The sequence below is a fragment of the Xyrauchen texanus genome, chromosome 36 (genome assembly GCF_025860055.1).
Source record: "Xyrauchen texanus isolate HMW12.3.18 chromosome 36, RBS_HiC_50CHRs, whole genome shotgun sequence".
Lineage (NCBI taxonomy): Eukaryota > Metazoa > Chordata > Actinopteri > Cypriniformes > Catostomidae > Xyrauchen > Xyrauchen texanus.
The window spans coordinates 5354102-6481385 of NC_068311.1; the positions used below are offsets into that span (position 1 = coordinate 5354102).

Sequence of the window (1127284 nt, forward strand, 5' to 3'; positions counted from 1 at the left end):
TTTGAAAATATGTATACTTAACACAATTATCTTTGTAAAACATCTCCCTCATATTAAGCATGTTACATTTGTACATGCTATATTAATCATATGAATATTGAAAAAATGGCTTACCGATTGAAATGGGTATGCTAGATATGATATAACTGCATAATTTAAAAACTCCCCCTTCACCCCGTCACGGTATGCAAGAATAGCCTTCAGTTCTGGGCCTAGAATTGCGCATCATTGCAGGTACGGCATTGCCGGACGACTTCGAGCATTGCGTGTAAGTATCTGTGCAATTGCATGGTCAGCTCAAGGTGCTTTTATACCACATTTGACACTGTTAGCAAGGTTGAGCTCATTTGCTGAAAAAACATCATGTAAAAATTTAAAAACGGGTCTCTAGCGTGCGAGCAAATGTGAGTGAAAATTACTGCATGTGAAAAAAACGAAAATCAGAAGCTAAGCAATTCTTCCAGAAAGGATTTTTTTCTCCATTTCATGTCCATCAATGTGTTAATGAATGAGGGAGTGTCAGCTGTGGCAACAAATTAGAGGTTACAAATGGACAGAATTGGTTTCAGCTCTATTTGCTTTTAATACAATCAATGCCGTTTATTGGGTTGTTTTTACTAGCATTAGTGCACCGCCTATTTATGATTTGAGATATCTTCCCACATTTCACGTGATATGTCGGCAGATTCGGTGTATTATAAAAGAAAGGATTTTTAAACACCAGGAGAAAGCTTCATCATCGGGATCTAGACGAGCAAAGGTAGGATTTATTATTATTATTATTATTATTATTATTATTATTATTATTATTATTATTAGGTAAATCTGAATAGCTAAATCTGACAGTGAAAATCATTTTTTGTACCTGGACATTTCCAAACACATTTTTAATCCTAGGTACATATAAAACTGAATTAATTAATTAATCAGTTATTTTATTTTGTGGCTTTCTAAAATGTAAATACATTTATTATATGATTTTCTGATTAATAATAGCAAATAACCACATATTTAAAATATTTATATTTAAAATATTGATTTCTTACATTTACAGGCTTTTTCATAATATTCTAGTCCAAATCTAGTTGTGTGTTCTATGTTAGAACAAATTCCAAAGTAAAATAAATAAGCAACTAAATAAATAACATTTGAAAATCCATTCCAGGGGGGTTTTGGGTAAAAATAAGAGGGTGCTTGGGGGTTTTCATTCTGCTTTCTAAAAACCAATTGAAAATAATGAGCCAAATCATGATGATCTTATGCTGTTGACTGACAGTTTTTAACCTTAAGAAAAAAATTATGTATTATTGTGATAATATATATAAAATTTCAAAGATATATAAATAAATATATATATATATATATATATATATATATATATATATATACACACACACACACACATGCAAGAAATTTCCAGCAAATTGTCGTTTTTAACTAAATTATACTGATAAAACTTTAAATATTTAGTTTATTTTTATTATTATTTTGCTAAAGATGATTCAAATCAATTTGATAACATTATCTTATGAAACTGAAGTGCTGAATATTATTTAAAAAATCTTAATATCATTTTTTTTTTTTTTTGTAAAAAGATAAACAGTAAAATTACTACAAAATAAATATTTTTGGAGATTTATTTTGCCTTCAGTACGATTAATATAAAGCCAAATATTTAATTTCTCTATCATGTATCTTTATAATATCACACTGCCTTTTTATTTTAGGAAGGGGGTCCCTCGCAAAAGTTTCATCATGGGGTCCTTGACATCGAAAGGTTTAATAAACCCTGTTTATGAAGTATGTACAAAATTGTGCTTTATAAAATTGTTATGCAGCCCTATTACATGCCTTAATCAATGTATTTTAATAAATTCTATAACAATCTCAAATTCTAGGTGTGGCAATTCAACTCAACGACACTCATCTTGATTGACTGATGCACTTGTTCTCACAAGATCTTTTGACAAGATCTCACAAACAATGGAAACTTCTGTGCCTTCAATAATGGCATTTAACAACACTTTTTACAATGACAGTGCTGTTACAGAAGGAAATGACATAAACATTGCAGAATTTGTCTACTTACTGATCATCTGTTGCATTGAATTTCCCATGATCTGTTTTGCTATTTATTTTGTGTATTTTCTCATTAAATCCAACCAAGGGGCTCCTGTTTTTGTCATAAATATACTCATTGCAGATCTCATACAGATTGTGTGCTTCTTATATCTAATGATGACCTACATAAATGTCTTTCAGACTGTAGTGGTTGATATTGTAGTGGCCATTTTAGGCATTTGGGCTATTTTGGCTAGTTTATTTTTCATGACATGCATAGCTGTAGAGAGATATGTTGTGATTGCCCATCCCGTTTGGCACAGGTCTCATCACTCGGTCAAATATCTTGCGTGTACTTCTGTTACTGGTTGGCTTTTTTCTTTAATCATTGACATATTTGCAGGAATGTGCAGTGTCCCGGTAGTATTACTTTTGCCCTTCATTTACTACATATTGATAATTCTCTGTTTTGTAGGTGCGTGCAGGGCTCTCTCTCGGTCAATATCTCTCACTTCCCTAAAGAAGCAATTAGTCATGGCTACTCTGTTCTTTGTGTTGATGAGTTACACCTTTCTAGTCCTCCCCATTAATATTGTACTTACAATTGGTCTTTTTAATAATGATCAACCAGAAAAATCAGTGCGATATATTTTGAAACTTTTTGTTTTAAACCCACTTGTGGATTGTTTGCTGTACATATTCATGAGAAGTGATGCTGGAAATGCTGTCAAGATGCCTCACTGTTGTCCCAGACGACAGAGGAGAATTCAGAATGAAACTCAACACACAGCCTCTGCTGATGTACAACATGATCGTGTGTAAGAGATTCACGCCAGAGTGTGGTTGCCATCGTTTAAACTGTATGTACATAGATCATTTCATTCACTACATCTGAAATCTGATCTGTTCATTATGTACCCACATGATATGCACATGACTACTGTTATATACCTTATATTTGTGAGCATCTGTACTGTGAGTCTATGAATTCAGTGATATACTTGCTGTAATTGTGTTATTATGGTCTGTCTGTATCACTCTGGACAAAAGCATGATTGAATGTCATTTCAAAATGTGGATTATCAATATATCAGCATGTTTACGATATTTGAATATGGAAATGATCTTTTATAATCTTAAAAGTCATTCGAAATATCTGGACTAGCTAATAATAAATCTTACTAACAGAACATTTAGCTTGAGCAAATAAGTCACTGTTCCATTTTGTCTTTCAGAGAACTTAAAGGAATAATTCACCCAAAATTGAAAATTCTGACATCAGTTACTCACCTATATGTCGTTCCAAACTCATATGACTTTCTATCTTCTGTGGAAGACAAAATGAAGAGGATAAAAGGCAGAATGTAAGAGACTGACAGCCTTAACCATTCATGTCACCATTCACTTTCATTGTATGGAACAGGATTAAATTAAAGTGAATTGTTACTGATGCATTTTTGGTTTTGGTCCTTTTAAGTAACTGTCAAAAGTCTAAATGTCTAATGTTATTAACATCTTGCAGACCATGTTCTATTCTTCTGTTTGTTTTTATGACTATGTTCACTAAATGTAAAATCGTGTTTCATTTTACGGTAATCAATTTAAGAATCTAGTTATCATCTTTTACTGTAACAACAGTCTATTTGCTAATGTGCAAGAAACATTTATTTTGTGTTATATTGTGTTCAAAATGGACTGAGTCGCATGTGCCCTTCTGAACATAAAATGTGTTGTATGCTGAACACTTAAACACATTTTTTTTTGTATGCATATACTGTATGTTTCTGGAGACAAGATGACGCAGAGCAACTTTATGTTTTCATTCTGCATTAGTACCAACACTTATTCAGGCTTTGTTCTATTTGTTGGGTATTATTCAAATTTTATGAAATTTTTGTCATTAAAGAACTTATTCACTGATATATTCTTATTCAATGTGTCATTTATTTACCCTTATTACTCATCAAAATTGTTTCAAAAATTCAAACAAATTCAAACAAAAGGCAATCTGATTAAACAAAAAAATACCAACTGGGCCTGTGCAAAAAAGTATTTGCCCCATTTATTTAATAAATCCCAAAAACTGGATTCATAATGGTGTTCAGCTGGACCAGACACACCCAGGCCTGATTAGTGCCAGCCATGTTCAATCAAATCAACACCTAAATATAACTTTTTCAGTAGCACGATGTTGGCTAACAGGTCTCACCCAGTAGCACACAATGCCAAGGTCAAAGAAATACAAGAAATTATGAGGGAAAAGATTATTGAAATACATCAGTCTGGGAAGGGTTACAAAGATATTTCAAAGGCTCTGGGACTCCAAAGAGCCACAGAGAGCGCCATTATCTCCAAATGGAGAAAAGTGAACCTTTCCAGAAGTGGCCGACCTTCCAAAATCCCTCCAAAAGCACAGCGACAACTCATCCCGGAAGTCACAAAAAAGCCATGAGCAACATCCAAGGAACTGCAGGCCTCTCTCGCATTAATAAAGGTCACTGTTCATGACTCCAGAATCAGAAACTGGCCAAAAATGCCATCCATGGAAGAGTGGCGAGGCAAAAACCACTGCTAACCCAGAAGAACATTAAGGCTCATCTAAATTTTGCGAAAACACACCTCGATGACCCTATAAACTTTTGTGAGAATGTTCTGTGGACTGATGAGTCGAAAGTGGAACTGTTTGGAAGACAGGGATCCCGTTACATCTGGCGTAAATCAAACACAGAATTCCACAAAAAGAACATCACACATACGGTCAAGCATGATGGTGGTAGCGTGTATCTATTATATCTAGTAAAAGTGTTTGGCTGCAGTTGTTGTTAATAAAGGTGGCACAGCCAGCTATTGCGTAAGGGGGCAGTTAGTTTTTCACATGGGTGATATAGGTGTTGGATAACTTTTTTGCTTCAATAAAAAAAATAATTATGACAATACTGATTAATTCATTTAGTGTACCAGGACATTCATTTTTTTTCATCAGACTGAGATGGCCGACTCAACTGATTCAATGAAGGGGCGTATTCGTTCAGAGGGTCAAATCAATTATATACTCCTGCACAGCTTGTACTAGAATGGTTCGCGATATAGTCAGTCTTTGGAGGCAAGAAAAGCCAACAACGGAGTCTCACACTTGAAAGTAAAGCTCTTCGGCTTTCAAAGAGAGAGACTTCTGTGAACTTAAAATTTGAGTCAGTGTATGGAAGTGAACAAGAGAGGTTCGTTCACAAAGACTGATTCATTCCAAGGTTATAATAGTTTATATATTTTTAATTTAGTTTAGTTTTGTTGGTCAGTTCTTTGTTAGTTTTAGTTTAGTTTTAGATTTTCAGTGCATATAGGTTTTATTTTAGTTTTTAAATTGAGGAATAAATGGAGAATGTGGAAAGCAGGCATTTGTTTGTTTCTCCCCTCCTTTCTTCTCCTCTAAAATGTTGGTCTTAATTTTTTCAGTCAGTTGCATAAAAACTTAGATCAGTCTAATTAAAGACCAAAATGTAAGACAGCACACCTCAGGCTAACTTTTGTTTACATTACATTTTGCCATTGAAAATAACTCAGCTGAGCCAGTGGGGGCTGAAAGGGGCTTGAGTTGAGACTTGGTTGAAGACTTTGACTACAAATATGGTAACAAAATGTTGTGTTTTTAATTATTTGGGTTAAATCACTAAATGTGTTCATTAAAATACATTTTGAAGCACTGTAGGCCTCTAATAAGCAAATAAAAAATGTATTGAGCGTCCACTGTTGGGCATTTTTTTTAAGCTGTTCAGTGTCTTATTTTTCCCACAATGCAATGCAAATTAGACTGTCTTCCTAAAGACAACTGTGAGCTTGTTTTATGCAACAGGCTTTCTATGGCGTCTTTAGCTAGTCAAACTAATTGTTAGATGCAGTCTTAAGTTAATGGCTATGTTTATGCAACCGGCCCCAGGAGTCAAGGTGTCAATCAAATTAGCTGAATTTTACTGAAGACAGTTGTTTGCAAAATCAAATGGCAGAAGTCAGCAGTACAAAAGCATCTGAGTTCAAAGACAGGAGAATCACTAACTGATCTCAGGTCCAAAAACATCAATACATATATTCAGATACATCATCAAGTTGACGTTAATGCTTTAGCTTCTAGAATTCTGATTGGTTACAAGCAGATAACTATAGAAAATTTCTGAACATGGTCATTGTGTACATCATTTATCTCATAGATTTTCGGCATGGCGCTTTAGTTCCATATTTAGGCTCCAGTGGTCCAAGTCAGGTCGTAGGCCACGGGCAGTCTTCCCTTTATGGACAACAGTAGGTCTCTGAGGTCCAGTTGTCCACCTCTCGACTGCTATTCTCACTTTACTGAATTCCTGAAACAGAAATACTTTTGGAGAAACACACACACAGTTTCTCCTGTTCAAGGTCTTATACTACAAAGCTTCTGTTGGAGACTGGTCTTATCTTATTGGAACTCAAAACATAGAGATATTTGTACTTTCTTTCAGGGCATCAAAAGTCGTATTCTTATTAAGCTGGCAGAAAACATTCACAATCAATGTATGTTGTTAGGTCATGTAGACACTAGAGAAGCGGCCTATGTGACCTAGGCCTATTAGTCAGAAGACACACTTAATAAACACTAAACTAAATAAATTATAAATAATTCACACTGAAGCATGAAGACAGATATGGTATGGTCTCAAACTGCTTGTATGAGAATGACACCACAAATAACATATATTAAGATACTTAGAATAATCATTAGCTCAAAAGGATATATGTGATAAAAATACTGATTAGTTCCACTAAAAGAATTCACTTAATTACATTAGGTTAAATGCTAATTAAATTGAATTCACTCAAAGGATATACACCCCTTCACTTTACACTATTCTCTGCGGCATCCACGTGCTCCACCAAGAGCGAACCACATTATAGGGTGTTACCCCAAGAGGTTACCCCATGTCATTTTGTATTGAACTTTAAACACAAGGTCCTCTTTAATGCACTGACTGGACATGAGAAAGCAACTTTTGCCACAACTGAACTTTAAAACAAAACTCTTTACCAGTTTCAAATTAGATGTATATTCTAGAGACACACACAGATCCATAAGGCATGCTGCTGCTGGTATTGGAATAAATGTAATGGACATGGGATTTAGTACAATAGCAAATATGTCACGCAAGGAATTCAACAGAATTTGAGCAAGTAGCTTTCTTGCTCCAGTTGACTGCAAGTGTGCTTCAGTGTTGAGCAAACATGGCACCACCTCAGAAAGTGACTGGCAGTCTGTTCGCAATTGACCTGTATGAACAGCAAATGGCTCCGGTAGCTTAAATTAGTTGCTCCATCATCATCCAGTCACTTGTCAACAGAGTGTCTATGCTGACGTGTTCAAGTACCTCATTCAGTTCAGACTTTCAAGCAGGCTCCGCATCATGTCAAATGAGCTGTTCCACCTTGTGCTACAGTCCCTTATGAGTGATTTGCCACACCTTTTAATCAGCTCTTGATTTGCCACTGAAGATTTACACCTTGGTGATTGTTGTGTTGGCACTTGGGTGTTTCATGGCACCTTTACAGTTAGCTGATGTGTGTGAGCTAAGCAGGCCATCCACTGAAATATGGTTGTGTACACAGTTATCATCACATCAGGCAACTATATCTTCTGAAACTAAAAAACTGAAAGGGAAAAAGTTATTGAAACAATGAAAAGAAAAATACCTAATTTTATCTAACTCAACACATGATGGGTGGAATATCTGGTTTAAATACCACTTAATCTCTGTTGACAGCATATGTGCCATGCTCTTGATAACTACAGACTGGTCAATTAATTTATTAAAGATATCTACAATAATGCACTTGCAATGTAAGCCTATGGGACAAATGTGCACCAAAATAAATGTTAAAAAATATACACCTAGGAACATGCATTAAGAGAGTAAATACAGTAAATGAATGTTTATGCTACTTGCATAGGCTACCACATGTTAGCATGACACATGCAATTTGATTAATCACGCACATACAATACTTGATATTGCCATAGCACATTTATAATAATTTAATTAATAACTTTATACATTAAAAATAAAAATTATGTAGCTACAGTAATTCTCATCAGTCTTAGAAAATGCTTATATAATACAATTCTTACCCTCCTCCTCGTCAGTATCATTGTCAGAGTTCTCCAAATCAACATCATCCAAGTCCATATAGTTATAGCCCTCTGGTACAGACATTACATGTTCCTTTCTGTTCTTACCAAGCAGCTTAATGGCTTTGACAATGTTTGACCCATTGTCCGTGACAACAAGCATCACTTTTTTGTCATCTATACTCCATTTAACGTGTTAGTTATGCACTGGGCAATCATCTCCCCGTGTGAGGGTATTCAAGCCAATGTAAATTTAATAAAGCATGATGCGCTTGACCTGTGGGTGGATGTAAAATGCACACTGAAATGCCTAAAAATAAAGCAGTTAAACCCCTCTTGATCCAACCATCAATGCACAATGTTAGTTTCCGTACTGCTTTTACTATTTCCTTGAGCTTTTGTTGAGCTGTATTAATTTTTGCACTGACAAGACTGAATTTAGGATTTGGGGTCAAGAGTTGAATTAAACAGCTGAGAGGATGAGGAATCACAGAGCCACATAGAAATGCCTGTCAATGAACATCTGAATCAGGGCAGTCTCGCACTTGATGTACTCTATGGTGTCAGTTGCCCATATGTCGGACCACTTAAAACAGGTCTTTAATGTCTGTTGATGTAACCCAGCATCTCCGGTCACACTACTAGTGGTGGTTGTTTCAATGCTCTCCTTCTCCCACTCCAAGAACTCTTTGTAGGCTTCTTTATACATCAATTGCAAGTGTACTTTTAAATTTGTTGGATTTTTTCCTTTGATATGTGCCGCATACATTACTGCCTACAACCACTAAACACCGTGATTTGTCAGCCAGTGTGTCATAACTGTAAAAGTCCCAGACACGACTAGCACGTTTTCTTCCTGCTTTCATTCTCTCCATGATTGTACTGATGAATTCTAATACAATCAGGTCAATTAGCCTGATATTATCGCCCTTTACTTGCATCTTCATGTTACGGTAATGGTGGGTTTAATGGTTTAAGGACAAAAACGAAAACTAAATATTATTCACAATCATTTGTTTTTATTATTTTTCTTTGTTTCAGAGCCATGAAAATGTATTTTAGTTTCAGTTTTAACAATATTGTTCTTTTTTTATTTTATTTCTGTTAACAAATATGTTTTTTTAAATTTAGTTTTCGTTTTAGTTTACGATAATAACCTTGTTTTGTTCACAAACAAAACTTTATTATCCATCAGTGTTCACACATGCAACAAGGAAAATTACAGGAAAATCATTGGATTGCCTTTAATGTTAAATGTACCAAATGTGCTGTTCACATAAACCATCAATAAGGAAATGTATAGGCAATTATACAACTAAGTATTAAGGAAAATAGCCAGATCAAATGGGTCGTGTTCACACATGACCTCTAAATTGGAAATTGTAGGTAATTTTGTGGCAAAGGCTGCATGTGTGAATGCGACTATTGAATAAGGTAGTGTCAACTGTGGCTACAAATTAACAGTCGCGTCGCACCATGCAAGGTTCGGATGTGTGAATGGAGAGCTCTGCACACTTTGTTAGATTTAATACTTTTTGTGTCATAAACTGGTTAATATCTGGAGATATAAAAAGACACTTAAGTGCTCAAGCTGAAGTCCTGAGCAGCAGGCCGAAAGCCCTGGAGTTAATTTGGACAGTGAAGTGAAGGAAATTCAGCAAGTCATTGCTGAATTGGAGGATCTTGCTGGAATACATTGATCGATCACTGCTATGGAGATGAAATTCATGAGATGGTTTCAAGAGTGGCAGATGTTGAGAAACTGATCAATTGTCTGGAGTCATCGGAGAGGGAATTAGCTGCTAACCTGCTAGTGACCAAGGCAGACTTGAAACGAATTGTTGGAATTCCTGAGGACGAAGAAGGCAGATATATGGGGAAATTCCTAGACAGGCTCTTCCCGAGTCTGCTCGACATAACAGGCCATAAGCTGGAAATCGAGTGAGCTCACAGAGTTCCGGCTCTGAGATCTGCAGAGGGAGACAGGTCCTGATCAATTCAGGTCAAATTTCTGAGATCATGCAATAAAGATCTTTGGTACTTCAGGCAAAGAGTAAAGGAAGGCTTTCTTGGACGAACCACAGCATTTTCTTGTTCCCAGACTTTGTGAATTCGACAAGAGAGAAACATGATCGATTCTAGTAATGCAAGAAACTCCTACATAAACGGAATGTTGCTTTTGCCCTGATGTTCCCGGACAAATTGAGAATAAATACTAAGGATGGACGCAAAATAATTACATTCCAGCAATGTCCTTCATAATGTCAATGGCATGAGTGTTGACTGTCCGAGGAACCTGGGCGCCTGGTTCCACCTAGTGATTGGAGTTTGTGGATGAATCTGCATGTTCTTTGTGCTTATGCCTCCTATTGGCTAGAGTTTGTTTTGAGGAATATTTCTTGCAGGACATTGGCGTGATTAGATCATTTGTTGCACTCATGTAACAGCCGAATGAGCCATCTCACTGAACATTCATTTGACTGTTCGAGGAAACTGAAATAGTTTTTTTTTTTGTGCTGGTTCCGCTAGTGGCTGGAGCTTGATTCATGGAACAACACACCTTTGGGACAGTTATGTGGATGAATCTACACAATCTTTGTCCTTATGCCTCCTATTGGCTAGATTCGTTTTTTAGATTATTTTCTGTTGTGTAATTTTGTCGGCTAATTCACTCTTCGATGACTCCAGATAATCGATCTGTTTCTTAGCATCAGCCACTCTTGTAATCACTGCAGTGAATTTCATCTCCATGGCAGTGATCGATCAATGTACTGCATCAAGCTCCTCCAAGTCCGCAACGACCTTCATCAGCATTGCCGACATGTTCATCATTTGACAGCGAATCTCTTTTACCTCACTGGCCAAATTGATTCCCGGGATCTCGTCCTGTTGCTCATTTTTATCCCTCTTAGCTCTGACTGCAAAACAAAACAGCTGTTATAGATAATTTCCCACTGGTGTCAATCCTTACCACTCTCACTCTCCCGGCCTTGCGCTCTACAGATGTCGCTCGGCCACGTCCATCACCACATATACTCATTGAAGATCTTATACATTATTGTGTGCTTCTTATATCTAATGATGACATACATGTACATCTATCTGATTTCCTCTGTGGCTTACTTTGTAGTGTTTTCTGCAGGAAGTTGGGCTATTTTGGCTAGTTCATTTTTCATGACATGCATAGTTGTAGAGAGATATGTTGTGATTGCCCATCCCGTTTGGCACAGGTCTCATCACTCAGTCAAATATCTTGCGTGTACTTCTGTTACTGGTTGGCTTTTTTCTTTAATCATTGACATATTTGCAGCAATGTGCAGTGTCCTGGTACTATTACTTTTGCCCTTCATTTACTACATATTGATAATTCTCTGTTTTGTAGGTGCGTGCAGGGCTCTCTCTCGGTCAATATCTCTCACTTCCCTAAAGAAGCAATTAGTCATGGCTACTCTGTTCTTTGTGTTGATGAGTTACACCTTTCTAATCCTCCCCATTAATATTGTAACAATACTTATTTGATTTGCCATTAGAAAATTCAGTGCAAAATACTTTGAAACTTTAAGTTTTAAACCCACTTGTGGATTGTTTGCTGTACGTGTTCATGAGAAGTGATGCTGGAAAAGCTGTCCCAGACAACAGAGAAGACTTCAGAATGAAACTCAACACACAGCCTCTGCTGATGTACAACATGATCATGTGTAAGAGATTGTTGGATCAGAGTTATGTTTCTTTATTTAGCCAAAAAGAAGGCAACAGGAGGCCAAGGATGAAGGGCTCCAAAGGAATGGCTTTTATTAGAGCAAGCAAGCACCGATTGATATATATATAAGTTGATATACAAAGAAAGTAAAGAAGAGAAGAGCAGCAAAATAACAGCTGTACCCACTTAACTAGGTCATGACCGTGGTCACACAAACTGCTTGGACCCGCACACACACACACACAAGTCATGAAATATGTCTGCTTGGACGCACACACACATAGAACACTGTTCTGTGAAGGTTGTCACACTCCCCCTATCTGGCAAAAACAAGTTTTCCACATTCCACATATCTTCAGGCACACACACATATACAGAAATTGTCAAAAAGAGGACAGTACAAGAAACATTTATCATTAATATATTGATTATAGATCCATCAAGATTCACACCAGTGTGTAGTTTTCATTATTTAAATTGAACGTACATTAATCCTTTAATTCGCAACATCTGAAATAGTTCATTATGAAAACAGATGATATGCACATAACTGCTATTTGCTATCTGTATCTAAAATTTCTGAATTTTCATTTATTTATGTGTTTTTATTAGCACATTGTCCCATCTGAACACTCTGTTCGATATATAAGAGATTACTGAACTAACTTTCATTCATCTCAATGTGTGTATTTTCAGCTCTAAAAATGCTGGAAAATTTAATATCTGTACAGTGACATTATATCAAAACATTCACGCACACACACACACACACACACACACACACACACACACACACAAACAAACACACACACACACACACACACACACACACACACACACACACACACATATACATACATACATACATATATATATATACACTCACCTAAAGGATTATTAGGAACACCTGTTCAATTTCTCATTAATGCAATTATCTAATCAACCAATCACATGGCAGTTGCTTCAATGCATTTAGGGGTGTGGTCCTGGTCAAGACAATCTCCTGAACTCCAAACTGAATGTCAGAATGGGAAAGAAAGGTGATTTAAGCAATTTTGAGCGTGGCATGGTTGTTGGTGCCAGACGGGCCGGTCTGAGTATTTCACAATCTGCTCAGTTACTGGGATTTTCACGCACAACCATTTCTAGGGTTTACAAAGAATGGTGTGAAAAGGGAAAAACATCCAGTATGCGGCAGTCCTGTGGGCTGAAAATGCCTTGTTGATGCTAGAGGTCAGAGGAGAATGGGCCGACTGATTCAAGCTGATAGAAGAGCAACTTTGCCTGAAATAACCACTCGTTACAACCGAGGTATGCAGCAAAGCATTTGTGAAGCCACAACACGCACAACCTTGAGGCGGATGGGCTACAACAGCAGAAGACCCCACCGGGTACCACTCGTCTCCACTACAAATAGGAAAAAGAGGCTACAATTTGCAAGAGCTCACCAAAATTGGACAGTTGAAGACTGGAAAAATGTTGCCTGGTCTGATGAGTCTCGATTTCTGTTGAGACATTCAGATAGAGTCAGAATTTGGCGTAAACAGAATGAGAACATGGATCCATCATGCCTTGTTACCACTGTGCAGGCTGGTGGTGGTGGTGTAATGGTGTGGGGATGTTTTCTTGGCACACTTTAGGCCCCTTAGTGCCAGTTGGGCATCGTTTAAATGCCACGGCCTACCTGAGCATTGTTTCTGACCATGTCCATCCCTTTATGGCCACCATGTACCCATCCTCTGATGGCTACTTCCAGCAGGATAATGCACCATGTCACAAAGCTCGAATCATTTCAAATTGGTTTCTTGAACATGACAATGAGTTCACTGTACTAAAATGGCCCCCACAGTCACCAGATCTCAACCCAATAGAGCATCTTTGGGATGTGGTGGAACGGGAGCTTCATGCCCTGGATGTGCATCCCACAAATCTCCATCAACTGCAAGATGCTATCCTATCAATATTGGCCAACATTTCTAAAGAATTCTTTCAGCACCTTGTTGAATCAATGCCACGTAGAATTAAGGCAGTTCTGAAGGCGAAAGGGGGTCAAACACAGTATTAGTATGGTGTTCCTAATGATCCTTTAGGTGAGTGTATATATAATGTTAATTTCTACACATTGTTGCCTGAAGACTACGACACAGAATAATGTATTTATTTGCATTACTATGGACACAACACATACTGATCTTATTCAATGCTTTGTAAGTTTTTCACCCTTAGCCTATTACTTTATCAGAATCTGAGTGTGACATGTCCAGGAGAAGGCGACTATATCTGATGCTACCAAACTGTGTTTTTTTTTTTTTGAGAACTGTGGTTATTATTGCATGGAAAGACTAATTTTTGTTCTACAACATAAATCAAATCTTTTAAAGCCATTATATTTTTAAGCACAAGTTGATTTATGAAACCATTCAAGACCTCATTTAGAAACTTATTTAGCGACATTTATATAAAAATGTGGTTTGAAAATTCAAGCTTAAAATTTCAAGTTTAAATTACGATTGTCTGTCATTTATGATGCAGGACAAATTTGTAAAGTTTCTTTAAGCAATGTTAACCAGACATTTATTTTACTCATAAATCAAAATTCATTAGGAACTCCATGGCGAATATGCATTCAGGGTAAGCCAACAAATTGACGTCATGACTCAACAACTATATAAGAAGAGTTGCCTTTTTGTCAAAATTTTAGCAACCTCTTTCCAGTGCGAGTGGTTTGTTTTATGAATTTTTTAGTGCATTGATTCTTCACTTGTTTTTGCTTCAGGAAACACATTTTAAATTGGCTATCAAGCAGCAACACAAAACAGTACAGGCATTTTTACTATACAAAAGTAAACACAAATGTACTGTATTTTGCTGTCCCAACTATGCATGATTATGGTTATTTGCATTGTATTATTTGCATTTAGCATTGTTTTTTCTTCTCTCCTAACAAATTAAATATGCCATTTAGCATGACCATGGTCTATTTTACAACTTCATCTAGATGATTCAACTGTTCTTTGCTTCCTTCAGCACTTAAGGGTGTAGTTTGACAAAATCAAAGCACTTACAGTATTTTAAGTGGGTCACACACTTATATACACCGTGACTTTTAAATTAACTTTTTTGGCCTTTGGGGGTGTTACTATCAGTGGGTTTAATCATTGTTGATGTTAAATAATGAATCAATTCAAACTAAGAATACAGCAGGCAAAACACTGCAAGGCGGCTAATGAAGCATTAAGATAACACACACCTGACACATCGCTTGGAGAGAGGCCTTAATATTCCATGTGCATTTGTGTGAGAGAGGTACAAGTTGGTCTAAGCCCATCAATTATAAATGAAAACATAATTAATCAAGCTACTTTTAAAATCTACTTGAGAAGAAAGGATAGATCAGTAACAGAGAGAGAGAGCAGAAAGACCAGAAGACTGATACTTAGTCTCTTTAGTTTCTTTTTCTTTGTAATCTAATCTGTGTCAGGAGTTATGCTTAATAAAATATCATAGAGAAAGAATCTTATCCACAGAGTGTTAGGTGGTTAGATGCAAATTAGAGGTCTGCACGGGCCTTAAAATGAAACCCGAACCTGACCCGTACCCGAGACAGTGTAGACCGAAACCTACCGGCCCGAACGATACCGTCAGATTTTAAGCCCGACCCCTAAATCGCTGTAACTTTGTTAGCAGGCTGAAGGCAGACAAAGACGATGAAGCGTGAAGAACCCAAGTGCAGTTTATTTGCAATGTGAAATCTAAAAATGTGAATACAAAACATAACACATACATAACAATCATGAGTCTCATAAAATTATTTATTAGACTTCTGAATTATACTTATTATTTGACGCTTGAAAACATAGTCACCATAAAACTGCCATTGTATGACATCACTGAGCACAACATTTTTCACAGTTTCTCCATTTGAGTTATGAAAAAGAAAGAAAGTCATATAGGGTTATAACAACACAGGGGTGAGTAAACAATGACTGAATTTTCATCTAGGGGTGAACTATCCCTTTAAGTTGTATTTAAAGTGCACCAGATTTTTGCACAATTCCAAATATGTTTGGTGTCTTCAAGTTAATATACAAATAAAATAGACAACGGACAGTTAAAATGTCAGTATGAAGACGACATGAAAAAGTGTATTTTTCACTTTGTTTCGCTGTTTTATTTGCATGTAGCTAAAGCAAAACATTTCTGAATTACATCTTTTTATGGGACCCAAGTGTGAACCCTCAAAAAGTCTTTTTTTCTTGGCAGTAGGACATTGGCAAAACATGACATTTTCATCAAAAGGAACGATTTATTAGTTTTGTTTATCATATTGCAGTCCAAATCAAAAAAGTATTTAATTACATCTTCTACAGTGTAATTAGATTACTGTACTAATTACTCTGTCTGAAAAGTAATTGGATTACTTATTACTAATTACTTTCTAAAGCCCTTATCAACCTCGACCAGATTAAAAATACAAGGATAGACATGAAACTGTTCTTTTAATTCTTAAATTGATTTAATATTAAATCAAATAAATTATTCATGAACTGGCAGCGTTACATTAGAAAACATATATTTTAACATTAGACTTTAAATTTCGATTTTAAATTCACTAATGTTTCATATAGAATTGTTCTATAGTCTATACAGTATTTAACACAATTACATCAGAAGTAATTGTAATTAAATTACTGAAAAATTTAGAGTAATCCCTTACTTTACTTTTTCCAATTAAAAGTAATTTAATTAAAGTAATTTATTAATTAGTAATGCATTACACCCAACACTGATAATAATATGATTTTTTTTTGTCCAAATAGCACAGTAGGAAGCTAGTTTTTAGTCTTTCTTAAATGAAAAAACACAAATCTTAAGTGCAAATAATGTTGAACCTTTAATTTATTCACTTAAAAATAATACGTTTTAGACAAGAGAGTAAAATAATGACATGGCCATATTTCTAGGATTATTGTTTTACCTGTACTTTTGCTCCAAAATCAGAGGCAAAAATGGTCAATTTTACTTTGCTCTACAAAATAATGGCTAATTCTGTAAATATTGATTCAGGACATTTCATATTTTGGCTTTCATTATCATTTCTGTTTATCTTTTACCAGTACCAAAAAAATTATCAACAACAATTTTGAGCCTGTCAACATCTGGGGGATACGGAATGATCCAGTTGTATTTAATAGTTGTAAATGAGGTAATACAGTCAACTGAAATGCATATTTTATTAACGCCACTCCCTAACCCAAACCCCAACACTAATCCTTACCATCTGTGGAGTAAAAAGGACCTTTTTACAGTGGTGAGTGAGACCCACCTGGATCACACTCACCACTGATTATGTGAATGCAATTAAGATGCTTGTCAATAACTTAGCAAAATAGGTTTGATTTCAGAGTACATAAAAATTTGGGATCATGCTGCATAACTCTTATACCACTTTATTAAAATCTTTATGCTGTATTGTCTCCTCTTCTACTTCCTGTTGCTCTGCATTTCAACTTCCTGTTTTCTCTTTAATTAATCACACTTTCCTTTTCAATTCTATACCTATTCTCTCTCTCAATTTCTAATAGTGGATTCAGAGCAGGGAGAGAGAGAGAGAGAGAGAGAGAGAGAGAGAGAGAGAGAGAGAGAGGCATGTATCAGTGATTGATTTATAGGTGCGGAGATCCTTCAATGGCCCTGTAATGCAAAAGGGGCGTTAATCACGCACTTACATCTGTATCTTTGTGTGTGAAAGAGAGATACAAAGCAGGAGAGTGACAGCAATACCCGCCCGAGACATGCCATGCTAAAGCACGGATACTCAACTAACCTCTTATGCAAAAGTTCTCACTACAAGTCTTTTCATCACAGACACTCATTGCATAAAAGAAGCCATTCATCAAGCAATAGAGCAGATGGCAGAATGCTTGAACTGTCTGTGTTCTAAATAAGGATTGATCTCCCTGCATTTATCACAAGGTTCCTCTGTGCCAAAAGCATGCTTGCATCTTTATTTATTGAAACTGTAAATGATAATCTGATGCGTATCTACACCACAGACAGTGTCACATGTTAGCAAGTAGATGGGATGGCCATTTTAAAAAATGGAAAGTGGTGTATCTCTTAAAGGGACAGTTCTCTCAAAAATGAAAATTCTCTCATTTTTATACATAATAATAGCCTTAGTCACCATTCACTTAAATGGTAGAGGAGGAAAACAAATATGCAATAAAAGTAAAAGGTGACATATCCTTTTGTGTCCACAAAAAAAGAAAGTCATATGGGTTTGGAGCAACATCCAGGTGAGTAAATAACAAAGTGAATCGTCCCTTTGAGGTCAAAACCAAGGGATTGTTTGTTATAATGCCTCATTCTTAGTATTCCCTTCTCAAATCAAGAGGAATAAGTGTTGCGTTCCTGCATCATTATTCATTTTTTTTATGTCATGGCAGGATGTGCTGTGGTGCTGTCCATGGTGATGAATGTAAACATTTTGGCTGTAAGAGCTAAACACATTTTGTGTGGGAACAAACATGTTAATGGTTTTGTTGTTCAGGGGTCTTGTAGAGTCCACGCCTTGACGGGTCGGCACTGTTTTGGCGACACGTAGAGGACAGCATAAGCTATTAGGGAGGTGGTCATAATGTTTTGGCTCATCAATGTAATATATGTTATTAAAACAAATTACATTATTGTGGCAGACAAGTAAAGCATTGACACCACAATACAAAATAAATGGATTTAGTAGGAAATATAGTTTATTTCCATATTATTGAACATAAACCTATCATTGACCTACAGTCCTCTGGAACCCATTTTGCAATTAAATTCATCAATCTGTCCAAGTTAGATTTATTATAATGGCTTTTCTAAGAACGTGTCAATGTGCACACGAGTCACTCGAAAACTTTAGGAGTGTCTTACTTTGGTCACATCACATCATAAACATAGCAATTTTTAGGTCGCTGTGTCAAGTTAAACATATTTTAAAACTTGGAAAAACAAGTCTCGAAATCCTTGCATTTGGAATTGTGCTCTGTTTAGCTGGGATTGAATGCAAAAACACATCCTAATCTTGTGCTGTTGATAGTGTCAAGCAAGCCTGAGTTTGGTTTATTGTCTGTCCAGCAGTGGGTAGCCTGTACAGCGGGAGTTACGCTTACTGCCCTCTTCTGAATACAGGCGGTACTTCAAGCTTGAATTGCTCTGATGGTAGAGTGGTGGTGGTGTAGTGGTCTAAGCACATAACTGGTAAACTGGTAATCAGAAGAACGATGGTTCGATCCCCACAACCACCACCATTGTGTCCTTGAGTAAAGCACTTAACTCCAGGTTGCTTTGGGGGGGATTGTCCCTGTAATAAGGGCTCTGGAAGTCGCTTTGGACAAAAGCGTCTGCCAAATGCATACATGTAAATGTAATATTCCATATTATCCATCCATCCATCCATCGTCAACCGCTTATCCTGTATACAGGGTCGCGGGGGGCTGGAGCCTATCCCAGCTAACATTGGGCGAAAGGCGGGGGACACCCTGGACAGGTCGCCAGTATATTCCATATTATGGTGCAGAGAAATTATTAAATGTGGAAAAAAATAAACTCATGCTTTTTATTTAAATAATCAGACTGTCACTGAATTTAAGCATTAAATCGACATTTAAAAAATTTAATTTTTTAAAAATCAATAATTACATCTTCAAATTAAAATATTTAACATGACACCCTTAAAGAGTCTTGAGGATGTTCTACAGTACTTGTATGCAGTGAAAATAAATTAAAATATATAAATCTATATAAAGTTAACGACGTTAAGCCTGAAACAACATGACTGGATATTTTAATATTTGAGAGAATTGTTGGTAGGAGTGTAGGAGAAAATTGACAGCAAATTAATGTAATTATTTGAAAATTATCTTAATATAGTGTGTGAGTCATATGGACAACTTTTATAGTATTTAAAAAAAATTAAATAAAAAAAATATATATATATATATATATACGTTCATATACACTCACCTAAAGGATTATTAGGAACACCATACTAATACTGTGTTTGACCCCCTTTTGCCTTCAGAACTGCCTTAATTCTACGTGGCATTGATTCAACAAGGTGCTGAAAGCATTCTTTAGAAATGTTGGCCCATATTGATAGGATAGCATCTTGCAGTTGATGGAGATTTGTGGGATGCACATCCAGGGCACGAAGCTCCCGTTCCACCACATCCCAAAGATGCTCTATTGGGTTGAGATCTGGTGACTGTGGGGGCCATTTTAGTACAGTGAACTCATTGTCATGTTCAAGAAACCAATTTGAAATGATTCGAGCTTTGTGACATGGTGCATTATCCTGCTGGAAGAAGCCATCAGAGGACGGGTACATGGTGGCCATAAAGGGATGGACATGGTCAGAAACAATGCTCAGGTAGGCCGTGGCATTTAAACGATGCCCAGTTGGCACTAAGGGGCCTAAAGTGTGCCAAGAAAACATCCCCCACACCATTACACCACCACCACCAGCCTGCACAGTGGTAAAAAGGCATGATGGATCCATGTTCTCATTCTGTTTACACCAAATTCTGACTCTACCATCTGAATATCTCAACAGAAATCGAGACTCATCAGACCAGGCAACATTTTTCCTGTCTTCAACTGTCCAATTTTGGTGAGCTCTTGCAAATTGTAGCCTCTTTTTCCTATTTGTAGTGGAGACGAGTGGTACCCGGTGGGGTCTTCTGCTGTTGTAGCCCATCCGCCTCAAGGTTGTGCGTGTTGTGGCTTCACAAATGCTTTGCTGCATACCTCGGTTGTAACGAGTGGTTATTTCAGGCAAAGTTGCTCTTCTATCAGCTTGAATCAGTCGGCCCATTCTCCTCTGACCTCTAGCATCAACAAGGCATTTTCGCCCACAGGACTGCCGCATACTGGATGTTTTTCCCTTTTCACACCATTCTTTGTAAACCCTAGAAATGGTTGTGCGTGAAAATCCCAGTAACTGAGCAGATTGTGAAATACTCAGACCGGCCCGTCTGGCACCAACAACCATGCCACGCTCAAAATTGCTTAAATCACCTTTCTTTCCCATTCTGACATTCAGTTTGGAGTTCAGGAGATTGTCTTGACCAGGACCACACCCCTAAATGCATTGAAGCAACTGCCATGTGATTGGTTGATTAGATAATTGCATTAATGAGAAATTGAACAGGTGTTCCTAATAATCCTTTAGGTGAGTGTACATCTCCAACATATGCATTGAGTCTGAATATTAAGGTGAGAAATCTTCATTAGACTACTGAAAAATATATTAAATTTTTAATCATTTAATAGTTAATTGTGATCCATTTAGAGCTTGACTGTCCCATTATGCGGTTAATATTGAATGCAGAGTTTGTACTTATAAATGTTTTATCAACGAAAATTAGCTTCTCATCCAATATCAACAATCTGTGTCATTCCTCTCAGGAAACATGTTTATCATGCTTATTTAAATTAAATGACATTGAGAGTGAAAGAGGCAAAGAGATGTAAAAAGCGAAAAGCATAATCAGTTGTGAGTCTTCAGCATTTTCATGTGCGCTGTCTTTCTCTCCCACTCGATGTCTTTCTCAAGCCAGGGTGATTAGCGCATGGCTAAATTTGATTAGCCTCTTTCTCTGTATGCTAATTGAAAATGCTCTCACCGTGTCTTATCAATATCACACACTCAAAGATTGATTATGGACACAAGAACTTGTGGCCACACACACACGCCACACAGCACACACAGGTCTACAACCTCAAAAAAAAAAAAAAATTATTATGGTCAAAATATATTTGAAACATATTTTAAATATATGTTGTAAACAGCACGGTTAAATAAAATGAATTTTTCAAAATGAAAATATATTTCTGTATACCTTCCAATTTCAAAATAGTGATAAATTACATCAGCAATATTTACAAATATATATATATATATATTAATTAAATGTTAATATAAAAAATATTCAACAAAATGGTCAAAAATATATCAGTGAAATAAAATAACCAAAATATATTTTAGGTCTGTCAGTATAATGCATTAATTCAATGTGATTAATTATATAAAAAATGATGCGTTAAAAAAATAACAAAATTAATCATGTCCCCAGACTGTAATATGGAATATTCCTTAGACACAATGCCACCAAAGTGAGATGTTGTTGTATATTCGAAATTAATCAGCATATCATGTAATTCATTCAATTACATATAAATAGATTGACAGCTCTTATATATTTGAAATATTCATATATTTCATACTTAATTATAAGGCTGCTGAAACTGGGACATTTTTACATCTTTTAGTGAATTTTCAGGACATTAAGACCTGGCTAAACCGGGATGTCTGGTCTCCTGTACAAGTAATAAATGGTCTTCTCACAAAAGCTGCCTGAAAATCATGTAGATTTACACTCTACAATATCAGGAAGATAAGACCCTTCCTCTCTGTACATGCCACACAACTGCTCGTTCGGTCACTTGTCATAACTAGACTGGACTACTGTAACGCTCTCATTGCAGGCCTTCCTGCATGTGCAATTAGACCTCTCCAAATGATCCAGAATGCAGCAGCACGTCTGGTCTTTAATGAACCAAAGAGAGCACATGTTACACCACTCTTTGTCTCTCTCCGCTGGCTGCCGGTTCATGCATGTACTAAATTCAAGGCCCTGATGCTGGCATACAAAACAGTCACTGGGTCTGCTCCAGCATACCTAAAAACATTTATGCAGTTCCCACGTTCCCACCAGAAGCCTGCGGTCAGCTAAGGAATGTCGCCTTGTCGTACCAAAACAAAGAGGCACCAAAACACTTCCTCGGACTTTCAGTTTCATCATACCACGTTGGTGGAATGACCTTCCCAACTCAATCCGGGAAGCTAACTCACTCTCTATCTTCAAAAAACGGCTAAAACACATCTTTTCCAAGAGCACTTAACCAGTCACTAAAAAAAATTCTTACCATACAATTCTTGTTGCACTTAAATCTGTTTTGTATACTATTCTGATGATAGTGAAACTTTGTAGTATGGCACTTTTTGTACCACTGTCTCCTTAAGATGATTCGCTTATGTTTTCCTCTTTTGTAAGTCGCTTTGGATAAAAGCATCTGCCAAATGAATAAATGTAAATGTAAATGTGAAAATCATGATCCTAGACCTTATTTTAATGATTTTTAGCACAATTTGACAGTCATTACTTTGCTAATTACATTTCCTGTACTCTCTTAATGAATGAGGCTTACAATATATACAGTGCACTTCAGTTTTTCTGTGGGAATAATTTCACTTGAGAGCAAGTACAGCATCTTTCTATATTTCACCAAATGGCCCGAGCATTAGGATGATCATATTAGCATACAATATCGATCACTGGAAGCTAATATAGAAGCCAATAAATCAATCGTACACTTCCTCAGACATTCTTTTAACGATAATGAGGTAAAAATGACAACTTCCTTTGAAATACAACCGCAGGAATGAAAAAAAACACAACAGAGATCTCTTTAAATATCTCAATTGTTTCTCCAAGATAGCAATGTGATACATAATGTATGTCAACAATTGTCTTTCTGAGATTTGCTGAGATGCCTAACAACAACTGCCAACTTGTGTGTGGCTAATTTAATATATTTATTAAATATTAACACTGGTACTTTGATACAGTAAAATAAAATACTACATATCATGTCTGTCTTTCAGGTTAGGCTATATTGTGATCAGCAGTGTGACCTTCCTGTGGCATGAGCTTCATCATTTGATTTCTTCACTGACTCGTTTTGAAAGGTCTTTTAAAACCTTGTGTTCGACTGGTTTTATATTTGACAAATTTATATCAAAATCTAAATGTCCCTCTCTTTTGACCTCACCTGTGAAACAATGACTCTCCATTCTGTCTTACCAGCTTCAATGTTTACTATGCAGGCTGTGTGGACCAAAGAGAGAGGTTTATAATACCCTATAATAATGGTCCAGCAGGTAGATTTAAACTACACCACTTTCTCCATTGACAGTCATTGTATTTTTAAACCTCATCCCAGCCACTCTGGTTATGCTGGTCTGTTTTGGTAGTTTTAGAGGGGGGTTGAGCCCTTTTTAGTAGGTCAGTCTGGGAGACCAGTTGGCCAACCAGCAGAAGACAAGCTTGGCCAGGCTTTGTAGACCAGCTAGAGCCAATTAAGACCAGCAAACTGTCTGGTTTAAGCTGTGTTTTTTTTATAGTGGGGACATTGGACTTCCACACTTCTGTAGATAACTGAGAAGGGAAATAGAGGGAAAGTAAAGGTGTAAACACAGCATCTTTTTTCTGTATTTTCAGCCAACTTGTCAAGCTGACCACTCTCAAGTCTACATAAAGTGAATTGAACTTGTTAGCTCACTGCAGGGAGTAGCTGTCCATGTGTTTTTGCAGTCTGCAGGTTTTGTAGCATCTCTCTCAATAACCAGATGATGCAATTTCCCATCAAATTCAATCAAGCAATTACACGCCTACCCTTCCTAACATCCTAAATCTGCCAAAATGCCACTAGTGTTTGTCTTTCCATGTTGGTAAATTATCAAAAGCAGTCAGGCAAAAGCTCAACTCCACAGTCTGTGGCACATGAAGTGAGACAGTGTTAGAGAGGGAAGTCACCCAAAAATCTGTGATAGTTTACTCACCCTCATGCAGAGTTGGGTAGAGAAGCCAAAAACTGTACTCATGTAAAAGTACATTGACTTCAACCCATTCACATGTAAATTCTAAATAATTTAACTGATTCCCTGGCATTCATTTTTCAGTGGTTATTATACAATGTATCAAATTTTATACTCCAGTGTGATGCATCAAGTTTGTCAGGTGACACTGGGCAGTCACGTGACACTTTACAGCTGACTCTTCTCGCTTGGAGCGGGAGGACAGTGCGTAGGTAAGCGATACAAGCCACGTTTCACATTTTTCTTCACTTTTAAACCTTCCTAATTGGTTTAAAACATGTATAAAATATGTTAAATGTTTAAACCAATGGTTTACATTGACATTTATTTATTTTATTTTATGGGGCTTTGAATTTCGCTCCCACATGCAACTTTCCTGCCAACGCATTACAGGTTTGCTACTGGTGAGTACATTTTAAGACTTTTCAGTTGAGAAGCTCCCCAAATTATTTGCAAACCATGATAAATAATATGGTTATGTAATGGCTCCTGTTATTCACTGATTGTGTAATGTTGTAGGCGTTTTGCACATACGTGATCTAATGTTTTCACTTTGACCAAATGCTATTGTGTGAGGTATAGCCTATGTCCCAGTGCTAATCTTAGGAATGGGTTGCAATTAGGGATGGACTGTGAAGAGAAACCTGCCTGGGATTTTTTACTGGCCCAAAACTTGTTGAGACTTGTTGGGCGCTGTCATTTTCTTCATATCGCGGCGCCGTTTTGTGGTCCGTTCTGCATAACGCGGTGGCTCATTTTTGCTTATCGTGGCCCATTCGGCACGTTTTGCAGCCGACCCACCTGCCCGCTCGGTTCAGTCCGGCCCTGATCGGCCCTAGAGTGCGTCAGCCTACCGGGATAATGCTCTGTACCAGTCCAGCCCTGGTTGCAATTGAAAGTAGCATGATATGTAATTCATTAGCAATATACTATAAGGCAAAGGCAAAAGGCTGTAAATACACATTTTACAAAATGTAGTTATGAGTGAAATCGGGTCTCTTGGATTATGATCTGTCTTTTGTCAGTTGGTTTGGCTCAACTATGCTCATATTAAAAAAAAACAGTGTGAAAATTGTCTGGACAATTAAAAAAAAGTTTGAAGCCATATTGTTTCTGTGTTGGCATAGTTAATATGTTTGACATTTGTAACGCAGTATAGTCACACAGTTTCCTTCCATCACCATTAGATGCACAAATGGAATATAGAGAAATAGTGCTGAATGTCTGTTGAAGATCCAATAGAAATAACCATGTCTTGCAAATATGCACACACACACATTTCTTTTTGCAGGTATAAACTGATGAAATGCCAGGCTACCCTTCCACTTCGTCAATGATTCATTCATGGAGAGGAACAAAAACATGCTGAAAGGAGTGTTATTCACTTGTAAGTTGAGTATGCATGATGTAAAGTATTATGTTACTTTGCTTTGCTTTACCAAGAAGCATAATGAATGACATTACAGTTATGGTTAAACAAAAACACAAATTTCATAGACCATAGTAATTTAAACCTTACAAATTTAATAAAAACAAAATACATGATTAACATTGCATATTAACTATAAAGAAAATTTAAATAAACTTTTATAGGTTCAATAATGTTTGAGTGTGTGGTACTCCTCAAAGCATGGAGTAACACACAAGGGAGAGTTGCATGGCACACATATGTAGAAGGACAGACCTTGCAGTGCCGCCTGGTCCTGCTGCCCTGGGAAGTGGTTTTAGGAACTTCAGAGGGAAAATGCCTGGCTGTCAGATGCAGGGGATTGTTGGACGCCCTGCTGCAACGATACCATGGTGAACTGTGCTCCTCAAGCACCCCTCTCATCAGGTTGATCCTGAATTGCAGGGAATCGGTGGAGTGCCCTATCAATATTAAGGGGCCAGTAAGAACATGACGACAGACCCCTAGATCCCAAGTCCCATGGAAGAATATGTGTGTAAAATCTGTGATGAGCGCCAATGCGAGTCAGAGGTAAAGGTGACATGCTGTGACACTTGTCACCGTGGGAAAGGAAGACTACGAAATATTACAAAGAAAAAAAAGAAAACTATGAAGCATTACTGAATTCAATCCTTTATTTCAGATTCTTCATTTTTATTCAAAACATAATCTTATTTACTACATTAAAAATGTGTTGTTGGATTCTTAAATATGTCAAGCATATGTGTTTATATAACTTTTATAAAAATTGTATTATTATCGAGATAAACATAATTATTGATAGGCTGTGACCATGGCCATGTTTGTTTACATTGTAATGCAGACTTCAGAGTCCAGAGTCTGTCAACATAATGTTTGTTTCATGTGAATAAAACATTATGTTTGAAAGGTGATTGTTTTTCTCAATTATTTTTGCTGCTGTGATATTCGAATGTGTAGATATGAGCAGTAAACTGGCATTCTAATACCTCTGTGTTTATTTGAATGCCCGTTACATACATTTATTTTATCATGTGTTTGAAAAGACTGAGCAGCTATTTTAGACATAAATGGCTAGTGCTTTGACAGTGCCTCTCTGCGTAGATGCAGCAGAACAACAGCTGATTTGGTGAGTTTCTCAGTTTTTCGTGAGTATATCCAGTGTGTGGGTATGAACAGAGAACTTGTATTCTTCTGTGTTTATTTGAATGCTTGTAACATAACATAAACATATTCTATGGTTAAAAAAGACAGTTCTAACAGCTGTTTTAGATATCAAAATGACAAGTGCTTAGCCAGTCTCTTTCTATGTAGCGACTATGCAATATGACAGCCAATATGGGGAATTTCAGTTGGTGTTGTGCTGTTATACACAGCGTGTGGATTGAGCAGTAACTTTGTATTATTCTGTGTTAGTTTGAATGCCTGTGACATAAAATAAACATCCTGTGGTTGAAAAGATTGTTCAAGCAGCTATTTTAGGCATGTAAATGGAAAGCTCCCCCTCTGTAGCAGCGGCAGCTTAACAGTGCAAATTTAAAAATTGCCAGTTGATGACTTTAGACAGGGGCTGCCGTGGTATGATCACCAGTGTGATCGTACATGCAAAAGGGTGAAAAAATTATTTCTCCTGGAGAATTCAAAGTACTAACCTAAATAATTACTTGAGTAAAAGAAAGTATCCAATTAAAGAGTACTCATGTAGTGAGTAGCTAGTTACTTTCTCAAATGACACAATGGATGTTAACTCCCCCATATTCCATTACATAATACACATTAAACATCTGTAAAAACTTGCAGAATTATTATTATTATTAATACAAATTCTGTCATCATTCACCATCATGTTGTTCCAAACCCGTATGACTTTCTTTTTTTCATGCAACACAATAGGGAGATTTTAGACAGAATGTTAGCCTTGGTCACCATTTACTTTTGTTTTTTCTCTTCATATTTTGAAAGTGAATGGTGACCGAGACTCTCAGTCCTTAACATTCTGTCTAATATCTTTTTTGTTCCACAGAATACAGAAGGTCAAAAATGTTCTGGGAGGGAAGGGGAATGATGACAGAATATTAAATTATGGCTGAGCTATCACTTAAAAGGGGTAGTTCACCCAAAAATGAAATTCTCTAATCATTTCACCCTCATGCCATCCAAGATTATGATTTTAGAGAATTATTTCAGCTCTGTAGGCCAGTACAATGCAAGTGAATGGGTGCCAAAATTGTGATTTTATGTGATTTCCAATAAGCACATAAAGGCATCATAAAATTAATCCATACGACTCCAGTAGTTAAATCCATATCTTCAGAAGTGTTATGATAGGCAAACCATTACTTTAAGGGCTCTTGTAAGATCTGGATGAATTTGTCAATAAGAAGAGAGGTTTGTAAACCTTTCTAGTAATGATTATGTTGAAAACATGAACAATTTCCCACACAGGAACATTATATATAATGCTGAAATATAAACCAAAACAAGCTCATGCTTTATTAATGCCTAATTTCACTATTTCATAGCTTTTATTTCTTAGTTCAGTGTAGTTACAGTTTTCAGGATCAAAAGAATTTAGATCATTAATTGTGTACAGTACACAGCCTGTGTAGGGCACCAAACCCAGTCGCATAATACTCTCTTCGCCATACGATCGCCTCATACCCGCACATCTCTCATGCGCTCACCTTGCTGTTCATGCTCAAGTTGTCAATCATGCAGAGCAGAGCAACTTGGATGTTTATATGGATTTATACAGTCAATCAGCCCAAAGTAGTTCCAACAGTTTCCAGTATCCCCACAAGGGCTCGGGGCAAAGCGCACTGATATATTACTGCAGATTTAAAAATGTACACTTAAAAACTGATGTCATAAGAACCCATATTTACAGAATCAACCTGAAAATGACCACCAACATGTCACAGAAAAGCCAGCATTACCCCTGCCTGTCATATTTGCTGATTTTAATACAAAATAAATCATTGAACAACAGCATCTATCTATGTTATACAGTTAAAAAATATTACTGTGTTACAATAATGAGAATCCTCATTGGAAACAATAGGTATAGTAAAAGTAATACATCTGGGCATGTTACGGTAATGAGAATTGGGTGGTAAAATGTGCAGAAGTGTATTGAAAATAATACCTTAATGCAAAACAAAATAAAAAATCTTAATGGTCCTAAATATAGAATTAATTTTCTTTATGAAAAATATAATTTTATATTTTCTTTGCATTGATTTTGGGTTAAATGTATGACCAAGATGTTTTCTTGACAGATTTTGTGAGAATCACCAACTTGGAATATAGCGCATGAGTTGTATGGACCACTTTTATGACACTACTATGGTGCTTTTTTGACATTTTGGAGCTTGACAGGCTCAGTTTTCATTCATGCTCTTATATGGGAAAGAGTGGGCAAAAATTCCCTTTTGTATTCCATGGAAGATAGCAAGCCAAAAGGGTTTGCAACATCATGAGGGGAAGTAAATGATGACATAATATTTAATTTTTTAGCATGAACTTTTCCTTTGAGCTTTTATCTTTGAAAAACATCACTTAATGTGCAGATTTAACTACAACTGGGTGTCATTACACAGCTATGTGGTCAGCAATGGACCTGAAACAAAGAAGGATCCTTTCATTTCTCACAGAGGCGGTCTGGCACCCATAGACTCACATAAACACACGAACAAAACACAAACAGACCATTTTCTATACACACACGTTGTTTCCCGGGGGAAGCCCTAATAGTCCGTTTAGCCGATGGAGCTAAACCCGATGCTAGCACCAGGCCCATTACTCTCTTGTGCTCTGTTTTAATGGGACGATCCATCACCTGGACTGCTCATGTTAGCATTCTGCTAATGTTAAACCTAGCATGCTAGTCCATTACTCATTTCCCAACTTTTTTAATGGGTGATCTGACCAGTCAAGCTGAAGTTAATACTATTTACTGTCTGAACTTAAAGAAAGACTACATTTCCTTAAAGCTAATGCTTAGTCACGGTTCGTATGGAGTCAAGTCAAAGGATCATCAATCGCACTGGTAATGGTTCTTTTGAGAAGACAATATAACAGCTCGATCATAATAGTAGTGGCCTGACTAATGACAGCCAGAAGATTAAGTGGGCTGTTTCAACAAAGTCTGTTTGTCTTGGTGAAACCGAGATAAATGCTGTGCTGATATCTAGAAAGCCTAAAGGAAGAGCACAGATTTGTCAGAAAGAAAACTTGTGGTGCTCCAGTGAGTTTGTGATGGACAGCTACTTTGAAGGAAATATAAAGTAGGCAAGAGCACCTTTGCTGCATTTAAACTGCTTGTTCACTGTAACTCTGCATGTCAGTTTTTGAGTCTGCCTGCCTATCACATATTCATTCATCTGTCCATCCATTCATTCATTATTTTACATTTATTGCTTTTGACAGACACTTTTATCCAAAGCAATTCACATTTAGCATACACATTTATAATGTTTGTATTCTCTGAGAATCAAACCCACAACCTTGGCATTGGTAATGCCATGCTGTACCAGTTGAGCTACAGGAACTCTACTGGCATCCATTCATTCATCAATTCATCCATTCATCCATCAATTCATCCATCCATCCATCCATCCATCCATCCATCAATTTCTAACTGTTCATTCATTCTTCCATTTCTAACTGGTCATCCATCTATCCATTCATTTTTAACTGTTTATCTATCCATCCATTCATTCATCCATTTTTAACTGTCTATCCATCCATATATCCATCCATCCCTAACAGTTTATCCATCCATTCATCTATCCATTTCTAACTGTCTATCCATCCATTTGTTTATCCATTCAAACATTTCTGACTGTTTATCCATCCATCTATTTTTAACTGTCCATCCATCCATCCCTAAATGTTTATCCATCCCTTCAACCATCCATACATTTCAAACTGTCTATCCATCCATCTGTCTTTCTGTCCATCCATCCATCCATCCATCCATTTCTAACCGTTTATTCATCCATCAGTCCAGCCATCCATTTTTAACTGTCTATCTGTTTATCCATCCATCCCTAAATATCTATTCATTCTTTTATTTATACATCCATGCATCCATCGATTTCTAACTATCCATCCATCAGTTCATACATTTCTAACTGTCCAACCATCCATCCATCAATCTATTCATCTGTCCATCCATCCATCTATCAATCCATGGATGAATGCGTTCAAAGGGATAGTTGGCTTTATCCAAAGCAATTAACACATAGCATATGTAGCATAAGGAGGCTAAGGGCTACAGCCTCTAGCGTCAGTCGCTAGTGCACCCCTTGAGGTCAGGAAATTGAGGTTTACACACTGCACAGCTATCTACCAGCTGGCTCCGTTACACTCACCCCCCTAAACCTCACTACCATCTGGGTCACGGCACCATTGTAACCGGCCCTGCTCACCCCACTCTGAACGGGAGCGAACCGGTGTCTCCGGTATGGGAGGTGGTTGCGCTAACAAGGAGGCTAAAGGCTACAGCCTCTAGCGTCAGTCGCTAATGCACCTCTTGAGGTCAGGAGAGTGAGGTTTACATACTGCACAGCTATCTACCAGCTGGCTCCCATTCCACATACACATTTACCAGCTTATGAATTCTCTGAGAATCAATCCCATGACCTTTGCATTGCTAGTTCCATGCTGTACCAGTTGAGGTACAGGAACCCTACTGGCATCCATCATCTGAAAGGATGGATAACTGTTTATCCATCCTTTCATCCATCCATTTATAACTGTCTATCCATCCATCCGTCTCCGTCCATCCATCCATCCATTTTTAACTGTCCATCCATGCATCTATCCATCCACACCTATGCAGCTACATTGGCCTGGAAAAAAGATGTTAAAGTATGAATTATAATCCAATGAAGCTCGCACTATGACGGAAGATACCTTCACAGGGAATAGAGTGGTCACATCTGAATGGTATGCTGAACAAATCTCACAGTACATTTCAAGATGCCAACACCAGTCCTTAATCTACTGAGGAACCAAAACATCTTGAAGTTAAGTCTGCAACCACAGTTTTGGATGTTGCACTTGATTCAGTCTTTCTGCCAACATTAAACTCTTCACCATGAAAACTAAGACCAGAGTGGTCTTGGTACATCAACTAAATCTTAATAAAAACAATGACGGTTTATGAAAAAGAATGATGGCTTCAGTATAAGTAATTAACTTATAGTAATTAAGTACTTTCACTTCATGCACTACATTTTCCTTAAAATTGTACTTGGTTTGTGGTCATGCAAAACTCACATCACCGATGCTGTAACTAGGGTGGTTGACTTGGCGAAACTGTAAGTCTGGTAACTTAGAAAATAAATATTACATTCCTCCTCAACAAGCCACATTAATTGAGGTATCATTCATGTCTGTACCACAAACAATTAGGCATTATGTGGCAAAGTTTAATACTTGTGGTTAGAGGTTTTAAAAAGTCCCTAACCCTGAGTATAAACAATAGTGATGCCTGCCTTAGCAAAATAATTTATATTTAGCAAACTCAGCAACTCAAGTTTGCAGTGACAGACAAACATTGATGTTGAAGCTAGAGTAATTTGGGGAGTTTGTCTGAATGATCACATTATTTCACTTCCAGTGGTTTAGAGTAAGAATGTGGCAGTAAAGATATTGTTACAATTCTGCTCAAGTCAGAACACAACAGCATCTCTATAATGCAGCTTTTATTGTCTGTCACAGCGTGGATAATTATTGTTTGCCATTGTCAGAGTGCGGACATGTTCATTTTCTCTCTTAGTCCCTCACACACACAAAAGTACATTTACACACACAGCATATTTGGGACATTGTGAGTGACTGTGAGATGTGGCATCGGGTCAATCCAGTGACACACCTGTCAATCAAACACAGAATCCGTATCAGCAATCCACAGCCACACTGTTCAAACACTCTGTCTTTCTAAAGCTCTCTTTTGCTGTCGTCCTGAATGTCATGCACTCAGAGAAAAGAAGTCTGGGTTTCAACTATCCTCAACTCGAAAATAAATCTGATCAATCCATTTCTCTCAAATGATTCTCACCTTGCAAAATATTGTAGGTTTAAATGGTGATTTCAATCAAAAATGAGAATTCTCTTATCATTTACTCACCCTCATGCCATCCCAGGTCTGTATTATTTTCTTTCTTCAGCAGAACACATCTGAGGAAAAATGGAAAAATATCTTAGCTCAGTAGGTCCTTAAAATGCAAGTGGATGGTGATCCAAACTTTGAAGCTCCAAAAAAAAAACAGGCAGTCAGCATAAACGTCATCCATTGGTTAAATTAAATTGATCCGTTGGTTAAATTAATATTTTCTAAAGTGAAATGATCGCTTTTGGTGCAAAAAAAAAAAAATAAATATCTATAAATCATCGATTCTGGTTGGCAAAGGTACATGTGTGTGACATAATTGCGTTGACATGTTCACGCAAGAACAGACACATGTGTGACACACCCAGAAGAGCGGCGCTGTTTAAAACTGAGTAGGAGGAACGCTGTATAATAATACTTGGGGCAGTGGTGGCTCAGTGGTTGAGGCTCAGGGTTACTGACCAGAAGGTCAGGGGTTCAAGCCCCAGCACCACCAAGATGCCACTGTTGGGCCCTTGAGCAAGGCCCTTAACTCCAGGTTGCTCTGGGGGGGATTGTCCCTTTAATAAGTGCACTGTAAGTCGCTTTGGATAAAAGCGTCTGCCAAATGTAAATGTATAGAAGCTTCATTGGTTTTGGTTTAAATCTGAAGTTTGTTTATTCACAATGGTGTGTTTGTGTGCTCATCCCGGATGTCTCAACCGAGATTAAAAAAACATGAGATTATGTTCGTAACATGCCAACCCAAACACATTACACGAGAGACTGAATGAATTCCACCCTCTCATGAATGTGCATACTGCTGCTGACCAGAAGCAATGATTTATTGTTAAAAACTACTTAAATATTGATTGTATGGATGATATTCATGTGGACTGTCTTTGATTTTTGGAGTTTCAAATGTCAAATCACCATTCACTTGCTTTTTAAGGACCTAGGCCTACTGAACTAAGTATTTTTTTTATTTGTTCCGCTGAAGAAAGAAAGTCAAACACATCTGGGATGGCACAAGGGTGAGTAAATGATGAGATCTTTTACTCACCATCGTGCCCCTTTTACTCACCCTTCTTCCTTTAAGAAATACATCAGTGATGCAGATTATAATCTTAATTTGTGGTGTTTGCTAAATCAAGCACCACACCTATTGATAGAGGTGGAAAATAACGAATTGCAACTACTATCGTTACAGTACTTGAGTACGTTTTACAAATTGTTCTACTTTTTAAGTATAAATAAATAATAGTACTTTTACTTTAGTTGATTAAAAACGTCATGGTTACTGTCGTAACCTCCGTTCCCCGAGGGAGGGAACGAGACGTTCCCTATAATAAAATATAATTATATTAAAGATCTTTAATAAGATTTTTTTATATAATATATATTGCTGCATCTTTTTGAAATAATATATTTATATAGACTGTATATATATATATATATATTATCTAAGCTAGTCTTGGCTGATCTCCTAGCCTGGCTAAGCTGGTGCTTATCTGGTTTAGATGGGTGGCCAGCTGAAAAGTGCAAACCAGGTTAGCCTGAATGTTTTCTCTAGTAGTGAACGTCATGGTTACTGTCGTAAACTTCGTTCCCCGAGGGAGGGAACGAGACCTTGTGTCGAATGAAGTGACACAGGGTGTCTTCCTTGGATGCCGATTCGTACCTCTGAACCTGAGAAAAGGCCAATGTCAAGTTGGCAGACCGAATTTGCATGACCCGCCCCGGACATACGGGTATAAAGGGATGCGGGGCAGCGAATGCCAGTCAGGATTTTGCACTGAGGAGCCGAAAATGAAGCACGGCCATTTACAGTGGTAGGTCTAGTGCTGTGGCAGGAGGGACACAACGTCTCGTTCCCTCCCTCAGGGAACGGAGGTTACGACAGTAACCATGACTGACCGGCACTGACCGTGTTACGTGACTGTCGAAACAGGTGCACAGCAAGCTATTGCGTGCTAGAGGCGCCTGTGCCGGCTACACATAGCCCTCCCCAACGCCCCAACTTTTCTTTTTCTGCATACAAACCTTAGGTTTCCCACACCCCTGAGGGGGGGGAAAGGTGTTACATGCCTAGCATGGGAGCAAGCCCAGCAGCCGTGGCCTTCTCTCTCACTATGTCTCTCACATAGGACGTTAAGACGGGGGAGGCGGTCTTTCCCCAGGGGGGAGCAGGAGATAGCATGTTGGGAGCAGGACGATGTCCCTGCTGAGAGAAGACTCGAAGCCCTTACCCTGCTCTGCGCACCTGGCAGGGGGAGGATTTAGAGACTGAGGAAGAGGCTTAACGGGGCATCTTCAGAACTCGTCAGTGCTGGTGTGCCGGGGCTGTAGGCGAGGCTGGAGGAAAGGTAGCTGACCTGTCCGCAAATTTCCTATTATTTCAGGAGGGAAAGACCTTTATTTCTATTTCTTCTGCTCCAAACTTACTTCAAACGTACTTCTCTGTCTGCTCGTATGAATGTAACTCATCATAAGAAAGTGTTTCACCGCTGTTCAAATGCACTTTGGATCACATCATTTATATGTATAAATGTTTTCCATCTGAAAGCACTAAATATTAAAAGAAACAAATGACAATAAAATGCAAAGTAATCTCTTCAGTAATCAAAATACTTTTTGAATGTAACTGTATTCTAATTACCAATTATTTAAATTGTAACTGTAGTGGAATACAGTTACATATATTTTGTATTTTAAATACGTAATCCCGATACATATATTCTGCTACTCCCCAACCCTGCATATACAGAATGTGGGGATATCTTGTTTACTTGCTACTGTCACATCCTATCGAACTGTTCACACAAGATCTCCTTCCCCCGAGTATTAACCCATACCGGACTACATTTCCCAGAAACCCCTACATCCCGCCATTGACTCTCACACCTGTTTGCCATTCTTTCATCATACTCCCAGTGTAAATAATCCCTGCTTGATCTTTACTTCAGTGCGAAGTCTTGCCAATTCACCCATTGTCTTGCATTTCTGAGCATTACCTTTATCTAATGCCTACCTGTCCCTTGGATTACCCCTTTGTTTACGTCTTTGATTTGTTACTTTGTTTGGATTGCTTACTTGATTTTGTCCTCTGCCTGTTTCACTACGATTGCTTACCTGGTTAAACTCTGCACATGGATCTTCCCTCTGTGTCTACCTCTGACCCATCACAGATACTGTATGTCTAAAATAAACTTTTTACATACTTTAGAAAGATACAATGCCAATAGTGAAATTGTTGCAAAAATGCCACTGAAATGGATAAATATCCCAGAAAATCTAAATATGGGGGCAAAAAATACCCATGCAACGAGTTCCTGTGTTTTATTAATATATGATACGTAGTTAGAATAATATTGCAATCTTTTGACTTTTCTCTGAACATAATTTTTTTTTTCACACTGTCCTGTTCCTGGCACCATGTGCCTGTACCTCAATTGGCTATCAATCAGCATCAGTTCGGTATTGTACTCCCACGTAAAATTCTGTAAGTATTCACCCCTCTTGTTCAAAATAAACTGTCCTAGTGTCTAACACTCTTGCTTATGGTGCTGTTCTGTACTTCCCTGCCCTGTTCTGTCCTGTTCACCCGCTAGAGTGCACAAAGGATGGATGTTATATAAAGAAGGTATGAGAACTCACAAAACATAATGTAACCAAATGCTACAATTGATTTAATAATAATATCTCAATATGTTTAATTAAGTCTTTATTACAACTGTAATACAATAATACAAGTACAGAATAACCACTTTGAATCAATCATATCTCTCACTAAACACTGTGTGAAATGTTTATTTTTGCCTAAATAAATTGGTTTTTAGGAGATGATAACAGCTTGCTTAATCTCATTCCATATTTGGATAAGTGGATACATTTCTTTTATAATATTGCATCGTATTAGTTTTGTACAGAACGTTATCTTAATAGCCAAAATACTTGGACATAAGTAAGAAATAAGAATATTTTCTTGAGTACCAAGTTAGCACGTTACACTGCTTTTGTAAGGAATAGTAGGTGACACAGTATATGTTTGCCATCACGGGTAAAGAAAAAATTGGACAAATATCACTTAATACCTTTGTGATTGGCGATCGGCTGATCATACCTAGATTTAGGGCCTTTTTTTGCAGCATGCAGGGAATCACACATACACACTGCTCCTCTAATGAATGACAGAGTGGCCTTTGGAGGGTGAGTTGTTGGCAATTCTATGCATTCGTGAATTTAAACTTTCAGACATTATGCAATTCACATGAGTATTCCGTTTTGTTTTTTAAAATGTGTAACAATTATATGTGTATGAATATTATGTTGCTCTCTTTCTAGAGTCATTATGGTAGTAATTCTGACTCACTGCACAGTGAGCAGGAAGAGGATAAAGAGGCTGCTAATGGGTATAAAAACTAAATCTGAGTACATGTGATGTAACTTGTGTCGGGATAATCAGACGTTGTGTGGAGCGATAGAGACTGTTTGCGCCTTTTATCTTCACTCCCTTCAACATGAGCACTCTGCAGGTGCAGATACTTGCTCATTGTACACTGTGTGTGTGTGTGTGTGTGTGTGTGTGTGTGTGTGTGTGTGTGTGTGTGTGTGTGTGTGTGTGTGTGTGTGTGTGTGTGTGTCCAAGTGTTCACTCCTCTGAGGAAAGCCGTGATGCTCCGTATTGTTGTTTCTGTGATGATTCATGAAGCGTTCCATTCATCTCAGTCTCGGAGAATCCAAATTTCCACCTTTCAACTGGGGAAAGTGCAACAGAATAGCACTTTAGGTCGGACTTCTAACTTGGAAACTCCTGCAGAAATCTTCAACTCCTATTTCGTTGAGATTCAAGTGTGAGTGTGTGTTACTTCATGCAAACATGTCGGCACCCAGGGCAGGGAGGTTTACAGTCAGTAACAACCATAAAATAATATACATTAACGAGTCAAAATTCTTACATTAAATGATAATAAAATGGGTTTAGCAAACGTTTTGCAGAGAAAGGTGTTCAAAAAACAGTTAATTACACTCTCTGTTGATGATTGTAATGATAGCATTGCAGTGTCATATATCAGACTGGTTGCTATCAGATATCTCTGAAAATCAATGAACCTCTCAAAATCACAACGTAATCAATCTCAAAATTACAAATAAGCTTCCTCTTTGACACGTGTGTGTTTAGTTGTCAGGTAATTGTCTCTGAATTTCACGTTAAGTGAAAAGTCACATCATTATTCATGTTTACATGATTTTAGTGTGATAAAATTGTTTAATAACCTTATCTATTTTGTCACATCCAATACCACCAGGATTACTGGGTTTTGGTGTCATGGCAACAAAACTGTAAATGTTACTAAAATCATGTTAATATGTACACTCACTGAGCAATTTATTAGGAAGCCCTGTACACCTACTTATCATGCAATTATCTAATCAGCCAATTATGTGACAGCAGTGCAATGCATAAGATATGGGTCAAGAGTTTCAGTTAATGTTCACATCAACCATAAGAAATGTGAAAAAATGTGGAAAAGTTATTTCAACGTTGGCATGATTGTTGGTGCCAGATGGGCTGGTTTGAGTATTTCTGTAACTGTTGATCTCCTGGGATTTTCACACACAACAGTCTCTAGAGTTTACTCCGAATTGTGGCAAAAACAAAAAACATCCAGTGAGCAGCAGTACTGTGGACTGAAATGCCTTGTTGATGAGAGAGGTCAATGGAGAATGGCCAGACTAGTTTGAGCTGACAGAAAGGCTACGGTAACTCAGATAACCACTCTGTACAATTGTAGTGAGCAGAATAGCATCTCAGAATGCACAACATGTCAAATCTTGAGGTGGATGGGCTACAACAGAAGAAGACCACATCAGGCACATTATTAGGACCATAGTGTTCCTAATAAAGTGCTCAGTGAGTGTAACATTTTAATATCTTGTGTCTATACATTTAAAAGAGTGTGTGTTTTAATGTTTATAGATTGGCCCATGTTCGCTTCCATTTTAAGTGCTTTAGCGTAACAACTATTTAACATTTCTTTTTTTATAATTATAATAAACGAGAGATATATCAAAATAGGTTTTAGTGCAAATCAACATTATGTAATAAATGATATCGATTGACCTTGTATTGAACCTGGAATATTCCTTTAATATTGCTTAAATCAAACAAGGCAGCTACGGTTCTCACCGCATTTCTTGACCTAACGTGCAACATGTCATGGGGTAACCACATCAAAATTTTATAGAGCAGGGGTTCCCAAATGCATACAACATGGCAACCACCCAGCATCATGGAGTAGAGGTTTGCACAGTCAACCACAGGAACATTTTCATTGGAAAATTTAAAAATCAAATTTATGAGTCGCATTCACACACACATACAAAGAAGTAAGTCTTTTAAAACCCTATCTATTATCAAATTTCCCCTTAATTTGGCATACGCACATATAAATGCAAGCATGCTAATTCTCCAACCAGTTTTCATTCACTACCTCTCCTCTCTCATCCTCAGTAGTTAGCGTTAATGGATATCTGTCAGGGCAAAAGCCGAGAGACTGATAGAACGCTCGCGGTTATGAAGATGAATGTATATCTGGTTGTATCTCTGATGACTTGCTACCTCATCTCCACCATTTGCAGAGCAGCTCTCTTCATTTAGGGATCTTAACCAAAGTTCTCAGTGTACTAATGACATCTGCTGCTCACTGCATGATGCCTTTGCAGAACGTACGCACAGATTTTAACCCTTAAATTACCGCAGTGTGAAGCCCCAAACTTTTATGTCTTAAACACATAAGGATTGGGAAAGTTGTAGCAGAACTAACAAAACAGGACATCTCTTATACTGTATTATATTTATTTATTCATAATTTTTTGTGTAAGATTGTCAAGAGTCTTTCGCTCAGAATAAAAGCCTGAGAAGCAGGAGACTTAACCAAAAGTGTCCATTAGCTCTCATTTTAATCTCATTGCTTTCTAGGAGAAACAATTGAGATATTAAAGAGATCTAATTTGCGATCTTACTTTTCTATGGGGTTCATTATGAGAATAAGCCTCTAAAACCACCTACAAAGCGAATTGAGCTCAAGTCTCTAAGGCACACTAACTGTTAAAAGCCCCATGTTTTAAACCACAGCTTGAGTAGATCTAACAATTAAAGGGAGGAAAAACAGCTAGGCCAAATTATTTGACAGCTTTGTCTTGAAACATATGCCACCCAGCACTAAGCCAAGCAACCTGAATACTTTACCTCACAGCACGTTATAGCTTCCTAACAGCGCTGGCTAGCATTTAAAAGCTCCAATGCCAGGTAGCGTTGAGAACTGCACTTTCTAATGCTCTTTATAGCAGCTGCTAGCAGTATGAGCAACAATAAAGCCGCTAGCATATCAACTGTGTTTGGTCACAGATCTTTTCACTGAAGAAATAATAATTTTCTTAACCAGTATTTTGTCTTGTTTTCCAGTAAAAAAAAATTAATAAAATCTAAACATTCTTGAAACTAGATAAATGTGTGAAAATGTGAAACAAAAAATGTGTGAGATAGTAAGATTTCCCTGACTTCGTGTCGAATGAAGTGACACAAGGGGTCTTCCTTGGACGCCAAATCGAACCTCTGAACCTGAGAAAAGGCCAATGTCACTGAGCAACTCTTATTTTATTATGCAACACTCCACTGCTGTGGCACAATGAGCTCAATGTCTAAATGTGTTTGAAGTGGACTGCACAGAATCGTCACAGCTCCAGCTGACTATTATTTTGCAGCTAAAATACTTTATCCAATTTAATTTTTAATGCTTAAGGTCACAGATATGCATAGCAAATAAGTGCCAAAGGTCACAGATATGCATAGCAAATAAGTGCCATAAGGTTATTTAACATCAAAAGCTTAAGAATGAAATTTCAGCTTTAAAAAATTAAAAGAACCAACATGCTGGCCCACATACATTGTTTATTAAATGTGAACGAGGGACACATGGGATGCATTTGTCATACATTTTTATTAGCACTTATTCTGCAATGCAAATTAACTTTATCATTTTATTTGGTTTGCACTGTAGTGGGCATCTTTTAATATGCCTCATGCTGCTGCTGGAGCAGCTCCTTCTGCCCCTGTGAGCAGTTTTATCAATATAATATAGCTGCCAATGTATTGAAAACCTTACAATATGCCTCCTACTGCTTACTTTCTGTCTCTGATAAGACCGTATGGTGCTTCATACTTGCTGTGAATGACACTGAGCTATCCTTAAAGGGCACCTATTATGCCCCTTTTCACAAGATGCAATTTAAATCTTTGGTGTCCCCAGAATGTGTCTGTGACGTTTCAGCTCAAAATACCCTACAGATCATTTATTATACCATGTTAAAAATGCCAATTTTTGGGTGGGAATACAAATGAGCTGTTTTTTTGTGTGTCTTTAAATGCAAATGAGCTGCTGCTCCCCGCCCAGTATCCAGAATAGGGTGGAGTTTAGAAATCTCTGCCTCAGATAACTAGACATCATAAGCAATATGACTGACAGTGAAAATAAGTGTTCAGCCCTATATGTTTGAACCGGAGTCAGACACTGATGAGGGAGAGACTCCGTCAGAAGTAAAAACTTTGAGAATGAACCAGGAAGTTTCCAAATGGTTATTTGATAAATGTATTTATTGGTTGTAGAGTTTTTTTCAGCAGTTTTGCAAAGATGGATGCGCACACACACACACACACACACACACAAATACAGTTACAATGTGCGCTATGTGCTATAACGAAACAACACACAAACAAACATGTCCGTCAACAGTCGTGGGCAGGGCCTGTACAAAGTGGCATCTGCAAACGCCTTGTTCTGAGACAGTGCTTTTTATTCAAAAAAGGACTGGATGGATTTTATGGATTATAGAGTGTTTGTGTACACACAATGCCAACACACATGTATTTTCAGTTTGGTGTACAAAGGCCTTTAGGGTTGGGTTTTGGGTTATTGCCTATGGTTAATAAAATATGCATTCATGTCGACTGTATTGCATAATTTACAACTCGCTTTTGGCGCCAATCATTGGACATTTTACCTGGAAACTGGAGCTCTTACATGCCTATAAATTAAACAACATTTCCAGCTTTGGCCACTGGGGGCAGTGGTTTGATATTCGGTAAGCACAGGCCGATTTCAGCAGAAGAACTATCGACCTGCTGTTCCCGAATTCACCATTGTGATCATTCTTGAAAATAAAAGATTTTTGTACCTATGGAGAAACCAAATGGCGAGTGTGGCCACTGGCCAGACTGAATATGTGTGTTTGTGAAAGTGCCAGTGTGCATCATTGTGTGGACGCTACACTGGCCACTTTCCAACATAAGGTTGCAAATGCTTCTTCACCTGGGTGTGAAATGCAATGCTTGGCTGCAGAGAGACTTCATGCTTAATGAAAACACATTTTATCCCTCTCTCTCTCTCTCTCTCTCTCTCTCTCTCTTTGCCTTCTTACATTACATCCATCAGCATGCACATAACATGTCTATGCGGAGGAGGATATGATATTCATAATGAGTTAATTTTTAGTCATCAGAGAAAGCAAAAATGATGTATATTGCACAGAATGTTTATGTTAATGTGTAAGCTTTGGAGGACATAGAAAAGGCCATATTTTGCATGCACAGAGACACACTCACACACATACACAAACTTGCTTATTCATTTTCACGTCACAGTCACTGAATTAACAAAGCTAAATTCTTTATTAAACCTGCTGAACCGTTATCACTGCAAATGTGAGATCAGGCATTCTGTCTCTCGCCATTTGTCTCTTCCTACTTTTGCCAGAGGGAATACAAGGTCATTACTGTTCTAATTTAAATCTAAAGCAGCAGATAGTAGCATGTGCATGTGAGGAGAATCATAAGGATAATATGAGAATAATATGGAGCATCAATTTCATCTACTCTCGGTCAACACAATGCAACAACTTCTGGTCTCCATTCGACAACATATCTCTCTCCATTAATACCTCTGTCTCACACATACACAACATGGTCTATTCTAGAAGCTTAATCTCATGAAAATGATGCGCCATTTTTGCAAATGTAGTTCCTTACTTGCATGCGACAGTTCCCATGTAAAATGTCTACTGTGCGGCACTAAAATAGTTGCAAATGTTCTCCTAAACCAATATGGTTTTTAAGGTTATTGCTCTATCGAGTTTTAAATCAACGGAACCTAGCTCCCTAGTCTAAACCTAAAACCTATACCTGACCGATAATGTCAACAAAAGCAAATCTGAGATGAAAAAAACGGCATTGCTGAAGCAACCATGTCATTTTGTGGCACATATATGACATTTTCAGTTCACAGGTTGACTTGCATGCTCCTCAGGACTCGTACGCCGGTCCTTTGCATCGCAAGTGCAATGAGCCATGTACAATTATTTAGCAAAAATATATAGTTATACTAACATATTTCAGAGGGCTTCAAAATAGACATGCCTTGACTAAATTAATTCAAGAAATAGGTGTGAAGTTTGAGATCAGAATGTCCGCCTGGCTAAAAGTAGCAAATATTTATTATTTCATAGACCGAAAACAAAGTGTCATAGTCTAAAACAGCAACATTGGCCCAACTAATGGCTTTAGTTTGGGGTGGGACTACCTGTTTAATCATTCAATTACAGATAGGGGGAGTGTTTGGGAAAACTATTTGAAAACAGTAATTATTTTTGCAGGTTCATTTGGTAACCTTAGTAGCACATAAATAACACACATCACCTTTAAGGCTGAAATCTTAGAATTTCCTGGTACACGTACAGATTCAGGTCTTGTTTCCAGCTCAACTTGCTATGAAGCAGTCCAAAAGTTTCTCTCGTTCTCTCTCTCTCTCGCTCTCTCTGGGCATTCTGGGAGTTTGTGCATGTGAGAGTTGTGGGGGGTGTGGACGGAGTAGTGGAAATTCACCTGATTTCTTCTCGCTTTAGTTGTCTTTCTTTTTCTTTTTCCTGCGTGGTTTGGTAAGTACTTATTTATTCAGTTAATTTGTCTTTTTGAGTGAAGTGAGTGTTTGCACAGAGGGATGATGTCTCAGGTGGAGATGCTATCCTTGCGTAATGGTTTCAGGTGTGTACCTGCTGAAGGGGTAATGGTGGAGGATGAGCTTGTTGTGACTGGGGAGGTGGTAGGCAATGAAAATATTTGCTCTGCTTCTCGTATGAATAAAGCAGTTGTGTTTTATTTTTAAAACAAAACATCTTGTTAATCAATTCATTGAAAGCGGAATAATTGTAAATGAAAATTTGGTGCAGATTACTCCTCTCTGTGCTGTCTCTTCTAAAATCATGATTTCGAATGTGCCGCCTTTCATTACTGATGAAGCACTGGAGCGTGGGTTAGTGCAGTTTGGTAAGATTGCTAGTTCTTTCAAAGCTGTCTCCCTGGGGTGTGAACATCCAGCTTTAAAACATGTAATGTCTTTTAGGAGGCAAGTTTATATGTTTTTAGAGTCTCCAGAGCGAGTATTAAATGTTTCCTTTTGAGTAAAACACGAAGAAAAAACATATATGGTTTGTGCTACTACAGGCAATCTGAGGTGTTTTGAATGTGGAGATGTCGGCCATAAGTGGATTGCTTGTCTGCACAAAGAGAGAGAAATGGACAGAAATCGTGTCGGATTGGAGGATAGCAGTCACAGTAATTCATCCGCTTGAACAAGTTGCGCGGGAGGAAACTGCGCGTCCTTCTGAGTAAGAGTGTCAGAAGTGAATGAATCTGCATCTGAACTATGTATTCAATCGGAAGATAAGTTGAGGGTAAGCGGAAACAATGACCATTATTTCTGAACTTAATGAAGTTGCTATGAATAATGTTGATGACGGATTTAATACTGAGCCGTCAGTTGTTGAAGAGGTCAATATTGATGAGGCAGGTGCTGTGCCAAACACTAGTGACAATCAATGTGATAGCAGTGGTGGGGAATTGGCAGAAGATTCTGCTAATAGAACAGGTAATGATATGAGAGAAGTAGATGAAATTATGTCATAACAAATGCATAGTGATGGAAATAATGCAGTTGAAGGGGGAATGTGGTGGAAAGGGCAGTACAAATTGAGTCGTGGAACAAATTTGAGTGTAGAATCTTTTTTTCACCTGATATAAAAATTGCTGTCTTGAAAACAGAGGAAGTAGACAATGGACGTCTTATTGTAGTTAAAGATGCAATGGGGGGTATTATTTTATTGATTGCAGTGATATAGTTGGTGGAGATTGGAATTGCACAGATTTTACTGTTGATCATACTGCTGAAGAACCTCACATACAGTCCTCTTCTTGAAGATTAAAGTTAATTAAAGCCAATTAACTTTTAGATATGTGGAGGATTAAACATTCAAATGCAAGAAACAGATGATCTGCCTTCATCTATCTGATGGAAGAGTGACCATTGATGCCAGAGAAATGCGTCGTCATGCATAAACTTTTATTCCACCGTGTATAGTGCTGAACATTGTGATGATGAATGTATGGCAAAACTGATGAAAGGTTTGCCTCAAATAGACTCTGACTCAAAGACTGCTCTTGAGAAAGAAATATTCTTTCAAGAACTTACTACTGCAGTTGGTCAGCTCAATTCAGGAAAATCCCCAGGCATTGATGGGCTTCAACCTGAGATCTTTGTGAAGATTTTAAAGAATGTAATCACAATGGTTCTTTACCTATATCTTGTCAACGTGCTGTGTTATCTCTATTGCCAAAAAAAGGAGATTTATCTTTCTTTAAAAATTGGAGACCAGTTGCCTTGTTGACTACTGAATATAAAATTGTATTCAAATGTATTGCTGATAGGCTTAAGACGTATTTACATCAAATAGTGTATAGGGATCAGACTTACTCTGTTCCAGATAGATCAATAATGGACTATTTGTTTATGATACGAGATGTTTTAGATATCTGTAGAAAGTTTCGATTTAAAATTGGGTTAATCTCTCTAGATCAGGAAAAGGCTTTTGATCGTGTTGATCACAATTATTTATTTAAAGTATTGGAGGCTTTTGGATTTGGATAGGGTTTTACAAGTATATGCAGAAGCTGCTTGTATTGTTAAAGTAGAAGGGGGTTGGTTTCATGCTACCAGGTTTTTCTAAAAGTCCAGGAATTGTATTAAGCTCATATGCTGATAACGTCACAGTGTTTGTTAACAGTGTTTTGTTGGATTCACTTTATGTTAATGAGAGAGCTTCATCAGCTAAGGTAAATTGGAATAAAAGTGAGGCTTTCTAGGTGAGTCATGCAAACTTGAAAGAATGTCCACAGTTGCCTGGGAATCTAAAATGGGGAACTGAGGGGTTAAAGTATTAGGTGTTTATATTGGTTCAGATGAATTTCAGTATAGAAAATCAGAGGGCATATTGGAGAGAGTATGCACCCGATTGTCTAGATGAAGTGGTTGCTACCCCAGTTATCCTACAGGGGAGAGTTTTGGTTGCTAACAATCTTATAGCATCGACTCTTTGGCATAAATGTAATGTACTACAGCCACCTGGAGTCCAAGGAATTCAAAGACAACTAGAGTCTATTTTTGGTCAGGACAACATTGTATACAGTCTGCAGTTTTGTATCTTCCTATTCAAGAAGGGGGTCAGGGCTTAGTAGACATCAAGGCAAGGATAATGACTTTTCACCTACAAACAGCCCAAAGACTACTATATTATCGTAATCTTGCTTGGATAGATACAGCGACGGTACTTTTGAGGAGGTTGTGCAATTTCAAACTCGACAAACATCTGTTCTTGATGCAATTAAGGGAGAATGAGCTAGTGGATCTTAACACCTTTTATAAATTATTAACACCTCGGTGTTGGAAGCATGGAACGTTTTTTCTGTTTCAAGATCACCTGATCTGAAAGCGGATTTTTGGCTGTTGGAGGAACCCTTATTTTTTTAACTCTCTCTTATCTTCAAGACTTTTGTCCTCTGGAAGCCTGCGCTCTTGTATGATAGCTGCTGGGTATGTAAAGTTGGGCAACATTTTGAACAACAGCCCAGAGACTGTGAGTCAAAGAACTGGTGTGAAATCTGTTAGGATGATACGGCAGATAATCACTGAACTATGTAGGAATCTAAAAGAGGATTATAGAGTTTTTGTGGACATTTTTTCTTCTCTTGATGGATTAGGGGAGGAGAAAGACAATTTTTTCCTTCAATCACTATCAGCGCTGCTGTGGAGAATCTGGAAGAAGATGATCAATGTCTGTTGACCTTTAAAACCCCAGAGCTGGACTCTTTTGATACTACTGGGAAGAAAGCTATGTACTCAATTTGTGTGAAGGTGTCTAATGTCAACCTTTTGAATGGGGTCGTTTCGATGTGATGGGCAGAATGTTTTGGACTAAACTCATCCCCTAAAGGTCGCTGGCGTGCTCTGTTCAAATGTCCGATTGATAAACGGACATGAGACCTCCGATGGAGAATTGTACATGGAGCAATAGCTACAAACAGACATGTGGTGCATCTCAATCCTAGTATAGGGGTGGGCTGCCCTTTCTGTCTAGAATTTGAATCAATGTTTCATCTTTATGTGCAATGTTTTCGATTAGGAAACTTGTTTTCCTATTTTAAGTGAATGGTTTTCATCTTTGGGCCTAAATACTCAGCACAATGGAACAAAACTCTAGTTCTGATCAATTTTTTATCTGGTACAGCAAAACTGTCTGAAAATCCAGGAAAAATAAACTATTATGGCAGGATGCAATAACTGTTGTTCCAATGTTCTCAGGGCTTGGAGCTGCTTGACTGAAAGTACAGTATGCTTATTATAAAATGGTGCGGAGTTTTTGCCAAAGTTTGTAGAAATTTGGGGGATAAATGAAGTTCTGTGTACAATATGTGAAAATGATGTCTTGATGCTGACTTTTTAGTGTGTATATATATGTATGTGTGTATGTCAATGTATATATATATATATGAGCTGAATTTCCATCCAAGCATGTCAGGCCTCAGCATGCTCCCCTCCCTGTGTTTGTGTGTGTGTGCGTGCGTGCGTGCGTGTGTATGTGTATGCATATATATTATTATTATTATTGTGTGTGTGGGGGGGACATTGATTAATATGTGATGTCTATTTTTCTTGACCACTTGATGTGTTTCTTTGTAATATTAAAGGTGAAATTCAAATTCTCTCTCTCTCTCTCTCTCTCTCTCTCTCTCTCTCTCTCTCTCTCTCTCTCTCTCTCTCTCTCTCTCTCTCTCTCTCTCTCTCTCTCTCTCTCTCTCTCTCTCTCTCTCTCTCTCTCTCTCTCTCTCTCTCTCTCTCTCTCTCTCTCACACACACACACACACACACACAAACAGGGAGTGGAGCATGCTGTGGACTGACATGCTTGGATGGAAGCTCAGCTCAGAGCTGCAGAGGAACAGTAACAGAAACTAGAAAGAGACCGCTGAGATCTGCACTCTCTCAACAGACTGAGACTTAAAAATACAGAGAGAGAGAGAGACAGAGAAAACCTGTTTCTGTATTTCTTCCACTCGACTGCAGTCAACATGAACATTTCAAAAGCTAACCGGTTACAAACAACTCAATTTCAAGCATACTCACACTCTAGAAGTGGGGGGAAAATGTGTCATTTTACCACAAGAAACTGTATCAATATTCTAACACCCAAAAACAATGTTTTTAGTTACATTTTTTATATATTTTTGGAAAACAAGAGACTGTCCACCACTCAATGCAAGCGTGTGAGAAGTCGAAACTTATTGCAACATTTGGTCAGCGAACATCGGTTATTTCAATTGAACCAAAATGCAAACATAGTGCAAGCAAAGGATATAAGTCTTTGTTTCGTTTATAAGGATGTCGGTACAGACCTTCCATCCAGCTAGAATGCAAAAGTTTTGTGTAATGATAACATAAAGTATGCTATTAGGTCACACTGACGTTGCTAAACTCTACTGTACTTCTATGTCGGTGGCTAGGGGCGGCTGTGGCTCAGTTGGTAGAGCAGGTTGGCTGCCAGTCGCAGGGTTGGCGGTTCGATTCCCGGCCCACATGACTCCACATGCCGAAGTGTCCTTGGGCAAGACACTGAACCCCAAGTTGCTCCCAATGGCAGGCTAGCGCCTTGCATGGCAGCTCTGCCGCTATTGGTGTATGAGTGTGTGTGTGAATGGGTGACTGGGACACAGTGTAAAGCGCGTTGGTAACCGCTAAGGTTAAAAAAAGCGCTATATAAGTGCAGACCATTTACCATGTCTCTATGATTAAATAAATCAGGAAGTTTAGCACTTGTTGCACTAAGCACTGAAGTCCAGTGAAGATGAATGAGAAACATCAAGTGAAAGAGCACAAAAGTTTTGAATTGCAATACACTAAACAAAGACTCGAGACCCAGATATTGGTATTAAATTGTATTGCCAGTTCCCAGCTGAATCCAACCCCGTGCACTTTTTAATTTTAGCTCAATTTTAATTGTCAACAGGGCTGAGAAAATAATTCCATATTTTTCAATGAAAATTAAAAGATTTCGAATTATATCCACATTTTAAATGTCCTCTAATTCTTTCAGTTAGAGGAAAAGTATAAAATATTAGAGATCACCAGATTTTTTAATTGACGTTGTCCACAAGAACGCAAAAAATAAAAAACATAACATATTTAGTCAATTGCTGCGGTTTATCACTAGGCCTCTATTTTGATTTAGTTATATGAAATAGGGTGTTTACTAATTTGTATTAGTTTGTATTTAGTATAAATTTATAAGTTAAATTGAATGTCTTTGCTTTTAAATAAATATTAGGTGATATTATTTAATTCTGCATTCGTAATGTTTGCTTTTTTGGCCTACTCTTCTTTTATATAACTTTAATATCTTCCTTGAGGTCCACTAATAATATTAGTAAAGGTTTTTTATTTATTTTTTTTATTTATTTATTTATTTATTTTTTGCACCAAAACATTCATAATTTAGTAATATATGATTATTTTCCACCCTGTCTCTGGCCCTCTTCCTGAAACGCTTGGTTTTTTACCTCAACAACTCCCGTAAACGTCCACAGTTATGATTGACTAACCTCGTGCAGCCCCTCAAATTCTGCCATATTTGAAACTCGTTGTAAGAGAATGAACAAGCTCCAAAACATTATAAAACTACTTATCAGGGTTTACATATAATGCCCATCCAACACATTGCATCTGAATATAATAAACAGTTCATCTCAAGCACAACTGTTAACACTCAGCACCATTAACTATCAAACAGCCATGGCATTTGAAATATTCATGAATGAAACTTTAATCATGGTTTTGTGATTGGGTCCAATAGTGTTTTTAACTGTCCCATTCTTCAGTAACAGTTCCTTTGTAAAGCTTGAATATGAGTAAAAATAGCATAGATGGCCGCAAGAATGCTCAAAGCAACAAGAGGCAGAGCAGCTGATGAAACAGAATGGCATCTCCTTTTCAGAGTTGATACAGGACAAAGGTCAAACATGTCTGTCTAGAGCATATTTATATACAAAAATGATTCAAAATAGTCTAGATGGGTCCCCTTTGGTGTTCAGGATTAGTTTGTCCACACTAGGCCTGTTTGTCCTGCTCCCTCTCTCTGAGTACAAACAGAGAGCCAGTGGACGGTGCCAAGTGTGCGATGATATAAAGTAGGTATTGATGTTTTTTGCAGTTTTTTTAATGAATTAATAAAGTGGGGTGGTGATGGTGTAGTGGTCTAAAGCACATAACTGGTAATCAGAAGGTCGCTGGTTCTATCCCCACAGCCACCACCATTGTGTCCTTGAGCAAGGCACTTAACTCCAGGTTGCTTTGGGGGGATTGTCCCTGTAATAAGGGCTCTGTAATTTGCTTTGGATAAAAGCGTCTGCCAAATGCATAAATATAAATGTAAGTCACTGAAGTAGAGAACAAGGTGTTTTTTCAGCTTGGCTTCAATGATTGCTTTTATTGCATTTGGGGATTCATTTTTGAGTTCTGAGATTTACAGTATGATTTTATAGTGGAATGACCACTAATATGTCAAAATATCAAGGAAAATTTGATTCCTTGTTTTTAAAGAAAAGGAGAGATGAGACAAAATTACTTCTTGTGGTAATCAACATCATGCCACAAAGACTGTTGATTGAGCTTAACTTGAATCAAATACAGAATATTCCTTTAACTACTTTAAGTTATGAGTAGCTTGTAGTTTGTAAAGCCACAGTTTCAAATTAGCCCACCCCAAACCCTGGCACGGAGTTGCTGCCTATGTATAGTGTTCCAAATCAGTAATTTATGAGGTTCCATATCAGCTAAGATGCTGCCATAGAAAGCCGCAGGAGGGAGCTCTTGGGAAAAGACCCAAAGATGGAGGGGTTCTCTAAGGTAATTTGCTGTGTGAAGCGAGGAAGGGGGGATGCTGAGTGATCCAGCTGCCCATTGCACAAGAGAACGATTTGTCTGCAGGGCAAGTGTGTGTGCGCATTTGCGATGTGTGCCAAAATGAGTCAGATGTTCTGTCACATCGACTCCCACACAGCAAACTGCCTCAGCATCCTGTCGATCATTCCCAGCAGGTACACGCATGTGCCTCACATGCATGTAAAAGTGCAGAAACAAGCACACAAATGTTTGTCGCTCACAGCGCATCCTCGATTTCAACTTTCTGCCTCTAGCTGTGGCACTGCAGCTATTCATGGAGTCCCGCACATGCACAAACATGGAAATGCACTTTGTCTGTTTTGAGTAGGCCTACTAAGGTTTATTTTAACCACATTAAAAGGAACAAATGGTATGACATTTAATGCAAAGATAATTTCCTAATTAGTATTTTTGTCTTGTTATCCAGTAAAAATATCTAAACATCCTTAAAACAAGACACGTTTACTGGAGAAGCAAAATAGTATAAGATAATAAGACTTTTAGAGATTGTATCATTAATTATAAGTTTATATTTCTTAACCCACTGGCAACGTTTTTAAGTATAATCCTTAATAAATTTGGTTAAGAAAATGCTTAACACTCCAGTGGGGTATGAAAAATAATTGTAATTCAAAATATTTTTCATGAAAATAAGTCTTAAAGGGATAGTTTACCCAAAAATTAAAATTCTGTAATAATTTACTCACCCTCATGTGGTTCCAAACCCCATTTTCTCTCCTCAGTGGAACACAAATGGAGATGTTAGGCATAATGCTTGCCTCAGTAAGCATTTACTTTCATTCCTAATTTTTTTCCATACCTTAAGAGGTGAATGGTGATTGAGGCTAGCATTAAAATTGAAATCCTTGATGATTTGGATGGAGAATACTGAGATTTAAGAACTGCATTTGCTGCATAAAAACAACTAAAAGTCTGTTAATTTAAAAACACATGCAGTCCCTCAACTGAGAGAAATATATCTGGAAATAATTAACGATTAGTGAGACAGAACATTTTATTCAAAGTGCAATTAAAATGACATTCTCTGTAGGCTCAGGCCCTGTAGAGCACTAAATTACTGCGGAAGGCTTTCAGAGCAGTGAGAAAATACAACATAAATCATTAGAGATAAAATGCCTAATGTCTAGTGCAATTTTTTAAAGCCAAAACAAAACAGTTCTTTATACCTTTATAAGTAATCATGCCTGATTGCAGGATAATTATCAGTATCTAGAACTGGATAAGGTATGGATTTTCTTCAAGGCAATATCCAATGTTTGTTGTACACACACTAATATTCTCATTACTGTCTTTTTCATACTAAATAAATGCAGACCATCTTGTGAGCCTTAACATACGACGGTACGTTCACAGAAATAAAGGGTGTTTCTCAATTCTAAGAACACAGAGAATGGACTTGTGTTCTTATAAAGACCAGTCTTGGCTGACGTAGAACTCATCTACAGCGAGCTTTGAGATGTGCTGCGATATTCCTGTTGTGCAATCACAGCACATTTGAATCCAGTGAGAGAACTACTGGCATTATCACACCAGTGACAGCATTAATATCATCACACCAGTGAGGTTTTGAAGGACTAGTGACACGTTCAAAGAATATCAAATCAAATCCCTTTATTGTCACTCAACCATACACAAGTGCAACAGTGGGTGAAAGTATTGGGTGCAGTTCCATGCAACATAGCAGTATGACTATTACAATAAACATCTGATTTGCACATAACACATTTTACACATCTTGTTACACAACACAGTATACAATATACACCAAATAATATAAATATACAGTATACAAAATAAGAAGGCTGTGTGAAATAAAAATACACTGTACATCCCCATGTAATCAGTGGTAATAAATATTGTGTTGGCATTCAGCTGTTGGTTGATGGTCAGTTGCCAGTGTTTTATTAAGTGGAGTATAAAATGTGAGTCCAGTCTGAGACTAATAAAGTGCGGTGCTGATATGTGTATCGTGAGCGTTTAAGAGTTCAAAATTCTGATTGCTTTTGGGAAGAAGCTGTCATGAAGTCGGCTGGTGCGGGTCTTGATGCTGTGATACCGCCTGCCTGATGGTAGCAGTGAGAGCAGCCCATGGCTTGGGTGGCTGGAGTCTCTGATGATCCTCCAAGCTTTTTTCACACACTGCCTGGTATAGATATCCTGGAGGGAGAGAAGCTCACATCCGATGATGTGTCTGGCAGTTCGCATCACCCTTTGCAGGGCTTTGCAGTTGAGGGCAATGCTGTTGCCATGCCAGGCAGTGATGCAGCCAGTCATGATGCTCTCTACAGTGCTGGTGTCGAACCATGTGAGGATGTGGTGGTTCATTCCAAACTTCCTTGGCTGTCTCAGGAAGAAGAGGCACTGGTGATCCTTCTTCACAACGGCCTCAGTGTGGGCGGACCATGTGAGTTCCTCAGTGATGTGGACACAGAGGAACTTGAAGCTGCTGACTCTCTCCATCGGTGCTCCATTAATGGTGATGGGGCTTTGTTCTCTATCTTTTCTCCTGAAGTCCACCACATGCTCCTTGGTCTTGCTGTCATTGAGGGAGAGGTTATGCTCCTGACACCAGCGTATCAGAGTGTGCACCTCCTATCTGTAGGCTGTTTCATCATTGTCAGAGATCAGATCTCCCACCGTCTTATTGTCAGCAAACTTAATGATGAAATTGGAGCTATGTGTTGCCACACAGTCATGTGTGTACAGGGAATACAAGAGTGGGCTGAGAACACAGCCCTGCGGGGCTCCAGTGTTGAGGGTCAGTGATGAGGAGATGTTGCTGCCCATTCTAACCACCTGGTGTCTGCTTGACAGGAAGTCAAGGATCCAGCTGCACAGCGAGCTGTTTAAGCCCAGAGCCCGGAGTTTGTCATCAAGCTTGGAGGTCACTATTGTGTTGAATGCTGAGCTGTAGTCTATGTCAGACTTTCGCAAGCTTACAGCAGGAAACTCTTGAAGAAAAACTAAATGATAAATGTCCTTTGTCTGCAACCGTAGTATTGTCTGCAACCATAATATTGAGTTCTTGCCCATCTTCTGATACATTCTCGATTTCAAGGACACATCCAAGTAATTTCTTGCATTCTTGAAGATTGGAATATAACAAGTCCATGAGAACGTAAGATCACATAAGAAGGCTCATTGAGAAATAGTCAAAGTCAAGTTTACAAGGTACCGGATTGATACTAAAGCGAAAAGGGTCCATGAATGTTTGTAAATCCAGTCAGGAAACTTCTGTGTCATTATCTAAATAAGCATTTTTCTAATAACATTAACCATGCCTCAACGAATAAACAAGTACAGAAGATTAAAATAGGCAAGGTGTTGTCTTCAAACATTCACACAAACCCTCTAGTGTCCTGCTGTGTGACAGAGAGAGAGAGCGAGCGTGTGTGTGTGTGTGTGTGTGTGTGTGTGTGTGTGTGTGTGTGTGTGTGTGTGTGTGTGTGTGTGTGTGTGTGTTTGATCTAGCCTTTCTCTCTCATCTGTGGACCGGTATATGACCTCATCAGTCAGGACTGAGACTACACACACCATTACCACATAAAACCGTCAATGTATGATGGAAAGTGAGAGGGGGTTGATTGTCTACTTTGTACATGTCCTTCAACTTTAACCAATAACTACACCACACACATTTGTGCACATACACATAAACTCACACACACACAGTCTAATTAACAACAAAATTACTTTTGTTCTAAAGTTTCTCATTCTCATACATCAAAGATCAGCTTTGTGTGTGTGTGTGTGTGTGTGTTTCTCCAATCTGCAGATACACACAGTAAGAACTATATGACACATTCAACACTCAAAAAGTCACACACAACCCACAGCTTTCAATCCAGCAGAGAGTTTTTGATGGACTCAATTCTCCAGTTTAACAACTCATATAAATCCCTGTCTTGCAGTGCATCAGCTCCGGAGGTGTGTTAGTATCGACACACTCTCACAAATGCATGTATATATCCATTAATACAGACTTGGAATCACCCTTAAAGAATCTTTATTGACATTTAAAGGGGGCCCCTTTTCTAGTAAGATCAACAGGCTGGTGACGTCAGAGTAACAAGGCACAAACCTTTGGTAGTAGCCAGCACCAGAAACTGTCTTACCTCCTTTTTGGTCTTGGGACTCGGGCAGGCCACGATTGCTGCCGTTTTGTTAACCTGGAGAAGCACCTGCCTGTGACACAAGAGGAACCCCAGATACTAAATCTACACCTGCCCAATTGCGCACTTCTTCAGGTTGGCCGTGAATCCCGCCCATCGCAGTGACATCAGGACAGCTCTCAGATGTTGCATCATCAAAATACGTGGCGGCATATGCTGTATGTGGCCTGAGAATTTTGTCCATGAGACGCTGAAACGTGACCTGGGCCCCGAACAAACCGAACAGAAGAGTCAAACTGGTGTAAGCCGAACGGTATGGAAAAAGCTGTTTTTTCTCTGGAGATTGGAGTTAAAGGGATCTGCCAATAACCCTTTGTTAAATCCAGTGTCGAATAAAATTGAGCCGCGCCCAACCAATCGATCAATACTAGGCCAAATTATGAAAAATAAACTAATTTCATACCATAGCTATGCAGACGATACCCAGATCTATCTAGCCCTATTGCCAAATGCCTACAGCCACATAGACACTCTGTGCCAGTGCATTGATGAAATTAACAGTTGTTTGTGCCAAAACTTCCTTTAGTTAAACAATGACAAGACAGAGGTCATTATATTTGGCAACATAGGTGAAATTCCAAAGGTGAATACATAAATACATACCTTGACTCCAAGGGCCTAAAGAGAAGTAAGAAATACTGGTGTCATTTTGGAGTCAGGCCTTAGTTTCAGTAGTCACATAAAAGCAATAACTAAATCAGCCTACTATTATCTAAAAAATATAGCCAGAATTAGATGTTGTGTATTCAGTCAAGATGCGTTATTCACGCATTCATCACCAGTAGGGTAGACTACAGCAATGAACTTCTCACCAGCCTTCCCAAAAAGACCATTAGCTCATTCAGAATGCTGCTGCCAGGATTCTCACCTGAACCAAAAGATCTGTGCATATTACTCCAGTCCTCAGGTCTTTACAATGGCTTCAAGTTATATATACAATTGATTTTAAAGTACTATTACTTGTTTATAAATCACTGAATAGCCTAGGACCAAAATACATTTCAGATATGCTTGTTGAATGTAAACCTAACAGACCTCTCAGATCATTAGGATAAAGTCAGTTAGACATACAGAGGGTTCACTCAAGACAAGGTTCACTCAAGCTATTATGTCACCTGCAGCTGGAACCAGCTTCCAGAAGAGGTTAGATGTGCCCCAACAGTAGCCACATTCGACAGAAAAATAGACAGACAGATCGAAGAATGACGGAACAATCGATAGATAGACAGATACAAGAACGACAGAACAACAGACAGACAGACAGACAGTCAGACAGACAGACAGTCAGATAGAAACACACACATGCATCATTATTTAGTTTCTCACTGTATGTTCTTCTGCTTTGTCAGGGAATCACACCTGTAATCAATAACTGCTCCATTACCACTTTCTCTCTCATTAACAACCCCCATTCACTGTCTGCGTGTGTTTGTCTGTTGGCCAGCTGCCATGTATGGGAACGTATTGGAAGAGTGAGCTGATGTTCTGTTTGTCCTCGGTGTGATCCGGACAGCTTTCCAGATGATAGATAGATAGATAGATAGATAGACAGACAGACAGACAGACAGACAGACAGATAGATAGATAGATAGATAGACAGACAGACAACGATGACGATAGATGGATAGATGGACAGATAGATAGACAGACAGACAGAGACTAACAGGCAGGCAGACAGACAGACAGATTGAATAACAACAGAACAATAGATAGACAGAAAGATAGATACAAGAACGACAGAACAACAGTAAGAAAGAAAGAAAGAAAGACAAAACAAATGATGGATCGACCCATGGACAAAACAAAGACAGACAGATTCTTTGAGGTTTTGTCCGATTTCTGTTGATAAGTTAGCCTATGAACTTTAGCTAAGCACACACACACACACACACACACACACAAACACACGTACATCATTATTTAGTTTCTCACTGTATGTTCTGCTGCTTTGTCAGGGAACCACACCTGTAATCAATAACTGCTCCTTTACCACTTTCTCTCTCATTAACAACCCCCATTCACTGTCTGCGTGTGTTTGTCTGTTGGCCAGCTGCCATGTTTGGGAACGTATTGGAAGACTGAACTGATGTTCTGTTTGTCCTCGGTGTGATCCGAACAGCTTTCCAGCTTATGTGTGTTTGAATCAGAGGACATGCAATACACTTTCACATTTGTTTGTCAATCCTATACAACAGATTTCAGATCAGTGATGCACACCATTTTTATTTTTTTGGTGCGCATATGTCTGCATGCGTGAATGTATGTGAATTTGTGTGTATGCTGGAACGTGCCGGTTATTTGTGTATGGGAGTTACTATGAGCACGTGTGTGTGTGTTTCTGTTGGCCAAATCTTCCAGATGGGTCCAGATGGTGGTGTGACTGTGTGAAGGTGTGGAACAGACTCTGTGTGAGCATTTTGTAATGCTTGAATGCAACATCGTCCCCTGAGATCTGTGTGTGTGTGTGTGTGTGCGTGCATGGGTGCATGTGTGTGTGTGAGCATGTGTGTATTCATGAAAGAAAACATGCACAACTGTCTGACTGTATTTTTCTGGAGCCATTAAGTTTCTTGCTTTCTCTTGTTCATCTGTGAAACCAGTGCTGTACACACTGTTCTACTATCCAGGTGTTTGCGTGTTTCAGTATGTCTACAGCAATTGCATTTGTTGGGTTAAATACTTTATAATGATGAATAAAAAATGAAGTTATACTGCTTCCACCTGCCTCATTCACAAACTCTTATCCATCTACACTAAAACTAGAGCACACCTGGCTGCATCCCAATTTGCATATTTCCACACACACTAAAATTGCATTCTTCACTAGTGATGGATACATATTCTTGAGTATGTAGAAATAGTTGTTACAAAATTGTGTCTTGATACAACAGACCACATTGCTGTATTTTTACAGTATTTGCATGTAACCGTTAGCTTCTAGCTAAATTTATTAATTACACAGTTCACTATTACTTCACTTTAGGTTTAAACATTTTAAAACTTCACATTGCCGTTCCTCGCCACTTTTCATTAACCAAAATATTCAAACGAGAACTATCACAAACCTTTATTGCTTAGCTCAAGGCCCAAAAAGCATGCCTATATGCACACTTTGAAATTTTATTTGATTTAATATCAGAGATAAACCAATGTATTGGCCAAATATCAGTATGGGCCTATAAAAGCAATTATCTGCACTATAGGACATCAGCTGATTGTTTAAAAACAATCATCAGGGTTTATTATGTCCTGTCAAAAGGGGGTGGCAGAATGCATCAGACATTTAGGAAAATGTCACTTGTATGGAATTACTTTGAATTGGGTGACAATAACAGCAGTCATTCTACTCTACGCAGACGGTGAGCGTTCGAGTCAAAATGGAAGTATACCCAGGGCTTAACATGCACATGACATATGGGTATGTTCCATTCTGAAGAGATCATCTGTTCCCCTCATAGACTTCACCAAGAACATCTCATGTGATTTTATGTTTTGTTTAATAAGTTCACAAAAGGAATCAAATCTACTGAATTTGAGTGCCTATTAAATCTGCTGTTTGATACGCTGCTTCTCTCAACTGCCGTCTACAGCCAAAAGCCATAAACACATCTGCCTAAAGTGAGATTTGCATCTTATCATCATTCTTATTGTTTGTACACTTTTATACACCCATCTTTGCAGTTGCATCAGTGTCATCATAATTTATAATAACAGAGTGTACCCGGTGCATATTAAGGCAGTATATAGTGTTAACACATTATTGCCATAAATACAGAATGTAAACTGCATTCCACATTATCTATTGCATATAGTATATTATTTTAAAACATAATCGAGTGGTTAAAAACGTAATTTAGAAGTGTATATTTTCTGTTTCTAATTTGTGTGTGTGTGTTTGATTTTTCTCTTCCCTTTGAGCAAATGTTCTGCACTACCATATTGCCTTTCAAAAATGTATCCCAAACACGCTTGAAGTTTTTCATATGATCTATACAAGTGTCCCAGCTCTCTCTCTGTCTCTAAGACATGCACAATCAGAATGTAGCCCTAAGAATATAGAGATAATGTATTTATTTATGTGAGTACTGAAGCAAATCAATACAAATTTGTTGACAAATTCTTCAGAAATAAGGCTACCTTCAGTCTGCTGAGACAACTGCATACGCATTTAATCATGTTATATCTAATAAAATTAAATAAAATAAAAATAAGAATAAATGTAAGTATTTACTTCTAGATTCAATGCAGTATAACTGCATATCCACACTGAGAGTGAACAGTTGTGCCCCATTTAAAATGTCTTTCATGCAGGAATGAGCTATGGCTTCATCCACAGCTCCACCTAGTGTTGGAAATATGAACTGCTGTGGAGATAAGCCATCCATCCATCCATCTATCCATCTATCTGATTTTTCATTGATGGCATCAAAAGACAAAAAATGAATAAGAAATATTTAAGATTCAACACTTTTTCTAGGTCATTAATAAAATAAGCTAATTTGAGACGCCGACCTTGTTAACTCATTTGTAAAAAATGTCAGATTTCCTTGCTTCCATTGAGCAAGTCAAGTCATTTTTATTTGTATAGCGCCTTTCACAACACAAATAATTTCAAAGCAGCTTTACAGAAGATCAGACATTAACAGAAGATACAACTGCAATATCTATAATGTCTATGAGTCATCATTGTGTAGTTTGATAAAATGCGATTGTGAATTGTTTTTAAAAATAAGTAATTAAATAATAATTATATTTATAACCCCAGTGAGCAAGCTGAAGGCGACTTTGGCAAGGAACACAAAACTCCATAAGATGTTGGTTAATGGAGAAAAATAACTTTGGGAGAAACCAGATTCACTGTGGGGGCCAGTTCCCCTCTGGCTAACATCATGAATATAATGCCAATATTACTTATAGTGCAAGTCATGGTTTAAAATTATTATTGTCCTTGTTAATTGGCTGATGAAGGCTTTTGTTGGCAATTAAATGATAGTCGATGTATTCCTTTTCAAAAGTGTAGTCCATCATTAGACCGAGGTAATATAGGCAGAGATCAGTGAGGTGCATCGCAGTTCAACCTGGCCGGTAATTTCGGTGAGCTCTATCCTAATTCCAAGGTTCAGGCAATGGCATATGAAGTATCCCATATCTTATGGTTGGAGTTGGCATCAGTTCATCTGCCAAACGCATAAATGTAAATGTAAATGTAAACGTGATGGAATATAGTGTGACAGAAGGTCACTTAAGTACTGTGGAGCTAGACCATTCAAAGCTTTGTATGTACAAAACCCTTTTTGAAACATTATCAAATAATCCTGAAATAACATGGATCATCAGGTTTCGCTCTACAAACTTGTGGAGTCCAGGCCACCTCGAGTGCTTGCTGATTTTAAAGCAAAGGGGGAACATACTAATTATGAATACATGAATAATAATGTATGTTTTTTCAGTCCTACTTTCTCAGCACACTGTTTCAATTCACATCTTTCAGGAAATTAAGAAATGTTCTGTGTAAGAAACTACAGAAAATCTGTAAATACTCTTATGGGCCAGCAGAGGACACTCTCATTGTTTCTGCATTCATCTGCATTGTTTTAGTACTGTAGTAACAAAACATCTGTTAAGAAAACATCTGTTTTTCCGCTAATTAAAGACCAGTTAATAATTCTCTTTGTTCACATTTCTGTGGTAAGTCTTTTATGTATTTTTATACAGTTCAGAGCTGTGGGCACATTGTATTAAAATGTACTCTCTTTTGTGTTATTGATTCTTCACATTTTTCATGGATTTTCCTGCTTTAGTTGGATTACATGTTTCATGACATTATACATTATTTGAACATGGCTTATTATTTTATTATTATGGAAATAAATTAGTACTTTTATTCACCAAAGTGGCATTCAACTGATCACAATGTATAGTCAGAACATTAATAACGTGAACAATCACTATTACAATTTGAAGAAAAATGTTCAGAACTACTTCAAAGAGTTCTCATCAAAAAATCCTCCACGTGCAGCAATGACATTTTTGCAGATCCTTGACATTCTTGATGTCAGTTTGTCCAGATACACAAGTGACATTTCACCCCACACTTCCCGTAGCACTTGCCATAGATATGGCTTGTTGGGAACTTCTCACGCACCTTACAGTCTAGCTCAGGAGTGCCCACACTTTTTTGCATGATGATCTACTTTTAAATGGCCAACTCAATAAGATCTACCAACTAAAAAAACACTGTTTCATTTTTTTTTTAATGCTTGTTGGGACTACTGCATGTATCCCTACATGGAATTAATCGTGTAATTAATAAAAAAAATTAAAAAAAAATATATATATATATATATATTATATATACCGGGCATTAGCTGCTGGTAGCTAGTCTCAAACACTGCTAGCTTCGCAATTTCGCGCTCTGTTCTCAGAAGCCCTTGGAAGGCCCGAACCTAGTTGTCATGGCAACTGAATAAACAAACATCTCACCTGGTCAAAATTGACTCGTCAAGTGCAAGTCAAACAGAAACTAAAAGAAGGAAATACATTATATATATTTTTTTTTATTAAAATGTAACGAAAGCACATTTAAATTACGTGCGATCTACCAGCATTGCCTTTGCGATCGACTGGTAGATCGTGATCGACGTATTGGGCACCACTGGTCTAGCTGATCCCAAAAAACTCAATGGGTTTAAGGTCCATACCACTCTTTTCCAATTATCTGTTGTCCAATATCTGTTTCTTTGCCCACTCTAACCTTTTCTTTTTAATTTTCTGTTTCAAAAGTGGCTTGTTCTTTGCAATTCTTCCCATAAGGCCTGCACCCCTGAGTCTTCTCTTTACTGTTGTACATGAAACTGGTGTTGAGCAGGTAGAATTCAATGAAGCTGTCAGCGGAGGACATGTGAGGCGTCTATTTCTCAAACTAGAGACTCTGATGTACTTATCCTCTTGTTTGGTTGTACACAGGATTGGGAGGGTTACTTTTTAAATGTATTCAACTACAGATTACAGAATACGTGCTGTAAAATGTCATTTGTAACATACTCCATTAGATTACTCAAGGTCAGTAACGTATTCTATTCTAACGTTTTTGCATGTTGTTGTTGTTGTTGCCATCTGTACACCTTATTAATAACGTATAGTTTATTTAGTGGGACATTAGATGGTTATCCAACTCTGTGTAAGCTATATTAAACTGTATTGTATGTTTTCGATTATTTTCAGATTAATCCTTGCATTAGTAAGGCATTAATAATAGTCAATTATACAAATTATTACACAGAATAATTACGAGATAACTACTTAACTACTGCTGAAGCTACCACCATTTTTAGTGTTTCTGCATGATGTTGCAGTGGTCAGGTGGTACATGTCAGAGCACAGAAAGTTGTAATTATAAGTTCTACGAGGACCTGAATGCTTTTTACCATAGACTGTAAAAAAAGATGGACGACGCCCCTTCCCTCTTTTCCATTGGTGAGAACTGAAGCCGCCAGTGTCCCAATATGGCGCTGACATCTTTTTTTTTTTTTTTTAAATGTTTATTACAAACTCTCGTGGAGACAACAACAACAAAAACAGGCAAGGCATCAACACAATGCAGATTGACAATGAAAAAATAAATAAATAAAATTGGGACTTGAGTCTGCGCAGTTGCGATTTCGGGACCAGACCTGCGCAGTAGTGAGCAGGAAGTAAAGCCGCGAAATCAAGGCCCCGCCCTCACTCTCGCTGAATCAATCGCAAGCACATGCCCCTGCACTTTTGACTTTTGAATTATGACGGTGTGAAATAATTAATTATAGAAATTTAGATATTAAATTTAAAGCTCCAATCTCCTCAGTTCTCCGAAGATCCCGAAAAAAAAAGTCTGTTGGTGCTTCAGTGACTACTTCAATCACAGCTGTCAATCATGATGTCACAGCAACGTTTTTACAGCATCAAATAACTAACTAAAAACAAACTTATTTTGAAAACAAACACTTGAAATTACATCAACGTGAAAGAAACTACGGTAAATGACATAAACTATCTTTGGAAAAAAGATATGTGAAGTGTAATTTATTTGTTTAGTTGGTCTCGTCCCGTTGAATAACATGGGGAGGCGGGGTTTATGACCTATACTAGGACCAGTCACCGGGGGGCGATCGAGACGTTTTGGCTGCATTGTTGCCAACTTAGCGACTTTGTCGCTATTTTTAGCGACTTTTCAGACCCCTTTAGCGACATTTTTTCAAAAAAGCGACTAGCGACAAATCTAGCGACTTTTTGGACAAACCTTAGCAACTTTCCAAATTCCAAATATCACCAGTACTGCAAGCGTGAGGTCTTACTTCCCCGCTGCGTCTGCTCTGTTCAGTGAGCGGCTGAGAGGAGCAGCACACTCCGTTGACTGCACGCCAGCGGACATAGACATGAATGAGCTGCGCATGTGCACGCTGTGTTAGCAGGAACCAATCAGTGATCACATAGCAGCTGCCTTCTCCTTTGTTTTAATTCAAAACATTTAATTTGACCGTTTTTTCTTGGCATGCGCTTATATTCACTACTAATCAGAGTTTTAGTTCATTCCGGTTCGGTTTCTGAACTCTCCGACTTCAGATCGTATATTTACAGACTCTATACATTTTACTTATCCAAACACAACAATAAACCTTCTTCAAACTCATAAACATGTAACGTTAGCTAAGTTCCGTTCCGTTGTCTAACAGAAAATATGTAATTGAGAACCGTTTTACTGGACATTCGGCTATATACTTATATAAAAACAGTATGAGCACGGTTTAGGGGAGACAACCGTTATTATAAACTGAAGTAGGCTACAGTACCGACAAATTAGGCAGAATGCAAATACAACGCGATGACGTCATCTGGCGACATTTAGCTACTTTTCGAGCAGGCTTTAGCTACTTTCCATTGAAAATAGTTGGCAACACTGTTTGGCTTCACTTTTGAGGGCTTGTGCGGCACACTTGCTTTTTACGCTTATGTCCGAATCTCGTAATTACGGTAATGTTTGAATTATATTCCACGTTAATTTGTTACGTATAACTGTAGAAACATTAAATGTAGCTGTGTAAATATTTTGGTTGAAAATGTGGCTACCATGGTCATTTATTGTATACAGAAAAAGTGTTAGCGTATATATTTAGGCGAGTATACTGTACTTTTGGTTTATATGATGATGAAGGCTACAAGTGTTTGTTTACCATCACCAGTCATTTCTGCAACAGGACTATTATTGCTAAAACTGTTAAAAACAACATGGTTGTGGCAAACCTCGACTGGTTATCTGGCCTCCCAACATCAAGTTATTGAGGTAATTGCTTTGATCACAATTACTGAAAATGTCCTTTCTTTTGAGAAGCAATATAGGTTGCTCATCCAATACCAGTCCAACTGATTCCTCTTCACTGGATCTGGAAATTCTGAACAGCCGATATTAGTTGTAAATTCAGTACAGCTCTGTCATGCACCTCCACTTTCCAGCTCAAAGCTTCTTGTGCTGCGCTGTCGAATCTCTCCAGAAGGAGGCGCCAATCACCGAGGACTAACATAAGCTCATTTGATTCTTAGATCAAATCAACAGTTTGCAGTTTCTACAGTATTTATTTATTTAAAGAGTCAGTGACATTTTTAAAGTAAACAGTTGTCAAAATGAAAATTCTCTCATCATTTACTCACCCTCATGCCATCACAGACGTGTATGACTTTCTTTCTTCTGCAGAGCACAAATTAAGATTTTTAGAAGGGCATCTCAGCTTTGTTGGTCCTCACAATGCAACTGAATGGGTACCAAGAACATGAAGCTCCAAAAGCACATAAAGGGAGCTTAAAAGTAATCCATATGACACTGGTGGTTAAATCCATGTGTTCAGAAGAATTTTGATACGTTTGGGTGAGAAACACAATATTTAAGTCCTTTTTGACTATCAATCTTCAAAAACATTCTTCTTTTGTTTTTGGCAGTTCACATTCATTGTGCATATCGCCACCTACTGGGCAGGGAGGAGAATTCATGTTTAAAAAAGGACTTAAATATTGATTTGTTTCTCACCCACACCTATCTTATCGCTTCTGAGTCTTGTGGCTTAGACTACTTTTATGCTGATTTTATGTGCATTTTGGGGCTTAAATTGTCTTTTTTGCTACCCATTCACTTGCATTGTAAGGACCTATAGCACTGAAACATTCTTCTTAAAATCTAGGGTGGCATGAGGGTGAGTAAATAATGAGAGAATTTGCATATTGGGTTGAACTAACACTTTAAGTCTCCTTGTGTGTGTTATAACACAGATCAAACAACTATAATTTTTTAATATAAATTACAAATATTAATTATAAGAATTCATTACAAATAATCTATAATAATAGTTTTGAAATTAGCCTAAATATGTGTTTTCTTCTATCAAAAAAAGTTAGCAAAAATGAGCATGTGACTTAAGAAAAGCATACGGCATAACTCAAGACAACACTTTTGCAATCTGGGCCCAAAACACATTAAAATTGCTTGATAAATTATGTCATTTTTAGTGACTGCATAATCACTGGCACAGATGTGGGTTGTTTTATCGTAATTGTCTTATGTTCCACATAGTGACATCTGGAAAGCATCTTGTCCTGGCTTTAAAAGGGGTGAAATCTGTTAGTTTACAGGTGACTTGAAGTCCAATCCCCATTCTAAAATCCAAACTCATGATTAACATGTCTTTTATCTAAATAAATTATTTAGTCAATAATTCTGTTGGAATGCAGAACACAAAACTGATATCTTCCCTTTAACCACAGAAACTTTAGTCTATAATTCTTTTCCTATTAACGCTGTTACACAATATTGTGGGTTTGAATTCTTATTTTTGGCATAACTCCTTTCACTGCAAAATATATGACCTAAGGGCACAAAGCAGGCTTATCTAGGCAGTGAAGAGACAAGATAAAGAAAAGTAGATGATATTATGCAATATGACAACCTTAGTCACCATTCACTTTCATTGTATGGAAAAAGATCCAATGAAAGTGAATAGTGACTGAGGCTTAAATTCAGCCTGTGGCTAATATTCTGCCTGAAGTGTGTACATGCTATTGCTTGGGCTGCTTGTAAACTGATTTTCTGGTCAAATAAAAACTGTGGATTTTAATCGGTTTTCCATTATTGTTGCCTTCAGGCTTAGCCTGAGAGCCCAGAATATTGCTTAAACACTTGGTTTTGGTCTGATGAAAACATATGTGCCAAGAAAAGGAGAGAGAATCCTCTATTATTATTGAATAAGATCTTTAAGGAAGGCTGTTGCGTAATTATGAGTGATGGTCCTGAACTGCATCCTTTATTGTAAGGCTTATATAACATGGCAAGTATTAGCCCTTAGCGTCAGTCTGTTTTCTTCGTTAAGCTGGCCTCGAGGATGCATCAGGTTTCTATGCTGGTTTTGGGTCTTGTTTTGGGATATATGACATTCTATTAAACCCATTATAAGGCAGAACATGTTTACATTACTAAGGGTTACACTTTTAGATATTTCTGTGACGGATTAACAAGAAATGTCTCAAATGGAACAGTAAAGTCAGAGATCCATAAATGTATTTTACATTCAACTTTGATTTCTATGTATATGATTTTGCCAAAGTGTCATATATTTTACTCTTTCTGCAATTTTACAACATTTCTGTTCGACAAAGCCACACAGTCTGACAATACAAAAATAAACATCTGGATTTACAAAATGATCTTTAAGATATTCTCCAAATTGTAATAGCTCTGCTGTCATACAGTATGTTAGTATTTTAAACCGTAGCCCTATATTCCAATAAGTGTTATAACTACCACTTCACAACTAGGTCAATCACAAAGACAACAATACTTTGCCTACATAATATATCATCTTTTGACTAAATCATCAAACAGGAAACCTGAATCCCTGGTTTGGAGAGGGGAAAAAACTAGGACATATTTAGCCAGTGTGGTACAGAATGTCCAACAGCTGAACAGACACAATATACCTCTTCTGATTTAGAAGGGAAAAGTTTCACATCAGAATATAAGGTGCAAGGGAAATAAGTAATGTAAGACAAAGAATCACACCTGATTTTTATTTCTCACACCATGTGCACACAATTTAATCAGAATCTTTTGGATTTTCAGTAGCCAAAACCATGACTTTTTGAATTACCCAAAATATATCAGGTATTATTGTTTTTGCTGGAGTTAGTTAAAGCTTAACCATGATATGAGATGTTACAGTATGGTTTCTCAAGAGATCAAAGACAGACATCCCAAGTCTCCCGGAAGTTCCGTGAGTCTCCCGCGTATTGATAGCGGCTCCCTGATGCCCGCAAATTAGTTAAAATCTCCCGGAATCAAGAGCGAGCAAGAGCGGTTAGACTGTGCTCCAAACCGTGTAGCGCGCACGGCAGAGAGGGAGAGAGCGAGAGAACTTGCGTGTGTGTGTGCGCGTGTGTACATCAAGAAGTGCATGTAAGACAGAGCGCATCCTGATTGGCCTGTTTCGGTAAGTCAACCAATCAATTGTCAGTGTGGGCGGGCTTTTATCTCTTCTCCCGAACATTCTTCTTCCGGGGCGTTTATCTCTTCTCCCGAATCAGTTCAGTGTATCTAGACACAGGAGCGCCATGGCAGAGGGAGAGTGCCCCAAAAAGCGAAAATATAAGACACATTTTACGCCAGACTACACGAAAGTGTACCACTGTCTAATAAGAGTGAAACATAATGACAGTCTTGCACGCTGTACAGTTTGTAACAGTGACTTCAGCATTGCCCATGGCGGGTTAAATGATTGTAAAAGACATGTTGAGGTGAGTTAAACAAGTTTCATTTATTCAGGCCGGCTAGTTACCTAGGCTACATGAAAACAATAAACTCCTTAGACCTGTTTAAAGTTGCAATGGAATATAAATAAAAGCAGTTTACATAAATAGTATAAGCAGTTTATATTAAAAGTAATCTACATAATTAACAAATAATTGCATAGGCCTATAACCTAAAGAAATTATATATTATGCTTTTATATCTTTTGGGGGGGGTCCGGGATACCTCCCTGAAATGACTTTTTGCAGGTTGGGATGCCTGCAAAGATAGTTTGTCTCCTCGTGATATGACCCCTTTATAATGAACATCAGAGGATTTTCATCAGAATTAATTTTTTTCTGCCATAGCCCAACATATTTTGGCTCAGCCCTTAGGCCATGATACCTCAGGTCTTAATAGCATGTATTATTTATTTATTTTTCTCCAGAAAAATGGTTTTCCATTTTAAGCGCTGGCTCCTCTCAAGCTGTCTTCAATGTCTCCACTTCTTACTCCCAACTATAACTTTGAGCTTACTTCCTGGAAATTACACTTGAACTCTGTACAGTTCCATTGTTAAAAGCATTGTACCAATAAATATTAACTGCGCTGAATGGAACTAATGTGTTTTTTGAAATGTGTTCCTATCAAACGGCTCGTTAAAGGAATAGTTCACACAAAAACGAAAATTCTCTTATCGTTTACTCACCCTTATGCTGTCCCAGATGTGGATGACATACTTTGTTCTGCTGAACACTAACAAAGGTTTTTAGAAGAACGTCTCAGCTCTGACAGTCCATACAATGCAATTAAATGGTGACCAAATCTTAAAAGCTCCAAAAAGCACATAAAGTCAGCATAAAAGTAATCCATAACTTCAGAAGAGATATGATAGGTGTGGGTGAGAAACAATCAATATTTAAGTCCTTTTTAACTATATATTCTTCTTCCTGCCCAGTAAGTAACAATATGCACAAAGAAAGTGAATCATCAAAAACAAAAGAAGTACTATTATTATTTAGTATACTATTAGTATAATACTATTAGTATTATTTGCTCGTACAAGACTCTGCAATGACATATCCAGAACCCCCCCGAAGGAGCCTCCATGCTACGAGCTTGCTGTCAAAATTAAAAGACGGACCATGAAGCGGATTTACCCATCCGGGCATATTAAAAGGAAATGAAAGCAAGAGGAATAGGAAAAGGCCCTTTTTGCCTGGGGCCCCTGAGTCTCTAGAAACGCCCCTGAATCTTAGGAGAGAAGAGAGTGAATGTAGGAAAGGACTTAGGACTCAAATATCGCTATGTTTCTCAACCATACTTATCATATCGCTTCTGAAGATATAATTTGTATCCACTGAAGTCATATTGATTACATTTATGCTGCCTTTATGTGCTTTTTGGAGCTTAACATTTCTGGCTACCATTCACTTGCATTGAATGGACCAACAGAGCAGGAAATATTCTTCTAAAAATCTTAATTTTTGCTCAGCAGAAGAAAGTAAGTCACATCTGGGATGGCATGAGGTTGAGTTAATCATGAGACAATTAAATATAGCAAATTCTTTTGGTTCTGTAAGCATGTGTGTGTTTGTGTGTGGTTTGTTTATATGAGTTTCTTCTAATTTCTTTGTTTTTTTACTGTTTGTTACAGTGTACATCAGAATTACCTGTACATTGTGTCACATTATAAACACTAGATTTAGCTGCTACTGTAAGTAGTCTCTATGTTGCGCTTTGGCTATATATGGATTGTTACGTGAGGGATTGTTTGTCATTGTTATGTGTATATTTGACTCAGTTAGTTTATCTGTATTGCGCTTAACAGCTCTGTGTGTGCTAGATGAGTTTCTAGAGGCCGCAATCTTTTTTGCAACAGATGCACGAGCAGCCGCTAGCTGAGGGAACTGTTTGATGTACAGAGCAGATGTGTACTGAAGTTCAGGCATAATCAGTCTCTGACAAAGCTGACGAGTCTCATTGTTTAGCCCTAAACGGAGGTTATAACCTTGAATAACTGCTGCACCATACTGAAATGGTTTTAACAATGAATCCTGGACTTGCGCAGGATCTACAGCCCCACCTCCCAGAAGACAAGTTTCCTCAAGCTTCCTCCTCCTAGCCTTCAGAAGCTCTACTTCCCGTTGAAGCTTAGTCCGACCAAGTGTGTCATCTATGCGTTTCCAGAAAGTAGCATTAAAGTGCAGGTACAATCGCCAGTCTAGCGAATTCCACTCTTTTATCCGCTCTGCGGTTTCTGGGGTCAGTGGTCGCCGAGAGCGCTCGCTGCGACTATTTAGCCGGAAAGACAAAACGTCATCCAGTGTCCAGCAGAGGGCGTGTTTTAGAAGCACCACAGATTCATCGAAATACTCTGAAATAAGAATCAGCTCAAAATCACGTTCCACGGCAGCAATGATCTCGGCGCTACGCCTGTCCAAGTCTATTTCATTCTGAGGCGCTGTGCTGTCCAGACCAAAGTCAAAGGTCAAAATATTACGTGCATAGTGGTTATTAGGCATAGAGGCATTGTAGCTCTGCCCACCCTTGATTAGGAACTCCTCAAGGCTTTTGACAATACGGAACGCTGGGATCGCTTTGTAGTAAACAAAGAGAGATTCCATCATTTCCACCGGATTCCGAAGAATGGAGAAGTAGAATGTGTCCTTAGGCATCAGCTTTCTAACCTGAGAAAAGGGGAATTGGAGAAAACCAGTTCAAATATAAGAATAAAACTTTTATACAATTGCAACAACAAAAAAATTACTCTTATTTGAAATTTTGATCTCTTGCCCTCTGTTTCGGTATAAACAGATTCCACTTGACTCTAAAGTTCAACCACTGAATGTAATTAAATTATGAAAGCTTCATTTGTCTCAACATGTATCTCCATGCAGTCAGTGATCAGATCATGGTATTGTTTTCGAACTGATTTATATCTACACCTACCCTTTTCCATCTAGCACTGGGTGCTTATTCTACCTCGTGAAAGTTAAAATAGTCAGTTGTTTTAAATGATTCAGGCAATGTGCTTGCTAAGTGTTAACAGCCTATCACGATTACACCCACACCAAAGAAAGCCTGAACTATGAACAAAATAATCCTATATTCAGTCATGAAACTCTACATGGCGCAAGCCGAGAGCCTTTGAACATGTAATTTATCAGCCATTCATCTAGCATACTCTATGGCCCAAGCCGATAGGTTCTTTGACATGTAATCTGTTAAGACAAATAATTCACATACTCTCTCTCTCTCTCACTCTTTCTCTGAAACCCTCCTCCTCCCCAGCACCTCCTGACTAGATCTGCTTCACTGGGATTTTATGTCTAATTGTGCAGCAGCAGCAGCATGTCTGCGTATATTTTAGCAGAAGCAAGTCTTCAAGCTTGCTCTGCAGAAGCGACGTCAGCAGATCTAGTCTGCCAAGGATAAGTGTACTAACTTCCCATATTTATTATAACATCTTAAGGGATAGTTCACCCAAAAATGAACATTCTCTCATCATTTACTCCCCTCATGCCATTCCAGATGTATATGACTTCCTTTCTTCAGCAGAACACATTTGAAGAAAAATAGAAAAATATCAGCTCAATAGGTCCATTTAATGGACGTGGATGGTAACACGATTGGTGATGCTCAAAAAAGCACAGACAGTCAGCATTATTGTCATCCATATGACTCCAGTGGTTAAACGAATGTCTTATAAAGCAGTACGATTGCTTTTGGTACAAAAAAGATCAATATGTAAGCACTTTCTAACTATAAATAATCGCTTCCGTTGAGCAGCGGCATGCGCGTTCAAGAGAGTGCTGTGGTCACGCGGTCTCTCGTGTGATGTATTCATGTTCATCAAGTCACATGTTTGAAGTCACATGTTCAAGTGACGCATGCGCAACATACCAACAAACAGCAGCGCTGTTTACAACTGAGTAGGAGGAACGCTGTACAGACCAAAAAGCACATTTAAACAAAGATGTCAGAAGATTTTGATTTAAGAGGACAAAAGGAGATACAAGTTTTTGCGCAGCCATATTTATTTGAACTTGAGTACTCTGACCAGGGGCACAGAGAAATGGAGGAGGCTGGACCAACAAGCCTCAGAGAGACAGAGAGCCCAGGAGATGTGGTGGTGCACATGTAGGCAATGCCAGACAATGCCAGCAGAAGTAGAGAGCTTCTGCTGCAACGAATGAAATGTTGCCATGCCATTGCTGGAAAGACCTTGTGACCTCAGCCCTCTTGTGAACATGTATACTGCTGCTTACCAGACGCGATGATTTATAGCTAAAAGTACTTAAATATTGATGTTTTTCGCAACAAAAGCAATCATATCGCTTTATAAGACATTCATTTAACCACTGGAGTCGTATAGATGAGGTTTATGTTGATTGTCTGTGCTTTTTGGAGTATCAAAAATCGTGTTAACATCCACATGCATTATAAGGACCTACTGAGCTGAGACATTTTTCTGTTTTTCTTCAAATGTGTTCTGCTGAAGAAAGGAAGTCATATATATCTGGAATGGCATGAGGGTGAGTAAATGAGGCTAAACTTTATATAATAAAAATGGACACTAAATGGATTCAAAAACATTTAAGGAATGGTACACGTGCAGCCAGATTTTTTTTGGAACTGAGTGTACCATCAGTATGCACATGCGCCTGGAATTATTTGCACTAATTAAAGGGTCCACAAGGTGGCAACAGTCACAGTTGAGCTGTTGCTGTCACAAAGAAGCACTAGGACATGTAATCATCAGTTAACAACAGAAAATGAAGCTGAAAACAACAACAGTGGACATGCACATCAAGAGCATGTGTGAGGAGGTCAGGAGTACCTGCATTTGTATAACTTCAGTCCAAAGGAATGCAAAGACATTTTAATGGTTATAAAATCTTGAAGTAAAATAATCCAGTATCTCATAGCAGTCGTAGCCCACATGCACCAACTGCCTGTGTAATCCTTTGGGATTTACTGTGTTTTGCCTTTGTAGGGCAGTAAAGAGGCTTTGGAATAATCGATTGTGTGTGGCCATTTAGCCATCAAGGTCTTCAGCAACCCCAAATTGAAACCCTTTAATTTTAATATCCTGGTTTAATATACTATATCAATATATTTTCACATGCACACACATTCCTTGATTTTTTTGTATGTTGAGTAATATGCTCATGGACTGACCTCTTGTGATTTGAATCTCATATGATTGCACAGGATGTGGAATTCTTTCTTACTGCGAGTCCTGCTGCCCTCCACAAAGTGAGCAGCAAAAAACGATGGGTAGAATAACTGGCTGTGCATATTCAGTGGTAAAGCAAAGGTCAGGTTGTGACTGTCCCCATATCGATAGAGTATGTTCAATATGGTACTGCTGGCAGTCTTATGTGTTTTGAGAAAGACAATGTGGTTCTTGGCTTGACACATGACACTTGTGTCCTTCGGTGTATTTACTTTATATTTATCAGCATTGTCAAGAATGCCATTAGCGGGTGGCACTTTGTGAATTTCACTTAGTCCCGACTTTTGTATGGTACTCTCAGGGTTAGCTGGGCTATTTGGCTGGTGGAGGTTTGGAAATAGTTTTGCAAATTCTTGGTCAAGTTTATTCACTACCACTGTTGGTGGAGCTGCTTTGGTGGTTGGGGGATATCTGTTTGATGTTACTATATTATGTGAAGATGTCTCTAACTTTTTTCTTGCAGCCTCCAAGACTTGGCCTCTTCCATCTTCTATACGAGTTTCAGCACCTTTGTAATTTCTTTGTATGGAAAGATGTTGGGCCATTGGGCCATTATCAATGGCCGCTGAAACAGACCAAAGATTTTCTGCAGGCAATCTGACCAACTGCTCGCTCACAAGATTCAAAACCCTTGAGCTCCTGAGAAAGAGAGAACAGGGAAAATACATTTTAGATTTGGACCTTTTTGAAACCAACACAAATCAGTAATATTTTATAGCATATATAGAGTGGCACCAAAAAGTATTTTGATACTTGAATATCAAATCAATTAGAATTTCATTTAAAAGATAGCATAAGCAAACTTTTCAAGCATTATTAGGTTTTAAATGGTAAAAAACACATATACTGTTCAAAATGAAGATACTTTCTGGTTGTAAAATATTAGTGAAACAAGTTAAAGTGATGAACATTTGTGGTTACTCTGTCTGCTAGAATACCTCTATGAACTTCACTGACTACATACATCCACTAAAAATTACTTTGCAAACAATCTGTTAAAAGTCATCGCAAAAAATACAACAGAAAAGTTAGTTCTGAGAACAAGTCTAGTAGCATTTATTTGTAGATAACACTATGCATGGTTTGATATTTTGTTATCTGATGCAATGGAATTCATACATGTTTATGTCTGACTTCAGTGTCCAAATACGTTTTGGGGCACTGTATAGTATTAAAAGGAAACACCTTCACATCATCTCATATGTCATATTCGCAAAAGTTAGCAGTACATTAAGTGCAAGCTTTCGAATTTAGTTTGAAATGGCTTTTTCTACATGTTACACGCAGGGTTGGGGAGTAACGGAATACACGTAATGGAATTAAGTATTTAAAATACAAAATATAAGTAACTGTATTCCACTACAGTTACAATTTAAATAATTGGTAATTATAATACAGTTACATTCAAAAAGTATTTTGATTACTGAGAAATTACTTTGCATTTTATTGTCATTTGTTTCATTTAATATTTAGTCCTTTCAGATGAAAAACATTTATACATATAAATGATGCAGTCCAAAGTGCATTTGAACAGCGGTGAAACACTTTCTCATGATGTGTTACATTCATACGTGCAGACAGAGAAGTAAGTTTGAAGTAAGTTTGGAGCAGAAGAAATAGAAATAAACCCTGTGTAAATTGTCTTAGCTAAATGCTATTTCTAGTCATTTAACATACACATGTTACCAGCACAATCATTCATTCAAGAAAATTCACTTTGGCTCATAATTACTTTTTTCTATTAATACCTTTGATATTATGGCAAAAATCATATTCTTAATAATAATATTTGTATTGTTTTCCTGTAAAAATATAAAAAAAATCCTTAAAAACAAGATAAATTTGAGTGATCTTGTTTTAGAAACAACACTGCATAAGATATTTAGTTTTTTCAGAGAACATATTTTGTCTTCTAGAGTTTTTATAGTCAAAACAATTGAAAAAAATCTACCAGTGCTGAAGAAGTAATCCAAAGAATTTAGAATACGTTACTGACCTTGAGTAATCTAATGGAGTATGTTACAAATTACATTTTACAGCATGTATTCTGTAATCTGTTGTGGAATACATTTCAAAAGTAACCCTCCCAACCCTGGTTAAATGATTATAAAATATGCTCACCTGGCCTGCCGGACCACACCGAGCATTTGCAGCGCCACACAGAGGAGAGTCAAGACCATTAGCGTGAACCACATAAAACGTAAGCGACTGAAACATGCAACTCTCAGACACCTGTTTAACACACACAGAGTTTAGTACATACCATAGTCATGCCAGCCTAAAAAACAACAAAGAAGATTGAGGATTTGTGGAGTACCAGTAATTAAGAATGTAAGGTAATATATAGCCTTCAGTCACAAGTCAAATTTTGTATGCATGTGTACAATTGTCAAACACTTAATTACAGACTGTTAATTACAGAATTAGTTACTGTCTGTTTTTAAAATAAAACCATGTCAGTTTACAAACAGCATGGGAGATCACTTGAGCTGAGAGGTAGCCAAACCATTCTGGTTGGTGATGCATACAATTAAAGGTTAGAATCTTGAGTAGGGACATCCAATGAACTTTGCATTGCATTGCATTGAGAACCATTTCACAATTGTGCCTTTATAGAGTGTGGCATTTAACACAAGGGTTACTAATGGATTAGAGTCTCAGCGGTTTGTGTACAATATTCACTTCAGGTAACAAGCCTCTGCTAAATGGCAAGTTAATAAAAAGTAATTGTCTATTTTTTATTTATTTATTTCACTTATTTCCACAGAGGTCAGTACACAATTATGGGGCTTTTCCACTGCACGGTACAACTCAACTCAACTCAACTCTGCTTGCTTTTTTGGGGTTTTCCACTGTGGATACTACCTGGTACCTGACACTAAATGTGACGTCAAAGCCCTGCAGATCACTGATTGGTCAGGGAGAATTGTCACAACCAGCGTTACTGGATTTCTGAATTGCGACATCAACTCGCTAGTTTTAAAGTTAGCATCACTTATAACAGTATAATTTGTTCACACAACTTTTGAATTGTGAAAAAAGAAATGGCTGTGTGCAAAACCACGCCGTGGTCAAGAAACGAGTTGCAGATGGTACACTCGTTAACGATGAGCGAAACAAAAAAGTCTCTCAGGAAGAGTATCATCTGTTGGCCGCACAAGGCTACCATCGGACCTACCACCAGTGTAGGGAAAAGTAAAAACTAAAAACTTAAAAGTGACTACAGAACCATAAAGGAAAAGTAGAAGTGGTTCGACCAAATGAATCTAAACCGGCAAGCAATGGGAGGGGGAGAGTGCCCTGGACTTGGTGTTGATCCACAATGGACGATGGTATGTTTTGTTACGTTAACTCTATACTCTGCTTGAAAGCTTCACTTTATTACAGTAAGTTGACCAGCTACTGGAAGCTTGCTTCTAAAACAACCAGGCCAATTTAACAGTTACAATTGTGTAAAATCACCATGCAATAACTGCTCTATGCAGCACAATGAGCTAGAAGCTAACAGCTAGCGGTTGTGTTATTGTTTTGGTCAGTTTGTGTCGTGTTTAAGATGATGTCACGGCAGTAGAGGCGGCACAACTATGACGATCAGCCTATAATCCCACCCACGTTGAGGAGGCACTAAATTGTAGTGGAAATCAAACTCAGAAAAGTAAAATGAGTAGAGTCAAGGCGAGTCAAACCGTAACGTCCTGTGGAAAAGTGCCATTTCAAACATTCATGTTCCTCCAAGAAAATGACAACACTTCTTCAGAGAAAGGTTGCATATGTGTACTTGTTTTTATTGTCATTTCTGTCCCTCGTGGTATGTGAAATGATATATTTTACAGTGTCTTCTGGATTGACTGAATAAATAATTCATTAATCCACCCGAGCTGTTTGGAAAAGCAGAAACCACATCTTTAACAAATCTTTGTTTGTTGTTTATCTTAAGTATATGCTTATTTCATTTAATTTCTCATTTAACTAATTAAAATGAATGAAAAGACAGAGTTAATAAGTATGGCAAAACAGAAAAAAAATAAGTGAAATAATATTTACAAATTATTATATATGCTATGGTATACATCAATAGTCACATTTACAGCCTTTTTCAGAAAATTACCTACAATTTCCTCATGTGTGAACACGACCCTTTTGAAAATACTGGTAAACTGGTCTCTACCCTAACTTTAAGTGGGTCGCGTGACATAAAGGGTTCATATTCACGTTGTTCGCTCCACGCAGTGGATGATAGGGGTTTGATCTCTCTCTGGCTGGCAGAAGCTGGCACTGACGGATCATTTGTGAATCCTCCTGCCACTCTAAGTTTATTTACAAAGCATACGATACTAGCAATAAACAATGGTGACCTCTTCTGAACTGCTATTCATTTCCTTTTAAATTGAAAGCATTAATACGGAGTTTACTTTACCAGGTCTAACTGACCTTGTACGACATTCATTTCTAATGAGAAGGAAACATTGCTGGCTCGTTGAACAGCTTCAAATGTTACCCTCCTCGTTCACTCTTACTCCAAGGAATAAAAATATTCTATTCTTATAGATCTAAACATTAATGCCTTTTTACAGAATTTACTTGCCATTAGAGTGGTCAAATTACCAAATTGATAAAAACTGCCACATTCCGGTCACATGACCGGTTGGCCAGTCCAGCCAAGTATTGCGTGAAAGAACCCAGAAGTTACGTTACCATTCCAAACAATTAGGCAACATACAGAGGATTCATAAAGTATTCAGACCCCTTAATTTTTTTCACATTTTGTTATGTTGCAGCCTTACGCTAAAATGCTTTAAATGTTTTTTTTCCCACATCAATCTACACTCCATACCCCATAATGAAAAAGCAAAAACATTTATTTGATAACTTTGCAAATGTATTAAAAAGAAAAAAGTATTCAGACCCTTTGCAACGACTCAGGTGCAATTTAGCTCAGGTGCATCCCATTTCTCCGGATCATCTTTGAGATGTATCTACACTTTGATTGGAGTCCACTTGTGGAAAATTCAATTGATTGGACATGATTTGGAAAGGCACACATCTGACTATATAATGACTCACGGCTGAAAATGCATTTCAGAGCCATGAGTTCAAAGGAACTGCCTGCAGAGCTCAGAGACAGGATTGTATCGAGGAAGGCTACAAAAAACTTTTGGCTGCATTGAAGGTTGCCAAGAGCACAGTGGCCTCCATAATTGTTAAATGAAAGAAGTTTGGAACAACCAGGACTCTTCCTAGAGCTGACCGCCCGACTAAACTGAGCAATCTGGGGAGAAGGGCCTTTGCAAGAGAGGTGACCAAGAACTAGCTACTAATGTAAATGTATGTTGTTTAAAGGATTTTTAGAAATTATTTTTGGAAAACAAGCCAAAAAAAGACTGATCAAAAACTTTGTTGCAGTGTACAGTATAATGTGCTAAGACTACACTCTCTCACCTTTATTTTCATTTCAATCCATCTTTAACTCACAAATACAAACTCTCTCTTCTTAATAGAGCTGCATATCGCCAATTTACTTTACAATAAGATACACACATGACACAGGCTACAGTATATTATGATTCAATACGTCAATATCCATCACTTTATTAATCTAGCTACAGCAAACGCGCACAAGGGACGGGCGGCCCTGCGCCAGAGGGTGCCTCATTTGGGTGCAGTTTCAATCTCTCCCCCTCATAGACGTGGCGCTGACTGCACAGAGAAATGCCATTTTTGTAGTTTGTTTATGATGCACTTCCTTATTATTTGAACTTTAATAAAGGATGCATTAATGATATAATGCCAGATTGTTTGCTTGTTAGATGCTCTGACATGCAGGTTTTGCTAAAGTGGAATGCCAGATCCAGCTCTGCTTTACTTCACCATGACAGTGCTTCTGTATTTCCTTATTTAGCATTTTTCCATTATAATTCGTTATATTTTATGATCTCCATCACCTGAAGCTGTTTGGAAAGTTTAGAGTGCATCTGGACATGTGTTTTCTTCCTCTCTTCTGTCAGACGCAAGCTGCTGTGCTCCTCTCTGGCGTCATCATTAGAGTTTCATATGATCTCTTGTTACGTTAAATGATATCAAACGACTATTAGACAACGAAAACTTTTGTCGACAATTTTATATTGTCGACGTTGGCAGAGTGGCCAGATGGAAGCCTCTCCTCAGTGCAAGACACATAAAAAAGCACCTTACTGCAAGAAACAAGATTCTCTGGTCTCATGAAACAAAGATTGAACTGTTTGGCCTCAATTCCAAGCGTCATGTCTGGAGGAAACCAGGCACTGCTCATCACCTGCGCGATACCATCACAACGGTGAAGCATGGTGGTGGAAGCATCATGCTGTAGGGGTGTTTTTCAGCGGCTGGGACTGGGGGAATGGTCAGGGTGGAAGAAAAGCTGAACCCAGCAAAATACAGAGATATCCTTAATGAACATCTGGTCCAGCGCATTCAGGACCTAAGACTGGCTGAAGGTTCACCTTTCTACAGGACAAAGACCCTAAAAACACAGCCAAGATAATGCAAGAGTGGCTTGAGGGCAAATCTGTGAATGTCCACAAAAATCTGTTTTTTGCTTTGTCATTATGGGTTATGGAATGTAGATTGTAAATAAATAAATAATTTAAAGCATTTTAGCATAAGGCTGCAACATAACAAAATGTGAAAAAATTAAGGGCATGGCAACCACAGCACAACCAAGCATGGCAACCACAGCACAACCCAAAGACCTCACAGAGCAAGCAGAGATCACATTGCACCCGGACGGATTTGAATCCAAGACTATCCGTTCCACAGTTCAGTATGCTATTCACACTGCTACAACATTGCCAGTCAACAAAGGGGCATACCAAGCTTAGATGAATCACAGCCGAGAACAGCTTTTCCATTGATCAACTTTATATTCGTGTAACTTTTCAACATTTGATTGAGTAAAAGCCAAGCCTCCATTCAGTAGCACAATACAAAACTCTCCAGAAGAACTAACATTTCTAGTCTGGAAAATTGCATTTTTAGGGTAATCTGAGGTAAAGAAGCACAATTTATGATCCCAGCGTTGTCAGATTTGAATTTGAAATGTTTTCTTTGATCGTAATCTTGACCAATCTTGATTTTGGTGTTCCCCCATTCAAGTAGATAGGAGCTGCACAGTCATGACTGGAAATTGTCTCTATGGAGCATTCCAAAGATGGATGCCAGTGGACTGACTTGCTAGAAAGACTTTGGTTTAACAGTGCTCATTGGTACATGCAACAGCATTCAGCCTTAATCAGTTGTAATTTACCGATAATTTAGTTTCACTGCTTTGCTAAACGTGGTTCGCATCATTTAGGTGAGCATTTGATCATGCCTTTTCCAGAAATAATATTTATATAAACTGCTTAGTTGTGCGGAGTGCGGTCAAATCTACAGATGTAAAAAATGATGTTGTCAGCACATAGGCACAAAAGAGAAATCGATTATGAAAACTGAACTTTCAACAAAAATGTGCTTTTATTCACTATTCTGGAAGTGTCATGTCTCAGCAGTTCAGGGTCTTTTTTCTTCTTTTCCCAATAATTATCTGCACAAATTTCTAGCTCCTGCATTGGCTATCCAATTTTTTTCACTGATTAGGATGATACTTTGATGAGAATATAGACGAACAGACTCTTTTATTTTTCAAAGAGCAAAGTGAATTTGAATAGCCTACATTCTTAAGTAAACATGACATTTCCATATGAAAATTGTTTTCATATGTGGGTTGATATTGCGAGAGGGCTTTAGCATATTTAAATGTTTCTCACTGATTTTCAAAATTTGTAAACAATAGTGCTAAAATTATTTTTATTTGGGTTTTTTTTTTCTAAGTAAAGTTGATAAATGATTTATTGTATTTGTTACATGTTTATTTTTCAACAAGATATTATGAAGGAATTTATGGCCAGACCTTAAAAACGTATAATTCAATATACAGTATACCCAGTGACTATTTAATTTGAATAAATGCACAGTATTAAAGGTGTTTTTAAGTACCAAGTTACTTGCAATGAAAGTGCTAGCTAAAATGAATACTGAAAATAATGTTGTTCTAACATTCCAAAAGAATTGGGAATTTTTGTACATGGTGGTGGCACTATAGAGTATGTCCTAGAGGCCCAAAATTTGGTATGGGGCTATTCATGACCCTATCAGTTCGCCAAATGTCATCATTATATGGTAAAGATGTTCTAACAAATAACAGATTCTAAAAATCTGGATAATCTGGTTCCCTCAAGATAGTAGTTTTCTCAACTCTGTTTTCATGGCCACCTCATTAAATATATGCTTACGTAATTTTTAGACAAAGTCGAAAATTAAAATTCAGTATGATTCATTCTGTGCGGCTCAGTCTGAAGAATTATTTGAGCCACTGTTTAGGAAAATCAGACAAAGTTTGAAGAAAAGGTAGGGAAAAAACTATAAACATCATAATCCAAGATGGCGTCTACTGTAATGGGCAGCGTTTTAATGTAAGGGGTCCATTTGAATCATAAAGAGGAGAGTAATCCGACAAAAAAATAATTGTGCCTCTAGGACAAATGATTAAAAATAAGCATAAAAGAATTGGGAATTTTTTTACATGGTGGTGGCACTATAGAGTATGTCCTAGAGGCCCAAAATTTGGTATGGGGCTATTCATGACCCTATCAGTGCGCCAAATGTCATCATTATACGGTACTATGGGCTGCCACAGACTCCCATTGGAGAGAAATAATAATAATAATAATAAATATAGCAGCAAGCAGCAATGCGGATTCCTCCTCAAAATGGCAAATAATAAAAAAATGCATCAGTAGAGGGTTGGGGTTAAACCCTCCCGATGGAGGAATACAAAAAAACATGTCTTTCTGCCTGAATCCCAAATGAAAAATGATGGCTGTGACTGGATTTGAACCTCTGACCCTTCACTTACCAGCAAACAATCTTTTTAGATTAGCTATTCACATTGCGGAGTATTTCTGCTTTCAGTTTCTGTATAAAAAAAAGAACCAGTGGCTGGCATTGTCAGATTTGGGCCAAGTTCAAACAGATGTAATTCAGTCATCTTTTGATATATCAAGGTGAAATTTTGCATGGTTCTTCAGAGTGATGTCAACTTGAAGCATGTTAAGTTTGAAAAACCATCAGTCAAAATAACATTTGATTTATTGACATATATATATTGAGGCAATTTGGACATTTACATAAATACGCCCCTTTCAGCCATTTTGTATTGTATTCATTTTTTCTATGTAATTGAAAGACATCAATTCTACACATGTGTACTAAATTTCAAGTAAATTGGATCTACGGTTCAAGAGAAGAGGATTTTTGTACGTTTTCCCAAATTTTCAGTGTACAGTAAAATTCATAATGGTGGAAAGTATGGGTCCTTGAGGCTTTTTTGTTTCCCATGAGAAATGAGGCATGTACACCAAGATTCAGAAGAAGTGGACAAACGGGGTGGAAATGACATCACTTTGAAAATGGGACTTTTGGGCGTTGCCTGTAGCTCCCCCTAAGGGCGAATGTGGGCCATACTTGGTGTGAGGTTCCCGTTGACCTGTAGTATCAAAATTTTTGACCAATGACTTTTTCTAATTCTAAGCTTGTTTTGAATGTGTTGCCTACATAAATAATATGGCATGCAGTTGCCCCACAATAAAATATTTTAATCTAAATTATTAATTGCAATTGCAATATCAAATGAAAGCGTGCAGCCCTAACAGTGCATCTTATATGCTCATAAAATGTGTTTTCAGTGTATGAGCGGCTTCACACATTCACCTTGTAGCACTCAGTACATGCAGACTGTATATTCTTTTTTATTAAATTGCATCCATTTACATTTTAATAATTAAACTAGGTCATAACCACAATTTTAATTTGATTAATTGTCTATTTTAGTGTAAACGAGTCATAGAACACACTCATATGAGTGTGAGAGCATTTGTCAGCAGCTGTCTGTCAGTCAAACGCTGCATTTTTTCATAGACTGGGGTCTGAGACAATTTTGAAAAAAGAAAATTATATATATATATATTATTTGAACCCAATATAATGAAAGTTTAAAAATGTTATGATGTAAAATGAATAATAAATATTAAAACATTCTGCATAATAATAGGTCTCAAATCAATGTTAACACATTTGTGACATTGATCATTTAAACTTCTTTGTAAAAAATCAGATTTCCATGCTTCCATTGAAGCACATAAGATGCTCTTTGAAACATACTGAAATCATGCATGGATTTAGATTTTGCACAAAATTGTGGAGTCTATGCCAGCTTGAATGCATGCTGTCATTAACGCAAAAGAGGGACATATCAAATACTAAGAAATTGTTAAATTCATCACAGTTTTTCATATAACCCTTCCTCTGATCATTTGCTATCAATTATTTTATTATTACATTTGAACAGAATACAAAATATAGCATTTTCACTAATGGGTTCAGGGTTTTGGACCCCAGTGTACATATAAACACAATAACAATAGCCGTTTTATATTGCTATGTATGTACTACTGTTGGTCACTTTCAGCTGGATGTTTTTGTCCTACAGGTTGCCCTTTTCTTACGGCAAGATTTTGAGGCTCGGTTTGCATTTGCTAGAGTATCATCTTGCAGGTAAGGGAGCTTGTGAGTATTACATTTCCAATGACATTCTTGATGTAAGAATATGTTCCTTATTTGTGTAGAGTGCACATGATTAAGCAGTGTAATTCAGTTTCAGTCTGTTTTCTTTCACTCAGTCTTACATCCTAACCCTGTGATTTTATTTGGCCACACCAAAGATTGCTTAGTTTGAGTCATTTTACTGTCAGATCCCATCAGAATAAATGAATAACAGACAACCATTTACTGGATTAAAATTAGAGACTGCTTGTGTCATTGACTGCACTTTCGCTCAAACCAAGAAAACCACATTGGTGCTGAAACAGCTGTCCTAAAGGAGTTTTAAATTCTAGATAAATGCTTCAAGATCCAAGTCATTTCACAAAAGGCAGTACAAAAATATATGATTGTCTGCTGGAAGCCACAGACAAACAACACAATGTGTTTCTCAGTGTGTTAACATAATAGACTTTTACAGCTAGTCCAGACACCATTCTAATCTTTGATTAGCTGACTGCACATGGTTTATGGCAAATGATTACCTCCTCATCTGAGTTGCCTGATTTGATTTGTTTTTGCATCTACAACACAAAAGCACAAGACATTCAGTATAAGGTTAAAGTGTGGGCTTAACCCTTGTGCGACCTTACGGACATTTTTGTCTTTTCAATCCTTTTGACTGTGTTAATGCTAATGGCATAAATTTGGCCAAAGTAGTGAATTTCAACCTCAGTTCCTAATACATCTATAATACACTGTGTGTATACACAAAATAGTTACACTAAAGGCCTTAAGGACAAAACCGTCCCCATTGAAACCCATTAAAGCTGCAATATTTGATCCCAGTGTCATTAAAGCATAAAACCATGAATTCTATGATATTATGCTTTCATTAAGAAGCCCTGGCTTCAAAATATAAATGTTTAATATTTTCCACCAGATGGGACAATTTTTCTCATGTTTAGCCTATGGAGCAAATACATGCTTTTTTCCTATTTTCTGTTTGCTGTATTATAGAGCACTTCAGGCCAATTGAATAAATGATGCAGCTAAACTTGTGTGGGTGTGTTGGTATGGACGTCAGAGTGTGTTTTGTATGTGTGTATTGAGGTGTGTGTGTGTGTGTGTGTGTGTGTGTGAGCGTGTATTTATCACTTTGTGGGTACCAAATGTCCCCATAAGGATAGTAAAACCCGAAATTTCTGACCTTTTGGGGACATTTTGTCGGTCCCCATGAGGAAAACAGCTTATAAATCATACTAAATTATGTTTTTTGAAAATGTAAAAATGCAGAATGTTTTCTGTGAGGGTTAGGTTTAGGGGTAGGGTTAGGTTTAGGGGATAGAATATAAAGTTTGTACAGTATAAAAACCATTATATCTATGGAAAGTCCCCATAAAACATGGAAACACAACATGTGTGTGTGTGTGTGCGCGCGTGTTTTTGTGATTTACGAGGACAATTTTGTAAGTTACAAATTAGTAATTACAAGGGTATTATGCTATAAATGTGATTTATGAGGACATTTCTAGTGTCCCCATAATTCAAATCGCTTAAAAATCATACTAAACAATGTTTTATTGAAAATGTAAAAATGCAGAATGTTTTCTGTGAGGGTTAGGTTTAGGGGTTGTGTTAGGTTTAGAGGATAGCATCTATAGTTTGTACAGTATAAAAGTCATTATGTCTATGGAAAGTCCTCATAATGATAGGTAGACCAACATTTGTGTGTGCGTGTGCGTGTGTGTGTGTGTGTGTGTGTGTGTGTGTGTGTGAAATATATGTGTAAATCCTGAAAATTAATGAATATTTGATAGTTATGATCAGGACTGATTTTGGTTACAAAAATTAACTAGTGGAAAATATTATTAATATATTATATTATTATGGCAGTTTTTTTATACGGACATTTTTCCTCTAAGGACCTCTGAGTAACTTTTTTAAATTGACGCACAAATAAATGTGTTTTTTTTTTTTTATTATTTGAATACATGCTGAATACAGCAGACTCAATTATATTTATTTCTTGTTTTTGTATAATACAGAAAATATGCTTTTTTATGAACCAGATTGGCCTTCATTAAATGTTATGCATTTAATACCACTAATCATTTAGATACATTAACAGCTGTTCACTTCACTCTGTCTTTAAATATTTATGACATGCTTTAAGCAAGCCAAACCAGTTATCACTATAATAGATTATATGAACTTGTATGTGGTGAAGTACATTTTATAAGCAAAGGAAGGCCTCTTAAATGCTTAGAATTTTTAAATATCCATCAAAATTGGTGTTAATTGCACAAGTACATCTTTTAGCAAGTGTTTTGAGCAGTAATCGTACACATCATCAAAACACACCCCATTGATTGCAAAAATATGCATGTACAAACAAACCAAAAGGCTACTCTCATCATCTATTTTAAAACAGCAATGATTTGGAGAAGCCTGTGAGCGCGCAGACACACATGCAAACACATGAGGAAAGAATTAAAACTCTTTAACAAAACTTAGCACGTTCCCTCAGGCCACATCAACATCTGGAACAGGGAGTTAAACCCGTCCCTTGTTGCATTTATTCCCTATTTGTGTGCCAGTTTTTATCTTTTATAAGGTATATACAAGTATAAGTATAATAAAAAGAACAGAGATGTATAAGTTGTGCATCCATGGACCACAAACATGAATTATTGACTTTTTGCTCCACAAGCTTTGGTAACTTCGATTCTAACATGCGAACCTGGTCAAAGCCTGTTGCTTAAAGAGTATTTGCATGAATATGCTAATAGCTAAACATTGATTTAGCTTTAGTGTTTACACAAGTGTATTAGCATATCATAAGTAAATAAATAAATAAAAAGGAAACCTTAAGGGGTAACACTTTTAGTGTTTTCACATGACTATAATGAATATAATACTAATAAAAAACTATTTGAATACAAACAGCGACACAATATAAAGACACATTAAAAATGCAGTACATTGGTATAATTCAGAAGGCTGCTTGCTAAGTACCAAGACCACTTTAATGTCAAGAGTGGCCTAGTAAAGTAGAACAATATTAAGGAGTAATTCCCACATCTTTTAAGCATTATATTTTCATGACTTCCCTAGTCTTTTATGCTTACGAAGTAGCGATTAAAACAATAATTTAAAGAGATTGGACTCACAAAGAGAAAGTTAGAACAGAGCATAACTAGAAAAAAATATCTATTCGAAATTAGGATTATTTTATAGATGTTTTAATTTTCATGACTTTTCCCAGCCTTGAAATCACAATTTAAAAATTCCCAGATAATTCAATTTTTATTTTAAATAACCGGACTGGCTCAAATAAGCACACGTGCTGAAACTCGACTCAGTTCCATAGAAAATGCCATGAGGCGCGCGGGCATTCCTCACTTCTGCTCGCGCTGGAATTGTTTCTCACGCGCGTTCGAGATGATGAAGAGAGGCGACCGTTATTTTTCAGCCTGACTCGAGCATGCGGCGGGAACAGATTGGGCGTCTTGCGGTCGCTACCTCAGTAGCCACGATCGTTGTCACTTAAACTCATATATAGGTTATATATATATATATATATATTCGAGTGTTCACTTACGTGGTCCATGCGGAGGTGGTCCGCCAGTGGAATAATCTTTGCTCCCGGCTCGCGCCTCTCTGAAGCGGGAGCATATCGCTCGCGTATATCGGGGTCGAGACCCCTGATAACCCCCCCACCGGACCTTAGACCTTCTGACTCCTCTAAGGCTCCGCCGAACTCAGGAAATGCTGCTCTTTGTCCCTCAGGTCCACTCGTCGGACTCCTCCCGCGAACGACGGATTGGTTCTGAGGGAGAGTGAGATAGACAGACAGAGAGGAGAGAGAGAGAGCTTCGAGTGATGAAATGTCTCAGTCGTCTGCAGCTTTTACAACCACGACAGAAAAAGGCAAGTTTGAACAAGTTCTTACCCTGAAGAATGGTGAACGTGGCGTGCTAAAGTTTGAGGTGCACCCCCAAAGTTCCTGCGTGTTCCTTATTTAAGACACAAATTTACAGTGATGTCAGCTGTAATGACAACGGACGTAATCCATAGCAGTCTCACTGTGATCCTATTATACTGACTTCATTTACACACGGAGCGCACCTCTCTCTCTCTCTCTCTCTCTCTCTCTCTCTCTCTCTCTCTCTCAATCCAAATCTCTCTCTCTCTCTCGCAATTCAATTCATATGAGCTTTATTTGCATGACTTGTGCAGTATTACCATAGTATGTTACTATGTTGCCAAAGCACAAGTTATAATCAGATCAAACAGAGTAGAAACATGTGTATAACATTAATCAACAGATTAAACTGTAGATATTTAGAACACAGTAATAACATGTAACAGATACACAGTAATATACAGTATATAATGATATCATATATGAACTAATGTATGAAGTTTGGTTTAATGGCTCTTTCTCTCAGGTTATGGCATGTGTTCTTTGCATTTTGTAAAGAATGTGTTTCTAATTAATTGATATTTTCCACAGTGGAGGAGAAAATGCATCTCTGTTTCAACTTCTCCACTCTGGCAGTGAACACATGTCCTGTTTTCTCAGGGGAGCCAAGACTTTTTAAGTCTCCCTGTTTATATGGTGAGGATATGATCTCTCAGTCTGAATTTGGTCAGGATGTGCCTCTGTTTTATATCTCTGATGGTGAAGAGATAAACTGGCAATTCATATTTTATTTTTCTATAGCATTCTAAGTTGTGTTGTGATTTAGTTTCGTTCTCCCAATGTTCCAAATAGGTATTTTTATTTTGCTTTATGATTTGGCCGAATTTTATATGTTTTGTTTCGGGAGTGCTGGTCTGTAACTGGTTTGAGCTGGTGAGTTTCAGGACTAGCTGGCTGAGAGGACTGCTTTTCAGATTCAGCTCTTGGTCTGAAAATGCTTCATGGTGGAGTCTTTGGCTTAATTTAAGGTGTTAGGGCTCGGCATGCATTATTTGATGTTTTCTTTTGGACTCTTAATATGTTCCTACAGAATTCTGTATGGAGGATCTCAACAGGTTGTTTATCTCTTCTTATCACTTCCACACAGGTAAAATGACGGGTCAAATATTTTGTTCCAGGTTTTGATTGGGATTTCTATGTTATGGCATTTTCTTTTAATGGCATTGAATGCTCTCCTTGCTTTCTCCTTCAGTGTGTTAACAGCCTGACCAAAGCCACCTGACGTGCACATGTTTTGTCCAAGACAGTTGTAATTTAGTGTGTGTTCTAGGGTGGTGTTGCTTAGTGTGAAAATATATTTGCTATCTTGAAGTCTGACTTTCTTTTGAAAAATCATAATTTTGGATTTAATAGGATTGACTGCCAGGGCCCAGTTGTGGCAGTACTGCTGGAGCAGGTCTATGCTGCTCTAGACCTTCAGCTGTGGGTGACAGCAGCACCAGATCATCTGCATACAGGAGAAATTTCACTTCGGTGCTGTTTAGGGTGAGGCCAGGAACTGCAGATTGTTCCAGTGTTGTTGCCAATTCATTGATTTAAATGTTAAAAAGAGTGGGACCCCTCTCACCCCACAACTCTGAGTGAAGTATTCAGTTCTTTTGTTGCCAAGTTTTATAGCACACTTATTGTTCAAATAAATTTATTTAATGGTATTATACACTTTACCACCTACACCAGTTTGGAGAATTTTATAGCCTTTTTAAAATCAATGAAACATGCTAAAATGTTAGATGTCTGTGTTTGATGAACATGCTTATCAATCAGAGTGTGTAGCATCTCTCTTTGTCTCTCTCTCTCTCTCTCTCTCTATCTTCTCCAATGGCATTGGAAGAGAGAGAGAGAGAGAGAGAGAGGTATAATCCCTTCTATGTGTCCTTGTTGTTCTTCCATGATGAGGGAACTTGATGCCAAAACTCTCAGCACTTTGGGACTGCCCAGGGCACAAAGATATCTTTGTTTCCTAATAAATATACTGTACTAATTCCAAGGTAGCAAGAGTTAAGGAAGGGAGAGAAAGTAAAAGAGAAGGATGAGTACAAAGGAGTAAGCACAGCCTAAATGATAACAGTATCCACAATATTCCCGAGCCCCATGACGCTTTGCGGGCGATGTGGGCGGAACTTCTGGTTTAGTGTAAACAATCGTTATTTTCTGTACTAATGCAGCATTAAAAATGTCGGAAACTTGAGAACAAATGATCACAGAATTATAGCGAGGCGATATTATTCTTCCCCACCTATCTGTTAATGATTATGGGGTTTCAGGATGATGGCCAAATATCATGGAAACAGCTCAAAAGGAATTTTAAACAACTGTGACAACATTGTGAAAAAACAAAAAGATATACTTTAGGGATACCTATGTTTCATTCATGTGTTTTGAAGAAAAGATCAACTTAATCATTAAATTGTATCCTTCACCTAACAGCAAGTTTCATCAAGAATTTAATAATCATATGTGCAAGTCTGAAAAAAAAATACAATTGTAGTTGAGAAGAATTAAATAATACATTTAAAAAGAAAAATATATATACAAATTATATATATAGATATATATTCTCTGCCATCAGAGAACAACAGATATTGTTTAATCATTAGCCTACATCCAAGGTAATATGAATTGGGTAGATATCTACATCTTGTTGTTACTGTAAATAAGTGAAATAATACAGACCTAATGCTGACTGAAACAACAGCCACCTTTACCCATTTTGTAAGTGTGTTTGATAATATTTATTATTATTATTTATTATAATTATACTTCACTTTCTCTTTTACATTTGTACTAGTTTTGAATTAAAATATAGTGAACTTTGAATGTAAAACACACATTCTGTTCCTAATCATTTACTTTACCAGTCTGGTTTGCTTGAGTTAGCATGCCATCTCGCTTTCCTATCATTAAAGTTTTATCTTGCAGAAAACACAACAGCAATTCAGAAAACACAACAGTAATTCAGAAAACACAACAGCAATTCAGTCAAAACAGAAAGGGTGGGTACCAAAGCTTCTCACCTGATTGGCTGTGTGGAGAATACCTCCTTTCCTCAGGACTGGTTCTCTACCCACTTGTGCGATTTGCACATTTGGTAGCAGATTTGCCCTTGTGTTTTATTATTTGTTGCTGTGTTTCTGAATTGTTATATTGTCTTTGGATTTGCCATTGTGTTTTTAGATTTGTTGTTTTGTTTTGCACTTCACGGCCACCATAAGAAAGAGAGTGAGAGAGAGAGAGAGAGAGAGAGAGAGAGACCAACTTAAAGCAGATTAAAGGCCTTGTGTAGGTTTGTTTACATTTAAATTGTTTGACAGCTGGAGTTTGAATAGTCTTGGCCCATTTGAACATTTGTCAACGTAAGTCTATGTGACTTTTCCGAGTTTGATTGACCATTGTGCCAAACCATGTCCAATCAGTTAGAAATGACAAAGCAAACCGAGTCATAACAGTCTGAAGGTCTGTACCAAGTTTGGTGGTTGTAGCTAGCTTGAAAGCTCCAGGAATTACAATTGATACTTTTGGTCTTGATAGAGGGATTTTGGAAAATCCCTAAACCATAACAGTATGTTGGCTTTGTCAAGAAAATGTAATAATAAAGGAATGATAATAGGTTATATGTGCACCATATGAATATAAATATAAAAGCTATTGTCAAGAATAGGCATATAAACAAACTGGCACACAGAATCAACTGTTGAATAAACTACTTCTGTGTTCATATAAAGCACTAAGCATCATCAATCCCCGCAGTCATAGCATTCACATGCATAGGAAGAAAATAATCTCTTTCTGTTAAGTTTAATTTCAGCCCACTGACAAATCAATAATGATGACATCATCACTAAAAGCCTGCAGGCTGATGCTTTTCCACCAATCGATCGGTCGGGCTCAGAGATGGCTGCCAAATCGCCTGGGAAAGCTCTGCTGCCACAGCAACGACTCCAACGAGAAGCATGGCAACCAGCAAACCATATGACACCCACACAACATTCCTCAGCGCTGTTTGTCTGTACAATAAACATTGGCACACACAGGCAGATACTCTAACAGTTCACTATCAGCATACTGTATTGCAGCAGCAGTTTCTGATGTTTTTAATTAATCTAAATTTTAAAAACCTAAACTCAAAGACGTTTAGAAGACATTTAAAACAACATTTATAACTATAACCTTTGTAACGTTTTCCATTTATCTGCCTTATTAGTTTTGTCCTTGACTTGATTTGAAGATTTATTAGATTTATCAGATTTATCAAACCAAAGAGTCCTCTTCTGGACTCACTTATTGCCCATTTTTGCAGAATGTGCTAGAGCATTTATCATTAAAATGTTTGTGAGGCAGTGGCAAATAAAACAATAGCTGTGTAGTCAATACTATATTGAAGCAGTGACATTTTTTTATTAAGGCCAAAGTCTTTCTAGCAAGTCAGTCCATCTTTGGAGTGCTCTCGTGATGCTCCTGTCTACTTGAATAATGAAAGAACGAAATCTCAAAAACGGTTGATCAAGATTACAATTAGAGAGCATATTTCAAATCAGATGTAAAATATGACAACACTGAAATCATAAATTGTGCTTCTTTATCTCAGATTACACTAAAATAATAATAATTTTCCTGGCTTGTATAGCTAATGTGTATGTGCATTCTCAAGTTGATTGACAGGCGATTTTTGCTAAATGATTTATTACATGGCTTGTTGTACGTGTCACAGCAGTTTCCTGCTGAAATGAACACTAGATGGGCTAAAAAAAAACATTGAAATGTATTCCTTTCACCCAAATCACAAATAAAACTGCAGATTATCAAAATCACAAACACTTTCTTTTCGCTCTGTTCTTCACACAATGCACAATCTTATAACTTCAAACACTTTTACAATAGCGTTATAGTTTGCATTACACAACCAACTACATTTACACTCTTGATCGACCACAATAAAATTGCACATTAGCTCCACTGATGGAGCGTTGCACTTCATAGAAGCATCACAAAATTACGTGGTTGTTTCAGCAATGGCGTTTGCTTTTTATGATGCTATCGGTTAGGTTTAATGTTTAGGGTAGGGAGTTAGGTTTGGTTGATTTAAAACTATATAGACCACTAACTTTAAAAAAAATTGACTTACATTTAGCAACACTGTGCTGGATATATGTGAAGGAGCCGTGTAATATTATTTTGGAAAATTGTCACCTCTGCTGCAGCACCCTGTTTTCTAAATTCAACACAAACCAATACATTTTACACTTTCAGTAAAGGGAAAAAAAATTACGGTAAAATGACCAGACTAGTTTGAGCTGACAGAAAGGCTGTGGTTACTCAGATAACCACTCTGTACAATCGTAGTGAGCAAAATAGTATCTCGGAAAGCACAACACGTCGAACCTTGAAGCGGATGGGCTACAACAGCGTAGTGTTCCTAATTTGTAATAACTTGCACCTCTAAATTTAAAGTGTGAATTTAGTCAATTGTCTTATCAAAGGAACACTTTCAGTAAGGCATTTAAATTTAACTTGTAAGCAGGCCATAAACATAAGCTCTTATTAAATAGTTTTCGTTTAATATTGTATGATTTCTTTCTCGAAAAAGGATTAGCCCATCAAATCCTTCCTTTTGATTGACGCTCACATGTATGATACTGGCGCAGAAGTTCAACTGGAGCTAACTCTAATTTGACGATCCATATAAAAATACATTAAAAGTTAGATTACAAATATATGATAGTAGTTGGGTACAATTTTCTGCCTTGAGCACCTCTCTAAAAATAGCTGAGCAGTCAGGGGCCGTTCAATAATTCAATTATTCTACCACATTAAAAATGAGAGAGAGAGACAGAAGGTCATGTCTACAAACATTATGCTTCTCTATTCCCCAGTTCATACCCAGACACACACAAAACCACAATCATTTTGTGATCGTTGCACCCAGCTGTGTAAAAAAAATAAAATGGTTTATTACAAACCAAACTCATATCTCACATCTCGTAAAATGTTTTAACAGTGTTGGGTAAAGGCGGGTGCACATTGTACGACTTTGACCACGATTCTGCTGCCTGAGACCAATTTTGGGAATTCTAAATGATTTCTCTCGTCGGATGGCAAAATCGTCAATCTTACAATGTTCAGTGTGACTTGTTTACAGACGGCCGATTAATAGCCTTTGTGATGATCTTCAGCCTCTGACGAAATTTGGGCAGTGTCTGAAATTTAGCATTTGCAGTCGTATAGTGTGACTGCTATTACGACGGCCAGATGAGATATTCTGCTCCTGTCTCGCACCAGAAAGAAACCTGCTCCGTATTTGCACCATAGCAACATTTGTGCCCAGTTATCACTCTACTCAAGTACTTTCAATGTTTTTTCTTCTTTTCATTTTATATCAAAGGTTTTAATAAATAAATAAGCAGAAAATACTTTGAGAAAATTGTAACATGTCAGCAATATGAAAGCATTACTCTCTGAATTAAATAAATACAGAGCAAACTGAAGGAAAATAAATAAATGATTGCATTTTCTAATTTTTTTCTTTACATTTATCATGCATTTTCTTTACAACTTTATTTTAAATACTATTTTACTTTTAATAAATTTACTTTAAACGTCTGTAAACTTCTTTAGTTAAGATTCACACCACTCCAATTTATAAATAAATACAATAAAATAGAAAGATTGAACAATTTATACTGGTAATATGTATGGGAAGTTTTAATCCAAATCAGCAAAGTTGGATACAATTATAGAAATCTATAGTTTGTGCATTATCCATATGGAATTTGCAAGCGTGATATACGTATTTTCAGCCTTTATGACTTTTTTACATTTTGCGTGGCCTATAGTTTACTAATCAAAAAGAGGAGAAAGACGTTCTATAACCCACCTTTATTGTTTCTCCAATGTGATTAGAGAAGTTTGTAATTTCTTGTGCCACAAGTAATTTTATTTCCAAAATGAATATTAGCTTGTGGTAGCTCATTATTACTGTAGTCTACCTCCTGCACTCATGTTCATTCTCAACATCTGTAATTTTCTGTATTTGTGATCAGGCTGTCTTATTATAGGCCTATTTGACAAAATCCAACTTTCTTGTAAATGTTAGCCTATGCTCGTGATGGAGTGGTATTGGAGCAAAATGCTAATGTCCTGAATTTCAGAGAGAAAACAAAATTGCTCCTCCGTGATGGGTAAATTACGCTGTTTCGCTTCTATTCCGTATATCGTACAGTCTGACATAACATTGCACAGTGTGCCATGGCGATATCAATGCATTCATACAGTCTGACAAGCAACAATCGTAAAGAAATCGTACAGGGTGCACCTACCTTTTTATTACTTAAAAAAAGTAATTCACTACAAATTGCTAAATATTTCTCTCAATTGGTAATCATATTACTTCTTACTTCATTGAAAAAGTAATCACATTACTTATTACTTTAATTTTAAGTTTATTTTCAAATTTAATATCTATTTTACTTCCTTGTTCATTGTTCCAAGTCTCTCACTCAGCACCTCACATTTCTCCTTCACAATGACTTACAGGGCCATCATTCATGTATTTTAAATAAATAATATATTATAAATAAGCATAATTCTATAATGTAGGCTACTTACTGTAAAAGCAATTAAATTAATTGAAAATCAGTAACTATAAACTGATTGCAAGTATATAAAATGTAATGTTGAACATTACTTTTTGACTAAAAAAGTAATTTGATTACAGTAACTAAGTACTTTTTAATTGGATTACACCCAATACTGCTTATTAATTATAAAGGTTATCAAAATGCAAGATAGAAGACATTTACCCCCAGGGCAAGAAAATAGATTTATATTTTGATATTGATATTCGATATTGACTCTCAAAAGCCATGACTCGATCTTTTACGCTCTGCGCAACACTCCACTACAATGAGAGGAAGTTACTCGCATTAGCAACCAAATTTTGCGCTTTGCAATTAAAATGTTTATTGGCAACTGGCTGGTAAATTTTTAGATTTCATTCACCTACATTTGTTAATTTTTAAAAAGCTAAAATGTGACCAAAATAAAACTAATAAAATATAATTAGTAAAATAAATATTTTCATATTGTACCTAGTTCCCCTGTATAATTCACAGCATTGGGAGATAATTTATTACATGTGTAAGCAAAAGGGACATTATAACTGAAATATACCCATATGAATCTATATCAAATCGAAATTTAACAGAGAGCTTGTGAATCAGAATCGAATCGGTAAATCTGTAAGGATACCCAGCCCTATTTGTCTCAATGGAAGATAATTTTGGGTAGAACGAAATATCAGATACAAAATGTTTGCACATATAAAGAAAATATGTTAAATAAAAGTCATAAAACAAAAAACAAGACTACACCATACTTAAGATTATTAAAACAGAAAGCATAGGTTTTTACTTAAAAGACACAGTTTGTTTGTCATTCATACAGTATATATATATATATATATATATATATATATATATATAGTAGGCTAATCACATATAGTATATGGTATTAGCAGGGAGACTATGTGTCCGTATATGTGTTTTAATACAATGGTGTGCTATGCAGCTGGATCTTGCTGTTTTTTTAACCAATAGAGAAGCTCAAATAGGAGTCAGATATTTCCCACTCTCTCTTCCTCTCCAGTTAATTTAAGCTTTCACTTTTCTGAAGTTTATTTCTCTCATAAACAGCCTAGAGTCTCCCTTTGAGGTAAAATGTAATTTTTGAGGATGTCACACGTGGCCCTGGAATGTAAAGTTTCCATGAACTCGGATTTGTTACCATGGAACTAATGACAGCAAAATAAATAATATTTTCTTGAAATGCCAGAGTGTAAGTGCATGTTGTGAATATGTGGATACCCATGTGGATGACCCTCACTGTCAAATATGATTCAATATTATAAAGACTTGCCAAAAGTACTTGATGATATCAGTAGACTGACCAAGCTCTGCCAAATACTCCCACAAGTCCTGTTAAATCACCACACACTCTCCCGCAGCAGCCATTAAAGTCAAATATCCCCTATAACATTCAGTGAACCAGAACACACACACAAAGAAAAAGCAGAAGGGAAGCAGGTTCTTAGTGTTACAATGTAAGCACGTGTGTGCGTGTTCTGTGGCTGAAGTAGTGAATAATGCAACAAACCCTTTAAAGTTTAATACAGTAAAGAGGACTCTCAGAAACCAGATCTGGATTTATACAACACTCCCTCTCTCTTTTTCTTCAGTATCTCTCTCGCTCACTCACTCTGTCTTTCTGTCGCACTAACACATGTCTACCTACACATGACCAAAACAGAAAAGATGCCACTGAATTCATGAAAATATATGAATTATAGAAAGAGAAAATAGGCAAAAGAAGGATTAGAGAATCAACAAACCCTTAAACGTGAGAAAAGATGGACTTATTGGTTGAAAGACTACAAAGAGCAAGAGAGATTGAAAATGAACAGTTCTCTTCATAATAGCAGATTAAAAAAAAACGCACAGCTGGTACTTTCACATTATTCCCAATTCAGTCATTTTGGAAACTATTCTGTGTAAGCGCAGCGTAGTTCTACCGGGAAGACTAGCAGCTGTACATCATCGCACCATTAGCTGGGTAATTCCCAGCCAATCACATGTAAGCCATTGCTTTATAGGTCAGCTCACAATCTATCACATTGCTGTTTCAGTGTGCTAACACGGCAACCTCCACCACCCCACCACCACCAGTTGAGCCCCGTCCCGCATGGGGGTAGGCTCCTCGCCTCTGCCCCCTATCTCCGGCAGGATATGACTAGTAATACAAAGAGAGACATTACTTTTCTGTTTTATATTCATCAAATAAATGTCATCTTCAATTTCACTCAAGTCTGCAAGTCTTCCTGATAGAAATTACTTTCTTTTTACTCATGTTTCTCCTTACAGCCAAAAGGTACTACATTACCCATAAGCCCCATGCGATGGAGTACAAGAGTCTGCTCTCCATTAGAACAAGATGCTCTCCATCCCCGTTGGACAAATCGCTGCTTTTACAGCTCAGGAATGTCTAGCTTGCCATTTCTCTGTCTTCACATTCCTAAACAAACTCAAACTCTCTTTTTTACTTCTACTCTTTACATCTCCCTTTACCTCCCCCTCTCTTATATCTTTGTCTCTCCCTCACACAAACATCCTCACACACACTCCAGAATCTCTTATTATCACCCTCAAGCAATTGGATCCAACAGGGTTATTCTAAAAAGGGCTTAATCGGCAATGAAGATAAAAATAAATATTTTAAAATGAAATGAAGGAAGCACAGTGTGAGCAGGAGAATAGGACAGAATGTAATGAAGAAGAGGTAAAAGAAAGAAAAAGAAAAGACGAGATACAGAGGGAAAAATAATATACCACCCACAAATGAAAATTCTCTCATCATTTACTCACCCTCATACCATCCCAGACATGTATGGCTTTCTTTCTTCTGTAGAACTAAAAGTTTCTTCTTTTCTAATTTGTAGATTTGTTCTTGCAATGCCACAACAAATTACAGGGATGCAAACTCATGAGGGGCAAAAAGGTAAGACAATCACTGGTCCACGACATTTGTTTCTGGGGATATTGTTTTTAAAGAATAAGCTAAAAGCACAAATTCCAGCTATTTTAGTGATTCAAGTTTAAAATTGTAAGAAACCCTCCACATGACAAGAGTTGCAGACAGTGTCACAGAGGGGTGATTTTATGAGTTTGCCACATAACAAAAGCGGGAGGTGTGCACAATAAACATTGAAAACAGAGAGAAAAAGAGAAAAAGCTTGCAGTTGCTTTGATAGCAGAAAGTAATAAAAGGACTCTTTTATGTTTAAGTCTAAGCGTTTTCTTGGTGAATTTATATTAGTTCAATAACTGGGGTCTCTGATATTCGTAAACGATAAGGTAATATTTAATAAAAAGAAATGATGAGACATTCAATGTCTCTTCACAAATTTGGACAGTTTTTAAATATTTCTTGTTGCTTAGTACTCTCAAAAACATTATTGGTGAATCAAAAAGGTTTGTGTGAAAAACACATTAGTGTGACGTCACTTCATAGACTTCAATGTATTCTGCAGCGCTGACGCGAGTCATGTGAAAGACCCTTAACGCGTATAAATATCACTCACTTTTGCACATTAATCATTGCTCTTCACAATCACAAATAGCACACTAATGTGCCGCGGCACAGTGGTTGGGAAACACTGGTCTAGTGCAAAAGCAAGCATGTGCCGGATGCCCATATATCTTTGTATAAATTCACAATATGCCTATATTTTCAGACTCTGCACCACTGACTTGTCATGAGAATATGTTAGGTGGTTGGTGCGTTATAACAGTTTCCTTAATCATGTATTTTGTAGCATGTCGGAAACGCTGTATTGACCAGTCAGCATCTAAGACTGGAACTGTCCTTTTTATAATAATTATTACATAATTATTAAATTTGTAACAGGGATTCAAACTTTTTCTCTCGAGGTACCCACAAAAAAAGAAACACTGCTCTATGTTCCACAGTGTGGAAGATGACCGTATGTCTTGTCAGATCCAGTCAAGCAGAGCAAAGTTGAGCTATCCAAACATAAATACAACTGTCACTCTCTCAGAGTCAGTATGTGAAAAGGAAAATCAGTAAATTCAAATTTGAACTGCAATGAAATCAGAGAATTTGAGTGTGCATTAGTGTATTCTGCTTATATTTTCTCGATGATTCACTCTTTTTATTGGACGCTTAAACAAAGCCAGTTCTGTCTGGGCCTTAGCAAACACACAAAATCCCCAAAAAGTGGTTGAAGTAAAATGTGTACTTTTCAATGTCTACTAAATGTCTTTATCTTCAGAACTTTCATTTAGTACAGATATGCATAAGTAGAACTAGTTATTTTAGACTAATAATAAACCTACCAAACCCAACAGAGGCATAATTACCCAACCATCTTTTATCTCACGTCCTTTCTCTCTTTCCATCAGGTGAATCATAATCATCAGAAAAGTGTCAGTGGTCGCCAAGGAGGCGGTGTTCCCATTTTGATTCTCTTGGGAATACTGAACGTCTGGGTTCCTATTTTAAGAACCTACTTAAGAATTTGGGCTCCTGTGGAAGCGGACCATGCCAACTAAAATGATCTCAAAGCCTCTTAATCATAATGTGAGTGAAACCACAGCTCAAGCCAAGACCTCAGGAACTTTTCACTATTTTTTAAACATTTCACAAATGTGTACCTGTCAGAAACATCTGAATCTGTGATGTGATTTTATGGAATTGGTTTCTTATGGTATTTTTAAAAGGAATATTCCAGGTTCAATACAAGTTAAACTCAGTCGACAGCATTTGTGAAATGTCGATTTCAACAAAAATTAACTTTGACTCGTCCCTCCTTTTCTTTAAAAAAATATCTGGGTTACAGTGAGGCACTTACAATGGAAGTGAACAGGCCCGTTCCGTAAACATTCAAATGCACACAATTTTTAAATTATAGCCACAAGATGTAAACAATATGCAAGTTAACATGATTTTAGTGTTATAACATCGCTTAATAACCTTTTCTCTGAAAAGTAATTGCCAATTTTACAACCTTGTTGCCATGAAGGTGTAATGTCAACAAACCCTAAAACCCCAAAGCGACTGTAAAAATGATGAATTAAACAAAATTCTAAGCTTCAAATTTGTGCCTTTGAACCCTCCAAAAATTGGCCGTGTTAAAAATACATTTGTGTTTATCAACATTATGCCTCAAATGCTGCTAGTGTAATAAATTTGAATTGGCAAATAACTGACCTCAATGGCATGAAACTGAAATGTTTCATGCCATTGAAATCTAAAAAATATATGAGAAATTCCAAATGCTCAGAGCTGCACAAAACTGCCCAAACAACCAGAAATTTTGAAGATGGTGAAATAATTAACTTCAGGCCATGCACCAACTGTGCTACGGACATGAATGATACCTAAAGTTATGCAGCTTGTTGAAGGGAGGTGCTTTAGTACTTTTCTGCATGATCCCATAGACTTACAATAAACGAGATACCCAATTAATACCTAGGAACCAGAATATCATAGAGACCAGCAACTACCTCGCAGTTGCTCAGAACACCCTTGAAACTGCTTAGCAACAAACTAAGAAAAATTATTCAGAACACATTAGCAACCCCATAGCCACTCCCTGGCAACCACCAACAACACCCTAGCAATGTGGCAGGGAGTGTTTAACAGGAAAGCACTATTTACAATTTCAGAAACATGTAACATTTTCTATTGTAAAGTTTTCTATTGGCTTAAATGCTCTTCGATCTGAGAGTCTGTGTGTTAAAGAGAGAATGGAAAAAGTTCCGTTCTCTCTTTTGCTCACAGACCACCCCTCGTTTTTTTTGCCACTTTTCCATTCCTCCCTTTTCACTCGTTCCCTCTTTCTTATTCCCTTCGTCTCTTTTTCTCTCAGTCAGACAGTGTTTCTCCTGTTTTGTGACCTGGTTTCACAGTAACAGTAGAACTGAGCTAACACAAAGCCAGCCTCTGTATGCATGTTTGTGTGTGTGTGTATTTGGACATGTAATGTGTGTTTTCACTGGCCTCAGGAATTTGTAATTGTCTTTTTAGGCTTGTATGCCTCATGAGGCAGGCAAATACTATTCAAACAATATCCATAGATTTACATGTTTTTGCCTAATAGACCTCCATATTGTTAAATAGCCCTTAATGCCTGTATTTAACACTCATACAAACACACACAAATACAGATTCCTGTGATATCTGATGAGGAAATAACATAATAACACAATATCAACAAGAAATAAATCAAGTGTAACACCAAAACATTTGTTGTGGCTAGAAGTGAAGCAAAGTTAGTTTAAAGTCACCTCTTTGAACGTGAATTATTCAGCATAATATATATATATAGGTATACGCTGATGAGCCAAAACATTATGACCACTCACAGGTGAAGCAAATAACATTGATCATCTCCTAATAAGGCCACATGTCAAGGTCTGGGTAGATTTGATGCTAAGTGAACAATCAGTTCTCATATTCAGTGTGTTGTGTGCAGAAGAAATGGGCTGGAGTAAAGACCTGAGCGACATTGACAAGGGCCAAATCGTTATGGCCAGACAACTGGGTCAGAGCATCTCTGAAACGGTAAGGCTCGTGGGGTACTGATGACCTCTGTCCTCCGTTGAAAGTGCCTACAATGCCCACACGAGAGTCAGAACTGGACATTGGAGCAGTGGAAGTAGGTCAACTGGTCAAATAAGTCTCGTTTTATTTTACATCATGTGGAAGGCCGTGTGCATTCACCTGCGGAAGTGATGGCACCAGGATGCACTGTAGGTAGATGACAAGCCGGTGTAGCAATGTTCAGCTGGAAAACTCTGGATCCGGCTGTTCATGTGGATGTCAATTTGACACGTGCCACCTAAACATCGTTGCACACCAGGTACACCCCTTCATGGCAATAGTATTCCCTGATTCCCTGAATGGTTTAGGAGCACCTCAATCCATCTTGGCGGCACACGGAGGACTAACAGCATATTAGTCAGGTCGTCATAATGTTTGGGCTCATCTGTGTATATACAGTATACACATAAATAAATCTATATATATATGTATATATATATATATATGTATATATGTCTTTACCAATGAAAGTGATGGATTTAACATAATGGTTGATACATGGAGAAAAATAAAATAATATATAATTTAGAGTTATATCATTTTTAAATCCTCTGTTCTATTTCAGTGACAAGCCATTTCTATGTGTATTTGTGGATGATTGTGTCTACTAAAATGTGCTCCATGTGCTTTAGAGCCTCTGTGAAACATTTGTTGAGAGAGAGAGAGAGAGAGAGAGAGAGAGAGAGAGAGCCTCAGTTTTCCTAGTTTGAGTATTTATTGCTTCGAATTGTTTCAGCTCAAGTGCGCCATCTGCTGGAATTTAATGTATTAAACAAGGCAAATCGTTCTAATTTATTATGGCCAATGTTCATCACATAAAAAAATAATAGATACTACAGAAAAATATTGAATCGAAAATAATTATTGACAAAAAATGCAATAAAAAAACGTTTTAAGCTATATTAATGCATATTAGATATATTATAAGCTTTTCAGGTAAATTAGCAAAAAGGAATATTAAACAGTTCCTGAGGGATATGCAGTATAGTGCCAGGATAATAAAAATGAATATAGCCAGGATGTCGTTTTTTTTTTTTTTTTTTTTTTGAAACTTTAAAGTTCAACTATGAACTTCTGACCATTAAAATCACTGTATAATGGCATAAAAAGATTAAGGCATGGGTTACCCAAAGTTTTGTTGAAAGAAAAATATATTACTAGATCACTTGTAATGATCCAGTAGATCTACATGAATGAGCAGTGAAGGTCAATTATCACTTTTTTACAAAAATCCTCTAGGTCCTTTTAGTTCCTTGGTTGCCTTGCATGCGCTGCACGTTTGAGTTCTCTCCCACAGCGGCTCAATGATTTTGAGGCCCAGCTCTGCTTTAGGACAATTGAGGGACTCATACACAACTATCACAAAAGGCTGCAAACAATCATTGATGCTGGAGGACGCAACACGTGATACACAATATAAACTTTAAGCAGGATCTTTTGGATGATTTACGAATAACATAGACATTAACTCTTTCCCCAAATAACAAATCTTTAGGCTAAAACGTTTGAATGTTGAAGGAAAAATACTTTTTATAAATTTCAGCTCATTTGAGACTTTTGGTTGTGTAATTTGAATAAAAATAAATGCAAACATTTGCTCTTGTTATTTATACTCATTAATAAAAAAAAAAACTGTATGCATTATTAAAGACTTAGAATTTGTTTTCTTAAAATAGTTTTAGATTAAGTATAGCATGTCCCACTACAGGACACTTCTTGATGAGTATTGTCAACTACCCAGTTATTATATTGTCTTTTGGAATATTCTGCAGGTAAAATATCTGTTTTGCTAGATGTTAAACAAATGGCAAGCTTTATGGCTAAAAATGAACAGATTCTGCAAGGACAATGTGAACTATAAAATTTAATGAATATATTACTGAAAAAATATTAGTGTCACTCTCAGTCCTACTTAACTTTTTCCACCAGTTCACTTTAGTTCTGCAGTGACAAATAAATTTTTAAAAGTAGAAAATTCAATGTAGTTTTTTTTATAAATGCGAGGCCATAAAACAAAATATTTCATAATAATGCATAATTAGAAAATGCTATTTAGATTGAGCATGTTACTCTGCAGGACATATCATGTAAACTACCCATCAAGTATATAAAAGATCCAAAATACAAGCAATTTACATAAATATGTCATTTGTCATTTGAATGGTTGCCTAAAAAGCATCTGTAAAAGAACATTGATTGCATTGTAGATAAAATGGAGTCATTCGTTGTTATCTTTTATGTGAACACCTTTAGAATTCTAATCACTTCAATGAACTGAGACTCTCAGCTGTGTGATGCAACCATTCTGTATTCAAATGTGATGCTGCAGAAAATGATACTAGCTGATCCGTTACATGTTTGTAGCATTTTCCCAAGAGCAACAAAGTCTCCTGCTTTTCAGAGCATTCTAAGAACAAGACCCCTCACTTTTAGAGCTTCACAAGAGATCTCAACGTGAGTGCATTAACATGCATGATCTTGCACGATTGCCAGACAAGCCGAAAACACGTTCATGTAAACGCTTTAAACGGTTTTCCATTAGGGTAAGGTCACAAACGGTTTCTGCATAAATCGATCGACGCATGTAGATTTTTGCCCATTTTGCATTCCATGTATTCTTGCAGTTTTATCCAAAGTGTGCAGGTGTTGTGCACATACCTGTTTATGTTTAAAGTCAAAAGCCGATTTCAAGTCTCATGTAAACACTTGTTACTTCCATAGGCGTGAGGTTATGTAAACACTTTAAACTGATTTCTCTTGGGGGCCCAAAAGTGGATAAAGCATAAACCAAACCAGTTTATTACCCGAATATTGCGTTCCATGTAATCCATCTAAGCATTCTTACTGGTTCGCCCAATGTGCGTTAGTTTTGTGTGCATACCTGGTTTCAAAAGCAGAGAATACAATTATTTAAAGTCTCGTGAAAATAAAGAAGAAAAAAAAGTCTGGTATAAACTCGTTTTATTTTTTATATGTGGATTTTTGGTAAATTTCCAGCATAGTGGTGTGCAAACGCACTCTCAAACTCTATAGATACCATATGCAACATAAAAAAGTAACCTATTTAAAAAAAAATAATAATAAACAGTGAGGTTTACACATTTAAATTTCACAACATCATATTGAAATGCTTACAGTGAGGAAAATAAGTATTTGAACACCCTGCTCTTTTGCAAGTTCTCCCACTTGGAAAACATGGAGGGGTCTGAAATTGTCATCGTAGGTGCATGTCCACTGTGAGAGACATAATCTAAAAAACAAAATCCAGAAATCACAATGTATGATTTTTTAACTATTTATTTGTAAGATACAGCTGCAAATAAGTATTTGAACACCTGAGAAAATCAATGTTAATATTTGGTACAGTAGCCTTTGTTTGCAATTACAGAGGTCAAACGTTTCCTGTAGTTTTTCACCAGGTTTGCACACACTGCAGGAGGGATTTTGGCCCACTCCTCCACACAGATCTTCTCTAGATCAGTCAGGTTTCTGGGCTGTCGCTGACAAACACGGAGTTTGAGCTCCCTCCAAATTCTCTATTGGGTTTAGGTCTGGAGACTGGCTAGGCCACGCCAGAACCTTGATATGCTTCTTACAGAGCCACTCCTTGGTTATCCTGGCTGTGTGCTTCGGGTCATTGTCATGTTGGAAGACCCAGCCTCAACCCATCTTCAATGCTCTAACTGAGGGAAGGAGGTTGTTCCCCAAAATCTCGCAATACATGGCCCCGGTCATCCTCTCCTTAATACAGTGCAGTCGCCCTGTCCCATGTGCAGAAAAACACCCCCAAAGCATGATGCTACCACCCCCATGCTTCACAGTAGGGATGGTGTTCTTGGGATGGTACTCATCATTCTTCTTCCTTCAAACACGGTTAGTGGAATTATGACCAAAAAGTTCTATTTTGGTCTCATCTGACCACATGACTTTCTCCCATGACTCCTCTGGATCATCCAAATGGTCATTGGCAAACTTAAGACGGGCCTTGACATGTGCTGGTTTAAGCAGGGGAACCTTCCGTGCCATGCATGATTTCAAACCATGACGTCTTAGTGTATTACCAACAGTAACCTTGGAAACGGTGGTCCCAGCTCTTTTCAGGTCATTGACCAGCTCCTCCCGTGTAGTTCTGGGCTGATTTCTCACCTTTCTTAGGATCATTGAGACCCCATGAGGTGAGATCTTGCATGGAGCCCCAGTCCGAGGGAGATTGACAGTCATGTTTAGCTTCTTCCATTTTCTAATGATTGCTCCAACAGTGGACCTTTTTTCACCAAGCTGCTTGGCAATTTCCCGTAGCCCTTTCCAGCCTTGTGGAGGTGTACAATTTTGTCTCTAGTGTCTTTGGACAGCTCTTTGGTCTTGGCCATGTTAGTAGTTGGATTCTTACTGATTGTATGGGGTGGACAGGTGTCTTTATGCAGCTAACGACCTCAAACAAGTGCATCTAATTTAGGATAATAAATGGAGTGGAGGTGGACATTTTAAAGGAAGACTAACAGGTCTTTGAGGGTCAGAATTCTAGCTGATAGACAGGTGTTCAAATACTTATTTGCAGCTGTATCATACAAATAAATAGTTAAAAAATCATACATTGTGATTTCTGGATTTTTTTTTTTAGATTATGTCTCTCACAGTGGACATGCACCTACGATGACAATTTCAGACCCCTCCATGATTTCCAAGTGGGAGAACTTGCAAAATAGCAGGGTGTTCAAATACTTATTTTCCTCACTGTAATTTTTATCAAAATGATATAAAACAACTATCCATCCATCCATCCAAATTCTATAGCCAGGTAGTGCTTGTGCCTATCCAAGCTGTCTCGAGCCCAAGGCAGGGAAACACCCTGGACATGTGGCCAGTCATCACAGAGCTAAAACACACATACATTAGAGTTGATGGAGAATGTAGAGTCTCCAATCAACTTAACCTATATTTGTATTTTACTGTGGGGGGAAACTGGAGCTCCCAGAGGAAACCCACACGAACATGAGAACATGCTAACTCCAATTTCAATTTTTGTTTACTGAATTTTGTTAAGAAATTCAATGTGTAAATCTTAAATAGGCTTAAATAGTTTTTTTTAGGGAATTGTGTAATGTTTAAAAAAACGAAATGATAAAACTTAAAATATTTTGATTTATAATTTTACTTTATTAAAGATTATTAAATTCAATTTGATGGAATTTTGATACGAAATTAAATGTGTAAATCATAAAAATAGGCTTAAATAGTTTTTTTTAGGGAATTGTGTAATGTTTAAAAAAACGAAATGATAAAACTTAAAATATTTATATTTTTTATTTAACTTTATTATAGATTAATCAATACAATTGTGTAATGTGTAATTTTGTAATGCAATTGAAATGTGTAAATATTGTATATATATATATATATATATATATATATATATATATATATATATATATATATATATATATATACTGTATAGTCAAGATTACATTAAATATTTTTTTTTTATTCGCTAAAAAAAAAAAGTAATATGAACTCAAATAATTCTCATAATGTCAAAAACCAAATAATTTGTTCATCTGATTTGGTTATTAACAAATTATTTGAGCTATGCGATCCACATTAATTTATAGCTCTATACTGTCTAATTTTTATTTTTTTTTCCTATGGAATTTTGGAAATGTCACACCTACAGGAGAATCAAATTGTCGTCTAGTTTTTGCTAAAAAAAAAAACTTTTCCTGTAAGTGAGAGACATTACACTCATGCAAATACAATAGACAAAATATGTGTGGGTTTTTCCCCTTAACCGAAAAAGAAAGAGTAATTTGCAGTATTTGATAAACGCCAAGCTACTGTTCTTTTCAACACACTTCAGCACACACACAGAAGTGACTCTAGGTGTTCTCCTCCTCTTTCAAGCATTCCTAATTGGCCACATGCTGAGTAATGTGACCAATGAGTTGCAGGGCCGTCTCTCTTTGAGTGTGAGTTTGCAGTTCTTTAGTGCATATGACTTTTTGGGTGTCTCATACAGAAGGCTGGAGGTACACAGCTGCTCATACTCTGGAACTCTTTGGAACATCTCAAAAGGTCTCATACTACGTCAAAGCATTGAGGAATCCTTAATAAAGCCCAAGGAGTGACGCTTGGTGAGTAAAGCGGTGTCTGTGTGAAAGAGAAGTGAACTTTTAAATGTTCTATTAGAGAGATATTTATATATAATAAATAGATTTGCACTTAGAAAGGGTGACCATGATTAATCACAAACTCAGCTGAAAACCTATTGAAACAAATGGCCTTTTTATTAGCACAGGACAGTGTTTGCATGTGAATGTGTCTTATCAACAACCATCCATTTATTTACAAAGGATGCCCATTTTGAAGTCTCCAATTTTTAATGTTTTATAGAGAATTCTGTCATTTACTCACCCTGATGTTGTTTAAATCCCATGGATTTATTTTGTCAGTGGAACACAAAAGGAGATGTTCAGCAAAATGACAGCTTCAGTCACCATTCACTTATGGATGGTATATATGGGGATTAGATGCAATGAAAGTGAATGGTGAAGGAGACTAACTTAAATCCTTAAATCTTCTTTTCTGTTCCACAGATAAAAGAAAGTCATAAATGTTCAGAACAACAAAATGAGTAAATCAAGACATAATTTTCTTCTTTTTTGTTATACTAAATTTTTCATTTTTTGGGTGAACTATTCCCTTTTGAATCTTCTATTTTTCTTTTTTCCTTCATGCTTTTTCTCCCTGATTCTTAATCACACACACACACACACACACACACACCTGAAATAATCATTTACCCATGAGCACACCAGACTCATTTGCACTCTGACACGTTGAACTGTGTGCTGTGGAGAGTCACTCAGTTTTAATCAGATGAAATCTCTGGTTAAACTTGTAACTAAACTCACCGAAACCAAACACGTAATTTTTTTCATTCAAATGAATCCCAAAGTTCACATGAGGAAACCACGCGCAACATACTACAGTCCGGCGGCTTACAGTAATTGACAGCAAAGCCAACTCAAACTCTCTCTCTCGCTACACACACACACACACACACACTTCCCCCCAAAGGTCCAGGTTAATCTTATATCCAGGAATCAGCTGGTCATTGTTTTGCTATTGTTTTTCGTGTCACAGTAAGCAAGGTGATGTGTCATTGAAGTAGCTTAATAATTATAGAGATGTCAATCAAAGGCATGGCTGATGAAAGGAAACTATTATCTAAGAAACGATAGAATTGCTAGAAAACCAATCATGAAATGCTGGCAAAATGGTCTATATCTATATTTCAACATGGTCTCTTGAGAATTCATCACAATACATGAGGTAGCAAAATTGTATACATTTGTACAATTTAATTTGTATGCAAGCATACGGCTTATACATCAACCAATCACATACACTTCTCAAACACATGTTCAGTACCTTGCTTCCATATTACACATCAGGTCTTTTAACATTAATATCATGGTTATGTTTACACTCTGGGTAGGGTCCGGTGTTACAGTCTATGATTAGGTTTAGGGTTTGGGTTTGGTATTAAAATTACGAAAACACAGTTTTGAGAAAAAACAAGCATCTCTCATTGGTGGGTGTATAACTTGTATGATTACGTACAAATGAACTCGAATTGATACGAATTCACTGTAACTATTACTATTCGTACTATTGGGATGTTGATGATATCGGGTTGCTATATTTACATCTAATGTTTAACTTGGACATCAGGGCTGGACTGGTAATTTGGCATACCGGGCCTTTTCCCGGTGTGGCACGACGCACTTTGGGGCCGATCAGGGGTGGACTGACCATCGGGAGAACCGAGCGGGCTGGTGGGTCAGCCACGAAACGTGCCGAATGGGCCGCGATAAGCAAAAATGAGCCGGCGCGTTATGCAGAACAGACTACAAAACGGCGCCGTGATATGCAGAAAAGTATTTTGGCTCACTAACTCCACCCCCCCACTCAACAGTTGGGCCAGTTGCCATGTAAAATCCAGGGCCGATTTCTCTTCCCAGTCCAGCCCTGTTGGACATCACAACAAATAGAAACAACTTTACTATGGCTTATATGTAATAGAATCATGTATGTTAAAAGCTTCTTGTTCCTCAAGATGTTTACTGATATGTGTCATGATATTGTGTAAAAACATAACATATGAGAGGGAGAGCGAGAGATATAGTATAGTATACTAACTCACTAATCTAGTAGTACTGTATCATACTTATATTTTCGTAGTATATAGTATGCATAATGCACATTTTCTGTATTCATGTTTCATTAGCAAAGTTTTACATACCAAAGGAACAATGGCATGGCATATAGCATTACAATTTCCACAAACAGTGGTAATATCGATATCACTATCAGCTGAGCTCATTTTGATGTTTGCCTGTGGCCAGACCAGGTCACATGAAAAACATGCGCTGTGATGTTCAAACACGCACATAGATGCAGTTTAACATTCACTATCTTCAACTCCGTTTATCATGTGATTCTCTCATGAAGTTTAGGTTCACAGTATAAAGTGAATATTTATCAATACGCTTTGTTTTCCAGTAAAAATATCTTTGAAAATATCCTTGGACCAAACTACATTTATGTGAGAAACAAAATTGTGTAAGATTATTAGACTTCTGAGAATAAATCTTAAATTATATATTTTTTTATCAATACCCATTGGCATTTTGTTCTTGTTCAAAGCATAAACCTCCCTAAATTTGCTTCAATTTATGCTTAAAACAAACACACACAAAAATCAATGGGGTTAGACAAATAAACATAAGGTTTATTATCTCTCTTATTATCTTTTGCCGTATCTTACATATTTAAAGTCTATATCAAAACTTCTGATATGCTTCAATCAAAAGAGTTCTTCATTTTCAAGGATCAGGTTCAGGTCAGGCTAATGAGACCTGAGTCATCAATATGCTAGTGTTTGTGTCCTTAAAACGATTTAAGCTCATTTTCCCCCATCTAGTGCAACATTCCCTGTCCTCACCCAGGGAGTACCTGGAAGGCAAGTTAACATTTGTTCATTTAAAAAAAAAGAACGTGTGAAACTCTCGTCTTATTTACAGTTTAACTTCAAGCATCGGCATCAATTCACCCTCACGCTCAGACATTTTCACTTACTGTCAGGACTTTCTAAAGTGTATAAATCAAGGCCAAAATGTTGTTAAGCTGGTAAGCACACTGATCATCCAGACTGACCATCTGTCAAGTGCATAAAACCCCTCTATAGCAAACCAGACCAGCCAAGACTAGCTAGGACCAGCAAACCATGTTAGGCTGGTGTAAACTGTTTTATTGTTGTTGTTTTCAGCGGAGTACTGATATTACAGGCCATTTTAAATAGTTATACAAGTGGGATGTAATCTCTTTCAGGTTAAGAAATGTGAAACATTAAAAAAAAAAAAAAAACATTTTGGTTATGAGTTATGCTTTTTAATTACTTGCTGTAGTCTAGCAGATATTGAGAGCAAGAGAGATATAGAAAGAGAGAGAGAGAGAGAGAACAGTGAAAGAATAAAGGATTTAACACACATTCCTTCTGTCCCTTCCACACACACACCCCACTGAGATTCATCACCAATTAAATCACCTGGCAGCCACATTAGTGCAGAACTACACACTCTACACAACACAAGTTACACAACATAACATCTCTTCCTTTCCTTTTCTCACTTTTGAAAGAATAAAAAAGTGATTAAGCTGAAAACACATCTGTTCCGTGAGCACTTAACCAATCCACACTAATTGCACTTACTATTTAATAATAATATAAAAACCTTTCTTTGTCTCTTTCTTCTGCGCTAGTTATTTTGTACCACTCCAGCTACTCTGAGAATTTAGCAGTGCCAAACTGCAGATATTGTTGACTTTTGTATGACAAAATGCTTTCTGTGTTCCTCCTTTGTAAGTCACTTTGGATAAAAGCATCTGCTAAAGGAATATATGCAAATGAAAATGTAATATTTTTATACTGCTGATTAATCTGTTAAAGGCCCCATGAAATCAAAATTGTGCAATGCAACAGATGTTAGGCAGAATGATCAGTCACCATTCAATTGGAATATGTTCTTTGGAAGAAAGAAAGACCGAATTTCATTTTTGGGTGAACTGTCCCTTTAAATAAATATTCTGGGTTCAGCTCAATTGACAGCATTTTTGGCATAATATAATGATTACCACAATTTTTTATTTATTTATTTTGACTTGCCCTCCCCTTTTCAAAAATCTAAAATCTGTGATCGATCTGTAAACATTGAAATACTCACTATTTCAGATTATACCCACAAGACATAAACAATATGCATGTTAACATGATTTAACTGTGATAAAATGTCACACTAACCTTTTCTGTGTAAAGTTAGACCCAATTATACAAGTTCATTGCAATTACGATGTAATGTCAACAAACCCTAAACCCTAAAATTAGTTTACAGCTCAAATAACCCTTGAGTTTTAACAGAAGTATTAATGTAAGGGCTTTTATGAAATTATAAGCTTCACATTTCAGTCTTTAAACCCTCCAAAAATTGGCCCCATTCACTTCCATTGTAAGTGTCTCACTGTAACCAGGATTTTTAGATTATATTTAATTTTTTAAGAAAAAGAGTGATGAGATAAAATAATCAACACTATGCCTCAAATGCTGTCGATTGAGCTTAACTTGTATGGAACGTGATATTCCGATAATATGGTAATCTGCTGATCTTTTTAACTAATCGAGAGCTCTCTTCTCCAGGTTCCAGTTGCTCACCAGTTCCCATTGCCATGACAAGCAATACCAGTGACCATAATGCTGCCTCCTGCCTACTGATGACAAAACCTTCTCGTCAGCGACTGGTCAGCAAGGATGGGCGAAGCCTGATGCGAGCCAATGCAGGGCGCAGAGAGACATGTTCGGGTGCCCTACGCGACATGTGGGGGACATGGCTGGCGCTGCGGTGGCGATGGGTGGTGCTGGCATTCTGCGGCTCCTTCCTGCTTCACTGGCTGATATTTGCAGTGCTGTGGTACCTGCTCGCCCGTGTTAACGGAGACCTGGATGTGCCCGACCATGACAACCCACCGCCAGGCCACATACTATGCGTCAAACATGTAAATGGCTTCACTGCCGCATTCTCTTTTGCCCTCGAGACGCAGCTGACCATCGGGTATGGCACCATGTACCCCATCGCTGACTGTCCATTAGCCATAGCATTGCTCGCTCTACAGATGCTGCTGGGCCTGATGCTTGAAGCCTTCATCACTGGTACACATGTAGTCTTCATTATTATGTCCCAAGCAAAACATTTCACAAAAATACAGTTGTATGGTTTTAAACGATAAAACAATCGATCGTATTGTACAAAATGAAGACAAAAATTATTTAGACACTTTCAGGTAGTCAAATGGTAGTGAAACATGCCCACAGTTAATACCCTACCACTCTAGTAAGACACCTGTGTGAACTTGAGGGGAACTGACTTCATACATCCACTACAAATCACCTTGACACCACTTGGTTAAAAGTAATTTATGAAATGCACACACACAAAAAAGGGAAGTTAGTTCTGAAAGAAAGTCACATTTTTATGTGTGACAAAGAAATATTCTGGATTCAATACAAAAGTTAAGCTCAATCGACAGCATTTGTGGTATAATGTTAATTTCAACCAAAAATATGAACTCATTGCATTTTTTGCGACAGACTAGTAAGCTACCAGGAATACAGGGTTTAAGATGGCATTACTCGTGGTGTTACTTCATCATTGCAATGAAGTTGCAAAATTTACATAGAAAACTTAACATAGAAAAGGTTAGTAAGCCATTTTATAGCACTAAAATCGTGTTAAAATGCATATTATTTGGCCCATTCACTTTCATTGTAAGTGCCTCACTGGAACCCAGATTTGAGCTTTTTTTAAATAAACGAGGGACTAGTCTAAATTCATTTTTGTAGTAATCCACATTATGCCAGCTTAACTTGTAATAAATATTCCTTATACTTTTTGGGTCCACTGTAATGTGGTAAATATAATTTCCATTATTGCTTATACCAGAAGAATTTTTGTCTGTTGAAGATTTCAAAATGCCTCCCTGTTTGTAGGTGTAAACATCAGCACAGCGAGCTAAACTGTAACTTCTTAAAACAAACATTGGAAAGAAATGGAAATTCATTTGAAAGATGATAAATTAGTTACCATAGTTCATCTTACAGTGACTCAGCATACTGTACATAAGTCACGCGGAACTTTAGTTCTCATGCTTGTAAGACTGAGCTCAAAAAATACTTCATTTATTTGACACATAAAACTCATCACGAGAACCTCAGAACTAGGTCTATTAGAAACATTACAATCCTTGCTTTGTAGTGGGCAGAACTATGACCCTGGGGTATTTGGTCCTGAGACTTTCAGGGTAAATGTGGAGGGACTCTAGAGTTCCTATTAAAATATACACTCACAAGCACTTTATTAAGAAGACTATTGTCCTAGTAAAGTGCTCAACACGGTCTTCTGTTTTTGTAGCCTGTGTGTTGTACGTTCGGAGATGCTATTCTGCTCACCACAATTGTACAGAGTGGATATCTGAGTTACCGTAGCCGTTCTGTCAGCTCAAACCAGTCTGGCCATTCTCTGTTGACCTCTCTCATCAACAAGGTGTTTCCATCCACAGAACTGCCACTCACTGGATGTTTTTTGTTTTTGGCACCATTCTGAGTCAATTCTATAGTCTGTTGTGCTTGAAAATGCCAGGAGATCAGCAGTTACAGAAATACTCAAACCAGCCCGTCTGGCACCAACAATCATGCAATTTGTTTCCACATTATGATGATTGATGTGAACATTAACTGAAGCTCCTGACCCGTATCTGCATGATTTTATGCATTGCACTGCTGCCACATGATAGGCTGATTAGATAATCGTATGAATAAGTAGGTGTACAGGTCGTCCTAATAAAGTATACCGTAAGTGTACATTTAAAAAAAATATAAATAGATTAATAAGCATTGAATTTAAGGGTAAGGCACTCAATCCTACTCCTAGAAGTCCATTGTCATGATTTTATTTTCAAAACTAACACACCGTAACTTGCAAATCAAGGTCTTTGGGTTTATAGCCAGTAATGTAGTCTAGGGCATATGCAGGCATATGACGTATGCCCACCTATATTGGGATTTTGCATATGGCAACCTAAAATAAGTGATGATGCGTATGGCCGCCACAATAACGTGTAGGCTTTTGACCCAGAATTTCAATCCACTAACACGATGCCACAGCACCGTTGAGTGAGTTGCAATTTTTATTTTAAAAAGTGTACAGAGATTCTCTCCAAATGCGCACCGAGCATCATATATATATATATATGACAACAGTTTATTTACATTTATGTGTAACACAAGAAAAGAAATCTGCCAATGGGGTGAGAAATGTTTACTTGTTTTAACATTGAATAATGTTTATTTTCTTGTGCCCATTGGCAAATAGTTTTATTATTATTATTATTGTTTAAAGCATAAATATCACTAAATGTAGTTGGATAGATATGTCTCAGAACAAGACTTAAATGGTCTGCACTTATATAACGCCTGTTTAAGCCTTAACAGTATTCAAAGTGCTTTACACTTGTGACTCATTCACCCACACATTCATACACCAATGGTGGCAGAGCTGCTATGTAAGGTGCTAGCCTGCCATTGGGAGCAACTTGGGGTTCAGTGTCTTGCCCAAGGACACTTCGGCATGTGGAGTCATGTGGGCCGGGATTCGAACCACAAACCCTGTGATTACAGGCCAACCCGCTCTACCAACTGAGCTCAAAAAATCACATACTGTATGTCAGCATAAAATTAATCCATAAGACTCCAGTGTATTAAGTAATGTCTTCAGAAGCTACAGTATATGATAGGTGTGGGTGAGAAAATGGAAAAGTCAATTTTTACTATAAATTATCCTCCCATCTCAGTCAATCACCACTTTAACTTTCAATTTCACATTCTTCTTCTTGTGTTTTTGGTGATTTACATTCTTCATGCATTCTTCTCCCCTACTGTGCTGGGAGAAGAATTTCTAGCAAAAAAGACTTCAAAATATAATTTTACTCAGTGTTTTTGTCTGTTTTTCAGTAAAAATATCTTATCAATCTTTAATATACATTTACTTGAAAGTAAAATCACATAAGATATAATTTTTTCTTTTCAGAGACTTTAGGAATGATTGGGGGGGGGGATAATAGGTGTTGAGGTCACAAATATTGTGGTCCTCTGGTCCTTTAAGATGCAAGTGCCAAATGCAATCATTTTCTGAATAAAGGCTTTAAAAGCGATAAAGGCCCAAAATGAAATAATGTTTGGTTTCAATATATATATATATATATATATTAATTTCACACAGTACAAGACAAAAACTGTGTCTGCATTGCTAGCAATTTGCCTGTTTTGTGCTCTCTCAAAGAAAAGATGATTTGAATATAATTTGAATTTCTTTTCATCACTGATGTATCTGTAATATGACATGTCTGTGTCAGCTGGCTAGCAAAAAGAAAATACACAAAATAATTTTCTGCCCTCAAGTTATCCCTCGTGGTGTTTTTCACCCCAGTAGAATATTAGCATAATCTTTAATTCAAGAACCCGAACTCTGCTCTTTTCCATACAAAAACGGCTCATATTGACCACTACTGTCAAGGTCCAAAGAGAAAAAATGAAAATCATTATTAAAATACCATAAAAGTAGTCCATATAACACATAGCTGTTGTATGGCACCAGAAAGATTGGAATATAGTGCAATTGTCATATGGACTACTGTTATGATGCCTTTATACTGATCCTTTAATAGTGCTCTATAGTATTTGTCCTTTATGAAGCTTGACAGTTATTGCTCACTATAAACTGTTATTCAATGGATTAGAGCGGCTTACAATATCTATTTTTATGCTCCAAGTAAAAGTAACAGCATCTATGTTTTGAACAACATAAGGGTATTAACAATAGATTACTAGACCTTTCTTTTGATTACTAGACTCTAAATCTTTTTTTTCTCATTAGTTCAAGCTTGCTCACTTTTGTGGCAACCTCTCATTCACTTTCTTTCTCTCTGTCTCTCAGGTGCATTTGTGGCAAAGTTCTCTCGCCCTCAAAAGCGCTGCGGTGGGATCCTGTTTAGTCCGCAGGCCGTAGTGTGTGAGGTCAAAGGTCAACGCTGCTTGATGTTCCGCGTGTGTAACCTGCTTCCCAGGCCACTAGTAGATGTGTGTGTGAGTGCTGTTCTCTATGAAGAACGTGACGATCACATACTCCACCACACCACAATGGAATTCACTGTGGATGACCTGGGGTCACATCCTTGCCCTCTTTTCCTGTCACCTCTGACCTTTCATCACCCCTTATCTCAATCAAGTCCCCTAAACCATGCATTTTCCCCAGCTAGCCAATCACACTTCGAGTTAGTGGTGTTCCTCTCCGCCACTCAGGAGAGCACGGGCTCAGCCTACCATAAGAGGACGTCCTACCTGCAAGAAGAGATCCAGTATGGGAGCTGCTTTACCAAGGCAACTTCTCTGCGCTGGAAAGGGCAGAGCAAAACAGAATATATACTCTATTTTGACACGCAGCCCTCCACACTCACACTCCCAAACACAAAAACCACTGACGCAATGGCGAAAGACAATGTGGTGGTCCAGGTTAACGGGGAGGGCAGTGATGGGGTTGAGTAGCACTGGTTGTGTGTTTGTTTATGGGTGGTTTGGTAAGTAATTACTACACATCTTCTCCGTTCATATAAAGGACATTTCATTTTACAACAACAACCTCCAGTTTTAAACTTATTATACCACAAGACAACCTCAGCTAGCTGTAATCTGGCATTGAAACCTAGTCCATCACAACTACTTTGCTGTTTTGGACACAGTGATCTACACTTACAGCTTCTTCTGCTGCTCAGTACACTGTAATATAGCAACACAAATGAGTGAGAGTCGTTTGAGATGTTTTTGTCAGGCTAACTTATGGGAGTTGATTTTCATTCTTCCAAATTTTTTTGCTGGAGGGAACTATCCACCCCAAATATGTGCCTAAAAACATTTTTTGAAAAGCTTGAAGGCATATGCAAACAGGCAAATTAACAATTATGTAAATAAGTAAAGCATATTAGATTATTTACTAGATTATTTTGGGGGAAAGGAAATCTCAGTATTATCAGTGCAATGCAATTTATGCAAAAACAGAAAAATAAGCCCAATTTTAATGTTGGCATAACACTGCTTGATCTTTATTTTAGATTATTGTAAAGCATGTAGCACATGTATGTACTGTCCATCAGGAAAGGCTGATTGTTTTCACTTTATACTTGTATGTATAAACACATGATTTAAAATAAACTTTCTGAAAGAGAACTGTAGTTGTAATGTTCTCTGATACTGGCAAATTACTTACCGTAAAATTATTTTGCATTGAGTAAACTCTGATCTGTAAAAATGCCTTTATGTTGTATGTGGAGCACAAAAACAGGATTAAAGTATTTGAAGATTTTTGGGTGATCTGTTTTTTTATCCTAACAAAAGCACCAATATTTATGGGTAATACTGGAGAAATTTGGTCCAAAACAATTGAATAAAATTTATATATATATATTTATATATTAAAGATACAAATTAAAAAGGAATATAGATATTATTTACATATAACATCAACATCTTGATTGACCTGACTGTGTGGCATGGAGCATTGTCCTGCTGGAAAAACCAATCCTCAGAGCAAAATGAAACTAGTTTTTTTCAGGGTAACCTTGTACATGGCTTGATCAAGTGTGTATATGGCTTGATCAAGTGTGTATATATATATATATATATATATATATATATATATATATAGTATTCTTTCAGATGAGACGTTCAACCGAGGTTCTGACTCTCTTTGGCCATTGAAAAACCCAAGGCAATTCTCGTAGAGAGTATGGGTGTACCCCGGTGTCCTGGTCAAATTCCACCCATTGGCCCTTATCTATCATGGCCTCCTAATAATCCCCATCCCTGAATTGGATACATCACTCTCCTCTTCACCAATAGCTGGTGTGTGGTGAGCGTACTGGCTCATTATGGCTGCCATCGCATCATCCCGGTGGATGCTGCACACTGGTGGTGGTTGAGGAGGTTCCCCCTATACTATGTAGAGCGCATTGAGTGTCTAGAAAAGCGCTATATAAATGTAAGGAATTATACAGTATATATATATATATATATATATATATATATATATATATATATATATATATATATATATATATATATATATATATATATATATAATGTTGCATACATTACAGACATTTCTTAATTTATAAATCTTATATAGCTAAATGCAACTTAAATGTCAACAAAAAATGAATGGTCAGTGTACATGTGTCGTTGGTGAACACCAGTGCTGCCACCTATAGACAAACTTGATCTTTTTGGTGAGTTTCCCTTTTTTATGTTAAACAAACACACACACACACACACACAAAATAGTTGCTTAATCTTTACTTTAAAAAACAAACACTTTAAGTATACTTTGCAGAAAAATACAGTGATTTAATAGGTTTTATGTGATATAATTAGCATAACTCACATGTACATTTTATGAACATCCAATATAAAATACAATTAAATCATAACTGAACTTAAACAACAAAACTATAATTAGGTGTCAAGTATGTAGGACTGTAAAAAAGAAAATCAAACAATATGAATGATTAAAATCTATAAAAATAAAAGTATTTCTTGACACTTGGTTTCCATGCTTTCTTTTACCTTTCTTTTCATTTCTCATCTGTTGGTCATAATCAATATTTGCTCCACAACACCAACAATGTATGTGTCTAAAATTATGATTAACACTAAATAACTTTACAACAAACATTTTGTTTCTAAAAATATGTAGTTCCTTAAGTAAAACAGAAGCCCAATCTAGTCTATTAAAGCCTATGCTGTTTTAGCTTAAGCTTAAATTAGCTTTAACAACACTCCTGAAATCTTAATCGCTTTTGTTTTTGCTTCAGTCGTTTCCACAGCTTCTCTATTTGGCCCTCATCTGAAGGTCCCACCAACTAAATAAATTCCACATGTATATGTTAGGATGGCTTAAAGTGACCAATAATACTAATGCTACATGTTCTGTGTTACCCAGTGGCTGTAATTACATAAGAATGTGTGATATAAGAGGCTGAGTGTGCACGTGTTTGTGTGATTGTGTCCCATTAAAATATGCTGATCAGGAATTAGTATGTATTTGTGGTAGAAAAAGAGACATGGATGTGCTAAACTGAGTAACTGAGTAAGCGGTAAAATGCGTTACGTGTGTGTGTGTTTAGGAGCAGAATGTAGATTGTAGCTCTTTAAACGCAGCACGCCGTTGTTTTCTCTCGAGTTCCATCTTCTTCCTATCATCTTGCTCTTCTCTTATCTCAGCCTCGAACTTACTGCGTACAGATAGAGCCTGAACCTACCCCCCACACACACAAAACAAATAAAATGCATTTGAACTGTATTTGTCACATGCATTGAACGTGAAAACACAAATACACGTGCACTGATTTTCCTACTGCTGTAGTTCTGCTTCAGTGACTCAAAAACTGTTAAAACAGCCCAAACCCCCTTTAAAACCAGTCAACACTAGACCAGCCAGACCAGCTTAGGCTACAATTCAATAGCTGAATCAGGCTAGTTAAGTCTTGATCATTTAGGGTAAATAAATGTTATATACTGTATATGTTAGGTGGGTGACCCAAACCAAGAGTGTAACCACACATTGTTAAAGTGTTCTTCACAGTAGGCAGCCATTCGAGTAGTTGCAGTAAAGGGCCACCAGGGGTCAGAAATTAGGCCAAAAATACATCAAGCTGAAACCTTATATCAACTTCATGGGGAAAAATTATTTTTTTTTTCTCTCTGGACCTGATCCAATACATGCATATTATTATTAGCCTGGCCTATAATAACATGCATATAGTATCTTTCATATGATGCTTGCATAAGCCATTTAAATAATTTATTTACAGAGTCCCACTTTAAAAAGTTGTCCCAATAGAACTGTATGCACCTTACAGCTTATTACAAATAACAATGAGTAACCCTTTACATACATCTGATCTCTCTCATACACACAAAAATATACAAACACAAACCTTGGCCTCAAAGAAGTCCCTTGCTCCAAGAACACCTTCAGTCGAGACGTCGATCTCAGAAAGCCGAGCAAGAGCCATCAGCCCACTCTCTTCCTGCAACTCACCTGCCGCGGCCCTCCGGAAGATCAGCAGGAACTGAGAGGGTTAGAGAGAGAGAGAGAGAGAGAGAGAGAGAGAGTGAGAAAATTCAAAAGCTTTAAAGGTTATCAGTAGTTCAGGGTTCTGTCATTTGGACTTTCTGTGACTTTTCTATAGGGTTGGCAACTTATCGCTTTGCTAATTCGGGAATCAATCGGAAAGATTCAATACCCACCCAGAGCGTCTCTGACACCCATTTTGCCATTTATATATGGCATGTTTCACTGTTCAACTGGGGTGGGGGCATGGCCAGGTCTAAAGGGGGATAGGGCCCCCCCAAGATTTGCCCCGAGCCCCCCCAGAAACTTCTGGTACCACCGCCTAACTGCGAAATGTTCAACGTTGCCCCCCTTAACATACAAGTGCCCCACCAAAGATCTCTTCCTGGTACCGGTGCTGGGAGGAGGTGTGATGCATAGAGTGTTTTGTCTATTCATAATAAAAAGAAATACAAAAATAGATATTTATTGTATATATAAAATAAATTATAATGAATAGGATGATTTGAAATGTCCCAATATATCCTGGTTTTCATCCCTGTGGGGTTTTATTGTAGTTAACTAATTCTTTAAAAATATTCAAAAGAAACTGACATCAGTTTCCAAAGTTGCCAAGCAAGTACATAAACCTACAGTTCAGCTGTTTTTTTTATACCTCAAACCGAAAGACAACACAAATCTAATTTCTCTAAATCTCTAATCTCTATACCAAAATGAGATTTCCGGGATTTCAAATGGAGAGTGATTGAATTTGAGATGTTCAGACAGAACTGACTGCATTGAGGAAAGAAGGAGGTCAACAGAATGACCGTATATCAGGTTTCCTCCCTTTTCTCTTTGCAATCTGTGAGTGTGTGTGTGTGTGTGTGTGTGTGTGTGTGTGTGTGTGTGTGTGTGTGTGTGTGTGTGTGTGTGTGTGTGTGTGTGTGTAATGTTATCCATGTGGAATGTTTCTCCAATCACTAAAGTGACAAGAGCTGTGTGACACAACAGAGTCACTGTACTTTACACACAGCTGCACATCATCTGTTTGTGTGTATGTAGGAGGCAGAATTGGGGGAAGGGGTGTTTGCAATTTACCACACAAATACAGAAATGCTTCAGCATTTTTGGTGCTTTTGCCCTCCCCCTTGATTGTTTCGCTGCTAAAATACAGGACAACAGCCGTACCCTATGTGAAATCGTCATTTTAGCCTAACTACAGGACATCCGGGCTAATATGGGACAGTTGGGAACCTTGTGGGGACACAGTTTTTGAAAATGTTGCTAAAAAAAACAGTTAAAGGCTTCGTCGCAAAGAAGAGTTAATAAAGGGAACAAATAATGTCCTAATTCATACCTAAAAATGCTGAAAGGATCTGCAAGACTAGTCCCACATATTGCAATATAAAATATGCTGGAAACATCTCAATAAACACAGACAAAATATGATTGGCTGTTAAGTGTGAAGCCACATTGTTGCATTGGAGATGAAATGTTTTTTAGTGATTAGATGTTATCTCTTATGTAGAGCTCTCAATAAATGTGCCGTGATTTAATTATTTGAATCGGTGAGTCTAAAGTGGCTCTATAGGAGTGTAATCTTTGAAATGATTTAATGAGCAGATATCAGTTAGAGACAATGATAGAGCAATCAGAGCTGTAACTATCTTGCAGATAATCACACAGACCTCTCTGTAGCTGAGTTTGCCGTCATAATCTTCATCCACTTCCTTGATCATGTTCTTCAATCCCAGATGAGTCTGTGGAGCTCCAAGCTTCTCCATCATCAGCTTGAGTTCCATCAGATCAATAAAGCCATCTTTACCGGAATCAAATCTGCACACACACACACACACACACAAAGGAAAAAATTCCATTAACTTTCTATATAGAGACATATATACAGACCTACCAGGAACTCAGTTATTAAAGGAATAGTTCACCCAAATATTATAATGTGCATGAATATACTGTATATATATATATATATATATATATATGGTGTTTTGACCATACAATGCAAGAAAATGGTGACAAAATTTTCACGATCCATTAAGGCAGCATAAAGGTAATCCTTAAAACTCCAGTGATTAAACCCATGTCTTCTGAAGCTATCCAATCGATTTTGGGTAAGAAGAGACCAAAACATAACTCCCTTTTTCACAGTAGATCTTGACATCAGCAGTCTTCTTGGCAATCATGATTTCAATCTTGATAATATGTCCTATAGCGCCATCTAGCTCTCTGCGCATGTGTCAAGCACTAGGAAGTGTAATCGGGCTTAAAATCAGCATCGCCAAGGAGACTGCTCATGTCAAGGTTTATAGTAAAAAAAGGAGTTATATTTTGGTCTGTTCTCACCAAACATTGACTGGATTGATTCAGAACATATTGCTTAATCAACTAGAGTCTGATGGATGACTTTTATGCTACCTTTATGTGCTTTTCGGAGCTGGAAATCTTGGTCACCATTTACTTGCATTGGATGGACATACAGACGTCATACATCAACCTTCAGTTGTTTTCCGCGGATGAAAGAAAGTAATTGACGGCATGAGGGAGAGTCAATAATGAGATCATTTTCGTTTTTGGGTGAACTATTCCTTTAAGCGATGACATATTCCTCTGTAGAAGCCGCAACGTGATTTCAATTTCCCTTTTTTTGTGTGTGTGTGTGTGTTTTACAGCTAAACCCATAATCTTGGAGAGAGTCACCAACCAGCAAAGTCACTGTTTCCATGGATACTAAAATTGCGGCAAAAGAGCTTAACTGCAAACGCTCAATTCATAAAAAGCATTCCGAATGACATACACATTCAAATTCTTCCAGATTTGTACATATCTGATCTTTTTTAATTTATTTTTGTAATATTATATTGGATTGTAAATCAATAGGTTCAGATATTGTGCCCTCGGTTTTGATTCGATTACATCATTCACAATGTTTCATTTTATGCATATTTAATTCACTCTTGATAAGTACTGTAGTCTTGTACAGTTGTTTTTCTTCACCAATTTTCGGGTATGTTTTAAGTAAGCTTAAAACTGATTGTTTTCGGTTCATGTCTTAGAACTGTTGGGAAACAAAATGGGAAGAATACTTCTGGAACCAAGGCTGCTGTAAAAGTGGGCGGTCACTGTTGCACACTATATAGATAAGATTTATTTACTGTTTTTGATACTTTGATCAATGAAAATTGCATTCTAACATCCTATGGACAACATCAACCTACTACAAACACCTAAAAAGGACTGCTGACATAAAGATTTATATACATATACAGCCACTGCAGAGGAAAGGCAACAGAAAGCAGGTGGAGAAAGATGGAACAGCAGGACAGAGGGATTCTAACAGAGAGTATTTATAGAGTCTCACCCAGCTGTTACCACACCAACCAGCAGGATTGAGTGTGTGTGAGAGAGAGAGAGAGAGAGAGAGAGAGAGAGAGAGAGAGAGAGAGAGAGAGAGAGAGAGAGAGAGAGAGAGAGAGAGAGAGAGAGAGAGAGAGAGAGAGAGAAGTGTTTGTCTTGAAGATGTGTGAAAGTGGAGAGACTGAGATTGAAGGAACAGACACGTGCTTCTATTTTGGTTTAAGAGATGCTTTTAGAAAGAAATAGTGCATGGTGCAGAAGTACAGGTAAACATCACCTCATTTTGCCTTTCTTTTCTCTCTCCTTTTTGTATTTCTCCTTTCCTCATAGGAAACAAAAATCTCAACTGATATCTCTTCAAATAAATATTCAGAGATCAACTCAATTGAAGTTCAATTAAAAGTATTTCAGCATAATATTGATTGAGACAAAAAAAATGTAAAGTGGTTCTTTACATTCATTCTAAGGCACTTACAATGGAAGTGAATGGGGTCAAACATTAAATTCACACTGTTTCACGACTATAGCCACAAGATGTAAAAATTGTGCGTGTTGATATGATTTTAATGTCATAAAATTGCTTACTAACCTTATCTGTTTAAAGTTATTTTAGCATTAAAGTATTTTAGCATTAATGGTCTGGCCCCAGATATTATTGCTTCATGGAAATCAACATTCTGCCACAAATGCGGTTCATTGAGCTCAACTTGTATTGATCCCGGAAAATTCATGTAATATCTCAGTTGTTTCTCCTAGAGGGCAATGCGATTAGATGGAAAAGCAAATGGAGACATTTGCTTGAGTTTCTTGCTTCTCAGATATTCCTGCTGAGCAAAATACTCCAGTATTCTCACATGAGTTTCTCAACAATTTCTCAAAATTTGCTCAGACTTACAGAGAGACCAACATCTGAAATGAAAAGCCAGAGATAAACTCAAACGTTTTGCATGACATTTTTCAAAGACCGAATTATCTGAGCTATGCAAACATCATTATTTATTGTTCTATATTTAAGTCCTTTTTTCCCATAAATCTTCACTTTCACTTTCAAAATGTGAAAGTGAAAGTGGAGATTTAGAGTAAAAAAGGACATACATATTTATCTGTTTCTCACCCACACTTATCTCGCTTCTGAAGTCATGGATTAAACAACTTATATGTGGCCTTCATGTTATTTTTGGACCTTCAAAGTTCTGGTCACCATTTACTTGCATTGTAAGGACCAACAGAGCTGAAATATTCTTCTAAAAATCTTGTTCTTCTTCAGAACACAAACAAAATTCATACACATCTGGGATGGCATGAGAGTGAGTAAATGATGAAAGATTTTTTTATTTTTGGGCGAATAATCCCTTTAAATAAAACTTAATTGAGAAATTCATTAAGTCTCCCAAGCATAAAAGAGCAACTTCTGAGCAATAAAAGTTTACTCCGGGTCTCTCGCTTTCTCTCACACATCTTTATTTGATGTTTATCATGGCATTTCATATCTTTGTTTTGAATGGTCACTCTAATCTCTTCTCCCCAGCAGTTCCACATTGTTTCTAAAAGGTCATTAACACATCCGCCGATGAAACAGCTCAACCAATCCTACGTCATTAAAATGCTGCATAAAAGCCCTTATTAACGCAATATTCTTTCATTGTTCAATGTTGTTTTAAGAACCCCCACCAAGACATGCTCACACTTGCCTGTCGCTGATTAAAAGACAACTGGGAATCTGCTGACCAGAACAACAACTGCTCTCGGCAACTGACAACACTCTCCTACACGCCATTAAAGGGATAGTTCGGCTACAAAGAAAAACTGTCATCATTTACTTACACTCATAATGTACCAAACCTATATGACTAACTTATTTAAGTCACTATTTACCTTAATTGCATCTATTTTCATACAATGAAAGTGAATGGTGAATGAGGCTGCCATTCAACATCTTTATAAAGAAAGTCATACAGGTTTGGAACAACATGAGGGTGAGTAAATGATTACATAATTTTCATTTTTGTTTGAACTATCCCTTTAAAGTTGAAAACACAGGCTGGCCCTTGACGTAAGTGTGGGTGCATAGCATGTTTATGCATCTTTGTCCTCTTTGGTTTCCTGCAGTGGTATTTATAGATGCCAAGGCTTGGGGCAGACATTGTGTTATAGAGCTTGGCATTCACAATACTGCAGTCCAGTTACAAGGCTCAAGCTGATTCTGGATTTGTAGTGAACCACAGAACTGCTTAGAGCTGCGATATGAACTACTTTACAGCTGACTAGAGAACAGTTAGAGAACAGCATGAAGTAGGTCGGGGTTAACAAGAAGAGGAGGAAGATGGCATGTTGCCCCTGCCCCCGGCATGCCAGGCACATTCCAGGTCAGTGCCTCTCCCTATACTTCAATGTAGCGCTACAGAGGAAGGGATGGAGAACGAATGGATGGAGACAATAAAGAAAAAGTACACCATATATATTCTGTTACATATACAGTACATTATAAACAACCAGTTACTGACCAGCTTCAAAAACAGAGTATACCAGCCTTGGTGTACCTAGTGACATATTTTCGAGGTAGTACAATCCATAAACATCACATGCCCAAGAGACTGGGGATCTAGGACAGAGTGTATATCTGTATGGACTTATAATAAATGCATGCTTTCTATATGCTATATAATGTCCCTTCCATATCCATCCATCTATCTATCTATCTATACTGAGCACTTTATTAGGAAGACCTGTACACTGAAGTTATTCATGCAATTATCTAATCAACCAATCATGTGGCAGCTGTGTCAGGGGCTTCAGTTTATGTTTAGATCAACCATCTGAATGGGGAAAAAAACATGACCTCAGAGAGTTCAACCGGGCATGATTGTTGGTGCCAGACGGGCTGGTTTGAGTATTTCTGTAACTGTTGATCTCCTGGGATTTTCAAGCACAACAGACTATAGAATTGACTCAGAATGGTGCCAAAAACAAAAAACATCCAGTGAGTGGCAGTTCTGTGGATGGAAATGCCTTGTTGATGAGAGAGGTCAAGGGAGAATGTCCAGACAGGTTTGAGCTGACAGAACGGCTACGGTAACTCCGATAACGGCTCTGTACAACTGTACTGAGCAGAATAGCATCTCAGAATGCAAAACATGTATAACCTTGAGGAGGATGGGCTACAACAGCAGAAGACCACGTCGGACACTTTATTAGGACCATAGTGTTCAAAGTGCTCAGTGAGTCTGTCCGTTTATCCATCTATTGGTTTACTGGTGCTAATTTTGTGGTTGTTCGAAATGAGTTATCAAATGTGTTTAAGTCTCCCTGTTTTTTTGCTTTGACCCATTTCCTCTTATACATGTCATCTTTTTTCATCTCTGATCAAACTGGGTTAAACTGAACTGGGCCAGAGTATGTACTTGCATGACTTAAATGGACACAAGCACAGTCCTCACTTAGTCTAGTCTTATGGGACATCCATACTTTGCTACCCATGATTTTATGAACTACAAACCTGGGGTTCGATTCCTATAATACAGTACATAATCAAATAGCATTGACATAGCATCAAACAAACAGATAGCCCTGCCCTAAACTCGTGCCATTGGTCTTGTCAATGTTGTTGTGTCTCATGAGACAGGTCACTCAAAATAAACAAAGCAATGTCTAAAGCACCACATAGACAGTTTTCAAGATAATTAACATATGAATGGCTTATTTGGTCATCTCTGCATATTAAACTGGGATAGGAGAATGAGAAAGAATTTTAATACCGAAGAGTTACACACTTTGCTTTAAAGGTTTTGTTCATGTCGTTATGGACTTCATGTCGTCGCTGGCACCTAAGGGCATGGATGCAGCATTAAAATGCAATATTTTTCAGTTAATGATGCCATTGTAGAAAACCACCATTCACAGTCAGCCATGATTAATTGAATCCACGTGTGACAGTGTCCAATAACAGGGCAGTTACCGATATTACGTTTATTTTTTGGCTGGTCATGTGATCCTAACATGGCAGCCCCCATGAGGGGACCCTCTCCATGTAGAATGAAACAGCTTTTATAAGGTTACTGATATGACTTGAGTCTTGGATCGGACTTGTTGGTCCAGCACATCCCATAGATGCTCAATCAGATTGAGATCTGGGAAATTTGGAGGCCAAGTCAACACTGTTGCCATGAAGGGGGGTACGTGGTCCGCAACAATCTTTAGGTAGGTGATATGTGTTAAAGTAACATCCACATGAATGCCAGGACTCAAGGTTTCCCAGAGCATCATACTGCCTCTGCCAGCCTGCCATGTTCCAATGGTGCATCCTGCTGCCATCACTTCTCCAGGTTAACAATGCACACGCACCCGACCGTCCACATGATCTAAAAGAAAACGTGATTCATCAGATCAGGCCACCTTCTTCCATTGCTCCATGATCCAGTTCTGATGCTCACGTGCCCAATTTAGGTGCTTTCAGAAGTGGACAGGGGTCAGCATGGGCACTCTGACTAGTCTGCAGCTATGCAGCCCCATACGCAGCAAGCTGTGATGCACTGTCATGGACAGCATTACGTTTTGCAGCAGTTTGTGCTATAGTAGCTCTTCTGTGGGATCGGACCAGAAGGGCTAGCCTTCACTCCCCACATGCATCAGTGAGACTTGTGTGCCCATGACCCTGTTACCAGTTCGCCTGTTGTCCTTTCTTGGACCACTTTTGGTAGGTACTAACCACTGCATACTGGGAACACCCCACAAGACCTGCCGTTTTGGAGATGCTCTGACCCAGTCGTCTAGACATCACAATCTGGCCCTTGTCAAAGTAGCTCAGATCCTTACCCTTGCCCAATTTTCCTGCTTCCAACACATGAAATTCAAGAACTGACTGCTCACTCGCTGCCCAATATATTCCACCCCTTGACAGGTGCCATTATAACGAGATAATAAATGTTATTCACTTCACCTGTCAGTAGATTTAATGCTGTGGCTAATCAGGGTATACTGTATACCTATATTTAAAAATTGCAATTAATTCATTTCGAAGCAAAACTTTTTAAATGAGCAATAAAATAACTGAGTGCGCCTTATTGTCTTTGAAGTTGAATGCACACCTCAGTATTTTCCATTTTTAGCACAGTATGAGAAAAAGTTGTTTGTCCGCAATTGTTATTGTTTGATGGGTTTTAACCAGAGAGTCATATCATGACAATTAACCATTTGAACATGAAAAGGGGGGATTCACTTTTTAACTTTACTCCATTTGAAACCAAATTAAAAAAAACATCTCTCTCCCACCATAGACTCCTCCATGTCCCTGTCAACACACACACATGCACAAAGATGGCATTGTTGCTCGTAGAGGGGGTTCCACTTGGGACGTAGAGTTTGTGTGTGGACCTTTGTACTGAAATAATGCAAGGGAAATCAGAACAATGGCTGTTCAGAGAGATCACCCCAGAAAAAACAACCTTTTTTTGGCACTGTACAAGGATGAGAGAGAGAGAGAGAGACAGAGAGAGAGAGAGAGAACGCACAATTCTTGTTTGACTCGTTTATTTTAATGTTACCTTAATAATTGATTAAAGTTTGTTCATTTCTAATTTTAGCATGCATTGTTTGGCAATACAATAAATGCACAAATTTAAAAACACATTAAATTGACATTTTCCGTTAGGACAAAAATATCAAGTAGAATTAACTTATCAAAAACATGATCAAAGGATCAAATGATACAATTTTCATCAAATTGTACAGTCATTTTTAACTATATGTCAAATAATAAATATACAAATAAATTGTATTGATTTTATTTCGTGCATGATTAAACAATTGAATTCGATGGAAATTTGTTATGAAATAGAAATAGGTAAATCTTGAATTTAATCTGATTAAATATTTTTGGGAGCATGGATGTTTATTTTTATTTTAAGAGATACATAAAAAAAAAATCATTCTTATTCAAGCCATTGTGATATACATTACAAACACAATGATCCTAATACTTTACTCACTCTATCTCTCTATCTCTCTCTCTCTCACACACACACACACACACACACACACACACACACACACACACACACACACACACACATTCAGCCTAACCTTACTGTAACCTTACCTTGACTAGTAAAATCATGCATTGCCAAATTATTATAATTATAACTTCATTAACTTAGTATAGATCTTAATAAAAAATCTTAAGACAGATCAATTGTTTTTTATTTGCCAATTGACTGGATGTTATGATTGATTGTATATTATTCTAATAAACTCACCTCTTGAACATTTTCTCCATATCTTTAATCTGTTTGCGTGAGAACTCTTTAAACTCGGTGTACGGATTGAAAACCTTCATCTTTTGGGGCTTCGACGTGCCGTCTTGAATGTTCAACCTGCGATTGAGTTTCTCCGTGAGTTCAGAAGTGGCGTCGTCGTTCACGGTGGCAGGTTTCACCTGAGGCGGCTCCTCGCTCGCTTCTGTTTGCACCGGGTGCACCGGGCTCACCGGTGAAAGGGGTTTCGGGTCATGCTGCTCGGCGTCCAGCTTGCGCTGCAGCTTCCGTGCGATCTCTTCGGATGACATTGCGGACTGTGAATGAGATGCTCTGGGTCGCAAGATTATCTGTTTCTGAGCACTCGGCTACGGAGAGGGGCGGGGCTGCAGCGCAAGTGAGTCCCTTTAAACGTGATACCCAACGGGATTCAGACAAGCATAGTGTTGGAAGAGCGGACGGTGCTGTATATAGGCCATTCATATATGAGTCTATTAATAACGCAATGAATGTTGCCTGTGTAACTATTGGTGATCTATTCGTTTTTTAAAGGAATCGGAAAAAACAATTTACGGTAGAAAAATATCTTTGCGTTGGCCGGGAATCGAACCCGGGTCAACTGCTTGGAAGGCAGCTATGCTCACCACTATACCACCAACGCTTACGAGAACTCCGATAAGTCGATCCCTTCACACCTCTTTGTGACTTCTGGAAGGAGGAATTGTTCGCATCTTAACAAAACTTTTCACTCGATATCAGTATCGAAAGTAACACTAAATGCTACCATTCCTAATGCAGTTCTTCTTGTGACCAGTAGAGAACAGCAACTGTTCAGCTTTTTGCTCTTCAGGGTAGGGTTGCACCAGCTGTGCTGAAAGTCTTACTTAAATTGGGGTGTAAAGGTCACACTAAGGGCTTAGTTTGTAACTAAGTCAGTGCTTCATTTGGTTGCTCCACCTGTTCTTAATGCAGGACTTATGCTGCGTTCCATTAGTCTCGGAAAGTCTGATTTTTCCACTTCCTAGGCCTACTTGGAAAAGTGGCAGCAAGTGAACAGTCAGTTCTTGAATTTCATGTGTTGGAAGTAGTAGCAATGTTAAGGATCTGAGCGACTTTGACATTGGCCAAATTGTGATGGCTACACAACTGGGTCAGAGCATCTCCAAAACGGCAGGTCTTGTGGGGGTATGCAGTGGTTAGTACCTTCCAAAAGTGGTCCAAGGAAGGACAACAGGGTCATTGGCACCCAAGGCTCATTAATGCACATGTGGAGCGAAGGCTTGCCCGTCTGGTCCGATCCCACAGAAGAGCTACTATAGCACAAATCGCTGAAAAACATAATGCTGGCCATGATAGAAAGTTGTCAGAACACACAGTACATCACAGCTTGCTGCATGGGGCTGTGCAGACCAGTCAGAGTGCACATGCTGACCCCTGTCCACCGCCCTTGAGCATCAGATCTGAATTATGGAGCAATGGAAGAAGATGGCCTGGTCTGATGAATCACCTTTTCTTTTAGATCATGTGGATGGCCGGGTGCATCTGCGTCATTTACCAGGGGAAGAGATGGCACCAGGATGCAACAAGGGAAGATGGCAGGCTGGCAGAGGCAGTGTGATGCTCTGGGCAATGTTCTGCTGGGAAACCTTGAGTCCTGGCATACTTTAACACATACCACCAACCTAGACTGTTTCAGACCATGTACACCCCTTCATGGCAATGGTATTCCCTGATGGCAGTGGCCTCTTTCAGCAGGATAATGCACCCTGCCACACTGCAAAAATTGTTTAGGAATGGTTTGAAGAATATGACAAAGAATTCAATTATATACAAATGTTATATAACTCTGATTGTGTTTGGCTGAAAAGAAGAAAGTCATATACACCTAGGATGGCTTGAGGGTGAGTAAATTATGGGATAATTTGGGATATGGGATATGGGATAAATCACTCCAAGTTCCTGAGCAAATTATTGTATTTTCTGAGACTGTTGACTGTCCAGTGTCTGGATCTTACAAAGTGCAAAATAGATGCTCTGCCTTTAATTCCTCTTGTTGTGTGTTCATGGGCCCCTGACTGTCAAGACTGTGTTCAGCACAGTTGCTTGGCTTTGTTTTTGTCAAAAATATCAAGGCTCATTTGCAACTCCTTTGTTTGTGTTCAGGTTTTCTAAAGAGACTCTTCAGCAGCTGGTTGAAATGGTTTTTGAAGCACAGGATGGTGAACTGACACTCATTCCTGGAGAAGGTGTCTGAAGATCTGATATACTGAGTTGGGAAGTGATTCACTATCTACTGCAGTGCAACAGTCTACATTTGAAACTTAACTTCAGAAAGATCATCATTCTTCTGAAAACATCAGGGAACTTCTGCCTTTGCTGGACAGAATCCAGATTAAAAGGTAAAATAATCAACTCATTAACAACATCCATTGAATTCATTGAAGTTGCTTGTTTATTAAGAACATGCTGTTAATCCCTCTATTCTTCAACTGTGTATTCAGTAACTGAAAAAAGCTTTATGCAGATTATGATTGATTGTTATCCTCTTCAGGTTGAGCCCCAGCTTCATGCTGACCATCATGATGGAGATTTACAAAACTTGCTCTTATCAGTATGTGTCCAGTCTGTTAAGTTCAGTAGAGGATTACATCAACATGAACAGCAGAGTGCTGCACTGCGCTTCACTCTACAGCACTGCAACACTGTCACACTCCACCTGCTCTGGACCTCCACACTGAGGTCTCTAACCTCAGGTTTACTGACTTTACAGCTCTGATATGATACTGGCAAATACTGCTGTTTTTTTGCTCAAGAGTGTGTTGATATAATTAGTTTTTGTGTGTGTGTGTTAGTGTTGACATGCTATTGTTGCTGAAGCTGCTTCATTGCTGCAGTTCCTCTGATCACCAGTAGGAGGAAGCAGATGTTCTGCTCTCTGTTCTTCAGAACACAATGTACTTCTGCTGTTCTGCTGTACACACAGGACAATCAAGATAACTTTAACCTGACCACTAAAGACTAAATTAATCTAATCTGGTTTTATAGGACTGTGAGGTCTCTGACAACTAGTCATAACTACAGCCATAGTGCACCAGAACGCCCACCACACACTAATTATAGGTGGATAGGAGAGCAATACATGAATATGGTAATTTGATTGCCTGTAGATATATATACACAGTATATATACGTATACACTGGCGGCCAAAAGTTTGTAATAATATGCATATTTTGCTGTTTCGGAAGGAAATTGGTACTTTAATTCACCAAAGTGGCATTCAGCTGATCACAAATTATAGTCAGGATATTACTGATTAAAAACAGCACCATCACTATTTGAAAAAAGTCATTTATGATCAAATCTAGACAGGCCCCATTTCCAGCAGTCATCAATCCAACACTTGAGTTATCTTGCTAATTTGGTACTAGTAAAATCACTTGCCATTATATCAAACACAGTTGAAAGCTTTTTGGTTTGTTAAATAAAGCTTAACATTGTCTTTGTGTTTGTTTTTGAGTTGCCACAGTATGCAATATACTGGCATGTCTTAAGGTCAATAGAAAAAAAAAGAAACAGCTTCCTCTAGAAACTCATGAGTCAATCATTGTTTTGAGGAATGAAGGCTATATTCTTTAAATTGACAAAAAACTAAAGATTTCATATAAAGGTGTACACTACAGTCTTCAAAGACAAAGGACAACTGGCTCTAACAAGGACAGAATGAGATGTGGAAGGCCAGATGTACAACTAAACAGGATAAGTACATCAGAGTCTCTAGTTTGAGAAATAGACGCCTCACATGTCCTCAGCTGACAGCTTCATTGAATTCTACCCGCTAAACACCAGTTACATGTAAATCAGTAGCGAATACTCAGGGGGGCAGACCTTATGGGAAGAATTGCAAAGAAAAAGCCACTTTTGAAACAGAAAATCAAATAGAAATGGTTAGAGTGGGCAAAGAAACAGATATTGTACAACAGATCATTGGAAAAGAGTGGTATGGATCTTAACCCCATTGAGCTTTTGTGGGATCAGTTAGACTGTACAGTGCGTGAGAAGTGCCCAACAAGACAGCCACATCTATGACAAGTGCTACAGGAAGTGTGGGGTGAAAGATCACCTGAGTATCTGGACAAACTGACAGCTAGAATGCCAAGGATCTTCAAAGCTGTCATTGCTGCACGTGGAAGATTTTTTCATGAGAACACTGAAGTAGTTTAAGAAGATCTGTATATGTTTTCAAATTGTAATAGTAATTTTTCACATTATGTCCTGACTAGCTATATATTGTGATCAGTTGAATGCCACATTGGTGAATAAAAGTACTAATTTCTTTCCATAAGAGCAAAATCTGTAACAGGAGATCTTTGAACTTAAACTTAAATTTGAATTTAAACTTCACTGGTCAATCTTGTAATTAATTGCTCGATTTGAATCGATGTGTATTGAGGTTGAAACACAACTTTAAAATGAGGTACTGTTGCAGATTGCATGCAATGCCAGAAATAATTGTTTAACTTAAAAAAAATAAAAACATTCTGACCCTGACGTGATTTGAACACGCAACCTTCTGATCTGGAGTCAGACGCGCTACCGTTGCGCCACAAGGCCTTGTACATGAGCATGATGTATAATATAACAAATTATAGAGCTTTGAAATTGTAATACTTCAATCATATGCGTTATATTTAAATACTTAAATCATATGCGTCAATTGATAACGACCGGTGAACAATTATTTCGTTATACTTCAAATGTTTGTAAATACACAAAAACGGTGCAAATTAGTATATTATACCTTCACAGTACAGTGGACCAGTCACTTATCAAATACTAGTTCTAGTTTCACGTATTTTTCTAGTTTGATCTAAGTCTAACTTACCTTGTAAACAGATGTAACGAAATGATAACGTGTTGAAAGTCTATGCAATAGTTCTTATTATATCACGAGAACAACAGAGTGTATGGCTCGTTGGTCTAGGGGTATGATTCTCGCTTTGGGTGCGAGAGGTCCCGGGTTCAAATCCCGGACGAGCCCTACGCTTTTTTTTTTTCCATAGTATTATGACACTAAGTGTTAAAAATATGTTCTAATGCACAATGACATATTGCAGTTTCATAATCATCTGGCTTGTATAAATTGGCAGGTGGGAAGAAGTTTATAAATATTTACCTGGGGCTCAAAATGTATTATGAGTATAACAGTATGATATGATTATATATTATTGTATATACATTTATTAAAAAGATTACAATCATTACAAATTCTGTTATAAAAATTTTTTTTTGTCTGGTATTTAGTACATTAGGCACAACTTGAGTATGTAGGAAAACAATACCAGGGTAAATGAAAAAATTATATGCAGAAAAACATTTTATTTAATTTTCAAAAGAAGAAAAAAATTGCTATCCTCATTTATGATTCATTAAAAGAAAAAACCATTAAAACTTCTTGTCTTTCTACTGCATTGCATGTACACCTCTGTACTCTTTGCAAACTTTCATACAATCTGCACATTTACATTCAAAACATTTTGATAGAAAAAAAAAAAAAAAAAGATTCTTTATAATTTTCAGGACAAAATTCACAAGGTGCACATAGGTGCTACAGACCGCAGTGGACTGTATGAGTTTCTGACATGTGTAAAAAAAAAATTAAAGAGTATACGGAGGTGAATTAATAATTAATTGAAAATATTATCATTCAATAAAAAAGCATATTTTTATCTCAATATTCTCAATAATTCTGACAATATGTTTAAAAAATATTTCATTCTAATATCTTACCAAGTCAAACATGTCCTTTATTTTTTACATGTAGCCTACCTCAGGTGGGATTTGGAAAGGAAAATGGGTGTAATTCTTTTTTAATGAATACAAGTTTTACTTGTAAGAATGTAATTGCAGAACTTTTTAATTGGAATTGTTACTAAAAAGGCAATTGCATAGCTCCGTAATTCAAATAGAGCTTTGAAATTGCATTCCTACTAGTAACGATGCCCTTACATAGCTCTGTAATTATAATTCTTACTGGTAAAGCTATTGTAGAACTCTTTAATTTGAGTTTTTACTACAGTAAAATGACATTACAGAGCTCTGCAATTCAATTACAAAGCTCTGCAATTGCCTTTTTACTAGTAACAATTCCAATTAATAGTTCTACAATTGCATTAGTAGAAATGTAAACAGAGTGTTCTGTGACTGCATTTCTTACTCGTGAAAAATATATTGTTGAGCTCTTTAACTGAAATATTGCTAGTACAATTACAACGTGTAACGTTGATGCATTGAAAGCCAAATCGGCTTGCCATAGTAAGGTAGAGTTTACTTCATTTCAAATGTAGCTAAATATGTTCTCAATATGTCTGGATATTACAAGGTAGGTTGTAGGAGCCTGATAAACATTGCACTACCCACTTTCCTTATTGTTGACAAACAGTTAAACTGCTAACCTGTATTGCCATTTTTAGTCTTATTATTTTGTAACAAGTTACACTGTGAAATACTATAAGATAACTAAGATAAATGTAAGATGACTAAAATAACATATACAACATTTAAATTAAAATGCATTGGCCAGTACGGGTATCGAACCCGCGACCTTGGCGTTATTAGCACCACGCTCTAACCAACTGAGCTAACCGGCCATGTTTTGTCGTGCAAAAAACAAGCTTTAAACCTTCTTTTACTTAGGATCCATTCATTTCTGCAACTTTGAATCTTACATGCCGCAGCCTGTAGATAACATTTCAACAGATAATAGAGGTGTGGTAGTACCAGCGTTAGAATAGTTTTTTAATTTTTATTTAGTTTTAATTTCTATTTTGTCAATCTGTAATTCCAAATTAGTTTTGTTTTTCATTAGTTTTCACAGTTTGTGTGTTAGTTTCAGTTTAGTTTTTATTTCAGTTTTAGTTATTTTTTATTTTTCATGGCTGCCAAAGCAGAAGCATGTATTTAATGTCTTACATCATTACATTTGTCAGGGCAATCTTGTTGTTACCTCTATTTGTTTTATTGTGTTTAATTTGGATTGTAAATGCAAAGTTTACAACATAGAGTGAATATGGGTAAAGAGACAAATGGCATTTAAACTTGATCCCCATTGTATCCATATGAATGTCCTTAGAAGATTATAAATAATGTATTTGCTAATCTTTGGGAAGTAAACAATTAAAGGGATAGTTCACCCAAAAATGCCATCCCCTCACCATCCTGCCATCCCAGATGTGTATGACTTTCTTTCTTCTGCAGATCACAAAGTACGATTTTTAGAAGAATATCTCAGCTCTGTTGGTCCTCACAATGAAAGTCATCATGGTATAAATCCTTGATGCTCCAAAAAGCACATAAATGTAACATCCTTTTTTACTGTACATCTTGACATCAGCCGTTTCATTGGTGATCATTCCTGTAGACTGCAATTGCAAGATTTATAGTGAAAAAGAAGATTCATTTTGGTCTGTTCTCACCCAAAACTGATTTCTTCAGAAGACATGAATTAAACCGCTTAAGGATTACTTTATGTTGCCTTTATTTGCTTTTTAGAGCTGCAAAGCTTTGGACCCTCGTCACTCGTGTTGTAAGGACCAACAGAGATTAGATATTTCTATAATATCTTTGCTTGTGTTCAGCAGAAGAAAGAAAGTCATACACATCTTGAATGGCATGAAGGTGAGCAAATAATAAGAGAATTGTCATTTTTGGGCAAAATCTCTCTCTCTCTCTCTCTCTCTCTCTCTCTCTCTCTCTCTCTCTCTCTCTCTCTCTCTCTCTCTCTCTCTTTATTTATTACATTTTTGAGGTTTCAAATTTATGATTTTTACATTGGGATGTGTGGCAGAGCTCATTTTATGGCCACCAGTTGGAAAAGCAATGATAAAGGAAATATGTTACCTAAGGATTAATGATGTAAAGTGTACAAAATATACAAAAATAATTCTAAATACTTTATAGATATTCTCTAGAAAATTGTTTTTCCTCTGAGATTTTGTCAAAAGAGTGTCTTCAAATGTTCTACATCACAGTATTAAGAATTTCTTAATTTTTGCTTTTGTCTAAGGTAGAAGACTTTCTTCAAAGGTATAATATCATGTTATGTGTGTTTGGATCATAATTAAAAGTGCCAAGAAATGTACATTTTCCAAAAGTGTCTTATTTTGCCCAAAACTAAAACTAAACTAAAACTGAAATGAATCCGAGATCATTTTTATCTTAGTTAATATTTGGAATTAAGGAATGTATTTTAGTTTAGTTTTAGTTTATTCAGTTCAATTTCAGATTTTATTTTTATTTCAGTTTTACTCAATAGGAATTGTATGTGCACATAATAAGCTGTTTATTCTCTAGGTGTTACCGTAAATTGTAATTTGAAGTGTCTCCTCTGATTTTTTCATATTTTGTTTAACTTACATCAGGGCCAAATGCATTTACACACAGCTGCATTTACACAACATCAACAGTAGATATTATCTGAACATTGATCAATTGTTTTTTAGAGTAATAAGATGTCTGTGAACAGCTGGTGTGCTCTCTGCAAAGGTCTCGCTTTGGGAAACTGTTGTCTGTGTTCTCATACATCAAGAGAATGCAAGACATGTAATCTGCTGTTAAAATAAACTCAAATTCAGAAATGCACTGTTTACTTTTTAAATTCCCGGCCCTGGTCTTCTTGTTATTCCAAAGAAACTCTAATCTCAATCTACCAACAGTGGCACCTTTAACATTTGGTGGGAATGAAAACGAGGCTGTGAGGGATTGTGGTCTCTTCAATGGGTTGTACTGTTGTTTAAAATGTTTTGTATCATTCCACTAATGAACATTGAAATAAAAAAGTGTTTTCAAGAAATTTCAGTAGACAAAAACTCCAAGCTGTGAGTTTGTCGATTTCCTGACAAAACACTGTGTGGCTCCATGATGATTCTGATTGTCACTGGACTGTTTTCTGGTTCTAAAGCAAAGTAAAAACTACCGAAACGAGCCATCTAGATGGAGAACAAAGACAATTTTAAGTGTTTGTTGGAGCAAAAATGAGTTCAGGCTCTACATGCTCAACAAATAGTTCATGAAAATTCTCTCTTGATTTACTCACCCTCATGCCAGCCCAGAAATGTATGACTTTCTTTCTTGTGCTGAAGAAAAAAAGATTTTTAGAAGAATATCAGTTCTGTAGGTCCATCAAATGCAAGTCAACAGGGTTCAAAACTTTGAAGCTCAAAAAGCATTTGAAGTCAGCATAAAAGTAATCCATAAGACTCCAGTGGTTAAATCCATATTTTCAGAGGCGATATGAAAGGTGTGGTTGACAAACAGACAAATATTTAAGTCTCTTTTTCTACCAATCTCCTGTTTCAAACAGCTCTCTTAAGTGCTCTTCTCTCCTAAGAGGAGTTCTTTTGTTTTTGGTGATTCGTATTCTTCGTGCAAATCACCACCTACTGGGCAGGGAGGAGAATTTATAAATAAAATGACTTAAATATTAATCATTTCTCACCTACACCTATCATATTGCTTCTAAAGACATGGATTTAACCACTGGAGTCGTATAGATTAATTTATGCTGTCTTTTGTTGACTTGCATTGCATTGACCTACTGAGGTGAGATACTCTTTTAAAAATCTTTTTGTTCAGCAGAAGAAAGAAAGTCATATGTAAAATGGCATAGAGATGAGTACTGTAAATTATGCGAGAATATTAATTCATATCCAAATGGATAAAATCAAATCCCACCCTACAATTTTTCTAATTGAATATACCGTTTCACAAAGTAAAATGAGTTGCGAACACACACAATGCACATTTCTTACACAAAGCAGGTGTTTATTATTTATTAAATGAGACGAGACGCGTTGACAAGACCTCAACATTTAAGATTTATTTTTTATTAACAATAAATTATCTTTTTACAAAATGAAATGGGACAATTATTTTGGCAATTACCTTTTTTCCACACATTTAAACATGACAAGTTTTCATATGAACATGCACACAGCGTAAACTACAAAAACACCTACTCCAGCTGAACAGCAAGTTTAGTTCTCTCATGGAAGATACATTCTCTCTTGGTTCAGCGAGATTACTCGCCTTTTGCGTGAATATGTGTTTGTGTAAGTAAAACAATGTTTGATGTGTATGTGTGTAATTGTGCTTGTGTCAAACACTTACATGCAACTTGTGCAAATCTCAAAGGCCTTAATTTTCTTTTATTTGCTTTGCATCCTTCCATGTTCAAGGACAACATATTCACAAACAATTCCAATTAAAAGCGAGATATTTGCATTAACTTTGTTTTTAGCTCCTTTTTTAATCTTCAAGTTGATGGGAGGAGAATGAGCTCAATATGGTACAGTACAATTTCTTGTCCTCAGAGGTAAAAAATTAAAACCTGTATTGTCAGTAAGGTGTGACCATGCACTTTTAATACATCATTTTGGAGAGAAGCATAATGTCTTTACAAAAGTCCTGATGTAGTATTTAATTTCTTTCGTTTCCCCTCCCTCCTGCTCTCAGTTCATCTCATATGTGTGAACTATGGAAACCGGTCCCTGTATATGATTGCGTAAGTTGAAATCCTTCATGTGTACAGTGTGTTATGACTCAATGGAAGAAGCGATTCAAAAATACAAGTGCTTATAGTGCAAGAGCTGTTTCAAGACTCTGCCAAGTCAAAAGTATGACATCAGACATGTAGTTGTTAAACACTGGACATATAATGACTATCGGTGACCAAAGCCCATGGATCCAATGCAACTGTGACATCTAGATGGCATTACTTTCTGGTTACTGGGTCAGGAATGAGCGAACAAATGGGATGTCATTTCTTGCTCCTAATCTACACGTCAGTCCAGGATGGAGTGTACTGGGGACTCTTAGACGCACGGCGCCCCCTAGAGGTGGCTCTGGTCCCCTGCGCTCCTTCCTGAGCCTGTTGAATCCGTTGACACTCTTTCAGGTTTTGAGCCCGAACTTCAGCGCTCATAATCCTCTCTACAACACGGATTGGGAACCAACCCCGCTCTCCATCATGCAACCTTTCACCCAACACCCAGCCTGTAAGAGAGAGAGAAGCACAAGCAATGAAGATGAAAAGAGAGGAAAAACAGGAAGGGTGCATAACAAGAGTACCATTAAACAAGAGATAGGAAGAGATAGGAAATGACAAACAAGAAAGAGGGATTTTTTGTGGTCTTGAAAACATTTATCATTTCTTTCTTAATTTATAAATCAAGAAAAGGAATGATCTCTCACCATCATCGGTACACTCCAGAATGTGAAGCACATCAGCCATTTCTATAGAAAGTTCATCAGGCTCCTGAGAGGAATAGGACTGAATGCACTGTACCTGAGGAGAATCTGACACAACATAAACAATAAGTCAAATATTACAGACAGATATGATTTAGAGACTAGAAATAGGACAGGGATACAGCTTTATCGCCATAGCTCATTGTGTCACAGTATGTGACCACTAAACAACATCTCAAACAAGTAGATGCTGTTCAAGTGCCTGTGTGTTACCTGGTTGGTGAGCACTGGTTGAGAGGAACCTTGTACGGCGGTTTGGAGTCAAAGCATATATCCAGCGCAGTTTATCACTCCTGTAAATATTCACAGTGCCATACATTTCATTGCGACTCTATAAATCAAATACATATTCTAATCACCATTATAATCGTTTCTAATGTGGACTTTTTAGGATTGTGTTCTCACATGCTTTCAGTCTTGAGCATGTAGCTGACTTGTCTGTCCTCCTGGTTCTCCAGTAGTTTCAGCACAAAAGCATAAGCCAACATTTGACCCTGATCTTCCAGATCTTCAGTCCTCAACATGGAGCGACTGCAAGAGTCCAGAACCTGGTACTTCTCTCCACTGATAAGCACAAAACAAATAATGCACACAGCAAATTAATAACCCAAAAGTCAAACAGAATAATCCCAGAAAAAGATGCACATAGGGGAGTACGACTAGTAAATGTATGGTAGTGACAGACCAATATATTCAATCAATCGATATACAGTACAGTATGGCCATTTTGAAATGATCAGCATTGGACAATAATTGTGTCCGCTTTGGTGACCCCTTGTGTCAGTGTTACTGACAGTCGAAAGTCAATGGATAATAAACTATTCCTATTTTATATATTTTGTGAATTTTGAATAAATATTGTATACAATAGGGTTTTACTGTAAAAGTTATGTGCATTAATCTATTTTCTTATTTTGTATTAATCTTATTTGAGGCTTATGATTAAATGCGTTAAAATTTTTGCCTATGCATTAATTTACTTACAAAACTAAAAATAATTTGAAATTATTTCATTCAAACTGACTGATGTGAGTTCAGGACAATCTAGGCTGTCAGTAAAGCGTTAAACTTTCAACGCACGGAGTAATGTGACAAAACAATATGGTGCTGATCTCAGCGAGTTTGTCTTTGGAAGAAATGCCAAAAAAAATACATCTGGTAAGAAACCTAATTAAGTTTTGACATTGAAACCTGTTTGAGTCAAAAGGTTAGAGTCTCTAGTGTCATCCAACATGCCATTTTTTAAAATGTAAGCGATTAATCGTGAAACGCCACACTGCTAAACACAATGTACACTATAGTGGACGATATCACTAGGTGTTCATCAGAAATCCTATATTTACAGTGCAGTTTCATGTTGAGAAATATTTTTTGCTTTCGGAGGCTTTATATGTATGGAGTTAGGATGAAAATAAGGTGCATTTAGAACTGTTCTGAGAACAGTGCAGACAGACAGCACACTGGAGGTTAAATCATTAACTAAACAGGGAGCAATGAAGCATCCTATAGCTTACCTATGAAGCCAAGTTCATTCAATTAAAACTTCCAGTCAAGTGTTCAGTTTCAGGTTGCAGATGACGTTTGAACCAATCAACATGGTTGGCAGACATGGGACAATTGTAATCAGTACATCGATTCAGAATTTATAATGTATTCTTTTATTTTAACATGGTTGGCAATGATTGGACGATGCTGGTCATTACTTTGTATTATGCTAATTTCTGATTGGTTAAATGCTTTAGCACTGGCTAGCAATTGTTGGTTTGACAGTGCAAAAAGAGAATATTGATATATTTTGTTGCCAAAGCAGAAAAAACACTGTAATATAAAAGTCAATATACGGTATATTGTTTTTTTATTTATGCTTTTCCCAATACACATTGATTCAAAGCAGCTTTACAGAAAATCAGCTGTAATGTCTCAAAAATATGAATAACCAACATTCCTGGTAACATAATAAACAATTTGATAAAAAAGAAAATCGGACTTTCTATAGCTCAGTATTGTTATTATTTATTTTTCTCTCCACTTTTCTCCAAAATTTGGAATGCGCAACTCCCAATACTTTCTAAGTCCTCATGGTGGCATAGTGACTCGCCTCAATCCGGGTGGTGGAGGACGAATATCAGTTGCCTCCGCATCCGAGACCGTCAATCCACGCATCTTATCATGTGGCTTGTTGAGCACGTTAACACGGAGACGTAGCACTTGTGGAAGCTTTACGCTATTCTCTGCAGCATCCACGCACAACTCACCACGTGCCCCACCAAGAGCGAGAACCACATATTATAGTGACCAAAAGGAGGTTAACCCATGTGACTCTACCCTCCCTAGCAACCAGGCCAATTTGGTTGCTTAGGAAATCTGGCTGGAGTCACTCAGCACGCCCTGAATTCGAACTCGTGACTCCAGGGGTAGTAGACAGCATCAATACTCGCTGAGCTACCTAGGCCCCTATAGCTTAGTATTATTTAAAAATTCACAACTTAGTCCCGATGTCCACATATGTGGACATACATTTTTAGGAACATTATTTTCACAAGAAGTTTTTTTTTCTTAAAATTGTTACCCCTTTTTCTCCCAATTTGGATTGCCCAATTCCCTCCTCGTGGCGGCACGATTACTCACCTCAATCTGGGTGGTGGAGGGCAAGTCTCAGTTGCCTCCACTTCTGAGACCGTCAATCCGTGCATCTTATCACGTGGCTTGCTGTGCATGACACCGTGGAGACTCCGCATGTGGAGGCTCATGCTACTCTCCACGATCCACACACAACGTACCACGAGCCCCATTGAGAGCGAAAACCACTAATCGCGACCATGAGGAGGTTACTCCAAGTGACTCTACCCTCTCTATCAACCAGGCCAATTTGGTTGCTTAGGAGTCCTGGCTGGAGTCACTCAGCACACCCTGAATTCCAACTCACGACTCCAGAGGTGTAGTTGGCGTCAAAACTCGCTGAGCTACCCAGGCCCCTGAATTTGTATTTTTTTATGTTTATTAGGTGCTACTAGTTACAAATCAAAAATGGAAATGGAAAATGCACACAGCAGTCATGCTCGGGTCTCAGGAGGATACTAAAATGTGGAAAATAGTACCCTGATAGCATCACCCAGACATCTATATCTATGCTGATCTGCAAAACTTCTATAAAACTTTTCCCCTCAGATGTCAATAAGACATTCAGCAGATGTATTTGAGACATTTATGATTTAGAATGTTTTCATGAATCTTTTTAAGATGTTTAGCTGATGTTAATCAGAATGTGACGCTTAGACATCGCAGAGAATGAATAAAGAATGTACAGTAAAATAAATAATAATAATAAAGAATGAATCAGTGTGTCCAAACGTTTGATAAGCAATGTACTACATATAGGAATTTACTGTATATCAGCCATCAGCCACACTGCGATCTAGCTAGCGGTATCGGCCAAAGAAAAACTCAAATTTGTCGACCACTAGTTTATGTTCTACTTCTTTAGCGCTGTTTGAATGATGTGACAACTGACCTGGAGCTGCGTTTAGTGATGAGCAGCAGGTTATTAAACAGGAACAGGTAAATGGGGTGGTATAGCTTGCGGCTGCGCATGGTCCTAGTGCTCTTGGGTCCAGACATCTGCTGGACTTCACCCTTCTTCAGGAGCCAGCGAGAGTGTGAAATCACAGGCACTGACTGCAAATCAGGTGACAACAACACATTATGGGCTTACTAAGATGAGACTGTACAACAGTTAGTTGTGTATCAAATACAACAGTTAAGAATGCTTACCAAGGGTGCATGTAACAATTCAATTAAAGAGGAGGTTCAAACGTACTTTTATTAAATGGAAAAGAGCATGTTGGATAATTTGCAAAACATCTTATGTGTTTTATGAAGAAAGTCATATGGTTTGGACAGACATGAGGGTGAATACAGGTTAAGTGGGACACTTTGTTACTGAGATGAAAGGAAAAAATGTCACCCTAAATGGTAGATGATCTAACCAGTTCAATAAACGATAGACAGTTTTGAGTTATGGTATGACATTTTAACGATGAATAATTTGATATGTTATATTTATGTTATACTTAGTAAAGTAGTTTTGTGTGTCCTTTTTATGTACCTTTAACTTGAATTCAAGTGTTTTTTCAATGCTGATCAGCTCCTCAGTGCGACTCATCTTCCGCACGCCTTCATTACACTCCTTCACAATCTAAAAGCAACAAACACACACACACATGAGTACATTTATATCGCACGTCTTGGTGGGGACAGCCAATTGAAGTGTAATATTATTATTAGCTTACTGGAATTACTATAGACTATAGGAAATGCAACAGGTGTTTTCAAATCTAAAATTAGACGATTATTTTGCCCATTCCTAAATGTTATTTCCATGTGGGAATGTCTTTGGTTTATCAGGTTTTACTATTCTTGTGATGACATCTTCAGAACTGTTGCCATCACAATTAGAAAAACATGCACACGCATACAAGAACAAGTTTGACTGAAAAAAAACGTATTACAGAAGATTCGCTCCAATTGGGAGGACCAGTATGAGCTGTTTGATCAGGTCTGCTCTTTGGGGCATTAACTTTACTGTATAATTCAACATTGCTTTTCTTCTTGAATATGATCAGTTCAAACGCCTTGAACTGAAGACTTGAGCATTATGGTGCAAATAAGTCATTTCTGAATTTCCGTGATTACCAGTTTCCGACTAGGTAAATTCATTCAATTCTTTAACAGCTAAAGGCACTTGGGTAGTAACTTCTAAATATGGGGGGAGTCCAAACGTTTGAGGCCACACTGAAAATCTGTGATTTGTTTCCAGGACATAAACAAAGTTTAGAAAAATATTATGATATAAAATGAAGGAATATTTAAAAGTCTGCACTATTTGTAAGTCACTAATCAAATGTAAGCTACTAAGAAATTGATGTACATTTTTTAATTAGCCTTCTCACAAACAGTATTATGCTGATAATATAATTTTTAGTGAAAATATATGCAAATTACAAGCATTTTGATGAGTGGTCTCAAAGGTTTGGACTGGTCATTTATCATAGCCAGTGTTACCTAACACCTTTTCTGAGCTCTTAACCTTATGCGACCCTGTGTCAACATGCGTGGAAATTGAATTTTGGCTTAGCAACTCATAATTTAATTTAATTTAATTTAATTTAAACTGACTGATCTCAGTTCAGGAGACTCTGGGATGTCAGTAAAGTCATGTGACAAAACAACATGTCAGCGATCGCAGAGGAGTTTGTGTTTGGTTGAAACGGCAACAAAACAGCATCTGGTTAGATACCTTATTAAGTTTTTATATAAAAAACAGTTTGAGTCAAAAGATTAGAGTCTCTAGTTTCAGCCATAGAAATGCCAATTTTAACATTTGAGCAATTTAGCATGAAACAGAATGTTGTTAAACACAATGACCACATTCATGAACTGTATGCTAAGTTTCAGTTAAAATATCCTATATTTACTGTGCTTTATAACATTGAGAATCAATGGATGCATCCAAAAAATAGAAAATTTACCTTTTAAAGGCTTTATATGGAGATAGGATGAAAATAAGGTGCCTTTCAAACTGTTCTGAGACCAGTGAAGACAGGCAGCACACTGGAGGTTAAGACATGCACTAAATAGGGAGCAAGTGAGCATCCTGCAGATGTTTGGACCACTCAACGTGTTTGGCAGACATGGGACAATGGTAATCAGTACATCGATTCAGAATTTATTATGTATTCTTATAGTTTAAAATGGATGCCAATGATTGGATGATGCTAGCCTTTACTTTGTATCAGAATCATTTGTGCTAATTTCTGATGTAATGTCTGTCATGTCTCAAAAACATGAATAACAACACTTCTGGAAACATAATAAACAATTTGATAAAAACTGGCTTTTTATAGAGACAACTTATTCTCACTGTCCACATATGTGGACATCAATTTTTAGGAAAACTATTTGGTCAACTTTGTTTTTTCTGTCACCAACAACATGGATCAATTTCGCCATTATAATTTCTAGACTGTGAGGCAGTGAAAAGCTAGAGTAGAATTTGAGTTGTCTTCTTGCAATTACAGTCATTCTTACTTATCACACTTGTAATGACTTTAAGATGTTAAAAGAAAAACAACTGAGAACAAAGCAGCATTCCATTGCACAGCTATTTGTGGGAGTTCCGGTAGCCACAAGAGGTGTGGCACCGTAACCTTGGTGCTGATGACAACACAGTAAGACGTGCTCGACAGGTGAAAGTCCAGAGACATACTAATGTCAGGGTTTATAACCACACCCTGTGATGAAACACACATGTTTGTTTTTCTATCATGCTGGGAACTTTCCAGTGACTTATATTGTTTTTATACAGGGCTAATGATTTTTCTATCCTCTAGCCCTAAACCTATTTTCACAACCTTTCTGCATCCTTTTGAGGATTTTAGCAACACAAATCTTACCCTTTCCAACTCTTGATGAGCCAATATGGCAGTCTTTTCTCTCTCTGAATTTTCTTCCACCTTCTTAAGAATATTCTAGAAGATAAAGAAGCAGTTTTGCACACATTTAGAACATAAAGACAGACTGGTCATTATTTTCAACCATAATACACATAAACAGCACAGGTTTATAGATAAAATCAGGTTGCAAACAGTATGAAATCCACTATTAACAGTGACAGCTTTTGCAGACTCTGATTGGCTGACTCGTTACTAAAGTGTCCTAGGCATTTGATTGGCTTAATCTTTCTCTCCGGCAGTCTTTTTTTATCCCCTTTTTCTCGCCAATTTGGAATGCCAAATTCCCACTACTTAGTAGGTCCTCGTGGTGGCACGATTACTCACCTCAATCTGGGTGGTGGAGGACAAGTCTCAGTTGCTTCCGCTTCTGAGACCGTCAATCTGTGCATCTTATCACGTGGTTCGTTGTGCATGACACCGCGGAGACTCGCAGCATGTGGAGGCTCATGCTACTCTCCGCGATCCATGCACAACTTACCATGCGCCCCATTTAGAGCAAGAAACACTAATCGCTACCACGAGGAGACTCTACCCTCCCTAGCAACTGGGCCAATTTGGTTGCTTAGGAGATCTGGCTGGAGTCACTCAGCACACCCTGGATTCAAACTTGCAACTCCAGGGGCGGTAGTCAGTATCATTACTCGCTGAGCTACCAAGGCACCCTACTCTCTGCCAGTCTTTTGAGACTTTTAATTGGCTGGCTCTTACCTGAACAAGTAGTTTGAGTCGTGTGATTCGCTGAAAAGGGAGGATGAGGAAGGAGGTAAACGAGAGGCCCTTCACTTTAGACTGATTCTCCAGAGTGGACATATGCTCCCGGAAAAGAGAATTTTCTTGTCTAAAAAAAACAAAGACATGGTTATGACATTTATGTATAAGTGTGTAACACAAGGATAATACAAAAAGAGCTGGTGTGCATGTAAAAAACAAAAAAAACTAAAACAACAACATTGCAACTTGCAAACTCCCAGAACAACACCCTAGCAACCGCATAGCAACACACACACACACACACAACATGCATAGCAACTTGACTTGTCTATGGAGGTACATTAATGACAAATGACTTTGAAAAAAAGGCACACCGAATTGCATTATTGAAAAATAAACACATTGCATTAACAGTGCTTGCTTTTTTGGGGATGCGATTTCTAATCGTTGTATATTAAAGCTATGAATATTTCAGTTTGAAAACATTTCACACAAACTTTCATCATTAAAAACTGTATAATAAATATTCACTTTCCAAAATTTAGTTCCAAAATATTCAGTAATTTGTTTTCACCCTGGATATCTTCATATAGCTATTGAAAACTGTGATGATGCGTTTCCACCTTATTTAGCAGCGTAAATCTCGTCATATGTTTTATATTATAATTTTGTTTAATATTGAGTGTAAATTTATAACATTCTGCTTTGTGTTATATTACCCTGGAATTAGTTTTAAAACTGAATTAACACAGCTGCGAGCTTCTCCCATTTTAGTGTCTTAATCCACCGCTCTCTATTTTTTCCTCTTCTGGAAAATCCCTGAAATGTAATAGTGGTCTTGAATCAAATGGGTAAGTGAAAATAATATTGGCTGTGATCTCCCATTCAGTCCCATTCACCGCTGTCGAAGTTTACCCAGCAAACTTTTCCTTCCGCGTTCAAAAACCCTGATTGTGAAAAAGGCCTATTGCACAACTTAGAACGTCTGTGAACCAATCAGAATCAAGCATTCAACAGACCCGTGGTAAGCATCCTTTAATGTTGTGTAGCAGTGTCCAATATATATCTGTCTCTGGTGGGGCATGTAACGTGCTGTCTGTATTTGGGCAGTTCACGTGTGAGATTTGCCTTGTTAAAATCTCTCTCTAATAATAATTGTGTCAGGGTGTTGTTGTTTTGTGTTTGTGATCTGATCAGCCAGCTGTTGCAGCGCTGCACTCACACACGCATGTGAAGGAATGTAAACACTCACAAGAATACACAAGGAAAACTCCCGTGGTGAGTAGAAAGGCTTACAGTTTATGAAGAGCGCCTCTAAATTAGGACAGCACATCTTCTTCAACGTCGTTACAACTGTAAACCAACATTCGTTAACGTAAAACACATTCCACCACCTCTCGTTTTCCCCTTTAACTCTGGAGTGCGATCCACTCTGAACAGATGGAAGTCCGGAAGATGTAATGCGCTGTCCGGAATGACTTCACTCAGCCAGGTTTCCCTGAAGCACAATGCAGCAGAATTTGCAAAGTCATTATTTGTGCGGGTCAGCAGAAGTCATTCATCCGTTTTGTTAGGAAGTGAGCGGAGATTCGCTAGATGGATGCTTGGCAGCACGGTCCGAAAGCCACACTGTTGGAGTTTGACCAAGGTGCTGGCTCGCTTCCCACATTTGTATCTTTTTTTGATGTTGTATTGCTTGTACAGCACATCTCCTCCTCTGACTAAAATGTCCAACAGGACTTATAATAATCGAATAATCAAAAACTGGTAAAAGATTGTCTGCGTGTGCAGGTTGTCTCTGGTAAAACTGAAATAAAGTACTAAACACAGGACAAACAAACGACAAACAAACAAAAGCAGCAAAAGAACTGGAGAGCTCCACACCGAGGCGGCCATCTGTGGCACAATCTTAGATGTTTAAGTAATGTAATTACAGCTGTGATTTTTAACTCATAATTTTAGTGATTTACAAAAGGTAAGGCATTTATACACAAAACTGCATTAAAAATGCAAAATAACCATATTTATTTCCAATATGATATATGGAGGTCACACATATAACATGATAAGGTTATGTGACATTAATGTTGCATACTGTGTTTGAAACGTTGTATATTGCATTCTGATTCACTTTTTGAAAAATGCAGTCACTACACATCCTATGTAGCTAATTTTTCAGTAGTCAGCTAGTAGTAAACATTCTGAACACAGCCTAAGATTTCACTTACATTTCGAAAAAGTGTCTGCAGTTGAACCAGTTATGGGAGTATATTAATGGCAAATGTCTTTGAAACAATAATAACGCTGAATTGCATTAAATAAAAATTGACGCATTGAATTAACAGTGCTTGGATTTTTGGGTGACGCAATTTCGTACGGTTGTATATATAAGCTATGAATATTTTAATTGAAATATTTCGCACAAAATTTCATCATTAAAAATGTTAGAATAAATATTCACCATCAAAAGTTTAGTTCCAAAATATTCCGTATTCCGACAAGAAATATTCTATCTATTATATTTCGCTTTGCAAATTCACCTCTAAAAATGTCAGTGGTTAAATTCGGTTGGAAATTCAGTATTTAAGAGGCAAATTTTAAAAGTGAGATAAAATGGACTGAATATAAAATTTTTAATAATAATAATGAAAAAATATATATATTTTGGAACTGAACTTTGCAATTTTTAATAATGAAATTTTGTGTGAAATAATTTCATTTGAAATATTCACAGCTTATATATAGAAAACATGTAAAATTGCATCCCCAAAAAAATTCAAGCACTGTTAATATTTTATTATGTGCAATTCGTCATGTTTTTCTTTTTCAAAGACGTTTGTCATTCAAATACTTCCATACTTGTCCAGCAGGTGGCATTTCAGATGATGTTTTAATGGCAGATTTAGCATTATACTGATTCTTTCATTTTGCACTAAATTGCTGGATTAGAAAAAAAAAAAAAGATTGAACTGCTATAAATATAATTAGTATTTAGTGGGATATTGCCGTTAGCACAACATAAACTGGCATAGAGTTAACTAGGTCGCAAAGCTGAAGAAAGACCATTCTGAAAGTGGATGAGGTTATGAGGTGTTTACCTACATGAGCGTGTGCAGTGCAAAACATATTCTTCATTGTGACTCACAACCAGGTTTTGCACACTTTAGCCATGATCCTTACAAGTATGGAAAGTACCATGACTCCTTAAGCCTATGTGAAGAAAGTCCCAAGGGCTTTATGGCTTACAAACACACAAAAACACAGCAGTGTTTTCTTTATAAATGTAACTCCATATTCAGCTACAAATTCACAAACACAGTTTTGCCAAAGAACACTATGGCATATGTTGAATTTGTTTATAATTTTATTATAAATTTTTATTGGATGCTTCATGGAAGTTACTTTTGCAATTTGAATTAGTTTAATATCTATGTTAGCCAGCTACATAATGTCGCCTTGGTGACATTTAAAAAATTCGAAACAACAGTGTTCAATACCTCACAGGAATTGATATTTCAAAGTTGGTAGTTGTTTCTGTACTATAAATTCATACAAAACACAGATTCATGATCAACAAACATAAGATGTAGTAACAATGCAGTGGTGACCCAATAGGTCAAGCAACACTCCAGTCAATTAGCCCAAAAGTCTCTCACACTGGCTCCGGGCCATAGTGACATCCTTATTGATGAACCCTGTACACATAAACAAATGCAAGCATCTACATAACCCCTTAAACAACACATTTAAAAGCAGGGAGGATCACTCTAGGGAGACACCTTGTCTGTGGAGCCCCTAAGCATGCATGCAAACCAGCTAATTTACACAACAAACCACACACAGCTATCTGTCCTGTCGCAAACGCACCCACGCACGCACGCACGCACGCACGCACTACTAACCCTCGCTGTCCAGCATACACAACTTGAATGTGTAGGTGTGGGAACACTGCCTGCAGATGACACATCTGCATTTTTTGGTTATGTTCTTTGCATGAGCCACACCTACAGTACCAGTCAAGTCACTGTGTTTTGTTTAATTACAAGAGACATCACACATCACAACACACATTTAATTAAGGAAACATTCTCAAAAAGATAACGAGACCATCTTAGAACCAACATGACAATCCATGTTGGTTTATCTGGTGAAGCTGCCAGAAGGAAGTCCTGCCAGAAACATACTCAAGTCTACACCAGGGGTTTTCAACCTTTCAGGTGATATGCAACTTCAACACAAAATCCATTGAAAAAGAAATAGCCTACTACTAAGAGATAGCCTACTACTGTACTTAACACATTATGTAAAGAATATAAGCAATGCACACAATACGCATACAGACACATACTGTATGTATATAAAACAGATGATAACTTACTGTATTTAGTGTCTGAGAACACATTCTGCCAATCGGTAGTTCAATACCCGACATAGTAGTCGTAATTCATTCATCCACTGTCAATAAACATGAGCAAAACGTGCGAATACTGCAAACGCGGCTTCACACTGTGGTTTGGCTGGTCATTGTTTTCAAACCTTACTTTTTAAGGAGGAAGTCAGCAGGCCAATTTTTGAACGTCAAGTGTTTGGTTTGTTTTATTTGCTTGGCCGCACCTTGGAAAATACAACAATCTGTTAAAGCCAACTTACTGTTATTCTACAGACATTGTTTAGGTTTTTTGTTTTTTTTCAAAACCTTTCAAATCCAAATCTTTTAAGTGAATGATCGTTTTTGCTCACTTTTATTGTTTCTGTTGTAAACCATTCAATCAGTTGAATCAATGATTCACCCATAATGCATAAATATGCCCATTTGTTGCCAGTGCTGGGAGGATTACTTGTGAATTGTAATCAGGTAGTGATTGCAAATTACATGACAAAAAAATTGCAATCAGTAACATAATCTCATAGATTACATTTTTGGGTAATCTAATCCGATTACTTTTGGATTACTTTCATCCTAATTTTATTTTATTTTATGTCACATGCATATGAGTAGGATAATCATTTAAAAAGTAGGAGCTGCACACCAGTGTGTGGTAGTGAAATAAAAAAACGATATATTTATATTAGGGATGCACTGATTGTGAAATTCTGGGCCGATACCCATGTTTAAAATACCAATTTGGCCGATGGCGATACCGATTTTTGTTTGTTTGTTTGTTTTGTTTTTGCTGTTAAATCCCCCTTTTGTGCCAGTGAAACAAATAAATCTTTATTATAAAAAATAAATTCAACCCTACATCACACCATCTTTGAATGAGCACAAATTCAATCATACAAATTTATGAAACAACGTTTAATATAACCTTTCAAATAACAAATATTTTTTTTGTGAAAAATTACTTTTTCAAGAGCCTTTTTAGCCTGCTATACACCTGCTATACAGCAGAATTTTTCACTAAATCACAGTCCAGACTGTAAAATACTCCCACACCACCGACATTTCCTTGCACTTATTTGAAAACAAACCACACGTGCGCACGGCATCCGTTGCCCTCTTACGTCATGCCAGAGTCGTGTCTAGCCAGTGGCTGTGGGTGGTATTATACTACCACCTGTTGGAACTGCAGCTGGGTAGGCAACTGTTGTCCAAGTTGACCACAAATAACCAAGACATATAAACAGATAAACATCGGCCACAACCATCGGTGAATGACATTGTATTTGCCGATAGGCCGATGTCAGCCAAAAAGGCGAATATCGGCCGATACCGATGTTAGGCCGATACATCGGTGCATCCCTAATTTATATATATAATTATATTACATTATATTAGATTACAATTATTTTCAAATAACTTAACATACTTCATTTTTTAATCTGATTATATACTCCCGATTACATGTAATCCATTACTACCCAGCACTGTTTGTTGCCACCTACTGGCGTAAAGATGTATCTACAGAAATGGTGACTGAACAAATCTGTTTGGTGAACGCATTCAAAAGACTCACTGGGATGAATCAAAATCCTCTCCACTTAAAACACCTTAATCTCACAGCTGTGCTATTAAACCGGTTGTGTTATTATCTGCCTAGCTAGAGATAAACATGTCAATAAACCAGTAGACAATAAATTGCTATTGCACAGCACATTTGACTTCAGTATGGACAGACAAATTTATTTACGCTGTAAACTTGTTGCATCGCACCTGGTTAAGATGGTAAAGAAAAACTGGTAAAGAAGCCTGGGGACACCAGCATCCCATGCAAAAGACCAGAATACAAAACACAACATATGCTGATGACCAGCATTGCAGGTCTTTCCAGCATGGTTGTAAAAATATATCTCTTGTACACAAATACAAAATTCCAACTACATTTTATTATCTTCCACAAACACACAGGTAAGAAATTTTCTTACAGTATCCGTCGGTAGTTCTTCTCCTGATATGCCTGGTTGATGACATAGCTGATGAAAGCTTGGAAGTAGTTAACAGTGTGAAAATGAACAATGTCACACACATCTGAGATCTGGATAGACTCTTCGATCCTGTGCTCTAAATCCATGAGGAACCTGAGGAAAGCATGAGGTCATCACTGTGAGACAATAACCACAGTAAGGCTGCATCCCAATATGTATAATTATTCTACTCTTTAAAGTATGTACTTTGAGGGTCATGGTAAAGTACACACATTTCAGTAGGTAGCAAGAAAGTACACCAGCATTGGGATACACTATGATAAATAAAATAGTGTACTGATACCACAAACCTCTCTTGTTGCATACTGTTTGCATTTGCATTTAAGTGTTAGAATCTAGCTAAGTTTCTTACCAAACATTTTCAACATGCTGATATACTACTGTAACCTTGCAATCCTTGCCAGTTTTCCTTAATACAAAAAATTGAAACCCGTCACAAACGTCTCCTGTTCCATTGCGCAATGGATTGTAGGCTATAATGTAAAAAGCATACGCATATGCTTCGAAAATCCATCAGAAATAGTATACCACATAGAGAACGCCATTTTTAATGTACAGTACTATGATTTGGGATGCAGTAATTCTAATCTCGCATATGTAGGATGAACAGTATGCAAATGAGGACAGCATATGAGTGTTTCAGACACATAATTGGGACTTTCCCTCTCATATTGACACTATTTTGATCTGTCTACTGGCCCCAACTAATTGCTTCCTAAAAGTCATGCAATTTTTCACAATACACATGGTTTGAAAACAGATTTAACATAATATAAAACATGATAGCCATCATTAGTTTTAATGATGGCAATTGTGACACAATAGCAGGAAATAAATAGTTTAAGCTTAGCAGTGGATTAACAAATCAAAAAATTATTAAATAAAAGTAAAACAACTCAGATAAATCAACGCTTCTAATTAAATGTTTTACAAAAGCAGGTGTGGCCAGACTGAGGTGAAGTTCTGACTCACACTCATGAATCATCACATTGGTGGGCGAATTTGCGTGCCATAACACTACTGACTGGAATCACACCAAAACAATGCTTTTCCCTTTCACTTTGTACACAGGAATCATTTAGAAAAGAGTTCTAAGCCATAAACCAAACCAACTATCTCAGAGGCAATTCATAATATTAGGCCTACAAACTTTTGATATGAAGCAAAAAATGTACAAGACAAAAATTTATAAGTGATCTAATTATTCCATCATCAAGCATTGAGAATGACATTATAAAAACAGAAACAACATTATATAAAAATGATCATATCGCAATGCTTTTTGGGAGTGGGCAAATTTGGCTACTAAACATGATATTTTTACATTACATTAAAATCACCCTGACTTGTGACTTCTTCAGAAGCTCATTGTTGATCTTTCTTGAACGGTACAGTATATGAATGAATGAATTACTGTTATGAATGAGATTTTTACTTCTAGAGTCCTGTTTTTACACTCTATAGTACTGGCAATAATGGTGTCAGGCAGAATGGCAGGAAATGGGGCATATCAAATCATAAGTATGTAGTGGAAGCCAGTGTGGTTAGCAACTCTGGCAAAACGTTGTCGATTAATCTGAGGTTATAGTTCAAATGTTCAGCTGTTATTTTGCGGTTTCATAAAAGAGAAAAATTAAATAGGCTGAGAAATCAGGCAATTGTAAACCGCAAACACATACAAATAAACACACATTCCCATGCAAACACACCTCTCGCTTGCCTTCATGATGTCCTCAATGTTTGAGAACAGAAAGTGCATGTCCGATTGACTTAAAGTGTTGACAAGAAGAGGATTGCGTAGAAAGTGTGACTCGAGCAGCTCCAGACTTTTGTAGTACGATGCCTCGGAGGTCACCAATTCAAACATGGCCTACAAAGAGAGAGAAAGAGCAAGAGACAATGTTGTTTATTTCTAATGTTTGGTCATTTGTGTGTTTAGTAATTTTGCTGCAATGATCACCAGTGAAAGTTATTTCATTAAGCCACATGTACATTGGGTGTTATTTTCTGTGCTTTTCGATTGCTGCTTATCAGGTTGTACGATATGACCCCAACGACATCTTGATTGAAAGCCCATTATTTTACTTAATTAAGTTTGTCATGTTCTGACATCCTCATTGACATTTAAAATTGAAACGGTACCAAACCCAAGCAATCCTTTGCATGCAATTGCTGGCAATGTTTTGCCTGGAAGAGAAAAACTTGTCTAGTGTCAATCTTGGCTGGGGGAAAGAGTGAATTTGTGTACTGCTCATTCTTCAAGTTCAAACTTGAAATATTTTGCTGGTACAATCATAACGTAGGGAACGCCGATTAACAAGATATTTCCTGTATGATGCATCTCATATAGACTAGTATAAACATAACATATTGGCATCTTAGGAGCAGTTAAATTGCAGCACTGTGACCCAAGATCTTGATTCGAGGCAATTCATCTTTCATGTCACAATAAGCGATCAATGACTGCAGCATTGGCCATACAATGAAAGAAATCTTTAACAATCCTCAAAATTAGCCTAGGACGCAGAATCGTGGTAAAAATCCTGAAGTGTACACCCGGCTTTAGCTTTTCTAGGTATTCCAACTAAGAAATCAATTTGTGTGTATTCTGAACGTGTCCCACCTCCTGCACTATTATTTCTTTTGGTTCCAGTGTTTTCAGTAGTCCACTGTTCTTCACAGCCTCCAAGTTTTGCCAGAGGCTGAGTGAATGTGCACTGTTCCTCAACTGAAGCTGCAATGCAGGCGCAGATGTGAACCCTGACTCTGCAGTTGGAAGCCCATCTCTTTGCCGTCGCTGCTCGATCTCCTGCTGCTTAGAGGTGTCACGGTATTCTTGATACAGAACATCTGGAAACACACGTTTATTAGAGCAAACACAAAATGGTATTAATGACTCTTACTGATTGTTTGGTTTCAACTCATCTTGTGGTGTGTACGTGTAGGGTGGGATATATTATGAAGTAATGTGTTACTGTAATCCCCTAATTACTTTTTAAGGTTAACAGATTACAAGTAACATACAGTATGTTGTTGTAATTGAAAAAAGCACAACTGTCCACATGATCCATCAGAGCAATATATCAGAAAATCACAAAAAATGGCCCTAAACAAGCATTTATGAAATATTTGTATACATCTTAATATTTTGCAATAAACTTAAAACATATTGTTTCTATACTTTAAATTAATAGTTGTATATTTTTGTATCACTTTTATTATTTTGATTGTGTCCTTTGCAGTGCTTCATGGGATTGTAGTTCATTCCCTCATTAAAAGATGACAAGCACACAGTCCCATTTGTCTTATTATCTGATTTTCAAATACTTTTTTGATTGTTGTGAATCACCTCAGAGCTGCTTTGGTTCATGCCTTAGAACACTTTAATTTCGTTTTGTTAATCTCTATGGAAAAAAATAATGGGAAAAACATTTCTGGAACCGGTAAATTACTTCTGGGGGGAATGTGTTACAAGTAACATGCGTTACATATTCAGATTACTTATTGGGGGTGATGTATTACAAACAACATACATGACGTATTAAGATTTTTTGGGGCAGGGAAGTGTTATAAGTAACATGCATAACATATTCAGATTACTTTTTTTGGGGGGGGTAATACATTACATTACACTAACATGTGTGATGTAATCAGACTACATTTTGAAGGGTATATTTTATACTTATTTTAGAAAATAGTGGCAGTATAGTCACTGCATGCTAACTATGTTGGAGGGATAATAACATTGACAGCAAACATTTTTTTTTAAAAATGCCAAGACAAGCAAAGCTCTTTTCCGTTCTGCACACTGTATTGCACAGTATGTACTTTAGTAGTACATAACCTGTGCAGTCCAGTTTGACCCATCAGCTGAAACACTTGAATGAATCAACCTAACAAACCTTTGGACCAGACAAAAAGTTTACTGCAAGCTCCTATTGCCATACAAACATGTGACACATGATCTGTCGATCAGGAATGACCTTACTGTGTGTGTGTGTGTGTGTGTGTGTGTGTGTGTGTGTGTGTGTGTGTGTGTGTGCGTGTGTGTGTGTGCGTGTGTGTGTGTGTGTGTGTGTGTGTGTGTGTGTGTGTGTGTGTGTGTTGGCTTCTCAAAATGGTGACTTTGTACAGAGAAAAGCAGTTGCATAACATTCTGTAGTCACATTCAACAAGACCTTCAGGTGGGTGTTTAATACAGTCCCTTATATAACAGAGTGTGAGAAGAGAAGAGAAGAGAAGAGAAGAGAAGAGAAGAGAAGAGAAGGGAAGGGAAGGGAAGGGAAGGGAAGGGAAGGGAAGGAAGGGAAGGGAAGGGAAGGGAAGGGAAGGGAAGAGGAAGAGAAGAGAAGAGAAGAGAAGAGAAGAGAAGAGAAGAGAAGAGAAGAGAAGAGAAGAGAAGAGAAGAGAGAAAAAGAGGTAGCGAAAGCTGATATGATAATAAAAAACTGCAAAAAATAACAAAATAGAATTACAATATTTGGAGAATGAGACAAAAAGAGAGAAATATAGAGTAGATTTGAGAAAGAGATTGGCTGGTAAGACTGGAAATATGAAGAGAGAAGAAATAAGCAGAGAGATTCAGATACATGAAGAGAGAAAAGTGACTTAGATACAGTAGATGATGAGGGAAATGGAGATGACACAAATTATGTTGCGTTGGCGAAGTAGCATAGCTCTCTTTTGCTGTTATTCCAGCATATATTTAAGAAGACAAAACCCACACACTCTGCCTGCCCTCATCCTACACATACACAAACACACATATGCAAACACACACACATACACACACTGGTCTCTCATACACATTCAATATATCCACACTGTCAATTAAGAAGTTTCACAGTTTAACTTCAGCAAACAAATTGTTCCAGCATTGTTGTTGTACATCAGTCTCCCTCTTTTTGTCTGTCTGTCTGTGTGTGTGTGTGTGTGTGTGTGTGTGTGTGTGTGTGTGTGTGTGTGTGTGTGTGTGTGTGTGTGTGTACTCACCAACATTTTTCACAATGTTGAGATTGCGGCAGGAACTCTGCACCGCTATCTTCTGTGGACTGTCACCATTCCTCGTCAACCTGAATACGGCAAAGAAAAATAAAGGCAAGAGGGTGAGAAAACAAGAACTAATATTTAGTGATCAGAAGTGATGACTGAAGTGAGGTAATGGTCAGGTTTAAGTGGTTTACGAGGACTTTTTTTAGGTTACAAACTGCTAATTACCAGGGTATTATGCTATAAATGTGGTTTATGAGGAGATTTCTAGTGTCCCCATAATTCAAATCACTTAAACTTACTAAACAATGTTTTATTTAAAATGTGTGTGTGTGTGTGTGTGTGTGTGTGTGTGTGTGTGTGTGTGTGTGTGTGTGTGTGTGTTTGTGTACAAAAAGGAGAACAAGTCACCCCTACAGCTGTTTAAGTCCTACTTTTGTTTCTAAATGAGTGGAATATTGGTTCCTCTGACTTTAATTCCAATTTAGTTTTATTTAACCCTGACAGACCTAAATAAGTCAAACCCATCAGCAGAGAAGCATGAATGCTATTTGAGGCTTCATGTAGGAGTATAAAAACAATATTAGAGAATGTAAATGGATAAATACACATATGCAATAACACATATCCTGTCTTACCTGGGATAATCCTGTCTATCCTATCTGCTATACTTTACATATAAATCGACAAATAAAATCATGCAATGACATATACATTTAAATATATATTTCAATATGGACCACATAATTTTATCACATTATAGAAAAAACTAAAACTGAGATTGAACAAAACCAATAATAAAGAGCCAATGTGACATTGTAAAAGTTCAAATCAATTGCTTTTTGTTTTAAATGATAAAACTACCTGTTATACATATATATGAAATGAAAGGGTGCTCTGGGCAAAAATGCCCCCATAATGAGTTCTTCTGTGTTTTATTTGTAAGATCTGATATATTTCTTCATATTCTATTCAAGGTGAGGTATGCATACTATTGCATAAAATCTAAGATATAATAATTCAGACTGAGAATATATGATCATAAATGTATAAAATTGAAGGATTTGACATTACTTTTCATATGATTAGGTCAAAAACTGTCCCTGAATATCAAATACAGTAGGCAAATATTGCTTCTTAATGGAACATTTAATTTCAGACACTGATATATACATATAGAAGTTTATACAGGGAAGAAAAACACCCTTGAGCAGCAGACAACACAAACATGCGTTACGTTCTTGCGTTCAAAACACTTGATGGAGCGCAAATGCGATCTAAGGGATCTTGAGATGTGTTTAAAGATTGAGTATTAAACTATATTTAACTTGACACAGTGACCTAAACATTTTATGTTTATGATGCAACGAACCCGAGACGCTACACAAGCATGTCTGACGCAGGTGTAAATTGACGGGTCCTTAAACAAGCCCTCATAATAAATCTCCAACTGATTGACAAATTCACTTGTGTAATGGATTGTTGTGAATGTATGCCAATGATTGGATTATGATCAATAATATGGTAGTAAACAATACATTGTATTCTAAAGCCGCTTTTTGTATTGTTATCAATGATTAACTCTTCTGCTACAAGAATGTAATGCATTTTAATTATCTGAATATTTTTGTTATTTTATATATGTATATCTATTTTTAAATATTTAAAGATAACTATGTATCATTATTTCATCATTATATATTGAATTATATTTATATGAGTGGCTTTCTCAGCAAATATTTGTATATGCGATTAATCGCGATTAATTAATCGGGACACCATGTAATTAATTCGATTAAAAATTGTAAACGATTGACAGCCCTAATATATATATTATATATATCAGTATATATTTAAATATATATTTAAATATATTTACTGTACACATGCACAAACAAATACATTTGTACACAAACTTGTATTATTTAAAGTGAATCCTTTACATTCTGAAAAAATACAACTTTTTGCAAATAAACTTTTACAACAATAAAGTGTCCCGATTGTTCCCTGATCTATGCTTCTCTCTCTCTCTCTCTCTCTCTCTCTCTCTCTCTCTCTCTCTCTCTCTCTCTCTCTCTCTCTCTCTCTCTGTCTTACCGGAGAGTGATGTTGTCAGGGTCGGCAGTGTTATGAGAGTCATTGTCCTGCACCGTGCAGGCACTTGTTGTCCGTTCACTCAGCTCTTCCATTTCTTGTCTACGCGACCAATCTCCCGGAGTCGCTAACGGAGACCGAGACCGAGTTCCTCCCAGAACAGTACTCCCGTTGCTCAGCAACGAGATTCCAGAGTGAGAAGGTGGACTTATAAAGATATATAAAGTATATATTTAAATAATCAGAGATTTCAAGAAACAGACACAAAAATATTAAACAAATACTGAATCCCCACTCAGAGATGTGGATTCCAACACACCACTCACACACACACACACACAGTAAATACTCTTTTGGACATTGTTGACAACATACACACACAGAATCACGCCCAAACACAAACTCTCCCACCCACACACACCTAGACAAATCCTCACATTCTCTCATCCTGAGTAAATGATACGATTCAGAGTTGAATCATACATCACACCACACATTAACTCACACAAACACCCAATCACACACCAACAGAATGTTAAAGAGATAGATAGACAGACAGCTAGACAGGCAGACAGACAGACAGGCAGGCAGACAGACAGACATACAGACAGACACGCTTCATAAAAGCTACTCAGCAATCAGAATTTTCCAATCAGAATATAATTTGTAACAAGGTCTTGATTAATGTTCACACACTGATGAGTGAAATGTGTAGACATACATATGTGTGATTTAAGGAAAACAAGAGAAATAGATAAAGTGAGCAAAAGATAAGGAGAGAGAGAGAGACTGTATAAAAAAATGTATGATTACATTTTCACATACTGAATGACTGTATGTTTGTGAGGCAGTAAGTTACAGAGAGATATCGAATAGTTTATGTTGCTTGGTTTGTGTGCTTACAGTTTTTGTTGATTGCGAAAACACATTTCATGGAACAATTCACAATTTTCTTGAAACTATAAACACAATACCAAAACTACAAATCAATTTGTACTACCATGTCAAAATGAAATATTTCACTCAAAAACATATTTTCTCCCTTCAAAATGAAACATTGACCAGCAAAAACTGGGGAGAATTGGGGGCCTGGGTAGGTCAGTGAGTAAAGACACAGACTACCACACCTGGAGTCATGAGTTCAAATCCAGGGTGTGCTGAGTGAATCCAGCCAGATCTCCTAAGCAACCAAATTGGCCCGGTTGCTAGGGTGGGTAGAGTCACATGAGGTAACATCCTCATGGTCGCTATAATGTGGTTCGCTCTTGCTGCGGCGCGTGGTGAGTTGTGCATGAATGCCGTGGAGAATAGCGCAAAGCCTCCACATGCGCAAGGTCTCCACGGTAACGTGCTCAACAAGCCACGTTATAAGATGCACGGATGAATCTTGATTCTCCGCCATCAAGATTCATCCTCTGTCACTACGCCATCACAAGGACTTATTGGGAATTGGGCACTCCAAATTGGGGAGAGAAAAAAAATCAACAAGGGAAAATTTTGGAGGTAAGAATGTAAATGTTTTTGAGGTTATATCATATTGCATAAAATATGGAAGTGTGAAGGTAAACACCGTAAGACGTTTCTGTCAAACGTTTATTTGACAGAAGCCAACATTACAGAACTGTAAAGTGATGCCGTGTGAAAAGCACTGTCAAAAAGACAATTTTGTTGCAGTGACAAAATGTTTCAATGTCCAAAGAAATTAGCAAAATGAGGAATATATTATACTGTAAAACGGTAAGTAGAGTTGGCACACCAAAAAATCATACAGTACTACTCTGCCTTGTCAAATACCCCACAGTTCTTGCAGAAATACAGCACATTACAGCAGAACATACACAGACATAAGCAGACATACATTTTCATAAATTATCAATAAAAGTGTCAGTAACATATGATACAGTACATCACATAGCCTGTATATTACCTATTATAATACATGGCCTCTAACCTGCAGTAATGTAGTATAGTAATGGTGTAGGTTACCTTACATAAGCTTAAGTCTAAAGCATATTGCAGTAACTGTAGTTAGGCTACCTTGTCTATCTTGTTTTCTTGTCTGAAGGTTTGACTGATAGATATAACAGTAAATCAACTTATTGTTCAGCATTGTGATACCATGCACAAGTGCCTGTATACACAGCAGTCAACCACAATAGAAATATCATCTGGGACATTTGTTCTTCTCCCCTTCCTCTACCTCTTTGTCTCCATCTCTATTTCGCTGCCTTTCAGCTCTTCAAACATTGTTGGGATCCATTTTCCCCCAAAGTATATAATCACCTGTGGCCCTTTTTATTTATTTTTACTTTTTAGTTTATGAGATTCTGACGTGTAAAAAAAATTAGCTAATTAGTGTTTACAAATGTAGAAATCAGTGTTAACAGTGAATTATGAGATATATTTTTAAAAAAGTATTTTCGGTAGAGTTTTGCAGAAGCTGTGAATTGAGTTTATAGTTTAGAGAAATGTGTTTTTTTTTGTCGAGAATTTAATTATAATAATGGTTTGCGGAATTAGGCCATCAGAATAAGTTATTTTGTGTTAGCAATCGAGAAAAACTGTAATAAACAAACTAAATTAGGTTTTAACTAGAATGCAAAAAGTCTCTGTGAGGGTTAGGTTTAGGGGATGGAAAATATCATTACCTCAGTATCAAACAAAAGAAGTCAATGGAAAGTCCCCAACAGGGCAGATAAAACAAACATGTGTGCGTCTGTATGTACTTACTGGTGCATTCTGGGAGAGAGGGGGGATTGATATGCCGCAGACGGGCTGAGCCTATTGCAGGAGGCGGGGTCCACAGCTAGTTTGGGAGAGGAGGAGGGGCCTAATTGAGAGAAAGTGGAGGAGCTTAGGTTGATGATGAATGTATGGAACAGAATTTAATTGAACAAAATCAGTCTCGCATGAGTTCCAGAGACTAATGCAAAAGTGTGTTAAAGTGTTCAAGATGAAAGAAAATAATACATCAAAATCAGATACATTATATGGCATCATTTATCATATGACCTTTTATGGCATCATATATCAATAAATACCCACAAGGGTAGAGCATGGCACCAACAGCGCCAAGGTCATGGGTTTCATTCCCAGGTAAACCACAGAATGGTAAGAGGTAAATCCTGAATGCACTGAAAGTTGAATTAGATAAAAGTGTCTGCCAAACTAATAAATGCAAATGCATCAGAATCAATTAAAATTGCTTGTTTGTTTGACTAAGAAATATTTTGGAATTGAATTGAGCTGGATAGAGAAAGTAACTGATTACAGAAATAATAACATACTGGTCATTCCTTGAATGTTACCACACACAGACTTACACACAAATACATATAAACACAGAGGGCCCATTGTGAATGCTGGCTGTGCTGCCTGAAACGTTGTGGGCACTGGAATGTCTATCTGGGGCCTCAAATGGAGCTTTCAATGTGTGTGTGTTTTGAGAAAGTGAGTTCAGTTTCCCCCTGAATTTGTCTCCTCTGCAAATTCTGAAGTCCCACTAACAAAAGGTGCTTCTGAAATGCTTCATTAACTCCTTACAACATCTCCCTTTTCTGCTCTTTTGACCGAGTGGCTTCCTGTTCACTCATAGTAGAGTGTAGTGTTTGCAATGGTTCCACAAAAATTAAAAGTTTGTCATCATTTACACACCCTCATTTTGTTCCAAGCCTGTATGACTTTTTCTGAGAAACACGAAAGGAGATGTTTGGCAGAATGACAACATCAGTCACCATTCACTTTCATTGCATCTTTTTATTTATTTATTTATTTTTTATCCCATTTTCTCACAATTTGGAATGCCCAGTTCCCACTGTCCTCTTAGGGGGGGGTTACTCACCTCAATCCGGACAAGTCGCAGTTGCCTCTACTTCTGAGACAGTCAATCCGCGCATCTTATCACGTGGCTCGTTGTGCATGACACCGCTGAGACGCCCACCATGTGGAAGCTCATGCTACTCTCCACGATCCACGCACAACTTACCATGCACCCCATTGAGAACGAGAACCACTAATCGCGACTACGAGGAGGTTACACCATGTGACTCCACCCACCCTAGCAACCGGGCCAATTCGGTTGCTTAGGAGACCTGGCAGGAGTCAACTTTTGTTGCATCTTTATTCCCTACAATAAAAGTGAATGGGACAGTAAGTTTGTAACATTCAGCCTTTTGTGTTCCATGGAAGAAAGAAAGTCATATAGGTTTGCAAAAACATGAGGGTGACTAAAAGACAGAATTTTCATATTTAGGCAAAGCATCTTTTTGAGAATAAGACACAAGAACCAAGAGCCCAGTTAAACCACTGGTTGTGCACTTGTGAGTTAACTAGGTATGATCAGGAAGATCATAAAGCATGTTTGTCTGAGTCCTTAGATAAATATTGATTCTTGTGTCATCAATACAACTCTGATGTGCATCTGACAGACTTGTCCAGGAATGCAGAACTTGAACTGCTACAAATTCCACAGGTGTAAAGTGTATTTGATAATAAATGTATCTGACCTTAGTTGTAAATGTGTACCATTTGTGACATTGGACATCTCCACTTTCACATTCTTCTACTTTGGTTTTTGGCACTTTGTATTCTTTGTGCATTTTGTGGGCAGGGAAGAGAATTTATGGTAAAAAAATATATATTTTTTTTTTAAAAAGTACTTAAATATTGATCTGTTTCTCACCCACAACTATCAAATCTCTTCTGAAGATATGGATTTAACCCCTGGAGTTTTATGGATTACTTTTATGCTGCCTTTAAATGCTTTTGGGCCTTCAAAGTTTTGGTCACCATTCACTTGCATTGTATGGACCTACAAAGCTGAGATGTTCTTCTAAAAATCTTCATTTGTGTTCAGCAAATTAAAGAAAGTCATACACATCTGGGATGGCATTAGGGTGAGGAAAAGATGAGAGAATTTACATTTTTGGGTGAACTATCCCTTTAAGCTTTGTCATGTAACTCGTACTGCACTGTTTATGTAACAGACATGAACGATAACTCGAATAGTGTTTACTGTTGAGAAGTTTACTATAACTTTTCTAGGCAATCACACTCACAGTTTTCACTTGGCAGACAATAAAATATCTCTTAGATGTACATTTTAGGAGACTTGAATATTACAGAGACTTGAGGGTGGGCCTTTATTTCTATTAGCGCTTTAAAATAACTTTCATTAATATCATTAAGATACATTGTTACATTATATGATACTTAACAGATCTTTAGTTAATGTACATTGAAACAGAACTAACAGTCAGTTGATAGGCCTATGGGTATTTTAATGACTAATGCTATTACTGTATTTAGAGAGAGTGGCAGATGGCCAGTTTTAAAATATAAATATAGTACAATTTAATGATGTGCACAAAACTGCACAAATTTAATTAACAAACTTTTTTTAGTTTTAGCTTTTAATTTTATCAGCTGATTAATCCGTCTGGACAATATGTTTGTATATTTCTAGTTAAAAATGTCATGAAACTTGTAATGACACATTTCATATTTGACTGCACAGGAATTGATCTGTAAAGCATTATATAGACTAATGTTAATTATCTATTAATGAAAGTTATTATAAAATATTACCAGAAGTGACTTGTTTTCTCATTAATCTTGCTGCACTCTGTTATCTTCTGTCTTGCATGATTACTTCCTCACCTGTCAGAGACCAGATCTTATATTTAGCCTATATGCGAGGAGAGAGAGAGAGAGAGAGGAGAGAGAGAGGAGAGAGAGAGAGAGAGAGAGAGAGAGAGAGAGAGTCTCTTTTTCTTAGATTTTGATCAGAATGCCAAACCAAACCTGACTGACTAACTAACTAACTGATCTCATGCTGACAATAGCAGATATGTCATACAGAGGTCAAAGAACTCTCAAACAAAACAAACAATGAACAAAAAAACCCCAAAAAAAACACAGATTAAATTAAGTCAATGTGTTATTCCGCATCATGGCACTAAATTTATTTTATGGTTGCGCATTGGTTAATAATTTGCTTTAAACCCAGTTTGCAATAGTGTCACCAGATTTCGAGCGCCACAGTGAAATTAGGATGTTTTTCCAGCGGTCCCTATAGCTTGAGAGAAACCTGTAATTATGCATGCAGAGAATGGTGTTGTGTACTATGCATTGTTTGAAGAACTAAAAAAATATACGGCACATTGACTACGTATGGTGCACCACATTGCTGGACTGAGAAGTCGACTTAAAACTCGAGTTTTGAAAATCAATCATGTTTTGTGATGTTAATACTTTAGATACACTGCATTTCCGCCCTATAGTCATGCATTATATAATATACACTACCAGTCAAAAGTTGGGACACACCCACATTGTTTTTCTATTATCAATATCCATATTTTAGAATAATAGAGGATATCAAAACATCTATATCACAAATGGAAGCATGCTAAATAAATCAAGACTTTCATATTTTGGCTTCTTCACTCTGGGTATTCATGAGGTGCCATCTGTGATGTTTATTAAGTTCCCATGTATACTTAGCACTTTTAGGCATAAGCCTTTCCATTTTTAAGGTCATGAGAAACATGAATTCAGTCAAGTGTTTTGAAACGTTTGACTGGTTGTGTACGTATATTGATGGATGTGGCATAAAGTCTGAGTTTTTAGGTTTCATGAACCCCACCTTGTTTTATTGTTGTGGACTTTATGTATAAATAAACATTGACAATGCATGTCTTTTAAAGGAATTGTTTCCTGGTCCATTCAAGTGCTTGAGTGTGTATGTCTGTCGGTGTAGAGTAACAATGCCACCTAGACTTTATACAGTGAGACTGGGGGTTTACTATACAGACTGTGTACATTGTTGTTCATGTTTTTTGTTAATGTCTTTTATTTTGGAAGTTTAGTTCCTGTTTTATAGTCATATGTTCCATATCATGTGATTCCCTGGTTCCATGTCAAGTCATGTGATCATCCTGTTTCATTAGTTTATTGTCTTGTTATCTTGTTTATAGTACTGTCTGTTCATTGGTTGTATTGTTACACTTGTCCATGTATTTATACCCTCTTTGCCTTGGTCCTTGGTCAGGTATTGTTGGAAGTTTAGTTTATATTTATGATTTGTTTCACGTTTGGATTTACGGTTGTTGGATTTCACTTATGTAATTAAACTGCATCTGGGTTCTAACATCATCATCAACTTGGTTAGCCTGTCTTTGCCAGCAACGTTACAGTACACTGCACTAAAATTAACTAATGAAGCATTACAAAACACAGACACATTTACTTTTATAATTACCAGATGAACAGGCTCCAACCACACTCCCCATATGACTCTGTGCATTCACACCAAACAGTCAGTGTGTGTAAAAAAGATGTGACAAATTCCAGAAGAGCTTCACATGGACACTATACATTCACAAACACACACACATACACACACCAGTCACAGACATGTGCAATAATCAAACCAGAGAGCATGACTTGATCACAATTACTCAGCAGACACTGAGAGCACAGCGTTATCTCGACTACAGCTGAGAATATTTGTCAATTCACTGAAATGTTGAGTTTAAAACAAACCATGGGGTTCTTAAACATCACACATATACGTTGTAGACCTAAATAGACCTTTGGCATAATGTTGATTTCCACAAAAATGTATTTCAACTAGTTCAAAAAAAAAAGAAGCAAAATTCGAGGTTACAGTGAAGCACTTAAAATGGAAGTGAATGGGGCCAATTTTTGGATGGTTTCAAGGTGGAAATTTGAAGCTTGTTATTATTTAAAAATGCTCTTATCTCTTCAGTTACAGTATAACTAGTGTATTATTTGAGCTGTAAAGTTGTTTAAATTGTTGTTTTTGTGAGATTACAGGGTTTATGGTATTATGTCATCATCATGGCAACGAAGTTGTCCATCCATCCATCCATCCATCTTCAACCGCTTATCCGAAGTCGGGTCGCGGGGGCAGCTGCTCCAGCAGGGGGCCCCAAACTTCCCTATCCCGAGCCACATTAACCAACTCTGACTGGGGGACCCCGAGGCGTTCCCAGGCCAGTGTGGAGATGTAATCTCTCCACCTAGTCCTGGGTCTTCCCCCAGGCCTCCTCCCAGCTGGACGTGCCTGAAACACCTCCCTAGGGAGTCGGCCAGGGGGCATCCTTACCAGATGCCCAAACCACCTCAACTGACTCCTTTCAACGCAAAGGAGCAGCGGCTCTACTCCGAGCTCCTCACGGATGACTGAGCTCCACACCCTATCTCTAAGGGAGAAGCCCGCCACCCTTCTGAGGAAGCCCATTTCGGCCGCTTGTACTCGCGACCTAGTTCTTTCGGTCATGACCCAGCCTTCATGACCATAGGTGAGGGTAGGAACAAAAATTGGCCGGTAGATCGAGAGCTTTGCCTTTCGGCTCAGCTCTCTTTTCGTGACAACGGTGCGATAGAGTGAGTGCAATACCGAAGTTGTAACATTGGAAATAACTTAAATACACAAAAAAGGCTAGTACGCTATTTTATCACACAATATTGTTTACATCTTGTGGCTATACTTTTAAAACAGTGAATATTTTAACATTTATGGATTGGTCCCATTCATTTCCATTTGAAGTGCATCTCTGTAACCCAGATTTGTGCTTTTTTTTTTTTTAAGAAAATTAATTGTTGTGGTAATTAATGTTATGCCACAAATGCTGTCGATTGACCGTAACTTGTCACCCAGAACAATCCTTAAATGGCATTTGCTAAGGAGACAAAATCACTATTATTATTGCACATATTTATGGTTAAATATTTGAAGAAATCATGTGACTAATAAATGCCTGTATGATTTCATCTGGTAAATTATACAACAGGCAAATAAATCGTATAAACTAACATTAAGGGAATGACCAAATCACGAATATCACAAGGTTTCTTTTGACTTGGGCAAGAATGCAACCACCTACAGTAGCAACCAAAGAGATAATAAAACACATAGCATTTACCTGTCAACCACCCACACCACCTTATGCATCATGGCATTTTATTTTGTATTTTTTTTAGAAAATGTAAAAATCTAGTTTCATTTTCAGCACAGCCAAATAAAGATATCTTTGATAAAAAAAACATTTACATTTTTTTAAAAACGTGGTTGATGGTGACGTTCAGCAAACATGCAAAGAGAGACATCCCTTTGTTTGTGTTTTTTGAGGCTAAGCTCTATTCAAAGCATGATTGCAGTATATTTAGGCCAATTAAAACTGCTTTTGCTGAAAAAACAGGTGAGGTACAGTATCAAACCATCAGTCAGATAAAATTCAAAAGATACCGTATGCACCAATATGCTTGCATGTCAAGGACTTCACACAACGTTGGGTTTAATGTGTAAATGGGTGACGTTGAAGGAACTAAAATATCTTGTAAAGCATACAGAGGAAATCCACTGACAGTTGAAATACACTGTATATAATATTTTGCCAGAAAACCTACAGAAAAGTGCTTAATATGGACCTAAATTTATTATTTTTAAATTAGTTAAAGGAGCATTCGTGGTTCAATACAAGTTAAGCTCAATTGACAGCATTTGTTGTGGCATAATGTTGATTACCACAAAATTAATTTCAACTCATCCTTCCTTTTCTTTAAAAAAAGGAAAAATCGTGGTTACAGTGAGGCATTGACTTACACTTACAAAGTCAAATATATGATTTAATATGAATAAACTGAATAAACCTGGTTACATTAGGCTACAACATCAAAAACAATTTAGAGGTCAGATCTCTCACGATTTGTTGGCAGTAGCAGGACCCAAACGCAAAGTGTAAAAAACCAAAATGGTTTATTAATTCAAAAAGACAAAAACAAACAAAAACTACCCTGTAGGGGAAACCACAGTCCATGGCGGTAACACACAGATGGGCTGGAGCAAAACGGGGCAGAACACAAGACCGACAGGAACCGAATGGATGAATGAACAGGACTCAAGCACAAGACCAACAGACAATACAAACTGGCACTGGACAGCACAAACGAGGAGACTAAAATAGGGAGAGCCATCAGGAGAGAAAACGGGGAGAACAGGTGTCACAGATGATCGGCTAACAAGGTGATCAGTTAGACAAGGCAACAGGGCTGTGATCACATGTGGCACCAGTAAAACAAAGATAGAGAGAGACATAAGGCGGGCATGACACAAGACTGAGAGGCACGTTGCAAAACAAACCCACATGCTCTCACAAGACACAGACACCCGAATGGCACAAGCGCATATCGCCAAGACAATAGGTTACATGCACTCATGCCAACTGACAGATAAGACGAGAGAATGCACAGCAACGTCAACAAGGCAATGCCATGCATTCTCATACTAGACAAAGCCTGAGCATACATCTCGAGGCAAACACCACGTGATGCATGCAACAGGCAGGACACTCGACCCGGGCATGCAGTACAAAACAAGCACAACGTGTGTCCTCGATTGCGAGAAATAGACACAGAATATTGACACGGGTGCACCCCGCCGATATGGCATAAGCGCAATGCACTAACACCAATAACGGACAAGACATGTTGCATGAGCGTCCAGATCACGAAACTAAAACTGAAACCGAACCAGATAGAGAATTCAGGATCCAGACACCATGCTCCAGACATGAAACAAGACCGACTGAATCGTGCACAGCAGGGAAACCACAACCCAAGCCGTGCGCTCACACAAAGACAGAAAACAAAACACAAGACAGACATAGAACAATGATGTCACAATCCTGTCACACAAAAAACCCAGACTGACAGACTGACAGGACCGTGACAAGATCAGGCAGAAATCCTTCCTGAAGGTAACAACTGCTTATTTTCACTTTTTATAGTATAACAACTATGTGGCCATTATGAAAGTCAAATAAAAAATGCCAATCCTAATACCCTTTGCAAAATATATGAATGCTTTTATTGATTTGTCAAACTGACCATCAAAAACAGGCCCAGTTTCATAGTCCATTCAGAGTCCATGTATCCAAAAGGAAATTGACCAGTTTGCCTATTTCTAAATTCTGAGTGTCTTTAATCAGGGAAGACGGTTGTGTCATTCTAAAGGTTGTGAAAGTTTTTAAGGCTGATTGTTTTCCCAAACATCTGATATGATAGGGTAATGGACTTTATACCTATGGACTGCAATTGAAAACAAAAAGCTTTTTGTTATAAAAAGGCATTTTAGAAATACCCTATTATTCTCAGGGGTATTTGTCACCAATGATTATTTATTCTGCAACCAAAAGTGTTCAACGACAGGGGGTGACCGATATAAATTGAGAGTAGTATATTCAGCAGGTCATGTGATCTCAACATGGTAGCCACCAAGATGGGGCACTAGAATATAACATAGACTATAAAACAGCTTTTTAAGGCCACTGATATTCTTCATGTCATGTGAGTGTGTTCACATTGGTCATTAGTACTGGTACTATTAATTTCTTTAAGTGTAAAACAAGATGGAAAGAATAACATAGTGCACCTTTAAAATTCAACAATGTGCAACATGTTTGTTAAAACGTTCATAAAAATGCAAGAGCCATTCAAGGCTTATTCAGACAATCATGCTGGGTTCAAGAGGATGAGTATTGAGTTATACTGATGAAAGGGATGTCAGTCGCATTGTTCATGGGTTTAAAGTCAGACATGGAAATAATAGGTCTAGGCTTTCAGGGGGAACACCACAGTGACATCTTTGATCCTGCTCTCTATACACAAGAAAAACACAAACTCATCAACAGAGCATCAAACAAGGAAATCATGAATTAATCTGTCATTCATTTTACACAGAATGCACTGGTCAATTTAACATCAGTAATGTGAAAGAACAAATTATCAAGAAATATGCTCATAAAACATGTGCACACACACACCTAATTGTCAGATAGTGAACAATTAAACCAGTTTCTCGAGTTTCGACTGCTTTGCAATTTACCGCAGGGCAAAATCATCTGCTTTCTTTCTCTTGCTAAACAAATCACCAGCTTTTCCATTTTTCACTTGAACCACTTGACTGTAAATTCATAATTGTGTATAATGATTCAACTGTATTAAAATACCTATTAAAAACAGCTGCCACTCATGAGCTTTCGCAGTGAAACCCTAGAATCACAAATACTAGCAAATGTCAAAATAATCAAATATGTTTCCTTGTTTTCATTACAAAGACGTAGTACTACAAACTTCAAAAGTACTACCGGGTTCAATACCAGTTTAGCACAATAGACAGCATTATTAACATTATTGATTACCACAAAAATTAATTTCGGCTTGTCCCTCCTCCTCTTAAAAAACAAAAGAAGCAAAAATCTGGGTTCCAGTTTGGTACTTACAAATGGAAGTGAATAGGGCAAATTGGTAAATGTTAAAATACCCACTGTTTCAAAAGTATAGCTTCAAGACATACTTTTAGTGTGATAAAATCAATTACTAAGCATCCTGTGTAAATATATCCAATTTTGCAACTTTGTTGTCATGACAATGTAATGTCAACAAACCATAAAACCCTAAAATGATACCCATAAAAACTTTACAGCTCAAATAATACAGAAGTTTTGACAGAAGAATTAATGCAAGTGCTTTTATCAAATTATAAGATTCGCATTTCTGTGTTAAACCCTCCAAAAAATTGGCCCCATTCACTTTCATTGTAAGTGCCTCACTGTAACCTTGATTTTTGCTTTTTTTAAAGAAAAGGAGGGACGAGTCAAAATAATTTGTTTGTGGTTATCAACAATATTCCACAAATGTTGTCAATTGAGATGATATGATAACTTCTTTTCTACCCGGAATATTCCTTTAATGGTGTAAAACTGCTCTTGAGTTTAAGGTTTTTTTTATTTTGTTTTGTTTCTTTCATTTGTGATTTTCATTTGACATAGCGCACAGTTTGAACCACACTTCACAAACCACAGCAAATTGTGTTTTTCAAAATAAAAAGAACAATGCTGTACTCTGTTTAGACCAACTACATTTGCTAGGCAACGCTTGTATTACAAAGTTATCAGTTTCAGTAGCATAAGTTGTATTTCATAACCGGTTAATACTCAAAAAATGTAAGCCCAAGAATTCAAAATGTACTCTTAAAACAAATAGGTTGTATATACAGTCAATGCACACTATAAATTAAAAGGTTTAATATAGGTAAAATATGAAAAATGAAAGAGAAAAAAAGTTGTATTCTTACTTTCTGCCTGTTCTGAAGATGAGGATAACTTTTTCTTTCTCATTGAGCGGTAAAAACGTGAATTCCTGCGAATTGGAGCTCTGGATAATGCATCCTCATCGTCATCATCTTCATCTGGACTAGCCAGGTGGGCCGGAGGCATCCGAGATTTGGGGGCCTCTTGAGTCTTGAAACCCCATTTTCCTCGGAAAAGGGCTGTCATCGCCACGGTGATGCCCTCAGAGCCCAGCGACATCAGCTAACAATAACAGTATCCAGGCATTCATGGAATAATCCCAATCTGAAACACACAGCAGGAATTCCCATCCAGATCGAAGTTTTACACAATGACAATCCCACAGTCAAAGTGTTTTACAACTTGTCAGGATAATCAGCTCTCAGTACAATCCTCTCAATTCTCTTTTCTAGTTCTTTTTCCTTTGCCTGGGGGGTAGTTATGTTGTTTATAACTCCTGACTTTGTCAAGCTTAGTATTTCTGTTCTCTCTCTCTCTTTCTGTCTGTCTACCTATCTCTCACTCTCTCTCTGAATCCTCTCCTATCTTCAAATCACAAACCTGTCCTCTGCCCTCTCAGTGTCAAAGTTCTCCCACCTCCCACTCATTCATTCTCGCCTGCCCAACCCTCTGTCTCCCGCCTTCTTTCATTCCCTATGTCACTGCCTTACCCTGTTTTGCCTGAGTGCATAACTTGCAATCCAAGTGTGAATAAAACAGGTAGAGTCACTCGCTTGTATTTTTGGCTGTCACCCATTCTGTCTCATCAACGAAACTTCAAACAACAACGACTTTGCGTCATTTGCCTTTTATTGATGAGTGTTGTTCTATATAGCGGCGTCCCAAAATGTCTGAGACCTCAAAATCTATTTTAAACCTGGAAATAAATCACATTTTTAGGATTTTGACAAATGTACAGTAAAGCAAACTTTATGCTGTAAAATGAATAAACAATATTTCCAATTAGGCACTATATATGGATCACTAATTACATGAAAACACATTTGTGACCCATACTACCCCTTTTGTACAAAAGGTCATATTTCCTTGGTTCCTGTGAAGTACACAAGATGCTCTTTGGAACATTATTAAATCATGCTGGGATAACATGGATTATCAGGTTTTGTTCATGCTGGCTCAATTGCATGCTGTTGTTAAAGCAAAAGGGGACCATACTGAATACGAAGACATTCTGAAATTCATGTAGCCTAACAGTAAATGTCCAAGCATGTTTGTAACACCCCGTCATCTGCAGTCAGCTGACTACTCAGGCTTAAAAAGTTATTTCTCCCTCCATTTCCCTTGGCCAAATGTACTCTGTCTAATCCCATTGTGCTCCCACTGATTAACACACACTGACACATATACAAAAGCATGGACACGCATACACAAGCACAGATCAGAATGTGAGCTGTGCATGCAACCCCAAACATTTTCAGAAATACAATCCTAATATTTTCATTGAAGATAAAATTCAGACCCACACACACACACCTGCAATAACAATGCAGTATGCAAAGAGTCCAGACAAAAGATCTATTTAGCATACACCTAATTTATCCATCAACTGCTTTAGTTAGGTCTGCCGAAACCAGAAACATCTATCATGATCTATAACTCTGCAAAGAATTGAATGACATCTACGCTATATTATTCTAATTGTTTCCATGTCTCAACCTCGGCCAGATCCGGCGCCGTTCCTGCTTGGTGTCAGACTCCACTGCTACGTGTCTCTGAGTGATGATGACTAAATGCAGCCGGTGCTAACCAGACATCACTTCTGTCTTTTACGATGGACTCCAGAGGATGAACTGATGCCAACTCCAACTGTAAGCCACTGGAAACTTTATATGCCACTGCCTGAACATTGGACTAAAGATGGGGGTCCAAACCTCACCGAAATTACCTGCCAGTCTAACTGTGATGCACCTCATTGATCTCTGCTTGCATCACCTTTGTCTATTGATGGACTACACTCTTGAAATGGAATACATAGACAATCATTTAATTGCCAACCAGAGCCTTTATCAGCCAACTAACAAAGAACAATTGCATATATGTGAACTTAGTGCAGTTCATCCAAGAAGGACTTCAAAGACATAAGTCATATATATATATATATACACACTGGACCTTAACACTTATTTAGTTTACTAATCTTAAACCAAGACATGCACTGCTCATAAATAACTAACATTGGAATTACATTCATGCTAGTTAGCCAGAGTAGAACAGGCCCACTCATTGAATTTGGTTTCTCCCAAGGTTATTTTTCTCCATTAACCAACATCTTATGGAGTTTTGTGTTCCTTGCCACAGTTGCGTTTGGCTTGCTCACTGGGGTTATAAATATAATTATTATTTAATTTGAATACACAATTTACAATCATATTTAATAAAACTACACTATTTTTAACAGTTTCATTTTCTTTGTGTTAATGCAGTATGTTTTGTAAAGCTGCTTTGAAACGATATGTTTTGTGAAAAACGCTATACAAATAATAAATGACTTGACGTAGATTCATGTCACTTTAACAAAGAAAAGAAAAATGCCTCTTTCTATTAAATGAAGTCATGGATTAGTATTAGATTACAAGAAGAAAGAACAGGCATACCTCTAAAAGTAATTAGAACAACTTTGAGATGTCTGTGTTTGTATATGTGTCTGGGGGCAAAATTGAGGAAAATGTAGAGAGAGAGAGAGAGAGAGAGAGAGAGAGAGAGAGAGAGAGAAACTCTTGGGGCTGTAGCCTACTCAAAGTAGAAAAAGGCTCATAAATAGGCTAAATTCCATAATATATTATTTAAAATGCAAAACATTTTCTTATAGGAAATAGGAATAAATTTGCATTTTGGTTGGCATTAGTCTGTAGTAGGCTACTCATAAATAGCCCAATTTGAAAACAAGTCTTTGGCATGTCCCCCTTTAGATACCTACCTTGTGTGTTCACAGCATGTATAAACAAAGCCTGGATTCAGCATTGAGTTTTTGGGATGGAATGTGAATTCATTGAATCCTAGGAATCCTGTGGTTGCGTAATACCAGTGGAAATAGAGATGCGTCAATGTTATGGGCGCACCTCTCTCTTATAAACGTCACCTGAGAAGAACAGGTGTGCCAAAATTCTACATAGACAGCCTAGCCTTTGCTAAAAATTCGTATGACGGCGTGTTGATAACAGTTTTGTCCCCCTGCCTGTGAAGAAATATTGATTGTGCTGTGGTCTGTCGGATTAGCATCATAAAAGTGAGTCTGACTAGCAATTGGGGTCCTCCCTTGTCTTACAGTTTTTGTATGTTGCAATAATATAAGAGAAGTGTAACATCTGACTGTACACATTTATCAGCTACAACTTGTGTGACGTTCGTGCCTACTTTTATGTTTTCGTGAGTTGTAAACAGCGACTATGATAGAGTCGGTTCAATTAACGGCACTGTAGTTGACCTTTGTCGGCATCAAGTGGTAAAGTTTGGTACTTCCCCGTACAACAGACATCCTGTCCCCTCGCATGCCTGATTTAAAATCAAAAAGGCTAGTTGGTTGACCGCTGTCGGTGTCATGATAAATCGAGTCCCCATATGACATCACAACGATTCCATTGTTCTCAAAGAGCTAGTAAAGGGCGCGTGCATGTGAATAATATTAGAATCAGAATCATTTCGTAGCTACACCAAACCAGACTGTTATTGGAGTGCAGAGGACAGACTCAATGACTTTTCAATAGAACTGTATCAGCAGCGCCTGTGGGAGGTTGAACTTCCTCAGCTGGCGAAAACCTCTGCTTTTTCACAATGGAGTCAATGTTGGTCCACTTCAGGTCCTGTGAGATGGTAGAAACTGAACGATCTATGGTAGAAATCTTGTGCTTATAGTTTTCAATAGTCTGCAATGTATGGATGAACCATGTATGGCTATATACTGATACATACATATATACAGGTATATAGCAGACAAAAACTGTACTGCATTTTTACATGTAATAGCTTCATTGAAACATTAAAATAATTTATCTTTCATAGTTAACACATAAGTTTACATACAACATTAAATGTCTCAATACATAATATGTTTCCAATAGGCGTAAAGGTCCCCAATTCTTTACAGATCAGGCAAAAGAAGACATAAATATCAATTCAGTGGCAGATTTGCTTTCCACGTAGTATTTCAAACTGTTTGAATATATTTATATCATTAATACATATGGATATATATATATTCTATAATATATTTCTCTCAGATTTGTGTGTATATATATTTAACATACATGTTCCCATATATATGTTAAAATATAATGCATATATGTTCAAGTGTATGTATAGGCCTACTCATTATAGATATGTTGTAACTATATATATATATATATATATATATATATATATATATATATATATATATATATATATATATATATATATATATATATATATTTTTTTTTTACATATATGGATATATATTTCAGTATATATTTCCTCAGAATTGTGTACATATATTGCTCATACATATTCCCATTTAAATGTGACTATATGTACAACATGTATGTTAAAATATATTTAAGCACACATTACCAATTTTAATCACATTCACAGTGTATTATTGAATATAAAATGACATACATTACAATATATAAGGAAAAATATTGTCATGTATTTCCCAATATATGAAAAGCGGTCATTCTTTATGTATTGCTCAGTATATTGTAATATATTATCGCAATGTATTTATTATTCTATATAATTATTGTTACACCTGCCATCTCCCCTGAACGCCGCCAGAGTCCGCCGTGACCTGAGTATTAACATTTCACGAACTACATCTCCCATAGATCTTTTCTGTCAGTCTGATTACCCTTCCACCTGTTCAACATTAACACTGTCTATTTAAGTTCCCAGTTTCCACGCATTCATTGCGAAGTCTTGTTTGCCTGGGTTACAATTCTGAGAATTATGTCTGTCATTGTTTACCCTGTGTTTGGCTCCTGCGTTTATATGTTTGCATTTATTGCCTCTCTCCTTTGCCGATCGTATTTGCATTGTTTGCCTTTCTGGATTGCCTACCTGTGTACCGATCCCTTGTCTTTTGTTTTGTTACTTTGTTTTTACAATTTATTTGTCTTAATAAACTGCACATGAATCTTAACACCACTGCCCCGGCGGCTTTGCTACATTTATGAATATACTGAAAATTCTGAAATATATTGAGCCTTAATATAAGAAAATATATTTTCTTTGCGTAAGGGTGATCATAAAAGTGTCTGCCAAATTAATACATTTAAATATATATGATTGACACATCAGCATATGATGCTATAGTGTTGCAAATAAAATAATTCAATATGCGATTTCCTTCCAACTAATGTCCCACGTTAAAATAGGGAACCATGTTACTCTGTGAAACAGTTGAAATCGCTCTTAAACTGTGTGAAATTCATTAGAACAGACATCGATGAAAAAAACTCAAGTTTAATAATGATACCAAAATTTTTTATAATGTGCAAAACATATTTTCTTTGCTCCTTGACAATTCACATTGAACAAATCTGCTGAAAAGGCAAGTTAAATTATTCATGCGCACGTGCACATCCCAAGTTAACACGATCCCCAGTTAATACATAAAAACGTCTCGGGTTGCTTAACTGTAACCCCTGTTCCCTGATAAAAGCGGAACGAGATGCTGCGCTGATTTAGCACTTTGGGAACAACTTTATATGTGACCAGCTGTGAATATGTGTGCAACACGTCAATGAAATTGACAAAAATGTATAGCCTCTGCTGGCGACATCATTGGATGCACCTGTAGCAGGGCTATAAATAGATGCGTCACAGGTGCATCGTCAGATATTTTGTCTGAAGGGCAGTCCTGGAGCATCCCAGTACGGCAATGAAGCGCAGCATCTCGTTCCGCTTTTATCAGGGAACAGGGATTACAGTTAAGAGACGTTCCCTATCAAAAAAGCTACACTTTGATTCTGCGCTGATTTGGCACTTTGGGAATGAGAATACCCACACCGCCGCACTGTGGATGACTGGACCCCTTATGGTTGTGTAGTTGTGCTCACAAGAGCACGAGAGGTCTCAGACATGAGCTTGTGATGTTGACTCAAGGACATAAAAGCCCAGAGTGGCATGAACATCCAAACTATAAAATCTTATGAATGTGTGCGGAGAGGACCAGCCTACCGCATCACAAACAGGCTGCAGAGGGACACCTCTCGCCAAGGCTTTAGAGGAGGCGACCCCTCTGGTAGAGTGAGCCCTGATACCTACTGGTGAAGCTTGACCACCCACCTTGTAGGCCAGGGCAATAGCGTCCCTCACCCAATGCTACATAGTTTGCTTGGTGGCGGCTGCCCCTTTGTTGCGGCCCCATGGCAAACGGATAGTTGCCCTGACATACGCCACTAGCTAGTGCTGTGGACATAAGTCTGAAGGGCACGGACTGGACACAGTGAAGTCTTTCATGCTCTGGCGTTGTAAACGGCGGGGAGCAGAAGGCTTCGAGAGTGAAAGGTACGGTCGATAAAGGAACTTTAGGCAGGTAGTCAGGATGAGGGTGCAAAATTGCTTTAGCGTTCCTGGGGCAAAATCCAAGCAGGCCGGCAAGACAGACAGACAGAGCCTGTAGATCCCCAATTCTTTTTAGAGAAGTAATTGCCATAAGAAAAACCATCTTGAGAGTCAGAAGTTTATTAGACACTAACTCTAAAGGTTCGAAGGGGGTCTCAACCAGATCCTCAAGGACTATTGCTAAGTCCCTTGAATGTCCTAGCAGGAGGTCTCATTCGCATGGCTCCATGAACGAAGCGAGAGCAGAGGATGTCTCCCCAACGGCACCCCATCAATCAAGGCGTGGCAAGCCGATAGAGCGGCCACGTAAACCCTGAGAGTGGCTGGGCATGTGTCTGCTGATAATGTCTGCAGAAAGTCCAGAACTGAAGCAATCTGGCAGTTAACTGGATCTGCATTATGTGCACTGCACCATCTTTCAAAGACACCCCATTTACTGGCGTAACTTCTAGTAGAGGGACCCTAGCACTTAGAATGGTCTCGATAACTTTAGGTGAATCCCCAGTGTCCCTCAGTTGGTACCCTTCAGGGGCCAAACATGAAGGTTCCAAAGCTCGGCCAGGGATGAAATATTGTCCCCTGCATCTGAGACAGAAGGTCCCTTCTGTCCAGAATCGCCAAGGCGAGCCATCAAGGAGAGCGCGGCGCTATCAATAAGAGGCAGGACCCTTGCTGGCGAACTCATGGCCAAGACTCCCGGGAACAGAGAAACGCATACAGGCGCATTCTGGGCCATGTATGTGCCATCGCATCCAGACCCAGGGGGGCTGGGTGACTCAAAGAGAAGTAGAGGGGACATTGCACTGTCTGTTGAGAGGCGAAGAGGTCCACTTCTGCCCTGTAAAATCTCACCCAGATTTGTTCCACTACCTCAGGGTGGAGTTTCCACTCCTCCGTCTGTATTTTCTGTCTAGACAATAAATCTGCTCCCACATTCAGGCATCCAGGGATATAAACTGCCCTGACTGACAGGAGCTTGCTCTGGGCCCAAAGGAGAATCTGACGTGCCAGAGTGTTTAGCTGGCGTGAACGTAGACCTCCTTGATGATTTATGTAAGAGACTGCTGCTGTGTTGTCCACCCGCACAAGGACATGAACTACATAGAAAGGGTACGAAGCGTACAGCGCGTAACCCTTATTAGCGCGTGATCCTTATCGATCATGACCAACCAATCGCGATGTTGGATTTGAGACACGATCGTCTTGACGGTTAGCATCTTGAACTTGAACGCCCTCTGAGTGAATCAAGCCTCAAAGGTCTAAAATCGGACGCAAACCCCATCCTTCTTGGGAACCAGGAAGTATCTGCTGTAGTAACCTGACTCTCTCTCTGGAAGGGGAATATGTTCTTTGTCCCCTTTGACCAAGAGATTTTGCAGTTCTTTCCACAGTAGACATGCTTATCCCGGTTTCACAGTAGTGGGAACCACGCCGTTGAAAACGCGGAGGACGGCGAACAAATGTAATTCTGTCTCCTTTTTCTACTGTTCTTAGGACCCACATAGAAACACCTGGCAGTAGTTTCCACGCTGCCAGGTTCTCTGAGATGGGTATCGATTCTGACACTTCCTGTTGAGGGGATGTCGAGTTTTTTTGGCCACCAGACAGAAATCTGTCTTCTAGTTTGGAGCGTTTGGGGGTCTCTTTTTCGCGTGGCCAGTCTAACTGTAGCCTGGCCACAGCCCGTGTAACCACCTCGTGTAATTCCTCAGACGCTTTATTATTGTGCGTGGAATGTTCAGAGGTTCAGCGTCCCCCTCGTGAACCGAAGAGGCGCCGAAGCACGCTTCAGTCTTACAACAAGTATCAGCTGGATCTGGGGAGAGAGCGAGCGATAGGGACGGACCCGTCTCTAGCTCCTCAGCCAGATATATGCAAGAGCCCCACGATGAAAGAGTACATAGCACACGTACATCTTCCAGACACCTATTTTATTTTATTTTTTAAACTGCATATTAACATACATAACATCAAGAGAACATTCCACATAATCAACATTGTATAATTTCCATCTCAGGTACAAATGATTCAGGTTTTCAAATAATAAGATAAAGAAAAATTAAACAAATAAAAATAATAATGTGTATTATAAAGCAAATCAAATAAACAAAGGGATAATATGCCAATTATTTATCAATTTTGAATTTGCAAACAATATTACAAGCACTGGAAGCTCCTCCAGACTCTCTCAGTAACTTTTGTCTTTGTGTCATCTGAGGACTTACACTGACATCTAGTGGCTTGAATGCAGCATCATTCAAAATCAATAGTTTTCAGTTTCAGATGCCATTGAAGAATTTAGAATTCAGTCAGCCATAATTACTTTAATCAATGTGTGAAAGTGACCAATAACAGGACGGTTACTCTTGATTAAGCGAGTAGTATTCAGCTGGTCATGTGATTTTAAAATGGCAGCCCCCATGTGTGGACCCTCTCCATGTAGAATTAAACAGCTTTTATATGGTTACTGATATGACTGGAGTCTTCATTTTAATGTGTGTGCTCATGATTTCCTACATATATTGCAAAATTACAGTTCATGTCTTTAGGAGTTAAACATTTCAGACAGCACCTTTAAAATTGCTTTCTCTGTGCCTGGGTAGCTCAGTGAGTAAAGACCCTGGAGACGCGAGTTCAAATCCAGAGCACGCTGAGTGACTCCAGCCAGGTCTCCTAAGCAACCAAATTGGCCCTCCACATGCGCTAGGTCACTGCAAACGCGCTCAACAAGCCACGTGATAAGATGCACGGGTTGCACGGTCTCAGATGCGGAGGCAACTGAGATTCATCCTCCGCCACACAGATTGAGACAAGTCACTATGCCACCATGAGGACTTAGAGTGCTTTGGGAATTGGGCATTCCAAATTGGGAAGAATATAAAAGGCTGCTTTCTCATCTGCAGGTTTGTCTATGAATTGTAAACGTTCAGCAGATGTTTATGAGATGATTATGATTTAGACTGTTTGTAAATCTGATCTTTATTAAAAGTTTAGTAGATGTTAATTAGAATGTGATACTTTCCAGTTGAAACGATTTTAACAGATATCTCGTATATGTACTTGTAATTTAAAACTACATAGCAGTGCACCACTGTTTTGACCAATAGATATTTAAAGGAATATTCCAAATTCAATACAAGTTAAGCTCAATCGACAGCATGTGTGGCATAACGTTGATTACCACAAACATTTATTTCGAATCATCCCTCCTTTTCTTAAAAATCAACAACAACATAAACAATAAAATAAAAAATGGGTTTCAGCGAGACACTAACAATGTAATTTAATGCATTATTTGTCTGCGTCAAAAAACTGCTATAAAAATATTATATATTAATATTATTTTCCACTTTCACTGACTTCAATTGGCCTGCAGTGCTCTATAATACAGCAAACATAAAATAGGAAAAAGCATGTATTTGCTCCATAGGCTAAACATGAGACAAATGGCGCCATCTGGTGGAATATATTACAAATGTAAATTTCGAATGAAAGAATAATATAATAGAATTCATGATTTTATGCTTTAATGACACTGGGATCAAATATTGCAGTTTGAATGGGTTTCAGTGGGGGACATTTTTGTCCTGAAGGTCCTGAGTGTAACCATTTTGTTTACACAGTGTATTATAAATGTATTTTAGGAACTGAGGTTGAAATACAAAAATTCCCCCCAAAATACACACCTTTGGCATAATGTATGCCTTTGGCATTAACCAAAATTATAGAAAAAATAAAAAATAAAAAGAATAAATGTCTCGAAGGTCGCACAAGGGTAATATTTACGGATTGGCCCCATTCCCTTCCATTGTAAGTGCCTCACTGTAACCCCATTTTTGCCTTTTTTAAGACAAAGAGGGGCAATTCAAAACAAATTTTGGTGGTAATCAACATTATGCCACAAATGCTTAAGATTGAGCTCAACTTATATTGAGCCCGGAATATTCCTTTTAATTTTCTTGCCGTATGCCAATGTGGTTTACTTGTACCCAAGAGCAATAACAAAATATGACGGCATTGGAATTTTATTTTGGAGGACCGAATCTTTTTTATTTAAAATTGTAAGCGGGGATTCACCGGGGTTTCTGGAAGACAGTCATATTTGTAATTTTATTATCCCCTGTGTCTGTGACAACTCCCCCCGTGTGACCACTAATATATATATATATATATATATATATATATATATATATATATATATATATATATATATATATATACCACCAACTGTGCGTGTGTGTGTAAAGAGGTTGTCTGTTCCTCATTTGACTATCTCCCACACCACACATTCCGCACGCTGCAGAGATGACAGTAGTTTCTCTTTTCACAGACAAAAGCTGATCTAGAGCGGAAACAGAACACACAACAAGACAGACAAAACACTCGAACAACATATTTTAAGAAAAACGGCAACATGATGTAATACTTCCTCGATAACAGAAGGCAGAAGTGATCAAAAAGTGTTTCATGACCTTGGGAATGAGCTCCAATTTATCTAGTAAGTAGTCCTTGTGTATTCTTTTTATATAACTTACATAAAAATGTGCTATAGGCAGCTAACCACAGTTACCACCAAAATGCTGTTACTACAGTTACAGCGCGATCGTAACACATGAATTGATTGTGTGTGATTCTGACCATTCTTAACATGAACAGAATTCTACATGTTTTTGAAACATTGTTATTGTTATTTATTTTGTAATTCGCTTTTTTGCGCAAAATATATATATATATATAGGCCTACTACATTTTTAGTCTACTAAATAATTGTCTTCATTTTAGCACAAATCAGTGGGGGGTTTTAGTTTAGTTTTAGTTTAATTATTTAGTAGATTAAAAATGCGACATACAGATTATTGTTCTGCTTGGTTGAAGTTTTTTGAGAGTCAAAACTCTCCATCAGCCAACAAGGACAATTGCATCATGTAAACTTCTGCAGTTAATCCAGGATGGACTTCAAAAACATTACTCATTAATCTTACAGTCTTTGTTTAAACACTAACCCTTAACACTTACTTAGTTTAATCATTTTAAACCATGACTTTAACTATACATAACTAATATTGGCATTATATTCATGATGTTAGTCAGAGGGGAACTGGCCCCCAGTGAATCTGGTTTCTCCCAAAGTTATTTTTCTCCATTAATCAACATCTTATGGAGTTTTTGTGTTCCTTGCCAATGGGGTTATACATACAATTCTTATTTAATTACTTATCTTTAAACACAATTCACAATCGTATTTTATCAAACTACAAAATTATGACTTGTAAATATTATAGCAGTTTCATTTTCTGTTAATGCCTGATCTTCTGTATAAATCTGCTTTGAAACGCTGTGTTGTGAAAGGTGCTATACAAATAAAAATGGCTTGACTTGAGTCTATTATAGTGGCAGATGAGGTGAATCATACTGTTTCTCTGTAATAAACAAGGAAAAATAAAACCACATTAAAACCCTACAAACCACATTTCCATTTTCCTCCCTCCCTACATTGAAGATATCATCAGAAAAATTCCCCAGTGACTAGTATCTCAGCTCACGATATAGATATGGTTTAACCTACTTTTAAAATAAACCTTTGAGCAGTATAATGGGTTTAGGTAAAAAAAAAAAAAAAAACAGACACAGTCCCAATTGTAAAAAATTATAATTAGGAGTTTAAGCCTCATAGTCTATACATATATCCTCATCATGGTCAACAGTGCAATAAATCTTCTTTGAAAGGCAATTTAGTTATCATAGAAATATGTGGTTAGTTCCAGCCTAAGGATATTTAAATGTATTTTCATATATTGCTTGTTTAAGATGAAACACATGAATAAGAGTGTCATCTTTATTTCTGGTATAACATAAATACATCATGCATAATTCGTTTCTTCTGATTGTCCTGCATAATAAAGAGCATTATAGAGATAATAAAATGCATTATGTATTCAGTGCAAATGAATATAAATGAATACATTTATATGCCTATGTTATTATTCAGGGGAGACCAGGGAGAATTGAAACTGTTCCGGTATTTGTTACTGGCAAGCTAGAACCATGTTGTCATGTAGTGTACATACTAAACGGTGGCGATTTCTCAGGGCCAGCAAAGCCTTCTCTGCTGGCCTAACATGACAAATAAATAAATATTGTTCATCCTTTAATTCTCAATCACCTTTTTGCCTATGCATTAATCGCTTTCCACTCTTAATTAATCTACAAACAAATAGAGAAAAACTAAAAGTTTATCCAATCAGAGTTTATTCCTTGATGCTTACAAGCAAAGTGTGACAACTGTTTCACAAATCACATGCCCCAAGCCAAAGCAGTGCGTGAGTCTGAGCTCCACTCCCTCAGGCCTTCAGAATTTCCGAAGAATCCCTCAACAGTGTAAGTGAATAGGCGTCTAAATTCAGAGTGTCAGATTCATTAGCCAATCAGATTGATTTATTTGCTCTTGGTGGGTGTGATCTTTAGGATATGTCCCGGTCGAAACCTTCTAGCTGGCCTTGAGGGACGCAATCACGCTTTAAGTGATGTATGTCATTTGAAAGCGAAGAGTGTGAGATCTTTCTGACGAAGTCAGCTGTCATCACTGCTAGAATTGCCGCTGAGAAAGAGATCCTTATGGATTTACAAACCTGAGATGTTCTGCATGATCGTGCAATTGATTAATTAAACAAGAAAGGATGACTGATTTTCATTTCAAAGCAAATTGGTGATTGATTTTTGCATTGTTATAGCAACATCAGGATTTTTCTAAGTGTAAATTAGGCTGCTTGAGCATTCCGTGTCGGATCAAGTTTTGAAAAGTAGTGATGCATTCCAGTCAATTCGGAAAGTCGGATTTTAGAACTTCCTACAAGGAAAAGTGCAATGGAATGCAGCTTGAAGTAAGAATTACAACTTGTAGTCTTGTGCAGAAATTCTCAACACAGATGCAGGGGCATGATGTCACACAAACATGTCAACACTCAGAGAGATTTACAACTAGCGCTGCAGCAATGTTTATCAGTTAGGTTGCTAGGCGACATCATATAATGACAGTCAAACCCCTGCTAAGCTAACAGGAACATTGCAGTTCCGAATATCTTGGAATGGAATGCATTTATGGTCGGAGATATCAAGAAGGAATATCCCACATCCAACTTGAATGGAACGCAACATAACCATGTACCCTGACAAAATGAAATTTATTGCAAGCAACATTTAAAATCGCAAATATTATTAGATAGATTTTCCAGGTATTATAGACCTCATTGGTAGATTCATATGAAAAATGATGTTTTACTGTCTGTTCGGGAGACGTTCATTTCACAAAACTGTCATGCTGCAGTCAAAATTACGCTTGAGCATTAAGTGTCATTTCAAGTTCTGGCTTTCGTGCGTGGATGTGTTTTTAAAACGTCAATTGGTATTACTAGTTAGCTGCGACAATGTATGATGCCCAAATGCATAGGGTGTCTTATTCATTGTGAAACTGTGTTTTCTTAATGGCATGAATTACACTGAAGGCCTAGATTTAAAAGGCACGGCCCGCCAATGATACTAACTATATTTTGTACCTGATACCACAAGTTTGCATATCAGGTGAACGATTCACTAGCATGCCAGAATACTCCCACACATACATGTTTGTCCATGAAAGTTGTTTCAATGCAAACAGCATGCAGACTTTTTTTTTTTTTACTTATTATTACAAAATACACCAACAAGTGTTGCAAGTTACCCAAATACTTGTGTAGGCAGTAAAAACTGAATTCTATCTATTGAACATAATTACAAATTCTGCTATACAATCATATATCTTAAAGTGAGTATTGTTAGGTGAAAAGTGTTACAATCATCCCTGTTCTCCCTTATACATGCTGTTCTCGGATCAGATCAGATGCAAAGTGTGTTTCTTTTTATTTGAACATGTTCTGTAGGATGAGTTCAAATGGAATAAATTATATTATACCTTATGAACACTTAAAGGGATAGTTCACCCAAAAATGAAAATTCTGTCATCATTTACCTCGTGTTGTTCCAAATCTGTATGACTTTTCTTTCTTTGGAACACAAAAAGAGATGTTACACTACTTTTTCCCATAAAACAGCAGTGAATTGAATGGATGCTATGGATGGATTCCGTTCCGTTCTCTCTTCTCAGGACCAGGGGCCCAATTCAATAAAATGTTATTGAAGGTGCTATATGTAATAATTTTATTGTAGTAAATCATAAAATTACCATAATATGCCATTAGAGAATTAGGAAACATGCTAAGTTGAAATACTGGCTTCTCCGATACAATGCTACAGCCAGTATTATTCTACTTAGAATTTTCCATTCTGGGCCGGAATTTCTGTTTGTGTTTTGGCCTGTGTGATCCCACAAACTGCCCACTCACCAATAGTATTTCGACACTGCCGGGTTGCCAGATTTGAACAAGTTTGCAGGCAAACAGCACTGCATGCTGCAGCCATGGAAGCCAGCAAACTAACTGGATCAGAGATAGCAGATTCCACCCGACCAAAAAAGTCTCGCCATCCATCTAAAATCCACCATGACCAGAGGCATAGTAAAACAAGGATAAATATTGGAGATGCCTTTGGAAGATGGAGATAACTTTAAGCCCAGAAATACTTTAAAACGGATGCTGAGTTGGCTAATTTGCAAGTCAACATTCTGGCAACCCGCATGAGCTTCGAGTCATTGGCGGGGCAGACAACTCTCCAATATTTAAAATTTGGACTGCAGTACCCATTTCAACGCTTGATGTCAATCTTACATATAGCACATTTGAAGTAATAAAAATTATCTAATAATTTACTCACCTGATGCCATCCCAGATGTGTATGACTTACTTTTTTCAGCAGAACACAAATGAAGGTTTTTAGAAGAATATCTCAGATCTGGACATCCATACAATGCAATTGAATGGGTGGTGCCAATATTTTTGCTAGCAATTCTTTATAGAAAACATGCTGGTCTTATATTATGGTATGAGCCATCTCCGATTACCCCATCCCTAAACATCACATAATGACAAACCTGGCCATGACTGGTCACTTTACATATCAGTTAGATGCAGTGGGGATTTCTTTAAGACTGCAAGGGAAGCTCAGCTTTCCCTATAATGTCAAAAAAAATAATGGTCAAATATGTACTATTGTGTAAACAATTTATTGACTAAAAATGCGTTAGAACACGTTCATCTCGAAGACGAGTTCGTTCAGAATCAGCTACATTACATATAGCAGGTCGGCTGACTCGATTTACTTCTCATACATTCCCGTAGCGTCAGTGCATTTCCCTGTTGAAGCCGAGCGTCCATTGACTTCAATGGGGCTGCTCTGAACAGTTTTTTTCAGTGCTCCGAAAATAGACGGTCATTGGATAAATGCTGCGATTATGTCCCGCCCACGGATGCTCAGCGTCTCTCGGGGTGAATGAGGAGTGGGCTGGCCCGGACTCCGGGCTTCCGCGTGATGATTGGAGGATCTGTCGAAAGACTGCGTCTCCTTTTGATTGACAGCGAATCTGTACTATAAGAAGTCACTGAAGCTATTTCGCGCTCAGTCCCATCGCGGATTTCTCAAGTGTAGTCGAAAGACAAACTGCTGCAACCTATTTCTTTATATTTGTTTGGCGAAATTGCTAGTCAATTTGCATAATACATTTCACACAATTATACACCACGTTCATTGTTTCAGTTTTACCAAGTTTAATATATTTTGTTTTAGAGCTTTCGTTCGTTCGTTCATTCATTCATACAGTAGGCTAGGCTAGCGTCGTACGGGTGAAACTGCGCACGATGGCAGACGGTGCTAATATTGTCGACCTGATTTTGGCGAAGCCATTTGAAAGTCTTCCTTACGAGGAAAAAATTAGAATTAAAAAGCAGGGCAGATCAACACCTAAGATTGATTTAGTGCAAAAAATAGGGTAAATAAGTTTATAATGTAGGCCGAAAATGAGCTTCCCCTCTTTGAAAGACCAGCAGCCGCCACTGGTTAGATGGCTTTTCCTGCCTAAGTGGGCGGTTCTTTGCCAATGTTAGCTGCGATTAACCCCAGACATTTGCTGTTTAAGTCAAAAGTCTGGCTGCGTGAGACTAACCTTTCCCTAACCATTATGAGTGGAATTTACACCCCTTTTTGGAGTTGGCGCAACCCACTTTTGGAGTAACCCCGCCCCCTTCTAAAATAACCATGCCCTCTTTTGGAGATTCCGCCACCATTTGGAGACCTCCGGCCTGCAGCTATGCCTAATTGGAAATTTCAGCTTTAGCTCTCAAATCAAATATGGTGCCTCTGGCTACAACATCAAACATCATTGGCTCTTGCTTGCCTCATGACCAAATGTCATAGATGCCAAACCTGAAGCAACACGACTAATATGCTGCATATTTTAAAAACCCTCTCCATATTAGTTCTCAAATCTCATTCGTGGTCACTTGTATTCAAATACGGTATGTGAAGACATGTTGTGCCAGAATGTATGTGTTGACTCATAATAACAGATCAAATAGTGCCAAATTTGATTATGTGGAAGTACATCAGGATGAGTAAAAGATGACCCTTTAAATTTTTGGGCTGAGCTATTCCTTTAAAACTAATCTCTCTCTATTTCTCTCTCTCACTTTCCCCTTTCTGTCAAACAGACAATTGTGACTGGGTGTGCTGGTTCCAGTGGTGCATGTATGTGCCCATTCTGGTTGCTGGTCTCCCTTTGAACCTTGCCGCTCTGTGGCAGCTCTGCTTCCGTGTTCACCGCAGGAGTGAATCCACAGTTTACCTCACCAATCTGATAATAAACGACAGCCTGCTGATGCTCTCCCTGCCCTTTAAAATACATGCATACAAAAAAAACTGGAACCTAGGCCGTACCTTCTGCTCTTTGCTGGAGAGCCTGCTCTATGTCAACATCTATGGCAGTATCATGCTGAGTGTATGCATCGCCGTGGACCGCTATGTTGGTCTCCAGTTTCCATTCGCTGCCCGCCGTTTGCGATCTCCTCGCAAGGCAGTGATTGTGTGTTTGGTCATTTGGATGGTGGTCTTCGGATGCAGTACTCCCATCTACAAACTCCATGACAACAATGAAATCTCCACAAACACATCTTACTGCTTTCAACACTTCTCAAAAAGTACCTGGTCAAAAAGTGGTATTCTGGTTGCGATGGAGATGGTGTTTTGCAGCAGCGCCATGGTGATGGTGTTTTGTTCTGTGCGCGTGGTGCAAATCCTGCGTGATCTGAGGGCACGCAACCCTGCCGATGGCAAACTACTTAACAACAAGAGTGTGAAGATCGTACTCAGCAACCTCGTGGTCTTCCTCACATGCTTCATTCCTTACCACATAGCAGCACTGATGTATTTCTATGCAAAGTCAAACATTAAGAACACAGACACCATCAATAAGCTACGCTACTTCGTTCACATTAGCATTTGTATTAGTAATGTGAATTGCTTGGCAGATGGTGCATGTTACTATTTCATTCTTAAAGAGAACCTGCAGTCTGTACGGCAAGAGAGAAGAATGGCTGTACAAGGAAGAGAGTTACGGATACGAGAATCAAAGACTCTCAAAGAAATGTGTAACTATACATTTAATACCACAAAGAACATGGAAATTTGTGTGGACACTGGTTTTACATAAAGACCTATTCAAAAACTCAGGGAGACAATTTTAGGGAGATTAATCCTATGGATTAGTCCTATGGTAATACAGCAAAGGAGGACAGTGAACTGTAAGGTACGCAGACACATGCAGGTGGATGGAGTGCATACTCAGTATGCCTATACATGTCACATTTATACAGCTCAGCTGGCTAATTTTGGGGCTCCTGACAAAAAATCAGAGCTAGTTCAATGCAATGACTGTTTGTGAAACTGATAATTCAGATTTCCAAGCAAACATTTTTGTTTCTCGTTGCATATGAAGTTATGTTAAGCAGTATTTTTGTTTTCATCAGAATGTGCTTGTATGTGTATGTTGCACTTCAAATAGTCCAAATACTCATTAGTGATATGCAACATTTCAAGTGGATTTTTACATTGTGTTTAACTAGTGGTAAGACTAACTGATTGAGAACTCTGATTAGTTACATTGGCTTTGTCCTGCTCTGTATTTTTGTTGGCTATTCAGTCACCTGTGCTTGTCTTTGCTGTTGGTTAGATCATATAGTACAAGGCTCTAAGTTTAGAATTTGTTTAAGCTCAGCCATTAAACAAACTCTCATGTTCCTTATCTCACCAGAAAAGGTCACCCTTAGGCATTCCTTCAAAGAAAAGGCTGTTAGCCAACAAGAGGTTTATAGGTCTGAGCACACTAAGCAGACACAATGCTAAACTCCTACATTTTTATAAAAAAGTTAAGTACAAATAGTTTATAAGATTAATATTCCCCCATGGAATATCTGCTTTAATCTTATAAACTATCTGTGCCTTTAATTTTTGTATAAAAATGTAGGAGTATAGCATTATAGCTAAACACCCCCCAAATCAAGCCAAATCTATGCCACTGTGTCTGTACATTTCAAAAACACAGACACAGCAGTTATTCCAGGGGTAATCAAGCGAAATCTATGCCGCTGTGTCTGTGTTTTTGAAATGTATCTATAGAGCATGGTGGCTAATTCCTGATTTAAATGCCTGATTTGAAGTGTGAAACTTTTTCCTGTGTTAAAATACTTTTTCTTATCCCAGCTAAATATGCAGAGACAACTGTAAGTTAGCCATTTGTACCTTAATTTTCTTGAAAACTGTGAACACTGTCTCTGTGGTGCTATAAAACATTCCTCTGTTTGTTTTGAGGGACCCATTTATACCAACACAGTAACTCTAAGGACTATCTGTTCGTTTGATCATCAGCAGATTCAGAAATCTGTTTGAAAATGTATTTTTATTTTTGCAATTCCGTTCTGTGGCACTAGTGGTGCAAAAATGGCAGACTTCAGCTTTCATGATGATATACAGAACATTATATAACAAAAAATATACCGTATTCAGCATAGCACCATTTTAAATTTTAGACATGTATGAAAACAAAGCTGTGAGGTATAGACATTACAGGCTCTTTAATGGCATGCATTTTATAAAACTGAATAAATGTCCTTAATCACTTCTAATTTTCTTGTAGTTGTCTGGAGTTTTGTTGTTGTTGTTGATGTTGTCTAGTGAATTCTTTTCAGACAAATGATCAAAATCACTTTAAACGACAGTACAAGTCATTGAAGATAGACTAAGGTCAGAAACATACATTCGCAAGTACACCTACGCATATGCGAGCATTTGGACGACACATTGTTGCGGTCCAGTTTAACATATGTAACGTGTGTTTTTGCGTTACTTTGGCGGTAACAAACCTCAGTACTCGAGGGGGCGATAGAGTTGCCTTCAAAATATGTGCAGTTAACCTGGATTTATAATTATTTTAAAAAGATGCTATCAATGTATTGACTTTAAATTACTCAATAGTAGACAGCAGTTAATTTGAAAGACAAAACTCAATGTAGATGTGGACAATACACTCCAATATCAGCTATAGCGCCCCTTGTGGCAATGTTGAAAATGCACCACATATTTGCATTATATTATGTTTATTATGTTATGTCTGACACATTTTGGAAAGCAACCACACACACACAAATGTTGTGTAGCTACTTATTACTCATGAGTGCGTAGCAAGAAGCATCTGCTTTCACGCACATGCGTAGAGTATGTAACCATCTTAAAGGGGTAGTTCACTCTCTTCATTTACTCATCATTATGTCATCCCAGATGTGTATGACTTTCTTCTGCAGAACACAAACAAAGATTTTTAGAAGAATATCTCAGCTCTGTAGGTTCATACAATGCAAGTCAATAGTGGCCAGAACTTATTCAGTCAATAAAAGTAATACATATGTATGGAATGATATTCCGGACATTATTCAAAAGGAATTGCAAATTGAATTTGCAATTGCGTTTTCAATTTGTGGACGCATAAAATGTGACATAATCCAAACGCAATTGCAAATCGCGCATTACCGTTTGCATTTTCGTTTAAGCGAACGCACAGTGACTGCCAGATTTCAAATGGAAAAGCAAAGTCCGTTTGCAACTGTGTTTCCCATATCTTACGAGTTTTGGCCCTGTCATATTTAAATAGCAATTTCAATTACCACGTCTGCTTTTTCACTTTCTCAGCGTGGCGTATGTAGCCAGCCAAAACTCAAATGGAATACTAATTCCCTTAGTATTTCCATTTCCGATGCCTTACACAGAAACCTGTCAATCAGGGTCAAGGGTGGGATTATGCTATGGGGCGTGTTACAGTCTATCACGATCAATAATTAAAAAAATAAAAAATAAAAAAATTAGCACTGCACTTTATTAATCTATAATCTCACACTGGACTGTCAACATATTCTCCTCAATATACTACTTCATATATATATATATTTCATATACTCCTAATTATTGTATTGTATATTGTGTGTAATGTTTACTGTACATTGTATATAATTATTGCGTTGTGTAAGTATGTGTACATTTGATTTGTAAATTGTGTTGTGTAAGTATGTTGTTTACTGTAATGGGTATATGTCTCGTCACTGTCATGACTGCTATGTTGCTCGGAACTGCACACAAGAATTTCACCCACTGTTGCACTTGTGTACATGGTAGTGTGACAATAAAGTGATTTGATTTGATTTGATTTGATAAACCGGCGTCTGTTCAGGGCATCACCTCTTGACCGTCGACTGTGAGTGACATCACTTCCCAAGACAAACACGCCCCATAGCATAATCCCACCCTTGACCCTGATTGACAGGTTTCTGTGTAAGGCATCGGAAATGGAAATACTAAGGGAATTAGTATTCCATTTGAGTATTAGAAAATCAGTTATTTTGAATTCTTATAATAAAGGTGGCTTAAATTTCATTGATTTTGATTCTCTTAACAATACCTTAAAAATTAATTGGCTTAAACGTTTCCTTCACAATCAATCTTCTATTTGGAGTATAATCCCAAGATATATTTTTTCTCAATTAGGAGGTATACATTTTCTTTTAATGTGCAATTATTCAATTAGTAAACTTCCTGTCAAACTTTCCAATTATCATCAGCAGATGCTTATGGCTTGGAAACTTATTTACAAGCATAATTTCTCGCCACACAATTTTTTAATTTGGAACAACTGTAATATTCTTCATAAGAGGAAATCTTTATTTCTTGAAAACTGGTTCAATAATGGGGTGATATTAGTAAACCAGCTATTTCTTAGTGAAGGTAATTTATTGAATTATTCCAATTTTGTTTCAGGATACCAATTCCCAGTATCTAGTAAAGAATTGAATATAGTTTTCAAGGCCATCTCTTTGGAAATCTGTATGCTGTTTAGAAACAATAATAGTGCTACAGTGACTTCTGTTTCTCCCCCTAGCCCTGAATCTACTGTGGTTGGTTCTATTTGTTTTCAATACATAAATCCAATTATAAAATTAGGTCATTATTTTTGGACCCTGTTACTTCAATTCCTTCCTCCATTTCTTATTGGAATAACCTTTTTGATGATATTAAATGGTCATATGTTTGGTCACATCCTCAGAAATTCTTTCTAAATAATAAAGTTAAAGAAATATCCTATAAAATTATTCATAGATTTTATCCAGTTAAATACTTTTTAAAAGAAATTTAGAAATGATATTGATAATTCCTGCTCTTTTTGTGAAGCCTCCTCTGAAACTGTTGATCATTTGTTTTGGGAATGTCTTTTTACTCGGTCTTTCTGGAACAACATTGATGCTCTGATTGTCCAAAAGGTTTTATGTAACTTTTCTTTATCATATAGACACATTCTTTTTGGATTTTATGTTAAATACAAGAATCTAATTAATGCATGTTTTTGTATAAACCTTCTTTTATATATTGGAAAGTTTCATATCCATAAATGTAAATATATGAAAAGTAAACCCCACTTTAGCTTTTTCAAAGAAGAATTGAAGATGTATTTAAATACAATTTCAACTTCTGTTAACAAGAAAGAAATGAAAACATCCAGAATTAGTGCCATGTTTAATATTCTCTCTTAATGTTTTTTCTTTTGTGCCCTCTTCTTCTTTTTTTTCTTTCTTCTCTTATACTCTTTTCTTTTTAGACTATTGTTGACTATATTTACATTTCTTTCACATTTCCTCTCTTAATGTATTCTGAACCATAATTTCTCTTTTGTTTTGAAAGATTGTTTATATTTCTTGTATGTATCGTCTTGTTCTGTTTGTTAATATTGCAATAAAAAAAAAAATAAATAGTATTCCATTTGAGTTTTGGCTGGCTACATACTGACGGCTGAGAAAGTGAAAAAGCAGGCGTGGTAATTGAAATTGCTATTTAAATATGACAGGGCCAAAACTTCGTAAGATATGGGAAACACAGTTGCAAGCGGACTTTGCTTTTCCATTTGAAATCTGGCAGTCACTGTGCGTTAAGCTAAGCGAAAATGCAAGCGGTATGCGCGATTTGCAATTGCGTTTGGATTATGTCACATTTTATGCGTCCACAAATTGAAAACGCAGTTGCAAATACAATTTGCAATTCCGTTTTGAATAATGTCCGGAATATCATTCCATACATATGACTCCAGTAGTTACATCTCTGTCTTCAGATGCGATATGATAAGTGTGGGTGAGAAACAGATCAATATTTAAAGTTGCACTTATACATTTTTTCCTCATTAAAAAAGTTTAAGTCCTAAAGACATGAAATTAAATTTTGCAATTTATGTAGGAAATCATGACGACTCACGTTAAAATGAAGACTCCAGTCATATCAGTAACATTATAAAAGCCGTTTTGTTTTACATGGAGAGGGTCTGCACATGTTAGAATGACCAGCCGAATACTACTCACATAATTTCCATAACAATCCTGTTATTGGACACTTTAACTCATTGATTAAAGTAATTATGGCTGATTATGAATACTAAATTCAACAATGGCATCTGAAACTGAAAACTATTGATTTTAAATGATGCTGCATCCAAGCAACTAGATGTAGATGTGCAAAGACAAAAGTTACTGTGTGAACCTTTAAGTCCTTTTTAATATACACAAATCCGCCGCGAACTCTATGGGCGCCGCCATCTTGCCTGCCGCCATTACTGCGGGCATGTGAAGTGTGACGGTGACGGCCCTCTAATGATATTTCAATGAAAGCGGATCCTGCTCATGAAATAAAATGTCTGGTTTACATTGGGTAGAAGATGTCAGGCAGTGGCCAATACTTACAGATAAAGGTAATTTATTGACAACATAATGTATTAATGTAAAAATGCGTCAGCCAAGATGAATACATAATGAGCGATGCATTGGTGGTAAAAGTACTTCTCAAATAAGTGTAAACAAGACAGCACTAGCACTCTACACTTTCTCTTAGTTAACGTCAAACATGCACAATTGCACTTTACCATCCTATTTATGATGCGTGAAAGGGGGTGTATATGATTGTTCTTCTTTTTGTGGGGTGAGGGCCAAAACTGTTGTTTATCCTGTCATGTCCATCTTATTTGTTTTGTCTAGTCTTTTGTGATAGGTCTCCTGTTGTATCAGATGTACTATATGGCACATATTATGTTTCTGCAAGGACGAACATCTGTCTATTTATAGTTGACATAGTACTTTATCTTTTTATCCAAAGCAAGCAACGAGGACTAACATTTAAGCTGATGCAAAGAGAGGAACTTCAGTTTACCAAGCAGAAACCTAAGAGCTTGAGAAAGTTCCAGTTACACAGCAACAAGATATTGCTAGCAAACTTAGCTAGCGCTGTTTCACTGTATGTTACACCCACTGCATGCAATCTGTGGCATTAACAAATTGAACAGTCAGAACCAAACTTACCTCAGCTTCTTGTTTGTCGTGAAGCCATCTCGCGGTTTATGTGTTTCATCCACTTTTGACGCACATCTTGGTCCTCCGCTCGACCAGGAACTCTGTGCAACCCGTATGGCCGTAAACATGGGCAGTCAATGTGCAACAAAGGTTCGTGAATTTTACAAACGGTTTTACTCCAGGCCTGTAGTTTTATGCTGTTGTTAAAACAGCCAACCACACAACACGCTCTTCCCGGCATCACTGGACAGCATACGTACAAAAAAAACTAAATAAAAATAACATTTTGTACAGTACAGCTAACATCTGCTACAGCCGCCTACGAGAACAACACGCTACTTCCGCAGCAGCAAGGCCCGCAGTAATGGCGACGCTGCTTTACTTCCGTGTTTCGCCGGATTTGTGTATAATTCTCTACTTTCACATTTTTCTTTTGTTTTTGGTGATTTGCATTCTTCATGCATGTCGCCACCTACTGGGCAGCGAGGAGAATCTATAGTTAAAAATTACTTATTTATTTATCTGTTTATCACCCACTCCTATCATATTCCTTCTTAAGACATGGATTTAACCACTGGAGTTGTATGGATAACATTTATAATGCCTTTTGGAGATTCAAAATGTTGGTACCCATTCACTTGCATTGTAAGGACCTTCAGAGCTGAAATATTCTTCTTTGTTCATTGTTCAGTAAGAAAGCCATACACATCTGGACAGGGTTGGGAGGGTTACGTTTGAAATGTGTTCCACTACAGATTACAGAATACATGCTGTAAAATGTCATTTGTAACATACTCCATTAGATTACTCAAGGTCAGTAACGTACTCTAAATACTTTGGATTACTTCTTCAGCACTGGTAGATTTTTTTCAATTGTTTTGACTATAAAAACTCTGCCAGTACTTTAAGACAAAAAACACATGTTTAAAACACATTCTCTGAAAAACATAAATATATTATGCATTGTTGTTTCTAAAACAAGATACATCTAATTGATCTTTTTTTAAGTTTTTTTTTATATTTTTACAAGAAATCAATACAAAAATGATCATCATCAAAAAAAAAATATATTTATTTGTTGCCCTATTATCAAAGGTCTTACTAGAAAAAAGAAATGATGATCCAACGTGAATTTTCTTGATAAAAAATATGATTGTGCTGGTAACATGTGCATGTAAAATGGCTAGAAATAGCATTTTTACTTAGTGTAAAGCTGACAATTTACACAAGGTTTATTTCTATTTCTTCTGCTCCAAACTTACTTCAAACGTACTTCTCTGTCTGCTCGTATGAATGTAACACATCATGAGAAAGTGTTTCACCGCTGTTCAAATGCACTTTGGATCACATCATTTATATGTATAAATGTTTTCCATCTGAAAGGACTAAATATTAAATGAAAATAATGAAAATAAAATGCAAAGTAATCTCTTCAGTAATCAAAATACATTTTGAATGTAACTGTATTCTAATTACCAATTATTTAAATTGTAACTATAGTGGAATACAGTTACTTTTATTTTGTCTTTTAAATACGTAATCACGTTTCATGTATTTCGTTACTCCCAAACCCTGCATCTGGGATGGCACGTGGGTTAGTAAATTATAAAATATATATTTTTGTGGGGGTGAACTATACCTTACAGCCTTTTTTCATTCACGTTCAGGTGCTGTAAGCAAAAGTCACAGTTAAGCTGTAAATTATAAACCACGGGAAGAAGGAAAGACAGATTTGTATCTGTAGTGACGTTTTCAAGCATAGTACAAATGTGAACCATCGATGACAATACAACTGTATGTCAAGCACTGGGAAGGGGCGAAGATAAAGCTAATTCACCTTAACCTTCAACACTTGAATCGTCTCACTTCTGTCTGGATACTTGAAATCCATTCGGAGACTTTAAAAATCCAAGAGATAATTTAGCTGATTGTGTTTAAGGTACTTTTTGGCGCGCAACTAGTAAATGAACATGAATAACAGCACATGCATTAATGAAACCCAATGGAGTTCGAGTTCATTCCGGTTTCTGGTGTCTACTGTCGTGTACGGATTAGTGCTGTCCGTGGGTCTGCCACTGAATGCGGTGTCCCTGTGGATCCTGTTGCGCCAGCACGGTCTCCGGTCACCGTGCGCCGTGCTCATGATCAACCTCGCCGCAGCAGACCTGCTGCTTGCGCTCTCTCTGCCGCTGCGTGTCTACTTTTACGCAACGCTCAAGTGGCCGTTCGGAGCGAGCACATGTACCGTTGCCATCTTGCTGTTTCGCATCAACATCAGGATGAGCTGCATTTTCATCACTATAATCAGCGTGGACCGGCTGCTCGCCCTGGTCTTCCCTTTGCGCTCTCGGTCTCTGCGCACCTCCGCGTTTGCCTGCAAGTGCTGCTCGCTCGTGTGGATCCTCATTACCATCCTATGCATCCCGGAGGGTATAACGTTCCACAGAGCACTGAAATCGTGCCATTACATGCCGTGCTTCGAGATGCAAATCACCAATGTCCCAATGACCATCAAGATCGGACAGGCGACATTTCTTTTGACGCTCCTGATGGTCAATATCGTCTGCACGGTCGTGGTGATAGTTGTGCTGAGGAGGCGTCCCGGTGGAGACGCGACAAATGTGAACAACAAAATGAGCGTGGTGCTTATATTTGTCGTTAACACGTTGTTTTTTATTGTTTTTTTCCTGCCGTTTACCTTACAAATCTTGGCGTTTGGCAAGAAAAATTACGATGAGGTTTTACGCGCGTTCGTCTGCCTGGCGAGTGTCAATTGCTGCCTTGATCCACTCATCTACTATTTCTCCCTGGACTCATTTTGGCAGGTCAAAGGCAAAAATCAAACGAAAGCGGTTTGTTATTCTCTCAGCAGGTCGCAGGAAAGGTTGTGACTGATATCAAAAAAGTTGGGTCACTCAGTGGAGGCCACACTTCACATTTATGCCATTGAATTGGATGACAAAATATCAGACCAATGTAGTATTTATTTGAGAGAAAGATAGCACAAGCACAATATATTTTTCAAGCGAAACATTTATCTAAAACAATATATAGCCTACACTGTACTGTTCAAAATGAAGGCTAACTTAATTGGGACACTTCTTGATTGTCAAACTTTGGCTACTCTACTAGGACACCTGCATGAACAGAAGAAGAATTGAGGTCATACTTCTACCAAAAGTCCTTGGGAATTTTGGCTCAGAAATGTTAAGACCTGAAAGAAGATATTTTGTGTTAACAGATGTCACTTAGATTGGTATTTTGTCATCAAATGGAATAAAATTCAAACATTTATGAATGTTAGTATATTATGTGTGAATATACTAAGCTTACCCTGCTGTTGGACCTCCGAGTCATGTGATTTGTTCATCTTTTTAATCACAAATTACTGCAGGGTCCTGGAAATATTAGGCCTGTGTTTTTCAGGCCTGGAAAAGTCATGGATATAATAAACTCAAAATGTATGGTAATTTAACTGCTGTAAAACAAAAAAAGGTATGTGTCTGCACACTGATTTATTGCTCCAAATTACATTGCTGGCTTACACTTGCTTGCAACGTTTCTACCAAGTCTTCGTCAAGCAGAACCACATGCAAAATGAACCACAGTCATTTAGGCATATGGTCGAAATATTTTTTGAGCAATATATCAGTGTGCAGACAGTGGACACATGCCATTTTTTCCCTTGTTGACTGCATTGTGTCTTGCACTTGTGCCCAATGCAGGTTGAATGTTAATTTTTCTTTAATTTCACTGCTTTAAAAAATGTCATGAACTAGATATTGCTCTTGTGTATGGAATAAAACTTGCACATAAGCCATAGTGATGTCTGATTTGTAGCGAGTCATTTCCTTTTAATGAACTATTTGAAACGGTTCAAATGATTGGTCTAAATTATTAATTTACAAGTCTGTTGAAATCAAAATGTCTTTTTTTTTATTTATTTTTTATCACAAATGCCTGTAAAGGCCATGGAAATTACAATTTGGGAACTAAAGTACCTGGTACTAAAAAAGTACCTTGGTACTAACATGATTTTTAGAGCACTTTGGAGTACCATGTAAAAAAATATATAATGGTACATGAAAAATGATAATCATTCAGTAATATAGTATTTTATAGTACCATGGTGTTACCATCTGTGGTACAGCCACAGTGCATATTATGTAAGGGAAGAACAGAATCTTTATAATATTTATACAATGTTCACTCATCTTCAATATTCAGTGATGATGCTCTCTCTCTCTCTCTATATATATATATATAAGGTTCCAAAAAGAGGTTTTCAAAGCAATGCCATAGAAGAACCATTTTTGGAAAACCATTTAATATTCTAAAGAACCTTTTTTCCTCTAGAAATAACCTTTTTTTGCAACGAGGAGTTTCCATGAATTCCGGGTTCTTCAAGGAACTGTACTTGATGCAAAATAATCTTTATTTTTAAATGAACATTGTCCATGCAGACATCTTTGTGCGTTTTCATGTGGAAGACACTATTTATAGAATGCTCGCTCATCTGCAAAACCCTGATTAATTATGATTGAGAATATAAGTGAATCTGCTCTTTTTATCATGTTAATCAGATGTTTGTACACAATAATTAGAACATAATGCTTTCCAGACAAAGAGCTCTTTAGCAGATGCCTTGGCGATGTACTGTGTGTGGTGGGTAACCATGTTGTTACAAACCAGAGTAAGTTTTTCCACCTCCCGTGTCACATAGATGTGACAATAAGTTCACTGTTCAAGCATATTAAAGGGGGGAAATTACACTCCAATGCATTTCATGGTTGAGATGCACATATGCGATTTTACTCTGTGTTTTTATGCAGAAATAAAAAAATATTTTTCTTCTTTGATAAGAACAATTTAGAGGAACTAAAACTCAGGAACCCAGTTCCCTGACTAAGACATGCAAATTACTATACGTCTGTGTCTGAGTACCTGTTTCTAGCCCTGTCATATTTCAAAAAGCAATTTTCAGTACAAAGGAAATGATGAATTAGCAGGGCGAGCCAAAAAAGAGAAGACTGGAAATTAAGAGAAAAATAGATCGATGGTATCTGTCTTCAAAGCACTCAATCACAAAAATGTTAACACAATGACTGGGGTCAGTCTAATTAATCAGGTACCTTTACCCTATACGCTCATAACATTTGAAAATCATTTAAAACTATTGCTATCGTTGTCATTATCATCATACTATCATTGAGTTTGTCAACATTAATGCATACAAATGTTGTTCCAACCACCAATCTGTTAAGCATGTTAACTGAACTACAATTTTCTATACAAAGAAAGTGGACAGTGATTTATACTGCCAAGCTCCAAAAAGGACATAAAAGCACCACATTTTGGGGTGTACTATTGTTGTTGTACAGCCTTTTCTTTGTATAAAAAACAATGTTGGTTTGTTACAACCTATTTACATTTTTCATATTGTAATGTCCTCTCTATATATACTGTATATTATTATATATAGTTTTTTTTTTCATAACTATGTGACCAGTTTTATGCCATTTTTACACCTTAAAAAGAGTATTAGATAAACCTATTGGAGTAGCAAAATAAATAAATGTAATTAATATCGATTTAAATATGTGTAAGCAGAAAGAAGCATGGAAGATGTGTTTTGTTTAAACAAATAAAAGATAATGTGCTTTTTGTTGTATTATAATGTTATCACTCCTATTAATGCACCGTAACAGCTAAGAACGAAACTAATACTTTGTGACGGTATGCAGTTTATGCTTCCATGGCAGTTCTGTAAGACCTTATCACTTTAGGGGATGTTCACACAGAATGTGTTTTATTGTCTCTGCAGTTTTATAATTGTTTTATTAAGTAAAAATGAACTAGATTTACAGCTTTGTTTTGACGTCTCTCTTCCTTTTCACCATCTTGTTCCATGAGGGCAGCATTTTAAGACCCTGTGTCAAGAAAAATAACTTTTTGAGAAATATCTCGAGACACTTGCATTAACTCAAAGGGCAAGTGTGGGTGTGTGATAGAGATGTATTGATGACCTTTTGAAAGTGTATTTGGACAAGATGCACAAAATGCTGTAAGATTTGGCTATTTCAACCACGTGAATGTAACCATTTACAATTCTAGAAAGATCACAGACGTCTCTCCCCTATATTATAATTAAAAATAATAGAAAAAGCGCTTCATCCAGGGCTTTATTGATGTCTCCTTGTTTCCCTGAAGTCTCATTTTTAAAGAGATTTTTCACCCACAAATGAAGATTCTCTCATCATTTACTCACCTACATGACATCCCAGATGTGAATGACTTTCTTTCTTCTGCTGAACACAAACTAAAACTTTTTGAAAAATTTCTCAGCTCTGTTGGTCCTTTCAATGCAAGTGAATAGTGGCCAGAACTTTAAAGCTCAAAAAAGCACATAAAAGCAGCATAAAAGTAACCCATAAGACTTCAGTGATTAAAGCCATGTCTTCAGAAGTGATATGATAGGTGTGGGTGAGAAACAGTTCTACATTGAAGTCCTTTTTTACTATAAATGTAAATTTTTATCAGCCCTCCTATGCTTGTTCGTGAGAGTTCTTCTTCTTTTGTTTTTGGCAATATGCATTCATGCATATTTCCACCTACTGGCCTGTTGTGCAAACGTGACATATTTATTTTTTCCTTTCTTTTATCCCTCTGTTTTTTTCTAATACGATAGCTTTGTGTGAGGATCTTGACCAAAATTTAAGTCATTATTTACTGATAATCTTCCTCATCCCAAATATTCACATTTAGCCAGTATTCGCATTCAGAAATAAAAATGGCATCTTGACATTTGGTTATAATACATGGGAGAACAAATATCACTTTGGTGTCAACAATGTTGACGTGCTATTTTTAGATCTTGACACGAACGCAGGTGAGTCGTGAGCTAACCAACGGCAAATGGACTAGCAGCGTATGGTAAGAACTTTGCAAAATTTGTTAAAAATATGATCCTTTTGTGATTTACAGTAAAAAATAACAGCATACGGAACAACATCAGGGTGAGTAAACAATGAAATATTTTTCTTTTTTGATTGAACTGTCCCTTTAAGTGTGGCTAAAGTGTCTAAATATTGACTATATACATTATGTCAGCAGATGTTTTCAAAGAAGCAGTTAAGCAACATCAATTGCAATTTTCATAATTGTGAAATAATTTTCTGTTGATGATGTGGTTGACTAAATTGACCACCCATGCTGTCGATGTTTCGAAATAGAAATGGCAAAGACAAAAAAAAAGATGCTCAGTGACTTATTGGTTTATTTACATGTTTGCATCACCCAACTAAACAAGATCTGGTAACTTCAACACCCACACACAAACATGAAGATTTTTGAGATTGTATACATTAGTCCAGGGCATGAATCTGGCCTAAGGCTTCGCTCATAAGATAAGAAAATCCTCTTAATTAAATAAGTGTTCTCTTGAAAAGCATGCAAAGACAGAAAAAGAGGGGGTGAAAGGAAGAAGGAATGAGGAAGTGGAACAGGAAGGGTGTGCAGCAGTGTTAAAATTACATTATAGATGACTGGATATTGAGATAGTATAGTATATGGAATGATATTCCGGACATTATTCAAAAGGAATTGCAAATTGTATTTGCATTTGCGTTTTCAATTTGTGGACGCATAAAATGTGACATAATCCAAACGCAATTGCAAATCGCGCATTACCGTTTGCATTTTCGTTTAAGCGAACGCACAGTGACTGCCAGATTTCAAATGGAAAAGCAAAGTCCGTTTGCAACTGTGTTTACCATATCTTACGAGTTTTGGCCCTGTCATATTTAAATAGCAATTTCAATTACCACGTCTGCTTTTTCACTTTCTCAGCGTGGCGTATGTAGCCAGCCAAAACTCAAATGGAATACTATTTTTTTTATTATTTTTTTTAATTGCAATATTAACAAACAGAACAAGACGATACATACAAGAAATATAAACAATCTTTCAAAACAAAAGAGAAATTATGGTTCAGAATACATTAAGAGAGGAAATGTGAATTTTTTTAAATATATTCAACAATAGTCTAAAAAGAAAAGAGTATAAGAGAAGAAAGAAAAAAAAGAAGAGGGCACAAAAGAAAAAAACATTAAGAGAGAATATTAAACATGGCACTAATTCTGGATGTTTTCATTTCTTTCTTGTTAACAGAAGTTGAAATTGTATTTAAATACATCTTCAATTCTTCTTTGAAAAAGCTAAAGTGGGGTTTACTTTTCATATATTTACATTTATGGATATGAAACTTTCCAATATATAAAAGAAGGTTTATACAAAAACATGCATTAATTAGATTCTTGTCTTTAACATAAAATCCCAAAAGAATGTGTCTATATGATAAAGAAAAGTTACATAAAACCTTTTGGACAATCAGAGCATCAATGTTGTTCCAGAAAGACCGAGTAAAAAGACATTCCCAAAACAAATGATCAACAGTTTCAGAGGAGGCTTCACAAAAAGAGCAGGAAGTATCAATATCATTTCTAAATTTCTTTAAAAAAGTATTTAACTGGATAAAATCTATGAATAATTTTATAGGATATTTCTTTAACTTTATTAGTTAGAAAGAATTTCTGAGGATGTGACCAAACATATGACCATTTAATATCATCAAAAGGTTATTCCAATAAGAAATGGAGGAAGGAATTGAAGTAACAGGGTCCAAAAATAATGACCTAATTTTATAATTGGATTTATGTATTGAAAAACAAATAGAACCAACCACAGTAGATTCAGGGCTAGGGGAGAAACAGAAGTCACTGTAGCACTATTATTGTTTCTAAACAGCATACAGATTTCCAAAGAGATGGCCTTGAAAACTATATTAAATTCTTTACTAGATACTGGGAATTGGTATCCTGAAACAAAATCGGAATAATTCAATAAATTACCTTCACTATGAAATAGCTGGTTTACTAATATCACCCCATTATTGAACCAGTTTTCAAGAAATAAAGATTTCCTCTTATGAAGAATATTACAGTTGTTCCAAATTAAAAAATTGTGTGGCGAGAAATTATGCTTGTAAATAAGTTTCCAAGCCATAAGCATCTGCTGATGATAATTGGAAAGTTTGACAGGAAGTTTACTAATTGAATAATTGCACATTAAAAGAAAATGTATACCTCCTAATTGAGAAAAAATATATCTTGGGATTATACTCCAAATAGAAGATTGATTGTGAAGGAAACGTTTAAGCCAATTAATTTTTAAGGTATTGTTAAGAGAATCAAAATCAATGAAATTTAAGCCACCTTTATTATAAGAATTCAAAATAACTGATTTTCTAATACTCAAATGGAATACAAATTCCCTTAGTATTTCCATTTCCGATGCCTTACACAGAAACCTGTCAATCAGGGTCAAGGGTGGGATTATGCTATGGGGCGTGTTTGTCTTGGGAAGTGACGTCACTCACAGTGGACGGTCAAGAGGTGATGCCCTGAACAGACGCCGGTTTATCAAATCAAATCACTTTATTGTCACACTACCATGTACACAAGTGCAACAGTGGGTGAAATTCTTGTGTGCAGTTCCGAGCAACATAGCAGTCATGACAGTGACGAGACATATACCCATTACAGTAAACAACATACTTACACAACACAATTTACAAATCAAATGTACACATACACAACACAATAATTATATACAATGTACAGTAAACAATACACACAATATACAATACAATAAGTAGGAGTATATGATATATATATATATGAAGTAGTATATTGAGGAGAATATGTTGACAGTCCAGTGTGAGATTATAGATGAATAAAGTGCAGTGCTAATTATTGATCGTGATAGACTGTGAGTGACATCACTTCCCAAGACAAACACGCCCCATAGCATAATCCCACCCTTGACCCTGATTGACAGGTTTCCGTGTAAGGCATCGGAAATGGAAATACTAAGGGAATTAGTATTCCATTTGAGTTTTGGCTGGCTACATACGCCACGCTGAGAAAGTGAAAAAGCAGACGTGGTAATTGAAATTGCTATTTAAATATGACAGGGCCAAAACTCGTAAGATATGGGAAACACAGTTGCAAACGGACTTTGCTTTTCCATTTGAAATCTGGCAGTCACTGTGCGTTCGCTTAAACGAAAATGCAAACGGTAATGCGCGATTTGCAATTGCGTTTGGATTATGTCACATTTTATGCGTCCACAAATTGAAAACGCAAATGCAAATACAATTTGCAATTCCTTTTGAATAATGTCCGGAATATCATTCCATAATAGTATGTGAACAAAAATGATAAATGCAAAGATGCATGTGATTTTTTATCAGACGCTTTAACTGGCATTAGGATCAGTTCATTTTTTTTCTGTAAACAGACCTGTGACCCATTCTAGGGTCACGACCCACCAGTTGAGAATATTCATGAGTAAACAGTATAGCTCTAACAATTCACACATATATAAGAGTTCAAAGAGGAATTTTATGTAGCACAAACAGCCAGCCACAAACACGTACGAGCATGCAGGCATGAGTGTAAACACACATACACTCACACTCTGAGCTTAATGCCCATAATCGTCTAATTTTAAGACGTCCGATGCTACCATTTTAAGATTTCAAAAGCACTCATTTGAGAATGATCATTATTGAAAATATGCAAAGAAACAAAGTATTTCAACACCTTTAGGTTAAACCATGTGCAATGAATTCCGATTACGTACAGAGAAAGAAAAGTACAAAAAGAGATAGACAAGGGTCAGAGATAAAGAGTGGTTGTGGCTACTGAGACTGTGATCTCATCAGAAACAGGAAGGGCAAGGGATAAGCAGCCTATGGGGTCTCACAAATGACTGTCTCCACCACAAAAGTGTTCTCAAAATGACGGATGCGGTGACAGTTCTGCGCCTCACGCTTGGTGATACCTATAAGGAGAGAACATTTAAAATTACAGTAAATAAAAATATTATTCACATTAGGAAATATTTTATAAATACTTATAGATGATATACTGCAAGTATATATTTTTCTTTACTCTAATTAAAACTACTTTGAAGTAGTGCTCAACCGATATATCAACCGATAAATCAGTTTATATTTAGTGTTTTGTAGTATAATTTTGTATTATTTGCATCGGATGACAACTTTTCCCATTTGAAGGCCGAAACTTCACGTAAGTACGCAAACGCAGATGTGAGGCTTGCCAACACGTCAATGCATGGTCCCGTTGTACATACATTACATGCACTCTTGCATTGCTCTGGCGATTACAAACCTCAGACCATAGAGGTAAACAGATTTTTTAGACTTGATGACGAAACTGGTTCTGTGTCCAAAACTATGAAAATGCTGCCTTCGGAGGCTGTATATGACGGCAGGATGAAAATAAAGCTGTCAGATAAGCCATTAACTGATTAAGCAGCAAGTCAGCTGCTTACGTTTTTGGATGCTGCCTGGATGTGGTAGATGAGTCGATTGTTGAGAAGTGGGGAGAGACATGTTGTATACATTTTTTGAAAAGATTCGACTCAAATTGCTGCCTGAGTTCGCCATGACAGTTGTTGATTGAAAGAAGAAAATCCACTCTAGCATCCCTTGTGGCAACGCTGAGAATGCAGCCAGTTGTGTTATAAATTGAACACTGACACATTTCGCAACGATGTGCTAAATCAAGCTTTGAATGTAACTACTTTAACGATAAATCGTTTTTTACTTTTTTTCCTACCCCCGCTCAAAAACCCATCAACAATGAAAACAATTGGACATGGGGGGCCTTTGCAAGTCATAATCCATCCCTGTCCTCATCAGAGAATAACTTTGAATGTAACTACTTCAACGATAAATCGGTATACACTTTTTTTTTATTATCCATATCAGATGATAACTTTTCTTATTAGGTCATTTAGTGTCTTTGAACAGTAGTGGTAACTTTTAAGTAGTGGTCTACCAATATATCGGCAGATAAATCGGTTTATATTTAGTTTTTTAATTATCTGCATTAGATGATAACTTTTCCCATTTAATGTCTTTGAATGTTACTACTTCAACTAATATATCAACAGATAAATTGGGTTATATTTAGTTTACTTTTGTCATTTTTTTTTTAAGTAACAGCATCAGATAACTTTTCTATTTTGTCTTGTAAACTAGACTCTTGACGGCACGAAGTCTGGTGCATATTGTTCCTTATTCTAGCCAAGCCAACCAACACATTTCTTATTTACTGTTTAGGAGCATTTGTAATTATGAGCATTATTTTGGCCACACTGCTCTCTAGCTATCATTCGACATTACCTTAAACATTAAAGAGGATGACTTGGTCATTGTAAGAAAAGAGTGTGAACTTACGACGGCGAGAGGTGCGTCGACGAAGCCTGTACGTATCTTTACCATTACACAGACGGTAAATAAAACGCCCAAGCTGATGCATGTTATTAACACGGCCAGTCACAACCATTTCTTCTTGGACAATGTATGTCTGGGGAAGATAAGTCCCTTTCTACCAAGAGAGAGAGAGAAAAAAAGACAAGAACGTCAAATAAAAAAATTATTCAGGTTTGAACTGCCATTATACACACAAACACACTTTAAGTACCTTGACGTTGACGAGCAGTTCCCAGAGGTTTCGTGGTGGCATTACCACACTGGTATTGAGCTCGATGACGTAACACTTGTCTAAGGCGATGTCATGATAGGCTGTCAGACCCTAAAAACCCGAACACATTCAAACTGGCTTCACTATATTGGTAAGGACAGCTCATACACACAATGGTATTTATATTGTGATATTCGCCTCTAACCCTCACACAAACCTGTTAATATATGTACATTTAAAGCAAAACATGATTTGGCCGATTTATGAGCCTTTATAACTAGCCTTTTTCAAAATCTTGGTCCTCAAGTATAGCACACAACACACACACACACACACACACACACACACACACACACGTACGATAATAATGTGAAACCAAGTTGCTAGCAAACCTGCACACCAGATACCCATGTTAAGGACCAGCAGACAAAACCCATTACGCAGGTCTTTTCAGCAAACCGCAAGTGAGAAAGTGTGTGGTAGGGGGAATTTTACCTATCAGCATAAGTGAAACTTAGTCATGTTAATTACACACATAGGGCTTTTTTTATGTGTGTTACCCTGTGGAAATCATGAATGATGTCAGCAGGGTCTGTGTTGCTAAAGTCAGGCACAGGCACACTGATTTGCTCATAGTTTTCTTTTAGGTAAATCCCCACATTCTCCTCCAGCTCATGAGACCCTCGCAGTGGAGCCGACACCGAGTCCTCATACACCACACGGCAGTGGAATCGACTTTGATCAGGAACCTGTAAGTTTGTCACATAAGGCAACTGCATTATTAGCACAATACAATCACATAATTATATGTAGCATCCATAAACCACAAGTGTGATCTCTGCACATTGTTGTAGCGTATTTAACGTGTACTACCTGAGGAATGATGTAGTATCGGTAGATATATATTGAAGCATATATCAGACTGCAGGTGAAGACAATCAATGCAGATGTCAGACAGCAGAGTCCACTCAAAGAGGAGCGTTTCCGTCCGACAGGCAAGACCAGTTCCTCTTCCACCTACAATGCACACACAACCTTGTTTTTATATAATGGTGGGGGCTTACCATAGACCTTTATTGTTTCTAAGATTTTGTCATCATTTACTCTCCCTCGTGTTGTGCAAACTAATTGTATTTTCTTTTTTCTGAGAAACAAAAATAGCGGTTAAGCAGTTTTCCATATATTGAAATTCAACCTTGTACATCCTGGTGTTACCAGTCCTGCTCAATCCACTCCGAGCGGGATTCAAACCGGCGTCTCCGGCATGGGAAACGGTCGCTCTCAGTCGCTAGTGTGCCTCTTGAGGCCAGGGAAGTGAGGTTCACACATTGCTCAGCTACCTACAAGCTGGCTACCATTACACTGGCATTGCAGGAAAAGCAGTAGAGTGCCAATAAACAATCTTCACTTGCTGCTACAAGTCATTAAATTACTTCCATCTACTCGATGTTTATTACAGCAAGCATGTTATTTATATTCTTCATAAGACAAAGGAACAAAGAATCAGCCAATAGAAAAGTGACAACCAGGGTCAAGGGGGAGAAATGGGTGCTCTGGATTAATACAGGAAAAGGGTCATATGCAGATGCGCCAGCCTTACGGTTGACCTTGTTCACCTCAAGAGGACAAGTATGACCTAATCACCTCACAGAAATAAGTATGCGGAACATCATAAAGAGGAAGAGAAGAAAACGGTCAGCAGTTGCTAACTATACTGACTCACTAACGTGCGCACTGCAGCCTGCATCTGGGGTCAACTGAACATCTATGGAAGGCCAGAAACATGTACACAGAGCAGATCAGCATGTACAACTTTACATTTCTCACACATACATTATCTACTGATAATCTTTTCCTAGAGGTCTCATCTTGTTTGCACAAGTGTTTAATTTAAAAATGTCATCTTTAGGCACGTTACACAAGGTTTCTCATCATGCAACTCAAACCCATTTGGTTATCAAGTGTCACATGACCGATTGGGAGAGCAATTTAAAAAAAATGTGTCTCAGGCATTCTGCCTAACATCTTATTTCATGTTTCATGGAAGAAAGGAAATAGCTAATACAGGGTTAAAATGACATGGGGGTGAGTAAATGACGACAAAATAACTTAAATGGCTGTAACTCTACCCCTACCAATAACCAGTATAGAAAATGTTTAGATTTGATTTAAAATATGATTTTGTCCCTGTATGTTTTAGTCATGTGGACCTTCCACAGGTGCCCACAAAAATGGTTATTTCAGGTTGTACTGTCTGTGCCGGGACATACCAACCAAGATAGCAAATTCTGTCCGACACATGCACACACACACACACACACACACACACAAATACACACATGTTGTGTTTCCATGTTTTATGGGGACTTTCCATAAACAGAATGTATTTTATAGTGTACAAACTACATGTTCTATCCACTAACCCTACCCCTAAACCTAACCCTCACAGAAAACTTTCTGCATTTTTACATTTTCAAAAAACATAATTTAGTATGATTTATAAGCTGTTTTCCTCATGGGGACTGACAAAATGTCCCCCCACAAAGTCAACATTTTCGGGTTTTACTAAGTGATAAATACACGCTCAAACACACACAAGTAATGAATTCATCATTCATCGTCCCCGTGGCGATCGTCCCCGTACAATCACCCACATGCTGTGAAACGAGCTACAATCGGCACTACATTCACTTGTTTCCTCTGCAGCCAAGAATGAATTATTTAGAGCTCTCGTACTACAGTAGGAAATTATTAAATGTGAGATGCTAATGGGCAATGACTAATAACGCCCACAGTCTTGCAACCCATCTGCCAACTATAAGGCACATGCTCTGAACTGGCCTCATACTTAACACACACAAGTTTGTTTCAAAATCATGGTGGGGACTTCCAATCGAATTCTATTGTTTTTAAATTAAGCCTATTACATTTGCTATGCCTTTACCCAGTGCTCAATCCACCAGTTTATGGTGGTTCATGACCCACATTTTTTTGGATGTGCTTCCAATCTAACTCTATGATATTTTGTTCCATATGTTAGTCTGGTACATGCATTGTTGTTTATGCATTTACTAAATTGACATTTGACAATAGACATTTTCCTATTCAGCCCATGCAATGTTGATCATTTTGAATATTGTTGGGCCTATGTAGTTCATGGTAATGTTAATACATTTCAATAAATGACATTTTTGTTTACTTTTGCATGATTAGCCATTTTGGTACTGTATTGATTCACCACTTGATGTCCATATCTGGGTCCTGAAGCAAAGCACAGACATCTTTTTACATTTTACAGTTTTTAATTAAGACATTATTTAGTCCCTTAATTAAGCTGTTTTTACTGTGGTAACAGTTGGAAGACCATTTGGTCTGTACAAAACAGCGAAACCTGACCACCACACACACCTTTTATTACCAGGACAATATTAAACAGCTAAAGCTGATAGAAGTCATTTTTCTCACCAAAGGCTTCTGCCATTTTGTCTCTGATGCATTTGTGTGTATAAGTGTAATATTCATTACATAGACACAGTCGCGCGCGCACACAGACACACACACACGTGCTGCACCAAGTCAAATTTCACCTAGTCATTGCAAGCTCAAAATAATGGGCCTTAACATTTCACATAACAATCCATGCATTAATTACAATTAACGTCTTTCAAAATGCAGGGTAAGTTGTTTCAAGCTATTTTATGTATTTCATCAATCATGTTTACCAAAGCACTTTATAATTAAATAAGAGCAATTTATTATAGCCACTTAATGATATTTGATTTTTATGTATTATTTAATGAATTAAAATATGACAATAAATGCACAAATATTAGTACGTAAGTTGCACATTAAATGGCAGAGACAGAAATATCATGCGATTAATGATGCAGGTGCTGCAGCATACATGTCCTCTTGTTATGAAACCAAAGGGCAACAGAATTTCCATGAAAAACAACTAAATAAATAAATAAGCACTGATGGAGCAATGCCAATAGATTGTATCACCCCACCAAATGACGTTCTTGATGGTTTACCAATAATTTCCCGTTTCATTTTAATCGCAGTTTTCGTGTGACATTTGAGATGTAACGCAAAAAAACCTAAAAAACTTACGTGTGCATGCGGTATGAATATTTGAGTCTTATCTCCATCACCATCCTCTTTATCGGCCTTTTGTCCTGCGATGGGCTGAAAACTGATCTTCACCATGATGCGGGGAAATAAACGTTGTTTTTATCCCTTTTTGACACAATATTTGGTCTTTGTTATAATGTACCGGAAGAATGTATAATTTATTTATATATATGTGAACAAAAACGCTCTTAAAGTCACAGCGCTCGCGACAGTGGAATGATGGCGCGTGACCCAAAATGAGCAAGCGCGCTCACGTTTGTTCACAGCTCTCTTATAAACATAGCAACTGTTACAACTGTACTGTAGCGGTACCATGGTGCATTGATGTTATCAGATGGTAATGCAATCTTACTTCGATCTCTCTCTCTCTCTGTACATTATATATATATATATATATATATATATATATATATATATATATATATATATATATATATATATAAAAGATTACTCAAGGTCAGTAACGTATTCTAAATACTTTATTTCTTCAGCACTGGTAGTTATATAAAAAATATATAACATCTATACAGTTAGATATAGAGAAATATAGTTTTCCTTACGATAATTAACCATGGTTTTACTATAGTAACATTGTAGTACCCATGGTTTTTTGGGCAAAACCGTTTTTGATACAGTTAACCATGATTTTACTACAGTATCCATGTAGAAACGATGTTTTTACTATAGTGATATTTTAGTGACCATGGCTGCAGTAACCATGGTTAATTTTGTGATTGCTACAGTCTTACTACAAATACCATGGTGAAACTATGGTTACTGTAGAACAATTATAGCTTACATAGATATATAAACAGACAGACAGATTAAAAAGACAATTAGCAAAAAAAAAAAGACAACTGTGGAAACATTTCTAGTTTTGCAAACTTTATTTCCAACTATTAGTCTGGCTACTGATTGACAATTCCAATGAAATTCCCACCATTTCTGTGCCCATACCCCCAGGTCTTATTCTTTGGGTGGGTTTCTACATTGGTTAGACTGGTCTGTTTAATTGAACAGAAACAGGGCCAATAGGTACCAAGCCTGTCTATCAGACATCAATGTTAACTCTAATAAGACTGCAAAATAGAAACATGCACTTACTTGCAAGAAAAGTTTTCTTATTCTCAGAATTCTTAATGCTCTTGGCCCATTATGATGTTAAGCAAAGATGGCCCTGATTGGCTGTCGTTACATGTGCCAATGAAAGAGTCTAGTCTGGCCTATATCACAGATGCAGACTAAATCACTTATTATGGTGCGCTACCAGTCACCATATAACAAGATATGCAGAGATATAAAAAACTTACAGCTTTATGCTACTTTTGGTTCTATCTTTTTGTTCGCTAAATTAAAATACTTTAATAGGCATGCCAATCCCTGTTGCTCAAAACATAACTGTAAACTTTCTGTAGAACAAGTTTTATGGGCAAAAATTCAGCATTTAAAATTAAGAAAGTTATCCTTATGAATAACAGTTGCATTCTCTGATGGTAGTGTATTAAGTGTTTCTGGCAAGCACAATGCACACAATGTAAGACAAAGCAGTAATGCTTTACACATCAGTTTTAAATATGTGTGGTATTTAAAGAAAAAGTTCACTCAAAAATGAAAATTGTCTCATTACTTACTCACCCTCATGTTGTTCCAAACTCATCTGACTGTGGAACACAAAAGGAAATGCTAGGCAGATTGACAGCCTCATTCCCCAATCATTTTCATTGTATCTTTTTAAATATAATGAAGCTGAGGATTTAATTGAGGATGTAAAATTCGACCTAACACTTCCTTTTGTGTCCCAAAGAAAATCACACAGGTTTGGATCCACATGACATAATTTTCATTATTAGGTGACTTTCCTACAAAAACTTTCTGCGGACAACCGTTTTAACCCCAGTACTGCATATAACAAGGCATTAACACTTATCTTACTGAGTTCTTAAAAAGTCTAAAAAGGGTGTGGCTGCTCACTTTGCTGTTTCCTCCAGCCACCACCAGTTGGTGTTAATATGGACTTAAGATGCTAAATTACATACAACGATTTCAGTTTAACCTCTACTATTATTTCACACTGCATTTGTTTTTTTTACCCCAATAAATACCTATTGTAAAGAAGGACAATATCTGAGCTTGAGCCACGTTTCTCACAAAAATCATCAGGAGCATGTCAGGGCCATATTTCACCCCAAAATAAAAAATAAAAATATTACATTCAAAATGAAGCCTATTTTGGACCTTTAAAACCTTTTGCATTGTGACATCATTTTAGACAGTTAAGCACATTTTCCCCATCCAATTCGAATATCCATGATGCATAATATACTTGAAGGAAAATAGGAATAATGTATTATTATATATTGTATACAATATATTGTACATAGAGCATTTATATCTCAAATTGGTATATGTTGCATTGCATTTAAATTTAATTACAATAATTATATTTAATGCATTACAATATTTTTTATAGCAAAATACACTTATGAGAATCTAAAGAGGATTAACACTGAGACAAAAAGGGATTACAAAATTACAACAAAACAAACAAATAATAAGTAAAAGATTTGGATGCATTACAGCAATGAGAATTTGCTGGGGAAATGTTCTTAATTGCCATGAAAAAATATTTTTTTTACGCTAAATATCCTAGTGCTCCTAAAATAAGCTTCATTTTCTTCATGCAACATTTTACTGATTCTTTTCCTTTTTATTTTAGGCTGAAATGCGACCTGGACGCATCTTCCTAATTTATCTAAACAAGGGTCAAATTGATTGTTCAAAATGTATCATACTGCCAAAGTAGGACTACTGGTTATACTGGGCTGTTATTGTCATGCTACTGAAAGCTAGAGTAGTTAGGGTACAAAACTTGGTCATAATGAAAGTAAAAGAATGTGGTCAAATCCGGGTCAACAGCTGCCACAGCACAGTCACAACACTAACCATCAACAAATCCACACAGTCAACACATTTCCAAACATTTTTCAAAGTAAATAATAACAATAAGAAAACATCTTTCAGGCTGAGATGTGAATGTCCAAAGAATTCTACAAAGCCAAAACAAAAAGGGAAGATGAAAGAGCCTATGTACATGTCCAGTCCCTCACCCAGGATACACAACTTGTATGTATACTTAACCTCTCACACAAACAAACATGTTCAAAGCATGTTGTATGCATCACAGTTTTACCTCAAATGCAACCTTTGCAACTCGCATAGTAGGGCAGAGTGAGTAAATGATGCAAGTAAATGATAAGGGATATGCAAAGTGCTTTTCACATATCAATTTCCTTGAATTCATCAGTACAATTACTAAACTCCTTTTGCATCTTATGGGTTAATTAGCATAGAGACATTTGAGTGTGCATGTTTGTGTGCAAGGTACAAAATCCCTCCACTTCTTTATGTGCAACAATGCAGCAGCATCTAATTCTGTCTTTTCTGTTCATTTAGCTCGTTTTCATTAAACATGAGAATAAAACATTGTTGGGGAGAGGTTGTATGTCTAGCGAAGCAAGACCCTTCTTCATCCTCCTCGTTAAATTTCTCACCGACTGAGCTCAAATGGTATTTAACATTTCCTGCTAAACTGTTCAAACTTGCCTGTTGCTGTGGCCACTCAACTTTCCTGAGAGCCAAACATTGTCCAGACATTGCCTAAACGTTGTCTAGACATTCCCTATGCATTTATTTTACATTCTTCATCATTTTCAGGCGTCCTGCGGGGTTGGCCTCTTGAGGTCACGGATTTGTTTAATTAGATAGGTCTTCTCGTCACTGAATTGCTCATCCTCGGTGCGGTCGTTCTGAAACTTGCTTAGAAACTCGATTAGTTTGGTCTGGTTCTTCAGCAAGATGTCGAGAATGGGCTGGTTCTTGTTCGGATTGGCCACAAACACCTGAATGGACAGAGAAAGATAGGACTTATTTGATCATACCACTGAGAAAAGTGAAGCAAGAGAAGTTTTAGGATACTGAACCCCCACACAAAAAAACCTTTTGCCTTAGGAAGAAAAAAAAATAAAATAAGTGTCTTTTAGTCCATATCTATTGGCTTTGAGGCTATCTATATGCTAGTGTGCTTCTAAAAGTTGGCAAAATAAACTTTTAGCAGATATTTATCCATTTAAGGTTCCACTTTAAATTAGGTGTCTTTACCTACTATGTAATAACATTAATATACATAGAATACAAAGTAGTTATTGTGTAACAACATTTCACAATTTGAACAAGATTCACATTCGCTATTACAGAGGTTGAGGTACGGCGTAGGTTTTGGAGTAGAGTTAGGGTTTAGAATAGGGTTTGGTTTAGGGGATTGGTTGACTGTTACTACAGATGTAATTCATGTAAAATCAATTTGGAATGCCCAAAACGCAATGCGTTCTAAGTCCTCATGGTGGCGTAGTGACTCGCCTCAATCTGGGTGGCGGACGAATCTCAGTTGCCTCTGTGTCTGAGACCGTCAATCCTATCACGTGGCTTGTTGAGCGCTTTACCACAGAAATATAGCTCATGTTGAGGCTTCACACTATTCTCCACGGCATCCATGTACGCGCCGCACTGAGAGCGAACCACATTATAGCAACCACAAGGAGGTTACCCCATGTGACTCTACCCTCCATAGCAACCGGGCCAATTTGGTTGCTTAGGAGACCTGGCTGGAGTCACTCAGCACACCCTGGATTCGAACTCACAACTCCAGGTGTGGTAGTCAGCATCATTACTCGCTGAGCTACCCAGGCCCCCACATAATAAGTACATTGTATCAAATGCTTAAGTACAAAGTAGTTAAAAACACCAAATATAAAGTTGGTCCCCATTTAAAATGTACAATCTTTTATTAGTAAGTCGTGGTTCATTTCAGTCATGTAAATTTAATGGAATAGTTCACCCAAAAAGGAAAATTCTCTCATCATTTACTCACCCTTATGCCATCCCGAATGGGTATGACTTTGTCTTCAGCAAACAAAAAATGTTGATTTTTAAAACAATATCTCAACTCTTTTGGCTGATACAATGCAAGTAAATGGGTGCCAACATTTTGAAGCTCCAAAAATCACATAACTCAGCAAAAAAGTAAACCATAAGACTCCAGTGGTTAAATTAAGGTCTTCAGAAGCAGATCAATATTTAAGTAAATTTTACTACGAATTCTCCTCCCTGCTCAGTCAATCTCCACTTTAACTTTCACATTCTTCTTCTTGTGTTTTTGCTGATTTATATTCTTCATGCATATGCCCCCCACTGTGCAGGGAGAAGAATTTATAGTAAAATATAGACTTAAATATTTATATTTCTCATTCACACCTATCATATCACTTCTGGAGATAAGGATTTAACCACTGGAGTCTTATGGATTACTTTTATGCAGATTTTACATGCTTTTTGAAGCGTCAAAATTCACTTGCATTGTATGGAACTACAGAGCTGAAATATTCTTCTAAAAATCTTAATTTGTGTTCTGCAGAATAAAGAAAGTCATACACATCTTGTATGGCATGAAGGTGAGTAAATGACGAGAGAATTTGCAATTCTCAGTTTGGGTGAACTATCCCTTTAAAGCTATTGGTTATTTAAAAAAAAAGAAAAAGAAAAAAAGGGTTGAGTCTTTCAATATGTCCTAGCACACTACAAAAAAACACCAAAACAGAAAGAAAACAAAAGAAGCATTTACATTGTGCCTTTAAGATGATAAAATAATGACAGGAAGCAACAGTTCAGCTGTACAATACAACACAGAATCTGAGCGCATTAGTACAAATGTATGCGTTAGTGGTTTGGTACCTTAAAGACATGGAAGGCCTCAAACTGGATGTTGCGGCTTTTGTCTCTCAGTAGATTCATCATGAGTTTGATGTTCTCTGGTTTGCTTATGTACTTCGTCATTATAGTGAAGTTGTGCCGGTCCAAAAGCAGCTCTCCCAAAAGCTACAACGAAAAAAAGTAAAACACATCATGTCTGGTTCATGCAATTTAGCGACACAAACTGAAAACCAGAACACACGAAACCTACTACTAATGCACTTGAGGCTAGCAACAATAACCAATCAGAAGTACAGATCTAATGGTTAAACTCAACATATACACAACTAATCCATTGCTAAGCCCCACCTTAAAAACATTACACATCAATCCTACCTTAGCAAATGTCTGCCATATTATGAGTCAAGCTTTTACCCTTTTCTAATGTAGGCCCTGTGTTTTTGGATAATTTAAAAAAGTAATCTTACAGAAATTATTATTTGATAACACAGTATAGCGTTGTTGCCAGGGCGCTTATAATTGTGACCCAAGACAGCGTACATGCAAGATCCTTTTTTCCAAATCTTAATATAAATCTTGAGAATTGAATCTCAAATGAATCCCAATGGGTCATTCTTGTCTAAACAAGCAACAGTAACCAAGAGCGTTGGAACTTAGCAAAGAGTCAATTCTACTAAAACAAATTTGAGAGCTGTAAATTTAAAACTGAATCATACCACAAATAACCACCTAAATATGCACAATCAACAGCACGTAATATCACACAAATCAGCCTGTTGCTCACCTTTAGTGACTGCCTCTTAGTGACGTAGTTTTCTGAGTGAAGAAGCTTCTCATATTCACTGAAGAACTAAAGACCAAAGTAAAGAGGAGAGAGTCAAGGGGCAAATAAATATGCAGTAGTTTGAGAATAACTTTTCTGTGTTTGTGAAAAGCATTGAGATTTCCCCACACTGCAGGCTGCTTTGAATACATTCCAACTACTTTCAGTTACTTTGTAAAGAGTTTTTCCTAATGCATTGACATTCAAAGTCAAAAAAATTATAAAACAAAAGAATGAGTTCAGAGTCAAGTCAAGTGACTCACGTGAGAGAGGAACCAAATGCAGAAAAAAAAAAAAAGACAGAAAACTGAGGACAATACAACAGACAATGATGGAAACCGAATCAATGACAGAAGAACCCAATGACTCACTCTATCATAGTGCTGCTCCAGAAACTCAGCGCTAAGCAGTTTGTGTCTCGTCAACAAATCCTGGAAGAAAGTCAAACAAATGTGTCAAACAAAATAATTATACAGCACATTTGAAGTCTCAATGATCAAAGATACCAGAGACAAAACAAACTCACAAGGCCTGTACGTTTATGTAAATAAACTAACTTTAAATGTGGCGAATGCATCCGAGGCAATGTCGAAGGTGGACATCTCCACATATCTAAAGAAATCGTAGAACTGCTCAGAGCAGAGGGTGATCTTGGCCAGTGGCTCGTGCCGAATGCATTCCCTCAGCATTATTCCACAGTTCAGAGCGATATCAGGAGACTCGTATCTGAAGATCGAACAAACAAAAGACAGAAAAAATAATTTAAGACAAAAACAAACAAACGAAAGACATAATCTGCTATAAGAGCAGATTTAGAGGCGGCGGCCTCAATATCGGAAAACAAATGGCATCTTAAACTGATAGAACTGATGTAAGATTAGATGTACCCATCATTAATGCTGACTCAAAAGATATCTTAAGTAAGTACGTACTGATCTGGAATCAGATATAACTCTTATCTCTTAGGCCATGTTCACACTAATTCATTTTTCCTTTGAAAACTCGATTTCATACCATCAATTATTTTCATAAGTATGTGGTTATGGAGAGAATTTTCAAAAGTCTCAGTTTATGGTGGAAGAAAAAGCCATTCCAGTGTGGATTAGAGGCATAAATGTAGCTTTATCACTGCATTTTCAAATGAAAATGTATTAGTGTGGACATGGCCTTCATTTAAGATTTGATCTAAGCACGAGCCTCTGGAAATGAGGTATAAAATAAGAGCAGATCTAACTAAACTTACAACCATATCTTTGAGATATTAAATGGTTAGAATATAAAAATTGGTGAACAAAAGAAAGCAATCAAACAAGTTAATCAAAAATATAAAATAAGTGTGGAATAAAAATAAAATGAATGTCTTCAGATTAATTATATGTCATTGTGAACACGTTTGTGTTTCTCACCCTTTAAGCAGCATGAACAGTATGTTCTGTTGTGTACACAGGTATTCCACAGTGGGTGTCCGTGTGCCGATCTGACGTCTCAGAATATTGTTAAAGATTTGTGCCACATCTTTCTTGCCCTAAAAAACAAATGATAGACAGATACGTTACTGAGAATTTTAGTGTACAGACACATGAATGTTTAGTAATTTTCCTGCCATTTTGGATTTTTTTGCTAAATATACTTTTGCGAACTAGTCCGAGGCCGTTCGCCCGATGGGAAACAAACCAGTTCCGAAAGATATATATATAACAAGTTTAACTTTCGATTCAACATTGCAACGGCATGCCAAAACGTAAGAAGCGGGTGAGGTCGGGCCGGTTTTCTTGAAATTTTACATGAACTTGTACTTAAATGCGTGTAAATAGTTGTATACTTTGCATTGTTTCACACAGACACATGCATATCATATGATAAATCTCCTCACTCTGAACCATTGGTGTTAATCAATTGAAGTTTGTATTTGCAAGGTGATTAAATAAATATGGCCATGTCACAAAAGCCTATAACTCTTAAACGACAAAAACGATTTTCATGAAATTTGGTACGTATATCCAAGCTGTGATTCTGACAAAGTATGCAAAATATGTCGAATATCAGACAAAAGCTGGTGCTTTAATAGCAAGGAATGTAAAAAAGTCTAATAAAAAAAAATAAAAAAAGTCTGAAGATTAATTTACTTAATGTTGCTGTAAATCTCTATTTTAGGTGCTAACAGGCTATTTGTATAATGCTTAAGATCTTATAACATATGTATTTAAAAGGTCCTCTGCCAATTGAACCTCAATAGTTGCTGCTTGCAGCTATATTTTTAAAAGTTTTTCATTGAACGTTGCAATGTGCCTCCATGTCTCCAGAGACACCCATGTTCTGTTCTATTCTTTCTACTGTGTCTAGCTTTTTTTGTTTTAGCACAATACACAAGTTTGGTCTGAATGGCCCCTAAGGTTGCTCAGCCCTGGGGTAGATAAATCTGAATTATGATTGGATATAACAGAAATTATTCAAAGACTTAAATTAGACTTTAGATGTCTCAAGAAGGACAGTCCTATCATTAATTTCATGTCTCTGTGATAAGTACATTGTTGTTGGATTTCATGTCTAGTCTACTGACTATATATAAATTAAGCACCTCAAAGTCAATAAGCTGCAGGTCTGCGATGAGTGTGCTGAGCAGACCACTATTGTAGAGCTCTTGAGCGAGCTGAGCCACGGCTTCTGTCTGCGGCTCCTTCTCATTAGTGCCGTAAAGAATATCCTTCATCGCCAGCAGAGATTTGGAAACCTCCTCAGAGGCCTACAAACAAACACAACTCTCATTAATGGCTTTCACAAACCATTTAATCCACAGAAACATTTTACAGCACAATCCCAGACACATGGCACTGTACCTTCTCAGCCTTCTTATCAGAGATGTCCTGTTTCTCCAGAATGGTCATGTTGTCCTTCAGGTTCTTCACAATGTCCGCTGGACACTTGTGAGACTTACCGAAAGGGAACGGCATGGCAAAACGTTACCAGGGCAACCAGGCAGCAGAGCCCACCTGTGATACTAAACAGGAAACAGAGGATTTGTCAAAATAAGTGAGAGGAAACGACTGAGAAAGTTCAGACTGAAGATCGAACAAACAAAAGACTCAAACATTTAATGTAACCGAACATTTTTTTTAAGACAAAAACAAACAAACGAAAGACAAAAGAAGAGTGTATATCACAATGATGTCACATACTAAAAGAAATAAAAACGAGAAAATGAATAAAAGAAAGCATTAACAAAAGATCCAACAATCAAGCAAAAGAAAATAAAGAAATGCTCAAGATGATGAATTAGGCAACAAAGAAAATATCTGTGTTAATTTGGGCTGGTTATTGATACAGATTTCCTGATTCGATTTCGATTAAATCGATTCATATGGATATATTTCTGTTATAATGTCCATTTTGCTAACATATAAAATACATTATTTCTCAGCTAATGCCATTCTTTTTAAAAGAACCTTCTAGGCAACACTTCTAGGTACAATTTGAAAATATTAATATTACAAATCATTAGTTTATCAAATTGGTCACATTTGAGCATTTTAATTGTTTTAATTCAGTCTATTCCATCAATCAATGTCTTGAAATTGCTTCTATTATGTTGAATATATATCTTTGCTCCATTTGTATTGTTTATTTGCATACTATTTTCAAGAATTTACATTGATATGTAGAAGATATGTTTAATCGCTACTGTCTCTTTAAGACTAGTGGCATCAGCAAGTAAGCATATAAGGAGAGAAGAGTTGTCTGGTTTCTTCAGCGCATCCATGAGTGATTAGTATTTAAAAAAAAAAAAAAAAAAAAGTTGTTGCCACCCGAGGCTGTCATTCTACAAGAGGAAAGAATGTTACACAGGTTTGGAACAACATGATTGTAGGTAAATGATTACAGAATTTTCACTATTTTTCAAATGTACACACACAGGTGAGTCAAACAAACCACAAATGCCAAGGAGACTTTCACCATGTTTCAAATTAGAAAACAGGAAACTTGCAGCAAAAACCTCTTTAATAAAGCTGTGGGCTGACTTCCTACATAAAGATCAGAGCATACAATGAAATTAAACGCAAACAATAAATCCAAGTCCTCCAGCAACACAACTGTAAAACAGACAGCTGGCCTAAAGACAAATTACCCATAATTACGTCTGGCTCTTTCATAATAACTGAATGAATTGAGTATCCCAATGCTTTTATACATGAGAAGACAGCACAGAGAATAACAGCTATATATGTGACCAAAATAGTATTTGGACACTTAATTGACAGTTAAATGTGTGAATGTCACAGGGTTTGATATATTATGTAAGGCAATGCAATGTAAACCTTTTTAAGTAATGTGTGTCATTTTTGTGCCACTAGTATTTATATAGGGCGTCTGTGGCTCAGTTGGTAGAGCGGGTCAGCCACTAATCGCAGGATGTCAGCTCTGCCGCCATTGGTGTATGAATGTGTGTATGAATGGGTGAATGTGTCACAGTGTGAAGCGCTTTGAATACCGATAAGGTTAAAAAGGTGTTATATTAGTGCAGACCTTTTACCATAGGTTTCAAACAGGTTTTCCTAGAACTCCCTGTTTGCAATTATTCAGAAAACAGGTATTCCTCAGTTTGTTATAAAAAGGATGCTCAAACAAACAAAGCAATGTTTTGATGTGTGTTTTATATATATATATATATACTTTTTGGTGGAATATATGCAGTAATATTTGTCAGATCATATTAAGCTGGGAGAGATGGAGGCTACAAGAGACCAAAATTAATAAAATCCCAGGCAGTTAAGACAGTTTATTGTGTAACCAGAAAAAAGATTTGGTGTATAACAGGGACTTTTAACTATAAAGAAGCCTGAAATATGCCAGGGACACTTATTTTGAAATGAAGTAGACTTTGATCCATTATAACGCTCTATATGTAGGCAAGTATCTACGCAATATATATATATATATATATATATATATATATATATATATATTACCAGATGAGGTTAAAATGAGTAATACGTTTTTTTTTTTATTGTTCACAAGATATTAATTTTTATACACAGCAGAATCAAGCCGTTCTAACAGTACAATTCACCAGCATCGGCATACATTTTTGCAGATAACCGATAATCTGATTAAACTTTAAAATCCATATTGGCCCATCTCCAGTCTTAATACTTTTAGGAGCCTCTGTATCTACAGCTGCAGATGTCAAATATGCCAATATTGAACAGTCAAGGTAGCACCTCTTGGGAGCCGTGCATCACAGCACCATACGTACAGCCAGTTAATCTCCACACAGCTTCGAGTAAGGTGGCCAAATCCTTGACCTCGTGACCACGCACTCTATGTCTGCCCCTAAAGCAAATCTAAACCCAAACAGATGCCACGGCTCACCAAGACAGCTGCCTGGCCTGCTTGTTGAGTTACATGCAAAGGCATGTCTAAATGTTAGCCTCTCTAGAGCTGCAATGGTTGCATGTGGTCAGTTATGCATCAATCTGATCAGCTGCTATTGCAACATTGAAATGCATTTGACTAATAATAGGTTAATTGTTATATTTGTTTAACAAGTTTTTCATGGCCAATGTAGAGTGAGCTCTGTGACCAATAGAAAGATAAAGAGATATATGGATAAACAGATAGATAGAAAAAATCTATCATTTCGCACTACATAAACCAAACTCAAAAATGAATTAAAAAATATTTTGAAATTGTTTAGAAGCAGGAACACTTATCTGTGGATGCTAATGATCTCAGCCTTTCTGACACATACTGGTATTTCCCAGTATCAGTGCACACAGTATTGAACCATCTCAGTTTCTACTGTGCAAGAGGAAGGTGTGCTTAATGGAGGTTGACCAAAATCCAGAAAAGCGCAGATAGGAAGCAGTAACATGCACGTTTATGCCCTAACTGAAACTATCTTCATTATTCAACACATAGTGTAAAGAGGACAATGCAGACAATTAACCAAAAAGGAAACAATGCAATTCCTAAATCATACAGCCTCAGCTTACCAACATATAGAATACTAGCCAATACAATTCCAACAACTGCAGTTGAGCAGACTAATACTGGAACAACCTTATATTTCATGGATGGTGCAAATATAATATGCAAATGTGTTTCTAGTTTCGCCTACAACCCATGCCTATAATTTTTTTTATTGAACTATAGCATATACAAACAGCATGGCAACAATCATATATCATTGCAATATAACAATGAAATCAGGTGCAAAATTGCATTACAGAAAACATAAAATAAAAAAGGCTAGGGTTTGTTTTTTAAATCATATTCTTCAATTATTTCAAAAAGTTTTTGTGCATATTTACTTTTCATCATTTGCAGGGCCCATGCCTATAATTGTGATATACTGCATACAACAATAATGTTTAGTTTGAACAACAATCTGAGAGAAATTATCCGTTTCTGTACTTTACATTTCTGTCTCAAATCCTAGCCAACAAAGACAGCATTTGGAACATAATCATTATATAATGCCCAAAAATGTCTTTGAAAAGTTGAAACATGTCCAAAAATGCTGTTGCTCACAAAGTTTAAAGCAGATTATTTCTCTTTTGCACAACGAAAGGCCCAGTGTGATTATATAAATCAACCAGGCCTCAAATCTTTGAATGGACAATCTCCAACCACACAAGATATGCAGTCTAAATGCAAATCTGATATATATATATATATAAATAACCTCAGACTGTGTGCTTCTTTGAATGATGCATTTGTGGTTTTTTATGATTGCTCTGATAGGCCTCTGTATGCACGATAGAACATTTAGTTTTAGCACAAGGAAATAAACAACATCACACCTTATTTGGGTCTCCTTCGGTCTTGTCTGGTTGAATACAAGCGCAAATCCTGGGATATTATAGTTTGATGTGTTATTTGTTAGATAGTTTTGTGCGGACAACCGTGTGAGCGTGTATATGTGTGTGTATGTGTGTGTGTGTGTGTATTCAGGCTACATTCACCACTGCACGAACACCAGCGAGAACTTCCGGAAACCGACAGCAAGTGTCTTTTCAAAACAAAAGTCTCCAACAGTACGTACGGTCGTGAGGCAACAATTTACATTTTAACGGACATCTCTTAAAATGAGACATTACGTTTGTTGTATCAGATGTTTACTGTGGTGACCGTGGTTTCCGTCTAATTGTTAGGCTTGTATTCAGTATTAGCCACCAATGCATTAAAAAAAGAATAAATAAATAAATAATAATGGCAGAATAATTCTGAAAGCTTCTTATTTGTTTAAAGGTGCAATATGTAATATATTTACTGTACTAACGCAAAAATTATCATAATATGTTATCAGAGATTTAGGAAACATGCTAAGTTGAAATACTGGCTTCTCCAAAAACAATGCAACAGTCAGGATATTCTACTCTGAAATTTGGTGTTTTGGCCTGTGTGATCACGCCCACTGCCCATTTCGACACATCGGGTTGCCAGATTTAAAAACAAGCTAGCGGGAAAACGCTGCAGACATGGAAGCAAGCAATTTATTAACTAACATTGACAGAGTAATACAAAATCCACATCAGCTGGTTTATAATTTGCAACAATATAAACATTGCAAACATATACATTAGCTTAACAACTTACAGTATAATGCTCGTCGCTTGCCGATGTCAGTTTGCTCGTTCCTGTTACAACCTGTCAACCCGCAAGAGCTTCGAGTCTGGGGAGGGGGGGAGACCACTATGGAGCCAGAAATATGCCAAAACAATTTGAATTAGAATCGAGTAAATTTGTATTATAGTCTTTTGAATTTGAATTATAAGTGTGATTTTTGCCAAATGTAATATTATGTTATGTATTTTTTTTTTATGGCACAAGTTTATAAATATGTATTTTCAAACATTTTTTAAAACTGATTATTTACAGTGTAAGAATTCAGAACCAAAAATTTGCTGTTTGAAAATACATATTTATAAAATTGTGCCATAAAAAAAAAACAATTCAATTTGGTTAAATATGAAATGTCCAGGATTGGAGTTTTAAAAATTCTAATTCAAACCTTTTTAAAATACAACATAATATTAAATTTGACAATATGCCAAAACAATTAAAATTGTTTTGGCATATTGCTGGCTCCATAGACAACTCTCTCCAATAGTTTGAATTTGGACTGCAGTACCCATTTTAAACGCTTGATGTCAATGTTACATAATATTGCTCCTTTAATTTAATTAGATTCTGCCAACATACAACAACAAGCCAAATTATTACAAAAATATTTGTCCATACAGACTGAGAATACAGTATACCAACTTGTACATAGGCGTATAAATTAAAGAACACAAGAAGTAAAGAAAAACATAAAAAGTACTTGGGGGTTCTACTATACACATCCGAATTTACTTGGTAGAAATTATACCTTTTTGGCTTGGGGGTCTTTTCATCCTTTTACCACATCAAAATACAGGGACAGCACCATTTTTAAAAACATGTAGTCGGGGTGGTGTTTTTAAGACTAAGTTGCGAAAAGTTTTACTCCTAAAGACATAAAATGCAATTTTGCAATATATGTAGGAAATCATGAGCACTCACATTAAATTGAAGACTCCAGTCATATCAGTAACCTTATAAAAGCTGTTTTATTCTACATGTTGAGGATCCGCACATGGGGGCTGCCATTTTTAAATTACATGACCAGCCGAAAACTACTCGCTTAATCTCAGTAACTGTCCTGTTATTGGACACTTTCACTCATTGATTAAAGTAATCATGGCTGACTGTGAATAGGCAACTACATTTCTACAATGGCATCATTTTAAATGATGCTACATCCAAGCCGCTAGGTGTCAGTGTAAATCCAAGATTACACAATGACAAAAGTTACCGAGTTCACCTTTAACAAAAGCATCAGATTATTCACAACAAAAGATTATTTCCCCAAACAATTTGAAAGGAGTTAAGCCACATTAATTTACTAGCCTATTATTGTAGGTTGGTAACAATAACGTTTACTACAGCAGAAAGAAAACTGAAATAAAATGTAAATAAATAGATACAAATGCACTATGATGGTTTATATGGATTTGGAAACGCAATCTAAACATTATATGTAAATTGTTTATTTTTTCCCCAATGAAAAAAAATGCTTTTTTTAAAAATAGGTCATTCGCCTAGCTGACAAGAAGATACTGTATCCAAAAATAATTTGTTCTATATATTGGCACAAATTGGCACTAAGCAGTCATTTAATGTTATTCTTAGAATTTACACACACAACAACAACAACCGCCATTCACCACTAAGTAGTGGTGACATCACCACGACGCTTGTGCCAGGTATGTGCACATTTAGGCCATGTGAAGTGTCGAACGCCCGCTGGCAGGAGGTCACGGGACAGATCCAACAGGTGACATGGGTCGACTGACTGAGATGACTGGCTAATGCACCACCTGTGCCCCCCAACTTGCTGTGCTTTAGCCACCCGGCGCTCAGCTCGTTGTTGTGAGCATCGCTCCTCTGCCCTGCGTTGTTTTTGGAAGGTGACTGCCTCCAACTGGCCAGTAGCGTCCTTCACCAGCCTCCTCCAAAGAGGCCAGTCTTGACAACGCTGGTACCAGTCATCGGCAAGTCCACTCAGCTCCACATCCTCCTGTACCACATCACTCTATCTCTTCTCCAGTCCGTGCCGCGCCCGCTGTGCCCCCTCTATCCGGCCGAACAAAAGCTGTTTATGCATGCGGTGGCCGGGCATGCGGGCTACATGACCCAGCCAACGCAACCTTGCCTGCCGGAGGAGCTCACCGATGGGACTTTGTCCACATCTTTCAAGGATTTATGAGCTCCTCACACAATCCAGCCTGGTTACATCCAGGATGGATCTTAGGCAGACCAGCCTAAATGTTTCTAACCGGCGAAGATGTTCCATTAGGGGGGTCCACGTTTCGCAAGCATAGAGATAGGAGGGAATAACCGTGGCCGAGAATACCTGAAGCTTCGTGCGGAGTGACAAACCGGTAGCTTCCACACAGCGTTCCGCAACCGATGAAAAGATAATGCCGCTCGACTGATTCGGAGTGAGACCTCTGCTGTCAAACTGGAGCTGGTCATAAGCACACTGCCCAGGTATGGAAAACACTCCACTTTCTTCACAACTGCCCCATCACCAATTGGGAGTTGTGGGGGTGGAGTGTCCGATGGTACATAATACCCAGGCAGGTGCTTAGTTTTGGTTGGGCTGATGGTAAGGCCCCATCTCTTAAGTGGCAAGCTCCAGGTTCATCAGCAGTGCCTCAAACTCCTCCTCTGAGTGAGCAGCAATAACCAGATCATCAACATACATAATATGGTTGATCAATAGGGAGCCATCCCTTGACCACACTCGGGCATCGATCAACCTCCCATTATATCTGTACCAGATGGAAATTCCTCCGGTACATCCATTGAATGCTTCACGAACCACGTGGTCGAAATAGATATTAAATAATGTCCGTGCAGTCCCCCTTTTTAAAGAGAGCGACTACCAGGGCATCTTTCCAATCCTGCGGAACCCGCCCAGTGGTCCAGACTGTTGTTATGATGTCATGTAGGGCCGTCTGGGCACAAACGCCACCCTCCCTCAACATCTCGCCCATTCCCCCTCGACATCCGGAGGAGTGGGGGATGATGCCAACCCCAGCTGCAAGCGATGCTGAAATTCTTGTTTGCAACTTTCATCAGCTATCCTAGACCAGGCCACTATGGGTTTGAAAGGGGTACTGGGTTTACACCCACCACCTGAGTGGAAGAATGGCAGGTGCATCTTACAAATGACAAGTCGATTTGTGAATTTTTTTGTTGAATGTTCTCAGCAATAAAAAAAAAGAAAAAAAAGAGAAAGAAAAGATGATCGACTTCCGTTCTACATCTGTTTACCTTTGGGCACTTAGACAGCTGAAGATTCTTATGTTTTTTTCGAGGGAGTGAAGAAGGATATCCCAACAATTGACAGTACTTTTAAAAATGTGTGTAGCAGATATTACAGTACAAGAGCTAGAGCTAGCTTAAAAAAAAAAAGAAAAGAAAACTGGTAAATCACCAGGTCCTGATGGGCTGACCACAAATTTTATTGGGAGGAGCTGAAATTTTTCCTATTAGAAGGTATACAGTTATGCATAAAACAAAACGAACTATTACCTACCATGAAACAAGGCCTTATTATTTTGATTCCGAAACCAAATAAAGATAAGAGGGTGTTAGCCAATCTGCGTCCTGTAACATTACTTAACTCTCTTACTTGAGCTCTAGCATCAAGATTAAAAGAAGGTTTACCACAAATAATAAGTGAGACACAATCAGGTTTCTTAAAGGGATGATCAGTTCTTAATAATACCTGATTAGTTCTTGATATATTAGTGTATGGTCATTTAACTGAGGATGGTTTCATATTATTATTAGATTTTTATAAATCCTTTGACATGGTGGAAAACCATTTAATTTTTCAAGCGCTTCATCGTTTTGCTTTTGGATCAAATGTATAAATATCATTAAAATGCTTTATAAAGATATAAATAGTTCAGTGGCACTTATGCAAGGGAGGAGGCCAAGATTTCAAATCAAAAGAGGAATCAGGCAAGGCTGTGGCAGCTTTTTATCTGTTGATTATGGTAGCAGAATTATTATAAAAAATGGGTAGAGTAGCAGGATTAACATGGCAGGAAAACACTTTATTATTAGTCAGCTTGCTGATGATACAACTCTTTTTTTAAGAGACAAATTGCAAATCCCCATGCATAGCAATTAATTTAATAGAGGTTTTTTTCACAAACTGCATGGGTTAAAATTATGTATCCAAATACGAACTAATGTCTATTCATAATCATCCTTTGATCTCATTATACAACATTCCAATTAAGGATGAGGAGAAATATCTGGGCACATTGATGAAATGTAGAAAATCTAAATATTGATAGTAATTTAAATAAAGGTAAATTAATTATGAATAATTTGCTCCAAAGAGACTTTAAAATATTTGGCAGAATTTTACTCTCTAAACTGGAGAGCCTTTCAAGAGTTATTAATTATTAATTACTTATTACATATTTCACTAGCAATTTCGGCAAAAACAGTTAAGCAATAAGATGAATTATGACTTTATTTGGAAAAACAAATATCATAATATATGGAAAAGTGACGTTAAAAGATTATGAAGATGGTGGACTAAACACAATTGACCTTGGTGTGCTTAAACAAAAATTATTGCACAACATTTTTAAAAATGAATCATCATATTGGTATAAAAGTCATTATTTAAAAAAATGTGAGGGTATAACTTTTCTTTTACAATGTGATTTTCACCAACAGGTCCTTCTATAACACAATTTTAGCCCACATGTCAGTGGTTGTATATTAACAAATAGAAAATCCTTATTTATATAAGAATGGTGGGATAAAGGTATCTGGTCAATACTACATATTATGGAGATAGAGGGTAACATCTTGGATTATAAGGACCCCTGTAGCTAATTTAAACTAAACAGCCCTCAGAGGATTTATAACAAAATTATTAAAAGTATCCCTTTACCAATGATTATATTAATATGAGAACATGTAAAATACACAGTGGCAAGTCCTAAGATTCATGAGCCTAGGATAAACCAAGTTAAGTTTATAGACAAACATTGCACTAATACATTTCTGAGGAAATATCTGGTACAAGAATGCTTTCCGAGTCCTTTAAGTTGAACTTACATTCTTAATCATCACAATAGAAAAGCCAGATGGCTTTTAAGGAGGAAATATATTTCTTATCCCATAGCCCCCAATATAAATTAAATCTATCCAACTAAAGGATTTCTAAGAGTTAAATTTAACATTTGTTTTTTAATTGCAACTTTGTAGCCTACAAGCTTTTTCGAGCGATGTGTACAACTGGTTGAAACAAAACAACAATTCCTGTTATACCCTCTATTACTTGGGATGTTGTTAAATTTGGAATAATATTTGATGACAAAAAAAATCTCTTTTTGATAAATAATGTAATAATTTTGTCAGAATTTTTCACCCACAAATATAGATACCTAAAAACCCCACCCCAACTATTTTCAAAAAAGAAATATCTATATATTAAAACTATTCTGATGCTAGTGAAACTTTGTAATATGGCACTTCTGTACCACTGTCTCCTTAAGATGGTTTGCTTATTAAATGTTTTCCTCTTTTGTCTAAGTCGCTTTGGATAAAAGTGTATGCCAAATGAATAAATGTAAATGTATATGTGGACCTGCTGAAAATAATGTCTATTCCCCAAGCCAGGAACCTGTTTTCATTGTTAGACAAGTTTGGACTCATATAACAAACCCCTACATATGTTATCTAATTTAGATTGTTTTTATATATGTTAATGTGATTGTGACCTCAGTCTGTAATGTAAAATTACACGAATAAGTTGCCAATTTTGTTGTATTGTAAAGACTGAATCTACCAATAATAAACCTTTGGGCGCTTAGAGCTTCTTGGTTTGGCGTTCTATTTTCTCTCATTCATTTTATTAGAAGTGGCCCGTCTCAATTAAATTCAAAATAAATAGACTGGCGTAACGTCAACTAGCATGTTACGACAGTAAGTTACCGTTTGCGGATACCATACAAATGAATGTGGAGAGCCGTAAACTGACACCAACCTGTCGCAAAATTGTCCGTGTCTTTTCTTATAAAACAGCTATTTTATCGCAGTAAACTACACACATAGTTCGTTGAAAAATGCTGTTTAGTGTAAAACATGTTGAAGATTACTGGGAAGGCGGTCAATCTATTAAGTGATGATCCCCCTCTCAAAGGCAGTTTATTCAGCACACTGAAGCATCTCCCCATAGTACATTTTTATTTTAATTTTAATGCTTGAATGAAAATACAAAGAAATCTCCCCATAGACATTCATTAATAAAACAGCCCCTTTGTCTCCTCGCAAGTGTACCGACCATAGAATGTCTATGGGACCGCCGCGTTATCCATTACAATGATAACCTACTATACTTTTGTAGTATTATTTTCTTGTAGAGAGATTTAATTGTGATGTCGATATATTCTGTACATTTTGTGGTCTGCAGGCGGAATTTTTATTTTAATTTATTTTGGAGTTGTCCCTACTCTTCATAGGGAATATTATTGCTGCTTTTGTTGGCAAAGTTTAGTATTCATAAATGTAAGTATGGTGGTTATAAACCATTAGTTTATAACAATTTCCAATTTGAGAAACAAGAAAGCTGTAACGTGTATTGATATTAAACAATTTGATATTTTATTTAAACTGTTTAATTATTTAATTTCCTTTTTTATGTTGTTGCTTGTTTTAATATACCTTTTGGCTTTTGATGTAAAAAATTTGTAAGCATTAATAATAATAATAATAATAATAATAATAATAATAATAATAATAATAATACTTTTGTAGTAGAGCTCTACGCAGAAGAAGACTTTGACACGGAAGTAGATTAAGCGGATGTCGTTTTTTCCCCCGACCTCGTGTCTCTCTTCCTTTCCGCCTGCTCGAGTGCGCCATTGACACACACGCTGAAAAGGTAACGAACAAAAATCTGTTTAAAACTGTTTTTTTATTCTCTCCACATCCCACAAAACATACTTAGCAGACAGTTAAGAGTTCCTTTCCTCATTGTTGATGGTTTTTTATCATGTACATTCTTTTATAAATGATTTTCAATTATATTTCTTAGTCGGTCCATGAGTCCGCAGTATCTCCCATTAGAAAAGACCGTCCCGAATACACGCCGCTGAGACATGTGGCACCTTATTCCTCAGTTTTAAACAACAATTGTATTTAAGTGATTGGATGTTTTGATTTATTGTTTTAGCGCCCGTTTCCGTATTTTGCTTGAATGCAAGTCGTAATTAGATCCAGCTCAAATGTGAATAAAAGCGTTCTTCAGTTCAAGCCTTTCATGGATAGCCTATATATATATATATATATATGTGTGTGTTTTGTTTAACCTTATGCATCAATTAATAATAAAAAAAAAGTCACTCAGAGTACCATGCAGGTCAAAAACTTCCAAAATAATATTATATATTAATATTATTTTTTTTACCAACGTCCGTCCTCATAACTACCAAATATTCATTGATTTTCAGGATTTGAACCCTTTAAATGCCAGTTTGTTTAAATAATGCCACTTTTTATGAATAATAATAAAATACAAAAAATTATTTTTTTTCTATATACTACATGCTAAGAGGATTTGTTTTTGGGGATTATCGCGGTCTGCGTTAAGTCAATGATTAGCAACAACATTGATTTTGATATTATTATTTTTTTGGGCGATGTTCCTTAGAGTAAAAATATTATATATTAATATAATTTTAACCATCTTAAGTCCTGATCATAACTATAAAATATTCATTCATTTTCAAGATTTTTATCCCTTTTTAATGCTATTTTTACATAATGCCACTGTTGTTTTTACACACAAACATTTTGCAATACACAAATACAAAACACTCTGGCATCCATACCAGCACACCCAGACAAGTTTAGCTGCATCATTTATTAAATTGGCCTGCAGTGCTCTATAATACAGAAAATAGGGAAATAAAGCATGTGTTATTAATGGGGCCATCTGGTGGAACATATTACAAATACTAATTTTGAGGCCAGGGCTTATTAAAGAAAGCATATTATCATAGAATTCATGATTTTAAGCTTAAATGACACTGGGATCAAATGTTGCAGTTTTAATGGGTTTCAATGGGGATATTGTTCTTGATGTCCTGAGTGTAAATATTTTGTTTATACTGTATTATAGATGTATTAGGTTAAAATATCAAAATTCCCTCAAAAATACTCATCTTTTGCATAATTGCCATTGGCATTAACACAGCCAAAATTATCGGAAAAAAGACAAAAGTCCCGAAGGTCGCACAAGGGTTAATATTTTTCTTTTTTTTTACATTTTACTTTATTTTCTTTTTTTGGACCAAGTTGGAAACTATTTCCAGAGATTTTGCAAGTTTGCAAAATCCGGTGAACCAGGAGGATCTTTACCTTTTATACTATTGATTGTAATTTCTCTGATAGATGGCAGAAGATTGGGAGGCTGCTCCAGCTGTTGCCGAGACACCAGAGATCAAACTCTTTGGCAAATGGAGCACAGATGATGTGCAGATCAATGACATCTCACTGCAGGTATGATTTGTATGAAGTTTGCAGGTGTGTTTCAACCCAACATAAAAAAAATTATATTTTGCTTAAAGAATGATTGTTAAAGCTTTGTGACATGACAGTAAAGCATTTTTCCCTTGTGGGAAAAACACCAGAAATATTGTTATATTTCTAAATCAAAGTATTAACTGTAGTTTTGTACTGATAATAGAAAAGTTCTGTATTACAGTAATGATTATCACAATTCCAAATGGTCAAATTTCTGTGCAAAAATCTTAGTTGTCCTAAAATAATAGATTTCCTTTTCAGTTTGGGATGTGTTGTGACCTGGACATGTCAATGAGTATCCATTTGACATTAATTGGCCCAATACACAGATAAACAAAATATGTCTTTCTGTTGGCAGGACTACATTGCTATAAAAGAGAAATATGCCAAGTACCTCCCCCATTCCAGCGGCAGGTACGCAGCCAAGCGTTTCCGCAAGGCTCAGTGTCCCATTGTGGAGCGTGTCACTAACTCCATGATGATGCACGGACGCAACAATGGCAAGAAACTGCTCACCGTCCGCATCGTGAAACACGCCTTTGAGATCATCCACCTGCTCACTGGCGAGGTGAGAACTTCCTTTTGAACTTCGGATTACTCCCATTGACCTAGTTTGCCTGTTTTCTCCACCTCATGTCGTTTCAAACCCATTTGACTAACCTGTGGAACACCAAACATGATGTTAGTCAATGACGACCTCAGTCGAAATTCAAATTCATTGCGTTTCTCTATCCATACAATGAAAATGAATTGCTACCGAGTCTGACAATACTGCATCTTATATCGTGTTCCCTAAAAGTCATAAGGGATTTGAATTGCATGACATTTTTCACATTTTGGTGAACTATCCCTTTTTAATTCCCCAAATCTTTTTTGGAGACGTTTTGTCAAAACCGCTTCTCAAAGAAATTAAATCAGTTCAGGTTGTGTATTGAAGTCGAAATTGTCTTGAGTTGCACTAAGTTAATTTTTCATCCTCAGAACCCCCTGCAGATCCTGGTGAACGCCATCATCAACAGCGGCCCTCGTGAGGACTCCACTCGTATTGGACGTGCTGGAACTGTGAGGAGACAGGCTGTTGATGTGTCCCCTCTGCGCAGGGTCAACCAGGTCTGATTATTCAACTTAAGACATAATTTTTCTTTTTCTGAATTTAGCTCCTTTATAGTTTTTATTTATATTTGGGATAAAGTGGATTCTTATGTGGTCTGTTTTTGTTTTAGGCCATCTGGCTGCTCTGCACTGGAGCAAGAGAAGCTGCTTTCAGGAACATCAAGACCATTGCAGAGTGTCTTGCTGATGAGCTCATCAATGCTGCCAAGGTGAGCAAATTACTTATGTTGTCAACACACAAGTACAGAAAGTTATCATCCTTTTGTGAATCTGTTTTTTCATTATGATCAAGTTACCAAGCGATTTCTTCTCGATTTGTTTCTTGTAGGGTTCCTCCAACTCTTACGCCATCAAGAAGAAGGATGAGCTGGAGAGAGTGGCCAAATCTAACCGCTAAATCTCCATTTTGTATAAATTGGATCATAATAAAGGAAGAGTGGAACTTATGCTTGTGCCTAGTTTATTTTACCAAAGGGAAAACTGATTTTCAATCTAATTAAAACAATCTATCAGATAACAAGTCAAGGGCGATGTTGGTAATTGATGCTTTTATTACTTATTGGTCATTCGTTACACTGGAATGGAAGGTCAAGTACATTACATTTTAGCAGGTAGGTTGGCATTGCATACAGAATATCTTCAGACGGTTCAGTGTACGTACTGCAGATACCATAAAATCAATGTAGTAGTATACTATTCCTAACATAGGGTACAAATTGCCCACAGAGCACATTCTATTAAGCTCCAATTTTAATGCTCATTTTAATGTAAAACAATAATATATTTAAAAAAGCTTGTAACATTTCATATTACATATATTTTTTTACATTCAGTTATTGTAGCTGGTGCTTTTGAGCATCCTTGTAGGCTGTTCGGTCATTACTAGTTTTCAGTTCTTGCGTATGGAGTAAGAAGGTTCCGTGTGTGAGGAGAGAAATTTTATGGGATTTATGGTAGTTCACCTTTTAAAAATGGAAAGTACTTTTCCACCTTTATGCATTTCCATGTTATTTACTGTTATGTTTACATTGCTCACTGGTGTTTAAGGTAATACTAAAAGTAATTTTTACTCTGTTAGACTTATAAAAAAGAAGTACTTGTTAATTTTACATTTAATTATTTTACCAATCGAATTGCGCTACTGCACAATTTATTTAAATGTTATTTACTTACCCAATGAAATCCATTTTAATTAAATTTAGTTGGAGACAACATTCTTCATCACAAAATCCTTTCTCTTCTCTCTAAATTTCATTCTAAGTAACTTTGTACTTTAAAAAAACAAGTTCATTATAATATGAATACTATTTTTTAATTTGACAAGTATGTTTTTGGCTAGATACTTTGAGTTTTAATAGAATAAAATTTTCACTGGGGTCCATACTTAAACACGAGTATAATTTCAGGTTGTAATTTTTACATCTCTGATACTGACACAGTCCCAGTACATTCTACTGTCCCTCTCCTGTTACCATAGCAACCACCTTCTCAGCATCAGCCCCCATGTCATCGATGGCATTGTTGAGAGCCTGCAGCATAATGGTGAAAGATCGGCTAACAGACCTGGCATGTCTTGGCATGGCCAGCTCCACAAGTCTGGTCGTCATGCTACTAGTTTCCTTCTCAGCTTCTGCAAGCCGTCTTTTAACTTCACTCTTGCTGATCTCCACAGATAGAGCACAGGTCCTCAGAGCCTTCAGGTTGGCTGGATCAAGACCTCGCTGCCGTGCCAGTCGCTGCAGAGATTCATCATCCAGGCAAAGTGAAATCTGAGCCTTCGTCAAAATCCGCACAGCCACAGTAGCATCCACCATGGAGGCTACCAGGGGCACAGGAATAGCCGAAACCCCACCAGATAAAGAGGCCGCTGCCCACACCAGTGCCTTGAAGGCATCTTTCTTCTGGGTCACTAAGGAGTTGGAGAAGGTGGGCAGTGCCAGAAGAAGAGCATGGGCCCTGATTTCTGGAAGGTCACCCCGCATCACTTCTAGTAACTTGAGGAAGTTCAACTTCTCCAAAGCAGAGGGTTGTACCAGGAAAACCATTGGTAGAGGAACCCCTTCAGACTTGAGCACTTCTAGGCTTGCTGCCTTCTTCACCTCCAATGTTTTCTCTGTATCCTTCATGGATGCCAGTAAGACGAAGTAAACTGTCTCTTTTTGTAATGACCGAGCTTCTCTCCACACTGCCACACTATTAGCACTGGGACTCTCTGAGAAGGTAATAATAATGGCATTGTACCTCAAAACTTTGAAGCGTTCTATGTAATCTTCCGCCTCAAAAGAGGGATCGCTAGGGAAAGACGGCAGGTCCCAGAGACGAAAATCAGGATGTTTGAGATTTGAGTTCACAGCTAATTCCTCGGAGGCCACTGAGGATGGAAAACGAGCTGCTTCCTCGTCTTCTTGGCTGAGTCCTCGAAGCGAGTTGATGAAAGTGGCTTTCTCGACACTTCTTTCCCCTGAGACTGCAATGTTGATCCTGCTGATCAACATGTCCTCCAGGGCATCTCTTATATCTGAAATGTTGCTCTTCTCAATGGATTCCTTCAGTGTTTCCAGCAGGTTAAGACTCCTCAAGACATCAGCCATGTCTTCCAGATAACAAGTAGCCAACAAATACAAGACAAGTATGTCACAGCGGTAGTACTCAACACTCTGATGAAGGTAGTATTCAGTCCATCCAAACAGGTACCTTCTTTCAGCTCATAAAGGACGACAAACAGTTGAAACATCAAACCACACAAACACAACGCAATCAGCGCTGACACACCCGCTAGTTATTTAAGGATTCCCTGCAGCATGTGGAACATTCTAATCCTGTTATCTAAGGCCTAATCCTGCTCACACAGACACACTCAAATATACGTCATCCCCCAGGAGCAACAAGCAGGTGAACCGATTTAAATTTCTGGAGGAATCCGCTAATATTTTCACAGATGTCATCCTGTTATGTAGGAGTGGGGTAAGATGTGTCAGTGGGTAAACCAATATGATCACATGGGAAATAGGCCGGCCTGTTCACGTACCCAGGAATCAACCCCATTCGGTTGAATCACTTCAAGCTTGATCCCCGGTTAAACATTTTTGCACCAATTCAAGTGTGAATACATTTCTCTCTAGTGGTACTGATGGCGTGTGTTGTGTGAAAAACCTCAGAGATGTGAGTTCTGGTCCTGTGGGAACCAGACCAAGCATTAACATAAAAAATAATGGGCTTGATTCTGAGGTTGCATTTTGGCTCTAAAATAAACATTTTACTCCGCTGATGTGGTGGTTCATTTTCTGGTATGCAGAGACAAATTTTATCAGTAAACATTTAAATCTACAGTTGCTGAATTCACTTGTGCCATTAGAATGTGCATCTTGTGATGAAGTCCCACACTACATTTTTTCCTTGTCAAATATTCTGTTTTACTGAATTACGAAAGTAATATTTGTTACGAATAGTTTGGCCACTCCCTTTTTTTCTGCTGAACTCAAAAGGAGAGCCCCAGTCACCATTCACTTCCATTGGAAAAAAAAGATGCAATAAAATTGATTGGGAATTAAGACTGAACAATCTCTTTTCTAACATCTAACATCTCCTTTTGTGATGCATGGGAGAAAGACATTTACAGTAGTAGTGAATTTTATTGAACTTTAATATATATATATATATATATTCATTTATTAGCGCTAAAGCAATTCAAGAGAAGGAGATGATCAGGAGTTTCAGAAACCTTAAATTACACAAACACTTTTGCAGCAGTTGCTGAAACTTATCACTTCCTAAAATACACATCTGAAATCTTTCGAACCTTGTGTAATATAACTTGATGCAAGATAAAAGAGTTAATGTACAAATTATGCAACGCATTTTTGCAGTATAAACTATAGTAGTCTGATCCTTATATGGTCACCCAAGTCATTTTTTGCCTAAATCATCTTATCATGATATTTGTTTTTTTTTTGTTTTCTGAAAAACTTGAACAAAATGGCTTGGGACATTATTTTAGGAAGGTGACAATATAACTTTTATATTATGTTTCAAGGTATCACCAACAATTTTTGATACATGTACAGTTTTTTTAAAAGAGGCAACTAAACTTTTTAACCTTGAATATCTGAACTAAAATATTTAAATATGCTACAAAGTCTTGACTGATTTAATCTTTGCCTCTTTAGTTTCCTTCAGAATTCAGCGAAAGGTCAATTGGAATAAATCTCCTCTTCTCCCTTCTGTATCTGGTCTGCTGTTTCTCCATTGGACATTTCATCCTGGACATCTTCACATCTCTTTCCATTTCCTTGTCTGTCCCGCTTGATCTCAGCATACTCTGTATCCATTGACTCCCTCTCTTCCTCCTCAGCTGGTTTCTTCTCTAGAAGGGAGTAGTCAATAGAAGCGTAGGTAACCTCTCCTACTTCTGCCCCAGCTGCTTCTTCCTCCACTGCTAAACCTGTTGGTGCAGCTTTGTCTGGGGTCCCTGGATCTAACTGGCCATGAAGAGGTGTATGTTCATTGGTTCCAGTCTGATCTACATCTGTCTGCACCGTCTGATACATACAGAGCAAATTCTTATGCTTTTGCATTACATTAATGTGCTATAAACCAAAAAAGCAGCCCATGGTGTGTTTTTCAATTAACACATTCATTAATTAGCAGGCCAAAACAGAATCTGTAGACTTATTCTGGTCATTTTCTTTGCTTAAACGAAATTCCAGGGTCAATACAAGTTAAGCTCAATCGACACCATTTGTGTCATGGCAACAAAGTTGTAAAATTGGTGAACTTTCACTTTACATAGAAAAGGTTAGCGATTGTAACACACTGAAATCATGTTAACACCCATATTGTTTATGTGTTGTGGCCAGGGACAGATTCTAACTTGCAAAGGCCCTGTAGCCAATTATCTCCAAGGGCCTCCCTCCACCCAAACGGTTGTTGGGGACCGTTGTTCATGCCAAAAAGGGTTTTCAAGCAGGGGGGATCACCAAACTAGATCACGAAGCCTTAAATCCCAGGGCACCCCCGGGCAGTCAAGGGCCCCCTGGTAGTCAAGGGCCCTTGGGCACTGGCCCCATTGGCCCGGTCGGTAATCTGTCCCTGGTTGTGGCTATCATTTTGAAACAGAGAGAATTTTGACGTTTACGGATTGGCCCCATTCACTGTAAACCAGATTTTCTTTTTTAAGAAAAGGAAGAACTAGTCATAGTTTTTGTTGTAATCAATATTATGCCACAAATGCTGTTGAATGAGCTTAACTTGTATTGAACCCGGAACATTCCTTTAAAGAGATAGTTCTCCCAATAATACAAATTCTGTCAACGTGTTGTTCCAAGCCCAATTGATTTCTTTCTACCCTCTAAAAATAATAAAATAATAAATCAAATACATTTGCAGAGTTTTGCAGGTGCAGATTCCGTTAATCCTACTAATGACATCTTAATTATTGGTCATGTCTTGTACCTACCTCCAAATTAATTCCAGTGTCTGGGTTTGCAGTCAGCACTTTATGTTTTTTGACTCTGTTTGGTCCAGATATTCAGGGCATGAGACAGAATCAGAGAAAACAATGTTTTAATGTTCAAAAGTATGAGAACAATTATGGGTTACGATAAATAAAAATGGAAACGACAAGTAAACAATACCTGCGGCAAGACACCCAACAACATAATGCCACTGAGATTATGAAAGCTGAACATGCCATTCCCGTCAAAAATGTGAGTATTGTTAAGAGGTCCAATTTCTTTATCATATCTTGAATAAACACGTGGGTGGTATTTCCATCTATAAGAGAATATAGGGAAACTTACTCCATTGCTCTGAAATGACCATGATTTTGCTAAGTCTCTGAGGCTTGTTTCTGGAAACTCAAAATATTGGGACTACCCTGACCTTAAATTTAAAAACGAAAAACTACCAGTAAAATTAAAGTTAAATGACAGGTTATCATTATGTTGTGTTTTGGGTGCTGGTCCCCCAACATGGAATGCTGGTATGCTGGTGTACCCACCATACTTTTAAACTTAGCTTAACCAGATTCATCAGAAAGACAAATGCTAGTCAGGTTTGCTGATGAAAAGAATGACTTTGCTGGTCCACCAGCTAGACCAGCATGGAAATTGCATGCTGATTAAACTTGTCTTTTCAGCAGGGATGGTAAGGATTTTCCATACCCAACCCTGACCCTAAACCTACCCCTAAAATCTGATTACTGGTCAACAGGAATATTGTTTAGGACCAACAACAATGTTGCTCCAGAAATGTATCCACCTTGGTCACCCTTAAATTAGACCACAACAAATATCTCAGACCTATTTTTTACTGTATGTTTACAAATGTTACTGACTTTTAGAATTAGCATTTTTTGTTGTTGGACTAATTGAATTGCAAAATGCAGTTCTTAAAGGTAGTAGTCTTCAGTAAATGTAACAGTGTTACTGCTTACCTGTAGTTCCTTTGGTGTCATTCAGCAGATTTAGCTCTTTCTTTGTCCAATGTTCACTTACAGTACTTTGGATCACTAGGCCTTTTGGGCTTACTGGCCAGATCATTTCTGATTCATCAGTAGGATCTAGGATATAATGAATTTCTGATTATTGAATTGCTTAGAAGGCAGATTATGTTATCACAAGCTCTGCTTAACTAACACATTGACAGGGTTGGGAAGGTTACTTTTAATAAATATTCCGCTAGAGATTATAGAATACAAGCTGTAAAATGTCATTTGTAATGTATTTCTTTAGATTACTCAAGGTTAGTAACATAATCTAAATACTTTGGATAACTTCTTTAGCACTGGCAATTTTTTACACTTCTTTTGACTATAACAAGTAAATAAAGTAAGAAAAAAAAGCTAATCGGATCACAGCATTTGTTATAATGTTGTTATAATTCCCATAGTTCAGTTTCTGTTATTGACTACTATTATTCTAAAATGTGGGGGGACAAAATTATAATAAAGAATGAATAAGTGTTTCAAAACTTTTGACCGGTAATATATATATATATATATATATATATATATAGGAAAAAGCAAGATGACAAAAAAGGTAATTTGAAACAAATATCTCAGCCCTGTGGATGAGAGACAGATCAATATTTAAGTATTTGGCTTTTTATTTTTTACTATAAATCTCCACTTTCACTTTCAGGTGTAAAAATTTAAACAGGCGCCATGTGGCTTACAGATGTGAAAGTTAAAGTAAAGATTTATAGTTAAAAGGACATAAATATTTATCTGATTCTCACTTACACCTATCATATTACTTCTGAAGACATGGATTTAACCACTGGAGTCTTATAGATTACTTTTATGCTGCCTTTATGTGCTTTTTGGAGCTTCAAAGTTCCGGACACCATTCACTTGCATTGTATGGACCTATTGAGCTGAGATACTCTTCGAAAAATCTTTGTTTGTGTTCAGCAGAAGAAAGAAAATCTTACACATCTGATATTGCATGAAGGGGAGTAAATTATGAGAGAATTAAAATTTTTGGGTGAATTACCCCTTTAAGTAATAATTTTAATCATAAGGGGTGTAACAGATCGATTTGCTGATATAGATCAGTTATTTTGTGACTGTGATTGTCAACTAACAAAAACCATGATTGTTCAACATCATATACACCAGAGGTGTGTCAAACAAAAAGAGCGATATATCCAAAATTAGCACCAAATGTCCTTCAGTCACAAGTCATAAATATTTGTTCACCCACCCTTAAGCATTTTGCACCAAATTAGATAACTAAAGAACACTTGGACGAAGGTGTCTAAATGCCGTCACTGCAGGAAAACCTTTGTTTTTTTCTCCTGTTAATAGTAAACTGTTGTCATGACAAGTACATGTCTCTGATGAGCTATTCAAGACACTGGACAGATTAGTGTTGAATAACTCTCAAGTGAGACTGCAAACAAGCTTGTTGGATTGATTGGTCGCTGGTCTAAATATTAAATGAAACAAATGACAATAAACTACAAAGTAATCTCTCCAGTAATCAACATACTTTTGGAATGTAACTGTATTCTGATTACCAACTATTTAAAATGTAAAGGCACTTACAATGGAAGTGAATGGGGCCAATATTTTAGAGGGTTTAAAGGACTAAAAGGTTTAAATTTTATAAAAGCACTTTCATTCTTCTGTTAAAACTAATGTATTATTTGAACTGTAAAGTTTTTTAAATCCTCATTATAAACAAGGCTTAATTGAGCTTTACTATTGAACCCAGAATATTCCTTTAAATGACATATTTTAATATCGTAGGACTATGACATTGCGATACAATTATCAACAGAACACAGTTTGTGATTCCATCAAGACACCATACAAAGTCAGAGGAAGGATGTTGAGTCACCTAAGTAACCATTCACTTTCATAACATCTTTTTATTCGTACAATAAAAGTGAATGCTGACTAAGACAAAAATTCTGCCTAACATCTTCCATTGTGTTCTATGGAAGTCATACGGGTCTGTAACGACATGAGGGTGAGTAGATGATTGATAAAAATATAGGCTGGTAAACTCACTTGTCACCTCTAGGGTCCTACTAGTGCTGATATTTTTGGGTCCGTAGCTCACTTGACATACAACGGTGGCATTATGCAGTTTGGAGGTTGGGGTTAAGGTCAAAGTTGAGAGGTAATGACTCTTGTTATTGGTCAGTGTGATGTTATCTTGTAGGTCCTTAAAATCTTCAGATTTTGTCTCAATCCAAAATGTTATATCTGGGGGTGTTTGAGGGCAGGAAAAAGGGGCTGAACAGGTCAGGTTAGCCTGCTCTCCATCTTTGAGAGGGGGGATATCTATTATGGGCTTTTCTGTAATGAGACAAACACATAGATAATGGACTGTTATAGCCACAGAGGAGCTAGAGGATCTCTGTAATCTTTAGATCTGTAAAATCTGTAATAATATACAGATTTTTATTATATCTATGAGACACATAGGGAATCAGAATATTAAACAATTCTTAATTATTTTTAGTACTAAAATGGAAAGCATGCAGGGCTTAAAGCGATTTGGCTAGCATGCCACAATCATGTGTTAAAGTGTCTTTAAGAAACCATAAACTCTGCAGAATTGGCATTGCAGTTTAGCTCCTCTGTAGAAACCATTAAATCAACATCATGATTATCTGGAACACTCTTAGCAATTATAAGAAAAGAAAGAAAAAAACAAAACAGGACAATTTAAAATTTGAAAGACATAAACATTACCTTGAATGGCAACTATTAATCTGTCAGAAAATGTGAATTTCATATTATTACTTCCTTCCACTCTGAAAGCATATTGTCCTTGATCTGTGGCGTTTACGTGATTCAAAATGATGCTGCAATTTTGTTTGTGAGGATCCATTTCAAGCATCTCAATATGTAATTCTTCTCCCTTTTGATTGGAGTTGAAAACGTTCTTATCACATTGGTTATTTTCATTACATGAAAACCACTGCATGTTTTGAATAGGTTCAGTTTTGTTTGGGTAAGTGAAGGTACATGAGATTAAAGCGCATAATCCTGGAACTGCAGTAACTTCTGGGGGATTTAAGGTGATGCTCCAGTCCTTGTTAATTTGGCCTTAAATAAAACAGAAATAAGTCATAAATGCATGAATGTCATTGCATTAGACACAAAATATCAAACCAAGTGGCTTGCAAACAAATGCTGCCAGAGCTTTTCTCAGAACTATCTTTAATTTTTTGAAGATAAAGATTGAGCCATTTTTGTAACCACGTTTTTGTATATAATAAAAACAATAATATAATAGAGTGTTTCTTCAAACGTGTGTCTTTGTGTCTACAGGCAAATCATTTGTAATATTAATTTGATGATGATAATAATAGTCCAATAATAATAATAATTTAACAGATTTATGGGAAAACGAGCCAAATATTGTCATGAAATGGTCAAAGGCATCAGCTATTGGCGATCACTCTGCCCATCATTGATCCCAAGATCATCGTCGATTTGCACAACCCGAATTTGCATTTCTCTCTATAAATGAACACAATGTTCAGACAGTCTCTTGCTGTCTAAATGAAAAATACTCTAAATGAAAAACACATAATGTGCATCACAGTGAGAATGTGTTTAGAGTTTTGCAGAAAAGAGTGATTGATTCGATAAATGGGTTTAGGCCACTGAGCATTTGGTTCAGAGAATGGGGTTTATTGGTCAGCTGGTGTCATGTTATTTTAGTCCATGTATGAGTCAGTTCCTCTCATGTTCACCTGTGTTGTTCATCAAATTGTGTCTCGTTTGGAAGGCCGCATCCTCCGGAAGTCGCATTTATCGGCCTTATATGTCATCGAGGCTGTCTCGTTTCTGAAAAGCGAGTAGGACACTTCAAATGTAGCCTTCGAATGCAACCTTCTTTCAAGGGAATTCGGAGGATGCATGAGGTGTATGTTTCCAGGGGACTCCCAACCCACAATTCTTTGCTTCAACGGAAAAAGCGACTTTGTTCCCTTCTCACTCAAAGCGCTCGCGCTTGTTAAAGTGTGGCATGCTGTCATAGCAACCATGTTACATTCAGTTTACATTTGTCCTACGAAGGCCATCTCATTTAAACGAGACATATTTAAAGGAGGACGCTCGGTATACTGCAGCCTTCAAAGGACGCGTACTACCTAGCACTCAGCCTTCTAAACGAGACACAGCCAGTTTATGTGTGGCAGGGCGGAGTGAGGGGCCAGGTCTTGATTCCGCACACCCGGCCCCTAATTGGGTTGATGAAGCCCGAGAGGGATAAATGCGAAATTTGGTTTAATCTCATTTTAATGTAAAGACATTCATATAATTTAAAGTGTGCCTTAAGTGTACAAATAACATCACAGCATCACAATCTTTTTGATTTGCTTTAAGTAAAGTTATTCTAAAAAAATAGAATTTGATGAAAAGCAAAATTAAATGATAAACTATAATTATACAAAAAAAAAAAATGACATACCTGTACTCAAATTAAATACCATCAATAATAGAAATACCCAACTTGAGATGAAATGCATTTTAAATGCGTGTTCCACAAATCTGAAAAAAAAAGTACATTAGCATTTAAAAGCAAACTGTACGATCTAGTATTCCCTCATATCGCTAGCATTAATAAAAGAGACGGTCTCACCCTTTTCTCAGGTCGACCCCTTCACTCACTCTGTTCTGGGAAGCTTTAATTGTAAGAACTGTATATAAAGTGATGAAACTTTATACTTCCTCCATTGTGTCACTTCCTCTTTAAACGAACTTCACCAAATGAGTATGCAAAAATGAGGGGGGTTGTGTATGACAAACATAATGAAAATAAATACACAGGAGGGCTAAAACCAAACTGAAGCATATTAGTATACAAAGAAATAATCGATGAGATATATCACTGAGAAAAAGATGAGAGATGAGCTTTTATGGTTGGAACTTTTCAGATTTGAAAGATGCAGTGATACTTTTTTTTCATTTTCAAAGAGTGTGTTGTAAAGTTTCAGGGTAACAAACACTTAGTGACCTGAGCCCCATGGAATACTACTATTTTTTTTGGTCAATTTTGTTATAAAAAACTAATCAATTTACAGGAAACATTATGAACCCTGAAAGATCAATGTTGGTTGTAAGGTACAAGTCCAGTGTATAGGACAGAGAATGGAGAGGTGTGTGAAAATTAGACAAACAAGACAAACTTAACTATACTGGAAATACTTATTCTCTTGGCTTGGTGTCAATTACTTAAATTAAATGTGATTTTAATCAATTTGATTAAACTTGAATTCAAGTCTTGTGAGAACGATCTTGAACTTCTTCAGCTCTCTCTCTCTCTCTCTCTCTCTCTCTCTCTCACTCTCTGACACATGAGCAAAAGTGCGATATGGCCCTACATCAGCACTGCTGTGATTCGGCCACAGGCCAGGTGCCATAGCAGTGCTGATTTAGGGCCATCTAGCATTATTGCGAGTGTGATATTGCTTATAGAAAACAGTTCAATGAACAAGTGCATTTAAATTTTATTTTGGAAAAACTGAGTGTGGTCATAAAAATGCATTTGTGCAAGGAACAACTTTCTTAAACGACAGATCGGAATCTGCCTTTGCTGGTTCAAAAATGATGCGTCCAAGGCGTCGATAGTAATTCAAAAATGTCACTTCAGAAATAGTATCACGGCTTGTGTTGTTTCTAACATGTTATTGGAGAAACAAGGATGTCTGTGTGTGTTTGTTAGAGAGAGAGAGATACGGAGCGGGTACCTGTTGCCACACCCAAGCAGAGATGCTGTCAGTGTTCTGAAGATCAGCTTTCTCAGTGGAAAAAGCTGTCCAAGCTGGGGCATTTCTCCCTATTTCGTGGTAGCCGGTGCGCTACCATCATTCACTATAGAAACCGCAACCTTCTCCACTATTTAAACAGTACTTTCTCTCCAATGTGGAAACCCCAGTAAGAGATAAGCGCCTTGAGTTCTGTAATTAATCAGTCTGTTGTGTCTCTCAGCTGTGATGAGCCTTAATGCTGAAGTTGTTTGTTTAAAACCGTTTAAAGCTATTTTATAGCTTTAGTTGCGTAGGAGTAATACAAGCAATAACAGAGCGATGTTGTATGTAAACACTGGCTGACGCGGATTCACTTCACGTCACCTAACTGGCTCATATTACACACAAAAATTTTCTTTTGCCACCTCCTTCTGGCTAACATATGAAATGTAAGAGACACACCTACAGTAGCTCTTAACAGATCAGCACTGCTCTTACACTTTAGAACGGCACAAACACAAGAGGTGTGATACACACAGTGAAGTGTCTGAGTGCTGATGGTGTGAGACCATCAGTGCTCATGGAACATCTCACGTGCAATCTGATTCGAGGAACGGAACTAACTGTTGTATATAAATAAATGTAAGCTAAATACACTGGCGGCCAAAAGTTTAGAACAGGGGTGCCCAATACGTCGATCGCGATCTACCAGTCGATCGCAAAGGCAATGCTGGTAGATCACACAAAATTTAAATGTACTTCCGTTACATTTTAATAAAAATAAATATAATGTCTTTCCATCTTTTCATTTCTGTTTGACTTGCACTTGACCAGTAAATATTGAGCAGGCGATGTTTTGTTTATTCAGTTGCCATGACAACTAGGTTTGCTAGTTGTCATGGCAACTGAATAAACAAAACATCGCCTGCTCAATATTTACTCGTAAATGCCCTGGCTATTGTGCTGTAGGTGTTTTGGGTTTAGTGTTAAAACTGAATGATATCAACATTGAACATTATTATATATTTTTTTATTAATTAGAAGATGAATTCCATGTAGGGATACATGCAGTAGTCCCAACAAGCATTTTCTTATTTTAAATGAAACTGTTTTTTTTTTAGTTGGTAGATCTTATTGAGTTGGTCATTTAAAAGTAGATCATCACACAAAAAAGTGTGGGCACCCCTGGTTTAGAATAATGTACAGATTTTGCTGTTTCGGAAGGAAATTGGTAATTTAATTCACCAAAGTGGCATTCAGATGATCACAAAATATAGTCAGAACATTACTGATCTAAAACTCAAACTGACAGCAAGAATGCAAAATATCTGCAAAGCTGTCATTGCTGCACGTGGAGGATTTTTTGATGAACTCTTTGAAGAAGTTTAAGAAGTTATGAATATTGTTTTATTGTATTGTAATATTTATTGTATCAAATTGTAATAGTAATTTTTCATGTTATTAATGTCCTGATCTAATGACATTGTGATCAGTCAAATGCCACTTTGGTGAATAAAAGTACTTTCTTTCCATAAGAGCAAAATCTGTACATTATTTAAAACTTTTGGTCGCCATTATATATATATATATATATATATATATATATATATATATATATACACTCACCTAAAGGATTATTAGGAACACCTGTTCAATTTCTCATGAATGCAAATTCAGTATCTAATCAACCAATCACATGGCAGTTGCTTCAATGCATTTAGGGGTGTGGTCCTGGTCAAGACAATCTCCTGAACTCCAAACTGAATGTCAGAATGGGAAAGAAAGGTGATTTAAGCAATTTTGAGCGTGGCATGGTTGTTGGTGCCAGACGGGCCGGTCTGAGTATTTCACAATCTGCTCAGTTACTGGGATTTTCACGCACAACCATTTCTAGGGTTTACATAGAATGGTGTGAAAAGGGAAATACATCCAGTATGCGGCAGTCCTGTGGGCGAAAATGCCTTGTTGATGCTAGAGGTCAGAGGAGAATGGGCCGACTGATTCAAGCTGATAGAAGAGCAACTTTGACTGAAATAACCACTCGTTACAACCGAGGTATGCAGCAAAGCATTTGTGAAGCCACAACATGCACAACCTTGAGGCGGATGGGCTACAACAGCAGAAGACCCCACCGGGTACCACTCATCTCCACTACAAATAGGAAAAAGAGGCTACAATTTGCAAGAGCTCACCAAAATTGGACAGTTGAAGACTGGAAAAATGTTGCCTGGTCTGATGAGTCTCGATTTCTGTTGAGACATTCAGATGGTAGAGTCAGAATTTGGCGTAAACAGAATGAGAACATGGACCCATCCTCTGATGGCTAATTCCAGCAGGATAATGCACCATGTCACAAAGCTCAAATCATTTCAAATTGGATTCTTGAACATGACAATGAGTTCACTGTACTAAAATGGCCCCCACAGTCACCAGATCTCAACCCAATAGAGCATCTTTGGGATGTGGTGGAACGGGAGCTTCGTGCCCTGGATGTGCATCCCACAAATCTCCATCAACTGCAAGATGCTATCCTATCAATATGGGCCAACATTTCTAAAGAATGCTTTCAGCACCTTGTTGAATCAATGCCACGTAGAATTAAGGCAGTTCTGAAGGCGAAAGGGGGTCAAACACAGTATTAGTATGGTGTTCCTAATAATCCTTTAGGTGAGTGTATGATGTAGTAGTAACATTAACTGTAGTAGTAACTATGGTATTTTGCCAGAAATAGTGTATATATTTGTAATAAATGTTAATCTTATTAGCCTACAAAAATATTAAATATTGTATATTAAAAGTCACTTCTATGGAGGTTGTTTTTATTATGTAATATTATATGTTTTTATTGTTTTATTATTGTGTTTAGGATATTATCACAAATTCCATAGATTATTATTATTTTTTTATTATTATAATTTTTTTACAAATTAGTTATTATTATTATATATTATTTTTAACCTGTGATAAACATAATCTTTATATATGTGTGAAAAAAACACAGAAACACATTTTTGTTTTGAGTTATATATTTATATAAACATATAACTAAACACATAGGCATCTAATCAATTAAAAAATATATAATTACTTTGATATAAATAAAAACATTTTAGACAATAAGAGATCAAATGAATGTAAAATCCACTTTGGCATTGTAATCTCAGATGATTTTATCTGCATTTCCCTGCTGGTCTGTTTTGCTGGTTTTAGAATGTTTCGTATGCTTGTCAGCTGGTTGGACTGGAGGCAACAGATTAAACCATCTAAGACAAGCAAACCACTGTAGGCTGGTTCAGGCTGGGTTTTTTCATCAACAGGGTTTGTTAGCATCAACAGGGTTTGTTAGCATCAACAGGGTTTGTTAGCATCAACAAAATGTTAATATTTTAGCTCATTTTTCTGGCAGATAGTGCTCCTGTATTTTATAGGGTAGATTACCATTTCAATGATCTGTGAGAGGGTGATCTGTAGTGTGACATTAAGGATGTTTTCTGTGTCCTCTACTGGTCACTGGTGTAGTTGCATTGAGCAGTCTCTGGGTGTATTTCCCATTGGCTCCCCGGCAGACTGGAACATATAGACACAGACAAAGATACAGTATGTAGCTGGCGTTAACATTGTCTCAGGTGATTCAGTCACAACTGGACAGCACTAAATACAGATACATATTATGTTGTCCAATATGTTTTGTGATCTGGTCACTAAACCACATTATGAGGTAGTCAGAGCATTTTGAGTGTTTGTGCTAAAGCAAACAGTTAAGGACCGCCCACTCACCTCTCAATCACCCATTGAGCTTAAAGAGGGATTTAGGAGATGTAAAGCAGATTTAAAGCCTCAGTCACCATTCACTTTCACTGCATCTTTTTCAAAACAATGAAAAAGTCAATGGTGACTCAGGCTGTTATATCTCCTTTTGTTTTTCATGGAGCAAAATAAAACCATGCAGGTTTGGAACAACATTTAGCTGAGTATATGATGACAACATTTTCAGTTTCGTGTGAACTATCACTTTAATCTGTAATGTAGTTATTTTACATGCTTTTGTGCTGTTGGATTGGATGGATCAGACACACGTGAAACAATCCACAGATGTGGACACACGTGCAGCTGACAGATGGCTTATTGAAGAGGAGTGGGTGGAAGGGATTTCCTGTTGGATTACACATCTGATGCTGTAAAACAGAAGATATACACTTCCCATTAAAGACACATATTTAATCATATACTACATTATATACTGTATGAAAGCCTTCCAGAGGGATACTTATTGCATACTATATAGTCTTATAGACAACATCACCTTACATAGAAATAAGATACAGTGCTGTGCACACAGACCTCAAGGCTTCAACCTCGATGATGTAACAATCAACAGATATATTTTGTTTCTGATCATTAATGGTTAATTTTAAGTAGAAAATGAACTTCAGACATAACAAAACAAGAAGTTACCAAACCGAACAACAAAATCAACAATAAAAACAGTGTTCATAAAATTGCAAACGGTGAAACCATGCAAGCTCATTAATTATTCAAGCCCTGTGCATGCTGGGAACGCAAGTTTCGAAAAGTTAAGTGAAATGTACTTATTTAATTTATCAGTGAAATTTACTCAAATTAGCAAATTAATATGACAAGGTTTCCTACTGATACATGATGACATAATGATAACAAACAATCATAAACAATTTTTATAAGATAGAAAATTTACTTAATAATTTCAAGTTCATGCTAGAAAATGCTTAATCTTTATCTGCTATATTCACCCCAAAATATATTTTTTTCTAGTGTACTCTGGGAAGCAATTAGGGTTGCCAATTGCCCTGTATAAGCCAGGACATCCTGTATTTTGGGCAAAAGGAAGATGCAGAAGCACTCCAAATGTTAAAGCGTCCTGTATTTGCATAAAGAAATAGTTGGTAGCCTTTCTAGCAATAGCAAGTAAATAAAGTCATTTTGACTTCATGCTGACTTAAAAGTTTTAGTGATAACTAATTGAGAGAATTTGCGTGAAACAAGTCTCTAAACAAAAGTTTCTGTGCTTTGACAGATGTTCGTCACTGCTTTGCTGTGTCAATAAACCATTAGAGGAGATTTAAAGAAAAGTCCCAGGATTATCATGTTGGACATAGATCCCAAAAAACACATTTTGAGATACCAAAAACAGAATACAGGAATAAATGATCAACAGCTTTGAATCACTACATAAAGAAATATCAAATATACCAATTTTCCAACAATGCATCCTGCACCCCACTTTCACAAGCAATATTTCTGATCAAAAATTGGACATTTAAATCTATCTGCAACATGAATTTGCTTAGACTTTAAAGAAGAGCAACTGAGTTACTGACACACTCACAATTGACCAAAGCAAATAGCTACAGCACACTGGAAGATTTACATTTAAAAAAGAAAGCTTAAATTACCTGCTGGTATACAAATCCAGCAGAGGATAAACAGGGCAAATGTTGCATGTTCATGGCATTTATCACGTACAGTAAATCACTTAATTGAATAACAGGTTTGGTTAACGGGTGAATAGACTTTCAATTAACTTTAAATCAGACATCTCTGCCCCAGTAAACAGATGCTGCAGCTGCTTATGTACATGTCAAGTAAACTCTGAGACACTGAACTGTTTAATCCTCAAAACAGTGCCCGTGTGTAATCCAGGGTGGATGCATCACAGTGTTTGACATCATATTACAGACTGGTGGAAAAAAGCATATAAAAGCATCATAAAAGTGATCCATTTGACTCCAGTGGTTAAATCCATGTCCTCAGAAGTGATATGATAGGTGTGGGTGAGAAACAGATCAATATTTAAGTATTTTTTTACTATAAATGTCTAGTTTCACTTTCACATACTTCTTCTTTTGTTTATGGCGATTCGCAGTATACTTGTTTGTGCATATTGCCACCTACTGGGCGAGGATGAGAATTTATAGTAGAAAAGGACTTAAATGTTGATTTGTTTCTCACCTAGGGTGTGCCTATTACTGCCCATTACTGTGTCAAAAAAATGCACCCTGTGCATTCCAATAACATGTTGTGGCGCCCCCCCCATGGAAAATTTAGACTGTGCACTAAATGCCTCACTGCCACAGCAGGATTTTTAGAAAGGTAACTTTGATAAAATGAATCTTGTGCTGTGTAATGTGAAAAGGTGTCAAAATCTTTTTAATCCATAGTCCATTGAAAATGATCAAAGGATGCTCCTATAATTACCAGAAATGTATGCTTTGGTGCTTTTTTTGGAAAATAATTTAATGAATTTATAAATAAACAAAAACCTCCCAGGGGAACATGCCCCCAGACCCCCCTACAACATCATGGTAAAATAGATTGTGTAATTGATGGGCCCAGACTCCCCAGTAATGATGAAAGCCTATAAATGTCCCTGTGGCATTTTTTTAAACATCTTAGACCACTCGGTTTGTTCACATGCACTTTCATATTTCTTCCCAACATTGATTATATTCATGTTTTACTAGATTTAATTTATACCCATTTGTGATGTATTTAATTGTTTTAATTTTGTCCTTATTTAAGTTAAAAAATTATACATAACTCTCTAATAATTTTTATCAGGTAGGGGATGACTAGATGGTCTGGCCTAGGGTGCCAAATGGGGTTGGACCTGCACTGCCTACACATATCAGATCACTTCTCAAGATATGGAATTAACCATCGGAGTCGTGTGGACACTTTTATGCAGATTTTATTTGCTTTTTGGGCCTTAAAAGTTCTGGCCACCATTCACATACATTGTATGGACCTACAGAGCTGAGATATTCTTCTAAAAGTCTTCGTTTGTGTTCCGCAGGAGAAATAAAGTCATACACATCTGGGATGGCATTAGTAAATGATGAGAGAATTTTCACTTTTGGGTGAACTATCCCTTTAAGCCATTTCTCTCAGTTTTAGTGTTGGTTTAGTTACTGTGATTTGACTTTGTAGGGTAGAAATGTCTGTCCAATCTTTGTTTTCTATCAAATCTTTACAATCGACTTCATAAATTCATAATGCATAACCTGTTATGTATGTACTTTGTAAAAATAAAAACAATTCTAGTGATGAGAGGCACTCACTTTTAGTGGCAAAATATGGAATATTTAAAAAGAAATTCAACACATTGACACATTAATTTATCTGGTCAGAAATCATGCATTCATTATGCATTCACGTATATATTTCTCAAGAGTCTGGAATATACATGGTACCATCTGATAATGTGTGTGTGTGTGTGTGTGTGTGTGTGTGTGTGTGTGTGTGTGCATTATTATCATACACTATAACACAAAGTAGAAATAACACAATAAATATTTTAAACCTTAATAAACGTACCATTTATTGTTTCTGACTACATAAAACATTTTTTAAACCTATTTTTAAAATGTATGCATTTCAATTTCATAACAAAATTCCATCAAATTGAATTGTGTTATGTTTAACAAATAAAATGAATAATACTTTTATTTATATTATTGATTAAAGTTTAATTAGTTTAATTAGATAGAACTTTGTTATGAATTTGAAATCTGTAAATCTTTAAATATTTTTAAGGGAGTGGGACTTCTTAAAATATTTATTATTATATTTATTTCTTATTAGTATTAGCATATTTAGTAAAAATATCAAGTATATTTACTTTAGAAAAATTACGTGTATTAACTTGTATTTACAGTTTTTGTCTATCGCATTGGCTCATTTTCTGAAATAGTCTTAACATTCTCTAAACTGTAAGTGCAATTGTCACAACTGTTTAATGGGACTCACCCAAAACATTTAATTCATGCTTCAAAACCGAGATATTGTGCCAGTAAATTGGCCAATGCAACACAATTTTGTCATCTTGTGAGCTGTACTGCTTAAAATGTTTAGAGGTTTTTTTCACCATGGCATTCAACCCTGTAAATGTTTGTAATATACAAATTTCATTTTTGTTCTACTTTTTTGTTGACACTGACTGCTTACTGTACTATACAAGAATGTCAGTTTTGTCTAGCTGAAAGCTATTGTGTATCACACTGAGCTTTTTTGATACCGATTTCAATAGTAGGTAAAAAAAGGCAATACTGTACAATACTGTTGCACAAAGAAAAAGGATATTCACATTTGTATGTATACAGTAAATGTATTTTTGTAGCAATGTGTTACATCACAAATATTCCATGTCATAGATATTTATTTGAATGCTTAAATTAATAAGAAATTATCATATGGTGTGAACAAGAAACTAATTGTTCATCGATTTGAACTTTTTGTCTTGAAAAAAATAATTCTCAAAACTGTGATGAATATTGTTTATTTTGAGGTGCTTTCAAACTGTGTCCACAGGGTGGCAGTATTTGCACATATGCATCTGTGCATAAGGCAGAATGACCACAAAAGACTGGGGCTTACCCAATTAGCATGTGGAAATTATGATTATTGAAATAATTTATTTTCAGGATATCCTTACATTTTGATTTAAATGACGCTAATTATCAATTATTTATTATATCTAGTCTATTTATCAACAATCACTACTCATCTCTAACTGGTTTCAAAAAAGGAGTGAAACATATAGAAAATACATTTGTTGTTTTATATTCTGAGTGAAATATACAAGCCAAAATACTATTAATGAAATCCCATTGGTGTAGGAAAAGCTCAAATATATTACAAGAATCAATAAAACACAATGAAGGTCAATGCAGTTCAAAACAAAGACATGACTGTTTTTTTCCTGTGTGCTTGCCGGAAGGGATAACACTGATTTTTCTGTCAAATTTGGCTTGCGGTCAGGATTTAAGTGAATGATGAGCAGTGTTTGGATGAAAAGAATACTGTAGCAGTCTCATGAGAATCTAAATCATTTTACTTGCAAATGACATCTGAGAGATATGGGACCAAATCTACTGCTCACACATTGATATTGCCAATAGTGGGGCATGATGTCACACTATATGAGTGAAGTTGTCACTGTTGGAACCTTCCATTACCGTAAATGGCCTACTATAGGCTTTTCAGCTATACATTTAAAGAATAAATAAATGATGTAGCAAAGCACTTAATAAAACTATCAAAAGAAAGTTTTGGCCAACTGAAACTGTAATTAATAAATTATACTGTATTAAATTATTTTAAAAACATATAAAACATATAAGATAAAACACACGACAATTTCAAATATAAATGTCACAACTTTCCCCAACCTGACTTGCTCTAGTACACTGATTCTATTCTATTCTATTCTATTCTATTTTTACAGTTACAGCCAGACAAAGAAGCAAAACTGGCTACCGAAAACTGTAACAGAAATAGCTCAGGATTCAGATGAGGGAAGTGAATGTTGCGTTTCTTGTTTCTTCAGCTCTCACAAGAGTCTCTAAAATCAGCACAAAAAAAGTATCTAAATGGAAAGTATATGACTCTCTTCATAAGCAGACACAATCACATCTCACAAACCTACAGAGAAAAAACTGAAAACAAGAAAATAGGGAGTATCATGTTTTGTAATCGTGAGGTAAGTGTGTAAAGCACAGATTTGCATGAACGGTTCCTTCTTTTTATTAATGTGTGCAGGAAAGTACACAGTCAGCATTTCACACAGAAAACATTAAATTCTATGAAAGTGTTGGCTTATGTGAAAGTGAACATTTGAATTGGCTCAGATAACCAAGAGGCATAGAAATGTCATCGACTCTGCACCCTTGCCTTTTTTTTTTTATCATTATATGACATTATGTTTGTATACTCTAAATGTTGTTACCTGGCCAATGTAATACAGTAAAAATAGCCTAATTTAATACAATAATAGGAATATAATGAAAATCACCATTGACATTAATAGGAAAAAATACTTTTTTCTCCTTTAGATTTTGGGCATGTGCATGTTTTCATGAGATTCAACCAATTACTTCAAAGTAAATTATATGAATCAATTAGTATTAGTGTAAATCAATGAAAATTAGTGTAAATTAATTACGGATTTACTTACAAGAGTCTTGGTTACTTTATACTATAATTTGAGTAACAAAGACTAAATGAACAAGTATAATTATTACTGTAAGCAAGAGATGGTAAACGTCCAAAGATAAATATAGATAGATAGACAGACAGACAGACAGATAGATAGATAGATAGATAGATAGATAGATAGATAGATAGATAGATAGATAGATAGATAGATAGATAGACGATGGATGGATGGATGACAGACGGATGGATAGATAGATAGATGAAAGACGGACAGACATACAGACAGACGGATGGATGGATGGATGACGGACGGATAGATAGATAGATAGATAGATAGATAGATAGATAGATAGATAGATAGATGAAAGACAGACAGACATACAGACAGATGGATGGATGACGGACGGATGGACGGATGGATAGATAGATAGATGAAAGACAGACAGACATACAGACGGATGGATGACGGACGGATGGACGGATGGATAGATAGATAGATGAAAGACAGACAGACATACAGACAGACGGATGGATGGATGGATGGATGGATGGATGACGGACGGATGGATAGATAGATAGATAGATGAAAGACAGACAGACATACAGACAGATGGATGGATGACGGACGGATGGATAGATAGATAGATAGATAGATAGATAGATGAAAGACAGACAGACATACAGACAGACGGATGGATGACGGACGGATGGATAGATAGATAGATGAAAGACAGACAGACATACAGACAGACGGATGGATGGATGGATGACGGACGGATGGATAGATAGATAGATGAAAGACGAACAGACAGACAGACGGATGGATGGATGACGGACGGATGGACGGATGGATAGGTAGATAGATGAAAGACGGACAGACATACAGACAGACAGATGGATGGATTTATGGATAACGGACGGATGGATAGATAGATAGATGAAAGACGGACAGACAGACAGATAGATAGATAGATGTCGGACAGATGGATGGATAGATAGATAGATAGATGAAAGACAGACAGACAGACAGACAGACAGACAGACAGACAGACAGACAGACAGACAGACAGATAGATAGATAGATAGATAGATAGATAGATAGATAGTTAGTTAGTTAGTTAGTTAGTTAGTTAGTTAGTTAGTTAGTTAGTTCCAGTGCATTTAAAGGAGCACACATTTTTTCTTGGATGCTTGACCCGGGCTGAGAAAAGCTTTAACTGCTGCTGTAAACACTTCCTTCACCCCATCCTGACTGAGAGCTGAGCACTCCAGGTATTTAGCGGCCTGGATCTGTCGGGCCAACACCTCACCTTGTTTCTGGGTGATAGGGGAGAGATTCTTTTCCTTTAGCTTCTTCAGAACCTCTGGATCATCTCTAAGATCCTTTTTAGTGCCCACCAGCAGGATGGGAACTTTAGGGCAATGTTCTGACACCTCAGGGTACCACTTTAGCTTGACGTTCTCGTACGAGGTGTGGCTTGTCACACAGAAGCAGATGACGAAGACGTTGGTCTGAGGGTAGGAGAGAGTGCGCAGACGATCATACTCCTCCTGTCCGGCGGTGTCCCACAAGTTCAAGCTGATAAGTTTAGTTTCCACAGTCAACTGTGCACTGTAGTTGTCAAAAACTGTGGGAACGTATTCTTTAGGAAAGGCGTTGGTGGTGAAGGAAATCAGGAGGCAGGTCTTCCCCACTGCACCATCTCCGACCACGACACACTTAATGTTCTGCATTGTTATCCTTTCTTTAGCCTTTAATAAATTAAAAGTACACAAGGGCATTACGACTCTGACACTCTTGACATATACTGTATTAGTTTAAACACAGTACATTAAAGACCCCATGAAATGGCTTGTCATGCACTGAATCCATAAAACTCATAAATGATTTAAAAATAATAAATGACATTAAGCACACAAGAACATCATGGTTGCGTAAACTGCTGATTATTACATTTGTTTGTCAGCTAAAAATGATGCCCTTACGCCCACCAAACATTACACTGCTGTCATTACACATTCTGCAAACATTAAATAAGCTGTTGTGGTGGGGAAGTAGGCTATATCATTAGGGTGTGTTTGTATCTTTATTTCCTTAAGAAATAATATATACATTTCTGATGAAGTTTGTCATATTTTACAGACTTTTGTAGAATGGTTGTAAGAACCAAATAAAAAGACTGTTGACATAAAACTGTTTTTTCCAGCCTGGTCTCATGAAAATTACTTGACCGTGGCAAAATGTTTGCAAAAACGAAATTACGTGCCTTATTACGCATTTGTCTGCAGTTTTCCAGTGAAATGTCCAGTGGGGGGCGCAAAAAGCAAGTGAAATTATTTTGTAATCAGACAAGGTTTTAAAGGTGAACTGCACCTGTAAATGTAGATGAGTCTGTGGTACATACAAGCATTAAAATGTATAGTTTTTGAAATGATGCGTTAGAGTAAAAGTGTTACAATGTCATTACATATCACTCTGTGTGAAAAATAAGGGTTTATATAGTCATAATCATCCATTGTAGTGGTGATTTGTATGAAAGTAAATAAAACGCACAGCTGTTGCGCCTCTAGTGATAATTTCACCAGGAAACTTCAGCTAAATGTAAAACTCAGCGCGTAAAAGTCAGTTTGCAAAAATGTAGTTATTAATTAAGCATTAATTAAGCATGAAATTAATGTAGCATTCATTCTATGAGAATTTATGTACAGTTATGTGGTTATCAATAAATTATTAGATACTGAGAAACTAAGCAACAGTATATGCAACAGGTTTATTGGTCTATAATGAAACAAATTAATAAAAAACAGTTCCCTTTTCAAAGAAACCAAGACCAATCAGGCTGTATGGCTTACTGTTCAGGGGACTATCGTCAAGTAAGTTGCCTAATCACTTGGCATGCATTATGTTATGCCCTTTAAATACATTGTTCTTATAACCTTTATTATTTTGCATCTAATATTGAATCTGAATGCAATCAAAATACTGACAATGTAGCACATGTAACTTGCATTACAATTGTATTCAACTATGTAAATTTCATGAAGGTGCTCTTATGTTTGAATAACAATAATAATAAAAGCCAGACAGCACTTACGCAGCCCTAAAACGCATTTCCAACTTTTTCCCAGTATGCATTTGAATGGATTTCATTTATTGCATATTCTTTAAAACACCATGTGTTTTGGCAATACAATTTAAAAAAATTATAAAAATATTTTAATGTTTATTCAGTACCTAAACTATGGTTGAATACTGTTGATCGGTTTGGATACAATTATCTTCCAAATCACAACTTGCTTTTTATATTATTACTAAATATAAACCTGAACATGATCATTATGTTTTACATTGACTATTTGTAATAACATACATACACAAAAAATAGGGAAATGAGAACAAGACAAACATACAGTACAGCATGTAAACTGGGGGAATTAATACAAACAAAATGTGAAAAAAATTAGTTCACATGACCAAAGCCACCTTAATTGAGGAATTCCAGGACGTCCATATGTGTTTTAGGGTTAACATCTTCAGTTATAGTTACTTACAAATAATAAATTGAACTATAGACAAATAAGCTCTCTGAAAAAAAATTTAAATAAAAAGAACAGATGTAATTTTCCCTTTATGACATCACTGCATTCTCCTTTCAAATTTTCAAACCAGAACTACAGCAGAGATAAAATCTGGTATCATAATGAATAAGGTGTAAATGAAGACTTTCAATGCAGTCTGACTGAAATATAAAATGATACATTCAGAGAGAGGTTAGAGAGAGAGAGAGAGAGAGAGAGAGAGAGAGAGAGAGAGAGAGAGAGAGAGAGAGAGAGAGAGAGACAGACAGGTTTACTAACCGTGCATGATCCAAAAAGAGATTTTAATTCTTAATAGTAGTCTGAATGAAACTCTCCCAAAATACAGTTGCACTGGGGACAGTAGGAGGAAGTGAGTGCAGCCTAATAGTGCTCTGTGAGGAAGTCAGTGACACAAAAAGGCAAAGACCTGGTGGGGAAGTTCACAGATGATGTAGGCCATAAAGAGAAAGACACTATATAATATACTTTTCATGGATGTAACCAGTCACTGCATTCATAACATTTTAACCATATAAAACATCTTGCACGTTCAAGTTCCCTAAGTGGATGAATTCCAATTACATAAAAAAAACATGGTATAAAATACTGTAATACTGCATTTGACCTTAAATGCTTATTGAAATATTTTATTACAGTAATGTTAATCTATTTTTTCTCAATGTTGATTCTAGTAGGAGTTAATTCCTTAATTGTCCTAAAAATATGTCACAATGGAAAATTAGCCCTTAATGGTCTGAAAACATACTTCATTTTGTTTTAATGAAAAACATGCATTCTTTTGATTTTGGGTGAACCTGGAGATGCACCAGTTTCAGAGCATATATGGGTGTGTGAATCCTGTAACATGTGTGAGTTTCAAAACACATCTGAAGGGGGCGAAATTGCTACTCTGTAGGTTGACCTGTCATTGTCTTCACATATTTGAAATATGTTAACTGTCAAATTTAAACTGTAAAATGCAAATGTTGAATATTATAAAAATGTTTAAAACAATCTTGAATTTTTTAATTATAGCTACAGTGGGGTCTGAGTGTTATTATCGCTGACGAAAACTAAAATGGAAACTAAATCGGAATATTTTATATAACATATTTTATATGAAAAAATAATTTTTCATAAATGCAAAACTAACTAAAACAAAATAAAAATGACCTCAAATGATATACAGTATATATATATATATATATATATGTCATAAAGGGGCAATGATGTCTGTTTGTGTTATTGTGCTATTTGATAGTCAAAGGATTGGAGTTTGATATGTCTTTTTATAGTGAACTTCAATAGATATCCATCCATCTATGGAGCTATATATATATATATATATATATATATATGTATATGTTTTTTTTTTTGGATGCATACTGTTTATTGTATAATTTGAAACATTTACAATATACCTTAAAGGGATAGTCCACACAAAATTAAAATTCTCTCATCATTTACTCACCCTCATGCCATCCCAGATGTGTATGACATTCTTTCTTCTGCAGAACACAAACAAAGATTTTTAGAATATTTCAGCTCTGTAGGTCCTCACAATACAAGTGAATGGTGACCAAAAATGTAAGCTCCAAATGGACTTAAAGGCAGCATAAAAGTAAACCACAATACTACAGTGGATAAATCCATGGTAAAAAAAAAGGACTAAAATATTGATCTGTTTTTCAACCTCACTTTTCATATAGCTTCTTAAGATATAAATGTTATACATTATTTATAATATGGTGCCGTTATGTGCTTTTTAGAGCTTCAGAATTTTGGTCACCATTCACTTGCATTGTGAAGGCCTACAGAGTTGAAATATTTTTCTAAAAATATTTGTTTGTGTTGAACAGAAGAAAGAAAGTCATGCACATCTGGGATGGCATGAGGTATGAGTAAATGATGAGCGAATGTTCATTTTTGGGTGAACTATACCTTTAATTAAACATTAAAATACTTCCACTAGATAGAGGTAACACAACACAGGACTGCCCTGAGAAATTGATTGACATTAAACATTTAAATTATACAGTAAATGCTTTAGCTTTGTCAGCCATTAAATACTTAAACTAAAATAAAATCTGCTACTAGAAAACACTGAGAAAATGAAAATTCAACTAAAACGAACAGATTGAAAATGAATGAAAACTAAACTAAACTGGAATTATAAATTGAATATGAAATAGAAATAAAAACCTGATAACAGGCACGTTTTTGTTGCCTAAAGACATAGTACAGAATCTGAAATATTTCTTCTCTTCTCTGACTTCTTTTTGTTTTAAATTTGTCAAAATCCTAAAACAAAATTCTGTTTAATTCCAGGTGTAATTGTATTTTGAACAGATTTTTTAGAAAGCTGTTCACTTTGGACTTGAAGACATTTCAAGACAACTATTATTGTGTTGTGTAGTTGTGAAAAGCACTACTCAAATAAAAATTATTTGACTTGACTTGAACCCCAGATATTTAACGTGGTTTCATGTTTGGAACCCACTGCATTTAGCACACGTTTTCTTGGAGGCTAGTGGTGCATAGTTGAGGACTGCACAAACAGCCTCTGTAAACACTTCCTCTACTGCTTCCAGTGTGAGAGCTGAGCACACAAGGTATTTAGTGGCCTGGATCTTTCTGGCCAACACCACATACACTTTTGCTGGGTGAGAGGGGAGAGATTCTTCTCCTGTAGCTTCTTCAGAACCTCTGGGTCATCTCTCAGATATGTTTAAGTTCCCACTAGCCAGATTGACACATTAGGACAATGATTTGATATATCAGGATACCACTTTTTCTTGATGTTCTTGTAGGACACGTGGCTAATGACACTGAAGCAAATAATGAGGACACTGGACTGCTGGTAGGAGATGATCCACAGATGGTCATACTCCTCCTGTCCTTGGGTGTCCCTCAAGTTCAGACAGATGAGTTTGGAGTCTACAGTCAACTCGGTGGTGTATTTGAACAGATTGGCAAGATAATCAATAGGAAAGTTTTTGGTGATGAAGGAAATCAGAAGGCAGGTCTTCCCCACTACACCATCTCCAGCCACAACACACTTAATGTTCTGCATTGTTACTGTCCTTTCAACCCTAAATAACTAGAAAGCATGCAAGGGAATTAACTCTGACACTCATAACATGTCAAACATAATGTAGTTAATTAAAGACCTCATGAAATGGCTTGACTAGCACAGTTTTGACAATACCGATTGACCTAATTAAGCCCCACATTTTTTATAAAAAGCTTAAATGGAATTGAAATCGGTGAAAACGTTATTTAAAGTAAAATGTACACTTTCACATACTAGGCACATATTTTGTATGTGTGTGTGTATATATAGAGATACCCCCAATCCCCCATTCCCGTAAAATTTTGTCACTAAAATATGGGTCAATAGGTGTCCTGGACAGAGCATCTTAATTTCGACCAAATTTATGGGACATCCTAATAAATAAGGCAGATTTGGCAACCCTAAACTTTGCTTGAGAACTTTTGGCAGCTCGAGGATCCACTTTGCTTGCTAACTATGCTTTGACAGCAAAACCATCGATATCTATGATAGCAACCACTATACAGGATATTTAACACAGTATTTTCAAGATGGATGTGTGTTTGCTTTTCCCTGGTGCTTAGGGTCATTTGAAAGAAACAGTTGGGACATACAAGACCATCGGTTGCTACTTGCTAAAGCGATATTCTCTTTAGAGAGTATTTGATTTGACAAGAATATGTGTAATGCTGGTTAATGCAGGTTAAGGTTAGTTTTCCCATGAGAGAAAGACTATATTTTAAATGTGTTTAGAAGTTTATTTGATGAACTTTTAGAAGTACAGTAGAATATTGAAGGCCTCAAAGCTAATAAACATAAACTAAAGCCCACAGAACTCCAATTCTGATTTCATGAGGTTATTAATATCATTATCAAAATAACATAAAATATGAATCACACCCAGGATCCATGCCAATTTATCATTGTTGTAATTGACAACAACTTGTGTATGTTATCTTTGTGCCAGATTATCACTTGTCAGTCTCTACAAATGACTGCCCTTACACCCTCAAAACTTTACAGGGTTGTCAATGACCTTTATTTATATCTTTCTATCTATATCTCTGACAATTCTGCATAACTTGAAGTTGTGGTGGGGAACTATGTCACAGGGGAGAATTTGTAAAAATTCTACAGAAACAATGCAATCATTTCAGGCAATAGTTGTCATACTTTGAAGATTTGTGTAGATCAAATCATGTGCACTCTGTTCAGTTCCAAGAACCAAAAAAGGAGGCCATTGATCAAAACTACTGTGTGTAATAAGATGAAAATGAAATAGATAGATTATTTGATTTCTAGCCAAATAGATTATTTGATATTTAAAATCTATGCAAAATAAATTATGGGCCTAAAATTACTCCACTGTGGGGGAAAAACTTTCTTTTTTTTCAAAGAAATGACAGTAAAACTGCTAGTCAAGATTGTACTACTCACTGTCAATGGGACATCAAAACAATTCATTTAAAATATAAAATTCTTTTGAAGGGTGAGGGTCAAAATCCCTTGGCTCTTCAGATATATCAATATATATATATATATATATATATCCTTTTATATCAATATCTATCTGTATTCTGTTGCTTAACTTCTTTAATAAAGTGATGAATTAACTATATGCAACTATATGAAATATACTTTGAATCATATGTGTGTTGAATGTTAATTAGTCTCTTTTAGGAACATTCCAGAGTCTCTCTGTCCTGCACGTCGGCTGAAGGTCTTTTGGGGGATAAGCTTATTTGTGACGCTCTCCAGCCTCTCAGGGGAGGGGGTCAGGGGGAATGCGTTAAACATGTGTTCCAGATGTATTCTGTGTTTGATTGTTACCTTTCCATGACTAATTATATGGTTTAAAGTCCTATGTAATAAGACCTGAATAGTAGAAGTGTGATTTTCTCTTATTATTTCTTTAGGGAAGAAATGTATGTTATTTCAACCCTCTCCTCTGCCCGAGGAGTGAATATTTTATCTCTCTGTTTTGGTTCAAATGGCCTGATAATGTGTGCTCTGGCTCTCTTGTGCCCAGAGAAGAACTGTCGTTCGTCAGTGTTTTGTGTGTGCGTTTGACCTTCTACCCAGTTTTTGAACCCAGGGATGCACACCAGGCCGACTCGAAGATGCCCCGCGACCATCTGCGAGGTCACTTCAGATGTAAATCTCGGGCTCGGACGACAAGTGCGCTGATTAATGTTGATAGGCCGCATAGCTGTCTATATGTTGTGACTGTATGTTCTTTTAGCCAATCAGGAGTAAAATAATGGAATGTATGTCCTTGCAAATGGTATAATTGATGTAAGATTTTGTGTAAGGTACGAGTTGGCTTTCGATCTCCTCGTGAGACTTTGCCGCTGGCTCTACCAATTTCACTGCAGACTATACTTCAGTAAATGTTTGACTCTTTTAATTGAACTTCTCGACTCCTGGTCTTCTTTCTCCATATCTGGTCCGGGTTATAACTGTTATACCCCTAACACTTTAGTTTATGTTTTCTAAATAATACTGACCCTAAGTAGCTGCACTAGGGATTGTAGCAGGAAGTAAGTGCAGCCTAGTGCACTTTGAGAAAGTGACACAAAAAGGCAAAAGACTGGGTGGGGATGTTTAAAGATGTAGTTTGCACAGTAAAGAGATGTCCAAGAGAATGACACTAACAGACCGCTACTACTTTGTATATGTAAATGAGGAATTGTCAAACCAAACAAAAGTAAAGTATGGAATGCCACAGGGATCAGTTTTAGGGCCTCTGCTTTTCTCCTTGTATATGTTTCCTCTGGGGAATATTATCAGGAATCGTGGAATAAGTTTCCACTGCTATATGCCGATGATATCCAACATTATATTTCTTAAAAACCTGATGAGATTTCACAATTCTCCAAATTAGCAGAATGTATCAATGAAATAAATGATTGGATGGCCAGAAATTTCCTCTCTCGATAAATGTACTGTTACATTATCTTCAACAGCGAAGAACTTAGGTGTTATATTTGATACCAAACTGTCCTTTGAAAATCAAATTACAATGCTTGTAGAACAGAATTGTTCCACCTAAGATATATTGCTAAATTACGACACATGCTCTCTGTTGCTGATGCTGAAAAATGAATTAATGCGTTCATGACCTCAAGACTAGATTATTGTAATGCATTACTGGGAGGATGTACTGCATGTCAATAAATAAACTTAAATTGGTTAAAAATGCAGCAGTCAGAGTGCTGAAAAGAACCAAGAAATAGGATCATATTAGCCCCATTTTATCTTCGTTACACTGACTACATGTTTGTATTAATTTTAAAATTCTGTACTACTTATAAAGCTTTGAATGGTCTAGCTCTGCAGTACTAAGTGACCTTCTGCCACGCTATATTCCATCACGTTCATTACGATCACATAATTCTGGCCTGTTAATAGTTCCTAGAATATCAAAATCCACAAAAGGAGGTAGATCCTTTTCATATTTGGCTCCTAAACTATGGAATAGTCTCCCTAACACTGTTCGAGATGCAGACACACTCCCTCAGTTTAAGTCTAGACTAAAGACTCATCTATTTAGCCAGGCATACTTCTAATTTATCCATGAACTCACAATTAGGCTGCTTTAGTTAGGTCTGCCACAACCAGAAACATTTCTCAGAATCTATAACTCTGCAAAAAATTTAATGGCATCTATGCTTATATTATTTTATTTGTTTCCCTGTCTCAACCTTTGGACTCCTATCCTGAGGTCACGAGATCCAGCTGGATCCAGCTCCATTCCTGCTTGGTGTTGGACTCCACTGCTACGTGTCGCTGTGTGATGATGACTAATAGCAGCCGGTGCCTAACCAGACATCACTTCAGTCTATTACGATGGACTTCAGAGGATGAACTGATGCCAACTCCAACCATAAGACATGGGATACTTCATATGCCATTGTCTGAACCTTGGAATTAGGATAGAGCTCACCAAAATGACCGGCCAGGTTGAACTATGGACTACACTATGAAATTTAATACATAGACTATCAATTAATTGCCAACAAAACCCTTCATCAGCCAACTAAAAATGACAATTGCATCTATATGAATTGCTGCAATTAATCCAGGATGGACTTCAAAGACATTAGTCAGTAATCTTACAGTGCATACAAAATGTTTGTTTAAACACTGACCCTTCACACGTACTTAGTTTAATAATTTTAAACCATGACTTTAACTCTACATAAGTAATATTGGCATTGTATTCATGATGTTAGCCAGAGGGGAACTGGCCCCCACAGTGAGTCTGGTTTCTCCCAAAGTTATTTTTTTCCATTAACCAACATCTTCTGGAGTTTTGTGTTCCTTGCCACTGGGGTTATAAATACAATTATTATTTAATTATTTATTTTTAAACACAATTCACAATCATATTTTATCAAACTTCACAATTATGAATCTAAAACATTATAGATATTACAGTTTCATTTTCTGGATGGCAGGGTACGATTCTAAAAGCCCCCCAGGGTAAAAGGCACTTTTAATTAAATTTTCTCCCAAAATACTGACCAGCAACAAAAACTAACCCCTGTTTGTTGCTATGCACTGCAAAATTGTCCTGAACTATCAGGCCATCGCGACTAATATCTAAAAAATGTATTTCTAAAAATGTTGCAAATTCATGTAGCTAATAAGAGTCCCTGAAATTAGCACCTTTATTTTGAGACAAAATACTTATTTGTCATTTTGCGTTTTTGTTCAAAGTGATTATATTAAAAGTTTTTTAAAGAAATGTCCAATGAGTGAAAGCATAGTATTGGGGGTAAAAGCTGACAAATTTTGCCCTATAACTGTTATCCCTATGTACATGATATCACTACAACCCCCGGTGAGCCTTTTACCACAAATGTTGGGGCATTTTTACCTCAAGTAAGGGGTAAAATTCTCACTTGATGCTTATTTTTTCTAATGAATTTGAATCAAAACAACCTTCCTTAATTATTTATTTTCACACAAATTATGTTGCTCCAACTGGTTACACTTTGTAACCAGAAAAAAAGCAAATTTTCCTTATGGTGTGACTTTAGCACCAGTGTACCCTATTTTCTTTGTATCTATCATCACATATGTTGCCTTCACCTATTCTTAAAATGCAAATTGTCAAATTTAGACTGTAAAATGTAACAGATGCTTTAGAGTTGCATGTTGCCATGTCACAGCCAGGCACTAGAGAGCGGTGTAGTCATTTCACAGCTGCACACAAGCAAACGCTCTCTGCAGTCCATTTATACAATATGGGCGAGAGCAGATTTTCTGGAGTGACAGTGAAAAAAGAAAAAAGGCAGGAAAGCACTTTTACAATAGATGTGGGTGTCCAACCATACAGCAAATGTATCTTAAGTCATTTTATACAAGCTATCAAATACTCAATATGGTACCTTCCATGAATGAGCCTACTTAAAAATAGATATATATGTACATTATTATTGTTATTTACTATGGGACATGATGGTCCAGAGGGTGTGTGATACAGTAGACAATTAGATTCAATACTGCCCCCCAAATTGAGGTAAATATCTATACATATATTCAGCTCTCCACCTAATGGTTAAATGGAGAGGCATACAAGCCACAGTGTCTCGCAACCAATGTGAAATTTGGTGGAGGATCGGTGATGATCTGGGGCTGATCAAGGCTGAAATCAGGCAGATTCATCTTTGTGAAGGATGCATGAATCAAGCCACGAGGTTATCCTTGAAAAAAATTATTTCCTTCTGCTCTGACAATGTTCCCCAACTCTGTGGATCGGTTTTTCCAGCAGGACAATGCTCCATGCCACACAGCCAGGTCAATCAAGGTGTTGATGGAGGCCCACTAGAACAAGACCCTGTCATGGCTTGCCCAATCTCCAGACCGGATCCCGGCCTGAATTTTTGCGCCTGGAGTGGAGTATTCCTGGTATAGATCATGCCAATACGCACGAAAGCTGTGATTGAAAATCAGGGTTATTCCACCAAATATTGATTTCTGAACTCTTCCTAAGTTAAAACATAAGTATTGTGTTGTTTAAAAATGTATATGCACTTGTTTTCTTTGCATTATTCGAGGTCTGAAAACACTGCATAATTTTCTGCAAATAAATGGTCTAAATTACATTATTGCTGTATATATATATATATATATATATATATATATATATATATATATATATATATATATATATATATATATATATATATATATATATATATATATAGCAGTTTCTCTGGATTTATTATTTAAATGTATAGAGTAGCTGTTGCTGTGGAAGCTACAGTTGTAAAGTAGTTTGCTTATTAGACAGAAAGTGTGATCTACGAAGAGAGTGTGTGTGCAACAGTGTTGGTGATCTGGCAGAGTTTGTGACTGCGCATGCGTCGCCCCGCAGCCAGGGAGCCCGCCGTGAAGCGAGGAGGAAGCGCAGCACATACGGCCTGACAGAGGACGAGGAAGCCGCCGTCCACCTGCCGTATTACCTCATCGGCGGGCAGGGAGAATTTACAGAAACCCTCGCTTGACTGTAATCGTGTTTTTTTGTGTGAATGAATAACAATGTTTAACGAATAGGCAACATGGATTCTCGTGAGAGAGATGAGCCGCTGAAGACGAACCTTTGAGTTGAATCACAAAAAGCGAGACGATCCTGAACGAAGATCAGAGGTAGTGGATCGCATTTTAAACGATTTAACGGTTGCTTTTGTCGTATTTTTACTGCATGTCCTTTCAGCGATGAGTTTGGGTGTTAAGAAACGTAGAAATATGGGTGCCAGTGGCCTCGTGTTGCTATAAATCCAGAGGCGTATGAAATATTAAGATATTACGTTGCGATTTGTTATTGATCAACTACTGTATGTCTAATGTTTGGGTGGTGAGATTTCATTAGCATATGTGAGTAGCATGACTCAAACTAGTCGAAATCTGCCCTTTAACCAGTAAAGTCATACCTGGATATTTAACAACGTGTGTTAATTTGGTTATTATTAAGATTATTACGAGGAAATGGTGTGTAGTCCATACCGATTGTATTCATATGAAAGATAAATATCCTGCCCATAAACCTTGTGGCCAATATAGCTGAGCAAGGGTTGCATGATGGTGCACTATTGCCAAATACACTTTGTTGCACTGCAGAGTTTCCACTTAAGTGCAAAACATGTTGCCTAGTGAAGTTGGGGAGACCCACTGTATCTCAAATCATTGATTTTAATTTGTATTATTTTAAAGAATATTTGGGGTTCAATACAATTGACAGCATTTGTGGCATAATGCTGATTACCACAGAAATGAATTTAGACTTGCCCCTTCTTATATATATATATATATATATATATATATATATATATATATATATATATATTAGCACAAATCGAGGTTAGAGTGAAGCATTTATAATGGAAGTGAATGGGGCCAATTTTTGGGGGATGTAAACGCTGAAATGTGAAGCTTATAATATTATCAAAGTAATTACATTAATTCTTCTGTTAAAACTCATGTATTATTTAGGCTGTAAAGACGTTTAAATCTTCGTATTTGTGGGATTACAGGGTTTACAGCATTACATTGGATACAAAGCATCAAACTGGATATAACTTTACACAGAGGTTAGTAAGCGATTGTATCACACTAAAATCATGTTAACACACCAGTTGTTTACATCTTGTTGCTATACTTTTGAAATGGTGGGTATTTTAATGTTTACAGATTGGCCCCATTCACTTCCATTGTAAGTGGAAAACTGTTTGTTACCCATATTTTTATTTTAAAGGAAAAACGTAATTTTTGTGATAAACAACATTATGCCACAAATGCTGTCAACTGAGCTTAACGTGTATCGAACCCGGAATATTCCTTTAATAGAGTAGATTTGTAACATATGTTATTGTGATAATGTAACATACATGATAATGTGTGAGTGCACATGAGCAAACGTGTGTAAGATGTGTGTAAGAGAAATCAATAAACAGGACCGTTAATATTATAAAAAATGCATTGCAAAGCACTACAGAACAAAGTACTGTACATTAAACAATAAAGTGCAAAATACAATGAAAATGTTCAAAAACATTACTATAATATACTATAATGTATGGGAGGCTTCAGTGATGACTGATAGATATAATATTCCAAGACATCATTACTGAAGATGGCAGAAGAAAAATATTTGACATAAAAAATATTTTTTAAATATCAGTTTTTAGTTTCTCAGGCAGAGAGAGAACTACTGAGCATGTGCTGATTTGGCTTGTTTGTGATTAAAGAATTTTAGTGTACATTACAATAGTCCCTCCCCTTATCAACTCAGGGTTAGGGTAATAGGTGACTTTACATGGTGGCTTGCCATTTAAGATCTGCTGAGTAGAAGGTGACAAGATCTCTCTCTTTCTCTCTCTCATGCCAAACCAGCTGTCCCAGTATGGAGCTCAGCAAACTGGTGACTTTTTGGATCGTGTGTATGTGCTTCTTGTGGGAATGTCAAGCGGACAAACCTTTTCAAGTTAGCACAGACTCCCAACAAGTGGACAACGAAGTGTCAGGTGAGAATGCCTTGTAAACCTTATTTTTGCTTGAGAAAAGTTACATTATCATCATAAACAAGAAGTGAAGACCCCATTCAACAAGCAAGAACTCTCTGTGCTTTGAAGTCAGTGCTGTAGTCTTATTTAGAAATTATGTGGGGGTCTAAATATGGGCCGTCTGCAAATAGGATGGCTATGCATTCTCTGTTAAGCTCTGTCCTCGGTTAGGCTGCACCATGGTGCTGGCAGCATGTCAAATAAAGATGCCTAGAGCGTCATGGTGTGTACAATATCTTTCTGAATGCCTGTTCTACCCTTATGAAGGGATAGGTTTCTTCTGAGTCGATTCCAAGAGTTGATTGAGATCTGTTAAGTCTTGCATGGATGCCTTTGCTTACGAAAACTTAAATGTGAAAAGCTATAGAGGAGTATTAATTATACTAATTATAAAATAAAATCATGTTTTGGTCTTAGTAATCTTATATTGGCTTCTAATCTTGGTGGGGTTCTCTGATATCCACTAAGGCATGCAGCATAACGAATAGAACAGATTGCAGGTGTCTCGAGATACTGATGATTAATTGTCAAACAAATCATTTAATTTATGACGATTGTCCGTTTTATGGCTTTCATGATTATGATGATTAGTTGTCATGCTTTTGTATTTACACTGTTATTGTTGGAACCCAGCAAACCTGCTTGGCTATTATATGATTTTTTTTTTGTTATTATGTTATATTAAAATATATTATATTAACCTGTTGATATGCATTTGTTCTCACTCGGGAGTGACATCGCTCTGCTTACATTTTTATTTATAATTTACCGTCTATATATGTAATTAACAAATTATACATCTTTTCAAAGGTCTGAGGGTTCAACATTGATATCTGATCTCTGTTTCTCGATAACAATGCTCCAGAAACAACAATTTGTTTATTTGTGCCAGGAGTCAAATGAAAACATGCAATATCAAAACGGGACTTCATACATTTATTATGAAATGGCGATCGCCAGATGAATCCAGTTCACCACACTTGGGTCAATTGTCCATGACAAGGGTTCATTGTATAACATCCAATAGCACTTTTTGTCCATTAAAGTGATAAATGTAAGAAATATTGATATATTCGCCATTGTTTACATAAGATCTCGTCTGGAAGAATTACCCTGTGTCCTCGTTCTTCAACAAACTATGCAATCTGAGCAGAATTCATATTGTAAAACTGTATATGATCTTATATATTAGAGTCTTATAAACAAAACGAGCCCATCTCCAAAGTCTATTTTTTTAAAATGCGCCGTAGTTTCATTCATAATATCCAAGCAGTGCCGTCAAGAGATTGTGTTGAATTTGAGAGGCGGAACCTTAATTTTACGCTGAATGCTTCCATCGATTTACAGAGGAAAAACAAAGCTCACAGGAGCCTCATTTTTTGTTAGATCTTCTTCAAATTTGAAACTTAACTACTTTAGACTTGTGGCTTTGAGAACATTGTATTTCTGGGTTGACTAATTTAACTTTTATTATAGTTTTTTTAAATTATAAAAACATGTTCAGCACAAAATATTCCATTACTATAAACTTCATAGTTCTCTAACTGACCCCAAAGTGTCATCTTTCAAAAGATACTACAACTGTGTCCATACTCCAAAGGGTTCAGTAAATACAACCATTTAAGTTCAGGTATGTCATTTTCATGGTTTGTGCTCAAAAAGCGGGAGCACATCAACAGGTTAAAGTATGCAATAGTAAAATATTTATATCCAAAATTCTTCACTTTCACACATTACTTTAAGGCTCTCCGATTAAACTCACAAGCCCTTATTTCACATGAAGAAAGACTTTTGAGAGTCTGTGTTTCTTCACTCTATCATCTCTTAATAATTTTGTGGGAGTATGGCTCGAAACTCCACAGAGAGCACATGCATCACAGTGCTTCAATCCAGTTCAAAAGTGGTTAGTTTTAATGCGCTCTTCAGGAGCTGCACTCAGTGAGACACTCAGATGAGACACTCAAACACACCATTTATTCCTTTATTTGGAGAGTAAAATTGAAATTTAAAGTACACAATAATCGCAGTTATCTCAAATAACCATGGTTAGATAAATAACCATTATCAGATGATTATTAACTAATTGTGACAGGCCTAATCTAAGTTTTTTAAACCTGACACAGCGTCCAAAAAAAACACAATGCTCCTGCGCGACACGTCAAAAGAACAGCAAGAACACGACCCCCATTATTTCAACTCCAGAACGACGCAACACCGGAAAACAATAGATGTAAATCCCTGAAACTTTATGTAAAGTAGATCAAAGATAGAGTTGTCATGACTTTGAGTTTTTTGGTTTTCATCATTGTCTTCTGTTTTTGAAGAAGCCTTGTCCTGTTTATGATCAGACGCATGGTGAGAAGACATGACCGGCCAATTCTAAACAGAACAGCCTCCCCAAATACACCTGGAATACTCCAGCGGCCAACCAACAAACATGCTAGCTTCAGTGCAGTTATGGAGTGCACTGTGGTCCATTTTGACTTGTGATTTCAATCTTATCATGTCTATCATCCGACACACGGCGAATAAGCGATGGAATCAGCGCTCGTAGCCCTCCCTCATAAACAGTGTGTTTGGAGCCGAACTATGGACTGCGTTGCGCTTTGTGGAGTGATTTCAATCTGACCACAGTGTTTAGTGTAAATTTCTGCTCTCATTCCTGTTCCCTGAGTACTGTTGAAGTCTCGTGCCTGCGGAACAGCGGCGCCCATGTCATGAGTTTGAATTCTCCGCTGTAACTGTAATGTGAGCTCATCAATGAGGCAGCGTTGTGATTGGATGGAAGCGCTCCTTCTCATGAATAATGTGGAGAAACGCTCTGAATATTGTGACGTAAATGCGTGCTGTCCAACCAATGATAACTCAGAGTTTACGCATATACCTCATTTTTGTGACGTTGCTTCAACTTTCATTTATAAAATAAAATGGAAAAATAAACACTTTACAATTAACATAATGAGTGCCATCATTGTTTTCATTGATGTGCATCCTGTACCTGTTCACATCTCAAAAAAATTGTTTTTGGGTTTCATGACCCTTTAACGTAACATATACACTGATTTTCATGACAACTGTAAAATTCAAGGTGGCTCAGATGGTTGTATTGCATATTTTCTAACATATTTTTTTAACAGTGTTCCACAGACGTTCCTAGAACAGACAAGTTAATAGAACGGAATGTCGTGAAAATCCTTCCGGGATGTTTTTAAAAATGAAAATGGTTCTGAATAGAATCTGGTTCTCATTTCCCAACCTTAAAACAGGCAACCATTTCTTAATTGGGTCTATAGTTAAGACCGTTGGTCAAAACCTATTTATGGAGCACTGCGTGGACATTAAGTGGACAATTTTCTTAATGCAGTTGGTGTTTACATAGAGCTGGTATTGTTAGCACATGTGCACTATGGTGACATTAATGTTGGACTGGTCCGTCATCAATCATGTTCTGCTTAAATGGGCCCAGCATAACTCAAGCTTGAAGATACAAAAGTTGTCCTTTTTAAATGAATTGCTATTGCATTCTAGTGTGCTTGTTTTTCCGTGTTATATTTCTGAATCAAACTGTCTAATTTTGATTGCAATATGATGACTTGGGAGCCCTATGGGAAAATGGCCACAGTGTCCAGAGTGTGCTTTAAAGATTTGTTGAATTGGAACTTAGCCCAGTCATTAAGCGATAGCCTGCTGGTACTACAACATCCGGCTACAGGTCAAACAGGCTGTTGTAATGTCCCATCCTTTTTCATACACAATTTTGCCCTGAATTTACCCATACAGAGTGCCTTCTCTAGTGTATGTATGAAGTTCGTTCCCCTCAAGTTCACACAAGTGTCCTAGCAGAGTAACGACAGGTATATTACATCAACTACATGTTTCACTAACGTTTGACAACCAGAAATATTAGTTTTGGCCAAATACTTTTCTCAATTTGAACCGTATATCTATTGTTTTATCATCTGAAGCTTAAACGTCTTTTTAGTATGGCTGGGAATTGCCATAGACCTCCCGATTAGATATTATAATGATATTTCCTAGCCGATTCGATATGTATTGTGATTTTGATGTAAAAACGTCATGACAAACAAAAACCCAAAAAAACTTTAAGTCCTTTTTCTCAGAAAGCAATGTGTATTGAAGAACAGTTGTGTCGAAAATGACAATTGTTTTTACTCTAATATATAATTTGCAGGTAAAAGTTAGGGATGGGTAAAACTAATTTAACACTACCAATGGACCAGTCATTGCGTTGTCTGAGCTAAGTGACAAGTTAGTGCAAACGAAGCCATGTATAAGGCTGCATTATGCCCATTTGTATTCAACAAATAGGCTAAATATATATAATATATAATTGTAATTTATCAAACTAATTTTGTTATTTTACAATGTCTAAAAAAAAAAACTTATATTACCATTGGTAATTTTGCAACACACAAATGGAAGCTAAAGAGTAAACTTATTCAAGAACCATTTCTAGGGCTGAATTATGACAATTGACAATTCACCTGCAGTCCCAATGTCATTGCATGTTATTTACATATGCATCCTGAGATAGTCTGAGATCCTATGCAGCAATCTCATTGACAGCACTATTCTTACAGGCTGCTCCCAGATGACTGACAGAGAAAAAAATTGAGGATTCACAATTTGTTCCAAGAGACATGATTGCGCTGCACATCAGCTACATTTCTTTGTCTGGTCTTCAAAATATAATCATGTGTGTTTCCTCATGCACGCATCTTTGTGTCAAGCGGCATTTTTTGTGTCGACAGTGGCTTGTAAATGTGTGAAATTACCCACCAGTGCATATGAATACCCTGGCTGTTAGATTATAAATATTGTGGGGACGCAACATATTTCACGGTGTCCAATAGTTTGATGAGCCTTTTTACAGCTAAACTATTTATTAAAGCCATGTGAGTGACTCCTGATAAATTCTCTCCACAACACCTCTCAAATTAACTTTTGGATTAAGCAAAATCATAAAATGACGTCCGACAGGCACTTTGATGGCTGTTGCAGTGGTGCATTAAAGGACTAAAAGTAAATAAAGAGACAAAAAGTCTCAGAGAGAAAACCTGTTAATGTGGAACTCTGCTCAAATATAGCTTCCTATATTTATCTATTAGTCACTGAAGCATTAAGATAAACATGTATTTTGTTTTAATAAATGAAAAATAAATGTTTTCATCAGAGAGATGATTTTAAAATCGTTCGGCTCAAGAATTATGATTTGGAACAGAATTATAATTTTATACCCAGCCCTACTTTTTAGAATTACAGCAGTTATTGATGTACTCTTTTGGTATGCTACGTATGAAACTGGTTCATGTAAATATTTCATAAGGGTGAGACATTTGCAAAACAAATTGATATCAGGTGTGCAGGAGGCATATGCCTCCTTTCTGATTGTTTACAATATATACTGTGGTTACCTTATTTACCATCGTATTTACACATAATTTGTATGCCGTTGAGATGGTCTTGATGGTATGTTTGCTTATATAGTGCACATACTCATTAGAGTAAATATCTTTTACAGTAGATTGGCACATAGTAAAAGACTGTCCTGTCCTCGACTGCCAAGTGGCTTTTACACTATTTTTTAAAGACCCTATGTGAGTGTGTTAGTATTGCATGGATAGGCTCAAACATGCATTACTAATACACACAACCTAACACACTTCATTAAACTTTATATGAACTAAGCTGGCTTCACAAGCAGAATGTATTTAAAAATGAGTGCTGTGTAATCCATATGTTAGTCCTAGTCTTCATGTCAGGATAATTCTGTTTGTCAGTTGCAAGTATTTCAAAACATTTTTCAAAATGGATGACGATTTTAAAAGGAAGTTACACCAGGCCAAGTCGCTTGATCTTTGGGAATATATTTAAGATAAATTGTATGAACTTTTATAAAGAGGTTTAAATTTGAATTAGAGACTAGGAAAGTGTCATATATAATGGAGTTTTACTGCTTTTCCCAGCACTTAGATTAACAGACACATAGAAATTGTGGTCAGTTTGGTCTTGAGCAAGTTCGTTCACAAGCTTTCAAGGAAGTAAGGTTTTTTGGCATTTCCTGTTTTTTCCCTCTCTTCCCATTCATTATTCTTGAGATGGTTTTTAAGTGAGATGCTGTTCTTGCTGTACATGATGAGATGCTTTACATATCCCATTTCTTGACAATATTTCAGTGATTTACTTGAGTAGACTTTGAAATAGATCTGTGCAATTCATCAAATAAATAATCGAGATTACAGCTGCAATGCTTAACTAATAGTGAAAAGTGTCAATTATGGCAGTCCATGTAGTTCTACTTGTGTTGCATCAAAATATAAATCTATTTAATTTATATTTAACATAACCAACAAATGGACATGTTGGAAAAAGAATTGCCATCGGCTAGTACATTTTAGTTTTTTACTTGCCAGACTTTTGACGGTATTTAAGCGTAATGCAACTGAAAACTGAAAAATATATTAAGCAAACCAAGAAGGGGCATCTTCACAATATATATATAGTTTTCATACAACTTTACGCAATACAGTTGTGAGATTGTACATTTTATTTTATATTCACTTTCGATCATTTTAATCACATTTTAGCTTTTTTAAAATTGCGAAATCAATGACATATCATGGCTCAACTAACGTGATTATGAAACCGCAATCCACGACACCTCAGGACCCACTGCAGAGAAACAAGGTTCATTTCCTTCAAATAGTGCACTCATGAGACACAGCACACAGCAAAAGACGAGACTGAATCAAAGTCCTGTCTGAATCCAGCTTCTTATTTGCTTCTTATTCTGGAAAAGTATCGCAGTGCTTAAGTTCGTCTTCGCCACTACACAACTCGATCTCTGTTGAGTAAAATCGGAATATTTACTAGCAGTGGCTAATAACGGGCATTTTAGTAGCATAGCACGTAATTTTGTCTCCTATGCAAGTGTTTTACTCTCAATGTAGAGGGCTTCGTAATAGAAAGTGGTTGAGCATCGTAACCAATCACACCGATAGGTCTATTGCTTGGTTCAGTGGATAATTTATTCAAAATGTGAAAAGTTTTGTTTTTCATGCGTCTAAGGAGGGCAAATGTGAAGTTTATCATTTAGGTGCACCGTGAAGGTTCGTTTACTGATAAAACAGCTATAAAGTAGGTATGCGCCCATACCAATCCCAATACTGATAATTTCTCCTTTTATCCAGATCTGTCATAACTGGCTTATATGTAAGCTTTCTGCACACTGTCACTATTAATTAAAAATGTCCTCTTCCTAGTTGGCACTTTGCCTAATTTTGCTGACAAAACAGCTTAAAAATTTTAAAAGGCTTATTAAAAAAGCTTTTTTAAAAAAGACTTTAAATCAAGTATAGGCTAACAAAATATTCTCTATATTAAGTTAGATCAAATATATGAAGCTTAGTGTCAAACTGAAGACAAACTGATAAACCATAGGTGCAATTAAACGTAAGGTGACTTTTTTGATTATTTATTTGTTGTCATTTCATATAATTATTATTATTCCTAATTTTATGTTTGCATTCTATTTAATACATTAATTTATGGTTTCTTAATATTAAATATCATAACATGTATATGATATTGATATAAATAATGATTAAATGTATAAATTCCTTCCCTGCCTTTTAATTTAGTTGGTGATTGTATTAAAAGTTTAGTTTTCACTTGTTGCTGCTAGTACTTTAATGAGGTGAAAATGCGCGCTCTCATGAGAAAGAGAATCTGTTTCTGGACTCTACAGTACAGGTGCTACTAGAGCTGCATGATTCTGGAGAAATTGAGAATCACGATTTAGTTTTTGCTTAGAATAAAGATCACAATTCTCTCATGATTCTGAAGAAAAAATGCTTATTTCAGTGATTTATAAAACCTGGAAAGGTACACAACAAAGTAACATATAATTTACTTGAGGTTATGACAAAATGTTCTCTGCTTCAATCTACTGTATGAAAATGCAATTAAAGTGTAAACCAAAAATATAAATTTAAAATGTCCTAAGTCCACAAGGGTGCACCGAATACATTATAAAACAAGCAGCACCTTGTTCTTATTGCAAAAAAGTGCATAATAAAAATAAATTGATATTGTGTGTTTCTCACATGCTAAATAAAAGCAAAACGAGCAAAAAAAAGCTTCATTAACAGTTCTATTTTAACTTGGTATTGCAAATATACAATGAAACTGTTATTTTACAAAAGTTAAAAAATATATATTCACAATTTAAATTAAAATAATGATGCATTCAGTGTTTCTCTTGTAATAATTGCTTCAAGCTTGCAATTGAATTATTCAATAACCAGTAATTAAATAGAGATCAGAGTAAACAGTGCTTTAAGTGTTCCAGTAACAGTAGCAATTAAACCTTTTAAAAAATATAATATAAAAACTTTTAAAAAAGTAATTTAATGCTAAATGAAACCAGTTAAATATTTGCCACTCTTTGCTCTTTTATTATTAGATACACATTAATACTGATTTGATGCAGTAAGAATGCCTGAATGCCTATAACAGACAGCATGCAGCTTATATACATTTAGACATTGCACAGACCTAACATTTTGAGGAATTTGTTCCATCTGCTTATACATTACCAGCTGTGTTTGCTTTAATATCTCGTCAAGACAGTGCAGATTGGGGGCCTGACTAGCACAGCAAGTAAAAACACTGACTACCACCCCTGGAATTGTGAGTTTGAATCCAGGGCGTGCTGAGTAACTCCAGCCAGGTCTCTTAAGCAACCAAATTGGCCCCCTTGCTAGGGAGGGTAGAGTCACATGGGGCAACCTCCTCGTGGTCACTAATGTGGTTCGCTCTCGGTGGGGCGCATGGTGAGTTGTGCGTGGATGACGCTGAGAATAGCACTCAACTGGTAACGCACTCAACATGCCATGTTATAAGATGCGTAGGTTGACGGTCTCAGATGCAGAGGCAACTGAGATTCGTCCCCCTAATTTCTAATAAAAAAATTGACCGCCTTACAAAAGAATGCCATGGGAACATTAACATACACTGCAGAATTGTTGTCATTTAGAAATGAGATCCCGCGGGGTGTCTGAATCGAGATTGCGATCTTTAAACGATTAATCATGCAGCTCTAGGTGCTGCTATTGTTAATGCCATTTAATCGGGAGATATTTAATAAAGATGTTTAAATTACACCACGGCTGGTAACTCGCTGCAGATTCATCCATTCTGAAAATCATGCTTCTGGCTCAATATTTTGCGCTCCATTTAATGTAAACTCACTACATGATGCTGGCATCATTGTACAGATTAAAATAAGTGGTATTATTAGATAAAACGGCAGAAGTATGCAAGATTAAAAAATAATGTAATAAATAACCAAGGTTGGAGATTCGACCTCAGCCATCAGTAATATGATCAGTGCGACACTGTAGCACACTATCATTTAAGCTACTAGACAGCGACAATTTAAGGGGGCATCTTTGTATTCACATGAGTGCTTATTCGGTGTGCAATGGTGCATATAATCCAGTAGTGTGTTCATGTTAATTTGTGCCTCAGTTTACAAGTTGATGGTCTTGTCCAATTATGACATTATATGAAATATGTACGTAGTATTCTCGTTGAAACGCTACACTCAAATATTATGTGATATCATAAAATCAATCAGTAATTGAATGAACAAACTTCCAACATTAATAAAGCCATACTGAGTTTGTATGTTATTAGTGCGGACATATGCTCAGTAGGCTTAGGTCTCAATAGTGACGTTAATGTAGATCAACATCATAAGATCAGAAAAAAGTAACCAAAATATTCCCATTGTTGCCCATTGTCAACAAGTTTACTTCACCGTCATTTCAACATTTGATGAAATGGTTTGCCATGTTGTTATGCTACAGATTATTGTGTCTAATAGTGTAATTAACTGTACCAGACTACCAGACTAGAACTATTTGTTCAAACTGCAAAAAGAGGGGTTGATTTATATTATACTTGGATGGCCTTTCAAAGCTCTGAATGGCTTGTGGTGAATGTTCTACATGATCTGTGGGTAAGTAAAAGTGAGGATGCGTCAATATTTATATATATTATATATTGCTGTTCATTGAATTACTGACTGATTTTATGATATTGCATAATATTGAGTGCAGCATTTCGATGAGAAAATGGCATTCAGATTTCAAACAATAACATAATCAGACAAGACCATCAGCTTCTAAAGGCACAAGTTAACATGGACGTGCTGTTGGATAATGTGCACCATTTCACACTGAACCCAAACCCATGTGAATACAAAGATGCCCCCATCTGCTATCACCATCTAGTAGCTGAAATTAATTTATTCTTTTGAAATTGAATTGAATTAATGTATTGTAGTGTCGTGTTGATCATATTATTGATGGGTGAGTTCAATTTCCTACCTCAGTTATTTTATTATAATTTTTTTAATCTTGCATACTTATAATGTTTGATCTAATAATACCACTTATTTTAATCTGTACAATGATGCTAGCATCATGTAATAAGTTTACATTAAATGGAGAGCAAAACATCGAATCAGAAGCATGATTTTCAGAAACGACGAATCTGCAGCTGGTTGTTCACGTCTGGTGTAAAAAGGTCACCATTTAACATGAACCCCAGTTGAACCGTAACACTGGCGGAGACTGAGAAGCTGCCGCCATGAATGATAATAAGGAACGTTTCACAGCTCGCGCTGTTTTCCCTTTGATTTTCGCGTGTGAAACGCCACATTAACAGTACAGTAAACAAACTTTTCATATTCGCCATACCTCTCCCACTGCATCATACTTAACTACTAAATCAAGTTTGTTGTCTTTCAACACTTTGCCAGTATTGCTGAAGTCTTAAAGGAGTTCAGCGGTAACTCGATTGGTGATCGGTTATTTGGCCGATCGCATAAACCGATCGCTTATGTCACAAATAAGTGATAGGTTTATGCGATCGGCCATATTACCGATCACCGATCGAGTCAATATACGTGAATAACAGAAAGAAATTAACTTAAGTTCTCGGGTCGTTACGGGTTGTATTCTACATAAAGAATATGGCATGCAAATGCTCCATGCTAAATTAGTGTTTTAATGTTAAGTGTATTAATCAATATTAATCGCAAGAACAATATCAATAGAAATAATAAACAATTATGATTTTTGTCATAATTGTGCAGCCCTACTTTGAAACCTGCTTTAATGCTTTAAAGAAACGACATTAATGGCACTGGTCTGGTTTTGTTTTTAGTCCAACTGGAGAAGAGAATGTATCATTAGCAACAGTGGGTGCACTCAGCCACAGCAGACCCCGATAGACAACTGGCCCCTCATCTCCTTTCGGTTATATAACAGCGGATCAACAGAAAGCAACTTGAGGCGTGTCCCTATCCTTTTCAGGTGCAAACATTTGTATCCTAACACTTAGTGGAAAATCATTAAGGTGATTATTTTAACGTGAAGGTTTGCATATTGACACATTTCTAGATTAGCTGTGCTATTAAAATTGTTGTCAGGGGACTGAATTATTACATAACATGACAAGAAACATGACTCGCTGTATCTAAACAGTGGTCAGTGAATAAAACCAGTGATTATGGTTTTGGTCTAAGTCCTGTTCAGGTTATATAAAACACCCTTAAAATTGACATGTACTGTATACCATCAGTTGCTAACTTGAGGCCAGAAATGTAGTCTACACTCTGCAGACGTGAATGTTTGGCCAATGTATTGCAAGCACACTGTTCCATTGCACATACTTACCGTGTGTTCTTTCATTAGTGTGGCATGGCGATAGAGGGCTTGATAGAGTTACCCCCAACTGTCAGGGCAGTTACACCTCAGGAATACTTAATTCTGTTAGGTCATTTGCTAGCGAATGTTCAAGTACTCAGAAATCAACCCCTTTCTGGTGAGTTAATGATAAGTGGCATCTCCCAACAGACATATTTGCATCGATTCAAATTTATTTACCTTTTCTGGCACTGCTGACAGCATCAGAAATGGGAGATAAGAAGTTTCTGGACCCAAACTAGGAAGTAATCATGTTCACAAAAAAATCTTGCTCCCTAGATCCTTATTGCATGAATCAGTATTTCATGAACACTAGCATGGGAGTGAACGTTTCAGCATTGGAAAGTTTTCATTGAATTGGGACAGTTTTGTGATTTGGAGCAACCCTAGAAATTGCTGATTCCCTGACCAGTGCCCTAACTGTTGAATGAGGGAAGCTTATTGTAATGCACACATAATCAATGGTGAGTGAGTGTGATTCAGAGGTTGCGTTTTCCCTCCTAGATTACATTTTCACTCCACTGATGATCAGATTTGGGTTTGGAGTTTGGGTTAGGGCATATGGTCAATAAAATGCCCTGGGCATTTCTGTTGACTGTATTACACCATTTACAACAAAAAAATTACTATCTTTTGGGGCCACTCTGTGGAGATTTAAGCTAGAAACTGGAGCACATACATGGAGAAGGATACAGCTGCAGGCTGAGCTCTAAAAAGGAGTGGGAGCACCTAACCTAACCCTTTCCCTAACCTCAACCGTGTGTGGAGGTAAGTGACGCCCCTTTTGGAAGTGGGTGCAACCCCCTTTTGGAGTAACCCCACCCTCTTCTAGAGATTCCGCCCCCATTTGGAGATCTCCAGCCTGTATCTGCATACCTACTTGCACATGTGCCCATACATTTAACAACACTTCCAGCTTCAGCCACTGGAGGCTGTATTTTTAAATGAAATATTTTTTGTATAATGACTGTTGAAAATAAATCTCGGACACCTTGCTATGTCTATTTTACTCATAGCACTCTGCCATCTTTTTCTTCTGTAGACACTTTCATTTATTTATTTTGTAATTAGCCAGGTAATTAAGTGTGATAATGTGCAGTCAGCCAGTCAGTATCGCAAAATATAACCACATTTAGGATGATACAAGTCCCGATTACCCTATCAGGGTTTATTTTGTGTTGAGACTGGCTGATGGTACATTACCCTTTCCATAATTACAGCTAAACTACATAGATGACCGTTGTCCTAAGCAATCCATTTTCTATGTTTCGTTTAACTCTGTGGTCTCTTTCTTCTCGTAATGAAACAAATTCATGTCAAACTTCAGGTCCATTTCTTGATTTTAGTAGCTGTATGAGATACAATATTACACTTTATTTGGAAGTTGTTTAATTTCTTTGGGTTTGCTCAATTTATGTTGTGTTCTTCAGCCTGCGTCATTAGAGGTTGTATGTCATCAAAGGTTGTAGTTCATTCTGTTTGGTAACAGATACATTTCAGAAACTAGATATGATTTTCTTCAAGTCTGTTTGCCAGCCTCCCCACCCCCATCCCCAAATACCTAACAACCCCTAAGGGTCACTTAGATTCACAAGATAAGTATATCCTTAAGACTTCTGTTTCAGCTCTTGCAGTGCTGTAAGAGAAGGCTCTTTGGTTTCAAAATCATGTCCCTTGTTATGAACAGATAGATGCTAAGATTTTTTTGTTGCTTTTTGTGGCTTTCTTGGACAGGTGCTTTAGAGTTGACCGAACATTAAACTAAGATTTACTCAATTGATTTACGTTGCAGTGTAAAACCCATACATGCGCACAAACAAGCATCGTGTGTGTGTGTGTGTGTGTGTGTGTGTGTGTGTGTGTGTGTGTGTGTGTGTGTGTATATATACACTGCCCACATAACTTTCTTTAGCACCCATGTTCTGATATCAGAAGGATCCCACTTGTGAATGTTCACACAACTACTGGGTCATTTTGCAAAATGTGTGCCATTTGAGTCCTTCATACTGTATTAATATGGGTATAAAATTACTTGATCAATGAATAGCTGTTGCCATTTTTCACTATGTGTTTATGTGGAGATTTTGCTAAGCACATCCAGTGGTTAGTTAAACCAAATATTTCAAAATGAACACTAGCATTTTCTTTATTTTCCATGTATATCAGTGTTTCTCCTATATGCATTCAGGAGCAGCACTGTGTAGGGCTGCTCGATTATGGCAAAAATCATAATCACGATTATTTTGGTCAATAATCACGATTATTTATTTACTTTGGAAACGTCATGCATTTATTGAACTTTACATTTTTATTTATTTTTTTAACAGTCCTTGAATTTGAAATGTAAATTGCACTGGGTAGGGGAGGAGGCTATTGTGTTACGTATGATAAAGAAAAGCCTCCATCGCCATGGTAAATGGTCTGCACTTATATAGCGGTGTTCAAAGCACTTTACACTGCATCTCATTCACCCATTCACACACGCATTCATACACCAATGGCAGCAGAGCTGCTATGTAAGGTGCTAGCCTGCCAATTGGAGCAACTTGGGGTTCTGTGTCTTGCCCAAGGACACTTCGACATGTGGCAACCCTGCGATTAGTGGCCGGCCCGCTCTACCAACTGAGCCACAGCTGCCCCACACAGGGATGGAAATGATGGAATGGGATGGAATGATGGAATTCCACACTTCTATGGAATGAGATCTACATTTTCATCATGTTATTGCAGCAAGATATACCAAAATGTCAGTAGTCGGTAGTGAAATTTGATGATTCTCAATACCAGCTTCAAAACCACAACAAATAATTAAACTAATTTGTTAATTATGGAAGTATGTTTTCAAGTTCTTCAGTAATTATTCAAGACTAGTAAACAGTCAGTAGTAAAATAACAATAAAAAAACAGCAATTAATAGAAATAAATCAAACAAAAAAATATCAATGTTCATGTTCATGTTGCATCAAGTCAAAATAAATGCTATACTGTCTAATGTGCATTTTAGTGACAAAATAATATAAACTATATAATAATGTCACTTTTTATTAGTTTCTATCATTAATTAGTATTTTTTTTAATTTTTTTTATTAAGGACAAAAAAAATATTTACTTTTCCAATGTTGCTACCAAATCAGGTGCTGGTCCCACCATGTTAGCCTGGAGCCCTGTTGTGATGCATGTTCTGCTAGATAGGTTTATATTTTCTATTGGTGTTTGTTTAATAAAAATAGTGAAAGTGATTTTCTGAGTGCATCAAGTAAATCAAGTAAATAATAAACACGCACAACAAGTCAAACACAAATAACACATCTATAATGATTCTAAGGGTATTTTAAGCTATTACTCCACTGACATGACAATAAATAAATATATATACATATATACACTTTTTTTATATTGTGATACAAGGTATTATTTAAAACACTTGAAGATGTGTCCTCTAGTTATGCATCAACCCTGTTGACATGATATTTTTCCATTTTTTAAGTAATAAACTATTCCATAAATTACAAAAACATCATCCTTTCAAGAAGCGAATACTTCAAGGACAAGTTTAAGCCTCCTCTTTATCAATTTATCTTCTTTTTTTTTTATGTTGGTCAGTAGGAGACAATCTTAAAATGTTTAATGAACAATTGATAATTATAAAAATAATATAGAAAATTCAGCATTGTGTGTTCTAAGAAGCCCTTTGCTGTGCACAACCTTGCCAACACACTTGAGGCTGAAACATACTCTACGCAAGTACGTGAATAAAGATGCGATTGCTTGGCCACCACATTGCCAATGCGCAGTCCGGCTGAATATGCTTAACGTGCATTCTTGCATTACTGTGGCGGGAACAAACCTCAGTACTCAAGGGAGCTATGGAGTTACCTTCAAACGTCTGTGCCATTCAGCTGATGTGTTATTGTGCTATAAATATATTGGCTTGAACTTACTTGCTCAGCAATATTCTCTTCAAACTGTTGATCTGCCATGACATTAGGTTAGTTGAAAGAGAAAACTCACCGTAGAAGCAGACAGTTCTCAATAATCTCACTAAAGCACCCCTTGCGGCAACGTTGAGGATGCAACACAAAGTTGTATTATGAATTGCAAGGCATGAAATCGAGTTTGCTTTGCAAGATGCGTCTGCACTCATGTACTTACATATAGAGTATGTTTCTGCCCTTACAGTCAACCCTGTTCCAATTCTGTTACCAACTCTGTAAAGTCAACCTGTTTCATAGAATTGCCCTACTTGTGTTTCTCTCTGCCCAGTAAAGAAATGGTACAAACCAGAGCATTCCTAGCCTTCATAAACTTTTCTGTGGTAAAACAACAGCTGTACAGATTTGCTGTCTAAAAATAGATGTCAGCTAGTTTTAGTTAATACAACCTCCTGTCCTATATTTAGCCCCTTTCGTAGTTTGCGCTGGAAACCTCCACAGGCAGAGTGGGATTTCAAAGAGATACTTTAGAAGGACTTTGGAAATGTAAAATTGGACATGGAATTGCTGCAGATGCTGACGGTTTTCATTAGCTTTTGATGTTCTCATTAAAGAACGCTTTGTGGCCTCGGACAGCCAAAGCAGTAATCACTAAAGCAACATGCTGTATTGGGTCACTGTCTTCCATTTATTTCCAAAGTGGCAGCACTCTTTCATTGAAACCTTCTGTGATGTAGGTCAGGAATTTTTAATACACTAGACTGCTCCTTCCTAATTTAACCTCTAGTCGATTGTGATGGTCTAGTAGTTAAAGATTTGGCCTGGAAACTGAGGTTAGAAACCCACAAGGATCGTTGTGACCTTGAGGAAGAATTTGGCTGGTTTGAAGACTTATTTTGTTTTAGTAACTCACTGTTTCTGTCTCTTTCCGGCAGAGCTTTGCCGCATTGATAAATCCCTATGCCAAGATGAGAACGCCATCCTCAGTTTTGAGGCCATCCGCAGCATTCACAAGCAAATGGACGATGATGCCAATGGAAATGTGGATGTTTCAGAGACTGATGGGGTATGCCATTTTTCTATTCTAGTTTCTAACCTTCTACTAAGCTGCTTCTAAGTGGCTAATGTTTGATTAATTAGGCAGTTGATTAACTTTTGTCCTCTTCTAACCCCAAACTTACAGTTGATTAATTTTTCTCATGGAATTAATGCTCATGTCAGACTTAATGTAAATGAATAACATGGTGATTGATGGCCTTTAAGCTGATCTCCCATCTTGACTTAAGCCAGTGTTTAGCTGGTCGGCCAATTGGTCTTTCAGCCCGACCAGCCTAGGAGACTAATTCAGACCAGAAAACTAGCATACTTTTTTTTTAGGGATATTTTATTTTCCCAAATGTGGTGCAAAAAATTTAATTAAGGTTCCACATTTCATTTTACAATCTCTACAATCATTGACCCTGTTGAGTGTTCAAGGTTATAGATCGCAAGTTCACTGTATCCTTTTACCTTCTAGGGTCCTTGACCTATAAGGATGGCTGTAAATAATGAGATTTGGCTCATTTATTCTTTTAAATGCTCTTTCCATTGGTCTGGGCAACTTAAGCTTAAGTACACAGATTTTATCAGTCTATTTGGCAGTGGAGAAATGTGTGCCTTTGATGGTTTTACCTAATCATGTGCTCTTTGGGATCCCTGCTGAACCCCCCCAGTTTAAACCAGCCTATACCATGCCAAGCTGGTTAGACTGGTCTTTTTTTTGCCTATTTTAGTGGGATTTGGGGCATATGCGAGCTGTTCAGGCTGGGAAACCAACTGGATTAATATAACATCACGTTAGCTACACTGGGAGACCACCATCTTTAACCTGCTACGACCAGCAAACAACTTTAGACTGGTTTAAGCTGCTGCACTGTAAGATACCGGAAACATTGCTGCAGAAAACAAGAAGCCCTCTTTATCTGCTATTTTGAGTTTGGTGGTCTGCAGAGAGTATGCATGCTAGTTTAGACCCATGTGTAGGTGTCTTACAGAAAGAAAATCTCATGTAGGATAAGCCTAACCTGTTTCTAAATAATCAATTTATGGTGATGTAAAGAAAAGCAGATCATAGCTCTTTGGGCTATTAGTGGTCAATATCTAAATTTGTGCACGTCATCTACACAAGTTTAGGTAATTTGTCTGGCTTTTGACCCTAATCTTTTAGATATTTTCCCTATAGAAACTGAGCCGAGGTAATGCAACTCTAGGCATTTTACAGTCTTGGACAAAAGGTCAAAATATGCAACAGCATATGAAGTATGGCTTTGAAAATAGAGCACATTTTAGTTGTCAGTTGTTATCAGCCACATCCTCACAGGTTTAGCTCCATTTCTAAACACTAAACACTAAAACAAACTTAAAGCATAGGTTTCACTACCGGTTATCGGTTACTGCAGAAGATATGTTTTAAAAAGCCAATGCTGATTTTAGCTTAGCTGCTACCACTCTAGCCACATTTCCACCTGCTGGGTGCTGGTCCCAATCTGGAACCTATCGTTCTTTGCCAGAAAAGTTGGCTCCACACGGGCCATTAAAATATTCTGGTCATGAACCAGGAACTGGCTTATGTCAGTGGCTGGGGGATGGAATAATAGGACTGGGTATCGAAACCGATTTCCCGATTTGATTTGTACTCAAGACTTCTAAACCAATATCGGGAAGCAAAATGATAGTTGAGAGGTTATATAGCAATGTAATCCATTACGGCATCGTTCAGCTCTCAAGAATGGTTCCTAGTTCCAACGGCCAAGAACTGGAAACATTCTGGTGAAACCCAATAAATTTTAGCTAGCTTTGAGCAACATTACAAAAAGAATATTGCAAACACAAAACAGTAATGGAAGACAAGTAGAGGTCAACCGATATAGTAATGGAAGACAAGCCGATAACCGATTAATCGGTCGATCGTTTTTAAACTTGTTACTGAATGAAAAAACAACATTTAAGTAGGGATGCACAATACCACTTTTTCTCTTCCAATACGATTCTGATACCAGAAATCTCAGTATCGGCCAATCCCGATTCGATACCAGTGTTTTTTTTGCACAATCGGTTTAGAATATCTTTACATTATTATGTGGAACTAATTGGGAGTACACTTTAATATGTAAAGAAACACAAACCTCTAACTACACATTATTTCAATATAAATGTATAGCTTATTAAGAAACACTTTATTATTTACTAGTATAATGGATCATGTAGCAGCAAAATGAACAGTAATTCCAGTCTTCAAGTCTTCAGTAGAAAAGAAACCAGTGTTTTATTTTTCTTTCTTTTTTTTTCCCAAAAATGTTTCAACTTACATCTGGACTAAAGGATTCAGATCTCTTTTTTTGTTCAATTTAGTTGTAATACATCAGTCCACTTTTCTTTTACACAGTTATTTTTTTGGAACCCATTCAATTTAAATATTGTTATAAATTGTAAACAAATACTAATGATGACAATAATAGTAATAAATATATATATTTTTAAATACAACAGTAATATATTTAAGTCGTGCACTTTTTAAACCCTCACGCTTTTTAAATTTGACATTCCATCCAAACTCTCTGTTTGTAGGCAAGTTCACCGTAGTTTAATTCACTTCTTATTCAAATTCTGGTAAAATGCACCTCCAGTGCCATTCTAAATGTATATTATAAGTAAACCGAACTATTGAGCATCTACATCTGAGGTGTTACCCGTGACTAGCGCTCCAATATTGCGCAACGTGTGAAGGCTAAAAATAGCCATGAGTGTGTGTTTAAACACAGCTGCACCATTCACTGACGTGCTGGTGCTGTGTGTGCATTTTATATATTTACTTATTAAACACAGCCTTTTGTGATTCACAGAGCTATTGCACGTCTTCAAGTGGCTGATCACTTCACTTCTGGTGAGGGGTCTTTAATGTTAAACTAGGGCAAACTAGTGAATTGCAATGTCTTATGCTTTTTTTTAACGCTTCTATAAGATTCAGTGATATTTTTGTTTGTATTTTGCGCTGTTACGCTCATTTAAATTCTCCAAGAAATTAATCACACACACCGATCGCTTGATGATTGTCTAATCAAAATTACAAAAATACGTATTACTGTGAGGATTAAAAATGTATTAAAATCGGATGCATTTCTGATTTGTTTATACGTTTCTCTTGACTGCATGAAGATATTTTTCTCAAATCTCTCACTACCTTTAAATATACAACTTAGCTGGCTAAAGCATAAATGTGACTGGATATAAACTAATGTAAATAGATGATAATACATTTTATTTAAACATTTGTGTAGGTCTTGCATGTTTTTTGTCACATTGTTCTAACCGATTGAGGTTAGCTTTAATGTTAGCGTCCTCTCAGCCTGGTCTGCAAACATACTGCTGTTCTTTATTAATGCAGCATTTATTTTAGAAATTACTTACTTTATAATATGACATATACTGTATACATACTTTTTAGTTGTTGGTGTTTTAAATCTGGATTGTTCAGCTCCGTGCAGTGTTCTGCTGCATTCAACGTGCAGTCTCACGTGTCAAAACAACCACCACGAGGCATCAGTTTTTATTTAGTTTCTAGAGGCCACGCTCATACTGTATAACAACAGTGTGCCCTTCCCAGAGCTCCAGCACAATGGGGGAAAATTATCGGTGAGGATTTTTTGCCAGTTCAAGAAATTGTTATCGGTGCCGATTAATCGGCAAAACCGATATATCGGTCGACCCCTAAAGACAAGTCTCAACAGACTAAATCAGTTCATTCTCTCAGCAATGAATTCTTTAGCAACTGTGAAATATAATTTTTTTATTGTGCCTTTTGTAAAAATGTTATATTAGAACCACAAATCCTTAAGGCCACCACCATCATCCCCATGCCAAAGAAGTCTTCAGTGTCCTGCCTCAACGACTACCGTCCCGTCGCACTTACACCCATCATCATGAAGTGCTTCGAGAGGCTTGTCATGAGGCACATTAAGACCCAGCTGCCCCCCTCACTAGACCCACTACAGTTTGCGTATCGTCCAAACCGTTCAACGGACGATGCCATCGCCACAACCCTCCATCTGGCCCTCATTCACCTAGACAATAAGGACTCATACGTTCGAATGCTGTTCATAGATTTCAGCTCAGCATTCAACACAATCATTCCCCAGCACCTGATTGGAAAGCTGAACCTGCTGGGCCTGGACACCTCCCTCTACAACTGGATCCTGGACTTCCTGACTGGGAGACCTCAGTCAGTCCGGATCGGGAACAGCATCTCCACCACCACCACACTGAGCACTGGGGCCCCCCAGGGCTGTGTGCTCAGTCCACTGCTGTTCACTCTGCTGACTCACTACTGTGCAGCAATGCACAGCTCGAACCACATCGTCAAGTTCGCAGATGACACGACCGTGGTGGGTCTCATCAGCAAGAACAACGAGTCAGCATACAGAGAGGAGGTGCAGCGGCTGACGAACTGGTGTAGAGCCAACAACCTGTCCCTGAATGTCGACAAAACAAAAGAGATGGTTGTTGACTTTAGGAGAGCACAAGGTGAACACACTCCGCTGAAGATCGTCAAGAGCACCAAATTCCTTGGTGTTCACCTGGCGGAGAACCTCACCTGGTCCCTCAACACCGGCTCTATCACCAAGAAAGCCCAGCAGCGTCTCTACTTTCTTCGAAGGCTGAGGGAAGCACATCTCCCACCTCCCATCCTCACTACATTCTATAGAGGGACTATTGAGAGCATCCTGAGCAGCTGCATCACTGCCTGGTTTGGGACTTGCACCGTTTCGGACCGCAAAGCCCTGCAGAGGATAGTGAGGACAGCTGAGAAGATCATTGGGGTCTCTCTTCCCTCCATCAAAGACATTTACAAAAAACACTGTATCCACAAAGCAACCAGCATTGTGGACTGACCCCACACACCCCTCACACAAACTCTTTACCCTCCTGCCCTCTGGCAAGAGGTACCAAGCATGTCCGGGCCCTCACGGCCAGACTGTGTAACAGCTTCTTCCCCCAAGCCATCAGACTCCTCAATACTCAGAGACTGGTTTGACACACACACACATGTCCTGAGTTGCACTTTAATTACTGTCACTTTATAACTGTCTGCTACCTCAATAACTGCTATGTGCATAGAACACTATCTCATAGTATGTTATGTTTACATTTTTAGAAACTGTCATTTTTTTGCACTGCTGAGTACTGGTCGGCGCTGCACTGTCTATTGTCCTGTTCATTGTCAGTAATTTGTTGTACTGTCCCGTACTTTTTGCACATGTTTGCACGTGCACTTTATATAGGTATATATAGGTAGTTTATATAGGTATTTTATTTCGTTGTGTTGTCTCATGTGGTCCTGTGTTGGTCCTTTGTTGTTTTTATGTAGCACCATGGTCCTGGAGGAACGTTGTCTCGTTTTGCTGTGTACTGTACTAACTGTATATGGTTGAAACGACAATAAAAACCACTTGACTTGACTTGCTTCTTTAAACCAATGGCTCTTTGCCTAGGGAAACCCACAGTCACCTGACACAACGGTGTGTGTTGCTTATTTTTTAGAACCATACGCAGCAGAGCAGAGCCTTCCCCTTTCTGGCTTCCTTTCAGTTTAGCGATATGTTGTGTAGGCATGCTTCCTGTTGCATACAACCTCTCCTTGGCAGCATATTGGCTAATCAACGCGATGAAAGCCACATCTTCGGTTACTGAAATTGTTTGTTAGCTCTGTTCTTGAGCCAAATCTCAAAATGGAAACTTTGATAGCATACAGTCTCAAATATAGCTACCATGAGAGAATATTTTGGTCATATCCCCAATTCCTATTTTTTTTAATAGTAGCCACATTGATTAAAACATGAGGGTATTCTTTTCAGTTTACCTTTACAGGACAAGCAGGGTGTCAATGGTTTCAGCCTAATATTTACAAACTTGTGACAAATCTTCACAGTGGTTTTAGTTATAACCACAGTTTGAAGCTCTTTACTGTCTTAAAAATTCCATGAACTGTGCTGTAACCTTTTTGTTGCGTTTTGTTGTGTAATCATTTTTACCATCTACTGTGTCTGAGCAAACAGGGCCTTTGCCCACTTGACTTTCAAAAACACTCAACACTGTTAATAGACCCAGAATAACTAAAAATATAGCTAAATCCAAGTATAAGATGAAGTTTGTGCATTGATTTAATCGTCTCTCTGTTGGACATTCTCTGGGGTGAACAGTTTATTGTCATTGAATTAGCTTCTGGTCATTTACTCACAGAGGTCAAACAAACATTTGAGGTGAAACAGCTTTTTTAAATTCAAGAAAAGTTGCCTTTATTGCTTCCTGTTGAAATTCACTCTCATCCTTATCAAGTCTCTGTTAAAGAAATAGTGTACCAATAATGAAAAAGAAGTCGCTTTTGTTTTTTGAGTGTAAAACAAAAAGTGAATTTTTGATGTGCAACAATACAATGACCGGTCATAGTGACCATGTCTGTCAAGCACAAAAAAGGGCAAAAAACAAACAAACAATGAAAGCACAATTTATGTAACCAAAATGTACTTCTGTTTCTTACTTAAAGCTATTGCATGGCTTCATAAGACTTTGAATATTGTATGTCTTATGGACTACTTTTATGGTGCTTTAACCTGGTGTTTTTTTGGAGCTTGACAGCTGTGGTGACTATGAGAAAAAAATAAATGTTTAGGGGATTCAAACGACATGGGGGTGAGTAAATGATGGGAGAGCTTTAATTTTTGGGTGAACTATTCAAATTCTATATAATAACTAGATGGAAAATCTTTTATACAACTCTATTTCAAGGTCTTTTCTACAGAAAGACTGAAAGACCTGTTAACACCTTCACTTTACTTTTAAGAACTTTACACAATGTCTTTGGATGCATGCACAAATATCCTTGAGCTGCTACATTAGATAATTGTTTTTCTTTTTTATCCATTAGTTTTTAAGAGAGGATCTCAATTACCATGACCCTAAAGCCAAGCACAACAGTTTCCACGGCGATGACCAGTTCATCAGCGTGGAAGACCTCTGGAATGCCTGGAAGATTTCGGAAGGTGGGTACATGACGCAAAAAGCTTTGTTTGATAGTCTGTTTTGACAATGATGACCTTTTTTATTTCAGAAGCGGGTGCTTACAAAGCTGTTTTTGCTGACTTAGCACCTTTTTAATAGTACATTTATGTATTTCTTTGGTTAATGTAGTTTTATGCGTATGTGACCGTTAATCTCTTTAAAGTTTACTGGACCACATACTGCAGAATAACTAGTATTCCATATTCAATGACTTATGGTCGCTTCTGTACCTTGACCATGTTGGGCATGTCCTAGTCTTTAAATGCATAGCACACCAATGCATGGTATGTTTTTGGTAATCATTTTAGAGATTCAGACCATTTTAATGGTAATATAGTTGAAGTCAGATGGTTACATACACTTAGGTTGATGTCATTAAAACTCATTTTGTAACCACTCCACAGATTTAATATTAGCAAACAATACTTTTGGCAAGTCGTTAAGGACATCTACTTTGTGCATAACAAGTCATTTTTCCAACAATTGTTTACAGACAGACAATTTAAAGTGAAACAATCTATCACAGTTCCAGTGGGTCAGAAGTTTACATACACTAAGTTAACTGTGCCTTTAAGCAGCTTGGAAAATTCAAGAAAATGTTGTCAAGCCTTTAGACAATTAGCCAATTAGCTTCTGATAGGAGGTGTACTGAATTGGAGGTGTACCTCTGGATGTATTTTAAGGCCTACCTTCAAACTAAGTGCCTCTTTGCTTGATATCATTTGAAAATCAAAAGGAATCTGCCAAGACCTCAGAATAAACATTTTGGACCTCCACAAGTCTGGTTCATTTCCAAATGTCTGAAGGTACCACGTTCATCTCTACAAACAATAGTACACAAGTATAAACACCATAGGACCACACAGCCATCATACCACTCAGGAAGTAGACACATTCTGTCTCCTAGAGATGAATGTATCTGGTGCGAATGGTCAAATCAATCCTAGAACAACAGCAAAGGACCTTGTGAAGATGATGGAGGAAACAGGTAGACAAGTATCTATATCCACAGTAAAAATAATCCTATATCGAAGGAAGAAGCCAATGCTCTAAAACCTACTACAGGTTTGCAAGTGCACATGGGGACAAAGATCTTACTTTTTGGAGAAATTTCCTCTGGTCTGATGAAACAAACATTGTACTGTTTGGCCACAATGACCATCAGTATGTTTTGAGGAAAAAGGGTGAGTCTTGCAAGCCTAAGAACACCATCCCAACCGTGGCAGCATCATGTTGTGGGGTTGCTTTGCTGCAGGAGGTACTGGTGCACTTCACAAAATAGATGGCATCATGAGGAAGGAAAATTATGTGGATATATTGAAGCAACATCTGAAGACATCAGCCATGAAGTTAAGGCTCAGTTGCAAATGGGTCTTCCAAATGGACAATGACCCCAGGCATACCTCCAAAGTTATGGCAAAATGGTATATTGACAACAAAGTCAAGGTATTGGAGTGGCCATCACAGTGTCCTGATCTCAATCTGGCAGAACTGAAAAAGCATGTGCGAGCAATGAGGCCTGCAAACCTGACTCAGTTACACCAGTACTATCTCGAGGAATGGGCCAAAATTCAAGCAACTTATTGTGAGACACTTGTGGAAGGCTACCCAAAACGTTTGACCAAATTTAAACAATTTAAAGGCAATGCTACCAAATACTAACAAATTGTATGTAAACTTATAACCCACTGGGAATGTGATAAAATAAATAAAAGCTGAAATAAATAATTTTCTCTACTTTTATTCTGACATTTTAGATTCTTAAAATAAAGTAGTGATCCTAACTGACCTAAGACAGGGAATGTTTTCTATGATTAATTGTCAGGAATTGTGAAAAAGTGAGTTGAAACGGAAGTGTATATATATATATATATATATATATATATATATATATATATATATATAAAATGAGATTATCAAACAGAAGTACCATGGCAATACACGTTTTTGAACATGGAGCCATGGTAATACCATGATATTATTTTAAGTACCTTGGAGTACAATGTGACTTTTAGTACTATAGTATAAATCAAAACTGTTTGATGGTACTGACACAAATCACATGGTACTTTTTTAAGGCACGTGTTGTTTAGTGATAACCGGGATTTCAAAAAGGCCTCTTAACAGAGCGGGTGTGAACACTTTTAGCCACATCAGCTGCTTTCAACACCTTCTTCAATTCCAGATAAACTCCAGATCCTTACCAGAACGCACTGCTGCTTACTGCTCCTAAATGCACAGCCATGAATTGGGCATTAGTAAAAGTGGCATCCAGACATAATCTTGATTCTTGATACCATTTGCAATAAGACATCAAAAACTAAAATGCTATTGAAAACACTTTTATTTAATTAAAAAATAAGCATTAACGAATGAAATTGCAACAATAGCATGTAGCCTTGAAATTTTTTTTAATCAATTCAATAAGTCACATTTATATCAATAGTGCAGTTAAAAACAACAATTGTTTATTTGAGTGATGTCCAATAAAGTTAACATTACATTATGTTTTTTTTTTTTTTACAGTTTTCACCAAACTTTGTATTCATCCTCAATACTTGTGTAAGAAAAAATCATATCTTGGCTGTTTTATCCTGCATTGCAGCTCTTCCTCAAAGTACAGCTGAAGAGCCAAGGCTGTAAAAAACAATTTGTTTCAGCATATTAAAACACAAGAGAGATCTACCCGTACAATATTTTAATTGAAAACTAGCAGTGTCTGTCTGTTTTGGAAGCTGGTATGGCAGTCAATCACTCCTTGTTATTTATTATGGTGTAATATTTATACTCCACATGTCTATGCTCGATCATTATAATGCCAGCTGTCATTCTGCTTCGTGCATTCATTTAATTAGAATCACATACGTTTCTAAAGTGACCAAATGTCATATAAGATCGTTCTTAATAAATGCTCAATGATCAATTAGTCTCTTGCTATTGATTAATTTAGAAAAGTACCTTTTAGAATCAGACATTTACACTCAGTCTTGTTAAAATAGGTCCAGGTCAAATTTGAACATTAAAATCAAAAGAAACATAAATAAAAAAGTAAAATTGTTCATGCAGAAAATTGGCTCTTATTTTTAGGACTTTTTCATTTAGGTATTTTATTTTCATATGATTAAGCACATTTTCTTCTCAAATTCTCATTATCGTAATGCGTTTGGACATTTCACTTTTTAGTTTTTGTAATTTCAGTTGTCCTCAGTGGTGATTCTTATCACCGTTATTCTATAATTTTTGTAATTTTTTTTAATAATTAAAATAGCGTTAATTTAAGGCAGTACAACAAATACTATGGTAACACTGTACAAAAAGTTTGTATTCATTACAATTAGTTAACCACATAGTTATAAATTAGCAACAAGCGATTTTTTATTTATTTTTTTTTGTTTGTATTTTTTTACTTTTTTAGCGCTTATAATGTTTTTTTTATTAAAAATGTATATCTTAACAATAGTTTATGCATTAAATTGTCTGTTGGTTCATGATATGCAATGCATTCACTTATGCATTAACAAATAGAACCTTATTATGAAGTGTTCATAATACTACCATGATGCATAAATATGTTACAATATATATAATACATCTTTATTTTTTTCACATTATAGTAATGAGAATCAGTTTGTATTACAGTAATGAGAATGTAGAGAGAAATATGTTTAATGGTAATGAAAATGTCACAATTGGAATAAAAAAAACTTAATTGCCAAAATTATAAAAAACACACTTAGTCACACAGTGCTATTCCCAGCAGGCCTCTGATGTAATGTTTTGTTTTTATTAAAATCTGTTTGAAATCTGTCACGATTCTTACTAAACTCCATTAGGTTACTCAGGCGTTTTAAAGCAAAACAACCCATCTTTGGTCAACCATTTTATTATAGTGCATTTACTAACTTGTTGAAATTAGATTGCTGATTTTACAGTAAATAAATTTGTATGCATGATCAATTGTTTATAAAGTTGGCCCTAATATATAACCCTGTGTTTATTTTGGTTTCCCTAGTGTATAACTGGACAGTGGATGAAGTCGTGGATTGGCTTATTGGCTATGTCGAATTGCCACAATATGTAGAAGCCTTCCGCAAGATGAATTTCAATGGTACCTCTATGCCCCGGTGAGCAACAGGCCAATTAACAGGAAGACTAGTCGTTTAAAGGAGGAAACAGGCAGCAGTCTTTAAAGACCTGCTTGTAATGGTTAAGTGTTTATTTAGCTCTGAAATGTGATATATAAATTGTTTATTTGTTAATCTTTGGCAATCAAATTAAGAAGTTCTGGCCTCTTACTCAGCACCCATCTGCTGCACTCAGGTTTTAATAATTTTTTTCTCTTGTAGTTTGGCTGTGAAGAACGGCACTCTGACACAGACAGTTCTGAAGATTCTGGACAGGAGTCATGTTCAGAAACTACAGCTCAAGGCTCTGGACACGGTTCTGTTTGGAGCTCCTATGAGTGAGTGACTTGTTTCCTCAATTACAGCAAAGAACATTGTAAAGTTGATGGCATGTCGTAGGAATTGAACTACCCCAATTCTGTCATAATGAATGTTTAAACCTTTTCTAGGATCTGTTTGTTTTACTGATGTAGTTTAGTTCAGTGGTCCTCAACAGGAGGGTTGGATCCTATGTCAAGTTAATAATTGAGAAAATTGTTGGCTGTTGGGCATATGTGGTTCAAGAATTCAATTAAATAATGTAATCATGATTGTCACTTTGTGTAATTGGTCTAGTATATATCAGAAAGTATGACGACTAAGGCATGCATATAAACTCAGTACAACCTGCTTATCTGCTTTTTCAGACTTACAGTGAACTACCAGCATGTGTTTTTCTTTAATGGAAGAGTAAAGGAGTAGTACAGCCATGGCCAAAAGTATTGGCAATTACATAAATTTTGTATTTTGCAAAGTTTGCTGCTTCAGTATTTGTAGATTATTTTTTCACATTTCTAAGGTATACTGGAAAACAATGATAAGCATTTCATGAGTTTTAAAGGCTTTTAAATAGTCAATATTTACAGTGTTGACCCTTGTTCTTCATAACCTCTTCATAACCTCGCTCTGGCATGCTGGATATCAGCTTCTGGTCCAAATCCTGACTGATGGCGATGCATTCTTGCCTTATTAGTGCTCGGAGTTAATCACACTTTGTGGGCTTCTGCTTGTCCGCTCGCCTTTTGAGGATTGACCACAGGTTCTCTATGGCATTAAGTTCCGGGGAGTTGCCTGGCCACGGATACAAAATTTCAATGTAATGATCTACGAGCCACTTCATTATAACTCTTGCCTTGTGACATGGTGCTCCATCATGCTGGAAAATGCACGGATCATCACCACATTTTTGCTCCTGGATGATTGAAGAAGTTGCTCTTGCAGGAAGTTTTGATACCATTCTTTATTCATTGTAGTGTTTTTGGGCAGAATTGTGAGAGAGCCCACTCCCTTGGATGAAAAGCAACCCCACACATGGATGGTCTCAGGATGCTTCACTGTTGGCACGACACAGGACTCCTGGTAGCGTTCACCTTTTCTTCCCCAGACAATCGATTTTCCAGATGTCCCAAACAGTCGGAAGGGGGATTCATCAGAGAAATTAACTTGGCACCAGTCTTCTGCTGTCTAATCATTGTACTTCCTGCAAAATTTCAGTCTGTCCTTGATGTTTTTCTTGGAGAGAAGTGGTTCTTTGCTGCCTTTCGTGACACCAGGCCATTGCCCAAAAGTCTTCGCCTCACTGTGCGTGCAGATGCACTCACACCAACCTGCTGACAATATTGAGCAAGCTCTGCACTGGTGATGTCTCGATTTTGTAGCTGACTCCTCAGGAGGAGAGGGTCCTGGCGCTTGCTGGACACTCTGTTATGTCCTGAAGCCTTCTTCACTGCAGTTGAACCTCTCTCCTTTGAAGTTCTTGATGATCCGGTAAATGCTTCTTTCAGGTGCAATATTCTTTGCAGCAATTTCCTTGCATGTGAGTCCATTTTGATGCAAAGCTATGATGGCTGCACGTCTTTCTTTAGAGGTAATCGTTGCAAACAAGAACACAATGATTGGAAGTACTTCTTCCCTCCTTTTATAGCAATCAGTCAGCTCTTATAATCCAATCAGAATGATAGAGTGATTTCACCTGACTAGTACTCCTTCACACTTTCCCAGGTGCTGCTGATATGATTAGTGGAATGATGTTAGCTGGTCATTTTGTACCGGGGCCAAAAAACTGTGAAATTTGGGTTTTTGTGATAAAGCTTTTTGCAATTATTTAAAATGCATCTGATCACTCTGCACAATAATCTAGAAACAATGTAAATCAACACCACACCAACTGAAGCAGAAAACATTTACACAACATTTATGTCACTGCCAATACTTTTGCCCACGGCTGTAGAAAAGATAAATGGTGTTTCCTCAGATAAAATTTTGCTGTATGAGAAAATAGATTTGGACTGGAACTTTTGTCTCTGTTGCCTAGGGCTGCAACTAACTATTATTTTGATAATCGATTAGTCTAATGATTATTAGAACGATTATTCGACTATTCTGTAATTATTACAATGATTCATCATTAGCTCTTAGCCGATGATTCGGCTTGTGCCCTGACTTAAATTGTTTTATTAATCATGCTTACTAACAATGAGGGAAAAAAAATTATCTTTTAAAAATACCTCTAAATGACATTCACTGAATTAAAGAGTAAAAAATACTTTTTATTAAGTTTAATTCAGTAAAGAAATTCACTGTGAAAATCATATTGTTATCAAGTGTTTTTGTCTTGTTTTCCATTTTAAATTGTCTACAAATCCTTAAAACAATATACATTTACTTGAGAAGCAACATATAAGATATTTAGATGTGCTTTAGGAGAATATATCTTAAATATAAGTGTATTTTGTATATGTGTATTTTTCACTTTGTTATACTTCTGCGAGTGCTATACAAATATACTTGTATTCAAGATCTATTCTCTAAAAGCAAGTCTAAATATCTTATATGCTGCTTCTCAGGTGAATTTTTCTTTTTTTAAAGGATTTAAATATTTTATAATATTTGTATTTTTAATATTATATTCAACATTCTCAGATAACAATTTTTTATTTTGCAGTATAGCTGTGAAAGAAAATGTACATTGCTTTAAAGGAGTTTTAGATATTTATATTGGAAAACAAGCCAAAACAAATCAAAAATATATTTTGTTGCAGTGTATAATGGGGCAAAGACTACCCTCTCACCTTTTTGTTCACTTTGTTAAATAAAAAAAAAAAACTCTCATTAATAAAGCTGCAATTGCCAATTTTCTTCACGATAACAAATGCACAGTGACACATATTTTATGATTAGATATGTCCCGAGCCATCATGTTATAATCTAGCTGCATTAAGCTTGCATTCAAGGGATGACCTTTAAAACAGGATTTTAGAATATGAGAAGTGTTTCCGGTTCCGGCAGACCTAACTAATGCAGCAGAATTATGAGTTGACAGATAAATTAGGTGTATGCCTGCCTGAAAAGATGAGTCTTTAGTCTAGACTTAAACTGAGAGAGTGTGTCTGAGTCCCGAACCATCTTCGAAAGACTACTCCATAGTCTAGGAGCTGAATAGGACAAGGATCTACCGCCTTTAGTGGATTTTGACATTCTAGGTATTATTAACAGGCCAGAATTTTGTGATCTTATTGAACGTGATGGAATATAGCGTGATAGAAGGTCACATAAGTACTGCGGAGCTAGACTATTCAAGGCTTTGCGAGTAGTTAGAAGTATTTTAAAATGAATATGAAATTTAACAGCTAGCCAATGTAGGGATGCTAAGATTGGGCTGATATGATCATATATTTTGGTTCTCGTCAGCACTCTAGCTTTTTTAGCACTCTAAAGTTTATTTATTTAATGTGCAGGACATCTTCCCAGTAATGCATTTCAATAATTTAGTCTTGAGGTCATGAATGCTAAAATGAGTTTTTCAGCATTAGAATCAGAGAGCATGTGTCGTAACTTAGCAATATGTCTGAGATGGATGAATGCTGTTCTACAAACAGTGGTTTTCAAAGATCAGATTGCTATCAAATATAACACCTTGTTTCTTCGCTGTAGAAGACGACGTGACAGTACATCCATCGAGATGACCAACGAGAGTTTTTTTAGTTTTTTAAAAAAAAAATTATATGAGAGAGAGAGAGAGAGAGAGAGAGAGAGAGAGAGAGATTTTTGACCCAATAATTAGAACATCTGTTTTGTTGGAATTGAGTAGAAGGAAATGTCTAGCCATCCAATCTTTTGATACACTCTTTTTGCTAACATGGAGAGTTGTGAAATTTTGACAGTTTTCGAGGAAATATAAAGCTGGTTATCATCTGCATAACAGTGAAAACTAATTCCATGGTTCCTTGTAATAAACAACAGAAACGGTATTAAAATAGGCATTGTTCAATGGCAAATGGGTCGCGTGGATCGCGCCTTCGGACACGCTGAACAACTTTTACTCTCAACACGCAGTGAAAGGATCTCGAAGTTGAGGACGCCACTATGCTACACAAATACTGATGAGTGAAATGTAACCCTACAAAATGTAATGTACATTTTACCAGCCAGTTGGCAAATATATACATTTTATATAATTGCATAGCGTGAAATTGTTATCTTATTTAATGCTCAATCTTATTTTAATGCTCTCGTTAGTTGCCCATTACGTTTCCTAAAGGCAATGTCAGTAAACTAGTTTTTTTTTTCTCTTGTTTTAATGGCATCTGATTTTAATGCAAGTAGCACAAACATAATTAGAGTTGGGAAGTTTGATTTGTTTCTGTGATTCGGTCCGGTTCAGGATATCGAATATGTTTTTAAGACAGTTTTGTTACCCAAGCCACAGCCTAGCCACAATGAAAGTGTGCAAACGGCATTTCAAATCTTAATTAAATATAATAATATGTAGTGATGTGATTTAAGCTCTCAATCCACCAGAAACTCAAGCACTATCAGCAGATTTTGAAACGCAAATGACAGAGCGAGTGGCTGCCGCCTGAAATTTTTCACCTCTAATTTTTGAAAGTTGAGGAATTTCTCTACTTCTTATGCTCATTGCTTGCTCCGCTCTGCTGTGATTCCCACATTCCCTCGCATAAGCCTTACACTCAGGTCTGCTCATTTTGCACCAGTGGACACAAACTGTTATACTGACTCCAAGCATTTAGACATCATTCACAAGCCTTGTGAGGCTCGAGTGAACTGCCGTAGACAGAGAGTGAATGCTCAAGGGGTTGATTTGGGAGTGTTGTGGTGGGTTACTCTGTATTCTGAGCACACGTCTTTGGCGCACTGAAAGGGATACGGGCTGACTGTAAGCATCAGAATGCTGGTGCACAGGTTAGGCAGGCTAAGGTCTGTTTGTGAGGCTTTCACATGTTTGTGGTTTTGTCACTTTCCCAGTCTTTTGTTTGATTGGGTGCATTTTACCTTTACACACTTCCAAGGAATGTAAGAGAAAAGTTTCTAAAAGCTTCTTGTAGCTCAGCTGAGTTTGATTCCAATGGAACACGAAAACTGATTAAAACCTTGAATGTACTATTACATTTACTGTACATTTTAGCATTTAGCGTAAATTTATTTTATCCAATGCGACTAACAGCATATTCAAAGTGTATTTTATCATAATGTAGTTTAATTTTCCTGGAATCCAAACCTAACTTGCGTCATGCTCTAGCAGTTTACAGGAAGCTACAGGATCTCTCGCTTTGGATAAAAGCATCTGCAAAATGCAGAACGTGTGAGCGTCATAGTTATAAAAGTCTTAAAAACAAATTCCAATCTATTTTTCAAAAGATTCTGATGCCTTAAAGGCTTAAAAGACGAAATGTGGAAAACAGAAACACAATTTGTATTGCTTTTACTGCCCTCAGCAGTCTGTTGCAAGTAGGGCTTCAACCAATGTTTATTTTGATAATCGACTAATCTAACGATTATTAGAACGATTATTCGACTATTCTGGCGATTATTGCAACGAATAATAATTTGCTCTTAACCGACTATTCAGCTTGTTCCCCGACTTAAAAGGTTGTATTAAACAAAGACTACCCTCTCACTTTTTATCACTTCAATCCATCTTTAATAAATTGGACAATGGAAATTTTTGTCAAAATGTTTTTATTGTTGTCGTTTTCGATAACGTCAACTAATCGTTTTTGCCCTAGTTGCAAGTGATGAGATCATATCAAAATTTCAACAGAGCTGACATAACAAATACAGTTATTGCAAAAGGCATGTTTACACGGTAGGGCTGCACGATTATGAGGAAAATCATAATTGCTGATTATTTCCTTTAATATTGTAATTGCATTTATTTCGTTTAATAGAATTTAATTTACAGTTCATTTTTTCTGTGGGGCAGTTGCAGGCCATATTCTTTATGTAGGCTCTTCATCAAATTGGCATTCCAAGTTCCTGAATTGCTTAAATATTTTAATTGCATTTAAAACAAAAAGTGTTATTCACATTTTGAATAAATTGCACACAGTATAATTTAAATAGTGAGCATTACTGATATGCCTTTAGACTAATTTAAACACGTCAGATCTGCTTCTGCATTCATGCACACAGCGGCCCCACAATTTTGTAAATAGAACATTTTGGAGCAATGGGAGTACACCTAAATGGAATGCTGTAATTGACACTTCAGGAATAATAATTGCACAGCTGTAATTGTAAACACGATACATTTTTGATGAATTGTACAGCCCTAATACACTTTTTAATTCCTTTTAAAAGATTTTTTCCAATAATTGGTCCTAACTATATGTTAAATAAAAAATCTCATCAAACAAAAAAAATTTATGAAACATTTTATATAATTCCTCTGAGCGGTCTGTAACTACACATTGTCATATGAACAACCATTCTGAAAAGGCACTGCCCGATTTAAGTCTCATGAGCCTTACAACATTACATTACACAGTAACAGTTCTTGTTAAATTTTAGAAAACAACATATTATTCCAATAAACTTTTGCATCTGCATTGAACCAAAACTCAAATCTTTTTAAAATATTTTTTTTTTTTTATAGAATCTATGGATTTATTTATTTTTTAAATGGTTCTAAGTAACAACCGGTTCTTGGTTCCCAGCCCTACACCCAATCAGACAATGCAACATGAGAACTGTAATTATGTGTTGTTATTATTATTATTATTATTTGTTTGAAATATCAATCCAATGGCCACTTTTTGTCTGGCTCTTTTTGACAATAGACAGATTGTCTAAAGTCAGGGTTGGGAGATAAATCAGGCAATTGATCATTATTCACGAAACTTGGAGAATGCAAACAATGTTGCATTCCTGGGCGCGTTATCTAGAATCCGCCTTGACCAGGAAACGGGATCAGTGTGTGCAAGCGTGCACTCTTTAGACATGCATGTCTGTTTGCTGGGCCTCTGCATGTCATTTTCACACTGAGTGCAGTATCCATCATCCCGGGAGGCAAGTCACTAGTACAGCAATCATGTAATATGATTTTATTTATTGCACGCCCCAGAACAAATAGAGCTGACATAACTGTGTGGGTTACATGCCTAAAGTTTAGTTTTAAGGATAAATTGTAAATTATGGCCAAACTGGAATTATGTGACATGGAGCAGATCTTAATGCTTCATGATTTTACAGAAAGTTATTTCATAAAGGGAAAAAATGTCTGCTACCCATATTAGGCTACTTCAAAAGATTCTGATGCCTTAAAGGCTTAAAAGACGAAATGTGGAAAACAGAAACACAATTTGTATTGCTTTTACTGCCCTCAGCAGTCTGTTGCAAGTAGGGCTTCAACCAATGTTTATTTTGATAATCGACTAATCTAACGATTATTAGAACGATTATTCGACTATTCTGGCGATTATTGCAACGAATAATAATTTGCTCTTAACCGACTATACAGCTTGTTCCCCGACTTAAAAGGTTGTATTAAACAAAGACTACCCTCTCACTTTTTATCACTTCAATCCATCTTTAATAAAAAAATACAAAAAAAGTTCTTATTAATAAAGCCAGTGACATTATATATTATGATTCAATAATTCATCACGTTATAATCTAGCTGCATTAAGCGCGCATTCGAGGGACGAATATTCCTGCGACATTCCTGTTATGTGATGTATTTCCAAGTGACACAGGATATAAAATGAGAAAATGTCGAACATGACTTAACTTAATCAATCTGAATTTGATTAGATTGTGTAAAGTGTGCGTTATATCAAGGAAGTAACCTCATTCAGGATTGGGGGGTACCAAATTTAATAATTGAATAATCAACCATGGAAATACCCCATATCAGTTGACAACTTTATGAATATGGTGGGAATATCTGTACGGGGGGCATGTTTTTATGATGCCTTGTCAAGCTAAAAAGAACTTAAACATTGTACAAAACACGTCTCCATTCATTGCACTGCATCTAGACGGCGTTTGGTCTGATCGGCCCGTTACAGTGCATTTGTAGTACATTATATGAGTTTGTGTTTCCTGGGAATCAAACCAATGTCCTTGGCATTACAATTGCCATGCGATACCAGTTACAGATCTATTAGAGAAACTTCTGTTCCTGAAACGTGTCCATATCTTTGACTGTTCTCTTGGAGGTCTTAATGGAGTCATAGAAAGACTGAACAAGGCATTATGTCTGTATGTGGCAGATCCCATTGTGTAAGTGCACTCTGTAGAGGTCAGACTGCTGGGAACTGGCTATAAGGTGGAGTCTGCATGTGACAGCTCGACACTGTTTTACCGATCAACAGACACCGGCTTCAGCTCCCCTGTTACCTTGGGACAATAGATAAGTCAGAAACACAGCTCGTACTGTATATCCGCAGTCTTGTCTTTGTTAAATAGCTGACAAATCTGGCAGATTTCAAAAGCCCATGCTGCTTTGCTTTGCAACAGCATTTGAATGATAATTTGTCAGATAATTGTTTTATTTTTTGTGGCAGTAGGTGCACGTGCTCCAGACATACTGGCGCTGTTCCAAAACCTAGTGACCTGCATACATAGGAAACATCTTAAGGAATCATCTGCATTTCTGAAACTAAGGCTAATCCAAAAGATAGTCCAAGAAGTTAAGATAGTATACGGGTCAGAAGCTTAAGTTAATGTTCACATCAACAATCAGAATGGGAATAAAAATTGATCTAAGTGATTTTGACCATGGCATGATTGTTTGTATCCTGTATATGTACATATACACCGATCAGCCACAACATTACATTAAAAACCACCTTGCTAATCTTGTGTAGGTCCTCTATCTCAGATTCTGAAATTATATTCTTCTCACCATAATTGTACATGCTCTTACATGTGTAAAAATCCCTGGAGATCGGCAGTTACAGAAATACTCAAACCAGCCCATCTGGCACCAACAATCATGCCATGGAGATCAAATTACCCCATTCTGATGGTTGATGTGAACATTAACTGAAGCTCCTGACCCGTATCTGGATGATTTTATGCACTGCACTGCTGCCACACGATTGGCTGATTAGATAATGGCATGGATGATTGTTGGTGCCAGACGGGCTGGTTTGAGTATTTCTGTAACTGCTGATCTACTGGGATTTTTACACACAACAGTCTCTAGAATTTACTCTGAATGGTGCCAAAAACAAAAAAACATCCAGTGAGGGGCATTTCTGCGGATTTAAATGCCTTGTTGATGAGAGAGAGGTCAACAGAGAATGGCGAGACTGGTTCAAACTGACAAAGTCTACAGTAAATCAGATAACCACAATGTACAATTGTGGTGAGAAGAATATCATCTCAGAATGCTAATCTGAGACGCAGATAGGCGCTGTTTTGGTGGTACGAGGGGGACCTGCACAATATTAGGCAGGTGGTTTTAATATTGTGGCTGATCGGTGTATATACAGATAGATAGATAGATAGATAGATAGATATACTTTATCTGATATTCTTTATCTGGTAAATATTTAGGCTATAAAAGGTGGTTTTGGTAATTTGGTAAACCTAAATAAGAGTATTGTAACTAAGCCAAGTTAATGTCATTTCAAAATAAGAGTCCCGAAATAAGCTAATTTAGTTAATTTTGGGCTTGTTTTTTGTTAAATATGATTTGGTGCATAACGCGATAACTACTTTGGTTGCTCAATGAACTGCATATGTTATTTTATTTATTTTGGACACATAACTTCTATGTCTGTGTAAATATAAATGTATTTTAAAAACTATTGTCTGAGTTATTAGTAGCATCAGTATCAGTAATGATTCAATTAATTAATTACAATTAAAAGTCAACTGTTTTACCCAGTATTCCTATGTTTTTAATGCTTATGTAAATTTTTGTATATAAAAGCTGTTGAAATGAATCAGCATGACTATTTTCATGTAAGACAGCCATTTGTGCTCTCTAAAGCATTGGGAGTTGTGAAGAGAATTATTTTCCATCTCTCAACGCAGACTCGATTATATTTAATTAATGGACGGGTACAGAAAGAGTAAGACATTGAGTCAGCCGGGGTCAGAACTGCGTGCTCTCCCCAGGGATGTCTTTTGCCCAATAGCACAATGGTGGTAAGTATTGCAATACTGTGACCACAGTCATCAACAGAAGCAAACGCAACCTTAATTTTACACGAAAGCTTTACCATTCTCTCATTACATGCGGCTTAATTTGCTTTACCCATAATTAGCCTTGTCCAATCACTTAATTAGTTAGTCTGATCACTTCAACAAGCCACCATTTGAGGAATCATTTGTTTGCAACAAACTGCTCTGAGAAAATATCCTAATGAAGTCTCTTTTTAGTAATATGCACTGCGAGTTTGAAAGCATGAGTATCTTGTTTGCAGGGTTCACTTTGAAAATAGTGTGTTGAAGCGAAGAGTTTAGGATTGTGTTTCTTTTGTTCTCAGGCGTGAGTTGTGATCTCATTACTGGAGCTTTTTATGGGTCTAGATTTAAAATCCAGGGTTAATTGCGCCAAAGCCTGTCCATTATGTGATTCACTGAATCAGTTTTGAGCATTTTATATTTCAGGTGCAACTTTTATTCACAGCAAAGCTGAAATTTCTGTCATGTTCAAAGCATTGTCTCTTAAATTTTCTTCGGATAAAAGATTGTCTGCTTAACTACTTGTTTTGTCTGCTTTAATATTTACTGGTTTCTCTCTCACACAGTGAACAGACATAACCATCTGAAGGATTTCATGCTGGTCGTGTCTATAGTCATTGGTATGGGAGGCTGCTGGTTTGCTTACATCCAGAACCGGTACTCTAAAGACCACATGAAGAAGATGATGATAGACCTCGAGAGCCTCCAGAGAGCGGAGCAGAGCCTTCATGACCTCCAGCAGAAGTAAGAGCCTCTTCTGTTTTTATTTTAGATTTAGATTTTCGAAACCATGCAAGAAGCACTGGTATTTTTCAAAGCATTTAGCACCAGTCGGAGACTCCATAGACTATTTAGAAACCTTTTAATCGCAAACAGCTCTGCAACAAGTGGCCAACCGATATGGGGTTTTCAATGGCTGATCCCAATACCTCTCAAATCTAGAGAACAGGGTGGCTGATTGCCATTTAGTGGCAGTATAAACATTACACATTTTAAACAGTTTATACCACATTGACTCCAGGTGAGCTTTGTTCTTTCTTTTATGCTAGACAAAACATAGACATGATCTATGTTTTCTGTATGGGATCTTATAAAGTAAATATCAGGCAGGTATCAGGATTAGTGTTTAGTAAGCTTGTTTCTCCCTTCTGGCAGGCAGGAAATGAGGCCAGCATGAGTGAAACCTTGAGAGAGGACATCTGTTTAGAGAGAGAGAGAGAGAGAGAGAGAAAGGGAGGGAGATGTGTATAAAATGAGGAAGAAAGCATCAAATCAACACCAAATCAACGCTTTAATTATACCTTTGTATCATTAAATATGCCCAGCTATGCCAGTTTCTGATCTGATATAAACGATACCTCTATGAAGCTATTGATATTTGCCAGGTATTAGCCGGAATGTCCTGCCATTTGGCTGAAATTCCCAAGTCCCGTACAAGACGCCTTTTGTCGCTTATTTTAGTGGCAGCCGAAACCGCTTTGTGTCCTGCATTGAACTGGTAAAATGCTCAAGGGAGACCTCTAACACCTCAGTTGGACAGCGATGCACACTTTAACATGGTTATAATTTTTTATTACTGTTAGTTTGAATGTGATGTTAACACATCTTTATCTTAATTTTTTTTTTTTTTTACACAAGTTTTTTTTTTTTGGCAAAATTTTATTCAAATAGAAAGCATTTTTGAATCAGGAATATCATTGCATTTTTGGGGGGGGTTATACCATTTGACAACTTAAAATAACCTTGCCATGTAATTAGACTTGACATGCAGTCATGATGGTATTAAGGTATTTGCCAAACAGCTCAAAGGGATAGTTCACCCAAAAAAATAAATTCTCTCATCATTTACTCACCCTGATGCTGTCCCAGATGTATATGAATTTCATTCTTCTGCTGAAAAAAGTTTTTAAAAGAATATCTCAGCTCTGTAAGTCCATATAATGCAAGTGAATGGTGACCAGATCTTTGAAGATCCAAAAAGCACATAAAGGCAACATAAAAGTGGTTTAATCCATATCTTCAGAAGTGATAGGATAGAAGTGGGTGAGAAACAGATTTTCACAAAAAAAGTACTTTTTTATTATATATTCTCCTCCCTGACAAGTAGGTGGCGATATGCACAAAGAATGTGAATCACAAAATATAAAAGACTGTGAAAGAACTTTGAACCTTGAAAGTTCTGGCCTCACTATTCACTTGCATTGAAAGGACCAACAGAGCTGAGATTTATTATTTTATTTTTTTAAATCTTCGTTTGTGTTCTGCAGAAGAAAGTCATACACATCTTGGATGGATTTAATTATGAGAGCATTTTCATTTTTTTTTTCATTCAAACTATAACTTTGTTTTTTTTTCTTCAGTTTTTTATTTTTTTCATAAGAAATATAAGCCTTTTAATGAGAATTTTTTCACTTTGACATTTCTGACTTACCCCACAATCAGTAAAATATAAAAATGAATTTTAATTTAGAAATTGAAAGCATGTTCATTACAGAGGATGTATATTGTAATTTTTATATATTCTTTTAACTCTTTCCCCGCCAGCGTTTTTTAAAAAAAGTTGCCAGCCACCGCCAGGGTTTTGGACGATTTTCGCTAAAATTTAATGGCCCGCAGAATATTTTCTTCCATGAATATATGAAGATGCTATATATCAAAATAAAGATCTGGGCCTCTGCTTTTAGGCAAAAAAAAAAAAACGATTTTATTTTATCTTCATTTGTTCTTTTTTTATTGCGACTTGAACAGAGGTAGGTTTTGTCAAAAAATAACATTTCAGACAAAAAGCTGATAAAAAGGCATGTTTATGTCTGATATTTTGAGCTTCTCATACTCCACTTCTTCATGTTTGAGACGATCGCAGTCTGTTTCTTTGATCAAACAGTTGCGTACTCTTTCAAAACATGCGCATTCCGTGTTTGGCGGGGAAGCGTTTTTTCATAAAACACGGAAAATTCCGTGTTTGGCGGGGAAAGGGTTAAATTATTTAAAACATCCCGTCCCAAAAAAGGAGCATCAAGTCATTAGTCACTTCAACACATACAGCCTTTTCCAGAAAATTAACTGCAATTTTGAGTTTAGAGGTCCTGTGTGAACACGACCTGTTTGAAAATACAGTTAAATTTAGCACTGGCTATTTCCCTGAGTGAGAAGTTGTAACATAACCTGAAAAGTCCAGCTTTGATTCTATATGTGAGCAAAAAAAAGGAAATAATTCCATTTACTCAGAGGATATTAAAAATCTTTGATATTTTCGAGCCGACTATAGAGTAAATCTTGCAGTGTTTAATGTGCCATGACTCAAATCTGAAGTCATACGGTGAGCAGCCAATGGAAATCGACCGACCGCAACACTGGACCACGAAGAAATGGAGATGGTGAACATGCGCTCAAAGTGGAGAAAACATTCTACGTTTTTCCACCCAAGACCGCTCCCAAATGCACCCGGCCCGTTCCTTTAGATTCTCGGATCAGAGAAGCATCAACAGCAGCGCTCCCGTACATCCATGTTTGTTGACAGATTTGTCAGTTTAAAGTGTTTGTTTAGATTCTGTTCAGATTTTAGAATTAGTGTAGTGTAATCCAGCCTTAAAGTGCTCCTCTTTTTCCGAGCGGATGAAGACATTTTTTGACGAATAAAATAACTAACTGCATCTCAGAGTTTAATGGCATTTTAGTGTTGATGTGAATGGTAGCAAAATGTGAAAAAGCCGGTGCATGTGGAAGTTATGGTACACAAGTGAAGGCAATCCAACAATTTTTCTGCAATTTACCAGGTTTCATGTGTAAAAGGGGCTGTTGACCCATGTACCAACATGTGTTGAATGCATCAAACGCCAATGTTTGCAAACAGTGACGCATAGGCTGAATGTCTTTTGAAATGCGAGAACGGTATGGATAACGTTTGTATCCCTCTTAATACCAACTGTCTTCCGGTAGCTTCCTGTCAAAGTCCTTTTACAGACACATAGTCTGTCACCTTCGATACAAAGACAGAGCCGTGTGTTTGTAGAGAAGTCCATGTGAATGAAGTGAGAGGATGTGTGAGTGTGAAGGAGACGGGGCAGTGGAAACTATGCAGAAAGTGTGTGTGTGTGTGTGTGTTGCAGCTGTGGATGTCCAACATGTTGTGTTCTGATGCAACCGCGTGAGTCACCGGATCACATCTCTAGTGATTGGCGGGTGAGTGGCCCGTGGTTTTCTGGTCAGCCCTGAGGGAGGTGATTAACCTCTGATACTTCTCATCTCTGCTTCAACTCAAGGATAAAAATAAAAAATAAAATGCCTCTGTCAGTTATGTCACTCATGAACGCAGCTCCTTGTGGGCTTTTTAAAAAATGATGGAGGGGGCACCAGTGTCTGTCCAGGCTAGCTTGGTGCCGTAGGCATATATAAGAAATATTAGAAACACTTTTAAACAACTTAGGATTCTTGTAACAGTTTTCATTTAATTCATTATTTATATGTAATTTACATACAAAAAAAATTAAAGGTGATCGCTGACTGTCAAGTACTGTACAAATGTTTAATATTCTATATATTTACCTTTTATATGTAAAGGAACATTTTGTTCAGGTCAAATGAACTAACATGAATACAAACATTGCATTTCTTTGGACTTTCTGAGAGCTTAAAATAATGTAAGATTTCCCCTTTTTATTATCTTGGACATTCATAATTGTCTTTGACATCCAAAAATACTTTTTTAAATCTAATATAAAAATGTTAAAGGAGCCCCATTATGCCCCTTTTTATAAGATGTAATATAAGTCTCAGGTGTCCCCAGAATGTGTCTGTGAAGTGTATCATTTATCAATATCTTTTTGGGTGTAATCAAAAACACTCTGATTTTGTGTGTGCATCTTTTTAAATGCAAAGGAGCTGCTGCTCCCCGGCCACTTTCTGGAAGAGGGCTGTGCCTTTTCAGCTCATGCTTCGGTTACTACAGCAACAAAAAATCAGAACCTATATGACTGACAGCGTAAATACCGGAGTTCAGGCAGGGCCGGACTGGGAAGAGAAATCTGGCCCAAAAGTTGAGGTTTGGTCGCTGTCCTTTTCCACATATCGCGGCACCGTTTTGCAGGCTGTTCTGCATAACACGGTGGCTCATTTTAGCTTATCATAGCCGATTCGACCCTTTTCGCGGCCGACCCACCGGCCCGCTCGGTTCTCCCGATGGCCAGTCCACCCCTGATCGGCCCCAAAGTGCGTCGGCCCACCGGGAATGTTCCCGGTATGCCAGATTACCAGTCCAGCTTGTCCACTGTTTCTTCAGTGACTCTGATGCCCGGAGTAAATGAAGACTTATGTTCACGTTTACAGCCAGCAACAGAAAACTTATGACGCTTACAAAGCTGAGACATTCTTCTCACTGTATCCAGCGTGTAAAAAATGGCGGCCTGTGTGTAGATCACTCAGGGGAGGAGGATGGAGTCAGTCATGTAGTAAGTCATGGAGAGTCGTGGGTGAGGTGTGCTCTAACGTGACGTCACTTTAGAGCGGAAACGAAAACCGTTCATTTTTACTGTTTTTAATTAAGAGAAATATAAGAAAGAGGAGTGGGTGGAATTTTAACATTGTAGGATGGTTGTGTACATGCACTGCAGACTCACATTCATGTACAAACACCATGTAAAAGTGAATTTTGCACAATAGGTCCCCTTTAAGTAATCTTCAAAACATCAGTTTGGCAGGTCATGATGCTTTTGGAAAAACGTGTGTATTTATTTTGTGTAGGCTTGCTTCATGAAGTTAATGGCCTTTATTTATTTACAGTACATAAGCTTTTTTTTCTCCATTTGAAGCCTATTGTCAAGGCTTGTCAAGGCTTATCAAGACCGAAGCAGTTGAGTCAAGCCTTCCAGCAGTTTCCTGTGTAGGTGTTATGATGCATTTCACACCAGACGAATGTCCTCTCATATACTGCCAAATTACCACATGAGTGATCCATTCACTCTGAAATGAGGACTAATATAAGCATTACTTTCTGTGTAGCAATTTATAATTGAATTAGATTTTCTGAATAAAAATGTGTGTCATGCTTGCCAATGCAAAAGCCGCCAGGATGTTGCTATGTGGTTGCTAAGGTGTTTTGAGGTTGTCAATATTTTTCTATGCTGTTTGGATGTTCTGGATGGTTGCTAGGGTATTCTTGGTGGTTGCTTATGGTTTTTTCAAATCTGTACCCAAATATATGAGCAATATTGTTCATTGTTTAAGCACCACTAATTAAATGTAGTTTTTCTTGCCTGCTCTGAATGCAAAACAATGTCACTTATTTATGTCTAGTTTAGTTCCCTCTCATAATGTGTGTGAGACAACTCCCATATCTATTGGAGATGTCTCTCATTGTCTCATGTGTCTCTCACATGCTTTTTTGACCCTCATAAAGCCAGTCGAGAGAGAGAATGTTCTTCACGTGCATGTGACACTGAACCGTGACTGAGTCATTCTACCAAACGGGTGCCATTTCCACTTAGCAATTTTCTAGATTTTCATTAAGAAGAAACTTTTTTTTTGAAAACTTACAACTTGAAAGATATGTTAATCCTTCAAAAAAACATATTTTCCCACCTCAGGCTCAAAATCCTTATTAATATTATCCTTTTTATTCAGGCATAGGAGCCTTTCTCGTACCACCCCGTTACGGACAATATGTATGCCATTAGAGTAGTAAAACAAGAAATAGATTTTTAAAATCTAATGTTTTTCTAATAGTAAAATGTCCCTTTTTTTTTGGAAACCATCAATAGAAAGTCTGTAATTCTAATACATTTGTTTTTTTAGATTTTTAATCTTGAAATATGAATTTGACGTTTCATTGGCCTCATTGTTTGTACTGAAAAAACTAATTCATTTAAAAAAAATACAAATAAAGTTACATTTATCTGATTAGTCCACACAACAAGAACATCATTCAACATTCATTTATGTAAAATTTTATTTCCTTTCCATAAAATAATTTTAAAAAATGACCCTGTGATGGGGTGGTTAAAATTGGAGATGTAATGGAAAACTTTGGTCATGCTCTGAATACCTGAAAAGAGCATCATAATGGTGATCAATAAATCAATCTGAAATATAATTTTCTTTGCATTAATAATGTAAAAAATTTCATAAAAAACAGTTTTCCCTTTCTATTTTGCGTGATGGGGTGTTTGGTTTAAGCTTGACGGACCCTGCCTAACATGAAAAAGCAAGAAATAAACCAAGTAAAAGAATGTCAGTACTTGCTTGCTTTTGCTCTTGGTGGCTACAAGGCTCAAATTATGTCATTTCCACTTTGTGATGTCATTTAAAGCAACGGTACATTATTTATAGATAAAACAAGTTAGTGTGACGGGGTGGTAAGCCAAACCGAGGGATGCACACAAATCATAAAATATTTACAAAAAAATAAGGTTTATTTTGAATAAAAATATATCATATATACAGGGACACACATAAAATCCTGAAAAAAATAAATGTTTGAAAAATATATAAAAATGATATGGTGATATTTTAGATGCAAGTGTGATGTTGGTCAACACGGACATGTGATATTGGCTATGTACTAATGAAAAATTATTAAAAATAGTATGTTACTCTTTAAGAATAGTATTTTTATCATATATCATTTTAACAAGAACACGTGATTTAATAACTTTAAGCTTTGGAAACACACTTGGAAAAAATGTTGTGCCTTATGCATCTCATCAAACGTTGCGGACACAAATGGCACCCGTCTCATAGAATGACTCGACTGCGTTTATCTGAGGCTGCAAGTGCACATTTGTGTGTGAGGCAGATTAAGAAACAAGAGTTAAATTAATCATTGTATGCAGTCCAGTCTACGGTTGCCAACACAAAGGAATGTGTTGTTTCAAGGGGAGGAGTATAACAGGCAATAAAAACAGAACCAAAACAATATTTAACTAAATTTATAATGGCTTGTAGTATTGAGGTACGATTATGGTGTTGCAAGTCTTGTGTTGGATTAGGTGCTTTACAATTTCTGTCTTGGCTCTAATTTAGATCACCTTACACAAGTCCTTCAGTCTATTACAACTTTTCTAATTCATCTGTTTCCTCCTTTCATCAGGCCACCTGTAAAGCTTTCCCTCTGCCCTCTGCTGGCCATCAATAAAACTGCAGTGGCAATACAGTATGTATAGGAATGTTCCGGGTTAAATACAAGTTAAGATCCATCAACAGCATTTGTCGTATTATGTTGATTTACCACAAAAAAAAAGTTTTCGACTCGTCCCTCCTTTATTTAAAAGTGTGGTTACAGTAAAGGCCTTTGAACACCAAAGACAAATCAATTAACATTTTGAATAGAAACAATGGATTCCTATGAAGCTATTCACACCTGGAGCCATTCATGTGAAGCCATTCATGTGCCAACAAAGCAAGGTTTTTTTTTTTAATGTGAATTGATTTTTATTTATGCTCTGACCAATTAAAATATGAGCTTTGGATCACATGTTAGGAGACGCTTCATTTACCAGAACCATCGCAACTGGTGGCTCTAAAGCACAGAATGCTGTTTTGACCATGCTGAAGTAACTCGGTGAAGAAATCACTGCTGTATCCACTCCATTTAAAAAACTCTATGATCTTAGTGTTATTGTTGTCTTCATCATGTATTCCATATTACTGGATATTTTGCCTTTGCATTTAATCTTACACAAATTATCTTATACTGTATATCTAATATAATATATATTACGGCATCTTTGCCTTTTGTATCTTTTATTTTTAAAAACACATCAGGAAAATCAGACCTTTCCAGTCTGAATGTGCTAAATAGATCCTGGTCTAAGCTCTGGTCATCTCAAGACTGGACTACTGTAACACTCTGTTGGACCGCCTCCCAGCTAGCATGATTAAGCCACTGCAGATGGTCCAGATGGCATCTAGTCTTCAATTAGCCAAAGAGTGCTCACATCACCCCACTCTTGATTTCACTAAACTGGTCACCTGTAACTGTCCACATCAACTTGAAGGCTTTGACTCTGGCCTTCAGGACAGCCTGTGGAACCGCACACTCTTACTCCAATTCACTCCTACAGGTCTATGTCCCAAATCGCTCTCTGCAGTCAGTGAATGAGTGGCACCTGTTGGCACAAAGTCCAATTCACTTTCTCAGTTCATCTGTGGTGGAATGAACTTCTGACCTCCATACGATCTGCTGAATCTTAACATTGTTCATAGAGCACTTAACCAATCCTCACTAAATACATGTAATATAATAAAAAAAAAAAAGTCTCTTTCTTCTACTCTAGTTTCTATACTAATAAGGCCACTTTGTGAACTTCCCAGTAGTAGTAGTTCTCATCCATGATGGGCGAAGAGCAGACCAGCTTAAAGATCCTTTACGCCACGTACCGTGCCAGGGTAGAAATGCTTGTCAATTAGCAGCACCTTTTGTAAAGGTGTTAACGGTGATCATTTGCCTCTCTTTTAATGTAATGGTCTTTGATGGTCCTTTCGTCTGCGATTTTGTTTTGCATTATCGCTTTGCCTCAGTTGTGCAAAGGCCTTAACGTACTTGCAATGGAAGTAAATAAGGGCCAGTACATAAATGCATGTCTTCCAGTGTCTCTGAACCTTGCCATATGATATGCCTTGTGCTGAGCTCACAGACACACGAAGCCTCTTCCTTTAAGGGAAGATTCATCTTGGGTTTTATATAGACACGACTAAGTTAATCAGGGGCCCCACGTTTTCTCTCACTGCCGCCAGGAAAAACTTTAATCTCATCGTAACTCGGTCAGCCCAGTGCTGTGTCACAAGTTTCCCCCTCCCCCTCTGTGGTCATCATGATGCAAGTCTTTTTTAAACCCCTCCCCCTTCTCCTAACAGCTGCTCAAATTTTGCAATCAGGGTTTACCAAAGATATCGTTTCTTTCTAGTGACCACACATACTCGCACATTACTAAATAAATACGTGTGAACATGAAGGATTATTTGGGGTCCAAATCTTTAGAGTTGTTTTTCCTGCTAATGGACTCTATAATCTGATATGCTATAATTCTTGTTTTGTATATTTTAGAACTCGAATGGATCTTTGCATTTCTGTTTTTGTGTTTCACAGAAGCCATTACAGGTCAAAGGTTTAGAATAACAAGAGGATGATTAAATAATGGTAGAATTGTCATTTTTGGTGAAATTATTGCTATAAAATGCAGTTATGTGGCACCAAAATTAGGTCGTAATTTAAGTTCTGTTTAGTTTAAAGACTAAGCAAATATATTAATAGCAACGAGGCTCAAGTGTGTAATTGAAAGCTGTGAGCCAGAAAAATCCAAGCGCAGGGGTGGTTTCAGGAGATACAACTATGTTTTTCTTTGTCTGACCAGACTTTTTTCAAAAGCTAGCAAAAACGTATTAGCAGATGTGTATTACTAAAGAAAAGCAACTCTTCCAGGAAAATGGACCAAAGTTATTAATCATGTATCTTGTATGCATTGATATACAGTGTATATATACTGTATACATCAGCAAATCATTGTCCTCTCAGCCTATGATATAAACTAAAGGCTATTAGCTATTTAGATTGGATTTACTACATGGTTCTGTATCCCTACTGTCCACTTATATTTTTTTGGATATAGTTTTACTGTCTTAGCCCTCCCATTGTGTTTAGAATCTGCACCCTCCTTTTGTCCTTCAGGTCATTTTTGACCCGTATTGAAAACCATTAAAAATGCGTAAATTCTTGATTAGTGTACTATAGACCCCCCTTAACATTTTATTTTGGTCCCAAAGTGTATAATGGTAGGGAAACAGTGGGTATATTAATGGAGTAACATCGTTTTTAAGGACTCTTTTTAAATGAAAAAAGAAAAAGTTTGAAAACTTTGCAAACGTTGGCCAATTATGTCTCAATTTTTGTTTATTTCAATCACTTTTGACATTATATAATAACTCATTGTCAACAATATTACATATATATTGCTTGTAGAAAAAATTTAGATTCACAATTTTAGTACATGCCTATTAAACAAATTCATCTCCATTTCATTTTCCAGCAGTCAAAATGGGCCCATTTTGCACATCTATTGTACAAATCTATTCCTTCTCACTATTGTCAAACCGTTTTTTGCAGAGTTACAGGGGCTTAAGGAAGGTGCCGTAATTTAGATTTCTGCCATCTAATGTTTTTGGAGGAAATAACATTCAATAGGGTCATTGGGGGGCTTTGACCCCCTGTACCATATCATATAAAATCATGTTAGTAAAGATATGTACTAACATATTACATGTTCAAAACAAAATTTGCTCTGAATGTGCTTGTAAAACCCCATTTGAGAGGAAAGTATGCAATTTGTGGGATAGATGCAATATCCAGTGGTGCAGGTTGGTTTGCTAGAGAACAGTATGGGGCTAGGGATTGTATTACCCAAAAAGGTGAAATCACAGCTGGTTCTTCCCATACGGGTCAAATTTGACCCATTAAGACAGTTGAAGGAACCATTTGTTTTAAATTGCTATTTCTCTTAATTGATTCTTTACAAAAATAGTTTTTGTTCCAGTTTCTCATAACGTATTCTTTAACGTTTTCTTTACACTTCCCGGGTCAAAAATGACCCTAATGTTGCATTAACATACAACGCGAAGAAAATTTTCGCCTCGCGTTGCCCGCGCGAATTTGACCGCTTGATTAAAAATTTGTGTTTAAACTCGCATTCGCGCGAGTAACAGTAACCCGTGAGTATTCAGGACTAGGGGCCTCTATGACTTGGTTCGTTATAAAGTATTACCAATAGCTGGAATCAAGTAGACGCGCATGTTTTCAGAACTTACCAGGTAGTCCAACTTCCTCCCTCGCTTTCCTCCAAGCGATGTCTTTTTTCGTCCGGTCTCTGTACATGTATGACGTTGTGTCATACAATTCCAGGTGCCCACACACCACTTCAACAATGTTTCCATCTATTTTTCCAAATTTCTTCTGCTACTACGTCAGTAACATCTGGACAGTCTCAGTGCTGATAGGCTTTCGCGACAAAGCAAATACGCGAATTAAGAGATTTTGTGTGTTTGAGTCGCGTCGTTCACTTCATTCGCGCCTTTGCGTGTATTCGCATCTTTGCATTGACTTTGTATGTAGTCGTGCCGTGCGAAACGCTCGATTCACGTTGTATGTGAAAGCACCATAGGACCAGAGGGTTATGTTTGTGTAACTGTGTGGTTTTCTCCACAGACTTCAGATCGCTCAGGAGGAACATCGCTCTGTGGAGGTGGAGAAAGTGAACTTGGAGCAGAAGATGAGGGACGAGATCCATGCCGCCAAACAGGAGGCCCAGAGACTAAAGGAGCTCCGCGAGGGAACAGTGAACGAGCTGAGCCGACAGAAATATGCAGAGGAGGAGCTTGAGCAGGTAAAAGTTCAGGGATGTACAAATGGGCCCCAGAAGTCTCCGTGATATTCTGGTCTTTAGACATGCATCCTTTTCTTGCTTTTCTGGCTTAGTGATTTTAAAAACCATTTACAATCTGTTTAGACTGTAATGATTATGTTTAGGTGTGCTTATTTAAAATGTTATGTTTGTGTAATAGACAGGAAGTTGGTAGAACTATCTTGCAAGATGATCTTAAACTTCCTTATCAGTACAGCAAGTCATTTTGTGGAGAAGCAATCAGACATCGCTGCATATATCAGACACGCACGCACACGCTCTGTATCTCATTTCAGATATAAAGTTTTAACATGAAGGAAAGCTGTGGTGCCCCTTACAGAAATAAAAACATGCAACACTTGTCTGCAGTGAATCCAATCCCAGAGCTTCGTGGAATCCTTTTGCACACTACTACTAATGGGAATTCCATGTGCCAACCCACACTCACCCCTTGGGTGTCTCCCCAGCACAGTGTCCAGTGCACCACCACCACACTATGGCCTACTTTTAAGTAATTACAGCAGTGCTGTTGCATAAGGGAGCAGTTTAACACTTCAGGTAGTAGTGTCTTTGTTGGAAAGTGTCTTTGCAGGACATTGTTTCATGACCAGATCAGGAAATTGTAACAAGCTCCTATTTGATATGTCAGGGACAGCAGTTTCTCCTGTGATGGAATTTAGCTTCAGTTTCTTTGCATATGTTTAAAGGGGTTGTTGACATGACATATTTTGGCAAGTTTACAGCACATGTCCTGTGCGTGACATGGTTCCTGTGTGCTTTTGTGTGTTATGCACTATTAGTTGCTGCAGATGTAGAGCGTTCCAAATCGCTCGCTTATGAGGTTTTATTTCATTTAGAAAGCTGCCTTGGAAGCAGCTGGCTGTGTAGGCAGTAGGATAGCAAGGCGGCTCATTAGGTTTTGCCTATTTGTGGGTTCCTCGCCCCCTGCACCACATTTAATGAGGTTTGATTACTTAAAACTATTATGGAGGAGTTAATTAATTGTGTTTATTATAGGAAGGTTATATTGGAGTGCTTAATTGTAGCTGATAAATCTGCATCATTCTTGGGCAAACGTTTCAGGTGTTGTCGTTTATCCTGTTTATTCTCATTAGTTTGCCAAAATTAGTCAGTCATGGGTCATCCGAACTAGCTAATTGGTATAATTACATATGCAAATCAAGGGATAAATACTAGAGGTTACAAGGTTAAGTGCTACCTTGCAATCTTTTATTTGTTTCATTGGAGCGTAAAAGTGTTTTTCCACTCTTTTACATTCATTAGGCTGTATGCACATTTTTTAATTACTGACAATTTACAATTAGTTAATTGTCGACATTTATTGGAATTGACAGAAAACAGATATGAACTGCCCGGTTGTCACTGTGAAAAGTTTAGCAGGCAATAAAAAATATGTCAACTCTTTGGAATTAGTTGGTTTTCTGCATTAATTGGTCATAAAATGTTCATCAAAGTCACAAGTATAGACAAACACAAAGTGCTTACATTAACAACACACAAACAATTATAATATTTAATGTTTTTATTGAACACCCCATTAAACATTCACAGTGCTGTGGAAAAAGTAAGAGAACCCTTGGATTTATTAACCTTTTAATGACGGGTGGGTCAAAAATGACCCACTTGCGTATTTACTTACATTTAATTTGATTAATGCATGTTTAAACTGTGAAATTGTCAACTAATATCCAATATATCAGTTGGGTCTCAAGATTTGTTATTTTAAAGAGATTTTGATGATTGCAAAGTTACAACAATAAGATTTTATTAAACGGGTCATGAGTGAAAATCAAAACACGGAAAATGAAACCGGAAATTTAAAAGACATTTATTGTCTTCCAGCCAAACACAGATGAGCACAATCCTCCAAACGTCAGTATGCTTTTCATTGGAAGAGTCTAATAAATAAAATCCATTAGAGATTTTTGACCAATAATGTGCAAATATGAAGAAATATTGATCAGGTTTTAAATATTCAACACGTTATCATTCATGTCCATTCTCTGCGAAATCTACTCTGTGTAGTGTTTCAGCAGCAAAACACCCAACCATGTTATTTGGGAGGGTCTTGCGAACAAAATGAGCCCTCCCTCAAAATGTTCTGTGCAGTTGTGATTGGGTAGTCACTCAAAATAACCAAACAGGACAGTCAGACACGAGTGACGTAAAGATTTGCGTCATCCATTTATCTCTGGTAATTCCAAAGGGTTCACATACTTTTTCTAGCAACAGTATGCTCAAAAACAAAAGAGATAGTCTAGTATATTCAATACTTGCTCCAAAATGGCAGAATTTATTTATTTCTGTTGTCGTGACCGACACGTATCTCTAGAGATATCTTAATTCAGGTTTGTCAAGGATTGAAAATAAATAAAAAAATAACGTCTTCTGGACGCTATCAGTGTGAACAACCCTTTAAACTTGTTAGAGGTCCTAATAGAATGATTAAAATCACAAGTTGAGTGTGTGATCCTAGAACACTGTTTTAATGTCTGAATTTAAAGCAGTTTCATTTGAGCTAAGCTCGGTGAGTTTTGCTGTGCTCTGATGTGATCTGTCTTTGGCGCCTCCTGCAGGTGCGTATGGCCCTGAAGAAGGCAGAGAAGGAGCTGGAGTCTCGCAGCTGCTGGTGTCCTCCTGATGCTCTGCAGAAATGGCTGCAGCTCACACATGAGGTGGAGGTACAGTACTACAACATTAAGAAGCAGAACGCTGAGAGACAGCTGCAGGTGGCCAAAGATGGGGTGAGCAGTTCATTCTTAATGTTGACACATTCATTCCTTTAGAAATGTGAGAACAATGGTGAAAGCATTAACTAAATAACTAACTTTGAGTGATACAATTTGACTAGTGGGACACTAGGTTTTTGTAACAAATATTATAGAATATTTTTTTAGGATTTGACCAGCAAACTACTTTATAAGACTCCTTTATTATGATTTTTCTAATAGATTATACAGGCAAATATATAACTTCACAACTAAAAATGCAAACTTATTATAGCTTAATATAAGCTTGATTAAAGGTTTACTTTAGTGTCTTTTCTAATAGATTTGCCATTATTTTAACTATCATTTTTTGTTGTATACCGTAAAGTTAAATTAGGGTCAATAAATAAATAATACAATTTGTTTAGAAAGTAGTAGTAGTATGGTTTTAAACCTTCAAAAGAAGTTTCTTTATAATTATATTTTTATTGTGAAGGATAAATATTTCAAAAATCGTAATGTGGAATGTTTGTTTAGGCTGAAAAGATCAAGAAGAAGAGAAATACTTTGTTTGGGACGTTCCAAGTGGCACACAGCTCTTCACTGGATGACGTAGACACCAAAATTCTTGCAGCTAAGTAAGTTCCCGCAGCATGATGTTCTCCCAAAAATTGATTCATAAGGAGCCAGTCCCACAGGAAAAAAAACAGCTAGATGCAACTAGTTAAATTTAACTTGACATGGTGTCTTAAAATTGTGACATTCATGGTCCAAGATGCTGAAAAAATCAGTGGACTAACATGTAAAAAAAGAGCTTGATGGAATGTGAACGTGTTCTTGAATGGCCCCTTAATCTGTTGAGACTATTTAACAAAATATTGCTAATTTATGGAAAGAAACAAAATCTTAGATTTCTATAGTTAATTGAATTTTTGAGTTATGCTTCACTCATTTCATTGTCTAGAAATCCTCCCTATGTGAGTGCAATCTCCATAAAATAGTTGTTTAAAACCCTGTAAACACAAACAACTAGAAAATCACTGATCAAAAAGGAGTGGGAACTTTCTTTTGGCTATTACGTCTTGCATCCCAGCATTCTTCTCTCTTTCTCTAGGCAAGCACTGGGTGAGGTCACAGCAGCTTTGAGAGAGAGACTCCACCGCTGGCAGCAGATTGAGATTTTGACAGGCTTCAACCTGGTCAATAACCCTGGCCTGCCCTCTTTGGCCTCCGCCCTCAACTTGGACCCCAGCTTCATGGGCGGCCGCGGCACACCCCAGCACTTCATGTCCGACGACATGGATGACATGGATGAGGACATAGTGGCACCTGGAACCCTGCAATGTAAGGGACCGCCGGACAGTGAGGGGGCTAAAGCCTGGCCAGTCAAGAGCCAGCCCAGAAATATTAAGGGCATCTTGACCAAATCCAAAAATCCTTCGTTTAGTGCTTTGTAGTGCTTTCATAAACGGCTGTATGTTTATGTCCATGGAGCATGTTTGCACAGTTCTTGATGAATGTTTCTTATGGAATGTTTTTATTTCTTATACATAATCTGGTCTGTATTATTTGAAGCAGAGAAGATCTTCACTATGCATTGATATCATATGTTTTGGAAAAGGCATTTCAAAATATATGCATAATTGCACTGTTTGTACAGAATTGTTTGAATGTATTACATTTGATGGAGGGGCTAGAAGAAACCGAGGTTAAGACTGGAGGTCAGATGAAACTCTGAAGTCTAATATTTTGAACTGTAATGCATCCTCTTGAGTTTGTGAAATGATTTTATCGAGCAAGCTCAAAGCAGCCATCAAATTAGTTCTTCCTAAGTGCAAAGCAGAAAATAAAATCGGTGATCATTAGATAATCTGTATTTAAATTTGATATTTGTATTGCTGATTTCTTTTGCTGGTGTCTTTCTACAAGATTGAATGAAATTGCTGTTAAATAAATTTCATTTTCAGCTATGAACGAACAAAACCCCATAAAAGCTAAGGCCTGTTTTGCACAGATCGTGTAAGCAGTGTGCAAGTGGCACTGCTGCGTAACTGTAACAGCTGGCACACATACAGCTTTCACACTGACAGCAATTCTGTTGCTCGATTGCAGCTCTAAACAGAAAATAGCATGATTTCTGCGTTATTTCCTTTGATAACAGCTATAAATTATAAAGTGGTTATCAGGACTCATGGTAAACTGCATTTTAAAACTGAATTTTCACGCAGTTTAACATGCAACGCACAGAGTGCCAAAGTTCTATTTGCATCAATGTTTCAGCTTTGCAAAATAAATACATGCCGCTTGTGCAAACTGTGTAAAAACATGTCAGATTGTAATCGTAATTTCTGTGGCACTAAAAATAGTTACGTTTTTAACAGTCGCACCCTCCCGTTGCACTTGCCCCCTCTAGATGCTGCCTGGCTTGTGGGCCGTCGAGCGAGTGATGTTTGGTCTTTGAATTCAGACTGCCAGTCATTTTGGAAGTACTCTGGTGGGCTACATTACCATGCCCTTTTCCCAAGTCACTCCTCTCACTTCCTCTTGTTTTCCCTGAACCACTCTCTGTTAAACCAGTATGCTGCCCATCACCCTAGCTACTGCAAAGGGAGACTGGACAGACTAAAATGCTGCCAGTCCACACGGTCTCCACTCCTCACAATCTTGCTCTTGTCCACGGCTGTGAAAATGGCTTACTTTGAAATGTCTCTCTCATTCTGTCTGTTTGTTTTTATAGTCTATAAAAGTATTCACACACTGTTGTTGTTTTTTTGTTGTTGCTTTGCAAAAATGCCCTCGCCCTCTCTCCATATTCCTGCTCTCCAAAGACATATCAGCCAACCTGATGTCAGCAATCCTGAATGCACAAAATGATTCACTGGCAGAGATCATTTCTGAGTTTTGCTCAGCCTTCTGAATATTTTTAGCTGTTTACAGAGTCAAGGAATGTCATAGAGGCAGATATGTTTTCTCGGGACAACGTTTTCAGTGATATCTCTTGGGTAGTAAGGACATTTCACTTGTGGTCTTCCAGAAATAAAATTGCTTTGTGCACCTTTAATTAGCTTTGTTTTAATTTTCTAAAACACTTTACTACTCTTGTACTCAAGAGTATATTGTGTGGTAATGGATTCAGGTCAAGTTACCAGTGTTTTGTTTCCCAAACCAAGTTTTATGAACACTAAGCTAATATGTAATCTCTTCGATCTCAAAGCAACATTAAGAAATTATCATCCATGAAAACTTGTAGAAACAAAAAACTTAATATGAAGTAATGTATGAATCATTGGTTAGGGTCAGAGCTTGTCCTCAACTTCCCTTCTGTGTCCTTTTGTCTGTCCTAGCACCTGAGTCTCACCTGACGTTCCTGCTTCACCTTGTCCAGCCTGCAACCTCTCACCCGACATGTTATTTTAGTGTCTTCCTGCTCTGTATTGTGACTCTGAATGACCGTGTTGTGTTTTGCTCTACAGCTCCCAGTATGATGTCACTCCGCCAACGCCACATCGACCCACAGCTGGCCCTGGGCTCGCAGAGGTTGGTAGAGACCTGTCTTTTGACTGGTGGGCAAGAAGGAGAGGGTAGTTCGTACCCATCCTGGTCTAGGGGAACTCTACGTCAGACGCATAGCCAATCGCTGCCTCCGCTTTCCTCGGCCGTGTCGCATTCCTCCATCTACTCTGCCTCCTCATCCCACTCTCCCCACTCCTCCTATTTTGTTCCCATCCCTCATGCAACCCACTATCACTCTTCATATTTCCAGCCCATGGACACCATCCCAGACCTTCCGTCCAATGCCAGCCCCAGCTATGGGTATCACTTCTTTCTGCTGTGCTTGTTGTTTTGTGCTTGACTTTGGGACTTCGTCCAAAACACTTGACACCTCTTTTATTTTAAACACTACAAACTTTTTAGTGAATCACTACTTGCTGGGTTTGGTTTTTGCTGCTGTGATTGGGCACGCATACTGAAATGTTGACTTTCATGACAGCTGTGTCTAGATTAGTTATTCCAAACCAGTTCCTGGAGGCCCCCAATGGAACACATTTTGGATGTTTCCCCTAATCAATTACACCTGATTAAACTCATCAGCTCGTAGTAATCCCAAGACCTGAACTAGATCTTATAGATAATAGAGTGTGTGTACTGCTGTGGGACCTCCAAGATCAGGGTTTTGATACTGGTCTAGAACAAGATTGATGCTAACAGGGTTATTGCACCTACTAGAGTAGTGTTTCTCAATCCTGGTACTAAAGTACCTCCAGCTCAGTATATTTTAAATGTCTCCCTAATCAAACACCTGTTCAGCTCATCAGCTTGTCATTTGAGTACTTCAGACCACACTGGAAATGGGTCTTTCAAATGAGGAAAACCTCTACAATGTGCACAATTTGGTGGCCTCCAGGAACAGATTTTGAAACACTGATTTAAATCACAGTTACTCCTATATACTCCTTGAGAGCCACTTTTCTAGGTTGTGTTGAAGTGAACCCTCAATTTGGGTAAAGTCTCGCAAGAGTCACATGCAACATTTATATACTGTTTATGATGCTAATTTGAAAACCCTACACCTAACATTGACAGCTAACCTTAATGCTACCCTTAAGATATTGCTAACCTTAGTTAGAGCAAATGCAACTATCACAATACTTTCCCAGATTGTGGGTTCCTTCACACAATGGGCCGTGTGCACATTCATTCACAAATCCACTCCCATGAAAATGCCATATAACCAACTAATCAAGGTCTTCGGGTATACTTGAGAATAACCGACAGGCAGGGTTGGGAGGGTTTCTTTTGAACCCACTGCAGATTACAGAATACGTGCTGTAAAATGTAATTTGTAACTTTTTTCATTAGATTACCCAGGGTCAGTAACTTATTCTAAATATTTTGGATTACGTCTTCAGCACTGGTAGATTTTTTAACTTTTTTTGACTATAAAAACTCTGCCAATACAGTTAAGACAAAATACTGATCTGAAAAGGATTTTTACATTTTACATTACATTTATGCATTTGGCAGACGCTTTTATCCAAAGTGACTTGAGTCCATGGAGTTAAGTGTCTTGCTCAAGGACACAATGGTGGTGGCCGTGGGGATCGAAACAGCGACCTTCTGATTAACAGATATGTGCTTTAGCCTACTATGCCACCACCACTTTTTTAGACTCTTTATTTGAGATATTTTTACAGGAAAACAATACAAAAATTATGATCAAGAATATGATTTTTGCCCAAATATCAAAGGTCTTATTAGAAAAACAGAAATTATGATCTAACGTGAATTTTATTGATAATAAAATATGACCGTGCATGGTAACGTGCATGGTAAATGACTAGAAATAGCATTTTAGCTTAGCGTAAAGCTGACAATTTACACAAGGTTTATTTCTATTTCTCCTGCTCCAGACTTCAAACTTACTTCTCTGTCTGCTCGTATGAATGTAACACATAAGTGTTTTCCATCTGAAAGGACTAAATATTAAATTAAACAAATGACAATCAAATGCAAAGTATTCTAAATACCAATGATTTAAATTGTTACTGTAGTGGAATACAGTTAATTATATTTTGTATTTTAAATACATATTCTCATTACATGTATTCTGTTACTCCCCAACCCTGCCGACAGGTATGTTGGAGCAGAGTTGGAATTGAACAGTTAGAAGATGGCTGTCCAGGAGTAGGAATGAGTAAACCTGGTGTAGATGGTAAACCTCATTCTGCGTAACTCTTGCAAGATTAAAATTTGCCACTATCAGGTTTAGTGCTTCTAAACACTAGAGCAGTAATTCCCAATCGTAGTCCTAGAGTGTCCCCAAAAATACACAACTTGGATGTCTCCCTTATTTAACACACCTGATTCAACTCCTAAGGAAAGGACCCCATGACCTGAAATGGGTGGGGAAAACTGGTTTTCCAAAAGTTAAACTGGACCCACCTCTCTGAAATTCTCATTGGTCAACAGACCGCTACAGTATATCAGAGTGCATTGCACCATGCCAGTTGAAATCAATTAAACTAGTCTAGTGTGTAGGTGCCTTTACTGTTAGGAGTTGGGTTGTTGTAGGACTCCTACAGTGTATTAATGCTGCATGTGATCCTGACCAGAGATTCATCTAGACACGACTCATTCATGACACTGATCTTGTAAATTAGCCATAATTTTCCGTTAACTTTGCTCTTAATGCATTATCTGTCCTTGCACCCTTTGTCTCTTTTTTTTAAAAAAATTCATACCTGCATGCCAACTAAAATGATTGTGTGTGGATTTTTCTGCTTTCTGGGTAGTTGAGCCTTGGCATGTTGCACTTTGGATGACTTTTGTAGTCTTTTGTTAGCTTTTGTTTATTTATGAACTCTCAGAGTTATACAACTACTTAGTGAGTTGAAATAGCAGTACAACTATTGTTACTTTGAATTATTTCAACAGATACTTTGAAACTAATGCATTTCATGTCATTGCTATTTATATGTAATACGTGAGTTGTTGGACTTGTCTGATATCTCACGTGTTCTCCCAAAGCTGAATTTTCTGTTTCTTTCATAGAGACCTGAACCGCTCCGACTCTGATTCTTCCTTATGTATATCCCAGACTGGCGAGCAGCTGCGCCTGTGCTACAGCTCTAAAGGCTTACCTATAAAGCCTACCTCCCTTCTACATGGCCCCCTCTCGCGCTCTGAGGAGGGTGCCCCCTCCCACTCACACACTCCCAATGGAGGCAACCGTGTCGCAGACGGGAGCGCCTCTCCCGATGGAGGCTCCGATAGTCCAATTTTAATGAAGAAGGTGTACAGCAATGAGAAATCTGCCAGCATGAGCGAGATCCACGGCTCGCAGGTGGTGATGTCCATGTCAGAATCCTCACGTTCCCTAAGCCCCAACTCCACTGACCCCGACTCTCCATCCCCCACTGGACTGACTGGGGGCAAGGCAGGAAGCCGCATCCCTCAGATAGCCTCGAAAAAGAGCCCCCTAGAGGAGGACAGTGGTTCTACAGGTGAAGATACTGACTCTGCTGCCAGTCGCAAGAAACACACCTTCAAGATCTTCAAGAAACAAAAGAAATGAGAACCTGTGCTATTGTTTTATTTTTTCCTCTTTTCTTTTTATTGTATTGTTACAATCAATGTTTTGATTCTCCCCTTCCTTCCCATCCCCATCACCCCTGGTGTGAAATTGGCACAACGGAATTCCTTTTCAAGCTCTGTGTAGAAACATTTTGTCTTTTCAGAAGAACTTTAGGAACAAAAGCATGGTTTTTAGGTGTGGGTGGGAATGGATCACCAGTGGAAACCTGTTGGACTTTTTGGGAATGTGACACATTATTTATTCAGCAGGAGACAGTGCCAGACTTGCAAAGCATTCTTCCACATGATGGACTATTCTTTCCTTGTATAATCTGTATCAGTTTGCATGTCTTCGCCTTTGTTTGATTGCACTTTGAATGCTCCTATATGTTTGCTTGGCTCTTTCTCCATTTTTCTTAAACACAAAATATCCTGGTTCTTTTGTTTCAACAAGCACACTGTATCTTTTGTCTTTCAAGTTAAAACAAATCATCAACTGGATATTTAATGGTATGCTTCTTTCACCATTTATGGACACTGAACTGTAAAAGGGCTGAAATATCATTTTAAACTGCCCTCAAATATGTTGCACTATTTCTGAATGTTGATGTGTTGGTTTTGTAAAGAAAAAAATAATTGAGAACATGCTGGAAACACAAACATGTTTACGCAAATCGAGACACTGAAAGTATCTCTAAGGCTTCAGGGATTCCTGGGATGTGGCGTAATTAAGCAATTACAAATTTTGTGTAGATCATTCCAAAACTTTCAGACAAAACAAGGTGGTTTATGAATATTAACATGAAGGTTTTCCGTGGCCTCATTCCTTGACTGTTTTTGTTGACATCAGATATAGAGACCCCATCAAAATGCACCCTTTCTTTTTTTTGATATTATAAAAGATAAATAATTACAGCTTCAAGAGATCTTAAGAAAATATTGTCAGCTTTATCTAAAGTGCCAAATCGAAGCCTCTATACATAAAATGTATTCACTTCCCGAAGTTCAAATTTCTGCTTGGTAAGACCACAAATATGAGTCTTTGATGTAATTTAATTGGCTTAATATGAATGATTGAAAAGATGCATAGAATTAAAATGTTTTTAAAAGAGTGCATTGATGCTCTGCTTTGAATTTGACAATATAAGGCAGTTGTTTTGACCTGCATAAAATGTAATCCTTGTTTTGGGGTGCTGATTTATGTTGAAAGCAGGCTAGGCCACACAAAATTGCTGTCATAATGAAGTGACGTTTTAAGTGCTTTTAAGTGGTCCGATGTTTAGGCAGATGAGTTTTACCACAGTGCATTTTCAGAGATTGGAGACCAGTTTCTGTTCTTATGGTTTATGTAATGATCTCAAAGATAAATGCCATCTTTATCCAATAGCACTAAAATGTACAAGCACACTTTCCATTAATAGAGAAAAGGGGGTTAAAAACTTATTAGGTTTACTGTAGTTCGGCATTAAAGGAATAGTTCACCCACAAATGTCAATATACTCTGCTTCATGTCATTTAATGAAGCATATTCCTGCTGCTCTTTTCCATAAAATGGAGGTGAATGAGGACTGTGGCTGGCGATCTCCAAATTGATTGGATTATTGGCTCTGTTGTATTCGATAACCGGATCGGACATTGCTACTGTCATGAATGTGTCAAAGAGAGCTAGGGCATTTCCAGTTGAATTATTTCCAATGAATACAAATTTACATTTTGGTCTGTTTACCACACAAATACTATCGTAAGATTTGGAATATAGTGCACGAGTTGTATAGATCACTTTCATTATAATTTTTTGGTGAATTCAAAAATTCACCTTTTGTGTTCCACTGATAAAAGTTTTACATGTTTGGAATGACATGAAGGTGAATAAACCACTGAACTATTCCTTGAACTATTCCTTTAATTCATTAACTTTGTTTCAACCCCCGGGTTTTAAAATCCACTAACCTGGAGGCAAACCAATGCAGTGCTGCACGAAACATGATTCTCTGTTAATTATTTTGTAAAAGATGGTAAAAGTCCACATTCAAATGCATATTAACCAATCAGTCTTTACCGGGAACGAACTGTTGGTCATATGTATTTGTTTCATCTGTGCCTCTTTTGCACGAAGAAGCTCTTTTGTCAGTGTTGCCCGTGTGTCGGTCCGGTCTGGTGCAGTAAACTGCACTTCACTGTGTTTATGCATGTTCTCAACACCAGTTCTCAACAGCGGACAGGGGAAAAGATAGGGGCTTTTTTTTTAACACTATCTCTTTAGATATTTCACTATTCACTTCTCCGTTTGAGCTGTTTATGCTTATAATGTGGAGGGAGAGGTAGGAAAACAAAGAGGAAAAAATATAATTTAGCATCTTCTGTAATGTTAAAATCTGTAGTCTTCAAATTTTATGGCACTCCTGCATGAAAGCAATAAAAAAATTTGAAAAGAAGAGTGTTTTTCTTTTATATATATATATATATACACACACTTTTATAAATGTTTGGCATTATGTTTGCATGTGTGAGTATTAATTAAAAAAGAAAACGAAATTTGGTATATATTTTTGCATTGTAATAATAATAATTAAAACAATACAGTAATATAGGACCAACTTTAGATTAGGAGTCTTTAACTACTATGTACTTAATACTTTGATACAGTATGCTTATTATACATACAGCCGTGGCCAAAAGTATTGGCAGTGACATACATTTCTGTTTTGCAAAGTTTTCTGCTTCAGTTGGTGTGGTGTTGATTCACATTGTTTCTAGATAATTGTGCAGAGTGATCAGATGCATTTTAAATAATTGCAAAAAGCTACTTTGGCAAATTAAATTTACTTTATCACAAAAATCCAAATTTCACAGTTTTTTTGGCCCCAGTACAAAATGACCAGCTAACATCATTCCACTAATCATATCAGCAGCACCTGGGAAAGTGTGTACGTAAAAAGTTAAATCACTCTATCATTCTGATTGGATTATAAGAGCAGACTGATTGCTATAAAAGGAGGGAAGAAGTACTTCCAATCATCGTGTTCTCGTTTGCAATGATTACCTCTAAATTAAGACTTGCAGCCATCATGGATTTGCATCAAAATGGCCTCACATGCAAGGAAATTGCTGCAAAGAATATTTCACCTGAAAGAACTATTCAAGAACTTCAAGGAGAGAGGTTCAACTGCAGTGAAGAAGGCTTCAGGACATCCCAGAGTGTCCAGAAAGCTCCTGAGGAGTCAGCTACAGAATGGTGTCACCACCAGTGCAGAGCTTGCTCAATATTGGCAGCAGGTTGGTGTGAGTGCATCTGCACGCACAGTGAGGCGAAGACTTTTGGACAATGGCCTGGTGTCAAGAAGGGCAGCAAAGAACCACTTCTCTCCAAGAAATACATCAAGGACAGACTGTAACACTGCCATGAATAAAGAATGGTATCAAAACATCCTGCAAGAGCAACTTCTCCCAATGATCCAGGAGCAATTTGGTGGTGATCAGTGCATTTTCTAGCATGATGGAGCACCATGTCACAAGGCAAGAGGGATAATGAAGTGGCCGTAGATCATTACACTGACATTTTGTATCCGTGGCCAGGCAACTCCCTGGATCTTAATGCCATAGAGAACCTGTGGTCAATCCTCAAAAGGCGAGCGGACAAGCAGAAGCCCACAAAGTGTGATTAACTCCGAGCACTAATAAGGCAAGAATGGATCGCCATCAGTCAGGATTTGGCCCAGAAGCTGATATCCAGCATGCCAGAGCGAATTGCAGAGGTTATGAAGAACAAGGGCCAATACTGTAAATATTGACTCTTTGCATATATTGAATGTTTTTGCCAATAAAAGCCTTTAAAACTCATGAAATGCTTTTCATTGTTTTCCAGTATACCATAGAAACATGTGGAAAAAAATAATCTACAAATACTGAAGCAGCAAACTTTGCAATATTTATGTCACTGCCAATACTTTTGGCCATTGCTGTATGTGTTGTTGCATTGTACTTGCATTTAAAGTGCCTGCATGTAATTACACATGTAGTTACACTGTTTACTTTACCCCTAAACCTTACCCTACCACAGTCCTTAACCCCAATCTAAACCCTAAACCTACCTGTAGTATATTCTGAATCTTGTAAGAATTTTGAAGGGCAACGTGTAGTTACATATTGTATTGTATGTATTTTAATGTTAGTACATGGTAGTTAGTTAAAGACACTTACTATAAAGTAGGACCCAATTATATTTATTATTTAGAGTAGCATATATTAAAGACAGTACAACAAATATAATTATGTATAGTTCATTTAAATAGGGTACACATATGTTATTCTCATTTCTTTGGATATGGGGTTGGAATATAATTTGGATATGTTCTTGACAGATTTTATGAGATTCATCCTTTAACACTGAGCGTTATTATTAATAATATTTATATACATTATTCGGCTATTATGTTGAAATGTATGCAGATGAGCATATCCAAATTGGGCAAATTGGCATTGCATCATTATGAGATTGTATTTTATGTATATAGTAGGCCAATACATATGTATAAGCTATAGTAGTGTAAAGCTAAACTTGTACATTCCTATGCAAACTACAGCCAGACCAGAACACGATACACTTACAGTATCACAAGACTTAATTATTCAAGACTTTGCGTGTGGTTTGCATTAGAGGGTGGAACTTTCAATGCTGTTGACATAAGCTCTTACACCTGCAGCTTAAACAGGATGTTATTCCGGCCCAGTTGGAACGCTCCAGTACCTGCTTTGCCGTTTTAGCACGTTCATATGAAACTGCATTCTAAGGGCACCCTACTCACAGTTGATGAGGAAATGGCGCAATATTCTAAATAACGCAATAATATACCAGCACGCATTGCGCACTATTGAGCACAGCAAAATGTTTTAACTAGAATTCGGTTAGTTTAAGTCTCTCGGAGTCTCCTGGAGTGTTAAAATGTTAAAACTGCCAAGAAGATTGTGTTGGTTGTCCATTCATATCCTTGTTTTTGTAAGTAACATATAGGCTTATGCGCACTTTTGTTGTGGCCTGCTTTAATAAAGATGTTACCCTGAATTCGACTATTATACACTGTTGTTTTGATTATATCCAGATGGCTTCACATGGATGTCTAAGCCTTTCCAGCACTGGTGATGTGGCTTTTCTCAACGCACCTGACGCGCCCGTCTCCAAGTGTCCTTTACGAATCGTCTACACCTGTTTTACATCTTCCGTGGTGCACGTACAGGTCCTGGTTTCTTTCGATAGTGGATCTACCTCAATCGTTTTCCACAAACACTGGACCTGCGACGCCGGTCGTGCCGGAACCAAAGTGATAACGGTGCGCTTTCCCGACTGGCTTGTGTATCAGCCTGACTGGATAATACGCGGGTCCAATTGGGTGCTCAGCTGTTTGTTGCGTGGATGGATCGGCACAGCAGAATCCACCCAACCGGGCAGGTTTTCTCTCGCCAGTGTGACTGTCCCCATCGATATACAGACACCCCTGAGTCGACCTTTTAAACAGCACCTGCTTTGTGCCAACTGGGACACAGAGTTGCTATGGAGAGTCAGTAGAGATGACATGCCACAGTGCGCAAAAGAAAATGGTAAATGCATTTTTATTTATTCGATCTGCCACTAAAAAGTACAAAGAACTTCTGTTTTTACATGGTACATCAAAAAATACAATTGCACTACCAAGGAACCATGTAAAAACCACAGCACATGAATATGGTAGCTAATCATTCAGTAGTATTGCACTGCCACAGTAGTTTCTAACTAAAGTCATTTACATATTGTGAATGCTGCAATACAACAATAATGTTTTTTGTGTCTTTATTTGCATCGTTGCATGGTGAGTTGAGTCAAGTTATTAATTCCTAATGTGCATATATAAATTCATATAGATATGTCTTAGTATATTGGATACAACATTAAATTCAAAGTTTTTAAAGATGGAAATCACTGTGTTAAACTTAAACAATTTGTAGTTCATAAAGTGCCTGAGCTTGAGAGAGAGAGAGAGAGAGAGAGAGAGAGACCCTCTGGTCCCCAACCACGCCACCATTCAGTCCTCGGCCAGCCGGGCAACGGTCCTCCGCAACGCCGGGCGATGGCACTGGACCTCGCCTCCTGGCTGATGACAGAGAGCGCCGTCTCCTCCCAGGCAGACATCAGCGGCTGCTCCACCTCCCAGTAGACTGCAGCGATCTCCCCTGCCCCCTAGTGAATGGTTGTGGCTCCTCTGCTCCCTAGCGAGCTGCAGCGATCTGCCCTCCCCCTGGAGGACAGCATAGGTCTCCTCTGTCTGTGGCCGAACTGCTCCAGTAACAGTGTATCATTCACGACACTCCCCCAGTGGCAAGGGTTTTCTGACGGCGCCTCTTCCTCCTATCCTGGGTTTTGGCACCATTATGGCAGACTCTGCCTTCCCTACCAAGGAGGAAGCGAAAACCGGAGTGAACAATCAATTGAACTTTAATTTGGCATACAACGCTGAACTGAACCATAATGACACACACACACAGGCACGTGTGTCTCTCTCTCTCTCTCAACGGTGTCCCCGGCTCCTTTTTATCCCTCTTCTGGCTCATTGAGCTGATTCAGCACCCAGCTTGCACCCTCACGCTGGGTGCTGTGAGCTGTGGAAGAGTGAAACGAGTAGAAAGCTCGTCTTGATGCACGAGAGAACACAAAAAGTGGTGGGGAACATTCAGTCTATATGTAACCCAAAACTTATGATACATTTTTTAAAAGTTTTCATCATTAATGAAAAGAAAAAAGTTTGTCATTGCTAAATAAACAAACTACTGCTACGCTAGGTCTCTGAGTGTGATTTACAAATTTACATTTCTTTTTTCTCCCTTTCATTATTTTTCCTGGAAGAGGTGGCATCTCTTCTTTCCACATTGTATGCCTCTACTGGCGAAAATTATGGCATCATCAAAACACTCCAGCCTTACAGGAATGAAGTATTAGAAGGATTGCGAGTCAAATCCATCTATTATCCCTGGTGAGTTTTTGTGAGTTTCTAGTTCCTTATTGGGAACCCTAGTTAGTGTAATCATAACCCTTAAACACATACCTTGGGTGTTTATTGATCCGGAACATCATTCCACACCCTTTGCCTCATCCATGTTTTGGAGTTGTGCCCACACCTCTTTAGTATTCTTCAATCTTTCTCTTATAAATAGTACACACACACACACACACACACACACACACACACACACACACACACACACACACACCATGTTTCCATGTTTTATGTGGACTTTCCATAGACATAATGGTTTTTATACTGTACAACCTTTATATTCTATCCCCTAAACCTAACCCTACCCCTAAACCTAACCCTCACAGAAAACTTTCTGCATTTTTACATTTTCAAAAAACATAATTTAGTATGATTTATAAGCTGTTTTCCTCATGGGGACCAACAAATTGTCCTCACAACGTTGGGTTTTACTATCCTTATGGGGACATTTGGTCCCCACAAAGTGATAAACACACACACACACACACACACACACACACACACACACACACACACACACACACACACACACACACACACACACACACACACACACACACACAAAAGCCCAAATTGCAAAAAATGAATTCGTATAATGACTTGAGAACCAAAAGAGTAGACGTGTCATTTTTTTTTTGTGCACTTAATTATATTTTTATGATTATTTAATATCTACATAAGTTTACTATCACAGGATATCTATTTATTGTTCATTATTAGAGAAATTAGTACTATATTCATACAAATAAATATGATATCACTTTGATTTTCTGTGCAACAATGGTGAATTATCATTATCCCATATGCGTGTCCACATACATATTTTATACGTGTTATGTTACTCAAGATGGCGCTGTTGTTTCAGTGATTGACTAAATTTACATTTTACATTGTTATTTGATGAGAAAAACAACAACATGGAAGTAAACTATAGCAAGTACAACACATGAACAGTATGATATTTTCATTTGGGTGCACATCTGAAACAAGTTGTGCATCTTTTTACACACAATAAGTGCCTGAGAAAATACTCATGTGTAGCTTAAGTGTAGCTCATTATGTGTTTGAATGCCCGTTGTGTGTCATGAAATTTCTGTGTGAAAGTAATAAATGTCCAGATATGCTGCATTATCTCTTTGATATTTGACAAGTAAAACATCAAAATATATCAGATAGATATAGTAGATCCATTTGTGATTTATTTAAGGGATAATATAAAGAAATACGTGTAAATGTTCTGTCCCCTGTCAGGTGTGATTTTTCACTCTGGGTTTTGTTGGTGAAACCATGCAGTACCCGTTTATGTGGACTTCTACACCACATTGACTCAGATAATAACTATTCCACACCGTCCTTGTTCCTCACTGAAACCGGTAAAGCTCTGATCTCATAAGTTCACATTGTTAATGGTGATGTGTGTCATTTTTTTAAATGTTAAAATACATTCTCCTTTGTTTTTGTCACATTCATACAGGTAAGATTCATGTGCAGTTACATGGAGAAGCCGGTCACTCATCAGCGTTCCTTTCTCCGTTCAAGGTTCCTCTTTATCAGTGGTGTCGTCTCAGCCTGGATATACAGGGAAGAATGGTGAGAAAGTAGTGGCGACATTGAACAATCAGGGTGGGGGGCATAAATATTGTATTTAAAACAATCTGGGGGTCAATGTTATTATATTTCCCTCCTTTGCAGGCAAAACTCTCTATTGCATGCACTGATGGACAGCAGCAATATATTAAGAAAGCTGAGCACATGTAAGAGTCTTCATATTGTTCAGTTCAATTGTCTATAGTTAAGCTTAAATTTCACCTTACAGTATTCTGTTTTCATAAGAGGGCTCTGATGTTTTGGGCAGGTTTAAGATGAACCTGAAGCTGGATGACACGAAAGGTTACTTTGTGATTGGTGGAGGTAAATTCACACGGGGAATTGAAGGATATTATGGGCCGACTACATACTATCGCACACAGGGGCTCCCAGATGACCAGGTAGGATATGATACCTTGCGCTTTTCAGATCCATGTTCACTTATTCAATAAGCAGTGCTCTTCGGGTCCCATTTTGCTCTCAAAATCGTACATATTTCTGAGTGAAAACAGGATATGCAACAGGAAAACATGTAGTCGCTTCAGAGTCATAATGAAGTATTACTATTATAATTATTTTTTCTTTATGAAAGATTACTAAGACAGACATTCTTTTGTTGCACCAATGAATCATGCACATTAAGTAAAAAGGGCCACTTTGATTTCATGATGACTTTAATAATTTAGTGCATTCAGAACAGTGTTGATGTTATGTGAACGGTTGTTACTGGGCATTTTACTGAGTCCTGAACAATCTGCAGCATTTACATGGACTAAACATTCATTTTTACAGGCTGAGATTCACCTTCCTCATGTAATATCAAAGGTGAATATTACTGGATGGTTCCAATCATGTAGGAAATTCAAATCAGAACTTTTCCTCACCGCTCAATCCACTGTCCGGAGAATCTCAGGTAAATACTGCCAATGTCCACTAGATGGCACTAGATCAATCATCTTTTTCCTCTTTTTTTTTTTTATACAGTGCTTGCAAGTTAACATTGAATTGATATTCTTCAACCATTCTGGCAAGGGTTTGTTCTAAGCCCTTAAACCTAAGTATTAAGCTTAATTACTTAATTCAACCTTATCTTCCTAATTAATTTATTCATTTTGGGTATTTGTTAAAAAAAGCTTTTTTTTTTTTTTTTTTTTTTTTTTGCATAGTGCTTTCCACAACACGCATTGTTTCAAAGCAGCTTTACAGAAAATGATGCTGTAAGAGAAAATTAAGTTGTAACGTCTGTAATGCTTCATCACTGTGCGGTTTGATGAAAAAGGATTGCAGATAAATAATAATAAAAAAATAAAAAAAAATAATATATATATATATATATATATATATATATATATATATATATATATTATCTACAATCCTATATGCATATACATACAGTATAAATAAACAGTATACATAGATGTGAGTATATAGATATATATTTAGACTATGTATTTTAAAGAACGTTAAGAATAAACGTAAAATTTTATTAAATTGCGTAATTTGTAATTTTTTAAAATTAAATAATAAAACGTAAATGTATATACGTATTTATTTTTAATTTATTTTGTTAAAGATAACTAAATTTTATTTGATGGAATTTTGTAAAGAAATTAAAATGCGTAAATATTACAAATAAACCTTAAAAAAAAAAAAAAAAAATATATATATATATATATATATATATATATATATATATATATATATATATCTATATATATATATATATCATTTTTTAACATTTTTTTGCACACTGAATAGTGATTGGTCTTGTCTTATTTGCATTTATCCATTTACACTATACAGTACTGACATCAATGGCTGTGCTGAGAGTCATGAGACTAGCAAAGTGGCTCAATTGCAGCATTTTAGTTACACAGAACCTAAAACATAGAACCAGCTCTATTCTTTTGCTGCCTTGCAAGCACTGTTATTTCCTTGAGGAAATTAAAATATAATTTTTTTAATTCCTAACTGTCAATTTTATTAACATCAATTTCCAGAGAGCTCTTTGGATACATACACAGAGCTTGTACTGAATCACAGTCCAACAAACTCAACGGAACAGTGTACATTCTTCGAATCGCCAAAAAAACCCCACAGGCGTCAAGTTGCCCATTTGACCAAGCTACTATCACAGAAATACAGTAATATACATTACACAGCTGAAATAATAATAATCATAAAACAGCATTTATGTTGCATATTTGTAATGTTTGTATATTGTGGTTTCCTCTTTCTCAGGCAGGGTGAATGCTGAAATGGTGGGCAGAGAGTTGTATTCTCTAGTGCTGCGTAAGCTGACAACAACCGACAGTGTGGAGGCTATAAACAGGCTGTTGCCTTTTCTTCTACAGTCTAGCTGTTTAGGAGACAATAGAGCACTACATCTCTCCTCTGTGCTCTACAGCAGTGGGTTTGGAGTCAAGAGGCAGCCATACAAGGTGTGTGTTTGTGTGTAACTGAAAGGTTTAAACCCCACAGGACGATCCATGAATTCTCACAAGGGTTAATAGGTCAAGCAATATGCAATCTGATCTCTTTGGACTGGCAAATATTGGATTAGCCACCATGTATTTTAAAACAAAGAATGAAGCAGTTTTAAATGTAATCTAATCTATGGCACTGCAGGCGTGGCTGCTGTCTCTGCTGGCGGCTCAGCGGGACTGGAGACCGGCCCTGCTGCATCTCGGGTACATGCACCTTATCGGTGACCTGGTGGTGACCCCTGACCATGACCTCTCCTATGCTTATTACATCAACATTGCAAGACAAACCAGCATAGATCAGAAGACACCAAACCCAAAGCAAGTAAGAGCATGAAGCATATAATAGCCTATAGGATTTAGTTGACGTCACGGCCATAAATCTAATATTATATGTGCTATTGATAATCAGATTCAGGTGGTATTTGGTGAAGGAACATTCTCATTTTGAGAGCATTTTATTGGACAAAAATTTTGAAGAGAAAGACTGAATTTTATTGCATATATGTACTAAAGGTTAATTTGATCAACTTTTAGGAGTATTCTAGCATATGGCTTCAAAGTTAATAAAAATATAAATAATGTACAAGGCAACATTAATGAGTTGTCCTAGATATTACTATGTTTTACAAATGCAAATGCAAGCTTTAAAATGAATGTTCATTTTCTCTGTAGACTTTTGTTGAGTTAATACGCTTGAATGATGAAGAAACATTAAATGTGCAAACCAATGAAAACGATGATCTGTTTCACTGGCTAAAACTGCAGGCACGAAGTGGAGTGGCTGAAGCAGAGGTACCAAAATCCTGATCCAACCAACATACATACAGAATTTGACACTTTTTGAGGTTATTCCACTGTCCCGTGTGCATTTTTGAAAATGACAACTCGTGCAATCTTTAAAGTCAACATGAAATACTATTTGCAGCCAATTTCACTTCTGAATGTTACATATTTCCGAGGGTTGAAAAGTAAGATGGATTTGTGAAGTCAGACAAAAAGAAAATAGTTTCAGAGGCAGAGCAAGCTGTTACATTTTGATAAAATATTACAAAACAAACAACTTTTTTTTTAATACCGTGCACCAATGAATCATGCTCAATAAAGGACATGCATTAATAAAGTAAAGTGTACATGAAATCATAATTGACCCAATTTGAAGTTTGTGTTTTGGTGTTTGTGTGTTTGATTTTCTCTTTAGCAAGCGATGGGCCGTATGTTGTTTTGGGGTCAGCAAGGTGTGTCTCCAGACATTCGAACCGCAGTGAAGCACTACGAGAGGGGAGCAACCAAACTGCGTGATCCCATCTCCACGTACGACTATGCCATCGTGCTCCTTACGGTTCGAGTCTGTCTTTGTAATATACTTATACATTTGTTTACAAAGCTAAAAAAGCATGTTTTAAATAGATCAGTTAGAGCAGATAAGCAGCCAACACGTTTTCCAGCATACAGTATACATCCAATCTGCTTCAAATCTATTTTAAAAGCATCTCAGCATCCCATTTCTTTGGTCACTATTTAATTCTGACACTCCCATTTGTCTTATTTTTATAGTTTCAATGACTTAGATGACATATTAATATTCTAAAATATAGAAAACAGTATTAATAAAGCATGAGAAGTTGTGTCGAAACTTACTGGTAGTGCACATGAGTTATGTGAATTATCTGTTCCATGTCATATCACATCTGGCCAGTAGAGTGCACTCTTGCAAAAGATTTGAAGTCTGAATGTTTCAAATGACATATCATGTGATCTGCTGATTATTATTTTCATGCATAAATAGGGCCAAGGAGTTCCACAAGATGTGGAGAGGGCTGTTACATTTCTGAAGAAAGCAAAAGAACAGGTGTTGTATTAAACATATTAGTCTTGCCTTTGTTTGTCTTTGTTTTTATTTTCTTTACTCATTATTTAAAATCCACACAAAATCAAAATTGACCCTATTTGCTTTATTATACATGTTCCTGTTTTTTTGTGCACTTAAATGATTTAAAGATTTACGCATTTAAATTTCAAAACAAAATTCAGATTGAAATTAATCGTTTTTATAATATGTAAATATATACATGTGTATATTTAAAATTTGTATTACTTGCATTTTGTTCAACTTGTAAATTTGATGGAATTTTGTAATGAAATTGAAATGTGTAAATCTTAAACCCTTGTTATTAATGACACCTGTGGCCGTTAAGTGAACTGCAGCGAGCTACCTGATGCTTGCGCTCATGCACACACGCCATAGGGACCCGAGCATCGACCAAAATAATAGTTTCAATCCACTTTTTGCGCTTTTTTATTATCGACAAAGTGAAAATGCGTTAAAAAAATTTGCGAAATTTGCCGTCTTCTGCCTGTTTTCATTCAATGGACTTCTATCGATACAAATGGTGTGTGTGATGACGTCATGCCTAAATAAACCCTTTGTCACATAAATTCTGGTTTATTTAAAATAAATTTGCCCTTAAGCCGTTTCCATACAGAAATGTGTGTTTATCGCTAATTCGCCTCCCAGAGGTCCCTAATTGTTTTCCTCCAAAGTCTTTGTAAAATGGGGAGAGTATTCAGACAAGTCCTTGAAATTAGTCAGCGTACTGTCATTTTAATTTCACAAATAAAAGCAATCAGAAGAGGAGGAATTGCAATCAAAAGGGAGCTGTTGCCCTTCTGATAGGACTGTAATATCGGTCCTGATGTTGCGCCTATCCCAGGTTGCCAACGGTTCTGACCCAAAAATGAATCGTCAAGCTGGCAACCTGCACCAAGTAGTGGGGGAACTTTCGGTCTTAGTATAAGGACCATCCATCGATGTGTATATGCGGTGTGCACAGCTATTAAATAAACATTGTTGCAGTGTAATATCAGGGATTACATATGATACTGTGGCAGGGCGGAGGGCAGGGCCGGGTTGTGATCCTACGCACCCAGTCCCGTATTAACTCCCGGGTTTCGGCACCAGTGTAAAGGTATTCAATGGAAAGGAGGAGGCGAGAACCGGCTTTTCAATATAAATAATAATTTAATAGTAAACTAAAAAGAAGACACAAACACACACATGACGGACATGTCCGTAAACGATCTCTCTCTCCCGCACGAAACCCTGCAGTCAGCCTTTAACCCTCACGGAGGCATAATTAGCCTAATACGGGAACGGGTGCGTAGGATCACGACCCGGCCCCGCCCTCCGCCCTGCCACAGATACATTCCTGTTATTCAATAGACTATTTTGAACAATCATCTAATCTAAAGCATCGCCATCACATTTGCATTATGTCCCGCATATTTGTCCAGCAACTTTTAACGACCAACTGAACTTGATTATCATCTAAATTTAATTTAGCGTCATAATGCAATTTACATTTTCTGAAGAAGCTCAGCAAATATGATCTGAGGTAAAGAGGGTTAGATTTAAAATATTTAAACATTTAAAAATGTTCTAAAGCTCATTTTCTGACAGTGAACTCAGATTTGGATAAATAGTTCTGATAGTTTATAGTCTTGAATAAAAGTGTAGAACATTCTTAGAATGTTATTCAGACAATGTTTTTCGTCAACAGAACAGGGTAAGGCTAATTTATGTTTGTGTAAAGAAAAGGCAAGTATATAGGTATATATATATAAAAAATTCATTTGGTAATTAATTTTTTTAATTTAATGCTTTTTTCATTTGGTAGTTTATTTAATTTAACACAGGGAATTTTGCCTGCATTTTTTCAAAAGTAAGCTGAACAATAATTTTATAAAATTGGGCTATATGTTAGTGTTCCTAAAAAGCACACTGATGCTTTTCTCCTAGTATTGTGTATTTATTTTTAATTTAAAAAATCTTTGTGCACAGGAATTATATATTTTTTGTATTGTGGGCAAATTCCGTGACAGCCGTCTATTATTTTGAACTTTGTGGAAAAGCAACTTTAATGAATAAACGGATGTCTACCATGATTAAATTAATCACAAACAGTGGCCATTCATTTGTTCTTCGTGCACTTGTCGATGTGCATAATATGAGATATTTGTGTCAGCACTCCTGGAAGTGTCACGTTTGCAGCATCGGATATATATGCTGTTAAGATCAATCCATAATCATGTACAATAAATTGGAATTCAAGGATCCTATACCTTGTCGTCATGATTAACACAGGCTAACGATTGGGGCAAATTATGTCATGTGACACTACATTTTGCGTTAATGCCAATTCTGTTTACAAATTGTTGTTTACAAACCAGTTTTTTGCAACATTTGAATTACCGACATAGAGTTTATGCACTAGTTTTAAATGGAAAAATATTATGTCAACACTTGTGAAATTTTAGGGATAAGTTGCGTTCCCATCAGCTTAATTTTGATGCACTATAAAATAGACTGTACATTATAAATATGTTGACACAATTCAGTATTGATGTGGAATCATAACTGTCATTTTAATATATCCATGCGCTATTGTTTTATAATAATAGAATGTATATATTTTCTGTATAACCAAGTTACGTTATGCCTCATGCCATCCCAAATGTATATCTTTATTTCTTCTGCAGAACACAAATTAAGTTTTTTATTAGAATATTTCAGCTCTGTAGGTCCATACAAGGCAAGTGAATGGTGGTTAGAACTTCAAAGGTCAAAAAAGCACATAAAAGTAATTCACACGACTCCAGTGTTTAAATGCATATCTTCTGAAGCGATATGATAAGTGAGGGTGAGAAACAGATCAATATTACAGTCATTTTTTACTACAAATTCTCCTCCCTGCCCAGTAAGGTTGTGATTTACATGTAGAATGCGAATCGCCATGGAGATCTATAGTAAAAAAAAAGTTTATCTGTTTCTCACCCACACCTATCATATCACTTCTGAAGACATGGATTTAACCTCTGGAGTTGTGTGGATTGCTTGTATGCTGCCTTTGTATGCTTTTTGGACCTTCAAAGTTTTGGACACCATTAATTTGCATTGTATGGACCTACAGAGCTGAGATATTCTTTTTAAAATCTTCATATGTGTTCAACAGAAGAAAGAAAGTCATTCACATCTGGGATGGCATGAGGGCGAGTACATGATCAGAGAAGTTTCATTTTTGGGTGATCTATCCCTTTAATGTAACATTTTTATGGATAGTTTTTAAAAAGATGTGAATAAAGTTATTTCAGCTTTAATAGAAATGTGTCATCTACAGAATGTTACTGTAGAATATCTAATAGAATGAAATCAGTCAAGCTGTTAAACTTCAGAGCCATGTACATGATGGTCATGTTTCTCTGTCTGGCAGGGGTTTGTTCCGGCTATCACCGCTCTTGGCTGGTACTATGAGCAGTTTGAGAAAGATTACGAGAAGGCTGTACATCTGTGGGAAGAGGCTGATGCAAAGGGTCACCCTGATGCTGCCATGAATCTGGGAGTTTTCTATTCGCAGGGCCTCTATCCTGGACATCCTGCAGACCAGGCATGATAAAAATCCTTTTAAATCCATTATTGAAATTGCACATTTGTGATGCTCTCAGTTGCTATAATTTATACTTCTGCTGTATTATCAGTTTAAGGCATATAAGTATTTCCTGAGGTCAGCTCAGAGAGGACACATAAATGGTGGCATTGAATTGGCTAATATATGGATTCATGGGATACCTGGCCAAGTGTCCCGACGTCCAGCAGATGCTGTTCTGTAAGTATATGGCTCCTGTATGGCTGTATGCAACTAAAGAATAATTTTGATAATATGTATGTTTGCAAAGAGTAAACATTATAGACAAGAACGAACATTATATGACAACTTACACAAAATCGGAAAGTAATATTAAAAGTATTAATTGCACATGTGTTATAACTATTATGTCTGTTTAAACATGTTTTTTTCCCTTTCTCCTTTGACTTCAGGTGGGTTAAATGGGCCTCTGAACAGAATGGATATCTAGGAACAGTCTTAAGGAAAGGGCTGAATGCGTATCTCAAAGGAAACTGGTAAATCTTTGCTGTTCACACTGCATAGTATATTTCATTGTCTTTTCATTGTATGCAACCTCCAGATACGGTTATTGTATCGACCCCTGTTGTGAAAATGCACTTTTTGTTTGTACTCATATCAGTGTTATTATATACACAATACATAAATAAAAGTATTTTAGTGCGAAGCTCTAATCCAATCTGATCGCATTTGTCCTGATAATATTACAATTATATTAATATCCTTTTTATATTAACATCTCTCTCTCTCTCTCTCTCTCTCTCATTGTTACAGGATAATGGCTTTGATTTATTATCTCAGTACAGCAGAGAGTGGATTTGAAGCTGCTCAGTTTAATGTGGCGTACCTGTGTGAACTCAACTCTGTGAGTCTTTTCTTAAGGCTTGCTCTACATTCAGATGAATTTATTCACTCGATTGTCTTTGACAGATGGTTTCTCTATTACAGGACTCTCTGCATCCAGCACTGGTGACTCAGTGCATGTTAAGATACTATAACATGTCAGTACAGGGCCAAGATCATGCTCCTTATGGTAAATATACAAAACCTGAGATTAAAGCAATCGTTCACACAAAAATGAAAATTGTGTAATTTATGTTGTTCCAACCCAGCATTATTTTCTAAGTACAAAAGGAGATGTTAGGCAGAATGTCAGAGCTTCTGTTTAACACACACCAAAAGTGGACGTTGATTGATGCTACCTAACTTCAAAAAGCCCCATAGAGGTCTCATTAAATTAGTCCATATGACTCATGCACTACATTCCAAGTCTTTTGAAGCAGACCAAAAGAACAAACACACATTTAAGTCTTTATTCCTCCCCTCTGCTGTAGCTTTGAAATTTACATGCAAGGATTACACATTAAAATGTTTTTATTTTTTATTTTTGGAGCTTTGCTGTATGAATCACCATCCACTTGCATTATATGAAAAAACTCTGACATATTGCCCCGCACTGGCGACCTGTCCAGGGTGTCCCCTGCCTTTCGCCCAATGTTAGCTGGGATAGGCTCCAGCCCCCCGCGACCCTGTACACAGGATAAGCGGTTGACGATGGATGGATGGATGGATATTGCCCCGCATCTCATTTTGGGTTTCACAGAAGAAACTAATACTAGGTTGGAACGGCATGAGGGCAAGTGAATGATGATAACACTTACATTTTTGGGTGATCTATTATGTGGCTATACAGTATATACACTCACCTAAAGGATTATTAGGAACACCTGTTCAATTTCTCATTAATGCAATTATCTAATCAACCAATCACATGGCAGTTGCTTCAATGCATTTAGGGGTGTGGTCCTGGTCAAGACAATCTCCTGAACTCCAAACTGAATGTCAGAATGGGAAAGAAAGGTGATTTAAGCAATTTTGAGCGTGGCATGGTTGTTGGTGCCAGACGGGCCGGTCTGAGTATTTCACAATCTGCTCAGTTGCTGGGATTTCCACGCACAACCATTTCTAGGGTTTACAAAGAATGGTGTGAAAAGGGAAAAACATCCAGTATGCGGCAGTCCTGTGGGCGAAAATGCCTTGTTGATGCTAGAGGTCAGAGGAGAATGGGCCGACTGATTCAAGCTGATAAAAGAGCAACTTTGACTGAAATAACCACTCGTTACAACCGAGGTATGCAGCAAAGCATTTGTGAAGCCACAACACGCACAACCTTGAGGCAGATGGGCTACAACAGCAGAAGACCCCACCGGGTACCACTCATCTCCTCTACAAATAGGAAAAAGAGGCTACAATTTGCAAGAGCTCACCAAAATTGGACAGTTGAAGACTGGAAAAATGTTGCCTGGTCTGATGAGTCTCGATTTCTGTTGAGACATTCAGATGGTAGAGTCAGAATTTGGCGTAAACAGAATGAGAACATGGATCCATCATGCCTTGTTACCACTGTGCAGGCTGGTGGTGGTGGTGTAATGGTGTGGGGGATGTTTTCTTGGCACACTTTAGGCCCCTTAGTGCCAATTGGGCATTGTTTAAATGCCATGGCCTACCTGAGCATTGTTTCTGACCATGTCCATCATGTACCCATCCTCTGATGGCTACTTCCAGCAGGATAATGCACCATGTCACAAAGCTCGAATCATTTCAAATTGGTTTCTTGAACATGACAATGAGGTCACTGTACTAAAATGGCCCCCACAGTCACCAGATCTCAACCTAATAGAGCATCTTTGGGATGTGGTGGAACGGGAGCTTCGTGCCCTGGATGTGCATCCCACAAATCTCCATCAACTGCAAGATGCTATCCTATCAATATGGGCCAACATTTCTAAAGAATGCTTTCAGCACCTTGTTGAATCAATGCCACGTAGAATTAAGGCAGTTCTGAAGGCGAAAGGGGGTCAAACACAGTATTAGTATGGTGTTCCTAATAATCCTTTAGGTGAGTGTATGTGGGTTGGATAGCGGCAGTTATTCATGACTTAAAGTGAACTGAAAAGCTCAAAGCTTGAAGGGCACCTGAGGTTTGTCTCAGCATCCTGTTATTAGTGCATTAGTACATGTGTGGATTCTCATGCTTCCTGTAGCTTTGAGTGTTGATGGATATTATTTTCCCTCTCAGCTTTGATCCGAATGGGAGATCTGTTCTATGGTGGACAGGCTTTGGGCAGGAAAGAGGTTTCTAATGCAGCAGAGATGTACAAACAAGCAGCTCTTAAGAATGAACCACAGGTACCTTTGACAACAAAGACCTGATTCTCTTAGTTGGACTAATTTCTAATCTTGAATGAGCTGGAAGTTTTATTGAATAGTCTTCTGTCATATAACTTATAACCTTTCCCTTTCCTTTCCTTTCCTTTCCTTTCCTTTCCATTGTTTTGACCTCTCTTCTCCTTTCCTTTCCTTTCCTTTCCATCTCATTGGTTTGAACTTCTCTCTTCTCTTCTCTTCTCTTCTCTTCTCCTTTCCTTTCCTTTCCATCTCATTGCTTTGACCTTCTCCTCTTCTCTTCTCCTTTCCTTTTCCATCCCATTGGTTTGAACTTCTCTCTTCTCTTCTCTTCTCCTCTCCTTTCCTTTCCTTTCCTTTCCATCCCATTGCTTTGACCTTCTCTCTTCTCTTCTCTTCTCCTTTCCTTTCCATCCCATTGCTTTGACCTTCTCTTCTCTTCTCTTCTCTTCTCTTCTCTTCTCTTCTCTTCTCCTTTCCTTTCCATCCCATTGCTTTGACCTTCTCTCTTCTCTTCTCTTCTCTTCTCTTCTCCTTTCCTTTCCATCCCATTGCTTTGACCTTCTCTCTTCTCTTCTCTTCTCTTCTCTTCTCTTCTCTTCTCTTCTCCTTTCCTTTCCATCCCATTGCTTTGACCTTCTCTCTTCTCTTCTCTTCTCTTCTCTTCTCTTCTCTTCTCTTCTCTTCTCCTTTCCTTTCCATCCCATTGCTTTGACCTTCTCTCTTCTCTTCTCTTCTCTTCTCCTTTCCTTTCCATCCCATTGCTTTGACCTCTTCTCTTCTCTTCTCTTCTCTTCTCTTCTCCTTTCCTTTCCATCCCATTGCTTTGAACTTCTCTCTTCTCTTCTCTTCTCTTCTCTTCTCTTCTCTTCTCTTCTCTTCTCCTTTCCTTTCCATCCCATTGCTTTGACCTTCTCTCTTCTCTTCTCTTCTCTTCTCTTCTCTTCTCCTCTCCTTGCTCTCCTTTCCATCCCATTGCTTTGACCTCTTCTCTTCTCTTCTCTTCTCTTCTCTTCTCTTCTCTTCTCTTCTCTTCTCTTCTCCTTTCCTTTCCATCCCATTGCTTTTACCTTCTCTCTTCTCCTTTCCTTTCCATTGGTTTGCTCTCCTCTCCTCTCTTTTCCTTTTATTTTATTTTCATTTTCTTTGCTTTGCATTCCTTTCTTTTCCTGTCCTTTATGTTGCTTTAATTTCCTTTCATTTAATTTAAGTTCCTTTTATTTTCCTTTCAATTTCTTTGCATTCCTTTCATTTCCTATTCTTTTTTCCTTTTTTTCCTGTTCTTGATCCTTAGATTTTTTTTTTCCTGTTTCTTTTCTTTGTTGCCTTTCCTTTTTCTTTTCGCTTTGCTTTTATATTTTTATTGGCTGCTTTGTTTTTATGTTGCATTGTTTTGCCTGTGTGTGTTCAATTTAGTTTCATTTCAGGTTGTGTATGTGTGTTTGTGTGCTCATGCTGTGTGTATGCAGTAGTACTGATGATATTTTTTGTCTCCTCAGGGGTGGTATAATCTTGGCCTCCTTGTTCAATTGGGAGAGTCTCTTCCCTTTAGTCTTCTTTCTGAGCTTAATTTACTGCATCTATACTTAACAGACAAACAACAGCTCCTCATCACCCTTTTCCACAGGCAAGACATTTAAAAATATTGTTTTTATAAGTGGAACACAAATAGACAAAATAACTGACCAAATTGTGTCTAAAACACAAGTTAACTGATATTAACTTCTTGTTAATAAAGCTACGATTCATGTTGTTGTACTGAATATTAGCATGGTGACTCTTAATTGTTATTGATTAATTGGATGTCTTTTTCAACATGCGCTGTTGTGTCTGTCTTTTGTTTTTCTGTGCTCTAGGTGTAGAGAAACCAATAGCACTGAAGCATACTTACCCTGTACATTGGCACTGTTCAAAGCACACCTACAATCCTTCCAGATAGATAAGGATATTGCAATAAAGGTCTGTGTACTTCTTGTCTTTGAGAAAAGGGCACAAAGTCTATGGTTATTTAATTTATTTTATAGTTTTAAGTGCATGATACACCCATGAGGGAGCTCCTGTGGTTACTTGGTTAAAATCATAATATGGTAATATTTTAAGAATCATCTAGATGAGCTAATGGTGAGGGGTGAATTATCACATTGAAATATTTACACTGATCCTCTCTTTTCTTGTAGCTCTTTGCAACCGTTTCAGCAGCAGTTGGAACTCTGTCATTTATAATCAGACTATTTAAATGGAGGACAGCACCCTGCCAACAAACTTCACTAACATCTACTTCCAGTTCCAGCCAAACCCAAGAAGAAGAGGAGGAGGAATCTTAAAGCCATGAATAATGTTTTTAAGTGATACTTCAACACATGTTTTTTTAACAGGGGATTTTTTTTTTCCACTTTTCTTTCTTTTTTTATATATATATATCTTTGTGAAAAAATCACAATATTTAAAGGGATAGTTCACCCGAAGATGAACATATTGTAAAGCTCCAAAAACATCATAACATTTAGTAAAATAAGTCTATATGACTTATGCAAAAAGAGTCATACTATAACGTTGAGTGAAGAACAGACTAAAATTAGGGGATTATTTACCTGAAGCTTTTTAAGATTACTTCTTGTGTGCTCCATATTTAGCATATAGTATTGGAACGACACAAGGGTGAGTACAAGATGACAGAATTCTTTTTTTTTGAGTGAACTATCCCTTTAACTGTGAAATACTGTTGGGAAGCAACTGAAAAACACATATTCATCATCAAATGTGATATAAAGTTTTACCCTGATGTAAAATGACCTTTTTCTATGAGTACTTTTAAAAGAGTTTCATACAAGATTTAGGTGTTAAAAAAATAAATACAAAAAATAATAATCAAAAAGTTCTTCTCAATAAAGTAATATTTTTTTTTAAGTTAATTCCCAGTACTGGTCTTAGCCTCTTGTTTCTGAAATACAATTTCTTAAGAGAGTTCAGGCAGTGGCTCAAGACAAACTAATTTTTACCTCTCTTGGAGGTATGGTACTCTGATGGGGCAACTCTGTCTGCTTCTAATGAAGGAGTGTGAGGACTCCCCAGGCTTCTGTGTGGAATGATGCAAACAGCAGGTGCACAGCAAGCTGTGATGTGCCCACGATTACACCAGGTGCCCCGGGAACACACAACACAACTCACGGCTAATTAAAACAACACGAAAAACGGACTAATCCCCAGATACAGGGAGTTCACCACACTATGTCAAGTGTAGAATCGTCGTCAGGGGATGCCAATCTTACTGCGTTTACATAATATATTTTTTACATAATATTTGTGTTTAAATAATGTGGCACTTATGTACAGCATATTTTATTAAACTGGATTTTTATAAATGTTTTAGGGAATACATTAGACTGAACACTATTTTAATCCCTCAATCATCCTGAAACATTGCCTCTATCTCCCTGATTGGCTTTCATATATAATTACTGTACATTACATGATGATTATGGCATTTAAGAGAAATCAAAAGGAGAGTGCGTTATTATTTTAAAATAGAAAAAATTAAAAATTAATGATATTTTACGTTAAAAAAGAAGCTTATTTTAGGACTGTGTTGTATTAATTTAGTATTTTTCTTTGTAATTCTGATTATTCTCAATAAGGATTTCCGTTACTGTAATACAGTATTTTTTACAGTATGACAGTAAAACAAATGATTATTTTTTATTATTTAATAAGCATAAAAGCAGCACAATAAATTCTACAATTATGCATATATACTTTATATTTAAGTAATATAGTTTTTCACATTGCTGTAGTGAGAATGAGATATTTTTTTGATTACGGCAATTGTCATGAAAATTATTGTTGACAAATAGGCTTCATTTTCTATCACAAAAAGATTTAATTTGTATTTATTTCTTTGGGGGTAAAATATGACTGGGACATGTTCTTGACAGGTTTCATGAGATTCACCCCCATAAAAAAGTGAACATAACATTTAAAAAAAAATGCAAATGCATTAAAGTTTTTAAGATTTTAATTTTTACATTTAATTTCCATTTAAGACTCTAATATCCTTCATATGTATTGTAATAACATCCATGCCTATTTATCAATTTCACATATCTGACATCATCTAAATCTAATTCAATTATCTATCTTTCATAAGACATTTATGATGCAAATTACATATTAGGCCTCACAATGTTTTTTCAAAGCAAATCATTTTAATTCTTTATCAATAATTTAAAGTGCTTTGAATGTATCTAGAAAATGAGTACTGGAAATGTTCAGAGAAAGCCTCTACACTGCGACACTAGTCTGTAGTGTTTGTCTTTCATACAGCGGGAGAGCTAGCAGTCTCAAAAGCAGTTTCTCCTCCTGGGATGGGCTCCACAGGGCCTTGGGACTCTGTCTCCTCCCTCTCCTCTGAGACCATCCCTCACGCTTTGATATCCCTTTCCCTCCCCTCGTCCTCCTCTGTAGGGTGCATACTGATTTGCAGACCGGTATTTTGACGTCCCATGGCCTTATTTTTATCAAAGTCACGGAAGTTGTTCTTTGCTCCCATGATGTATTTGCCAAGGATGTTGGCCTGGTCTGGCTCACTCTTGCGTCTCCACTGCAGCTTCAGGTGGAAGTCTTTCATTTCAGTGTGCAGTCGACCCACAACTTTATTCAGCTCCGTAATTCTGTTCCCCACATCTGAGCAGGACAACAACAACAATGGAATACTATCTTAAACATCGGGTATCCGGCCCACTATTTGGTAAAAATGGTAGGTGAAACAGTAGGCACAATAACAAGATAAACTTTTCAAATAATAGTATGCTAGTAACATTAGTATGTTGCATGTAAGTGATGTCGACTGTCTGTCAAAGGCATTCTCAATTCAATCCTGAATGATGCACCATTTAGTAAAGGAATAAAGGTGATAGTTCAAGTTTGAACCTACAACCAGTTGGTTACAAGCACAGTTCTTTAACCACTACAGTAGCTCATCCAAGCTTTATTAAACATAGCAAAAAATAATTTTCTTAATAAGTATTTTTGTCTTGTTTTCCAGTAAAAATATCTAAAAATCCTTAACCTTGTGCGATCCCACATCCACATGTGTGGACGTTTTATTTTGGTTCCACTATACAGTACATAATGTGACAAAACAACATGGTGCCGATCACAGCAGAAATGGTCTTTCGGAGAAACGGCAACAAAACTACATCTGCTAAGGAACCTACTTAAGTTTTACTACTGAAACCAGTTTGAGTCAGACGAATATTGTCTCTAGTTTCATCCGATATGCCGTTTTTAGAATTTGAGCGATTTATTGCAAAATGCCACACTGCTAAACACAATACATAATAATGTGTGCTTTAGTTTACTTTTTCTTTAGAAATCCTATATCGTCACCTTCCTAAAATAATGCCCCAAATCATTTTTTACAAATTTTTTTTTTTGGCCCGAATCTTCTCCTTATGATATTTGGTTCTGTTTTTTTTTTTTGTGTTTTCTAAAAAACCTGAAAAAATTACTTAGGACATTATTTAGGAAGGTGACGATATTTACTGTGCATTATCACATTTAGAAACAATGGGTTCATCCAAAAGCTGAAACATTTGGCTTTCAGAGGTTTTATATGGAGTTAGGATTAAAATAAGGTGCATTTCAAACAGTTCTGAGACCAGTGCAGACAGACAGCACACTGGAGGTTAAGTCATTAACTAAATAGGGAGCAAGGGAGCATCATATAGCTTTCTATGCAGCTAAGTGCATTCACTCCTAAAATACGAACAAAATATTGTGTTTGGCAGACATGGGACAATGGTAATCAGTACATAGATTAAGAATTTATAATGTATCATTTTATTTTAACATGGTTGGCAATGATTGGATGATACTAGACATTACTTTGAATCAGAACTAACTATGCTTATTTCTCCTGTAATGTCTGTAATGTCTCAAAAACATGAATAACCAACATTCCTGGAAATATAATAAACTATTTGATAAAAAAATATATACATATATGTCTTGATATTATTTAAAAGTTTAGAACATAATCCGGCTGTCTGCATATGTTGGCATCATTATTTAGGAAAACTATTTGCTCTAGAATATTTTGTTTTGTTTTGTTTATTAGGTGCTACTAGTTACAAATCAAAAAGGGAAATGGAAAATGCCCACAGCAGTCACGCTTGGGACTCAGGAGGTTAAAACAAGATATTAAGTCTTATTTTCAGAGGATTCTAACAAAATTTGTTAAGAAAAATACACTTGTTTTCCCTTTGAATACATTTTTTTTATCTCATTGGCAAATATTAGTTTCTTGTTATGGGCATAAACGTTAAAATAATTTTTTATATTTCTACTGGAAAACAATACAAAAATACTTCCTAATTCCACATACACTGCATTTTGAATCTTCAATTATTTGAAACTATATATGTCACTCGTATTGACTTTTTAAGTGAAATACTGCCTTTTGTTTTGGATCTGGACAGAGATGCAGCGAATATGACCTACCTTTACGCTTGCTCTCTTCAAACTCTTTGCGTGCGGCCTCGATGTAACGGTGCACTAGAGCTTTAGTGACCTGCAGGCTGTATGGCACTCTGCCCTCAAATTGACCTCCGCTGTTATTCAGGGTGTTGCTAGACTAATAAAACAATATGAAAAAAACATTATCGACTCATCGATTTAACCAAGAAACTTGGAGAATCCATAGATGGGCACCCAGCAGATACTCACCACAGAGGTGATAGGAGGATATTCTGGGGTTTTCTTGTTACAGCAACAGCATAACTTTCGGCAGATGCCTCTACACAAAACAAAGAGAATGAAAGACCACATTTGGACTAAAATTATGTAAAGCCTGAGGTAAAAACGGCATAAGAGTTCAATAACACTAGTTGGGAGACAAAGGTTCTGTTCCAAAACTGAGCGGTCTACATAGGTTGCAATTTAAGGTGCTCTCGGAGCAAAGGTTGTTCCAAAAGGTAAACAGCATGATTATGTTGCCTTCTTAGTTACCTTAGTTGGTCCCATTTATATTAGGTGTCTTTAACTACTTTGTAAATTTTTTTACTATGTGCATTTGATACAATATATTTATTATGTACATAAAGTACAAATGCATTGTACTTGCATTTAAAATACCTGCATTTAATTACGTCTGTAGTTACACTGCCTACTTTACCCCTAATCCAAAACCTACCCCAAACCTTACTCTAAACCCTAACCCTAATCTAAACCCTAACCTTACACCTACCAGTACCTCAACCTCAGTAGCAAATGTGAATCTTGTAAAACTATTTCAGAATAACTTGTAGTTAAACAATAAGTAGATTGTATTGTATCTATTTTTAAGTTCGTGCATAGTTGTTGAAGACACTTAATATAAAGTGGGTCCAAGGATTGATAAAAATCTAATTCAAAATGGACCATGTGACTGGGCGGAGGGCGGGGCCAGGTCGTGATTCTACACACCCGGTCCCTTATTAGGCTAATTAAGCCTCTGAGAGGGATAAAGGCCGACTGCGGACGATGGTGCGACGGAGAGAGAGAGTTTACTGACAGCTGTCAGTCATGCGTGTGTGTGTGTGTGTCTTTTCAGTTAAGTTCTTTATTAAAAATATTATTTATATTGTCAAGCTGGTTCTCACCTCCTCCTTTTCATAAATCCCTTTACACTGGTACCAAAACCTAGGAGGGAGGAGGGATATGCCATAGTGGCGTTCTCGCTGCTACCATCCACCCCAACAGAGCAGCCGCGGCCGTCTGCCGGGGGACAGAGGAGCCCGGACGCCTGGAAGCAGAGGAACGGCCACCGGCCGCGAGGGGAGAAGGGGCTCCTCTCCGACCGCCTGGAGTGGTTAGGGCTACTGCCTGGGGCAGGGGGAGACCCCTACCAGCCACTAAACACGGCAGGATCAAGAGAGGACCGCCGACCGCCTAGAGCAGGAGAACCGCTGCCAAGGGCGGGGGAGACCCTCCTGTTCCCCGAGAACGCAGTGTGGCATTCCATCCGCCAGGGTCCGGAGGACTGCCTCCAATCCGCCCGGGGAGGTGCGGCTGTCATCCGTTAGAGGGTGGAGGAGTGGCCGAGGATCAAGCTAGGCATATCGGAGAACCGGCAAGTATGTGTTTTTTCCTCTCTCTCTCGTCTCTCTCTCCCACTGCCACTCCGTGTTGGCCTTTTCCCTCTCTTTTAAATTTGACAGTGTTTTTTTTTGTTGGGGGTACTACACTGTTAGAGGGAGTACTCCCTATTCTAATCATTATTGTTTCCCTCCCCCTGTCCCCTCCCAGATTCAGGAAGGTGGGGATGACCTGCCGGCAGCCGGGCCTAAAGCACGCCCTCCCTCAGGCAAGGGGGGGTGGGGGGGGGGGGTGGTGGTGGTGTATGTCATGCTGGGTTCACCGGCCTGAGAGAATGAGGGAGGAATGTGAAAGGGCAGAGGGCAGGTCCGGGTCGTGAATCTACACACCCGGTCCCTTATCAGGCTAATCAAGGCTCTGAGAGGGATAAAGGCCAAATGCGGATGGTGGTGCGACAGAGAGAGAACGTTTACGGGCAGCTGTCAGTCATATGTGTGTGTTTGTGTCTTTTCGGTTAAGTTCTTTATTAAAAATATGATTTATATTGTCAGACCATTTCATGCTTAACACATGAAAATGCCAAACTCAACTGAAATCCATTTTCTGTTGAGTGATATTTGTATGACCAACACCTTATACAGTTGCTGCTTATATAGAGTGTTCTAAATAGGTCACTTATGAGGTTCAATTTGAGTTTGGATGCTCCCTGCCTACGCACAGTGTAGACAACACATTAGGTTTTGGAACAGAGCCAATGTGCACTATGGAGTCACTATACAGGGTTTGATTAAATCAGAAGCATCCCAGCATTTCCTACTTAGTATTCCTACCTGAAGATATAAAACACAGCCTTTGGAGAAGGGATGATATTAAATGGAGCTGGCATAGTGAGGCCCTCCCTGAAGTAACTGAGGTAGAGTTTTGAGCGTGCAAACTTCCACTCAACATCCGCATCATCCTGTGAGGAAGAGGCATAATGAACATATAGGTTAAGGCAAATGGAAAATGATCTATAGAACTGCAGATGACCCTCATGTTTTCTCAATTATTACCATATTTGAGGGTAAAATCGTTCTACATATGACACTTCACACTGTTCTTCTCACCTCAATCTTTTGAAACGAATTAGAGATCATGGCGATGAGCATGTTTAACAGCACTATGACAATAAGCAGTGTAAATATCCCATAGAAGATCCTTCCCACAAACTCAGCTAAAACGTAATCAGGCATGTCCACATATTCCTGCTTTGCCATTCCAAACATAGTCCAGAAGAGGAAGTTAAATGTTTCATTCAATCTAAAATGGACACAAAAGACAAATCGTTTCAGGGGGTGTCTCCAGGGTCAAGTGACTTTCGTTTCTTTACGTTTCTTTCTCACCTGCCGAGATATGGAGAAACAATGTACGGGACATATATGTTGTTTATTCCACACAGAAATGCTGTTCCAATAATCATGAGGATGAACATGAACCTGTAGAGGAAAGACTTAATTGGTAAAGTTTACTTAAAAAAGTATTGGAATCCAAAAATCTTAAGGCCAAAGACTAGACCTCATCATGTCATCGATCATTCTTCCCATGGAGATCTGCAGGGTTCCCAGGGATTCATGCGCTGGCAGAATGTAGGCGAGACGTGTGAAACTGAGCATACTCGTCACCGCAAAGAGAGTCTCTGCAATCAACTGAGGATCTTCCTGTTTCCAGTTCTCTCGCACTGTTCAGAGGTGATGTACAGACAGTGGATAAGTCTAGATGTCTGGCAACAAAACAAGCTAAGCCCTGAATAGGCCTGTTCATTGTGTCTCTAAAAGCTACAATACCTTTTACCTTTATTTATACCTTAATACCCCTCAAAAGGTGTCAGATAAGGGCAACATCCAAATTGCGCAGTACTGGACCAGGATTGAGAAGCACAGGCTTACAGCACATTTAACATGTGAAAGTTCTTTGTTAATACTACTACTATAATAATAATTCTACAACAACAACAACTACTAATAAATGTGCAGAACTTCTACATTTGAAACATAAACAAAATATTTATGTATTTATTTAAATTTATATTTTAAATCAACATATTTAAGGAGTCACCTGAGTTAGTGAAGTAGTCACACTGGTCTTGAGCGCTGGAGTCTTGACAGAGGAAATGTCCCTTTAGCATGATGAGAATACGCAGTGCGAAAGAAGCCAGATACATGCTAAGCACCATCATATCCAGAATATTCCACATATCTAGGAAGTAACTTTTCAAACCCTCAATCCAGACTTCCTTACATTCAAACCAGAAGAAACCTTTTGAAGCAATATGAAAACAATCATTGAAACATTAATGTTCATTATTTTTATCTTGTTTTCCAGTAAAAAATATGTACACATCCTTAATACAAGATAACAAAATTAAAACAGAAGTAAAATTGTGTAAGATAATAATAATAATAATAATAAATAATAGGACTTATTTTCAAAGAATGTTTTTTAGGCATTAACCTCACTAAATGTTGTTAGGTTGAAGTTTAATATCATATGCTTAATATCAAGAATGTATCTTGTTTTATGGATGTTTCCATATTTGTACTGTTATTAATTTTGATTCTCATAGATAAAAAGATAATTTTGTATATAATTATATAATTCTCTATTATTTAAAAGATAATACATTTTGTTTTTATAGAATTATTGAATAAAGTTTATTTTTCATAATGCTTAAATCAAGAAATAAAATTATCTTATAAGACGTTTTTTATTTAAAGTAAATTCTTTGAAAACAATTTAATTGAATTCAACAATTGAAGTGACAATGTTTCATTAAAATCAAGTCAAAAAATTTTAAAAATTATATATTTTTTAAGGATGTTTAGATATTTTTACTGAAAACAAGACAAGATACTGTTTAAGACGTGTATTTATTGATTACATAAGTCACTCAATATTAACCACAGGCAATTATGGTTAGAACTCAAAGACATAAATGACTTTTCTATGGATATTTATTTGGCAGGGGAAACCTACCCGCAACCCATATCATGTGGAGAGAGTTATGAAGAATGTTCTGTTTTCGGGAGGCGAAATCTGTGCGGTAAATCTCCATGAAGATCGACTCAGCCAAGAGGGCGATGAGGAACCACATGTACGAAGCCGAGTGTAACAGGAACTTAATTACGGGAACCTTCAACAGTTTACCCAGCTGCCAAAACAATTGCGATATTATGGATGTGCATATAAATGATTTAACACATCAAATTAATCAAAACTCACAGGCTTTATGCTGAATAAATCTGCTTACATTGATGCACCAGGCCTTGCGATTGATTTAAGCAACTCATGTTATAAGTCACTTAGCAATTGTCATGTTAATTAATGAGGATGTGTGTAATTGTTTTGATGGTATGACCTCAAGAAATCAAAATGGGAGTTTTGTGGCTTTTAGTACATATCTATGTGCTAGCATATTCCAAAAAGTTGACAAAAGCTCTTCGATATGTGTTTCTCAAACTTCCTGTTTCAATAGAAAATAGGTCAACACATTATTCCAGCTTTATATGTAGACAACTGTAGGTTAGCCATTTGTTGGTTGATTTCCCCAAAAAGTACCAGCCTGACACAGCAACATTGGCTCAACCAATGGCATGAGTTTAAAGGTGGTACTATCTGTTTCTCCATCCAATGCTAGACAGCAAAAACAGACATTAATTTACTGATATAATTCACAGCCTCTATGCCAACAACATTTGCTAATCCCTGATGGAGATACAAGGTTTTGACAAAAGCTGATTCAAACTAACCTTGGACTTTGGGGCGATCCAGTAAACGAAGCACAAGAATGGCATGGTGATAAAAATCCCAAAAGACACCAGCAGTTTCCAGACAGTTCGGCTCCCCCGCCAACCCGAGATGCTACCGCACCAAATGGAGGAGAGCACTTGCTGGCAGATGGGATGAGTCACAAACTAGAAGAGGGAGAGCAAACAGTCAGTCCTCCTGGCCAACTGTCAATCAACCAGGAAACCCATACGGCAACAACACAGGGGTCAAACCAATGAGCGCTGTTGAGAAATTACATTTACGTGACCTGTGGTTCTCCACAAATCCTTCTGTATGGGCAGTCTAAGACAGTGTGTTAGCTGAACTTCCATGACCAGTTTCCTTAGACTTAGACAAAACACAATTTTAGCTGAGTATTTACTCAGCCTCTTGTTGTTTAAAACCCATGTGCTGTTATTATTCAGTTTTTTGGGTTAACTATTTCTTCAGTACAGACTCGAAGACCTAGATACATGTCTTTTATCACATTTCAGATCTACCTGCTTTTGATTGTAGATGACAGCCAGACGAAGACGAGCAAGGTTGGGGATGCCTTCCTCAAATGCCTGTTCATCCAGTTCTTCATCCTCACTGTCTCCCTCAGCACTGTTCAGAATGGTGGTGACCTCAATCTGGTTACGACACATTCCAAGAAGCTCGACAGCAAACTCTTGGCAAAGCTCTTCCAAAGCCAAGTATTCCGGCTAAACATCAAGAAGCATAAAACATAATAATTATAGTGATAAAGTCTAGATATTTGGGCAATATTTGGAGGGTAAAACCTTCTGAGACCGAAAGATAACAAATTCAGATTTAGCTTATTCAATATAGCCCCTTCAGAAAAGGGTGCACCATTTCCTGTTAATTTCAATCATATTTGGCATTCCATAATATCACAATTTCTATAAACAAATGAATCTTCTTTTTGATTGGATCAGTCAATGTGAGCCCACTTTGAACATCCTTCATAACAAATCTGTTACCCACAATTTTTACCCCAATTAATACTATAATTTCACTTATTGGACAGTTATGGACCCTTTCACAAATCCGGGTTTGGAATGCAGAAGTAAACGATAGCAGGGTAAACTTGTTTAGCGGTGAATGGGTTAATATAATGTTTGCTTACCCATTTGCTTTCCAAAAGAAGTACAAACAACAGAGAGCGGTGGATTACAACAGTCATAAGAGAGAAAGAGACCAAATGTTATGCCACTCACTTGTATGAGAAACCTAAATACATAACTCACTTTGTAAAACGTTTTCCAGGATCATATACAAGCCGTTAGCATGAGCACATCAACCACACCTCTATCTGATGTGTTTGTTTACATAATTTTTAGGTTTCTTGTACATCTGCAATACGTCTTAAAATGTTTCCTTTAAGATATCTATAAAAGATGTCAGATATCTTTGAGATGTTTATTATTTAGAATGTGTGTAAATCTGATCTTTAGATTAGATTTTAATTCGATTTTGATGCTTTCCAGATGTAAAGATTTAAAACAGACATCTCGGAGATGTACGTGTGCTATTCGGGAAGTATAATGTTAAAAATGTATACTTAATAATTGAAAAAACTTTTTTTGCTAGATTTACACTGCTAAATAAAGTGGAAATGCATCATCGCAGTCTGTGAAAAGGGTCAATTGAGCATCTTTTGATTTAATCACCTTGAACAAAACTGAAAATGACATATTTTTGTCTCAAACTAAATGTGTTGTTTTCAGGGATCCTCATAATCTACAGAAATTTGCATACTTTTAAATGTTATTAAATGTTGTCAATATTGCTGTGGTAGTTTTTGTAACTATATAATGTTTTGGGAGAAAATTAAATCAAAAGTGCCTTTTACCCCGGGGGGCCTTAAATAAGCCCTATTTTACCCTACAGAAAATTTGCAAACTGTGCAATGTATACATAATTTATACTGCGCAGCAGAAATAGTATAGTACACATCACTAGAACTAACCGGGACTGTCTTTCGGCTCTGTACTTGCATGTTTGATTATTGGGGGGGTTACCTCCCCTGTCCCCCCTGGAATCTATGCCCCTGGTATAATGAAAAATGTGTCCAGTAATTGCTTATTCAGTCTGTTGAAACTATTATTCACAAAAGTACTGTGTGTATTGGATCCATTTACCATGTTAATCTAAGTTTATGTCAAAATGCCACATTACACTGCAGTTATTGTTACCAGGCCTACTTTCTATAAACCTTTAAATTAATATGTTATCAATTTAAAACGGTGTAATATGCTTTCAGCATCTTTCCGTCTCTTTTTCCTCAATAATATTCAGTTGCCACTGGTTGCATTTTGATTGATATATTTTATTTTATTAGCAATAACTCTACAATTATATTTTTGGCAAAAACTATGGTTGCCATGGTACATGCTTTTAGAGGTTACAAATATGATACTTTGAGAAAACTATAATTGAAAGAATAATAATGATTGCTATTAGAGTATTTACAGTATCACAATTGTTTTAGTCATAAAAAAAAAGTGTATAAATTAGGCCAATACAAACTATTGCACGATTTCTTAGTGTGTGTCACAGATAAACACAAAATGTAATATTTTGGACTTGTGCCAAGAAAGCTCTACTATTTCTACTGTTTTTACTATTTCTATGATTTCATCATACTTCCTTATATTTTAATTAAAATAATTGTTTTTGTCCTTGACTCCGAATCTTATGCTCACCTTGAATTCTGGTTCTTTCTTGGAAAGTTTGCGCAGCTCTCGACTGAGGTGGAAAGCACTGAGCATGGCATCCTCTGAAGTGATTGACAGGTAGGCGCGACTTGCGATACCTTTGTAAGTGTTTATGCGGGACAGCGAGAATTTGAGCAAGTCGTACTGACGGGCATTACGACACTCCAAGCATATACACGATATAGAATGAGGCAGAGAAATATCATGGCCTTTTTGTGTCAGCATTGTTACTATCTCATACAGGTCTTTCTGGCAGGCCAACGTAAGTGGCGTCACTCCAGGCGCGAACTGAGAATCGTCAATTGAGTGGTCGAAGATGGCCATGCCGAAGGAACGCACGTCCATCTTGTTGCCTTTCTCCTGATCCAGACGATCCAGTAGATGTTTGACGACTCTAGGTTGATTGGTGTCCACAGCCACTAGTAGGGCTTCGTGAATCTGACGGAAGTCAAATTTAACGCCCAGTAAAAGGGAAGTCATTATTTCTTCACTGCCCAGTCGGATGGAGAGGTTCAACGCTTCCCTCCATAATCGATCCTCAGACTCGTCCATTTGACGAATGATCCCATCACCCAGTGAGAGAAGACTGTCCACCTTTGCAATGTTTCCCTCTTGGATTGCAGGAATCAACTCTGGTGGAAAGTGAAGCTTCTTGTTCACAATTTCCCGCCAATTATCTGGCTGCTCATGAGACAGGGCACAAAACACAGGCAAAACACCAATCAAACTTTCACTTAAGGCGAAATAAGCCCAAGAACCCCACTAAAACTAAATCTATTCAAATACCTGATGTATAGATTTTAACACTGTCATTTTATTGACACTGTTGAATTTTCTCCCCAGTATTTTTAGTATTTAATTCAAATCAATTAGGTTATTTGGCACTTACAATACTGTATTGTTCCAAAACAGCTTTACAGAAAAAAGGAAATAAAACTCCCAAACATTTTGGTAGATGGGGAAGAAACCTTAGGACATACCAAGACTTCTACTTTTTGGGCTACACTAGAGGTTGCGTTAACCACAATTTGATCTATGAATGAAATGTTCTTCTTCCTTAAAAGTCCTGTATTTAATGTATAAAATAGAAAAACAATATCAGGGTGATTCTACAATGAGGGGAACTTTTGACTACTTGAAATCTTGAAAAATGAAACTTCTTCAAACTGTGTTTCATCTTAGAATTAATTACATTTATGATCTTCAATCTTTCATTCGGCAGCCCTGGTAGAAATGTAAATTCTAATTTCCAATTCCATGATAATGAAATAGAAATGGGTTTCTAAACATTTAGTTGTTCTCTTAAAAATAAACAAGTTATTTAAAAATTGTAATCTATCATTTAGAGCTAAAATGATTGTTTTTTTCCTTTTAAGTCATCCCAGGGAAATTACAAAATTGCCCTAATTGAAAAATCAGAAATAAGTACAGTTAAAAAAAAACACTTTTTTTTTTGTCCCACCCAAAAATTTAGTTGAAACTCACCGTAAGGTTTTCCATTTTCTTTAGTAGATCACCTTAAATCAATAAACGTTTCTTGAGAAAGTTGTCAGAATAAATAATACAGCAGCTCTCACATTTCGGAATGCAAAATTAATCCAGTAACTGAAAGAAACAATATGGTTGTTCCCTCCTATACCTGTTTAGTGATTTTGTGCATGTGTGCCAGCCTTGTTTTTGTGTCTTCTTCTTGTTCTGGGAATTAGCCTTTACCACCCACTCAGCCCCAATAACAGAAACATTCCCTAAGGAGAACACTCATTAGTGCACAGTGCAGTTACATTTAATTTGGATAATTACTATTCAAATTGTACTCATGCACTTTGTGTTAGCAGTTTACTGAATAAGAATGCTGTTAATTTCAACAACTGCTAACAATTAGACAAGACAGCACATTAGCATATTTTTTTCCTAATAACATTCATATAGCATTAACATTTTTAAGAACTAAAGTTTGTTGTTTTTTGTCATTAACTAGGGGCTGTTCCCGACCACTAGGTGGAGATTAAATTCTGTGAGTTGTTTCCCTTAATGGCAAGTTCCAACTGTGACAGCTTACCCCATATACTATTGTAGTTCAATGAACTCTATCTTTTTTTTTGGTGGCTATAATGGTGAGATTTTTCAGTAGCTTTTTTGTAGCCTAGACTTTAAAGTATGTGCCTGTATATTAATTACATTTAAAAATAAATCTAACCAGAGAAATAGAGTAAAAAGTGTGACATCTAGCCCCAATCTCCCCTATAGTATTAGACAGCATATTGGTAGGCCTATATTTTCTAGTGCTAGTGTTGGCATGATTACTTCGTAACTTGTCAAACTTGAATAGAGTTGCAACGTACTGTATCTGGATTTGATTATGGAAAATGTTTCTTTGAAACCACACAAACACGAGCATTAGTCATTAAAGAGCCAGACCTCTGTGTCGCCTCCATCTCAGTCGTCATGCTAATCAATTGATTATGACCCTTTGCCACTTCTTTACCCGCCTAATTTCGAGAAGTACGCCTTACGTCCGTAAGAATGTGGCCCTGTCAAACCTCTTCTGTAATCATGTATTGTGGCTGCAGCTGACAGCGTCGCCTGCTCCGCCTTTGCAATTCTAATGAGTGCTCATTTATCAACTGTTGACGGTGGGACAATCCACTCAATGTTTAAATCTGCTGATAATATCAAAAACATGCACTTGCATTAATCACTTAGCAAATTACTACTTAGCTGTCTATCACATTAGTTTTGATGCTACGAGGTAACAAGATTTGTAGGCCTACTCTGCACAGTTATTGAGATATTGTGTTTTCATACAGCATGTTTTTAAAGGGATAGTCATTATTTTGTCATTATTTTCTCACCCTCATTTTGCTCCAAACCCATATCACTTTCTCTCGGAACACAAAATGAGATGTTCTATAGAATGTCACGATCACGGTTTTCCATACAATTGCATTTGATAGTGACCCGCTTTAGGTCGTTAAGCCAATGTTTTTGTGTCGCTCTGGTCAGAATGCTCAAATAAACAGAGCAATGTTTTGAAAGCGCCACAGAGCCACAAGAGCTATGTTTCCATACAAGATGCAAATTTAATTTTTGCGAAAAACATCTAGGTTATGGTTGTTACCTCCATTCCCTGATGGAGGGAACGAGACGTTGTGTCGAAGAAGCGATGCGCGAGGCGCTCAAGAGAGACCCCTAGTGTCGCTTCTTCGACACAACGTCGAAGTGAGCGACAGACGGAGAACCATAATATCGGAAAAACAATGTGAGTACATTTTCATCCCATGTGTTCAAAAGAACAAAATAATCACTCCTGGAGAAATTGTAGCCACTGTGAGTTTTATTTTTTAATTAAATACGGTTCGGAGGACACAGAGAAAACACTCTAGAAACACTTGTCTAATGTCTGGGAGCGACAGCGCGTCACACATTTCTTGGAGCGCTAGGAGTTCCTCTTAAGTGTCAATAAACCTGATTTTTGGCACAGTTCAAGTTTGTATTCGATTTATTTGCTCTGCAATCTCTTCGCAGGCTTTGGATTTTCAGTACACTGTTATTTCAGGCTGACCAGAGCAACATTTCAGATGCAATGATTGGTCTGCTGGTTAATCCAATTATGAATGAACTATTTACATTATTTTTTTACATTTATTCTTGTATTCCTCACAAATTCGATCTCTCTTGTATTCCTCATAAATGTGTTTCCATCATTGTTTATTCTAATTATTTCTTATCAAATAAAAAAATTAATCCACCTCAAGCGAGCATATAGGTTTTTATGGTCATTTTGGAGATTTTATTTGCCTCTTGGTGTTTCCATCCAGTGTTTTTTAGGCAATATCCCAAAATGTGCATGGAAAGAAAATGTGGATACACAGCTTATGTTTACACTTTTTGGGAGATCAACCTACAAATGTCTTACTTATAGTTGTCTCTAAATAATCTTTTAAATAAAAAAACACATTTAAACAGGCATTTCGTTTTTGATTTTTGTATCCTTCTTGTTGTTAACAATTCGCTGTACAGTCATTCCAGTCATTTGAGCAATGGTTTAATTTAACTGGTGCTGTCATTAATAGATTTACATTTACTTTCATTGTTCTACCATCAGTCCTGTTTGGATGGTAAGGATGACAAATGCTGTAGATTCTACACACATTATGCACATACAATTTGAGAAATGTACAAACTATGAATTTCAGCTCTTGGGTTTGCTGTAGAAATTGTCCGACTGTGGGTATTACAGTGGTATTTCAGATATCATCACTGCACCATGGTACCACCACAGTACTTTTTAAAAAGTTGTATAAGAGAGGATAGCTCATATTACCAGGTTCCTTATTTCTTGAGGAATAGTTATTTTTATAGGATGGCTCTTCTTCGTTCCAAACTCAAAAGACCTTTCTTCCATTGAACCCAAAAAGAGTTATTTCTAGCAGAATATCCAAGCAGATCTTTGCCATACAATGAATATGAATGGTGACCACAGCTGTCAAACTAGATTTTTCAGTCTGTTCCTTATACAAAGATATTGTCTTGCTTCAAAAGACTTGGAATTTAGTATGGATGCACCGCTAAGACCTTTTCTCTTCCGATCCGATCGGAAATCTCAGTATCGGCCGATACAGATCCCGCTCCTATACCAGTCTTATTTCTTTTTGTATAATCGGTTTAGAATATCTTCACATTATTATGTGGAACTAATTGGGAGTACACTTTAATATGTAAAGAAAGACAAAACTCTAACTACATATTATTTCAATATAAATGTATAGCTTATTAAGAAACTTTATTATTAACTACTTTACTGGATAATGTAGCGCAGAATTAACAGTAATTCCAGCATAAGTCATCAGAAGAAAAGAATACTTGTATTTGGACTTTAAAGGATTTAGATCTTTTTTTGTTCAATTTAGTTGTAAGATATCAGCTCACTTTTCATTCACGCAGTTATTTTTTGGAACCCATTCAACTTAAATATTATTATCATTTGTAAATAATAATAATAATAATAATAATATATTATAATAGTAATATATAGTAATATATCTCAGTCGTGCACCTATAACATTTAAACCCTCAGGCTTTTATTTTGACATTCTGAACTCTCCAGGAAGTCGTCTAAGTGTGTCTGTTTGTAGGCAAGTTCACAGTAGTTTAATTCGCTTCTTATTCAAATTCTGGTAAAAAAAATTAAACATAAAAATAAAATAAAAGCACCTCCAGTGCCATTCTAAATGCATATTATATGTGAACCGAACTTTTGAGCATCAACATCAGAGATGTTGTTCGTGAGTTCAAATATTGCGCACTGTACGAAGGCTAAAAATAGCTGCGTGTATGTGTGTAAACAGAGAAGCGCCATTCACTGATGTGCTGGAGCTGCGCGTGCATTTTATATAATTACTAATTAAACACAGCCTTTTGTGATTCACAGAGCTATTGCACATCTTCAATTGGCTTGGAATAAAACGCACGAGTCATATGAACTACTTTAATGGTGTTTTAATGGTTCTTTTATGTCATTTTTTTGGACCGAGACCCGATCCGTCTAAAAGCTTCAGTTATGGACCCAATACCGATCCAGGTATCGGATTGGTGCATGCACAAGTCCTGTGGACTACTTCTATGATGCTTTTTTTTAATTTTATCACAGACTGATATCACTGTGATATTGGAAACAATAGGTTGACTTTTCTTTATCTAAAATCAGTCTGCGCTTATTGAAATTCGACAAGTTCCCCAAGTGACCAATGCATAAGTGTTGTTGGGCATATGGGTACACGTGAGCTCCATTTTCTGAGTGTAATGTTCACAGAGGGACACCAAAAATTGGTTGTTTTCAACTGTACAGGCTGTAATACAGTGAAGAGGTATGCATATTTTATAAACTCGATCGCCTAACCCAAACCTAAGCATAACCATCAGTGGAGTTTTTTTCTTTTTCTCCTCTTTTCTCCCCAATTTGGAATGCAGAATTCCTAATGCACTCTAAGTTCTCTTGGTGGCATAGTGACTCGCCTCAATCCAGGTGGCGGAGGATGAAACTCAGTTGACGTCTGAGACGTCAATCCGCGCATCTTATCACGTGGCTTGTTGAGCACGTTATTGCTGAGACCTAGCGCATGTGGAGGCTTTACGCTATTCTCCACGGCATCCATGCACAACTCGCCACGCGCCCCACTGAGAGCGAACCACATTATAGTGACCATGAGGAGGTTATTCCATGTGAGACTACACCCACCCTAGCAACCAGGCCAATTGGTTGCTTAGGAAGCCTGACTGGAGTCACTCAGCACGCCCTGGATACGAACTTGCAACTCCAACCATCAATGGAGTTAAAATTCTTTATACAATCATAGGGTACTGGAACTTTCGGAAACAACATGCCGACTTCCCGTGCGATCATGTTACTTAACAACCCCTGGTCCCCATCCAATTTCATTGTATGGGAGAGGGCAGCTTGGAAAGTATACTTGCTAATCTTCTCCTTTGGTTTTCCTCGGAAGAAAGAAAGTCATACAGGTTGGGAACAACATGATAGTGAGCAAACAATGGTAGAACTCTAATTTTTGTGTGAACTATCCTTTTAAATCCATTAAATGCAAGTTAAATTGAGAGCTAGACAGGCAGGCACAACTCCGAAACAATGACTGTGAAGGAAGCCGTGCAGATGCAGGGAAGTCTAATCAAATTGCTTTCATTAAGTCTGTTGAAATGACAGAAGCTTTTACTTCACTTCTATTGGATTACCAGGAATGCAGCTCTCTTATGACAATCTGCATTATCGAAACAATCTCTCTCCTCCTCTTTTACTCTTGTCTTTTTCCTCATGCTCTCTCCTCTCTCTCTCTCTCTCTCTCTCTCTCTCTCGCTCTCTCTCTGTCTCCCTCGCTGACTTTCTTGCATTCTCCCTCTCTCTGTCTCTCACTCGCTTTGCAGATGGGATGAGCTCGTGAAGACGGCAGAGTGCTTTGACAGTCGTGTGTGAGAGTGAGCTGGAATTCCCACCATACACAGATCATTTGGAAAGAAGAATTCCTCAAGTCCAGGAATATTTGAAATACATTGTCAAGCTTTGGTTTGAAGGTGCCTACCAATAAAGGTAAGCTAGTCAAGTGAAAATGATCTGTGTCTGGATACATGCATGTTAATGTGGATTCACAGGGTTCCAGACTAAATTAATGACTTAGGAGCCATTTGCTCCTAAACTTAAATATTAAGGAGCCAAACGGCTGTTTTTAGCAGCAAAATAACAGATTTTCTCGATACAGAATTGCTGTTCAGAAACAAAATAGTAAGCCAAAGAAAAGGAAGTCAGCTGATAACCCATTCATTGAAGGTTGAATAACAGTATGTTGAGAAGATACGTTTGCATTCCCATCTGTCTCATAAATGTTCACAACCCTTTCATAATTTATAGAAATATAAGAGATACATTTTTTTATTTATTTAGTACTGCTCTTCAGAATCACCATTACCGATATTTACATAAAGTATAGTATGCATATAGTGTGTCTGTATATACTATGCATATGTAATAATTGTGTACATGTCCCTCAATTGTCCTGAGTGTCAAAAGCTTGATAATATATAATTTTAATTGTTTTAAAATATTAAGAGTACAAGAGTGCACATTTAATGAAATCCCAGATGCAGTTTATTGTGGGATTAACTCCAATCCCAATCAATAATTACCAGAAGAAAAAAGTGGTACACAATATGGGACTTTTAATTATAAAGAAGCCAGAAATACACATGGGACTCTTATTTTGAAATTTCTGCATTCCCAGTTGTGATGATTCGTTGATAAAGTGAATCTGACAAAAACTGCTAACCTGATCTCCTGAGTTCAAACCCTCAGTTCTTTTTGGGTGATTCATGAGAAAGATCCGGTTCAAAAGAGTCATTTATTCATGACTCTCTCACGCTGGGTTTGTTGTTGCGTCATGTGTGTTGCAGCAAGCTCATCAGAAACAGAACGGGTGAAAAGCGGTGATATAAAATATATTAAATAACTCACAAGATGATATCTGACGAAACCGCATATGAACGCACACTACCCGACTTTTCCACGCATTTGTGACCATTTTAGTCGCAGTCTGGAACCCTGATTCAGGGGTGTCACATTTACAGTCTCAAATTATTAGCTTTTGGTAGCATGTCAACTTTAAACTCAACATGAATTAATAATGACCATATGCACACTCTTGGAGTTATTATACATGGCTCAAAATTAAATTAACAAAATATTTTATCAAAATGGAATCTCCTGCTCCCTTTCTGAAACGACTTTAAGTTTCAGTTGACATCACGAATCCCTCTTACATTTTGACAGCTTCCCTCCTATCACCTAAATACAAAGAGGTAATATAACACCAAATTATTTGCATGGCAATTAAGCACATTTCTCCCCCTAAATTCAGATTACTGTAATACATCTAGGCATTTCACTTAGTTTATTTTGTAATTCCCTTTTTTATCAGTTCTTGTTCTCATTATATTCTCATTATTGTAATCCAGTAATTTGACTGTATTTCTGTAAAAGGGAAAACTGTGATGCAATGATTTTGATTTAAATCTGCAAATACTACCATAACATATAAATACTTCACCATTTAATAATATATCATTATTTTTCATGTTTAACATTTCTAGCAGTGCCTAATACAATTACACCCATCACATTTTTTTTTTTTATATTCCAAAATAATACAAAAATGCTCACACTATGTGAGGCTCACCCCAGAGGAGAATGTAATTGGTTTGTGTCAACATTACCATCTAAGCTCTCCTCTCAGCTGTGATTTGGCAGAGGCCTGCCATGCACTGGAGAGTTCGCTGAATTGTTTGCCGAAATCCACGGTGGTACACTTGCCCTCCAAGACCTCGACTGGTTTGTTTTTTCCATTCTTGGCACTCTGAAGCTCCCACATAATTACATTCTGACAGCCCGATGGACAGTGCATATGTAGAATCCACACCTCCACATCATGAACTAATCCACCACCATTCAGGACCACGGACAGCTCCCGGCTGACACCTGCTTAAACGTATCCTGACATGACAAAAGCAGTGTAATTGTCCTAACCAGATGCATTATAATAAGATTCCAGCAACAAGCAGTTTGTCTGACCACAATGAACGTGAAGTTGCTGCGAGCCACGGCCCAGTCACAACCAATCAGAACATATTTGATATTTAATGTACTGTTATGAAGACCAGGATTTTGGACCAACTCATTTTGGGGGAAATGTGCTTAATTATCATTAAAATATAAACAAATCTTAATGTTCCCCAAACATATTGCTTTATTTGCCTTATGTTAAACATATATTTTTTTTCTTCCTTTTTTGGGGTGAAAGTTTGGCTGGCAATATTTTGGTGAGATTCACACTTATTGACAGGCCCAGATGGAATCTGCAGACTTTTTCCACATTTTAGAGAACAATGTGCAGAATGGATAAAAACATAGTAAAATTTATTGGAATGGAGCTGAGTGTACTTTACTCTTTTTGGTAGCTGAAAGCATCATGGTGGTGGTGTAGTGGGCTAAAGCACTATACTGGTAAGCAGAAGGTTGCTGGTTAGATCCCCACAGCCACCACCATTGTGTCCTTGAGCAAGGCACTTAACTCCAGGTTACTCAGGGGGGATTGTCCCTGTAATAAATGCACAGTAAGTCGCTTTGTATAAAAGCGTCTGCCAAATGCATAAATGTAAATGTAATGTAAATGTCATGATATTAGTCAAAATATTTAAGAAACAAACATACAAGTGGTGTGGAATGCGTAGAAACGTAATGAATGAGAGATGTCGCAATTCTGCGTTCTGAGTTTTCTGCAGAGTTCTGCATGCATCTGGGCATGCATATAGGCTATATGTTTACATGCACAAGAACATGTCATGTAAATGGCTTAAACAGTTTTTCTTCATTGGGGTAAGGTCATAAATGGTTTAAGCACTGATTGGCATGCATAGATTTTTTTATTATATATATATATAATTGAAGGTTGACAGAGTGATTGAAACTAGGCTGCTATCTAAAGTCTTTTAGACTGCATCTAAGGCCACCATTTTTCTCAATGGTGATTCTCATATTCATATTACTATAATAATAGAAGCTAGTAGTTAGGACAATATCACTTTGTCTCAAACAGGTTGTTGTGTAGCAGCGCATGTTGATCTAGCAGACAGAAGGAGGGAGGGGGGTTGGGTGACAGGAATTCAGGCGCCTGGCTGTGGTTGTCCCGCTCTACACCAATCTGTCTCTCTTGGGCCTGTGTCCAGCAATGCCATGGCCTCTGAGCAGGAGTCACTGACCACCGTGGTCTACACTGAACTGTGGCCGAACATGGAAGGAGATATTGATCATGGGAATTAGGCTTCTTTGTGGCGCCTGTTGTATCAATAAAGGAGTAGGTTTGAAACTAAAAGGTTTAAGCTGTATTGCCTGTACTGGTTGAGTTGCAAGGGTTTTCTCTGATGGGTTGCACAATTGAGGATTTTAATGGAATTGCGTGTGATAGACTACCCGATTCATTTAGATATATGCCAGTTATAAAGCTGTTCTACATCATTTGATCATTATTTGGTGAATTACTTCTGCCATGGTCAATAGAATATGTACACAATCATGACTTAAATTAAATTCAGCTTACCACCTGCTTTCCACATGTGGTAATAGCGTAATGTTTATTGCAATAGCACAGAGTTTTGTGGATAAAATGCAATCGATGATGGCCCTTGATATAGAAAGGAGTGTTTGGGTGATAAGGAACAACAAAGACTTTATTTAAATACTCAAGATGCAACGCTATTTTAGCACTGATTGCGCCTGCTTAAAATAGATAGCGTGTGGTTTGCTAATAAGATGCAGGTTTTTGTGCCAAAGTACCATGCAAAAAAGTTGTACAACTGTTAATTCACCTCATTGTGTTTCTCAAAAGTACAGTATCAAACTGCCAGATGTACCATGCCTCTATTGTGTAAACTTTAGCTACAAATGTCCAAGAGTCACTTTTCTTTTTCCATTCTCAGCAATGCTGGGTGATTGAGATGTCTATGCAAATGCCTGTGATTTTTTTATTCTAGCCAAGGAGCTATTGATTGAGAATTCAATGGTTGCATTGTAAAATGGAAGCTTATTGATTTTATTTACCCCTTGCTCCATGCCATGCCTTTTGAGAGGTGTGAGCGTGAGTGATGGCAAAGTGAACCAAGACAGGCGTTATACATCACTGGTTATTGGTTTGACTTTCTCAGACTGGGTATCTGTAAAAGAGAGAATATTTGATCACTCCAGAGACCGACAGACAGATCGGACTGTGAAAGGATGGACTAGTTCCCATTATAACTAATAGTTCCCACAGCATATCTAATGCATGGAAAGGAAATCATTGAAAGGACAGAACTACATTTTTAGGAGGGTTTTTTGGAACAGACACCAGACCGTGGAGAAGTGTAATCCGGTCCATGGGATGATTTGTGGGAAAAAATGCAGGTGTCAGAGCTGGTGCCAAAGCTACAATCTGCAGTGATAAATTGCACTTTTTGACTCTTTGAATTTAAATTACTGATGAAGAGATGAAGTTTAAACCTAAAATTGAGTGAAAATGACGATGAATGGATTCACAAAAAGATGTTTTCATAAAATAATGCAGATTTTTAAAGTGCACACTTTATTTGAAACATTGTGGCTATAATTTTGAAGCAGTGTGCATTTTAACAAATAAGGAGTGCCGTTGTAAGTGCCTTACTGAACCCATGATTTTTGCATTTTTTAAATAAACAAGTTGATATTATTTTTGTAGAAATCAACATTATGCCACAAATGCTGTCAATTGAGCTTAACTTGTTTTGAACCCAGAACATTCATTTGAACTTTTATATTTGGTCCTCGCCAAACTTGAATATTACATCCTTGGTGTTGATCATTCCTATGCATGGGTGCACCACTGTTTAACAAATTAAAACATGCAGCCCTTACAAGGTGACGTTGTTTCCAAACTAGCCCTCAACCTAAAATGAGCTGATGCTCCGGTTTAGAATAAAACAAATGGAACATTTCTACGTTGTAGCAGGTATGCATGATATTCTATGTCTTTTATTCACAATAACAGAAAGTAATAATTTGGCATGGACTGTCTTATCTGACAATGAGGAATATCTTATACATTATGTTGCACTGTGCAATAATTCTCTGCTGCAAGTTCTGGCAGTTCTTCACTTAAACATCACTCCATGTCAGCTAGGCATTTTTATTAGTTTGTATCATAGGGACATAATACTGCATTAAGTGTAATGGTAACTCCATAAATTTTAGGCCTGAATGTGCCTCTACAAACATAATTAAAATGTGATGAATTGTCGGTTCATAAAAGCTTTGTGTTTAATGAATGGGACATTCTGAACCATGCGTTATATTTCATAGCAGTCGTCTTACTCTCAGTGAATTAAAAAAGAAAGCTTGGCTACTTCTTGCATGGCAGGAATGTCACCTCCGATAAATGGTACATTGTTTTCCTAATTAGTATTTGTATTTTGAAATAATCACATATTGGATATGTCTTATTGAATAATGATTTGAAGTATCAGACCATGTCAAAATGATAATGGTATGATGCCTGGGTGTTTTCGATGAGGAAATATTGAATATTCATCTTATAATGTATCTCTGTAGCATTTATAAACATGTGGCTTATCTATCTATCTATCTATCTATCTATCTATCTATCTATCTATCTATCTATCTATCTATCTATCTATCTATCTATCTATCTATCTATCTATCTATCTATCTATCTATCTATCTGTCTGTCTGTCTGTCTGTCTGTCTGTCTGTCTGTCTGTCTGTTGCTATGTAGCTGTCTGTTTGTGCTAAGACAACAGTGCTGATTTTAGGAGTTAAATTATTAGATTCGTGAAAACATTTTTTTGAGAAATATTCACATTCCTTGATATAAGTGATCCAAATACATACATCAGTGTCAAGGCAATTATGCTTCATTAAATATGCCCAACTTACAAATATGTGGTAGCACTTTATTTTACAGTACTGTTCTACATTTACATACCATATAATTACAACAACTATAGTAATTACTTGGTACTAACCCTAACCTTAACCCATATTAAGTACATTTAGTTACCTTATCCTACTCAGTACTTTCATAGGTAAGTACACTGGAAGTTTGCTGAAAGTACACGTACTGTAAAATAAAGTGCAACCAAATATGCATCTGAACCACACACGAAAATGGATCTTATTCTTTTCTGTCTGGCAGTAATCAATGGTGTCATGGCAGCCAACACAAACCGAGCAAGGTGTACTGCCATCCTAGCTGGGCCTTCACTCCACCTCATTATGTTCCTCATGTGGATCCTCTGCACAGACTCAGTGGACACTCAAGGGCAAGGTAAGAGAAAGTGTTTTGAATTTATATGGCGTTTGTTCCTCAAAAATGATTCAATGGGATTACTGGTGCTCTGTTTAAGATTGTTTTGACTTTGTTTGTAGGGTTTAGGCTGTGTTTCCAATTCCATGCTTCCCTAGGTGATGCCATGTTTACGTGATGTCATACACTTGCATCTGAAAAAAGGAGTTGTGTAATTGGAGTTTCCAAGTTGGAAGTCTGACTTCAAGTGGTGTAGGTAGATTGATAGTAGGAAGTTGGAAATTCTAAACCTCCAAGTTGAATGTAATACAACATTAAACCCTGGATATCCACGTAGAGCCACCCCTTTTGGAGTAAAGCGGGGCTTTACTCTTACTTTTTTAAGTGTAAGCACATTTTACAATTACAATTTATTAGCACACAGGAGAGTGCATCAAAATGTTTTGTCCCCACTATTTTATTAATCACTGCTTCATTTTACTACTGCTACAATTTTTTTTACACAGTATTCAGTGTGACTGCACGACCTGCACACTCCAAGAAACATTACCGCGACCCTGACAACGTCCACGAGAACCAGTGCAAGTTTAAGTGCTCGAGATTTGGCAATAGCAATGCAGACATCAGACTCATTGTACATGTTAATTTTTGCAATGCTCCTTGTAGCTGGAAATTAATTATTGCACACTTACGAATGGGTACAAATTTGTCGCATATTATAATATTAAAATGCAAATGCGAATAAAATTCTTGCACTATACTTTATGTATACTTCAGTATACTACATCAGTGTCATTATCACATCAGTGTCTCACAAATTCATGCAACAATTTAAGTAAGATTGGTTTGATGCTCCTAGGTCAGTACTTCTATATTATTTATCAGTGCTGTAGTTTTCATTGTTAGTACAATAGCTCATACTGGATTAACTCAGTGTTTCCTTTATATGCCTTCACAAAATTTCAAATGGTTCATTGATATTCTTTACACAACGTAATGCTTGCTAGTCCCAGTCAGTGCACACTTTCTACATCGCACGCAGTTAAATGGAGCTTTTAAGATACGTAAAGGACCCCACCACATACTCACACGAATACACGCACGTACTAACACAGACATAACCATCTAGCAGTCCAACAAAGACTGTTCACGAGTGCTTGTGCGCAAAGGAGAAGCAGGATACCCGAAAAGGTAGACCTACCAACTTCTTGCAGAAAGTATTCAATTTAGATAACTTCTTTGAAAAGACAGTAGAAATATAACATAAGTACCAAAATTGAGTTAAACAAAAAGAACGTTTCCGAATGTCCTTAGGGAAGTGATGGTTATTATAATGTTTTATTATAAATATAGTGCAAGTGTTGTGGCATTAAATTATTTGACAGTTATTCATACATCTGTCTGGCCTTCCAGAGCCCTTCAAGTGTCAAAAACTTCTAGTAAATAAACACACATGAAAACCGATCTATAATGATTCGAAGGTCCTTATAAGATATTCCTCCACCGACGCGTGTAAATATGGATCATGGCTTGTGAATATCAATATGAATTGATCAACATGGCTGCTGCTATCCCAGAGCTAACTTTCAACTTTGTGGTTAGACAGAACACTTGCTGTATCTGAGGAATTTTTGTAAATGAATCTCTTCAAATGACTTGGTGACACTTAAGAATACTGTTACTTCAAATCTGCTTCATGCCAAAACACATTTCTCATTCTCACAAGTAGTTGCCATGTGATTGCACACTTTGGTCCAGTTTTAATTGGCATCTCCCATTGAGACAAGGCCACGTTGTCCTCTACTGTCAGTTCCTCTGCAGACTACCACCTCTCCAGCAGCCAAGCTTATTTATAGGAGAGACGCACACACACACACACACACACACACACACACACACACACACACACACACACACACACACACACACACACACACACACACACACACACACACACACACACACACAAACCCATTCACTTATGCTGCTCAGACTGAAAACAATTTGAGAAGTTCTCCTTTTCCCTTCATTGCCAAGTACCTCTGCCATCCACAAGGTTAATGGTGGGCCTGCTTTTATTTGTAGCTACATGGCTACAAATCAGTATTTTGTCTTTGTTTACAAGTAAAAGATATAAAAACGTCTTTAAAGGAATGTTCCGGGTTGAATACAAGTTATGCTCAATGGACATTATTTGTGGCATAATGTTAATTACCATACAATTTGTTTTTTAAACTCATCATTTGTTAATTTAAAAAAGATCAAAATTGCGGTAACAGTAAGGCACTAACAATAAAAAGTGAATGGGGCCAGTACATACTAAACATAAAATACACACTGTTTCAAAAATATAGCCACAACACTTAAACATTATACAGGTTAACATGGTTTTAGTGTGATAACATCATTTATTAACCTTTTCTGTTGTTATGGCAACGATATTGTAACATTCCATATGGAATGTTACAATATCGTTGCCATAACAACGTAATGGTGGTAAACCCTGGAAGTGATTTTGTCACACTAAAACCATGTTAGCATCTATATTTTCTACATCTTGTGACTATACTTTTGACACAGTATGTTGTTTTATTGTTTATGAACTGGCCCCATTCCCGTTACTGTAACCGTGATATTTGTGTTTTCAATCAACCATTCAATCAACATTATGCTACAAATGCTGTTAATTGTGCTTAACAGGGTGAGGGTTTAACATTCTGTCCTCATACGAGCTGAGACTGATTAATGGACCTCAAATGTGGCATATGCCAAAGTAAAATATGCAGGACGGCGATAGAGACAAGCTTAAATGAATGAGTGAGTGAGACTGAAATATACGAACAAGTCCTACATAACACATAACAAATCCTCTGGGATTCAGTAAAGCTTCACTGGACAGTGTTATTTGACAAAGCTGACATCAGGTTGCAGTGGTAGTTTGTGATGTGTGCCTGAGGGTTTTATTTTTGGTGCAAAGCGAAGAACTCGTCTGCTGTGTAGTGTCTATGAGCTCAAATATCTAGTCGGCGTTGCTCTGCAATGTCAGTAGGTTGACGTTTTCAGCTCAATGACTTGGGAAAGCATAATTACTCAAAAACTATTTGTCAATATAAGCTCAGGATTACGAGGGGCTTATAAAGTGCACTCTGTTTTATTAACACATAAAGATATAGTTTACCTTTAATTTATAATGTCATTCCATATACGTATGTTTTTAAAATGTTTTTATGTATATGGTTTAACACTGTCAAGTTTAAAAATGAAAAAAAAAAAAAATATTATATTCCAAGTCTTCTGAAGCCATATGATAAGCTTCAACAGACCAATATTTAACACGTTATTCACTGATAATGTTCCCATCTGCTGAAGCTCTGAAATATCTTTCTCGATCCTTTGAATCATTTCGGTATGATTCTCTTACAAAGCTATCAGATGGCTTTAAAAGACTAATTATAGCGCACAGGTTGCATGGACTACTTTAATGGTTCTTTTATGTTGTTTTTTGGAGCTTGACAGATTGATCACTATGAACAGTCATTGTTTGTAAAAGAGCTGCATGAAGAACCTTCACAAGTTCTACCCTGTGTTGCATGAAACAAAATAACAACATACAAATGTGGAACGACACATTGGTGAGTAAATAATGACAGATAGTTTGCCCTTCCCAAAAAAACTAAATTATATCGGAAAGGGTCAAGAAAGAGTAAATCAAATTTTTTTGGCCTTTTTTCTAAACCTATTTATTGCTCCATTATCCCAGAAAACCATGTTTCCTCTTTTTTATTGATAACTTCTGAGGACATCAGCAATCAATCTGATGCTAAATCTCACATGTCATGCCGGTTTTTAGATTTTATGTTTTGCTCTAGAATGTTCAGCCATGACAGAATTGCTTTTTCCGCAGTACCCGCAGACTAACTGTATTACAGGTCATCCATCTTCATTACCTGTGCTCTCTGGCTCCACTGTAGCTCTGTGTCAGGTTGCAGCACTTTGCTGGAGATGAGAATGGAACGCCCCTCACGTTTAATGTTGGGTCAGTGGAGATGTTTTCTGCTTGCGGTCGTCAGCGTGGATAACGCCAGGGTTTTGATTCTTGGTCTGCTGTAGGGAGACAGAGAAGGCTGTACCAGACTTTGATGTGATGGTAAGAGGGTATTCCTATAGTATTCTGTAGATGATGGCTGGATGTTTTGAATATGTTGCAATATTTGTATGTTTTCACAAGCACGGTTAAAGCTAGCTAGCTAAAATCCCATTAAATTCAATTGGGAGTGTTGTGGTTTTAGTTTATGTATGTTAGCTTTGAGGCCATTTTTGTGCTTGTGTACCCATAAAGGTTCACAAAATAAACTTTTTACAGATACTGTGTAGCACATTTAAAATGCTGTATTACTCTACCAGGAGAAGGGACCAAAAAGTGGTGTTGGCGTAGTGGCTAAAGCATCAGATTGTCGCTGGTTCTAACCCCATGGCCACCACCATTGTGTCCTTGAGCAAGACACTTCACTCCAGGTTGTTCCAGGGGGATTGTCCCTGTAATAATTGCACAATAAGTCGCTTTGGATAAAAGTGTCTGCCAAATGCATAAATGTAAATGTAAAATATTGATGACGTATCCAAATTTGTCCAAACTTATTTTAATAATAAAAAAAAAGTTTAAATATTGCTACAAAAAAAACCAAAAAGGCTACAAGCCCTTCAACATGCCCCCAATGTCCTGTTTCAAATGTAGTCTAATATGACAACACAGGAAGAAAATTGTGTTTGTCAAGTGAATTTTTTTTTTTTTGGTCTTGGAGTATTTAATACACATGCAAAGGTAAAATTCATTAATGTGGAACATATATAATTTTTATTTATTTATGTGCATTTTGGCTTTATTGAACAAGAAAGTAGAGAGACAGACAGTAAACTGGAGGGAGAGAGGAGGAAAAGTGACCTTATGAGCATGGATGTGACCCACTGTGCCATGGCTCTGACAAAAATTATATTTCAGTTAGGATGCTACCCTAGAAGGCAGCTGCCTATGTAGGCAGTAGGAATTGAGGTAACACAATATGTTTTGGAACATAATGCTAAATGAGTCCTCAAGAACAATCATCTTTCTCTGCCACACTGTTATTGTAGGAACACAAATGTTTTTCCACGAAGGATGCTTATTCTGTGGTGTGTCCTAATTTCCAGCACTTTTTGACAGATCTGGGATCAGTGTGACCTAAAGATTTATCGCCGCATTATGAAGTACAGTTGAAGTCAGAAGTTTACTGTACAAACACTATGTTGCTTCAGTATAGCCACATAATTTTCCTTCCTCATGATGCCATCTATTTTGTGAAGTGCACCAGTCCCTCCTGAGCAAAGTACCCACACAACATGATGCTGTTGGGATGGTTTCTTTTTTTATGGCAGTCTTGCAGCAGTGGCTTCTTTCTTTCTAAGCAGCCTTAAAGGTTATGCCGATATAGGACTCGTTTTAATTCTTGTGTACCCGTTTCCTCCAGCATCTTCTCAAGGTCCTTTGCTGTTGTTCTGGGATTTTTTTCTGAGGTCTCGGCTGATTTCTTTTTATTTTCCCATGATGTCAAGGAAAGAGTCACTGAGTTTGAAGGTAGGACTTAAAATACATCCACAGGCACACCACCAATTGACTCCAATTAGCCTATCAGAAGCAAATTGGCTACTTGCCTAAAGGCTTGACATCATTTTCTGGAATTTTCCAAGCTGCTTAAAGGCACAGTTAACTTAGTGTATGCAAACTTCTGACCCACTGGAATAGTGATATAGTCAATTAAAAGTGAAACAATCTGTCTGTAAACAATTGTTGGAAAAATGACTTGTCATAGCTATAGTTTGCTAATATGAAATCTGTGGAGTGGTTACAAAAATGAGTTTTAATGACTTCAACCTAAGTGTATGTAATTTTCTGACTTCAACTGTAAATTTCATAATAAAAACTCAAATAAAATTCATACAACAATTATATAAGCATTAGAAAAGGTTCAAATAAAATAATTAAATATGGATATGAATGGATTATAAAAGGTAAGTACCTTCTGTAAATGGCACTTGCACAAAAAAAAGTAAATGCACTGTAATTGAAGTACCAATCCATTGCTTTTCTCAGCCATGCAGCATATTGCTCTATATTTGGCGTGAGGTATGTGTAAAAGATTGCCATTTCTGCTTCAAAGCAAAACCTCTAAGCAGACTTTTTTACTCATCATATAATGATTTTGAAGATTCATCACAGAAATGGCTCACGGTCGACCATTAGCCGGTGGCCTCTTTCCGAGACAAATGGAAGGCTGATGGATTTCTGAGCGAGGAACTGCTGAGCAATAGCAATTCAAAACAAAGCGGAGTGAAAAACTTGCGTTTATCGTACTGTGAGTCAATTTGTAAAGTGTAGTGCTCTCGAGATATTAATGCCAGACAGAGACATGCCTCCATGTGTCTGGTGTACTGATGCTTTAAAATGTCAAAACATCTGAACTTAAAAATCCTTCACTCACAATAAAAGGAAAAAGGCTGGGAAAAAAGTCTGTTTATCATCACAAATGGCTATTTGTTTTTTTTCTCTGCTCAGATCCCTTTCTTTCTCCTTGGGCCATGAGTCATATTAACTGAACACATTAAGAAATCTCTAGGAGGTTTTCAGATGATAACTAGCCATCTGTATTCGAAACATGAGCCATTGAATAGAGCTCAGGTTCCCATTATAATCTTACCATTATGTTTGGTTTTGAAGTAATAGTTAACCCAAAAATGAAAATTCATTAAGTAATGAAAATATCAATGTGCCCCATGAAGCCACACGATAGCTTTGTGTGAGAAAAAGACAAAATGTAAGTCGTGATTTCCTGATAATCTTACCCACCACTGCAGTTATGAAAATCTCATTTACGGTCGTGTTCATATTCTAAAACGGCGAGTCGCAACAGTTTGAGAGCTGCATGGGATGGAAAGACTTTTTAAAGCAAATATCAACCTATCTTTTGGTCTATATCATTACTTGGTAGGGATGGGACAATATATTGAATTTCAAAATATCTAGAACCAAAACAAATGACAAACCAATTTGAGGCAAAAATCGCTATTTCAAAATTTGCAACATTGTTTCATTGAATAATGTGTCTTTTAATATCCTTTCTGTTCTTTAAGGTCAGTTGCCAATTGACAGCATTTGTGGAATAATATTGATTACTTGAAACATAGTCCTGTTTTGACTAGTCCTGCCTAGGGCAGTGGTGGCTCAGCAGTTAAGGCTCTGGGTTACTGATCAGAAGGTCAGGGGTTCAAGCCCCAACACCACCAAGACACCACTGTTGGGCCCTTGAGCAAGGCCCTTGAACCTATCTGCTCCAGGGGTGCTGTATCGTGGCTGACCCTGCACTCTGACCCCAGCTTAGCTTAGCTGGGATATGTGAAAAATAAATAATTTCACCATGTATATGCAGAAATGTATGTATAATGTGTGACTATTGATCAATTAAATTTTCTTAAAAAAAAAAAGCAAAAATCTGGATTCCAGTGAGGCACTTACAATGGCAGTGAATGGGGCCAATTTTTGAACATTAAAATACTCATTGTATGAAATGTTTCGTCATACGACAAAGGATGTGCGTTTTATTGTCAACAAACCCTAAAACGACTGTACAAATGACAATTTAAACAACTTTACAGCTCAAATAATACATGAGTTTTAACAGAAGAATTAATGCAAGTGCTTTTATAAAATTAAAAGCTTCACATTTCTGTTTAAATCCTTCAATAATTAACTTTCATTTTCCTCATTCACTTCCATTGTTAGTGCCTCACTGAAACCCAAATATTAGCTTTTTTTTTTTTTAAAGAATAGGAGGGACCAGTTGAAAACAATTTTTTTTGTAATCAACATTATGCCACAAATGCTGTTGATTGAGCTTCACTTGTATTGTAATGATATTACACTCAATGTAAATACATTATTTCAAACAGTGACAGATGATATTATTATTATATATAAAATTTTCTGATACACCATTAAACACTGGTTTAACACACACACACACACACACACACACACACACACACACACACACACACACACACACACACACACACACACACACACACACACACACACCAGAGCCCTTATACCAAGTATAGCCTACAAGTATAAGTCGTAACACGCTAGTTGACCGTTATGCTCTCTCAGATGATAGAGCCGCAGAGGTTGTTATCGCACTAGATACATGCACATTGATACCTTTTTTATCACACCGTGATAAATTGATGGATAAAGGATCTCTTAATGCTTTTTGATGTATAAAACAAGACCAAATGGGACTTGTGATAGAAATCAAGTATTTTCTGCCTATATAAGGCACAATTTAATTACCACAGAAGCACGTCAAGTCTTAAATATCACCAAAATGCAGAATGAGACATATTTTGTCAGCAAGCACTCTTCATGTGGATTTCAACAGTCAACCGACAGATTGTGGATGATTTGAGTTTAAGAGATTTAATGACTATTGCAATAAAAATGCAACCTATGTGGGTACTAGTTCTTTCAATTAGTCAACCTCCCAGTTAGACTTTGGGAAATGTTTAATGTTACTTGAATTGGTGATGTTAAGTACAGATATGACAGTGGTGGTAGATGCTGTACTGCCATCTATCGGCATTGATCAGCAGGATCGTCTCTGCTGCCCCCTCCATCTCTGGAATATCATTCGAGGATTCTCTTCTTCAAAGTTTAGTGAAACACAGCGGGTCATGCCATTTCAACATGGCGAAACACATTGAAGGTGTGACCAGCACCATATATAATAAAAACACTTTTTATAGAAAACTATGTGTTCAGTCTTCATCTCATGTGATCAGATCACGCTTCACAATGTGTAGGCCTACAACTTTTACAAAATTACTGAATGTGCCTTTAAATAACTTTATTTATCACACATAGTCATTTAAAGTGTTATTATGTCAAATCGTGAACCTCATATTGTACATTTAACTGAATCGTGAGGTAACCATATCGTCTCATCCCTATTACTTGGTATTGGCTTGATAGCAAGTCTCCGCACAGGCAAGCACAATTAAACTTTTAAAATCTAGTTCAAATATTAAGAATAAATTAATATTCAAAGTCAACCATTTTCAAGCTCGAATAGTACAATTTTACACTGTGAAACTTCGGAGCTCTCTGCTGCAGTCAGCTCTTGCGGTCCAGCTGTGATAAGCCACCGCCGCTACCACAATAATAGTGTACATGTTTTGGTAATTACTGAGAATAAATGGATGGAAAGGCCTGGAGAACAAGTGCGTCTTGGCAAAGGGCAGACAATGTTTTTAAGCTGCATCACAGAGTACAAGTTTTTGTCCAGATTGACTTTATTAGCTGGTGTGTACACTCTCAATGCAGGTGTCAAGACATGACTGGAAAAAACAATGCAGAAGAATCACTCCTTTGGCACTGGACTGATGTTCAGTATTCACCACATTGTCTTTGCCTTTCAGACGTCTCTATTCACTTCACTCTACGAAATCATTAAAAGCATTTAAAGATCTTAAATAGATAGTTCACCCAAAAATGAAAATTCGTTCATCATTTACTCACCCTTATGGTTGTGCCAAACCTGTATGACTTTCTTTCTTCTGTGGAACACAAAAGGAGATGTTAAGCAGCAGCCACAGTGACCATTGAATTTAATTCAATTGCACATTTTCTCCATGAAATGAAAGTGAATGGTAGCTGAAGGGTGAATGAATCGTTATAATGAATAGTTAGAAATAGATCTATATACAGTAGTTGAGACCAGGGCTAGTTGTCACACTTTTTACTCTGGTGAATATTTCTCAGGGTTTATTTATGAATGTCAGTTTCTGTATTGGCACATGCATTAAAGTCTTGATTGCACAAAGAAATGGAAAAGTTTCATCAATATTGCCCAGGAAAAAAGATACAGTTTATTGAACACACACTGACCTTTTATTATTGAGATGATGTCACACTATATGGGGTTAGTAAGAACCTGCCATCATAGCCTATTATAGGCTTTTTGGCTATATTTAAGAAGGCAAGCCAATATGAAACACCAAATAATTCATGAAACAGCAAAAATCGCAAAGTTAATGTTCAAAAAATGTTTTGGCCAAAAGCAATTGTATGTTATAAATTACATCATATAAAGCCTGAAACACTTAAACATGCCCAATATAATTTTGACAACTTGTTACTTCCTGACATTTAAGAAAAATACCCTTGTTTACTGAAAAATATGATGAAATTGGAACTGGCCGTGGTCTTCTCATATCGGTGCAATTTTACAAATTCCAAAAGTAAATTAAACATAAAAATCTATACAGATATAAACAATCTTTATTGCATTTTAATATGTAAATATTCTGAGTAATTTGCAGGAATGTAATATTTACATAGCTTATTTCTAGCAACTGGAATAATATAAAGTTTAAGCAACTGAGGCCCTCTTGTGGCAATCTATTAAACAACAAATGCTTTAAAACTTGTCATGCCCATTACACGCCAACATATTCATGCCAATCAGTGGTTATATAATGAGCCTTTCTCATGGGTTAGCAGACCTTCTGAGAGGACCAGCTGTGTATGCATAATGTCTGTGGTCATTGCCAAGACTTTGTTCTGCCTATAAATAAAACAGTGTATGTAACAAACAATATTCTGCAAAACTGACCTAGCTCTCAAAATGTGATATCAACATTTTGTGTGCTTTTAGTCAATTCATTTTTATGACAGTAGTTGCTGTTACCACAGTTTTATTCTAGTAACTATGAATTTAAAAAACTATGATTGGAAAACTATTATTTTATTTTATTTTAGTGTGAAATACTCCATTTGTATTTACTGATTTGTATTGTTGTATATGTAGTAGTCCCTAATGGTAACCACTAGTCATAATATGCCACCAAAAGAAGCCAAGTAGAGACCCAACCATTATAACCATTAAAACCATCAGAATTTCTGTGAGGGTTTCCATTGTTATATCAGCAGGGACTCCTTTCAAAAAGTTAGTATGACTTCCCAGACTTGTATTGAAATAGATACCAGAGCCATATAGGAAAACACACTAGGAAAACAGTATTATTGAGACTTAAGTATAGGCTCTTTTGTCTTGGGCCAGTAAACAACCATGCAGAACACCCTGGCAACCACCAAGAGCACTTAACCATTTTGGAGCTATATGTTGTTGTTTTTTAAAGTAAGACATTTGTTAAGATTCTTCACAAGTTATCCTTTTTAAAGGATAAATCAATAAATAAGTCAATACTTGCTGCAGGCCTCATGCATGCGTGTGACTCCAATTTATAACACTAAGTGGCACTATTGCCCTGTTTCACTGAAGAAAACCTCACAAACATACAAAACACAACCAGTAAAACAAACATACAGTGAAATGTGCATATAAAACATACTGAACGAAAAAAATACAAATAAAAACCACCCAAATCCCTCACGAAAACATCCCTCACCTTTTCATACCTATAAAAAACTACCATTTATGATGAATACACATATAAACATGCTTCGTGCCAGTGTAGCTAAGGTGTGTGTGTGTGTTTTCTTTTTCTTTAAACGGGGTCTCAAAGTTATATATTTCACCTCTCACTTCAAACTAACCCCATTGAATTTAGCTCCTTCTGAAATTGCCTCTGTGCTCAAGCTACCATTTCCTGTATGACATATTGACCGGAGTGGAACAGGGCTTTTCTGTCATTACCAGACTTCATAAGGTAGACATACTGCGAGAAACATAACCCAGTCTGGCCGCAAATGACTTCACGGCCACATTTACGAGCTACCGTTTGAATCGGTCGTTGAAGATGTCTTCCTCATTTCAACGTGGGGATGACCTTGTTGTCACATACCGAATAGACGGTATATGATACCGACAGCAAATCTTGATTGTTGCACTGCCTTGTCACTTGCAGAGCTCATGAAACATTACAGAAGCTTGCGAACACACAGGAGGACCCAGCGGACCTTGGCATCCCGTTGCAAGCCCCATTGACTACCATCTCTTATGCCTGGCTATTTCAGTTTTTTTTTTTTTTTTTTACATAGGAATGTTGATGATCGTCATTTCCAAATAAATGAAGAGGATGGAGTGTATGCTCACTTAAAAGGAAAGGAAAGCTGTTGGCGCAATACTTGTTTTTGATGATCTTGTAAAACAAGATGGCCTATAATCAATGTGCACCTTTCACATCAACAGAGACAATTCTATATTGCACTGAAGGAGAATATTATTTTTGTAACTGCGCTCTCAAAGCTCTTACTTTAGACATCTCTGGCCATGCAATTTTCCCACTTTTTTTTGTAATTTTATGGCTCATTTGTTGGATATGCAATTGCTTTTTGAAATGGAATTCAAAAATTCAAATGGAATTTGACTTCTGAGAAAAGTGGCTTCCCTCTTGAACCAAAACGTGCTGGGTAAATCTAATATGAGAGCTTTGATTGGCACTCACGTCCTTTCCTGAGAATAAAAAACAAAGAAGTATGAAGGAGCAGGCCGTTACTGATGAGACTCGTCCTCCGGGAGATGTTACAATTACACAAGAAAAGCTTCTGTGCAACCTTTGGCCTTTGAAATGTGTGCCTGAATGTTGCTTTGTCCTTCCCCTGAGATTCCTGTTCTCCACTGGGACCTTGTGTGAGATGTCCCCTGACCCTTGTGTTCAGCCTTCTGGAGCACCCTATAAGCTAACGACTCCCTTTCTCAAGATTAGAGGCGATGTATCCGTTATTATCGTGAAAAATCTGACCTTTCACTTTGATTCATGATCATAAATGAGCTTTTTGTCAGGTCAGGCGGCAAGACGGATGAAAGCCGTGACAATCAAGCAAACTGAATTTGTGTTCCACACTGTAATGTACCGTAAAAAATTGCATGGATCCACTCAATGCACACGGGTATAAAATGTCAATGTTAATGTAGATACAGATGATCATATTATACCTGTATTGTATTTTTGTCCCTTTCTGTTTCCCCACAGAACTTACCAGTGTTTCTCAACTGGTTTTGCTTTTGGATCCAATATATATCCAATATATATATATTAGACATCAAGTGTGGTCCAACACAGTACCAAAATGTATGATTTTTGGTATTCAGATGTTTTTTTTTTTTCATAGTTTGACTGTTTAGTTTCTAAATGTCTCTTGAATTTGAATGGTTTAATGCTTTTTTGCAGCCGATAACTCATAAAACTCATTGTGTTCAGCACAAACCATTTTTATAGTTTCTTCTACCAAGTGTCAGATGAATTTGTGCTGTTTGATTGGACTCACGTCTTTCACATAAACAACAAAAGATATGGAAAGCAGTTTCTCTTCCCCGTTAAATTGGTTAGCCATATTTTACAGCCTGATTTCATGAAAATTACATGACTGTGGCATCATCGTTGTTGAATTATATTATGTGGTTCATTACTCGTATCGTGACAGTTCTGAAATGAAATGTCCACTGTGAGGCGTTAAAAGTGAGTTACCCTACACCTAAAGCATAAAAGAAAATGTGAGATTGCAATTGCTGAAGCATCCACCTAATTTTGCGGTGCTTCTATGACACTTTCTATTTTGACTTGCATGCTCTTCAAGACACGACCCCGGTGTGGCAGCGGGGGCGTGGTTAAGTGTCCGTCCGGAGAGAGAGAGAGAGTAAGGGTGCTTGCATCTGAGCTAAATTATGTCTAACACCTGTTTCTGATTACAGTGTACACGGGAAGAGTGGCATAAAAGAGCCACATAGCCAGCAGACCAGAGAGAGTGGTTCTGTGAACCTGAAGTATTGTAGAGATGAATGTCTATTGTGAAGCTGAACCTTATTGCAAAGCTAAAAGTTATTTTGAAGCTGATGTCTACTGTGAAGCTGGCGTGCTGTGGTGCCCTGTGAAAGCCAAATAAAAGTCTACTCACTTGAGTAGAAGGAACCTGTTGTCCGGTGCCATCCCGGGTTGTGGCACCAGTGTAAACGATCCCATGCCCTTACCACTCTCTCTCACCGGATGGACACTTGTTCACGCCCCCGCTGCCCCACTCGGTCCTTCGCATCGCAGTAGCCAGTAGTGGTTCTAGCTTATTTGGCACCCTGGGCAAAACCCGCTTCAACTAGCCCCCAAAGATGTTGAAATATGGGAGAAATAGCGCATCATTTTTGTCATGCAGTAACACAATAACATTGTGAATGATTTCTTCATGAAATCAGAAACACTTTCCTTCAAATCTGAACACAAGTGGTCACAGTAGACACATTTTGTGACCAGGTGTAAACAGCGATGTGTCTCGCCTGACAACATGTGATCGGATCACCGAGACGCATCATAATACCAGGTGTAAACGGAGTCTATGAGATTCTATGAGACGTTGGTATTTTATTATTTGTCTTTACCATTGTTGACCCTATTAGAACAGACCTGGGACCTATTTTTGGGTCATGACCCACCCATTGAGAACCACTAAGAAAATATTTTACCTTCAAAGGCTAATTTCCCTCTTAGGCTGAACCACCCAACTCTCTGGCTCTTGTTCTGATTCACTTAAAATGTGTGGAATGGCACTGATCCGGGAGCCTGTTCCGTTGCTCATTTCAGGAAGCCATGACTCGTTCAGGGTGACATTGGAGAGGAACTGTTTTCCCCATGCATCACTCTCTCATCAAGAATGGCGCTGGCTGTAGATTAATGATTTTAGGAGCTGATTATGCTGGGCTGTACATCATGTCTGTCTGCCTGCTGCTCTGCTTGTCGATACTCCACCCTCCCATGTCTGCCTTTAGCCTTGTGTTAGACCAAAATCACTGGACCTCAACTGCTGGTGTACCTCAAACACTGGGGTTTGTGGACTGACAAAGTCCTGGACCATTGTAGATGCAGCTGAAGACCATGAGGATACTTAAAGGGATAGTTCATCTAAAAATAAACATTCTGTCATCATTCATTAACCCTCATGTTGTTCCAAACACATAAGACTATCTTTCTTCAATGGGACACAAAAAGGAGATGTTATGCAGAATGTTCCTTAAACATAAGTTTTTATGTAATATCAATTCCGGTTTCTGCTGAACTAATTCAGTCTTGAAAGAATGACCTTTACTTTAACTCTGGGATTTTAAAAAATGTAAGAGGGAGTTCTGATTCTATTTCTATTAAGCTTACATACAAGTCCTGCAATCATACTTCCCTACTAAATAGTATGCCACTGAAGTAGTATGTCAGAATCCTCAGTATTCATAAAACAGTAAGCAAGAAACACCCAGATGACCTACTATTTTTGGTGAGATTCTGAAGTGTGGATCGACTGGACACTTTACTATCCCATAATCCCTCTGAAGCTGAGGAGACGTCACGTTAAAAAAAGCTGGATTTAATAGAACATCGGTAAACCGCAAATTGGACGACTCTTTTCAACTGTAAGTGGTATAAATACCAAGAGAGTTGTTCCATGTGCCTAAATGGTGCTTGTTAACAAAACCAGAGTACATTATTTGATGGTTGTTGTTATTACATCGTACTGTGTTTTTGGGTCATGGGTAAAAACCCACGTTCCCGGATGAAGTATGACCAGAATCTATTCATAAAATGCTCATGCATATCTAAAGAACATACCGTTGTACTGTCCGAGAAGTGTGTCCTCCGTCAAAAATAATACGTGCTCTGACAGTACGCAATTGCAGAAATGGGGTGCCTCTAATAAGTCATAATCAGGTTCTTTACATTTTGATTATTCTCTTCAGGGATGGAATAAACTTTAGTTCATGTGCAATTTTGTTGCGAAGCAAATGCTCTTTTAGAAGGCCAAGTCTCATGCACTATTATGATATCCTAGGAAATGTGGATCTCTGAAAGAAGTAATGCACTGTTGGCCTACAGTGTGAATTCCAATGTGAAGACCTTCCAGAATAATCTCTCTTTGTGTGTAATTCACTGACAGTACTTGCACTTGATCTTCATCACAAACTTTTTCTTCTTTCTTTTGTTGCAAAAAACACTCTCACCACACATCTGGCACCCAGGGATTATACATGTAGTGATAAACAGATGAACAAGGAAAGGGAAACTAAGAGCCACGAGCCACTTCCTACTGAGCTTCCACACACCTGAGCTTTGACTTCAAAAACACCCAAGGAAAAAGGCTTTTTTCAGAAATGCTTGTGTTGTCGTCACACTTCTGTGTTTTGCTATGGTGCTACCCTGCAGCTTGCATTTTTATCTCATCTATCAGAACGTACACATGTCTCATAAATCTACTGGCTTGTTTGCCATTATGCCCAGCTATAAGCCCGAGGGTGATCCAAGCCTCTCGTAGCCATCAACGAGAACAACCGATCAGTGTCTGCCTGTAGCTTTTGGAGGCCCTGGGTATGCACAGATGAATTTATGACATTATTTATTAGTTATTAATATGGCCTGTTAAGTCCAGACTCTGGGTTGTTCTTGAAAAGACAGAGCACGTCATCAGCTGAAATGTCCACCGTTTCTGTCCACCTTCAGAAAATGTCACTCTAATAAGGTTCGTTCACACAGGACATGTTCTTGTTTTTAATTGTTTGACATAAAATGCTCATAGTGAGATCAGAAAGAGTAGGTCAACTCCTAGTGTTACGGAAATATCGGAAACAACATACCGACCTCCCATGTGATCATGTTGAATTTGCTCAACCTCATGCCATTCCAGATGTATAAGAATTGGTTTTTGGAATTTGTTTCATCTGCAGAGCACCAATTCATATTTTTAGAAGAGTATCTCAGCTATTTAGGCCTAAATGAATGGGGACCAACATTTGGAAGTTCCAAAAGGCACATAAAACAGCATAAAAGTAATCTGGATGTCTCGAGTGGTTTACTCCATGCCTTCCGAAGTGATCCTATCGGTTTTGGGTGAGAATAAACCAAAATGCAACTCATATTTCACTGTACATTTTGCCTTTGCTGTCTCTTGGCACAATTATGATTTCAAGCTTGATTACACTTTATAGTGCTTGACGAATGTGTAGAATGATAGATGGTGTAAGGAAGAGTATTCAAGTTTGAAAACATGATGGCCACAGAATTTGTTTTGTGAAAAGGGAGTTATATTTGTGTCTAATCTCACAGAAAACCGATTGGACAATTTTAGAAGACTGGGTGCTTTCCATTCTAAAGGGCTCGTCCCTATGCCCTAATCCCTTCAGAAGGTTTGCCATCCAGAGTGAGAGCTTCGAAGGGTTGAAGGGTGTAGTTCTCAAAAATATCAGTAATTCGGAACGCACTTTAACGTTATCTATCCAAACCAAGGAGCCTCTACCTTCACACAAAGGCTGACGCTAAATGAACATCACCTGCACCAAATCAGAAATATTTACACATGATTTTGCAACACTAACTGCTTTCAGAATAGAAACCAAAAATAAATTATTTAAATCTTTATGACTTTATGAAAAATGTAAGCAGTGCAAAAAGACAAATATGCAGTGCATTTATTAAATAAATAAAATACCACTTTGTGAAAAAACACAATTGTTTTATTTAAACTCCTTTAGAAAAACGGATCCAGCTAATTTACATTAAAATAACACAAGAATTAACCAGTTTCAAACAAAAAAAATGGGTTAACAATAATTCATTATAATATTTAAAAGCTATTATAGGCTATGGAGATGAAGGGATGTCACATGTTTCAGACCAGATGAGGCTAAACAATATGTGATTTAACTGGGATGAATACTAGTGTAGTAAATGTGTAGTTGACAGTACATTTAAAATGATGTGCTCTATAAATTAAAGTTATGCCATGATGCAGCATTAACAAGTCATCAGTTGATGATTGTTCATGAATAGTTAACAATGAGATAACTATGATGTGCTCCGCCAAGTCATGACATAATGATGCATTAACAAGTCATGTGTTCATGGGTAGTTAATAAGGAGTTAATAATGAAGTGCAACTCTTAAGTAAAGTCATGACATTATGCTTTATTACCAAATAATTTAATACACATGCACTAAGGTGATCCTTTTGCACCAGTGAAATAAATATGTTTTTTAAGATCTGCTTCTTTGAAAATACAAATCCACCAGCATATATGACATTTAAAAACACCTTTAATGCAAAAAGGAAAAACAAAACAATACTGAAAGAGAAGTGTCAATCTTCCACCAAGATGCTTTAAATGAGTTAAATCTCGTTTGAAACATATACAGACTTAAAAGAAAAAACAAACATACCTGTTAAGACATACATGACACTTTTAAATTATATTTAAGGTGTTTTGTCTCTCTCTGTCTCTCCTGATGTCAAATTGGAAATGCTAAAAATGCTAACGTTAGCAATTAATACGTTCAAATAACAAAATTATTTCAAATACTGCACAGATCATCGTCAAAATATATATTATGAACACTGACTTCAATACTTAATTCAGTCCAACAAAAAATCAATAATTTTAGATTAAAAAAATGTCAGCATTACCATAGGAAATAGTGGCAAGAAGCCAGCCAACACCTAGAGAGCGCCACTTATAGACCATTTCAAGAATGTAAAGAAAAACATAGGAATTAGAATGGTCAAAACGTATTAACCGGATACTTTCAACAAATTCTCTTTTAAAAGGTAAGTCAGTCCACTCTGTGGCCATCTTTGGAATGTGCTTGGGCAGTTTGGGCAGCCATTTTTCAACATAAACAAGCATCATGAATGTGCAGCTCCTAGTTGCTTGAATGGGGAAAGACCGAAATCTCCAAAATGGTTGGTCAAGATAATGATAAAAGAACATATTTCAAATAAGAAGTAAAATCTGACAACACTGTGTGGTGGGGTGAGCAAGAGACGGACACAGTGGGTGTTGGGTCAGGCCTTGGAGAGACATTTATTTAGAATTAGCAGCCCTGCTTTCCTGGACCTCTGCCGTTGAGGGGAATGGCGGCACGGCATCCTGGCCCGTTGCCCGCGGCGTATGCTCCAATCCATGTCATCGCATCTATCTTGCGGAGAAACAGGGAAAAGTCACCGCAGGTGATGATGATCCATGGGCCTGGTGTGCCACTCCATCACAACTGATATAAACAATTGTGCTTCTTTAACTCAGATTATGCTCAGATCCATTGACCGTTGGCTGCCATTGTGCATTCCAATTTCTCCCATTAATTTTGATAGAAGTGGCCCGTCTCTAGTCATGTCTAGTCATGTGGATTTTATTGTCATTTCCTTTTGTGTACAGGGGATGTAACGAAACTAAGTGTCTCCTGAGACCCCAGTGTATTTAGTCCAACAGTGTGTGCACATTTACGTAAATTTTTATATATACTCGTATTTTCTTCGTAAAGAATTATTTATGTCCATTTTCCACTAAATTATGCGATATGATCTGCTGACATCCTGAAATTCTTTCATATGGTAATTTCCAAACCTCCACAAAGCTAGAAGGCGCACAAGTTAATTTCTCATTTCAAATATGGTCAAGATAAAGAGGAATTTATGACATCATGAATAATTCAGTGCCCACATGGCAGGGACTTCCCCATTCCATCCCATAGCAGGATAAATTACATATCAAGCATAAAACAAATCAGTTGACTGCTGAGATTTATTATAAATAAATAGACGATTACAAAAATAAATGGTTTGTCTATTATTTCCATGCAGCCTCTGGTATTTATATACGATTATTGACAGTTCTGTAGCTGCAACTGCAGAAGAGTTGTGCACCTGCTATCAGCTTCATCTGCCAATAATCTGCTTTCTGCCTCATTATATGATTGGAATCCACACGAGATTATTAAAATCACTGCTATAACAACTTGATTATGATTGGAAGTAAAATATATGCACAAGATAATGTTTATTTTATATTGTTTACTATTTTGTATTTAGGCACTAATGCTAATGGCTAAATTATTAAATATAACTAAGAGTTTTACATTTATCATCATCAAATTTGAAATAGAACATTATCATACTTCTGGCTTAGCTCCATTATGTTTCTATGCATCAACAATTTCAGTGTCATATATTATTTCATATAAATATTTATGGGGAAAAAAATAGCTGATCATGTTACAGTACATTTTAGCTTTTCTAACAATCTTTTTTCATGACTTTTAATAATTTTTACTTTTAATAACAAACTTCCAAGGGTCTCCTTTCAAAAGAGACCACAATACCTGTAATACAATGTGCGATGAACTACAGCCATTCTATTTTGAGAATGTCCTTTTAGGCTTGTGCTCAAAACAAGGGGGCGTTCGGAAACAGGTTAACATGTAACATGTATTACAAGACTATCACAGGTAGACACATGAATAGTAATTCTACTAAATAGTCTCTGTTTTGTCAAGCAGGAAATGTTCTTGGAACAATGACATCACTTGACATCACCAACGAACAGACCTTGAAATGGTCCATAAGTGCCCCATCAGAAACAAACTCCTATCTGCAACCTATCTGCACTTGAAATTGAAATACGTTTACACAATAAATTACTGAATGTTTACATGCACAAATGTCCACAGAAAATGAACAAAACAAATTACTATTATTAACAACCATGTTGATGATGATGAAGTTGATGATGATCCAATGATTATCATCATTTTGATTTTGATTACTGATGAATGTAGGATATTTTGTACTGATGAATTTAGATGGGAACCGTTTATGTGCCCGTCTTCTAACACCAATATATGTTAGGGTATTTGGTATGCTAATGATGAGGTTGGCTTTGAAGCAAGGCCTTCTCATGGATTATAGAGAGTGAGAGGCTTCCTCAGGACTTTGGGTCCCAAGCTTCCTTGGACCTCACATGGAATGGAGCTGGTTCTGTCGAGATCCAGAGAAGACCATGAGGGAAGAGTCAGAGAGAAGTCTGAGCAGTCAGAAGAGCAGCAGAGACCAGCAGAGAGGGAAGACGACAAGAGAAGTACTAAAGAGGAAGAGAGCGTGTTCTTCCTGTTTGGAAACATTTGAACTGAAATTGGCCGCATCCCCAAAGGTGTCCTGCGCCAATCAGAAGTGACTTTTCAGAGTCACATGGTCAACTGGGCTGTCTTTTCTGACAGTTGATTTATGGTCCTTTGTTTCAGATTCGTACAAATCTCCCGCTTAAAAATAGCGTATATTTAATCGTGAACTTTTATATCTTGAGAATGGCACAAGAGACATGATATTTGTTGTCATCAGCTTCCTCCATGTAACTAAGCGAGCGTTTGCATACCAAATTTGACATTCTTTCATTAATATTGTATGTGTAGGTAACAAAACATGAAAATCCCTGGTTACAAATCATACTGGTTAATTCCTTGGTTATACAAGAGGTACATCAGACTATAGTCATTAATTTGTCAGTAATATAAGTTTCCATAGTTCAAAGAAATTGTCAGAATTACCTAGCAAGCCTAGGTATTGTATAAATCGTGGATTTAAATGCATTCTGTACATTTTAGAAGGTTAAATCGGTAAAGTACTGTGACTTTGTGTAGAATGTTCCTGGATTAAGATTAAATGTCTTTTGGAAACCTTTCAAAGAGAAGTCTGCTTTAACTCTGTGCGGAAGTTCAGAAGGTCGTGCTGAGGGGCCTTTCTGAGCACTGTTGATGCCTGGGCCGCTTAATTTTTGAAAGGTTGGATTTTTTCTAGATTCAAATCATGTCGTTTCAATTCATCTGCATGTATAATACTACATGAAACAAAAAGGAACCATGAATAACATTGCAAAATATATATAAGCAATATAAAGACAAACTTTCCTATTTCTATGGTCTGGAAGATCGGTACACCACAGTTTTAAAAAGAGATGGTTATCAAACCGTTGACATTTATAATTAAAGGTAATGCTTTCATTCTGCATAATATCTCCTTTTGTGTTCCACAGAATAATACAAAATTGGATTGGGATTGGAACAACATGGTGATGAGTAAATGATGAAACAATTATCATATTTGGGTGAACTATCCTTTAATATCTGTCCCTGCTGTTAATGATACAAACTGTATGTGCATATATGCATTTAATCCCTGTTTATGGAAACGTTGTATGTAATCATCTTAAATGGGCAGCCTCAATATAAAAACTCTGAACTGTTAATTATCACGCTGGCAATAAATTGTTTGAACATGCAATTACAAGTTTAGAGAGCAAGCAACACAAACATAAAGAGAAAAATAGTGTAAGTAAGGGAAGGTTTCACTTCTTCCACAAACCTGCAATTATCTCATGATGTTTACCAATATGAGCAGAAGAATGAGTTCACCCGATATTCTATCGACTATGATGGCAGAGAAGAATTACCACATTTTTTAAACTGTACCGCAGGCGTGGCTGCTGCTTTTGTGTGCAAACGCGGGTGAGGCATAAAATCAGCCATTGATTTTGCTGCTTTTTGCTGTCAAACAGGCAAAATATTCATGTTGTGGGAGGTGTGGGGGGCTTGTTAAACGTATCAGATATAGCTGGCCGACTAATTCAGTTCAGTGGACTATTTAGTCATAGATTGTTCTGCCACAACGAAAACAAGAAAGCCATTAAGGCAGAGATGTCTATTCACTGGCCTTACAGAGAGCATTGCAGATTCACAATCCAGACGCTCAATTTGTATTAGATATACCAGCCCCCATACATGACAAGGTTAGTAGGGCCATTTTTCCTACACTGTGGTGCAAAAGACCTGCAGAGCAAACCAGTGTTTGGCCACTATGACATCGGTAGTGTCAAGGCTGTAACACTTGGGACATTTGCCCTAGCGGTCGCTAAGAGGACTAAGAATTTTTGTGTGAAGTTTGGTTTTGGTTGTGTCTCTGTTGTTGTCTCGGTGTTCCCCATAATTAATCCAAGCTGTGTCTTGTTACCATAGTAAAGTCTTGTGTATATAATGCCCTCATGCCTTTGCCTTTGTCAGTTCTTTTCCTTCATGGATGTTACGGTTTGTTCTGTGGTCGTGTTTTTGTTAAAAATCGTGAAATGAATCAGTCGACCCGAGTGGTGATTCAGACTAAATCAAACACAGGAGTCATTGGTTTAAATCATGGACTTGCTCAGACTCACTTGCTCACTAAATCGGCTTCGATGATTCACTTGCTCACCGAATAATTAAATAATAATTGTATTTAGAACCCCAGTGAGCAAGCCGAAGGCGACTGTGGCAAGGAACACAAAACTCCATAAGATGTTGGTTAATGGAGAAAAATTACCTTGGGAGAAACCAAATTCAATGTGTGGGCCAGTTCCCCTCTGACTAATGTGACTAATGTCTTCGAAGTCCATCCTGGATGAACTGCAGAAGTTCACATAGATGCAATTGTCCTTTGTTAGTTGGCTGATGAAGGCTTTTGTTGGCAATTAAATGATAGTCGATGTATTCCTTTTCAAAAGTGTAGTCCATCATTAGACCGAGGTAATATAGGCAGAGATCAGTGAGGTGCATCGCAGTTCAACCTGGCCGGTAATTTCGGTGAGGTCTATCCTATGACCAAGGTTCAGGCAGCGGCTTATGATGTATCCGATTTCTTAGTTGGAGTTGGCATCAGTTCATCCTCTGGAGTCCATCGTAAAAGACTGAAGTGATGTCTGGTTAGCACCGGCTGCATTTAGTCATCATCACTCAGAGACACATAGCAGTGGAGTCTGATACCAAGCAGGAACGGAGCTGGATCTGGCCGAGGTTGAGACTCGGAAACAAATAGAATAATATTAGCATAGATGTCATTCAATTTTATGCACAGTTATAGATCACAAACTATATATACAACTATTAGCTATACAAGCAAGCCCCCAATTGTAGAACAGCTATGCCAATATGGAACATTCAATGACATGTAATGTAGCTCACTATACACCGATCAGCCACAAAATGAAAACCACCTGCCTAATATTGTGCAGGTCCCCCTCATGCCACCAAAACAGCACCAACCTGCATCTCAGAATAGCATTCTGAGATGATATTATATTATTCTATACTAGAATTTACTCAGAAAGGTGCCAAAAAAACATCCAGTGAGCAGCAGTTCTGTGGCAGAAATGCCTTGTTGATAAAAGAGGTCAACATATGGTCAGACTGGTTTGAACTGACAAAGTCTATGCTAACTCAGATAACCGCTCTGTACAACTGTGCTGAGAAGAATATTATCTCAGAATGCTATTCTGAGATGCAGGTCGGTGCTGTTTTGGTGGCACAAGGGGAACCTACACAATATTAGGCAGGTGGTTTTAATGTTGTGGCTGATCGGTGTATGTATACATGGCTTTATCTCACTATATATAGCTACATACTTCAAAGGTGCTCTATTGAAAATATGATGTTGAGGAAGCAGAAATGAGGAAAATGTAAAACATGACATTACAGTTGTGTATCACAAAAACCTTCACCACCCTTCTCTCTAACTTGCTTTTGCCTACATGTTGTATACATCTACATCTTTTATGACTCCAGGCACTTTGAGCATAAACATGAAGCTTTGTTAGATATTTATAAGGCTGCAGTGAGCAGGTGCATGGCCATTGTGGCACTCACAATTTATCGCCGCTACTGCGCTGCAGAACACATTCAATAATATGCTGGAATGATTAATCCATCAAAACATACACACACACAAACTCGCAAAGTAACAACAGCAAACTGCAAAGCGATTTACACATGTGGCAAGCACAACACAGCAGTTCAGGCAGTAAAAAGACCCATTTTAGTAGTTTAAATTCATTTAATGAATGCTTTAGCTTTCTGAAAGGAAAGCTTACCATTGTACATAACTGGCAGGGTTGTTCAAGGTCTGTGAAAATCAATGTGTTTTGTTGTGTAGAGGGCCACAGCTGGCCACTAAACTAGGAGAGCGGTAAATTGAAGTTAACTTAATCTTTAACTTTCGAGACACATTGCTCCCATGAGGATAGCTGGACTGGGCGCTTAAGCAGATGCACCAAATACAATTGCATTTTAATCTGATCAACTGCACAATACAACTGCCCCCATTCCAAAGTAGCCAATAGAATGCTTCGGTTGGAGGCAATTAGTTTTTATTTGCTCAGGTTATTTAGCAGGACTGCATTGCTAAACAGTGCACTGGCCTGTAATTGGGTTACCATGTAATAAGCAATAGATTTACATATATATGGTCTTATGTACGTATGAGCGATATATATGAGCAGGTTCGAAAAATCGACTCTTTTCCACAAATGCCAATGGTGAACTCTAGTGGACATTGGGAAATATTTTTGCGTTCCCTCGCAATTGCTTAATGACCCTTCCAAAAATTAACCATGGTTTTACTACAGTTTTTGAACTGTTTGGTATTTATAGTAAAGCCACTCTAACCATAAAACTTACAATGGTTTTACTACAGAAACTATATCTTAAAGGAATGTTCCTGGTGCAATATGAGTTATGCTCAATCAACAGCATTTGTGGCATAATGTTGATTACACATTTTTTTTTCAACTCATCCCTCCTTTTCTTTACAAAAAGGAAAAATAAGGAAATAGATTTTCACGCTGAGAAACAGTTCTATGTCTGACAAACAGAGGGAGCTTTTGCATATGAAATATGCAATAATAAAACCAAGCAAGTACACCCCCCCAACCCCCCCACCCAATATTTATATCATGATCAATGGAAACATGTCAATTCTTCACACTGTAACCCCTCCAATGTTCAAGACAAATCTACGCCCTTGGTCACACACTTCTTGCACTTATCCTTTTCTTTTGTCTCTCTGTTTTCTCATCTGTCATTCGTCATCTGTCAATTTCCTCCATTCACCATCTTCGTTATTACTTTTTATGTGAATTTAACACTTATTCACACAGCATGCCGAAGTGAATGAGATTGGAAAAGGCTCTGTATCATTCTAATGGCCACAACAAGATAATCCAGCAGCATTATTAAAAAAAGAAAAAACCCAATCATTGTTCTTCTGAATTTGCCAAGCACGTCGTTCAACGCATTGTCATTGACATCATCATCATCGCAACATCTGTGCTTTTCAGTGTCCTTATATCCTCTCCTTCACACACTCTCTCTTTCTCTCTCACTTCATTAAACCAGACTCTTGACTTTTTCTCTTTCCTCTTCAACTCCTTACAGTTCCTTCCATCTTTCTCACTCTCTGGCTCTGTTTCCAAACCTAAGCAGCCTTGCTGTCTACTGCCTACAATGAGAGCTGACTTTTAAGTTAACACCCTAACTGGTTTTATATCACTTAACTAACAGATTTGGAACAATCTAGATACTGTAGACAACAGCTTTGTGCGTAACACAAATAGCGCTTTTCACACTAAGTGCACAGGAGACTAAACACAATTGATTTTCATTTGCTATTCAACTAACAAAGAAATACTCTAATAAGCATAACAATTCATAGTAAACACAAATATTGCAAAAAGTTTTATTCGTTTTTAAACAGTACTTTTCACTTTGCTGGTTTACAGATGTGGCAGGGCAGAGGGCGGGGCCAGGTCGTGATGCTACACACCCGGCCTCTAATCAGGCTTATCAAGCCTCCGAGAGTGATAAAGGCCGACCGGAGATGGCAGTGCGACAGAGAGAGAGAATTACGGGCAGCTGCCAGACTGTGTGTGTGTTTGTGTCTTTTTGGTTCAGTTTTTTATTAACTCTTTCCCCGCCAAACACAGAATTTTCCGTGTTTTATGAAAAAACGCTTCCCCGCCAAACACAGAATTTTCCAGGTTTCCGTGTTTTAGGTGTTATACGGTAAGGAAGACACCTGCGCATGTTTTGAAAGAGTACGCAACTCTTTGATCAAAGAAACAGACTGCGATCGTCTCAAACATGAAGAAGTGGAGTATTGAGAAGCTCAAAATATCAGACATAAACATGCCTTTTTATCAGCTTTTTGTCTGAAATGTTGTTTTTTGACAAAACCTACCTCTGTTCAAGTCGCAATAAAAAAAGAACAAATGAAGATAAAATAAAATCGTTTTTTTGGCCTAAAAGCAGAGGCTCAGATCTGTATTGTGATATATAGCATCTTCATATATTCATGGAAGAAAATATTCTGTGGGCCATTAAAATTTAGCGAAAATCGTCAAAAACCCTGGCGGTGGCTGGCAACTTTTTTTTAAAAACGCTGGCGGGGAAAGAGTTAAACTATTATTTATATTGTCACGCAGGTTCTTGCCTCCTCCTTTCCATTAATCCCTTTACTACAGATTTTTACATCAAAACCAGCTTTGTGGTGTTTCTGTTCTAATTTAAACCAGCTTTAGTGTTTCACCATATTTGGGGTGGGGTGATATAAACTCAAATGTATATAGCAATATTCTTGAAATTTTTAGTCGACAACGATGTATGTCATGATATCCCCATTTTTATGAAAGTGAAAAAATTATAATACATTTTAAATAAATATATACATATAAAAATAGTAAATAAAAACATCAGAGAGAGCACTCTCATCCAAGACTTGTGAGATAAATGCTTTTTTCAATGAAAAATAATGCAGAAGTAACTAATGATGGATACAAATTATATAATGATTTTAATATAATGATAATTTGCATAGCAACCACAATTTGAATACAAATGGATTTCAGTCAATAATAAAATAACTCAACCAACTCAAAATCTATCCAACTCTTAAAATGTTTCCTATGTAGGCAGCTCACTAGATTTTGGAACAAAGCCCCAGTCACTCCCCCCCTCTCTCTCTCTCTCTCTCTCTCTCTCTCTCTCTCTCTCTCTCTCTCTCTCTCTCTCTCTCTCTCTCTTTCTCCCGGAGGTGAGGAGCTGACTCCTATAATTACCCAAGTGTCTGTGAAATGAATCATTGGGTGGGTGATTGAGCTGCATGATGGGAAACATCCATCCTGAGCCGAGCGAGCTAGTGAGCTGTTCTTTCACCACACCTCCTCTCCCTTCCTCCCTCTGCTTCTCTCTATCTTACCCCCTCTCATTCCTCAGCAGTTTTGCTGCATGTGTCTGCCACTGCTGCCACTGTCACATATCAGGGTGTGGCATAACAGCAGACATTTTTCTGGGGCTTGGTTTATTTTTCCATCAGACCAACCATCCAAATTTGTTGTTGAATGCTTGGAGAGATTGCATGTAAAACATACATCTGTCAAATGTGCTGGCTGACAAATGTTTTTGGATACTGTGCGCTCAGCTAAGCATGTGAGTTAAGCATTTCCTGCTAAGGGGCAGGAAAGCATCGCTTGACAATGGCTGATCTTTGGTCTTTGCTTTTCTAGGATGGGGATTTCATCCATAGCATTATTATATGTGGTATTCAAGACTAACAGATGAATTGACACAAATGTAAATTCTTAGTAAGACTGCGCGATGTTCATGTTCGCATGCTGTTGGACGTTTTAAACACACTGGAACAGTTTACACCAGGTGTTTTTATATCCAAATTGTATCTCAGTATTCTTTAGCTGGACTGCATTCCAATGCTTCTCCAATGTGATTAGCACAAAATGGTTACCGTCACTGACGTATTATTCAAGAGGGTGTCAAGGGCGAATTTCCTGAATTGTATAAACATTGACAGATAATTCATTTTGCCTTCTGGTCTATCGAGCACAGCAGTGTCTGCCCACTTTTTCAGCCGTCTTGGTTCCGGAAGTGTTTTTCCATTTAATTATTTCAATGAACCAAACCAAACAGCTCCGAAATTAATCACAACATTACAAACTTTGATTTGAAGCAAAAACGTTTTGTCAAAAAGACAAGACTGTGTATTTAACATCATTATTAAGGGAATGAACTACAATCACATAAAGCATCACGAATGACGTAATCAAATAAAAATTTTGATTCAAAACTGAAGTTGACCAAAAAGAAAGACGTATTTAAGTATTAAGAAAATATTTTAATATTTGTAATACAGTACGATGATACTAGTTTTAGGGCTTTCAGGATTTCACGATACAAAGTAATTTCTACATATATATATAGGTAACACTTTAGAATACTTTATCTTACTTAATGCATAACTATTAAGGAATTACTGCAGAACTAATAGGTAATTCTTCATTAACACTTAAGTCACTACTATTAACTACTAAGGAAGATGTGTTAACTAATCAGTATGTAATAGCATTTTATAGTTGTGTTAAGTAACGATTAGCTAATCAATAACTATTGAATTCAGTCATGCCTCCTGATGAACTACTTTTAATTATCTACTAATTCAGCAACAGGAGAAATAACTATTGAGTAACTACTAATGAACAGTCAATTAATTACAATTACAATAATATCATAACAATTAGCCATTACAATATTCAGGTTGTAGCCCTTTCTTCTTCCTTAATTCTAATGTTATTATTACTATGGAAATGCAATACGCATTTCGTGGAATTACTACACTCCCAAAATGAGTAATTACAGCGAATTTAGTAGTTTTGGCCTGTATGGTCAATTGCTTTGTGAGTGTGGTCTGTAACCAGAAATCAACAACGGAATGGAACCCCATCCCCACTATAAGTGACTAGCCAAATCTAAAGTGAAAATACAGGGAACCCCATTAATGAATGATTATCTGGTAATTCTGTATTAAATAATCATGGGTTCCCTGTATTTTCACTTTAGAATACTGTTCCAGGTTGTAAGTAATTCCCTCATAATTATGTGGTAATTCTTTATTAATTACTCAGGGGTTCCCTGTATGTTCCCTTCCCCTCAGTCATTGCCTTAAATACAGGAATAATTTACCCAAATGTAATGTGATATGTGCTGAGGAAAACAAGAGACACACACACTATACTGTATATAAATCATAAACCTACCTGAGGTAAGTTGGCTAGTCACTTATAGTGGGGATGGGGTTCCATTCCGTTGTTGATTTCTGGTTACAGACCACACTCACAAAGCAATTGACCTTACAGGCCAAAACGACTAAATTCGCTGTAATGACTCATTTTGGGAGTGTAGTAATTCCACGAAATGCGTATTGCATTTCCATAGTAATAATAACATTAGAATTAAGGAAGAAGAAAGGGCCACAACCTGAATATTGTAATGGCTAATTGTTATGATATTATTGTAATTGTAATTAATCGACTGTTCATTAGTAGTTACTCAATAGTTATTTCTCCTGTTGCTGAATTAGTAGATAATTAAAAGTAGTTCATCAGGAGGCATGACTGAATTCAATAGTTATTGATTAGCTAATCGTTACTTAACACAACTATAAAATGCTATTACATACTGATTAGTTAACACATCTTCCTTAGTAGTTAATAGTAGTGACTTAAGTGTTAATGAAGAATTACCTATTAGTTCTGCAGTAATTCCTTAATAGTTATGCATTAAGTAAGATACAGTATTCTAAAGTGTTACCATATATATATATATTGTATATATATATATATATATATATATATATATATATATATATATATATATATATATATATATATAATATTTCCTTTTAAGCCTTTAAAACTAATATCATATATATATATAGGTAGAAATTTGTATCGTGAAATCCTGAAAGCCCTAAAACAGACAAATAATCATCATAATCACAATTATTTGTTTGACAATTTTTTGTCAGCCAAGTTTCATAATCGTGAGAGCCCTAGCTAACTCATTAGTGCCAACCAATATATCAGTATTGGCCTGTAGTTTTTGGTTAAAATTGGTATCGGCCAAAAATGTTCATATTGCTGCATCCTTACTCATCAATTTTGCAGTAGTTCTATGGATGTTTTAAAGTTTCAGTATGACATTATTTAACCGATGGGGCCCATTTTCATGATTTCACCTAGGGCTCCACAAACCCACGGGCCGGCCCTGATTCAGGATGCTTTCACACTTTGTTTGATTTCTTGGATAGAACCAGAGTTTGTTTCCTCCCCCTGCCCCCGCTGGTCTCTGTTCACATCATATTTTTTGGGTCTGAACTGCAGTCCAATTACATAATCAACTTGAGTACAAGCCACAGCTGTTTACCACTGTATCTAGGTAACTCGGGAAGACATCACTGTGTTAAATGAAGTATTACAATTTGTCTCTTTGGATTTACCAAGAAAAACTTGCCATGCAGAACAACACTTGTGTTTGTCTCCCACAGATGCATTGAATGTGCAATGATGTGATGAATATTAGCGTTTGTCTGCCGCGAGCCCTTGGATGCATTGCAAGATATGTGAAGAATGTGAGCAAGCAGGAAGGAGAAATGCAGTATACCACAATAATAGCGATCGGGAGGCTGCAAAGATACAAATTAAACGTCATCACAAGTGGTTCACTTCTGTGATTTGGTACAATTGTGTTCATATCAGGAGCGAACCGTACTGGAGTTCACATGAATCGTACCCCAGACCACCTTTTCAAGTGGACCAGGGTACAGTTCTGGGTGTGTATCCGAGTTCGGAAAACGATCCAAACGAACCGAACTTTGACGTAATTCGACCCTGTGCGCGCATCAAAAGTGCTATTGAGAAAGCACCCTCAGAGTCATCATTATACATAACTGCCTACACAACATCCATTTAAAGTTTATGGTTGGCACATTTGTCATCCACTTTTAACACATCTTTGTCTTTGAGGCAGCATTTCACAATTCACAGCCCCCATCAGAGCAGATAGAGCTCTGTGTCTGGGAAAACCAAACGGTAAATTACTGTGAAGTCTCTCTCAGTTGTGCGCTCTCAAGGCTTCCTGCTTTGATGTCTGCTGCCTTTTCTCCTTTCTGTGGAAATGGGCAGAGGAAAGTAGCAGGGGCTTATGGGTAAAGCCTTTCTCTGAATCCGGTGTCTGGAGAGTTGCTTTGTGGTTGTGAATAAGATGACTGGTGTGACAAAATCAACGGGACAGCAGACGCAGGGCTCCAAAGGGACGACTTACCAATGGTTGTTTAATTAGCCTTTCTTTAGCATCACACGCTTTATGATTGAACTTTCATGCAAGCACACACGACTACTGTCCACCAGTGAAAATGCTTCTATTTTGCATTTTTTTCTAATTAAATACAAAAAATGTAATTACAAATTATATGATTAGCATAATTTGAGTGATAACTTTAATTGAAAACTGTACATACATTTCAGAATTTCTTGGTAGATGGTACGTCCCCTTTTTCTTTAATTATACGATGGACTTGAGCACCACAAACCTTGTATGCCTCAGTAAACACAAGGAAACCTTACCTGCACAATGGAGTTAACATGGTCAACAACACAAATGTGCTAACAATTGATCAGTGACCTAGAAATAGTGCAGAATTTTTATCATTCATTCTTGCTGTTTATATCAACTGTTTTATAATCTCTTGTCTTGACTTTGAACAATACGCATAAAGTCATTCTATATTAATTTAATGGGTGGTTATCTGCATTTCTGTGGATTAAAATACTTTTTCAAAAGAGCAGCTTGGACCAGATGGAAATTCCATGCTGGTTTGGTGCTAGTCTAATTGGTTGACCAGCATTGTTCACCAGCAATAAAATGCTGGTCAACTAGCATGGTGTTTCTAATGAACAATTGGCTTGTTGGTTGAACTAGTTAAGAAACCTGGTAGGGACAGCAGCATACCAGCATCCAAAACACAACATATGCTGGTGGGTCATTCCATTGCAACTCCATTAATCCATTTTTTGTAGAAGGTGGTCAAAATGACAATTTTCATCTACTGGCAAAACTACAGGTAAAAAAATTCTAATAAAACATTTTGGCCCATATGAGAGCCTCAAATCTCCGGGATTTTACCACATAGGTCCTTCAATATAAAGATACCAAAAGAAAGTTTGTTCTGATCCAGAATCTAAAAGGTTATTAAGATATCGTTGATACTTCTGGAGCACTGCACTGTCACTTTCTGTGCCTATTGTCTGGTTTTTATTTTATTGTACCGTCTTGTACTGTTTGCATACGTGCATTTCATGTAGTAATGTGTAGGTCTTATTTAGTTTTGAGTAGTCTCACGTAGCCATGTTGTTTTTATGTTATTTTATGTAGCACCATGGTCCTGGAGGAACATTGTTTCATTTCACTTTGTACTGTACTAGTTGCATATGGTTGAAATGACAATAAAAGCCACTTGACTTGACTTGACTTGTGTTAAATGCACTCCAAGTTTGAAAAAACAACACCAATTTTTTTTTCATTTGTGAACACAATTGGCATATAATGCAACAATGGGTTCTAAAGTTGACTGAGTTTAGTAATAGGCCTACCCTTTTATGAAATGTATTATGTGAAAATAAAATATTGTAATGAAACTTATTTTTTTATTTTTATATCATAGGCGAAAATTGTAATCTTGTAAAATAATAGATTACTCGGTAAATATTAATATTGCATCCTCATTACTTAAAAAATTACAGCCGAGCAAGTTTCTGAAATTTGGTTGATTTGACATGGAATAACCAAAGTCTTTTAACGGGGCATTCACATAACCAAACAGTAACGTTATCATTTAATTAGGGCTGTGAATCGATTAACATTTTTTAACAAATTAATTGCACAGTTTTCTGTTATTAATCATGCTTAGTTACAAGCAGTAAAATATAATCATAAATGTGTTCACTTTATATTTTCTCTTAAAGAACTTGCCAGAAATTGGTTAGTCATTGTTTATTACAATTATATAAATATGTAAATGTGTATTTAAATATGTTCAAATGTTCAGTTTTTTGCAGATAACGTTGACCTAATTAAACAAATTTTTACAGGTATAAATATTTTTTCAAGTATGCTGTATGCATACATGCCATAAAATCAGTGGACATTAAGAGTTTGTCAAAATATTTTGGCGTCTTTCAGTGGACTTCTTGATAATAGTATAAAATGGGCAGATTCGATTAATATAAAGCTTTATTGGCTAGATAAACTTAAGTGTATATTGCCAATGCATAATTAGAGACTATTGCCTTGTCCACACTAATACATTTTCGTTTGAAAACGCATCTTTTTCTCTTCGTTTTGCCCTTCCGTCCACACTGAGACGGCGTTTTTTGTCAGTTAAAACTGAGCTTTTTGAAAACACACTGCAAAGTGTATAAATTATAAAATGACATTTTCACATTGTAGTATGGACTGTGAAAACATGTATATCTGAATATGATGATGCATTTGTTGTCATGTGACGCAGTCATGTGATCTATCCAACCAAAACAATCAAAATGGCAGCCCGTGTTATACTTGATACTCACTTTGATAGCGTTGTTAAAAAATAAATGTTACTTTGTACAAACATCACATTGGTTCCTACAAAGGCGAAGGGAAGTTTTCTCAGAATTGGTGTCTGGCGACAGAACACGAGGACAATTGCGAGCAACTTTAGGAAAACACTTGAAAACGCTAGTGTGGATGGAGAGCGTTTTGAAACGAAAACGCTGTTTTAAAATTTATCCAGTTTAATGTAGACGTAGCCTATAAATATAGATATAAAACATATTGAATTCTGACGTTTAAAATCTCAAAACTATTATTTTCGCTGGCTGTCTCTATCGTGACTCTCTAGCGTGGTTTTGCTTTTGACACAGGTTCAGATGAATGAGTGTTTTTTCGAGCAATGCTAAGAGCTACAGCAGCTTGCTCGTATTTCTCCATGAATCACCACTTGCGGGTGAAGTCTCCATTTTCTGTACAGTAAATCCTCTCCCTTGTTTATTATTCTTAGGTCATGCATGGAGCGTAATGAATACGCAAACTGCTCCACATAATCAGTTTCTATGCTAGGAAGTGTAATCGAGTTGTCCGTGTACATCCTGGACATTTATATATGGCAATTTTATCCACAGGAAATGTGGAAAAACTAGTGAAGTTTAAGGAATTGAAAAATAGAGATACTGCATTTATAACGCATTAAACAGTCAGCAATTAATCGCATAAATTAACACATTAAAATTCCCAGCCCTGCATTTAATATATATATTTTTTCATAATATGAATTGTAACACCACTACTAGCTACAAACACATATCTGATTCTTTCCTAAAGTCAGCTGGACTGAGTTCATTACAGTTCAGTCACTGCTGGAAACACTATCGTGGGATATTGCTTTTTATTACCCGACACCTCACCAGCTTGATGTGTGAAAGGCACTGGACTTTTCTCTACTGACTCTGCTGAGTTTAATTCACCTCTTGTGGCTGATTTATAGCAGATTGGAGAACCGTTCTCACCTGTCGACTGTGTGGAGAAAATTGAGAATGGAGGTGTATTGTGACATCTGTGTTGTGCAACCGCAGGAACTGCGTGAGTGTGTGAGTGGGAGCCGAGCCTTGATGGCTGTGCTGCCTCTGTGACCCTTTTAAAAGGTCTGGGTGAAATAGCCTTTAGCTTGATATACTCTGTTGCTCTTGGGGCATCGCACATAAACTCTCATTTGCACACTCACACACAAACATAATAAGACTATCACGCTGCTGCAAAGAGTGTGCCTATGTACTCGAACAGCATTTCATGTACTATAAATAATAATAACATATTAACAAATCTTTTTACTACACATTCTGGATCATAGTCACCTTTTGTGTTCCAATGCAAGAAAGGAACGAAAACACTTATGGAACAACATTAGGGTGAGTAAATGATGACCAAAATTTCATTTTTGGGGTGAACTATCCCTTTAACCATTGAAAATACTATGAAACAGTGTAAACATCGGCCAATATTGCTTTTGCTCCAAATCTTTAAGAACCAACAAAAAATAAAAAGCAATCTCAGCAGAAAATGAGCTGGTCTATTTATTTTTCATAAGTGCATCGTTTATGCAACCAAACCATTATTGCAAATATTGTCAGCTGTCCATTTATTATTCATTCAAGTTGTATATTAAGCCATTCTTTTTATGAGCTTTATGCAGGCCAGACCCAGCGGAAAACAAACACGTTATTCCAGACCTCGGTTTGTGTCACCTGTTCATGTGGTCCCATTGCCCTCCTCCCAGGAATATGCTTTATTACCCAAGTGTTGACTTTAGCCTTGGGCAACTTGAGAGGTATTGTGGAAAGCTTGATGAGGATTTATAAAATCTGGAACAGGAAGGAAAAATTTCTCACCTCATAACTGGGCACCATAGTTCACAGGTTATTTTTCGAGGTGGTAGCTCTCAGTCATGGCAGACACTGATAGAGAACGGGGTCTGTGGATTGGGGATGCATAGATTTGCTCTGTGACTTTGACTGCAGGCGATAATAATGCGACAGTGCAGCACGCTGTCACACTATAGGCCAGGAAAGTGGTTAGGATTGGTCTGCAGATCTGCATATCTGCCTCTCAAGCAGGCTTATACTATAGATTCTAAAGTTGCACATTTACTGCACTGTACTGCATCATACATACTGCATTTATGTTGATATGGTAAAAAAGATGTGTTTATTGGCCATATGTGCTACTGCAACAAGCATTTTATTGCTGGTGAACAATACTGGTCAACCAATTGGACTAGCACCAAACCAGCATGGAATTTCCATCTGGTCCAAGCTGCTCTTTTGAACAAGTCTTTTAATCCACAGAAATGCAGATAAACACCCATTAAATTAATAGTGAATGACTTTATGCGTATTGTTCAAAGTCAAGGCAAGAGATTATAAAACAGTTGATATAAACAGCAAGAATGAATGATAAAAATTCTGCACTATTTCTAGGTCACTAATCAATTGTTATCACATTTGTGTTGTTGATCATGTTAACTCCATTGTGCAGGTAAGATTTCCTTGTCTCTACTGAGGCTCTTCTAAACATTCTCAAATCATCCTGACATAACCTGAAGCTTCAGGTTCTTCACAAACTTGCGCTCGCTATTTTGTTCAGATATATTCAGTTATTCCAAAATACTTTAAAAAAGCAATTCTCACAAAACAATTTCTTCAATACATGTCTACAATTATGAACATGTTTTCAATTTCAGAGTTCAAATCATTTTGATATATATTTTTTTTCTGGGTTTGAAACCATCTGGAGACCTTAACCTAGATTTTTACAAGATTTCCCATTTTATCATCTCAGTCAATCTTATTTGTCAATGGCCTGTATATCATCACCGAATATGACAGGCTAGTTCAATTGTGCGAGATTTTGGAGCAGCAATTGTCCCTTCGCTAAGCTCCGCACCCTTTGGTTACAGTCAAGCTCTGCAGAACTACCCATTGGAATGAATGGGAGATTTCCATGAACTGCAATTTTTTTGGCAAAATATGATCATAAACAGAATGGAAAACATTAGTACGTGGGCTGGAATGACGAGTGACATTGTAACGCATATTTATCTAACGTTTTCTGAAAAATAAACATTCGATTTAAAACTGTTTAGACTGTGAATCAGAACTGAGGCAAACGATTATCACTGTCACTTGAAAAGAGAAAACATCATTTGATGGTGATTACACACCTGATAACATTAATGTAAGTAAACAGAACTGGTTATAATTAACATACTCAATTTGATGCTATACTCTGTTAAATGTACTATCACCTTTGCTAAGACTAAATCAATACATAAATTAATTAACGTTCAGTTATTAGCTTTGATTTACCTCGGAGCAAATGTAGGTCAAATACATACTGTACAGCTTTAATCAAATGAAAATATACTTTTCAACAAAAGGCTGCCATGGCTGAATCACAACATGCTGATATTCAGTACACTTGTTTTTTTGTGATATTGATTAGATTTTTTTTCCCTTTTTTTTTTTCTCCCCTTTCCTCACCAATTTGAAATGCCCAGTTCCCAATGTGCTCAAAGTCCTTGTGGTTGCGTAGTGACTCGCCTCAATCCTTGTGGCAGAGGACAAATCTCAGGTGCCTCCGTTTCTTATCACGTGGCTTGTTGAGCACGTTACCGTGGAGATATAGCGCGTGTGGAGGCCCACGCTATTCTCCTTGGCATCCACTCACAACTCACCATACGCCCCATCGAGAGCGAGAACCACACATTATAGCGACCACGAAGAGGTTACCCCATGTGACTCTACCCTCCCTTGCAACCGGGCCATTTGGTTGCTTAGGAGACCTGGCTGGAATCACTCTATAGTCACTATATTCGAACTCGCGACTCCTAAGGTGGTAATCAGCGTCAATACTTGCTGAGCTACCCAGGCCCCCCTAATTTTGCTTACATTTATTCATACTAATAATATAACCATTTAATATTATATTATTGTTACTATGAGTATTATTGCGACTGCTTTGAATGTAAAATTTTTATACAGTGGTAATATTTTTTCTGTTGTAATGTCTTCAATTTCACACAATCAGTTGAATAGTGCTCTCATTTCAGCAGGAATTTTATTTTGAAAGATATTTGAAGTTCTTCCTTTAAGTTAAGGGTTTGTTCGTTATATCAAACTTCACGCAACCCGCAAGCTAAAATCTCCGAGCTGCAATGGAGAAAGAGATAATTTGAGAGTTCACAGCGATTTATACCCTAAACACACATATCTGTGGTTCTGCAGATGGATACTATTGGACACACTGCATGAAAATGAAGCATTAGTAGTATGTGTTGCATTTGTGTGTGTGTTCATGTGCATGCCTGTGTGTGTGTGTGTGTGTGTGTGTGTGTGTGTGTGTGTGTGTGAAAGAGATGACAGGGCAGAGAAGCCCCTCTTATGCTGTGGTGTGCTTCAAATGTGACTGTACTGTATATTATTTCATTAAAATAAATCCTTCTGCTGTTTAATGATCACACTTGGCCATATAGAGGCTTTTTATTATTATTTTTATACTGTATGGTCTTTGTATTCATCTCAAAACTCTTACATTACATTACTTGGCTAATGGCGGCATATTATATGGATCGTATTGAATATTAAATTATGAGATCGTACTGTTTAAATTTTTTTGATATCGCAGTATTTTGTTAGTACCAGTATACCGCACAACCCTACTAAATGTAAATATTATAAGTGACCCAGCAACAATATGTTTTGTATTTTTTATCATATCGATAAAATCCTGCATAAAACTATTCAAACACACATTATTCCCATAGACTCTCGTCATAAAAAGGGAAACGCTTGTCAGAGAAATGACAGCATAGGATTGGTCAGAAACGCTTTTGAGGGGAAGATTTTCTGTGAAATATTTTTTCTTTCATTTTGGGAGCTTTTCGTAGAATGGAATAGAGCTGTATGAATATTCTTTAAAAATGTACTTAAATTGTGTTCCACGGAAAAGTAACAGCGTTTGGGATTGGAACGACATGTTGGTGAGTAAATAATGACAGAATTTAATTTTAGGCTATTAACTATTTCAAATTTAGTTTTGGTGGTAGTTCTGAAAATCTTTACATCCTCAGCTATGAGCTAATTCCTAGCCTCACCTTCACTGACCTAAACAATATCTCGTTTGATAGCACTCAGAACCAATTATACAAAGCTCTCCCTGGTGCCGCTTCTGTCGACTCCCATTCAGCACCACACGTATAAATACCAAAAATTTATATTTGAAATGCCAAATCCTGCGCTTCATTAAAACAATGTCTCCACTAGTAATAAATAGGCTAAAAAGGGTGGGCAGGGGGGATTAAAGTGTAAGGAAGAAAACCCTTCATGTTAAATAATGACTTTAATCTAATTCCTGGGATCATATGCCCCCTTTGAAAGTCATTACTAGGCCATGAATGGCATGCACCTCTTTGTTGGGAGGTGGCAAATAAGCAGGGGCTCTATATTTTTCTTAAATGCAATATTAAGGCATTAATTTCCTGTGCCCGGCCTGACAGAACAGGGCACTGGGGAGGTGTGTTAATACAAAATGATCACATTTTCACTCTTAGTCAATAACGGAAGATGACAGTGGGCCCCGATTTTTCATCTGTTGCTGTACTACAGCTAGAATGAAATGTGGCCTCCCCTGCCTCTCAGATGGAAATAACATTTTTAGCGAGCTATTGATTGGGGCAGGTCATGCAGAAAGAAAGACAGAGAGAGAGTAGACTGACTTTAATATGTTATGGAAACAGCAGACAGCTTCAGCAACAAAGCAAAAGCAAGAGACAACACTATAAGCTTTACTAAACTTGACTGCTTGTCAAGCTCTCCCAGCTAAAGTAAGATCAAGCTTAAGTGAGCTTTGACTTCCAAGTTCACATGCACAGTCAACTTCATTTCAGGTAGTGTGGAGTGTGCAAACTATTGTGGAATAGTAGATATGGTTGCATGCCTGGATACATTTCAAAACCTTTGACAAAACCTTTGTCACCATAGTTCAGCAATTCTTAAAGTATGTGGGAGGACTGCTCTTCCCCCACACTGACAATACATTGAAAAGCCAATGAAGTTCCTTCACAATTTTTTCTCCCTTTTCTCCTTATATGGTGTCAGGTGCGCTCACTACAATTACGTACATAAACAAAGACATTAACCAAGTTTCCATCCACTTTTTTGCACTGTTCTGTTATCGACAAATTGGAAATGTGTAGACATTTTTAGACATTGTTTTTGTGCAAAATTTGCTGTCTCCTGCTCATTTCCATTCAAATGGCCTATAAAATAGTGTGTGATAAAATCATCTCTTTAGCCTTTTCCATACAGAATTTTGAATATATCGCAAATCGTGTACGTTCCGCATCTCAGACTGCCTGATCACACAGTAAAATCGGAAAGAGTAGGTTGACATTTCTTTAGCAAAAAACAGTATATGCTAACCGAAATTTAAAACACTGCTCCTAGTGGCCAAAGCAGTAAGTGCTGTAGGACTTACTTTAGGCACGTGTGAGCTCCATTTATGTCCAGGAGAGGTCGCCAAAAGCTAGTTGTGGAGCAAGTTCATTTCAGCTGTAGAGGAATGATGATTTTATGGACTCTATCCCCCAACCCATTCCCAAATCTGAACCCAACCATTTGTGAAGTAAAAATGTAATGTTGGGGGAAAAAGTGCTACCTCTGAATTACTCTTGTTACTGATTAAGCAAACGTGATTTCAACGTGGATACAAACTCGGGTCTTTTACGCTGCTGTCACATAACAGCACATATTATTTCACATAATTGCAATCATAAGAAACATTAGAAGACTATGTTGAAATGGAGAAGTATGCTTGTCGGTACCTGGGATTAGTAGAAGAAACTGATTGTAATACCTGGCAAAATACAATAGAACAGGTTGCATTATTATTAGGGCTGTCAATCGATTAACATTTTTCATCGAATTAATTACATGGTGTCCCGATTAATTAATCGTGATTAATCGCATACAAATATTTGCTGAGAAAGCCCCTTAAATAACAATACTTTAATATATAATGATTATACATATTTATATCAATATATAATTATACATAGTTATCTTTAAATATTAAAAAATTATATATACTGTATATAATAAAAAATATTCCGATAATTAAAATACATTACATTCTTGTAGCAGAAGAGTTAATCATTGATAACAATACAAAAAGCAGCTTTAGAATACAATGTATTGTTTACTACCATATTATTGATCATAATCCAATCATTGGCATACAGTTCACAGCAATCCATTTCACAAGTGAATTTGTCAATCAGTTGGAGATTTACTATGAGGGCTTGTTTAAGGACCCGTCAATTTACACCTGCGTCAGACATGCTTGTGTAGTGTCCCGTGTGCATTGCATCAAAATGTTTAGGTCACTGTGTCAAGTTAAATATAGTTTAATACTCAATCTTTAAACACATCTTGAGATCCCTTAGTTCGGATTTGCGCTCCATCAAGTGTTTTGAACGCAAGAACGTAACGCATGTTTGTGTTGTTCTGCCTACTGAAGTGTTTTCTTCCCTGTATAAACTGTGAGTTGCTCATACAGCTGAAATATCACTTACTGCCCTCTGGAGTAAACAGATGGTACTACAAGCTTGCATTTCTCAGGAATCTTCCATATTATGGTCCGAGGGGCGGTATATTTGTGTATATTTTTTACAAGCACATTATTTTTTGTCAAATTAATTGCACTGAATTAACGTGTTAAAACGACAGCCCTAATTATTATCATTACTATTACAGTATATTATATTATATTATCTCCTCCGGGCATCACCACTTTTGTGTCACTGCGTGCCATTAACATTGCGTGTATGATCAAGAACGTTGCACAAACGTTAAAGTAAATGGAGCACTTTCTGTTCACTATCAAAATCCTTGTTTATTTTTTCGTTTGAACCTCCACAGACTCATTAGAGTGCTTCAGAAATGGTTAATCTCGAAGGTTGGAGTTCAGTTGAATATGCCAATAATGGCATTTATATATTCGCTGGACAGTAGAATGTAATCGTGACATATAGACAATAGTTTTTTTATATTCTTTAGCTAGAGAATGGAATATAATAGTATTTAAATATTAATAGTACCTACTGTTGTCAAAGTAGCAGTTTTAGAAGCCACAGTGAATCAACAGTTGTTCAAAGGAATAGTTCATCCAAAACTGAAAGTTCTGTCATAAATTATTTTGACTTCATGCATTAAAAAGAGAGGAGATGTTTAGCAAAACAACCAGAATGTTCTTTCCCATACAACAAAGCTTATAGTGACCATAGTCTGACAAAGCTATTATATGGCTTCTTAGTGCACAATTCTTATGGGCCACCATGTTGAATGGAAAAGAGTACCGGAAACATTCTGCTGAACAATAGTGTGATTCAATTATGATGGAATTTTCATTTCTGGCTAAACAAATGCTTTAAGTAAAGAAGGTGAAGAAGCATTGTGTGGAAATGCATGCAAATTTGCATGTATGCAGATGTAGCTGTCACAAAAACACTAAGTTGACAAAAAGAGATTGCCCCTGGCATCATCAAACAAACACACGATACGCGCATACAAGTACATGCAAGTCTGCTTAAAATGTGACAAAAATGACATGGACAAAACACATGCTAGCACACACACACTATCACTCACCCTCTGCTGTTTTTGAACCCAGAGCATGGGGAACCACAATGGAGTGGTGGTGGCGTAGTGGGCTAAAGCACAGGGCTGTTAATCAGAAGGTCGTTGGATCGAACCCCACGGCCGCCACCATTGTGTCCTTGAGCAAGGCACTTAACTCCAGGTTGTTCCGGGGGGATTGTCCCTGTAATAATTGCACTGTGAGTCGCTTTGGATAAAAGCGTCTGCCAAATGCATAAATGTAGAATGTATGTAAATGGAACAAGAGGTTAACCAATATGGGTCATGTGAAAGCAAAAGTGTCAACTCTTCACACAACTGTCTCTCCTAACTGTTTGCCTTATGACACGGATTGATCCTCGCTCATATTTCGCACAAAAGAAAAGAAGAGGAGCAAGAGAGGGATCTCAGCTGTCTTTCAAAGATGAGAGGAGAGAGAGTGTGTTGAAGAAAGAGCAGGAGAGGGCAATGGAAATAAGCAGATGATTCAGAATAACAGAGCTGTCTAGTTTAGGGCAACAGGCCACAAAGAGTTTTTCCACTCACAGACTGTACAGTTTATCTACAAGCTTCACTCTCTGACAGATGATTTGTCCTGTCAGATGAGCTGGCTTTCGGCTTTCTTTCAGGACACACATTTTCTTTTTGTCTTTCATTTCGATTAGTTACCAAGCAGAAAACTGGGTCTCCCTAAATGCAAGTCTAAACTCCTGTGTTGGGGAGTAAATAATTAAAGTAGCAATGATACTTAACTACTTTATCAGGAGCATGACGGAAGTTCAGCTGTTTTCAGAAAAGTTTTGGTTTTGAGTGACCCACTTAGACCCTGGAGAGCCGTTACTCAACGTTACTCAACCAATGGCCTGAGTTGGGGTGCCGGCACCATCTGACTGTTCAAACAACAGCAGAGGAGGGTTGTATTCGGAAAGCAGTTTTTTAAATATTGTTTATTATTGTAATTCCATTCGGTGGCGCTAGTGTCTCAGAAATTACATACTTCAGGTTTTAACCATTAAAATGACCCATTTTGTCATTTAAAGTTGGGAACCTTCAATTCAGTTAAGTTTTTTTTAACATGGTAGAACAGGTCGGCCACTAATCACAGGATTGGTGGTTCAAATCCCGACCCACATGACTCCACATGCTGAAGTTTCCTTGGTCAAGACACTGAACCCCATGTTGCTCCCAATGGCAGGCTAGTGCCTTGCATGTATGAATGGGTGAATGTGTCACAGTGTAAAGTGCTTTGAATACCATTAAGGTTAAAAAGGCGCCATATAAGTGCAGACCATTTACCATTTAATTAGTGGCTATTTACAGTATAAAAATGTATGAAGGAATAAAATATTTTATTTAAAAAGTATGTGTAAGCACACCATTTGCTAGAATCCATTGTGTTAAAATATAAAATGATCTCTTCATTTGGTAACAGACTGTTAAGACCAGAAAATCAATACGAATTGCATTTTTTATAATATATTTTAAAGGTGGAAATCCACAAAAAAATATTTTTCACTCTTACCCCCTAGATGTGGCATAGTACTTCCTAAAATGTACTAAAGAAATTGTCCAAGTGACTTAAAGAACTGAAAACAGAAATAACAAGAACTTTATATTTAATAGAGGTATCAGTATTAGTGTTGATATCCGCAATATTGGCCTTAATATAGCTTTGTATTGAACAGATTGGTTACAAAATTGCCTGATACATTTTAAAAAGATTCTAATGTACAAACAAAACTATTTGTTATTTTGTATCTATCGTAAAGGTACAACCACAATGAGATGCCACCACATTATCTTGCATAGTGCCATTGCACTCAAAGTCCAAAATTTATGATGGCTTAATTTTGTTTACCTTGACGTTCCACTAGACAGCTTAGAAGACACCTTTGAGAGGAGGGACATGGAGGACAGGAGAGATAGATGGAGAAAATGAAGCTGCTCTAAATGATGGCACATCTGTCGAGAGCTGTGCTTCCATGCTGACTGCAAAAAATATTATACCACCTACATCACCCTCATAGGTCGTTAGAGCCAGAGTCGAATCCCCCCATGGTGCGCAGCTTGCCTGTGCCAACCCAAGCCTATAAACTACCAACGTGCCTCTCATCAGTGCCCGGTAATGAGTGCGTGGCCTCATCTTAATTACATTCGCTGTCAGAAAGCCTGTATCAATAAGTAAAATCATACGCATGCATTTGGTTATGGATACAAAATATTTGGCACTTATATATATTTTTTTTTTTATTTATTTTTTTTTTTTTTTGCAGAAGCCAGAAAACAGACAAATTAGCCTATTAGTGTACATTGTGCTTTTGATAAAGTGTGATCATTTTCGCTTTGGGAAGACAGTGGTGATGGAGCATCTGGAAGTACTAAACACCTTCTCACTCTCCACCAGTCTCACCTTCGCTGTTGGAATCGAACATTAGTTGTGAAAATGGACTTTTAACCTTGTAATCTCACACAAACCGAAATGTTCATTTAATCTGCATTATTTAAAGATACAGTACATAAATTCCAAACTATAATCACTCTACCAAATACACTGACTGAGCACTTTATTAAGAACACTATGGTCCTAATAAAGTTCCCAACGTGGTCGTAGTCTGTACCTGCATGAACTGTAAAAAAGTACCTCATTGCACTGCTGCCACATGATTGGCTGATTAAATAAATCACATGAATAAGTAGGTTTACAGGTGTACCTAATAAAGTGCTTAGTGAGTGTATTTTAATGATAGCTTGTATATTTTCACACATAACATTTAATGTTTTCAAAGTTTGTGTTTTGTTATTGTCCTCATAGCAAATTAAAGCGATAGTTCACCAAAAAAGGTATATTCTGTCATCATCAAATAACAGTTCAAATTAAATAATTAGACAGACATTGCCATGAAATGGTCTAAACTGGTTTTCAGTTGGTCAAGTTGGTCTCCCAGCCTGGTCAAGCTAGTGTTTTGTTGGGCTTGTTTCCAAGACTGACCCCTGATTAGTGCTTAAAACCCCTATAAAAAAACAGTAAATGTACAAGAAAACCATTTAAGTCTGGTTTAAGCTGTTTTATCAACAGGGGACTTATAGCTGAGACCTTTTATATTCCTGCCAAAAGACCACATCTTCTTAATTTACTGTATTCTAAAGTCCCAGCAATACATCATTTAAGAACAGTCGGAGACTTGACTATTCCATCAAAATAGTTATTTCCATATCTCATTGAATTTGCGGCCCAAACAATTTGTTCCACAAGAGTAGAATCAGTGTCTCTGCATAAGTCAGTCAGCCAACAGCCACTTACAAATATCAGGGCACTCAACAGAAGTGTCATATCAGTTGATACAGCAAGCAAAAGGGACAGTGAGTGTGCAGGAATTAATCAGTTAACAGTAGGCTACAGGCTAGCAGCCCAGCTCTGCCAGATGGAGGGTTTTACTGGCTTCACCTGGGTAAACACATTTGCTGAGTATGAACGTAAGCAAAGCCCCCTAGAGACTTGACTGTCATGAAACAAAACACTGTCTTTTTGATCCATGTGCTTGTGTTTTGTTGGATGGTTTTGCTGTTGCCTTTTTCACATTATGAAACATTTCTAGGACAAATTTCACTGTTACTATTACTCAGACCATTTGTGCTATGGACATAAATGATAAGGGCTCAAATCATTTGGCTTGTTGAGGAGAGGTACGCCCTGACTTTCCTTAGCATTGAAAAAACAACCATATCTATCTATCTATCTATCTATCTATCTATCTATCTATCTATCTGTCTATCTGTCTATCTATCTGTCTGTCTATCTGTCCGTCCGTCTGTCCGTCCGCCGTCCGTCCGTCCGTCCGTCCGTCCGTCCGTCCGTCCGTCAGCCGTCCGTCCGTCGTCCGTCCGCCCGCCGACCGTCCGTCCGTCCGTCCGTCCGTCCGTCTGTCTGTTCATCCTATCTCTCCATCCATCCATCCAAGTCAAGTTATTTTTTTATTTATAATTTGCACAGCTGACACAGGGTACACTGAGCATTGCAATGCATGGAACAAGGTTCAGGTCACAGAAACAAAGACAGTGCAGGACAATTTAACAAACAAGCAAACAGCACAGACATAGTAGCAGCAGAGAGGTATTTGTAAAAAGACAGTACTGGGTCAGGAGTTGGGGGTGGGATCCCAATATTAAATAATGACCATAGATCTGGGAACTGGGATCTGGGAACCCCAAACTGCTGTATAATATTTTCAAAAGATCTCAATACTCCATTTGAATACAGTTCACCAAGCGTAGTAACTCACTTTTTGCAATCCATTCTGTCCAGCAGAAAGGAGACTTGTTAATGCACGATTTAGGGTTTAACCAAATACTTGCGGCAATATTGTAAATGTATGAATTGATCACGTGGGAAACTTTGATCCACACTAAATGCATGTGCGAGATATTGGGATGTGTCTTTCTTCTCCGGGCTGCTTGGTAGAAACACTTTGCAATGGCAAGATAGGGGCAAGGACCTCCTGTTAAATAAAGAGCCAGGGAGGGGCTCTCTCAGGTGGAAGCGACCAATGCACCAAATGTCTGAGACCAAAAGCATAATAGTAAAACAAAATCTTGGGGAGACCTAACCCACCTTTGTCAATTGGCCTGTGTAACTTATTAAAATGCATCCGAGGACATTTACCATTCCAGAAAAAAGATTTAACAATACTATCAAATTGTTTAAAATAATAGAGGGTAACTTCAATGAGGAGACACTGTAATAGGTAGTTGAATTTTGGAATACAATAATAATTAACCTTTCCAGTCAAATATAAATGTAGTGAAGCCCACCTGTCCACATTGCTTTTTTATTAAAGGGTCAAAATTAACTCTGACTTAATCACATAAATTTTGTAGGAATAAAATACCCAAATACTTAATGCCCTGTTTGGGCCACTGAAAGGGGAATGGCTGAAAAGCTGTTACACCAGCTACTAGGCAGAACCAGCACAAAAAGAAACAAAAATGTGCCCAGCTTCCTAGGACAGTCAAGAGTATATTCAGCACCATGACTTCCTCAGTCCATTGATTTTATAAAAGAAATCGCTTGTTGTGGGCATGTAAATATTTTACGGCCATCCTTATTATCTATTCTCAATTTGGCCAGGAACTTCAGTGTGAAAGCAACCCTTCGTCGATGCAGAAGTTTCCTGATGGAGTGTTATTCCACATATCAAACTCCAGCCGCTAGGCAGAACCAACAGAAAAAGAAACAAAAATGGGACCCAGCATCCTCAGGCAGCCAAGAGTATGTGCAGCGAGACAGCTCACTTGGGGGCCATAAGAAAGTCACCAAATGGCTTACTCACCCCATTGACTCTATGAAAGACAATGCTTGTTGTGGGCATGTAAATATTTTGTAGCCATCCTTAGTATCTATTCTCAATTTGGCCGGAAACATCAGAGCAAATGCGATCTTCCATTGATGTAAGTGTTTCTTGCATTCCTTGAATTGATCAAGTTTCTTTCTTGTCAAATTTGCAAAATCTGGTACCAAGAAAATTATGAGATTCTTCCAAGAAAGCTTTACTTTGCTCCTTGCTTCATGACAAAACACAAGATCTTTATTGGATGATCTCAGAAATTTGGCCAGAATTGATCAGGGCCTGTCTACCTCAGCGATCTGCGAGCCGGGACTCTGTCAGCTTGTGGTCTGTTATGTTGAGAAGACTCAGGAAGACCTTGTCTAGGAATTTCACCATATCTCTGGCTTTTTCATGCTCAGGAATTCCAACAATTCGGATGTTATTTCACCGGCTACGATTCTTGATGACACCAGATAATCTAAATGTCACTCTTTGTCCTCGATTCTTGTACCCAACTCGGACAATTTCATTTCCATCGCTGTAATTGGTCGATGTATTACAGAAAGGTTCTCTAACAGACAACTTTCGTCAGCATCACAGAAATGCTCTCCAGTTGCTGCTGGATTTCTCCTGCCACACGGGCCTATCTGAGGTATCAGCTTTAGCATGTAAGTGTCTTTTAATATCTCCAGAGCCTGAGGATTTTGAATTCTTTGCCATACAGATATGTAGCAGGGTGTATCGAATCTCACCGGTTTATGACATAAAATAATTAAACACTAGCAAAGTGTGCAGAGCTCGTTGTTTACACGCATTGCATCACGTGACTCTCTGTAGAAACAGTTTTAATCTAGTTATTTGTGACTGAATACTTCTGAAGCGTCTGCCAGATGGCAGTGACACTAACACATTTTTCACCCAGAGTTGGGTGGATGCAGACCATGATACAGCCAGTCAGGATGCTCTCTATGGTGCAGTGGTAGAATTTTGTCAGACTTTCTGTGGCAATGCCAAATGTCTTTAGCCTCCGGAGGAAGTAAAGCCATTGATGGGCTGATCTCACTACCATGTCTGAATGAAGGGACCAGGCGAGATCATCTGAGATGTGTATGCCAAGAAACTCTTTTGACCCTTTCAATATCAGCTCCATTGATGTGAATAAGAGCATGTGTCCCTCTCTGAGACTTTCTGTAATCCACAACCATCTTCTTTGTTTTGCTGACATTCAGGGAGAGGTTATTATCGCCACACCATGCTGATTGTGATCTGACCTCTTCCCTGTAAGTCGTTTAGTCTCTATTGGACAAAAGGCCTAAGATGGTCATGTCATCAGCAAACTTGAAGATGATATTAGGGCTGTGCTTTGCAACACAGTTGCATCGGAACAGGGAGTACAGAAGGGGACTAAGCATGCATCCCTGTTGGGCATCAGTGCTGAATGTGAGCATAAAGGATGTGCAGCTGCCAATCCTCACCAGCTGGGGTCTACACATGAGAAAGTCCAGAATCCAGTTACACAGGTGGCTGCTAAGTCCCAGATTTTTTAGCTTGGCTACCAGTTTTGCGGGGATGATGGTGTTAAATGCAGAGCTATAGTCGATAAACAGCATCTGCATATAGGTATCTCTTTTCTCTAGGTGTGAAAGGGCTGAGTGCATGGCTATTGCTATGATATCATCTGTGAATATATTAGTCTGATATACAAACAGAAAGGGGTCCAAGGTGTTTGGGAGGGAAGAGAAGATGTGGGTTTTGACGAGCCACTCAAAGCACTTCATTATATCTGAGGACAGTGCTACAGGGCGGTAGACGTTCAAGCAGGAGACATCAGTTTTCTTCGGGACAGGGATGATGGTGGTTTTTAAGCATGTGGGGATCATTGTCAAACTTAGGGAGATGCTAAAGATGTTGGTAAAACACCTGCTATCTGGTCAGCACAAACCATCAGGACCTGGTGCCTTATGAGCACTGACCCTCTTAAAGGAACTACTGACTTCGGTACTGTTAGGGCCAGAGGGCAGCTGTTACTGTCAGTGGGAATTTTTACAGCCGGAAATTTGTTGTCTGCCTCAAAATGAGCATAGAAGTGTTGAGCTCATCTGATAATGAGGTATGTATCCACATCGCTGCTTTTCTTGCCTTTGTTGTCTGTTATTGTGCGCAGACCACTCCATATTCGCTTGACATCAGAGCTGCGATTGTCTGACTCCCCTCTGTCCCTGTAGTCTCTCTTAGCAACCCTAATAGCCTTTTAAAGGTCACACCTGGACTTTTTGTTGGCTATCATATCACTGGATTTAAAGGCTGCGTTTCATCCTCTTAGCCTGGCACGCTACCCATTCACCCAGGGTATCTGGTTGGGATATGTCCGTCATTGACAATTTTGACAACATTCTCCATACATTTGTTGATGTAAAAGATCATAGAGTCTGTATATTCGTTAATGTCATCGACTACTGCATCCCAGAACATATCCCAGTCTGTAGATTTAAAGCAGTCCTGGAGTTTGTAAATGGCATCTTCACTCCATTTGTGGACTGGTCTGACAACCGATTGGTCTGTATGCAGGTAACAGCAGTATGCTAATGTGATCACTTTTACTGAAGGCAGGGCTGGGGAGAGGTTTCAAGGAGGGGTTTGAAACTGTCCTTCAGTAATGAATAGGACGGATCCAAGATCTGATCACCTTGCATGGGAAAGTTAATGTGCTGATGGACTTTAGGAAGAACTTTCCTCATGTTAGCTCTATTAAAATCCAACAATAAATGCGGCCTCAGGGTGTGGATTTTCTAGACCATTTTATAATATTGTATAGATGGTCCAGTTCCATGTTTTTTTCCACTTGTAGTGAAATGTAGATCACAATTAGAATGTTTGAACTAAATTCCAGAGGGAGGTAGAAAGTGCACACTTTTATTGTTAACAGATCAAGGTCTGGAGAGCAGGGCTTAGCTAAAACTGTGATGTCTGGCCCAACAGTTGGCGAGTAGGGCCTGGCCGAGTGAGGATGGTGTGGAGCAAAGCCGGGAGCGAGGCCGGGAGAGAGAGAGACGCACACAGCCAAGTTGACTTGTGCAATCTGCGTTTTTGTCTGATAAGCAAACACATGTGAAAGAGACACATGGAGCTGTATGTGTGTGGGTCGAGGATTGTGTGCTGAAAAGCAATTTTATTTTGTGTCACACTGAAAAGTGTTTTTAATAAAAGCCTTACACTGTGGATTGTTTACCCGGCTCCTGCTTCCTCCTTCCAACACAACCAAGAACCTTGTCACAATAATCCTCCACCTCTGCTCTTACCGGAATTTAATGTTCTGTCCTGGTGAAAAACAGAGTATCCTGTCAGTGTGAGTCGGGCACCGCTGTTTGTAGTCATGTCTCACAAATAGCAAGCACACAGCAGTTCTATATGTCTCACTGGTAAGTAATCTGAGCATTAAGTTCATCATGTTGTTGTCAAGTGACTGAATGTTTGCCAGAAAAATACTGGGTAGAGTGTTGAAGCATTTTTTCCGTGTTCTGCATAGAACTCCTGCCCATTTTCCTTTTTTCTTTTTCCGATGACATCTTTGAATGCAAGCCGATAAAGGTGTGAGCGTGAATGTGCCAGTATCGCACACATTCAGAGGCAATGTTATTTTAAAGTCCAAGTTTAGTGACGATTGAATGTCAAGTAAATGTCAAGTTTGTCGATCGTATTGGATCAGTGATGTACAAAAATAAACGATAATAATACAATAAAACACAAAGTCACAAGGTATAGACGGAGCTCTCGTCAGCGATGGCATCATAGCGGCATGCCAGAAGTTGATACGATATCAGTCCATCCATCCATATAATAATAATAATAATAATAATAATAATAATAATAAATGTTTATTTTATATAGTGCCTTTCTGGGTACTCAAGGTTGCTTTACAATTCAGAGAGCCACAATAACAATGTTACACATATTACACATGGAGTAAAAACTTAAGAAGAGATATGTTTTGAGATGGGTTTTGAATTCTTGTAGGGTCACGAGGCTGCGAAATGAAAGAGGAATTGAGTTACATAATGAGGGTGCAGAGATACAGAAATCCCTGCCACTGAAGGATGAAAGCTTAAACCATGGTACCTGTAGTTGTCTGGAGTCCGTGGACCTAAGTGAGCGAGCTGGAGTGTCTGGATGAAGCGAGATTAGAAATGTATGGAGAAGCAAGACCATGTAACGCTTTACATATGATGAGGAGTATCTATTGAATGCTGTAGTGAACTGGCAGCCAATGTAGGCTTTGAAGTATAGACGTGATATGAGAACATTTCGTTGAGTGAGTGAGGACCTGAGCTGCAGAGTTTTGGATGTATTGGAGCTTATTTATTGTTTTTTTAGCAGGCCATAGTAAAGTAAATTGCAGTAATCGAGTCGGGAAGTGATGAAGGCGTGAACTAGGGTCTCTGAATCCCAGGTGTCTAGACCTGGCCTTTTTAGGACTGGGGTGACAGCCGCAGTCTTTAGCTCCAGTGGAACCACATTGAAGTGCAGCGATTGGCAGATAAGGAGTGCGATGGGCCTATAAATAGTAGACACACAGTTTTTTAGTACGAAAGTAAGAGCTGGATCTAAGTGAAAAGATGACGAGTTAGATTTCTTAATGAACTCAGAACTATAACTAGCAGCAAGGGTGGTCAGAGCGAAGTCAGTGATGGAGCCAATACTGAGGCCAGTGAGATGTTCATGAGATTGAACAGGAGTGGGGGTAGAAGGAAAGCAATTATAAGTAGCTTTGATTTTATTTAAAAAAAGTAAAGAAATTACTCACAGAGCTCAAGTGAATCAGAAGGAGATGTGACAGGATGGTTAGTAAGTTTTCTAACAGTTGAAAATAGTGATTTGGGTCTAGAAGATGCATTATTAATGAAAGCAGAGAAGAAGGTTGAGCTCTGCTTTGTATGACTTCATATGGTCAATGTAGGTAGTTGGTGTACAGATAAACCTGTTTTATTATAGTGGCACTCTAAGCAGCGGCCAGTAGCATTCAGTGCATGAAGCGCAGGTGTAATCAGGGACAAGTCTGGACTTAAGGGGGGCATGTATATCAAGGGCTGTAGAAATAGATTGATCATAGCTGAGGAGGATAACAGAGGGACTGGTATGTTCAGCAGCATCAGTGTGATGAGACGTTTGGACCAATGCCAATATCAAATGGATTTGATATTATGGCATGTTATAGTGGATTTCAACCTAGGTCTAGGGAGAGGTAATTCACAGTTTAATTCAATGAAAAAAAATGGTTAGAGAGTCCCATCTGAGACCCACATTCCATGACATTGCTTAGTCAAGTTGTACAGACTAAATCAAGAGTGTAGCCTTTAGAGTGTGTGGGAAAATCAACATGCTGTACAAAGTTTAAACAATCCAACACAGACATGAGCTCATGAGCAGCAGCACAATCAATATCAACATGTATGTAATCACCAAGTAGTAATACATAGGTAGACATGGCACATACAAGAGTTAACAGTTCATTTAATTCACTAAAGAAATTGGATAGGAGTTTAGGTGTATGGTCTAAGAAAGCCACAAGCAGCGGAGAGGGACGAAAGATTTTGAAGACTGGATATTCAGAGGTAACAGTCTCATGAAAGTCAATAATCTTGGATCGCAAGCTGCATCGAAGGCCACCACCAATATATCGTGCCCCAATATATCATCTATTTTATGTGTCATATTCTGTCAGTAATGAGAGTTGTATGCTTTATGTGAATGGAGATCCACACCAGAAGATCTGCCGAGTATGCCCTTGATGTAACTGTGACTACTGGGAGTTCTGGTGTTGTAGTGATGACAGCAGATTGTTCTGTCCCTCTTCTCTGAGAAATGCAGTCCAGATATGTTCTGTGCCTTTTTTAAGTTGGCCTGTATTGGAGCTTGGACATCACATAGGACTGTACACAACAGAGTGAGTGTGTGAGTATGTATATATCTGTTGAAAACAGCTTGTTCCTCTTTGGAGAATGTTTCTGTTGAGAGGATTGGCCTGGTTTCCACTGTCTTTCTGTAACAGTCTGATACAAGCGATCTGGCTGCCTGTATAACAACTGAATTTCACACATGGACACATGACAGTACACTCTTTCGGTTGCTCATGTTCACACATCAACACAAACACTTTGGGGAGACCATCAGAATAATGAGCCTCCATATGCTTTGATGCTGTTTGAGTGTGAGAAGCTGCAGTGTGGCGATAAAAGCTTGTGAGAGGTTTGGGATGTGCTAAAACTACAACAATCACACAACACTTCATTACTTTCCCTCACCACATTGGCTTTCTGAGGCCAATATTCCACACAATCTAGTTAAATTACCCAGAGAAACTCCTGAAAGTTACTTCAGTTAAGTTTTTTCCTCAGGTGTCTTGACATTCCAGGTTATCAAACATGCCCCAACTCTCCAATGGCAGTGAGATTAAAACAAGTTAAAAGTGTGGAATTTTCATTGTTCATTAGCTAGCTAATTATGACTCTAAATGTCCTTCTCCTCAGGGAGATGCTGTATTGACCAAGAGGTCATGTCTCCAGCTGCTGTTTGATAGCATATATCCATCTTTCTCCAAACTCTCATTAAAGAGGGTATATTTGTGTAACCGTAGTTCATTTTCATGGTACATAAAATGTTCTCTCAGTGGTGGAAAAACTTGAGGCGATTTTTTTCCAACAATAACATTAGGAAATCACCTAGAACACCCTAGCAACCACACCGAACACCCTAAAATCATGGTGGCAAGTATTGTGTGAGAAAGCAATGATCCCCTCACACTGTACTAACCATGAAGTTTCCAGTATCAAATAATTTAGCTGTTTTCACTGAAAGTGGAAATGTTGCCACACAGCAACAAAACCTATAGCTGAACTTCAATGGGTGCCATGGATGCACCCTTTGCCATAAGAACACAAGGCTTTAGAAAACTATATTTCCTGATTTAAAAAAACATATCTTCTGTGCGTCAGTGAAACACATCTTGTTTTTTTTATAATCATTTGGATAAATGGTTAAATGTAGGGCAGACTGGTGTAAATGTATTTATCACAGTTTTTACTCTAGTGTATATTTCTCAGGGTCGGTTTGATTTTGGAAGTTAATTTCTGCATAGCCACATATCTTGAGTCTTGACTACAAAGAAGCTATAAGCATTTTCACCATTCTTGTCTAGGAAAAAAACAGTTAATTGAACATTTTGTGAGGGAACATAATTAAACTGGATAAACTCAACAAATTGAGACATGTCAAAGTAACTCTAATTAATCTTATATTTCTTTATAAACTATCTAAAAATGGTGAATGTTCACATGCTAAATACATGGTTGTGGGAAGCGCTAAAGAGTGCAGCTTGGGAACTATGCTATGGTTAGCACAGAGATTACTCAATACAACGACAAACAATAAATTACATGACTTCCATCTTAATTGGAATTTTTTCCTCACCATCCTTCCACTCAACTACGCATGTAGGGTGACCATATTCTGCTTCCCACGGATTTCGACCTGGACGAAAGCATGGGAATTTTTTGTGCAAATCATCTGTAAATTTGCACTTTCGTTTGGGGATTGTTTCCACTCAGCTGTCATTTGCTGCTACTGTCAAACAACTGTTTGATGCCAAGCACAACTGCACATCGTGCGCTCGCGGAGAGATTGACAGGCAGGAATTTGGCCAATAGTTGCTGCAAGCCTCTTATAATCGACCAATTGGTGTGTGAGAAGGCGGGACTTACAAAGAGGGCCTACAGCAATGCAAATATGCACACACACACACACACACACACACACAATGAAGCATTAGACACAACTCACATCAAAATGCAACTAAAGCCGAATCCCGGACATTTTTGCAAATTTTGAAATCCCGGCCGGATGCTTTTTTAAGGTCTGAAAAACAGGACAGGTTTGGGAAAAAAGAGGATGTATGGTCACCCTAACACATGTAAACATACCAAGTGTCATTTTTGACAATTCAAAGAATAGGGATAGACAATGTACAGAAGGATAGAGGTGATGTACCACTTTCTGTGTAGACAAACAGGCAAACACAGATAATATAGTCAACTGAACAGTGGAAAGGTAAAACTGTTAACAAAACCTGTAAGAGCAGCACTGCTTCAATGCTAGCATTAGCATCTTAATCAACCTTTCATTAACAGAGAGCGGCAAACCTGCTTAAGCCACCATACTTAACAGCAAGATTGTAATTGTCATTATTAGATCAATAACCACTTGGCCAATATCCTTCTGAAAGCAAACTCGGCTTTGAAACAGAATCAATCTTTACCTCAGACAAAGAAGACACCCAACAGTTTCTCACACAGTAAATCTTGGCTAAGCAACCTTACAAGGGCTGGATTAGCCTGAAGTATCACAATGTCAAATTCGTTCTCAAATTCATTTTGTTCATCAATTATTGATGTTGTTCCAAACCTGTATGCAATTAGTTTTGTCCATGGAAAACATACAGAGGTTTTAAGATTCCTCAAACAGCTCTTTTATAAAAGCCATGCAGCTTGTGTCTAAAGTCATACGATAGCTTTAGGTATCTATTTCAGTTCAGTCTTTCCATTTTCCAAAGCTCTGAATTCCTTTTTGTATCCATGTCCATATTTGTCCAAGCAGTAGAGATTTTTCAAAAATTATAGTGTTCCATTGAAAAATGACAGCATATGGGTTTGGAACGACTGAGGGAGAGTAAACAGTGACATCATTTACATTTTTGGGTAATGTATTTATTTCAATGTTATAAAGAATGATGGATACATTTATCAGCTAATTTACATCACTGTAGTCACGGATTTAAGCTTGTCACTTGGGCTATCTGCCCCAAAAACTGTGCTGTGTCTTTTCTGTTGTGTGTGGAGTAGCGATGACCTGTCCTTTTATGAGTAATGCTTACTGGAAAGAGATAGATAGTTAGAAAGAAACTATAAAGTAACAACAGACCAGTCATGGTTACATGATAACTGGGACAGGTTTGGTGGACTTGTCCAGGTGAGCTATTCAGCACACATTTCTTTGCCCCCTGGCATGAGTAAAGCTTTAATTTAGTCTCTCTCAACTCAGGCATGGCCTCCTGGTGGAGAGGGAGAGGGAGAGGGAGATAGAAGAGGATAAGAGAAGCAAAGTAATCCTTCTATTTCAGCTCATGTCTACTATTGCATCAAAATCCACTGAGATCAGAAGGATTGTATTTCACATCCTTTTTGTGGAGTTACATGACACCTTCTTAAGGTTTTATCATCAGTTACGTTCTTTCACAATATTGATGTCAAGGAAATGAGGTTGGGATTTAGCTAGATACAAGAAAAATGGTCACTTCCAATCGTAATACAATCATAATCGTGTTAAAATCTCATAAAACACCCAGGAGTTTTGTGGGTAACTGCTCAATATTTGTCTGCTTAAAGTGAACATTAAATCAAAATTGACTATATTTACTGTCATAATACACATAACTGGCAGGGGTGGAAAGCGTACTGAACAATCATACTCAAGCAGAAGTACTGTTACTTCCTGAAAAATATAGTGTGAGTAGAAAGTAGCTGTTATAAAAACTACTCAAGTAAGAGTAAAAGAGTAGCTCATTTAAAAGTACTCATGAGTAGTGAGTATAGAGTACCGAGTTGCAAAACTTATGACCCATTATATTGAACACTGTATGCCAACTTTTAAAATACATTACATATCTATGATATAAACTACATGAATCTGATTCCAAAAAATAAAAGGGAGACATGATAACAGAAATGAAAATATTAAAAAGTTATTTTCAATACACTGATCACCATGTTAAATAGTAATGTATGAAACAACTACATTAAAATCAGTTTATGTGTGGGGTCTACATTTCCATTAATGCCGACAGAGCGTTATTGTTGTGCATAAAACATGTTCAAACAATGCAAGGAATGCCAAATGGGTTCAATGCCAAAATGATAAATAAGCACGTCATGTCCTGCACAATAGAGGAGGTAGAGCCGGCATGGGAAATGTTGTTTGGTACAGGGGTTACATCAAGCTTAAAAAGGAATAATTCACCCAAAAATGAAAATTCTCACATCGTTTACTCACCCTCATACCATCCTGGATGTGTATGACTTTCTTTCTTCTGCAGAACACAAATTAAGATTTTAGAAGAATACCTCAGCTCTTTTGGTCCATACAATGAAAGTGAATCTGTGCTAAAATATTGACGTATAGAGCTCCACAAACCACATAAATCAGCATAAAAGTAGTCTAATCCATGTGCCTCCAGTGGTTTAATCCATATCTTCAGAAGCGATATGATAGATGTGGTGAGAAACAGATCAATATTTAATTCCTTTTATACTATTAATTCTCCTCCCTGCTCAGTCAATCTCCACTTTAACTTTAACTTTTTTCTTGTGTTTTCGGTGATTCACATTCTTCATGCATATCGCCACCTACTGGGCAAAGAGAAGAATTTCTAGCAAAAATGTACTTAAATATTGATCTGTTTCTCACCCACACCCACACCTATCATATCAATTCTGAAGTCATGGATTAAACCACTGGAGTTGTATGTATTACCTTAATGCTGCTTTTATGTGCTTTTTGGAGTGTCAACATTTTGGCTCCCCTTCACTGACATTGAATGGACCTACAGAGCTGAAATATTCTTCTAAAAATCTGAATTTGTGTTCTGAAGAAATAAAGTCATAGACAGATGGCATGAGGTTGAGTAAATGATAAGAGAATTTTCATTTTTGTGTGAATTATTTCTTTAAGTAGCACATGGGGGGCTACATTGTCCTACTTTTGAGATACAATGTTCCACATTGATTTAGTTCTTGTATCTTTCAAGCCAAGAAATATTTGTGTTCTCATTCTAATGCATGATGCACAGTTTTCCGAAGTTTGTGACTTCAGCAGAATGTTCTGCTGAAGTATTGCTCTGTAAACAACAGGAGACGAATGTGGAAACAACGATGGTTGTGCACTGAACCTATGTGTGGGAAGGTCAGGAGATACCTGCATTTGTATAACTCCAGTCTGGACGACTATAAAGAGCTCTTTATGTGTCTTAACACCTGAGAAGAAATAGTCCAGTATCTCATAGCAGTCGTAGCGTGCATTGCCTCTTTTTTGATTGACATCACAAATCCCTATTTTCAGCTGCCCCCTTCCAAGCATCTGGATCCATTTTACAATCGAACATCCAGCTTTGACAATCTAATCAATTCCCAATGGATAAATCCTCACAAATTAAAAAAGGTGAATATTCTGTTTAACATTGAAATGTGTCAAATTACAAGTAGGTATAGCTGCTGGCCAGAGACATCCAAATGGGTGCAGGATCTCTAACAGAGGGTGGGGTTACTCCAAAAGGGGGTTGCATAAACTCCAAAAGGGTTAACGTTATGGAAATGGTTAGCTTAATGGCAATTTAGAGCTCACTCCCCTTTTTGGAGCTATGCCTGCATCCTTCTCTCAAATTAGAGCAGTAAAATGGGTTGCAAACTGTTTTATGTTAACTTTTAAGAAGTTGACAATCATATTTATATTTAAATATAAATCATAATAAACAAAAACAACAATCTTGAGCAGCTTTATCCTCACAAAGTGCATTTGCACACCAATACGCTGAAATCGGCTTATAAAAAAAAATCTGACAATGCAAGAAAACTGCGTTTACATGAGATTTGAAATCATTGCCTTTGACTTCAAAATGTAACTATTCCAGCACACAAGGAACAACAATTGCGCACATTGAATAACCTAGTAAAAATGTCAGCTAAGGAGTTTACACGCATCGAGACATTGTGGTAAGGGGCAATTTACTTAAAACCTTTATGATCTTACCCTGATAAAGGAACATCGTTTAAGGCATTTACATGACCTTACATGTTGTCGGTGTAAGATTGTGCATGTAAAAGTGTTCACTGTTCTGCCAAGGAACAAAAGATTAATTTATTATACGGTCACTGCAGGAGTATTTGCCCATTCACCTTTTTGCATTAAAATCTGTTCGAGTTTGCTCACACAAGAGGATTTCAAACAATATCTGGAGTCTACATTTCACAAAGTGTCCTGGCCTTCTATAATCATGTTCTGTTTGCTTTTCACTGCAAGTTCACCAAAAGCCCCGCAGATCCACCTTAAACAAACTTACCAGGCTTAGCAACAAATCAATATCTCCCGCGGTCGATAGAAAAAGAGGCAAACGGCTTTTTTGTGCCAGCTGACTTCTTCGGGGACAAAGAAAATCCATCTTCTCTCCTCTACTTTATAAGCACTTAATTATATTTCGTGAAATACAACTGACCTACTCCCCCCACCCACCAATGCCCCATTGTCACACTTGCTGTGTTATCTTGCAGGTTATTGATAATACAGAAATATTTGATTTTGTTTGTAGGTTGTGGAAGATGTTGGCATGCTTGTATAATTGCAGCAGCCACTAGAGGGTATCGGGAGAACCTTGAGGGCACAAATGACAGCCCTTTAAATTAATGAATGATTTCTATCAAAATGAAGATGTGTAATTACCATACAGTAGTTGAATTAAATTGCATGAAAGTCAATAAACTGACATGCTTTTAAGAAATGTCCATATTTTAGTAGGAAATCAGGATAATGGTGGATGACTTTCTATCAGCGCTGGTGAATTTTTTTATTTCCACCAAATCCGTACACGCCTTCATGACAGATTGAGTAGCACAGCAGAGTGGCTGGTATATACCCTTCAATAATGTAAAAAAAGGAATTGGAATGGTCCAAATGCATTTCTGGATCCTTTTCAACAGAGTCTCCTTTTCAAGGTAAGCCAGTCCACTCGGCGGCTGTCTTTGGTACGCTCTTGGCAGTTTGGGCAGCTATTTTACTATGTAAACAAGCATCAGGAAAGTGCAGCCTCTATCTACTTGAATGGGGAAAGACAAAAAACTCCAAAATGGTTGGTAAAGATTACGATGAAAGAACATATTTCAAATAACAAGTCAAATCTGACAACACTGTGTGGCAGGGTAAGCAAGAGAGTGACACAGTGGGTGTGGCATTAGGCCTCGTAGAGGCATTTATTTAAAATGTCCAAAACAAAGGGGAATCTGGAGCCTTTGCGATGGAAAGGGCTATGTGAAGGAAGAGTAGTGAAGACAGAGGAAGGTCCAGGTGATGGTGGGTGAATCCCAGCGGCCTCCTTGATCCTAGGTACATGGGATGGTGGCTTCACTCGAACAGCCCGGCTTCCCTGGGCCTCGACACTTGAGGGGAATAGAGGGCCGGCATCCTGGCCCTTCAGCCGCCACACGTGCTCCAATCACCGGCATCGCATCTAAGTCGTGCTGGGGTTCTGGGGAGCGGATTCGGCATTGCGTCTAATTTGCACCGGACTTGGGTTAAGGTGAGACCTGTCACATGCCGCCAAATGGGAAAAAGTTACTTGACATCACCAACGAACAGTCCTTGAAATGGTCTATAACAATGTATCCATCAAATCAGTGACACATATGGTCATGTTTCCCATCATTTTTCCACTTAATTTCCATTCCATTTTGATTACCGAATAAGGATTTTCAAAAATCATTTTGATTCAAAACGGTTCGCTAATGAATCATATTTAGATTCATTTATAAATGGTTCTACCAATTCACCAATAAAATAAATGACTTAAAAGAATGATTCACTTACAAATTTCCATAACTTTTCCATGCCTGGAAAACACAATTTTTAAAGTGCCTGATATTTCCAAGATTTCCATCACTGTTGGAACCCAGAATCATTCGTCACGTCTCTTCAGACATTAGAAGCATTTTACTTTCACAATAGAGAGAGAGCAAGCATACTGTACATTAAATGAGTGAAACAAACTAAGTATTTAAAGGTTAGGAATACAGCTGTATGAGCCTGCACATATGTATCTCTCCCCCTCTCCGTCAGACTCTTTGACATGTGGTCTGACTTGGCTCGTACCAGATGAGCTCATCCTCTGACAGCTGTATCCAGGCCGATCAATTCTCCCGGGTCCACCTGTCAGTCCGTGTTTCCTAACACCGTCTAAAGCGGCGCTGGCAGCCCTTCTCTGCCCTTCTCCACTGTCATTTTCTTTCCTCCTCACTATCTCCTTTTCATAATTCACAGTTAATTTGGAGAGGGTTCTGTACTCATGCTGTAATGTACCGTCTCTCTGCAGTTCACGCAGGGTTAATGTTGTGTGTGTCAAGTACCATTAGCGCTCAGTATTAGAGGACCCTTGGTGATGCGATATGTATCTCTCAATACAGACTTGTGCTACACAATAAACTCCGGAAAACTTAAACCAAGTGTGTGGTTTGAAATTTGAAGCTCGCCGGAGATGCTCTATGATCTTTCACTGATCAGTGTGCTATCAGTATCTGGACTTAAAAGGATACAGTAGTTCACTCAAAATCATCATTTAGTCATCAAAGGTTACTCAGTTAAATTTGGTGGAATTTTTATATGAAATTGAAATGTGAAAACGTAAAATTCTTTTTGAGTGCACATTCCAAAAAGTTATTTTAATAGTTACGCATTTCAATTTCATAATATTCCATCAAATGTATCTGAGAAATCTTTAAAAAATAATTAATTTGATTTAGTTACACAATTAATAAAATAAATGGCACAATTTTGCCTAAATCTTAAAAATTGGCATCATTATTTATTTATTTATTTTTGAGTGCTATTGCTAGATAATAATAATAAAAAAAAGACCTTTATATATATATAGCCCCTTTACACAGCTCAATACGGAGCCAATCCCGCTCTAAGGCAAAATTCTAAAGCAAAACTAAAAGCAAAAATCAAATATAAAGCCCAAAGTATACTCCGGTTTTAATGCTGAGCGGCCACGTACAGGACATGTGATGCAAATGTGGTCATCAGCAGAGTGCTTGAGCACTGAACGCGCGCAACCCAATTTGTTTTCTGTGGCTGTGTCTCGTTTGGAAGGCTGCGTCCTCCGGAGATTGCATTTGTCGGCCGCATACGTCATCGAGGCTGTCTCGTTTCAGAACACCAAGCAGGACACTTCGAATGCAACCTTCTTTCACAGGAATTCGGAGGATGCATGAAGTGTATCCTTCGTGGGCACTCACAACCCACAATTCTTTGCTTCAACAGAAATGTAAAAAGAAAATTATGTCAATTTGCCCATTAATTTGATATTCAAACACAAGTTATTTTACCGTCTAGTATCGCTAATGCGTATTGACAGGCGATTTTTGTATCTAAAAGGTGATTGGCTATTTTACCCAAGTTGAAATACCTCAGTAGACGGGTGCAGAGTATATAACATGTATTATTATATTAATATATTATTAAAATAAAGTATTAGACTAAAAGTACACCTGTAAAATCTATTTTCTTTTCTCTTTACATCTTTATAAGTCTACAAAAATGTACCTCATACATTCCCTTCTAAAGAGACTTTATTCCCTTCTCTCTCAAAGTGCTCGCACTTGTTAAAGCATGGCGTGCTGTCATAGCAACCATCACGTTACATTTCCGTTAGTCCTATGAAGGCCTTCTCATTTAAACAAGACTTGTTTAAAGGAGGACGCTCTGTATACTGCAGCCTTCAAAGGACGTGCCCTACCTAGCATGCAGGAGACACAGCCTGTGTGTTATTGAGCATGCAGCCTTGCGCCTGGAAATATTTGCACTATTTAGAGGATCCACAAGGTGGCAACACTCACATTTGAGCTGTTGCGGTCACCAAAAAGCACTAGAATAAGATGTAAATGGCAGTAAACAACAGAGACGAATGTTGAAACAACAATGGATGTGCACTGAACCTATGTGTGTGAAGGTCAGGAGATACCTGCATTTGTATAACTCCAGTCTGGACGACTATAAAGAGCTCTTTATGTGTCTTAACACCTGAGAAGAAATAGTCCAGTATCTCATAGCAGTCGTAGCGTGCATGCGCCAACCGTCTGTGTATGCGCACAAAGTAAAATGAAGTATACTTTGATAAGCTCACGTTCAATTGTACGCTGGTTCTAAGCGTTCGCGTCAAAACCGAAGTATGCTTTGGGCTTAAGGGTGCAAAAAAGACAGAAATGTGTATACAAAAGAAATGGTGAAATTAAAAAGAAAACAGAGCAATCGAATATCCTGTTTCTCTCAGAAATACATCAGATTACAGTGGGAAAATGGACTATGAACACAAGCAATGTTGATTTTTAGCTATAAGCGGCTGTAAACATTAAGTATAACATTTTAGAGAGGCATTTTTAAATGAATGTATCATACTAAAACTATTATAAAGGTATTAACAAGACTCACTTTCAGTGTTGACATATTGAGGACAATCCAAGGTTTTCTCGGTATGTGGTTATACACTATAAAATTAGCACTGGTAAATGAACACCCTCAAAATCTAATTTACTTCTCTGGGAGAACATTTAAACTGTGGCTGCTGACAGAACATTTATTGTGATTTGGTTTGATTATGAAAGTATTTTCTATTCACACAGTCATGCTTAAGCTGTTTTACAGGCATAGTTCACCACAAAAGAAAAATCTGTCATTATTTACTCACTCTTGTGTTGTTCTATACCTGTGTGCTGCTATATTTCCCAGTGGAACACAAAAAGAGAATTTGGAATCCTATATTACATATTCCATTATGAAATCACATATGGTCACATTTAAAATGCATTGCTCCAATCATTCAAAGCTAAACTTTTTGTTTTACCTTTTCATTTATAAAGATTTAACATTCATCACATTTGCTTCAAGGTCTCAAAACTGACTGAATGTCATATCAAATGAAAATCCCGCAGTTATTACTTTTCCTTTCACAACAGTTTGCTTCACTCCACTTATTATCATCTTTCAATCTTTTCATATTCGATTCAGAGCACCAACCTGCCCTCCTCCGTCTGTAAGCACACTAAACTGCTTAGTCTTCAGCATTTCCAAAGTTTGAGTACACATTAAATATTTAGCTCAACTCTGTTTACCGACACCTCATTTGAAAGTCACACAAATGTAGTTTATTGGCAAAGCTCTCTTTTAAAATTGAAATTGAAAATACAAACTTAAAAGCTGACGTGTTCTCAGCTTCTTGGAAACTTTATGAACTCTTGTTAAATTAAAAAATAATGCTTTAGGGTTTAAAGCGACTCCAAAATATCAAAGACACTGTTATTTATTTTAAATATAGCACAAGCCTAATTTTCAAGCAACATTCTGCTGAAAATCTCCTTTTGTGTTCCACGGAGGAAAGAAAGCCATAGTCATGACATTTACATTTATGCATTTGGCAGATGCTTTTATCTAATGCGACTTTCAGTGCACTTATTACAGGGACAATACCCCTTTGCTCAAAGACACAATGGTGGTGGCTGTGGGGATCAAACCAGCAACCTTCCGATTACCAGTTATGTGCTTTAGCCCACTACGCCACCACCACTCATGAAAATTAAATAATGTCAAGTAAGAAAGTCATAGGTTTGGGATGACATGAGGGTGAATAAATGATGACAGAATTTCCATATGGGTGAACTATACTTTTAAAGTGTCTAATCACATTTTGAGGCCAGTTTAATTTTGTTCGGCACGTTGTTTGCGTTTTTGTTTATACATATTTTTTGTATACCTTTGCTGCTGTATGTTTTCATTTTCTTCACTGACCCCATGTCATAGTAATTTATCACAGCTGCCTGTATGTGAACTTGCATTGATTAATTGTTGTGTTTTGGGTGATATGTAAACACCAAATAGATGGCCTTGTCATTTATCATGAAAATTCACCACAGGGACATAAAGTTCATACGGCACTGGAAATATTAATGATCCATGCAAAAACATAATTAATCAGTCACATTGCTTAAGCAGTAAACGCTAAGAGTCATTCTGAGCTAATGAAACGGCTTTCTCTCCGTTTACCTTATGGATTATTTTCCTCATACTTTAGACTGTTACACTGTAAAAAAAAAAAAAACACACACTTGTTTAGGAGACATGCAACAGTATCACGGTTCTCATATCCTTCACTTGCGACAATCTTGAGTCACACTGCTGTAATCCTTTATGTCCATGTGTGTACGATTTGTTCCCCTCCACTTTCCCTGGCAGTGGCATGAAATAAAGCCTTAGGTACAACAAGAGTAATAATCATTTGGCACATCGCGGTCCATAAACAGTCCGGCCACGTCTTCGGCGCTGGACAGTGATCTATGGGGCATGATGGGGAATTGATTAGCCTCTGTTTACTCTCAGCAGCACATAGTAGTAAAGGAAGGTACAGGCAAGCACAGAACCTGTCATCGCACATTTATGCTTCCAAAAGAATGAATTTTCTCCCTCCCTCACCTTTGAATTTGAAGCATGCCTTTTCTAAACATGCTGAGAAATCCACATTTTCATATGCACTTGTAATACTGGGCCAGTGAGAGCCGAAAGAATTTTACCCAAAGATTAACAGCATAAGACCATACTGAGTGAGTACATTAAAATATTTATTAGCTTTCATGCAAAGCTTGTTGCCAAAGTGTTCTTCAGATAAAATTTTAAGTATTCAAATAAAAAGTATAAATATCCATCCATCATCACATTCAAAGAGGTTATTTTAACATATCTAACTTTCAATAAGTCAAGGTAAAAATAGCGTGATCTTCATTTGGAAGATTACAATATCGATTCTTAAAATCCCAATATCGATCTTCTACTTTTACGTTGAAGTTTACTTTTGGTTGTGTTGATTATTAAATTAGTTAAATACCCGTATAATGGAATTGAACTGCATAATTTGGGCCCTGTTGTTAAATGGTCTGGACTTATATAGTGCTTTTTTAACCTTAGCGGTTTTCAAAGAGCTTTACACAGTGACTCATTCACCCATTCACACACACTCACACATCAATGATGGCAGAGCAGCCATTCAAGGTTCTAGGCTGCCTTTGGGAGCAACTTAGGGTTCAGTGTCTTGCCCAAGGACACTTCGGCATGTGGAGTCACGTGGGCCAGGAATCAAACCGCCAACCCTGCGGTTAGTGGCCGACCCACTCTACCACCTGAGCCACAGCCGCACCATTTTAATATTTAAAGGTGCACTAAGTACATTTTTCCTCATTAAAAAAGCTGTACTCCTTAAGAAATGAATACAACATTTGAAACATATGTAGGAAAACATACTCGCATTAAAATTAAGACTCCAGCATATCAGTAACCTTATAAAAGCTGTTTTATTCTACATGGAGAGGGTCCACACATGGGGGCTGCCATGTTGAGATCAAATGACCAGCCGAATACTACTTGCTAAATCTCAGTTAACCATCCTGCTATTTGACACTTTCATTCATTTATTAAGGAAATCATGGCTGGCTGTGAATTGTGAATTTTTACATTGGCATCAGTAACTGAAAACGATTGCGTTTGAATGATGCTGCATCCAAGCCACTAGGTGTGAACAAGAACTTAGTGTATCTTTAAAATTAAAGGTACACTCAGTAATTTTTACAACTCCTTAAGACATATTATGTAGGAAAATGACTTTCACTCATTAATTAAAGTAATCATGGCTGTCTGTGAATACTACATTTCTACAATGGCATTTGAAACTGAAAACTATTGATTTTAAATGATGCTGCATCCAAGCCGCTAGGTGTCAGTGTAAGTCCAAGATGACACAATGACAAAACTTACTGAATGTACCTTTAATCCTCCAAATAATGTCAGACCGCCTCAGCGAAGCACCCTGTGAACTAGGGGTGTGCAGCAAAGCTATTATCTGTATTTGTATCTGTATCTGTTCATAATTATCTGGGTCTGTCTCTGTATTCAGATAGAACCGGGTGACAGCGGGGCTTTTACCAGAAATGTGTCAAAACTAAATGAAACGCCCATTTTTAAGTGTTACTCTTACATTTATAGTTTCTATTAATAAAATATGCCTTGTATGTGTCTTATTATAATAATAGCTTAATAATAATAATAATTATTATTATTATAATTATCATAATTATAAAAAAAACATTATTTATTTGATTTTTTTTACCAGATGAAGCTGAAATTGTTGGCTACATTAACTGTGGAACATTTTGAGGTTTCTCCTGGTATTTCAGATATTAATATCTGCATGAAACATGCGTTTGTCTGTGCACATCACATGGGATACATGGGAATCATTACGTGTGAATCGTGGGATACATTATCAGACATTTCAAGAAGTGAAAAGAGTATGGGATGTTGTATCTTAATTAATGTTACACTTGACAAGCTCCAGATGCATACAATTTACAGAGACCGCAAATGGAGTCGAGAACGCCAACATCTGAAATCACACGTGCACATTTTCATTCATAAGGTTAAAAATTTAGAAATATTGGCTGCACAGATTCATAAAGCCGTTGTAATTTTGGATATGTTTATTTAAAATGTTGCTTTATCCTTGTGATTTTTGGATAATCAGTGATACAAATATTTTTATATTATTCAAATAATTTGTGGCCACTAGTGTTACCACAAAGAACTGCAAAAAGTCTTCAACAAGGTCTCCTGAACACAATCCTGCCCCAAACTGAGGACATAAGTTGAGCTGTGTCACAGTGTTTACACTTTTCGGGAAAATTAACCTTTGAATAGCCAGCTTCAAATGGAACTGGTCTTCGCATTCCCCCCCTCCTTGCTTTTGAAATCGAAGCATGCCATTTTCAAACACCCTTAGAAATCCACATTTCTATATGCTCTTCCAGTACTGGACCAGTGAGAGCCGAAAGCACTTGACAAAAAAAAAAAAAAAAAAGACAATCCTTCAGCACGCCTGCCAACAGCAAAGAGGGGGGAAAAGAAAACAACAAACAAACATTAATCTCGTTCTTGAATTTATTCATTTCAGCCATGATTCTGGCTGGATGAAACCGTTCTTGTTGGCGTATAGGGGAGCAATGGCGTTTTCGTGGAGCGTTAATCTCACAGAAGCAGCTGTGTGTGGAGGATTAGGTTCTGATGGAGAGAGCTAGCCGTGCTGATTGGATGATGAAGCTGCTTGCACATCAACACCAAAGTCCAACAAGAGAACGGTTAGAGCCCGAGTCCACAGTAACATTAGCTTGGCCAGTAGCCTCAGTCAGCCTTCACTCTGCATCCACATCAAATCACTGATGAGCTCTTAAATGCAGACACTAAATTAAGCTCGCCATTTGCACCCCGCAGTGAAATGCACTCTTGCTGTCCTTCACCTCATTGTGGAAAACTGAACTGGGAAATTGTAACATCCAAATGAGAAATCTTCTGTGTAGCAAATTTGGGATGGTAGTCATTTTTGTTAAATGGATAGTTAACCCAAAATTAAAATAAAAATCATGACGTTATTTACTCGCCCTCATGTCGTTCTAACCATGTATGACGTTATTTCCTTTGTGGAACAAACTTTAGTCACCATTCACTCTCTTTGTATGGAAAAAATATGCAATGAAAGCGAATGGTGACTATGACTAAAATACTGCATAACATCTGCTTTTATTGAGTTAATAATGACAGCTTTTTAGGGGGGGATAAACTACCCTTTTAGCCCTTAGTATTAAAATACAGGGTGTAACTACAAACAGGAATGACACCTAAAACCATGCGGCTTGTTCAGAAGAGGTGTGCTATTACATTTCTAAACTATCATATTTACTATTTTTGCTTGGTGAATAATAAAAAAATTCCAAAGATTGGGACTTGGTGGCCTGTAAGCAACCACCTTGCATCCACTTAGAACACCCTAACAACTGCTTAGCGACACGTTAAAAACACTCAGAACACCCCAGTAACTCCATAGCAACACATTAAAAACACTTAGAACTCTCTAACCACTGCATGGGAACACACACACAAATTGGGATGCACTGATGTATCGTCTGCCGATAGTTATCGGCCATGTATTGATCAAATTAAAACCATTGACATATTGGTTATAAGCATGAAAACAGCTATAGACCAATCCCATTGTTTACAAACAATTCAGCACATATGAAGTAACTGGTTGCCAAAGTATTGGTCTATATGTAAAACCAATGGTTGATTTATAATTCATTATTAACATACTTTCTAAAAGCTCCAGAAATCCAAAAATAATGATAGCCACAAAATGGAAAAGGATTGGCACTCTTAATAATATAAAATTTTTATTCTGTCTCATTCTTACGTTAATGTGGAAAAAATATGGATGTCCATAGCACACATTTTGTCAACATGGCACTTATCTATAGGCTATATGATGAGGGAAACCATTCAAAACGCTTTGAAACCAGCAGACTTTGAATTCTGAGACATCAATATAATATATCCATTACTGCTGCATGATTGATTGAATTAAGATTGAAATCGCAATATGGCCATGCACGGTTACTAAACCTTAAAATGCTGCGTTTCTGTGTTCAGCGCTTCAGTCAGTGCTGTATGAGCAAATTGGCACTTAATAACAGTCTGAATGGCATTATCCATGTCAATTATACCACTGTAATACACAATTTAAAAGGAGCCTTTGTTCCTTTGGTTTAAACAAACAAAAAGATGTATTGTATTTTTACATTATGTGTTTGACATTTCCATGAAATTACTCAACATATGAATACTATGAATTTGCAATGCTCTATCTTATGTAGTATATACATGCAAAATGTAAGTTCTGTTGTTTTGAACCACAAAAACAGAAGTGCTAAAATGTCGATTTGAAAATGTTTTGATGATTAGATATGCATTTATTTATTTTGTTTTAAATCTTTACATTTTTAATAATGTTAGTTTTGGAATAAAAATATTTAAAATACTTTTTCATTGTAAAGTGATAAGCAGTAACAATCTATTCCATGTAAATCTGTTTTTGTCCTTATCAGCTGCAGAGAATGACCGCTTGGTTTTATTTCTGCAGTGTCACACTGGCAATCTCTGCCAAACTTGAAATCTCATTGGTTCAAAATCCCAGATATAATCAGATATCTTGTGATTGGCTGTTATTGTGTCACATAGCACAGCAGTTTTGTGTGTGGACACACATATGGCTTAGGACACAGTGTTGGACTTTCTGTCCAAGGTGCATTACGACAACAAACTATTCCAATATCCAGTTTTGCATGCCAGTGAAAAGTCTTTTAAAGGAACATTCACATTCACTCAACAAAAGTTGAGCTCAATCGACAGCATTTGTGGCATAATGTTGATTACCACAAAAATTTATTTTGACGATTTTTCTTTAAAAAAGGCAAAAATCTAGATTATAGTGAGCCACTTACAATGGAAGTGAATAGGGGCTGTTGTGTAAATGTTAAAATACTCACTTTTTAAAAAAATATAATGGATATGAGTGTAAACATGATTTTAGTGTGATCAAATCAATTACAAAACTTTTCTCTGTAAAGTTATTGACAATTTTACAACTTTGTTTCCATGACGACATAATGTCAACAAACCCTAAAACCCTAAAACTACTGTAAAAATGACGATTTAAACAAATTTGCAGCTCAAATAAAGTTTTAACAGAATTAATGCAAGTCCTTTTATAAAATTATAAGCTTCACATTTCTGTTTAAACCATCCAAAAAATTGGCCACGTTCACTTTCATTGTAAGTGCTTAACTGTAACCTCGATTTTTGCTTCTTTAAAAGAAAAGAATTAATGAGTCTAAATTAAATTATGTGGTAATCAACATTATGCCACAAATGCTGTCGATTTAGCTTAACTTTAATTGAACCTGGGACATTCATTTAAGAATTCCGCACAGGCAATCACTCTTGGCCATGGATACATTGCTGGGTAATCAATTCTTCAGATCTGAACTGAAATGTTAAATGTCCTCGTATGGGTCTGGCTAGACAAATCACTATGGTTGAAGAGGATAAACCTGCTTGCCTTTCATGCCATAGTGAGTAACACCTGTGTGCATTGTGTTATAGTGACCTTTAAGGTTTGATTGGCGTGTCAGAGCATTTTGTGGGAATGACATGTTGCTGATGGGTTCAACATGCCAAAGTCAAGTGTGTGTTTGTGTGGGTGAAACAGGATGGGAAGGTGTTTGTGCATATATAGTATGATTGATGTTGATATATGTAATTATGCATGCATGTGGGTTTGCGTGCATGGGCGTATGTGTGTGCATACATATGCAACCATTTGATTTTTAAATGCAGCTAAGCAAACCAAGACATAATAGTAAACCATTAAAAAGGCTGAAATTATATCTACTCTACAAATATTACTCTAGAAAACGCTTATGACTTCAAGGGAGCTTAAGCAAGCCAAGTCATACTTTAAATCATGATGCACCACACCAATCACATAAAACGAGATCGGTCCCATTTCAGCTCCTCTTTAAGTCAGAGACGCTTCATATTCTTTAAACGCTGCCTGCAAACTTGCTGCATCAAGTGGAAAATCCCTGAAACTTCTGAGCCACCTCGGTAGAACCGTGACTGTTCAACTTTTCAACTCGCTCGCTGGAGAAGCTCCAAATTATTAATGGAAGTACATTTTCCTGCTCACGGTTGTCTGATCGTTAGTCCTGACACTTTCTCTGATTAACGACGTGTTCGTTTGTGATTAACGCCGATCTGATTTGGCTGTCAGTCTTTCAAATAGACACCTTACCAGCACTCAACCTACGGCTGTACCTCTTCAAATGGGTCAGTATGGATGTCTTTTGCAGTTCCTCATTGTTACGATCCAAACGGCCCTCACTAAATTCTCATCTGTCTGTACTGATATGGGCACCCACGGGACATGGGTCCACCACAGTTTTTAAGCTTATGACTGCCTCATTCTGCTAGTTAGCAGCCAGATTTGCAAGAGAGGATAAAGTGGGGTTAGGCTGGAGGTCGCAAACTGTAATGTTCACAATATTTTATGTTAGGCATCAATTGAAAGAACTGTCCTGTCAGCAAAAACCGACTTTCTCAAGTCCTGCTAGATATTCCCCCAGGCATTTTATTAAATAGCGTTTTGTTTTCCTTGGCTCCGCCTGCTGATATATGACAACAGTAATAATCACATTCTAAAAACGATTATTGTGGTATTATTTCAGATGATGTATCTGACTTCAGGGGAGTTGTAGGATGGCTCAGGGTCGTGGACAGCAACTAGAAATATAATCGTGCATAATTAGCAAAAAAATAAATAAATGAAATCAGCCTAATCGACTTTTATGATTGGAGGTGATAAGCTTCCATTATCTTTTATTGTCATGTTAAAAGCTTTTCGCTCAATCAAACTCAGTATTTTGGAACAAATTTGTCTGCTACATGGAAGAAGCTAGCCAAATTCGCCAGATGCCAAAATGGACAGGTTGCACTAAAAAACTCCAATGTAAAATCTGGGTCCTGTAGTCTTATATCATGCATAGAACGCCATAAATCTATTGATTTTAATCCAGTATGCAAGTATCTATATGTGTTAAAATGTCATTCAATACATATATTACACATCCATTTTCATATCTTTCTCTTCCCTTGAAGTTCACATGTATTGATTGATTGCTGTCTCTGTCACCGCTCATGTTTGTGCATGCAGTGTCTAAGCATCATTAAAAGCAGATTTATCAAAAAGAACCTTTAACCCCGATGAAACCTGAACCGTGTCCACCCTTTCGCAGTCATTATCCAAACATTCCTGACCCCATGACATCTGGAACAAGTATAACGATGTTAACTATCAACTCATCTCCCTCGCTTTCGCTTCCACTCTCCCTCAGTTTTTATATTTACATTGAAACTTTTTGCTACTATCTGGGCAAAACACATCTCATCACAGTGCTTAGCTGATAAGATACATTTCCTTGTTACTTACTGCTATAGTTCCTATCCTTGGAATAGACTCTAGTCCTATAGTTGCACTCCCTGTTAATAAATGGATCTCAGTATCATGACTGCTCGCTACCACTCAAGAACATACATTTTTAATGCAAAATTGATCCATGTCAGATTCCCTTCGGAGAATCAATCATGCCCGATCGATATAAAGCAATATGCCACTGGTCCTCTGGTTTAGATGTGTATTTTATCAAACACATTAACTTTCCTTTCCTCTTAAGGTTGTGCTTCCAGTGCAGGACTGAATGCGTGGCAAAAGCACGTTGGAATATGGCCAGATGCGAGTTGATTATTGACAGTGGTAGGTGATGTTAACAGGAGAGAGCAATGCAGCAGGACTCATCTGTAAATAAATGAATATACATCATACACAGGCACACATGGGCGTACACTTGCCTCGCCCTGGCTGCTTGTGGTTACAACAGGCCATTTGTTATCTCCAATGGATTCATTTTCACCCTGAACCAAATGCAAGAGACCCGGTGACAAATACTGTCCATGGCATGTTTTACCGTGGTTCTTCACCTTACCCGTAAATACAGTCTTTCCCCTGATGCCTTTTAGACCAACCTCCAAGTCATCAACTCTCCTTAGTTGGAGGTGAAATAAATGTTGCTCTGCCATGAATTTATTTTATGTTTTGCCATATTTATTAACTGCAGAGATTCCCTATTTTCAGGGGCAGGACAGTTTATTATATCAGAAAAAAAACTCCACAACCCCTAAATCAGGCAAATGCCAAAAGCAGTTCCTCTACCATCTCCCCAGATTTTCAACTGCCCTTATGATTGAAGCCTTTCACCCCTGTTAGCCTGCATCAATAGCTACACAAAACTTGATATCTAGCTGAAATTTCCAAGAAATGTTCTTGGGTCTTGTAAAATTAACTCTTAGTCAGGGGGCCAATTCTGAAAAGGGCTTCTGTTAAGACTTTTGTGGACATGTTTTGGTACAAGCTGTCACCCTATTTTTTTAGTTAGAAGATACCCATAGGTAAGATTTTAGGGTGGTTGTCAAGCTGAAATTTTTTTTTTGTGACTTGTACAAGCAATTTCAGGCCAATTTCTTGGTTTCCTGCTCAACACAACATGCCAACAATAAATGTTGAATATCTCCACAACCCCAAGGACCATATACATAAAAATGGTATCAAATGAAAGCCAACACTCATGGGATGTCTGCTGATGTGTCAGAATGAACATTTATTGTACAGTGTAAGAGACAACAGAACTAGAACATGAAAAAAACAATCTCCGCCTAAAGAGAACCAGTTTTCAAAGTGAATATCAGCTTGGAAACATAACATAGTATCCCAAAACCTCTATCAATCAGTACCCCTATATATGGGAATGAGTAAAGCCAAGTTTAAAGCTTGTAGGGAGAGAGAGTGCAATGCTGAACAAGTTATAATAGTTTAATGTCAAGGCGGAAATGTAGAACTGTATATGGTGGTCTATGGTGCTATTTGACTTCATTAATGTAACAGGTTGTAACACAAATTATATTTAATTGACATATCACTATAGTTATTAATTCCATCCTAACATAACTGCTCTCTCACTTCTTTAGGGTTAGTAACTAGTTAATAGTAATAACTATGTAATAGTCGTATGGCAAAGGTATGTTTTTCCCCATCAAAGCAGTGGCACTCAGGTAGGCAGCCAACCGAAGGTACCCAGGGACCATGTCCATGAGCTCAATCTTAGTCCTGGTCAGGGACACAAAAGAAGAATTTACTGTTTTGATAATGAAACCATCCAAATACAAAACATGCATTCATGCATCCAAGGGCATAATATAAATCTAATCTACAAAACAGGAAAAACAATATCATGCCAAATAATCTGAAACAATATAGTTGCATATAATGTGGCCAAACTCAATAATAATGATGTGAGTACCTGAGTATTCTTGCACCAAGCTGCACAGGCACACCCACATGCCCCACTGCAAAATATTCCAAAATATTCCCCACTGCAAAATATTCCAAAATATACACTGCCTGGTACTGCATTGACTTCCACTTTCCTTGCATCCACATATCGTCAGCTCCAAGCACCTGGCCTGTACAGGTTCTTTGGTTAAAAGCTGGGGGACAAGCATTCCATTCTTCATGTGCCAACCACAACTGGTTGGTGAGTGCAACTGTGGATGGGTCACTAGTGACTGTTTCCAAACCTTTGTTTGATAGTGGGCCCTCATGAGGTGCAGAGACAAGGCATCCTGAGTTGGTGGTAAAGTATCCACATTGGCTTTCACTTTCCGAAACAGAGCACAGCGAACATCATGGATTGAAGTGCTGGTCGTTTTTGGATCATACAGTTTGCAGACAAACTGTTCTGCTGAGGATAGAACAGCTGGACTTGGTACTTCATCCTCACCAAAGTTGTGGAGAAGATGAGGGCACTGCTGGAATACTTTCCACGCCGTCCTTTTTCCTATTCCAGTGAATTGACTGGTAGTGTCACATCCAGTGATAGCATGAAATGCCAACAGACCATCCAGAATCTCATTTGACATTTTAATATCATGCACTTTAATGTAGCATGGTTTCTTGGCAGTTCCTGCTTTCATCCAAATTTCTGGGCTCAGCAGGTGTGCAAACACAAGAAGCAACAACAGTACATCTGTGTCTCTGCACTGAATGATGAGCCTCTCATACCCTTTGGTTGTGGCATCAACAGCATGTAGCAATATGCGGGTATCTGCTTCTTCATGTGCAGCCCGTAGGTGGGAAACATCAATCCCAGCTGCCGTTGCCACTTTTTCAGCATCATCAAATCCCCCACTTACTACAATTTCAAGACCATACTGAATGACGTGCCTTTCAAGTTCAATTGAAATGAATTGTGTCAGGTTGGCCTTGTTTTCATCCATTTCAATGAAACTATTCCAGTTAGCTGGCATCTTTACATCATTACTTACAATGGTGCAAATTTATCGCTGCGTGGTGCTGCGTTTTGCTCTTGTTCCACCCTTTATGGAGTTTTGTAGGTACTGATCAAAGACTAGATCCACTCTAGTAATGTTCCCATGTAGATTGCCAGTCACTTTCTGTATGAAAATGTCAGCATAATCCCCAAAGGTTGATGCATTTGGAGGTTTTCCTATTGCTCTTACTAAAGCCATCCCATCAATGATCGTGCATGTTCTCACAAGAGATGGACTTAGCCCCGTCTCTTTTGCACCAGCTTGTAGTATGGTGGCTAAGTCAGCTTTGCTAGTAGGTCTGAGCACTGACTCTGTTGTGGCAAGTGAAAGGGGGACTGCGCACAGTTCTTCTTGGAGAAGCCCATCTATGTTAACCTCTCTGCCACTGTCCATGGATACAATGATGCGATGGAAAATATCCCTGTCAGGCTTCACACACTTGGATTTGAGTTTTCCAAGTTTGCTGTCTGTTCTGTAAAGATTTGAGAATGTTTTGAGTTTTCTCTTAGTGAGGCTGTTATGGAAGTTTGTGTTCATTGTGCTCATTCTTTTTTTCACCAGCTCAGTTACCATTTGTTTCCCAGACTCTGCAGCATGTGTTAGGTCACTCAGTATATCTTCTGAAGCAACATTACCGGTTGTCAAAGACACCAACTCATACATATTCTCCAGTTGGAAGACACGGTATCTCTGGAATTGGTCTACAAGTTGAATGACATCCTCATTATCCCTTCTGAGTCTTGATGGAAGGCAGTCTTTGTGGTTGTCTTCGTCATCTTCTCCATCATGTGTGAGTCCAAACAGGGATCTAGTGTCCTGTGCTAAAGATGCACGTTCATTGTAGGTGATGGACCAACGGTTTCTAGCTGTCTCATTTCGAGTGATGCCTACCAATCCTCCAGCAACCTTTCCAGTTTTGTTGATGTGCTCAAGGCAAAGATCAAATGGCACCTTGTTGAAGCTATGTTTGGCCTCTTTGGCTACAAAATCGCCATCTAGGAAGCCCTGGTAGACCCGTGGTGCCGTCTGTGCCAGATGTTCCATGTCTGCTATGAATACAGCACCCCATCTTGTGTAGTGGGTGTGATCATATGCAGCAAACCAGGGCATCATGCTCTTGAAGGCCGACATGTAAAGCTTCCAGTCACCACATCTCAGTGCCCGTGTGAATGCCAGGAGAATAGACACAAGGTCCATGTATTGTCGCCAGAAGGTAAATGTTGGTTTGTCTTCATTAGCCTTGTCAAACTCAGCAAGGAGATCTTGAACCCCTCCAACTTTCAGAACAAGATTTTCATAGCATGCTGCAGCTGCCTCAATTTCTCCACATCGTATGTGTTCGTGATTATATTGCACATTTGCCCAAAATGACAGTAGGTAACATGGAAGAAAATGGAAGCACTTTGGAAAAAAAATCCGCTTTTACCACTTTTAAGAATATAGTGTTAAAATGGACAAACAAAAAAAATTCTAAGCTGTCCGACAAAGTTTTAATATCAGTTTTGGCCCCCTGACTATCTCTTGTTGTGGTAAGTGTTCCCAACCATTGATACTGTTGCCTCTTTGTATATATGTATATATATATATATATATATATATATATATATATATGAGAGAGAGAGAGAGAGAGAGAGAGAGAGAGAGAGAGAGAGAGAGAGAGAATTAATGCATGTTTTCCAGTTTTTCCACAATGCAGTGTTAAAAAAAACACAATATTTACCTACATATATATTTGTACTAAACCATGTGGTTACTTATACTTATATTCTGATGCTGCAGTGTATTGTTCATCATGTAGCAAAAGGCTGTATTTTTTGTAAGCATCATAGGCAACATTCGTAACAGGATTGTAACAGTAATCATACAAGGCACGGTGGCCCCTCAGCACACTAGAGCAGAAGGAAATAAAAAACATTGCCATTTATCAAGCGCAGGGCTCGACAATAAGGACTGTCCGGTGGCACCAGCTAGTTTGAGAGAGATTCGGGCCAATTGCTAGAACTATTACTTGCCCGATTGGGCCAGTGCAGCATTTATAACGTTAGTGTAAGCAGACAGCAAGCGAGAGAACAGAAAAATTACACAGAGTGAAAAATGTCTTCTAACTGAGCACTCAGAGACAAGCGAGCATGATTATATTTAGCTTGCAAAGATGTATAAGCGCATAATATACTGGATGCGGCAAGGGATGTTCGCGTGTGCACACAAGACTACGCAGACACCAAGCACGCTCTGCTGGTGACTGTCCTCGCTCTTTTCCAAGTGTCTAAGCAGCATAAATTATCAATGCGTAGAAAATAGCAGGAAAACCCCCACTTCATAAATTTCAGAGCGGGAATTCATGTCATGTGCAAAATTTTAAGTATTCCCGCAGTATGCGAAATTCTTAAATTTTATTTAGTTTTAACATGTTGGTTAAAATTAGCAATCCACACATTGCAACACAATAAATCAACGGTTTCTTTCTGTTGGACTGTAAATCCATATAAATCCATGAATCTCTCTCATCTCATCTTGTTTCCACTGTAAAAAAAAGTGCATTTTCTGTCATCAATTTGCTTTTAGAGATGAAGTGCTGAATAAACTGTAATGGTAAATGGTCTGCACTTATATAGCACCTTTTTAACCTTAACAGTATTCAAAGCGCTTTACACTGTGACTCATTCACCCATTCATACACACATTCATACTCCAATGATGGCAGAGCTGCCATGCAAGGTGCTAGCCTGCCATTGGGAGCAACTTGGTGTTCAGTGTCTTGCCCAAGGACACTTTGGCATGTGGAGTCATGTGAGCCAGGATTTGAACCACCAATACTGCAATTAGTGGCCGACCCACTCTACCAACTGAGCCACAGGAGTTTACATAAACTGCAAAACCCTGATAATCCACATGGCTGGAAATCATGAGCTGCTCAGATTCCAAAATGGAAGTATACATTTAATTAGGTAATATTACAAAGCATACTCATTCATTTGACATGATAATGCCGTTTGTTATTAAAAGAAGCAAAATCACTTTGGTTATTATTATTAGAAGTGTTGTTCAGCTCGAAGATGATATTTAAATATGTCTACTTCATATCATTCTCAGAACACTCCTGTTACATTTCTCATTTCTAAACTGTACAGGTATTTTTTATTATGTGCTTTGTGTGACTACTGTTTTTAACACGTCACAACCGATTTATTAGCAAGGTCTCCTCTCTCAGCCAATAATCAAATCTTTAACTCAGTGACTAGATGTAAATCTTTCATCCTGTTTGTGAAAACACTACAAAAGGCCCAACAGCAAGACTAAACGGGTGATCGAAAACCCACCCTCTGCTCCACAGAACTCTTTGCTTAAAAACGTGTTAATGGCAGGCTGAGGTTAATATGATGTATTTATGAATTTATATCTGTAAAGCCCTTATTGAGATTACATAAGGCATAAATCATGTCTTGTAAATTATAAATATAATATAATTTTGGGGGAATTGACTAAAAGATGTAATATATAAAAAATGGTTAACTTCAGACATATTTTTTTAAAGCTATGATGGTAAAAACAGCTATTTTAAATGTTTGTGTTGGGGCCAGTGAAAGTTTTTGCAGGGCAAGTAAAAATCTGAAGCACTGGCTTGACTGGGCCATTGGAAAAAATCCTTAGCGTTGAGCCGTGAAGCGCTGAAACTGTGCAGAACAATCCGGAATAATGTTAAACACTGTAACAGTTACATTGGAAATCATTGAAAAAACGTTTCAGTTTCAGGGTGAAATGTCCACAGAGTTGCGCCAAAAGACCTTTTTTTTGTTGTAATGATGTATTACAATTCGAAAGCAGTATGATGTTTTACCATGTGATTATGTTGCTAGACCAGCTGGAGACCAGCTTGGCCGCACTGGGAGACTAGCTCACTTTTCACTTTTCCTTGAGGCGTTACTTAGCAACTAAACCAGCTTAAATATGCTGAGACCAGCAAACCTGGTTTAGGCTTTTTTAACCCTTAAAAGGTTTTTGTATCCTGGGGAAAATACATTTGAGAGACAGGGGTAAAGAACAAAAAGTAAGTGGACCAAATGTGTTATTATAATTATTGAAAAAAATATATCACCCATACGTTTGCTTTGACTTTCAAAAAATAAACAAATAAATAAATAATTTGAAAACATTTTTTTTTTTTTTTTATGTTTCTACCTACAATCCAAAAACAGAGAAAAAACATAAATAAGCATGAGCATACAGTGTATATTGTGTGCTAAAAAAATTAAGCAAAATAAAACCTTTTCTATGTATTTATACAGGTCAAAGCTGGTGTCTCCATACTCCTTCAGAATGTAAAAGCGGAGGTATAAAAAATTTGACTTATTGAGTCACACTGGCATAAGAATCCAGAGGCATTTTACTGCCTAACATGAAAAGCGATCCTATTTTCTGAAAGCGAGGGAGAGAGAAAGAGTAGAAATATTTCATTAAGAAGCATCAGACTCCATGCTGAGTGCTGCCTCTCTCAAGCTTATCCCCGAGAAGCCATATTTCCAGCCTGTTATGGGACCATAAATTACCTATTGACTACCTTATTATGCTTATTGGATTTGCTGTGATCAGGAGGGTTATTGAGGTGTCAGGTGCAAGTGCCAGGGCTGATAGAGCTTGCCTGGATGCCAGACGCTGCCAGCAAGAACTTAGAAGCCTAGGCGGTGCCCGATGAGTATGTAGCCTGATGTAATCGAGGAAGTTGATAGTTCTAATGGAAGGAGTGGGAGTTTCATTTGGTGCCAAGCTGGCACTCATCTACAGATGCTCTCTTATGGAGATTTATCTGAGCCAGCAGAACTTAGAGATGATCTTCCTGTCTGGACTGGGCATAGTGGCTGTGGTTAGCATTAGCGGGTTTGTAAAGTCAATTTGTCAAATTGGACTGGTTAGAATGACTCCAAAGGCATGATGACAATGCCTGTGCTTAAAATAGATAATATTTTAAAATAAAAAATTGGGCTTGTGTAGCTAGCTAGAAGCATTTGCGTTTACATACTTGCATAGAAAATGTTTCAGGGCTATTGCTTACAGTTCAGTCTGATGTTACCATGTTGCTAAGCTTATAATTTGATACTCTAAAAAGCAGAAAAAATAGATCTACATAGCATTTAGAAAAATTGGACGAAGTAATTTATTTTTTATTAAATGGAACAATTTTTATTGAAAGTGCAAAATGGTTTGTTATTAATTTTGCTTGAATCCGTCCACCATTTTAGATCACAATTATCACTAAGCTCATAATAGTGGACTAGTTCAAGATTTCTGAAAAAAAAGAAAAAGAATATGAATTAAATTAAGTCACTCAAATATCTGCATTGTTTCATTGTTCAAGGTCGGGCAAGGAGGAGATGGGAACCGTGTGAACAGTCAACATAAATTTTTAATAAAATAAAATGTAAACTAACATAGACACACATGCAGCGCGGTGCACGTGCTCTCTCTCTCTCTCTCTCTCTCTCTCTCTCTCTCTTGTACTGGCGCCTCTGGCTCCCCTTTATCTCACTCTCCTGCTGATCAGCTGATTCAATGCCAGCCATGCACCATCACGGTCCGGCCACACCCTCCTCCTCATCACAATCCTCCCCTGCCCGATTCAGCCAGATGGCAGCAGCGAGGACTCCTTGACAGAGCAGCCCTTCTCCCTCTCGGGATTCGGCACCACTGTAACAGTTCAAGGTCAGGCAAGGAGAAGGCAGAAACCGGCTGAACAGTCAACATAAAGGTTTAATGATAAAAATGAACTTAAAACAACATAAAACATAAACAAGCACAGACACATATGCAGCGCTGCCTGTCTCTCAAACTGGTCCCTCCAGCTCCCCTTTATCTCGCTCTCCTGCTGAACAGCTGATACTGTGCCGGCTGTGCACGGCCCGGCCACGCCCTCCTCCTCATTACAACTACATAACCATCTCTGCGGTTACCTAAACGTACAGATACATCCTTGGATGGGCTGGGTTATATGGTGTTTTGTGTCTTGCAACATCAGACACCCTCACCCAGGTGACCCAGCCAGGGTTGATCAGACCCCAGCTTGTGTCACAGCAGAATTGGTCCATGAGTCCCCCCTCTTTCAGCAACCTCAGTGGTTCTTATGACTCTCCTCTTCACGGCTCCCCTAATGCCTAGCAGTGAGTAGACTTTGCATCCCACTTCTATGGGGGCACAGCTAGAACTTCATCCCTGCCTCTGACACTGCTCCACCTGCTTCTGGTACTTAGCATGCTTTCTCTCATTCACCTCTTCAACGAGGTCTTCCCAGGTCTTCCTTTATAAGGAACACGTGCTTTAATGTCAATTAAAGTAAGACCATGTCAGGTCACAATGATGTTGAGGCGATATCTGCAAGGAATTTGAGTGTAGTATAATATAAAAAAATTATTTAATTAACATTGAGATGTAAACATGAAATCCAAAGCACTAACATGCCCTATTAATGATTAATTAAAGCAAAAATTTCCCTTATACTCTTTACATTCATCCATAAACAACCAGAGCGCTCAACTGTGAATTAAACTAAAATAAGTAGGGTGCTACTCCTCTAGTTAAAATTTCATACTCTTTTTGGGTACATATAATTGTAACCGTAGGAACTTTTGTGTACCCTTTAAGGTACATGTATATGTTTGGTGGCTCAGTGGTTGAGGCTCAGGGTTACTGACCAGAAGGGGGTTCAAGCCCCAGCACCACCAAGATGCCACTGTTGGGCCCTTGAGCAAGACACTTAACTCCAGGTTGCTCCGGGGGGATTGTCCCTGTAATAAGTGCACTGTAAGTCGCTTTGGATAAAAGCGTCTGCCAAATGCATAAATGTAAATGTAAATCTTAAATGCACAAATATTTACTCAAAACAAGGATACCACCCTAGTGACAACTTTGTTCCTTAAACTCTACCTTTTTAAAGACCAAACCAAAAACCTATTGACAATGAGTGTTTACTTGCACATCAATAAGCTGATAACTACCGAAAATCAGTTTATTCAAAAAATCGACAACGTAAGAAACCCTGTTTACCACTTGTGCACATTAAGCCGGTAAGAACGCGTTGAAAATGCTTACATGTAACGCAAAATTGGGGTAATGTGCTAAAATGTACATGCAGTGCCGATTGGTTTATGTTTAAAATGTTAATGAGCGTACACCGAGAAAATGAAAACTGTTTAAGGCGTTTACATCACCTCACATGGTGTCGGCTCATTAAGAATAATCTGTGTAAGATCATGCATGTAAATGTGCTTAATTAAAGACCTAAGGTCCAGCCTTGGAAATGGCACATATTCAATATTAAATTGACTCAAAAGATTGATCTAGGTCCTTTAGTGGTCTCTCTGTTTTAAAGTCTTTTAATAATTGTACGAATGAAGTAATTATTCACACAGATTCTCAAAAAATTAAATAACCAAAACCAGAACTTTTACTGTTTTAGCATTTAGCTGTTTGATCAAAACATAAAGAGACTTAATGGTAAAACAACATGTTCAATTAATTTCATCTCTTCATTTTTTATTTAATGTGGCATCAATCTCACGTACTGTGTCTTGAATTCAGGTTTCATTACCCTGGAACTGAGTGGTTCCTTTCACAGCTTCCAGTGGCTGCAAAACTTCATTACCAGTATGCTCTACAAATATGCTTTCTGCATGCTCATTTAGAAACGAGAAAGATTGTTCATTTAGCAGACCGCCGTGTGTTGTAATGGAGTTCTCACTCTAGTTGCCGAGAGAGAAGGACAGGCAGAAATTAGAAAAAGAGCGAGGAAATGAATGAGAGTTACAGACGGGAGTGGTGAGGAGGGACCACAGGAACTCGTTAGACAAGCCTGTTAATTGAGTCAGTGAGATGGAGCATGGAGTGTGTTTGTCTGAGGAGCAGATGACCTTCAACACAGACGTTGGCATTAATTAGCGTTCTGTGCACAGGTGAACCCCAAGCCAAATGAGGAGGACTGGACTGCCTTTTCAGGTTTAATGCAGTCTCTCCTAAAGTGTTCTTTGTAATGTCTTTCAGTTATGGATTAAGTTGCTGATGACTGAATGCAAACACTTGGCTAGCTGTGATGGAGAGCCATTACCTTTTCTTATCTTGTATTATGTTAACATTAAAATGCTGTTCACAATTCATTTTTCTTCCATTATCTGATGAGTTGTTCTAATATAGGCTACATGGAAAATTCCAGTTCATCTCAATGGCAGTTGTTCGGCAGATGCATGCAGCCAAAGAAATCCATGACTTGGATGCTGCCATCTTTGCTTAATGGGTATTCAGTTTCATATTTTTATTTAACAAATCATCTGAATCGTAAATGCCATGTGACTGATCACTCTAGAGGAGGGGTGTCCAAACTTTTTCTAATGGGGGCCAGGTGCAAAATCAAAAGTTGTTGCGGGTCACACTGTTGTAATAATAATAATAATAATAATAATAATAATAATAATAATAATAATAAAAAGGCTAGATGCTACTATTACATCATCTAAATATGGTATGCTTAATATTATGCAAGTTTTAATCTAATTTTGTGTTGATAAAGGATATTTCTCTCACCAAGAACACTTGTAATAGAACAGTGATGCAGGGTCAGAAATGAAGTGGTGCAAAAATGCCCTCAAAAGTGACAAAATATGCCCTAAAATTAAATTGTGGGGGCTATGTTTTATATTCAGTCACCATACACATTCATTATGTCTTTTTTATATACAATAAAAATACATAGTGACTGAGGCTAACATTTTGTGTTTCACAGAAGAAAGAATCAAGAGCGAATTGGATCAGAGAAAAGCCTGTCTGTTTTCATCTGCAAGATTTTTAAAGATATTCTCTGTAAATTGTCATTTAATTTTTTTAGGGATGCTGCTGCCAGAGTTTTGCTCATATGCAGTAATAGCACAACACAAATAGAGCGAGAGCTTAGATCTGTATTTGCATTTTTTATCATCACCTGTCTGAATCTCTTTGAGTGCGATTGACAAATCCGTGGTTCTTTATTCAGCTAAAACTGCATGTTTGTTTATTTATATATCAAGAAACGTTGTGAACAGATATATATATATATATATATATATATATATATATATATATATATATATAAAAGAAAAAACACAAAGCCACTGCTCTGACAGACAAAATAATGAGAATAAAGAAGTGACAAACCGAACTTTTGTTAAATTCTTTAAAGAATATGATAATATGCTGTTGATGACACTATAGGAGAATGAAAGCTTTTTGATGATGCTTTAGGAGAAAAGAAAATCTACAGGTTTTTTATAGCCACATTTACTCTGTCGACCAATTCAGATTTTCTCGCTTGTATCTAGCACAGATCGGATCTAGTTGAATATGTGCAAACATACTTATGAGACTGGATATTTAGTTCAATTTGGGACACTTTTGTGATTTATACATATACAAATAATAATATAAAACTGATATCTGGTAATTTGATCTACATATAAACACATCTATCTATTCATTCTAACACAACACAAAAAGTCACCAAATCTATTAACTTGTGTGATCCACTGGTGCAGATCAGTGGATCTGTTTTCACTAAAGTGAAAAGAATCAAACATTGGATGTGTCAAAATATCCATTAACTTGCGCAATCCACTTATATCTCAGCGCAGATCAGTTTGGACTAACTTGAATATAAACAAACAGGACAAACGATCGGATGGATGGAAATATCATCAGTTTACGAGCACCGCCTGCTCAGACCAGTGTCTAACTGAATCCACTTTTTAAGGTTCCATATATAACCATTTTCATGTAATATTCACCTTTTTTTGCCATTGTGTGAATGACTTGTAATGCAACTTACAAAATGAGCCCTTCCCGGACGTCCTAGGTTACCTATTAAAGCCTGTAGACTGATTTCCATGCGTAGGGAGCAGGTCAGTTTTGGTCGGCTCTAGGTTGGCTCCCAAGAGCCTTCTACTGAATCCCGTCTGGCTAAGCGGGAACTTGATCGTGGTTGAGCGAAAACAAGAGTGAACATCAGCAGGGCGTTTGATTCCGGGAGGGACCTTCCTTCAGTTTTGGGGATCAAAACCGACCCTGAAATTGCGTTCATCTTATTGGACAGGTAAGCTTACATAACTGCAAAGCATGTGAAATATAGTGCCTTTACGAATGATCTGTGTAATTTTAGCTAACTTGATCTTGCCTGCTAACGCTGACGAATTACAAGCTACCTTGCTTCATAACATTCAAATCATTTCTACAATCTTCGTAGATCGTAGTACAATATATTACATACAAAACATACAATAGTGCAACATAACTGCAGTGCAACACTAAACTGTCTGGTATAGTTTGGTAGTATGTAGCTGTATGTGTGTATGTGTATGCTATGCTGGCTAATAAATAGCTTTAATTTAGTCTCAAAGTTTATAGTAAAACAATCATAACTATGTCATTTTAAGTATCTTACCTCATCTGTCAGCATGATGCAGGTGGATCACATTCAGTCTCTTTGTACGTTACGTCATTGTTTTGGCCGATGCTCGCTCGTGTTCCTATGGATTGTGTGCACGAGCGTGAGCACGAGCAACAGGTAGCTGACTGCAGTTCTCTTGACAGCCACAGGTGTCATTAATAACAAGGGTTTCTGAATCTGACATACTGCAGCTTTAAATGACCAGATAAACAACCACACCAAATAAAAGTGGATTTGTGCAGAAAATCGTAACTTGCCATTTTTGCATGCAATGCGAACGTATTCTATTAGAGTCAATTCACAGTTAAACCTTTATTGTTTTTAGTCATGGTGATATATGCAAAGAAAAAAAAAAAGAAACATGGATATGAGTTTTGGTCAAAACAAGGTTCTGACCTTTAAAAACAACGAGTGACTACTGGGTTCAGTAAACACTTGACCCTTTAAAAAGAGAGGTCAGAGGGGCATAAGGTTAAACAAATGGCAGAGGTTTGATTTGTTGAATGTGTAACGTTTGGATGAGCTGCAATTTAACGGAGAAACAGAAACAAAACAAACACAGTTAAATGTCATTTATGTGAACACAGCATGTCATTTGGCAATATTTTCCACAGGGAGCCTTGCAGATAAAGTTCAGTATGCAGGGAGGCTGTTCCAGTCCAGTGTGTTAAATTTAAGGTGTTTGTGATTGCTGTCAGATTGTGGGACAGGAGAGAAGATCGCTGCAGGGTGGACATTTTTTTCTGCTTAAATTGTCCATATAACCGAAATCAATAAGAGGTCGACTCATTCATTAATGTCAAATGGTGTTGCTCACCCTCATGTCATGTGTTTATTAGAGATTCAAATACAAAATAGAAGTAGATTAACAGTGATTATTGACTTGCATTCAGTCTGTTTGTCAAACAACGCTAACGCATAGCTTCGGAAGACTTACAAGACTTGCATAGGATACAAGTCATTTGGACTTCTCTTATGGTGCTTTCATTTTGTTTTTTTGTCCTTTTTGGAGCTTGACTGATTTGGACGCTATTGTTGTATTGAAAAGAGATGAGTTAAGTTATTCAAAAATCACTTCTGCACCATGGGTGAACTATTCCTTTAATAATTAGACCCCTTTATGTGTTTGTATACATCAGGGGTTTTAAACTTTTTGATGTCAAGGACCCCAAAATGTGATGATCCACTTTGGAAGGACCCCCCTGTTTGAGAAATATAGATAACATGATACTATAAAGACGTGTTTTTTGCAAAATTAAATAACTGGCCATTATTAGTGCATTGTAACAAAGCTAAATTAATTATTATTACAATTTTATATGTAAAATATTAACTTTTTATTCAGTTGACCATGTGTCTAGTATAGTATTGTACGATGTTTATATCCAAACAGAAACATTTTTAAATTAAATTCAAAAATGTTTGTGTAGTTCTTGTCACTGTAGATTTTGATTTTAAGGCCGCTTTAAAGAGAATAGTGAAGTCCATTTTTTACAAATAAGAAATGTCTTTTAATTACGTATCTATGAAATTCTATGCTGGTTTGTTTTTATTTCTTACTGTTGTTAAAACAAACAATTTCTGTTAGTAGAATAAAATAATTGCTATTAATCTCATGCTTTCAGAATGAACAGTAATAATGTCAACATTGTTTTTTTCTCTGAAATTTTCCATGGACACCCTAACACCCCCTTGTGGACCCTTGGGGGTCCTTGGACCCCAGTTTAAAACCCCGTAGTACACATGATTATACCCTTAATCGCAATGGACATTGAGTGATTAACAGTCAAAGTAATGCAGTGTATGACCTCATTTTCCACAGAGATGATCACATTCACATGTATTGAAATCTGAGAATCCCTCACTCCCACACACTCACTTCTCTCGCTCTTACTCACCATCTTTATTTCTTAAAGACCCCAGAAAACTTAACATTAGAATTCACATATGTTAGCTTTGATAGTGTCAATATGCTAGTTTAGTCATTAGAGTAGACAAAATTGACCTTTAGCAGATCAAATAGCACCTTGATCTCAGAGGCGACCATTTAATTGTGCATAGTTAAGATAGCAAAAGTAAACAGGCTTATAAACTTTTCAAAAGGAATAGAAAAAACACTTCCCATATCTTTAGTTGTTGATGTTAAAGGATGTGTTTCCAATCAAACTCAATTAGCCAAATTAGGCAGATGCCAACATGGACAGGTTACGTGACATGCCCTCATCCTTAAAAACCATGAACTTCAATGAACACTTCAAAAACAAGACTGCATAAAACACTTTCAATGAGGATAAACATGGTTTTGCGCTGTGAATTATAGGCTGTGGAGAGAATTGATATTCATGAGACATTTAGAAACCAATAATAAACCTTTTAACACATTTCAATGTTTGGTTTCAACAAAACATTTAAGGGCATTTTTGTATTTTGTGGACAATTTGGTACTGTGTTGGGATGCCACATGACAACCAGTTGAGAGCCACTGCTCAACTCATTTGGCCACACAAGCTTCACCTTGGCTCTCGCTCAGGATCTGAGCTCTTAAATCAATAGCATAACTCAAAGAGATGGAGCCGACTCAGAGGCTGAGAGGCTGAAATACACAGTTTATAACTCTAAGCATATTTTCTGCCATTATTTAAAGGTTCGATCAAGGTGTTAATAACTCTTCACCATGGGTGGTGCCATCCTGACATGAAGAGTGTTTGAAGGGTGTGAATGTGAACAGACACGCTCACAGGGTTGTGGCGGTACGACTGCAACTAGAAATGAGTCAACTGATTTCTGTGTAGATATTAGTAGGCAGAATTACTCACATTATTTCCATGAGAGAGTGCTAAAGATACATGGGAGTAATGTGAAAACACAAAGCAGGCATGTCCCAAATAAGTAAAGACAAGGACGAACTTAATATTAAAGCCGACGAGTGTCATTTTTACTGTGTTAAAATACTTTTACCTATCCCAACTTAAAGTGCATCGAAAAGGATAAGCCGATATAGCAAGGAAGGATAAGTATATAATGTGAGTCCTATTCATTTGGTTGAAATATTCTTATCACTTGTTGTGCACCCATCAAGTTTCAGATGCAAAGAGATAACAGTTTTTCAGTATTTTGAAAAATGTATCTTGCATTTTATTACATGGCAAATTAAGCATTACCTTGTTTATTTAAATTGAATTTTCTCCCAAAACTGAAAATGTATAATATAGTGAATAAAGTCATAATTTATTTACCCTCATATTGGTCCAAATACATATTACTTTCTTAAATTAAGTAATTTTACACAAAATGTAAATGTTGGGCCAGACTCAGAACCTCAGTCACCATACAGTTGTATTGCATTATATATCCACACAGTGAAAGTGAATGGTGAAAGAGACAAAAATTCTGCCCTATATCTCATTTTCTGTTCTACAGAAGAAAGAATAGATTTGAACTACAAAAGGGTGAGTATATAATGACAGATTTTTGAAAATTGTGCATGCCTGCTTGTGTCAGTAGATATGAGTGTTACGCTGAAGTCGAGTTAGAGTGTGTGTGGTGGAAAGCCCGATTTAAGCTGCCGCTGGAAGGCTGTTTTTTGTTTGAGAGTGTAAATAAACACGATACACGGACTGATCACCCAGCTCCAGCTTTCTCCTTTTATGAACATTGTTTTATATATATAGGAGGGCGTGGCCGGGCCGTGAGGGCCACGCGGCCATGTGCGTCTCTCTCTCTCTCTAACTGGCATCTCCAGCTCCCCTTTATATCAGTCTCTCGATGATAATCTGATTCAGCACCGGCCGTGCACCCTCATGGCCCGACCACACCCTCCTCCTCCTCCTCACAATATATATACACATATATATTCATTTTACAAAAAAATAACTCATTAAAAAATTGTATGCAATTAATCGCATGCCCCCGGACCATAATAAGGAAGATTCCTGTGAAATGCAAGCTTGTAGTACCACCTGTTTACTCCAGAGGGCAGTAAGTTAAATTTCAGCTGTATGAGCAACGCGCAGTTTATACAGTGAAGAAAACACTTCAGTAGGCAGAACAACACAAACATGCGTTACGTTCTTGCGTTCAAAACACTTGAAGGAGTGCAAATGCGAACTAAGGGATCTTGACATGTGTTTAAAGACTGAGTATTAAACTATATTTAACTTGACACAGTGAACTAAACATAATATGTTTATGACGCAATGCACCCAAGACGCTACACAAGCATGTCGGATGCAGGTGTAAATTGACGGGCTCTTAAACAAGCCCTCATAATAAATCTCCAACTGATTGACAAATTCACTTGTGAAATGGATTGCTGTGAACTGTATGCCAATGATTGACTTATGGTCAATAATATGGTAGTAAACAATACATTGTATTCTAAAGCCACTTTTGTATTGTTATCAATGATTAACTCTTCTGCTACAAGAATGTAATGCATTTTAATTATCTGAATATTTTTTATTATATATATATGCACAACACGTAGAACCATGAGGTGGATGAGCTAAAACAGCAGAAGACCATGTCAGGCACTTTATAAGGACAATATTGTTCCTAATAAAGTGCTCAGTGAGCATGTAATTACAATAGATGTGATGGTGATACAAGATAACCACATGTAGGCATCCACTTACACAAATACACGTGCACCACTTGTGGCAAAGAAAATGGCTTACCAGCACCACCCACTTCTGCTAATCTTCCACTCCCCCAATTCGCAGTTAGACATAACGTTCATCTGTAGATGTATACTAATGTAGTGTGGAGGGTATTTGTGTGCCCTTGGCAAAAAGAGGACTTGGCGTCGTGGACCAAGTGTGTCCATAAATTGCACTAGCGGCAGTTTTACTGCCAGTTGTAAATAGACTATTCTGCCATTTTTTATGGCAGCTATCACTAACTCATTCTGATTCTTATTGCCTCTCAAACACCGCCGATGGCCTGCCTTACTCTCCCAGTGCCGGCTCTTCTGTGCTGACCAAACTTCTAATGGCAGAACGATTTATGACATTGGTGTAACTGTGCCTTAAACAAGCACTGCAGAATTTAATTTAATCACTTGTTTTCTTGTTCATAATCACACTTCGGGATGCAGGCAGAGAAAGATAAGTTTTGAACTAAATCTAAGTGGCTTTGATGATTTTTTTAAAATCAAGATGTTTGGAAGATGAACAAGGAACATTAGGTTTTATGTACAGTATGTAGAATCAACAATGTTTTAGGAACTTTAAAATGTTCAGTTTTAAGTCAATCATGTCCCATTAAAATTTTAGCAACTGTTTTGCACCAATCTTTAAATGACTGAGGCAGTCATTTGCATTATTGCAGTCATTTGCATTGATGCACTTTCAGCCATTTTGCTAACGTCAGCCACATGTCTTCTCTTCAAAGCCACTTCAAAGACATGTCAACCCACCTGAAAAAGCCAAATGATTCACAGGCAGAGAAATGTAAGTGCAGCGTAGTTCTAGCGGGAAGACTAGCAGCTGTACATCATCGTACCATTAGCTTGGTAACTCCTAGCCAATCACATGTGAGCCATTGCTTTATATATGCATATTCATATTCCATATGCTTTTATATTTGTGCTAACACGGCAACCTCCACCACCCCACCACCACCAGTTGAGTCCCGTCCTGTCCCGCCCCGGCAAGATATGACGTTTCGAGTACAACTTCTTCGGACTGCCAGATGGGGCTTACACCAAAGAGAGGCATTACATTTCTGTTTTATATTCATCAAAGAAATGTCATCTTAAATTTCACACAAGTCTGTGAATCTTCCTGATAGAATGTTTCTTACGAGCTAGCTTTCCCGATTTGCTAAAAGCAACAGGACTTATTTTGCTGTCAACAAGGCCTGTTATAGAGACAACTGATATCCATCAAGTAACTGGGACATTTAACATATTATTACAAGGAACATACTGTAACCAGCCTTTAAAAAGTTGTTAAACAAATTGCCAATGCTTATCATTTACAGTTGAAAAAAACATAGTACTTCTCATATGAAACAAAATATGCAAATGTAATACAAATTTTATTATACTATTGGGCAGCTTTCTTAAGTAGATGCTGATATTTTGAGATTCTGTTCATTACTTTAATCACACTTGTTTAACTCCTTGGACTTATGGAAATAGAAGAGCTTCAGGTTAGCTAGGGAAGTCTTGTGATTAGTCAGGTGATGTAAGTGGGGGAAAAAGCAACTGTGATTGGCATCATAATGTAAAGGCCAAATCAAATGATTGAGTTGGAATATTTCTCTATTTGTTTATTCTATGTTTTGGAGCTTTGTTCAGAACCTCCAGTCCACTTTAATGAAAATGAAGACCAAAAATAATAAAAATAATATATTTTTGTTTTCTACACAAAAAAGAGGAATCTCATAAACAAGGATCATCAACAGTGAGATCTGTTTTATTTTTCTAACTAGATCAAGTTATGGCATGCATATATTGTTGTGTTATTAATAATTTATACAATTATTTAGCTTAATAATAATTAAAAACTTTATGCAAAATGGCAAACCAAAATATGTCAAAACATTATATAGATTTAGATATCTCATAGAATATCCAACTATTATTTGATGTACAGTATTTTTTTATGTACAGCACTGTTATATTTTTGTGTTATATATTTTGGCTCTGTTCCAAAACATGTATATTGCCTGCATAGACAGCTGCCTTCTAAGGGAACATCCTAACTGAAGTGTAACCTCATTAGTGACTGATTTGCAACTCTTTACATTGATTTTCAACTCGGTACGGGTACTGCAGAAACACTGGAATATTGACTTTGATCTTTTTGAAGTCTTTTTTAAAATCGACTTGGTACTTAAGTACTGGTATTTTTAATGTCCTTACATTTCAATATTTTATATATTATTTTTGAGATTGAATAAAATTCAGGTATATTTATAATCAGCATCTCTCTCACTTCATTCACCATTTTGGGTTTTTCACAAGAAGATATCTTAGAAGGCAGTGCCTTACTGTCTACCTTTTACAATAGCCTATGTGCCTTAACATGCCCTTGATAACGTCAAAAACACTGTCTATATTAGCAGCTTACTAGGTTTTGGAACAAAGCCATGTGTACAGTATAGGTATACTGTATTTGCACTTCAGCTTATATTGAGTGAATGTGCAGATTTCTCTTCCTGATATCTCATATATACAGCTGTGAGAGCAGTAGTCCATATTTTATAGTAGATTTGATGTCTTATTCATGTGGGCTGGCTGGTGAAGCCATGCAGTGGTAGTCCTCTTCTACATATTATTCAATGGCTTATTCGGCTGTAGGACGACTTACACTGAGGATATTGTTTTTGCAATGACACCAGGTGTCACAGCAAGCTCTGTTGACATGCTGAGGTTTCTGTGTTTGCGACGTTAGGTTGTCAGGTGGTAGGATATATCTCTCTCTCAAACACACACACTGATGCGTGCATGCACACACACACACACTTCAGCCAGTGTCACCTGTCGGTCAGTTCATGTTTGGAATAGTGTACACATACCATGTTTTTATATAATTGTGGGGACTCTCCATAAACTTCAAAACATTTTATGGATTTTATACTGATCAAAAGATAATTTCTATCTCTTAACCATAACCCTACCCCAAAATAATGCATATGGCTTCATTTAGAATAAAAAATCAAATATTAAGCAGTTCGTGGAGAATGCATTATTATTATGTGGTAAGCTTATTTTCCATTCCTGGTCAGGCTGGTCTGATTTGCTGTTTTAAAAGGGTTTTGAGCAGTTGTCAGCTTTGGGAGACCAGCTGGCCAACCAGCTAAACCAGTTGAACTCCAGCTTGACCAGGCTGGAAAACCAGCTTAAGTCCAGCAATCCATTTTAGCCTGGTTTAAGCTGTTTTGTCAGCAAATATCTGATATTCCCAAGGATGCAATCATATAAATTGATCTACCTCATTACAAAAAGCAATGTGGACCAAAGCTCACTCATTATGACAGTATATGAAAGCTATTGTAAATATTGATTCGCAAAGCCCATTAAGACTGAATGACTCAGAGAGGAACGAGCAGTATTGTTCCCTCCAGAGAACTTGGCTAAACAAGTCAAAGTTTGAATTTTAGTTTAGCCACTCGCATTGTTCAGTTCAACTTCTTCAATGTGAGCTGAAATAAATGTTTTTTCAAGTTTCAATGGACCCTGTGCTGCTTTGGAAATACAGGCAATTTGTTTCCAAAGTTGAGTTTGTTAGTTTTATAGCAATGTATAAGAACAAGTCCATTTGTAGGATTAAAATTCATAAACCGGAGTACTTGAGGCTAATAATAGCTGCTGTCACAGCCGTTGTTGTTTCCTGCGTTGGAAGTTGCTCTGATTGTGCAGAATACTAATTGGAATGTTAATCGGAAGCCAGATGGTATAATGCTGGAGAATTATTATTATTTCAGTACTGCATAACAGTCATTTGTACAAAGACAAACAACCAAATTGGGTCCGGTACGGATTTGCAAACCATGCTTCTCTCATATGAGAAGAGAAAGCAGTGACGGATGTTTGGATTTAGAGACAGAGAGAGAATAGATTTGCCAGTATCTTGTCGAGCAGTTGCCCGAGCTGAGAAACTAGTTACAAAAGAGGCAGATTAGAAGCACATTTCATGGTGAGCCATCAAGAGCCAGGCTTTGCTTTGGGAAAAAGGACTTTGGATTTCCCCTTTAGTCTTTTTTCTACTTCTTGTTTAATTTCATGCACTTTTAGTCCTGTGAACTTCTAGAAAGTAAAGTGTTGCAAAAACATGTATTTATTAATTTATTATATTTGTTCACTGGCAATGTCCAACAGTAAATGTACATGAATCAAATGTCATTTTTTTCTGATTTTGTCGTGAAAATTCCCATCACAGTGTCATTTCTAAATCTATATTGGTTTTAATAGAATTCTATGGTGGAAATGTTGATAATGGGAATTGATGATATTTGAATGTTTTTTAAATTAAAGGTTTAATTAATAGCTAACATTTTATGTATCCTAAATGCACACTATTAGATAATATTTTCACACTTTTTTCATAATTTGGCAAAACCACATCTTAATTGGAAATAATTGCAGTCCAATAAAAATATTCTGCTCACAAGTAATGACAAATTTACATTTACATTTACATTTATGCATTTGGCAGATGCTTTTATCCAAAGCGACTTACAGAGCCCTTATTACAGGGACAATCCCCCCAGAGCAACCTGGAGTTAAGTGCCTTGCTCAAGGACACAATGGTGGCTGTGGGGATCGAACCAGTAACCTGCTGCTTACCAGTTCAGTGCTTTAGCCCACTACCCACTACTCACTACTCCACCACCACTCCATTAAAAAATGTAAAACACATCTATTTTATCTAAAGCATTATCTGCGCTGACGCTTTTGTCGACTTGGTTGACAGGTACGCTAACTTTTAAAAAATAAGTTTATTCTGGGGCAAAATTGTGGGACAGTTTTATTTTATGAAAAAAAATATATCGAAACTTTTCTCACATGTAAATACTGTAAATCATGTTCACGAGTGCTATAATTCACGTTTACAAATATTGAAATAGTTTTACCAGTTATACTCATTGTTTAGATTATAATAGTTTTAACATGTACCGTAATTTCCGGACTATAAGCCGCAACTTTTTTCCCACGCTTTGAACCTCGCGGCTTATACAATGACGCGGCTAATATATGGATTTGTCCCGCTTTCAAATTTTATAAAAAAAAAAAAAAACATTCTGTGACGTGCTCAGTTTTTTGACGGCGTGAAGCTTTCATTAGACCAATGAAATTGCCGAACGGGTTAAGGTCAAAACAACTTTTTTTGTTTACTGTTTAGATTAAATCGAGCGCGCTCAAACTTCCCATCATTCTGATTACGGTAGTAATTTTGTCACCCTCACCATGGCAAAGACATGGAGAAACGCATATGATGCAGCTTTCAAGTTGAAGGCGATTGATCTGGCTGCTGCACGGGAGCTTGGTCTTAATGAGTCGATGATAAGACGTTGGAAACAGCAGCGTGAGGAATTGACTCAGTGCAAAAAGACAACTAAATCTGAGGCTATTCAACTCTGACACTTTCTTGGTAGGCTACTGTTTACTGCAAATGTTTTATTACAAGCCGTGTGTGGCAGCGGGGGCGTGGTCAAGCGCCCGTCCGGGAGAGAAAAGCTGTAAGGGCGCTTACACCTGCGCTAAATTATGTCTAACACCGGTGTCTAATTTCAAGTGCCCTGCTTCACGTGTCCTTCTCAGCAGGGCACTTGACGTTCCAGGTAAGGCTTTTAATGGCCACAGCAATGTTTACAATCAATTTTATAAAGTTTCTCAATTCTTCTATGTGCCAACACTAGACTGACGTGTGTCACTTTCTCAGCTCTGTGGCTGCTGCCTTTTTATGCCGCTCTCCCCATGCTTACTGAAATTAGACACCGGTGTTAGACATAATTTAGCTCAGGTGTAAGCGCCCTTACCGCTTTTCTCTCCCGGACGGGCGCTTGACCACGCCCCCGCTGCCACACCGTGTTTCGTTAAAGCCTGAGTAAAGTTCATTTGTTTCAGTGTACCGGTAGGCACCTGCGGCTTATAGACAGGTGCGGCTTATTTATGTTCAAAATAATATTTTATTTAAAAATCAGTGGGTGCGGCTTATATTCAGGTGCGCTAAATAGTCCGGAAATTACGGTAATAATTTGTATTTTTTATAATGGCCAGGAAAATGTTCCCAAAAGTTTTTAATTATTATTTTCTTTTATATATGACTTCTAAATAACAAAAAGGAAAGTTGATTTAATAAAAATCATCCCGACGCATTAAAAGTGCCCTTAGTTGAAGAAACCCCCATACACACAGTTGCACCTTTGATAGCCTACATTGGCCGCTCCTGGTAAATGGCTGTGTAAATTTTTTAAGAGGTTTAGCCGTACAGCACTGAAAAGGCATTCCTGGCAATACTAGTGCTGTTGGCACTCTCTTCCCAAGGCTTATTCTCTCCATTTTTCTCTATATCTTTCCCTCTCTCTCCTTCCTTTCGTATTTTGCCTTACCAAACTTCCTCTGCTTATCTCTGCTCTGCACCCCGCTCCCGTTCGTACTGTGTTTATCCGGGGGGTTCTTGTCTGGGGGTGATAAGCCGTCAGGCTCTGCCCAACATGGATCTAAGGGTCCGTCTCTCTCTGTTTCCCCACTGTTCAAACACAGAGGCAAGGGCCAACCTCCCTGTGACTGTGCCTCCCACTTCTCCCATCTATCTATCATACTCCACGGCTTACCTCCTTCTCTTCTTTTTTCTTCAATGGCAAAATAAAGAGGTAAAATGTTTTTGAGTAACAGACCAACATGATCACTTGGGAACTCATCATATTGCTAACAAATGCTTTGATAGAGTTCGGCATCTCCCATCAAACATTTCTGCATCAATTTGAATGTGTATACCGTTTCCTGTGGAACGACTATTATACAGCAGCCTCAGAGACACCGGATCTGCTCCTGTGGAAACCAGGAAGGAATCATGTTCACAAACAATGCTTAAGATACATTTTCCCTCTAACAATACTTTTTTTACTCCACTGACAGTTAGTTTTAGGGTTGGGGTTTGGGTAAGGGTTAGGGCATATTTAATAAAACATGCATTCCTGTTGAATGGATTACATTATTTACAACTAGAGCTGCACGATTAGTTGTTAAAAGATTGTGATCTCGATTCAGACACCCACGCAATCTCATTTCTAAGTGACACCGATTCTGTGATGTATATTAACTTTCCAGTGGCATGCATTTGTAAGGCGGTCACATTTCAATTCAAAATTCAGTTCAAGACGTGTTTTTAAATGTTGATAAACCTTATATGGTAAATGGTAAAATGGTCTACACTTATATAGCTCTTTTTTTAACCTTAGAGTTTACCAAAGCGCTTTACACTGTATCCCAATCACCCATCCACACTCACATTCACACACCAATGGCGACAGAGCTGCCATGCAAGGCGCTAACCTGCCATTGGGAGCAACTTGGGGTTCAGTGGAACCACCAACATTGTGATTGGTAGCCGATCCGCTCTACCACCTGAGCCACAGCCGATATGTCATCTACAAAACACAGCGCTCTTCCACGGGGCGCTGAATAAACTAAAACACAACTACCAAAGATGGTTGTCTAGCACTGTGCTTTACAAACTTCAGGGTGCAGCCACAATTAGCTAGGAGTGTGACATATTCTCTGTTCAGTTCAATATTTTAATAGCCACCGATGCTACAAAAATAACGGCATTACCAAGATCTGACTAAATTTGCTACTGTGCACTGTTTAATTACAGCTGATTGCTCTCGCAACATGATCAAACCTGAAGTCGACATAATGTGTACGATAGTTTCGGTACGCTAGGATCGGCGACTGTATGCCAACACACTGACGTGCAGCTTTCTTATCAGACATGTTTGCAGTGGTTTCAATGAATGTACCTTTCTACTTGGTGCGATTGGCAGCACATTGCATCAGCTGCATAGGGTTCAAAGCCAGGCAGTAAACACGTTTGAATAATCAATAATGAACGTGAATTGGAGGCTTCATTTTTCCCTCTAACATTACTTTTTTACTCCACTAATGGTTAAGGTAAGGTTTGGGTTGGGGGATAGAGTCTATAAATATATTATTTTCTCTTCATTGTATAATGTCCTGTAAAGCTGAAAACAACTTGCTTCACTACTAGTTTTTGGCAACCTCTCCTGAACATAAATGGAGCTCACATGTCCCCATATTCCCTTCAACACTTACTGCTTTGGCCACTAGGGGCAGTGTTTCGAAATTTCGGTCAACGTATACCGATTTTCACGAAAGAAAATTCGGTCTACTCTTTCCGATTTCACTGTGAGATCAGGCTGGCTCTCAAATGCTCACATGCATGTGTCTGCATGCATTTTTGTCTTGTGATGTATGCAGAGCTCCTGCACAAACTCTGCACTGTTTTTAATCAAAATACACCTCTTTAGGTGATATTAATGTAAACACAGCTGTTAATGAATTACCAGTGTAAACAAAATTACATCTGCACTGTCTTGACAAGCTATTAAAGCAAACACAGCTGGTACTGTTTAAGCAGATGGGACAAATTCTTCAAAATGTTAGATCTGTGCAATGTCTGAATGTATATAAGCTTCATGCTGTCTGTTATAGGCATTCAGGCATTCTTACTGCATCAAGTCAGTATTAATGTGTATCTATCACACAGTAAAGAGTGTCAATGATTTAAGTATTTTATTTTTGCATTAAATTACCGTTTTTAATGTTTTATATGATTATTTTGTTATGTTTAATTGATACTGTTGCTGAAAAACTTAAAGCACTGTTTCTCTGATCTCTATTTAATTTCTAAAATGTTGTTTTATTGCATATTTGTTTACAAGTGCAATACCAAGTCAACATAGAACTGTTAATGAAGCTTTTTTTTGCTCATTTTGCTTTTTACTTAGCATGTGAGAAACAGGTAATTCTTTTATTATTATTACGCAGTTTTTTAACAGGATTTTGTATTATTATTTTATAATTTTTTTGCAATAATCACAAAGTGCTGTTTGGTTATAATGTATTCGTTGCACCCTCTTGTGGACTAAGGTCACAACTTTATTGCATGTTTGCTATGAAGCAAAGAACATATTTGTCATAACCTCTAGTAAATTACGTTACATTGTTTAGTACCCTTATGTCCAGTTTTTGTAAATCACTGAAATACTAATTTTTCTTCAGAATCGTGAGAGAATTGTGATCTTTATTTTAAGCAAGTGATTCTCAATTTATTCAGAATCGTGCAGCTCTAATTACAACTAAAAACAACTCTCTTTTCATCTCACTTTTGGCGAGATCAGTCTGAAAGAACCCATGTACAAACCAATAATTTTGATTAATTCTAGTGAATTGACTAAAAGATTCTTTCAGATGTTTTTAAATCTTTCTGTCAGTTAAAGAAGGAGGAAACCAGTGAGTTTCTTTTTCAGTATTATGTGTGAATAATTGAAGCATTCACTCAATAGATTTGTTCAAAAGCACAAAACACAAGTCTTAGTAGATCTGGGTATTGATAAAGATTTACCAATTTGATTCGATTCCATTTCACAAGCTCTCGATTCCAATGTTGATTTGATATGGATAAGAGTACATTTCTGTTACTATGTCTCTTTTGCTTAGATATTAAATACATTCTGTCTTAGCTAATGCTCTTAATTATAAAGGAACCTTCTAGGTACAATCTGACAATATAATATTTTACAAATAATTTGTTATCATTAGTTTTTCATCAAATTGGTCACATTTTAGATTTTGAAAAATGTTAAAATTCAGTCCATTCCATCAGTTATGTTGCATGTATTTTTGTAACATTTTTATTATTTACTTGCATAATTTGTACATTTACAAGTATTTACTTTGATATGTAGAACACTTAATAGGGTACTATCTCTTTAAGGCTAGTGGCATCAGCCAGTTGTGTGGGGTTTCTTTATCGCATCCATGTGAGATTAGAATTGTTTTTAATCAAAAACTGACTGTACATTGTTTTTTAATTAAAATTATGTTATTAAAAGAGACATTATTCAATACAAATCTACGGATCTCGTCTTTGGACACACAGAATGCGTTAAACCAAACTTTTACTCTCAGCACACAGTGAAAGGACCTCAGTGCTAATAACTTCTTCTCCACAATACTGCCCAATCACTGGTGAGTGATATCTGAACATTTATTATCCAGTGGCTATCGTAGACATTTTTAGTCGCATTGCACAAGATTTTGTTGCACATACGCATGATTTACTTGCATTGTAGATGGTTGCCACATAGAGTGAAAGACCTATCTTGGGATTTAAGAATCAATATTGAGCCATTAGTATCTAAGTCTAGTATCCAAAATTATAATGTACACGTATGCAAATCTACAAATAGACTCTAGAAAGAGTGTGTGAGCGTCATAAGCACTTTCAAAACACATCAAAACATAATTTCAGTCTGTTTGTCACACAAAGCTATTGAATTCTATAGCTCATGAGTTTTATGGACTACTTTTATGGTGCTTTCATTGATTGCAATTGCAAGGAAAATGGAGTGACAAGTACATTTTGTAAAAATGAGAGTCTGGTTTAGAACAACTTGAAGATGTGTAAATGATGACAGTATTTTCATTTTTTGGGTGAACTATTCCTTTAAAATTTAATTGTCGTTCACGACCGAAAATCCACTACTACTCACAGTTTAGGCTAATAGCCTCTTGGGAAAGCTTAATATACACAACAAAAGCACTAACTGCCATCCTTCCTCACAAGATTTACACAGTTCTTTGTGTTAATGTTACACAAGAGCTTACACCCATTATATCTGCATCATAGGAGCTCTTAAGTGTGATAGTGCCAAGCAAATTAGTTTTTATTGATAATGTTTCTAGTTTTCTCATCCTGAGATCTTCATATTCCATCTTGGGCTTTACTGAGGCAATAATTAGCAGATTATGCAAATGAGGATTCATTTATCAGACAATCGCTGTTCTTTAAATTACACAGCGTGATGAGAGAATCTATGCCTCTTTCATTGGCTGTGCCATTGACTTTGTCCTCGCATCACAAGGCCTTGACTTTTGATAGCATTTGCTTTTGTTACTTATGATGTGTGTGTGTGAAGACAGTAATTTGACATTTTATTGTGAAAATGACATAATGTTTTTTTAGTGACTCACCCCATGCGTTGCATTGTGTGTCTCATCTGAACTTTGAGTAAATCCACGTGAGCCACTCTCAAAACCAGTCAAAACACAATACACACCTATTCATATAGGCCTAAATTGTTTTTTAACCTTTTTGACTTTTCGAAGGTCCCCTGCATTACTTCTGCTGTAATGATTACAAAGCTTCTTTTTTTCTTAATGTCTTCAATTTCACCCAATCAGATGTAACGGAGCTCTCGTTTCAGTGGGACTTTTATTTTGAAAGATCTTTGAAGTTCTTCCTGTTTGTGAAGAGGAAGAGGTTTGCGAGCTGAAATCTCAGAGCTTCAACACTGAAAGAGTTCATTTGAGAGTTCACAGCCATATATACACTCAACACACTGATCTGTGGCTCTGCAGATGGATACTATTGGACACACTACATGAAAATCAAGCATTAGTAGTGTGTGTTGCATTTGTGTGTGTTCGTGTGCTTGACTGTGTGTGTGTGTGTGTGTGTGTGTGTGTGTGTGTGTGTGTGTGTGTGTGTTTGTGAAGGAGATGACAAGGCAGAGAGGTGCCTCTTATTAATAATAAGACCAAAAATAATAAAATACAATAAGTACAATATAGGCCCTGCGATGGACTGGCGACCTGTCCAGGGTGTCCCCCGCCTTTCGCCCAATGTTAGCTGGGATAGGCTCCAGCCCCCCGCGACCCTGTACACAGGATAAGCGGTTGACGATGGATGGATGGATGGATGGAAGTACAATATATATTTTCATATTGCACCTAGACAGATGGTCCCCTGTATAATTCACAGCATTAACAGATAAAAAAATTATTTTATATGTAAGCAAACGTGACATTATAACTGAAAAATACCCATATTAATTGATTTCAAATCAAATCAAATTGAATTGAATCGAGAGCAGTATCAATAGCTGTATGAATACCCAGCCCAAATAAAATAATGAATGGCCTTTAATTTTTTGATTCCAGAAGTTTCAAGAACTAGGCCTGTATGTTTTCAATGAATACAGCTGAAGGTGAAGCTGAAGTTTAGGTAAATCTTAAAATATAATATATAATATAAATATATAGCTTATTAACTTTTTAAGTCATCCTAAGCCCCCATTGAAAGTTTGCTGAGGCCCCTTAGTGGGCACCGACCCCTGGTTGAGAATCACTGGTCTTGACTACACATTATTGTCTGCATTTATCCGAAACTTATCACAAATCTAGCTATTCAATTTCATACTTATTCAATTTCTAATAATAATGTAGATAAATAAACATTCCAGCTTAACATTTTCCATGTTTCTAAGGCCGCTGTGAGTCTGATTTTTATGTGTATGTGTGGTTTGATTGGGTTATAAATTTTATTGTAAATTTAGCATAAATATGTGCAAACTTATTGAATCACGATATCTGCGTGACACACAGGTTTTATACAGAAATATGTGCGTTTGCACAGTTAGAGAATGAGACCTATTGTGCATCATTTACAGCACACTTATGCAACCTTGAGGTGACATCTAACGTATGACAATATGAACAAATGCTTATGTAATCTTTCCAGTGTTTTGTGTGTCACTAAGGCTCACAGTGTTATACAGGTGCTGTGGATTCTGAGAAATTCTATTGAAGAGTCCTTACAGCTGAACTGTAGCCTTCAGCTTTACCATGTAACACAAAAGAACAACAAAAACACACAAAACTCAGGTTTTGAATTAATTTATAGATATATGGTTCAAAGAAGACTATATCGCAGCTTAAGTAAAGCTATTCAAAGGCATGGGGTTAAGTCAGTGCACTGGAGTTGCCCTCTGAACTGTAAAGTGGTTTGGCTTTCATTGTTCCACTGTTGCCACAAAAGTGTTTTGTTTTTGTAGTTTGCCTACACACCAGTTTGTCTTGATTAAGATGAGCTTTGTGTCTCGCAGGATTGGATTTATCGGCCTTCATTTCAGTTTAACTACATGTTTGCATTGAGAACAGATGCTGTTTTGCAGTTAGTGAGAATGTAATTATGGCAATGCGCTTCTTCTTTTGGTTTGCAAGAAAGTTGATATGAGTTTGTTTGCATATGTGGGGATGTTTACTAACTGCTGCTATTTAAGGTTTGGCGGATGTAACATTAACCAGAAATACATTATGCCTGTATTATAGATGGATGTTGATTTGAATGAGAAATAAATGACAGTACACTTGCATAAATTGAATAAATGGTGCCCATTTATATGAGTATTTCTGGTTATCCTGATGAATCGCTCACAAAGAGAGAATAATTAACTTCTAATGGATATGAGGCGATAAATTAACATTGTATAACCAACATTAAACAACAAAACACGCAAAACAAACCCTAATCTCTGTTTACGTTGTGTAATATTTATATAGCACCAAGACTGTGAGTTCAGCAGTGGTTTGTGTGTTATGTATGAGTGCACGTTGTGAACATGTGCATCTCCTTCACAGATACTTATTAGAGCACTCATCTGTGACAGTCCCACTGTATAACTTAACTCACGATACACTATTTCCTATATTCTGCTTATGTTAAATTAAGTACTATAAAATAATTATTTCCCACAATTAACGTACATACATGTTTTTGTTGCGTTTTCCTTTATTGCTTCATGAAACATAAACAGAATGTGGAAAATGGCATGTTGTTACTTACAGCAGATGATCCTGATTAAAACCAGCTCTAAAACATAACAAGGTGCAGAGAGGTTCAAATAATCCTCAAAGAGTGACACAAGCTTGTCTTGCAACACAAGCCCGACACTTCCTGTCAGACATGTTGTGTGCGCACGCACTGACGCAAGCAAATAAACCATTATACATTTATGTCGCAAATATCAACGGTATTTCCACTATCGTGCGATTTAATCATATTTTGATCTTCAATTACACAAATTATACATCGGCCTCTGATATGTTATGCATCCCTTATGAATTCTCCTGTTAAAACTTGTGCATTATTTGAGCTCTCAATTTGTTTATATAATAGTTTTACGGTTGTTTTAGGATTTAAGGGTTACAGCATTATGTCGTCATTGGAACAAAGTTTTAAAATTGGCCATAACTTTACACAGAAAAGGTTAGTAAGCAATTGTATCAAACTGACATCATGCTAACATGCATATTGTTTATGTCTTGTCGCTATGCTTTTGAAACCGAGAGTATTTGCAATTTACGGATCGGCCAATTTAGTTCCATTGAAAATGCCTCACTGTAAACCCAGTTTTTGCTTTAAAAAAATAAATTAAATGATGCAGGAGTCCAAATATATATTTGTGTAATCAACATTATGCCCCAATCGTGTCGATTGAGTTTAATTTGTATTGAACCCAGAATATTCCTTTAATTAGGACATGGACACTATGGTGTTTAGGCTACAAGGAACTGGAATAAAAAGGATTTTAACGATTTGATGCCAATTCCAATTCCAATTCCACTTTAAAGATCTGTGCAGATCATTCATAAATCCATACTTATGTACAGTATGTTAAAGTAATATGCCATGAGAGGCCATGTGTTCCAGTGATTTTTTTAAGGGGTGTTCTTAGGCATGATGCAAAGTGGAAGCATTAAATGAACCCGTGTTTGCATCCTTGTGGTTATGTCCCGAAGCACTTTGCTGGCATTCAAAAGCAGAACACGGACACACTGGCATTCAAAAGAAGTCAAAGAGAAACATCGTCTCGCTCTCAGGGAATCATTTAGGCATCAAGGTTCTACATACTTGAACAGCAGCAATGAGAAATGTTCTTCAGGTATATAATATAATATAATATAATATAATATAATATAATATAATATAATATAATATAATAAGTGGTTTATTTATGTAATTTTAAGATTATGTACGATTATTTTTTCTTTTTCCAGAACTGGAAAGTGTTCCATGATTCATAATGGACACCTGATTTTGTATTTTGATCTTCAGTGTTTTGACCCGCATTGGCGTATGTTTTTAATGGATCTAAACGTTTGCAGCTCCATAGTGCTGATACACACTTGAGACTCAATGTTTAAGGAGTGGGTAGACGATGTGAAGCTACCCGTATGAACCGAGGTTGAGCCTATGTTGAGAACAAAGAAATACACTCACTTTAATAGGAACACCTGTAAACCTACTTATTCATGTAATTATCTAATTACCAATCGTGTGGCAGCAGTGCAATGCATAAAATCATGCAGATATGGGTCAGGAGCTTCAGTTAATATTCACATCAACCATCAGCATGGGGAATCTTTTTGGACTGTGGCATGATTGTTGGTGCCAGACAGGCTGGTTTGAGTATTTCTCTAACTGCTGATCTCCTGGGATTTTCATGCACAACAGTCTCTAGAGTTTACTCAGAATGGTGCCAAAAGCCAAAAAACTTCCAGTGAGCAGAAGTTCTGTGGATGAAAATGCCTTGTTGAATAGTGAGGTCAATGGAGAATTGCCAGACTGGTTTGAGCTGACAGAAAGGCTATGGTAACTCGGATAACCACTCAGTACAATTGTAGTGAGCAGAATAGCATCTCCGAATGCATAACATGTCGAACCTTGATGCGGCTACAACAGCAGAAGACCAGATCGGGCACATTATTAGGACCATAGTGTTCCTAATAAAGTGCTTAGTGAGTGTAGATAAAGAACAGTGAGTGGGTTTGTCTTTTTTCTCGGTAATAGTATTGATTTATCAGTATTAACTACAAAATAGACAGCAGCCAGATCTGTTTGGGCATTTTGTTTTCTCTGCAATGCCTAAAGTTTAATGCTTAAGTAATTGTAAGGCGTTGATATTATACTGTATTATCTGTAATGTCTTAAATGTATTGAGCAGTTTATTAAAATCATGCCTTAAAAATATATATGTCTTTAGGCCCCCAGAGAGCAAACCATGTGTGACTCTTTTTGTCATTTTGTACATTAAATTGAACTAAAATACACTATATGGCCAAAAGTTTGTGGACATCTAAACACCAACATTCATATGTGCTTGTTGAACATTTTATTTCAAAACCATAGGGATTTATTCCTCTCTTTGCTGCTATAACATCTTCCACTCTTCTGAAAAGGCTTTCCACTTGATGTTGGAACATACTGTAGCTGCATGTTTTTTCTCTTATTTATCACAAGAGCATCAATGAGGTCAGTGTACGCAAATATGCATTTGAGCATTTTAAAGTTGCTACCTGTCAGTCAGACAGTTCTCAGGTACCAAATTAGGTAATGATTTCTACTGCGCCTGATATCGTTATTATTTTGTATTGTGGTACTGCATCAATGTGGTACCAAATATATATCTGAAAGAAATGGCACCATCTTCTCCATATGGACAATCAAATTTTGTTCTTTTTAAATGTTTTCATTCATATGACACAGAGCCTGTTGGAGAGTACTTGTGTAATGTACAAGTCAAGGGATATTGATTGACAGTAAACACACCCAATCAAATGGTTTATAGATTCACTGCAGTGTAGAAGGAATTCATCTACTGCTCATCTTAACTTATTCATATAAATAACAGGAAATGTTTTCTATGTCATTGTTTGCTGTACTGTAACTGTCAGACTAGTCGTCACTAATTGCTCCACTGCTACAGACGTTATTATGCGCTCTGAATGAAACCAAATGATAATCAATCTCTCACATATCTTGCACACCCTAAAACCCCAAGGCAAGTGACAGTTTGCCCTCTTAGCAAAACAAAAAAACAGTCTATAAGGTAAGTGTTTTGTGACCCTCAAACAAATCAGTCTTTATGACAGTTTAGGCAGTCTTCATTTGCATGAGAGCCCTCTGAGGGCATTTAATGCCTCTAACTTCCCCAAGCTGAGAACCGGGTGTTTAGGCAAACCTGCTGACTACGGCAGGGTCCAAAATCACCCTTTCTCCCCCTCCTCTTATCTCACCTTCCTCTCATCCTCCAGGAGTTCTTGCTTTCTTTCTTTCTACTCACTCATAGTTGAAGCTGAGAGCATTATTATTGTGTAAAGAGCTGCTTTGCTTCCACTGCCTCTACGTCTGTTATGATCAGAGCTCCAATGTTAGCGCTGTCACCACATCACATCTCTCTCCTGGTGCATCCCTTGTGACCCTCGGTGCATGTTACACTATAATGTCCTCCCCACCTCCTGCCTCCCCTCTCTGAAAACTCCTCCATACGGAAGAACACACGCTGTGGATCTTTCCTGGTGCGCAGAGCGGGAGAATAAGTGAATGAGAAGAGAGTCACACCGTGTGGGAATAATCTTGCTGTGGACAGAAACACATCCACTCAGTGTCTGCAGGAAAAAGAGCAGACGCAACGGCTTTGGGCAGCGGTGGCAGCAGAAGCGTGTGTGTGTATGTGTGTGCATGCATCCGTGCGCATGTATCGACTCAGAGCGCGTGTGTCTCTGAGCAGGGTAGACTGAGCTGCACTGGGATTCTCACTCGCTCTCAGATGATGAAGGCTCACGTTCGGCATATGATGGAGCTTGACTGAGAATCTCTTGGAAGTGTGGCAGAGGCACACGTACATTCCACGCCTGCTTCTGGACTGTGACCGATGACCGGACATACACATCAGGCTCCTTGCGCCCCCCCTGCTCCGCCGAGGAGACACACGGGCAGGTGAAGGACCTTCACCTTCAACCACCTTCCAGACCTTTGGAGATGTTCCTCAGGACCAGCTCTGGACTCCTACTCTCTCCCTGGAGAATCACCTTGTTTTTGCTGGTCTTCCTGGATACTCCCCATCTGTCCCTACAGGGCAGGAATAAGGGCAGATGGAATAAGGGCGGTAAGTTTGGAGTATTGATCTTCATCACAGTAGGAACTTGGCACTTTTTCTACTGTGAGGTCTTTGCTGATTCTCCAGATAATTGGTTGTTTGTGTTTGCTGAAATGCAAGTGTCAGGACAGTATTTGTATTAGTAAGTTGTAAATCAGTATTAGTTTGAAATGTTTCTTTTTTTCAAAGAGCGTTTTTTCTTAACTGGTGGGTCGCAGCCCAAAAATAGTTTGCAAGTCTGTTCTGATAGGATCGCAGACAGCAGGAAATAGCAATGCTATACCAAACAATTAAAAGCTACTAACCATATAATCATGCATAGATAGGGTAGCAAAATAAATAGTCTTATTAACTTTGTGATTAATACTTTGGAGATGTTCTTTTTAGGAGAGCAGTGATTCTCAACTGGTTGGTTGTGACCCAAAAATTGGTCATAGGTCTATTTACGATGGGGTTGCATAAAACAAATAAAATTGGCTTGTCAACATTTAGTATGGAGGATAAAATGCTTACCATGTCTTGTTAATGTCAAAGGCATTCAGATGTGCATCTTATCAATCTTTGTTCACAATTAATCTTTCTATTGTTAGAAGCAGTGCAAATATTGCAGATGCCAACAAATGTACTATTAATAAATGTCAATATTTCAGTGGACAGATACAACGATTCTGGTAATGTGTTGAGTGGAAACATTATGCTAAATGCATAATCTGGATCTTGAAGCAAAACCAGTTTGGGTTCTGAGAGCATGGAAAGTTGATGGATGACATTGCTGTCATGTATCCAATGAAGATATTTTTTTCCTGTTGTCTCTTCAGCACTATGTTTCTTCTTTGTGTGTGTGCAGACACTACTCAGCTAAAAGCTTTCCCACCGCGCTGATAGAATTTCACTTCCTCTGCGCTCTGTCGTTATTGGGCTCTCAAAAAGACACAGGGAAAAATAGCAAAGGAAACCAAAGGAAAAAGGAAGCAAGCAAGTGCGCCCATGTCCGTGATCCCATTTGTATGAATATGTGTGTGAGAGTGTTAAACCATAGCCACTCTTCCTGTCTCAGTGCTGTGATTTCAGGATAAAGTCCTGTTTTACCAGGCTGTGGGGAAGTGTTAATAATTCAAAGCAGACCCCCCATTCTAAGTGAGAACCACTCTCCCCCTCTTCACAGGCAGCATCTAATCCCCTTTGTGGGATTAAAGGAAGAACGGTAATCTTAACGGCCACTCCTGGCGAAGGCGCACTGATGCTCATCCGAAACCCATGGTCGTCACAACCTCCACAGTCTCTTGGCTTCAAAGAGTCCCTGCTCTTGCGTGCCTTTGCTGAACAAGTACTCTCCTTGCAATGGCTTTTCCTCATCTCCCCTGTTGAATCAAAACGCTCAACTCCAGTCAGCATTCCTACGGCTGCCAGCTTTGTTTTTCTCTGATCGTTTAATGCCGTGATGGTGCTAGTGGGTGTATTCTTCTGGCACCTTGTGTGTTTAGCAGGTGTCAGATGGACTTCTAAGCTGACTCACTCCTTGTTGAGTGTTGTCTGGTTGAATGGTTCAACTCAGGGTCTGCTCAGACAGATTTGTACTTCTGTTCCAGACATATTTTTGCTGGAAGATGCTTGGAGCGAAATATTTCATAAGGCAGAAGTCTTTGGTGTCACTAACGACTTCATCAAACTCAACTAGGTCCTAAAAGTCAACATTAAATAAAAATTTATTCTTAATGCACTTTCCTAGTTATATTGTGCATGATACCTCAGTGCACAATATTCCAATTTAAAATGAAACTTGTTTGTCATCTTTTTGTCAACTAGGTCCACCTCTGAAACAACTTTCCTTTATTTTATTTAACCCTCACCTCCAACCACCTGGCTAAATTTTTGTACAATATGCACCTTTTCACAATCCAATCAATTCCTGATTAATAAAATCAAGTCTTGCCCTACAGTTTCACTCTTTTAATATCCTGTTTCACTGGCACATACATTAGATTACAGAAATTAAATAGGTTGCAAACTGCATTTCATGTTGATATTAAATTCAGTGTCGAATACATTTATTCACAGCAGTACCATTCATTTAAATTATAATTAGTGATAACACATTATGAAGCTGATTTCAGCCCATATTTTGTAAAGATCAGTGATGTTGTCCTTGAGCAGCTTCCGTGGAAGTGACAGTACAGTTGCTGTGTGTAATCTGAGCTCCCTCCCTCCTGTTTAAACCATTTCTGATTAGGTTTGAAATTTAGACACAGTATTAGCCTCTACACATTCTAAATATGGTTATATATATTTCAGTGGGAAGCAAATAGCTTAATATATCCTATAATCTTTGGCCTCTGGTGAGTTAGGGGGCATTAGCTTTCCATGGAGCAATTAGGGCACATTCTGAACAGCTGTGAGGATTTGGCTTCAGCTTTCCACTCTGTAAATATGACACAGGACACCCAATTGCCCTTCCATGACATACTTGAAAAGGTGTAATTTTACTTGCGGATATGATAAGATCAGCCTAGCATGGTTGAATTTTTGTTGCTGCACTGTTCTTCCCAGCATTTTGAACAATCCCTGGTACTAGTGAGCCAACATGTGCGGGCGTATGTGAGTATTTGTCCCGTAACAGTGGTTACCATCGCTTCAATGGTGCATTGTCATAGGATTAAAATATCTTTCATATCACCATAATTCCTGTTACTGAATTGTAGATGGTGTAGGATATGCATTTCCTTTTTGCTTTGCGTTAAGCTTCATGTATTTCCTCAATATGTCAATATGCAATGCAACTTCACCAGTCGTCCTTAAATCACCAAAAGTTGTAATTTTTTGTGTGTGTGTTAATAAAATACTTTCTTTGATCCTAGTTTAATATGCAGAGACAACTTTTAGTATGAAAATTGTAGGTTGATTTCCAAAAAAAGGGTTTACACTTAAACAGGCTTAAAGTTGCTTTTTCGACCAATGAAAGAAGAGTGTTGTGTTTGGGGAAACCTGTTTGAATACAGACAGTATTTTTGCAATTCCATTAGGTGACACTAGTTGCACACAAATTACACACTTAATTTGTAAAATAATTTCAAAGTTCTCATAATTTAGGGCTAATAATATGGCCAATGTTCAACCATTTCTGTAATTCTGTGCCTCAGTGGGACTTCTGTGTAAAGAGATAAGTTTAAAATATCCCTTTTAAATATCCATGTATGATGCTCTGCAAATTGAATATTTTAATATTTTGTTTCAGTGCTTTTGAAAGTGTTGAATTGGACATGCGTGGACACAATCAAACCTGATCCCTGTTAGCGTAATGTTTCTCCAAGTCTGTGCCTTTGGTTGTCCTTCCACTGTCTCCCAGGTTATCTGAAATGAAATTTAAGCATGATTTCTCCCTCATGTATTTAAAAATGTAACTGTCTCCATGGACTTTCTCAATAGCAAGGGAATTCTCAGGGGCCACCTCTGCACTATCTCTCACTCTCTCTTGCTCCCTCGTTCTCTCCCTGACATAAACGCACAAAGTTGCATAGCTATGCCCTCACAAAATTTGAATGTGGCATTCAATCTCTCGATCCTAATAGAGGTTTATTCTCCCGGGCCACCTGAGGGTTGTGGTATTTAGAGGGCAAACCGAACTCACTCAGTGTCACCCTCCATCTGTTTCAGACCATGACCCATGGGGTAGTGGTTTGACTGGTTAGATTCGGCAGTTAACCCATGCTGATAGAAGTCGTAACTACACCATTATGCCAATATACCATTATGTTTCTTCTTTGACAGCCATGCAAAATTATTTGTGTACTCTATTGCAAGCAATGTGTAAATTAATTGTAAATATATATGCAAGGAAGATAAGACCAATCACAATTCAGTATTCAAATAGAAGTAACCAAGACCAAACGAAGACCATGTTATTATGATTTCGTCATTGCTGACGGTTACACTATCAATGTCAGTTGAGACTTGAGTTTTCAAACCTTTTTCTTTAGTATTAAGTTTAAAATAAATCTCTAAAGGCTGAAAAAATATCACACTAAAGGCTGAAATGAACTACAAAACCAAGTTAGTCTTTATGTGAAGTAGCTCTTAATTAATTGTTGAAGTTTAACTCTTATGGTTAGGAGTTTAGAAAAAGGTATTATTGGCGACTCTAGTTGTTATACATACTGTGGATGTCCTTGCAATAACCCAAACTTCCCTTAAATCTCAGACCTGAAAATATCCTCCATTGCCTCTTCCACCAGATATTATTTTGCTGTTCCATGGCACATGGTCGCTGTACAGCTGAAATGCACTTTCTTTATATTCCAGACTACATGAAGACCTGTAGACCGCCCACTGTGAGGAGTCGTCTGACACACCCTTAGAAATGGATCTGAATTCTAATGCATTTGGCTGCCTGGCTACATCATGAGAGTTCAGTCCATGAAAATGAACATAAACTTAAAGCTCTGAAGTGTACTTCTCCCTTCAGGCTTCCGTCTGCATGTGGCTAAGAAGCACCTTCAAAGTCATGCAAGCTGCTGCTTTGAGACTAATGGAAAAAGAAGTAGCTTGCTTATGGATCCAATTTATAATCCTTTCCGCTATTCTCTGATACAGGGTATTATAGTTTAGAATTATTTACATTTTTTATTTAATTTATAATGTATCCATTCAATTTAGTTTTTGTATGTTTTCACTCTGTTTTAATGCAGTTTTTTTTTTCAGTGTTTTTATAATGAAGGTGGGTTGTACATTTACATTTACATTTATGCATTTGGCAGACGCTTTTATCCAAAGCGACTTACACTTATGACAGGGACAATCCCCCCATAGCAACCTGAAAGTGTCTTGTTCAAGGACACAATGGTGGTGGCAGTGGGGATCGAACCAGCGACCTTCTGATTACCAGTTATGTGCTTTAGCCCACTACGCATCCACCACTCGGGTTGTAAAGGTTTCAAATTATATAAATTAATACTGCAGGGCTAGTCAACTGGTGGCCTACTGGCAAAATCTGGCCTGCCATTCACTTTTGTCTCTTTTTTCAGTTTTAAATCTAGTTCTATGTTAGATTGCCAGTGTTTTCATATGTGAGTTGATATTTTCAAAGATACAGACATAAGCAGATGTAAATGTTCTTCCTCAGTTTTTATAATTTGTAAGTAAATGCCCTGAATTGATAGAAGTATCATTGTTTTTTGTTGTTATTTTTTTTTCAAAGAAATCAAAACCTATTTGTTAGTTGAGAGTGTGAGATCATATTTGTTCTTCAACCAGATCTTTAGAATGAATTTATGGCCGGACCTTACATTTTTTTAATTGAATACCCCTGACTATTTTAATGTATATGAACACATAGTATTAACAGTGTTTAGTTTTGTTTTTCATGTTAAAATTTTAGATTGACAAAAAATGTCAGCTAAGATAAATAGGGAAAAAAGTTTTGCCCATGTCAAGTTTTCATTTGGATAATCTGACCCCTGCAAGAAAGTAGTTGAAAAGCCCTGATATACTGCCTAACAAAAACTAAAATTAATTAATGGTCATTTTTTAATTTTAATATATTTTACTGTCATGAATGTATATTCTCAGCCTGATCTCATGAAAATTAAGTGACTGTGGCGACATATTTAAATTCTGTGTTATAATGGTAAAATGGATAATGCCAACCAGACTGCTAGAGGGCGCCATTTGCTCGCACAGCACTGACTGAAGTGCTGAATGCTGATGATGTCTGCTTCTCAATCAGAAGGCTACAGACTAGTTAGGCTGGATATCTCTGCTGCCATGTCATCAAGCACCATCAAAGGCCGTCCAATTGTGAGGACCCTTGTAAGGCAACCTCATTTTTCAGTCTTCGTTCACCATATTTTGGCGTATACATCAAGCACATCTTTCAATCACCCACAATCCCTTGCACATGTCCCAATTTACTAATAAATATTGCGGAAAACAAGTCCTTCTGCGTGCCATTACACGACTACGATCTTGATTTCTTCCTCCATATTTACGAAGAACTTGAAGAGGATCAGCACAATTTCCACCTCTGTCATCTACGATGCCACTTATTTTCTCTTTGAAGGTTTTTCTCCATGACAACGGAGGCAGAAACCTTTATAACGTAGCCATGCGCACTTACTAGACCGTCTCATTCTAGTGCTGAATGCTGAGGAGGAGCCTAGCCTCAAGCAAGGACACAGACTATCTGGGCTGCAGACTTCCATTTTAAAAGCACCCTATAATTTAAAACGTAGGGTTTAGTAATCACGCAAGGCCATGTTGCGATTTCAATCTTAATTCAATCAATCATGCAGCATTAGTGGATAATTATACTGATGTCTCAGATGTCAAAGTGTTTAAGATTGTTTCCCTCATGTAACCTAAAGTGCTGCTTTCACAACTGTCACGTCCATTTATGGGTTTTTTTCCGCATGAACGCAACAATGAGAAAGAATACAAATTAAACAGACTACATGTTCTTAGGAGTTCCAGCTCTTCTACCCATTGTGGCTATTATTATTTCTGGAGTTTTTACAAAGTGTGTTACTAAATACTTATAAATAAACCGTCAGTTTTTCATATTGGCATTTCCATGCTTCTAACCAATATGTCGATGGCTTTAATTTGGTCAATAATTGACTGCTAAATTTCGGCAGCCGATATGTCGGTTTATCCCTACCTTAAACCAAAACCTAACTGAAAATGCCATAAAAGCAAATGCGAGATGTAAAACAATTGCTGAAGCAAACACATCATTTTGTGGTGCTTCTATTACACTTTTGGCTCACTTGTGGATTTGCATGCTCTTTAGGACTCGTTCTGTTCCTCAGTCCTTTGCATCGGTAGTGCAACACTATCTGTTGAGATACTGTGCAATTTAATTGTGCTTGAACAACTTATATCTGTAGTTGGTTATGAAATGCAACTGTTAAGTTGTATCGCCTGACATGATCTGATTATCTGCCGTTTTACTTGTGATTTGTGTGAAAGTGAATAAAAGTGGTTGTTGTAGTTTTCATTTCACCAGGAAACTGAGACCAGTGTTCACTGTTCACCTACATCACTGTTTCGGTGAGACCAGGTTGTGTTTCTCAGTTTTGTTTCAGATAATTCTAACCTATTTTATTATTATGTTTATTTCATTTATCGAAAATGTTTTCATTGAGTTTTTGGTTTTACTTTTGGTTAACAATAATGTCTTGGGGATCCTGGGTGGCAAGATTTTCAGAGTGGCTAGAATCGGAGAAGCAATTAACAATTCTCACAACTTGCTGCTTGTGTGGAATTGGATTTCAGGCACACATGCGGGCCCATGTTCAATTATGTGCCTGCGAGACAAGTGATACCAACTGTGCACGAGAGAATAATAATTTCTCTATTCCTCTGAACAGTCTGCTGCGCAGGACGCTCGGCGCGTGCCGCGCAACAATGGCACATTCAATTATTCTCTCCCCTCACCATCAGTGTCGCAACATCTCGATAAAGCGCCCTCAACCAGGCGGCCACTTTCTTAATGGGTAATAATGTCTTTCCGGGGACTGGCTGTGTGGTGGTCTATGGTGGGCTGATACACTCGTATGTGCATAAAGAGTCGCCAACACACCTCAAGGAAAGGGAGAATTATGACAAAAATGAATCATGTTCTCTTTTTGAAGTTTTTGGTGACACAGATTAAATGTTCTGTATACATACTATATATTGGGTTGTCTTTTGCCACTTTTTATTAGATTGATGATGCAGAGAGAAAAGGAAATAATGGGATTGGGACTTCAATGAAGCTGTCAGCTGAGAACATGTGAGGCGTCTATTTCTCAAACTAGAGACTCTAGAGAAACTAGAGTTTTATCTGGGCCTTCCACATCTCTTTCTGTCCTTGGTAGAGCCAGTTATCCTTTGTTTTTGAAGACTGTAGTGCACACTTTTTATATGAAATTTTCAGTTTTTTGCAGTTTCAAACATTGTATAGCCTTCTTCTAGCAATGATTGACTGATATGTTTTTAGAGAAAACAGTTTTAACTTTTTTGCAATTTTTGACCTTATATTGACCTTAAGACATGCCAGTCTATTGCATACTGTGGCAACTCAAAAACAAACACAAAGACGAAATTAAGCTTCATTTACCAAACTAAATAGATTTCAGCAGTGTTTTATATAATGGCAAGTGATTTTCTAGTACCGATTTAGCATGATAAATTGGATAAGGTGTTGGAGTTATGGCTGCTAGAAATAAGGCTTGTTTAGGTTTGATCAAAAATGACTTTTTGCAAATAGTGATGGTGCTGGTTTTTACATCAGTAATGTCCTGTCTATACTTTGTGATCAGTTGAATGCCACTTTAGTGAATTAAAGTACCAATGTACTTCTGAAACTGAAAATCTGTCCATTATTCCAAACTTTGGCTGCCAATGTATATACTGTATATGTATACATGTATACATGTATATATGTATTTATGTATAATATATATATACAGTGTATATACTGTATATTTTAACAGTTAAAGGATGGGCAAGGAGGAGGCAGGAACCGGCTGAACAGTCAACAACAAAGTTTTAATGGAAAATTCAACTTAAAGACAGACACACATGCAACGCAGCCACGTGCGTCTCTTTCTCTCGAACTGTTGCCTCCAGCTCCCCTTTATCTCGTTCTCCCGCTGATCAGCTGATTCAGCTCCGGCCGTGCAGTCCCACATCCTTGTCACACACACACATATATATATCTATATATATCTATATCCGAGGATGACACCTCAAGATGTTGGTTGAGAAAATGTCAAGAGTGCACTTTGTCAAAGTCTAGTCAAATGGTGGCTACTTTGAAGATAATAAATAAATCAACAATATTACCAAGAAAAAAAGACAAACCTACTCACTGCTCTTTATCTACACTCACTAAGCACTTTATTAGGAACACTATGGTCCTAATAAAGTGCCCGATGTGGTCTTCTGCTGTTGTAGCTTATCCTCCTTCAGGTTCGACATGTTGTGCTTTCGGAGATGCTATTCTCCTCGCTACAATTGTACAGAGTGGTTATCTGAGTTACTGTAGCCTTTCTGTCAGCTCGAACCAGTCTGGCCATTCCCCGTTGACCTCTGTCATCAACAAGGCATTTTCGTCTGCAGAACTGCCGCTCACTGGATGTTTTTTGTTTTTGGCACCATTCTGAGTCAACTCTAGAGACTGTTGTGTGTGAAAATCCCGAAAATGAACTACTGACTGAAGTTTAACTAGCACATAAAGCTATTATTCATGTCGTAGGAGGTGTTTCATCATTGAAAACACCATGTTATTTTCTATGTGTGATTCTGATGGACAGCGGGATGAAATATTTGTCCAGATTGGACTGTATGAGCAGAGCACATCTGTCCTCGACTGGCTCTTTCTGTGATCACTGCCATTTCCATCTCACTCTCCCTAATGAATCTGATGTCTAATTGCAGTGGGGAGCGTTCCAACAGTAACAGTGTTTTATGGGGGATTTTATGCCATTGAGATGACAGCACAGGCTAATGGATGGGAGGACATAGATTTTACAGTCTAAGACTCTCTCACCTCAAGCTTCCATTCCTTACCGTTCTCCTTCTGTGCAACGCCCCCAACACACACTCAAGACAAGCACACACTATTACTACTCCAAAGTGTTTGTGGCCCTACATCCTCATTAGCAAGGTTTGTAGATATGTTGAAGGCATAGGTCCCTCCTTCAATGTAGTAATAATAATAATAATAATAATAATAATACATTTATTTTGTATAGCGCTTTTAAAAGTTAATTCTCAGAGCGCTTTACATAAGCAGAATCAAAAGTAAAAAAACACATAAAAAGGCATGATCACACAATACAAAATATTTCACACATGATTACAAACCTATAAAGAAATTATAAATAAATATCAAGACAAATTAAGACCATAATATACATCTCATTAACAGCCTCTACCCAAATGCTTCCGTAAAATAATGAGTTTTAAGGGATGTTTTAAACCTTTTCAAAGATGGTGCAAATCTTATTTCGGAAGGCAAGGAGTTCCATAATGTAAGTCTAGGTTTTTTCCCTCTGGCTGTTTTCATAATTCGCCTGGAAGAAAATGTGAGTCTGATGGTTTAGAATAGTAATAGCACACCTCTTCTCTACAGGCCACATGATTTGAGAGATCTTTCAAGTCTGTAACACAAACAGTGTGGGATAAGTTATGCGTTAATTACGTTTAAAAGGAAGCAACACTAATCTTGCAAGAAACTTTTGATGTATGATAGTAATATAATGCTGATCTCATTTAAATAGTGGTGGGTAAAAACATCAGATTTCCGATGCATTGCGATGTTCGAATCTTGAAACCTATTCTTAAATCTTTTAATCAATGCGCAAACCTCCACTACAATTTACAGCTGGTAAATTTTTAGATTTCACTCACCAGTAGTTGTGTAGTATAGTGGTGGAGCATTCAGCACAGCATGTTGAGAGTTAAAAGTTGTTCAGTGTAATGTATGTCCAAAGACAAGATCCACGTGACCATTTTGTCATTGACTACATTTACATTACATTTATGCATTTGGCAGACGCTTTTATCCAAAGCGACTTACAGAGCCCTTATTACAGGGACAATCCCCCTGGAGCAACCTGGAGTTAAGTGCATTGCTCGAGGACACAACGGTGGTGGCTGTGGGGATCGAACCAGCATCCTTCTGATTACCAGATTACCAGTTATGTGCTTAGACCACTACACCACCACCACAAGGAAAGATAATATAAAGCTGTTTCAACGCTCCTTTACAGACTCTCTTACTGAAATGCTGGTTTTCTTAAAGAGACAGTACCAGTTTTATAATCAATGTAAATACTTGTACATATTGTACACTTGTACATTCAAATAGTACAAATTATGTTATTAAAAAAGTTTAACACAAAATAATGTATGCAATATATTATCATATTAATTGATTGAATACATGGATGCTAAAATGTGACCAAAATGATGAAAAACAAATACAATATAATTAGTCAAATTAAGATTTCCGTAATGTACCTAGTTAGAAGGTACCCTGCCCTAATGTATAATTAACAGCATTAGGTGTGAGATTATTTGTTTAATATGTAAGTAAAAGGGACATTATAACAGAAATATACCCATATGAATATGTATCGAATCAAAATCTGAATCGTTTTGAGAGCTTAAGAATCAGAATCTAATCGAATCAGTCCATCTGTATCAATGCCCAGCCCTACATTTGAATCTTTTTCACATGAACAGTAACAATGCGCGAATGGACCAGTCTGTAATCTGTCTGTTCGCTGCTGATCTAATGGAGTGTGATCTCTGTTCGCTGTACTGTAGAACTGAAAAGTTTGTTTAGTCACAGTGCCTTGGTCTCCCTTCTGCACTGCAGTCTACAGTAGTATGACCAAAGTCTTGTATAACAGTATTATCTTTATCTTATTTATTAATCTAATTCATATTTCGTTAATGGATGTGTTTGATTGGGTAGTGAAAGAAAGCTAATCATTATTTTGATGTGTCTAAGACTCAAGAACTCAAGAAACATCTCTGCTTTATTATCCCTGTTAAAAAATGGCCCCTACAGCATAAACACCACCCAATGACTCTCTTTATAGTTCCTCAAATTATGTCACATCCCAAATCATGTCATTAGACTGCAACATCACCAGCTCTTGTTGGACCAAGACCACAGAGAAGATCCCTCAAGGAATTATGTCACTTTCCCATCCAATGGAATTCTACCACCGTTGGCAAGGAGGCTGGCGCTCTCTAGGCCAGAAATATCCTTCAGTTTGCATTAGAGCAAACATGTCACTCGCGCCGTCTTTTGCATCCTGCGCCTCCCTCCCCACTCTTATAGCGCTCTACACTATAAAACTTTGAAGAGATAAGAAGCTGTTTTTCTATTTCAGGGTCACCATTAGCTTGAATAATGCAAAGGCTTGAGTAGGAGTGGCTGAAGGTCTACAGAGGTTCAGAACACAGCCTTAGATTAAATTATACATTATCACAGTTGGTGAGGACCGTTCTTCCTCCAAATGCTCTGTGTTGTTGTCTCATCCAATAACAGTTAGGAAGAAATGGTGGGATGCTGAACAGACCATGCTCAGAATAAAAATGTGTACGACTTGGGCGGGAAATTGGACCAGGAGGGATCAGTACACATCAAACAGAAAATGTACTGTAATTCTGACAGGACAGCTAAAGAAACATTTCCATTGTAGCTGCTTTTATAAAATTACATTGTTTACTCCTAGATTAGTCTATCTTTCTCTTTCTCGATTGTTTTTTTTTTCTTCTTCAGAATGCATATTTTACATTGGGAAATAATATTTCTTAGTATTATAATGAACTGCACAGACTCAACTAGGGCTGAAACAATTTGCTCCGCTGAAGCAAAACTTGTGTTTCAAGGATCTTTAAAGGAAACACCCTGGCGTTACATCTTTTATATTTAATGTGTTAAAGCTTTATTAAAGTTCAAATAATAAGGAAGCAGGTCATGTAAATAACTACAAAGTCCGAAACTGCCATTTCTCTGTGCAGTCAGCGCCTCTTATATGAGTTACACGAAGTGTCCCGATCTAAGGGGGGATATTGAAACAGCATCCGGCTGATGCACTCTCTGTCACGGGGACACTCGCCCCTCGAGCACACATTTGCTGCAGCTAAATTGTAACGTGATTGCTCGCGACTTATTGAATCATTATATATGTGTCACTGTGCATTTCTTAACATGAAGAAAATGGGCAATATGTAGCTTTTTTAATAAGAGAGAGTTTGTTTGTTTCTCTGTCTCACAATTTGTAATTATCAGCTGTGCTCTTCCAAGTGATTGCTTTTTAATGTACCAGGGGTTGTGACAGATCTGGGGAAAAATGCATTTGCCTACTATGCTCCTTGGATTTGAAATTATCTACAGAAATATCTCAAATTAAACTTATTTATATCCATTGATGAATTTAAGGGCATCATTAAGTATATGGTGAAGGAGGCATGTGACTGTTTTTCGTGAGAGACCACAGTGATTAAATAGCTGTTTATTTATAAAAATATTATATGTTGTGAGTTTGTATGGCTGCTACCTTGGCCAGGTCTCTCTTGTAAAATAAATTTTTGATCACAATGGGACTTCCTGGTAAAATAAATAAAAATAAGAGTTTGTTTTTTTGTGAGTTAAAGATGGATTAAAGTGAACAGAAACGAGAGAGAGAGAGGGAAGTCTTCGCCCCATTATACACTGCAACAAAATATGTTTTTGATTTTGTTTTGGCTTGTTTTCCAATATTCATATCTAAAACTCCTTTAAAACTATTTACATTTTCTGTAGCAGCTATACTGCAGAAGAAAAAAAATGTTATTTGAGAATGTTGAATATAATATTAAAAATACAAATAAATCTAAAAATCCTTTTAAAAAAGATGCATTCACATGAGAAGCAGCATATAAGTTATTTGACTTGCGTATAGAGAATAGATCTTGACTATAAGTATATTTTGTCTTTACTGCACTCGCAGAAGTATAAACAAGTGAAAAAATACACTTATATACAAAATACACTTATATGCAAAATACACTTACTGTATATTTAATATACATTCTCTTAAAGCACGTCTAAATATCTCACATGTTGCTTCTCAAGTAAATGTATCTTGTTTTAAGGATTTTTTGACAATTTTAAATGGAAAACAAGACAAAAACACTTTTTGACTGAATTAAACTTAATAAAAGTATTTTATTCTCTTTAATTCAGTGAATGTCATTCAGAGATATTCTTTATTGTTAGTAAGCACGTTAATACAACCTTTTAAGTCGGGGGACAAGCTGAATAATCGGTAAAGCTCTAATGATTATTCGTTGCAATAATCGCCAGAATAGTCGAATAATCGTTCTAATAATCATTAGATTAATCGATTATCAATATAATCATTAGCTGCAGCCCTCGAACCAACAATATGCAAATGATTAACATGCCATGAGAAAAGGAATATTTATTTGGCTTTACTTGGTCTTTATAGTTGTTAGTTGTTAAAGTGAGTGTTTGGTTTCTAAATATCTTTTAAATTTAATTGCAAGTGAAACCATATTTCATTTGGTCTGGGTTGTATTTTCTTATATGTGTAGTTTGGTTCATGGTTTTTAAGGATAACGCCATGTAACGCAATCTGTCTGTGTTTCAATCTGCTAAATTTGACTAGCTTTTATCAAGTGACACATGAATTTGCATCAAAAAGTGAGAGTGATTTTGAAATAGCAAGAGTGAACGTATTCAAATGAAAAGCTAACTGTATTGAATACGATTATGTCGTAAGTGTATAGATATTTTCCATGCTATAAAAATCTAAAGAAATACAGAGATAAATCTAGTTTTATCTCAATGTCATGACCCAGAAGTACTCCTATCTGTTGTATGATATTTCTGCATTATTAGCAAAACGTATTCACTCTTCATTAACCCTTAAGACCTTAATTTATGCACTAATAGACTATAATGATAAAATAACTTCAGGCTATCAGTGGTCACATTGATAAATGAAGATTACCTATTACCATGAATTTTTGATAGGTTATATTATCTTGCATCGGATTTATTATGGTTTCATCTTGGTGTTGGGATAGTTAATGTGCTAAGCTTTGAAGTAGCTTTATGAAATGACAAAAATTAATAAATATAAAGACTCATTATATTTGGACAATTCATGTGCACATTTCATAATCATTTAAAAAATAAATAAATGATGTGATCTCACATAAATTACATTTAGCATCCAGGGCCCACATTCACAAAAAAAAAAACTACTTAAAATTAGCTCTTAACATGGAAATGTTGGAGAAACTCTTAAAAATGAGGGGCGTGTCACTCCTAATTTGAGGATTCTAGGAAAATTTGCATGTAAGAGTACTTCATGAAGCATTTCAATGCTAAAAGTAGCTGCTAAACACATGACAGCTTAGAAGTCATCCTTAAGAGTGACTCATAAACAGTCTGAAGCATGACTGCTGTCGTCAGTCCACATTAAAAACCATATATTCAAATATATTAAAAAAGGCTCATTCAATGTGGTCATTCCATTTCATGAGAAATTGTTTAAAATTAATTTTTTAATTAATTGTTCCTTCCGAAGTAGAAGAAAAGGAAGACTCGCGACTCTCTAGGGTATACAACTTTTCACTTGCTAAAAGCAAAACAGTGAACATGCTTCTGGTTCTAAAGAGATTATTTTGGGCATTGTGCAATCAAAATGTGTTTTGTTAAAAGCTTCCAAGTGCTCTAGGGAACTGCTGCACCAGGCTAATGAATTTTATGTAAAAGGGGGAAGAAAAAAAAACTGCTCTAAGAAATTACATAACCAGGATGTTGAATATTAAATGACACCCACATGATACCCACATTCCAGGAAACATTGCAGTTGATGTCAGTGCTCATCTTAGAAGGTTACGGTTATGTTTGGTGGAAGTTAGCAGTCACAACTTTTAGCTTGAAATACCTGGAGAACAAAAGTGGGATTACATTGATGTGGCAGACTAAAGACTGAATCCAAAATAACTGAAATAAGTAAGTACAACTTCATATTGAATAGGTCTTTTTGTCTCTTGTGTTTGACAACAGCTCTTCTGTGCCTTCATCTGGAAGTCCAGTTTCTGTCATTTCCTGCCTCCACAAATTCTTCAAAGAAATGCTCTTAATAAAGCTGTCAGGTCTAAATATAGTTATTAGATTACATGTTTCTACAGTATGTGCTTGATTTTAAATGAATATGCTGAATAGGCCCAAAAATGAATATTTGGTATTTTAACATTTCCCCTGAAACACAAAGGGGGAAATTTTGAAGAATATTTATGCAGCTCTTTACCTTCCAATTCATAGGAACCAAACTTGTCGAGCTCCAAAAAGTCCAGCACGGTTTTAAAGCATAATTGTTTTATTATTACTTAACAAAATATGCATTTGCAAATGAGATAGCAGAGCTTCTTTAAAGGATATTCATTGAAATGTTTGACTGTTCATTGATAGTCTATGTTTTTTAAGGTTTTACATATGCACTATATAGTGCGTATAAGTTGTAGGGGCTACTTTTATGATATTTTTATGGTATTTATTTGTTCTTTCATGAACCTTACAGCCATGGTTACTAGAAAAAGACTAGGGGTAGGTGATAAGATGAAAATCTTATTACCTGATTTTAGTAATTTTATTTCTATCTGGAAGACACGCAGGCTTGAGTGAAGTTTAAGATGCTATTTATTTGATAAACGTAAAACAGAAAGTAATGTCTCTCTCTTTGGCGTAGGCCCAGTCCAGCAGTCCGAGGGAGTTGTACCCGGAACCGTCATGTCCTGCCGGAGATAGGAGGCAGGGGCGAGGAGCCTACCCCAGTGCGTGACAGGGCTCAACTGGTGGTGGTGGGGTGGTGGAGGTTGCCGTGTTAGCACACTGAAACAGCAATGCGATAGATTGTGAGCAGATGTTAAGAATCAGAAGGCAGACAGGGAGTGAGGATCTACATGCAGGCTTTATTAAACAAGAATGAAAACATGTCAAACAGGAACAAATGAAACATCCACGGTGGGAAAAACTGAAACTAAAACATGAAAACATCAGGGGTACACGAACTGGGTAAACACGGCAAGACAGGCAAGGCAGGCAAGACAACTACATCCAGACATCTACAAACATCAAAACAGTGGGAACAACGAACGACAAGGGAATGGAGGAACAGCAGGGTTTTAAGTAAGCAGACACATAATGATCACAAACGACAATCAGGTGCGAACAATGACAGAGTGATGAGGGCCGGGAATCATGGGAATTGTAGTGCAACACGGGGCAGACAACAGGGGATCGTGACAGCAGACTGATAAATCAATGGCTTACATGTGATTGGCTAAGAATTACCCAGCTAATGATGTGATGATGTACAGCTGCTAGTCTTCCCACTAGAACTACGCTGCACTTCCATACCACGATAATGATATATATCACAATATTGTAATTCTTTTTTGGGAAATCAATAACAAATGGTTAATGTATTAAGTAACCATATTTTAATGCCTATATTTGGAAACTCCAGTCAGTGAATTAAATTATTTTTAAATGAAAACTACTTCTTTTATAAATTTGCCCTTAATTGGAACTGCAAAATCTGACGTTATGCCACATTTCAATCTGATTTGTTGTCATCCATTATTATTTTTATTATAAACTTTTCTCAAGAAACTCAAGATCTTCTCAAAGCAATGCAACAAAGCAAATAATATATAAGTTAAAAACTATATATCCAATGAAAATAAACGCTACTTTAAGAAAATACACATCAAACAAAAATAAACACTTGCATGATAAAACAGAGATGTCTTTTTCCATTAGAGTTTTGACTGGGACAAAAATGATTGAGTAGCACGAGTGATCTGGTAATCTGTGGTGCACAAATATTGGGAAGCCTCCTGGACTCACTGGCACTTACATGCTCCAGAGATAGCACGCCACATTCATGTGAAATACAGATGTGTGCGTCAGATGAGAAGCATATTTAGCGCTTTTGAATGTCAAATTTTGAATTTGTTGGGGCGGTCACAAAATAAATAAATAATAAATGCCGGAAAAACTCATGTTTCTTCAATTCTATTCAGATTCAAATGAAGCCCTGCCCACTTATAGATAAGCCAATGCCACGCACATGGTTATTTACCTATCGCAATATACACAATGTAGAAAAATCTCTATCTATTGTATTGTATTCACTGCATCATATCGCCCAGCCCTTAAAAAGACCTACATCTGCTTCTTTAAAATAAATCCATCTGCTTCTTTAAAATAAATCCTTTTGTGTTTCACAAATAAAACAAAACTATTTCCTTAAAAACCATCTGTAAATCTGTTTCTGTTACCTTCTCCCAGATCAGGATAAATGAAAGAATTCTTCTGGTATAGTGAATGTCCTGGCGTAATGGTGTTAACTCTAGTGCTGTACTAATCCTTAGCTGGCCTTCTCCAGGGAGAAGTCTCTGTGTACACCACACTCATATTCACCAGCCCATTAGCGTCCTGCGCACGTCTACCATATTTGATTAGAGTGTTTATTGTCCAATTTATCATAGGCGCTTTGTCTGGCCTGATAAATATCTCGCTATCGCTGAATATGTAAGGCTTGGGGCTCTAGATATTGAACACAAGTAATCATAAGTAAGCAACGTCATCACATACCTATAACTATGTCAACACACACTTGAGAGAGTAGTGCATGCTGGCTAAATGAGAGAATAAAAAGAGGGAACATATAGTTGAGTGTGAGGTGTTCTAAGGGAGGGCAAAACTTCATCAGAAGCTAAGATTCATCGCAAAGGCAATTCGGCCATTAATTAACATGTCAAAGACTGACAGTTTTGCCATACAACAAAATCTATTTTATTTTAAATTTAATCAAGGGCCCTATAAAATCTGTTTACATTTTTCCAAATCCCTGATTTGTATTACTTTCTTTCTTCTGTAGAACAAAAACACTGATTTTTATCAGAAATATCTTTGTCTTTGTCTCGAGGACCCCCTCGAAAACGAGATGTTTCATCTCAAGGGGTTATCCTCAACAATAAAAATTCAAATTCAAATTATAAGAATATCCCAGCTCTGTAGGTCCATACAATGCAAGTGAATGGTATCCCACACTTTCAGACTCCAAAAAGCACATAAAAGTAATCCATAAAACTCTGGTCGATTTTGGGTGAGAACTGACCAAAATATAACTCCTTTTTCACTGTACATATTGCCATTTATTTCTCTAGGCTTGATCAGGATTTCAAGCTCGATTACACTTCCTAGTCCTTGACTCATGTGCAGAGGGGTAGATGGCACTTGTAAGTGTAATCAAACTTGAAATCATGATCGCCAAGGAGTTTGCAGTTGTCAAGTTTGATAGTGAAAATCAAGTAGAGACATATGGATTACTTTTATGCTGCCTTTAAGTGATTTTTGGAGCTTCAAATCGACCCCCTTTGACCCTATTCACTTGCAATGCATGGACCTACAGAGCTGAGATATTCTTCTAACAATCTTAATAGGTATTCTGCAGAAGAAAGCTAGTCATACACTTCATCTTATGATGAGGTGTTTTCTGTTTATGAGCAGCTAGTTTCACACATACACTTTGAAGCGTGCAGCACATGCATACTGTATACTTATTCAATTAAATTACAGTATTTCACGATTTAATAATCACACTAGGACATATTGTGATTTTAATTTGATTAATTGTGCATTTGTAAAATTATTTGTATACCAAAAATCTCAAATTCTGTAACATTCCATGTTTTATAGCTGATTCCATCTTTATGACCTGGTCTCCATGATTTTGTAGGTGTTTTCCGCATTGGCAATAATATGGCCCAATGAATCTTTAAAATATATTTTTTGTTTGTCCAATTGAATATTTTTGCATAAAACAATAGTAAGAGCTCTGACAAAATGTAAACTCTGCATGAAGCAAATAACTTGAAATGTCAATTTCATTGCATAGATTAGAATAAATGTTCATTCCCAGGGCTTGTTTTGAAACTCAAGACGCTAATCTGTTTGGCAGAGTTTTTGTAGTATGGTCAAACCCGTTGCTGAGTACACAACGTTATTAGGTCAAACACAGTTAGCTACAGAATGCTCTTTAGCTCAGCTTAGCCATGCATACGCCTCACCCTGTGTCTTTGGCTGTCTAGCTCACAAGCGGGAGATGCTCAGTGGCACTATGGCTGTAATGTGATGGCCTTGTCAGTTTTGAGCGATGACGAGGAAGGTGTGTGTGAAAACTGGATTTAGTGCTTAATGACTGGTAAAATTGTAAGGCTGCATTCAAGGTGACCCCTCTGAGGCGACAGGGCCTATTGGCAGGATCTAGAGGCTGGGTGACGGTAATCCTTCCTGCCTCTTCCCAACCCTGGTGGCTGTCACCACCGCCACGCATTGTCACCAAAGCCAAAGGCATGTAATTACCCCTTTATTGGCTTTAAGAATACTGCAGTATATATCCATCCACTCCACAATCCGTCTGACTTGGTTGTGTGGAGGAATGTTTATAGATCATTATTATTCATTTGGCACTGTGCTTTCTGAACCCGAGTAAGTATTACTGTTAAGAGCCACTCTACCGTGGGCCTGGGTAGCTCAGCGAATATTGACACTGACTACCACACCTGGAGTCACGAGTTTGAATCCAGGGTGTGCTGAGTGACTCCAGCCAGGTCTCCGAAGTAACCAAATTGGCCCGGTTGCTAGGGAGGGTAGAGTCACATGGGGTAACCTCCTCATGGTCGTGATTAGTGGTTCTCGCTTTCAATGGGGCACATAGTAAGTTGTGCATGATCGCGGAGAGTAGCATGAGCCTCCACATGCGGAGTCTCCGCGTTGTCATGCACAGTCAACCATTTGATAAAATGCGCGGATTGATGGCCTCAGAAGCGGAGGCAACTGAGACTTGACCTCCACCACCCGAATTGAGTTGAGTAACCGCACCACCACGAGGGCCTAGTAAGTAGTGGGAATTGGGCTTTCCAAATCCTGTTGGAAAGCCCAATGCCTGCTGTTGACTTGCAGCATAAAGTCTGGTCCATATAGTCTAGAGTGCAACAGTGACCACCCACTTTTCAGCTGTCTTGGTTCCTTCATAATAGTTCAAAGCAACAAACCAAACTAAACAGCTATGTGGTGAATCACAAGAATACAAGCTTTGATTTGAAGTTAAATCTGTTAATATTGTAAAATCGAATAGGGAGGTCTGTGGCAATTCCCAGACCCTATTAAGCTCCTTACCTTGTATAGCGCCAGCCAATCCAAAAACGACGCTTGCTATTTTTGAGCGCAGTATACATTACACTGTCTGTGGCAAACAATCTGTAGCCCTTTTTTAAAACCAAGTTACAAATTACTTTTCGTGATGAAAACAAATATGTTATTTTAAAAATCTACAGTATTGAATATCTTTGAGGCAACAGCCTCCGCAAACTCTTTTTACAATCGTCCTTGGTATCTACGAAAGGGCTGAATACACTCAAAACATCACACAAAAAAGGTATGTGATGTCCTAACGTCACATGCTTCTGAAGTGCTTTTGCTTGCTGTGCCACAGTGGTGGTTTGAGGTTAGTTGCATTTTGTAGTTGCAGTCTGAGCGGATGAACATACGCAGGGGAATGTGTATATACACGGGCAGCCAGCCTTGACACCATTAGCCTGGGTGACACATTAAGGTTCTCTTTAGTGTGTAATTTGTTTTTGTCTGTCAAGTTGTTGGATGACTTGTTTGTTGGCAATTCCTTTTGTGCTTTGGACACATGCAAATGACCAATGCAGAAAGGTAGCCCCAGGATAAGTTTAAATGCACCTCAGAGAGTGAAGGAGATTACATTTGTTTTTTACAGAAAACAGAACTTTTGTATTTATTTAGTTAAAGACTTAAAGGTGAAGTGTGTAATTTTTGTACCGCTAGAATCACCAAGCAAAATTGGAAAAATACTTTTTCCAAACAAGTTTTCTCAAACACACTTGGGACTCTAGACATCTATATTTGGTTGGACAAATAGATGGTCCCACCCGGACAAATAGATGGTCCCACCCTGACAAACGATATGTAATGCCTTTCGGAACGCTTTTCACAACTCAGTTAATTCCTAATGCATAAAATCAAGTCGACCTCTGCATTTTTTTCTCTATGAATATCGTGTTTCACTCAGAAATACATCAGAATATGGAAGTAAAATTGGTTGCGAATGCATTTCGCGTTGACCTTAAATTTGAAACTGTGATTTTCGACAGGGTGGATGGAGGTGAGGTGTTTGGGGTTGTAGTGGCAGATGGGACACGGCTGTGAAAGGCTTTGTTGTGATTAGCGAGTTAGGCAGGGCTGCAGGCTGACCATTGTGTTTATCACCTGTCACTCACGCTTGCCGTTCACTGCACCTCACCTTCACAGTACCTTAAATGTCACAGATCATACCCCCTGCTCTCATTTTTTTTCTTTTTGCTCTTGCTGAGCAGTTTAACCCAGAATGAGTTTCTTTTTCACAGGCGTCAAGGGCTTTTCACTTGTTGTTTGTGTTACAATTGAGGCGTTGTGTTTTTCAAGAGAAAGAAAGAGAGCCATTAACTGCAACATTGCCAGTGTTTGGGGGTAACTAACAAAATTTGCAGTAGCAGCAACTAAAACATTTGTTGTAGCGTAGCAGTAGTTCAGCTGTTTTCAAAATAGTTTTTCTCCAAAGTTTTTTTTCCAACAAGTAGCTGTGTAACTACTGAAATTAATAATTAAGTAGATACTGTAGGTAAAGTTTGTGAAGACAAACTCTGATGTTGGATGACAAAGCCTTGTCTGAAAGTTTAATATAGCTTTAAATATTTGAAGGTTTACCAGGCCCAACGGACAGACAGAGGGAGCAGCTTAAAGGGGTAGTTCACCCAAAAATGAAAATTCTCTCATAATTTACACACTCTAATGCCATCCTAGATGTGCATGACTTACTTTCTTCTGCTGAACACAAATAATTTTAGAAGAATAAGTCTGCTTTGTAGGTCCATACAATGCAAGTGAATTGGCATGACATTTTTGAAACTCCAAAATGCACATAAAGGCAACTTAAAAGTAATCCATAAGGCTCCAGTGGTTGAAATCATGTCTTCAGGAGAGATATGATAGGTGTAGATGTGCTTCTTTTGTTTTTGGCATTTTAATTTATTTGTGCATATCGCCACTTACAGGGCAGGGAGAAAAATATGATGTAAAAACTGACTTAAATATTGATCTATTTCTCGACCACACCTGTTGTATCGCTTCAGAACATGTAGATTTAACCACTGGAATCTTATAGATGACTGTAATTTAGCCTTTGTGTGATTTTTGGAGCTTCAAAGGTCTGGCCACCATTCACTTGCATTGTATGAACCTACAGAGCTGAGATATTCTTCTCAAAATCTTTGTTTATGTTCAGCAGAAGAAAGAAAGTCATACACATCTGGGATGGCATTAGGGAGTAAATGATAAGAGAATTTTAATTTTTGGGTGAACTATCCCTTTAAAGCTCATTAAAGGTCATGTGTGGGTTTTGTTTATTGTTTTGTTTATTTATTTATTTTGACATTTGGATTTTAAATGGTCAGGACTCATTTGAACATTGCAGCAATGTAATGATATGTTCACATCATTTCAGAATTACCGCAATAATGAGATTCCAACTTTTTAAAAAGACTTTTAAAAGAGGTCTTAGTTGAAATTGTGATGAAAAGTTTCACTCAGAGATTTTTGAAAGCTCTGAATTGACAGATGTGACGTGATGTACAAAGAACCAATATGGTATATGCCTCAACATTAAAGGTAATGAATTTCTGTTAGATATTCCATTTTTTATGACATTGTTACCTGGAGTGCTTTCTTTGTTCTTAAACATTTTGAAAGAACACATAGAGGCGAATTGTGCCATCCCGCCCCTGGCTCGCGATGGGTGAAAGGTGCCCCAAGTCACGCCACCACACCCCTGGCTCGCAAGATCGTGATGGGGGAGAGGTGCCCCAAATCATGCCACACCCGCCCCCGCACAGATCTTGCAAGATTGCGATGGGGGGAATGGTGCCCCGAGTTGTTCCTTTCAGACTACTCAGCCAAGTTACATCGGATCTCGCCTAGGGCACCAAGTAAGCCAGAACCGCCACTGTTTAAAGTGTATGAATTGCATTACATTAGATACAAAACAAATGCAATAATTAAATTGAGACGCCACATAAACATAAAAAAGAATGTAAGTCATTATCTAATAACATTACAGTTTCAGTTTGTATCAAACTGAAGTTGTAACAAGCATTTTAAGTGAGTGCTGTATGCTCCTGATACCTGTGTGTGGTGAGTTTTCAAAAAGTGTGAATGAAATTTTGTTGCCAAGGACGCTTTGCATTTGATGGGGGCTTTGAAATGAGCAGCGTTTCATGTCAGCCACAGTTCTGGTGCTAAGAGTTTTTCTGGTGCTAAAACTCTCCCCACCAACCCATCGATTCTTGTTGGGCACCCATGTCTTCACTCAGAAAATATTTCCACATGTTAGCCTCATTAATTCAAGCGCCACTGAGTTGTTGCTACAGTGCTTTTCAGCTCAGCAGTGTTTTAAAGAAAGCACAGGTTAGTCCACTCAGAGTCATTTCAGTAACATGCTGTAATGTGAGCTACTTTTAAATGATTATAGAGTCACACACTGGGAATGAGAGTGTGAAATTAAACATAACATCTCTTCACAGTTCAGCATGCCTCAGTGGAATTATAAACTTAAAAAGAAAGAAGGACATTTTAAACACAGTGAGGGTTTATTCACATCCAGAGTGAATATTTTCCCTTTTACTCTTGTTTGTTGTCTACAAAGCACGTTGGGAAAGTAATACCAGGATATTTCTTACTACACACTTTTTACATTTGTAGGTTGTAATTAAAAGTACAATTAAAGGGAGTTTTTCCCCCCAAATTGAAATTCTCTCATTTTCTCACCCTAATGCAATCCCAGATGTGTATGACTTTTTTAGAAAAATATTTCAGCTCTGTTGGTCCTTATAATGCAAGTGAATGGAAACCAAATTTATAAGAATAAAGAATAAAAGTAATCCATATCCTTATTTACTATCAGTCTTCACTTTCACATTCTTTTGTTTTTATCGATTTGATTTTTTCATGCATATCGGCATCTGCTGGGCAGGGAGATTAATTGATGGTATAAACTGACTTAAATGTTGATCTGTTTCTCACCCACACCTTTCTTATCACTTCTGAAGTTATGGATTTTTATCACTGGAGTCATGTGGATTACTTCTATGTGGCCTTTGTCCATTTTGGAGCTTTAAAATGTTGGTACCTATTCACTTGATTTATATATATATATATATATATATATATATATATATATATATATATATTATTTCTTTGTAATTTTTTTTTTGCGTAATTCCATTATTTGTATGAAAATTAAGACATTATTACCTTATTACCATAATGCAAAATAAATAAATAAATCTAATAATAATGATATGTGTGTGTGTATATATCTATAAACAGGGTTGGGGAGTAACGGAATACATGTAACAGGATTATGTTTTTAAAATACAAAATATAAGTAACTGTACAATTTAAATAATTGTAATTAGAATACAGTTACATTCAAAATGTATTTTGATTACTGAGAGATTAATTTGTATTTTATTGTCATTTGTTTAATTTAATATTCAGTCCTTTCAGATGGAAAACATTTCTACATATAAATTATGTGATCCAAAGTGCATTTGAACAGTGAAACACTTTCTTATGATGTTTTACACTCATATGAGCAGACAGAGAAGTAAGTTTGAAGTAAGTTTGGAGCAGAAAAAATAGAAATAAACCCTGTGTAAATTGTCAGCTTTACACTAAGCTAAAATGCTATTTCTAGCCATTTTACATGCACATGTTACCAGACATGATCATATTTTTTATCAATAAAATTCATGTTAGATCATAATTTCTTTTTTTCAATAAGACCTTTGATATTAGGGTGAAAATCGTATTCTTGATAATTATTTCTGTAATCTTTTCCTGTAAAAATATCTAAAAATGCTTAAAACAAGATCAATTAGATTTATCTTGTTTTAGAAACAACACTGCATAAATTATTTAAGTTTACAGAGAATGTATTTTAACATGTGTATTTTGTCTTACTGTACTGGCAGACTTTTTAGTGAAAAAATCTACCAGTGCTGAAGAAATAATCCAAAGTTTTTAAATACGAAATACAGAATACTTTATATTCATATATATATATATATATATAATGATATTTAAATGGTGAAGTATCTATAGGCTATATCATGGAAGTATTTGTTGCACTATTTTATGTAGATTAAAAAGGTATTTTTATTTTCACTATAATAGGCTTACTGTAAAAAATGACTGAAATCATAATTGAGAAAAATGGGAATAACATAAATACAAAAGTCTGGATGCAGTTTGGTAATAAGAATATAACAATTTATGTCACAAAAAAATAAATAAACTAAAACAAAATTCTATATAAATACTGATCAGCCACAACATTAAAACCACCTGCCTAATATTGTGTAATTCCCTCTCGTGCCACCAAAACAGCACCAACCAGCATCTCAGAATGACGATATTCTTCTCACCACAATTGTACAGAGCGCTTATCTGACTTACCGTAGACTTTGTCAGTCCGAACCAGTCTAGCTATTCTCTGTTGACCGCTCTCATAAAAAAGGCGTTTCCATCCACTGAACTGCCGCTCACTGGATGTTGTTAGTTTTTGGCACCATTTTGAGTAAATTCTAGAGACTGTTTTGTGTGAAAATCTCAAGAGATCAACAGTTACAGAAATACTCAACCCATCTGGCACCAACAATAAGCCATGCAATTATCTAATCAGCCAATCGTGTGACAGCAGTGCAGTGCATAAAATCATGCAGATATGGGTCAGGAGCTTCAGTTAATGTTCACAACAACCATCAGAATGGGGAAAATTTTTATTTCAATGATTTGGACTGTGGCATTTTGTGGTGAGAAGAATAGCACCTTAGAATGCTATTCTGAGATGCAGGTTGGTGCTGTTTTGGCGGCACGAGGGGAACTTACACAATATTAGGCAGGTGGTTTTAATGTTGTGGCTGATCAGTGTATACAGAGAGAGAGAGAGAGAGAGAGAGAGAGAGAGAGAGAGAGAGAGGGAATTAGTTAATGCATTATTATTCATTCATTATTCAGAGATGCAGTTTGATCAAAATTGGATCAAGCCATTCAGATGCACTTTATTGTAACTTACCCATTTGTTTTGTGCAAGAATCTACTTTGTAACAGAATTCCAAACTGATGCCTTGTATTAACCAGGCAGAAAAAGTGCAATTTAAATTTAACAATCCATGTAACAAGATGGGGAACTCTTTGATTTTTACATCTTCATGGACTGTGGCACAAAAATAATTTCTCTGTCTGTTATTCCGTTCTGATACTGGAGAAATGAAGATTTCAAAGCTTGAATATAATATACATACTGTATAGTACAGCAATTTGTTCTACTGTAACTATATTTTGTGATTGCCCATGTCATGTTGTGATGGCCTAAAGAAGGTACCTTAAAATGCAGCCTATGTAGGAATCTCATAATTTTTTGAACAGAGCCTGTTTACGCAATAACATGTTTGGAAGAGGGTCAATCCACTTTACGAACATTTGCCATAGTCATGCAACACAATCTTTATCACTATAAGTCAGATCAAAAGTGTTGCAATATGTTTCTTTAGAGCGCTTTACGTGTCCTTGTTGCTATTTATATACATATTTATTTTTTGCCAGCGGCAGGGTTCTGAGACTACCATGTCAAACTTGTATGGGCCTGGCTTCCATCTCAGCTTCATAACCGTGCCACAAAGATAAAGTGTGACAGCAGAATCCTTTTGCTTTTCTAATCCATAGAGCCGCAGATGAAATCTTGTTTAAAGATCAGCAACGGCGGAATCCTTGCCATTCGATAAGAGCACACAACTCTCTGCAAGTTCTTACTCGTGATGTTAAAAATGTGTATGACAGGAGGCTGAATAAATAAATAAATAAAAATTCCTTCTGGCAGGTCGACCCAAGAGAAATGACACATCCTGCATTTCAAGTAAAGCATCTTTTCAGATTCAAATTCTCATCTTGATGGTTTGAGTCATAATCTTCTCAGTCATTCACAGTGTTGTCTGTTAGAAGTGTGTCATTTCTTTCCCACTATTGTCACTAACAGGGCTGGACTAGCAATCTGGCATTCCGGGCATTTTCCCTGTGGGCCGACGCACTTTGGGGCCGATCAGGGGCAGAATGGCCAGCAGGAGAACCGAGCGGCCCAGTGGGTCGGCCGCGAAATGTAACAAATGGGCCTCGATAAGCAAAAATGAGCCGCCGTGTCATGCAGAACATACCACAAAAAGGCACAGCGGTGTGCAGAAAAGCACCCACCCTCCCAACAACTTTTGGATCAACTCCCCCATGCACCCCCCCTCCTGCTCAACAACTTTTGGGTCAGTTGCCATGTACATTTACATTTACGCATTTGGCAGACACTTTTATCCAAAGCGACTTACAGTGCAATTATTACAGGGACAATCCCCCCAGAGCAACCTGGAGTTAAGTGCCTTACTCAAGGACACAATGGTGGTGGCTGTGGGGTTAGAACCAATGACCTTCTGATCTTCTGTGACCTTCTGATTAACAGCCCTGTGCTTTAGCCACTACGCCACCACCACTCGCAATCTTTATCGCAATCTTTATGTAAATTCCAGGGCCGATTTGTCTTCCCAGTCCAGCCCTGGTCACTAAACAGAATTGCAAAAATGACATCTTCCATTGGTCGGTAAACATGTTTGCAGATAATCTGGCCCTAAACTCTGGCTGGAGTGGCCATGAAAATTTGTATTTGTGGGAATTAACATATGGATGACTTACTTATGGTCTTTCCATATTGAGTTGGGATAGGAGAACGTATTTTAACAGTGAAAACATTAAATACTTGCCCCCTTACTTCCATTTAATTGTTCTTAAAAGATAGTCCTGTGCTTCATTTTTGCATTCTGTTTTGGCTTTTGTGTCTCTCTGAATAGAATTGAACTCTGAAATAGAGTTAGAATTACTTAAAAACATGCTATGCAAGACAAAACTGCAATATATAACCTTTAGTATTTTTTATTTGGGTAGTTGACACGTTCTGCGGTGTTCCAATTTTACAATTATTAAATTTAAATGATACAATACATATTAATTGACACAACATGGAATATTTTTACTTTAATGAGAACTTCAGTTATATGAAATCAGTTCTATGACACTTCCTCTCATATGATCACATACATTTTATCCTCAAATCTTGTTGTTTCAAAAATTAGTAATAAAATAAAAGAAATAAAAATCAATGGACGCATAACACGTTTGTCTTGATATTTTTTTCCAGTGTTAATTTTTCCACGTCAAACTGTAACAGTAAAAATTAACCACATCTTCACGCATATTATTAAAAGAAACATGTATTAATTTATACATGTATTGAGACCCTGTGACATCCTGAAATGCGTTCTTTTAATAATAGTGTACAATGAGTATATTGAAGTATTCAGTAGCCTACTATTTAGTTACTGTGCTGTGGATTCTTCATGCTTTTATAGACACATTTTTGTCAATTTCGTTAACAAGATTAACACTGCTTTTTCTCAGATGTCCGTAAAAAAATATAGATATAATCATGTCTTAATCGGACAGTATTCACAGGTCTAATGATGCAACAAGATGCATAAATCAACCAAAACAAGCTCTATTTGATGCGCATTTATCTTCATGTTGTGCCAGGGCTCTTGAGAAGCCAAGCTGTTGCCAAAGTTTGCACCTTAAAATACCTGCTGATGAGAAGGAAACAAGGATGGATGCTTTCGAAGATCACAAACTGTATTTGATGTACAGGTTTATCCTGTGTTCCTTTTGGCACCAGGAATCTTGAGAAGTCAAGCCCTCATTAAAGTTAGAGGCATAGTAAATACCTGCTGATGAGCGGGAAACGAGGCGAGATGCTTCTCTCAGCACAGTTTGCACAAAATCACTGAACCTGCTGGCTGCGCACACTTACACCGAAAATCAGGGTCTCCTAGGTGCCGTGAAAAGCCAGAGGAGCCTGTCAGTTCTCATAAAGACCAGCTCAGGAGAGGTGTAACTCCACTCAGGAGCAGCCCGGGCTGAAAACAACTTCATCGCATTTTGATGGGCAGCCCGAGTCTCGATTGTGCATGACTAGCTGCTGACTGGCATTTAGCAAAGCAGAAACCCATGGTGTTCCCATTTGCACTGCAATTACTCAGCCTGTGTCTTGAGAGAGGGCCAAGTTTCTTCGCCTCTACTTGGGATAGTCTGAATAATGCACTGAGCAACAGTTCATTAATGGAGACAAAATCTTTCCATTATCAAAGCGAATTTGTAACGAGGCAACAAGCAATTAGTTTGTTCCACAGTGTCTTGGGTAATGAATCTCATGAAATATGGACCGTTCGCAACTGATGTCTTCATCTAGCCTTGCCTTGTTGACGGCGTATTGTTGCTATTGATGGTACACCACTTGGAATCAGATGAACTTGGTGGGTAGATCATTCACTGATGAAAACGTAGCACCAGACCTCATGCACTTGTCGAAGTGTAAAAGCAAATGGGTCAGGATGATGTTGTGTTGTGTGTAATGGTTTGTAGCCTATAGAGGCATCTTGTTTAATAAGACTCAAATGGATACAACAGATAATCTGCTGCCACAATCCAATATCCTAGCGATAACCATATATATAGCTTTAATATACTGTACAAAATGTTTTGTGCGGTAGTTAGAGTGATGCCAAGGTTTGATGGATTCAGCAACGAGTAATGTAAGCATAAAGTGAACATAATAAATTTGGATATTGCTACACAGACAATCTCATTATCGTAGTACTAGCCATTTGCATTTGATTATCGCATAAACCAGACCTCCGTACCTGAACAAATGCGAGACAATGATAAAGCCAAACAATGCAGGAGTCGCATGTCAGAGGTTGAAAGGCAATGGTTTCATCAAACAGCATGCCTGCGTCGCACGTATGATTAAAGTCTTACTGTACATGGTGGGAGACGCACACTGAGTTCAATGCTAAGAGGAAGAAGAGCGACATGTTTCTCTGTCTTCCCAACCCCCACTTCCTGATGTTAGGGGTAAAAAGGAAACAGTGCATCATAAAAGCCCTGGCAGCCGCTCAGAGCTGTAGGAAAGGATACCTGGTGGTAAATAATTCAAAGTTGTACTGTGCATGTTTAAGCATGCTATGAAAAAACGAGACAGCGTGTGTGTTAGTCTGCACTGGGGAACTCTATGGGGCTGCTTCAATCAAGAATAAGAAGACACTTCTTTCTCTATCTCCCACTATTTCTTTTCACTTTAAAGTTTGTCTTAATACCTCCCTGCTGTCGACCTGTCTCATGACAGCCTGCTAGCGCCCTCGGGGAAGAGATTGAGGGGAGACGGGTGGTGTTTTTTTGTATCTGTCCCCCCTGTTATCATATCCTGGGAATCACAGATTTTGATCTTAATCTCACAGTCAGGTTTATCTAAATTTTCTTTGAAAGCACAGGGTTCCTTCATGTCACCAACAAACACAGCTGAAACATAGAGACTCCAGATTAGAGCAGGCTGGCCATTGGCTCTCTCTTCCTAGCATTCTTTTGCAGTGAAATTGGCTCCAAAGGGCAAGCGAGAGAGATGAAAACTGATAGTGCTGGGGCAGCAAGAAAAAGGCTCTGTTCTAAATCTTAGTGAGCTGCCTTGCTGTGTACTTCTTACATCTCATAACTCAAATGTAACCTCACAAGTGACCGTTTTGGAACACTATGTAGGCAGAAACTCTCATTCGAAGAACACAAGAAACATAGCAACACAAATATCTGCTAAAATATAGTGAATTTTTTAGATTAAACAAGATCATTTATCAATTGTTTTGTATTGAATAAATTAGGGCTGCAACAACTATTCGATATAATCGATAATTATCGATAATGGAAATCATTGACAATTAATTTCATTATCGATTTGTTGGATATTTTCAGTAAGCATGGAGAAGCCCTGACAGTGACGTCACTTCACAGCCAAGTGTAAAATGTCTTGCAAGAATAATCTTGTGAAAAACAACGGAGATAAGTTGAAGCGGAAAAAGCACGACCCAAGACGTCCAGTGTATGAGGGCTTTTTATAAACACTTTAAAGAAGATCATAATAAGCATACAGTTCAATGTGGAGGGGTTGCTGCGTCAGGTGCATTGACAAAGTGCTTGTGCTGTTTGATGCATGAGAGTTGGTTCTCTCTCTGCTATTTTCTTTGTTTTATAACGTAAATATGTTATGAATTCAAAATCAGCGACGTATTTCACAAAACTATTTGTTCTTACCACAAGCGAGTCTCGGTTAAACTCTACTGAGAAAGCAAGCATGCGCATCCGCATCATTCAAACCGGTTGCAATTGAGAAAGGGATCACAATCATTTACGCCATACCACAATTTCATTTTCAGTGTAATCAATTGTGCAGCTTTCATGGATATCAGACTGAAGTCTCAGCAGTCAAGGTGTGCTGGTTTTTAAAGTGTTTTTTCTCCTGCTCATGTAAGCGCATGTAAGACAAACAGTGTGCTGAAAAGTGCTGAGACTTTTCAGCGCAAGAGTGAATTTGCAATGGGTTTACAGATGATTGTACTTTATTAAACTGTATGTAATGCTGATTATAATGTATTATAATTATAAGGGGTCCTGATATTTGAAAGTTCTCCTGATAATGCCACACGTAAAGCCTAATTTCACTAGTACTCAAGCAAACATTATTTTACTGGATAAGTATACACAATTGTTTTTAGAAACATGCAATCAGTGAAAATGCAATATTAAAAACTATAATATAAAAATACGTAAATGTATGTAGTCAGAGGCAGTGTACAAGCAAATATATCTAACATAATTATGTATTTTTCAATTGGGCATAATATATCTATTCTAGTGTCACTATTGCCCTCTTCTGGGCTGATTTTTTTTTGTCTCAATTCATGCCCTATGCATCATATTACTCTTTAATGATGAGAATTTTTGGTTAAGTTAACTATTTTGCATATGTCCTAAAAGTAATAATAATAATAAATTCAAACTTTTCATGATTCAGTCTTTGTTCAATGTTTTGTGAGCGTATAGAATCGTGAATTCAGTAATGTAAATCAAACCAAATCCTTACGCACTTTATCATATCAGTTTTTTTAAAAAATCATATTTTAAGAAAATTCAGGAAATACAATTTCATTTTTAACCGATTAATCGTATAAATAATCGAATATTAATCGATTATCAAATTAATCATTATTTGCATACCTAAAATGAATTAGAAGTATTTTTAAGGGCTCCATAGTACACAATGAAACTTTGTGTTATTATTGTTATATATGACTTTAACTATACATAAGTAATATTTACATTATATTCATGATGTTAGCCAGAGGGGAACTGGCCCCCACAGTGAGTCTAGTTTCTCCAAAGGTTATTTTTCCTCCATTAATCAACATCTTATGGAGTTTTGTGTTCCTTGCCACAGTCCACTTCAGCTTGCTCACTGGGGTTATAAATATAATTATTATTTAATTACTTATTTTTAAACACGATTAACAATCGTATTTTATGTAATTACACAACGATGATTCATCGACATTATAGACGTTACAGTTTTATCGGTTGTTAATGCCTGATCTTCTGTAAAGCTGCTTTGAAACGATGTGTGTTGTGAAAGGTGAAAATAAATTTACTATTAAAAAAAAACGTGGTGAATGTTGGCTTTTTATAATATCCTCTCTGCCTGTGTTAAGAGATTTAACGCACATGCTGTACACAAATACTGGTCTAAGAAGCTTCAGAGTTTCTTGTACCGCTTCACATTTTCTTTCCACCATAAAAGCAGATACTTGTCCGATGGTATGTATGACTCCAACAAGAACTGAAAACGAATAGATTAGAATTGAATAAAAATCAAAATATTGTAGGTATTACAACATGAAAGCACTCAATAAGACACCATGAAATCTCTGTCTCTCATTAATAACCTCAACAACACACATTCACAGCACCCCTCCAGTGGACTCTGTTGTAACTGCAAGATTTGGTAAAAGATTCAGAGGGAAAGTACAGTATAATTCAGAACTGCTTACAACAGGCAATTGTGAAAAAGTTCAATTTCATTTGCAATATTTCAGTAGTGTTTTACTACGTGGAAGCATTCACCATTTTTTTGCTAATGGAAGTGATCTTTCAAGCACACTCGATGTGTTGTTGTTAGCTTTAGCATGCTAGCCATCCTTAGCCCAACACTTATATCTCAAATAATGTACATATTCACACAGTGTGGGGTGAAGGTAAAGCATTCAACTCACATTTTCTGGGGTGCTGTCTTCAAAGAAATGTATCTTCTGCCACATTCACCATTAATTCAAATAGTTTTTTTCAGTCCAGTATTATGACCAGATAGCTCATCCCTTACACTACGTAGAGCAAGTCGTGACCACATGAAGTGTGGTACATCATTCGGGTGCTCATAATTCTGTGCCAATAGCTGTGCTAACAGAATTGCTAAAATGCTAAACTCTGACATAATCATTTTGTGAAGATATGCAATGCTCTAGTAAGCCTTAAAATGTTGCCATAAGTATGTTTCAAAGAAGGTTTCACCTACTTTATTCAAGCGGCCTTCATGTTGGGGACGTGCCTAGTATGCTTTAGTATTGCGCATACATAGGCAGCTCAATAGGTTTCACTGTTTATCTCAAGCTGGCTTACGGTAAGAAAAAAGGGGAGATCAAAATTCTCCTTGGACTCTTAAGGGATGAGGCTGGATTGGTTCCAATCGCGTGCTTGTTTTATTGAAGAACAAAACACTTTTCTGTAGATCCTTTTTTGTAGAAGTCATCATCCTTCATGGAGTGTAAGGGGTTTAAGGAGGGATGGGCTGGGAAAGGATTTAGACAGATCAATGCGCCCCTGTAGTTGCTGTTTGAATCATGAGCCATGGCCAGGGCATCCTTGCTTCTGTTGAATTGTGGGACAGTGGAAAATGTGTCTATGAGCCATCAATGATGTGTAGCTAATACAAATGAAATGTGGTGAATTTGAAGATTGCTGCCCACTTTGAGAATGTGAAAGGTTTTACAGGCATTGTTTGGCATATCACAATATTGTCTCTAATATCTGATTGTTACAGCTTACATTGTGTATTTTATAGGTTCTGGTAAAAGAGAAGATTTTTATTGAATAATGTCTCAAAGTTTGGTTTGTTTCTCAAACAAAGATATAGTATGATGTCAGAAGCACAAATGATAAGGACTAATTGTATGGTGTTCATTTTATTTTGGAGATTGACAGAGTTGGTCATAATGAACTTCTGTTGTATGGAAAAGAGTATTGTGAAGATTTATTTGTGGTGAATTATTCCTTTTAAGTAAGAATTTAAAAGTCAAGAATTTAGTTACTGAACTGACTGCTCCATTTTCGAACATCATCGTTAAAATCTTATACAACAGCAAGATCAAGGGCAAAGACCGACTGCAGTTGTTCAGCTTAGAAAAAAAAACATTCAAGTCCCCTCTGTTTTTCTATGTTTCTTTTGCTTTTTATACAATTAATTTTGTTCTGTATGTCTCTAACCTTCACACGATGTCCCCCTCATGGGTTTCACTAAAGAATTCCTCATCTTCATCCAGTGTAGCTGCGATTGGCAGCTTGTATAATCATGGATCTTCACCACACTTTCTCTCTAGCTAGGCCTGCAGAAACTAAAAGAGCCTCTGCTATCTTCTCCAGCCCGCAGCCAGTGTCTGAGCAGAAGAGCTAGAACTGTCACTGGGTCATGGGCCTCTTATCTCCCTCATTTTAAAAAAGAATTCATAATCCTCCTAGTTAATTGCTGGAGGACAGTAAATTACAGAGACCCTATCTCCATTTAGCCCTTAACACAAACAATAAGGGAAAACCACACTTTTCTTTGCATCTCAATATTTATTTGACAGAAACTCAGATACTGCCACGCATGTATGAATGTATATGAGACATGCATTCTTCAGCTGTTATGTAAGAGGGGCGATATGGGATGGTCTCTTAGGAGGCAGTACTTACAGGAAGTTCACAACCTAGACTGAGTGTTTGAGGGTTCTCCACAGTGCAACACCTTTAGTGATCGAAAAGATGTCTTGTAGACATGGACTACCAAATGAAAAGATTGGACACATCTACTCATTCTATATTATTATAATTTTTAGAAGAATAGAAATGTGGAGTGTAGTGACCAAAGTATGTAGTGACCAAAAATGCAATACTGTGTATATATATATATATATACAGTATTGCATATATATACAGAGGCTACAGAGGTTAGTTCACTCTCCGTCTCTGTAGTGGATGTAACCTGGTCCTTCTGACGGGTGAACATCCGTAAAGCTGCGGGTCAAGACGGCATTCTTGGCCGCGTCATCTGAGCGTGCGTGAACCAACTGGCTGGTGTTTTTACAGACATTTTCAACCTTTCCCTCTCTTTGTCTCAAGTCCCCATATGCTTTAAAATGTCTTCCATTGTGCCTGTACCAAAGCAATGCAAAATCACTTGCTTAAATGACTGGCGTCCTGTTGCTCTGACCACCATCATCAGCAAATGCTTTGAGAAACTAATCAGAGATTACATCTGCTCTGTGCTGCCTGCCTCACTGGACCCACTGCAGTTTGCTTACCACAACAACTGCTCCACTGATGATACCATTGCATCTACACTATACACTGCTCTCTCCCACCTGGAAAAAAGGAACACATATGTGAGAATGCTGTTTGTAGACTACAGCTCAGCATTCAACACCAAAGTGCCCTCCAACCTTGATGACAAACTCTGGGCTTGAACAACTTGCTGTGCAGCTGGATCCTGGACGTCCTGTCCAGCAGACACCAGGTGGTTAGAATGGGCAGCAACATCTCATCACTGACCATCAACAATGGAGCCCCACAGGGCTGTGTTTTCAGCCCACTTCAGTGTTCCCTGTACACACATGACTGTGTGGCAACACATAGCTCCAATGCGCTCATAATGTTTACTGACAATACGATGGTGGGAGGTCTGATCACTGACAATGATGAAACTACAGAGAGGAAGTGTAGGAGCATTACATCTCCCTCAACGTCAGCAAGACCAAGGAGCTTGTGGTGGAGAAAAGACTGCACAGAACACAGCCCCATCACCATCAATGGAGCACAGGTGGAGAGAGTCAGCAGCTTCAAGTTCCTCTGTGTCCACATCACTGAGGAACTCACATGGTCCGTCCACACTGAGGATGTTGTGAAGAAGACTCACCAGCATCTCTTCTTCCTGAGACGGCTGAGGAAGTTTGGAATGAACCACCACTTCCTCACATGGTTCTACACCAGCACTGTAGAGAGCATCCTGACTGGCTGCATCACTGCCTGGTATGACAACGGCACTGCCCTCAACTGCAAAGCTTAGAAAAGGCAGGTGTGAACTGCCAGACACATCATCGGAGGTGAGCTTCCCTCCCTCTAGGACATACCAGGCAGTGTGTGAAAAAACTCAACTGGAGGATCATCAAAGACTCCAGCCACCTGAGCCATGGGCTGCTCTCACTGCTACCATCAGACAGGTGGTATCACCGCATCAGGATTCAGGCCAACATCAGGCCGAATTCATGACAGCTTCTTCCCCCAAGCAATCAGACTTTTGAACTCTTGATCTCTCATGATCAATATATATCAGCACTGCACTTTATTAATCTTACACTAGACTGTCATAAATTATATTCTCTCTAAAAAACACACTGGCAACTGACTATCAACCGACAGCCTGAATGTCAATACAACACATACAACCTACTGTATATTTTATATATACTATTTTTATTGTATACTGTGTATTCTATACAGTGTGTATGTGTATTCTATATTTTGTGTATTGTATACTTTACATTGTATATTATATTCTATACAGTGTGTATGTGTATTCTATATTGTGTGTATTGTATACTTTACATTGTATATTATCATTTGTATATTGTGTTGTGTGTAATTATGTGTACATTAGATATGTAAATTGTGTTGTGTAAATCTGAAGTTTCTTGTAAATTGGTATATGTCCACTAAATACACTTACTGATAAAACAAAAGAAGCATATTCTAATATGCTTCTAGCATTGATTATGGTGCACATTCGTCAAGCCTTAGTTTCGACAACCATGTACAACATCACAATATTTATTTCCATACAGAAATGCATACATTTTTGGCAGAGATCTTGTATTGATGACAGGAGAGTTGAAGCACTCTATGAAGTCTTCTTCACCACATCCCAAAGTCTCTCAATAGGGTTAAGGTCAGGACTCTGTGGTGGCCAATTCATTTGTAAAAAATTATTCCTCATGCACCACTCTTCTGAACCACACTTTCACAATTTGAGCCAGATGAATCTTGGCATTGTCATCCTGGAATATGCCCGTGCAGTCAGGGAAGAAAAAATATATTGTTGGAATAACCTGGTCATTCAGCACATTCAGTGATGATCTGGGGGGTGCTTAAGCAAGGCTGGAATCAGGCAGATTCATCTTTGTGAAGGATGTATGAATCAAGCAATTTACAAGGTTATCCTGGAAGAAAACTTGCTTCTTTCTGCTCTGACTATGTTCCCCAATTCTGAGGATTGGCTCCATGCCACACAGCCAGGTCAATCAAGGTGTTGATGGAGGACCACCAGATCAAGACCCTGTCATGGCCAGCCCAATCTCCATACCAGAACCCCATTGAAAACCTCTGGAATGTGATTAAGAGTAAGATCAAACAAAGCCATTCTGCTTGAATTTTTGTGCCAGGATTGGCCTAAAGTCACCCAACAGCGATGTGAAAGACTGGAAGAGAGCATGCCAAGATGCATGACAGCTGTGATTGAAAATCAGGGTTATTCCAACAAATGTTGATTTCTGAACTCTTCGTAATTTAAAACACAAGTATTGTGTTGTTTAAAAATGAATATGAACTTGATTTCTTTGACTTAATCGAGGTCTGAAAACATGGCATTTGTTTTTTTATTTTGACCAGTTGTCATTTTCGGCAAATAAATGCTCTCATTTAAAAAATCGGGGTTTTAAAATCTAATGATACCCATTTTATCCTCAGAAATCGCTAAATTAAAAATCCATTTAATAGAAGTATTGTACTAGTATCAATATCGCCGTTATTGGCCTTGATAGTACTTGGTATCGGATTGAAAAGAAAATAATTGATTTCGAAATACTTTTCGATTACAAGTCTGCACATTGTGACCACCTTCTCTCAACCAACTTCATGAGGTGCATCCTGAGATGCTTTTTAAGTATTGTTAAAGAAGTTCCCATGTGTGTAAGGCACTTGTTGGCTGCTTCTCTTTCACTCTCTGGTCCAACTGAGCTTGAATACATTTTCTTTTTTTTCTTTTTTTTTGGATGTTCATAATCTACGGACAATTTTGTATTTATTTACACAAATAATTTCAAGGAAATAAGCATAAGCCTTAAGATAAAAAGGTTTTTAAGATCACAAAATCATAAATTCAATCAAGTGTGTCCAAACATTTGACTAGTAATGTATTTGCAGATGTGTGGTGCAGATCGGAATTTCACAGGTTTGGGATTAAGTCATTCCCTACGTAGCGTGCCTCCTCTTTGCATACTGATTTGTCCTTAAATTTTATAGACTGTTTCAATCAGTAGGATGTCAAGGCATGTTAGCTGATGCGATTAATGGTGTAGTGTGAGATCTTTTCACAGCGTGGGTATACCTGCGAAAGCCTGTGACATCTAACGATGATAATTAGTAGAGAAACAGTCTCAGTGTGCATAATGCTGACCTTAATTACATGTTAACGATGTTGCCTTAAGGAAAGCCCTACCTCAGTTGAATCGAGCAGGTCCCCATGTAGAATCTTGTATGGTTTGATTAACACTTAGAAAATATTAAACAGGAAATGGGGCGAATGAGATTTTAAAAAAGCTAATTTGTGGCTGGTAATCATATTTTAGATGCATTTGATTCTTTTGATGTTAGCTTGACAGTCATCTCCACTTCGATAGGGTGCCTTATTGTAATTAATAGTATTAGAAGATACTAATCTGATTGGATCTGTCTTCTAGGCCGATTGAAGATTTGAGGGCTAGAAAATAACAATCTTTTTAAAGGAATCATTTAAAAAGAATACTCAATCTCATGTTGTTCCAAACGTATATTACTCTCTTGTCTTCGTGGATCAACAAAGATGATGGTAGGCAGAATTTCAGTCACCATTTACTTTAATTGCATCTTTTTTTTCCATGCAATGAAAGTGAATGGTAACATTATTCCTAACATCTCTATTTGTGTTCCACTGGAAAAACAAACAAATTACAGTATATGGTTTTGAAACGCCATGAGGGTGAGTAAATAATGACAGAATTTTCATTTTTGTGTAAAATCCCTTAAAGATATTTTGAATCCTCATTAAAAGATCTATTGTGTGTGTATTTACCTTCCAGAAAAGCTTCCTCACACTTTCGTTCTTGCAATATCTCAGTTTTTCCTCACCCTCCTCTGGGTTCTAATTAATGTGGGACAAAAATATTTTGCCTATGCCACAGTAGCAACACCATGTCTGTGTTTCTTCTCCCAGGGTAGAAGAATTGCAAGACATGCTCATTTCTTGTACAGACATTGTGTCTTTGTCTCACGGTTTTCCATTTTCCTAACTGAGAGTTCACTGTATGATAGTTTTTTGTCTTTCAACATATTAAAGGAATGTTCCGGATTCAATACAAGTTAAGCTCCATCGACAGCATTTGTGGCATAATGTTGATGGCCACAAAAATACATTCTGACTCGTTCCTCCTTTTCTTTAAAAAAAAAAAGAAGCAACAATCGAGGTTCTAGTGAGGTACTTACAATGGAAGTGAATGAATGTTAAAATACTCACTGTTTCAATAGTAAAGTCACAAGTCATAACTGTAAAGTTCTATCCAATTGTACAACTTCATTGGCATGATGACATAATGTCAACAAACCCCAAAACCCTACAACGACTGTAAAAATTACTATTTTAAAAACTTTACAGCTCAAATAATACACAAGAATGCAAGTGCTTTTATAAAACTATGAGCTTCACATTTCTATTTAACCCCTCCAAAAATTGGCCATGTTCACTATTACTATCCCCATTCACTTCCATTTTAAGTGCCTCATTGTAAGTGTAACCTTGTTTTTTTTTTTAAGAAATTCATTATTATTTATGATTATGATAGTGCCTGTAACCAGAGAAGAAACATTGTAAAAAAGATAAGTTTACCCACAAATGAAAATTCTTACAACCATTTAGTTTCGTAACACTAAAGGAGGATTTTAGATAAAACAGAAAAAAGCACCAAAGTAGTCCATACAACTTTTCCACTATATTCAGAGTCTTTTAAAGCCATACGATAGCATATTCGTCTCAATCAACTCTCAAAATTAATTTGTGATTTCTTGTGCATATTCCATTGTACCATGTTGCGTTTGCATGCAACACACATTTTTCCTTTTGTGTTGCACTATAAAAAATAAGAGCATATACTGTACATTTTGGCATATATATATATATATATATATATATTAGGGCTGTCAATTGATTACCATTTTTATTCAAATTAATTGCATGGTGTCCCGATTAATTAATCACGATTAATCGCATATACAAATATTTGCTGAGAAACCCCCTCATATAACAATAACTCAATATATAATGATTATATATATTTATATCAATATATAATTATACACAGTTATCTTTAAACATTAAAATTTATATATATATATATTCAGATAATTAAAATGCTTTACATTCTTGTAGCAGAAGAGTTAATCATTGATAAGACAATACAAAAAGCAGCTTGGCATCACAGCAATCCATTTCACAAGTGAATTTGTCAATCAGTTCGAGATTTATTATGAGGGCTTGTTTAAGGACCGTCAATTTACACCTGCGTCAGACGTCTCAGGTGTGTTGCGTCATAAACATAAAATGTTTAGGTCACTGTGTCAAGTTAAATATAGTTTAATACTCAATCTTTAAACACATCTTGAGATCCCTTAGATTGCATTTGCGCTCCTTCGAGTGTTTTGAACGCAAGAACGTAACACATGTTTGTGTTGTTCTGCCTACAGGAGTGTTTTCTTCACTGTATAAACTGCGCGTTGCTCATACAGCTGAAATTTCACTTCCTGCCCTCTGGAGTAAACAGGTGGTACTACAAGCTTGCATTTCTCAGGACTCTTCCTTATTATGGTCTGTGGGCATGCGATTAATTGCGTTAATTTTTTTAATGCGTTATTTTTTGTAAAATTAATCGCACTGAATTAACACGTTAAATCGACAGCCCTAATATATATATATATATATATATATATATATATATATATATATATATATATATATATATAAAATATTTGGTGAACAGCTTTTTAGCTCATTTCTCCTGAACTTGTGAAAATGACTCAATCTCTCACTCTGAAGACTGTGGTTCACAGATACCCTTTAGGTATTTATTAGCCAGCTGCTTCTTTTGACTTATCTTTGCCTCCTTCCTTCAAAATGTGGCATTGCTCATATCAATAATTAATTTAGATTTATTCATTTGCAGATGCTTTCATCCAAACCGACTTGAGGTACATTCAAGGTTCACATTTGCAAGATATTTGGGAGACCGGGGCTAGTTGTCACAGTCTTTACTGTAGTGAATATTTGTCAGGGTAGGTTTAGTTCAGAAAGTACATTTTCTGCATAGCCTTAAAGTTTTGGCTGCCAAAAAGCTATTGAAAAGTTTCACCGTTCATACCCAGGAAAAAAGATTTTACTGAACACATGTTGACCTTTTGTGACAGGATGCCTCAATAGTGGGGCTTGTAGTCACATTATGTATTTAAGCTAATTTCTCAAATACACATGCCACTAACCGGTGGAGTAGGTATAGGAGATTGATGGAGGAATATTTACCCACTAAAGGTAGACCGATATATTGGTTTTACCGATTAATTGGTGCAGATAGTTGCTTTTTGGAACTATCGGTTATCTGCAAAAAATCTATGCAGATTGAGGCAGATAGTTTGTTTTGGGTTTTTTTTCACCGTGTTCCTCTACAGATAGAATGGCTTGATTCTATAGTATAACAGCAGCCTCACTGACATCTCAAGGGGATTAGCTGTTTTTAAATCTTTTACATTGACAGTATTCATCCATATTTTTATTTTCATATCAATGCATTTTATTTATTTATTTATATATATATATATATATATATATATATATATATATATATATATATATATATATATATATATATCCGGGGTCACACTGGATGCATCTGGTAGACAACATGGCATGTTTTTAAATTGGAAACACTAGTTTTCTATGAATGTTCGCACACCACCGCCACAGCTACTGTCGGCGGCACCCACCTTCGACTCCGGAGGCTGCTCAAATTTCTTTGCCTTGAAGTGCAACTTGCATATTTTCCATTAAATTAGACTCAAATCATTATCAGTGGACATAGATTATATAGCCTTGGTCATTCTTTAAGAAGGGAAAAACCTTGGTTAATTCTGTGTGTACTGTCTGCCACCTGAACCGCATCGACATGTCCTGTGTTTGATACCTGTGCCATGTCCTAGCTGTGACGCAGCGTGGAGCTTCTCGTCTGGTGTGCAGCAGCCTTAAGAGTCCCTGGTGATATAAAGCGATTGTAAAAATTATTCACCGATTAATCGGTTATCTGCCTTTTCCACCAACTTAGTTATCTATATCTGCAAACCCCACTATCGGTCCACTTCTATTCCCACCATCACAACCACCAAAATAAAATCTTTTTAAATCTACACCTGCATTAAACGTACTAATTTTTAGCTACATTTTAAATGCACAAAATGATCAAGCACATAAAAATGCCCTGATAAAAATGTGACAACATGCCCCAACCTCACGTGCATGCATTAGACCTTGCAGTAATAATCTGCCTTTATAATATAGCTGACCCTTGCCTGAATGTATGTCAGTGTGATTTAATTGTGTTTGCTTGTTTACCCAAGAGCTATACCAAAAATATACTGATAGTGAAATTGACTTTGGAGAATAGAATTCACAAAAAATATTAAAAATTAAGAGGGATTTGAACTAGATGTTTGAAACCAACTCCTTGTGACAAAATCCCGTGTGACAACCAGCCCCGCTCTCCCGTACACTGGCTCTGCCAAATGAGCTACAGGAATGCTAATTCTGACTCATAGCTATAACGGGCACTGTTACCATCAAGGTTTAAGAATGTTTTGCACTAGCTGTACAGTCCCATATTCTACAGTTGTCATGAAACACACTCTGTTGAAATTCTCTGTAACAAATATGTTTAATCCGATTATAAAAGCATGGAACTAAATGGTGACAGGTGTTATATAAAGCTACTTAGCAATTCAGTCCCCATGTGATACTGTGTGATTGCACTTGCTGGGGATGGCGATCAAGCTCCAGGCTCCTGAATTAACATTAGTCTTGTTCCGACCTGGACCCTAAAGACAAATGTAATGTCATTTGTCCTTTGTAGGATATTCTGCACTTAGGCGTCGTTTGGAACGACTTTATACTGGCTGTTTGCTGCGGTTTACAAATAATACTGCCAGTGAATTATGTCACATGAATGCAGTGGTATAAATTCTGTGACCCTGAGGATGGAAATTAGTTTTTTGTAGTGAACTAAATTTGAAGAGCAGTGTCCTTTTTTGCTGCACGTATCTTATAAAGCTCCTCCTTGGCTCAAAATAGTTTTGATTAGAATTTATTTGACAAGCTTTAAAGGAATGTACAAGATTAATTATATAAATCACCATCCCATAGAACAGATGAAAAAATAAAACACCTTTTGAGGATAAAACATCAAAATAAAGCCAAAGGCTTATTTCCATTGTTGTCCTCTATGCAATTAAAAAGATGGAAGCACAGGTTAAAGATGCTAACAAAAACCTGTGAACGCTGCCACCCGAACCTTGGTGAGCACCAAACAAACAGACTGAGACCGCCTGAACAGTGTGGGTCTCGGTCTGCTTCCAAATGAACTCTGGTGCAGTTCGATTGATATATGAACGCAACATGGACCAAAGATGTATAAGCAGACCAATAACAGGAAGTAATTTGCTTAATACTGACCTCAAGCATACCTGGTTCTTCTCATCATAGGACCAATGTTGCCCTTTACAGTTCGGTACTGGTGTCGGAACCGCCGTCAGCTGTTCTTGCAGTATATCTTCGTTTGTGTGCACAACAGAGGAATTCCTGCCGCTGTTTTGACTCCTTTACACATTTTATTAACTCTTCTTTGTTCTCAGCAGGTAGAAATACCAACATGTATACATATATAAATAAAACGTGCGCATTTCGCCCAGCAGCCAGCATTGTTTTGGATGATCGGCAAGTTCAGTCAAAAAATATACGTCATAAAAGCTGTCCAATCAGGTTGTGACGTTTTCCTGATTCCTTTGGTTTTGTATGGTTAGGTTCAGTGTTAAAAATGCCAGTGTGAACGTTAAGCGAACCAGGACTAAATGCATCATTTTCTTTTTTGGGTCCGGACCAAGAGGACCAAGAGATCCGAACTACAAGTGTGAACACATCCTTAGAATTCTCAACGTATCATTTGAGGCGAGCTTGTCCTGCATTTCCATCTAAAAAGCTGTTTGAAGAGACAGAATGCTGAGTAGAAAAGAGACAACAGCTGACAAATGTTTCACCGCAACTTAGCAATCCTAAATGTATTTATTTCGGGTATAACATTCATTCCTGACTGTATATCAAACAAACCGCAACCAGTACAAAGGGGTGCAAACAGTTTTGAATGCAAGGTGTGTATGTCAGAGACTGTTTGAGTGTATGATATGTTAGTTGTCATTGTCATTATAGTCTTATTATGTATGATTTATCTGTGCGCATTAAACCATAGAGAGAAAAAGCAATTGTGGTTGGAGGAGAGGGGTTGATAAGTAAGATGGATTTGTGACATCAGCTGACAACGGAAGTCATTTCAGAAGTCCAGTAAAACCTCAGCAGGGTTTTACTGGACAATTGTTGGTAAATTACACTGTGCTGAAGTTTTCTTTGATTTTTAGATGTTGTTTACTTTGTAAATTATCTTCATACGCTTTATCACACACTCACATACACACTCCTCCCTCTCAAATCACTTGAGATGGTTTGTTTTAGCCCACCAGAAAACTCCACTCTCAGATCATTCCTTTGCTCAGATGAAAGGCCTCTGTCTGTTCCCATTATCTTCAAGCCAGAAAAAAAGGGTGTAGAGAGGGGCTGGAGAGAGAGAGAGAGAGAGCGAGAGAGACAGAGAGAGATGGGATTAAACTGCTTAATTATGCATCTTCCATACATTCATCTTTTATGATTTGGAACTAACATTGTCAATTATACAACACTTCCAAACAAAGGAAAACTGGATATGTAAGAAATGTCAGGAATAAAATGAGAAAAGATGTGAAAGGCAAAGAGACAGAATTCACATCCTAAGGAAGATGATAAGCTGAAGTCTCAATATTCTTCTCTGTCTTGTTATCAAATGATTTCCTTTTCCATTCTCTCATTCGACGAGGACTATTAAACTCGCAAAAACTTTGACTATCCACATTAAATTCAGTGTATATTGTAGCTTAATATTAGCCATTTCGAATATTAAGGGGCCCTCTGACTCGCATGTAAAACCAACAATCACACTTATTTTATATTCTTTACAGAATGCTTAGGGACGGCCAGTAGACTCTGCCCCAAAAGTGATAGTTTTACAAACATAAGAAACATTTTAGTACATTCGACTTCGACTGCATATGATTCCCCTTTTAAGGAAAGAAACTAAATGATATGTACATAAAATACTTTAAGTGCCTAAATGAAAATATATATACACACAAACATAAACACACATGACGGACATGCCCGTAATTCTCTCTCTCCCCTCTGGAGGTTCTGTGGCCATCTTTTATGCCATTCTCCCCATGCTCACAGAAATTAGAGACAGGTGTTAGACATAATTTAGCACAGGTGCAAGCGCCCTTACCTTTGACTCATTAATGGATATTAATATTTAATTAAAGTAAATGTTTGTCACTCCCAACCCTCCCAACCCTGAGTACCGTAACACAAACCTGCATCTCGACGGAATGGGAGTTGAAGAGTTTCCAAGTTATAAGTCTGACATAAAGTGTCATTCCGTTGCACTTTCCCCAGTTGAAAGGTGTAAATTCCGACGCTCCAAGTTGAATGGAACACTTCTTGAATCATCACAGGAACAACAACATGGAGCATCACAGCATTCCCCACAGGAGTGAACACTGAGACACACAACAAAGACCCCCCATTTAGCCTTAACAGACTGTAGGGGCAAGTGCTGTTAGCGAGCACCTATGAAGGCCGGAACGGTACACAAGGGGGTGGGTGGCCAGCACCACGCCCGACCGACCTTTGTCTCCCCAGTGGCGATGTTTTACACACCGCACCAGGTACTCATTTTAGGCTGAGTCGACCTAGGGGAGGCCCGGGACCGGTTCAGATAATCGTCACTGGTGTTGGCCATGAGCAGGAATCGAACTCGGGTTGCCAGGTCTACAATATAAGTAGAAATGCACTAAAATATCACCAATTCAAGTATTATTAAATGTTTCCCAAAGTCTAAGGGGGAGTTTGACTAAACACATAGGTTGCATATTCATTGCAATGGTCATTTAAATCTCTCAAACTCAAATCCTCCACAACATTAATCTGCCGGTAGACTATGACTATACACTTTGCTACAGAAATCGTGAAGCTGCGTTCATGATTCATGTCAGGTCGTCAGTGCCACCGTCGAATGCCGCTTTGTACGCACCATGAAAAGCGCTTGCATACAAAACCGTCTCATTTTGCGTTTTGGTGATAGTTGGTGTGCTTCTGTTGTAATTAAAATATGCCTTACATAGGTGGAAAATACTTGATTTCTATCACAAGTCCCATCTGGGCTTGGTTTGCACATCAAATAGCGCTTAGAGGTCTTTTCTCCATCATTTTATTACTGACAGTGAGGCGCTATCAGAGATTCTTTTATTTACCTGAGATAACAACCTCTGCGGCTTTATCATAAGAGAGAACGTACATGGCAGCGAGCAATAGATTTTCAGATTAGTCTGCTTGTTCTTCCTTCGATGGATATAGACTCAACAAAATAACTAAAATGCTTCTATTTGCGATATTTGACCATCTTCCTGAAACTCATATTCTTTAACAGATAGGTGGGGAAGAACAATATCACCTCACTATAATTCTGTGATAATTTGTTCCAGTTTCTGTAAATTGTAATGCTACATTATGTTCTTAGTTAATCAAATTTGTCTATATTTGCAGAGAAAGGCCCCCAAATAATAATAATTCAGTATATTATGATTAAATCATTCTTAAAAAATAGTGTTTTAAAAAATTCAAAAAAGTTTATCACAAAACAAATCGCGCATTTTTTTTAATAGTTAATCGTGATTAAGAACAGATTTTAAAAGTGCTAAAATTTGACAATAGCCTATAGGCTATATATTTATGTTTCTGTCAAAATGCATTTATTTCCATCTTAGGAAAGAAAGCAAAACAAAATGTAACAATATGCTTTATTAACATTTTCCAACAAAGCCTAATATAACCACTAATATAGCACCAATTCAAGTAACATTAAACGTTTCCTAAGTCTAAGTGAGAGTTTGACTAATTGAAATATGTGAAATGTGTCTCCCCACAGGTTTAGTATTCATTGCAATGGACATTAAATCTCTTAAACTCTCATCCTCCACAATATTAATCTGCTGGTACACTGTAGCTATTCGCTTTCGTACAAAAAAAAAAAATTTGTTTTGCAAACAAAAATGCCTTTGGCTTGCTCACTGGGTTTCTTTTTTTTTTTCTCCCCTTTTTCTCCCCAATTTGGAATGCTCAATTCCCAGTGCACTCTTAAGTCATCGTGGTGGCATAGTGACTCGCCTAAGTCCGGGTGGCAGAGGATGAATCTCAGTTGCCTGTTTTTATTTTCATATTATTGAACATAAGCCTATCATTGGCATGCAATCCAATTTACAATTGAATTCATCGATCTGTCTGAGATAATGTAGATTTATTATAATAGCTTTTCTATGGACACATCAATGTACACATGTGTCAAACATGGACACTTCTGAAGCATCTCACTTTTGTTATGTTGCATCATAAACACTTCGTTTTTTAGATCTCTGTGTCAAGTGAAACGCATGTCAAGATGCCTGCATACAAAATTACACTCCGTCCAGCCGTGTTTGAGTACAATAATGCATTCTAATTTTTTGCTGTAGCTAGTAACACGCATGTCTCAGTGTGTGTGTGTGTGTGTTTTTTTTCTTTATGTGCAGTGTGCCTTGCCTATGCAACTGGAGGTTCGCTTACTGCCCCCTTCTGAAAACAGGTTGTATGTCAAGCTTGAATTAAATGGTAGTAATGTTCCTTATTACACGATTATTTTGATATTATTAATCGTGATGAATTAACACATTAAATTACCCCTCTCTCTATCTCTCTCTCTTATCATTGTCATTAATGGCATGTGAGGTTTTGGGCTATTTGCTGGCTATAATTACTTGATGAAATTTTAATGTGCAGTGGCAGAAGGCGTAGCAGGGAACAGACTCAAGTAAATGAGACTGAAGTGATCTCTGACCATCATCCACTGATATGCAACAGTAGGAAACAGGTGAACCAGTGTGTAATTGTGTGTTTGTGTGTGTTGAACTTTGGTTCATGGTTGTGCATTGATCTTTACATTGACCATCCCTCCTGTGTAAGCTACGCAATCTGCCATTCAACCACCTGCAATGTTCCTCTAACATCTATTAAATATGATAACGATGTTTTAAAGGTCACATAATTGCTTGCTTAATGTGTATGTTTCTATTTAGATCCTAATTTTTTTTATCCAAAGGGATTGAAGGGGGTTGCCCATCGAATGTGTCTGGCGGACGACACACAGTGTCCTAAAATTTCAAACCATTGTTTTCAATGAAAAATTCTGAAGCTTCTTTAAATGTGATAAAGAACTGTCTGTGTTGACCCAATGTCAACTCCCTGTTTCAGGAGGGCACTCCGACCACTCTGCCAGGGCAGCGTGTGGCTTCACGGCTCGCCTGCTTCTGAACCGCTCCAGAACAAAGACTTTGACGGGGGCCAAGACCTGGCATGGCTTCTCTAAGCTCATGCCAGTGGCCAACACGCACAACCTCAGACATGCACATAGGACAACAGCGGTTTCCTTTGGGGCCTTTTGGCCAACACATGACGGTACCCAACAATAGCCTTGAGCAGATGCCCACAGTCCAGGGCCAAACAGATGGGAGGACTGGAGTGGATTTGGTTTTTGCCCACAGTGCCAGCTTAAGACATGGGGCTGTCATAGGAGTGTATAGAGATAAATGAACACAGTGGGGGGCAAAACAGAGGGCAGTGCCAGGGTCCTGGAACAGCTTGCAGAGGGACAGGCTTGAAATAGGTGTGGCACGTACAGAGGGTACCACGGGAGAGCTGGATACCCACCAAGGCTAATCCTCCACCTGAGGGTAGGAAGATAGTTGTGCCTGGGGTGAGAAAAAAACATGAGTGGGCGACATGGTGGAAAATTAGAGCCCTTTTGAATGAGCAAGAAACTATTAAAAAAAAGTCTATATATGTAAACGTCAATGCAATTTGGTAGCTAGCAAGTAAATATGTTGGGATCAGTCATTTTGATTATCGTAAGTTATTAAATGCATAGTTCCAGCCCTAAAATCTAAATGGATTAGCCATGTTCAAAGTCGTTGTATAATAACCATCATATGCACAAAAATGACCATATACAGTGACCCCAAAAAGTACTTGGACATATAAGAGTGTTTTTGCGTCCATCTTCACTGTTTTTCCCAACCTGGTCTTATAGAATCACATTAATATACTTACAAATGAGTTTTCTTGGCTAGTTGTATGTATCGCAGCAGTTTCCTGGTATAATGAACACTAGGGGTGCTACGTCAATGACTTTTATTCACTTTCATACAAATCCCTAATAAAACGGCAGATTATCAGATCCTAAAAACGCAAACAAGTTTCTCACACAATGCTATTATGACACAAACACTTTTACTATTGCACATAATTTGGAAGGCAATGCAGTTTAATTTTTACATTACATATTCAACTATGATTAGAAGCACTTTGAGTGCAAGCTAATTGCATGTTTCACTTGCGATGCAACAGACCTTCAAGAGCATGCGAGTCAACACGTTAGCTGCAAGTGTCATAGACGCAACGCAAAATGATGTGGTTGCGTCAGCAATTGTGTTTTTCATATCAGATTTTCTTTTATGATGCTATCGGTTTGGTTTAAGGTTTAGGGTATGGAGGTAGTTTTTTTTTTTTTCCATTTGAAACTCGAAAGAGAATCAACCTTAAAACTCATCTTATTGGGAGAACTAGTTTTTAGCATCACACAGCGGACATTTCACCTCAGATCTGACGAGAAACATGTAATGAACCATGTCAAATCATTTTGCAAAAATGTCACCAGTCACCAGTGTTTCCCTTGGGATTTTTTCAGCAGTTGTGCTGTTGTGCATGTGTCCACTAGCCTGCAATGCTGGACACGTATTGACTTTTGTTGTTTGAGGAATAGCTTAAAACAAGTGTCAAACTCATTTTTAACCTGGGCCACATCAGGGTTTATTTCTGCCCTCAAAGCTGAAATTGTGGCACAAGCACATGCTTTGGTAGCACCCATGCAATTACCAGTAATATTATAGTAAAGCATTGATTTTGAGGTTAGGGTGCAGATGAAAATTATGATATTAACAACAGTAACATCTGTAGTAAAAATGAAAACCTGATTTTTATTAGCTAAATTTAAATATCCGGACAGTGTAAGTTTTCTTTTGCAGATTCCTTTCATCAGGCTCCTACTGATTAAACTAGTCATTTCTTTTTTCTGAATGCAAACCAAAGAGATTTTATACAGATGGAAAACTAATTTCCTCCATAACATCCATAGTTTTAATAATGACATTTGTAATAAGACCATGGTAACCATAGGTAAAACAATGCATGGCTCCTCACTACCATGTTTAGTAACTATGGTTTCTATATTAAGAACTATGGCATTTTTATTGTAATTAAACAGCAGTCTAAATACATCTAGAAGCTTTTTCTGCCACAGCTAACATAGTTAATACAGTTAGTGTTATTAGAGTAAATTCATGGTAAATGTTTGTTAGCATTGTGATGTGAAGATTGCTTTCTAATTTATGTTTTCTCCTGTTTTCTTTGTCAGTGCCATTTAGAATGTGGGAGCTGTTTGTTTTAAATTAGTTTCATCACCGAGACATTTAAGCTTTTGCATCAGACTATTCTGTGCCGCATTCAAACAGATTTTGCGATCCCGCCACGCATCTCACTGACTTCGTTTAAAATAGTCTGGTTGGTTGAGACAAGTCCACAAATTACCGCACCTGCTCTGCGCTCGCACTGCTCTATCCATTGATCCATGTTAATAAATGGTCTGTGTATCGCTTTCATTCCACTTTTGAAGCGAGCAAAATCCGCTCCAAAAATATAGGGGAAACACTGGTCACCTAATATTTATGAGATCAGTCTAGTTTTTCCTTTTTTTCTATGTAAACATTTGCTAGATTGACATTGTTGACTGTTGCAACACTTCTCGCTGTTTTTTTTTCCCTTTTCTTCTCTTCATTATTTTGGACAGCATGTCAGGTTAAAAAGAAAGTCTACTTTAGCATAAGGGCGTTTTAGGTCTGAAAACCCTCTCATTTACACTTAAACATGTCTGTATGTCATTGCATTAGATCAAAGGAAGTGGCATCTTACAATTGCTTTTATTTAACTTGGGACAAGTTAATTTTTAGTGGATGTATGAAGTCAGATCCCCTCAAGTTCACACAGATAGCCTAGCAGAGTAACCACAGGTGTCATTCATCACATTGAATTCGAACATGTTCAAGTATCATTTGACAATCAGTTAGTGTTCAAATACTTTTGTCCTAATTTTGAATGATATAGTGTCTATTGTTTTATCATTTGAAATGTAACTATTTTTCTGTCTATCTTTAAAATAAATGCCATTTGGTTTGATATTTTATCATATAATGCAAAGACATTCTTACTTTAGTGTCCAAAGATGTTTTGGGGCCACTGTAGCAGTTTAATTCTATATTAAAATGCCAATTTGCACCATTCATATAATCTTTGATTGTTACATTCCTTGGCAACAGTACACAGCCTATGGTTAGGCTTATGAACTATATTACTTCTCAGAAGAATGATTAAAGTGCTGCAGCTGTTCTCCTGCTCCAGGCGGTCGGCCAGGAGCCCTTCACTGCTCACGGTCTGTGGTCCTCTCTTGACCCTGCCACGTTTTAGCGGCCGCTTGGGGTCTCCTCCACCCCTGGTAGCAGCCTTGACAACTCCAGGCGGTCGGCTAGGAGCCCCTCCAACCCTAGCGGTCAGCGGCCGTTCCTCCGCTCCCAGGCGGCTGGGCTCCTCCGTCCCCCGGCGGATGGCCGCGGCTGCTCCGTTGGGGTGGATGGTAGTGGCAAGGACACTACTATAGCGCATCCGTCCTGCTTCCCTGGTTTCGGCACTAGAGTAACATGATAAAAGGGAAAGGAGGAGGTGAGAACAGGACAAAGCATCAAAGTAATATTTAACTAAACAAAAACACACAAACTCTCTCACATGAGCAGAATCAGCTGAAGTGAGCAGGTCAGGGATTGTTCCCCTTGAAACGCTCCCAGGATGCTGACTCTGACAGACCTGTGATTAGCTTTCCGCTGCCAATGAGAGGTAATCTAAGGAGGAGAGGGCACAAGGGGTCTGTGTGCTACACACGCACACACAGAGATACATTTATGGCAAGCCCCTCACTTACCTATATCAATATTCAACACTTTAATATATATACATACATGCTAGGAGGCACACTTAATGACACTTTTTCAATTACAGCTTATACTTAACACAAACACAGTATGCACACAAACCCTCGCACTCATGTTCTGAATGGCATAATGACTCTGAACAGAGACGAAGAGCTTACGGAGAGTAATTTTAGAGCTGACCGAACGGATGAAACTGGGGTCAATGGGCTACTCAGAAGTTTGTTCGCTACCAAACTGGAGGACAATCCAGCAAGTATAGATGGAAACTACATTGTGACATTCAAGGAGAGACAGATAGACTCTGTTCCAAAGCCTAGTCAGTTGCCTTGCTGTCTACTGTCTATATAGGTAGCATCCAATCTGAAACGGAGTCTCATTCTCTCATCTAACTGATTTGAAAACATGGTAAAATTTTTTACAAATTTGTATTTTACCCGGTATTCATGTGTGCTATGTATTTTTTAACTTATCAGAGTACTGTGAGCTTGGCATTGCCAGGCTGTCAGTATCGCATTGTTAGGTTGTCAGTCAGTGAGTTGCTTGTTGAGACAAAACAGCTCTGTTTGCAACAATTTTTGTTGTAAGTGAAGCAAAAATAGACAACATAACAGGCCATGCATCTTAAGTGTTAATAGTTATGTTAAGTAAGATATAATGTTCAATCAGCCAGTCGTTATCGTGAAATAAACCTTTACCAAGTCCTCAGTCTTGTATCATGTTTGATTTAGCTATAAAGACTGGCTAACTGTAAATGATCCAGCCTATTATACAGCTACTTAACAAATAAACAAGTCAACAGACACTTAATATTGATTCACATTGAAATAGCTGAATACATCTGAACTCTCATTTTTGTCTTGATGTTTATTTAGCGAAAATGGCTGTCTGACTGCTCATTATCCCACTTATTACACTTCTACTTGAAAAATAATGAAATACATTTACATGAAAAAAGTATTTGCGTTGAAATTGTTATTATGTGCGAAGAAAGACACTGTGAAGTCTTCAGAGACAATGAATTCCATTTTCGGTTCTGTAAGGTGTTTATAATGCGAAAAAATTATTCTGCTTATTACACGTCTACTTGCCAATAAATAAATGGACATGACAATTTCATTTGAGTTGAATATATATTTTTAGCTTACTTGTAGATTGCAGAGTGATATGAGAAGTAGGAAAGATGACAGTTGAAACTTCATCCCCAGATGTGCGGTCGTTATTCAGAATGAACAGACCGCTGGATGGCTTGATTGACTAATCAGAACAGAGTATTCCAGAGAGCCGTGTAATAACAGATATTACCTTCTTGTTTACAGATCTGTTGTATAAACACAATTTTACACTTGTTGTTGGGCTCGATTATTAGCATGGCTGTGATTTACCTTGAAGACAATATCCTGTTTATCAGTCACCATATCCTTGCATGGTTTATTCAGAAACGACCATAGACATCCGAGGTATAGAAACATTATTGTCTCAAACACAGCTTGGCATTCAACCATCGTCTATCCCCACAAAACTACATGCCCAGAGTGTCTTGCATGCCACTCACCCATGTAGGGTCTTACCTGGAATTGAATTTGTCTTGTGTGAAGCTCAAATCACAATCCTCCAGCTACCCATTGTCTCACATGTCTGCCTGGACATTAGGCATAATGAAAGCCAAACGTCACCTGTCAGGGAGCATTGGAAATGACGCAGATCAACTGATCCTGCCTCCCTGTTAAATGTTGTCGCACTTCACACTTCATTATGGCTTTGAAGTGGAACCCGCTGCCCGCTGAATGCAAATGCAGCTCACTTGGGTCTGGCACGCGCAACCATCCGAATAGAGACAGTGGAAGCAGGGATATTCTGAGGGCTGAACTCTGGAATGGCAACCACGCTTCACAATTCTTTATGTGTCTTGATATGCAGAGAATTATATTATGGTTTATTATATAGTAATAACATTGTAATAAAGTTGAAATAATGTTTTACAGTAGCTTAAACAAATTTTAAATTTAAGGATAGAAATAATTCTATAAATAAAGGGATATTTCACCCAAGATGTTATGTGAGGACAGACCTCTGAATGGAAACCACACTTCAGTATTCTTGATGTTTCTTGATATCTAGAGAATTACCAATCAGCTTGATTTAATAAAAAACTGTAAAATGTATATCTTTACAACTGTTGTTTATTAATGTGCTATTATATAGTTATAACAATGCTATTATATAGTTATAACAATGCTATTATATAGTTAAAACAATGCTATTATATAGTTATAACAATGCAATTTTTTTTTACAGTAGCTTAATCTAATTTTAGCTGTTAGGATAGAACGTTTACAATAATTAGTGGTATTTCACCTAGAAATGAAAATTCTGTCATAATTAACCCTCATATTGTTCCAAATCCATATTTCTGGAACAGAAATTGATATCTTAGTCAGAATGCTAGCCTTAGTAAATAGAGGTTTGAAACTACATGATGGTGAGTAAATCATGACAGAAAAAGCATGACATCTTTGCCTTAACTTTGACACTATATAAATGTATTTAAATCTATTTCTGCCTCAGACAGCACCATAAGAAAAAAAATATGTAATTTAGGAGTTGTCTGTGATGTTTAAAATGAGATATGTTAAAACTTTTTGGCACGATAATGAAGTCACACTTTTGTTTTGATGACACGTTTGACAGTTTATATTCATCCATAATTGCCTTTCAGATGTGTTGGAGACTTTTTATCAACATAGAAGGGTGGATTGGCATTTAGAAGTGATGGAAGGAGCGATGTGATTAGTCGATGGAAGAATGGCTGAATAACTTTGGAAAATGCGGGGACTGGTGTAAGCGTTGGTGCTCTGAGAAGACAATTCTACATAATAACTATTTCATATTTCATCAAATCATATTTGCAAAAAAATAAAAAGCAATTATTCAAATGTCTTTGAATAAAGTGAATACAAGGCAAGCTAATTTATTTAATGTAAAAATAGGTTAGAACAAGAACTGGCAAAATAATGCACTTTGTTTTGGGAGGGGGGGTTGTTGTTGGCTAGTTGATGAAAACTAATTAAATAGGGAATAATGTTTTAAAAGCAGAACAAAATAGTTATCATGCAGTTAGACATCGTGAGTGGCTATTCTTCTTTCTTTTTCTCCCTCATCTTTTCTCTCTTTCTAGCATTTGCAACTATCCCTTCTCATCTATCTTTGGTCTCATCTCAACCCTGTTGAGGTTTGGTTTGTTGAGAGAGAGAGAGAGAGAGAGAGAGAGCGCTCATGATGATTAAATGTGATCATGGCGAAGTTCCAGAAGACCCCAGACACAGAGAGTCTGTTTCCATCTACCTGGGCTGCTCTCCTATCATCTTGTGTCATCTTCTGATGACCTTGTCAAAAAGCTTGTTCAAGGGAGCTTGAATTAGCCGGTTTTATCACGACTTCGAGCATTTTAGTTTACTAAGCTGTAAGCTTTCATATCACTTGCCAAGATGCGATGTCCCAGTTTTGGGAAAATATTTTTTTATGAGAATATGCCCTCACCAGTGGAACTAAACATTCCCTCTGGGCACAGTTTCTTTTCGAAACTGCATGCACAAAACAACATCAACAAGGCAAGTAGGTGTATGTGGAATGGAACGTAGCCAACAGAGCTTTACTTTGATTTAGAGTTCCAGTGATGTTTGTAGCAGCTTATTTTTATTTATTTAATGAAGGCTGTATATTTATTCATTTACTTATATATTCACATTGTTTTGCTTGTGTGCCAGTTTTGATTGGTATGTGAGTCCAGAAAAGTGTAAATGAAGGGAGTTCATTTTTTCAGGTTGATTTAAATAATTGAATGAAAAATAATATTATATTTTTACATAATTTTTTCATATTAGCTTTACACATTCATACATTTTGCTTTGAGGCAATGGAAACATATACACCGATCTGCCACAACATTGAAACCACCTACCTAATATTGTGTAGGTCCCCCTCATGCCGCATATCAGCGCATGGCATTCTGATATGCTATTCTTCTCGCCACAATTGTACAGAGAGTTTATATGAGTTCCCATAGACTTTGTAAGTTTGAACAAGTCTGTCCATTCTCTGTTGACCTCTCTCTTCAACAAGGTATTTCCATCCGCAGAACTGCATGTTTTTTTGGCACCATTCTGAGTAAATTCTAGAGACTGTTGTGCGTGAAAATCCAAGGAGATCAGCAGTTACAGAAATACTCAAACCAGCCCGTCTGGCACCAACAATCATCCAGGTGATTAACTAACCAGCCAATCATGTGGCAGCAGTGCAATGTATACAATCATGCACATACGGGTCTGGAGCTTCAGTTAATGTTCATATCAACCATCAGAAAGCGTAAAAATGTGATCTCAGTGATTTATACCGTGGCATGATTGTTGGTGCCTTATATTATTTTCATTCAATTATTTAAATCAACCAGTCTAACGATATAAACGCCCCTGCCTGGCCACCCCTTTGAAAAACTCCTGTCTCCTCCCCTGTTTAGACAACAGATACAACCACAAAGGATTTCACTAGTAGGTTGCTTTTGTACCCATATATAAGTATATTATTTATTTTAATGACATTTTTGTCTGTCTTTATCGTTTTATTTATCCAAAGGATATGTAATTAATTGAACATTTGCTTAATTTTGTAAAACCTTTGTGATGAAATGGATTGCAACACTTTACTATAATCATTTCATAAATCCATCAGGAATTTATGTTTAAATTTGTGTATTTATTTATCTCTCTATAAACCCACATATCATTTCCCTGTTAATCTTGATGACTGTTGATGAGTAGATGTTCTCTGTGGGCTAATCCTGATTTTATGTTCTTGATCCTCATTCAGAGTGTGTTTCAGAATCTTGCCCACCCTCTTCAAGAACATATTACCCCATCCAAGTGTAACTGCATGTGTGTGTTGGGGGTTTGAGTGTGTCGAATGGTATTAGCTCATTGTGGAGCCACACATTGGCTTAGAGATTAGAGCCGAACTGAGCTGTGCTGGAAGGAAGGTGATAGTTAGATTAGCCTTTAGGCTGCAGTGGAGGGGATGACCAACTTTGAACACTCCCCTCCCCCCTCAAAAGAGACCCATATGTGAATGGTGTTTGGCTGACCCACGTTTCCATCGGTTTAAAGGGATAGTTCATCCAAAACGAAAATTCTGTAGTCAATTACTCATTTCTCATGTTGTCCCAAATCCGTATTACTTTTCTCTTCCGTGGAACACAAAGGAGATTTTAGGCAGAAGGACAGCCATAGTCAACATTAACTTTTATTGTATGGAATAAAGATGTAATGAATGTTAATGATGACTGAGACTTAACATACTGCCTAACATCTCCTTTTTTTATTGCTTGGTGATCTCGAAAATTAATTAGATCTCAAACACTCTGTGGTCTTTAATTTAACTCACAGTATGTTATTTTTTTTTAGCTATACAGGGACCATAAAGCAAAAAGTAAGTTTCGAAAAAGTCAAAGAACAGTGAGCATTTAAATGTATAATATAGTATTAAGCCTCAAGCTGTATATTATTGAAACCCAAGCCCTCCCTTTAAATACAATATCCAAAAATGGATATTTCAAGCTTCAATGTAGCATTCATTAATTTCCAAAGTTTGTAGTTTGGCATCATGAATGTCAGATCTCTTAATGGGCTTTTAATGAGGTTTGTTACAGCTCTAGTAGCCTTCAAGATGTGTTTTATCATCGACTGTTTTACCAAACATTGTTTATCAATTAAGAAGTAAAAAGGAGAAAATGCAGATTTTTCCATGAGGCCTTTATCAAAGATATTCATGTTTTGTCATTAGCGGTGATTGGAATGTTGCTATATAGATTTTAATCTTTTCATCTCTTTCCACAGATTGCATCAAAAAGCATTTTAATGCTGAGCATGTAATGTGCATTCATTCTCCCAAGTTTCCTCACATATTCCCTGATGTTCTCCTTTAATTCAGACTCTGTCTAATTATTCATTTACTCTTGCCTTAATGGAGGTTAGCTCTTCAGCTTAAAGGTTCTTAAAGGTTTTCTGAGCTGTAGGGACCTAACTTACTAGGAACGAAGTCAGCTAATGTCACACTAGAGATGGATTGTTCTGCTCTTTCATAACCTTTCATTTAGTTGGCTGCTCTGCAAAGTTAATGAGAACATCTATCAGATTCCTTTTTCAAGCAAGTGTGTAAGTTAAAGGAATAGTTCACTCAAAAATGAAAATTATGTAAGAATTTTTTCACCCTCATTTTGTTCCAAAACATATAACTTTCTTTATTACGTGGAACTTGTGATATTTTGGAGAATGATCTGACTGATCTTTTCTAATGAAAGTGATTAGAAACTGGGGCGGCAGAGCTCCCAAAATTGGTAGAAGCGGCATAAAAATACCATAAAAATGGTCCATATGACTCTTCCACGCTATATTTATGTTTCATGAAAGAATGTAAATGACAGAACTTTCATTTTTGGGTCAACTGTTCCTTCAGAGTCTGAGATAATGATGTGAAGTAGTGCAATATTCAATAAAACTGTAAAATTGTAAAGGAATTCGACTAAAGCAGTACCTATTTTCATTTAAGCCATTTAGCAGATGCCCTTATTCTTAGCGACCTTCAAAAAGGACTTTGTGGTCAATTTAACATTGGTATTGAAAATAAGCAATATTATAGGTCTATAATGTAGGGATGCACCAATGTGACCAATTTTAGCAAAGATCTATAGGCCAATACCGACATTTTACAACTCACATCAATGTTTTTCTTATGAAATGCTTTAAAACAAAATTACAAAAAGGTATAAAAGCTATAACATGTTTCTAACATTTAATAATTTCCATTGAACATTGACTGGATTGGGGGGTTGGCACTTCTTAAATATTTTTGCACTTCTGTTTTTAGCATTCTAATCAATAGAACACACATTTAACATATGATATAACATTATACATCATGCATATGCTTTATGCTTTTTTAAATTTAATAAATTTTGGTCAGTGTTTCTTTGTTAAACATTTTTTATTTGTATGTAAACATAAAAAGAAATACTAATGTGAAAAACCAGTGTTTTTTTTTTTATTAATTATGCTTATATATTTTTACGTAAACAATTGTAAACTAACCAATGGTTTTTCATTTCAGTATTTTCATGATAGTCATCGATATGTCGAGGGTTTTTATCTGGTCAATAATTGGCCGATAATTATCATTGGCCAATACATCAGTGCATCCCTTTCACTAGGGTTTTGGGGGGTGAATTTGGTTGTATAATGAGGTTGTCATTCCCATTACCAAACTGTGTGATCAAGCTCTCAGATGTGGAGTGACAAATGTATTTAGCTGCAGTGTGTAGATACACATAATGTCTGCTGATAAAGGCCAGTTTGCCATGTGTCTTTCAGTACGCATGTAATGAACCTTTGAACATGACGTGGGTCTGTGTTAAGATCAAACTGTGATTGACTTCAGAGCAGGCAGGTGTTGTAAAAATTATCTTGTTTGTTATCCGTCATCGCAGCAGAGCTGTTCTGGGCTGACTAATGGTTGTGAAAGCCATTGAAGTGGCACAGCTCAAGGCTTCTGCTTGTGCCCTCACACCAGACTCGTTTTTGTTTATAACCACTCATGTTTTTCGTGTCAGCCTTGTCCGTTTTATGTGTGGCCTTCGTTTGGAACCAGAGAGGAACCTGTATGAATTGCTTTGCTAAATTTTGCAGTGTAATGGAGGTAAACCAAGCAGATCTATAATGCCTGGAAAAAGCTATCCGAGCATTCCCATTCATCTTAATGAAATTGAAAAGTTTGCAGCCAGGTTATTATTTTAAAGGTGCACTCTGTAATTATTTCCTCATTAAAAAAAGTTTAAATTCTAAATTCTAATTCTGAATTGTAATAATGCAATATACACTATGTAGAAAATCATAAGCACTCACATTAAAATGAAGACTCCAGTCATATCAGTAACCTTAAAAAATATGTTTTATTCTACATGGAGAGGGTCTGCACATGGGGGCTACTATGTTAGAATCGCATGACCAACCGAATACTATTCACTTAATCTCAGAAACCATCCTGTTATTGGACACTTTCACTCATTGATTAAAGTAATCATGGCTGACTGTGAATACAACATTTCTACAATGGCATCTGAAACTGAAATGATGCTGCATCCAAGCCACTAGGTGTCAGAGTATGTCCAAAATGACACAAAGACAAAAGTTACTGAGTGCACTTTTAAGCCAGTCAATTGAGTGGTAAATGCCATGTGACTCTGGAACTGCCATTGAAGTGGCATTTTGTATTCCATTTAAAGAGTGTAGTCCATCAATAAACAAAGCTGATGCAGGCAGAGATCAATGAGGTGCATTGCAGTTCAACCTGCAGGTCATTTCGGTGTGGTTCGGTGGTCCAAGGTTCGGGCAGTGGCAAATTAAGTATCCAATGTCTTACAGTTGGAGTTGGCACCAGTTCATCCTCTTAAGTCTGTCGTTAAAGACTGAAGTGATGTCTGGCTAGCACCGGCTGTAGTTTATCATCATCACTAAACAACACATGGAGTCCGACACAAGCAGGAACAGAGCTAGATCTGGACGGCTCTGGTTGAGAAAGGGAAACAAATAGAATAATATTAGTGTAGATACCATTCAATTTATTGCAGGGTTATAGATCATGAGAAACGTTTCTGAGAAATGTTTCTGGTTACAGCAGACCTAACTAAAGCAGTCTAATTGTGAGTTGATGGATGAATTGGGTATATGCCTGGCTAAAAAGATGAGTCTTTAGTCTAGACTTAAACTGAGTGAGTGTGTCTGCGTCCCGAACAGTGTTAGGGAGACTATTCCATAGTTTTGAAGCCAAATAGAAAAAGGATATACCTCCTTTTGTGGATTTTGATATTCTAGGAACTATTAACAGGCCAGAGTTTTGCAATCGTAATGAATGTGATGGAATATAGCCTGGTAGAATGTCACTTAAGTACTGTGGAGCTATACCATTTAAAGCTTTGTATGTAGTTCACAGAATTTTACAATTAATACAAAATTTAACAGGTAGCCAATGTAACGATGATGAAATTGGGCTAATATGATCATAATGCTTGATTCTAGCCAGCACTCTGACAGCTGCATTTTGAACCAATTGAAGTTTATTTATTGAACTTGCAGTACATCCTCCCAGTAATGCATTTCAACAAGCTAGTCTTGAGGTCATGAACACATTCATTAGTTTATCGGCATCAGCAACAGAGTGCATGTGTCTTAACTTAGCAATATTTCCGAGGTGGAAGAATAATGTTCTACAAACATTGGAAATGTGATATTCAAAGGTCAGATTGGTATTAAATATAACACCCAAGTTCTTTGCTGTAGAAGCTGACCTAACTAAGCTAGGGTTAGGGTTACATGTGGAATGCAATGCAGGAAGAAATAACATGAGTGGATGTCATGACTTACAGCAATTTTGTTGTTGTTGTTATGGTTGTTCTTGAGCAGTAAGGGTTGGAGATCGATGTGGTTCTGAGTACTAACTCAGTATATTACATATTACCTATAGAAGTATTGATGCCTCCATAATGATGTAATTATGGCATCTACCAGAAGGGGATAACTGGACTTTGCTTACCAGCTAAATTTTGACCCCTTAGATAGAAAAGTGTGGTGAACTTGCTGGAGGACTTTTCTCTGTTTCTCTCTCTCTTTTTTCTTGTTTTCCTATTTTATAGTGCTTGTATGCTGATATCTTATAACCTCTATCACAGGGTATGACTATTGCAATTCATGTTAAACTGTTATTGGAGTTTTTATGACTTGGTAAATGGTAAGCACATCCATCTTGGATACAAGCACAGTGCTTTAAAGATGCACACACACTCACAGTCTCATGCCCTGAAAAAGGGCTGAAGTCAACATTGGGCTCATTAGTTGCATGGGTCGCCATTAATAATATTCAGGTAAATAAATTGGCTTTACACTGTCAAACATGTCTTTGGTGTCACATGTTAGAATCACAAGTAAAAAGTTTTTTATTTTCATTTGTGTTTTCTTTTGAAGAAAAAAAAAGTAACTCTAAAAACTACTTAACTAGCTTAACTGCTTAGTTCATACACATTTACTACACTATTTGAATGCTTTTAACTCTCTTCGATTGTTTAAGAGTGCTTTATTTTGCTATCTGATTTGATTTAAATGAGAATTGCAAACAAAGCATCATTAGGCCAATTCCAGGGTGACAGACATGACATATGTGCAGGGAAAACTTCAACTTTAACATCACTTATAAAGTACTAATGACCAGTATATCAAACCATTTGAATGAACAATCACAGAAACCTGTGTATAACATCCAAACATCAGAAAATGTTCCTTCTATACAAATTTTCTTCCACTTTAACAGAGTATGTATTGGGCAATAATCTTGCGTTTCGGACGTGGCTAAAATAGACACAAGTTTTTGGGAGACCACACACTTTGTAAAAACTCTGTGAATTGAAAAGCACAATACTATTATATAGAAGTATAATAGCCACATAATGTAGGAGGGTTGGCACTCCTAAGAACATGTAATATTACAGTTGCGGACATGACATTGCTTCATTACAGATGTGACAGTTGTGAAGCAGCATGACAAGGGGAAAACCAAAAAAAAATGCTCAAACTTGTAGACTTTGATCTCTGAGACATCTGTATATTCATCAAGGCTGCATAATGGATTGTATTTGACTGAAATCGCGATATGGCACCAATACTAAAGGCTGCTTATTAATGTCTGCATTGACAGCGCTGTGCGAGTGAGTGGTTCTCTGGCAGGACTGAAATATAAGCAAAACATGCAGAGTAGTGCAGCAATATTAGATTAAGCTGGTCATATTACAATTCAAATTGCTAAGTTTGTCAAAATGGTCCCTTCCCAAATGCTAGCTATAAATGCAGGAGTCAAGGGGGCGCCTGTGGCTCAGGTGGTAGAGCGGGTTGGCTGCTAATCACAGGCGTTGGCGATTCGATTCCCGGCCCACATGACTCCACATGCTGAAGTGTCCTCAGTACTGAACCCCAAGATGCTCCATGGCAGGCTAGTGCCTTGCATGGCTGCTCTGCCGCCATTGGTGTGTGAATGCGAGTATGAATGAGTGTGTGAATGGGTGAATGGGACACAGTGTAAAGCGCTTTGGTAACCTCTAATGATAAAAAAGGTGCTATATAAGTGCTGACCATTTACCATTTACAAAGTCACAGATCAAATCAATAATCAGTGATCAGTGTCAGAATCATCATGATAAAGAACAGGCAGTGGAGGTTTGTGATTCTCTCATTAACATACACATGATTTGATACGAAGCGTTATGTAATGGTCACTTCTGTAACACATTTTAACACAAGTGTTTCAAGTAGCGAAGGGAGCCAATTTTTTCATCATACTTTATTTACATCAACAGAAGGTAGATGTACAGAAAGTATCATCTTATGTGAATGAATATTGCTTGAGTTATATAAACGTAACCTCTAAAATGTTACGTACATGACACAGTGCTGAAACGCAGCGACATCAAAAATGTGGCTCTTTTATAAGTTTGAAAAAATGCATTGTCATGACTAAGTAAGTGTGCATATTTTTCAGATAATTCATTATCTCTAGAAAATGATTTTTGTTAATATAAAGTGAAAATAAAGAGTGCTTAGATCCCTCTTTTGCAGTTATAGATTATTGCTGTTTAAAAATGTTTTAGAAATGGTGCACCTTTATGTGAGGTGGATAAACTATGCCATTTAAAAGAAAAATCCATTATAGCACTATAATACAGTACAATATTGACCTAAATTAACAATTTAAAAGGGGGTTTGTGCCATTGCTTAAAACTTTATTTTTCCTTGGTATGGTTGACATTTTCGTGTAATTGCTCACCACTAGTTTTTACATATTTTTGAAGAAAATGTGAGTTGTGCTTTTTTGCACAAAACTCTCCTCCAAGGTTTTTTTTCCTAACCCCAAGTCTTAGCAATGATTGCCTTTGCAAGCATCACTAAATATTGTGGATATTTGGTTGTGACACATTGTGTGTAACTTTGATTCAAAATAAATCATTCATGATGCCACCTTAATCTATGATGCTTTTCTGAGTGTATGAACTTGTTCATGCTAATAAGTGCACACCCTGCTCTTTTCTCTCACCGTACTAGACACGTCATGGTAACCTTTGATGTATTCTGACACCAACACTTCCCTGTCAAGAGACGCCTACATTCAGCCCTCAGTCTAATGTCATTCTGTGTGTTTACCCTCGAGTTACTTCCCCTAAAGGCATACCTAGATCTTCTGCATACCTCTTACTAACAAACCCCAAAAATAGGGCAACCTGCTCAGCACCAGTTACTTATTCTGCAGAGGGACAACTATCATTAATATGTAAATAAATGCATGTTTAAGCTGGAGGGAGCGGAATCGACTAGCGAAGATGAAGTATTGCACGTAATTAGCAGAGAAAGCATTTTGTTTGAACCTCGACAGTTTCAACTTTGGTGTGCACTAATCGGATGCCAGTCAATAAACAAGGAACAAACAAACATTGTGGGTGAGGGGGTGGAATAATAGGCCTTTCATCTGTCAAACACACACAGATAAGGCAGCCGACTCATCAGCAGCTAAATGGCTGCGTGTTGTAGTGAGCTGCTGAATTAGAGTGCCTCTGATGTGATTGTCATCAACTCTTTAATTGCAAATAAAGGCTGATTTGGAAGGTGGCACTAGGGTTGTAACGATACATAATCATATTTTGCAGTACTATACCAGCTAAAGTAATACAATACCAAGTAGTATCACGATACCACAAGATAGTGTGTTAATTCTTAACACAGTTTGTCATAGCAAAGGAGGTTCTTAGAAACTAGCCATTCCACTTGTTGCTCCGGAAGGGATGAAAATAAATAATGTGTGAATTAGGAGAAGGGTAAAATGGAATATCCCTGCCTTCCTGAATCTGGGAAGGGACAGGTGGAGGGAAACAATAATGAAAAATAGGGGGGGTACACTCCTGTAACAGTGCAATACCCCCCTAACAGTGCAATACCCCCCCCATAAAAAAAAAAACCGCAGTCAAATTTAAAAGAGAGGGAAAAGGCCAACGCGGAGTGGCAGTGGAGAGAGAGAGAGAGAGAGAGAGAGAGAGAGAAACACTTTCCACCCTCTAGTGGACGACAGCCACGCCTCCCCGAGCAGATCGGAGGCAGTCCTCCAGCCCCTGGCGGACAGAATGCCCTGCTGGAACAGAAGGGGTTCTCCCGCTTCAGGCGGTCTGCAGTGAGCCCCTCCCTGCTCGCGGTCGGCGGTCTCAGACCTCGCCACGTTTCAGCAGCTCGTAGGGGTCTCCTCCGCCCTTGGCAGCGGCCCTGACCACTCCAAGCGGTCAGCTAGGAGCCCCCTTCTCCCCTTGTGGTCAACGGCCAATTCCTCCACTTAAGTTGATTTATGTCATTAATAAACTCTTGAAAAACATGCTGACTGTTCTGCTGGTTCCCGCCTCCTCCACGCCCATCCTTTAACCGTTACGTTGGTGCTGAAACCCAGGAAGGACGAGGGATGTGCTGTCATGGAGTCCTCGCCCAAGTAAATGTTACGCTATCAAGCTCTGATTGATTTTAAATGATTATGTTACTAAAAAATGATAAGTGGATTAAATATATCATCTGTGCTTCTAATAAACTTATGTCAGTTACATTTGTAACTCAAACTGACTAAATTGAGTTGTTTTATCTGAGGTGGCCATTGGCTCTTTCACCTGCATATTAAATTAAGTAGGCCAGGGATATGAATGGGGGCTTATAAAATATTTTGACACAAATGTGTCAAATTATGTTTAACTCTAAGTCACCATGAAGATTAGTGTTTCTTCTTTCTAAAAGCATTTTTCCACCATCAGATCAAACAGTTCTTTTGGACGGTTTCAGTAGCATTTTCATTTAAGAACAGCTTGGTTTGTTAATTCTTGGCACAGAACTGTAATTAGGACAGAGAACCGTGCTGGTGGAACACATTTAGTGAAGTGGCGTATCAAGAACGAGCAATGAACAATATATTATTTACAGCATTTATTAACCTTTGTTAATTTTAGGTAATAAAAATACAATTGTTCAATGTTAGTTCATAGTGCAATAACGAATATAAATATATACAACATTTGATATTTAAAATACTGTATATTACTATATGTTAAAATGAAAAGTACCCAAAATTAATAAATCATGTCAAATTATTGTTAATTGTTAGTTCATGTTAACAAATGTTGTTAACTAATGTTAACAAATGGAACCTTATTGTAAAGTTTTACACACATGTTCTTCTAATGGATCTATGGAAATTCTAGATCTAGACACTTTTCTACATCTGCATCCTATTATAAATCCTCAGCAAGTACATTAAAGGAATAGTTCACCCAAAAATCACCCTCATGCCATCCCAGATCTTCTAAAAGGTTTTTAGAAGAATATTTCAGCTCTGTAGGTCCTCACAATGCAAGTGAATAGTCACCAGACCTTACAAGCTCCAAAAATCACATAAAGGCAGCATAAAAGTAATCCACATGACTCCAGTGCTTTAATCCACATATTCTGAATTATATATAAAATGTGTGTGTGGAATCAGATCAATACTGTTAATACATGACTAAATCTCCACTTTCACTTTCACATTATGTACGTAAGTGAAAGAAATGATAGAAATGTTGATCTGTTTCTTAATCAGAATACCTGCATTAAACCATTGGGGTCGTATGGATGACTTTTATTCTGCCTTCATGTGATTTTTGAAGCTTCAAAGCACTTGCATTGTAAGGACCTGCAGAGCTGAAATATTCTTCTAAAAATCTTTGTTTGTGTTCAGCAGAAGAAAGAACGTCATACACATCTGGGATGACATTAGGGTGAGAAAATGATAAGAGAACTTACATTTTTGGGTGAACTGTCCCTTTAAACATGAAAAAATCTGGTTTCAGATTACTGACTCGACTCCGGTCTCTAAATTTGCAGCCTAATGCACAAATTTGATCAAGGACTATTATCAACAAAAATATAGAGGCTTTCTGAAATGTAGATGATTGTGTTTTGTGCAACCACTTATGTTACAATTTGTAAACTGAAAAAGCCTGTCAGGGCTGTCATTGTTTCCAGTACATTCCCCAGCAATTGGAGTCCCTCACATTGAACATCTATTCTATAGATTACTTCTATTCTCTGGCTTCTATGCTTCAGGAGACAGGGGCCTTTTCTTTATTTTCTCACATTGTGTTTGTGTGTATGCACAGTATATATGTGCGTCTCTGCCTTTCCTCTGAATACATCACTGATTGAATGTATGTTTGTTTAACATAGTCAGATTTTAACTGCAGGGCAAATAAATCTATTTTAAATGCACTTAAAGAGACTCTATGTTGAAGAGAGTTGTGTTTGTTAAGCAGCAGACACCTAACGTTCACTCAAAGTGAAAATTCTGCCTTCATTTATTCACCCTCATGTCTTTCAAACCATGACTTTCTTTCTTCTGTGGAACACAGAAGACTACATGAGGAATGAACATTTTAAAGAAACAAATATTAAGTCTCAAAATGTATCTTTCATATCTTTTTGACATAGTTACTTAATGAGACAAGGAACAGAGTGACATCTCATTAATGATTACTGGCAAAGACACACTGTTGATTGCATTAATTGTGGTGCCACTAATGAACGTAGCACTTTTGACAATAGACGGAACCTTTGAGTGCAATTTCGGCAATTAGTTAGGTTTGTTTCAAAACTCTGATTACCTATGCAAATTCAGCAATTAGCCCTGCTATTTCCCTTGGCTTTTGTTGGTTTATAGTTACACAGCTGTCTGATGTGCCGTTTACAATCAGAGGACTTGAAATGTGTTATTGACAAGAAGCCAAACTGTTAGAAAAGCTTAGTGAAACTGTTGCTAGTTTGAATATGTGGATTAAGACTGTAAATTGATTTTGAATCACAATTAATTGCATATAACAATATTTGGTGAAAAATACCCCAACTGAAGATTATGTAAGACATTATTGTGACAGACGAGTAAAGCATTGAATAGACAAATTGGCTTAAGAAGTCTATAGTTTTTTTTTTTTTTTCATTTCGTATAATTGAATATAAGCCATGACTGGCCTACAGTCCACAACATTCCATAGATTGTTATTTAGTTTGTCAATCTGTCCAAGCTAAATGTAGGGGCTGTTCACACAGAACATGTTGTTACATTCTGCACAGTTTTTTTAATGGTTGGACTACATGCAAACAGGTAGCGTAAATGTGTTCAGTTTTATATAATACATTTTTGTAAATGAACATGTCAAAGTTTAGACACAGTCTAACTCTGAATTCTACAAAACATATTCTACTAAGGCATGCATATGCTTCCCAGTGGCAAAAGATTTGTAATTAGCCCACGCATACTGAGCGACTCAAATGCACCGCCTTGATTTATGATCTTCTTTCCTTTATTTGTGTCTCTCTCTTTTCTTCCACACTACGTGAAGTTTGTTTTCGTCTCCTCTTCATCACTCATAGTCTCCTTGACCTCTGTTAGCATTCACTAGAATCCGTTAAAACAATGAGCACTACAGGCACAGTTTGTGCATTAGTAATGCTCTCAAACATCAACCCTGCACTGTGTTCTTTTCCTCAAAGTTACACACATTCACACCCGCATAGCTCACTCTCACTTTCGCACATGCTACAAACACACAAACTGGCTCTTGTATGTTGCTACAGCCATTGGTGAAAAAAGGAGTCTTGTGAAACCACATTCTACAGTTCCCTAGAGCAGATTAGCTTTCTGGAAATGTGTTTGTTGTGTTAGCACAGTACCAAGATAGTTTCAGAATAATATTTTCTACTTTTGCCTTGGCACTCCATTGTAATATGACAATTTATAGACATTATTGTTGAAATAGAAATAAGGATGAAATCAAATTTGAGGCTACTTAATGATGAGGTATGTCATTTCTATGCCACTAGTGGCACAAATGAATGCAAAAGTAAAATAAAGAAATAATAATGAGTAATAATAATAATAATAATAATGAAGAAGAATAATGTATCCAGTCCTCTAATCTGATTGGATAAGCGGTGCTCCAAGCTTAGTATAACAGCACTATTTTTATCATTCCACTTAATGTTTCTGATGTTACTGATACATTTTTTGTTGCAATTAAGTATTTTTGATGTAACACTTGCAAAAAAAAAAAAAAAGATATATTTTCAGTATATACACATGGTTGCTTTTGAATGGCCGTAAATGGAGAACCATGCTTTTTGCCCCCTTAATGGAGCATTTGGTAATCTACCAGTAGGGTTTGGCGATAATCGCGATGATTTTGCTGACAATAAGTTGACACGCTGTTCTGGGCACGAGCGGGGCTCATGGGCTTGTGTTTTTAGTACTTTTAGAGCAGTTCACATGCATTGTGAAAGAAAAGTACAGTACTTGCTGATTCAAACATTCATGCAATTTCAAACACTAATTCTAAAAAGGTGGCACATTATAACAGAAAAGAAGATGACTCCATTTCACCAATTGTGAAACATTATAAACTTCACACTGCACTTTCAGTGTCAAAATAAAAGCTCCAGGTGAAAGTGAAGTAAATAGGACAAAAACAAATTACTTTAAAAAAATTAGGATAATAATCTAATCCTCAAAATATAATGATGATACAGTATTTTATAATAATAATAATAAACTTAACTGGGTCCTACAGTAATAATTTAAGCAATATTCAACTGGGTTCCAAAAAAATCAGTTTTTTGCACACCTTTTTCATTCTCAAAAATAAAAATAAATATTGGTTAAATATATATCTATGAAGGTAAACCATGCTTTTTATTAAGCTACTATGCATCATTGTATATAAAATATAAATATAAAAAATTATAAATCAACTTTGCTACAATAGCTGGGTTTCCATCAACGTAATTGTATGCGCAATTTGGGATAACACATAAAAACTGCTCAATGCAAACACCAAGATGCAAATAAAATCTCCATAATGCACATAAAAACCTATTCGCTCGCTTGAGGTGGATACATTTTATATTCAATAAGAAGAAATGCGCATAAACTAAGATAACACAATTACCGAATATAATCCTATTGAATTTATTCAGGAATATAAGATGGGCATCAGACAAAGTCATGTGACTGAATAACTCATTTATAACTGGACTAACCAGCAGACCAGTCGTCGCATCTGAAATGTTGCCCTGGTCATCCTGAAATAACAGTGTCTAGAAAAGAGTTTCAAGAGCAAATAATTTGGATACAAACTGGAACTGTGCTGAAGAGCAGGTTTATTGACACTTTTGAAAAAATATATATTACAGATCCACAAGGCAAATACATAAGGAAGGAGGAACACACACACACACACACATAGTGCTTCCAGAACAGTTTGACGTTCTGATGCTCCCAGACATGAGACAAGTTCTTCTAGAATGTTTTGGCTGCATGCTCTATACCACATGTATTTTTATTTTAAAGAGTCACAGTGGCTAAAATTTCTCTGAAAGGGACGATTTTGTCCTTATGAACACAATGGCTGTTTGTATGAAATGATGGTTCCTCTGATAAAAAATAAATAAATGTTGAACCATTTCAGAGCTAATACATAATTATCGAGATATATAATTTCATCAATAGACTGAAACCGTGTGCTTTGTGGCTGGCTATGTTGGTCAGAGGTTCGAATACAAACTTAGAGTTTCCTGCTTGTGTCATGGTTGCTGACAGGGGTGCAAACAGTGAAAAACAGCGCGCCACTGTGCTGTGAATGAACTTTATATTACCTCTATATATCACCCAGCCGCTGATGGATACCAGCGTCCAAGATAAAATGCCCTGAGAATACTGTTCTAAGAGCAGTTATCTGTTTTCACTTGTTATGGGCAGATGTTAGACAGTAGGGCAGGAAATTGATCTCAGAGCAGTGCTTGGAAAGTTGTTGTTTTGAGAGCGTGGGATTCACTTGGTGAAACACGAATGAATTTATAAGGAATGAGAGGCCAGGCCACCTGTGGTTAAGTACAGTCACTCCCACTCACTATCATCTCTGTTCATTGGTTTAGTCTCTCTTATAGTAATTTATTAGAGATGATGTTGTATTTGGCTAACATTTATGTCTCATTTGTACAGTTCTCAAGGATATTTAAATTTTAGGAGCATCCTCCTTTCCATTGAACTGCTTTACACTGGTACCGAAACCCGGGAAGGAGCAGGGATACGCCGTAGTTGAGTTCTCGCCACTACCATCCACCCCAATGGAGAAGCCCGGCCGTCTGGAAGCAGAGGAACGGCCGCTGACCGCGAGGGGAGAAGGGGCTCCTAACCGACCGCCTGGAGCGGTCAGGGCCGCTGCCAGGGGCAGAGGAGTCCCCTACCGGCCGCTGAAACACGGCAGGTTCTGAGACCGCCGAGCGGGCAGGGAGACCCCTTCTGTTCCCCGAGAATGCGTCGGGGTGTTCCCTCCGCCAGGGGCTGGAGGACTGCCTCCGATCCACCCGGAGAGGCGCGGCTGTCCTCCGTTAGAGGGTGGAGGAGTGGCCGAGGAACAAGCTACGGAGTATCGGAGAACTGGCGAGTAAGTGTTTTTTTTTCATCTCTCTCTCCTATCTCTCTCACTGCCGATCCGCGTTGGCCTTTTCCCTCTCGTTTAAATTATAATAGTGTTTTAGCCTCCGAGAGGGATAAAGGCCGATTGCGGACGGTGGTGCGACTAGAGAGAGAGATCGTTTACGGACATGTCCTTCGTGTGTGTTTGTCTTTTGTTTAAGTTAACCATTAAAATATTGTTTATATCGCCAGGCCGGTTTTCACCTCCTCCTTTCCATTGAACTGCTTTACACCTACCTCTAAATGGCATATAAAGAAACTAAATTAATCGATTGGTTGGTCACTTTATATGTAATTCAGACAATCTTGGCAAAGTAGGCAGTCCATGGCCAGAATATGCTGCAAACTGGACAGGAGTTGTCAAAAGTCTACCAACACTATGTTTCCACTATGTTATTGCTTCTCTGTGCAGAGTGAAGGAAGAGCTACGATTTGTCTTGTCACGCTTCGAAAGGCAGATTGCAGTATGGATAAATGGAAGGAGTAAAATAAACGAGTGTAAGGGAGGAAAAATGGATCTGTGATGAGTGCAGTGTGAATAGAAGGGTGATTTTTCTAGCTCAGTATGAGGTAAAAACACAGACTAATGGTGATATAGGGCTTCAGATTCAGAGAAATAAAGGCCTGTGCATTATTGATGAGCAGATCATTTAAAAGGATGTGAGATGGTAATGTCACCTGGAGCCTTTTGAACGGCCCTCTGTGTATGTATGAGAAAGAAAGGGGTCGGCCATATGTCGTTCCAAACCTGTACGCCTATATATATATTTCTTTTTTCGTTCTGTGGAACACAAAAGTAATTTTTTTTCATTCATTGTGATCATATCTGTCAACCTACAAAAAAGATACAACATCAGCATAAGAGTACACGACTGTTTGAAGAACAGACCAAAAATGTAAAATACACTGATAATCTTCCCTTTGCTGAAGCGCTGAAATCTCTTTCACGTCCATATATAGAATATATATATATATATATATATATATATATATATATATATATAAAATGGTATTGACCCTAAAATGCCATTTATTCTTGTATGCTGTAACTTAGGACTGCACAATCAATCGGAAAAAAATATTAGCAAAAATTAATATAATTACAGCACAATTATATAATCGTAAAAATTATTAATTACAGCATTCCATTTAGGTGTACTCCCATTGCGCCAAAATTGTCCTCTTAAAGTACTACATATTTTTTGGGCCATTGTGTGCATGAACGCAGAGGCAAATCTGACGCGTTAAAATTAGTCTTAAGGCATGCCAGTAATGCTCACTGTCTAAATTATACTGTGTACACATTTTGTTTTACATGCAATTAAAATATTAAAGCAATTCAGGAACATACCCTATCATAACAATAGTTCTCAATTTCTTTTGATGAATAGCCTTCATAAATAAAATGGTATGCAACTGCCCCACACAAAATAAGTATTTTAATGTTAATTATATTAATCGATATAAATAATCCGAATTAAAATATCAAAGGTAATAAATGGCAGTTATGATTTTCATCATAATCCTGCAGCTCAACCGTAACTGATCATGGCATGCCAGTTTGAATATGTGGAATAGAAAAATGGGATTTGAGAACTTCGACTGAGGGTAAGATGTACAACTATGAATAAAAAACTGAATTTTAGTCTTTCCACATATGGGTGCCGAAGGCAGTTCATATGAATTTCATTGCATCAGAAATAAAATGTCAAACCAAGCTGAATCTGAAAGCACATGATGCAAGACCTTTTCTTGATGTGTCGTAGCCATTATAGCAATTACTTTCATTTTGAATAGTATATCTAATATTTTATCATTTAAAAAAAATTGCATTTTGTGAAGAGTTTTGCTTTAAGTGTGCTTCTGCTTACTTTAATTCAAATAAATGCAACTTTGTTTAATATTTTGTTTTCTAATGCAATTAATTCAGTTTTATGTTTGCTGGAAGTGCCAAAAAACTTTTTTTGGGGCCACTATATATTTCTGTAAATAAAAGTGACTATATGTCTTTGTTTTCATGTATTAATAGCTGACTTCAAACAATAGTCTATATATAGAGTCTCCACAGTGGAAAAGGAGGATATCTTTGTACTGACACACTTAAAAACACACTTTAGTTTTATGTGATGCTGTACAGACGCTATTGATTTTACAGTGAAAAAAAATAAAGATCACAGAGCCGAACGCAGCTTGAGTTCTCACAGTGATATAAATGAACCTGGGGACATGGCATATACATACAGTATATATTTGTTTGTATAATGTTAATCATAATTACTATACAGTAGATTAACCATAACTGTAACCCTAAAAGTGACCTTTTTGCATTTTGTAGTATAAATAAAATAAAAGCACTTATCAACATGCAGCCCTCAAGCCAATTAACAATGAAGAAAAAAAAAATGTTGTGGCTCATATGATGATGTCATCATCATAGCAAACACAACTGCAATAGTCACAATTGTTAATAAGTAGCAGGGCTGGGTGGTATAAGTGTACATATAGTACCATACAATGATAGAAATGTGGTAGAGATTCTGCTATACCATTTATAATGTGGTATATCCATGCTGCAATTTACCAATATACAGTAAAACAATTTTGTCCAATTCATTATGTATATATTGACATATGATTCTATCTTATCAGTGATATTTATATAATTCTCTGCTCGATTATCACAGGATGCAGGCTGAATCTGTACAATCAGCTGCCACTCATGCTCACTTCCTGTCTTTCATTGCTATCTTTATGGCGATGGTTGCATTGTTTGTTTCTTCCTTGTTGCCCACACATAGGCTACATACTCTCACAGATTCACGGTTACATAAGTATAAATGTACCATCTGTCTCCGGTACAGCACACATTCTCATACATGCTTGAATATTTAAACACCACATATTTCACCACCTGTCCTCCACAACCTGCCATCTAAAGTCGTGCCAAAACACACACACACACACACACACACACACACACACACACACACACACACACACACACACACACACACACACACACACACACAAACACACACACACTACTTTTAGTAATCTGTTGTAGATATTAAAGCTGATGTTTGTAATTTCGGCTTTAAAGGGCTAGTTCACCCCCTTACTCAAATTTGTTGCGAACCTGGTTGACTCAATGCAGCCGCACACCAGACGGACACATCACGGCTAGGACACAGCACAGGTATCAAACACAGGGCATGTCGATGTGGTTCACGTGGCAGACAGTACACACAAAAGTTACCAAGGTTTTTCCCTTGTTAAAGAATGAACAAGGCTAGAGTATCCATTGATGTCCATTGATAATGATTTGGGTTGAATTTAATGGAAAATATTCGAGTTGCACTCCGTGGCACGGCAGCAGTTTGAGCAGCCTCCAGAGTTGTAGGTGGGTACCGCCGACAGACTGCAAGTGGCGGCGGTGGTGTGCATACATTCATAGAAAACCATTGTTTCTAATTTTAGAACGGGCCATGTCGTCCGCCAAACGAGTCCAATGTGAGACCCCCTTTACTTTCCTCTGTGAAACACAAAAGGAGATCATTTCCAATTGAACTAGATTGATAGAATGTTCAACATTCAATATTTGTATACAAAGCAGCTCTGATGCAGCATTTGAATTACACAGGACAAAGCTTATAACCTAAACTTTAACTGTAATCCTTAGTACCTTAAAAACACTGGCATTTTCCATGTCCACTTTTTCTCATAGTTCCGATAGTATTTGTAGCCTGTGAGCAGGAGACCAGAGAAAGCCACTTTAATGAAACCCTGTTCTCATACTGGAAATGCAGTCTGTGGTAAAATAGACTGTTTGTATATATTATTGATGATTTATCCCCTGCCCTCTGTTTTAGAGGCGAGGAAAACAGGTCAGCACCCAGAGGGTTGACTGAGTCATATTTTTGTCTCTTATTAAAGTCATATTGCCATTGTTTTATTACTGCTTATTGGTTCTTCTCTTGATGTGAGTGGAGTCACGATACTCAGAGACCTTCTCGTGCACGATTAATATTTTTGTGATGTTTGTAGCTCTGTTTTTTCTTGACTGGTAATATGCAGTATTCCTTATTTGTTTTTTTTATTGTTTTTCCTGCAACTACTAAATCAAAGGCAGAGTTCAACCAGAATTCTGTCATCATTACTCATGACTCCCGCCCATACTGTTCCAAACCTGTTTGACTTTCTCTTTTCTACAAAAGGGGATGTTTGGCAGTTTGGTAGTCTCAGTCACTATTCACTTGCATTGCATCTTTCCATACAATTAAAGTGAATGGTGCCTGAGGCAGGCAACATGAGTGTGATTAACTTTTTTCACGTGAGCTCACTCTTTAAGCCTAGTGATGCACCGATATGGAATTTATGGGCCAATACGATAACTGATGATTCACAGCTCACTGTGACCGATACATTAACCAATATATAAAAAAAAACACACTTTAAACTGGAACTGCTAGCAAATTAATTAAAAGCTTCTCGTATGAATTATGTGTCATTTAAAAGCTTGGAATTTGTGCTTGCTGCTTTTAATGTTTGGGGGATGTAACGTGAACCAGAAATGTGCCTATATTACAGATGAATGCTGATTTAAAAGACAAATAAATGAAAATAAATTGTTGGTGCCCATTTATATGAGTGTTTACGGTAATCCTAATGACTCTCTAACAGAGAGCGAATAATGCATTTTGAATACTGTAATAATGCATTAAGCCAAAATAAGGTGATAAACAGCATGTAATGAACATTATACAACAAAACACACAATACAAACCCTAATCTCTGTAAACATTGTGTAATATTTATATAGTACCCAGACTTTGAGTTCAGCTGTACTTTGTGTGTTATGTATGTGTGCACATTGTGAACATGTGTGTCTCATTCACAGATACTTATTAGAGCGCTTATCTGTGACAGTCCCACTGTATAACTTATTGAATGTGAATACAACAACCATAATGGTAATGGGTAACATCATACAGATCTAATAGTTATGAGTCAAAACGTTAGAAAACTCTCAACTTATAAAATACAACAAGTACTCCCTTCCAGGAGGGGAGGTGTTGCCCGTCCTTCTGCCGGTAGGTCTTTCCCGCCTCTCTGGAGCCCTTTGAGAAATGAGTGGAGGGAGATGGAATGAGTGAGGGGGAGAGACAGAGAGAGAGAGAGGGAGGAGAGAGAGGAAAACTTGCTCGCCGGTCCCCGGACACGCCGTCACCTGGTCCTCAGCCACTCGTCTGCCCTCTAGCGAATGACAGCCACTCCTCCACTGGTGGATGGCAGCGAGTCCTCCGATCCCTGGTGGATGGAATGGCTCCTCCCCTTCCTGGCGGATGGCAATGGTTTCTCTGTCTCCCAGAGGCCGGCAGGAACTGCTCCATCCCCTGGCGGACGGCAGCGGCAAGGACTCCACGACACCACATCCCTCCTCCTTCCCATGTTTCTCCACCAATGTAATGGGTTAAGGATGGGCAAGGAGGAGGCAGGAACCAGCAGAACAGTCAACAACACTTTAATTACATAACTTAGCTTGCGTTCGGCCATGTGTGTTTCTCACTCTCTCTTGAAATGTGCACCTCCAGCTCATCTTTATCCCCCCCTCCCGGCTGATTAGGTGAATCAGTGCCAGCCATGCACCCTCATGGCCAGACCATGCCCTCCTCCTCGTCACACTCACAAAATAGTGTTTTTAGCTATCTCACAAACCTCTGTGAGAATTATGATCTGTTTCGATAAAGTTAGGCTTTAGCATGTTGCTAAGCTAACAATGTGTTTAATAAGCATATAAATATTGCTTAAAGTCAAATTTAATATATTTATTTGTGATTTATCTTTTGGTATAAAATAAATTACATGTACAGTATACATGCCATCTTGGATTTTTTTCAACTGAGCTCAGGATACATTTGATGCTGCTTTTGAATTTGGTATCTTGGAAGGTTTCATACTCATGCTACCTACCTTTTGGAACAGTCTTATTATCGGGAATACATCTGTGATGCCTTAAAATGCTGTCTATTTAGGCAGCTTAATAGATCATGGAACCGAACCATGGATTTTGTTGATCCTCAGACTAAAGCAGTAAAAAAAAAATGTAATGCCTGTGGCCATGCCTGCTGTTTGTTTATTCTTATTTTGTAAAAACTGATCCTACCCTGTGATATTCTTTTAAGTTTATAACATTCCACTTAACTCTGGATTTGTTTGTGATGATCATATGATTTTTCTATGATAGCTGCTTGATGTAGGGAAACTAAAAGTTGTGTCAGTTGCAATTTTGACCCTTTGGTTTGGAAAGTCTTTACAGGACTTTGTTGCAGTGAAGTGGGTTTTACGAAAACAGGATTAAAACAGTGTGTTCTACGCAGCCGTTCAAGTGGGTGTATAATCCCCAGCTTTATGGACTGCCGGCATCGACGGGCCGCTTTTCTGGAACTCATTCGCTGATGTTAAGTGTTTATTCCAGGTCTGCTCAACTCTGACTTTGCATCAGGTGGCTGGCAGTTTCTTTTTAGGCATGACAGTTTAGAATATATTATAATGAACAGTCGGTTTTGACAAGAAGTATATAACACACACACACACATACAGTATATACTGTATATATATATATATATACAGACGTGTGGCACTTTATTAGGAACATAGTGTTCCTAATAAAGTGCTCAGTGAGTGTTTATATACTCAAGATGTGTGTGTGTGTGTAGCTTTAAGGTATGGGCCTGTTCACAAATTGACTTTTAAAAACAAACCTACTTGAAATACTCAGTGGAGTATAGATGTCTGAGAACTAGCCCTGGACTCCTCTAAATCATTTCAGTAGTCATTGGCTTTCCTCTCTGTAAGAGAATGTGTCTATTTCTCTTGGTAAAGTCCATTCAGGCCTTGCATCATTGGTTTTAATGGAGTAAAGGGGGACCAAAGGTGAGCGTAACTCCCCATGCACTTTGGGTCACTCATAATTAGCTGGGCTGCCACCCAAGGGCCAAATAAATATGGAGCCAGGTTACCTCAATCTTTTTCCATCCGGGCTAATCTTCTCACAGTGGTGATTATTAAACGTGTTCAGTGACCCCCAACAAAACACCCCAATAAACTACAAAGCAATATTCCAATGCACTCAAGCATTAAGTCTGATGGTAATTTTCTTTTTCCTATTTGGCTGAAGGTTTTTTTTTTTTTTTTTAAATGTTCCACTCCCATTTTAAGCATTCCAGCCTTCAACATTTTCATTCACTTTAGTGCTGGAGGCAATTGCAGCTATCTGATGAATATATTAAGTCGATATTTTGGAATATTCCATGAAATAAAAAAGACAAGACGTTGTTATAGCAGAAACTGAAAATGCATTTTAAGCAATTTTACAAGTAGTTAGTGTCTTGGAGTGTGAATTTAAATGTTCCTCGCTGACATGTTTGAAGTTGCGTTCTTTTTATTGCGTATGAGTAATGCACTTGATCATTATTAGCATGGTTTACTCAGCTAATAATTATTGATAGTGTCAAAGCCTCAAAGGGAGATGGCTAATAAAGGTCTTTAAAGGAACATTTTGTCTGTGACATCTTTCATGGATCACAGTGCCTAACGCTGATGCATTAAGTGCTAAAGAGATGTCTTGTTTTGCATTTGCAATCATTTGCAACCCGAAAGATTGAAGGACCCTGAGAAAGCAAGTGAAAGTAGGGGACAGTATTTATTTGATGCAATAGCGACATGTTTATGAAAAAATGGGTTAGACATAAGGTAACTAATACAGGGCTGAAATTTTAGAGCTGCCGTACACCTTTAAGAGGATTAATTGACTCGTCAAAGTTCTAAACTTCAAAGATTTAGGCCCTTGAACTACTAAGTGAGATGGAGCGGTGTATGTCTAATTCTGCCAAACACAAAAACTCTTTGGCTGTTAAATGTGTTCAATCACAGCGGCATTAATTCATTTAGTGCCTGCTATCTGGCAAAGAGGTCGCCTGTGGGTAAATGCGCTTCTGTGAGTTTTTCGAGGAACAGTTTGTATTGTTCTGGGTTGAATTACAGTTCAAGAGTTCCTCTTCTTTTGGTCTATAATGAAGAAACACTCACCATACAGACTTGCATAATGTTTCATGGTTATGTCAAATAATTATTGTATTCAAGTGTGTAAAGGGTAAAAGGGAAAGGAGGAGGTGAGAACTGGCTTGACAATATAAATGATAGTTTTTATAAAAAATTAACCAAAAAGACAAACACACACAGGTGTCGGACAGCAGAAGAATCACGACCCAGCCCCACCCTGCCACATTCCTCCATTGTACTCTCAGGCCGGGGACAAGGCCAATGCGGAGCAGCAGCGGGAGAGAGAGAAGAGAAAGAAAGAGAAGGAAAAAATTTATACATTTACTCACCAGTTCTCTGATACACTGTAGCTTGGTCCTCGGCCACTCCTACATCCTGAAGTGTTCGACAGCCGAGCCTCCCCGGATGTGCGGAATCACGACCCGGCGCCACCTCCGCCCTGCCACAGAGTGTTTAAAAAGGAATAGTTTCATTTGTATACAAAAAAGAAAATCAATTCTTATTTACTCACTAAAAAAGCTCCCAAAATGAAAAAACAAATCACCCTTAAAGCACCGTGTAAGTACTTTATACGACTCATATGTTATATTCCAAGTCTTCTGAAGTCACATGATAGCTTTGTGTAAGAAACAGACCAAATTTGAAATCACTGATATTTTTTCCCTGTGCCAAAATTCTAAAATGTCATCGAGGTTCAAAAATGGCACATTTCACCAGGTTTGACATTATTTACACCAGAACACCACTGTTATTAAGCAAATTTCACTTGCCAGTTGGAATGGAAAATTAGATTTGAGAAATGCAATGAAGGAATGGATTTGAAGTAAATAAAGACTGAAAGGCACATTCCTGGTTCAATACAAGTTAAGTTCAATTGACAGCATTTTTGCCACAAAATATTAATTGGACTCCAAAATCAAAGTTAGAGTGATGCACTTACAATGGAAGTGAACGGGGACAATGTTTTTTGAGGGTTCAATAAAAGCACTTACATGAATTACTCTGTTGACACTCATGTATTAGTTGAGCTGTAATGTTGTTTAAATAATCATTTTTACAGTCGTTTTAGGGTTTGTTGACCTTTTATCATCATGGTGACGAAGTTGTACAATTGTTTATAACTTTACACAGAAAAGGTTGGTAAGTGATTTTATCACACTAAAATCGTGTTAATATGCATATTGTTTATGAATTAGTGAGAATTTTAATATTTACAGATCGGGCCCATTTACTTCCATTGTAAGTGCCTCACTGGAACCTAGAATTTAGCTTTTTTTAAATAAAAGGAAAATTAAATTGAGAGAACTCAAAATATTGCATCCATACAGGCTTGGATTGACATGGTGGCGAGCAAATATATATTTTTTGGTGAAATATTTAGGTGAACAAAGTGCAGAGTGTTTAATAGCATAACAGCTGTGCTGATATATTTCAGCACCTTGGACAGCGACACACATATACATACACGTCCTGAATTTCCTAGTCTCTCTCATTTATCCTCTGGCCTCTCTTGCTCTCACATTCAGGAAGTGATGTCTTTTATGGTTACTATTGGAAGAGCTTGCCTTCAGAAGCTGACACAATGGTGTGAGTAGTCCCCTGGGAACATTTTCATATCAAGGTTAACTTCAAGTGATTAGGATAAGCAGCTGAAGTTGTTGCCATGGGGATGATGATGGGATGCTGAGCTGTAGACCATTATAAGTAAACGGAGGGAGAGAGTTGCATGAACTGCTTGTAGGACCAGTAAGAATAGAGGTGGGTGTGAATGGCCCTAAACTATAAGTGTCTGTCAAACTGTGATTATCTTCTATTTTTACACAATATGCATATAAGAAATATGCATTTATTCTTGTCATCCACAAGATGAAAGAGCTGTACAGATTTTTGCTCACTCTTTCATTCTTTGATTTGTAAAGCCATAACTTAACCAAAAAAAGGGTATATTGTCTGTTAAAGCTCAGAGTGTTAGATTGCTAATCATTGAACCAAATTTAGACTCCAAATATTTCCCATGAAAAAAAAAAGAATGTGGCGAAATTTTTGCAAAGTGATATTACATGGCTCCAGCTATCTTGAAAGTTTTGGGGTGAAATTGTGTTAAAAGCAAGTTAAAATGTCCCCCAAACTGATGAGTTTTATAAAGATTAATGCTCTATTGAGTTTTAAATGAACAAAACCAACCTTCCTACCTTAAACCTAACTGATAGTGTCTTAAAAAGCAAATGTGTGATTAAATATTCACTCAATTTTATTATTATTATTATTATTATTATTTTTTTACCTCATTTTAAATAGATTTACTTCTATATAGATTAACAGTAATTTTGAAACATATGTGTAAAATCATGACCACTCATGTGAGATGAAGACTCAACCTTATCAAAGCTCTTGGGGCAGGAGCACATCATGGGAGCAGCCATTTTAGTATCACATGACCAGCTGAATACTACTCTCCTATTCTCTTCTCATTAATCCTGTGCATATTTAATTTCTATAAAGTCATTGACTGAAACTTAAAACTACTGTGGTTGAATGATGCTGCATCCAGGCCACTAGGTGTCAGTGTAAGCCAATTTGACATAGTTAAAAAATTACTGAGTACACCTTTAAAAAATACAATTGCTGAAGCAACCACTCATTTTATGGTGCTTCTATGGAAATTTCAGCTCACGTATCGACACGTGTGCTCTTTGGGACTCGTACCCCAGACCTTTGCATCAACTCTGTCAGTTGAGCAACTGCACAATTTGATCGCATCTGAACAAGATTCAAAATGTAGTTTTTTTGTAATTCAAACAATAAAAAGTATTGCCTTATAAGTAATTTACTTTAGAAACAGTGTTTTAATGCAAGAAGATATCATTGTTTGAAGAACTGAGAAAAAAAGGGTTGTTGTAGTGCCTCTAGTGTTCGTCTCACCAGGAACTTGTCAACAAGATACGTACAAGAAGCCTTAAGACTAAGCCTAAAAAGCCCATTACAACAAATTGTATCAAATATTATTTGAGAAATTATTGTGTAAAAGGAATTCGATGAACATGCTAATTACATGCATCTGGCAAATGAAAGGTTTAGAGAAAAACTATTATATTGCTTGTTATCAATAGCACATCCTTATTCAGTGCTTTCAAACACTGTTTAAAATGTCAGCTCACCATCCTGAAACTTTTAAGGGAGAATTGTAATTTCCGATGGCCTACTACATTTTCCAGAAAGGTCGCTCTCTACCCACAATCTCAGTAAGCTGATTAGCCATGCTGTCTAAACTCACATGTCAATCTTTCATTATCAGTCTGGTCATCCAGAGAAAGTCAGCGTGCTGTTATTTGGCCGATAAATGTCTCTTTGAACCCCCTGCAAACGATCGCTCTGCATGCTGCACCAAATGTTTAACAATGCATGAGTTTTCATCTGCAACTGCAATCCATAAACTAGATGAACACCATCAATTCTAGAAGTGGACACCTGGAATAATAACATCATTGCTGGCTTGAAATACATTGAATATTGAATGATATATTGTGTCATATATAATATTACCATATATATGATAAATAATATTTATAATAGAAGATGAGACTGTGAAGATTGATGTTTTCATAGCATCTCTGAATGAAACTTAAGTAGCAAAAACAACTTTTATGTTGTTAACATTTTCATTTAATTTTTTGGATCGTTTTAATTATCTATCTGTCTGTCCGCCTGTCCATCAGTCCATTACATTACAAGCTGCATGCTTCATGCTAAATGCCTGCAACTTTCATGCAATTATTAGTGAATGAGACCCAATGTTTCCTGTCTAGAAAAGAGGAGAACTACTTCCTCCCCAAGTTCTTCAACAATTCCCTCACACTCTTACTTCCTGCCTAAGAACACATTTCCCTGTGTCTACGAGTACCTATCATCTACCACGCCATGTCCATGGCAGTGCAATTTGCTCTTTTGTTTGCACCATAGCATCATATATTTGACTTACATAGGTGCTAATTTTGCACAATTTAAAAGGCAATTAGGAAAATGCATTCTTATGACTGGCAGGGGGGATTAAGGCTAAACCCCAACTCTACACGTGCTCGCTAGCAGCCCACAGAGAGCACATTTCTTTTTTTTTTGTGGAAGCCAGGCCCTATTTGGCAGCATACATTATCAGTCATCGTGTTGATAACCACCCATCTAACATATATATAATTTTATGTGTTACTTTTAATTAAACTGGAAGATAGCATGACAACAGAATTGGAACACACCTTTTAAAGGTTCTTTCCAGGGCTGTAGCGGTGCAGTATGGGTTGAATAATGGGGTCAAATGTGGTTGTATGGCTCCCAAGTATTCCAGTGTAATTTTGCCATGCTCTACCCTAGCTGAGTGGTGTTGTGGGGTTGGAGCTTAATGCTCTGGGTTTCTGTGACAAATACAGGCACATTTTTAAGTACTGTGATGAATGGTGGTGTGATGGCTTTACTTACTGTACATCCCCGCACACCCCCTGCTGTCGGTGACCGCCATTCGTTTCCACAGAGATGCTTTTATGAGCAATAAATCAATGAGTTAAGCATTATTTTAAACCTCTTAATTTCCCTTAGATATTGCTCTGAGTTGAATTAGAATGTCAGTGCTTGTGGGGAAAAGTAATGTGCCTTTTGTGTAATCCATGATTTCGGGATCTGACTCCCAGTCTGGTACTGAAGAAACCAATCTTTCCTTTAAAGGACTTGAAACATGATGCCTACTCTGAAAATTTCTGGTAGTTAACAAATTCTGCAGTATGTTTGATGGAATTCTGTGTTTATTTGATGTCAACATGAAATGCTTTTTGCAAGCCATTTTACATCAGTACTTTTATATCAGAGTAAAAAGGATAGGCTATTCAATGAAAATGAAGCAATGTATTGGATTATAAAAAGTGGGCATTTGCTGGGAAGGAGTATAGAAAGAACGTTTCTTTGGTGAGCCAAAAAACATGTATTCAGAAAGTACATTTTGATTCCATGTTGACTGAAATCATCCCTGGCAACCTGTGCAAGACCCTTCCTTTATCATTCCTTTACAGCTCTACTGCAAAAACTCCTTTATGTAAACGTGGAGACACAATAATAACTTCTCTAGGATTGCCACATCCATGTGCAATGTTTCCCCTCCCTCTAAATGGAACCCAGCAGGGCCAGGTGTTGCACATCCAGACAGTGGCTGGTCTCTGCATTCCCATCAATATTTCCCATGCTAAAGAACGAGACACAGTAACAACTGGCCTAGATTTCTACAAGGGCGATTCACTCACCCAAAGCTTTAGTATGCATTCTGCCTCATAGAAATGTAAATCCACAGCAGGGAGGAGAAAGGTGATGGGCTCAGTAAGAAACACTTCAGATGAATGGAGTATTTTTCACTCACTTATCCCTCCTGTCTATGCTCAAATCTAGCTTTCGAGAGCTTTTGGATAATCTGACTTACTTGGCTGATTTAAATATAGCATTGGCATTGTCATCGTTTTTGTACCAGATTGAATGGGAAATGTGTTGAGAATCAAGTTGGCGTCATGAACGGGATGCACAATACTCTCCCTGATGTTGTACTCAGTTTCCCTGTATCAGAACACTAGGAAACTGAATAACAGTTTTATTTATTCAAAGATTTACAAAGGACACCATTGCAACTGCTAATTCTGTCCTGGTCAATGTAATAGTTATTTGCATAATGTCTGCATATTTGAACCACTTCCTGAATTTCATCCCCGATTGCGCTTCGTTTCCTTGTTTTTATATGTGTGTGTGTCCTTGTGTGACAGTGCTGCACAGCAAATTTAATTTGCCAAAGAGCTCTCGCTTTAAGGAGCTCCCTGAACAAACAAGTTAGCAGAATTTACGCTTGCCTGATGTCAAATTACACCAACAAACGAACCTTACCTGCACAGAGGATAAATTGCACAGTGTTGCAATGTGGGAACGAGCCATGTCCCCTTTCCTCTCCCCTCCTCCTCTTTGCTTGTTTTCATGTAAGCTCTCGTATTAAATATACATTTTGCACTCCTACCTCTACCTCATGCCACTTGGTAATGCTTGAGGCCCTGAATGATTTATGCAGATATTGATTTAACTGTTAAACATGAGATTAGATGCATACCTCCCAATAATATTTATCATAGACATTGACATCTATTTAAATTGTCAGCTCTAGTTTTATGGCTGTACACTTATATGAAAAATGTAAGCTGGTTCTGAGATTATTGTGGCCCTGAATCAGGGCTCGGCACCTGAAAAAAATACATAAAAAAAATTACATGCAAAGGAATGGATGTGGGTGGAGGTTTGGAATATTGGACTAATAAGGGCAAAGGTTGGAGGTGAAATAATTTGTTCATTTCACAGTTATGTGGTTTGCTGTTTGGGGCTGTCTTAACAACCTGAACACGGCGTTGCCAGAAACCTTTGGTGATTAATGTCAGCAGTGGTCCACATATGATTGTATAATTTTTTTACATTCTTTTTGCACCTAGTATAATAGCTATTTACACTTTCACAAGGCTACAAAAAGCCACCTTCCCTATTTTTTCCTTTTCACCCTCCTATTGTGTTCGGGACACACATACTGTATATATATATATAAATATATAAAACATTGATCAGCCACAACATTAAAATCACCTGCCAAATATCTTGTAGGTCCCCCTCGTGATGCTTCTATTCTTCTCACCACAGTAGTACAGCGCGGTTATCTGAGTTACCATAGAATTTGTCAGTTCTAACCAGTCTGGCCGTTCTCTGTTGACTTCTGAACTGCCACTCACTGGATGTTTTTTTTTTGTTTTTTGCATCATTCGGATTATAATCTAAAGACTGTTGTGTGTGAAAATTCCAGGAGATCAGTAGTTACAGGAATACTCAACCAGCCCATGGGGGAGTCACTTGACACCATGCGAGGTTCGGACATGAAAACAGCAAGCTCTGTGCACTTTGCTAGTTTTAATAACTTTTAATGAAATAAACTGGTGAGATTCTATACACTCTGTTACATAACTGTTCTAGGAGGACAACACGTCAAAGAATTCAAAATCTTCGGGCTCTGGAGACATTAAAAGACACTTACGTGCTCAAGCTGACCCACCTCAGCAGGAGGCCGCAAGCCCGGGAGTCGATTTGGTCAGAGAAATTAGGGAATTTCGGCAAGAAATGTTGAATATGTTGGCACTGCTCATGCAGATCATTGCTAACTTGGAGGATCTTGCTGTAATATGTTGATCAATCACTGCCATGGAGACAAAATTCACTAGAGCGGGGGATGTCAAGAAACGGATCGATTATCTGGAGTCTTCGGGAGGGAATTATCTGCTAATCCGCTCGAGACCAAGGTGGATTTGGAACATGTCTGGGAGAAGTTGGAAGATGGAGAACCTTAGCCAATGGAATAACGTCTGAATTCCTGAGGGAGCAGAGGGTCAGGATATGGTGAAATTCTTGGACGGGCTCTTTCCGAGTCTGCTCGACATAACAGGCCATAAGCTTGAAATCGAGCAGGGTTCTGGCTCGGCGATTCGCTGAGGGAGACAGGCCCAGATCAATTCTGGCCAAATTTCTGAGATCATCTGATAAAGATCTTGTGTTACGTGAGTAAAGGAGTAAAGGAAGGCTTTCTTGGAAGAACAACAGCATTTTCTTGTTCCCAGACTTTGCAAATTCGACAAGAGAAAACATGATCGATTCAAGGAATGCAAGAAACTCTTTCAATGGAATGTCGCATTTACACTGATGTTCCCAGCCAAATTGAGAATAGATACTAAGGATAGCCATAAAACATTTACATGTCCACAGCAAATGATGTCCTTCATAAAGTCAATGGACTAAGTTATTTTGTGGTACTCACGTTGCAGCCGAATGGACCGACTCAATGAACATCCACTTGACTGTCCGAGGAAACCGAGCGCCTTTTTTTTTCTTTTTGTGCTGGTTCCACCTAGCGGCTGGAGATTGTTTTGTGAAGTAATACTCCTTCGGGACAGTTGTGTGGATGAATCTGCACATTCTTTGTGCTTATGCCTCGTATTTGCTGGAGTTTGTTTTGTGGAGTATTTCTTGAAAGTCATTGGAGTTCCAGGTCATTTGTTGCACTCTTATAGCAGCCAAATAGGCCGGCACACTGAACATTCCTTTGACTGTCCGAGGAAACCTTTTTTCTTTGTGCTTCAATCTTCAAATTTGAAACATAACTTCTTTAGACTTTCTGGGTTGTCTTGGTACTTTTTTATTGTTTTTTTAGATGATAAAAACATGTTCAGCATGAAATATTTCCATTAATATAAACTTCATCTTCTCTAACTTTATAAAATAACAACATATATTAATTCTGATTTTCTGAGTGTTAAACAAAAAAATAAACGAAATCTCTACTACTGTCTAAAGAGGGTGTGGCTAGAGCAAAAGTTCATGCACACATTAGTCTAAAAAGTGCTTGAAAGAGGAAACTGTCCACATTTTACTGCGAACCCGCTTGCGGCATTCTCGCTCATCAACATTCGGCATGTGTTTAGTTAAAAAATAATACGTTGGTTTCATAACTTTTGACCACCAAGTTGCATTGAGCAGTTATGAGTAAAAGGAAATGAATTCAAATGAGTAGTTATTCTCACAATAGATGTCAATATGAATTGTATATTATGTTATATTTAGATTAAATTTCACTTAAATGTTGATAAAAAAGATGTCTTCACATGTATCACACTGGTTTTGCAATAATGTATAGTTTCAAATATCAAATAAATTATAGATTTATTTAAAAAAAATAAAAATAATGTTAATTAATAATTTTTATATTTGTCAGTTAATATGCCAACAATATCAATCTTTTAAAATGTATGAACAGTTAAGAACTTATTAATGACTTAATTGATTTAGATGAAAAACATTGGGTTATGAATGATTTATCAGCTTGAAATCCACCGGGTCAAAACTGACCCGTAAATGTAAAAGGTGAAAGCAGATTCTGAACACAATAGGAGGGTTAAACTAACTTTATCAAGCCTTTAAGGCATGTTACAACAAATTATTTTCAGCACATATGACTTTGGGTCTGTTCCAAACCTTAGTGAGCTGCTTCGCATAGGCAGTTGTCTTCCATTGCATTGCCTAACTGAAATGAAGCCTTATGAGAGATAGATCAGGAACACTATTTACAGGTAGCAACTGCAAGTGTCATTCAAATGCACTCCTCACGCAGAGCGCACAGGCTACTCGACTCACAACTGATTTCAGGTCTTTCTGTGGAAGGATACACACAATGATGCCTTAGAGTTTGGCCAAAATAAGATTCTTAGGAGGCAGCATAATTAAGACGCACCTTCGGGAGCACACGTATGATGTCTTAAAGTGATGCCTCTGGAGGCAGCTCACTAGGTGAGGAACAAACTCTTTGTTTCCATGGGAAACAAAAGTAGATGTTAGGCAGAATATTTAGTCTGTCCGCATTCAATTTTGTTGTATGGGAAAAAGAAGCAATGACCATTAATGGTGACTGAGGCTACCAATCCATAACATACTTCCTAACATCATTTAATATTTTCCTCAGACGAAAGAAGATCATATGTGTTCGGAACAACGTCAGGGTAATTGATGATAAAAATTTTGATTGAACTATCCCTAACAGGCTACAGTATTGGACAATGGCGCTGCTTTACTCACAGTTATTTAGGCTAAGCAACCAAGCTCAGCTCTGCATTGAATATAGACTGCGGTCCTACAGTATATTTCAACAGTGACTGGTATCCCTTGTGCCACCATTCATCTCATCTGTTTCGGCAGAGGTAAGATCTTCCGGCACTTTCCGTAAATTAAGCTTGACCCAGATTCTCTTATCTGCCAGCGTGAGAGTGCTGTAGACTGGGTGGGGTCGTCTTATCTTCCTGCTTTTTGCGTGTTCCTTTGATAATTCATAGGAACACACAAAACACGGGCACACTAATAAAATTACACACAAGGGGACCGGTAACACAAGGGTAACACAAGCACACACACACACATTAACATGCTGTGCTCATGCTGAGAATTGCGTTCCATTGCAGGAAAACAGCTCTTTCCACTGCCCTGAATGCACAACGCAAACACACCACCCCTACCTGTAATAACTGTTTTCTGACAAACTATACATTATCCGTTCCTTTCTACGGCACAGGCCTGCTTTTAATGAGCACTGAAGCAGAACACAATTTACTTACATGCCATGCAGTTTGCATTTCCACTTTCTCTCTCTCTCCTTCTCCCTCGCACACACACACACACACACACACACACACGTACGCAAACCTGTCTTCCAAATTCACTGGTACATTTAAGCATGCTGTATGCTGGCTCTGTAATTTTCCACTGAACGCATGTTCGTTTAGCTGATGCTAAGACTCTGAATTTTTTTTGCTGTATAGCTGATTCTCATTCTCCCTGTGGCACATTTATGATTTAGGGCTGATATGAAGAATTTAATGGCTGACATGCATGAGGCCAGAAAAATGCAGGAACCCAAAACATCTTTTTCACTATTAAGATTTTGAAACAGCCATCTTGGAACCTTTTGAGTTGCACTAGTCCTAACTGCTTAAAAGGCTCACAAATCACCCAAATTATGTTTGACTTAAAATCTACTAATAGCCACATTTTTGTTTGAGGATTACAGGTAGGGTACTGCAAGTATCATTATCTCCATACAAAAACAATTGTGTCTGTGAGATGTCCTCACTAATTAGATGTCTGCATGGGCCCTTACGATACCATCAGATTTCAAGCCCGAAACTGACCAAAACCCAAAATCGCTCACTGTCTTCTCCTTGCAAGTACTGTTACAATAGGTTGTATTTTATATTAGCATCATTGGCAACATACATAACAGTATTGTAACAGTGAACATATACAGTTTTAACAAGGCATGGCAGCCCCTCAGTACACTAGAGCAAAAGTGGAAAAAACATTGCCTTACCGTTTATCAAGTGCTGAAACTTTGCTTGGTGCAGAACAATCTGGAATAATATGAAACAATGTAACAGTCCCTTCTATGCAGCCTTAACATGTTCAGAATGTTGAATCTTTGTGACACCTGCGCTAAAAACAAGCTAGACGCAGCGCACCCAATGAAAAAGTGTCAGAGTGAGAGCACGTGCTCAAAACAAGTTCAGTAAGCCTGTTTATTTTTTCAGTAATTAATGAACCCGACATAAACCCAAAGTCCTACTTGAAAAACTGACCCGAAATTCAGACCAAAACCCTAAGGGTTCTCTGGTCCAGTCGGGCCAGGGCTTCACTGGGAAGAGAAATCGGCCCGCGGCAGCTCATTTTTGCTTATCGCGCCGGCTCATTTTTGCTTATCGCGCCCCATACGGCACGTTTCGCGGACGCACCACCAGCCCGCTCGGTTCCCCGCTGACCAGTCCGCTCATGATCGGCCCCAAAGTGCGTCGGCCTACCAGGAAAATGCTCTATATGCCAGATTGCCAGTCCAGCCCTGAGTCGGGCCCAGGTTGGGTTGCAGACCTCTATCTCTGATACAAAGCACTGCCCCCACTGGCTGAAGCTGGAAGTGTTGTTGAACGAAGGGGGCACTGTCAACAGAATTAGATATTTAATTAATGATAAGCCTTAACACAAACCACAACCTAAAACCTAATCATTGGTGGAGTGAAAATGTCATTTTAGAGCGATATGCTCATTGATTTTGTGCACATTATTACTTCCTGATTTCCATCGGACCAGAACATGTATATCTGAGGCTATTTGTGCAACGTGCCACAGGAAAAGGTAAACACATTTAAATTGATGCAAGCATGTCAGATGGCATTTGTCAGTTACTCTGCAGAATGGGGTCTGTTTCAGGGTACTGGAAAATTCAGATCATGTTGGTATTAAAAAAATTTAATACTCACTAATATAGTGAAACCAACATGTGTGTGTGCATGCGTGTTTGACGGACAGATTGTTTATGATTGGCAACTGCTTCTCCCTCTGAGCTGTGTGAGTTCTACGATGTGAGGCATGTTGGTGTTTCTGATAGGTTGTCAAAATGTCAGAGGTGTCTGGACACACACACACACACACAGACTGGCACACACACACACACACACAGACAGACATACACGTACACCAAATTTGTCCTCCTCTTTAATGGTTTCCACTGTGTTTTGGTGGCAGAATGCTGCCTCAGTGGTGCAGCCCAGAATGCACTGCTGCTGTTCTCAGTAATAAGTGGCTTGGACAGGACAGGCGCTGTCTCCATCATATACACATCTTGCTGTTTTTTAAGAACTTCTTTTCTCTTCAGGGATAGCTCTGTCGCTCACTTCAACAAACTTTATTGAAAGAAAAAAGAAAAACTATTGTGCAGTCATTGTAGACATAAACTGTAAAATGACTCCTCAAAACAAGCAAAACTGCCCATAAGACTTTGAGCAGGTTTTGTCAAATCATCTTGTGTAAGAAGTCTTATTTAAAGGGCAATCACATTTCCAGACAGCAAACAAGGTAATTAAACATGATATGATGCATTTTTCCTGGTTGTGCCATTTGAGAAAATAGAAAGATGAGTTGTACGGTTGTGTCTAAATTTCTGTCTTCATTCATTTAGATTAAAGATAAGGAAAGTATACAAGATGCACCAAATATAGGGAAGTTGATTTTGGAGACTTTATGTGAAAAAAACACAACATCCAATTTTTTTAATGCCATTGTGCTATACATTATTGATAATTAGGCAATACAGTAACAATAAACTAGATTATAACATATGTGTGGCATTGTCCCATACAACACTCACCGCCATGATGTTAAGGTGCTTTGGGTGGTTGCCAGGGCGTTGCTGTGCAGTTGCTGAAGTGTTCTGTGTCTAGCTAATTGCTGTGCAGGTGCTAAGCATTGCTAGGGCACTTCTGGGTGGTTTGCTACTGTCTCAAGTCAAAAGAGCCCACCCCTAAGCCTCTATATAAGGCTTATATCCCTCCTTCAATGTAAGCTAATGGGATTTTTTTTTTCACCTGTTTTATCATCTGCCATATGGTAATCTGTAAATCTGATCACATACAAAAGTAATAGCACATCTCACTTTAACAAACTGCTGCTTGACTTGATGTATAATTTGTGTCTATAGTACATTCTTAGAGGGTTTACAGTTAGAACATGAACAATAATAGCAAGCACCATACAACTTTATCAATTCACTTGTTGCTATTCAGTCTTCTGAAGTTATGTGTTTGGCCCTGACCGAGTTTCAACACAATACTGCATTTTAAAAGCAGGACACGTGTAAACCTTTATCTGCAGACAACTGTTATATGGCTGCTTTAGCACACCACCACCCTTTCAAGAATGCTCTTTTGAAGAATGCATCCATCAATAAATCATTGTTGTATTAGTTCTTTCCATACATGTCACAGTTTGTCTGCTTCAGAGAATGCAATAGTGCCATCATGCAAAGGTTACATCGTAAAAGCTTCACATTGGCTGATTGACCTGTTTTCTGCATAGAAAAGTCCACACGTGTCATGCAGTCATAGTTACAGCCATCTTTTATCTTGGTTTCTTTGCCTTGCCATGATTATGTTTTGACTATTTTGGAATTGTTGACAGAAAAACTTCTGGTTGTAAAAACAAGGGTTGTGAAATGTTCACCCCAGAACTTATAATTTACAGCACTGCCTACAAAACAGACCATGCACCTATCATTAACCGACTCATTTTCATTCACACTAAATAAATATGGTGTCATCCCTGACTAATAGGAGAAGATTGTAGGTCATTGGCAGATATGTCATTGACAGATACAACATTCCCTCCTCCTCTCAACAGGTTCTGCGTAGCCTAAAACAAGCCATTGACTGGTAATCCAGAAACCAAGCTGCGTATCACACCAATGACACTTGACTTGGAACGTCAAGCAGAAAGGGGCCATTTGTGCCCGTGCCCCCCACTGCCCCAACTTCAACACCCACAAGAGGCTATCAAACTTGCTACACATGAAGCGATTACACCCTTGTTTATAGAGTGCCCCTATTATGGAGCTCTGCTACATGAGAGCCACCCTACTGGGCCCTGCCCATTGACTCCACAGGTTTTAAACACAACCTCAATGGAGGCAAATATGCTGGGTGCCAAGTGCCCCTCAAGTGGCAGTTATGGCTAATACGAGTCTCAGAATTAGAACCAGAGGAGAGGAGAGAGAGCATAGTATTGACCGGACTGGGACTTTATTGTTAGATAGCTGTAAATGTTCAGTGTGGAGCCAATTTCTCGAAGTGTTTTCAAATCCAAATTGGATTTATTGGTTAATTGGAGCACCAAGCTCAATCTTTGAATTAAAACGTGAATAAATGCATAATGATAGCTTTAAAGAGTAGGTAAGTTCTATATGTGTGTGAATGTGTGCAAAGTTCCCATGCTAAAAAGACCAGGTAATAACCTCACTGAGAACTTTACTAGGAACACATGTACTCCTACTTATTCGTGTGATTACAGGGGGGGATTGTCCCTGTAATAAGTGCACTGTAAGTCGCTTTGGATAAAAGCATCTGCCAAATGCATAAATGTAAAATGTAGTGGAGCTTTTCAATCAACATGATCTTTCTGGTGAAGCTAGTTGACCATCAGGGTCTTTCTGGTGGAGCTTGTCAAACATTATGTTCTTTCAGGTGGTTCTAGGTAACTATCATGATCTCTGATGTAGCTTATTGGCCAGCCTGGTTTTGTCTGGTGGAGCTTGTCAATCAACATGATGTTTCTGGTGAAGGTGGTTGACCATCATGGTCTTTCTGTGAAGTTGCTTGCGTCACCAGCCTGGTCTTTGTGTTGATACCATTCAGCCATTATTGTATTTCTGATAAAGCTTGTTGACCTATGTTTCTTTTGCTAGTTAAGCTATTTAAGAAGCCTGGTGGGACACCAGCACCACATGCTGGGGACAAGCATCCAGAACAACATATGCAGGTGCTTAGCATTTATTGTCATTTCAATAGAGTTAATCAGGCTGCTGTGGCAGAAAGGAGCTCCTTTTTTTAAGGACTAATCAAACCTCACTGTGTTCTGCTAATTCACACTTTGCCATTCTCATAAATCTGCGGATAGCTTCTGGTGAGTGACAATGTGTTTGTATGTTGAAGGGTCAATAAATGTTGAGTATATCTAGAACTCTAGCTGACGGTAAAGTGTTATTTCTCCCCTCAGAAACCGAGAGGGAGAAGACTCTCTGTTCTCAGCGGGCTGTCTCCTTTCCCTCCACCGTCACGCATGCTGAGCCAAGTATCTAAGACACTCTGCTTTCGAAGTTTGAGATGACAAGGGGAGACGCTCTCCAACTGAGGAAGCGAGAAGTGTGAGTTTTGAAAGCAGAAGTGTGCAGAATGACAAACCCAGACCCTCAGACAGCAGAGTTCAGTGCGAGCCACCCAGGTCTCCTGCCACTGATTATTTACAGTGTTTTGGTGTGTCAGTCTGTCACCATGCTACCGTTTGTGTGAGTTCCTCCTTTATTCTGCACAACAAAAGCACCTTCATGGCAGTGTTGACCTTGCCCGTTCCTGTCAGTCCGACATAAAATATGGTAGCATATTTTAGTTCTGTAGTCTCCACTGCTGCTGTCACATAATTAAAGCACTGGCAAGGCAAACTTAAAATACCTCTTACTTTTTTCATTCAGCTTCAGTTGCTTATTGTACACTGAAAATGAGCAGTTATTACCTTAAGGAGCTATTTCTTCCTGGTCTGACCCACAACATTTGTTTTTTTCTGTGTACCATCTTGTAGATGATTCCATTAGTAGCATCACTACTTGTAGTTAGTTACTCCCCAACATTGTCTCTGTGTGTGTGTGTGTGTGTGTGTGTCTTGCCTTGTCTTTTGATTCTCTCAGAGTCAGTGTCTGTGCGGCTTTCTGTCTCTTTATCTCAGTTGTCTCTTTGTGCTGGATATTATTCTCGGGGGCTCTAGAAATGTTGATCCTGTGCTGTGAAACAAGTCACCCTGTCACTGTCCCGTCCTCTCTTTCAACCGCCTTTCCTTTTTGTAGAACAGTCATGAGGTCCAGGGTTGGATCTCAACCCATCCTCCTCCCAGTAACAGCACACACACTTGAACACACTCCCTCTGGATGTGTCTGCAGGGCCCTGCATGCATGACTGCATTGCTGATGGCTGACAGGCTTTTTGGGCTTTTATCTGTCATTGTTGAGGCTGTCTCCTCTCAGTTCCTCTCCTTCCTTCCTTCCTACCTTCCTTCCCTTATAATTCCTTATCCTTCCATTTTCCTACCTCTTCCTTTCTTCTCTCTTGCTTCATTTTACTTACATTTATAACCTATTTATCTTCTTTCCTTCCTTCCTTCCTTCCTTCCTTCCTTCCTTCCTTACATATTTCCTTCATTCCTTCCTTTCACTTTAATTTTCCTACTGATTCCTTCCTTCATTTTTACCTTCATTTTCTTTATATTTTCCTTCCCTATTCGTTCATTCCATCCTCATCACCTCTCTTTCCTCCCTCTATCCACCTGTCACAAAGTCAGCAGCTAGAGTATGCACTGCCATAATCCTGCTCACCAGAAAGCCAAAATTGACCAGGAGATTCATGCAGGGATTACTCCTGTGATTTTTTGGAGAAGGTGATAGTGCCAGAATTCAGTTAAATTATAGACAGATTGAAGCATTTTAGAGCTGAATACGAGGACTGTCTTCCAAAACCTAGTCAGCTTCCTGTGTAGAAACCATTTTAAATGATCATAGGCATGCTCCAGAAGTCTGTTCCATAAGTATGCTGCCTTATAAGATTCCTTATTTTGTTGAAAGCAAGAGCTGGTAGATTTGAAATGGGTCCATCCTCCTTCAAATGCCTAGCTTGACATGGTCGATATTTTAGTGCATGATGCTGACAGCCAAAGAAATCTGTACCCATCTGTGTGCAATACACGTAGGAATAAATACAACCTTTAGAAAAGGATTATTTCACTCCAATGAAGCACTAGAGAGCAATTTGTCTGTTTCTAAAGTCACTGACTTTGTTTATCCTCTGTGTCTCTTTTCCGACTGCCGCTTTGTACATACGGTGTACTTTTCAAGGTTTGGCTTCAGGATATCGGTTTAGGCCAGTAGTTTGGTTTGATTGAAACTGCTCAACTGTATCAACTACATCTGTGTTTTTGAGCAAATATTTGTCCCGTTCCGTCCCCTTGATGAAGCAGCACTGAACGACAGTGGTGTGAGAACTGATGTTTTCTACCGAGGGTCAACAAATACTTTTTTTTTCATAAACTATGAAATCACAAGGATTAAGGTTTAAATTTGCGTTGATACGTTGAATCCAACATACAGTTGTGCTTTATTTTGGAAAATTTTCATTTTTAAGCAAGCTTTTGATTTCCCAAAGCCTATTACAATACAGCGACAAATGCAATAAGCAAGTTGTATTCGGTTGAACTTTCTGCTCAAACAAAGAATGAAATGTCTTTTCCAGTTATCTGTGACTATAATCGTGTTACACCATCTATTTATACATGAAAACCAGTAATTAACATACATATAAAAACATGAAATACAATTATTTTACAAACTTTTAATTGCTGATGGACTGGATCATTTAAAGGATACCAAAATGCAGTTTGTAAGTTTTTCAGTGTAATCAGTTTACTGTAGATATTAGAAGCATGTGGGTTGTACATCAAACTCTGCAGGATTTAAAAGGCTTCTAAATCTGCGGAGGGATGTTGAAGTTTATTTCCTCCGAAGTTTATAAGCTGCTTAAAGCCTTTAAGGACTTTAGCATGTGCTGCAATAGAAACATCAGCCTTGGAGGCAGGCCTGACTAGATGCCACCGAAAACTGTGAAATTGTGTGTGTAATAGAACTAAGTGTGGATAAATGTTGTGTCCTAGTTTCCAATATGGATAAGGTAAACTATATTGGTTGTTGAATGTCCATTGAAGTTGTACCAGCAGCACTAATAAAACAATTTGTGTAACATGACAGTGCGCTTTTCCGGAAAGGTCTTTGTCTCTGGTGCTATACAAGGATGCTTGAAACCCACAAGGTATTGTGTTACACAGCTCTCATTTAAAAAAAATGTTTTTAAACATATTTTCTCAGATTCACCATCTGAAGTCTTGTCTTTCATTAATTTGCACTTTTGGAATCCATTTCCTTTTAGAAATGTTCTGTGCCCATCTGATCTTCTAAACTGATGCTGTTGTGAATTTATTAAGGTTTTTTTTAAAGTGATAGTTTAACCAAAAGTAAAAATGATATCATCATTTACTCACTCTCATGTCCCTTATGACTTCCTTTCTCCCATAGAACACAAAATTAATCTCAATTGACTTTGTATTGTAAATGCAAAGAAAGTGAACGGTGAATGATGCCATCTTTACACTGCAATGGTGGCACAGAAATGTATTCTCGCTTTATGCAGCATTGCATCTTTTCTCAGAATTTGAAGCATGTTCAGAAAGGTCTTAACTCGGCTGTGTAATAATGCAGTGTAAAGATGCCTTGAGATTAACATAATGCCAAACATCTCCATTTGAGCTGCATTAAAGAAAAAAGTAATACAATACTGGAACAATATGAGGATTAGTCAAATAATACAGAATTCATTGAGAATATCAGATAATCACAAAGACTTGGAGATGGGTCCTTTGGACTTGGGTGACCATCTAGTAACCATCCAGAACCTGGCAACCACCCAAGAACCTAGTTTTGTGGCGGCAACATTGCTTTCTTTAGAAAGTTTAGAAATTAAGTTTATCTTATATTGTTGACCAAATAACACAGAAAAGCACCCAGACCACGAAAAGATTTGATGGCGGAGTGGATATTTCCAGGCTGTTTATGACACATTTTTGCCGGTTTAGGCCAAAACATGTTGACAATAAATATAATTTTATTCATACCCCTCAACTTTCTCTTGTATCGAAATATGTATTTGCCAGGTAGCTGTTCTCCTGAGGCACATGCAAATATGCACTTGCCAATTACAAATTACTTTTTTTTTCCCAATATGCACACGAAAACCTAAGCTTCTCATTCAAAGGTGTGTTTTTCCCAAATCTCTCTCCAGACTAATATCCTGACTGTGTATTTTCAGTTTTATGAGCCTTGGAATGAGTAAACCATGGATTTGGTATCATAAAAATGTGTAATGTGTAATGTATGATTTGTGGCTGTAATGAGAAAGATGTGGGGCTCTTTGAACAAGTAGCACCCTCCGTGTGGATTTGATTGATTAGCAAGGGCTGTATCCAGCCAAATGTATTCACTCCTGCCCCAGTGCTGTGCAGTGTGGACAGGGATATTAGCCTGTATGCATTACAGTGACATATTCACCTCAGCTGGCTCAATAAATCTTACTGTGGTGGAAAGAAATCTCTGGAACTATTTTCCACTTCTCCTTTCTTTCTGTCTGTCTGTTTTCTGTCCCAAGCAATGAGGGTGTTATTTGAAGCACAAGGCATTAAGACGAAGATACACCACAGGGTGGGGCCATAGAACTGTTACTACTCTGCCTGACAACATAGTTCAGTTACAGCTACTTTAGGATGCTGCCTTAGAAGGCAGCTGCATATCTAGGTAGTAGCCAGCAAGGTAGCTTACTAGGTTTTGGAACAGAGCTCATGATTACATGGCTGCAAAGCTACTACTGTTACACACAACTGAATTACTGCACTTTTTTAGACTCTAAAAGCATTGGGTTGCGTGGGAGGGTACGTTAACCTCAGCTCACGTCAGTTTCTAACCATTTGATGACATTGTGCAAATGACACATTAGACATTGTGGGAAAAAAAATGATTGCAATCTATTTCAGTGAGAGAAAGAAAATCACAAGCAAGGCACACAGGGAGAAGGACATTTAGCGTATCACGTGTCATTTGTTTGGAAACATATATTACATTAGAGGAAGTGGGCTGATGATATTTCCTGGTGCGTGGGAGCTTTATTGTGCCCTGGGGCAACGTGTGTTGAGTAATTGAGGTGCTAATGTAAATAACGAACATGGATAGCAGATCAATCATTAGCCAATACTGCAGACTTTAATATTGGAGTCAGACATATGCCCTGTATAACACAGATATGAGGCATTGCCATCACCATTACCTCAAGATACTCTGAAACCTGCAGTGTGTTTATGTAACGACAAATGTAACATGTGTAAATGCTCCCTCCCAACTCTGTCCCTCTCTCTTTTCATCCTCATCTGCTGATACTCTGTCAGTCTTTTTCACTCTCACACATGATAAATCACAAATTAGATCTCTTTAAAGTCAATATGATATAAAAATGACACTTTTCTTTCTTAATGCACGTTCTTGGTCTCATTATGCACAATTCCTCACATTATTTGTATGGGTGTTTCCTTAACTTGAGTCTTGTTAAAAAAAAATTCACACTCTTATTTTTTTTATACATTTATTTACTAACAATGTCCAAATGTGTGTACATGCATGCATCATGTCATTTTTATCATTTTTTCTGAAAGTCATGGAAATTTCCACAACAGTGTCATTTCCCCCAATTCTTAAAGGGGTCATGACATGCATTTTCATGTATTTTTAAAAATGTTTTCCTTAAATTTCAATTACAATATTAGTAAAGTTTTTGTTGTACAAAAAACTGTCATACAATATATTTGTAAAACATTTTCCATCTTCATTCTGACCCATTCGGTTTTGGTGCTGCTTCTCCTTTAAGACTTGACAGCTGCTTTCTATTGTTGTATTTTGGCTTCGCTATATGCAACGCATAATTTAAATGAATAAAAACTGCATTCTCAACTAAAACTTTATTTATAAAGAACTTTCAACTCTACAAAGTAGACCAAAGTGCTGTACAAAGATAAAAATTCATTACATAGTAAAACATGAGCAGAAAATTACACATATATGTCTTAAGACCACTTCTAAACATGTCAAGAGTACAGGACGATTTAAGGTATAGAGGTAAGTCATTCCGCAGTCTCGGTGCTGCAACCGAAAAGACACGATCGTTACGCTTCCAACAAGAGTGAATACAGTGAATACATTTCACAAGACTCTAGAATGTCATTTAAAGGGCTAACTTCTGCCATACCGAGTCACGTGAAACAACAGCAATGCCATCAATTTCCTTGAAGCGCATCTACGAACGCAGTGCCAACAAAAGTGCCTCTGGTAAGATATCTCGAAGTTTTTTGTTCACTGAAACCAGTTTGGTTGTAAAGTGGAGAGTCTCTTGTTTCATATGATATGCCGCTTTAAAAAGTACGTTCATTTTTTGCATGCCAGCACCCTGATAAACATGGTAGAAGCCTTTATTTATTTTGGTCACACATTGTACATATACCGTATATATTATTTTCACATATCCCAGCTAAGCTGGGGTCAGAGTGCAGGAACAGCCATGATACGGCACCCCTGGAGCAGATAGGGTCATGGGCCTTGCTCAAGGGCCTAACAGTGGCATCGAGGCGGTTTTGGGGCTTGAAACACCGCCCTTCTGGTCAGTAACCTCAACCAGAGCCTCAAATGCTGAGCCACCACTGCCCCAAATTGCAATCTTTCATGACTTTGTAGACTTTCATGATGTCCACGTACATAGATTTTGGGACACAATTCCCTCAAAAGTAGAAAAATCATGTTAGTTATTTTCAATAACTTTCAACATTAACACATCTGTGGGTCATTTCACTTCATTTTAATATGCATTGTGTTATTTTTTATTTTATCACTGTACAATACGATTCTATTCATTAACATTAGTTAATGCATTCCTATATATTTACTATGCATTTTCACATTGAGAATCAGTGGTGGAAACATGTTGCTTTTAAAGGCTTTATATGGAGCTAGGATAGAAAATAAGGTGCATTTCAAACTGTTCTGAGACCAGTAAAGACAGATAGCACACTGGAGGTTAAGTCATTCACTAAATAGGGCGCAAGGGAGCATCATATAGCTTTCTATGCAGCTAAGTGCATTCAATCCTAAAGTCCGACCAAACGTCAACATGTTTGGCAGACGTGAGACAATGGTAATCAGTACATCGATTCAGAATTTTATAATGCAACATTTTATTTTAACATGGTTGGCTGTGATTGGATGATGCTGGACATTACTTTGAATGAGATTTATTTATTCAGATTTATAGAAAATCAGCTTTAATATCTATAATGTCTCACAAACATGACTATCCAACACTCTTGGAAAAATAATAAACAATTTGTGAAAACAAATATGACTTTCTGTGTGCTATTTTTTCAAATTTATCAACGTAGTCCCACTGTCCACATATGTGGACATACATTTTTAGGAAAACTATTTGATCTAGAAAACATTTTATAATTTTTTGCTTGTTTATTAGGTGCAACTAGTAACTTTAAGAAAATACATATCAAATTGGCATCTACATTTTGTTGTAATATCGAATAGGGAGGCTCAATTCACACCCCTAATACTTACCTTGACTTTATTTTCTTCAAACATCACTCTATCTTCTCATATTGCATCTCAAGCATGCTCTTTTTGGTCACATTTTGGTGTTCACTGACACCTATTCTTCCATGACCAAATTAGCTGAGCAATCTACATTAATTTCTTAGCTCCACACGTTTACTATACGTCAACAAATGTCTCATTCATGTCTATTTATATTCAGATCTTTCCTTCAGAAGTTAGGAGAAACATCAGAGACAAAATTGATACTTGAATTAAACTCAAGCGAGAATTCCACTAGGTTTCCCAAGCTATTTTAGAGCAACCTCTGCGCAATACAGTTTTCCCCTGGGCACAAACAAACATACACAGAGTATCTAAGACAAACAATCCCTTCCATTTCACTGTCGGATCAACATTATTTAGAGCTGAGCCATAGTGAGAAATGCCCCAGATAGGATCAGCCAATGGCTGGGCATCTGCCATCTATCAGCAGCAACTGCAAATACTGGGAATTATAAATAACACGGGCAGGCAATGGCGGAGAAATGGCTCCCGGTAAACAGATAATAATTATGTAAATATTGTTGGACCTCTAGATTTAGAGATACATCTGTAACTGAGACTCCATTTAATGCATGCATATAGTGGTTTTAATTTACTTTTTCGTTAGCTCAGTTTTTATTATTATTATTATTATTATTTATGGCTGTTTAACAATACTAAAGATACTTCTTAAAGAAGTGTTGTTTGCACCAATGAATCTGATTATTGCTTATATAATGGGCACCCTTTGACACAATGTCAAAAATGTCTTGAAATTCAGCTCACTTTTGAAGATTTTGAAATGAGTTCAAATTTATCACAAGTAACCAACCATCATTTGTTTCATCTGGGCTTGTAAAGCTCAACATTATGGCAATATTTCTTCTGAGCAGCATCTGCATCCCACCATATTTGCAGTTTTAAGCTGATTTGTCCTAATTGCGGGATCTAACAGTTGTCTAATGTGTTATATGGGGAGTTAATTATCCGAGCACGGCATGCCAGTACACACGACATTGCAAGCTTACTTTACAGCCACTAACGGTCTCTAGCTAAATGCCAGCTTCTCTTCATGCCGTAGACTGTGTTCCGCCAGGAAAAAATGGGAGCGCTCTTCCAAAAATAACATGATTAATGAGCCCGCTCGCCCTGATGTTCTCCTGACTGTGTAATTCTCAACAAATTCCTTTTAATATGCATGTCAGAAACATAAACTCCAGAGAATAAGCTGTCCTGCAAAAGATAAAGGTTAACATTTCACTCAGGTGCTTGGGATCTTCATTTATAGCTTTTTGGAAATTATTCTTAAAGGAATTATTTGGGTTCAGCCCTATCAACAGCTTTAGTGGCATGATGTCAATTACCACAGAACATAATTTTGACTCACAGAAAATCACAGTTACAGTATTACACTTTCAATGGAAGGCTATGGGGCCAGCAGTCCAGAGTGTTAAAAAGCAGAAATGAGATTGTTTTTGCTACAGCACTTCCATGAATTATTCGTATTATTATTATTAAAGTTTATCTACTTTTTATTTGTTTTAGTTTTTTCTTCCCAATTTGGAATGCCCAATTCCCAGTGCGCTCCAAGTCCTCCAGGTGGCGTAACCTCAATCTGGGAGGTGGAGCGAATCTCAGTTGCCTCCGCATCTGCAACCGTCAATCCGCGCATCTTGTCACATGGCTTTTTGATCGCGATTCCGTGGAGACCTAGTGCGAGTGGAGGCTTCACGCTATTCTCCGTGGCATCCATGCACAACTCACCACGCGCCCCAAGAGGACCAAGAGGAGGTTTCCCCATGTGACTCTACCCTCCCTTGCAACAGGGCCAATTTGGTTGCTTAGGAGACCTGGCTGGAGTCACTCTGGATGCCCTGGATTCGAACTTAGTGGTAGTCAGCGTTAATACTCGCTGAGCTACCCAGGCCCCACTGCCATGAATTATTACATAAAAACCTGCTTATGATTCGAACGTTAAAGATGTCTAAACTGTTCTTTTAGACTCCAATTCACTGGTCACTGGTAATGTGTTACCAGCAATATGTTGTAATGTATATGCTTGGCCCCATGTACACCATTGTAAGTGCCTTACTGTACTCACATTTTTCAAAACCAAAAACAAATGAGGGACTGCTCTAAACTGTTTTCAGTAGCAATCGACATTATGCCACAAATGCTTTTTATTAAGCTTAACTTGCATTGAACCCGGAACATTCCTAGAATATCATCATATATTGAAATAATAATAATTATGAAAACAAATAGGTTATATTTATGTGTGTGTGTGTGTGTGTGTGTGTGTGTGTGTGTGTGTGTGTGTGTGTGTGTGTGTGTGTGTGTGTGTGTGTGTGTGTGTCTTTATCACTCTCTTTCCTCCCTGAAGGTGCACAGGCAGTAGGTAACAGGATTTAGAGTCATTGCCTCTACCTCGCCTACTTTTCCTGTGCTTTGCCTTGAGGGGCCATCTCTATGGAAATGCACTCTTTACAGGATTGAAGGAATTCTATTATTTTCTTTTCATCCATAAGAGGTCAGCCAATCCGTATTTCTCTCTCCTCCACGGCAGATCCTAATCGTTAGCCTATTTGCTTTTTATTATCAGCAAAGCTAAACAAATTGATGTCCACACACTTGATGAAATAGACCCTCGGGAGAGTAAATAACCACACCGCAATCTCACTCTTCCATCTCCAGTAAACATTCCAGGGAATCATGTCCTTCTTTTAGACAAAATTATCCATAAACCTACCGGCAAGCCCATAGTTATGCTGTTTATACGATAATAATTAGAATAGGTCACAATGATCAAATATTCATCTAGTTGTCCAACAACCCAACTAGTTGGCTACTTAAGATTTCTTATTTCTTATGTAGAAATGTTTGCATCAGTGGTGCCGAAAATCTTTTAATTTTTTTTATTAAATATAAATAAAATTGGCCATCAATTCAAAGTCAGGTGGTGTAACCAACTTTAAAAAATAAGAGATGACCATGACAAGGCATATTTTGTTCAGGTCATGTGGAGTAACCCTGAAAACAATTTACCTAAAAATAAATGATATATACAGTTGAAATCAGAAGTTTAAATACACTTGTAAATACACGGCAGGGCTGCTGCTGGCCAAATTGATGCCCTTTCGCAGAGTTCCAGGTGGATGGGGGTTGGGGGCACGTGTGATATGAGCGTGAAGCAATCGTCTGTGTTCGGCAACTGTTTCTGGGTCCTTGAATAACGTATAATGTGTGAGTGAGGGCAGCCGGTGGACTTTCTGGTGCCCTCCGAGGGTAAGATGGTGCCCCCCTAGGGAGTTGGTGACCTAAGCAGACTGCGTAGTATGCGTTTAGGGAGAGGCAGTACTGCACTTAGGTTGAAGTCATTAAAACACATTTTTTAACCACTCCACAGATTTAATATTAGCAAACTATAGCTATGGCAAGTCGTTTAGGACGATGTGCATAACATGAGTCATTTCTCCATTGTTTGCAGACAGATTGTTTGCCTTTGAATTGACTATATCACAATTCCAGTGGGCCAGAAGTATACATACACTAAGTTATCTGTGCCTTTAAACAGCCTGAAAAATTCAAGATAATGATATTAAGCCTTTAGACAGTTAGCCAATTAGCTTCTGATAGGAGGTGTACTGAATTAGAGGTGCACCTGTGGATGTATTTTAAGGCCTACCTTCAAACTCAGTGCTTCTCTGCTGAACATCAAGGGAAAATCCAAAGAAATCAGCCATGACAAACAAGGAGGCCAGCAAACCTGACTCAGTTACACCAGGTCTGTCAGGAGGAATGGGCCACAATTCCAGAAACTTATTGGGAGAAGCTTGTGGAAGGCTACCCAAAATATTTGACCCAAGTTAAAGGCAATGCTTTCATCTCTACTAACAAAGTGTATGTAAACGTCTTACTCACTGGGAACGTCTCACTCACTATTATTCTGACATTTCACATTCTTAAATAAAGCAGTGATCCTAACTGACCAAAGACAGTCAATGTTTTCTACGCTTAAATCAGGACTTGAGTTTAAATGTATTTGGCTTAGGTGTATGTAAACTTCTGATTTCAAATATATATATATATATATATATATATATATACACTGATCAGCCACAACATTAAACCCCCCCCCGGGTCCCCCTTGTGCCACCAAAACAGCGCCAACCAGCATCTCAGAATAGTAGTCTGAGATGATATACTTCTCATCACAATTGTACAGAGCGGTTATCTGACTTACCTTATGATAGACTTTGTCAGTTCGAACCAGTCTGGCCATTCTCAGTTGCTCTCTCTTATCAACAAGGCATTTCCATCCGCAGAACTGCCACTCACTGGATGTTTTTTGTTACCATTCAGAGTAAATTCTAGGGATGGTTCTGCATGAAAATCCCTGGAGATCAGCAGTCGCAGAAATACTCAAACCAGCCCATCTGGCACCAACAATCATGCCACAGTCCAAATCACTGAGTTCACATTTTTTCCTCATTCTAATGATTGATGTGAACATTAACTGAAGCTCCAGACATGTATCTGCATCATTTTATGCACTGCACTTCTGCCACACGATTGGCTGATTAGAGAATCGTATTGATGATTGTTGGTGCCAGATGGGCTGGTTTGAGTATTTCTGTAACTTCTGATCTCCTGGAAATGTTCACACACAAGAGTCTCTAGAATTTACTCAGAATGGTGCCAGAAACCAAAAAACATCCAGTGAGTGGCAGTTCTGTGGACGGAAATGTCTTGTTGATGAGAGGTCAACAGAGAATGGCCAGACTGGTTCGAACTGACAAAGTGTATGGTAAATCGGATAACCACTCTGTACAATTGTGGTGAGAAGAATATCATCTCAGAATGCTAATCTGAGATGCTGGTTGGCACTGTTTTGGTGGTATATTAGTGCAGTCAGTAGATTAAAATATATATATATACATATATATACATTCTGTTATATGTCGTAATATTTGTATGTCTAATAAAACACTTGGCAATAAAGCTCATTCTGGTATATACAGTATATATATATATATACAGTACTGTATTTATGGGGTGGCATTAGCATCTAGCTATGTGAAAAACTACACATTTTAAAAATCACTAGTCAGTGGGTTGCCTAAACCAGAGCTTTACAAAAAAGCATTCCAGGGTCCCAAAAGGCTGCTAGTGGGTTCGTGAAACAGTGTAAAACATTTTGACATTATTTGACATTATTCCAGTTTCATTATGAAATCAGGAGATTAATCACAATTATTTTATTCTATTGATGGCCATGGTAAGAAATAAAAACAGAAATAAAAAGAAATCTGCATGTAAGTTCATATATTATGAAAAAAAAGTCTAAAAGAAAAAAATTAACTATTTTCTCTAAAACAGAAGAACTATTATCTTCAGATACCTTCTTTTTGCTGACACAGTGTTTCACCTACAAATGCATTTAATTGCAGTCATGTCCACAGCTTGCACATCTGCTTTAATTTAAAATAGAATACTATCTTCCTCTTTGATTAGCATTTGGTTATGCCATCCATATATGCTACAGATTCCTAATATGCATTAGAGGAGGGTTGAACTCGGTACCCCGTTACATTTCTAGACTAATCTAGTTTAAACATGTACTGGATGTGAAATTATTTTGCATGTCCCTCTGAGTTTTATGCTAACATGTTTACTGGTCCACATTAGCGCGATTAGCCTTTGCACGGATGCGGTTGGGCTAATGCGCAAGCTGACCCTTGTTATGGCGTTCGTCGAAGGCAAAACAGTGGCTCTTAATTGGCTGGCAATGTTCCACATGTACGAGAAGGGAATTGTTGGGCTTCTGTCGCTTTCCCTGATAAAGACATCACAGCTAATGGGTGTCACAGCCAAAAACCTGTGGTTGGCATGACAAATAAAGCCATTATCTTCTCCTACTGGAGTGGCCATTTTGATTGATGCTTCTGAGAAAGAAAGAGTGCGTGTGTCGCTGTGTCTGGGGAGAGACGTAGAGAGGAGGAGAGCATGTGAGTTGCTTTTCCATAGGTTTTTGCTTTGATAACCTTCTAAATCCTATCAAAATGCAGCTGGTCAACATGTCTGTTGGTTCAGGCCTGGTGGTGTAACAGAGCTTGTATTTGGGAGACCTTTGAATAACAGACAAAACTGCAGATGTGACGTTCCTGTCTGCCACCAGGGGGCAGCAAACATGTATATAATAATAGCTGGATTGGTTTTGGAAGATATTATAGTGTAACACTTTGTGGCAGTTTCTTCCTTTTCTTCCTTCGGTTCTTTATGTTACACGTAAAAAACTATTTTTTTTTTATTTATTTTTTTTATACTTAAATATGTAACATGTTATAAATTTCAAAGCTCCGTTTCTTTACCATTCATTTGCAATACAGTTGGCTTGAAATACATTTGGCACCTCAAAAGTGGATACATGTGTGTTGTTTACTCCTAGTTTAGTTAATCTCAAACAATCATGTTTTGATCAACAGTCTCATGACAAGAGTTTGGGCAATGGTCATTGATGTTGTCGCCCAACGGCAGGGAAATGCTTTAAATGAGTGGTGTTAATTGAAGGTGTTGCCCTGCTTTGATGGAAATGCTATTGTTAATAGCATCAATGACTCAAGACAACATGACAAAAAAGTAGGTTTTTTTTCGTTTTTTGTTCAGCATGTCAAACTACAGTATTTTGAGGTCTTTTCCAACACATAACCAACTGCATGTCGTTTCATTAGAAGTGGCATGATCTGAACATGTTTCAGTTTGTGAGCTATTGTGTCTGATCTGTACATCATAATGACAATTAAACTCAGTTGTCTGGGGAGAAGGGGACGCCCAAAGTCTCATAATTAAGAAATGGGAGACATTCAATGTAGATTAAATTTTAATGGCGTGTTAATAATTTAACACAGCAGATGGATCCATTCTGCCATACCTACACAGGACGCTCAGTCAATCTATGGTGTAGACGGAGGATAGTCCTTTGTTTGGAGTTGTCACTCAAGCCATCATATCTTGTCTGTAGAGATTACTCTGTTCCTTTATATTTAGCCTTGATATTGGCTCTTTTCCAAAATCTAATGAGCTTTCTTGTTCTGACTGAAATAGAAGCTCATCAGTAACCAATTTGGATCGCTCTAGATTCTATGCGTCATACAAAGAGCGCTCCTAATGCAAAGCACACAGGAGACTGGACTCGCAATTGATTTCAATAGAGTTTGGTGTTAACATGTTGCTAAACTACCAACACAACACTCTAATAACCAAAAAATGCATAGCACACACAAATATTGGGTAAAATATTATTTTGAAATCTTTTTTGTTACATTGTTTTAGATATTAGATGAATTGGCATGTATTTATAATCATAATGGTTTTTTACCTTTTTCTGAGCTTGCCGCAATACATTAAGAAATTTCCATATTGGAGCACTGCCTAAATTTTGGAACAGGCTTTGCATTGGGAGCGTAACTATGATGCCTTAAAATGGTACCTATGTAGGCAGCAACAGCAAATTTCAAATAATACCAAGCTATAGAATGTCAGATTTAGTTTTGGTTTGTTTATAAAATAGTATATTATATTTCCAGAAGTGTTGGTTATTCATGTTTTTGAGGTGTTACAGACATATCATCAGAAATGAGCATAAATAATTATAATTCAAAGTAAAGGCGAGCATAATCAAATCACTGCAACCATGTTAAAATAAAATTATACATGATAAAGTCTGAATCTATGTACTGACGTATACTATTGTCCAATACCTGCCAAACATGTTGAGTCATCCAAACATCATCTGCAGCTGAAACTGAACCTTTGATAGGAAGTTTGGATTGAATGCACTTAGCTGCATAGAGAGCTATGGGACACACCCTTGCTCCCTTGCTCACTATTTAGTGACTGACTTAACCTCCAGTATATTGTCTGTCTGACTGTTCTCCAAACAGTTTGAAATGAACCTTATTTTCATCCAAACTCCATATAAAGCCTCTGAAAGCAAAAATGTTCAGTTTTTGGATGGTCCCATAATAATGCACTGTGAATTTAGGAGTTCTAAGGGAGAGTCCTATTGTTCTCAAAAGTAGTCATTGTGTTTGATGGCGTGCCGATTCATAATAAATCAATCAAATAATTAAAATGGCATATCAGATGCAACTAGAGACCCTAATGTTCAACATGATCACACGTGACGTCGGCATGATGTTTCCGATAGTTTCGGTACCCCAGGATCGGCGACCGTACGTCGCCGCTTTGACATGACGAATACTTATCAGACATGTTTGCGGTGGTTTCAATGTGTTTACCTTTCCATCCGGTGCTGTTGGAAGTGCGTTGCATCAATGCTTGGGAGACTAGGGTTCAAACCCAGACTGTAACCATGTTTGAATAATCAATAACAAGCATTATTCTGAGGTTTTACTTTTTCCCACTAACATACATTTTTTTATTTCACTTATGGTTAAGGTAAGGTTTGGGGGATAGAATCTATATATTTACATTTATGCATGTGGCAGACACTTTTATCCAAAGTGCATTTATTACAGGGACAATACCCCCGGAGCAACCTGGAGTTAAGTGCCTTGCTCAATGACAAAATGGTGGTGGCCGTGGGGATCGAACCAGCGACCTTCTGATTACTAGTTATGTGGTTTAGCCAACTACGCCACCACCACTCCTACATGTATATATATTCTTTTCTCTTCATTGTATAATGTCCTGTAAAGCTGAAAACTATTTGTTTCACTTCTAGCGTTTGGACCATATGCCCTACAACACTTACCACTTTGGCCACTGGGGGTAGTGTTTTGAAATTTCAGACAAAGTATACTGATTTTGACTAAAAAAAGTCGGCCTATTTTTCTGGTATCACTGTGAGATCAGACAGCTAATTTTTTGACTCAAACAGTTTTCAATCTATCCATCCATCCATCCATCTTCAACCGCTTATCCGAAGTCGGGTCGTGGGGGCAGCTGCTCCAGCAGGGGGCCCCAAACTTCCCTATCCCGAGCCACATTAACCAGCTCTGACTGGGGGACCCCAAGGCGTTCCCAGGCCAGTGTGGATATGTAATCTCTCCACCTAATCCTGGGTCTTCCGCAAGGCCTCCTCCCAGCTGGACGTGCCTGAAACACCTCCCTAGGGAGGCGGCCAGGGGGCATCCTTACCAGATGCCCAAACCACCTCAACTGACTCCTTTTGACGCAAAGGAGCAGCGGCTCTACTCCGAGCTCCTCACGGATGACTGAGCTCCTCACCCTATCTCTAAGGGAGAAGACCGCCACCCTTCTGAGGAAGCCCATTTCGGCCGCTTGTACTCGCGACCTAGTTCTTTCGGTCATGACCCAGCCTTCATGACCATAGATGAGGGTAGGAACAAAAATTGACCGGTGGATCGAGAGCTTTGCATTCTGGCTCAGCTCTCTTTTCATACTTGAACTCCTTCACTTGGGGCAATACCTCCTTCCCTACCTGGAGTACGCATGCCATCGGTTTCCTGCTGAGAACCATGGCCTCAGATTTAGAGGTGCTATTCCTCATCCTGAGAGTTTTCAATGTAATAACTAAATTAGGTTTCTTACCAGATGCAGTTTTGTTGCTGTTTCTCCCAAAGACTAACTCCGCTGTGATCGGCGCCATGCTGTTTTGTCACATGACCCATTACTGACAACATTGAGCCTTCTGAACTGAGATCAGTCTGTTTATTTATTTGTTTGCATATAGCAAAGCCAAAATACAACATCCACGCAGGTGTACATGGGGTTGCACAAGGTTAAACTAAACAAAACATACTTGTTTCAAAATGAAACATATTTATGTGGACGTCGCCTCACTAATTCTTGTTGTTCCGAACCAGTGAAACACAAATGGAGGCGTTAAGCAGTATTTTACTCTCAGTCAATATTCACTATCATTGCATACAATAAAAGTGAATGGTGACTGAGGCTAACATTCTGCCTAACATCTCCTTTTGTGATCCACAGAACAAAGAAAGTCATACGAGTTTGGAACAATATGATGGTGAGTTTGACTAAACCTACATTTTTGTGTGAACTTTCCCTTTTAAGCTGCAAAATGTGCATAAAAGATAGGGGGAAAATCGACAGATGCATTGGGTACGCTCCCTGAACACTCTTCCTCATCCTTGCTGTTCTCTCAGTGGAGTTTGTGCCCTCTGCAGGACTTTATGCATGTATTTATCCTCACAATGTACATACACTGTCATTAAGAAGCCTGCCAATTAGACACATGCACACATACATATTTGCATGCACATGTATATAGTTGGATATCATTTTCACCCGTGCTCATTCTCGCTCCCGCACAACTTGATAATACAAACGTGTGTGTATGCGCACATCAAAGGAAGGAAATCAGATTTCTGCCTAAATCAAGTTTGTGCGAACACCATTTGGGTGGCACAGGAGTTGAAAGGCTGAGTATGCTGAATGTGCATGTGTATTCGAGAGAGAGTTATTGCATTAGGCGCTGTAACTGTCTCTGCAGGGATTATGGGTACTCTGAGAGCCTCAGCTGTTTTGGGGGTTTAATATTGTTCTTTCACAGACAAGGTTCTTCTGCATTCAACAATGTTGCCCTGGAGGATTTGTCTGTTTTTGTTTGTACTGTATGTTGTATAGGTGACTTTTACCAGGATATCAGCATATTACACGGTACCTTTATCGACATACAGACATTTGTGCCAATCTTGAAAATCGTTTTTTATGTGGTTGGGGTGTTGTTGCTCTTTGTGTTTTTTTTTACCCTGTTTAAACCCGTCATTAACATCCAGCTCACGTGTTCTAATCACAAGTTGTCAGCTGAGATAGATTGCTGTTTGCTATGAGTATTTGCATGTGTCTTAAATGTGTCTCCTGCAAGGTTATTATAGATTTTATATTTCATTTTTATTTCTGTATTAGTTTAGTCTGTTTTGGTGACTGATAGTTTTAGCTTAGATTTTTTTCATCCTCTGCTATTTGGTCATTTTTGACCTTATTTACTTTTGCTGATTTAATAAAAATGGTTTCCTTTATCTGAGTGATACAAGATTTGGTGACTTTTCCTCCACCCACCATCTAAACATACAAGGAAAAAAATTGGGCATGATACGATAAGTCTAAGTGGTCATAAAAAAGTAAAACTTTTTGACTTTGCAGTCAGAATTGACCGACCATTGAAAATGAATGGGTAAGACCATAACACAGAGCAATTTTTTTTATTTAAATCTGTCAAACACAATCAATAAATCAGCCGAAATGCAGCAAAAACACAGAAATGAAAACATCCAGAGTGCAAAACATACACACCCACACACACACATGTTGTGTTTCCATGTTTTATGGGGACTTTCCATAAACATAATGGTTTTTATACTGTACAAACTTTATATTCTATCCCCTAAACCTAACCCTACCCCTAAACCTAACCCTCACAGAAAACTTTCTGCATTTTTACATTTTCAAAAAACATCATTTAGTATGATTTATAAGCTGTTTTCCTCATGGGGACCGACAAAATGTCCCCACAAGGTCAAAAATTTCGGGTTTTACTATCCTTATGGGGACATTTCATCCCCACAAAGTGATAAATACACGCTCACACACACACACACAAATACACAGACACACAGGTGAGACTATAACATAGAGCATTTGTTTATTTGTTATTTTTTTTTATCAAATAAAACAATTAAATCAGACACAATGATAAACACAAAGACTCAGAAATGAGGGGGTGAGACAAAGACACATCCACAAAGCAGAACACGCACACACGTACATGTGCTCACATACACATTGCTAGCTAAGTTTAAAACCCTCACTTTATATTTGATTGCCAGGTGAGTTGGTGGTCCTGCACAGCTGTCCGGGATGCATCAGGGCCTACAGTATTAGTGTTTACACTACAAATGTGATGTGACCACCTCTGAATGTGGTTTTGAGTGATTGAATACAAAATGTCTTGGTTCCCATTTACACCAGTATTTATTGCTGTATTTGATCGCATTACACGAGATGTATACCAAGTGTAAACAGGGCCTATGAACCGGGTGACAAGGGTATCTCCTTTATTCCTAGTTTCACCTTCCTGTAACACCAGAAAACATTAGATCAGTCAGATGATATTAATCCCAATGTGGCCAGATATGATGATTCTGCTATTAGACAGCACATTTGTCTGCCTTTAATGTGCGACTAACAGATGTCTAGACCATAGGAGGCACCAGCACATTTTATTTATTCGAGTTGATTGTGTTTGCTTATTTTTCCACACAAAGGCATTTCACACCAATTTCAAAGGATTAGAGACCGGAGATGGCCCTTTATAGAAACTGATGATGGTAGTGAGAGAGAGAGAGCACAATATAGAGGGTCCATTATCAGTACTGTATCTGCCTGACAATGAGTCCATCAACGTAAAACATCAGCTTTGACAAAGCTAAATTACACAGAGTCAGAGACAGCGCTCCCTCACCCCCATATGTACATTGCTTTCAATTTTGTTGCTCGCCTAATTTATGGCTGATTTCAAAAGGGCTTGGCCTGACCATGTGGTCCTGCCGCTGTAAACTCTATTTCCCATTTAGGATTCATTCACAGGGCCATGGCATTTGTTAAGCATGTAATGAAAAAGCACCCTTTTTTCTATTTAACATAGATTTCTGTGTTATGTGTGATAAATGCATGTATCTTCATATAACCCCATAATTTAAAGGGTCGTTCACCCAAAAATGAAATCTCATGTCATTTTGAATCATATTATAACTTTCTGTCTTATGTGGAACATAGAAGGAGATTTTTAGAAGAATGTTAGTGTAACAGGCCCTGGGCGCCCCGCTCCGAATGGGACTCGAACCGGCATCTCCGGCTTTGGAGGCGGGTGCGCTAACAAGGAGGCTAAAGGCTACAGCCTCTAGTGTCAGTCGCTAGTGCGCCTCTTGAGGTCAGGAGAGTGAGGTTTACACACTGCACAGCTATCTACCAGTTGGCTACCTTACACTCACCCCCCTAAACCTCACTCCCATCTGGGTCACGGCACCATTGTAACCGGCCCTGGTCACCCTCCGAACGGGACTCGAACTGGCGTCTCCGGCATGGGAGGTGAGTTCGCTAACAAGAAGGCTAAAGGCTACAGCATCTAGCATCAGTCGCTATTGCACCACTTGAGGTCAGGAGAGTGAGGTTTACATACTACACAGCTAAGTCGGGTCGCGGGGGCAGCTGCTCCAGCAGGGGGCCCCAAACTTCCCTATCCCGAGCCACATTAACTCTATTCACATTAATAGCATTTTTTATTTTTTTTTGTCATACAATGAAAGGAAAAGATGAATGAAGCGGTCAATCTACTAAACATCTAATTTTATGTTTCACGGAAGAAAGAAAGTCTTGTGGATTTGGAACAAATGAGGGTGATAAAATTATTACATTTATTATTTGGTGAATTATCGCTTTAAAGCAAAAATGATCATTTGTTTTCAAATTACTTCAATACTTATTCACATTCAAGAAAGTCACATTTATTAATTTAGCAGACACTTTTATCCACAGCAACTTTCAAATGAGGAACAAACAAAGCAATTTGTCATACAAAATTCAACAATATTTTCAGTATCACACTGCCAAGTTCTCGAGAAAGAAAATATAATATCTCCAAAACTTATTTTGTTTCAAAGCGATAGGTTTTAACTCTGCTATGTACGTGTAATTTGTATTCTGATAAGAACTAGCCCCCTCCCTTCTTATCCTATCAAATATGAGAGACCAATTTAGCAGATGCTCTCGCCTCCCCTGCCTGAGTCCAACCAACCCAGTGAAGAAATTAGGCATTTTCTGGCTAAACTCTTGCTGAATCTTCCTTTCAGTGCTACAGCTGTCATGAGTATTTACTGTAAGTATGGGTTCAGTAACTGAACCCATACGTCCAGTAAATACTCATTCCCGCAATGTAGCAGAACCACATTTTGAATTGTCCCATGTTCAGCCAGAATAGCAAACACAACAGATTAGAATTGGGGATATATATTTACCCTTAGTGAGCAAAATCTTTTGATTCTGTTCACCCAAACAAAATAATTGTTTAGATCTGTTCACTAATTCATTCATTACACCAGTAGGTGCGGCCAGTGAATGTCTAAGTATAATCAGTGAGTCACTGAACACTGTTTACATGTACTCCAATTCTCTAATAACTACCAAAAAATTAGCTTATTCAAAAAATCGAACAATGCAAGAAAACTGTTAACATAAGATTTTAAATCATTGCTTTATTCTCTGCTTTTGATGTAAAATACGTAAATGGGTATGCGCACAACATGCAACGCAAAATCAGGGTGATGGGCAAAAATACCCTCCCTAGCAACCGGGACAATTTGGTTGCTTAGGAGATCTGGCTGGAGTCACTCAGCACACCCTGGATTCGAACATGCGACTGCAGGGGTGGTAGTCAGCGCCAATACTCGCTGAGCTACCCAGGCCCCCCCGAGTAGTGTTTTTAATAGTCTATTAGCCTGGTGCAGAACGAGTCCTCGATTATTTGACTACTCATGCACATCCATAATTAAAACATCTCCTTTTGTGTTTCACAAAACAAATAAAGTTTGGAACGACATCATTATTTAACAACATTTTCATTTTTGTGCAAATTATTTCTTTAAAGCAGGAAAAAGCCATCGAAACCGCCAATGATTTACAATAGATGGACATTGTCACAGGCCTAAAGTCTCTGAGATTTCAAAAGTGAGACTCCAAAGTTTAGTTTCATGTCCATCCAACAGTTGACCTGCTTGTTCCTCCACAGCTGGTCAGTTAGCCCCCCTTGTGCCGCCAATGATGGACCCAGACAATTATCTTCCTGTTGGCTCGGCACAGCCCAGGCCACAGGCCAACTGACCAGCAGGTGACCGAGGGAACCACTGGGCCCAGGGAAAGATTAATAATTCTGCTAACACATCAGGACTGAAATCAGTGGGCTAATTGCAAAAGCAATTTGATATGGTTAACAAAGACTGGGCAGAGGACCGAGGACTGTCCTTCCAGGTCAGGGACTCTCCACTGAGCCAGGCAGAGAGATTTTCTGGGCCAGATGTTCAATTACAGTTGATGCCTTTGTTTCCAAACGTTTAAGCTTGAGGTGACTCTCAATCCGATCGTTGTGTTTGAGTTCAGCTAACACAAAGCTTTCACAGTCATCTGTGGTCACGTCTTTTCACCTTGCTTGGTTTTCCATGACCTCTGACCTCTGAGTCATTTCACAGATATTGATCAAATTTTCTCACATCTACTTTGATTTTTCATTAGCTTTAGTTTTGTGTTTACCGACTACCTTAAAGGTAATTTTTACACAATTATGAAAATTACCTTAGTAATATATTTTGTTTTTTTTTTTATGCATTGTCTGCATTATTTTAGTGCAAAAAATATATATTTTAAGACATTTGCGTGATTACACCGCATGTCTTGGTCTTTTCCCAGTTTACAGGTTTCTACATCTTCTGGCTTCCAGGTCAACAGATATATACTTTGTATAAACCATAGGTCGGCAACCCGCGGCTCTAGAGCCGCATGCGGCTCTTAAGCGCCGCCCTAGTGGCTCCCTGGAGCTTTTTCAAAAATATGAAAATGGAAAAAAAATTGTTTTAATAGAATTTCTGCAGGAGGAAAAACATAACAAACATTCTTAAAGTTTTTCAACGTTGTAAAAATTTGTGTAATAAATATTTAATTTCAACAATTCTGTCAACAAAGAATTTACGTCATAGACTGCGACACACGTTTCTGTCAGATCGGCGTGACAAACAAACAAACAAACAAACCGGCGGGTGTGTCATGGGCATGGATCCCAAGGGAAAAAAGAGAAAGATAGCTGAGGAGAACAGAGGATTCAACAGTTCTTGGACCGAATCATTTGCTTTCATTGCCAGTGCGGAGGGATTGCCTGCATGTTTGCTTTGTAATGAGAAGTTGTCAAATAACAAAAAGAGTAGGCCTAATGTGGAAAGACATTTCCAGGGAAAGCATGCTACATTTGCAGTCAAGGACCCAGTTGGGAGTGAGAGAAAAAGTGCGATTGCATTACTTCTGGAGAAATTAGAGGAGCGCAAAGATAAATTTAAGAAGTGGATTGCATCTCCAAACTCCGTGGCATTTGCTAAAGAGATGGGGACAATGCACAGAAATCGAAGTTAGACTGTATTATTTTTGTCAAGGGCATGACTGGGCTGCTTTTATGTTTTTAGTGCGTTTTACACTGTTTTAATGCATGTTTTATGCATGTTTTAAAGACTTTTCCAGTTCGTTTCAAAAGGCTGCTGTTTTATTGCACTGTCTGTTGCCCAGATAAGGGGGGAAAGAGAAGAGGATTGTATTGTAGCTTATTGTATTATTGAGGATTGAAGAGGACTGCATTTTATTTCCATGGGGAGGTCTGAAATTACAGGTGGCCTATGCACGTTGCACATTTTGTTGTTGTTTCGAATACTAAAGTAAAAATGACATCAAAAATCTGATTTCTTTATTGTATTTCTTTAATTTCATAAATGCAAGGAAACATAAAACATTAAAATTATAATGGAAGTGAAACTTAAAGCACCACCGTACAGTAGATTAGTCACATGGTGCGTCATTCTCTCCAGGATGCGCTGCAGGGAACATAAACATTTAATCATGAATGCTCATTATGTATTTGTAGCCTACTTATCATTATGATACTAGGTGGCAAACAAAGCTAATATAACACTTACAGCATGTGTTGCATTCATTATAAGGGTTATATAAGGCTTTTAATTTTTTGCGGCTCTAGACAGATTTATTTTTTTTATTTTTTTTGTCCAATATGGCTCTTTCAACGTTTTGGGTTGCCGACCACTGGTATAAACCATTTAGAAAATAATGAATTCTTAACTTAATTTCTCAGTAGTGTCTCGCACAAAAGACCAGCCGGACTGTTTTTATGTATGTATTCAGGATACAAGAAATGATAGCTGTAAAAATGAGCCTAAGTAAGACAAAAAAGTCTGACATTTTATTTCTAAAATGTGAAAAATGTCTTTTCTATGACATTTCAACCACGCAATTCTATAAAACACAATACCGAATTTGAGATGTGCTGGACATTACACTTTGGTGAGAATTTGTATGACTTTCAGAAAATAAAAAAAATAGAAATCTGATAAATCATCTCCTGTGATACATGTGTGTTTTTAATGAGACTTTACTTTCTAAAAATCCATAGTGCTAAAATTGCAGAAACACCATACTATGCAAAACTAGTAGAGAACCACTGAACTACATTTCGTCTTCATGGTCAGTAGAAGTTTTTGGAATTACGGGTACCACTATTCCTGCCTCCCTCTATATATACTGTACCTTTATTTATAGAAAATCCACAAATTATATTGCAGTTCAGACCCATCGTTTGAGGCAGTCAATGCCACATTTCTGGAAAAAGACCCCAAGCTCTGGGAGTGGATGAAGTATCTCCCTCAGGGTCCCAGTTCCCCCAAACTGGGAAAACCACACACCAGTCGGTCTGGATTAGGCACACAAGACGGGCCGAGGCAGAGCAAACCATCTGAAAGGCATTAGCTCTAATCAGTGACTGGGTTTTCTGGGTTTCTTTAAAGTGAGGATGTACGTGGCGCTCCACAAGCATTCTGAGAGGACTGTGGGTAGGCTAGCCATGACGTGTCGGACTTTGAATGTGTGGGGCGGCTTCAGACCACCAGTGGGGAAACATCCAGACTACAAGCGCTTTTAGGAGCTCAATCTGTGATTGATGGCTTGTCTGTTGTGTAGCGTAGCTGCAGCTCACAATTACGGCAGAGCGTACTCACCACTGGAAAACTTGAGCAGTTATAGCGTCATTAGCATTGGAGGATTATCCTGAAGTGGCTTTTTGAATCAAAGGCAGTGGAAAACTGGAGCATGCATGAGTTTCTAGTTTTATTTCTTGTTGAGGTTCAAGGCAAACCAAAAATAAGAGTTAGCAAAATTCTGCCTCATTTTACACACACACACACACACACACACACACACACACACACACACACACACACACACACACACACACATACACACACACATGTTGTGTTTCCATGTTTTATGGGGAATTTCCATAGACATAATGGTTTTTATACTGTACAAAATTTATATTCTATCCCCTAAACCTAACCCTACCCCTAAACCTAACCCTCACAGAAAACTTTCTGCATTTTTACATTTTCAAAAAACATAATTTAGTATGATTTATAAGCTGTTTTCCTCATGGGGACCAACAAAATGTCCCCACAAGGTCAAACATTTCGGGTTTTACTATCCTTATGGGGACGTTTGGTCCCCACAAAGTGATAAATACACGCACACACACACACACACACACACACACACACACACACGTAGTTTTTCCATGTTTTATGGGGACTTTCCATAGACATAATGGTTTTTATACTGTACAAACTTTATATTCTATCCCCTAAACCTAACCCTCACAGAAAACTTTCTGCATTTTTACATTTTCAAAAAACTATCCTTATGGGGACATTTGGTCCCCACAAAGTGATAAATACATGCTCACGCACACACACACACACACACACACACACACACACACACACACACACACATATATATATATATATACATATATGCATACATATACACTGGCAGACAAAAGTTTGGAATAATGTACAGAAGGAAATTGTTGCTTTAATCCACCAAAGTGTCATTCAACTGATCACAAAATATAGTCAGGATATTACTGATGTAAAAAACAGCACCTTCACTATTTTTAAAAAGTCATTATTTATCAAATCTAGACAGGCCCAATTTCCAGCAGCCATTACTCCAACACCTTATCCTTGAGTAATCATGCTAAATTGCTAATTTGATACTAGAAAATCACTTGCCATTATATCAAACACAGTTGAAAGCTATTTGGTTCATTATATGAAGCTTAACATTGTCTTTGTGTTTGAGTTGCATAAATTGCAAAAAATTGCAAAAAAACTCAAGATTCCATATAAAGGTGTACACTACAGTCTTCAAAGACAAATGAGAACTGGCTCTGACAAGGACAGAAAGAGATGTGGAAGGCCGGATATACAACTAAACATGAGGATAAATACAGAGTCTCTAGTTTGAGAAATAGATGCCTCACATGTCCTCAGCTGACAGCTTCATTGAATTCTACCAGCTAAACACCAGTTACATGTAAAACAGTAAAGAGAAGACACAGGGGTGCAGGCTTTATAAGAAGAATTGCAAAGGAAAAGCCACTTTTGAAACAGAAAAGCAAAAAGAAAAGGTTAGAGTGGTCAAGAAACACAGACATTGGACAACAGATAATTGGAAAAGAGTGTTATGGATATTAAACTTATTGAGCTTTTGTGGGTTCAGCTAGACTGTAAGGTGTATGAAAAGAGCCACATCTATGGCAATTGCTACAGGAAGTGTGGGGTGAAATGTCATCTGAACAAACTGACAGCAAGAATGTCAAGGATCAGCAAAGCTGTCATTGCTGCATGTGGAGAACATTTTTATTGATGAACTACTTTTTGAAGTAGTTTAAGAATTTCTGAACATTTTTTTTTTTTCTTTTCTTTTTCTAGTAATTTTTCATGTTATTAATGTCCAGACTATACATTTTGGTAAATTGAATGTCACTTTTGTGAATACAAGTACCAATTTCTTGGAAAAAGCTGTACATTATTCCAAACTTTTGGCCACTAGTGTGTATATATGTGTGTGTGTGTGTGTGTGTGTGTGTGTGTGTGTGTGTGTGTGTGTGTGTATGTGTGTGTGTGTGTGTGTATTTTTTTTTTTTATAACAGACCAAATCAGGGGGACAGACCAACATTTAATTTGCTATTTTTTTAATCTTCCTCTCAATTTGATTTTTTTTTAATGAACTCCTTTTAAATGTGGAGAAGAGCCATTGAAGATGTCTAATTAATGTAATTTATTTACAACAGTGCTGATTGATAGCTGAGAGAGATCTCTAAGCTTTGCCTTTTACCGTTGGGCTCTCTTTGAAGATGATACTTGTTGTCGGGTGAGCTAGCCTCTGGCAAAAGCTAATCTCATGAAGGCTTATAGAGAGGACATTTATGTTTATGAGATATAATATTTTATGCAGCCAGTGTTTGATAAATAGACATTATTCACAAGCAACAAAGACCAGAGAGGTACAACCACATTTCTCATAGGCTGATTCAAATGGACTCAAATTGAGTTTCTTCAGTTAACCAAGGCCTTTCATTCTTCCAGCTCTTTAAATAATTCAACCATGACATATTCGTTATATATATATATATATATATATATATATATATATATATATATATATATATATATATATATATATATAGCCTACTTATATGCCTTTGTGTGTGTGTGTCCTCTCTACCATGAACAATATCTGTCAACAAAGACAAATATCTGTCAAAAATGGGAAAGAGTAGCATTACTTTGTTATAGGAATATGACATTGCATTTTTCATGATATTTTTCAAAGAATTCCCATTTTTTTCCATAGGGATAAAAATAGTTCAAATCTATGAACCAAACTAGCCAGCTCGGAGGTGAATCACAACATAAAAAAATGTAAAAAAGCAAAAAAAAATTTGAAAATCGGACAAAAAGACAAAGGTACAAGACACTGTATGCACTGTACTTACTGTCTTTCATAAGGATATTAACACCAATCAATGAAGTGTTGCAAATGATGTGATTGAAATAAAACAAATGGAAGCAATATAGAACAACTGACTTAAAGTTATCAATTATAGATATAGAATCAATACATTTAAAGTATAATGCAAAATATTCATATGTATACAAATATATAAGTAGTTAGTCAGACTGTTGTCGCCCTGGCCTGAATAGGGTGGGGGAGGAGTGTGACAAGGAGGAGGGTGTGGCCGGGCGATGATGAGCACGGCCGGCGCTGAATCAGCTGATCAGCGAGATAAGGGGCAGCCAGAGACGCTGGTTCGAGAGAGAGAGAAGCATGCAGCCATGTTGCATATGTGTCTGTTTGTCTTATGTTGTTTTAAGTTCAGTTTTAGATTAAACCTTACATTTACTGTTCAGCCAGTTCCCGCCACCTCCTTGCCCTTCCCATACCTGTTACACATACATTTCTGTATGTTTGGATAGATGCTGAAACATATTATATGGATGTATCGACAGCATCTGAAACAGCTTTAGAAAAACAAAATAGCTATGAATCCTTTAAATTATACATGTATTTGTATAGTTACAATTGTACTATTTTACCTATTGGAAAAGCTCAAAAGCTGTTTTTTAAAAAAAGCTGGAGTTACAAACTTTAACAATAAAGGCAAAGCTTGTTCAGTGATGCAAATTAAATACACTTTCTCTCACACTTTTTCTCTGTGTACCTCATACTTCTATTGTATCATTTTGCTGCTCAGTTGACCTACAATACAAGTTTAGGCAGCAGCCTATCTGTTGTGTGTGTTTCTTTGGAGAGGGAGAGGGAGGGATGAGGCTGTCTGCTCTCATCCCCAGTCAACAAATTAATTAAAGAATGATTAACTCCTGAGGAGGAAACACTTATTAAAAATGTTTTTTTTTTTTTTCAAACCAGAGTTGAATCACAAAGTCAGATTAGCTCAAAGCTCAGTGCATGTGGAACCGTTGAATATATCTGTATTTATTAAGGTTTTAAAGAAAGTACTGCATAGGAGCCTGAGGAGCTCAGCGAGTTTTGATGCTGACTACACCCCAGGAGTCGCAAGTTTGAATACAGCCAAGTCTCCTAAGCAACCAAATTGGTCTGGTTGCTAGGGAGGGTAGAGTCACATGGGGTAACCTCCTCTTGGCCGCAATTAGTGGTTCTCGCTCTTTATGGGATGCGTGGTAAGTTGAGCATGGATCGCGGAGAGTAGCATGTCTCCACATGCTATGAGTCTCCGTGGTGTCATGCACAACGAGCCACATGATAAGATGCATGGATTGACGGTCTCAGAATTGGAGACAACTGAGACTTGTCCTCCACCACCCAGACTGAGGTGAGAAACTGCACCACCACGAGGACCTAGTAAGTAGTGGGAATTGGGCATTCCAAATTGCGGAGAAAAGGGGATAATAAAAAAAAGAAAGAAAGTACTGCATAACTTCTGTGACAACGTGTCCCGCTTTTGGGCAAAAAAATGTGGCATCTTGCCTCAGTCTCTCCTTTTGTTTTAATTCTGAGAACTGTTTAGTAAATCATCTCACAAGAGAGCGGGTTACATCGTAAAACCATAAAATATTCACACCATCTTAGCTGTCTGCATGAGACAGATTTGAATGTAATCCTGTAACATTTGTTTGAAACCATCTTTATTAAATAAACCCAGCGTTCTGAGGCCATTCCTGGACATTAGCATGTCTGCTTGCTAAGCTGGCCTTTAAATTGTTACTGAATAGCCTAATGACACATCACAGAGGACTGTGGGGTACTGGAGGCTACCGTGCATGCCGGCCCATGATCTTCAAAGAGGCCCGCACACTATAAACGCTCTTTTGAAGTGGAAGGGAAGTTAAAAGAGGGATCAAATTCTGACAGTGAGGAGTAAGTGAATGTTAGAATAGGGTGGCTCTGGGCCTCAGGGCATGGGCTGGCATCACGGGCTGTGTGGCATTTAGACTAAAGGGTTTTATGTGGATGATCAGGGGTTGGTGAAGGATTCTTGGTCACACTTTTAATGGATTTATAATCTTACAAAATTTGCTTGGCGCAGCCTTAGTACGGCCAGTTAATTTTTAATGCAGTTCTAGTCCATTCTTATTTCCACTAGTTGTCATTTTTCTTTGTTGCTTTATTTGTATTTTAATGAACTGTGTACAGGGTTAATTTTGTTAAATGCAATATGTACTACATGGTTTAAGAACATGTGGATTTGTTTCAGCCTCAGACAAAACATCGCTCCAATCAGATTTCTCAACTGTAACGCAATTGATCTGTCCACCATGGAACAACATTTTGTTTAAGAGTGATTGGTGTAATAAGTGCTTGTGAGGAACAACATTTTCCCAGGTTCTTGGCTTCAAATCTTTGAAAGGTTTCAGAGATATGTTTTAGTCACCAAGTAACAAACAAACTACATAACCTAAAGCAGAAATGTATATTCCATGTATATGTATATATTCGGTATGGGAAATAATTTTGGATAAAATCTACAGACATTTTTACTCATTTTTTGGGGGTTTTCTGTAAAACCATTTGCAGATATATAGATTTTTTCCAAGCTAGTCTATTATTGTGGTATTATCTATTTAAGAAAAATACATTAAAGCAACACAGATTGTAGCTGATTGTTTTTACATGTCGATCAGATGGCCTTTTCCTGTCTAAGTGGGCGGTTCTTGGTTTAATAAGCAACAATATGGACCTGATTTTTAACCACTTGTTAAAAGTCTGGCAACATGAGGCTACATATGTAAATGTGTATTTTAGACTAACGTTTTGTTGTTTTAAAATGTGTGTGTCTATTCAAAGTTCTCTAAATTCATATTCTTAAATACCAAAAGCACAATATGCTTAAATGACTTCCTGCATAGCTATGTTTAGTACAACATGCTAAATTAGTTTTTCACTTAAAAAATAAGTCGCTAAGCTATGAAAGATATTACAACTGTGACAAAAAACAAACAAACAAAAAAATATATATATTTTAGACCAGGTGGGCCCCATTGTGTGCAATATTGGCGAGCTCATGCTTATATACTCAATAAAGCTCAATGCCATTTAATGACAATAGGCTGACCTTATTGGATGCCTGACCCTTCTGATTCTCTGAGGTTAATGAAATAGCCCCACAGCCTATAGACAAACATGTACACTCTCATATTTAAATGTATTGTCTTTTGCATTGGCCCAATGAATATTAATTTGTGACAGAAGCCCTTGTACCCCAAAGCAAGTGACCAGGTCCAGTCCCAGATGGCACGAGACAAAGCATTTGGGTTTTATTAGAGCTTGTGTGGACTCTCCAGGCATATTGTTTCATTATTCAGCACACTATATAAATATGAGCTTTTGCCATTAACAAAAACAAACCACATTCGTCTTTTTCTGCATGACTGCGAGCTGTTTACCATTGTCGTTTCATTTGTATTTGAATGTAACACGTTGGTCTCCTTGCAATGACATTTAACTGGGCAGTGAACGCTCAGAGATATGAACTTCTCTTGTGTAAGTACATATGAGAACAAGAGGCATTTGCGGCATGTATTTAATCTTGCACAAAGGCAGGCCGGGATCCCAAAGCTCTGGCGTTAATTAAATGGCGAGTTTGCGCCAGTTGAAATGTAGATGCATTGTTCTCTTCCCAAACCCCCAGTAGATATCGATGTCCATTGTGTCTCTAGCTTTGATGTCCGTTCAATGCACATGTGTTTATGGGAGTTAGAACAATACACCATCCACACAGAGAACATTTCACAGAGAACATTATCTGTTAGGTCCAAAAATAACATGCAAATTGTGAAATGCTGTTAAAAATGTACTTTTGCAGAAAAATAAACTTTTAAAGTGAATTGCACCATACTACATGGTTTAAATCAAATTGTAAGAATGATAATATGAACCTTGTTAAAAAGATGAAAGTGATGGCTGGTAAGAAATATTTCTGGGCAGTATATATTCTCATTTCACCCACCATGTATGCTCATATGCCACTTATTGGTACTTCATTTGCACATATTCAAACAAGAGGTCACATTAATTTCCACCAACCCTGCCTTAAACCACTGCTCAATGTGTTTGGGTTTGTCTTAATCATTGTCGTTGGATGAGTCAGGTATTGTTGCTAGCCACATCTTAGGGCAGGCCATTTAGTGAGATATCGTAGACTGCTGTCGAGCTAAACGAATGCTCCTACTCGGGCTTGTAAATAGGGTCCCATTGTCCCTCATATAATGACTTCATTCAAGCGCCTTATGAAATCCATTTCCCTTCAGATCAATCTAGTTTAATGTCATCCATCTCGTTCGCCCGCTGTTGCGGCATGGGCTGTATTAACTGTATCGACTGCATTGCTATCTATTGGCAGTCAGGCCGTTGAAACACAGTGGGACGGCTCTTTGCTTGTGAACACTGCCTGTTACTCTCATGGCTCTAAATTAAATGACATCTTATTAGAGCGGACCGACTCCGGAAAACAGATTGTTGGAAGTCGTAAAAATGAAATTGTGATCAGCTGGGAAAGAGAGAACGGTGGATTGCTTGTGTCACTGAGGCCGTTTACATGCACACCAAGATACTCATTACTATCTAAAATCAGCCTATTTAAAAAATGTACATGACAATTCAAATAATCACATTATTCACTACTTTTCACCTCAAACTGTGAAGAGGCATGCACTCAACACATGTGCACATTGGATGAGCTGATAAAAACACCGGGTAAGGTGATTACATGGCACACGAAATTGCCGTAATGGGCACAAATCGACCTGTGTCAACCGTTTATTCAAAAGCAGTTTATGGCCTTTACGGCGATAAAGGAACATTTATTGCGTATACCTAACCGTACGCGTTTTCGGCTTATTGAGCATAACTGGTGCATGTAACGTACATGTAAACACCCTCATTGTTTCATCCCTCATTACCCAGTGTTATTTTGTAGTTTAAATTGGGGATCAAAGGGATATATCACCCAAAAATGGAAGTTTTGACATGTACTTTGACATGTCCTCGTGGTGGTGCGGTTACTCACCTCAATCCGGGTGGCAGAGGATAAGTCTCAGTTGTCTCAGCTTCTGAGACAGTCAATCCATGCATCTTATCACGTGGCTAGCTGTGCATGACACCGCGGACACGTGGAGGCTCATGCTACTCTCCATGATCATGCACAACTATATGCCCCATTGAGAGCGAGAGCCACTAATCGCGACCACAAGGAGGTTACCCCATGTGACTCTACCCTCCATATCAACGAGCCAGTTTGGTTGCTTAAGAGACCTGGCTGGAGTCACTCAAACTTGCGAATCCAGGGGTGGTAGTCAGCGTCAATACTATTTGAGCTACCCAGGCCCCTTTATATTTATGGATTGGCCCCATTCACTTCCATTGTAAGTGTCTTACTTTAACCCAGATTTTTTGCTTTTTTTAAACACCCAAACATGTACATGTTTTTTTTTTTTTTTTATTAACATCATGTAACAAATTTGACTTATCTACTAGCTTCTATCAAGTGACAAATGAATTTACGGCAAAATGCAGTAGATTTTGATCGGGCTAACAGTGTTTGACATCAACAACAAAAGATTTTTCTCCTCTGTAAAAGTTGATTAACCTATTTATTTTGCAATCCTAACGATAGCAAATTGTATGGTTTGTAGCATTTTATTGTGTGCATTTAGTATTGTCTTTACGCTTGCAATCCTTGACTCTGTCAGAACAGACATGTGACCTATTTTTGAGTCATGACCCACCAGTTGAGAACTAGTTCAGTCTTGGAATACAAAATGAATAAGGGACAATATTTCCTTTGTTTTCTTATTGGCTCACATCTGTTTCGTGATGTCTAAATCATAACATTATAGTAGCCACATGTGACCTCTAATATTCACAATATGCAAAAATAATCTAATCATCTCTTTTCTTTCCTTTCTCTTTCTGCTACTGTGTGTAACACCATCCTGGCTCATTAAGGTAAGGCAAATTTTCTCAAATGTGATCATTGGTTTGTTCAGTTCCTGAATGCTTATGGCACCATTACCGCAAACAAGCTCCCCTGTGCTGTCGGATTGTCTCAGTGCAGGGCGTAGTGTGTGATTCCTGCTCTTTTTTGCCTTTGTTTAATTTAGCCTCTATTGGTTGCCAATACTAAGGGTCAATTCTCCCTGCCCCCACATCTGCAGGAGGCTGCCGCTGATATTGGGGACTAATCTTTGGCTGGGGATATGTCTAAATGAACAGTTTGAGATGCTGGCCAAGGCCTTGGCTGGTAAATGAGAGTGTAATGACATTTGGGGCCCACTCTGTTTTTTGTAATTTGGCTAAGCAATGTGCCAGGGTCTGGGGTGATGACCTTATAGGCTCAGATTATTACAGCTTTCATATATCATTTGCGTATGTGGACGGCACTACATGCTGCGTTATTGCTATATAATTAAGATTTATTGACAGGGCATATCTAGAGCTCAACATTGTATACAATACATTGGCATACAGCCAGTGAAATAATAAATATAATTTTCCATTTTCTAAAAAAATTATTTCTTCTTTAAAAATATGGCCCTGTTAAACCAAAAACACAATACATGAAGCTCATCACTCTTTAATGTTCTGAGTCTGTGATTTGTCTGCAACAAATGCATTGCATGCCTGTTGCCGGCACTTTTTTAGTGTGCTCATATGTGAGCGAGCTGCGACTATTTGCAAACGCTACATACGATTTTAAACTCTGCTTTCAAATTGTGGGAAAGCACAAGGCAGGAAACAAGACCGATTAACAAGATCAATTAACAGAACTGACTGGAATACACACAAGACTAGAAACAAGATGAACTGGCACTGGACAGCAAACATGAGGAGGCTAAAATAGGGAGACAAATCAAATCGATTAACAGGGGACAGGTGAGGCAAATTAACTAATAATAATAAAACAAGGAGGCGGGGTATAACATAAGACAGAGAGACATGCGGCGATACAGAACAAAAATGTGCTCACACAAGACAACAAAACGCCTGAATGTCATGAGTGCACATTGGCAAGACAATGAGGCAATATACATCCATGCCGACCGAAAAACAAGATGAGAGAATGCACAGGAACAGCAAGCGAAGCGATGCCTCACATTCTCACACTAAACAAAACCCGTGATTAACGTAACCGGCAACAAAGACAAGACAGGACACCTGTGCAAGAGTTCTACCAAACACACACCTGACACCTTAGACTAAAGGGACTGAACCTCAGTACAACATGAAGACAGCTCGAGACCCTGGCGTGCAATGCAACGTGAGCGTGATGCGAATCGCAATTAAATAAAAACAAATAAATATCTACCTAATGGGTCTTTTATTATTTGTGCTATTTGAAATGTATTGATTTATGAATCATGATTAAATACCCCTCTTGCATGGGAACTAAATGAAGCTGAAAACACCTGACCAGGCCAACTTTTGCATATTTTACTGATGTCATTGGGCATTAAATGAGATTCTTGGAGGAAGACTATTTTAGATTGAAGCAGTTTCAGCCTAGTCATCACTTGCTTGATTTTGATAATGCTATCATGCTAAAAATCGCATCACCAGCTTACATGTTCATTAGAAAGTCATCAGCTTCCAATGGGGTTTGGAAGAATCTGGCTGTTAATGGTCACCCAGAGACGAACTGGGAAGATGAATCTGTTCGGTAGTCCCTTAGCTCGCAGCTTCCTCTTGATTTCGTTAAATTGCCTCCATTGTTGACCTCAGCAGAAATGTCTGGAAAGAACACGACCCGGTGGTTTTCGAACAGCACTTCTTTCTTGGCTACACTCTTTTATGTACTAGTTATGATTGAAACTTCAATTGAAATGGGGATAAAATTAAAAGGATTAACATCAAAATTGTAGCGGAGCTAACTCGTGCGTCTCTTCAACATGGCGCCAACAAATTACCCTTTTGAGCTGGTTCTTTGTAGTAAGTCAAAAACATACAGGGTAACCAGTATACAAACATGTACTGTACGAATGACTATTACAAGCCAGTTCTTTTTTTAGTGAATCTGACTGTCATGTCCAGCTCGAAATAAACCAAGAACTGTTACAGTGCTATGTAATGTTTAAGACTCCTGAGACCTGATACTTCAATCAAGCAGTGCAGATACTGACTGGTAGTTCACATGACAATGTACAATGTTTAATATATAGTTAAAGTAGGGCCAATTTATTGGATTATAGTTATACCTTTAAAAAGTCTGTGTGAAGAATTGTATTCAATTGATCTCTGATTTTTATATATATTTGCTCTGTTGAAATCTACTGAAATGATGAGAGTAGTATATGCATTCAAAATTGTATTTCTTATTTCCAAATATTTCTTCCTTGGAAAGTAAGGGATCGTAATCTTTATGATGAATAAAGATCAGCAAATTCCGTACGATTCTCATCCCTACACACTACAGAAGATGAGGAACTGTGAGTTTGCAACAAGCTTAAGACACTTAGTGTGCACTTGGCATTTGAACACCCTTGGGTCTACTTCACACTTCCCTGCTGTCCCTCGTTTTGCTGAAAGCAGCAAAATTGGAGAACTAATTTTCCATTTAAATCGTTATTAGATTTGTAACAGAGTCCTGACGATCTGTCTCCAAGTTGTGCTCTCATCCTATTAGCATTCCCTATCTTGTAAATTCCTCAGTGGCTCTTTGCGAATTGAAGGCATCAGTTGTAATGTGGTCTGTGGCACGATAATAAATCCAAACGCAGCAGCCATGTAAATGGTTAGCTCTGTCCGCTTCTAATTCGTAGAAGAGCTGTAATTTCCTTCCCTATGTAGAACGATAGTTTGTTTCTGTCAAACACTCAGTATGCAAATGCTGTTAAGAATTATAGCTGAACCCACTGCATTTCGGTTTACGCTCTTAAACTAACACTAACTGTGCTGTTCCTCACACAAGCTATAAATGAAGGAATGTATCTCATGTTATCTTTTACACAGCCATTATGATGAACGACTCTCTCCTGTTCGCTAATGTGACGTGAAATGAATGTGTTGCCCAGTTGCGTTTTTTCATTTGTCCCTCCTCAAACTTGGCCAATGACTGCTTGGGACACTATGTGCTGTGAATGCACATAAAATCAGAGGACCCAACTAAAACCAGTTTGTTTGGTTAGCTCATCTTCCAGCCTGGTCAAGCCTGCCTAAGGATTGTTTAGAAGGGTTTTTGGTGCTTGTCAGCTGGGCAGACTGAGAGAAGAGCATTGCCTTCCATTTAACATGCTGGGTCTGCTCATTATGTTAACCTTAAAGGATTGGTTACCGTAATAACATGCTGACTAGTGTGATAAATTGAACGGGACAGAGGTCATGGAGTCTCTGGCCAGTGGAGTTCCCATGATGACTTGTTTAAGACCTGTAAGTTCTTCAGGAGGGGCTAAAAGGAGATATAGAGGGACCCAGTACATCACAAAATTTCACATACTCAAGGGTCTTCCATCTGAACCAATTATTGCTGCTCGGGTTGCGTTCGCTTCACTGTGCACAGCTGTGGGTCAGGACCTTCCTTGTTCTGCACACCTCTGTCCTGATTCAGAGCGGTTTCAGAATTAAAGATAATGAGCCATACTGCTTCAGTGACCATGTGCTGTTACCTTCCTCCCAGTCACTAATAGTTTAGATCAGTGATTATCAGCTGATGAGTTGCAACCTGAATATGGGCCATAGTATGTTCTGATGGTGTCAAAAAACAAATCTAAATGCAAATAAAAAACCACATCAAACCATTTAATTGCGCATTGGTAGGATAGCAAATTAAATGGGCTTCTCAGGTTTTAAAAGCGAGGAGGAAAAGCTTCACGTATCTTTTGTTGTTGATGTCAAAGGCTGTGTGTTCAATCAAACTCCTTTTGGCGCAAATTCATCTGTCACTTGGTAAAAACTCACTAAATTAGTCAGATGCCAACATGGACAGGTTGTATGACATGCCCTCATCCTCGAAAATCATGAACAAAACAATGCAAGGTTAAAGAATATATAGCCAAGATTCATTAAATACAAGTTAACTTGTAACAATGATAAACATGGTTTGTGTCGACCAAATTTTTGTTTTGTACTCAATTCAATTTGGAAACCAATATTGAATGTCTATAGCCACGTCCGTAATTATTCATTTGCAGTTTCCTAAGGTAATTGTTTTCCAAAGTTTGCAGTTATGGAGAGTGCTTTTACAAGTCTCAGTTTTTGGTGGAGGAAAACGCATTTCCAGTGTGGATGAGAGGAATAAAAGTGGTTGAATTAATGTGTTCAAAGAAATTAAATACAAATACAAATTGTTTGGATATGGCATTATGTCATGATAATATTTTTTTATATTATTAGGCCTATGCAGTTCATGGTAATATGAATAAATTCCAATATTAAATTTTATGGACATTTTTGTTTACTATTTTACAATAAAAACCATTTTAGTACTGTTTTGGTCATGAATTGTTTAATATAAAATTTTGCTTTTGAAGCAAAGCCAGTTTCTGATTCCACTTTGGAAACTTATTTCTAGAGGCTAGAGTGTTGCAATAAAATATTCTTGTCATCATCTACCTGGAAACTGTATCTAGCATCCGACATCACTGAAATGTGTACTACATTTGTTAAGTTATTTTAAGGTCACTAAATATTCCATTAAGGCAACAGTCTAGATCAACCTGACATCCATAACATTTAAATATTCTGTAGATGTTGTTTCCTCCCAACTGACTTGCATACAACTCTGTAAATTGCCTGTTTTGTTTGATCTAAATAGTGAGAGGCCGATAACACTATCCGCTGTGCAAGCAGCATGCTGGGTTTGTAGTGAAATAAGTACTTTAGATAATGACGGTAGTCAGGCAGCCTCTCACTGGGTGTGCTTGCTACAGTGCTAGCCTTGCTAATCTGATCACCTGCGTTAGACTCATATCAGGTCACGCGAACATATTCATGGTTGGCACACCACATCACAACAATCCACCTCTCGCTGTGTAATTACTGTCTGTCTTCTACTTGTTTTGCCTCAGCCATGCTAATCTAAGCAATCACGCTGTTTCACATTACACATTTTAATAAAAGTCGTGTTTTGTTTCCCGGGAAAAGCTTGATTGTGTTTCCGCAGGCAGGTGATTTGAGACGTTGGTAGCAGAAATATTCTCATACTGCTGTGCTATAATAGTGAGACAGCTCATCCAAAAGACCTTCATGCTCACTTGGGTTTTAATATGTTTTTGATTTTCTTTATAGTATATTTGAAGGTGTTATGACTTCCCGATAAAATCTCTTTAGATTCCTGAAAATGCAGTCAAAGTGAATTAAACGTTTTTGGCTAGACCACTTATTTTCTTTTGGTTCCTGTACCAAGTACAAGCTAAAGACCAATACCGATAACTCTTTCAAATGGATTTAACATTACTGTTTATTGAGAAGCCAGTATACATATAAGTCTAAACCACAAATTATTAGACATCTAGTCATGTTTATAATTTCTTAACAACAACATGACATTTTCAATCTTTTAACAGATTTTAATTTAAATAAATCTATAACAAATGAGCACTGTCTGCGACTTGCATCTTTCAGCATATCTGCGAATTAAGATGCGTGGAAGGAGAACTGCATTCATTCATGCACAACTATTTGCTTACGTACAGTAGCTAATTCTTTATCACTCACCTAAACAGTCCTGTCTTGTGTGGCATTGGATTTGTTGTAGTAAATTAGTTTTTTTTAACACTTTGTGTAAATTAATTGATTAAAAACACTGATTCACTGTTTAAAACAGTACAGCATTTTTAGGTCTTCGTTATTTTATAACAAACTATTTACTTAATCGCTGCAGTTCCTAAATGTGTTTTTGACTTGAAGTGTATAGACGTTTATTTATTTATTTTCTGTAAATGTATCTGTTCAAATGACATTGTCACACTAATTGAGTTTGCAATTTTTTATAATATACATACTGTGCAAAAGTTCTAGGCACTTAAGATGTTTCACAAAAACTTTTGTGTTAATATTTTTATTTATATCTTCATTTTTAGTGTGTCAGTAGGAAATTAATATGTAGACTCCCAAACATTACTTTTGCAAATAGAATAGAATAGATGTACAGGGAGCCATCTAACATATTACATTGCTCCCACAGAATCCCCTACTGAACCTTGAGTCAGTCCAGGATAACATGAAGAGACAGAAGCAATTGAGACAGCCTAAATAGATAAAAGAACTATGGCAAATTTTCCAAGAAGCTTTGAACATCCTATCTGCCAGTAACCAAGAAAAACTGTATCCAAGTGTACCTAGGAGAATTGGTGCTGTTTTGAGACAAAGGTGGTCAAACCAATTTTTTAATTCCAGGATTCGTTTTTGTGGAATAGTAGGGTCCCCACCTCACAGAAAACTGGGACTGAATGGAAAACAGAAATGCGGTAGAGCTTAGCTGGAAGCATCTGGCTGGTTTAATGAAAGCCTCCTGTAATATGTGCTCTGTGCTCTTCATAATGAAGACCATGGGTGTCATTAAAGTAAAAGAGAGGGAGGGGACTATCCAAGACCTGTGAAATGCAGTGAAATGTGAAATGCAGAATTTCAGACTTTAATGAGAGCATGGGCTGCTTTTGCAGATGTAGTCATCAAGGTGGCTCTGGCTCAAAAACATGACTATATTTTTTTAGTTGGGGCACCAGTGTCATTCCTGGCTCACCTTATGCCCTTAGTAGCCGCATTTCCACTAACAGGCCAAATTAGGGCATGCAAGTCGTGCTAGGGCCAATTGCGTTTCCACTGTCACTTCCGGGGCTTCATCATGCCTGCTCGGGGCCAACTGACAATGCCCTTTGGCCTGCCGATAACCCTTGGGCCAAACAAGGCCAACATGGAAGTGAAGTGGTGTCGATGTCAAAGGCGGAGTTTCACCGAACTTGCCAGGTTGTGTGTCTTGTGGTATATGTTCGGGAACATTTTTAAAATTGTGATGCCCAAAGAAAGAACTTTCCATGGTTCGAGATCATGGCTGTTGTGTTGGGACATCGTCCCGCTGGTAGTGGAGAGACCACCTGGGACACCATGTCAGTTACAGTCAGTGAGTTTTCAATGCTAACTTATCTTGCTAGCTATCTTATGTTTGCCATTGATATAACGTCGATATTCTAGATAACTATATAATATGACACCTCAGCTTGAGGTTCCTTCTTGTTTGTGAAATGGGCAGGTTGTGTGACGTTGGCACCAGGGCTGTGTGTTTTAGTGCAACACTGGGGTGCTATGGGCCCGATGATGGGATTGATTTTGGTATCGCAGCTTACCATGATTTAGGCTATTGGCCCTGGCTGGCCTTTTGATAGTCCTGGCTCGCGGAAACATGACCAAAAAGGGAGAGAAAAAAATACTCTTTAACCACTTAGTAGTTCTTTATAAGTATTAGATGGGTTTGTCTTGTGGTACAGTTTTCAATTACCACAAAGTGACCTAGCATCATTGTATGAACAAAAGCAGCTTTGACATTTTGATTATTAATTTTTTATAAATCGTCTTTCGCAGTGAAATAGTTGACTTTCAGTGGTATTGGCAGTCCATTTTGGAACTCTCTCGTCTGCTAATGTATAGTATAATAGCCCCAAAACATATTTGGCCACACTTAAACATTTATGAATGTCTTTGCATTGTATTGCAAAATATCAAACCAATTGACATAAAGACAATATTTGAACACGTATTGGTTGTCAAACCCAGTGGAACATGTCTATAGTTAATGAGATGAGCTCCACCTGTGCATGTTCATACACTAAAAGTTACATTGACACCAAAAATGGCTCAGAAAAGTTAGTTCTGAGAAAAGCTCTAACATTATTTGTTTGCAGATGCAACTTGTTTTATTTAAAAAATTTTAAGCTTCCTGTTCTGGTTGGGTCATTTTTGATAATTTAAGAGTTAAAAAAGAGAAAAACTAATCTCCGTCTTGTATTTGGTCAAAATACCTCAGGATTGACTACAACAATAAATAAATGAATAATAATACATTTTGATATTTTTATGATACAGGGTGTTTTGGGGGAGTCACTGGGGCATTACTAAGGTGTTACCAGGTGGTTGTAAGATGGTTACTTAGGGGCCCAAGTCAAAAGTTATCCCCAAGTCTCTATGACATCCTGATCCCCAGATATGTATCAGCATCTTTCAAATGGAAGTCTATGGAACTTTTCACAAATTTTTCTTCCACCAGTCAAACTTTTATATTGTGAATTAAAAATGTCTTTGAATAAAAAAATACATGATTCTGCATTTGGTTCAAACAGATACAATTTGTAAGTATCCTAATGATATATACATATATATTTATGAGCACCAGAACAGCCAGGCACAGGACAATTGTTTCTTCAGGCCATCCACATCATTAACAGTTAAAACTGCCCCAAATACTTCCCTTTGTTCAATACAACCTTGTGCAATATTTAATCCATCCAGTCCTACTTATATCCATATTTCATATATATTCTTTAACATATCCTACCTCTTCATCAACACATTACATCACCTGCACATAACTGTATATCTGTATATAAAATATTCTAACAACATTATTGCACCTTTGAATATTTCTCTCTTTTTTATTAGTTATATCGTATTTTTTGCATTTATTTTTGTTGCTATATGTATATTTGTTTAAATGTATATGTTTGTATGTATATACAGTACATTTCATTCTCTTGAACTGGACGCTTCTGTCACCATGATAAATTCCTTGTGATTAAGCTCATTCTGATTCTGATTTTATACAGAACCTCACAAAACAATCCAAAATACAACATTGGAGTTATTTTTGTCAAATATAGTGCTGCATAACAGAGCATAAGATATGTGCGTTATTGCTTAAGTATAGTACAATTACCATTGATTTATTACTATTATTATTATTATTATTAGTAGTAGTAATAGCAGCAGTAGTAGTAGTAGTGGTAGTAGTAGTACATACTATACAGTAGTGATATATTTTGGTCATACTTTTTTCCATTTAATTTGAGCTTTTATTTTGGAGTGAAGTCCTTTACCTCCAGAAAAGCATGTTGTTAAATTACCCAATGTAATTATTAAACCACAAAAGGCCGCTGTTTAATTAAATAAATATGTAGTCTGTATGTGCCTCATGCTACAAAGTGAATTAGTGCTCTGCTCGCTGTCATCTGCTACAAACAGAGTGCGCAATGCTCATGATGGTGTTTTCCGTATATGAGCCAAGGAGTTTTAAAAGGTATGAGCAACACAGGCTCCACACATTCTCTTTGAAGCGTGCAGCACATGCATACTATATATTCATCTCATTAAATCACACTAGGACATTACGTGATTTAAATTTGAGCACTGAATATATATAGAATGACATTCGTATGTCAGATAGTATCTGTTTTTGGTATCGATACATGTACATGAGTGCGGTATCGGACCTGATTCCAGCATCGTTATCAGCTCCTCTCTACTTTATATCTACTATAAAATAATAGTACCACGTATAGCATATAGGTGGTTCTATTTTCAAATTAAATGTTATTTTATAAAGCTTGTGATTAGTGTAAAAAACAAGCCTGTTGCAATGTTTGTTTAAAATTTAAAGGCCAATACCGGGACATTTTTGAAATGAACAAAACGTTTTTTTTTTCTATGTTCTCAAAAAAAAAAAAAATGTATATGTGTATAAGTGTGTTAAGTGTATCTCAAGTCTCCAACTTTGTTCAAATTGCTTTTTGGTCCACTGTATCAGACTGTTTTACAGATTTATAACAAAAATCTATTTCAGCTAGTAGAAGCTCAGCTGTATAATGAATCTTACTGACTGCTCTGTACATTTTCTTGCCTATTTTCCTTCCAAGAATTTAAAATCCTACAAAAGCTAGCCACATTCACCTCGAGTCATCGTAAGCAGGAAGAAGAATGTGGCTCTTTTAACAGCACACTGTGACCTGTGCCTAGTTAGTGTCAGGAAGACTTACAGCCTCAGAATTCTCTCTTTGTCTCTGTTTCCTGCCCGTTTTATGGCTGTGTGCTGGACTGCGGGGTCGAGCGATATGCCATTGCTCAGACCAGATGACATTCTCATCAAAGAGCAATTTGTAGTAGATTTTGTGGAAGTCTATTCTACCAAAGCTGCACAAAAAAAAAAAAAACAACAAATAAAAAAACTCAATGTGGAACACATTCGAGAACCACTGGTGATAATTTTTCACACGGTTTATATTTGTGTTAGATTGTTATAGCCAGAGAGTTACCTCATGGTAGAAATACATTATTGTGAGCCATATATGAGAATAAGATGTGTTATGCATTTTAATGCTTCGGAAGTATACCACTGTTGTTGTTGTATGATTGATTCTTGTCTTGCTCAAGGAGCTGTGTATTGTTGAATTGTTTTAAATGAGAACTATTGGAAAATATTAAAGGTGTAACCTAATTTCTAGGGAATTACAAAAATAACCATTGTTTCCAAGCATGCAGAAGCCCACAAACACTGCACATTTTTGTTAGTTTTATAATGGGTTTCCTCAGTCATGGACAATCTGGAAATATCAGATTTTCAGGAATTTTTAAATTGTGTTGTCTATTTCTGGAAAAGTAATGGAAATTAAAGGAATATTCCAGGTTCAATACAAGTTAAGCTCAATTGACAGCATTTTGGCATAATGTTGATTACAAATAAAATTAATAATAATAATTATAATAATAATTTCAACTGTTCCCCCTTTAAAAAAAGTTTAAATTATGGGTTAGTGCAAGGAACTTACAATAAATCATTATTTCAAAAATATAGCCACAAGATATATGTGATAATATGATTTTAGTGTGATAAAATTGCTAACTATCGTTTACGTTAAGTTAAGTTATATCCAACTTAACTTCGGTGCCATTATGTAACGCCATAAGCACTCTAACCCTACAAAAATGACAATTTAAAAACGTATATAATCTTAAAATTTCTGCCTTTAAACCCTCCAATTAATGGCCCCATTGACGTCCATTGTAAGTGCCTCATTGTAACCTCGATTTCTGCTTTTTTTTAAAGAAAAGGACAGATGAGTCAAAATAATTTTTGTGGTAATAAACATTATACCACTAGAGATATATATTTTTTTAAGAATATATATATATATATTCTTAAAAAAATATATAAATAAAATACAAATTTAAAGTAAAACATAGAGCCTTTTCAATGAATTGTTCACCAATCGCTCTGGATCATTTATTAGTAAACCGCTAATGGAGCTTTAAAAATCCTTATCCAGTGATCAAAGTGGGAAGTGGATTTGGGGTGTGTTTTTTAGAATGGATTGAGACAGCTCAACAGAGCCTGAGTGAGTGTTAAAAGCAAAACTCATAGCAAAGACAGACAGGATTTGGCCAGTGCCATGTGCAAGACCACAAACTCTCTGTATTTCTGCCTTTTACACGCACAGACTGGCACACAAACACACTTACACACACACTGACCAGACATGGACCGTATCATCTTCAACACTCGTGAAATAATGCGCTACTAAAACCTGTGCAATCCAGTAAATATGGTCAAACACACACACCCAGACAGGTATTAATACCCAGACAGCAGCAGCCATAATTTACTTTAGGCTTATAGTCTCTCCATCTCAGGACCCCAAATTCCTTTTCTATTATTTGAAATTCCATCTTGGGTGGCAGAGGCCCTGGCGCTTGGCTTATAATACAGTTTATTAAAAAAGCCTCTGCGTTTGGTCTTTGGGAGGAAAGCAGAGGTCACGCAGGGACTGTAACCCCTGTCATCTATAATTCATTGCAGGAATATGCTCTTCTTACCCAGATTAAAATTTAATAACTCCTGACACAGCCTTGGGTAAATACTCTTTTTGTGTCTGCGTGTGCGTTAGGTGGTAGTGAAAACTCGGAAGTTGCAGGATCGTCTAAGCCCGGCTAAAGCCAACAGAAGCCTGGAATCAGCAGGCCAGGTCTACTTAATGCCGAAATGTGTTTCCGGCCAGATAAGGCCCCACCGTGAATGGAAGCAGCGAGAAATGTGCGTGACATAGATTAGATGAGCAAAAATGTAATACTTCTTGAACGGAGGCAGAGGGACCTTTCGCAGGAAGTTTGTGCTTACGTTTGTGGGAAACCTTAGGGAGTCTGAGAGGTGGATGAGAATTGTTGACTTGTCTTGTGTCTTATTCCTTCTTTCTTATTAGTGTACTGGTAGAGTATGGTGCTTGCAATTCCAAGGTCATGGGTTCAATTCCCAGTGAACACTTATATTGATAAAATGTTTACCTTGATTGCACCATACGTCAATTTGGATAAAAGCTTCTGACAAATGCATACATGTAAATAAGCATTGTTTGGTTAGGTGAGCATTACTTTAACTGTTTCTCATACTTGGGGTTGGTGATTTGTACCAGTAAAACCAGTAATCACCAGTTCATGTCAGTTCTTAAACAATTACGGTTCACCCTGTTCCTAACACAATTCTGTATTATGACATTAGAACACTTTTACAATCAAGCTTTTCATCCCACACTGGCTTTTATGACACTATCGCTAGGTTTAGGTTTAAGGTTTAGGGTAGGGAAGGGAAGTAGGTTTTGGTTATTAAAAACTTGACAGAGCATTAACCATAAAAACTTTCTTTTTTGGGGCTTTTAGCTACATAGTTGACTTTTCACATTAGAACTGCCACAATACATGTAAGGAACAGTGTAATATCACCAGTCACATACATTTCATGAGATCAGGCTGACTGTTAAAGAAAGATACCTAAAATCAAACAGCTTGTTGAGGAGATGTGTGCCACAATATTACATTTTTAGGCAATCAACTGATGATTTTCACCTCATGGACCATAACACTGATGAAAGAAATCCCATAGACTTGCATTAAAGGAGGGACCTGAGGCATGTCTAGGGGCCATAATATCACAGAGATTGGGCAGGGTTTTTTTGGACCTTGGCCAGTAAGCAACCAGCCAGAACACCTTATAAGCCAAACATCAATATCATAGCAACTATATACAGTAGGTACCAGACCAAAAGGACCCTTAGCACTGTGTGTGTCGGTGTATTAAAATTGTAAATTCAAGTCAAAGTTGATTGTTTGCAAAATCACCGCCAGATGGTGCAATGTGACACTATTTTTGCACATTTAAGTGTGAAGAAAGTTAGTTGTCACTATTATTAACAATGTTAAAGCAGAAGTGTGTAATTTCTGCACAACTAGTGCCATTGAATGGAATTTCAAAGATACAATTTTTTTTTAAAACAGTTTTCCGAATGCACTAGCCCCAACCCAAACTCACACCATTAGTTAAGTCAATGTTGTTGGGTAGCATTGGCATAGTATAACTGAATTTCTTTTTTATAAAATGCTAGAATATCTGCCTTTTTCAATTAATGGAAACCATTGCTTCATAGGTATTGGTTAATTGTACCACTTTCCCGAAAATCCAAACGAAAATACCAAGTGAATGATCATGATTTCTTAATTAGTCTTTATTCACATGTTTCAATTTACCCAACAAGTCAGTAGTTGTGGGACTAACATAGTCTGATTCATTTGAAACCCACCCCACTCATAGCATAATAAAATGTTAACATTTTTATTTTGTCGCATGACAAAAAACATGCTAAAAACCACAGAGAACATCTGAGCAACTGCATAGCAGCATGCTAAAAAACATTCAGAATACCTTAGCAAACCCAAAGTAACACCCTGGCAACTACCCACAATACCCTAGCAAGGCTAGCATGTTTTGTAGAGGCAGCACCACTCATATTTTTTTTTTTTATAAATTAAGAGGGAAAAACAGTGTATTAAACTGAAAGCATTGCATTTTTATATTAATAATACTGTATTTACAGGCAAAATTCAAGAAATTCAATCATGAATTATGGTAGATTAGTCCTATAACCAACAAAAAATACGATTGATAATGGTTTTATCTATTGACAGTCTTGGGCAACATCCATTCATTGAAAACAATAGTGATATACACTCACCTAAAGGATTATTAGGAACACCATACTAATACTGTGTTTGACCCCCTTTCGCCTTCAGAACTGCCTTAATTCTACGTGGCATTGATTCAACAAGGTGCTGAAAGCATTCTTTAGAAATGTTGGCCCATATTGATAGGATAGCATCTTGCAGTTGATGGAGATTTGTGGGATGCACATCCAGGGCACGAAGCTCCCGTTCCACCACATCCCAAAGATGCTCTATTGGGTTGAGATCTGGTGGCTGTGGGGGCCATTTTAGTACAGTGAACTCATTGTCATGTTCAAGAAACCAATTTGAAATGATTCGAGCTTTGTGACATGGTGCATTATCCTGCTGGAAGTAGCCATCAGAGGATGGGTACATGGTGGCCATAAAGGGATGGACATGGTCAGAAACAATGCTCAGGTAGGCCGTGGCATTTAAACGATGCCCAGTTGGCACTAAGGGGCCTAAAGTGTGCCAAGAAAACATCCCCCACACCATTACACCACCACCACCAGCCTGCACAGTGGTAACAAGGCATGATGGATCCATGTTCTCATTCTGTTTACGCCAAATTCTGACTCTACCATCTGAATGTCTCAACAGAAATCGAGACTCATCAGACCAGGCAACATTTTTCCAGTCTTCAACTGTCCAATTTTGGTGAGCTCTTGCAAATTGTAGCCTCTTTTTCCTATTTGTAGTGGAGATGAGTGGTACCGGTGGGGTCTTCTGCTGTTGTAGCCCATCCGCCTCAAGGTTGTGCGTGTTGTGGCTTCACAAATGCTTTGCTGCATACCTCGGTTGTAACGAGTGGTTATTTCAGGTAAAGTTGCTCTTCTATCAGCTTGAATAAGTCGGCCCATTCTCCTCTGACCTCTAGCATCAACAAGGCATTTTCGCCCACAGGACTGCCGCATACTGGATGTTTTTCCCTTTTCACACCATTCTTTGTAAACCCTAGAAATGGTTGTGCGTGAAAATCCCAGCAACTGAGCAGATTGTGAAATACTCAGACCGGCCCGTCTGGCACCAACAACCATGCCACGCTCAAAATTGCTTAAATCCCCTTTCTTTCCCATTCTGACATTCAGTTTGGAGTTCAGGAGATTGTCTTAACCAGGACCACACCCCTAAATGAATTGAAGCAACTGCCATGTGATTGGTTGATTAGATAATTGCATTAATGAGAAATTGAACAGGTGTTCCTAATAATCCTTTAGGTGAGTGTATTTGTAGCGTAATCTCTTAACATTCACTCATTTCACCAATGTGGTCCGGTTAAACCCTCGATACTTAATTTGCACAGAACACTGAAGGGAGATTTTTGATTTTGTTTTCTGAGGAGTTTAAATAGTGTTCATCAGCCACTTACTCTGTCATCTCCATAGAAACAGAAGAAGCGGCTCGTCCCGTCTCTTCCTTTGGCATCATCATTACTAGTGTAATGTAACTTGTCATGGTCAAACATGTTTGGCATTATGCTAAAGAGAAAATCGAGTGAGCCCAGATTGCTTTGTGTTCACAATGCACGTTATTAGCGAACCAAACCGCAGGCTGCAAGCGAACCGTACTCAGACCACCTCCCGAGATGGTCTCGGTGTGGTTCGCTTTAAAGGGGCCTGGTATTATTTGGTTTGTTCACATATGTTCACAAAATCTCACAAACCCTGAAACGGACCAAGTGTGAAAACACAATTCACTGAAACCTCATAATAGTAAACACACAAATGCTTTTGTGTGTGATGTTTTGATTATCTTGCCTCTCAGGAACAGCACATTGTGCAGGGGGAGAGGTCTGCCTTTGTCAGTTGCTTTGTCAGTGTTTTGATTGCTTGTCATGTTTATAGCTGGCATTTAGCCTGCGAGTACCAAAGGGCAAGGCTAGCTGGGATAGAAGAAGACTCAGTGACCACTGCCCATGGTAGAATGCATGCCGGGATTAAACCTGTCCTTCAAAGGCCAAACTGTTTTCTGTAAATTACCAGATCCTGTAGGTCCTCTCCCATACTGTACATTTACACAGCTCTATACATTCCTGTGTGCAAACACACACACCCAACACTATCCTTGTGTTTCAAAACATGTTTACTTTGTATATTTACAATGTTATTAGCCTACTATAACTTGGTTGTTTAGTATTTAATATTATAGCAGCAAAGAGTAGAATGGTTCACACTTATGATGTCACATATGATGAGAAGGGCTGCCAATCTCTTACTAATTTTCATCTCCTATAGTCATAAGCGCTGTATTTTTGGGATATGTCAAGTTAAACATAGTTTGAAACTTTGAAGAATGCATCTTGAAATCCGTGGATTCTGGAGCATAACATCCATCCAGCAGTTTTGAGTGCAAAAGTAAGGTAGCCAACGTTCAACATCAGCCAGAGGTGGATTGAACATCAGGAGCACCGGGCATTTTCTCAGTGGGCCGCAGGATAATTTTGTCCGGCCAGCTGCTGTGCAAGTACTGGCCTGTCCCACAGAAGATATAGGCAGCCACCCTGAGTCCCATCACGTCCGTATGGACCCTACAGAACGACTATTCAGTTAACTTTATAAGGTAAAGCCATTTAAGTGACTTTTATTTTAAAATAATGTACTTTTATTTTGACCATATATGCACGTTCACTCTGTACCTCGCAGCCTCGCAATAGTTTGAAGCAGCCTTAATAAAATGGATAAAGCTATGAGTAGTATATAGTCATCTGTTTGTTGGGGGAAAAAAAAGTTTTCGGCTATGTTATTTGTCTGAGCTATAAAGTACTTATTTTTAGTGCTTTCTCTAAAAAATACACTCGTCACTTTTATAGCGGTTTTATACGTTTTAAAGTTATGACAATTTTTGCATTGGTGGGGTCCATTGTCATGACTAGCAGTCAATAGTAATGTCTTTTTTCTTTTTTTCTTCAACACATAAATTTGAAATTTAGCCAGAAAATTAAATCTGGCTCAATTACGGTGTTTTGGTGTGGTGTGTTGCGTGCCAAAAAGTCCAGGGCTGCTTTTTAGTCCAAGTCCGCCAATGGTACCAGCCACATACGCAGGGATGGATTACCGACCAGGCCAATGGGGCCAGTGCCCAGGGGCCCTTGACTGCCCACGGGGTCCTGGGCTTTAAGGTTGCGCAATCAGTTTGGTTTGATTCCCCCACTCAAAAACCCATCAACAACGAAAATGAACCCAACGGGACATTCCAGCTTTAAATATGGAACTGCGCAATGGTTAAATAGGTCCAAAAAATTAGTTTGGTGTGACCGGTCCCTAATATGCTTAAAATTAAATCTGCTTTAATGCAACGACCAGAAAGGTTCGGAGGTCCCTCTAAAATAATTTTTACGTCACTGATGGTTACTTTTAGGGTTGGGGAATTTAAAATATACATTTATGTTGACAGTATTACATTATTTACAACTACAATATTTTAGTGCATCTCTTTGGAAATTCACCTGAGAACTGGAGCTAACATGTGCTCATCTGTTCAACAGCACTTCCAGTTTCAGCCACTGGGAGCAGTAGTTTGAATTTCTGTTATCACAGACTGATTCCAGCAGAAGAAATGTCAGCCTACTGTCGACAAAATCACAGTGAGATCAGTCTGTAAAACAAACAAACAAAAAATGTTTTGTTCACCTCAGGAGTGGTTATTAAGCAGTTGTGTGCAAGTTGAATGCACAAGATGTGTGACGTGACATAACAGTATAGAATTAAACATACATATTGTAAATAAATTAAATCATATAAATTTTCATATTAAACAATGTGATACAAGACCTGTATCTTGACCACCCTTTCGGGGAATATTGTGATAATGACCAGCTGACTGTAGATTATCCCTAAAATACTGTATCTGTTATGTCAAAAAACGTCATCAGGGTAGTACTAAATAAATACATTTTCATAGTCTTATTTTTTATTTGTTTTTGTATTAAACATCTTGCAAGGGTTATTCAAACATACGAGCAGAACTATGTATGCAGATAACAGAAAATGCTAGACAAACCAAATTTTCATGGACACTGCAATATGGTAAAAAAACAAACAAATATGCATATAAACCTTAAATGAACTCAGAGCTCTAACGTATGAGCACCTCGCCCACTTTGGTGATATTTGGCACTCGCTCAACTAATTAACCCTGCTAATTGGCTGTGAGAATATTGGATTATGGATTAAGAAATCCTGTTTGTCACGGCGATCTCCCTTGATGGAGTCTATGGTATGAGTGACAGAATGTGTTAGCGAAGTAACAGAGAAGGATTTGTCTGAACAGACAGAAGAGAAAGACGGGCTAATCTCGGAGGGATGGACCCAAGACGCTCATTTCATTTTTCCTTAATGGTTCTCTGAAAATCCCCTCTTTAAATCAGAGGCGTGGAAAAGTGGTTCTGTCATTTTGCCCCTCAATGAGCTCTCTCTGAGTAGGCTTTATGGGGCAGGTTACTGTCTAATAACTGCAATAGGACCGCTGCTTGTAAAACCGGTATTGGGTGTTCACCTTATTCATAATTTTGTCATCTAACTTCCTGTTTGCATTATAGCTACTGAGAAGAGTCGATTAAAATGGATTACATGTGGGAGCATAGAAAGTATTTTTCACCAAGAGATGATAGTGTGAGTCTACACCACCCCTCTACGATGTGAAAATGCTTGTGAGGTTCATTTTTCTGACACCATCAGAGGTAAATTGGTCCTGGCAGATCACATTCAGACAGCTATGACACACTGCACTTTTTCATTCTGCTTAATTTTTAGATTTCAGCTTGTTAATAATTTGGCTTAAAGCTTGTAGTTGACATGAAATTTTAAACAGGACAGCTTGTATTATTTTACATGCACTTCCTGCCAGCAGCTGACACAAAGCGTAACGTAAGCACATCGGCGAGTTCACGTGAGAATACGGAAGCGGAGCTTATTTACAACTGAAGAATGAATATCACGCGAGAGTTCGGCCATTTCAAAGAGCATCAGAGCCCTGGATGTAAGCGCCAATTTAAAGTTAGACATTTTTTAATTATCAACTTGTTTATTACACAAACCTATCTATTCACTTCAAAAGACATCCATTGCTTGACTGGAGCATGGATTATGCTGCCTAAATATGACTTTTGGACCATCAAAGTTGGCACTGATGTTAATCCATTATAAGGACTGGACAGAAATGTATGTTCTTCTAAAAATCTTCATTTGTGTTCTGCTGAAGAATGACAGTCATACATATCTGTGATGGCATCAGAGTAAGTGAAAAATGAGAGGATTTTCATTTTTGGGTGAACTATTCCTTTATAGATGAGCATACCAAATGCAAAGTTTTTTTTAAATCTAGAATCTAAAAGGATATTAAGATATTTTTTATACTTCTGGTATTATGGGCACTCTAGCTTTGGAAAAAAAACAACTCAAGTAAATGTTTATTTATTTATTTTTGCTTCCCATTTTTTGGACTCAAACCATTATATAATGATATATATCATGCAAAAAGGGTGCTGAAGTCGATAATTTTTGTAATTTTGTAATAGACCTCTGTTTAAAAAAAATTATACAAAATTAGTTTAACCACTCCACAGATTTAATATTTGCAAACTATAGTTTTGGTAAGTCGTTTAGGACGATGTGCATGACACGTTTAATTTTTCAAACAATTGTTTACAGATATATTGTTTACTTTTAATTGTCTACATCACAAATCCAGTGGGTCAGAAGTTTACATACATACATACATACATACATACATACATACATTTACATTAACTGTGCCATCAACTAAGCAGCTTGTCAAGCCTTTAGACAATTAGCCAATTAGCTTCTGATAGGAGGTGTACTGAATTGGAGGTGTAACTGTGGATGTTTTGTTAGGCCTACCTTCAAACTCTTTGCTTGACATCATGGGAAAATCAAAAGAAATCAGCCAAGACCTCAGAAAATAAAACTGTGTGGACCTCCACAAGTCTGGTTCATCCATAGAAGCAATTTCCAAACACCTGAAGGTACCACGTTCATCTTTACAAACAAGTGTACGCAAGTATAAACATCATGGGACCACACAGACATCATACCACTCAAGAAGGAGATGCATTCTGTCCCCTAGAGATGAACGTAATTTGGTAAAATCGAAAAGTGCAAATTAATCCCAGAACAACAGCAAAGGGCCTTGTGAAGATGCTAGAGAAACAGGTAGACAGGTATCTATATCCACAGTAAAACTAGCCTTATATCAACATAACCTGAAAGGCTGTTCAGCAAAGAAGAAGCCACTGCTCCAAAACCGCCATAAAAGCCAGACTACAGTTTGGAAGTGCACATGGGGACAAACATCTTACTTTTTGGAGAAGTGTCCTCTGGTCTGATGAAACAAAAATTGAACAGTTTGCCATAATGACAAACGTTATGTTTGGAATAAAAAGAGTGAGGCTTGCTAGCCGAAGAACATCATCCCAACCGTGAGGTATGAGGGTAGCAGCATCATGTTGTGGGGGTGCTTTGCTGCAGGAGGTACTGGTGCACTTCACAAAATAGATGGCATCATGATGAAGGAAAAATATGTGGATATATTTAAGCAACATCTCAAGAAATGAGCCAGGAAGTTAAGGCTCAGTCACAAATGGACAATGACCCCAAGCATACCTCCAAAGTTGTGGCAAAATGGCTTAAGGATAACAAAGTAAAGGTACTGGAGTGGGCATCACAAAGCCCTGACCTCAATCTATGTGGGCACAATTGAAAAAGCATGTGCAAGCAAAAGAGGCCTACAAACCTGACTCAGTTACACCAACTCTGTATGGAGGAATGGACCAAAATTCCAGCAACTTGTTGTGAGAAGCTTGTGGAAGACTGCCCAAAATGTTTGACCCAAGTTAAACTATTTAAGGCAATACTACCACATATAATAAACAAGTGTATGTAAACTTCTGACCCACTGGGCATGTGACGAAAGAATAAAAGTTAAAATAAATAATTATCTATACTATTATTCTGACATTTTTACATTCTTAAAATAAAGTAGTGATCCTAACTGACCTAAGACAGATAATGTTTTCTATGATTAAATGTCAGGAATTGTGAAAAACTGAGATTTGCCCAAGGTGTATTTAAACTTTTGACTTATATATTCAAATATATATTTGAAGGTGACTTGAAGATATGTCATGCAGCACATGACTACACAACACGATGGCAGTAACTGGAAAAAGGAATGCTCAATCCCTCCCATCCTGTTCATGGGTAGACAAATGGTCTTAGGAATTCATGCACAATCTGGGGTAAGATTGCCAGCCTTGTGCAGTTATATGGATGATGTCACAAGCTTCCTCCAGTATTTCTATTAGAAATGGGTTGAGGGGCAATCAGAAATAATTTGAGGTGGAGGGGGATAGGATCTCAGTTGTGGCAGAGCAGCGTATTCAAAGTTTAGGGGACACAGCAGATCTTTCAGACAAACACATGGCAGAGTTGATCCTGGAGCAACGGAAAGAGGGCATGGATTTGATAGACAATTGTCATCTCCCAGGCAAATTCAAGGTTTGGTGTTACCAATTTCCACTCTACCATCGCCTGACGTGGCATCTAAAAACATGTGAGATTTATGCATCGGCAGTGGCAAGGATGGACGCCAAGGCAAACAGTTATATCAGGAAGTGTCTAGGTCTTCCACTTTGTCTCTCAGATGTAGCATTGCTTTACAACTGCCTCTAAAATCACTCACTCTGGGCTACAAGCAGTAAAAGACCTTATGCAGTTATGGAAGTAACTAGGATGGAAGAGGAATGGTATAATGTTAGGGCAGTCAGCCAGCAGCAGCAAGGGTGCTGGACCATATAGGAGGGGGCATCTGATATCATCAGAGTGTTAGGATGGGCTGACTTGTGGAAGGTTTCCCAGGCCAGGCAAATTTTTCTAATAAGGTCCACCTACGATACACTACCAAGCCCTGGAAATTTGTATCAGCACATACATATTCTGCCAGATAGGCAGCAGCTAGTGAGACTGGGAAAAATAACATCCGGTACCCTCACTATTAGCACTGGTGTTCCTCAGGGATGCGTTCTCTCTCCACTGATCTTCTCCCTGTACAAGAATGACTCACTGCAAAGGAACCCTCTGTCAAGCTCATGAAGTTTGCAGATGATACCACAGACATTGGCCTAATCCACAACAGTGACAAGTCTGTATACAGATGGGAGGTTGAACTGCTGGCTGTCTGGTGTGGTCACAACAACCTTGAGCTGAACAAGCTCAAAACAGTAGAAATGATAGTGGAGTTCAGAAGAAATCCACCCGCACTCCCCCCTCACCATCCTGAGCAGTGGAGCCGTTCAGGTTCCTGGGCTCTACCATCTCTCAGGACCTGAAGTGGGACACCCACATAGACTCCATTTTGAAGAAGTCTCAGCAGAGGTTGTACTTCCTTCGCCAGCTGAGGAAGTTTAACCTGCCATTGGAACTGCTGACTCAGTTCTACTCAGCTGTCATTGAGTCTGTCCTGTGTTCATCTATAACTGTCTGGTTTGGTTCAGCCACCAAATCAGACAGAAGGAAAGTACACTGGACAATCAGGACTACTGAGTGAATTATTGGTGCCCCCCTGCCTACCCTCTAAGACCTGTATGTCTACAGAGTGAGCAAACATGCAGATAGAATCACTTTGGACCCACACCCTACCCACTCCCTTTTTGAACTGTTGCCCTCTGGCTGGCGCTACAGAGCACTCAGATCCAGAACATCCAGGCACAAGAACAGTTTTTGCCCTCAGGCGATTTTCCACATGAACAATTAAACTGCATTCAGGACTCCCTAGTGAAATATTTTATAAATATGTCGTGTACATATTAGAGGTCGACCGATATTGTTTTTTTCAGGCCGATGCCGATCTTTTGAAATCCGGGTCGGCCGATGGCCGATTAATGCTGCCGATTTATTTTGGCCGATATTTGCCCGATATGTGCTTGTTTTTAACCTCTTATTTGAACCTTTTATTTGAAAGATAAAATGTAACACAAATAATTACTTAAGATAGACATCATTTCTCAAAAAATACATTTATTGAACACTTGACCAATCTGCACTTGTACACTTAAAATTAAAAATGTATAATGTAAAAACATATTGTATAAATAATGTATAACAAATATATTAAATAAACAAAGCAGGTGTTACGAACTGCTCCGAGACACGAAGGTTGAGATCCAAATGCAGCTTTAATTAAGGGGCAATCCAGACACGCAATCCAATATTCAGAGCATCCAAGAGAAGCACAGGCATAACTAGGGATGGGAATCGTTAAGGTTTTAATGGTATTACTATCTTACCGATACTGCTTATCGATCCGGTACTTCAACTGTATTCTTAACGGTTCTTTTTGTTATATATATATATATATATATATATATATATATATATATATATATATATATATATTACACAAATATAAAGGTTATATAGGCACAGTGATTTAATTTCAGGAAGGTCTACTAACATTACTGTTCAGGTGTGATCTAAAAAGAAATCTAATAAAGTAATCAATTGTAAAATAACACTGCATAGTTTATCATAGATAGATTAATGCTTATTAATGCAGAAGTTATTCATTCAAGAGCTGTAAGTGATTTTCTCTTTGCCTTTTGTTGTTTGATTCACAGTAATGGCTCAATCGTCACATGTTTAATAGACAGCTTCCCCTTTAAGACCGAGTTCAGATCTAATAGGCTCCTGATGCAGCATATTTTCTCCCCAACTATTTCATAACTACGTCCATTTAAGACATAAACTGTGTTTAAGTGAATTCTCACATATTTTTGTGTATAGTTGGTCGTTTAGACGCATGAAACCCAAAGTAGCCTATAGTTTGCTTGTCTCTTTGCGGTGTGTTTCGGAGTGCGCGCCGCCTTGGGAACAGTATCTCTTGTGCTCTTTTTATTATTAAAGGCATCCTGCAATTTAGCAACAGTAGCATTTTACAACAATCACCGAATGTGCTGATTCTGACGTTAAGTTTGAGTTTTAGGGAGAAATGTCAGTGCACCGCTGTGAAGGGAAGGAAGTTGTGCTAGACAGAATGCGGCTTATGTATAAATATTCTTTTTATAATCTTTGGAAGGCGAAATCTAAAATAAAATCAGACTAATAATCACAGATCTAAACCAGGCTACGTTTAAATGTTTAGTTCTGTCACTCATTAAGCTGGGCTCGTTTTGTGCTCGCTGTGGCACCGCGTGAGCGAGTTCTCTCTCTCTCTCTCTCTCTCTGACTGCGAATAGCTAAATTGCATCACAGACAAATGGTTTCATATTATTATACATAGAAATGGCTGGCGAGATAAAATAACTTTCTCTTTATAGCAATAAAGAATGTATTTTCTTAATTTCTTCAGTACCGACAGCAGAACCGATAACGTCCGAGCTTACCAAAGCCAGTCCTTCAATAGCCTATAGCGCGTTGGTATATTTTTATTATTTATCTGCATTGAGTGACAACCCTCTCAAATATAAGACACACAAACAGAACAAATAAAAGTCTCAGATTCACTGTCTGTAATTGCAAAATTCTTGCTTCCTTATTGTGACATGATAGCAACCCTTCTGCTGTGATAATGCAACTTCATCTACGCTATCAATATCCAAAGTAGCCGAACGTCATGTCAACTATCGCGTTTGTCACGTTTTTTCTTGAAGTTGGCAGTAACATATCAAAAGTTTTTAATTAAATATAAATAAGTTATACAAATTTAACCCTTACTGTTTTCTCCAAGGAACTTAGCTCCTTCCTTAGGCCTTCCACTGGATGAGGTCTGCTCACTCTGCTGGAAAATGACTCTAGGGGTAGCGTGCGTCCAACACGTGTTCCACAACAACACTAGGCTGCCCACAGATGCACCTGCCTAATAATCGGCTTGATATGCGTGGATATTGGCCGATGACGATTATGTAAAAAATGCAAAAAATCGTCCGATTAATCGGCCGGCCGATTAACCTTGTTTTTCATCCACTCTTACCTTGTTTTATATTCTGTCTCACTGTATTGTTCTGTGTGCACTTGTTTGTTTCTGCTTTCACCAAAAAAAATTATTGTGCACGTGAGCACACTTGGCAATAAAGCTCAGTCTGATTAGCTGATTAACAGCTCTAACTAATCAGTTCTGGCAAGTGACCATTGTATAAGTGGGATAATCCAATGCACACTAAAATAGTGTGCATTCAACTATTTTAAAGGCACTTCGCGGAGGCAACCACCCTTCGCCTCCACGTCATGCATTGAAAATCATTTAACGCACGCCTAGCCGTGGATAATCACTTATATATATATATATATATATATATATATATATATATATATATATATATATATATATATATATATATATATATATATATATATATATATATATATACATTTATGCATTTGGCAGATGCTTTAAGCGACTTGCAGTGCACTTACTACAGGGACAATCCCCCTGGAGCAAGTGCCTTGCTCAAGGGCCAAACAGTGGCATTTTGGTGGTACTGGGGCTTGAACCCCCAACCTTCTGGTCAGTAACCCTGAGCCTCAACCACTGAGCCACCACTGCCCCCAGTGTGTGTATATACACATATACATATACAGTATATATACAGTACTGTGCAACAAAAGCATTTGTCTTAAGATGGTTATCTATATCTTCAGATTTAGTGTGTGAATAGGAAATATAAATGTTAGACTCACAAACATTAATTTTGTAAATAGAAAAGATTAGAATAGAAGAACAGGGAGCCCTGCAACAGATGTCATGGTCCCCAAAAAGCTGCCCACTGAACATCGTGTCAGTCTGAGATTACATAAAGTGAAAGAAGCAATTGAGACTGCCTAAATAGATAGAAGAACTGTGGCAAATTCTCCAAGAAGCTTGGAACATCCTATCTGCCAACAACCAGGTGTCCAGGTATACCAAGGAGAATTGGCTGGGCTGATTTGAAGGAAATGTTGAGCACACCGATTATTGATTTAGCTTTTTTATGTTTACTAAACTTTGTATGACATTAAGTGATAAATGAAAACTATTTATTTAATTATTTTTTAAGAAATCCTCACTATGCAACATTTTTCACAAGTGCCTAAAACTTTTGCACAGTACTGATATATATATATATATATATACACACACACACATTACCACTTTTTGCCATTTATTCTAATTACCAAACGTGGCCCATATTTACCTGTATTCACACTAAATTTGAAAGCATGTCTTTATAAATTAACTTTATAGAAAAATTTAAACAAAGGATGTACATTTAAATGTAGTTTAACAATTGATGGTGAGAAACTATTTTCTTTATGGAGTTTTTTAGAATTTAATGGTTAAATAAGAAAAGAAGAAAGAAATGTGATGAAAGGTTTAATTTGCTGTAACTTGTGTTAAATTAGAGTAATCTGCTATATGTGCACACCAGCTATGACCCAGTTATTAAGTCAGTTCTGTGCATTTTCCAGTAGATGGAGCTCTTCCTCTGATAAATTTAAGTTGCTGCCAAAAACATGTATCATCTCTTCTTTTGAAATAGAATCTGCACCATTTTCCTATTCCTGTCTACAGAGCCATTATTGATGGACAGACTGAAGTTTTCACCACCATGTGGTCCAGGAAGGCTTTGGGGCAGAATGAGGGATTTGTTGTATTTGTGAAAGTGGGGGTAAATTAATTTTCATCTCATGCTTTGTTACAACTGACCATTTGTGGCTGGTCTGTGAATCAATCTGAGTGATTCACAGACTCTAAGAGAGAGAGAATAATGGTATCTCCACATACGTACACACAAACAAGCCTTCAGGACGGCTGCACCTCCCTCTTGCCCATAAGAATTTACAGGATGGAACTTTATATGACCCTTAGGAGTTGGTAATATACGTGAGGCCTTTTGGGCTTGTAATATGGCAGTAGTGACAGAATATCATGCAAAACTCTCTTTGTGCTGTCTTCTACAAATATTGTTAAACAAGAATGAGGGTTTTATTTGATACAGTCTTTTATGAGACACAGTTAGCCGTGGAAATCTGAACAGAAAGCATGTGTTGTACAATTTACTAAGCAGTCGCATTCAAAGTCACTTTATTGTAGGACAAACTCTCTGCTTTTGAACTGTTCTAGTGCTAAATTGTACCAGGATGTGGCCAATTAGATACAAGTGCTATTTTGAAAATTACCCTTTGTAATTTTCTGCAATTTTGAGCACAAACGCAAGTGTATGATGATGCCGCAGGTGCTGTTTATTTGGATGAGAATATCACCCTCATTTTTAAAGGCATAGTTCTCACTAAAATGAAATTTTGTCATGATATACTCACCCTCATGTTGTTCCAAACCATTCTGTAGAACACAAAAGGAGATGTTAGACAGAATGCCAGCCTTAGTCACCATTCACATTCAATGTATTGCAAAAAATTATTCAATGAAAGTAAATGGTGACTGAGACAAATTCCATGCTCAGTGGAAGCAATACAGTCATACAGGTTTGGAACTACATATAGGTGAGTACATTATGACAAAATTTCATTTTAGTGAGAACTATGCCTTTAAACATGAGGGTGATATTCCCTTTAACAAACATTATTTGACTGCTAAGGTTATTTATAAGTTGTATTTTCTCTTTTTCTCTTCCACCCAAACAGAAACAGTAGAGCCATGCACTCTTTAATATCTCCATTTCAGCCACTTTCTTTCACATCCATCTTACCCTCTCTGAAAGAAGCAACAACATCATCTGCGTCTCTAAATTAAACCTCTCAGGAAGAGACATACTGGTATTTTTTCAAAAACAAGTCCACAGCCTCATGCCTCCACTCACAGCACGCTCCTGATTTCCCCATGTCCACTGTTCCGTATGGCACTGTTGCCGTAGCAACACCATTCGTGTTTAAAGAGAGTCATATATTTACTTAATGTTGCCTTCATATCTTCAGCGTGGCCATTAGTCTTTCTGAGGGCAACCGACTGCGGAATTTACTACCGTCCTCGCCAGGGAATAAAAACGTATAAATGACTTCTTTAGTTTTCATTTGCAGTTTTGTTCACTTCCATTCCTTCACAATCATGTATTTGAGTTTTGTTGATCTTAAGCTGGCCCTCAACCCTGAATTACAGGGATCGTTCACCCAAAAATATTTTGAAACTACATGTGGGTGAATAAATTGTTTTAATTTATTTATTTTTATTTTTGGTGAACTGTACCTTTAAAATGATTCTGACCAATCCTACCTCTGCCGTATTCCATATTATTCGTCAACCGTTTGCTTTTTTATAATGTAAGTCTATAGAAGTCTTGTGTGTTTGGATAGTTGTGGAATTTTAGAATTCCATTATTTTGTAATATTGGAATTTTGAGAAATTATCAAAAAAAATGCTACAATGGTGCATGTTACGGTGCCCTTTAATAGTGACAAAAGCTATCCAAACTGCGTATCAGCTTCATTCAAAAATGAACATACCCTAAAACATCCCCAAGGAAACCTATTTTTGCTCCAAGCTAAATTGATTGTGATTTCCGGTCTAGGCAGGTTTGTTACATTACTGTGTAATTTAACTTCAAAATTTCACTGTACAAATAAAATCCATTCATTTTTGACCACTTTATGAGCACAGTTTACTCATTCTTATGAGAAGTTCTGTGAAGCTTGTCTGAACAAGCAGGTTTGTGCCATTTACAGTATGTATGCTCAAAAAGATCCAGTTTGTACCGGATGTCTTTGAAAAGGTCCAAATTGATTGATAGTGTGAACACATTTTAAAAGCAGCCTGATATTATGAAAATTGCATGACTGTGGCAACGTTTTTGCTAAATGTTATTACATGGTTCCTCAAACATATTGCGTCAGTTCCGAGGTGAAATGTTCACTGAGTGGTGCTAAAAGCGAATTAAATTGTTTCTCAAATAGATAAAAATCAACAAAGCCTACCTACCTACGCTAAACCTTAAACCAAAACCTAACCGATAGTGTCATAAATAGCAAATGTGAGGTGAAAAACTTTTTTTTTTTTTTTTTTAACTGTTAATACTTCTAATTTAGAAAAAACTTCCTACCCTAAATCTTAAAAGGTACTCTCAGTACTGTTTGTCTTTTTGTCATCTTGGACTTACACTGACACCTAGCGGCTTGGATGCAGCATAATTTAAAATCAATCGTTTTTTGTTGTCGTTTCAGATACCATTGTAGAAATGTAGTATTCACAGTCAGCCATGATTACTTTAATCAATGAGTAAAAGTGTCAAATTACAGGACAGTTACTGAGATTAAGCAGGTAGTATTTGGTCATGTGATTCTAACATGTCAGCCCCCTTGTGCGGACCCTCTCCATGTAGAATAAAACAACTTTTATAAGGTTACTGATATGATGAGTCTTCATTTTGAGTGCTTATGATTTTGCACCTTTAAAACCTAAACATAAGCCACACCAATAATGTCTTCAAATGAAAATGTGAGATGAAAAACAGATAATTTTTAAAGGTTAATGCATGATCGAGTTTTAAATCTAAACCTAAACCTAACCGATAGTGTCATAAAAATCAAATGCGAAAAAAAAAAAGAAATTGTTGAAGCAACCAGGTGATTTTTTTTTGTGTTTCTAATAACACTTTCAGCTCATATATCGGCTAACATGCTCTTTAGGACTCTACCCCTGTCCTTTGAATCACAAGTGCAACGCAGTTGAGTTACTGCGCAATTTGATCGCACTCACGTATAGTAATGTGATTCTATGAGACCAGGTTGCAGAATTTGCCAATATGTATTTTGGAGAGAATTATTGAAGAACATTGTAGTGCTCTAAATTTCTCCTCACACATCTGGCTTTCCCCATAACACTTTTTGTGTCGACCACTAATCTTGCATCATTGCATTCGTCAATTCCTGTCATTATGCTTGCTGTTAAGGTTGCTTTTTAGGGCATGATTATATCCTCAGGAATAAAGGCGGGCGGCTTCTCCCTTACCACTGCAAAATAATCAGACCCCCCAAAATTACTTATTGATCTTTGGTTGCAGTGCGCAGAGAGGGATTTAGAGTGGCCAGGTCATGACAAGACCACTGTGTGTGCGAGAGAGAGTTCATGGCACTCTGTAGGAATATAGACAGACCTTTTGCCTCTAATTGGATCATGTAAAATTAATCAATTGCAAACCAAAAACCTTTTAATAACCATTTTCCCCTAAATAATAATTATCATAACATTCCTATTTGTAACCATCCAAATCACACTAGAATTCAGTGCTTTTACTGTATATCCTGTTATTAAAAAGACTTTCACAATTGTGGAAAGTATAGAAATATAGATTGTATTTTGCAAGGCTTTAAAAAAATTATTCTCCTCCTGGTTTGGTTGATTGTTTCATTTTTAATGGCCACACCACCCCAACAAATAAATAAAAAGAAAAGGCCCAAAACTTGTTTTCAACATATATTTAATAATAGTCCAGAGAATATATATATATATATATTGTCATTAAACATTGTTTTCTTTAAAATAAATTAAATAAATGAATAAAACAGTAATTTATTACAAATCAATATAGATTTATTTATACTGTAATTGACATTCATTACTAATTTCAAGTCACTTTTACAATTGTCATTTAGTCAATTAGATAACATTACCAAATCATCATAATTTGACAAAAATGTTCTGTACATAAAATAAAAATGTATTTTTATGTTTGCAAGGCATTGAAACTCATGTACAGTACATAATCGCAAATGTAAGACTGTTGGGACATACGGTAAGCACAACCCTTATTTTTGAGCCTTGCTGTGGCTAGATTTCCAAATAGCAGAATATTTATATTTGCCTGCAGAGAAACACCAAAAGAAGTGTAAAAAACTTAATGAACAGCCTCCAGGCCACCAATCAATACAGTCATTATAAGTATGTGTGCAAGTATGTTTTTTTTTACATATTTGTTTCTTGAAATGTACATGATTTATCGAGTGCCACAAACATTGGTGTGTGATTGGGTGATTTTGAGGGTGTATAATGTGCAGACAGTGTTTGGGTCGGTATGTTCTCTGTCAGGGTGCATTGATCCTGGCTATGGGAGATGAATGGATTAATTACAGGCACTCTGAGGTATGGGACTGCAGGCAGCCGGGCAGGAGACATAACTGAGGTGCTGGAACGGTGAAAAGATGTTACGGGCAAATTGAACCCTGTTAATGAATGTAGCGTCACCTGTGGCTACATTACCGAGTCCCAGGGTGCCAAGACAGGGCTTCACGTTCCTCTGTAGCCTCCCGGGACCCAGCATGAAGAATGGGTGACGCCCATAAAGCTGGAATGGGTTACAAAGGTATCTCAAAGAGTTTAGATATTCATTCATTCATTCACAGTTAGACAAATTGTCTATAAATGGAGACGATGTAGTACTGTGGCTACTCTACCTAGAAGTGGCCATCCAGCCTCTGTTCATGAGTCTACTATATGTAAAACATTAAAAAGACATGGTGTCCATGGTGGCTTCTTTCCTCTAACAGCTGCTTTCCCAAAAATAATAAAACATTGCTGCATGTCTGAAGTTTGCCAAAGACCACCTTGACACTCCACAATGCTACTGGGAAAACGTTTTGTGAACTGATGAAACTATGGTTGAATTGTTTGGGAACAACACAAAGCACCACATATGGCTTAAAAAGGGCAGCGCATACCAACATGAAACTATCATCCCAGCGGTGAAGTATGGTGGAGGGATCATTGTGATATTGGGATGCTTTGCTGCTTCAGGGCCTGGCCGCTTGTCATCATCGAGGGAAAAATTAATTCCCAAGTTTATCAAGATATCCTACAGCATAATGTCAGGGTGGCTGTGTCCCAGCTGAATCTCAGTAGAAGTGGGTGATGCAGCGGGACAATGACCCTAAACGTTTAAGTAAATCCACTACAGAATGGCTTAAATAAAAAAGGAAAATCCACCTTTTGGTGTGGCCCAGTCAGAGCACAGACCTTAACCCAATAGAGATGCTGTGGAATGACCTCAAGAGAGCCATTTACACCAGACATCCTAAGAAATGGCTAAGCACATGCAGTTCTGTAAGGAAGAATGGTCCCAAAAAAAATTCTGAACGTTGTGCAGGTCTAATCCGCAGCTACCTGGAAACACTTGGGTGAGGTCATTGCGGCCAAAAGAGGATCAACTAGTTATTAAATCCAAGGGTTCGCTTACTTTTTCCACAGCACTTTGAATGTTTAATGGGATATGTTCAATAAAGAAATGAACGATTATAATTGTTTGTGTGTTGTTGTTATCTAAGCACCTCTAGAGAGCCATTTACTTATTTGTCTATACTTGTGATTTGATTAGGATAAGATTCCATTTTATGGCCAATTAATGCAGAAAATCAACTAATTCCAAAGGGTTCACATACATTTTTGTGACATTGTATAATATATTTTAATAGTATTTTCACTAGTGGTCTCATCTTGAATCAATGGAACATTCCCTATGGTGTGTGCGTGTCTGTGTTAAATCCAGTGCATTTCGATAGTGCTGCGTTCAGCATGTGTCTCTGGCTAAATATTTACTCACTACAGCATAATAAAGTTCAGGGCTTGGACAGGAAGAAATGTGTTTTAGAACCTATTAAGCCAACCCTGATCCACTGCCATAAAAGATAAAAGAAAGAAAGAGATGCATACTGAATAATTGAGTTCCAAGGAGTTGTGGCTCTTTTGTTTATCCAATTACAGCACATTAAAAATTAATGATTAATCAGTTATTGCTGTTGGGGACTCTAGGTGCTATCAAAGTTGCTGCCCATCTCTCTGTCCATCCATCTTCATACCTCTACTTGCTTTATAACTCCAATGGAAGTGGCATTCCACAGCAGTGTGCTAGCTGCAGTGATTCACTTTCACTTTTATTGTAAGGAAAATGAGGCTGTCATTCTGCCTAAAATCATATTTGATATTCCACGGAAGACAGATAGTCATACAGGTTTAGAAAAACATTGAAAACTTTTTTACTTTCCCTGTAAAAAGTAAGTGTTTTCATAAGAGTAATTTAGATTTTTCTGAGATCAGCTTTCCACTACAAATATTTAACAACATAAATTGAAATGTGCTATACTTTTTCAGACTTACATGCCTATAGTAGGCAGATCTGAGCTCATTTGCATTCTTTGTTTGGATTTAAACTTCGTCTGAACAAGCAACATAAAACACACACTCCCCCAATCCGATTCCAGTCATTACCACACACACACACACACACACACACACACACACACACACACACACACACACACACACACACACACACACACACAGATTCAATCCTGATCCCAGACATTCATACCAACCCAATATATCAGCCATATTGATTTCCCTGCAAACAAATAAGTCTGTTTTTTTGGAGCAGTGGAATATGCTGCAGCACTCAGAAGGTCATGAATGCATCATAGTGACCTTGAGTTAATAGACTTCTTTCAATTCGCACACAACATTTTTTATTTATTTATTTATCGCCATTTGTGGAACACTGGCCTAGTTATCTGCTGGAAATGTGTGCTATCAGTGACATCCTATCTCCAGAGCAAAGAAGGTCCATTTCTTACTTTCATTCCTTTTTTATTTTTCTATACCACACTTATGAAAGGAACTATGTACCTTGTTCAGTTAGTTCAATTGGGCAAAGAGATAGCGGCCATCTGACCCTGGATTCATTCTATCGGGAGGTCAGTGCCATTTCCTCTCTCCCTCTGAGTCAGTGTGTACTCTGTGGTATGGAGGTGAAAGCACTGTTTGTTGACATAGAAGACAATGTGATCTGGAATTTCCTGGAACTGTATGAACTATTGTTGGTATCAGTAACCTCTCGACCTACAGCAGACTGGCTTCTTTCATTAACTGAGCTATTGAAAGGAGATGAAAATGGAAAAAAGAAAGTTTTATCGAACGTAAAGTTTTTTTTTTATTATTTTTTATTTTTAATTGTTTGCCATTTGGCTACTACATGTATTTGACACACCTAATTGGAATAAAACTAAGAATAACAACAAAGCTCACTGATTGGTTAATCATGGCATTCTGTGGCCAAATATTTTTGCTCATGTGGGTTGCCAAGTTGAGGACAGGCAACAGGAATGAGCAAACTGACATTGGCAAGCTACAAGCTTTGTCAGTGATGAACACTGTAAGTTGATCAGCTAATGTATACGTTTGCAACGTTTTTATTGTTGCAAATTATAAACCAGCTCATGTGGATTTTATATCACTCTGTCAATGTTAGTTAGATGTATTGCTAGCTTCCATGTCTTCAGTGTGCTTTGTTTACACGCTAGCTTGTTTAAAATCTGGCAAGCCGGGGTGTCAAAATACTATTCCGAAATGGGCAGTGGGCGGAATCACACAGGCCAAAACACAAACAGAAATTCCGTCGCAGAACGAACATTTTAGAGTAGAATATATTGGCTGTAGCATTGTTTTCAGAGAAGCCAGTATTTCAACTTAGCATGTTTCCTAAACCTGTGATAACATATTATGATAATTTTTGTTTTAGTACAGTAAATATATTACACATTGCTCATTTAATGATATTAAAAATACTGATTAAGGACATCATTTTGAGCAGTTTTGTCTTAAAACAGGGTCTTTGCAGAGGGTTTGTTGATGTGCGTATGCGTGTGTATGTGTGATGAGCCATCGGAATTCAATGGGTGCACTCTGTCAAAGTGTGTTGTTTTAAATTGTTCACTTTAAATTCTAATCCTGCCAGAGATTGCACTCCATGTAGTGTGAGTAATATATAGAAACAAATTCAGCTTGTTCTAATAATCACAGCTTCAACTGCACATTACTCCACACTAACCCGATTTGCACTGACAAATGCAGTATCACTGCTACAATAGCACACGTGCTATCAGGACAATAAATGCACTCTCCTTTAATTACAGCGGTCTTGCCTCGTGATTAGTCTAGATCTCTCACGAATGTGAGACGCCTTCTCTTAAATGCTGTTATAATCTTCAGCGATGTGCGGAGAGTGGTCGAAAATGTGGCAAAACGATTTGGAAAGCTTTAGCAGCAATTAAATGTCATCATTGTTGCTGATATTTAAATACAAGAATGAATAGACTGAGGAGAAAGGGAGTTAGTGTTGTTTAGCTATTAATGTTTCTATTATTAAGACATGTATTATTTGTTATCAGTGGTGTCTCTTGCTTCTATCATTATTTTCAGGTTGGCGTCATGAATGGGATGTGGCAAATTCGATGAACCAGATGTCCACTGTGTGCTTTGTTTTCTACTTACAATTGGCTTTTTAAAAGGAATAGTTCACCCATAAATGAAAACGTTGGTCATTATTTATTCACTCTCATGCTGTCCCAAACCCATTTGCTTTTTGTTTTACTTTTTTTTTAAACAAAGGAGTGTTTTAACTACACTACAAGTTAATAATTATATTAAATATTATTCTCTATTGTATTACATCATGTTATCTTCTAATTAAATCTCTATCTGTAAAATATAATTTTGTAAGCTTATATGTAACCTTTTGTTTATCGAACAAAATTAATCAGTAAATCGATTTATGTCTAAATGATTTTAGGAAGTGTTTGAACAAATTATTTCACTTGAATCTAAAAGTCGACCTTCCCAATGCTTCATAAGTGAGAATGTGGACATTTTAGGAGAGCATGTTTAATTAATACAGTTTTCTCGGCTGTATAGCCATATGCACAAAACACTGTGACAAGACAATGGATATTGGCTTAAACTGCAACAGTCAAAATGTGGCTTGTAGCCTTGCTGAGGCTTAGGAAATCTTTTACTCAAGTAGATTATGAAATGAATGTTCACATTTTGTTTCTTGACATTTAATAAGGGTTTCCAATGTAAATTACTTTGCCGTCTGCACCTTAGGTTGGTACGACCTTTGGATTGAAGGGGATTGATTCATTTATGAGCTAATCTGCTGCAGAAACAAAGCAATGTGCCCGCTACAGGGTTTCCACATGGAAATATTTTCCATGACTTTTTCAGTAACTAACTGTACAATGTTGATGATTGCACTCACAAAGAGCAATTTTTTGCTGATGAATTGAATACAACATTTCCAAACCTGACATTCACAATTTACATTTTTTTCTTGAACTTTGGAACCCTACATGCATGCATGTTCACATACTTCTTATGTTTCTGCTACACAGGTGAAACAGAAAAACAGTGCTGTTTGTCTACATATATATTAGGCAGCAAGTGAACAGTCAGTTCTTGAATTTCATGTGTTGGAAGCAGGAAAAACGGACAAGTGTAAGGATCTGATCGACTTTGATAAGGGCTAGAAGTAATGATGGCTAGAAGTGATGGCTAGAGAGAGAGAGAGCGAGAGAGAGAGAGATCCCAAGCAGAGATGCTGTCAGCTTTCTGAAGAAAAATAGCGTCGAAGTGGGGGTATTTCTCCCTATTTAGTGGTAGCCATTGCACAAGAGTCGATCACTATAGAAACCATAATGTCCTCTGTGATTTTAAACAGCACCCATAGTGTAATTAATCAGTCTGATGTGTCTCTCAGCTGTTATGAGCAGTAATGCTGAAGTTGTTCATTTAAAGCCGTTTAAAGCTATATCCAAGCTTTAGTAGTGTAGTAGTAATACAATTAAGCAATCATGAAGAGCTGTTGCTTTTAAACACTGGCTGACGTGGATTCACTTCATGCCATCTAATTGCTCATATTACCAAAAAAAGATTTTTTGCCACTACCTGCTGGCTAACATATATAATGTCAAAAAAAACATGTAAGAGATACATTATACAGTAAATCTTAACACTTGTATGTACTACTCTTTGCTTACAAACACAAGCGGAGTGATACACACAGTGAAGTGTCAGAGTGCTGATGGTATCAGACCCTCACTGCTCATGAAACATCTCTCGTCCAATCAAATTCGAGGACTGGAACTAACTGTTATATATACTGTATATATTCCAGAAGAGTTTGGCACATGTTGCAAAGCTAACATACATAAATAATATAATTTTTCACTTATGAGTCACATTATACTACATTTAAAATTGGTTTTGCTCAGCAAGATCAAAAATAATACGGATGTTGTTCAGCTGTAAGTGGCAGTATGTTTTCCCATTATATTTTATTAAATCCAAACTAAGACCATGACTCTGGATGTCTTTATATAAAACAATGCCATCCGATTCCTTGTACACAGGCAGCTATAACAGTGAAATACATCAATACCATTACGAGCTTCATTTTACATTCCCCCATCACGCCACAGAGATAAAAAGCCACCGACTCTGAAATACCTTGCTCTATCCTTAGTGCCAATATGACCTTTTGCAGTTTTTATATTCATAGCATTAACAACCGGACAGTAAAATCTCAAGGCCAGTGGTGTTGCATAGATGTGCATGTGTTGTAAAAGGAAACGGATGGTGTGGTTGACCCAGGGCTCAGGAATAGCTCTACACCCACACACAATCTGTTTACCCACCCCCAAACAAAGTGCAAACTATCAGTTGTAATAACCTGGAAGAAAGGAATGCATTAAGGCAAGATTCCTCTGTGCATTCTCCAGAAGGTCCTGTTTATGTGAGCATTGTGGAGCATAATTTATTTAATTGCTAGTTTTATTCACAATTAAACTCCCTCTTGGTTTTGTTACATCAATATAAAAGGCAGAATTTTCTAGTAAGCCACCTCGCACATTTAAAAGCGCTCCTGAGGAACCCAGTGTACTTGATTAACTTTTGATTGGCTTGTGAATTGTGCCTTTGTCCACTGCTTTCAATATCACACAGTTTCAAAACATTGCAGATTTAAGTAATACTGCTGCACTAATTCACAAATGATTGAACTTCAAACTGCCCTGAATCTGCCTCGCTATTTACTGCATACGTAGACTACTGCCTTTTAGTGCAACATTTTAAGGCGTCCGTCTAGACATTGTTTCCTTATGTAAGCATGCGCTACACTGCCGTCTTTAACTATTGTTGTTCGACTGTTTAAAACATGTCTGGAGACACCTGTGTTCTGCTCTATTTGTTGCGCTGTATCTTGCTATTTTTAAGTGCAACAATGCGTTCTGTGTAAATGGACCTTAACCGAGATGGAACCTCAAAAGTTACTTTTTTTTACAACTCTGCACACTACACAAATTGCACTAAGCATAGGAGACTCGATTGTTAACGATTGATTCCACGTTAGCATGTTGCTAAGCTAATGTTGCAGTACGTAATGTAACAACACACAGGTTTGGTTAAAGAGTCACATTTCGTTAAATTGTAAACAATTAAACTACTTATAGCAATACATTTTAGTATGGAAAGAAATGTAACTATGTGTGCATCACATTCAGCTCCCTAGTTCAGTAGTCAGGGCACTGATCAGGAAGTAGGCCATTTTAAGGGCTGTCTCAGTCACAAAATATTTCCAGGGCACTCAAATATGTGCTCCCTAAAAAATCGGGGGAAAAAATGGCGAATCACTGAAAAAAATGGGGACATCATTGCTCACTATATTGTCTCTCATGTTGTTAGAAGACCAGGGGAGTGAGGTTTACACACACTGCACAGCTATCACTTACCAGCTAGCTGATGTTACACTCACCCCCCTAAACCTCCCTCCCATACAGGTCATGGCACCACTGTAACCAGTATTGCCAACCTGCTCCGAACGGGATTCGAATAGGTGTATCCGGCATGGGAGGCGAGTGCGCTAATGAGGAGGCTAAAGGCTAAAGCCTCTAGCATCAGTTGCTAGTGCGCCTCTTGAGGCCAGGGGAGTGAGGTTTAAACACACTGCACAGCTATCACTTACCAACTGGCTCCTGTTACATTCACCCCCCTAAACCTCACTCCCATCCAGGTCACGGCACCAATGTAACCGGTCCTGCCGACCCACTCTGAACGGGATTCAAACTGGTGTCTCCGGCATGGGAGGCGGGCACACTAACAAGGAGGCTAAAGGCTACAGCCTCTTTACACACACTACAAAGCTATCACTTACCAGCTGGCTCCTGTTACACAAGCACAAGTGTAACTGCTGTATATGATGTCAATGGCATATATTCTCATTAAAAGAGATGTTGTTTGGAATGACTTTCATCCATAATTACAATGAAAGGGTTAAAATTAGTTTTAAAAATATGCTCCTTTATATTTTAATTTGTTTAATTAATGCCATTTATTATTTATAATAATAGTACATGTTTGAATATCTTCACTGAAAATATACGATAGTGTTATTTACAGTATAATGTGATGTTGCTGATATACATCAGCTGCCCTTGAATGCGCAAGCTCGTTATCGCTGGTAATTGAGTCATTAGTGTCCCATTGTTCAGTGGATGGACACCCTTGCCAGTGTAAAAATTCCTGTTCACGATACGCTAATTCACGTCATTTTGAGCTAGGGAGCTGATTTAGACACATCCTATGTTTATAATCAACATTTCTCATTTGCCATTTTGGATTTTTTTTTATTCATTTTTTTACTTAATAAAACAGTACATTGGGGGCCTGGGTAACTCAGCGAGTATTGACGCTGACTACCAACACTGGAGTCGCGAGTTCGAATCCAGGGGGTGCTGAGTGACTCCAGCCAAGTCTCCAATGCTGCCAAATTGGTCCGGTTGCTAGGGAGGATAGAGTCACATGGGGATTAGTGGTTCTCGTTCTCAATGGGGCATGTGGTAAATCGTGCCTGGATTGCGGAGAGTAGCATAAGCCTCCAAATGCGGAGTCTCCGCAGTGTCATGCGCAACGAGCCATGTGATAAGATGTGCGGATTGACGGTCTCAGAAACGGAGGCACCACGAGGACCTACTACGTAGTGGGAATTGGGCATTATTCCAAATTGGGAGAAAATGGGATACATTTTTTTTTATAAAAAAATTATAATAATACAGTACAATCATGGATTGTCTTCACATAAAGGATATGCAACGTTACCTTACAATTTTGCCAAAACAAGGTGGCTTAGGAGGCAGGAGAGCACTTCTATGATGCCTTAAAATGCTGAATTTGTAGGCAGCTCACTAGGTTTTTGGAACAGAGAGACAATAAAGTTCACAATCATGTCAGTATTGGAGCTTCAGGGTGATACTGGATCCCAGAGGAAGTTGGATAATGTCTGTTTTATTATGTGCAGATGTTGTGGAAAAAGAAAAGATGCAGAATAAATAAAGTGAATGTGCTGAGCTCCTTCTAGCCTGGCAGCACAAATATCTGATCAGCAATATATATTTCTAGTAGACAAGTGAAGACACAATTTTTTCTAGTAATAGTGACGCTTACCTTATCATAAAATTAGTGGTGTTTGCTAAGTATAGAGATGCGTTAGCACAAGAAATTGATGGAGAGAAGGGATATTCTTCAGTCTTTTTGCCAGCTGATACTCACAAACATTGTCAAGTGTTTTAATTCGACCAGTAATCTGTTTCAATATGGAGTTTTGAGATACTGAGACAGGCTGTAACATCTGCCAAGAGAGCTTTAGTTTTTCCTTTAGCAGTTCTTGAACACTCTTGAATAGAGAAATGAGGATGAAAGCTCAGGCACTGAAAGAGGGTAAGATAGAGAGAATAGGGAATGTTTTGGGAAAGCGCCAGAAAACTGATTTGATGACAATATAATGATTTCTTATGTAAATGACCAAATCAGAAGCCTTATTTAATTGGCCCAGCTGCTCTGTAGTCTTTTGTGGTGTGCTAACCGTTTTGAAAGTCTGTCCCTTGTGTTTCCTATCTGTTCTAAAGAGCTAGCGTCTGCTTTTGGAGAATTACCGTGTTTTGCCTCTCTTTTTTGCAACATTTCCACCTGCTAATTTACATATTCCTTCACTGATAAGTGTCGGATAAGCACGCTCTACTGTAGAGATGGGAATCATTAGGAATTTAATGATTCTTAAAAGATCAATTTACATTTAAACAGATCAGAAAAAATAAATCAGAAATAAGTGTGTGTGTGTGTGTGTGTGGGTGGGCATGTTTATGTGGTTTATGAGGAAAATTTTTTTGGTTACAAACTGGTAATTACAAGGGTATTCTGCTATAAATGTGGTTTATGAGGACATTTCTAATGCCCCCATAATTTAAATAGCTTAAAAAAACATATTAAACGATATTTTATTGAAAATGTAAAAATGCAGAATGTTTTCTGTGAGGGTTAGGTTTTGGGGTTGTGTTAGGTGTAGGGGATAGAATATATAGTTTGTACAGTATAAAAATCATTATGTCTATGGAAAGTCCTCATAATGATAGGTAGACCAACATACACATGCGTGGATGTTGTATTTTGGCTTCACTATACTCAACATTAATTTAATTAATAACTTTCGTCATGTGTCAAAACAATACGATACCAACCATAGCAAAATTTGTCTTTGGGAGAAATGCCAGCAAAAGTACATCTGGTAAGAAACCTAATTAAGTTTTAGCCCCGAAACCTGTTTGAGTCTCTAGTTTCATCTGATATGCCATTTTTAAAAATTGGAGTGATTTATCTCAAAACGCTGCACTGATAAACAGTGTACACTTATGTGTACTTTAGCAAATCTTTTCCTTAGAAATCCTATATTTACTGTGCATTAACACATTGAGAAACAATGGATTCATCCAAAAGCTGAACAATTTTGCTTTCATAGGCTTTATATGGAGTTAGGATGAAAATAAGGTGCATTTCGAACTGTTCTCAGAACAGTGTACACAAACAGCACACTGGAGGTTAAGTCATTCACTATATAGGGAGCATACTATAGCTCTATGCAGCTAAGTGCATTCAATCCAAACTTCTTAACAACAGTTCAGTTTCAGACTGGATGACTTAACAAGTTTGGCAGACATGGGACAATGGTAATTAGTGCATATATTCAGAAATTATAATGTATAAATACATTTTTTAAATGGCTGTCAGTGATTTGATGATGGTCGCCATTACTTTGAATCAGAATTAATTATGCTACTTTTACTATACACTGATACATACAAACAATAAAAACAATTTGTAAAAATGTTCTTTATTTTGGGATTATTTAAATTCACAATTTAATCCCACTGTCCTCATATGTGGACATACGTTTTTAGGAAAAACATTTTTTTTTGCATGTATATTTGGTGCTACTAGTTACAAATCAAAAAGAACCACAAAATGCCCACATCAGTATTGCTCGGGGGTCTCAGGAGGTTAAAAAAGAAACAGAAAAGGAACAGACCGGTTCCCAATTCTACTCTGCTACTCTGCATGAATTATAGCTTTTAGAACCCAATCCAAGAAACAGTTTTCAGACTAGAGGCAGTCATGAAGTCCTGACACACTGTTATTGACTCAAGATGTAGTCTACTGCCGGAATCCCTTTTGCATTAATAAAAAGTTCAGTTCTGTAATAACAAGGCCAAAGGAGACCTTTTCAGTTCTGAAAATTCAGCTTTGCCAGAATGGTTGTGCCAGTAGGCGGTGAGGGACGGCAAAACCTCGGCAAATTGACTTCCTTTGAAGTCAGTCATTATATTTACATGTTATATCCAAGATGCTTGGGGCTTTTGAGCCGTTTTCATGACATAATTGGCCTTTCTTTCCAATTATTGTGTCCTTATCTAACTTCCCAAAGCTAAGTGTCTGCACCCTTCTTTCGGTGTGCTCTGTATACCAAATAACCTTGCCCAAACTATCCCCATCCATTTTGTTATTTGAGCAGTGCACTGTGCTACATTATATCCTGATTGCATAAGGCTGCAGAGGGACCAATTAAGCTGCTAAAATGGCGTAGATGAGTCTCCATTCAGTAACTGCTAGTGCAGGATCAATGTCGAGAAAGCCAAAGCCCCATCCCAACAGAAACGTTTTCTGTGTGTTGAGAATGTGGTGATGTTTATTTGAAGTTTTCTGTAAACTGAGAATATCTGTGAGTGTTGAAGGCCTGGAATATTGATGGAAGAGCACAGAATAGTTCAGGCTTTGGATCGAGTAAAAGTATATGTTTTTTGTTCAAAAAGGTTGGGTTTATTGAAGCAAAGCATTGATAGATGTTGCTGTGCACAACAAAGTTACATCTAGCAAGTTTTCTTAAAGCAGAAATGGCTTAATGATAATTCTTTTTATATATTTCACTCCTATTTAATGAAGCTATGTAGATGCTATTATGTTTTCATTATACTGTTGCCGATATTATGTTATTTATTCACAGCAGGTCCAAGTGTTGCTTTATAAATTCCAGTTACCGCATTGAACATATTTCGGAGCGCTTTGTAAATCCAGGGATTCATCTTGACTGTGAATGTCAGACCATTTCCTTACCGCTCCATTTCTAATTCAGCAAGCCATTTTAGCTCGTAAAATTTCCATTTGTATACTTTATTAGCAAGATTTGTTACTGACTGTTTTGTGGCAGTGCTGTTTTTTGATACAGACAGTTTTATAACTGCTTGTAATGTAATATTAGCCATGTGTTTTTACGAGCTATGGCTAAAATTAAGGCTTCATATCTGCTACAATCTGGGGCTAAGTGCCAAAATACTTTGTATACATGCTTACATTACCAATTATTTGTGTCCTTATTCAACTTCCCAACTTGATTTGTTTCATCGTTTTATCAAACTGATCTAACAGTAAATTGGAAAACATTATGTTGACTTTTCTTGAGCTGAACTCGGTGTGTACTTATCGAAATTTGAAGCACTTCCCCCAGTGGCCAAAGCTGGAATTGTTTTTAATGTTTTCAATATTTACATTTACATTTATATTTACATTTATGCATTTGGCAGACGCTTTTATCCAAAGCGACTTACAGTGTCCTTATTACAGGGACAATCCCCCCGGAGCAAACTGGAGTTAAGTGCCTTGCTCAAGGACACAATGGTGGTGGCTGTGGGGATCAAACCTACAACCTTCTGATTACCAGTTTACCAGTTATGTGGTTTAGACCACTACACCACCACCACTCCATATTTATTGACATACATTTTAATACATAAACTACTACTACTACTACTACTACTACTACTACTACTACTACTACTACTACTTGAAGACTAAATCTAGCAATTTAATGATAGAGGTAGATGTACAAGCTTTGGCTTAATTAAGTCTTCCATGTTGGCCATAATGCTGTGTGGCTCTTTGCTAAGATACGTCGCAGATATGCACACGTTGCCACTGTTCCATAATGGTTCCTTAGAGATCTGGTGAAAAGTGCTTTTTCAGCAGTCGCTAGTGAAACCGATGGAATGGGTCAGGCATATTCCTCAGCCTGTGCATTGTTCCTCTCAGCTCAGGTCAGGGCTGAAAGCTCCTAATTGTATCTTTCGGTTTCCGATTTTGGTTATCTCTCAGTCATGGCCTGCTTCTCTTTATTAGGTACTTTATAAACCCCTGCACACCAACGCTCTGGTGTGGATCTGCGCAACATTTCAAGGGTTTAAAATCAAGACAGGATAGTCGTTATTGGAATTTGTTGCTGTGGATGCTCATAAGGCAACAATTACAAATAGAATGGGGGGTTTTGGGGATCGAGTGGGGATGGGGGTGGTAATGGGGGCAGTATTGTGCCCTTGGGAGCTTCATGTGAGACTTTCAGGACCGGGTTTCATCAGATCCATACAGTCTGTGGAGGGATTGGGACTGGATAGAGGTGATTTGTAGCCCAGAGGAGTTGGGTCACAGGTGGGCTATAAGCACAGTCAGAGGGCCTTATCCCGGGTCATTGGAGCTCAGAGAAATCCACCCACTATCAAATGTGTTGATTTGTATAAGGGTCAGTGATGACCGGAGGGCAGGTTAACCCCGGTGTCATGTTGCTTTCAATCATACAGGAATGAACAATTACAAGTCCATTAATGTTCCTCTTTGTCCCTTTTTTGTTGGTGTACACATTTCTGTACAATTTGATGGCTTGCCCTGTAAGAAAAATCAGACACACAGAATGAACCAGTTGTCTTTGTGAAAATGTTACTCTTAAGCAGGCAAAGGTGATTGTGTCTGCAGATTGCAATCCAAGTAACATATGTTTCCTTCACCACTAGTTACCATGCGTTTTAGTGGCACGTTAAAGAAAAAAATAATAATAATAATTTTGACTTTCTAAAAATTAGTACTCCTTTAATCTTAATTTTATGACTTGGTTTTTGAAATTTTGACTTTATTTTTGTACTTTTACTTTATTTTCACCAATGGAATATTATGAGATTATTAAAAAAATTATAAGACTTTATTATTGTAATGTATTAATGATTTAATTCTCAATTTAATTTATGTAACTTTTTTTTTAAGTGACACTAAAGCAAAGTTGTAATTAGTACCAAACTGAATTGTAAATAAAATAATGATTTATCAAGCAGGATTCCCAAACACAACCCCTTCAGGTAACCAAGATAACATTCAAAGACTACAATGAATATTTCTTAGTAAAAATGGAATCATAAATTGGGAAAATTGAAATTTTTGATATATTTTTGAATTTTTGAAGTTTTTTTTCACACACCAGATATGTAGGATTTCTGTAGGATTGTGAAGGATACATCTACGCTGCCTTCAAAAACCAACCAGATGTAGACATCATAGTAGATATGATGTATCACAAACATTGGACATATGTGACTTGATGCCTTTCAACCTCCGTGTACTGCTCATAAATGATTGTGTAATTACTTTCAACAGTGTTGCCTAAGTGTGCTTTGGCATTTAAACTGTTTTCCCCCCTGTATGTGTGTGTGGGTGATAGTTCTCAGTGAAGGACAAATACCAGACACTGTAATGTGCTCAGGTTTGAATATAATTTTCCCCAGTCGTGATTAGAGCCAATCCACAGATGAGTGGAGGGGAGGAGAGGAGAGAAGATGAGCGGTAATGGGTTTGGATCTGGGCCCTTTTCCAAAACAGCACATAGTTAAGGGGTAATGGAGAAGGAATCCTGAGAAAAATAATGCTTAGCATGGATGAACATCAAGCCCTCTCTCTATCGCCCCTTCCCTCCTTCTCATTTTCCTCTTCAAATCAAAGTCAAACAAGAGGAAAGAAAATTAGGCATCATCTTATGCACTGATATCATGGAGGTATTTTACCCTTCAGGCTTTGAAGGCTGTATATAAAACAATGCTAACACTCAATAGTCCACTTGTACTGCTCTTCTTGTCTCTTTTTCATAGTGGCCTGCCTCAAGTAGGTTGATAGTGTCCAACTTTGTGTGTTTTGCTTACCTCAACTTGACAAAATCCCTCCATTATGCTGCATTCAAGTGCTATCGGAATTATCGTAAATACGAGTTTCCTTCTCGGAAGTTGAACCACCCCTCCAGGAGAGTTCAGTTTCTGTAGTGAATTTTTTAAATTTTTCTAAATACAGATAATGATTAGGGCTTGCCATTTAGGTCATATTCATTTATGCACAGTATATCAGCAACCATCTGATGCATGTTGTAAATGTTTACACATTGAAATTATCTTTTATTTGACCAAAATGTCATTATTGTCTGCAAGCTAACTGAGTAATATGGTGTCAAAATAAAAGTTCCTCAAGAAATATACATGAATGAACCTTGTGTCATCCATGTTTCCTGTTCTTTTCGACAACAAAGCAGTTGAACTTGATATACTCGTAATTACCACTTCAAAAGTGGGAAGTCGGATAATTCTGATAGCACATGAAGGCAGTTTTAAACCAGCCCGGGCTGCATTTCCCAAAAGCACCGCAAGCTCGAGTTGATCATAGAGACCATTAGCGTCAATGATTTCTATGATCTACTTAGGCTTACGATGCTTTTGGGAAACACAGCACTGACCAGTGGAAACCAGCTTGGTGGCCAGCTACTGAAAGACCAGCAAATCCATATTAGGTTGGTTAAAACTGGTTTTCTCAGCAGAGTTATGTATACATCATATGAAGAAAATTTGGGTATGATATAGGGTTTGCCACTAGGGGTAGCATGGGTTAGGTGGGACCTCCAAAACCATGACCAAGTCCTGGTTCTATAATGTCTTTTATTGTTTTTAATTTTTGTACTTTTTCTACTCCACATTAATCAGAGAAATTGATTTCACTCTATTTATAAACACAAACACAGATGTTCCTCAGATACTCTCTCAAAAATCAAAAGACTCAAGTAATTTTATGCAGATAGTAGTTCTTCTGAGATAATTGTACTCTCATATGAAGTGCTGTTCGGTCTGCTTTTCGATTTGAGCAAGACTAAAGGCTCCTTTTTCCTCCTCATTTACATGCCTCATCTTTTATCGAAACACTTTCCCGTTCAGCATTGGTTCGCTTGCTATTTGATCCATGATTTAGTCTGAGGGAACTCAAGAGTAGAGCAAAATATTCTCATCAAGAACTTTGAAAGAGAGAAAGAGGGGATGGAATAGCTGAAGGATGTTCAGCTGTAGAGAGAGTGGGAGAGATTTTGTTTTTTTTGTCTTTTAAATAAGAGAAAAATGGAGTTGTAGACAAATAAGGAATGTGGCAGACGATAGCATGTGGGTGGAGAAAGTATTTATGAGGGAGAGCGAGAGAAAAGTTGGTAAGAAATGCAAAAGTAGAATGTAACTTAGTGAGATAAATGGTGAATAAGTGATGGAAACTGAAAGAATGGAGAAAGAAGACCCCAGCACTTTAACCATCCTAAAACCAGCCTAAGTTGGTATGGTTTAGTCAAAAAGTGCCCCAACTTCCGCCTAAAAAAATAAAATAAATTGACCAGCCAGACCATTTATTTAATTTTTTTAGTAGGGCAATCTGGTTGGATGAATAGGTCACAGACTGGCTAAACCAGGCTCCAGACTCTAAACAATTAATCCCTTTAATTACCCTGGAAATCTAAAGTGGATTGCATAGATTCAGAGGTGGCTCTGTCAACCATATGTCCTCTTTCTCTGTTTGTCTGAGTCATTCTTTTTACGTCCCTCCCATCTGCCTTCATTTACATTTTGGTACCACTTTAGTGCACTGCAGTTCAGCAGAAACCTGTGTCCTGTTCACTAACCACCAGAAACCCAGTTTAAGCAGGTGCTAATTACTGGTTTAAGATGATCTAGCTTGCTCATAACCTGACAAAGCTGGTGTTCAATTGGTTTAGCTGGTTGGTTAGTTGATCTCCCAGCTTGACCTGCTGAAAAGGGTCCAAAATCCATTGAAAACCAGCAAACCAGACCATTCTGATCATGCTCTGGACCAGCTAATACCAGTTAACCATCTAAGCTGTTTTTTTTTTTAAAGAAAAAATGATGTTTACATGCAACGTGGAATCGAGATAATGAGCAAAACTCTATGCATACCAATTGGTTTATGCTTATATAATTTATGGCTATACCCCCATAAAGGAAAGGATAGTTTCTGTTTCTATTTGCAGACTCCTGATATTTTTATTTTAGTTTTTTCACTGATAATAGTTCCCTTTACAAAAGGCTTCACTACGATGTTGCGCTGCTAAGCGCTACGGGGAACAGCTTTCGCTGTGAGCCGAGCTGAATAATGTGTGGAAAACGTCAATGAACATTGACCGGAATTTATAGCCTCGGCTGATGTAATCATTAGATGCACCTGAGGCCAGGCTATAAATGGATACGTCACCAGGTGTCGTTGGAAACTCTTTTTTCAGAGCGATTCTGTTTCTGTGTGTTTCACAAACCCTGTCAAAACTTTCTTTCCTCTGTTAGGAGTTAGAATCAGTTCGACAGTGTGCAGTGAACTTTGTTCTTTGTTCTCTTTTCTCTTCTGTTTAGAAAATATTATATATATATATTTCTAAAAAAGAGAGAATGACTGAAAGCCGCAAACGGTGCGTGTTCCCCTCTTCTCGCTCTATAGCTGAAGACGACACACATCAGTTTTTGCTGTTTGTTTGGGAGCACGCTGCTCTCGCGTGGCAGCAGGGTGGGTGCGAGCACTGAACTAAATTTGCTTTAACAGGCAGAGTGCGTCGTGCTCGCCTCGCTTGCTTCCGGGAGTCAGCACTCTCGAAAAGAAGATCGTTCGTGGGGCTCTTGCATGGTTTTGGCTGAGGAGCAAGAGACGGGTTGATCCCTTTCTCTCACTCTCTCCCCAAACCCAGCTGTTTCTTCACATGATCTCGACGCTTCTCGGATCATGAGGTGGATCGCTATTCTCTTCCCGCCTCCAAGCTTTCCGTCCGCGTTAAAAAATCTACGGAGGAATTGCTCGATGTTGTTACTCGTGCGGTTGCCAGATTGGTCTGGCCACGCGAAAAAGAGACCCCCAAACGCTCCAAATTAGGGGATAGATTTTATCTTCCAGTCTAAGAAAGGGAACGCCTCATGGGTTCCTTCCCTTCTTTGATAACCTCCATTAAGAGCTTTTTCAGCTCATGGAGAACCCCTAAAAAATAAATAAATAAATAAATAAATAAAAAAAAAAAAAAAATATATATATATATATATATATATATATATATATATATATATATATATATATATATATATATATATTTTCTTCCCGTGTTCACATACCCTCGACGTCATTATATTTGACTATCGTGGGTGCTGAGGCACGGCGGTATTCAGTGATGCCGCCGGTCGAAGAGACGCTTGCGGGCTATCTCTCGCCGGGCTCGGCATTGTCACTTAAGAAGCCCTCTCTCTCCCCTCAAAGCCTTGTAGGACAACCTCCACTTTAGTGGGAAGGGCTTATCAAGCAGCAGGTCAGGCTGGTGCTGCTCTGCACACTATGCTGCTCTGCACACTATGCTGTTCCTCCCAGTTGGGTGTTTTTCGCTGTTCCTGCATTTTATTCAGGACTCGAAACACTCGACAACCCCTCAACAGGAAGTGTTAAAATATAATACCCATCTCAGAGATCCTGGCAGCGTGGGAACTTCTGCCGGATATATTATTTTCTGTGGGTCTTAAAAGGGCGTCAGGATTTAATTCACTCGCCGCTTTTCCGTGTTTCAACGGCATGTTCTCACTACCATGAACCGGATTTCTTTTTATGTAAAAAAAAATATATAACTCAATCTCCTGGTTAAAGGGGCCATGGTATGTGTTCCCCTTCCAGAGAGAGAGTTAGGTTATTACACTAAATACTTCCTGTTTCCCATGGAGGGTGAGGGGTGGCGTCTGGCTTAGATCTTAAAGCTTGAACTACCCGTGGGTGTTCAAGTCCAAGATGATGCCTGTCAAGACGGTCGTGTCTCAAGCCCTACAACTCGTTTGGCGGGTCACCATCCATCTTATGACGCACTTCTATACTTCATTTAAAAGTTCTGCCACAACATGGAAAGTTCCTGAGGTTCACTTCCGGGGGCGAAGTCTTCCAGGGTCAGGTTCTTTCACTTAGCCTAGCCCTTTTTACCCGCACATTCACAATGCATGATGTAGCGCTGGCTCCTTGCGACTCTGGGGCATCTGCATTCTGAATTATGTAGACGACTGGCTGATCCTAGCGCAGTTCCAGGAACTGGCAGTTCAGCACAGGGACATCGTCTTAGCTCATCTGTTTCTCTGGGGTTGAGGCTCAACGCCAAGAAAAGCGTCCTCTCTCCCACTCAGAACACTGTCTATCGGGGCATAGTATGGAGTTCAATCTCAATGCGGGCACAACTGTCTCCCGCTAGGATTGAGTCCATTTAGATCACCCTGAGCAAAGTCAGGCTAGGTCAAGGTTGCACTGTTATCAGTATCAATGATTTCCAGGTCTCAGGGCAAATGCATCCACAGTGATCCCTCTGGACCTTCTGCTCATGAGACCGTTTTTGTTGTGGCCAAAAGCCAGGGGATTTCTTCCAAGGACCAAACCCCTAGGCTAAATAGGGTTACGCGCCTCAGGCTTCGTTCCCTTTCTATGTGGTTCAGACCCCGGTTTTCTGCCTTGGGTCCCACTCTAGGTGCGTCTTGTTGTCGCAGGCTGCTAACGACAGACGCCTCCCTGATGGGCGGGGTAGCGGCCTTAAGTGGTCGTCCAGCTTAAGGGGATAGGAGGATCGTCAGCTTGATTGTCACAGTCACTGTCTCGGGTTGATGGCTGTATTTCTGGCCCTGAAATACCTCCTCCTGAGGCTGCCATGTCTTGGTGCGGGTGCACAATGCAGCGGTAGCCTCTTACATAAATCATCAAGGAGACCCACGTTCTTGTCAGCTGTATTTCTGACACGTTGGGTTCTCCTTAGGGCCCAGGGCAAGCTCCTGTCACTCAGGTCAGTTATATCCCTGGATGCCTGTATATGGGAGCAGATTTACGGTCCAGACAGAAAATACCAACGGGGGAGTTAAGAACTCCACCCTAAGGTAGTAGTTGCCCAGAGTTCGCCAGCAAGGGTTTTTGCCTCATACTGATAGCAACGCGCTGGCCGAAAAGGGCTTGGTTCTCGGAGCTAATCTCTTCCCTCGACGGCTCGCCTTTGGCGATGCAGAACAGGAAGGATCTTCTGTCTCAGGCACAGGGCAATATTTCATCCCTGCCCCAAATTGTGGAATCTTTCATGTTTGCCCCTAAGGGTACCAACTGAGGGACACAGGGCTCTCTCCTGAGGTTATCGAGACCTTTTTAAATGCCAGGCTTTTTCCACTTGGAACAAGTTTGGGTGAGATCTTAGGGCAGAAGAGGACCTCTTCGCCTCTATGAATAGCACAATGTCTCCTCTACTTCTCCCTGAAATCACCCAGCCCCCTTGGGTCTGGACGTTAAAACACATACATGACCCAGAATGCGTCTGTATGTGTTTCTTTCCCCCGAATTGTGAAACCTTTCATGCTTGGCCCCTGTAGGGTACCAACTGAGGTTCACAGGGCTTTCTCCTGAAGTTATCGAGACCATTGCAAGTGCTAGGGCTCCCTCCCTTGGAACTGATCTGGGTAGATTTTACAGGGCAGAAGAGGACCTCTTCGCCTCTGTTGATAGCATAATGTCTCCTCTACTTCTCCCCGAGTCACCCAGTCCCCCCCTCGGGGGTGCTGATCGTGGTGGCGCATACATGGCACAAATGCGCCTGCATGCGTTTCCTTCTAATAAGTTTGTGAAGCGGACCAAGGAAGGGACGGAAACAGATGTCAGCTTAAGGGGTAAGCTTTATTATTACAGTTAATTTGCTTGTATCACACACAACTAGTCTCAATTAGAGACAGGTGTTAGACATAATTTAGCTCAGGTGTGAGCGCCCTTCCCGCTTTTCTCTCCCAGACGGGCGCTTGACCACGCCCCCGCTGCCACAAAGTTCAAATTACAGAACCAGCTAACTGCCAGTTTGCTTCAGTTCTGGATTTTCTGTGGAAAGAACTGTCAGCGGGCACTTGCCTCGCCACTGCCAGGTTCTATGTGGCTTCCACTTCGGCTTGCCACGCCTTGGTGGGCGGGGTGCCCTCTAAGAGGCATCCTTGCTAGGACCTCTTCATAGGGTAAGACCCCCCTTTGTAAAACCTCCAGAGTCAGCGTTTGGTAGACTTCTGACTCTCAAGATGGTTTTTCATATGGCAATTACGTCTCTAAGGAGACTGGGTACCTACAGGCTCTGTCTCTTTTGCCGGCCTGTTTTGAGTTGCCCCAGGTAGGACCAAGAGCATTCTTTGCACCCTCACCCTGACTACCTGCCCAAGGTGCCTTTCTCGACCCTTGGCCAGTCATTCTCTAAGCCTTCTGCTCCCTGCCATTTGTAATGCCGGAGCAGCTAAAGACTACTCAGACTTTGTCCAGTCTGTGCCCTTCAGAATTATGTCCACCGCATTTGCTAGTGGCGTAAAGTCAGGGCAGCAGTTCTTCACTTTGAAGCCGTAACCGGGTTGTCACTTTGGGTGAGGGACCTTACTGCCCGGGCCTACGAGGCGCGCTCAAGCTTCGCCAGTAGGTTTTAGGGCGCACTCTTCCAGAGGGCTCTCCTCCTCTAAAGCCTTGGCTAGAGGTCTCCCTCTGCAGCAAGTTTGTGGTGCGGCAGGTTGGTCCTCTCCGCGCACATTCATTAAACTTTTATAGTTTGGATGTTCTTGCCACTCTTGGCTCTTACGCCCTTGAGTTGACACCGAACAAGTTTGTGGTGTGGCAGGTTGGCACTCTCCGCACACACTAATCACATTTTATGGTTTAGATGCTTTGCTACTCCGGACTCTTATGTCCTTGAGTCGACATCTCAGCCCATGCCTAAACAAGTTTGTGATGTGGCAGGCTGGTTCTCTCCGCTCACATTCATCAGTTTTTATGTCAAGTTTGTGTTGCGATAGGGTTCTCTTCGCACACATTCATCGAACTTTATGGGTTAGATGCTTTGCTACTCTGGGCTCTTATGCCCTTGAGTCGACATCTCAGCTCATGCCTGAACAAGTTTGTGATGCGGCAGGCTGGTCCTCTCTGCTCACATTCATCAGTTTTTATGACAATTTTTTGTTGCGATAGGGTTCTCTTCGCACACATTCATCGAACTTTATGGGTTAGATGCTTTGCTACTCTGGGCTCTTATGCCCTTGAGTCGACATCTCAGCTCATGCCTGAACAAGTTTGTGATGCGGCAGGCTGGTCCTCTCCGCTCACATTCATCAGTTTTTATGACAAGTTTGTGTTGCGATAGGGTTCTCTTCGCACACATTCATCAAACTTTGTGGGTTAGATGCTTTGCTACTCTGGGCTCTTATGCCCTTGAGTCGACATCTCAGCTCATGCCTGAACAGGTTTGTGATGCGGCAGACTGGTCCTCTCCGCACACATTCATCAAAAAATTAATGGTTTAGATGTTTATGCTACTCCGGGCTCTTATGCCCTTGAGTCGACATCTCAAGCTCATGTCTGAGACCTCTCGCGTTACTGCACAACCGTAGGTGTCCGGACAGCCCCAAGTGCGGCGGCGTGGGTATTGCGTTCCCCGTAGCACTTAGCAGCGCAACATCGTAGTGAAGCCTTTTGTAAAGGGAACGTCTCGGGTTACATGTGTAACCCTTGTTCCCTGAAAAAGGCGGAACGAGATGTTGCGCTACTTTGCCGAACTGGGACGTCCCAGGACTGCTCTTCAAAAGAAGTATCTAACGACACCTGGTGACGTATCCATTTATAGCCTGGCCTCAGGTGCATCTAATGATTACATCAGCCGAGGCTATAAATTCCGGTCAATGTTCATTGACGTGTTCCACACATTATTCAGCTCGGCTCACAGCGAAAGCTGTTCCCCGTAGCGCTTAGCAGCGCAACATCTCGTTCCGCCTTTTTCAGGGAACAAGGGTTACACATGTAACCCGAGACGTTTTCATTAGCGATTATAACCTTGGTTTAGTGCAGATATTGTGGGTATGTTTGCAGTGTTAGTTGATTGGAATTGGTTCTAAAACACCATTGGGGCACCATTCATTCTTGGTTTAGTCCTGTTTTAGTTCTTTTTCACTCTCTTTTTGTTTATTCCTCTTTGACGCTGTAATTTCTGTCGTCAGTTTGAAAGCTCACAGATAGTTGCAAGTGTTTATTTGGGTTAGGGGACTCTATGATCTTTTAGCCCCAGTCAGAGGCCCCATGAATGTTGTAACCGGTGTGTAATGAGGAGAGAGTGGATTTTAAAGAAGACTTACATGCTCAAAAGGATTTGAATGATGGCTTTGGCTCAGCACCGTGCAATGGAACGGCTCGGTCAACAGCCTCACCCGATAAGACGTGATAAAGAAGATGGGGGAGGCTCTTCAACCTTCTTCTCCCTCTCTCAAAGTCGTTTCTTCCTGGAGTTGTTTAGTTCTCTCCCGCTTGCCTTTATCTCATCTGCACTCATTTTTCGCTCATTAGCACTAACTGGCCATTAATCATTGGGCCTCTGTGTTTGCGAGACCTGCCAGAAACTCCGGCTGGTGTTCTGTTTTCTGGGCCGAGCCCAGCAACAGATGCGGGTATCTTTAGGCCTGTGGTTCTCCATGAAAAGGTGTCTCGCTAATGAGCGGCTGCTCCACAAGGCGCATGAAAGAGAGAGCTGCTTCATCAAAGATACAGAAAATGACAGTGGTATGCGTAGAGAAAGAATAGAGTAAAGGATTCTGGGAAAAGAGGTCGTCTGAATGCAAAAATGCACTAAAAAGAGCATTGTGGTTGCCAATGTTGGGTAAGATGCTTTGAAACAGTAGCTTGTCAAGCTACAACCTACTGAACATTTTTATGTAATTAACATACAGCCAATCTACTCTTTTGAAAAAGTAGTTAGCTAAATAAAAGCTACTATTTAGTAAGTAACTATACATGTATAAATGTAATAAATAAATACAAAATAATAATTACAATAATTTTTTTATGTATTATATGTTTGCAATTAGGCCAGTATCTGACACAAAAAAAATCAGCATCACTATTGGGGTGACAGATCATTTCAGATACCACCAATAAAACTAGGAAAATATATATATATATATATATATACACTTGTGTGGACCAATGATGTCAAACATTTATATAGCCTACCTGTCATATTATCGGCAAGCTGATCTCACTGTGCAAGTTATGAGCGCTTTCTTCATTTAACCCCCACCTCTCCAGCTCCACCTGTCTAGATCTGCTTCGGAGGATCTGTGCAAAATTTCAGGCACTTGTGAAAAATGTTGCATATTGAGGATGTCTCGCACAGTGATGCGCAAAAATATTTATCATTTATCACTTAATGTTATACAAAGTCCAGTAAACTTAAAAAAGCTAAATCAATATTCGGTGTGACCACCTTTGCCTTAAAAACAGTACCAATTCTCCTAGGTACACCTGGACACAGTTTTTCTTGGTTGTTGTCAGATAGGATGTTCCAAGCTTCTTGAAGTATTTGCCACAGTTCTTCTATCTTCTTCATCAAAACAAAATGTAAGATTTTAGGATTTCATTTCAGGCCTCCTCCTTTAAACAATGCAAGTGAATGTACTCCATTTTTTGATGGTCCAAAATGCATATTTAGGGTGCATCAAAATAATCCTCACAACTCCAGTCAACAAATAAAATTCTTTTGAACCCAAATGATTGATCATTTTTAGTAACAAAACAATGCTTATATACTTTCTAACTACACACTGTATGTTCGCTTCTGTACATTTCTGTGATGTGTGCTCATGAGAGGATTGACGTAAGCTCCTCGGTAAGGGCACGCGTCACATTGAGTAGGAGGCAGGAAGCGTGCCATTGTTTACAAGAGAAACTTGCACAGACTACAGACCAAGCACTGTTCACAAACCAAAACATCCCAAAACAATTTCAAAACAATATAAAATTAAATAATGAATAATTTACAAATAATAATAATAAAAATGGGAGGTGCAGAGCCTGAAGAAGGCGTGACAATGACAAAGTTTTAACACATATCGGAGTTCGCTGAAAAAACAGCACAGGCAAAGCCGATGAATTCAGATATTGACCCTTTGTTTCTTGCAATGACCTGAAATACTCAGACGTAAAATATTCACTGCACACCCTCCAATATTTGAAAGAATGTAGTGTGCTGATATCCAGGTTCAGCATGAAAAGCCAGAGCTTCAATCGCTCATGATCATGTATAGGCAATCGATGAAAAGTTCATATTTTTCCCAGCATGCATTTTCTTTGGGGATTCTGAAGGTTGAAGGATCCAGGATACACACGCCCAATGACCATTTTGAACAACATGACACGCTTCCTGCTTCCTCCTCCATGTAACATGTGACCTTACCAACGAGCTTACGTCTTCCCTCTCATGAGCGCCCGTCTCAGAGATGTACAGAAGTGAACATATGTAGTTAAAAAGTATATAAGTATTGTTTTGTTACAAAAATAATCAATCGTTTGGGTTCAGAAGAACTTTATTTGTTGATTGAGTCGTGTCGATTATTTTTATGCACCCTAAATATGCATTTTGGGCCATCAAAAAGTACATTCACTTGCATTGTTGAAAGGAGGTGGCCTGAAATTAAATCCTAAAAATTGTAAATTCTGTTTTGATGAATAAAGAAACTAAGATAAATCTTGGATGGACTGAGGGTGAGTAAATGACCAGCAAATTTTCATTTTTGGTTGAACTGTTCCTTTAAGACAAATACATTTTGAAACATCTTATGTGCTTTTGACAGTACTGTGTGTGTGTGTGTGTGTGAGCGTGTATTTATCACTTTGTGGGGACCAAATGTCCCCATAAGGATAGTAAAACCCGAAAATTTTGACCTTGTGGGGACATTTTGTCGGTCCCCATGAGGAAAACAGCTTATAAATCATACAAAATTATGTTTTTTGAAAATGTAAAAATGCAGAATGTTTTCTGTGAGGGTTAGGTTTAGGGGTAGGGGTAGGTTTAGGGGATAGAATATAAAGTTTGTACAGTATAAAAACCATTATGTCTATGGAAAGTCCCCATAAAACATGGAAACACAACATGTGTGTGTGTGTGTGTGTATGTGTGTGTGTGTGTGTGTGTGTGTGTGTGTGTGAGTATACATATATATATTAGGGATGTCGATTTAATGCGTTAATTTAGTGCGATTCATTTTATTAAAAATAACGTGTTAAAAAAATGTACGCATTTAATTGCAATACCCCCCTGAACGTAATAAGGAAGATTCCTGAAAACTACAAAATTTTAGTAACACCTGTTTACTCCAGAGGGCAGTAATCAAAACTTCAGCTGTATGGCAATGCGCAGTTTATACAGTGAACAAAACAACCCTTCAGCAGGCAGCACAACACAAACATGCGTCATTTTCTTGCGTTCAAAACACTCGATGGAGCGCAAATTCGAACTAAGGGATCTCAAGATGTGTTCTAAGAATTAAACTATATTTAACTTCACCTAACATGTTATGTTTATTATGCAACGCACCCGAGACACTACACAAGGATGTCTGATGCAGGTGTAAATTGACGGGTCCTTAAACAAGCCCTCATAAAAAATCTCGAACTGACTGACAAATTCACTTGTGAAATGGATTGTTTTTAGTATTTAAAGATAACTATGTATAATTATTTCATCAATATATTTAATTATTGTTATATGAGGGGCTTTCTCAGCAAATATTTGTATATGCTCTGTTTTGAAAACACGTGAGCTATTGTCATGCTACAGAAAAATGTAGTTATGTTTGTAGCATAGTAACTAACTTTTAGTTCATTGTTCTTTTAAGTTACTCTTCAGTATACTTTACGTTAATTGTAATTGTATTATCTAGCATTTAGTTAGTTTCTCAAACATCTCAAACATCCCACTGTGGTTGAAATTGCACTCAGTTTGTCTGGATTTGGAAGCACATGTGGTTTTTCCAAGGGCTGCAATGCTTTTTATAGCAGTCGATGGCTGTATGGCACAGCGTAGCTGTTTGAGGCAGACTGCTGGGGCGGCCCTGGCCAGACACTACACCTCACCTGTGGGAATTCCCTCTTACTCAGGTGTGAACTATGGAACAATTACCCAGCAGGCACTGCCTCTCTCTTCTCTGTCATTACAGCCAGGAGGGTAATAAAGCCACCCCATTCTTCATGGCCCACATCACAGGTGGAGTACAGTTTGCCTCTGTAGTGCATCCATAAGTTTTATGATTTCTATTTTATTTTTTTAAAGAAATGTAATAAAGTAAAATAAGAAACATATTTAGAATTCTCCAGTTTATAAACATATTTATGCAAACTGAAAAATTTTATTACAGGAAGAAATCACCCAAAATTATTTATTCTCTCACCATTTACACACCCTTATGCCATCCCAGATGTGTATGACTTTCTTTCTTCTGCAGAACACAAACAAACATTTTTAGAAGAATATCTCAGCTCTTTAGGTCCGTACAATGAAAGTGAATGGCAACCAAATCTTTAATGCTCCAAAAAGCACATTAAGGCAGCATAAAAGTCAACCATAAGACTCCAATGGTTTAATCCATGTCTTCTGACGCAGTCTAATCAATTTTGGGTAAGAACAGACTAAAATAAAACTTCTTTATCACTGTACATCTTGCCATTGCAGTCTCTAGGTTCAATCATGATTTCAAACTTAATTATACTTCCTAGAGCTTGACGCATGCACAGAGCACTAGATCATTGAAATCATGATCACCAAAGAGACTGCTGATGTCAAGATTTATAATTTTGTGATTTATATTTTTTGTGATTTATTTGTGATATTGTATATGTTAAAGGTAATGTAACAGGTAAAGGTGGGCAAGTAGGAGGCTGGAACCAACTGAAAAGTCAACATAAACTTTAATTATATAAATGAACTTAAAACAACATAAAACATAAACGAACACAGACACACATGCAGCTCGGCAGCGTGCTTCTCTCTCTCTCTCGAACTGGCACCGCCGTCTCCACTTTATCTTGCTCTCCCGCTGATCAGCTGATTCAGCGCTTGCCATGCACCATCACGGCCCAGCCATGCCCTCATCCTCCTCACACTCCTCCGCCGCCCAATTCAAGCCACCGGACTGACATACGCTTCCCCACCTCTGGATGTGAGACGCTGACCTTCCCGCCGTTCCATCAGCCGGTGGTCCACCCCAACTCCTGTGAACATGGGGGAAAGACGAGGCATGGGGAGAGGGAAAGGGCAAGCAGAGACACAGAGAGAGAGAGAGCAAGAAAAAACTGAAATATCACATTGATCATTAGTATTCAGACCCTTTGATATGACACATGAAATTTAGATCAGGTGTATCCCAATTCTCTGGATCATCTTTGAGATGTTTCTACACTTTTATTGGAGTCCACCTTTGGCGAATTCAATTGACTGAACATTATTTGGAAATGCACACATCTATCTTTATAAGGTCTCACAGCTAAAAATGCGTATCAGAACAAAAAAACATGCCATGAGGTTAAAAGAACTGCCTGCAGAGCTCAGAGACAGGATTGTGTCAAGGCACAGATCTTTGGAAGGCTAAAAACTTGATTGGCTGCACTGAAGGTTCCAAAGAGCATAGTGGCCTCCGTAATTCTTACTGTAAATGGAAGACATTTGAAACAACCAGGACTCTTCCTAGAGCTGGCTGACCAGCCAAACTGAGCAATTGAGGGAGAGTGTTGACCAAGAACTCAATGGTTACTCTGGTTGAGCTCCAGAGATCATGTGTGGAGTTGGGAGATTCTTGCAGAAGAACAACCATCATTGCAACACTCCACCGATCTGGGCTTTATGGCAGAGTGGTCAGACAGAAGCCTCTCCTCAGTGCAAGACATAAAAAATAACCAAAATTCCTTCTCCACACATGATCTCTGGAGCTCAATTGGAGTAACAATCAAGTTCATGCTGCTCGTTGGAACCTTCAATGCAACCAAACATGTTTTTAGCCTTCCACAGATCTGTGCCTTGACACAATCCTGTCTCTGAGCTCTGCAGGCAGTTCCTTTAACCTCGTGGCATGTTTTGCAAGACATATAAAAAATAACCTAAAGGACTCCCAGACTGTGAGAAACAAGATTATCTGCTCTTATGAAACAAAGATTGAACTGTTTGGCCCCAATTCCAAGCGTCATGTCTGAAGGAAACTATGCACTGCTCATCACCTGCGCAATACCATCACAAAGGTGAAGCATGGTGGTGATAGCATTATGCTGTGAGTTTTTTTCAGCAGCATGAACTGGGGGACTGGTCAGGATTGAAGGAAAACTGAACGCAGAAAAATACAGAGATATCTTTAATGAAAACGTGGTCCAGAGCGCTCAGGACTTCAGACGGGGCCAAATGTTCACCTTCCAACAGTACAATGACCCTAAGCACACAGCCAAGACAAGAGTGACTTAGGGACAACTCTGTGAATGTCCTTGAGTGCAAGAGCCCGGAACTGAACCCAATAGAACATCTCTGGAGGGACCTGAAAATGGCTGTCCATTGACAGTCCCCATACAACCTGAGAGAGCTTGAGAGGATCTGCAGAGAAGAATGGCAGAAAATCCCCAAATCCAGGTGTGCAAACTTGTCACGTCATACCCAAATGACTTGAGGATGTAATTGCTGCCAAAAGTGCTGAGTTAAGGGTCTGAATACTTATGTCAATGTGATATTTCAGTTCTTTCTTTTTAATACATTAGCAAAGTTATCGAAAATCAGGTTTTTGCTTTGACATTATGGGGTATGGAGCGTAGATTGATGTAAAAAAAAAATTAGATTTAAAGCATTTCAGCATAAGGCAGCAATATAAAATGTGAAAAAATGAAGGGGTCTGAATATTTTCTGAATGCACTGTAGTCTGTATATTCTTTTTTTGACATCAAACATGGCCACATCGCTGCATCAAAACAGTGCACTCGAATGGTAACAGCTTTTTATTTAGTGATTGTTTAAATGTTTGTAACATATGAAAATAAAGATGCTGAAAAGTCTATTTGAGCAGTTGGTATATTATGACAACAGCTTCAGTCCCTCTTTTGCTTGTAAACAGCAGCACAAATGCAGATCCGCGTTTTGATTGTACGCAACTGAGCCCAGCCAAGTGTAATCACACCAGTTTGATAATACGGGCAAAAGGGTTAATTTCTGGAATTTGAAATGGTTAGTTCTAATTGGTGGATAACATAGTTTAATTGGTGGATAACATACTCTAAGCATTGGTTGATTTCACCATTGTTTGCATTTAAAAAGCTTTTTCTTTTCTTTTATCCCTGATGAAGGCCTGTGTAGTGGAATGTGTTGGTTTGAATTAAAATCAAATTCTCCCATCCTTCAAGTTTCCACAGGTTTTACATTTCTTCATCCTGTATGTTGCCATGTTTCCTGTGAGGTCTTTTGGAGTGTTTCCATGCCATTCCGCTGAGGTATGGCTGCTATGTGTGGAAGCATCTCATTAGTTTGGAGTCAGAGCCTGAAATTGGGATTTCCCTACAGAAAACAGTAATTGGGGAAATCTGTGAAGTCTTTGTTGTTTTACGTTGGGTTTCATCTCAGGATCCAACATCCTCACCTGGGCCAAACACTGGTTGTTGCTGTGTCGCTAAGGAGATCAGCCGAGGGGTCCCTTGGGCATTCCAGGTGGATGGTTGGGTGGTATAATTTATATTTAACAGGGGAATCTACTTTATTTCTATGTCTTTCCAGGATGCAGTGTGGTTGATTGCCAGCAGAGGTAGAATTGCTTTCAGAATCTATTTTTCAATTTCTAGCATGCACAGTGAATACTGAAAGAAATAGTTCACTCAAAAATTCTGTCAACATTTAATCACTCGCATGTTGTTCTAAAACTGAATGACTTTCTTGGAACACAAAAGGTGAATTATATATATATATATACACTCACCTAAAGGATTATTAGGAACACCATACTAATACTGTGTTTGACCCCCTTTCGCCTTCAGAACTGCCTTAATTCTACGTGGCATTGATTCAACAAGGTGCTGAAAGCATTCTTTAGAAATGTTGGCCCATATTGATAGGATAGCATCTTGCAGTTGATGGAGATTTGTATGATGCACATCCAGGGCACGAAGCTCCCGTTCCACCACATCCCAAAGATGCTCTATTGGGTTGAGATCTGGTGACTGTGGGGGCCATTTTAGTACAGTGAACTCATTGTCATGTTCAAGAAACCAATTTGAAATGATTCGAGCTTTGTGACATGGTGCATTATCCTGCTGGAAGTAGCCATCAGAGGATGGGTACATGGTGGCCATAAAGGGATGGACATGGTCAGAAACAATGCTCATGTAGGCCGTGGCATTTAAACGATGCCCAATTGGCACTAAGGGGCCTAAAGTGTGCCAAGAAAACATCCACCACACCATTACACCACCACCACCAGCCTGCACAGTGGTAACAAGGCATGATGGATCCATGTTCTCATTCTGTTTACGCCAAATTCTGACTCTACCATCTGAATGTCTCAACAGAAATCGAGACTCATCAGACCAGGCAACATTTTTCCAGTCTTCAACTGTCCAATTTTGGTGAGCTCTTGCAAATTGTAGCCTCTTTTTTCCTATTTGTAGTGGAGATGAGTGGTACCCGGTGGGGTCTTCTGCTGTTGTAGCCCATCCGCCTCAAGGTTGTGCGTGTTGTGGCTTCACAAATGCTTTGCTGCATACCTCGGTTGTAACGAGTGGTTATTTCAGGCAAAGTTGCTCTTCTATCAGCTTGAATCAGTCGGCCCATTCTCCTCTGACCTCTAGCATCAACAAGGCATTTTCGCCCACAGGACTGCTGCATACTGGATGTTTTTCCCTTTTCACACCATTCTTTGTAAACCCTAGAAATGGTTGTGCGTGAAAATCCCAGTAACTGAGCAGATTGTGAAATACTCAGACCGCCCGTCTGGCACCAACAACCATGCCACGCTCAAAATTGCTTAAATCACCTTTCTTTCCCATTCTGACATTCAGTTTGGAGTTCAGGAGATTGTCTTGACCAGGACCACACCCCTAAATGCATTGAAGCAACTGCCATGTGATTGGTTGATTAGATAATTGCATTAATGAGAAATTGAACAGGTTTTCCTAATAATCCTTTAGGTGAGTGTATATATATATATATTTTTTTTTATATATATAAATATATATTTCCCCCGGCCTTACTCTCCACAAGATGGAGCTCGGCCACACCTCCACATATATATATATATGTGTTCGCTGTCCTTTTCTGTGTATCGCGGCGCCATTTTGTGGTTCGTTCTGCATAACGCGGCAGCTCATTTTAGCTTATCGTGGCCCATTCGGTTCGTTTCGCGGCCGACCCACCGGCCCGCTCGGCTCTTCCGATGGCCAGTTCACCCCTGATCGGCCACAAAGAGCGTCGGCCCACCGGGAAAATGCCTGGTATGCCAGATTACCAGTCCAGCCCTGCATACATACATACATAATAATTATTAGTAGTTATATTTTATTTCTCCTTTATGTCTAACATTTTTATTATTCAACATTATCCTTTTTACCTCATTTGTCAAGAATATGTTGCACATTTTGTCTTTTAGTCTTATATTATGTAAGTTGTTTTGCACTATCTTGATTTGATTTTTATGCAGTCAGTTTGGCAATACGAATGTACAAATAATTTCCATGCCAATAAAGCTGAAACTAAGAGAGAGAGAGACAGACAGAGAGAGAGAGAGACAGAGAGAGACCGATAGAGACAGAGAGAGAGCACTTCATTTCTCAGATTTGTCTAAGTTTATGTTTATGTTTATACCGTGTATTATTATTAGTTATCTGAAAGACAATTTGTATTGCTGTATGGCAAATATACTTGCTGTGTTAAAGGGATGTTCTAGGTTTAATACAAAATTAAGCTGAATCGATAGCATGTGGCATAATGCTAATTACCACAAAAAATGTAAGTAAAAAAATACAATTTAACTATTTCGTTTATATACAAAAAAACAACAACAACAGCCGCTGTTACAGTAAGGCAGTTACATAGTTCATAAATGTTAAAATGCATACAGATTCAAGTATAAATACATAAAACATATTAATTGATTTTTGTGTGATAAAATCAGGGATTTGCTGGCATTAGGGTATATACCAGGTTACAGGGTTTGCCGACATTATGTCATCATGTCAACAAAGTTGTAATAAGGAATTAACTTTACACACAGATGGTTAGTATGCATTTTTATCACACTAAACTCATGTTAACATGAACAATGTTTTAGTTTTGTGTTTTAACATTAATGGAATATCCCTGCTCACTTCCATTGCAAGTGCCTTACTGTAACTGCAATGTTTGCTTTAAAACAATAAAAAAAAAATAAGGGACAATATATATATATATATATATATATATATATATATGTGTGTGTGTGTGTTTTTTTATATATGTGTGTGTGTGTTTATATATATATATATATATATATATATATATATATACAGTGAGGAAAATAAGTATTTGAACACCCTGCTATTTTGCAAGTTCTCCCACTTGGAAATCATGGAGGGGTCTGAAATTGTCATCGTAGGTGCATGTCCACTGTGAGAGACCTAATCTAAAAAAAAATCCAGAAATTACAATGTATGATTTTTTTTAACTATTTATTTGTATGATACAGCTGCAAATAAGTATTTGAACACCTGTCTATCAGCTAGAATTCTGACCCTCAAAAACCTGTTAGTCTGCCTTTTAAAATGTCCACCTCCACTCCATTTATTATCCTAAATTAGATGCACCTGTTTGAGGTCGTTAGCTGCATAAAGACACCTGTCCACCCCATACAATCAGTAAGAATCCAACTACTAACATGGCCAAGACCAAAGAGCTGTCCAAAGACACTAGAGACAAAATTGTACACCTCCACAAGGCTGAAAAGGGCTACGGGGAAAATTGACAAGCACCTTGGTGAAAAAAAGGTCCACTGTTGGAGCAATCATTAGAAAATGGAAGAAGCTAAACATGACTGTCAATCTCCCTCGGACTGGGGCTCCATGCAAGATCTCACCTCGTGGGGTCTCAATGATCCTAAGAAAGGTGAGAAATCAGCCCAGAACTACACGGTAGGAGCTGGTCAATGACCTGAAAAGAGCTGGGACCACAGTTTCCAAGATTACTGTTGGTAATACACCAAGACGTCATGGTTTGAAATCATGCATGGCACGGAAGGTTCCCCTGCTTAAACCAGCACATGTCAAGGCCCGTCTTAAGTTTGCCAATGACCATTTGGATGATCCAGAGGAGTCATGGGAGAAAGTCATGTGGTCAGATGAGACCAAAATAGAACTTTTTGGTCATAATTCCACTAACCCTGTTTTGAGGAAGAAGAATGATGAGTACCATCCCAAGAACACCATCCCTACTGTGAAGCATGGGGGTGGTAGCATCATGCTTTGGGGGTGTTTTTCTGCACATGGGACAGGGCGACTGCACTGTATTAAGGAGAGGATGACCGGGGCCATGTATTGCGAGATTTTGGGGAACAACCTCCTTCCCTCAGTTAGAGCATTGAAGATGGGTCGAGGCTGGGTCTTCCAACATGACAATGACCCGAAGCACACAGCCAGGATAACCAAGGAGTGGCTCTGTAAGAAGCATTTCAAGGTTCTGGCGTGGCCTAGCCAGTCTCCAGACCTGAACCCAATAGAGAATCTTTGGAGGGAGCTCAAACTCCGTGTTTCTCAGTGACTGCCCAGAAACCTGACTGATCTAGAGAAGATCTGTGTGGAGGAGTGGGCCAAAATCCCTCCTGCAGTGTGTGCAAACCTGGTGAAAAACTACAGGAAACGTTTGACCTCTGTAATTGCAAACAAAGGCTACTGTACCAAATATTAACATTGATTTTCTCAGGTGTTCAAATACTTATTTGCAGCTGTATCATACAAATAAATAGTTTAACCTGTTAACCAGTTAACCAGGGGGTGATTATAATTTTATTACCTTTGTTTTATAACAAATATTCAATCAACTATCATAAACTACGCATCATTTGAAAGCTAAAACACTCAAGAATCACGTTCTGAACTTGTTTTTGCAATCAATACACCAGAGAGGAAAGGGTTCAATAAAATGCTGACAGACCGACCCTGTAAATATGAACAAAATGAACGGCAATACTTATCTTTCATCTCCTATGGTTCAGATCAGTTCGGACGAATCCAAGAAACACCAGCATACATTTCAATGTAAGGGTCTACTCTTCAAAATGCATCCCACTTTTTAATCCAAAACAACAAAAAAATAGGGAAAAAACTAAATATCCTCCTCAGTTTTCATGAGCGCTTCCAGTTAGAGTAATCCATCATGTTCACTTTCAATGAAATATCGATTCTAATTTGTATTCCAATGTTCAAAAACCATCTCTCCCCGTAGTTTGGACTGTTTCTGATAAAATGAGCCATTCCCTGTTTCTCTCCTTCAATCAGAGGCTCTGTAATGACCAAAATATGAAGGGAGCGCAACAACAGGCTGCGGGACCTGTCACTCTCGCACCTCGGTTTTTGACTGGATAAAAGCCACCCAATGTCTTGTCAGCAAAATTTTGATGGATGGGAGTATTAACCAACTAAAACACGAATGAAGTGATTGACAGTTTGCTTAGTTTACCTCAGAAGATCTGTCTAATACATAGGTCTAATACAAGTGCGTCCACTCGTGCGCTCTTCGTCATTTTACGCACAGCGCATTATTATTATTATTATTATTATTATTATTATTATTATTATTTTTTTTTTTTTTTTTTTTTTACGACTTACGGGGCACTTTTGGGGCTCTTAACATGCTCAAAAACTCTTGAAACTTTGCACACGGGTCAGAACCTGCGGTCATTAGGGCCGGGCTGAAGCTGGTAACACGAGATGTTTCTCCATGGACTCGATCCCGTATTAGATCGCTAAGTTGAAACACATCGTCTTGAGTTTTTATGTTTATGAAGTATTGGCAGTTTTTCTGTTCATATCATGTTTTTGATTATAAAATGACTAGCAAAGACACGAGGCTACACGAGTAGCTAGGTGATAGCTGTATATTATACATAAAGACATAATATTTATATCACACACACATTATATTTATGATGCATATAATATAACAAAAATGGAAGGAAAGGATTACAAGAAGTCAGGTGAAGATGGTTTTGATTATAAAATTACAGTGGAGAAGACTAGCAAGATATGAGATTACAGTCTCCAAATGGCCTTTTGGAAAGGACGCCTAGACTTTCCCTGAATAAAAGCTTACAGAAACTACATTTTTGGGAGTATCATCTTCAAATTTGAATCAGAACATGGTCAGACATTCAGTTTTATCTTTATGGTGTTTTCAGGCCTTTAACATAAAAGTCTGATACATTTTTCCCTAAATGAAGTTCATTCATAGAAATCGTGAGTCACTTTCATGTAAATTTGACCTTGTTTTACTCTGTTCCTATGCTACTTTTGAATTAATATGACTCTTGGGTAACAAAGTTTCAAGTGTCTAGTTTAAAAAAATATCAGAGTTATGAATGTGGAGCATATGGTTTAGGAGTTACAGACATTTGTATTTGGGTATGTCATTTTCCGAAAATTCTCAAAAATAGGGGTGCTGGTTAAGAGGTTAAAAATCATACATTGTGATTTCTGGATTTTTTTTTTAGATTAGGTCTCTCACAGTGGACATGCACCTACGATGACAATTTCAGACCCCTCCATGATTTCTAAGTGGGAGAACTTGCAAAATAGCAGGGTGTTCAAATACTTATTTTCCTCAATGTATATATATATATATATATATATATATATATATATATATATATATATATATATATATGTGTGTGTGTGCTTTTTTTTTTTTTGTAGTAATCAACATTATTCAAATTAACTTGTATTAAACCTGGAACATCCTTTTATTGTTTTGACAGTACTGAACTGATTTTAGAGAAATGTCCTGTCAGTTCTACATATCAGGGGCTAAATAAGCATAATTAGTCCAAATTAATGATTCAATCATTTGTGTTTTCAGACTAATTAAATTCCTCTATTGTGTGACTGTGTTGAATTTCTTTGAATTGTAGTTGAATATATTACTCCTGCTGTCATTCTAACTTAAAATCCAATTCAACTTGCTGTGGGGTGTGGCCAATTCAATTCAGTTTCTACTAAGGAGCCAGCTCTGCAATTTATTCTGCGCATAGATTTTGCATAAAGTATTAGTGAGAGCATTCTCATATAGAAATCTATTGGGTAGCAAGTATGTTTTATGAGCATGTACATATTTCTTTGTTGCTTCCATAGGTGTACTTTATATGCCTACATTTGTGTGGGTCTCTATGAGTAAGTGCTTGTATTGCAAAGCACAGCTTAATATCCAATCAGTGACAGGTTGGAAGCATTAATAAGGTGCTGATGGGGCCCTGGGCTGACAGCCTTGCTGACAGAGGAAGATCAGAAGGAAGAATCATGCCTTGCCTGGGGAGCACATGTTCAGGTAGCCCTCTCTGCCAGCCCAGGGTGTTATTACCCATGCCGTGGAGGCGGTGAAGGTGGTACCCAACCTCTGACACCTACATTAATCAAACTCAAAGCCCCCCAATCCCCCATTGCAATCCACCACCCACCCCCTAATCATCTAAATCCGGGTGCTCGGAGGCAGAGAGAGAACACGGCAGTAGCGTGAAGGATGTCCACTAAACTGATCCCTGTTCAGCTTTCACACCTGAACATGACTGATGGGGTCCTCCGTACCCCCCTGACCCACCACACAATTAAATATCTGAGCCCTGACTCACCGGGATAAATTAAAGTCCCAAATTAACCTGTACCGTTGTTTTTATTTCAGTCACAGCCTGTCCCTCTGCGTCTGTCAATTCCAGTGGTTTTGATAAATGTGTGTGTGTTGTTAAGGGACAAAGAATTAAGAGAGATAAGGGAATTGTTTTTAAATCTGTACCTTTAAAATATGAAGAGGAATGGTCGTACATAGGGTACAGAATTACTACTGCAGCGAATGCAAAATACAAGTAAATATTTGCTTTATTGGGTCAAATCAAGTATATGCAATTTTATTGTATGATAAAAATGTATATTAATATATATATATATATATATATATATATATATACAGAGAGAGAGCTAGAGAGAGAGTCTGTATCTAAAAGGTGATTGGCTCTTTTACCTGTAAGGCGGGACTTCCTTTTCTACACCCACCATATTGGGTAATCCAATTTCTCCCATTCATTTGAAAACGTTCCTCAACAACTAAAGCTGGAATTCAAAAACCTGAATTCTTTTAATCAACTCCACCCTTCCACTCAGTCCGTTAGGAAGCTACATGAATGCACAGAGAATAACGTAACATCCTTTACGCAAACACAACAACCGTGCACCTGGTTCTGCTGTAGTGATTGGCAGCCACCTCCATGCTAATTATTGCTAATGACAAAATCGTCCATGCAGAGCTCAATTTGCATGTGTAAACACTAGAGTCATGTCATATTTATCCACTGCGATGGAAGCATGTGCTAATCAAAGTGATGGACTTGAGAGGTAGAAATTGTTCAGTCGTATGTGTATAGTTACGGAATGATGAGAGGGCTTTTAGTATGTTGTATTAATAGGGAAAATTAGTCTAGCTAGCCAATCAACTAAATACCAATTTGGACAGGCTGGGAGATCAGCTAGACCAGTTTAAACCATCTCAGACCAAATAATTATGTTTTTCAGCACTGGTACCAGTACATCCCAATTGAAATGGAACCTCATAAGTCACCAATTTGCAGTGCTCTTTATAGGCATCATACAAATAGCGCTTGTCATTAATATGTAAACAAAATACAATACTCTAATAAGCATAAAATACTTTGTATTGTTGTATTGTTTTTTAGTATTGAATGACTTCTAAGTATCTATATACTCTCTTTCTTCATCACACTTGAACTCAACATGTTGCTACCAAGATTTCTGGTACCCAGACATTGACCTCATTCTGCCCAGTTAATTACAAGGGTCATCTCCCATCAGACATTTTTACATCAATTTAAATATGTTTATATTTTTCTGTGGTGTTACAGTTACTGTTTTGCGCGAGCAGGTACGGGAGAAAAACATGTTCTGGTCCCTCGGAAACCAGGAAGTAATTGCATTTAATGGTGAGCACAATTTGGAGGTTGCATTTTCCCTCTAACAATAGGCTACATTTTTACTTTACTGACCGTTATGTTTAGGGTTGGGGTTAGAGCGTATGGTTAAAACAATATGCGTTCCTGTTGACAGTATTACATTATCAACATCTAAAATACAACTCACTTTACAGCTGGCTTTTGGTGCCACTCTGTGGACATTTCAACTGAAAACCTGAGCTCCCATGTGCCCATATATTCAACAACACTTCCAGCTTTGGCCACTGGAGGCAGTGGTTTAAACTTGCAGCCTAATTTTGCAGAATTCGCAGGAAGATCATTTTGTATTTTCTGTATTTTGTGAATAAGAATTAAAGGGGTCATGTTTATATTTAATTAATATAATATAATATAGATAATATTTTCCCTGATATTTAGACATATAAGAGGTAACGCACAATAAAAACATAATGCAAATTTCAGAACTCAAAACTTCCTCCCAAGTCTAAAAAGAGCCTTTATAGTTGCCACCCTGATGAAATGTTTCTTTTTGAAATCTGTTTGTGATGTCATGAGAAATTGCTCATTTGTATTTTCACATCCCACAACATCATGGAACCCTTGTCCCCGCCCACTGGTGCACAAATAAGTCAAGAGAGGAGGCTATCTCTCTTGGCAAATATTCTTAACATAGCACTTAAGGGGACCCATAAGGACTATTTTGGATTATTTTTGAATATATTTATGCACTAGACAGACATCTTTGACCACTTGATGCATATCTCATGCCGCTTTTAAAAGACGCTGTGTCAAGTTACAACTCTGAAATGGAGAAGCAGTTCTTTTTCATTCAGCTACTGCCTGTGTTGCTTTAAGCACAAACACGTCATGGACGCATCCTTTCGCCCATCTGTGCTGTTTTTAATTGTTGGTATATTTAAACATAGGACATCTTTGTCGATGGACGTCTTCGACCGTGTCTGTGTGTTTCCACCTCAGTGCGCCTTAAGTATGTATGTGCATAATTTAACCATTCTTTGGACTATATACGTGTGGTTTTTTTCTGGCTCATTTCAGCATGGATTGCATGTGAACAGACAAAATACATTTCAAGTTTGCAAATGAGGGGGCAGTTAAAAACACAAAAATGTAAGTAAACATTTCATTCAAGAATATTTCAAATATCATGACTGTTTGTGCTTGAGATGAACAGTATAATATAGTCGGATGCAATGTGTTGGATGTGCGAAATTTTCTTAATTTTATGTAGTTCTTCCGATTGAGTTTGCTGAATTTGAGGGGCTGTGTGATTTTAGCCAATCAGAACAGTGGGCATTTACTTTGAAGTTTTAAGGAGGCGCTTAGGCCAAAACTGAGTGTTTCAGACAGAGGGTGATCATATATTACTAAATTGTGACTGTATTGGTGCAAAAAAACTTTTATAACATTATCAGTAGATTTAGGGAAGATAATACAGTTATAAAAAAAAGCACTTCAAGTGATACGATTTACAATGAAATCCCAGTCATGTCCCAATCTGTTTTAGCTCTATGATGATTAATGGTGAGACTATGAGGTCCTGTAACTCATTTAGACCTCAAATAACCACTGACCTCATGAAGAAACCATACTTTTTCACAAGGAGACTGGACCTTTACATTCTGAGGATTGACTTATGCGGTGTTTGGTATTTCCAAAATAACTACTTGATTCTGCTATTCACTTTTTTCACATGAAACCTTGCCTGCCTCCACCTGAAAACCACAATGATAAAATTAATCTTCTCACAGGTCTCTGCATGTCAATGTCAGAAAGAGACAAAAGTCAAGTCTATCAGGAAAAGAATGATCTGACCTTTTTAGGTGCACGATACCTCTCCAGATGGTCTACAGACAAAAAACCCAGGGAGGCTCCTGATAGATGATTTGGTTTGATGAGATTACATGGCCATAATTGGCCAAATGAGTTGACAGGGATAGGCACATGATTGGTTTAGGTGGAAACAAACGAAGGGTTGCAGCATGTGGCAGTGCACTGGTGGCAACTCTGCCATTGTCGGTATGGGAGATGTTGGAGGGATGATTTGATGTGGGATGTGGGATTGCTCATGTGTATGAATGTGTTTGACTTCCGTAGGGCTCGGATGAAAGCTCGCCCTTGTAATAGCAAAGGGTTTATTCAACCATATGAATGCTAATCTCTGTTATTTCTCATGATTGACAGCATGCTGTAATTTTTCTGCTTTTAGGCTCCTTTGAGGTAATTTACATTTTGAATGTTCCACGTAAGAACGTGTAATACATTTAGTTTTGTTTTATGCCCCATTGGTTTTATTAGCTGACTAAAGCTAGGAATAAAGGCCGTAACAACAATATACATTGAGGGGGACAAGTCCCCTCCAATAATCAGACATGGCCAGATTGAGTTTTTAGGTTGTGCCAAGGACAGTGTCATATATTTGTAATGCAAATATTATTAGGTAATCATTTTAAATCAATTTAAGATTTTCTAAAACATTTCTTTATGTCTTTAATTAATTCTGAATTTTGTACAGCATCTCCTAAGAGTCTTTTTTTATAAGAGACCATTTTAGTTTGAGGATGAGCCACCAGTTAGAGTAGTTCGCCTAAAAATGGAAAATGTACTTTTACTCACTCATTTACGCACCCTTATGTTGTTTAAAACCTACATGCTGTTACTTTGTCTTGGAGAATAACAATAGATATTTTAAGCAGCTCTATTCCATAGAATAAAAGTTTATAGTAAGCAGGAGCTGTCAAGCTTCATAAAGGACAAATACTATTGAGCAATATTAAAGGTTCAGTATAAAGACATCAATACAGTAGTCCATATGACTTGTGCACTATTTCCCAAGCTTTCTGGGGCTATACAACAGCTTTGTGTTGTATGGACTACTTTGATGGTATATTAATTATGATTTTTCATCTTTGGACCTAAAATGGTTTGGTCCCCCAATGTTCAAGAGGTGGTTAAGACCTTGCTAGGAATGAATGTGGATGGTATCAACCATTAAACATAAAAACACATTCAGACATTAGAAGGCCAACACAGAATCTGCACACATTTCCTGCGATGATTGAGGGGGGGAGGGGGGGGTGTAAGCAGAATTTTGCTAAATGGTTTTAAATGTGGTCAAATGTGTTAAATATAGTTGAGAGTTCCCAATCATATAAGCCAAAATATTGAATTAACAAACATGCAAGAGTCAAATGATTTGTAGAACTTTATTTGATGTGGATTTATGTTTTTGGGCACTGATTAATGACACTAATATGTAACTAACGTAATATTTTTGTCACGATCAAGGAAAACCTGGAAATATTGGGGAGTTTTAAAATTGCGTGTTCCTGAAATGGAAAAGCTACAATTTGATTTTCAAATCTAGCACACAACACAATCTTGAAATTCATTAAATTTCTACTATATATACAGTGCATATATACGTATATATATATATATATAAAATTATATATAATTTTACATTTATTTCGAATTACGCTCAGCTCTAAAATATTTTAGCAGCTAGATAGTGTTCATATGTAGAGTAAAATATACTTGCTTTATTGAAGAGAATTGTTCTTTTGAGTATTTTTTTTATCACAAATCAGTCTGAATCAAAAATCTGAATCAAAAAGTCCTTGTCCAGTTATCAAAAACGACTGGAGAAGTCATTGAAAATCAAAACTGATCACACTGTGAATTCAACTATAGTAGGTTGAATGTTTTGCTGCTGAAATCGGTCTGTGCTTACCATAATTTAGTCCCAGAAGCTGGAAGAGTTTTTGAACATGTAGTCATGTGTGAGCTCCAGTTTCTTGGTGAAATGTCCTCTATTTAATTCAAATAAATCCATTTTCAGCCAATGTAATGTACTCTACAGGGACACAGATGTCTTTAAAGATAAAGGGATACAGTGAAAAGATTTAAAACAGAGATAAACGCATATAAAACAAGATTGAGGTGGAGATATAGGGGAGAGAAATTGAGTTCCTTCGTCTAGCAATAAAGTGGAGACACGCGTTGTATATGGATGTGTAGAACAGCATTCTCACTGAGATGCCACATGGGCCTACTACACTTTAGTTTACTACACATAAATACTGCTCAACATATCGAGAACAGAATGTGGGCTCAGACATAAATATTGTTTCATGTTGTTTTCCCCCACACATACATCTTTCTACTGTGCTACATTCACATACAGAAGATTTTTATATCTCTTTATATATTGTTTACAACTTTCCACATCTCGCTCACTACCTAGTCCTCATCATTTCTATTTTAATGTGCTTTTTATTCATGAAAATTGTTTGTACCTTCATACTCTGCTAAATAAAAACCCAATCATAAACCAGCCTAACCTGGTTTGCTTCTCTTTGTTGGTATCCCAGTCCAGCCAGGTTAATCTATTGGATGGTTTTAAGAATTTTGGGCACATTTCAGTTGCTTAAGGTGGGAGTGCAGCTTCAACTAGCTATGACCAGCAAACCATGTTGTGGTTGGTTGCCAGAACGTTGCTTTGGGGTTGCTAAAGTGTTCAAAGACTTCTGCTAAGTAGACTATTGCTAACTGTCCCAAGTCAAAAGTGTCGACCAGTCTCTTAGTCTCTTAAAGTAAGAGTCTTTAAGGCTACGTCTACATGCTAAAATGCTAAAATGCTCTCAACGTCCACACTAATGTTTTCAAGTGTTTTCCAAAGGTTACTCGGCCAGACTGAAACGTATGAAAATGCTTAAATCGTGTCACTGCGCATGCGGAAAATCCCCACTGCATGTACGGTGAAATGCAATTGTCCTCGTGTTCCTTTGAAGGAATGCAATGTGAAGGTTGTACAAAGTGACATTTATATTTTAACAAAGCTATCAAAGTGAGTATCAGGCACAACAGCGCCGCTATAACACAGGCCGGCATCTTGACTGTTTTGGTTGGATAAATAAATGGACTAAAAATGCGTAATCGTTTTCCAAAACATACGTTTTCACAGTCCACACTACAACGCGAAAACCCCGTTTTCAAATGTATCAACTTTGGAGTGCGTTTTCAAAAAGCTCCGTTTTCGCGGACAAAAACGGCGTCTCAGTGTGGACGGAAGGCCAAAACGGAGAGAAAAAGATGCGTTTTCAAACTAAAACGTATTAGTGTGGACTAGGCCTTATATTCTTGTCCCTAGGTATGGCTTGGGTCCCTCCTTCAGTTAAGAGCACACCTCTCCTCCAAAAATTGCACAAATTCAGGTATCATTGGTGTCTTTAGAACATATGGTGAAAGACTAAAGGTTTGGGATTTGTTCAGTTCCTTACCCTTAGTATACCTTAGCAAGGACCACTAACAAGAAACAACGAAAATATATTATTATGTTTCAGCTTCTGTACAGTGTCTTGTTTCCTGTTTAAGACTCTAACAGGACATCCACAATGTAAATTTTGTGCCTTTTAATGCCCTGTTCAATTGCACAATTTACCTGTGACCCACATCAAACACGATTCAATCATGCGTTCCATTGTAAAGCAGCTGCCTGCATTGCTATCTGTTGGGCACAACAAAGGAATAATGAATTCACATTCACCGTGCTCCTCAAACGCATGGATTAAACTATATGACTTATCGCTGGATCTGGCTCGTTGACAGCACTCACCGCAAACTAAATGTTACAGCAGTAAAAACCTTGACAAGCCTCAACATGCTGAGACAAACAAACAGAGGAGGTGGAAAATGCTTCAGAGTCAAAGCTATCATTATGTACCTACTGAGAACTCTTTTAAAAGAAGCACTGTGATGACACTGCAAAGGTGTGTGTGAGACACAGCAGGCAATCTCTGTGTAAGAGAGGCCACAAGAAGAGGATAAGAAAAGAAAAGATATTTGTTTTTTAAGTGTCTGTTTTTGATTGATTTCCATAGAAGACCTTTTATTCTGCTTTGATGCCAGAAATCGGGGGGATTCCAGCAGGGATTCTGGCCCCTGTGCTGCCCGCACACGTCCATGCAAACTTCTGAGGTGCCAGGGCCTTGTTTGATGATTTTACTGGTCTGCTTTTATCGGGCTCCTGCCTCAGGTTGACTGCTATTGATTTAAGGTTTCACGGCAATTCAAAGCTTCTTTTATTCATAGTCAAGCTCTATTTAAGCCTGAAATTAACTCTGATATGGCTCAATTGAATTATTTAACATACGTTTGTAACTGGACCTAGAATTTTTGCTCACTCTCAGTCATTCACAGTGCAGTTTTTGTGTCCCATTTGAATTTTCTGGACTCTTATCTGGTTTGTTTTTGTCTGTTTTTTAGCACACTGATGGGGTAATAGAGTTTCCTTTAGAGGAAGCTTTAATGTAGTTTTCTATCATTGATATACTATGGTAGTGATGAGCCATCCATATTTTTACCATAGTTTACTATGGTCTTACTTCATATGCCTCACTTATATTATGCATACTTTCAAAGAAGTATGGTACATTTTCATTAGGCTCAGTTAACATACAACATTTTGAGACCACTAGCGAAACTGACCTTTTGTGTATAAAGGTGCGTACACACTGCCAGCGACATCGCGCGCAACAGCGACTCAATACCATTCATTTTCAATGCGAGCACAGCGACTTCCGGCGACACGAGCTGTCGCGACCGTTGGCGCTAGATGTGGGCGTGTCCAGCGACGCAACAAAGTTGAGAAAAGTTCAACTTTGGAGCGACTAACGGAAGCGACAGCCAATAGGAGAGACGACGGGAGAGCTCACGTGTCCCTTCTCTCTCTCTCTCTATCAAGACGGATGAAAGGCTAATTCTTGCTGTTAGAAATTTGCCAGTGCTCTATGATATGTCTCTTCCCATGTACAAGGACATTTTTAAGAAAAATACTGCGTGGAAAGGTGTATCTGAGATCGCGGGGATTTTATGGACCCAGAAAGACCGGCATTTGCATTTTCGCCGGAGATAAACAGACGCTATGGCAAACAGCACGCCTTGTTTCTCATTCATCTTTGATATAAAGCATTTTACGTACTGATTCCATTTATATTTAGTCTTTTCCCTCCAAAATGTTTGTTTTTAGTGGCAAGAAAAGAGATTCGCTGTCAACAGCAATGGAATGACATCCGTGAATGTCATTTATAAACGTTACTAGGCAACCAGTAGTGGGAACACCCACTAGCGACTTCACCGCCAGCCACTGGCGACTTGCAGCGACAAAGTCGCTGGCAGTGTGTACGCAGCTTATGAGTGGTCAATATCACAATGTTTTATCATTTTCTATTATAGCACAATATTCTGTAAAGCTGTTTTGTAACGATGAGTGGTGTGAAAAGTGCTATGTAAATAAAAATGACTTGACAATCTCAAATATTTTATGTCTTACATTTTCTTCCTTTTACATTTTTTTCCAAAATCATTAAACCTTTAGTTTGTCTCCAGGTTTAAACCTTTTGTTTATTTCTAGGTTTAAAAAATAAATACAAATAAAAATCCAGATTTTCAATGTGGTCTCAGACTTTTGGACCTCACTCACTTTATTTAGCAATATTTCAACATTTGCTGTAAGAAAGATCATTAATATGACTCCAGTGTCTTTTTTGTATACTTTGGACAGTCTGTTTAATTCTGTTTAAAAATTAGGGTTAATATGCTCACAAATGGGCCCCAATATGCTACTGACATATATTTTGGAGCAACTGTAGGAATGCTCAAGGGCCTTTGTTTGATTCAGTCTTGTGTATTGAAGCCTTTAGAGGGCGCTAAAGACTGGCCCACTCAAATCAGTGTGGCTATGAAACCAGTCAGTCAGACCGATGGAGATACAGGCAACAAGCCATGGACCCTGTGCAGTCGGGCTGTGCCACATTTTACAGTATTTATTCACCCTACCTGACACTCAGTCTTGAATTACATTTTCAAAAAGGCATCCCTAGCCAAAAGTACCTAAATAACAAAAGGTGAAGTTTATGAAAAACAGCATTTATTTGTTTTTAATAATGCAAAGCAATGCCAGGGACATTTATTTCCAAAATTACTTTTAATGCCAGTGGGTAAGTTAAATTTGTCCCAGAAAATGAGATTTGTGTGTTTCACCCCCAATATTCTCCATCAATGCAGGCTAGCCTATTAAATTTTAATGAAGCCAGTTATATTATCTCAGACTTGAGCTGACACTGGAAGATGATATTTCAGTAAACAGTGCATTTCCACTATGTAATAATTTATAGACTGTAATATATAATGCAAACACTAGCAATACAGTTTATCTATCTATCTATCTATCTATCTATCTATCTATCTATCTATCTATCTATCTATCTATCTATCTATCTATCTATCTATCTATCTATCTGTCTGTCTGTCTGTCTGTCTGTCTGTCTGTCTGTCTGTCTATCTATCTATCTATCTATCTATGTATCTGTCTATCTATCGTTCTGTCTGTCTGTCTATCTATCATTCTATTGTTCTGTCTGTCTATGTATCTATCTAATGTTCTGTCTGTCTGTCTTTCTGTCTATCTATCCGTCTGTGTATCTGTCTGTCTGTCTGTCTATCATTCTATCTATCGATCGTTCTATTGTTTTGTTTGTCTGTCTGTCTGTCTGTCTGTCTGTCTGTCTGTCTGTCTGTCTGTCTGTCTATCTATCTATCTATCCATCCGTGTATCTATCGTTCTGTCTGTCTATCCGTCTGTGTATCTGTCTAACATACTGTCTGTCTGTCTATCATTATATCGTTCTATTTATCTATATATCTATCATTCTATTGTTCTGTCTACCTGTGTATCTGTCTATCTAAAGGTCGGTCTGTCTGTCTGTCTTTCTGTCTATCTATCATTCTTTTGTTCTGTCTGTCTATGTATCTGTCTATCTAATGTTCTGTCTGTCTGTCTATCTATCCGTCTGTGTATCTGTCTGTCTGTCTATCATTCTATCTATCTATCGTTCTGTTTGTCTGTCTGTCTGTCTGTCTGTCTATCTATCTATCTATCTATCTATCTATCTATCTATCTATCTATCTATCTATCTATCTATCTATCTATCTATCTATCTATCTATCTAGTTCAATTCCTGTATTAAAACATGGTGGTCGTACTGTCCCTTTGCTCCGAAACCCGATGCGCTGGTGCGGTGCTCTCCGTATAGCACTTCAGGTCGACTTTGTTGGTGACACCAAGCTGTGAGCGAAGATCGGAAAAACCTTTGAACGCTCCCTAGCCACCTCTCTCCACAGCATCCTCCTCCCACCGCACTCCTCCCCTCGCAGTATTATTTTTCAGTATGAGCGTCAGTCTATGCTCGGCCCGGGAGCTGTGAGCACAGGGGTGTCAGTTATGGAGCTGTAGGAGTGCTGCGGAGCTCTCGCCCTTCCCAAGGCTGTTCGCATTCACTCATTGTAGTAGCACCAAACGATCGCACGGGGCTAGCGCCACCCCGACCCGACCGATTTACGCTGGATTTAACGGCGCGCAACAGAACTTTGGATGCGGGCTGACGGGATTTCCGGAAACGGACTTTAGATTGAAGTTAAACGCGAAGACATTTAACAATATAACTACGGAGAGGACAGTGGAAGTGATCTTTTAAGGTGCCTCAGAAAATCCCAAAGGAACCAGAGTGCGCACATTAAAGCAATCGAAACGCGTTTTGTTTGGAGACATTCGTGCGCTTTTGCGCGTCATAGCCGCTCATTCCGGCTCTGTTCTGCATTTAATTTCTGTTTCTGTTTATTAAACGCATTAAGGCTGGCTTGGTATTAATCACGGGCTGTGAGACACTAGTTCGCCGTCACCCGTGTGCGTGGATCTGATTATTCACTTTGAAAGACATCATGAGCGCAGTAAAGACTCTTGAGTTTTCAGCTGTATTTGAGCAGCTGACAGAGAGAGAATAGAGAATTACTCCAGACACTAAACGAGGAGAAAACTTCTCTAGTGTTTGCGAATTGAGGTGTGGAGTGGATGTGGACTATGACAGGATGACTCCTCTAACGCACCTTTTACTCTGTGGATTATTGTACTTTAACCAAGTGGATGGTGAGTTACTTCATTTCTCGAAGTATGACAGATGATTTTTGTCTTGGCTTTGAAGAGATCATGTTGGAAATGCTGGAGTTTTCTGAGGCTTCAATACACTTCTTGTACTAGACCTGATGATACTTTTCTTTGATTTTACTCTTTGTGGATAGGGATGCAGTCCGTAAGCCTATATAATATTAGTTTTTTGATATAGAATAATAATATAATTTTTTTGGATATTGCATTTGTATGGTTGTGTATGTCTGTTGTTTGTTATACAAATATTATAATGTTTTGCATATATTTGACTCTTAGTTGTGGAAAAAGCATTTCTTGTGCAGACATTACATGAAAACCTCTAATTTTATTCATATGTACTGGTCCAGTGTTGAAAGCAGTGGTTAGGTACCCACTAGCTTTCCATAGCAGGTGCCTCACACATGCATCTCGGAATGCGTTGTGACACCTGCTGTGGGTGCGCAAGGCGTGGCGCAAAGGTTGTAAATATGCACCCCAAATAAGAAACGCAGGGCAACCGGGATAAAATAAAACATACATACTTATCATTTTACCTTTATTCCCCAAATAATTATCCTACTATTTTTGTTGGAGTGACAGGAGCCTATTGAGTATAAATAAATATGGTTGGCTTACTTAGATTTAACCTAATGTGAAACCGTTAATTGCATCAATTACGCAAAATGAGACATTACAGACTGAAAATCTTGCCGTATAGATATTTACTCCTGTGCTGTTGGGCTTAACTGTATCTTCAAATGCCTGTGTTTAGTCTCATTAAACCACACACTCATGCAATATGTTAAAAGCCAGAAATGGACTAAGGAGTTTTATTCCAGTAAAACTCATATGGGCTTATATGCTTTATGTAATATTTGAAAGAGCAGCTTTATGTCATCTGAGCGTGTCTTTTCACTCTATTCCCTAAACTGCTCAGTTCTATAGATCAAGACCTTAATGCCACAGGACGTTTGGATAGCCAATCACATCTCCCAATTCAGGACTCCCTTAGATACATAATCTCTCATGTAATGTGGCCTGATAATTAATGGGCAACAAACATGGCACACAACACTTGGTAACTTTTTAATGAATCCCTAATGAAGATACTCTCGTTAAGAGATTAATAGCTTTTTTTAGTCATATAAGCTTATTAATAGTACGTTTGAATATAATATGCTTGCATAGTTGAAATATAACATGCCATTATATATATATATATATATATATCAGCCACAACATTAAAACCACCTGCCTAAAAATGTGTGGGTCCCCCTCGTACTGCCAACACAGCACCAACCATTTTGCCAACCATTTTCATAGCATTCTGAGATGCTATACTTCTCACCACAATTGTACAGAGTGGTTATCTGAGTTACGGTAGACTTTTGTTAGTTCGAACCAGACTGGCCATTCTCTGTTGACCTCTCTCATCAACAAGTCGTTTCCATCGCAGAACTGCTGCTCACTGGATGTTTTTTTGTTTTTTTGTTTTTGGCACCATTCGGAGTAAATTCTAGAAACTGTTGTGTGTAAAAATTCCAGGAGATCATCAGTTACAGAAATACTCAAACCAACCCATCTGGCACCAACAATAAGCCATGCAGTTATCTAATCTGCCAATCGTGTGGCAGCAGTGCAGTGCAAAAATCATGCAGATATGGGTCAGGAGCTTCAGTTCATTTTCACATCAACCATCAGTATTGCGAAGAAATGTTATCTCAGTGATTTTGACCGTGGTATGATTGTTGGTGCCATATGGGGTGATTTGAGTATATTTGTAACTCCTGATCTCCTGTAATTTTCACACAGTTATAAACGAAACATGTGAAATCCCAAGAGCGGCACTCATAATTCAGCACCACTGCAAAATTCATATAGGGCAAACACTATATTATGAGGCCATAAAATTGCATGCATAATAATTGTGGAAGAATTGGAAAGAATTGTTTAAAATGCATTAATTTTAGATGAATAGTACATCACACTGTTGGACAAAACTTGAAATTTCATGTCAACTACTCTTGATTGTAGTGTATGGCGTGTTTATATAAGGCAAACATGGGCTAGTATTTGGGTTTTGGGTAGTATTTGGGGTCCCTTTGTTCCCTATTGCAAATGAACAGTCCATATTTATCTTCAAGACAGTCACATACACATTACATTAGCTGTGTCAAGAGCGTCTTTGTCCTAAAGGGCTGTTTCACACTTAACATTGTTTGCTCTGGTTTTGTTCGTGCTCTTTACAGAGAAAAAGGTGATGTTAAAGTGACTAATGAGTGGCTGAGTTAGGCTACAGCCTCACTTCTGTTTTCTCTCTTTTTGTGTCCCTGTATCTAATATGGAGCCTGCAAGTCTCGCCCAGTTCAACTCAAACTCTCTCTGTCTCGCCCCATTTCTGTATCGCCCCAGCTGTCGGTTGCCAGGCGCTGGTTGAAGGCATGGCTCTTAGTTTTTGGAGGGAAAGGGGTGGTGTAGGTCTTCTGGACGCTCGTGAATCACCCTAGCAAAACATTTGCTCTGTCAACCCTCCTCTTTCGTTGTCCCTCAGCCCGCTAGAGCTAATCCTGCCGTTCTGGTAGAGGAGGAGCTCGGTCTTGAGGCGCAACTCTCTCCAGGTGGACAAAAAAAAAAAGTTGGGGAGATGTATTCAGAAAAGGCAGTGTTTGTAACAAAGCTGTCCTGAGCTTGAATGGCTGCAGTCATTTGGCTCTGTTCAAGGCTGGGGTGATTAATGTTGGTTAGTGGAGGGAGGGGTGCGAATGGTCATTTTAGGGCTTAAAGTGGGTGAGAACCCAAAAAGTTGAGGAAAATCTGCAGTTCTTCTTTACACAATGCTTATTTGTGTATATAACGCCTAGAAATCAAGGGGCGTCTGTAGTTCAACTGGTAGAGCATAGCACTAGCAATGCCAAGGTCATGAGTTCGATTGCCAGGGAACACACAAACTCATGAAATGTGAACCTTTTGATTGCACTGTAAGTCACTTTGGATAAAAACATCTGCTAAATGAATACATGTGTATGTAGAAATCCAACCATTGTACTTTATTCTCAACTGTAACAGCCTGGTCTCATAGAAACACATTACTACACATACTTTTTTGCAAAATAATTTTTACGAGGCTCTTTGTAAGTATCGCGATTTGCAAAACTTTCCTAGTGAAATGTACACTAGAGATGCTGCAACAACAATGACTTTAATACCTTTTCTCACAGATCATGAGTAAAAGGGCCGATTATCCGTTCATAAACACATACTTTTTGCCTTGTTCCTCACACTATGCTATGTTGTGATGTCTTAGCATCTTTTACTATAGTGCATGACTTGTAAGGCATATATTTTGCAGATGTAAAAGCTTGTTCGAGTGCGAATGACTGATTGAGCATTTTACTTGCGATACAAAGGACAGGGGTACCAGTCTCGAAGAGCATGCGCGTCGGCACGTGAGCCAAAAGTGTAATAGAAGCACCACAATGTGACGTGGTTGCTCTAGCAATTGTGTTTTTCATCTCACATTTGCTTTTTATGACACTATCGTTTAGGTTTCAGGTTTTGGGTAGGTAGGGTTTCTTGATTTAAAACTCAGAAGAGCATTATCTTTAAAAACCTCACCACATTAATACAATTCTACAGAAAGTTTGTCTTCGTAATCTTTTAAAAAAATATATTAACATGCATGGCCTCTGAAAGGACTTTCATTTTTGGCTTACATCACCTCTTGCATTGTTTCAACCCTTCTCCAACCACTTGGCTCCATTCTGGTATGCAATGCCCACTTTTCATGATCCACTTAATTCCCAATGGATAAAGTCAAGTCCCACCTTACATTTTCATTATTGTTGAATATCCCATTTCACTCTGAAACTGAAGTAATATTGGTTGTAAACAGTATTTCATGTTGACTTTAAGGAACACTTCCTCTAAGCTGCAGTATTTTGTTCTTGTTGCAGCCTCACTACTTTTAAGTTCAACACTGCTGACCCCATGTCCCCTCATCCCAGTTTTATGTTATTATCTGGGCTCTGATCCCACAGTTTACTTCACTCCTCTCTGTGGTGTGTTGATAAGTGAGAGCAGACAATGATGCTCCACACACAAGCTCCACTGGTGGAAGAGATATGCACCCGATTGCCAGCGGTCCCTTTTGAGCCCGCTCTGACGACATCATCATCTGCCTGCACTCTGAGGATTTAGTTCTGCACCGTCAGGAGAAACTAAAACCCAAACCAGCATATGTGTGTGTATGTATCTGCAAGTGTATGACTAAAAGAACATGCTCAAATGGAATGACTGTATGTTAATACTAGGGCTGTCAATCGATTACAATTTTTAATCTAATTAATTGCATGGGATTAATCACTAATTAATCGTGATTAATCGCATATACAAATTTTTGCTGAGAAAGCCCCTCGTATAACAATAATTCAATATATAAAGATTATACATATTTATATCAATATATAATTATACATAGTTATCTTTAAATATGTAAAATTTATATATATATATATATATATATATATATATATATATATATATATATATATATATATATATATATATATATCTATCTATCTATCTATTATATATATATATATATATATATATATATATATATAACAAAAAATATTCTGATAATTAAAAAGCATTACATTCTTGTGGCAGAAGAGTTAATCATTGATAACAATACAAGTTACACCTGCGTCAGTCATGCTTGTGTAGTGTCTCGGGTGCATTGCATCATAAACATAAAATGTTTAGGTCACTGTTTCAAGTTAAATATAGTTTAATACTCAATCTTTAAACACATCTTGAGATCCCTTAGATCGCATTTGCGCTCCTTCAAGTGTTTTGAACGCAAGAATGTAACGCATGTTTGTGTTGTTCTGCCTACTGAAGTGTTTTCTTCACTGTATAAACTGTGCAGTTGCTCATACAGCTGAAATTTCACTTACTGCCCTCTGGAGTAAACAGGTGGTACTACATGCTTGCATTTCTCAGGAATCTTCTTTGTTATGGTGCGATTAATTGCGTTAAATTTTTTAATGCATTATTTTTCGTCAAATTAATCACACTGAATTAACGCGTTAAATCGACAGCCCTACTAAATACGTTTACATTAAATTGTCAGTGCATCATGTCAGTGCAGCAAGGATAAACTAGAGCTACATTTACATTTACACATTTCATTGATGTTTTTTATCCAAAGCAACTTACAGTGCATTCAAGTTATACATTTGATCAGTGAGTGCCTTCCCTGGGAATCGAACCCATGACCTTTTACGTTGCTAGCGTCATGCTCTACCATTTGTTTTTTCAAATGTTATTGCACTGATGTTCTCTTTGAAAGCTCAAGAAATGTTTAGAAAAAAAGTATCAACCTTGTCTAAGATGTTTCTTCAAAAAATCTTTGGGGGAAAAAAATTCAACAACCCAATTGTTGGCACACAGTAAGGGTATGCAGAAAGTTAAATTATCGGACCTGATTAATTAATCATGAGCAGAATGAATGTGTATAAATTGTTCATTAAACCCTTCTTACAAAAATTGTCAAATTCTATTTCTTTCATTAATGATACCCAATGTAGAAAGCAATGCTCTGATAAGTTGGTCCTGGAGGAATGTGATGAGAAATGTTTGAGTTCAAATTGAGATCTTTGACTTTTTATTGCAGATTCTGGCATCTTGGTAACCCTGAGCACAGTTTGAGATATTTATTTATTTATTTTTTGGGATTTTCTCCCCATTTGGAATGCCCAATGTACTCTAGATCCTCAGGGTGGTGTAGTCACACATCTCTATCCAGGTGGCAGAGGACAAATCTCAGCTGCCTCCACGTCTGAGACCTTCAGCCCGCACATCTTATCACATGGCTTGCTGAGTGCGTTTCCGCAGATATATCCACCACATCATCCATGCACAACTCACCATGAGCCCCACATTATAGCAAGCACGAGGAGGTTACCCCATGTGACTCTACCATCCCTAGCAACTGGGTCAATTTGGTTGCTTAGAAGACCCGAACTAGCGAACTCCAGGGGTGGTAGCCAGCGTTTTTTTTATCACTGAGCTACCCAGGAGATCTGTTTTGAAATTCTTGAAAAGATGGTGATATTGGGAAAAGTGAAAACTCTGAAAGGCAGGATCCTGAATCAAAGTATAATTTTTTTCTTCATTTAATCTCATAGTTGTCGAGGAGAAACATTTAATTATTATAATTTTTTTTTGCAATCCAACACCAGTGGACACTGTGGTGTTAGTAGTATGTTCCATAGTAGAGGACATGTTCAAAGTAATTGAAAGCTATCTGTAATTAAACTCGCGGTTGTGCTGATCTGGGGTCATTGTTGACGAGTTGTCAAAAAGCTCTACTTGGGGTTTAAATGGTATTGTTCTGCACTAGTTGGTCGGCTGTAATGCATCACTGCTGTAATTGAGGCTCATTTTCGAGGAGAAGCCTGCGGTAATAATGCATGCACATCCAAACCCACAAAGCAGCCACTCTGGAGTCAGTATATTTGTGTATGTATGTGCATTAAGATGTGGAACTGTGTTTCTCAGTTTAGCACTCAAGATTAAAACAAGGATGGGAGAGAATGTGACGGATAGCTGGAGCGAGAGAAGATTATGGGCGAGAGAGAGAGAGAGAGCGAGAGAGAGAGAGAGGAAGGTGTAGAGGATCTATAATGAGGGGTAAAATGAGGGTCAGCATCCAAGCACTTTGCTGACATTGTTGTAGAATGTGCTAGTAAGTGCATAAAGTATTTTGGTGGTTACACTCTGGATAGTATTGCACTGTGCTGCAAGACTTCAAGTAAGGTGATTTTTCTCTGTTAAAATGCTTCCTCCAATCCTAGTTGAAAGGGATAGTTAACCCAAAAATGACAATGATGTTATGACATAATAACACTCATGTTCCAAGCCCATATTTCTTTCAATTAAATGATGCCATCATTTGAATTTGTTGTTGAACTATCCCTTTAATATTCAAAGACAACTATAAGTAGCACTATCAAAACATTGTTCTGTTTGTTTGAAAATCCCGACCAGCCTGATAGAGCAGCACCGGCTCAACCAATGGCATGAGTCTGAGGCAGGACTGTCTGTTTTTATGAGCAAAGGAACATTTTGTGCAATTAATTCATTTCGTAATTTCATTTGGTGACCTTTAAACAGTCTAAATCTGCCTCTTCATTCTCTGTGAATCAGCCAAATTTGCCTTGTAATGGATAATTACTTTCTTCACAGGCAACAAATGATAAATGACTCCAAACAAAAATACCTTCAGCCTCAGAAAGTGTGACAGAGACATATTTCACTCAATCACAGTTTTTGTTGACAGTAATGTTAAGTTGATTCACACCCAGAATGGCTGTAAATGTGCGATCGGTTTGAATGACATTTAAAGGCAGCTGTTCAATCGGGAATGTGCACAGTGCTCTATGCAAGCCGTGTTTTTGTGGTTTCTTTCGATGGAAATGTCACAAGCAGCTCACAGTCAGGAGATTAGATACATTAGAGTCGGAAAGGGGGGTTTGTGGGATGAGACCAAAGCGTTTTCATCTGCTTGGCTCGTTCTCAGTCAAGCATGCCTATGACATTTTCTAGACAGAGGATGCAGTGCCGTGAGACTTCTTTCGTTGGTGGAGGTTTTGTGTTATGAACCAGAAAATTACTTGATGTGACAGTTTGAATCATTACGTGGCCCAATTTTGTTCTCACATTTGTTAAATCTCAACAGAGTCATGGATGCACACTTTAAAATAATATTTCACCCAAAAATATAAATAATATCATCATTTACTAATCCTCATGTTATTCCTGACCCAAATTACTTTCTTTCTTCCTGGTCACACTGGTCTGTTTGCTGGTTTTTATAGAATTTTTGGCACTTGTTAGCTGGTCAGACGGGGAGTCCAGCTAAAGAACTCCTTGGCCAGGTAGCCAGGCTGGAGACCAGCTAGACAAGCTTAAACTAGTAAAAGACTGGTTCTAGCTGTCCACCCAACCCCCTAAGCAGGCTACTAAAAAAAAAACGAACAAAGTGAAATGCCTAAGGGTGTAACTGGCCAAACACAAACTGTCAGTGAGAAAGGAAACTACAGTGCGAGTATCGTTTGGGACACTTTCTCTGGCTTGAGGTTGTTCTTTGGAGATGCAACCTGGCCTTTATCTCTCTCTCACTCTCAATTTGACAGCCAACAGACTCCGCCGAACATAGTTTGTACAAGCCACTCACTTCTTCTGTCCACAAAGTCATGTTTGAGAAAGTGTAATTTGCTCTTTCATCCATTTGCTTCACCTTGCCCTCGTTCTGTTGTCTCTCGGCAACTCTTAGATAAGAAGGAATCTGTGTCAAGGCTGAATGACTCAACATAACACAAACAGATAAGAATGCACACACACACACACACACAGGCTTAAACTCCAGATAACCAATTTAAATGAAATTCCGCTAAAGCTATTTTTGATAATAAAGTCCCAGTCCTGTGGTATTCCCTTCTGTATGGGACTTGCTCTTGAAACATACAAGACTGCGGAGAAGACACTGACATTAAAGCAGCTCTGCTGGTCATGAAAATGGATGAGCTGCAGTGGAGCAACTCAAGATAGAGTGACTGGCCGGCACTCCAAAGCGCATCCGTCATGCACGTCAAGGCAGTAATGCTGAGAGAAGCACAGCAATGCAGTGTATAAAATCATCCACACTGCCACCTTCACTCTCATGCATCATGGCACTCACTGACGGCTGCACTTCAGAATGCCTGCTGCGTGCAGGAGATTGGGCCTTTTGATTAGAGATATTTTTTTCTGGATTTTTTCAGAGGGACATGGTGTGGGATGATATTTAGGCAGGTTTAGATCCTGGATCGTAGTTTTAGATTCAGTCAGGGTAGCGTCTCCCATATAACTACATAACTCACTGCTTAACTGCCATAGTATGATGCATCATTGGAGAAATTAACTAGCTGTTTCCCGAAACTTTAGTAACTGTGTCGCACAGCCATCGTTTGAACCATCCATCATATATGGGGCAATGGTGGCCAAAATGCCACTGTTGGACTCTTGAGCAAAGCCTTTGACCCTATCTGCTCTAGGGGTGTCACATCATGACTGACCCTGCGTTCTGACACCAGCTTAGGTGGCATATGCAAAATAATATATTTTATTGTATATGTGCAAATGTATAATGTGACAAAAATAAAGGCTTCTTCTTTAAGGCTTTATCTAAAAAAAAAAAAAAAACTAAATAAATACACGTTGGTTCAGCAATATAGAGCTGTCATTAATGACGTTACCCAGGGGGTGGAGTAATAACTTCTGTAGTATCTACAATTAAAATAGCTAATTTACACTTACTTCAGAAAGCTGTTTAATGCACAATAGCTTCCAAAGACATAAATCCTCGCCAACAAATGATTGTACTTCTATAGTGAGATTTTCCTTTACATTACTTCGGGGTTCCCCTTATGCACTTGAGCTCATACGCACATGCACACTTCACCTATTTGTTAACATGGACACATAAGTTGAGTTCTCTGTAAGAAACCTTGTGTTATGCACTTTCTCTTAACAACCGTTAATCCCTTAAATGGTTGCATTTGCGTCTACGTGACATTTCTGAATGCTAATTTCTGCAAAACCCCGGAATAAGCGGTTTTCTTAAGTGCATGAAACCGATGTCAAAGTCTTGATAGAAGGAAAGATATACAGTGTATGGAATAAAATAAGATAATAAGATAAACTAAGATGGTTTCTTGGTCTTGGCTGGTCTCCCAGCCTGCTCATGTTGGTCTGCTTTGCTAGTTTTAGAGTGGTTTTGGGTACTTGTCAGCTGGTCAGTTTGGGAGAATAGCTAGCCAACGAGCTGAAAGCCAGGTCGGCCAGACTGGGAGACAAATACATTATAAATCAGCAAAGAGGGTTGAAGATTTACTTTTATTTAGGTTAACATTCATGAGTGTAGATTGTAATTCAATAAGGTTTAGATACAGTCACATGTACTGTATTTTCACTGTCAAATTTGAACTCTCTGAAAGTTCACTATTAATCATTGCAATATTATAGAGGAGCCATTCCCTAGATACAGATACCAGCATAGACTCTCCAACACAGCTGTATAAATCGTAAATCGCCAAAGTCCATGTTAGGTTCAGTGATGAGTTTTGTTGGTTACCTGAAACTGTTGATGACCTATCAAACACATAGCTGAGGTGGACACCACACCCACTCAGAGTAAATTTGATTAGGGTGTGCATCCATCATGAATTCGACCTGGTTGACAATACGTTATGTCGTCAGTCATAGCTACATGGAAAATGAAACTTCGAATGACAGGAATTACCAGAATGCTTTCACTTGGATAGACCTAGTTGCAACCTGATATCACATATACTTAGGTGCAACATTTCAATCGCACTGTATTTAAAATGTTTTTATCATACAGAGCATACCCCTTTCTAATTTTACTAATTTTACTATACACCTTTTCTCTGTTCCCTCTGCAGAGACATTCTGATTAAGACTTCAATGAAATGGAACTTTAATAAATCTCATTGTACCTATGTACTAAGACATAGGCTGATCCCTGGGCTCAAGCTTTTCATTAACTTGCATTCCATGCACACACTATCTTTCTATACCTGCATTGTATACCTCATATCTGCAGGGACCTGCAGGTGCTTGGGCAAAGACTGCAGTCCAATGATATGCCCATGTGTTCTGTAGCAGTCTTCCACAAGTTCTCCAATAAAATGGCCATCTCTCAACTGAAATGATTAATGCAGCCAATTGAAAGAGTTCTTTCTTTTTTTCCTTTTTTTCTGTTCTCTTTCTTTCTGACTTTCAAATATTTTTTGGCATCAAATAAAAGTTTGTAATCAGACCTGGTTGGTTTGGTTCATGGCTTGGAACTCTTTATTGAGGATTTATTACTTGTTTAAATGTATGGAAAAAATACTTTCAGAAACAAGGCCACTGAAAAGGTGGGTGGCCACTGTTGCACTCAATAAAGGGATTATTTATTATTCCCTTTATTGAATTTGTCTGACGCTAGGGCCATTCGGGTGAAAGGTAAAGATATTAGTGTATGTAGGAAGACAATTGTACCACCATTCATGTCACTTCTCAAAGCGCTCCCTGCTTGAACTGTTCAAAGAATTATTCTGCCCTCTCTAGGATGCAAAGAATGGATTAGGTATGTCGGAGAACACCTGTGTGTTTGTGCATTCCCTAGGGTGTGGGCACACACACTCAGAAAGCCATATAGCTCTGATGTTAACACACACACACATGCATGCACACACACACACACACACACACACACACACACACACACACACACACACACACACACACACACACACACACACACACGTTGGGTTTCCATGTTTTATGGGGACTTTCCATAGACATAATGGTTTTTATACTGTACAAAATTGATATTCTATCCCTAAACCTAACCCTACCCTAAACCTAACCCTCACAGAACAATTTCTAAATTTTTACATTTAAAAAAAAACATAATTTAGCATGATTTATAACTGACAAAATGTCCCCACAAAGTCAAAAATGTCGTGTTTTACTATCCTTATGGGGACATTTGGTCCCCACAAAGTAATAAATACATGCTCTCACACACACACACACAAACACACACACGTTTCTTCAGAAAATGTAAACATCCATTATCTTTTAACTTTCAAAAGACTTTTGGAAGTAATTGAGTTTAGTAAAATGAAATTAAGATTTGATTGGAACTGAATTTGGACATAGATTTGGGAATGGAATCAAATTTAAATTTGAATTGAATTTGTAATTTTTGGTGGATTTACATTGGGTTGAATTTGGATAGGTATGGGATTTGAATTGAATTTAGAATAGATTTGGGATTTGAATTGGAATTAATTTGGAATAGATTTGGAATTTTAATGAGACCAAACTTCATTTAAAAATCATCAAAAAAATTGGTGATCTGGTTTGTTTCAGAAAGACTGTGCACCTGGTGTAGAAGAGCTACTTTGTTCAATATCACACAACCCCATGTTCCTGAAAACAACACATCCACCCCTCTGAAGAGTCAGATCTTAGATTCCTTTCTTCCATTTATGAACCCGAGAGAAACCAAGATACTTGATATGAATGAAGAAGAAAGGGGGAGTGAAAGAATAAAAAGATGTTTAAGGTGCTGGGGAGGGTGTTGATGCGGGTTACTGCCCTCCTCTGATTCTGGAATTATCTTATCCATGCCTTCCCTCTTTCTTCTCAAAGCTGGACCGGTCATTTACTGATGGAAGAGAGCGATAGAGGGATGACTGCTGATAGAAAGATACTTCCTATGGGGAGAAAGTGTTGAGAATGAAGGAGAGGTCTTGATAGACGGAAGATAGTTTGTGCAAAACCTGGTCCATGTTATCCAGCATGATTTGAAAATGTTCCAAAGAGCATATTGTGCTTCAATGGAAGCAAGAAAATCTGATATTTTGCCCTAAGGATTTGAATGTCACATCTCTCACAAAATTGCTTATTTGATCAGTAATTGATTCAAATTTGAATCTAAAAACCTAAATTCTAAAAAATTTCCAATGTGGACTCCCAATGTACGAAACCATTATTGTTGATTATTAAATCGTTGTTCCTGCAGTTGTGTCTGTTTATAACTCACTGCAGGTGCAGACTCAAGAAGCATACACTGATACAAAGTCAATAATTCACTGAAGGTGTAGAGTGTGTGTAAAAGACAGATATCAATATCTGTAAAGCTTCTTTTTGAGCATATATGATTCCTGGAATTATCAGGCTTTCTCATGTATGCTTTCCATATGAATGACTGTGCAGAGGACAATTGCTGCAGTGTTCAGGTGCACCAAGGTAGTTTGGGGGTGTTTTTGTGTGTGTTATGCAGTTGTATTGAGTTTTCAAGACTGTATAGCATCAAGTAACATCATCCCTGTTTCTCCACCATTTTTTAACTATATATTTTGCACTGATGACATGATGAATGAGTCCCTGTCAGACTAGCCTGAGAAAAGATATTCATCTCGAGTGCGTGAGAGAGAACTTCCAGTGCCTGGAATTAAAGTATAAACTGTATCAGGGTTAGGGTTAAAGGGCCACCATAAAACACAGCTGTGATCTGTGCCGATTTCCAAGTTTGTAAATGACAGGTTTACATTTTGTTTCCATTTTTTTCCCACTCGCTTTTTAAACACTAAATTAATTTGTTTATTCTTTTGACAATATAGTTTTCTTTTTGAGCCATGGTGCACTGGATTAGTGCAAATACTCGTGACACATACTTACATTTACACATTTGGCAAGCTTTTATCCAAAGCGACTTACAGTGCATTAAAGGTACACATTTGATCAGTTTGTGTGTTCCCTAGGAATCAAATCCATGATCTTGGTGTTGCTAGCGCCATTACAAGACAAATATGAATCTAATTGTAAATTGTATTTTGATTTGTACATTGAACCTAATGCTATTAGTAACATATTAAGCTTTCCATGTTTGTTTGTTTGTTTGTTTATTTTTTCCCTTGTTTTCCTAAAAAAAAAATAGTTTCCTTTTACAACAAAATTGTTTGTGCCATATGGTTGTATTTATTGCACATTATTGCAACACATAAGAACTGTTGTTCTCAAGAGTATGCAGTTTCGAATCCGACTGGCATCTTTTTGTCCCAGTTCCATTTACCCATTTTTCTCACCCTCTGCTTTCTGCACTTTACTCTACTGCATGTCTATATCATAAATATAAAAATAAAAAATAGGGGATGGAGGGGGGAAGGTTGCCATATAGGGGCTCAGCATTAGCAACCCATAAACGATTATCTACAACAGCATTCGCCCAAATCAAAGTTCCTTCAGGTGCATACTAATTCAATTAACCATAATCCAAATCAAAACCGTGAGATAACGGCATTCGTCAAACGTTGACCTTTTCCTTGCCTTTATTTATTGCCAGTGGAACAGTGTAATTACAACACCTTTGGGAGGTTGCCCTTAGTAACCTCTGATCACAGCCAGAATAAGTGATGTGTCCTCGGGGAACTCTCTGGTCTTGCTGCAGTGGGTGGGTTGTGGCTCTGGCTATTGATTTGGTTGGTGGGCTAATGAATCTCAGGGGAACACATACAAATAATTACTATAAAGATCATCAAAGCTCTGCAAACTTCTGCTCTGCACATGAATAAATATAGTATGTGTCAAAGTCACTTGAAGGGTGGTGGAGGTGGCATACATGGCCAGATGTAGTCAGAAGAAAGCTATTGTTCATGTTGCTCTTTTATAGTTTCTCACGTTCATAGGCTTCTTGATGTTCTTAATAACATTTTCCTCAAGGTTCTACATGTTAAGCATTCTGAGATGCTATTCTGCTCACTACAATTGCACAGAGAGGTTATCTGATTTACCATAGCCTTTCTTTCAGCTCGAACAAATCTGACTATTCTACTACCGCTCAATGGATGTTTTTCCTGTTATGAACAGGAGATAGAGCAGGGGTAGGTTCTGCAAGATGGCTATTGTTCTTAACCAGCCTTTAAACAATGACTAACATGTCAGTTCACCCCCTCAAGGCTGTTTCATCCATAGAAACCACATCCTCCTTCTCCACCAATTCTATAGGCTGCTGTCAGAGAGGAGGATAGGGAGGGTAATTGAGAGAATCAGACTTTAGGTGACAGAATGTTGTGTCATATTCCACACAGAAGCTGAATTGTATTTATTTGGACTTAAGTAAGTCATGGCTTTAAAAGGAGCAGAGTAACTAGTTAACATTAGCAATGCTACTAACGTAACTACATTTTTCAGTAGCACTACAGTAGCTCAGATATTACCGAAACTGTATATTTCCCAGTACCTAGCTACTGTTCTCAATGAGAAGATATCAACTTAAATTCTGCTGTAAAGGCTCCACTGTAAATTGACAGTATCTGGTCAAGTTTAATGTTGTCAGCTAAACTGAAATTATTGTTTTTGTGCACTGCTCTGATTGCAAAACAAGTATAATATTTAACACATTTTTGGTGTTGACTCCTTTCTGGAAATCATTGTAAGGGGTTGCCATGTGTATGTATTTTTGTATAAGCATTTGTGTGAATGTGTGTGTGCATATGCATGTATGCCCATGCGTGTGGGTGGGCTGGGTGGGGGGGACTTAGGGAAGAGGAAATTAGTCTTTGAATGATGTGCGCTCTGAGACATAGTAAAGAGCACTCTCCCAAGTGGCCAAGAGCAACTGATAGTACAACAAGCAATGATCGCATTAAGAGAGGGGAGCAGAGGGAATGAACGAGAGAGGGAAACAAAACGTGATAGAATGAATGAAAGAGGGAAAGGGGAAGGAAATACATTGACATTGCCAGTGGCGTAGTCTGCAGAGGGAAGAACATATAGGAGAAATTAGTCTTTCAATTCCATGTGCCACATCTAGAAGTGTGTTAGTCTTAACAGTGTATGTGTGGGTTTGTCGACACGTATGAGTGACCCAATAAACACGGCAACAGTGATTTGATCATTTATATTGTGGGAAACCAATTTGTATTTGTAGAAAAGTAAGAAAAAAAAGTATGTTTGTGCTATGAAGAGAATTACTTCCCAATGTATTCCTCTGTTTCTTTTTTTCATCTACCATTCCCTTCCTTTCTTAAAGTAAGTGAAAGTTTCCCAAAATTCAAGCTCAATCAGAAATGACCCCAAGAAATCAGAGTTTTGTGTCTTTAAGTCCATGTCTGTAGAACTTTGAGGCTGTTTATATGCTAGTGGGCACATATGGGGTGGCTGTGGATCAGGTGGTAGAGCAGGTTGTCCAATAATCGCAGGGTTGATGGTTCGATTCCCGGCCCACATAACTACACTTGCTGAAGTGTCCATGGGCAAGACACTGAACCCCAAGTTGCTCACCATGGCAGGCTAGCACCTTGCATGGCTGTTCTGCCGTCATTGGTGTGTGAATGTGTGTGTGGATGGGTGAATGAGACGAAGTGTAAAGCATATTAAATACTGCTATGGATAAAATGGTGCCATTTAGTGTACTCCATTTAGTGTACTCCTAAAGCTGACAAAATTGACTTTTGGCAAAGTCTTTTTCTCACGGGCAAATTAATCAAAAATATTGACGGCATCACCTTGCACTCAGGGGACATATGCACATTTTTGTCCTGTAGTAATAATAATAATAATAATAAAAAATCTAACAATATTTTCTCCCACTAATATCACCTGCTTCTGACAAGCAGTAGCACAAAATTACAATTTATAACTCTGAAATACTGTAAACTGAAGCCTTTTGGCCATTTCCAAAAAGTGACAAGCCCTTTGAAATGTCAAGAAAATGCATCAACAAAGGAAAAAATAAAACTAATCGTCAAGCCATTTCATGGGTCTTTAACGGGGAAAAGCACGATTGCAGAGGCATCTGCAAAATCTTTCCCTGGATAAAAAGATAAAGCAAAAAAGTACAGCTAACAGATGGTGCCTCACAGTGATTAGAGGTTGCAGATTGGAATACAAATTGGATTAAAAGAAATTGGACTTATACAAATTGAATTGCATGGCTAATGCAGGTGTCGTCACCTCCATCATTTGAAAGTCTCTGCCATTGGCCATTGATTAGAGGCTAAACAGATGCACCAATGAGATAGCAGTTAATGTGTGCCTGTGTATTCTTGGCGGACAGGGTTCCCCAAATCATCTCCTTATCTTGACCTCCTCCGTTTATCAATGTCATAATGTTAATTAGCGGGCCATTTAGTCACGAATAATGTCAAAAAAGGAACTTGTGTCTGATTGACCCTCCTTTGGGGATTCAAACGGTAGCAGCCAGTCAGAAAAAAGTGCCGTTTGATCAATCGCGATGAATCTTAGCCTCAGATGAAGTTCTGACATCATCTGAAATTTTGGGTCACAATCCTGCAGTCCTTAGTTTTCCCCTTCACGTTTCCCCTTCAAGTTCACTCTGAAGAATGAGCAGTCCACAAATTTCAGCAGGCCCTATTTTTTGTTGTTCATTTCCAGGCAAAACATTGCCAAAATTAGCATGAGGTCTTGGGTTTGTGCGTTAGCATTTAAATTTTACAAAAGTGTGTGGAAACATTCAAAGATATTTGTATACTAAAAAAACAAGCTTGTTTGTCCGCCATGTTATGTCGTGGTCCCCTCGGTATGAAGTAACAGTGTGGTTCTCTCATTTAGCTGTGCAATAAACACTCTGCTGCATTGCAGTTCCTTTGCAGACATCAGCAGACGAAAGAGCTTAGCACCGCGGTGAACCCTTGTACATCTAAACTGCACACCTGCTGTTCCGGGAGAGGACACAGGGCACCTTCAGCTCTCACTAGCTGCTGTAGCACTCGCAAATTATGAGTCCTGCGCTCTGCTGTGGTTTTTGTTGAACATACGGCAAGTGACCAGCTGTTTTATTTCATCTAAACAAACAGCTGAGCCCACTGTGTGCTCTAGTGGGAGGTTTAGCCACTAGCAATGCCATAAGCTAACTTCAGAGGCTGATGAAAAACTAGTTTTTCCATTTAAACAGCATTCATTAATTGTTTAATATAGTAATTTAGAAATGTAGATGGATAGTCTTCATATTCCATCAACAATCATCATAATGTCAAATATGTTTCTGTTTTATTGATGGAAGCAGTTGTCTAGACATACATTTGTGTTTATATAATGGTGAGGACCTCACATTAAGTTGTTTTCTTAAACTATAATTACCACCCTTGCTTAAAAAGGCAGCTTTAACCAGACTAATGTGGTTAGCTGGTTTCCCAGCCTAGCCGTGAGGTTAGACTTGTCTGTTTTGATGGTTTTAGCATGATTTGGGGCTCTTGACAGCTTGTTAGGCTAAATGACCAGCTTAAACCATCTAAGAGCAGAAAACTACCTTAGGCTGGTTTAAGCTGTTTTCTTCAGTAGGGTTGGCCAGGCTGGTAGAGCAGCTTAAACCATCTGAAGACCTGTTTGACCTGGCTAGGAGTTGAACCCTTTTAAGCCAGCTGAACTAGTTCATTTATTTATTTTTTCATTAGCACAATGTTGTTTTTCAGGTATAGCATTTGGTCCCCATGAAGATTTTAACATGCTAACACAAATATTCATCCTTACTTTCTTTAACAATCACATGCTATAATCATATCCCTTCCCCCCTTGGAGTTTGGAAAGCCACTCTGAGATTTAAGCTAATCAAATCCTGGAAAGTAGTCAAAAATCATCAATTGCAATCTGAAGGATGTCACCACGCTAGCCCTGTGCAACTGAAGCGTGTAAGGCTAACAGCATTCATCTGATGGCAGCTCTAGCTGCTCGGGCTTAGCCTCTCTTTTTGACCGGGGTTTGGGGGGGATCAGAGTCCGCTTTTGTCCTCTGTTGGTCCGTGCCTTAGTGATGTAAATTCAGGGTGGCCTCTGGCTCCTTATCTCTAGGGTTAAGGCTCACACTGCTCTTTCCACAAGCTATTATCATAAGGACCAGACTCTTAGCACAGGCTGCTAGCGTTATCCATACCAAAGGCTGGGCCGTGCAGGGGAACGTTGACGGGATTAGCATTTTAACACAGTGTGAGCCTAAACCCCTGAACTCTTCTGTCACAGGGGGCAAGTCCCCAATGACTTGCCAGCTCACTATGTGGCACCCTAAATTAGTGTGCTGGATAAAAATCTGCATTGTGTTTTTGATTTGGGTTGGAAATTTCATTTTTGAATGCTTGACTACAACTGACAGGAGGGGTAAAACATTGTTTTATGGGAACATTAATTTGCTTTCCAAGAATATTGAGTGTGTCAAACTTCAGAAAGAATTATCCTTCACATTTACTTTGTCAAGGGCGGCACGGTGGTGCAGCGGTTAGCACTGTCGCCTCACAGCAAGAAGGTCGTGGGTTCAAACCCTGGTTGCCCCGGCCTTTCTGTGTGGAGTTTGCATGTTCTCCCTGTGTCTGCGTGGGTTCTCTCCGGGTACTCTGGCTTCCTCCCACCATCCAAAAGACATGCAGGCTAGGTTAATTGGTGTCTCCAAAAAAATTGCCCTAGGTGTGGATGTGGAGGTGGATGTGGATGTGGAGGTGGATGTGGATGTGGATGTGGATGTGGATGTGGAGGTGGAGGTGAGTGTGAGTGTATGTCTGTCTATGTGTGGCCCTGCGATGGACTGGTGACCTGTCCAGGGTGTCCCCTGCCTTTCGCCCAATGTTAGCTGGGATAGGCTCCAGCCCCCCGTGACCCTGTACACAGGATAAGCGGTTGACGATGGATGGATTTACTTTGTCAGGGTGTACAAGATATTAAATTATGAACAATTTATGACTCAATTCTGGTATGTAACTCCCACTTTTCATGATCCAACCACTTGAAAATGAATATAATAAAGTTCTGCCCCACATTTTTTCTCATTAAATATCTTGTCTTACTCAAAAAATACACATTACAGAAGTAAAATGGGTTGTGAACATTATTTCATGTTCTAACATTTCAATTATGACTCCCAAAACATATGTTGATTTTTGTGCTTATTTCCAGGACTGATATTGAAAGCCTGTTTGTTTTCAGTCCCACTAAAGCTCATGATCTCTATGAAAACATGTAACCTCGCAACTATAGTGAGACATTGTCTCGTAGGAGCTTGAAAATAAGTGTGATGTCAGTCCTGATGTCTCTTTCTTTCTGTGTTTTCCCAGGATCCCGTCTGCGGCAGGAAGACTCTCCGCCCCGCATTGTGGAACACCCCTCTGATCTGATCGTATCCAAGGGTGAGCCCGCCACCCTAAACTGCAAGGCAGAAGGGCGGCCCACCCCCACCGTGGAGTGGTACAAGGATGGAGAACGAGTTGAAACCGACAAAGATGACCCTCGATCCCACCGCATGCTCCTACCCACAGGCTCGCTCTTCTTCCTGCGTATTGTACACGGTCGTCGCAGCAAACCGGACGAGGGGGCGTACGTTTGTGTGGCTCGAAATTACTTGGGGGAAGCAGTCAGTCGCAATGCCTCATTGGAAGTAGCATGTAAGTCTAGACTTTTGAAACTATTGTCTTGGAACTACTTTTCAGTGTGGAACCAACTAAACCTAAGGCGATAGTTCACCCAAAAATATCTCTATTTGTAGACAAATCTTAGATTGTTCAAACTGTTTCAGAACAAACAAGCTTTTAGCTTTTCCCTTTGACTCAGCAACAGAAACAATGGTATGTTGTCCACTGGGCAATATAGTCCCTGACATGTTTACAATTATAGAATATATTTCTATTGGTGCTGCACACTGATATACACAGTTGCTAGTTGAACCAGTGTTTCGCATTGTAGCTGTAATGGCATTGTGTGTTTTAGCACAACTGCAACGCTATTATTACCAATCAGCATCTAGGACCAGAACTATCCTTTTTAAAATGTTATTTTAAGTCTTGTTCGCTATATTGTTGCCGTTTTAAAATTACATCTGTTTGCTGTACCGTTGCATCTTACGTTGCTTTCTGTTTTTTTGTCTTTGTGCCACATTAAATCTGACTAAACTTGCGTTGCCAATATTCCAAGGCAGAAATCATTTGAGATTAAGGAGTATTGGTTTTGCTCTGTTGGGTTTGTTGTCTAGACCTGCAGACTAAGTAAGCTGCTATCTTAAAGTTTGTTTCAGCCCCTAGCTGATCAATAGAGTGGCCTCACGTATGCATTGTTATGAAAATAGGGGCGATCCATCATGAAATAAGGATATGATGATAAATATTGAATGAATGGATAACTAAATTGGCTCTGTGCATTGCCGCCAAGACCCCAAGCAGTAATGAGAGGGTGTGTGTGTGTTTAACTGAAAGGGTAACTCTAGAGGAAGGGATTGTGGGAAGGTTTTGAGAGCCAGTAGAAATTTGAATGCTGCAGCATTTTCTAATTTTAGCCTGTAATTGATGATACAGGATGATGAAAGGGTGGAAATGCAGAGATGATATGTGTGATTTGTTGTTGGTAAGGGTAACTTTAGAGTAACAGTACCCTTGAGAACTTAATAATACAATATTTTTTAATGCATTTTCTATTTTTAAACGTAATTGATAATATACATGGGTGATTTGGGTTAGAAATAATTAACCCCAATGTATTTATTTATTTATTTATTTATTTATTTTGTATGTAATACAACAGAAGAATTTGTATTGAATCAGCTTTCAAGCTCCTAAATGGACAAAAAGCATCTTAAAATTAGTTTATACATATTACACACTATATTCCAAGTCTTCTGAAACGTGTCATATCAGGTTTGATGTCAATGACGTTTGGTCACATTCAAAAGCCAACTGTATCTTTAATTAATGATGTCACACCTATTGTGATGTCAAAGCTATTGTATGGCTTCAGAGGACTTGTGCACACAAGTCACATGGACTACTTTTATGGTGCTTTTCTGAGTCCTTTATGGAGCTTTTTATGGAAAAAATACAGGACATTTTTCAGAAATTCACCCTTTATGTTCCATGGAAGTGTGAAAGTGATAAGACACATTAGGGTGAGCAAATAATGAAGAATTTAAATGTTTAGGTAAACTTATTTAAATGGTATAAATGCGTAGTGTTTGTGTGTGTGCGCGTGCGTGCGTGTGCGTGTGTTTTCAATCATGTAGCTGGCAAGGGGTGTGTGTTTTCTCTGATCCTCTCTCAGCTCTTCTGAGGCAGTGGTGGCGGCCCCAGGTGCTAACTGTGTGACAGTGGTTTGATCTATCGATCGCACTAAGAGGGGTCTCCTCGCCTAAATGAAACTTCCTGAAAAATGTATGAAGTCCCTGATAATTCCTCTTTTTTCGTTCTCTTCCTGATCTCACTCTCTCACTCCCCCCTCTCTCTGTTTTCCCTGGCTCTTTCCATTTCTAGCACAGCGCTAAGTCAGAGTCCACTGGAAGACTTTAAATGAGCTGTAGAATGTTTTACGACCCTCAGGTGAGAGGTCAAGGGTCACAGAGGTCAGCGGGACAGTGGATACTCAAGCTACAGCAGGAAAAACCCTCAGCTGTGTTACGTTACACAATTTCCACTCATAAAACTTATCTTAACTAGTGTGAGATCACAGAAGTGGAGCTGGTCTAAACCAGTGTTGCTCTTGTGTTGCTCCAAACAAAGTATGCTTCATCTGTAACACCATAGAAAATATTGTGAAGTGACACAGCTTTCTCCAGGAGTAAATGTTGATTTTGTAGCCAGCTGTGCGTATCTGATCTATATGAAATACTCTCAGACACATATGTAAAAAATTAAAACCTACAAAACAAACAGCTGGGCTTCAGTGACAAACTGAAAAATGTATAGAATTTTTGCGGCATTCGTTTTGGAGGTTTCGACTCTACTTGCAATTCAAATACATTTTCATCTTCAGCCATTAACGTTGTCTCACATTGCAGCAGTGTTGGGGAAGCTAATTTAAAACTGTAGCTTTGCTAAACTACAACATATTGCTTATTTAAATTAAAGCTACAGTCAAGCGACTGTACAGCAGCGTTTAATTAAATATCATGCTGTTAAAATGACCCAAAAAGCAGCACAGATACTTTAAATCCATTAATTAGCTCAACGAGTAAAGACACTGACTACCACACCTGGAGTCATGAGTTCGAATCCAGGGAGTGCTGAGTGACTTCAGCCAGGTCTCCTAAGCAACCAAATTGGCCCAGTTGCTATGGAGGGTAGAGTCACATGGGGTAACCTCCTCGTGGTTGCTATAATGTGTGGTTCTTGCACTCATTGGGGCGCATGGTGAGTTGTGCATGAATGCTGCAGAGAATAGCATGAGTCTCCACACATGCTACATCTCCACGGTTACGTGCTCAACAAGCCACGTGATAAGATGCGCAGATTGACGGTCTCAGACACGGAGGCAGCTGAGATTCGTCCTCTGCCACCCGGATTGAGGTGAGTCACTACGCCACCATGAGGACTTAGAGTGCTTTGGGAATTGGGCATTCCAAATTGGGGAGAAAAAGAAAACAAAAAGTTAATTTACATGAAGAGATTCACAAAACCAATTTACTAAATCCAGTCAGAATTTACAAGGCTACAGAAACACATACAACTACAAAAAGTAGTGTGTTATGCTACACCCCACCGCTACTTGTTGGGAAAGTAAATTGTTGCTGGAAAAGCTAAACAACTTTGACTAACAAATTAGCAAGTTAACAGCATCGCTACTTTTAGTTTGTTATTCCCCAACACTGTTACAATATACGTCCCCATCTCTCACTCTCTCTCGTGCGATGTCAAGACGCACCCCTGCGAGTTGAGTGAATGATTCTGTTGAAACAGATTGCAGGCAGGCGTTCGTTGTGGACCATTGGAGCCGCCCGATCAGAGAGACCTCAAGCTGGGCTGCAGGAAGCAGAGAGAGGCCTTTGAAAAGAACTCGCTGCATTATTAATAACAGGGCAGATTGCAGGGAGGTGTTCGCTGATGCAGGATTATCTCAAATGCTAGTCTTTAACAATTGACTAATAGTAATGCTACAAATGTGACACAGCATTCCAAAAGAGCTCTGCAGTGACCACCTACTCCCATGACACACTATAGACCTTATTAACAGTTGTGAAGGATAGGCTTACATCTCTTCAATGGCAATCATGTTGTAAGGTGTAAAAAGCTCCAAGATCACATCTGATTTTACATAACTCATGTTGTCTGTAGTTTTTAGTCTGCTGAATGTTTTTGGAAAGATGTTTTTTGTAATGTTTTATCCGTGGAACGATCCAAAAACACTTCTGCAATACAGCTCATAAGGTCTATGACACAATCAAGTCAGTCTCCCTACACTATCAAAATACATGCATATATATAAATATTTTGCAATGCATTTAAAATAAATAGTTTATATACTTATAATCAACAACTTTATATGAATAGTTTTATATTTGTCCATCATTTTTGATTTGATTACATTATTCACAACCAGGGCTTGATATTAACACCTGCCCATCCAGCAAATACGGGTGGGAACCAGCAGTGGCAGGTTACTCCTTCACCTTTACTAGCCAATTTGGCGGGTGGCAGTCAAAGCAAAATGAAATATTTTCATCTCACGTCCAGCTTTTTATAAGCGATAAATATGCTTTTCATATCAGACATGCGCATCTCAGTGGGGAGAATGTTGTGTGGTTTAACGTGAACAGCCACATCATAGTGCTCAAGAGATAGAGCCAGAGCTCTTGGAGAGCGCAGAGTGAAACTTACTTGATTCCTGTATTTTTCCATTCGTGGAAAAAGATGCAATGAAAGTAAATATTGACTGAGTTTAATCTACCTAACATCTCCATTGTATTATCCATTTTCATGCCTTCTGATGATGAACTGTGAAAGTTGTAGTTAAAGGTTTCTAAACATGTTTAGGCTCTTAGGTTTTCATAACAAATACTAATGTTGATTTTTTTAGGAAGAATATCTGTATTCGCCTTACAACAGTAATGTGGAGCCATCCATGGTCTTACCTGTGTCAATGGCATTATCATTGTAAATGCCACTGTTAAAAAAATGGAATAACAATAGTAAACTTTCATAAAGGCAAGTACATTTTTGAATGGTTAAAGGGGTTAAAATTTGGACTTCTATAGACCATTGGACCAATTATTGACAAAGTTTTCCCCCTGTTCTGTCCTACTCCAGTAAATTGGTCACGATTTCCTTCAGATATTCTAAGAGATTACTTAAATCATTAGGTTTGTGTCCTGCTGAACTTGTATCATTTTTGTTGAAATAAAATATCCAAAACAAATGCTTGCAGTTACAGTCTCCAGTTAGGGGCAGGGGATTTTGGCCAGTGAAAATACTGAGTGGCTAGTGACTTAGTAAGAAATATAGTGCTAGCCAAAGTGGCCGGTTAGCAAAAAAGTTAATGTTAAGCTCTGTTCACAATGCTTCATGAGATTCTAGTTCATGCCCTCATAAAAGACGTTAAGTACCTTTGTCTTCATGTCCGATTTTCAAATACTTTTTGCTTTAAATCAAAGCATGCAATCCTTGGATTCGCCTCAGAGCTAGTTGGTTTGATTATTATAAAGTCCCTATGGAAGAAATGAATGAGAAAAACACATGCTGAACCTAGCTGAAAAAGTGGCCAGGCACTGTTGCACTCTGCTTTAGATTTACTATAGTTAATCTGGGGAGAACTAATCCCAATTTTCCATACTAAAGCTATGGGACCTAATGTACAGTATAGTATGCAAAGTTTGTGATAGTATGCTAATCACCCATTCTCTTATATTAAGCTTAATTCATCTCTTTTTCTTTTGTTAATGAACAACTTTCCACAATATCCTTGTGTATGTACATTTCTTTAACTAGTTTAAATTAGCTGTGATACACAGTCTCTCTTTTTTTATCCCTGTGTCATTCCATGTTTCTCAAAGTGATATTTTGTTCTTTATTGCTAGTTTTTCTCTTTCTGTAATTTTAAGCCTGTCTCTCTAGCTCTCTCTCTCTCTTCTCTTTTCTTTCTCTGGATAAACTGGGTCAATGAGCGGGTTCATAAATCATTGTGAAGTGTATGTTAGTCACAGGCAGACCCTGCTTTGAATAAATTTGCCAAAGCGATGAAATCGCTGGTCGGGCTTGTACACAAGCCGTGTGACAAGCCTCACCTGGGGCAAACAGGCATTCAGGAAAATGTTAATTGGCCGCCTGTATCTTTTCTCGGTTGCAGAGGTTTGTGTGTTTTATAAGTCTGGGGGCATCAAGCTTGTTGAACATTGGGCTATTAATTGAGCATGGGAGTGTGAACAGGTCAGAAAGTGTGTGTGTATGTATGTATGTTTGTGTTAGTGTGCTAATAGTCTGTGCTATTTACAGTGAGGGATCATGCATGTGCTTTAAGTCTCAACAAAAAGTGCTTTTGCGTTCAATTGCAACCTTTACGACTATGCAAATTAGGGACCGGCGAAACCAATGTCAGGCTGGTTAGTTAAAAGGCCACCAGTGTGGGCTTGGTTGGCATGTTTGAAAAGGTTATTTTGATACGCTCCAGTGTGCCACTTCAGCAATTAAGAGCATTGTTAAGCAATATTTTGAAGTGTTAAAATTAAGTAATTAGTGGGAAACTTATGCTTTCTTGTGGAAAGCTTCTACAATACGCCTTTATCTGTTTGACCATGTGTCCAGCAGCAGTAAAATGTAATACAATGAATCTGATTGGAAGGGGGATTTTAGCTTGTTAGTTTGGACAGTGAGCCTCTGCTGGTTGATGCCATAACTACACCATTAAGCAGCAATAAGCCTGTTTCACCATTGACGGCCATTCAAAGTAGACATGTATTTAGCAAGCAACACATAAATTAAAAAATACTTCAGTATATTATAGTCAATGTTTTTTTTTTGTTTGTTTTTTTTTTAGGGCTGTTAACAGCTTGAAATAGACTTGTTTTTCCCTGTATCTCACAGCCTATGTCCTGACCTGGAGCAAGGAGTTTTAATATACAGCTGGGAATGGGACTGTGCTTGTTCTTGCAGTGTCATCAGCCAATTAGTGTTGTTATGATGTCATTTCCCTGCAGCTCCAGTGTACTTTGTTCACTAATTTTGAAGTGAATGGCAATGCTATCTAATGGCTTTCTCCAGGAATATAAGTATAACTCTTTAGATTGAATGCTCAGGAACAGTCTGTCTGGCTTTAAATGACCTTCAATGAGACAAATAAATAAAACGAAGACAAAAAAGTGTGTGTGTGTGTGTGCGTGTGAGTGAGCAAATTAATCAAACACACTCACATGCACTCGTTCTCACCTGCTTGATCGTAAATGTCAGAGACAGTGTCCTCTGACCCTCGGTAACTCTGTGTTATCCCAGGATATGAGCCAAGGAAGATGCAGGTTCCAGGGGTTGGTGATTAAGTTGAAAGCAGACAGGAGCCAGGATGTATACAAAGACCACAGGGAATTTTCGCCTCTGATAAGCGAAAGGGAGGGAGAGGTTCAGACAGAGAGGAGGAGGTTGGATGGATCTCTAGCTTATGATAAAGGAGAAAGGAATAGAATCCCTGATTGAATGTGTCAACTTTGTATATCTGAAATGCTGGAGTCAGATGCAACACCATAAAGAGCAACCTGCTTATCTGCAGCATGTTAGGTTACACACACACACACGCACACACACACGCACACGCACACACACACGCACACACACTCACACTGATTTTGGGCTTATCTTACTGTCATATCTTGGTGTGTGTGCGGGCATGTTTATGGGTTTACAAGGGTATTATGCTATAAATGTAGTTTATGAGGACATTTCTAGTGTCCCCATTATGCAGATTGCAGTAATGAGAGGGTAAATGTGCTTAATTTTCATGAAACTATGGTCACAAATAAACAAACACAAAAAATTCTAAAAATGTAAATAAGTATATATATATATATATAGTAAAAAAAAAAAAATATATATATATATATATATATATATATATATATATATATATATATATTTTTTTTTTTTTTAAGGCATGATATTTTTTTTTTTTTTTTTTTTTTTTGTTTGTGTGTTGAAATGGGGCCTGATCATGGTTTTGTAATATTTTATTTTATTATTTTATTTCTATTAATAATATTATTTATTCATTTATGTATGTAGTTACTTCCCATTCATATCAGAATAGCTCAAAATAGCAGATAGCTCTTAAAGGATTTAATGTAAATGTAACAGATTTACTTAGAAGCCTTTGTGATCATATGGCCATCCTGCATTAGCAAGAAGGATTTAGTCTTTTGGTTTTTTAGAAAACAAATGCTTCCGCTTTGTTCAGTTTCTTTTGTAGGATCTAGTCCTTTTTACATGATTGCCTGCCATCAAAAAGAACCTGAAGCTATGTCGAATCATTCCGATTAGTCATTTAAATCCAATCCAAGTCCAACCTATTGACTCAAACCCTGTCATTTGCATTCCCAACCCCCAGCATACATGTACCTGTCCTGCAGCTGTCCTTCACCTGCTAGAGATTCCTCAATGGTTCCTCGCTGTATATCTGACCATGCGGTTGATTCCCAAGAGGTTGCTGCATTCTGACAGCTCAGACTGGGATTGGATCCAATGACCCCTAAAGACCCCCATGAACCCCCAATGTCCAGCTCCAATCAGCCTCCATCGTAATTTCTTAACATTCAGTGATCTATATAGACAGTATACCTCTCACCCTGCAAATCTCCCACCGTTGTCTGCTGTAACCCTGAAACAAAGTCCCCTGGAACCCCCATCAAGGCTTGCAATCCATCATATGTGTACGTGTGTGCTCGTGTAAGAGCTTTGCTCCGCCCTCAACTCAGTACATAGGAAATTGATTCAGCTCTCTGTTTAAGTGAACAATCTGTTATTTTCTCAAGAAAAAAGTGCAGGTGCCGAGTGCTGATGGTGCAACTCTTTCTCGGACACAAAAACAGTATGTTGGTATCATGTGCATGTGTGTGTGTGATTGGGTGTCATCATCAGAGAATACTTCCTGTTCCTCTGATGGATGATGTGTTTTTGAACTCTGTTCATCTACAGCGCGTGCACACACACACACCTTGCCAGAAATATGACATCAGCTGTCCCCAGAAAAACTGGTGTGAACCCTTCCGAAAGCTTTTTGTTAACACTTTCATTCATCTCAATGTCATGTTTGGACATGAGCACTTGTTTTTAGAGCCAATCCCCTGAGCTGAAGTGCCATGTGACAATCTGGAGCCACAGGAAAATGATATCCTGACAATGCTGATTGGCTAATTGCACCAAAAAAACATGTATAATATTAAAGGGAGTGTTAAAAAATAACCCACCCTCAGGCCACATTAGATGTGTATAACTTTCTTCTCCTGGACACAAACAAAGATTTTTAGAAGAATAGCTAAGATCTGTAGGTCCATACAATGCAAGTGAATAGTGATCAGGCCTTTGAAGCTTCAAAAAGGAGACAAAGTCAGTATAAACATAATCCATCCCACTCCAGAGGAGAACAGACCAAAATGTACATCCTTTTTCATTGTAAATGTTCAGCATGTATATATTGCTTCAAAGCGCATTACACTGTGACTCATTCACCCATTCACACACACTCACACACCAATGACGGCAGAGCTGCCATGAGAGGTGCTAGCCTGCCATTGGGAGCAACTTGGGGTTCAGTGTCTTGCCCAAGTCAATTTCAGACTTTTAAGAATAAAAAAAATCAGTCACTGACTAAACAACTCAATAATATAATGGAATATTTTGTCAAAAGATGGCTACTTTTAACCTTTTTGAAAATATTACGTGGGTCCTAACACGTATTCCTGTAGTTCTGAGGTGAAATGTCCACTGAGTGGTGCTAAAAGCCAGTTAAATTTTCTCCCGAACATCCGAGGATTTAAATTTTTATGCTCGATCGAGTTTTAAATCAACAAAACTGATCTCCCTACACTAAACTTTAAACCTAAATCTATGAAAAACACAAAGGCTGAAGCAACCACATCATTCTTTGGTGCTTCTATGACACTTTTGTCTCACGTGTCAACTCGCATGCTCTTCAGGACTCGTCCCCCAGCCTTTTGCATCGCTAGTACAACACTCTTATCAGTTGGGCCACTGCACAATTGAATCCCACCTGAACAAGCTTGGAAGTGTAGTTGGTTATGTAATGCATACATTAAAATCTATTAGCGCCTTCATGATTTGTGTGAAATTGAATAAAGGTTATTTTTGTTTTAGCCCCTCTAGTGTTCATTTCACCAGGAAACTGCTGTGATACGTACAACAAGCCACGTAAAAATCATTTAGCAAAAATGTAGTTATGGTAACATGATTCTGTAAGATCAGTTTGGCTACTTGTTCCTCTATTGTTCCTCAATAGAGAAAGATGCTTTTTAGAAGCAGAATGGTGTAGTTACGGCATCTACCAGCAGGGGCAAACCCTTTATATGTAACAATGCAACAACCTCACTGTGTGCCGCTTTCCTCTCTCTCAAATTTACTTCCTGTGCAGGACTAATAGTGCATCCGCTGCTGTTGTGACCATGTGGTGTTATCTGTTCGGATATTGAAATTGACTCTTGTTACTTTGGGAGCGCGAGACTTACTGCCACCCCGGACAGCTGCGGAGGAGGAGGGTAACCTAAGCTTCCAGTGCCACGGCGTGTGTGCAAGGGGGTGAAATCTGAGCTCTCACCATCCCTCGTCTCCTTCCTGCTGGTGTTTAAAATTGATAGGCGGTGTTGGGTCCTTTACAAGGGTTGATAGTGTATGAGTACGATCTAAAGAACAGCTGGAGGTGGCCGCTGGATGTTCTGTCAGCACTGCAGTCCTGGGATCAATGTGAATGAGAAAATTTGTCAGTAGTGAAGACCTCTGCCCTTATATTTACTGCTTTATAAATTGTGTTTAATGTTAATTGTCTGGTATTTGTATGTAAACTTATATGATTATATAACTTATACAGACACATTTGCTTCTCAATTAAATGCAGCTTGTTTTAAGGATGTTTAGTTATTTTTATTTGACAAAAATAAATTTAGTTTTTTCAGTGTATCTAGTGTCAGGCCAGTGTTTCTGCATCAAAGCTGTGTGAATATTGAGTTTATTTAGACAAATATTGCAGTGATCTCTAATTAATCTGCTTAGACATGTAAACTCACACTTACTATTGAGACAGCTAGACAAACAGATGGACTGATAGACATGAGCATACACAAACACACACACACACACACACACTTTTAAACTTGAGAATAAGAGACAGAGGGACACATGGATTGGCTTGGTATATGTCACACACACATACACACAAACACATTGTAGTGTGGCTAAAGGCCAAGTGCATAGAAATCAGAACTGCTCCATTCAAATGCAAAGCAGCATCTTATCTCCTGACTGTTCTTCGCTGCTCTACACCGTTAAGGGCAAAACTATTATTTGGAGGTGTGTGTACAGTAAGTCTGTGAATCTGTGTGCGCGCATACTGTTGCTTATAGGTAAGACTGGGGCTGGTTGTCACATGGGAAGTTTTCACAAGGGCAATATCTTAGTAAGAACTGTATAACATTTGTTGTCAAAAGTTAATTTGTGCAAATGTGTTTTTCTCTAGCTGGTTTCAAACACCTAATTAAAAATCCTAATAAAAAATAAAACAACAACAACAACATGTTTTTGCAAATTCTACCCTCCAAAGTACATTTTTCACTTAGTCATATTTTTTTTTAATACCTCTTGAGTAAACAAGCGAGCATAAACCACACTGGCACACATTTAAGGAAGGATCGGCTATATTATAAAGGCAGATCTTTACTAAAAAAACTGAAATGTGTTTGAATGTTTTTCATGAATGTCAGTTCAGGGCATGTTGTCAAATATTTATTTAGGCAGGTTGACACATGTGTTTTAAATGAGTGGTTCTCAACCACTTTTTATATAATTATTATAATTCAGTGTACCGTAAATGCTAATAATTTAATAACTCCCTCAAACAGCTTGCTTTTATGAAGAATATACAGTTCTAGACATTTCTGGAATAATAGGTTTTAAGGAAATATAACAGATATATATTATAATATAACTATCTAATAGCCTACATGGGGGGCCTTCGAATATTTTCTCTGACAGTGGGAGGTTTTGGAGTCAAAAAGGTAGAGAAGCACTGTTTTAAATTACATCAATTTATAAAATGTATAAATTACAATGTTGGTTGACCAAAACAATGTTTTGGTATTTTTGTACGTTACCTTCTACATGTTTGTTGTTGTTCCTGAATCGTTTCGAGCCTCATAATTGTTTTACTTTTTACATTTTGTTGAAAGGCCTAAAATAGGCTGTTTAATGCAGGTTTAGATTTAAAATTAGACATAGATTTTGTTTTGGTGGTTGTGATTGGGGGATGATGGGGGATTATCCAAAACTTTGAAATCATGATCGTACCTAGATACTGCAATGGCAGAATTTACAATGAAAAAGGAGTTACATTGTGGCAATTTCGTTGGATCTCTTAACAAGACATGGATTAAACCACTGGAGTTTTATGGATTACTTTTATGCTCCCTTTATGTGCATTTTTGAGCTTAAATGTTTTGTATTGTATTGTATGGACCTACAGAGCTGAGATATTTTTCAACATTCCTTCATTTGTGTTCTGCCTAGGAAAGAAAGTAATTTTTGGGGTGAACTATTCATTTAATGGTCAGTTCCTTTGTGTGTGTTCAATGATTTGGATATTTTGTCCTTAGCAAAACTTTCAAAGCAATTTTGCAGCCAAGACATTAAGGTATGTGGCCTGAGAAACATTCAATGGAGTAAAAAGTGTGACAGCTAGTCCCAGTCTCCCCTGTATGTTTACATGTGTTTGGACCCATAGCATTCATACATGTGTATTTAAATGTTAAGATCTACTTTCTCAAGGTTTTTTTTTTTACTGTTGTCTTCCCTTGAGATTTTTCATTGCAGGTTTTCCTCATGTTTTTTCACTGGTGTATTTCCCCTGCAGGGGCTGAGCTCTAAACACAAAAGCTGAACCTTTATGAGAATAATCAGTCACATTGTTCATGGTGCTAACCTGATCAAATAATCTAATATTCAGCCGTTGCAGCCCAGAAGGCTAGCCATGGAGGGGGGCCACATTTCATCCGTTATGTCCTACTGTATAGTGCTTGACAGTCCCAAAGACGCAGTCTAAAATGAAAACTGCTAAATTGTCCTGATCAATCACTTTAATTTGTCTGCCACACTGTTATCCAGGGTTAAATACATTCATTTGAATGTATTCATTCATTGTGGCGTTGTTGGGTTTTGAGATCAGAACAGTGTTTCATTGTGGTTTGTGTGTGTGTGTGTGTGTGTGTGTGTGTGTGTGTGTGTGTGTGTGGGGTGGGGCGTGGGGGGGTTCTCGTTGGATCTTTAAAACACATGGTCTCTTGCTCCATACGGCTCCACTGTATATGTCTCAAAAGGATGGTTCACCCAAAAATGAAACTTCTTCATTTACTCACCGTCATGTTGTTATAAACCTTGTTATAAAGACAAGACATTTTTTCCCCATGCAATGACAGTGAATGTGACTAAGGCTATTAATCCCTAACATTCTGCGTAACATCTCTTTTTGTGTTCCATGGGAACAATAACGTCATATGGTTTTAGAACAATATGTGGGTGAGTAAATAAGGACTTTAATTAAAAATTCTGGGTGCACTATCCCTTTAAGGCAAGGTAAAATGATGGAGAGGAGGTGCATGAATTATGCATTTCTTGAAGACTATGACAAATGAACAGTGTCAAATCCTCATCTACATAAATCTTCATAATATTTAAAAACTAGCTGCATATTTACACAGAGAATACAGGTCACATTATTTAGATTTGTGTTTGCAGATGTTGTACAGTCAGTCCCTGATGTCTAATGTGCAGGTGACCTAAATGAGAGATGGTAAAAAATAACTCCCATAATGCACCACTCCAGCATCACTGCATGGGAGCTGTATAATTGCTCCACGTGCTGCTACCCAGTACGTTAAAAGCACACTTCAAAATCTTGCTTGCTTTGTTCTCCCTTGTCCTTTTATTTTTGGAGATCCCAGCAGTGTTTCTACCAAGAGACAAATAAATTACATCTCTGACACATACTGAATATTGATTTGGCTTTTTATAACAGCACCGAAGTGATGACAAATAAGCATTGCAGGAAAGCATGCAGCACTCTAGAAAAGTAGTCTGCAATCAGGGTGCCGTTAGCTCTAATAATTACACGCATTTAGGCACTGTAATTCAATGGGAAATTCACACACATGCAAACATACAGACCCTGTAATTCAGGCGGAGACATACTATATGCATTAAGACAAAATATAGATCCTATAAATCTGCTAGAGAGTCACTCACATATACAACGTATAGCTGCTGGGTTAGTTTGATGGCAACCGCACAAACATACACACCGTAAGTCAGCTTTAGACTTGCATACACATTTTATCCAAGATCTATATGAAGCAAATTGTAAACGTTATGCCAAAGGAAATTCACAGCATGCCACATTCTAGTAATTAAAGCCACAGTGTTCTCCCAGCAGTTGAATAACAAAGAATGACAAGTCTTCGTTCTTAATGTCCAACCCAATGCAATAGTTTAGGCCTTTAATATTGTAAAACCTCATCGAACGACCTCACAGCATTAAGAGTCTCTCAACCGGATGAGAGAAATGAGTATAGGCCGATAATGATTTCCTGTAGCTGAGCATCTAATCCCAAACACAATGCTTATCTCTGAGGTGTAAAGCATGTGCTGTGTGGTAAGCCGGTTTCAGATTGGCTCCTCTTTGAATGGACAGTCATTGAGGGGTCTCAGAGTCTAGTGTGCCAGGGTGATAGCGGGCCCTCTCCAACGGAGGAGCAGATAGCGGGTCATTCTCTGGAAATGTCCCCAATGAGCTTTTGATGGACCTGGAATTGAACTCTTTTGCTAATAGACTGGAAGGACGGTGCAGGTCTGTTTGTGGGTGATGCAGTGGAATTCAAGTTTCTTAAATATCAGATTTTTCTCAATGTTCACGACAAAAACACTGTTGATTATAGATTTTGGAACTGACAAAAGAGGGAACAAATACTTTCGATGCATACTTTAAATACTTTAAAGCATTTGTTGTGTGTATATATATATATATATATATATATATATATATATATATATATATAATGTATATTGCAGTTTGTTATGTGCTAATCACATAAATCTTCCTCTCACCTTTTCTCTTCTTATATGCCCTCTTTTTTGTCACCCTCCCTCCCTTTCCTCTTTTTATTGCGGTGTCGCTAACGGTCCACAGATGATAACCATTCCTCCTCATTCTCTGAACCCTCCCCCTCTAGGCACACACAAATCAGATAGTCGAGACGTGGCAGGCAGCTAATGAAATTAGCCCCACATTGCCCATACGCTTTAATAAGTCACTTGACTGGATTAAGGATGTGATTGGAGGGGAATGTTGGAAAGCTACATTGAATCTCCATCTCACCCGATGGTGCCAACCTGGGTGTTGATTATCGTAAATATCCCCAGTCCACACACACACACACAGTGACACCTCAGGCAAAATCCACACTCAGGCATCCCCCTTTTCCTCTCCACACTCCTCCTTCCATGGCCAGATGCTTTCGAAAGCCCTGGCAGCAGTTCCGAGGAAATGTGAGGAGGGGGCGGTGCCAGCCTTGTGCTGTCATTAACTTTTCTTGACTGGCAGCCGTCAGGCTGGCTGAGCCCCGCCCCCCTGCTGAGAAGCAGTCTCCACCTCCCTTCCTTCCATCATTCTCTCTTGTCATCGCCCCATCCCACAGTGGAAGCGATTCTTTTCGTTTCAGCTGCTCGGAAAGATGATATTCCAGACACCCGTGGTTTGGGTGAATCTTCTTGGATCAGGGAAAGTGAAGACAGCCAGCCTGAAGTGACAGACGTTGGACCGGGGTGGAACCTGATCCCACGCACCCGTTCCACAGAAACCTCACACTAGGCAGAAAGTGCCTGATAAGTGTAAGCAATCCGCATATAACTCAACAGCACAGGCGGATGGCTGATTCAAAAGTATTTGATTATCATGGAGCCTTTTCATTTATTTTTCAGTGAGATTGCACTTGATGAATTTGTTCCTTGTTCCTCCTTTTGTCCCTATCACAGTAATATGCACTAAGTAAGCCATTCATAGGTTTATTGCCCAGAAAAGTGCATCACGTGGTGATATCAAATCATTCCTCTGTTTGTTTGAGCATCTCATCCAGCCCTATGTCTGACACAGCAACATTGGCTCAACCAAAACTGTGAGTTTGGGGTGGAAATAATTGTTTCAATCTGAGACAATTTTTGTTAGGAAAGCAAGTTTGTTGACAATGGTGATGAGGAAATTACACACATTTTTCTTTAGTTTTAGACTCCAACTTGATTTGCTTCTTGCAGAATAGATGACCGCTGGGGGAACGAATCAGAGTGAGGATGGGGGCATGGCTAATTTAAGGGAAGCCAGTCAGCTGAGAGTATCAGTTGGGATAGATAAGTGCACACGGATCTTACTGAGACGTACAGCTGCAGTGCCTGTTTCCAGTCGTAAGAGAGAGAATGCTGCATGGATCAACAAGTTTACTGGAAAATAATAGCCTACAGTGCAAAACATTACTGATTTGATCAATTTTAATCTATTCTAACTGATGCTTCTAAGACTATCACAAGTCATTCATGCTATTTCAACCATCTTGCTAGCTTGTCTGATTGGGCGAGTTCTATTAACTGTCTCAAAGCTTTCTCACACTGGCCCCGGACCATCCTTGCCCTTAACTCCTGGAGTGTTTGGCTGTGTGGGTAGAAAAATCAGTGTGCTTGTTGTTTTCGACACCAGTGCGTGTTTACTTCCAATAGCGGGCGTCTTTAATTTGTTTATGATGCAGTCAGCAACATCGTGCCCTGAAAGCTTGCATCCTGGTGCCCGCCGCAATCCGCCTCACACCTCTCTGTCTCTCCGTATGCACCCCCCACCCTCTGTGTTTGTCTATCCACACATAAACAGACCTAAGAGCTTATGACAGCTGGAAATGGACTTGTGGCTCACTCTGACCCCCTCTCTAGAGTCTGGGACAAGAACCACACACGCACACACATAAACACCATGCTCCGCCACACCAAGTCTCCAATCTGCACGGGCCAGAAGGGGTCAATGGATTTGCCAGGTCGCTGTGGCAACTCTTGAAAGGCTCAAATGTCAGCGACTTGGCCGGCCATGACATCGCTGTCAAATGCCTCCCCCCTTCTCAGGGTGGGTAATTGCGAGAGAACAGGGGATGCAGGGGTCCTGAAGCCGTTAGCATTCAGTCCGGTCCGGTTTTGTCAGGAACACACAGGCATACTGTCACTTTATGTGTAATTGGGGCAGGTCAAAACCCTCGAGGCATGAGGGGTCACGCTCGCCCTTTTCATTTCTACTGGCCATGTCTCTCTCTCTCTCTCTCTCTCTCTCTCTCTCTCTCATTTTGTGTCAGTTAGATTTAAGGCTATCTATATGCTATCATCTCCCTAAAACTTGACAAAACTAACTTTTATTTATAATTTAAAATCTTTATCATGTCTTGCACTCAGTTGCATATACAATGTTTTTTTCAATAAAATGCTCTATAGAGTGAGAACGTCCCTCTCACTAATACCACCCGACTAACATTAGCAATCAAATTTTTTTAAGGGACAGCCCTTTGGATATTTTGCCTTTGTATGCCATATTAGTATCTGTATTTGTTTCATGTAGATATTTGTGTTTGTAGTTTACAATTACTCTGCAAGTGTCTTTTTATGTGCACATGTAAAGTGTAAGCGTCATACTGTCTAGGCTATGTAGTGTGTTATGCAATCATGTGCATTAATTATTTGTGTATTTTAATCTTTAGTGTGTTTTAATATGTGCACGCTTCCACATTTGCAATTTCATTAAGTTACATTTGTGTGTGTTTGTGTGTTTATGTGTGTGGTTATTAGTGTCAGATGGGTTTGTTTGGCTGCTTGAAATAAATTAGCTTGTTCTGACTGGCTACGAAGCCAGAACTAATACCTGCAGATGTATTTTGCATCTGCATAAGCAAATGCACGCACACACACACACACACACATGCACAAACACACACACATATTCTGCTGAGTGACAATAAATTCAGCTCCTGCTGGGATCTGAACTCCTAAATTTGTGTCATTGAACAGATAACATAAAAAAAAGAAAAAAAAGTGATCTGTCGGTTAAACGTGTGAAAAAATCCCATAGACTTACATTAAAGAAGTGACCTAAAACATATGGACCAGAATACCATAGAGACTTATTTGGATGGGTTCTTCGATTTTGGGCCACTAAACAACCACCTACCAACCACCCAGAACACCCTAGCAACTGCATTACAATGTCCTGGCAACCACATACAACATCCTATCATCATGGAGGTGAGGTTTGCAAAAGGTAAACACCACTGACATTTTCTTCTTAAATATTTAAATCAAGTATGGTAATTCCAATTTGAAGGGGAGAATATCTAAAAGAAAAGTTGAGGTTGAAATAATCATCTCTAAATCTACATGACTGATGCTTTGAAAGCCATAAAGACTGAATGATGTGTTTAATATATCTTTGTTTGTGTGATTGCACTACCTGTCCATTAATATCATCAAGTGTGCTGAAATGAGCAGATTTGTCGTCTAAAGGCTCATAATTGTGTTGTGAAGAGTAGAAACACTTCCACATCCTTTTGACAGGCTATCACATCGCTCTCTCTCCACTCTCAGTACCTCTCCATCACTGTAGTTTATTTTACTATACCCCAGAGGTGGCTTCCAGGCAACTTTGTGTGTGTGTGTGTTTGTGAGGTTTTGTTGAACAGTGCTGGTTCCTCAAAGTGCGATATAGCTTCCTTGTGACCTACATACGTTTACTGCAATATTCAGTTGAGTTCATTTGGTTGATATGTGCTTTGAGGTTAAACACACAAAACACACACACGGTCCCAAAACAAATCTTTTTTGATTAGACTATGGGGAAGCCAGTTGTTGGTTGTATGACAGTTGAAAAGGTGACAGAAACAGAAACTGAATAGACAGAAACTTGAACAGGTGCTGTTATTTGCTGTACCTCTCTCTCACTCTCTCTCTCTCTCTCTCTCTCTCTCTCTTTCTTGTGTGTGTGTGTGTGTGTGTGTGTGTGATTTGGGCATAATGAACTGCAGTGGCTTAAAAAGGGATAGTTCTTTCAAAATGAAAATTCAGTCATTTACTCACCCTTATGTGAGTAAATCAAAAACAAAGATATTTAGCAGAATGTCAAATCTGTTTTTTCCTCACAAACACTTCATTTACATTACATGCTTTATAATCAATGTTATAATCAAGCTGTAGCAAGTTTTTGTGTAGTCAAGCTACAGTTTTCATTCTTTAGTCCAAGTATACATGATGCAATGCGCAATCGAATACTTGAAGGAAAGTGTTAAAAACACTCTTTCAAAGCATGCATACAATGACGTGGCCAATTGTGGTCCAATTAACATAAAAACATGCTGGGTGAAGCCAAGCTTCAATTGCATTACGTTAGAAAAACCGCACAATTTCAGTCAGATTAGAATGTTTACATTGACGTTTTAAATGTAATTATTTATTGTTTAACTCTGACTGAAATCGAACATTTAAAGTGAATTTAAACATACTGAGTGAAAGTCAATGGCGACTGTGGTTGTCAAGCTCAAAAATGACAAGAAAAGCACGATAAAAGTAGTGGATTGGATTTGTGTGCTATGTTTCAAGTCCCAGAATTTTATACAATAGCCTTTGTGTGAGGAAAAGACCAAAATGTAAATTGTTATTCACTGAAAATCTTCCGCTCTGCTTTAGCCCTAAAATCGTATTCTCACTTTGTTAAATTCCAGCATGGCATGTCAAGATACTTTACACCAGCTTTGATGGCAATAGCGAAATGAAACAATGACAGTTTGACATCTTTGATGTTAAACCTGGAGTGACATGCCTTTGGTACTTCTGTGATGTTTTTATGTAATGTTTGGAGCTCGACAGCTCCCGTTCCCATTTATTTTTGTTGTATGTAAAAGAGCAGCTTCTGCAAAATTTCCATTGAATAAATTAAATATAGGTTTGGAACATAAATTATGTAAACGATAACAACATTTTCAGTTTTGGGTGAACTATCTCTTTAAAAACATATTTTGGAAGCTAGCTGTCCAGCATTGGTCCATTTTCTCTCTCTCTCTCTCTCTCTCTCTCTCTCTCTCTCTGCTCTCTCTCTCTCTCTCTCTCTCTCTCTCTCTGTGTGTGTGTGTGTGTGTGTGTGTGTGTGTGTGTATGTAGAGTTCTTCTGCTGCACGCTTTGACTTCTCTTTGTCTCTCTTCTCATATTCTCTGTATGTCTAAACACACACACACACACACACACACACAGGACTACAGTGAGGCATCAGGTGGATAGATTCTGTCTCTGTCTGTCTAAAGAGTTTGTCTCCCACTGTGTTTGTGTGTGTGTATTTGAATGGTGCGTAACAGCAATTTGAAACCATCTATACTGACGCCACAATCACAGACAGCTATTCACGCTGTCTTCTATTCATCTTTCTCATACCTCTGTTTGTCTCTGGTCCTGTCGCATGTCTCCATCTGTCTCAGTGTCTCCAGGTATTTTGCATGTAGTGATTACAGCCTCTTCCGGCTTCTGTGTGTATGGTTGCTGTGTTATCACAAGTCTTAGACCTTTAATATACAAGCCCAATTCCGAAAAAGTTGGGACACTACAACTACACATTACATGATCTATTACCCTGTATGTACAGTATTTCAAATCAGATGATTGCAACATGCTCAAAAAAAGTTGGGACAGTTGAGTGTTTACCACTGTGAAACCACCATTTCTTTTAATAACACTTATAAAGCATTTAGTCACTGAAGACACATGTTTGTTAAGTTTTGAAAGTGGACTTTTACCCCATTCATACATTAAGTAGGTCTTTAACTGCACAATTGTACGGGGTCTTTGTTGCCATCTAATGCGCTTCATAATGTGCCACACATTCCCAATTGGAGACGGCAGGCCAATCTAGCACCCACATTCTCTGTTTACATAGCCATGCACTTGTAATCTGGGCAGTATGTGGTTTGAAGTAGTTCTGCTGGAAAATGCAGGGATGTCCCTGGAAAAGACAGTGCTGAATGGCAGTATATGTTGCTCCAATATTTGTACATATCTGTCAGCATTCATGGTGTTCTCACAGACGTGCGAGTTACCCATGCCATGGGCACTGACACCCCTAGCCCATACAGACACTGGCTTTTGGACCTGATGCTAATAACAGCCTTAACATGGTCCTTTTCCTCTTTGGCCCAGATAACGCAACAACGTTTTTGAAAATCTTTGGACTCTTTGGACTAAAAAACACAGATCCACTCTTCTACTTTCCATCTAAGATGAGACTGAGCCCAGAGAAGTCAGCAGCGGTTCTGGACAGTGTTGATGTAGGGCTTCTGCTTTGCATAGTAAAGTCTTAACTTGCATCTGCGGATTCAGCGGTGAGTGGTGTTGACTAACAAAGGTTTACTAAAGTTATCCCAAGCCCATGTTCATGATATCCATTACAGATGAATGAAGCCTCTATTGGCAAATTGACAAGTCTTGTACGATCCTTGCTATTGAAGGACTAGTCTGTTTTTGGAGACTTCTTATACAGTGTACTATGACACAATTGCCTCACCTGTTTAACATCTACTTTTTCACATCACCTTATGTCAACTCACCAAATTGTTATTAGTCTCACATTGCCCCTGTCTCAAATTTTTGGAGAATGTTGCAAGCATCTGATTTAAAATGAAAAAAAAGAAAAAGAAATTCACAACTTAAAAATGTATGTGCCGTTGTGGTGCTTTCAATATAGCAAAGGGTGAATATAATTTACATATCACTTTTCGGAATTCAGGCTGTATACTGCTACACTTGAGTGCTCTTGGCTCTCTTTAAATCCTTTTGTTTATTGTGGACATTTGTTGGTGTATGTGTGTATTAAGTGTATATTAAGGTGACTTAATAGCTCTCTTAGAAACCTAGTGAGCTGCCCATTTAGACAGTATTTTAAACCATCATAGAATCACTACAGATGTGAAGACTGATCCAAAAAATAAAGGCAGAATGTTAGGGACGGGATTGCTTATTGGAATGAAGATACCATTCGGTATCTGCTTTGCTATAATGCTAATCCGGCATGGTTTATCAAGAGTGAACAAATCTTACTTATCCGCTTTTAAATGGAAGCTGTTCTGACTGCAGATATATTAACAGTGAAAAGATCGGAAGGGCAAAATGCATTGTAACTTAAAAAAAAAAGGGTTTTAGCAAACATAGTTGTAGAAATAATGTAGAAAGCATTATGAGGAAGTTTGTCTTATAAGCCGATATGGAAAATTAACTGTTGCAGAATTTAAATAATGAGTTTTGAAATTTCAAACATGTGAAAAAACTAACCTTACTTACCTGCTACATGTAAAACCTAAAAATCAACCATAGATATTAATATATGGTTACTATTACTAAAACCAAGTTACTATAAGAATACTACAGTAATTTTGTTGTAAAACCATGGATAATTGTATCAAAAGTTTTGTAAGGGTGTCATATATTAACAAGGGTTCAAGATCGTTATAAATGTTTTAACATCTCTGAATGTAAATAAACCTGTACAAATTGTCAAACAATCCCATTATAATACATGTCACGATTAGGTTTGTCATTACTTGTGAATAACTCCATGCTGTTTTCCTATCATTACATCAGGAAAGCACTGCTCCCTCTTAGAACAAGCAATGTGACTGAAAGGATGAGCACTGTCTGACTGCTAGTGTATTTGATCATTTCTGCACTTCAAGATGAGCGGAAGAATAATAGTTCCGGTGCCATGCAACTATAGCTAATACAATTATTTTATTTCCACTTCGAAGATTATGAGATGCGTTAATATTCATGTTATCTAAATAATAACATTACTTGTTAATAATAATAATAATAATAATAACAATAATAACAAATCTTCAGAATCTATATTTTTTGTGTGAGGATCGATATTTTTGATACCATATCAGTATTGGAGTATCGATACTTTAGTATCGATCTGCCCATCCATTTTGTGGATGTGAATCACACCCCTGTTTGGCTGATCATAAAGGCAGCCACATGCATTGCGCTGGCAATGAAATGAGCTGTTGAACAACATAAATGTAATGAGTGGAGCTTGTCGCTAGGTGCAGAGGCACGCAACAACAAGTGGTGCTTCCATATTTGGATTATATGTAGCGACCAACAAAACGATGAATCATCTTAACTGAATGAAGTAAAAGACCCCGTACGATATGTACTTGTGCATCACAACATTCATGAATAACAGATCTTGATTCCCTGATAGGGGTACACTCAGGCATGCAACACGGTGAATGAATCATGCATTGTGAACCTTAACTCAGTTACCTGCCATGACACGGCTGTCACGCTTTGAAACGAGTGATCGCAACCATGAACTATGAGAGCCGTATGCTCTAAAGAAATTAAATATTTTGCCGCTTGGCATTGGCAACAGAAATTTGCTACAGAAAGCCCAAGACCTTTAAACCATCCTCTAAATATGAATTGATTAATGTGATAGAGAACTTGGCATATATCTGATGGGGATCAGCTGCTGCCTTGGTGCAATGCTTTTGACGGCCTTCCAGCACCAGGTTGTGCATTCCAGTTGCGGTAGATGCGGTAGCTCGACTGAGGGAGGTCTCCTACAAGACTCAGATCTGGATGAAGATCCCAATTTGCTGATCGTTTACGCCCCGTAGTTTTTATGAAAGTTGAAATGGAACGGTGGCATCGTCGAGGAGGGAAGGCAGCTTCCGGAGATGCCTCGTTAACATATCTATTATTATTATTCTAAGAGGGCCACGATCGCAATGAGATTCCAGAATTGCAGACACGTGCTGCTGTGCGGAGCTGCTGATCCTGGATTCCTAATAAACAATGGGATTAGGAAACTAACAATAGTTTTCAACCTTAAACGGATTAGTGTGGATGTGGCCTTAGAAAGCAGTTGCTTATATAGGCAGTAGATAGCAAGGTAGCTCACTACGTAGGTTTTGGAACCGAGCCTTTATTTCTGGTGACCTGAGAAACGTTACTTTGTGTGTCTGTCACTCAGCTCAGATCTTTAAAAAGACAGGGCTATTTCCTTTCTGCTCAACAAAGCGTACACACACACACTCACACACGCGCACACACACACACACACATTCACAGAATCCTAAAAGTGTCATTAAGACTGATTACAAAATGAATGCTTTCATCACCAGACTGCGAGGTATTGAAAACTCCTCCAACTCTTCAAATGCATAGAATTCCCCACCAGTCTCTCTCTCTCTCTTGTTACCATGTATCTGTGTTTAAGGAATATTCATGCTGGAGCTGCAAATGATTCTACTTCCAAGGAAACTAATAGGCAGCACATTCACCCATTTTGTTTACTTTGATGGAGCAAGGCAAATAATTAGGCTATTATCGCTGTATCTCATTGTATTCTGCTCTATATAGGTCTTACTCAACACAAAACATGGAAACAAAGGTTAGACTTGATGCAGTTTTCTAGAAGTTCAGACGTTTTTTGACAAGAACATGCTAAGATAATTTGCATTAAGCATGTGAAATATTTAAAGACAATTTGAAATTAATTTGACTTCTATAATTTGGTGTATTTCAGAATAGTCAGTGGGAAATGCTGTAGGGCGGGGCTTGGTATTATTCATCTAGTTTTTATTGATATTTTGATAGTAGGCTTTTATATTATTGGTTAAAATTAATTTTTCCTGCCCTCATGACTTTGAATATGTCAGCAGACAAAATAATAATAATTTTAGTTATTTTAGTTATTATTATTATGAATCAAATAAATAAAAAATCTTCAGGAATCATGCACAACAAGACCTGTGACATGGATAAAAAATAAATAGTTAATTTTTATTTAATGTAATTTCATGTCCCTATTTACCTCCAAACTGCTGTTGGTGTAATAAAAAATTGGCATAATCTTCCACCTTTGGAATGATTTTTCGTTGACGTCATAAATCAATAAGTACGGCAATACACCCTGTTCAGGTATCAAACCATTTTAGTGGTCTTAAGCATCTAGATATCGACGTAACAATTTCAATGCTCGTTTTCCAAATTGCATCGAATGATTTTCTCTTTGTACATGAGGTCCCCTGCGTTTCTCTAAGCCCTTGTTTCTATATCTTGTCCCGTGCCGTTAACAGGTTAACCACTGGTGTTTATCCTGTTGAAATTATTGGATGTAAATCGCAGGAATGACGTCGAGGAGGAAAAAAAAGGAAGAACAAACATTAGAGGAGTGTGGAGGGGAGTATCGGAGTAATTTTAGGAGAGCATCCCCCAGGACAATAAATCCTTTCTCCCAAATCCCATTGTTAAGAAAGCATGAAACCGGATTCCTGTAACAAGGCGTTTGATCTGAGGAGGCATGCCCCACAGGACTCAATTAGAGGTACAGCAGGCCTGCTCTTTCTACCTTTCCTTTTCTCTACTCCCTGTGATTTCTCCTCGCCATTGCCTCTACCTGCTGTGATGTAGCACCACAGCTGGGGTCTGGGAAGCAGAACATGGTCTTGCACACATACTGCCTAATAAATGGCACCGCTAGTCAGTTAACCATAATCATGGACAAAGGCAGAGGGAGTTGTGTCTGTTTGTGTTTTTGTGTAATGTTTGTGATTTTATTAAGGATAAACCACACCTATTTTACACAGATGCATCTATTTTTTATGTGTATGTGCCTGAATTTTAGATTTGCATCGTGTAATACAATCAATTTGGTACTTACCAGGTCCTAATCACATGTAGTGCAAGTTCCCAATACACCCAATACAATTTACTAGAAGTTTAGAAGCATTTTGACAGAAGAACCTGTCAAGATGTGGAATATGAAAAGCCTTTATCGCTTGTTGCTTTATTGTGTTGCATATGATTAGGACAGTGTTACACTTGTCTTTGTGTGAATCAGTGATTTAGCCGTCTCTTTTTTAATCATCAAATACAATATATCGTAGATGTATCCTCATTCCCCAGTCATAATTTGATGAATTTATCATCCGTCCCTGACTTTGGTTCCACCCTACCAGAGTGCCTGGGGGCAATCATTTGTGTGAGGCATTGGCAGGAAATTATGCTTCGATTTGACTGGTTTTGCAATATCAGATGCTTAATCTCATATATTACATATACATATTCATGTGAACAGTATGCTCGAGCTCTTAATTTCAATTTAGTTTCAAAAGGACTGTTAAAACTGATTTGGCTTCATGGTGAATTCAGTGTTAACAGTCCAGGGATCTTGGGGTTATTGGTTTAAAACTCAAATTAAATATGAACTTTTATTAGTGAAAATATGATGTTGTTCTACATAATTATTTTTAAGTATTATCCTTTTTTTTCTCCAAATTTACAGAGCTAGCTGTAAGCCAATCATTCAAAATGTTGAAAAAAAAAGTGCCCTTTTGAAAGCTGACCTAACTATACTTTTGGTTACAATATTGCAAAAATATGTATCCAGAAGTTAGCTAAATAAAACATGGTATTGTTTATTATTATTATTATTATTATTTATTTTGTCTTTTTCAATAAAAATATCTGATCATCATTAAAATAAGATAAATTGACTTGAGAAACCAAATTGAATGAGATATTAAGTTTATATTAGCTATCCTATTGGAAAACTGTTTTTCAATTTAATTTAATTTAATTTAATTATGCAATTTCTTATTTTAAGCGTAAGCAACAAAAAATTATAATACTACACAATTGTCCTTTAAATATTTATTTTTATTTATAATTTTTTTAAATTTTAAGGATGTTTAGATATCTTTACTGGAAATCAAGAACTAGAATAAAAAAATATATAATTTTTTTTTATCGACTGATCCTTTTGTGGATGTCCTCGAAAGGATAAATACATTCTAAAAAAAAAAAAAAAAAACAATTCTATATTTGCTTTTAAAAATGCCAAATATTAATGGTGAGGTTTTAGGTTCAGTTTAGTCTATAGTAATCATAATTAGCTTAATTAAAGCACAATAGAAGTCAATGGGAAGCCGTCATTTAGATAACTTGGTGTATGTTTATGATTGTCAAATAGAACCCAAACTTAACCTAATGCTAGTTATTGTCCTCGACCAGCAAAAAGTCAATTAGAGGCTCATTAAAGAAAGGAATTAGTTTTTATAGATTTGATAGGAGAGGTATGTGTGTAACTCTAGCAATCTAGCAGTGGGGAGGGCCATGTGTTGTTCCTGAGGGAAATGAGCAGATCTCTCCAGCAGACCAGCACATAATGGATTCTGTTTAGTCTTGATAATGTCTGATAATTAGTTAATCAAAGGCAGCTCTTACCCACGCGGGTTAGCTGCTTTTACATTAGAGGCTTTGTGCGGAAAACAGTCAGCGAGCGACTGCTTGGGAAAGACTATGGCAAGCTAGCGACTGCCACTCTCGTTCCTTTCACTTTTCGAAAGGATTGCTTTCAATTTCTCTGTTAACTACATATAAAAAGCCTCTTTGTCGGTCTTGGTGAAGGATAATTTTCAGGATCGGTTTCAAACATGGTGTTTTAAAGTTTGATCTGAGTTTCTCAATGTGCTTACATGGCATTTGAACGTAATGGTGTTTACGGTTAAATGGCCGATGAGAAAACAGTGGCCATTGACAAACTGTCCCGCTCCTCCTGGTGTCTGCCATCATTTCGTGAGTAATATGCTGTTTTCTCCGCAATCAATTAGTAAACCTTCATTAGCAGGGCCATCAGTTATTTGAAGCTGACAGGGAGCGGATATGCTACGTGTTGTGGAAAAGTTGGTCTTTAAACATACACCTCATACTACCTTAAGCTCCTATACATTTTAGTAATGTACGATAAAATGTTCAGGATACATAATAATTGTGTTTGTTTCACTGTATAAACATTCACGAACACTGCCGCACCATATTTTAAATATGCTTTTCCATGGCAGCCTATTATTGTGATATCATATACTTCAGCTTTCATTGGTTGCTTTACACTTTCTGTCTAAGTAGGCGGATCTCGGCTAGGATAAGCTGAAATATGGACCAGACCTATTGCTGCAAGTTATAAGTCTGGCTTGACGAGGCTACAAAGATTTGGACCTCAGTAATTTGAGTTTTAAATGAACATTAGACTTGAATGGTAGAAGCAAAGTTGACCTTCACATTCTATGTTCTTTCATGATTACTGTACGTGCAGGCTGAGCCTCCATGAGCCTCGGTTATGATTAGAGCACTGTGAAGATAAAAAGCGCCAGATATTGGATTTTTACATGATGGATGAGTGGATCAATTAAACAATATGAAGTGTATTCTGCTGGTGACATGCTCATTAGAGACATGCTGAAAGCAGCAGGGAGGAATGAAGGTGTGCGGGTATATTTATTTTCCTTCTCATCATTCTCTCGCCATCCTTCGCTTCAGGTCACTTTGGTGACTGAAAGAGGATAAATAACAGAGCAATCGATGAGAACACAGATTTATGTACTTGTTAATGAGGGAATTTAGGCATTGCCGCCATGCAATAACAAGTTTATTGTATTTATGAATAGTATGTAGCTAGATATTTTAGCTTAAAGTGATCTTGTACAGTGGTATAGGTTTTAATACCATATATTTTTAACAATTCCCACAATTCTCTTCTCTTTGTAAAGGTTTACACTAGACTAGAACACTTTGTTCTTGTCTTCTATTTTCATTCATTAAAAAAATTAAAATAAATACAAATTAAAATTATCATGGATGCAATTCAATGAGGAAATCCACACTAAAAAAGATTTAAACTTATCTCAGATCCACTAAGTTGATAAACTCTGAAGTGCCATCTGTTCTTGACTGGGCGACTCTGGTTTACCAAATGTACATGTGTCCAGACATGAGAACGCTATCATTGTGCTCTTGCACCTGCAAACATCAAAGACAAATGGAAATGGAAATATGTACACGTTATGTACATTATCTGAAAGCTCCAACCACAAACATTATTAAGTAACAATTTGAAAAGCTTTCCAGTTGCCATTGTGAATCATAGTTTTGTCTTAATTCATTGGCCGTTGGTTCAAATACAGAGACACAAATTGAATCCAGCACACAATTAACACCATGCTCTGCCAATTAACTCCTACATATTAATGAATTAGCATAGAGCTCCGCCTATTAACCCTACATATTCATAAATTAGCATGTGCATATTAATACCGTCTCACACGGGTTGGTTTACAAGGCATTTAAAGTCTTTGGAAATGCATCAGATGGGTGTGTGCTGGTCCTCAGGAATATAGACACATTGAATACGTCTGGCTCTACGTTCAGCGCCATGCCTCCTCCCCATGCGATTAAGTGTGTCTGTGTGTAAAATGGAAGGGAGTGTTCCCCATTTACAGATGGGCACCACAGATGGACAAGTGGCATTGCAGGCCAAGCTGTATGGCACCTCTTCTGAATGCAGATGCCACGGCAACTAGAGAATGCAGAGATGAGTTTGGTGTTCAAAAGAGTGGAAGGACATTCAGAGAAAATGTTATGGGGACATTATGGGGACGTTTAAGGAGCAGATGTTAGTGTCTCATCGTTTGACATCTGGGCTTTTATGTGGATGTTGGAGGCCAATGTAATCACACTGGAGAGATTGATTTTTGAGCACAGATGTTTTTCCAGCTATGGTGCACGTATGTCCGTGTGTTAAGTCAAAAACAGTGAACTCACACTTTTTCAGCAGCTTTTCCCATTAATTTTCACCATAGGGATTTCTACAAAAAAAACACCCCAAAAGTGGCCCATTTTGGATACCAAAAATATCCCCCCAAAAATGTGGACGTTACAGTTCGACTCGACACGACTCTTCTCGCTTTACTTTTCTGAGCTTGCTTTTCCACTATGTAGTGTCACCTCAACGTGGGTGGGATTATAGGCTGATCATCATAGTTGCGCTGCCTCAACTCATCATCTCGTGTCATCATCTTAAACGCGACACAAAACAATAAACAATAACACGACCACTAGCTGTTAGCTACTAGCTCATTGTGTTGCATAAAGCAGTTGTTGCATGGTGATTTTTCAAAGTTGTAGCAGTTAAATTGCCTGGTTGTTTTGGAAGCAAGCTTCCAATAGCTGGTCAACTAAATAAAGTGAAGGTTTCTCGCAGAGTATAGAGTTAACATAACATAACATACCATCCTCCATCGTGGACTCCAGCCGTGGCTGAGTCCAGGACACTCTCCCTCCCATTGCTCGCCGGTCTAGATAGCGTTCATTTGGTTGAACCACTTCCACTTTTCCTTGATGGTTCTGTAGTCGCATTTCAGTTTTTGTTTTTATACTTTTCCCTACACTGTTGGTAGGTCCAGTGGTAGCCGTGTGCGGCCAACAACTGAGACACTTCCTGAAAGTTTTTTTTCTTTTTGCATTGTTTCATTCGTCACTAATGAGAGGACGTCTGAACCTCGTTTATTGGGGTGGCGATAGGAGTGGTGGTGGTGTAGTGGGCTAAAGCACATAACTGGTAATCAGAAGGTTGCTGGTTCAATACCCACAGCCTCCACCATTGTGTCCATGATCAAGGCACTTAACTCCAGGTTGCTCCAGGGGGACTGTCCGTGTAATAAGTGCACTGTAAGTTGCTTTGGATAAAAGCGTCTGCCAAATGCATAAATGTAAATGTAAATGTATATTGACCAAGGTATGGTTTGGTGCACTGCCATTTCTTTTTAGAATTCGAAAGTCGCGTGAACAAATCATACTGTTATCGTTGTAGCTAACTTTAAAACTAGCGGGTTGTTGTCCAGTGACACCGGTAGTGACGATTCTCTCAGACCAATCAGTGATCTGCAGGGTTTTGACGTTGCATTTAGTCTCGGTTCGGCTCACTTGGAACCTCGACCGAGATGGTACTAAAAAAAGCTGTGCTTACCATTGTATAGTTACTAAACTACACTGTATAGTGCCTCTGACCAGTATGGTTTAAACATGATAACATTCACTTTCACTAGTAAGTACATAAAGTAATACAATTAAATTTATTTGAGTTACATTTACATGTCTAATTGGATTGGGTTTTCCAATCCAACTAGGTTCTTTCTGTACAAAGTGTTTTTGTTGAGACTGCAAAGTAGTTTTGTAGTACATGTGTAACCACTGTCCATGATTGAATCAAGTTTAGCCAAAGAAGCTAGTTTTTTGAATGTAAGGTGTAAATCTGTTTTATCATTGTCCTTCTTTCTCACCTTCTTCTTCCTATCTTTCAAATTACCTCTTTTTATTTCTATATTCTGTCTGTCCAAGCAACTGTAGTCTATCAGGTGGAAAATTGTTATAGTCTATCAGGTGGGAAATTGTGTTTTCACCAGATGTGTTTGCATATAATCTAAATAAACATAGCAAATAACAGAGATCTGAACCACCCCATGTGTGTCACTTAGATCTCCATCATTCACTTTCCCTTTTTGGTCATTATTTCTACAAAACACTGTCCTCATCAGGAATGAAATGGCATAATTCTCCTATATCAAGTCCCACACGATAGCTATAATCCTGTCCCCATCCCCCAAACTGTCTCTTGCTCCATCTTTCACTACCTCCTCCCTTTTATTCTCTTAAAATTTACCATCATCCCCCTCTTTTTTCCCTCCAATTTGATTTTTATGGAGTGACCGAGACCATGGCAGCTGGCGAATCATTCCTCTATTATTAGATCTCACAAAACAAGAAGCTAAAAATTTAATAAAAGCAAACACTTTCTTCCTGGTCACAGTTCTACAGTTTCAGATTTAATTGTAAATACGTATGGCTCATTTTAGGGGTGTGTAGTAGTCAGTGTTTCCTATAAAATTCAGTATCTTTAGCTATACATTGTCATATAAACATCAAGTGTGTTTGTACATTTGTACAGAGATGATTTCACCTCTAAAGATCTAAATTGTGCCACAAAATGACCATAAAATGACTAAAACAGCAATTGCGAGTGGGGGATCACCTTCGGTCCATGGTGACCACCCCTGGCCATTCCCTAGCTCTGCCATTGTTCAAAATCTTGGCTTGGGGGCCCCCAAATGTAATTTTGTATTTTTTTTTCATCTGTAAAGAATGACTATGACTGTTATTTTCAGTCAACATCAGTATAACAGTTCTACTGTCAACGTGATGAGAAATAGAGAGTCAAATTGAAACCTTATAAGGTATTTGAAGCAGATCAGAGTATATGTGTATTTACTAAGAGACCCATAACCAGTACTGCACACACCCTGCAAAATGCCCACCCTGCTGAGTCTCTGCAACTACTACATAGCTCATGGATGAGAAGAGCTCAACCCCCCATCTGCCCCACAAAACCCCTCAGATGCAGAGGGACCCACTATCCCTCATTAAAAAACCAACAGCCATTAATAGTGGATGAGTGAGGAAGACGGGGTAGAAGAGAAATTTTAGTGAAAAGGCTTTCAACTCCATCATTGAGCATGCGTGTCCGTCTCTCAAAACTCAGTTTTGAGCTTTTTCACAAATGCAAACAGACATACTGTAACTCTAACTTGAGGTCAACATGAAATCATTTTTAATGCCCGTTCCTGGTCTTATTGCACATAACTATGTGCACATAAATGATTAATACAAAAATAAAAAAAAATGTCTTTGTAATCTTTTATGAAAATATAATCATTTGCTCTGCTTCTGAAACAACTTTCATCCAAACACGCCATTCTCATTTGTTGACCTGTAGGGTTAGAGCTGACATTCTGGTTATTCTGGAAATAATGAACTCTTAATTCCTCCAGTCAATGCGATAGTCTGCATCAGCTCCTAAGAGACTCTATCTTCAATTTCAACTTAGTCTGTGAAAATTTTAGTGGCAGAACACTATAGATAATCAATGTTCTCATTGGCAGATTGACTCTAATATTCTCCTGTCAGTGATGCATCAAAAACTAATGATCCCACAATGCAACACTTTCACCACTTGATATGCAAATTTTTGTTTTACCTGGTTTTGTGCAGATTTTATACATCAAGGTTTTAAATGTTCCAATCCTAAAACATTCTGTTTATTTCTAGGTCTACCTGAAATAAATTGTCCCAGACCTTTATACCCCACCACATCCTAATTAGCATATTTGTCTTGTTTTACTAAATACAAGATAAATTTACCTGCAAAACTAAATCTCATATTATATAAAGACTTGTTTTCATAAAATATTGAATATAAATGTATTTCATCTTGTTCCGTGGGCATATATTTTTTTATATTTTTTTATTTCACTTTTTTAATCATAAATATTTTTCCAAGAGCCTTTTTTTTTTCAGCCTAAGGAGTTGTTCTGTCTGATCTGAGAGATGAATTCCTAAATAACTGCTTAGAAATGTGCATGTTTGTGTATGCATGTTCTGGGCATGCATTTGCGTTAGTGTAATGGCATTATTTAGTTTGATTTGGAGCTCCAGGGGCAGTAGGGGTAGACGGCAGTGCTGTAGCCCTGTAGCGGTGACCTGTCTGTGGGGACAGCACTCGGCTGCGGGCCCTGTTTCTGTGTGTTGTTCTGGGACTCATAGAAGGGTAGTGGATGCATAATGAATGTTCTGGTCCACAGGCTCTGTGCACAGCATAATTAGCCTCATCAAAGGCCGGAACCCTAAGCAACAAAGCATCTTCTTACACTCTGAGTTTTAACTAAAACAAAGCCACCATTAGTCACCTACTCAACATAAGACATGCCCATTCCATTAGTTCCACAAGTTTGTCCCCTGGTATTGTGTTGTTTGTAAAAGATATTTCTAAAATTGCTTATCTAAATTTTATTTATATGATAGAGAAATGGGAAAAATAAATAGTAACCATAATGTGTGCTTTCAAATTGCTGGAGCTCTCCAAGTTGCTGTACTGTTGGTTGGGATTCATGTAAGAACAACTGTATAATTGTATCATGAAGCAGATCTTGTCATATCATAATGGTTGAAGTCACTCAGGTCACCTTAAATAGGCAACTTTGATTAAAAATAAATGACTTCTGGTCACTTTTTGCTGCAAATTGTTGTCATTGTGAATACCCCTTAATGTCCTATGAAAATCTAGTGAGAGGACAAGTATAAGAGAGAGAGAATAAAGTGTCTTTCTACTGTTCATCTCTATTGGCTAGAGACAGGGTCCTCAACTGCAAAACCACATATACCCCCCCTCACCTACCTAACAACAATGTCTTGAAGAAAAGGTCAAGGTTGCACCAGAGCACCTGAGCGATTTGCTCCTCACTGAAATTGCATAACCACATTAAACCATTGAATAGGATGGTTTTCCCCCAATATTTGTGGTTGCCCCATTTCAGACCAAAGCATAGAGACAAATGGCAAAGGTCAGCATAATATTCCAGGATACAAATCTCTCTTTTCCTTGTATAGTATATGTGATTTAAAGGATTTGTCAATTTGTTTTTGCCAATGATACGTTAGTTTTAAACCTTGCACAAGCTCTACATCTTTTAACCCACTTTATTTATTGTATTCTGTCTTTCTTTGCTAAGTGTGAGACAGTGGTTGCTCATTATATCTTCTGTGGGTTAATGTTGAGAAGGTTTAGGTATGGATCCGCTGTGTCCTCTATTGAAAGCTCCAGGGCTCTGGACCATGTGCTACCTGACACCAGTAACTCCCCAAGGGTGGATTGCACCATCGCTGCCCTTGTCTTCCTGTCAGAAGCTGCAACCATCTCACAGGCATACATACATACATGCTTACCTTAACAAATATCTGCTTCAAGAGCATGTATGGTGCAAAGACATCCATTCGATGTTTGCGTTTTTAGCTGAAATATATTATTTTTGCCATGCTTTCTCATCTGCAATACTGTGCATCACTAAAATATTCCCTTTCGGATGTTAGAACAGCATTCAGCAGATGTTTTCAAGACATGTATGATTTGGAATATATATTAAGTCTTAAGTTATGATTTGGAATTACTATAGTTACTAACAGAAAAGATTGTAGAGTTACAGTGTTTATCATATGTTTGGAAGACATTACGGAAGAAATAAAGAGTTGTGAACTGCTAATTATGTTGACTTCAAAATAGAATGCAATGTTTTTCAGATTATGAACTCTTTCACAGATGCTTCAGCAATGTATGTACAGTATACACTCACTGACCACTTTATTAGGTACACCTACTTATTCCATAAGACTTCCTTCTGCAAAACACAAATTATGATTTTTAGAAGAATATTTCAGCACTATAGGTCAAAACAATGCAAGTGAATGGGTGCCAAAATTCAGTGCTCCAAAAAACACATAAAGGCAGCATAAAAGTAATTCATAAGACTCCAGTGGTTAAATCAATATCTTCAGAAGTGATGTGATAGGTGTGGATGAGAAACAGATCACATTCACATTCTTCTTCTTGAGTTTTTGTTGATTCACATTATTCTCTGCATATGGCCCCTGCTGGGCAGGCAGAAGAATTTCTAGCAAAAACAGTACTTAAATATTTATCTGTTTCTCACCCACACCTATCATATCACTTCTGAAGATATGTATTTAACTACTGGAGTCTTATGAATTACTTTTATGCTGCCTTTATGTGTTTTTTGGAGCATCGAATTTTGGCACCCATTCACTTGTATTGTTTTGACCTATAGTGCAGAAATATTCTTCTAAATATCATAATTTGTGTTTTGCAGAAGGAAGTCAGTCATACATATCTGGGATGGCGTAAGTGTGAGTAAATTATGAGTGAATTTAAATTTGTGGGTTAACTATCCTTTACAGTGATAGCTCAGCCATAATTTCATTTTCTGTCATCATTTCCCTACCCTTATGTTGTTCCAAACCCTAGCGACCTGTATTCTGTGGAACACAAACATGTTAGACACAATGTTAAGGACTGACATTCTCAGTCATAATTCACTTTCAAAATATGGATAAAAAAAAAACCAAAAAAATAAAAAACACATTCACTGAAAGTTGAATGTCTAATATATCGTTATTGTGTTGCATGGAAGAAAGTCTTACTGGTTTAGAACAACATCATGGGGAATGATGACAGCATTCCTATGAATAATAATAATAATAATAATAATTCTGTAATACATGTTAAATGTGTATTATGTAATGGAATATAGGTGAGTTGATGTCCATTATGTAATTTGTAATTCACTACTTGAGTAATCTTTTAATTGGATGCTTTCTTACTCTTACTCAAGTAATTATTTATGTTAGTACTTTTACTTGAGTACAGTTTTTGGCTACTCTACCCATCTCTCCTCTGCTCACTAGAGTTGTACAGAGTGGTTATCTGAGTTACCCTAGCCTTTCTGCCATCTCAAACAAGTCTGGCCATTCTCCATTGACCTCTCTCAACAACAAGGAGTTTCTGTCAGCAGAACTGCTGCTCACTGGATGTTTTTGGCACCATTCTGAGTAAACTGTAGACACTGTTGTGCGTGATAATCCCAGGAGATCAGCAGTTACAAAAATACTCAACCCAGCCAGGCTGGCACCAAAAATCATGCCACGGTCGAAATCACTGAGATCACAATTCTGATGGTTGATGTGAAAATTAACTGAAGCTCCTGACCCGTATCTGCATGAATTTTCCTAATAAAGGGGTCGTTAGTGTACATTTCTTTAGCAAACAATCTCTAATGATTGATATAATGTGTACCCTATGTTTAATACCTTGAAAAAATGTATTATTTTCAATCTTCTTTGTGCATATATGTTTGTCTATGCATTATTCCCAAATATAGACTCCATCTTTGTTTTCTTAGGGGTTAAATACTGCAGTTTATCGTGTGTGAGGTTCTGTTTGACTGAAGTCGCTATTGACAGCAGCACAAAGCTGATAAGGGAAGCTTAGTTGCTAATTACTGCGCTGCAATGTCTGTTCCAGTCAATGAAGACATCCTTCTGCCTCTCTCTCTGGACTGGACCCTCTGTTTTTTTAGGAATTGTAGATTAGCCAGCACTCTTTGTCTCACTCTCTCTCTCCCTCTTCGCTCAGTCATCAACTCATTAAATGGAAATGTGCTCATTAATGATGGGCATTCCGGCTCTTTTCAGTGAGCCAGTTCATTCGGCTCAGCTCACCAAAGAGAGGCGGCTCTTTTGGCTCATAACAGCTCTTAAAATAATATATGTTTTGGATTTTTTCAAGTCAAACAGTTTGCGATTAGTTTGACTATGATTGTGTTAAAACAGTTCTAATTAAATTATCAGGGTGCACAGTTCACATATGCCGGTGTAGGTTGTGGGTAGAAAAGGCTTTAAATGAGATTTTGTTTGGTCAAATTCTACGCTGTACTCTAACATTGTCTACATTATTATAATGCATCCAAATGGTACTGTGCTTCAGACTCATTTTCCACTTTCCATCTGTTGTTTATCCTTCCTCTCTCTCCTCGGCTGCTATGTGTGTGTGGCTGTGTTTCGTTTGGAAGGATGCATCGTTGGCATTTGTCGGCCGCATACATCATCGAGGCTATCTTGTTTCATTTGTATCAATTTTTTTGTCTTTCTTTTTCTTATTTTTGTATCTATTGTCAATGCCTTTTATGTATAGGCACTTACAGTTATACAATTTTGTACCTTTTTTGCATTCACAATAAAAAAAAGAAATAAAAAATAATTAAAGGAGACAGCCTCGATGACGTTTGCGGCCGACAAATGCGACCTCTGGAGGACATATCCTTCCAAACGAGACACAGTCACGTGTTTGTGAGTGAGTTGGCTCCGCCGTCCCTCACGCATCTTTGGTTCATTGGTTGACACTGCGTTTCTGATTGACAGGAACAAAGGTGAGGCTGTTAGTCTGAGCAGACAGTCGGAACGAATGTGTGTGTGCTTGAGCATTCAGGCCTATATTATTTTATTTCTTTTTTCGTTCTTTGAATTAGTTAATTCTAATTTAAATCTTTTGATTATCCATATCTTAATTTTTTAATATTTTTATAAATAGATTCGGCTCTTCTGATATGCGAGCCGGCTCCCAACGTTCACCTACAAGAGCCGTTACTTAGAGCCGACTCGTTCACGAATGACCCATCACTAGTGCTCATTTGTTTGTAAGGATGGCAGGCTTTAGCATCTCTCCTAGCATCTTAGCTACACTACAGTGTCTCTCCTCTCGTTAATCTCCAAACATTAGATCACTCTCTTTTCTTTTGACAGGAGTGACAGTAAAACTCTTGCATTGTTCTCGTGAGAACCAACCTGAGCCTCAGAGCTAAGTATATTAGCGTGTTAGCAGGCATATTGGAGTTATTGGTTAGCATGGTTAGGTTAAAGTCAAGGGAGCAGTGCGTTGTTGTTGAACTGGCTAAGCTATTTATGGTCATTAGCTGGTCCCAGATTGTTTAGGTGGTTGATCTACTTGCATACCACCCAATGGGGTCAGGGTCTACTAGGACTGGTAGATCATCTTGGACTAAAAGAGTCAACAACAAACAAGCTACCATGCTCCAGAAAGCAGATATAACTATAACTTTTTCAGCAAGGAAATCTCCTTAACATGGAGCTCATGTTTAGCTCATCAGAGACAATAAAAGCACTTCTCAACTTGTATTGCAGTATTCACTGGCCTGGATACTGCAATTGTACAATTAACAGAATCTACAGTTAAGGGTAGTTTAGCTCATACTGCTGTTGGGGAGCTTACAACTGGAAATGCTGTCTTTCTATGGGACTTTTACCAGCTTAAACTTAGCCCACATTTTCAAAAAGCAGGGGGGAAGAGAGAAAGATAATGCTGAGATCAGCAGTACGGCATAGCTATAAGTGAAAGGAAAGTAGAGCACAGTGCAGAAATTGCTTATAGATTTGTTTTTGTCAAAATTGCAAATGGCCTCTATGTATCTTTTCCCTTCAAGTTTTACACCCTCTGCATTTTTTGTGTCATGCATAACTCCATAGACCGTATGTGTGTGTGGAATTGTGTGCTACTTTTGGCTGAATGTGTTAAATAGAGGGTAAATGACAGTGCACACACACCCTTATGTTTGACACCGACAGGGATAAATGTCACTCGTGACAATGTGTGTGTCATGCCAGAGAGATGCCCTTTTCGGTGACGTCCCCATACGACCCCTCAGGCATGCTCGGGTCTCAATATGGTGTCAAGTGCTGGGACCTGCACATCTTTATGTATGTTCACACCTTGGTACACACAGATCTGCAGGCAGGTGGAGCTCAGGGATCCCAGGGTGGAGAAGTGCTGATGGAGTAGGATGTAGTTTCTGGATCATTGTGTCATCAGAGATGCCTAGTGTGATGCCAACCTCTCTTTCTGTGCCATTTAACCTCTATGGCTCACCCTATATATATCCCTGCTTTGGTGTACATTTTTATTTTGAAGTGATAGCTCACCCAAAAATGTTGCATAAGTTTGGGGTTTACTGTCCCTTTAAGCCTAAACAAGCTTTTCCTCTGGAATAGTTTTTCGGTAATTTAAATATTTTGTGTTCATTTGGGTGTATAGTCAAAATCATTTAACATATATTGTAAATTATCACTGCCTTTGGCTTATCCCGAACCTGTTATTATGTTTATTGCATATTATTCATCATGTTTTGTAAATAAACAGTTCTTAAAGGAGCCATATGTAACAATTTTCATGTCAAATTCGCCTTTTGTTTTTGCCAATTTGTGAATGGCTTGTAACGCAACATAAAAAATCAGCCCTTCCCGGACTTCCTATGTTGACTATTAAAGCCTGTAGACATATTTACTTGTGAAAGGAGCGAGTCGCTTTTGCTGGGAAAATCCAAAGGATGTGACATTTATGCACGCTCCCGAGAGCCTTGCCTCAGAAAGTAGCTTCTCTTCCGCTATTCAACCGCATCAACAGACAGTCTGCAACACTATGTAACGTTATCTTAGAGATGGAATCCAGAAAAAGTCCAGCTCCCAGCACCACACTGACTCTTACACAAAAAGTGGGAACGTGATCGTGGTCGAGCGAAAACTAGAGAGAACATAGGCAGAGCATTTGGCTCCTGGAGGGACCTTCATTCATTTTTGGGAATCAAAACTTACCCTGAATTGGCATTCTTCTTATTGGACAGGTAATTTTAGCAAACTTCATGTTGCCTGCTACTGCTGACGAGTTGCAAGCTACCTTGCTTCGTAACCTTCAAATCATTTCAACTATCTTCTCTTTATACTAAAAGTCAAGTTAATGTCAACGTAAATCTGTAATTATTCAGCAAGGTAAACTACAATACTACATGAAATGAATGCTAGACAAGGTTCAAGATAATGCAAAAAGCTCCAATCATTAGTGTAACGTAACTTGGTTATAGAGAAACTATATACATTCTATTATTATAAAACAATAGCGCATGGATATATCAAAATGATAGTTGTGATGGAATCACATCAATACTGAATTGTGTCAACATATTTACAGTCTATTTTATAAACAGCTACTGTCATCATCCACCAAATTTAGCTAACAGCTATTGATATAGCTGGCTAGCATTTATCGTATAAATGCAGTCAATGTATCATCCAAAGAAAAGTGATTACTTCAAACTACAGTCTCGCATAGCCAGACCTATATCCACACTTTGTTTAAGCCCTGTTCCAGCATTGGAGAGTCAAATCTAATATACAGTCTCAAAGTTTGTAGTAAAACAATCATTACTGTGTAATTTTAATTATGCTACCTCATCTGTCAGCATGACGTTGGTGAATCACGTTCAGCCTCTTTGTACGTTACATCATTGTTTTGGTCGATGCTCGCTCGCGTCCCTATAGAGTGTGTGCACGAGCACATGCATGAGCAACAGGTAGCTGGCTGCAGTTCACTTAATGGCCACAAGTGTCATTAATAACAAGGTTTTCTGAATATTACATACTGCACCTTTAAATAATGATGCCATATAACCCATTAATGTGGGCCTTTATACATAATAAAAGGTGCAATCCATATTGCAAATGGCCACAGCAAACACTTAATTAATCTTAATTGCCTGCCAGTCGGAACAGCTTTGGGAGTAACGTCATTACTCTAAACTACTTCACCCTGTGAAATTGCACACACTTTATTTTTTTCTCATCCATTTCCCATGCTTGACGTGATGAAATGCAAGCCTGCTATCTGTCTGCTTCTTATCCACTCTAATTCCACTGCACGGAGGGCCAGAACATTTTCACAGACTGCCAAACAGATTCAGATGTTTGTGGGGAGGCTATTTGCCATTGTAGTCCAAGCGGAAGTGATGTGGGGGTGTGCTCCTCCGTCCTTATCACTGTGTTGCACACCTGCAGTCCTTGTGTTGCAGTGCTCCTTATTACTTTCCTCCTTCAACCTCACTCCTCCAGGCCTCCTTCCGATATCTGCCCACGCTTTCCTGTCTCCCTTGTCTGTTAATGCCACTGAAGACATTTTTGGTGAGATTTATTGGTCTTAACATGTGGCTTACAGGTCAGGGTACAAAGAATTAGCCGTACCCCTTTTGTAGATGCAGTCCTCAACACTACATGTTGACCAATGAAATAGGCCTTGAATTTAATAAGGTCTCATTCTCAGTCAGTGAGACAGTCAGCTAGATGGGAAGATAGATAGATAGGTGGGTAGGTAGACATTCTTTTGGCTGGGGTCATAGTGAAGTTAGGTGACTAAAAGCTGTTAGTTGGTATGCATTCCATAATGATCATCCACCGATGGATCTTTTAGCCTACTAACACAACTATGATGATAAGCTCACATATGGGTTAATGAATAGCATTTCGAGAGGTTTTCATAGAATGGCAGACAGATACATTTTATGATATTCACCGTCAAAACATCTGCTAAGTCGTAAAGACATGTGTGATATTTTCCTTTCAGACAGAACACAAACCCATTAGTGGTCTCTTAGCTAGTTATGGTTGCATCAGTCAGGCTAGTCATTGAGAGGTAATTTGGAAACACTTTAGGGCCTGAAGATGGATAGTTGTCAAGATCTCTCTCCTGTCTGAAAGTACCGTAATAGTCCTGTCTCTCTCTTTGGCAGTCGGTGGGAGGCTCCTGTAATATGCAGGGTCCATCCCTGTTGTGCATTGAAGAGCACTTATTCTCCTTATAATGGGACATGCGGGCAATGACTGTTTCCACTCCGGCTGAAGGAGAAGGGAGAGGTAGGGATCTGGTGGTCTTTTAGGAATGTTTATTTGTCTCAGCAAGGGAAAATGGCTGCCCACTTTCCCTTTTCTTACTCTTTTGCCTCTTCTTTCTCTCACAAAATTGCTTGTCTTTTTCCAAAGAATATTACTGTGAGAAGAAAGAACAAGAGTGTCTTCAAAGAGAGTTCTTACCTACATGTGACTGATCAGGCCCAACCGAGAACATTAAGCACAAGATGCAGCGAGTGACCACGGCATATGCGTCTACAGAGTGTAACTGTATCCTGCTATTTTAGGCACTTGGCCTGAGATAATGTACCACTCCCAGCAGCACAGCTGGGGAGGGTGAACCAGCGGAAACAACAGCAGTAGTAGCAGAAGTTGGAGTGGGTTCACCCCGATCCAGCCCTTGGGGTCAGAAGGGGTCTAAGATCTGCCAGTTGGCAGATACCTCCATGGTGATGAATGTTTGGGAACTCATTGGGTGACATCCAATTTCTCATCATTAATGCAGGCCATTATAAGGCCGTTTCCACTGTCATTGATCCAACATTTTTCCCCATCCTTATGCTCACCATTGTCCCACAGCTGACCCAGCCCCTCAGGGAGAAGATAGTGTATGGGGGGTGGTCCAGGTCATTGGTTATCAAGGAAGGAGGATGGAGATCAAGCCCCTGGCACTGCGTCAGCAACAGCTGGAAGGTGCAAGATCATGGCAGATGTTGTGAGGGATGCATCTCCTGTTTGCATACAGATTTGGGTTTGCTGACAGTAGAAGCAAACGGCAGTGGTATGTAGTTCTATCCAGATGCCACCACAATGTAAAGGTCACCCTTTATGATAGGGTGATTGCAAGGGAAAGCTCAGTGATATTGTGTTATATGACAGAAAATGTATTTGTATGTTTGGTCATGATTTTAAAGACAAGATACTCTATCCACATCAAGAGCAGTTATGAAGTGTTTTGGGGCTGGACATAACTTAAGTATGTCTGAAAGATTGTCCACAGCTCTCTGGAATCTTCACATCAGTTGAAGCGTTTCTATTTGTACTTCCTTCCTTCCTTTCTTTCTTCTTTACTTACTTATGACCCCCTTATGAACTTATTTACTACAAATTTTCTCCAACTTTCTCATTTACTCTTGTGCTTGTACTTACAAATTATATCAAATAAAGCAAAGGCAAGGCTGTCAACTGTAAAATTGCTGATCATCAGGGCCGCTTTGCTTCCACCCACTAAGGAAGTGTCAAATTCCAGAAAGGTGTAAGAAAGAAACAGAAGGAACCCCCACCCCCCAAGGATCTGTCTGCTACTCAACAGTATCTCTTGATCGGGATAGCTCTTACCACAAGCCCAGCTTCCCTGATGACAGTACAGGCCAGATGGAAGGTTTCCTTTGCCTTGCAGGGGAAAGACTGTATTTAGCAGAGCTAACTGTTGCTTTTCTCTGCCGAAGTGCTTTTTTTGCTAAAGATTCTCCTCAGCTAAATAAGGAATACTTTAATAGTGAGAGATTCCTTTTGAATCTCTCACATCGAATTAAAACAAATTATAATGAAATGGTGTTAAATGTGTGTTTTATCCTTTTTAACAATAATATATAGGTGTTAAGTCAAAACAAAGTGATACTGAACCTGTCTGTCTACTCGTCCAGCTGCGAAGAAGGAATGGACTCTTTGTACAGGTGTTTTTTGGAAGGGACTGCCTGTTTGTTTGTGTGTGTGTGTGTGTGTGTGTGTGTGTGTGGGTCAGCTCGATGGTGTAATTACTCGGATCAGTGAGCATGATAGTGGGGCCATGCTCTCCTGTCAGTAGTAGGTCGTGGCCGGCAGCTGGGGAGCTAATACTGCTATCAACAGCTGTGTAATCACAATCCTGTAGTCCAGCCAGACTGGGCTCACTCACCTGGCAACACACAGCATACACTATCCTTTGGACTTCAACTCCTATGATCCTTTGCTATATTTGCAGGTGCACACTGAATAGACAGAGCCTTGAGCTATAATTAGAGTCCTGCATATGAAGTGGTCAACTGTTGTAGAGACATTTGTTGGAAGCCTGACTCCAGGTGGAGAGGTCATGCCGTTTTTCCGATAAAAAAATGCAGAACTGAAGGGATTTGTGAACAGTGTTCATTTTTAGGAATATATGAATCGATTTGTAATTTAACTGATTCCATTGACGCTATTATTTATTTATTGGTCTATTTACACATTCATCAGATGGAGGCCTTTACCTGTATTCTTTTCAGTGTCAATTGAAGATGTGTTGTGTTATAGAAAAAAAAAAAACTCTTGCAAAATACTGTTTTCATGATCAATCGTAGCTACCAGCTTCGTATTTCCAAATACACAGGTACTCATGCCCATACATAGTCATTTTACTCTCTACTAGTCATTCTAATTTCTCTGAAGCCTATTAAAACTTTGCAATTTCAAAGCCCAGGTATTTGCTGAAAAACCAGAAACTACAGTGGCTGGGGACGTATTATCTGGAGTTATTGCTGTAATGGCTGATCCCATCTTCAATTGTTGGCGAGAGACATCGGTCACGGTGGAACTGGTGAGCTGTGTGGTCTCTGGGAAGATGAAGACATTAAGGAGAGGTGTTGCTTTATTACTTCACTGTTTCCCTAATGGAAGAAAAAAATTAAATTAGCTGCTAATTTGCACTGATATTTCTGGTGGCAGGAAGTAGCATGTCGTGTCAGTTTCTATTAGAAGAAGCTCTGTCACTTTTTTTCCAGCGATATTTTCTTCTGACTGAACAGAGAAAGCACATGCTGCGATTGACCTTTTATGAACATGGCATCGTGTTTGAAAAATATATTGATGGCATTCAAACTGACATGATGTAATTAAGAAATAAAATTGGTGTTCTATTCATCGTGTTCGTGTAGTATTTATATCTTTAATTTAATATTTAAGACAACTGTTCAAGACAACTGTCTCTTTGATGTCAAATCCCATTATTTCATTAATTAACTGCCGGCGGGTGTCTTACCGTGCTGAATGCGATGACTGACTCTTTTAACTACAAAGAGTATCGTAAAGAAAATCGCACCTCTGTTTAATAATATTAACCACGTTTCCTCTAAAGAATGTCTCACATTAATTCCTTCTAGAAAAGCTTGGGCTGAATAACTAATTGAAATAAAATCTAAATTGCGATATGACGTGGTGCGATTATCAAACTGTAAGGGATTTATTAAATTAATCATAGTCTGCACACCTTGCGCAGCGCTGTTACACATACTCAAAACACGCAAAAGGCTTTGTGTGTTTTATTTACAGAGTTCTAGATTCACTAATTGCACATTTGCATTTTTCCAAATATGCTTGGGCGCTAAAAGTTACTATCCAAATCTAAAGTGATCTCATAACACCAGGTTTTTGTGGACAGAAGAATGGATGAGAGCATTTCTCTGCATCACAAGGTCATTGCCATCTCAACTACATACAGAAAATACTTATTTCAGTGTTTCGACAAATAATAGCTTCCGTCAAAATAAAAGCTCAGGGGGTTTAACCGACCCGTATGCAATTCTGCATGCAAGTTAAGAAACTATTATATAAATATGTATAATATAATAATAATAATTATTATTATTGTTGTTAAAATTATACAGAAATATATTTCTGTAAAAATGTAAACTTAAAAATGACCTATTATTAGGCTCCAAAAAATAATGATATAAAGTGGGCTAAGACCCTATCACAAAACTGACAAAAACAGGTACACTGTTGTAGGTTTCACTGGATTTTGTTTTACAATTATTTAATTTAATTTTTTTTTTTTTAAGACTACTCAATTGTGAACATCCTTACTTGAAGAATATTTCTGATTGATTTCCATTTACCCCTGATTAAGAGTCAGACATCTGGAATATTGCCTTGCATATCAGGCACGTGTCATCTGTTTTGCATTCAAGAGCTTTAACGGCAGTCTTTCCTCCTCCACGCTATCAGAATAACTTCAGTCGCTTGCGTTTGGAATGTGAGCCCTCTGCCTGACTTTGACAGATGAATAGAAATCAAGCTGCATTGTTACATAGGTGGTTGATATTGTTTTCCCTCCTTGGTAATAGGGGTATTTCGCATTCTACTGTGGGAATCTGCCTTTGTGTGTTTCTCGAGTGTAGGGGAGAGTAGGGTAAGATGTGTCAGTTCTTGTGTCGCACCATTAATCTAGCAAACTGTTCATATGTTTTGTCACGCGACCATATGTATAGAAAGAACAAATATAGAATAGACTAGGCCACATATATAAAGCCAATCGTACATTGCTATTTGTGATTGAGAGATACATGTTACAGAAAATGAGAAACACCCCCCACATTTTGTACATTGCTTGTAAAAAAATAAACAAAAAAACTCGTCAAACTTTTCCAGGCCATTAAATATGTGATATATGTTGGTATACTTCCAATATATAAAACAATGTAATTTTATTTGCTAGATTTAGCCATGTATCATTAAATGTAGTGTTTTTTTTTTTTTTTTTTACAAATTGGTAGCTGTGTGGTAAACGGTGTCAGATGCTTCAGTATAAACTAAGTCAGTGAATCAGTCAATAGTGATAGTGAGCTTTGCATCAATATACTGTTATAAACTATTATTATTAAACTATAATATCACTCTTTCCAATGCTATTACCAAGGTTGACTACCCTCACATACTGTATTCTGTATTAAACCTTTTCCTGGTTGGCTTATGAAAATGTAAATACTATACAGCAAAGTAAGACTATGAATGGCAAAAAAAAATATTTAAAATGTAAATCATTAATATAACTTACCCCTTGAGTCATAAAGTCATATTTTTATGGTTTCTTGTTATAGAATTTATTTTCCTCCAGTTGTTAGCAGACATCCTGGAATATAATTAGAAGTATAGTTATACTATTATTAAAGTTGTATTATTATTATTATTTTATTAATCCCTTTTCTCCTTGCATAGGAGACAACTTAAGAAAAATTGGCACATCTTACCCCACTCTCCCCGTGTTTTTCTGTTTGTCTGAAATGTGTATTTCTCTTTCTCTCTGTGTGTGTGTGTGTGTGTGTGTGAATTCTGTGTGTGTTCCCCTCTCTGTGTGTGTTTTTTCTCTCGGGTCGCCGGGCTGCCCCGAGTTATGTTGCTGTCAGTCTGGAGCTGTAAGCCGAGCATTAAGACGGAGCAAGAGACAGAGAAAAGCATGAAAAATACATGGTTATCATGCCGCCACACTGAGCACAAATGCCTAATTGGGAAAGAGGCACTTTTCCCCTGTTTGTGGTGCTGAAGCAGTCTGCAGGCTCCAGGGCTCCGGCTCTGTAGAGAGATGCCACAATGCAACTCTTATAATCTTTGACTTAATCTTATTTATTCAGACACAGCTTTTTGGGTATGGGTTTCACAATAATGTGTTCAGAAAAACCCTTTAAAAAAAAAAAAAAGCAAATGCAAGCAATGAGAAAATGACAAATGAAAACGGAAATAAAAAAAGCTAAACAAAGCAGCAAATGTTTGTCTTTCGCTGTAGGTGTTGTGTCTGGTTCACGTTTTGTGTCCGTAAACATTCTGGTTTGCTGTGTCTGTATTTAGTAGGAGGGGTATGGTGGAATGATGCATATACTGTGCAACGGTAAAAATGTGTCATCCGGTAGTGGTTTTCTTTACCGTTTATAATACAGTAGATATATTTGCAGGCTCAAAATATTCTTCAGTATTTACAGGCACACTAGCATATGAGTAAATACTAAAACTAAAGTATACTTTGAGCTTAATTGGGCAGGACTTGTTTTAATTATTTGCACATGAGCATGGCACATATCCATGGATTACTGTGAAAATATCGACTGGGATGTGTCCAAAACAAAAAAAAAACCAAGTTTGGAAATTAAGTTATTGAAGACTGTAACTTGAGTTTATTTTTTAACATTTGCCAAGCAACAATGCAACTTTCTGCATTAATATAGAAATAAATTAATCGCAGGTGTATGTAGCTGATCCAGTCAAGGTTTACAGAATTCAAGAATTTACAGAAGTTTTAACACGTTATTTCAGTGCGATTAATTTTATAAACATAATGCATTAAAAAACGCAATTAATCGCAATGCCCCTGGACCGTAATAAGGAAGAATCCTGAGAAATCCAAGCTTGTAGTACCACCTGTTTACTCCAGAGGGCAGTAAGTGAAACTTCAGCTGTGTGAGCAACGCACAGTTTATACAGTGAAGAAAACAACCGTCCAGCAGCTGGACAACGCAAACATGCGTTATGTTCTTGCATTCAAAACACTTGATGGAGCGCAAATCCAAACTAAGAGATCTCAAGATGTGTTTAAAGACTGAGTATTAAACTATATTTAACTTGACACAGTGACCTAAACATTTATGTTTATGATGCAACGCACCTGAGACACTACACAAGCATGTCTGACACAGGTGTAAATTGACGGGTCCTTAAACAAACCCTCATAATGAATCTCCAACTGATTGACAAATTCATTTGTGAAATGGATTGCTGTGAACTGTATGCCAATGATTGGATTATGATCAATAATATGGTAGTAAACAATACATTGTATTCTAAAGCGGCTTTATGTATTTTCTTATCAATGATTAACTCTTCTGTCACAAGAATGTAATGCATTTTAATTATCTGAATATTTTTTTATTATATATATATTTAAAGATAACTATGTATAATTATTTCATCATTATATATCGAATTATTGTTATATGTATATGCGATTAAATACGATTAATCACGATTAATTAATCGGGACACCATGTAATTAATTTGATAAAAAATTGTCATCGATCGACAGCCCAAATATATATATATATATATATATATATATATATATATATATATTAGGTATGTGCCCGAAGTCGAATACCCTATTCGGAAAGGCATAAATAATGACTTCAAAATGAATAACGGTTTAATCCGAATGATAGGCTAAACATGAGTGCAATGTTATTATATATATATCTAGGGGTGTGCAGATATACAGTATATATATTTATAAGCATAAACGTTACTAAACCTTGATATCTTTTGTTAGATTTATCTGACAACTAAACGAGAAAATAACTTTTGCACTGTAATCATATAGTTTAAAGAAGTACCTTCCATTTGTAAAGTATTTAATTAACTGGTTTATGCAAAAATAGACATTACCATATGGTTTTAAAAATACAAACCATTTCATTGTTGAATTTCCAGTAAGCATATGGTAACTGTATTGTGATATATATGGTCACTGTGATATAACATTACTCATACTGCTGACACCTTGCTGTGGGTGCTGCAGAATTGGGTGCCTGTATTTACCCCAAAATGGAGAGTAATGGTGTTTGGATTTAAAGTGAAATTTGAAGCTGTTTCGCATGTTAAATTTGGCCTCTGGCACTGATGCGATGAATGTAAAATTGAATGAAGGACATGCTATTTACCCTCCTCTTCCACCTTCTACCGTTCATTCTCTCATCCATTAAACCCAGCCAGTTCCAAACGCCTGTCCCTACACTGCCTGATTATAAAACAATGCCTTATCAGAAGTGCATTCTCCATCCATAAATCAATTGGAAGCTGGGTGCGGATCTGCCAGGCTGCATGTAAAACGTACCAACTCCAGAGCAGCCCCCTCTGAGAACAGCCAAATTAATAACAGTAAGTGGATAAAACCCCGGGTCACACCAGCGTCTAAATGCAATTCATGTGTGCGGATTAAAGTGCAGTCGGACAGGGCTGACTGAACCGATTGCGCTCTCCCATGATTCCGCTTGATTCACATGCTAATACCAAGCGAAAAAACAAGCCGTAATTGGCACAGGGAGAAAACAGTGTTTGAAACCAAAAGCATTCTCTGTGAATGTGGCTGGCTTTACATGATACAAAGAAAACACAAATTTTGCATACAAGCAATTTCAGATTTGGTCATGATAACAGCCACAATGTTAGTTTCAGAATTAATGACGGTGAGCAAATGTAAACAGAATGTTTTTGTGAACTATTCCTTTAACTTGACAAACGTTTTGTTTTAAATGTGGTTAGTTCTTTGCCGTTGTCAAAGAGCTGTCCTCTGTTTGTCCTGGAGAAGACAGGCAGGTCATGGCACCTGATTAAGTGTGCTTGTGGTCTTCGAGACCTTGGGTTCCTGTGGTCGTCCAAGGTTTTATATTACGCTTTATTCCTCATCATAAATCCCGTTGAAGGATGTCTCTGAGTTTCAGACAAGCTTATTCATCTCCTCTAACCTTCTATTGCTCTTGTTTTTTTCTCTCATCATTTTCCAATTAAGACGCGGTTTTCCCAAGGTAATTGTATGCTCTGCTTTTCAAACCATTGTCTTTCAAACCATCAGTTTTTGAGGATTCTAGCTGTCCATTTATCTCCCTCTTTCTTATTGTCCTCTTCCTTTCCCCTTCAAATGGCTGTCCTCGTGTTTTCGCCACTAGTGGCTGTTGTCGCCAGCACTCCAGGGAGCTGATGGCCCTCGTGATCTCCACTGGAATGAGAGAAGAGGTTGTTACTGTAATTTTCTCAGGCAATGTCAACAAAGGGCAGAGAGTAAGGTTGGGGGTGGATAAAGCAGCTTTGCCATTTCGTGCCATTATGTGAATTTGTGAAGGCTATGTCCGAAAGCTGACAAATGCTGCCTTCAGAGGTACAAAGATAGATAGATAGATCCTTTATTGTCATTGTCACCAGTACAACGAAATTTAAAGTGCTCACCAGTCAGTACATCATTCATAAATTCATAAAATAAAAAAATAAATAACAAATAAATAAAAACATTGTATATAAAAACTGCCCAAGTATGCCCACGTACCCACATAAAAGTACATCTTATCATTGCACATCCCTTTTTATAGTCAATTGTAAACAGTATTACTTCATCTGACCGATCTGAATTGTCAGACAGAGAGTGTCCAGGGTGTGAAGAGTCCTTTATAATGTTCTGTGCTTTTTTGATGCAGCTGGAGCTGTGTAGTTCTTCCAGTGTGGGGAGAGGGCAGCCGATTTTTTGGGCCGTGTTGATGACCCTCTGCAGCGCTTTCCTCTGAGCCACTGTGCAGCTGGTGTACCATACACAGATGCAGTATGTAAGAATGCTCTTGATGGAGGCTCAGTAGAAGGACACCAGCAGTTTCTGTGTGATGTTATTCTTCCTGAGTATTCTCAGGAAGTTAAGTCTCTGCTGGGCCTTTTTCAGTAGCTCAGAGGTGTTGGCGCTCCAGGTCAGGCCCTCCCCAATGTGGACTCCCAGGAAGCGGAAGTCTGCCACCCTCTCCACACAGTCTCCATTGATGATTAGTGGTGGAGTGTCCATTTTCTTTCTCCTGTAGTCTATTATGAGCTCCTTGGTCTTTGTAGTGTTAAGGAGCAGGTTGTTGCCCCTGCACCATGCTGTCAGCCGCTCCACCTCGTCCCTGTAGGCAGACTCATCCCCCCCAGAGATGAGCCTCACCACTGTGGTGTCATCAGCAAACGTCACAATGATGTTGCTATGGTGGACGGGGGTAAAGTCATGTGTGTAGAGGGAGTAGAGCAGGGGGCTCAGTACACAGCCCTGGGGTGAGCCAGTGCTGAGGCTCAGGGCTGTGGATGTATGATGGCCCACTCTGACCCTCTGTCTGCGGCCCAAGAGGAAGCTATGTATCCACATGCAGGTGGAATGCGGAAGCCCCAGGTCGCCCAGTTTTACCACCAGTTTGTGTGACAAAAGACAACAAGGCACATCCGAATCAAATGATTGTGTAACATCCTAAGATGGTTTACAACAAAGATGGCTTGATCTGGTTGGTTATTGAAGGCAGCTTTGAAAAAATATTGAAACATATGTAAAACTAAATTTGCCAGTGGGGTAGCATAAACCTGACTATTTTTATGTATTAAAATTATGAATGCTTAATATTTAATTAATGCTCTTTTTATTTTCTTCTCAAGTAAAAATCAATTTGGATTAGCCACCGTAATGAATAAGTAAAGAAAATGTATAATATTATCATAATACTTTATGCTATGTTGGGTTGTTTTGGCCGGTGATTAGCGTGTTACAAGGGTATTGCTTGGTGGATGCATAGGCATTAATTAATGGTTTCTTGATTGTTGCTTAATGGCCCAGATCAAAAGAAATTCCCAAGTCTCTGATATCTTGATTCCTGGACATTTGTGGGGTACTTTTCAATTGAAGTCTATTGGATTTTTTTCTCTCTTTTTATGTGCTGGCCAGACATTTATATTCTATAATAACTTTTAGAATATAAACCATGAATATGCATTTGTTCAAACAGATACAATGTTTAAGTATTCCAATTATCAGCATTTACCAGTCAAAATAAAGGGTTTCCTATATAACTACTGTAAAATAATAGTACCACCACTGACATAAAGGTGGTAGTCTTTCCGGCTGAGATGGTACTATAAAGGTGTGTGTTCAAGGTAATAAATTAAATCAGTCTTAGGCTCATGTTTAAAATGAAGAGGGTGGTGTGCTGTATATTTACTGTGTTCTACCAGTTTTTTTTTTTTTTTTTAAGAACAGAAGAGTTATTAAGAATTTGATCATTTGTGCTGTGGTAGACAGAAGGCTGTATACTCTGATGGACAGGAAGACAATGCCAGGGATGACTTTAAAACAGTTCAGCCTCTCACCCCTGTTTGTCACCCCATTTGACATGCAGTTTTGGGGGCCAGGTGTGGAGACGGCTGAATGATATGATGTCAAAGAGTTGGGGGTCAGCTAATCCAGTGGCTCAGCATGCCAGCACTCTCTCACGCACAACTGCCTTTCAATAAATAAAAAATAGAGAATGTGTTTCGCAAATGTAATATTAACCTCACCATCTCCAGAGAGAGAGAGAGACCTGGGGTTTGGTTCACGAGCAGGTCCCTGAATGGAGCCGAAGACACACTGTGCTAATGGAAACACGCACTCAGTGTTTGAAGATTAGACCACAGCGTACATCCTTTAAGGATGTAAATCTCAAGAGAGGTAGGAGGAGGGATATAGATCACCAAAAGCATCCTGTTTGAACCCATCGACTGCCAATTGCATCTCATTCCTGTATCAATTACGAGTTCCAATGCGTTTTGCAACCCACCGTCTACTGCAATCGCAAAGGTCATGTTCTGAGGAAGGAGGCTGAAGGGGCTGAAATGCTGCCTTCACCTGAAGTTGGCAATCCTGTGTCCTGCAACGCTGCTCAACCAACCGCGACACCCTCTCACACCTCTCTGCTTTTTTAGGAGATAGCCAATTGGTCACGGTTCCTAGAAGAAAGAAACTGACCTCTGGAACTGAATTTTTATTCTATTTTTCAATAAGCCAGAACTATTCTTGTCCAGTGACCTCCAGAATGAAGCCATAAGAACATTTCTTTTGTCTTCTGGCCAGAAGTCAGAAATGTTAATTTACAAATTGTGAGAGATAAAATACTCTGGCATTCGCTGAAATAATATTAATTGAGACCTTAAAAAGAGAGAGAGAGAGAGAGAGAGAGAGAGAGAGAGAGAGAGAGAGAGAGAGAGAGAGAGAGAGAGGGGGGAATAAAGAGCAAATCGAAAGAATAAAAAGAAAACCTTTCCAGTCTTTATCTTCAACTTTCATTACTAGGTGGTTAATGGAACGATGGCTTGGAGGGAATGTTAATGACTGATTCTCTAGTTAGAGAAGCTATTTGCTCACTGTTTTTTTGTGCGTGCATCTGTGTATGTGTGTGGTTTGATTTTTTCCATTTCAAAACTGCGATTCAGTCCTGCCAGTGTAAATCTTTGTCACGATAGATTTCTTATCCTTTATGACTTCTTGCTTATCAAACCAAATAAGTGACAAACAGTTGTCACATCCCGCATTTAATGTCATTGCTATATTCTGAGGCTATGGCTTAGATTTAAAGAAAAGGCAAATGAAACACAATAACAGTGATAGCAAAACTATATGAGGAGTGAGGAGGATGTTCTAGCACACGCAGAGGCATGGAGACAGGATTTCATCAGAGGTGGGATCTGTATTTGATTCCCAAATAAGGCAGAAGGAAACTATTTACAAAACAGAAAACAATATGACATGAGATTAAAAAATAAATGAATAAAACAAGATGAAATGATTGGACCAAACCATTTACATAAGCACTGCCATTAACTTATAAAAAAGTTCTTCTAAATTATACAGCTGAATTATAACATAATTATAGCATAAATCATGTTTAAAGTAAATTTAACCTGCTCCTGGGTAACACAGACAATAGTTGTTACATATAGGGTACTCACTGGGGGCGTTCCCATAGGGAGACCGGAACACTCATTATTTTGGGGTGATGAGAAGATGATTTAGTAGATGAATGCATTGGAAACTGAATTCATTTTGGGAGTCTATTAATTGGTGCACACAACCAAACTAATGCATGTATCTACGCGAGTGTGTGTGTGAGCATGAATGTATGCATGTATGGAACAATGAGTACATGTGGGATGTAATGATAAACAGAGAGTACAGAAATGTTATACTGAGAATCAATACATTTACAAACACATAGTCCAATGGCAGCAATGGCTGCTGTGATGGAGCCTAATCTGTCCCGTCACAGATTCCCATTGCCAACATCCTCTTCAAGAGTGTTTGTTCATTCGTTACATGCATGTACAGTATGTACTGTTTGTGTAGTTATACTGTATACTGTGTGTATGTATAAACCTGTATAGGTTAATGCATAAATAATATATACTAGTGCACACACACAGACACACTAATGACATTTTGACCCACAATTCTCAAAGTATGTTTAAAAGTAATCTTTTGTAGACTATGTAATGTAAATCTCTTGTTCGTATGTTTTTCTCTAGTGTAGTCTCAAAGTCTTTTTTTTGTCTAGATGTATCTGTGGTCTCTCTCTCTTTATCTCGCTCTCTTTATTTATATCTTTCTCTCTCTTTTCACATCCATTTTCTTCAATTACTTCTTAAATAATAACCAGCAAACACAGACTCTTCATTTATTTACACTGCAATTGTACAGATTGTGTGTGTAACAGCGAATGAAATAAAAGGTCGGCAAAACTGACTACACCCTAATTGCATCTGGCCCAGAAATAGATGTGACATGTTCCCCAATTGTTCACATTCAAAATACAAGCACTGCACAATTGAAAAGCAGCTTCAAAGCTTCCACACCAGAGATCAAAGACTCCGCTCTTTGCTGACTAATTATCTCTCCGTTGGCTGTGCAGATATTTAAAATCTACTTTATAGAAAAAAGAATCTAAATAAATAGATAGGTAGTCATTAAATCCACACCAACATAAAAATGCAAATGGAAACATTTACATATATGCATTTGGAATATGTTTTTTCCACTTGCATACCTTGGAATTTGAACCCATAACCTTGACGTTGTTGGTCAAATGGTTTACCAGTTGAGCTACAGAAATGATTTGGAAATGCTAAAATGAAATTGTGTTTGAGAGCCATTCTCCGGCTAGTTCCTGGCCTTTATCTTTATTTGATAACCTTATATCTACATGTATGTGTTATAAATGTTTTGTACATGCCAAAGGCATTTAATCTACAGAGAGGTGCTTTGCTATTTCAAATGTCCTTCATGAATCCAATGTCATTTCATAGATGTGTATGGGTTGCGTAGAAACTACTTTCACTAGACAAATGATAAAGCAGTTCTTTTGGGCAGGAATCCGGTTTTCGGTGCCAGGGCTCTAATGGTTGATCGTGCCTGAATATGCAATCTCTCTCTCTCTCTCGCTCTCTCTTTCATTCACGTCTCCCATCTCTTCCCCTTCATTCAACTTCAGACAGATGTTTTATGCCTCGCTGACATTCCTACAGCGAAAAGCCCAACCAACGAGTTATTCAAGGTCAAATGAGAACAAGAGGAAGAGAGACCATTCAAAGAAAACTACAAGCTTTGCTTTTAACAATTCTCTAATGACTCAAACTGAAACAAACTGAAACTCTATAGTATTTTTTTCTATATAGTATTTTTTTCCATTCATTTTCTTTATAGAGATTTCAAATAAATCTTCAATAAGGAATTCGTTTTTAAGTATCTACATTTGAAAAACAAATCTAATCCATTAAAAAGGCAAAGAAACACAACAGGTAAGGTACTCTGCATTCCATTTAACATTGCGAATGACATAATTGAATCAGAAATGATGGTATAATGTAAAACTATTGACTTATTGCCATTCATTCTAAGTATAAAACCAATACATTTTAAGTTTATTGCAAAATATTGAAGTATATAAAAAACTGAAGGGGTGTGTTGGGAGGCCGACTTGGTAGATCACTCATTGAAATGACAGTCATTTTTATCTTTTACAGAAGCATATATCATTGCTTAACAACCTCTAAGCAACCTCTGATGTCTGTCTAGAAAGGTTTATAAAGGTTAATCAATCTCTACAAAGAACATTGATGGGATTTTTACTTTGAGAACCCAACTGTTGCAGTCTATGAAACCCATTCCAGACTTTTCTACGTTTATACTCTACCTGATGCTAATCCATTTGGATTTAGTGCTACATTATATATCAGCATGAGCTTTTGTCTTTAAGCAGCAAACAACTTCTAAATCCCTCTTAAAGTCTTGGGAATTCGTCCGGCTTAGCTCGATTAAAGAAGATAATACCAATAATGGCTGCCAACCCTGTAATTATTACTAAAGGTTCATATGTTTGTCCAACACAATAACTGTCAGTGATTGATTGGCTGAGAGGTTGTTCCTTGCTGGATCCTCTCAATTTTGTTTTAATCTTGGGCTGAATTTCAGATTTGTTTTTTCTTTGGAATCCCCTGCTGTCATAAAAAGCACCCTGGCTTTTTATTTATTCATTTGTTCCACTCGTCCATCCATCCGTGCCTCTCTTCATTTTTCATACTCCTGCCATGCCTCCCGTTTGAAGCAGGTAACTGAGGGAATAGAGGAAGGTCAAAACATTTCTCTCTTATTCCCTCATCTGATGCACCTTGTCCTTCATATCCATTCTTGTCATTGGCTGAGCTGCCGATATTGATTAAACTGATAGGAAAGGGTTACTAAAGATACAGTAGATGCTGTTTTGGAGAGCTTGGGCTAATATGCAGATGATGTCATTAACACAGCACCGCTGCTCTCCAGGGCCATCGAGTTTCTGTCCAAGCCTGTTAGTTTGAGACTTCATGCTGACAGCTTCTGTCCAGAGTCCGCGTGGGGCCCGGCGCTGGCCCGTTAGGCTTTCAGCACCCTGTCTGAGCTGTGTGTGTGTGTTTGTGGTGCCATTAGGCTATTCTTTCATAAATACACACATGTGTGCACTCTGTGAGGTGATAACACAGTTAAGCCACTGTTGAAAAAGTTCTTGACACATAGTTGACCTTAGAATAATACTGAACGCTTTGTCATGGTGTGTTTTCAGCAGGCTTGTTGGCAGGGGTTTGTTCTATAGTGCTGAGCGTCAAGAGCTTGTTTTCAAAAGAAGGATCATTCCTAGAAAGCCGAGAGCATGTGTCTTCCAGTGCAAATCCATTGTGTTTAATAGCAATGAGGCACTATGCAGCATAATAATAATACACTGAGGTTATATGCATTACATAGGGGAGACTGGGCTAGTTGTCACATGGTAAAATTGTCAAGGACTATATCCCAGTATCTCTGTGTCTCTGGCAGAGGTTTTGTATGTTGGTTTCAAACTCATATTTTTGTTTAAGGTCTTGGGTAAACAAGTGAACATAATCAAACCACACTGGCATACATTCAGGCAAGGGTCAGTTATGCAAACTTTTACTAAAAGGTTTAAATGTCTTCTTCATCAAAGTCAGGTTAGTGCTTGTTGTCACATTTTTATTGGGGCAGGTTGTCGCATGTGTTTAAAATATCATAACTGTATACAGTTTATTAATACTGCGTATTAATGTGTTGGCCAAGACAATGTTTTGATATTTTGGTGTGTTACATTTTACGTTTTTGTTATTTCATGAATTGTTTTGTGCCTAATAATTGTTTTAAAAATCCTATAATAGGCTTTTTAATGCAGGTGTAGATTTAAAGAGAGACATAGATTTTGTTTTGGTGGTTGTGATGGGGGTTGACGAGGAGATGCATTTTCTCAATGTTCATGTTAAACATATGCAACTAGTTTAATAGCAGTTTTCATTATGACAACTTACAATGCATGTATGCCCCATATAGTGAGACAACATGCTATTAGTGCATGTTTTTACAAAAGTCAACAATGTGTTCCACACTCATATATATATATATATATATATATATATATATATATATATATATATATATATATATATATATATATATATATACATGTATATATTATTCAGGGATGTTGGCATATGAACACAACACATTCACAAATGATACACAAAAAAAATAACACAAACTACCTATTGGTATACCAGGTGTACCTATTCCATAGCATTGATCATGGCACAAACATACACACATACACTGCCAAATCAGCACTTCATAAGGTTTCAGCAGACATTTTAAGAAGCCCATGTAGACATGGATTTACATGCGTAAGAGCACCTGCTCGATTCAGCACTGAACAGCTCCTCATACATTTACATTTACCATCTCTCTCCCCATGTCTGTAGTGGTGTAACTTCATATCAGTGAGCTAAGCCCTCTTGTTGAGGAGCATGTTGGCATTTAGTGCTCAGATCTAGATCAGTTTTAGCCCTGCTGAGCAAACCGTATCAGACTGTGTTCACTGAATTCTAACCATTTACACGGATGTGGCTGGGATGCTATTTAGGCCCCACAGCTCCTCTACTGAAAGAGACAGTTAAAACAAAAATGAATATTCTGTCATTATTTACCTTGTGTCATTTCAAAACCTTATGACTTTTCTCTTCTTCTGTGGAACACAACAGGAGACATTAGGCAGAATGTTAGTCTCAGTCAACAATCACTTGTATTACATTAATTTTTTCCTGCAGTGAATGTGAATGGTGACTGAAGCTAACATTCTGCCTTACATCTCATTTTGTCTTCCAGAAGAAAGTCATACAGGTTTGAACAACATGAGGGTGAGTAAATGATGACTGAATAAATTTTTTTGGTGAACTATCCCTTTAAATCTGTGTAGTGTGACCAAACAAAACTGAACAACTGTTAACTATTGAACTGTTAATGCATTGAAATGTGGGTTTGTGTCACTCTATGAATGCTATGTTTTCTAATTGCTGTCTTTCTCTCTTTTTATTTTTTTCCTTCAAATGTTGCTGCCCACCTCATTACAATATGGCGCTTACAGGTGAGTAGTCTGATTTCTTTTAAGCCTTTAAATGTATTTATTAAAGTGCTTGCAAGACAGTACTGTTTTGGAATTCCTTATGCCTTCCTTGTATTTACATCACTCTCATTACATGTTACTCTCTCTCTCTCTCTCTCTCTCTCTCTCTCTCTCTCTCTATATATATATATATATATATATATATACACAGTATATCTATCTATCTTTAGGTTACAACTTTTCTGACTATAAGTTTACCTAAAACTTCAAAACTATTATTTTTTGTCTTGCAAGCATTGGTATTTCCTTCAGGAAATGCAAATCTATTTAATCCCCAATTGTACATGCTGAGAATAGTTTAACTCCCTCAATTAAAGTGGCAGGCTTTTTGAAATCGAGCAGAACTTTGCCTTCCAGAAATATACTCTTGTTCCTTCTTCATTTACACACACACACACATACCCAGTAGCAGAAAAACACACATGTACTGTAGCCTCCATTGTGTTTTCAAACATAAGCATTGTGAATGCTGATCGTCAGTCTGGCATTTCACGGCCATGTGTTGCTGTAGACGATTCTGACAGCTCAAACCGACTGCACGCTGTTTGTTAGGAGAGCTCTTCCTGCCCCAATCCACCCACACAAGGTGGGTTAATTAGGGACAAATTCTCACCCAAGACATATCCAGGAGAGCATATGTGTGCAGCCCCTGCGGGACGCTTGTGTGTATGTTGCATGTGTACATCGATGTGTTTGTGTGTGAGAGAGTGACAGGGACATTTACATGCTTTAATGATGAGGATGGAACGGATGCTGTCAGCCCACCTAATGAGTGTGTGTGTGCGTGTGTGAGTGTGAGTGTGTGTGTGTGTGTTTAGCCCAGGGGTAAATGGGGGGTTGAGTCCTACGTGATCCTTAGGCTGGCATCTGCCTGTCCCTGCACACACACACACACACACACACACACACACACACACCATTATGGATTCAGCACAAGGCTAACGGCACAATCCTTTCGCCCGCATGCCACCACACATCCCATAATGATCACACACCAGCCCTGTCTGTCTGCCTCTCTCCCGAGGACTGATTTTAAATAAACACATTCCAGGCAGATTATTTTATAAGACCTATTAAAGATGCTGTATTGTTAGAATGCCATTATAATTAGTCCTGCATGGAATCTGTGAACCTTTTTTTTTACTTTTATGCACTGATGATAAGGGGAAATTGATTCCATGGAATGGATTTAAAAGTCAAGTGTGTAGGGTAATTTTTGTACCACTAGCGGAATTGCAAAAATAATGATTGTTTTCAAAGTTTTCATGAACACTCCTCCCACCTACAATTGGTCAGACTAACAGATAGACAGCGTTGCTGTGTTGGGCTAGTCAGGATGCTTAAACAAACAAAGCAATGTTCAGGTAATGCCACATTGCTTACAGTTCACGTTTTGAAGGAAAATGTATCTGTAAATTGATTATTATAGTTGAATTTGCATTTTAAGAATAGGAGAAGTATTTTAAAATTAGAAGTACACGCATCATCTTTAAACATACTGTAATAAAATGTATTAAATGGAGCTGAGACTGCTATACAATTATTGGTACCAGCAAGTATGATCAAATTAGACAAAATGTTCTATAAACAAACATTGGAGGCATGGCGAATATGTAAAACCATATACAGTTACTTTACAGAGTGGCTGCATATATATATATATATATATATATATATATATATATATATATATATATATATATATATATATATATATATATATATATAATTTATTTATTTAGTGATATGTATTTTGGAAATATATATTATAAATATTTCCAAAATACATATCACCAAAAAATGAAATAAAAATAATAATAATAATAATATATATTTGTATTTTTATTTATTTTACATTAATAAGTAACATGAGTGAGTTTTCTTTTTTGTTACAATACAGTACAGATTGTACTATAGTAGGCTTTGTTTTCTTTATGAAACACGCACACACACACATACACACGGATAGGTACATCCTGTGTTATGTGAATGAAAGCCCTTTTAAAAGCACTAGATTGGTAGCTCTTATGGCAGACAGCGGTATTGATTGCACTGTGAGTGCTGTCCATCGAGTTAAACTGAGTCTTAGCGTGCTGTGCGGAGGAAAGGACTGCTCAATATGGTCCGATCATTAGTAGATCTATCAATGTCCAAAAGGACATGCAAACTGTAGCATGCTAGGACAGAGAGGGGGCCCCGATGATGCCCCTTTGCCCTGGGGCCATGTCCCTAAGGTCAGAGGTCAAGTCACTAGCCTGCCGTAATTCACTTTCTGGCATCTGTATGCATTAGTGCAGGGGATTGGTCAAATTCAATTCATTTTGTTCTATCTATACTGGTGTATCTTGCTGGAGTATTAAAGGACCTGTCTGTGTTTAGGGTCCTTCAACATGTCCTGCAGTGTGTATTCACACACACACATACACTCCATCATGGGCACCCTCAGCAGTATGTCACCCTATAGCGGCTGTGTTCCGGCCCCTGGTTCCACCGCCACATCAAGGGCCCACATCAGAGCTCAGATCTCCACAGAGCTGTTCTTTCTCTCATTCCATCATCCTCTGCTTCTCTTGCCTTAATTATAGCACTCCACTCCACCAGGCTGTCATTTATAAAGCCCAAAACACTGTAATTAAGTGCTGTTTTTACAGTACCTCATAAATAATCCCAGCCCTTCTGTAGCTCCACGCTCTTTACAGACCTCTACTCTAGCGCATGCCAGCGATTGTGGACGTATCTCCCAAAATAATCCAGCCACACTTATTTTAGTCCCCAGCTAAAAAGGAACACATTTGTCACTCTTTTCTCTGCTCCTTGCCGATTGGACAGATCTTCTTCAGGAGAAATCCCTTCCACCACCACCACCATCCTGACAGCACTGTGGCAGCAGTAGAGTCATTTAGGTTCTTGGGCTCTACCATCTCTACCATCCAAGTATACTGAGAATAAGTATACTTGGAAATGTCCAAAAGTTGTTTTTATTGTTGTTGTTTTTTTTTCTTTGCTGTCATGAAGAAATATTTCCAGCCACGGTGAAAATGTTCTGTTTCCTGTTCTCAATATGTTGAACAGTGACACAATTAATGACTCTAGCAGCTAACGCCACACATGCAAGGAAAATATTACCATATGGCCAAAGTGAATGTAGATTCACTTTGGTGTGAAAAGTGTCAAAAAGTTTTGATGAGCAGCCTTCAAAGTCTTTGTGAAGTAGCGACCTCACATCAGCCTAAAGTTTAAAGGAATAGTTCACCCAAAAATACAAACTTGCTGATAGTTTACTCACCCTAAGGCCACCCACGATGTATCCCAGGTTTTTAGCTTCATCCAATGCAAGTGAATGACACCAGTTTTTGACGGTCCAAAAACCACACTTAGATCGCTAGATCAAATCGCTAATTAAAATGTTTTTAAGTTTAAATAGGCACTTCTGCCAGCTCTCTGTACCTGTTTGAATTGACCCAACTCTCGCGTGAAGTACTGTTCCTCAGAGCGGAATCTTCGAATTCTCGCGTGAACTCGTCAACGTGATGACATCATTCGACAGCGATGTGAGGCATCGAATGCTTACAGGAAGCAATTTTTTTAAGTTAATAATGTTTTAATTAGTGATTTGTTTTTCACACAGATGTATGGATTCACTTCAGAAGACATTACTTGGAGTCATGTAGATTACTTTGATGCTGACCAAGTGTGCTTTTTGGACCATCAAAAATTGTTGTCCATTCACTTGCATTGGAGGAAGCTTAAAACCAGGGATACTTTCCTAAAAATCTTACATTCTGTTCTGATAAATAAAGAAGGTAATATACATCTTGGATGGCCTGAGAGTGAGTAAACTATAAGTAAATGTTAATTTTTGGGTGAACTCTTCCTTTAAATTACAGTTTAATTTACGCTCTCTCACCGTTTATAATGCGTTGCCACTTTGATTTAAATTTTTACCCTTAAAGTCAGAATCAGAATCAGACTGAGCTTTATTACCAAGTGTTCTCATTAACACAAGGACTTTTTTTGGTGATAGAAGAAACTAGTGTGCTCACAATATTGCATTGAGAAATGTGTGCGAGAATATAAAACAAGATAAGAGACACAAATAATAGGACATATAACTGTATGTACATGTGCAAGTGGTAATGTACAGTTATCGAATGAAATATGTTAATTTACATATGCACATGTGATATGTATTTACATTATTGCACTATAGGGTAGTCCAGAGGCAGTTTAGTTGTTCATGAGGAAAATGTCCTGAGGTTAAAAACTGATTCTTGTGCCTTGGTGTCCTGGCGCATTGTGCTCTGCAGTGCCGGCCAGAGGGCAACATTTCAAAGAGGGAGTGGGCAGGGTGTGTGGGGTCCAGAGTGATTATACCTGCATGTGTCCTCACTCTGGAGATGTTCAGGTTTGGAAGGTTGGCTGGGGGGCACCAATAATCCTCTCAGCAGTCCTGACATGTTGTAGTTTCCTTCTGTCTGATTTGGTGGCTGAACCAAACCAGACAGTTATAGATGTACACAGGACAGACTCGATGATGGCAGAGTAGAACTGTGTCAGCAGCTCCTGTGGTAGGTTGAACTTCCTCAGCTGGCAAAAGAAGTGCAATCTCTGCTTCATTTCAGGACCGCTTCAGGTCCTGAGAGATGGTAGAGCCCAAGAACCTGAATGACTCTACTGCTGCCACAGTGCTGTCAAGATGGTGGTGGTGGTGGAAGGGATTTCTCCTGAAGACCACTATCATCCACTATCATCAACGCATCCCTGAGGAACACCAGTGCTAATAGTTGGGGGGGGTTTCATGTCATTAAAAACATTTACGTATTATTTAAAAATATAACCCAGTACTATAGTTAAAACAAAGTAAGTGTGATGGTGATTGTGATTCGTAATTAATTTGTTTAAAACTGTGCATCGATCATTAGATTCTCAAGAGTTACACCTCGCTGTCTCTGGCTCCAGTGTCCGATTTTAGAATATTTGAACTTGTCCTGAGTGTGTGAGTTATCAATGACATGTCACAGACAAAAGGAGAGAAAATAAATGTTTTATTTCTCTTTATGTGGTGGTGAAAAGATAACAAAAGCAGGGGAACACAGTGAAGTTCCAAAATAAGGGCGAACTTTAGCTCCAAAAGGCAAAAGAGGGACAAAAAGGCGGAGAAAAGAAATAAAGAGGGGAGCAGGCCTTGTTTCTCGAAACCCATACAGACAATTTTTCATCTGCCTGGAATATAGAGGCACGCTGAACACACACAAAACAGATGCCCACACACCTAAAAGAACCCTTTCCCAGCCTTTTTCTGATTGCCTTCAGTTTAGACCACCCAGATAGTCCTTGAGCCCCATTTACCCCAAATCCAGAGAGAGAGAGAGTTGAAAAGATATTGGAATCAGTGTCAGATGCATACCTCACTCGCTTTCTCTCATGCAATGAGATTTTAGTTAACGTTATCTGCGCATCCCTGAGCAGCAGGGGAATTTAGGGAAATCTAGTTTGCTCTAATGTTCAGGCTTCAATCTAATCTGGCAAAGCACAACATCTGTCTCACTGCATGTGCACTTGTGTCTATTTGTGCATGTGTAGTTGACATATAATGTGTCCATAACATGTCATAGTAATTTCAACCTAAGATTTTAGGTTGAAATTACTATGAACGTTTAACTGGAAATGCATAGTTTTGGTGATATGACTTTTATGGCATTATGACCTTTTTAATAAGCTTTTAGACTTACATCAGGTCTGTGCCACCATAAACACTGAGGCAGATATGCCCTTCCAATATTTAAATTAGTGGCTGTCCAATGTGAGTTTTTCTATGGCAGTTTCTTGAAATAATAAATTTGCCCCCTCCAATATTGAATATTGGTCTATAGTTTTGCCTCAAATGGCTCATTTCAAATTACTAATGGTCATACAGTGTGACGTGAATTTTTTAAGGTCCAGAAATTTCATTTAGTCTCTTAATTAATAAGAGGCCATAAAAGCTTCACACATAATTATAAAATAATTCACAAAATGCTACGCTTTTGATGTTAATTAGCATGTCACAACACAGGAGATGTCAACTTTTCCTAAGTATTTAATGCAACCACCAACATTTGCGTTCATGTCTGTCTTTTTCAGGCACACTTGCTGTTTGGTGTTTTTGGTGTGTGTTTGGACTGTCATTGTGCAGTAAATAAATGGCACTCCAGAGGGCTAGAGCAGAGCTCTTGAGGTGGACCTCAGAGACATTAGGCAGAACAGCTTGGTGAGGGGTGGGCTAATGACAATATGCTTACCAAGTCTTTGCCACACCAGAGAGCCTGTGGGCAGGGGGATGGGGGTGGAGGGGTTACAAAGATTTTTTTTTTAGGTTGCTATGCTATGCTTTTTTAGGGTATTATGCTATAAATGTGGTTTATTGTGACATTTTTAGTGTCCCCATAATTCAAATCACTTAAAAAACATACTAACTATGTTTTTATATATATAAATGCTGAATGTTTTTTTGTGAGGGTTAGATTTGGGAGTAGGGTTAGAGTTAGGGGATAGAATCTATAGTTTGTACAGTATAAAAATCATAATGTCTATGGAGAGTCCTCATAAGTATAACCGCACTAACGCATGTGTGTGTGTGTGTGTGTGTGTGTGAGAGAGAGAGAGAGTTGTTGCTCTGTTGGTCGTTTGCATGTTCTGACATGTCCTCTTCAAAAAGGAAGAGGAGGCGGGGTCACTGTGGGATGATTACTGAAAATCTAAAAGCTTTAGTTGCTCTGAGCTTAACCCTGCCCACACACCACACACACACACACACACACACACACACTGAGACCATGCTGACCCACAAAAACATCATGGATTGATATTATGTGAGATAATTACACAAGGGATGATAAATTACATTAAGTGATTAAGTTATGCAAGCTGTCGACAGCACAATTTATTTCTATGTGATTATGGGTAATCATAATAGAAAGAGTAATATTTCTATAGAAATTAACATAGATGGATAGATGGATGGATGGATGGATCCATGGTTGGATGGATGGATCAATGGATGGATAGATAAACAGACAGACCGATGACATGGGCATGGGCTGATAGACAAAGATGGATAGACAGATTTAAAGATGATGTAATGTTTATTATCATCATTATATTTTAAATAAATTTAAACCTTTACAATTTTTATTTTCATCATTTATGTACCAAGTTATGGTTTGGTTCTGTGATAATAAATTTGTGCATGCAGAGTTTAATTTAAGTGTAATTAAGGCTGAACAGGATGGGCTGGGATTGTAGTGAGATGCATTATTAGAGGGAAAGTAGGGTGATTTATTTCCTGAGGAGAAAGCTGTCATGTCAACTCCACTCCCTCAGCCACTGGAAGTGCCCAGCGGACCAATTAGACCCAAGAGAACTAGAGAATGAGAGAGGCTATCATATACCTTAGACTTATTACTTTTCTCTATTTTTACATTTCTCATCTCCTTTCCACTTAGAAGATATCACAATAGCAGCCACTTTTGTCAGAAATGCATCATTTATATTTCACAACAGTATATACCAAAATAATGTTGTTTTAGCAATAGATGTATGCTTAATATAACTTGATAGATATTAATCATTTTAAAATTTGTCTGACTGAAATTGGTCCATATCCTCTCACAGTTGGTTTCATACCATTGTCCCATGCTCATGCATATCTTCTACTCCATATGGCCGGTGTCATGCACAGGTAATTAGTGCTAATTATTATTCGGTGTGTGTTACACTAATTAAAAGGCCTGTTGTGTGGGGCTTCTCTGTCCCTCTATTCAGTCTTTAGTCTCTTGGCCTCTCGCCTCTGGGGACCGACTCACCATTCAGGTCTTTGTACTTTTGAAAACACACTCAACCTGGGTGGGGCAGTGTGTGTGTGTGTGCGGTTTTTGTTGTTACATCTCTCTTTTGTGTTCGAAACTCCCATTCACAAAGACAGCAATGAGGCCCAGAATCGAACTGCTTAACGCTAAGCAAGAAGTTTTTAGCGACTCTAAAACATTTAACTTTTAGCATTGTCAGAAATGAGAAATTAAATACATACATACAGACTTGAAATTTTAGCATTCATGCTGTCCATCGCAAAAAATTAGATTGTACACCTGTATAATCTCAACAGCAATGAGCATACATCCACTTGAAAACACAAGCGACGCAATATGCTAAACGTCCCCCCTTGATAGACCACACAACCTAGCAGAATCATCCCTCCTCTCGTTTCTCCTCAATGCAGATTGCTCACATCCATTCTCTCTGTCTGGGTCCCATGTTCTGACCCTGGCCCGACAGCCCTAATGGATCCAGGCGGGCAGCTGGAGTCTAGCGGATTAGCCCAGAGACAGTTAACAACCTCTGTACTGTTTACAGAGTGCAAAGAGCCCTCCTCATCTGCCTCTTGCTCGGCAATGCATGTGCATATTTAACAATGATGCAACAGACGGGGTCTCTGCATCCTCTTGTAGCCGGCAGCGCACCTTCAGAAGTGGGTCCCATTAGCAACCGGTGTCAGGGGGAGAGCTGGAGAGAGGAGGGGCGGATGGTATAGGATGGTGTCCCCCCAGGAGTACGAAGACCACCGCTGGGATAGAGGAAGGTCGCACCAAGGGAACTTCATATGGAGGATTGTCAAAAAAAAGCAATTATATTAGAGGCAGAGGAGAATTTTAATGTCAGACCTCAGATATTGGCCAGCAAGGCTTCTGTGTCTACCTTAGAAATGTCAAACATGATTAGTAGGTTATAACGCTTCTTAGAAGGGGGAAGAGGCATTCTCTGTCTCTATCTCTGTCTCGCTCTCTCTTTGGATTGGCTGTCAGAATTTCATAATAAATCTCTCAATGTAATCAGGTTTGACCCCGCCATATGTGTTGCACTCTAAATTGTCTAGACACAGTTTGTTAAAGATGATAACTCATAGAATAAGAAAGAACAAATGTGACAGAGAGGGAGAAATACGGCATATAATTTCCTAACAGAAATCAATTGAAGTGGGTATGATTTAGAAGATTCCACTAATCCGTGTGTAGGGTTTTAAAATAAAGGGTGACTTGTGGGTTTATGTAAGTTAACCAGGCTTTTATCATTTGCTTACTATTAGTGTGATGATTGTTCTTGATAAAACTATGACTGAAGTTTACATTACTAGTAGTCAGAGCCATAGTTTATGCCGGTAAGTCTGGCTTACTACAACTAGGGTTGTCAACTTTTTGCCAAGCGAATAAGTGACAGTGATGGGACCCCTCAAGGTTTCACTGTCTGCCCGGGTGGAGGTGGAGAGGAGAGGAATATTCCCCTATAGAGTTAAGAGGGGACAAGAGACGTCCCTTCTAACAACACCTTCACAAGGCCTTAAAATACAGACTACATAAGCAGCTCACTAGGTTTTGGAACTGATCCACTGTTTACTGGTAGATCGATGAAAATGTGTGCACCCTGACCGCAAGGTATTGTGTAAATCCAGCAAATCCATAACAGGTAATTTTAATATCATTGACTAAAATAACATAATGTAAAGGTCTGTATTTAACTATTTGAAAAGTCAATAAACTATAAAGTATGTTTATCTTCTCTCTGTGTAGAGCAGTTTGCTTTAATGCTACTCCAACAGTAAAGGGTTAGGGGACAACTTATTTAAATGATCCCATGATTATTTTCTTATCATTATTTTGTTCTAAACCCTAAACCTCAGTTCGGGGTTATTTTACCAATGAATCTCACCTCCCACATTTTCTCACTTTCTCCTGCCTCATCCCTTCTTCTCTTTCTTCCACCACCCCTTTTGGCATAATATGGGACCATCTATCATCATTCAAACATTGGTCTAACTGTTGCTGGCGTGTATAATGCAATGAGAGCTGGATTCCATTGCACCTGCTGCCTCCTCTTCCTCTACAGCTCCGTCTCTTCAGTGTCTACCCCTCTTGGGACAGGGGAGGGACTGATACCCCCTTCTCTCATCCAGCCCACTCTCTCTTTTTATCCCTCCATTGTGGGCCATGCAGTGCCTGCAGATTTGAGTGCCAGGCCTCGGGTGTGAGATAAATGGTGGATGGGGCGTAATTCTCTAATCAGAGGCAATGGCTGGGAGGCTGATTAACCTATCAGCTGCTGACCTCGTGATCTGTTCCTCGCTCAGACGGACCAGGGCTCTTCAAGCTGCTTCTGGAATGGGAAGGGATTGTGGGTTGTTGCCTCAAGCCAGGATAAAAGATGGATCTTGATCATTCTGTCTGGATCTGTAGGAGTGTGTTAATTATTTGTTTTCGCTCTTTCAGTTATTTTTTTGTTTGTGTTGCAGCATTTCTTGCACTCTTTTGTCTGTGGTCATCTTTACATATTTTTTTTTTCTGTCATTAATTCTCTTCTTGTTTCCTGTTTCTTTTTTGCTGTCTGCTTTTCAATCATCATTTCTTTCTTTCTTTCTTTCGTTCTTTCTTTCCATCCTTCCTCCCTACATTGCTTCCTTCTGACTGTCCGTCTTTCTTTCTTTCTATCTTTTTTCTTTTGTCCTTAATCTCATCTGTCCTTCTTTCCTTCCTTTCCTTACTTCCATTTCCCTTCTTTCTTTCTTCCTTCCATATTTCATTTCCCACCCTCTTATTCACACTCCCTCCATCCATCATTCCACCCAAACCCTTCAACCTCCACCCCACTCTTCTGCTTCTCTCTACCAAATCCTGTGCAGATAAGCACCAGGCGCTCCCTCCTGCCGTTGGCCGACAGACGCCCAGTGTGTGCCAGTAATCTTGCCAGGCTCTTATGAGGGTGGCATTGTCTGTGACTTATACCCGCGCCAGGCTGCATAACTCAGGCTAATTACCTGTCATTTGGCACACAGAGAGACGCCAGAGATGGGCCTCTTTGTCTCCTCCCGTCAGTCCAACTTGCTTGGTTGGGGGGCCTCATTTTAGTCAGAGACATGGCCTAGTGAGCCTTGGTGCTTATGTAAGCGATACAGGTACACATCCAGCTTGCAACATTCCCTGATTTGGTTGTGTACTTGCTTGATTTCAAAATCGACACTTTTTCTACACCCTTAAAATCATGCATAACTTTGCAGTATGTTTTCTATGTTTTTCAATGGCGTGTTAAGTGTTGGTACAACTAAGCGCTTTATTCCAAACCCAATAGGTTCTAGATTATATCTTACAACAAACCTTTCAATTTAGACTAAAACCATTGTCTTGATAGAATCCCTTTATTGTGGTGAACAAGTTTTTTGTGTAAGAAAACAAAAGAAGAGTAAAGCGAAATACAAGAGCTACTCAAAAAAACTAAAGAGAAAAAAAGGGAGGTGGAATGATAACACTCTCGCTGGCAGGCTTGTCGAGATGTCGAGAGTTTGGGCAGGATTGTGAAGAATAGCAAAAATACGTATTTATTGCCTCTGCCAAGATCTTTAGCCAGAGAGTAATGAAATCTCCCACTTCCTAGCAGGAGGTAACAGGGCTGACTGTTATTGTGCCACATCACAGGTGTATTTGCTGTCTTCTAGAGCACTATACACTCATTTTATAAAGTGTGTCTTTAAATGTTTAAATGATGTTGGGAGCTTAGAAACTTGTATCAAGTCACAGATCATGGTATTATCAGGTTGTGTGAGACATGAGTAGGTTAGGTGCAAGTTAGTGGTGTGAGAAGTTGGAGTAGGCCACAAACCATAGCGTTATTATACCATGTAACATTAGTAAATCGTCTAGAGCATAACGGTGTACAAGTTCTTGTGGACCATAGCCTAGGGTCATGTTTCTGCTGATCTGTTGACATGGCACATCCAGTTTATAGTGAATTTCTAGCAATAAAATTGGTTCTGTAAGCACATAGTAGACAGACCAATGCTACACTTGCAAGAACGGAGTATATGCTTTTTCCCCCTGCCTCGAGCTAGCAGACATCCACTGGGCCAAGTCGAAGCCAGGGTTTGGATTTGATGAGCTGCCCTGGTTTGACACTTGCTCGCTATTTGCCCAAGGCCTGAAAACCTGTCAGTTTGTGAACATAAAATAGCTGAGACACGCTAAAGGTGGAGACAGAATAGGACAGATCTGACTGAAATCTATACTGCATTTCTAAATGTTTCTGATACATAGCAGAGTCAGATCTGACTTCACAGACTTATGGCAGAAGTCCTGAGTTAGCTGCACATGTCAGTTTCTACTTTGCATTTAAAACAAAGACTGGTCTCTCATAATTATCCTTTCTCTTGTCCTCCACTGCACACTCTTAAAGGGATAGTTCTCAGAACTTGAACATCAGTCATCATTTACTCACCTTCATGGTGTTCCAAACCACTATGATGTTTATTTTTGGTGTGAACACTAAAGAGTGCATATAGAACCTTGAAGGGTTTTAGAGGATATTTTTTGTGGTTTTGCTGGGATATGATGCAAACTAAAGGCTATTGACTCTATATAGACAACATTTTGAGCTACTTCAAAATGTCCTGTTACAATAGGAAATTGCCTTTGTTAAAATATTTTATGGGGTCTTTAAGTTTGCCTTTAAAATAGTCAACTTGTGTGATCTTTGTTATGTAGACTACTGAGTAAAACCAGACACGCTTCTCCACTCTGGCCTTTTTGAGTTAGAGGATTTTATTTCCAGAAATCAAGAAAAATGGATGTCGCTGCTCCTCAAGATACCGATATTGGCGTGAGGAAAGACTCCATGTTGTGGAATGTGTGAATTGTTGTGTCTGGTGTGTTTACATGAAAAAACTGATCTCCTGCGGTCCTCAGAGAGGCTGAAGTGAGTGGGTCCTCAGCTTGCCTGAGCAGTGGGGAGCCTTTATCTGTTATTAGAGCAGATTGGATGAAATAATCCTCAGCCGTAAGCTGCAACAAGAGTCTCGGTCAACTCCCCTGGGGTAGAGAGAGCCGCCTCGTATGAGTCACTCTAATATGCTTTTAAACACTCCCACACACACATGCACATAGAAGATATGCACTTTGCAAACATTTATTCAAATGCCAGTACATTTACCCACTGACATTCACTGCAAAAAATACACTCGTATATCATTACGACACCAAAAAAAAGGTCTGTGTACAATGTGTTGACTTTTAAAACAGCACGTGCATGTACACACACACAGCAAGGTATTAGAGTTTTTATTTTATTATTTGATTTCAATATTTCATTTTAGGTGTCAAATTAAATGTCAATTTAGTTTAGTTTTTCTCAGTTTTCACTCTTTGACTGTTAGTTTTAGTTTTTTTTTTCTCTTTAAATTCAGTTTATATTATAGCGCATGTCCACACTAATATGGTTTACACATCTTGTCCTCACTAGCATGCCGCTTTTCTTCAACAAGATGGTCAAACAAAATATTATCGCATACTTTGGAAAATAATGCCATTTTGAACTGAAAATTGAGTTTTTAAATGAAAACATATTTTTGTTGATGTTTCCTTACACCTTGTCTACACTGGCAATATAATAAATGATGCTGTCTACACTGGAAGTGTCCATTGTGGTGTGTTCATTGTGGCATGTCCATTGCGGTATGTCCCTTGCGGTGCGTCTGTTGTAGCGCATTTGTTGCGGCATGTCTGTTACAGTAAATGGGTGTACAGTTACATTTTGCACTTCACATGCTGGTGCTACAGCTGACAAAAACAATGGTTTACAACATTCGTGTCGACACGTCTAGTGTAGACAGCCTCAAGCTGTTGCATTAACGGATGCTCTCGGTGCAAGGTGTTAGTTTTAATTTTCAGTGTATGTGAGGGCTGCCGAAATGCATGCATTAAAATGATATAATTTGAATATGTTTAACAGTTTTTATCAGGGCTAGTGTTATCACTATCTACAGCATTGGCCAAAAGTATTGGCAGTGACATAAATTTTGTGTTTTGCAAAGTTTTCTGCTTCAGTTGTTGTGATGTTGATTCACATTGTTTCTTGATTATTGTGCAGAGTGATCAAATGCATTTTAAATAATTACAAACAGCTTTATCACAAAAACCCAAGTTTCACTGTTTTTTGACCTTGGCACAAAATGACCAGCTAACATCATTTCACTAATCATATCAGCAGCACCTGGGAAAGTGTGAAGGAGTACTAGTCAGGTGAAATCACTCTATCATTCTGATTGGATTATTAGAGCAGACTGATTGCTATAAAAGGAGGGAAGAAGTGCTTCCAAATATTGTGTTCTTGTTAGCAATGGTTACCTCATAGAAAGACGTGCAGCCATCATCGCTTTGCATCAAAATGGACTCACATGCAATGAAATTGCTGCAAAGAATATTGCACCTGAAAGAACCATTTACCGGATCATCAAGAACTTCAAGGAGAGAGGTTCAACTGCAGTGAAGAAGGCTTCAGGATGTCCCAGAGTGTCCAGAAAGCACCAGGACCATCTCCTCCTGAGGAGTCAGCTGCGGAATCATGTCACCACCAGTGCAGAGCTTGCTCAATATTGGCAGCAGGTTGGTGTGAGTGGCCTGGTGTCAATTGGGGCAGCAAAACACAAAATGTATGTCACTGCCAATACTTTTGGCAACAGCTTGAAGTAGCATTTTTTATGCATTAGGAAGTTGGGTAGTAAAGGTTTAAAATTTTATAATATACTGCATATAAAAACAAATATATTTTTATTTTAGTTAGATTGGGAGTCATAGTTTAGTTTAGTCTTTGCAATTAGTTGTTTTCATTGTTCTTTTGTTCATAATGACACACATACACAAGTACACATACAGATGCACATATGCCAGCAATACAATGACACATGAATCCCCCCACACACACACTCACCCCATTATAACACACACCACCTGCTAGGGTACACACACATAATGTATTCCTTTCTCCAGTGGCTCATTTGGAATTAGGTAAATGGTCTTTAATGGAGGAAATATACACTTTTATAGCCCTTTTTATTTACATTGGAAAAGCACAAAGCATCTGGAGTGTGTTTACCCCCCCCCCTCCCCCACCCCCCCTCCTAGACTGGGAAATCAAACACAGTCACCTCGAAACAATAAGCGATCAGTGTTGAAATTTATTGAGACTTCACAAACAAAATATGGTCATTAATTAATTTATTTAGTTAATAAAATTTTACAATAAAGCATTTACAAAGCTTTACCATGGTAACAAAGCATCTGCCAAAATATGATACCTGCTACGATTTTACTACTCTTACTACTGTACATCTGTGACTTGAATTACCACTAAACTGTAAAACTTCATTGATTTGGAAACTACAATTAATTGTCAGGCTGTGATTTATCTACTGAAAAAAGACAACTGTTTACAACTGACAACTAAAATTAAACTAGTATAATATATTATAGCTGTAGGGTCGAAAAATGTATACTTGCCACCAAAAATGGCAAACATTACCTAGAAAGATAATCTTAATGCATTACCATGATGCCTTTCCAGCTTTTACCAACTTTTAAAGAGTCAGACTCAACTCTGCTATACAACTCTCTTGTCCCTTGTCTTTGCTACTTCCTGTGTGGTTTCTCAAAGGCTCCTTCGCTCTATGAGGTACAGATGTGAGGTTCAAATACACCCATTACCAGCATGCCCAGCTGGATGCCAGCCGGAAAGAATGGGGACGAGTGGGGATGGTTGGTATTTAGGTGGAGCTGGCCAATGGGCCCTGTAATTGTACCCTTTCCTGACTTCTGCCAGGACATGAGTTCTGGGATCTAAAGAGACTTCTTGAAGGTCTGTGGAGGAAAGAGACACAGCAAAGGCTTATGAGTAATTGCAGGGTTGCTGGAGCCTTGCTGTCATGCCATGCAGCGAAAGGAGTTTTATCACAACGGAAACACAATTCTCATGAACCCTGTCCATAAGAAAGTGTTCACAGCCAGGTTTTGACCTGGGAATCCAGGTCCTAAACGTAAACATAATCTTAGTTCACCCCAAAATGTCACTATTTACTCATCCTCATTTCTTTCCAATCATGTATGTGGTTATTTTGTGGAACACACAAGTTGAAAGTTTGAAGATATTTCACCCAGCTCTTTTCCATAAAACTCATAATCGCAATCAAAAAAATAATAAATAAAAATATTATAATACCATTTGGAACCCCAAATAATTCTGAATTGATGGCCATGAACATGAAATGAGAAAGTAAATAGGGTTTTAATTTTAATTTCATGTTGACTTTCCATGTAAAATAAAGTAACACTGAATTGTCTTAATGAAACTAAACATCAGTTTAAACATCAATGAAATCTGACGTGAGTGATGTGTCCTACAGTGAGGAAATGTTCTAAAAGTGGAAGATGGAATGATAAGAGGTAGATATGGGAACATCAGTATTACTCATCATAAATCCCCTCTCCAGTAACTGGTTTAACCCATAAAAACTCATCTTTGTTTATCAAAATTGCATATTTAAAAGTTTTTTCCATGAAAATAATCCCTCCATGCCTTAAAATGGCTTAGATATAACTCTACACCTAAGCCTCATTGAAGATGTGCGGATCTATGAATATGCAAATGAGTCCCTGCCTCCATCTCCACTCACCCCTGTACCGCTCTCCTGCAGCACAGGCTCTAAATTGGTGGAACCGCGTTGGACTTCAATATAAGTTTAATGGCAAAACCCATCTGTTTTTGGGAAAATTTTCAAAACAGTTCTCGGAAATGGATTACTGCCTAATGTCCAAGTTAAACTTAAGTTTTGCTTGGACATTACAATTTTTCCAAATTAACTGCACCCCTTTATCTCTTATTTTCAGATCCTTTGGTAATACATGAAGGCTCACCATTTGTCATTTCACAAATTTGCTTCTGAAAACAGAACATGCCTTGCCTTGCTTTGCCGTAGCCTATGCTATTGATATAGAAAGCCCCACCCCTCAAGTTGACGGAATTTGTTCCATAGGTTTGTGACTTTTGAAATCCTGGCTGTCTAAATCCGTGTTTTTGAGACTGTCTTTGGTACACTGCAGTTCCAAGACGAAAATGCTCAGCCATGGCGTTGACTGATTTCACTCATGGTATGTCTTCCTGCTAATAAAAAACACCATATGGACATGTAAACAAGGTTTAAAACTTGATTTTCACTGGAGGGAGTCTTTAAGTGCTGTATTCTGCCACACACAGGTCAAAAGTCAAAACAGGCCATCAGTTCTAGGGCTAACAGCTGCGGAGTGACTCGCAGTGGTCATTCTGTGTTCCTCCCAGTTCACACACAAATGAATGCTTACCAAGGGTCTGTCTGAATGTCTGTTGATAAGTGCAGTTTGAAAGCCTCAAATCTTTAAGAGTTTTACAGCATGGCAACACTAAAGAATCAATAAGTGGCCCTGAACTTCATTTCAGCACTTTGTATCCGTTTAAACCATCCAATGCCAGTTTTAGTTTTAGATGCATAGGATTTGCATGCACTTGTCTTGAATGTAAAGAAGCAAATCCACTGATTTTTACATTTGCTGAAGGAAATGTGAGTGGGTGTTTGTCCTTGCAAGCAAGTCACCACCATGATGCAAGGGTGTTTTGGGTAGTTGCCAGGGCGTTATAATGCATTTGCATTTTCCCTCCTTCATTGTAAGTCAATGGGAATTTTCCACCCATTTTAGCCATACTTATCAAGGTATCATTCATGTCTGTAACACAAACATTAGCGAGCATCACTAATTAGACAAATTACAGCTGGAGTTTCTTCCATAGTATGCAAGCCGTAAGACAGCCAAGAGAAATAAGACATGTTCTCACCTCTACAGATGTCTTTCTCTCTCTATTTGTATTTAAAGAGATAAAACCTAAAGTGAAAATTATCATTCTTATATCGTTCCAAACCTGTATGCCTTCCATAGAGCAAAAAGGAAGATGTTAGGCTGAATGATAACCTCAGTAACCATTCACTTTCAATGTATGGAAAAAAGAAGATGCAATTAAAGTGAATTACGGCTGTTACATTAGCAACAGCCACTGTAACGTCTTTAACCAGTTAATGTTTTGCTGCCTTTAAGTCGTGCAGAATTATTTTATTTACAAGATTAGCGCACATATAGCCACCACAATGTCATTATGTATTTAAGCCCCTAGTTGGGAGCTTGCCAATTATTGTTGGGTAAAACATCAATTTTTCATTTACTCACGATCTTCATTTGAATGGTCCCGATATCGATTTTAAAAATTCCAAGATCAATCTTTTACTTTAAAGTTTACTTCAGGTTTGGTTGTGTTGATTATTATATCTGTTAAATACATAGCAACTGAACTCAAATTGAAATTGATTTTGATACCTAGTTTCAATTAAATAATCATGAAATTATGACCTTTAAACTCACAAGTAGGAACTTCCCAGTAGGACTTGAAGGCAGCATTTTACTTTATTAATGATCATGCATACACACACCTATGTCTCACAACACAGACCATCTGAGGTTTTTCATCCATTGAAAAAGAACTCAAAGAGCTACACAAGAAACTGTAGAGTCTGGGGAAAACACCCATTATATAAGAAGAAGCCGGAAGGAACACGACATCCAGCAAAGAGGAGACAACAAAGAGTGTAGTGCATTACTCTGTTTAAAACTAATGCACCATGAGGTTGAGATTTAGACTTCCAGTCCTCAGGGGCTCCTGGCCAGGAACCACAGCCAGGCTAGGCTGTTCCCCCACATCGGCGTACAGTCCTGGCCAGCGGCCGGTGGCACTGAAACAACATCAGGCAACAAAGAGGAAGTAATTATGACTGGCCTGAAACTGGCATCTGCATATTGAATTATTACCAACTCTGTTCCAAAATAAACACCCAATCCTAGCCGGAGCATGGTCAAAGCCTGCTGTGTTGCCAAGGAGATGGAAATAATCAACAAGGAAATGGAACAGAGCGATGCTGATTACATCACATAGAATTAGAGCACTTCAAAGGGGTCACTCGATGTTCAAGTTAAAACAAACAAGGGTTTGTAAATTGTTTTGTATTTGAATGCGCTGTTCCCATGTGTTTCAGCAGCAGTCCACTGTGCACAATTTCCACCACCCCCGCATAAATATGTTTTATGTCGCCGATTTGGCTTCAGAGATTAATATTTCAAGTAATATTTATGCAGCTGAAGTGAATTTTGTGTAGACTGCCAATCGGCCGGCTGACGTGTGCTGCATGTATGATTAGCTCTTCTCATGAGCTGTGTCTTTTTAAATCTTTCTGGCCTGGTGCCACGGTCAGCCTGTCCTCGTTTGTCAAATATTGCTGCTTCATTTGAGTTCAGCTCCAGATTTAAATAACTTTTTTTCAGTAACTGTTGGAGTGAACTTTTGATATTCTTGATTGTAGGGTAGGGAATCAAGAATGGTTCTTGAATGTCTATATTTTTAGCCGATACGGATAAAATGATTCAGCAGCTGTGCTGTACCACAAACAAATCTACAACACCATGGCAAAATAAATTATGTGTTAGCTGATTCGTGAGGTTGAATTTCAAATTAAATATGATGACAAAGAAAGACAAAGTAATATAAAGTCAATAAATAGACGACATATATTTTTATTGTGTTTTCCTTGCCAGTTGGGTGCGATAACATTCTAAAAGCACGATCAGTGTAGTCCCGTAAATTTAAGTTTTTTATTTTTTTAATGAATCAATCAAGACGACTCTCAAGTAAGCCTCAGACTCATGAGATATTGGTTGTCTTTCTGCGCCATCTTTCGCTTATTATGTTCTTGCCGTGCTAACAACACTAACCATTCCTGAGCGATTTTGTCTGCTCCATATGCTTATATGTGACTGATGCCATGTGCTACCCTAAACAAAACAACTACATACTGACAACAGATACATCCACTGGCAGCCAAGTGCAATTTTGTAGTCTTCAGGATGACTGCTTTAAGTGGAGAGATCACATTGTTCCTTGTGCGCAGGTTGTTACTGTATTATTGACTAATTATCAGATCTTAACGTGTTTTAATGTATCTAAAAGTATTTGATACATTTGTATTTGCAAGTAATACAAGTAATGTGCAATTTGTTGTATGGCCTTTAATTTATGCTAATTTCAAAATTACAAATATTTATATTACAGTATTTATTTTATCTTTAAAGTGACAATCCATAAGCATTAGAGTAATTGTTTATTTGACAGTGATTGGCTGCTATAGAGCTCCCTCAGCAAATTCTGAATCTCTTGTTCTATTAAAACAACAACAACTACCTTAATACATGATGTTGAGTTAGCTTGGAACTATAGTAAATACTCATAGTATTTTCATGTATTTGGTTGATAAACACACGTTGCTTCGTAAAATAAGAGTTAAGGCTCGAAATAACCCCTGGTTTACACCTGAGCTGGCTAGGCTTCTGCAGGATAGGAATGTTTCCTGGACCAGTGCCAGGGGTAACAAGGCAGAAACAGATTGGCTTCATTTTAGAAAATTGAGAAATCTCTGTTCTTCCAAGATTAAAAAGGCTAAATCAGATTTGTATCTTTCAGAAACATCTCAGAATTTAAATAACCCAGTCAAATTCTGGAAAATGATTAAGTGCCTCTCTTTATCTGAGAATAATGTGGAGATTACTAAAATGATAACTAAAAGTAATCATATGAATACAGTCTGTCATTTTGGATAGTTTAAATGAGCACTTTATATCCTCGGGTTCTTTATTTGATTCTCAATTAAGTAACCATACTCTTATTAGCTCTAAACAGTATTACCATGTGATATTGCTTGTAAATTATCTACGCAGCCATTTTAATTTACTCAGTTTTCTGTATTTGAAGGTCATAAAGCTTTGAGTCAACTGGATCTTAATAAGCCTGCATGGCATGACAAGCTAGAACCATTATACTTAAAGCTAGCAGCTGATTTCATTGCTGAACCATTGAAATATTTATTTAATCTTACCATTGTCCATAATGATATTCCGAAGATTTGTAAATCTGCTTTAGTTGTTGCACACTTGAAAGGGGAGGATTCATTGCAACTGAATAACTATAGGCAAATATCTCAGATATGTGTCTTATCTAAACTTCTGGAAAAAAAATTTAATTAACAAATAATTAATTAATTAATTAATGTATTTTTATGGAAGCGAATTATAAACTTTACCTATTTCAGTCTGGTTTTAGAAAGCAACATAGTATGGTCACCGCTGCTATTAAAGTATTTACTGATATTATAAATGCTATGGATTGTAAAGAAACTCGCTCAGCTCTTTTTCTTGATCTGTCGAAGGTTTTTGACACAGTTGTCACAACATCCTTTTAAAGAGGCTGTACGTTATTGTTTTTTCTTATAAAACTTTTAAATGGTTTGCCAATTATCTTTCTGCTCGAACTTTATGTGTGCAGTTAGAGGGTTCTATCTCATCATTCCTGCCTTTTTCTAAAGGAGTTCTGCAGGGGTCAGTCCTAGGACCAATTCTATTTTCTTTATGCATAAATGACATTTGTGATAATATTCCTAATGCAAGATATCATCTTTTTGCAGATGATACCACTATTTGCTGTTGTGCATCATCAGCTATACAAGCTCTTCAATATTTACAGTCAGCTTTTGACATTGTACAGTCTCATTTGTGTGAACTTAAATTGGTTTAAAATTCAAATAAATCTAAATGAATGCTGTTTTAAAATTCTAAAGCCTTACCTTTAAATCTGCCCGATAGCTTATTATCCCAAGGTTTACAAATTGAACATGTTGTCAATTATAAATATTTTGATATTTTATTTGATAGCCAGTTATCTTTCAAGTTTCATATTGATAATTAATTTCTAAACATAAACTTAAACTAGGGTTTTACTTTAGAAATAGAACTCTGCACTTTTTTAGTGCTAGAAAATACTTGGTGTCTGCAACTTTCCTACCATTATTAGATTATGGCGATCTACTTTATACAAATGCTCCAGTACAAAAAAAACAAAAAAACATGACATTGTTTTTCACAGTGCCTTACGTTTTATTACTGGTTGTATTTATCAAACACACCATTGTGTTCTATATGATACGGCAGAGTTGCCACCTCTGTATACACAGAGAAGTTTTAACTGGTATTGTTTTATCTACGAGTCCATTTTTGGTTTAACTACTTATTTTTCTCTCTGCTCATCCAATACAAATGTACCCTATAATCTTCGTTCAAATGACTTGACATATTTTAATGTTATTTTAATATCATTTCTACGTCTTTTGATTTTCATTTTGTGGTTTAATGTTTAATTTTGTCTATATTATAATGTCTCTAAAAAAATGTTTATGTTCCTTTTACACTGATAAGCCAAAAAACATATTATACCTAATATGCGTGCCATCAAAACAGTGCCGGTATGGACTTTGCATGACCCCTGAAGGTGTCCTTTGGTATCTGGCACCAAGACATTAGCAGCAGATCCTTCAAGTCCTGTAAGTTGCGAGGTTGAGCCACCATGGATTGGACTTGTTGTTACTTTGTTTAATGAAGGATGTGTTAGTACTGTATGTGTGTGTTCTCTTAATCAGTGTTGTACTTATTTCATTTGGAATTCAGGGTAAAAGAAGTCCAAGCATGTCAAGCACTCATACTCATGATTTTATGACCTCTATTCTCATGTTGTGCTTTAGCCTAGAGGCTGATGCCTCCCCAGAAGAATATTGTTTGTTTTTCTTTGCTGGAGAAATGGAATAATAATAAAGATCTGTAAGACACCCACCAGGCAAAGAGAAACACAGAGAGATGGCCAAGAGAAAATTAATTTCTCCAAAAATGGTCTAGTATAATCATCGAAACTAAGAAATAACACAAACTGAAAAATGGGAATTATGTAGAGGATAAAAAGTTAAATCAAAAATATTATATTTTATATTATGTCTAATATTAATATTTTATGTTATATTAGACTCATTGTCCATATACCCAGTAAATAAAGCCTTGTTATTTACCTTCAAATCAAATAAATAAAAAAAACTATTGAAAAATATAATTATAAAAACATCTAAACCACCAACAAAAATAGCAATTTTTTAGATCAAATGTTCTTGAGAAACATTTTAGTCAAATATGTTGAAAATTTTGACTGATAGTGTGTATATATATATATATATATATATAAGGAATAATTGCCATTGATATTGCACACTCGAGGTGGTAATGTGGTCACGATGTACAGCAGAGACCGTAACCGTTACACCTCGGGTGTGCTTTATTTTTAAACAATTCAACAGGCCGAAGTCAATTATTCCGCTTATACCATGGTTATAACACCTTAAGACATTGTTCATGGTTTTATCTCAAGACATTTTCTGGTTTTCATCCCTAAAAACACTCTTATGAGAGGAACTACTTTCGTTCATCATGGATTCAGCGCTTTGCTTTGATACAGTCCGAGCCTTTGTTGTTAGCTCTAAAACGTCCCTTTAGAACTCTCAACGGAGGATTGCGAAATTTGCGCTGCTTTACTCGAGGACTTACTGCGGTAACAATTTAGTACATTTGTGCGTGTGTGTGAGAGTTTGTGTGTGAGTTTGTGTTTGAGGAGTCGAAAGAGAGAAACTCTGAAAATGAGAGAGATTGCTTCTGGGATTACCTTTTATATTCCATCATCAGAAGTAACATTGCTTTAAAATCACCAAAATGTAAGTTTAAGCACTTCTCAGCTGCAGCAAGTGACGCCATATTTTCGTTGTAAACCTTAATTTTTTTTTAAACACTACTGAGATGCAGGAGTGAGCTGACATGACGGCTCTGTTTTTCTCTCACGGGTAAGTGTGTGCGTAATGCGTATATTGTGTGTCCATGAGTCTGTGTGTGTGTGTGTGTGTGTGTGTGTGTGTGTGGGGGGTTATAGAAACTGTTGTATCAACTGTTGTATCAACTGTTGTACAGCTCATGCCCCCGTTGCTAGTTTGAACGTCACTTTAGATCTAGCAATGGAGGATGCGCTGATTTTCGCCATTGGAGTAACCAGGCAGTGAGTGTGTGTGCATGTGTCACAGAGAAAGAGAGAAATGCATGTGTTTAAAGTGGCTCTCGTCAGGAATAACATTGCTTCAAATTGCTAAAGTGTAAGTTTAAGTCACAGCAGCAGCGAGTGTCTGAGAGCTTGTTGTGAGAGCAAAATAGAGGGGAGGGGTAGCGCGGTGCTGAGGCTGAATTGGGCGAAATACATTGAAACATTAAAAGTTATTTCGGATAATAAAACTGTACTGATCAAGTTGCTGGTATGCAGCTCTATTTGTTGTTCACAACTCGAGTCGCAATGTATGTATGTATGTTTGTGTGCATGCATGCGTGCGTGTGTGTGAGCATGTGTAATTGCGGGGGAGACGAGGGAGCGTGAGGGCTCTTTTTAATCGGAAGTGAAATAAATGTAGGATATTTTAGACATTGTCTGACATTCTTAACTGATTTACTGTAACCAATGCCTTAGTTTTAATATTGCTGTCGTAGCCTGTATTGCTCTTTGATATAACTTAAATAATTTGGCGAGGTGATAACTGTTATGCAGTCAAGATCTGGAACTGGATCTGGAAAATACACAGACATAAACATATACGTATGTATATATATATATATATATATATATATATATATATATATATATATATATACAGTATATGTTTATGTCTGTGTATTTTTATATGCATGTATTGAAATCAAATCTAATCTTTTTTCTTCTTCTTCTTTCTGGGTCTCTGGTAACGCCTGTGTGTGTGATCTGATGTTGTCTTCCTGTCTACATCCAAAGGTGAGTATTGTACCTAAAACACACACACTACTACAAGCCAAAAGCAGCACTTCCTTTACCTTGCATTTATTCTGACCTGTGTATTGAAACAGTTTATTCTATACAGTAGTTCTTACTTTTGATAAACTGACATATAAGGAAAGTAAACCACACTTAAATCATTAAAAAAAAAATCTCCTTTTCACATAGATTAGCATCTCATAATCTGAGCTTCAGTTGGGTTTGGCCTTAATGGGATTATTGTGGATTTTGAATTGATTTTCTGTAAATATTAACATATTAACTCTTGTAATCCTTATAAAATGTCAAGCTCTCACGTCCTTTAAGCAACAGATGGCTCTTGAAATTAAAACAACAATATCTCCACTTTTTCACTCTGATGGTTAGTGGACATTTCAATTAAAATAATGTGTGACCATGAGACTAAACAGAGAGACAGAGAGCAGGATAAACAAGCAGGTACGCTGTTGTCCAAAGCTCTTAAAAGGATATCTTAAATGTGTTCAAGCTTTCAGAAAAATGCCCACTCCGTCACTATGAGTATGTGAAGTTAATATTTGTTTGGAGAGGCCTGGTGTGTATGTTTAAGGCCTGCTGGGATGACTAAACTCTGGAGAGAGATGGAAGGTATGGATAAAGGATGAGAGTGTGTCTATTTGCTTAAATTGAGCCATCTTGGGTTAAAAGGAACAGGGTGAATGACAAGGTTTCAGAGGTTTTTCTTGGTAAGAGGAAATAGATGAAGGTTTCATTTGACATTGTGACCTAAACATATGTTTTTACGCACTCAAACATACAGTATTTACAAGAATATACAAGCACTTTATTGAGCTTTACATTGGCTTTAATTGGCTGATTTTGCCAGGGATTCTTGAGTTGCATTAACTGTTCTTTGATGATCATTACTGTGTGCAACATTGCTATATTACATTGAATCTCACTGAGCTTTCTGTTTGACCTCCTGTCATACAAACGTCTCGGTGAGAAAGGGCTGTGAACAGCCTCTAATTTATGGCCTTGTAAAGATGGCAGTGATGGATTCTCTCCGTGAGCCCGTTCACTTCATTCATGTGACAGAAGGATAATTTGACTGAATATCAAATAATTTAGTTGAAGGGATGTTTTGCTCACACTCATATATACTCTATATAAAAAGATGCAGAAAGAAAGTCTAAAAGGTTTGAAACAACGTGATGACAGAATTTTAATTTGTAACTAATTTCTGAAGTCAAGTTTTTTCTTGGTTAGAGCCGCTTAGTAACTAAACCACATGATTTTGAGTTCAAGTCCTCTTCTCTTGTCCTCCCTCGTGCTCTCAAACTGTCCTCCTCACTCAGACTTATCTCTCTACAGGATCCTGGCTATGGGATACTAGGGATGATTGAGACACACTCTTTAGCGTTTATTCAGCAGTCTGATAGCAGTTGCTGAGAGCCCTCTTTGTTCACAACACACGCACACACACACAAGTGCTCACACACACACACACACACACACACACACACACACACACACACAGACACCAGTGTTGGGTGTAAAGCATTGCTAATAATTACTGTAACAATTTTGTATTACAAAAAGTAAAGTAAGGGATTACTATAAATTTTTCATCAATTTAATTACAGTTACTTCTGATGTAATTGTGTTAAATACAGTATAGACTATAGAACAATTGTATATAAATCAACTGTTCATTTTAAATCTAAATGTAATGTCTAGTGTTAAAATATATGTTTTCTAATGTAACGCTGCCCGCTTCAATTATTTGGCCAGTTCCTGAATAATTTATTTGATTTTATATGATTTATTTGAAATAATTAAAAGAGCAGTTTCGTGTCTATCCTTATATTTTTCATCTGGTCGAGGTTGATAAAGGTTTTAGATAGTTAGAATTAGTAAAAAGTTATCTGATTACTTTACAGACAGAGTAATTAGTACAGTAATCTAATTACACTGCAGAAGATGTAATTAGTAGTTAGTAATTAATAGCTTTTTTAGATTAATTTACCAAACACTGACATACACACACACACACACATACACACATGTTTGGTTTCCATGTTTTATGGGGACTTTCCATAGACATAATGGTTTTTATACTGTACAAACTTTATATTCTATCCCCTAAACCTAACCCTACCCCTAAACCTAACCCTCACAGAAAACTTTCTGCATTTTTACATTTTCAAAAAACATAATTTAGTATGATTTATAAGCTGTTTTCCTCATGGGGACCGACAAAATGTCCCCACAAGGTCAAACATTTCGGGTTTTACTATCCTTATGGGGACATTTGGTCCCCACAAAGTGATAAATACATGCTCACACATACACACACACACACACACACACACATTCAAACACACTTATCTACAGTTGGAAGTACAGGCAGTGTGTCTGTGTTCACTGATACACAATGACCGTTCAGTGTGTAAGTCTCTGTCCATATGAAGTATGTTTGCATGTGTGTGTGTGTGTGTGTGTGTGTGTTTATTTTCTTCTAAGACCAACTGTGATTTATGTGCCTTCTCAGTATTAAGTGTGTTGACCAACTTGGTCACACTAGCATTTTATTACTTAAATGGGTAATTTAGAAGCAAGAAGAGTACCTGCAAGTAAAGCCAAGGACAAATAACTCCTCAGATTGATATAATGTACATACAATTAGCTCTTAATATATTTAAGTCACACTTAAAAATGTATGAATGTGATTGCATTTGATAACAAAATATCAAACCAAGTGGCGTCTACAAACAAATGATATTAGAGCATTTTTTACAACTTCACTTTTCTGACCCAAGTACGTTTAACCTGTTTGTCTTATGATGTAAGTAAAGGCCCAGGTATACTTCATTTTTCTGCTTTCCAGATCGGATCCGCCCAGTTGACCTCGTTGCTTTTCGAAGTATACCCTTTTGAATGTAAGCAAATATGAACGCATTTGACACATGTACTACAACTGTTTTGTGATGCTCTTTTAGTACAGTCAATGGCATGGGCTAACTGCACACGAACGAGGACTGTCCGTCGAGAAAATCTGGGCTGCACGTGGACAATCCACGCAGACTGTTCTGATCACGGAATTTGTGTCATGCATACTGTGCGTGGAGTGAAAAGCAATGCGGACAACCAGAGTATACTTTGGAACTTTAGTTCACACAGGTGTCCAAGTAGAGTAACCACATGTTTCAGCAACATTTAATGACCTGAAAGGGTCTAAAAACTCTTTACCATAATTATGAACAAACTTTCATTCATTCATACATTTTTAAGTGTGCCTTAAGTGTCCAAATACTTTTTGGGGCCACTGTAAAATATATTGCCATTAATGGTACCATTTCAAACAGGACAAAACAAGATTGGTGATAAAAAATCTCTAAGAATGGCAAACATGGAGTTTGAGGTAGGATTTCAGGCAACTTTACGAACGGAACACACGCCCATTTCACATGAAGGATTGTGTTGTTGTGACAATGTACAACATTTCAGCCCAAATGTTGTACAGCTTTTTTAATGTTTTATGTTGGCCTGTATGTAAATAGTGCTTAAATGTTTGTGCCTTTGTTTTACGACAATTTAAAGTGTTAAATCACATGCGTGACTGGCAGAACCCTGTTTAAAAGCAGAGTGTTATTATTGTCTGCCAGGTCATTTCATGTTTGTTTGCACCTGTGGTTTGCATGCTTTCAGACTTTTGAGGGTGCTTTGAAGTGCACTGGCTAAGGAGTTCAGCAGAGCACACTAACCTCATAATATACACCCTGGATATTGTTAAATTACTGAACGTGTTTGGAATTGAAATTTAGGCTGATATGCTGTCCTCTATGTTTTGGATGTGAACTTTGCACACTGTATAGTATATCTATCTCTCTCTCTCTCTCTCTCTCTCTCTCTCTCTCTCTCTCTCTCTCTCTCTCTCTCTCTCTCCGTTTCTTTCTTTTTTGAGCTTGTGTAGGACATGAGGCCAGTAGAAGTACAATGTATTCCCAATGGCTTGTCTAAAAAGCACAACATTGTTAAACGGACCACTTTTCCCAATGGTGACTTCTAGTTAGCCAACAACAGTATGTATGTTTGTGTTATGGGGATGTTTCAACCATGTTAGCCTCAATCACCATTGTTTGGAAAAAAAGATGCAATGAAAGTGCATCCTAAACCAGCATGAATTTGCTTGTGTAACACATTTATGTACCATTACAATGTTGTACTGCAGTCAGCATTTGCGTTTATCTAACACGATTAGAGATATCTAGTTTTGAACAATCAGACTCCATGCTGTGACTATTTATGAGATGTCCAGCTCATTTGATCTTCTACAGGTTTGCTTTTCTGCTTGGTACAGTGTGGCAACATGCCGTGCTAGCCATAAATTATCTGCCTCATGGCAAGATAAGGTAATTGTTCATCATAATATTCTGGGCCATGACAGATTCACTGTTAAGTTTGTTGGCTGTGAAATCAGCAGTAACCAGTGAGCGAGTGAGAGAAAGACGAGTAAATGAGGAGGAAAATCCTTCCACAAGGCGTTTGGCTGAGCTTCAAGATGTGTCTTTCACATGCCAGGCGAGCTTTCAAACACCTCACTTTAATGGAAACGTTTCTGTTTTCCATTTGATTCCTGTTAAGATCCTTTGTGTGTGAGAGCACGTTAATAAATGAACTAAATACAAACCCCACTTCCTTTCCTTGCTCACTCAAAATCCACTAGTGAACTCTCTAAGACTATGTTGACTTTTCCCCTGCCGAACTTTAATAGAAACAAGCACACACATTCTTTGTCTAATGCGTTTTAAATTCCTTTCTTACAATGAACGTCACACCCCTTAAACATGTGTTATTGTCGTTAAAGGAAACTAAATGTAATACATTTAAATTTAATTACCTGAAATAAAACATAATTGAAAAAAAACCTTAACAAAATTATTTTAGCTATATCACACAAGCAAGAGTGTGATATGGCCCTACATCACTCTGCCTGCGGCCGAATTAGGGTCATATAGCACAATTGTGAGTGCGATTGCTTATATACAACAGTTCAATGAACAAGCACATTTTTAAAAATGTGAAAAAACTGAGTACGGTAATAAAAAACACATTTGTGCTTGGAACTACTTTCTTACGCGACGGATGAGAATCTGCCATTGCTGGTTCAAACCAAATAATCCAAACAAGCCTCCATTAGTAATTAAAAAAATTCACTTCAGAAATAGTATCATGGCTTGTGCTGTTTCTAACAAGTTATTGGATAAACAAGGATGGATGTGTGTGTGTGTGTGAGTGAGAGAGAGAGAAAGAGAGAGAGATGGAGTGTGTGCGATCACCTGTTGCCACACCCAAGCAGAGATACTGTCAGCTTTCTGAAGATCAGCTTTCTCAGTGGAGAAATTGAGGGTATTTCTCCCTATTTCGCGGTAGCCGGTGCACAAGAGTCAATCACAGTAGAAACTGCAATGTCCTCCGCCATTTTAAACAGCACCCATTGTGTAATGAATCAGTCTGTTGTGTCTCTCAGCTGTGATGAGCCGTAATACTGAAGTTGTTAGTTTAAAGCCGTTTAAAGCTATTTCCTAGCTTTAGAAGAGGAGATTTAGTTGACAAGCGATTACGAAGATCTGTTGTATTTAAACAGCTGACGCAGATTCACTTCATGTCACCTAACTGGCTCATATTACACACAAAAATTATCTATTGCCACCAACTGCTGGCTAACATATGTAATATAAAAACAAAAGTCAAACCATAGCTCATAACAGATCTGCACTGCTCTTACACTTTAGTTTAGAATGGCACAAACACAAGTGGAGTGATACACACAGTGAAGCGTCCGAGTGCTGATGGTGTCAGACCATCAGTGCTCATGGAACATCTCTCGTGCAATCAGATTTGAGGACCGGAACTAACTGTTGTATATTCTAAAATACATTTCCACTGCTCAAAAAGTAACTAATATATACAGTATATATACACTACTGTGCAAAAGTTTTAGGCACTTGTGAAAAATGTTGCATAGTGAGGATGTCTTCAAAAATAGTTTTCATTTATCACTAAATGTCATACAAAGTCCAGTAAACTTAAAAAAGCTAAATAAAAATTTGGTGTGACCACCTTTGCATTTAAAACAGCACCAATTCTCCTTGGTATAGCTAGACACAGTTTTTCTTGGTTGTTGGTGGATTGTTTTCTATTTGAAATGCATTTTCATGACATTAAACTAACTAAAAATAAATCAATAAAAAAATACCACAAGAGACCCTAAGCATAATTACATTTTGTATGTTATATATGTTAAAATTGCATCCCTAAAGTACTAAAACACTAAATAAAACAAAATTTACTGCAAATCCCAAACTAAACTTAAATTAGAAAACACTGAAAACATATTCATATAGTGAAACTAACAAAGCCAAATTGAAAATAAAATAGAAATAAAAACTAAATGAAAATATAAAAAGTACAGTAACCCTGTTACTTTAACGAGAGCGAGCCAACCAATTACAGCGCTGAGCCGTCAATCGGCGAATTCCTGATGGCGACTGTGTTTAGAGAGCGCTGTTATTGTTCATTAGGTGAAGGAGCATATCTTCTACGCTAATGAGAAATGTGCTGCAGCCGATCTGCAGAGTGTACCAACAGAACCACAATTCAATTAATTAGAACATATTGCCTAATAATGTGTGGAGAGGCTTGAATAATACTAATGTGCCCTCCCCGTTTCGCCTCTGTCTCTCTTGTTCTCACTCTGTGGTGTGCTTTGTTTGTTTTGGGGGTTGGTGCACAGGGTTTTAAGAGAGTGTGCTGTGTATTTTGGCAGATGGAGGGACTTACAGAAAGAAGACAGTGCCAAAACAGACTACAGCAAGTAAAAAAGATGACTTTTTTGTAAAACAAATGTAATTGTTATGTGTCTTTATTGACTGTGTTGCTGTAGCTGTTTGTCTATATCAGTGTGGAACAGATGTGTCAAGCTCATTTGAGAATATTATGAATTTTTCCCATTTATATTATAAATGGTGTAGATAAATGAACACATAAACATGCAAGATGTCAGAATCATCAGGTGTGAAACAGGAGTGATCGCTCCCCAGGTAACGGCTCCACCTGTCTTTTCTCATGAAAGCCCCCACGTCACAGCTCTCCAAATATGAATTAGGTCACTCTCAGAAGACATGAACTGGAGACTTTATCTGGGAACACAGCCCTTTGTTTGGCAGCCACATGTGTTGTAAACACACAAATGAAGCCACAATGTCACATTGAAATATCACACTCCTACACTCACCTAAAGGATTATTAGGAACACCTGTTCAATTTCTCATTAATGCAATTATCTAATCAACCAATCACATGGCAGTTGCTTCAATGCATTTAGGGGTGTGGTCCTGGTCAAGACAATCTCCTGAACTCCAAACTGAATGTCAGAATGGGAAAGAAAGGTGATTTAAGCAATTTTGAGCATGGCATGGTTGTTGGTGCCAGACGGGCCGGTCTGAGTATTTCACAATCTGCTCAGTTACTGGGATTTTCACGCACAACCATTTCTAGGGTTTACAAAGAATGGTGTTAAAAGGAAAAACATCCAGTATGCGGCAGTCCTGTGGGCTGAAAATGCCTTGTTGATGCTAGAGGTCAGAGGAGAATGGGCCGACTGATTCAAGCTGATAGAAGAGCAACTTTGCCTGAAATAACCACTCGTTACAACCGAGGTATGCAGCAAAGCATTTGTGAAGCCACAACACACACAACCTTGAGGCGGATGGGCTACAACAGCAGAAGACCCCACCGGTACCACTCATCTCCACTACAAATAGGAAAAAGAGGCTACAATTTGCAAGAGCTCACCAAAATTGACAGTTGAAGACTGGAAAAATGTTGCCTGGTCTGATGAGTCTCGATTTCTGTTGAGACATTCAGATGGTAGAGTCAGAATTTGGCGTAAACAGAATGAGAACATGGATCCATCATGCCTTGTTACCACTGTGCAGGCTGGTGGTGGTGGTGTAATGGTGTGGGGGATGTTTTCTTGGCACACTTTAGGCCCATTGTGCCAATTGAGCATCGTTTAAATGCCACGGCCTACCTGAGCATTGTTTCTGACCATGTCCATCCCTTTATGGCCACCATGTACCCATCCTCTGATGGCTACTTCCAGCAGGATAATGCACCATGTCACAAAGCTCGAATCATTTCAAATTGGTTTCTTGAACATGAAAATGAGTTCACTGTACTAAAATGGCCCCCACAGTCACCAGATCTCAACCCAATAGAGCATCTTTGGGATGTGGTGGAACGGGAGCTTCATGCCCTGGATGTGCATCCCACAAATCTCCATCAACTGCAAGATGCTATCCTATCAATATGGGCCAACATTTCTAAAGAATGCTTTCAGCACCTTGTTGAATCAATGCCACGTAGAATTAAGGCAGTTCTGAAGGCGAAAGGGGGTCAAACACAGTATTAGTATGGTGTTCCTAATAATCCTTTAGGTGAGTGTATATTCCCTCTCTAGTTTTATCCAGTCTTTATACAATCACTAAGATTATTTTCCAAAAACCTAGTGAGCTGTCTTGCTGTCATAGGCATCTGCCTTCAAAGACTGAAATGGAACCTCATAAGTGGTAGTTCTGCGTCCTTCTTGAATGGATTTTTGCACTGAGTCAAAAGAATTTAGCTTAGAATACAACATACTGTACATATTCGTAGCTTTTTAAACACCCTTCATGTTGAGAATGTGCCTATCATGTCTTACAGTGCTGTCTGTGTTGGCAGCTCAATACATTTTGGAGCCTAAGAGTCTTATTTAGAATATCCAGGTGAGCCTGTCATAGACTTGCTGGGTTAAGGTTTCATTTAAGTGCCATCTCTTTGGCATAAACATCATTTTTTGCCTGTCTAATGAGCCAGAAATGTTCTGTGATGGAATATATATATATATATATATATATATATATATATATATACATTTTTAGAATTTAACTCCAAAATAAAAGCTTCCCCACTACAAGACTCAAGATGTAGACATATTTTGGTCTCCACACTTGCAGAAAACCTTACCATTTATCAGTTTGTGTTTTTGTTAGAGACACTAACACATTCACACAGACACACACACACACACACACACACACTCATGAAAAAGCGTAGTCTTTTTCAGATTGAATCAAATAGGCAGACAAGCTCATTTATGAAATAAATGGAGAGGTGATTCACTTCCCTTGGATACAACAGTATTTAGCACCGTCATCTGGGGCCGAGAGAGATCAAGAGCAAATAAGAGAGAGAGAGAGGGGGAGAGAGATACTATCTTGGCCCAATTGGACCCACCTAAACTCTGCAATCCTTCATTCTGATGTCTGGTATTTTGGGTATTGTAGGGGTGGGTCGATTTGGTGGCTGGTTGTGGGGCTGTTTGGCCTACACTTCACAGCATGATGGATAGAAGGTGTTTACATGGTTTTCCCTGTGGCAGTTACAAGAGCAAAATGAATTAGACTGATTAAAGATTGTGTGTGGAAAGATGCATAAAAGAAGAGAAAGGAACAGAGAAACATATGGATGGATGGATGGATGGATGGATGGATGGATGGATAGACTGATGGGGAGAAAAGATGGATAGATGGATGGATTGATGAAAGGGGAGAAACATTAATGGATGGAAGGACAAACGGACATATAGACAAACGAACAAACAAACAGAGATATGGATGGATGGATAGACGCAGTCTGCATTCCCTCATGGCAGCGCTAGATATACCATCTTACTGCTGTTTGATACAGAGTCCTTTGTGTCTGTAGGTACTGCTTGAGCTCAGGGTGCAATCAATAAGAGTAGAGAAAGAAAACGAAAAGGACAAAAGTGTTGTCCACAGGTTTATTGGCTAATTAGAGGCGAGGTAGACACATGAAATTAATAATATACTCTCGAACTTAATAATAATATTTAGCTTTTTTGGTTTGTGCTATTAAACTATTGCACGTCTTTATAAATTGAATGCTCATGTTCATATTGCACACTCAGACACATACAAAAGAATAACATTTCTCTCTCTGTCTGTTGCCAAGGTAGCAAATGACAGGGTTGGCAGTAGAGGATTTCATGCCCCCCCCCCCTAAATGTTAAGCCCCCCTTTATTTCGACCAATCAAATGGTGCCATCACTTACCACCTCAGTCTGAAGACTGCAGACAGTTCTGTACTCATAAAGCAACAACCCAGCACCCCAGGTACACACCTGTTTGTCTTGATTGCACCAGATTGTTTTTCAGGTTTCAACCTCCCATTCTCCTAAAATAATACATTTCCACAGTCATTGAAATGTTAAAAATGTAAAACTGTTGAATAATTCCATCTATAATGTGTTGTCCTGATGCCTAGGCCCTGGATCTGGGATATTGCGCAAAAGTAAACCCGCTCTCTGATTAAATATTCCCCCAGCTTCTCGATCAATCTCTCCTTAGCCTCCTTAGTTTCTATGGGCCAAAGAGCACAACACCAGCCTGCATTTCCCTCTTAAAGCCTTCCAGAGATTATGCTCCCAAACCATATTTTTCCCCTACATTTTTTTTCTTCTTTTTTTCTCATTTAACACATGCAGAACCAGGATGTATAATGTTGAGAGGTGGACAAAGGGCCAGACTCGCTCGTTTCTGTAGCAGTGCCTCTTAATACCATATAAAACTGTTTCTGGGAGGCTACGTACATATTTAGGGATCTAAAATGTTTTGTGAAATGTATTCTCCTCCACTCAAGCCTAAATTAGTAAAGCATTTAAAAAGAATTATATTAAAACTAGGGCTGTCAAATTAACGTGTTAATTCGGTGCCATTAATTCATATATAAAAAATAACACATTAAAACAATTAATGCAATTAATCATGTCCCTGGACTGTAAAAAGGAATATTCCTACCATCTGAGCAATTCAAGCTTGAAGTATCAACTGTTTTCTCCAGGGGGCCATAAGTGAAACTCCAGCTGTACAGACAATGCTTAGCTTATACAGAGAACAATGCACACTTACAGAGAGCAGACAGCACAAGATGAGCACGGACACATTCTTGCTTTCACACACAGCTTGATGGAGTGCAAATCTGAATGCAGGGATCTCAAGACGTCCTTCAAACTCTGTTGAAAACTGTATATTTATGATGTGCTGCAAACAAAGTGACAGGCTCCAAAAGCACCTGTCTCCTCAGAAAAGCCCTTATAATAAGTCTCAGACTGATTTACGAATTCCATTACAAAATGGATTGCTGTGTGTGTATATATATATATATATATATACAGTGAGGAAAATAAGTATTTGAACACCCTGCTATTTTGCAAGTTCTCCCACTTGGAAATCATGGAGGGATCTGAAATTGTCATCGTAGGTGCATGTCCACTGTGAGAGACATAATCTAAAAAAAAAATCCAGAAATCACAATGTATGATTTTTTAACTATTTATTTGTATGATACAGCTGCAAATAAGTATTTGAACACCTGAGAAAATCAATGTTAATATTTGGTACAGTAGCCTTTGTTTGCAATTAAACGTTTCCTGTAGTTTTTCACCAAGTTTGCACACACTGCAGGAGGGATTTTGGCCCACTCCTCCACACAGATCTTCTCTAGATCAGTCAGGTTTCTGGGCTGTCGCTGAGAAACACGGAGTTTGAGCTCCCTCCAAAGATTCTCTATTGGGTTTAGGTCTGGAGACTGGCTAGGCCACGCCAGAACCTTGATATGCTTCTTACAGAGCCACTCCTTGGTTATCCTGGCTGTGTGCTTCGGGTCATTGTCATGTTGGAAGACCCAGCCTCGACCCATCTTCAATGCTCTAACTGAGGGAAGGAGGTTGTTCCCCAAAATCTCGCAATACATCCTCTCCTTAATACAGTGCAGTCAGCCCTGTCCCATGTGCAGAAAAACACCCCCAAAGCATGATGCTACCACCCCCATGCTTCACATTAGGGATGGTGTTCTTGGGATGGTACTCATCATTCTTCTTCCTCCAAACACGGTTAGTGGAATTATGACCAAAAAGTTCTATTTTGGTCTCATCTGACCACATGACTTTCTCCCATGACTCCTCTGGATCATCCAAATGGTCATTGGCAAACTTAAGACGGGCCTTGACATGTGCTGGTTTAAGCAGGGGAACCTTCCGTGCCATGCATGACTTCAAACCATGACGTCTTAGTGTATTACCAACAGTAACCTTGGAAACGGTGGTCCCAGCTCTTTTCAGGTCATTGACCAGCTCCTACCGTGTAGTTCTGGGCTGATTTCTCACCTTTCTTTGGATCATTGAGACCCCACGAGGTGAGATCTTGCATGGAGCCCCAGTCTGAGGGAGATTGACAGTCATGTTTAGCTTCTTCCATTTTCTAATGATTGCTCCAACAGTGGACCTTTTTTCACCAAGCTGCTTGGCAATTTCCCCGTAGCCCTTTCCAGCCTTGTGGAGGTGTACAATTTTGTCTCTAGTGTCTTTGGACAGCTTTTGGTCTTGGCCATGTTAGTAGTTGGATTCTTACTGATTGTATGGGGTGGACAGGTGTCTTTATGCAGCTAACGACCTCAAACAGGTGCAATAATTTAGGATAATAAATGGAGTGGAGGTGGACATTTTAAAGGCAGACTAACAGGTCTTTTAGGGTCAGAATTCTAGCTGATAGACAGGTGTTCAAATACTTATTTGCAGCTGTATCATACAAATAAATAGTTAAAAAATCATACATTGTGATTTCTGGATTTTTTTTTAGATTATGTCTCTCACAGTGGACATGCACCTACGATGACAATTTCAGACCCCTCCATGATTTCCAAGTGGGAGAACTTGCAAAATAGCAGGGTGTTCAAATACTTATTTTCCTCACTGTATATATATATATATATATATATATATATTCTGTATGTATATTATTTATAATTATTTAATCATTATATATTGAATTATTGTGATTTGTAAATATGTATTGCAGATATTTAAATACGCCATACCATGTAATCCATTCTATTAAAAATTGTAATTGATTGACCATGTTTGAATTAATTATTCAAACGGTTTTAATGTACTGTATATAATGGGGTATAATTGGGAGTCCACTTGTAAAAATGCTTCTATGTTGCATTGTTCTAATTCAATGCACAATTTTTCATTATAAGTTATATTATCAGCATAGCAATATGAGTGAAAATATTAACATGAATATTCTATAATTTAATTTGCTTTAATGTCAGCATGCACTCGAGCTGACATGGACTCCATGTTATTACAGCATGATTTGCGAGTGTTTCAAAGACCATCTTTAACATGGTCAATGTCAATGTGGTCTCAAACTTTTGGACCCTGTCATTATACACAAGCAATTCCATACCATTTTGTGATTCCAACGTGTGTTAGTTTTTTTCTCTGTAAAGCAAACAGAATCAACACATGGCTGTGAGATTTTAGGTTGAGAGGTCATCGTCCTCATTGATGTAGCTTCTCGCTAATGACTGTTTGCTTTTCTCTGTCGCCGCTGAGACACCCAGTCGTCTAATCACTGTCCAGCTCATTTGAAGCTCCTCAGTGTCTCCTTGTTATGTCTCTGTTTGCATCCAAGTCCCTCTCCCGCTGGTGTAATGTTCTTCTGCATGAGCACTAAAGCTTTAAGTGCCGCTAATTGACAGCCATTAGCTTTGACTTCCGTCCCTTCTGTGTCTTTGTCTTTCTTGTCTCTATGAGGACAGGACAGTCTGTACTGATAAGCAGATGTGGATGAGATGTAACCTTGTCACTTCTGTTGCCTGATGGCACAAGTTTGGATTGACTATGCTCTCAGTCCATCTTGGGGGGGGCATATCATCATTTAGGATGCGTCCACCCATGTAACCTGATCAATGTCCTCTGGCAATATGGAGGTGATTTCTACTATTTGTCTTCATCTGTGTATAGTAGAGGGGATTTTTGTCAGGGTAAATGCCATGCTGACTTTCTTTAACCTGATGTCCTCTCAGTTACCCCTTAAAACATTTCACCCCTCGTTTTATGCCAGAAATTTAGAGGCACCCCTTTTGGCTGTAGTTCTAGTATCATCAGACATTGTAATATGGCATCATGTTACGTGACATTAGAGGTAGTTCTAATAGATAATCAGATGAACTTCTATGACATTCTATTATGACATCAGATGCAGTTCTATGATAGCATCAGATGTAGTTTAATGACATCAGAGGTAGTTCTAACAGATAATTGGTTATAGTTCTATGACATCATCTGAAGTAGTTCAATGACATCAAGATTTAGTGTGATTACATCAGAGGTAGTTCTATTACATCATCAGGTGAACTTATACGACATATGATACATTTTAGTCAAATTCAGTATTTTTTTTTCTTTTCTATAATGGCATATAATTTTAGTTGACAAAAATAAAAACATTAAGTTGACGATAATGTGCAAACAGTAACAGACTAAAATTTAAGCAAATATTCAAATAATTTGAAAAAAGTATGAGCTACTTACAATTATTAAAACATGTTTCAAACATTTTAAAGACTAATGTTTAATATGTAAGATTAAAAACATGAGAAAACTGTCCTGAAAACCTGTGTACAGTGTGAAGCTCACTGTCAGAACTCTGAGGGCTAGTATATTTCCCATCAGTTCGAGGTCATGAAATAACAGAGAGGGGCCCCGTTAATGGGCCTGTCAACACTTCAGACTAGTGTGTGTGTGTCTCTGTGGAAGAATCTTAGTGTTTATGTTCAACTACTTTTGTCCTCTCTTGAGAGTGTGTGTGTTGTATTACAGGCTAGGCCTGGTTTTCCTATCAGTCAGTCAGCAGTATGGCTGTCAGTGAAACAGTAGAGTAAGTGTATCGTCCTGAAGTATAAGTCTGTCAGCTTATTCACCCCACCTCTGCACTATTACAGAAAGCCAGAAACATACAGAGGCCCCAAAAAGAACACTTGTACAATTAAGTCAGACTTAAATTACTTGAATGTATTTGCACCAGTTCTTGCTGCAGTTGGTTAACAGTCAATGCAAACATTTAAAAAGTTAGTCTGAGAAAAGATCTAGCATCATTTGTTTACAGATGCCACTTGATTTGATACATTGTATCCTATGCAATTATATTCATACATTTTAAAGTGTCTAAAAGTGTCCAGATACTTTTTGCGGATACTGTATTTCACTCAAATACACAAATGCAGATGCAAATGATTGGCTACACACCGCCAAAACAAGCTGACCTACAAAACACTCACACACACAAACTGGCTGCTGTTTGACCCACAGTGCAATGACATTCCAAACACACGCCCACACGCACAAAAGTAAATCTGTTCACCTCTGTACTTTCATCTGATTGTGTTATTTGGGCTGAGTTCAGACTGTTTAGTGTTGTGGGTTCCAGTAAACTATTGATTATAAGGCCTCTCAAAATAATGGCTTGGCACTTCCCTGTGGTTTGTTCGTTTAAAGTGAGCCACAATTGATTTCAAAGTATTAGTGGCATTAGTTGTAGGGATGATTAAGTTATCGGTCAGCATTCTGTAAACTGACCATGTATTGTGGCATATTTGAAAACAAAACAAATTCAAAACTGACCCTATTTACTTTAATTAATGTTTCTAATCTTATTGTGCGTTGGGCGAGGAAAAATAAAACAAACCAATAGAATCGTAGCTTACTTTTTAAGCTAGCTTACTATCTCATCAAATCTCCATAGATAAAATCAAGTCTTGTCCTACATTATTTCCAGCTAAATAGTGGTTTTACTCAAAAATGCATCTCATTACAGAGGCTCAATGCATTGTGAATGTCATTTCATGCTGTTTTTAAGAGCAATCAAATTGTTTGTAGCATTCGACTAGAAAAAATTTGAAATGTAGCTTAAATGTATAAACAGTGTCTGTATAATTTTTACTAGTTCCATACAAGATCCATACAAATGGCAGTATACGGTTTAATGTGTGGACAAAACGTCAATACAGGACTATTTCAACGAATGATGTATGTGTTCATATGTGTGTGGGAACGTGTTCTCAGTGAGGTTGGGCTCCTGAGGCCCAAGGGTTCTTTATGTGCAGGCAGTATGCTGCAGGGCTGTCTATTGCACTCCACTGTGCCATCTCACTCAACACAGACCTTATTGCAAGGATTATCCAGCATGACATGGCAGGCTGTCTCTGATCAACTGCTTCTTCAAACAGGCATTATCATGGTGAAGCCTGTTCCATTGACTTCTTTTGTTTTTATTGTGACAAAATGATATTTTCTATCCCTCAACCCAAAACCTGACCTAATTAAAATATTTAGTTGCAAAGTAAATATAGCAGAAAACATTACGTACTTTCTACATAGAATAAGTTCATCCAAGTGTGAACTTGAAAAGATTAATTAAATTCTGCATTTGTACTCAATTTAAACATGCACATGCTCTAGCTTATAAGTAAATATTATTTTTGATTTGTTGTTATCTTTATCATGTGTCATAATATATCAATCCTGAAGTAGGAAACTTTGTCATATTTATTTGCTTATGTCAGAGGTAAATAAACAAAGTAAAATTTACTTTGTTGGTGTTTTCAGGGCTTAAAAAAATTATGAGCTATCATGGTTGTTCTGTTTGCATGTTTATTGACACCGTTTTTTTTGTTAATCTTGTTGTAACGCTTGGTAACTTACTTGTTCTGTCAAGTCCAGAGTTCATTTTCTACTCAAAATTACTCGTTAATGATTATATATATAGATATATATATATACACAGTGGGTACGGAAAGTAATCAGACCCCCTTAAATTTTTCACTCTTTGTTATATTGCAGCCATTTGCTAAAATCATTTAAGTTCATTTTTTTCCTCATTATTGTACACACAGCACCCCATATTGACAGAAAAACACAGAATTGTTGACATTTTTGCACATTTATTAAAAAAGAACAACTGAAATATCACATGGTCCTAAGTATTCAGACCCTTTGTTCAGTATTTAGTAGAAGCACCCTTTTGATCTAATACAGCCATGAGTCTTTTTGGAAAAGATGCATCAAGTTTTTCACATCTGGATTTGGGTATCCTCTGCCATTCCTCCTTGCAGATCCTCTCCAGTTCTGTCAGGTTGGATGGTAAACGTTGGTGGACAGCCATTTTCAGGTCTCTCCAGAGATGCTCAATTGGGTTTAAGTCAGGGCTCTGGCTGGGCCATTCAAGAACAGTCACGGAGTTGTTGTGAAGCCACTCCTTCATTATTTTAGCGGTGTGCTTAGGGTCATTGTCTTGTTGGAAGGTGAACCTTCAGCCCAGTCTGAGGTCCAGAGCACTCTGGAGAAGGTTTTCGTCCAGGATATCCCTGTACTTGGTCAGCATTCATCTTTCCCTCGATTGCAACCAGTCGTCCTGTCCCTGCAGCTGAAAAACACCCCCACAGCATGATGCTGCCACCACCATGCTTCACTGTTGAGACTGTATTGGACAGGTGATGAGCAGTGCCTGGTTTTCTCCACACATACCGCTTAGAATTAAGGCCAAAAGTTCTATCTTGGTCTCATCAGACCAGAGAATCTTATTTATCACCATCTTGGAGTCCTTCAGGTGTTTTTAGCAAACTCCATGCAGGCTTTCATGTGTCTTGAACTGAGGAGAGGCTTCCGTCGCGCCACTCTGCCATAAAGCCCCGACTGGTGGATGGCTGCAGTGATGGTTGACTTACTACAACTTTCTCCCATCTCCCGACTGCATCTCTGGAGCTCAGCCACAGTGATCTTTGGGTTCTTCTTTACCTCTCTCACCAAGGCTCTTCTCCCCGATAGCTCAGTTTGGCCGGACGGCCAGCTCTAGGAAGGGTTCTGGTCATCCCAAACGTCTTCCATTTAAGGATTATGGAGGCCACTGTGCTCTTATGAACCTTAAGGGCAGCAGAAATTTTTTGTAACCTTGGCCAGATCTGTGCCTTGCCACAATTCTGTCTCTGAGCTCTTCAGGCAGTTCCTTTGACCTCATGATTCTCATTTGCTCTGACATGCACTGTGAGCTGTAAGGTCTTATATAGATAGGTGTGTGGCTTTCCTAATCAAGTCCAATCAGTATAATCAAACACAGCTGGACTCAATTGAAGGTGTAGAACCATCTCAAGGATGATCAGAAGAAATGGACAGCACCTGAGTTAAATATATGAGTGTCACAGCAAAGAGTCTGAATACTTAGGACCATGTGATATTTCAGTTGTTCTTTTTTAATAAATGTGCAAAAATGTCAACAATTCTGTGTTTTTCTGTCAATATGGGGTGCTGTGTGTACAATAATGAGGAAAAAAATTAACTTAAATGATTTTAGCAAATGGCTGCAATATAACAAAGAGTGAAAAATGTAAGGGGGTCTGAATACTTTCCGTACCCACTGTATATATACACACCAGTTGATAGTTACTGTCATTGTGTTTTGTTCACCAAGGATTGAGGCCTGCGTGCGCAGCTATGGAATTTGTTCTTATTGCCTGTGATCATGTTGAAGTTGGAAAGTCGGCATGCTGTTTCTGAAAGTTCCATTACCCTAGGATCAGCAACAGTATGCCGACTCACTGACATGCCCTATCTCCCATTGGACATATTTGGAAATGGCTTAACAACAATTACTTTCCCTTGTGGCTCGACTAATTGAGTTGCATGGGAGACCACAGTTCAATACCAAATCAAATTAGGAAGTAATCACATTTTTATAAACAATCACGAGCATGATAAGGAGGTTGCGTTTTTGTCCCTAACATTGCATTTTGTCTCTACTAATGGTTATGGTTAGATTCGGGTTTTGGTTGGGAGGTACATTTCATTTCACTGTTTTTCACTCTGTTCAGCTGAAAACAATTCTTTTTTACAAATGGCTTCTGGCGAACTCTCTTGGATATAAATGGATGTCAAATTGTGTATATGCTCTGAAACACTTACTGCTTTAGCCTCTGGAGGCAGTGTTTTCAAATTCAGACAGCATATACTGATTTCGGCTAAAGAAATATCAGCGCACACACTTGCTGATTTTTATGTGAGATCAGGCTGATGTAATACAGGGTGATGCTGTCTTTGTTGGCAGTAGCTCACTAGGTACTCCAGAGGCACTAGGTTTTGTAAAAGAGCTATAGGGTATGTTTACATTTCAATGTAGTCTTTCCTATAATTTTAGTTTAGGCTTAAAATATGGCCTTACTTTTAATGTTTTATATAGGCATGTTTTAGTGCTGAGCACCAGCTTTTTTATTTGAACAGTAATAGGACTCAAAATGCCTCTCAAATGCAAGAAAGATGTTTATGATGTTCTCTCTCTCCCTCTCTCTCTCTCTCTCTCTCTCTCTCTCTCTCTCTCTCTCTCTCTCTCTCTCTCTCTTTCTCTCTTCACTCAAAAACATTAGAGATTACTATCTTCAGATCCCCTGCTGCCCTGCTTAAACATTTAAAAGCTTTTCCCCCCTCCTTTACTGTCTGTTTGTTTATATATTTATGTTTTACTGCTGACCTTTATTTTCACAAAGAGCAGCATCACACAAGGACTCAAATCAGAAAAAGAAACCAGCGATATTGAATGGCATCCAAATAATAGCACAAAATGTGCCACTATCCAAACACAGAAACACATTAGATCAATAAAATATAGTTCGGATTATATCCTCAATAAATGGCTGCTCCCCTCTGCCTTTGTAATGGCTCTTAGAAATGAAGAGGAAGGATGCAATTGATGCTAAATGAGCCAAGCAAAACAAGCCCAAATTGAAAGGGAGATTTGTTGTCTTTGAGTTCCCCTTCATCTGAAGTGAGGTCTGTTCCAAAACCTAGAGAGCTGCTACATAAACAGCATACTTGGCATCATCCAAACTAAGAGACCTAGTTTTGGAGACAACTAAGACAAGACAGTCTTGTTGGTTGATTTCCCTGAAAAGTGTAAACACTGTGACTCTGTGACACTATCTAAAATTATTTTTGTTTTGTTTGTTAGAGCAAAATTGTTATTTTATTTCCTTGGAGTAAAACTTTGCTGACGGATCCATTGCTGAAAGTACCATTAAGTTGTCACCTGCCAAATATGATCAAATTACAAGTGAAGCTCATCGGCGTGTTAGCATTTATTAGACAGAGCTCCTCTAGTGCTTCCTGTAACTGAGCAATAAAAAAGCCCTTTCCTGGGTGTTGTTTCATTTTCCTGATTGAGATTTATTATACTATACAATACTTTTCCCATTCTATTCTATTTCATGCCATACCATACTACACTTTACTATACCATACTACACTATACTATTCTATACTTGGGGCAGGGTGGAGGGCGGGGCCGGTTCGTGATCATACACACCCGGTCCCTTATCAGGCTAATTAAGCCTCCAAGAGGGAAACACACACATGACGGACATGTCCGTAAACTATCTCTCTCTCATCGCACCACCATCTGTCATCTGCCTTTATCCCTCTCGGAGGCTTAATTAGCCTGATAAGGGACCGGGTGTGTATGATAACGACCCGGCCATGCCCTCCACCCTGCCACAATACTATACTTTTTCCATTCTAATCTATTCTATATCATGCTATACCATTGTATTTCTATTATGTACTCTTCTATACAATACTAAATTATATTACACTTTACCATACACTACACTACTCATTTATATTCTATTCAATATAGTGCAACAGAGCCTGCCCACTTATGGTCTGGTCGTCTGAGTTCTGAAAGTATTTTCCCCATTAATTTTTCCATAGACTTTTCATAATGTCCTTCGTAAATGATTTTTAAGTCATGAACCAAACTTACTTACCTTCTTTCATCAGGGCATGAAATACAATCCCATGAAGCATTGCGAATTATGGCAATGAATATAAAATTATGTTAATGTATAAAACTACTGATTTTAGGTTGTGGATTATAAGTATTGAAAAAATGTATTTTAAGTTTATTGCAAAATATTCCGATATGTACAAATAGATAAGTAGTTCAAAGTTTAAGGGTAAAGAGACACCAGCTCGATTAAGCCATTCAAGTATCATGGGCGGTCGCTTCAAGGCACGTTTAGTGGGTTTGGTTGACCGCGGTTCTATGATTGATGAAGCTTTATCTGCTGGACCATGGGTGATGCAGTTGTTTACTATTAATTCCACTATTCTAAACAATGATGTTGAAATAAACAGCTGAATGGCTTCAACGGAAGCAAATACTATCGAAAAACAACCTCTGAGATCAAGGTAGGTCTGTCTGTAAAGGTTTATAAGTTATCGTTTAAATTAAATTAGTCTATGGGAAAAGTTAATGGGATTTTTACTTCCCGAACCACACTGTTGCTCTTTATTCCTTACCATACTAGATTGTACCATTATACACTATATTATACCATCCTACTGTATGCTATACTATACCATACCATAATATGCAACATGTATATTCCTGCGGTTCCTGAGTGATCAGTCACATGGTATTTACAATTTGCATCACAGTTTACCTCATGAAAACACGTGCTGAGCATTAATGGATATCTGGAATCTATTGAGCTCCATCAAGATCTGCTTCCACCCCCTCCTGTCAAGTATTTAAGTGACTTAATACCTCTGAATCCTGTTTGATTTTATTAGGGTTGGTGAGGAGGGTTTTATATCATACATAATGGAAGGCAGTGAACGCAAGAAAGACAGCGGGGAAGATTAGAAGGCGCACTAATTGTGGTGTACCTTACACTGGGCCAGAGATGGAACACAGGATCGATCAGGAAGGAAAAATAAGAGAGGAGGAATAATCATGAGATGGAAAAAGGAGTGGAAGAGGTGGAGAGATGTAGGCTTGTTACAGAAGGAATGATGTATTGATTGTGTCTGACAGGCCAGCACAGAATGCATCGACCATTTGCAGGTGCTTGTGTGTGTGTCTTTGGCAGAGAGATGGTTGTGTTGCAGAATTCGCTCCAGGTCACAAGTGTTTCCACAACAACCGGTTATAATACGTAGACAATGTAGACAAGAAAATAAACAAGGAAACAGGTGGGAAGTGACTCTTGGAGAAAAGTATCATAGTACAGTATTACCATAGCTTTTGGACATGGTACCAAGGAAAAACTTTGGTATTCTTTATACCTTGGGGTGCCATGTAAATACAATTAGGCTGTAATTGTACTGTAAGAATTTATTAGTATTGTGTATACACAGTACTGTGCAAAATAGTCAAATAAGATGTTTCACAAAATAATTTGTCTTAAGATGGTTATTTATATCTTGGCTTTAGTGTGTCAATGGTAAATATAAATGTTAGACTCCCAAACATGACTTTTGCAAACCGAAAAGATTAGAATAGAAGAACAGGGAGCCCTGCAACAGACATTATGGCCCCCACAAAGCCCCCCCCCACCCACACACCCCACTAAATATTGTGTCAGTCTGAGATCACATAAAGAGATAGAAGCAATTGAGACAGCCTAAATAGATAAAATAACTGTGGTGAATTCTCTAAGAAGCTTGTAACATCCTATCTGCCAACAACCATGAAAAACTGTGTCCAGGTGTACCTAGGAGAATTGGTGCTGTTTTAAAAGCAAATGTGGTCACACCACATTTTTATTTAGCATTTTTAAGTTTACTGGACTTTGTATGACATTAATTGATAAATGAAAACTATTTATGTCATTATTTTTGAAGAACTCCTCACTATGCAAAATCTTTCACAAGTGCCTAAAACTTTTGCACAGTGCTGTATATATTTGAAAAGCCCAGTCTCACACCCCTCCCGTATGCTGATCTTCACTTCACTTCCTGATACTCAAACTACACTTATTGTCTGCGAGGAGGATATGTGCCGGGTCTTCTGGAAACAAAAGACCAGGAAAGCTTCTGGTATCTTACCTGCCTGTCGAAAGTCTGCACTGACCAACTGGCCCCCATCTTCACACAGATCTTCAATAGATCACTGGAGCAGTGTGATGTTCCCTGCTGCTTCAAATGTTCTACCATCATTCCAAAATTACTAATTAATTACTTAATTACTGCAGACCTGTCACTCTCACGTCTGTGGTCATGAAGTCATTTGAGAGACTGGTTTTGGCCTACATGAAGGACATCATTGGACCTCTGCTAGACCCCCTTCAGTTTGCTAACTGTTTTGTCAACATGGCTCTGCATTATATCCAGCAACAGCACGACAGACCTGGGACTATGCATGGATTCTATTTGTGGACTTCGGTTCCGCCTTCAATACCATCATGGCTGATCTTCTCTCAACCAAACTGACCCAGCTCTTTGTGCCAACCACAATCTGTTGGTGGATCAACAGCTTTCTGACAGATAGGCAGCAGCTTGTGAGACTGGAGAAAATCACATCTGGGACCCTCGCTGTTAGCACTGGTGCTCCTCAGGGATGCATACTCTCTCCACTGCTCTTCTCCCTCTACACAAATTACTGCACTGCAAATGACCCTTCTGTCAAGCTAATGCAGTTTGCAGAGGACACCATGGTCATTGGCCTCATCCGCTATGCTGACGAGTCTGCATACAGATATATATATATAAAAAAGTTAAAATATATTGTATTCTGTATAGGGATAAAGAGAGTGAGAGAGTGAGAGAGAGAGAGAGAGAGAGAGAGAGAGAGGACTATTACATAAAACATTTCCAGTTCAACAGAAAGTTGAATCACATTTGGCAGTCCTTATGCTCATTTATGAATGCCCCTAATTTGAGTGGTTTTATAGGAAAGGACAGCACTCTTTAGAAGCACAAAGAGTGTGTGTAGGAGGTACAGGGCGAGAGTTATCATCTATTACAACAACTTCACTGCTTAGATCTGAGCACTTCCTCTCAAAACACACACACAAACACATGCTCATCTCCTCTGTCTAGCTCCTGTGGCCACACGCTGCCTGCTCTCCTGGCTAATTGATTGCCTAGTATTAATTGAAGGCAGGCCTGAGTGGGCTGTGTTAATGGAAGGTGAATCGTGTTGGCCTGACAATAAATTGCAGACCTGCTGCAGAGATATCTGGCAAAAGAGGCCGTGGCATTGACTGTGGGGAGGTGTAAGTGTCTTTGGTTACATACACACTGCAGCTAAACATTGGTGTCAATACTTTTCTGATTGCTTAATATCATTCTGTACCATGATTATAATAGTTTTGAACTATAATATTTAAACTTATTAGTATCATTTAAGTTTGTTTAAAACCATTACATTTCTCAGGGCCATCTGGCATTTTCACATTTTGGCTTCATTTGTCATGTTTAACAAAGGTGATAATTTTAAACACCTTAAACTTTGCAGTTCTTATGTAGCCTTTGTGAATCAGGCTTCCGATTTGAGGTAGAGCTGATGGAATATTCTGTTTCAGCAGGAATTAATTTTCCCTATCAAGTTTTTCAACCCGTATAATCTTAGAATGAGACTAGATTGATGGAGAGATGTTCATATAAATGAGACAGATCAAGGTAATATTATTGCATAGAACATTTGGAATCTGCCTGCTAAAACTCTCTTCGTTAATCCGGCTCCATGTTCGGATCAATGTCTGTCTCTCATGTCCAGCACTACAGCATGACATCCTATTTGCATTTATCTTAGGTAATTGCCCGCATTAATCACACCCGCATTTACAAAATGTCCTCAGCCATGAACTGATTATGGTAATCTCCATGCGTTTGAAACCCCCAAAAGCTTCTTTTAACCACAAATTCTCTCGGACGACTTGAGCGACTTCAATCAGAATTGGAATTCAAAGCCGGAATAAGCTAGTGTAATGGCTGGGTGTTTTGAAAATGGGATCCTCAGAGTGATCGACATCTCTGGGTACCTCTTTACCATGCTATGCTCATCTTAATGTGGGGCCTCTTCTGGGACTGTATTGATGTAAACCATGTCACAAATTACCTTCCCCCATTGCCACCCCTGCCTAGAATACTAAAGGGTCATCTGTCAGGGAGGCATCACACCTGGGTCACAGGTTTCTGGGACCCCCCTTTCATCTCCTTCACTCACTCCCCCACCAGCTCTGAAATGTCACCTCCATCCTTTCCAAGACCGGACCCGTTTTTTAGACCATGAATTATTCAGTAGAAGAACTGAGGCCTTGTTCGGGTCAGCGGCTATAAAAAGAGCCTGGGCTCTGAAAAATTGCTTCATTGGCACCGCGCTACTGAAGCGGGTGACTTTTAAAGTCGTGTTAAATTTCTGGTAGGGAGCCCATGCAAAGACAGAGTCAGGGCCATGTAAAATAATCATGGGTGGGTTGGGGCAATCTCCAAATTTAACAGGTGTTGGTTCCACTTCTACTCCAGTCAAATGGTTGTTATGAAATATCTAACTTGATATCCTGCATTTTCTCAGAGTACAGTCATTCAAGACAATAGACAGGCTTGCAAATGCAAGAAAATGGTTTTGGGAAATGGCATTGTGGAAAAAATGACTTTTCCGCCAACACAGTTGATCTTGAGTTCCACCCTGCACTGCCACTCAGTGTTCGATTCTCCCCTCAGGGAACATACTAGCTGCTTTTATAAATTACTTGTTTTGCAGAAGGTGATTTTACTTCTAACATAAAAAAAAAACTGCATTGCTTTTCAGAAATGTTTTAAACGATGAGGTAGGTGAGAGTGTGTTTAAGTTATTCACAAACAATAGCATCCATACAGCATACATGTTTGAAACAACATGCAGATTTGTACATGACAGAATTTATATTTTGGGGGGAACTGTCCTTTAAAACTTATAGCTGTCGAGTTTTGTGTTTTGAAGTTGGTTTCTATCAGTTCCAAGGAGGTCCAGCTACTGTACCATGTTTCACAAACTAGCTTGACCATCTTAAGTTGGTAGGTGGTTTGTTGCTAGTCCAAGATGGTCTCCAAGCTTCGACCAGCTAGAAACCAGCTAAAATATTCCAATATACAACCACCTACCAACTAAAACTAGTTATTTTCTGAAAATGTTATGGATTGCAATGCAGCAATAAGTAGCAGTTTCTGATGCAACTCTGTTTGATGTCTGGTTTAGTTTAGGTGAACCCAGTTGTGAAAGTTACGCACTCATTGCAGAGGTGTGTGTTTGAGGCCTATAGCTCGACAGCCTCATCCTGACACTGATATCTGCCTTCAAACGCTGTGTGCGTGAAAGTAGCTTCACCCGCTTCTTTTCAAATCTTTCTGTAGCTCTTTTTCAGAGGGATAGAAGTAAGGCAAGAGCCATGTTCGCTTCAGCAGAGAGATGAAGAGATACGACACGGAGAGAAGGAGTGATTGCCACTCGTCCGCCCCTCTGCTCTTTCATGTTTCCATCAGAAACCAAGGAAGGAATGTGAGTCGGTTTTCCGACATCCGCAGTCTCCCGTCTTGGGATATGTCTGACTGATGCATTAAAAAATGTGAGCTACTGACATTCTGCTGCCTTTGAATAAAGCTTATTAAAAAGGAAAATGTTTTCTCAACATGATTAAGAATTGTAGAGTTGCTGTGCCAATGCTTTCTGAGATTCCCAGCACAGGCTGATGAATTCACCATGGCTGCTCTGTGAGAGGCCCACTTAGTGACAAAAACAAAGGTTTCAGAAATGAGAAGTCAGGGGTGGAACGGTGGCTGTTTTTTTATCAGCCTTCTGCTCTGCCAGGACGCTTGGTTCTCGCTCTGATGCACCATGTTGAGGGTTATCTGGATATCTGTGAACAGCAGATAACACACTGACACTAATTAGGTTTTACCGCTATCTGCAGTCCAGCAATGGAGATTTTATTACCCTAGAGAACCAGGGGCTGGTCGCTCGCCACGTGTGCACAATTCTGCCTCTTTTCTAACTTGAATGTGGGGTTGTGTCTCTTATATTTCTTTCCCACTGGCCTTCTCAAACCTTCATAAAAGTCTTGGAAATCGACCAGAACAATTGTGCGGTTGTTCTTCTGCGTTTCCATAAAATTGTCTTTTCTACATTGCCTTGCCAAATGTCACCCCAATGGCCCCCTTTCTGGAGTTATAACAGTCAATTTAAAATGTCATTACATCATGCTGGCCTTGCAATGACCTGGAAGCAATCAGACAACAAGGGTCACGCTTTGACCTTTGGCTTCAAATTCAGTATGTTTTTAGGCCTTTGCAAGAATTTGGTTTCAAGTAAGATATCTAGCTCACAAAGGTCTGTGTTTTCAATTTGAGTGTACTACTACACCGACACATTTCAGAATACTATATTTACATCTATTTTGGTCATTGACCGAAATGGGTTTTGCAATGGTGGATGCTTTTATAAATATATACTGGGTGGCCAATGGCTGATACAATGTACATGTATAGACAATATAATTTAATTATGGCAAATGCCATGTAGAAATTGCTAAAATAAGAAAAAAAATATTATTTTCACAATATCTTCTTGAATATCACAGAAAATGTTTTATCCATTGACAAAGCTGTTGGTAGATTTTGGAACTGACACAAATGGGAAATAACACTTCTGTTAAATATATAGTTCACCCAAAAATTTTCTGTAAGAATTAGCCTGTAAGACTGAGGTACCCAGAGATGTCCATCACTCTGAGGATCCCGTTTTACCCCACCCTTCAAAACACCCAGCCATTACACTAGCTTATTCCGGCTTTGAATTCCAATTCTGATTGAAGTCGCTCATCTTCCACTGAATACAAAAAGAGGCATATTAGGAAGAATGTGCACTCTTCGATTTTCTCGCCAAATGCCCCAGCTCCCTAGCTTATCTGTGACCGTTATTCTGTCAGCAGCAGTCATGCAGGTCATTAGCACTGGAGGAGAATGAGATGATAATGAAAAGCAATAATGCTAAATAACAGACCCTCATCGGTAGATAACGATAGTCCAGTCTGTAGGTCTCACTGTGGCCAACGTAACCACGAAGTATAAATTACATTTGTTTACTCATCTTTGTTCACAGATTCTGAGAAACACTAAATTTTACTCCAAACCATTCCGAATCTTCATCGCATTTCAGACTCAAGCAGAAGTCTGGGTTTATTGAATTATCACTAACAGTGGGTAAATTAGTATTGACTGGTGTGTTTTCTGACTGGCCATTTAATTAGAATGTGGATTTCAAATAGAGGAAAAAATAAGCGTTTCGACTCATGAATGGCACGGCAGGGGCTCTCGGTGGGTGGTTGCTGAAAATGTGTTGAACTGTACAGATGAACTGACTCGTCATATTCCTTTTTGAGTCCAGTTTTGGTACACTATGGAAGAATCTGACTAAATCAGACTAAAATACTAAAAAATGTAGTCCTGTTTTTAAATCACATGCGATAAGAAAGCATTGTTTACTCAACCACATGTTATTTCAAATCCATATGCTGCTCTTTTTTTCCATGAAACACAAAATCTTTACTCACATCAGTCAGATCTGATAGAATGGTGGAATTTAGATGAGAAACACCAGCCCTATGGTTCCACAATACATTTGCCTGGAGGTACATCCATCTATATTGTCATGCAAATGCAGCATGCTACTTTCCAGAGGTTTGCAAGTGTTCCTCTCATGGTAAAAGGATTACGGTTATTACTGTATATAGAAGACTTGCTACATTAGTGCTTGCGATGTCTTCGGTCTTAAGCTCACTTTAAAATGGACAGATTAAGAGCAGACCAAATCACTATTTTCAAAGTGTTCTGAAGCAATACAATAGGTTTGAGTCGGTATTCACCGAAAATCATCCCTAATGACATGCACCATATGGTATATGAGAAGTATGAACATGAATAACAACTTCAACCAGTTACAGTGCAGACAAACACAATTACCTCCTGTAGCCTATGATGCAATTAACAGCAAGAGAGTATGTCTTTTTTAGTGTGGCTTTTTTGTTTTCATGCATTGTCTTGCTCTGTATTGTTAAGCCATTCAGGTCTATATTAATTTGTAAAGAGAGCAAATAGAAGATTCAAACAGAAAAATAGAAGATATTCTTCTCCAAATTAATGAAATTAACTTTTCTTTTTCTCCGAACTCACACTTCACACACTTCATTCGTCAATGTTTTTATTTCTTTAATCGTACCATTTTGTCACAATTACAGATAATGATTTTTTTTTGTAGCGCAACCTCTAAAAGCATCTAAAAACACAGTCCTCCTGCACGAGACACTGTTAAAACATTGAGACCTGGTGCATCTTCCATCTAGCGCAAGTTTACATAGGAAAATTATTGAAGTACAGCGTTCAAACACAAAATCCATTTGGGGTCAAGAGCCTCTAAGATAACTTACAACCTCACGTGGGCCACTGAATATTACAAACTGGCCAGATTTGGCCTGTGGGCCACCAGTTCAATAGGCCTGCTCAACAATGTCACACAAAACCAAGTGAAGTATAATTGGTGGTTTAATATGTTGGTCAGATGGGCCCTAGATATCTGAATGGATGTTTTTGACCAGATTAAGCTACATTATGCACCAAATTTAATAACGATAGCCAGAACTGTGGTTTGTGGTGCTAACAGTCTTTGTCTGTTGTTGGTAAGTAAGAACAATTGCCTGTTCTCTGTACTGATGAGTACCGGTCCACTTCGACCACTGGTTGTAAATGATACAAAACAAGTAATACAGCTCTATCATTGATGTTGGAACAGTGTTCTTCTGTTTTTTTTATTTCAAATCAGTGTGTGTGTGTGTGTGTGCGCGTGTGGGGGGGGCACATTTATGTGGTTTACGAGGAAAATATTTTAGGTAATTACAAGGGTATTATGCTATAAATGTGGTTTATGAGGACATTTCTAGTGTCATAGCTTAAAAAACATATTAAACAATGTTTTATTGAAAACATAAAAATGCAGATGTTTTTGTGAGGGTTAGGTTTAGGGGATAGAATCTATAGTTTGTACAGTATAAAAATCATTATGTCTATGGACAGTCCTCATAATGATAGGTAGACCAACGTGTGTGTGTGTGTGTGTGTGTGTGTGTGTGTGTGTGTGTGTGTGTGTGTGTGTGTGTGTGTGTGTTTGATGAGCTGTGCCTAATGTTTCAGAAATGCTGAATTTGCAAACTTACCAATTTATTTTAAGTGTTTAGTTGTACAGGGTACACATACACACTCTCTGTTTTCCTTTTTCTCTTTTAGTTTGGTTCATTTAATTTGAAGGTCCATTAATTTTATCCTGTGATATAACACACACACACACACACACACACACACACACAAACATGCAACCCAAACGATTGCAGAAAGATGTGCACAATTTTCACGTATCATATTTCCCCATCGAACTCACTTTTTCATCCACACACACACATTTCTTTCCATCTATTCATGGCACAGACTGCTGTAAAGGTCATCAGCATGTCCAGTGTAATTTTCACTCTTCCTCTCCTGTTAAGATCCATAAAACCATCAATACATCATTTTTAATGTCAGTGTGAGAGCTGAGAGCTGACTTAGATTTAACAACTGACCCCTGTTATCTCTCTCTCTCTCTCTCTCTCTCTCTCTCTCTCTCTCTCTCTCTCTCTGTCATTCACAAACACTAGCGTAACTGGTCTGTGCAAAGGCTATTTTGTTTTAATACTTATATAGATGTAACAGTCTGCAAATAAAATGTAAAATAAAAGGATGGATGGATGGATGGGTGGATGGATGGATAGATAGATAGATATTTGCGTAGTGTTGCAAAGGAAAACATGAAAGCCCACAAAAATGCAAAGGAAATGTCTAATGTCCATGCCAGTTGTCAGAAACACACACACACATTTCTGCTCACTTAGAAGCATAGTGCAGTTCTTTACTGCTGCGTCTCCAGCAGAGAGTTTAATTAAAGGAGGGAGATTGTTGATATCAGACACCTTTTCACAAACCACCTTCCAGTTCAATTAGCTGCAGCGAAGCATTAGAGATAGAAGACGGCAATCAGCACAAATGACAGATATTCCCCATTCCACCATCATGTTTTGTGTGTGCACACATGTGTTGCATGTAAGTGAAAGTGTTCTTTATCAAACACCAGCACTAGGCCTTCTCGCAATGCTCCGCCGTGGGGCTCATGTTACCTTTTTTAGGATCACATATGCAGTGTACTTGGTCCAGAACTCAGAAATATGCACACATGAATGGTTCATAAAGCATTTGAGCACTAAATTTGACTATGGGAATATAACAGAATATGGAAATATTCTCAATAGATGTTTCATTGTATGTTGACATTTTATTTTTCAGTCTCATTTGATGGAAAACCTTAATGGACATATATATATATATATACACTCACCTAAAGGATTATTAGGAACACCTGTTCAATTTCTCATTAATGCAATTATCTAATCAACCAATCACATGGCAGTTGCTTCAATGCATTTAGGGGTGTGGTCCTGGTCAAGACAATCTCCTGAACTCCAAACTGAATGTCAGAATGGGAAAGAAAGGTGATTTAAGCAATTTTGAGCGTAGCATGGTTGTTGGTGCCAGACGGGCCGGTCTGAGTATTTCACAATCTGCTCAGTTACTGGGATTTTCATGCACAACCATTTCTAGGGTTTACAAAGAATGGTGTGAAAAGGGAAAAACATCCAGTATGCGGCAGTCCTGTGGGCGAAAATGCCTTGTTGATGCTAGAGGTCAGAGGAGAATGGGCCGACTGTTTCAAGCTGACAGAAGAGCAACTTTGCCTGAAATAACCACTCATTACAATCGAGGTATTCAGCAAAGCATTTGTGAAGCCACAACATGCACAACCTTGAGGTGGATGGGCTACAACAGCAGAAGACCCCACCGGGTACCACTCATCTCCACTACAAATAGGAAAAAGAGGCTACAATTTGCAAGAGCTCACCAAAATTGGACAGTTAAAGACTGGAAAAATGTTGCCTGGTCTGATGAGTCTCGATTTCTGTTGAGACATTCAGATGGTAGAGTCAGAATTTGGCGTAAACAGAATGAGAACATGGATCCATCATGCCTTGTTACCACTGTGCAGGCTGGTGGTGGTGTAATGGTGTGGGGGATGTTTTCTTGGCACACTTTAGGCCCCTTAGTGCCAATTGGGCATCGTTTAAATGCCACGGCCTACCTGAGCATTGTTTCTGACCATGTCCATCCCTTTATGGCCACCATGTACCCATCCTCTTATGGCTACTTCCAGCAGGATAATGCACCATGTCACAAAGCTCGAATCATTTCAAATTGGTTTCTTGAACATGACAATGAGTTCACTGTACTAAAATGGCCCCCACAGTCACCAGATCTCAACCCAATAGAGCATCTTTGGGATGTGGTGGAACGGGAGCTTCGTGCCCTGGATGTGCATCCCACAAATCTCCATCAACTGCAAGATGCTATCCTATCAATATGGGCCAACATTTCTAAAGAATGCTTTCAGCACCTTGTTGAATCAATGCCACGTAGAATTAAGGCAGTTCTGAAGGTGAAAGGGGGTCAAACACAGTATTAGTATGGTGTTCCTAATAATCCTTTAGGTGAGTGTATATCCAAAAGCAGTTCTCTTTATTGACACGAATGGAAACAGACATGAACAAACAAAACTACCACGATGGGCAAAATGAAAACAAAACACGAAAACACTGGAGCTGGGAACACGGGAACACAGGCATGGGAGCGAACATCAACAACATTCAGCTTGGCCATCTGACGACCGCCGAGGATGAAATTATGCGGGCTGTACAAGCCCTCAGCCAGTCAGCACTGGCGCCCACCGCGCCTCCAGCCAGCCCAGCAGCCGACACCGTTCCTCTTTACCCATCGATCACCGGTCCACGCCTCGCACATCCTGAGAAGTTTGACGGTACGCCCTCGAAATGCAAGGGATTCCTCATGCAGTGCTCGGTCTTCCTCTCCCAACAACCGGCACTTTACCCCACCAATGAGCGTAAGATCCTCTTTGTATGTTCCGTGCTCATGGGCCGAGCTCTCGATTGGGCTACCGCGATCTGGACCAACCAAGGTTTCGCCCAGTCAACCTACGAATCCTTCATGGGCAGCCTGACCACAGTCTTTGATCACCCCGAGGGTGGCAAGAGCCCAGGCGAAAAGCTGATAGCCCTGCGTCAAGGTAATCGCACGGCAGCGGACTACGCGCTTTTCTTCCGCACTCTCGCTACGCAGACCGGCTGGCCGGAGAATCCCCTCAAGCTCCACTTTCGACAAGGGCTGAGTGCCGAGCTTCAGTCTGAACTGGCCTGCCGCGACGAAGTGACGGCGTTAGACGGGCGCCCTCTGGGGACCGGTCGCGTGTGCTACACCACCACCGACGTGATCCTGCGGGTGGGGGCTCTGCTCACCAAAACCACACGCTTTTTCATCATCCAGAAAGACCGGCCCTCCGCCCTCGAGGTAGACCCCGGCGCCGACCAGGTCCTCGCTTCAGGAGCCGCTCACAGGAGGGGGGCTCTGTCACAAACGCTTTCGAGAGCACCTCCGCCATCGGCCACCGGAGATCTGATTCACCTGAGTTCTAATCACCCATGCACCCACATACCGGGCTTGATTAAATTTACAGCTGATTCCCATCCCTGCTTCCTCTATTTAAGCTTCACACAGTTACACACTCAGGGCTAAGTCTTGTTTGTTCCGGCTACTCTACTGAGCGTTCTACGACCATTCTTGTTTGATTATTTGCCTACCGACCTTGCTTTGCCTTTTGACTACGGTTGAACACTGCCTGCCTACCTGAACCTTGCCTGTCTCCTCGTGACTACCCTTTGCTGCCTGCCCTGACATCCTGCTTCACTCACTACGCTCCTGCTCTGCCTACGTTTGCCCTGATACCCCCATTGCCTGACCATTGCCTGCCTATATCTGTGAGTTTCAATAAAACACTGCTTATGGATCCCAACCTACCTGAGTCTTTGTTACACTATGGTCCATTAACAAAATGAAAATATATTGTACGTAAATCAGAATTGTATAAGTGTGTCTCCCGCTGGTAGTGCATTAAAATGTTTTGTGTGTATGTGTGTGTGTGTGTGTGTTCACGTGTTTTCACACTGCAGCTGGCTAATGTCACATCCAGCAGAACTTGCTTCACCATGCATTGCTTCTGCTTGAATGAATCCCACAAAAATTCATTGCATGATAGAAAAGTGTCTGTGTTTGTTTCAGAAGCACAACATAGATCTTACACTAGCTAACAGTTTTTTAGCTATCTGATGATTTTTGTTTTATTTATTTTACACCGTGGTCTAACCAGACAAGACACAGCAAAGCGCCAAGCAATAAAAAAAAATATCATACATATCAATCTAAAGTGATACGTCACAAGACATTTTGTTGTAAGGTTGCCAATTGTCCGGTATTAAGACGGGATGTTGTGTATTTTGCCCAAACTCAAGAAGATCCATATGGGACACCTGATGTCCTGTATTCAAGTGGCAAAATCCTAGAAGTGGGACCCCCGTCCCATATTGAAGTACTTAAAAGGCTCAAGCATCTCATATTTGCATAGCGAGAAATTGGTAGCTCTATTTTGTTGGTCGCTTGACCCGCCCTTATGAAATCGCATTGGTCCAAAATCCTATTCCACATAACTTTATATTAAACAGCAATTATTAAATGGATAGTTATGACTCTAAATGGGCAAGGGCTGGTAAAATCACTCTGGACCCCACTCACCCAGCCCACTACCTCTTTGAACTGTTGCCTTCTGACCGACGCTACAGAGCACTGAGCACCAGAACCGTCAGGCACAAGAACAGTTTTTTCCCTCAGGCTATAAATATCATGAACAGTAAAAACTATAATATAATTACCATAGACTGTAAAAAAAGATGGACAACACCCCTTCGCTCTTTTCCATTGGTTAGAACTGAAGCCGCCAGTGTCCCGATATGGCGCTGACATCTTGGGACTTGAGTCCCAATTGCAGTTGCAATTTCAGGACCAGACCTGCGCAGTAGTGAGCAGGAAGTAAAGCCGCGAAATCAAGGCCCCACCTTCACTCTCGCTGAATCAGTCGCAAGCACACGCCCCTGCACTTTTGACTTTTGACTTATGATGGTGTGAAATAATTAATTATAGAAATTTAGATGTTACATTTAAAGCTCCAATCTCCTCTGTCCTCCGAAGATCCCGAAAAAAAGTCAGTTGGTGCTTCAGTGACTACTTTGCTCAGAGAACCTGTCAGTCACAGCTGTCAATCATGATTGTCACAGCACCATTTTTATAGCATCAAATAACTAACTAAAAACAAACTTATTTTGAAAACAAACACTTGAAATTACATCAACGTGAAAGAAACTACAGTAAATGACAGAAACTATCTTTGGAAAAAAGATATGTGAAGTGTTCAATTTAATTGTTTAGTTGGTCTCACGTCCCGTTGAATAACATGGGGAGGCGGGGTTTATGACCTATACTAGGACCAGTCACCGGGGGGCGATCGAGACGTTTTGGCTTCACATTTGAGGGCTTGTGCGGCACACTTGATAATTACATGCAATACACAGCCTAGTCAATTATATTATTTAACATATCTTACCTCTTCTGCATTACATTCCCTTGCACTATATATAACAGATTTGTATTTGTACATACTATATGTATATCTTTGTCTTATTGTGTATTTCTATATATACACTTATATTTCTATTAGCTTTTGTATATTTATTTATTTATATATTTTTATCTCTGTCTTGTTGTTGTATTTTTTGTGCACTAGAATCTTCTACCACCAAGAAAAAATCCTTGTATGTGGAAGAATACTCGGCAATAAAGCTCTTTCTCATGCTGAGTGGATGAGTTGTGTTTGAAGCCGTTGTAAAATACTAAATAACATTAAATGATAAATGCACACCTGTGACTGCCCATTCTGTATTAATTATCCAAGTTGCTGCATAGTAAACCATTGCTGCAACATTTCAATATTTATTTAACATTAGTGTATTTTGTCATAGTGTTGTTGCCAGTGATTTATAAAAACAATAGGCCACTTGCATTATAGTGATTTTACCATGGTTAAAGGGGTGTTAGTAGGAACAACGCTAAGGAATGTCCCTTTACTTGTCGTTAGTAACTTAGTTAGGACACGGTGTTATGCTTCTCTTTGTCTTTCTGACTTTCATATCATCTATTGCCTCCAACTACATGCTGTGCCTTTAGATATGGTTAGAACATTTAAAAGAGAAAAAGACTTCAAGCCATTTCCTGTCTAAACCCCACTCATCTGAAGTGACTCACTCTCCGCTAAGACCACGCAGGCAGAGGAAAAATCCAAAAGGCAGCTGTGCTGAAATTACCTCTGACCGACAAAAATATATGAATGTATAAACTGATCACAGCTTTGAATCTACGAAAGAGTTCCCTCAAAGGGCCGTCATGACGTTCCACATCTTGACAAACTAATTAAAGAGCAGGACTAAGAATCAAGCAGAGAGGGGGAAACTAAAAAGGGAGATCTCGGGAAAGCCATCGGCAGGTTTTCCTTTGCAAAATATTTGTAAAAATAGACCAAAAGAAAAGTAGACCACCATTTTAATCAGCCCTTGGAGATCTTTGATATCTCTGAAATTAGGAGCAGCCTTCAGGTTGTTGCTCTCTTTCCTTTGGAAGTCTGTGTAAACACAAACCACACAGAATGATAAGATGTCCTCTCCAGAGGACAGAGGTTTGGCTTTTGATCAAGCTTTCATTGGAGCAGGTTTCATTCAGGAGTCGTTCATTACGGTGGATCAGGCTCACCGTCCGGTTGCTGGAACGTTCTCCTGAACATGTGTGTGGTTTTTGAAGTGGCTGACGATTGGTTATGTTTGTGGATCCTGCAAACACCAGCAGAATTTCCAGATCCAGGCTGATGTGTGCCTGTTTAGCTGAAGGACAAGCATAGAGGTTCACCAACAAAGCTTAGCTGGTGAACATCATGGCTAACTCTAAACGCGCATCCTAAATTTAATTTAGCCTAATGTAGCCCACTTTAGCAGGGTTTAACAAGGTAGTCTTGCCAGTTAAGCTAGTTTAAAAGGTTGAAACATGAAACACCCTTCACAAACCATTTTACTTCCATAATCTGACATATTTCAGAGTAAAACAATATTCAAAGAGAATATCAAGCTGGTCAACCAATGTGATCAGTGTAACGGAGTTGGTTGTACAAGTTAGTCTTGCTAGTAAAGCTTGTTAAAAAACAACTTACATATGCTGGTCTTTTAGCAGGGTTGTATAGGCCTAGAATGCTTACTTTTGGGAAGATTTGAAAAGCTGGAGAAGCAGGTATACTGTATAATAGATATTAGCAACTACTAAAGCTGCGTTCACACTACCAGCGACACCATCCCATTCATTTTCAATGAGAGCACAGCGACTTCCGGCGACACAAGCGTCGCGACAAAGTTCAAACTGGGTCCTGTCAAGCCTGAAGTACTGCTGGAACCGGACTTCATCCAGCTCTTGCACCATCCGGTGGTTCTCACCATGCTGACTCTGAGATTGAATGGTTTTGTGGACCCAGAAAGATCGGCGTTTGAATTTTCGCCGCAGATAAACAGCCGCTATGGCAAAGAGCACACCTTGTTTCTCGTTCATCATTGATATAAAGCATTTTATGTACTGATTCCATTTATATTTAGTCTTTTCCCTCCAAAATGTTTGTTTTTATCGGCAAGAAAACTGATTCGCTGTCAACAGCAATGGAATGCCATCCGTGAATGTCATTTATAAACATTACTAGGCAACCAGTAGTGGGAACGCCAACTAGTGACCTAACCGCCAGCCCCTGGCGACCTGCAGCGACAAAGTCGCTGGCAGTTTGAACACAGCTTTAGGGTGGAAAAGAAAGTAATGTTTTACAGGTAGCACATTTTGTAGCATGCAGCACTCTTCATGTTCTAATGAACCGAATTGTGATGCTCGTCAATAAATGTAGGCTACTATGAGGAAATATATTTCAAGATCTTGGGTTTTACACACACATTTCATGGTATTAGCACCCACAAAGGCTCCACAGCTAGTCAGAATATTTATAGCAACACTTTCACACAAGAAGACAGACACAGTTGGCATCTCTAACTAACCCAGAAGTGCCTCCCTAAATGATTTTGGGAGGAAATGCATCTTTAGTGATGAAGGTGTATTTAATTACCAAGTCACTGAAAATTAGCCGCACAGTGCCTGTGTTTATTTATGCAAACGCAGGTGGTTTTCAGTAACAATTAAGCTATTAGAAAGTCGTCATTCTCTCTTTTTCTGTAATTTTCTCCTCATCCCGCTCTTCTTTTATCCATCTACCTCGTTTTTGTCTTTGCTTTTCAGCAATATCACAGTAATGAAGCTATTACTCCAACGAGCGAATTTTAATGAGTTTTTAGCTAACATTTTAATGAGCTATACATTGCCATAAAGCACAGGATTAGGCTAAATTGAATTTGCAAAGTGCACATAGAGGACATGGGAGCAAGCAGAGAGGTTTATTAAGAGACAATTATATTGTTTAGAGATGAGCTTCTGTTCCAGAGCCAAGGGTCCTGTTGGAGGTGTTAGCATGGTGTGGAAGTCATTAGCAGGTCGGCTAGCTGCGATCTTGTCAAGTCAATGACAATGAGTTTGGCCTTTGAGGGTGAAATTTTTAGTGTTTGGTCATCAGGAGTGTGCACACAAATGTTGTTGTTTTCATGATGGGAACCTTCCTTTCACTGTTACGTTCTCATATGTATCATAGCTAAGCTAATAAGCTAATTATAATGACTACATAATAACCCTTAACCTTTAACATGTTTGCATGCAAGTAGGATATTATTTAGTCCTTTTTTGAAGCTGGTTTTCTCAAGGTCAGCACAGTTGTGTTTTTCATTTTTTACTATCCTTAAAAAGTTTTATTTCCTGTTTTGTCATATTTCCTATTGAAATAGAAAGTTAAGGCAGGTCTTATCGAATGGGTTGTCCCCTTTTTAAGTACCAAATAGACTTTAGTATACATCTCAGGTGTGAACCATGATTTGCTGTTTGATTTTTTTATTCAGAGCCAGGTGGTATAAGGGGAAGGGGCATTATCATTCTAGATAGCTTTTCATTGGACAAAAATGTGGATACGCCTCTAAGTGCAAGATGAGTTATCAATATATTTGGTAATTTTTTATCTATCTTAAAGGGATAGTTTACCCAAAAATGAACATTCTCTCGTCATATACTCACACTATCCCAGATGTGCATGACTTTCTTTCTTCTACAGAACACAAATTATATTTCATCTCTGTAGGTCCTTACAATGCAAGTTAATGGGTGTCAAAACATTGATGCTCCAAAAACCACATTGTGGTTAGATCTATATCTTCAGAAGTGATATGGTGTGGGTGTGGGTGAGAAACAGATCAATATTTAAGTAAATTATTGATAGAAATTCTTCTCCCTGCCCAGTAGGAGGCAAATATATAAGAATGTGAATCACCAAAAACACAAGAAGAAGAATGTGAAAGGGAAGTTAAAGTGGAGACTGACTGAGCAGGGAGGAGAATTTATTGTAAAAAATGACTAATAATGATAATAATCTGTTTCTCACACACACCTATAATATCGCTTCAGAATATATAGATTTACCACTGAAGTCTTATGAATTACTTTTATGCTGACCTATGTGATTTTTGGAGCTTCAAGATATTGGGACCCATTCACTTGCATTTTATGGACCTTCAGAGCTGAGAATTTCTTCTTCATTTGTGTTCTGCTGAAGATAGAAAGTCATACACATCTGGAATGGCATGAGTATATGATAAGATCATTTTAATTTTTGGGTGAACTATTCCTTTAAAGTTTATTTTTTTAAACTTCTTAGGAGTAAAATTGTATGTAGATAGCCTTAAAGCTAACCAACATGGACTGAAAGCCACAAAACTTCTTTAAGAGAAGAAAACTTAACACACACAACCTCCTGTCACTACTTGGAGACGGACTACAGAACATGTTTTTGCATAACCAGAGAGTCAGAAGCTCTAGGTCTGAGATTCTATGTGTACAGTATTTTACGAGTGGGAAGTAAGTGTGTGTGTGTGTGTGTGTGTGTGTGTGTGTGTGTGTGTGTGTGTGTGTGTGTGTGTGTGTGTGTGTGTGTGTGTCTGTCTGTGTGTGTGTGGTTGTGTGTGCCTTCAGGGATAGAGGCAGCAATGGTTGCACAGCTGCCAGTGCTTGCATTTAGACCGCAGGGAGGAGGAGGAGGATGGAGATGATGATAATGAAGGCAAGAAATTTATCTTTATACAGTATGTGCGTGTGTGTGACTAGAGGGCTTTATTTGCAGTGTGAGATTGTGTAGATGGGGTTTACAGAGGTCGTTGGGGCTCTAACTAATAAGAGAACTGATATACCCTACAAACAAATGGTTCACCTTTCTTACCCACTATGTAGTGTGTGGCAAATGTTCACATTACCCTTACCTGATACACACACACACGGCAGTGTTATTTATCTCAAAGTGACATACTTACACTCTTTCATGCGAGAGCCACATCACAAACGGCATCAAATGGCTAACGCTTTCAAGAGGCGCTCAAATGAAATGCTATCACTACTGACATCATGCTGGGAAAACACTCATCTATTTGCAATCTCTCTCATTTCTCTGTATCCACCATCTCACACACAAGCTCGGTAAGTTGTTGCAATGTGCAGTTGGAGTGCGATATTGCTCTAGGCCAGTGCTGTGCTGTAATACCACAGTTGACCTTTGCTGCCTCTGGTGCAGACACAAGCTCCAGCACCATAGTGCATGATGGGTGAAAATAAACAGATTCATACGCACAAATTATCATATAAACCACTCAGACATTTCTTCTGCAGGTCTGTTTGTGGAAACTCGAATAGTTATCTTTATATCGGTTTGTTCCTGTGCAATTTGTATGGAACTTTTGGATGAAATTGTAAGTCTACACTACACTTAAGCAAAGAGGCACTGAGTTTGAAGCTAGGCCTTAAAATACATCCACTGGTACACCTCCAATTCAGTACACCTCCTATTAGAAGCTAATTGGCTACTTGCCTAAAGGCTTGACATACCTTTCTGGAATTTTCCAAGCATCTTAAAGGCACAGTTAACTATTTGCATGTAAACTCTGACCCACTGGAATTGTGATGTAGTCACTTAAAAGTGAAAAAATCTGTCTGTAAACAATTGTTGGAAAAATGACTTGTGTCATATACAAAGCAGATGTCCTAAACGACTTGCCAAAACTATAATTTGCTAATATTACAATAAGTTTCCAAATTAGCCCACAACGCCTGTTCCCCATCTCCACCACTAATCCTCCTGGAGGAAGAGCAGGAGAGATGTAGCGGCCGGCAGAGTAATATTCTGCAGATAAGCTGCTCCTTTAGCCTGCAGCCTTACAGGCACATTTTGCTCTTACTAGTATGCGGGGGAGGAAGAGGAGAAATATATAAATATTAATGATGCAAGATTGCAGAGGCTCATCTCTCCCAAGAAAGAGACAGAATGAGAGAGAGAGAGAGAGATAAGTGAGTTTAAAGTTGAGGCTTTTGGAGGGATCAAATTTTAATTATGCATATTGAATGTATTTACACGCCCTGAGGCCAGAGAAAGTCATGAGGTTTAGAAATTTGAAACACACAACTCTTTTCCAGTGTTATTATTTCACCGTTTTACTCTGTTGTGCTTACAAATGCTGTATTATTTTACAAAAACGTAGAAGTATAGTTCCTTTAAAATTTGAATTCTGTCATTATATACTCACCCATGTGTCGTTCCAAACCCATATGACTTTCCTTCATCCATGACACACAAAATGAAATGTTCAGCAGAATGTTAGGGACTTCTAGCCTTATAATTCATTACATTGCATCTTTCATCCATACAATGAAAGTAAATGGTGACTGCGGCTCTGTCAAGTAAATTCTTACATTTTTGACACAAAGCACAGCAAAATCAATGTCAGCTTTAAACCTTTTAACCAATCAGATTAATCTGAGTGAGTGAGAATCATATTTACTGTACATATACAAAATTATACTGAGTGTTTATGTTAGCAATGATTTATGAGAGTTGATATAGTTTATTAGCATAATCAAAGGTAATATTGTAAATACTGATGTGCAGTCACATGTGTGTTTACTGTATTTTGGCTATTTTAGAGTGACTAAAAATGTCAGATTTCAGAGTCAGAACTATCTGCTTTATTATTTTTAAGTAATAAGTTATTTTAAAGTTTCAACTGTACCTACTGTGTAAATTGTTATCTATTAACACAAGATCTGTTGACAAATTCTTCCTTTTATCTCACTCAGTTCAATGCCACAGTATAATTACTGCTATTAAGTTATTTATTAATGCGTTAGTGTTTAGATGTGAAGATGTTGTGTACAGATGTGTTGATTAATCCAATGTATTTATTTATTGCTGATAATGAGGTGACCTTATATATGTTTTACGGTGTTGGGTTCATTGCTACATTAGTCATGGCTGGAGGCTTAGTAGTGAAGATGAAAGGGTGAGCATGGGTGATTAATTGGCACAGATTTACACGCCCACCCACCGACTGTGTATTTGTGTGTGTGTGTTCATCAACCAAATGCATAAGAGTGACAGAATGCTGGAGGGCATAAAATCTCTCTCTTTCTATCTGTCTTTGTTTGTTCTCCTTTCTCGATATAGAACACCATTAATTAATTAACACACACACACACACGCACACAACACACACAGTGTGATGTATGCCGTCTATCATTACCATGACCTTAAAATACTTTACGTAACTTTCAAACAGGTGTCTTTCCACTCCCCTATTTGATGTGAGCGAACATTCGAAAGCTGTTAAAGCGTGATAGCCGTTTAGAGGACTTAATGAAATGACATCTGTTTCAGCACAAAAGAACATTTTATTTGTGCCCCAGGGATTGTAAGCATGACTAAATTTGCAAATGGTTAAAGAACTAATGAATGCAAAAGTAGCTAATTCTCTTTCACTATTTTTCTCTCTCTTTTGCTTTTTCTCTCTCAGTGTTACGAGATGATTTCAGACAGAACCCAACAGACGTGGTGGTGGCTGCTGGAGAACCAGCCATCTTGGAGTGCGTCCCCCCTCGTGGACACCCGGAACCCACCATCTACTGGAAGAAAGACAAAGTTAGGATTGATGAGAAGGATGACAGGATCAAGGTAAGTACTGGATATAGGTGCTTTTCAAGTGATTGTATTGTGTTTATTAAAACACAAGACATGTCCAAAAATGTGCCATGACAGAAATGTGTTTTTCAATCTAGTTCTAAATGATTCAAACTAAACTAGAAGAAGAAGATCACGTTTCCTTCTAAGACAAAGTGGGAAATTTGGCTTCACAAAGCCTTGCCTGAAAGTTGAATAAAATATAAGTAGCATTAAAGGATAGACAGACAGACAGACAGACAGACAGACAGACAGACAGATAGATAGACAGATAGATAGATAGATAGATAGATAGATAGATAGATAGATAGATAGATAGACAGATAGATAGATAGATAGATAGATAATCAAGTCCCACAAAGTCGCTACATTATAAAGCGTTACAAACCCAAGAACTGAATCCTGAAAAAAGTCCCCTCAGTCAGCTGGTTCTGAGACTCACTAACCCAGTTAACAGTACTAACACTAACCAGCCTCAGACCAGCACTGCTTTAAAACCAAACATCAGAATAAATCAGATCATCAAACAATCTCAAATCACCTATCTGGAACATTGGGATCAAGAAACTAAAACACAAAGCAAATTACAATTCTATCGGACTCTAAAATAAAAGTATGAATTGGAAGAGTATCTCCTGACTGTCAGAGATACAAAGCAGAGACAGATCCTGAGCAAGTACAGGCTCAGTGAGCACAGTCTCGCATCGAGAGAGGCAGACACAGAAAAACATGGTTACCCAGAGAAGAAAGGGTGTGTGCTCACTGTACAACAGGTGAGGTTGAGACAGAGGTGCACTTTCTCCTTTACTGCCCAAAATGTAAAGATACAAGGGACATTTATATAGATAAATTAACAAACAGCATAGACAAATTTATAACCATGACAGAACAAGATAAAAATTATATAATACTTGGAGAGGGACACACAGACACAGGGACACACACTGGCTGCAAGATACATTTAATGTGTCACAGCCTGAGAGACAGTGGGTGAATATGTGTTATGTGTTTTACCCCCGTGTGTCACCCCAATGTTTATGTGTGATAGATAGATAGATAGACAGACAGACAGACAGACAGACAGCCGGATGGATAGATAGATAGATAGATAGATAGATAGATAGATAGATAGATAGATAGATAGATAGATAGATAGATAGATAGATAGATAGATAGATAGATAGACAAACGGACGGACGGATGATATAGATAGATAAACAGACAGACGGACGGATGGACAGATGGATGGACAGAGAGACGGCCAGATGGATACAGAGAGAGAGAGAGAGAGAGAGAGAGAGAGAGAGAGAGAGATAGATAGATAGATAGATAGATAGATAGATAGATAGATAGATAGATAGACAGAGAGACAGTCAGACAGACACCCAGATGGACGGACGGACAGATGAGATGGATAGAAAGATAGATAGATAGATAGATGGATGGACAGAGAGATGGCCAGATGGAGACAGAGAGAGAGAGAGAGTGATAGACAGAAAGACAGACAGACAGACAGACAGACAGACAGACAGACAGACAGACAGACGGACAGATGGATGGATGGATAGAGAGACAGCCAGATGGATACAGAGAGAGTGATAGATAGATAGAAAGATAGACAGACAGACAGACAGACAGACGGACAGATGGATGGATAGAGAGACAGCCAGATGGATACAGAGAGAGTGATAGATAGATAGAAAGATAGACAGAGAGACAGACAGACGGACGGACGGACTGATGAGATAGATAGATAGATAGATAGACAGACAGACAGACAGACAGACAGACAGACAGACAGACAGATGGATGGATGGACAGATGGATGGACAGAGAGATGGCCAGATTGATACAGAGAGAGAGAGAGAGATAGATAGATAGATAGATAGACGGAAGGACGGATGATATAGATAGATAGATAGATAGATAGACAGACAGACGGACGGACGGACGGACGGACGGACGGACGGACGGACGGATGATATAGATAGATAAACAGACAGACAGACAGACGGACAGATGGATGGATAGAGAGACAGCCAGATAGATACAGAGAGAGTGATAGAAAGATAGACAGAGAGACAGACAGAGAGACAGACGGATGGACGGACGGATGAGATAGATAGATAGATAGACAGACAGACAGACAGACAGTCAGACAGATGGATGGATGGATGGACAGATGGATGGACAGAGAGATGGCCAGATTGATACAGAGAGAGAGAGAGAGAGAGAGAGATAGATAGACGGAAGGACAGACAATATAGATAGATAGACAGACAGACAGACAGATGGATGGATGGACAGAGAGATGGCCAGATGGATACAGAGAGAGAGAGAGAGAGAGAGATAGATAGATAGATAGACGGAAGGACGGACGATATAGATAGATAGATAGATAGATAGATAGATAGATAGATAGATAGATAGATAGATAGATAGATAGATAGATAGATAGATAGATAGATAGATAGATAGATAGATGGATAGACAGACGGACAGATGGAGGGATGGACGAATAGATACAGGGAGAGAGGGATAGACAGACAGACAGACATACTGTATGGTCAGAAGATACAGAGAGAGAGCGATATATAGATGGATGGATTTGAGACCAGAGAAAGTCATGAAGTTTAGAAATGCTCAATTCACTTAAGAATAAAATTTGAGTTTTGAGTTTTCATTTAATCGTTTTAAATCTGTTTTCTAAGTTCTAAGTTGCCATTTAAAATTTGTAGCACTGTTGTAATGTTGTGATATTCCCCTTCAGATCCGTGGAGGGAAGCTGATGATCACAAACACGAGGAAGAGTGACACTGGCATATATATCTGCGTGGGCACCAACATGGTCGGTGAGAGAGACAGCGAGACTGCCCAGGTCACCGTGTTTGGTATGCACCATCTGTGATCTCTGTTTTTACATTTTGAATTTGATCAAAAGATATTTACAGTGCACACAAGCTCGACATTTTTATAATTCTGTGGCAATTAAACCTAAGCTATGTTTAGCATTCTGAACACAGCTCTTAGAGCTTTCCAAACCTCAAACAAGACATACAACTTAAACAATGTTTGAGTCATGCTCCATAAATGCGTAACATCCCAGCTCAAAGATAAGCTTTTGTTAGCTAGCAAATTTGAATGATACATGGAGCAATTTGATGGATGGAATCGTGATGTTTTTCCATCGTGAGAGAATGTGTCATGCTTAATCCCTCTTTTATGCCTGTGAATTCATGTTAGTCATAAAACATGCTGGGACAAACAAGCATATCACATTCTTACTCAATAACACAGACTGCTGTAAGAGCCAATGTTCTATCTGTCTGAGTTAGTCAGCATTGAGTCACAACGAGTAAACAAATTATTTTTGCATTTCTTAAGTCCTTTTCCCATCTGTGTGTCTTTTACAGAGAGGCCAACGTTTCTACGGCGGCCCATTAACCAGGTGGTTCTGGAAGAGGAAGCGGTGGAATTTCGCTGTCAGGTGCAGGGAGACCCACAGCCCTCAGTTCGCTGGAAAAAAGATGAAATTGACATCCCCCGCGGGAGGTGAGACAGGGACACGCAGGCAGAGACATCTGCCAATCTGAAGCATTATTTTGAACCTCTTTTCAAGCAGCCTGTAATGCATGTGTTGAACTCCATGCTGGGGCCCATTTGAAGAAAACATGCGCTCTGTCGTGAGGTCCCCTGCTGATAATATAAGCTTGAGATGCGTGATGGACCTAAGTGGTTGGGAATTTTTTTATTTGCTCCGTGCTGAGGCCCTGAGGTAAAAACAGGTGAGCTCACAGATATTCAGGTGAGACTGCAGGTGGACGGTGCAGGTGAGGTTCTGGCATTGGAAAAGAGAAGTCACACAGCCTCAGGCTTCTTTATTCAAACTCCGATGGAGAGATAAAGGGAGAGAGAAGGAAAGGATGAAAATGGTTTTGACCAAGATCACCCTTCAGGCAATACAAAAAAGGATTTAGTCATGTACCAGATAAATTGTGTCAACACCACTACATTTTGGATCGAATTCAGTGAAAAACGTCAACCTATTGCTTTAGTTTTTGGCTGTTTGGAATAGTATACTAACATACAAATTTATCATGCTGTTTTGCAGTATATAGTATGTATGCACAATATCCAAATTTTCTGTATGCATAGAATACCAAGATGACCTACTGTAGTACATAAACAAAAATAAAAAAAACGTTATTTGACGTGACTGCCAATGGTTAAAACATGTAACAACAAAATTAAATGGCAAATGCAAAATAACAGTTTTTCTTTTTATATATATATATATATATACTAAATCCAACACGATGAGGTCATGTGACAACAATGTTGCATACTACTGCTTAAATAATTTATTTTGGATTTATGCCTATTGTTTCACTCTTAAAAACAATATTAGGCAGCACACAGTACACTGTATACTGTGCAGCATACAGAAAATATTAAGCTACTCTTATCTATTTCATTTACTGGTCAATATAATGCGCAACAGTGCCAATCTACTTTTTAAGCCGTTGGTCACGGAAGTATTTTTCCCGTTCATTTTGTTCATAGTAGTTTCACAAAATCCTTTGAAAAAACGTTCTAAGTGATGAACCACACCTACATACAGCATGAGACGATTGTAAAGCATTTAATTTACATTTGTAAGGCGCTGTCTTCACTAAAGGTTCGCTAGCTGTTACATTTTTAACCTGTTGATACGCAATTCCCCCGCACGCGGTGGTGACGTCACTCTACTTACATTTAATATATCATTTACCGTCTATAAATGTAATTAATGTTAACAAATTATACATATTGTCTAAGGCTTCAACGTTGATATCCGATCTCTGTTTCACGATAGCAATGCCCCAGAAACAGCAATTTAGATATTTGTGCCAGGAGTACAAATGAAAACATGCAATATCAAAACGGGACTTCATACCTTTGTTATGAAAATGTGATCGCCAGATGAATCCAGATTGCCATACTTGGGTCAATTGTCTATGACAAGTGTTCATTGAAAAACATCCACTAGCACTTTGTGGCAATAAAAGTGAAGAATCTGAGAAATATTGATATATTCTCCATTGTTTACATAAGATCTCGTCTGGAAGAATTACCCTGTGTCGTCGTTCTTCAACAAACTATGCAATCTGAGCAGCATTCATGACGTAAAACTGTATATGATCTTATATATTAGTCTCATAAACAAAACGAGCCCATCTCCAAAGTCTATTTTTCAAAATGCGGCGTAGTTTTATTCATAATAGCCAAGCAGTGCCGTCAAGAGATTGTGTCATCTTGAAAGGCGGAGCCTTAATTTTACTCTGTACGCTTCCATCGATTTACAGAGAAAAAAAGCTTGCAGGAACCTCATTTTTTGTTAGATCATCTTCAAATTTGAAACATTACTTCTTTATACTTCTGGCTTTGAGAACATTTTATTTCTGGGTTGTCTTGGTACTTTTTTATTGTTTTTTTAGATGATTAAAACATGTTCAGCACAAAATATTTCCATTACTATAAACTTCAGCATCTCTAACTTTAAGAAATAACAACATATATTGGAACTGAAACTTGGGAAATAAAGCCCAAAGTGTCTTCTTTCAAAAGATACTACAACTGTGTCCATTCTCCAAAGGGTCCAGTAAATACAACCAGGTATGAAAAAAGTTCAGATATGTAATTTTCATGGTTTGTGCTCAAAAAGGGGGTGCGTATCAACAGGTTAATTATTTACAATTGTTTTGTTGGACCAGCAACACAGCTAGGTAACTTCACCCCTTCCGATACCTAAGGCAAGCAGCGTTAACATACTACATGCACTACTTACTGTACACTTCAAATTTATGTAGGATAGTGCAGAAGTGTTGGGGATGCACCTATAAGTAATAGCATGTTACTCTTTTGCAAGTGTATTATTTCTGATGAAATATCTTGCAGGTGAGTTCTGAGAAAGTGGCAGTCATTGAATCAAAACAGCATTAAAGATAGACAGCTCCAAACATGCCTGGGTGTGTGTGTCCTCAGTCGACAGATAAGGATGTGGGGAGCGGCTGGGTTTTTTGAGTGCTATCATGCCTTGTTTGCTTGTCCGTGACTCTGATATGGTATGGGTCACCAGGCCACGAGCACTTACAAGCACACACAGAATAAATAAACCGCGTGTACCTTTCCCACATCACCCATATCTGAACCGATTTCAGACGGCTCCTATTTGGAGTACATTGGAATGTAATGAGAGCTCTAGAACAAATCTGGTTGATTTTGTTCAATACTTTTTAAAGGAATAATTCACCAAAACTTGCATAATATCTCAAGTCTTCTGAAGCTGTGACAGCCATGTGTGAGAAACAGAATGACATATTTAAACCAATGCATATTCAAACAAATTTCATTTTTATTTTGGATAAATGGTTCCTTTAAGAGTTTAATAATACTTCATTGTTAGACCATTGTTGTCATCCATCACAATTATATTCCTATAGTGTATTTGCTTAACTGAAAAAATTCAGAAATATTAAGATATAATTACTTTCCCACTTTCCTTTCAATAGATCACAATTGTCGTCTGTGAAGGTTTTGCCCATTTGTGTGAAGAGTTTTCTTGGTTTATTCGTTTTGTAAGTAACAATTAAATGAATCTACATTATTCAGCTGTCATATAAAACAGACATAGTAATTAATTCAAGTGAGCACTAAAATCACTCTATCTGTCAGGTAATTATTCAACATGGCTCTTCTCTTTTCTTTGCAAGAAACATATCAAGAAATTGATTAGGTTTACCGAAAGAAACAATGACAATCTAATAATTAAATAACTCACAGACTTGCGGCACATAATTACAACAAGACCCATACTAGACCAAACGCATGTCTGGTGGTCTTATTTTATTTCCTGTCTCTGAAAAAGCAGATTATTTTAATTTTGACATTCTCAGCTGTCCCCTGTCGTGCGAAGTCGCTTGTATTCTCTCTCGTTTTCTCGTCCCGCCTCTCTCTCCACTGATTATGTAGATGTCTGACTTCAAAGAGCTTGCGTATTTGGATAGATAACGGGTTGGCAACCAGTTGACCTTTAGGTTATACAATCACACAGAGACACGCACAACCTTCATAAGTATTGTCTCAGAAGTGGCGCTACACGTTAACCCATCGCACGTAATATTAGTAGCAATTTCTTGGGAAATGACAACTTTTGGAAGACACAGACAGAACATATAGAAAACTTAGCCTACATGCAAAGCCCCTTGTCTTTGAAAAATATAATGTTTGCTTCATTGTTCTTGTCCTTAATGAATAGTTCACCTAACATGCAAACTGCCATTTACTTACTATGATATACATCCGAATCCATCTTCACTGGAAAGCTTTCCCTCCGCCATTGCTTTCAGATCTCATTTGTGCTCGATCATATTCAGACTTACACCTGTTTTTGGATTAGGGTTAGGTGTTAGGGTAAGGTCAAGGGTTTTAGGGTAAGTATATGATGAAAGAATTTTACATTTTGGGTGAACTAAACTATTATTCACAGTACATGTGACACGGTTTCAAGTAGCAACTTTTGTAAGGGCATGTCAGGTTTACAGGAATTAAGCTAATATTGTTTGAGCAAAAACGGTGGTTGATGACACTGTGCAGAAGCTAAACACGGCAATGTATCAAATGTCTTACTAACAGAGCCTCTGGCAAAGTCTGACGAGATTGGAGACAGAAAGAGGGAAAGAGAGGGAGATTAAAGCAACAACATAAACAGATGCAAATCAGATTTTCAACCACTAAGAATAAATATTGCATGAAACAAGCCTGATAAAATGAGAAACACACTTGCACAGACACACACAGAAACGGTAGTTCTTTTTCTGCACTTTTTCTGAGAGCAAAATCTGTTCTCTATTAGCAAAGGAATGCTATTACACATGGAACAAGGCAATGCTGAGGAGTACAGTACACTCTATTGGCCTCTAAACAGCACACATACGCAAATGATGTGGCTTGTATTGCTGACAGATGGGTGTAAACAAATGCACAGCTCTGAGTCGTTTCTTATAGATAATGTGTACTTTGGAGCTCAGATTTTCTGTGAATGTCTGTTCCAAATGGCGTGGTGTTAGTTTGAGGAGTTAATGAGTTCATATCTCAGATCTATGTTTTGTGAATTTCTTCAGTGCTCATATCAAGTAGAAGAAAAACTACAAATTCTGTGGCATTTAGTCAGTGTTATTAGCCATCAAGCTCACAAAACTGAATCCTCCATTGATCTGCATTCAAATTCAGAGCGTTTTACATCTCATTGGAGAATTTTTACACTCTGGAGAGTAATTTGTTATTAAAACTGAGAGTTGCAAGGATTCATACGTGTGACGTTTTTTTAAATCCTCAACCCGTAACATTTGCTTGAGATTGGCCCATTCCGAACTGCGCTTGGAAAGAAACAGGTGCCGTCTATGCTCTGCTTCAGCAGTTGTCTAGACCTCTGCCCATATGGTTAAAAAAACATACGAGTCATTTATTTGTCCGTTATTGGTAGCCAGCGTTCCGGGATCCTCCTGTCAAATTTGCCAAATCTGACACCTTTCCTCAGCCCTGCTTTCTACGGAAAGGTGGATCTCGAGTGATAGACAGCAGACAGCGTGTTGTCTAGCTGTCAGACAAATTCCACCATGACACAACTCTCACACACACAAGAACTCCCGATTATAGCAACATACTACAAAGAAGACAAACCTGCAAGGCTTCACTTCAAACACATACTCACGCACAGCTCATCACCTTTGGCTGTCAGTCTCCAGGACATAGTCCTCCTGAAGTAGCGGAGAGCTGCCAGAAAGGTGGAGATCAATAAGACTGGATTCAACATCTCAAATCCCTCTCTGACCTGGAATCGGCCTGTCTCTCTGATCAGCTCAAATATACGCCCCTTCACACACACACACACACACGGGCGCATTGGATGCCTCATTAATATTGTAAATATCTGTGGTTCCAGTTGAAAGCCTCCTCCTTCTCTGTAGAGAGTGTGTCATTGTTGAATAATTGATCTTGCGCTGTCAGTAATGAAAGAGTAACTTATGAAAATACTTCTGTTTGACATATTTCTAATTTAATACAGTTTCCGGTTCCATTATACATTATAGTGTCAGCATGACAATTCGAGTAAAACGTGAATTTCGAAATTGATTTGTAATTGGTATGTCCCTCTTTTGCTGAAATATGCACTCGAGCTGGCATGGACTCTTGGAAATTTGTGTAAACCTGATGATCCATATTATCCCAGCATGATTTGAGAATGTGCCAAAGAGCATCTTGTTTGCTTTAATTGAAGCAAGTAAATCTGACCTTTTGAAGTATGGAGTTGTTGAACCCCACTCTCTCGATATCTACAGTATATTGCTATAATCTCCTGTAATATGTGTTTCAGGTATGATATTAAATATGATAAGGATCACTATGTGCTGAGGATAAAGAAGGCAGTAGCAGGGGATGAAGGGACCTTCACCTGCGTGGCGGAGAACCGAGTGGGCAAAATGGAGGCATCCGCCACCCTCACGGTTAGAGGTCAGTGAATGTCCAAGACACCCATCCACGTTATTTCACTCCACTTTAAAACTTCACCAGGGGTTCGGTGGCTTTCGGGAGGGTGCCATACATCAAAATATTCCCAAAAGCATTTCCTTCTAAATGTTTTAAAGCAACTATTGTAATCACCTAGATCAAATGCTCCTGATATCATTATTGATACTTGTTTTTAATTTCTTGATTATTATTATTCTGTGCCTTCCATCTCAATCAGAAGCATATAAAGAATTTGGTTATTTTCACCCTGTTGAGAGAGTTGCTTATCTATATTAAATAAATAAAAAAATCCTAGAGAAGAAAACAAAACCTAACATTAGTGTGATACAGAGATCCAACAGTGTGTTTGTGCTGATATGGGCTATTTGACTCTATTGTAAGGCTTCCCTTCACTGGAATCAATAGTGGTGTAATGCATTTTGCCATAGTCTCTGTCTAAAAGAGTGAGATAACCTTCTGCCGGGCCGCAAATTAACTCCTGAAGTTTAATTTAAGTGGGGGCTGATCTTGCCTTGAGCATTATTCCTTTTTATTATTTACACCCCCTAGAATGGAGGCCACCAACCTCCCTTTACACACACACACACACACACACACACACACACACACACACACACTATCTCTACTCTTCCACCGTGGCTCTGGAGCCCAAACCAGGGAAACCATTTCACAGTTTACTGGTGCAGACCGACCTCGCAAAGCCTAGCCCGGGTGGGCAAGGTTAATAAAAATTATTATTTTTTGCTCACAGTAATCTGCCTCTTTCACCTTCCACCTCTTCTCCGTTTCTCTTCTCTCCTCACCACATTAATTCAAACTGCTTAGATGCTCCATGGAGGGTTTTAAAACCGCACGTGGGGGTTTCGGTGGCCTTCATAAGGGGGCTGACACTGCCAATGGGGACTGACGTCAATTTTCAGCCCTTTTGAAAGTGGGATTTACAAGCTGGTAGAGTTCAGCCGTGAAGGGATGTGTGGTGATGCAGAGTTGAGGGATTTTCAACAGGCCTGCTTTCAAGAGAGCGAGAGAGAGGAGAGAGAAAATGAAGGAAAGGAGAGGACAGGTCTCCAAGTGTGATTGCCCGCTCTTAATGTCAATATGGCATCAACCCCCTCGACAGCTGAACTACTGCATACAATATGATTCTTTTCTTTGTCAGCTAGTTTCTTTCTCTCCTTTTCTCTCTGCACCTCTCTCTTCCTTGCCCATTCTGTAAATATTGCCCATATATGTCTTCTGTAAATATATCTTGCTGGTTCAGCCTCTGTGCAGAGATCTGTGTTTATAGACCTCATGATTGCAGGTGAAACAGATTTCATAGTAGAGTACCCAAATTGTATCCCAGACAAGCCCCAAAATTTAATGACATCTTAAGAAAAGAGATTCCTGTCGAGGAGACATTAGAGGACCGTTGGGTTGGTTTTTCTCAGCAGCCCTCAATACATTACTGACACGTAACAGCAGATATTGCATTACTTGGCCACACAAGTAATGCATTGCATTTATCCTCTGCTACATGCATCTCTGCTGTGAAATATGTCTTTACTACCAACACTGTGCTGAAAAAAAAAAAACACATTGCCATTGTTCATTCTGAATATGATTTATTTTGTTCTTACTTGTTTTCACTTTCTTCTTTGTCCGTCCTTTGTGTGTGTGTGTGTGTGTGTGTGTGTGTGTGTGTGTGTGTGTGTGTGTGTGTGTGTGTGTGTGTGTGTGTGTGTTTCTGTCTTTTGTTCATTTTTTGTGTATTGTTTTTTGTTCACTCCACCATTTTATGTATTCAGCTCGCCCTGTTGGTAAGTACCCATCACAGTCACTCCTCCATACTGCATGTTTTCCCTCTGCCTTCTGTACACCTTCCTCCCTACCTGCTACACAAATACACACACGCACATACACACACACACGCACTGAAGTATTTAAACTCTTGAACTAACCCGGTAGAGGTTCATGGTTATTCTTCATTACTTCCTTTACCATGCTTATGTACTTCCTCAGGTAATATTCAGTGTAGCATTGTATACCTTACTAACCTGTGGATGTACTAACAACCTCTTTTAAAGAGCTCTGTCTTGATAGCACTGCCCATAACGCTTATTAAATGATTGTGTGTGTGTGGATGGGGTAGGCTGGGGTTATGGATGGGAAGTGGGTTTGAGTGTGTTTTGCTTAAAGCTTTGTGACATTCTCCAAAATCAAATACAGCATTTCCCCCTTAAAAACAAGCACAACCATCTGGAAGGACATACATTTGGAAATTGATAGAGTTAAATATATATGTATATATTTATATATATTATGGTTTGTCAGTCTGTGTTTTTCAATCAGACACTTCAAAACAATGTGTTCCAGCATTCTGAGAGGGTCTTCAATTAGTCATTTCAGTTTCTGTTGCTTTTTCCATCTGAGAGAGAACGCATGTGTTTCCTCTTCTCATATGTGTTTGCAAGTGTTTACATACAGCTCTTAGATGTGTGTTTAGTTGTGAAGTCAGGACAGATGTGTTCAGTCATTAATTAAATATGGGATCTGATCAGCCATTCAGCTGTCAGAGAGCTGTATCCACCCAGCAGACACTTACCAATGAAAAGAGCCTAGTGCTAGGACATTTTACAATAAAACATGAAATGCAATCACAGTTTATTTATTACTAGATTTGTTCTACTCTTTATAATTCTGTAAGGAACAAATAGGCTTGGGGCATGAGTGTCTGTACAGGTTTGCCTATACTTGTGAGGGCCAAATGTTTGAAAATGTTCTCATGTTGAGAACCGACTTGATTGGACACAAGTAGTCTTCACTGTTTGAAATGCTTATAAACTGACTAAACCATATTTTGCATGAAATCAAATAATATCAACAGGTTTGTGTGAGGACCAGTTTAATGATAGGGGTAGGTTATTGTAAATATAATTATCTTAGTGTGAAAACCATTGCAGTTTTCCTCACTAATATAGCCTATAAGATCTGTGTGTTTGTGTGCTTCCCCACAAAGTCAGCCAAAGAGGGCTTTAACACTCAACAGTGTACGTCCAAGTCATTAAACAGTCACTTTGAGTGAGTGGCATCAGTAAATGGCCATCTTTCGTGCCCAGTGCGAAAAAGCTTTGGAGTAGAATGAAACTGGTCCAAACTATGATTTAAAGTCTTAGTGTGTTGCCCAAACTCAAAGTGCAACACCAACACACGCCCAGATTGGGAAGCCTGTAAATTTTCCACCATCAGTAACTTGCCCGAATGTGTCTGCTTTAGTCAAGTACAGCCTCACAAAAGGGGATAAGTCACATAAATCACAAACACTTGCAGACTTCCCTTGTCCATAGTTGCCAGCTGTATCAATAGTACCCGGGCTCATTTAGGGATCAAAATAGAGGGGAGCGTGTTTTTTGCTGTCAGACCCCTTTCTTCTGTTGATTGGCATACTATGAGTAATGGTTCACCCATGCAAGTTATTTCACTCCACTTAGAGATTTAAAACTTCACCAGGGGTTCGGTGGCTTTCGGGAGGGTGCCATACATCAAAATATTCCCAAAATCCATCATCTAGACTTATTGTTATAGCTGCCAATTTAAAACTAACACAACAAGGAAATACTAAATTTTCTTGATTGTTGTTATTTTTGGTCCAAGATCTTGACATATTTTGAAGCTCATTAATAATAAGGATAATAATTTTAACAGTAATACCTACTGTGTTTGCCTTTTTGGTTTAAATGATTGATTATAGAGTCCAGAGTCCAGAGATGCTGGCAGAAGCAAATCTATCTCATTTCTTTTTTTTTCAATATAAAGACCATTGCAACATTCTTGAAACCCAAATGTAAATGCTCCAGTGAGTTCTACTACTCTGCCGTAGCATTTTATCTTCTCACAACCTCCTCCTGCCATGTCTTGCCTTTGAAGACACAGATAAACCAACTTGTTTTGACTGTTGGTGCCCTAACCTTCTCATTAATGAGAAAGTAGTAGTGACTCAATGTCAAGGGTAAAATTTGGATTTGTCTTCCTGAATTTTGATGTCATTTTAAGGTCAGGTTAGACAGGGTAAGCAGGGAAGATGGTACTTTTAATTGGTTTATTTGAATTTGCTCTGCAGGAATGTTGGCTAAGTTTCTGTGCTGGGTGACTTGAGAGGTTAAAATACTTGGCTAAGTGTGAGGCATGAGGTGATGGGAAATTCACAATCTGTGAGAACTTGACTGGGGCTGGCACTTAGAAAAGAGAATGACTTCCATTTGAATATAAATAGCAAGTTCAATCTTTTCCAAGCTTGTTCAACTTTGGGCCTTTGCTTGCCTTTTACAGTTTGCATAGATAATGATGGAAAGGTTCAGTATGGGAGTATAAGCTGCTTTGTGTTCTTTGAATAGAGTTGTCCATTTAAAGGTTACATTCACCCAAAAGTGAAAAGTCATCATTTACACCAGATAATTGTTTCCACCCATGTTCAAGGTGTGGCATCCTCACATACTATAACTTCTCTGTGTGTCCTAACCGGAATGACCCACCCTTCTCTCTGGTGTTGTGACTGCAGTACAGCCATGCCTGAAAGCTGCCTGTCATTCATTCGGTGCAGCCCACCATGGCCCCACCTGGATGAATGGCTTCCTGTTGCTGTCCTTGCTGTTTGTGGTCAAAGCAAACAGATCAACCGAGAGATCAAATTCTGTCGTAAATGGACTGATGCATGGAAGCTCTGTCTCAGTGACCTTGGCAGCCAATGCCTGTGGATGCCTGACATTCCCAGTGGCTGCCAGTGTGTGTGTGTGTGTGTGTGTGCAGTCTGTTTGTTTGCATCTGAGTGTTGATGTGATGGTGTAACGTTTATTTATTTTTTCGGTTCTTGACTCAGCCGCACCGCAGTTCGTGATCAGGCCACGAGACCAGATTGTGGCGCAGGGACGCACCGCCACTTTCCCCTGTGAGACCAAAGGGAACCCACAACCAGCAGTCTTCTGGCAGAAAGAGGGCAGCCAGGTAAAACACATCACTTATCAAAGTAGGAGGGAGCAAAATACAGTTTAAAATGATATACCAGTTGTTTAAAATTATGTTCTGTTTGAAATGTGTCCAATTGTAGAAATATTCAAGTATCACACTATGACCTCAATGTAAATGTCCTCAGGAATGAATAATAACACATTTGTCAACTGTGCGTTTATATCTGCTGTACAGTCACCAAAAGGTTAGTTATTGTTAAATATTATTATATAGTTATTGACCAAAAATCAACCAGAATATCACTAGATAGTTTTTACAACAAACAAACTATTACATTTGCTCATACTTATGGTTTTGTCTTAGCCTGTTCCAGAACCTGCTCCAAACCTATGCTTTCTTTTGGTGGGAATAAACCTATAAATGGCTTACTTATACGTAGGTGTCTCTGTATATTAAGCTGAGGTATGCAGAAGTGTTTTAACATTGAGAAAATGACACACTTCACCTTTAAGTAAGATATGAAAGTATTTGTTAAAAGGCAACATTAAAGCAGTTATTGAGTCATTAGGGCCGAGAGAAGCCTCTCAGACACACTTGTTGATAATGGACCCGGCATCTATAATTTGTTAGATGCTAATTAAAAAAAAAAAAAAAAAAACAGCATTTGGAGCATAATTTGGAGCATTAAAGTAATTAGGTGTAATTGAATCCGGCTAATGCCTTTAGTTGTTTGTCGGTCGCCTATGATGACTAAAAGCAAAAGAGAGAAAATTAAAGGATGGGTAGTGAGATCTCCAGGATATAAAACCTGAGGTGGATGTGAGGCCTCATCGATGATGGCCATTATTGAACCTCGCTCGTTATCTCCCATAATTAAGAAATGTCTAAACCGACTACTGCTGGTGAAATAGCTTTGAACCACCTGGCCACCTCCCTTTCCAACAGATTTCATTTCAAACACAGCAGCCACGTCAGACAAAGTGAGTAAACAATGCACCCCAGTGCAATTATGGGAGTCATTTAGACACAATGGATACTCGCAGTAAGGTATATACACACTTAGGGTTAGCTTAACTGTTACAAAGAGTTCTTTCTCTAGTGAGACATTGTGTCAAGCAATTTTAAATGTTATAGTAGAGCCATAGTAATTCCTTTGGAAATTGTTGAAAATACATTGATAATTTCCTTTTTGTTGTACAAGAATGTCACTCTAGGGGAGTGTTTCTATTCAAAGAGGTAACAGCTTGGCACAAACAATTCAAAAACTGCAGGTTCCAGGTAGAAAATTTCTCCTAAAACGCTTTTCTTTTGTCTTCTTTGTCTCTTCTTTCCTTTGTGCAGAACCTCCTATTTCCAAATCAGTTGCAGCAACCCAACAGTCGATTCTCTGTGTCGCCCAGCGGAGATCTCACCATCACCACAATCCAGCGGGCTGACGCAGGGTATTATATCTGCCAGGCCCTGACAGTTGCGGGTAGCATCCTGGCCAAAGCCCAGCTTGAAGTCACAGACGGTAAGCACTGGGGCAGACCGGAGCACAACCGGGCTTCGGGAATGTGGAAGTGGTTCTTGGCTGGCCAATGTTTCTTTTTTGCTTTTTGGTTTATAGTTGCAGGACTGTTTTGTTGTTTGTTTTTCTTATTTATATCTAGTTTTACAATGCATGTCATACGTTTTATTTCAGCTCCATCTTTATAAGATCTTCCTGCAGCCACAAATGTTATTTTCCAGGCCAAAATGTAAACTTGAAAATTTTAGCAAAATGGCACCCACGTTCCCCCACACATGATTATTCGTGTGGTGGCTTCACATTATTCTCTGCGAAATCTACGCACAACACACCAAGTGCCCCACCAAGAGCGAACCACATTATAGCGACCACAAGGAGGTTACTGCATTTGACACTACCCTCCCTAGCAACCGGGCCAATTTGATTGCTGAGACCTGGCTCAGCACACCCTGGATGCATACTCGGGACCCCAGGGGTGGTAGTCAGCGAGATTATTAAAATGATTGTTTTTGCATCATTGCCAAAAATTTTGATATATATATATATATATATTCGGCCTGCGGCTTAATCACAGTGATGATGTAGGGCCATATTTAGATTTTCGGAAGGTAATTGGTATTTTAATTCACCAAAGTGGCATTCAACTGATCACAAAGTATATTCAGGACATTACTGATGTAAAAAACAATGCCATCACTATTTGAAAAAGTTATTTTTGATCAAATCTAGACTGGCCCCATTTCCAGCAGCCATCACTCCAACACCTAATGATGTTATTTAACATCATTAAATAAAGGTTTACATTTTGAGTTGCCACAGTATGCAATCGACTGGCATGTCTTAAGGCAAAAAAGAAACCGCTTTCTCTATAAACTCATCATACAAAGATTTCATACAAAGGTGTACACTACAGTCTTCAAAGACAAAGGACAACTGGCTCTAAACAATAGGACACGTATAGCATTGTCTCTATTTTGAGCAATAGATGCCTCACATGTCCTCAGCTGAGATTTTCATTGAATTCTGCCCGCTAAACACCAATTTCATGTACAAAAGTAAAGAGAAGACACAGGGGTGCAGGCCTTATGGGAAGAATTGCAAAGAGAAAGCCACTTTTGAAACAGGAAAACTAAAAGAAAAGGTTAGAGTGGGCAAAAAATGCAGACATTGGACAACAGATAAATGGAAAATAGTGTTCCCCTTCTGTCACTCACTTGACGTTGTGTCGAATGAAGTGACACAAGGGGTCTTCCTGGGACGCCAAACGTACCTCTGAACCTGAGAAAAGGCCAATGTCAAGTTGGCAGACAGAATTTGCATGCCCCACCCCGGACCTACTGGTATAAAGGGAAGCAGGGCAGCGAGTGCCAGTCAGAATTTTTCTTTGGAGCCGAATGGTTGTGCAACAACAAGCTGAAGTTCACCACTGTTTCACTCACCTCTGTCAGCGAGAAGCATTGCTGTTGGATCTACAGCGCGTTTCTAGCGGCCGTTCTCTCTCTCTGCATGCTGTGCAGTCTATGCCTCTGGGTGCTTCGACAGCGCTTTTCACTGTTAAAAGAGTGTTCTCCTAAAATAGTTTTGATTTCTCTAAAAGAGTTTGAGTTTTCCACTCACAAAAGAGCAATACACAGCGGCATTGAACGTCCTTTTCAGGATGCATCTTTTTCAAGATCCCTTTCCGCCCCTGTGTTGTTCCTGGATGTGGTCGATTTCTCTCCAAGACTGACAGCCACAGACGCTGCCTCATGTGTCTGGGCAGCAATCACACTGAGGCGGCATTCGTGGATGGCTCATGTAGTCACTGCGAGAACATGACCATGGCAGCGTTGCAGTCGCGGCTCTCCTTCCTCAAGGTGAATGCCACTTCAGCCATCCACCCCCCCACCCCCCCATCGCTCCTTCTTCCCATGGGATTGAGCAAGACCCGGCTGGTGATGAAGGCGATATGGGGATAACGATAGGCTCGGTTTCGCCAGGTAAATCCCCACGAACCACCCACCCCCCGACATGCTCGCTCGCTTCCGTCTGAGCTGGAGATGAGTTCGGCTTGCCTCACAGCCAGCCGGCATTCTCCCTTGAGGCCTTGGACTTGGATGATGACATCACCACTGCATCGGACAGCATCCAGGCGTCTGACGTGGAAGACTTGACTGGGCTGCCACCTTCGGGCCAGCCTGCCCAGTCTGAGGCGGACGCGCAGATGGCTGACATGCTTGCCCGGGCTGCCATGAGCGTGGGCTTGGACTGGAGCCCTCCGTCCTCCCCACAGCCTTCGCGGCTTGACGACTAGTACCTCGGCTCCGGGAGCTGCTCACAGCCACGCCCCCCTCATACCATTCTTCCCGGAAGTGCATGATGAGCTGACGTGGTCGTGGAGGGCACCTTTACTGCCCATAACCGACCACATGATGTTATAGATCTTAACCCTGTTGAGCTTTTCCTGGATCAGCTAGACTGTAAGGTGCATGAGAAGTGCACAACAAGACAGCCACATCTGTGGCAAGTGTTACAGGAAGCGTGGGGTGAAATGTCACCTGAGTAACTGGACAAAATGACAGATAGAATGCCAAGGATCTGCTAAGCTGTCATTGCTGCATGTGGAGGATTTTTTGATGAGAAATCTTTCCATAAGAGCAAAATCTGCACATTACTCCAAACGTAAGGCTGCCAGTGTGTGTGTGTGTGTGTGTGTGTGTATATATATATATATATATATATATATATATATATATATATATATATATATACAGTATTTTTATTTTTGCTAATAATTTTCCCAAATTTGTTTGCATTATATAGTCATTTTCCAAAACCGTCCTGATTATTTTTTATTAAAATGATCGTTTTACATCATTTTAAAAATTAGTTAACTGACAGAAAAACTCTATTTTATTATTTCACATCTCTCTCTGTCTCTCTCTTCCCACCCTCCCTTCCAGCTCTCTTTCATTTTCTGTCATTCAAAAGTCAGCCTACACTTTTCATATCCCAAACAAACGAAGGCCTCGATTCCTAACACAAACGATAAATGAAAGATAAATGTCATAAGAAAACTACTTCTATTGCCTTTGGATCCACATTAAGAGCTGAATTGGAATCTGGCCTTGAGATATCTCCACGCTGCATTGATGTTTGCAATGAATAGCAAGCCCGATGACCCTGAATTCTGCTCGCATTTAAATATTACAGGAGCACGTCTCTGTGAACTTCTTCTGACAGGAGGAAAACTTCATTTCAGTTTGAAGAGGGAGTGAAAACATGCGTCCTTCAAAATTTCAGATACTGGTGATGGAAAAATGTCTTTGGCAACAATAGCGAGTTGAGGGTTGTGTAAGAAATATATATATATATATATATATATATATATATATATATATATATATATATATATATTTATATTTATTTTTTTTATTTATTTTTTTTTTTCAAATGAGAAAGTGGAATAAAGTCACTTTGTGTGAAATTTCAAACTATATCTTCAGTCTAATATGTGACCGCTGCTGTGGTTGACTGCAAAATATACAAATTATGAAATCTCACCTTCAGCATTTGACCTAAACTGTTTTCCACAAATAGGGTGCACTGTGGTGTTCCATTACTGTTACACAAATTCCAAGGATTTTTCTTTCCATAACTATTAGATTAAATTGTGTTATTATTATTTTTAAATTGTGACTCCTAAGAAGTAACATAATTTGGACACATCTGCAGCATGGCGGAAATACATGTGAATGATCTTGAACAAAAATTCCAGAGTTGTAGGAATTCCTCATGCTTTGCCATTATTTTACCAAAGTTATTGTAAAAAACTAAATCAAACAAATAATGTATTATTTAATTTAAGGTAAATATAAGTTTATCAATAGCAACAAGCCAGCATTTGGTTACAAACTATCTTGTCAGAATGATTTTTACTATTATTATTTGTATAAATATTGCCTCTTAATGTTTATTGCTAAAATTAGTTCAGGGTTTTAACTGTATAAAATTCTGTATAAAAGGTGAACTTTTACATAAACTGAACAGAAAATATAAAACGGCTCCCTGAGGTTGATGATCAACATTTTCTGAAGTCTAATCATCCCTTTCACTGACCATCTGTTGAAAAAGCAAAAAAATTTTTTTTTAGGTGTTATTTTCTACACTATTCATGTACATGCTAGCAAAGAGCTCTGACTCAGAATGGAGCATTTGAGAGATGTTTTGGAGGATGACAGGTAGTGATGAGAAGGAGGAGGTCACGGCCACACCTGCACTGCAGGAAGAGTGTGATTTAGTGGCTGTTGAGGTGCCAAAGGCTCCGGACAGGTTCAAGGAGATATTTGATGAAAAATATCTGGTGCCAGACGGCATCAAGGCCTTCATGCTGTCCACAACTCTCCTTTCAGCTGAACATCACTCCACGTCGGTCTGACACACACCCACACACACACACACACACATTGGTGGGGCAATCCTTATGAGGACTCTCCATAGACATAATGATTTTTATACTGTACAAACTATAGATTCTATCCCCTAAACCTAACCCTCACAAAAAAAAAATTACATTTTAAAAACATAGTTTAGTATCTTTTTAAGCGATTTGAATTATAGGGACACTAGAAATGTCCTCATAAACCACATTTATAGCATAATACCCTTGTAATTACCAGTTTATAACCTAAAAAATGCCCTTGTAAACCACCCAATCCACCCGCCCAAACACACACTCACACTCACACATACTCACACACACACACACACACACATATATACACACACACTCACACTCACACACACACACACACACACATATACACACACATATACACACTCACACACCATACCAACTAGTCTCAGCGGACACTCAGGTTATATCAACCAAATTTGAAATGTCATACTGAACACATACAATACATTTTTTGTTTGGTTACATTAATAAATAAGCAGTCTGGCAGACGCTTTTATCCAAAGTGATTTACAGTACACTTATTACAGGTTCAATGCACCTGGAGGTTTTCACTCAAGGGCTCAATGTTGATAGATCCTTGCAGGTTTCAAACAACCTTTCAATTAATAGACTTTTCAGTTGAAAAGTAAGAGGGATTTGTGGTGTCAGCCAAAAGTGAAAATCGGCAGAGAAATTTCTTAAATTACATTAAACGTGTTTAAACTTAAAATGATGTGCACCAACGAATCATACACAATTAGACCGGAAACATACATTAAGAAAGTCAGTAGGGTCAGTTTTGATTTCATGTTGATTTTAAAGTACTCCACACCACGGCAGAATATGAACATTAGTTGAGAACATTAGTTTCTTTATCAGAACTGGCCTTTTCTTAACTGTTTTCTGTAATTTTGTTGGGAAGCCAATGAGAACTCTCTGAAATATCTGCCATATCAGTGTAAACAATTGGCATAGAGGAGATCTGGCCGATTTGAAAGAACTTCAGCCCAGTCATGTTGAAACGCAACATAGTTCAATATAGTTCAAGACTAAAAGACTCATTCCACCCAGAGGATGCAGTTTTAATCCAGATACAGCCATTATGCTTCATGAGACTCGATCAGTCTGCACATGCATCTCTGGGGCTTACACTGGCGTGATGGATACGCAGGCAAAGCACTCTGGGGTTTAACCTCGGCGCTGGGTAATCCTCGTTGATGAATTAGGATGGCAACTCTTCATCCCTGAACTTAAATGAGGCATTCTGATGGAGATTTGGACAGTATAAATACCATACTTTATACAGAGCGAGACAAATACTAACTAACAGCAGAAAGAGAGGCATGGAAGACACTTCGTTTGAAGCTGTATTTAAGGGTTAGAGGTGCAGTCTGTTATTAGCATCAGCAGGCTTTTTCTCATTAATACATACCTGCTAATTAATGTGTCCTCAGAGAGGCAGGGGGACAGCACACACATGCTATTATTGCATTATTATTATTATTAGTCAGAGAAATAAATGGTTAGCGCTTCAGGGCCATTAGATTCCCACTCATACATCACACATACATCATTGTGTGGAATCTTCACAAAGATTGTATTTGCACAGACAAGGTTTGAAAGTGCTGTTATCCCACTAGTCTTAAGTAAGGTCTTGTGATTATACCCACACAGAATTGCGATATGTTTTTACAGAAATAAAAAGTAAAGTGCCTGACGTGGTCTTCTGCTATTGTAGCTCATCCACCTCAAGGTTCGATGTGTTGTGCATTCACGAAAAGTGTACAGAGTGGTTATCTGAGTTACCATAGCCTTTCTGTCATCTCGAACCAGTCTGGCCATTCTCTGTTGTCCTCTCTCATCAACAAGGCATTTCAGTCCACAGAACTGCCACTCACTGGATGTTTTTTGTTTTTGGCACCATTCTGAGTAAACTCTTGAGACTGTTGTGCATGAAAATCCCAGGAGATCAGCAATTACAGAAATAATCAAACCAGCCCGGCTGGCACCAACAATCATGCCACGGTCCTAATCACTGAGATCAAATTTGTTTTCCCTTTTCTAATGGTTGATTTGAACATTATCTGAAGCTCCTGACCCGTATCTGCATGATTTTATGTACTGCACTTCTGCCACATGATTGGCTGTGTAGATAATCGCATAAATAAGTAGGTGTACAGGTTTTAATAATAAAGTAATCAGTGAATGTATTTCAAATTACCACAAAAAAAATTTACGTTTTCCTACAGGTAACAAATATTTTACCAAATCATATAGGATTTTGAATGTGCTCATTTATACCACATAAAGTATATGAATTATAGTTTTATATACAATATGTTCGTATAAGTAAGGGATAATATACAGTCAGCCTGAAGGGTTTAATTTTGTGAAAGCAACCGGCTGACATTGCTACTAACCAAAAAATATACAGAATGCGATAAAAATATATTGTAAATATTTAAATGGACATAAAATACTGATTTGCTTTGAAATTCTGTAATTATGCGAGAAGAAAGAAATCGCTGAACAGCCGAATTCCACCTCCGGTTTGCATTGCAGTTCTGTCTGTGTTTATTTTGTGAAAATGACCCTCATTATCTGGTGTTTTTGTTTTGTAAATACCGTAATGACTGTCTGACTGCTTAATATCCAGCTAATTACAAAACTACTTGCTATATAAATAAATCAATTGACATGAAACATTGATTTGAGTTTAATTATTTTAATATCTTTCTTGTAGAGCTCATACAGTGATCCGAGAGGTAGGATAGATGACCCGCAATACCCGGATGACCGGTCTGATATGTTTTAATCCCCTGAAGTGCAGTTGTTACTCAGATATATCAGACCACTAGATGGCGCTATTGAACAATCAGAATCGAGTATTCCAGAAGCGTGTAATAAGGCCATATATCAGATTTGTTTATGGGAATGCTCAAAACAGTGTGTATTTTTACGTTTATCCCAGTGCAATGCATATACCCATAGAATTACATTGTTTCTAAAAGTGCATTACATTAAACACAAATTTTGCTTTTACAAACCAAATTTATAAACACAGGAACAAATCAAAATTATTTTCTGTGCTAATTGACAGCATGTCACAGTGAAAGCTTGACCTGTTTCAAAGTCACAGCATTCCTGAAGAACTACTAGGCATGAACTAATGGATGAAAATCTTTCCATGGTCACCGAAACGTAGTTAACCCATCATTATAAACGGCTCATAGAGCAAATAATCCATGTGATGTAGAATGGAGGTTTCATGTTTTGAGAAACAGTTTACGACTCCGTCTCAGCCCCCACACTCGGATGTATAGTAATGTATGAAATTTTACTCAAGCTCTGGTTCCTAAATTAAGGAACACAGGCACTGTCTGGAAACTTCAAAACCACCTCTGCCACATCAGTGAGCTCGAAAAATGAAGACTCTGCGTTTCTCCCTGTTTTTCCCAGAATGTTTTGGGGGTAGACGCTGCCCTGTGGTGCAACCACAAAATGTGCGTGTAACCCCGTTCCATCCAGGAATAGGGTAATCATGGCTTCCTCAAGCTTTCTGCGCCACACGTGATAGTGTACCACCAATGTTAATGTTTCCAGACACTTTTAATGACGAACACGCTCTCCTTGTCCTATGCTAAAACAAATGGATGATACATAAGAAAGCTGTAAAGTCATTATGTTGTGTTACAACATGTTGAGAATGAATTTGTTTTGATGGACAAGTCTGCTAAATGCTAACAATCCAAGTCAAAATTATCAGAGCATAACATAAGGGTTAAACAGGAATGTTCCAGATTCAGTACAAGTTAAGCACTTGAGGGATGATATTGATTACCACAAAAATAAATTCAACTCGACCCTAGTTTATTAAAAAAAAGTAAAAAGATTGGTTACAGTAAGGCTCTTACAATGGAAATGAATGGGGCCAATCCAGAAACATTACAATACACACTGTTTCAAAAGTATAGCCAAAAGATTTTAGTGTGATAAAAATTGCTTTTTTTACCTTATCAGCGTAAAGTTTATTCAATGTTGCAACTTCGTTGTCATGACGACGTAACTCATGTCATTTGGTAAACACTGTAATGCCAGTTAATGCCAGTGATCTAAAAACATGTTAACACCTATAGTATCACTTTTTATTTTTAATTAATTTAGTAATCAACATTTTGCCACAAATGCTGTCGATTGAGCTTAACTTGTATTAAACCTAGAACATTCCTTTAGTTATTTTTCTTTCTCTCTTTCAGTGTTGACCGATCGTCCTCCCCCCATCATCCGGCAGGGTCCAGCTAACCAGACTCGGGGTGTGGACAGTGTGGCTCTTCTCAGGTGCCATGCATCCGGGGAGCCCGTGCCCACCATCAGTTGGCTAAAGGACGGGGTCAGTCTTCTGGGGAAAGATTCGCGTATGTCCCTGCAAGACCTGGGCAGCCTGCAGATCAAAGGCTTACGGGTATGCCCAAATATTTTTATCATAAATTATCATAAATAATTTTAGAAAGTAAATATATATATATATATATTTGACCAATAGATTATATGATATGGCCATTATTTTATTATGGCCAATGGCCAAATTAAAATCTATCTACCAACTATTCTATATTACTGCATTTTTCCACATATTAGATTTATAGTGAAACTAATATCATTATAAACATAAATTATGTCAAGTGTGTCCAAACATGGTATACACTATTGATTTGTCTTTTTATTTTCTTTTTTAAAGCAGTGTTCATAATAAAATCAGAAAACTATAATGTGTTTATATGAGGTATCATATTAGTACTTTAGTACAACATTGAAAAAGAGTCTAAAGTTTGAATTGAAATAAGCCCTGCTATTGATTTATTTTTTTTCCTAGATCAGATAGATAACTATCATTTAAAAAATAAATAAAAAAACACTAATATTGGCCACTATCGATATAGTAACCAATTTATTAGACATTCCTAGTAGAAAGCACAAGCTCTGTGTGTGTGTGTGTGTGTGTGTGTGTGACTCCCAGCTGTCAGAGCCTGTCTATGTGTAAGTGTGATGTATATGCTTAGCACAATTCAATCGGATATCGGTAAGACATAACAGAGACGGGCAAAGGGAATCATATTGCATTACGGGGATGAATGGGGAATATTGATTTTGGTAAATTGTTTGATACTATCACTTAGGGATACGACATCCCTCCCAAGAACCATTTATGGAAGTCTGGACGGGCTCCAGCTACACACATTTCACACATACTGTATGCACACACACACACACACACACACACACACACACACACACAGACACACACACACACACACAAACAAACAAACAAACGAACACACTTTCAGGGCCATATTAAATTTTAAGTCCCCAAGCCCGCCTCATCAGGGTGGAATAACCATTATGGCTGACAGCGCTGCCCACCTCTGACATTTTATCTAATAAATGGAGGCAAGGTGCTCTTACGAGGGGCAACAAACAACTGGGAGAAGGTCCCAGAAATATGGGGGGCAGATATACGCCAGCTGTCATCAGTCCAGTGGGTTTCAGTGACTCTCCCTTTAAATGAATTAGTCTACCTCTCTTTGCGGTTAAGTCTGTAAATTTGCCAGCAAGGGTAAAAGCTGGCATTAGTGTCAGCACTTAAGCCAAACTGGACGTTACTCAGTGTTAGTATTTCCATCAAAGGGACGATTGGGTTTGTGTGTTTTAACCGCAGATCAAATTGATTTGCTGTTCACTTTTTTAATGCTTCCAGATTCTAGAGATATTCAAAACTATTTTCTTTTTCCAAATTTGCTTTATATTACCTTAAAAATGTGAACAAACCTTGCTTAGTCTGTTCGAGCAGCAGTATCTCAGCCAATAGAGCTGTTCACCGTGACGTTAATTTGAACTCGGAAGTCTAATTCACCATGGGATTCCTCAAGATTTTTCTTTGGGTTTTCATAACGGGGCTTTTGAACGTATCTGTAAAATAAATTATGTTGTAAACATTATATGACGATATGTGGATGTTTTGTTCTACTACACAAATTACACACAGTCATACCTCAAACGTTAATTTGGAAGCCGCCATGTGAAACACATGGCGTTCGAGGGATGAACGTGTTTTATTTATGTTGTAGAACAAACCGCCCTTATATCGTTAAGTAATGCTAATCACAGACCTTGTTTGACTCATAAGTTCAAAAACCCCATTTAATAAACCCATAGGAAAATCCAGAGGAACCCATGGCGAATTCTCTTCCGGGTTTCTTGACTACAACTTGAAAAACTCTATGGCATGAGTTTGGGCTGGGACTATCTGTTGGACCATTGGCAGACGAGAGAAATGTTCTGGTTACCTTTTAGTAAACAAACTTTATTTTTGCAATTTTGTTTAGTGAATTTAATGGTGCAGAAATTACACACTTCCCCTTTAAATTTAAAATCAGTTTCGTTTTAGTTAATTTCAAATATTCACCCCTTCCTTCAGTCCTCCTTTGGAAGCTCCGCCCTCGACTTTTCATAATCCATCTTTTTAGTTTATATTCGTCTGACCTTTTTTCTTGGTCTGTTTCTCAGCCATTTGTCCTCCTTGGAGTTTAGAAAGTTCGCATCATCCAGATTTGCAGTCGCTCTTCTAATGAATTCCCTCTCGCTCTGCCCCACCCCCCATACTGTGCACGTGCAAGAACCACCCCCTGTTGCTGACTGGCTGGAGTTGTGTTGTGTTGTGTTGTGTGGATTGGTCTGATCCACTTTGTTGTTGTCCCATTTACAGAGCCAGGGCTGTGTACAAATACTACTTTTTCAGCCCACCTACAGAATGGGCATCTAGCAGACTGTGAGGAGATATTTGCAGAATTTGACAAAAAGTGTATTGGATTAGAATTAATGAGTGCAACTTTAATATAAAAAATAATTATTTTAAAATAATTTGTAAATTGAACACTAAAATATATTAACTTTTATGAAGTAATCATAGTTATGGAATTAGTTGAAGAACCAAACTGAATGTTTATGGATTATTTTTAAATAATTCTCAATAAGATTATTAATTATTAAGAAACTGCTGTTGTTCATTTGTGTATTTTTAGTCCGTCAACCACTGTTTTTTGTTTCTTTTAGTTTTAGCCATGTTGAAAACTCTATTTTATGTTTCCTGTCGCCATCTTTTTCCTAAGTGTTCTGTACTAGAGTGTGTTTTTGAAAGTTTTCATTGGTGGAAAATGCCATTCCAGTGTGAAGAGGTCTAAAAGTATCTAATTAAATGCATTTTTAAACCAGAATGTTTTAGTGTTGACGTGCCCTTAGTTATTCATTATTTTTTTCAATAAATCAGCAGTTTTCTCCTTGGTTTTATTTGACCAGAATAAGGCTGATAATGACCCTCTCTTTTTCTTTTAGCTCACTGATTCTGGTATATACACCTGCGTGGCAGCGAGTTCAAGCGGGGAAACATCGTGGAGTGCTTTCTTGGAAGTCAAAGGTACTTTTGCACTAATGTGCGATTTTCGAAATCACACTTTTGGCTGTGAACAGTGTGACCTCCTGATGTTCTTATAATTATTATCTTCACTTTTCAGAGTCTGGTAGTCTTGTGGTGGTTAAGGACAGAGATGAGAACGAGCTCCCAGGTCCCCCGTCCAAACCTCAGGTTACAGATGTCACTAAAAACAGTGTGTCGTTGTCCTGGCAACCTGGCCTGCCTGGGGTGTCAACCATCTCCTCATATGTTATTGAAGCTTTCAGGTATTCATTTTTGCATATTATCGTGTTTTTGACAGTACGTGATAATTAATATGACATACATTTTTGTGTGACACAAGATTCGGCCATTTTTACGCAAACAAGTCTGGGAGGTATTCAAGGATAGTCCAGTCAATATGTCATACCAGTAGACAAAATAAAGGTTGTGACCTAGTGCATTAAGACAATTTAAATAGACTATATCTCTTTCCCTTAAAGCATAATTTGCATCAAAATAATTATGTCATCCTCTTTGACTAATGTCTATAAAGACATAACCAACGTTTGTAACATTGCCTTATTTTCATGCAGCCAATCGGTGAGCAACAGCTGGCAGACTGTGGCTGATCACGTGAAGACCACACAGTACACCATTAAGGGTCTCCGACCCAACACCATATACCTGTTCATGGTGCGAGCAGTCAATGTCCAAGGCCTGAGTGACCCCAGCCCCATGTCTGAACCCGTCCGCACTCAAGGTACTCTGACTTTACTCATGCTGAAATGCTTTCACGTATCCCAGCCTAATATGCAGAGACAGCTATAAATAAACAATTCGTTGGTTGATTCCACTGAAATAAATGTAAACATTGTGGCTATGTGGAAGTGAATAAAATTGAACAAGGGCTGTTGTTTATGGTTTTAAAAGCTTAAATATCTGAACTCTGACCTGGTGCTTCTTTAAAGTCAGTATCAATCAACTAAAGTCAGCACATGTCAAATTGTAGCTGTTGCGCATTGAAAAATAAACCTAGTTTAGATACCAAATGGCCCAATGGTCCCACAAGCTCATTAGTTCCAGTGAGAGAGTATAATTTAGAGCAAACATCTTCTACATTCAGAGTTTATAATTAAGTTAGTGCCCTTGCTGGTACCTAAATGATCATTACAGGAGGAAAAAACACCAGCCTTGAAATGAAAAAGATTAGATTAAGGTGCCACAGAACTCTCCATATGTTCATTAGGGGTGAGTGATTCTTGAACCCTGGGTGGATGTAACCTCACAGGTTAATTTGAAGCTGAGGTTTCTGCTACTTGTCTTTTTTAGAGGATTAAATTGTATTTAAGGGATTATATTGTACTGGTCAGTAATTTAGCATTGTCAATGCACTATAAGATTAAATGGCATTGTCTTATGCTTCTCTCTTCACAGACATAAGTCCTCCAGCTCAGGGTGTGGATCACAGACACGTACAGAAGGAGCTGGGAGAGGTTATTGTGAGGCTACACAACCCTGTGGTCCTCAGCCCCACCACCGTACAAGTCACATGGACGGTAAGATGCTCTGTGTTTGGTCAGAGGTTGTAGCGCATGAATTGTGATTTTTTTATTTTATTATATATATATACTGCCATTTGTACACTTATATACACTTGACTGAAATATTTTGAAGGTGAATGCTCAAATGTATGAAATTCATTTGTAGACAAATATAATTGTACTAACATATTAATTTACTTAATTACAAATCTAAAATTTTATGAAAAGAAAAATGTTTTTTTTTAAATGGCTGACTTGGAAAGTATAAAAAAGGCAGTTAATAAGTGCCCAGTATTGATGGAAAAGCATCCCATGGTGATAAATCAAGAAGCTGGTTGAGAAAATGTCAAGAGTACATTTCTGCAAATTCTGTGCAAAGAGTGGCTACTTTGAAGATGCTAAAGTATAACATAGTTTTTACATTTACATTTATGCATTTGGCAGACGCTTTTATCCAAAGCAACTTACAGAGCCATTATTAAAGCAACAATCCCCCAGAGCAACCTGGAGTTAAGTGCCTTGCTCAAGGACACAATGGTGGTGGCTGTGGGGCTCAAACCAGCATCCTTCTGATTACCAGATTACCAGTTATGTGCTTAGACCACTACACCACCACCACTCCTTTTTTTATTTATTTTTAAACTATAGAAATTGCAACACAATTCCTATAATTCCATTTCTGTTCTTCCATAGTTTTGACTATTAGTAAGTAGTAGTAAGTGACCCTAAACTTTTGACCGTTAGATATATAAAGGTATAAATTAATAGCTTTTTTTGCAAAAAAAAACTTTGCAATTCTAGGGTCCCAGAGGGTTGGACAGAGATTCTAGGATGTGAACTTTGATTGAACGAAGGTTATAGCACATAAGTTGTGGTTGAACATAGTTTGCTGCAAATGAACTGGGATTGGACAGATGTTATAGCGGATGAACTGTGATTGGACAAAGGTAAGAGCATGTAACGGTGATTGGACAGAGGTTGTAGCACATGAATTGTTATTGGAAAGAGGTTGTGGCACATGAACTGTGATTGGACAGAGGTTGAAGCACATGAACTGTGATTGGACAGAGATTATAGCACATAAACTGTGATTGGACAGAGATTATAGCACATAAACTGTGATTGGACAGAGGTTATAGCAAGTAACCTGTGATTGGAAAGAGGTTATAGAACATAAACAGTGATTGGACATTGGTTGTTGTGCATGAACTGTGATTGGACAGAGGTTGAAGTGTATGGAATGTGTTTGGACAGATGTTATAGAACACAATCTGTGATTGGACAGAGGTTGTAGCACATGAAATGTGATTGGGCAGAGGTTGTATTACATGAACTGTGATTGGGCAGAGGTTGTATTACATGAACTGTGATTGGACAGAGGTTATAGCACATGAACTGTGATTGGGCAGAGGTTGTATTACATGAACTGTGATTGGACATAGGTTGAAGTACATGAACTGTGGATTGGGCAGAGGTTGTATTACCGTACATGAACTGTGATTGGACATAGGTTGAAGTACATGAACTGTGATTGGGCAAGAGGTTATAGAAAATAAACTGTGATTGGATATATGTTGTAGCGCATGAACAGTGATTGGACATTAGTTGTTGTGCATGAACTGTGATTGGAGAGAGGTTGAAGTGTATGGAATGTGTTTGGACAGATGTTATAGAACACAATCTGTGATTGGACAGAGGTTGTAGCACATGAAATGTGATTGTCCAATCACAGTTCATGTAATACAACCTCTGTCCAGAGGTTATAGCACATGAACTGTGATTGGGCAGAGGTTATAGCACATAAACTGTGATTGGATATATGTTGTAGCGCATGAACAGTGATTGGACATTAGTTGTTGTGCATGAACTGTGATTGGAGAGAGTTTGAAGTGTATGGAATGTGTTTGGACAGATGTTATAGAACACAATCTGTGATTGGACAGAGGTTGTAGCACATGAAATGTGATTGTCCAATCACAGTTCATGTAATACAACCTCTGTCCAGAGGTTATAGCACATGAACTGTGATTGGGCAGAGGTTATAGCACATGAACTGTGATTGGGCAGAGGTTGTATTACATGAATTGCGATTGGACAGAGGTTATAGCACATGAACTGTGATTGGGCAGAGGTTGTATTACATGAACTGTGATTGGACATTTACATTTACATTTACATTTATGCATTTGGCAGACGCTTTTATACAAAGCGACTTACAGAGCCCTTATTACAGGGACAATCCCCCTGGAGCAACCTGGAGTTAAGTGCCTTGCTCAAGGACACAATGGTGGTGGCTGTGGGGCTCAAACCAGCATCCTTCTGATTACCAGATTACCAGTTATGTGGTTAGACCACTACACCACCACCACTCCAGTACATAGGTTGAAGTACATGAACTGTGATTGGGCAGAGGTTGTATTACCGTACATGAACTGTGATTGGACATAGGTTGAAGTACATGAACTGTGATTGGATAGAGGTTGTAGTAAATAAACTCTGATTGAACCGAGGTTATAGCATGTAACCAGTGATTGGACAACGTTTATAGAACATACTGTAAGTTCAACAGATTACTCTTGAAACTTGGGGGTGCAATACTGTAGATTTTTATGGCTCTTGTATGATGTTCCTCATTTGTACGTCTCTTTGCATAAAAAAACATCTGCTAAATGATTAAATGTAAATTCATATATTTGAATAAACATCTATAATCTCTCTGTATGGAACAAGGTTATTTGACATAAAATCATAATTGTTTAGTTCATTTTGAGCATATACATCTTATCGTGTGTAAATTTCAATTTGCGGCAGTTTGTGAGTTAGCACAATTTTAGTGTTTAAAACAAAATCTCAAACAAGTTCTTGGATGTTGATGCCATTTCCCACAACAGTATTCCAGCATTGATATAAACTTAAAACTTAAAGTGTTTATTGTTTGTTGAATTGCATTAAAATGGAGGTTTTACAGCTTTGCCTGTGTCACATTAGTCCATAAGCACCCTCCTGCGGTATATTAATGACTGCCATCAACAATCATTATGGAGGCAAATATAAGCGTCTGTCCGTTGAGTCTAAATGGTGGATAGACTGTTCCAGAGGTATTTTCCTCATATGAATAATCCATAAATCATTAACCTATATGGTCTCTCGATAACAACAGCACTCTGGCTGTAAACATAGTTGGTGTCAAGAAAGCTTTTACGATCCTGAATCATTCAATTAATGAGAGTTAAAAAGCGTAGGAAAGAAGCCCATCGGGCTGATTTACTCCACGTGTAGGGTGGAAAAGCAGATGTTTAATATCTCACTCTGAAAGCCAGATTCTGCTGTTAAGTAGACATTAATGTGAGTTATGGACATTCTTTCTCTTGGTAAATACAACCTTTCTCTGCCAAATTACAAAATTAAACACAGCAGAGGCTTTCAACAAATCAGGAGTCCTGTTTACTTCTATGAATTGTTGATTGCATCTCTTCTTTGATCTTTAGCTTGCATTTGTATGTATGTATGTTTATTTCTTTGCAGCTTTGTGCTTTTATTGCACTCTGCCACAGCATGTTTTGCGGAGACGGTTCTATCTTTCAAGATTGTTGTCAGTAGTATTTTATTTACAGTTTGTCAGAATCATGCATTCCTGTCTGCTCTTTTTATTATTTCTCCACTCTTGATTCTTTTTTGCACTTTCTTTGATGATCAGGTGGACCGTCAGTCTCAGTTCATCCAGGGCTACAGGGTTTTGTACAGGCAGATGTCAGGGCTGTCCTCCCCCGGGGCATGGCAGACCCAGGATGTTAAGGTCCCCTCTGAGAGGAGCATGGTGCTCTCTGCACTGAAGCAAGGCATCGTCTACGAGATCAAAGTCCGTCCATACTTCAATGAGTTTCAGGGCATGGACAGCGAGTCCCGGACAGCCAGAACAACTGAGGAAGGTACATGCATTGACTTCTTTTATTTGATAAAGGAAAAAGAAGATGACTTAAAAGTCACAGAGTTTTGTATTTGATTTATTGACGTCTTTCAGCTCCTTGAATTCCAAAACAGCTAGATGGAGTTCAACGGACTGAAACTGAATCCATGGGTCTTAAGACATGTTTAACAGTTGAACTTTTATTAACATGACATGTAATCTTAAAAAGGTTGTGCTCATGGCGCAAGACACTGGAAAACGGTTAAAGATGTCTGTCTATGTCACCAAAAGTTGTAAAATGGTGCAGAAGAAATAGAGGATGTGCTCTTTGTAAATGGCCGTTTATAATTCCAATGCATTCATTTAAATACATCAAAGCATATGTAAACTGAGAGGCTGGATCTATTGCTGGTTCTGCCCAGCTTGCAACCAAGTCTAGTACACTGGTAGACAAAAGTTTGGAATATTGTACAGATTTGCTGATTTGGACGGAAATTGGTACTTTAATTCACCAAAGTGGCATTCAACAAATGTAAAAAACATTACCATCCCTATTTGGAAAAAAAAAAGTAATTTTTGATCAAATCTAGACAGGCCCCATTTCCAGCAGCCATTATTCCAAAACCTTATCCTTGAGTAATCATGTTAATTTGCTAATTTGGTACTAGAAAATCACTTGCCATTATATCAGAGACAGTTGAAAGCTATTTGGTTCATTAAATTAAGCTTAATATTGTCTTTGTGTTTGTTTTTGAGTTGCCACATTATGCAAAAAATTGGCTTGGTTTAAGGTCAATATTAGGTCAGAAATGGCAAAAAAAAAAGAAACAACTTTCTCTAGAAACTCATCAATCAATCATTGTTTTGAGGAATGAAGGCGATACAATGCTTGAAATTGCCAAAAAACTAAACAAAAACGAAAAACATTTCATACAAAAATGTAATTCAAAGGTGTCACAACAGTCTTCAAAGACAAAGGACAACTGTCTCTAACAAGGACAGAAAGAGATGTGGAAGGCCAGATGTACAACTAAACAAAAGGATAAGTACATCAGAGTCTCTAGTTTGAGAAATAGATGCCTCACATGTCCTCCACTGACAGCTTCATTGAATTCTACCCGCTAAATACCAGTTTCATGTACAACAGTAAAGAGAAGACTCAGTTCAGGCCCTAAGGGAAGAATTGCAAAGAAAAAGCCACTTTTGAAACTGAAAAACTAAAAGAAAAGGGAGTGGGCAAAAAATGCAGACATTGGACAACAGATAATTGGAAAAGAGTGGTATGGATCTTAACCCCATTGAGCTTTTGTGGGATCAGCTAGACTGTAAGGTGCGTGAGAAGTGCCCGACAAGACAGCCACATCTATGGCAAGTGCTACAGGAAGTGTGGGGTGAAAGATCACCTGAGTATCTGGACAAACTGACAGCTAGAATGCCAAGGATCTGCAAAGCTGTCATTGCTGCAGGTGGAGGATTTTTTGATGAGAACACTTTGAAGTTTTTCAAATTGTAATAGTGATTTTTCACATTATTAATGTCCTGACTATATATTGTGATCAGCTGATTGCCACTTTGCTTAAAAGTACCAATTTAATTCCATAAGAGCAAAATCTGTATATTATTCCAAACTTTTGGCCACCAGTGTAAATCCCTTAGGCCAGTGTCATAACATGTACTGCAGTAAGCAATACTGGCCTGTTACAGTATGCTGCTATCCACGGCACTGCAGTAAGCTTTTCTCTGGCCCTGATGGGACTCAGAGGGAAAGACATTATCATTTTGGCAAACACATTGACCTTTCTTTTCCATGGAAGTGTGTGTTTGGTTGACAGGACACTAAACTAAACATGACTTTACTGCTGATTGAAACAGACTCTCTGAGAGCCACACTGACACACAAGCATAGTCTCATGACAACCCATAATAATTCATATGAGATGGTGAAACTGTGAGATATCGTACATCTTGGCTCATACGAAAATTATGACTTTTATGCCCATACATTATTTCAAATCATTACAATTCAGGCATCAAATATGAGCTAGCCTCCTATCAAACACTTTATTTTAAAAAAGGAAACATCTGTGAACAAATTTGGTTTCAAGTTCCATTTTTATTTATGCAATACAAGTGACAGATGTACAGAAGTATATCAGTAACCTGTAATATAATCTCATCGACTCATTCGAAACCCTGATATGTTCTTTCTTCCATGGTACACAAAGTAATTTTCCTTTTCAAATCAAAGTTAACCTCAGGAGAACATTTGTTTAAGTTTATTTAGGTATGTGGAAACGTATGTGGAATATTGCTCATATTAAGCCACCAAAATAAAAATATTAGGAACAAAATCACAGTCTTAACATTTTTAAAGAAACAAGCATAGAAAAACCAACAAAATAAAAATGTTTAGCTGTTAAAACCACCTGCCTTATATCGTGTAGGTCACACTCGCGCCGCCAAAACAGCTCTAACCCCTCAAGGCATGTACTCCACAAGACCTCTAAAGGTGTCCTGTTTTATCTGGCACAAAGACTTTAGCAGCAGATACTTCAAGCCCTGTAAGTTGCGAGATGGGGCCTCCATGGATCGGACTTGTTGGTAAAGCACATCCACTTGATGCTCAATCGCATTGAGATCTGGGGAATTTGGAGGCCAAGTCAACACCTTGAACTCTTTGTCATGTTCCTCAAATCATTCTTGAACAATTTTTGCAGTGTGGCAGGGTGCATTATCCTGCTGAAAGAGGCCATTGCCATCAGGGAATTCCGTTGCCATGAAGGGGTGTACGTGGTCGGCAACAATCTTTAGAAAGGTGGTACGTGTCAAAGTAACATCCACATGAATGCCAGGACCCAAGGATTCCCAGAAGAACATTGCCCTGAGCATCACACTGCCTCCGCCGGTCTGCCTTCTTCCCATGGTACTTCCTGTTACCATCTCTTCCCCAGGTAAACGATACACATGCACCTGGCCGTCCACATGATCTAAAAGAAACATGATTCATCAGACCATTCCATTGCTCCATGATCCAGATCTGACACTCAAGTGCCCTTTGTAGGTGTTTTCGGTGGTGGACAGGGTTCAGCATGGGCACTCTGACCGGTCTGCTGCTACGCAGCCCCCTACGCAGCAAGCTGTGATGCACTGTGTGTTCTGACACCTTTCTATCATGGCCAACATTACGTTTTTCAGCAGTTTGTGCTACAGTAGCTCTTCTGTGGGCTCAGACCAGACGGCCTAGCCTTCGCTCTCAACGCACATCAATGAGCCTTGGGCGCCCATGATATTGTTGCCGGTTCACTGGTTGTTCTTCTCTGGACCACTTATTTTAGGTACTAACCACTGCATACTGGGAGAACCCCACAAGACCCGGTGTTTTGGAGATCCTTACACTTGTTAATTTTTCCTGCTTCCAACACGTGAAATTCAAGAACTGATTGTTCACTTGCTGCCTAACATATCCCTTGACAGGTGCCATTGTAACGAGATAATACATGTTATCCACTTGTCAGTGGTTTTAATATTGTGGCTGATCATAAAAATATATGCTGCTTTGAATAGGTATGTCAACCAAATGACAGGGAGACCAGTGTGTCAAACCTTACAAAAATAAACCAACCCACAAACAATGTTAAGACATTTTCCCTAGTTTACGTTTAACCTAAACCTAAGCATTAAGTCTAACTCCTTAGCCAAACCCTAAACCTAAGAAGTCAATAGAACATGTGCAATTGCTACAGACTATCTTAAGTAGATATTTTGAATGTGCTTTGAATCTCTCATGTCACTTACATCAGGCTATTGTTCTTACAAGTCAACTTGCATTTGGCATGTATAATGTTGCATTTCCTATTAACATTAAATAACCAAACCAATTGTTACTTGTGTTTAGTGCTTGGCAAGTGTTAACTTTGAACCCTGCATATAACCCAGGGTTATTGTGGCTCAGACAGACAGCTTGTTAATTTAAGTTGAGACACATATCTGTGTCTTGGATTCACAGTTATGCTTTGAGTTGTTTTCCTTTCCGTGAATGATGGTTGCAGCTACACATTAATCTTGTACAAAAAATGCATTTTTGAGCATGCTTTAAACGGCATATGGAAATCTCAAGACATAAATCCACTCACACACTAGAACAGAAGGTTGTTGATTAAATTCTGAGCACAATGACAGCCTCATTTATTACCCAGAGTGTCCACAGAGTCGTATCTCCTCCACACAGCACCAGTTCTGTCTCCTGAATCACCATTGCTCTGTCTTCACACCTTACACCTGCATGTCAGAGCCATTACCAGTGCAAGACACAACATTGGTTCCTCTGGCAGAGCAGCATCAAGGGGCCCATGAGCTGAGATAGCCCCCTTTTGTTTCAGGTTTTCCTCTATTTGGACATTTGTCAGAGTAAGAGAAGTGGATGATTTATTGGCCATTGTCTGAATAGACAATTACAGCGTCCCTCTAGAGCTCCCTGTTTCCGATTCCTTTTTCTTTTCTCTCCGGCTTCATTTTTTCAAGACAGTGTTGGAAAAGTATTTTCATTTTCATTTAAAGGGATCATGATATTAAGAATACAATTAACCTTGACCTTTTGACATTTAAGAAATCATTGCAAAATAAAAACTTACTGTAAGTTTTGAACTGCAAAAACAGAAGTGCAAAAATGTTTTAGAAGTATAATATATATATATATATATATATATATATATATATATATATATATATATACACACACACAATTTATTTTTCAATATTTTTTTATCATCTATTTATCTTTCATTGTGTATGTTTTAAAACACAATTCCTGGGCAAAACAGTGATCTGATGACAAAATAAGGAAAGTAGCAATATCAGGATTGGTATCGGCCAATAGTTATTTGTTAACATCGGTATCGGCCAAAAATGTGAGCATCCCTAACAAATATTTAATTGTTTTTTGTGGGGGAAAAAACAAAACTTAATGAATATTATAAGTGACCCTCAAAGAACACATAAAAATAATAAAAAGGCATGTTATGACCCTTTTTAAGCTTTTGTTGAATTTTGCAAAGATTACAGCCTTTTTCCCTTACAAAAATTATTATTATAACCATAACACCTAAATATTTAGGTGAAAGCTATGTTAACCTGCTAGAAAAAAAAAAGCAGTTTAAACCAGTCTAAGGTGGTTTGCTGGTCTTAGCTGGTTTTAGGTGGTCTATCAGTCTGGTCCTAAACCAACCCCCTCTAAACCAGCAATCCAGACCAAAAAAAAGGAGGTTGCTGGCCACAAACAGGTTTGCGCTACTCAAGCTGGTTTAGTTTAATGTATATCTAGCTAAACTAGCTAAATAGATTTGCCAGGCTTGGAGACCAGCTACTGTATACTTGCTGAAAACCAGCTTGGTCAGGATAGCTAAACCAGCTAAAAAAACCACCTTAAACTGTTTAAGATTAAAAAAAAATGATCAGGGAACCATCCTTTCTCAGCAAAGTTAACCTGGTAAATTGTATAAGGGTTACTCTGGTTTGTTTATATTGTAGCTCTTTGGTTGAAAATGTAAGTTTTAAATTAGTTGAAGTGGTAGTATTTATTTTTTAAAACATAGGTTGAAAAGGTGAAACAGACCCTTTAAGAAAATATCATGTGTGATCTTATTTTATTTCATGCTCAGTAATCAGCTTCTTCATGGAAAAATTCTCACAAAGGTCATTATAGCTAAATGATTAGTGACATGCTAAAGCAATTTAGCATTTCTTCACATTCACTATAGGCTAGCCCTGTCATCTGCACGAGGTCTCAATATTAGAGTGTTTAAACATCAGAGAGTGTTATTTTCCTCAGCGTTCGCCTCCAGGCTACAGTAGCGATTGTGAAACAGAGGTCACATCCTCGCTGGCTATACATCACATCGCTAATGGTGCTATTAGCATCGCCTGCGCCAACGCTCCCCAAATGAGGAATATGTATTGTTTGCCTCAGATGTGCATAATGATAAGCGTCTAAATGATTTGTGGCATTAACTTTGAATGACATTGACTGTATTGTTATGGGAAGGATTTTGTCAACTGCAATGTGCTGAGTTAACTCTACCACATTAGCGAGATTGAAACAGCCAAACAGTCTTTTATATCCATTCAGCTCCAGATGTTTGATGAAGTCAAGCTCTCTTTTGTCCTGTCAGGCCTTTTGGGGGTTAAAATGGGCCACCCCGAGTGAGGGATGAGTGCAGCTATGGGATATGTGCCATTTATGTGGGGGCCAGGGTGCACTGAATGAAAAGAGAGTGTGTGAGAGAGAGAAGAGAGAGAGAGAGAGAGAGAGAGAGAGAGAGAGAGCAAATAAGCGCAGTTCACCGTAATTGAGCTGTCAGTATTCTGTTGCAGCACCTCAGTCTGCCACCACAGAAATGAGAAAAACATTTAAAAAAATAAAAAATTTCATTCCTGTTTGTCGGAGTGCTTTTGTTTCTAACAGTGACTGTGATGTGGTTAATAAAACTGAGCTATATTTGCAGCCAAAAACAAAACAGTGTCTTCAATTTACAACTGGCCTACTTTCATTGTTATGTCGCTGCCAATATGTTTACCAAGTGCAACATTCTCTACTCTTCCTTCTTACTCTATTCTTAAAAATGACCTCAGTTAGAATTAGGGATATAAAAAGTGCTTTTACTCTGGTACCAAGTCAATAATAGAATCAAATATTTGTTTGAAGGTAAATCTTGATCACTAACTGTTTACTTGAATAATTTACTCCAAAAACTTGAAGTATTTTTTATCTAACCAGTCATGCTCCAAGCGGGATTCGGCATGGGAGGCTAAAGGCTACAAATATTATAAGTAATATTTTAATGAAGAACTTCACCAAAAAGACAAACACACAAAGGTGTCGGACAGCTGTCCATAAATCTCTCTCTCTCTCGCACTGCAGCTTTCAGTCTGCCTTTATCCCTCTCTGGGGCTTGATTAGCCTGATTAGGGGCCGGGTGTGTGGAATCACGACCCGGCCCCGCCCTCCGCTCTGTCACAGGAGGCTATAGGCTACAGACCCTAGTTCGCCTCTTGAGGCCAGGAGAGTGAGATTTACACACTGCACAGCTACCTTCCAGCTGGCTAACGTTACACTCACCCCCCTAAACTTTACTCCCATCCGGGTCACGACACCACTGTAACCGGTCCTGCTCAACCCGCTCCAAGTGGAATTCGAATCGGGGTCTCCAGCATGGGAAGCGGGCGCACTAACGAGGAGGCTAAAGGATACAGACCCTAGTGTCAGTCGCTATTGTGCCTCTTGAGGCCAGGAGAGTGAGGTTTACACAATACACAGCTACCTACCAGCTAGCTACCATTACACTCACCCCCCTAAACTTCACTCCCATCTGGGTCACGGCACCACTGTAACCAGTCCTGCTCAACCTGCTCAGAGCGGGATTCGAATCGGGATCTGCGGCATGGGAGGCAGGCTTAATAACGAGGAGGCTGAAGGCTATGAACCCTAGTGTCAGTCACTAGTGGGCCAGGGGAGTGAGGTTTACACCCTGCAAAGCTACCTACCAGCTGGCTACTGTTACATTTACTTTATTGAGAAATACTCGAAGACTAGATGCCATTGTTTTGATGAAGGTTTAATTTTTGCTGTGGTATAGAAGTTGGTATAGAGAATTGTGAAATGTCACTGGAATTGGAATCAAATACTGACATTTTGGTATTGTGAAAACAATAGTTCTTCAAATTCCCTTGCTCATTCCTCTGAGCTCAGCAACTTACATGCTTGTCAGAGCAATTTGTTAAGAAAGCAGAGTAATTCAAGGTGGCTTACCATCTCATTGTTTTTCAGTAAATGTATTTTTCAGTAAATCTATCCTTTCAGGGGCAGGATATGAAATCATAGCGAAATGTGAGGGCGTGTTGTGTCAGGCTGCAGAAAATCCCCATCTAATGAACGTCTGCACCCGTGGCAACCTGCCTTATGTTTTAAAGCTCAACACTGACTGCGCAATGTAACACAGTGGCTTACAATAGACTCTTTCAGAGGATATAGAATAAGAGGTCAAGTGTCTTTGTGAGTAATGTTCATAAATTGTTTGCCATCCAACCAAAGGGGAAGCAGATGGTGCATTCTGGCATTGTGGCTACAGATCTGTGCTGTAATGAAGAAGTTGAATTTTCAAATCCATTATGCTCTTGATCAAGATCTCATGTTGTTCCTTTGGGACTAAATCAATAGAAATGATTCTATTTACTGTATCTACCAACATCCTAGCAACATCCTAGCAACCACTCAGATCACCTTAGCAACCGCATAGCAACACCCTAGCAACCACTCATAACACCTTAGCAATGCCATAGCAGCCACTCAGAGCACTTCAGCAATGGCATAGCAATGTTATAACAACCACTCAGAACTCCCTAGAAATGTCATGTAAACCACTCAGATAACCTCAGCAACCACATAGCAACACCATAGCAACCGGCTAGCAACATCATAACAACCACCCAGTATATCCTTTCAATGCCATAGAAGACCACTTGGAGCACCTCAGCAACCACAATGTAATGTCCTAGCAACCACAAAGAACACCCTAGCAATACCATAGAAAACAAATAAGAGTACTTCCGCAGCCACATTGCAACACCCTAGCAACCATTTTGCAACATCATAGCAACCACCCAGAACACCCTAGCAATGCCATAGCAAACCACTAAGAGTACCTCAGTAACCACAAAGCAACACCCCAGCAACCACCTAGCAACGTCCTAGCAACCACCCAGAAGACCCTAGCAATGCCACAGCAAACACTCAGAGCACATCAGCAACTGGATGGCAACAACCTAGCAATAATATAGCAATGTCCTAACAACCATCCAGAACACCCTAGAAATGCCATAGCAACTTCTCAGTGCACCTGAGCAAGTGCATAGCAACACACAAGCAACCAACTAGCAACACCATAGTGTCTTAACCACCCAAAATTCTTACTATTTAGAGACTATTTAGCCCGAGACAGACCAGTGGTGTTAAAACGAATGGGAGAAATTGGAACTCCCAATGCCCAACAGATGTAGAAAAGCAAGTCCCAGCTTACAGTGAAAAGAGCAAATCACTTTTTATTCTGTCAGCCAACTCCAGAATAAGCATGCGCATTAGCTGAACCAGCCTGAAAAAATGTTGTTTTTTTTTAGCATGATATGAGCAAAAGGAGCACAGTATATTATAACATTGTTTTCAGATGTAACTGCTGATTTTAAATGTTCTTTAATCGTAACCCTGAACAACTGTTTTTTGAGAACAGTTTCCCCATTCAAGTACTTCTATGTAGCTTGTTTACAGAGAAGATAGCTGCCCAGCCTGCCCAGGATTGTGATATAGACTTTTGAATACCCTAGCAATGCCATAGAAACCACTCAGAGCCCCATAGCAACCGACTAGCAACCCTTAATACTTCAAATCTCTCCTCAAACTACCAAAGATGTATTTAGCATTAAAACTTCTCTTTTTTGAGCACATGGCTTTGTCAAGCTAACATCAACATTTGTCTTGAATGTTCCTTCTCTAGTTTTTGATCGTGATTCTCTTTTTCAAGAGCTAACTCATTCACACATTCCATAATATAGTTAACCTTAACCATTCTACTGAACTGCTATGAACATACACCTTTAGGAAACACCTGCTGTGAAAGGAGGTAAGCATGCGCTAGACAGACGCATTTGACTGTTGCGCTGCATCTCAGCAAGTTGCACAAGAGCTCAGCATTTTAAAAGCATTTCTCAAGACACCTGCATTCTGTTCTGTTCATGTGCTGTGTCTTACTTTTTTTTTAGCACAAAAACATGTTCAGTCTGTACTTGCCCCTAAGACTACATGTAAATCTCTCTCTTTGTCTCTCTCTCTTTTCTTGTTCTCTCTCTCTCTCTCCCAGCACCCAGTGCCCCTCCTCAGCAGGTGACCGTACTAACAGTGGGCAATCAGAACAGCACATCTATCAGTATCTCTTGGGACCCTCCACCAGCAGAACATCAAAACGGCATCATCCAAGAATATAAGGTAACTATCAAAGCTCTGTTCCAAAACCTTGTGAGCTGCCTACATATGTATCATAGGCACATTCCCAGTGTGTGGGCTGTAACAAAAGATAGGCAGCATGACATTCTAAGATACTTCAGGTAGCATCACATGTATACTTTGCAGGGAAGGAAATGCCCTAATTAATTGTAATACACTCTTAATGGCGTACAAAATCAGAGACATGTCGAAATACTTGAAAATGTATTATTTTACCCAATATTGTGTGCTGTGTATTTGTATGCTTATTAGATAATTGCAGAATTAGCTTAGCAATATGCCAATGCCAAGCTCTATTGAAATCAAAGAGTTCATTTTGAGTCAATTCTGAGTTGAGTCTTCTGAGCATTTTGCACGAGAAGTGCTATAAAAATAGAGAGGAACAGTCTCTTATGAGCGTTCCATTTCACTTAGGATGCCGCCTTAGAAAATAGCTGCCTAACAAATATTTCTTTCCTGTGTGATTGTTAAGTGATGTTGTATGTTATTTATTTAAAGACTTAACATCTACTTTGTCTTTTACAACCCATATTGTCAGTGCATAATGAATAAAATGTTCTGGCAGACATCAACTGTGTTCCTTCTCATCTTTGTATCATAATTTAATATTCTCTTTCTCTCAGATCTGGTGTTTAGGGAATGAGACCCGATTCCATGTTAATAAGACCGTGGATGCAGCTATCCGTTCAGTGGTGGTCGGGGGTCTACAGGCAGGGATCCTGTATCGGGTGGAGGTAGCCGCTAGCACCAGCGCTGGAGTGGGTGTGAAGAGTGAACCACAATCCATTATTATTGGTAGGAGATACATAGAGGCTATGAGATTTTCTTCTTTTTATTTGGATTAACCTGTTCTGTCACATTCTTTGCCATTTATCGATGATTGTCAAAAATGCCTTGAAAGATGACTATTTATTGGGTCACATTATTGCTGTCTCAAAAATGTATTTTAAATCACAGTCAGGGCCACTAATATATATATATATATATATATAAAATAATTATTATTTATTTATTTTTTCCCCAGTGCTGTGGGTGTTTACAGTGTGAGTTATGTGAGTTTTAGCAGGTTGTGACTGGTTTGACCCATAAGTGATTATTTGGCCAGTGACATGTCCTTATTACCAAATGTCAAGCTCACTATCCATCTTCACGCACAGCCAGAGGCCGATAGCCTTTTTATCAAGACAGCTTCTTGTGTGTATACTACCATCTTTTGAAGTGACAAAAGGCAGAACTTCAAAATAATAAAATAAAGGACTACTAAAATTCAAAATGGACCCTATTTCCTTTCTTAATAATTGTCCCAGGTGTTACTGTGCACGATTCATCAGTGCACGTTATTCTAAATTAAAATACAAAAAGTTTGTTTTCATATTTTTTCATCAAAATGTAAGTTATCTCTGCCTTCCGAAGAAAATTTTCTGTTATGATGATGTAACCAGGACCGTAAGGATTGGCCAACACAATATTAACCAATACTATCATAGCATCAACCTGTTAGCATCCAATCAAATCCAGATGGAAAAATACCGTCCTACATCATTTCTGCTGAATATTATGTTTTACTCAAAAATATGTCAGATTAAGAATGTTAAATGCTGTGTATCTGCTGTTTCAAAACATTTTATTTTAGATTTTAATAATTTTTCATAGTGGACTTAAGCACAGAACTGGTAATCAGAAAGTGGCTGGTTCGATCCCCACCGCCACCACCATTGTGTCCTTGAGCAAGGCACATAACTTCAGGTTGCTCCGAGGGGATTTTCCCTGTAATAAGTGCACTGCTTTGGATAAAAGCATCTTCCAAATGCATAAATGTAAATGAACTGGTTAAAATAAATGGAGATGGGCAAGTTACTTAAAATAGTAATCCACTACAAATGACTAAATATTTCTCAAACATTTTTATCATAATACTTTAATGTAATTCTTTTATTAAAGAAGTTATTACATTACTAATATCTTTACATTTAATTTACTTTCTAAAATGCTTTTCTGAACAACAAATTCAAAATAATGTCTATATTTATTTAGTGGTCATTGTTATGTAACCGGTCCTGCTTGACCTGGTCCGAACAGGATTAGAACCGACATCAACGGCATGGGAGGTGGGCATGCTAACGAGGAGGCTAAAGTCACTAGTGCGCCTCTTGAGGCGAGGGGAGTGAGGTTTACACACTGCACAGCACTTACCAGCTGGCTCCTGTTACACTCACCCCCCTAAACCTTACTCCCATCTGGGTCACGGCACCACTATAACTGGTCCTGCTCAACCCACTCCGAACAGGATTCGAACTAGCATCTCCAGCATGGGAGGTGGCGCTATAACGAGGAGGCTATAAGTTACAGCCTCTAGCGTCAGTCGCTAGTGCACCTCTTTAGGCCAGGGGAGTGAGGTTTACACACTGCACAGCACATACCAGCTGGCTCCTGTTTTTTTTTTTTTTTTTTTTAATTCTTTTTTTAAGCTAAATATTTAATGAATTGCTGCCATTTATCACTATATTGCAAATCATGTATATAAATAGGTTGTTCTTTAGTTTAGGGTTTTCTAGTTACATTTATGTTCAGTTTAATGTTTTCATCCTATTTGTTTAGCCCTTACGAAAATTAGCGATGGTTTTGCCATAGTAATATTGTAATAACCATGACTATACTGTAGTTACATTGCTTTTATTGTTGTTTTTGGTTTATCTGTGCAGAAACGATTGTTTTTATACAATTAACCATGGTTTTACTAGTTATATTGTAGTATCTATATAGTAACTATGGTTTTACTGTAGTAATATTGTAGTAACCATGTTGTAACCATGTTTTATTTAGGTTCTTGTAGTTTTTTGGTTACTGTAACAATGGTTACTGTAGTTTACATAATTAAATAATGTCATCTGATTGTTTTATATCTAAAATTATTTTCTTTTTAAATAGCTTTAGTGGAGCTAACTAACAAGTTTTTTTTAAAGTGAAGCCTTCCAGTAGTTTAAGTTCAATTATGAGTAGCTTGCAGCTTGAGAAGCTGCAGTTTCAAAGTAGCTTCCCCAACACTGCTGCTCACAGAAGTGAGGCTAAACATCAAGGTGTTGAGCTTTTAATGCTCTAGTTGAGTTGATTAAATGATTTTATGCTGCTGTTTGTTGGACCACAATTGTTTTCACTATGCTGTTAAACTAGCCCAAAATCGACCCACAAGTGTACTAAAACAGAATGTGTGTATTTATGTAGGTAAGGACTTTCGGGATGTGATTGTGAGTGGCAACAGGAACAATAGTATAACGGAGCAGATCACAGACGTGGTGAAGCAGCCGGCCTTCATCGCGGGCATCGGAGGGGCCTGCTGGGTCATTCTGATGGGCTTCAGTATATGGCTCTACTGGAGGAGGAAGAAGAGGAAGGGTCTGAGCAATTACGCAGGTAGAGACCAGCTCCACTTGCAGCTTCAAACACAATCTCGTGTTATTTTATTTTTTTTATGTGTGTTTGTGTGTCTTCTGTGTTAGACTGCATGTCTTGCAACATTCCTTGATTCCTTTGGCTGCTACCCTGCTGCTTTGACTAGATGGCACAACAAACACACATCAAATGCATGACAATAATCATTCACCTAAACATAAGCAGACACACAATCTAGCTTCCACAGCACGAGTGAGCACTGCAGGCTTTATAACACACACTCTTCTTTGTCTTCTTGTTTTGCAGTTCAGTCGTTCACCTTCACTCCTGCAGGTACTGTTCATTTGTCGTGTCTTTATGAACCCCCATCCTAACTTCCTGCATTTTATCTTGATTTCCTGTTTACAATGTTTAATCTACCTTCCTATGATTTAAGCTTGGTAGTCTTCAGATTAATCCTGCTTGACTTTGTCTGCACTAGATGACCAAATCCTGATATTTAAAATGAATGTTACATTTGGCTCGTACGGCATCACATAAAAGTTAACTCTTGAAATCATTTCATGTGGTCAGACACTTTAATGTGTCTGTATAAACTCTAGTTCTAACAAAGGCAAGTGGGAAATCTGTGGAGTGCAAGTTCCTGCAGGCCTTGTCTTGTGTTTCTTTGTCCATTTTTAGACCATTTTTTGGTTGGCGGTCACCTGTGCTGACATTGTTTGTGGTTTACTCTCATCTTCATTCACCTTTTCTTCTCTCCACCCTTCTGGGTGTCTTTGTTTGCGCAGGTGTTGCAAATTGTATTTGTTCTTTAATATCTAAGTTCTCCTCTGTTCTTTTAATAATTCCTGTCTTAGTAATTGAATGCTTGAAAAAACATACATGTGGATTTCTAAAATCATACATGGTTGTATGAATCATTTTTGTTAACATTTATAAAAACTGTGTTGGGATGTCACTTGATGTCTATTGTGAAATGTGGGTCTTGAAGCAAAACCAGTTGAGAAACACTTGTATATAGGCTTTCTGAGTGTTTTCTTGTTTAATATAATTTCTTTGAGATTTATTGGCAAAATTCTGGGTTGCAAACCATATTTACTCCATCACACCAAATATCATAACATTCTGAGAAATGGTCTTGCCACAATTGATTTTTCCACCCGTTTTAACAATAGCTTCAGAAATGTTTTGAATTCAATGGTTGGTTTGTCTGCAAGTTTTGTGATATATAGGAGATTAACAGGCCTACAGAGGTTAACCAGTGATGACCCGATCCAGTCACACGGTCGGCCACTATCACACTCTGAATTGATAACAGAAAAAAAGAAATAAAAACACTCAGCTAGCCCAGGTTCGCTCCATGTCTCTTGGGGATTGTCCGCAGCTTGATGTTCGTTTTTATTGTGTGGGAGGGTTTCGCTCCAAACTTCATTACCGATGAACTCAGTCTCCCAGCAAAAGCAGACACCTCTGCACTTAACTTTCTCTTTTTCCCCTGGAAGATAAGACCGTAGTAGTCAGGTGTCCTGGTCTTATGTCCTAGATATCCCCCAGCTCTCCTCATTTTAATGCACTCCAGTGGTCTCTCAAGTCCACTGATTCAGTAGGCTTCAAGGTTCTGGAGTCCCAGAGGAGCACGTCTCACACGGTTTATCAGCGCAGATAAGTGAGATGTTTAGAGCAGTGTCAGAAATAAACTTTTCCATTAAAGGGCAATATTTATTTTCTTGAGTTGTTTTTGAGGGGCTTTTTTTTATTGCTAACAATATTAAAATACAATCTGTGTCATTATTTAATTTAGTTGATTCTTTAAAATAAGTTCTCAATCTGAATAATAAGATTTAAATATAAACAAAATTATTCAAGCAATAATGTTATATTATATTATATTTAGGGCTGTCGATTTAACGCGTTAATTCAGTGAGATTACTTTGACAAAATATAACGCAATTAATCGCATGCCCACGGACCATAATAAGGAAGATTCCTGTGAAATGCAAGCTTGTAGTACCACCTGTTTACTCCAGAGGGCAGGAAGTGAAATTTCAGCTGTATGAGCAACTCACAGTTTATACAGGGAAGAAAACACTTCAGTAGGAAGAACAACACAAACATTCGTTACGTTCTTGCTTTCAAAACACTCGAAGGAGCGCAAATGCGATCTTAGGGATCTCAAGATGTGTTTAAAGATTGAGTATTAAACTATATTTAACTTGACACAGTGACCTAAACATTTTATGTTTATGACGCAACACACCTGAGACGTCTGACGCAGGTGTAAATTGACGGGCCCTTAAACAAGCCCTCATAATTCATCTCCACAAATTCACTTGTGAAATGGATTGCTGTGAACTGTATGCCAATGATTGACTTATGATCAATAATATGGTAGTAAACAATACATTGTATTCTAAAGCCACTTTTTGTATAGTCTTATCAATGATTAACTCTTCTGCCACAGGAATGTAAAGCATTTTAATTATCTGAATATATATATTGTCTATTTTTTGTAGTATAACATTTCATTACATTAAATTAAATATGAAATAAAATTACATTAAATAAAATAAAATAATTTGAATACCATTGGAGCATTTTTGTGGCATTTTTGCCCTGAGCCCTGATGAATTTCTGACCCCTTTTCAGGAGCATTACCAACATGCAAAATCCCGTGTGTGTACATTTACAGCGGCATTGTCCATGCTAGAAGAGCACATCTTCTTTTGTAGAGTGAGAAGCTACTGAGCCTAACCAGAGGTAGAAAGAGAGTATTTGCTTTTTTATGCAGCCAAACTGTCTTCAGTTTATTATCACGGTACACTGCAAATTTTGTGAATGCTTCAGTGTTTCAGAGTTTATAGAACAAACACAAAGGATGCTTTCTAAAAAGATTGGACGTTAGTGTCAAGGCGTTTTCTGTTCTGAAAGGAGATGACATTTAAGACATGCATATCTGCTGCTGAGGTTATATATTTAATCGAGGCCGGCGGGTGTAGATGATGTCTATAAGAAATAAATGCTCAATCCAAATACACCTGTTCACACAAACAAGGCAAAAAACAAACACATTCCTATTCCCCCTTAAAGTTGTCATCACCACAAGGCTAAATCAACTTCTTCTCAGGCGGGAAGGAAGATTTGATGGAATTTTTTATACAGTGATTTTGTTGTGCCACAGTAAATGCTTATTAAAGAGGATTAATCAGTTTTTATATTGGAGAGAGTGCTTATCTGGAGCCAAGCCTAAAGCTGAGACCAGCGCCAGTCTAAGGGCCACATCAAAGTGTCAGCAATGTGTCCTATTGTAGATAGGCTCTTAACAAACCTGCACACACACATAGTAACACATAAAAAGAGTCCCTTGGGGAGAGAAAATACCTTTAGTGTTTGTTCTCAATTTACTGAAATGCCAGATTCTGAAATTAGCTATGAATGCAAATAATCTCAACAAACATTGCGTTCATAAGAAATTCCACCCCTGGATAGTGTTCATCAAGTTTAATATTTGAACTGTCTGTTTGTTAGAAGAGGGGATGGATTGTTAACTGTGGAGATGGAAATGTCACAAATCTCATTCAGATTCTCTGCAAGTCACTGTGTAAACAGAATTGGCATCATTCTGGATCAGAGCATGAGCTACTTGATGAATAAATGGTAATGGGAACCTCAGTTAAGATTAGCCATTCTAAAGTGGTGTTGAGGCACACACTGGTTTCAATTTCTGTTGTGTCGCAACATTGTACTGGTCCACAATCGTGCTCCACATAGCTGTAAATTTAACATCAAAGCTGTGTTGCATTTTCGTTTGAAGTCTGGGTAAATTAGTTGTCTTAAGAATGTGTTACTGTATAAGTATTTTGGCTTGATGGTAATGCTTTCAGCCTCTAATAGACATTTATTACTCTCAGGTGAATTTTACCAAAACGCATTTTACCATGTTTAAATTTATTTTGTAGGCTTTCCCCCAAATAAGTGCAGAGAATGCAGATTTATTTGTAATATTTTGTATTTCTTTTAGACTTCATTGTAAGGCACTTGAAGTAGCTTTGGATAAAATATGTACACCTGTTTGAGCGTCACCTGTGCTTACACACCTTTCTTCATTAATCCATCGTTTCAATGTTTCTTTATGGGCCCTTTCCTTTGTAAACCACTTCTCTTTTTCATGTAGAAGCAAGCATATGAGCAAGAAAAAGCCAGAGAAATGAAGGAGGGGGAAAGATAGAGACTAAATCTATTGTGCATGTTTACTTACTGTGTATGCTCTGGGCAATGTAGTCATTTGTAAAGGTTAAGGTTACTAAAAATAGATTAATAGAGCATTTAATTTCTTAGTCAACTCCAAACTTTTGTGCTGTAGACATGAATGATACCTCAAAGTATGTGGCTTTTTATGGAGGGATATTCTATTACCTATTCTGAGCCGTTAGTTTTACGATTTATGCCTGTCGGATGATAACATAGTTTAAAAAAATGAAATTAAATTCCCAGACACATTGGTGGAGGGAACTAATATCTTGGGACCAAAATGTAATAGAGACAAGCTACCGCCTAGCAACCAACCAAAACACCCTAGCAACCACATAGCAACTTGCTGACAACAGGTCAGATCACCTTAGCAACTGGATACTATTGTGGTGGCAAGTTTGGTATGGGCAAGCAGCACTCATGTTGTCTTCATAAAATGGAAATGTTTTTTTTTGTTTTTTGCTGAAGCATATTTAAAAGATATATCCATCTGAATGGACAAGAATCATGCAGAATGAATAGTATTTTTGCTATGATTTTGTTCTGATGTTGTGATGACTCAATCTCTCTCTCTTTCTCCCTTTGTTTTTATTTACCCTCTTTCCGACCCCAGTGACGTTCCAGCGCGTTGATGGAGGCTTGATGAGCAACGGGAGGTAAGATTTCTGTCATCTGCTCTCATTTTCCCTTGTTTTTCTTCTCAATGCCAAAAAACAGCATTGTTTTATTATTTTTGTGCCAATCACTTGCCTTTAACCTTCAAAGACTGGCCCTTCAATTCCAAACCTCATTCATATTCTGTCCATCAACCCCTGGAAGGTCATCAAAACCATTATCCTCTACAAGGCAGTCGTCTTTCGCCCGCACTCTGCTTTTAACGGGATCGCGCCATCCCTGCACTGCTAGAAATTCATCTCAAGAGACGGCGCAGACGGGAGAAATGAAATGTTGTTTTTGTTGGTTTCCATGAGATGTTTCTCGTGGCACGCACAACCATTTCTCATGGATCAGCAGCTTGATTAACCTTCTAAATGTCACTTTAGAGTCCGTCAATGTGGAAAAAATATTTGCACAACATGCAATGTAAGGGTGTTTCTTCAACAATGGGGATCTTTGGCCTTGTGGACTTTTAGAATATAAACTCCATTAAAATACAAATCTCCAACTCAGTCGTTTGAGGATTTTGTCTACTAACAATGTCCAGCAGTGGAGATAGAAGCCATCATTTTTGGTCATTTTTCTGAACCAATAAATGCCATTTCCATCACATCTCAATTTATGTATTGATCAATTTATTTATGTATAATTTATGTTTGTTGCAATCTGCTAGTTTTTAACAGTGTTGGTGAGTAGCTAACTACATGTAGCGACGCTACCAACTTAACTAAATTTTTCAGTAGCTTGACAATAGCTCAGCTGCTTCTAAAACAGAGTAGCTTTTCCAGTAGCTAACTACTTTTTCAAGTAAGTAGCGGTGTAGCATGACCAAACGCTACATCATGTTGGTCGGATTATAACTAATAGCCTTCCTTATTGCATAGAAGCCAAACTTTTACTGGGAAAACATCTGAAGTTCTGACAGGATATTTCTTTCTCCTGATCAGAATGAGGCAGTCTTCTTCTTTTGTAATGGCAGATCACAAACAAAAATAGTGAATTACCACCATCTACTGAGAGCTTATTACAGTACACTTGGATAAGAAGAGATTGTCTGATGGTTATGTAAAGCGAGCAACCACATTTTGTTTACCTTTACAAGACGTACAGGGGCAGGCAGGGCTGTACTGGGAAGACAAATCGGCCCAGGATTTTACATAGTAACTGGCCCAAAACTGGCATATCTTTTCTGCATATCACGGTGCCATTTTGTTTTCCGTTATGCATAACGTGGACTCATCGTGGCCCATTCGTCCCGTTTCGCGGTCGACCCACCTGCCCGCTCTGTTCTTCCGTGGGCCAGTCTGCCCCTGATCGGCCCCAAAGTGCATCGGCCCACCGGGAAAATGCCAAGTATGCCAGATTACCAGTCCAGCCCTGGGAGCAGGTAAATCTGAAAATGATAAAAGAACACAATTTTATTATTCTATGTAACAAAGAATGTTTCAGACACTTTGTTCTTAAAAGATAACACAGCAGCATATTTACCATTAATATTTTAAAGAAAAAACATTTAAATAGTTATTTTTGCCTTTTGAGGGATTTTTTTTCTGTGCTAAATATGCTTATTCGCTTCTCGTCATCTGTGCGTTATTGGGAGCAGCGAGTGAATTATCATTATAATATCTATAACTGAACCTGCAGAGTCACATTCACAATGTGTAAGATTGAACTGCTCTGTGGAAATAAAGAAAAACTCACAAGATGATCTGAGATCATTTGCAGCATTCTCATAGATTACATTATTCTTCCAAACAGTTTTCAGATGAATGAGAAAACAGAGAAAACGGAGTGATAACATGCCCTCTTTAAATCTTTACATGCACTTGCTCAATGAGACATGGTCCCGTTGCACGCCAAACAGAAGCATTGACGGCCTTTCTTTTGACTGTTCTTAAAAATATAATAAAGTGTGTTTCTTCAAGAGCATCTTTGTGACTAACTTTCCTGTCATGTGTCATTTTGAGATGTCTTACAGGTCACCCACCTGTTGCGGGTAGATGAGCAAAATTACTCGCGCATGAAATAACTTTGGACGAGAAGCTTGCGAACGAGATTGAACTTTGTCGCATTTTGCGGGTGCCGGGTTCTAGATTCACACCCTGGATGTACATAAAAAATAATGAACATTCATAAATTGCTCATAGAAAATGCTCTTAACAGCTAAGATCAATAGTTATTGGGAAACAAGTCCCAGAACTCTATGAATATGCGTGTCTAGGAGAAGCGCCTTCATTGTACTCAGAGCTCAGTGCGCACACATATCAAATCAGATGCGCATCTGCAGCTTTTCTTTAATCTATTCTCCAAAATATAATCAGGTTTCATCATCAAATGCATGTCTTTGTGTCTATTATCAGCAAAATACTCTGCATGAAAAATTTGTATTTGGCGGGTGTTCATTTCAAACCTTGTTCACCAGGAGTAGGCTGTATGACAAATTCGGGAGAAAGGAAATCAAAACATTCATGTGTTGGTGAATGGTGAGACACTCTGCGAGCGACCCATAGGCTCTTTTGGACCTGAACAAAGCGAACAAATATTTGTAGAGCAACCTCGGTATGTGACCTGTAAAGCTGGCACTTGCATGTCCACCAAGGTGAGGGGAGAAACAAACCCAGAGTATTTATTCACATATTATACACACTAAACATTATGTGACAAGAACATAATATGCCAGCCCAAGGAGAGTTTGTCATAAATATTGGATCTTTAGGGAAGTAGGCTAAACCTGACCACAGCAGGACTGAAAAGTGTGAAGTGTAGTTTAAAAATGTTTTTTTTTTTAATGGCGTCTGATCTTTTTTTGTTTTTATTTTATACTGCTGTATTTTATTTTATGGCTGTTATTAACTCTATTAATGTACTATTCATTAAATGTTTTAAATACATTTAATATATTTGATTAAACATATTAAATTATTTAATAAATACATTAACTAATAAATGTAATTAGTGTAAATTGTGTTATTAAAATTATTGGTTTGATTGTAACATTAAAAACAAATATTGCCTAATTAAGTAGCTTTAATGTAGCTAGCTACTTTTTGATAGTAACTTGTAGTGTAGCTAACTACTTTTCAAAAAAGTAGCTTAAATGTAGCTTAACTATTTAAAATTATGAGTAGCTTGTAGCTTGTTGTACTACAGTTTCAAAGTAGCTGCCCCAACACTGGTTTTTAATAAATATCAACCTCTGGGGTTTAAAAAGTGCCCGCAGTTGAAGAAACGACCATAAATAAATAATGGCACTGAATTTATTCGCAGTAGGGGGGTCGTATGTTCCGTTACCCATGATCACACAGTTTTATCAGTTTTTAACTTACCACAGCGACTCAGGATTGCATCTCTACATTAATACATGCATCAAACTGGCTCTATTATCACCATGTGACTGATGTATGCAAAGATGAGCACTGTTTGTGTATGATGCATACTGTCAAACAAACACACAAAACACACACACATACACGTATGTATGCATATCTCTGTGCATCTCCCTTCACAGCTGGCTAGCCACTCATAAATCTCACCCCCAAAAAGAATTAGCAGGAACAATTTAAGCAGAGAGGGGTTTTATTTCATCATTTGTCAGCCCCGTACAGACCCCCTCAGTGATAAATTTGCCTGTCACCTTAGCTGGGTGTATGGAATATGAGCATGTGTAATAATGTAAAAATAATTACCCCAGGGAGAAGCTAGGCTAACCCTTCTAGAATGAACTGGCAGGTCTGGGCTTCGAATAGGACAGGTTTGTTTGAATGACACCAGTTACCCACTGGATTGCAAGAATCAGTCAAAAAGGGAGGTCTTGTCCAAGTGTTTTTATCATACTTGACAGGCCAAATCCACTAAGAATTGCAGAGTAAAGCTTTTTGCATTAATTCTATGTGCATCTTTTCAAGGGTGTCATTTATTTTTTGAGGGGGCAACAGTGGCAGTCCCAGCTCACTTGGTACCCAAGTTAAAAAAATACTCTTAATAACTTATTAGTCTCATTAATCTTATTATTTAAGACCTGTTGGTCTAGTGGTAGGAGATTTCAATTAGCAAATAGCAATAAAGAAACTCAGGTTTATATCCTGACCAAATGCATCCTTTTTTTTTTTTTTTAAACCAAGCATAATTGCTGTTGAACTTGACAGCCAGTGAGCACTGCGCATTCTTGTTATGTGTAAATGATGGCTTTGTCATTTTGAAAACTGCTGCATCCGAATTTCCATACTTCCCTACAATTAAGTATTCCAAACACCCTACGCCAGTGGAGTAATATGTCCGAATCCACAGTAGACATATAACAGTAAGCGAGATATACCCGGATGACCTACTATTTCCAGCAAAATTCTGAAAAGCAGATCGACTGGACACTTTACTATCCCATATTGCCTTGGGAGATGAGGGGAGACGCCATGTTTAAAAAGCTGGATCTAAAAAAAAATGGCAGAGAACTGTTCGGATGGCTATTCTAAACTGTAAGCTTGTGCTTAAATGGTGCTTGTTTAACAAAACCAGAGTAGATAATTTTCACAGTTTTTGTTATTATGTTATATTAGGATCAATGTTCTCAGATAAAGTATGTCCGGAATCTATTTATACTACTTGAATTTACACCTACTGTAAAGAATGTACTGTTTTACTCGCCAAGAAGTCCATCCTCCATCAAAAGCAGAATATTCTCTGACAGAGCACGATTTCAGATGCAGTTAATAACTCCATGTTGTGTTCCATGGTGGAACTCAATCATGTTTCGCAACATGTGGCCGAGGGAAGATATTGACATATCTTCAGTTTAGAGCAAATTATTTGAAAAAGGTATACTGTAGATGAAGGTATTTCAGTAGCTTGAATTAATGCCCCAGAAGCTGTCAAGAACAGTAGACTTGAAAGATTTTCTACTGGAGTTCTACTCACAATTAATTTGATGAATCCATTTAAGATCCCAGGGGTCTCCAATCTAATCAAAGAAGACATCCAATTATTTCTTTTTAGCAGTGATACCTTGTCTTTTCCCATATAGCACCCAAGTCGACGAGCACTTATCTTTGTAGAGCTCTGTACATTTAATGTAAGAAGGGAATACTATACTGAATATACAGTCTATACATTATAACAGATGCAATTTGGTGTTTAGTTTGTATTAAAATAATAATAACATGCATTGGATTCTCTTTTAATGCATTGATAGGTTTTTGTAATAAACATCGTTTTAGCTAGAATTCTGTTTCTTAAATTCACTATAAGCACTGAGGCTGCACTGGATATAAAGGCTTGATCCATCCATCTGGAAATATCCCAGTGACCGATCTTCCGGGAGAGCTGATGGGCAAACAGGAGAGAATGAGTTCATTTGTTACAGTTTTTGTTTATTGCATTAATTAGACATTAGCAAATGAAGCCACATCTGTTTCTCCAGCTTCTAATTGGCTGATGCCAAATTGCTCGTACTGAGCAATTACACTTAATCGATCACAGAATAAATGATTCATGGAAGATAAATATCCGACATATTGATCAGGCCTTGAACTGATGGAAACTGATAATGTCACTTTTTGTTTTACACAGTGTAATTGTTTTCTGTATCTTCCTTCCTTCCTTCCTTCCTTTCTTCCTTTCTCTCTTCCTCCCTCTGTCTTTTCTTTACTCCCTTCTAATCCTCATTTTCCCTTCCTTCCTTTATCTTTTCCTCCCCTTTTTGCTTCCTTCTTTCCTTCCTCCCTCTCTTTTTTGTATTTTTCTTCTTCTTTCCTTAATTACTTCCTCCTTTACTTTCTTTATTTTACTTTATTTTCTTCTTTCCTTCCTCTCTCTTTCTTAATTTCATTCTCTTCCCTCTTCCTTCCTTCCCCTATCTTTTCTTTCTTATCTTCCTCCCTCTTTTTTCCTTCCTTCCTTACTTCCCTCTGTGTTTCTCTCCATCATTATACACATGCAGACATATGTTTATATGGGCATGTTAGTTTTATATTATATTTTCACTTTACTCAAACTAGGTGAGAGCATTTACAAGCTAATGTAAATCTAAAAGGAAATGCATGTTTCAACATGCCCCAAGTGTAATTTAATGTGCAGGCTTTTAGTCCAGCTCTCTCTTTCTCTGATGCTGCATTGGAGGGCGTGTGGGCCTGTAAAACCCTTCTGATTTATGAAGGAGTGTTGGGATTAATATTGCTCACTCGGCTTGTTTACAGCGATTCTCACAGACGCGCTGCGATGTTGTATTTCACCATCAGCAAGCGTGTCTGGGAGCGTGGCAGGGAAAAATGGAGCCAAATCAAATCTCTCTCGTCCCAAGGCCACGGTGTATTCTTCAGTCGAGCGAGAGGGATTCAGTACAGGGTGTCAGGGTTGGGATGAGGCCCCTGGCCCCACTCCTGGTGATTTGCAGGGCAGAAATATGCCCACTAAAGCGATATTTCTTAATCTAATCATCTTGCACTGGGGAAGATGAATGCAAGGACAGCACTGCCGTTACCACAGTCAACATCATCATCACCCGCACTTACAAATGATCCCCGAGAGGGCTGGCTGGGAGAGTGTGCATGTGTGTGTGTGTGTGTGTGTGTGTGTGTCAAGAAATCAGTAGCAAAGTCAAAACATCCATTTTCCCTGGCTCTCTCAATTTACAAACTAAATTGAGATAATAAAATAAAGTAGTAAAAAATAACTCCAGATTATTTGCACAGAGAAGAGTTTTAAAAAAACTACATTCAAAACACATTTAACTTTGGAAATATTGTCTATTTCTAAGTAAAACATAATATTCAGTTAGATATAGTGTTGTACAGGGCTTTATGTTAATATTTTTGTCCTACCCAAACAGACTTGATAAAAATGTTGCTTGTTTTTTTCATTAGAATGTCAAGAAATGATTAATGGGGCACAATAACACCAGGGACATCATTTAAGAAAGGAAATGGTTGGAGGGGTCCTGGGTAGCTCAGCAAGTATTGACACTGACTACCACCCCTGGATTCGCAAGTTCGAATCCAGGGTGTGCTGAGTCACTCCAGCCAGGTCTCCTAAACAACCAAATTGGCCTGGTTGCTAGGGAAGATAGAGTCATATGGGTAACCTCCTCGTGGTCCCTATAATGTGGTTCTCGCTCTCGGTGGGGTACGTGATGCATTGCGTGTGAATGCCACAGAGAATAGCGTTGGCCTCAAACCATGCTTTGCCTCTGCGGTAACGTGCTCAACAAGCCACATAATAAAATGTGCAGATTGACGGTCTCATACACGGAGGCAATTGAGATCCCTCCTCCGCCACCCGGATTGAGGCGGGTCAATATGCCACCATGAGGACTTAGAGTGAATTGGGCATTCCAAGTCCGATTGATCCATTTCCTGAAATGGAAATGGGATTAATTCATATTGTTGAGAAAGATGGATAGAGAAATAAATCCATTAAGGATAGAGAAATAAATAAAGGATTAGGGGCAGCTGTGCCTCAGTTGGTAGAGCGGGTCGGCCACTAATCGCAGGATTGGTGGTTCGAATCCCAGCCCACATGACTCCACATGCTGAAGTGTCTTTGGGAAAGACACTGAACCCCAAGTTGCTTCCAATGGCAGGCTAGCGCCTTGCGGTGTATGAATGGGTGAATGAGTCACAGTGTAAAGCGCTTTGAATACCATTAATGTTAAAAAGGTGCTATATAAGTGCAGAACATTTACCATTAAAAAAATCTATCTAATGAGATTCAGAGTAATGAAAACACAAGAAAGCAACTAGGGAACCAAACAAAAGAAAAAACAACAGAAAAGTATGAATACTTCTGCATATAACTTGAATGCACTGTAAGTTGCTTTGGATAAATGTAAATGTAGAAGTAGTTGAAGACCTCATGGTAAACAGTAAGAGGAAAGAGTGTCTTGGGAAAATAGGATAATATTTCAGACAGATACAAGAACGATGGAGGGGGAGGTTGCAAAGTCCTCAACGTGAATCCCTATAAGAAGTGAACGTGTCTGAGGTGGAGTCATCAAGTTGAATGACTCGTCCTCCCCTTCCCCTGAAGGCCTGTTTTGGCATTCAGCTGCCACATCAGGGGCGCTTAATCTGTCAGGACCCCCTCCTCTTCAACCCGCCACCCTCCATTGAGACTGCGCTGCGTCTTATTAAAACCTGTGGCCTAGAGAGCGACTGGCTGCTACACTGCCATTACCGGCATATTGCCCCCGGCTTCAAAAACCACACACTGCTGCCGGGGCTAGAGGGAGACAAGCCACCTCAGGGCAAATGTACTTCCACTCAGAAGGGAGGAGAAAAGCGAGACAAAGAAAGCTGGTGTGTCTTGATGCACATCTACACTTGAATCTTTGTATGCACTTATTTGTGCCAGAAACTGTATAAGCAGTCATGAAAAATAAATGGGAGACATCTGGACGCTCAATATGCCTGCTTTTAAATTAAAGTTTGTTCCTGTAGCTCAACTGGTTAAGTATGGCACTATTAATGCCAAGGTCATAGGTTCGATTCGATGTTTACTTTGAATGGACTGTTGGTCACTTTGGATAAAAGTGCCAAATGCATGAATTCTGGTTAAATACAAGTTAGGCTATAATCTATATCTATACCACAGAAAATAATTTTGACTTGTACCTCATTTTATGAAACCAAAATAAATGTGTACGTACAGAAATATACTTGCAGTGCAAGTATATGGGGGAACACATTTCTGTCTTTTCTTTTCATTTTTTTCGCTAAAACTGAGGTATAAGTCAGTTATTTTCTGTGCTATTGTTTTTTCTTAAAGTGTACGTGAAACACCATTCAAAACCTATAAAAAAAAAAAAATACAATATAACAAAAGAATGTTTCCGATAACATTTGATGAAAGATTATAAAGTGCAAACATCATGTTTTTTTGGAATGACGTGCACGGATGAATCATACGCATTATTCAATTTACTTAAAAAAGCAAATGGGGTCAATTTCGATTTTATGTTGACTTTTAAGGGCAATATGCTTTGTGCCTTTGTGATTGTGCTTATTTGAACTCTCCCGTTTTCTATGGTATTGTTCTGTCTCCATGACCATGACCATAAATTGCCCCTCTAACACTGAAGAAAGCAAACACTAAGAGAGAGCAGGGTGAAAAAAATGAGAATACATCATCCTGTGCTGTCATTGAACGCATTCTCCAACTCTCCACTCGTTCTCCATTCCTCTGTTGTTACACTGCCAACCTTCGTCTAACAAAAATGAACTGTTTGGCCATAATGACATAATGATGGAAAAACGGTGAGGCTTGCAAGCTGAAGAACACCATCCCCACTATGAACAACACCATCCAGACCGTGAAGCATGGGGGTGGCAGCATCATGTTGTGGGGGTACCTTTCTCAGGAGGGACTGGTGCACTTCACAAAATATATGTCATCATGAGGAAGGAAAATTATGTGGATATATTGAAGCAACATCTCAAGACATCAGCCAGTAGGTTAAAGCTCAGTCACAAATGGGTCTTCCAAATGGATAATGACCCCAAGCATACCTCCAAAGTTGTGGCAAAGTGGCTTAAGGGCAACAAAGTCAAGGTATTGGAGTGGCCATCACAAAACCCTGACCTCAATCTGATAGAAAATTTGTGGCCAGAACTGAAAAAGCATGTGCGAGCAAGGAGGCCTACAAACCTGACACAGTTACACCAGTTCTGTCTGGATGAATGGGCCAAAATTCCAGCAACTTATTGTGAGAAGCTTTTGGAAGGCTACCCAAAACTTTGACCCAAGTTAAACAATTCAAAGGCAATGCTACCAAATACTAACAAAGTGTATGTAAACTTCTGACCCACTGGGAATGTGATGAAAGAAATAGAAGCTGAAATAATTATTTTGACATTTCATATTCTTAAAATAAATTAATGATCCTAACTGACGTAAGACAGGGAATATTATCTACGATTGAATTGTGAAAAACTGAGTTTAAATGTATTTGGCTAATGTGTATGTAAACTTCTGACTTCAACTGTGTGTGTGTATATACACTCACCTAAAGGATTATTAGGAACACCTGTTCAATTTCTCTTTAATGCAATTATCTAATCAACCAATCACATGGCAGTTGCTTCAATGCATTTAGGGGTGTGGTCCTGATCAAGACAATCTCCTGAACTCCAAACTGAATGTCAGAATGGGAAAGAAAGGTGATTTAAGCAATTTTGAGCGTGGCATGGTTGTTGGTGCCATACGGGCAGGTCTGAGTATTTCACAATCTGCTCAGTTACTGGGATTTTCACGCACAACCATTTCTAGGGTTTACAAAGAATGGTGTTAAAAGGGAAAAACATCCAGTATGCAGCAGTCCTGTGGGCGAAAATGCCTTGTTGATGCTAGAGGTCTGAGGAGAATGGGCCGACTGATTCAAGCTGATAGAAGAGCAACTTTGCCTGAAATAACCACTTGTTACAACCGAGGTATGCATCAAAGCATTTGTGAAGCCACAACACGCACAACCTTGAGGCGGATGGGCTACAACAGCAGAAGACCCCACCGGGTACCACTCATCTCCACTACAAATAGGAAAAAGAGGCTACAATTTGCAAGAGCTCACCAAAATTGGACAGTTGAAGACTGGAAAAATGTTGCCTGGTCTGATGAGTCTCGATTTCTGTTGAGACATTCAGATGGTAGAGTCAGAATTTGGCGTAAACAGAATGAGAACATGGATCCATCATGCCTTGTTACCACTGTACAGGCTGGTGGTGGTGGTGTAATGGTGTGGGGGATGTTTTCTTGGCACACTTTAGGCCCCTTAGTGCCAATTGGGCATCGTTTAAATGCTATGGCCTACCTGAGGATTGTTTCTGACCATGTCCATCCCTTTATGTCCATCATGTACCCGTCCTCTGATGGCTACTTCCAGCAGGATAATGCACCATGTCACAAAGCTTGAATCATTTCAAATTGGATTCTTGAACATGACAATGAGTTCACTGTACTAAAATGGCCCCCACAGTCACCAGATCTCAACCCAATAGAGCATCTTTGGGATGTGGTGGAACGGGAGCTTCGTGCCCTGGATGTGCATCCCACAAATCTCCATCAACTGCAAGATGCTATCCTATCAATATGTTCCAACATTTCTAAAGAATGCTTTCAGCACCTTGTTGAATCAATGCCACGTAGAATTAAGGCAGTTCTGAAGGCGAAAGGGGGTCAAACACAGTATTAGTATGTTGTTCCTAATAATCCTTTAGGTGAGTGTATATATATATATATTGAAAAAGAAAAACTGATTCAGAGGACTTTATCCAGTGCAAATTGTTCTAATATAAAATGTATTAATCCTAACATAAAACTTCAGATAGTTCTAGAAATACGTGGAAAAAAGTGAAAATAGATATGGTTTATCGATTAGAATGACACACACACACACACACACACACACACACACACATATGTGTGCCTTTATGGCTTTATTTGGACTCCCAACAGTCATCTGTCATTTTTTAATCCTGTCTAAAAATCTTACATTGAGACAGGAAAGACCAGCCTTTCATTATATTGGAGTTAAAGCTTTCATTGCATGAAACATTCCAGATGCACATTAGAAAACTTTTTTCTTTGATGTATTTTAAACTTTAACTATAGTTCTAATGAGTTCTAGTCTGTTTCTATTGTATTTTACATCTAAAAGAGCCCAATGAAATGTATATTCATATTCCTTTGGGCAATGGTCAGTAAATGAAAAAAAAAAAAAGATTTTTCTTACTAGCAGTGAAACTGTATTTTGCATTATTTTTATTTTTTAATGTAAAGAATACACACACACAAAAAAAAAAAAAAAAAAACTTTAGACATCCAGATTGTAAATTTGACAATAAGGGTGGAAGTTGTCAATAGAAGTCACAACAAATGTTTCCTTAGAATTTGGCAAAATCTAGATATCTTAAGAGGTAGCATAACTAAGATACTTTCGTTTTGGAAACGCCTATGTCTTGTTAGAATGCCTATGATGCCTTAAATTGCTGCCTTTGTAGGCAGCTCACTATGTTTAGGAACAGATCCATCAATATTACTTGATCTGTACATCAGTAAGGGTCAGATATTACTCTTACATTTTGAATTGCATTCTAGTTAACCAAAATATTTCTGAAATGGTAATGGTAGTGATTTCCTTCAATATTCTGTAAGGATAATATTTTTTTTGGGATTAAATAATTTATATAGAAAAAGAAGTCTCACATGCATCTTGTCTTTTCCCACAGTCGTCCTGGTCTACTCAATGCCAGTGATTCGGGGTACCCATGGCTTGCAGACTCCTGGCCGACCACCAGTCTGCCTGTTAACAGCAGTTCTGGAGGACCCAATGACCTCAACTTCAGTCGTGGAGGTGAATCTACCACTAGACCCATTTTCTAGGAATTTAGGACTGGTTGAATTGACACAATTGATGTTAAATATGGTTTTAAATGTAATCAAATCTTGAAATTAAATTAAATGAAATTTTCAGGGAGGAGTTTCAAAAATGAAAATGATCTCTACTTACTTTTAAGCCATCCCAGAAGTGTATGACTTTTCTTCTTCAGCATAACTGAAGTAAATATTTTGATAAATATTTACTTATATTTATATATTATATATATTCATTAAAGCTCTTTTTGTTCATACAATGCAAGTGAATGTGTGCCATCAGGCTGCTTGCTATTTTATGGTCCAAAGGCATATTTAGGCAGCGTAAAAGTAATCCACACGACACCAGTCAAACAGATAACGTCTTCTGTAGCAAACCAATAGGTTGGTGTAAGAAACAAATCGATAATTAAAATGTTTTTAACTTTAAATCATGACTTCCGCCGGTGCTGTATTTTTTATAAAAAAAATGTCCCTCCCCTTTTCTCCCCATTTTGGAATGCCCAATTCCAATGTGCTCTATGTCCTCATGGTGGCATAGTGACTCACCTCAATCCGGGTGGCTGAGGTCAAATCTCTGTGTCCTCCGCATCTGAGACAGTCAATCCCTGCATCTTATCACATGGCTTGTTGAGCATGTTACCGTGGAAACATAGCACGTGTGGATGCTTCATGCTATTCTCCGCAGCATTAATGCACAACACACCATGCACCGAGAGCGAGAAGCACAATATAGCGACCACAAGGAACCTAACCCAACGTGACTCTACCCACCCTAGCAACCGGCCCAATTTGGTTGATTAGGAGACCTGTTTGGAGTCAGCACGCCCTGGATTCAAACTCGCGACTCGGGGTGGTAGTCAGTGTCAATACTCGCTGAGCTACCCAGGCCCCCGCCCAGTGCTGTATTTCTCGTGCCTGATGTCCGTTCCTCTGTTGTATACAAAGCGTGCGCTTCTGACTTCTTGCATGTATGCGCCATTGCGCTTATGTCACGCACATCAGCATGATACGTCAACTGCTGGCAGGAAGCTTTTTTTTTAAGGTTTTAAAGTTTTAATTATTAATTTATTTTTTACACAAACCTACCGATTTGCTTTAGAAGACATTAATTGATCGACTGGTGTTGTGTGGATTACTTTTATGCTGCCTAAATATGACTTTTGGATGGTTAAACAGCCAGCAGCCTGATGGCATTTGTTTACTTGCACTGTATGGTCATACAGAGCTGAAAAGTGCTTTTAAAAACCTTCACTTCAGTTCTGCTGAAGAGGTAAGGTCATACACACTCAGGGATGGCTTAAAAGTAAGTATATCATGAGAGGATTTTCATTTATGGGTGAACTAACCATTTAAGCTCAATCGACAGCATTTGTGGCATCATGTTGATTACCACTAATTTTCACTCGTCCCTCCTTTTCTTTAAAAAACAAAATACAAATCGAGGTTACAGTGAGGCACTTACAATTAAATGTTACTAAATGATTTTATCACACCTCAAATCCTGTTAATCCTGTTATTGTGTACATCTTGTGGCTATACTTTTGAAACAGTGGGTATTTTAATGTTTATTGATTGGCCCCCATTCACTTCCATTGTAAGTGCCTCACTGGATTTGTGTGTTTTTTTTTTAACGAAAAATAGATTCGAGTCATAGTTTATATTTGTGGTAATAAACATCATGCCACAATGCTAAATAAATTCATATGTAGGCACAAGTATTTTTTATTGTTAATTTTTTTGTCTATTAAACTAGTTTCAAGAATTTCTGGATAATTTCTGCATATTAAATTGTGATAGGAGAAAGTATTTGAACTTGCAAGAATTACATCACACATCATGAGAAACATAAATTCAATCAAGTGTGTTTAAACTTTTGATCGAAAGAGTTTTTCTGGAGAGTGATTCGGTGATGTCTGAAAGATGTACACCTGTATGCACATTGCCTCATCCGTGTATGGACACACATTTATTCATCAAGCATAGGAGACAGAGCTATATAACCACCCGCATCCTGCTGTCACACTGAGACTAATGTCTGCTGTCCCGACCCACTTTCACAAAGAGAATGGGACGATAGCAGAGAAGAGAGAGAGAGAGAGAGAGAGAGAGAGAGAGAGAGAGTAGAGAGTGAGAGAGAGAGAGAGAGAGCTGTGGGTGTGAGAAAAAGATGGTGGCCGAGCAGTGAGTCGTGAAGGACAGGCAAAGCTTAAGTGGTATAGATGCAGCCGTTGTATATCATTTTCCCTTCAGTACACACATACAGATTTATAACATTCCTCCTCAGAAAGTACAAAGAAAGGAGAATAGAACCAGTTTAATTGTAAGGAGAAAGGGAAAAAATGTATGACAGAAAGAAGAGACATGCTCACACCAAGTCTCATTTGAAAAAAAACAAAACAACAACTACACAAAAGTACAAATTTTCATAATTCCACTGAATTAACACAATTAGAATTGTTGGGGGCCTGGGTAGCTCAGCAAGTATTGATGCTGACTACCGCCGCTGGAGTCGCGAGTTCGAATCCAGGGTGTGCTGAGTGACTCCAGCCAGGTCTCATAAGCAACCAAATTTTAACTGTTGCTAGGGAGGGTAGGCTTGTTGAGCACGTTACCGTGGAAACTAAGCATGTGTGGAGGATTCACGCTATTCTCCATGCATCCATGCACAACTCACCACGCGGCGTGTTCAGATATTTCCCTTCTTCCTGTCCACACTACAACGCGGCAACAGTGTTTTTAAATGTATCCACTTTTCGATTTTTGCTGTCATAAACGACTTCTCGGTGTGGACAGAAGGACAAAACTTTGGGAAAAAGATGCATTTTCAAACGAAAACATATTAGTGTGGATGTGGCCTTCTGCCATTACTTTGGACACTGCAATGGACAGGTGTGATGTCATGCTTGAGGGCTTATATTTTTTATAAATAATGTAATAAAACATGCATCTTTAAAATATGTTTAAAATATTTGTATTGAGGCAGGAGGTCAGTGTGTGACGTTTTTGATTTTCTATTGGTCACATGCAACTCGTCAATACAAATTTGCGTTTCCAGTCTTCCACATTTGGATGCATGTGAATGAAAGTAAGTGGAACATGAAGTGTAGTGTGGCCATGAATTTAGAGAGAAAGACAGCACTTTTAAGACAAAAAGAGAAAAAGCCAACTTCAACACCTTATTAATCTCACTTCAATCTCTTTGAATACCATTCAGATGTGATGCCCAGTGCCCAAGCAGATAAGACAGGCACCATGCTTTCCGACGGAGCCATTTACAGTAGCATCGACTTCACCACCAAAGGTGGCTTCTGCAGTCCAAGCCCCACCTCCCAGGCCACGCCCTATGCCACCACCCAGATCCTCCATTCCAGCAGCATCCACGAACTCGCTGTAGATCTACCTGAAGCCCAATGGAAGACCTCCATGCAGGCGAAACAGGAGATGGCCAGCCTGGGTTACTCACTGCCAGACAAGAACTCCTGCAACAACAGTGAGTTAGGATGAAGCGCCAGGGGTTTTTGTGCGTGTGTGTGTGTGCGCGTCTACGTTCTTCCGCTAAGCCATCAGAAGGTCAAAATCCTTCGTCTTTTGAAACAAAGCCAATTTCTCTATTTCTATGAGATTTCCTTGGGTTTGTATCAATGTTAATTTGACCAACATTGTATTCATGTTGCAATACAATGCAATTGTATAACATACAGAAACCAATAATTTTACATACGATTGTTTTACACACAGAAACCATAAGAATGTGTTTTATTGGCAAAAAAAAAAAAAGTATGACCCTTAAATGTGTTTTAGACCAATTATTAATATTGTCTTTATGCTAAAAGAATATAACGTCATTATACAAGATTTATTCTATTTTGAAAAGCTTTTAAATAAATGGACTCGGCTAATCGACTATCCCTATTAATGGACTTATTCTCTACAGTTTAACAGGATGATAAATTGTAGACTTTCTATAACTCAATTAAAACCCATTTACACTTTCATTTGGACTTGAATAAACCTCAACCTATGAAATTACTGTAAATCACAGGAATAAATGTTTCCATGATCTGTTTAACTTAGCAACAAATATAATTAATTCCAGGAAAATTAGTGCTAATGTGCATGGTTAACCTCAGAATGTGACACTTCGCCAAGACACTAGACATAATGAGATATTTTAAAGTGATTAAGAGCTAAATCAAGGAATAAGTCTGCATTGTTCACATGATTCCAACAAGGAAGAAAGAAGTTTTGGCGGTGTCAGAGAACCTGAAAAATGCTGCATTTGTCTGAAACCAGTGTCCAAAAACAATCTTGACACAGCACAACAATTAGAACAGAATGAAGGTGTCTCAAGACTTGTTTTTAAAAGTTGATGTTCTTTAACTCCTCACACGGCATCTAAAAAACATTGTACACTTGTGTGAGACTTTAAAAACAGTGAGTCATGGTATTTTTTTGTGTGTTTCAGTATATTCGGTATGTTTGTGTGTGATCAATGCTTTGTCGCTCTAACTGCACGTCCTTGCATGCGCTTGTGCCATCTTGCCCTGCACCTTATGCCACTTTTTTGCCCTTCGCCTCCACTAGCACTCCTTTTCATTCCTGACTACCGATTGGCTGATGGATTGTCTAATAGAATGCCCCACAACCAATCACAGGATTTCAGCACCACCAGCTCCCACAGCAGCTCAGTTCGGAGCAACAGTCTATCAGGTTGGTGTTTCACTGATCCAGGGTCAGCAGTCACCCCCATCTTTCCTTCAGCCTACCCTTCCCCTTGCATCTCAGCTAACCGCTATATATAGGATACTCCTGCAACTCATATTATGCAGATACTGTTAATATCAATGTTGAATAATTGTGTGTTCCTCATAGCTGTAATCTCTACTAGAGGTGTAACATTGGTCATTTTAACCAGTTTGTGATGGCCTTGAAAAAAAAGCTAGTTTATCTAAAAAAAAAAAAAGAAGAAAAAAAAAGAAACATTTTCCAAAGATAGGTTTTGACACACCAGATTTATTATAGAAAAGCTGAGTTTGAAGTCAACATGAAATGCATTTTGCAACCCATTTTGCTTCTGTAATCTAACATATTCTCAAGTAAAACAGAATATCGATAAAAAATGTTGGGCAGGATTTCTTCATTGAGTCAGTTTTAATTTCATGTTGACTTTATAAGGTTTAAAAGTTTGAAGATTTTAGGAGTTAATTGATTAGTTGGTTGATTGCTAATTGATTGATCATTTCAGCCAATTGATTGGATATTTTGTACCTTAATCAACCTATTTTACTGAACAGTTGACACAAGATAATTAGGAGTTTGAATGAGTTGAACTTAATGCGCTTTGGAACCTAAGCTACACAAAGAAGAGTGATGCATGACATTATCTGTTCCAACTGTAATCTGCATCCGCCGCTGAACATATGATATATTCCATCATTCCATCAGTAAATTCTGCTTTGCTTTCCTTAATGGGTTTTCCATCTCAATAAACATAATTTTCATAGCCTCTACCAGGTGTAGGAGGAAACTTAATGATCTTCATGCACTTTAAAAGAAGGGAAGAGAGTAAAAAGAAGTATGCATGGAGGATAAGAAAGGAGTGAATTTGCTTTGTCAAAGAAAGTGGCCAAAGGCCAAGTATCGCTTGTTTTTTTTCCAAACTAACACATGCACACAACATGCTCGCTTTTGGGCTGCCATCCAAAATAATTCTGAAATATTTAAACTTTCAATGTAGATCCCTGAAAATGGGATTTTCAATAGGAAGTTTTATGGAAGGTTTGCAGTTGGGAAGAAATAATGGGAAGTTTTGCTGTTGCTCTATCATCCTACACTACGGAAGGCAACGAGCTTAATCCAACCACTGTTAAACTGTTAATAAAAAGAAAAAACCCATAAAATCTTTGTGATGGGCATTTAATAGCAATTATTTTTGAATACTGTTATTATGCAATCTATTCACCAGACCTCACAATTAGACCATAATTTATTGTACAAGACAGAACAGATCAGAGTTGAGCAAACTCGCTCTGATGTGTTTATAAAGGTTGTATGGTGTAGTTCATCACTCCAGATTTACGAAACATTCATATACAGAATTGTGGTGATCTCAATCTTCAAAGCCTGCCTAATTTCCTCACCATTCTAAAATCCACACCAGAGACATTATAAAGATGAGACAGGTTACTCATAAACGTATGAATGAGATAAATCATAATGTTAAATATGGCAACTGTAATTTGGCTTTACGATTGCTTTTTGAATTCCCATCTGCAGGTAGCCAATCGCCTTTTTTTACCTGAGAACACAATTTTTTTAATTTCAAAGGAGCAAAATTTTATATGATTGATATCAAACTTTGGTTTGAGATGTTATTTGACTGTAATATTGACCAACCATTTTGAAGATTTAAGTAGATTGGAGCTGTACTTGCATGATGACTAAAAAGGGCTGCATAAGGGCAGTATGACTATGACCGCTGACTGACCTGACTTGCCTTAAAGGGACTTGATCCACACCCATTTTTCAGTGCACTCATGGGCTAGTTCAAGAAGCGACCTTTGTATGTCAGTCAAGTCACTGCTGTCCCACGGCACCCAGCCTCTCTCTTTTCCTTGCATTTCGTACGTTCGTAATTTCAGGATTTGCCCTGGCTCCTCAACAGAGACTCATTTACATTATTTATGCAATCTCCTCTACAAACAGAGGGAGGAAGAGAGAGGGAGAGAGGAAGTGAGGAAGTGATTGAGCGATCACGCCATCTCTTCATTTATTAGTTGAAGCCCAGCGTCACCCAGAGGAACGATTAGGAAACCCAATTACTTCCCCTCACTACACATCCACTCCAGCCACTACTGCCTCCAGCCTGTTGTTATTTTTTTATTACTAGCATGCTTTATTCATCTTCGTTTGACACTTCCATTCCTCCACAAGACTCCTAATGCCTCTCGCTCTGCCTCACTCGCTGGAACAATAGCGCACCGTCAGCGAGAAGTTCCGGCGATGAGAACGCGCTCTAATAGGCCCACTGCCAAGAGCATCATAAACGTCAGCTGCCGTATGACAAATCTGCCTTAAGCGGTACATAGCTACAGTCCTCTCCCTCTCTTTTGCTCTCTCTCTCTTGTCTCTGCTTTGTCCAAGATTGAGGGCAGAAGATTGTGTTTATATAGCCCACAACAAGCCCTAAATGTGGATGAGTGTTGGGAAGTGGCAGTGCTACTAATGCAGCTACATTTTTCGATTAATCACAATCTTCATATGAATTATCCTGATATTGATTCTAAAATCCCAAGATCGATCTTTTAATTTTGGTTTAGGTTGTGTAGATTATTATATCTATTAAATTAATAGCAATTGAAATCCATAGTTTGGGCACTGTTGTTAATTTTAATGAATATTTTTTAATTTAATTGAATTTAATTTTAAATAAGTTCTTTGTATAATTTACAGCATTAGCTCAAATGAAAGCAAAATGGATATTATAAATAAAATGTACTCAAATTAATCTGAATCGAATCAAATAATTTAAAAATTGGTATAGATGACCAGCCCTACAAAACATACAAGTGTATGTAATGCTACATCTCTGGATTTTGTATCTCACTGCATCATGCACACAACTTTAAAAGCGACGAACTGTGTTAATGATCGAACACGCTCTCCTCACTCATATGTAGCTTTGAAAAAGTTATTTTGTGATGATTATATATTATAATATTATATATATATCTATATATATATATATATTAGGGCTGTTGATTTAACGTGTTAATTCAGTGCAATTAATTTGACAAAAAATAACGCAATTAATCGCATGCCCCGGACCGTAATAAGGAAGATTCCTGAGAAATGCAAGCTTGTAGTACCACCTCTTTACTCCAGAGGGCAGTAAGTGAAACTTCAGCTGTATGGTCAATGCAGTTTATACAGAGAACAAAACATTAACAACCCTACAGCAGCAGAACAACACAAACATGCGTTACGTTCTTGCATTCAAAACACTTGATGGAGCGCAAATCCGAACGAAGGGATCTCAAGATGTGTTCTAAGTATTAAACTATATTTACACAGTGACCTAAACATTTTATGTTTATGACGCAATGCACCCGAGACGCAACACAATCATGACTGATGCAGGTGTAAATTGACGGGTCCTTAAACAAGCCCTCATAGTAAATCTCCAACTGATTGACAAATTCACTTGTGAATTGGATTGCTGTGAACTCTTTGCCAATGATTGGATTATGATCAATAATATGGTAGTAAACAATACATTGTATTCTAAAGCCGCTATTTGTATTGCCTTATCAATGATTAACTCTTCTGTCACAAGAATGTAATGCATTCTAATTATCTGAATATATATATATATATATATATATAATTTTAAAATATTTAAAGATAACCATGTATAATAATTTCATCATTATATATTGAATTATTGTTATATGAGGGCTTTCTCAGCAAATATTTGTATATGTGATTAATCGTGATTAATTAATTGGGAGACCTTGTAATTAATTAGATTACAAATTTGAATTGATTGACAGCCATAATATATATATATATATATATATATATATATATATATACAAAGATATTAAATAAGTAGCTTGACTGTAGCTTTGTACAGTAGCTTTTAGTTTCAGAGTAGCTTCCCCAACACAAATGTGGATCAACATAGAGTTTTTTGGACTTAATTTATAGCCATGTCAATGTCCTGGCATTATATTAAATAACATGATGCTTTCAGCCACATGGTGCACTATTGCCTGAATCTGAACATTTTGCGGTGACAGGGATGGTTAGAAGCCATTGGCAGAGAGACAGGCAGAAAATGGCAGATAGGATCCCATACAACAGAAGTACTGCCAGTGAAGGTTTTTTTCCTCTCCTTTACATGTGGCTGTCTATTTGGTGTCTAGCGCCATCAGCCTCAGCTATTTTATGCCTGGCTAGAGTCGCGGGAAGATCTGACAACCCGTGGCAATGGACTGGTCATGTAGAGTTTGCCAGTGGCACCATTAATAATTTACAGTAATGTGACTCCAGCCAGGTCTGTTAAGCAACCATATTGGCCTGGTTGCTAGGGTGGGTAGAGTCACATGGGGTAACCTCCTCGTGGTCGCGATTAGTGGTTCTCGCTCTCAATTGGACGCATGGTAAGTTTTACTTGGATAGCGCAGAGTAGCATGAGTCTCCACATGCTGTGTGTCTCTGCGGTGTCATGCACAACGAGCCACATAAGGTGTGAGAATTGACAGTCTCAGAAGTGGAGGCATCTGAGACTTGTCCTCAACCACCCAGATTGAGGTGAGTAACCGCGCCACCATGAGGACCTACTAAGTAGTGGGAATTGGGCATTCCAGATTGGGAGAAAAGGGGATAAATAAAATTGCAGTAATGAATCTTGCCGCCTCTGCACACCGCTGGCAGAGGACACACGTATATATCACTTCCCAGACCCCAAATGTCTTCATTTGGCATTGATGGCTGTTACATTTAAATGGGTTTGTAAATTAGGTCGTGACAGAAGTCTGATTAATTACTGTGGTGCGTAAAACATTGCACTGGAGCGTGATCAAGTTGCTACTTGTTTCTGAGTAAGTGTATAATTTGCTGAATTTCTGCCTAAGGAGATAGTGGTTGCATTCTTATGCCCTTGGATGCTGAAGTAAAATGAATGTCTGACAGTGTTTTTTTTTTGTTGTTTGTTTTTTTCAATCTTTTACCAGTTATAGGTAACTAAAACTAATAGCTTAACAGCATTTTTAAGTTGCGTGACAGTAGTTCCGTATATATATATATATATATATATATATATAGTAGCTTTTCTAGAAACAGGCTACAATTTTTCAACAAATAGTGGTGTAACACTACATTGTTATGTTTAATGTCCACTTGGATTGCACAGCAGTTTCACAGTTGAGCAAACGCACTCTTCGCATTTGAGAGTCCAAACAATTCTGGTGAAATGATTCGTTCAGATGGTACATGTAAATTAACCTATTCAAAAAATAAACAAATCGTATATTCAAGTCCCTGTGCAGTATTTTAGGTGTTCATTTTAGAGCTAAATACTGTTAGAACTTCAAGTTTTATTAGGATTTTGTAAAAATGTATGTTGTAATTTATGTAGTAAATGTTTAATGCTGTCAGCAGTCACCCTAATTTAGTACATTCATTTAAATACCCAGAATTTGTTATAATTCTGATTAAATTATAAATTATATCAGTAACACATAACAATAAGGTTGTATGCATTAAAATTAGTTAACTGTATTAGTTATAATGAACTAACAGTGAACAGTATTGTTATAGCGTTAATTAATCTTGATTAAAGTTCATTTCTACATACACACGGCAAAATGCCAAACATGTGTGCAATTGAGTTGCTTTGCAAAAGCCTTGTCATGAAGAGTTGGTTTCGAGTCCACCTTAGTCAAGTCCAAGTCTTTAAACAATCAAGTCCGAGTCCAATAGGGGTCCAGTCGAGTCCATAACAGGCCGAGTCCAAGCCGAGTCCGAATGAATCTGTTCATGAATCTGAATTAAAATTGTAACCGTAAACTCAACATCACTATTTTAAGCTTATTTTAACTTTCACAACTAAGAAAAAAACAATTGTCAATGTAAATGTAACAAAAATACCTCTGTTGCATTTCATATATATATATATATATATCATAGTTTTGTTATTTCTACTTCATTTTAAATTTGTACTTTCAATTTAGTTTAGTTGTATCTAAAATGATCCCTATCTAAAGACATAATATATACTGAGATTCCTTTTTTGTCTCTATCTGCTGACTGGTTTGGGAAAATAATGAGTCAACGTAGTAGTAATTAGCACTCGCTGAGAAGTAGCATCTGAGGACTTGACTGCAAATGCTACATCTGAAAACACTGGTGAAGCCCACTGCTAACATTAGGGCCATTTAACACGGACATGATTGTTAATTCGTGGAAAACGTGCTTGTGCACCTAAAACACAAAGGGAGAAAACACAAAGGGAGAAATTGTGGACAAAAAATAAGTAAATATATATATATATATGCTCAGTGATGTCACGCAATGGCAGTTTATGTTGACCACAACTTCAAGATTCAAAAGAACACAAAGGTATATTTCAGAAGTCTAACATTAATATGTATGCATTTCATGCCTTTTTCTGAAGGAATACATGTGGTTTGGTGAGAAACAAATCTAAATCTGATGTATTATTAAGTGAAACTTCACCGACTGTTGATCCCCTGTGCGTGTTCATGAGACATACTATGCGTGAGCTTTAGAGCTACTTGCACGAGAGCAAACCCTTTAATATGGTCTGTTGCTTTATGATTAATAACTGTTTGTGTATTGTTCATGAGTCCGCTTTGTCCTGAGCTGTGAAGCTGCCCACTTTTCTTAAGAAAAATACTGTACATTCTTTGGTTTCCCAGCATCTTCTGCACATTTGAGTTCTTCCCAAAAGTGGCTAAATGATATAAGCATCCAGCTTTTGACACTTAGGACAATTGATGGACACAAAAGGTGCAAACGTTCATTGATGCTTAGTAAGGCATCACAAGAACCAAGGGGGATGCAAACATGTGTGGATACATTATGCCTAAAAAGACTTAATAGCCCAATATTAATTATATTTGTCAGAATTTTTGTCGTTAAGTTCTTAACCACGACGAAACTGCAATGCGAGCACCGTCATTGCTGCACAAATGCCGTGCGATTATACCAGTTGTCAGGTCCCGTGCTGTGCGCAACTGCCATGTAGTTGCTAGTACATTGGCTACATACCTGTCTTTATGTGTTCGTCATGCCAGCCAGCTCGGTAATCAATGTTATACAGCAGTCTCCGTAGTAACATTCAAGCGCATTGGTTGGCTCTGCAGGTGTGTTTGCTCAACACGGTGAAACAAAATCTGGCTACGTCTACGACAACAGAGGGTGCTACAAATGCTTGCAGACAGATTGTCTATTTATTACTGTTTCCTTATTTTTATTTATTATTTTGTTCGTTGAATCTTAAATCAAATGCCATAGACTCGGCTGGACTCTGAAAAAAATCCACAGAGTCCCAAAGGCTCAAGCCAGAGTCAAGTCAGAGTCCATGACAAGTCCAAGTGGAGTGGTGGTGGCGCAGTTGGCTAAAGCACATAACTGGTAATCAGAAGGTTGCTGGTTCAATCCCCACAGCCACCACCATTGTGTCCTTGAGCAAGGCACTTAACTCCAGGTTGCTCCGGGGAGATTGTCCCTGTAATAAGTGCACTAATGTAAGTCACTTTGGATAAAAGCGTCTGCCAAATGCATAAATGCAAATGTAAAGTCCATTCAAATTGGACTCGTGACTTGGACTCGAGTCCGAACTCGAATACCCCAACTCTAAATGAATCACTCGTTCTTTTAAAACAAAATGTGGAAATTGGCTAATCATGACAACGCTTATTCAGTGTAGTGTTCACCCTTTAATTAATGCCTTCAACTCTTTCTGTTGTAGGTGGGAAAGGGGGTAAGAAGAAGAAGACCAAAGCAAACGCCAAGCCCACCAAGATGAATGGATCCAGCTGGGCTAATGTCCCCCTGCCACCCCCTCCTGTCCACCCTCTTCCGGGCACCACTACACATCATATGGACCACTACACATCAGAACACCATGATGGAGGAGGGTAAGTTCCTGACCAGTTCGATATACTTTGTACAAACCTATATTGAGAGCCGATAGGTAAGGGTGGGGTAAGCTGTGCCACTTTCTACTTAAGTTATTTAGGCAAGGAGAAATGAGAAAGAGGTAAAAAATAATACAATTACATTTCAGGATGTCTGTTATCAACTGAAATGAGAGGGAAGCATATAGGATACTTGTCCCATGTTAGGGGTAAAATGTGCCATTACACAAGGGGTAAGTTGAGTCATTGGGGAATATGCAATTGACATAAACAAAATAAAACAAAAAAGACTTACAGTACTAATAAGTACTATCATGCCATGGTCCAAATCACTGAGATACATTTTTGTCCCCATTCTGATGGTTGATGTGAACATTAACTGAAGCTCCTGACTCGTATCTGCATGATTTTATGCACTGCACTGGTGCCACACGATTGACTGATTAGATAATCGTATGGATGATTGTTTGTGCCAGATGGGTTAGTTTGAGTATTTCTGTAACTGCTGATCACCTGGGATTTTAACTCACACCAATCTCTAGAATTTACTTTGAATGGTGCCAAAAATAAAAAAACATCCACTGAGCAGCAGTTCTGCCGATGGAAATGCCTTGATGATGAGATAGGTCAACAGAGAATGGCCAGACTGGTTCAAACTGACAAAGTCTATGGTAAATGAGATAACCGCTCTGTACAATTGTGGTGAGAAGAATAGGTTGGCACTCTTATGGTGGCACGAGGGGGACCTACACAATATTAGGCAGGTGGTTTTAATGTTGTGGCTGATCAGTGTATAGATATAAATGTGTATCAGTTTTCTTAGGTGCATGTCTCTATAGCATGCAACTGTATGTTATTGCCCCTTTCTAAATAAAATATGGTCACATAACAAAATTTGCACACATTTTGCTAGATTAAGGATGCAGCCCATCTTATCCCACTCTCCCCAATTATAATTTCAAATGATAAATTCAGTGGTTTATAATATTGCAAGATGATGACCCATGTAATTAAGCATTGGATTTCCCAAATCAATGATGCAAGTGGTGCTTTTAAACTAAAATCCAACTCGATGTGCTTATGGATTAATTCAGTGCCGCCTTCTTACCAGCCAATACTCACCATTAATCTGTTAATGGAATTTATTTATTCCCCGGAGAGTTAATCAGGCTGCAGTACTACTGAGTTGTTAATTAATTTATTTCTTTATTTATTTTTTATAAATAGACAGGGTGTTTCTGCCAATGTGTTATAATATTAAAACCACATTTGACAAACTGTTCACGCTCAGCTACTTTTAATGCACTTTCGCCTCTGACAGCACTACACTCTGGTGGGATATGAGCATCAGCTCATCTGTACAGTTACAAGAAACATGAAGGTGGTGAGACAAATTAAATGTCTTGCACTGAGAGGTGTGCTTGCCTTTCAACCCTGTTAATTTCCATCTCGGAGAGTCATCTGCCTTAATAGGCTCTCTGGCAAATGAGGAGTCTTCTGCATTGTAAATCTCGCCACTGTCTTTAATGGCTTAGATTAAAACTGTTATGTCCTACGGGATGTGCACTGACAAATTCCTCTAATCAACACTGGCTTTATGACGTGTATTATTTCAGCATGTATAAGCACAGTTCAGGGAAATATAAAATGCAGTCATTCTGCCATAACTGCCTTTATTAAACTTTCTTCCGTGGTACACAAAAAGGTGTTAGTCAGAAGTTCAGCCTCAAAAACCCTTTATACTTTCATTGTATGGAAAAAGATGCAATGAAAGTGAATGTTGACTGAGGCTAAAATTTAGCCTAACATCATCTTTTGTGTTACATGGTAGAAAGAAAAAACACAAGGCTGAGTCATTTTAAATTCTTTATTTTTTGGTGAACTAACCCTTTTAAAGAATGAGAGAAATCAATGTTGCTAAATTTAAGACTCAATATATCCATAACTTATGGCTAGACTAATATTTAGAAAATTTGGGGGCAAATAAACAGTTTCAGCTCTTTTACATGTGATATTTCAATGCAAAAACATATGTACAATTCTCTTTCAACCCACAATACAGTTTAACCAGTCACTCAATGTGCTGAAATAGCGTTGCACTGAGAGTATTTAAATTAATGCATTGTCATTCGTTTCAGCGCAAACACACCTCTTTTCTATGTAAATTATGCATATTTTTAGTATTGTATCCACATAATTCAATACTATTGGCCTGCCGAAATTAACGTTGTGCTGTTATCACCCACAAAATGCAGGGGGTAAATGGATTTTTATTAGTTTATTGTTTAGTTTTCTTTTGTAGCAGTTTTGTTTAATAGTGAGGTGCAACAAATCCGTCTTGGGTTTAATTTTTCTTCTATCATCATTTGTTACAGCTATGAGAGTGATGGTTGGGGCCCACCGTTGCCTGTGCAGACATACCTGCACCAGGGTTTAGAAGATGAGCTGGAGGAAGAAGAGGAACGTGTGCCCACTCCTCCCATCCGGGGCGTTGCGTCCTCACCTGCAGCGGTGTCATTTGGCAAACAGTCCACAGCCACACTGAGCCCCTCTCCACGTGAGGAAATACAACCCATGCTCCAGGCCCACCTCGACGAACTTACACGCGCTTACCAGCTGGACTTGGACAAACAGACTTGGTAAGATACAACTTTAAAAATAGACTGTATATCTTAAGTTTTTTTTTTTTGGTTACAATTTACAAAAGTTCATTATTAAGTGAGTACATAAAAAAGCTGTGTTCAAAACCATGTCTTTGTCACCGATTCATTATGGTAAGCCTTTAGCAATTGTATTTATTTCGAGCTATCTGGTCAGAATTGGTGCAAAAGTGCAGGCTTACGTCATTCGTCCTTGTGTCTTTAGGTCACGTCTGTAAGTTTAGAAAAGACGGACCGGTGGAGGCCTGCGTAGCTAAGCGAGTATAGATGCTGACTACCAACCCTGTAGTCGCAAGTTAAAATTCAGGGCGTGCTGAGTGACTCCAGCCAGGTCTCCTAAGCAACCAAATTGGCCCGGTTGCTAGGGAGGGTAGAGTCGCATGGGGTAACCTCCTCGTGGTCGCTATAATGTGGTTCGTTCTCTATGGGGCTCATGGTGAGTTGTGGATAGATGCTGCGGAGAATAGCGTGAAGCCTCCACACGCACTATGTCTCCACAGCAACACTCTCAACAAGACACATGATAAGATGCACGGATTGACGTCTCGGACGTGGAGGAAACTGAGATTTGTCCCTATGCCACCACGAGGACTTTGGAACGCATTGGAAATTGGGCATTCCAAATTGGGGAGGAAAGGGGACAAAAAAAAAAGAAAAAACTATGGCGGTTCAGTCAGTCACAGTACAGGACAGCAGTGACGAGACATCAGTCTCCAGATGGGTGTTTAATTGTTATCTTTGGCGAAATTGTTTACTTGCTAAAATGCTTAAATATATTTATGTTTCTCATTTGTAAGTCACTTTGGATAAAGCATTTTCTGAACAAATAAAACTAAATTTACCTGAAATAAATATCAAAACAATTGTTCAGTCGTCCACCCCATCTGCATAAAGTTTTTTTCTTGATGCCTCCAAGTTAAGCCCAAACTTCAACATGTCTTTCTGAGAGAAACCAACTTTCGCTTATGACAGTCAGCACTGAGGGAACAGGCTTCTCTTGTCAGGAGGAAGATGTCATGTTACCACCATAATGAGTATGTAGCTCACAGTGTGTTTTTGACAACTGGGAAGAGCCCATAATTATGTCCAAATCCTGGCACAGACCACTTCAAAGATGCAGCGCTACACAAACACACCAATACACACATATATATAGACACAGTCGGGCTGTCATCGAACCTAGCTGTCTAGTGGGTGACAGCCACAGCAAAGACATGCCTTCTATTGTATCCTCTTCAAACTGCAATTAGTAGGTCATTGTGCTAGCATGCAAACCGAAGTGCTGCTGAATTAGCCGAATTGTCGAATTGTGAGACATGACAAGAAATGTACTAGGAATACCAAAATTTGCATGACAGACGGCACACCCCACGCATTTCTCTTTTGTCTAGCGTTGTCGCTCATTGACACCCTTTGTCTACCCTTGACAACTCCTGAAGTGCTCACTTGCTTATAGAAAAAAGCGTACCATGTTTGTGTTTGACGTTTGGAGTGATTTGCAGGCACATGCAGGGTGGGCCTTACCCACCCCAGGCCCCAGCGCCGCCCGTGGGCTACATTTCCAGCACCCTAGTGTCCGACATCGAGACGGACCTCCCTGATGAAGATGACTATGATGAAGAGGACGAAGGATACGAGATGTCACCACCAATTAGGGGCATCGAACACACGCCAGGCTCCAGCATGGACAACTTGGACAGCTCGGTTACGGGTAAGCGTGTTCTTTTGTTATTATCATATGCAACTAACACTTCAAAATTGAAATAGCATATAATAAATAATATAATAAATCATTTTACCAAAAGGACATTTTGTTATTCTTCAAAAGAGCAAAAATATATCTTTTAAAGGTGCACACAGTATATTTTTGATTTATGTTGTGCTGGCCTATTCGACAGTCGTCTCAGACTTGCACTGACACCTAGAGGTGTGGATGCAGTACAATGCAAAACAGCTTTTATTAGGATACTGATATGACTGGAGTCTTTATCTCATGTAAGTGATCATCATTTTAAATATAAGTCTTATTGATTTCTTTTGTGGTAAAACTTTATTTAACAAAGACAAAATATACTGAGTGCACCTTTAATCTACATTTGGTTTGGTGCACTGTGAGATGGTCAGTGCAGATTGTGTTTTTGCTATGCATTTACACCATTTCATTTGTGCATTATCTCATCCGTCTTCCCTATTATCTGGGATTTCTATCTCTCCAATTAATTTCAGGACTCGAGTATGGAAAAAGCGGTATAATATTATTCAGCATTATAAAGATGCTTTTAAAAATGTTAATTAAAATGCAGTCCAGTTGGTCAAAAACTCTGAACGATATGTTCTCATATCAAATTGCAGTTCAAAAGCATGTGCAGTGCAAAGATAAGACAATAAAATGGTGATAACAGTCTCTGATCTAAAAACAACATATTTCAGTCCAGTGGGCATTTTGAGATTGTATTGCTATTGTTTACATGAAAAGGTAGTCATGTTTTTTTTCACATGTGTTCAACATAGTGAAATACTTTGTTTTCCTCTGCTTGTGTGTAAATACCTACATAATTTTGTCATTATGTGTGTGTCAGGTGCGTGTTTATTTCCCCCTTATCTAAAAAAATGGCAGCATTGAAATCTAGTTTGTTCAGGCATTGAAGGATAAGCTGAATTGTAATTGCTATTATGAGGGGAGAAAGGTCCATGAATTTAAAAAAGGCCATAGAGAGGGTGGAAGGGAAAGGAGGAGGATAGAGTGTTACAAAATGCCAATTAAATTAAATAAAAGCTATTTAAATTTATATAACCGTATATGAGTATAGTTCATTACAATTTATTTAATAATTAATAATTAACTAAATATTATTAATATTATTACTAAATTATAACAATGCAAATTAGCATGTAACTTTTGGACCCCACTATAAACTTTCATATGGATATAGAGTCAGAAACACATACATACATACATGCATACATAAATGACATACAATACAGTATACATACTGAACATATATATTCATATGTGTGTGAATATATATATATATATATATATATATATATATATATATATATATATATATATATATATATATAATACATTAAAACATATTTTAAAATCAATTAAGAACAAATGCCACATTCATGGCTCAATTTCCCCATTCATGGCAAGAGGTACCATTTCCATTTTACAACTTATTGAAAGGGTTTTATGGGCCTTCTGTCATCAAGGGCAAGTGAAGGGTGTGACATTACAGGGTTGGAAACTAAGAGTCCTGTGTTCTCCAATTTACCACAGGACTGAGTAAAAATGGAACAGTGATCTTCCGAGCATTATCATTGTGCATGACTGATTTACATCCTTTTGTGTGTCTGGAAACAGTTCTGCAATATCTGATCTTGTTGCCCCTTTCATGGGGTATGCCAGAAACCATTCCTGAATTTACAATGATCCTTTAGCAATCTCTGAGCACAGAGAAGAATGACTGAGTTCAAGGGAGGACAAAACAGACTAGACTAGACTGATAGATAGACGGACGGACGGACGGACGGACAGATGGCGGACGGACGGTTGGCGGTCGGACGGACGGACAGACGGACGGACGAGCGGCAGACGGACGGACGGACGGACGGACGGACAGACAGACAGATAGACGGACGGACGGACGGACGGACGACAGACAGATGGACGGACAGACAGACGGACGGACAGACGGACGGATAGACGGACGGACGGACGGACGGACGGACGGACGGACGGACGGACGGACGGACGGACGGACGTGAAACAGTCAGAGTATTTTATGAGTGTTGTAATGTGAGCGGTGAGCTCACTGTCCTACTCCTGTCTGCTCCTGTTGCTCTGGTTGCAGCAAGCGAGGTCACATGTCCTGAAGTGGGAGTCTCCGCCCACTCGTCAAGGGGAATGATTACTATGCTTAACGATATGTAGATGAGGGCTCAGGGCAGTGTAAATCAGCTTTAGTTGCATCTGGGCGTTGGTTGAGCTTTACGGTTCTGCAAATTCCTTGTGAAAATTAACCTAGAAATATCAAAATGAAAAGAGACTGATTGAGGGAAAGAGAATAGGATTTAGGGGTGGGACTTGGTGTTACAATATGTGTTAATATTTAGAGTCTTTATATTTAGTGTGTTTTGATCCAAAATGGTTCTATATTTAGATCTTTACTGAGTTGTTTTGATTTGGTTGGTGCTTTGTGCAACATGTGCTGAACTTCCTGTTTCACTTCATTGTAGAGACAAGGAAATAGTATGCAAAATTGCATACATTTGTTCCACTTCCATCTTTATACAAAATCTTTTGCAGTCTAGCTTGTTTGGAGAATCTGTCTCACTTCCTTAAAAAATAAAAAAAAGTTAAAGAGCATGTACATGCACACCAATGATAACTATCAAAAATCAGCTTATTCAAAAAATCTGACAACTCAAGAAATACATTTTTCTTGAGATTTGAAATCATCTGATTATTCTCCGCTTTTGACGTCAAAACGTAAACAGGCATGCACACAACAATTGGACATGGTAAGGACACCGATAAAGGTGCTTGAATGCAATGCAAAATCAGGGTTATGGGAAAAGTAGTAGTGGTGGTGTAGTGGGCTAAAGCACTGAACTGTTAATCAGAAGGTCGCTGGTTTGAGCCCCACAGCCACCCCCATCGTGTCCCTGAGCAAGGCACTTAACTCCAGGTTGCTCCGGGAGGGTTGTCCCTGTAATAAGTGCACTGTAAGTCGCTTTGGATAAAAGTGTCTGCCAAATAAAATAAAAAAATACAAAATAAAAAAAAGGTCTACCTTTGTTGATCGGTTTATGCTTCAACCATATGTATAACCATTTATGACCCGATAAAAGAAAACAGTTTAAGCCATTTACATGACCACACACGTTAACAGCTTATTAAGCAAAATCTGCAAGATCATGCATATAAATGTGCTCATAGATTCAAGTTGCATTTTGGTCAAATGATGAAGGCAAAGACTGGGTCTAATATGTGGTCAGACTCTTATTTTCCCAAAAATATTAAAGTGAAAAATGTAACAGAAAAGAATATTGTTTCTTAGCGTGAGAATATCAGTACAGTAGTGTGAGGTAAAATATCGCAATTCTTAGCGCAATATCGATTTTTTTTTCCCTGCCTAATTTGTACTGTCAAAAATTACCAGAAAGGCATCTTTGTCCATAAAATGCTCAAAAATCATATATCAGATTTTTGTACTAGCTCCATATTTATAGTAGCTTCAGTTTTCATTCTTTAAACATTTGCCATTTGCCACTGCCAAATCCAAATTACAAACAATTTTGTGGTAAGTTTGCTTCATGGTACACCACGGTTTGCAAACGCCTTCCAAAATTTATTTTGGCTGTAGAATTGTTAGTGTTGTGCAGTTGCCAGCATTATTATACAGCAAACATTGAAAGCTTGGTATTTCTAAGATCTGTTATAGGTGGCTTGTTGTTAGAGGGGATATTGTCTTTGGAGGAGATGAGAGAAGAGGAGGAGGAGGCAGGAGGCGCTGAGGTGTAGTGCAGGTATTCTGCAGGAGCTGTCCCTTCTGATGTGGAGCTCGGTACCCGCCTTTGCCAGCACTTCCAATTCATTATATGAAGTCTTGCTTTGCTGAGAGACTGTCCCGAGGGACTCAACTTTTTTTAGCGAAACAAAGCCACATGCAATTTCCTAAGAAATGGAGGTTGGAAGAGACTGCTAGAAAGAGTTTTTTTTTTTTATTGTCTTCCCATTCTTTTCCTTTAGACAAAAGAAGCACACTCTAAATATATTGTATGTTGGTGCTTAGAAATCCTTTGTTTTATTCATTGATATTATAATAGATTTTCTATTGTTCTTATTTGGGTTGTTTACACATACTTGTCCGTGGACTTTAGGTAACATTTTTAGTATCCTTTTTGCCTTTAGTATTTCATTTAAATTTTCCTGCAATGTTGCAAATGAATTAGCAAATGATGTACATATATTCCATGCAGTTTCTCAATTAACTCTCTGGGGTCTGAGGGTGTTTTATGCCCTGGAGAAGTTTTGACATGCCTTGACATTTGTGCTTTTTTCAGTTGCTTAAAAACATATTAATTGGTAAAGTCTGATATTCAGCACAAACTGGGCTACAATAATATGTGAGCAACATGTGTGTACATGTTTGTATTTTTGAGAAAATAACGTTTATGCATGTTTTTTTTTTTTTTAACTAAAAAATGTTGTCATTGAAATAAGGCCATATAACAGATACTAAACATTTTTCCACAATACTTTTGATAACTGGATCGTGTAGCCTAGAGTTTTTGCTACAAAATGATGTGAAAACCATCCTGATCACTCATTCATACAAAACAATTTTGGCATTTAACTTATGTAAGACACTTTTAGTGTTAGAAAGGTCATATGCGAGGAGGCGTGAACTATCATGAATATTGATGTGATTCACACCTGAGGAGACAAAGACCCCTCCACTGGGCCTATCACTGAGGAATATGATAGAGAGAAAATGAATGTAAGGAGACTTACATCAAGTTTTTAGTTAAAGGAAGTAATCTGACTATACATTTTCTTTACATAAAGACTTAATTTTAGACCTACACTACCATTTAAAAGAAGTCTCTTCTGCTCTTCTGCATTAATTTGATCCAAAATACAGTAAAATCAGTGATATTCTGAAATCTTTTTACAATTTAAAAGAACAGTTTTCTATTTGAATGTATTGTAAAATTCAATTTGTGATCAAATCTGAATTTTCAGCATCATTACTGCAGTCTTCAGTGTCACATGATCCTTCAGAAATCATTATAATATGCTGATTTTCTAATATGGGCATATTTACATCACATTTGACACATTTACACCCGAACAGATATTTGCAAGCACAATCTTCGTTGATGATAATGAGGCAGCATAAACACTAGTTAAAATATAATCTAAACATTCATATTATTTTTATATCATATTACATATCATATTTATATTATACAACATACAATTTAAATGCTTGCTTTAGCCGAAACAGCATTTAAATGTAACAAAACTTGCTACATTTTGTGAAATGTAAAAAAATTAGGAGTCATATTTCAAATTTCAATACTCTGAATCCTGGCTGGCAAGTCTGGAAACAGTCCCACTAGTAAAATATGTACATGTTTATATAAAATAGCATGTCAACTAATGAAAACTAAATGACTTACTCATCCAAAATGTATCCTCGGCTGGATCAAGTCTCTCTTCACAATGCGAATGTCCTGCTCTTCTTCTAAGGAAAATGTTAACTCTTCATCACTATCCAGGAGCTTCCTCACCTGTGTAATGTGAGATCTTCCAAACATGCAGAAAAGTGAATGAACTTGATGTTTTTTAATGCACAGTCGGGGGCGTGTACCATTTGCGTTGATCGTCTCAGCACATTAGCGTATGAATAGTGCCCTCTGCCCGTGGGTGTGATCATATTAGGGATAATTAGCTGAGCCAGGAGAAACTGTACATCACTTTATTTCATACAGATTACATTGCAGGAGAATATTTGTTTTAAATTTGAATTTATTTATTTAAAAGTAGACATTTTAAGCTTTCTTTTGACACGTTTCATGTTTGTGTGTTAAGTATTCGTCAAGTTTCAGTTTTTTCAATTTTTGTGACGTGTTTTAGAAATAGAAAGTGTTTTATTTTCTTTATTTTACAAAAGCACAAGGTTTTGTTGTAATTGTGAGTGTACACAAATAAAAGCAGACCCTTTATAATCTCTAATGATGTCTTACACTTATCTGTATGCCCCAAAATGACGGAACATTTATAGTTGTTTCCGCTGTAATGACGGAAAATACAGCCGGCGCATCCGTCGACACCAGAGGGTTAATAAAACCTGCTTGCATAGTAATTATTAAAGAATTAGCTAAATGTTTTTTTTTAAATAGTTTTAGATGGAATATATCATGTCACACCGAAGGACAGGTCAACGTTTTAAAAGTATTTAATGTCAGCTACCCATTTTCTTATGCATCTTGTTTATTAGTTGAATTTCTGTCCAATCTGCTCAAGGTGATTACAAAAGTGTTCCCCTTTCCAAAGTAATATGCTTTGTAAATAACTTGTAATTATTAATTGAATAATTTTTCATAAATTCAAGGTTTTATAATGCGACTTGTGTGTCATTTTTTGCATTATTAATGGAACCAAACTGAATTACAAAAATGTTATTGATTTAAAAACCAGACAGTCCCACCCCAAAACCTATTTTAGCTTTGGAAAAAATTGCTCAGATTACTTTAAACAATACATAACGTTAATCCATCACTAGGAAATAATGAGCTTGACATTGAATCTTGAAATGTATACACTTGCCTTCATATGGCTGAAACTAGAAACATTACCCAGGCAAGCAGCACTGTAATCTTAACTTTACTTCCAAATCATTAAACAAATGTCCCTTCATCTTACATCAACTCCCCGAGGATGTGTCACTTGCTATCAATCAAAAAAGCCCATGCCATAAAGTTGACATGTGCCAAAGAAGAGGAACAGCATGAAACCGTGTGGTTGCTTTGATCATGCTGCATGTTGCCATCTGAGATATCAGCCGCTTCACCTGAGGCCACGTGCAGGTGCGTGCGTTCCTCACCATTAGAGCAATCAAAAGAAAGTTAGGTCGCCACTGATCTGTAGTCAGGTGGCTGGTTGTATGGTGAATTTATGCAGAGGATGAAAAAATGACAGACGGGTGAAACAAAAAATACCCTCTCACCTGCCTCTAAGTAAAGCTCAAATTAGTTAACCAAGAAAAATTTATAAATAAAATAAACCAAAAAGCTTCAGACAATAAATTACATACAAACTGTAGTCCAACACTGATTCAATGACCCAAGCCATTGCAAAATTGTATTTTGTTTTTTGTGTTTTGTTTTTTGTGCTTCAAATACTGATGGTGAAAGTTTTCTATAATCTAGCCTCCTCTTTTTTTGTTGTTTTGGTCATTAGTTTAAGAATAACTGTAAAGGTCGATAAAGATTATGAAGGTGGCTGAATCATTTCTTATCAAATATAACACAATTGTGCTATTAATGTACATTATTATTATTCAACACAACCATATTCAGATAAGAGGCTAATCTTTCCCAGCACAGAGTTAAAACCCTAATTATATTGTTCTGGTAAATTATTCATCCAGTGTCAAATGTTGCCCTCATAAACGCCTCATTAACTTTTAATTATTAAGTAATGCGGCTGCTCCCCTCCAGGCTCCATGGTGAATGGCTGGGGTTCAGCTTCAGAGGAAGACGACCGAAACTTCTCCAGCCAGAGGTCTAGTGCTGGCAGTTCCTCTGACGGCTCGCTCTTCACCCATTGCAACTTTGCACAAGCTCTAGTGGCGGCCGCAGACAAGGCTGGCTACCGTCTGGACGGCACCAGCCTAAGCAAAAGAGGTCGGTTTGGAGGAAAAGAGGAATTTGAATCTAGAAGACTGATGTTTGCTGACTGGAAAATGGTTCACTCTTAATTGAATGATGCTTCTTTTCCCTCTGTGGCTGTTTCTGTGGCTGCTCTCTGATTTTATGCTGGTGAATTCTTGCTTTTCAACTGAAGGGTTTTTGTAAGCAGCATGGTGCAGATACTAACATCTTTATGGTTTTGGTGATGGCTGTTTTCACTTTCTGCAGAGTTTCAGCCCTATGCTTTCAAAGAAATTAATCATTTTGTGCTGTAAGTGAATAAATTGACCTGGAACAGATCAGGCACTCGTGTTTTCTCATTTTGTAGTAATGCCCTTCAAGTTTGACTTGGTGTTTCCCAAGAAGATTATTTTATTGCTCAGAGGTTGCTTTTTCTTAAGCCACAAAACTTAATGGAGTTCTCCGTGATGATTCTTTTAAGTATCAGTTCCCTTTCGTAGGAACTTGAGCTGCGTAATCACATTGGGACACACCCTGAGTGCCTCGTGGTCTGAAGCCCTTGTACAATCATGCCAATTTATTGCCTAGTGGAGAATAAGCTTCGCCCCTAGGGAGCTACATCATGGTCTCCGGAAAAGCTGTTGCTTTGGCACCATTGAGTCAGATTTTCTGTTCTTCAGTGCACAATCTTGTCTGGCCCATGTTGTACCAACGACTCACTTCGAAGCGAGGATCATAATTATTCTCCCTTTTGAGTGGCAACTCAGGATGAAATTTAAGAACTGACTCGTCTTATACAGCGTAATTTCAGAGCAATTTGAATGCGTTCTATTCCAAACATTACAAGGGTCCGACAGGGACAGTGGTGCTGTTTGAGGCTCGCAATTTCTCACCATGAGGTGTTATCCCCACTTGCTCCAGTTGCACAGCCCCCAGATTGGAGCTCCATGTGTTGGGGCAGTTTAGGGTTTTTTGGCGTGTGTCTGAGAAGATTGGAGTGCACACAGACATTGGATTCTTCCTCGTGTTTATCACCCACCCCTTTAGTGAAAGTGCGAGTCTCGTCGGACATGCTCTGAGGCCTACCTCGGCGGCCATTTTCTGATGAACAAGCATGCGAAAGAGTTACCATGCATGTCTTTAGCTGTTGCTATTTTTTAAATGCTGTGTGAGAGAATTTGTCGTTGAAGGTAAGGAAACAAATTGGCCCCTTTGTCCATATTGTCTTTTTCTGTGTCATTCTGGGAGAATGCACATGAATAAGGCAATGGAAGAGCAGCCTCTGACTTTCTCTCTCTCCCTTCCCCCTTCGAAGTGTATTGCTCATGGCAGAGAGGATCACGCATGGACCGGTGAGCCCGGCCGCAGAATGAGGAGGCTGGAATAAGAGAATATTCCCCAAAGGAGTGATGGCGAACCAATGCATGTGTGCTTCGTTCTGCCATTATACTTTCGGGGTGCTATCTGGAGATGCAAGGTATTTTAACTCTTTTTTTTGTCTTTCACCCGTTCATGGACCACGTGGGCATTCTAGCGAGACAAGATATGCACACCAGTATCTCTGCTCGATTTTTTGGTAGCAGCATGGACGTCACTATTTTCAGTCAGTTGTTGGATCTACACACTATAGTTTTGCTGTCCAACCAAAGGAATACTTTGAGCTAATATCGGCTCTGTTTGGAATTTCCCTCCTTTTTACCCCCACGGCTCATGCAGTGGAACAAGTTGGTTAAGGCGATGCTTTTGTTCATGAGGGTGTTTTGTGCTATCTGGTTACTATGCGTTGTTTCCCCATTATATGTTGGGACTGGTTTACAAAATATTTTGTTTCAAAACGCTTCCCGAATTCAGCTTCTGTCTCCATGACCAATGGTCATGAGACATGCATAACAGAATTTGATGTTCATCAAGTACAAGTGTACACAAAACACAGGATAGAGCACCACACTTTGTTCCCCCATAAGAATTCTGGAGCCATTGTGATGAGCCTGATTGCTTTCAATTCCCCTTCATGTTCACACATTCTTCCCCGTTCCATGCTAGGGAAGATGGTTTATCTGGCATCCTCTGGTATAAATACATTCAGAGTGACTGCTTTTTATAGCTATTGATCGAATTCCACCTCTGTCTCAATGACTCAGGTTTTCGAGACATGCATAACAGAATTTGATGTTCAATGAAGCGTACACAAAACATACAGTGAACACAAGAACCACATTTCCCCCCATAACAAATGCTGGTGCCATTGTGGTGAACCATTTTTCTGAAATAAACATCCCTCAGTGTCCCTGCTGTATATACATTCAGGATGCTCATCATTCCTAAATACAATAAAGGCAAAAACATTATCAAATTCCCTTCAACCAGCCACAGTATTATAAGAGCGAAGGCTTCTCTCCGCTTTGCCGCTGGTTCTGGGGTAGTCGCCATAATAAGCCAAGAGTTCCATCTAGTGATTACAAGTAGCGCTGCAGGCAAGAACCTTGCATTAATCTGTCTACCTGTCTGTCGGTGTGGCAGTAGCTGCAGGGCATTTTTAACTGGGTGCTTTGAATGATAAAGCATTGCTATGTAATTCAATTCAACCGGGCTCTGTTCGGACCAGCTAGCTTAGGAAAGTCCTGTTTTTGATTCAGGAAATTCATTCTCTCTAAGAAAAAGGGACAATAGAGGAGATTCCCTCTTCTCAGAGAGAATGCAGCTTTTACAGCCATTATTTTCTGGTCCCAAAAAAAGATGGTGACTTGCATCCCATTTTGGTTTAGAAATTTTATCTAATGAAATATCAGTTCAGAATGCTGACACAGAAACAAATAATGTCACAAGTGCAGCCGGGGGACTGGTTTGAAGGATGCTTATTTCCATATTCAGATTGCAGCGAAGCACAGGCGCATCCTCAGATTCACTTATCAATTTTGTGTCCATTCGTTAGGACATGCACTGGCACCACACATTTTCACAAAATGCATGGATGCAGATTTGACGCCCTTGAGGCTTCAAGGTATCTCGACAAATGGTTGTTGTTTTCCCAATCTGAGACTTTGGCTGCCCAACATCGAGATGTCATTCTCAGCCATTTTATCTAGGGATGTGTTTAACTTAGTCAAGAGTGTCCTGTTTCCAGGGCAACAGACTCTGTTTCTAGGGCTGGAGCTGGATTCGCGAGCGATGCAGGCATGTCTGTCTCCAGTTCGCGTTCTGTCATTTCACCAGTGTCTAGCAATGTTCAGAGTAGGATGTGTTCTCCCTACGAGAACATTTCACAGGCTTTTGGGGCTCATGATCATGGCTTCTGCTGTCTTTCCCCCAGGCAATGTTTTTGTTGCCACAAAAGTTATAATGACAGATGCCTCCTCTACGTGTTGGGGCGCTGTATACAAGGGTTGTACAGCCTACGGGATTTGGATGGGCCAGAAACCATATTGGCACATAAACTGTCTGGAGTTGTTCACGGTGCTGCTGGCGTTAAAGATTTTCCTCCCGGAGATTCAGGGTAGCCATGTCCTCATCTGGTCGGACAACAAGATGGTTGTGTCCTACATCAATCGCCAGGGAGGAGTGCATTCTCATGTCATGCTGAGACTAACATGTTGCATTCTTCTGTGGGCATGGGACAGTGCGCTGTCTCTATGAGCTGTGCATGTCCCGGGCCGGTTGAATTTGGGGTGGATCTCCTGTCCAGAGCTTGATGCCTGGAATTATGGAACAAATCTGGAGAAGGTTCGGCAGAGCAGAAGTGGGCCTGTTTGCTTTGAGTGAGACTTCACACTGTCCCCACTGGTTTTCCCTCTTGCCCCCAACACTGCTGGGCATTGATGCATTGGCACATCTGAGGCCGACAATGCATCTTTACAAGTTCCCACAGAGAAGTCTGCTGCACGCAGTTCTGCAGAGAGTTCGGGAGGATCGTCTTCGGCTTCTGTTAGTGTTGCCATTTTGGCCATCTCATGTATGTTTATCGACTCAAGTATTGGTCTCTCCTGGAGGAAATGCCTTCGGAGATTCCAGTCAGAACAGACATATTGTCTTAGGGTTGGGACAGCGCTTGGCACCTCTAGCAAGATTGTGAAATATTTGGTATGGCGGGGCACGCTTTTGAATAATGGGTTATCCCCTGCTGTGGTTGATACCAATCTGAATGCTAGAGCTCCATCAACGAGGAATGTTTATATGAATGTTTATATGTTAAAGTAGCAAGTTTTTGGCATATGACACTCAGGGCTTGTCCCAGTGCAATTATGCATCGTCTCGTTCCCACTCAGAAAACCAGGGTTACGTTTTATGTAACCGAGACGTTTTGTTTCAGACGTTTTTCCTCAAATTCCTTAAAAGAAAAAAGTAGGCACAAATGCGACAAAAGTTGATGCACATTAAGACTATAGACTATAAAATTAAGAAGATACAGATGACATTTCCAAGGTTTTTTATCTCATTGCTTTGTAGGAGAAACAACTGAGATATTCAAGAGAATTTGTGATGTGATGTTTCTTTCTGCGGTTCTTTCTGACTCTGACAAGAAATGCCTCCATAATCATCTTGATTGTTGGGCCTTTTTCCACAGAAATCCATGAAGTCACTTCCACAATCATCTTCTCTGGGTCATCTCCAACAGGCTTTGCAATATAAAAGAAATGTATTGATCGATCCTGCTTCTTCTGAATCAAACTAACAGGCTATCTACCCTCCCTCTGAGCATCTTGCAATACTTCACTTTCAAGATTAATCATCTCTGTGAATTTCAATAACAATGAAGGCTAATCTGTAACCATAGTTCTCTCTGTCACTCACTACAGATAAAGGTCTTTCTCATAGACATCGTCCTGCCAGCCCATTCTCCACAGATGGAAGCACGGTGGGCACACATAGCCTGGGTCACCAGCGGGCGGCAAGGCCCACCCGCAAACACAAAGGCCCTGGCACTGCCCCACACCGCCGCGATGCCAGCGCGGATGGTGAGAATGTTTAATCCAGTTTTTAATGAGCAGATAATACCAAAACTTGATTGAGACAATAGTCTAATGGTTTGGTTAAAACCCCTTTTAAAGATTAAAAAAGGACTTGGCCCATATCAGTTGATCTCTATTGCAAATGTGACTGATTTAATCTTAATTTATTTGCTGAAAGGCAGAAGCTGGTAAGAAAGCACTAGCTATAGTAGGATACTACTTTACAATTGCGCAATCATTTAGTCCACCTCCAATGCTACTGGTTGGCTTATATTTCTATTTGTGTTTCCGGCTACATTTTGTTTTCTTTGTACTGCTGCGAAACCCTTAAAAGACAAGGATTAAATCCCAAAAAGTGAAGGGAACGTACTCCTAAATGTATTCAAAAAATTATACAAAAGCATAAATGGAAAATGTACATGCCAAAAAGTGGTATACATGTTGTATGGTTGCTAACTCACACTCCCCTGCTTGTATCCCAGACCTGCCCCCACCACCAGAGCCTCCACCCTTTCAGACACCATGCATCCCGGGGGTAAGGAGTGCGAATAACTTGCCCAACCCCTCTGATCGGAAGGCCTCCTCGCTGGAGAGGCAGCCACTGATGGGCCTGGAGGAGATGAAAAGCTCATTGGACCGGCAGGCAAGAACCTCACTGGAGCGCCACTGGCAAGCGCAGGACAGACTGGGGTCCATAGACCAAGGAGACCAAAATAGAAGAGGACAGAAAAATGGTCCTGGTTCAGGTAGAAAGATTGTTAGTTTATCAAGTACTTGTGACAGAAATCTAACATTGTTGAAGTCTAGGACTTAGACCTGGGGAGAGGAGACATCAGAAAATGACCCTGCTGAAAAGACCAGCTTGTGATGTGTTTTGGATGCTGGTGTTCCCACTAAGCTAGCTGGTCCAATTAGATTTATTTGGTCAACCAACTTGATCAACTCAGTTTTACTTGTGTCCCACTAAGCTAGTTTGACCAGCAAGACATTCTTAGTCATTTAACTTCACCAATTAAGATTTGCTCGTGTCCCCAATAAGCTAGTTTGACCAGCAAGGCTTTCTTAGTCAAACAACTTGACCAACTAAGTTTTGCTGGTGTCCACACTAAGCTAGTTTGACCAACAAGACTTTGCCAACCATCTTCACCAATTGTGTTTTTCTGGTGTTCCCACTATGCTAGTTTGACCAGCAATACTTTCTTGGTCAACCAGCTTCACCAACTAATTTTCACTGGTAACCATTCTATGCTACAGTAGTTTGAACAGCAAGAATTCCTTCATCAACTGACTTGACCATCTAAGTGTTGCTGGTGTCCCCACTAAGCAAGAGTCCCTTGGTCAATAAACTTCACCAATTAAGTTTTCCAGGTAACCTCTCTAAGCTAGTTTTACCAGATTTGACTTCCTTGATCAAACAACTTGACCAACTATGTTTTGCTGGTGTCCTAGCTAAGCTAGTACAAATTTCAAGACTTCCCTGGTCAGCTAGCTTCACCAACTATTTTATAATGGTAGCCCCACTAAGCTAGTTTGACCAGCAAGGCTTCTTTTGACAACCAACTTGACCAACTACGTTTTGCTGGTGTCCCCACTAAGCTAATATAACCAGCAAGATCTCCATAGTCAACCAACTTCACTAAGTTTTTATGATGTCCCCACTAAGCTAACTTCTCCAGCTTGACTTCGTTGGTCAAACAAACTTCATCTAAGTTAAACTTTTGCCAAACTAGTTTGTCCATGAAGACTTCTTTGGTCAACCAACTAAGCTTTGCTGGTGTGGCAGGGCTGATGGCGGGGCCGGGTCGTGATCCTACGCACCAGGTCCCGTATTAGGCTAATTATTCCTCTGTGAGGGTTAAAGGCTGACTGCAGGGGACCGTGCGGGAGAGAGAGATCGTTAGCGGACATGTCCGTCATGTGTGTTTATGTCTTCTTTTAAGTTTATCATTAAAACTATTATTTATATCGTCAAGCCGGTTCTCGCCTCCTCCTTTCCATTGAAGACATTTATAGCTGGTAAACCCATGGCTACACTGGTTACACCAGCAAGACAAGACCAAAACATGTCAATCTAGCATAAACCATGGAAATTCCTGCTTATCTAAGATGGTGTACAAATGGTCATCAGAAAAGCCATTTTGTTTTTTTTAAATAACACAAAGAGTTAAATATAATTTTATATACGAGAACAGTCTTTCACGTGTACATATCACCCATATGATTTTAGACAAATCAGCCAGGCACAGTAAACACGCTCTTAATTTATTAGAGCAGGACTGTAAAATATTATCTTGCTATTGAGGTCACCAGAGGCAGGTGTTTGACAGTGCCAGATGTGGACCATTGGCATTCATTTACAAGCCCTGCTATAAGGAGACCAGGCTGAATCAATCAGATTGCCTTGTCTAGTGAGCTCTTCCATGGCCAACACCAGCCTTCTCCAGGAACCAGCAGACAGGAGGCACACTTAGCTGCACAGATGTACCCTAATCGCTCCAGCCCTCAGCTTTCACTGTATACACACACATGCTGCAATGAAGCCTAGCTCCATCTGTGCCTGCCTGATTATTAGGATCCAGGGTTATATGTTTCCAGCCCAAACAAAAAATAGAGAACCAGGCCTGGATCTGCCTTGACACTAATCGGATGCAGAGCAGGATCTGGCAACACTTCTGGTTGAAGCCACAGATGCTCGCATCTTGCACAGTCTTCATTTTCACCTTAAACTTTGGTTTGGAGACATATTTAGCAGTCTGAACATATTAATTATTAGTAAGGTTTGGTCAGAACTGGCAAGAGTTTGTAACCTTATTACCAGTCAGACAAAAAACAATTTAGCAAATATTCCAAACTGGAAAAATTACTTGCTAAAGCAATTAGCCACGAAAGTGTTAGTTTGAGTGTGCTACAGTGATTTTACCACAGTGTTGTTCTTTAGCACAGTGCAAAGTGCGAGTGTCTAATGCCCCTTTAACCAATGGTAAAATCAACGTAACGCATGGACTCGAGTGGCTTATTGCTTTTATAAAATGCCAGCAACAGCACTATGATAAAAGGCAAAAAGTCTTTAATGAAAAGATACATTTATTATAAGTAAAAAAATAAATGAACAAAATAAAATAAAAATTCACTGATGTGCATTTGTAGTTATTGTACCATGGCTTAGATGTAATATTTAGCTTATTCATATTTCACCAAAACGTCTGAATAGGATTCTAAATATATGGTCTTGATATTCATGTCTTTCAGAAGAGGTCATATTGCCATACAACAAACCATCATTCCCTTCCCCTGGGGGCCACAGCTCATCCGGAACAGCCTCCTCTAAAGGGTCAACAGGTCCTCGTAAAGGAGAGGGGTCAAGGGGTCAGCACCAGCGCTCCACCACGGAGCAGTCGGACAGCAGTTATATGGGGACTAGCACGCAGTACTCTGGAGAGTTATGTAAGTCTACCATCCTTATCTATTGAAGCAGACATGTAGCCTGATACAAATATATATATATATATACATACACAACCGGTCAAAACCTTTGAAACACTTGACTGAAATGTTTCTCATGATCTTAAAGATCTTTTGATTTAAATGCGTATGCTTAAATGTTTGAGAAACTACAGAATGCAGAATTTGTTTAATTCTTTGTGCAGTGTTTTTTTTTTATTTATTTTATTAAATTGTCATAACATAGGTTTGAAACGTAACTAAAATATTGATTTAATGCACCAAAGTCTCATTTATGTAATATTCCTATACTCTTTTATCTTTCACAGAGTGAGACTTTTTGATGGAAACTGAAGAATGCCTTTATCTGCTCTGGAAATGCCTCACCTAATTGGTGCAAGTGACTCGTGAAGCTTCAGATGGAAGAAGGGGGAAAAAAAGACAAAAAATATGAAAACAACAATCTGTAAATGTGATGTAAAGATGGACATGCAACCTACAAGTTCCACAGCATCCCTCACCTTCCTCGTTAAACTATTCATTCACGAAAAAAGAAAAATGTCAGGAAACAGAAGGCCGCCTAGACTTTGGTGAACTTGCGAAAAGGGAATCAAATTTCCTGTAAATATATTATTGACGTCGGAGATTGAAAATGGCATTATTGTTATTGCATTGCTATGCAAGCCGAGTTCAGTTTCCACTCTCCTCCCTCTTACGCTGTTGGTCGTTGTATGATATGTGAATCGATGGGCTGTAGTGCCATAGAAATTATGTTGTCATCCATCATTTGTTTATACTTCTCATGAATTGTTGTCATTATAATAATTACAATTATTATAATTAATTATTTTCGTTTGCACTGCAATTTTGGTGATAAGCACAAAACCATAGCTCCTGCTGACATGAAGAATTGGAGGAAAGGAAGGGGAGTTTCTGTACTGTAACTAGAGATAAGAGAATATATTGCCATGTAAAGAGATATATTAAGATATGTCTGTAAAAGATGTAAAAGACTTGTAGTTCTGACGAAACGTAATTTTGTAAGTTATGAACTTTTCACAGTTGGATTCCTCTTAGTTTACAGTAGAGGAACTGGACCCACTCCATTCTGCATATAGGCAAAATAGTCACAGATGGGTTGGAAAACTGTTTGCAGGGAAATTTATCCTAAGTGATTCTATTTTGAACAGATCCAACCACCCTTCTAGTTCTCTTTAATTATCTCAAATCCAGTCCACTTGGTCCAATTGGAATATTTTCAGACCAGATTCTTTAAAGGGATGGTTCAACCAAAAATGAGAATTCTGTTACCATTTATTCACCCTCAACAACAGAGTAAATCATGACAGAATTTTTATTTTTGGGTGAACTCTTTCACTACACTGGACTAAAGGTACCAAACTTTAATTCGCCCCACACCTGCCCCTCTTTGTTTGTTGCTTGAGTACGTTTTGTTTACATGTCAGGCTAATTTATTTACTCTTATGATTTTCTTTTTTAAATAAATGAACTGTAGGCCTCTTCATCTGTCTTTCTGAGCATAACAAAATTAAAGGTGCTGTAAGCGATTCCTTCTGCTTTGCTAACGTCCGCCATTTTACTTCAACATCAGGCCTTCTTTCCAAAACCCCGGCACCTAAAGGCATGCTATCCAACCCATAGTCTGTTATCTAGAATGGACAACATGATTCACAACCAGAGAGTGTTTCTGATTGGCTAAAAAAAAGTGCAGGCCACTCCCCCTTTGATTGGTGTGATTTCTCAAGACACCTGTTTCAGTGATATCTGTCAGGTGGTATGGAGCTTAGAGCACCTTTAATAGACATCGACGGGCTAATTTGCAAGATAAAGCAGGTTTCTCATTGGCTTTTTTGGACATTTTTTTAATTTTAATTTCTAGTATGTTTGGTCTCTACTCTAATGTACAGTACAAGCACTTGAAACGTGCCATTTAAAAAGCCATATAAACAAGGCTACAATGCCCCTGCCTTCCTGTAAGGGTTTCCGCCTTACTATAGAGGTTTTGTAGACGTTAATTACTGTGCTTGTTGTGAGAATCTGCGCACGTTTCAGTTTATGAGTGGAGAGTCAAGTCAGGAACTAAATTTTGTTTAAGCACTTAATATATATATATATATATATATATATATATATATATATATATATATATATATATATATACATACACATATATATATATATATATATATATATATATATATATATATATATGTGTGTATTACAATGTCCCAAAGCCTTGTTTTCCTTTTCAAATTATACTTTACCTATGCAGGGCACCGAATCAATCAGATCCATAAACAATTAGCCAGTTTTGATTCCACACACGTCAGATATCTGATTCAGATAAGTCCTGTAATCAAATAGAGAAGTCTCAAAATACTATATCAAGCAAAAGCCAATAACATCACACATTGTGCTCAATATCACATTTGACTTGGCAGATTTGCATGGTCTTACATGATCGCTAAAGCTAATTTTTGTAGTTGTGTGTTTTTTTCTATGTTCTCAGTGTGCCGTAAAATCGAATCCATATTGGGTGAAATGTTTGTCTTTGGCCAATCGCTAGGCTGCAAAAAGAAACATTTTACAGTAGTTTTGTACTTTTTTCAAGTAAAAATATCTAAATATCTTTAAAACAAGATAAATTCATGTCAGAAGCAAAATTGAACAAGATATTGTGAATTTCTTACCCCATTGGCAAATTGTTTTTATTTATTATTATTTTTATTATTATTTTTTTAAGCATGCATCTAACAAAAATGACTTCTGTGCTTAAAACAAGATTGGCCAATGGGTTCAAATGAATACGCATTGAAAAAAACAAATTTGCTTCAAGAAAATTGTACTTACTATGTTTAAATATGTTTTTACTTGAAATCAAGACAAAATTACAGTGATTACAGAGCAATTTTACAGTGCACGGACTACATACTCATCAAATGACCATTTACGACCGCAGTTGTTGTTTTTCAAACAATCCAATCTTTTCTTTTGACGTCCATTTATGTCCTTTTTTGCTTGGTGAAATTTTACATATATAAATAGATTATAAAAACAAAATGTACAAAAGGCTGCTCAGAAAAGGATATTTTTTACTCTGAAATCTTCAGGAGTTACTGGTGAAATGACTGTTTTATTTCGTTCTTTTCGGTCTTCGCTTTTCTATAACGTTACTGTGTCCATGACCGGGCGTGCCGTCGATCCGACATGTTCACATCTTTTTTCCTCTTGGAATTCACATCATTTCAATGCTAGTGTCCAGCTGTTTTGGAATAATGAGGTGCGAACGAGTATCTCAGGTGATTTTTACATCTATATCGGTGGTGTTGATGTGGGTGTATATAAATGTATATATTCATATGCATCCTCACTTAAAGAGAGTTCATTCCATATTCGCCATTGAAACGTTTTTCCACCCCTTGTACATGATGGATTGTTATGCTCTCTTCCTTTTTTGGCCCTGTCGACAGTGGATTTCCATTCCTTCTCTCTTCCATCTGAAAATGTGCCGGTACACTAAATGTCCATAAGACAAAGATGTCACTTACAGAACATACCAAAATTAATATTGATATTTCTAATGTCTAATGCATTTTAGTGTCTTTTTTAATACTTGTTTCTTTGAACATCACAGTGCTGTTGTTTTTTGTATTTATTAAGATAATAAAGGTATATTGTGAAAAATGCAAAAAGCTTTGTGGAATATCAAATGTGTATTTCTTCTATTTCTTCTTTTACACATACAGCAACTTAAAGGTGGTGTGTCACCAGCGCCTTGGGTACAAAGTTTTGCTGTTGCACTATAGATTTAGCAGCCCCACTAGTGTGCAAAACTAGATAGTTTCTGGAACACTCCCATGTGTAGCCCCACCCCAAACCCGTGCCATTGGTTGAGCCAACGTTGCTGTGTCGGGCTGGATAGAGTCCTGCTCAATCAGAGCAATGTTTTTATTGTCCTATTTTAGGTGGAATCAACAAACGAATGGCTTACTAATAGTTGTCTGCTTATTAAGCTGGGATAAGATAAAGTATTGTAAAAATTAAACACTTCAGCTTCAACAGTGAGTCTTTGTTTTCATGGGCTGAATCGGCCAGATTTGTGATGCTATGATACTTTTTAATCATTTGTATGCACAACATTCTGCTGCGTTCTCAACACAAAAGCAACAAAAGGATGATAAATGCAGAAACGATGACAAAAGTCATCAATCCTGTACCAAGATGGGACACGAACATTAAAAGGATCAGCCATAATCTCTCTCTCTCTCTCTCTCTCTACATTTCTCTATATACCTTTATATCTTACATGTAATTTGTGAGAAATATAGATTCCAACCATAAAAACTGGAGAGTTTGAAAACTGGAATTCCATAATTCCTAGATTTTATATGACATAATGTCTTAATTAAAATGATCTATGTTCTCGGGTGTGTCTCTGTCCAACAGGAAAGTGATGAGGAGTTTTGGGCATGAGAATTGTAAGCATTGTAATTGTTCTGGTACTGATTCCGATTCGGTTCCAGTTCCTTAAAGGAATATTCCGGGTTCATTACAAGTTAAGCTCAATCGTCAGCATTTGTGGCACAATGTTTATTACCACAAAAAACAAGTTCAACCCGTCCCTCATTTTCAAATAAAAAAATGTAAGTTACAGTGAGGCACTTACAATGGAAGTGGATGGGGCCAATTTAAAGGGAGAAATGTGAAGTTTATAATTTTAATTCTTCTGTTTATAGTTATTTGAACTATAAAGTTGCTTAAATCATAATTTTTACAGTCATTTTAGCGTTTGTTGACATTATATTATCATGGCATCGAAGTTGAAAATTGGCTATAACTTCACACAGAAAAGCTTAGTAAGTGATGTTATCACACTAATATCATGTTATGCCACAAATGCTGTCAATTTAGCTTAACTTGTATTGAACCCAGAATATTCCTTTAACAGAACAAAACATAAACATTCCAGTATTTTTGTAAACATGAAACCAGTTCTCAATTCCCAGTCCTTATATGAGGTTTCATATAATCAAACGAGATGTACTTTCATTTACAGTATAATCACATATATATTTGAATTTGTTTTTTTCACACACTGCTGCCTCCTACACTGGCAGCCAAAAGTTTGGAATAATGTACAGATTTTGGTCTTATGGAAAGAAATTTGTACTCTTATTTACCAAAGTGGCATTCAACTGATCACAATGTATAGTTAGGACATTAATAACGTGAAAAAATTACTATTACAATTTGAAAAAAAAAAAAAACTACTTCAAAGAGTTTAGCAATGACAGTTTGTCCAGTTACTCAGGTGACATTTCAACTCCACACTTCCTGTAGCACTTGCCATAGATGTGGCTGTCTTGTCGGGCACTTCTCACGCACCTTACAGTCTAGCTGATCCCACAAAAGCTCAATGGGTTAAGATCCATACCACTCTTTTCCAATTATCTGTTGTCCAATGTCTGTGTTTCTTTGACCACTCTAACATTTCTTTTTGTTTTTCGGTTTCAAAAGTGTTTTTTTTTTCTTTGCAATTCTTCCCATAAGGCCTGCACACCTGTGTCTTCTCTTTACTGTTGTACATGAAACTGGTGTTTAGTGGGTAGAATTCAATGAAGGTGTCAGCTGAGGACATGTAAGGCGTCTAATTTCTCAAACTAGAGACACTGATGTATTTATCATCTTGTTTAGTTTTACATCTGGCTCTTTCTGTCCTTGTTAGAGCCAAATGTCCTTTGTCTTAGAAAACTGTAGTGTACACCTTTGTATGATATATTCATATTTGTTTGGGCAATTTCAAGCATTGTATAGCCTTCATTCCTCAAAACAATGATTGACTGACACGTTTCTACAGAAGGCTGTTTCTTTTCTGCCATTTTTGACACATCATTTGTGGCAACTTAAAAACAAACATAAAGACAATATTAAGCTTCATATAATGAACCAAATAGCTTTCAAAATGTTTGATACAATGGCAATTGATTTTCTAGTACCATATTAGCAATTTAGCATGATTACTCAAGGATAAGGTGTTGGAGTTATGGCTGCTGGAAATTGGGCCTGTCTAGATTTGATAAATAATGACTTTTTTCAAATAGTGATGGAGCTGTTTTTCACATCAGTAATGTCCTGACTATACTTTGTGATCAGTTGAATGACACTTTGGTGGATTAAAATACCAATTTCCTTCTGAAAAAATCAAAATATGTACATTATTCCAAACTTTTTTATACTCAAAAAAATAAAGACTACCCCTTTTATTTCGCCAGCAAAGGAACCCAAATTCTCTGATTTTCCTTATAATTTTCCCCCCTTTTCTCTCTTTTCAGTTTTTTGTGAAATGATTGCCTCATGGAGATGAAATATAAATAAATTAAGGCTTATACACCATTTAGGACACCATTTAAGTTCCAATTCAAGTCCTGAATTTGAACTGAGTTTGAATTTTGGCAGCAAGGTTGTGCTGTATGTTTATAAGGCCTTGCATGTTTTAGCCCCTCAGTACATTGCCGATTTACTTCATCTACATTCGGCACCTATTGTCATTTCGATCATCAAATCAGTTACTCCTCTCTGTTCCTCGATCCCGTTTGAAAACCAAAGGTGATCGGGCGTTTGTGGTTGCGGCCCCCAGGTTGTGGAATGCACTCCCATTTGTCGTTAGGTCTTCCTCATTGCCTATATTTAAATCTAGATTGAAGACACATTTTTTCTCTTTAGCCTATAATGTTGGTTGAGAATTATAACAGGTTTTTGTGTAGGTTTTATAATGTTTTATTAATTTGTTCTTTTTAACATTTTATAAGTTCTATTTAATTCTGTTATTAATGTTTGTAAAAACAATTGTACAGCACTTTGGTTACAACACGTGTTGTTTTGTAGAAGAATATTTCAGGTTTGTAGGTCCATGCAATGCAAGTGATTGTTGGCCAAAACTTTGAAGGTCCAAAAAGCAGATACACACAGCATAAAAGTAAACCATAAGACTCCAGTGGTTAAATCCATATGTTCAAAAGCGAAGGGTGAGAAACAGATCAATTCAAGTCATTTTTCCCCTGTAAATCTCCACTTTCACTTTCACATCTGAAAGTGAAAGTGGAGACTTATAAAAAAGGATTAAATATGAACCTGTTTCTTACCTACACATATCATATTGCTTCTAAAGACCGATATGGATTACATTTATGCTGCTTTTAGGACCTTAAGATTTCTGGCCAGCATTCACTTGCATTGTATGGGGCTTTTAGAGCCGATATATTCTTCTAAACAATTTCATATTTACATTTTTGGGTGAACTATCCCTTTAGTTAATTTGTTTAGTAAAATAATATTTTAATGACATATTTTAATGACAAATACTTATATTATTATGTAACTGTGTTATAAAAGCAATAAGCCCTTCGATACTGTCCTAAATTTTGAATATAGTTCATCTGCTGTATGCTAACACACTTTAGCCATGACAATATTCTTTATATTCTCATACCATATTGATTAAATACACTTTGCAGATTTATTTCTGTTGGTGGCTACATTTGAACCTGTGACTGCTAGCATATAAATGTGTGTGTTGCCATTTCTGGTTGCTGGTGATGTGCTGGTATGTAGGTTAATTAAAGGAAACATCACTGGCTGCTGTTGCTGCTTTTTTTTTTCTTTTCTATCTCTCTCTCTCTCTCTCTCTCAGTAATGAGGAATGGAAGCAGAAAGGCCAATGGAACCAGTACAACACAATTCATCATCCATGTCATCCATACCAAAGCCAGCTGCTCGGAACAGACACAGAAAATTAGCATTTCAACCCACTTCGCTGTCTCTCTCTCTCTCTCTCTCTCTCTCTCTCTCTCTCTCTCTCTCTCTCCTTCATCACCCACCCCCCCACACACACACACTTCCTCACTGTTAATGGTATTCTTTTATCATTTAACTGGGAAACTATCCTGTCTTCGACTTTTGACAGCTGCAACACAATGACCCATATCTGTCTGCTGAAGTTCTGCTGAACTGTGGTTTTCCAGGATTGGATATCAAGACAAAGTAATTATAAAAAATAATAAAAAAGTCTCTCTTTTTGAAGGTCTGGTTTTAGTTTCTTTCTTGGCATCGCTCATCATCCGTGTACATTTAATATGTGAATTAACAGAATGCAGAGATTTCAAATACACAGTGCAACAGACAACACGTTTAAGCAACAACTTACGAGAGACGGTGCTATTTTGAGAATTTAGTCATGGCTAAATAAAATGAAATCAGAATTGTCATTATTTTCTTTATTTTCTTTATGCATGTTCCGGATCTTATTGTGCATGATTTATCAGTACATGTTATTCAAAAGAAAGGAAAAAATATATATTTCAGATGATATCTCCACTCTCTCTTTATTTCCAATTCTTCCATTCCAACAACCTGTCAAATAGACAACTTCACATGATCCAATAAATTAATTTACAGACATACATGTACATCAGTAGCTATGTAAACAGGTGTTTTGCGTGATAGATGTTATAGTAGTATATTCTGTATTTCAGCATTGGCTGTAAATGGTTGTTTTAACCAATCAGCTTCCAGGACAGTTACTATCCATTTAATACATTTCAATATAAATTGCCACCTGTATTGCAATACGATCCGATCACTGCTAATGAATTAAAACCACATTTATGCTTCCCACACATCTCAGTTCTTCCTTTAGTTGAAGATGTCCACCCTATTAGAAGTAGATTCCTTCAAATCCTAAAAAGAGTCCTCTCTTTTCATTCCACTTTTGACTCAAGAGTTCTTGTTTTCCTTTTCATCTTTCAGGTCTTCCATCTTTTCATAGAGTCAGATCCACCGAATTCTCTATGTGAGATCATTGCCGTCATTATAAACATTCCTCCTAGCTGAATTCTAAAGCGCTGTAATTAGCCATGAACCCTGAGTGGAGCTTTTTCTTTTGTCAGTAAAAAGAACCAGAGGGCCAATCTGGCCGTGACATTATTTTCAGACTGAATGAAGGAATTGAAGGAACTCTTTGGATCAGAACTTCCATTCAACCAAGACCTACAGTAGGGAACAAGTCAGTGGTTTGACTGAACAACAAGTTGACTAATCTGTGTTAAGCAAGTGCAGTAAAATCTGATTTTGGGTTCAGTCTGGATGTGTTTCTTATGTGGCCTTCATATATGATGCATTCTTGCATTTAAAAACATTTTACATGGAGAACAGAATGTAAGGGGTCTCAATACGCATTGCTAAAAGGTGGGACTATTTTTAACTTGATACGTCGACTTAAAGTTGCTATAATCATGGTGCGATACACTCAAAACAAGGTGCAAGTCATGATGCAATGGCCTCAGACATCCACATGCATATATATGGCTTTAGGGGATGAATTTAAAGCTTAAATGTGTAATTTTATCTGTGTTAAAATAAATTATTTCTTATCCAAGATTAATAAGCAGAAACAAATGTAAATATACTATTTTTAGGTAAATTGTCTAATAACTGTAAACTGTAGACTCTCCTCTGTTTTTGAGTGATCCATCCACACCGACACAATAACAGTGACTCAACTAGTGGTGTGAGTTGGGGGCGGGACCATCAGTTTTTTTTTTTCATTCAACATCAGACGGGGGTGTATCGGGGCTGGACATACACTCAAATCAAAAAAGAAATTTCCACAGCGCCACAGAGACATAGTGTTTATATTTTAATTAACCTACAAACTGCCTTACTTATAGTTGTTTCTGCGTATTAAAGGGATAGTTCACCCAAAATTTTAAATTACCATTCTCTCATGCCATCCCAGATGTATGACTTCCTTTCTTCTGCTGAACACAAATTAAGATTTTTAGAAGAATATGGCCAGAACTTTAAAGGTCCAAAAATCACATAAAGGCAGCATAAATGTAACCAACATGGCTCCAGTAGTTAAATCCTTACTTTCAGAAGTGATACGATAGGTGTGGGTGAGAAACAGATACATTATTAAGTACTTTTTTACTATAAATGATCCTCCCTGCCCAATAGGTGGTGATATGCACAAAAGATTTGAATTGCCAAAAACAAAAGAACAATAATGTAAAAGTGAATGTGGAGATTTACAGTAAAAAAATGACTGCTTACATATTGCAATGCACATTGCACTATTCTAAACCACATTTAATACTATACTACATGCATGTCTATTGTAAAATAAAAAATTTAAAATACAATAACTACAATTGCCATTTTATCTCATTTGCTATTTGTACTTTGCCATAATAGGTAACAGTTTACTATGGTTCCATTAGTTAACATTAGTTAACATGAACTAACAATGAACAATGCTTTTACATAATTTATTAATATATATATATATATATATATATATATATATATATATATATATATATATATATATATATATATAATTTCAACACACAGTAATATCTTTTTTAAATCAAAAGATGTATATGTTAACATTAGTTAATGCACTATGAACTAACAATGGACAATTGTATTTTCATTAACAAGCATTAACAAATATTAATAAATGCTGTAAAAATATATGCATCTATAGCATTAACTAATGTTGGAATGGACCCTTATTGTAAAGTGTTACCCCATAGTTTATTTAAATGTCACACTATTATTTCCCTATTCCTTTTTGTTCTGTATTTTTCTTGTACATTGCACAATAACAATGAAGTTGAATATAACGTAATCTCATCTAGTCAACCATTATACTTACAAATAACCAATAATAATAAAAAAAAAAAAAAAAAAATATATATATATATATATATATATATATATATATATATATATATATATATATATATATATATATATATATATTTTATTTTATTTTATTTATTTTTTTATTATATTATTTATATATAATTTTTTTAACTAACCTTAAACACTTTTCCACTTGTTAGAGGGATTTGAGGGTGGAGGGAGGCAAACAGGTTAGTTCTGAAATGTTTAACTATCTGGCCTATCTTCAGGTGGGATTTTCTGATGAACATCTCTTAATCAAGCTTTAATTGTTTGAGCATGACCCCGGGTGACCCAGCTAATGGGAATGGCCCTGATTAACGATGTGTGCTCAGTCAAACAGCAGGAGGCGCCGCCCACAACCACGACTCATTGGCTCATTAATTAATTTATTAATTAAAGGGTAAAAATGAGGGAGAAAACAAAGGAGCAGCCCACTGCCAACCAAAGGACAATGGACAATGGTCGTTCTGCATTCTGGTGTTTAAAATGATTTATTAGTACATTCGTAGTGATTGACAATTATAAACCATGAAGCTATGGGAAATTGCTAACTGCTTGAAATGAATTATTGATAAAGGATATGGAACAATTGCGACACATAATTAAATTATAAATCTTTCACAAATACACTTAAAGGAAAAGAAAGGGGAATTTTTCATTACATGTTTGACTGAAAATGTGTGCAGTGAGTTGCTTAGTCACTTGAAAAGAGACAAAAATGCCTTAAACATTTCAATTTTGGGTCAAAAATTCCTCAGTGGTGAAGAGGGGAAGATTATCATAGAATAATGACTTTAATTTCATTTTGTTCCTCACACAAATGTATAGTATTGCTTTAGATGACTTGGTATAGCGTATGAACTACTTTGAAGACTAGCAGCTGTACACGATCGCACCATTAGCTGGGTAATTCTTAGCCAATCACATGTAAGCTATTGCTTTATAATTATGCTCACAATCTTTCACATGTAAAGCATCAGTGTGCTAAAACAGCAACCTCCACCACCCCACCACCACCAGTTGATTCCCGTCCTACATGGGGGTATGCTTCTTGCCCCTGCCTCCTATCACCGGCAAGATCTGATGGTTCCGAGTACAACAATTTCAGACCGTTTTGGCTTATGCCAAAGAGAGACTTTACATTCCTGTTTCATATTCATCAAATAAATGTAGTCTAAAAATGTACACAAATCTGTGAGTCTTCCTTATAGAACTACTTTTATGGTGCTTTAATTGTTTTCTTTTTTTTTTTTTAAACTGGTGTCCTTTTTAGAGCTGAACTGACATTGTATGAAAGAGAGCTACATAAAAATTCTCCTTTTATGTAACAACATAAAGATTTGGAATGTATTACATTCCCAACCTGTACAATCCTGGCCAAATACTAAACAAATACCTTTATTGATGTAGACAAGGCACAGCCAAAATAACAAATAAGCATATGCTAATTGTGAATGTTCAGCTTTAATGACATACAAGTTTGCAAACAAATGTTTGGTTACATAAGGTCAGTCAAAATGTCATGAATATGGAGTTACCTTTGTGTTCCAGAGGTCTGCTTCTCAACTCGACCCCATCGGGACCCAACAGACTGTCAGGTTTCAGGTCAGGTTCAGCTAATATTTAGGTTTGTAATTAATGAAAAAAATTCTAATTATTATAAATAGTTTATGTTTTAATGTAACTGTAACTTTTTTTGTGTTACACTCCATCTTCGCTTTAGAGTTGTGAGAATTTGTGCATCAAAGATTCATTGCTTGAGAGGATATAAAAGTAGTGACAAAGTGATTTTAGTTTTGGCCTGGAACTGGTCGTTCGGGATGTGTAATTTTGTCAGTGTTAAACATATAGATGGGGAAGTACTCAGATAACATGTTTGAAAACAATTTTTGCATTTCTCTTTGGCCACTGAAATTAAACATGTATATGTAAAAAGACATGAAAAATAATAACGGCAAAAGTTTATTGACAGTAAAATGTCATCCTTGAATGACTTCTGTGGCTGTGTGCTGATAATGTAGCTGATCAACTGATTTCAGAAGTTTGGAGACAACAAAGTGCATATCACTCATCCATTCACAACATTCGCCATATCTGTGGTGGCAAAGCTACGTGAGTAAAATCATCAAGCAATGACTTCACAAAAAAAAAGAGAATAGTAAATGAAATACAATGTCATTTTAATCACTGACACCCCGTAAAATCCAGAAACATACCTTCAAAACTGAAGATAAAGAGGTGAAATTGAGGATGCCTTATCTAAAGTTGTCCATTTCCTACTTTGTATCTTAAAGACAGAAAAACATGAACATGAACTGTACACCTGGGTCTCTGTCTCATAGTTTAAAAATTTGCAGGATCAACAAGACGTCCTTCTCATCAATTTTCCTTTTGAGACAGACAGTGAGATCTTCAGTTCACCAAGCACAATCCTGATTGTATGTCTGGTAGAAATCTCTAATTTAGGGATGCATGATAGTAGAAGTTATTTTTAATAATGTGAGTGGCACCTGAGCGTGTGACTCTGATGCATTTTTTTTATGTGAAGTCGGCTAGAGAAGTTATTAGACATGCCGCTTTCGATGTGTCGTTTCACTGAAGCAGCAAATTAACACAAAGAGACGGCAACACATTAAACGAATAGTCTAGCCAAAAATGATAATTCTGTCATTCTTTACTCACCCTCATGCTATTCCAAACCTTTTTTCTCCAACTGTGGAACACAAAAGGAGAAATGTTTGGAAAATCTTCATGTAGCTCTTTTCCTCTGTCATGTTCCAAAAAGGACAAAACTAAATTATGTGATTGATTACGTGTTTTCAGATTTTTAGCACTGTGGTAATGCATATATTCAGTTTGACATCAAATTGTTCATTCTGTTTGAAGCTCATTAGAGCTGAGCAGTGATCGTGCATGCAGGAAAAGTAAAGTCATTTGCACACTTTGTATAGTGGAATTTAATCATCATCGAAGCTCATCAAGTAAAACATATTACCCACGATTGCAACAAATGAAACGAGAACACCAGCGTAGTGATAGGCTTAGTGACTTAGTGATATGTTTTTAGAAACTTGCCAGTCAGACAAATGTCAGTCAGATAATTTATAATAAATTTATTTTAATATATATTTATAAATATCTTTGCTGATGGTTCTGGTGCTCAGAGCTCTGAAGGCAACAGTTCAAAAAGGTAATGGGTAGGGTGAGTGAGGTCTAGAGTGATTTTTCCTGCCTTTTACCTCACTCTGGAAGTGTATAGTTCTTAAAGACTGCTGAGTAGAGCTGAATCAGGTTGAACTTCCACAGCAAGTATTTCCTATACAACCTCTGATGGGCCTTTTTCACAGTGGAGTCAATGTGTGTCACCCACTTCAGTTCCTGTAAGATGGTAGTGCCCAGGAACCTGAATGACTCCACTGCTGCCAGAGTTCTGTTAAGAATGGTGAGGGGGTCAATGTTGGGGTGTTCCTCCTAAAGTCCACTATCCTCTCCACTGTTTTGAGTGTGTTCAGCTCAAGGTTGTTTTGACTACACCAGACAGCCAGCTGTTCAACCTCCCTTCTGTATGCAGACTCATCGTCATCTCGGATAAGGCCGATGACAGTGGTGTCTTCTGCAAACTTCAGGAGCTTGACAGAGGGGTTCTTGGCGATGCAGTCTTTGGTATACAGGGAGAAGAGTAGTGGGGAGAGCACAAATCCCTGGGGGTTACAAGTGCTGATTGTACAGGTGCTGGAAGTGAGTTTCCCCTGTCTCACAAGCAGCTGCCTGTCCGTCATAAAGCAATCCACTGACAGATATACATGGGAACAGAGAGTTGGTGAGATTTATTCTGGAGTATAGCTGGGATTATGGTGTTGAAAGCCGAACTGAAGTCCACAAATATGAACCTTGCATATGTCCCTGGTCTGTCCAGATGTTGCAGGATATGATGCAATCCCATGTTGACTGCATCATCCACAGACCTGTTTGCTCGATAAGCAAATTGAAGGGGGTCTAAAATGGGTCCAGTTATGTTCTTCAAGTCAAATCAAGTCAAGTCAATTTTATTTGTATAGCGCCTTTCACAACACACATCGTTTCAAAGCAGCTTTACAGAAGATCAGGCATTAACAGACAATAAAACTGTAATGTCTAAAAGGTTGATGATTCATCATTGTGTAATTAGATAAAATACGATTGTTTATCGTGTTTAAAAATAATTAATTAAATAATAATTGTTTTAATAACCCCAGTGAGCAAGCTGAAAGTGACTGTGGCAAGGAACACAAAACTCCATAAGATGTTGATTAATGGAGGAAAAATAACCTTGGGAGAAAGACTCACTGTGGGGGCCTCTGGCTAACATAATGAATATAATGTAAATACTACTTATGTATAGTTAAAGTCATGGTTTAAAATTATTAAACTAAGTAAGTGTTGGAAACAGTAGAAGAGGGTCAGTGTTTAAACATCGATTTTGTTTGAACTGTAAAATTTATATCTTTGAAGTCCATCCTGGATTAACTGCAGAAGTTCACATAGATGCAATTGTCCTTGTTAATTGGCTGATGAAGGCTTTTCTTGGCAATTGTTAGTCTATGCATTCCATTTCAAGATCGAAGTCCATCAATAGACCGAGGTGATGCAGGCAGAGATCAGGGATGTGAAACGAAGTTCAACCTGGCCGGTAATTTCGGTGAGGTTCGGTGTGGTCCATCCTAAATCCAAGGTTCAGACAATGGCATATGAAGTATCCCATGTCTTATGGTTGGAGTTGGCATCAGTTCATCCTCTGAAGTCCATCATAATAGACTGAAGCGATGTTTGGCTGGCACCGGCTGCATTTAGTCATCATCATTCAGCGACACGTAGCAGTGGAGTCCAACACCAAGCAGGAATGGAGGTGGATCCAGCTAGTTCTGGTGACCTCAGGATAGGAGTCCCGAGGTTGAGACAGAGAAACAAACAAAATAATATAAGCATAGATGTTATTCAATTTATTGCAGAGTTATAAATCATGATCAATGTTTCTGGTTTCTGGTTCTGGCAGACCCAACAAAAACAGCCTAATTGTGGGTTGGAGGATAAATTGGGTATATGCCTGGCTAAATAGATGAGTCTTTAGTCTAGACTTAAACTGAGGGAGTATGTCTGCATCTCAAACAGTGTTAGGGAGACTATTCCATAGTTTAGGAGCCAAATATGAAAAGGATCTACCTCCTTTTGTGGATTTTGATATTCTAGGAACTATTAACAGGCCAGAATTTTGTGATCGTAATGAACGTGATGGAATATAGCGTGGTAGAAGGTCACTTAAATACTGCGGAGCTAGACCAATAATCTAGTCTTGAGGTCATCAACGCATGAATTAGTTTTTCGGCATTAGCAACAGAGAGCATATTCCTTAATTTAGCAATATTTCTTAGGTGGAAGAAAGCTGTTCTACAAACATTGGTAATTTGATTTTCAAAGGACAGATTGGTATCAAATATAACACCTAAGTTCTTCGCTGTTGAAGATGATGTAACAGTACATCCAGCGAGAGTCAAATTATATTGTAGTGGCTTATTTTTAGAGTTTGTTTTCAGAGGAAACTTAATCCAGGATTCCTGATAATATCTCCCAGGGGAAGCACATACATAGAGAAAAGCAGAGGCCCTAAAACTGCTTCGTATATACTATTTCTCTGTAGAAATGAACATATTTGGGAGGATACTACCTTCAGATGGACCAACACCAGTGGTGTTTTGGTTTCTTTGGGACGGGAATAATGATTGAACATTTTAAGCCGTGTGGGACTTCACAGTGCTCCAGTGATCTATTGAAGATCTGTGTGAAGATGGGGGCCAGCTGGTTAGCACAGGATCGAAGACATGCTGGTGAGACACCATCTGGGCCTGAAGCTTTCCTCATCTTTTGTTTACAAAAGATCCGTCTCACATCATTTTCACAGATCTTAAGTGCAGGTTGAGTAGCAGGTGGGGGGAGGAGGGGGGTTGCAGGAGGTTTTGGTGTTTGTGTGAATTAAAGGTCAGAGTGGGTGTTGGGTGTGAGACTGAGCTTTTCAAATCTACAGTAGAACACATTCAGGTTGTCAGCCAGTTGGTGGTCCACCACAGGGTTGGGGGTAGGAGTCCTGTATTTTGTGAGTTGTTTCATGCCACTCCACACTGATGCAGGGTTGTTAGCAGAAAAAATGTTTTCCAGCTTCTCAGAGTATCTTCTTTTACCCACTCTGATTTCCTTATTCAGTGTGTTCCTGTCCTGATAGTACAAGACTTTACCTCCACCCCTGTAAGCATCCTCTTTGGCCTGATGAAGCTGCCTGAGCTCTGCTGTAAACTACGGTTTGCCATTGTTGAACTTTAAATAAGTCCTAGTAGGAATGTACATATTCTAACAGAAACTGATATATGATGTAACAGGATCTGTGAGCTCGTCCAGGTCTGTAACAGAAGCCTCAAAAACACTCCAATTCATGCAATCGAAGCAGGCTTGTAGTTCCCGCTCTGCTTCACTGGTCCATCTCACTACAGTCCTTACTACTGGCTTGGCTGATTTTAATTTCTGCCTATAGGTTGGAAGAAGATGAACAAGACAGTGATGAGAGTCCCAAAGCTGCTCTAGGGACAGAGCAAGATGCATCCTTTATCGTTGTGTAGCAATGATCCAGTATGTTCCTGTCTCTGGTGGGGCATGTAATGTGCTGTTTGTATTTGGGCAGTTCACGTGTAAGATTTGCGATGTTAAAATTTCCAAGAATAATAGTAACTGAGTCCGGATATTGTTGTTCCGTGTCTGTGAGCTGATCAGTCAGTTGTTGCAGCGCTGTGTTCACACATGCATTTGGTGCAATATACACACTCACCAGGATAAATGAGGAAAACTCCTTCAACGGCTTACAGTTAATAAAGAGTGCTTCCAAATTAGGACAGCACATCTTCTTTAAAGTTTTTACATTTGTACAACAACTTTCATCGATATTAAAGCATGTTCCACCACCTCTCATTTTCCCCGTTTACTCAGCAATGCGATCCGCTCTGAACAGCTGAAAGCCTGGTATATGTAACATGCTGTCCGGAATGGCTTTACTCTGCCAGGTTTCTGTAAAGCACAAGGCAGCAGAGTTTGAAAAGTCCCTTTTTGTATGGGTGAGGAGATGTAGTTCATCTGTTTTGTTAGGAAGAGAGCAGAGATTTGCTAGATGAATGTTTGGCAGTGCAGTTCGAAAGCCACACTGATGGATTTTGACCCTCACCTGCATCTCATAGCACGTTTAAACAACACATCTGCGCCTCCGACTAAAATGTCCAGCAAAACTTCCAAATATTAAAAAACTGGGAAAAGGTTGTCTGGTATATGCTGCTGAATGTTCAGCAGTTCGTACCTGTAAAACTAACTGGAAAAATATTTCTAAACACAGGACAAACAAACAGACACTAATTATGGTGACAGTTCATTTAAATATGGATTTCTGAATACCGTAATTTCCGGACTATTGAGCGCACCTGAATATAAGCCGCACCCACTGATTTTTAAATAAAATATTATTTTAAACATAAATAAGCCGCACCTGTCTATAAGCCGCAGGTGCCTACCGGTACATTGAAACTTTACTCAGGCTTTAACGAAACACGGCTTGTAACAAAAATAAATAGGCTTTAACGAAACACGGTGTGGCAGCGGGCGTGGTCAAGCGCCGTCCGGGAGAGAAAGCGGTAAGAGCGCTTACACCTGAGCTAAATTATGTCTAACACCGGTGTCTAATTTGTCACCGTGTGACAGTTTTCCCAAGAAGGACACGTGAAGCAGGGTACTTGAAATTAGACACCGGTGTTAGACATAATTTAGCGCAGGTGTAAGCGCCCTTACAGCTTTCTCTCCGGACGGGCGCTTGACCACGCCCGCTGCCACACACGGCTTGTAATAAAACATTTGCAGTAAACAGTAGCCTACCAAGAAAGTCATTGGTCACTATCTTCCTCGTCCTGTGCACTGAAACCACTGAAGTCATCTCTTTCGGTGTCGGAGTTGAATAGCCTCGGATTAGTTGTCTTTTTGCACTGAGTCAATTCCTCACGCTGCTGTTTCCAACGTCTTATCATCGACTCATCAAGTGTCAAGTGGTTTTTATTGTCGTTTCAACCATATACAGTTAGTACAGTACACAGCAAAACGAGACAACGTTCCTCCAGGACCATGGTGCTACATAAAAACAACAAAGGACCAACACAGGACCACATGAGACTACACAACAAAATAAAATACCTATATAAACTACCTATATATACCTATATAAAGTGCACGTGCAAACATGTGCAAAAAGTACAGGACAGTACAACAAATTACTGACAATGAACAGGACAATAGACAGTGCAGCGCCGACCAGTACTCAGCAGTGCAAAAAGATGACAGTTTCTAAAAATGTAAACATAACATACTATGAGATAGTGTTCTATGCACATAGCAGTTATTGAGGTAGCAGACAGTTAAAAAGTGACAGTAATTAAAGTGCAACTCAGGACACGTGTGTGTGTGTGTGTGTGTGTCAAACCAGTCTCTGAGTATTGAGGAGTCTGATGGCTTGGGGGAAGAAGCTGTTACACAGTCTGGCCGTGAGGGCCCGAATGCTTCGGTACCTCTTGCCAGAAGGGAGGAGGGTAAAGAGTTTGTGTGAGGGGTGTGTGGGGTTGTCCACAATGCTGGTTGCTTTGCGGATACAGTGTTTTTTGTAAATGTCTTTGATGGAGGGAAGAGAGACCCCAATGATCTTCTCAGCTGTCCTCACTATCCTCTGCAGGGCTTTGCGGTCCGAAACGGTGCAAGTCCCAAACCAGGCAGTGATGCAGCTGCTCAGGATGCTCTCAATAGTCCCTCTATAGAACCAAGCTCCCGTGCAGAAGCTCTATTTGCTTTTCCAACAGCCAGATCAATCGCCTTCAACTTGAAAGCAGCATCATATGCATTTATCCGTGTCTTGAGGGTGACAAAATGACTACCGTAATCAGAATGATGGGAAGTTTGAGCGCGCTCGATTTAATCTAAACAGTAAACAAAAAAAGTTGTTTTGACCTTAACCCGTTCGGCAATTTCATTGGTCTAATGAAAGCTTCACGCTGCCAAAAAACTGAGCACGTCACCGAATGTTTTTTTATTTTTTTTATAAAATTTGAAAGCGGGAAAAATCCATATATTAGCCGCGTCATTGTATAAGCCGCGAGGTTCAAAGCGTGGGGAAAAAGTTGCGGCTTATAGTCCGGAAATTACGGTACATTTATAGCCTACTGTTAATGCAAAAAAAATACAGCTTATACTAAATTGCACTTGCTTGTTTTGATGCAACCAACCTCTTCTACTGTTTCCATAAATATTCTTTCCCCCATTGTGCAATATCTTTATTTAATCTCACAATCTGTTCAAGTGTTGACATATCCTTGTGTGTTATGCGGAACGCATTAGATGTCGAGCAAGTAACTGAAAACTTTTTACCTTAGGGGCACAGTGCTTCTGTATTCAAAACACTCTTCTGAGAAGGTTCAACAGGGATGGAATGCAATTATCTTGAAATTGCATTCATAAATCTGTAACAACACATTATTTTGTTGGCTAACTTTTTGTCTCTATGCAAATGTTTCAGGTAAATGCATACATCTACTGAGGTTGATGTTCTCCTGAGGACCAAGCAGTAAAAAGACCATGCGTGTTAAGGCATGGGTAGTTTGTAGACTTTACATTTTAAAATTTAAGTCAAGTCATTTTTATTTGTGTAGCGCTATTCATAACACACATAATTTCAAAGCAGCTTTACAGAAAATTATGCTTTAACAGAAAAAGCTGTAATATAGTCTTCGAGTCATAATAGTGCAGCTTAATAAAAATTTTTTTAAAAACCCTGATTTTAAATTGTACCTTAAATAATAGAAAGTAATTATTTTTATATTTATATTTAGACCCCCAGTGAGCATGCTTAAGGCGACTGTGGTAAGAAACACAAAACTCCATAAGATGTTGGTTAAAGGAAAGAAACAACCTTGGGGGAAACCAGGCTCACTGTGGGGGCCAGTTCCCCTCTGGCTAACCTGCATGAATATAATGCCAGTATTAGTTATTTATGTGTAGTACAAGTCATGATTTAAAATTAGTTAACTAAGTTAGTGTTAGGGGCCAATGTTTTTAAAAAAAAGATTTTGTATTAACTAAGAGTAAATACTAAATTGCAGAAGTGCAAATAGATGCATGGTCTTTTGTTATTTTGCTGATGAAGTCTGCGATTAATTTATTCCATTTTAAGAGTATATTCCATCCTTTGACCAATGTTATGCAGGCATAGGTCAGTAATGTGCACTGCATTTCAACTGTAAACTTGTGGTAGATTTATTTCTGTTGGAGTCGATCTTAAGACCAAGTACAAGTCTTAAGTCCAAAATGTACAGTCTTTACCTCTAAACTGAAATATTTGGTTACATATTTTCCACTACACAATGGAGCCATAAAGTATTCAATGTCCTCATGCTTACTAATGGATAGTAAGCATGATGACATTGAATACTTTATGGCTTTTAATACTTTTATTTAAGATGCTAAAGCTCATTTATGCTATGTCTGAGAGTTATGGTCCACTGGGTCAAATCTGTGAATCAGAGGCTTCCTGAGGGGCTTGTGTATAGGCTGATGATGATGTAATTTCCAAAATATGTTTGCTTGTAATAGATATGTATGTTTTATGTCATTGTTTATTGACATCTGTTTCAGACAAGTGGGAAGTGAGATGGCTGGAATAAAAAATAAAAAAATCAGTGAAGAGAAGAATGAGATAAGTTTAGTTGAGATGCTGTAGGGACTCTGAAAGAATTGTCAAAGCAATGAGGTAAACAACCATTTGCATTTCTTTTGTGTGACTGATGGATCTAAATGAATACACTCCACCCAAACTTTACTGTCAATTGGTTCATATATGTCAATAAAGTTATGTACCAATTAATTAATTGAATTATTTTAATTAATTGCATATCAATATGTACTTTGAAAAATGCATATAATAACTAGGACTGTAGATTTTAATGTTTCACTTTCTGCTATTAACAGTTGACTGTTTAAAGTGTTAAAAAAATGAGCAAAATTAATGCTGTATCGTTTTTATTTTTTGTACTTAAAACTTCCCAATTCGCATTGCTTAAATTGGCATATAGAAATTTCCAAGAGGTACATGCTCAACTCGACTGGACAACCTAGCACAGAAACTGATTTTGTGGAGCAGTGCACGCTTATTCATTACACGATGCATGTCTCCGCCATAATGAACACGGAAGCGGATTTACTTTATTGAAAACTTCACCCGCAAGTAGTGAGCCAGGTGTGGGAGAGATACAGGCAAACTTTGAAAAACATGTCTCGAAATCCCTGAATTATTTGGTACTCTGTCCAGCTATCTTCAAGTGCAAAAGCGCTTTCATTGAAGGCTATATCAGAACGTTCAAGATTAGCAAAACATAGCGTAATGTGGCAGTACACTGGCGATAAAACCAGAGGCCATTCTTTTTGAATGGACGTTAATGGAGGAGACTAATTGCCTATCTGCTAATCTTCATCATGTTTTACTCTAATCAATGCTGTGGAGTGAATTTTATGGAGATTACTAAGATAAAATTGCTGATTTATAAGAAAAGTCACAGAACATTTTGCAGGTATCAGTTCACAGCTCTCCCCATTCATTAATGTGGTATAGCAAACAGTGATTTACTGTCCGAAGTAAGCAATCCAGATGGAGAACAACAACCATTTAAGTGTTATTTGAAAAGTCATGCTCAACTTGTGCAGTTATTGGCATAACAACTCATAAGCAGTTAACGATATCAACGTAAACATAGGTAGAAATCGCGGGGGTTGGGTTGGGGGTCAGGACCCCCATCTGAGGGTTGTCCCCCTAAAATATCATTAAAATATGTGTATTGTAAATAATATAATGATATATTCTTAAAATAATTGTTTAAGAAATTAAATAATACAAATGCAAACGGGGCAACAACAAAAAAAACCTTGGTGTCCCCTTCAAAAATTGCTCTTGAGAATTGTTATGTTTATTGTCCCCCCCAACATTTTGATGATATTTTCGCCCCTGAACATAACTAACCTCGGACCATTGCTTCATGTCATCTAATCAGGTGAGTCAATGTAAAAAAAAAAAAGAAAAGAAAATTTCATCTCGAATCTGTGAAGTATCGGTGCTATAGTGCCACAAGTTTTTTGACAATATCTACAAATGTAATACTTTACATGCTAAGAATAAACGCCTATGTGGGTGAAAACACTAGAGACATATAATTGAAACCGTGTAAAATGTCCGCATTCAGGGAAAAGGTGGATAAAAGTATCTCTGGCTGAGTTCAGAATGGCAAACTACCCATACTACTCATACCACTTCTGCCATATGGAAGAAATAGTAAGAATAATATGGTAGTATGCAATTCTGAACTCAGGTTCTGGCTGTATGCTGCCTGCTCGTTGGTTTGACGAAGTGTGTTACCTGTACAGCTTGTGTGCTGACTGCCCACTACTGCATCACGCTTGAATTGCTCCAATGGTAGGAACATTCCTTATTACAGAATTTATGTACAGGTCGGCCATAATTAATTGCATTTTCTGTTTACGTGTAATTTTTTATATAATTAATTGCGTGAAATTAACGCATTTCAGCACTACATGAAACACATTCAAAATGTATTTCACTTTTTGTTTGGCACGCACAATTCATTATATAATAACACGAAATACTATTCTTATTCTTTGACAATATTTATAAAAGATAGTTGCATTAATACATCACCATCGAAACTTGTTTTTGATTTTATGCATAGAAATTGAAATGTTATTAGTTTCCAATTTTTCACCTACCTGTAACATAATTAAACCCTATTTGGATAATAGTAAAAACTAGATTGTAAATTGCACCTTAAATAATAGAAAATAATTACTGTTATATTTATACATATACCCCCAGTGAGCAAGCTTAAGGCGACTGTGGCACGAAACACAAAACTCCATAAGATGTTGGTTAAAGGAGAAAAATAACATTAGGGGGAACCAGGCTCTCTGTGGGGGCCAGTTCCCCTCTGGCTAAACAGCAAGAAAAATGCTTTTGAAATAGCATGTAAATGAATGCAGTATATATCATTATGGTTGATTTTATCCTTGCTTCCCATCGTATTATCCTAAAGCACCTTATGTCCTGAAGCCACTTAATCTTTGTTTCATTCAACCTGTGACAGAACATACATTTGTTATATCACACTTTAACAATTTTCAGAAATGCACCCGCTTACACACAACCATTGTGTTTAATATTATCACAGGTTTATTACCCCTTCACATGGGATTTTACCGATAAGCCTGTTAAGCATTTTATCATATACATATACATGTGTGAGTAATAAAACATTTTGGAAATGTGCAGAGAACAGTATTGTTCTAATGAATGTGCAAATTCTGCCTGGGAGGGATAGACACCACATCACGTCACCATCCAATTTGTGTTTCTGTCGCCAATTACTTTCATGCTCGGCTTCCCCCCATCCTAGACCAAATAGAAGAGATTATCTTAATTGCGGCTGAACACCACAGTCCCTAATTAAAAAAAAAAAAAAAAACACAAACGAAGGGCATGTCTGCTGATAACACAACTGTGAGAATATCGTGAAAGTATAGGTTTGTATGACAGTTTTTACTCTGTATGCAATTGTTTGTCTAAATATTGACTAAATATTGATGTCAAAAATTTGACTCTTAATGTTTACAATGTTTGCTGGTAAAGCTAAAATCCAAACATTGTGATGCATCACTATTAGTGGTTTCCGTCAACTGCATTCCCTTTCTGCTATGTCAGGAATGTAGCATGAAAGATGACATCAAATATGTTTTTCTTAGTTTTGGTCACATTTTAGCTTTTTATAAATGATCAAATAAATGTATTTAATCAATTCATATGATTTTATATTGCATATGTTATATTTTATTCGATATTTATTTATTCCATAATTTTTACTATTTACAGGTATTAACATTGATTTTTTGAACACATGCCTAAAATCGGTACCTGGCATTTCTGTAAACAGCATCTATAAATTAACGCATGTTAACGAGCGACTCAAATGGCTTTATCTCATTTGTCAGATTACACCTGATAAAAATGTTATGTTTATTTTTTGTTTATTTTTGATCAACAACTGACTGTAAAGAACAGAAATCGATTGCGTGGATCTTGTCTTTGGACACACATTACACGGAACAACTTTTTCTGTCAACATGCAGTCAAAGATCTCGCTTCTGAATACTCCACCACTATACTACACAATTACACGGGAGAGAAATCTAAACATTTATCAGCTAGTTTCCAAATATTTACACATTTTTTGTTGCATAGCGTGACATTTGGTTGTAAATGCAAGCGATACATCGGGAAATCTATATTTTTACTCACCCCTATAGTAAAGATTCATCACGATGCATGATTTCTCCTTTTGTGATCCGTGGAAACATGCATGTTTGTAACAGCTTGCGGGTAAGTAAATAAAGACAGAATTATATTTTCTGCATGAACTATTCCTTTAATGTGATAACTGGGAATGTATAAGTCATGGCTTTGAACGACTTTATCTACTGGCAGACTAATAGAATCAACTATTTTAGCACATGCTGTTTTTTTTGTTTTTTTTAAATCTGTTGAACATGCGAACATCTTGAAATCATCTCAAGATAATCATCTGGAGGCCTGCTGTTTTCTTTTTTTGAGAGCTTAAGATTGGAAGTAATCATTATTGCAGTGTAGCCACTGGTGTAGCCCTCTTTATCTGACAGAGAAATCATGATCTTGGATTAGCATCCCTACTGCAAATATTGTGTTAAACAAGCACAGAAATCTGTATTATGTCATGCCATTGTGCACATACATACATACATGCATCCATACCTGCCTGTTCTCAGTTGCATTTAGGTGTATTATAATATTCTCAAATATGAATAAATTAGCACACAAACATTGTTTGTTTAAAGTGAGATATATCGTATCAGCAAATTTATTTTATTATTCTTATTTAAACCTAGAAACAAAGTTTTCTGATTTAAAAAATTAAAACGGACTCACTTTATTGTAGGTGTCTTTAACTACTTTGCGCTTAAGTATTTGATGCAATGTACTTATTATGTAAATAAGTGTTGATGCATTGCACTTACATTTAACATACCTGCATTTAGTTACATCTGTAGATACATTGTGAGCCAAAATTTGTTGAGTGGGATGGAGGGAGGAGGGGGGGGGGTCGCTGACCTTTTCTGCATATAGCGGCACTATTTTGTGGTCCGTTCTGCATAACGCGGTGGCTCATTTTTGCTTATTGCGGCCCATTCGGCACATTTCACAGTCAACCCACCAGCCCGCTCGGTTCTCCCGCCGGCCAGTCTACCCCTGATCGGCTCCAAAGTGCGTCGGCCCACCGGGAAAAATGCCCGGTATGCCTGATTGCCAGTCCAGCCCTGACTGTAGTATCCATATTGTAAATTGCTTTTAGTAATAGTAACCATATAATAATATCTATGGTTAATTTTAAGGTTTTATATGTGGCTTATACTTACTAATTTTTAAAGGGTAAACAAGCAGCTTAACAATGTTCTGTTTAGGCCTATAAATATATAAAATAATGAAAAGTAATAATTTAAGTTACTAATTTTATCTAAAGAATTCATAAAAATGCAATTAATTAGAGGTATCAGTATTGGTAATGATATTGGCGATACTGGCCTAAAGGTACTTGGTATCAGATCGAAAAGAAAATAAGTGGTATCGCCCATCCCTAGTTGGTACATTGTAGTTAAAGACACCTAATATAAAGTATGACCAGAACACCTTTGACTTAAGTTTAAGTAGATGAGATGTTACACTGTTTCTAGATCCCTATGACTTGTCAGAAAGAAATTTCAGATTTCCCTGATTTCATTGAAGCGCACAACAATTTGCGTGAAATTTCACAGTGTATGCATTTATTGTCTATACAAGGTTGTCAATTTAACGCGTTAATTCGGTGCAATTAATTGTACAAAAAAATGTTTGTAATAAATCATGTCCCCAGACCGAGCAATTCAAGCTTGTAGTACCACCTGTTTTCTCCAGGGTGAAATATGTCAAACTCCAGCTGTCAACACACAGCTAAAACAAACAGAGAACAAACCGCACTTACAGAAGGCAGATAATACAAGATGGGAACACATTATTGCGTTCAAACATAGCTTGATGGAGTGCAAATCCGAACGCAGGGATATCATGACGTTCGTCTCATGCAGGTGTACATTGAAGTGTCCTTAAACAAGCCCTTATAATAAATACAGACTGATTGACGAATTCAGTTGCAAAATGGTTTGCTATGGACTGAAGACCAGTGATTGGATTTATGTTCAATAATATGGAAATAAACAATAGCATCCTAAAGCCATTTTTTGTATCGTATTTTTTATATGTTTCTTGTATTCCAAAATAATGTAATATATATTTTACTATATATTATATTTTACTTTTAATATATATATATATATATATATATATATATATATATATATATATATATATATATATATATATATAAAATAAAAAATACAAATAATAAAATAAAAATACAAATAAATCATAATCAAAATTATTATTTTATTATTATAATCATTTTAATTAATACATTTTTATGATAATAATGATTAATAATTATTTAAATCTAACTACTTATATAATTATTTAATCATTATATATTGAGTTATTGTTACTTGAGGGGCTTTCTCAGCAAATATTGATGTAAGCGATTAACTGCAATGAATTAGATTAATTAATCGGCATGCCATGTAATTCATTCAGTTAAAAATTGTAATCAATTGGCAGCCCTAATTTGTATACAAGGATATAAATTGGTCTATCAGCTGTACATTTTTAAGGATTAGTTTACATTAGGGATGGGAAATTGTAAGGAATGTAACAATTCCGGTTCCTTTTAAAGATTCTGGTTCCTTAAGTGTACATTAACGATTCTTTTAGTACTTTTGAGTATTAATATTTTGAAATAAGAATGCAATTATTATTGGATGTTTTGGTCTCGCTGTCTGTTACCAAATGTCGAGATAATTTCATATTTCAACAGATAAAATTCTTGCAAATAATTGGTTTTCACGGACACTTTAAGATATTTTATGTTGTGATACCAACAACCATCCAGAAATTATTCTGAATTATTAGTTCAATTCTTACTATTCAGTAAGACTTTTGTCTTATAAAAATAATTTGTTGGGTAGGAAGTTCTGTATGTTTAGCCATGTAGGTTCAAAATAACAGACTCATAAGAGCAATTTGTTCAGGAATTGGGCTACTCTCACTGTATGCTTTGCAGATCCAACTTAAAGGAATCTTTTTTTTTTTTTTTTTTTTTTAAGGATTCTTTTTCAGGCTACCCTGGTTGCATTGTATGTTTTGTGCTACATATGCTAAAGAACCAACTCATAAGAATCATTTGTTAAGAATCGGGCTACACAGGTTGTGCTGTATGTTATGCATTGTAGATTCAAGGAAACACTGTCAAGAGCATTTAGCACAGTGTTGCGTCTACATTCCTGGAAGATTGCAGGTTTAAGAACTGTTAAAGGAACCAAAAGTCATGAAAATGATTCACTGCTGGTATTAAAAAAATTAACCAGTTTTGTATAAGTTCCCAACCTTAGTTTACATGGATATATACGCTTGCACATCTAAATGTATGCACACCAGGTAGCTTCCCTATACCTAATTTTCCCTTTAGACTAGTGAAGATGGATTTATCCAATCTTTTCCCTGACACCAAAACCAGAGCAAACCCAACCCATCCCATCCCCTTTATCAGGCTTTTCTCCTCCTCCTGCCTCTTTCATTCATCTACCCTGCATACAGCTCCCAATGGCAGATCGGGCCTCCGTGGTGCTCCACCGGACTAAAAGGCAAGGGATTTGTCACTTTTCCCTACAAGACCCTTACCAGACAAAAGAACAATGCCATAAATCATCTGACATTTCAATATTGTATTACCCTTTCTGGTGAAAATCAAGGGGGTCGATCATTAAAGTGGTAAAAGGAGATGGGGGGGCTCAAATCAATACAACAAGCGAGTTATACTGTCGACTCCAGATTCACAGCCACTGTCAGGGTGCATGATAGGAGACTGCCTTAGCTAATTACATCTACACAAAGGGCATTAAGTGCCATTCAATGTATTTACATTCTGGAGTGTAAAGAATACTTAAAGGAATAGTTTACCCAAACATGTTGTTCCATGTTGTATTTACATGCAAATTATAAATGAGGACTCTCTCTTTGAAAACAAAAAAAAAAAAGGTGCAAAAGAACCCTAAAATGATCCATACAAATTTAAGTTATCATACTAGAATATAGCACACAAGTCGTTTTAACCACTTTTATGAGTGCTATTCCAAATGCAGGGATCTTAAGATTTTTTGCAACGATGAAAACAATGTTTTTTTAAGTTTCGTACTACATTTAATTTTACACTGCAACCTATACATGCTAAACATGTTTAACCATCGTTTTCTTTTCTTTATGTCCTGGGCAAAAACAGTGAAAAGTTTTAAAGCTATTATGCAGCCAAGACTTTATTGTTTGAGGCTATGCAGAAATTGATTTTCAGAAATAAACCTAACCAGAGAAATAATCATTACGGAGTAAAACAATTTGACAACTAGCCCCAATCTCCCCTATTTCTTCTGTCAAAAGCTTCCTATCATCTTTACATACTCTACTGATCAGTTAGGTTTAGATAAGGATTTTGGGTAAGGGCATAATACTAATAAGCATGTCCTTAACGGCTTGTGCATGAAACTCATGCTTACTTCCTCATTAGACATCAGGGCATTTGTACATGATAAAATTGTACAAATATAAACAAACTCATACGAAATCATATGAAATAGCCAACTCATAAAATATGTACAAATTGTCATGAGACTGGGTTGGATCTTTTGGAAGCATTTGGGAGGCTAGCTCTTTCAACATACCCCCTTCAAACTAACACACTAAAGATGTACTTCTAATATAAAACAGCTTTTCTCATACAGCAAAAATACTTGTCACGTATTAGATGGAAACGATGTCCAGCGACATCATTGGCTGTAGTGAAAGTTGTGGGAATTAAAACGAGTACAGTCGTACGATTTCATACGAATTTGCCAAATTTAGAAATATCATATGAATCCTTACGATTTCACTGCGAGAGTGTGTAGAAAGTTCTGTTTTGCTGTTAGAAACATAGGGAAAGTTTTTCTTCAAGAATAAATTAAGAGGACAGACAGGGTGAGAGACAGACTAATAGAGACATAAACCTCAGTTGTCTGTCTTTGCTCTCAAAAGCTAATCCTGACTGCTCACCTGTATCTTCACATTGTATGTCATGCTCCAATCACAATGTGTCTGCCCAGCGGGCCAGTTAACTACAAAAACATGTCAATTGATCCTGATTGTTCATACTCGGACTTCAAATGTTGTTTAGACATGGTCAATCGTTGTCAAGTTTTAGCTTGGTTATTTTCAAAGTTAAGGTCCGTTTTAGTGGAACTCTTAACAAAGCAAAGTGATTAAAGCCTCAGAGTTTTTGAATTGGCTGTTGCTTTATTAGACATTTAAATATGCATTTTACTTAGAGGTTAAATATGGCCATCGATGATTCTCTTGATAATAATAACGAACAAATGAATGAAGGATTGTTGTTCGTAGCTGGTGTTTTTCCACAAATTATGTTTTCTGAGCTGTAGAAAGCTGAAGTTCAATTGTACAGTAACAATTTGTCCTAAAAAGGTGCAATGTGATGAAGTGGTAAACAATAACAGTAACTTTTTGCGACAATACCAAATGCAACATTAACCTGTTTTGGTAATGTAAAATAATGTAAAAAGTTCACTGGAAGTCTTTTACATTTAACTGCTAGCATGTGGCATTGTGGGTCTGTGAGGAATTGTACCATTAATCAGCATGGCATGTCATTCTTTTTAATTATTGGTTTATGAAGACATTTCAGCACATTATTCATGTGTTCATTTATCTTTAAGATGGCACAAAATGTCTTTGTCAGCAACTGTTAACTGCAGCTCCATGCATTTATTCAGAAATTGTCCAGAAGATGAGCACTGTGACAAACTCCTTGTCAGTCCCTGCCAGTTTGGCACGTAACAGCGTTATACTTTGGCAGAGAGATAGCTGCATAAATTTGACTGAGCTCATCTGACTCATCATCCTGATGAGCGAGAGTGCAGAGATATGGAGTCGATTAACGTAATTGATGAAAACGAAAAATAAAGTTGAAGAAAAACTGGCTGTGTGAGATTACGTCAGCCTGCCCGGTGTGCAGGAATGACTATGGGGAAGAGCTAGAGGAGAGGTGTTATTTCAGGTTAACTGTGAGGTCTGAGCATGGATGGAGTGAGTTCTGCTGAGCTGAGCACCGTAAGGATTGAAGTTCTTTAAAAAAATAAAATAACTGCAGTTTGGTTCACTATGAGACTCGCAAAAGTGGTGCCACAGCTGAGCGAGAGAGATTTCAGGCATCAGTTTAATTGAATTTGTTCGCAAAGTTTTTCAGGGTGATGAGCTGTTGTTATTTAAAACTGTTGTTTTCACAGACTTATGATACATTTGGAAGGAAGTGAACAAATGCAGGAGGAAAAGAGAAAGAAGAAGAAGAAAGATAGAAGGTTCTTAAAAAAGGAGGAATGGAAAGGGTATTAAGGATGGATGGAAGGAAGGAAGATAGAAATGTAGGAGGAAATGGGAAGGAAGAAGGGGTGGAGGAAGAGAAGAGCATATTTTTGAAAGAAAGTTAGAAAGAATGAATGAATGAATGAATGAAAGAAAGAAGACAAGGGTTTGAAGGAAGAATGAAAGGGAATGGTATGAAGGATGGATAGAAGGACAGAAAGAAGGACAGAAGTTAAAAGGGTAGGAGGAAAGGGAAGATGGAAAGAGAAAGGGAAGGGGTTGGATTGAAGGAAGGAAGCTAGAAATGTAGGAGGAATGGGAAGGAAGAAGAAGGTAGAGGAAGGAAAGGGAATTGGTTTGAATGAAAAAGGAAAGGAAGAAATGAAAGAGAAAATTATTAAAGGAAGAAAGGAAGAGAATGGGTTTGAAGGGAGAAGAAAAGGGTTTGAAGAAAATAGGAAATGGAAGAGAAAGGAAGGGAGAAAGGAAGGAAGGAAATGGAATGGGTTTGAAGGAAGAAGGAAATGAAGAAAAGAAAGAGAAAAGGGTTTGAAGAAAAGAAGAAAGGTAAGTGGTAGGAAGGAAACGAACAAAGGTTGTAAGAAAAAGAAGGAAGGAAAGAATAAGGGTTTGAAGAAAGGAGGAAAGGAAAGGGAAGGCGATAGATGGAAGGAAGGAAGAATGGGAGAAAGAAAGGAAGGTAGAAGTGGTGGGTTGATGAGAAAGGAAGGAAAATCAAAGACACCACAAATGAAAATCATGTCATGTCTTCTCCAATGAAGATGTTCTAAATGAAATGGAGGTTAGATAAAGGTTCTCCCATTGCTGTAATCAGACTGAATGAGGGTGGGGGGTGAGTAGTTGGACAGAGTCTACGTGGGTCTCCTGTAAGCTGCACCAGACAGGAGGATGCGTTTCCTGGCAGCATACAGCTTTTATTCCCAATTAACTTGTTACCCGTTATGCGTGTGAGGTTAATTAAACCAGTTTGGGTGAAAAATAAGACATGAATATCCTGACAAAAGATATTAGGTTAAAATCTACACATTACTACAACCGAGAGCACTGAATGTCTATGTGTATATGTGTATATGTCCGCAAACAAAGATAGAATAACCCAAATAGCAGATTGGAAGGAAGGAAGGAAGGAAGGAAGGAAAGGTAGAAATGAAAGCAGAAAGAAAGGAAGGAATGTTGAAAGAAGGAAAGAAAGTGGGAAGGAATAAAAAGTGGTAGGGAAGGATAGAAGCATGAAGAAATGAATTAAAGAAAGAAAAAGCAGGAAGAAAAGAAATGTATGGTGGAAGTAAGGAGGGAAGGGAATGGCATGGAAAAAAACTAATTAGGAAGAAAGATGGAAAGGGGCAAAGAAAGGAAGACAGTGAGGAAGGAAAAGAAAGAAAAGACGGAAGGTTTGGAAGGAAAGAACAATATGTTTTTATCTTCTATCCTTTACTTAGCCTATGTTTTATTAAAAGAAAGAAAGGGAAAGAAAGCTTGCATTTTGTAGTAAAACACACACCGTTTTCAAATAAATGAATAATATACTTCCCTCCTTGGCCATGAATTCAGTGAAGAGATTGTTTTGTTTGATGGCAATAAAAGAAAGAATGGTCTCGCAGAGTCGCCATGTTTGTCTTTTTATAATAATGACCAAGATTTATGGTCACATCTCTAGGCCACATATATTCATACCATCAAAAACACAGTGTGTGTGTGTGTGTGTGTGTGCTATTTTAATCACCTATGCCTCATTGTGAGCAGCATACACACCTTACTGCAGCTCATTAAAATGATGGATGGAGCCAGAGGGGGAGCTCTCCTTTGCTCCAAATTTGTTCTCGTTTAAAAGGTGCTTAATAGGGTAATACCTGTACGGAGATGCTCTCGTTTTCTGTCAGAGACCAATATACCTGGCAGATGCAGAGGCAAATTCTTTTATTTGACACTTTAGGGTCTGTATATCCCAATATCAGACTGTGGATTTTAAAATGAGCAAACTATAGATTTGGTAAGCCATTTAAGACATATGCTTTGTGCATGACACAAGCAGTCTTTCCAACAACTGTTTACAGACAGATTGTTTCACTTACTATATACTAAATCACAGTTTCAGAAGTTTACATACACTAAGTTAACTGTGCCTTTAAGCAGCTTGGTAACTTGCCTTTAGGCAATTGGCTTCTGATAGGCTAATTGGCAACTTGAGTCAATTGGAGGTGTACCTGTGGATGTATTTTAAGGCCTACCTTCAAACTCAGTACCTCTTTGTTTGACATCATGGGAATATCAAATTAAATCAGCCAACACATCAGGAAAAAAAACTGTGGACCTCCACATGTCTAGTTCATCCATGGGAGTAATTTCCAAATGCCTGAAGTTACCAAATTCATCTGTACAAATTATAATTCACAAGTACAAACACCATGGGACCACACAGCCATCACACCACTCAGGAAGGAGATGCATTCTGTCTCCTAGAGATGAACATAGTTTGGTGCAAAAAGTGCAAATCAATCCCAGAAACACAGCAAAGGACCTTGTGAAGTTGCTGGAAGAAACAGGTAGACAAGTATCTATATCCACAGTAAAATGAGTCCTATATCAATTTAACCTGAAAGGCTGGTCAGCAAGGAAGAAGCCACTTGCAAGTGGGTGAGGCTTGCAGGCCAAGGAACACCATCCCAACCATGAAGCATGGGGTGGCAGCATCATGTTGTGGGGGTGCTTTGCTGCAGAAGGTACTGGTATCATGTTGTGGGGGTGCTTTGCTGCAGAAGGTACTGGTGCACTTCACAAAATAGATAGAATCATGAGGAAGGAAAATTATGTGGATATATTGAAGCTACATCTCAAGACATCAGCCAGGAAGTTAAAGCTCAGTCACAAATGGGTCTTCCAAATGGACAATGACCCCAAGCATACCTTCAAAGTCGGGGCAAAATGGTTTAAGGACAATAAAGTCAGGGTATTGGAGTGTCCACCACAAAGCCCTGACCTCAATCTGAAAATGTGTGGGCAGAACTGAAAAAGTGTGTGAGAGCAAGGAGGCCTAAATACCTGACCAGTTCTGTTTGAAGGAATGGGCCAATATTCCAGCAACTTGTTGTGAGAAGCTTGAGGATGGCTACCCAAAAGGTTTGACCCAAGTTAAACTATTTAAAGGCAATGCTACCAAATACTAACAAAACTTCTGACCCACTGGGAATATGATGAAATAAACAAAAGCTGAAATAAAAAATTCTCTTTACCATTATTCTAACATTTCACATTGTTTTTTTGTTTTGTTTTTGGATTTTTCTCCCCTTTTCTCCCCAATTTGGAATGCCCAATTCCTAATGCACTCTAAGTTCTCATAGTGGTGTAGTGACTTGCCTCAATCCGGGTGGCAGAGGACACATCTCAGTTGCCTCCACGTCTGAGACGCCAATCCGCGCATCTTATAATGTGGCTTATTCAGCACATTACTGTGGAGACCTAGCACGTGTGGAGGCTTCACTCTATTCTCCACGACATCTACACACAAGTCACTACGTGCTCCACCGAGAGCGAGAACCACATTAGAGCGACCACAAGGAGGTTAACCCAACGTGACTCTACCCAGCCTAGCTACCGGGCCAATTGGTTGCTTAGGAAGCCTGACTGGAGTCACTCAGCACATCATGTATTTGAACCTGCGACTCAAGGTGTGGTGGTCTTCTTTCCTTGCTGAACTACCCAGGCCCCCTAACATTTCACATTTTGAAAAACAGAGTTTAACTTTTTAATTTAGTTTCACTTTGTTACCTTTTTTTATGATTTTTTTATTGTGTAAAATATTATTCTATCAATAGTATTTAAAATATGTGGTAAGGGTTTATGTATTATGATCAATCACAATATTTGGAATCAGAGATGCACAAAAAAGCCAAACACAGGTCAGTCAGTTTCAGTATTTTGATTTATTTTTTTCTTCATTTTTATGTTTTTTTGTTTTTGTTTTTTTTTTGTTTTAAGAAACAAATGCTTGCAGATGTCAAATGAATTAACACTCACATCCTTACCCTTTTTAGAATGTGACTGACACAACCAACCTGAGAAAGGTGGGCCATCAGCCAGATTCTCAAACCGGCACCCACTTCCTGTTGTCAAATGTCTCTTTAAGTGCATATGAAAGTTGAAAACATTTTCTTTTTTGAACGAAAGTGCAGAGATGACCAATACTTTCGTAAACAAAATCCCTGCATTCATTTCATTTATTTTTTATTTCACAGGATATCTTGAGCTGGAATGAGAATCTGGAAAAGACACGGAAGGTAAGGATGCAGGGATTCATTTCCATTCATTCACTCGTTTGTAAACAGCTTATCCTTTTTTTCATTTCTCAAAACCCTACATCGACAGGTTTAACAAGGCCTTTTGTCGTACCGTGCACTCGCTCTCCTCGCGCAAGACAAAAAGGTTAATCAATAAAATGATTCAAAATAAAGTTTAGTGATTGTGCTTTTAAAACCAAAGTCAAACAAATAACAACAAACAATGACAATAAAGAATAACAGTGCATTACAAAAAAATAAAATTAAAAAACAATAACGAACAAACATTAACTCTCAGAATGTGGCACTTTTCCTGGAGCAGTTTAAACACTATGACAATTTACAACCAGGATGGAGGCTATAAAATTTTTTATATTAACTGGCCTAATAGAAATATTAAATGATTCAAATAAGCCAAGGAAGACCAATTTAATGTACCACAATGGATTATAAAAGACAGTTAGATATGTATACACGTTTATGTACATCTCAGTCAGTCCCTTTGTGCCAGAAGTTTCATTACAGTAACAGTTGACTGACAACCTTCTTGCCAAGGTGAACAAAGCCATAATCAGTTTCTGGGGCTACAGACACATCATATTGCATTGGAATCAAACAAACAAAACTGTTTTAGCCCCTTGAACGTACCCTTCTTTTAACTCTTCTGAGTACTTTTTCTTCTTTAAATGCACATTGACATTAAGGTAAAGAAATGTATTAATGGTTGGTCAGTTTTCCAAATGTGGTGTAAGTCAGGGTCGGTAGTTTTCATTAAAAGACACCGTCGCAATGGTCAAACTGCGCTTGAAGATGGTTGCTGGGGAAGTTTGGACAGCAGTATTTTTTTTATCATCTTCAGCTCTCCACCATCTGAAACGAAAACTATATTTTAGCATTATTGTCAATGCACACAGGCATCCAATAAATATATATTAGAAAATTAATAGCTCTGAATTCTAGCATCTCTTTTCCAGTCATTTTGGGCAGTTGGGAGTGTCATAAAAATGAGGGAGACATCTTCATTTGGTTTGGGACATACCTCAAGTTCCTCCCCTCCTGTCTGGAAGGCTCCTATGGTGTTCAGCCCAATATCTGCAGGGTTTCGGCGGGCCCCTGGAAGCCCCTCTCCTCGTCGCCGCCCACCGGACCCCCGAGAGGACAGTGAACTTGAAGAACTGGGGTCTCTTTCCCCACGAGGACTGTGGACGGCTGGGAAAGAGGGACGACTATAAGGTAGGATGTCCTCTGAGCCTAAGAGAGAGACAGACAACAGACTAAATGTAATGAACTTTATTTTTTTAGTTCAAAAACAAAAGGACTCATTTATTTTACAGGTTACCAAATACATGAACAACCAGTCAGAAATTACAATGATTTATGTCTCACTGACATATAGCACACATGTGACAGCTAACGGTTTGTTTCGATCTGGATATGACAATTAGTAACGACCTGCGGTTCACTGCGTTTGTAATCGCTCCAACTGACTCAGTGAGTGATTAAGCCATCAGAACAAGAAATTTTAGTAGGCATGTCCCGATACCAATACACTAAGTATCATGCTTGGAAAAAGGCTCCAATACTACAAAACCAATAACTTCTGACATGCAAATGTCATTGTGTGCAAATGACATTCAGCGCACAAATTAAATCTACGATTTGTCAAAGTGTGATTATTAGCCGCGAAGGCTGCTACTTAATTAACTAAATATGTAGTCTACATGTGCTGCAGACTACATATTTAGTTAATTAAATAGCAGAATGTTTGCACTGGGTGACATAGCTGCCTGCTCTTCCAGAGGTGTGAAGCTGTCCTCACAAACCCGGGATTGTGCCAAAATAAAAGCTCCGTCAAAATAAAAGCTCCACTTAAATGGACAAAAATATGAGAGAGAAATATATATCTACTTAACAGTTATGTAATATTCACTGAAATAATTATAATAATGATGATAAAATAATAATACAATTATATATTTAAGTAATAACTCACATCTGTGATGCTCTGTTGTGCAGCTTCAATGTGTATTTTGAGGATCGGTATAAAAGCACAACTTTTTCAAAATAACATTTCAAAAATGCATGTCGAGACACCCGCGTTCAGTTTAATTTGTGGCGTTGCGTCTATATTGTTTTTAGAGCAAGTGTCACAAAGTCTCAATGTTCTGAACAAGTTCAAGCTGCATAGAAGGGACTGTTACATTGTTTCATATTATTCCAGATTGTTCTGTACCAAGCAAAGTTTCAGCGCTTGATAAACGGTAAGGCAACGTTTTTTCCCTTCTGCTTTAGTGTACTGAGGGGCTACTGTGCCTTGTTAAAACTGTATATGTTTACTGATTCAATATAGTTACGAATGTTGGCTATGATGCTAACATAAGATACAGCCTATTGTAACAGTAGAGGAGAGGAAATTATAAAGACAGTGAGCGATTTTGGGTTTGGGTAGTGTACGGGTCCGTTTCGGGTTTCATTTGAAGACTTATGCAGACCTCTAAGACGAATGCAGACATTCAAGAACGTTCATTAATTTTTTATTTAAATATTTATTGCCATTCCTTATTTATCTTATTCACTTTAAAACTGAAGTGTGTAATTTCAGCACTACTAGTGTTTTGCCTTTTGAACTGCAAAAATAATAACTTTTCAAACAGGTTCCAGAAAACTCTGCCCATATTCCGTTGGTTGTACAAACAGATAATGCCACAAAATGGTGTATTGGTTGAGCCAATGTTGCTGTGTCATACTGGAAAACCTCCAAATGGCTTACTTACAGTTAACTGTGCATATTAATCTGAATTGTTGCTTAGTACCTGGGTGCTGGCGGCTCTTCGCACCGGCAGCGGCCTCTTGCTTGCTGCTTTTTCCTGTTCTCTGACCCCTTTGTAAGTCCTGGGCCTCCTGCCGTTCTGAGGAGCTTGTCCGGGTGCCCTCCCTGAGTCTGGATCCTCCCGAACCAGTTCGCTTGTCCTTGCCATCAGCAGAACTGGATCTGGGAGACATGGCTCCCCATGGACCCTCAGGGATGGTTTTAGCTGGGTGTGTAGGTGACTTAAGCATGGCTGGGGGAGGAATAGGAGGAGGAGGCAGATCTGTGAGGAAACGAGATGGAAAAGTTAAAGGGGATGACCGTAATTTCTGTAGTATTTTAACACTGATATGACGCACAGTATTTTTCTGTTGACGTGTGGACCTTGCGTCAATGTACTGATGCTAGAATTCCTTGTAAACATTAAAGTTTAAATTTAGCAAGCTCGCATCACACTACATTCACACATACTCATGTCCTTCAGAACCAGGCGCTTTGCTGATTGACACCTGAACTAATTTGTCTGGCACTCAGAAGGTGCCATGGAAACACAGCTGTGCCGTTGCGTCGCAAACAGCAGCACGCGCAAACTTCTTTAGACAGAGGCATCGTGAGTCAGTCGAGAAATTGTGAATGAAGGTTCATCACTGTCACTTGATGTCTCAACACTTCCCCTGCCAGTTATTCAGGGTTGTTTACAATTGTTATTCTTGTTAAATACTACCAAAACACAAGCGTCTTCCGAGCTACAGTATGTGCGATATGGACCATTCACACTTGTGCAAGAAACAGCGAGACCTGATTATCCAAGTAACAAATGTTTCATGTTTTATAACATATTGTACATAGTGCTACAAGTATTGAAGTGTGAGTAGTGATGCTATTAACTGAACTCCATTTTTCAGTAGCGTGACAGTAGTTCAGCTGTTTTTAAAATGGTAGTTTTTTCAATAAGTAGCTACTTCTGCCAATGAGAAGCAGAGAGAAATTAAACACCTGTTTTTTTGGACAATAACAGTGTATCACACACTTTACAGCTGACACATCAAATCATCAAAAGTGCTTATGTATTGCTGATTTAAAACATGTAACTTTATAATCTCAGTTTTAAAATAGCTTCACCAACACTGGGAACAAATCAATACAAATTTAAGGATCATTAATAATTTTTTTGTCTCATTACCATAATGTGTCCAGATGTTTTACTTTTAATATTCCCATTACTTTCAAAAGTGATTCTTATTTCTATTATTTTTACAATATTACAGTACTAAGGGAGCACTAATATGATGTATAAATACTTTATGATTGTAATAAATATAGTTTTTTCACCATCTTTTTTTGCATTGCGGTAATGAGAATTGGGGGAATGGGGGGGGGGAGGTGAAATGTAAGTTACTGTGATGAAAATAATGTCAAAGTGTAATCAAAAAACACATAATGGCCCAAAAATTGGCTTCATTTTCAATGTGCAAAATCTAGTTTCATTTGATTTGGGAGTAAAATTGGACTAGGACATTATCTTCTTCTTCTTCTAAACATGTCATCTCTTTATGCTACCCGGCAGACTCAAGAAGCTTGCTGAACCGTTAGCACAAAAAAGGAGTGCTAAATCGGCCGCTGGGTGCTGTATCAACATTTCTGAATGTTCAAGGTCACAGCACACCTGACGTCTTCACTGAATGCATGCCTTGTTTTGTCAGGGACCGCTAAGCACTCTTTCATCACTGCCTTGACACTCAGCTAAATATAAGAAGGGTCATTTGATCATGGATAGGGCCAGTTTTTATAACTTGGTGGTGTCTTGCTTTAGTCAGGTGGCAGATCAATGCCAGGGTAAGAGAGAGAGTGTGTTTCACAGGAGGAGAGAGAAGCAGTCAGATTAACGATGAGGTCTCTGCATTATACAGCAATTTGTGGTACTGTCCACATTGCCGTGAGTAGTTTCCCTGGTAACTGTGAAATAGGGCTTGGCAATATGAAAATAATATTTTAGCGATAATCACCTTAAAACAATATTGTGATATCCGATTACATTGTCAGCCTTCCTGCCGAGGGTTGGTGAATTTGTTTTGCTTTATTAATTTTGCTTTAAAAATTTTATATATTTATTGAAACACAAAAAACATAAACAACAGACATTTCTAAATTCAAACAGCACTTTAAACTAAATGATAACTGCAATAAAATAAAGTGATAAAAAAAATCTTATTTAACCACCTCCCAAAATCCAAACATTTACTGTCTCCAATGGCCCCATTTGCCATCACCCAAGCATCCGACAATGACAACAGATGGAAAATTACGAACTAAAGACAATTATAAATGTAAAGACAATCATAATCATTATAAATTCCCTTGTGTTCCCAAAATAATGCTGCCAAATGTGCATTCTTATAGAATTTGTGTTTGTTATGCATTTTGGTAATACAGTTAATGCTGCCAAAAGAAAATAATTTAAAACTAAAATAGGTTCAATGTGTCTTGCATTACTTTATGATTTAATCATTTTCTTCTTTGTTACTTTAATACAAAGATATATTTTACTGAACCTGCTCCAACCGCGTGGAACTAAACTCACAGCACTTCCCGAGATGATCGGATATAATTTGCAGCATTTCCATAGACGGCATTATTCTTGCAAACAGTTGTCAGATGAATGAAACCGAGAAAAAGAGTGAAAACGCTTGTTCTACAAGCACGCTCTGAACAAACAGCGAATCAGACACAAGCATTGACGACTTTTCTTTTGTCTGTTCTTAAAAATATAATAAAATGTGTTTCTTCAAGCATGTGCCTTTGCGGCTAACAGCATTTCTTGTCATGTGTCACTCCAAGACGTCTAACAGGTCGCCCTTGTGTTGCGGTTAGATTGTGGATGGTGGGTGCTAGTTTCACACCCTGGCCACTGTTATATAATAATATAATAATAATATATTTGTCAACTTCCTAGATCCATGGTTTTTCCATTTCCGGATCATCGTCTGTTTGCAATCGGCATCTGGATCTTTGTATGACATCGTCGATATCAGATTACATTGTCCTATCGCCCAGACCTACTGTGAAATTGCTAATAGTTTCAAACCTGTCCTTCTTGCAAAGGTGTGGTCTGAATTACAGCATGTTTAGTGTATGATTTTTATGTGTACACAAATCTTCAGCCATTTATGGAACTGTCCATTACTCGAAATGAGATGGTAGTTTCAAAGCACTCTAGATCAGGTGTAGGCAATCTTTTTGACATGGAATGCCATTTTCTTTTTTTCTGGTCAATGGCTGTGCCGAGCCCAGCATCTTTCAGAATTCCAAAACAAGGAGTTGTCCTTGAATCCTAAACAATAGCTTCGTAGAAAGAAAAAAACTAGGAAAAAGAGGGAGGAACATGGATGGAAAGGCTGGCTTTTCTCTCTAGACAGAAGTGGAGGCAGATGAAAGGTTAACGGGGCCTTCTGGAGGAGGATGAGATAATAAGCCTGGTGTCACCCAAAGAACTGAGCAAACAAGAGTGAAATTAACAGAGGCAGGGGCGTGTGTGTGTTTGATGCCTGGTATTTGGGGGTTGGTAAGCAATCTGTGTTTCACATCATTTAGTTTTAAGGGTGTTTATGTGTCTAAAGACAGCTATTTTATTTTTTGGCATGTGAAATACGGTATTTAACCCTCCCACACAATGTAACACACAGTAGGCCTACCAAATCAAATCACACATTCAACAGAAACTCGAACTGACACAGACAGATCAATCTGGGTCTCTTCAGTTGCCCACATCGAACAAAAATTAGGAGAGAGAGGTAGTGAAGAGGAGATTAGAAGAGGGGGAGGAAGAGATCACAGGGGGTGAAGGACAGATGAGAGGGGCTAGTTGATTTGATAGAACTGGCCATGGTTTGTGTGTGTCTGATATTAAATCTTACTGTCAACAAACAAAAACAACTGACTCAATGATGAGACGCAGCAGATGAGAGTGTGTGCATAAATACACACTCAAACACGCATAAATAAGCAAACATCCAAACTTTTATATGTCTGTGTAAACACTTGCTTTTCCAGTTCAACATGCGAATCACACATCACATTTAAAAAAACTAAATCGGGGGTCTGGGTAGCTAAGTGAGTATTGACGCTGACTACCACCGCTGGAGTCGCGAGTTTGAATCCAGGGTGTGCTGAGTGAGTCCAGCCAGGTCTCCTAAGCAACCACTTTGACCCGGTTGCTAGGGAGGGTAGAGTCACATGTGGTAACCTCCTTGTGGTTGCGATTTAAATGGCTCTCAATGGGGCTGGTGGTAAGTTGTGCGTGGATCGTTTAGAGTAGCATGAGCCTCCACATGCTGTGAGTCTCCGCTGTGTCATGCACAATGAGCCATGTGATAAGATGCGCGGACTGACATCTCAGAAGCGGAGGCAACTGAGACTTATCCTCCACCACCTGGATTGAGGTGAGTAACCGCGCCACCACGAGGAAATAGTAAGTAGTGGGAATTGGGCATTCCAAATTGGGAGAAAAGGAGATAAAAAATAAATAAATACTGCAACCAAATGATTTGGTTCTGTTAATGTCTCTTAATATATATATATATATGGAATCGTTAAGAGGGTTAGTTACAAAAAAATTCTTTAGAGTCTGGAGCAGCAGTCGTTCCTTATGACTCACTGAAGCTGGACAGTATACTGCCCTACAAAGCAAAAAGGCAGTAACTACGCAGAGTGCAGAATGGATGTTACTGTACTCATGCTTTGTTTCACTAGGGCTTTTTGCAGTTACTGTACAAACGACTACCATTTTTCTTCAAAATGACACATTTGAGATAAGATGTTTTGTCACATAACAAAGGATGCCTTGAATGTCATGAAAATGATAATAACTCATTTTTGACCAAAAATGCAGTTACTGCCTTTTTGTTTTGTAAGGCAGTATAGTCCCACTAGATTGACCCCTCCATCCTCTCTTTTTTACAGTCCTGCTCAATATATCTGCAGATTAAATGTGAGGTACATGCAGGGGTGTTGGCATGTGTGAATGTGTTTTGCTTGCTAGAGCATTGTGTGTGGTCATAAGGGTGTAAGCGGATGCTAAGTTTTGTCAAAAGAGACCACCCCAAGTATCTATAATACTCTGATCACTAGATATGACATTAGTCCCTCATTTATTTTAAATCTGTAGGATTTTCACCCATTTTTTAGTCCATCGAGTCTGATCTAAAAAAAGTAATAACAAATCTTTCCTCAACATGCATCCAACACTCTCTCTATCAGTGGACGTACCTTCTGTGTAGACCTCTCTGCGCTGGTAGCCTGTCTGAGCAGCTGGATGTTGTTTCTGTCTCTTTAAGGGCCTCCTCTGACCCGGAGCTGCGCTAACGTTACTGTCTGTGGACACTGGGCTGCCTGGACGGTGTCCCGGAGGGAGGTTTTGGTATTTCCGTGCTGCTGGTAAATTAGAGGACAGTGGGTTTGCTTAGTTTAATATATATATATAAAAAAATATATATAGGTATGTAATCATATACTGTATATATATATATATATATATATATATATATATATATATATATATATATATATATATATATATATATATATAATTTATTTTGAAGAACACAAACACAAGTTTGAATATAGTGCTCAAAATGAGGACTAGAATTATTAAAACGCTTTCCAGTTTAAACATTTATTTATAAAATTTACACTTGTAGGTATGATTTAAGTGTGCATATAATTTTTTATTATATTTTTGGCACAGTGTGAAAATTTCATATTTTAAACATTTATTCTCAATGCTGTTCACTTGAGTGTAAATGCGTTTGTTTTTCCAAACTGAGGCACAGGTTAAATTTGATGTCTGTTGTAACCAAATATTTAATATAATACAAAAGAATAGAATTTGTGAAAATGTGAAAACTCATTTCATATACCTCCAGACACTGGCAGCTGGCCTTTTCCAGAATGTTTAGCCACTCGTAGCCCAGCATACTCAGCCGCAGCCGCCACGGCCTGGGCGAAATCAGCATCGGTGAAAAAAGATCCATCCGATGAGCTAACAACGCTTGATCGTCCCGATGAAGCGTTATCTTCCTCTGAAGCGGAGCCCCAACCGTTAATCATGGACCCGGTCACGGAGCTCTCCAGATCACAGGTGCTGGAGGCTGGGGTCTGCTCGAGCCCTCGCAAGAGAGCCCTCTGCTGGGCAAATAGCTGCTGGTGCGGCTGGGTGTGGTGCTGGTGGACCAGAGCAACCTCCGCATCTGTCTCATCACCTTCTTCATCGTCCTCCTCTTCCTCCAGGCCATCCGTGTCCAAGCCGAGGGGGCTGGAGATGTAGCCATATGTGTGTGGAGGGGAAAGAGGGCGTGGCGGAGGTGGAGGACTCACCAAGAGCCGTCTAAAGAGGAAGACATACAGAAATGTCAAGGAGTAAAAGACATACTATTCAGAAACTATAAACAGCCTATGAATGTTTTAAGGAAACATGCTTATCTCTAAACAGAGTTGTAGAGAGTGTTGATAGTGCAAGTATTGAGGGATTTGAACCTACAACCGAGATTAAAACTTACATCCATGCCACAGTTAGCGCTTGCATGACTTTATTTATTTATACTAGTTGTCCAGAAATGTAGTCGACCATTTGGCAGGTCAGTGTTTACCCTATGTAAAATATGCTGTGCAGGATTAGCAGTCTTCATCGTTTCTGGAACACTTTGCTAACCCATTGCCAGATTTGAGCGGCTTCCACTGTCATAAATGTAAAAACTCGGTTATACTCGGTTACAGGTTCCGTCATGCAGTGGGCAACACTTCAGATTAGTTTAAGGGTGGTTCGCACATTTTTTTGCATGTATTTGAACACTCAGAATGAACTATCAGATGTCTGCTGCTCCAGCATATTTTCTGAATGCAAAGCTATCCGGGTTCACATTATTTATAATTTTGCGCAAATCCAAATACATGTGATCATTACAGGTTATTTATACATGGCTAATTACATGCAGTGACACTGAGACCAAGATTGTAGACAAAGTATTTTTTCTTCCTGCTGTTGCAGTAAGACATTAGCATAACATATGCATACCTGCGCTCGTGTAGACCGTCTGGGTCTTGCAGCATGGGGTGCATCTCCTCCTGTGGGGATGGGGTAAGGGTAGCAGTAGACTGGTGACTATAGGACACAGTGGCAGGGGAGGAGGCCACTCCTCTCACGGGTGGTGTGGGTCCCCGTTCTAGCTCCACCTCTTCCTCTTCCTCCTCTAGCTCGTTAGGTTGCAGGTACATCCGAGAGGGTGGCAGAGGGCACTGGAGATCTGTGTCATAGCTAAAAAAAAAAAACAATATTGAAAATAGTGTCATTGCAAAAATAATGTCTGTTTTCAAACTGGTTTCCTGAACACTCTCCTGTCTCCCATTGTTGGGGACAAACACCTATTGTTTGAGTCAAACAGAGCAATTTTTGCTAGTGCCACAGAACCACAGTGTAACAACTTTGGGGATATTAACCTACAAATGGCTTATTTATAGTTGTCCTATCATATTAAGATGAGATACGAGAAATAATTTTAACATTGATAAAATCACACACATCACCACAAATTTACTGTAGTTTTTCCCACTACAATTTAAAGCAAGTGGGGATAAGTAAAGAAAATACATAATGTACGGAATTAAATCACAATATATATGCACTACAGGTACACACTGTGTGTAAACACCTGTATACATGTGTAACCTCACCTGTTGTCCATTGCAAGGGTGTATTCCTGACACATTGGTGGATTAGCTGGAGGAGGGGGTAGCAGTTCGGTCCAATTCATTGTGTTCTGTTTGGCCTGTTTAGATATTCGTCCTCCTTTTTTCTGCCCTTGACTTCCTGTACAGTAACAAACAAACAAACAAAACAGAAAACAGTCAGTGCACACATACACACAATCAGCTATAGTAACTCTCAGCCTGCAATATCTCAAAAAAATTCATAAATTAATTTTATTGCAAACCAAAATGGCTTTATAACCCCTGGTTCATTTCATTTTCAGATTATTTGTTTGCCAAACTTGATGCATGTGTGAAACAAATGACACTTTTACACTCAGGAGAAGCGACATTAATGACACCCACACCATAATTTATGCGCTGTAAAACGCTTATGCGCATTATCTCTCTATTCGTAATTAATGTCGCACTCTCTATAAAAAAACAAGTAATTTTTCAAAAACTAAGGCTCTCCATTGCCCAGAGGAGAGGCAGAGTGAGTGGGCATTAAAAAAGAAACATCGGAGGCCAATTAACAGAGAGGAATTAAAATTCAGAGGCAATGAGCTGTGAGGACTTCCATGCACTCAGCCCCTTGCTTTAATTACCTGAACTTCAAATACAATATAAAAATAGATACGATGGATTACGGCGGCAGCCTTGCATACGCCGCAGAATGGGGCTCATTTATCTTTGTCCCGCAACAAACACTGGCTTTCTGACAACATTATCCCCCCTTACTTTGAGTCAGAAGGATGAAAGTCGGAGTAATAAATGAAGGTGTGGTGAATCACAAAAAGCAGGGGATATCCCCATAAAATCAGAAACATACAGGGAAAATGTGGCAGAAGTCTGCAGGGAACACGGCTTTAACTAAATGAATTAGGAATATGGAAGTAATTGTTGTTCCATGTTAAAAATCTGTAGCTGTGTACCTCAGAAATTGTGGGTCTTTTTTCCCCCGCAGTTTCACCACAAAGAGAAAGCCATTTGTATATTTACTGTTTTGCATATGATTTCCTGCCACTTAATGTGATGAAAAGGCTCAGAAATGATGGAAATTAAAAAATTATTAATGCCATAAATTGCAGGCTTTGTCTGGAGTTTTTTTTTCCAATTATGTTTTCAAAGAAAATGGTCAAATTGACAGACAGAGAGATGATGAGAGATATACAGACAAGACTAGACCAGGATAGATAGATAGATAGATAGACAGACAGACAGACAGACAGACAGACAGACAGACAGACAGACAGACGGATGGTCGGACGGACGGACAGACAGACAGACAAAACGATGGAATAGTGGATGGATAGACAGACAGACAGACAGACAGTAGATAGAATAGATAGAATGATGGATAGACCGACAGACAGATAGATGGATAGATGGATGGATGGATGGATGCATACAGTAGATGATAGACAGACAGACAGACAACAGTAGATAGAATGATAAATAGATAATTGGATAGATAGATAGATGGATAGACGGAACAATGGAATAATGGATGGATGGATAGACAGACAGACAGACAGAACGATAGATAGATAGATAGATAGATAGATAGATAGATAGATAGATAGATAGATAGATAGATAGATAGATAGATAGATAGATAGATAGATAGATAGATAATTAGATGGATGGATGCATACAGTAGATGATAGACAGACAGACAGACAGACAGAACGATGGAATAATGTATGGATAGACATACAGACAGACAGTAGATAGAATAGATAGAATGATAAATAGATATATGAACAGATGGATAGACAGAACGATGGAATAATGGATGGATGGATAGGCAGGCAGACAGACAGACCGATAGATAGATAATTAGATGGATGGATGGATGGATGCATACAGTAAATGATAGACAGACAGACAGACAGACATACAGTATATAGAATACATAGAATGATAAATAGATAGATGGATAGATAGACAGACAGCACGATGGAATAATGGATGGATAGACAGACAGACAGACAGACAGATATATAGACAGATTTGCAAACAGACAGACAGACGGACATATAGATATTGACAGATAGACAGTTGACAGACAGACTTTGGATAAATAGATGGATTTTACCAGAGGTGCTGCTTCCCCTGTCCGAGCTGCTGTAGGTGCCTCCAGTGTGGGTGTCCTGGGCCTGGTTATAGGGGATGGTGCCTGAGATGGGGCCCTCACATCGGTAGTGGTCTAAATGGATATAGGATAGAAATGTGTCTTAGCTTTTTACGGGAATATAAACCAGGTCTTTGTAAAGAAGATTGACTAATATAATATTTTTTTTTGTGTGTGTCTAATAGACTCTTTTATACAAGCAGACACTTTATAATAGAAAGTTTCAGAGCAGAATATCTCAAAGTCAAGCGGTTAAAGGTTACATGCGGGTTTAGTCAAGCTGTTATGACTTGTTGGTGACTGGGTTCAATTGTCTACTGACTGTGAAATATCACACCCACATGCAGTTAAATTCATGCAATTCAAGTCTAAAAGCAAACACACTGGCCTTTTTAGTAGTACAATATGAGGCAGCAGATAATGGAAAGCTTTGAGCTTGAGTTACATTCCCCTTTATTTGTACAGTAATCTAAGATCTCTGATTTCACACTGTTCAGAGACATCCGACACTTCTCAACCTCCCCTTTACCTTTATCACTGTCCAAACAGTAAATCAACAGTTATAAATGAGGATAAAGATTACAAGTAGTGCGTAGAGTTGAATCACACAGAAGTGCAATACGAGCAGGCCGTAATGCATAAAAAAGAGAAAAAGAGAGATGTAAAAGTGAAAGGGCATATGTAAAAATTATGATTGAACATCTTGAAACGCTTTTATTATTGTCTGGATATGAGAAGACCATAAAACAGCAAGACAAAAGCATAGAAATTTGGCAATGCACCTTTGTAGTTAATCGAGGAAAGCTGAAAAAAATAAAATAAAAATATTGGATTCTTCGAGAAAAAACGTTTTTAATCCTTTGTTACTGAAAACTGTAATAACACCTTACAAGCACAGTTTTATGTGTTTCTTTGGAGCGTTTGAAATAGGGATGTGCATGAGTAATCAACAAATCGAGTAATCGCTCTGCACCACATAGTCGACTATTAATAACACTACTCGAATATCGCAAATTGATTTTCCTTTGCACATTTGCCTGTTGTGGGCAATGCTGAATTATCATAAAATCACACACATCACCTTAAACAAATTTACTGTAGTTTTTCCCACTACAATTTAAAGCAAGTGGGAAATCACACAGTTACAAGTGAGTCCACTAGGGGGCGCTGTGGAAGTGTGTCGTCAAGGTTTTGGATGAGAAAACGAGACATGGCGGCGTCATTGTGTGCTTTCAAGCAATGCCCAAGTGTGGCAAAACTTGTAATATTTAGATTTGTATTGAATTCTACTGTACTGGTATTTGGTTTATGTTGAAGTTGTGTACCAACGGATGAGGATCTGTTTTTATGGTGAAAAGGAAAAGGGAAGCAGTAAGAGAAACTTGTAAGCTTATCAGACCAGTATGTGCATTACATTTGATAAAAAGCCAACTTTTACCACTTGTTTTTCTGAATGATAACATGTGAAATGATAAAAATGTATATAAAAGATTTGATATGTGCACTATCCTAATGCCGTTAGTATTGGTTTCTATGTAAGTTCCGAGTGAGTGCAAATGTTTTTACGGTTATTTTTAAATACATTTTTCTCCCCTAAATGAAAAGAATAGAAATTATTATTTGTTTTGTTTTATATTTATATAATATCATATCATTAGTTGCCTGCAGACTCCCACCCTAGTCTTGGTATCACTTTTTACAAATTATATATATATATAAAAAAATGCTTTAACTTTTTGGGGTCCAGTCACCCCAGACCGCAAGGAACTCCACCAACTCACCCTTATTCAGTTTGTTTTGTTCCATGATGTTGTACTGAAGTGGTACATTGATGTCAGACTGTTTCTGAGGGGTTCCCTGGCTTCCCTTCCAGCTTTGTTTCTCATTGAGGTCGGCACTTCCTCCTCCACTTCCTCCACTGCTGCTGTTCACATTGTTGTTGGCCAGGCTGGACTGGATGAGTTGTGTGGTGGCGTAGGGCGTAGGTTGACCACCGGGCCCCACAAAACGGCCGTCCTTTAGGTTGGGGCTGTTGAATGTCTTCATCTCGTTGATCTTGTTTGAGAGATCCACATCGCTGTAGAGACCCGTGTCTGGAGCCAGCAGGTTGCTCGCCTTGTTGTCTATCTGGTTGCTGTAGTTGGCGATGCAATCGGCTGGACGATAGAAAAGGCATTAAACATTTCGAATCCAAAAGGACTTTAGTATGCTGTTTAGGATCTGGGCAAAGAGCCTCTGAGGTTAAGAGTTTTTTGTGACCTTAAAAATCTAGCCAAATATGATATGATCAGTATTATACAGATGTACTTTAGGACAATGTAATTGTTGTCTGATGGTAACTGACACAAGTTGTTAATTTTTGCATTGGAAATCATAGCTTGTTGCCAATTCTGAACTGGACCTGATACTAAAGCACTGTTCTCAAATCTAGTGATCTACCTTGCTTCCTACATAGGAAGCTGCATTCTAAGGTAGCATCCTAAAGTCATGAAACCTTAAGTGACCGATCTGGAACAACCTACATAGGCAGCAACTCAGAGTGCCAAACAAAAAGCACTCAGCATGGGAGATTCGACTCGTTAAGGATAAATGTGACACTGCTTTAAAATTTGGTCAAAATTAAGCAACTTAAAACAGCCCACATGCAGGAGCATGCCTATGATGCCTTAAAATGCAGCCTCTGCAGGCAGCATACTAGGTTTTAGAACAACATGTTATTGTGGGTTTTGAAACACTGGTCAAACTGAAGTGGTTTTAAACAAAGGGACATATACAGAAACTAAGAAAGTAAGCGCTCAGCGAACACACTGTGGTAGACACTAGGTTGGTTTAAATATATGCTAATTACCTGCATATCAAAGATAATGATGTTTTCGGAAGAAACACAAGCTAAAATCCTAACATCAACAAATGAAACCACAAATTCTGGGATAACTTGGATTACTTGAAATTCAAATACTAAGATAACACTCTTTCCACCAAAACCCTTCATTGCTTACACTGTGCAGTCTTTCTTTTACTTCAACAGTTTCGTCTTCTCGCCCATGACACAAGCCAAGCATGTCACTCTGAGTTTACCGAGCAGCCAAAAGAAAGGCAGCCCGCCTCATCAAGCAGGATGTTCTAACACGTCCAAATCAAAAGCCTCCGAAAAGAGGAATGCTGTGAAAGACCATCCTCTGACAGATCCAATTTTCCACGGCTCATAAAATATTCAAATCCTCCACAGGATCTGAGCGAGCTGCTTGGTGCGTAAATACCAGGGCCTGCCATTGGTTGGATTTTGCGTAGCTCGTGTTTCCATAACAAGGAACGGCTCGCCACTTCAAACATCAACGTATCAATGATAAAAGATTCTCTGAAATGAGACCAACTAAGTTGTTTTTCCAGAGAAGCCCTGTGAGTACTGATCCATTTAATATCCTGGAGAGTTCTTTAGTATTTGGCACACCAGGCAAGCAGCTGTCAAGCATTTTAAAACGTCATGCCGTGAGAACCACTCAAAATGTATCCTTCATTCCTCCTTTGACCAAGGCGACAAGGATAAAGTGTTAGTGTTAGTGAAAACACAACCCATAAACAAGAATATCAAAGGTAAAGGAAAACTGTTTTGAAGCTTTATCCAAATTTTTTCATGGTATGTCCAAACATAATGCCTAAACCTCAGGTCTAAAAATGGATATGGCATATAAGATCGTAGCTTCAATAGAAATGCATTTTATAAAGGTTTTGGATACATTTAAGGGTGCTTTTATGAATGAAATACCCTGCCGCATTAGCCAACAGCTTAGTCTCACCAGCTGATATCTCAGAACAAAAGCTACTCTTAGTGATGCTTGTATATTCATAGACTGTGTATATTAACACCACTTTGTCACTTTCAGTGTCTGAGTCTCTGTTTATTCTGGGACTCTAGGGTCAACCTGGCTTCCATTGTTTTTAAAGTAACTTGGTGACTCCTGAAATAATGCCATCTGGGGGTCCTCCATCACTCTTTCTCTTTCTGTTTCCTCTCTCTTCGGTCTATTCCGACCTCTGAAATAAGTCTGAATAAGGGAGCACTTAGAAAAAATTGCATTAACGGTGGTATGGAAATCAGTTCGCTGATTGGATTAGCTGGAATACGACCTACAGGGTCTTTTCAACAAAAAGCCTTAAACATCTACATTCAAACTATTCACATATGCAGTTGTCTTTAACAAAGAAAGGAATCAATACTTATGCTTATGCTATGTGTTCCATTCAACTCACAAAGTAGATATTTCCAACCTCCAAAATGGAAAAGAATGGACTTTTTGCCAGACTTCCAAGTTGAAAACTTGAACTTAAATCAACAACAATGATTTCACCAAAAAGCAGGTCTATAATGTTATGTGAACATGGCAAACAACTCACTGACTAACTAATATTTTGTGTGTAAGTCTGTGGATTTTTCCAGCCGTTTTATTGTTTGCCAGGTGTAATCGATTAGAAAAGTTAATTCCTAAAGCCTGCTATACACTGTAGGATTTTTACAGTACTTCAGGATTGTTGCTTGTCAGACTGTACGATATGAATGCATTGATATTGCCATGGCACACTGTGCAACATTATGTCAGACAGTACGATACACATCGTAGCCGATTGTGGTCCCAATCATCCCGATCAGTGAAGAGACTCACTTATGGGAGCGTTGCGGAACAGAAGTGAAATGGCAAGATTTGCCCACCCGGAGGAGCATTTCGTTTTTTCTGAAAGTCAGGACATCAGCATTTCCATTGCTCCAATACCACTCCATCACAAGCATAGGCTAACATATAAAAAGAATGATGGATTTTGTCAAATAGGCCTATAATAAGACCGCCTGATCACAAATACAAAACATTACAGCTGATGAGAATGAACGCGAATACGGGAGATAGCATACAGTAATAATTTGCGACCACAGACAAATATTCATTGTGAAAATAAAGACTTGTGGCCTGAAAAATAACAAACATCTTCGCTCACATAGGGGAAAACAAAAATGGAGGGTTACTGCACGTCTTTCTCCTCTTTTAGATTAGTAACCTAGGCCAAGCAAAATTTCTAAAATTCATATATCACGCTTGCGAATTCCCTATGGAAAATTCACAAACATGACATAGATTTCTATAATTGTCTCCAATTGTATATGCCGATGTGGAATAAAATGTCCCATAAATACTTACCAATATAAATTGTTCAAACTTTTTTTTTTTCAGAGTATGTTGACATATATGGTCATATATATATGCATGGGCACACCAACATTTGCCCTACGATGACAGAAATCCTTTAGGATTCCCGAAATGTGCTTAACTCATTAACGAGCCACACAATTTTAGGTATAATTTATGTCCGCAGCACAATCAATTAATTTGTTTGTTTAAATCCCTTACCCTAAGTATGGCATCAATGTATAACTTTGTTTAGAGTATTTCACGGAATGATTTGTCTTGATGTTGGAGATAACGAGTTGGAACTTCCAACATTTGTCTTTGAATGGACCACAGAGACTTAGTACACCATACCTTTGAGAAAATAGACACACTCTTGCTCACACACTCACCTGGGCGGCTATAGGTGGCCAGGTTGCTGTCGCTGTTGCCATTGCTGCCGGTGCAGCAGTTGATGGTGCAGTCATTGTGATTGGAGCAGCTGTTTGGCCAGGTGTCTGCCAGCCAGGGCTGATTGGCCGTCTCACCTATATTCAACAAACCCGGCCTGAAAAACACATCAATCAGATTTATTTAATCCTTCAACATGGAAATGCACACAAGGCACAGTGTCCGAGAGGGTTTGATGACCAAGATTAGAAGTGTTCAGTGCTGTTTATCCATTTGTATTGATTCAATAGAGGACAGGAAAAATTGGAAGGAGAACAGGTGTCGTAGTCAACAAATCTGTTGTAAAAACAAATTTTTCTTGAGGAAAGTGTTTTTATCATGCAAACTGTCAAAGTGTTTAACCAACAATCATAATAAAAATATTGAGTTTGCTTGACTTGCTCGTGGCTAATGACGCTGTTTCCCTGAGGCCTTATGACCGTTAGATCTCTGTGTGGAGTACCCAAATGCTAGAGAACATTTCTGTTCCAGCCTGTGAAAAAAACAACACAAATCAACCAAGCCATTGATGAAGAAAGGAGCCCAGAGCTCTATGTGCATGCTAGTGTGTCACAGCCTATCACGGTGATCTCAAAAGCTGGAGGAGGTTCAGGATAAACACATAAATGAATACGTTCAGAACTGCTCAAAGTAAAGCGCAACAGAATTCAGATCCTTAATTTATTCAAAAAACAAATTCGTTCCACCGCCACAAAAAAAAAGTTATTTATATTTTTCCAAAATATATTTAGTTAATGATACTTTATTATTGCTAATATTAATAATAATAATAAATATAAAACACAAATTAAAATGGTTTAATAAAAAAGAAAAAAATTATAATAATATATTTATTATTTTTATTTAAAATAATATTCTTTCATTAAACATTTACTATTATTAATTATGAAACAAAAATATTTATAACATATTATTAATAATAATAATAATTAATATATTTGTTTGTTAATTATTATTATTATTAATAATATGTATTAATTAATATATTTGTTTGTCCTCTCCGGGAACCAGCACCTTATCGTGGTGGAGAGGTTTGTGTGCCCTTATGATCCTGAGGGTTGTGTTGTCTGGAGCCATGTGCTCCTGGTAGGGTCTCCCAAGGCAAAGTGGTCTCAGGTGAGGGGCCAGACTAAGAACGGTTCACAATGACTCATGAATAAAATGGCAAGAGTAGGAGTTACCCTGCCCGGAGGAAGCCCGGGGCCCCCGTCTGGAGCCAGGCCCAGATGGAGGGCTCGTCGGCGAGCGCCTGGTGGCCGGGCTTGTCACGGAGCCCGGCCGGGCACAGCCCGAAGAAGCGACGTGGAACCCCCCTCTACATCCCTTGGGCCCACCACCCATTGGAGGAACCGCAGGAGTCGGGTGCGCTGCCATATGGGCGGCAGTGAAGGCCGTGGGCCTCGACGGACCAGACCCAGGCAGCAAAGGCTTGCTCTGGGGACGTGGAATGTCACCTCACTGGGGGGCAAGGAGCCGGAACTAGTGAGGGAGGTGGAGCGTTACCAGTTGGATCTGGTGGGGCTTACATCGACGCACAGTTTTGGCTCTGGATCCGTACTCCTGGATAGGGGATGGACTCTATTCTTCTCTGGAGTTTCCCAGGGTGTGAGGCGACGGGCGGGTGTGGGGATTCTCACGAGTCCCCGGCTGAGCGCCACTACGTTGGAGTTTACCCCGGTGGACGAGAGGGTCGCCTCCGGGTTGTGGGGGGGAAAACTCTGACTGTTGTCTGTGCATATGCACCGAACAGCAGTTCAGAGTATTCGGCCTTCTTGGAGACCCTGAATGGAGTCCTGAATAGGGCCCCGTTGGGGGACTCCATAGTGATGCTGGGTGACTTCAACGCACACGTGGGAAATGACAGGGACACCTGGAAAGGCGTGATTGGGAGGAACGGCCTCCCTGATCTGAACTCAAGTGGATGTTTGTTATTAGACTTCTGTGCTAGTCATGGATTATCTATAACAAACACCATGTTCGAACATAAGGATGCTCATAAGTGTACGTGGTACCAGAGCACCCTAGGCCGAAGGTCGATGATCGATTTTGTAATAGTGTCATCGGATCTGAGGCCATATGTTTTGGACACTCGGGTAAAGAGAGGGGCAGAGCTGTCAACCGATCACCATCTGGTGGTGAGCTGGGTCAGGGGGTGGGGAAAGACTCTGGACAGACCTGGGAAGCCCAAGCGAGTAGTAAGGGTGAACTGGGAACGTTTGGAGGAGGTCCCTGTCCGCGAGATCTTCAACTCACACCTCCGGCGGAGTTTTTCAGGCATCCCTGCGGAGGTTGGGGACATTGAACCGGAGTGGGCGATGTTCAAAGCTTCCATTGCCGAAGCCGTGGTGGAGAGCTGCGGCCTCAAGGTTTTAGGTGCCGCAAGGGGTGGTAACCCTCGAACACCATGGTGGACACTGGTGGTCAGGGAAGCCGTCCGACTGAAGAAAGAGGCCTTCCGGATTTGTTGTCCCGGAGGTCTCCGGAGGCAGTTGCAAGGTACCGACAGGCCCGAAGGGCTGCGGCCTCGGCCGTGAGGGAGGCAAAGCAGTGGGTGTGGGAAAAGTTCGAGAAGCCATGGAGAAGGACTTTCGGTCCGCACCAAAGTGCTTCTGGAAAACCGTCCGCCACCTTAGGAGGGGAAACGGGGAACCATTCAAGCTGTATACAGCAAAGATGGGACGCTGTTGACCTCAACTGAGGAGGTTATTGGGCGGTGGAAGGAACACTTTGAAGAACTCCTAAATCCAAACACGCCCTCTATGGTAGAGGCAGAGCCGGAGGATGATGGGGATCAGATTCTATTTCCCTGGGGAGGTCACTGAGGTAGTCAAACAACTCCGCAGTGGCAAAGCCCCGGGATTGATGAGATCCGACCAGAAATGCTGAAAGCTTTGGATGTGGAGGGGTGTCATGGATGACACGCCTCTTCAACATTACGTGGAAATCTGGGACAGTGCCTAAGGAGTGGCAGAACGGGGTGGTGGTTCCCTCTTCAAAAGGGGGATCAGAGAGTGTGTGCCATCTACAGGGGTATCACACTTCTCAGCCTCCCTGGTAAAGTTTACTCCAAGGTGCTGGAGAGGAGGGTTCGGCCGATTGTCGAACCTCAGATTGAAGAGGAACAATGCTGGTTTCGTCCTGGCCGTAGAACGACGGACCAGATCTTTACTCTTGCAAGGATCCTGGAGGGGGCCTGGGAGTATGCCCATCCGGTCTACATGTGTTTTGTGGATCTGGAGAAGGCGTATGACCGGGTCCCCCGGGAGAGACTGTGGGAGGTGCTGCGGGAGTACGGGGTGGGGGGGTCCCTTCTTAGGGCAATCCAATCCCTGTACGTCCAACGCGAGAGCTGTGTCCGGGTCCTCGGCACGAAGTCGAGTTCATTCCATGTGGGGGTTGGTCTCTGCCAAGGCTGCGCTTTGTTTGTGATATTCATGGACAGGATATCGAGGCGTAGTCGGGGTGGGGAAGGCGTGCGGTTCGGTGGGCTGGGGATCTCATCGCTGCTTTTTGCAGATGATGTTGTCTTCATGTCATCATCGGTCCGTGACCTTCAGCTCTCACTGTATCGCTTGGCAGTCGAGTGTGAAGCAGCTGGGATGAGGATTAGCACCTCTAAATCTGAGGCCATGGTTCTCAGCAGGAAACCGATGGAGTGCGTACTCCAGGTAGGGAATGAAGTTTTGCCCCAAGTGAAGGAGTTCAAGTACCTCGGGGTCTTGTTCTCGAGTGAGGGGACAATGGAGCGGGAGGTTGGCCGGAGAATCGGGGCAGGTATTGCACTCGCTCTATCGCACCGTTGTCACGAAAAGAGAGTTGAGCCGAAAGGCAAAGCTCTCGATCTACCGGTCAATTTTTGTTCCTACCCTCACCTATGGTCATGAAGGTTGGGTCATGACCGAAAGAACTAGGTCGCGAGTACAAGCGGCCGAAATGGGCTTCCTCAGAAGGGTGGCGGGCTTCTCCCTTAGAGATAGGGTGAGGAGCTCAGTCATCCGTGAGGAGCTTGGAGTAGAGCCGCTGCTCCTTTGCGTTGAAAGGAGTCAGTTGAGGTGGATTGGGCATCTGGTAAGGATGCCCCCTGGCCGCCTCCCTAGGGAGGTGTTTCAGGCACGTCCAGCTGGGAGGAGGCCTCGGGGAAGACCCAGGACTAGGTGGAGAGATTACATCTCCACACTGGCCTGGGAACGCCTCGGGGTCCCCCAGTCAGAGTTGGTTAATGTGGCTCGGGATAGGGAAGTTTGGGGCCCCCTGCTGGAGCAGCTGCCCCCGCGACCCGACTTCGGATAAGCGGTTGAAGATGGATGGATGGATATTTGTTTGTTATTTGTTTCAGAAAAATATATATTTATATATTTAATTAAAATGTTTTATTACCTAAACATGTATTATTATTAATATAAAACAGATAAATATAATACAAAACATATAAAAAATAATCATGATAAATGTTATTTATGTCTCTTGAGCCATGTTACAGTATGTTCTAGACCATCAGTTCAGCTCACATTAGAAACCTGAACTACGGCGATTAAAATAGAGAGACAAGGGAAGATTTTTCCAGGGATGTGCTTCAAAGACACAAAAAGCACATCAAAGCCAAAGTTTGTGTAATGAATCTTCAATGTGATTCCTCAAAGTAAACGGCTTCCTCTCTTGCCGTTTCCCTGCAGCAGTGCCTGCTTTTTGCTTGTATCTTTCTAACAAAACTCAACTGTGCCTTTTAGCTTCAAAAAGGCTCAAATCTTTCCTGTATATCAAGGGCAAAGCAGCATGCAATGAAAAGACAGACTTCAAAAGACAATGCTTAGAATACATAATGATCCAATACTAAGTACCCTATCTTAAAGGGATTCTCTTCAGAAAATATTCAAATGTATGTTGACATATATGCATGGGCACACCAACATTTCTACACCCTCCCACACATTCCAGAGTTATTCATTGCAATTAGTTAAAAGTGTACAATGTCACAAATGACTGAATTAACAGGTCTCAATGCACAACATCTAAAGCATTATTGCAAAGACAAAAATGCCCTCTAGTGTCAATAAAATGCAACTACAATTGCAAGTACACACCCTCCACGTAGATTTTAGTGGTTGAAAAACATATACATTGAAATTTGAATTTTAAGGTGTTTAACATCTAAATGTGTACCTTCCCGCACTGCTCACAGCCTCTCCTCCTCTCTGATAGGACACTGCAGAACAACAACAAAAAGTACATTAAAAGAGAAAAAACAACAACATAGAAAACAAAACTGTCTCATTACGTTTTTTTAATATGCACAATACCGAATGTGATTTGAAGATTTTCAGCTATTTACTGGAAGATTTCAGTCTATTCCTCAGACAAAGCTATCATCTGGCTTCAGAAGACTTAGAATATAGCACACAAGTCATCCAGACTACTTATATGACATATTCATGGTGTTTTTTGGAAGTTAACAGACCCAGGTCATTGTCTGATTTTGTTGAATGGAAAAAAAAAAAACCAGGATATTCTGAAAAACTTCTCATTTTGTGTTCTAGAAAGAAAGTCATATGGACTTCGAACAACATGAGGGTGAGCAAATGGTGACAGGATTGTCATTATGGATGAACCATTCCTTTAACACAAAGGCTACAAATGCTAATGTTGTTTCTGATTGGCTGCAGGCATGACACAACTTAAAAAAAAATATTTAAGTAAAAGTAAAGTCAAATATGTACTTAAGATCCTGCATTTAATGTAATTTTTTGTGCAATTACAACTGAAAAAAAGCTGAAAATGAACTCCCTATCAATCTTTCCCACCCCTCCCTTCTCTCATCACTTTGATAAAAGCCTCTCAAAAGCAGGTGAGTCAACAGTGGCTACAGAAATATAAATAAACTATTGTGACCAACAATTGTGAGATGTGTATGAAAATATGAAAAGGCCTCTTTGTTATTTGCTGGTATGGTAAAATCAGCCAAGTTCACAGCCAATCAACATGCTAGGACGGGTCGTCTCTCTCTGTGTGTCTAATTGGCCACAAAACTTCTGATGTCACCGCCTCCGTTTCTGGCCGAGGCGTTAGGGAGGCGCTGTAGCTTTGATCACCTCTGCCAGTTCTACCAGCCCTCTTAAGTCAAGCACTCTCTTGTATAAAAAAATATATATAAATCAGTCTTTTACTTGCTCTCAAACCCATATGACTCTCTTTCTTCTGTGCAGCAAAAAAGGTGAATTTCTGAGGAATATCCTGGCCTCTCTTTTCCATACAGTATACGTAAGTGAATGGGAAGTGGTTACTGTCAAGGTATTGTACGATTATTAGCATTGAATGGAGTGAGGAAGGTGTGATTACCTGTGGGTGTGAAGGTGAAAGAGGGAACTGCAGAACAGAGAGGGGAAAAAAAGCAAATCATGGGATTCATAATCATGATACAAAACATGAATTATTCATCATATCCGTATAGTGCATTAAACTTACATTTTTATGCATAAAAACACTCATTATTTGAAGACATTTTCAAAAGGCTATTATTACATTTTTATTATATTTCAGTGTCAAATGTAACACCTGTTACCAATTATTCAGAACACTGAAACTTTATCATGAAATATATTTAATTACATTCTGTGTTTTCTGAACTGTAAATGGTCTGCACTTATATAGAGTCTTTTTAAGCTTAGCGGTATTCAAATCACTTTACAATGCATCTCATTCACCCATTCACACACACATTCACACACTAATGACGGCAGAGCTGCCAGGCAAGGTGCTAGCCTGCCATTGAGAGCAACTTGGGTTTCAGTGTCTTGCCCAAGGACACTTCTGCATGTGGAGTCATGTGGGCCGGAAATCGAACCACCAACCCTGAGATTAGTGGACAACCCACTCTACCACCTGAGCCACAGCCACTCTGAACTGTGTGGTTTTACAGTTGTGTGTATGTGTGATTGATATATATATATATATATATATATATATATATATATATATATATATATACACTCACCTACAGAATTATTAGGAACACCATACTAATACTGTGTTTGTACGTGGCATTGATTCAACAAGGTGCTGAAAGCATTCTTTTGAAATGTTGGCCCATATTGATAGGATAGCATCTTGTAGTTGATGGAAATTTGTGGGATGCACATCCAGGGCACGAAGCTCCCGTTCCACCACATCCCACAGATGCTCTATTGGGTTGAGATCTAGTGACTGTGGGGGCCATTTTAGTACAGTGAACTCATTGTCATGTTCAAGAAACCAATTTGAAATGATTCGAGCTTTGTGACATGGTGCATTATCCTGCTGGAAGTAGCCATCAGAGGATGGGTACATGGTGGCCATAAAGGGATGGACATGGTCAGAAACAATTTTCAGGTAGGCCGTGGCATTTAAATGATGACCAATTGGCACTAAGGGGCCTAAAGATTGCCAAGAAAACATCCCCCAAACCATTACACCACCACCACCAGCCTGCACAGTGGTAACAAGGCATGATGGATCCATGTTCTCATTCTGTTTACGCCAAATTCTGACTCTACCATCTGAATGTCTCAACAGAAATCGAGACTCATCAGACCAGGCAACATTTTTCCAGTCTTCAACTGTCCAATTTTGGTGAGCTCTTGCAAATTGTAGCCTCTTTTTCCTATTTGTAGTGGAGATGAGTGGTACCCGGTGGGGTCTTCTGCTGTTGTAGCCCATCCGCCTCAAGGTTGTGCGTGTTGTGGCTTCACAAATGCTTTGCTGCATACCTCGGTTGTAACGAGTGGTTATTTCAGGCAAAGTTGCTCTTCTATCAGCTTGAATCAGTCGGCCCATTCTCCTCTGACCTCTAGCATCAACAAGGCATTTTCAGCCCACAGGACTGCCGCATACTGGATGTTTTTCCTTTTCACACCATTCTTTGTAAACCCTAGAAATGGTTGTGCGTGAAAATCCCAGTAACTGAGCAGATTGTGAAATACTCAGACCGGCCCGTCTGGCACCAACAACCATGCCACGCTCAAAATTGCTTAAATCACCTTTCTTTCCCATTCTGACATTCAGTTTGGAGTTCAGGAGATTGTCTTGACCAGGACCACACCCCTAAATGAATTGAAGCAACTGCCATGTGATTGGTTGATTAGATAATTGCATTAATGAGAAATTGAACAGGTGTTCCTAATAATCCTTTAGGTGAGTGTATATATATATATATATATATCAATATATATGAATGTTTAAGTGAAAGTGTATTTGTCCTTTTGCCTTTACTAGTTCATTTCAATTTTTATTGTAGTCTCTCAATGTTATAAATATTCAGTAAATGATGGAAATGTTCAGTTAACGCATCCTCTGTTGATATCAGATGGGAAGGTTTGTGAAAAGCTACACACGGATGGGGCGCTTTATCAACTTTGACTTAAATTTGTCATAACACACGCCTCAATTTGATAGAAATCTACTTTCTTTCATGTTGATCAAAGTCTCCATTGAGCAAAGAACACGGCCGATGAGGGCAGAATCATTCTTAAAATATACGGGGTCAGAATATATTAAACAGCTCATCAGAAACATCAAAGTATTCTTGCAGGAAGGTCTTGCTCGTGTCTCCGTCAGACGTGTTTTTACTGGCTGCGTTACAACCGATAGATCAGAATTCAACACCTGCTGTCTTCACCTTCTCATCTTTGCCTATTTACAGGAAAACAACCTATAAAATTGTCAGCCGCCGTCATCCCTTTAAAACGACATGTTTATCGGCGGTGCTTTGAGAAAAGATAGATTGAGGCGTTTTGATGATTTTGTCCTGTGGACAAGAAGATTTTGAAGCCAAAGTAGATTGACACTCGTCGGGCCAAATGCTGCATGGGAAAATAATAATGTGATGGATGATAAATAAATCAAATCTCGGAGGAAACTAAATGACTGGCAGGGCTCGTAAGGAGAAGTCTGGAGATGATCTCGCTGCTGTAGGTAATTGAATATCCTTCCAATACATAAACACACAGATTTACTTAGCTATCTACACTGAAAAAAAAATATATTTTTTAATCAATATTTTTGTCTTGTTTTCCAGTAACAATATATAAACATCCTTAAAAGAAGATAAATTGAGTTGGAGAGCAAAACTGTGTCAATAAGGCTTGTTTTCAGATAATTTGTATTAAATTAAATGTATTTTTCCTAACCAACTGGCAAATTGTTTTTTTGTGTTTTAAGCTTTTCTTGTCAGATTTATGGTTGAAACAAGGATATTTGGCAATAAATGTAAATGAACAAATGATAAATTCTCTCAAACAAATCTTAATAACTAATGTGATTTTGCTTCTCAAGTAAATGTATCTTGTTTAAAAAAATAATAATAATAATAATAATAATAATAATATATATATATATACAGTACTGTGCAAATGTGTTTACAAAAGCATTTGTCTTAAGATGGTTATTTATATCTTAGCTTTAGTGTGTCAATACAAAATATAAATGTTAGACTCACAAACATTCCTTTTGTAAATAGAAAAGATTAGAATAGAAGAACAGGGAGCCCTGCAACAGACGTCATGGCCCACACAAAGACCCCCCCCCACTAAACCTCAAGTTATTCGATGTTAGAAGAAATGGTTACATCTTAAATAGATAGAAGAACTATGGGAATCCTCCAAGATGCTTGGAACATCCTATCTGCCAACAACCAAGAAAAACTGCGTCCAGGTGTACCAAGGAGGATTGGTGCTGTTTTGAAGGCAAAGGTGGTCACACTGAATATTGATTTAGCTTTTTTTATGTTTACTGGACTTTGTATGACATTAAGTGATAAATTAAAACTATTTATGGCATTAGTTTTGAAGACATCCTCACTATGCAACAGTTTTTACAAGTGCCTAAAACACAAGTACTGTATTTTATTTATTCTTATTCTATAGCTCATATTTACTTGAAAACAAGACCGAAACACAGATAAAGACACTGATGTCCTTGATTCAACGTGAACCAAAAGTGCGAGTTGTAACTTGTTCATGTGCACAACAAAAAGTTCTTCTTCCATTGCGTTACTATTGTACGCACAGAAGTTATGGGCTAACAGCATTTTCATGTTGAGTAAAACATGTTTTATATTGAAAACAAATAAACTAAATCACACGCGATCAGAAATAAGAACGTTTGTTTTGGTAGGAACTGACGTTCATGCGAAATATCTTAAACAAGCCGCCTATCAATCTTATGCAGTTGTTAGATCAAGATGTTGTCGAGTCATCCTGCTAAATGAATTCAGGTGCTCTCAACCTTGAAAAATGGACATATTCATTTAGTTTTTCATTGTGCTCTTGCGGTCGACACGTTCAATTAACTTGAATGCGGCCCAGCCTTCGGAGTCTATGAATGCTAAGACTAATGAATAGCTTGGATCTTTTCCTTTTAGATTCCTGCCAGTAAACATTCCATTAGCAACATGTCCTTGAGACATGCTAGCTAGCACACATCAGAAAAAAACACCATTGTTCTGTTCCCCATCTCTGTCATCTCTTTAAGTGAAAGAGAAAAGTGAATGAAAGCAAACGCGGCTCTGAATTCTGACTGGCATGGCTCAGCTGTGATTCATCAGCGTCAAAAGAGGAAACTGTATGGAAAAATATGGAATTCTATGGCAACGACCCTGAAGGCATGGATCAAACTCATCTAAATTAGGAAAATGGGAGCAATTTACGAAAAACCTTCAGTATTCCCACACTAGGTTTAATAAAAGACCTTGACATTTTGGATTAAACCTGAGATTAGAGACTACAAACGCAAGCAGCTGTAAAGCTCGGGGCAAAACATTAAACCAGAGACACTTCGAAGACGGAACTGTATTCAGTCTATTATGGCTGTTTTGTGACTGATGTTGTGTGCTACTAGAGAGGATGAAAACAACATTATTTGAGCTTTAAAGTTGTTTAAATCATCGTTTTTATGGTCATTTTAGGGTTTTAGTGTTTATGGCGTTACGTCATCATTGCAACAAAGTTGTAAAATTGGATAACTTTACACAGAAAAAGTTAGCAAGCAATTGTATTTATGTTAACGCACATATTGTTTATGTCTTGTGGCAATGAGTATTTTAACATTTATGGATTGGCCCCATTTACTTCCATTGTAAGTACCTCACTGGAACCCAGATCTTTGCTATGTTTCTCCCAAATATGGAATTTCCAATGCGCTCTAAATCCTCTTGGTGGCGTAGTGACTCGCCTCAATCCGGATGGTGGAGGACGAATCTCAGTTGCCTCTGAGTCTGAGACAATCAATCCGCGCATCTTATCACATGCCTTGTTGAGCGTGTTACTGCGGAAACATAGTGCATGTGGAGGCTTCACGCTATTCTCCACCGCATCCACGCACAACTCACCACATGCCTCAAAGAGAGGGAGAACCACATATTATAGCAAACACGAGGAGGTTACGCCATGTGACTCTACCCTCCCTAGCAACCGGAACAAATGAACCGGAATGAACCAAACGAATTTGGTTGCTTACAAGAACTGACTGGAGTCACTCAGCACACCCTGGATTCGAACTCGTGACTCCAGGGGTGGTAGTCAGCGTCAATACTCACTGAGCTACCCAGGCCCCCCATTTTTGCTTTTGTAAATGAAAATTAGGGATGGGTCGAAATCATTTTTCTGGTAATCAATAATGTGCCACAAATGCTCTTAATTGATCTTAACTTAGGACCTGGAATAGTCCTTTTAAAGAGATGGTTCACGCAAAAACGAATGCAACTTTTGTTGTAACCTTTTTATATTACAACCTTTAAATTACTGTGCTTACTATTGCCAAGATTTTAGAATTACCAACAACAACTGCATTACACAAAACAGTAATAATAGCCTAAAACAATGTCTTATCAGCTATTAGGCAATTTGATTACATTAATTAATAGCCTTTATGGCCTTGGTGATGTCAGCAACTAAGGTTAGTCATTTCAGAGCAGAGCAAGTTATTACATTTTGATGAATATTTACAAAAACAAACAAAAAATAACGTGCAATGATAAAACAAGTAAAAACACCCCAGTAGAAATGTGCATATACTGACCTTTGCGGATACCAGCGTAGCTGCTGCTGAGGCCGTTCCTTTTCTTACGGTGACGGTACAGCCAGATGCTGAAGACCATGAGAATGATCCAACATGCCGCACCAATGCCCGCAATGAACGCCGGCTGCCGAACCACATCTGAGATCTGCTGAGAAATCGTGTTTTCCACATCCAACGGCGAAACCATACGGCCCGAAGAGTCTGGGACAAAAATGCGAATAGAAGGACATATGAGATATATAAATAGAGGAAGGGCATCAAAAAAGTATTATCTGATACACATAATTTCGATTTTTTTCACCTATTTCACTTTATTGAGATCACTGAAAAAGATACACATATCCTCAATAAGCCACACAATTTGAGGTATCATTCAAGTCCATATAAAAACACTATTTAGTTTTGCTCAGAGCTGTTTATTTCCTCTATTAAAAGTCATATCTATAGTATGATTAATTTAGCAATTTATGCTAATTAACGACTCAAGCTAAATTTGAACTGGAATAAGACTTGAATACAAAGTAAAACGAGAGCTCTGTTTCTATATTTTATGAAAATGAATTAAAAACGAGGCTGTGTGGAAGAGTTTTCTTTTCTTTTACATTAAAGAGAGCTTGGGTTGTCCCCCCAAAAGAAATGTCTTTCTGTTGACTTGTTTCTTTTTTCATCTTTCCCCCTTCCTCTCTTCGTTTCATGTGGGCGTCACTTTCATCTTCTAGAAGAATATTTTCTCTCTGTTTCTTGCAGCTGGGGACAAAAAAACTTGTATTCTCCTCTATGGCTGGGTGATTTATTGAAAACTGGTATTCACAATATATACGTAATGAGTTTGTTGAAGTGAAGATCATAATGATTTTAATGTGCTTTTCATTTGCCCATTAGGTTTCCAAAGGCTGCGTCAATATACTAGTTTCATTATTCTTCCTTGTCTTGTCATAAAATATGAGAGCCTTTAAGTCAGAAATGTTAACAATATCTAATTTGTACCCCTACAAATTTGACAACTTACAAGATTTTTTATTTTATTTTATTTTTTTTACTTAAAAATTCCTTGACTTTGTTAACACATGGTATCTCAAAATACAAAAAAAAATTCAACCATTTTCTTCAAATTTCATTTTACAAAAAATCCCAATCCTTTAGATGAACACATATGTGGATGTGTGTTTGCACACTCAAAGTCCTCGGGCACACACACACACTCACAATGTGTATTGAGAGCCCTTTTGTGATTCGTCTCTCCATGTATACTCTTTGAGGAATATTTCAAGATCTACTTATCATATCATGTTGTGATTGGGCTTGTTTGAATCGGGATGGTCTGCTGTAAATTAAGTAATTCCATTTCTATGTTATATGTGTGTTTCAGGAAGTAATAAGGAAATGACGTGACAAAAAGACTCCTGTTTATTATATTTATGTGTGTCTGTGGGAATTTAAAACACTAATGCTTACTGCAGTTTGGACTCGGAGTAAAACAGAATGCTCATTGCACACTACAAATTGAGACCTTTCCAACAATATACAACTCATGGCTATCTCATCTTTTTAATGGTTTTACCAACTCTGAATATAATTGGTGTGAAAAGAAAAATGCAAATGATGAGAACAAAACAGTTCTTGTCAGCAAAAATATGTCAGCTAATTAAAACAAATTATTTAAGATCTGGTCGGATAACCTATATGCATTGTAAAGTCCAGATTCTGGCACCTATTTTGTTAAGATAAAGCAAGTGGTTATTAATTTATTATGTAATTAAATTTGTTTTGCAGGTAGTGCCCCCGACTAGCCCGGTATGAGCTAAGTTCAATGAATCCTTCTATCAAATTTTTTTTATATTTATATATAATAAATAAGATTTAATATATAAAGAGTACAAAATCTGTCATAATTACAAAAAAGTTGATTAAAAAGATCTACAGCAATATCTTGGGATAATATAAGCAATATGGCAGATTTGTAAACAATCTTTGTGGGTCGGTCATTTTTGACCGGGAACACAAAATGAGTTCAAAATGTACTGTTGGTTTCAATGGTTTGATTCACATTCTGTGCGTTTTCATTTATTGAAATGTTTTAGTAAAATATATATTTAGGTAAATATTGCGGTTTGTTTTTATATTGGTGCCTATAAATGAAAATGATTAACATCGATGAAGCAACACATGATAAAAGGTTTATTTTTTGGCCTAACCAAGCACAATCTTGAGGAGGATCAAGAGATTCTGTCAATCGTTTGATTTCTATTTAGCAGTATTGCGCCGGTCCAAATTCCTGAATAAACATCAAATATGCATTGTGCAACATTATCGCTTTCAGTGTGGACAAAACAATTGCTTGTTGCTGGAATCTTATCTTGCATCCGGTTAGGAAACAATGTAAATATCATTCTTTCAAGTTCATTTAGTGAAGAGCGGAAAACAAGTCTTGATTATTTTGAAGTTGATTAAACATGCTTAATCTACTTGGCATCATTGATTGGTTGAAATGCTTGTTCCTCTCATAAAACACACACACACACACACACACACACACACACACACACACACACACACACACACACACACAACAACAACAAAACAAAACAGCTTTTTTTTTTTAGCCATTTCTGAGGAAATAAATTGACTAAATATAGTCAACATGTGTTTTGTATATATTTCCGCTCCACCTCCTCCCCACCTGCCCTTCCTTTATTCCTACTCAACTCTTTAATTTTTAGCCTGTCTTTTCTGTCTTTCAGGTCCCTCTGTACTTCCTGCTTCAGAGGTTTGTTTGTTGCTTGGTTGTGACTGAAACTCTGCTGAGAGACCAGAGCAAAACAGGGGCATATGCTGCAGAGATGCAAGAAAGCCCAGAGTGTGACAAATGCTTTTAAGACCAGTGTCCTCTGCTTCTGGCATCTGTAAGGCCACAGAAACACACTCAGCGGGTGAATCGGCAGCAGTTAATGGATGCAGATCAGTCAACCCACCCACGCTGCACTGGGGCAAACAGACTTCCTGCAAATCTACTGTTCTCTATCTATATGTATGGTTAAAGATCAAAGCATTTTTGTTCTTAATAAAGTTTAACACTCACTGCAGTGTGGCAACAACACAGATCAGTGAATCTTAAAAACATCTGCCATTTTAAAGAGGTGCTCTCTTTCTTCTTGCAACCGCCAGAACTTTTAAGTAATATTTCATCTCTATGTGTCAACTGACTGACTGTAAATTAGTCTTTAATGGCACTATGATTGGCATCTCATTTAAAAAAGATTTACATAAGCAGATACTGTATTATTCACCTGAAACCAGTGGCACAACACCAAGTTGTTGAATCGCTGCCATTGATGTCTGAACAAGCTAAAGCTGGTGAGTTTATAAAGAAAAACTTTTAAAGGCATTAAAGGCTTTGCGGCATTAAAGTAAACTGCGCTTTGTGACATCGCCTTTTCAGATAATAGTAAAGACTAGTTTTTGTAAATGACATACTCTTTGGAAGCTAACCACAAGGCAAGTTACAACAGTGCCATTCGCTGGCATAAATGGTAAAAGTTTAAAGTAGGGCTGGGTGGTATGACGGTCAAAATGTGTTAATTGGAATAGGTTCTTCTATACTGTTATACCGCCGTAGATACTGTATATCTGTATGAGTGTTAAGTTATTAACACATGAGAGCAACAAAGAAATGGAGTGAAAATAAAGTAAATGAAAGGGCTGACAGTCAACTGAGGCAACTGAGGTTCGTTCTCCGCCACCCGGATTAAGGTGAGTTACTGCACCACCGCAAGGAGCTAGAGATCATTAGGAATTGGGCATGCCAAATTTGGGATTAAAAAAGAATGAAAAAGAAAATACAGTGTCCTAAACAAGTCAAGATGAGGAAGGATTTATTATATATAGTTTTTTGGCACGTTATAAACCATAGTATGTTAAAAAGTAGTATGGCGAAGATAATGGGATGGCTGTTTTTAATGGGATTTCAGTGTATACATAAGTGCTTGTTTTTGTTCCTGGGGTGGTTGGGGTACCTGTAGCTCCACTGCTAGCAACGCCAAGATCATAGGTTCGATTCCCAGTGAGCATACAAACTGTATACGTTAAATGCACTGTAAGTCGCTTTTGATAAAAGGGTCCGCCAAATGCATACATGTAAATGTTCCAATATGCCATCTTATTTTTACACTCAAAACTATGTGCGAAGCAGTTTACATTTACATTAATTCATTGGTAGACACTTTTATCCAAAGTGACTTAAAAAAGAGGAAGAATACAACATAAGTTAAGCTGTTCATAACTGCCACGTTAGGTTGCAACTTATATATAATATAATATACTGAAGAGTTCATCAAATGCCTATTTTACAACACTTTTGAACGTGATTTCAATCAGAAGGTGAAATCGGAAAAATAATAAACTGTTTCAAAAATTACTTCTCAATAATTTATTATGCATAATATTGCGGAACGGTTTGTGTTTATGATCCGATCAAGATCTAAATATAGGGACTAAATCAACCGAGATGAATTAACAGTATTTAATTCATTGGATTATCAAAAAAAAAATTAAAAAAAAATTATTTGGGTATTGAATATATAAGCCATTTTTTCCATTACATTTCCATCAAAAATACCTGTAATGTCAAAAATATGGCTACCGTGAAATAAAATGACTAATTTTAATAGATAATATCGCTTACACATGGTTTAAAGCAAAGGCTCAAATGATGACCACTATCCCAAACCCTTCAAGTGATCATTAAATAGCCGGTAGCTGGTATCAAAGTGTGCTTTGTTTTGTAATCTATAATCAAAAGAATAAAGCTTTCATATTTCACTCTTCTTTGGGCATTGGTCTGAAATAACCGCTGTCTCAGCTGCTCTGGCCAAACACTGTCTGATATTTTGGAGAAAGTCATTCAACTCACCCAACTGGAAAGACGCGGCCTCGCTCTTCACCCCGGGACCGGCCCCTGTGCTAGCGGCCACCTCCACCTTGTACGGGACCCCGGCGACCAGGCCCGGGATCACAACCGAGAATGTAAAACTGTCTACGGTGCGGTTAATGTGGTATCGGCTTTCATTTCCGACACACCAGATCTGAGGAAAATAAAAGTTAGGAAACATGATGAATATATAAGTATTTGTCAAAACAATAATTAATACTGAATAATTATAAGAACAACAACAACAATAAATAAATGATATGTCTTCTATTTTTAGGTAACATGGCTGTGGTTATAGTATATCAAGTTTCATAGTTAATGATGTACTTCTGTCCTTAAAATTTAATTTTCAAACTGTCAAGTTACTCGAAACATTAAACGTGTCATAAAAACTATATTCACCACCTAGAGCAATGCTCCCTATTTCTGCATGGCAGCGATATTCCATCCAAAAATTCCATCTTTAAGCCAAAAGTCTGTTTTCCCCTGACATGAAAATTCATTTATCCTTGTTTTCATTGTGTGTGGTGATCCCTGGTCTGTTTCCTCCTTTCGGGAACCTCAGCCAGACATGCTGCCAAATGAGCGTCAATGTGTGTGCGCGACCCTGTGCGTGACCGGAGCTTGGATCACCTATGCTCACCCTAACACAATCCCAGCAGGGGGCCCATTTGCTGGGGTGAAATGTGATATAGCTTCCTTTCTGGCTGCCTAACTCCACTTACAGGGTCAGCGCACAGATCTAGCTTGGACTAAGGCAAACGCTTAAAAAAAATGCATTTTTGCATAATATTTCCATGCTGACATCCCCTTTTTTGGAAACGCTAACCAGATTTAGACATTCCCCAAAGGCTTTGCAGGGGAAAAAAGTACATAGTGGGCGGTGAGAGAGAGACAGAAAAAATTAGGTAACGAGAAAGGATGTTCTGTACGTTCTAAACTTCTCCTGAGGCATAATGGGGCAAAATAATAAGTGCACAAGAACAGTGATTAGCGAGAAATCACTCCTCTGCCCAATTTAACAAGCATGAAATTATTCAATACCTTCCCTTTCATAGCCTGAAAACATTTACCTGGGATTTAACAATTCAAACTGTGCCTGTTCCCATTACCCACGGCTTACGAACGAAATGCAGAAACACCGCAAACCTATTAAAATGTGAGCACCCGAGAGGAATATCGTATGATATGAACTCTGTTATCTTGCTTAGACATGAATAGCACTAAGACACACCGAAAAAGAGGAAGAATGGGCAGTTGCTAGGAAATTGTCAAATACAAATACAAAATACAAATGCGGACACAAAAGTTACAAAGTGTTTACATAAACATCTAATGAAGGATTAGAACTGAAATTATCTTGAGAGATTGAAAAGTTGGTGGCCTGGGTAGCTCAGCGAATATTGGCGCTACCACCCCATGGAGTCACGAAGTTCGAATCCAGGGTGTGCTGAGTGACTCCAGCCAGGCCCGGCCCGGTTGCTAGGGAGGGTAGAGTCACATGGGATAACCTCCTCGTGGTCACGATTAGTAGTTCTCGCTCTCAGTTGGGCGAGTGGTAAGATTTGCGTGGATCGCGGAGAGTAGCATGAGCCTCCACATGCTGTGAGTCTCCGTGGTGTCATGCACAATGAGCCGTGTGATAAGATGCGCGGATTGATGGTCTCAGAAGCAGAGGCAGCTGAGACTTGTCCTCCACCACCCAGATTGAGATGAGTAACCATGGCACCATGAGGATCTACTAAGTATTGGGAATTGGGCATTCCAAATTGGGGAGAAAATGGGATTAAATAAAAAGAGAATAAAATCGTAATAAAGAAATTTAGAACGTTTATAAGGGAATGTTTTGGCATATTGCTAAACAGTCATAATCAAATTTGATCTGAAACTAGCCAAGACATACTAATGAAAGACATGCCATTATACTGAAGTCAATAATAATAGTAGTAATAATAATAATAATAAGAAGAAAACATTGTTAAAAAAACACAAAACAATTTATTCTATATGACTATATTTGCCAAGGAGACACAAAAAATACAAAGTGTCAGCAAATATAACTAAAGCATTTTTGCTTACACAATGAAATAAACGAGCAGCGCATAAAGACACATATAAAGATAGTAAAGAGATAATGGAGGGTTGCTTGGAAATTGTTGCTGTAATTACATTTGCTTGTACGTAATTAAGTATTAAGTATGGCTGCAAATGCAAAGTGTAGAAAACATTTTTCTAGATAAAAATCAAATAAAAATATCATAAATGAAATGATAAAGTCAATGTTGCATAATTACATGGGAAAGTGTTGGCACGTTGCTAATCAGTCAAAATAAGTGTTTGTCTGAAATAAGCCTGGTCAAAGTGACTAATTTCAACAGCAAAAACATTAATAAAATAAATGAATAAATGCAAAACATTTTACAAAACAAATTCCCAATACAAAAGCACATCTGTCTGTACAGTCTTGAAGTAATGCCCTACAGCCACCATTAGGTGGCAGCATTTCATAACATCTCAATTTCCACCAATACAAATCAAACCATTACTTCTGTAGATCATATTTAAATTACTGGAGTATAATTTCCACTTCCTCTTTCCTTCCATCCTTTGTTTGTTCCATGCTTTCCATCTATTGTCTGTACACTCTCTTGGTTTCTCTCGCTCTCTTTGTCTTTTTTGTCTCGTTCATACCTTATACTCCTGTACCACACCGTTCTGCTCCTCCTCTGGAGGCGGTTGCCAAGTTACCAGGATAGCTGTGCCGTTGTCACCACTTCCTGTTACAGTGACCCCCCTGGGAGCGGCGCTGGGTGCTGTGATAAGAGACAGGCCCGGGAAAACACATTACACACCTTACAATATGTATGCGTGTCTGTGTTCATATGGGGATTTATCAAATGTCATGCAAACCTTACATTACGAGTGTGTGTGTGTGTGTGTGTGTGTGTACATATATAAACATGTAACACTCACATTAAATGATGCACATGTGCATGTACTTTATTTAAATGTGCATATGCTCTATAACCATGCATGCATGTGTATATACCTTACACCTATCAATCTTATGCATGTGCCTATATATATCCATGTTACACCCACCTTACATGAACGTTCATACATATATACTGTATGTTACAAGGGTCTAAGAAATTACAAAAAAATGTTGTCTGGATCAGTCAAGTTATTGTTATATATATACATGTAAAAAAAACACACAAAATAAAGTGAGATTGTGTGAATTGTGAGTTGCTACAACACCTCTACTATGATGAACATGTTTTTAACGTCAAAGTCTTGTGAGTTCAAAGTAATTTAGATATTATTTCTGGGGCTTAAAGTAAACAATGGGGGGGGATGTTGGCGCACGTAGTCTGGAGTAATGATTTATTGTTATTTCTTTAAAAATAGGCAATACTTTCAAAATATTACTAATTATTAAAAAAAACTTTTGTTGACCAAATTAAATGAATTTGATTTAGCCAACATTCTGGAAGCCATTCTGTTAAAATCTGAAAATAAATAAATAAATAAAATAATAAACTCACATGACTGCATGTGAAAAAAATTAATAAAATAATAATAATTTGTCATTTTTATGTAAAGGCACATTCTGTTCAGGTCAAATGGAGTAACCCGGAGTCTTGAATCAAAAATTCATGATATTTGTAAAAAAATAAAAAAATAAATAATAATAATAATAATAATTAATGTACATTCAAAACTAAGCTTGAAAACCATTTTTAAATTAATAATACATTTTTGTATGCTCTCATGTATTCAAGGTGCAAGGAATGAATTTTAATACCTTATATAGTACTTGATGGTAACGCAACACTTTATGTTTTAAGTTTTTTAATCTTTTTTTTTATTATATAAATATATACTGTATATGTGCACATAATGTGCAATGCCAGTATATGTCTATACATGCACATATGTACATAAATACACACTACACCATCCAATAAGCATGTATGTGTACATTTGCATTTATAAAATGTTACACATACACACGCTGAACATGCCTTGCAACATTAAAAACCCCATACATTATGTGCATATATATATATATATGCATGCATATATAATTTAAATATATGTAAACATTTCATCATTCGAGTTTATGATGTGTGTGCACTTGTATATGAGCATGTGTGTGTTCTCAGCCACACATGTAAGCACTCATTTTAACAGTACAACACTCAGCAGTAAGCATTTAAATAATGTGTGACGACTGCCAAGCTACATGATGTGCCAGCTACCAGCAGAACCAATCTGGTATTTTAGCTTAGAATGCTGTCACTGAACTTTTCTTCACATAACCATTATCCACTTAATACAAAAATGAATGTTAACACAAAGCCCTGAAGTGAAACATTTGTTTTGTGTTTTCTGTCTACGACATTCTGCATTTCGATTCATCTTTCAAACACAAAAGCTTGCACACCCTCATGTGGGCACACACACACACACACACACACACACACACACACACACACACACACACACACACACACAAAGCCAGGAATTCTGGGAGCAAACCAAATCCCTGCCGTTTTCCAGAGGCACAGACGGCCACACCCTCAGAACAATTAGCACAGCGGTTGTTTGAGCTTTCGATTTTGGCTTCTCATTGGATGCTTGGCTTTCATGAAGCTTTTAAAAAGCCAGCTTTGCCCTCCATTGTGTGCCACAGACCACACGTTAACATAAATATGTACTACTGAATGCAAGAGAACTATGAAGATGTGTCTTTTGCTAGATTCAATAAACATACCCAAACTTGCAACACTGCATACACAACCACTCAAACATTTGGACACAACTACTCATTTTACTACTCATTGCAGAATAACAGTGAAGACTACAACAAAAAACTGTCCAGACCAGAAATGTTAAACAAATTAAAACAATCTTCCATTTCGGCACTGTCTCTTGCGGGAAGTTTCCTCACCTTCTTCAAGGGTCTTGCCCACTTTGATATCGCTGTCGGTGCCTTGGAACTCATTGAAGAAAGGTCGTACTTTGAACTCATAGGTCACGCCCTTTCTGAGCTGCGTGACGACTGCACTGTGCTCCCCTGGGGTTCGAACCTCAAACACGGCCCATTCCACACGCTGCTGAGCGCCCTCCGGGGATGGCCGGGACATCACCTTATAACCCTGAACGTACTGCGACTGCTGCTCCACCTGAGGGCAAGATGACGACAAACATTATGAAGAAAAGTCACTTCAGTTTAAAGCTGAAGTGTGTAATATCTCTGCAAAAATAATGACTGAACTCACTGAAAAATGACTTAAATGTCGGGTTTGTGTGTCTTCAGAAGACTTGGAATATATGCATGCGCCACATGGACTACTATTATGATACTGTTGGTGCTTTTTTAAGCTTTGAAGTGGGTCATTAACAAATGCCATTTTATTGAATAGACGAACCAAGATATTCATATGGGTTTGGAACAACATGAGGGTAATCTTTTTTGGGTAAAATTTTCTCTTTTTGTCATGCATGACTTTTTGAGAAATGTGGCAGCACTCACTGTCCACTGGACTCTGACGGAAGACGAAGAGAGGATTGTGGGATTGTGGAGATGAATGACAACATCTCCCAGTTCCCTCTGGATCTGCCCATGGTCCACACCCTGACTTGTTGGTGGGATGTCTATTTATCACACACACACACACACACACACACACACACACACACACACACACACACACACACACATACACACACACACACACACACACACACACACACACACACACACACACACACACACACACACAAACACACACACCACATAGAAAATATACATTAGACATTTCTGTACACACAGCAAATCTGACATTGCCAAAGGACAATTATATTATTCAGATGCGGCCCTTTCATAGCTCAGAAGACTTAATGGGGTATCACCTTTGTTTTAGAAGTTACTCCTAAAACTCATGAGGAGAAATACAAATAGTTGGCAATACATTAAGAGCATATACTGAAGCTACAGAATACATCTATTTTGGATTGCATAATAATAATAATAATAATAATAAGTTTATTTTATATAGCACATATCTTCAAACTCAAGGGCGCTTTACAGTATGAAAGTAAAAAAAAAATAAAAATAAAAATAAAAATAAAAAAAAAAATAAATAAAAAGGAGCATAGGTCAAAGAGATATGTTTTGAGATTGATTTTGAAATCATGTATGGAGGTGTGATCACAGAGAGGCTGAGGGATAGATTTCTAAAGCGAAGGGGTAAGTGTGCAAAACGCCCTACCACCTAGTGAGTTCAGCTTGCAACGTGGAATGAATAATAGGCCCAAATCAGATGACCTGAGTGAGCGGCGTACGAGGTCAGTGATGTATGAGGGGGCAAGACCATGTAATGCTTTGAATGTTGTAAGGATAATTTTGTATTGATACGATAGGAGACAGGTAGTCAGTGTAGCCTACAAAGTATGGGAGTGATGTGAGAGGATTTCTTTGAATAGGTGAGAACCCTAGCTGCTGAATTCTGGATGTATTGCAGTTTTTTTGTTTGTTTTAGTCAGGAAGCCAGAAAAGAGGGCATTCAAATAGTCAAGTCTAGAATTAATAAAGGTGTGAACAAGATTTTCTGTATTTTGGTGCTAAGAATGGGGTGGAGTCACGCAAATGTGACACGCGATTATGAACAATAGTGAAGGGTCTGACCAGGACACCATTAATATCGACCAACTGATCAGGGAGACGTGATAAAACACTTGGAGGCACAACTATCAGTACGTCAATTTGATCAGTGTTGAGTTTTAGAAAGTTACTGATCATCCATGAGTTTGTGTCTTTAATACATTCAGAGAGGAAACTTGAGGGGAATGGGGCAGTGTGCTTAGAGCTTATATAAAGTTGAGGGTCATCAGCATAGCGGTGAAAGTTGAGGCCATGATGGCGAATAATGTGACCTAGAAGCATATAGGTGATGAAGAGCAAAGGACCAAGTACAGAACCCTGGGGGACACCTTGAGAAACAGGAACAGAATTTGATTTATATTGATGAATAGAAATGTAGTGTTGGTGGCCAGAGAGGTAAGGGATGAACCAGGACAGAGCAGTGCCTGAGACGCCAATTGCAGAGAGCCTAGTGATGAGCATGCTATGAGAGATAGTGTCAAAAGCAGAACTGATGTCTAATAGGTTCAGGAAAGTGATGGCTGCGGACTCTGGAGCCATCACTTTACTGTAGTAGATTGTTAACAACTTTGATGATTGCAGTCTCAGTGCTGTGTAGATGACGAAAACCAGATTGAAAACATTCAAAGAGATTGAGAGTGGCCAAACAGGACAGAAGCTGAGATGCCACCACTTTCTCTATAACTTTAGACAAAAAAGGACGATTCGAAATAGGTTGGTAATTTTTATGATCAGTGGGGCCTAAGCCAGACTTTTTTTTAAAACTGTTCAGTTCTGGAGGGACAAAGCCTGTACTAAATATCCTGCTGATAAGATGGGAAATAGGCACTGAGATAACAGGCATACATTGTTTAAGCAAGACAGTGGGTGCCGGATCAAGCTGGCAGGAAGTAGAATTCAAACTGCTAATTAACACTGAAACTGTAGATGGGCTGGTGGTGACAAAATCAGTAAAAGTGCCAATCTGGTGGTTTGTGAGAAAATCCTAAAGTAGATCAGGAGGAACAGTAGAAGGGAAAAGTTTGTAAATAGAGTTGATTTTATTCTGAAAGGAGTGAAGAAATGACTCACAGACTTCAGTAGAGGCTGAAATAAGGGGCGCAGGTGGGTTAATGAGTTTATCGACAGTAGAAAAAGTGTTTTAGGTCTTGAAGATGCATTATTGATAATGGACGAAAAGTAAGATGAGTGTGCATTATTTAGTGCTGATTGGTATGCCTGTATATGGTTTTCTTGTAAAGACACTCTAGGCGGCGTCCTGTAGCATAGCTAAGATTGAGATTGGAAGAATTTGATGAGAAATATTTTGAGTTCATTGAAATCTCTGACTTTTGATTGCAGACTTTGGTATTTCTTTTCTTTTTTTTTTTATTATTATTATTTTACTTTTCTCCCCAATTTGGCATTCCCTATTCCCAATGCGCTCTAAGTCCTCATGGTGGCACTGTGACTCACCTCAATCTGGGTGGCGGTGGACGAATCTCAGTTGCCTCCACGTCTGAGACTATCAATCCACGCATATTATCATGTGGCTTGTTAAGCGCATTACCGCGGAGACCTAGCATGTGTGGAGGCTTCACACTATTCTCCGCTGCATCCATGCACAACTCACCACATGTGCCACCGAGAGTGAGAACCACATTATAATGACCACGAGGAGGTTAACCCAATGTGACCCTACCCTTCTAGCAACTGGGCCAATTGGTTGATTAGGAAGCCTGACTGGAGTCACTCAGCACACCCTGGATTCGAACTTGTGACTCCAGGTGTGGTAGTCAGCGTCTTTACTTGCTGAGCTCAACTTTGGTATCTTGGCAAATCTGAGAATAGTTTGAGACATTGTTGAGATATATTATGAAATTGCAGTCTAAAGGGGATCTTGAACATTAACTGCACACATTTTAGCTTGAGCATGTCATTTCTATGGTCTGTATTCAAAATGGGGGTACATGTTAACATGTTTTAAGCAAAAGTCTCCATTTGCTCTTCATATAGACTCAGTGTTGTTTAGGAGAAACAATTGAGATATTTAAGAGACCTCATTTGGGATTTTTCTTTCCTGTGGGATAGACTCAAATATAATCAGATTCAGAATTCAAGTGATACTGTATAAAATAATTTAACCACATGACAGAATACATTAGCTTGAGGTCAAAGCAGAACTGACCTTGTGTCTTAACAGCGTCACTGATTGGGCTGGGGTCGCTCAAGCCATATGCATTAGCTGCTCTCACCAGGAACAGGTAGACAGCACTGGGCTTGAGCCCCTTCAGAACGAATCTCTCCGCCTTCACGTGATCCGCAAGTGTCTGCCAGCTGCTGCCCACTGCATGGCTGCCATCCACACCAAACAAATCAAACATAGGAATTTAAGTTGTGGATCAAACTTTACAAAATGTAATTATTAAAGACATTATTCCAAACAATTAGGTTACCGCAGAACACAGGGCGTTCAGGAAAGCACAAATGCTTTCCTGAGTGTGATAGAATATTTACAGAACTGCTATTAGCTTGTCAAAAGTATTTTAAAAAGTTTTGTAAAATAGTGGTTCTCAACTGGTGGGTCGCAACCTAAACATCAGTCATAGGTCTGTTCTGATAAAGTTGCATCAAATTTGTTCATGGAAAAAAAAGTAAATTCATTGGTTACTTGGTGACTAATGTGACTACTATTAATACAATATTGCGAGAAGTGTTTGTTCCAATTCTGCTTTTGCTTATACATTTACAAGATTGTAAATATTCCTTTGATGTTGTGTAAATTATCTTGCATACGATTGGGTCTATGCAGTTTATGCTAATATTTCTAAATGTTATGTTTTGGTACTGTATTAGGATGTCACTTGATGTCCAATGTACTGTACTGAGTCCTAAAGCTAAACCAGTAAACCAGTACATTTTGTAAAAAAAAAAAAAATACAATAAAAATACAACAAATAAAAATATGTATGTTTGTGTGATTTTACCTAAAGGCCTCTATGACATAAGAGGTGGGCGTGGCCCCAGAGTTCAGGTTGGGCTTCCAGGACAGAGACACAGAAGTGCGACTGACATCCGTGACTTCTGGTTTTGAAGGGGCACTGGGGATCAGGTTTGGATCTGTGGGTCTGCCGGGCTGCACCGGTGCACCAAACTCTGCAACAAAACCGTGCAAAGATGCCAAACATCATCTAATGTGAATGTTCTGGATTACACCAGAAACAACACAATTTCTTTGGTTCATTCTAACCTTTACAGAGCAAAAATAATTTTCTAAAGAAGTATTTTAGTATTATTGTCCGCTAAAAATAACAAAATAATTGAAAAACAAATGAGCTTATCAGCCAATTGTGTGGCAGCAGTGCAATGCATAACATCATGCAAATACGGGTCAGGAGCTTCTGTTAATGTTCACATCACCCATCAGAATGAGGAAAAAATTTGATCTCTGATGAGAGAGGTCAACGGAGAATGGCCAGACTGGTTCGAGCTGACAGAAAGTCTACGGTAACTAATTTAACCACACTGTACAATTGTAGTGAGCAGAATAGCATCTCAGAATACACAACCCGTCAAACCTTGAGGTGGATGAGCTATGACAGCAGAAGACCACGTCGGGCACATTATTAGGACCTAATAAAGTGTTCCTAATAAAGTGCTCAGTGAGTGTATTTTTTTGCAGTGAATTCACAGTTTGCATGTCCGGCTCAAATTTGCATTAAAGAACAATGAAAAGCAATTACAGCTAAACATAGGTTCAATTTAAAACTCAATTTTAAACCTAATTTACTTTTGGTCTATTCTTCCACAGCTCCACTCTACTGACTTTTCTCTTATTGTCTCTTAGATGTACCTTGCACCTCCAGGTAAGCCTTCCATGATGCCTCTCCACTGGGGGTGGAAGCGGTGCAGGTGTACATTCCAGTGTCTCCCAGCTGAAAAAAAAAGGATATAAATATATCATAATATACTATACTATATAAATAATATACAGATATTTAATATGGATATAACACGCTGGCAAAATACCATTGTTAACACTGTAAGTGTTACTATATTAAATCCAAGGGACACATTTTTTAGGGTATTGATGTGTGGATTGTACAGCCTTTTAATTTATGTTCTGGTCAGTGTTGTTTATTATGGTGTGCCGTTAAACATGGTTTTAAACTCGTTAAATCACCAAGGCAAGAGACTCTAAGAGTTTTCATAGGGTTTTTCCACAGCCAAATTAAAATGAGTTTCACGGCACGTTCCTCGCAATGCTTTTTATAATATTTGCTGCTCTGCATTGCTCTGTTCATTGAGCTGGCTCATAACTGATCCGGGTAGTGGCTAGTGCTGTTATGTTCCGTTTTTCTCATCCGAAACAGAAACAGATGTGTCCCGCATAATCAACGAGAGTTGGCAAACTCTGTAGTTGCACCAGTGTGACCTCTAAAAAAAAATGTGAGTCTCACTGCCGGGAAAAATGATTGCAAGATGCTACAATTTAGTCGCAGTCTGGAGCCCTTTATTTCAACTACCTTTGCCAAAGAAGTTATCAGAGTAAAAGACTTTCCGCTAGAAGAGGTATCATTTCGGGTCTCCTGCTTCTTTGTTGTGTATGTGTACACACTTGTGAACAGCCGATGATGGGCTGCTATACAATGACGTCACTGTGAATACGTGAGTGTATATGGTGGGGTCCTTTCGCTTCATGCAGGTGTCCCATTTGATTGCACACAGTATAAGCGCACAACTGACTGATGCTGGCAAGTGTTACGTTGTGTAGCGTCTGGAGGAATCAATGGACCTATCATTCTGAACAACAAAGAACCCACTGTTAAAACTTCTAATCACGGAAATAGCGCCAACTAGTCTCCACGAGCACAATGCGCTATTGACAAAGAGACACTCCAGCTATTGACAAAGAGACACTCCAGCTATTGACAAGCCCCCCCTTTTCCCATGTGACTCGCCTCACACCCTCCTTCTCACATGGTGTTTTACCATGTGAGAAAAGCCATGTGAGACTTTGAACGTAAAAATGTGTGTATGTGTGTGTCTTTCAGTTAAAACCTAGAAATGTTTATTCTTAAGGAAATATGTGATCCCTGTATGTTGTGTATTTCTGATGATAGATCAAAACTAGTTGAAATTTGTTTAGTTGTGTAGTAAAACTCTGAGAATCGGCTTTATATTTAATAGCCTAAGAGTGTATATCCACTTTTAAGTGTACCAAATACATTGTTCTTGGTATCAAATTAAACCTTACGATTTGTCCTAGCTGAATATGAATATAAGATCACCTTAGAATTGTGTTCTGCTATGTTTTACCATCTTTTGAGTTATTCAAGCCAAAGCCGGACCCGGTCATGCAAATGAGCCTTGACGGGACAAAGGGACATCTCATGCCCAAAATAAGGGAGACTTTTACGACCTCCAAAGGAATGTGCAGAGATTGCTGATTCTCACTTAATTCTTACTGAGAAGGAGAAATGAACCCTTTTAATCCTATATATTCTATATATATATCCATGTGATAAATGTATTGACATGTATCTAATGTTCCATCTCATGATTTCCCTTTATGTTGTTTGGTCTATGTTTTCTTGCAAACTCTAATGGGTTAATGTTTCAGACTTTGCATACTATGGTTAACCGAAATCATATGTGTGGCACATTTGGTCTCTATAACTTGGTATTTTGAAGATCGAAATGACTGTGTACATGATATGTCGATAACAACAACATATTAGTATTACAAGAATATCTCCTAGTTTCTTCATTGGCTACCACCCCTCCAGGGTGCACACCAAGGAGCACCCTTAGAACAAAGAGCAATAAACCAAATTTCCACCTGGAACTTCCACCCTTATTATTGGTCGAGCCAATGAGAGGTGGGACACGTTTTCTAAGGTTATAAATTGCATCCACACTGGCCCTTCGCTCTCTTATCTCTTCCTTCTTCTTGGCTGCTCCCAACTCCCATCTTACTTCATCTCTCCACCCTTCCCCTTGGACTCCCCCCCGGCACCCCTCTCTCTTCTCTTCTGCTGAACATTGCAACTTCTCGGAACAACCCTTCAACTCTCTCTTCAAGTGAGTTTCAAATCCACACTCTGGAAACACCGACAGAAAAGCCCATCTCAAGGACGCCACGGAGACACGACATCCACGCAGCCTTGCTCAGCCACACATAGATCCATTGTGCAAGTATTATTCCATTGAAATTCAAATGCATCACAGTGTGTAATTTCCTTGCTGGCTCTAAAGGGTTAATTGTTGAAATAAGTTTGCCATACCTCTAATAATTCTTTACTTTCACTTACTGTGTTTATTTAGCTTATTTTATGTTTATTCTATGTTAAATGTTTGTTTGTTGAGTTTGTGATATATCCTAGTTCTTTGTATTTGTTATGTATTACCTTGTCTTGTTTCGCCGTTGCCCTTTGTTTATCATTTTTGTCACTTTTGTAACTCCTTAGTTTTCACTTTCTGTTATGTATTACCTTGTCTTGTTTCACTGTTGCCCTTTGTTTATCATTTTTGTCACTTTTGTAACTCCTTAGTTTTCACTTTTGTCCCTTGTTTAGTTCCATAGTCTCCTTGTTAGCTTTCGTGTTCACCGTTCATTGTTTGCACCTGTCCCCGTTAATTTGCCATTTGCTTCTGTTTATCATCTTGTTATCTTGTTTGAGTTCTGTTTGTTCATTGGCCCCTTTGTCCCTTGTTTATGTATTTATACCCCGGTTGTTTGTTCAGTCCTGGTCTATCGTTGTTTGTTGTTAGCCTGGTATGTGTTCCCTGCCTGAGTTCCCTGTTTTGTTGCCTGAGTTCTCTGTTTTGTTTCTTTGTGTTTAGTTTTCAGTTTTATGTTTTGTTTCCCCATTGAGGGTTGTTCCTTTGTGTTTACTTGCTCGTTTATTTAATAAAGTCAAACTGCATTTGGATCCGCATCTCCTCGTCTGCCTCGCTGCTCAATCGTTACAGTATTAAACCCAATTATACGCTTAGTTGTCTGTGTGTGTTGGTCATAAAACAAAGCCTCTTTAATGTGCGATTTTAAAGCTACGAGCTGATATTATCAAAGTAAGTTAACGTGCTTTGATGAGTAAGCTTATAACTAAGAATAAACCTTCAAGAGAATTGATCAGTAGTATTTAGCAAAGCAGTTCGCTGGACGAACTGACTGATTGCGGTAGCCTATGGGTCAATTCCAGTGAGGGTTTATTAAAATTAATATAGCCTGTCTGCATATAATGTATATTCCTAATTAATTATAATTCGTTGTGTTTAATTATCTATATATATTTGAAGTGGACTATATAAGCCCTTTTTGGGGCGTTTTTGTATGTATTGGTATCTGGGTCAACCCGTATGATTAATCATTGATTACGATCATTGAAATGAATTGTACATTCCCCAAACCTGACTTGGATACGCTACAGTTGTGTCATGGGTATTAATGAACCATGTGAAATGTCAATGGACAATAGTGGTGCTCATAATTCAGAGCATTGCAGAAGTCCAGTCTAGACAGCTCTAATGTCATTTAACACTCATACACACACTGCATGTAAATCCCAGAGGCGTATATTTGTTGTTTGCACTTTCATCTGGTAGTTTTCATTTTAAAGGCGTTTGCTCATCTTCATTCTTTCAGATGTTAGAAAAACATTCAACAGGAAAGAAACAAGATTTCTTACCAAAGCAAATTACAATAATAAAAGTAGCATGAGCATCTGCTAATATAAAGGAAAAAAAGAAAACGTATAAGAGCACGTCTGCCGATCTGTCACTTAGTTTACACATGTGGGAATAAAAGTCTTTATAAATAGACGCTCTATATTAAGCTACTTCCATCAGTGTGTGTTCATTAATGTAGATTGCCCGAAGCGCAACAGAGCTGCATCTCCCTGTTCCGCTTTATCTCTCCACTATTTTTTATTAAAAAAAACAGAGATGTCATCAAGTGAGACATCAACGTTAATTAAAGTCGTTTTCTGACAGCCCACGCGGCAGGGACCTTTCACCCCTGTGCAGGGGGACCCTGGGCTTTCACGTGTGTGTGCTGTGACAGGAAACACTCCCCCTCCCCTCCTCCACGCTCTCTCGCAGGGTGTGTGTAACTGAACGGTTGATGGGGGTGACAGCGGGAGTGTGTGTTCACACATCAAAACGTGCATGCTGACTGACAGCTCTCTGAACACTGAGCGTCTGTCGTGTGTGAGATGATGTTTGTAGTGCAGTGACGGATGAAAGGGTAGCCTGTATGATAGTGTGCTACACACAAATACACACAGATCACAAAGGTATTATGATAATTCGACAATCACTGTAGATGTTTAACCATTTAATGACTTAATGAAAATGCGAAATACTCTTTGTTTGGTAACCTAGAGTTCTCCCAATGCAAAGGCTGTTCCAAAAAGCTAAACAGCATAATAGACCTATTTCACATTTCCCCTTATGAGGTTCTGTTTCAGTTAGGATGCTTCTTCAGAAGGCAGTATACAACAAGGTAGTTCACTAGGTTTTCACAGAGCCAAAAGATCACACATTTAATAAAGTTAACATTGCATGTTCAAATAAAAAATTTAGAGCGACCCTTGCGAAAGCAACAAACCAGGTGCTAATATTTGGTTCATTTGTGACAATGTTTGCCAAACATGCACAGCAAGAGTTCAAAATGCATTTTTTTTTAAAGGGGAGCTGTGTGAATATTTATTCACTCTGTAAAATACGAAATGAAAAATCTCAAGGCTCAAAAACCGCTGCTATCTGCCAACCTCAGGCCAAAAAAATGTATCCAGCATATAGACAGAGATTACTGAATCTGGCAAACCACTCTCCCTTCAAAGACATCTATAAATTAAATATTAATAAAAGCAGCGAAGGCGCAGGCTTTGAGATCAGCAGCGCATAACTGCTCATGAATCCCTGTAAATAGTTGTTCTTTGTTACGTGCTTGGAAATGAAATACTATAAAAGGGAAACCGTACTTTATGAAAACAGGTTTGTAAAAAACAACCATCGGCACTGGTGCACCGAGCAAACGTATGTTCGAACCTCCATACTTGAGGGTTTTTAATATGTAATGAGGGTCAGAATGGAATTAGAAAGTAGTAAATACATGAAAGGAAAATGTTCCCATGAACCAGGGCTGGGACTGGTAATCTGGCATACCGTTCATTTTCCGGTGGGCCGACAAACTTTGGGGCCATCGGCAGAACCAAGCGGGCAGGTGGGTTGACCGCGAAATGGGCCGTGATAAGCTAAAATGAGTCGCCGTGTTATGTGGAACGGACCACAAAACGGTGCCGCGATATGCAGAAAAGGACAGCCCCCCCTCCCCCAATCAACAACCTTGGGCTCAACAACCCCCACCCCCCCCATTTTGGGCCTGTTGCTATGTAACATCCCAGGCCGATTTCTCTTCCCAGTCCAGCCCTGCCATGAACCGAATGTCCTGTGCTCTGTAGCTGTATGCTTAGCTTTGTAAGGTGAAGTTGTCACAAAGGAGGTTTTTACCACACTGGGCCATCATACCTTGGCGTAACGGATCTGCAGAGCTCCCGTGTCGAGTTGTTTGAGCCGAGAGTCGTGGGTGGACACCAGCACTCCATCTTTCCTCCACAGGATGGTGGGAGTCGGAGTGCCGGTGGCTTGGCATCCCAGGACTGCTGTTCCGTCCACGGCCACAGTCTGGTTGGTAGGACCCTGGAGGACAATGGGCGGAGGTCTGTCTGAAATCACTGAGAGAGAGACAGACAAAGACAGACAGGAAGAGACAAAAAGAGAGAGATTTAAATCTATAAATATAGCAACAAGCAGCAAATATCAGGGTCCAAGCAGTTTGGAAAAGTAGAGAAAATTACCAAAATTATTGGAAATATTGAAATTGAAATGACTTTACTTTGCCCCTGACAGATCTGTTCTTTCAAATTTTTCAATTTTGTAAAAAAAAAAACATTTATGAATCTGACAAACGGTCTAGGAGTTTGAAAAATACTAAACGAAATTAAATAGATATAAAGAGATATATGTTTGAATTTGCTAATCCTTGTAAGACTACAAACACCATATCTACAAATTAACGAGTAGTTAGTAATGAAATAATTGTGCACCTTTTTTTTTACAAATTGGCAATTTAGGTTAAACATATTTGAGTGAATCAGAGTTATGTCTACGAGTTTGAAAAAGTACAGTAGGTCTTTTTTTTTTTTGGGAAACTCAAAATGCTGGAAACATTTTAGAGACTGAAATAAAATTAATGATACACATTATGTTTCATTTGATTTAGGGAATCAGACGAAAAAGGGGAAAAAATATTCTAGCTCATTTTCACTTGCAAAGATATTAGTGAAAACACATTGCATGTTCCAGGTTGGTGGATATTCACATGCGTAGTGTGAGAGAGATTTGGGACCATCAGATAGAAAGACAAAGATATATATATATATATATATATATATATATATATATATATATATATATATATAGAGAGAGAGAGAGAGAGAGAGAGAGAGAGAGAGAGAGAGAGAGAGAGAGAGAGAGAGAGAGAAATAGAGAACGAGATTGAAAGACAGACAGAAAGAGAGAGCGAGAGAGAGAGAGAGAAGGGGGGGCATGCAACATCCCAGGCCAACTAATATAATTAGAATAACTAATACTTACCTCAAACCAAAATCCAAAATAGATTCTTCCAGTTTTTGTCACACAGAAGCAAAAGCCCAGAGGGTCAGAGTTAAAGAAAACGAACAACGAAAATAAAAATAAATGTAACCAAGGTAAAAGAAAATGTGAAAGTGGAATTTCTGGCAGCAAACGAGCTGAGTGCATGTATCCAGAACAAGAGAGAGACGGAATCCAATTTTTTCAACTGGAAGCAATTTTCTAATCACTCAACAGCATGAATGAAGCCAAAGTAGAGACGAGCAATTAATACCAACACCACTATACTCCTCTCTCTCTCTCTCGCTCTCTCTCTCTCTCTCTAACCATCCCCTCCCAATCCTAGCTATCATCACAACACAAAAAAATCATCCTGAAATACACCTCGTCTATAAAAATCGCCCCCCACTGTGGCCTTTTTTCTCTGAAAGCAGACCCGGGCCATCTAAATGTAGTAAACGGTATGGTGTTTACGTCCATATGATTGTGTTCAGTGCCGCTAGAAGCCATTTATACAACTTCAATTTGCATAACCGCCACTACTGCACATTTTCAAAGCCCTACAACACTTTCTGTAAGGACCATCAACAGGATGAATTATGCATCAGATGACACTTGCGCGCTCGTCCACGCACAGTTGTGGCCTTGTGCGGATGCTGTTGTAATTAGTGAATTATCGTAGCCTTGACCTGTAATTACGATCTCGTTTCCACGGTAAGAGGTAAGGCCAGAGAGCAGATTGTCGCTAAAATAACTGTTATTACATCTCGTTCTCTTTGTCTCGTTCTGTTTGTTTTAGAAACATACACAGGTCATTACTATTTCTTAGGCCTTTACACTAGTTTGGGTGAAAAATGGGTAATTACTTGTGTTACATGTAAGATCTCAGCTGTTGTTAGTTTAGAACCTAAATTTAATGTCCAAAATGAATATTGTTTGCTTTTGTGTTAAATTAGCTTTTTGCCTTTATAGACCACGCAACGTGTTGCTAACATTTGATTTGATAAACATAATTAAAATGGACGATTGTGATCCCATTGCATTTAAAAAAAATGCATTTCTGCTTAACTCTACAAACGTTTAGATGTTTATCACCGGCACACAATGTAATTGCTTACATGCTGTTTTGCAAAATGGAAATATTTGCAATAAGTACAATTCGTCAAAACGCTTTTAGATAAGAATATAAAAAATTCCAGTAGTCAGTGAATACAGTCAATACAGTGAAAATTGTCAATATCAGTTTCGATATTACAGCAAAAACGAATGCGAATGAAAACATTCTTTTAATGTAATGTGCAATTTAACCTTGTGCGACCCCATGTACACATGCGTGGACGTTGAATTTTGGCTTTGCTATACACAACGCAAAATTTGTATTAATTTAAACCGACTGATCTAAGTTCAGAAGACTCTGGGCTGTCAGTAAAGGGTTACACTTTTGATGTTTTTTGTTCTTTCCACTTCTTATGTGACCAAACAACATGGCACCGATCACAGCAGAGTCTGTCTTTGGAAGAAATGCCAACAAAACTACATCTGGTAAGAAACCTAATTAAGTTTTTACATTGAAACCTGTTTGAGTCAGAAGATTAGAGTGTCAAGTTTCATCCGATATGCATTTTATTTAAAAAAAATAAATAAATTCTTTCTATAGCTTAGTATTATTTAAAATTTCACAACTTAGTCCTGCTGTCCACATATACTGCCATACATTTTTAGGAAAAATATTTATATTTATAATAATGTTTTTTTTTTGCAAGTTTATTAGGAGTTACTGGTTACAAATAAAAACAAATGGAAAATGTACACATAAGTCACGCTCAGGTCTCAGGAGGATAATAGTAATAATAATACAAAATAAAAGAATGCATCATATAGCAATCTCTCAATTAATTACACAAGTTTTTCCCCAAGTAATTATTCAAGTATACTCTCAGTAATAATATTTGTTTTGGTGTCTAAATGCAAAATGAAGAAATCTAGTAAACATTCAGATTCTGAATCTGTCTCACCATCTGTCACCTCCAGCAGGGCTTTTGTGATAACACTTCCAGCGATGTTCAGAGCCTGACAGCTGTAATAGCCTCCATCCGAACGCTCCACCGCCGTGATGGTCAGATCACCCGTCTGAGAAACTGAGAAACGACTGGATGGCGGTGGTGGCTGGGAGGAAAACAGCAGGTTCTGGAGGAGGAAAATATAAATATTTATTATACGGCTCTATGGAATTCTTGATTCTGATTGGTCAATCTCAGCAGAATAAAATATGGTGTATAATGACCTCTAAACTGTATAATTGACAGTTTCCCCAGGCAACAATTTCCTTACATAGGTATGGTAGTTTAATGTCTCTTGCATCACTCTACGGACTCTTCCTTCTCACATAATAAAATATATAAACGAATAAACTATTTATTTAGTAAGTTAGTTAATTAGCAAATAGTCATGCAAAAAGAGAAAACACACAGTTAGGAGCCATTTGCACCAAAATATATATTTTTTTTTTTGCCTGTCCTCACACTGTCCATTGTTTTCCTATGTAAACATGTGCTAGATGGACATCTTTGACCATTGCACTGCACCTCCTGTTTTATCAACTCATGCAGGAGCACAGTGTTTTTTAAGATGTCGTGTCAACTGTTAAAAATGTGTTTTGAGAGACCTTTATTCTGTTCTATTCCTTGTGTTGCATCTCGCTTTTTAAGCCAAGAATGCATTCTGTCTAAACAGCCCCTTAGCCGGTTATTACTAGTTATAATGATTGTTTAGCCTGCTTTGGATTGGGATCCTTATCAAGTTATGATGGAATTTAAAAACAAAGAAAAATGTATCTTTGAAAGAAAGGAAACTGGCCTTGGAAATCCTGCAAGACAGACTGCGTGATAAATTATACTTCTTTGGGATCAAACCAACTCAATGTACTGTGTTAAAAAGCCTGCTAGAAGTGTGTGTGCGTGTGTGTAAATTTGCAGATGGGATTATAAATCTACCACCTTCATAAATCTGAGTGACTTTAATGAGGCACAGTGCCATGCATATTACATGTTCCTATAAAAGTATACTCAGGAAACACATCTGTCTTACCTGACTGCCTTCTTTCTGCCAAAAGATGGCTGGCTGAGGACTTCCTGTTGCTTCACATTGAAAAGTCACGGTGCGTCCCATCCCGGCCACCTGATTCCTGGGTCTGACCACAAACACTGGAGGAACTGCAGGACAATGAGTAAAATAAACATCAATTACTGCTTGCTCTGTGACTATACTGTGACAACAGTCACTGTTATACTGACTGAACCACCCACAAGTAATTTTAAAGGGAGTTTTCTGGGTTGAAAACCAGATAAAGTGGTTTTTCATGCTAAAATGGAAATTCTGTCATCATTTACTCACCTCGAGGAACAGAAAAGCAGATGTTAGGGAGGATGACATTCTTAAGGGGCTTTTCCACTGCACAGTACAGCTCAAATCGACTCGACTCGACTATGATTGCTTTTTGGGGGTTTTCCACTGTGGATAATACATAGTACCTGGTACTTTTCCCACCTCTGTCGAGGTTCCAAGCGAGAAGAGCCGATACGAAATGTGAAGTGAAAACCCTGCAGATCACTGATTTTGTCAGAGAGAATCGTCAATACCGGAGTCACTGGATTTGCGACAGGGAATATCAACCTGCTAGTTTTAAAGTTAGCAACAGCGATAACTACAGGACCTACCAACAGAGTAGGGAAAAGTTAAAAAAACTTAAAAGTGAGTTCAGAACCATTAAGGACCACAACAGCCAGAGTGGTTCAAACAGAAGAAAGTGGAAGTGGTTCAACCAAATGGACGCTATCTATGCAATAGACTGGTGAGCAGTGGGAGGGAGAGTGCCCTGGACTCGGCCATGGCGTTATTGGACTCCTCGATGGAGGATGGTATGTTTTGTTATGTTAACTATATATTCTGCTTGAAAGCTTAACTTTATTTAGTTGACCAGCTACTGGAAGATTGCTTCTAAAACAATCAGGCCAATTTAACTGTTAAATTTGTGTACAATCACCATGCAACAACTGCTTTATGCACCACAATGAGCTAGTAGCTAACAGCTAGCGGTCGTGTTATTGTTTATGGTCAGTAATGTTTGTGTCGCGTTTAAGGTGATGCCACAGCAGTAGAGGTGGCGCAACAATGACGATCAGCCTATAATCCCACCCACATTGAGGCGGCACTAAACTGCAGTGGAAAAGCAAGCTCATAAAAGTAAAGCGAAAAGAGTCGAGTCGAGTTGAACCATAACGTGCAGTGGAAAAGTGCCATTAGTCACCATTCACTTCCATTTGTCACTTCCATTGTAAGGAAAACAGATGCAGGTGACTGAGGCTGTTGGGCATTACCATTCTGCATAACATTTTCTTTTGTGTTCCATAGAAGAAAGCAAGTCACACACGTTTGGAACAACATGAGGGTGAGTAAATGATGACAGAATTTTCATATTTGGGTGAACTATTCCTTTAAGCTCTAGCAACAGAATCAATGGCAAAATGTCAATTATCACTTAAAAAAAGTTTGACCCACCGTTCAGTTTGTAAAAACAAGTACAATTGTGTTTGCAGTAATGCAACCATAATCTAAGTCTATGGGGCAAGACATTCTGGAGGGTTTAAGCAGAAATGCAATGATTTTCCTGACAAAAAATGTATGTCATTTTAGCTTTAAATTGTCTATATTTTAAAGCAGAATAACTTTGGTTATGTATTATCAACACAATTACTTTGGGTGAATGCAACCAGTATTATTGCCATTACATGTTCATGACAGGATTTGAAAAATCATATATAACTTTACTAAGGTAAGGTTACTAAGCATTTTACCACGCTAGACTCATGCATATTGGTTTCTGCAGGTTTTATGAAGCTAAATGTAAGACTTTTTAAGACCTTTTTAAGGCCAACTAAAGAAAATGTAAGGAATCAATGTTTGTGTGTGGGGGGGGGAGCAAACAATTATTGATGCTCAAGAAGGCAACATAAGAAGAACCAAGGGGTGCAAACTTTTGAACAGTATGATTAGTGTAAATAAGAGTACATTTTGTGTTATGTAGCTTTTGATGGGCAGTACTACATAGAAAATATAATCTCTTATAGGCAATTTGTATACATTCTGAAAGGGGTGTTGGAACTTATAAAAACAAAAGGGTTATGCAAATTTCCGCACTTGACTGTATAGGCTATATAGATTGAGAAAATGTTTATTTTATTTTAGATATATTTTTTAATGTACAAATTCCATGTAGCCTATACTATCCATATGATGTTATATTGCATGTGTAATTATAAAACGACTTCACAAAAATTCACATCATTGTAACAAAAAATTGTAAATACAACCCCCACATCTGAACATATAAGTGCGTGTACTACGTAGAAAGTGCAGTGTAGCGGTCAAAATGTGACATTATCTGATTTACCTCTGTGCTCGTGGGGAAATGACATTACAGAAAAATATTCGCTTACATATTCACGTGCTGCACTAAGGCTTTTTTCAGCTCGTTGTTGAAAACACATTTTTTATTGGTGCATTTCTACTTGTGCTGAATGACAGGATGAAGTGTGCGCCAGACGTATGACGATATTGCCACGCTATCCAGATACATTTCAGCAGATTTGCAGAAAGACTACAATCAACGTGCAACGCTTCGAAATTGTTTCTCGTCTCTGCAAACGATACCAAAGACAATAGCGAGAAGGAAAATGAATACATCAAATGTAAGTAGAAAAGAATCTGTGAGCCCACCAGCTGAAACCAGGGCATAATTACAATATTTAGAGGATTGTCGGGACACACCTCTTCAAAACGGGACGTCTGGTCACCATACTTAAACGCGACGAGAAAACAATCCCTCATACAACATTTAATGCCATGAACTTATGAATTAAAGACTTGTTGCTCATATTTAAGGCCTTATTTTGCAGAAGGGCGAATTATGACTTTTTAAGACCTTTTTAAGGCCAGCGGAAACCATTTGCTATCATTTTGAAAGTATATTTTAATGTTTATTCTGGTGCAATACCTCGCCCCACAGACTTCCATTGTTGTGCATTACTGTAAATAAGACGAACAGCTCAGGAATTTATCAATACATTAACAGAAGGAGATATAAGCAAAAGTCATAGTCTTTAATGATAGGGAGGGAGATGTGCAGGTATTGCAGAATATAAAAACAGATGTACACGGAATAAAAAATAGCATGACCCCCACGTTCACTTCATTTGCATGCCCAAGAACACCAAGAAATAAAATTTACATCGAGATGGGTGATAAATTTGGGCCATCTGTCCCGTACTGACACTCTGAAATGGCACCGGTGTTGTGTGTGTTGCCGGTTTTTCATGCATCTTAATGACAGTCTCCGTCTCAGGGAAGACTCACGGATATCACAAGGTCTCTTGTTGTATGACACAACACATCCATAAAGGCTCTAGGCCTTTTCAGCTGGTGATAAGGATGCATTTGTTAATATTATGTGACAGGAAGTGTGGCCATCATATGATGGAGTGCGCCACATACACCACTAGAGCTTCACAGTAACACTAAACCAATCTTAAATGTGTCAAATCATACGTTGATGTAATGTGTTCAGAGACATTAATTTGTTTTTGAATTGGGAGGGAGGTGGGGAATAAGTGTTAAAGGACCCCAATAAGAGTGAAATAAATAAATAAATAAATATATATATACATATATACATTTTTTGGGAAGCAGGAGGAAGGACCCGAATGCATAAAGGGAGAATTTCAACGCAAGTGAGGCACAAAGCAATAAAATGAAGCAATTTGTGACGTTACCTTGTACGCTCAAGAGTGAGCATTAGTTTTACCCAGGCCAGCTGTGCTGTCACTGTTGCCGGTGACAGCGCAGACAAGCATGTTGATTGGTGGGAGGATGGAAGGTGGATGAATGGTGGTTCTTACAACTTCCTGTTGCTGTCAATGCAGCAAAAATGGTGACAGGTGACATTTGCAACTTACCAGACACAACTGAAAGAGGAACAAAAAATAGAAGAATGCTAAAACACAGATGTGACAGATGAGTAAATAAACCACATAAAACATGAAGCAGCAATGACAGGATATGCACATTCAACAAAACCAATGCAGTGATATATATATATATATATATATATGGAAATAAAAATATTTAAAAAACAAATTTAAGGTGTGGCGTGCACAAGCACACGTTGTAAATATATAATGTAGGCTGGAATATGTGGTGGTAACACTTAAAATATACAATTCTGAACAATTCTGTCACAGTCTTAAATTGTGGAACTGAGCAGGACCCATGAATAGAGGTTTTATTCCTTTAGTCTGGGCAAAGATTTTATTAGGTGGACGAAGCGACCTGGGGTCTGGCCTGTTTAAAAGAAACAGACATATTCTCAAACATTTGAGAAACACTTTACAGTTCCTTTTAATGAGTACAAATTAGTAATGAGCGAAAGTGTCATATAAAATGAAATCATGTTCATATTAGAAATGGTTACTTTCTCAGTACACGTTTCTAGTCTTATTTTGCATGATTTGTTTACGTTATTGGATTTTTTCCAATGGATAAAATCAAGTCCTGCTCTACATTTTTCCTCATTAAATAACCTGTTTCACAAGATAATATGTCATATTGACTTTAAATACAACGTGACTTGATTTATTCATTGGCATTTTATGTTATGGCTATGACATTCCTCAACCCTTAGTTAATCCTTAAAGGAATAGTTCACCCAAAATAATATTCAGCCATAATTTACTCACCCTCGTGTCGTTTTGCACTAAAAACAATGCAAGAAACATTTCTACACTAGCTGGGTTTCCATCCAACAATTTGTATGAGCATTTTGAAAATGCGCATAAGAAATCCTGAATATGATATCCTGAATTTTCTAGAGTTTCACATTAGTTAAAATGTGCATTAAGGCGATGGCGTGTTTTGACCATCCGTGCATGTGTTATTGGTGAGCGATAGCATGATGTGAAGGAAAGGTCCGACCTTGGCACATAATTCTTTGAGCATAGCTCTTGTCATTCGGAAGTGTGCCAAGGGCTATGCTCATGCTGGTCTTTAAAGTGAGTCTGCCTTAACAGTTTTGAGCGCGGGCAGTCCCAGGTATGCGGAGGCTGGCGGCGTGTGGTCATCGCATCCATTTCAGCCCTCATTTTATCACATATTACAATTAATCTGTGGCATCTCCTGGCAGCACTTAATAAAATGAGGTAAAATTGCTTTAATCTTGCAAATAAAACTCTACCCTAAGCTAGGAGGTAATTCAGCTGCTCCATCATGACAAGACGGGCTCCCTCAAGGTAATGCCATGAAGGGTTTTAGAAATGTGCTTAAAAAAATTATAAACATTTCGATACAAACCAAGCTACTGTGAACGAGCTTCTCACCTACACTCATGAACGTGCAACAGATGTTAGAATTTTACTGAAAAATTATTTCAATTTCGGGATGCTTCTCACCAAAACATATAGCATTCCTTCAGAAGACTTGGAATATGACACATGAGTTACTTAGATTACTTTTATGATACTTTTTGGTCCTTTTTAAGATTTAATGAGAGGCACTCATTCATTAAAGCATCTCCTTATGTGTTCCACAGGAGAAAGAAAGTAATATATTGGAACAACATGAGGGTGAAAAAATGTCATTTTAGGTGAACTATTCCTAAGTCAGCAGAAATGTTGTTTCAGAGGTGGGGAAAGTTATTACATTTTGATTGAAAACTTTTTCTTCATAAGTTTTTGAAAATTGTGCACTGAGACCAGGGGCAATTTTAAAGAAGGTTAATAGTGTCAAATTTTATTTCATGTTGTCTTTCGCATAATGACACAATGTCACAGAGTGACTGAAAGAAAAGGAGGAATATGATAGAATCCTGAGCAGCTGAGAACAGGGAACTCGCTTGGAGCAGTTTTCTCTCTTGGCAACAGTTGCAGCTCCCACTCTACTTGGTTTCCATGGCCCATTAGCACAGCTACTCCTGGGACTCGCTGCGCATTCTAGCACTCTCCTCAAATACATCAATACTAATGACTAAATCACCAACTGAGAGGCCTCGTTTGCAGCCAGCATTATCTTTTTCATGGCCTTTTAAGAGGGAACTGACTCTTATTCTAAAATACTAACATGAGAGAACGTGTGTGTTCAGTATATGCTCGTGTGCATGGCTGTGTCTAAAAATCTAGTCTGACTCCTACCTAGACAGCATTTCAGGGCCTTAAAGGGATAGTTCACCTGAAAGTGAAAATTTTACCACCATTCTCTCACCCTTTTTTGCATAGATGTTAATTAAAATTTGTGATATATATGCTAACTGCCTATGATGCCCAAAAAATGCTGTCTAGAAAGACAGCTCACTAGGTTTTGAACAAAGCAATTGTGTGCTATTCCCTAAAACACTAATGAGACAAAATACATTCTGTACAAGTGTTATTTCTCTGTATAAGCTAAAATGTTTGATATCATTCCTTTGGTATTCAAAGCGCAAATCTGTGCCAAAAGCATGTTCAGTTAAATGCAAGGAGTATTGAAGTAGACATGTTTATAAGCCTGGATCCAAAGTTACAAGCCCGGCAAACATACATGCGCAACAATAATTCAGCAATTTCTCTATGCAGTAAAAGCAGTTGACGAGGAGATGGGGAAAAACTGTTCAAGGGTGTCAGGACATAATGTCAACATTGTTCTCTAAAGACTTGAGCTCAGAGAGTGTGAAATATAACTCAAGGGGCTTAACGTAAAAAAGAAAGAAAAAGTTGAGAAGGCAAAAAAAATAAAAAATGGTCTGAATTGACTTGAATTGAATTGACAGGGGCGAGTCCTGACTCAATTTATGTTTTCTTGAATTCGTTTTGCAGAAAAATATAAATTGTGCCCAAGTATGGATTATTATCTTTTTTTTTTTTTTCATTTGTAATAGACACATTGGATTTCCATCTGTGTTGTTTCATAGTTTTGTAGAATTTACAATTATTTTAAAACGTGATAAAACACATTTTGCTGTTTCGGAAGAAAATTGGTACTTTAATTCACCAAAGTGGCATTCAACTGATCACAAAGCATAGTCAGGACATTACTGATGTAAACAGCACCATCACTATTTGAAAAAAGTCATTTTTGATCAAATCTAGCCCCATTTCCAGCAGCCATTACTCCAAAAATTTATCCTTGAGTAATTATGCTAAATTGCTAATTTGATACTAGAAAATCACTTGCCATTATATCAAACACAGTTGAAAGCTATTTAGTTCATTATATTAAGCTTAACATTGTCTTTGTGTTTGTATTTGAGTTGCCACAGTATGCAATAGACTAGCATGTCTTAAGGTCAATATTAGGTAAAAAATGGCAAAAAAGAAACAGCTTTCTCTAGAAACTCATCAGTCAATCATTGTTTTGAGGAATGAAGCCTATACAATTCTTGAAATTGGCAAAAAAACTGAAGATTTCACACAAAGGTGTACACTACAGTCATCAAAGACAAAGTACAACTGGCTCTAACAAGAACAGAAAGAGATGTGGAAGGCTCAGATAAAACTAAACAAGAGGATAAGTACATCAGAGTCTCTAGTTTGAGAATTAGATGTCCCCAGCTGACAATTTCATTGAATTCTACACGCTGAACATGGTTTCATGTACAACAGTAAAGAGAAGACTCAGGGGTTCAGGCCTTATGGGAAGAATTGCAAAGAAAAACAAAAATAAAAGTTTACAGTGGGCAAAAAAATGCAGACATTGGACAATAGATAACTGGAAAAGAGTGTTATGGATCTTAACCCATTGAGCTATTGTGGGATCAGCTAGACTGTAAGGTGTGTGAGAAGTGCCCGACGACAAGACAGCCACATCTATGGCAAGTGATACAGAAATGTGGGGTGAAAGATCACCTGAGTATCTGGACAAACTGACAGCTAGAATGCCAAGGATCTGCAAAGCTGTCATTGCTGCACATGGAGGATTTTTTGATGAGAAATCTTTGAAGTAGTTCTGAACATTTTTTTCAAATTGTAATAGTAATTTGTTACGTTATTAATGTCCTGACTATACATTATGATCAGTTGAATGCCACTTTGGTGAATAAATGTACTAATTTCTTACCATAAAAGCAAAATTTGTAAATTTAAAAACAAATTTGGCCATCATTGTGTGTGTGTGTATATATATATATATATATATATATATATATATATATATATGTGTGTGTAAGCAAGGAGGTGGCGGGAACTGGCAGGACAGGCAACATAACTTTAATCACGTAACTGAACTTAAAACAACACAAAACAAACATTAGCACACACACACAGCGTGGCCAATGTGTCTCTTTAACTGTATATATATATATATATATATATATATATATATATATATATATATATATATATATATATATATACACACTGTATAAATGTATGGGTTCAAATCAATTTTCTTTTCTTTTATTTTGACAAATTTTATTTTGTTTTGTATTTAAAAGCAGAACTATATGCATTTTAAAGGCAAAAGCTATATTATAAAATATTAATATAACATATATTATCAATATACCATATTTAGAAGAAAATTTAATTACAAATCTGATATAAATTGTGTCAACTAAAAAACTAAAGTTTAATAATACTGTAGTTTAAGAAAAAATGGAAATGGATATTCAAAATAAAGAATCTCATCAGATGAAATTACGTGAGAACCTGTGAACCCACCAAATGTGTGTCGAAAGTAACAGCTATGAAGAAGCTGTCCAAAATGCAAACACAAATTTCTGCCTATCAAAAGGCATTGATAACTTATAAATAATAAATTGAAAATAATTGTTGGCAAGTGCAAATCAGTATGTAAAACACTGATGAGTTGATAAAATGTGTGTGTTCTAACCGTGGATGGTGAGGGTGGCGCTGGCCTCCGTCTTCCCCATCATGTTTTCAGCCTGACAGGTGTAAGTACCAGCATCTCCTGATGTCAGTCTCTTCAGTTTAAGAGTATGATCCTCCCATATCTCATGCCTGACAACACAACCATACACAAACAGAGGTTCATCAAGAGTCTCACTTACTCCTGACAGGCATCATTGTGATTAAAGTATGATATTCTGGCCCCTTTATATGGCTTGAGTGCCTCTTTCAAGAGGCACTCAAGCCATATAAATTTTGTCACCCAATTTATTATAAGCCAGGTAAAAATGTCAAGTCTGATCACTTAAAAAAGTAACAAGCCACATTACTTGATGATACATATAATGATGTTTATCTTAGCAAGCACCACTAACTACAATCCCAATTCTTACCCTATGATTAAAAGTGCTATTAAATCACATTAAGACATTATTTAGTACGTTTATGAAGCTGTTTTTCTCAGGTACATTCAGGTTTCACTCTCCGCACACAAACATGGAGTATACATACCGTCCCTTGGGCATTTCTCCATCCTCTTTCCTCCAGCGAATGGTGGGCACGGGGTCTCCTTGAGCTTCACACTTAAACTCAGCGCTCTGATCCACAAGTACAGACTGACTGCTTGGCTTTCGCAAGAAACTGGGCCTCTCTGCACACAAACACAAAAACACAAAAGTTATTAGTAGGGATGAACACTTAATGTAGTACATTGATGTGACATCTTAAAAATGATCTTAAGAAATGTAAACGCAGCAAAGTTCTAGCGGGAAGACTAGCAGCTGTACATCATCGCACCATTAGTTGGGTAATTTCCAGCCAATCACATGTAAGCCATTGTTTTATAAGTCTGCTCACAATCTATCACATTGCTGATTCAGTGTGCTAACACGGCAACCTCCACCACCCCACCACCACCAGTTGAGTCCCGGCCTGCACGGGAGTAGGCTCCTCGCCCCTGCCTCCTATCTCCGGCAGGATATGACGGTTCGGAGTACAACATTTTCGGACCGCCAGACGGGGCCTACGCCAAAGACAGACATTACTTTTTGGTTTTATATTCATCAAATAAATGTCATCTTAAATTTTACTCAAGGCTGTGAGTCTTCCTGATAGAAAAAGCTGTTCATGGCATGAAGTGCAATGGCCAAAGAAACCACCCACATTTCTTTTTTAAATCAACGCAGATGGAACGGCTCCTTGGATAGATAGACAAACTCAATTGCTAAATAAATTACTCTGGACAATAGGCCATAATAATTTAATTGTCTGTCATAATAATGTATATAAATTATCTTCATTTTGGTTATTTTGGTTACAATTTTTAATTGATTGACAGCCCTTGTTATTGGGAATTACATAAGATGAAATACAAATTTTAGGTCATTGCCTTTCTCTAATCTGATTGGCTTCTTATGCACTTACACAACGCACATCTCACCATATTTACCTACGTTTATTCTTTTAGTTTCAATTTCTCTTTCTCTCTTTTTTAACAGCTACATGAGGGACATTAAGTGGATTTCCTCTTACAAACAATCCATCTTTCATTTCTCTTTCAGCTCAACCTCTGACGTTGTTTTAGCCAAAAAGAGCATGCAGCAAATCCTAAAACAAACTTCCGCTTTGATCTGTTTATGAAGATTATATTATGTTGATTTTATCTAACTCATTGATGTAAGAATACATCACTACAGCCCCATTCTTTTCTGTGAAAGTTGTGAGGGACATTTTGAAGGGATTGTCCATTATTTTAAATAGCCTTTAACTTATGTAACAGCCATAAACCATGATTTGGTATTGGTTACAGCCTAATTTTGAGTGTAAAACTATCAAGCCATTAAATAGTGATAATGATAATTATGGTGTATTCCTTTTGTAAACAATACACAGCCTGTTGAAATATACACTTTGTATATTATATAAAAGGCTGTAAGGCTTTATTCACACAAAATCAGATTTTTCCTCAAATTAATTTATTTTTTCTTTTCAGACTGCAGTCGCTTTTGCTTTCATGTCCACATTAGTTGTCACGGTAACACAGAAAACTTGCATATATTCACCATGCATGCGATTTTAGCGATGGATGTTTTACCATCGATTATGCTTTTCATGAGGACAGCATCCAAATATGAACATTCTTCACAGATGACGGCTTAAAAATGGAAGAGTTGGCATATGCAATGTTTGTTGCTGCTAGTGTTGTTTTAGTGGGAATGTCCTGTATTTTGGCCCATACGGGATGCCTTTTATCTTGGGGTCCTGCATTTTAGCAGAGAGCGAAACATCCCGTATTGAAGGCTTTATGTCCCGTATTAAAGCATAAAAAGGTCAGACGGTGAGACGAGGACCTGCGTCCTGTGATGAAACACTCAAAATGCTCAAGCATCCCGTATTCGCTTGACATTCAATATGTTATTGCATTTTTGTTTCTCGCAAACTTTATGGGTTACTGTACATTAGTGCATTTCTTTGGGTAAGTTCAGCCAATGTCTGTGTGAGTTTAAGAGGTTTGCAGTGCTTTGCGTGCCCTGTAACATATGAATGACATACTGTATGGGTGTGTTTCATTCAGAAGTGATGATCTCTATGCCCTGTTCCCTAAAGAACTTACCTTCCACTGTGAGAGTTTTGTATGGCTGAAATGTGTAATAAAACAGGCTGAAATCCTAGTGCGTGTATTAAAATCAAAGTGCCCTGTTGCAATACCTGATGTCACGTACAGCAAATTATGAAAAGACATATATAAAATAAATAAATAAAATGTCACAGAACCCTTTTCACACTCAGAACAAAATTTTGATGTTGTAGAGTGCAAAATGATATGGCAAGATTGTGGATGATGGATGAATGTATATTTTTGTGCGAGTATGCATGTGTGTTCATGAGTGAAGGGTGAAGTGTGAGCTGGTATTTTTTTCATGAGCAAACAGAATAAGGTTTATTGGTACATGTGTCCTAACAGGGTCAATGACATGCTTGAGTCGTCCTACAGCTATGCACACAAACTCTAAACATCTGGATTCTCTTCTGCGCTGCCCATAAACAAACACTCATATGATGTGAATGAGTGTGTTTAAGTGAATCCATCTGCATGCATTTCCAAATGTACAAAGGGTTTGTGTGGGAACCTGACTACATTTACTTGTGTGTCTGAAAGAAAGCAGATCACATGCCCAAGCATTTGAGAATCAGTCTTCTGACAAGGCGAAATCCATGAATTTAAAATAATTTAGCATATGCTAAATGTTACCAGAAAAAGTGACATTGGTCAATACGTACCAAGAACGGTCAACTCTGCTATCTCGCTCTCTCGTTCGCCCATCATGTTGGTTCCCACGCAAACATATTTTCCTGCATCCGTCTTCCTGGTATTTGTGATCATCAGTTTTCCACTTCGTATCTGTCGGAGAGAAAAGTTGGGAGAGTTATGTTAATGAGAAATATGTTTTTTCAATGTTTTGTCAGCAAAATGATCCAAAACAATTTCAACAGCAGTAAAACCAATTGAAGAGACTGTATGTCTATCCCTCACACCCTCATTCCTATCAAAAATCAAAGATGGCACTGCTGTGAATAAGGTAAATTAAGTATGTTTTTGGTTAGATACTATAAATCTTAATTGAACACCATGTCAGGTTACATTTCACCCCTTGAAATTGTTTTATATATATATATATATATATATATATATATATATATATATATATATATATAGATATTAGATTCTGACATTTTATTCAGCTCCGTGTAAGTGCTGAACACTGCTTGAAATAGGGTAGATCCTTTGCGTTGTGTCATTACACTGACGCACACACATCAAACCCACACACAACAGTGATTCCATGTCAAGTTATCGAGAAAGGACCTCTTAACAGTAATGTTTTGTACAAAACAAGCCCAGAGGGGACATGTGATAACATGCATTCACATGGCCCGCAAGATTAAGGAATCGGTATTTCCCCAATTCAGATGAAGTATTATTATGTAGATGGTGCCAGCGCTAAAAGAAAAACAAGACGTTCTCTGCAAGCGCATGTGGAGTTCAAAGTGGCAAATCATGTAAATGTGGCTTCACAATTGCTGTAGCAAAGTGGATTGATGAGGATTTAAGAGATGTAATGTCCACTGCAATGAAAATGCAAACTACAGTCACTAGATTTTTCAATTAATTAACCTCCCACTTGGATTTTGGGAAACATTAAGTGTTACTTGAATTGGTGATATTTTAGTGCATTTCCAAGGTTGGGGAGTAACGGAATACATGTAATGGGATTATGTATTTAAAATACAAAATATTAGTAACTGTATTCAATTTCAGTTACAGTTTAAATGATTGGTAATCATAATACAGTTACATTCAAAAAGTATTTTGATTACTGAAGAGATTACTTTGAATTTTATAGTCATTTGTTTTATTTAATGTTTAGACTATTCAGTTGGAAAACATTTATCCATATAAATGATGCAATCTGAGGAGCATTTGAACAACAGTGAAACACTTTTTTATGATGTGTTACATTCATACAAGTTCATACTGTTGTGAGTGAAAAGGTTGATATGACATCATTGAGGAACATTCCCTTGGTAGCTTTATAGATGAGCTACATACTGTTTCTACAGCTTAGCAAAAAACTGTTAGAAACGCTTTGACAGATGAAGCATAAATCCAATGAATACATGATTACATGACTTGTCAATGTTTTTATGCAGTTTGGGTATTTGTACAAGAAATGATAACCAATGTAGCCTTTAATATCATATAAAAAGCTACAAACAATATATATTTGTATTTTTTTAATATATTTTTAGAGACCACATATGATCAGAAAAGGATATTGTGTACACTCTGTGGGGTTTTTATGTTTGGAGCAGCAAAAATAGTTAACCTTGTGTAAATGTCATCTGAGCATTTAGCTTTATGCTAAGCTAATATGCTGTTTCTTGCCTTGACATGCATCTGTTACCAGGTGTGATTATATTTTATAATGATGACAAAAATGCACATTAGATGTACTTTTTTCTCTAGTAATACCTTTGATATTAGAGCAAAGATGTACTGCAAAAAATCTTATTCTTAATGAATATTTAAATATTGTTTTTATGTACAAATACCTAAAATTCCTTAAAACGAGATACATTTAAGTGAATTTTCATAATGTAAAGCATTTATATTACGTTACTGACCTTGGGTATTCTCACGGAATACATTATAAATTACATTTTACAGCATGTATTCTGTAATCTTTAGTGGAATACTTTTTAAAAGAAACCCTCCTAACCCTGTTTATTTATATCTTAATACTGTGGAATGCTTTGTTTGGAAAATGTTAATGAAACCTTTTTTTTACATATAGATTTATTTATTTTATTAGAAGAATCTAAATGCATTTTGACAGGAAAAAAGTATATAAAGATAAAACATTTAGTACTTTCAAAATAATAATACTAATACTGCAAATAAATACCCAATATATATATATATATATATATATATATATATATATATATATATATATATATCCCTCATGCCGCCAAAACAGCACAACCCACATTTAAGAATAGCATTCTGAGATGCTATTCTTCTCACCACAATTGTACAAAGCGGTTATCTGTGTTATTGTAGACATTGTCTGTTCAAACTAGTCTGGCCATTCTCTGTTAACCTCTCTCATCAACAAGGCATTTCCATCCACAGAACTGCCGCTCACTGGATGTTTTTTGTTTTTGGCATCATTCTGAGTAAATTCTAGAGACCCAAATCCCAGGAGATCAACAGTTACAGGAATACTCAAACAAGTTGTCTGGCACCAACTATCATCCATGCAATTATCTAATCAGCCAATCATGTGGCAGCAATGCAGTTTATAAAATCACACATATCCAGGTTAAGAGTTTCAGTTAATGTTCACATCAACCATCAGAATGGGGGAAATGTGATCTCAATGATTTGGACCAAATCATGATAGTTGGTGCCAGATGGGGTGGTTTGAGTATTTCTGTAACTGCTGATATCCTGGGATTTTTTTATTTTGCAAACTGTTGCCCCCTCATCAAAAGGACCGGGACAACATTCCCAGTTATCTACCCTGTCAACAACCCTTGTAATACCTACTTACATATCTAGATACATGAATACATGTCAGTGTGTGTCAAAGTGTACAATGGCTATACAGGTAAGGTCATATTTTCCCAGGGATTTGATTACAGGCCAAGGGGGGCCCCTTTCTTTCTTCCTAGGCAATCATAAGTGCATCTGGGGGTCCTCATTCACCTGAGCAACAGAAAACAAGTACACGCACACATGCAAAAAAAATCTGATCTGTGCATTAGGAGACCACACATAAGAGTCAAGTCAATGATTGGGAGCAGAATGTGGCAGCTCTCCATGACCCCCTACCTGCTAGCACTTAAACAGGTCAACATTTGGGATCACTTTATGGCAGAGCTTGTCATGTCTCATTGGTTATCATTCACTGTGGTCAGTGTTGAGTCCAGCAGTGTGTTAACATGTTGAATGTGTACACAGAGTCTCAGATAAAGACCAGAGGTGTAAAGGAGATACATTAGCTGTAAAGCCCATAATTTACAAATTAGTAACAGATATTACACTATCTAGGTCATGTGCAATGCCATATGTAAACTATAAAACAAAGTCTGAACCAAAATAGCCAGTAATGAATAAAATGAAGAACACACACACACACACACACACACACACACACACACACACACACACACACACACACACACACACACATACATACATACAGTTGAAGTCAGAATTTTACATACACCTTAGCCAAATACATTTAAACAGAGTTTTTCACAATTTCAGACATTTAATAGTATAAAACATTCCCTGTCTTACTGACCTACATTTCTTTATTTATAAAATGTGAAATGTCAGAATAATAGTAGAGAGAATGATTTATTTGTGCAGTGGCTTATTCCTTGCTGAGCAGCCTTTCGGGCTATGTCGATATAGGACTCATTTTACTGTGGATATACAGGTGAAACTCGAAAAATTAGAATATCGTGCAAAAGTTCATTAATTTCAGTAATTCAACTTAAAAGGTGAAACTAATATATTATATAGACTCATTACAAGCAAAGTAAGATATTTCAAGCCTTTATTTGATATCATTTTGATGATTATGGCTTACAGCTTATGAAAACCCCAAATTCAGAATCTCAGAAAATTAGAATATTACATGAAATCAATAAAAAAAAGGATTTTAAATACAGAAATGTCGGCCCTCTGAAAAGTATAATCATGCATATGTACTCAGTACTTGGTTTGGGCCCCTTTTGCATTAATTACTGCCTCAATGCGGCGTGGCATGGATGCTATCAGCCTGTGGCACTGCTGAGGTGTTATGGAAGACCAAGATGCTTCAATAGCGGCCTTCAGCTCTTCTGCATTGTTTGGTCTCATGTCTCTCATCTTTCTCTTGGCAATGCCCCATAGATTCTCTATGGGGTTTAGGTCAGGCGAGTTTGCTGGCCAATCAAGCGCAGTAATACCATGGTCATTGAACCAGGTTTTGGTACTTTTGGCAGTGTGGGCAGGTGCTAAGTCCTGCTGGAAAATGAAGTCAGCATCTCCATAAAGCTTGTCTGCTGAAGGAAGCATGAAGTGCTCTAAAATGTCCCGGTAGACAGCTGCGTTGACTCTGGACTTAATAAAGCACAGTGGACCAACACCAGCCGATGACATGGCTCCCCAAACCAACACAGACTGTGGAAACTTCACACTGGACTTCAAGCATCTTGGATTGTGTGCCTCTCCATTCTTCCTCCAGACTCTGGGACCTTGGTTTCCAAATGAGATGCAAAATTTGCTCTCATCAGAAAAGAGGACTTTGGACCACTGAGCAACAGACCAGTTCTTTTTTTCTTTAGCCCAGGTAAGACGTTTGACATTTGAAGCCCATGTCCAGGACACGTCTGTGTGTGGTGGCTCTTGATGCAGTAACTCCAGCCTCAGTCCACTCCTTGTGAAGCTCCCCACACATTTGAATGGCCTTTTCCTGACAATCCTCTCCAGGCTACGGTCATCCCTGCTGCTTGTGCACCTTTTTCTTCCACACTTTTCCCTTCCACTTAACTTTCTATTAATGTGCTTTGATACAGCACTTTGAGAACATCCAACTTCTTTTGCAATTACCTTTTGAGGCTTTCCCTCCTTGTGGAGGGTGTCAATGATGGTTTTCTGCACAACTGTCAGGTCAGCAGTCTTCCCCATGATTGTGAATTCAACTGAACCAGACTGAGAGACCATTTAAAGGCTCAGGAACCCTTTGCAGGTGTTTAGCTGATTAGAGTGTGACACTTTGAGCCTACAATACTGAACCTTTTCACAATATTCTAATTTTCTGAGATTCTGAATTTGGGGTTTTCATAAGCTGTAAGCCATAATCATAAAAATTATATCAAATAAAGGTTTGAAATATCTTTCTTTGCTTGTAATGAGTCTATATAATATATTAGTTTCACCTTTTAAGTTGAATTACTGAAATTAATGAACTTTTGCACGATATTCTAATTTTTCGAGTTTCACCTGTAGATACTTGTCTACCTGTTTCCTCCAGCATCTTCACAAGGTCTTTTGCTGTTGTTCTGGGATTTATTTGTCCTTTTCGCACCAAACTATGTTCATCTCCAGGAGACAGAATGCATAAACTTCCTGAGTGGTATGATGGCTGCATGGTCCCATGGTGTATATGCTTGGGTACTATTGTTTGTACAGATGAACGTGGTACCTTCAGGCATTTCAAAATTGCTTCCAAGGATGAACCAAACATGTGGAGGTCCACAATTTTTTTTCGAAGGTCTTGGCTGATTTGTTTTGATTTTCGCCAAGAGGCATTGAGTTTGAAGGTAGGCCTTAAAATACATCCACAGGTACACCTGTACATGTAAAGTGAGAGCTGCAGATTGCTCAGATAATTTTAAATGTTTTTACATTTAATATATATCTAAACCTCAGCGAACATCTAAACAAAACCTTCATTAGGTCTCCAACAGTGTATCATGGGACATCTCCAAACATTTCCTAACCGGACACATTCATCGATCTTCTGAAGCATTCTTGAGCCCTGTCACCTCTCCTACATATTAATGGTGGAAAAGAGTCTTTAAATAAAGGAGTTGGGCGGAGGGGAGAGGAAGGAGTGTGAGTTTATTTAAGACACCCCGTGGTGTTGAAGAGGGTTTGAAGTGTCATTATGTTACTGTTTGTTTCAGCGAGAGCGTAACGGCTGAAATGGCATGAGACTCACAAGGCAGACAATGTCAGGTCACACGTAGGGGTGAGTTTGTGTGTGTGTACTGGGGAAAACGGAGCAACTATATAGTTACAAGGGAGGGAACGAATCCAGTGGAAAAGTGAGAATGTGCCTCAGAAAATGTAATATTAAGGAGAAACACAATAGCTCTGTTCCAAAACCTTGAAAACTGCTTCTGTGACTACTGTTTACCTAGGCAGCATCCAAACTGAAATAGATCCTCATAAGTGACTGATTGAAAACTCCATTACTGGTGAAGCCCATAATCTCAATTTGATTTTAATAGTCTGTACAGTAATTGTACCATGTTCCATTAAATAAATGAATAGTTCACCCCAAAATTTTAATTGTCATAATTTCTCACCCTCCTGTCACTTTTTTTGGGGTCCTTTTTTATAGCTTTAAAGTAAGTCACTATCTACTGCCTTTGCATTGAGAGGACGGTCTGTCATATTCATAAACATTTTCACTGTACATGTCACAATGCATTCAGAGACTGCCTTACCTGCAAAATATCCATGCTACCTTAGCTCATAACCAAAATATGGTACTTAAAGGGGCGTTCACACTGACAGAGATTGCTACATGAAAGGAAAATTCATAAGGTATAATTTTGCAGTCTACATATTGAGAGACCTAAACACACACAGAGATACATGTTTAGAGTTCAATCAAGACGGGATGGCTTTACTGTCTGGCCAGAGTCAATGAACACACCCTCACTCTCTCCGTTCTTTGGTAATGCAGGAAGGCTGTTGAGGATGTAACCAATCGGAGCATTGGGAGATTGCTGTATTCACAAGGCTTTTGTCTTGTGTCGTTTGGCAATGCATGTTGATCAGAAGTGCTCATACGGTGCTTGCTGTTTGGAGTAATTCAGTAAGCCAGATAATCACACACAAAGGGAGAACTAACAGCTAGTACACAATAAGGACTGTGAGCTTCAGTTAATTTTTGAGCATACTGCAGCAATTACTGTTGAAAAGCAATTGATGGTGAAATTGGTGCTCTTTAATTTAGAGATAACTGCGGCGCTCAAAACACATGAATAATAAGCATGCTGATGCTCATTATGGTACACAGCTATCTGTAGTTGAGCCAATGTTTCAGTACATATCAGTTCAACACTGTGATAATCATTTTGTGAGGAAAACTTGGTTGAATAACAATATCCTCCTTTAATTAAACAATTGCATACAAACATAGTCACAATTAAAGCAACATTTTAGCCAAAAATACTAATACTGTCATCATTTATACTCAAATAATCATTTCAAAACCAACCTAATCTCATAGAATGAACATTACTTTAACAAATTTTTGCAAACTGAGTTTTACGTGCCGCATTCTATGTTTGTCTACAGTTTCCTGGTGAAATGAACAATAGAGGCTCTACAACAACTGTGCGTTTAATTCACTATCACACAAATAGCGGGTACTATGGCTGTTTATGACTCTATAAACACTTATTTTAACTCTGTTACTCACACCCTGCTATGTTATGGTATCAAAACACTTTTACTCTAATGCATCATTTGAAAAACAATACATTTTAATGCTTGTATTTGTCACGAACCCCGCTCCCTCGCTCCACCCCCTCGAGCTTCCACGCTCGTTCCGCCCCCTCGAGCTCCCACGCTCGTTCCGCCCCCTCAAGCTCGCACGCTCTTTTTGCTCGCTCAAGCCCTCACGCCCACTTTGCTCCTACTCGCTCACATGCTCGTAGGCAATCTCCCTTCCTCGGTTTCTCACGCGTTTCCAATCCCCCAGAACATTATGACCACCTGCACTCGCGTCACCTGCACTCGTCTCATCACCTGTCATGGTTTACACCTGCACTCGCCCCTATATATATCACTACCCTTTCGTCTCACGGTGGTTGGTTATTGTATTTAGTTTCCCGTGTCTTTGCCCCCCGCTAGTCTCGTCTAGTTTTGACCTCCTCTCGTTCACCTCTTAGCTTGCCAGCTCCCCTTGTTCCCCTGTCTTTTGCTCCCACTAGTCTCGTCATTTTCCTCTTGATTCCCCGGCTTTCGAACTCCCCTTGTGCCCCTGTCTTTTGCTCCCTCTAGTCCCGTTGATCGCTGATTCTGATTACCCCGGCTTTGACCCCCTATGCTCTCGTTGACCACTCTCTCCTGGATTTGCCCCTTTACCCTATCTTGATTCCCCGGCTTCGATTTAACGCTCACCCTGACCATTCTTCACTGGATTTGCCCTGTTTTTGTACTGTTGCCTGCTTTGTTGGAATAAAGCAGTTTTCTCCGACATTGTGACTGTCTCGTCTTGTGTTTGTGTGTGCGGGATACAGTATTGCAGACCCACACAGATTTACACACTTATTCTAAAGTGATTAGCTTGCGCAGTAGCTCACCTGATAGTGTTGGACTTTGGATCTGGAGACTGAGCTAAGGAGTCTCGAAAACAAAAGTGAAATGAAGCGAAAATGCCACAGAAACAACACATGAAAATGACATGGTTGCTTCAGTAAATGTGCTTTTTATGTTGAATTTGTTTTTAAAACAAAATCAGTTAGGATGAGGCGTAGGTTAAGGGAAAGGATGTCTGTTTTGTTCACCTCTCATTTATTTACATTTTTTAACACCATTGGTTAGGTTTGGGTTAGAAAGGTACATTTTACTCATTAAAACATCTGATATTCACCTTAAAAACCTCATCTGATTCCAACATAATTTCACTCGAATTTGGTGCCCCCCACTGGACATTTCACTGGAAAACTGCAGCCAAACGTGATATGAAGAACGTGATGTTGGTTTGGAAAAAATGTGCCATTGTCATGTTAATTTCATGCGATCAGGCTGTCCAAAACGGTATGATTTCTTTTTCATTCTGTGACGCATGAAAACGAGATAATTTGAAGAATAACATTCACCATTCAGTTTCACTATATGGAAAAAGATGCAATAGAAGTGACTGGTGAAATCCCAACCATTCTGCTTAACTTTTTCTTTTGTATTCCACGGAAGAAAGTCATGTGGGTTTGGTGCAACATAAGAGTGAGTAAATGATGACAATTTCCATTCCCTTAAACGTGTGTTAAACTTCAAACTCTGCAACAAATTTGGGCAACAGGATATGACATAACTCTAGCTTCTGTTTTCAATAAATAATACATTGGCAACAAGTAATAATACATTCAAAATATTAAAATATATCTTCTCCACTTTCAGTAATATATTACGTTCAAATAATGAAAAGTATACCAATTTATTATAATATTATAAAATATTTTCTTTTATATTTTTATAGTTGTATTAAAGTATTTTAGTTACAATATGCACAATATATGTCAAAAAGTTTATATAATAAATGTCACATATAAATAAACATTTATACTAGGGCTGCCACCGACCAAAGATTTTCCAAGTCGAGTAGTCGGCAATAATTTAAGCCATTAGTCGACAAGTTGCACATTTATTATTAATTTAATTACTTAAATACATGTTTTGGGGGGCATCAGAAAATGGTTTGAGTTCCAGGTCTGAGAAAGCATAAGTAACACTGTTCTACATTACAGAGAAATACTAAATACTAAACTGTAATAATGAGCCTTTAAAATATACATTTTACAAGCGCACGCTTGAAGCGATAATGATTATGAATTTGTCGGATAAACCAGCAAGGAGACTCTCTAAACATTTAGTTAATTTATAGAGAGAAATGCAGTTTAGGGTTGTGCTGACAGACGATGATCTCGGGAATCGACGATGGTCAGAGGGATCACCAATAGCTGATGTCTTTGATCATGTCAAGATGATTTTTGGCTCGTTTCCAATTAATGTATTAAATTATTATTATAATTAGGCTATTATTATTATTAGCAAATTAATATTACAAATAATACTGTATGCCCATAGAGACACTGAAACACTTGAAGAAACACTTTATTATATTATATATGTCTATGCGCATGTATGACATGCTGTTTATACGGAGGCGTGCAGTCTCGTGGAACACGCGCATGTAAAAGGTTCTCATTCTTTCTTTGTTTCTGTCTTCTGAATTTTATTTGGCAAGAACAATATCATATATGAGTGCTGCAAATTACCTCAGACATCTCATCTCAGGAGGTGATTTGAGTTCAGTTTGCTTTATTTCCACAGAGCAGTTCTTTGTGACCACAACTCTGCAGCCTATTGTCACGAACCCCGCTCCCTCGCTCCGCCCCCTCGAGCTTCCACGCTCGTTCCGCCCCCTCGAGCTTCCACGCTCGTTCCGCCCCCGAGCTTGCACGCTCGTTTTGCTCCCTCGAGCTCGCATGCTCGTTTTGCTCCCTCGAGCTTCCACGCTCGTTATGCTCGTAACAGGTCTCCCTCCTCGGGCTCACATGCCCGCTCCCAATGGCCAGAACATTATGACCACCTGCACTCGTCTCAGTCACCCCATTACTCGTTTCACCTGCACTCGTCTCATCACCTTTCATTGTTTGCACCTGCACCTTGCCCTATAAATACCACAGCACATCCGTTTCACGGGTGTTGGTTATTGTATTTAGTTTCCCGTGTCTTTGCCCCCGCTAGTCTCGTCTAGTTTTGATCTCCTCTTGAACTCCTCTTGATTACCCCCTTAGCTTGCCAGCTCCTCGTTCCCCTAGTACCCCTGTCTACTCCCTTTGTTAGTTTACCCGCCTCTCGATCCTGTTTACCCGGCTTTGACCCTCACTCCCTCGACTACTCTCCCGGATTTACCCCCTTTACTCTCTTTGATTCCCCGGCTTTTGACCCTACGCTTCCCTCGACAACTCTTCACTGGATTTGCCCGTTTGTACTTTTGCCTGCTTTTATTGTTAACAATAAAAGCAGTTTTTGACTTACATTGTGACTGTCTCATCTTGTGTGTGTGTGTCCAGGTTACACCTATATATCTGTGATTAAAACATAAAAACACATTCACCTCAAACCATGAATTATATTTCAGTGATAATTATCATCATCTTTATAATTATTATTTTTACATTTATAATTGTTTTTATGTCTTCATTTGTGTAATTTTCCACTTGAAGAGATTGTAACTGGAAAGGTTTATATATTATATATTTATTATTATTTTATCACTTCATTATTTTATTAGCTTTTTCATTTCATTTGGAGTGAAATTTGAATTTAGATATGTTTTAAAAAATGTTTTTATGTTTTTCTTTTTTAAATAAATGCATTTTATTTTCAATGCAAAATCACTAAAGCAAGAATATTGACCGATCCCTCAGACCAGGGGTTTGCCGATATAAGTGGATATTGCAATATATATATATATATATATATATATATATATATATATATATATATATATATATATATATATATATATCGTGAAGGAGGGAACAAAACAAATGTATTCACACACATGATGTATTTTCCCAGACAACGAAATACCCGACCGGTAGAGAATGGACAGATGAAGTAGGTTCTTTGCCAAACAGATGTTGTAAAACTATCTTTCAAAAAGTTGACCAACACACGTTTTAATTGCACTTATTTTTTCCAGTTTCATTAGAATTTTTTGTTAAAATAAATTAAAAACAAGTTTGAAATCAAGGTGTCTTGCTTTATTGTGCAGGCTTAACCCTAATCCTGCTTAACGAAAATTACCCCATAGTACCACCTAGCATCCAACTTGCGGTTCATCGGTTTTCTGTGGAGTTTTTTCCAACCTATGAAATGCATAACACATTCGACTTTCCTTTTTAGCCACTAATTGCTAAATTTGTATTTGCAAAAACCGCTACCAACAGTCTGATTAAAAATAACAACTCTAAAACCACCTATAGATTTATTCCCAATGAATAAGCAAAATGAAAACGAGCAGGGCTGTGCACATCAAAGTCACTCTTGAAACAACAAAAGAGGGCTGATTGATTCCTTAACTTAATTTCCCCCACATTTAATTAGACAAAAATAATTGGTGGCCCTGGTTTAAAGACTGCATTAAATCAGTGGTGTGAGTTTTCGGCAAACTTTCATTCCCACAAGCCTGTTCAATCAAATAAATGGCCTCAATTAATTTTCCCTGACAGAGTCTGTGGTCACAACACAGTTTAAACACTCATCAGCAGAGGCACTAATCGCTCTTCATTTGCTTGAAAAATGCAGCAGAAGCAATTGTTATCAACACACATTAAATGAGGGAACTTCGTTCTATGTGGTGCAGTGTCATTTATTAGGCAACAAATCAGTGGGACTTCATTAGTAATGGTAAGTTGGAATATAGGAATTGGTTTACTTTGCATAAAGAAGCCCAGAATAATGACTGAATGAGAACACTTGAGAACTCTCTATAACAAATCCAATGCCCACCATTACACCTGGTCACCAGCATGTAAAAGGGCTTGGAACCAAAGGGATGCAAGTTATTTATATTCACATTGATTGATTTAGAACTGGTTGGTTGGTCACCAGATTCCAACCAGAAATACCGTGCTGGTTGACCTGTTTCACCAGCTACATTTGACTGGTACATTTGGACCAGCATGGAAATTCATGCTGGCCTAACACACTTAGATGTCCCTCTTACCGTTATCCTTTCATCTCTGTCATCTATTGTGACTCCATCTTTCTTCCAGGAGATGGTGGGTTCTGGGTGCCCGCGGGGCGGCTGGCACTCCATGACTGCTGGCTCACCCGCCGCCACCATCACATCCACAGGGTTCTGTCTGAAGTCATCACGGAGAACTGAAAAAGAGAAAAAGATAAATGGCATTCAACATGTTCACAGAACTACCCTTAGATGAAAGATTCTCAAATAGGAAACCATTCGTGTTACAGGAGAGCAATAACAAATGACTAACCACCAGAGGAACATATTTCTATTCTTGCCTGGCGCACAGCGCCTCTAATCTATTTTAAACATACAACGATTAAGCCTAAAACTTCTGTTTACATTAGCTTAAAACCCACAAAAGAGTTCGAAATGTGAAATATGGAAGCACTCATTCTGTTAAGTAGACCCTGTTGCGCTGGTGTTTCAACTTGTAAGTGATATTAATGTGGAATGCAAGTCATCGGTGAAGATTGAACATTCATCAAAACCATCAAAAAGTCTCCTGATCCTAATGTTTAAACGTGCAATAATATCTTAAGTTTTTCTGATTCAAGTTAACAACATTCCATTCAGTATCATGCAGGCTACATACAGTACAGCAGCACACTGGTCTGAACACTTTCCATTATATACATATGGTGAGACATAGCAACTCTAGTGAAGTCTAGTGAGCTGCCCTCCTCGACAGTTTTTACAGGCATCATAAGCAATGCAGAGTCAATACCAAAAGCTAGGCATCAACATTTTGTTGCATTCTAAGATACTTTGTTGGGGTCAAAATCACATCCTTTGCAGAGAAGTCAATGCCAGAATGCATCTCGATAAACTTGAATAAATGCAAATTATCATTATAAATATACAGGACTAATATTCCATTCAATTATGTAATCTAATTATAATATTTACTCTTATGTCTAGAGTATTGCATTGTTAGCTTAGCAACATGCTAACACTATTGGAATCATATGTGAGTCGAGTCTACCATTTTATCTGGATTCAAACTCTTGTTGCCCGGACGAGTACCACAGCAAAATGTTTGTCGAGGTTCACAGCTCTGACAAATTTAGACTCATGCTTTGGTATTATAATAAATAGCACATTCATTTTCTTTCATGTCCATTCAGGAATTCTGAGATTTCTGAATTACGCACATATCGGTATCCCTGCGCATTTCCAAAGTTACATTTAAGTCGACAGAAATGCACACTTCTCTCAGCTCTCACGGCCCTTAACGTGTTACTGTCGGTGCGATTAACCTCAGCATTAGATCAAAGTGAGATGCTCAAGGTAACCTGAACTTCTGACTGCCTCCAAATTCCTTTAAGACTTTAAGCACTTAATTGGCCACATATGATTCCAGTTTCTCCTGCTTGTAATGTCACAGCAGGTAAAAATCCCCCTTTACCCCTCTGAAAAGTCCAAAAGAGGTGATATCACTGCTGAAAAATTGCTGCTGTTTTGGGCAATTGTCAGCTTGCTATATTGAATAATCACAATGGTCAAGGATATCGTTTTTTTCTTTTTTAACATCACCCCCACAGAGGATAAAGTGGAGCATTAAAAGAGGCTGTTTGGCAATTATATTTTTGCTGGTTTCTCACATGCTCAACGTCCACCCACACCTTCTTTGTCGACGATAATTTGCCATGCAAAGGTAAATGTGACCACGCATATAAGTGTTTAACTGGTTTACCCCTTGCTAAGCTGGTTAGACTGGTCTATTTTGTTGAGTTTAGAGGGGTTTTGGGCACTTTTAGGCTGACAGAACAACTTGACTGGCTGAAGATCAGCTTAGCAAGGTTGGGAGACCAGCAAAACCATCATAGACCAGCTAAGACCTCAAAACCACTTTAGGCTGATTTAAGCTATTTTTCCAGCAGCGTAACTGTGAGAGAAATGGAAATAATTTATTCTACATCCATATCACTCTCTTTTACTTTTCCTGTCCATCTTTTCTATATAATTTCTTTCAAGCTATTGTTTCTTCCAGCCAAGCATTTCAACAAGACTCTAGTTTATTTAACCAATATAATTAGGCAGGCAAACCACACTTACAGACCAGATTATCACTGGATGGTGAAGAGAGATGAACTTCAGTTATCTAATGTGAACTCTGCTTTCTGTCCATGGCCAACCAGGGATACTGATTTTCACACTGGACCAACAATCTGGGTTTGAGTTTGCACAGTTGTGTGAAACTCACTTTGATTTGCACTTCTCAGCAAAGGAACTTGATTACACTTTTTCTAACATGGCCTTGTGGGGGAGGACGTGTGTGTGTGTGTGTGTGTGTGTGTGTGTGTGTGTGAGCGTGTATTTATCACTTTGTGGGGACCAAATGTCCCCATAAGGATAGTAAAACCCGAAATTTTTGACCTTGTGGGGACATTTTGTCGGTCCCCATGAGGAAAACAGCTTATAAATCATACTAAATTATGTTTTTTGAAAATGTAAAAATGCAGAAAGTTTTCTGTGAGGGTTAGGTTTAGGGGTAGGGTTAGGTTTAGGTGATAGAATATAAAGTTTGTACAGTATAAAAACCATTATGTCTATGGAAAGTCCCCATAAAACATGGAAACACTACGTGTGTGTGTGTGTGTGTGTGTGTGTGTGTGTGTGTGTGTGTGTGTGTGCGTGTATGTGTGCACATGTCTCTAGCTCTGAACAAGTGTTTTCAAAATGAGGATAGTATGGGCCTGCCAATAAAATGAACCACTGGAGTGAAACGGAGAAAGAGAGAAAAAGAGAAAGACAGAAACAGGGTCTGTTCCAAATCCAAGTGAACTACCTTGCTCCCTACTGTTTTATAGGCATGTGAAGTGGAGTGGTGGTGGTGTAGTGGGCAAAAGCACATAACTGGAATGTGCATAACACATAACTGCACATAACTTTTAATCAGAAGGTCACTGGTTAAATCCCCACAGCAACCACAATTGTGTATTTGAGCAAGGCACTTAACTCCTGGTTGCTCCTCGGAGATTGTCCCTGTAATAGTGCACTGTAAGTCGCTTTAGATAAAAGCGTCTGCCAAATGCATAAATGTAAACATGCACTAAATGGACTTATTTGACTGTTGCATTATGCTACTTTTTCAGCATCTCGTGCATGAGCACCACGTTTTTTTAGATGCTGTGTCAAGTTAATAACAACTTCAATAGCATCTCAAAATGAATTCTGCTCATTTTACTGCAATAATGTGTTTTGTGTGAATGGCCCCTACATCACCATCCAATTTGAGATGGAAACTTATAAGTGACCAATTTGGAACAACTCACAAATACAGTAGTTCTCCTCATGCAAAGTGCACAGGCTGTTTGTGACTTACTAAATCTCAAGAGTTTGCTGTTAATGTGCTGATAAGCTAGCAGAATGATATTCCATTAAAGGGATAGTTTACCCAAAAATGAAAATTCTCTCATCATTTACTCATCCTCATGACATCTCAGATGTGTATGCCTTTCTTTCTTCTGCAAAGCACACAAAAAAAGACTTTTAAAAGAATATCTCAGCTCAGTAGGCTCTCAAAAAGCAAGCTTCAAAAAGCACATAAAGCCAGCATAAATTAAGAGTTGGTCCTTAAAGCAGACATTTCAACTCCAAATTTCACATAAAGGCCTCATAAAAGTAATCCATAAGTTTCAGCCTCTTCAGTGGTTAAATCCATATCTTCAGAAGCGATATGATAAGTCTGGGTAAGAAACACGTCAATATTTAAGACTTTCAAAACGTGAAAGAGAAAGTGGAGATTAATAGTAAAAAAAATACTTACAATTGATCTGTTTCTCACCCACACCTATCATATCGCTTCTGAAGACATGGATTTAACCACTGAAGAGGCTGAAACTTATGGATTACTTTTATGAGGCCTTTATGTGAAATTTGGAGTTGAAATGTCTGGTTTAAGGACCAACTCTTCTAAAAATCTTTGTATTTGTTCTGCAGAAGAAGGATTACACATCTGGGAAGGATTACTCACTGTAAATGTTGAGAGAATTTTCATTTTAGGGTGAAATATTCTTTTAAGCATAAAAATTACATTAAACACACAAATATTGATTTTATTTGATTGCATTTTTTTTTCATTTAATATTTTTAGGTATTGAATAAATTAAACGTATACAGGTGAAACTCGAAAAATTAGAATATCGTGCAAAAGTTCATTAATTTCAGTAATTCAACTTAAAAGGTGAAACTAATATATTATGTAGACTCATTACAAGCAAAGTAAGATATTTCAAGCCTTTATTTGATATAAGTTTGATGATTATGGCTTACAGCTTATGAAAACCCCAAATTCAGAATCTCAGAAAATTAGAATATTGTGAAAAGGTTCAGTATTGTAGGCTCAAAGTGTCACACTCTAATCAGCTAAACACCTGCAAAGGGTTCCTGAGCCTTTAAATGGTCTCTCAGTCTGGTTCAGTTGAAATCACAATCATGGGGAAGACTGCTGACCTGACAGTTGTGCAGAAAACCATCATTGACACCCTCCACAAGGAGGGAAAGACTCAAAAGGTAATTGCAAAAGAAGTTGGATGTTCTCAAAGTGCTGTATCAAAGCACATTAATAGAAAGTTAAATGGAAGGGAAAAGTGTGGAAGAAAAAGGTGCACAAGCAGCAGGGATGACCGTAGCCTGGAGAGGATTGTCAGGAAAAGGGCATTCAAATGTGTGGGGGAGCTTCACAAGGCGTGGACTGAGGCTGGAGTTACTGCATCATGAGCCACCACACACAGACGGGTCCTGGACATGGGCTTCAAATGTCAAACGTCTTACCTGGGCTAAAGAAAAAAAGAACTGGTCTGTTGCTCAGTGGTCCAAAGTCCTCTTTTCTGATGAGAGCAAATTTTGCATGTCATTTGGAAACCAAGGTCCCAGAGTCTGGAGGAAGAATGGAGAGGCACACAATCCTTGAAGTCCAGTGTGAAGTTTCCACAGTCTGTGTTGGTTTGGGGAGCCATGTCATCGGCTGGTGTTGGTCCACTGTGCTTTATTAAGTCCAGAGTCAACGCAGCCGCCTACCGGACATTTTAGAGCACTTCATGCTTCCTTCAGCAGACAAGCTTTATGGAGATGCTGACTTCATTTTCCAGCAGGACTTGGCACCTGCCCACACTGCCAAAAGTACCAAAACCTGGTTCAATGACCATGGTATTACTGTGCTTGATTGGCCAGCAAACTCGCTTGACCTGAACCCCATAGAGAATCTATGGGGCATTGCCAAGAGAAAGATGAGAGACATGAGACCAAACAATGCAGAAGAGCTGAAGGCCGCTATTGAAGCATCTTGGTCTTCCATAACACCTCAGCAGTGCCACAGGCTGATAGCATCCATGCCACGCCGCATTGAGGCAGTAATTAATGCAAAAGGGGCCCAAACCAAGTACTGAGTACATATGCATGATTATACTTTTCAGAGGGCCGACATTTCTGTATTTAAAATCTTTTTTTTATTGATTTCATGTAATATTCTAATTTTCTGAGATTCTGAATTTGGGATTTTCATAATCTGTAAGCCATAATCATCAAAATTATATCAAATAAAGGCTTGAAATATCTTACTTTGCTTGTAATGAGTCTATATAATATATTAGTTTCACCTTTTAAGTTGAATTACTGAAATTAATGAACTTTTGCACGATATTCTAATTTTTCGAGTTTCACCTGTATTAATACCAAACATGTCTCTCACTTCGACCATAATCTTGAATGGATTTGGAGTTTAACGCATTGTATTAATGCTTGTACCAACCTTTTGGAATAGCCTTTGTGGTAAGAGAACATGCATATGATACTTTAAAATGTTGCCTATGCAGGCAGCTCACTAGGTTTTAGAACAAAGCCAGAGTAAAAGAACACAATGCTAAGTACAGAAGCCAAGCACTTTTCTTTAACCTCAAGACAAAGTGTAGCATGCGCCGACATGGATAACATAATCTCAACGTAATCAAAAACATCCCTACTAATTCAATGATGTCATTTTGGGACTGATCATAAAATATAGGCCCTATTTTATTTTTCGTTCAAATTAAAGGTCCTGGATCTCAGACCAACTGTCAAGATAAAAGGCTGCATCTGTCTTCTGCGAAAAAACATAAAATATTTACATCAACTATGGACAGCCTTTACAGAAGTTATGGTTACTCTATTGGCATCCAAACTATCATATTGTGCTAACATGGCAACCCAACAGTGGCTCATCAGTCTCCAGAAATGTATGCTTCATAGACATTGGAAACAGATGCGGTTGTGTCAAATTAAAATCAGATTTGCGCTGATATGCCTCTGACATTAATGAAAATGAATATTTAATACCACACAGCAGCTACAGAGGAATGAGCGTATGAGCTCTGGTGGGTGGAAATGAAATGGATTTTGCTGAGCCACCACTGAGGGTTTCTGGAGTGTTCTACTGGAGCCATTGGGGAACTGGAGATTTGCTAAAAAAAGTACATCAAAACCAAAAGCTGGCAAAGACAAAAGAGGGAGAGCTGTGTTGAGAGCGGGATTGCAGGCCTTTTCCATTGGGACTTTAGTCACCCTTCAAGAGCAACAAGGGGATGACAGAAAGAAATGGGGAAAACTGGTTAACTTACATTTATATTTAAGTGACTTAAAGTGCATTCAAGCAATACATTTTAACAGTACATACGTTCCCTGGGAATCAAACCCATGAATTGACCTTGATCACAATGCTTATCCCTTTTCTACCTTTTTAAAAAAGAATCAATGCAAGAATCGACGTCTTGCATTTGTGCAAACACACAAAGCGAAATGTCACTGGCCGAAATTACAGCATTGTGAGAATATTTGGGGAAACACAAATGAGAAAGTGAACAGCAGGTTTGAAAGAACAATTCCACATGAAAAATGTACGTATGAACACAATCATTCCCAGATGTGAACTCATACGAAACCGCTCATTCCCTCTCTGCCTGGATCATCTGTCTGCATGGAGACTGCTAAATATAATACAAAAATGGAGGGATGACAAATGAGAGAGAGACCTCATTAAGAAGGCTCTCTGAAACTAGGGTCAACATGCCATTGTAGGGCAGATGAAGCTGGAGTCACGCCAATGGCTGATTGTCCAACATTTGAGCCCACCCGCTACAAGTAGTGTGATGTTATTAGATGGTAATGGTACCTATAAAATGGTACTGTACGATTACAACATTTACAAACAATTACATTTTCATGGTTTTCCATGTTACTTCGAAGAATAACATAGTACTACCATCATGGTAGCCAATTAAAAAAATCAAATCAAATCACAAATCTACTAGACATAGTAGATTTGTGGCCACATAAAATTAATCCATTTGACATAGGAGAAGTGATATGATAGGTTGGGGTGAGAAAAACTATGTAAGTCTTTTTATTTTTTACCAAAAATCTCCACTTTCACTTTTAAAATGTGAAAGAAGGTGAAAGTGGAGATTTATAGTGGCTATATAGTTTCCCAAAAATGTATCTGTTTTTCACCCACACCAATCATATCGCTTCTGAAGATATTAATTAAACCACTGGCATCATATGTATTACTTTGCTGTGGCCTTTATGTGTTTTTACAAGCTTTAAAGGTCTGGTCACCATTCACTTGCATTGTAAGGACCAACAGAGCTGAGATATTCTTAAAATCTTTGTGTTCTGCATAAGAAAGAAAGCCATACACATCAGGTATGACATGAGGGTGAGTAAATTAAGAGAGATTTTTCTTTTTTGGGTGAACTATACGTTTAAGCAAAATCTAAGATTATTTTTAATGCTCAAACAGCTTTCTATCCAAACATCTTGTTGACAGGATCCTTCTATATCCTTTTTCCATTTCACCAAATGTCTTTTCCATTCTTCTCTTCCCTCCATTTGTTTGCTCCTACCAAATCATCACAAGTCTACTCCTCATTCATCACTGCCTGAAGCTCAAATTCTCACTGCTGTCTGAAGGGTCTCCAGGGTTGGTGTAGACCATGAGTAGCCTCTGGAAATGCACACTAGAGCTTGGACATACTATACTTGCCTAGAGTCTGGAGGAATGGATCGATACTCTGCTCTCATTAGCAGCAGAGAGCTCACAGTAGAAGGGAGGAGGTGGGGTGTACAGAGGTAACGTTCAACCCTGAGGTAAATCTGCACAGCTTGTGCATTCAGAACACGCTCGCACTGCCTAGAGCTGGGTCGTCCGCTGGGGTTTACACCTTCTGCTCTTTCTCTTTTGCTCTCTGCAGCTGATATTCCTCTCTTGGAAAGCTCCAAGAGTCTCGACTTCAAAGGAAGGCCTCCAGATATAGTGTGTTAACCCCTGCTTGTCCACCCATGTGACGGCACGGTCAAGGATTAGGTGTCTCTGAGGAGACGGGACATGGCGCATGATCTCAGAGGTAAAGAACGAAAGCAGGGGGCAATCTCTGTCAGTGCCAATCTCATCTTCTTTTACTTGAAACCGAGAAGGCTTTCATTGTGAGTGTGTATGAGTGTGCAAGGCATCTAGCGGTGGGGTAATTATTGCAGTACGCTTCAGCTATGCAGAAATAAACAGACGGTATGTGAAGGCAATGCTGAAATATATAAGTTGGTACCTACACTACGACTGAAGACCAGATTAAAGAATCCAGCTAAAAAGAGATAGTTCACACAAAAGGGTGTTTCTCCACCTTTGGCCACTTTTAGCACCGTCTACGTCTAGGAAGTCTTAATAAAACATTTCAAGTTCTCACAAAATGGTTTAATTTGTTAACAATGTCCAGCAGTGTATGAGCATGCACCACAGGAGGTTTTTGTCTTTTTATGTTGACATGACAATTCAAACCACAGCGTCATTTCCACCACTTATCTAATGCTGTACTGTGTTTAATAGAATTCTGTGGTGGAAATGACAATGATGTAAATTACATTTATAATGTTTTTTTTATTTTTTACTACATTGCCTTGCTAAGGCACATTTCATTGCTAACTTACTTAGTATCCTAAACACCCATAATTAAATAATATTTTCACACGTTTTATGTAATTTTGTGCTCTATTGTGCAAAATTACTGCTTGTTTGCGGGGCAGTGGTGGCTCAGTGGTTGAGGCTCAGGGTTACTGACCAGAAGGTCGGGGTTCAAGCCCCAGCACCACCAAGATGCCTCTGTTAGGCCCTTGAGCAAGGCACTTAACTCCAGGTTGCTCTGGGGGATTGTCCCTGTAATAAGGGCACTGTAAGTCGCTTTGGATAAAAGTGTCTGCCAAATGCATAAATGTAAATGATTGGAAATGTTGCCCAATAAAAATACTCTGTTCACAGATGACACAGGGTCAGTCTACAACTGACAGTTGTAATTTTTGTAAAAAAAACGCTAGAAATCTTCTTTTTATTATTTTCTGCCCAATTTGGCATGCCCAATGTGCTTTTAAGTCCTCGTGGTCGCGTGGTGATTCGCCTTGATCCGGGTGGTGTAGGACGAATCCCGGCTGCCTCCGCGTCTGAGATCGTCAAACCACGCATCTTATTATGTGGCTTGTTGAGCGCGTCGCCACGGAGACATAGCACGTGTGCAGGCTACACAGCATCCACCGCGGCATCCTCGCTAAACTCACCACATGCGCCACATTATAGCCTCCCAAGCAACTGGGCCAATTTGGTTGCTTAGGAGACCTGGCTGAAGTCACAGGAGAACGCCCTGGGATTCGAACTAGCAAACTCCAGGGGTAGTAGCCAGCGTCTTTTACCACTGAGCTACACAGGCCCCGATAGAAATCTTTTTCACACAATATATGGTTTATGTTAATTTCACTCTTTGTTTTGATCATCATAGTTTTAAACATGCAATAATTTGTATTTTAAATGGATTTTCACAAAAGGAGAAGTTTTGAATAATGTTCACCAGTTCTCTTCCATACAATGAAAGTAGATGTGACCAAAGGCTGTTGTCAAGCTCCAAAAAGCACAAAAAAAAGGAAAACAAGTAAGCCATTATTCACTGATAATCTAGCCCTGAAAAAAAAAAAAAAAAACACCAAAAAATTAAAGGGTTATGAAAAGTCATGAGGGTGAGAAAATCCTGACATAATTTCTATTTTTGGTTGCACTATTCCTTTAATTCCTTGCTGAACTAGCATGACGAGAAAGTTGTACTGATTCACAAGCTAGACCAGTACCAGAGCAACATTAACCAGCAAAAACTAAACAGGGACAGCATGGAAATTCATGCTGGTCTTCTCAGTAGAGAAACCAGAGGGACAAACGAACCGTCAGAAAATACTTAAAGACCTAACACACCTGACAGTCGCGTTTTCAGATCAGCTCTCCCCTATAGCTCTCTCAATGACCTCAAAATGCAACTCTTTCTCTGATGTGCCTCTATGTGTGTGCAGAAATAAAGGGATCTTTTCAACTCCTCTATGGTCTGTTAGCCTTGAGAGGGCCTGTGGAAATGAAACAGCAGGCACATGATTTTACTGCCAAATGCTTTGCTTGGCACTGATGAAGGACAAGTCCTCCCTTAACTATTCAATTACCCACTGACCTGTTTTTTTTAGGGCTGGTAGACGTGGTACAGGACATGTAGTGTATTTCAGCGCGGTGATTTAGAAGCTCTCATAAGTCATTTGGGAATGATTGTAACAACTAAAGAGTGTTAACAGAGAAAATAAAATATATTTGGTGGAAAAAAAAAGGGGGGGACTTTGCTGAAGTTTTCCTAACAAATTTTTTCAAGCAGATGGGTTATGATGTCATAGGAAAAAAGAGGAAGCTCCAATCAAGAGATTTAAACAATGATGGTCCTATCAATAAACATATGAATAAGAAACAACTGTCGTTTCAGAGTGCAAAATGCAACTGCTAAATTCTCAGAAAAGCTTATACACTATAAATGACTTGTTATGTCTGTTAGATCCGAATACTCTGAAACTCAGCGTAACTGGCTCCATTGATGAATATTTTAAAAATAAATAAAAATGTGTCATGAAAGTTGTCCATGTGTTTTGTGCATCATATTCCAAGGCTTCTGAAGTTATATGATAGGTTTAGAAAGAATCAAGCCGAACTGTGAAAATTGTGACTTACTCATTAGCATATTCTCTTGCATATTCATGAGTAAAAGATGAAACTGAATAAGGGAAAGTCAAGGTTTTAACAATACAATAACATACTAATGCTATGTTACTTTTGGGTACTTTTTTAAGCTTTAAAATGAGTCACTTTAACTACCGTTGTTTTGAAATCAGCGAACGGCACAGCCCATTTAAAATTCGTTCTTTAGTGTTCAACAGAAGAAAGTCATAGAGGTTTGCAACAACATGACAATGAGTATGATGACAACATTTTCTAAATCGCCAGACATGCTTATATAGCTGCCTTATATTCTATAGGTCTGCTAGACCTGAATGCTCTGAAAATAAACCTTGCTCCAAAAACGACATGTGAAAAACGCTGTTGAAAATCCCAAACAATGGTCAAGTTGAAATCTTAAGGAGCAAGTCTTGGTTGATTAATAGAACTCGTCAGATTTTAGTGACCTGTTATTTTAGGGTGGTGCACTAAGAAAAGGGCTAATTCATCACGTCTAGTGGAAGAGGACCTAAGAGGAAACAGCTATTGAACGGAGCCCCAACCTCATTAGACAAGAGACCCCGAAAGTACAGCAGACAGAGAGCCTATTCACACTACCAGTTTATTAACACGGATAGAGTTGTTCATAGGTCCTCAAAGAGTGGTAGGGGGGTTGCTAACCTTTTAGGGTCACCTACTTTATTGCATATGACAATACAGTCCACCAGTCTGTGAACACGGAGCAGGATCATGGAATCAATGACCCTATTCACTTTCTTAATACACATGAACATAATTAACATTGAGAACATGAGGGTGAGCAAATTATAGAATTTTTGGATGAACTATTCATTTAAGGTTTATGGCCTCAAACCCATCACAAGATGCCAATTGTGAATTTTAGCAGTATTACCATACTAATATCCCATTCTATTCACATATTTTAGAAGCAACACACGTTATCATGGTCACCGAATGCTTTTTCTTTGAACCACAGAGGCAAACTAAACATGACGGTTGCTATTAATTTGATAAATCCTTTGTCACATTTCCCAGAGTGCACGGCTGACACTGTCATTAAGAGAAGCGCCACAAGGAGTGTGTTCAAACATTGCTGTTAAAATAAAAAAAAGATTTCAATTTCACTGTCCAAACAGTTATATTGGGCCACTTGAGAGGCGTGTTGTTTATTCTGTGGAGATTTTAAAAACGGCTTGTCAAAAGCAGTGCAGTCAAGCATTTGACAGGTTCTCATGTAAACTTGGGTAAATTGCTACCATGGAGAACAGCTGAATAACGGCTCACATTATTGAATGCATGGTCTGAAACTAGTCTCACAGAAAATATAAGACAAATAGAACTAGATTTTGATATATTCTGGAGAAAATGTGTACAATTAAAAACTGAGTGGTTCTCGCCTATGCAAATGCAGCTGCCACAACGTTGCCAGGGCGTTATTATGTTGTTGCAAGGGAGTTTTGGGTTGTTGCTTAAAAAAGTAACAACACAAATGGTGCAGGAGTTACTTTTGAAAAAACACTAACCTTTATTATGAACAATGGCAATAGTGATACTTACCATTGCAAACACCAGATCTTAATCAAATACTTTTCAAAATATTTTCTTCTTTGTGTTCTGCAGAAGAAAGTCATACGAGTTTGAGACAGCATAAGGGTGAGAAAAATTTCCTTTTTGGGTTAAACAATAATCCAAACAAGTTTTGCAGCAACGTTTAGTATTTGTTAGAGCTGTCCAGTTCAAAAGTTCATCTGGATAAAAGTTCAAGCTGCTACTTGCAGAGTTGGTGGTTGAAAAATAAAGTATGGGGGACAATTTGTAATAAATTAATCAAAGCATCATTAACTAATATAACTCGTTGTATAACTAATTGTAAAGTTAAAGACTATTTTTTCTATCCAACACCAGCATGCAGATGTTGTTTAGGGCCCAGCAAGCAGCCCGACCTCCAGTGTGTTCACAAAGTGACATCTGCCCCCAGGGCCGTAACATGAACCCCTACTAACCCAAAAACCTCAGGTCTTCATACTGACACACTCACACACAATGTACTACTCTAGACGATTCCCTCTGTAGTAAAGATAATGGTGTAGACATGGGTCAGAATGGCAAAACTGACTCTGTGTTTGGCGCTCTTTTGTTTGGAAGAAAATTGCATTGTTTATTATCTAGAACTGAAGCTTTATTCTTATTCTTTTCAGCTAAATTGTGATTCAACAGTCTTATTTTCTTGCATAAACAAATAGACAAAATTCGAGTGAGGATCAAAATGCTAGAAGCCTTCTGCTAAATTCATATTTGAAACAAAGAGTAACTATAGCACTCTTGGTGTGTAAGTGAGGGTGAGAGAGAGAGAGAGAGAGAGAGAGAGAGAGAGAGAGAGACTGCAAAGAAAGTCCAACAGCTGGAGTTGTTATTTAGCCTGTGTGCTGGTTCCACCATCACAGATACAGATATGTATTTCCCTTTTGCGGGAGCCAGAGGGCATTGTCAAAGCCATAAACACCAAACATATCTTCATAAATCCACACAAACTAGCATAAATTCATACACAAAAGTAAATCATACAGCCCATGGGGGAGCGGGGGGTGTTCTTGTGTGGGTTTGTCTGATCTAGAATCATTGAGTTTCTGGTTTCTCAGTGAAAAACTCTGGAAATGGGGACTGTGGTAACTGGGGTACAAATGTATTATTTATTTGTGAAGCCAATATTGAATCTCTGCAGAGAGACATGTAAAGTGATATATCAGAACATTAAGTTACAGTGTGACTGGTAAGAATGAGCAGTGGTTTAAACGAAGTGCTGGTTACCACTGCTGGTTTGTTTATCTTAAATGTTTTTTGGTTGGTTCTTCTTTTAACTGTTTTTTCTTTTGGGGGGGGGGGTCCTCCCATTTTCTCCCCAATTTGGGCATGCCCAATCCCTAATGTCCTCTAGGTCCTTGTGGTGGTGTAGTGACTCGCCTCAATCCGGGTGGCAGAGGATGAATCTCAGTTGCCTCCACATCTGAGACCATTAATCGGTGCATCTTATGAGCGTGTTACCACGGAGACCTAGCACCACTGAGAGCGAGAACCATATTATAGCAACCACGAGGAGGTTAACCCAATGTGACTCTACCCACCCTAGCAACCAGGCCAATTGGTTGCTTAGGAAGCCTGACTGGATTCACTCAGCACGCCCTGGATTCGAACTTGCGACTCCATGTGTGGTAGTCAGCGTCTTTAATTGCTGAGCTACCCAGGCTGTAGAAGTATTTTAAGTATTAAAATAATGGACACAAAGCAGCAAGCAATATACTTTGGATTTTAGCTGGTGTGGACATAAAGGGAGAATATAATGTCATACTGCTATGTTGCTTGGAGCTGCACCCAAGACTTTCACTCAATGTTGCACTTGAGTATATGGTTGAGTGACAATAAAGGGATTTGATTTTGATTTGATTTAAAGTAGTGTGATGACCATGTACAAATGTTTTTATACTCACGACTTGATGCCGATATCCACGTTTACATTCGTATTAGTGAGCATAAGATTCTTGTCGGTGAAAAAAATGACGCTGGTTTCTAGATTTTACTTTGTTCTGGTCATTTGTAACCATTTGGCATGGGTAGCTGCAACAAATTATTTTACAAGCTGGTTTTTGAAACTGTTTGAATGTGTGTGTGTGTGACGGTAATGTACTGAACATGATAAGAAATTGCTATTACGTCAGTCACATGAGGAGGAAACACAATACAGGCTGTTTTACAGTCATAAAACAATGTCAGACAAAGAGAGAGAGAGCGAGAGAGAGAGAGAGAGAGAGAGAGAGAGAGAGAGAACAGTTCATCTGACTGTCACTGTCTGAAACAATGGCTGTGTCTCGTTTGGAAAGATGCGTCCTCCAGAGGATGCATTTGTCGGCCACATACGTAAGTCTCGTTTCAGAAAAGCGAGTAGGACACTTCGAATGCAGCCTTCGAATGCATCCTTCTTTCACAGGAATTCGGAGGATGCATGAGTTGTATCCTTCGTGGGCACTCAACCCTCAATTCTTTGCTTCAACAGAAATATCTAAAAATAAATAACACCAATTTGCCTGTAAATATGATGTTCAAACCCAAGGAATGTTAATTCCTGAGTATATAATATGTGTAATTATATTCATATATCATTAGACTAAAGTAATAGACTAAAAGTACACCTGTAAAATCTATTTTCTTTTCTATTTAAATTATTACAACTATCCTAAAATGTACCTCATACATTCCCTTCCAGAGGGACTTTGTTCCCGTCTCACTCAAAGCACTTGGCGTGCTGTCATAGCAACCATGTTACGTTCCATTTCCATTTGTCCTACGAAGGCTCTCTCGTATAATTGAGGCTTGTTTAAAGGAGGACACTCGGTATACTGCAACCTTCAATGGACGCATCCTACCTAGTATGCAGCCATCCGAACGAGACACAGCCACTATGTCAAGCAGTTTGGTAATTACAGCTGCTTCCATAAGCAATTTTACTAAACATCCCCACCAGACCTTGTTAGCACTCCTCCAACAATGAAAGAGTGAGGAAAAACAGGAGAGAGAGATTGGGGTAATTGTAGAGGGAATGAGAGGGTTAGGGATGTTAAAGAAAGTGAGACAGAGCAAATAAGGGTCCTGGGATTCAAACATGTGCACCAGAAGATCCAGTTGGGCACATCTTTCTGTGATCAGCTCGGGTCCTTGGCCCAATGGCTTCCACATGGCCACTAACATCAACCAGATGAACACTCTCCTAAAAGGGAGGATGAAACAATGCTCATATCCCCCTATCTTTAAGAAGTATCTGAAACTCCAAAAGGAAGACTATGGAATAAGAAAGGGGGAGAGAGAAAGACAAAGTAATGTCAACTAAATATTGTAATGGATTGTGTGAAAGGGTGTTAAGAATTTAAATTGAAGTGCTGGCAGCATTGAAAAACTCTTCAGAAAGAAAAAAGAAAAAAAGGTATTTAAAGGAGCTGAGAATTAAATAATAATATTAAAGAGGAGGAATGCTGGTGATAACAGGTGTAACAAAAAGCCAAGCTATTATGAACATTTCTTTAAATAATGTTAGTATTATTATAATATTGGCTTTGATGTTTCCAGCAAGGTTATTATAGTTTTGCATTTACCAATTTGTCTTATTTAAATGCAATTTTCAGTTTACTTTTTTATTTCTATTTTTTTTAATTATTATTTTATTGAAGATTTTCATTTACTTCATTTTAATAGTTTTATTTCAGATTATACAAACATTTTTGAAGCTTCCGTCAGCTTCAGTTTTTAGAGCTTAACAGGGTTATGATAATAACCCTGGATCCCAAAACTGGGAGGTCATCTCAGAATCTGCCTCTGAAGAAAGCCATAGATTTTTCCTCCTTTCATTTCATGGTGAACTTTGCTACTGTTAGCATTGTAAAGACATTCTGTCATATGATCTACAATGTTTTTCCCTCAAGGCCATAAAGAGAACACAGCCCAAATGTAGAACTACTAAATTCAAGAATATTCCTAAAATGTATGGTGTTGAGGCTGCCTTGTTCCCCTTATGTATTTCCTTCACTCCAAAATTTTGTATTTTATTTGCATAATCAGTATTGTTGTTTACAGTAAAAAAAAAAAAATGAATCTAAACATCCTTAAAACAAGATGAATTTACTTGAAAAATGAAATTGCAAAAGATATAAGATATAATTGCATAAACAAGACCCATTTTCAGACAATACATTTTGAATGTTTATTTCTCTCTCCCAAATTGTTTTATTTTTCTTGTTTTTTGCATAGATCTAGCTTATCTTATAATTTGACACATTGTTATAACTGGCAAAAATGGAAAATATCAAAGATGCTCAAGTAAAAAGACTTCTACCACCATCCAAAATGAGTTCCAAAAACATCCAACAAGCTTAATCTTATGTTTATCCTATATAATAGTGTGGCTTGAACCTCTACGGTGTGTTTTGAATCAGCATGGCTGACTGCAGATGTGCATGACTGTTTTTGCATGCTGGATTATCATTGTGCAGGTGGTTCTAGGGTCTTAAAAAGGAAGTTAAGACCTCTACATCACCTTTCCACTTTGAGACAGAAAAACAGAACAGATACAAAGCACAAATACCATTGCAAGGCTACAAGGAAAGAGCAACAGCTAATAAGCCATGTAGAGGGGCTGGGTTAGTGATGACATCTGGGGGGAAAAAACATGAGGAAATTAAACGAGTGCAAGATGAATGGAGACAGAGAGGGAGAGCGACAGATGTTAGAAAATTCATTGCCAAAGTAAAGTCACTGGATATTTGTGCCAACAAGTATGCTGTCTTGAGTAAGGATGTGTTTTTATCAAGCAGACGAGTTAAAGAAAGAAAAAACTAAATGCATTAGCTTAAAAGAAATGCTTTTGTCCAAAGATTATCTGCAAAAAATATATTTTCTTAACCAGTATTTTTGACTTGTCATTTCTAAATACTGATTTAGAAATGATTTCAGGGGGATAGCTGGTCAGGAAGTACAAGGACAAGCTCTTTTTAATACAGTATGTTACATTTTTCATAGCTAATTTAACAGTCAAATGAAGAGCCATCCAAAGACAGTTACACCTAAGGGCCCTTCAGTCAACACACACAGTGCAGGTAGAACAAACAGAATGATAAGAGTAGAGATAAATGCTCTCTGCGTTCCACATGCTGCAAAGATAAGACCACAATTTCACCCAAACCAAAACACAGAGTTCAAGGATCTGACTGCTTCATATAAAAACTCAAAAAGATGGACCAAAATATGACAACAAATAACTGATAGCGAATCAGTGACCTAAAATGCTACATTGTATTCCGGCCTGAAACTCGTCTTTTTGCCTAGAGGATGTGACAAGACACGCTCGAGCGAGGCAGATTCAACATTCACTTTCTGCAAATGCAGGTGAAAAAAAGAGAGAAAAACAATGTTCCATAGGGGCAACGTACTCAACAAACCTCCCGGATCCCAGCTGTTCTGCATTTCCAAAGAAGATAATGGCAAGTCACAGGCCAGAGGCAAGATCTATAGTTAAATATTTAACGTTAAGCCTAAACCATCAGTCTGCAAGTTATATTTCAGGTCCCGAACACCTGAACCTTTCCCATATGCATACTGAAGCCCTCAAGGGTGAAGATGTTCCTCTTGTCAAGCCCAGAGTTGGAGCTCTACGTCTGCTGGAGAGAAGCTGCACACCTGCACAGCACAAAAGGGCAAGACAATATCAAGCAGCCCATTGAGGTTCACCTTTGATGTGTGAATAGCTGAGCGAATAGGCCCTCAGAACCTCTCCACCATCATTCAGCCACAATCGTGTGGTTTCATCTCTGCCTTTGAGCGGGGAATGCTTTTGAGACATTTTTGAGGTTACGGGAGAGGCCGGTCAACCGCAGACCACATGAATTGAAGTCGATAACTCAACCTTGTTGTAAACTTTAATTTTAGTATTTTGGAGGTTGCATGTACTAGTTTGGTCGACAAATTCTGATGCACCATTTTCAAACTTTCAAAAATAAATTCTGAATTTTCTAAAGCCAAACAACAGCTTTGTGTAAAAACAGACCAAAAGTGAGGTTGTTATAATTGAAGTCAAAATTGAAATCGATAACTCAACCTCATTTTTTACTGTAATTGTCACATTATGGAGGTCACGTCTACTAAATGAAAATTTTTCAGCACAATTTTAAAACTTTCAACTCTATTTTCAGAATTTTCTAAAGCCAAACAATAGCTTTGTGTAATGAACAGATCAAAATTGAAGTTATCATTGAAGTCAAAATTGAAGCAGATAACGACCTCCTTTTCTACTTTTATTTATAAAAAAATGTTCTCACGTGTACTAACTTTTGCGGCTCCAAACTTATTTTCTGAAATAATGTGAATTTTCTGAAGCCAAACAATAGCTTTGTATGACAAACAGACTGAAATTGAAGTCAGCATTGCTCTTAAATCAAATTGGCAAGTATCTGATTTCACCATTTTAAAGTATTCTTTAACTTTAGAGCCTCTTCAAGCAGAGATAACAATGTCTTGCCATTACCTCTAGATGATCGCAGTGATAACTTGACCCTCCTTTTTTTAGCATCTTTTATTAGCATCATTTTAAGGACACGTCTACCACAGCATGTGAGTGGAGTGGAGCGAGTTGTCGCTCCACTCAAATACTTGCTCATGTGCGATCGCTCAACTGCAACGCTCAAGTTAAAATGCCATCACTCCGAATTAGGCCTAATTTCTTTGTCAACATTCTTTATAATTTTTTTGCATCAAGTACAAAAAAAAAATCCCTCTTCATATTGGCATCCGACCTAATATTTAATGGCGCAAATAACAACTGCACAAATAATGCCTTGTTGCAGGCTACTTGAAAAAAAAAATCCCCTTGTTCACTCTTCCCTATTTGGATGGGGTTATTTTATATGGGGATGTGGGGTAATGTAACAGCCTAATTACCAGAGCTTCTCATTTATTTTAATCCGGTGCTAATTGTTCATGTCAGTAATTTTTCCGGACTGGTAAAGATAAAAGTGTCTTTTACCTATCAAACGCACTGTAAAAATAACCCATTATTCTTATCCCATGCGAATTGACATGTTGATTTAACACCAGTGAATTTGCACTGTCCAGCCTGTGAACCCTTTAACTCATTGTTTCTAAAGTTCACCAAGTGTCTGAAGTGAATGTTAGTCATTGAAAAAACACTAGAAAAATGTAAGACGCACTTCAAAACTTCATCTAATCCTGTCTGTTGCATTTGGACTGATGAATGAGAAACCAACGAACATGATATCTTTAGGAAAATTAGAAAAGGACTAATTTTGTTATTTGAGCAGAGTGAATGGGGACAATTTAGTTGAGCTCCATGTTACGCAACAGGGACAAATATAATTACATAATGTGAAAAGTTTGTCTATATTTTTTATTTAAGAGTGTACTGTAAGATTTTTGGGTTGCTAATGTAACCAGTTCTGTTGGACATTGCCAGATAATCAAGTACATTTTCTTTTAATAATCCCAGATACATTTGAACATGTTTAATACTTACATTATAATTAATCAGCACAGCTAAATAGCTTACATTTTCTGATGGGTCAGTTACACGTGACAGTAGTGTGTAAATGCATCTCTGTGATTTATACAGACATCGCTTATCCCGTTGCGAATCGACGGTAAACCTTAGAGACATCCACAGTAGCCTAATAAAATTATTTTACTTTACAGACATATGTCTTGAAAACTAATCTGTGTTTTGAACTGCCTATGTGCTCTCACCTCAATGTAATGTAGTCTGTTGTTGGAATTGGCACCTGTCACCCCATCAGTTCGGTAATCACACCAAGTTTAAATGCTGACTCATCTCTGATAATCCACTCTGTTAAAAATCTTGGACCTAATACAGCCACAAACACCAGATATTTGTCAGTGTAGAAACACAGTCATATTAATGTGGCCATATGGGAAATGTAGCGCATTCTGGTAGGAGCGTAAAGTGAGCGCCTCGTGAGCAGCCAATGAGTGTGAAACGCACTCATCCCTCCAGAGAAATTCTGATTGCTCTGCTCCCGCTATGCTCCACTCACATGCTCTGACGTCGACAAGTTCAATCAACATGTTGCTCTGACTCAGGTTGTCAATAATCTTTTGTTCCAAAGTCTTCACATTTTTTTTTAAAACCTTTTCACACTTTTTAGCTACATTCGTATTTTGGAGGACATATCTACTAGCTTGATCGCCAAATTTTGTAACACCACTTTGGACTGCCTGTGAGACTCTTGACCTGTTATGGTACTTTCTATATTCAAACCAACTCAGTCACTTTTCAAACTTTCCACTACAGAATATATAATTCAAAGAAGCCACTTAAACAACTTTTACTTGATTTTGGGGCTGATTAATGCAGGCTATAAAAATGGAACTGGCAAAAACTCAACGCACCGGAGATCACAAGCAGTGTTGTTTGAGCTGGCTGGCTAGCGCACTTCTCTTAGCGGGACGGCAAAGTGAAGATGACTTCACTTCTGTTTGTCTTGGATCGGAATCTCTGAATGCTCTGCATTCTCCATGGCGTCGCCCACAGAGTAGGATTTACTCTTGTAACTTTCCACCTCCCCTTCCTTAACATTGGCCAACCATGAAAAATCGTATAATAAAGCACTACGGTTTATGATTATACATAACCCATGCATTATTTGACTCAAATGGCAGACTCTTCTTGGCATCTTTCCTATGCTGTTTTGACCACCCAGAATTGTCCGCATCAAGGACTTGAAATGAAAAGTAGTGTCTCTGATTTCAACAACTGATGGGGGCATAACAATGGAGGCAACCTGAAAATCTAGAAATGTACTGAATAACTATGGTTGTACATCTCCTCTTGTAAATCATATTTAAGCTGGTAGATGGTTTCTAGCTGGTCAAAGCAGGTCATTAAATGGTCCAAGCTGACAGACCATCTTGAATCAGCAAGAAACCAGCTACCAACTGGGCATAGAATCTTAAAGGAATAGTCTACCCAAAAATGAAAAATCCATCATAAGGTTCTCCCCAGAATGTTGTTCCAAACCTTATTTAATTCCCTTTTGTGTTCCACAATTGTTAAGGTGGTTATGCTGGCTTTGTAACATGATATCAAAGGACCAGCTTGGACCAACTAGAAACCATGTAACTAGCCTCCAAAACACAGATACCAGCTTAAACTGGATTCTGCAGCAGGAATTGAAACATTTTGGATCAGTTGAGAGCTCTCTGTTTTATCATTGATTAAACATACTATGTTTAAAGTGTGTACAAATCCAAATCTTTCATCGGAGCTCTAAGAATTCAATAGCATGCTCTCATGCCTTCTAGAATCCTTTAAGTCTTTCCTCATGTTTTGTCAAACATTTTGACGCTTTTTATTCCAAAATGTGGATTTTGGTGGCAAGCCATGAGGCACTATAATGGCGTTTAAGAGTTCTGTGCGTGTAGTTCAATTTTCAAACTCTTGTTGACAGTTATTAGTGCATGTCATCTCTCTGCTGGTTACTGACTGGCAACTTCACTTTGTTCTAATGCCCGCAGTCAGACCACTCTGTCTCTGTCTTCATGAAATCACAGCCCTTCAAATTTGAGCTCTTAAGCAAACACAAACACTATTTGTCAGCCTGTGCTACGGAAGTCCCCACATAACCCGTCAGCACAGCTCAGTCACACTTCCATCATATCACAAAGTCTTGAAGCAGTCTGGGATTCATCAGCATCTCTAGATATGTTTCCTTTTGTGGGAGATGTCAGAAATGCAACCTACTCCATCAACCTACTCTATCATCACACTTTGATGATGGGTCTACAGGAGAGAAAGAGAGAGAGAGACCGATAGGATAAAAACATGCAAAGGTAATTTCCTGAGCAAGACGTTTTTCTTTTTCACTGCAATAACTACAGTAATGGAAAGAAAATGTAATAACTCAGTGAGATGAATTGGGGATGACATTCATTCAAAAAACATGTGCATGTAGGTAAAGAGACACAAGCTCACGCAGCAGATTATTCATTTGCGGGCAGTATTTAGAAGGGTATGATACTGCGCATTTAACAATCTGTCTCACATGCGATACCATATACTTTTTTTTATCAAACGGCTGTGCGATGTTAAAAAACCAAACTCCTAAATTAAAGGAATAGTTCACCCAAATAAGAAAATGCTGTTATTATTTTCACACCAACCATGTTGACCCAAGTTCATTTTACTTTCTTCTAGTTTGATATCAAACCTCATTGGTTCTTGTGACCAAACATCATGAAACAAGAGCTAATGAGGTTTAATGTTACTAATGTTTCACAATGTTTTATTTGGTCAGAACACTTGGAGTATAGCGCACAAGTCATATTGACAACTTTTACTGTGGTTTTAAGGTGTTTTATGTCCTTTTACAGATCTTGACAGTCCGGATTCACTTTTGACCTTCATCATTTGGCAAAAACATGTGGGAAGTCTATTAAAAATATTTCCTTTTGTGTTTGACAGCAGATTGGAAATCAGAAGAGTTTGAAGAAATCTTGTGTAAGTAATTAATTACAGAATTTTACTCTTTTGGTGAACCTTTAATACTTACCAAACACCATATGCGGGTAAAACAATTAAAACTTGCCAGAGGTACACGCTAATGCATGAAGTGATATGAGTGATTCAAATCAAAGACATACAAACAGTCTAGAATGAAACAATCTGTAATCCCTGCTGAAAAGACCAGCATTGCTAGACCCAAGCTTATGTTGTATTTTGGGTGCTGGTCCCCCAGCATGGGATGCTAGTGTGCTGGTTTCCCCACCATCATTTTTAAGTATCAGGAAGGCCATGCTAGACCAGCACTAGCCATCACAAACCAGCCTAGACCAGCATGGGAATTGCATGCTAGTTAAGCTGGTCTTTTTAGCTGGGATGACTTGCGCTATTGCGACTATTACTCTATTAACGTAAATAATTCCAAAGTCATAAGAACACAAATATCTTATATTATACAAAACAAATTGCAGCCTGACAGGTAGTAAAGCATAACCTCACTACATTTTGTTAGATTTATGTATCTTCCAGCAGGGTAAGAAAAATAAACTTGAATTTAAGATATATTATCTGAAAACAAGTCTTAACATTTTACACAATTTTGCTTCAAGCAAATGGATTTTGTTTAAAGGATGTTAAAACATTTTAAACTAAACAATGTTATTTTATTTTAGTTTTTTGCTGTTAAAATCTGGGCCCTGAAGTGAAAACATTTGAGAACCCCTGACCCACATGTACACATCCACCCCACTGAAGGCCAGACACAGAGAAGCTCAAACAAGCTCTCAGTCCACACATGGCTTCAGCATGGGCTTATTAGCCTCTTCATGGTCTTGTTCTCAAGTTCAATGAGGGCCAGATGGAACAGTGAAGTTCCGCTGATTGACCAATGAGCTTTTGGCCCACAGCCCGACGGCTAAAGCAGAACACTCCAGGTATGTGACCGCGGCCTTATCCATGTTTCCACGACAACCGCAAAGGATGCAAAATCCAACTTCTCAGATAACGAGCCAATTTCCAGAGAATCTGTTACAAAATCGTAAAACTCTACACTGCCAGAAAAAAGGGGGTCCATTTGTTATCACATAGGGTACAACTTATGTGGATGTACACTCACTGTATCAAAGTTACACCTTAAGGTACTTATATGAACCCTTTAGGTATATATAAGGTGCAAATACATTTCTGTCTGTCATAGGGTCCATGTATGTACCATTTCACCAAAAAGAGGTACAAAATACTGTGATCAAGTGATTTGCATGGTGGGGGATGGGGTTGTTCAAGGCTGCCAAAGCCAAACCCTTCAAGTGCATGAAATTCACATCATTGTTCCATACGTGATCTCAACAATTCAATAAACACTCAACTGAAAAGTACCCAACACCAACATAAACTCAGATAATAAATAATAAAATAGTTCATGTTCTGTGGTCACATACAACAGGTGAAAAAAAAAGAATCCATATCTGACCTCTGGATTTTAGTGTTTATATATTATCTTTTGGACGTTTAATTTATTCAAAGGAAGCGCACAAACTTATGCACAATCCAATTTAATTTGTAAATAAGAAAAACTGAAGAGCTGCAAGTGCAACAGGTATTTTCACAGTGAAGGGCTTTATTCAGATTCGTACAATGGGATTGACTCAACATGCATGCTGTACGTGGGAAGTTTGGGATGTGCCAGGAAGTTTGTGATGTGCGAGTGCCGACAATGCAACATGATGATGGATTTCTGGCTGACGATGAAGGATCTTCTCCTCAAGTTAAAAGAACCTCGAAATCACTGAAGCATCACATAAATAAAGGTACGTTTAATTTTAAATGTTGTTATAAATGGTATTTGGAGAAAAGCTCCTTCAAAGTGGTTTGTGTGTTCACGTGTTCATTTTGTTATCTTTTTAAGCTTTAAAGTGAGGTAATGTCAAGTGCCATTGTGTTGAAAAGACCAGTGATGTTCATTAAAACCTCTCCTTTTATGTGCTCCTAAAATGTATTTTTGGGTGAATATTAAATGGTACTAAAGTTAAAATGAAATGTGTAGTAATAGTTTTAAAGCAAAATGGCTAAAAAAAATGAAAAAATATCCTACAGTATTTAATGAAAAATTGAAAGTGTTTAAAGTGTTAATTCCGTGACATTGTGAAGAAAAATTTGAGTTTTTAATATGATTTTTTAAGTACAAATTTGCCATTCATAAGGTGTAAAGTGCTTGTCACTGGCCAAATTTGCACCTTTTCCAAGGGTACATTATATTACCATATCACTGATGTCCAAGTTAGGGCACATACTCACCTCTTAAAAGCTGTAACGATACAAAAATATACCCACGTTTAAGGGTACACGAATGTACCGTTGAGGGTACTGCCCCAGTGACAAGCCATTGTACCCCTAAAGGTACAAATTTTGCATGAATTTTCTGACAGTGTAGAATCACTTTAGTATCAAATGTATCACTTTAGTATCAGTTTTATTCAGGCTTACTGAGTATTCAGTTTCACGTCCTCAAAACAAGAAACAAGATATTTTGTATGGGTCATAGACTCATAGAAATTGACCCTTTATCAAGCTCCTTCGCTTATCACAGTCGACTGTCCAATTAATATGTTGCATGTATCAGAATCGAGCACTTATTATGGTTTGAAAACAGTGCCATTACTTGATTTCCATAACTCCTTTCATGAATCGGGTGCAAAAACATGTGGATGCAAATTATTCTTAGTGATTTCCCCTATTTATTAGTAAAAACACAACAAAATCCTTCTAGGTTCCAAAGTCAGCTTAGAAAATTCTCAACAAGCTATACCACATACAAAAATATCCAAGACCTCCAATCAAGAGCTCTGACATCTAACTGTAATTTCTGACCTAAGAACAAAGTTCCTTTTGTTTATGTCCCATTCAAATTATTGAGGAAACATCTCAATGCTTTGTCCCTATTACCTCCATTGTCCATTTTACACATTTATATTGGTCAATTGCCTCAAATTGAGGACTTCCACATTTAATAGTCTTTCTCTTGTCATGAGGAGTGTTTTGAAGTCTTTACCCCATCCATCTCCACAGATAACATCTGCACACATACAGCTCAGGGAGGGGAAGAGATCTACTTGGCCTTAAATTAAAGCAATTACCCTCTAATTGAATCACTTCCTGCATCTGTGTAAAAGGAAGAATTGAGAGAATATTCTCAAGGAACCGCCAACAAACTGTCATTAACCAGCCGAATAGATCGGACGTTGATTGAGCAGTTTGTTGGTGGACAGTTAATGCAGCCTAATGCATGTCAGAATGTGCGAAGATCTTGAATGAGAGATGTTGAGGAAGCCTGAACTAACTTTGACTAGTAACTATAATAGACACTATAGATAAATTCACTGTGCAAAAATCTATAGATGAATTGCACCAATAATGACTTAAAAATGGTTTTAGATTAATTATAGCCCTGAAAATTGCTTGAAACTGCAGCACACTTGCAAAAAAAAAAACGTCAGCATGCACATCCTGACCCTTCACACATTGGAGTAAACTTCTCAATAAAAAAAAAACTCTCAGTAAACGAGACTCAGAGGTATCACATGAGCAGCGGAGGGTGAGAGGTGTATATACCAGATTACATTAAAAACATTCCAATGCAGTCAATGGTCATCCTCAACACCGGCTCGGGAACACAATCCATTGCCATTCCGAATCCCCCTGCCAGATAGATGCATTGTTTCACAAGCTTGGAACCTGACACCCTATGACTGTGGGTGTCACCACGAGCCCCACTTCTCTCCCTGTGTCATCCGATCCATTATCCTCTGCTCAGGAATGCTTTCTTTTTCTTTATCAACTCTCCACTATTGTTGCTCGACTGCAAGCGGTGGAGAACTTCCCTAACCAGTAACGTGAATTGGGATTGTCACCAGCAAATTAAGTTCTTAAGTTCTGTCATCATTTATTCATTCTCATGTTGTTCCAAACCTGTATGGAACACAAAAGGAGACTCTGGCAGTCACCATAAACTTTCATTTTGTGTTCCACTGAAGAAAGAATCTCTATCCCTCCCTATGAACTGATCTGGATGGTGTCAATCAAGAGCTGCTCTGGTCACTTTCAAGTGCAAATAGAGGGAGGACCACTAAGGACTTATTAGACATGTCAAACAAGTCTGCAGGGTAATGAGAGTTAGAACAGGTGCCCGGGGAAAACTCACAGAATACTGAGGTCATATATTTAGACTGCTGAAGGCTTTAAAGTCTGTTTGCCCCAAAAATGAAACACACAAACCATTAGAAGCTGCAAACATATGCTTAAAACAACTAAAAATGGAACTGGCCTTACAAAAAATTACAGTAGTAACCATAGTTTCTGCCAAAACAGCATAGTTACTAGGGCTGTGACAACCGGGGTCATTGCGGATGAGTCAACTGATTGAGCATGCATTGAGCAAGGTGCAGGATCGATTCCAAAGTGAAACATAAACTGATCAAATAATTGCACTATAAATGATGGTATCAGATGGTAATATCATTATACTTTTTAATATGGTACTAAGCATTGTCAAAAGTACATGTACTTCGGTACCAAGTCGATACTAAAATAAAAAAAGATGTAACAATACATTTACATTTATGCATTTGGCAGACGCTTTTATCCAAAGCGACTTACAGTGCACTTATTACAGGGACAATCCCCTAGAGCAACCTGGAGTTAAGTGCCTTGCTCAAGGACACAATGGTGGTGGCTGTGGGGATCAAACCAGCGACCTTCTGATTAACAGTTATGTGCTTTAGCCCACTACACCACCACCACATCCTAACAATACCAGTGTTTCTGCAGTACTGAGCACCGACTCTATCCGGTACCAACACGCAGTACTATCCGGTACCAGCACGACAGATTTAAAATGCTCACAGGCTTTATTAGTTACTCCTTTTACACTGAAATGGACAATTAATCAAATTAAAATCGTGACATGTATTAGTGTGATTTATTAAACTGCTAAAGGCTGCAATTTTGGTGTGGATGAGCAGCGTATTTTAAATAAATCCGACCGCTCTTCCAATAGAATCTCCACAGACATTAAGAATCATTCACGTTTTCTCAGATGACAGAGCAGAGCACTAATCCACGGTGAACCACGCAGCACATGAAAACTATATATTTATAATTAAGCATTTACGCATAATAGCATTTAAAACAACAGAGTTGACCGAAGTGCTTCACAGTAATAACATTTAAAATGGTAATCTAAAATACAAACACTCCAAAACTGTGTCCTACCTTTCATTTGTCAGACTCAAAGGCCAGTGTAAAGAGATGAGATTTCAGACGTGACTTAAAAGTCTTTAATGATTACACTGCACCGTGACACGAACTGCATTTCTATCAGGAAGACTTGAGTAAAGTTTTAGATTAAATTTATTTGATTAATATGAAACAGGAATGTAATGTCTCTCTTTGGCGTAAGCCCCATCTGGCAATCCGAAGAAATTGTACTCGCTACCATCAGATTGTGCCAGAGATAGGAGGCAGGGACTAGGAGCCTACCTCCGTGCAGGACGGGAACTGTTGGCAGTGGGGTGGTGGAGGATACCATGTTAGAACACTGAAACAGCAATGTGATTGTGAGCATACTTATAAAGCGATGGCTGACATGTGATTGGCTAGGTGTTACTTAGCTAATGGTGCGATGATGTACAGATGCTAGTTGTGAAAGAAATATATTACTGTATAGAAAAAAATTATATTCACTGTAATAATAATAATAATAATAATAACAACTAAGCAATATATCACAATCAAGGCTGCTGTTTAATAAAACTTCACTTGTTAAATGTTTTAAAAATGTAGACACTATTTTGATGATGCAATTAAATTAAACTAAAACATGGAGTTCTGAAAAATAATAATAATTATTAAAATAATTATTAAATTATTAAAAACGGTAACACCATGTGACATATTTTTCCACGGTATGACTTTCCTGGCAGTAAACCCATGGGCAGAGCCTGCTCTGCCACCAGTCACTGTGTCTGCCCTCCCTTCCGGGTAGGACCTACCGTGGGGGCTTCATTCCATATGTGGTACTTCCCTGTTGGTAAGTCTATGTGACTTATTCTCCACATGTTAACCCTCCCTTTTGGGCAGAATGTGGTCTCAGCGGTGTCTTTTCCCCGTGGGGAAAAAGAACACCTTCCCCGAAGTGAATACATCTGGCCCCAGCTGAATAAATTGTAATTTTTGGGCGTAAAAGAAGAGAAAATGCAGAAGTGGCTGGAGCGGCCTGTTCCCATTGTAAGTACGTCTTGTCCCCCCACCTTGGGGTATGAGGGATCATGCGGCATACATGGGGTGTTGGGAAGGTCCAATATTTAAAGACTGACATCTTGGGTCCTGCTATCTGTGCACTTGTGTACAGACATCCCAGATTTAATAAGGACGTCATCCAACAACTTTAGGCCTTTCTCTCTGGACTGGTGTCTTGTGGCGATAGACTCCTGACTCTTGGGGATTTTAATATTCATGTACGCTGTCCATCAAAACCTCTGGTAATTGAATTTCTCTCCCTCACTGAGGCTTCAAATTTTGTATGACATGTCACTGGCCCTACTCACAATATGGGTTATACATGAGATCTTGTGTTATCTTATGGTATTTCTGTATCCAATTTAGAGAGAGGTCTAAGTTATTGGCATTTCTGACCATTATTTAATAATGTTTGAGTCTGTCTTTACTTGTCCTCTCCCTACTTTTTCTTAGCCCTTACATCACTCCCGGTCCATTCACTCATCTACTGCCCAACTTTTTTCAGAATTGTATCTAATGCATTTCACAAATTATGTCTTAGCTGGACTCGACACTGAATCATTGGTTGAAGCATTTAATAAATCTTGTACTTCTACACTTGATAATGTCACTCCGGCTAAATGATGCAAGTGGAAACGAGACAAGCTTCAGGTGTCTTATGACATTTTAATGGTGTGTTTAGCTAACTATCAGAGAGCTTTAAAGGAAAAGCGAAAGCTACGTTTTTCTCTAAATGAATCTCTGATAACGCAAATTGACCAAACATATTTGTAAAAACAATCGATTCTGTTTTAAACCCAACTAGAAATGGTTTTCTGGATGCCACCCAAGAGACCTGTGAAACATTTTTAAACTTCTTTACTCACAAAACTGTGCAGATTAAAGTTGCTTTTGTACCTTCACAATTTGAAAAACCACTAATACCTTCCCCATCCAGCTCCCTGGCTCACTTTCAGCACAGTTAGCAGATGTCTCCAAGATGAAGTGTTCCAGTTATAAGCTGGATATTCTTTCGCCGCGCCTTCTTAAAGAAGTTTTCATAACTACCAGTTCCTGTATAACAGCTATAATTAAAGCTCCTTAGCAAGCAGAGTTGTTCCAAGTAGTTTTAAACATGCAATTCTACATCCTTTGTTAAAAAAAAACTTTTTTGGATCCGGCAATACACAACAATTACAGACCAATCTCCAAACAGGCTTTTAATTCCAAGATTTTGGCCAGAGATGTTTAATCACAGCTCTACACCTAAATACATTTAACATTTTAGATACATTTCAGTCTGGTTTCAGACCCTTGCAAAGCACAGAATCTGCATTGTTGAAGATCACTAATGATATTTTTCTCTCCATGGATTCAGGTTCACCTTCTGTCTTAGTTTTATTAGATCTCAGTGCCATGTTCGACACTAACGACCATAATATTCTTCTCGATAGTCTTGAGTGTATGGTTGGCATCCAGGGTGTGGCCTTCCAGAAAGGATGTTCTCTGTAAATGTAGGTAATTTTTCTTCTACGTCGGCTCAAATACAGTGCGGTGTCCCTCAAGGGTCGATTTTAGGACCCTTGTTATTTTCCTAGTATATGCTTCCTCTTAGCTCTATTTTTCAGAAGTAGGTCATATCATATCACTGTTATGCTGATGATTCATAATTTTATTTCCCAGTGAGTGTAGACAAGAATTGTTCATTTGAGAATGCCCTAATATCTGGCAGGCCTAAAATTGGCACCTTTTTTTTTACAATTAACAATGAAAGCAAATCCGAAGTTCTAAGTTTGGGTTCATTCATGTCCTCCTTATCTAGCCTGGTTGCCCAGTTAGGTTGTCGAATGTACAAGATCATGTAAGGAGTCATGGAGTGACTTTAGACTCCTCATTACATTTAAATAAGCAGATCAGAGCTGTTGTCAAGGGTAGCTTTTTCCACCTGATATATATCGCTAAAATAAAAAATATATATATTTCCCATAGACTTGGAAATTGTGATCCATTCGCTTATTTCATCAAGGTTAGACTATTGCAACTCACTGTATATTGGTCTCCCCCAAACTGTGTTATCCTGCCTTCAGCAGGGTCAAGAAAGAGGGATCAAATTGTTCCTTTTTATTATCTCTACACTGGCTTCCTGTGAAATTCAAAGTTGAATTTCTCAAAGTTTTAAATTCTGATTTATGTCCACAAGGCACTATCTGGTCTCATGCCCCACTATATCAGTGATCTTCTCCTCCCTTACTCCCCCACCAGAGTGCTCAGGTCTTCTGATCAACTTTTATTGAGGGTTCATCGTTGCCGCAATAGATCTAAGGGTGACCATGCCTTTTTTGTGATAGGTCCTAAACTATGCAATAGTCTCCCTTTCCATGTGAGGTCAGCTTCATCATTAGCCATTTTTTAAATCTTCTTTGAAAATTTATTTTTATTCAGTAGATTTGAATGGATCCTTGGCTAGTTTGAAATGGAAGTGTTGTTTTTAAATGTTCTCTATAAACAAAGGTTGACTTGATTTGACAAAGGATTTTTAGATATTTAAAAATATTTGTATTTTTAATATTATATTCTTTCGCAGATCACTTTTTTTTCTTCTGCAGTATAGCTGCAAAAGAAAATCTGTCTGTTATATAGGAAAACAAGCTAAAAAATAAAATAAATAAAAACACATTTTGTTGCAGTGTATAATGGGGCTAAGACTACCCTCTCTCACCTTTCTGTTCCCTTCAATCCATCTTTCAAAAAAACAAACTCTCTCTCATTAATAAAGCTTCGTATTGCCAATTTTCTTCATGATAAGAAATGCACAGTGATATATATTATGATTCGATAAGTCGCGATATGCAAGCCATCATGTTATAATTTAGCTGCATTAAGAGTGCGTGCTCAAGGGACGAGCGTCTCTGCGCCAAAGTGTGCCTCAGCCGGGTACAGTTTTAATCTCTCTCCCTTTGATCGGGACATTCGCACAACTCGTAGAGGCACTGATCGCACAGAAAAATGCCAGTTTCTGACTTTGTAGTTATTTATATGACCTGCTTCCTTATTATATGAACTTTAATAAAGCTATAGCATATTAAATATATCTGCATTAAAGATGTAAGCCAGGGTGTTTCCTTAAAAGACGCTCAACCAGCAAGTTTTGCTCGTGTTAAACATTTAAACCTATTAACTTGATATCCAAGTGATATTTTACCAAAAACCTTGCAGACACTACATTAAATCCATCTGATTTTATAGAATCTATCACTGCCATTTCAATCTCACTTTCCATCTCTGCCCAACCTCTCAATTTAGCATAATCCAGCACGCCACATGTAATTTGAGTAGAATTAATTCACTCCTACATCATTATGAAGCATAGCCATTAAAAACTGAATTACCATTTCAATGAGCCTGACATAACACTTTGTGTTGCAAGTGTTTCACACAGTAATTGGTTCTATTAAGCCAAGAGAAATGACACTTGTGTGCACATGTGTATGTGTGTGTGTGTGTGTGTGTGTGTGTGTGTGTTAGTTGATCAGAGGAACTTTAATTGTGCTGGGTCATGTGTTATCATGTGTTCTTCTGCCATGGGAGTAATCCAGAGGAGCCTATTGTGTTCTTGTTTATTGTTGTGACCATTTATGTTTGGAAGCAGTACATCACATGTATGTGTTTGACATGTAAGACTGAAGGATGGCTAAGGCAGTTTTTCATACTTAGTGTTTAGTATTTGACCAAAACCTTAACCCTAAGTATTAAACTTTGCTGTGAAATTTGTTCTGCACTGTTTGGGCTATGCACATGAATGATACCTCAAATCATTAACATGTTAAGAAGAGGTGTCCTTTTACTTTTCTAAGAATCAAACTTACAATTTTCACCTGGTGGACAAAAAAAAAAAATCCTCTAGACTTTCACTGAAAGGAGGAGCCAAGCCATATCTAGGGACCAGAATATCATAGATACTTTGGGGTGGGCTCCATTGATGTATAGGTAAATAAAGGCTAACCACCAAGAACACCCTAGCAACCACCTAATAACGGCCTAACAACCATCAAGAACACCCAAGTAACCACCTATCAATGGCTAAACAACCAACAAGATCACCCTTGCAACCACCAATGACCTAACAATCATCTAGAACATCTCTAGTAACCACTTTACAATGTTCCAACAACCAAACATAAACACCCTTGCAACCAACTAACAATGACCTAACAATCACCCAAATTAGCAACCAGCCATGCATCATGTAACCAATCACATTGTATTTAGACAATACAAACATATTAGTAATATTAGTAACATAATTAGTGATAAAAATAGCTTTGTGTACATCAAAATCTTGTGGGGATGCTTGAAATATCCAAAAGGGTGGGTTTTGCCACAATTAAACTTCACATCCAGGGGCAAATACCCAATGTAGATACATCACCATATCAGTGTGCGTGTATTCCTGCCTTATTACAAGGAAAATCTGTAACACTCATTAACGGAATAAAATCGTCTGGCTGGTTTGATAAATCTGGTCATTGGCTCAGAATGGGGTTTGATTCGGTCTGATCGAATGAGTGGAAAAGACCAAGGGTGTCCTTGAATGACACAATGGCATGCCTTTGTTTATATTCTACCATGTGTGAGTATGTCCCTAACAGCTGTGTGTGTGTGTGTGTGTGTGTGTGTGTGTGTGTGTGTGTGTGTGTGTGCGTGTGTACAGGATGTGTGTACCATCTGAAATCCATCATAAACTCCCGAATACGGTCTCTTTTATTGTCAGAACTAGGGATATGCGATATGTATCACCTATGATAATATCTTTATTGTTGTTTTAACAATGTGCAAGCTGACATTATCGTGTGTCACTCAATTTGCAAAAAACAATCAAAAACACCCCTTGAGAGAGACCACACATTAATTGTGTGATGTAGCCTAGTAGGATAGACTACTGCACGTGTGCAGTGAGAGTGCACGCTTTCACTGCGTGATGTAGCTTATTAGTGTGCAAGTATAGGCCTACATGGTCACTGCACCACAAGTTAAGTTAGCGTAGCTGCCTAAAAATGTATGACTGAAGTTAAAAATTAGTGAACAAACAGCGCAAGGAGACAAAATACAGACAACACCAGCCTCGCAATCTACATCGTTAGATTTAAATTCTAGACGTGGGTTATCCTCACTCGCATGGATGTGATATGGTTTTGAAAAGACTGATGTTGCTCAAAAGACGTCAATCTGCAAACTATGTCGGAAATTGGTTGCTGTTAAAGACAGCTCATCAAATAACTTGTTTTACCAACTGCAAACTAACCACCACACATAATATGAAGAATATGAAAAGCTTCAGGAGTCAGCTATCCACGACAGGCCTAAACCAGCCTATGCACCAGCAAAAAAACACATTCAGCAAACTTTAGCTGATTTATTCTGAAAAAAAGTTAATATCCTATCAACGAGTGAGCTAGTATAATACAGTATAAGAGTTTCAAACACATTTTTGAAGGATGCAAAATATAATCTACTTACTGTATCGTTATCGACAAAAAATATAGAGTTCCCTATCTGTCACTCACTCGACTAGGGGTCACCCTTGGGAGCCCCAAACACATCTGATCTTTGAGAAAAGGCCAATGGGAATTGGCAAGTGTAATTTGCATGCCACTCCCCCGGACATACGGCATAAATGGAGCTGGCTTGTAACAACACATTCAGATTTTTTCTTCGGAGCCTTTTCTTTGTGTTTCAGCGGCTGAAATCCTCTGCATGCTGTTGGATTTACGGCACATTACAGTAGTTTCTCCCCCTCGTGCACCGATTGAGTGCAGAGAATGCCCCTTGGCACTTTGACAGCCTAAAAAGGTATATATATTCTTACAAATAAAAGAGTATATTTTCTCTAAAAAGCAGCACTGACCCCGGTCTCTTTCTTCCCGGAGGTGCATGAAGAACTCAAAAGGACGTGAGGGGCACCTTTTACTGCCCAGGCTCAGGCCCGATCTCTGAGCTACTCCGCTCTCACTACCCTCAATGGTGGAGCTGCCAGGGGGTACACGGCGAATCTCTAGGTGGATAAGGTGGTTGCGGTGCACCTGTGCCCGCAAAACGCTGCCACCTGGTGGACCTGTCCGAGACACCCGTCTAGGACCTGTAGGTTTACGTTGTCACTGGCGACTAAGGCTTACAGTGCCTCAAAGCTAAGCAAAATGCACAAGGGTATTTCTGATCCGGGATTGATGCAGGAGCTGCACTCGGCAACCGATATTGCCCTCCGAGACGGAGGTCACAGTACAGACTCTAGGACAGGTGATGTCCACCTTGGTGGTCCAGGAGTGCCACCTATGTTTCAACTAGGTCGAGATGAGGGAGGCTGACAAGGTACAGTTCCTGGACACCCCGTCCCCCAGGTTGGCCTATATGGTGACACCGTTGAGGACATTGACCAGCAGTTCTAGGTGGTTAAGAAGCAGATGGAGGCTATTTAGCATATCCTGTCCTGGCCCGGATCAAGAGCCACCTGCAAGAAGCAGAGAAAATCTTTTGTTCCCATTTCTTCTAATTCTAATGTGGCTGCAGTAAGTACATTCTCAGAAAAAGAGCGGTTTCCTCACTTCCTTGGTCACACACCCAGTGTTAACATCCGTTGTTGTCAGGATTGCCGGACAGTGTACATTTACGAAAGGCATGACGCTGCGGAGGAGGGCCCCCCACGCACCCAGCATTTGGCGCAAACACACCAACGCCTGGGAGGTTGTGACGGATTACGAGGATGGTTCCCCTCCTCCCCCGTCACTGACCGGTCCTATAGTGCTTACCCAGAGAGAGGTGAGTGCTTCATGGCTCGATACCCCTCAACATGATGCCTCCAGCTCAACCTGCTGCGAGGCCCCACCCGCCATTACATCCGACGTGATTGTCCCCTTGGTCCTCCTCGCCCCAGAGCTTGCCTGTTTGTAACCCTGTGTGATGTATTTTCCCATAGACGGTTTCCCCATTGGTATACCCACATCTTCCTTGGGCAGAGTTCCCCTCAGCCACCAGTCACTGTGTTTGTAGAGCTCAATCCCCTCTGGGTAGGACCTACCACGGGGATTTTTCCACATGCAACACTGCCGAAAAGACTCGGTAAGACCATGTGATGTATTTCCACACAATTGCTTCCCCTCTGGGCAGGCTGTGGTCTCCGTGATGTCATCCCGTTGGGAATGGACATCCCCCCAACGTGGACACTTATGGCCCCCAGCTGAACGATTTCCATTCTTTTTTGGGAGAAAAAGAAGAGAAGAAGGACCATTTGGGAAGGTTACGTGAAAGCCAGGCACACTGGCTACCAGGCACGCAATGGTTTTCCCGTCTCGCACCGCCAGTCCATGTAACACAGTTCAGCTCAAAGTTGTGGCATTTTGTATAGGGACCCCTAGTGTCACTACATCGACACAACATCGAGTTAGTGACAGATAGGGAATGTCCTGGTTACTTTCGTAACCTCCGTTCCCTGATGAAGGGAATGAGACGTTGTGTCCCTTCTTGCCACAACACAGAACTACACACTGAAATGGCCGGGAACCTGTATCAGATCCTCAGCACAAAACCTGAATGAGTGGTTGCAAGCCAGCTCCTTTTATACCTGTATGTCTGGGGGAGTGGCATGCAAATTCCACTTACCAATTCCCATTGGCTCAAAGATCAGAGGTGTTTGGGGCTCCTAAGGGCAACCTCTTGTGTCACCACATCAACACAACATCTTGTTCCATCCATCAGGGAAATTACGTTACAAAAGTAATCAGGACAATATCTTTTATTATCAATATTGAACACCCCTACTCACAGCAAACGTTGTTTGGAATGAATTTAACATTTGATGTTTCCATCTGATCCCATTACCAAAGGTCTCCTTTGTCTTCATGTACCTCTCTATTTGTCACCGTAATATAACAAAATACAGATGTATAATTATTTTGGAACAACTGTGTGTGTGTGTGTGTGTGTGTGTGTGTGTGTGTGTGTGTGTGTGTGTGTGTGTGTGTGTGTGTGTGTGTGTGTGTGTGTGTGTGTGTGTTTGTGCATGGTGGGAAAGTACACCTTTCCAGCCATTTTTGTAGACATTATTATCAAATAACATTTATTTCAACAAAACTCTATTGTAAATGTATATAACAAAATACAAATTCTCTTAAAAATCCAGTTAGGAAGTAAATTGGATTCAGTGAGTAAATTATTAAAATTATTCAAACGATTGCCGTATGTCTGTTCACATATGAACCTTGATAAAGTAAACCTTCATTGGTTTGTAGGTCATACAGATCTATCAACAGATCTATCAACCCCCCATTTCTTTACCCCCCCATCACACATTTGGGGCATGATTAACAACACTCACTCTTTTATTCGCTCATTCCCCTCTTTATAACAACTCCCATTCACTCCATCCATTAGAAGTTCAAGGTTAAAGGGCTACTATGGCACTTTATTTAGAGAGGCAGATAAAGCATTAGTGAGGGAGACAGACACAGAGAAATTTAAACAAAGAGAGAGAGTAATTCAAGGCACCCTTTAAACCGATTCACTCTAAATGGAGCATTACTTTGCACAGCATCTATTGGCAGGCAATGTCTCTATGTTTCACAATAAATCTTGCTGGCATTTGGAATGCAGATGCTGCAGAATTTTCTCTCAATTAGAGTGTGTTGTGTGTGAATATAGTTACAGCTTCATATGACCCCATGGTCTGTGTTCCACTTGACTGGGGGTGAAATACAATCTGCTGGTTTGATACTAAATATCAACATGAATGTGGTTAAATTGATGAAAATGCAACCAGCTGGTGTTGTAATGTACTAGATGAAAAAGGAAATGCATTCAACAGGAGCTCAGATTGAGAAATGCCACAAATGTGGCTTCATGCAGGATTCTTTATAATGTTTTGATAAAACTGTAATTTGTAAAAATGTTAAGTTATGGTTATCATATTACATTATGTACACCGTTGCCCATTCTGCATTATTTTTGGCAGATTGGGCTACTTTAAATCTAGTGCTAAGAGTAGATTTTTACAAATGAAATGATTGAATCTGAAAATGCAGAAAAGTGACTCTAAAATCTGCATTATATTTTGAGTGGGAGTAGCGAGTTCTAAGCCATGAACCAAACTGCCCATTCCGAGATTAATAAAACCATTACAAACATTGATTTGAAGCTGCAGAGCTCTTTTGGTGTGCTTTGTTTGATGTGATTCTCTGATTGGTGGATATTGTTTCTTAAGGATCATGGTTGTAGTTCTTCATCTTAAATTCTGCTATTAAATGTGATTTTATTTATACTGAGGGTGAAATAATGTGGCTTGATAGCTTCAACAGAAGCATACACTCACTGGACACTTTATTAAGAACACCTGTACACCTACTTATTCATGTGATAATCTAATCATCCAATCATGTAAAGCATAAAATTATGCAGATATGGGACAGGAGCTTCATTTAATGTTCACAGCAACCATCAGAATGGGGAAAAATTTACAACTGTGGCATGATTGTTGGTGCCAGATGGGCTGGTTTGAGAATTTCTGTAACTCCTGGGATTTTCAAGCAAAACAGTCACTAGAGTTTACATAGAATGGTGCCAAAAACCAAAAAAACATCCAGTGAGCGGCAGTTCTGCGGACGGTAACGCATTGTTGATGAAAGAGGTCAACAGAGAATGGCCAGACTGGTTCAAGCTGAGAGAAATATACGGTAACTCAGATAACCACTCTGTACTATAGAAGTGAGTAGAATAGCATCTCAATGCACAACACATTGAACCATGAGGCGGATGGGCTACAACAGCAGAAAACCATGTCAGGTTAACGTGAGTGTATACCATCAATTAACACAGTATGTCTGTCTTTAAAGGTTTAGAAGTTATCATTAAATATCAATTCCCCTATGATATTTGAGAACTGAGAATTTTAAAATAGAGACTGATTTTGTGGTCCTGTGTTTGTTTGTTTTAACAAATCTTTAGGTAACCCATGCATCACATCTCAAAGAACCGCAGCTGGTGGTCAGAGAACTGACTGTATAAGAGCTAAAAGCACTAAGGTCAAGCCTGGGTTTTTAATCCCAAAGAGGAGGCCACACACTTTTCTTGTAGTACGTCATGAGCTTTAATCTCTGAGCTGAGGTATTTGAGCATGTGGGAGGGAGTTGGTGAGGGGCAGGTCCATCTTATCTCTCCAAGAAGAACAGTGCTATTGGAGAGCTGCTGTGGATCATGACCTCACATGTTCCATGTTTAAATGCGACATTGACAAGACTTGACAAAAGCACCTATTCTCTGATACTTTCCATCTGGGTTACTAGACAACTTTGTGATACTAAAGTAGGTTGTTTAGACTGCCAAAACGTATGTGTGTCAGTCACCATTCACTGACGTGTCTCCCATTGTGTTCCATAGAAGAAAATAAGTCATACAGGGTTTGAAGTAAATTATGACAATTGAAATTTTTGCATGAACAATTATTTTAATAAGTAAAATAATGAGTATCCCTTGTGATTCACAGTGGCCTTTTTCCATCTATAATTTTTCCCTCGCACTCTATTTTTTCCTCCATAGAAAATGCTACTGCTATCTCACGGGAGCACCTTGACACAAGGGATTGTCTAAAACAAAGACAGTTGGGGTGAGGCCAGATATGCACATCTGGTTTGGATGACTGGAATTTGTCCTCCTGAGATGTCTGCTTATTTTTCTTTCATTTCGAGGCTTGTCCTTGGGTCTCCTCCCTAACGGTGTGGAATAAATATTTCACCCCACCTCGACTCCCTCTGTACACAGGAGTTAATTACGACTACCGCAAACGGGCCCTTATTAGCCTGACACAATGGGGCAGGTATGCCTGCTGCCAACCGCTCGGTGAAAAGAAAGCTAAAGTAAACTATAACAAATCATAAAGGTACGCAAACCGTTATCTGAGGTTTGCACAGCAGCGTGGGATAAACTTACTGTATGATGGCCAAACGCAAGCCACAATTTTATATTAGAGTGTTCCAAATCGGTCAATTATGAGGTTCCATTTAAGTTAGGATGCTGCCTTACTAGGCAATTGTAGGCTTTGGTACAGAGCAACTGTATAAAAATCTATATTTCAGGTATATGTGCCTGTGTGCAGGGGGGAGGTGGTATTCTTTTGCAGCTTGAAAAAGCACCCTCCAGTTGGCTTGTTTTGCATCTCTCGTAATCAGGTGCACCCAGGCATGCGGCGTGTTTGTAATAGAGCACTTCTACAGCCAAATATGACATTATTACATCATCACTTAGTCTGCAGCCGTTAATGCCAAACACAGAGGTTCAGAATATCGCATTCCACCAAAGAACTGACCCTTAACAGACACAAACACCATTCTGTCAGACCTTCCTCTCTCTCGCAGGCACTCTTGTTGAGGCATAGGTCTTTCCTCATACTCATTTACTGCACAGAATCCATGTAAGGTGACGGATGAGGCCTGCTCTCTTTTTACTGCAGAAAATGGATTTACAAAATATGCTGATTCTCCTTTTGGAAATATGAATAATTCCCACCTGTTCCACTGCTAAAATAACTGCATGTGCTGGCCACAGGGGACAGCTAAGGTTTCATCTTTGTCAGAATATGGAGCACGTAAACAACGACCACACTGCAAAAAAAATCTGTATTTTTTTGTCTTGTTTTCCAGTAAAAATATTGAAGCACCCTTTAAACAAGATTCATTTACTAGATTTTGACATAGAATATATCTTGAATTAAGATTATTTTTCTTGTTTTAAGCATAAATTGAACAATTAAATTTAGTGATTTACTGGATAGTAAAACAAAATAGTGAGTAAGAAGAATTTTTGAAGTCTACTTACAGAACATAAAGACACAAACTAACTGTAAATGCGAATAATATCCTCAGTAGCTTGCACTCCTCAATTCTTTTTGCTAACTGGATGCCAAGCGGCAAGGCCATTTTTTGGAGAGAGTCCCACCATTTATGGATAAGAGCCAAAATCAGCACCAAATGCGTTGATTTTAATTACACGCAACTTGGAGTCAGCGGCATGGACATTTTGCAGGCCAATTCAAACAAACAAATGCGCCTGGTAGAGAAGTCTAATTTAGAGCAATGGACTATATAGACTAGTATACTAATCAAAGAGAGGTAAAAACTATCCAGCAACTCTCCTCTATGGATGTACATCAGCATTTTCCCACTTTTCACCAGTCTTCCATCAGTTTAAAAGAGACACATTTCTGAAAGCATGCAGAAAGGACTGGAGATATATATTTTTTCTAACGGCATACCATTTTTTGTTCTTTTTAATGGCCTCATTCAATTCTATTTTTTTTTCTATTCTTTATATATATACCTTTAATCCATGTCCTCTAATCAATATGGGGGGAGAACAGACCAAAATATAACTCCTTTTTCACTGTACACCTTGACATCGTATTCTCTAGGCACAATCATGAATGAAGCATGCGTAGAAAGCTAGATGGTGCTAGGAAGTGTAATCAAGCTTGAAATCATGATCGCCAGGGAGACTGCTGAGATGAAGATTTATTAATGTATGTATGCATTTCTATCTAATTTCACATGCAAAGCTATTAGTTAATCCTAACCAAAGTTATTTACGTAACAATCAGTAGCCAAAACAGTTTATTTAATTTTAAGAGTGAGAGAGCGGCAAATGGTATTGAATATTTTTCACATTTAACTGGACAAAAGGGAGAAAAAAGTTCCCCTTTTAAAAGCTGCATCCTTCCACCTTGTCTAATTGCAAATATGGCTAATACGCTGCATTAATCAAATATCTAAATAGGTGCAATAATCGTTGCCGCAGCTATTGCTTTGCCAAGAGGGCATTTTCAAAGAGCTCAGATGCAGTATTCAAAACCACTGCATCTCTCTTAATTACGTAAACTGGAAGCAGAGCAGGCCAAAAAAAAAAAGAATAAGAAAGAAAACAAAACAAAAATTCCTAGCAGTCTTGACTTGCCCCATGCATAAATAGTCTTTGTGTGATTATTGTTCGACAAACATTTCCTTCCAGAAAATGTGCATCTTCAAACTGAAAATTGTTTATAAAATGTAAACAAATTAAAAATTCCAATCCGCACACCATGTCATCAAATCTATAGCTTGAGTCTAGTTTTTGTTCTTTAGAAAGAATCATTACATCGCCCATTGAATTCTAAACATTGTGTTCACATTGAGACTAATTGAAGCCTTTTGCTTCCAAACAGTATCATGTAACATTTTCAAACAGAGGAAGCGCTCTGCGATTCATTGCCTGCAGTCAGTCTGTGATTTCCACCACCACAGAAATGGAGACTATGTACTCTATGCAGACTGAGTTTATAAGCCACAGCTTTCTCTTTTCCTTCTCATTGGAGACAAAAAATTGGCTTAGAAGTCACTCTAGGCCAGGAAATAAGCAGAGACCAGATCCTGCCTTAAGTGTTACTGAAAGACAAGTTTTTTTTTTGTTTTGTTTTTTTAACCAAAAAACCTCCACGGAAAACGTCTCGGGTTATGACTATAACCCTTGATCCCTGAGAAGGGAACGAGACACTGCGTCGTTGAAAACGACTCTTTGGGGAACGCTCCTTAGCGTGCGCCTCTGAATTATGAATGAAACTATTCCAATCTTGATTGGTGTTGCGTCATGACGTAACATGTGACGGCATAAGCGGATGCATAAAAGTGACGCCGGCACACAAACACATTAGCCTAGCGATGAAGCAAGCCGCTCTCAGGCATTGAGGGGCGTGGCAGGATGACGCAGTGTCTCGTTCCTTCTCAGGGAACAAGGGTTATAGTCATAACCCGAGACGTTCCCTTCTGAGGGAACTTCGCACTGCGTCGTTGAAAACGACTCTTTGGGGAACGAATGCCCACTAGGCCACGCGCCGAAAAAGGCCTGCCCTAGAGTGAAACTGAACTCAGGCACTCAGCTAGGACGAGAGCACACGTGCGCCAGGCGTACTAGGGAGGTGCAGAAAACCTGATGAAAGTGTGCGGGGTAGCCCAACCGGCTGCCTCACAGATCTCCTGGAGGGGCACTCCCGATAAGAGAGCCCTAGAGGACGCCATGCCTCTAGTTGAATGAGCCCTTATGGCCAAAGGTGAAGGCAAATTAGCACCTTATAGGCCGAGATAATAGCCTGAACAATCCAATTACTAATGGTTTGTTTCGAAGCAGGGAGCCCCTTCTTAGGTGACCCAAAACACACTAACAGTTGGTCCGACCTCCTCCAAGAAGAGGACCTCTCGAGGTAAACGTTCAAAGCTCTGACAGGGCAGAGCAAATGGAGCCTCTCTTCTTCTGCCGACACATGAGGTGGAGGATGAATGCCTGCAGGACCGTAGACCGTGTCGTGTTAGAAGGCACCTTAGGCACAAAGCCAGGTCTCGGGTGCAGAATGGCTTTAACTCCGCCAGGGGCAAACTCCAAGCAAGCTGGTGTTACTGCCAGGGCTTGAAGATCTCCCACCTTCTTTAGAGAGGTAATAGCTAAGAGAAAAGCCATCTTGACCGTCAGGTCCTTGGGCGAGGCCGACTCAAGGGGTTCGAAGGGGGCCAGGGATAACCCTTCGAGAACCACCGCCAGGTCCCAGGCAGGAACCCTGGACCTGGTTGTCGGTCTCATCCTCCATGTACCACGGAGAAAACGAATGACCAGCTGGTGCCTCCCCAGAGGCCCAGCACTCAATGGTGCATGGAAAGCTGCAATGGCAGCCACGTACACCTTAAGTGTGGAAGGGAGAGACCACAGAGAAAGCGATCTTGAAGAAACTCCAGAACTGAAGCCACTGGGCAGTTAACTGGATCTACTTCATGTTCTCTACACCAAGTGGAGAACACATTCCACTTGAGGCCATATAATCTCCTAGTAGACGGAGCCCTAGAGTTAAGTATGGTTTCAACCACCCCTGCTGATAGACCAGCATTTAGGTACTGAACCCCCTCAGGGGCCAGACCCACAGTTTCCACAGCTCTGGACGAGGGTGGAAAAACTGTGCCCCCTGCCTGAGACAACAGATCCCTCCTCAGAGGAATCTGCCATGGCGGAGCTATCAGGAGTGAGACTATGTCTGAGAACCATACTCGGGCTGGCCACATCGGGGCAACCAGAAGTAGACTGATGCCCTCTTGGCGGACACTTTCCAGGACTCCCGGGAGCAGAGCGATCAGGGGAAATGCGTACAGGCTAAGCCTCGGCCAGGCCTGTAACATGGCATCCAACCCCAGTGGGGCTGGATGTGAGAGGGAGAACCAAAATGGACAGTGGGACGTCTCTCGAGATGCGAATAGATCCACTTTCGATGGTCCAAATTTGTCCCATATCAACTTCACCACCTCTGGATGAAGTCTCCATTCCCCGGGCCTCAGCCCCTGCCTCGACAGAATGTCTGCTCCCTGATTCTGAACCCCCGGAACATACATGCTCTGATAGACAGTATTTTCCCTTGGGACCAAAGAAATTATCTGATCGCCGGTCTGCACAGAGGGCGCGATCTGAGTCCCCCTTGTCGGTTCAGATAAGCTACCACTGATGTATTGTCCGAACGTACTAGGACATGGTAACCTTAGATGTCTGGAAGGAAGCTCCTCAGAGCCCTGAACACAGCCAACATCTCTAGACAGTTTATGTGCCAAGAATGATGATGGTCCTGCCACAGACCCCTGGCAAAGTGGCCGTCCATGACTGCGCCCCAGCCAGTGAGGGAGGCGTCTGTCGAAACGGTTTCCCGGCGACATGATGCTCCCAACACTGGCCCTTGGGACAGGAACCAAGGTTTCTTCCATATTAGCAGAGAACGAAGGCATCTGCGCGTTACTCTGATTTTACGAAATGGATTCCCCTTGGGGGAAAAAACCCCTTGGCTTTCAGCCACCACTGGAGGGGCCTCATGTGTAGAAGGCCCAAAGGTATAAAGTTGGATGCCGCTGCCATGAGGCCCAGCAGTCTTAGAAACTGCTTTACAGTGATGGCCTGGCCTAGCTTTAACCCGGACACCATCGCCAGTATGGACTCGATACGTGCAGGAGACATGCGTGCCTGCATCTTAACCGAGTTCCACACAACTCCCAGAAACGTTGTGCACTGGGATGGTTGTAACACACTCTTTTTTGTGTTGAGTCTCAACCCCAAACTTCGAATGTGGCCAAGGACGACATCTCGATGCCGAACCGCCATTTCTCGAGACTGGGTCAGAATGAGCCAATCGTCGATATAATTCAGTATGTGGATGCCCTGAAGTCTCAGAGGAGCAGGAGCTGCATCCATACATTTGTGAATGTGCGGGGAGAGAGTGCTAGGCCGAACGGAAGAACCCGATATTGGTAAGCTTAGCCCGAGCGAACCTCAGGAACCTCCTGTGACATGGAAGGATGGATACATGAAAATAGGCGTCTTTTAGATCTATCGTGACAAACCAGTCCTCGGATCTGATCTGGCTCACGATGGAAGGAATAGTAAGCATTTTGAACCTGAACCTCCTCAAAGGCCGGTTCAAAACTCTGAGATCTAAAATCAGCCTCAACCCCCCCATCCTTTTTTGGAACTATAAAGTACCGGCTGTAAAATCCGGACTCCCTGTCTGCATGAGGAACACGTTCTACGGCCTCCTTTAGCAGCAGAGATTGCACTTCTTGTTCCATCACCTGAGTCTGCTCCAGAACCACTGTAGTCTGCACCACCCCAGAGAATTTGGGGGGGTGGTGCCCGAACTGCAGTCTGTACCCTGATTTTATTATATGCAGGACCCATGCAGATATGTTGGGAAGATGATTCCATGCCTCTACAAAATCTACTAAGGGAACCAGCCTCTCGAGGCTGGTCTCGGGTGTTTTTCGAGCACCGTTCTCGACTTCCTGAAGTGAGAGACCGGCAGGATTTAGTCGATACGGTTCTTGTGACCACAAGATGCTTGTTTTTTTGTTTTTTTTTAATTTATATTTTTTGACACGAATGGCACGGCGTGCGTTCGCTGGAAATTGATGTGGCCTGAAGCGTCAGAGACGGTGGGAAACCGACACCGATTCCCTGAGGACGCCGCTGCGAGAACAACCTCGGTTGCTCTGCAGCGGGGGGGAACTCTGTGGTGCGAGGAGCTGACTGATGGCTGGGGCTGATCTGCTTGCCCTACACGATTTAGACTTACCTTACGGGGGAAGCATCAAGCAGAAAAGATCTAACCTTTTCCTTTATCCCCGATAAATTCAGCCACAGATGCCTCTCTGTGGCCACCATAGCTGCCATAGAGCGGCCAATAGCCATTGAGTGCAGGCAAGAACCAGCCCGACCTGCCGCCATGTAAGCCCTACTTATTAAAGCAGATGTATCCCTGCAGGGCTTACTAGGCAGCGCCGGGGTTTTTTTAGCCCATATCCCGTGCCCCCAAAACATCGTCTGTAATCACCACGCTGAGGCTGAAGACACGGGACGAATGCGGTTTACCCCACGATCTCGAGATATATATTTATATATTTTTTTGTGGAGATCGGAGAAAAACTGCAAACCCCGGTGCTGAGGTTGTGATCTGTGCCGCAGGAAACGCTCGTCTAATTTGTCTTTTAACTTGCGTTTCCTGCTCATTTTGTGGCCAGCTGATATCAAGTCTGGCCACGGCACGCGTCACAACCTCAATCAGCTCCTCATAAGCTTGGCCGAAAACTGCCGTGCTTGACTCACGGTCGTCCGCATCAATGCTGAGCATATCCACTTCCTCGGAAGCAGAGAGCTCAAGCATTGGGACCTGATCATGGGCAGAAGAAGCCGCGACGCGGGCTTCTGCACCACTCACAGTAGGCTCGGGATCCTCAAACGAAGAATGAGAAAGTGCCGCAGCAGTCTCATTCTCATCTGCAAGATCCCGCTGCGAACCCCACGATCTCAACCGCGCGCTGCCTCAACAGACGCGGGACCAGATCCGTGGGGAACGCGAGCCTGACCGTGATCATCAAAGCACGCCAACCGGAGCGCAGCACTCTCATGGGTAGTGCTTCACAACTTTCACAGGCAGATCCCTCGAGAGCTGCCCAGTGCGTGCTAGCGCTCCCAAACAATTCACACATAAAGCGTGCGTGTCCCTACCCGTAATGAAACGAGGGCAGGGGTGCACGCACTTCATGAACTGTTGGGTGGCCATAATATTTTTAAATCAGACAAACAACACCAAATAAGACAAACAATACACATAGAGCGCTTGCTGAAGTGCGAAAGCTAATGTGTTTGTGTGCCGGCGTCACTTTTATGCATCCGGTTATGCTGTCACATATTACGTCATGACGCAACACCAATCAAGATTGGAATAGTTTCATTCATAATTCAGAGGCGCACGCTAAGGAGCGTTCCCCAAAGAGTCGTTTTCAAGGACGCAGTGCGAGTTCCCTCGGAAGGGAACAAGGGAATTCTCAAAAACAACAATGTTATGGAAAATTATAGTGAAATCAATCTCAATTTGTAAACTAGGAATGTATGGAATCAGTTGTGACAGCTTTCATAATGTGGCATTCAGTTGGATTGTGTCAAGAAACAAAATTCAGAGTTCACAAATAAAATGCATGTGCATGACTGTTTTTACATTTGAATAATTAGATGATCTCCAATCTCATGTAAAAACTGTTTGCTTGCATGTTTTGAATAGGATAATTTTTGATAGTTATGAACATATTGGTGTAAATGTAAATATGTTCAGTTAAGTATTTAGGGGTTTATTTTAGCAAATCACAAAGACAAGCAACAGCATTATGATCAGAGACACCAATGTTTAAACTAAAAACATTAAAACAGATTAAACAATATGACACTCTTCTGCAAAGTAATACTCTTGTAAATCTGCAGCAAACAAAACTGTTTGCCACAAGTGTTTACCGGTGCAATTTCAGCATACCTATGGCAACAATGGATATTTTACTAAAACTGACCAACTATTCTGTGGCAAAACATTGGCAAATACCAAACCTTGCCACAATTACTTTGCTACAAAGTTTTTTTGCATGTAAACATACACTGCTTGGCCAAAAAGTTGCATACTCTAATATTTAGCTGGTCTCCTTTGATTACAGTGTTCATTTGTCGTGGCATTTTTTCGACAACCTTATACAATTTCCATCCAGGGTTGCATTAATTTTTGGCCCAGATCTTGTACAGATGGCTGGAGAGTCAAACCACTCCATAAAGTCTTCTCCAGCACATCCCAAAGACTTTCAATGGTGTTAAGGTCAGGACTCTGTGGTGGCCAATTCATGTGTGAAAATGATTCCTCATGCTCCCTGAACCACTCTTTCACAATTTAAGCCTGATGAATCTTGGCATTGTCATCCAGAAATATGCCCATGCCAATAGGGAAGAAAAAATCCATACAAGGGATAACCCGGACATTCAGTACATTCAGGTAATCAGCTGACTTAATTTTACTGCCGTATAGCATTGCTGATCCGACCAAACCAACTGAAGCATCCATAACTGCCACCAGAGGCTTGTACGGTGGGCCCCATGCATCTCTTCATGTGCTTCCATTCTTACCCTAACATGCCCATCACTTTGGAATAGGGCAAATCTGGACTCATCAGACCACATTACCTTTTTTCCATTGCTCCACAGTCCAATCGTTATGCTCCCTAGCAATGGGCTCACTATGCTCATTTTTTTTCCAATTGGCTTCACTAACAAGTGACTTTCTTGTGGCCACACAGCTGTTTAGTCCCAATCATGTGAGTTCTTGTCGCATTGTGTGTGTGGAAATGCTCTTACTTTTAGTATTAAACATAGCTGTGAGATCTACTGACGATTTTTTACGAAATGAAATAAACAGTTCTTATCCCAATGCCAGTGATTTCAGCAATCTCCTTAGCTGTTTTCTTTGCTTGATGCAGGCCATTAATTTGCCCCTTCTGAAATACAGTAACATCTTTTCCACGACCACGGGACACATCTTCCAACATGGTTAATTAAGAAATCAGATGCTACACACTGCATCAGTTAGGCTTAAAATATTAAAATTTTTGCCAGCTGAACATATTAATCACTGCAATAATGATCCAATCATAGACTTATGCATCTGCTTATTTAATCCAAATGCCGACTTATTTTAATTTAAAATAGGCAATGTATGAACTTATGCTGCTTTAACATGCTATCGGAATTACTGTAAATATGAGTTTCCCACTCAAAAGTTGCACATAAATGACCCCTCAAGTCATAATTACAACCGGGAAACTGAAATAATTTTGATACCAGTTAGGAGGAGTCGTTAACTTTCAACATGGCACAGGAAAGTACAGTTTCTATTATGAATGAGAGGTTATATTCATTTTTCTCAGTAAAGCTAATTGTTAGTGCTTTCCGTTCCGGTCATATTCACTTATGTTAACCAGCAACAATTTGATGCATGTTGTACATTTTGACACCATTAAAAAGGCTTGTATTTGACCAAAATTCGATTATCGTCAGCAAGCTAACTGAGTTATATATATTATGGTGTCAAAATAAAAGTTCCTCAAGTAATATGTATGAATTAACCTGGCGTCATCCACGTTACCTGTTCTTTCTGACAACAAGGAACTTGGATGAGACACTCATAATTACCACTTCTGAAATGGGAAGTAATTCTGAATGCAGTACTAAACCAGAAGTTTATCAGAATACTATATTTTTGTTAGGGTATGAAGTTCATTATGATAACTGCAAGCTGTTTACGGTTGCCAAACAGTATAACAAATCAAAAATCATTAACTCTGCACATTAATAAAGACTTCAAATCATGTGTGGTCACAGGTGTGAATCATCTATTTTGCAATTGCATCAAATCTGGCTTATCCAATAAAATGTTATATTCGTAACAATGTGTTTTATTGTCTAATAAATGTCCACACAAAGGTCCTCAAAACATTTAAAACACTTCTAAACAAAAAAACAAACTGTGATATCACAACACTTGAGATGGGGTCCAACATTCGAGCACCACCTGTCATGTACTACTATGCCGCCTGCTCCGAAGGCCAAAGTTTATACCCAACAGCTGCCATTAACTACAGAGATCTCTTCAACGCCATGCAATTAACACCAATGCCCCTCCACACGCTCAATACGACCTCCGACCTTTGTTTAAGAGCCCTTCGTGTGTGGAATCTCTGGGCAGGGAATGTCCTTGGTTGCCCTTCATTGAGTAACTGGCTTTTAAGCCACATACTTCAATTAGGATTATTTGTGACTTAATGTATCATTATTTGTAGGTAAGCTGAATGAGGTCACAAGGTCACCTGCCCCTGACCTGGGAGGATTCTTGGTGCTAGATCAGTGGCTGGTCTTTATTGACTGTCCGTCACAGAAGAGTCACGCGATTGGACGACGGTGTTCCGACACACCACAAGGAGATGCAATTTTTTAGAATGTCAATGCTGGAATTAAAAGTCGATGAGGAAAGGCCCAGCCAATCAACACTGCCCCCCTTTCTTTAATGGTTTCAGGTCAAACAATCAACAACCGCCATGGAATACTAAACCAATTGTATGGTGGAAAACTGATGTTTCATGTCAGAGAGCATGTCAAAGTCTTCTAAAAGAGGATGAAGACGATAAATGAACAGAGAAGCATTTCACATTGGTATGCTGTTGTATATTATTGGGGCCTGGGAAGCTCAGTGATAATTGACGCTGACTACCACCCCTGGAGTTGTGAGTTCGAATCCAGGGTGTGCTGTGTGACTCCAGGTCTCCTAAGCAACCAAATGGCCCGGTTGCTAGGGAGGGTAGACCTCACATGGGGTAACCTCCTTGTGGTCACGATTAAGTGGTTCTCACTCTCAATGGGGTGCATGGTAAGTTGTGCGTGGATCGCGAATAGTAGCATGAGCCTCCACATGCTATGAGTCTCCGCTGTGTAATGCACAGCGAGCCACGTGATCAGAAAGGGAGGCAACTGAGACTTGTCCTTTGCCAACTGGATTGAGCCGAGTAACCGCGCCACCACAAGGACCTAGTAAGTAGTGAGGGTCAAATAAAAAAACAAAAATGTAAAGTACCGGTATTTTACTTCAAAGTTGATATTAAAATTAATGGATACGGGCCTAAATGGTCAAATACACTTCTGTGCATTAGACCTTATAGTATACTGTAGACACTATTAATTCACTAGTCTTAACTTGATAACTTTAGTAGCTTTAATAAGTATTAATGCATTATATCTAATAATCATGGAATGAAGTCTATACTAGTAATTAGTTTAATTTAAAATGTTATTACTTTTTAAAAATGTCTGCAAGTTTACTTGAATACTACTGTTAGATACCTAAAAACATACAGTTCTTGTTTTTTTTTTTGTTTTATCGCTTGTAAAGTTTCTCTTTATAGAGTATGTAAAATTATGTTTACTTTCCGTGGCTTTTGCCAAATTTCACTTGGAAAGAGAAATCAAGATCAGAATTTATTTGATAAACTGTGTGCACTCCGCTGCAGGGTGCATTTCCTGTGACGCACAGCTGCACCAGCTGTGGCGACCACATCTTTAATGTGTCAGCAAGCACGCATAATGCATCTGTGCTGCTCTATTTCTTCTTACCTCTACCTATCTATCCCATTCCTTACTTGGCCCATCCACCCTGTCTTCTTTCTTGGCTCATTCCAATCTCTGGTAGCACTCAGCTAACCGCGTCTGCCTACTCAAGTCTCAAAGCTACTCTTACAGACCATGTAATGGCCTAATGTCTTCCTCTGTTTTCAAAGAGAGAAAAATAGATAGACTACAGCCAAGGCAATAGAACAAAATAAAATAATGAAACAGAACAAGACCCTGCTGAAAAGTAAATAAAAAAGTTTTAACCAGTCTAAGATGCTTTGTGTGTCTTTGCTGGTTTAAAATGTTCTTCCAACCCGGTGAAGCTGATCTAGCAATCTTTCAGAATGGCCAAACTGGTCCACAGCTGGTCTAACTGGTCTTTGGCTGGTCTGGCTGGTCACCCAGCCTGACCAAGCTGGTACTAAGGTGGTCTAACTGATCTTCAGCTGGTCAAGCTACTCTCCTGAGCTTGCCAAACTGGTCTTCAACTAGTTTAGCTGGTTGGCCAGCTGGTTTCCCAGCCTGATCAGCTCACAAAGGCCCAAAGCCATTTAAAGACCAGCAAAGCAGACCTGCCAGACTAAGCTTGGAGTCCATCTATTGGCACTTTTCCACAGCACATTACGATTCGACTCACCTCAACTCTACTCGCTTTACTTTTCTGAGCTTGCAATTCCATTGCAGTTTAGTGCTACCTCAATGTAGGTGGGATTATAGGCTGATATTCATAGTTGTGCCGCCTCTACTGCCGTGACATCATCTTAAACACAACACAAACTGACCAAAACAATAACACGACCGCTAGCTGCTACTAGCTCATTGTGCTGCATAAAGCAGTTGTTGCATGGTGATTGTACACAAGTGTAACAGTTAAATTGGCCTGGTTGTTTTAGAAGCAAGCTTCCAGTAGCTGGTCAACTAAATAAAGAGAAGCTTTCAAGCAGAGTATAGAGTTAACATAACAAAACTTACCATCCTCCATCGTGGACCAACACCAGTCCAGGGCACACTTCCTCCCATTGCTCGCCTGTTTAGATAGTCAAACCACTTCCAATTTTCCTTGATGATTCTGTAGTCACTTTTAAGTTTTGTAACTTTTCCCTACACCGTTGGTAGGTCAGGTGGTAGCCGTGTGGGGCCAACAGCTGATACACTTCCTGAGTGACTTTTTCATTTCGCTCTTCACTAACGAGTGGACCATCTGCAACTCGTTTATTGACTAAGGCGTGGTTTTGCATACAGCCATATCTTTTTTCACAATTCAAAAATTGCGTGAACAAATGGTACTGTTAACGCTGTTGCTAACTTTAAAACTAGCGGGTTGATGTCACGTGTCATAAATCCAGTGACGCTGGAAGTGACGATTCTCCCTGACCAATCAGTGATCTGCAGGATTTTGACGTCACATTTAGTATCGGCTCGGATCATTTGGAACCTCGACTGAGGTGGTACTAAAAAAGTATCAGGTACCAGGTACTATCCACAGTGGAAAACCCCCAAAAAGCAAGCAGAGTCGAGTTGTACAGTGCAGTGGAAAAGCCCCATATGACTAGTAAACCATCTCATGCTGGTTGAAGGTATTGTTATAGTAGGAGAACGAAAAAGATATAGATTGTGCATGAACTACCAAATTTTTAAATTGCTTTATTAATTTGCTGATGGATAAAACAATCTGTGACATTCTTAAGTCTTAAAACCACAGTCAAACAGCGACTGTAGAGCATATAATATAAATTAATCCAAGAGACCAATGGTCCTGACAAATTATAATATCTGCAGTGTAAGAAGATAAATGGTCTTCCAACATTTAATTTCTGAAGATATCCGCTGTCATAATTCAACCCATACTGTACAATTCTGACACCTATTTAAGAAGTACTGTATATGAAAAACAGAAAGAAGTCAAGAAAGGAAGAAAGGATAGAAAGCAAGCAAGCAAGAAAGAAACAAAGGTGACTGAGAAAAACAAGAAATTGGGTTTGGTATCTTTGATGTTCAAGCTGCAGAAACAGCAACACAAATGCTTCATTCAAAATATGCAAAAAACAAGAAAATTATATGGATGAATTAGAAAGGGACATCTGATCAGGTCAGTCTTAGAATGCATCTGGTATGGACATGTTGGTCTGTGAGCCAGAATCAATGTGGTGATCTTTGTCTAACCAATGTTTCATTCCCAGCATGAGATATTGCAAAAAGAGTTTACTTGTGCTGTTTGGAGGGGTCTTCATTGTTATTGGCAAATGATACCAATATCATCTCAGGAAACACATCTTAACATCTAATCATTCTTTAGGACCCTCCAGTGTTGTGCTATCATTTTGAAAGTCTAAAGTTTTCTAAATGTTTTGTTAGCCTAATATTTTTCAAGTACCTCAATATGTTAAACGTCAATGTATTTGTTGCTGTTGCTGCTGGAAGAGGTATTAGGGAGGCCAGCAGTGGGTGCTCACCCTGCGGTCTGTGTGGGTCATAATGCCCCAGTATAGTGACTGGGACACTATACTGTAAAAAGGCACCGTCCTTTGTATGAGATGTTAAGCCGAGTTCTTGACTCTCTGAGGTAATTAAAAATCCTAGAGCACTCATTGTAAAGTGTAGGGGTGTAACCCCGGGGTCCTGGCTAAATTCCCCCCATTGGCCCTTCTCAATCATGGCCTCCTAATAATCCCCATCCACTAATTGGCTCTATAACTCTTCTCTCTCGTCTCCACCAATAGCTGGTGTGAGGTGAGTGTGCTGGCGCACTATGGCTGCCGTCGCATCATCCAGGTGGTGGTTGAGGAGAGTCCCCTGTTCACAGTGAAAAGCACTTTGAGTGTAAAGCCAGAAAATAACTATATAAATTTATAAAAATATATTTAAAAAATGCATTCATTCATTAATTCATTCAATTACAAACAAACATGAATTAAACCATCTATTTGGTATCTGCTGTGTACCAAACCGATATATTTGTCAATACTGTCATTCATGAATGCCTTCTGAAGCTCTCTGGCAAATAAAATGAGATGCATGGTTTTCCTTTGATTGTACTATGTGCACAGAATTTAAACAACACATATAAATCTCTATCCAGCTATTTCTGTCCATTTCCTTCAATTAGGTTGTAGTGCTTGATGAGTAAAAGAAAGGAAAAGAGCAAACCAGAGAGCACACAATTATTTATTAAAAAACAAGATGAAGACCCAACCAGAAAAAAAAGATCATATCAAACCAGCATAAACTAGTCTCATGGGCTTAGCTGGTCTCCCAGTCTTGTCATGCTGGTCTGTTTCCTGGTTTTATAAAGGAATTGGGCTTGACCACCTGGCCTCCCAGCTAAACCAGCTTTAAAAAGCTGGGAGATTAAACCAAACCAATTTAGGCTGGTTTAAGATTTTATTATTATTGTTATTGTTATTTTTTGCAGGAGAAAGATGAGAAAAAAATAAGTGTGTTTGATGTCATGGTTATATTTGAATGAAGGAACTGCAGCCTTTTCCAAACAGGAAGTTAACATGGAAATAAAAGCCATTACATGGTTGCAAACATGATCAGAATGTTCCATCTGTCACTCATGAGGCCCTTTGGTCTTTTAAAAAGATGGGTATGCTCCCTGCTGTTCTCATAAACCATAACCCTCCAGGAACCCTGAAGGAGCCTGACGTGATGGAAAAAAAAAGCATTGGTGACAATGATGAACAAACCATCCAACAAAGAGTAAATTAAGAAGGATAATAGTCGTACTTGCACACAGATGTTGACAGCACACTTTTGTCATTTTCCAGCAAAGCTTTCCAAGAAAACAAGACAGCAAGCTTGGTTATGAATCCACAATTTTTCTGTCTTTAAGAGTTCATTCTTCCAAACATTTTTAAGTTTTTTTCCAAATCTGTCTCTTCAGGAGAGCTGTTGTAAGAAAGCAGGTTGAATCTTCTTTGATGGGTTTGTTTGTCATCTGTCTTCTTTTAAGACTCAACTGAGGGTTAATGAAAACAAAAATCTTAAAGGTTAAAATTATTCAGCATGTCATTGGCTGTGGTATGAAAACACTTTGATCTCTCTTCTGCTTTTAACACCATCCTTGCCAACATAAGCAAGCTTAACCAGCAAGACTTGCTTGGACAACAAACTTCACAAGACCAGTTTTGCTGGTCAACAGCATGGCTAGACTAGTCCACCAGATAGACCACAACCAAATCAGCACTAACCAGTATAAAATAGTGTAAATAGAAATTCATGGTATTCTTAGCTGGTCTTTTCAGCAAGGACAAAGAAGCTTTATCTTCCACATTTGACTGGTATATAACATGGCTATAACAATCCACCAGCTAAACCAGCACTAATTAGCCATAACCAGCCTAGATGGGAATTAATGATGTTCTCAGCTCATGGTGGTCTAAGATTGTCATTTCAACCAGCTTCACCAGCTCAGTTTTTCTAGTCAACATCATGGATATGCTAGTCTACCAGCTAGACAAGCACCAAACCAGCACCAACCAGCATAAGCTAGCGTATATGTTAATTCATGGAGGTCTAAGATGGTCTTTTCAGTAGGGATCAAAAAGCTTCACCAGCTCAGTTTTGCTGGTCAACAGCATAGCTATACAAGTCTACCTACCAAAACAGCACCAAACCAACACTAACCAGCATTCTTGTTTTTTAGTAGGGATCAAAAAGCCTCACCATTACAGTTTATCTTGTTTTGTCCAACATCATGGCTATATTAGCCCACCAGCTAGACCAGCACCAAACCAGCACTAACTAGCATAAACTATACTAGAAAAGAATGAAGATTCATGGTGATCTAAGCTGGTCTTTTTTACAGTAATCATCAAGCTTTACCAGCTACATTTTGCTGGTGAAAAACATGGTTATGCTGGTCCACCAGCTAGACTAGAACCAATCCAGAATAAACAAGACTGCATAAACCATCCTGGTCTAAGGTGTTATTTTCAGCAGTGATACCATCATTGGATTGAATAGATCATATATTCGACCCAAGAAAATTGATCTCGCTTGATCCATGAGCTCCAACATCTGCACACCCATTCTGAAAGTCATCTCCTACTAAATCATAATAATAGAAAGGTGTCATACACCAGATTACCCATTATTTGACTGCAATCTACTCATTCAGGTGACCCTGCTGACCCCCCTCTTTTTGCCAACCCCCTCATATAGCAATGCAGAAACTCAAAGTGCTTTTGACACCTAAGCGATACAGTGTGAGAAGTTAAAAGGTCAGACCATCCTCCTTTTCCTGTATTATTCTTCTCTCATGAGGTATAGGTCTGCTGCTCAGCTCCATCTCTACATGGTGTTTTTTGCCACGGGAAACACATATGTCACCCATAACTGTTTCCTCCGATGGAGACAACAATAGTCTGGTCCTCATGAGGGATTGAGCTATACCTCATACTCCAGCACTAAAAGAACAGAAAAAATACAGACAGCAAGGAATATGGAATCTTACTCATTAAAAAGTGTAAGAGAGAGAGAGAGAGAGAGAGAGAGAGAGAGAGAGAGAGAGAGAGAGAGAGGAGAGAGAGAGAAAGACCTCCTGCAGTGTGACGGTATAAGCCCTGCAGCATGGACCTTATTAGCAGCGGGTTTTAGACCAGCAGGTCTCTGTCTCTGCTCAAATCCCCACCCAAACACACGTGCCCCCACCTTCATTTAGGTCTGTCCCATTCATCAAACAGCAGGTTAATGACACACACACACACACACACACACACACACACACACACACACACACACACACACACACACACACATATTTATATGTATCTGGCCCCTGCTCCAATGTTTGATGCTCATAGCTCAAATCTGTCATCGGAAAGTCAAGTCTAGCAGAGGAACACTGTTAAAATCCATTACGACATACCTAAATGAAAAAAGGCAACTAGATTTACTAAAGTTCTTACAATAAACCACTGGATGGATGGATGGATGGATGGATGGATGGATGGAAGAAAGAATGGATGGATGGATGGATGGATGGATGGAAGGATGGAATTGTTAAGTATATGTATTTTAAATTACACACCATATATGCTCAAAAAGTTCTAAATTAATAGACTGATAAATATTAGACCCCCAATTCCTGACAATATTTCAATTTAATCATTAAAACAATAGAATTTGAAATGACCATAAAAAACTATACTTTGTTCCAGCGCATGTCTTTTTTGCTTCGTTCAAAGTGCACTCTGATAGACCTGTCTGTAATAAAGTACCTTCAAAAAGGTTTTCATAGTTCATGTTTTTTTTCAATTTCAGGGCTATTTTTTGTCACGTTTGTTGGCATTTTTGTGCTGAGCCCTGTTTAATTTCTGACTTTAAAGTGTAGGCACATACACCCACACATACACAACATTAGTTCACTAAAAGGTGAGGTTGAACACTTCATATATCCCTTTACCTCAACATGACCTACAACCACTGTGTGTCTAATAACTTAGGCCACCATTTTGGGTGTGACATCGTGACCTCAATGGTCCAAGGTGACCCCACCATGACACCTGAAGAACAGAGGCCCTTCAGCTGTCACCCCTGACCCAAAAATGCACACAGACGCCGCACATCAATAACAGAAAGTCTGATCAAAATTCTAAGGCCTGAAGACTTCCATGGCTTTTTGTTTGTTATGCAGGCAAGTGGAACGGGCCGACAGACTCCATGGTTAAGTGGAGGGGGACCTGGAATGACCCTCGTCTGCGGGAGAGAGCAGTCAATCAACGAAGCAATTTACCCTAAAACACCAAAAACATGTCCATTCATCCTGTTTCCACTGACACATGATGAAGTGGCTTAACAAACACACACACACACACACACACACACACACACACACACACACACACACACACACACACGTTGGTGCGGCTATCCTTATGAGGAGTCTCCATAGACATAATGATTTTTATATTATTCGAACTATAGATTCTATTGCCTAAAACTAACCCTACTCCTAAACCAACCCCTCACAAGAAAACGTTCTGCATTTTTACATTTTGAATGTAAATTTCATTTAGTATGATTTTTTAAGCTATTTCAATTATGGACAACTAGAAATGTCCTCATAAACCACATTTATAGCATAATACCCTTGTAATTACCAGTTTGTAACCTAAAACAAAGGCCTTGTGAACCACCCAAACCTGTCCACACACACACACAAACACACACACACTTAGAATTAAGCCAGGAGGCTTGGGCAGGTTTCTCTGAATATAACTAGGAGTGTCATGTGGATGGAATGACAGCTGTGTGTATGTGTGTGTGTGTGTGTGTGTGTGTGTGTGTGTGTGTGTGCTGCCAGGTCATTACTGCTCAGCCATATCTAAGAAACCACATGTGACACACACACCAAAAGTACATACACACTCATACACTCAAGCTTGAACACACACAATTTCACCACCTCCGAAATATCTGGACAATCTCTGTCATTCCTTTTTCCCCACTCGTCTGAGCCCTGGGATATTCACT

The 1127284-nt window shown here is 38.1% G+C and overlaps 17 protein-coding genes, 1 long non-coding RNA gene, 4 other non-coding genes and 1 pseudogene across 39 annotated transcripts in view; 9 read left to right on the plus strand and 14 right to left on the minus strand.

Annotated features, from left to right (window-relative positions):
- Positions 1-67304: 67304 nt before the first annotated feature.
- LOC127630300 (galactose-3-O-sulfotransferase 2-like) lies at positions 67305-88506 on the minus strand. Its single transcript, XM_052107810.1, has 5 exons — positions 88327-88506; positions 87976-88203; positions 75879-75989; positions 73700-74396; positions 67305-71205 (listed from the first exon to the last, which is right to left on the minus strand). The coding sequence occupies exons 2-5, from the start codon at positions 88047-88049 to the stop codon at positions 70228-70230; spliced, it is 1860 nt and encodes a 619-aa protein (XP_051963770.1). The 5' UTR covers positions 88050-88203; positions 88327-88506; the 3' UTR covers positions 67305-70227.
- Positions 88507-98831: 10325 nt separating this feature from the next.
- On the plus strand, positions 98832-119045 carry LOC127630104 (inward rectifier potassium channel 13-like). Of its 2 annotated transcripts, XM_052107537.1 has the most exons (5): positions 98832-98904; positions 100329-100506; positions 108545-108659; positions 113285-113794; positions 117633-119045. In XM_052107537.1, the coding sequence occupies exons 4-5, from the start codon at positions 113314-113316 to the stop codon at positions 118238-118240; spliced, it is 1089 nt and encodes a 362-aa protein (XP_051963497.1). In that variant the 5' UTR covers positions 98832-98904; positions 100329-100506; positions 108545-108659; positions 113285-113313; the 3' UTR covers positions 118241-119045. The 2 variants fall into 2 exon arrangements, with proteins under 2 accessions (XP_051963497.1, XP_051963496.1); XM_052107536.1 differs by lacking the exons at positions 98832-98904; positions 100329-100506 and having other exon boundaries at positions 108472-108659.
- Positions 119046-120034: 989 nt separating this feature from the next.
- LOC127630022 (EF-hand domain-containing protein D1-like) lies at positions 120035-131778 on the minus strand. The gene is made up of 4 exons (XM_052107393.1): positions 131429-131778; positions 123494-123641; positions 121687-121821; positions 120035-121004 (listed from the first exon to the last, which is right to left on the minus strand). Exons 1-4 carry the CDS (start codon positions 131734-131736, stop codon positions 120870-120872), a joined length of 726 nt encoding a protein of 241 aa, XP_051963353.1. The 5' UTR covers positions 131737-131778; the 3' UTR covers positions 120035-120869.
- On the plus strand, positions 127400-134110 carry LOC127630023 (uncharacterized). Its single transcript, XR_007968823.1, has 3 exons — positions 127400-127543; positions 133589-133824; positions 133977-134110. It is a non-coding gene; the product is annotated as an uncharacterized LOC127630023 (long non-coding RNA).
- Positions 132015-132086, minus strand: trnag-ucc (transfer RNA glycine (anticodon UCC)). Its single transcript has one exon. It is a non-coding gene; the product is annotated as a tRNA-Gly (tRNA).
- A 1855-nt stretch (positions 134111-135965) lies between the features above and the next one.
- On the minus strand, positions 135966-136037 carry trnaw-cca (transfer RNA tryptophan (anticodon CCA)). The gene has a single exon. It is a non-coding gene; the product is annotated as a tRNA-Trp (tRNA).
- A 355-nt stretch (positions 136038-136392) lies between these two features.
- On the plus strand, positions 136393-136464 carry trnap-ugg (transfer RNA proline (anticodon UGG)). The gene has a single exon. It is a non-coding gene; the product is annotated as a tRNA-Pro (tRNA).
- Positions 136465-137999: 1535 nt separating this feature from the next.
- Positions 138000-138073, minus strand: trnai-aau (transfer RNA isoleucine (anticodon AAU)). Its single transcript has one exon. It is a non-coding gene; the product is annotated as a tRNA-Ile (tRNA).
- Positions 138074-141283: 3210 nt separating this feature from the next.
- LOC127630259 (ephexin-1-like) lies at positions 141284-177218 on the minus strand. 2 transcript variants are annotated; one of them, XM_052107750.1, is made up of 15 exons: positions 176625-177218; positions 166193-166292; positions 163466-163669; positions 161372-161451; positions 159003-159229; positions 158089-158249; positions 156320-156472; positions 149951-150080; positions 149183-149257; positions 146836-146925; positions 146242-146405; positions 143136-143294; positions 142944-143023; positions 142674-142778; positions 141284-142475 (listed from the first exon to the last, which is right to left on the minus strand). In XM_052107750.1, exons 1-15 carry the CDS (start codon positions 176857-176859, stop codon positions 142258-142260), a joined length of 2181 nt encoding a protein of 726 aa, XP_051963710.1. In that variant the 5' UTR covers positions 176860-177218; the 3' UTR covers positions 141284-142257. The 2 variants fall into 2 exon arrangements, with proteins under 2 accessions (XP_051963710.1, XP_051963711.1); XM_052107751.1 differs by lacking the exon at positions 163466-163669.
- A 10321-nt stretch (positions 177219-187539) lies between these two features.
- Positions 187540-196227, plus strand: LOC127630238 (lysophosphatidic acid receptor 6-like). The gene is made up of 2 exons (XM_052107714.1): positions 187540-187681; positions 193818-196227. Exons 1-2 carry the CDS (start codon positions 187651-187653, stop codon positions 194813-194815), a joined length of 1029 nt encoding a protein of 342 aa, XP_051963674.1. The 5' UTR covers positions 187540-187650; the 3' UTR covers positions 194816-196227.
- Positions 196228-203002: 6775 nt separating this feature from the next.
- LOC127629464 (lysophosphatidic acid receptor 5-like) lies at positions 203003-204806 on the plus strand. Its single transcript, XM_052106568.1, has one exon. The coding sequence runs from the start codon at positions 203003-203005 to the stop codon at positions 203921-203923; it is 921 nt and encodes a 306-aa protein (XP_051962528.1). The 3' UTR covers positions 203924-204806.
- Positions 204807-210998: 6192 nt separating this feature from the next.
- LOC127629978 (integral membrane protein 2C-like) lies at positions 210999-217990 on the minus strand. Its single transcript, XM_052107328.1, has 6 exons — positions 217721-217990; positions 214481-214624; positions 214168-214356; positions 213608-213718; positions 213361-213511; positions 210999-211937 (listed from the first exon to the last, which is right to left on the minus strand). Exons 1-6 carry the CDS (start codon positions 217814-217816, stop codon positions 211846-211848), a joined length of 783 nt encoding a protein of 260 aa, XP_051963288.1. The 5' UTR covers positions 217817-217990; the 3' UTR covers positions 210999-211845.
- A 247-nt stretch (positions 217991-218237) lies between these two features.
- On the minus strand, positions 218238-231287 carry LOC127629780 (calcium-binding protein 39). Its single transcript, XM_052107019.1, has 9 exons — positions 231131-231287; positions 227168-227328; positions 226909-227073; positions 225737-225855; positions 224888-225056; positions 224702-224761; positions 224292-224357; positions 223529-223672; positions 218238-221640 (listed from the first exon to the last, which is right to left on the minus strand). The coding sequence occupies exons 2-9, from the start codon at positions 227279-227281 to the stop codon at positions 221452-221454; spliced, it is 1026 nt and encodes a 341-aa protein (XP_051962979.1). The 5' UTR covers positions 227282-227328; positions 231131-231287; the 3' UTR covers positions 218238-221451.
- A 7490-nt stretch (positions 231288-238777) lies between these two features.
- On the plus strand, positions 238778-242038 carry LOC127630161 (40S ribosomal protein S5). The gene is made up of 6 exons (XM_052107626.1): positions 238778-238836; positions 240348-240455; positions 240838-241047; positions 241461-241589; positions 241703-241801; positions 241921-242038. Exons 2-6 carry the CDS (start codon positions 240348-240350, stop codon positions 241987-241989), a joined length of 615 nt encoding a protein of 204 aa, XP_051963586.1. The 5' UTR covers positions 238778-238836; the 3' UTR covers positions 241990-242038.
- Positions 242039-242830: 792 nt separating this feature from the next.
- Positions 242831-245089, minus strand: irgq2 (immunity-related GTPase family, q2). Its single transcript, XM_052107625.1, has one exon. The coding sequence runs from the start codon at positions 244181-244183 to the stop codon at positions 243044-243046; it is 1140 nt and encodes a 379-aa protein (XP_051963585.1). The 5' UTR covers positions 244184-245089; the 3' UTR covers positions 242831-243043.
- Positions 245090-245239: 150 nt separating this feature from the next.
- LOC127630159 (uncharacterized) lies at positions 245240-252728 on the minus strand. Its single transcript, XM_052107624.1, has 8 exons — positions 252698-252728; positions 252527-252606; positions 250798-251154; positions 250108-250398; positions 248026-248151; positions 247226-247364; positions 247048-247102; positions 245240-246130 (listed from the first exon to the last, which is right to left on the minus strand). The coding sequence occupies exons 2-8, from the start codon at positions 252582-252584 to the stop codon at positions 245783-245785; spliced, it is 1374 nt and encodes a 457-aa protein (XP_051963584.1). The 5' UTR covers positions 252585-252606; positions 252698-252728; the 3' UTR covers positions 245240-245782.
- Positions 252729-262865: 10137 nt separating this feature from the next.
- On the minus strand, positions 262866-267711 carry LOC127630266 (rho-related GTP-binding protein RhoG-like). Its single transcript, XM_052107757.1, has 2 exons — positions 267636-267711; positions 262866-265529 (listed from the first exon to the last, which is right to left on the minus strand). Exon 2 carries the CDS (start codon positions 265509-265511, stop codon positions 264939-264941), a length of 573 nt encoding a protein of 190 aa, XP_051963717.1. The 5' UTR covers positions 265512-265529; positions 267636-267711; the 3' UTR covers positions 262866-264938.
- Positions 267712-269839: 2128 nt separating this feature from the next.
- LOC127629465 (rho-related GTP-binding protein RhoG-like) lies at positions 269840-270429 on the minus strand (annotated as a pseudogene).
- Positions 270430-276793: 6364 nt separating this feature from the next.
- Positions 276794-342020, plus strand: LOC127629951 (stromal interaction molecule 1-like). 4 transcript variants are annotated; one of them, XM_052107286.1, is made up of 14 exons: positions 276794-277065; positions 278809-278939; positions 295644-295774; positions 302669-302783; positions 306815-306926; positions 307149-307264; positions 317972-318149; positions 329596-329773; positions 332389-332556; positions 333058-333158; positions 333635-333864; positions 334934-335014; positions 335994-336333; positions 339073-342020. In XM_052107286.1, exons 2-14 carry the CDS (start codon positions 278819-278821, stop codon positions 339593-339595), a joined length of 2394 nt encoding a protein of 797 aa, XP_051963246.1. In that variant the 5' UTR covers positions 276794-277065; positions 278809-278818; the 3' UTR covers positions 339596-342020. The 4 variants fall into 4 exon arrangements, with proteins under 4 accessions (XP_051963246.1, XP_051963245.1, XP_051963243.1 ...); XM_052107285.1 differs by lacking the exon at positions 334934-335014 and adding an exon at positions 338155-338233 and having other exon boundaries at positions 335994-336057; positions 339073-339197; XM_052107283.1 differs by lacking the exon at positions 334934-335014.
- A 2326-nt stretch (positions 342021-344346) lies between these two features.
- On the plus strand, positions 344347-362242 carry LOC127630080 (protein sel-1 homolog 3). The gene is made up of 23 exons (XM_052107491.1): positions 344347-344590; positions 344694-345189; positions 346469-346595; positions 347871-347992; positions 348094-348209; positions 348312-348373; positions 348475-348607; positions 348999-349119; positions 350207-350350; positions 350448-350647; positions 350835-351014; positions 351365-351484; positions 351891-352031; positions 352479-352541; positions 355960-356133; positions 356225-356352; positions 356565-356648; positions 356926-357016; positions 357100-357184; positions 359231-359340; positions 360837-360964; positions 361194-361296; positions 361515-362242. Exons 1-23 carry the CDS (start codon positions 344537-344539, stop codon positions 361659-361661), a joined length of 3129 nt encoding a protein of 1042 aa, XP_051963451.1. The 5' UTR covers positions 344347-344536; the 3' UTR covers positions 361662-362242.
- Positions 362243-363754: 1512 nt separating this feature from the next.
- trpc2a (transient receptor potential cation channel subfamily C member 2a) lies at positions 363755-375434 on the minus strand. The gene is made up of 13 exons (XM_052106569.1): positions 375420-375434; positions 373923-374615; positions 371715-371918; positions 371196-371360; positions 370423-370597; positions 369505-369705; positions 368965-369127; positions 368793-368885; positions 368517-368709; positions 368241-368368; positions 366061-366130; positions 365836-365968; positions 363755-364017 (listed from the first exon to the last, which is right to left on the minus strand). The coding sequence occupies exons 1-13, from the start codon at positions 375432-375434 to the stop codon at positions 363755-363757; spliced, it is 2496 nt and encodes an 831-aa protein (XP_051962529.1).
- Positions 375435-380911: 5477 nt separating this feature from the next.
- robo2 (roundabout, axon guidance receptor, homolog 2 (Drosophila)) lies at positions 380912-953182 on the plus strand. Of its 11 annotated transcripts, XM_052106908.1 has the most exons (32): positions 380912-381033; positions 387215-387346; positions 727544-727870; positions 854357-854514; positions 857291-857411; positions 857934-858072; positions 863936-864072; positions 865878-865889; positions 868946-869070; positions 870376-870547; positions 879236-879441; positions 882369-882450; positions 882548-882713; positions 883023-883189; positions 883864-883985; positions 887668-887899; positions 897783-897907; positions 898549-898720; positions 901148-901336; positions 901622-901648; positions 906177-906219; positions 918430-918554; positions 921792-922067; positions 923162-923287; positions 931077-931245; positions 933621-933884; positions 935408-935616; positions 943146-943331; positions 948092-948250; positions 948727-948990; positions 951494-951688; positions 952015-953182. In XM_052106908.1, coding segments are annotated over exons 2-32 (4815 nt in total). In that variant the 5' UTR covers positions 380912-381033; positions 387215-387228; the 3' UTR covers positions 952017-953182. The 11 variants fall into 11 exon arrangements, with proteins under 11 accessions (XP_051962868.1, XP_051962866.1, XP_051962867.1 ...); XM_052106906.1 differs by lacking the exons at positions 380912-381033; positions 387215-387346 and adding an exon at positions 496848-497100; XM_052106907.1 differs by lacking the exons at positions 380912-381033; positions 387215-387346 and adding an exon at positions 496848-497100 and having other exon boundaries at positions 951497-951688.
- A 33941-nt stretch (positions 953183-987123) lies between these two features.
- LOC127629895 (roundabout homolog 1-like) overlaps positions 987124-1127284 on the minus strand; it is a 358948-nt gene continuing 218787 nt past the window's right edge. For 2 of the 3 annotated variants that reach the window (XM_052107193.1, XM_052107194.1), the window contains exons 3-29: positions 1067832-1067989; positions 1055293-1055413; positions 1052524-1052662; positions 1051997-1052124; positions 1043174-1043298; positions 1042102-1042273; positions 1038962-1039167; positions 1033281-1033362; positions 1032415-1032583; positions 1031616-1031782; positions 1028318-1028439; positions 1027733-1027967; positions 1025467-1025588; positions 1022758-1022929; positions 1017849-1018049; positions 1012137-1012163; positions 1010964-1011006; positions 1005746-1005900; positions 1001958-1002332; positions 1000141-1000251; positions 998025-998160; positions 997369-997608; positions 996215-996681; positions 995565-995729; positions 990304-990582; positions 988530-988741; positions 987124-988360 (exon numbers count right to left, since the gene is read on the minus strand). In XM_052107193.1, the coding sequence (XP_051963153.1) occupies positions 988346-988360; positions 988530-988741; positions 990304-990582; positions 995565-995729; positions 996215-996681; positions 997369-997608; positions 998025-998160; positions 1000141-1000251; positions 1001958-1002332; positions 1005746-1005900; positions 1010964-1011006; positions 1012137-1012163; positions 1017849-1018049; positions 1022758-1022929; positions 1025467-1025588; positions 1027733-1027967; positions 1028318-1028439; positions 1031616-1031782; positions 1032415-1032583; positions 1033281-1033362; positions 1038962-1039167; positions 1042102-1042273; positions 1043174-1043298; positions 1051997-1052124; positions 1052524-1052662; positions 1055293-1055413; positions 1067832-1067989 (4544 nt within the window). In that variant the 3' untranslated portion in view covers positions 987124-988345. The remainder of the gene's footprint in view (positions 988361-988529; positions 988742-990303; positions 990583-995564; positions 995730-996214; positions 996682-997368; positions 997609-998024; positions 998161-1000140; positions 1000252-1001957; positions 1002333-1005745; positions 1005901-1010963; positions 1011007-1012136; positions 1012164-1017848; positions 1018050-1022757; positions 1022930-1025466; positions 1025589-1027732; positions 1027968-1028317; positions 1028440-1031615; positions 1031783-1032414; positions 1032584-1033280; positions 1033363-1038961; positions 1039168-1042101; positions 1042274-1043173; positions 1043299-1051996; positions 1052125-1052523; positions 1052663-1055292; positions 1055414-1067831; positions 1067990-1127284) is intronic. The other variant, XM_052107195.1, reaches the window with a different exon arrangement.

Coding starts and splice junctions, on each gene's coding strand:
- LOC127630104 (XM_052107537.1), top strand. CDS start 113,314: ATGACAAGCAATACCAGTGACCATAATGCTGCCTCCTGCCTACTGATG. Junction 113,795..117,632: donor GCTTGAAGCCTTCATCACTG/GTACACATGTAG, acceptor TCTGTCTCTCAG/GTGCATTTGTGGCAAAGTTC.
- LOC127629780 (XM_052107019.1), bottom strand. CDS start 227,281: ATGCCGTTCCCTTTCGGTAAGTCTCACAAGTGTCCAGCGGACATTGTG. Junction 227,074..227,167: donor CTGATAAGAAGGCTGAGAAG/GTACAGTGCCAT, acceptor GTTTGTTTGTAG/GCCTCTGAGGAGGTTTCCAA. Junction 225,057..225,736: donor CTGTTCATGCTGCTTAAAGG/GTGAGAAACACA, acceptor TTCGATCTTCAG/ATACGAGTCTCCTGATATCG.
- LOC127629464 (XM_052106568.1), top strand. CDS start 203,003: ATGAATAACAGCACATGCATTAATGAAACCCAATGGAGTTCGAGTTCA.
- irgq2 (XM_052107625.1), bottom strand. CDS start 244,183: ATGGCTGATGTCTTGAGGAGTCTTAACCTGCTGGAAACACTGAAGGAA.
- LOC127629978 (XM_052107328.1), bottom strand. CDS start 217,816: ATGGTGAAGATCAGTTTTCAGCCCATCGCAGGACAAAAGGCCGATAAA. Junction 214,357..214,480: donor GATACTACATCATTCCTCAG/GTAGTACACGTT, acceptor ACAAACTTACAG/GTTCCTGATCAAAGTCGATT. Junction 211,938..213,360: donor TCGACGCACCTCTCGCCGTC/GTAAGTTCACAC, acceptor CTCTCCTTATAG/GTATCACCAAGCGTGAGGCG.
- LOC127630080 (XM_052107491.1), top strand. CDS start 344,537: ATGTTAAAACTGCCAAGAAGATTGTGTTGGTTGTCCATTCATATCCTT. Junction 348,608..348,998: donor AGGGGCTCCCAGATGACCAG/GTAGGATATGAT, acceptor TCATTTTTACAG/GCTGAGATTCACCTTCCTCA. Junction 359,341..360,836: donor CTCTTAAGAATGAACCACAG/GTACCTTTGACA, acceptor TTGTCTCCTCAG/GGGTGGTATAATCTTGGCCT.
- LOC127630259 (XM_052107750.1), bottom strand. CDS start 176,859: ATGTCGCTGGGCTCTGAGGGCATCACCGTGGCGATGACAGCCCTTTTC. Junction 161,452..163,465: donor CCTGACAACATCACTCTCCG/GTAAGACAGAGA, acceptor TGCCGTATTCAG/GTTGACGAGGAATGGTGACA. Junction 149,258..149,950: donor GACTCAAACTACTTGTTCAG/GTAAGAGCCAGC, acceptor TTTATCTTCTAG/AATATTCTTAAGAAGGTGGA.
- LOC127630300 (XM_052107810.1), bottom strand. CDS start 88,049: ATGCTCCCGCTTCAGAGAGGCGCGAGCCGGGAGCAAAGATTATTCCAC. Junction 75,990..87,975: donor ACCACCTCCGCATGGACCAC/GTAAGTGAACAC, acceptor TGTGTTAAACAG/GTGTCTGAGAGTTGCATGTT. Junction 71,206..73,699: donor TGAGATTCAAATCACAAGAG/GTCAGTCCATGA, acceptor CCCTTTTCTCAG/GTTAGAAAGCTGATGCCTAA.
- LOC127630161 (XM_052107626.1), top strand. CDS start 240,348: ATGGCAGAAGATTGGGAGGCTGCTCCAGCTGTTGCCGAGACACCAGAG. Junction 241,048..241,460: donor TCCACCTGCTCACTGGCGAG/GTGAGAACTTCC, acceptor TTTCATCCTCAG/AACCCCCTGCAGATCCTGGT. Junction 241,802..241,920: donor AGCTCATCAATGCTGCCAAG/GTGAGCAAATTA, acceptor TGTTTCTTGTAG/GGTTCCTCCAACTCTTACGC.
- LOC127630022 (XM_052107393.1), bottom strand. CDS start 131,736: ATGTCATCCGAAGAGATCGCACGGAAGCTGCAGCGCAAGCTGGACGCC. Junction 123,642..131,428: donor ATGGAGAAAATGTTCAAGAG/GTGAGTTTATTA, acceptor GTGTGTGTGCAG/ATTTGATTCCGGTAAAGATG. Junction 121,822..123,493: donor GCAAACTCAGCTACAGAGAG/GTCTGTGTGATT, acceptor TAACCCTCTCAG/TTCCTGCTGATCTTCCGGAG.
- trpc2a (XM_052106569.1), bottom strand. Junction 368,369..368,516: donor ATTCGTTTCAAAAGATTGAG/GTGAGAAGAACA, acceptor TCTTCCTCACAG/GATGATGCGGATGTTGAGTG. Junction 366,131..368,240: donor GCTGTGTTTTATATCTTCAG/GTAGGAATACTA, acceptor TGTTTTGTGTAG/AGGCATCTGCCGAAAGTTAT.
- LOC127629951 (XM_052107286.1), top strand. CDS start 278,819: ATGGAGCTCAGCAAACTGGTGACTTTTTGGATCGTGTGTATGTGCTTC. Junction 278,940..295,643: donor AGTGGACAACGAAGTGTCAG/GTGAGAATGCCT, acceptor TCTTTCCGGCAG/AGCTTTGCCGCATTGATAAA. Junction 333,865..334,933: donor GGCACCTGGAACCCTGCAAT/GTAAGGGACCGC, acceptor TGCCCCCTCTAG/ATGCTGCCTGGCTTGTGGGC.
- LOC127630266 (XM_052107757.1), bottom strand. CDS start 265,511: ATGCAGAACATTAAGTGTGTCGTGGTCGGAGATGGTGCAGTGGGGAAG.
- LOC127630159 (XM_052107624.1), bottom strand. CDS start 252,584: ATGCATTTCATCTCAAGTTGGGTATTTCTATTATTGATGGTATTTAAT. Junction 250,399..250,797: donor ATTAATAGTTGCCATTCAAG/GTAATGTTTATG, acceptor GTCTCATTACAG/AAAAGCCCATAATAGATATC. Junction 248,152..250,107: donor TAGGACCCTAGAGGTGACAA/GTGAGTTTACCA, acceptor ATTATATCCTAG/ATCCTACTGATGAATCAGAA.
- LOC127630238 (XM_052107714.1), top strand. CDS start 187,651: ATGACCTTGGGAATGAGCTCCAATTTATCTA. Junction 187,682..193,817: donor AATGAGCTCCAATTTATCTA/GTAAGTAGTCCT, acceptor TCTGTCAAACAG/ACAATTGTGACTGGGTGTGC.
- robo2 (XM_052106906.1), top strand. CDS start 496,974: ATGTTCCTCAGGACCAGCTCTGGACTCCTACTCTCTCCCTGGAGAATC. Junction 882,451..882,547: donor TGCTTTCTTGGAAGTCAAAG/GTACTTTTGCAC, acceptor TTCACTTTTCAG/AGTCTGGTAGTCTTGTGGTG. Junction 901,337..901,621: donor GGGTCTGAGCAATTACGCAG/GTAGAGACCAGC, acceptor CTTGTTTTGCAG/TTCAGTCGTTCACCTTCACT.